Raw genomic sequence first — 1,090,176 nt, 5'->3', positions numbered from 1 at the left:
ATGTAAAATTCCAAATATTTCACAATTCCAAAGATTCCCATCTGCTGTAGGATTGTAAACATTTAGAATTTACAGTTATTTCACTGGTTGGACCAAATATTTTATTAATATTATTTTAGTTTTTCTTGTTTAGCTGCTGTTTGTGCATTCAGAGCTCTTTAAACTTTGAGCGAGGAGACTTTTGTAACAAGAGGCCCGAACCCAGAGACAAGAGCCACGATGCGAATCAACACAAACTCTAAAGTAAACAGGGACTCAAGCTGTGCGAGAACTTCCAACACAACATGTGTCGTCTGTAAAGTGTGTTGATGTTGTCGTCGACCCCCGCTGACCTTCTGTTCTGAACCCGACTTGTGCGCCGCTGTGAACCCTCGGGCGACTCCAAGATGCACTTTTGTAGTTTTGTATCTTTTAGCAATCAGCTGCTGCAGACAGACAGACAGAGCAGCACCTGTGTTCCCTTTGTGGGCCTCTGTCAGCGTCTCTGCACTGATGAAGCACATAAAGAGGTTTTATGATCCTGCAGCTCCACCTCGCTATAGTATTTATCTGAGAGCATCGCCAGATCGTATTGATGACCTTGCTGCTGAGATTTCTGGCTTTTAATGCTCGCTTTCTCTCCGTGTGTTTTGACTTTGTTTTGGAACAAAGCCTCCCCGCCTTGTGGTGTTCAAATGCTCCACAGAGCCTCCAGCAAACATATTTCAGCTCCAAATGATAAAAGCCCTCTTTCTTCAGCCAGGAGAGCAAATGCCAGTGCAGCCTCAGTGTTTATCCTGGTGACAGGTTTGTTTTAGGCAGCTGGGAGCAGCCCCAAACAGGCTTTTATGACCTATTTTCAAATGTGTACAATGTGTGAGAGTCTACCAGCTTCATCTATAACGTTTAGAGATGTTTCTGACAACCCGGCAGATGAATCCACAGAAACAAAATCATATCTTACCACCAAAAAGTCTGTCTTAAAAGGCTGAATTTTCTGTGTAGATGTCTTGTTGCAAAGTTTTGTAGGTTTTACTGACAAATCTTAAAGTTTGTTCTCATGCAATGGAGCAAAAATCTGTAATATTTGAAAGCAAAGGGAACCTGCCAGTTTAGATCAGCACAAAAAATGGAAGCATTCGAAAGCAGTTTATCTGTTTGAGACATTATCAGCCCATTAAATGGCTGTTATCATTTCACTCCTGTACATCTGGGACATTTTCCACCTTCCAGTAGACACTAATCACCTCATTAAATGTCGATAAAGCTGCAATTTTGCAGTAACAAAGAGAATTAAAGCTGCAAGCAGCGTTGGACGGGTCCTCGCATCTGAGCGGCCCGGCTTGCCCGCGCATATCCACCAGGAGGCGCTGTAACTGAGAGAGTAAAGTTTCAGGCAGATTGGAGCATGTACAGCTGAGTTAGACACCACTTCCTGTTTCATGGCGAAGGATCAATATTTCTGGGGGTCGCCATGGCCACGCCCTTTGACTTTTGCAGAGCATTTTGATAACTTTTCATCAGGAGGCAGTCTTGCATATGCTGGCCCAATTTGACGTCTCTCGGACTTACCCCCACTGAGTTATTAATCTCATCAAACTTCACAGCTGATTCAAGATGGCCGACTTCCTGTTGGGTTTAGAGCGTGGTCATGATTGACTTTTTCGTGGGTCCTGATGTGCTGCATATGCATACACATTTTTGTAGCTGTGGATGAAACACGCTGCCAGTTGGCCTAATGACAACTTTTTGCAACTTTGTAGGGGGCGCTATGGAGCGATTTTGCCAGACACATGTGCAACTCCCACAAAAAATCAAATTTTTCGCCGGTCCTAATGTGCATGCCAAGTCTCACGTGTTTTGGGGTATGATAAGGCCGCCAAAAATGCAATTCAAAAGTTCGCCAAAGAATAATAATAAACTAGAGAGGCGACACATTCACATAGAAAATCCAACAATTCCTTCTGTTTTTTACAGTTTGTGACTCTGGTAAATGGTGTCATTTTTCAAAGCTGGTGGGTTTTGGGCTTCACAGATTGAACCTAAATGCTTTTCTTAAACAAACTGCTGAGCTGCTGCACAGTGAAATGTTTGAGTGGAGCTCAGGATGAAAGCATCAGAGCTGTTTTACATGTTTTTATGTTCAGCTAATATCATTTCCTCTGGACAATGTTTGTGGTGTTAGAAGTGGACGTTTGTAGGGAGTTTTCAGTTGTGATACTTTAATGCATAAATATTTGCAGTGGTGGTTTCACTGCAAGCATCTACTGATGTCACCAGTGAAGTAAATAAAAACAGCATTTGTTGAACTTTACGCCTCTCAGTGTCTGCAGTTAGTTTAGCTGAATCAATGCAAAGATATTTCTATTTTTCTACATGACAGGAATGTCAGTGAAATCCAAATGCTAAGAATAAACAAGTGATCTGCCTGGTCACAGATCCCACTTTAATCCAAAATAAAGACTTTGCAAGGAAATGAACTTGAAATATGAGCCACCAGTAAAAGTTGTGATCAGACAGAAGGGCCTGTATTTTATCTTTGGAGAAGTTTAACATGTAAGTTTGTACAGCTGATCAGTGGTGAGGCCTGTGGATGACTGGAGATGTGTGTGGACACTTAGACGAAGCAGCAAATGTGTTGAAAATGAGTTGTCTTCTCAGAGTCTTGAAGATGTTTTGTCAGAGCTAAGAAAGAAGTAAGAGATCCTGCAGGTGATTGTTGAGTGGTGTTGAGGAATTTGAATGTAGAGGAATAGCAAAGAGATTTTGAAGATATTTAAGCCGTAAGTTGTATTTTATTTGTTTGCTGTTCTCTCCCATTTGTAGTGAAGAGAAGTGATTTGACATGAAGAATGTGATTTGTGTGGCTTTGAAATTGTGTTAAAATGTAAAAATGAGTGATGAGGAGAAGAGTGTGACTTTTTAGTATTGTGTTTTTTAGCGTGTTCTTTAAAAGTTGTAGGTAGATCATGTTCTTTTTTTGATTTTGTGGATTGTTTTTTTTTCTTTCAGTGTTGATGTCACCGCCTTGACGAATAGAAGAAAAGCCTGTATTTGGGTATGTAGGACCGGTAGTCCAGAGGTAGTGATGGTGGTTTGGAACCTGGAGAGTGCAGGTTCAATCCCCCACTCTGCTCAAGCTTTTTTTTCACATTTGGGCAAAATTCGCCAAAAATCTTCTTGAAGCGCTCTTTGCGCTCTTTGCGCTCTTTGCGCTCTTTCCAGCAACTTCCTGATTTTGCAGGAACCACCCTTCAACTCCAATCCACTGACACTCCACACCACAGACCACAACCTTTCCACTCCACTATCATCCTCCGCAAGGTTCCCAGTGGGGATTCGAACCATGACCCTCCACATGAAAGACACACAACCTATGTGTGAGCTATCTTTCACACAAGGTCCTTCATGGACTTTGTTGTAATGATGGTTGAAAGAGGTTGTCATACAGCCAAAGTATGTATATATTGTAAATAAAGCTGCTGTAACAATGTAAATTTCCCCTGGAGTGGGGAGAAATAAAGAACTTTATCTTATCTTTATCTTATCTTAAAAAGTGTCAAAAGAGCCCTGGGCTGGATTCGAACCAAAAACCTCCTGGATGAGAGGCAGATAACTTACCACTGCACTATCCTTCCTACTGGGTGTAACTGTTAGTTTTCGTAAATGATGGTACACAAAACTATTAAGGAGGTGAAGATAATAAAGGTACTAAGGTGGATTTCAACCGGGGACCTTCAACATGCCAGGCAAAAAACTTACCTCTACACCACCTGTCCTACAAGATGCTGCTCTAACTTTGCTTAAATGATGCTAGCAATTAGTACTGGAGCATCCAAAGGACACATAAAAAGTGTGAGTGGGGATTTGAACCATGGACCTTCAACATGTGAGGCACAGAACTTACCTCTGCACCACATTTCCTACAAGGTGTTGTTGTAAATTGGCTTAAATGATGGCATCAATCAGTACTGGAGCAATCAAAGGACAAATAAAAGGTGTGAGTGGAGATTTGAATCATGTGAGGTACAGAACTTACATTGTAGGTTTGTTTCTGAGACTGAATACACCCAATCTCATCTGATCTGCAAAGCTAAGCAGGGTTGGGCCTGGTTAGTATTTGGATGGGAGACTACCTGGGAATACCAGCTGCTGTAAGCTTTTTACTTCTCCTCACAACCTGAACAAGACACTGCTGGTCATTCACTAGAGACAGCTATCAACTAAAACCTCTTGGTTTCTTTATTATACACTCTATGAGGTGGATAAGCTGCAGCTCATGCTGATTTATTGCTGGTTCTGGTTGGAGCCAAAGAACAAAGGCGTCACCTGTTGGAGCAGCTGATGTCCTGCAGCCTCTCCACCACAGAAAGCCTCTGACAGCTTCAATTCTTTACACTCTGACTGCAAGACACCAATCACATAGGAACATATACATGTGTGGAACAAAGAGCTGAACTGACACTCAACATGTGTTTGACCATTTATTGATAAAGACATTCAAACATGTCTAGAGATAGAACACCAACGCACGGTGTAAGAAAGGTCAGAACAGACTTCACCTGCTCAGGAAACTGAGGTCCTTCGGGGTGCAGGGAGCAATTCTGAGGACCTTTTATGGTTGTGTGGTGGTATCAGCCATCCTGTATGGAGTGGTCTGCTGGAGCAGCAGCATCACGGCTGCAGACAGGAAGAGACTAAAGAAACTGGTTAAGAAAGCAAGCTCTGTCCTGGGCTGGTGTTAGACAGGAGGATGATGACAAAGCTGTTGTCTATCATGGAGGACATCTCCCACCCCCTGCAGGAAACAGGACCATCACCGGCAGCTCCTTCAGGGACAGACTGCTTCACCCACGATGTTTGAAGGAGGTCCTTCCTTCCTGCAGCAGTCAGACTGTGTTCAATCAAACCTGCTCCCAGTAGTTCAGATCACCCATGAAGTAACTGCAATAAAATGTAAATAAGTCAATATGTGCAATTTCACAAGATTTTTTTTTTTTACAAGCATTTCTATTTCTTCTCTAAGGAGAAAGCATCTATTTATATCTGTGCACTGAGTGCTGCTTTTCTTTTTACTTTTTTTCCTATCTGCTACTGCCACACTGAAAATTTCCCCACTGCAGAATCTACCTATCCATCCATCTATCTATGGTCCATCTACCTCCCTACCTATCCATCCATCCATCCATCCATCTCTCTCACGGGTGTGGGGGTTGGTTCACCTGTTCTCAATCACCTTAATCCACGAAGGCCCGGTTCTTCATTCTTCCGCTCTCTGCCAGACCAGAGACTTTGACACCAGAACCTTTCTCCTACAATTAGTCTGGCTTCCCCTTTTTGTTTTCACCTTGGTTTAGTTATCCTTTCTGTGTTGGTTTTAGTTTCATTCGTTAAATAAACTCCTTGTAATCTTTGACCTGTGTCTGCAGATGTCCTGTGACACCAATGATCCCATCTGATATTTAGCATGTTTTCAATTATTGGTCCCATTTCTTAAAAAAAAAAAAAAAAAAAAAAAAAAAAAAAAGCCCCCTGAAATCTGATCAGATAAATGAATGTGAAACTACTTTGGGTCTGCTGCAGCTGCCTCCCTCTGATCTTGTTCCTGCCCACAGCACAATCTGATCAGTGAAACACTGAAGGACAACTTCAGCATGTAAAACATAAATAAGCAAAGGCTGCAACTCGTGATTATTTTAATTTTAACTTAACTTTATGTGCTGTTCAAAAACTTTATTTTTTCTGCAAATGTGTAGTGATTCCAAATCTTGGTTATTGATCTCCTTGATTACAAAAAAATCTGTATCGACCCGGAAAAAAACCAAACATGTCAGGCACCCTATGATGTTAACTGTTTGCCTGAATGTTTTTGTTTAAAATCCTCAGTAATAACCTTTGACTGGTTGCTCTTAACCCTGTAAAACTCACTGCTGCAAAAATACAACATCAGCTTATTTTTTAATTACTATTTTCTATTATATATATCTGAAATAAACCCTAATCTGGGGTCTGACAGCAGCGTGAGGTCAAAGAAGCTGCCATCAGCTGCTGCACTTCTGTCCGTCCAGCAGATGGAGCCATGGAGCTGCAGTGAAGTGAAGAGCAGCACAAGGCAACCACCACTTCCATCCACTGACGCATTCAATTTGACTGACGCTAATGTTTTATTGACTTCCAACCACTAAACCAATAAAAGCTGCAAGCAGCGTTGGACGAGTCCTCGCATCCGAGCGGCCCGACTGGCCCACGCATGTCCACCAGGAGGCGCTGCAACTGAGAGAGTAAAGTTTCAGGCAGACTGGAGCATGTACAGGCTACTTACACAGCACTTCCTGTTTCATGGCGAGAAATCCAAAATGGCCGCCAAGTGGTGCAAAGATGTGATTAGGGCCGGACTCTGATCATACATGTAAAATTTCAGGCAGATTGGAGCATGTACAGGCTGGTTACACAGCACTTCCTGTTTCATGGCGAGAAATCCAAAATGGCTGCCAAGTGGCACAAAGATGTGATTAGGGCCGGACTCTGATCATGCATGTAAAATTTCAGGCAGATTGGAGCATGTACAGGCTGGTTACACAGCACTTCCTGTTTCATGGAGAGAAATCCAAAATGGCCGCCAAGTGGCACAAAGATGTGATTAGGGCCGGACTCTGATCATGCATGTAAAATTTCAGGCAGATTGGAGCATGTACAGTCTGGTTACACAGCACTTCCTGTTTAATGGCGAGAAATTCAAAATGGCCGCCATGTGGCGCTATGACTGTGAGTGTATATCAACCTATGGACGTGATTAGGGCTGGACTCTGATCACACATGTATAATTTGAAGCAGACTGGAGCATGTACAGGCTAGTTAGACAGCACTTCCTGTTTCATGGCAAGACATTCAAAATGGCCGCATTCCGCTGGTAACTATGGCCACGCCCTCAGACTTTTGCGGAGCGTTTTGATAACTTTTGATCAACCATGACTGGTGTCCATCCTGACCAAATTTGAGCTCTCTCGTGGTTACGCTGTTTGAGGTTATAGCTTTTGAAAATGTCCAAAAATGACAAAATTGTCCAAAATATGAATCATATTTCAAAATGGCCGCATTCCGTGGCTCGCCATTTCCACGCCCTCAAACTTTTGCAGAGCGTTTTGATAACTTTTGATCAACCATGACGGGAGTACATCCTGGCCAAGTTTGAGCTCTGTCGGGGTTAAGCTGTTTGAGTTTATAGCTTTTAGAAATGTCCAAAAATGACAAAATTGTCCAAAATATGAATCATATTTCAAAATGGCCGCATTCCGTGGCTCGCCATTTCCGCGTCCTCAGACTTTTGCGGAGCGTTTTGATAACTTTTGATCACCCATGACTGGAGTACATCCCGGCCAAATTTCAGCTCTCTCAGGATTACGCTGTTTGAGTTTATAGATATCAAAAAATGTCCAAAAATGACTCATAATTCAAAATGGCCGACTTCCTGTTGCATTATGGGTAATGATGCAAGAGGCTTTTTTGTGCGTCTTGATGAGTTACATATGTGTACCGAATTTCAGAAGTCTAGGTCAAACACTGTCCGGGGGCTGAATTTTCTTAATTTTCTAGGGGGCGCTATTGAGCCATTTTGGCACGCACGCGTGCCATTTCCCTAAAATATCAAATTTTTCGCCGGTTCTGATGTGTGTGGCGATTTTCATGCGTTTTCGTGTATGTTTAGGGCGTCAAAAAGGCCGATTTCCCGGCGGACGAAGAAAAATAATAATAATAATTCTTAGGGTTTCAATAGGTTCCTCGCACCACTTCGTGGTGCTCGGACCCTAATAATAATAATTCCTAGGGTTTCAATAGGTTCCTCGCACCACTTCGTGGTGCTCGGACCCTAATAATTCTTAGGGTTTCAATAGGTTCCTCGCACCACTTCGTGGTGCTCGGACCCTAATAAGAAACCCGACCAATTCCAATAGGGTCTTCGCACCATTCGGTGCTCGGACCCTAATAATTCCTTGCATTCCAATAGGGTCTTCGCACCATTCGGTGCTCGGACCCTAAAAAGGAAGCATTTAGAGGTTGGAGTTGTTTCAGATATGAAACTTTAACTCAAGTTACATCTCAAACTATTCTTGTGATATAATTTTTTTTGTCTTAAATCTCATTTTGACTTGTTTTTACTCACTGTTTATTTGCATTTTCAGTCAGTATTTGGTTACATTTAGGCACCAGTTTGACTTTGAGTTTAGAAAATGATCATGATTCTAATTAACCTTCTGATGTGTTCTTTTGTCAAAAAAACTCCAAAATTACACCATTTGTCAAAGTTAGAAACTGTAAAACAGGATTTTGGGGGGAATTTTCAGCTTTTCGATGGTTTTTGAGTGTATTCTGTGTGGCATGATGCTTACAATTGGGATTCTTCATGGAAAATTGCTTTATTCTATATGTCTCATTTAAAAATTCACCAGAAATATAGCATTTGGACTCACTACATAATGTAAAAAAATAAAAATTCTTCACTCCTCAGCACAACTGATAAACCATAACTAACTCAGTCATGGTTCAAAGTCACGTGACAAAAATTCATAGACTTTTCAGATGAACTGCAGGCAGTGTTTCAACAGATCAGAGAACAGGCAAGTATGGAAGTAGAGTAGAGAGACTGAAGGTAAAATAAATTGTACTGAATCAATAAAATAAATGCAGCATTGTTCAACAATAGCATACAGAGGAGTAAGGTGTTGGAGGACACATTCAGCATGGTGAAATATGTGCAGATGTGCAGAGCAGTGTGGAAAATGCAGAGTTTGTGGAGGATGTAAACCTGTAATATCTGAGTCATTCCACAATTGGAGGACATTTGGCGTCTCACCCATCAAATTTCAAATAATCCATGTACAAAATACTAAAACATTCAGCTGTTGTGTAAATATTCTTGTCCTGAGACCAAATCTAAACAACTAGGAAAAAATGTTTGAAAATATTTTTTTAAAACACCAAATGAATCTTGAGTTGCAATTTTTCTCTTGTCCCACTCCAAAGATGGCCAAATTGAATCTAAAATAAAACAGTTAAAATGACATTTAAACCTCCTTTTTTAAAATATTTTTTTTCATTGATCTCTCTTGTAATTGTGGGAACATTTTTGTTAATCAACATAATATTTTGAATAATAATTATTATGCATGTGTCCCACAACAACCCTGTTAGCATAGCCTTTTTAGCTGGTAGAAGAGGAACACAGTGAATCACATGAAACGCTGGAATTTACATCATCAGATTTCCTAAAGAATGGGTAGAGCAAAGCTACATCCTCTCTTCTATTTTCCATATTTTCATAGCATTGTCAGCCTTGATTGAATGTCTCACTCTACCTCATGCAACCCTGTTATGCATATTATCAGGATAAGACAAATTCTTTTTACTATTTTCTTTACTGTTTTCCATCAGTCAGTTTGTCCTCTTGGTCAGCAGTAACAGCTAGCTAAATATCTAGCTTCTACTGCTGAGAAAAAGCTAACATTAGCATGGATTAGAAACCCTGTTACTGTGATTAGAGTAGGGTTAGCAAACAACAAATAAAACATGGAATAAAAATGGTACCATTGATGTGTAAGCTGAGCCAATCAAGCCACTGATAGTTTACGTATTACCTATTATGGATGAATATGGAGCAGAAAATTGTAAAAACAATAAAAATAATTTTTTATTTTATTTATTTTTTTTTAAATTGAAGCCCAAATGTCCTCCAATTCTGGAATGACCCAACTATCATATGTTTTGTCACTATTTTCCTAGTATTGGTTACACCTGTGGAAACTTGTATATGCTAATTCCAGTTTTTTCAGTTTTTTATGAGACAAATATCAAAAACATCAAAGAAAATCACCTTTCCTTTTATACTGTTTTTTATAATATGTTGCATTTTATCAGGCTGCACCATTGAGGTGAAGAATTTTATATTACAGTAAAAAAAAAAATGAGTCTACAGTGAATGAAAATGGGACAGCAGCAAAAGACGGTCACAAACTGCTTGAAATTTAAAGGTTTAACCATTTTAAAGGATATTTATTACAGCTTCCAAACCCTTTATAGATGGTGAATTAAAAGAAAGTGATACCAAAAACCTTTGTGATGGAGAGTGACAATGCAAATATTTTTCTCTTTTGATTATTAATGTGTCTCGTTTGGGATCACAGAGCTCTATTCGAATCACTGATCATCACTGTCTTCTCTCTGTTGTGCTCCCAGCTGGCCTCAAACCCGACGAGCAGCTGTGAGCAGAGTTTATTTTCTAAAATCAACTTAATGACTCTGCTGTTGCTGCTGCTGTGGTTTTACTTTAAGTCCCACACTGATCAAAAAGACAGAAATAGAAACACTTTGTTGTCGGCGCTGTGACGTCTTCTGGTTTGTTGTGTTTGATTTTGGAGGGATTTCAGTAGTTTGCATCAGAGGTCTGAAAGTTCAGAAAAAGTTCCTGTTTTGTTTTTATTGAGGTCTCATCGGTCTGTTACACACATGCTGATAAGAAGTGTGTTTGTCTCGGGTTCACACAGATCAAGTCGGTAATCTTGTGAGTGATATGTTAGTAGTTATTCTGACACACAAAATGAACATGTCTTCGTATTAGGAAGGTGGAAAAGTGCCGGATGCATGTGCTTCTTCCACTTGTTTTCATGCACATTTTCAATTCTCACATTAAAAACCATGAAATTGGAAAGCAGTGGAAATTTAAAGAAGAAAAACGTAATAGAAAGTATTTATTATTTGCTAAAAATTGAAAGATTGGTGCATCAATAAAAAGAAATGTGAGAATTACAACAGAACGGCATGAAAAATTATGATGTAAATGAAGTACATGACCTGTTAAAAGACAAAAACTCTACTGATGTGCAACAGTCACATAACAGTATAGAAGGAAACGCAAAATTGAAAATTTTCTAGAAATTTCTTTTTTAATTTGCCGATACAAAACGTAAAAATATATCCCACAATAAACTGCAAATGTGACACAATTCAATGGCAAAACAAAATGAAAAGACAGGGAATGCATCCAAAATGCCAATAAAAAAACACTACAAAAAGACAAAACAACATCACAAAAAGAGGCAAAACAATTAAATGCAAAATGAATTGACCATAAATAGATACAAAATGATGATAAAGAAACACAAAACCACGATAAAAAGACAAAAAATCTGCCTCAAAGAGATACAAAACCAGCATATTGGCGTGGAAAATGGCAAAAATGACACACAATTATACCATAAACAAACACAAAATCATGACAAGAAAAACAAAACCCAAAACTATAAGAAATAGACTTAAAATGGCAAGATTTAGATAGAAAATCCCAATAAACGCAAACCACAAAAGACACAAAACCACTACAAAAAGACACAAAGCAGCCAGATGAAAACACAGAATGAAAACGAGAAAAAGGAACCTAAAAATACTACCACAATCAAATGTAAAATAACAGTAATGTCAGGCTGGCTGCTGCCAGGCAGTGCTCTCCCCCTCCCCTCTCCATTCTCTTTCCTTTTAGGACAGCCCAGCAGTGCAGAAGAAGCAACAGGTGTTCCCTATCTGCCACAATTAGCCAGCTCATGAACAGTTGGAGTGCAACCAATCAAGCTTCACCCAGTCTGCACTATAACCAGACGCCACCCAGCTCTCAGTGCCGGATCGTGACACAGTTCGTAATAGTTCACAGCCAGAATTGCCAGCCATTCTGTTTGTTGCTCTTCAAGCCTGTTAACCACCGTTGTCCTCCTTTGTTCCGGACCCACCTGTTCCTGCCGTTCTGCCGTCAACACTGGACCCTGGTTAACACCTCAGAGAAAAGGAAATACTCACCTGAGCTGACTCCTTCCTTCTGGCGTTCTTCCCCAGTAACCTGTTGCTGCTTCACCGCCATCCACCACCTGGCCCAAGGCACGCTGCTCCAAATCCTGGCTGCCACCTACGGTGGCCGAGAGGTGCAAACCAAATTTACATAATGCAAAACACTTTTACAACCTTCAAGACAAATTTACAAGCGACAAAACACTTTTACAAGTCCAAAAACACTTTTACAAGTCCGAAAACACTTTTACAAGTCCGAAAACACTTTTACAAATCCAAATTTAACCGGAAAGGGAATGTCCCAACTCCGGGATTGAACCGGAAGTGACGACGAGGAGCGGCTAATGCACTCTGTCGGTCTGATCTGCGCTATTTAAACACTCTAAAGACCGACCACACGAAAAACAAAACCGCGTCAATCGGTTCATATGTTCCCCACAGAACGGGCAAAACATCACCCGCTCGCTGTCCGTTGCATTAGCCGCTCCTCGTCGTCACTTCCGCTTCAACCCCGGAGTTGGGACATTCTTTTCGGACTTGTAAAAGTGTTTTCGGACTTGTGAAAGTGTTTTTGGACTTGTAAAAGTGTTTTGTCGCTTGTAAATTTGTCTTGGAGGTTGTAAAAGTGTTTTGCATTATGTAAATTTGGTTTGCACCTCTCGGCCACCGTAGCCACCGCTGTGAACCAGTTCTGACCATTCCTAGTTTACTTTGTGAGTTTGTAGTCCAATTATAGTTATAGCTCTCGTTAAGAGCACCGTATTTTGGAGAAGACTTCTTTTGTAGTTACCTCTCGCTATCCTCGTAGAAATAGCCTCGTGTCCTGTTTTAGTATTCCTGAGATTGGCCTTTCTCGCCTAGGTGTTACCTACCGCGAGTTAGTTATTTAGTCTTGTTACAGTACCTCCCGGCCCCTAGGTGCCGCTGTAAGATCCAGAGCCTTTTGCTCCCTATTTCTGTTTCCTGTTGTAGTCCTAGTTTCCGCTTGTAGTCCTAAAACCTTTGTAAATAAAGTCTGTGTTGCATTCAAGACCGTCTGTTCATTTCCTGCACTTGAGCCACTCTGAACCCCGTAACAAATAATTTTGCAGAAAGAAAGAAATCGACTGCAGAGTTTTTTTTAAAAAAAAGCAAAATGGCCTCAAAAATGTACAGAACTACCATGATGACACACAAAATGAGTACACATAACCACCACGATGAAAATTAGATGCAAAATGACAAAACAAGCACACAGAATGACATAAGATGCAAAATTACAACAAAAAAACACAAATGACACTCAAAGTTACGATGAAAGAAATGCAAAACCGCTGCAGAGTCACAAAAGCACCACAATGAAATGCAAAAATGAACGCAAAGACACACAAATCAAACAGAAAAGAAATGAAGTGTGTAATGGGATGGAGTACACAAAAAATTATTATAATGAGATGCAAAATTACAACAAAGACTCAACATTACTCCACATATAGACAAAATAAACACAAAAACAAAGAAACACAAAACTGTGAGATGCAAAATGGTTATTAAAAGAAGTAAAATGCTCACTAAATTACACAAAATGAGCACGAAGAGACACGTAATGACAAAAAAACGTGCAAAAGAGAAAAACTCTTACAAAAAACTTGAATAACACATTTACACACATCAGCAGGATTATCTTTTATAAAAGTGCAAGAAATTAGTGTTAATTCCCTTAATCAGCTAATTAAAACAGTCACAATAGAAAAACATGGTGTTAGATGTTGCCCTCATTGATTTGTTTGATCAGTTTCAGTCTCTCTTTCAATGTAAATTTAACAAAAAGTGCAGTTTTGTGAATCTGATCATTAATAAAGCTTCCTTTTCTTTTTCATTCCTAGTAGAAACCACCCCAGGATCCTTTATTTACATAAAGTCGTACTTCACAACAGACACAAGAAAAAATGATTGTAAAAGAAGGAAATGCTGTCATATTTTAACATCACTCTGCACAAAAAGAAATCAAAGACCTAATTTGTTCCTGCCAGTGAAACAACCTGCAATCAGGCGTCTCCACACAAACACACAAATGTTCTGCTGCCATTCATAAGTCACAGAGTGATTCTGTTCTCTCCGCTCGCTGCTGCAGACCAATATTTGCAACCGGAGAGTAAACAAGATCCTCAATCTGTGTTCATATCATCCAGCTGGGTGAAACTGCAACCAAAACCATCGCTGTTTCTTCTCTTGCTACACAATCACACCGCTGCTGCTGCTGCTGCTGCCGCTGCCGCCGCTGCCACTGCTGCTGCACACCAAGTCTGGGAGGAAATTTCACTGGTGCAAATGTTTACAGACTGACAGAAAACAGAACATGAACAACCTGTTTTTGATGTTTTCCAGGACGTCCCATAGGTGAAATGTGACATTTTATACTGGATTATTCTTAATTATATTAAATATCTCAGCATCACCAAAAGATACTGGCAATAAAAAGTAGTATTGTGGCTAGCTCAGATATATTTGCATTTATTTTAAAGTTGATTCATGCACATTCTCTCTTTATGAACTAATAAACAGAATTAGTTTTGACTATGTTCACAGTTGAGAAAGCTTCTTCCTCTCGGTGTCGCTTTCTTTATTTTTCTTTGTTGTCTATCCTCTCGTCTCTCCCTTGCCTATCAACTGTTTTCAGAACAGAGCTGCGATGTTTAGCGCCTGCAGTGCAGAGACTTCACTGGCTGAGTAGCGTCGTGGGATGGCTGAACTCGTATGTAATTGTGGACATTTGTCGGTCTCTTTTTTTGAACTGTTGTGCTGCGATGCACTATGGGTGTTCGGGGTATTGGGGGTTTAAATGTCATTATTGTGGTTTATGTTAGTGTTACAGTGTTATTAGTGTTTGCTTTTTATTGTGTTTTTGTGGTTTAGTCAGCCTAGATAGTTTGGTTAAGTGTTATGTTGTCAGGACCGTGAGCGTGAAGTGTAGTGAGTTTGATGATTTTCTGTCACATTTGGTTTAGAGTGGCTCAGTGTGTGTCAAAATAAAAGCATCTGTAAGTTGAGGAGTTCATTAAAGGCAAATATTCTTTATTCAGCGCAATTTTTCAACGCAGCTGGCCACAATAACAAATTTGTAAAAATACCTATTCACCGCAAAATCTCATGAAATAGCAAAAAATCCACGATGCCAAATGCAATTAAAAATCTGCGATACAATGAGACTGCGAAAAGTGAACCGCGATATGGTGAGGGATCACTGTATTTTATAAACTGTAAATTCTACTTTTACGTGTGGCTACACTTTTTTTTCTTTTTTTGAGACTGCATTAAAAAAAGCAATAAATATTGTTATACAACAAATATTTGAAAGGGAAAATATGCAGTAAGGGATTTTTTTCATGACTTGAAAGCAATGTTTCTCAAATAGTGGGACGCGCCCCCCTGGGGGGGCACAGAGGCATGTCAAGGGGAGCGGGCAACTGAGAGGAAATGACATTTAAACCTCCTTTTTTAAAATATTTTTTTCATTGATCTCTCTTGTAATTGTGGGAACATTTTTGTTAATCAACATAATATTTTGAATAATAATTATTATGCATGTGTCCCACAACAACCCTGTTAGCATAGCCTTTTTAGCTGGTAGAAGAGGAACACAGTGAATCACATGAAACGCTGGAATTAACATCATCAAACAGATTTCCTAAAGAATGGGTAGAGCAAAGCTACATCCTCTCTTCTATTTTCCATATTTTCATAGCATTGTCAGCCTTGATTGAATGTCTCACTCTACCTCATGCAGCCCTGTTATGCATATTATCAGGATAAGACAAATTCTTCTTACTATTTTCTTTACTGTTTTCCATCAGTCAGTTTGTCCTCTTGGTCAGCAGTAACAGCTAGCTAAATATCTAGCTTCTACTGCTGAGAAAAAGCTAACATTAGCATGGATTAGAAACCCTGTTACTGTGATTAGGTTAGGGTTAGCAAACAACAAATAAAAATGATATGAATGAATAAATAAAAATGGTACCATTGATGTGTAAGCTGAGCCAATCAAGCCATTGATAGTTTATTACCTATTATTGATGAATATACTACTGTCATGTCAGGAAATGCTCAGAAAAATATTACATAAAACAAAAATATAACATCAGAATAAAAGCAGTGCAAAAGAAAAAGAAAAGCAATAATAATAATGATAAGCAGTAAAAGAAGCTGTGATAAATTAGTAAAAAGATAAGAACTGAAAAATAAGGTGTAACTTTGGAAATGTTTCTGAGGTAGTAGAGTAATATATATGACAATAAACTATTGCGCATAAAGTTGTAGTAGTTAAAAACAAAGAGCCTTTCAGCTTTAAACCCTTGAAACGTTTTCTGAAGTTCACTGTGTATTTTTAGATTTTTGTGCTATATAAAAATGCATATATATATATATATATATATATATATATATATAAAATAAAAATTCCAATTAAAATAAATAATATTTATTATTACTATTCTTATTCTTATTCTTATTATTATTATTATTATTATTATTATTATTATTATTATTGACAGTCCAAACTTTTTTTGTGTACTGTCCCTTTAAATGTCCAAAAAATGGACAGGTTCCAGTGCGCATGCGCACTCCGCCCAGTTTGGAAACTAAATGCGTCAACTTTTGTGTTTGTAGATTTTATCCTCGCATCCTGTGGGAGTTTTTAGGACATGGTGAGTAACAGAACCGCTCTTTTCTTCTCTTCTGCAGCAGTTTTTGAAGTTTTCTTTTTTTTTTGACGCCGTCGAACTTCAACGAAGTTTATTAAACGACAGAAAAACTGTGAATTAGAGCCGAAAACAATGAAAGGTGGAAATGAAGTTTGACAGCAACTGACACTGAGCAGGATAAAACTCCGTTTTATTTGCTGTTTTACCTCCTTTCTGTGTCTTCTCATTTAATTTTCAGTCCAGTAATTGGCAGTTAATGCATCAGAAAGCAGCTGCAGAGTCAACAGTAGCTGAAATTTATTTATTATTTCACCAAAAACTGCGAGTTATTGATAGAAAAGTGTTTCTCCGGCGCTGCTAATTGAACCAGCACCGTGTTTTTCTGTGTTGTCAGTTATTGTTGTCCGTTAATTGTTCATCACACAGTCTTTTTCTTCTTCCGTTTTACTGTGTTCAGGACATTTAGTCACGTACACATTTACTGAGGTGCTTTTACTTTTCAGTCACGTTTTACCCCTACTTCACCCAGTTTTAGAGGGAAGTGTTGTAGAAATGGATCATAGGAAGAAACACATAACAAGTGCTTATTAGATAAAACTACTCAACAGTAAACACTACGGAATTGATTGGAGTCCACTCGCAGCAAACTAACCATAATTACAATATACAAGGACTCATAATTCACAGCTGTCAGGACACAAACTGAGCCATGGAGTCCAAGAATTTTCTGCAGACCTCCACAATAATAACAAAAGTGAGGCATTTATTACGGTGAAGCTATTAATCCATTTCCAAAGCTCTGAGTGTTGCAGAGACACAGTGGTTTAAATAAACATGAAACGCCAGTAGTATTGTAACACCGGGACTTTTATTACAGCAGACCCAAGACTGACAACCTTTGTGTGCATTTAAAGAACTCTTGAGAGCTTAAAAAGAAAGATTTTGTGGTCCAAAAACTGGACTGTTTGTGCAAAACTCCAAGCACTACATCTAGTGAACAGCAGCACTGCTAATATAGTCCCTACTGTGAAGCATGGTGGCGGCAGCATCATGCTATGACACTTCCATCCAGTCTAACCCTTCTTGAGAGGATCTTTTGGTGGAATGACATAAACTCCTCAAATCCAAGAAGACAGAGGCAAGACATGCTGTTTGGAGTTTGTCAAACTGCATTTTATCAACTCTGAGTACATGAAAAAGAGGCTCTTTTTTTTGTCCAAAAACTGAACTGTTTTCAGCGCTGTGCCTGGTTAATGGCGGCACAGCTCATCAGCTGCTAATGTCATCCCTACTGTAAAGCACAGCGGCGGCAGCATCATGTTATGACACTTACAGCCAGTCTAGCCAAGCTTTTTTTTGACCCTTTGATGTGCAACATGAGTCAAAAGTGACCCATAGTGTTGAAGAAATTTCACTCTTGGTCCTTCAAAGTTCACTGTAATGGTATGTTTTATTAGTATTTCCAGTAATACGGTGGATTTACCGACACAGAGTATGGGTCTGCAAAGGTAAGTCAACCCACAGCATTTTCAGGGCACACATTTTATAGAAATGTCATGGATGGATCAAAGAATAGGGAGGGGCTTTATGCAAATACAGAGGGTAAAACAAAAGGAACATATCAGCGGATGGATCAAAGGGTCGGGAGGGGGTTGTAAGTAAATACCAAGGTGGACAGTGGTTAATTTGCGTATAGTTGCTAATCAGTAACCGAGGGTAAAACAACACAACAAGAGGGTAAACAACTGCATAGCAAAGGTGTGATGACAAAAGGTAAGACGGGGGTATGACAGACGGGACCAAAGGATGAAAGAATTGTGGGTAACCATGGGAAATGGAAGGAAGGGGTGACATGTGGCAGTAGTAACAATATGCGTGCTATTTATTCATCATTAGTCAATGGAAAATGGGTATCTCTTGACCCATGTTGTGCACCAAAGGGTTAAAGTTATGTTTTTGGCCAGGTTAGTTGAGAGGCAGACAGGAAAGTAGGGAGAAGAATGGAGGGAAAACCTGAAGCAAAGGGCTTTGAACTGGAATCAAACCCAGGCCACTGTGTCAGGGACTATAGCCTCTGTTCATGGGTTGCCCACTCAACCAGTTGAACTATCTGGGCACCCAGTCTAACCAAGCTTGAGAGGATCTGCATGAAGAATTGCATAAACTGACAAAATAGTGTGCAGAACCTGTAGAGACTAAACCAAGAAGACAGACAGTCCTGAATCAAGAAGTCTTAATGCTCTTGCTAAGGAGATTTAAGTTTTTTTAATTTTGCCTAAATTTAGAAACATCTCTAAAGACATATTTTCACTTTGTCAGTATGAATTACTTAGGGTAGATTGATAGAAAAATACCAGTTTTATCCATTTTAAATCACATCTACTAAACAGAGCAAATCTGACCATTTGATCTTTTGCAACATGTTATTCCAGCAGTTCAGTTGCTTGATGGTCATAAACAGTTGAAAGTTCAATATTTACATCACAGCTGCAATTATTAATTGATTAGTTGTCATCTATTAAAATAATTACAAGGTATTTTGATAATCAACTGATCAGTATGACTAACGTTTTAAGAAAAAACATGTAAATTGTCTGATTCCAGCTGCTTAAACGTGAATATTTTCTGTTTTTATTCTTTCTCTGTGACAGTAAACTGAACATTTTAGGGTTGTGAACGAAACAAGACATTTGACAATGTTGTCTTGAGCTATTAGAAACATTTTTTCACCATTTTCTGACTTTTTATAGATACAAACAGATCAATTGATAATCAAAATAAGTGCTAGTTGCATCTCTACAGTGCATTTTGAATGTCGGAAAGTTACAGTAAATAGTTGGAGACAGACGAGCCCCATCTTATGTCAGAAAGTTTTGGGAGGAGGAGGTTTCTGATTATCTGGCAGGTATTTCTAGGTACACCGTGAATCCCTCTTTATTCTGATCTTGTCTGAGGTGAAGTTCACTTCTGTTTTCTGTCACAGAGCGAAGATGAATGAGGATGCATTCGAGGTCCCGGAGAGGACCGAGTACCGCTACCTGGTGCAGGAGGAGGAAGAGGAGGAGGTCCAGTATGTCCGTCACAGACACTACATCAGCCCCGTCCTGGTGCTGTCCAGACGCTGCATCTTCCTCATCTGCCTCATCGTCCTCGCTCTGCTCATCCTCGCCACCTACCTGGGATACGTGGCCCAAACACTGCCGCCGGGCCTTGCTCAGGTGTCGACGGACTGCGGAGAGTTCAGAGGACGACACGTGAGTTTAGACTCTTAATGTGGACTTACACCATGTGACATTATGAGAGAAAAATCCTGTAAACTGTCATAAATACAAGATATAACAAACAATCTCACAGTCATCTTTTCATACATGCTCAATTATCATAAATAAATGCAGCATCCATAGATACGTAACATTACAGCAACCTTTTAAAACAGCTTTTTTTTCTAATAACAAATCTCACTTTAACCTACTAAAACCAGCAAAAAGGCAAATTCTAATCTACAAAAATTCACAGTTGACCTCAACACAAACTCACTTTCACTTCCCTATCAAGACCCAGCAGCTAGGATTTGTGCTTATTCTGCAGAAACACTAAAAAGTGCAGCTTCTTATTTTCTCATTACAGCTGGTTGAAGCGGCAGCAGGAGGGGAAATGTGTGTTCAATGTGAAGTGAATGGTGCTTTTTGTAATCTAAAACGTTACCTTTACATGTTTGTCTTTTCCTAAAATCTGAACACTGTAATTGTTTACTCAGGATGTTTAACTGACAGGAAAGTTAAGTCAATAACAATAACACAGAGCGTTGTGGTGCTGATTTAAATTAGTGGTGAAGCTTTGTGTGGTGGCAACAATTGCAAGTCACTGCTTACAGAGTGCCTGTTTTTGGTCAACATGGTCCTTTCTGTAGCTGAAATACTTCCATACAACTCTCCCTTTTTGCAGCCAAAACTTCATTTTCATGTTTTCTCTCCTGGTTCTCTCTCATTTTGCTGTACACGTGTGCAGCCTGTATGTCAGCAGACTTTATTTAACTACAGTCAAATAAACAAGGATGCTGAAATGTTATATGGTGCAGGACCAAAATGCAATATCAATATGTATGAATTGATTTTATTTATTTTAAACCTCAGAACACATTGACAGACAACCAGCTATCTTTTAATAGTGCAGAGGCACGTAGAATAAATTAAGGGACACTTAAAATTGAATGGCAGTAAAAGAGAAATAAATGGCTATTTAACATAAAAAAACAAATTTAACAATGCTATTAAACAAAACAATAATAACACAACAGAACAGAAGTTTATAGATGCAAATATTTTGTTGTTTTTTTCAGTTTAAGAAAATATCTTAAAGTGGTTGAAATTTATTACAACCAATTGAACCATATAGAAAATTGGCTCAACTGGAATAAACTGCCACTAAACTCCATTTATCAGCACTTTTTAATTCCTGTCTTGCAGCAAAATGGAGCCTACTCCTTTAAGGGGATACCTTACGCTGCTCCGCCTGTCGGTGACCTGCGTTGGGCTCCTCCAGCTGATCCGGTTTGCCGGAGTACGGTGTCCGACGCCGGACGTTTCCGCAGCATGTGTCCTCAGGTGAGGCCGCTGTCGAGCTCAGGGAAGGTGATGGGCCAGGAGGACTGCCTCTTCATCAACGTTTGGACGCCTTCGCTGCAGCCCAACGCCAAACTGCCCGTCATGGTCTGGATCCATGGAGGATACCTGCACATGCTCAGTGGAGGGGAGCCGGGATACTCACCCACGGAGAAGCTCGCCGCTGACACGGAAATGGTTTACGTCAGCTTCAACTACAGACTCAACGCCTTCGGCTTCATGGCTCTGGAGATGCTGAGAGAAGGTTCTCCGAGAAACACCTCAGGTCAGTTAGAGGAGGATGTTTGGTTTTACTGCTTGCTGAAATTACATGTTTTTGCTGGTGTCTGTCTTACAAGATGTGCAGCACATTGGTTGTTTCATAACTTGCAACACAAATGACCATGATCTGATCTCAGTTTTTCTGGAGCTAGTATACATTTTAAGGATTTTGCAGAACAAACAGCTGTGTGCAGATGTTGCCTGTGATCATATTTGTGGGATGGGGCTTCATTTTAGAATCGTTTTCACACATAACCTTGTCTTTGGGTGTCACTTTGTGTTGCCGATTTCTAAATGCTCAGAACAGAATACTGATCCCTCCAATCATGTCTGTCAGTGGGATATTTGCACAGAGGTCACCGCTCAGTCACATGGCTTTTGATTGGACAACAGAGTGCCATCAATTTCATTTGCCAGACACTTATTTGTACATATTATGAAAGTGCTTACAAGTATTGCATCGGTTCATTGAATAGGAGGCTTGGCTTCCTGTGACTTTTTGCTTTTGACACAGCTAATGAGATTCAGCCCTTATTGCAGATGGTGTTTGACATGTTTATATGATGGTTCTTTCAAATATTGATTTGTATTGGACATTAGCATATAATGGCAAGTCTACATTTGGACTGTTTCTGCAGTTTCTCAACCATGTTGCATGGCTGGTTAAGCACAAGACGTCCCTGGGTGGGCTTGAACCACCAACCTTTCGGTCAACAGCCAAATGCGCTGACCGATTACGCCACAGAAACTACTGTAGTGTCTATTGCATAGCTAGAAGACACATCTATAAATGACGTTAGTACAAGACATACGCAACAATATATCACTTTATGCTGATGATATCTTGCTTCATGTCACCAAGCCTGATATTAACATCTCAACCAATAAGATCAAGCAATTTAACCCTTTGATGCACAACATGGGTCAAGAGATACACATTTTCCATTGAATATGGATCACTTTTGACACATGTTGTGCATCAAAGGGTTAAAGCAGCTCCATTCTGCTGTTAAATGGAAGTAGTCAAGTAGCCTCAACTAGTTTCAAATGTAGTCTGAATTTTGCATTGGACATTAGAATGTAACAGCGACTCTCATTTACTGTGTGACACCACAGTCAGACTGTTTTGGCAATTTTCTTTAAATCCCAACCATGTTAGCTCATCATTAAAGTACAAAACGTCCCTGGGTGGGCTTGAACCACCAACCTTTCAGTTAACAGCTGAATGCGCTGACCAATTGCGCCACAGAGACATATATGGCTTTATATAATGGCAGGATTATGTATCCATAAATGATCTTCTGACAAACGTGGGTTTGGTTACCTCTTAATTGAGGAGGGAGTCTGCGACACCAATTATAAGGTACTTAAAAAGTGTCTTGACATCATTCCCTGTAAAATTTCACCACCATGGACTTCTTGACTCATCCCTCACCTGGCAGTTTCAACACCATTCACACCTTGAGTATGTCAGTCTTGAGTCATTAACATGCCATTAGTCATGTGTTTGGAGGGGAAGAAATTGTAGGGATTCATAACCAGTCAGAACTGTGGAACCCTGTTGGATAAGTGGTGAAATGCTTTCAAGAACTATACTCAAAGAGATAGAACAATTTCAGACAGCATCACAGAATGAAGAGTCTCAGTTCTAGATTTCTCTAATCCTTCGTCACCTTTTCCCTGATATTAAGTGGCTATTGAAGCACAAAACATCTCTGGGTGGGCTCGAACCACCACAGAGACGACTGTGTTCCTTAAATAGTGACATGATAGGCATGATACATTCCTAAAGTATACTTCTACAAAGATATTTAAAAAGTACTTTCTGGACCAAGAAGACAGATTGTTTGGGAGGAGTGAAAGTGAATGAAGCCATCTTTGTTAAACTGGGAAATATGAAAAAACATGCTTTCCAAATCTGTTATTACAGAGATAATTATTTTTAATATAAGACATCCCTGGATGAAGTTAATTCACCAACCTTTGGGTTCACAGACAAAGGCATTAGCCAGCTGTTATCAGGTAATGTGCCAAAAAGTTCATGTTCTGAAATTAGTGGACGGGCCCTCGTGTTTCAGTCCACAGCCACTAGATTTTACTATTAAGTTCAAGAAGGATCATGCATATATGGCATTAGTTGAACAAATGGGTGAAACAAGTTATTTCTTAATGCTGATGACAATTGAATTCCAGCCACCAAACTTTGCTCAACAGTCAAATGTGCTGAATGATTAACCCATGAAGACACTGTGGCTTCTGTGTAGAGGTGTGATTGCTCTCAACTTTTAATCCTTACCTACCCTCAAAGCAGAAACCACCTGTTTGTTTTTGTAGAAAGCATAAGTGACAGTTTCAATTGTAGTCTATTTTTCCTGAATTAATTTTGGACGTAATGCTTATGCTGATATGTTTTAATCATTCTGCAACACCAGAACCATACTGTTATGTTCTTTAATCCTTAACCAGTCACCTTTTTCATCATGTTAACTACTTATTTTGACACAAAACGTCCCTGGGTGGGCTCGAACCACCAACCTTTCGGTTAACAGCCGAACGCGCTGACCAATTGCGCCACAGAGACAACTGTTTTTGTGACTGGATAGCTAGAAGTCACATCTATAAATGACGTTAGTACAAGACAGACGCAACATGTTAACTCTTAATGCTGATGACACCTTGCTTCATATCACCAAGCCTGATATTAATATCTCAGCCAAAAAGATCAAGCAATTTAAAGCAACTCCACTCCAGTGTTAACTGGAAGTAGTCAAGTAGCCTCAATTAGTTTCAATTGTAGTCTGAATTTCGTATTCATTTGCTTTGGATATTAGGATGTAAAGACGACTCATTTCCTTTGTGACACCACAGTCAGACTATTTTGGCATTTTTCTTTAAATCTCAGCAATGTTAGCTCATCATTAAAGCATAAAACGTCTCTGGGTGGGCTTGAACCACCAACCTTTCAGTTAACAGCCGAACGCGCTGACCGATTGCGCCACAGAGACATGTACAGCTTTTATATTGTGGCATGATTATGCATCCATAAATGATCTTCTGACAGATATGTGGGTTTGGGTACCTCCTAATTGAGGAGGGGGTCTACAGCACCAATTATCAGGAACTGATGACAGTGTCTTGACATCATTCCCTGTAAAATTTCACCACCATGGACTTCTTGACTCATCCCTCACCTGGCTGTTTCAACACTGTTCACACCTTGAGTATGTCAGTCTTGGGTCATTAACATGCCATTAGTCGTGTGTTAGGGGGAAGAATAAATTCTATGGATTCATAGTCAGTCAGAACTGTGGAACCCTGTTGGATAAGTGGTGAAACACCTTCAAGAACTATATACAAGTGGTAGAACAATTTCAGACAGTTATGATTGCAGCATCACAGAATGAAGAGTCTCAGTTCTAGGTTTTTCTAATACTTAACTATGCTCACCTTTTCCCTGATATTAACTGGCTATTGAAGCACAAAATGCCTTGAGTCGGCTTGAACCACCACCTTTTCAATTAAGAGCCGAATGCACTGACTGATTCCGGTACAGAGACCTATATGACTTATAAATTGTGGCAAGATCACACATCTATACATTATATTTCAACAAAGATATGAAATAAGTCCTTGACATTCTGGACAGAGAGCAGAGATGGTTTGAGAAAAGTGAAGGAAGCCATCTGTGTTAAACTGGAAAAAAATACTTTTTTCAAATCTTTTATTACAGAGATAATGCTATTTTGCATAAGGCATATCTGGATGGACCTAGTTCACCAACCTTTGGGTTCACAGACAAAGGCATTAGCCAGCTGTTATCAGGTAATGCACCAAAAAGTTCATGTTCAAACATAAGTGACAGTTTCAGTTGTAGTCTGATTTTCCTGAATTAATTTCGGGTGTAATGCTTATTCTCATATGTTTTATTCATTCTGCAACACCAGAACCATATCATCACTCCAGCTTTTTCTAAGCCATAACCAATCATCTTTTTCATCATGTTAACTACTTATTTTGACACAAAATGCCCGTGCGTGAGCTCGAACCACCGACCTTTCGGTTAACAGCCGAATGCGCTAACCGATTGCGCCACAGAGACATCTGTCTTGGTGATTGGATAGCTCGAAGTCACATCTATAAATGACATTAGTACAAGACTGACGCAACAAGGTATCTCTTTATGCTGATGACACTTTGCTTCATATCACCAAGCCTGATATTAATATCTCAACCAAAAACATCAAGCATTTTAAGGCAACTCCACTCCAGTGTTAACTAGGAGTAGTCAAGTAGCCTCAACTAGTTTCAAATGTAGTCTGAATTTCGTATTGATTTGCTTTGGATATTAGGATATTAAGGTGACTTTCATTCCCTTTGTGACACCACAGTCAGACTGTTGTGGCAATTTTCTTTAAGCCTCAGCCATGTTAGCTCATCATTAAAGCACAAAACATCCATGACACCAGAACCATACCGTTGCGTTCTTTAATCCTTAACCAGTCGCTTTTTTCATCATGTTAACTTCTTATTTTGGCACAAAACGTCCCTGGGTGGGCTCAAACCACCAACCTTTCAGTTAACAGTCGATTGCGCTGACTGATTGCACCACAGAGACAACTCTTTTGTCAATTGGAAAGCTAGAAGACACATGTATAAATGACGTTAGTACAAAACAAATGCAACAAGTTATCTCTTAATGCTGATGACACCTTGCTTCATATGACCTCATATTAATATCTCAGCCAATAAGACCAAGCAATTTAAAGCAACTCTACTCTGGTGTTAACTGGAAGTAGTCAAGTAGCCTCAGCTAGTTTCAAATGTAGTCTGAATTTTGTATCGATTTGCTTTGGATATTAGGATGTCAAGGCAACTCTCATTTACCACAGACTGTTATGGTAGGTTTCTTTGCATGTCAACCATGTTAGCTTTTCATTAAAGCACAAAACGTCTCTGGGTGGGCTCGAACCACCAACCTTTCAGTTAACAGCCGAATGCGCTGACCGATTGCGCCACAGAGACGTACATGGCTTTTATGTAGTGGCAAGATTACACATCGAGAAATGAGCTTCTGACAAATATGTGGGTTTGGGTACCTCTTAATAGAGGAGGGGATTTGTGACACCAGTTATCAGGTACTTATAACAATTCTTGAGATGAATCCCTTGAAAGAGTCATCACCACTGACTCCTTGGATAGGTGGTGAAATGCTTTCAAAAACTATACTCAAAAGATAGAACAATTTCAGACAGCATCACAGAATGAAGAGTCTACATTCCTGTAATTCTTGAACATAGTCACTTTTTTCCTGACATTAAGTGGCAATTTAAGCACCAAATGTTCCTGGGTGGGCTCAAACCACCAACCTTTCAGTTAACAGCCAAATGTGCTGACTGATTGCACCACAGAGACATCTGTGGCCTTTGAATGGTGGCATGCTGATACATCCATGGATTATATTTGTACAGATAATTGACATTCTGGAGAGAGAAGACAGATGGTTTGAGAGAAGGGAAGGAAGCCATCTGTGTTAAACTAAAAAAAAAGGAAAAAAAAAAAAAAAGGCTTTCCAAAACTGTAATTACAGAGATAATGTTATTTAGTATAAAACATCCCTGGATGAACTTAATTCACCAACTTTTGGGTTCACTGACAAAGGCATTAGCCAGTTGTTCACAGCTCCAAAAAGTTTATGTTCTGAAATTGGTGGTTGGGTCCTCGTGTTTCAGTCCACAGCCACCAGATTTTACTATTAACTTCAGGAAGGATCATGCATATGTTGCATTAGTGGAACAAATGGGTGAAGCAAGTTGTTTCTTAATGCTGATGACAGATGAATTCCAGCCACCAAACTTTTGCTCAACGGTCAAATGTGCTGAATGATTACCCCATAAAGACACTGTAGCTTCTGTGTAGAAGTGTGATTGCTCTCAACTTTTAATCCTTACCTACCCTCAAAACAGAAACCACCTGTTTGTTTTTGTAGAAAGCATAAGTGACAGTTTCAATTGTACTCTGATTTTCCTGAATTAATTTTGGGTGTAATGCTTATGCTAATATGTTTGAATCATTCTGCAACACCAGAATCATGCTGTTATGTTCTTTAATCCTTAACCAGCCACCTTTTTCATCATGTTAACTACTTATTTTAGCACAAATACGTCCCTGGGTGGGCTCGAACCACCAACCTTTCGGTTAACAGCCGAACGCACTGACCAATTGCGCCACAGAGACATCTGTTTTGGTGACTGGATAGCTAGAAGTCACATCTATAAATGACGTTAGTGCAAGACAGACGCAACAAGTTATCTCTTTATGCTGATGACACCTTGCTTCATATCACCAACCCTGATATTAATATCTCAGCCAAAAAGACCAAGCAATTTAAGGCAGCTCCACTCCAGTGTTAACTAGAAGTAGTCAAGTAGCCTCAACTAGTTTCAAATGTAGTCTGAATTTTGTATTGCACCACAGAGACAACTGTGGCCTTTGAGTGGTGGTGAGATCAAGCATCCATAATGATCTTACTACAAGTATGTGGACAACAAGTCCCATTGTGGAAGAATGGTTTTTGAGAGATGTGTGAAGGAAACCATCAATATTAAACTGGAAAATCTATCTTCAAACAGAGGAGGGGGTCTGCAAAACCAATTATCGGGAACTCTTAACAGTGTCTTGACATAATTTCCAGGAAAGTTTAACCACCATTGACTCCTTGACTCATCCTTCACCTGGCAGTTTCAACACCATTCACACCTTGAGGCATTAAGTCTTCTGTCATTGACAGGCCATTAGCAAGGTGTTTTGGGGGAAGAATATTTTTTGGACTCATAATCAGTCAGTTAGAACTGTGGAACACTATTGGATGATTGGTGAATTGCTTTTGAGAACTATACTCAAGATAAAACAAGTCAGACAACTTGAATCTGCCATTCTTGTGACACTGCATTCATACTGTTGTTTCAGGTTCTTATAATAAATCATCATCACCTTTTCATCAAAATTAACTGGGTAAATAACATCCCTGTGTGGTTTTGAACTGCCGGCCTTTCAGTTAACAGCTGAATGCACTGACTGATTGCACCTCAGAGACATCAGTGGCTGTTTACTTGCGGCAGGATCACACATATATAAATGATCTTTCTACACCATTTTGTACGACAAGTACTTTGCTTTGTCTTACATTACCTGGCAGTTTCAAAACCATCACACTATGAGGCAGTCCAGAATTGGGTCATTAACAGGCCATTAGCCATGTGTGGTGGAGGGAGAATAATTTTTGGGACTCATGATCAGTCAGTTAGAACTGTGGAACCTTGTTGGATGAGAGGTGAAATGCTTAAAAGAACTGTACTCAACAAGGTGAAACAGTGTCAGACAGCTAAACTCTTCATTTTTGTGATGCTGCATTCATACTGTTGTTCCTTAACAATAGTCACCTTTTCCATGGAATTTACTGATTATTTGAGCACAAAACATCTCAGGTGGGGCTCAAACCACCAACCTTTCCATTAAGATGTCATTGCGCCTACCATTGCAAATCTTGTGATCTTAACTAGTTTTAAATGTCGTCTGAATTTGTGTTGATGACGAGTCTCATTCACTCAATTTTTGCATGTTTCTCAAACTCTGTGCCAAAAAGAAACCAAAGCGCATCAAGATCCAGAAAATAACTGTTCCTTTTAATGTGCACCGCTATGTGCAAATGTGACGCTGTATTCAAACGGCAAGCATGAAATGCAGCTAAATTTTAATGCTCCATCACCCTAAATATTAAATATGACAATAGTTAAATCTTAAGTCATGATGAGAAGAAAGTCACACCCGATACAACCCTGTCACTGTAACTAGTGTTGCTTTGCAAAGTAGCAGTAACTGATTTGATTTTACTGAAATTTCCATGTTTTGTTGCAGTTAAATACCTGTAAGTTTAATATTTAAATTAATTTTGTAAAGATTAATTTATTAAACTAGTTTATTAATTGAAATCAACAAGAAAGCTGAAGATACAACATATTGTATTTGTGTGATCCTTTATTTCCAACTGCGCCAGGCAGATTATCCAAATATAGATTCTCGAAGCTAAAGATTTTTTTATGTGATTGATCCATGACAAATATAACTGGACTTATGCATAAAATTGAGGCATTAAAACTCATATGTGTGTTACACAGTTTGGCAAAGAGCCTTAAACAAACCAGTAACTGCTGCTTTGTGCTACGATGAACAATTTTTATAAAAGTGTAGGTGTGTAGTAAGAAACCGAGACACAGTTGTGGCCCATTTTCAGATCTGTTATTGTTTTTGTTTGGTGACACCACAGGTGAGATATCAGCGCTTTTACTGTCCAAATAAACTGGACTAAAGGCCAGTAAAATGCAGCAGAGTTTGAATAAGCCAACATTTTCACATGCTCGGTTAAAAGCACTAATTAGGATTACAAAGTTCAAGAAATAGTCGTAGTTGCTGTGAGCTTTTAACAGCTTCTGTTAAATCGCTCAGTGTGAAAGAAGTTATAATGGTGGCCATTTTCTTACAAGCAGTTTACCACTTGAAGCGGAGCCTTTTAATATTTATGGTGTTTACATTGTGCTCTTAGTGCAGCTGAATGTTGAGAAGCCTATACCTTTCCATTAAGGTGTGAGTTCTTAATGGATGTTAATGTGATCTGGATAAATGGAGCTCTTTTCTCAGGCCGCCTCCGTTAATGTTTGCATTTTCGCACGCTGTGGGATGCAGATTGGTGTGTTGGGTAATTTCTGTTACATAATCTAAATATGCCCGCTGTGACCTTGATATGAAGCGACCCGTTAAATGAGAGAGCCTCGTGTGACTCGATGGCGTGGTGACGGTGCGCACGCGAGTCTTTTTCATCTTCCAGGAGCCGCTCACAATTTCTAATTTTGAATACTCCTAATTCCCTGCCCCATTTCCTCACTCCCTCAGCTTGAACGAGTTAAATTTAGCCGTTTTTTTGTTTCTGACAGTGGAGAAAATGGGACGCCGGAAACAAGGCCACATCAAAGCAGGTTCTCGTTGCTAATCAATGCCTCCCTCTCCTCCACAGGGAACTATGGCTTCCTGGACCAGATCGCAGCTCTGAAGTGGGTCCAGAGGAACATCCACGTGTTTGGAGGAGATCCTGGGAAAGTCACCATATTTGGACAGAGCTCAGGTATGAAAGCAGTAAACAAAAAAGTAAACGAAATGTGTCATTAGATCATGCTGGGTTGCACACACACACACAGTAACACTAGTAGTGAAATCAGAAAAGGTTTAAAGCCACAGAAAGACTCCTACATGAGGTGTTTGATTATATACAACAAAGTTAACACCTAGTTTTAAGTTACGGTAGCCACTAGCTCCTAGTAATACATACAATTATCAGTGTGAATCTTAAGGGAAATCAAGTTAACCCTCTGAATTTTGAGCAGTTTCTGTAGCTTTTCCCTCACTGTGGGCTTGTTTGTCACTGCAATATTAAGTCCTGCACCTCCATGGAAACAGTGCCACCATGGCTAGAAGTGAAGAGAACTCAGACATGTTTTCTCTGCAGTGGGACACAGGTTGAATGTCTGGAAAAACTGGATTCAACATGTACAACATTTTCCCAGGTGGCTCTACAGGTTCTGGATATTTACCTACATACTCTACAAACTGTTTCACACTACTCTGCACATCAACTACAGAAACATGTTTCACCATGCTGAATGTATCATCGAAAAACTTGCTCCTCTATACCATTTTTGAGCCATCCTGCATTTATGTTTTTTGATCCAGTCCATTTTGTTTTCTTCTTGTCGTCTCCTCTTTGCTCTGTGTACACACTGCCTGCAGTTCAGCTGAAAACTCTACAAACACAGCTGAGTCAGTCATGGCTTCTCAGTGGAGCTGAGTAGCTGAGAATTTTTTTTTTTTACTGAATCTAATCAAGCAGTTAATTTTTGGCAAATTTTTGAATTACAGGTGAAGAATATAGTGATTTTGATGAAATCATAATTTTAAAGCTCAGATTTGGTTAATTTTCCTAATGAAACCACACGTAACATTGGAAAGGTGAAAACCTGATGAAAATGACTCTTTTTGTTTTTGTGATTTCTGGCTTACAAATGGTGTAATTTTTGCATTTTGTTGTTAAAAAAAAATGAAAACCTGTTTTTCCAACCCACCAGCTGGTTTTGCGCTTCAGAGCATTGATGAGCAGCTGGTTTCACATGTAAAGAAACTGCACATGCTGGTGTCAACACGGCAATGACTGCTGCAAAGAGGATTTAAAAGCAAGAACTAGCACCTAAGTAGATAATTTATCATTTTCACAGCTGCAGTGAAGAAAAAAAATCTTTGATATGAAGGAGGGAAACTGTTGAGGTACTTGTTTAAGTGTACACAATTATTTTATGATAATAGTTATAGAGGTGCTGGCTTATGGCTTATTCCACATAACGAATCAGCAGCTCACCTGTTTTTGTTTTTTGGTCTGGTGAAGGTGGGACCTCCGTGTGGACCCTGATGATGTCCCCGCTGGCCAAAGGTCTTTTCCACACGGCGGTGGACATGAGCGGCTCGTGCATCTACAACGCAACGCTGGAACAAGCCGAGTCCGACAACCTGGTGTTTCTGAGAAAGACGAGCTGCAAGGATGTGGCATGTCTCAGACGTCTCTCTGTCAAACAAGTCCTGCAGGTAAGAAGCAAGATTCGGATCCTCAAAAAAGCATTAATCGCCCCTTGGACATTTTCCTCTTTTATTGCTTTTTAACATTGATTCATAGTCAGTTTAATTTGGCTTTCTGACAAGAATTTACTTAAAAAAAAAAAAAAAAATCGTGTCAACATGAAAATAGATTTCTACAAAGTAATGTCAGTTAATTATAATGTAAAACAAGGGATTACATAATTATTCACACCCTTTAAAGTGACTTATCTAATTCTACACAAGTGTAGCCAATTGGTGTTAGTCATACAATTAGTAAAATGGGGATTATCTGAGTGCATTGAATGTTTCTCAGTGATTGTACAACAAAGACGTCTGCATTTGGAAGGTCCAGTCACTGGTGAATCACCACTCCTGGATATAACTACACCATGAAAATAAAAGAGCAGTACTCTGCAAGCAATACTATCGCTGAATATCCCTTGAATGCAGTTAAATATCTCAATCAGAAAAGGAAGGAATATGGCAATCTACCAAGAACAGGCTATCCTTAAAAACTGAGCGACAGCGCAAGAAAGAGATGAGTGAGAGAGGCCACCAAGACGCCTATGACTCCCCTAAAGGAGTTCCAAGCTTGAGTGACTGAGATGGAGAAGACTGTGTGCTTACAGCTATCAGATGTTTTTTACCAGTCAAAGCTTTATGGGGGAGTGGCAAAGAGAAAATCAGTGTTTTCCTATTAAGTTCATATTAAATCTTGTCTAGTGATCGCCAGAAGGTGTGTGGGAGACTCTGAAGTCAACTGGAAGAATGTTCTTTGGTCTGATGGCACTAAAATTAAGCTTTTGGCCATCAGACTATATACCAAACAGCATGCATCATCACAAACGCACCAACCTTACTATGAAGCATGATGGTGGCAGCATCATGATGTGTCTCAGCAGCAGGTAGAGGGTAAAATGAATGCAGAAAAGTGTAGTGATCACTGAAAGAGCAACCTGATGCAGTCTGCAAGAGAATTGTCACTTGGGAGAAGGTTTCGTTTTCCAGCAAGACAATGGGAGCTTCACAGAAATAGCTTAAAGACAACAAGGTAAATGTTCTGGAGTTGCCGAGTCAGAGCCCAGACCTCAATCCAACTGAGAATTGGTGGCCAGATTTGAAAAGAGCTCTTCTCTCACGATCGAGGTGTAACCTGACAGAAGTTGAGCTTTGCAAAGAAGAATGGCATAAAATTGCACTGTCCAGATGTACAAGGCTCATTGATGCCTATATTTTAAGTTTTTAGTTGAAATTACTTTGAAATCTGTTTTCACTTTCACAAGAAAGAGTCTTTTTTTGTTAAAATCTTGTCCAGACAGATAAATTAAATTGACCGTGATTTAATTTTGAAAAGCAATAAAAGAGGAAAACTTTTAAGAGAGGTGAATACTTTTTATTGGCACTCATCTATGCAGAGTTTTGTGTAAAGAAAAAATTAAAAAGAGCCAAGGGCTCAGAGAGAGGATGTTCAGTAATTAAAGAAATCTAATAACAGAATATTGCATTAGGTAGTTATTCTCTTTAACATTCTCTTTAATATTTGAAGATTTCATAAAACATCTAATTCATAGCTTATCTCTCTCTTATGTGATCAGCAAAGACATTTTGACAAAATTTAAAATTGCCTTTTCATTCTGATGGATTAGAAAGTCACATCCAGGTATCAGAGGACCTGAACTTCACAAATTTTACTGTGAAACTTAATGAACAAATGAGACACTAAACATAATGGAGAGACAAATCTGAAGCCGTGATTAAACACAGGTATTCACCCCCTTCCCTCGGAAACCCCCATCAGGATTTATTAAATACAAGATCCTCTGAGGAGGAACAAAGCCATTTCATTTAGGAAGAGCTTCAGTTTAACATTTGCAACTGCAACCTGCAAATGAATTATGAATAATACAAAGCACTGATGACTGCTAAAGTTTTATAAGTGCAACATCTTCCTGTTCTTTCCTGTTTTAAAATGTCACAGTAAATGTTTCAAGCTGCCACTCAGAATGGGAGAAAAGAAGACTTTGCATCTTATTTATGCATTTTCTTGTTTTTATTATTATTTTTGCAACATTTTTATTAAAAACTTGACTTGAGTTGTGATTCATAAGATTAAGTAAACAGATGAATTTTCAATTATTACACCAACTGGTTGAAATAAGCTTCCTTTCACACCTCGTTAAACAACATTATTCATTAATGTAGCCTTTTCCTGACCCCAGAAAGACACTCTGCACTCCAAAAATGGCTCCAAACACAAGACAAGACTCTACAGAGAGTTTTTACAGCTGCACAAGGATGATTACATAACAGGTCCTCCACTGATGTGCCTGTTTAAAAATTGTGCGACTGCTTGCGGTATTTTGAATGCCTTGTCCGTATCTCCACTGTCTTAATTTAGACACGTAATGCACTTGACTGTATTAAAAATAGAAAACATTTAATTGTTAATTCTAATTTTACATATTTGCAGCCTTTACACCACCAGTCATTTTCAGACCAGTATTTGTGCAATAAGAGTTCGTATGATACATGTTTTTTCTTTATTTTACCAGGTAGGACCAATTGAGAACAATTTCTCATTTACAGTGATGACCTGGTAAGAGGCCCCAGCAGGAATAACGACAACAAACAATACATATACAACAAAGAACACACAAGTGTTTAAACAGAGATTAAAACAACCTAGATTAATGCTAATAATTCAGTGAAAACAGTCAGCATGTGCAGCAGTCACCTGGGGTCTGCTGCAGCTTCTGCTTAAACATGTAAAATAATGGAAGAGCTGACTGAGAGATTTCTGGAGGGAATTCCAATCCTGCAGCAACTGCAGCAAACAAAAGGAATTCTGGCCAAAGACAGTGTGAACCTTGGGGATAATGAGTGTTATGAGATCACTGGACCTCAGGTGGTAGTTGTTATGGGAGGGCTGTAGGAGGCTGGAGAGGTATTGAGGTGTCTTCCCTGATAGGGTCTTTTAGATGAGTAGAAGCCAGTGTTGGAGTCGCATGGTGTAAAGGGAGGGCCAACCCACCAGTTTGTGAAGGTCACAATGGTGGGTGGAGAAAGGTGCACTGGTAGCAAGATGGATGGCTGAGTGATGAAGGACATCAAGCCTGTTAAGGGCCACTTAGGGGCCATTTTATAGATGACATCACCGTAGTCGAACATGGAGAGGATGGTCATCTTCACAAGAGTGTTTTTGGCAGAGTAAGTAAGGGAGACCTTATTACGGTAAAGGAACCCCAGTCTGTATTTGATTTCAGCCTGAAGAATATTGATGTGAGAAGCAGAAGAAAGTCAGGAGTCCAGCTAGAGACCAAGGTACTTGCAGGAGTTGATGAACTCCAGATCTGAGCCATCTGCACAGGTGATCTTTGGGGGGCTGGAGACACTGTTTGTCCAGTTGAATAGCATACATTTTGTTTTCTTGGAATTGTCCACAGGATCCATCAGTTTGTCACATCCCATTAATTGTTTATGTGAAACACACTGTGTTGCATGCAGGTTGTGTTGCAGCGCGTCGCCCCAGAGTTGCCCGCAGCTCATTTGCATAAAGTAGACTTGACTTCCACTTTATACAAATGAGGCGCGGGGAGCACAGGTCCGACCTCTCATGAAACTTTCATAAAACGTCTAAACTAGTCGTGGTTGAACTAAAATGAGGACAGATTCAGCAGCGTATTTTCTTGCCTCAAATGCTTTCAGAAATACTTCTCGCTGAAAGCTTTTCGTAATAAAAGAGAAAGTTTGCAATGGAGCTGCAATATTGGTCCAACGTTTCTACCAGAGTGGCGGTCTGAAGGGCTGTCATGTGACCACCTACTGGCCCACAAATGACACGCCCACCAAACAGGCAATATTCAGATTGTGCGTTTCCATGCGAGCAAAAATGCCCCTGTGGACACGTACCATTAGTTTTGGCTGGTAAGCAACTTGTGTCACACACTAGACGCCGCTGCAGTAAAGGATATACAGAAATTGAACATTGACTCTATTTTAGTCCATTGATATTCATGCTGATGTTTCCCAGGCCGTCCCGTGGCAGGAGTACCCCTCCTGGGCAGCAGATGAGTTGGTAGACCTCCCCACTAAAGGCCACTTCATTGGCCCAGTCGCAGTGGTTGATGGATACGTCCTCGAAGCTCCACCTTTCGAGGTTTGGGAGAAGAAGGGAAGCTACAATGACGTCCCTTTGCTCATCGGGACGACGGAACAGGAAGTTGACTTCAGGTTAGAGCTCACCTGGTTCACGTTCTTCACAATCAGCTGGTGCTGAGTTCGAACTAAACTCAGTCTTTGTGTTTCCTCCACAGCCCTCCATTTGAAAACATCTCCATGTGGACATGGGGCGACTACCAGTGGTTTGTGACAGGTAACATCAATGAGAGCATGTAGGTGGCTGTAGGTAGCTAAATTGTCAGTGGATGTTGCCACTAAAACCTCTTTCAGACATGCTCTTGTTTCCATTAATGTGACGACTTTGTGTCTGAACGCTGCTTTTTTTTCCATAAAAAATGTTGGCAAAATGTAAAAGTTGGATCTTGTAAGTTTTTTGTTAGGGGTCAGCCAACGTGGGTTTTTCAGGGTCAATACTGTAGCCGATTATTGGTAATCAAGAAAAGCCAATAACCAACATTTGGAAGCAATATGCTTTAAATGTACTGTTTCAACAGGATGTGATAGCAGGGAACCTGTCATTCATAACTAGACCTCTTCATTAATAAGGGTGACTGTAACTGAATATGTAAAATAGAGACAGGAGCGATTAAATTAGGACGCTCTCCTCTGTTTATGTGAGATCAACTGAGATTAATCAGTTTGTCTCCTGCAGTTCTATCTGCTGTTCCTCTATTTTCTTAATATTTCACTGTCCTACCACTTTTCTTGCCCACTAAGGTCCAGATCTTAAAGCTTTACTAATTATTGTTTTCCAGACTCTGTTTCAGGTTAATCTGTGGCTGCCTTCTAACTTAGCCGCTGGCAGTTAGCATAGCCTTAGCCACTGTGAGAGGAGCTAATTTCCTGGTTTGTGTCAGCGGCTTGTGTTCCTTGTTCAGTTTCTGCTTGAGAAACATTTCTGATTCCACAGAGTGACGACAGACACCGAGGAAGCTGTATCAGACCTGAAGTAGCACATTTAATTTATCAATAAAAATAATGATAATCGGCCAGGCTGATAATCGGTCTATTCCTAGTTTTTGTATAATTTTAACATGCCACAACTGCATGCAGTCACATTAATAGATAGACACACACAGGTAAGAGTCCCTCACTTTTCCCTCACAGTTCCCACTTTTTAGCAGCAATATTTGTTCAGAAACATCACAAAGTCCTCCCTGAGTTTATTACGTACCTGCAGGATCCATGTGAGCTTCTCCAAAGTAAGACAGTTACATACATTTTTGCAGGTGATTTCATTCAATACATGTAATTGTTTTTGCCTTCTTCTACTCGGTATAGTGCATCCATGTATATGTAACCGATACTGCCACCTTCTGACAACTCTAAAAAATCTAGTTTGTCCACTTCAAAGCCGCTAATTGAAACATGGCTAATTTGCATTCTCTTTTATTTACTTTTTTGACATGTTTTAAAAGTTCCCTTTAAATTTACTTGAGAATTAAATCATCATTAATCTAAGTACTCCGTGGCAGCTTCAAAAACTCTTTTAGACATGTTTAACTTAAATAACTTTGACTATAAAAGGACTGAAAACACTTGGCTGTATACGAACATCAGACCTTTTTGTGCACACACAAAAAAAAGGCAGGTAGCAGATTATGAGGAGACATCAGCTGAATCTTATAAAAACTATCAAATTATAAATTCTCATACTCCACATTTAATTATAAATTGCTGAAGAAAAATGGCAATCTATTTTTTTGTGCGCAGTTAAATCTACAACGCAGTAAAATCGCTCAGAATACTTGCGTAACTAAACATTTAAATTTACAGGTACACATACAAACTAGAGCAAAATATTTTGGCCCTGTGGATTTCAAGGTTCAAGGCTTCACGTGTAATAAACTGTCAATAATGTCTCCGTAGGTTAAGTATGTGAGCTCTAATGGTGCATGGTGCCAGATGGTAACATTACACGTTCAGAGCATGTAAATCGTAAATCCACGTATGTAATGCCAGCTGATGTGCACAGAAAGTAGGTTAGGAAGTAAGTTTTGCTTATATGGGACCATTTAGAAGCAGATGCCACTAACAGAGCAACTGTCCTCAAGTACAGACAACTAGATCAAGACATGAGCCAAGAAAAAAAAAAACTAATCAAATGAACAGAAGCAAATCAAAACAAATAGGGTTTCAGCTGCTTTTTGAAAGTGACCTTGCATTAATCGAAGACTCTGAGATGAAATGTTTCTGTTGAGGACAGAAACACACTGAAACACTGTTTATCTAAGACAGCTGCTACTGATTCTAACACTTTGGCTACACTAAACACGTCAAGATTCAAGCATTTTTGTTTGTCTCATGCCTATACAGTACTTGCAGTGAAATGCCGAGTGACTGTTTCTCAAGGCTGTGCAAAAACAGTAATAACAATCTTTAAAAACAGCTAGAAAATTAGAAAAAAGTCACCTGTCATAAATAATGAGGTGGATTTATAAACTAAAGTGCAGTCATCACATCACATATTCAGAACGTGCTTGGTGAATATATATTTATAGTTGCTACACCTGCAGTGCCTGTGCAGTCGGGTTGTGGTAAAACAAGATGGCGACCACTCGTTATGTTTTCAGTTATTGGACCCTGCAAAGTGCAACGTTTGTATGATACAGTTAAGCTAACATCATTACAATAGAGTTAAAGTTACGAAGCAACTGTCAGCTGATACCAGCAAATCATTCACTCAGATTGATTTCAGTAAGATTGATTTTGGTTAGTCACAGGCAGGAGGACTGAGGAGACTAGGATGCTCAAAATCAGTAAGTTATGAGTTTCAAAATCCCAAAGTGGAAGCCTTGTTTCATACACTACTGTTCAAAAGTTTGGGGTCACTTAGAAATGTCCTTATTTTTGAAAGAAAAGCATTTTTTTTCCAATGAAGATAATATTAAATGAAGCATAAATCCAGTCTAGACATTGTTAATGTGGTAAATGACTATTCTAGCTGGAAACGGATGATTTTTAATGGAATATCTCCATAGAGGTACAGAGGAACATTTCCAGCAACCATCACTCCTGTGTTCTAATGCTACATTGTGTTAGCTAATGGTGTTGAAAGGATAATTGATGATTAGAAAACCCTTGTGCAATTATGTTAGCACATGAATAAAAGTGTGAGTTTTCATTGTCTAGGTGACCCCAAACTTTTGAACGATAGTGTATAGTTGTAGCTTAAATAAAATTACCATTTTTGTGTAATTTCTGCGCACACCTCACATAAACATATCAACAGAAGACTACGTTTGCAGTGTGGATCTCCTAGCCATAGCCTAAAGGCAAATTAGAAAAATGCCCGTGGTTTTGTCTATGGATGCAAATTTTGAGCAGTTTTCTTAACACATAATCAGCAGCTTTATCAGCCAGTTAACCAAAAACATAAAATGACCATCGTTCCGTGAGTAGAGGTTTTGAATGCGGTCACATGACATTTGGGCCGCTCTAATGGAGTCAGCTGTTGGACCACAGTTATGTTGTTTTAGTGACAAACCGAGAATTGTGGTCGGTAGGCATTAAGCGTCACAAGAGGCTTTCTCATGGTGGCTCTTTACTAGCCAAACTCCCAAAATGCTCTCTGCTTGCCAACATGGAACTGTGCTGCAGCTGATCTTCAATACGTTGTCTGATGTGCATGTTCATCAGTCTTATAGGTCAACATATTTTAATTAAATAAATTGTTAAAGACTAAATCATTAACATCCCTAGCTCTGCTGCCAAGAAGGATTGAGATATGTTTTTCTGAGAACTTGATTATGGACAGCGCACAAGGAATAATTGAATCACTAACATTTTAAACCAAGAACTGGGTTCAATATTAACAGAAGTACAGGCTTTCATAACCAGTTTGTTGAGCTCTTGTTGTGCGAAAGCTTCTGAATTTTAATGAACTTGCAAAGTGGTTTGTAGAATTTTCTTTAGCCTTGGGGATGTTTTTTTTTTCCTTTTAGAACTAATGAAAAGGTCATTAAATTTAAATCCGTACACAATTGTTATGTCATGTTGGTCATGAGAGGCCGTCCGGGTTCTAAAATCGAAGCTACTCTGTTGTGTGTGGATTCAGGGCTCCTGTATATTTAAAGATATTTATTTTTGTGTGCACGCTGTGGCTCCCAACCTCCTGCCTGTGCTGCTATTATCAAAAACTGCTTTTCTCCCTCGAGTTCAATTAAATGTTTTCCACCAATGTTTTGTGATTCTCGCTGTTAGTATATGTAGAGATAACAACATGACTGCCAATAATAGGAGCAGGATTAACAAGTTTATTAAAAAGACTGGTCCAGGGCGTCTTCTGGCTAAATATTTACTGCAGATTGATTGGTGGGAGACGAGGCTCCACGGAACAGTTTGCAGGCTTCTGCAGTTGTAAAATTTATCAGATAAAGATTAATCCAGAAACATCATCAGGATTTCTGCACAAAAACAATATCAGCAGTCACTTCATGTCATCCGTTTTACTCACAGCAACCTAAATATGAATGCTAACATGCTGTAACATGCTGTATTTATTACATTTTTACCCGTGTCTGTCTTCTCTCTGCTTTCTCAGATAAACTTCAGTCCTTCGGTGAGAATCTCCCCAAAGAGGCGTTAAAGCTTTACCCGAGCTCAGCATTCTGTCCCACCAAAGACCGCTGCCCAGAGCGAGCCTACACCACCATGGTGTCCGACATCAGGGTCACCTGCCCCAACAGCGACCTGGCCGGGAGGGCTGCAGGTAAAATACTGCACTGAACGAGGTCTGCCATTAGAAACGGCTTTAAACGGCTGATCTCCAAGCAGTTTCCGGGTGTTTTTTACTCGCTGTGGGTTCATTTTCACTGCATTATAAAGTCCTGCACCTCGGTGGAAAAAGTACAACCATGACTAGAAGGAGAGATAACTGAAAGCTGTTAACTATGCAGTGCAATACGCTTATAATGCCATAAATTATTTTTTTTTTAAAAGAAAAAAAGAAAAGGTACATTTATTAATTTATTTTATGAAAAATACAAAAATTAAACCAGTATGTGCCAACATATCCGTGTTTCCAATACTGGAAAAAATGATGGATCCATACACTGTAGGTATTTACATTTTGCATTTTTAAAACCCCTACAAACTTTGCTTTTCGCACTTCTCTGCAACCCTAAAAAGGTATTTCACCAGCAGCTTGCTGACAACTTGGTCCTCGCTATAGCATTTTTGGGTAATGTTGAATCTGTTGTATTGATCAAATATGTTTGATTTCCCTCTCAGTCTCTCTTGTCATCTCCTCTCTGCTCTGTGTATTTTGATTAAATATCAAAATTTAGAAATTAGATTTAGTTAATTTCTCCAACACAACCTCATGTCACATCTGATTTGTTCAAAGAATGTCAATAAGTTAAACACCCGGCTGTTTTTTTCAGTTTTTACAGTTTCTTGCTGTGCTAAATGGTGTAATTTTGACATTAAAAAAAAAAAGAAAGATAACACGCCTTTTTAACCTGCTGGTGTGTTTTAGGGTTCAGAGAGTGAAATCATGAGCTACTCTGTTTTCCAGGTTTAAAACAAATCAATGTTTAATGATGATTAAAGGGCTGCAGCGAAAAACCAGCAGGGATCTACATCCTGCTGGGTGACTACTGAGATAAATTAATGCTAAAAATGAGCTTCAGATCATCTAATTTAGCTGTCAGACTATAGCAGAAGCCCCATGTCACTGCGGACCTGCACAGCATTTTTAATTAACTTTGAAAAAGGACATGAATTGTATCAGGTTTTGACGACTTGGCAAAGGTCAAAATACATGAACTTTGCTACTCAGTGCCTGACAGAACTGAGAAAAGGCATCATTATAGACTTTGTATAGATAGATTTGGACTGTTTCTAATGAAAATTATTAGTTATAATTCGATTTTTGTTTGTTGTAGTCCTCGGAAACTGACGAAAGTTTGGCTTGTTGCATTTAATATTTTTTATATCTAGATGAGTAGAGTTAGTGTGGGGTCCCTAAACTGGACACTGTCCAGGAACCATTAGTGAATTAAAATTAAAGAACAAGTGTGCAAAAGCCTTAAAGTACAAGTCTGCTGTTATTCTTTGGCTATATAATGACAATTTGGCAGCTCATTTCCAAGGATGAGCATAAAAACTTCCTTCAGCAGGTCCTAGCTGTCCAACTTTTTACCATGTCTAAATCCCAGATCAACTTATATAAATCTCATATTAAATCAACTTAAACTAGCGATACCTGCCTTGTAATCTGCCTGCACAAAGGAAGGCTTAGTGAGCAGTTGCAAAGGAAGGAGAAAAGCAAAATCTCACAAAGACAAGTTCATGGTGATGATAGAGAAGTCTGAAATCAGGCAATGTGTGAAATCCAAACATTCAGCTTGAAATTGTGTCACTGCTGCAGTGAAGAAGGTGCATAAAATAAATTAAAAGAATAAATAAAAATACATGATGTGATCTTAAACTATAAAAGAAAAAAAGAAAAGTTGTGGTTACTTGTTTCTTATTTGACACACTATTTATTCAACGATGCATCCTTTTTTTCCAACCCTCTTAATGTCAGACTCACAGGTGGGTTTCAGTGGTATCTTATCTTTAAATAAATCGCCAAAATTACACCATTAATCAGAGCCTGAAACTGTGAAAACTGAAAAAATCTGCAAATTTTCAACTTTCAGACAGACCTCAAACTATACACGTGTAATTTTCAGTTTCATTGGCAAAATTAACCAAAACTAAGCATAAAAATGTGATATTTCTTTAAAATGACTTGTTTCTACATGTCTCATTAAAAAAAAAAAATCCAAAAATAAACTGTTTGCACCGGAGTGTGTAAAAACAAAAATACTCCTTGACAGAACTCAGAGGACACAAGTAATGAAACATATAAAAAATGTAAATAGTAAAATGCTTAATGTGTAGAGCCACATTTTTTTATGTGCTGACTGCAGTTTCTTTTATTTTTTATTGATGAGCTAATCAAATAAATTCAACTTTGTTCATGATTTGTGGTGATATAATTGCACAGAAGAGACATTTTTTGAGTCCTCTCTACTCCTAGGCATGCTTTTGCTGTTTCTATGGAGATACAGGACTTCATATTGCAGCGAAAAATAAACCCACATTGGACAGTAACGTGACAAGAGTGAAAAATGGCCCAGAAAGCTCTCCATGTTTGGCCTGGCAATTAATTAATTTGATTAGAAATAGCCTCATTTTCAGGTTCAAGTTAGGTTTTTCTAAATAACTGCTAACTTTTTTGTGGTTTTCATTTTTTCATAAGATCAAAACTGAACCAAAATAAGTTTATAAATGAGGCTCCAGCTTGGAAACTTAAGTAAAACTACTAATTCTTCACTGTAAATGCTCTTAATTACACATAAAGGTCTTGCATTTACAGTCTTAGCTCAGTAGACATCTGTAGGTATAATTACACTCCCGATCAAAATCTCAAGACCAGTTGAAAAATTGCAAGAAATTGCACTTTGCACTGTGGGATCTGAAGAAGGTAAAAATAATTGAGTGAACAATTTATTGAAAACAACAATTGAACTGAAATAGGCTGTTCATCAGCTGATCAAAAGTTTGACCATAGCTCAAAAACCTAGAAAACTCACTCAACAGAAACATAAGTGTCAAAAAAGAACTCAGTAATGAGTAGCTCCACCGTTCTTGTGGATCATTTGAAAAATTCGTTTAGGCATGCTTGATGCGGGTGTTTCCAGGAGACTGGTGGGAACGTTGTTCCAAGAGTTGAAGAATGCTTCATGAAGGACTGTGGGTCTGGAATTAATGTCCATTTTTTGTAGACTTCCCTTGCCATCCATTCCTAAATGTTCTCAATTGGATCTAGATCAGGGAAACACGCAGGATGGTCTAAAAGAGTGATGTTATTGTCCTGGAAGAAGTTTTTTTTTTATCAGGCTGGCGTTGTGAACTGCAGCGTTGTCCTGTTGAAAGACCTGGTCATTACCGACCAGACGAGGCCCTCAGTCATGAGGGACGTCCGCTGCAACATCTCCACATAGCCAGCCGCTGTTTGACGCCCTGCACAACCACTGTGCCGCATAGAAAACATCTCCAGTGGGATCTCCTTGTCATGTCAGTGATGTTGGAAGCTATCAGGACCATCAAGGTTAAATTCTTTTCTTCCACCTTTCAGCGTCCCGTCTTTGGTGCTCCTTGCAAAGTCCACACGGGCAATTTTGTGGCGTTGAAGCTAGATGTGAACGTTGAAGACGTTGTTTTTGTTTTTTCAGCCCTTCCCTCGCAGATACCGTCAGCACCAGTAAGGGCTTTAATGTGGGTTAAGGATCGTCCCGTGTCTTGACGGACAGCCAATTGGATCCTTAGTCTCAGCGCTGGTGAAATTTTTTTGGGGCTACCACTAGACTGTTTTGTTCCATAACCCTCAGGACCTTTTAACAAATTCAGAATGACTGTCTTACTGCGTCAAACCTCAGCAGCAATGGCACGTTACGTTATACAGCTAAACAATCCTATCACGTTCAAAGACAGAAAGCTTTTTTGCCTTTGTCATCAGGAGGTCATGACAATGTGAACACCTGACAGGAAATGACATGAATCCAAATTTTTGTGCAGATTTTGGCTTTTAAAGGCTGTGGTCTTAAACTTTTGATCAGCTGACAAAAGCATGTTTGAATTTTCAATGAATTCCCTGCTCCAATTTTTTTTTCTCTCACTCCCATTTCTTCTTTGTGCATTTTGAAGCTCTACTGAGAACATTCTTAAGATCCAACAGTGCAAAATGTGTGAAATGTTTGGCATCTTTGCATTAAAATAAAATCTGATCATCAGAGTAGTTAATAATTAAAAGCTTGAAATAATAACCAGTTAGTTTTCTGTCAATTAGCTGAATATTTCAGCTTTAATTGTGCACCGTTATGCACTCTTGAATTTTCCTCGGGATTAATAAAGTATCTATCTAATCTAATCTAACTGTAGTAACTTTATATCTGTTGTTTGCAAAACTCTTCATTTGTACAGTAATCAAAGCTGTCAGATTTTCCCTGCAGATCTTCCTCTGCTGATGTCAGAGGTGAAATGTTCTGCCTCTCTGCAGTACAGTAAATATATTACAGTGTTAGTATACGTTACGAGTGGTTTCTTTCTGTTTGGTTGCCGCAGCTCTTGAATGCAGCAGGACTCTGCCTCGTGTAGGTTTTGTGCCTCTGGGGCTTGTTAAACTCACTCAGTGGTGAAGCACCGAGTAAAATGACATTTAGCTGTTCTGAGAGGCGACTGCAGGGTATTCTGTGTTTTTTTTTTTAATTTTTTTGCCGCACGCTTCGTTGGGTTTTTTATGTTGTGCAGTTTGTTTTTTCCTGTTTGCTGAATCACAGCCAACGTGAGCTGAAAAAGAGTGATAGATAAGGGATTTTAAAGGTTAATGCAAAAACCAAAAATAAATCTGAATATTTATTGTTGTCTGAAGAATGAAAGAAGCTGATATGGAGTAAAAGCCTAGTTTAGCTGAGAAACGTGCAGCAGCTACACGCGTTCTGGATTTTTCTCATGAGTGTTTGCTCAAGTGCTGAACACGAGTTCAGATTTGATGTGCTTTACTTGCATATTAACATTTTCTGCTGCTCCGGTTGCACGACATTTCAGAGGGAAAATACCGCTGCTCTGCATTAATCTGACAGCTTTAATTAACCTTCAGAACCCGACTGATGCACTGAGCGCCAAGTAGGCATCTGCATGTTTATCCCTCGCTGAACGTAACAATGACATTTATTTCTGTTAGCCACTAAGCGCATACGTTTCTCAGTCTCTAAATCATACAGTGTCCCAACATCATGGTTCTGATAATGTTAGATTTCACACAATCACCCCTACAAAATTAGTAAAAGATAGTTCTGCTGACAGCATATTATGGTGCGAAACATGTAAAAACATTACAATTTTCCAATACGACACATTATTTGTCCTTGATATAAAGCCTAATATACGCTACCAGTCAAAAGTTTGGACACACCTTTTCATTCAGTGTTTTTTATTCATTTGTATTATTTTCTACATTGTAGATTAATACTGAAGATTAACACTGTTTTGTTTACAACATAACTCCATATTTATTCTTTTATAGTTTTGATGTTTTCAGTATTAATCTACAATGTATACAATAATTAAATAAAAACCATTGAATTTTGTAAAACTGTAAATTTAAAATAATTCCTAGACCATGACAAGTTATTTTGATCATCAAGGAAAATACTAGATTGCTCATTGTTCCTTTGTCATTTTGTGTCTCATTTTTGTAATATTTTGTCTTGTTTCTGGTCTTTTTTCATTTTTTGGTTGTTTTGTTTCTCGTTTTTGTCATTTTGTGTTTCCTTTTTGTCTTGCTTGTGTTTTTTTGTTTTATTTTTGTAATTTTTGTTTTGCTTTATTCGTTTTGTGCATCGTTTTTGTCCTTGTGGTTTTTTTTGTCTCACTTGTGTTGTTTGTCCGTTTTTTGTCGCTTTGTAACTTTTTTGTCTATTTATTGTCTCTTTTTTGTTTTGTTTTGTGTCGTTTGTTTCATTTTTGTCATTTTATTTCTCATTTTTGTAGCATTTTGTCTTGTTTTTGTTGTTCTTTTGTCTTTTTTTGACTTTTGTCATTTTGATCATAAAATAAAATACTATATTATTCAGTTCTAGATACCTGTGACTGAATGCTTTGTTCCTTTGTAGATACTCTGTGATCTGTAAGTTTTAATGTGTAAATGATAAACTGAGGCTTAATATTGTTGAAACCGAACTTATTTTTCTTTAGAAATTTCAGGTTGTTCATAATGTTTTGTAAAAAGATAATTCCTTAAATGTTAGCATTTTCAGAACGTGCTTTTTTGCACTAAAACAAAGGAAAAATTTGGAATGATTCACAGGTTATTATCCTGTGATTTAATTGGTCCAGCCCACTTGAGTTCAGATTGGACTGAATGTGGCCCCTGATCTAAAATGAATTTGACATCCCTGGCTTAGACTGTTCTGAAAGAAACCAGGATACAGCATGTATGGCTAGTCCTTAAAATAATCAGGATCACTTCTTAAGTGAAATAAACCTGAAAAAGGCCAAAGATTCATGGTTAATTTACCTTTTCAACACTTTGTTACACACTACCAGTCAGAAGTTTGGACACATCTTCTCATTCAGTGGTTTTGATTTAATTATTTTCTACATTGTAGATTAATACTGAAGACATCCAAACTATAAAAGAATACATATAGAGTTGTTGTAAACTATAAAGTATCAATCCTCAGTATTCATTTACAATGTAGAAAATAATTCAAATAAATAAAAAGCATTGAATGAGAAGGTGTGTCCAAATCTTTGACAGGTCGTGTACATTAAACTACCCAACAGTTAGTGAACTGACTGGTTAGCAAAGATTATACGTCATTTTTCACATAAAGACGCTAAACATTTCAGGGTCCCAGTTTCTTCTGATTCTCATTTCATTATTGAATGCCACACATTAAAACAAAAGCTGCAGCAGTTGGTCGATTACTCAATTAGTCAATCGACAGATAAGTAACCTGCAAATATAAGTCAGTTTTAACAGTTTCTGGCCTTTTCTTGTTCCTGTCACATTTTTACTCACTGTAAGTTCATTTTTCACTGCAATATAAAGTCCTGCACCTCTATGGAAAAAGCACTACCAAGACTAGTGTTGGAAAAAACTCAAAAAATGTCCTCTCTGCCATATGTCACAGTTGCAATGCCCTGAATCCTAAAAAAAAGAAGCAGAATTTCCTTATTTGTTTTACAGAAATTGAGACTTTGAATCAATTGGTACAACATATTTCCACCCAGGAATAATAATATATTTAACTATTTACATTTTTACAACCTCTACATCCTCATTTGCATTGTGTTGAATCTTCTGCACAATATCTGCCACTTAATCTCATGGTGATGTTTACATTTCACTCAGTTCTGCTTTTCTCAGTTCTTAATTATTGCTTAGTTTTAGTTTTGCTTCCTTTGTTTTGAGTTTACCAGATTTTTGCTTTCGAGTTCTTAGTTCAATTAGTTTTTGCCTCTTTAAATCCTTTTTCTTTTTTACTTTTTCTATTTTTAAATTTTTTTGTATTTCTAAATTTATGTTATATTTTTGATCGCAGAACCTGTTTTGTGTACTGTGTTTATTTAATGTCTAGTGTTGCACAAAGAGAAAGCGACGTAATTTCAATCCTGGAGATGTCATGAACATATTGAAGAATTGACAATTATGCTGATTTTTCTATCACTCTACACATCAGCTCTAGAAAGATGTTTCACCATGCTGAATGTATCTTCCAACATCTTGACCTACACCATCTTTGAGCCATGCTGTATTTATTTTATTGATCTAGCATGTTTTATTTTACTGTCAGTCTCTCCAGCGTGTTTCCATATGTCCCCTTTCTGCTCAGTGTAACACTGCACGGCCGGCAGTTCAGCCAAAAACTTCCTGAATTTTTGCCACGTGATTTTTGATCACAGCTAAATCACTAATAGCTTTTTGGCTGCACAGAGAAGCTTAGAATTTTTTGTTTTTTACAGAATCTGTTTATTCCAAATTGTTAAATTTTGCTGAATTTCTAAATGAAACACGTAGAATAAGTGATTTCAATAAAATATCATTTGGTTATTTTCCTCCATGCATCTGAATGCCACACATGATAAATTCAAAGACCCTCAGGAAGTTGAAAATCCAACAATTCTTCCAGTTTTTACAGTTTCTGGATGGTATAATTTTGACGATTACATCCAGTTTTGGGGTTCAAAAACATCAAGCATTCCTCAGCTCAAGTTTCATTTCTGAAGATTTTCTGCTTTTTTAAGTTTTCTATGAAAGTAAATTTAATATTTTTACATTAAAACATATACATAAAACAGGCACTTCGATGAACTTACCTCAGGCTTCCAGGAACTAGTACAGACCCTTCTCACCATTTTCTGGCATTTCATAGATGTACAGATGAGATGAATTGATATTGAAAATAACTGCAGCTGTGTGACCATGTGAAGTGAGCGATGTTTGCATATTTGAAAGAGTCTTTTGTCATGAAACTATTTTTGAAATAGTCTCAGTGTGCAGTTTTGCTTCACATCTGGCAGCTTTTGAAAATGCATTTTTCTCCAGACAAACCAAAAGACTGCTCTTTGTTGCAGATTTTTAAATAATTAAATAAATAGTTGTAATTATAATGACTGTTTTTTCCTCCAGCGGCCCTGAACAGTCCTGTGTATCGGTACTTGGTGACTCATACGCCGTCCGGACCGATCAACACGTCCAGCCCTCTGCTGCCGTTCCCCAGCCGGTTCTCCTTCCACTGCCTGGATGCCGTGACATTCTTCGGAGGGCTGGAGCTCGTTCTGGGAAAACGGCTTTCAGACGAGGACAGGAGCTTCCAGGATCTCATCACACGACACTTTGTCAGCTTTGCCAAAACAGGTGAAGAGGTTTCCTGTTAGTGATCATCCTGGACATTATGTTGAAGTGTTTGAACACCTAACGTCTCTGTTAAGGATCAGACACTGACATGCTGCTGCCTTGATAAACATCTGTCAGAAGAGGCTGTTTGAGTAGATTGTCTCTTATGAATAACCAAAGCTTTAAAGGTGGAATATGAGGTGTGTAAATCTGCCTCAGAGAGTCTGTTGCAGACAGATAGACGAACTAAGCGGTTTACTATTCCGTTCAAAAGTTTGGGGTCACCCAGACAATTTCATGTTTTCCATGAAAACTCACACTTTTATCCATGTACTAACATAACTGCACAAGGGTTTTCTAATCATCAATTAGCCTTTCAACACCATTAGCTAACAAAATGTAGCATTAGAACACAGGAGTGATGGTTGCTGGAAATGTTCCTATGTACCTCTATGGCAGTGGTTCTCAAATTTTTTCTGTCGGGCCCCCCTTCGGAGGACAAAAAACTTTCGTGCCCCCCCAATAACTTTGTGCGTGTGTATATATATATATATATATATATATATATATATATATATATATATATATATATATATATATATATATATATATATATATGTAAAGATCAGGGGTGTCAAACTCATTTTAGTCCAGGGACCACATAAATCCAATCTGATCTCCAGTGGGCCCCACCAGTAAAATCACAGCATAATAACCTATAAATAACCAAAACTCCAACTTTCCCCTTTGTTTTCGTTCAAAAAAAGTACATTCTGAAAATGTTCACATTTAATGACGTACCTTTTTACAAAATATTATGAACCTGAAATTTCTTAAGGAAAACAAGTTCAATTTCAACAGTAGCCTATTATGCCTCAGTTCATCATTTACACATGCATTGTAACTGCCAGATAACAGTTTATCTACAAAAACACAGAACATTCAGTCACAGGTATCTGGAACTGAACAATCTAGTATTTTACCTCATGATCAGAACAACTTGTCAAGTTCTAGAAATTATTTTAAATTTACAGTTTTACAAATTTACAATTTACAGTTAATGTTGTTGTTATTTTAATCATTTATAAAGTCGTCCCGCGGGCCGAAATGGACCGTCTGGTGGGCCGGTTTTGGCCCGCAGGCCGTATGTTTGACATTGCTGGTAAAAACAATTGGAGGAGATGAGAGGAGTACGTGACGTGATCAAGTACGCTGGTGTTCCGACTGCACATTAACGATGCGTTCTCCTGTTCTCAGGAGTCTGTACTTCAGAGTCTGAACGGCCAGTGCATATACCATAGATATATATACAGAAGATCATTATTATTAATATTTTTTTATATCTATGGCATATACAGTCTATGGGCCAGCACAATTTCAGTATTGTTTGACGCCACGAAAAACAGGCCGACGTTAAAACAATAGTTCAGCTAATTAGTTCCGTGCAGACGGACCTTTTCCTCCCAGTCTCCTGCGCCCCCCCTGACATGCCTCTGCGCCCCCCTAGGAGGGCGCGCCCCACTATTTGAGAAACACTGCCCTATGGAGATATTCCATTAAAAATCAGTCATTTACCACATTAGCAATGTCTAACTGTATTTCTGATTAATTTAATGTTATCTTCATTGAAAAAAAACTGCTTTTCTTTCAAAAATAAGGACATTTCTAAGTGACCTCAAACTTTTGAATGGTAGTATAGATCTAACAGGTTGTATCTGCTGTTTTGTACAGATCAGTGTTTGGACTCCAACAACATAACAAAACTGGCAGATGAATTAAATTGTTATTTCTCCCCGTTTCTGCAAATTAGTGAAAGTCTCACATGTCCCCATAATGTGTCTTTCAATTTTTCAGATCAAAATACTAAACAGATTTGTATAACTGTTGGATTTACAGCCATTTTAAGTTAGCCGTTTTAGCCTCTGTAGCTTCAAATGCAGCCCAACTGCTGCTGTCTACACCCTTTCAGGAAAAAAACTCTCTGTCAGCGTAGAGCAGAATAGTTAACATGTCAGCCAACACATGTTAATGAGTGTGAGACCAGGACTTTTAATCGCTTCTAACTTTCTTTCCGGCTGATCATTTGACATGGAAATATCACCAAATTCACAACACAGCTTTTTATTTTAACTCATGTGCATGATGAGTTTATCAGGCAATGTTGTAAAAAAAAATCAGTAGTTTAGCGGGTTTTTTTTTTATACTTGCTCTGTTGCTGGGAAACAGAAAATGATGTGAAAAACAACAGCTTTATTTGACATTCAGATGTATTACAGTGCAGTTTATGTGAGCACAGTGAGCAGGAGAGAAGCTAATAATAATAATAATAATAATAATAATAATATAATAGTAATAACAACATAACAGATTACATGAAAACACAGTAGCCCACACTGTCCTTGTTTACTGGTTTCAAATCAGTCTTAAAGTTTTCACTGTTTCTGAATGATCCAACAGGTTTAGTTTACAAAGAGCTCTGACATGTGGACATATGATTTAAGCTCATGGTAACGTTAGCCACATTAGCCACACAGCGCACTAAAACCGAGGAGTTTCCAGTTGCTGCGGTGACGCTGTGATGGGATCTAATGGGTGCTGGGAGTGAATGAAGACTTTTGTGTTCACTCTTACAGCCAACAGCAGAACATTTGGTTTGTTTTGTTTCTTCTAATTCTAATTATAAGCCGGGTTACACAAAGTTGAGTAAGACGACTATTTATTAAACCAGCATCTGCATAGAAACTGGATAAAATTCTTACTGCCGTTACACACAATAGAAATGGATTTTTATTATCATATGGAACCTTCATCATCATGCCTTCCCCACATCCTAGGTACCATTATCTTCCCTTCATTTTGTTTTCCCACCGCTTTGGACGTCTTTAGCATTACAGGATTCAGGAAATGCTCATCTTTGCAAAAAATACCATTATTTTTATGTATTTTGCATGAGGGCAGCCTAAATAAGCACTATGAGAAGCTGCAGTTCCCGCTGTGTGTCGGATCTGACCGTAAAAGTAACAGGATTACGAATTCTATATACAATAGTCATTTCCACCTGAACAAATACATTTAGGGGAAACAGTCCTGCTGGATTTAGGCTTTAAATCACTGTCTGTCTTCGTCCTGCAGGTAAGATGGAGGCAGACTGGCCTGAATACCCAGCAGCCACTGCTCTGTTGTCCCACAACCTGACGGTGGTCCAGAGCTACTCGGCGGCTCGGTGTGAGCTGTGGAAGCAGAACGGCCTGTTCGCCTACGCCTGGATGAACTGAGCACAGACGGCAGCTCAAAGCCGCTCTGTTCTGAAACCTCACCGGAAATCCTACGTTTTGTCGTTTTGAAGTCAGTTTATTACATTGAAGTCTCACATTTTCCCACTTAACCCCTTCGTGGTATCTCTCCATGCTGATATTTCTGTCTCGGTTTCAGAACACCTACTTCAGCTCCGACACAAAGGACGTGAATGAAATTTGATTTATGAATCCGATTGTAGTGAAAAATGAGCTTTTGTTGCATAAAAACATTGAATAGAAAGCACCTGTCCAGAAACAGTACTGTTATTTTAAAGGTAATAGAAAATGGAACCTGTCTGTACAGGATACCACTGGAGGAAAGTGTATTTTATGTTTTAATATCTGCCCTTTAGCAGGCTTCATGCATGATAAAGAAGCCTGGAGCCTGTTGAACATGAAGAAGCTGGATGGAAGCATGTTGACCAAAGTGGGCTGCGCAGTGAAGATAATGTGATTCAAGATTTGTGAAGGGTTTAGAGGAAAAAGAAAGTTATTTTTATACCATGTCAGTGTAAAACATGAGGTGTCCTGTGTTGGAAAGTGACCATTACAGCATTACATTAAGGGAAAATTATCATCCAGAATGTTTAAGAAGTTTTATTTCTTCGATATGCAGAAGAAAGCATGTTGTTAAATCTGTCCAAACAACTCAAACAGGTGCGCTTTGAGTTAGAAATAGTTCTCCTGTTACCGCTAAAATGCCAAAATTCTGACAAACAGTGACGCTAATGAGTAGAAATCTCCCATAATGTAAAACAGACAACACATTACAGAATGAAAGGAGTCGGCAGCATCTGGCTTCTCATGAATCTGTAGTTCTGCAACGTCTGAATCCTAAAAATATCTGATTTTTAACACTCACATTCCTCCTGTTTCACAGACTTGGAGACGTCACACTAATAAGGAAAAGAGATGTTGCTGTATCTGCATAAATATAACATCAGAAAGGAGTAATATTCATTGTTGAGTGTTAAAATTATAATAAAAAACAAATTCAGATTGTAGATAGTGGAAATTACTGCTTGAAGAACTTAAAGGGAATTCAACTTTCCACGTCATTTTATTTTTGCATGGATTTCTGTGGTCTAATCAGGGAAAACTTTTGAAATGTGAAGTGGATTTGAGAAGGTAAGCTTGATTTTTGTAGCTGTTGTTTTAACCTGTGGACGCCTGACGAGCTGCAGGACGTTTGCCTTGTGAATTTTGTCGAGTTCTGCTGTTTGCACTGATTTATAACCTCAACGCTTTGCCACTAACTATGTTGCACTTTCCTATGAACTTATGCTATCACCTGTGTTTGATCGAAGTCGTAATTAAACTGAGCTCACTCGTTTTATTTCATTCCAGTTTTTGTGAAGCTGAACCATACTTACACTCGTCTTTATTTGAACTAAATTACAAATAAAGTTAAAATCTGGTTGTTTTCAACCATCTGTCATGTTTTTTTTAATGATTTGCAGACATTCAGGCTTCATGTTTTGCTGTATTGGTGCAGTGAAAGTCACCCTTTATATGCTGAATAAACTGACACTATGTGAAGTAATTTTTTTTGCTGACTCCTGTTTTTAAACTCTGTAATCATAAAGTAACTACACTCACTGTCTTGTCAAGGGAAAGTTTAGGATTTCCAGCCAGTTTGGTGAATGTAATGAAGTTAAAATCTCTCTTATCTACTGCAGCTCAGTTTCCATCCACTTGTAGCTCAGACTTCAACTGAATTTTGGAAAAATCTGAAGAAAATGCTTCTAAAGTTCCCTGTAATTTTTCCTGAGTGTGAGCAAACAGACAAACTCCCTGAGCGTCCCTTGGACCACTGTGAGCAACATCAGACGTGTGCACTGTGGTCACACCAGCATCACATCCATTCAAGTTACATGGTTCATTAAAAGAATCAAATTACAGCATTTACATTTCTGTTAAAACACTTTGTCAACAGGAGCCAGTTGAAGGCTGCACTGATTTTAGTGACACTACAATGTATAAGAGTGAAGTTATTGAATATTTGTCTCTCTTTACTGTTGCAGCGGTTTTGCAAATTGCAGACGGACCCTGTTCACTCCATAGACACCAATGTTATTCCTGTAGCTTGAAAGACAGCTACTTTTGATAAAACTGGGCTTGTAGCACATTGTCTGCCTTGCAACAATGGGAAAGAGGCACCGTTTATGTTTTGACAACCTATATCTAATGAGTTATTGATGCTGGAAGTCCCAATCTGTGAATATCTTTCCAACTTTACTGAACTTGGGGCCACTACCACCTAAGGAGTGATATATTTAATTTTGAAAAAAGCATTTAGCCATACTTAAAGCTTTAAGTGCTTCATTAACACGGAACTAAAAATTTTGTATTGTTTTATTATCACAGGTTCTGTCTGAAAAGAGGTGGCATCATTTTAAACAGTGAAATCAAACTAATAAAATGTAATGACCAACCAGTGAGCAATACTGGATTCTGCAAAAACATAAACAACTTTTTTTAAAATCTAAATCTTATCTTAACACAGTTAATGTATTAACTTATTTATGTGTGTATGCATGTATTTATTGATTTATTTAGTACTGTTAACATATCAGAGTTCTGAGTGAGTTTTTCTTAAGATAAGCAAAGGCCATTTATTGATTACATATAGGCTGTTAAATGTTTATTAAAAACTGAAAAGCATTTAAAAAAAACAACTTAGGCATTTATTGAGTCACTAAAATACTGTAGAGTACAGACCACATCAGCATGATTATAAGCATCCTCTGGTAAATGAACAACCAGATACTGATGTCTCTCACCATATGGACTTCAGGAGATGACTGGGGGATGATAGACTGTGACCTACTGGTTGGGTTCTCTCTGTTCTCATGTTTCTTACATGTTTGTCCCCTGACAGCCAGGTCCTAATGTTTTTTGAGCAACACACCATACTATGACGTTTTTACAATGAGGGTTCTACTATGAAGCCAGTTTGACATGTTCAGGTGTTCTTTGTGTGAAAACTCAGAGATTTCAGGTATCAGAAGGTGGTTTTCAACTTTCTTTATTAACTTTCTGCTTCAACTTTAAACTAAATTTCCTTGACTAACCCAGCCCTCTGGACTTCCAGGAAGCTGTGTTCCTATTGGCTGTCCAGGTGGCTGCTTGGTGTTATCAGGAACACCTGAGCAGCTTGGTGTTATCAGGAACACCTGAGCAGCTCAGTGTCTTCCTGCTTTATTTAGCTGCAGACAAACATTTCCTCTGTTTCTCTTCACCACTGATCCGGGTTTGGCTCAAATGCTTTAGTTTGTTTTTTAGGCGTTGGCTTGCAGCTTCCAGCAGTAAAATCGTCTTTAATGTGTTTCTTGGTGTGTTTTAGGGCTTTGTACTGGATAGTTGTCTTGGTAAATGTGGTTCTTTAGCCACAGTTAGCACATGGTGCTACTGTGTGCAGTGATTAGTGGATTTGGTGCAGCTGAGTTGTGTCTTTATCTTGGCTGTAGTGAGTCTTCAGAGGTTTTTGGTCAGACACATTCTGTATTCTTGTTTGTGAACCAACGTTGGTTGTCCAGAAGGTAAGAGTTCCTGTCCTGATTCTCTGTTCTCAGAGGTCCTCTGGTAGGCTGCAGGAGACTTTAGCGTTTGGGTTGTGCTAGTTTGGTTTTTGTATGGTTTCATTTGGACGACTATCTTGAGGCCCCTCCATGTGGTTTAGTGAGGTTTTCTGGAACAGTTCTACAAAGCAACCTGCAGCAGAAGAGACTTTGAGAGTTTTTAGGAAGTTCTGGAGACCAGACTTTAGAGCAGCAGAAACATTTGTCAGCAGTTTGAGCAGGAGAAGGTGAGCTTCAGAGTAGAAATGAGACGGAAACCTTCTTGACCCGTGTGGTGAGGTCCTGTACCAAGAGTTTGAGCAGGTTGTGAAGAGTCTGTAGTTCTTTGGTCTGAAAGCACAAGAAGAGTCGACTCATTAAAGGAGAAAACAGGAGATATTGTTGGTTCTTCTGTCGCTCTGCAGTTTCCTTAGACTGAATATCAAGTTTATATTTTAAATGATTTCCCATGTGAGCCCAAGAAGACTTCAATAAACTCCCTCCATCCCCTGGACACAACAGATTTTATTACCATGTTAAATCTTTTTTTTTTTTGTTTTTGAGTTTTAATCATAGTTTTAGCATAGTTTTTTTTCTCTTTGCTTGTTTAGTTTTGTAATCTGTGTGAAAGGTGCTAAACAAATAACGTTGAACTGATAAACTGAATAATTGACTAACTCATGATTGTGACAACAGAAGTATTTTCATTGTGATATAAGGGTTTATTTCATTGGGGTTAAAATCTTGACAGAAAAAAGATTAAAGAAATAAACTACAGTAAAAAAGCAATTCAATAAAAGGAAAAAAACATTTAATATAATGAAACTTTAAAAAAATATATATATATTAGACAAACTATTTAATTAGATAAACGGAAGATACAAAGCATGTAATTATGAAACTAAACAAAAATTTTTAAACAAAAATATTAAACATTAAAGATGAAACCTTTTAGATAATTAAACATTTAACAAATACAATTAAACAAGAATATTACACATTTAGAAAAATAGAAAACATTGAATTAGATTATTAAACCTTTAAAAGTCAAAACATTTAATTAAAAAACTAAATGTTTAATTAGAAAATTACATCTTAAAGACAATACAACTTTAATAGGAATTAAACAGAAAATACAATGACGCATTAAAAAAGAAAATTAAACATTAAAAGGTGGTAAAACATTTAAAAAGAAAAACCTTAACAAAGATTTAATCGAAAAATTAAACATTGGGAAAGAAAAGGAAATTTTTCAAACAAGCCGATAAAACATTTGAAAAAACAATTAAAAATTAAAAAGACAAAACATTTCGAAATCAGATCAGACATTAGAACAGAATAAAAGGTGAGAAAAGAGCAAAACTAAACATTTAAGAAGAATCAAACTAAAGACAAAACATTTGAAAAGACACCAGTTAAACTTTAGAAGATCAAATTAAACAGAAGAGACAATAAAAGGATGAAAAGAGTAAAAACAGATAAAGGTCTTAAGCATTTTCTAGTCTGAAATGAAAACATCAAGTTGTTTCTTCAAACATTTCCTCTTTCTATGTTCTTGGTTTGATTGTGGACAGATTTACTAAGAACTCATTTCAGAAAACTGCTTTCCAGATAAAGTCTATTAGTAGTTGAAGGCATCAATCAAACTAATGTTACCTTTTGATCTCCACAAACTTTACTGTTCAGTGAAGAGAATCAAAGTTTGTTGAGGATTTCTAAAAAATCCACAGGTGAAGGTCTGAGAAGAACTCAGATGGATGGTCTAAATGTGAAATCAAGACTCATGGTCACAAGTTTTAAGGCTTCTGTTAACCAGAAAGTTCAAACTAACAGAGAAGTACTGAGAAACTTTTAAAATTTCAGTCCTCAGACTGTCTAAAGGTTCAAACTAACAGAAAACTACTCAGGAACTTAGAAGATATCAGTCCTCAGACTGTCTGAAGGTTCAAACTAACAGAGAACTACTCAGGAACTTAGAAGATATCAGTCCTTGGACTGTCTGAAGGTTCAAACTAACAGAGAACTACTCAGGAACTTAGAAGTTATCAGTCCTTGGACTGTCTGAAAGTTAAATCTAACAGAGAACTACTGTGGGACTTAGAAAGTTTCAGCCCTCAGACTGTGTGAAAGCTCAGGTCCTGAGGACTCGGGAGGTGTGGAGGCTTTGGAAAGTCTTGGAACTGAGGGTTCAACCCTCCAGCACAAAGGCTGAAGTCCAACCTCCTGAGAAAAACGGTCGAGACGAGACTCGAATTAAAAAAAAAAAAAAACAACTTGAAAATGACAAAAAATAGATGATAAATGCGCAAAAAAAAGAAGAATTAGTATCTGAGCAGATAGCTCAGGGGATAAGAAGATGGACTAGTGACTGGAAGGTCGCAGGTTCAAGACCCACCACCGGCCTTTTTCTTTCTTTGTCTTTGTCAGGATTTTGAGAAAATTTAAGAAGTGTCTGGTCTTGAACCAGCGACCTGCAGCTCCACAGGCAAATCCTTAACTCACTGAGCTACAGATCAGATAAAAAGAAATAAATTCGTCGTCCCTTTGACATCGTAGTTCCTGAAGTGCCCACATGGGTGGAGCCAAGGCGGAGTCTGGGTGGAGTCAGGGCGGAGAGTAGGCGGGGAGGTGGGTGGCGGCCTCCCCCCTCTACTCCCCCACCTCCCCCCACCACCCACCACACCTTCCCCCGCCCCACAAGTTCTTCGAGTCTTGACAGGTTTTCCCGAGTTTCTGGAGTTTCCACGAGGTCGGAGGCAGAACAAGTTGTCATGAAGAGGTGTTGAAGTCGGCCAGGATGGACTGACTTTTTACAGCGACTAGAAGGAAGATGACTAGAAGAGCAGGTCTTTAACCACCATCCATAAAATCCATAGAGTTGGCTCCAGAGAAATGAAGGGAGGTCAACTTTTATCAACCTCCATCCAGATGTTCAACTTGATATCTTTACTTTGACATTTTTAGCACCACAAACCTTTAGTATCACACTTTATTATCATTTATTAGGACTTTAATGGAATCCACCAGCAGATTTAGTTTTTGTTGAGAAACTTTATTCTTATCATCATGGGACTGCAGTATTTAAAACTCTTCCTTCTATTTAACCTCATGTTTATTGGTTTTAGTGGAGAAAGTTTGAATTGTCAATTAGTCTCTTAAAAACCAAATAATAAATTGGATTAGTCAAGAGGTTTAAATTTCTTACTTTGTCATATTTTAAATATGACAAAAAATATAAAAATAAAGTGTCTTGAGACAATTTCACCTGTAATTGGCATTATATAAATAAAATTAAATTCAAATTGTATGTATCTTGTAATGTTGGAGTAATTCAGCCATATATGTTAGAAAACACATTTTCTTTGTCCATTAATCTGTTGATTGTTTTCTGCACTAATTCATTTCTTGTTTTGGTTTATAAAATGTCAAACCCAAATATATTCAGTTTACTGTCATAAAAACCAAAAAGATTTACATTCATGATGCAGGAATCAGGCAGTTTTTCACTTTTTATCTTAGTTTAGTCAGAAAGATAGTTGATAATGTTTGAATTGTTGCAGCTTGTGAGCCGTAAAAGGTTTTAATCTTTGGGGCCGAGTGTCAGAAAACATTTAGAAACCAACATCAACAAAATACTCAACAAGGATTTGAACATCATTAAAGGGAAATCCAACTTTTGCATGACAATGTCTAATTAAAGAACATTTATTTCCAACGTAAATGTGTGATATTCATCCTCTGGAGCTTTCTCTTCACATTGTCTTCCACCTGGACTGGTTTGGTCGGGAGCATGTGCAACAAACATTTGAAAAACTGCACTTTACCATCAATGAATGACACTGAAGTTTAATCTCTACATAAATGAGACTGAGTCTGGATGTGCTGCTCTGTCATTAACTCCTAAGTTTAGGGAAAGTTCAAACAAAAGAGGACAGTTTAGATAAGACTTGAGAATGAGCTTATTTTGAACAAACATCTCAGACTTTCTGAGCTTCAGCACCTACAGCAAGATATTTTAACAACAAGCAACTCAAGAGATCCAGAAGTTGGAGAGAGTTAGCTTTAGCTGAGCCAAAGAACATGTGGGACGCTAACCTAGCAAACATTTCAGACTTTTCTCTGTGAATTCAGAGAAATAATTTCCTATTTAATGACAGAGCTACACATCTTAACTCAGTCTCATTAAAACAGACTCTAATTCAGTGTCATCCATCCATATTAAAGTGCAGTTACCCAAAATGTTTGTTGCATGAGCTCCAACAAAACCTGTCCAGGTAGAAGGCCACTTTGACAAACAGGAAGTGGAAGATTCCAAGCAGATTTATAGAAGGGGGAACCGGACTGTACTAAGTGTCGTCAAGTATAGAGGGGTGTTTTGTGGGTTTTTAAGGCTGATAATGATTATTAGTGAGACATTTGGAGTAGATATTCATTTGCAGTAAAGGAAAGTATTTAAAATCTTGGAGTTAAACTTAGAAGAACACAAACTCTAACAGAAAACTTTGTTGATACGTGTTTGTTTTGTTTACAGATGTTAAGTTAAAGGAGTTTTATTCGTGACGTATAACCAATCAAATCACTCCAGAAGACAGAGTGACCACAGGTAGATAAAGGTTCAGAGCCAAAGTAGCGCCATTTTTAAATGTATTTATTACCGTAAATCAGTAAAAAATAAAATACTGATAATCAGTAAATCAGTCAGCCCACAATTACTACAATTCTACAATGTATGTCTCTTTCCTTTGACTTGTTATTTGTACAATATACGATGTATATGATGGCGTTTTTTCATACTAAAGGCTATACTATGATGTTTTCTAAGAGACATACTGTTTGTTCTGGCTCTGGGTCGCTGCACTCCTCCTCTGTTGTTTTCTGGATTGTACTCAGCTGCATGCCTTCGTCCACCAGGCCTCCGTTGACTCGTCCCGCCTGCCGTCTCTGGAGCTGAAGCTGGATTGGAACAGACCAAAGTACAGTCCAATCACGATGCCAGCTGCCTCTCAAAAGGCTCCTTCATCTGGCAGGTGGCAGCACTTCTTCTGAGGGGAAGCTGAGCTGGTCCAGCAGAACTTTGGAGATGTGTTCCAGTGGTTGGTGGATGTGTAGGGAGATAGAGAGGGACCTTTGAATTGTTCAGAAAGGAAAACAGGGAACCCATTGGTAGTTTTAGTTTAGGGTGCTACTGCGGTGTGTTTTTGGGTTTTGAGAGGTGAACAGGAAGAGTTTTTTTTGTATTGATTATCTTTTACTTTGTTCCTGGTTGGGATGTCCATCAATGTCAACATGAAGTTCACTTTTAGTTCTGTTTATTTATTTTTATTTTACTAACACCCATTTGTTTTTAACCCCCTCACATGTTGTGTTGTTGTAAACTTCCTCTTTCAAATAAATACTCGTCTAACCCTCTGGAAACCAGCATTTGGACTGTTTTTGTGTTGCTCCTCACCTACTGACAGCTGTGGACTAAAGGCTATACTGTGATGTTTTTAGAGCGACATGCTCTACTATGATGTTTGTTGGGCGACACGCTATACTATAGGCTTTTTTAATTGACATATTACTGTGATGTTTTTTTTTTGTTTTAGCTTTTTTTTTTAGCAACATATAAGAATTCGAACAGTTTTAAAAGTTACTATACTTTTACTTGTGCAATGAAATTATTATTCTATGGCATTTTTTAGATGACATATTATACGCTGATGTTTTCTTGAATTACATACTATTTTGACAATATACTGCACTATGACATTTTTTGAACCACATATCATACATGACAATTTTAGGCAACATCCTATCATTTTGCGCTTTTTGAACCACATAATAATCTATGTTTTGTTTTTTTTCTTGCCAACATGCTGTACTATGAACTACAGGCCATACTATGTTATTGAGTAAAGCATACTATACTTTGACATTTTCTGAACTACATCCTATACTATGGCGTTATACACAGAGTGCTTTGGTTACATGTTGATTTATAATCTAGATTTTTTTCTGTTTTGTTTTTTGACAGGATTACCACAGACCTGACTGTGAACACCGTTGACACCCACCTGAGGGAGACGCTGCCTAAGATCTCAAGGCTGCTTGGTCGTGGTCTTTCTGGCACGTACTCTTCCAAGATGAGCCGGGAAGTTTAACACTGATGGAATGACACCAGGTCTAAGCCGACAAACTTCCACTTCCTCCTCAACCCATAGTCTCTGGGAAACCTACATGGAGTAAGAAAAGTAGACAGAGAAGTAATTAAGTCTGTACACAACATATTAAAAAGAAATCATGCTAATAAATTAAGTACAAAGAACCGAATTCGCCAATATACTGGAGACCAGAGCTATTTAATTTGATAAGTATAACCTTGTTTAGTAACATTTCAATTATTTGAGAGCAGTCGTAAAGAATTGCCTGTAATTCCAATCATAAAATGGGTTTGGAGGAAGAACATAGATGGTAATCTGGATATACATGAGTTAGGCTTTATAACTACTGTACTATTACAAATGCTGACACTACTTCTACGACTCTAACAGCTGTTTATACTACTACTGCTGCTTGTACATTTAGTATTACTACTACTGCTTGTACAACTATACTACAGCTCTATTAATCATCTGGTATTTGCTTGTCAAGCTGCTAGCTCGCCTTAGTGTTTTGCTAGTGGCTAACTAGTTAGCTCTCATAGACTGGAAGCTCTCAACAAGATTTCATAATGAAAAAAGAGCCAAAAACTATTCTTACCTATGAAAAGTCATTCCAAGTTTCCTTGTCTCAATCGTACGACGTAGTGTGTAACTGTATGCAGCACAGTGAGCCGGCATACTTGTTGTTTCCGTTTTCACGCCGTCTACATCAACAGAATGCACTGAAACTTTGCCCCCACTAGCTTAGCCTCGCTGTAGCACGCAGCTCAAAGGGGCGTGTCCTATCTACTCATTCATATCTATGACAACAACGATGGCTGCACATCAGGACGCCTGTCAATGACGTTGATTAGCTGCGTAAATAACATTATATACAGTCTATGGTAAATACGTAGGTGAATCGCATCATTGGCTGCAGCAGCCAGTCACTGGTCACTCACTGACTCACACTGAAAAATAGCACAGAATGAATTGTTACGTGTTTATTTTATTTACAATTTAGGTTGGATTTTTTTTTTTTGTGCGCAGCAGATTTTCTGTGACCGTGTCAGCAGTGCGCAATTGCGCACGCGCGCAGCTTAGAGGGAACAGTGCTTCTAATGCTCATGAATATCTATAAAATTCTCTGGCTCCATCACTGTGTGTGAACTTGGCATTTTTTATTGGAACAGTTTTTCAAATTTCTCAGTTATCAGCCCCAAAAACACCAGAGACTACCTCTGTCCTTGTAGATGGTTGAAGCATAGAAACACACTTAAAGGCCGAACAAAACACAACATTAAATAACGGGACAGAAAGCATAATATTATTAAGAAGTAATTTAATGTAGAAGTAGTCAAAGCAGTCTCCATGCATGAACTGTACACTGTAAAAAATGTTAAGTAAATTTTACAGTGACACGGTGTGAAACCACGCCAATAAAAATCTGTAAACTCTAAAACAGTTTGACATAGTTTATATAATATTAAATCATCGTAATTAAGTTCATCAGGAGAAAACTGCATTTTTTTTACACTTTTTTCTCTTGTTTATTTAAAGGAAAATGCCGTAATATGTATAACGTCAATACTGTAATTTTTGCATTTATTTCAAGAAGCAATGCCAGTTTTCACAGTTGTACTGATAATGGAAACATGCTGTATTATTTATAACAAGTAACGTGGTGATTTTTGCATTTATTACATGTAAAAACTGCAGTTTATACTGGGTCACATTGATGTACTTTTATGTTAATAACGGACTTTTAACATTTATGACAGCTATAACTGTAATTTTTGCACATATGTTGTTGCTAAAAGTACACATATAAAATGTGCTTTGAGTGTTAAAGGTTTATTCCATGCAAACAGTACATTTCCAATGAAGAATAAATGGTTTTAAAGCTTTATTTCATTCAAACGGCTACTTTATGTCCAACTTTCTTCTCATTTGAAGGTTTATTCCATGGAAATTGTACTTTTCTAATCATTAACTTGTGCTTTTAAGGGTTTAAAGCTCAAAATGTAACTTTCTGTCCAAATTTTTTTCACATTTGAAGGTTTACTTCACCAAAATGGTACTTTTCTAATGAAGGACTTTTGGTTTTCAAGGTGTATTCCATTCAAAATTCTACTTTCTGTCCAAGTACTTTGTTCCACACAAATGATACTTTTCTAAATAACAACTTGTCATATTAAAGGTTTATTCCATGCAACCAGTACATTTTCCAATGAAGAATTAATAGTTTTAAAGTTTTATTCCATTCGAGCTGCTGCTTTATGTCCAATTTTTTTTTCACATTTGAAGGTTTATTCACCCAAATTGTACTTTTCTAATGAAAGACTTCTGATTTTAAAGGTTTATTCCATTCAAACAGTACATTTCCAATGAAGAATAAATGGTTTTAAAGCTTTATTTCATTCGAACTGCTACTTTATGTCGAATGTTTTTCACATTTGAAGGTATATCCTATGGAAATTGTACTTTTCTAAAGAATGACTTACAGTTTTAAAGGTCTATTCCATTCAAAATGCAACTTTATGTCCATGTTTTTTCACGTGAAAGTTTATTCCACTCAAATTGTGCTTTTCTAATGAATGATTTCTGGTTTTAAAGGTTTATTCCATTCAAAATGTAACTTTATGTCCAGATTTTTTCACATTTGAAGGTTTATTCCACCCAAATTGTACTTTTCTAATGAATGACTTGTGGTTTTAAAGGTTTATTCCATTCAAAATGCTACAATCCATCCAAATACTTTGAGTTTTAACGAGTTGTTTCATTTTTCAAACTAACAAGTAGAGTTTTCTTTTTCCAGCTTTCCACAGTTGTGTTCTTGCCAGTGTAAATGGGCTACAACTGCAGTCCTGGACACCAAATTTGTGAACAATGTGTGTGATTGTGTGTTTCAGTTTGAAGACACCAATGCGATGGTGAACCACTTGGAGAAGCTCCTCTACATCAGGGAGAAGCTCTCTGCGAAGGAGACAAAGATGCAGGAGAAGCCGAGCCAGCAGAGGAAGACTCTGCAGGAACTGGAGGAGTGGCGCCAATTCCTAATTTCATATGTTGTCATTTTTAATGTAGTCTTGTTTTATATGTATATTTGATTTTATTATTTATTGTTGGTATTTTATTTCTTATTGCTTGTTATTAAAGCACCGTCCAGTGGAAGCTATTTATGTTTTCGTCATGCCTCCATGTATGATGACAGTAAAACTATTCTATTCTATTCTATTCTATTCTATTCTATTCTATTCTATTCTATTCTATTCTATTCTATTCTATTCTATTCTATTCTATTCTATTCTATTCTATTCTATTCTATTCTATTCTATTCTATTCTATTCTATTCTATTCTATTCTATTCTATTCTATTCTAAGATCAAAGTGTTCATCCTGAAACACACCGAAATCCTGAAAGAATACCAGAACTCCTTAAGAAAGGATGAGGAGAAGAAACAAAAGAGGACCAGAAAGCCCATCAAAGACAAAGGAAAGGAAGCTTAAGTCTTCCATTTGGTTTAAAACTTCACTTCTGGCTGTTTTTGTTTTGTCTGGTTCAACTTTATTTGCTTTCATTGTTCTTAACGTTTAAATATTTGCCATTTTACTCTTATTTTTAATATATTAATATAATTCATATATTTCTTAGTCTAAATATAGAATATTTCATTGCATTAAAATGAGGTTTCCGTGCTTTCTTATTTAAATTTGCTGAAGTTGCTTTGATCAGTTAATTTTGTGAGTTATGGTTCATTTTAAACCAACTTTGAGCCATTCTGGACATATTCTGAGCAATTTTGAGACACTTATTAAATTTTTACATTTTTTTTTTTTTTTACTGTTATTGGGTCATGTTTATGCCATTTTTAAAATTTTTGGTTCCCTTCAGAAAAATTTTTGTTTTTTCTTTGTGTTTCTTGATACCTGAAGTCTTTTGTTTGGCATCTGACTCGACAAATATTGTGCATATTACAATACGGATATACTTCTTAGTCTAAATGCACAGTATGTCATGGCATAAAAATTAAGTTTACATACTGCTTTTTAAAGGAAATTCACTAAAATACCATGAATTTTGTGAGGTAAGGCAGGAAACTTCAAATGAACAGTCTTAGTTACATTTACTTTGTAATGGCTGTGCACTTATTCTGTCAGTAATTAAGAACTATTGAAGTAAAATGTAACTATTGCAGCTATTTCTGTTCCAGATGTACTTTAATTTACCTTAATTTTGATTTACAACAAAGACATATGTGACTCATCTAAGTTACATCATTAAATCTAAAAATAGTGCAAGCTGGGAAGTGTCCTAATAACCTAAACATGAGACTTCATAAAGTGTGTCAGTAAGACATTGATTTAGCTTTAAATTGTGTAACAGCTCTAATGCTAGGAAACTATTAATTTGACTTGTAGCTTAGGGGAAAAAAAAACTGTAAATCAACTGTTTGTCCACATAGTAAACGTAATGTAGATCATTCAGAACACAGCGGCCTGCACTGCCTCCTGATGGTCTGTAAAGAAAACAGCAGCTCAGTTTACGAGTCGGTCAGTTTTATTTGGCCGATTACACCAGTTTCTTCCTAAAAGCTGATTATTAAACTAATCCCTGACAGGAAATATGAAGTTGTTCAGCCAGAAGAGGTGCAGCAGAGCTCACATAGCTGAAGAGGTGTCAATGTCAGTCTGGAGGAGACGTCTGAAGCACCAACCTGCTGCTGTTTTATCATTTATGACGAATTAAAATAAGATATTTTCTGAATTCAAATGATCAGTTTTGCCCACAAAAACCAAAAAAAAACAACACAAGCTATAGTGTAGTTCACCAAGACAGAAAACACTCATTTAAAATGTTGACAGGAAGGGAGCTGGGAAGTATTTGCTCAACAGGAGGTTTGTTTTATGAAACCAAAATATTTATATTCTACAGGTTCTGTGCGTGTCACTGGTTTATTTGGTCTTCTTGCTTTTTAACACAGACTTCATTCACCATTCATGTCCTCCTGCTCTTTGCCTCTGAAACCACTCAGATGCCACTGTTTCTCATCCAAATGTAGCTTTGTGTTTAGTGTATTTACAACTTCCATATCCATCTGCTGGGACAGGTGATCTCCTCAGGTGTGATCTGAGCAACGCCTCTTCTAGGAATGGCTTTTTCAGCTTTGCCCTTTCCTGAAACAAATTTACAAAACTCAAGTTGAAACCAGTAACTACGATTTGCCGTCACACCTTTGTGTAGAAGCATTTTGTCTCCAGCTGCTGTTCACATACAGACACAGTTTAACAGAACAACCACATTCAGTCAAGATCTGGTGTTGAGATGAGATAAACTTCAATGATCCTTCGGTGGGGAAATTCACATTTTACAGCAGTTGGATACAAATGAGGCCCAACAAGAAGAAGGACAGGAAATACACAGATACAGTAAGTATTAAATAAAGATGTGATGGAGACTGTGTACATCTTATACATGTAAACATGCAGCATTATAGATAATGTACCCACCATCACTCCTTTATACAGAGTGACGGTGCTACATTTCAGTTATACAGAACAGTTTTACACTGATCTTTGAGCACTTCACATATTTTGTGTTCCTGTCATATAAAAGTGTGCAGACATTAAAATGCATCTGATTTGATGGTTCAAGTGAAAAAGTGTGATTAATCTTTGTGGGTTATGAAAACTTATGATTGAATTATGTTCAACCAACAAACTGCATTGAATTAATGAATGAAATTTAACTTCACAGTCAAAGGTATTTTTATTTACCATCTGAAACTAAAAGGTCTCAAACCAGTTACATTATTTAGTGTTAAATGAACTATTGCAGAAATCTGAGTTTAAATTCCACATAATCTTAAGCTGATGAAAATGCCAACTACAGCCACTGAGTCACTCTGGACAAATTTCAAACCATTTAACAACAAAAAAAGAAGACAAGTTTATGTAATTTTGGACAAATTACGATTAATTTTAGACAAATTTTAAGTCATTTCAAACAAATAATTTGTAAATGTTGTTAAAAACATAGTTTTCATGCAAGCCAAAGCAGTTAACACTTCAGTTCATGTGACAGACTGTGTGTTTCTGGATAAAATATGAATAAATACAGAGGTACATTATTTTTAAAAATGTTAAAGAGACAAGTTAAGACAACAGGTGCTAAGAGAGCATGTGTTTATTTAAAACACTATACTTTCTTAGTGAATTTATACATATATAGTTTTTCCTGTTCTCTTTGCTATTCCCCCCTTTTCTAAGGACACAACATTTAGAGGCAGCGCTCAAGTGTTAGGCCTGAGAAACCCTTCAAACTACTCAGGCATCAGAGAAAAGGTATTGAAGTGATTTCAGACAACCTGTTGGTGACAATGTATCTTGAAGTGAGCAAAGTGACCACTAGGTGGCAGCAACAGACAACTAAAACAGATAAACCCTTCCTGTACCAAATTTGCCTTCTTTTCTTTAATTTTGGACATATTTGAAGACATTGTGAACAAATTTCAAGTACTTTTTGGCAAGTTTATGTCTTTTTGATCAACTTTTAAATAATTTTAGGTAACTGCTAAGTTATTATGGACGAATTGCAAATAATTCTGGACAATCTGTCAAGCCAGCCATGAAATCAGCCATCATTGACCACTGCAAAAAGAAACAACCACATTATGAACTGGGACGAGGGCAGGATTATAGCATCGGAGGCCAACAAACGAACGATGGATCAAGGAGGCCACTGAGATCAGGAAATGGGCAAACGACTCCATGAACTGGGACGAGGGGGCGTCCTCCCTCTCTCAGACCTGGGACTCCCTCCTCCAGAGACCATCGACCATCAGACGGCTTGGGTCTGCAGCAGGATGAATTTGGAAGTGTTTCGGGTAATATTATCTGCTCATATGCAACCAAATATTTCAGAACTCATTGGACGGTACTTCACAGTGCAGATGGACGATGACGCCATGATGGAACTTACAGCAGTTGTAAATGTATGTAAATGAAAACAAAAGCGGAGTCAAGAAATGTCTTCTCTTTGGATGAGCTGCCCTTGATAACCAGAGCTGAGAGAGAAGATCAGCTCTGAACGGTTATCAGCATCCTCATGGTAAGAGTTTTGACCAAGTGCGACTCTCTCTAGAACCAGAGCCAACAGGAAGTGGGTCGGCCGGGCCAAACGTCTGGTTTAGCAGGTGACTGAAGGACTCACTGTGCCTGAAAACTAGTTGTGTTTGGGTTCCTGTTAAATGTTGCACTGTTAACACTAAATGAACCCAAAAAATAAAAATTAATAAAAATACAGACTCTTGTGATGCTTTCATTGCTATTTTGATTAAGGACAGAGCTCTGTGTCTATATACTTACACATGCATATATTACAGTATAGAAATATCCATTGTTTATTGTTTCTGGACACAAAAGTCATTCATAAATGTCAGCTCGGGTCATGATACTATGGTACTGACTGAAATGTAAATTTGCCCAGCAGATGGCAGTATTCACTGCTTCATTGAGGTCTCCAGTAGTGAACCTTTAGGTGAAGCAACGGGCTGGAGAGCCTCAGTGATTCATGGGGATTCATTTGACCATCACTAGTGTCAACTGCTGTCGCTCCATCACTGGGGGTAAAGATTCCATGTCAGTCTACTTCAGATGGTCTTCAGGCTCTCTGAATTTTAGCTAAAGGATCTTATCAGTTTGCATCAACTCGGCTGACCTTGAGGCTTGTATATAATCAGTTACAATTAGCATAAACTGTTTAAACTGAGCAATAAACTAAAATACGAAGCAAAAAGGAAGAAGAAGAGCAGGCGGGGGGATGAGACCTCACCAATAAAAGACCATAACCACACTTAAAAGAAGTATCATGTCTGATTAGGATTTCACTGCAGAAAAACATCTTCCTTGTAACACACTGGCTGGATTTGATATGCATCTGTGTAAAATACACTGTAGAAAGAGCCACAATTGTATAGAAAACTTTTCCATCAGCTGATATAAAACCTGTAAAACAAACAACAAAACAAAACATGTGTAGCAGTTCTTGGGTATCACAGATCTCTGGTTCATGTATTCACAGTGTTAGCAGCAGCAAGGAGGGAGGAGAACATGGAGTCTGGTCGTTGCTTCAGCACATCTGGACTGTCAAACTCTACTGCCTGTTGGACACAACAACACAAAGAAAGTTCAGGTTTACCACCACATGTATTTAGTTTCTCTCTATTATCATGTTAGTCTGTTACCTCTCCGTTGTCCATGACCAGAATACGATCTGCTTGCATCACGGTGTTGATGCGATGTGCGATGGTGAGCATGGTGCAATCGCTGAAGGCGTCTTTGATGGTGTTCTGGATCAGAGCATCGGTCTCTGCATCGATGGAGGCTGTGGCCTCATCCAAAAGAATGATCTGCAGGACAACAGGAGGGACGATTAGTGTGGAAGAAAGGACTGGTGAGGGAGGAGGACGGTTATATCGGCAGACATGTTATTAAATACATAACATGTTTAAAAGACCTAACAAGCAATCATGCTGCTTGAACATGTTGATGGAAATACTGAAGAGGAATCCCAGGCATTAGTCTGATTGGTGAACATTATGTAGCCTGGAGCAGCAGGGATGCAGCAAATTCCCTGTTTTAGCTGTCAAACTTTCAGACATTTACGCTGAAAACTCACTATAACATCAGCCTTAGAATAGAAAATCTCTGAAACAATTATGATTTCAACCATCTTGACTAGAGAGTAGATTGAAACACAGTTGCCGAAGTCTGTAATAGATTTGATAACTGTTTTAATCATAAATAAATATGTTGTATTCTTGTTTTCTGCTTGCTTCAGAAACATAGTTGAGACGTAAAAGATCCCTAAAATTCATCCCCAAACACAGACATGTGTGACACATTTTGAATGGATAGAAAATTTAGAAAATGAGCAGAAAACTTTGTGAAACACATTTAAGCTTTCAAAAGTCCAGGCGTTAATGAATAATTCAGATGAATTAGTTTATCTATGATGTGAATTGTCACATTTAAAAAGGCCACAATCCCAAACTCAGCAGAGATGAAACTCAATGACAAAAGTTGATCTACAATGGAATAAATATTTGAAATCAACAGTTATGCAGTAGATTTTATTATTTTGAATACATTTTGTCTCCTGGTGCCTGAATTTTGTTTAAAAAATAAAGACAATTCCACCATAAATTGATGCAGGAGAGGCACAAAGTGGTTCATAAAATTTAATCAGAATGCAGAAAATGAAGTGTTTGTCCCTTTGGTGGGAGAGGAACCCCAGACCTCCCAGTTATATTTACATGAAACCTATACTCATGCATACGTGTGCACAGACCTTGGAGTTACGGAGTAGTGCTCTCGCCATACACAACAGTTGTCTCTCGCCTACGGAGAAGTTCTCTCCGTTCTCCAACACCTCTGCTTGTAGCTTCCCCTCCAGTCTGGAGATCTGATGAAATGAAATCATATTTAACACCAAACATAGTTCAATAAAAAGGGATGAAGAGGACAGACTATAAGCTTTAAAAAGAATTAACACAATAGTTTGCATCAATGTTTTTGAGTTATGACAACTTCTGGTGAAATTATGTTGAACCAACAAAGTACACCACATTAGAAGAATTAATTCTAATTATTTTTTAATACCAAAGGCAACCATCTGAAATTGTCCACGGATGTTAACATCAGGGAGGGGAACTGAAATCCTGAACTCAAGGTGATGAAAAACTAAAACAGCTGAAGTCCTCATCTCGAGTTGTGCTACTTAATATTTTCAGGCCTCCTAAATACTGTGCAAACTTTTTTGATGATTTTAGTGAACTGCTGTCTATGATCTGCATTCATTTTGACTGTGTAATTATTGCTGGCGACTTTAACATCCATGTTGACAATCCCCAGGACAAAGGGACTAAAGACCTGTGCAACACTCTTGACAACTTTGGGCTGGTTCAGCATGTAACAGAGGCCACACATGACAAAGGGCATACGTTAGACCTACTTATCTCCAAGGGTCTGAGTATTTCCAATGTCACAGTGTCTGATGTTGGCCTTTCTGATCATTCCTGTCTTTTCTTTGAGAGCACCGTCTCAGTGCAATCGACAGTTTTTACAGAGGTAACCAAAAAACGGTGTATTACTGAAAGCACCTCTGAGATATTTAACCAGGCTTTCTCTTCAACACCAGCTCTGTCTTGGGGTTTAGTCGATGAGCTGATAGGTAGCTTTAATGCTAAAATTGTAAATATTATGGATGCCATTGCTCCAACTAAGGTGAAAGTGATCTCTGGTAAGAAAAAATCTCCATGGAGAAATGCCACACTGGTCAGAAATAACAAAAGAGAGTGTCGGAAAGCTGAACACAGATGGCGAAAATCAAAACTTCAGGTTCATTATGACATTTATAAAGAGAAACTGTACATTTACAATTTACAACTGAGGAATGCAAGACAATCTTATTTCGCAGATATAATCACCAAAAACAGTCACAATACACGAGCCTTATTTGCTACTGTGGACAGGCTAACAAACCCTCGTGTGTCAGTAGCCCCTGAGTTACATTCTACAAGGGCCTGCAACGACTTTGCATCATTCTTTATAGAGAAAATCCAAAACATTAGACAAGCAGTTAGTGCCTCCACAGCAGGTTCAGGACATGTCCTGTGTCAGCGTAAAACCAATTTAAACACCATGACACAATTTAATCCTATCAATCGCAAAAACCTGGAGGACATTATATATCAACTAAACTCCTCCTCCTGCTGCCTGGATATTCTGCCTACAAGGTTTCTCAAAAAAGTTTCCCAGGTACTGCTGACAGATCTTTTATGGATTGTGAACTTGTCTCTTACGTCAGGCGTCTTTCCTCAGGCTTTAAAAACTGCTGTAATTAAGCCACTTCTAAAAAAGAGCAACCTCGACAAGTCACAAATGAACAGCTACAGACCAATCTCTAATCTCCCATTTTTAAGTAAGATCATTGAAAAAGCAGTTTTTCAACAGCTAAACAATTACCTAACAAAAAGTAACAGTTTCAATGTTTTTCAGTCAGGTTTTCGGCAGCATCACAGCACTGAGACAGCCCTTATTAAGGTGATTAATGACATCCGCTTAAGTACAGACAGCGGCAGGATGACAGTCTTAGTGCTGCTGGATCTAAGTGCTGCGTTTGACACAGTCGACCACAATATACTACTCAACCGACTGGAGAACTGGGTGGGACTGTCCGGCACAGTACTCAACTGGTTCAAATCTTACCTAAAAGACAGGAATTACTTCGTGTCTATAGGTAACTTTATGTCTGAGCAGACAGCAATTACATGTGGAGTTCTCCAAGGTTCCATCCTGGAGCCTCTTCTGTTTAACATCTACATGCTCCCACTGGCCCAGACTATTGAAAACAATAATGTAAGTTACCATAGCTATGCAGATGACACGCAGATTTGCATTACAATGTCCCCAGGAGACCATGGCCCTATACAGGTGCTGGGAAAGTGTATTGAACAGATAAATGAGTGGCTGTGTCAGAACTTTCTTCAGCTAAATAAAGACAAAACTGAGGTAATGGTTTTTGGAGCCAAGGAGGGGCGATTAAAAGTGAGCTTAGAGCTTCAGTCTCTACAGCTAAAAACCACAGACCAGGCCAGAAATCTGGGTGTGGTGATGGACTCAGAACTCAGCTTTGAAAAACACATCAAAGCAATTACAAAGTCGGCTTATTATCACTTAAAAAATATCTCAAGAATTAAAGGACTGATGTCTCAGCAGGACCTGGAAAAGCTCGTCCATGCGTTCATCTTCAGTAGGCTTGATTACTGTAACAGTATCTTTACAGGTTTACCTAAAAAAACACTCAGACAACTGCAGCTGATTCAAAACTCTGCTGCTCGAGTCCTCACTAAGACCAAGAAAGTAGATCACATCACTCCAGTTCTGAAGTCTTTACACTGGCTTCCTGTCACTCAGAGGGTAGATTTTAAAGTCCTGCTGCTGGTCTACAAAGCTTTAAATGGTTTAGGACCAAAATACATCAGAGACCTCCTGACTCGGTATATACCAACCAGACCACTCAGGTCATCTGGATCAGGTCTTTTATTAGTTCCCAGAGTGAAAACCAAACATGGAGAAGCTGCATTCAGCTTCTATGCTCCGTATATTTGGAACAAACTCCCAGAAAACTGTAGATCAGCTGAAACTCTCAGCACATTTAAGTCCATTCTGAAGACTTACCTGTTCTCAGCTGCTTTTGACTAAGTTCTTCTAACAGTTATTTTAAATCTTATTTTATGACAAACTCTGCAGTGTAACCTTTAAAATGTCCTTGCTTCCCAACTTCTGTTTTTGATTATTTTACTCTTCTGCATCCTTAAATTTTAATGACCTTTTTAATGATTTTATAAATGTGTTTTCTTTCTTTTTATAATTGTGCTTTCATCTGCTGTTTTAATGTCCTTGTGAAGCACTTTGAATCACCTTGTTGTTGAAATGTGCTATAAAAATAAACTAACTTTAACTTTTTAACTTTTAAATTATCAAGACAATTTCATTAAGTAACCTCAACTGGAATTTAGATTTAAATTAACCAATGCAGAAATTTGACTTTAAATTAACATTGATATTATATAAGTCGATGAAACTACCAACATTATGCATTATGTCAACCAGACTTATCAAAAGTTTGCAACTCAGTTTCTAAATTAGTGAGTGATTTATCTTACATAGTATTGTTATATTTCTATTTATAGATTTTTCAGACTAGAATGGTGAAAAATAAAACAAGTTCTTTACTAAGTTCTATTGAAGGATGATTTTTTTTTGTCTTTATGTTTCGTCTGACTAACTGTTAGTATTACAACTATTTCGGTTTATTGGCTGGTTTTAGACAAGATTACTATTCAGAAATGTACAGTGGTGGAAAAAAATTTTCGGACACCCCATACATTTGCATGTATATGGCATTAAGAATCACTCTTCAAGTGCCGTTTCTTTTAGTACAATCACAGCCATAATACTAAACAAATCCTAAAAAGCCATGAAAAACTTAAAATTGATTGTTTCCATGAAAATAAGAAATTTTCCATACTGGGTCATTTTGGTAGAATTTAGTTTTGTTAATTTTTCTTGTAAACAATGATAATTAAAAAAAAAAAAAAAAAATAAAATATATATATATATATATATATATATATATATAAAAATAAAATTTTTATTTGTTTGTGTCTGTCTAATGCAGCCACACCTTTTGAAACACAAAAAGTATTTTTTCACAAATATTTCATGATATTTGAGACTGTGTAAAATTTTAAGGGCGTCTGAAAACTTTTTTCCACCACTGTATAAGATACACCTTTATCCACTTGATACAACAGCTACAGTTGAGAAAGAGAAATATTAAAAAAAATTTTGAATTCAATAAATTTAAAGACAGAGTGCAATATATACACTACCGTTAAAACGTTTGGGGTCCCACAGACAATTTCATGTTTTCCATGAAAACTCACACTTTTATCCATGTACTAACATAACTGCACAAGGGTTTTCTAATCATCAATTACCCTTTCAACACCATTAGCTAACACAATGTAGCATTAGAACACAGGAGTGATGGTTGCTGGAAATGTTCCTCTGTACCTCTATGGAGATATTCCATTAAAAATCAGCCATTTCCAGCTAGAATAGTCATTTACCACATTAACAATGTCTAGAGTGGATTTATGATTCATTTAATATTACCTTCATTGAAAAAAGTGCTTTTCTTTCAAAACTAAGGACATTTCTAAGTGACCCCAAACTTTTGAAGGGTAGTGTATACACATAATATAATATGGTAACAAATGTACAAGTATTGCATAAATTTCAATATAAACTGTGCAGATTGATTGTCATGGATGTTGTAAGTGAGCAGAGAAGGGGATAAATGTTGTGCAGGAAAAAAATGATTATTTCTGAAAACAGTCTCTGCTGTTAGGAGGTTCTGGGTGCTGTGGTGCTGTACAGTCTAATGGCTGATGGGATGAAGGTGCTGCCCAATCGCTTTGAGGCTTGAGTAGTTTGGTATCACAAAGAGATTCCATTGTGGTTCTGTGCACTTGGATGACTGAAGTCAAATGAGTCCAAAATTTTGCAGTTTCTCAATAAAAACAAACAGATTAACCCAAACAATGTGCTGATAATGTGTTGTGCTTCATATTGTACTGGTAACATACTGTGTCCTTCATGTAGGTCTTCTCCAGTGTTGTCCAGATGTCCTCATCAGTGTAGTCATTGAAAGGGTCTAGGTTGTACCTGTAAGCAAGCACAGTTGGTTACTGAGTGACTAACTCACTCAACACTTTGTGCTTGTGTGTCAACAGAAACCTCGGTGGAGTTCTGGGCTAACTCAGGTTACCTGACTGTACCACTGAACAGCACAGGGTCCTGGGGGATGATGGACAATTTGCTGCGCAGATCCTGCAGGCCAATGGCCATAATGTCCACTCCGTCTATCAGGATGGTTCCTCCTGCTGGCTCCACTAGTCGGAATAGAGCCATGCCTAAAGAGGATTTCCCTAAATACACGAGGCACAGAGTACAGTCACTGGAAACTGAACTACAACTGCTGTCACGGTGTGTCAGAGTTACATAACATTGTGTCCGACATCAAGACTGGGAGGGATTCTGCTCCTCAATCTGATCATTAGAAACACTTTGCTTCAGCCGCTCAATTATATAATAATGTCTAAATTAACTTGATATTCCTCAAACATCCCAAATACAGCAGGTGAATGAATAACAAAGATATAGGCAACAAATAAAGGATTCAGGGCCTCACCAGAGCCTGTCCTTCCCACAATGCCCAGCTTCTCTCCAGCTTGGATGAAGAAATCAAGCCCGTTCAGTACAATGGGTGTATTCTCCCTGTACCTCATCTTATAGTCCTGGAAGGTGATGACTCCACTCTTGGGCCAGTCCTCTGGGATCTGAGCATCCTTTATGTGTCTTGGGGCCTCAGATTTGCAACCCTGTAAACACAGCAAACAAGAACTTTAAGGGAAGGAACAGAAGAGATCTCAGAGGATAACTCACTGCAAATTGAAACTTTTTAGCCTTGTGTTTAAGAAGACCAGGACAGATGATTTGGTGGAAGGAGAGAGATCTGACCGTGATGTATTCCTGAAGTCGCTCTACAGAGTTGAACCTTGCCTCCACTTCCGTTGCCTGTCTCACTACATACTGAAGCAGGCCTGTCAACTAGACACAGAACATAGAACAAAATCTGTTAATACACCTGCTGCAGCATGTCTTTGAAAAGGAAACAAAACATGCATGAATTGGTTTTCCAGATTTACCTGAATAGTGTAGGATAAGGCCAAGCCTTTCAAAGCTGGACTGACAAGTTCATTACTGCTGAGCACTACAAACAGAGCCACCACCAAGGTCATGGTTGCACCCATGAAATCCAGCCAGAAAGACAGCCAGCGTGTGCCAGAGTTAAACAGCAAGAAGTGGTTGGAATTAATGTCATTGATGGACTTGAACCTACAAAAACAAACAAAAAAACAAAGGATGAGCCAAGGTTTGTGGATAGTTCCTTACCCCAGTCATCAATAAAACACTGGTTACAATGCAGACAAATATCAGAGACGTTGTCACTAAGGTATCACCTAGTGGTTCTGCACTGAATGAACGTAAGGTAGAGACAGCAAAGAAGCTTTTCTTTCTGTTAAAGGTGCAATATGTTGGGGGGCAGTTGTTTCCCCAAGCGAAGGAGCTCAAGTATCTCAGAATCTTGTTCACGAGTGATGGGGAAATGGAGCGAGAGATGGACAGGCAGCTTGGTGATGCGTCAGCAGTAATATGGGCATTGTATCGAACCGTCGTGGTGAAGAGGGAGCTGAGCTGCAAGGGGAAGCCCCAACCCTCACCTATGGTTATGAGCTTTGGGGAGTGACTGAAAGAATGAGATTGCGGATACAAGTGGTTGAAATGAGCTTCCTCTGTAGTGTGGCTGGGCTCAGCCTTAGAGATAGGGTGAGAAGCTCAGACATCCGGAGGGAGCTCGGAGTAGAGCTGCTGCTCCTTCACATTGAAAGGAGCCAGTTAGGTGGTTTGACATCTGATTCGGATGCCTCCAGGGAGAATTCCTTTGGAGGTTTTCTGAACACGTCTGTTTGTGAGGAGACCCCAGGGCAGACCCAGAACCCGCTGGAGGGATTATGTATCCCGTCTGGCCTGGGAACACCTCGGGATCCCCCAGGAAGAGCTGGAAAATGTTGCCAGAGGGGAGGGACATCTGGAACGACCTGCTTCACCTGCTGCCTCCGCGACCCAACCCCAGATAAGTGGAAGAAAATGGATGGATGGATGGATGATGGATGATGCAATATGTATGAGGTTTACTATAAATATTTCAGAAATATAGCTATCTGCTGTGCAGAGATGAAGTGGAGTAACAGCGTCCTCGACAGTGGTACTCTGGCTGCACTAACAACAGTGTTGTTGCGCATTAATGCATGTGAGGTCCTTCCTTTGAAACTGTTGGCTCTCTCTACAGTTATGAACGGACGTCTCACACTGCAGGTAAAAAATGAAAATGTAGTTCTGACACTCCTTCTCTGCTTGTGTCTGTTCTGCATCAGTCTTTGTTGTGTTTGCTTTCATACAGTCCACCAGACAGCGTTTTTTTCATCGCAGTCCAACAAACCATGGAAACACACAGCAGAACAGATACCATTGGTTGTGGCTGGATTATCATTTGTTGGCTCTTGAATACACAACCTTTCTGGTTGTGTATTCAATGCGGGTCAACACAACTGTTTGTTTGGGTCTTAGATGCTGCTGCTCTAAACAATGTTCAGTATTTCTGAATGTAAAACACTTATATAGCACCTTCTTTTTTTAACTTCAGGTTTTAAAGCACTAAACAATGAGTTTTTCATTCAACCAATAAATGCACACATTTACACACCACAAGTGGCAGAGCTGGCATGTGGACCATCAACCCTGTGATTAGTAAACAACCCCACCTACCAACTGAATCCTACATGAATGTTGCACACAGAGCCTTTAAGGAACTCTGGTATCTCACATTTTGATGTGGCTGTCTCTTATGTTGTAGGCATGGATGGTGCTGAGGCCCTGCAAGGTGGAGATGGTGAGAGAAATGCAGGGAGAGCGACTGATGTTCTCCATCTTCTTCATCTGACGAATACTCTTCTGGAATACACTGCAGATAAATCACAACAGATATTCAGCTGACCCAGAACATCTCTTTACTGTCACAAGCCTGCTTTAAGACATGAAATAATTTTAGAAATCTCGCAGATTGCACACATTTTCTGCAGTCCCCATCGTAATGAATTTGATGATGTTTAAATTTAACTGGTACAAACTCACAAGAGAACGAGGGCAAACAAAACTCCAAGAACAACCACAGCTACCAGCAAGACAGGGAAGACGACCGCGATGATGGCAATTGCGGCTATGACAAGCAGACAAAACTGTAAGAAAGAGTCCATGTGGAGGGGAAGCACGGTGTCCACCTCCTCCTGGTCTTTAGAGAAGCGGTTCAGGATGCGGCCTGTTGGCGTTGTGTCAAAGAAACTCATTGGACTGGCAATAATCTGAGGGAAGAAAACAATAAACCCTGTTCAGCACTCCTTTGCTGCTACTTCATGCTCTTTTTTTAAATTATCATGTATTCAGTTGACTGGTGATGAATAAGAAGTATGTTTAAAATTGAAATCGGTGTATATAATTTGGTTGGGTTCAGACATCCAACTACCTTCTTGAACATTGTGTCATGGAATTTGCAGGCGGCATTCAAGGTGACATTAGTGAACAAGAAGCATTTGATGACCGCAAGCACCACCGTGATAATTATCACCACACCATAAATCATTTGGTAGAACTCTAGGTCAGGGTTTTGTGAGACGTCACCCTGGTTTGAAGTTGTGTTGCTGGATGACTGGGACAAAACAGAGAAAATATATGAGGTTAGTGGTGACCAGGGTTGGAAAGAAATGAAAGAACTCAAACCATGAATAATTAAAGAATCTGTTTTGTCTTATTGCGGATATTGTCACCACACACACGACACAGATTTAGAAACATTTAAAAACTATAAAATGAAACATTCTGCACTGTTCTTGGTCAAAAATCAAATTCATGTCAATTTGTGACATTGGTCATGTGACCTGGAAAAGGTCACATTTCTCTGGGATACATCCTTCCATTAAAGCAGCGAGACACTCAGATGGATGTGATCGAGTCATCAGAGGCTCGATAAAGTAAAAAATGATGGTCTGAAAGAACCAGTAGCATCTTTGTACTACTTTTCAGGAGTGGAAACAAGATCAAAAGCTTGAGGAGGGAGGGAAACACATACCAGGATTTCCCAATGGAAGGATGGAAATCAACCATGTTTGCTACATTAGTAAAGTGATGTTGAGCTGTGTGAAGTGAGAATTAAATAAACATCAAAAGTCAGTCTGCGCTGTCTGTCTTATCTCTCGAACCACACAACCTCAATTACTGCCAAAACCAACAAAACATGAGTGAGTCTGCAGTGACTCTGGGTGCCTGACCAACCTCTGGAGAAACAGTGCATCACCGCTGGATTGTCAATGCTGGAAGACACCGACTTTTCTCCGCTCTCTGGCTGTCCAAACCACATTGGAGCATACAATAATCTGAACTGTATCCAGCTGTGGGAGGTCTGCTCTCTGAGACAGAGAGATGATTCTCACCCCATTACCCTGTCCCAGCCAGTGGCTGAGCCACCAGTTGCTGAAGGCTGTGGATCCAATCATCAGGACCATGTTTAGGATGGTGAGGAAGGTGACGATGTAGCCTGCAGCAACACAGTTACACCAAAGTTAACCAACAGGTGGTGCACTTGTAAACCGCATTATTGTTCAGTGTCATGTTAGTGTGTGTGTGTGTGTGTGTGTGTGTGTGTGTGTGTGTGTGTGTGTGTGTGTTGAATCAGACCTCCTGCTGCCTTGCAGTACTGCTGGTAGACCCTCCAGGAGACAGCCCCTTCTGTGGACAGCTCCTGACTGACCAGCTGATCACTAGCCTTGACAGCTGTTTAAGAGGAAGAAATACATATTTTAGAATCACAGCATGAATAAAGGAACCATTTACATCAGCTGATATCCTGACTAATTGGAACCAACCTGAAGGGACGTGGTCCCCTGAAGACTGGATTATCAAGGTAAATGCTACATTCACATATGTGCAAATACAAGGAGTCACACATTTATAGAACTACAGAAGAATCATTTGTACAAATACTACGTTAATAAAACAAGATACATGCCCGTATTCTGTTAAAGTCTACTGACCACTAAACTTGTTGTCTTTTAGGGTCATGACCTCCATGCAGAGAATACATGAATTACATTTGAACTCAGGGCTAACTCTGCAGTAACAACAAGTTTTAAATATATAACCTGGGAAAGCCTCTCCCACTGGGTGAACACATGCACATGCTTCAAACACACAAGGACAGTCATGCTAAAAGTCAATCATTTATGGCTTTACCCCACTCTGCTAAGTGAACATCCTCCTTTAACTCACTGCACCACCACATCCTACTTTCACAGTGAACTTGTTGTTATTTACATGATCACACCTGCTTTCGGTAAAAGAGCTTCTGATTGGCTAAAATCTCCTGTCACTGGTTAGATCTTCCTCTAAGACCACTTGATTTACAAAATACTCAGAGGCGACTGTGAATTATTTTTCCCAGTGATGTAAAATTAATATTGCCAACCCTGGCTTTAATGAGCTTTGCAGACTTACATATTTGGTCAGCTTTCGCTTCATCATCCTTCTCATCTGACAGGTCAAATGCTGGAAGGAAGCACAGATACCAGTCAGTATACACTTCTATTCACCACACAGAATCTGACATGATGATCTCATACACTACTCCAGTAAACACAGAGAAATGAGGCTGGATGTTGGGAGGAAATAATGGCTGAGTGATGTGTCATAAAGAATATCAGGTGGGGTGTTTCCATCATGATGGAATGATGTTCACGATTTCTCAGAAAGGATAAAAAAGGAGTTCTGGTTTCGCTTGACATATTCTAAAAAGTAAACTAACTTGTTGTGAAGGCAATAACTGTAAATGACAATTAACTCATCTCTTCTGTAGACTCAAATAAAAGCAAAAAAATGGCTAAATTACACACAACATTGTTGGAACTGCAGGTCTGTTATTGCTTTACAACTTTTTACCTCCTTCTAGAAATGCTCGTTAATGAGCTCACTCTTCTATCAAAAAACTTTGCTCCACAGAGAGTTGTGCCAAGTCTACTACAACAAGTTCTCTGTATTGTATGCTGCTTTTAGGGATGTATTTCTACTAGTTATAAAATGCTACAACAAACATATTTATTGGTGTGTCTTTCTGCTGATCTTTATCATGAACAGGGATGGGTATAGTTCACATTTTAACAGTATTCCTACTTTTACCAGTACTGCTTATCTATCCGGTACTTTAACTGTATTTTTATCTGTACTTTTTGATTATTTTTGGTTGTTTTCTTTTCGAAGAGAAAAAAAAAGAAATTTAGAACAGAATAAAGATTGCTTTATTGTTTCATATGTACTATTTTTAAATTACATTTTATTTAGATGCTAATGTGTTGATGGGATGATCAGAGCTCTGTGGACAATGTCACAGGTTTCACTCACAACAAAAAAAAAAAGCTCCACCTTGAACAGATATTTCATTCTTTCTAGGTTCTCTATTAGGTTTTTCTCTCTAGTTTCCATACCGGGGTTCACCATCCCGCTGTCTGGACGCTGTCTGAGCTCATCGTCCTGCAGCTGGTCAGCATCTTGGGGTGACACCTCCTCCTCCTCTTTTTCAGTCTGGCATTCAAGAGAATCAAGAAGACAGAGTTACAACAACAAGCCCAACCAAACCTATGCACTGTGCTTTCCCTAGTCATTGTGTTTATTGTTCTTGAGCTATTAAACCATTAAAGAACTGGTGATGGAGCCTACCAGTGGAAAAACTAACAGACGAAGACGGCCTATAAATTACACGGACTGCATGTGTAGAGACACTGGTGCTCTGATCACAAATGAGATCAAGTCGTTAATGACAGACCGCAGACTTTGGGGAGGGATTGCTAAGTCTGCTCGGACTAATAATGAGAAAGAACTGCTGAGAGGGTTTTACAGCTAGTTTACCTTTGAGGAAAGGCACATTGACAGAGTAATGCAGCCACATATACAGTTTCTGCTGAAACTCTTACTTTGGACTGTTCTGACTTGTAGTTACTGATGAGCTGAGCGTAGCGTCCTTCGGCTGCCATCAGGCCCTCGTGGTTTCCAGCCTCCAGGATCTCACCATCCTCCAGAACCAAGATATCATCACAGAACTCCAAATACTAGGGGACACATGTGAGAACAACCATGTCAACAAAACAGCTCAGAACTGCAGCCAGCGTTTTACAATGCAGTCTAAACAGCAGTCATGTGTACATGAACATTTATGGCATTTGACAGACACTCTTATCTGACTCATAATATTACTCACAACTCATTAAAACGGTAACATTGAGAGGAAGCAGTACAAATTACATAACATTACCTGATGGGTGATTTACATTCACTTAGTTTACTGCAACAAGATGATATAAATTGTATTTTACAAACATCACTATGTAACTGTACTAACCCAGAATGTTCTGTAATTGCTCAGTTTTCACAGGTTTGTGGTAAAATGTCGTATTTAAAAAGTTGTTTCATATTTGAGTAAACATGCCCATTGCATTTTTATTGTGATTCTCCTTTGTCCTCAAGGTGATTACAATACTTCAGGGAGTTACTGCTCAGGGCAAAGAAACAGTCTGGTACCTAAAAGAATGACATATTAATGCTGCACTCTGTTTTTTATACTTATTAAACAAATGATGGAATAGAAGTGCTGGTAGTCATATTTTGTTGCCTTTAGACATTTAGGTTCAGGACCAGCTAAAGAATAAAGCACCATCTATTTTCTTACCTGGAGCTGGTGTGTGACCAGGATGATGGACTTTCCTTGGAGCTCCTTCTTTATGCATTCTTCAAAAATGTGTTTCCCCACATGAGCATCAACAGCAGACAGCGGATCATCAAGGAGGAAGATGTCCTTATCGGAGTAGACAGCTCTGGCCAGGCTGATCCTCTGCTTCTGTCCCCCTGACAGATTCAGCCCTCGCTCTCCAATCTGCCAACAAAACAACAAAAGACCACTAGCCACAGGGTCCACCATCTCACAAAATCCACTTTTCTACTTTTCTACTTTTACTTTTTGATCGTGGACTTCCGCAGGAGGAGGACACCCCGGACTGCATCGGTGAACATCCAGGGTTTGGACATTGACATGGTGGACACATACAAATACCTGGGTGTTCACCTCAATAATAAACTGGACTGGACACACAATACAGAGGTCCTGTACAAGAAGGGCCAAAGTCGTCTCCACCTGCTGAGGAGACTGAGGTCCTTTGGAGTGTGCAGGACTCTGCTTAGGACATTCTACGACTCTGTGGTAGCGTCTGCTATTTTCTATGCAGTGGTCTGCTGGGGAGCAGGGAGCAGTGAAAGGGACAGAAAGAGACTAAACAGACTGGTCAGGAGGGCTGGTTCTGTCCTGGACTGTTCCCTGGACTCCATAGAGGAGGTGGGTGAGAGGAGGATGTTGTCAAAGCTCACATCCATCATGGACAATCCCTCTCACCCACTGCATGACACTGTGGGGTCTTTAAGCAGCTCCTTCAGCAGCAGACTGAGACATCCACCCTGCAAGAAAGAGCGCTATCGCAGGTCCTTCATCCCATCTGCTATAAGACTTTACAACATCAGCATCACTGGCTGATGTTAACATAAACTGGACTATATCATTACCACCCCAAACCATAAAATTTGCACTGACATTCTTGCACTGCACATCTCTGCACTTTTAAACTTTATTTTTATTTTTTTCTGTTAAAAATTTTTTTCACCCTTGTATATATTGTATATAAAGCTGCTGTAACAATGTAAATTTCCCCTGGAGTGGGGAGAAATAAAGAACTTTATCTTTATCTTATCTTATCTTTATAAAGACAGGGTCCGTATTCGTAAAAAGAGAGGAAAAAGAGAGGGCATATGCAGACAAGCACCAATAGTGAAGATGACAAAGTGGTCACAGCTCCAAGTAAATACAGAGACGGCAGACTGGGACTTCAAGAACAAGAAACTTCCACAATCAATAGACAACACCTGGTATGCAGCTTAATGGAATAAATGATTTATGCCATCCAAGAGTTTGTAAACTCTTGGATGGCATAAACTTTATCCATGTGATTATTGTTCTGTCTCTGAACATTTAGTTTCACAGTAAAAGATGTAAACTGACATGTCCTCAGTTTCTGCCTCCAGTCCTCCTGTCTGCAGTCAGTTTCTCTCTCCCTCTTTGTGTCTGTGTGCTGCAACCTGAAACATCAGGACTGTCAAGCCTGCTTTAAATGCTCATCTATACCAGAATCTAACTCTGCTCATGCATTCCACAAATGTTCTAGCCTCTGCTCCTGGACCTCCATCCTGGCTCCTCCTCAGCCCCAGACTACCGGCTTCCTGCCCAAGACTCAGCCATCGCCTCAGGCTCGAAGCAACCAGACCAAGACTCAGCCCCAGGTTTCCAGTAAGATATCCAACCCTGAGGACCCATTTTCCTGCTGCTTTAAAACAATAAAAAAATCAGTTTCTTGGCATCTGCACTGGGGTCCATCAGCCATGAAACACTGGTTATAAGAATGCATAAATACAAGAACATAGAGTATGGAGAGTATGACACTACCAGCTTGTGTGCCCAAATGTGTCTAGGCTAATGATCAACTTGAGGAGTCGTCAACAGAATAAAAATTTGTTGCTACAATCATGGAAATTTCAACTGAGGATATTTGTGGAATAGTTGTGCTGCTCCCTCCCTGTGATCATAATAATTTAAAATAATATTTAATATAAAGATGTACAAGACACGTTCCTCAACTTTATTCATGTCTTTGACTTAAAAACACACGTGGCCCTGTTAAGTTATAAAGAGCTGTGACAAGTCTGTGGGTCTTCTTTTATGGAAATGAAGGTGAATCCAGACCTCAACGTCGGCGTTTAACGTCACCTCTGTGTGTGTTGTTGCATCAATTAAAGGTTATCATCATTACAGGGTTAAAGAGATTTAAAACTGTAGAGAGCACCTACCTCAGTTTGATCACCATAAGGCAGGATCTTCAGGTCAGCTCTGAGGCTGCAGACATCCACAACTCGATCATATCTGTGGAGCAGTTATTTAAAGAACTATTCATATGAGCTCAGTCCTTATTAGAAGATGCACATTAACAATGTTTTAAATCCATTTGCTCAGATATAAAGTCCTTGTGGTTTTATGAAAGGTTATGTGAGAGTAAATTTACTCTTTATGAGTCCATAGTCTTTATGGTAACCAGATCATCATTCTGCCTTCAAACCAGCTCTGTCAGCATGAATCTTCTCACATATTGGAGATGTTCCTGTTTGAATACCTTGTCAGATGTAAATTCACAAAGACAACAGGAAAGTGAATATTTTCCATGTCAAAGCAATCTCCAAAAAACACTTCAGGCTGAAGCGGTTTTAACAGTTACTGGGTCAACAGGGACAATTGTAACATATTAACTATTATGGTCTGGGGTTATTTGCCATTCAGTTAGTCTTTCAGCTTGGTGATTAACTCTGTATTTTTTGGGGGGGAGGGGGGAGATTGTTTGTTTTGAAATCACTTTCCTCATGTGTCTGTGCTTGTTTTACCTTATCTGCCTTTGGGTTACATTTAACACCTGTTGTGTCTACCAACACGCTTTTAGTTTGTATTTCCAAAGATCTGCCTCAGCACCCTGACAGATCTCTTCACTCACTACATAATCAAGAGCTTGTCTCCGTCCCACAATTCCCAGTGCCTTAAGTGCTTGTCTCGCTTTTTCATCACAGTAGATTTCATAGGATACACATCTCCCTCAATGTTTAGAAAACAGAAATTTGACCCTCTGGTAGGTGGACTTAAGAGACTAACATTGAAAAAGCTACAATACCTCCCACAGCACTGTGTCTTTGTTACAGAGCGGATCAGACGTTCACATGCAGGACGACAAAGACACAGTGAACCAATACTGTAAATACAATAATGGTCTATTTGCAATAAATTTCTAAATACGTTTATGTACACAGGGTCGATAAGGAAAACCGAAAGTAACGATTACCAAGAGTAGCGACTGAACAGATAATGCACAAGGGTGACAACTATCAGTCAGAGGTTGAATTGTAAAAGACCACAGATAGTTATAAACACAGAGGACTGTCCTTCACTAGCTTCAGCTGGGACACATGGAGCGTGGGATGAACATGCAAAGAGGCTGGGAGTTTCAGCTAGACAGCACTGGGGGGTTGATGATCCTCTCAATTTGAAAAGGTCCCACGAAGCGGGGAGCGAATCTTTTAAACTCCACATGGAGGGGAAGATCTTTGGCTCTGAGTCAAACCTTGTGGCTGGGTTCACATACAGAAGCCAGGGGGCGACAGCGGTTGACCTGTAAATCCAACGTGACACGACACAGAAACATCTCCAAGGACTGGTTGGCCCTCTCAGTATGTCCATTCGACTGTGGGTGGAATCCGGATGTCAGCTTTCCATACGTGAACCGGTCAGATACCGTGTCCAAAGGTATGCCGTGGAAGTGGAATACATGGAGAATCAGGGCACAGTCTCCTTGGCAGAAGGCAGTTTGGGCAGAACAACGAAGTGGGGGGCTTTGGAGAAGCAGTTCACAATGGTGAGAATTTTGGTGTTGCCCTCGAAAGTGGGTAATCCTATTACAAAGTCCACAGCAATGCGAAACCAGGGCCTCTTTGGAACGGGCAGAGGCTGGAGGAGACCAGCACTGGACTGGTTGGGGGTCTTATTCTGAGCATAGGTGGTGCAGGTGGCAACGAAGTCCTGGGTGTCGCTGTCCATAGACGGCCACCAAAATCTCTACCAAAGGATGCTGAGGGTCCGAGAAACAGCAGGATGACAGGACAGGCAGGAGGAGTGTGTCCATTGCAGGACCTGAGCGTACAGGGTCAGGCGCGACCAGTGTGTCTCATGGTCCACCTCTTGGATCGGGTTGGAGGGTCTGGGCGCAGCGAAGCTAAAATTCCACTTCGCAGGTGAGGGACACCCATAAACAGGTACAGGGCAGGATTTCCTCAGTATCAGACAAGGAATCCTCCAAGGAGAATTGGCGAGAGAGGGCGTCTGGCTTGACATACCAGGATCTGGATCAGTATGTGAGTGAGAAACAGAATCGACCAAAGAACAGAGTCCACTGGGCTTGTCGAGAGTTCAGCCGTTTAGCGGTCTGGATGTACTCGAGGTTCTTATGATCTCTTATGACATGGATAGTTATAAACACAATACACTATACTATCAGACAGACTGAACCATATGAGTAAGATTTAAACAGGAGCATGACAAACCAGGACTTGGTGCAACCAAGCTAGAAAAGCGGGACAGGTTGAACAAATGCGGCCAACGTGAAAACAGGAATAATGGAATAATATAATCCGGGCCCTAATGGCAGAATTAATATTGAAAATACCATAAACTGCAAATACACATTTTACTATGCAACGACCAGCTACGAGAGGGGGAGTAACTTGGCTGGAAACCAGTCAGGCAGAGGAGCCGAGGGAATGTGGACAGAGCATGTCGTGTGGCGTGCCAGACATGGCATCGCAGCTGTAGTGGCGTTGGTAAGTGGTGCAGGCAATTGTGGAGGATGGCAATGTGACCTGGCTAGCCCAGGGCGGATGGCGGTGATGTATATTTCAGGAGACAGGCAGGCTAAGCTGGCAAGCAAGACTGGCAAGTGGAGCAGGCAAGCAACGCAAGCAGGGGTGGTTATGAACTGCACAGAGGAGAACAGGGTTAGCACAAGAGCTGATACTAAGCAGAACATGCACTGTGGCTGGGTTGACTAACAGAGGGTAATTCAACGGTCCGGTGTCGTGTAGCGGTCTGAGCCAGGCTTTTATGGAGCAGAGTGAGGAGTAGAAGGGCTGACCACTCCCTGCCACAGGTGTGCAAACTCAGGTAATTAGCCAATGATCTGCACCTGTAAACATTCCACACTCATGCCCAGAGGAGGGAAAAAGGGAAGGAGAGGAAAAGGGAGGTTGGGAGGTTGCGAGCTTGCTGGAACTGGAGGTGGAAGGTATGACAGTCGCCCATTATTTCTAAAATATGAATATAAATTATGACCTTAAAAAACCATTGAATCTTTTGTGGCAGATGTAACACACACATAGAACAAGCAGCAGCTCTGAGGTTTTAGAGCATGGCTGCAGTGTGTAGATACTACCTCCTGACTGGGTGCTGAGTGTAAAGGTTTGTCGGTGTGCTAAGGCTAGAGATCGACCGATTATCGGTCGGGCCGATTATCAGTGCCGATATTTGGACATTTGACGTATATCGGCATCGGCCTTTTTTTAATCCGACGGGCCGATATGAAGAAATCAATTTAAACCTGAGTTATTTCGGCTCAGATGCAGCCGCGTCTCTCTCTCCTGCTTTCTGTCTCCAGCACTATCCACCCCGCGCTCTGATTGGTTAAGCTTCAGTGGCAGAGCCTCTGAAGCAGCAGCTGTCCTCTCTCTCACACACACACACACACACACACACACACACACACACACACACACACACACACACACACACACACACACACACACACACACACACACACACACACACACACACACACACACACACACACACACACACACACAGAAGCAGGAAGATGAAGCGTCGACGAGTCTCCCTTTAAACGTGTGTCAAAAGTGCGGATTTTGAACTTTCTACCAGTTTTTGAATAGTGTTGATCGACCAAGTAAAACCCGAGTTATGATCAATAATAAACGCTGTACTTTTGAGCGAACTTTAGACGAGCGCATTTCGTGTGTCATTGTATGGTGAACGGCTAAACGGGAGATTCTTTGAAGCCTTCTGTAGCTGACACAAAAACAATCAGAAACATCAGGGAGAGTTTTGCAACTCTTAGGGAGTGACGTGTGAAAAACAAACAGCTCTGAGACTCCCTGCTGGAAGCACCTGGGGGATGAGAGCGGCTGCACAGGCATGATCCCAGTCAGAGCGTCTCTGTGTTACTAGTAAGAGAGTGGAATATTTAAGAAATACACAGAGGAGAGATGGCCAAAGTGCGGATTTGGAACTTTCTATCATTTTATTTAGTCAGGGGATAGTTATAACTCTTTGGGAGCAGCACGTCCTTCACTGGCTTTGGCCACAGATCACTCTCTCTGCCAGACACAGACAAGACACAAGATGCACAGAAAATAAAGACTTTGCTTCAGATGTAAAATAATAATAATAGTAATAATAATAATAATAATAATAATAATAATAATAATAATAATAATAATAATAATAAACTTATTCTAGCAATGGAGAACACCAGGACTCCAGATTCTCCACATGGTCCTAAATGGTAAATGGTCTGTATTTATATAGCGCTTTACTGTACCTGAAACGATACCCAAAGCGCTTTACATTATACATCACATTCACCCATTCATACACTGATGGTAGAAGCTGCCATGCAAGGCATTAACCACAACCCATCAGGAGCAGTTAGGGGTTTAGTGTCTTGCTCAGGGAGACCTCAACATGAGCTCTCCAGGCCAGGATCAAACTGGCAACCCTCCAGTTACAAGACGGCCACTCTACCCACTGAGCCATAAAGCCCCTTTCCTATTGTTTTTGCCATTGTAGAGACTGTGGTGGACAGAAAAAGTTTTTCTGGAGTGGCACAAATTCATTTATGTAAAATTTTATTGTGACTCCTGATGATTTTGTAAATAGTTGTGCCAAAGTGCCTAAAAATTTCCTGCATTTTAGTGCAAATAGTGGTATATAACTGTGTTGACTGCTGAATTTGCACATTATTTTATGACATAAACAATTTATATTTGCATTCTAAGTTCTGAAAAGGATTCTTTACACATGTTTATGGTGTCCACAGTAAAAAAAAATCAAACTTTTTCCTACTCAGACTTTGCATTTTTTCAGCAATTTTAGGTCAAGTGTGTTCATACATTATATCAAAAATGTATAAATAATTGTAGAATCATACAGGTGAGGTTGTGCTGAAAAAAGGACACCAAGCAAAGCAGGATCAACAATTTTTAAGGTGAAATATAAAGGTACAGGTCAAAAATGGACCTCAGTCAAATTGTCCCCCCAGATTCCTAAGGGTTAAAGCAAAGATAAGTCATTATAGTTATATTTAGATTTTACTTTATTTACTGTGGAAAAATTTCAGGGAGGTATTTATTTAAGCTTTTATTCAACTTTATAAGAGATGCTTCTGAGTGTAGAAAATCCATGCACTTCTGGAGCTATTATTTTCTGTTTGTTCGATTAAATAAACATGCTTTAGGCATTTAAACGAAGTTCAGTGTTTGCATTATTCAATTTTTTTCACGCTAATTTTTACACTTTTACTGCAAATGAATATCGGCTCCAAATATCGGTTATCGGCCTCCTCTAACTACTAATAATCGGTATCGGTCCTGAAAAACCCATATCGGTCGATCTCTAGCTAAGGCCAAGCCTCAGAGGGCTCAATCAATAGTGAAACCCATTAGAGAGCTACCCAGGACTATTTGACAGTTAAAAGAACACCCCCCAACAACTTTTCATTTTATTAATGTTTTAACTTGGGTTTTTATTGTTTAAACTTTGTGGCACTCACTCACCTGTATTAGTTAAGTTACTTCTGGTGCTATACCAATTTACACCACAAGTAGTGGTGCATAAGAAAGACTGACTTCCCAAAACAGCTCAGTTCAAGCGAAAGCAGTGTTGCCAACTTGGTGACTTTCTCGCTAAATCTGGCGACTTTTTTTGTCAAAAGCGACCAGCGACAAATCTAGCGACTTTTTCTGGCAGTTTGGAGACTCTGACATGAAAGCTCGGATTGTTCTGCAGTTACTGTCCTCAACGAGCAGCAGGTCCCACTGTGAGCTCCTCCCTGTCCCAAAGCACAGGCTTCCACATCACTCCGCAGCCAGACAGCAGATGAATCACGTAAGGGCAAAGTCGCTGCAGATCTCGTCCTGGCTTACAGAGCGGGGTGCAAATGAAAATGCTTCTTCACGGTCATACTAAAAGAAATCACTGCATTTAGCCTCTAGTTCAAAAACATATTTTGGGGGTTTTATACTCACTTTTTGTCTCTCCTACAACATTCATTACAATTACATGCAAACGGGAAGTTATGCAAATTAGGCGATGGCATCATTTAGCGACTTCTAGCAACTTTTAGGACAGCCAATAGCTACTTTCCTTACTGAGGAGTTGGCAACACTGAGCGGATGCTGTGTACAGGGAGTCATCACAGAGAAGCCATTGCTTGAAAAGCTGTCCTCTCTGTGTTTACAGAACAAAGCCATCCTGTTACACATACATCCATGCCTTTGTCTTCATGTGTGTAACACTACACATATATGTAAAGGACTGGAATTAGGTTCAGTGATTACAATCATTTTCTGACTAGTTTTCTGTGTCAGCTGCATTCTATCATCTAATTGTGTATTGTCTATTTGTGTATATATAGTCCAGCATCTTCCTCAGTTAAGCTGTTATGTTAAGACTTTTAGCCAAGGTAAAGGCCTATGTCTGTCAAAGACTTTGAAAAGTTAGCTATGCCTTCACTACCACACTGTTAAACTACTGTATTCTCTGTATGTGGGTGTACAGCAGTTATCTCTTCAGTGTCTGCAGCTGCTTGTCAGGAAAAAGAAGGTGAGATAATATCACTCTAGCATTTTCCTTCCTTCACTGGCATTCTGTACTTCTTAGGATTGATCTCCAAATTTTGCCTTGCAGTATTTTCTTTTTGTTATTGTAATCTTGCAACAGTTAAATGCCTCTTGTGTCTTATCTTTCCTGTCTGAACTGAACTCCAACAATAATGTCACATGTTGTATCCTCTTAGTTCATAATATGCCTCATCCTTTCCATGTTCAACTGTTACATTTCTTTCAAGTTATTTAGCTAGAATTAATGACCATCATTAAGTGAGCGAAGTGATTAATTACTTGGCCTGGTCAAGAGGTTTCCCCATCAGGATATTTTCTTGGACAGTTCCATGGAAAATCCAGGCTTGCTGGGAAACGTAGGCAAATGTCCCATCAGCTACAACAGAGCCCTGAAGAAGGTGAATCTAAAACAAACAAATGAGAATAAAGCTGCATGTACACAACGGTTAAATATAGTTAAATAGTTAAATTGAGGGAAAGCACAAAGACAAGGAGAGTCACTGGTGTTAAACAATGGCAGACAACAAACACTGAAAAATAAGGGCTGGTAAAAGTGTCAAAGGCTTGCAGAGATAAAAGATGATAATAACAAAAGACACACAGGAAAAACCAACCTGTTCCAAGATGCTGGAAATCAGTGATGATTTTCCGCTCCCCACATTCCCACAAACACCAAGCAGGTGGCCCTTCAGGAAACAACACAGACATTATTGGTTCACCTTTAACAGACTCAAGATGTCCTGATTCATCCTCCTCTGAGGTAAAGCTCACCTTAGGCAGTGTAAAGGAGATGTTTCTCAGGGTTGGCAAAGATTCAGTCTCTCCGTTCTCACACTTCACATCCACCGTCTGCTCTCTGACTCCATTGGCTGAGCTGTGTGGAGGGTCTGGCTGGCTGCCTGGTTTGGTCCAGGAAAGCGTAGCATTTTTCATCACTATCGCAGAGTCGCTGTCTTTCTTTCGCATCAGGTACAGCTCTGGATTCTGGATCAGCAATATTTTCTGCAGCCGCCACACATGACATTTACAAGCTAGTTCATGTTCTGGAAATTGAGATTTCTGTTGCAAATCAGATCAGTGCCAGTGATAAATATACAGTGATCAGCCACAAATTAAAACCACTGACAGGTGACTTAAATTACTTTGATTGTCTTGTTGGAAAGTGACATTCTGCCGAGAAACATGTCATGGGGATGTTACATTGATACATACACTTACTGGCCACTTTATCAAGTACACCTTGCTAGTAAAAGGTTGGATCCCCTTTGCCTTCAGAACTGCCTTAATTCTTCGTGGCATACTTTCAACAAGGTGTTGGAAAAATTCATCAGCAATTTTGGTCCACATTGTCGTGATAGTTGCTGCAGATTTGTTGGCTGCACATCTATGATGCCAATCTCCATTCCACCACATCCCAAAGGCTCTATTAGATTGAGATCTGGTGATTGTGGAGGCCACTGGAGTACATCAGAAGGAATGCGAAAAGAAAATAGCAGCACGGCTCACAAGAACTCAGAAAGAAAAAGCACTGCAGGAAAATCTCAAATCTGCAATATCAGACCATTGCAAAAGTAACAATCATATCATTGACTGGGACGGGGCAAAAATCATCGGAACTGAAGACGACAAAGTAAAACACTGGATTAAAGGGATAGTTCGGGATTTTTGACATGAATCTCTATGGCATCCCTATCATTAGTAACGTACGCTCTCACTGTCTTACCCCCGACAGTGTCCCGTGAGCCGAGTTCTGGTCCGGTTCTGGTCGCGGCGAAAGTAGTCCGGCAGGTTTCCAGGGTCACTTAAATAAAACGTATTTCTTCTAAAAACAGCATGTGTTCAAAAGAGTGATTTATTTGCATCACAAAACCCATTTCCATGAAAAAGTCACACCACGTAATCACTTGGCACTACTTCCTGTCCCGTCGTATCAATGCGCGCTGCCGTAAGCCCACCCCGCGGCTACCTGTTTCACTTTGTTTATTACTCAGGGCGATCGGAACGATAGGCTACCATGTATGAGTTCCCTCAGAGCTACGTCCATCACTGGAAAGCGATGAAATCCGTGACAAGATCCAGGCACATCTTTATTGCTGCAGCCTGGGTAGTCACAAGTCCGCCCCATTTATCATATAATATGTAAAAATGTTTGGTTTCTAACTTGTAACTAAGCTGATAAACGTGTCGGTCTACCGCTCTCAAACTTAGCCTGCTCGTTAGCGTTGTTGATATCAACACATGTACGCAGCAGTCAGCTGGAGGACAGCGCGCATTGATACGACGGGACAGGAAGTAGTGCCAAGTGATTACGTGGTGTGACTTTTTCGTGGAAATGGGTTTTGTGATGCAAATAAATCACTCTTTTGAACACATGCTGTTTTTAGAAGAAATACGTTTTATTTAAGTGACCCTGGAAACCTGCCGGACTACTTTCGCCGCGACCAGAACCGGACCAGAACTCGGCTCACGGGACACTGTCGGGGGAAAGACAGTGAGAGTGTACGTTACTAATGATAGGGATGCCATAGAGATTCATGTCAAAAATCCCGAACTATCCCTTTAAGTTCCAGCGTTGAACTTAATCCAGCAATCGACCAAGGAGACTCACCATGACATGCCATTACGGTGTGGGCGTGGCTGGCCTGGCCAATCTGGCGGCTCTACTGGGCGTGCCGCAAATGCCTGCTGTCACAATCTGCCGGCTGACGCATCACACGCTGTCAGTGAGACGCTTCTGATGAAGGCAAAAGTTTTTGCCGAAACTGTCAAGTTAATCAACATCTATCTATTCATTCTATGTCTGAACAAAAGAACTCAAAACTACTGTACAGTGAACTCATTGTCATGTTTGAGATGATCTGAGCTTTGTTACATTGTGCATTATCCTGCTAGCCATCAGAAGATGGTACACTGTGGTTATAAAGGGTTAGCCATGGTTAGCAACAGTACTCAAGTAGGCCATGGCATTTAAACCATACTTGATTGGTACCAAGGGGCCCAAAGTGTGCCAAGAAAACATCCCCCACACCATTCCACCACCACCAGCAGTCTGAACCATTGATACAAGGCAGGATGGATCTATGCTTTCATGTTGCTTACAGCAAATTCTGACCATCTGAATGTCGCAGCTGAAATCGAGACTCATCAGACCAGGCAACATTTTTCCAATCTTCTGTTGTCCAATTTTGTTGAGTCTGTTCCAATTGTAGCTTCAGTTTCCTGTTTTGGCTGACAGGAGTGGCACCTGGTGTGGTCTTCTGCTGTTGTAGTCCATCTTCTTCAAGGTTGGACGTGTTGTGCGTTCAAAGATGGTATTCTGCATTCCTTGGTTGTAACCAGTGGTTATTTGAGTTATTTTTGCATTTCTATCATCTCCAACTAGTCTGCCCATTCTCTTCTGATCTCTCACATCAACAAGGCATTTTCGTCCATACAACTGCCGCTCACTGGATATGTTCTCTTTTTCGGATCATTCTCTATAAACTCTAGAGATGATTGTGTGTGAAAATCCTAATAGATCAGCAGTTTCTGAAATACTCAGACCAGCCCATCTGGCACCAACAACCACGCCATGTTAAAAGTCACTTAAATCCCCTTTCTTCCCCATTCTGATGTGTATTTTGAAATTCAGCAAGTTGTCTTGACCATGTCAACATGCCTGAATGCACTGAGTTGTGGCCATGAAATTGGCTGATTAACTGATTAACAATTGTTTGTGTTAACAATTGAACAGGTGTACCTAATAAAGTGGCTGGTCAGTGTATGTCCCCACTAACAAAATACACCAAGCACGGGCACATAATGAGCTTTTTACCTTTCACTAGAGATAAGATAACACAACTGTGCAATTTGTTGAAGCACAATAACAAAAGCAACCTAATTTAAGTTAAACTGAGTAGTGAATACTACTACTAGCCATTACCAGCAGAATTTTTAAAAAAAACCCCAAGATATTACCTGTAGTCGTGCTATCGACACAGCAGCCTCAGCCAGGGCTTTGGCACACATGGGCATAAGAGCAAGGCAGTATCTCATGGCGTTGAAAATGGCTATAGTGGTAAAGGCCTGGCAATAACAAAGAATAATGCTCAAACACACCACAACACCATTGTAGTGATTATGCTACATCATACAAAATTGACAGGTCTCTACTGACTTTAAATGGACCACATATCTCCTGTCTGTCTGCAGCATGTCCTGCTTTTGTGTGAGCACAGATGTAATGGAAAATTACTGAACAGTAGAGTCCATCAAGCATAACAAGAGAGTTCGGCAGATGTAACCACAACAGCTTTAATTTTCTATCTACACTGCAGAAGGACGTAACCATAGTTACTACATGCTTAGTTTCGGGGAGTGAATAGTTTTGAGGAGATAGGGACGAACCCAGCTCAAAGAAGTATGCACTAATGCACACATGCTAGTCCTCAACCCACCCTTCCCATTTTCTTCATCCTCCCTTCTTTCTTTAAAGGTTCTGTGCACTTTCTCATTTTTGTCACTTGCCTTTTGCAGACCTCGTCATTCTTGCAAGAAATAAACCATCAATAGATAAACTCTGTTGCTGAAGACAGCCTTTATTATTTCAGAGGTTAGCGCTCGACTGGACCAAGTCCTATTAAATTTCCAACACACAGATAAAGGAAAAAACGGGGGACAAAACTAAAACAAAGTCACATGCTCCTATTTCATGTGGCAGACTCATACGTGCTGTAGAAGGACAGAGCTCCTTGTTCTCTTCAGACTAAATACAGACTTCTCACTACGTCCTGATAAATAGAAATCCCAGAGTATGCATGTTGGCACAGTGTGGTTGTGCTGCTCTGGTACTCACATTAGATGTGTTGAGCGGTAGGCCGACCAAAGTGTGAACCAGGAAGGTGAGAACAGTGGCGAGGGTGGGTATGATGCTGGTAATGCTGTGATTAATATTCTGGATGTAATTGACACTCCGTACATGCTTCTTTTCATTTTTCCTTAAGCCTGCAGAGTAGAAAAGGGTTTTATGTCATACTTATTAGAGGTCGACCGATACATCGGCCGGCAGATGTTTTGGGCTGATATATGGACTTTTTCCAAAATCGGCCATCGGCCGATTTTTACAAATAAAAAGCCGATTTGTGATCAGGCACCCGTACGGGCAGCTGCCGCGACCGCTTTTCCCTTAAAAGGACCCCCGGCACTCAGAGAGCGGAGCATGAGGGGAGCGAGTGAGCCAGGCAACAACAAGCCTCGCTCCACACCTGCTTATTTTGTAAAAACAACAGATAAGAGATTTGTTTCTTGGTAAGAGAGAAAATGCAATGTTGATTTAGCCTTTAAAAGTCTTTACTGTGTGATCATCAAACTGTAAAAGTCAGCTGTTTAAGTTTTAGCGTCACCCTCAGGCATACAAGCAAGTGAAAAAGTGAAAGTAAATCTGTGGATGCACTGTGTGTGTGTGTGTGTGTGTGTGTGGTGAGCGCCTATGCCCAGAGCGAGGCTGCTGCACGTCCCTCATCTGCACACCCAGCGTCCGTATGTTTATATTATCTAATTATACTAGCAGCCCCCCCTCCCCCCCGTCGATCGCGATGGTGGCCCGACTTGAAAAGTAGATCCTGGGTCCTAAATTAGTGGGCACCCCGGATTTCCACAGACACCTGCAATAATCTCTTCAATCACACTGCTAACGGTGTCATGTCATCCTATCTAAACACTACGCTGAGCCATCACACATCTACCCTGTATCTTCCCAATCAATGTATAAACTTAAGTTCAGTGCCAGAAGTGGAAACTAAGTACTATATTAGCACTATACACGAGTTAGTCTTAGTTTGATCCTGAAATGGAATTTAGTGGTTAAGAAAAATATGTGTAAAAAATGTATGTTTTGCAAGATTGCTCACATTTCATATGAGAAAAAAAGCAAAATACTGACTATATAATACAATTATTATCATACTGTAAGACTCAAATAGTGACACAAACTTTTGTGTTTTATTTTGTGGTTTATCTAAAGATTTGTAATGTTTAACTGCACTACGTTATTTAATTTAATTAGCATTTGTTACAGTTTTTATTTTGTGATCATGTTTATCTTTTTTACTTGAACAAGCAATTGCACTTTCAGGTTACTTTTTAATTGTATTTTTTGTAAACTTTAAGTATTTTTTTTATGTTATTGTACTTTTTCACTTTTTGTGTTCAATAAATGTTAGAGTTCTACTAGTGTATTTAATTTGTAATATATACATGTATATACTTTTAGTGTTTAAATTGCCTTTTGTAATCGATGTGCTTTAAAAAAAAAAAGGATATGAACTGAAGAAGTCTCTTGGATGAGAGGTGAAACGTCTTCAAGGAATCTTCTTAAAGTCCAGTTGGATAGATTTAAACAACTTTGGATAACCATGACCTGGATGAATGAGAAACTACACAGACATCGAGGGGTTTATATACTGTGTAAAGCTGAGAAGAGTTCATTCCAAAGCTTTACATGCAAAAGTAATGCACACACACATACATGTGTAATTTTCCATTTAGAAGTTATGATCAAACGGAAAATCGAATTTTCCATTTGTTTAATTCAGTTGATCACATGCACATGTGGGTGAGAACCATGTTCTGGTTGAAATCCCACAGTTGACTGTAAAAGGTCAAAACAAATCTGTTAAGGATATTAATGAATGGTGAGTGAGGAAGAGGTCAAGAAAAAATGTGCATCTGTGGCTTTTGCAGTGGCCTCACAGACAACTGGACGTTTCAGACTTCTGTAACTTGTAATGATGACACAGAGAAATATGACACTAGATGCCAAATACACACTGCTGCACACCCTCAGAGCATAGACTGGTGGGACTTTGATACTTTTGTTGGATCTTTATAGGGAGAATGAGCATATGGAAGGTGTGAGGGAGGATGTGGCAGATGCAGCCTCAGCAAAAACCTGCAGTGCCTCTGGCAGTGTGATGATGTGCATGTTGGTTTTGTGCTCACATGAAGGAGAAAGTATAAATAATACCCCTGATATCTGATAGGAACAATATTATTTCCTTTATACATGCTCCCCTTAGGCAATATTATTAGCAAACACTGCATAAATTCCCATTGTTATGCAGATGACACCTAGCTTTATTTGTCTATGAAATCAAATAACACCAACCAGTTTGTCAAACTCCAGGCATGTCTGAAGGACATAAAGGATGACTGGATGACCTATAATTATTGTATTTGTTATTGTATTTGTCCCTCACCACTTCAGAAACACACTATCTAACCAGATAGTTACTCTAGACGGCATTGACTTGGCCTCCAGTTCTACTGCTAAAAACCTTGGAGTTATTTTTCATCAAGATATGTTGTTCAACATACATATAAAACAAGTTTGTACTAAGCTTTCCTTCATCTATGTGTAATTTAGTAAAAATCAGGAACATCTTGTCTCAGAGTGATGCTGAGAAACCAGTCCATGCATTTACAACTTCTAGGCTGGACTACTGTATCCGTATTATTGGAATGTTCCAATAATTCTCTTATAAACCTCTAGCTGATACAAAATGCTGCAGCCAGAGTTCTGACAGGAATCAGTAAGAGAGATCATGTTTCTCTCAAATTAGCTTCTCTTCATTGGTTCCCTATAGAAGTTAAAATCCTGCTTCTAAAATATAAAACTCTTAATGACCAAGCTCCATCGTATCTCAAAGACCTAATTGTAATATATATTATCCTAACAGAACCTTTCACTCTCATTATGCTAGGTAGAATAAAGATTGGACTCTGGAGCAAAGGAAGAAAGTCATGTGGTCTGATGAGTCCAGATTTACCCTGTTCCAAAGTGATGGGGGCACCAGGGTAAGAAGAGAGTTGGATTGAAAGATGCACTCATCATGGCTAGTGTCTACAAGACTGTGGGGTTTGGGTTATGGCCTGGGGTTGGTCAGGTTCAGTAACATTATGTTCCCAAAGAATGAGGTCAGCTGACTACCTGAATGACCAGGTCTTTCCATCAATGGAGTTTTTCTTCCCTGATGATGATGCCAGGATTCATAGGGCTCACATTAAGAATGAGTGGATCAGGGATCATGAGATGTCATTTTCACACATGGATTGTCCTCCACAGAGTCCAGACCTCAGTCCCACTGAGAATCTTTGGGATGTGCTGGAGAAGACTTTGTCCGACCTTCCCATCATCAATATAAAATCTTGGTGGAAAATTAATGCAACACTGGATGGAAATAGATGCTGTGACATTGCAGAAGCTTATCCAGACGATGCCATGGTGAACGTGTGTCGTTCTCAGAGTTAAAGGCAGTCCAACAAAATATTAGAGTGTGCGACTTTTTTTTTAGACGGGCAGTGTATATCAGCATTACATGTAAGTAGCTCTGTGCTTGTTCTCTCCGTGGATGTCTCTGGATCTGGAGCTACATGTCTCTGATCTACGGCCTCACCACCTACTATCTGCCTTCCCTGAGCCAGGTTCTGTCAGAGGTGTTTTTTCTCCTCCCTATCCCAGGAGTTTTTTTGTTCCTTCGCACTGTCATTCATAGGGAATCCAAAGGCTATTTTGTATTGTTGGGTTGTTCTCTGTTTGTAATTTGTGCGGTCTGTACCACACTATGCTAAGTGCTTTGGGATGGCATATGTTGTGAATCTGCGTAATATAAATGAAATGGAATTTAACTGATATAACAGAAAGATGAAAAATGTATCGAGCTCTCTATCTTACCTGCAACTTTCTTCTCAAAAGAACCTTCCCAGGCATACATCTTGATAAGCTTAATGCTGTTGAGAATCTCATTCATGGTGCGAACACGGCTGTCTGTTGTCTGCGTGGCTTTCCATCTGAACTTGGCAATGAGTTGAGCTAAGAAAAACTGAAAACAGAAACAACATTTTTAAAGCATTATTATTGGAGACTTTATTGAGAATAAATCGCGCAGCAAATGAGAAAATAGATCTAATTTATAGTCATACTTGCAATTGGATTAGTTACAATCTCACTTTTAATCATTGATTGAAATCCTATAAAAAGTCATCTTTATGTTTTCTCCATTAAAAAAATCCCTAAAAATGTCTTAGGTGTAACTTTACAATGTGGCCTCCTCTAGAATGTTTAGGTTTATGAAGCCTGTAACTTGCATGGCGTCTCTTGTATTATTCCAATTTACACCATAAATCATGGTTAACTGCAACATAACTTACCAGTTCTGAGTGCGATGTGCATCGAGTTAAATCTGAAACACTGCTCTCAAAATTATGTCTGTTAATGAACCACACTTACATACCTGTACAGGGACAAAAATGATGTAGATGCAGACTCCAGTCAGTGCAGTGTAGCCCAGAATGTAGCAGGCGTAGATGACACACACAATAAAGAACACTGGGGTGGCAATCATAAAGCTCCCAAACAACACAGCTTCAAATAATCTGTGGCCATCGCTGGTCAGAACATTAATCATCTGGATGGGAGACAAAGACAATCAGATTGTGCTGTCAGGTTAGGTTACTTTCAGTAATAGAAGAGAGGGGGTATTCCCCAAGAAACCCATCAACTTTTATAGACAAAAAATGTGGTTTCTGCTGCTGGTTTTTACCCACCAGGTGTAAGAACATACTACAAATGATGACATATGAAGATCGTAAAACATTCTTTGACAAATGCACAAAAACTTCATTAAACAAGTATTAACTTTATTGTTCATGTGTAAGCCATTCTTTTACCTCTCCCATCGAAACGCCGCTGTGCGCCCGAAGAGAGATGACTTTCTGGAAGCCCACTGAAGAGAAGGCTCCTTTCAGTCTGACTGCTGTGCGTATGTTCATTGCCCACATCAAGGACATTAGAAAAGCTCTGAAGAACTCTGTGGTGAACAGACCTAAGGCCAAACCAACACCATGGACAACTGTGGAGTCCCCTGGGTCTTCAATATAGTTTAGGATCTCACGGACCGAAACAGCCTGACAAGACAAAGAGATCTTTGCAACACTTGACAGCATAAATCATCAAACTGGACGACACAGTATTTAAATAGCTTCAGACAGTGTCGTTGTTGCAGTGAGGGTCATTATATGCTTTTAAGTCATGTTAAAAGTCCACAGGTTCAGAGTGTCAATGTTGATGTCAAAAAACATAGTAACAGATACGAGGTTTTAATGATTATATAATGACAACTTGTAGGAATTTATGTTTTCTGTAACAAATTAAATCATTCTGGCAATAGTAGAGATGTTCACAGAAATTGTTGTAACTAAAATGGTGACTTAACTGTACTTAGGTTGACTAATAAGGTCAAAGTTATCCTATAATGGCAAATAAGTTCAGAAAGTGTTGAAAATGAATTGATAGTTTAATTATCATAAAGAGAAACAGCATAACCTAAATTTAAGACAAAGAGCAACATTCCAACATTTTTGTTTTTTGAAACTACAACAACAAAAGGTCTGTGGAGTTTAAACTGTCTAACAATGCATCCTGGGAACTACACCAGTCAGGTATAACATTCTGACCACTGACAGGTGAAGAGAATAACACTGATTATCTCTTCATCATGGCACCTGTCAGTGGGTTGGATATATTGGGCAGCAAGTGAACATTCTGTCCTCAAATTTGACATGTTAGAAGCAGGAAAAATGGGCAAGCATAAGGATTTGAGCGAGTTTGACTAAACGATTGGGTCAGAGCATCTCCAAAACTGCAGCTCCTATGGGATGTTCCCGGTCTGCAGTGGTCAGTATCTAGCAAAAGTGGTTCAAGGAAGGAACAGTGGTGAACCAGAGACAGGGTCATGGGTGGCCAAGGTTCACTGATGCATGTGGGGAGTGAAGGCTGACCCATGTGGTCCGATCCAATAGACGAGCTACTGTTGCTAAGATTTCTGAAGAAGTTAATGCTGGTTCTGATAGAAAGGTGTCAGAATACACAGATCATCACAGTTTGTTATGTATTTGGCAGTTGGTCATGTTCAGATGAGCTGGTGAGACATTTCTTTCTCTGAGTACCACTAATGTAGATGAGCTTTGTAAGCATAGACCATTTCAGAAAACACAGAAGACTCACCGGGCCCAGAAACACTGCCAACATGGTAAGGATGCAGACAATGACAGAGATGATCAGCCTGGTTCTTTGAAAACGAAGAATCACACAAACCAAAGAGGCTTTCTCTGGGCCTTTCTTTGCCACTTCTTCATCCCACATTCTCTGAAGTCTGGAAGACACACAATGTTTGAATACTTTCCTCACACATTTTCATGATGATACAGATACAAATTAGAGCAAGTACACTTATATGATGTGTCTTATTTAGAAGTATGCTGCAGTTACATCCAGTGACAGTAGAGAAACGTGAATCAGCAGACCTTTCTCCACTCGTGTTGGCTGCATCTGAAGGAGACAAGTCAAGAGAGGACATGTCCAGTTTGTTCCTGAACATGGCCCACATCATGGGGGTCATCCAGGCGAAGGTCGCAAAGGAAAAGAAACCTGCATTGTCCAAAGGGTTGGACCTAGTAAAAAAAAAGAATAAAGGGAATTAAATATCCAAGCATCTACAATTTATCTGGAAACATGTTGCAACAAGTGCCTCTGAAAAAACAAAGTATGTCATCATTGAACTGACTGTGGTGAGGACCAGCGGAAAGGTTTGAGGGTCTGCAGGCTCTGCTGGTATTTTTTAAATGAGGAACTAGAGATTGTTTCACTGTTGCCCACATCATAGACTTCTAGATTGGAGACCACAGATCCAGTTCTCCATTGGACACCATTTTCGGTCTGAAGAGTCAGAGACAGAATGAAAGGTGGAGCTGAATGAATAGTAAGAAACAGAGAGTGTGCTTTGTTTGTTGCCAATATTCCATCTAAAGAGTCTCCATAAGTTGATCAAATACATCTGCAATGAAAACACATGATGCCAGAGAAACAAAAGAAGAGGAAAAGATGTCAGGCAGCAAAAGCAGGAGCGTTCTGGTGGAAGCTGCTGTTTGTTCTGTACTTACAAAAGAGACTTCACGAGAACTGTTCTGCTCCAAAGAATATTCGGCCTTCATTTTGTCCTGCATGGAGGGCAGTAAGTACGCAAAGTCACTATAATATCAGCCAACATGAAGTTTTGAGTAGAAACATCTGGTTTAGCAGACAGATGTTTAACATCAAACTGGAAGCTGTAATCATGTCTCACTCTGTGCTATGTAACATGTGACTTCATTTACCAGATAATTATATTTTTAAAAATAACTAACGCATTATAGAGCAAATGTTATGCGTCCTGTGTGTTTCAATAAGCATTTAATATGTATCAGGAAATGTTAAATGTATAATAAAGGTATCATATATTTTTACAGCAGTCACAAGACTTCACTGATACATAAAACTGTACCCATAATGCATTGAAGGTCAGACTGTAAGGTTTTACTGTAGAAGACGTACTACATCGTAAGACTCAACCAAAATTTAATCAGTGATTCATGGCTGGAGAGAACAATGGCCTCAAATAAACAGCGGCATATGTTTAAAAATCGTCCAACTGCAAGGAACAGTGAGTCCTCTCAGTTATTAAAACAAACATCACAAGAAATAGTCAATGAATTACAGACATGTCTGAAAAATTAATCGCACAATCATGTAGATGGTGCAACCTTTGTTAACAAGTTTATAAAGAGATTTCAAAGAGGGCATGTAGACGATAGAAAGACTTTGGTATATTCTTACTGAAGATAGATAAGATACAATAAGACATGACGAGATGAAGTGAGATGAGATGAGATGCGATAACATAAGAAAGGAAAGATAAGTTATGATATGATACAATAAGATAAGAAAGGAAGGATAAGATAACCTTTTATTAGTGCCACAGTGGGTAAATCTACAACATTACAGCAGCAAAGATAGTGCAACGTTTAAGGAATGTTGTCTAAAAATAAACCAAAATATACATAAGTACTAGAAATGTAAAAAATAACGACTATAACAATAATTACTGCACATATCAGTGGTACTGCACAGATTTTCTGATGAATAGAAATACTGATAGAATACTGTTCTTGCACAGATTGTACGTAGGACGAGAACTAATGAAACAGCACATATTCTTGTGTATGTAGTAAAAGACATATGGCACAGGGTTTAAATATTCATAATTTACAGAATGTATTGATATCATACCAAAGAGATGTTGAACAGTTTTGTATGTTTTTTCGGTCTACTGGGAGCAGTGCTGGCTGATTTTGTCTTTAAGGTACTGTAGTTTAAAGATGTACACATTATCACCTTAAACACTGAGCATGCAGATGTAAAATGCTTCTGATTTCAGCACTAACTCTGACACCTATAGCAACTATTTCCAATCTATAAATATATAAAATGTGTCTGTAACTTTAAAGAGGTAACATGGAGTTATTAGGCTGGTATTCTTACATGCAGTTTCACTGAATGAGACAAAACAATGATAATAATGATATATGCATAACTCTGGTTAAAAAAATAAATAAAAATCATTAAATTTACATGAACATTATCAAAATATGTCAAATTCAATTTATCTTGTCAAGGTAATAACTCTTAAAGTTACACAACCACAGTAACATCAATCGATTTACAACTCAAAAACAAAACAACCAAAACTGATCCAATCTGATTTAAAGTAACCTGAGAGAAGCTTTTTCTGTGAATAAGAACAATGAAACAGAACAATACCTCAGTGTAGAGGACCAGCAAGACGTTCTGCAGCTTGTTACCACTGAACCTAACACTGGAGGAGTATTTAACTCTGCCTTGTACAAGCCACTTTTATCAAGATCAAAGGTTGACCTATTCTGGGGTAAATTTCCCTTTGCTCCTCCTGTGGACGGTAATGTGGAAAAATGCCAAGCTACCTGAAATCACTTGGGGATGGGACTAAATGACAAAAGACTGAGGTGTTCTTTAGACCGAATTGAACAACTGAATTTAAAAAAGGCTTCTGAGCAGCATCTAAAATATGATTAGAATTTTATATGTAGATGAAAGGATGCACATATTCTGACATCATGACCATGAGCTCAGTGAAGCAGCTTTATTTACCATTTTACTATAGTATCTGAAGGTGGAGAACAGGATGTTTTTCTGGAAAACAGAGATGTATTGCTACAGCATTGCTCCCATCTCGGCAGCGGTGTTTGAGGGGTTTCATTTTAACATGACTTATTGTAATCCTTATACAAAGTGCAGCATCATGATGAGGCAATAATCAGACTTTACAGTGTTCTTCACACCCCTCTTTTACTCATTTATTCTGTTGTTTTTGACTATCAGGCCAGTATTTCTCTGTGCCTCTTATAATTTCAGAATGACTTTCTGGAACGTGCCACAAAAGATTTAATGTTTTATTTAAAGAACACGCAACTGAGTTTCTGGTCATTTTGAAGTAACATAAATGAAACAATTCTTTCTTTTGAGGTATAATTGTACTTATATAACTAAATAAAAGCAAAATGATTTTAACAATACAACCTACTTGAGGCCCCGGCTTTTACACCAACCAGACATGGCAGGAATTTTATCTCAAACTGAATTTAGGAAAACCATGTGGGGTATTATTTTCTATCAACAGGAAAATCTACATTAATTTAGCTGGCTGACTAATTGTTATCCATTGCTCATACCTTCACAGAATAAAAGTTTGAAAAGCATTTTGAAAATATCACGTCTACCTGTAGACTGTGTTCAAAACAAACTGAATAGGCGTCAATTTGTTTAAAGTGTTGGTTTCAATGTAGCATCACTGAAAACCAAACTATCACCATATAAATCTGTATCTGTAGTTGCAGCAGTTCAAGGTAGGGATGGGTACCGAGCCCCGGGGCAAAATTTTTAAAAAATGGATGAGCTTCAATGTTAACGGTTCTGTTAATGGTACTTTCCAGTGTAAAAAGATCGTTGTGTTGCACATTTTATCTCATCACCATAAGACATGTGTCTCATGTGTATCTGTGACACATTTTTGCTGCAGACTTCGATGGATGGATCACCTGCTGTCGTTTGGTTTGGTTATTAGAGCAGAAACGTGCAATCTGTCATAGCGTTCAGTAAAAGTTAATCATATACAAACAGAGGAATGTTTGACTACGGAGCTCACAGTTCATGTATGGGTGAGCGAATACTTTTGGCAATATAGTGTAGCTAATGATGAAAAGTAAGTATTCTCCAGCAGCTTGTTTAACTGTGGCTGTGTTCATAAATTCTATCTGAATTTCAGTGCCTCAACTTCTTTTTTTTTCTTGCGGCTTTTCCCTTCAGGGGTCGTTACATCTAACTCTGTCCTCTGCATCCTCTTCTCTCACACCAACTACCTTCATGTTCTCTTTCACTACATCCATAAACCTCCCCTTTGGTCCTTCTCTAGGCCTCTTGCCTGGTAACTTAAAAACTCATCATCCTTCTACCGATACATTCACTATCCCTCTCTGTACATCTCCAAAATATCTCATTCTGGCCTCTCTGGTTTTATCTCCAAAACATCTAACATGCTCTGTCCCTCTGATGTCCTCATTCCTGATCCTATCCATCCTGGTCACTCCCAAAGAGAACTTTAACATTTTAATCTCTGCTACCTCCAGCTCTGCCTCCTGTCTTTTCCTCAGTGCCACTGTCTCTAAACCAAACAACATCGCTGCTCTCACCACCGTTTTCTACACCTTTCCTTTCATTCTTGCTGATAATTCTCATCACACCTGACACTTTTCTCCACCCGCTCCAACCTGCTTGCTTCTTCACCTCTTTTCCACTCTCTCCATTGCTCTGGACTGTTGATCCTCGGTACTTAAAATCATTCACCTTCTTTATCTCTACTCCCTGTAACCTCAGCCTTCCACTTGGGTCCCTCTCATTAACACTAATGTATTCTGTCTTGCTGCAGCTAACCTTCATATTTCTCTCCTTCCCTCTCTAGATTTTCCTCCACCTGCTCCCTGTTCTCACTACAGATCACAGTGTCATCTGCAAACATCATAGTCCATGGAGTTTCCTGTCTAATCTCATTTGTCAGCCTTTCTATCACCGTAGCGAACAAGAAGGGGCTCAGAGCTGATCCTTGATGCAGTCCCACCTCCACCTTGAACTCCTCCGTCACACCTACAGCACACTTCACCACTGTCTTACAGCCTCATACATGTCCTGTAACACTGTAACATACTTCTCTGCCTCTCCAGATGTCCTCATGCGACATCACAGTTCCCCTCTTGCCATTCTGTCATCTGCTTTCTCTAGATCTACAAAGACACAATGCAGCTCCCTCTGACCTTCTCTGCACTTCTCTATCAACATCCTCAAAGCAAATACTGCATCTGTAGTACTCTTTCTTGGCATGAAACCATACAGCTGCTCACAAATGCTCACTTCTGTCCTTCGTCTAGCTTCCACTACTCTTTCCCATAACTTCATTGCATGGCTCATCAGCTTCATTCCTCTGTCCACAATTCTGCACGTCTGCAAAATCGACACCAGCACACTTGTCCTCCATTCCTCGGGCATCTTCTCACTCTCTAAGATCTTGCTGAACAACACAGTCCTAGACACTTTCATACTTCCACAGGTACACAACCAGTCAAAAGTCTGGACACACCTTCTCATTCAATGTTTTATCTTCACTATTTTCTACATTGTAGACACATACTGAGGACATCAAAACTATGAAGCAAGATATATGAAATTATAAAGCAAACAAACAATTGTGAAATAACTCTAAATATGATTTATATTTGAGATTTCTCAAAGTAGCCACCTTTGTTTTGATGAAAGCTTTGCAAACCCTCAGCCTTATCTCGATGAGCTTCATGAGGTTGTCACCTGAAATGGTTTTCACTTCACAGGTGTGCCTTGTTAAGCTATATTTGTGGAATTTCTTGCCTTCCTAATTGGCACCATCAGTTGTGTTGTGCAGAAGTCAGGTTGGTACTCAGTTGACAGCCCTATTTGACAACTGTTAGAATCCATATTATGGCAAGAACCAATCAGCTAAGGGAAACGACAGTCCATCATTACTTTCAGAACTGAAGGTCAGTCAGTCCGGGAAAATTGCAAAAACTTTGAACGTATCCACAAGTGCAGTCGCAAAAACCATCAAGTGCTGCAATGAAACTGGCTCACATGAGAACCGCCCCAAGAAAGGAAGACCAAGAGTCACCTCTGCTGCTGAGGACAAGTTCATCCGAGTCAGCAGCATCAGAAATGGCAAGTTAACAGCATCTCACATTAGAGCCCAGATAAATGCCACACAGAGTTCAAGTAGTAGACACATCTCTACATCAGCTATTCGGAGGAGACCAATCAGGCTTTTATGATCAAATAGCTCCTAAGAAACAACTACTAAGGAAAATCAACGAGCAGAAGAGATTAGTTTGGGCCAAGAAACACAATGAATGGACACTAGACCAGTGGAAATATGTGCTTTGATCCAATGAGTCCAAATTTGAGATTTTGGCCTCCAACCACCATGTCTTTGTGAGACCAGAAAAGGTGAATGGATGGTCTCTCCATACATGGTTCCCACTGTGAAGCATGGAGGAGGAGGTGTGATGGTGTGGGGGTGCTTTGCTGGCGACACTGTTGGGGATTTATTCAAAATTGAAGGCGCACTGAACCAGCATGGCTACCACAGTATCCTACAGTGACATGCCATCCCATCCAGTTTGCGTTTAGTTAGACCATCATTTATTTTTCAACAGGACAATGACCCTAAACACACCTCCAGGCTGTGTAAGGACTATTTGACCAAGAAGGAGAGTGATGGAGTGCTGCTTAGGTCAGATGACCTGGCCTCCACAGTCACTTGACCTAAAGCCAATCCAAGTGGTTTGGGATGAGATGGACCACAGAGTGAAGGTCTTACCGGCCTCCAGCCTAGGGGTGCCTGGGCCGGTAGTGTTGTCACTTCACAATTCTCAGAAACTGTGGAGCAGTAAGGTACAGACACAATTATCTGTGTGTGACCGCTGCAAGCGCCATTTTATTCTGCCACTTGCGTGGCCAAAACACATTTCTAAGACACTTAATTTCAAATCCATAGTCATTTCTAGTCATCTCAAAAATATTTATGCCACACCATGTACATCTCATTCACATAAACATTAATTAACATTAACTTATGAACTAATCTCACACAGGGTTCTTACAGAAAATGCAACAATTGCAAGACCACTGCAAAATCACAAGGCGGCTGCCATTAATGCACTACAGCGTGACAGACATCATACGAACCTACTCTATTTTCACATACAACTAGTAACAAGGCAACAAAAGACAGAACGGGTGCTTCAGTATTACATCAGGTTCTGTGAGTGTTACTCTGTAAATCATTTATCTCACAGTATTTATAAAACAACACATTTCCACACATTGTCACGTCGTGGCTAACGGCTAACTCAGCCACACATTGTGGTCACTGTAAGCTAATGGCTAACTCGGAATATACAGTGTACACAAACCACGGTCAAACTCTGTCCTCAAACGCTTATTTTGTACACCAGTAAACCGGGATGTGTAAACAAACTTGAAGTGAAACACTGGCTCATATTTAAATGATTTAACATCACGTTCTACGTACCTGTGGAGCAGTAAGGAACAGACGCAATTATCCGTGTGTGACGGCTGCAAGCGCCATTTGATTCCGCCACTTAGGTGACAGTACGCTTCAGTGGTGTTTCCCTTACTGGTCCTGGCACTTGGGTGACACCTACTGTCACAAAAAGGTTATGACAGTGACCTTTTGACATTCTAATCTGATTGAAAAACAATTAATAAAATAGCTCTACAACAATGTATTGCTGTGTTTTTTTTAAGGGGAGTGTCAGTTTTTCTATGATACTTTTAACAGAGGCTTTGTCCCATCCTCTACAAAGGCAAAAGAGCCAACAAGTGCTCGGCACCTGTGGGAACTCCTTCAAGACTGTTGGAAAACCATTTCAGGTGGCTACCTCATGAAGCTCATCGAGAAAATGGTAAGAGTGTGCAAAGCAGTAATCAAAGCAAAGGGTGGCTATTTTGAAGAATCTACAATATAAATCCTGTTTTGACATATTTCACACTTTTTTGTTCACTACATAATTCCACATGTGTTCATTCATAGTTTTGATGCCTTCAGTGAGAACCTACAATGTAAACAGTAATGAAAATAAAGAAAAAACATGAAATGAGAAGGTGTGTAAAAGCTTTGACTGGTAGTGTATATCATCAGGACCAACTGCCTTTCCACTCTGCATCCTCTTCAGTGCCCTCCTCACTTCACCAGTGAGACATTTTATGTGTCTCTTGTGTTTCAGGGGTGGACGACATGCTGTGCAAACTACTCCTACTCACAGACTCCTCATCACAGAAAAGCATCTAATGCGACGGCACAGGAACCCTGGAACAGAACAGCCATGACAAATTACATTATTTTCTTGACTGTGTTGGTCAAATATTTGAACTTTTTTTTTTATCAGATTACCATCAAAACCTCTGAATCACTTCAAGTGCATCCCTTGACAAATACGTGCTTGGAATGGTGAGACTGTACTGGACTAGAAAGATCTTCTGGATAGATTTTTATACAGTTAAGTATCTAAAGCTAAAAGCATGCAGATGTGGAGTGAAAATGGTCCTCTTCATGTTGACCTAAAAAACTTGACCACTTGCTAGGTTAAGCAGTCTAAAAAAACGCGTTCATTCAAGCCCTTTCTCTTCATTGTGAGTGCTTTCACTATGTATTTGTTGGAAACATGATTATAAAAAATGTTGACTGCACTTTGATGGACATACATCAGGAAACACGGATGTTACCCATCCATGCCTGCTGTTCTTTTGTTATTATTACTTTTGTAATGGTAGAAAGTAAAATTGTCGCTTCTATGCTGATGTCCAGCTGTCCTTTTATTTTATTCATTCATTTATTTCAGGTTAATGAGTTACTATTAAACTTTCTGCAACCTGCTTTGGCAAAACTGTTGCCAAAAAAAGGAAAGAATTTGAAGCAAAAGCAAACACAAAGGCAAAGTTATGTAACCTTCTGTTCTTTGTGTGTGTAGATCTATTTCTTCTTGTACCTTTTCACAGTCACTTCGCTGCTTAAAAAACAAACAGTGCTTCCTGTGTGTTACATGGTTGACAAAGAAGCTGCTTTATGACCTGGTTTCAATTTGTCCCTTCCTGGCCTTTTCAGGGTCCAGGTTATTCACTTCACCTGTCAGTGGTCATAATGTTATGGCTGATTGGTGTTTATAAGAAGGGGAAAATTTTCCTTATAGAAGGTGGGTAGTGGATCACAAAAAGGTGCTGAGCAATCAAGCTTTTGTGTGGATACAAGTGCTTAAATAGTTTGTGGTGGTCAGCAATCAAATGTTTTAAATATACTGGTGTACCTTGAGTGAGAGAAGGTGAAAAAACAATGTTTATTATTTCAACTTACTCAATAACAACTTACCCCTTATTGTAACGTATCTCAGCACACTTTATTGTGGGAACAGGCCCCAGTAGAAGTGATACCTGCATCTAATACAGTATTTAAGAAGCTCTACATTGAGCCACATCAGTGAAGGTACAGGACCTCACACAACGTTAAACGAAGACCCCAGAATTTATATACACAACTACACACACACACACCCATGGAATGCTCATCCATTGGCTCCGCCCCTGCCCGTCTTTGAACTCTGTAACATTCTGCAAGCTGTGCAACTCCGGCAGACCACTTCAAAAATGATAAAATAAACACTTTGGCTTCTACTAGTGAACACACTGAGGTTTGCTAATTAACCTAATAAGGTCCAAACATCCCCACTAATGTAAGTAATGGACGTTTTGGCACGCGTTACTTAATTAGTACCTTTTTTTTCCCCCTCACCAGTAAGGCCAGGAAGACCCAAACAAACTCAACTGGTGGACGTTCGGCCTTCACTAGTTCACCTGTACGCTGTAATATTCCGTCACTAGTTAGCTGGCTGCAGTTAAAGACCACACATTTAGACAAAATGGACATTTTTTTTACATCTTAGCTCTTTCTGTCCAATTTTCATGTTAACATTTTTGCATTGGTACATTTGTCTTTGAAATAAAAACTTTTTTGAAAACAGAAATCTGCTCATTAGTCAAGAGATCTTTTTCTTGGCATCTTTATTGGATGAAATGCATAATATGTACAGAAGCATCATTTTACAGTAAAATGATTTATTTTAGGCCTTTTCTTATTCTAAAACCTTTACAAAAAAAAAAACAAAACAAAACAAAAAAAAAAAAACAATATTTCTGCCAACAGTTGACCTCATCAGAGCAGCTCACATTTAAAATGACATTAACAGCCCAGTAGTGGTAGTACAGGAGTAAGCTAACATACTAACAACCTGATCATATTAATATGGCATCACAAAACAAGAATCGACTGTCATGAAGTGATCAGGGCAAAAGGAAGGAATCATGTGCTGTCTGCACACGTTTTCCAGTTTACCCATAACCTCCATTATATTGCTCTTAAATCAAGTGCAGCTATGAAAATGTACAATGTTGAAATAATCCATGGGCATGCAGACGTGCTCTAGCGTAAGTAAGGCAGCAGGTTGGCATTGAACCACTCTCTGGTAAACTGCAGGTGGTCGCCCTCGGTGGCCAGAAAAACCAGCTTTCCAGCTTTGTCCATCGCTGCGAGGCCCAGCCGATCCTGCACAAACAGGCAGGAATATCTTCAGTGTGGTTTAGAAGCTACGGGTTGAGAACGCTGCAGCACAGTTAAGAAAAAAATATCTATACAACTAACACAACCAGCAGCCTGCACTGCAAAAACTCAAAATCTTACCAAGTTTGTCTTATTTTTAGTCAAAATGTCTCATCCCACTTGATTTAAGATAAATTCACTTAACAAGTGACATTTCAGCAAGATGGAGGGACTTGTTTTAAGACAATGCATCTTAAATATCTTCTTAAGTAAAACAATCTTGAAATTATCTTGTTTTAACCCTCCTGTCATCCTGCGGGTCAGATTGACCCAATTTAAAGTTCAAAAATGTGGGAAAAAATATATATATATTTTCACAATGAAAATTTCCACATTTTCAAATTTTGGGGGGAAATTTTTGAACATTTTTTGGTGGAAAAAAAGAAATGTTAAAAAAAATGTTTCTTTAAAAACATTCGGAAAAAAATCAATGGTTGATTTTTTTCCAAATGTTCTTAAAGAAAATATTACAACTTTTACATATATATATATATATGGAATATATTACAACTTTTACATATATATATATGGAATCACTTTAGATATTTTTGTGATTTTTTTTGAAAGTTTTTATTCATTTTTTTTGAAACTATTTACAATTTTTAGATTTCTTTAATTTTTAAAAAAATGTTATTTCTTGCCAAATTTGGGGATTTTTTTTTTTTTTAAATAAAACTTTTAAGGGAAGCTTTTAAGGAATTTTCTTCCTGAAGATTTTACAAATTTTTTTTATAAATTTGGGGAAATTTTTGCTGAATTTTGGGATTTTTTTCAGACAAGGCAACAATATTTTTTGGTGCTGAAAATGAGGACAACAGGAGGGTTAAGACACCTAAGCTTGACAATCCTGGCAAATATAGCTTTAAATAAGTTTCCCAGCTAATTTTAAGATCTCAATATTCTAAATATCATATCTTATTTCAAGAAATCTTACCAAGCCATTTTTCACTTGTTCTATTAGCAGATTTTTTTTTCACTTATTTCAAGGTAAAAGATCCTTGAAATAATTTTTTTTTCTTGTTTTGAGAGGAGCATTTTTTTCCAGTGTCGGCAGCTTTTTATGGAAAATATTGTTTGACGTTCAATTCATACATTGTTTTACATATTTATAGCCCTTCTATTAAATTTGATATATACGTATGCACAATTTTAAAGTTTTTAACTGTTTTTTTTGGGGCAGATCACTATTGTTGATTTTTAATGGAATATCTCCATAGCTGTACAGAGGAACATTTTCCTCCTCCACTCCTGTGTTCTAATGCTACATCGTGTTAGTTAATGGTGTTGAAAGGCTCATTGATGATTAGAAAACCCTTTTGCAGATATGCTAGCACATGAATAAAAGTGTGAGTTTTCATGGAAAACATGGAATTGTCTGGATGACCCCAAATTTTTGAACGGTTGTGTATTTGTTTATTTGTAAGAGTCACAAACCTTAAAAGTTGAGAAGCACTGGAAAAAATGCTCCTCTCAAAACAACAAAAAAAACTTATTTCAAGGAACTTTTACCTTGAAATAAGTGAAAAAAACTGCCAATAGAACAAGTGGAAAATGCATTTATTTATCATTTATTATATGGAAGCTAATCTGTTTTGTTCTGAATTTTTTTCTGCTGAAAAAAAAATGAATTCATGGTTGAGTTTGAAGACGATAAACATCTTCGGTTTCTGGCTTGTTGTTTGGCTGTTGCTAGGTGGTGTGAGTGGCACAGCTCCCAGTGTGATGTCACAGAGAGACGCTTCCGGAATAATCACGTGAGGATCAGAGCAGCTGAGTTCAGACACTGACATACTTTATTCAATAAGACCCACATTAATCTGTTGTCTTCAGCAGAAGTTACAAATATAAAAAAGGTCTGTTAGAAAAGTCTGTTAAAGTCACTCAGAACAAGTGAGAAGAAGAAAGAATTCATGAGAAGCTGCAGCACACAGTCAACAAAGAGAAAAAATATTCTGGTATTATGATTTTTATTATTTAATTTTTATTTTAACTACAAAATATGACCTTCATGGTGGCGCTTTATTTTTTTTTAAGCCACTGTGATTCTTGTCTTACAGTATGTCAATACTGTACTATTTCGTCCTCATTTCTCATCCCTGTACATATTGTAAAAATTATTACTACTGTTCTATTATTTTTTTTTTTCTATTACTACACCTATTGCTACATAAGCTGCTGTAACAATGTCAATTTCCCCTGGCGTGGGGAGAAATAAAGGACTTATCTATACTGTGATTTTCTCACAAACGAAATGTGGATATAAAAAAAAGGATAAATATTGTAATCGCTATGATGTTAACTCCCACCCAGCTCCTCTTCAAACGGCGATAGTTTCTTCTCACCGCTACGAAGAACCTAGAGACTCTAGATCTCAAATTGTCTGGTCGAGGGATGGCTTCTAAATTAACCTGCAAAACCATCCACACAGCTTCCTTAAAAGATTCATCTTTTGCAGTCATCGCTGCCTCCAGCAGCTTTTCTGCAGAGCCAAACATCCTTTCAAGGTCCTTCGCCATGGCCTTCGATATTTCATCCGTCTCCTGGGTTATTTTTGTGATGAAGTCAGGTGACAGGTAGCGTTCATCCAGAAGGATCAACAGTTGCTTCAGGATGAGCTGGAGTTCCTCTGTGGTGACTAACGCCCTGGATTTACAGAGGAATTTGACCATCGCCTTCAGCAGCAGAGCGCTGACGACGTCCTTTTCTTCGGGGGACAAGTAGAGCGAAGAATGTGATTCTTTTCTGACCTGGGAAGTGGCGGGTTCAGGAGCAGAGACCAGTTCAGTCGCTGGTTCTTGATGGGAGGATCTGTTATCAGACTCAGACTCTTCTGACCTTCTGACTACATACTCGTTTTGCTCGTCCTCCAGATCCACAATGCTCTCACAAAACCTGTACAGGCATGCCGACATTTTATCAAATTGCGTTTTGGCAGCCTTGGAAAATTGATATCTTCTCACCGCTAAGAAGAACCTAGAGACTCTAGATCTCAAATTGTCTGGTCGAGGGATGGCTTCTAAATTAACCTGCAAAACCATCCACACAGCATCCTTAAAAGATTCATCTTTTGCAGTCGTCGCTGCCTCCAGCAGCTTTTCTGCAGAGCCAAACATCCTTTCAAGGTCCTTCGCCATGGCCTTCGATATTTTGTCCATCTCCTGGGTTATTTTTGTGATGAAGTCAGGTGACAGGTAGCGTTCATCCAGAAGGATCAACAGTTGCTTCAGGATGAGCTGGAGTTCCTCTGAGGTGACTAACCCCTTGGATTTACAGAGGAATTTTGCCATCGCCTTCAGCAGCAGAGCGCCGACGACATCCTTTTCTTCGGGGGACAAGTAGAGCGAAGAATGTGATTCTTTTCTGACCTGGGAAGTGGCGGGTTCAGGAGCAGAGACCAGTTCAGTCGCTGGTTCTTGATAGGAGGATCTGTCATCGGACTCAGACTCTTCATGGACCGTCTGTTTGGAAACTTTTTCACAAGTTTCCCTGGAGTTGACTGTAGACACAGACTCAGAAGGCCTTCCTGCTGAAGGACATCTTTCTGAGCTTCTGACTACAGACTCGCTTTGCTCTTCGTCCAGATCCACAATACTCTCCAAAATCTTGTTCAGGCGTGCCGACATTTTATCAAATTGCGTTTTGGCAGCTTTGAAAAATCGCCAACGTTCACGCACCTTTTGTGAAATTGTGAGTTGAATCCAGGTTTACAAACGTATTTATAGACTTTCTGGCCATTATGACATCACACATGACATCACAAAAATTGTGATGTCATGTGTGGTGCCATTATGACATCACACGTGACATCACAAAGAGTGTGATGTCATGTGTGATGTCATAACAACAAAATCAACAAAACACTGCAAATTATTCTGTAGTTCATCAAAATAGAAAATACTAGATTAAAATGTAGATGCAGGAATGAATCTGAGATGTATTTGCTCAATAGGAGATTTGTTTTATGAAACCAAAACATTCCCGTTCTACAGGTTTTGTGTGTGACATTCACCATTAATTAACATGTCGTCCTGCTCTTTGCCTCTGAAACCACTCAGATGTCACCATTTCTCATCCAAATGTAGCTTTGTGTTGAGTCATTTCTATTTAGCGTATTTCCAACTTCCACACTCACCTGCTGGGACAGGTGATCTCCTCAGGTGTCACTCTAAAAGGTTGATCTAAATCGGAAGAAATGAATTTTTATCTCGTAGCCATGCATTTTTTTTTGACAGACTATAGGTCCCTTGAATAACTTTTTAGAGCCCAGCTGAAGTGTTTATTATTTCAGTTTAACTGTGGATTTAGTTGAAACTCCTGTTTAGACTCTTAAATACTGTACAGATGAAACCTGCTCTGAAAACTGTGGATACAAACTGGTGAAAAATGCAGGACTGACCCAGAACCTGCAGCCAAAAGACAGTCATACCACAGCACTTATTCAATTTGCTTGAAACTGGAACGATGGTTTAAGTGTTGCCAACGCTATGCCTGAACCCCCAGAGCAAGGCCTAAGGCGACAGTGGCAAGAAAAACACCCTTTTAACAGGGAAGAAACCTTGAGCAGAACCTGGCTCTTTATGTGGGGGAACCATCTGCCTGCTGGCCGGTGGGTTGAGAGGGACAGAAGAGGTAGAGAGGTATGGTGATTGTGATCAGTCTGACATAGACAGCTTTTAATAAAATTATGTTCAACCAACAAACTACACTCAGTTAAATGGTATCAGCTTTACATCTTCAAACATTTTTTATACTGACAGGCAGCATAAACACAAGTGATTACTAATAGAAGTTAATCATTATTATTTAAAACAGATTTTTGTGTGTTACATACTTAAATAAGACAGAATGAGGTGATTATGATGGAAGTTCACAGCTTTAAACTTAGATTTAGTTAAACACATAGGTAAGCAGTTCAAGGGGCGAAGGAAAGCTAAAATCTAATGATTGTTTTGGTTTTGCAGTTTCGAGCTCTGATCAGCTCAGTGGTTTTGGTGATTGTTAAAAACATAACAGGCTTTTCAAACCTGCTTCCTGAGCTATAAGTTGAGTATCACACAGATAAACGATCAGAAAGAAAAGACTCCTTCCAGTTTAGACAAAAACTGATTAAAATCCCACAGAAATATTATTCGGTCTTGAAGGAGTTTGTGGGAATTAGAATGAATAAGTTAAATTGATAAACGCTGTAGAATTGTTTACAACCACCTTCACAGAATTCCAACTCTGCTCATCAACATTACGTTCCAATTATATATTTACACGTTAAAAATTACTACAAGACTGCATATATTAAACCACTGTAGAAACTTTTATATGGCCAAATAATGAGGGATATTTTCATTTTTCTTAATATTATGATGTGCAGCATTTCTATGTAATCAGTCACTTTACCATTCTGTGTATTTATCCCAAGTTTTCAAACAAACAGTAAAATATTCAAATACATTTTGTCTACGTGAGAGATATCCAATGGTTTTAAAATAGTGCTGTTTCTTTGCTTGGTTTTGTTTGTTTTTGGCTATTCTGATTTTCCAGCCATAAAATATGTTTCTGTAAAATCTACTCTTAAAGAAGAGCCTATAATGGAAAAGGTAGAAACAAATACAGGCCTTTTATTTGAGGCTTTTTCTCCTTTTTTTTTCTCCTTTGAGTCCAGTCTCAGTCCAGTCTCAGTCCAGCATCAGTCCAGCATCAGTCCAGCATCAGTTTGGTATCTGCTCTTGTCCGAAGCTGAAACACACAAACAGTACAAATGTTAACAGACACAGAAGTGATGCAGTCTGGAGTATAAAGTCATACAGAGACATCAGGATTTTCTCTGAAGTCAGACCTCGACTGACAGAATGTCTTCTTAATAATTTCAACAGAACTTGTAGGAACATTTTAATTTGGGAGCTTACCTGTCTTATTCTTATCCAGAGCTCTTCTTCATTTTCGTTTTCCCTCTTCCTGGTTCTGTCGTCTTCTTCACTGTTTTAAGCTGTTCCTCGTCGTCTTCCTCACCTCGTCTTGGGGCCGATTCTTCTATCTTTCCTCACCCTGGGGCTCGTCTGACCATTTCTTTTGCTGCCTCAGTGTGGTAAGAAAAGTAGGGACTCAGACAACTGTACTACGTATATTCCGGAATCTGCACCTCTGAAAGTGGCTGCAGAGTTTGGTGTTTCTTAACTGTTTTAAGTTTTTGCTGTATTTTTGCTGTATTCTTTCACATTTTGTTGTGATTCGTCAGCTGCTGATGGAGGTTTCTGCTCGGAGAAGAGTTTATTCAAGAGAGGAGCTTCTTTCATTGAGACAGAACAAATCTGGACAGCAACATCCAATTCCAGTGGACATCTTGAGGTGTTTTCATGGTTGCCGTGCTGGTGCAAAGGTGAAGGCTAGGAAATGGAGATATAAGCCCTTTCTTCCATCAGTCGTCATGGGAAACGTCAACTCTTTGCCAAACAAAAGTGACGAGCTGGAGACATTGGTGAAGACTGACAAAACATGCTGTAATGCAGTCTCCTGTGTTTTACTGAAACCTGGTTGAATCAAAACAACTCAGACTCAACTGTGGATCTACCTGGCTTCACTCTCATAAGGTCAGACAGAGATGCTAAAGCTAATGGCAAGAAGAAATAAGGGGGTCTGGCTTTATCTGTTAACCAGAGATGGTATAACTCCTCACATATAACTGTTAAGGAGAAATTGTGTTGTCCAGATATTGAACTGTTGGCAGTTGCTCTTCAGCCATATTATGTTCCAAGGGAGTTCAGTCATATCATAACAATACTTGTATACATTCCACCCGAGGCAACTGACTTGGATCTGTGTGATGTTTTGCATGATACTGTTGCTAGGATACAGACCCAACATCCTGAGGCACTTGTAATAATATCAGGAGATTTCAATCATGTCAGCCTTTCCTCTCACCTGACCGGATTTACACAGTTTGTTAACTGCACTACCAGAGAAAATAAAACCCTAGGCCTGCTGTATGCCAATGTCAAAGAAGCTTACAGAGCTACTGCCTTACTACCACTGGGCAGGTCAGATCATAACTTGGTTTATCTGCAGACCTGTTACAAACCTTGTGTGCTGAGACAGCCTGCAACTAAAGTCAAAATCAGAAGATGGACTCCTCAAGCTAGTGAAGCTCTAAGGGACTGCTTTGAATCAACAGACTGGAATGTGCTGCTGGAAACATATGAGGACAGTATGAACATTGACAGACAGGTTGATTGTTTTACTGAGTATATCAACTTCTGTAAAGACACAGTCATACCTGCAAAGACTGTTCACTGTTTCCCTAATAACAAACTCTGGATCACAAGCGACATAAAGGTAATCCTCAACCAGAAAAAAAGCTTTTAGAGACGGTGACAAAGAACGACTCAAAGAAGTACAACATGAGTTGAAGAGGAGACTGAAGATGGCAACGCTAGAATACTAAAAGAAGATAGAGAGGAATTTTCAACACAGCAACATCCGTGATGTGTGGAGAGGAATCAGTACCATCTCTGGACATAGCAATAAAAAGAAAAGGGAGCCAATAGTGGGTGATGTGGAAAGAGCTGATGAACTCAACCTGTTCTTCAAAAGATCTGACACTGTGGACACACCTACTTCCGCTGCTGCTCCTCCTTCTTCTCCTCAACATATGGAAATCCCCACTATACCTCCTCCTTCTCCTCTACCGTCTCCTACACATGTCTCCATAGCTGCAGCCACTTCCCTTCTAGCACCTGTACCCTTCTCTGTCACAGAAACAGGCGTGATGCTGGAGCTTGGGATACTTTGCTCTGGGAAGGCAGCTGGCCCAGATGGTGTGTGTCCAAGGCTGCTTAAAGACTGTGCTGCACAACTGTGTCAACCTCTCCACAGGATCTTCAACCTGAGTCTACAGCTGGGGCGGGTGCCTGTTCTATGGAAAGCATCCTGTATTGTACCAGTACCAAAAATCAAATGTCCGACTGAACTAAACGACTACAGACCTATTGCCCTTACCTCACACATCATGAAAACTGTGGAGCGGTTGACTCTATGCCTACTGAGGCTTAAGGTCAAAGACAAACTCGATTCACTGCAGTTTGAACCTGGAGTTTATGTGAGAATCATGTTCTTTGATTTTTCAAACGCATTCAACTCCATCCAATCCACAAGGAACAGTCCTGGCTCCATTCCTGTTCACACTGTATACATCAGACTTCAAATACAGCACTGAGTCCTGCCACATCCAGAAATACTCTGATGACACTGCTATCGTGGCATGTAACAGAAATGGACATGAAGCTGAATACAGGGATCTGATGAGTGTCTTCAGTAACTGGAGTCACAAGAACTGCCTGCTACTCAATGCCTGAAAGACAAAGGAAATGATCATAGATCTCCGCAGATCCAAACCCCATTTTCAGCCAGTGAACACTTGTGGCGTGGACATCGAGGTGGTGACATCGTATAAATATTTAGGTGTCCACCTTGATAATAAGTTAGACTGGTCTAAAAACATAGACTTCATCTACAAAAAGGGCCAGAGTCGACTTTTTTGCCTCAGAAGACTTCGATCATTAGACATCTGCAGTAAGATGCTGCAGATGTTTTATCAGTCTGTGGTAGCAAGTGTCCTGTTTTATGCTGCAGTCTGCTGGGGAGGCAGTATAAAAAAACAAGGATGCAAGGCATCTGAACAAATGGATTAAAAAAGCTGGCTCTGTGGTTGGAATCAGATTGAACACATTGGAGGATGAGGTGGAGAGATGTGCACTGAGCAAGATGGAGGCTATTCTGACAAACATGGATCATCCACTTCATATCTGCCTCAGTGAACAACAAAACATCGGTGGTGGACGGCTCCTATGCCTGCGCTGCAGGACTGAAAGATTCAGAAAACCTTTCTTACCATCAGCAATTAGACTATTTAATTCTAAAGTAAACAGATGAGAACCCAGACAACTGAATTTCCCTTCGGGGATTAATAAAGTTATTGTACTGTATTGTATTGTATTGTATTTGGTTGGGTGCTGCAGTGTTAGAACTCACACCAACCTGCTGGTCGGCTCGTTCTTCATGTGTGGAGTTCATGTTCTCTCTCTGACTGCAGGAGTTTTCTCTGGATTCCTCCTCTAATCCAAACACATTCAGGTTAACTGGGATTCTAAAATGGTCACACGTGTCAGTGCAAGCATCGACAGTTTTGTGTCGCTTTCTGTTCTCTGTGATGGACCGATGACCTCCAGCTAAACCCTCTACAGGACAAAGAGATGGATACACAAAATATTAAAACATGAATGAAGTGAATTTCTTCTTTGTCTCACCTTGTATTTCTCTGTGACAGGGATTCTTTGCTCATTGTTCCACATCTGGTTCCTTGTTCTGCTCTGATCCTTCTTGTTGTTGTGGGTCTTGGAGAGAGTTCGAAAGAGAACAAAAACAGAGCATATGAAATATCTAATGAGTCAGTTTGCTTCATGGACTTAGCTTGTGTTATTTGTCATCTCATGTTCTGGTCCTGGATCCGTTTCGGTCATTTCTTTTCTCATCTTGCTTCTGTTGCTCATTTCCTTCTTCTTTGGGACTTTTCCTTTGTCTCTGATTGTTTTTTGAAATTACTTGGTGTCATGGTGGCAGCTCTGAGGAAGAAAACACATGAATATACATTTTTCAGCTCATTCTGGCATAAATAACTACATTCTGTCAGATGGTTGTACATTAAACACTTCTGTATGTATGCAGTAACTGCAGGGTCATTCTTATTAAAGCATGTTTTAAATTACCAGTGCATCAAGCTCCCTAGAAAGTCATTTATGTTTCTCATCGCAGACTGTTCCTCATCTCTGGGTTCCCTTCTGGTGGGCTCAGTCTGTCGTCTTTATGCAACTCCTGGAACTGTGTCTCTTCTCTTGGTCTACTGGGGTCCTCCGTCCACTCGTCTTTTCTTCTTGGGTTCATGAGTCATCAGAAGTCGGTGCTGAAAGAAAAGACAAAGAAACAACGTGACCGAATCTGGTGTCAAATTTATCTCCTCTTATTGGATATATTTTTTAAAGGACACAAAACATGGTGTCCTTTGGCGATTCTTCTACTCAGTGAGCCGATGATGTGAAATGTGAGAGAGTGGTGTTCTTACCTGTTGAATGATGTCTCTCAGACTCCTCCATTAGAACTACTGCTCCACCTCCCACACCAGCTCCACTTCTTTTCACTCAGCTCCAAAAGGGGTCTTGTTTGCTGTTCCTTGTCGTCAAATTCATTCAGGTTTTGTGAAGCGCTCTTGGTCTGGGACCAGCTCACTTTGGAGATTTGGGGCTACTGTCCCTGACAGCACAATTCCTAGGATCACAGGGACACATAAAGCCTCCACCAGGATAAGGGGGCGATTCTTCAGGGGGGGTCGTTGTGGAAAGATCTGCGAAGAACAAAAAACACAAAGATATATTTTTTAATTGATTCTGACATAAATTAGACAGCTATGTACTATATACTAAATACTTGTGTCAGCATGCAGTATCTGCAGGGTCATTCTGACTAAAGCACATTTTCAATTACCAGTGCATCCTGCTTCTCCAGGCTCCTCATCTCTGAGCATCGTTCTCTTCTGGTGGGTTCCGTCCTCCGTCATCTAACTGCTGGAGCTGTGTCTTGTCCCTTCATCTACCGGGGTTCTCTTTTTCAGGTGTCTTTTCGTCTTGGTTCCTGGAGTCATCAGAAGTCAGCCCTGAAAGACAACATGCAAAAACAACATGCAGAATCCAGTGCAAAATTTCTCTTCTCCTATTGGAGGTTTCAGATTATAAATCAGCAGGTCTAAAGAATAAAATCAAAAGCTGTGAAAATCACCTTTACATGCGGCAGCTGTGGATTCATCTTAATTACCTCGTTGGCCAGCAGACCTTGTTTTTGGAGAGGAAACTACAACACAGTGACAAAAAAATGTGGTTAAAATTAATTAAGGTCAAGTTTTAGGGCATTTTGCCGGAGGTTCACCTTCAGGAGGCCCTAAAGTTGGAGAGGAGTTAGAGGAGGAGTACAAGCTAGAGTTGGTGGAAAAGACAGAGGAGGAGGAGCTAGAGGAAGAGAAGCTAGGGAGGGAGTAGGAGACACTTGGGGAGGGGAGATTGCAAAAGAAAATAAGGGAGGGAGGAGATGTGAGTTGGGAGGAGGAGGAAGTGTTAGAGGGGAAGGGGAGATGTTAGAAAGGAGTCTTGGGGAGGGAGCAGAGGAATAGATAAGGAGGGAGGGAGGAGGTGTGGAAGGGGAAAAGCTGCGTAAGAAGTTTGGGATGGAGGTAAAAGAAGAAGTGAGAGTGTGAGGAGGAGAGCTGGGTGAAGACTCGAGGGAGGAAGCAGAGAAAGAGAGATTAACAGAGACCTTTTAATGGTACTATGTGCACTGTGGTAGTAAGATGATGCCACATTCTCCATCACCGCTATAAAACACTGATACATTAACCAGCTGTGGCGCACAAAACCGCAGTCATGATTATGCATGCTGAACCTCAGCATCATGTGCAACCAACAACAGACCGTCTGAGAAATAAGCACACAAACGCATGATGTTCTGTCACAATACAGTCTCCAAGTTAGAAACTGGAAATCAAAATGCGTGCATGAGCATACAGTCACTGACACAGTTCAGAATAAAAGAGCACAACAGCTCTCGGACTCTGATTCAGACTGAAAACACTTTTCAGAGTGATGAAATAACAACATGTGGAGTTTAAGGATTTAGATGACAGATTCCACTGAGAGCTGAGCTCAGTTCAGCTCAAATCTGACGCTGTGTTTTAAACAACATCTGAACATCAGTTCACAAACCGGATCAGCTCTGAACTTAAAACCATCTGAGTCTCCCACAACATTTTCAACCTGCTAAACTCAGCTGTTGTGTTTACACCTGTACGTTCTGACGTCATGACGTTTCCCCACATGCTTCACAGCACCACAGTCTCCATGGTTACCAAAAATGCATACTGTTAGCATTTAAAAAAAAGTCCTACTGCAAACTTGTCTGTTTCTGAAAGTTTCTCCAAGGTTAGCAAAAATCTGTATTTTTATCATTTTATAAATAAAAAAAATAAATAATGCTGGTGCCATCTTGTTCCTAAAATTTTCTCAATGGTTAACAAAAGTCAATATTTCTTTTAGCATTTTGCTTAAAAAAAAGCACCCTGTGGACATCTTGTTTCTTAAACTTTCTCCATAATTAACAAATATCTACATTTTTAGCATTTTATGAAAAATGTCAGTCGCAATCTTGTCTTCATGGTTAAGAAAAATCTATATTTTCAGCATTTTATAAATTTTTTTAAACTGTCCTGGCCAGCATTTTGTTTCTTAAACTTTCTCTAGGGTTAACAAACATCTGAATTTTTAGCTTTTAATGAAAGACGGAACATTTGCCACCTGGTTTCTAAAAATGCCTCCATGGTAAACTAAAATCTGTCCTTTCAGAAGTGCATCAAAATAGCCCTGCTGCCATCTTGTTTCTTAAACTCTGTTCAAAGTTAACAATAATCACTATTTCTAGCATTTTATGAAAAACTGACCTGTCGCCATCATAATACACTGGACTTGTGCCGTGGTAATATACCTGGGGCATACATATCAAAACCATGTCCACCTTTAGGCCTTTCAGACCATAACATGATCCTACTGCTGCCAAAATACAGGTCACGACTGAAGACAGAGGGGACAATCACAAAAAACATTAAGATCTGGAATGAGGATGTGTCTGAGACACTAAGGGGCTGTTTTGACCTAACAGACTGGGAAATGTTTTTAATGACTGCGAGGATGATTTTAGCAGACTTTCTGATGTACTCACCTCATACATTATCTTCTGTGAAGAAACTGTCACCCAAACTAAACAGGTAACCATCCACCCAAACAACAAGAAGTGGGTCACCAAGGACATGAAAGCCTGTTTAGTGGAAAAGAAAAAGGCTTTCCTACAAGGTGACAAAGCCAGAATGAGGGAGCTACAGAAAGAATTCTGGAGGAAGGCCAAGTTGGCTAAAATCAGGTGCAAGGACGAGATGGAGAAAAAAATAACATCAGGAAATGCAAGACAAGCATGGCAGGGTCTCAACATCATGATGGGCAGATCATCCAAGCCTGCAGTGGTCGACTTTCAGACTCCGCCTCTCTTGCAGAACAGCTCAACATCTTCTTCACCCGTTTGAACAGTAACATCTCACCCATCACCTGGACCCCAGCACCCCTCAGTCCCCCCACACAAGCACTCACCATCAACAAACACCTGGCAACCTCCATCGTACGCAAAGTAAACCCCAACAAAGCCACTGGCCCAGACAGGCTCAGGGGCAGGGTACTGAAGGACTGTTTCATCCAGCTAGGTGGAGTGTTTACCGGGTTGTTTCAGCACCTCTTGGACTCAGGCATCATTCCAAAACAGTGGAAGGAATCCACCATCATTCCTATCCCCAAAAACACAAAACCGAAAGACCTGAAGGACTACAGACCAGTGGCCCTGACATCCATCCTCTACAAATGCATGGAGTGAGTTGTATGCCATCAGCTGTTGGGTGAGCTTGAAGGCAAACTGGATCCACTCCAGTTTGCCTACAAAACAAAAAGAGGTACTGATGATGCAAGTCCTCACTCTTTTAGATACAGTCACTAAACAACTGGACTCCACACACCCACACACAAGAATTTTATTCATGGACTTTTCAGCTGCTTTTAACACTGTAAATAACAACACCCTGCTACATCGCCTCTCTGACCTCCACGTTCACCCCACACTGATTTTATGGATAAAGGACTTTTTAATGGACAGACCACAGCATGTGTTTTTAAATGGTTTTAAATCCAGTTCAGTGGTTTTAAAAACAGGGCTGTGTTTGAGTGAGAGAAGGTGAAAAAACAATGTTTATTATTTCAACTTACTCAATAACAACTTACCCCTTATTGTAACGTATCTCAGCACACTTTATGACCTGGTTTCAATTGGTCCCTTCCTGGCCTTTTCAGGGTCCAGGTTATTCACTTCACCTGTCAGTGGTCATAATGTTATGGCTGATTGGTGTTTATAAGAAGGGGAAAATTTTCCTTATAGAAGGTGGGTAGTGGATCACAAAAAGGTGCTGAGCAATCAAGCTTTTGTGTGGATACAAGTGCTTAAATAGTTTGTGGTGGTCAGCAATCAAATGTTTTAAATATACTGGTGTACCTTGAGTGAGAGAAGGTGAAAAAACAATGTTTATTATTTCAACTTACTCAATAACAACTTACCCCTTATTGTAACGTATCTCAGCACACTTTATTGTGGGAACAGGCCCCAGTAGAAGTGATACCTGCATCTAATACAGTATTTAAGAAGCTCTACATTGAGCCACATCAGTGAAGGTACAGGACCTCACACAACGTTAAACGAAGACCCCAGAATTTATATACACAACTACACACACACACACCCATGGAATGCTCATCCATTGGCTCCGCCCCTGCCCGTCTTTGAACTCTGTAACATTCTGCAAGCTGTGCCACTCCGGCAGACCACTTCAAAAATGATAAAATAAACACTTTGGCTTCTACTAGGGAACACACTGAGGTTTGCTAATTAACCTAATAAGGTCCAAACATCCCCACTAATGTAAGTAATGGACGTTTTGGCACGCGTTACTTAATTAGTACCTTTTTTTTCCCCCTCACCAGTAAGGCCAGGAAGACCCAAACAAACTCAACTGGTGGACGTTCGGCCTTCACTAGTTCACCTGTACGCTGTAATATTCCGTCACTAGTTAGCTGGCTGCAGTTAAAGACCACACATTTAGACAAAATGGACATTTTTTTTACATCTTAGCTCTTTCTGTCCAATTTTCATGTTAACATTTTTGCATTGGTACATTTGTCTTTGAAATAAAAACTTTTTTGAAAACAGAAATCTGCTCATTAGTCAAGAGATCTTTTTCTTGGCATCTTTATTGGATGAAATGCATAATATGTACAGAAGCATCATTTTACAGTAAAATGATTTATTTTAGGCCTTTTCTTATTCTAAAACCTTTACAAAAAAAAAAACAAAACAAAAAAAACAAAACAATATTTCTGCCAACAGTTGACCTCATCAGAGCAGCTCACATTTAAAATGACATTAACAGCCCAGTAGTGGTAGTACAGGAGTAAGCTAACATACTAACAACCTGATCATATTAATATGGCATCACAAAACAAGAATCGACTGTCATGAAGTGATCAGGGCAAAAGGAAGGAATCATGTGCTGTCTGCACACGTTTTCCAGTTTACCCATAACCTCCATTATATTGCTCTTAAATCAAGTGCAGCTATGAAAATGTACAATGTTGAAATAATCCATGGGCATGCAGACGTGCTCTAGCGTAAGTAAGGCAGCAGGTTGGCATTGAACCACTCTCTGGTAAACTGCAGGTGGTCGCCCTCGGTGGCCAGAAAAACCAGCTTTCCAGCTTTGTCCATCGCTGCGAGGCCCAGCCGATCCTGCACAAACAGGCAGGAATATCTTCAGTGTGGTTTAGAAGCTACGGGTTGAGAACGCTGCAGCACAGTTAAGAAAAAAATATCTATACAACTAACACAACCAGCAGCCTGCACTGCAAAAACTCAAAATCTTACCAAGTTTGTCTTATTTTTAGTCAAAATGTCTCATCCCACTTGATTTAAGATAAATTCACTTAACAAGTGACATTTCAGCAAGATGGAGGGACTTGTTTTAAGACAATGCATCTTAAATATCTTCTTAAGTAAAACAATCTTGAAATTATCTTGTTTTAACCCTCCTGTCATCCTGCGGGTCAGATTGACCCAATTTAAAGTTCAAAAATGTGGGAAAAAATATATATATATTTTCACAATGAAAACTTCCACATTTTCAAATTTTGGGGGGAAATTTTTGAACATTTTTTGGTGGAAAAAAAGAAATGTTAAAAAAAATGTTTCTTTAAAAACATTCGGAAAAAAATCAATGGTTGATTTTTTTCCAAATGTTCTTAAAGAAAATATTACAACTTTTACATATATATATATATATATATGGAATATATTACAACTTTTACATATATATATATGGAATCACTTTAGATATTTTTGTGATTTTTTTTGAAAGTTTTTATTCATTTTTTTGAAACTATTTGCAATTTTTAGATTTCTTTAATTTTTAAAAAATTTTTATTTCTTGCCAAATTTGGGGATTTTTTTTTAAAATAAAACTTTTAAGGGAAGATTTTAAGGAATTTTCTTCCTGAAGATTTTACAAATTTTTTTTATAAATTTGGGGAAATTTTTGCTGAATTTTGGGATTTTTTTCAGACAAGGCAACAATATTTTTTGGTGCTGAAAATGAGGACAACAGGAGGGTTAAGACACCTAAGCTTGACAATCCTGGCAAATATAGCTTTAAATAAGTTTCCCAGCTAATTTTAAGATCTCAATATTCTAAATATCATATCTTATTTCAAGAAATCTTACCAAGCCATTTTTCACTTGTTCTATTAGCAGATTTTTTTTTCACTTATTTCAAGGTAAAAGTTCCTTGAAATAATTTTTTTTTCTTGTTTTGAGAGGAGCATTTTTTTCCAGTGTCGGCAGCTTTTTATGGAAAATATTGTTTGACGTTCAATTCATACATTGTTTTACATATTTATAGCCCTTCTATTAAATTTGATATATACGTATGCACAATTTTAAAGTTTTTAACTGTTTTTTTTGGGGCAGATCACTATTGTTGATTTTTAATGGAATATCTCCATAGCTGTACAGAGGAACATTTTCCTCCTCCACTCCTGTGTTCTAATGCTACATCGTGTTAGTTAATGGTGTTGAAAGGCTCATTGATGATTAGAAAACCCTTTTGCAGATATGCTAGCACATGAATAAAAGTGTGAGTTTTCATGGAAAACATGGAATTGTCTGGATGACCCCAAATTTTTGAACGGTGGTGTATTTGTTTATTTGTGAGAGTCACAAACCTTAAAAGTTGAGAAGCACTGGAAAAAATGCTCCTCTCAAAACAACAAAAAAAACTTATTTCAAGGAACTTTTACCTTGAAATAAGTGAAAAAAACTGCCAATAGAACAAGTGGAAAATGTATTTATTTATCATTTATTATATGGAAGCTAATCTGTTTTGTTCTGAATTTTTTTCTGCTGAAAAAAAAATGAATTCATGGTTGAGTTTGAAGACGATAAACATCTTCGGTTTCTGGCTTGTTGTTTGGCTGTTGCTAGATGGTGTGAGTGGCACAGCTCCCAGTGTGATGTCACAGAGAGACGCTTCCGGAATAATCACGTGAGGATCAGAGCAGCTGAGTTCAGACACTGACATACTTTATTCAATAAGACCCACATTAATCTGTTGTCTTCAGCAGAAGTTACAAATATAAAAAAGGTCTGTTAGAAAAGTCTGTTAAAGTCACTCAGAACAAGTGAGAAGAAGAAAGAATTCATGAGAAGCTGCAGCACACAGTCAACAAAGAGAAAAAATATTCTGGTTTTATGATTTTTATTATTTTATTTTTATTTTAACTACAAAATATGACCTTCATGGTGGCGCTTTATTTTTTTTTAAGCCACTGTGATTCTTGTCTTACAGTATGTCAATACTGTACTATTTCGTCCTCATTTCTCATCCCTGTACATATTGTAAAAATTATTACTACTGTTCTATTATTATTTTTTTCCTATTACTACACCTATTGCTACATAAGCTGCTGTAACAATGTCAATTTCCCCTGGCGTGGGGAGAAATAAAGGACTTATCTATACTGTGATTTTCTCACAAACGAAATGTGGATATAAAAAAAAGGATAAATATTGTAATCGCTATGATGTTAACTCCCACCCAGCTCCTCTTCAAACGGCGATAGTTTCTTCTCACCGCTACGAAGAACCTAGAGACTCTAGATCTCAAATTGTCTGGTCGAGGGATGGCTTCTAAATTAACCTGCAAAACCATCCACACAGCTTCCTTAAAAGATTCATCTTTTGCAGTCATCGCTGCCTCCAGCAGCTTTTCTGCAGAGCCAAACATCCTTTCAAGGTCCTTCGCCATGGCCTTCGATATTTCATCCGTCTCCTGGGTTATTTTTGTGATGAAGTCAGGTGACAGGTAGCGTTCATCCAGAAGGATCAACAGTTGCTTCAGGATGAGCTGGAGTTCCTCTGTGGTGACTAACGCCCTGGATTTACAGAGGAATTTGACCATCGCCTTCAGCAGCAGAGCGCTGACGACGTCCTTTTCTTCGGGGGACAAGTAGAGCGAAGAATGTGATTCTTTTCTGACCTGGGAAGTGGCGGGTTCAGGAGCAGAGACCAGTTCAGTCGCTGGTTCTTGATGGGAGGATCTGTTATCAGACTCAGACTCTTCTGACCTTCTGACTACATACTCGTTTTGCTCGTCCTCCAGATCCACAATGCTCTCACAAAACCTGTACAGGCATGCCGACATTTTATCAAATTGCGTTTTGGCAGCCTTGGAAAATTGATATCTTCTCACCGCTAAGAAGAACCTAGAGACTCTAGATCTCAAATTGTCTGGTCGAGGGATGGCTTCTAAATTAACCTGCAAAACCATCCACACAGCATCCTTAAAAGATTCATCTTTTGCAGTCGTCGCTGCCTCCAGCAGCTTTTCTGCAGAGCCAAACATCCTTTCAAGGTCCTTCGCCATGGCCTTCGATATTTTGTCCATCTCCTGGGTTATTTTTGTGATGAAGTCAGGTGACAGGTAGCGTTCATCCAGAAGGATCAACAGTTGCTTCAGGATGAGCTGGAGTTCCTCTGAGGTGACTAACCCCTTGGATTTACAGAGGAATTTTGCCATCGCCTTCAGCAGCAGAGCGCCGACGACATCCTTTTCTTCGGGGGACAAGTAGAGCGAAGAATGTGATTCTTTTCTGACCTGGGAAGTGGCGGGTTCAGGAGCAGAGACCAGTTCAGTCGCTGGTTCTTGATGGGAGGATCTGTCATCGGACTCAGACTCTTCATGGACCGTCTGTTTGGAAACTTTTTCACAAGTTTCCCTGGAGTTGACTGTAGACACAGACTCAGAAGGCCTTCCTGCTGAAGGACATCTTTCTGAGCTTCTGACTACAGACTCGCTTTGCTCTTCGTCCAGATCCACAATACTCTCCAAAATCTTGTTCAGGCGTGCCGACATTTTATCAAATTGCGTTTTGGCAGCTTTGAAAAATCGCCAACGTTCACGCACCTTTTGTGAAATTGTGAGTTGAATCCAGGTTTACAAACGTATTTATAGACTTTCTGGCCATTATGACATCACACATGACATCACAAAAATTGTGATGTCATGTGTGGTGCCATTATGACATCACACGTGACATCACAAAGAGTGTGATGTCATGTGTGATGTCATAACAACAAAATCAACAAAACACTGCAAATTATTCTGTAGTTCATCAAAATAGAAAATACTAGATTAAAATGTAGATGCAGGAATGAATCTGAGATGTATTTGCTTAACAGGAGATTTGTTTTATGAAACCAAAACATTCCCGTTCTACAGGTTTTGTGTGTGACATTCACCATTAATTAACATGTCGTCCTGCTCTTTGCCTCTGAAACCACTCAGATGTCACCATTTCTCATCCAAATGTAGCTTTGTGTTGAGTCATTTCTATTTAGCGTATTTCCAACTTCCACACTCACCTGCTGGGACAGGTGATCTCCTCAGGTGTCACTCTAAAAGGTTGATCTAAATCGGAAGAAATGAATTTTTATCTCGTAGCCATGCATTTTTTTTTGACAGACTATAGGTCCCTTGAATAACTTTTTAGAGCCCAGCTGAAGTGTTTATTATTTCAGTTTAACTGTGGATTTAGTTGAAACTCCTGTTTAGACTCTTAAATACTGTACAGATGAAACCTGCTCTGAAAACTGTGGATACAAACTGGTGAAAAATGCAGGACTGACCCAGAACCTGCAGCCAAAAGACAGTCATACCACAGCACTTATTCAATTTGCTTGAAACTGGAACGATGGTTTAAGTGTTGCCAACGCTATGCCTGAACCCCCAGAGCAAGGCCTAAGGCGACAGTGGCAAGAAAAACACCCTTTTAACAGGGAAGAAACCTTGAGCAGAACCTGGCTCTTTATGTGGGGGAACCATCTGCCTGCTGGCCGGTGGGTTGAGAGGGACAGAAGAGGTAGAGAGGTATGGTGATTGTGATCAGTCTGACATAGACAGCTTTTAATAAAATTATGTTCAACCAACAAACTACACTCAGTTAAATGGTATCAGCTTTACATCTTCAAACATTTTTTATACTGACAGGCAGCATAAACACAAGTGATTACTAATAGAAGTTAATCATTATTATTTAAAACAGATTTTTGTGTGTTACATACTTAAATAAGACAGAATGAGGTGATTATGATGGAAGTTCACAGCTTTAAACTTAGATTTAGTTAAACACATAGGTAAGCAGTTCAAGGGGCGAAGGAAAGCTAAAATCTAATGATTGTTTTGGTTTTGCAGTTTCGAGCTCTGATCAGCTCAGTGGTTTTGGTGATTGTTAAAAACATAACAGGCTTTTCAAACCTGCTTCCTGAGCTATAAGTTGAGTATCACACAGATAAACGATCAGAAAGAAAAGACTCCTTCCAGTTTAGACAAAAACTGATTAAAATCCCACAGAAATATTATTCGGTCTTGAAGGAGTTTGTGGGAATTAGAATGAATAAGTTAAATTGATAAACGCTGTAGAATTGTTTACAACCACCTTCACAGAATTCCAACTCTGCTCATCAACATTACGTTCCAATTATATATTTACACGTTAAAAATTACTACAAGACTGCATATATTAAACCACTGTAGAAACTTTTATATGGCCAAATAATGAGGGATATTTTCATTTTTATTAATATTATGATGTGCAGCATTTCTATGTAATCAGTCACTTTACCATTCTGTGTATTTATCCCAAGTTTTCAAACAAACAGTAAAATATTCAAATACATTTTGTCTACGTGAGAGATATCCAATGGTTTTAAAATAGTGCTGTTTCTTTGCTTGGTTTTGTTTGTTTTTGGCTATTCTGATTTTCCAGCCATAAAATATGTTTCTGTAAAATCTACTCTTAAAGAAGAGCCTATAATGGAAAAGGTAGAAACAAATACAGGCCTTTTATTTGAGGCTTTTTCTCCTTTTTTTTTCTCCTTTGAGTCCAGTCTCAGTCCAGTCTCAGTCCAGCATCAGTCCAGCATCAGTCCAGCATCAGTTTGGTATCTGCTCTTGTCCGAAGCTGAAACACACAAACAGTACAAATGTTAACAGACACAGAAGTGATGCAGTCTGGAGTATAAAGTCATACAGAGACATCAGGATTTTCTCTGAAGTCAGACCTCGACTGACAGAATGTCTTCTTAATAATTTCAACAGAACTTGTAGGAACATTTTAATTTGGGAGCTTACCTGTCTTATTCTTATCCAGAGCTCTTCTTCATTTTCGTTTTCCCTCTTCCTGGTTCTGTCGTCTTCTTCACTGTTTTAAGCTGTTCCTCGTCGTCTTCCTCACCTCGTCTTGGGGCCGATTCTTCTATCTTTCCTCACCCTGGGGCTCGTCTGACCATTTCTTTTGCTGCCTCAGTGTGGTAAGAAAAGTAGGGACTCAGACAACTGTACTACGTATATTCCGGAATCTGCACCTCTGAAAGTGGCTGCAGAGTTTGGTGTTTCTTAACTGTTTTAAGTTTTTGCTGTATTTTTGCTGTATTCTTTCACATTTTGTTGTGATTCGTCAGCTGCTGATGGAGGTTTCTGCTCGGAGAAGAGTTTATTCAAGAGAGGAGCTTCTTTCATTGAGACAGAACAAATCTGGACAGCAACATCCAATTCCAGTGGACATCTTGAGGTGTTTTCATGGTTGCCGTGCTGGTGCAAAGGTGAAGGCTAGGAAATGGAGATATAAGCCCTTTCTTCCATCAGTCGTCATGGGAAACGTCAACTCTTTGCCAAACAAAAGTGACGAGCTGGAGACATTGGTGAAGACTGACAAAACATGCTGTAATGCAGTCTCCTGTGTTTTACTGAAACCTGGTTGAATCAAAACAACTCAGACTCAACTGTGGATCTACCTGGCTTCACTCTCATAAGGTCAGACAGAGATGCTAAAGCTAATGGCAAGAAGAAATAAGGGGGTCTGGCTTTATCTGTTAACCAGAGATGGTATAACTCCTCACATATAACTGTTAAGGAGAAATTGTGTTGTCCAGATATTGAACTGTTGGCAGTTGCTCTTCAGCCATATTATGTTCCAAGGGAGTTCAGTCATATCATAACAATACTTGTATACATTCCACCCGAGGCAACTGACTTGGATCTGTGTGATGTTTTGCATGATACTGTTGCTAGGATACAGACCCAACATCCTGAGGCACTTGTAATAATATCAGGAGATTTCAATCATGTCAGCCTTTCCTCTCACCTGACCGGATTTACACAGTTTGTTAACTGCACTACCAGAGAAAATAAAACCCTAGGCCTGCTGTATGCCAATGTCAAAGAAGCTTACAGAGCTACTGCCTTACTACCACTGGGCAGGTCAGATCATAACTTGGTTTATCTGCAGACCTGTTACAAACCTTGTGTGCTGAGACAGCCTGCAACTAAAGTCAAAATCAGAAGATGGACTCCTCAAGCTAGTGAAGCTCTAAGGGACTGCTTTGAATCAACAGACTGGAATGTGCTGCTGGAAACATATGAGGACAGTATGAACATTGACAGACAGGTTGATTGTTTTACTGAGTATATCAACTTCTGTAAAGACACAGTCATACCTGCAAAGACTGTTCACTGTTTCCCTAATAACAAACTCTGGATCACAAGCGACATAAAGGTAATCCTCAACCAGAAAAAAAGCTTTTAGAGACGGTGACAAAGAACGACTCAAAGAAGTACAACATGAGTTGAAGAGGAGACTGAAGATGGCAACGCTAGAATACTAAAAGAAGATAGAGAGGAATTTTCAACACAGCAACATCCGTGATGTGTGGAGAGGAATCAGTACCATCTCTGGACATAGCAATAAAAAGAAAAGGGAGCCAATAGTGGGTGATGTGGAAAGAGCTGATGAACTCAACCTGTTCTTCAAAAGATCTGACACTGTGGACACACCTACTTCCGCTGCTGCTCCTCCTTCTTCTCCTCAACATATGGAAATCCCCACTATACCTCCTCCTTCTCCTCTACCGTCTCCTACACATGTCTCCATAGCTGCAGCCACTTCCCTTCTAGCACCTGTACCCTTCTCTGTCACAGAAACAGGCGTGATGCTGGAGCTTGGGATACTTTGCTCTGGGAAGGCAGCTGGCCCAGATGGTGTGTGTCCAAGGCTGCTTAAAGACTGTGCTGCACAACTGTGTCAACCTCTCCACAGGATCTTCAACCTGAGTCTACAGCTGGGGCGGGTGCCTGTTCTATGGAAAGCATCCTGTATTGTACCAGTACCAAAAATCAAATGTCCGACTGAACTAAACGACTACAGACCTATTGCCCTTACCTCACACATCATGAAAACTGTGGAGCGGTTGACTCTATGCCTACTGAGGCTTAAGGTCAAAGACAAACTCGATTCACTGCAGTTTGAACCTGGAGTTTATGTGAGAATCATGTTCTTTGATTTTTCAAACGCATTCAACTCCATCCAATCCACAAGGAACAGTCCTGGCTCCATTCCTGTTCACACTGTATACATCAGACTTCAAATACAGCACTGAGTCCTGCCACATCCAGAAATACTCTGATGACACTGCTATCGTGGCATGTAACAGAAATGGACATGAAGCTGAATACAGGGATCTGATGAGTGTCTTCAGTAACTGGAGTCACAAGAACTGCCTGCTACTCAATGCCTGAAAGACAAAGGAAATGATCATAGATCTCCGCAGATCCAAACCCCATTTTCAGCCAGTGAACACTTGTGGCGTGGACATCGAGGTGGTGACATCGTATAAATATTTAGGTGTCCACCTTGATAATAAGTTAGACTGGTCTAAAAACATAGACTTCATCTACAAAAAGGGCCAGAGTCGACTTTTTTGCCTCAGAAGACTTCGATCATTAGACATCTGCAGTAAGATGCTGCAGATGTTTTATCAGTCTGTGGTAGCAAGTGTCCTGTTTTATGCTGCAGTCTGCTGGGGAGGCAGTATAAAAAAACAAGGATGCAAGGCATCTGAACAAATGGATTAAAAAAGCTGGCTCTGTGGTTGGAATCAGATTGAACACATTGGAGGATGAGGTGGAGAGATGTGCACTGAGCAAGATGGAGGCTATTCTGACAAACATGGATCATCCACTTCATATCTGCCTCAGTGAACAACAAAACATCGGTGGTGGACGGCTCCTATGCCTGCGCTGCAGGACTGAAAGATTCAGAAAACCTTTCTTACCATCAGCAATTAGACTATTTAATTCTAAAGTAAACAGATGAGAACCCAGACAACTGAATTTCCCTTCGGGGATTAATAAAGTTATTGTACTGTATTGTATTGTATTGTATTTGGTTGGGTGCTGCAGTGTTAGAACTCACACCAACCTGCTGGTCGGCTCGTTCTTCATGTGTGGAGTTCATGTTCTCTCTCTGACTGCAGGAGTTTTCTCTGGATTCCTCCTCTAATCCAAACACATTCAGGTTAACTGGGATTCTAAAATGGTCACACGTGTCAGTGCAAGCATCGACAGTTTTGTGTCGCTTTCTGTTCTCTGTGATGGACCGATGACCTCCAGCTAAACCCTCTACAGGACAAAGAGATGGATACACAAAATATTAAAACATGAATGAAGTGAATTTCTTCTTTGTCTCACCTTGTATTTCTCTGTGACAGGGATTCTTTGCTCATTGTTCCACATCTGGTTCCTTGTTCTGCTCTGATCCTTCTTGTTGTTGTGGGTCTTGGAGAGAGTTCGAAAGAGAACAAAAACAGAGCATATGAAATATCTAATGAGTCAGTTTGCTTCATGGACTTAGCTTGTGTTATTTGTCATCTCATGTTCTGGTCCTGGATCCGTTTCGGTCATTTCTTTTCTCATCTTGCTTCTGTTGCTCATTTCCTTCTTCTTTGGGACTTTTCCTTTGTCTCTGATTGTTTTTTGAAATTACTTGGTGTCATGGTGGCAGCTCTGAGGAAGAAAACACATGAATATATATTTTTCAGCTCATTCTGGCATAAATAACTACATTCTGTCAGATGGTTGTACATTAAACACTTCTGTATGTATGCAGTAACTGCAGGGTCATTCTTATTAAAGCATGTTTTAAATTACCAGTGCATCAAGCTCCCTAGAAAGTCATTTATGTTTCTCATCGCAGACTGTTCCTCATCTCTGGGTTCCCTTCTGGTGGGCTCAGTCTGTCGTCTTTATGCAACTCCTGGAACTGTGTCTCTTCTCTTGGTCTACTGGGGTCCTCCGTCCACTCGTCTTTTCTTCTTGGGTTCATGAGTCATCAGAAGTCGGTGCTGAAAGAAAAGACAAAGAAACAACGTGACCGAATCTGGTGTCAAATTTATCTCCTCTTATTGGATATATTTTTTAAAGGACACAAAACATGGTGTCCTTTGGCGATTCTTCTACTCAGTGAGCCGATGATGTGAAATGTGAGAGAGTGGTGTTCTTACCTGTTGAATGATGTCTCTCAGACTCCTCCATTAGAACTACTGCTCCACCTCCCACACCAGCTCCACTTCTTTTCACTCAGCTCCAAAAGGGGTCTTGTTTGCTGTTCCTTGTCGTCAAATTCATTCAGGTTTTGTGAAGCGCTCTTGGTCTGGGACCAGCTCACTTTGGAGATTTGGGGCTACTGTCCCTGACAGCACAATTCCTAGGATCACAGGGACACATAAAGCCTCCACCAGGATAAGGGGGCGATTCTTCAGGGGGGGTCGTTGTGGAAAGATCTGCGAAGAACAAAAAACACAAAGATATATTTTTTAATTGATTCTGACATAAATTAGACAGCTATGTACTATATACTAAATACTTGTGTCAGCATGCAGTATCTGCAGGGTCATTCTGACTAAAGCACATTTTCAATTACCAGTGCATCCTGCTTCTCCAGGCTCCTCATCTCTGAGCATCGTTCTCTTCTGGTGGGTTCCGTCCTCCGTCATCTAACTGCTGGAGCTGTGTCTTGTCCCTTCATCTACCGGGGTTCTCTTTTTCAGGTGTCTTTTCGTCTTGGTTCCTGGAGTCATCAGAAGTCAGCCCTGAAAGACAACATGCAAAAACAACATGCAGAATCCAGTGCAAAATTTCTCTTCTCCTATTGGAGGTTTCAGATTATAAATCAGCAGGTCTAAAGAATAAAATCGAAAGCTGTGAAAATCACCTTTACATGCGGCAGCTGTGGATTCATCTTAATTACCTCGTTGGCCAGCAGACCTTGTTTTTGGAGAGGAAACTACAACACAGTGACAAAAAAATGTGGTTAAAATTAATTAAGGTCAAGTTTTAGGGCATTTTGCCGGAGGTTCACCTTCAGGAGGCCCTAAAGTTGGAGAGGAGTTAGAGGAGGAGTACAAGCTAGAGTTGGTGGAAAAGACAGAGGAGGAGGAGCTAGAGGAAGAGAAGCTAGGGAGGGAGTAGGAGACACTTGGGGAGGGGAGATTGCAAAAGAAAATAAGGGAGGGAGGAGATGTGAGTTGGGAGGAGGAGGAAGTGTTAGAGGGGAAGGGGAGATGTTAGAAAGGAGTCTTGGGGAGGGAGCAGAGGAATAGATAAGGAGGGAGGGAGGAGGTGTGGAAGGGGAAAAGCTGCGTAAGAAGTTTGGGATGGAGATAAAAGAAGAAGTGAGAGTGTGAGGAGGAGAGCTGGGTGAAGACTCGAGGGAGGAAGCAGAGAAAGAGAGATTAACAGAGACCTTTTAATGGTACTATGTGCACTGTGGTAGTAAGATGATGCCACATTCTCCATCACCGCTATAAAACACTGATACATTAACCAGCTGTGGCGCACAAAACCGCAGTCATGATTATGCATGCTGAACCTCAGCATCATGTGCAACCAACAACAGACCGTCTGAGAAATAAGCACACAAACGCATGATGTTCTGTCACAATACAGTCTCCAAGTTAGAAACTGGAAATCAAAATGCGTGCATGAGCATACAGTCACTGACACAGTTCAGAATAAAAGAGCACAACAGCTCTCGGACTCTGATTCAGACTGAAAACACTTTTCAGAGTGATGAAATAACAACATGTGGAGTTTAAGGATTTAGATGACAGATTCCACTGAGAGCTGAGCTCAGTTCAGCTCAAATCTGACGCTGTGTTTTAAACAACATCTGAACATCAGTTCACAAACCGGATCAGCTCTGAACTTAAAACCATCTGAGTCTCCCACAACATTTTCAACCTGCTAAACTCAGCTGTTGTGTTTACACCTGTACGTTCTGACGTCATGACGTTTCCCCACATGCTTCACAGCACCACAGTCTCCATGGTTACCAAAAATGCATACTGTTAGCATTTAAAAAAAAGTCCTACTGCAAACTTGTCTGTTTCTGAAAGTTTCTCCAAGGTTAGCAAAAATCTGTATTTTTATCATTTTATAAATAAAAAAAATAAATAATGCTGGTGCCATCTTGTTCCTAAAATTTTCTCAATGGTTAACAAAAGTCAAACCCCAGCACCCCTCAGTCCCCCCACACAAGCACTCACCATCAACAAACACCTGGCAACCTCCATCGTACGCAAAGTAAACCCCAACAAAGCCACTGGCCCAGACAGGCTCAGGGGCAGGGTACTGAAGGACTGTTTCATCCAGCTAGGTGGAGTGTTTACCGGGTTGTTTCAGCACCTCTTGGACTCAGGCATCATTCCAAAACAGTGGAAGGAATCCACCATCATTCCTATCCCCAAAAACACAAAACCGAAAGACCTGAAGGACTACAGACCAGTGGCCCTGACATCCATCCTCTACAAATGCATGGAGTGAGTTGTATGCCATCAGCTGTTGGGTGAGCTTGAAGGCAAACTGGATCCACTCCAGTTTGCCTACAAAACAAAAAGAGGTACTGATGATGCAAGTCCTCACTCTTTTAGATACAGTCACTAAACAACTGGACTCCACACACCCACACACAAGAATTTTATTCATGGACTTTTCAGCTGCTTTTAACACTGTAAATAACAACACCCTGCTACATCGCCTCTCTGACCTCCACGTTCACCCCACACTGATTTTATGGATAAAGGACTTTTTAATGGACAGACCACAGCATGTGTTTTTAAATGGTTTTAAATCCAGTTCAGTGGTTTTAAAAACAGGGCTGTGTTTTGTCGCTGGTCCTGTTCTCTGCTTATACCAACAACATCACCTGTAGCAGGGAGGGACTGAAGCTTATTAAATATGCAGACGACATGGCCATGGTGGCACACATCACCAACACCCAGGCCCTGACACAATACCAGCAACAGGTTCACACCCTGGTCCAAACTTTTGCTGGAAGTTCACTGGAACTCAATATTTTAAAGACCAAAGAACTATGCTGTGGATCTTCAGGGAAAAGCCCAGACCTGTTCCAATCCCTGAAGATCCACGGTCTGTCTGTGGAGCAGGTGGAGACTTTTAAATATCTTGGGGCAGAGATTGACACCAGCCTGTCCTTTGGCCAGCACGCAAACTCTGTCCACAAAAAGGCACAGCAGCGTCTCCACCTGCTCAGAAAGCTCCGTTCTTTTAACATCAGCAAAAATATTTTAAACCTCGTTTATAAATCACTCTTCGAACCCATTCTCACCCATAACATCTCAACCTGGTTCAATTTCCTCACCATCAAACACAAAACAAAACTTTCCCGAATAATAAATCAGGCCAGTAAAATTACTCAAACAGCCCAAACCTCTCTGTGTGAACTGTACGGATGCTCAGTGATGAGGAGAGCCACCCTCGTCACTGAGGACCCCTCACATCCCCTCCACCACTCCTTCATGCTGCTGCCATCAGGCAGACGCTACAGAACCCCACTGGCCAGGAAAAACATTTACAAAAAATCTTTCAAAAATATGGTCTTGAAAATGATGATTATCATTATTATCATTGTTGTTGTTATCAATCTAAAGTATGTATGTGCACGAGTTTCCACCATCTATGAACTTTTTTCTCACCACATCTGGCCCCTGATTGATAATGATACTGGAAACAAAATCAAGAAATGAAGCTCCCAATCAAACAGCATCATTAACTCACCAGTAAACATCATGTTTATTAGTAAAACACTGACAGAGTCCATTTTCTGGCAATATTACTTCTGATATTTTATATACATGTTGATTTTAATACTTAGTGTTACTTAGGTTTTGGTTAAAGATGTTCCTGTTGATGGAGTATTGTTGGAGTTTGGTATTTTTACTTTTGCTTTATTCAGTCCCTGGCACTACACTCTGTTCTTGTTTGTAATTTTTAAATCATATATATATTTTTTTGTTGGTTGGTCTCTGGTTTGTTTTAAGTTATTCATTTTTGTTTTCTTAATGTGAAATAAAAATCAGTATCATAAAAGGTCCTGGAATTTCAAGTGTCTTGTAAGTTTTGAATGATTGTGGACTTTTGAAAAAAACAAAACAAAGATGAAGCAGAAAATCTTTATCAGTTTGTTATTGCTGGAATATAATTACTTGTTTTTGTTAACAATATTGTAAATATATTAATTTAATGTTAGAGCACACTTTGAGTCTGTAAACTGCCCCTTGATGAACAATATTAATACTGACATTTAAAAAAAAAGACAACATCCCTTTTGAGATTGTTGTATTTTGAATAACATCACTTTTACTTTTTTACTTTTATGACTTTGAATAATGTATTAGTACTATTAGTGTTCTTATTATTATTCTTATTATTCTTAGCATTATTTTTAGTTAACAGTAAGAACGGTCACTTCCGGCGGAAGTGACCGTTGTTACCGTTAGCTTCGACGAACCATCGCTAACCTGTACTGATGTGTGGAAGTTTTTATAGACGGTTGTTTTGTGTCTCGGATAAATATTGTGTCACTTAAAGTAAAGATGATCTCAGTCCAGAATCTGAGAGAGTTGATCAACGAGCGACTAACTGCTGCTGCTGAAGAAATATTCATAGAGTTTGAAAAAATCATCGTCCAGTACCAGGAGGAGATCGACCGTCAGCGCCGACTGCTGGATAATAGCTGGAAATCAGAGATAAAGTTAAACACAGCAGGTTTGTGGAACTGTGATGGTCTGAAGAAGCTGATAGAAGTAAAGTGAGGAGCTGCGGTTTGTGTGGATGAAAAGCAGGATAACTTTCACATTTCTCAGCTGACTCCAACTGGTGTTTAAGTTTCAGGGTTTCGAATGAACTGTGAAAGCCACGTTTTCCATCTTCCATGTATAATATATGTTAATTTAATACAAATGAAATGTACAGAAAGTCTTTTTCTTTGTGAAAGTTGAATTTTCTATCTATGTCCCCATAATTTTAGCTTTTCTGGTGTTCCACATCAAACCCAACTCATTCACTTGGACACACTGACAAATATATTACTACATACTAACTGGTCAATTATTCGTAGTAATTGACCAGTAAGTGTGTCATAAATATCAGTGTATTTCCACAATGTGACAGACCTTCTGTACATTTCATGAACATCAAAATAAAATATGTTATTTCTGGATGGGGGAAAAATATGACCAAAGGAAAACAGGCTAAAATCATATGGGAAAATGTAACTTTAACAGTTCCTTATGACAGTAGTAGCTTCTGTTCAGCCACCAAGTATTTGAGGTCATGTTATTCCAATTATTACTCATAAGTGATCATTTCTGAGTAAAACAGAACAAAATAGAAGTGAAACAGACACTGGCAGTCAGTCTGCATTCTGTAATTTTATCACGGTGAAACGATAAAGGTTCATTGCAAGACAGACAATTTCTAATTACACAGTTACATTTATTGAACCCAGGTAATACAGCAGTGCAACATGTTTACATGATATATGGACACTATCGTACAGTATAAATAGGATGGAATATAAGTGTGGTATAGTACAAGATGAGCTGTGGTAGTATTTAAACAGTTTCCAATAGAGTACAGCAGTTGAAAAGGTAAATAAATACTTACACAGGCAAGAGCCTATCCCAAACGATATGAGGTAGGTGGACACCCAGTGTGGATCACCGGTTCATCACAGCACAACGCTGAGACAGATGGATACCTCAACCTTCAGAAAGGACAACAACATTTTCAGCAAAATATGATGTTAAACTGCTATTAAACCCTTGTAAACCAAGGATGCAACTACTTTTTGGAGATGCTTCGTAGGCAAATGAAAGCCTCAATTATGGGTAATTTAGTTTATATGATTAGTAAAGTCTGAGCTTTCATAGCTAGTTAGCATTATTGCTAGTTATTTATTACCAGACTGTGGTGGCCTGCTATTAAGTACTCAACACAATGTTATAATATAAAAACACAACCAAAAACAATTGTTCAGTAACGAGTACCATGTCTATTTCCAGCAAAATAAGCCAACATGTTATCTTTCGGGAAAAAAAAAATTGTCACATTTTATAATATAAAAATACAAACAACAATTCCTTAAAAAAGTTGTCAGGTGACATGCAGACTGTTTACACAGAGAAGACAGGTGTTAGGATTTTTTATCTCACAAAGGTACTAATAACACTGAAATTTATGTTACATATCAGTGTTATCATATTGATAATAATAACCATTTAATGTGCAATGAATCCATGAGTTGTGCTTGACCTTTAAGAGGGAAGAGATGGAGCTAAGCACTAACTCCAAGCTCTGATGGATGCAGACAGGTGGGGCTGGAAAGTTACAGCTTACAAAAAATGCTTCTTCTACACATGCACACACTAAAAACAAAGATAGAGCTTTGGCCTTGATACACAGCACATTCCTACTTTCTTACAATGTGACAATTAATTTTACTGAAACTGCTATCTCAAGGTTGTTTGAGCGAGAAAACCATAATAATCCTCCCTATGAGATACCACTAATGGCTACATGACATCTTAGGTAATAATAGAATAATACTAACTGGTAGAAAGCGGGGAAAAGTTTGCAGGAGGGTTGTTTTTACAGGGTGCGGCTCCTGGGGATTGGATGAATCGTGTGCCAGGAGATATGGACATATCTGTACACCAACTAATGGGAGAGCTAAGTCTAAACCACGGTTTATCCCCACTTTTAGCCAATCACATTTCAGCATTTGAATTAGAGGTTTATTTCTATGGCCAGTCACACAATATTAGACAAAATAAAATGTTGTGTTCACTTTTGATTTGATCCTTTTCTGGGAGGCTGTTCCAAACAGAGAAGGTCCTTGTACAAGATCTTTTGAGACACTGATATTTACAAAATAATCAGCTTAATTGGAGAGAAGTAGTGATGAAGTGTAAACTTAGTTACAAATCAAGGCCCGAGTCTATGACTTGACCGTGTTCAGATCTTCAAAAAATCACCAAGAGAAGTCAGCATTCGGAGGGCAGCAGGATTTATTTGTCGACAGAAAATCCAGGAATAATTTTTAGCAGTGATAACACCTAAAGAAACTGAACTGTGCGCTGTCTTTTATGCTGAGAGCGTTGGTCATTTTTCCACGCCTGTAGGGCGTATTATAGGAGTGACAGTTTTTACACCCTTATACCTTTCTTAATCTATTGGTCAGATCTTGTCACCAAATATCATGTTTCACTGTCAGATTACATTTCACAGTGGGCATGTGTATTAGGTTATCATTAGGTCATGTATCACAAAGAATATGCCCAGATATGTTCAGACTTTCAATCCACATCTTACCCCTTATTTTGTGATAGATTTCATGCATATCATACTTGTGTGTTTATTATGATTCCAATATATGTTAAAAGTTAAAGTACCTCGAGTATACATCATTATGCATTGGACATTCCACATTTCACCTCCTAGAAAGCATACATCTTCACTCCAGAATTATTAATTGTACTTTATGACCTCCTTTCAATCCTTCCCTTTCTCACACTTTCTGGGGCTTCTTTTCCCTCACACATTCCTCATAATCAAAACATCAATGGTTATTGGAATATTCAACATTAAGTACTTCACACACTTATACTACTTGTCAATAGCATCAATAGCGTCTGTCAGCAATTCATCCTCATTTACTTTCTGCACATCATACTCAGAGAAGAATATTCTACTACAGTAGTTTGTCTTCTATCTCAAAAAACAAACACATTCAACACAGGACATGACAAAAGTATGGTGGCCGAGAGGTGCAAACCAAATTTACATAATGCAAAACACTTTTACAACCTCCAAGACAAATTTACAAGCGACAAAACACTTTTACAAGTCCAAAAACACTTTTACAAATCCAAATTTAACCGGAAAGGGAATGTCCCAACTCCGGGGTTGAACCGGAAGTGACAGCAAGGAGCGGCTAATGCACTCTGTCGGTCTGATCTGCGCCATTTAAACACTCTAAAGACCCACCACACGAAAACAAAACCGCGTCAATCGGTTCATATGTTCCCCACAAAACGGGCAAAACATCACCCGCTCGCTGTCCATCTTGGTTCACCATTAACAACAACCAAAAGTTGCTTTAGCCACTCCTCGTCAATCTTCCTCACAACTCATGGGCCTGAAAGGATCTGCTGCTAACATCTTGGTGCCAAATACAAAAGCACACCTTCAGGATCTAGTGAAGTCCATGCCTTGACAGATCAGGGCTGTTTGGGCAGCAAAAGGGGCACCAACATAATATTAGGCAGGTAGTCATAATGTTATGTCTGATCAGTGTAAGTTCTCAGTGTTAAATAAAGAAAACACCCTTTGAATTTAGACACTGGTTACAGATGTGTGATCATCCAATAGGAAGTTTTTTATCCACATCAGATTTCTTTGGCAGGCAGAGTCGCGTCTCAACAAGATAAAGGACAGATGAGTGCTGAGAACACAGATTCAATATCAGGCTGGTTTGAAATTTTCAGTTCACACACAGATATATACAATTCAGACAAGCAATCACTCTCACATTCACACCTATGGACAACTTAGAATAACCAGTTTACCTCAGCACGTTTTTGGACTGTAGGAGGAAGCCGGAGTACCTGAAGAAAACCCACACATGCACAGGGAGAACATGCAAACTCCATGCAGAAAGATCCCTGGCTGTGACACAAACCGGGGACACGACGTTGCCAACCACTGAGCCACTGTGCAGCACTGAAACAAACATTCACATAAAAAAAAAACCCTCTTCTGCTAAAATAAAAAAAAAAGTTTCCATCCTTTTCCTTTCCAAACTAAGAACTCGGCCAAATCACTAGTTACAGTTGTTTTATAAATGAATGGATCATCAGATTTTAAAGGGTTGGAAACAAACCAGCAGTAAATATGTAAAGATGCAGAATCCTGATATACACTCTGCTTCATCTTATTCCTCAGAAACCGACCAGCACTGCACAGCCAACAGGATTAGTTGATCAGTCGCAATAAGGAAACAGTTCTGAAAAATGAAAAGTCCTTTTTTTTTTTAAATTCTTGAAGCAGTTTGACAGTTTTCTAATTTTCTGTGATCATAAATTTAAATTTAGGGGATTTTTGTGACTGTTGGTTTGAAAAGGGGTAATAATTGTTTTGAACAACACTGTAAATACCAACACAGCTGCAGACAAAGTCTTCAGTTCAGTCAAACTCACTAAAATGAACTCGCTGAGGACACCAGTTAACCAATTAATCACTCAGTGAAAACAGAAAAGTGTGCAGTTTTATTTTATTACTACAAAATATTTGTGTTGAACATCACACTGTAGAGTTGTGATGACATTGTTTTAGTTTTGTTAAAAGCAAAATCACCAGATAATATTTATTTTTATTAAGTAACAGAAAGTGTACAATGTGAAAAATTGAATTTGAAAAGACCAGACTGTATCAGCTTTCTAGATTTCAGTACAACAATCTAAAGAAAAAAGTTGTTTGACTTAACATTAAAAAATATGTCAAGCTTGTAAGTTTTAAGGTCATTTTTACAGTTGTTAACATTAGCGTAAACTCATCACAAAAAATTGTAATGATTTGGGGGTTTTGCGAAATATTTACAAGCCTTTTTCTACATTTTATTTTCTTCTGTAAAAGATTCTTCGATAAAATAATGCAGTTCTTCTGGAATATCAGGACTTAAGAAACTGTAGATGATGGCGTCCAAACAACTGCAGGTGCTGCAGAGATGGTTTTAATTTGGTTTATGGATTCAAACCTAAAACACGTTACCTTCTGACACTTTCATAAAAACCAGATGGTAAAAAAAAGACAACTCAATAGTCACTAAATTAATGCTAATGTGTTGCTTTAAATGCACAAGAAGAATTTAAAAGTTCACATATTTGAAATGAGGGCTGGAGTAAACAGGGAGGACGACAGCAGCCAGAGACACGGACATCACGTAGACCATCACGGTGGCCAGCCTCACCCACTTCTTGTTGGCTTTGGCCACCAGCTTTGCCTTCTTCTCTCCGGTGTCGGTGGGCGATTTGCCCCGGTCCGCAGGGCCGAATCCCGGGGTCCAGGTCTTCGGGTCCCGCATGGTGGAGGAGGACCGGAGGGGGCGGTGTGTGCGGTCCGTCACAGCCAAGCATTGTGTCTGCAGACCCGGCGGAGATCCGTCAGTCTCCTGGTCCCTCCATCATCCCGGTGTGGAGCCACAGCTGGACCCCACCAGGTGTTTATACCCGGACTGACCCGTGTCAAGTTAACAGGAGTCAACACGGAGCAAAAACTCACCAGTTGTGCCTTCAAAATAAAGGCCAGATTTTATTTATTTTCCTTTTTTGTCCGTCCTCTTCTTGTCTGACCCTCTCAACTGTTTTCTGAACGCAGAACTGCGATGTTTAGCGCCTGCAATGCAGACTTCACTGGCTAATTAGCATTACCTAGGATGGCTGAACTAATTGATCTGTGTGTTTCCTGAGCTGATAACCAATGCCGTAAACACTAGAAAAGCTGTGCTGGTAAAATAGAAGCAACTGGACCACGGTCCACTAGTTAGTGACCCCTGCTCTAGACAGATTTGGAGTCATTTTGGAAAATTTTCAAATTACTTTGAACATTTCTCAGTCGTTTAGGATTCTCTCCTCAGTTTATTTTTTCTGGTAATCAGCTACAGAACACTTTATTATTGAGAAATGTGTAACATTATAGATAATAATTCATAACGTTCTCTGTGTGGTTTCATTAGTCGTTGATCTACTGATAGAGCCTTAAACAATAGCCACTAGTGATCTATGTGGTTTAATTGTGCATCCATCTACTAGTAATGCCTTGGGGCTCCATAAGCGGGAGAGTGTGCGAAGCTTCACGGAAGAGGGAGCGGAGAGCGGCTTGCTAGTTTTCTCATCATTCTCTCTTCGTTATTTCTGCATTTTAAGGGTAAATAACGAGTAAAAATGGTGTAAAATTAACAAACGTTTGTTTTCAACGTTTTTCTCGGTGTCTCAGTTCTTAGGTTTGCTTAAAAGTTTATGTTTTTGCCTCATCTGAAGCGTTAACAGCGAGCTGTCAGCATGTAAGCTAGCTGCTGGAGACCTAGTTGTCCCGCTGACTGTTTTGGCTTTGATAACCTTTGTACAAGTCACATTTTCAGTCCTAATTGCAATGTGACGTTCATGTGCTAATTTTACAATTGAAAAAGTCATTGTTTTCATGCAAGCTAAATCAGTTCCCTTCAAACTACTCAGGCATCAGAGAAAAGGTATTAAAGTGATCTTCAGACAACCTGTTGGTGACAATGTATATCCTGAAATGAGCAAAGTTACCACTAGGTGTCAGCAACAGACAACTAAAACAGATAAAGCTTTGGTGTACTTATTTTGCCTTGTTTTCTTTCATTTGGGACATATTTGGAGACATTGTGAACAAATTTCAAGTAATTTTTGACAAGTTTATGCTAGTTTGGACAAGTTATTTTAGATAATTGTCAAGTTATTGTGGATGAAGTGCAAGTAATTCTGAAAACACAAACTCATGAAAAACTTGGAAACACTAACACATTATATCCTGTTTTGAGCGAGGTACGCAAGCGACACATCCACTTAGGCTGGATCCAGACCTGGACTACGCTCCTCTTCCTCCAGTTCCAGAACAAGGTGATAATGGTCCACTCTTGGAAGCAGAAGGTGGTGATTCACCACTCAACAAGAACAAAGAGGAAAAGACAGAAGAAGAGGCCTGGTCTTCTCCCTCAGCTCCCCTTCATCCACCTCCTGTGCAGAAAACCACAGTGACAGTCATATTAAGGCCCAAATAGCAGATATCTTACTCTGCTCTTATCCTGCAGCTGAACATGCACAGGATCAGCTGCATGAGTACAAACGAGCAAGGAGACTGCTCACGAAAGAAGCTTGACAATGGAGACTGGAGACCGAGGATGAGGGCGAGGCCTTGGATGAGGATGAGGACATGGGAAAAACAGTTCTGGGGATCAACAAGGACCCTACGATCCAAAGGCATGCCATCTGTGTGGCTAGTGTGGACACTGATGAAAAGACTGCCCTGGAGCTCAGAAGAATGATGACAGATCGCCATTTCAGCCCTCGGACTGAGAGTGGGAGGTGGACCAGTACAACACTCACATCACGCCATTGGGTGAGCCACAGTCTGATGATTATGACAAAGTAATGTTTCCTCTTGATTACTGTGAAGCCAAAGGCAATACGTGTAAAACTAAAAGTCCACATTTGCTGTGGATAATGACGATTTATCAGGTTACAAGACATTGCCATGACTATGTCAAGACATGATGTCACTTCCTGAGCAGAAGTAGGATCAACATTGTCTGTTTGAAAGCATTAGCCTCATCAAAGCCTCAGAAGGGAAGTGGTAAAACATGTAGAACTGTGGGTGCTGAGAGCTTCCACTCCACCGTCATGCACACCAGACACCTTTAAAGTAAAATATTTAATTGTTATGTGACCACTGACCAGTTAACCTGAATGACTGAGACTTTGTGATATTTCAGCATCATCCTCACCTCCTCTTATTATGTTATAAAATTCTACAGATTCTTTGCTGTATATTTATGGTCTCTGCTGCAAATCTGTTGTTGGTTCAGTCTCATTACAACTTACCTCATTTGCAAACAAATGTTGCACATCTGGATAAGGTCTGCTGCTGCTCTTTCAGTGTATCTCTTCCCCTCACAGGATGAGCTGTTTTTGGAGGCAGCTCCACACTTGTCATTGGCAAAACCTGCAAATTGGGAGTGGAAAGATCTGGGACTCTGGCTCCACAGAACAGGACTGAACCTCACTGCCTTCTGTCCCAGGGAAGGGGATCCCAAATTGACGTTGGAGGGTGATGTGTCAGAAACCCTGGTATGAGAACATAGCTCATAGTGCACACACACACATATAACGGTTTCACAGAGCTGTTTAAATATTAAACATTGGTGGAAAACCACCCTAAGGTTATTTAAAAAGTTTCCTGTTAGAGAAATCATAGATGCTGTCCAAGCCAGATGAATGATAAGATCTGCAGTGGGTGGATTTAGCGATTCATGCTCGAGTACAAAACTCCAAATTGTTACACAAATTAGTTTCAGATCTGTATTATTAAGAGATCAATAAAAGATGATTTGTCAGTACATCTGGGGTTAAGACAAGTGAATACTTTCTTCCAGAAGAGGCGGGGACACATTACTGCTCTTTACAGTCATACGGCATCCTTGCATCCTTTCATCTACATACAAAGTTCTTATCATATTTTAGATGCTGCTCAAAAGCCTTTTTTAAATTCAGTTGTTCAATTCGGTCTAAAGAACACCTCAGTCTGCTATTTGCAGACGGCCCCTGTTCACTCGTTGCACAGCCGGCTGTGCATAGAAACCAATGTTATTTCTGCACCTTGAAAGACAGCGACTTTTGAAAAACTGGCCTTGTAGCACATTGTCTAGCTTACAACGATTTGAAAGAGGCATCGTTTATGTTTTTACAAGGTATATCTCATGAGTTATTGATGCCGGAAGTCCGAATCTGTGAATATCTTTCCAACTTTACCGAACTAACAGTCTAAAATGGGCCAATAATAGAGAAAATACGGATAAATCAACTGAAATAGTTAGAATTAATGCATTTCTGTTAAAAATGGTTGCCATAGCTAGCTAATAGCAGCTAATAGTGGTTAATATAGCATGGTGTTATGTATAAACGGCTAAAACAGTTGAAATTACTAAAAATATATTAATTGATTAATAGATATAGATCAGAATAAATGGTTGACAAAACTAAAAGGAGCCAGTGATGGTGAAAATATGGATAAGTGGTTGACACATCCAGCTAACAGTGGCTAATAGTGGTTAAAATAGCTTGATGTTATGTATAAACAACTAAAACAGTTCAAATTACTAAAAAAAAAGATAAATAGATATAGATAGAAATAAATCGATGATACATCAAAAATTGGCCGATAATAGAGAAAATATGGACAAATCAGCTGAAATAGTTGGAATTAATGCATTTCTGTTAAATATATGGTTGACATAGCTAGCTAATAGCAGCGAATAGTGGTTAAAAAAGCATGGTGTTATGTATAAACAGCTAAAACAGTTGAAATTGCTAAAAATATATTTTTTGATTAATAGATATAGATAGGAATAAACGGTTGAGACGTCTAAAAATAACCAATAATAGAAAAATATGAATAAATCAGCTGAAATAGAATTAATGCATTTCTGTTAAATATATGGTTGACATAGCTAGCTAATAGCAGCGAATAGTGGTTAAAAAAGCTTGAAATGAATGAGTTTCTGTTAAATCAGTGGTCTGTTTATTATTCTCCAGACCTGCACCGCGGTGTGTTTCCAGCAGATGTCAGCAGAGTGAAGCCCGGTGCTCGGTGTCGGTGAGTCCGGACTGGGGCAGCTGCTCTCGGAGGTTCTGTGTCTTTAAGGCCGGGTGCTGACGGTTCTCGGTCGGCTGCGGCGCCTGCTCAGTGCTGCGGCGCCTGCTCAGTGCTGCTGCCGCTGGACGTGGACCTGCTCCGTGCTGAACATCTGCTGCGGTCGGTGTGTGTCTCCGAGTGCGTTTGCGTCTGAATATGGACTGACGGAGGGAGGCTTTTGTTGTTGTCAGCCCGGTGGTCCTTTCTGCTGGAGCTGCACTTTCACCGGAGAATGCCCATAAGAACCGGAGCTGTGCTGCTGCACGGATAGCGCAGGAATTACACCGGAGAAACACGGTACTGTGATTCATTTATTACCGCTTTGTGTTCATTTCCCCTGCTTTTGTTTATTATTCTCATTAGAATTTAAATTAAAAAAAAAAAAAAAAAAAAAAAAAAAGAAGAAGCTCTCGCGTGAGGCTGAAGCATCGTCTCCAATCGCAGCATCGCGAGTTCATCCCACCGGGGGCTGCGGGTTTGTTTACCCGCAGGAAAGGACACTTTGTTCGTGTTTCAGGCTCCGGATCGTCGGTAACCGGGTCGGCATCCTGCAGCCGTCACCTCCCGGTTGTTCATGTCGGTCAGATGGAGACAGTGAAGGCAGCAGCAGCTCTCAGGCCTGCAGCAATACACTGAAGTTATACAGCAGCGTTAACAACAAAAGCAGAGCAGCAGCATTTATTAGATGTTAAATACCGGATCACAGGTGACGGTCCTGCAGAGAAAATATTACTTAAAGCATGTGATTGGGTCACTGTGGGTAAAGTAACAGTGCTAATACTGCATTAGAATGGATCTTGTCAGTGTAACATTATTCTATATACCACGACATCACTGTTACTCGTGCATGTATGTGTAAACAGCATTTTGTTTTTTTTAAAAAAAGAATGTTTTTAGCTATTTTCAGAGCAATTCACCGTTATTTTTGAGTTTTTCTGTTCTTAATTAAAATAACACAAGACAAGAAAGCTTTATTGTGATTATACACAGTGCAAAATGAAATTCCAGATGATTTTTCTCTTTTAAACACACAAGATAAATACGTTAAAATAAAATAAAAAAAATAACTAAGTCGTGGAGTAAATTAAATAAATAGTAATCTTTACAAAAAATGTGCAAATAGTGGATGACAAATAGCAAAATCAATGAGGGGAAAAAAAATGACATGTTAACCCTAAAAACAAAACAGTAAACAACTGTAAAATAACATCCACATCAAGAATCTTTATTTTCACAGATGGTCTGTGATTCTTTTGCAGCCAGGCACAGTAAAATGACAATTTTTTTAAAATTTAAAACTGTGTTTAAATTGACAAACTCTAGTTCATATATTAAATAATATAATTTTGCAGATAATCGCTGTTATTTTACAGATACTCTTCTTATTTAAACTTACAGATTTTCTGTTTTGTTAAATTATAGATGATATCTCATTGAAATCATCGAATAAAATATAATTTAGATTTTACTGTTCACTGTAAAAACAAACAAAAATTCAAAACAAAAAATCATTCAGTTGTTCACTAAATCAACCTTGAGTAAAATTACACTTTTTCACTGTAATTAAATCAGCAAAACTATAATTTTACAGACGTTTCCCTTTTTTGAAAAAAAAGTATATTAAGGACTGTTAGTTGTTATTTTAGACTTTTTCATTTTTGTTAATTTACAGAAAATGTCTTGTAAAATAACAAAAACTACTAATATGCATATAGACTGAAATAATCATAAATAATGTTGACATTTAAAAAATATATTTTTTATAAAAGCTTATTCATTCTTTTACAAACTTGACAGTAATTATCACATTTTTTTCTTTATTTAAACCAGAAAAAATAGTAATTTACAGATATTTGCTGTTATTTGAAAGAAAAAATGTGTATATTAAGGACTAAAAAATAGTTTAAATTGTAATAGTTATTTTTACAGATTTTTCCTGTTTTGTTAAATTTCTTGTATTATCTAGGAACAATTTTACATGTTGATTGATCTCATTTTTTTCTGGTTTAATTGATGATTTGTTTTGCAACCAAACTGTTCAATAAGAGGCCAGGACAGCCAGACCCAAAGCTGCACAATCCTTAATGTGTAAATTAACATTTTTTTCAATGATTTTACTAAATATGTAATCAAATAACAAAACAAAACAGGGGAAATCTGGAAAATAAAAGTTAAAAAAGTTATTTATAATTTTTCAATCATCAATGTGCTTCTTTCTCCCCACATAATGGCAAATATCTGTAAAATAGCAATATTTTTTGCTGATTTAAATACAGTAAATGTAGTGTCATTCTGTTTTCGAACATAAAAGACCAAGTTACTATTTGTAAAAATACTTTTTTTAATGTTGCAATTATTTACAGTTTCAGCCCCTTCTCATCTTTACAGTTGACATGTAAATTAATAATCTTTTCCTGTTGTTTTTCTAGTTATTTTCTGTATTTTAGCAGAGCAAGGAAAGTCTATAAAATACATAGCTGAAGTGCTTTCCAGTAGAGAATTGAGAATCATTAATTTAAGTATTGCGGCTAAGACACTACAATTTCATTTAGTATATAAAATTACCTGACTAATTAACGGCCTTAGTTTTGATTTCTTAGGTTTCAGTCAGAGAAAAAAACTCTTTTCTAAGTTTAGGTTCCTTCTCAAAAGTGGTTCCTGACATGATGAACTCACTCCCATGCTCAAACATTAATACGCCTTAATTAACAGGACAGAAAGTTTCAATTTAGCGGGTTTTAATAAGTCAGCATCCTGGCAGGGTGCTTCAACTTGTACATTTTACAGTTTCTGGTGCAGCCTCAGTAGCTTGAAGTTACAGAGGTCAAGAAAAATGACACTTTTCCCACTTTCAACAATCCTTCCTCTGACCATAAACCACCTCAGACTCAAGTCCAGAACCCAGATCTTCCCTCTGTGATGTAGTTAGTGTCATGATCCAGGTTTAGAGGCCTTTAGTTCGTGGTTAAAACACACCCTCAGTGCTTATAGGAAACTGTCCGTCACTCAGGTAGCCGTCCAGTCTCCCTCCTCTCTCCCAGTTTGGGCCTCCACCCTTCGTACTGGGACTCCTGCCAGAGCTCGCTGTGATTTAGAGCGCTGACCACATGCGTCCACTGCCATATGCTTCACCAAACAGCTCATATTTAAAGCTTCTGTAAGCTATCAACCTTTCTATGTGAACCTCTGCTGATGTATCGTACTTCTTAAACAGTTTCCACCAAATTTCTAACGCATTAAGTCTCTGCTGACGGCGCTGAAATCCAGACTTTGTTGGATCAGAACACCCAAAGCCAAAGCATGTTAGGATCTCAAGTATTTATGTGAGACTGCCTGAGATGTTGAGATCCAAATGCCTGAAGTCTTGGGTGACCCAGAGGCATTTTGATACCGATGTTTGTTCAGAGAGTATGTTTTCAACCTACTTGTGGAAAAACATTCAGACCATCATGGGTTGCCACTAAAAATTGCTTTCTTTCAGGGTCACCAAGAGGGAAGCTTTGGGATTAATGGCTGCTCTGAAATGAATGAAATGAAACAGTACAGTAGAAACACATACAGGATATAAAGTAATTATTCAAGTTTATTTTTGTTAGGGAGAGGAGGAACCTGCATCATTACTTCATTATTAAATCTTTTTTTTTTTGGTTGTTCAGAGGATTATTTGATGCAACTTTTGACTAAATACAACATTTTTATATCTTTTGAGATGCTCATAGCCCAAAGACATATTGAAGATTTGCAAATAGATTATTTTCCCAGTTAATCAATTAGTTGTTTTTTAAAAATAAAATATTAGAAAATGGTTAAAAAAATAAAAAATAAATAAATAATGATCAGTGTTTCCTAGGGCTGCCACAAACGACGCGTCGACTAATCGCCTGAGCACGATACGTCATCAAAAGCGGAAGTGAGCGCGCAATGCAACAGAAATCACGGTCCGAGTGGAGCGCGGAACACGCATGGACATCCGCGCCGTATCGTGCATATATAGTATATGCATATATTATATACGCACAATACAGCGTGGACATCCGCGTTTACGATACAGCGCCGACATCCGCGCCGCATCGTGCATATACTATATATGCACGATACAGCGCGGATGTCCATGCGTGTTCCGCGCTCCACTCGGACGGTGATTTCTGTTGCATTGCGCGCTCACTTCCGCTTTTGATGACGTATCGTGCTCAGGCGATTCGTCGACGCGTCATTTGTGGCAGCCCTAGTGTTTCCCAAACCCAACACAAAGATATTCACTTCAGTGTTACAGGGGAGGAAGGAAACCAGAAAAAACTGCAACAAAAACAGTTTTTGTCAGAAGAAATTTCTAACCCTAAACAGTTAGTTTTGAGGGTGTTTTATAAAGTAATCTATTAAACTGAGGCTTGACTTTAAAAAATTATCAGAGCAAATGTATTTGAAATCTTAATATCTGTTTAAAAAAATCCCAATTAGGTATTTTCCACAAATGTTTTTCCTTTGGTTGTTTGGTCTATAAAATGTCAAGAAATTGCAAAAAAAAAAAAAATGTTGATTCATGTTTCGTAAAACCCAAGATGGTTCTCAAATATATTGTTTTGTCCAAAATCCCAAAATATCTGGTTTGCTCTTATTGCGGAGGAAAGATACCCAAAAATATTCCCATTTTAGAAGCTGGAATCGGAGAATTTTTGCTTTTTCTTTCCAGAAAATTGATCAAACACATTGATTGAATATCAAAATAGTTGCTTATTAATCTAATAGGTGGCAACTAATCGATTAGTCATTGCAGCTCTATTTCCCACTGTGATAGAAGTGGCACAAGTGACCTTTTATTGCAACAAGTCCTCAAACCTTATTGAAAGTATATATGGTTTGTCCCGAACCTCTAGTACAACCTTCACTTAATCTCTTTAAATGACTCAGTTTGGTTAGATTTTGGCAAAAAAAAGCCACTTGGTTAGGAAAGGACTATCATCATTACAATAATAAACGTGTGGTGAAGTTTTATGAAACGATCATTGTTTTTGATAACAGCACTGACTATCAATTTGAAATGGAAAACAAACAAGTCATCTCTCACGTTGAAGCGCCTATTATATGTTTTTGGGTTCCTTCTTGCCATCATTGTGATACATAAATGCATTTTGGTGCTTCTAGAGACCCTCAGAACAAAATTCTAAACCTGTAAATGTAGAAAAAAATACATAAAGTGTGCTCTTTAAAATCTACTGTTTTGTTGACCCATCTATCGAGCCCGACCTCCTCCCCACTTCAACTTTGTAGCTGACTTCCTCCTTCCCTCCCATTGTAATAACTTTGACCACAAGATGTCAGTTTTAATCAAACATAAATGTTATGTTGAGACATTTGCTTGCACTTTTAAGTCAAAGTTGTAACTGTTAAAATTCAATTTTTCTATAAAGTTTGTCAATCGGCTACCAATATGACATTTGATACACAAAAAAATCTATTTTCTGGTTCTCAAATGTGAACATGTGATCATTTTTTTCCCATTGAAAATGACTCCTTCTCCAATTTTCTGACTTTATAAAACAGTTAATCAAAAAACAATCATAATATTAATCTGTGATGAAATTCGTTCCCAGTTGCAGCCCTGAAACAGATGTTATGTAATATGTAAATAAGGCTCACATAGTGTGCGTGTGATGTTTCAGTCTAACAGCAGCACCGAAATGTTGGAAATGAAGCTGCATCGTCATCCTCACTCTGCTGTAACTGTGTCACTGACTGTCGGCCAGACAGGAGTTCCATCACTGAATTATTCAACCAGGTTAACCCACATTCAGGCACCAAGTCTGGGGAGAAACAAAACACTAAACTGGATAGATCAAGGCCAGTTTGACCCCAATTTGGCTGCCATTTCACAGAAGTACCCATTTGTATCTGGTAGGAAATGTGGTCAAATTATTAGTTGTAAGTTAAAATACGTTAGTTTTAACCCTCCTGTTGTCTTCATTAACAGGCACCAAAAAATATTGTTTCCTCGTCTGAAAAAAATCCAAAAATTCAGCAAAAACATCCCCGAAATTTTTGAAAATTTGCAAAACCTTCAGGAACAAAATTCCAATAATTCCTTAAAAGTTTCCCTTAAAAGCTTTATTTTTAAAAAAAAAATCCCCCAAATTTGGCAAGAAAATTCTTGTAAATATTTTCAAAAAAATGAGTAAAAATCTTCCAAAGAAATCCTAAAAATATCTAAAGAGATTCCATATATATCAGCAAAACTTCTAATATTTTCTTTAGGAACATTCAAAAAAAAATCAACCAAAATCCAGCGAATTTCGCTGGATTTTGGTAAATTTTTTTCTGAATGATCTTAAAGAAACTTTTTTTTTTTTAACATTTCTTTTTTTCCACCAAAAAAATGTTTAAAAAATTCCCCAAAATGTTGAAAATGTGGAAATTTCCACTATGAAAATGTGTTTTTTTCCACATTTTCAAACTTTAAAACGGGCCAATTTGACCCGCAGGACAACATGAGGGTGAAACAGCTGATTTAGACAATTGGAAAACACTGACGAGCAAACGCAACGCTTCTGCTGAAAACAAACCTTTAGCTCTTTTTGTAAGATCAGTATTGATGTTACTCTTTTTTGGTGGTTGCGACCAGCATGAAACTGAAGCCATGTATTGCATGTGCATTTGTTTTTTTATCAACCCAATAGAGCTATAAATTTTTTAGGACACTTCGTACAATATGAGGCTCTTTTCAATAAATCAAACAGATTTTAAGTTGCTCCAGCTAATTCAAACACAATCCACATGTAACTTAATGATTCTTTGCATCTTGGGCTGCTGATGTTTTTGTTTTTTTGCCATGTTAAGGCTGATGGAAGTCTTGTACAAGCTTCTGGCAGGTGTTTTGAGAATGACTGGTTAAAAACGCTCTGAGAAGATTGAACAGTTGACGCCTCTTCGCTGATTTCTGATGCTCCTGTTGCTCTTTTTTGTTGAATTCTCACGTTTGTTATCTTTGTATAGCAAGGCAGCACTCTATGCAAAGTCAGCAAACAGCATCACAGGAATCCAAAATACTTCCACACACATCCAGCTGGTGTAGTTTCACTCCACGACACCCTACTGATCAATGAATCAATAAGGCAACAGCAGGTCGAGCAAGACCACAATGCATACTACTTTAAGTGGTCTAAAGCTTATTCAGTATGAATTTCAACAAATAAGTTATGAATTAAGATAAAATCTCAGAACTGACACTGGAGTTGTCATTAGAGTCTGAAGCTCAGGGATGCACTGTGTTTTTTCGCAGCCAAATTTTGCTTATCAGTGTTCCTTTCCCCCTGAATACCAACCAGCTGCTGATTATTTTTCACATTTTTTACTCACCGTGGGATTATTTTCACTGCAGTATAAAGACCTGCACCACATTTTTCTGCGTGCCCACAGCTGTTACCAATACTTGAAATAAGGTAATTCTTTATACTAAAGATATATTCCTATTTATAATTTTACATAATCTACAAACTATATGTTTTTCACGCTACTCTTCACATTAACTCTAGCCGAGCCACGCTGCATTTATTTTATTGATCAAATATGTTGTATTTTACTCTCATTCACTTTCATCATCTCCTCTCTGCTCTGTGTATAAACAAAGCCTGTGGTTCCCCTGAAAACTCCTTGATTTTTTGTCAAATTGCTGTTGGTTACAGATGAGTCCGTCTCATCTTCTAAGTCGTGTCATGCAGTGCAGATTTTTTTATTATTTTTTACAGCATGTAGTTTGTGCAAGTGGTTTATTTGTGGTGAATTTCTGAATGAAATATGAAGAATCTAACATTTTTCCTGATGGAATTGTGCATCATACATGATAAGTTATGTCTTTTCAGTTGAGTTAAGAAGTGCAGAATTTTTAGTTTTTTCACTAAATCTGATTACTACAAACGGTCTATTTTTGTTGAATTTCTGAATGCAAATTTAAGCTTATATTTAATTATTTTTCCTGCCTGAACTGTGGGTCACACGTTATACATTCATAGATTTTTGGAAGGTGAAAGTGTGATGATTTTTACAGTTTCTGGCTTTGATAAATGGTGTAATTTAAGATATTTTTTAAAGAACACATGCTTTCAGACCTCCTGGTGGCTTTTGGGGTTCGGAGGGTTAAACCAACAAGGGAACCGTCTATGTCTTTATGAAACCACGCTCCTGCACTTACTGTCTAAAGATCCTCACAGTTCTTTGTTCTTCTTTGTTCCTGCTTCGAGAATTGCAGACTTTCGCTGCATAATCCGTCCTATTCCAGATGGTTTGCGTGTCCTGTAGCGTGTCCAGATTACCACGGCGGCTCCTGTCATTGGTGCAGATCCGTGCAGAGGATCCAGATTAAGCAGGATTAAGACCCTCGCCGCTTTGTTCGGGGATGATTTGGCAGAAAGCCTCCGGCTCCAGCTGGGATTCTGCTCATTGTTGTCAAAGACACACAAGTGGCTCAGATATCATATCATATCATATCCAGCATGCCATACAAAGCCAGGCCATACTGGTAATTGTACTGCATTGTGTTTGCTATATTGTTAGCCCCGAGCTAGTGGGAAGCTCAGTGCTGGAGCTGCATTTATTAATCCGTCAACCAGCTGTTTTGATAATGAATTAATTGGTTGGAGTAAGAAAAACATCTAAATTCTCCAAATGCAGCTTTGTAAATGTGAATATTTTCTGGTTTCTTTCCTGAATATCTTTGGGTTTTGTCATCTTGAGCTTTGGGAAACATATTTTTCATAATTTTCTTTCACCATTTTATAAACCTAACAACTATGGTCAGACAATTTCGTGGAGATATCTATTTGTGATTTTTCTTTTTCTGACAGATACTGAGATTGCAATTTGATTTGCTCTGATATTTTTTTTTAAAGTCAAGCCTTTATTTATTAGATTTTTTAATGGTGGAGCATTACCGCATGAGATACCATCAAAATATTAGCTAATATATTTTAAAGCAAGAACGTTCAGATTTTAATTGCTTCCAATGTGTATTTATTTTTAGTAATTTTTAACATTGGTATAAAACAATCAAACACAGAACAATTACAATAAAACCTGTGAGTGTGTAATTTAAAATAATGCAATAATAAGAAGAGGATGAAGAAATAAAACCGATCTAATGAGAAAATAATCTGACTTTTCTGTAAACAATCTCTGTCAGGTCATTCATGACTCAGAAGCAGCATCTAAGTTTTGCACATCCTCCAATGAAGTTAATGAAAGTTAAAAAAAAAAAACCAAAAACTCAGTCAGACATGCTACATTATGTTTATCCCAAACTGTGTCATTTGTGATTTACCAGTTGCATAATTTAGATTTGAAATCGATTCATTTTTAGACTCTGCACAGTCATCAAATGCTCAATCAAAGGGAACTGTTAGATTTCTGGGATTTCTGTCAACAATATTGTACAGTCTTAACCTTAATATTAAAACCATACTGGTAAATGTGTGACATTTGTCTTATTTCTCTGTGAAAAAGCAATTTTGTTCTGCATTCTGCCTCTGTATTAGAGAAATATGCAAAAACTATTTATCATATTACACTCATCCATGTTGTGATTTTGATGATATTTCGATGAGTCGTTAAACACTATGAACAATTAATCGACTAATCGACAGAGGAATCAACCATGAAAATAATTATTCGTCGCAGCCCTGCTCATTACGAAGCAGGTCAGCTTAGCTAATGGCTAACCTCATCATTATGGGTCTCCACAGCAGCGACAGCAGTCATCAGTATTCAACTAGTGTCTGGTCTGTCAGTGCTGTTGTGAGGCAGATGTCATGTAGGAGGCTGTGGGTGGTGGGTTCAGGTACAGTCATGAGAACTCTGCAGTCCGACTCTTCTGCTTCCCACCTCTGAATGTCTGATAGTCAAACCTGCAGTTTGCTGCTTTCTCACAACCTGAATCCAAACTCTGAAATCAATAACAGTCTCAGATTTTATTGGTGTTGCTTTGGCTCAAACTGTTTTCCTGACCGAGTTTTTTGTTTTAGCAGAACTAAGGTTTAACCAGCTCAGTTTCTGTCTAATGCATTTTGCACAACTTAAATCCGATGCACACAAGGTAACGCCACCAGCTCTGCCTTTTCTCTGCGATGAAGTCATTACAAACCAAGTGTGCTTCAGCGTTTCCAGCTCATCCTGCTGGTTTGAAGGCAACAGTCGCCCACATCTATCAGCTGTGCTCTTTTTTTTGAGTCATCTTCACTTGTTGTTGTTTTCCAGCTCTTACAAATCTTGCTTTCCTTTTTTTTGTCCCTGCAGATATTGACATGAAGAAAGACATTGAGACTCTAATAGCAGAGGAACGGGCTGATATCATCTTGAAATATGCTACGGTGAGTTTGTGCTTCCAACACACAGAGCAGAGTGAGGACCATGTTTTCTCCAGTCCTGCATGCTATTTTTAGCCAGATCAAAAAGTAAAAATATGAACATTTGTTTTTCATTTGTGCTCCAGACGCACATTGTTGTGTAGCAGCTTCCAGATGCTCCCAGCGTGTCTCCATTACCTCTTGTGTTGTTCATGTGTAGGAGGACGAGGTCACACGCGCTTGATTTTGTGGTTAAAAGAAGCACGGAGAAGGATGTGAATTCCAACGTGCGTTTTGTGTGCAGTGTGTTTCTGCATGCGTGGAGGACAATAAGTGTGTGTGGGTGGATGTGAGTGTTCTGCCAGAGTGCATTAATAACACGTTGTGTAATAATATGTTTGTGGTTTGAGGTGATCGGAGAAATGATGACCGCAAATGTGACTGAAACTAACAATAAAACCAGGCATGAAAAACATACAAGTAAACTAACAGACCTCAGCTGATGGAAGTAAATGGAGATGATGCAGTGTCTCCTTTGTTTTTAGTTTACTGTTGAGTCTTGAATGGGCCAAGAAGTAGCGAAAGCATCTTCCTGCTTTCTGACACTAACACTGGTTATCTTAAAAGCTTGACTGCATGTTAAAATGCATCAGTTTTGTTGAAATTGGAGTGATGGGATGTGAGGATTTAGGTGACCAGCGAGCAGTTGAGTCGTCAAGTCAGTTATCATTGTGGAGTAAAGCAGTGTTTCTCAACTGGTGGGTCGCGACCCAAAAGTGGGTCGCGGGGCCGTTTTTGGTGGGTCGCGAGCCTTTTTCTAAAAAGAGAGAAAAATAAAGATAATCCAATTTAGTGGCGAGTCATTGTAGTTCCCCTCCGCACCCGCAGGGGGTCGTCGTGTCAGCAGCGACCGGTGAGGACACTCGTATTACTGTAGAAGAAACTGCATGTTTTCATAGCAACAGCAGCATGGCTAAACGCAAGTACGACAGCGAGTACATTAAATATGGATTTTCCTACATCGAAGACAAAGGAGTCCAAAAGCACGTATCTGAATAAACTTTTCGAGCGGTTTAGCGACTACTTTCCCGATAAACAACCCGAGGACGACTGGGTGCGCGACCCGTTTGGAATAAACATGGAAAGCATCACGTTGCCTAGCAGCGATGAATGTCAGCTGGTGGAGCTATCATGTGACCGCACTCTCAGAAAGAAATTCACAGAGGTAAGCCTTTCCCAGTTCTGGTGCAACGATGTGATGAGAGAGTATCCCTCCATTGCTAGTCGAGCTGTAAAAATCCTCCTACCATTCAGCACCACATACCTCTGTGAATGTGGCTTCTCAGCTCTTGTTCAGCTGAAAACAAAATACCGAAATAAACTGAACATTGAGCATGACCTCAGAGTTGCTTTATCATGCATACAGCCAGATTTTGAGACTCTTGTAAAGGCCAAAAAGCATCCTCAGCTAAGCCATTAGAACTTCATGTAGTTCTGCAGTACTTTTATTGTGACTTGTGACTTTTGTTTATTTGTAAGTGCTTAAAAACACACATTTATTTCAATATTGCACACTATTTTTTTCCCCAAATATTGGCTTTCAAATATAGTTAAGCCCTTTGAAAAATGTTTTATTGTGTTTACATTTTGAGACTGATCAGAACATTAAGCATTTCTTCACTTTAATAATTTGTTGAATGCTCTTCATCAGTTTTCATGTTTTGGACTCTTTTGCACATATTTCTATACATAGTTTCTCCAGCTACAACAGCAATGTTGCAGACTTGTGCAGTATTATGAGAAGCTACTGGTTTTGTTGAATTGCACTTTTTTTGTAGAAAAAAAATGCACTTTTATATATCCTGAGAACTACTTGAGGCTATCGTTCTACTTGTTTCAAAGTCCTCAGTACTTGAATTAGTATTGCTGCTTGATTTTGAGTTGTTGTGAAGTACTTGAGTTCAGGTTTAAAAGTTTTGTCTTCGAACGCTCAATCAATAAATTGTTGATTTTTGGAGAAATATTGTTTGGGTCACGACTTGTCATTTCAGTTTTATGGTGGGTCCCAGGCCCAGACCAGTTGAGAACCACTGGAGTAAAGGACAGTTCATGGTTTAAAGGTTGTAATCTCCTCTTGCATGTCTGCGAGAAGAGTAAACTGGATGCTAGTTTTGTGCTCAGTTTGTGTTTTATATTTGTATTGATATTCCACCATGGCCCACTTGTTCTAATTAATTCGGCCACAGTACACTGAGTTCACTCTACTTGCAGCCTTATTAGCGTAAATGAATTCTAAATCAACATAAAAAGTAATATTTGCAGCATTTTATATCATTTTAACCTGTTGAGAACAGATTCTGAGTAGACCACCTGCACATACTCATTCGGTTTCTGAAAATGCAACTATATCAACTGGTGATTTCAGCAAAAAAAACTACTGAAAACAGACAAGCTAGCTGTTGTTTTTAGATGATCTGTTGTGTTGGTTGTTGAGCTGTGATATACAAACTGCTGTTTGAAAAGTCTACACTGACTTTTTGTCCATCTGTTCGAACAAAATGCTGCCCCGATGATGACGTCTTCAACACGGTGTCAGTTGGTTTGGGGCCGACTGAGTAGATGTTCAGTAAACATTAGATAAGTTAGACCCAGCATTCGTTTGGGCTTGTTCACAGTTGTGAAAAGATGAGAATGTTCACGGGTAGTCTGTTCCTCCTGCTGCCAAAAATAATAGAATAATATCTGGATGTAGAGATTTGGTGAAAGTAACACCAGTATTTGTCCGACCAATCAGAATTTCATTTAATGAGAGCATATCTACCAACACTCATGTAAAGTGGTCTCACACTGCTGACATGGTGGTTTGCACCATTGCCTTGAAGCTAGAAGATCCCCGGCCTGGGCCTGGGATCTTTCTCCATGGAGTTTGCATGTTCTCCCTGTGTAATGCGTAGGTTTTCTCTGGGCTTCCTCCCACAGTCCAAAAACATGCTGAGGTTAATTGGTATTTCTAAATTGTCCGTAGGTGTGAATGTGAGTGTGATTGTTTGTCTCAGTGGGTAGCCCTGTGATAGACTGGTGACCTGTATCCTGCCTTCACCCTAAGTCAGCTGGGATAGACTCCAGCCCCCCGCAACCCTAATGAGGATTAAGCGCTGTATAGATAATGGATGGATGGATGGATGGATGGATGGATGGATGGATGGATGGATGGATGGATGGTTTCACAGTCTTTTTCTTGTTGCCCAGACAGACACAAAAAACAAACAGCTGCACTAACCGTGGAGAGGTCCAACCATGCTTTTGAGTGTTCGTCTGTGGAACATATCTGTATATGCGTACGCTCTGTTGTAGTATGAACCGAAGTATATACAAATCTTCTGTTTTGAATCTGTGTTGTGAAACAAGGGGTGCTAACTTAAGCCTTTATTATACTCTCCTTGTGTCACACTGACAGCTGTGACTTCACGGATGTGTAGTTGTTGTTATTACTCTACTTTCTAGTTCACTTAGAATACTTTGTTTCGTACATGGGCAGTAGATTGATGTCTACGTAAACTGCTACTGAGCAGGCTCACTCTTGCCCTTTCTAATGTAATCACTACATGACATCCACAGAGGAGTCTGCAAGGACACTTAACTTGTGCAGAACATAAAATTAACGTTATATGGACCCAAGCAACCCGAGTGTACATGTGGAAAGTATAACACTGGCCTTATCCTTCGAATCCTCTGTCTTCTTCCATTTACTTAAATGCATCTTGAGGAAACAGGAGGGTTCAGAAAGAGCTTGGACCAAAGAGACACTGAAAAATCCAGCGCAAAAGTCTTTTATCAAGTGACGTGACGTTTAACTGCTGCACCTCCATGGTTGTTGGTTTGATTTGACAGGTGATACGACTATGCAGCACGTTACTGGTGTCACTTAAAATTGATGCCGTGGAACAAAAGATCTCTCATTTGGCAGCTTCGGCTTTGTGCCTCATCCTGCACGTTAACATCATGAAAAGCACCAGATGAGCCTGAAGGCAGCGCTCTTTACAAATTGATCCTTTACTATTCACAGTGAAGATGCCAAAATACTCCCACACGCTGCTTCTCAGATGCTGCGGTGTTGTGATTATTTGGTTTTGCTTTGCTTTGTGGTGTCTTCATCCATTTATAATGATTAGCTTAGTTGGCTGTGAGGTCAGTAGGGCAGCAGGACGTCAAGCTGAGGATGCTGTCTGCTGGATGACAGTGCAAAATGCCTCAAACTGTCTGATGCATTAATAAACTTTATATTTTGAATTTGAACAGGCTATTACAATTAAAATACAGTCCAAACATGTTCTGATGGAGCCAGTAGAACCACAATTCCTGGCACTAAACACTCCATTGACAACATGATAGCACATAATGGACAAAGACTCACGTGGAGAACGTGGACCTAAACATCTTCCAGGTGCACAAAGCTCATGTAAACTGGCAGGAAAAGTAAAAAAAGATGATGTACACATATATCAGCACAATATTTACAGACCAAAAAAGCTGCATTTCAGGTGTTTTTGTGCAGATATTTCAGATGATTCATTACTGCAATTAGTATCGGGGTAGTTTTTTTGCTGCTGTTGCATTTTTACTCACTGTGGGCTTTTATACAGTTTACCACAGCGTTAATGCCCTAAATAAAAGGCAAAGGTAAAAGATGAACTTCTTTAGTTGTTTTGCAAAAAAATTAAAAGACTTGAACCAATACGTACAACTTTCTGAGTGCCTACAGGTGTTACCAGTGCTAGGGGAGAAATGGTGGCTCTACATGATATTTTACCGTTTATATGTTTACACCATTTGCAGACGAGATATTTTTTTTTCCCAGTACTCTGCACATCAACTCAATATTTTGATATTTCACTATGTTGAATATATCTTCTGATAGCTGTCGGCACAAAATATACGAGCAAAACCAATGCGTTCCAGGTGTTTTTGTGCAAATATTTAAGCTGAACACGAAAAGATTCAAGAGCCAAGAGTTTCATTTGCAGCATGCTCATGCGGTATGGGCAGTGCAATGCAAAGTGACTGTTCCATAAGGCTGTGCAATACCAGGACAGGATAAAAACATTCCTTAAAAATAGAAGAAGTCATAAATAATGAGTAGTAGGGAGATTGTGTGACTAAAATGCAGTCTACATTGTGCAAGAGATGTTGTCATGTGTGTGTGTTTGTATGCATACATCTATAAGTATGGAAAATGAGGATACAGCAGCAGCTTATTGTGTCAAACAGAAACAAATATTTAATTCAGTTTTAAAATAAAAGCCACATTTAGTGTCTCTCCAAGCTGTCTGCATCTTTGCTCGAGCAACAAGCAGCTTCCCTGGTTTCAGTGGTGAATGTGCCGATGCAGAGCTGAGCTGGTGGCGGGCAAAGAGACGGTGGTAGCCAGAGGTTAAATTTAGCTCAGCAGCTCTGAGCAGAGGGGCGACGGGGTGGCGGTGGAGGGGTTTGCTCTGTCTAGCCATAGCAACAACCGTGACACGCTGTGCGGCAATTGACTTGACACCGACCTCCGGGGACTGGCTGAGCTCCCGGTCATCGAGATTTCTGTGTATGGATGCTGGTTTCCGGCCACATGTACAACACAGTGCAGAGCAGAGGAGCAGGGCTGAAAAGAGATTGATCCCACACCACAGCTGTTTATTCCCAGGAGGACTCTGGGTAAAAGCCTGCCATAGATATGTGCAGGGTTATGTCTTTCAGATGGGTTTCACAGAGACTGAACTGACCTTGTTTCACCTGTATTCTCCTGACTCATGTAACTCTTCTGTTGCTGCAGCAGGTTGCTGCTTTTCACAGACTTAGACTGTTTTTTTTTTTTTTAAAAACAAAGCTGGTAGCTTCCTTAGCATGTAATATTTCATTAAGCTAACAAGCCCTCTTTTTTCAAATCTCAACTTTATCTGTTAATAAAGCAGCTCTCATTGTACATTTTGACATTGTGGACAGCTCCAGTCAAAATTCTCCAAATTCTAGAAAGAAAATGGATGAGACTGTTGACTTTTTAGGGTAAAATGACACTTTTCTGGCTGCATCCCAATGCAGAGGTTACATCTCTCAAAATCTGCTTCTCAAGAGCAAATATATCATGACAGTTACAGAAGGCCATCCCTTTCCAAATGCTAGAAGAAGCGTAGCTTTCTTTGGTGCGATTTTGCAGGATTCAGCTGGTGGATTTGTCTTAAAAGTCTGTTGTGGGCAACTTGTTTGCTCAGTGATGCATTCCGGCAATCATTTCTTGCTCCTGTCACATTTTATGGTCACTGTGCTCTCATTTTTCACTTCAATATAAAGTCCTGTACAACTTCTAGCAACTGTGTTTTTTCACACTGCTCTGGACCTCAACTTTGGAAAGATGTTTCGCCATGCTGAATGTATCTTCTACCAGCTTGCTAACAGCTTGTTCCTCTGTATGCAGTCTTTGACAAACGCTGCACTCATTCTATTGATTTAGTATGTTTTATTTTCCTCTCAGCCTCTCTTGTCATCTCCTCTCTGCTCTGTGTGAACACTGCCTGCTGTTCACCTGAAAACTCCCTGAATCTTTGTCACGTTACTGTTGGTCACAGCTGAGTCACTCATCACTTCTTGGTTGTGTTTATGAGCTCAGATTTTTTTTTTTTTGTAATTTACAGGATTTGGTCAAAGCAAATTTTTGGCAAATTTTTTGAATGAATCATGTGGCATGAAGTGATTTTGATGAAATATCACAATTTTAAGCTTATTTTGGGCTATTTTTCTTCTTTAGATACTCTCAAATACCATCAGAAAGTTTAGTTATGTAAGTTAGTTTGGTGATTTTGTGTATGTTAAAGTCAAATTGAAGGTAAATTCACAGTATAACCACTTTAGTTTCTGGTTGTGCTGGTATTTTTTTTTTCTCATGATGCTCTGCTGGATCTTCCATTTCTTTTTCTTGACCTTTTGTGTCGGAAAAGTTCATCTGAAATAAAAGCACTAGTCTGAAATTGCAGCTGTAGGTGTCTTGCGTAATTGTATTGACGACCATACCTTACACTTTTCTCCGTCGTGTTAGCATTCGATGTATTTGTCCAGTCTTTGATGTTGTCAATATATGTCATTCGCTGGCGTCCTTTTGCTTTCTTCCCTTCTATTTTGCCTGTTATTGCAAGGTCACATGTCCGAGAAATGTAATTTTTCTGGATTTGATGGTTGCCAGCATTGTTCTTTTCGCATTTGCTCTTGTAAGCATGTCTTCAGTGGTGACTCTTTCTACCCACGATATCTTTAGCATTCTTCGTAGGAACCACACTTCTGTTGTATGGAGTCTCTTCTATATATTGTTTGATATGTCCAGGTTTCGCATCCATGTAGCAAGACTGACTAGATGTAGCATCTGAGGATTCTTAGTTCTGTTGGCATGCTGATGTATGTATTCATGAAGATGGTCTTTTTCTTGTTCAAAGCATCTTTGGCTATGGCAATACACCTCTTGATCTCCTGGTCTGATCTGCCATCTGATGTTAGCTTGCTGCCGAGGTAGCTGAAATTCTCGGTCTGTTTGATATTGTCTCCTTTTGCTGTTATCTTACATACAGGCGGCTCTTTTTTCTAAGATACAGTCAACGTGAACGTTTGTGTTCATGGATTAACCCAGTCTTTCACTTTCGACAATTAAATTATCCAAAAAGATTTTGGAGTTCTAAAATCTTTTGCAATGAAGCACCGAAGCTCACAAATGCTTAATATTTAAATATCTAAACACATAAGGGTAACTTTAAATTAAATTGGCTTCATTTTGAACCAGTTTCGACCTTGGAAGTAGCGGTGTGATGGACAGTTCTCATCACTAGATACGTCTCACATGACACATCTTGCCACATGACTACTTAACATAACCCCATCCACTGAGGAAGGAGGACACCAGATTTGTCTGAAAGCTTCAGAAAAGTGAAGGGATGAACGATGATGGAGCTGCAGAGCTTCTTGTTATTTGACACCCAGCGCAGATGCGTCACACACAAAGTGAGCGATGTGGCTGGATGTGATTAAACTGAGTCGACACATGTCAGTGTTGTGAAATAAAACAGTTGTGAATCCTGATGATCATAGCTCTTGATGCTCACTTCATCAGAGCGATGCTGTTGCACTTCAGGCGCTGTGATGTCTTTAATCTGATTCACTACTGGACAGTTTGTGACTCTCTTGTTTGATACCAGGAAAGTGTTGAGGTTTGACACTAAGCATTCAGTCCAGAGAATCATCCAATCCCACTCGTTTTCTTCTACACTTTATATCTGAGTCATTCATTTTACTACTCCTGCATTCAGTTGTAGTAAATCAGGTTTAAATACGAGCAGTTCAGATTCTGTCGCCTCTCCTGGCTCTGATGTCTCTACTGTAACACTCTGCCACTTCCAAACACCCTCAGTGAGGAAGTATTTTTAGTCCTCTCACTTTCATGACGCTGACATCGCTCGCGGTGCCTCCGGGCCTCAGAGTGCCGACTCAACCGCGATGAAGCTGCTGTGCACTTTGTGTGAGCTTACGCCGACCTTCTTCCCCCCTTTGCTGAGAGCAGGCGGCTGATTGGCTGCTTTCCAGACAGGCAGCCAACCAACCACGCAGCAGTGCTGTTATTCAGAGCGGAGTGAGAAGCCTCTCCACTAGGCTGTCTGAGGATTAGTTCCCTCTCTGTTATGTCAACACTGGGACCAGATTGTTGCTTAAATGGATTTTCCATGATAAAATCGTTGCTTCCAAACTTTGTGCTGGTTGAAGCAGATGCTGAACGCACAGTTTTACTGTAGAGTATGGCTTCCTGTTACAGCTTTTCTTGATTACATGACTGATTCAGATAATTGCGTTTGAAGCTTTTAGTACAAACTGTTATTACTGCGTTCACTTTGTGTGCACATGTGCACCTTTAGAGTTTAACCAGGGATTTCTGCCTTAACTTTGTCTATTGCTAAGGTGCACAGAAGCCAAAACTCCACCAATACCTGTAGTATGATAATGAACACCTTTATTTTCAGACCAACCTGTGTTTGCTTAGGATCTTGGTGCAAACCCCCCAAAAACTGAATGTCTTGATAATGAGCTGATCAAGACCATGTTTAACTGATTGGATACGCAAAAATCTAAGCTTGGTTCTTTGTTTATAGCCACTATCACACGTGTTGTACATTTGAGCAATTTATTTAATATGTGCACAGATATAAATTAATAACTGAGTAGTTGTTAATTGAAATTCAGCATACTTTTTATCAGTCATACGCCAGAATGGATGTCAAAGCCGCAACTACATGCTATGCTATATTTGATTCTGACTTCATGTGATGCTTGTGTGCTTACTCATTAAACCTCACAGAAGACTTTGTCATGGTGCCCATTTACTTCCACAATGCCTGTCTCCTCTGGTCGCTACAGTGATAAATAGTAACACTTAAAGTATGTATTATCTAGGAAAATGTTATCGGATTGGGACTTGGCAGATAATAAAAATAAAATAACTGATCAGATCAGGAGAAAGAAATAGTTTGGGACATCCCGACAAAACAAAACTTAAAACATTGCAAAATATGAAAGAATACCAGTTTTACAGATTGTGACTGAACAATTCAGTGTCTGTGCTTATAAAAACCAACACCTGATTTTAATTTGGTCATCATCCTCTTCAAAGTAGTTTCCATGTGCAGCAAAACACAGCTCCCAGTGCTTCAGCAACGCTTGTATTTCTCCCTGTTGTAGAAACATGTTGAGCAACCATCTGCGATGAGCACTGAACCTCCTAAACTGTGTCAAAACAACGACCCTGTAATTTGAATTTTATGTTGGGTAAGAGGAAGTAGTAACACATCAGGACATTACAACAAAACTCTGTGTTGACAGACTGAACCAGGGGGACGAATTCATGGTGCACAACCATGTTAATGTTGAAGAAAATAATGAGCATGCTCCTGGTTGCTCTTGACATTTTTCTTTCACCAAAACCTACTAATGGTCACAAAACTGCGTCAAACACAGATCCTACTGTTGATATTATGTGGTCTCCTCACCTATGTTGACAGGTACATGCAACACCAGTAGTCTCAGAACTTTTTGATTGCACCACTTATATATGCCCAGTGGAGCACCTGTAATTACACTACCCTTCAAAAGTTTGGGGTCACTTAAAAATGTCCTTATTTTTCAAAGAAAAACTTTTTTTTTCAGTGAAAATAACATTAAGTGAATCAGAAATCCAGTCTAGACATTGTTTATGTGGTAAATGACTATTCTAGCTGGAAATGACTGATTTTTAATGGAATATCTCTATAGGGGTACAGAGGAACATTTCTAGCAACCATCACTCCTGTGTTCTAATGCTACATTGTGTTAGCTAATGGTGTTGAAGGGCTAATTGATGATTAGAAAACCCTGTGCAGTTATGCTAGCACATGAATAAAAGTGTGAATTTTCATGGAAAACATGAATTGGTGACCTCAAACTTTTGAACGGTAGTGTATATGGAGATATATATATATATATATATATATATATATATATATATATATATACATACATACATACATACATACATACATACATACATACATACATACATACATACATACATACATACATACATACATACATACATATATATATATATATATATATGGATATGTAATAATGTGGCTTTAAGTAGTGCATGTGCCCCGTAGTGAACAATTACTGACAACATATTTGGTCCTTAAGCAGAAAAAGTGCTTCTAAGGAGAAATACTGAAGCCCAACCCAAATCTTGCTTATATAATAGGGGTGGGAGTCTTTGGTAGTCTTATGATTTGTTCCCGATTCTTGGCATCCTCCTCTAGTACATTAATAACTCCTTGACAAAAATGTAAATAAAATACCCCTCACGTATCTCATCTCTGTTGCGTTAGTGTTTGTGATGGTGCAGAATAATACAGCATGTTGCATCGTGGCTGCATTTCTCTTTGTCTCCATGAAACTCAGTTTGTGTGTGTTTTTGTGTTTCCAGGGCAGGCAGGGCGGGGTGGAGATTGACCCCTGGGAAGATGCTGACTACAGCATCTACAAAGTCATCGACCGCTTCGGCTTCATGCAGTAAGTGTTTGTGTTCGCTCATGTTTTGTCACACTAGCTTCCTGCCAGCTGGTGAAGTCGTGCTGTGGTCAGTTTGTGTCCTGATGGTTTGTTTTTCCTCATGATCTCCAGCGAGGACGAGCTGCCGGCCCCGACTGCACATGAAGAGAAGGTAAGGAGTAAAACGGCTCATAGCTGTGGACCAAACTGTTGTTGTAGTCATGTTTTTGTTCACCAGCTTCTGTAACTCTGACAGCGGAAGCAGCAGGAGATAGAGCGAGCAGAGAAATGGCTGAAGATGGTGAAGAAGTGGGACAAATACAAGAACAGTGACAGGGTGAGTAACAGCTCGCACAAGAGGCCAAGTGGAGATTGAAAACAGATTTTTTTAATAAATTACTTCACTGCTGGAGAGTTCACATAATTGCTGACAAGTATGTCAGATGGGCGCTGGTTTCTGTGTGGTCAGTGTAACACAGAATGAGTCACAGCAGCTGTTAGTGTGGAGTCCTGTAACATTGTACCAAAGTGAAAGCTGAATTCCTGAACACTCAATCATCCTGAATAACTCTGGATCAAAGCTAAAACATGAGTCAAACTAGGAGAGGCCAAACCTCCGCCTCAAACTGCAGCACACTCAGAAACACTCATTCTGCACTTCTACCCAGTTAATAACTCCTTAGTGGGGCTTTCCCTCGTCCTTTGGCTGCAGATCTTTCCATCTTAATCTTGCTCTTATCGGTGCTTGTTATCTTAGTGATTATATCTTTTTACGCACTTCTAGCCAGAATACTGCCACGTGAAACAGGTTGATTAGTGTAGCTTTAAGCGAATATATAAATTTAATCTTTGTTTTTTGATGCTCTACAGTCTGTTTGATGGAAAAACAAAGATGAAGCAGAAATTCAGCACACTTTTGTTCACCTGAGGACATAAAGTAGCAGCAAATTTCCAGCCGGGTTCTGGATTGGTTTCTTTCGCAATGAAAATGTTTTTGTACCGACACACTTGTCATTAAAGGAGAATTCTGGTTTATTTCAACCTGCGGTATTTCGCATTAATGTGACTTCTGTGGGTGTAAGTGCCTTGCAGACATTACACTCTTCATTGTAGAAAAACTGTTTTGCAGGGGGACAAGTCCTTCAGCTTTCCAAGAAAAGCTGATTTCTACATGATTTTAAATGTTTGTTTTCAGTCTGACTGAAAGGAAACACACAAATTAGCTGTCTGGAACTGACATTATGCTAACTGTGCGAGCTTTTTTTCACTGATTGCATTGAATAATCAGTGATATTTGGTTGCTTTTCAAAAAAACTACCATGATTCTCTAACCAGATAAAGTGAGCCATACACATACTTTCATTGAGAAAGGTTCTGTATTACTGGTTCAACCCAGTCTAACGAAAAATGTGCCATACCTGTGTTGGTCCACAGTGCAAAATGTTTTATTTTCACACAAAAAAATGATTAGATGTTTTAATTTTATAGAGTCTGTTATTGGGTTTGTCACATTAGCCATGCAAAAAACAATAGGAAGGTTTGTGTTTAGCATTTGCACCTTAAACTGCAACCACAATCAAATTCAGAAAATTTTGGTGTCTAAACTTAATACAGTAGTTTTGTAGTGTAAACAAAAGCACTGAAACCAGCAACAGAAAAGCCACGAGTGAGAACACCAGTTTTTTTTTGCATGAAAATCAACCCTCCAGCCTCTTTACAGACTTTGTTGCTCTTGGTTATGCATAAAGTGAAAGAAACTCACAAGTCACATGATGTAAATGCAAGCCTGTAGAAAAGAAAGGCCAAAAATGCAGGCATCTCACAGTTTTGTTACTTTTGGTGCCAATGTAGCACCATTTTGGTGTAAGACTGCTTTGTTTAGTTAGTAGCACCAATCCATAACTTGTGTCGACTCGAGGCACTTCACGTCGTAAAGCAAAAACCCTTTACAGAGAAACTCAAGTTTCATTTCCAACCACTTAGCAGCATACAGTGCCTTTACAAAGTACTCAGCACCTTTTTCCCCCCTTTTATTGCTATTCAACATTAAATCATACACAATTTAATTGATTTTTTTGACAAGAGTTACAAAAAAGGCTCTTTCATGTCAAAGTAATGTCAGTTAATTAAGAATCAAAATTCTAAAATGAGTGATTGCATCTAATTCTACACAGGTGCATAGTTAGTGCTAAAAATGTCCTACGACCTGGAAGTCCTGGTTTAACTTCAGTTTTTGTAGTTATTGCAATACTGCTGCAAAAATGGGAGAAAAATTGTGACCAAAAGTAACGCAGATATCCAGACTGAAGTCAACTTAGTGAAATATCATCTTTTAAATTAGTGCATTTATAAAGAGACAAACCGACAGTATTCATCGCTATTGCAACTTCCATGCAGCCTAAAAAGTAAAGTTTAATGTTTTTTCAGATTGTAAATGCAGTGTTGCACCAATTATAAATTGAAGGTTTAACTAATTAACTGGCAATTTTGTGTATCCTCAGTCAAATTGATATTCTGTGATTAAAAACAGTGATGAATGAACTGTCTCCTGCACAGTGAGAACAGTCAGAGCTGCTCACATTACTTGGAATTCTTCTAGTTTTTAAAGTCTACATTTTCTCAGACCATGTTTCCAAGTGAAGCTGCCAAGATGTGCAGTTACATCGGAAGGTTTTAAACCCATTTCACCCTCACGAGTAAACAGAAATGCTGTTTTTATTCCCATCCGCTACTCGATCCACACATGTACAAACCTGCTTCACTGAATATGCTTTTTTCCTGTGAATGTTGTCGTAGGCGAACGGTAGGTGGGTAAACTTTCCAGTGACTCACACTTCACAGCGACGGCTCCTCTGAACCTTCTGGCTTTTTATTCTCTCAGTGTTTCTATGTTTCCCTCTGCTGTCAGATGGTGAAGCGGGTCTACAAGGGCATCCCCCTGCAGCTCCGAGGCCGGGCCTGGGCGCTGATGCTGGATGTGGAGAGGACCAAGAAGGAGAACGAGGGCAAATACGAGGTCTGCACTCATAATCCAGCTTTTAAATTTAGAAACAGTCCATCAGTTCATTTTATGTCCATGGTGTTCACAGGTAGTATTTCACTCCTGCTGTCAAACATAATGGTTTAGTCCAAGAAGGCTGTTAATGTTGAGCTTTAATGCCATTACGATTGTCCAGCCAATGAGAATTTGCCCAGGCAGGAACAAATCGACCAAACAATCATTCAATTTAAAGTAAAAATTTATGCAGAAACAATCTTTCAAAATGTTAAATTATCAATATTTAATTATCTTATATACTATAAAGAATATTTTTTCATGAAGCGCTGCATCAGTGTTGCTCATAATGTGTTTTGTATGAAAAATGTAAATGTGTAGTGTAAATCCAGTGAAAAGGAATGAGGAAAAAAGTATAATATTTTCTCTGAAATGTAGCAAAAGTACCCTGGAATGAAGATACTTGCAAACAAGTACCTCAAAAATATACTTAGGAGTAGTATTTCAGGCAATACACTAAGTTTGTTTCCAGTATTAGCTTTAAACTAACTGCAAAGTATATTTTTTCACCTCTAGGCTAGCAGCTTCTTTTGTTTCCAGTCTTTCTGTTAGCCTAAGCTAATGCTATGCTAACGTAAGCATGGCTAATGCTATTCGCCTTCATATTTACGTTTATGCACACTGACAACACATTAGCTTTAACTGTTAGCATTTAACGTTGACTTAGTGTATGGAATGATGAACCAAAATGCTAAGCTAACGTCATGTATGCCTGGATTTGTGTGATAATCCTGTCTGGCAGATGGAAACTTAAATCCTACATGTAAAGTCACACATATTCCTACCATCACAACACAAAACCAGATTAACAACACACACTTTAGAACAGACAGTAGCTCTTTAAAGTGGACACAAGTAGGAAAACAAGCAGAAAATCATGCTTTATGCACATTTTTGCAGCTTGCATTGTCTTTAAATTTAATAAAGTGTATTTTATTGCTGCTAAATTTCAGTTTCATCCGTTTTGCTACTCATTATCACTAAAATACTTTCAGTTATATCAAATTATTGTGTCACACAGGGCTTCATTTCTATATAAACTATGCCGTCATTTTCATTAACATCAACAGTTTTTGTTTTTTTTGCAAATATCTTCAACTATTTTCTCTGTTTTCCGCTCAGAAAATGAAGGAGCAGGCGAGGCTGTGCTCGTCTGAGATCAAACAGATCGACCTGGACATCAACAGAACCTTTCGGAACCACATCATGTTCATGGATCGCTTCGGGGTCAAGTAAGCTGGATTTTCCATCTGAATTTAATTTTCACCAGAGCAAAACTTTCTCCTCCCGGTAGCTTTTGTCAGAGGTTTAAGATTTACAACATGAATCAATACAACTGCACCAGATACAATAATAAAATATGTAAAGAACAAGTGGAATAAAAGAAAATACAATGTAAAACCGTAGACACAAAGCTAAAAGTGATGATAATAATGGTACTAAGAGTAAAGAAATAAAATAAATATGTAAACAAGAGGGGCTGCACAGTGGTGCAGTGGTTAGCACTTTCGCCTTGCAGCTAGAAGATCCCTGGTTCGCGTCCCGGCTTTCCCGGGATCTTTCTGCATGGAGTTTGCATGTTCTCCCTGTGCATGCGTGGGTTTTCTCCAGGTACTCCGGCTTCCTCCCACAGTCCAAAAATATGCTGAGGTTAATTGATCATTCTAAATTGCCCGTAGGTGTGAATGTGAGAGAGATTGTTTGTCTATATATGTAGCCCTGCGACAGACTGGTGACCTGTCTAGGGTGTCCCCTGCCTTCACCTGAGTCAGCTGGGATAGACTCCAGCCCCCCCCCCAATGACCCTAATGAGGATTAAGCGGTGTATAGATAATGGATGGATGTAAACAAGAAAAGCAATACTCTGCCAAGGCTGCTCAGTTGCTGTATCATTTCCAACAGCTGAAATCTTATGTACGGATACCGAATCACATGATCTAAATATGTAGCGGTCAGCGGGAAACACCCTCAGAATTTAATCAATTGTTCATTGTATCATTTCTGAAGGATAAGTCCTGATAAATCCGCAACGGTAGATTTGTAGTAGGATTGCAATCATGTGATCTTCAGCAGGCAGCTGACGTAGTGTTCACTTGTTGTCATAGTTACAGTGGCGCCGTGCCGCTATCTGGCAATGATACAGAAATCTTTAACAAATCCATGCATCCAGACTATAAGTGGCATCACTGTCAAAATCTAACCACGGGGTCTTTGTGTCATTTCCGACCTTCCCTGAAAATTTCTTACAAATCCGTTGGTCCATTTTTGAGTAATGTTGCTAACAGACAGACAGACAAACAAACCAACACCAATCGTCACATAACTCCGTTGAGGCTCCGCCTCCTTGGCGGAGTAATAAGTAAAGACTTATTTTCTGTTGTCATCACTTTAGTTGGAAATAGTAATAATAATAGTTGGCATTTTGAAATGTTTTTTGACTAAATATGCAGAATTTATAGCTTAAAAAACATTTATTCTGAAAGCACAGAGCTGCAACAGGAGATCCTTGATTAAAGCAGCAATATTGAAATCCTCAGAGCCTTATGAGGAATAAATGAACAAATGTCAGAGAGAAAACCTGAAGTCACACAAACTGAGGCATTTATAACAGCAGATTTTTGCACATTTTTCATGCTTGAATGTCCACATGCTGTTGGCTGTGTGGCGTGTTTTTGTGTTTTAGTACAGTAACTGTTACCAGAAGTGAGTTTTTTTTTTTTTGACACATTAAATCGGTTAAAAACACAAAACCCTGCAGCAGAGAGAGAGAGAGAGAGAGAGAGAGAGAGAGAGAGAGAGAGAGAGAGAGAGAGAGAGAGAGAGAGAGAGACCTGGTGGTGAACTTGGACTGAGTGTGAGAGAGGTGGGCAGACGGAGTTCTGCGAGGAACCCGATCCGGTAACGGAGTGATGTCACTGACAGTTTAATGGACCGCAGGCCTGTTGGGGAGCGGCAGTGGAAAACTTGGTCTGGGGCTGCAGAACGTTTCAATATTTAACAGCAGCTCTGCAGAAAACAAAGCTTTTTATGGAGACAAGAGCCGAGGAGGTGCTGCTGCACAGCTGGGTTCTGTCGGTTCTCCACGTTCTGCTCTGTGTTTATAATTTATTATGTGAGTTTTGTTTTGTTCTTTATGTTCTAGTTTCTCACTTCTTTCTTTTCTGTGTTGTCTGGTGTGTGTTCTGTTTCTCTGTACCCTTGGTTATTGTTTTACATGTTCTGTGTTTACTCCGCCAAGGAACGCGGTGGAGTTATGTGACGATCGCCGTTGGTTTGTCTGTCTGTCTGTCTGTTTGCAACATTGATCAAAAATGGACTAACAGATTTGGAAGAAATTTTCAGGGAAGGTCAGAAATGACACGAGGACCAAGTGGTTAGATTTTGGCAGAGATGCAGCTTATAGTCTTTATCCACAGATTTATTAAAGAGCGGTACAGCGTCACTGTAACTATGACAAGTGAACACTACATCAGCTGCCTGCTGATGATCACGATTGTGATCCTACTACAAATTGACCCATGCGGACTTATTGGGACTTATCCGTCTGAAAAGATACAAGGAACAGTTGATTAAATTGTGGGGGTGTTTCTGAGTCCCATCAATTCCCGCTGCCCGCTACATATTTAGGTCACGAGATTCGGTGTCCGTACATAACGTACACATGCAGAACACATGCCTGTGCTCAGCACAAGGTCATTTTGTTTGTGGGTACATCTACATTAAATGGACACATTCTATGTTGTCGTGATTTGTGATCATCAGTAATTAATCAACAAATGCTACATTTCTGACAATGCTATATGGGGGAATGAGCAGCCTTGGAGGAGTACTGCCCTCTGAGTGCTTTTCTTATTATTTGTAATCATTTATTGTCTTTTAAATGTTCTGTTTTGCTCTATATATTCTATTTTCTTAGTTCTTTGTGTCCTGCGTTCTCTGTTTTCTGTTCCTCTGTAAACTTTAAATTTTTTTTGCTCTGTTTATTGTTTGAAATCTGTTTTTTTGTGTGTTGATATTTTCATTTTTATTTCTCTGGGTTGTTTCTTTGTTCTACTTTTTACATTTTTTCCCATTTTTTTTCATCTTCCATGTTATTTTTCCTCCATTTTGTGTTCTGTTTCTTTTTTTGGTGTGCCATGTTTTCTGTTTTCTCCTTGTTTTGTGTTCTTTGTTGTATTTCTTTCTTTTTTGGGGTAAATTTTTGGGTATTATTTTTTATTTTCTGTGTTTGTATTCTGTGTTCTATATTTATTTATTCTCATTTAATTACTCTTTAGACTTTTTGTTTTGTTCTTTATGTTCTTTGTGTCCTGTGTTCTATTTTATGTTCTGTCATTTGTGTTTTATTTTCCCATTATGTTGTGTTCTCTGTGTGCTCTGAATTTTCTGTGTGCTCCATTTATGATTTGAATTCAATTTTCTGTTCTTTTTTCCCTCTGTTTTGCATGCTATCATCTTTGTTTTGTTTTTGACATGTTCTATTTTAGTTTTGTGTTTCTGGGTTCTGTTCTTGTCTTTTATTTTCAGTTTTATTCGTTGTCTAGGCTCTAGTTTCTCTTGTCTTTTGTGCTCTATTTTAATTATTAGCTGTGTTCCATGTGTTCTGTTTTCTGGGTTGTGTTCTTCGTTTGACTCTTTTGAGTTTTTTTAAATTCAGTTTTGTGTCTTACTGTCTGCTCCACATGTTTTCTTTCTGTGTTGTTCTTGTTTTGTATGAGTTTTATCTTCTTTGTTTAGTTTTTTTCTGCTTTGTTCTTTGTGTTCTGTTTTCTCTATTTTCTGTTCTATTTTCACTGTTTTGTTTTGTCTCTGTTGTGTTACGATTTGTGTTCTATTATTTTTAGTTTTTCGTGTTCTGTTTTTTCGTTCTTTGTACACAAAGCAGATTATTTGTTTCAGTTTAGTGTATTATTTTGTTTTTTGTGTTCTCTATGCTGTATTTTCTTTTTTCTTTTCTTTTTTCTGTTTTCTGTTCTGTTTTTGTTGTTTTGTGTTCTGTGTGTTGTTTTCTGTCTCTGTTGTGTTGTTATTTTCAGTTTTCTGGTGTTTATCAGCTATATGTGTTCTTTGTGTTAAATTTTCTCACCGTCTTGTGTTTTGCGTTCTGTTTCTTTCTGTTTTCTATTTTCTTCTTTATTGTTCTCTGTGTTCCATTTTCTGTTTGTTTGTGTTATTGTTTTTCTGTTTTGTGTTGTATGTGCTGTATGTTCTTCAGTCCGTTTTTGTTTTCTTCCAGCCATTGTTGTTTTTTCTGTTCTCTGTGTTGTGATTTCTGATTTGTGTTCTATGTTCTCTGTGTTCTACATATTATTCAGTATTCTTTGAACTCCGTAAGGCTTCTGTTTGTTTCCCCTGTCGCTGTGTCTTCTCTGATTTATCTTCTCCGTGTCTAGTTTGTGTTTTCATTGCTTCTCACAGAGTCGCTTACAGTTTGTCTTTTTGAAACACAGTCGATTAAAACTGGAACGTCTTTTTTGTCTGAAATTGTTCATTTACCACCGATCACTAAAGTTTACTAAACAGTCTTGTCTCCTTGTCTCCTCTTATGTCCTTCCTTGTTTCTTCTCCTTGTCTTCTTTCCTTGTTTCAGTTTTTCCTCTCCTCATTTCCTTCCTTGTTTTCTTTCCTTGTCTCCTCTCCTTGTTTTATGTCCTTATTTCCTATCCTTGTTTCCTCTGCTTATTTACTTCCTTGTTTCCTTTCTTGTCTCTTCTCCTTGTCTCCCTGCTTCCTTCCTTGTCTCCTCTCCTTGTTTCTTCCTTGTTTCCTTTCTTATTTCCTGTAATTGTTTCCTCTTCTTGTTTCCTTCCTTGTTTCTTCTCCTTGTCTCTTTCCTTGTCTCCTCTTATTGTTTCCTCTCCATGTTTCCTTCCTTATTCCTCTTCTTGTCTCCTCTTGTTTCTTCCTCTCCTTGTTTCCTTCCTTTTTTCCTCTCTTTGTCTCCTCTCCTTGTCCTCTTGTCTCCTTCCTTATCTCCTCTTCTTGTTTCCTTCCTCGTCTCCTCTTCTTATTTCTTCTCCTTGTTTCTTCTCCATGTTTCCTTCCTTATTTCCTCTCCTTGTCTCCTCTTATTGTCTCCTCGCCTTGTTTCCTCTCCTTTTTTCCTTCCTCATCTCCTCTCCTCATCTCCTTCCTTTTCTCCTCTGCTTGTTTCCTTCCTTATTTCCTTTCTTTGTCTCCTCTCCTTGTCTTCTTGTCTCCTTCCTTATCTCCTCTCCTTGTTTCCTTCATCGCCTCCTCTTATTGTCTCCTCTCCTTGTCTTCTTGTCTCCTTCCTTATCTCCTCTCCTTGTTTCCTTCCTCGCCTCCTCTTATTGTCTCCTCTCCTTGTTTCCTCCCCTTTTTTCCTTCCTCGTCTCCTCTCCTTGTTTCCTTCCTTTTCTCCTCTCCGTGTTTCCTTCCTCATTTCCTCTCTTTGTCTCCTCTCTTTGTCCTCTTGTCTCCTTCCTTATTTCCTTTCCTTGTCTCCTCTCTTTGTCCTCTTGTCTCCTTCCTTATTTCCTTTCCTTGTTTACTTCTCTGTCTCCTCTTCCTATTTCCTCTCCATGTTTCCTTCCTTATTTCCTCTCCTTGTCTCCTCATATTGTCTCCTCTTCTTGTTTCCTTGTCTCCTCTACAGGCAGCAGTCTCTCTTCCATGTCCTCTCTGCATATTCAGTCTACAACACGGTGAGTAGCTGTTTTTTCCCTCCGTCACGTGGGACGTTAAAATACCAGCTTAACTTAATTTAACTGATAGAAATCTTCACTGGACTCTGAGCTTCTTTCTCCTGAGCTCAGGCTTCATTTTCCACTCGAGGTTCTCTGTGAAACTCCCCCAGAACTGTATGTTGTTAATGTGACATTTACTGCTGATGCAGCTCAGATGTTTCTGTCATTGATTTGTTTTTATTATTAGCTGTGGTTTTTCTCCCCCAGAGGTGGCATCAAAACATGTCGATGATATCTAAGGTTTGTTGTTTACAAAGAAATCGCACATTTTGGCGATATCAGTGTATGAAACTGTTTAGCTGTTTCGGTCAGCCACATGAATGCTGGTGCATCGTATTTAGTGATTAATAAATTAGTGCATAAACAACACTCATTAAATATATAAAAAAGTCTGTTGTTTTCAATAGTGTCTCTGCTGATTTCCTGCTCAGAATTGGTGACAACACATGATGCTAAACATGACTGATCCACATTAAGTAAAGTCATGAGTCTGTTTCCTTATTTAAGATAAATTTCTGCATTTTGTTGTTAGTTCCGATTTTTGGATACACAAAAAAGTCTATTACGCTTAAATACATAAAACCACAGTTGATAAAAGTGGTATATTCTCAATTCTTACCTTTTTGCAGCTGATCATTTTTCTTTGGGGGTCACTAAAAATGAATCTTTACGAGAGCAACCGGGATGTTGATGTTTAATTTCATTAAATTGCAAAACAGATACACTAGTAATAAGTAAGCCCTGCTGAAGCCACATCAACACTAACGACAGACTAATAAGATGAAAAAATGATGATGAACGTGAAACTTGTGACTTTAGCATCCAGTGAATATTCTGTTTCACTGGAGAGACAAAAAACAGAAAGCATACCAATCCTCATATTAACGCACGAAACAAAGAGAAATGTGATTTTTCCAGTGTTTTCTGCATCATCATTTCATTGCATTGACTGAAACTCTTTCAGTTCTTGTTAGTTTAATGTCTGCAGAATTACCTCCACCAGCTGCATATCTCAATGAACCAACTAATGCTATATCCGCATAAAATACAGCTGGATGGAAACAGGCTTGAATTCACATTTTGTTTAAACTAATTTTCTTGGAATTCCGTGCTACACTTGGATGAAAGCCGGGAAAACAAAACACCGTATGACGACCTGAATGATTAGTCTGCAGAAAACCCAACTAGCTCTTTAAAAATCGCATGGATTTTAAATAAACCCTGTAAAACCCATTGTTGCAAAAATGCATCAAATTTAAATTTTTTTAATTATTAGTTTTAATTATTTAATTATTTATATCTGAATATATGTATATATATGCAGAATGTTTTTTCTTTTTAATGATTAGTTTTTCTTATTAATATTTACTATATATTTTTATTAATAATTTTATTTTTTATATATATATATATATATATATATAAAAAAAATTTTTGCTCATTTTATCATCATTCTATATTTGGATTTTTCAATGCTAAACAAACAAAACTGCTACACGTACTGTAGCTAACAGTCAGTGCCTCAGTCTAAAAAAGATTTTAAAAATCCACCTCTACAGACACTTCATTGACACTTCATTGTTTTTCTGATGCTCTGTTATTGCTCTTTTTAAGGTTTTGCTGTCTTTACTAATGTTTCATTGTCTTCTTTTTAATTCTTTGTCTATTTTAATGCACCTTGTGACTCCACTTTTGAAAGCTGCTGTAGAAATAATGTTTAATATTGTTGTTATTATATATTATATGAGGAATCCTCTGTGTGTGAGCTAAGCAGAGCTAACTGAGGTTGTAGTTCAGAGTCCTGCAGCGACGTTCAGCCCTGGATGTGACTGTTTTTCTTCCCCTGCAGGAGGTGAGCTACTGTCAGGGTATGAGTCAGATCGCCGCCCTGCTGCTCATGTACATGAACGAGGAAGACGCCTTCTGGGCACTTTCACAGCTACTGACCAACCAGAGACACGCCATGCACGGTGAGACTCATCTGAATGCTGCTTCCTGCAGGTTTTCATCATGTAGTAGCAGAGATAAACGTTGAAGTTTAGTCCAGCTGCTGTAGATCCTGCAGGTCGATGGAGCTGATGAGCTGCTTGCAGATTTGGGCTTAAGTGGGGATTAAAAAGCCCCTTTCTGCTCTGTCTTCCCTCTTTAAGGCTTTTTAGGTTTCTGGGAAAGTAAAATCAGAGTATTTTCTCAGCACCTGAGTGTTGAAGCGTCTCCTGTGACTTTTTTCTTTGGAAAACCAATCAATCTGCAGTTTGTATTCAGCAATGTATGAAGATAAATTAATCTGAGACTCTCTTTGCTGCAGTTTCGTCTGTTTTTGTCTCTGCTGGTTTTGCACAAACGCTGACTGACTCTTGACATGAGGCTTTTATTGAAAAAAATTCAACCCTCATCGTAAAAACACCAGTAAAAGACACTTGTGTGTATATTAGCCTCACCTCATTACCCCTCCAAATCCTTCTCTACATATTTTAATTTTATTCTTAGTTCATGCACAAATTTCTAGCAGTCCAGAACATTTTTTGGGGCCTTTTTTTTCAGAAATACCTCAGCTAGAACATCATCTTTACGTGTCAACTAGCTTATTGCTAACTTCTAACTCCTCTCAACCTTGTAAATCTTCTTTTATGCCTATGTCTGGACTCTGCACTCGATTATTCCACCTGGAAGAGAAGCAACACTAACAACTCTGTAGACAGTAAAAGAATTTAAACTCTTTATAAGCCTCATTTAGAACCTGAAATGGTTGTCAGCTCAGACGACTTAAAAAAGCAAGTTTTCTCTATACTTAACAGAAAATTAATCATGAAGAGTAAATAAATGTTGGATTATTTATCCTCTAGTTCCTCCAGTCGTGCAGATCTTGCAGGATATAACTGATTCATCACTTGTTGATTTGTATTAAGCGCTATTAAATCCCTCCTCTCTGCTCTCTCTTCCCTCTTCCAGGCTTTTTTGTTCCCGGTTTCCCCAAACTCCAGCGGTTCCAGACGCATCACGACCAGATTATCTCCAAACTCATCCCCAAGCTGAAGAAGCATCTGGTGAGAAACATCCCCGCAGAGATACGTGATGACATTTACTGTGATTTCCTGACAGCTTGATGCCCTTCATGGCTTCGCTGATTCTCTGCTTCTGTCTCCAGGACAGAGAGCAGATGTCTACAGGGATCTACAGCACCAAGTGGTTCCTGCAGTGTTTCATCGACAGGGTGAGGAGCCGCTTTGCTTGATGCGTTTTTCCATTTTCCTCTCACACTCTTTTATCTCACCTCCAGTTAATTACATCGTGTTTAAAGTAAGAACTGGACAGAATCTGAGAGCAGCTTGTTAAAACTCATCTTAGGTAATTATCACATCATCAAGATGATTTATTTCTACCTGTCGGAGCCGGATTAAAGTAAAATCTGAATATTTTCTCAGCACCTCAGACGAGGGTTGCACTTCAAAAATATTATTCCAGTCAGTTTTTTTCTAAAAAAAAAACCCCAATAATTCTGCATTCCTTTCCTTTTGTTCAAAAACAGACATGAAAAAAGTGAATCTTTCATTAATTCCTTTATGCAGTAGCTGTTTTTTGGCCTGTTTATGCCTGATTTGACAAAACTTTATTAAATGCCTGTTCGCTTCTCATGCAAACGTGGATCAAAGTGAAGAAAATATTTGTACCATTAAGCACACAAATGACTGAATTTCTTATCTCTATGATAATATGGCACATTGAATGTACAGTATTTTTAATTTTTTTGACCCTTGAAGCCCAACTCCATCCAAATTCGCATCCCTTCTTCTCACCTAAAATACTTTTTCACTGCAGTGACGTGTTGCACATGTTAAATCAAACTGCACATGATAATCACACATCTCTGCAGTGAAGTGTTGGCGAGGAAAAGAAACAATAATTTTGACTAGTTTTAATTATAATTTCAACTTACATCCATCTACACACCCGTTACAACTGCTTGGTTTTTCATCTCTGCATGTAAGTTATTATGTGGGAACCCTTAAGGGAGTAATACAATGATATTTATTCCTGTTACTAAGCACACATTTTTCCCAATTTCTAATCCAGTGTTGTGCTTCTAGGCAATCTCCCCTACACCGTTATGAAAAGAGATCTCTGCTGACAGCATTTTATAGTGAGATACATGTAAAGACAACAATTTTATGATGCGAAATATTTAGTTACCTGGATATAAAGGCTAATATGAGAAATCTACAAATATAATCATATCGAATGATAGATTTGGATTGTGTGGTGGATTGTTTGGACTGTTTTGAAAGAAAAACAAGACAGAGCATAAGCAGTGTTTGGAAGCAGAGTGGTCTAACCCACTATCTTAGTTTTTGAGAAAAATGTGTTCTAAATATTGTGTTATCAAGAAAAATCACATTTCCAAGCACCGCTGTAACGCTACATTTGGGTTGTGGATTAGACCACTTTGCCACTAAAATCTAAACCATAAAATATTACAAATAATACATAAAATTCAGTTTGTATTTTTGTGGGTTCAATCACTCTGCTTTTAACCTCCTCATACATGACTAGACCTTCTAATAATCAGGATAAGAGCTTAAAGTAAAGGAGGTGACGTTACCTTGTAGGGTTTAATGTTAAGCCACTGTCGTCCATTAACAGTTGAATTCACACTCTCTGTAGAACACCTAGTTACACCTTAAAATGCACTATTTTGGCTAAATAATCATAAAGTTGAAACACACTCCCAAGAATATATTTCCAGGATGTTTTTTTCAATCAAAAATTAGTTTAAATCTAAGTTACAGTGCTATAGATTTATTGCACATGTGCACAAACAAATATGTTCTCTGTTGCTGAAAAATCTTCCCTGAGAAGAACCATTTTACAGAAAACAAAAGAAAGCCTCAGTTAGCTGTGTGGCACCCACAGAAACTCAAACTTTATCAGCATAAAGATCTGTGGGAAAAAGGAGTCTGAAAAACACAAGAAGCCCAGGAATCACTGAGAAACTGTCAGATCGCCTTCAACAGATAATTTTACATGATTTCAGCAGAACACATCCTGGTGATATTCGAGCTCGGGGACGTTGCATTAGAGCAGAGCATTAAGAGCTGTCAGGCTAAACTGTTATTAGCCTCCTCTGTGGATGCCCACAATCCTGCGGTGGAGGTCTGGCAGGCTCCGGCCCCTGTCAGCACTTCTCGTCCCGCCGAGTCGCTGTTCTCCGAGGGGCCTCTGAGGTCTGGGAGGGAACCAGACAAACCTCCTGACTTCGGCCGGCAGCACAGCAGCACGTATGTGGAACCGCCGGCGTAAACAAAGCCGGCTAAGTCTCAGTGATGTGGTGTTTGTGATCCTGCAGACGCCGTTCACCCTGACCCTCCGCCTGTGGGACATCTTCATCCTGGAGGGCGAGAGGCTGCTCACTGCCATGTCCTACACCATCCTCAAGACACACAAGAGTAAGCAGACGACCGACAGTTGACCACAAACAGAGAAATCACACCGCAGACGTTAACTGTAGACTCTTATCAACCTCCTGAACTCAAGTGATTCTGACGATTTCTAGCTGTTGGTTTTTTTTTGTGTGTGTGGTTTTTCTAAAGCCCACCGAAGTGAAATTGTGGGAAAGTCGGTGCCTTGTAATTTAGTTACGGAAAACTGATTTTAAAAAAATTATGTGTGAGTTTAAGAGCTGCATAAGCATCTGTAAGAGTCCCAGCTTATGAGAAATCTGTGGCAAAGTCAAAACCCACAGTTGTTGCAGTTCAGTAAAAAACATGTTTGCATATCTGAAAGTGATGCTTTATCTTTTCTTTGCAGTCGTAGTTAAGCTGTCTCCTTCAGGTATTTTCTAACATAGTTTCTCTTCTTTTGTACCGATGATTCAGCCAAGTGAGCCGAGTTTTACCTAAAACTGCTGATAAATTAATGAACTGAATGCCTGTAATATCTCCATAAGGCAAAACAAAATAGTTTTCTGATATAAAGAGGATGGATGGATGGATGGATGGATGGATGGATGATAGACGATAGAGGATGGATGACAGAGGATGGATGGATGGATAGATGACAGACAGACAGACAGATGCAATTGGAGAAATTCTAGGTATCCAGTAGCTCATACTTGTTACATTTGAGAAAAATAAGGAAACTAATGTACAAAGTAATGTACTAATTGTGCTGGTAGAAGAAATAAGGAACACAATGGTATTAACAAAAAAGAGTATTAAATGTTCTATTTTTTTTTAATACCTCATCCAAAACATGATATATCATCTTTAGATGTCAATTAGCTCGCTTACTGCAAACTGCTAACTCCCCTCAACCTTGTAGGTCCTCTTTTCAGTATATGTCTGGAATCTACTTTTGATTCTACCACCTGGAGAACAGAAGAATTTAAGAATTCAGACCCTCTTTAATCTTAAATTTCTTGCTTTTGGGATCTGAAGAAGCATTTGCACTCAGAAATTGCAGTTAGGTCAGACTGAACAAACAGATTGGCCTTTTTTTTTTTTTTTTTTTTTAAACAGAAAATTATTTAACAAAGTTGTCAAGGGTTACATACCATCTGAGCACAAACAGTGATGTTGTGAGGTTTATATCTCAGCTCTAGTCTTATGCAGCTCTTTCAAACACACCACCTGTCAGAGCAGAGATGGTTGTTTTTTGGATTTATCACGTCTTCTGTCTGCGTGCAGAACGTCTGTTGAAGATGTCGCTGGAGGAGCTCAGAGAGTTTCTGCAGGAGAGAATCGCTCAGACTTTCTTCTACAGCGACGACGTGATCATCGAGCAGCTGCAGGCCTCTATGACGGAGCTGAGGAAGATGAAGCTGGACCTTCCTCCTCCAGGTACGCAGCCATTCAGTCATTCAATATGAAATGATTACATAATAACTTCTAGCCTTATGTTTATGGTCTTCACCTTTTGTCTTTTATTCTACTTGTTCTTTCCCTCACACACGTGGTATTTTGTTATTTATCTGGTTGTATTGATTCATTTTAAAAGCTCTTACCAAGTTGAACTCTGTTTCAACACTTTTGCCTCTCTTAAGCTCTTTGTAAACTCTGTTTTAAAAAGATGCTATGGAAATGAATGTATATTTTATTATTATTATTATTATTATTATAAAACAAGCTAATAATAACAACAACAACAACAACAACAATAATAATAACAATAACAATAACAATAATAATAATAATAATAATAATAATAATAAATATGGTCATAAAATTTATCCTGAACTCAATACATGACATGTTGGGAAACAAAATTCCCTAAAAAATACAAGTAATCTGTTGAAAAATGCCCTTTTTAAGATAAAAGCCTATTTATTTCACTATTAGATTTATATATGTGCTTAATGCCTCATTTGTTTATTTGATAGCCATATTTATTTATTTATTTTAGAGGATTATTTGTTCATTTATTTATAAGATTAGTTAAACTTTATTGATCCCTCACCAGAGAAATTTACCTGTTACAGCAGCTAGATACAGATGAGCCTTGGAAGAAGCAATTGCGAAAGTACAGTAAGGCTAAAAATAGAGATATAATTAAGGTATAATAAAGACAATGTGCAAGACATATGGATATGTACAGATATAACATGGTGAATTTACATTTATGGATTTGAATTTGTGTATTTAATGTTGAATAAATCAGTATTCCAGAGGCTAGAACCTTAATATTCACAGTTTTATGCTCCTGCTGTGTTTTCAGGGAAGCCAGACGAGTTGCCTCGTAAGCCGCTGGGTCAGGAGCTGCCGGTGCTGCTGAGTCCGGTCCAAGCCTCCAGAGGGAAGCTGTCCTCAGCCAGCGGGTTCCCCAGAGCGGGCCTGAGCCTCCACATCATCTCCCACCAGCCCGACTCCATCTCCCCGGACCAGAGCCCCTCCAAGGACCCCCGGGATCTGGACGCCGTGGACCAGGAGGACGTCCCGCTGCCTTCCCCAGATCCTATCATCATCCACAGCCAGGCCCCGCTGACCCCCGACGGCTCCCCGCTCACCGGGCCTCCGCCTTACCGGCCGCCAGGGAGCCAATCAGAGGAGGCGGCGGATCATCTATCTGCACTGCCGGACCAGGAAGGAGATGAAACGCAGCCTGACGTCTCTGCGGCTCCTCCCTCACCTCCAGAAATAACCGATGCCTCTACAGACGACACCTCTTCGGCCGCTCCGCTCTCCTGCAGGGTCCCGCGGACTCTCTCAGCTCCTGTTGCCCAGGCAGCCTCACCGGCTTCTGGTCTGACCCAGTCGGAGAGTCTGTTGGCAGCAGAGAGAGCCGAGGACGACTATCTGGCCCGGCTGCTGGAGCAGGCCTCAGCTCTGCCATCCAACAGGAACCAGGACTCAGAGGAAACAACAGACATCTCATGAAAAGAGCACCAAAACACAGATTTATCAAGTGCTCCTATATGTAAAGAGGTTAATTTTGGTGGTTTATGTTAATTTGGTACCACCAGAGAACAACTTATCAGTCAGATTTACAGTGTCAAGCAATAATTGCTTTAAAAAGAGACCAATATTGATCAAATTTGTGACTTTTAAAGAGGTAATATTAATATTATCCGACTTTCTAAAACGTTTTGTAGTGACTGTAAGAAGCAGTTTCCTTCTTTTAAGGTATTTAAATCAGTTTTCATGTGATGCGACAGTCTGACTGTCGCCTCGCTTCCTCTGTAGGTGTTAAACTGTCACCTGAAGTGCAACAACAAACATGTTGGAAAATGTCAGTGAAGATTCTCAGTCATTCAGGTCAACTCACTCGTAGGTGAAGTCAACATGTGTCTGGTCTGGAAACATTCACATTATTTATCGAGGATTTGTGAATTTCAGTATTTGTAGAGATTAATGCCTCCTTGAAGGAAACCTTCACCTTGCTGCAACTAAATCCTGATGTGCCCTTTTCAAAACTCTTTTATTTTCAAGAAAATAAGGCTTTTAAGGATTTTACAAGTCTGTCTTAACACAACTCTCACATGTCCGTCAGTATCCTGAAAGAATGATGAAGATTTATATATTAAAATAACCTAGGCAGGTAATTTACCAAGGTTTTGTGGGTAACGTATAACTGCATCATGATACAAAACTTCAACTTTCTCATAATGATATTCATCCAAACGGAGTACTTTTTTTCTACAAAAGAAAACTAAAAAAAATAAAAAATCAATACCCATTTACAGCGACCACACTTGTGTGAATATTAAAGGCTAGAAATAAACAGCAGGTGGTGCTATTTCTGCAGTTAATGCTATTGAACCATAAAAAATGGAATTAAACCAACTCCTGTCCAACCTCATATGGTAAAAATGACGGCTTGTTTCATGCATAAACCCCTAAAACCCTTTTTTCCCAGTTTACTAATGCACACTATGTTAAAAAAGATGAACATGTTTGATTTAGGAAAGTCTCATCTTTGCAAAAATAGCATTAACATGCTTTTATTTCTTATGTTTTTTGCACAAGACCCTAAACATGTGCTGCTATAGATCAATAAATGGTACATAATACACAAATTAAATGTACTGAAAAATATTTTTGGATTTAGCATCTTTCCAAAATGTGTCATACATAATGTTGGTGAAAGATGCAATTCACTAAGCAGTTTCACACAAAAACAAATAATACTTTACTACTACTTTACTAGTACTTTTTGACAAACTAAGACTTTCTTGACCTGCAAAATTACATGTTAAGATGATTTAATTCATGACACAAAATGCACACTATGCTAATAAACATGAACATATTTGATACTGCAGCATTCAGGAAATCCTCATCTTTTCAGAAATAGTATTAATTGACTTCTATTTTTTTATATATTTTGCACAGCGGCAGCCGAAACGCACACTGTGCAAAGTCAAGACCTGCAGCATTTCAACGGCTAAGATTACATGATTAAAAATATTACACAAATGTACTGAAAAAAAGCTCTTTTCTAGATTGATATATGTGACATGTTTTAAAGAATATGCTCGTGTAATGTTGGTTTTCATGACATGTATTGAACAAGACAAGAGATGTAATTCACTGAGCAGATTCACACAAAAATTAACAGTATTTTACTGTCTTTAGGACAAACTGCACCATTCTTCACTTGAAATATTCTGTTTTAAATTGGCAAATGTGTAATTTACGGCAAAATTCAAACAGGATCAGTAAATCATTTGGCTAATTTTTTCTGAAATAAGGTCACATCAAGTGCCCTCTGAAGGAGCAGGAAATCTTTTTTATACAGTTTAAATGACTGAGTATTTACCGCAAAGGGACGATCTAATGAAACCTAGCTTCACATTGCATCATGGGAAATGTAGGATTCAGTGTTTTTGGAGCTTAACCCACACAAGGAACTGAATATTGTCTTCTGACTTCATGGAAAAGGATTCTACCAACTACAAACTAGACAATTTATGGTTTAAATGGCATATAAATAGCAAATATTAATTTAAAAAATGGACATTTGTGATTATTAAATTTCTTTAAAACTCACTAAAACTCCTGATGTTTGCAGAAGAAATCTCAGCACTGCCAAGATTATTGTGTTTCTAAAGATTTCTCCCTATAATTATTCTATTTTTTTGTGCACAATGGATGCTTTCTTGCATTTTGAGAATTTGTGTTCAGAAACCCACTGACTGACACTGAACTCCTTCAACATCCCACCTTGTTTCCTGTCTGAATTACCTGGAAAGTCCTGTGGAAGGACTGGAAGCCTTGGAGGCGTCGCCCTTTACAACAACAAAAATAAAAAAACATTTTGTAGTTTTATAATAGTTTTGTCAGATAACACAACGTCTGCTCGGTCAGCCTTTGTAAAGCGTTTGCTAGCAGAGTTACACTTTTATTTTTTGTACTAATGTCTCGATGCCTTATTTGGATCGGCTTCAGTTCTCCTGTTGTTGACGTTGAACCTAAATCTGACTCTGAACGAGGGAACTTTCAGGTGTTGACATGGTGAGCTGGCTCACTGTTATGATTGTACTCACTGAAACCTGTTGAGCTCATTTTCAAGAAGTGTTGTTTTTTTTAGCTCAGTAATTTATTGTTTTAATCCTCATTTAAACCGCCGCTCTTGTGCTCGTCTTTTCCTCCTCGAAGGGTGAAAATAGACTTTTTTTTTTTAATGTTGCATACAAGGAACTGGATGCTTCAGATAATTTTAAACTTGTGTTTAGGATTGTACAGTATTGTAGAACCAGTAGGTAAACAGAGTTAGGACAAATCGCTACAGCTTTCTGCTTAGAAATAATGAAACGCTGACATCTTGTGGTGGGTTTAGGTTAAGAGTGTCTCTACATAGATAAACAGTAGAAGAGTAGACATGTAGAAAGGTTTTCCAAATCAGAAGAAAAACTAATCAGATCTTGCATTTGAATGCCATTATTTTGAATTATGTGAATATACTTTATGATATTTGACTGTATTTCAGTGCTAAAACTCAAAATGGTTTGAACAATTGTGTGTCACAGTAGCTGCAGTTGAACAAATTTGCTGGTCTTCAGTGTCTTTAAATGAGATCCTGTTATAGTGACATTGTTGAGGAGCCTGAAGAAACGCTGGAGCTGAAACAATACAACTTTTATCTTCCTTGCTTTTCTGTCTTTTTACTGTGTCTCTTGACTTAAAAGTGTGTGTGTGTGTGTGTGTGTGTGGGGGGGGGGTTTTAAGGGGATTTTTAATATATATGTATCAGACTGACAAGGAAAGACTAAGAATCATATGAAGACAGGGGAAATGCAGTACTAAAAACAACAGAAAGTTAGAATTAGTGTCAAAAATAATTCAGTACCTCAATAAAATCTAAAGCCAACAAGAAACATATATTTTTAGATTCAGTGTGACTTACTCTTTCCAAGTACATCACTACTCTTAAACTCCTCGAGGACAATTAGATTTAAACCACAGGAAATTGCACTCCCTATATCCCCAGAACTTGCCTGGAAAGTCTCATATTTTTAAGTTTTCTTCAGTGTCATAGTAATTATGTGGTAGTTCTCAGTGTATTCAGTTTTGCAAACATACAGAACGTCTTAATAGTAAATTTGACTTACTTAATGTTTCAAAATCTACAAAAATATTGTCTAAAAAATTGCAGAAAAACAGCATAACTCACTGTATTGTGGCAACATCACAATGACCAGCATCTGTTTATGTAAGCAAAGACTTTTAACTGCCAATGCAACATTATTCAAAAGACTATATAGAAAATAGTTTAATATATGTCTATATTTTTAAAAAAATTATTGAACTCGTAGGTACCAAAGGGTTAGGGTTCCGTTAATGTAAATGAAGTCTTTTTTTCTTACTGAGAGAGGTTACAGGCAGTGATTTATTTACTTTTCATCAGTCAAATCTGGCTCTAGTTACAGGTAAATATCACAAATCTTGTACATTTATATATGCCTCTCTTTATTTCAGTGTGTTCTGCACACAAACCGAGCAGAAAAGGCTGAAATAAGTGAATATTTGTTGTTTAATTGTGGTTTACCTGCGGTAAGTGGATTTGCTCATAAAAACAAAGATGGCGGCGTCAACTACCCGGATGTGAAATGGAGTCGCTCTGATTTTAGGAAACTGGATAAAACGCTTAAGTTTTCTCCGACAGACGGATTATTTTTTAATCAGTATGTCTTAAAGGAAAGTCTATATGTATTCTGAAGAGACCTTTGTAACAACGGTAAGTGTTTTAAACTATTTTCTGTGTGCTAGCGAACAAAACTAACCGTTAGCCTGTGACGCTGAAGTCAGATTCCGATTGTACAGATGAGGGAGAAGATTTCTATAAAAAACAGCGAAATCGCCCCCTTTTTTTGCATTTGTACAAATAAAATAACGGTTTCACATATCATAAACCGTGTTTAAAATATTGTAAGCTCTCAGGGAGAATATAATCCAGATTTGACCTATTTAAACACAGTGGTTTTAGATCTTAATCTAATTTGGTCCAGATGTTAGAACAGCACTGGAATCTCACCGTTTTGCTCTTTCACAAGTAAAATAATGGTTTCAGATATAGGACAGTGAGTTCTAAAGAGTCTTATTTGAGATAATCTAATTAAAATATGACCCGTATCTACATAAAGGTTCATAACTGGTCCTGGTCCAATGTGTTCTACATGTCAAAAATATGTATGCTAGCACATAATAAACAGGTGCTAGCTAAGCTAACCTAAGCTAGCCGAAGTTAGCTTGCGATTCCTACAGTTATGGGGAAATTTTAGTGAAACATAAATAAAGCTTCTGATTTAGTTTTTTTGCACTACTGATTTTAAAAGTTTGTTGGACATGTGTGGCAGGGGAAATTGTGATTTTACTGTATTTTCACCTCCCAAACAACAGAACACACCCTCTACCTGTGGCCACAGTACAACCTGATTACACCTGCAGTGATCAGTAAACGTGTGCAGATGTGGTCAACCTGCTAAAAACAAACTGAAGGTTGAGTTTCACATAAATAATGAAGAGTGAAACCTAATTTTCTGTTTCTTTAAATATGTATAAAATTAAGGTTTCACAAAATGGAGACTCAATCTGTCATAGTGTAATGTAAGTTTCCCTTAACTTTCCAAATCTAAATAATAAAAGACAGAACTGTATTAATCTTGAGGGAAACTATTGAAATATAAAGCAAACTTCGGCTTAAAATCTTATCTAGCAGACTTTGACCAATAAAGCAGGTGCACTCAAGCTACTTATATTTACCAGTTTCTTATACTATATAAAATGAAATCTGTGTATAAAGAAATTAATAGTAATAGGATAATGTCACATCATTGAACATTTAAAGGCATATTTTCTTTAGGTTGGTGGTTTATTTCAGTTTTGGACGCTTGCTACAAAATAATTTAATACACTAAACTGGTGGGGTTTTCTTTAAAAGATCACATGAACCAACCTAGCGCCTGCAGGTTGAACACACCTGCAGGCCGTTACACATCACCCCAGCTGCAGTCCTGGTTGGAATCAGGCTGCAATGTGTCCACATGGAGGCGCTAAAGGGAAGCAGGAATCAGTGATTTGTTGATACTGGACTCTGGATGTGATTGGTCCGCTGTGCGTAAATCGCCTCTCATGCCTCTTCAAATTGTGGTTAGTTTTGGCACAGCGGTGCAGTCTGCTGCAGCTGGGTGTTGGCAGCTTGATTTCAGAGGTTTACACCTTAAACTGAGACTGAATCTTAATGGAAAACGTTTGCTCCGTTCTTCACAGTGCGTAACGTGACCAGAGTAGTTAAACGTCCCAAACTTCTCCACATCATGTCCAGCAGTTTGTTGGTGAAAACGCTGGAGGACCTGAGCCTGGATTCAGGTTATGTGGCCGGAGACCCCTGCCCGTCCCTCAGCCTGTCCTCCTCCGGCAGGTCGAGGCAGTCTCAGACGCACACAAGCACCCCTCACCGGGGCTCCTGGTGGCAGCACGCCGGCTCCCTGTACAGCAGGAACGGTAGCTGGGACACGGTAAGCACGCTGCCGGAGGACGCGGCGGACATCCTGGCTAAGTGTCCCTGCCTGCCCGAACTGGAAGAGTATCCCTGGACCGAGCAGGAGCTGCGAGAAGTCGTGCGTAAAGTTGTCAGCTCGGATGCGTCGTTCACCGGGGAAGCAGTCAACCGGCTGTCCGTTCTGCTCCGCCGGGCTTTGGTGCGGATCTCCCGGGAGGCGCAGCGGCTGAGTGAGCTCCACAGGCGGTGCACACGCCTGGAGGTCCAGAGCGCAGTGAGGCTGGTGCTCAGTTGGAGTCTTGCGGAGAAGTGCATCTCCTCCGCCGTGAAGGCCGTCTCCCTGCACTGCATGAGCTCCGGGGACACCGCGCGTCAGCAGGGCAAGTCTGCGCGCTGCGGGCTCACGCTCTCCGTGGGTCGCTTCTTCAGGTGGATGGTGGAGACACGCGTGTCGGTGCGTGTGCACGAGTTCGCCGCCGTCTGCCTGACGGCGTGCGTGGAGAGTTTGGCGGAGGAGGTGGCTGGACGAGGGCTACAGGCGGCGAGGCTGGTCGCGGAGCAGGAGGGGGGACCGGTCGATGGGGTCACCTGCTGCCCGGTGACCGTGGAGCTTCTGGAGGGAACCGTGAACAACGACGCGGAGCTGTGGGGCCTGCTGCAGGCCTACGAGCATCTCATTTGTGGCAAGAATGCAAATGGTGAGTTTAACCACCTCAGTTTTACCACATTATTACCTGAACTACTTGCTATAACGTATCAAAGCTGGTAGCAAAGACAAAACATGACAGTGGTCCCACCTGCAGTAAATTTACTGTCAATTTATGTTAGAAAGATTCATTCAAACTATCAGTCTGTTGCTAGCTCTTGTGTAAGGATTTGCCCATGTCTCTGTTTTACATCATTTTAAAATGGTTATTTTTAGGTTTTGAACTGTTGAACATACAAAACAAACAATTTAAAGAATTAACATCTGATCTTTGATATTCTGTGGTGGACATTTTACCAAATTTTGACTATTTTATGGAAATCATCAAGCACAACTGACGGATGAATCAGAATCAGAAGCATCGCCCCCAAGAAAAGTGTGTTTTGAATTCACATGTGACTTGATCTCACATTGTCAGGAAGAGTTCACAGGCCAGGCTGCTCTTTATGTTATTATTGTCCCTCATTGTCTTCTTTCTCCTCTATCATCCCCTCATGTCATAGCTTGTGAGAAAGTTGAAGCTACTGGGATAAAAACAATCTCCATGTTGTGTAACTTCCATCAGTCTTTCTAAAAATCTCAAACCAGAAACTGTTTCTTGCCACTACACTGAACTGCCAGCATTTGTCACTGTACAGCAGCTAAAGCTCCTGTGGGTTTGTTATAGTGCACTAGTGGCTGAGGCTCATGGAAAATGTCCATTAAATGGAGCTGACCCCACTTCCTTCAGAGTCCTCCGTTGAAACTGGGTGGTATTACAGAGCAGGCAAGTTAATGATGCAGTCAAATTACTGAGAGAAGTTTGTAGATAACAGCAGTAATAATGATATTAAGTACCGGAAGCTTTAGAAGTCTAGCAGCAGTGTGGAGACGGTCATTAGAAAACCCCTTAGAAAGGAAACTGGTGTTTTTGTTATTAACAAACATGGAAGTAGAAGATCCTTAATGATAGATGTCTCTCCTAGTCTTTCTAGGTTATGCCATGTGTGTTGTGGTTAGTTTTAGTAGAACACATTTCCTCTTGCATAACTCCAAGTTCTTGCATGTGGATTTAGTATATTGGCCTTTAATTGAGTACAAGATGGAATTTGGTTTGTGTTAGCTTGAAAACCTGATTTAATTTGATCTCACATTCGGCTAGTAGGCTATAAAGAATTTCATGACTCTGCTTTTATAAGTGAAGAGACTGCATCTGGCTTGAGTTTGCTAGATCTATAAATCAATTTAGAAGAGAGAAAGTGTCTAAAATAGAAAGGGATTTGACAGTTTTAGTCATCAAACAATTCAACTAATGATCCTGCTCCTCTGCTGTGTTGTACTGATTCTCTGACTACTTGGATTCATTTACAGTTTTTAAATCAACTGAAATTAGTTGTAAAATCTAAAATGGATGCTGACGAAATCTCAGTAGATAAAAGTTAATGACTGTGATTGATCACATTAGCATTTAAAAGAGTAGTTTGAGTAGTTGGGAGTGGATGTATTCATTCAACCTGTCCCACTGATGTTATTAAGGAGATTAACATCAGGAGCAGTCATTACAGAAGTATGTGTCTTTAGCTATCAGTTACACCCATTCAATCGTAGCTTAAGGTTTTTAAAGCTACAGTCAAGTGAGTTCAAAACAGTGGGTTTAAATTGGATTAAAATGATATCAGATCTGTGCTTGGTAAAAGTAGATATCCTTATGCTGGGTGCCAGGTACAACAACTGATTTGCTGTTGTGCATCATAGTCAACAACCTTGGATACAGATTGCCAATTCGCTGTGATCATATTAATCGCTTGTCTTGTTTGTTAACAGAATGTTGAAGTGATGCAGGTTTGAATCTCAGTTTTCTTAGAGCTCTGTTGCTTATGTGAAGGAAACTCACATAATTATAACAACGTGAATGTATTTAAAGATGGATGCCCTGACAGGTTCAAAAGAAGTGGAGCCAAAAAAATCTCAAAAATGGGTGTGATTTGCCTGTTTTACATTTTACTTTTCTATTCTAGTTTTGTTTTAGCTTTCATTTTTAGTAATGTTTCAAACTTATACCTCATAGCTTTTTTTATTAGGCACTAAATTTATTCTGATGTTATGCATTGTTTGCTGAGCAGTATCTGACACAAGACTTTCCTTCAGGGTTATTAAATTTCTGTATCTAAAACAGAGTCTATGCAGTAGGGTGGAGATGAGGTATCGAGATGCCTCTTGCCCAGTTAAGAGTAGAGCCAGTCTATGGGGGAAAGTATGTTGCTAGAATGTAACTAGCTCTCTGGGCAGTTACTGATCCTTTGAGAAACTAGATGACTGTACAGTGAGTCCACAACAGTCAAGATAGTGGTGTGTGTGGTCACATTTAGGCCAAGCAAGAGGTAGGACTTAAAGACCTCATCCCCAATCACCCCTCACATCTGTACAGACACAGGTTGTAAATGACGTCACCATTGAAAGATGGCACAAGACCTCAATAAGATGCACAACATCCTCAATAATGGAAAACAGAAACTTTGTAAAAGCAGAGCTCTCATATTGGATTGCCTTACAGTGTCAGTAAGGGTCACATAAGTGGTAATTGAAGACAGGCAGTGTGACCCATATACAATGTTATGTTTTACAGTTGCAGCAGTCTGTTATTTGACTGCATGTCATTGCAATTTTCTACTTTTGTAGACTTTGTTTGCTGACTTCTGGTATTGGTAGCATCTCTACTCCAGGTACAAATAATAGTTCTTTCCTCGTCCTCTGGACTCCAATTTCATTTTCAAAGTTCAAACTCTCCAAAGATATGAGCCTGAACCTGGTGTAGTCCAGCTCATAGGTGAGCTCAGAGCAGCTTTTCACTTTGGCTGAAGAATTTGAAAACAGTCTTGTAGTGTAAAAGTCTGCACATCCATCATTTAGCAGAGTGCAGGTCAAACATCCAAGCGAAGCTGCAGGGACACGAATAAACAAAATCTCAGAGCTTTTTCAATTTGAACCTGGCAGATTATGTGTCCAGCCCCAGCAGGTCATAACATAAACATGGTAAACACAACCCCACTCACAGAAGCTCCATGTTTCGCTGCCTCCTGCCTGCTGCATGCTAGGATGCTGGCTTCGAACCCCCCACCTCCCCTCCCATGAGAACGAACAGGAAGAAGCGGGTGCAGTAAATGAGTGAGTGTTGTTAGCCTCTGACCTGCACAGGCGACACAAAGGAGCTCTCTTTCCCGCTCAGGAGGCAGCAGGGCAAGAGGTTCACGCCTCCCAGTGCTGTCTGCTGGGCTAAACAAACAGCCAGACTGGTCAGGAGAGGCAGTCAGTCATCCCTCTCCAGGAAAACACTCACAACACACACTCTGTTAGCCTGTCCAGGTTTTAATAAAGATGCTGTTAGAGCACAGAGCGGCTGAATTGTTCCTCCTGATCTCATGATAAAAGTAAATCCCAGCGGTGAAATGTGAGAAAGTGTTTCCACTCTGCTGAGATCCTGCTGAGGGTGTCCAAAGACACAGCTTGTAATGTCATTATCTTCCACGATCAGTACAGAAATCAGATTTACATTACCACTGCACACAGTCATGTCTGCAGAGATCAGATTAAGCCATGTTTCCTCCCTAACCGTTAGTTTTCCTTCTTGTATAAAGTCATTTTCTGCTTGTTTTGTGGCTAATCATTTGCTTTGCCTCTACATCCGTCTTCATCCAAAGTCTCCGACAAACTTGGAGCTTTTTTCCTGCTATTTTTTGCACAAATATTGCTGCATATAAACAGAATGACCTGCTGGTTTTTATTCATGCTTATGGTGCAAAAACATACAACACTGGACCTCAGGACCTCATATTGCTAGAACTTCCACATGTTACTGATCAGTTGCATTGGGCATTTAGAGCTGAAAAAAATGTAGCCTCTTCAGCCTCCTTAGGTCTCAGGTAATCTTCAGGTGCATCCCAAGTTAGTGCAGTAGAAAGTATCGTTGCATATCGAGACAGATTAATGGTTGAGATGTGTCATTTGCTGCCTGGAGGTTTTTGTATTTAGAGTCTGTGGTGGTTAGTTTGTCAGCTTTGTGTTACACTGAAGAGGAAATGGAATCAGACAGCTGGATAAAGTGTCTGATGTGGAGTCAGATTATAAAGATGGAGCACAGAGCAGGGAGAAATCCAACACTCGCTGTGATACCAAACTTCATTTAATGTCCTCTCCATCTGGCCTTAACTATAAAACAGAAGGAAGAAGTGGTTTTTAAGGTTTGGCCACAGTGTTTTCTCCTGCTTATACAACCCAGTCTGAAGTTTCCTCCACCGAGAGTAAACAGAGAGCACCGACACTGAAACAATCACATAAAAGTAAATGATTAATCAGAGGATGAGGACATTACACGCCTCTGCTCGGCTTTAATTAACCACCAGACATGTTTGTGACCGGAGGGACAGGAATCTCTCTCAGGAGGCCTGTTGGGGTGTTTTAACGAGATGTAATTGGGCTCTGCTCCATTGTGAACACCACCTCGCCACCGTCCACTCCTGGCTCTGTGTTCAGGTCTCTAAAGCCCTGAGACAACAGTGTCCATCCACACTGGCTCCAGACATACCGCCTGCAGGTTTTAACCAGATTACGCTACCAAAACATTGTCTTCCCGCCAATTCTGCCTGCATGTTTGATGGGACTCTGAGTTGTAGAAAGACTCTGTTTACTCCGACACAAGTGAGAGTGCAGGATGAATGTTGAACTTGCTGTTTTTCTTTATTTCTACACAAGATTAGAGTTTTAGATCGGGCTTTCTCAGCTCCTTCACAGAGACTGCATGTAGATTAGAGGGAGCATTATTATTGTTGTGCGTTATATTTCAGGAATACCCTGGACTAATTTTTGCTTTTCTCATTTTCAGTCATAAAGGTTTACAACTTGCCTTTAGGAGTCAGTAAATTTGTCTGAAGTTTTTCTTTGCATAACGGAATTTTATTTATTCATTTTTTTAAATTGTAAATTTTAGTGTTTGTGTTTTGAGGTGAGTTGACTGTCGTACACTTAAGTTTGGATTGCTTGCAAATTCCAAAAAAGATTACCAGCATCAAAATGAATAAGAATTGAGATTAAAATATAAGGTGTATATTTGAATTTTTATTCAGTGTTCTTAATCGAGATGTCACTTCTTCAAGCATCGTAGACATTTTTATCAATCAGATGGTCATAACAGGATTAAATGCATAGATTTCTGTTGAATAAGGAAACTGACTCATTGCCTTTACTGTACATGGACCAGTCACTGCCCAAGGTCCTTTCTCTATATTGTTTTGGTGCTTTGTTCAGTAGACCTGCAATGACAGATTATTTTCATTGATGAATAATAATTGCAGTTATTTCGCAATGAATCCGTTACTCTTTTGGTCTATGAAATCTCACAAAATAGTTAAAAGTCGACCAGTGTTTTCCAAAGCCTAAGATGATGTCCTCAAATGGCTTGTTTTATCCATAGCCCAATGATATACAGTTCAGAGGTAGAAAGAAACCAGAAAATATTAACATTTAAGGAGCTTAAATTAGTTCTAAAAAGTTATTCCAACTGAATTATTGAGTACTTGGCACATAATTTGACAGCTTTGACAACTAATTGATTAGTCATTGCAGCTCTTCAGTTCAGTTGTGCAGATATCCAGCAATAGAGCCTCAGTGCTTTTTGAGGGTTTGGAGGCAGTCATTGAAATTTAGAGCCATGGTGACTGTGTTGGTTTTGGTGCACATACTAGAGTTGGTAGCTTTTCTCTTGTGGGATGTAGGGATATGTACACTTTGGGGTTAATTTGTAAATTCTTGTTGGTGTTTGAACCAGTTCTCAGTACCTGTCTTTCTCTTGTCATTTGAATCCTTCAGATTCATTTCACTGAATCTGAAGGATCTCATCACTATTGGAAATTTTAAAAGCCGTATGAAGGATCTTGCAGCAGCTACTTTTCACACTTGTTGTTTTAATGTAAAGTCTTAATCCTGTGCTTTAATTGAGCATGCATTTTATTTATTTGTTGAGTGAGTTAGTGTTGTCTGTTTTTAATTCTTGCACTTTTAATGTTTCTCTGGCTGCTGTCTTGGCCAGGCTTCCCTTGAAAAAGAGGCCATTGTATCTCAATGGGACCAACCTGGTTAAATAAAGGCTAAATTAAAAAAAAAATAATAATAATAAAAAAAATAGAACTTTCCTTAAGTGACTGCATTGAGACAAGTCCTGAGATCCGTACGCTTTCTGCCAAGTATGTAGAGATGCAATGATCATTCGTTTAGCTGTCAACTATTAAATTAACTGCCAATTATTTTGGAAAAGAACAGCTTCAGAAAGTGAATATTTTCTGATTTCTTTCTGAATGTCTTTGGGTTGTAGACAAAATAAGAGATTTGTCATCCTGTGCTTTGGAAAGCAATGACAGTTTTCACCATTTTCAAATGATTACTTATAGACCAAACAACTAATCAATCAATCCAGAAAACTGTAAACAGATTAATCATCAATAAAAGTAGCTGTTAGTTGCAGCTTTAGTGTGTAGTTAGCATGAAGACTCTAACTATTACTGCACCTTAAGACCAATTCTGGTTACATTTCACAGGTTTTGTTCAGTCGCTATCTGAGAAATTTCGGAATTGTTGCACAAAACAAAAACTTTTTAATCGTGTTGTCCCACTATGCCTTGTACTGGATATATTAGTTCTTATACATCTGATTTTAAAAGTTTACTTTTTTTGCAGCACTTTGCCAAACTTGTATTTTTTTTTTTTGAAGTGCCTTAGGGATATAATTGATTTCTCATACCATATGAGTAATAACTTCAGAAAAGTTTTGTCTGATCCACTGCTTTTGCTCTGTACAAATGAGATTTACTCCTCAGGACTCTGTCTGCTCTCTTGGCCCCAGCTTTGACTTTGCTGATGTGATCTTGACCTCAAACACACATCTTTGGCCTTCTGTGGTTCTGTTGTCTCAGCCAAACACTTGCAGCATTATACCACTCAGCAGAAAAGAGCTGTTGTTTTCAGGCCCGGTGACTGTGCCTCTGTTTTCATTTGGGACACACACATACAGTAGACTTTCTGTGAGGACGCCGTCGCAGGCTTGGGGGTTGTTAAGTGTTGTTTTTATTCAGCCACAGGTACACACAAGGAGAGAGTCGAAGGAAATGACTTAATCACTCATGTTTCTGCCTGTAAGCAGGCCAGTGTTGAACTCAGGAGTTGAGGTGTGTGTTTGGGGGTCACAACTACACAGGTAGGGATTAGAAAACAGTGGTTTGTGCTTTGTCCACTGCAGACTGGTCTCCTGTTGTGTAACCATGAATGGATGCCTGTTCGCCCTCTGTGCTGTCCGTAAACACAGCAGGCTAATTAGCACCAATTATCTGCCACACTCGCTCCTTGTTTCACCAAATACAAGAGCTGGCTTTTAGAGAGCAGAGGTGTGTTTGGCAGGTCAGAGGGATGATAATCAGTCTTTTGTTGCACAACACTTACCTCCACTTCTTCCCAAAGGTGTTGCATGAGATTGAGGTCAAGGCTCTGTGCACTGAGGGAAAACCATTTATTTATGGAGCTGGCTTTGTGCGCTTGGCATTGTCCTATTGAAGCTGTGAACTATTGACACAAAATCTTGAACTTGATCTCTAAGTCTACACCAAGTTTAAACTTAAACACTCTACATTTTTCAGCCTCTATTGGACATAAAATGTGATCTGATCTCCAAGTGCAGACAAATACACTGTGGCTAATCTAATAACACACAAGGTTAGGTGCTGTATCTGGTCCAGATTTGGAATGAAGATGCTCACAGGGTCTAAGAATCAGACAAATTCCTGGGTAGGTTTTCTGTGGGTCAGACAAGGAAGAATCTGGAGTGCCAATGAAATCACAATGTGAGGGATAACCTCCTTAAACAGTATTCATTTTTGACAGTTTGATCAATATTTGTGCAATACTTCTGTCACAGAAATAGGAAATGCCCTTTAAGATGCATTTTTCATTGAATTTTTTGCACGAAGTTACTTTTGTAATGTTGAAAACAATATTTTTATTCAGTACAGCATAACATCTTTAAACATTCAAAGTGCTGGTGGGAAAAGTAAGTGAACCCCCGTATTTAATAAATGGTTGAACCACATTTGGCAGCGTCATTTGTGGTGGCTGCAGATGAGACCTGCACAAAATTCAGGAGGAGTTTTGGGCTATTTTTCACAGAGCTGCTTCTCCTCCATAATGTCTGGTGTCTCTTTACAGTTTCTCTGTTTGGTCTGGGCTTGATTTGTGGACTTGAAAATGCAGATTGTGTTAATGTGAGGTTATTCTGTACTACTTGATGTTATGAAGTTCAATGACTGCAGTATAGCTACTTCTAAGCTTCAACTGCCAGTTTTCTGCTTATGAGCTGGTTACAGAAGTTGCAGGAACAGGGAAATAAAAACAGTGTCATCTTTTGTCATTAGGATTTAATCAGCCCACGAATTTCAAATTCCACCTTTTTAATTTTGTGACAAAAAAAGCGCCATATTGGATGTACAGACCTACTGGTAAGGGATCAGTTCTGTGGCTTCACTGTTAAATCACCGTTTCACTGCTAAATGATGTTTTTTGATAAGTAAGAGAAATATGTAGGTTACAGTATGTGTACAGATAAGGTTTTAAGGTTGGAGTTATCTGTCAGTGGTTAATTACACTCATGATTTTGACTTTACACAACTAAATGGAAATGATCAACTGTGACATTGATGTTTAAAATGCTATAGATAGATGCTATAGATAAAATTCCTAGGTTTTAACTTGCCTAATTGTGACATTAGAATGACTAAATTCACTCTTTTCAAACTCATTTTTGGTCACACACCTGACTGAGTTGCTGTGCTGCAGTAACTGAGTGGAGACTAGAGGCTTCTCTGTGCACAGCCACCTACCTAGCTTCTGTCATAGCCGGCATGTGAGGTGTTTAGGGAGTATTGCTAAAATGTATAGACTGTTGATAAGCAGATGTTTGTGGAGGTCTTTCAGACCCTGACTGATCCTGGTTCCTCCAGTGGAAACAAATGTACAAGACCAGAAGTGTTTTGCCTCAAGGTAAAATTCATACAGTGGCAACACGCCTAAAAGGAATAATACTAAAATTAAAATTGGATCAATGTGTGTCCTGGCAAGGCTTCTCAGTAGGACTTTACTCTTTCTCTGCACATTATTATTAATACTATGAATGGTTGTAGAATGCTCACTCTATCTGGGTGTACGTTCGCTGCTGAAGGTTTCAGTTTTTGCAGATTGTCCTCACTGATGCTGTTTCCATTGTGTGAAGATCAGGAGTCAGCAAACACCTGATTCAATGGGACACAATGGGCGAGGGTCTCCTCAGTGTGTGTGTGTGTGTGTGTGTGTGTGTGTGTGTGTGTGTGTGTGTGTGTGTGTGTGTGTGTGTGTGTGTGTGTGTGTGCTTTCAAAAAGTGGCCCAGTGATTTTAAGTGTAAGTATGTGCGTCATATCGCACTCACATGTGATTGGCTGTGTGGTCTGTCATGTTAATAACATGGAGAAAGCTTTTGTGCTGTGGTTTTGCTCAGAAAGGGAAGTATGCACGGTGTTTAGTGGTATAAATGTTTGTATTTATTATCTTTATTGTTTTCAACATCTGCATGTGGGATTCAAAAGCATGTTATTAAAAAAATGAAATAAATAACTCAAATTACACCATTTATCAGCCAAAAACTATAATAACAGAATCCCCTTTTTAAAAAAACTTTCTGATGGTGCTTGAGCAAATTGTCTATGACATGCAGTTGTGTTGTAAAACTTGACCAAATCTCTAAAAATTGTGATATTTCATCAAAGTCACTTCAGTCTACAGGTTCATTTCAAAGGAGTTAATGCGGACTTGCAATCTATCTGCATTACCAGCTGTGTATTTAACTTTGTTTTGGCAAATTTTGATGTTGGGAATAAACCGAGCAGTCAAATTAAAAGTAGAAAAGTGGGTAAAGGTTAAAGGAGTGGACAGAAAGGTTTGTGTGGATGTTCTGACACTCAGAATCCTTTGGAACTATTGAGATTCCAAGCTGCTGTTGTCAATGAAGGAATAAGCAACAAACCCTTTAGAGCCAGGCAAGAATACAGGAGAAGATAGTTTGGTGTTTAGATTACGAATTTGTGTTACTTTGGCAGAATTCATTGCATTTTCCTGTTATTTCTCACCATTTGCTCCACAAAAATGTCTGTTGTCTGTGAGTAAATGGAAACCCTAATTAACCAAACTGTTTAAATATTTGTCTAAATTCTAATTGCTTGCCATTTTACCACTGACTAAAATCTCTTCTTCCTCTGGAAACATGGATATCTCATAATCACCATTTAAATATTGTTGAGCGTGTTCATTTTTTGAGATCGAAGACAAACTACTTCTCTCCAATTAAGCTGTTTATTTTGTAAATATCAGTGTCTCAAAAGAATCTTGTACAAGGACCTTCTGTTCTGTTTGGAACAGCCTCCCAGAAAAGGATAAAGTCTGATATGAACAGAACATTTTATTCAGTATGGTGAAATGTGATTGGTTATGTAACACAAACATATAAGTCAAATATTGAAACGTGACTGGCTGAAGGTGGGGATAACTGTGGTTTAGACTTAGCTCTCCCATTAGTTGGTGTACAGATATGTCAACTCAAGTCAAGCACAACTCATGGATTCATTGCACATTAAATGGTTATTATTATCAATATTATAACACTTATATGTAATATCAATTTTAGTGTTCAGTTATTAGTACCTTTGTGAGATAAAAAATAAAATCCTAACAATATATCACTCAAAACCAGACCTTTTAATCTATTGATGGAATTGCAAAAGTAATTTCAGTTCATGCAGTGGGGAAAAGTAATGTATGTATAAAATAACAAGATATTTAAGTTATCATTGTTGAGCCTTCTGTCTGACACTTCCAACCCCACAGTCACTGTAGTAGTTTGGATATCAAGAACTGCTACAGAGAAGAGTAACTGTAACATAAACATTAATATTTGTGTGTGTGTGTGTGTGCTGTTTAGGTGAGCTGTCTCTCCCAGCCCACGTCAGTCCATACACGAAGGTTCCCGAGGAGTCATTGGAGAGCAGGGAGGATGCGTACATCCAGCTGGAGCTGCGAACGCTGGAGCAGGCGCTGCTCGCCACCTGTGTTGGCAGCATCGCAGAGCTCAGTAAGTGTGTGTGTGTGAGTGTGTGAGTGTGTGTGAGTGACCGCCGCCACAGTCGGCTGCTGTGGTTTGTGTGTGTTTATTTAAACTGTGACCGGCGTCGGTCTCCTGGGACTCATCGTTAGTCGCTGCCAGCTCCCCCTCAGTTACATAACAACCTGTGGCTTGTTTCCAGAAAACAAGGGCACCTTCACGCCCTGCAGGCCACCGTACCTGGTTGTCCAGACACTCATTAAAGAGAGGAAAATAAAAGAAGTACGTTCACTGTTCAGGCCAGTTTATGGATATACTGATGACAAGTTTAATACACCATGTTCTGTATGTTTTACTATAAATTTAGCTTTAACATTTCCTCCTTGTTACACTTTACTGCTGGTGGGTGAAAACAGATTTGATTTTCTTCTGTCTTAAAGCATCATTTGGGGAATATGAAAATGTTTGAGGAACAGAATCAATCAAACACTTTCTAAAAAGAATAAAAAACACAAGCATGCCACTTCTGGCTTCAATACCTGAAAGCCTCTAAGAAAAGTTGAATCTGGTGTATGACATAATCTGTGTGTGCTTTTGTATTGTTGAGTTTTATTATTAATGTCAATTTCAGTTGCTTACATTATATATTTTTTTGTTTTATTATTAGATTTTTTTATGATTAAAATGAATGTCCTCAGACTTTAAAAAGTCTTCCATTTAGTCTGGTCTGTTAGGTCTAGAAAAATCTTAAAAATTTCTTCAAACATAAAGTTCATCTTATGTGAAATCAAAAGGATCTTTAAAAGTCTTAAGTTCATCTTTAATTCCTGCAAAAATCCTGTAATCTGCCCATTTGATAACCAGGATACCTGCAGGTCTTGAAAATTATTTTTCGGTTCACTTGACAACAACAACAAAAAAAAGACATAAAAGATATTAGAGTTTTGAATATTTTTTTTCTTGGCTCTACTGGATGATAGCATTACCTCCTATTTTTTGTAAACTGGTTATCATCTGTTTTCTGTTGTAATCTTTTTTTGCCACATATGACAGTAATTAATTGAGTAGGTGAAGTACTGACAAAAATCTGATGCAAATGTCAGTAAATTCATGTACTTGATGATTGTTTACTGTTTTTCCTATCATTCTATTGCTGCTACGAGCATGAAAACAGTGTAAATTGGATTTTCTGCGTTTCTAAAATTTTAAATTCAATCTGATGAACCTTGAGAAACTCTGGATCGTGATGATTCTTGTCGTCCTGCAGGTGATCTGGTGTCTCGTGCGATGCATCACATGCAGCGTCTGCGCAGCTCGAGTCCCTCCATCAGTCACGCTCGCTCAGCCAATCAGCCGTCAGTTTCCTGGGCTCCGGACGCCCTGCGAACTCTTTACTACTTCCTGTGCAGCCCACAGATGGAGTCACTGGAGAATCCAAACCTGGAGCCTCCGGCCATGACGCTGAGCCGAGAGAGGTGAGTCCTGCACAGTTTTTTTTCTCTTTGCTGCTGTTTTTGCTTCATCTGTATAAATTAAAATCTCTGTCCAGGCCGTTCCTTCTCCTCCCTCCCCTCATGGAGTGGATCCGTGTCGCCGTGGTTCACGCTGAACATCGCCGCAGCCTATTGGTGGACAGTGATGATGTCAGACAGACAGCCAGACAGCTTCTACCAGGACTGGACTGTGAGCCCAGACAGCTCAGGTAATGATAGACCTTTAAAAGCCACTACACACTGCGATTTTCAGCCGTCCCAGATGGAAGATGACGATCGTGAGAGAATCGTGGCGGTATCTTTGGTCGTAGCTCTAAATCGGTGGTCCTACGTCGCACAGTGACACAGGTTCAAGGATGGCTGTTGTCATGGTCTTGCGACCAAAGACAGGCTGCGATAAAATTCTGACAGTCAGAAATTTGAGGTGATCGTCCCACAGTGTGACCGCTGCTGCGACCTACGACAACTACCAAACCAGTAGAAATGCAGTATGAAATGACGGACTGATCAGCGCGACACTGCCGTTAAACCCAAATAGATGATTTGCGGCACAATGGCAAAACGCATCAAAACAAGTATGTGGAATTTAAACAAAGAAGACAGCCTAGTAGAGTTGTGGCAGCAGAAGCCCTGCCTTTTTGACATGTCCTGCAGCTCATAACACAACCGGACAAAAAAGGCCGAAAAAAATACACAGTGGCATAATTGCAGCTCCCAGGTTAGTTACCTAGCATTAGCGGCTAGCAAATGCGTACACACACACACACACACACACACACACACACACACACACACACACACACACACACACACACACACACACACACACACACACACACACACACACACACACACACACACCGCTGTAAATAGTGGGCACAACACTTAGTTTATGTTATGCTTCAGTTGTTTATTTTTCATGGATGGACGGCGCACGCTTATGACGTTTTATTCTTGTGCATTCACGTCGGCTCACGTACATCATAGGCTGCGATTCAGCTTGCGTGTTCATCCTACAATCTACACAGAGCAAAGTTCACATCATGCCCCAAGATTATTAGATTCATGTTGTACAGTGTAGCAAGCTGTGAACTTGTAAGATTTTTAAAATCACACAGTGTGTAGAGGTTTTAACAGGGAAAATTACTTATTTGAGATCAATTATTTACTGAGAAAGTAACTACACTGCTTTCAAAGTATCTGCAGTTATTAAAAACCACTGAATTCAGTCCAGAAAAGGCTTTAGAAGGTTTAAACAAAGATTAGTTTTCATGTGCAGTTTCGTGCACCTACAAGTCATTTTAATTGGTTAGCTGTATTACAAATTATTATAATATGCTTCAAGAACTAGCATCAATATAAATGAAGTTATGTTGTTAATAAGAATTGGAGGACTTCTTTTGTTTATTGTTTAGATTTTTTTCTGCCACTTTTCCATAATTTTTTGATCTACTAATAGCAAAGAAGGTGTTAAATTTTTTTTTGTGTAGTTTTTTTTCAAACAAAATCTTGAAACTTATTTAGTTGACAGTGGAGATGCCCTTACATTATGCATTTCTTTACTTTCATTGCTCAGCACCAAAAGTGTCTTCATCATCATAAACAACATACCATCCTCACCAGCTGCATCTTTTCTGTTTTATACACACATCAACATAAAACAAGTCATTTCAGTTTAACCGATTTACTGACAATCCTGTAGTAGCAGCAAGCTAAGCCTCCCCTGGATCTAAAAGGACTACACATCAACCATCTACGAACACAGAAAATTTATGTATGGCAACTCTGGAACTGAGACGTGGGATGTTTATCACTGAGGAAACTTGCCTTGTCTTCCTATCGTGGTTTTAAGTAAAATTTACTCTTGAAGGTTTTTGTGGATGTAACTAAAAAACTTTTACCAAATGCTGGCTTCAGAAAAGCTCTTGCACTGTGGAGCTATTAATTGTCACAGTCAACCCACGGAAAAAATCGTTTACTCCCTCCAGCTAGAGAAAGACAAGGGTGTAAAATGTTTTCCCTTCCTGGCTCCATTATATTGTTACCATTATGTACCAAGACTCAAACCCCTGTTTGCAATCATTTACTGTCTTCTCTGTTGCCTTCCTGTTTTTATTCTCCTCTTCTGCATGTTAACAGTGAAGTGCTATTAAAACCAGTCTGTCCAGGGAAGCGTTAAGTCACAGTACTGGATGAGCAAGAAGCAAGTAAACGTGTCTGTTTCTGTGCAGGTCCGAGTGCTGCTTCCAGTCCTTTAAATGTCTGGATGCTGAAGCTGCTTCGGCCAAGTTCCAGCTGGATCTGGGCTTCAGGATGCTCTCGTGTGGCAGAGCAGATCTGGTCTATCAGGCCACAAGGCTTCTGGGAGATGAAGGTGTCAACACCCTGGATGACCAGGTGAGGGCTCATGGCTTATTCCTGTTTGTTAATCACAGCTAATAGTGTAGACAACGTCTCCGTTTCCATTTTGTTGAACTTTTGTGGTCTTGTATGTTTACTCACTGTTTCACCAACAGCAGAAGCTATTGTTTTGCTATCACTGTGTTTTATTTGTAACATTTTACTTATACACCTGGTGTCTTTCCAATGTTGGAGTGCAGTTAAAACATGAATCTGCACTTAACAATTTTCTCCAGTTGGGGAGCTGTGAAACTGTTCATTGTCTTTGCACCTTCTATGATAAATACTGGCCACAAACTCGTGCTGTGCATAAAAAACCTGTTGAAAGTTAAAAATTGTTGTGCAGATCCTAAAGCTTCCAAGCATACCAAATATTTTAGGTTGAACATTGATGATACTGGCATAGAATGATGCACAAGACATCTATGATACTTAATTTAATGCCACGTTTATAAAGAGTCCTTTGAGTCCTTAGATTGAAATATAAAAAAAAGACCATGTGTTCGTTCCTGATGGAGAAAATGGGGCTCAAGTGCAAAAATACCAATCTGTTATTAAAGCAAAAAGTAAAAGAGTTAGAATTAAAACCTGAATTGTCATTTTCCTTCAGTGCAGGGCAGCAACACAATGACATTTTAAAGGCACTCTTAGTAAAACCCATGCAAAACAAAAATATGACCTCTACAAAGATGTTCTCAACAAATAATTTTAAAACTTGAATATGAAAAAGGTCGAAGCACCATTAAAGCTTGTGTTTGAGTGTTCCTCTGTCATCACTTTGATTTAATGAAGAGTTGGAACAAGCCAATCCTGTCACACTGTGAAGAATAAGGAAATTTTAACAACCTTAAAACTCCTGTACAAGGACAAAAGCCCTATTCAACTTGTACTTTATGCATCGTCCATCCTTATATGACAGAATATAAACCACAGGACGAGACTGACAAATACACAAATTAAGATTTCTGCCCACAAACACCCATTTTTATACTTTAATACACACAAAATTGTGAATCGGAGTTTAATTTGATGCTCACTAATGTTCAGATGTAAGTGCATTTTTTTTCATCGTGTAGAATCTTCGTTTATGTATTTAAATCTCATGTATAATATTATTATTATTATTATTGACTCAGTACCTTTTGGTAGATTTGGTAGCCCCTCTCGAAATGCCACAGAAGTACAAAAACATTTCATTATTCATGTCATTATTGTGTGTTCCTACAGGGCATGACTCCTCTGATGTACGCCGCTGCAGCCGGAGATGAAGCGCTGGTGCAGATGCTCATCGAGGCCGGAGCTCACCTGAACCTGCAGGTAAAAACACTGCAGTCGACTCAGCCGCTCCACATCACAGCTGGTTTTATGAGGTGAAGACTGAGTGTGTTTCCTCTTCAGGTGCCCGGCTGCTCTGCCAGACACCCGTCTGTTCACCCCGGCAGTCGGTGCTGGGTCGCCCTGACCTTCGCTGTGCTGCACAGTCACCTGTCTGTGGCTCAGGTGAGTCATTCAAACAAACTGCACATAACAACAGCACATTTCACTAGAGTTCATCTCTTTTTATAGAAGGTAAAGGCTAAGCTGAGAGGGAGAAAACAAAACCTAATTTCAGTAGCGTTTGTTTACAGTTTTGAGAAGAAACACAACTTTTCTACTTATATTTTAAAATTTTGATTATTTATTTGTATATAGGTCAGACTTTCTCACAATAATGTATTGCATGTTCTTGAATGTCTCTTAAACTAGAGAATACACAACTAAAGACGTGTAGCACACATTTTTACACGACTAAAGCCTTTAGCAATGGTTATTTTTTTTTCCTGAAAAAAACACAACCTTTAAGCTATGCCTGCACTTTATAGGTCATATAAAATTAGAGTTAAAATTGGGATCTATTGTAAAGATTCATATTAGTGGTGTGTTTTATTTAGTATTACTGTGCAAATTTAGGCTCAATGCAACCTAAACCAATCCTGCAGAGACAAAACTAATTAATGCTGTAGATATCGTTTCTTTTAATGAATGTAGAGGCTTCCTGAATAAAGCGGCTGAGTGTGAAATCCTGTAACTCTGTTGTGTCTTCCTACTGACAGCTGCTGCTGGAGGCCGGGGCAGATGTGGAGGGTGGAGCCCTGCTGGACGGTCAGGAGACCTCAGCTGAGACGCCGCTACAGCTGGCTGCTGCTGCAGGTATCCTGTTACTGAAAGCCTCTCAGGCTGTTTGATCAGCCTGAGATTATACAATTATTTCACAAACTCTATGCTGCAGTTTAAGCAGACCTGAGTTTTATGGGGAAGGTTCACATACACATTTAACAATCAAAATATGTAGTGAGTTTGACATTTTTCAGTTTGGACACTGAACATGTTAGTACTTTTCTGCTGACACTGAGTTCCCTCTGACATGTCTGTGCTGTTCTTTGTTTCTTTTCACTCATCACCTGGCATACAGTAAATGCTGATCCAGATCATATTTTATCCATCCATTATCTATACACCGCTTGATCTTCATTAGGGTCACAGGGGGGGCTGGAGCCTGTCCCAGATGACTTAGGGTGAAGGCATGAAATGTCCAGGGGGACAGGTCACCAGTCCATCACAGGGCTACATGTAGAGAAAAACAATTACACTCACATTCACACCTACAGATAATTTAGTTATCAATTAACCTCAGCATGTTCTTAGAGTGTGGGAAGGAGCCAGAAAACCCACACATGCACATCGAGAACATGCAAACTCCATGGAGAAAGATACCAGGCCCAGGCCAGGATGTGAGCTGGGGATCTTCTAGCTGCAAGGCAACAGTGCTAACAACCAAGGCACTGTGCAGCCCAATTATATTTTATTTTCATTTAAACTTTATTTAACCAGGATAAATTGTCCTTTTTCCCCCAGGATACTATGAGATGGTCAGTCTGCTGCTCACCCACGGAGCCGACCCTCTGCTCAGAGTGCATCATGGGAATTCACTGACATCACCGCTGTATGAAGATATAAACTGCTTCAGTTACGCAGCAGCACATGGACACCGGTTAGACTCATTTCAGACCAACAACTGTGCATTTTTTTTTAAAATACTCCCATCACACAATGAAGGCTCTAGCTAATGATTATTTTCATTGTTCATTAATATATTAATCAATTGTTTGGTCTATAAAATGTCAGAAAATGGTGAAAAATGTTTCCTAAAGCCTAAGATGATATCCTCAAATGGGTTGTTTTGTCAACAACCCAAAAATAATATTCAGTTTACTGTCTCAGCTGAAGAAAGAAACCAGGAAATCTTCACATTTAAGTAGCTGGAATCAGAGAATTTTGCCTTTTTTCTGTAAAGGAATCACTCAAACCGATTAAACTAGTTGTCGAGTATTTTAATACAACTAGCTGATTATCCATGCATCTCTACACACAACACTCAACTGTTACCTTTCCATCTGCAGAAACATCCTCAGGAGGCTGCTGCTGCAACCACAGCACAGGAAGGAGGACATCCTCTCTCTGGAGGAGATCCTGGCTGAAGGAGTGGAGGAGGAGGAGGAGGATGAAGAGGAGGTGAAGTCTCCAACACACCATCCAGCTCCAAACTCCCCCAGCGTTGTTCCCAGACTGTGCAAAGCCAGGATGAAGGCCCTGCAGCAGGCCTCCTACTACAGCGCTGAACACGGCTACCTGGATGTAACCATGGAGCTCAGAGAGATCGGTGAGCACAAACTGACCCCCGATAAGTATGTGGAGCTTAGTTGGTATTAAATCTGAACAAATGTTTGATAAATACACACACCACAGTGGCCTTAAAGTAAATTTGTGGACTTTGTTTTCTACTTTTGATAGATACATGTGAGTTTGAAGCTCCTACCTGCACTGTGATTTATTACCGAGCTTCGAGAGAAATTACACATCAACATCAGACATGGACGCGTCACAGAGTTTTCTTAAAACACAGTAAAATTAGTGATTATTTTGCATCCTTCCACCTCTTATCTTAACTTAAAGTTACTTACTGGTAATAGTGAAGATGCAGAAACTTTCCTCATGTTTTTAATTGGTTCAAAAGTGAGATCAGAGATGAGGAACGTCTGTGGTGGACAGGGTAGCGCTATTCTAACCCTTTGAATGCGATAAACATAGTTAGTATTCTACTTCTTCAAATTTCTAAGTATATCAGCGTCATGGTTCTGATGAGATACCAAGTTCCAGACAAATCTCTAAGACACAATTATGAAAAGATACTGCCAGCATTATGACATTGTGACATACAAGTACAAACATAATTTCATAAAATGTAGTTTTCAATTTCCTCTATTATTCAGGCTAATTTAAAAGTATATATAATAATAATATAAATAAGTTTTATATCAGACCTCTAGCCTAGACTGTTCTGGAAAATAACATGTTTAAAAGTGTAAAACAAAATTCAAGACAGTTATCTTTAAGTTCAAAACATTGTGTTATGTTGTAACAGCTTTAACCTACAGTATGTAAATAATCATTGGTTTCTGTTGGTCGTTGTTGATTGAAGATATAAAATGTGGATTAATACTCTTGTTATGATTGATGCACAGATGTGTAAATAATCATTAGTATGTATTTAGTGGAGAGAAGTGATGCTTAGAGGATTAATAAACAGTTAAAGTTGGCAAATTGAGCTCAGGATTCTCACACCGACAAAAAATAACAACTGGAGCTGCATTTCGCTCATGTGTAGGAGGGTATGTCCTGTTGTTTTTAAGCACTGGGATAAACACAAGATGAAGAAAATCTTGTTTTCCAACAATGTTCTAAATTAAGACAAATACCAGAAGATGCATTTAAAAACTGTAACGTTGCATGATTTTTAAAGTTATATTGCATCTTCACACTGAAAATGTCGAATGTCAGCTGAAATCTTGCTTCTGTCTTCAATATAAAAATGTTAGTGTCACTGATCAACAAAGGCAGCTTTATTTCGCTCCTGCTCTTTAACACCAGAAACACTACAGCATGAGTCTCTGTTTCAAACTGCACCCATATATTCTAACACGCCAACATATTCCTTTGTTTTGCCTCGCTGCTGCATCCAGGTGTTCCCTGGAGGCTCCACATCTGGCTGGAGTCTCTCCGCAGAGCCCGGCAGCTGTGCAGGGACGAAGTCATCGTCTTCCTCCTCACAGAGTTTCCATCCATCCGGTCGGAGGACTACAGCCCCGAGCTGCTCTCCTCAGGGATCCCACTGATGTTCAGCATGTTGGAGACCAGCAAGGTACGGAGCTCTGTCTCCATCAGTCGTTTTTTAACTTTTATTAGCTCATGTAAGGTTTGGAGTTAAACTGTTCATTATAAACATGGTAACCACTTAATTCTGGTTAAAGTACTGTTTGCTGAAATGTCATTGTTGTAGGCATTGAATGTTTTTAACTCAGAATACCCACAGAAAACCAAAAGTGTTTCAGGTCTTTTGTATGACTGTTAAACTGGGGGCAGACTTAAGCTTAACTATTAATTAATTAGTTATCAGTTTGTAATTCAATTGCAAACAATTTTGACAATAAATTGAGCAATTTGAGTAATTTAAGGGAAAAGAAGTTTAAATTCTCTGATTCCAGCTTCTTAAATTTGAGTAGTTAATTCTCAATGTTTATACAAGATTTTTCATAATTTTTTGACATTTTATAGACCAAACAATTAATTGATTATTAAATAATCTGCAAATTTTTTGACAAATAAAATAAGAGTTGGTTGCAGGCCTATTCAGAACCTCTCTCATATGTTGTAACACTGGAAAAGACGTTCAAAATAGTTTTTTGCTTTAGGTAGTAGTCAGATCTTGCTTTCTACTCGTCATACAGAGCTTTGTGATGGTGATTCAAAGCGTATTTTTAAACAATCTCTCCTTTTTCTCACTCATTTTGGTCTGAAAATAAACAACAGACTAATTAATGCAGCAAAAACTTTTTTATGGACATTATCTATCTAAAAATGTATTTTTTCAACAGTTGTTTTGACAGACCTCTAAATGAATGTATTTAGCTTGCACCCAGAAAGAAGTCGGTTGGCTGCTGCAGTAGAAGTGTAGAAAAACGAAACTTCTTTTTTTAAATTTACTCCAAAGAAATTGATTAGTTTTTTTGCAGCTGCAGGGCGATTAAAAACGAGAGACTATATGAAAGACAGTTAAAGGAAATTGAGAAATGGAGCTTGAGTAAATGTTCTTACTCTGTGTTACATCCACATGAGAACAGACCACTCAGGGTTCTTGTCATGTTTGTAAACCGTCAGAGCTCAGTGTTCTGATGATCCACGTCGTTCTTCTTCTGCAGGATTACGTGGTGACGAAGCGTCTGGCGTCTGTCTTCTCTCACTGCTTCGGTTCTTCTCCAGTTCCTCCCGTCCAGCCGATGGACGTCACTCTGTCCACACAGCTGGGTAACGATGCGCTGCTGCCTCGTTTTACATCTTCTGAACGTAACCAAGAACCCTAGAATGACACGTTTGTCTCTGTGCTCAGACATTCACTTTCTGAACAACGAGGAGATGTCTGACGTAACGTTCATGGTCGACGGGCGTCCATTCTTCGCTCATCGGGTTCTGCTGATGTCCGCCTCAGAAAGGTCTCGTACTTTAGCTGAAATGATCCACTTATTAGTTATTATCAAGATTATTATCAACCTTCAACTCCTAATGGGAGACTTTTTCAAAATGAGGTTGAGTTTTGTTGAGTTTAACCAGATTTCTTGCATAATTTGCCACATTCCACTGATATTTTATTGTGAAAAGCTTTGTAAACAGCATCTAAAAAATGGTTTTCAGTTTGGAAATACAACGTGGTTCTGCAGGATATGGCATCTAGTGACAGAAAAATGTGACTACGTCAAACTAATCCTGCAGCCTTTAACAGTAAGGAAAGGGTATTCAATTATCTTTGTTGGTCTTAAAAATGATTACATTTCAACACAAAGTATCTAGATGTGCTGATATGTCTATTTTAACTTCTTTTCATGTTAGACCGCCTAAAGTAAAAATAAATAAATAAATAAAAGTCTCATGAACTTTTAGTAGAAAGAGGCAGAAATGTAGAAAAACTAGAAACGGGTACTAACTACAGATGCTCTTATTTGTGTTTCGTCCCGACAGATTTCGCCGTCTGCTCGCCGACTCCCCCGACAAAATCATCCACATCAGTCACATGACCTACAGCACCTTCCAGGTAGAAAACTAACTCTCCTTCTGTCCTCTGGCTCAGTTGTGACTCTTCAGCTGATCATGAAAACTGTACGTTTCCCTGCAGATGATGATGAAGAGTCTCTACTGTGGAGGAACAGAAGGACTGATTGTGTCTCATTCTGAAGCCATGAAGGTAAAAATCTGTTACTGCTTCCCTCCTTTAGTCTGAAATTTAATGGATCAGCAAATCTCACTTTTTGCTTTAGTCCAGAGGTTTTGTTTAATTTCAAGTTTTAAATTTGGGACTTTCATTGCCTTTTAGGTTTCTTAATAAGAGATTAGTTGATAATCTTCAAAGATTTTACAAGTTTTGACCCAAAAAGTGACGTCCAACGAGGGTGTAGGTCGAAAGTAGTGAAGGCAACAAAAATGTAATACATTTCTAAAACTTTTTCTTTAATCTTGTCCTGAGATGTGGATTAATTATTCTGTTTTTTGTGTCTCTGTTTTTGGTTGTCTTTTGTGTTTAAAGGTTTGTTTTCACCTGCATATTATCATTGTGGGCATAAAAACTTCAGGCCACAGTTAAGTTAGTCATTATCAATGAATCTGCAGGTTTTATTCTTGATTAATGAATTGTCTTGCAAAAAATAGAAGGTAACATCTTTAAGTGTTTTGTGCTCCCCACATTTCTAAATATTTAGTTTACAGCCTTGTATGACAAAGTAATGTGACATATTTTGTCTTTTGAGGAAAATATGTTTTTTTTATTTTTTTTACTATTTTTGCTTTAAAAATGACGAACCCAGTCAATTACTAAAATATTTGATGATTATGTTTGTTTATTAATCAGTTGATGCACTTTTTTTATTGAGGATCTACAATAATCCAGATGTGGAAATGCCAACATTTTGAAAAATGTATCAAAAAATTGCAAAAAAGTTGGTCCTTTAGCCAACAGACCTGTTAAATAGATGATGAAATGTTTGACTGGAGATGAAAAATGATTAGATCTGAGTAGAGCGACAAGGAAAGTGAAAAATTCTTCACAGTAATCCATGAAAGTAACAGAAATATTTCCGTCATGTTTTCTGCTGTTTGAGCTCCTGATTTTTGTGTGTCAGTAGTGAATGCAAACAGGCATCAATTCATATTTCCTTGTTCACTGTGGTGGCTTAGTATCACTTAATAACATTTAGCATTAATAAATATGTTTTTGTTGCTTATAAACAACATATGGGAGAGCATAACACAAAAAGTTTTACAGAAGTGTTTTGTCTCGTATATAAAATATGTTTTAGAGGCTATTAAAGAAACTAAAGTCAATAAAGGATTTGCTATTGAGCCAAAAACCATTTAGTTGTGATTAATTTTCACCTGTGTGTAAACCAGAGTGTGATTTCAGTGTTTTGTGACTGTTTTGCAGCTGCTGCCAGTAGCTGCTTTCTTCCAGCTCCAAAGTTTGCAGAGAAGCTGTGAGATGACGCTGTCAAAAAGTCTGAGCCTGGACAACGTAGTCGACATCTATCAGACCGCCAAGGTACAAAACTCTAACCCAGGTGGTGAGAGGAAAGTCTTATGACGGGGACAGAGCTCTAAAGGAGCATTTAGAGATGATTTACAGATGGAGTTTGACTGGCTGTGAGTCTGGAGATGCTCAAAGAAACACTGAAAAGTCATTATTATTTTTTTAAAAAAAAAGAAAAACAAAAGCAGCAGTTCAGGGCAAAAATGTCAGAGTATGACAAAAAATAACTTTTTTAATCCACCCAGTATTTTCAAGTAAGTAATTTGTTGGAATGATGACGGGTCTATTCATTTTATTTAAATAGATGGAGGACTCTATTCATCTCTGGGGGGAAAACTGTGGTTCAGCAAATCTACATTTCCATTCAAAAGTTTGGGGTCACTTAGGAATGTTCTTATTTTTGAAAGAAAAGCAGTTTTTCAATGAAGATAACATTAAATGAATCAGAAATCCAGTCTAGGCATTGTTAATGTGGTAAATGACTATTCTAGCTGGAAACAGCAGATTTTTAATGGAATATCTCCATAGAGGTACAGAGGAACATTTCTAGCAACCATCACTGCTGTGTTCTAATGCTACATTGTGTTAGCTAATGGTGTTGAAAGGCTAATTAATGATTAGAAAACCTTTGTACAGTTATGTTAGCACATGGATAAAAGTGTGAGTTTTTATGGAAAACATGAAATTGTCTGGATGACCCCAAACTTTTGAACAGTAGTGTACATATGTCTTTCCAGAACAACTACTGCACTTGATAAAAAAATTGTGATAAGAATCAAAAACAAGCTGGAGGAGCTTCTGATCGGAGACATTCTGTTGTGTTGCGGCGTGTGCAGTGTTGTTCTTTATGTTATGTTCATTCTCCATATGTATACATTGTATATAGTCTGTAAATCACAATCATGTGCTGAATTTAACCAGACTTTTTCATGCGTTTGTCATCGTAGCACCATGGAGGAGCTGAACTCTGTAGGTTCTGTGAAGGATTCTTCCTCCAGAACATGGACCGGCTGCTGGACAGGGACGACTTCCACCGTCTGCTGCTGGGAGGCTTCAGTCAGGAGCTGCTCTGCCCAGCGACGGGCTCCCGGTCCGGGTCAGGACAGGACCAGGAGCCACCGGTCCTCCTGAGGGACCTGGAGGCGGCGCTGATCCACAGACTTTACAGCCTCCACTCAGCGTGTCGAGAGTAGAAACTCCTGCAGATGTGGACTGTCCACCACACTGGTATGTGTGTTTGGGAAGAGTAGCCATATGTACACTGTAGTTAGAGAACAGACTGAAGTATTACTGATCCTAACAAGTTGTTCCTCTTATTTATTAATCCTGACACAAGTGAAGACGAGGAGGAGATGATCCAAATCGCTGAGATTAGAATTCATCAGACGTTATGATGAAGTAATTTATCAATTAAGATCAGTATTCTGGTTACAGTTTTCCCCGTCTCTGTGAATTTGGCTTTTTGAACTGTTTTTGGACAACTTGAGTAACTTCACCTTCAGCTGTGATGGGGAAAAAGTAAATATGGCAGTTCATCTTTTTATGGTTTCACTTGTGTCAGGAGTAGAAACGAGCATTAAAATACTGTGATATTACCTCAGGCCACCTCTTTGGAAAAAAAACCTGCTTTAAGTATGAATGTTAGTCATGCGCTTGCTAAGACTGATGTTTTTGTACTTGCTAGCTGGGAAACTGCTAATATAGGAGCAAAAAGCTGGATCTGAAACCTCAGTATTTAAGTTGATCAAACTTTTCCCCTCACTGTCAGATTCACCAAGTGGATATTTTTAACCTTAATAGATGGGATGAAAACTGTAGCTAACAAATTTTATTAGCTGTAGGTAGCCAGCAAACATAATTAAGTAGTTTAAAACTGTTCTCGACTGACTTGTTTTTAAAAATTAGCCTGTAAATAGTTAAACACCTGCATGATATAAAAGTTATGATTGGCCATGTGGCCTTTTAGCGATTTATACCTACAAATTATTTAATGTATGGCAGCTTGAAAGTCTTTTGTTTTGAAATTGTAGTCACTGCTAACTAGCTAGCCTCTGCTGCAAAAAACTTAATCTGCCAGTGAGAGTCTTAACCTGACTTCCTGTTTACAAATCTCACTGCTCTTCACCGGTGGCCAATCATATGAATATTCGTGAGTTTTTCCAGACTTCCTGCCCAAAGACCGTCTGTTCCCTCCCACATGTCATGTTTCATCATCTGACTTTCCCAATGTAGACTTTGGCTAGAAGTTTTCTATTACCACAACATATTTCTCCTTCCTTTCTGCATGTAATCTGCATATTACTCCCTTTCACAACAACAATCGAACCACAACATGGATCTATACATCTAACATGTCTGGTCAAACAAACCATAAATCTGCTGCCCGAACCTGCAAAACACACATTTTACTTAAACAAAAGACACTAGCTAATAGCTGGAACACACAATAACAAGCTGGATCCAAAACTGACTTTGACACAGTGACACTGCTGAATTAGTATTATTATTTTTTTTTTCAAGTGTAAGGCCTGCAAAATAATATTATATAATAATAATAATAATAATAATAATAATAAAAATAAAAAAAAAAAAAAAAAATAATAATAATAATAATAATAATAATAATAATAATAATAATAATAATAATAATAATAACGCTTATTAGCTAATTGTAACTGCTGGACTCGTAAGTTATGCTAACTGTAAGTATTGCACTAGTTAGCCTGGTATGCTAACCTTTGTGTCATATGCTTTTGACACTGACTCAGTTTAGGTTTTGGAAATTAGGTGAGGAAATTAGTGTTTTTCTTACCAGAATTCCTACAAAAAAGCTGCAAAACATTTAAAAAAAGACTAGTGATTCATGGCCATCTATTTTGATAATTTATCCATCTGTTTGTCTGTCTTTCTTTTTTTTTTTTTTTTAAGGGACAAAAGTCAAAATTTCCTGATTGCAGTTTCTTGAACTTCTGGTTTCTTTCCTCCTCTGTAACAGTAAACTGATTATCTTTGGGTTGTGGACAAAACAGACATTTGTCATCTTGGAGTTTGGAAAACACTGATTCTTCACCATTTTCTGACATTTTTTAGACCAAACAACGAACCGATTATTTCGGAAAAATAATCGTTAGTTTCAGCCCTACTCTCAAACTAACAAAGAAGCTAAACATAGTTTGGTGAATCTGACACTTAAAAACAAGAATAAACACCTGTAAATACATTTTATATACTTTAACTGATATCTTTTTTTAATTAATTGTACAGTTTTGTAGAACTTTAGTTGCTACAGCAGCAGAAAATATGACTGGAAGATGTTTGCGAGGTGAATGTAAAACCTCTGCTGCTGCATGCGGATAATCAATCTGAATATGTAAAGTTTTTGTACATATTTTTGTGAATAAACATCCAAATGAGACAGAAACTTGGACCAGAAGTGTGCCTCAAACAGCGTCACACACAAAACGCTCCAAAGTCAACAGATTTATTTCCTTTAGCACTGAAGTTGTTCACAGTAACATCACAAGGGAATACATTGCCAGTGGTTATCCTGCTCAGTAGTAGCGCTCCGTGCTCCGAGTCCATTCTGTGTGCTCTGGATTCCCACAGTAGAAAAAGAGGAAAGCGAACAATGGAAGGTATTGCTTTTAATTTTTCTCTCTGATAACCCAACGCCCACCCAGCTGTTCTGAGTGAGCGAGCCGATCGCCAGCGAGCTCCCTCTTTGAGAGAATGAGTAAGGAGGATGCATTGCACGGTTACTGTGTGCGCACAGTAATCAAAAAAGGAGGAAGAGGGAAGAGGACGGCGAGGTGGATTAAAATTAATATAAAAAAAAAACTAAAAAAAGGCAAATTAAAGCAAATGCACATAAAGAACATAAATACATAAATAAGTGTGGAGAGAAAAAGGGAACAGGAGAACAATTCCAAAGACGACATGCAAAGAAAAGACGAATGCTGAACATGCAAACAACCGTACGAGGTCAAAGCTAAGAGTAGGAATCCCCTTGGTTTTTTAAATAAGCTTGTCAGTAAACTCGGCTTATTTACAGAATGAGTGTTTGGTGAGTTCTGAGTCTTCATACGCACAGGAGGGGAGGAAGGAGCCGACAATTATCAACAAAGGGTTCATTCCTCTCAAAGAGGCTAAAGTCTACATTCTTAAATTACGGTAAATCATTTCCCCAAACGTATATTACAAGGTTTGTGTCGTCGAAAAGCCGGGAAAAAAAGCAACAAACGCCCACGAGTGTGATCAAATAACTTAAACATGACAAAAATATCCTTAAATAATTTGACATTAAGAAACATTCTCTACATCTTTCATATAAATAATTGATAATAAATTAATAACCAAAAACAAAAATGACGAGTACAAAAATATACACAGCAGTTCAATATTGTCTGAAACCTGCAGATAATTCAAAGGAAGGAAAAGATAAAAACACGCTGACGCGGTGTTCGATCAACGAGGCCCGGTCACACCAGAGTTATTAACGGCTAACGTGCTAACTAGCCTGAGCGTGCTAGTGCTAAATACAAAACCGCTCTTATTTCCAGCTTGTTTCTCTTTTTGCTTGTTGCGTTTTTGTGCACATAATTACATGAAGATTTCCAAGTTGAGGCTTTTTGGTTGCAAATAACCAAGACTCAGTTAAAATAGTGCTGCGTGATACGATGTTTTACCATTACCGAAATTTGAAGTAAGGCAAATTTATTCATAAGCATCAAGCTAGACCTTTGTTTGATGCTTTACATTTTCCACAACTAATCTACAAGAGAAGTTTCAGTCGTATTGAAACATTTTAAAGGATGACAACCAAAAACAGGTAATTAGTTTCGATCATAAAGCTCTTATGAGTACAAAGCCAGACCTGAAAGCAAGTCCAAGGCAAAAAATGCCTTTGTTAGTGTTGCATCATATCGGAAAGGCCACAAACTACTTTTTCCAGCTTTTTATTGTTTTTTTTATCTTAGATTCAGATGCTCTGCCTTATAAAAATTTGTCCAATTGTTCTGGAAGAATCAATATATTCCAAAAAGTCATTAATTTCTGGTGAAAATTCCTGTATTTTTTTCGTATTGCAATATATATAGGAGGAAAACAAAATTTTGCAGTTTTTCCAGTATTTTGCAGCCCAACTGCCTTTCATCAGAGACACTCTTACAAAATCACCCCAATCATTCTAGAAAGATTCCTTCTTTCTAAATAGCTTTTCCAATCATCTGGTTAAAATTCCTGTATTTTTTTTTTCATATTACATTGTATATTGCAGATAAAGAAAATATCATAATGTCAGTTTTTTTCTAGTATCATGGAGCTCCACTTTAAAATATCGATGATCCAATAAAAGAGGTTAAACCGCCATTGAAAGACAAGCTGATTACTGCACCCAAAATCTGCACAAGTTTTCCATCACATCGACTGATTTCACCTTAAAATCGAGCCGTTTGAGCTGCTGGTGTGACCGCACCTGCACAGGAATACAAACCTAAAAAAATGAATAAAATTATGGCAACAACTCTAAAACAAAATGTCACAACTACACTTTTTGTACATACGGAACATTATTTAGTCTGTACAACAGAATAGATCATTCATTTAAATATAATATCACCAAACCCTCCCCCCCAAACTTTGTCATACTTTTATGGGCAACCCAGAGAAACGCCACAGCTCAGAAATCCTGCCGCTCACAAAGAAAAACACGACGATTAAAAAGAATTACAATCCAGCCAGCGTTTGTTTGTTTGTCCGTCTGTTTGTCTGCTTTCTTCCACCGCTCGAGTCATTACATCCCGCAAAAGAAGTTTTGTGTAGACGAGTGTTTGTGTGTTTTTGTTACTCTTATGTACATGTGGCAGAAATGGAAGAAAGACAAAGCGGGAGAGGGGATGTCTGTGTGTGTTTTAAGATCGACAAACATCACTGTCTTAAGGCTTCTTTTTTTTTCTTTTTACAACTCCTCCGAGATGCGTTTGGTCTGGTGAGGTGGACTCTTTACTGATGCGGCCAGACAGGGGGAGGGATGGGAGGGGAGGAAGGGGAAGGTGTCCTCTGTCTTTTTCTTCAGTTTCAGATTCTCTCGGCGGCGGCGGTGATGGCGGCGAGCCGTGAGTCTCCGAGAGCCGCCGAAGGTTAATAGTTATTATGGATGATCCCTGGTGGCAGAGACAAGTCAAGCCGTCACACATGTGAGGAGGACACAGACCCACCGAAACCCACAGAGAGGGACACAAGGTAGGGACGACAAAGCTACATCTGCTACTTATTGTAAAATACTGATCAGGTTTTTAAACTGAAAGAGCCATTCCCGGTATACAGTACAAAAGTTAGAGGCAAAAAGTAGATCTGTTTTCTGTTTTTCTCTCCTAACTAAAGGGCAAAAGTTAGCAGCGCTCCTCTGTTTAGTGACCTGATTACTGCTAGTCATGCACAGCTACCGCTCCTTTAAGGTTGTTCCTGTGTCCTGTTGCTGGAGGCCGTCTTTGTTTTGTCTTTGCCGGGGGGGCATTTAGAGTCATTGGGCGGGGGCTGGTTGGGCTTGCTGCTGGGGGCATGCTTGGTGGGGGAGCTAGGCGTGGCGGGGGCGCCGGGGGGGTGGGACGCTTGGAGGTTCTTCTCGTCTGAAAAAAGCTGTTTAATTACGTCAAAGAAGTTACTCAACGGGCTGCCTACACAGACGGGAAGAAAAGAAACAGAAGAGAGAGAAGAGAGAAGAGAGAGAACAAACAACAGATGAGCAATGGGGTTAACGTGAGGAGAGGAAGAGGAGGTGATGGAGGGATGAGGAGGAGTGGAGCTGGAGAAAAGGAGACTCTGGAAGGTGGAGGGACAGGAGGGGAAGGCACCACAACATTCAGGCTTCTTCCAAAACAAATATTATTATTATATTAGTATTTATATTCATGTGAAGGGCAGCTTCAGAGTCTCAGTTTCTCCTGCTGGATGGAGAGTCAACGGAGCGCTGGAAGACTTTTCAGATATAATTCAGGACCAGAAGTTTACAACAACAACAAAAAAAAGTCAGATTTAAGCAGTGTTTCCTTAACCCTTTAACACCCAAGGGTCATACAGGCTGCCTGGATTTTTCTGTTTGGGCTGTAAAAGAGTCAGAAATCATACTATGAGTGATTGCTTTTACCCCTTTTTTTTCAGAACAGCCTAAGCTTTCAATATCTGGCAATATCTGACATAAACTATGTGTTTAGACAATGTAACAGTTTAAAGTGTGAAAAAAACAAAAAAACTGACTTGTATTTTTCAGAACTGGAGTTGAACATGAACAAAATATTAGACAACAAAAATGTAAAATATGAACTACAATAAATATTTCTAAAAAATTTAATTTTATAATACTTGTAAAATGGGAGCAGCGCTGCCCCCGTGGGATTTTGTGATGGACGTTGTTGCACGTGGTTCCTTTGATAGACACTAATATCCTGTAAAGTGCATCTTCTCTTCTTTCAGGAACCCTTTGAATTTGGATTGGAAATGGAAAACTTGAGCTAAAAATTAAATTCAGGTAAACTGAGTTCCTGGTAAGTTTCTAAACCACTCCTGAATCCGACTGAAGGTCCTAGTGTGGAAGAAATATGAATATAATAATATATAGCATAAAATATTTTTATTCCATCATCAGTAATAATTACAGCCCACATTTAGCATAGACTGTACAAAAAAGTCCAAGTCTGAAAGGTGAAGCCAAAGCTGAAGTTCCTTAAACCTGCCAGCAGGGGGCGACTCCTGCTGTTGCAAAAAGAAGTCATATTGTCTAGAAATCTATGAGAAAATGAACCACTTTGTCTGTTAGTAAAACATTCTCCTAACAGGTTTATGTCTTCAATCACTAGTTTCACATCCTCTTTAATCCAACATCATGTTCCTTTGGTAAATTATGATCCCATCTGGAGGAAAATAGACGATAAAACACGATATGTTTTAGACTTTTTCCATAACAAGATCGTCTGTCTTTCTGTATTTTATTGGCATTCTGTGAACTTCAAGGTCAAAAATCTAATTTAAACATATTCACAAATAAATTAAAGCTATAAAAGACATAGAGTCCAAAGTGAAGCAAAAGGCTGTTGTCAGCTTTTTGAACACTGTTTCAACCCTGTATTTGTTTGCATTTGTCGGTAGACGCTTTAACGTTAGCCGAATTAGCTTTTAGCAGCACCTGTTTGTACTCACACAGATGTACAAACTATTACTGTGGAACCAAAGAAAGTTTTAAAAAGTGATGGATCTGAGGCAGGTTCCGAAGGCTCTTTATTTATTTACCCATAATTTCTGAGCAGGTTCATTAGCTTTTTGAATTCCCTGCTTCCCTCTGTACAAATCTTGTCTGCATTTGGCTTTAATTGCACTTTTGTAGTGACTACAGGGTATCAGTCCTGCCAACTAACAGTGAGTCTATAAAAAGGTTTTTGGTGTCTCTGCTCATAAATAAATAACCCTGTTTGTATCACTTATTTGTTCTTGTTTTCTGTCTGCATTTCAGATTCTTGCAGGACTCAATGAAAGTCTTCCAAAGCTCCAGTTAACTCTCCATCGTGTCTACATCCATCACAACAACATCCATCCGATAAGACAAAGCTTCTCTTGGTAAGTGCTTCAAAACAGTCATGAATGAGTCAAACATGCAACAGTACAGCACAGTACACACATTAATACACAGTCACTTATCATTGCTTGGGTTAGTCTTCAAACAGTGCGTCCTGCAGTGAAACCACGTCTGTGTTTTGGTGCTGAGGTGACAACTTACCACCAGTCCTCTGCAGCAACACTCACATTCGCTTTTTGTGTCTCTTTCTTATCTTGTTCCAGTGATTTCAAATATGGAAAGTTTTCAGAGGGAACAATCCGATATCAAGCATCAACATGCAGAGGTCAGTTTACAGCCACGCACACAGACACGCAGTGAAATATTTCCTCTTCTCAAGTCATTTAGTCTCCAAACGGAGCGTTTAAAGAACAAATCTGCCCCGAAAACATCAGTTCTGATCAAGTGGGTCACTAACTAAAGAAACTAGAAGTCTATTCAAATAATTCTTTAAGCCAGAAATGCTGAAATATTCCTCATTCCAGCCTCTCAGATGTGAGGTTTTACATCTTTTCTTATCTGATATTAAACTGAATATGTTTGGGTTTTTGTCTTTGGGGATGTTTGATGGGTATTAGTCAGTCTTTTCTGAGAATTAATCAGGAAAATCCATAAATCTCATCCCAATAAATGACAAAAACCTTAAACGAAGGTGTGCTTCGTATCTATTTTTAGCTGTGAATGTGGCTAGAAACTAATCAGACTCAAAGCTAAGAAATGTTTTATTAAGTGTTCATTGCAGAATGTTTTGTCCTACTTTTTATTTTGCTGCATCGCCACAAACAGCTTGTTTTCCCACTACATTCAGTCTCTTCCAATGCTTCATTCTCATTTCAGTTTTTCCTTACACACATTATCTTTAAAATTTCTTAACATGGAAATGAGGAACTTTCCAGATGTATGTATCAATTTTTTTCATATTCAACTGAAAATCAATAGTTGGAAAATGAAAAAAAACTAGTTTATCTTGTTATTCATTTATGGATTTAAAGCATAAAAATTTAAAAAAACTAAACAAAACAAACTTCTTCCTCAGTCACTACAACCTACTTTGTTTTATTGTCTAATTTTCTCTAACTTTTCTGCGTTTTATTCTTCAGAAAGTCTTGTGCTGGAAACACAAGTTATATAGTTCTATTTTCAGAAGTCGCTAATATGTGCAAGTGGCCTGCTCTGAATCTGTTACTAGAATTTCTGTAATATATATATAGGTTCAAATGCTATAATATGCTGCAAATACCAGCTTTTTATGTTGATTTAGAATTAATTTAGGCTAATAAGGCTGCAGGTAGAGTGTAATAAAGGACTTTCCAGATATATGTCTCATTTTTTTCATATTCAACTGAAAATCCATCGTTGGAAAATGAAAAAAAAATGTTTATGTTCTTATTCATTTATGGATTTAACGCATAAGAATGAAAAAAAACTAAACAAAAAAAGCTCCTTTTTCAAGTCCATCACTGGAAATAAACTGGAAGAAACAGGCAATGGACTAAACTTGATTTAGAAATTCTTTAGGACTTTTTTCTCTGAAAGTGTCCAGAATCTTGATTAAGTGTTGATCTCAGTGGTTCCTGGGAATTTAACTCTTTTTTTTGGTTTTAAACTTTGCAGAATTTTATCCAGATTTTTTTTCTGTGGTTGCCTAAATGCACAGAAAGACTGTTATAAAACAGAGGTCATTTTTGCATCATTCACGTCCTCCTGGGAATTAAATCCAGTCTAAACGGAGCTTCTAATTTTTGCTCCAGTGCCAGTAAGACTTAAAGAATATAAAAAATATTACATGTAATGGTTAGTTTGATGTCATCTGGCGCCATCAATCAGTTTTCTGTAAAAATGCTAACTGTGTATTTCTACTTTTCTTGACATTTAAATGACTTGTTAAGACGAAGTTTCACTGTATTTACAGCTCACACACTCTTTCTGTCACACTGGTGTTAGTGCTGGCAGGGTGTGTTGGTGACAGGCCTCCAGGACGTTGGCAGTGTGTGTTAAAAGCCAGAGTTAAGGTGTTTTTGCCGGGAGCTCCCGGTCGCTCTGGTTCTTACCACGCTTGGAGGATTTACTGGGCAAAGAGGCTGAGCGCTGAGAGCCATCTGAGAGCAGAGGACAGTGTCAGAAACACCAACCAACGCACTGAGGCCCAGCGCTTCATCAACAGGTGAGCGATACCAAACATCAGCCGCACACCGACCAACACAGAACAATCCCTACTGATGTGGCTCCACACTGACGAATGTTCAGCTCATTTTACAGAGTCTCTTTAGACGGATTCTTGGTTTTGTGATGAATTGTAGCTGGACAGATTTTCTTCAGGCTATGCTTCCACTTTCAGGTCTGTCTACAACAACATAGATTATACACAGTAAGTAATAAATGGTAATTATGGGCCAGATGTTCTGTCTAAATGTATGTCGAGTTTGAGTTGAAGCTAGCCTTGTTAGCAGGTATGTTTAAAGAAGGCCAAACTAGAAAAAACGAGCTATAATTAGAGCTGTCTCCAGGTCAGCGGGTCGATTGGTTGGTCGATATGCTTTCATTAATCACTCGTCTCATGACCTACACCTCACACCAGCTGCTTTGGCTTCAAACTAAAAAAACAAGAGGAATTTTTTAAAATTGAATTTGCATTTCTGTGTTATTGTGTTCTTGCAATGTGCACAATAAGTTCATCCATAGGCTTTAAACGGTGCAGGTTTAGAACAAAGGTTAGGTGCTGTATCTGGTCCAGCTTTGGAATGAAGATGCTCACAGGGTCTAAGAATCAGACTAATTCCTGGGTAGGTTTTCTGTGGGTCAGATGAGAAGAATCTGGGGTCCCAATGAAATCGCAATGTGAGGGATAACCTCCTTTACCAGTATTCATTTTTGACAGTTTGGCCAATATTTGTGTAATACTTCTGTCACTGAAACAGGAAACACTCTTTTAAGATGCATTTTTACATTGAATTTTTTGCACAGTTACTTTTTTCATGTTGAATACAATCTTTTTAATTTTTTCCCCTTATGTTTCTCTTTACTTTCATAAAGAGAAAGGCTCTACATCAGCAGCCTCCCAGGATGAATCCATTATTTTTGGCAGAGGGAGGAACAGACTACCTGTTAGGACCCCCATGCTTTCACGGTTTTTGTAATGGGACTGTTTACTCGGAGTCGGCTCCAAAATAACTGACACCGTTTGAAAGAAGTCTTCAGCGTTTCTGCATTTTGTTCAAACTGATGGCTAAAAAAGTGGAGTGTGAACTTTCCAAATATCAGTTTTTTATATCACAGCTCAACAACCAACATAACGGATCATCTACAAACAGTAGCTAACTTCTCTGTGTTTTATTCTTCAATAGTTCCTGTGCTGGAAACATAAGTTTAAATAGTTCTTTTTTCAGGTGATATATAAACATTGGCAGCTGGTCTGCTCCGAGGCCATTGTTAACCTTTCAGTATTAAATCACAAGATTCAAATGATATAATATGCTGCAAATGCTAGCTTCTTATGTTAATTTAGAATCAATTTAGCTACTAAAACGAGCGGGTAGCGTGAACTCATTGCTCATTTAGTTAATCTACATAGAATGTCCACATTGGTTGAAGAGTAGGTGTGATTTCAGTCAATAGAGATTTTCTCTGCTTTATTACAGCCCTAAATGTGTCCAGTTTGCCTCGAAAATGCCCCAAATTTAGCCAATTACAGCTCCACAACTGAGGACAAAATGAACAGACATATCAGAACTGTAATATTAATTGTTCAAACACCTCCCTGTGTTATCCAGTGTTCTCTCAGCCAGCTGCATACTGTCATGTTACATGAATTAATTTTTTGTTGTCCTTTTGTTTGAGGTTTATCACTTCTTTGATTACATCACCTTCTTGCATCTTGCTCTTCTGCAGCGGCATAATGACATCTTTATATTAATATAGCAGTAGTGGATGAAAACCTGCATACATTTGCATTTTATTTAGCAGACTTTCAGAATGTTCAGTTAAAACGTTTGACCACATTTAGATGGAAACTAGCTATTGATGCTGTTGAAGCTGTCCTTAAACTTTTCAACTACAACTCTACCATATTTGATTATACTGAAATAAAGATTTTAGTCACTGGGTGGCTTGATGTTCACGATTGTGACCTTCTCTAAATAGCAGCTGGAGTCGTGTTTTGGGAGGAAACCTTTACCTCTTTTTTCACTGTTGTTATAAAACTATAACTCTAAGTTTTCCTGGCTGCAGAATTTCCTGATAACAGCATTTAACGCTAGTTTTGGTCTCTAGACAAGAAGCCCAGAGTGCTGAATTTAGCATTTTGGTAACCGTTTACTGGCGAGACATTTTATCCCGAAGACTCTGAGGAACAGGCTGAACATTCACTGTGGCAGATATTTTTCTTTAAAAATCCATCTCCCACTGCCTACACATGTACAACCTCATATGTAAACACACACAGAAGGCGATCCGGTTCACATGTCTGTAGAGCTGTTAGGTGTTTTAGTACATTTCATTGAACACATGCAGAGTCTCAGACTGCAAAGACATCAACAAACACCGTCACTGTTTGCTCGCTCGTGTCGCATGCTTCAGTACATTTTCAGTCCCGAGAGAGAATGGCAGCTCACCCAGAACCATCAGCACACACCTGACAACTGGATCCCAAAGCTGGTTTTACCCAGACGCCAGTTCTTCACACTGTATATATGAGTGTTTTGTGTGTGTGTGCATGGTTCTGGGTTTTCATTCAGCATGCGAGTCATTCAGTCCATCCAAGAGGCGTTAAGCTGTGGATGACGAGAAGCGGGGTGGCATGGAGAGGCAGGCCAGAGAGAGAGATCAGATAGATAGATAGAGATGTGGGTTATTGGCACATCTACACGGTGGTTTGGTGGCAGCTGAGGTTGTGCAAACAGTTCCTGATAACAGTTCCCATCTGTGGCAGGCCAGACTGGTGCTACTGGGCCAGTCAGTGTGGTTTAATGGCCGCTTTCCTCCCAGTTGTGTGTTCTCGTGTGCGCTCTAAGAGGGACGGTTTGTGTTTGGGTTGTAGTTGCGCTGCTTCACCACCAGAGGGGACCATTATCAAGTAAATAACCACAGATAGGACGACAAACAGAACTAATAACAAGGACAGCTGGAGAACACACAGTCACTCGTTCTTTTCTTCCATATTTTCCATCTATATATATAGGCAGCCCCGAAAATACCCAATCATGTCCAGGAAGAGCTCAGAGAGAATTGTGGGATTCTGTGTTTCAAAAGTGCAGAAAATTCTGAATGTGTTCTGACACCTTTCGCCCTCTTTAGAGACAAAAATGCTCCATGCACAACACGTGTAGAGTTGTGTAAATATTCATTAGCTTGACCGACTGTGTGTAAGTGTGTGTTTTCTGCTGAGTCAGGCTACAGTGTGGTAGCCGAGCTGCTGTCTGTGGAGGATAAATCACCGTCTGATGTCCTGAGTGGCGATAATCAGAGCTGTGAATGCACATCTAGAGTTCAATGGACTGGGTGTGTGTGTGTGTGTGTGTGTGTGTGTGTGTGTGTGTGTGTGTGTGTGTGTGTGTGTGTGTGCACGCCATGGTATGTGGCAGGGGCATGCACGTGGAGATGCCGTGTGCTAAAAGCAGTGTGCCGAGCTGAGCTGAGCTGAGCCGAGCGGGTCCGAGCCGAGGTGGGCCGTGGGGTGTGGCTGTGCTGTGATGCCAGGAGGGAGGACAGGGGAGGGAGGCTGTGAGGAGGAGGAGGAGGAGGAGGAGGAGGGTTGGGGGTGTAGGCGTGGTCGGGTGGCGAGGGGAGTCCGCTTACCAGAGATCTGTGGCTGGATGCCGGGCTGGTCGTTGGAGCTGAGCAGCTGGGCCTGGATGGTCTCAACCACACGCTTGAAACGTCGGCTGGGACCTGAAGAGAAACCAGAGGATCCTCGTTATGACACAGATTAGTGGGTTAGCAGCGGTGTCGAAAGTCGGCGTTTTCAGCGTCACAGTGGTGGCTCTCTTTTTACATGACTAGATCTCCGTGGTAACGTGTGCTGTGGAGCCAACTTGGGCCGGAGCAGGTTATGTTCAGAGTTTTGGATTTAACCCCTTGACGCCTGTTGTCGCGAATTCACATCATACCACTTTCATTCAGACTGCAGCTGAGATAATGTATCCATTCTCCCAATGCCGGTTTGTGCATATTTGGAACCTTTTGCAAGCACTGGTTTCTCATAGGACCGGGCAGAGTGGTACCTAATTATTATTATGATATATCTGTTCAGCGTGTAATGGGCAAATTAACAATCTCCACTTATTATTTTTAATTTAATTGTAAATTAAATTCAGGCGTCAAGGGGTTGAATCGGCGGAAAGCATCTCCATTTAAACAAATAATTTTTACATAAATGTGAATTTCACTGAGCAGTACCTCACTAATTATATTGCAATATTCATAGACGACTTTAGCATACTTATTCAAGATGAGATTATTAACCCTTAGATGCATAAGTGGGTAAAAAATGACCCGGTGAGGTCGTTTTCTTGCAATATTCATTTCATATTCCAGCTGTTCCTCAAAAAATCTTTTTGATATCATTCCATTTAAATTTTTAAGCTAACTTTTAAAGAAATTGTAATATTTGTATTACTACCCCAAGCTCTTAATCACTGGTAATATCATACAAGAGGTGACACAGTGCACAAACCTGGACGACAAGAGAGGAAAAATGTCAACAAAATGGATGTTGACATTCTTCTATTGATGTTCTGTGTAATATTCTTCTTTTTCAATTATCAAAATGTTCAAAATCTTCTATAAAGTGGAAAATTCACTTATTTCAAACATGAAATCATTCTTGTGTGGACAAAAATATAATACAAACAATGATGAATATGATTATTCTTAACCAAAATGACATAAAAACACAATGATTCTTACACGGGTCATTTTGACCCACTTATGGAAGAGTGTAGGATCCAATCACTCGTGCATCTAAGGTTTAAGTAGTTGGATGAATTTGAAAGGAAAAGGAGCCCTGTAACAAGCCGAGAAAGTTCTAGTCGGGCTCCTTTTGATGCTACGTGAGGAGAAAATTAAACATTCATGACGTGGCCTTGTTCAAGCACCTCAACATTTCAGGGTTCAGCTCTCCTACAGATATTGTAGCTCTGCTCATTCAAGTTTTATGCAGCGGCTCTTTTTATACTCTTGTTTACTCCAAACGGCCAAAAGTATATGGACACCAGCACATCCCATCTATAACATCAGTGTTTTCTATCCAGCTGTGCGTTTCTGCTCTTCTCAGTGTTGCTTTTAGCAGATAAATCTAAGGGCTAACTGGACTAGTTTGAGTTTCTTGAGGATGTCTCTCCTCCTCTAAAAAGCTTCTGACTGACTGGTGGGGAGTTCCAGCATCTTGACCTGAGAGCAGAGTTTCTGTCTACTTTTATGTCGAGGCTTCTGTCATCTTTAATGTGCAGCAAACAGTCCAGGATGGTCACACTGATGTGTTCTGTGAAGGCTTCCTGTGTTTGGATTCCACGTACCTGTTCTCTGCATCTTTCATGTTGTAGACAGCAGTGAGTTCATGACACAGCTCAGCTTCTGTCTGAACAAACCTCATTATTTTGTCAGTAGGTGTTGGTCAGACAGGTGGAGCAGAGATTGTATGTGGTCTGAGGTCAGGCTGGTTCTGCTGGACGGAGTTCTGTCCTGGAGCAGATGTTTCCTTACAGTCTTTACTGTTTAAAGAATGAATTGACATCGTAGGTTACCATGGTTTCATCTGAGTCCAGCTTTGTTTTTCTAACCTTGCTGGAGTTTTAGAACTCAGGAGGAGCTGAGATGATGGTGAGGTGTACATGGACATAAGACTGGTCACCTTGACCTGGTAATTTGCTGATTTTAGCACCCTTGTGCATCTTTATTCACTGGCTGGCAGGACAGTCTACTTTTAGTTTAGATTCCAGCGGCTTCATTGTTTGAAGGTTGAGGTTTAAAGATGGTGCTTTTACACTAATGATGGCGGCAGCAGATACCTTCAACCTGAGTTGTTCCACCTCTGTTCCTTGTCTCTTCCGGTTCTCCTCCTCTTTCTTTTCAACTTTATTGTCCTCTCCTCCCAATTCTTCATCTCCTCTCTTCCTGTTTATTTCTATCATCCTTTCTTCCCTCTTTTTCTGCTCCTCCTCTTCTCACACTTACTAAAGAGACAGAACAGCTCAGGTTGAAAGTGTCAGCTGCCCCAACAACTCCAAAAACACCACCATCAAAGAAGCGAAGGAACAGGCAACACTAAAAAGACACCAGAGCATCACCATGCTGCTGGCTAATAAAGGAAGATACACAGAGGTGTTGAATCCAGCAGATTACCTGCCGTAGTGACTAGTCTTCTTACAGCCACCTATGAGACACTGAGGTGAGATCTTACTAGCAACCAACCAACCGTTACAACTGGAAAGAGAAAAAAAAACACTAACTGGTACCACTACATTACAGTTTGTACCCCAGGAAAGCTTCAAAAATAGCATTGATTCAATTCCCTACTGCAGTGCCAAAGAGCTGGCCACTATCTCAGCACCTCTGGTTGCTAAAACTCCACAGTAAGGTTAGGAACATAAACCTGGACTCCATGAAACCATGTTAACCTTCGCTGGCACTTCACTTTTCACCCTGGAAGCTGTAAAAACGGTGAGGAAACATCTGCTACAGGACAGAACCAACCTCAGACCACACATGATCTCTGCTTCACCTCTGTCTGACCACCACCTACTGACAATATAATGAGGTTTCTACAGACAGAAGCTCAGCTGTGTCATGAAGTCACCTCTGTCTCTGGCGTGGACACCTGGGTCAGAATGAAAACAAAGGCAGTGGAAGCTTCACAGAACACATCAGAGCCACAACATCAAATTCACTCCGAAGCTAACAGTCTGGTTTTCTTGATCTGTGTGGTTCACGTTAAAGACGGCGGATCAACATTTGGCTTGAGGTTATCAGAACCTGACAACATCCGGTCAGAACGAGCCCACAAGGACAGAAGGGAAGAGCACAAACACAACAGAGAACCTGAACTTGTTTTCTGGCTCTTATCCAGATAGTTTTCTCCTGACTAGATCTTTGCTTGTGTTGCATCTACTCTCAGATGTACATCGCTTTGGATAAAAGCGTCTGGTAAATGAAATCATAGAAGCATTTATAGCATGTTTTTCACCCAAACTGGACCTTAGTCAGAACTAAAGAGGAAAGAACCATCAACTGAACAACACTGTTACTACTAAAGCTGAAGGAGAATCTGAGGAACTGTGGATGTTCAACAAACACCACATCTCTGTGTACTTCATATAAATCGTACAAAAGCAGCAAATCTTCCTATTTTAGATGCTGGAAGCTAGAAACTATTTTAGTTTTTGCTTCATTAAAGAGCAAATTAACTGACTTCAGTATGAGTAATATGTAAACTAGACACCTGAAAAAGGGAAATGTTTTGTCCTAGATGCCTTTTAACTTGAAAGATGCCTTTTAACCTGAAAATTAGCCACTGAGCACCAGTTTGATGTTATTTTTCCTGCTGTGTGTTGTCTACCTGACAGCAGGGTGAAGGTGACGGAGTAGATGCCGTTCTCCTTGGTGGCGCTGGTGCTCTCGGTGTAGGTGATGTCCACCTGGAACTTGACCGGCTTCTGGAAAACCGTCGGCCCGGCTGTGGACTTGTACTCGGCCCGGAAACTGGTCTGAGAGATGACGCTGTGGCTCAGACTGGGAATCTGGCAGAGAAAGAAAGTGTGAGTCAGCAGCAGCTCAGACCAACAACTTCTGCATCGGTTTAGACCAAGGTGGATGTGAGAGGAAGAGACGGCAGCAGACGGAGACGGTGTTTTGAACGTGTCGCATTTTAATGCGTCGTGACATTTTGCAGCGTCAGTGTCTGAGTCAACACTGACAAGTCGACAACAGACAACAGTCGGCTGCACATGATGCTGAAGCAACACGACTGAACACTAACCTCAAATCCAACTTACACCTGAACCGACGTCTTTCAAAACATGTGCATTCATGAATCTACTGTTTATATAATTTTATAAGAAGAATAAAGGTGTTTGGACAGAATGGGTTTTCTGTAGCATTTAGTGACATAGCTTATTCACGTTTATATTCAAGTTTTAAAGCAGTTTAAATGGTTAAAGTAGTATTCAAACCAGACTCCATCTTTCTAACACTCTACCTTACAATATAAATACAAATATACCACAGAAATGTTTCATTAAAACCAGCATGTTTAAATGCAAACTTTAGTGACTGCAATATGGCTATTTGCAGGAAGCCGCAGAGCTAATTTACTGATTTTTCAATATGTTTGTGTTGTTAATGAATCTATTTAAATGCACTAAAATGTGTGTAGCGGACGGATCATGTCACAGAAATAATCAACAGCTGGATCAAATCAGAAATTTGTCAGGAAAACATGTTACACTAACCTAAACTAGTGTGCTAAAAGCTAACTAGCTTAGCAGAGCAGCAGTAGCAATCATCTCTGAAGCCTCTAACTCCAGTGAAATTTATGTGATTAGAATTCTTGACACTTAATTAAATCGTACACTACCGTTCAAAAGTTTGGGGTCGCTTAGAAATGTATTAATTTTTGACAGAAAAGCAGTTTTTATAAAATGAAATGAATCAGAAATACAGCCCAGACATTGTTAATGTGGTAAATGACTATTCTAGCTGGAAACAGCTGATTTTTAATGGAATATCTCCATAGAGGTACAGAGGAACATTTCCAGCAACCATCACTCCTGTGTTCTAATGCTACATTGTGTTAGCTAATGGTGCTGAAAGGCTAGCTGATGATTAGAAAACCCTTGTGCTGTTATGTTAGCCATGAATAAAAGTGTGAGTTTTCATGGAAAATATAAATTTGTCTGGGTGACCCCAAACTTTTGAACGGTAGTGTATATTTACCCTAGAGCCTGACTGAAATTAGCTCAACAACTAGCCAGCAGTTTCCATTCAAACAAGAAGTTCTAAATTACACATTTCTGTGGCATAATAATAATTAGAGCCCAATGGGTACTATCCGTCATTATGCACCAAGATGAGAACTTTCTTTTAGAGAACATGCTCCAGAATAAAAGCTTGGGTGTCATCACACCGTCTCTCAGCACTGGTAGGACAGCAGGGAACAGTGAAGACTTACGGAGAGGAAGGCGTGGACGATGTCGGCCTTTATGGAGCTCAGAGGTTTGTCTCTGATCACGATGAAGATCTGTTCCTCTTTCTCCAGGTTGATGAAGTTCCCGAACCACGACTTCTTAGCCAGTCTGCAGAGGAGAGGAGAGCTGAGGTTAGAAATGATGCTGGACACACGACAAGACTCAGAACAGAAGCTTTTACTCACAATAACGTAAAATTCGCGTACGTGTGTTTAACATGCCAAAAATTACATATTAGGGCCATAAAATACTGCATTTCGTTACCTGTACTTGTACATGTCTAATGACAATGAAGTTTAATCTAAAAGCAAATTTAGAAAGCTAATGCTAAACTTTTGGTAACTTCTTTCTTGTCTGACGGATGAGGTTTGAAGACAGAGGAGATTGGGTTGAGTGTTCTTCTCATCTGTACGTCCAGAACAGGAGCAGCAGCAACATGAAGCAGAACTGTATTACAGAGTTAGCAGTAGGAACCGTATCAGCTGGATTTGGTTCATATTTTTACTGTGTATAGAAGCCAGTGTACTTGGGCGAGATTGATGGTACCTAAACTACTGGTTTGTGCTAAAAAGGATCCATTTTTAAACTCACTTCCTCATTTCAAATCTAGATTTGCTAAACACTGATTAGAACTTTGTTAGACTGAATTAGTCTTTGTTGCTGAAACCAAGTCCTAAAGTTTGGACTGAAATTCCTTTAATATTTAAAATGTTCTCATAACTTAGGAACTGCTTTTACTGTGAGGATGTATTTCCACTTGTTTACCTCCAAATGTGAGCAGAAAAGTTTGTGTACATTAGTAAACTGCATCACACGGATATAGAACTGTACCTTAAACATACTCTGGGTTTCAAGACCTTGATCTTAATCTAAAAAGCAATTTGTTGGGGACTATTTTCTGCAACAGATAAATCCACATTTAATTTTCTCGTGAGGGCTTTTGGCAGCAAGATTGAACTAAAACAGATTCTTCCAAATAAATAGTATTATTTTCAGACAAATTTTTAAAATACACATTGCTAAATTCTTGACTTTACTTTAAAAATCAAACTATTTACTGCAAAACAAGCGCTGCAAACCTAAAATTCCCACTATTTACAGTCCCTATTGTCTATTTCACATTTTACATTTTTAATTAATTGACATCACTCTGTAGAAATCAGCCTTTTTTGTAAATTCTTGTCACAAAAGTCCCATTAACCATGATTCAATGTTGTAAAGCAATAAACGAGGAAAAACTTGCCCACAGGCTACAGTAAGTTTATATTATGCATTATATGTAGGGGAAAATAAAACCTGCTTTCATACAGATATATCTAATGAACAGCTGTTGTGGTGTGATGCTGAGTTACTCACTCTGGAGAGGAGTCTGGGGTGAGGCTGGACATGTCCTCCTGGGTGGGAACTGTGGATCAAACAGAGGTCAGAGGTCACAGTTAAGCTGCTCGAAACTTTAACATTTTCTGTCTTGTTTGTCCACTGTGAGTGTTTGGTGTCTCGGTTCTGCTTTTCTGGAGGGTTTCATGGCACCGTCAAAGCAGCTGTGAGAGAACTAGCCCAAACTAAAGCAAAAAAAGGGTAAAATGGTCAATTTTCTGCTCTCCGTAATGAGGCAGTTATCGTCTTTATGACGAGGCCGGAGGCTGCAGACGCTGCTGATAAAGTTGGCAGCAGGTGAAGCGAAGCTGAATGCAGCCATTAAGAGCACAGAGATGATTTGTACTTATTCCCCTGAGCTACGAGGATGAAGTTTGGTGCATAAACACACTCGGCGGAATCGATTATCATACAGATAAGAATGAGACGTTATCATAAAATCTGACCTGGATAAATGAGAAACGCCTCCTTTTCCCTCCTCCTGGGGCTGAACAGTTTATCAACACTGCGATGTGAACAATAGTCACATTGCAGAGACACACTCACTCAAACACATCATATTACAACTTGTTTTTGTAGCTTGATGCATAAATAAACCTCACATGGTTCTCAAATCTGTCTGATACAACATAATGTACTGTGATTTAGGGGTTCTTGTTCGCGGTATATGAGAATTTTTGTGCAGCTTTTATTCACAAGACAGAGTTTTTGGGACATGCAGATGCCATGTGATGAGTGGAGAAACCCTGAAAAGGAAGATTTGGTTACAAGAATAAATGTTTGACCATTTAAATCAACACCACAAAGCTCTGTTTGATGAGTACAAACACAGATCTGAAAGCTGCCCAAAGCAAAAAACTAATTTGTATGCTTTCACCAGCAGTACACCACAAGAGAAAAGTTCCAAATAGGCTGCAAATACTGATTATTTGTCTTGTTGATTCATCTTTTGCTTGTTTTCTCAATGATTTGGTCTGTAAAATGTCCAAAAATAGTACAGCATTTTTGTGTCCCCCAAAGCCCAAGATGACAAATGACCCAAAGATATTCAGTTTAATGTCACTGAGGAAGAAAGAAACCTAAAAATATTCAAATTTAAGATGCTGGAATCAGAGAATTTAAATTTTTTTTCTTAAAAAATGACTCATTGGTTATCAAAGCAGCTGGCGATCAACTGTGACTAAAATATTCACATTTAAGAAGCTGCAATAGAAGAATTTACTAAAACTGATGAAGCAATTATCAAAATAGTTACTGACTCATTTAACAGTACTGATAATTAATAATTGCAGGTCCAGTTCCAAACCATTTTTATTTTTGATGCAGATGCACTCATCGACAAAATCACCCCGATCTTTCTAGAGTGATTCATTCTTGTCAGAGGAAAATGCTCAAAGCTTCTATAGCTCAGGAGACAAAATTGTGAATCTCATTTCAGCCTTTTGATTTTGTCTGATATGCTTCTCATATTTTTCATCTCACAGTCACCAGGAGATATATGTCAGCCAGAAGGACAATTAGCAACAGAGTCATACTTGAGACTTAAAGGAGACACTTTCCCTCCTAACCTCGACACTTAAGCGAGTGTCTGAATCTAAGAGTTCAACTTTAAATAAACTGTCATCACATCAGAGGCTTCATTTAAGAACTGCTGCACTGAAGTGGCGAAATTGGCAATAATAGCGTTTTGAGCCACAAACTGTAAAAAATGTATAAACGGAAAGAATGATGATCATCGTGTGTTTGGAGAAAAATATGAGAAACAAATCAGACAAAATGAAAAGTGGACACTAAAATGACGAGAACCATAATTTGGTCTCCTGAGCTTCAGAAGCTTCGAGCAGTAAGATTTAACTCTGAGTTTCAAGGTAGAGTTTCTCAAATCAGCTGGTAAAAAATCCTGCATTATTTCATGTCACATAAAAGCTATTTTATTCTCCTACCTTGCATTTTCCTGCGGTGGAAGCGCGGCGACCCCAGGAAGCTGTTCTTGATGGAGTTGAGCCGCGTCCTCCAGGGCATCCCGCCGATGGACGGGCTGGGCGGCGGCGTCGGGCTGGGGGTGCCGGCCGGGCTGTCCTTGGGCGTGTGCACCGGGGTGCCCTTGGGGGTGGGGAGGGGGCTCCCTCTGGGGGAGGGGTGGGGGGTCACCTGCGTGATGGGGACACATTTGCCGTTGTGGTCAGGGTGGAGGTGGTGCCGGCGGAGCGGCGACATGGGGGGCACCGGGGAGAGGGGGATGGACAGCTTTGGGGGGACGGTGAGGGGAGGGTGGCGCCTCACCCGGGGACTGTTGGGGATGCAGGGGGCCAGAGGCTGACTGGGCGTGGTGGGCTCAGATTTGGGGGTGGAGGGGGTCTGGGCGGTGTTGGGGAGCGGGTTGGACCTGGTGGTCTGCAGCGGCTTCTCGGACACTTTGGGCTTGGCGGGGAGGGTCTGGGTGCGGGGGTGCATGAGGGGGGAGCCCATCCTTGGATGGAAGGAGTTGGGGGTCCGCGGCCCCACCCCGTTGAGGCGGACCTCGGGGGAGTGGGTGGGGCTGCAGTTGGGGGACTGACACAGGTCTGGGGACTGAGGCGGGATGAAGAACCGCCGGTGGGGCTGCGATCGGTAGGGCAGCGTTACACATGACAGCAGGTTCAGCCAATGAGACAGCAGAGGAACAACATGACCCCACAGAGGTTCATCCCATGAAATAAAAAGCAGGAAATAAAAAGGAGTGCGGCAGATGGGTGGAGAGGTGGAGCAGGCAGGGAGTGGTGAGAGTGCAAGAAAGAAAGAAAACAGAACATGCGATTAGCACAGTGATTAGCCAATCAGGAGGCAGCAGTGGAGCATTCGTGACGCATTAACAGCAGGGATGCACCGAGATCTAAACCCCGAACACAGCTGGTTTAACGGCTCTGATTCCACATAAAGTACTGAAGTAAAATACTGACACAGGTTGTGTTTTTCAGTTTTCCGTATTTGTTTGTTTCTGGCTGGCAGCTAAATTTAGCAGAATGTTTGATATGAAGCATGAAAAATGATTTACTAATGCAAAACAGAGGAATGTTTACACATACTGCTGTTTTCACTAAACTTCTTCACTTATGCAAATTTTTAAAAATAAAAATATAGTACTGAGTATGTAAAATAAAAAAGCCAACCAACATCTATTATCAAAAATTATAGAAATTTTGATGAACAGTAAATTTACAGTAAAATGTCACATTGAATTTCCCTTTGCTTCTGTCCCAGTGGCTTTCATGTTTTACATTCATGATAAATCCATATAAATATATCCTTTTTAATCTATTTTATCTTTAAAAGTTAAACTTAATTTTACTTATTTCTTCAATAATTATAGCCTTACCTTGTGTTTTCCTTTAAACTGTTTTCCTGACAACTGAGAAAAAGCTCTTTTTTCATCTGATAAACAAACCATGCATAACTAATCAATCACATTCAGCAAACAACCACCAGCTACATGTTCTTTACATTCCCTGAAAATGAGGATTTTAGTCGACAGAACGTATTTGGCGATACATCGGTGCATCCCTAAAAACCAGCAAGTGACCCAGCTTGAAAGCTAACAGGTTTAGCTTCACCCTCCACCACAGAGCATGCTCAGTGCTGCACACGATGCTGTGGGATGAATGAGCAGATCGCTGTTAAGAGTTCAGAACGGTGAGAACTGCAGCAGCAGAGCAGAACTAAAACAAAGAGGCTAGAGATCCTGATTAGACCCGTCAGAATGTTCTCACAGCAGCTTTAGGAAGAAGCTTGAAGACTGATGAGTATGAAGCGCTCAATTCTGTTTAGGAGTTTAACACTGGAGTCACAAACTTGTCATCACATCAGAGGCCTCATGCAAGAACTCCTACAATGAAGATTTATTTTAACGTGGTTTAACTTCCTGAACCTAAGAAACCTGCTGGCTGGCGTGAAAGGATGTTGTCTTTGTTTAACCCTTAGATGCACGAGTGACTGGACCCTAAAATCTTCCATAAGTTGGTCAAAAATGACCCGTATCAATGTGTTTTTATGTCATTTTGGTTGAGAATAATCATTTGTATTATTGTTTGTATTATATTTTTGTCCACAGATGAATGATTTCATTTTTGAAATATGATTATTTTTCACTTTATAACAGATTTTGAACATTTTGATAAATGAAAAAGAAGAATATTACACAGAGCAGCAATAGAAGAATGTCAACATTAATTTTGTTGACAGTTTTCCACTCTTTTTCTCTAAGTTTGTGCATCACCTCTTGTATGATATCATCAGTGATAAAGAGCTTGGGGTAGTAATACAAATGTTACAATTTCTTTAAAAGTATAAAAGGTAGCTAAAACATTTAAAAGGAATGATATCAAAAACATGTTTTTTGAGGAATAGCTGGAAAATGAAATGATAAAAACCTTTCATTACAAAGATATTGCAAGAAAACAACCTCACACTTTTGCATCTAATTTTCTAAGTGTGTGATGTGCAGTTCCATCAGAGAAAGTAGTTAAATCTAAGCTTAAACTTGTGATATTTCATCACAATCACTTTATTCTACCTGTCTCATTTACAAATTCAACAAAAATACATAATTTGCAGTGACTGGATTTTGTAAAAAAAAAAAAAAAGAAAAAAACACAAAATTTCCACTCCACTGCTTCAACTGATTTATGCACCTGTGACCAACTGTTATATGACAAAAATTCTCTGAGTTTTGAACGTATGGAAACAAATTAAAAACCTAAGTAGTAAAATCTTTATAGTATGCTTCGGGACATTTTCGGTATAGAAAACTATGGGTATGGAAAACATTTTCTCATTTATTTTTGTTCCAGGAAGCGGCAACATGAATAACAGTGGCATTTAATGTGATTTTTTTTTTTTTGCAGAAATCTACGAAATTTAAAATTAAAACTGTTTTGCTTATTGGCTGTTTAGACACTGACAAGGCTGAAGAATGAGAAGTTGTAATTTTGAGATCCTTTTTTATGTAATTTTGTGTAGGAAAGCAGCATTTCTGACACAAAAGAATCCAAATAAGTCATGTGAGGGGAGGATCTTTACTTATCTGCTCACCTCTAATGAGCATCTTGATTATCTCTCACAATTTTTAGCATTTAACTCCATGTCAAACAATCACATTTCTGACTCTGTGATGACTCAATACAACTACTGACAGTTAAATAGGTTTTATTTTTGTCAGCTGGTTTCTGAAGTTCTTCTTTTTTACCTTCGGTTGACATTTGCTGAATGAAAATGTCCACCAACAGAGTGGAACACGGAGTCTTTTATAGCAGTAGGGGGTTTCCAACGTGACCTTTATGTCCTGTGCATCCAGCATATTGAGAAATTCACCTTCAGATAGTTTGTTGAATCTGATTTTGCACACTTGTGTGAGCATATAATAAGTAAATGAGGTGTTCTTGCATGAGGCCAGATGACTTTCATTCTTTAGCTTCATATAGAAGAATCAGGACGTAAAGACTAAAATCTGCTGTCTCTTCAGTTTGCAGCCTGATAAGCTGAATATTATGAGCTGCGCTGAAGAATTAAACAAAGACAAGAGCTTCTGCGTGTCTTTGCATGATAGAAAATGTTTGATGATACACACTCGGTGTCCTTGCTGAGGGTTACTTTTAAAAAATGCATGTCTTTACGGAAACAACAGCAGGACAGGGAGGCTGCAGGCCGATCTGCAAAGTTAACCTCCTGCTTCATCTCTGCAGCAGCAGTTTTCAGGCGAGAGTGACGGATCGATTCTTCCGCTAATCTGCAGCCGCATGAGAATGTGCTCCGTATGGACGTTGATCACCGGATCTCATCTGGAGTTTGGCCTCCGATGGATCCGGTGCTGCTTCATCTGAAGCTCTGAGTGACGTACAGTAACAGAAAACAGCCTGAAGTCGTGATAATCGATGTGATCAAACAGGAATCTGATTGAATATTTCTCTCTACTGTACGTCAAACAGGCTCACGATGAAGTCCACAGTGGCGTGAGCTGCTGATGAGAAGTGTGTGAGCGTAATAGCATGCCAGCAGAGCCAGCCAGCCAGCCAGGTGCATTGTGGGAAACCAGTCAGTGCGTGGGAGGGTCAGACACTCACCCTGGGACTGCTGAGAGGACTGGTGGACAGACCGGAGGACGCTCCGCTGATCGACCGCGACCTACACACAAAGTAAAACCCATAATCAGACAGCGAAAAATAAGCTGGACGACACACAACCGCTACACAACAACACACACACACACACACACAACACGAAGACAGAAGAAGTCCTGAACCTTTTTGTGCAGCTGTTGTAGAAATTCAGCTTCTTTTATGAAGTCCTTCAGCAGAATGTCGCTTTTTCATCATTTTTACAAAAGCTGCTGTTCTCATAAACCTGCTACAACCATCACATACATTCTGTTTTTATTGAATAAAAAAGAAAAAACTTATTATTTTACTTTATTAAACCTCCAAACCCTAAACTCCGGCTTCAGGTTTGCAACGCAATTATTATATTACAAAAATGACCCCATTTATCAGAGCCAAAAACTTTAAAAACAAGAACAATGGTTAAAATTTTAGCTTCTCGATGATCACTGAATGTATCAGCTGTGATGTGTACAGCTGTGAATGAGGTTCCATCAGGAAAATTGACCAAATCTAAGCTCAAAATTGAGTGATTTCATTTCATCAATATCACTTTACTGTACATTCCTCTTTTTGCTTTTTTTAATGAGAAAAAAAAAGTCTAAACTAACCAACACACCTAAGCTCAACCAAGACATTGCGATTTATTCAGCTATGACCATCAGTCATGTGACAAAAATTTAGAGAGTTTTCAGATGAACTGCAGGCAGTGTTTCCACAGAGCAGAAAGCAGACGACAAGAAAATAAAAGTGGATCAACAACATAAATGCAGCATGGCTCCAAAACAGTAAACAGAAGAGCAAGTCGTTACAAGATACATTCAGAAAGGTGAAACATCTTTCTAGAGTTGATGTACAGAGTAGAGTGAAAAATGCAGAGCTTGTAGAGGTTGTAAAAATGTACACTACCATTTCATGTTCTCCATAAAAGCTCACAGTTATATTCATGTGCTAACATAACTGCACAAGGGTTTTCTAATCATCAATGAGCCTTTCAACACCATTAGCTAACACAATGTAGCATTAGAACACAAGAGTGATGGTTGCTGGAAATGTTCCTCTGTACTCCTATGGAGATATTCCATTAAAAATCAGCTGTTTCCAGCTAGAATAGTCATTTACCACATTAACAATGTCTAGACTGGATTTGTAATTTAATGCTACCTTCATTGGAAAAAACTCCATTTCTTTCAAAAATAAGGACATTTCTAAGTGACCCTAAACTTTTGAACAGTAATGAAAATACTAAAACATCTAAACCAGCCGTCACCGACCACCAGGCCGCACAGAAAGAATAAAAAGGTTTTATTTTTTTAATTTCATTTCCAGCAAAGTCAGCACAGTGTTTTATTCTGAAAAATGACTAGATCGACTTCCCATTACTGCCACTTGTTTCCCGCACTTGACTCTGTCAGTTTTCATGCTAAAACTGAAGAAAAGGTAAAAATATATTTAGCGATTGAAGCTAATTTTATTTGTTTAGGACCCTTTTTTTTGATAAAAAAATTATTATTTGTTATGTATGCGATGACCGGTCGTAGAAAATTTTCTTGGAAAACTGGTTGGAGAGAATTTATAGCCACTATTTTGTTCCAATATTAGTAACACTTGTGGGCACTTGGAAAAAATATTTAACATGTTGATTTCAGATTTTTAGAAATTCTTTTTGCAAAATAGATAACAGATAAAGCTCCCTACCTACCAACATAAACTTATAAACACACATTTATCAAATAACTTGTAGGAACAAATCTCCTTTAAAATGTTCAATTGCAAATAATATAGTACTTTATTCTTAATTACACTGCTTCGGCTGATATATAATAATTGGTTGTATTATAATTAGGGGGAAATCTGTGGCTCAGCTCTAACTCTGCATGTCAAGGACCTACTTTCAACCAAACTAACAAACCTCTGCAGGCTTTTTAAGTCTAAACAGGTTTGATAATTAGTATTTGTTCTTAAGTTGTATCATTTTTCAGCTTCATGTTGCTAAAAACTGCCTCCCGATCCCTTTAAAACGCCTCCTCTTTACTGTTTTAGTTTGCATTTTGTTGTTTAGGCCACTACAGATGCTGCTAACTGTAACTCCAGCTCTAACTGACCAGCTTGCAGATTGAACTGTGGATGTTAGCTTAAGTGTGGCTAGCACATCTGGCTAACAAAATCATCAGCAAAAATCTGGCAACAACAGGAGCGATTCCTGCTCTCTGAAACATAAACAAGATCCCAAGTTAATGTCGGAATGTATAAATAGTTCAGACATGTCGGCATCGCAAACACTGAGCCTTCGTTCCGCTGCAAAATTCATCAGCACTGTTTCTCTTTTCTCCTCTTCATGAGCTTTTCCATTTTTCATCTACGTGTCATTAACTTTTCATATCTCCCTCCCTCTCCTTCTCGCTGTTGCCCAAATGTCGTCACACACACACGCATGCACACACGCACGCACAAACATTTTCACCAAAAACCCCACACAGTCCCACTGATGTCGCTGAAGACTTTGGGATTTAATTGTCCATAGACAATTTGGCTTTGTTGGACGCAAAAATGAAAACAGTAAATCATAATTAAATATACTGGGAGACACACACACACACACCTACACAGGCTCACACACACACACACACACACACACACACACACACACACACACACACACACACACACACACACACACACACAGGCTCACACACACACACACACACACACACACACACACACACACACGCACACACACACACACACACACACACACACAGAAAGCCGAGATGACATCGGCTGCGTTAAATCACATTTTGCCGTTGGGTTGTCATCATATGAGACAATAGATTCTCCTCAGATTCATGACATTAATGCTGGTAGGTTTGTTCCCTCTAATATTAGTTCATTTTTACTGTTATTCCTTATTTGCTTTTGTTAGAAAAGTGGAATTTGTGCTTCTCTGAACATCTTCAGGACACAAATTAATTTACTAAATGTAAAATAAAATTGACATTACTTAAGGTGTCAGTGCCCACATTGCAGTTAAACACAGTGAACTTCTTCTCTTACTATTATCATTCTCCAAGACATTAAAATGGACGTTGTGGAAGAGAAAGTAGAACTTCTGTCTGCAGACAATGAGGCGGCAGGTTTGTGAATCGAGTCGAGGAGTTTCAGCAGAAAACATTTCTGCAGAGCATCAGGATGCAGACACTTGTTTGTAACGTCTTTTTTTTCACATTTAACTATTAGAAATCACCTGCAGCTACACTCATCGCTCATATCTTGTGATAAACATATAACTGACTTCTGCTTTTAGAGGATAGAAGCTCTACAGCGTGTGGTTAAAAACCAACAAGAAGACCTTTTTGTTGTTCTTACTTTAGAGCAACTAAATCACCTGCAGTTATTGCTTTGAAGTCAGGTTACTCTTTTTTCAGCTGCCTGATTAAAAACATGCAAACTGTACTGTAACTACTGTAGTAATCACCAAAGCAAATATTAGCAAGTCAATAAAAATCTATTGCAGTCTTTTCTTTAGTTTTTTTTCAGACAAATCTATGTTGCATTAATGCATTTTAATTCATATTTTTTAAATGTTGTGTGTTCTTTTCTGCACAAGTTACACAAATCTGAATAAACCGTATTTTCTTTCTGTGGGCATCAGTGCAGATTTTAAGATGATATGTAACATTTTCAGCTAAGATGTGCTCTACTGTGATAAAAAATATAAAAATATGGATACAGCTAAACACTTGACATAACAGAAGATTAAAGCTCATTTTATTCTGGCTGCAAACTAAAAACTTCTGAAAGTGTTGTAGTTGTAAAATGATAAAAGTGAAAGGAAATATTGGCATAAACAATCTCAAATATTATCATGGAATATTTGTGGAAAATATTTTTTGCATTTCAAAAGCTGTGGCTGCATTAGACAGACAAACAAAAACACATTTTTTTCCCCCACTGGTTACAAGAAAAACTAACAAAATTAAATTCTACCAAAATGACCCAATACTCAAAATTTCATGTTTTTATGGGACCAATCAATTTTACGATTTTAATGTTTTTTTTTTTTTTTTTAGGATTTGTTTAGTATTATGGCTGTGATTGTACTAAAAGAAATTGCATTTGAAGACCTTAGAACGATTCTTAATGCAATATTTCGCAAATGTATGGGATGTCCAAAAACCTTTTTCAACCACTGTAGTTTTAATACACTGAAAAAAGAAAGGCTTTAAATGGTTTTTAACTGTAATTTTTGAAAAAAGTTCTGTTATTTTACAGATTTTTTCAACCTGTTTTGTGAACGTACAGTAAAATCACAGAAAAAAAGACGTCAAAAAGGCCTAAAGACCGTTCTTTTTAACAAAGCTTTTAATTAAATGTGTCCCTGAAAATGTATTTATTTTTTCATATTTTGTTTTGTTTTTATCCCTTTAATATCTTTAATGTAGCATTTTGAGATTTTGCTGAAATGAAAATTATTATTATTACTATTACTATTATTATTATTATTATTATTAATAATAATAATAATAATAATAATAATAATAATAATAATAATAATAATAATAATAATAATAATAATAATAATAATAATAATAATAATAGGGGCTGCACAGTGGCGTAGTGGTTAGCACTTTCGCCTTGCAGCAAGAAGGTCCCTGGTTCGCGTCCCGGCTTTCCCGGGATCTTTCTGCATGGAGTTTGCATGTTCTCCCTGTGCATGCGTGGGTTTTCTCCGGGTACTCCGGCTTCCTCCCACAGTCCAAAAATATGCTGAGGTTAATTGATTACTCTAAATTGCCCGTAGGTGTGAATGTGTGAGTGCTTGTTTGTCTCTATATGTAGCCCTGTGACAGACTGGTGACCTGTCTAGGGTGTCTCCTGCCTTCACCTGAGTCAGCTGGGATAGACTCCAGCTCCCCCCGCGACCCTAGTGAGGATTAAGCGGTGTATAGATAATGGATGGATGGATAATAATAATAATAATAATAATAATAATAATAATAATAATAATAATAATAATAATAATAATAATAATAATAATAATAATAATAATAATAATTTATATGGTAATCGGAAAAGAAAAAAGTCAAAAACACTAAATAAAGTCCACATTAATAATCTTTACAGTTTGTTGATGTTTTTAAATCAACAAGAAAATGCCAAATGTGAAAGTACTGGTTATTCCCCTAACTAGCTGAGCAGAGCCTCGTCAGTAAACCTGCTGTAATTATAAACTCTGAGTCAGTCGAACTGTGTCTTCTGTGTAAACTAACGCTGAGGAAGCGTTGAAAGGCTGCCAGCAGAAAACGAAGCTCGGTTAACGACGACGAGGAGACTCTCAACGCCGTCAGACACTTCAATGGAGGAGCTTCTACTGCAACATGCAACTCATTAACTGTGACACCGCATCCAGCAGAACATCAGGAAGTCGGTGCCGGCTACTCTTTGAAATCGCAAAATTAATTCCTGGTTCGTCGCTGATGATGCGCGCTGGAGAGGGGAGGCAACAAGCTTCACTTTACGGATCTCCCCAATTAGATGATGAGAGAGATAAAGGGCTATTCAGCGGGACTGGAAGCCTCATTTCCATCTCCTGTTTGTGCTCCATCTGCATTCCTTGCAATTAATTTATGCTAATCTCCATCCATAGACAAACTGCGTTTCCCTCCCGCTGCAAGGTCAACCACACAGGGAGGCTGCACCAATTATTAACCCTCCTCCTCCTCCTCTTCCTCCTCATGCTGCACTGAAAAAACAGACCAGCAAAGAACAAACAAATAGAACATAACCCCCTCCAAACACCATGGATGAGGAGTGAAGATGGGAGGAAGGAAGTTGACCTAAAAATTCAGTTTTCCTCCTGAGGGCTGAGGGAGGAAAAAGTGGGTGCAAACAGCAAAGTGTGTTATTTTTCTGATCTCACAAGGAAAACTGAATATTCTGCTCACAGTAAACAAACATCTGACTGTCTTATTACATCTAAATAAACCTCTGGATCAGGCTGTTGGATCTAAATGCTGATAACTGATATACGATTGGATGGCTTGGGGCTCCGATCGTGTTTTCATGATAATTTACGTGCAACGTCTCGATCAATAAGAACTTCTTCTGGCAAAAACAGCATTTACAAATCTCTCACTCCTTTCTGACTTGAATCAAAAGTCACTTTCTCACTTCAGATGAATTCAGAATACAACAACTCGGCTTCTTCTTACTGGTTTTAGCGAACAGCATCACCTCAGTCCTAGTTTTTTTCTTGCTTTAGGATCGATCTGAAGATTTTCCCAATCACGTTTTGGCTTTAAACTACAGAGCAGAAATGTTGGCTCCATATGAGTCAACTTGCAGCCTTGGATCCTCAGATCAAGGCTTAAATCTCGGTTTGAGGTGCCTGAGGTGATGAATCATCTCGTAAAGCCCGTTTTTGTAGATCTGCTGCCCCTTGTTACAGTAATTCAAAATTAATGTGGTGTAACAACTTCATATCAGGTCATCAAAACTGATTTTTAAACTCTATGAAACAGGATAAAATGAGTAAACTGGGTCTTTTTCAGCAGACTCAAGTCACTGCAGGTTGGTTTTAACTTGGTTTTATACTGGTTGTGACATCTAAAAGTCAGATTCTGTAGATAAACTTTGACCAAATGGGTAATTACTGTGCATAAATGTCAATAAGACTTCATTATATGCAATAATGTTGTTGAAATTGTATTAAAATGTAAAAAATATTCATATGTGAAACAGTAATCATTATTATTTTTTATTTCTGATGTCTCCTACTAAAGGATAAGACACAATCTATGACAGGGTTACTTCTATTCTTTTACTGTTTAGCTATAACCAGTATAATTTATTTTTATTGCTTCTATTATCTTGTTTTAACTTTTACTATCTTAACTACTCATCTCTTTTTCTGTCTTATCCACTTGTGTTGCTTTGGAATGCATCCATTTTTAACATCTTGTATTTTCTTAATTGCTTTGCACTTTGAACTGCATTTGATTATGTTTAAAAACTGCCATAAAATGCAAACAATCGGCTGCTAAAATTCTGCTGTTGACAGAATTTCGGGCCGCTTTATTGCATCACTTGATCTTAAGTCAAGTATCAGCACTCAAGTACCCAAAAGAAGCTTCATTTTATAAAGTAATGCTGTTAGAAAGTCTTTTATTTTCTCAAAATTAATGAGTCTCAGTCAGTGCTGTCTGCAGACGGACATTAATTTCTTAAGCACACATTATTTCTATTTTTGTGGAGGTTTCTTGCAGTGTGAGGCTTGAAAATATATTCGTAACATCATGTGATTTCAGTAGGATTGTTTTTATGGTTCTCATATTGTAGGTCAGAAAGTCAAAAGTGTTGAAGGACAGAACAGGAACAGAAAGACACTTGATAGTCAGATACATGCCACATTTAAAAGTGAAAGACAAAAACATGTAAAAGACTTTGGTAATGAATACTGAAAGAAAACGGAGAGAACTAATGGAAGGAAAGGAAGAAAATGGACGTGGCACAACGGATGAAGTTAGATTAAAGGGAGCAGACCAATACCTTTCTTCCTTGCTGCAGTTAGCGTTTGTGATATCCAAGCTTTTACTGAAAACAGATTTGCTAAAAGGGGGGCAGACAGAAAACCAAGAGACAGACAGAAAGGCAGTCACATTAAGGGGAATCCTAACATCCAGCATGCAGTCAGAAAACAAACAGAACTTATCACTGATAAATGACAAAAAGAAATCACAATGGGACAAAGAGAAACGCAAAAAAAACCCAACTCATGCACAGATCAGGAAATTAGGAGATAAAAACCAAGAGTAGAAACACATTCATGGATCATGCTGGAGTCAGTGGGACGTTCAACAGGCTGCCTCATCGTACAGGAACCATTTGTGTACATTTTCATCTGCGAGACATGTTTACACAGTGTGACGTTCTGCTTCATTGTCTCTGCTGAATCATCATCATCAGCGAGGAGAAAACCTCACAAGTAAAAAAAATAAAAATAAATCGGCAGCTGAACAGACCTGCTGCTCTGCAACAAATCTGGTAATTACTGCTGCGTGAAGCTCATCTACAGACCGTCAGAGCTGTAAAATACCCAGGGAAATGTAGGTATGGATACTGTAGCAACCACATTACTGCAACATGGCTGTGCAACAAAAAAATATCGTAACAATAACAATAAATACATTCAGAAGTACCTGAATTGCTTAAAAAATAGGACAAACGTGAATATTCTCATACACTTTATCTCCATTCTACAAGTGCTTTTTCAAAAGGTGGGTTTCTTTTTTTAAATAATATTCTAATGACATTTAAAGTGCACAGAGAGAACTATTTGGGCTTTTTACTTCTTGTACTCATGTAAATTTGTAATGTTAATTCTTTGTGTGAAAAAAGAGCCTTTTATGTCCACTCTGGCTATTTTAAACATGCTATATACACAACCATTCAAAAGTTTGGGGTCACCCAGACAATTTCATGTTTTCCAGGAAAATTCACAATTTTATTCATGTACTAAAGCAAGGGTTTTCTAATCATCAATGAGCCTTTCAACACCATTAGCTAACACAATGTAGCATTAGAACACAGGAGTGATGGTTGCTGGAAATGTTCCTCTGTACCTCTATGGAGATATTCCATTAAAAATCAGCTGTTTCCAGCTAGAATAGTCATTTACCACATTAACAATGTCTAGACTGTGTTTCTCATTAATTTAATGTTATCTTCATTGAAAAACAGGTGTTTCTTTCAAAAACAAGGCCTTTTCTAAATGACCCCAAACTTTTGAACAGTAGTGTACGTAAATAAAGGTGATTTTAGATTGTAAGTCATTTATATATAGTCTATTATCTGCTGCCTGTAAATTCAAAAATACTTGCTCTTGGTCACAGGAACTGTTAAAAGAATGTTTATAGACATATGCTGTCAACACTTCAGAGACAGTCCAGCAAGGTCAACAGGTTTTTGTATTGAAGCTCCGGTTTTGGTCTAAAACAGAACAGATTTAGTGTTTATACACAATTATGAGACCACAGTCGACGGTACACATCTACTTTAAATCAATCGTGTGAATTTAGCTCATGGATAGCTGACCTGCTCTCTGTTTCTTAGAGACTTTTCCCAAGTTAATAACTCCATCCTGTAAAACAAAATGCCAGGGGGCAAGCAGACAGTCCATGCAAAGATGCTATTAGCTGGTTAGCATGTTAGCATTTAGCTCTGTGAGCAAATACGCTGTAAAGATGTGTGAATTCATTTTGTGGTGTCATTTTCTAGTATTATTGAGCCTTTACTGGCAGTGTTTAATACTATTATTGTTATTATATGACTGTATTAATATGAAATTATGTGGGTTAAATTTTCTTTTGGTACATGGCTCTAAATTTACTTTCATGAGTAGAAGCCTTAAAAAAAAAAAAAAAATCCAGTTGGTGAAGCTGCAGATTCAAATGCTGTTGTGGCAAAACATGTTGCTATAGTTCCCACTTAAAGTAAATATTTTGCCTTTTATATTTAATCTGTGCACAGGATTTTTCCAGTAATGACCTGCGGTTAAATTTCCTTTCTTTCTTGCTATTACAGGCTGCAGATGATGAGCAAACACCTGCAGTCCTGATCAGTTCAGATACACTATTCTACATTTACGTAAGACAGAAACACGCCTACATTTCTGGGGACAAAATGGGTGTTAACCAACGTACAAATGGATCATCCAGCAGTGTAACAGCGTCATTAATCAAATAATTCTCAACTGTGACTGTTCTGCATGAAGGAATACTGTATTAATGCACGTTTTGATCGTCCACACTCCAGCTGATCTGCATGCTGTGTGGGAGAACCGATCTAATCAGAGCTGCTATGGATTAAAGTCTCATTTTCTAGCTCTTCTGGCAGCTTTTAATGCTGTGTGTTGTGTTGTAAAACTGGACAGCTATCTGTGAAAATGTAGTCACAAGACACCTGATGTTAACTTCAACCTGAGCCTCTTCATTTATGTTTCTCTCTCCTCTAAAAACCAAACACTTTCAACAGTTTCTCAGTTGAAATTTTAGGATATAAAGGCTCCATGTTATTGGTGTTAATCAGCCTAACTTGAGGATTTTAGTCTCTATCTTCATTCTTGCTGTCTGTCTGTCGGCAGTCTTCCAGTCTGCATGTGCTGATTATTTTCTCTCCACTAAAACTGTCTGCGATGACTGAGCCTCAGGTCCAGATTAAATGAAGACTTTCGTGTGGATTTCGGCTGCACTTGCACTGCTGGTAAGTGACCCTCAGACGGTTTAACAGCGAAGTAACTGGGCCTCACTTTATTAAGGATGATGGAGATTATGAGGGATGTCGGCGCTGATTCACGGCTCTGCTTTTGTCCCGCTGAGCTTTATATGGCTGCGAAGTGACTGAATCCAATTGTGATATGCAAGTTTCATTAGCACTGAGATTACGTTTTTGAGGGGCTAATGTGGATGTTAAATAAAAATGTAAAAAGCACAAAAGTCAATCTTAATTTTCTTAATTAAGTCATAAAGTTGCAGTATGTGGGATGAGAGCTGCTCCTGGAGGAGGTGGAAAGTAAAGCTTTTTGTGAAACATTTTGAACAGATTTTTATTAAAAAATGTTGAAAGATGTTCAAATGAATAAAGATTTAAGGTAAAATGCAAACTTCTAGTGCAAATTAAGGTAGATGAAACTTCCTTTTTGACTTGTATTAGCTTGCTTTTATATAAAACGTCATATTTTCAAGACAATCTTTTATCTAAAATTGACTGCATTGTTTAAAGTCATTCCTTTCATTTTTTATTGAGATCAAATTCTTCTTTCACATTGTTTTGCTGCCCCACTTTAACTCTCACTGTCTGTCAAAGAATTTATATCTTTAATGTTTCTTTTATACATATGAAAATATAAATATTACAGCACTAATATTTTATTATTATGTTGTGATCAGACCAGAAGTGACACATTTCAACAACACTTTGTGATATTAAAGGGATCATTTCAACTTCCTCCAATCTGTTGGTTCATCCCAACAATTTAAACATCCACAGGCACTTTGTGCACAGTTATTTCAGTATTTCAGGCCTGCAGCTTCTTAAACCGGGATGCTTCTTGTCCTCTTTGACTGCATGCTCCATGCACACTTCACACACACAAGACACACAAACCTGAGAGTCCTGTTCATGCAGTTTAAGTGTTGCACTGATTTTCTGCCAGACCTAAGAGCAAACTGTTAGTCTCTGGCAGAGTCTGAAACAGGAGCGTATGTCAGGCCTTGTGTGATGCGTTCTGTACATCCTGAACCCACAGAGAAGGAACAATGTATTTAACCGCAGTTCAATGAAGCGGGGAAAGACTTACAGCTGTGGAGAGACCTCCCAGTGAACTTGACAGAAGCTCAGTGAAGTGAAGAATTGAACTAAGGTCGTTTTGAGGGCAAACAAGACTGCGTGCGTGAAATAAATTCTTAAAAAGTCCAGTTAAATTTTGAGAAGTGCTCCTGAGCTGTACCTCCTTCCCATTGTTTTTGCAAAACTGTGATGAAATGCATTATTTATCACAACTGAAAATCCACCAATAACCATCAATTACACATCAACTGGACAACAGCAAATTCTCTTGATTAAGCGGAGAAAAGCGTCTGTCCATGCACATGAACACACGTGCAGCTCTCCGTGTCTTACCTCTGGCCGTGGGTTGCCATGTCGATGGCTCGTCGGACCGGTACCGGAGATCCTCCCTCCGTGACGCTCAGGACCTCCATGGACTTCCTCTCTGGCCTCCGCTTGCCGTGACGGCTCAGCATGGGCGAATCCACACGCTTCCTGGGAGGGTCTGCTGAGCGGAGTCAGGACGAACACAAGGACAGGAAACCAGTCAGAAGACCAAATCACCAGAACTCAAGAAATTCCACCTCGTTTTGCAGTAATGCAACATGGGGTTTATGTAAAAGAAATGTAATAACTCAAAGAGGTCAATGTAATACTTCATTTCAAGGGTGCAATGAATAATTTAGGTACAAACACAATATAAAACACAGTGAAAAGCTGAAAGTTCCAGCCCAGCTAAGCCATCCATTATGCACTCTGTGAATTTTTTTCTCTAAAATCTGCATGAAATCTAGTGCTGCATTTGAAAGGTGCATTTGAAAACATTTCATAGAAACAAAACAATCTGAAATACAGGCATGAATAATGCCTGCTACATGCAGGAAACACGTGTAGCTGTATTCTGGAAAACAAATTAAAACACAGACAAAATAGTGCATTGAAGCGTGAGCATCTGTATGGTGTATGCTAGCCAAGTCCTGTGTCACCATGCTAACATACTGATGTATAGCAAGTGAGGGGTCAGGCAATGGCCAAAGTTATTAAATATCATCCTCTGGGTACCATGAATATGTGTACAAAACATAATAGCACATCATCCAGTGGCCGTTGAGACTTTCTGTGTGGTCCAAGGTGGAGGTCAGCCGCCTACCGATCTCGGTGCGTGGCGGCAGGTTCTGGTCCTCGTGACTTGGATATCTCTCCTTGCGGTCCAGCAGCAGGAAGTAGATCATCTTCTCCTGGTTGTCACTGGAGGGAGAAGATAGCCGCAGAGATCGCCATCAGCCGAGTGGCCACCGGTTAAGAGCAGCACCAAAAGACGCTTCATCATCACAAGACATTAAATAGAAGAATTCATCAAACTGACAATTTCACAAGCCGTCTCATATTTCTCTGCCACCCCCTTCGTCCCCTTTCAATCTGCTTCCTCTGCGGTTTTTATTGCGTCCCGCCACCCTCCATCCCCCTGCACTCACTCCTCAGACAGCAGGTCTTTGGTCAGTTTGTCCTTGTCTCTGAAGCAGCCCAGGGAGTGCATGCTCTCCAGGACGTCCGGGTCGATCTCCTCGGCCGAAGCCAGCGTCCTGATGGCCACCTTCCTGGGGACGGGCTGCTCCGGCTCAGGCTCGTTCTTTCCAGCTCTGCAACACAAAACATACAGCAAACTGTCCTACGCACATTTTGATACAACTTGTGGTATCATACTGTTATAAACACAGGTTAAACACACAAATACAAACACATTCTGACCAGTTAGAATCGCTGTGATATTAGCACTGGATCTCAATGTGGTGCAGAAGAGCCGATCTAAATAGCAATGAACATTTGTCAAACTATTTGTAGTAAACAAGTATAGTATCTTCTTCTAGATTTATTAGCTAAAGATTACTTTATAAAACTGGTTACACTTTGCTAAAAATACAGGCACACTCACATTCTCCTTGGATTAGAACTGCACATAAGTGTTTTCATTCATATTTTCTCGACTAATTGATTAGTTGTTCAATCTACGGTCTAAATGTGGTTCTTGAAGTTCAAGATGACGGCCCCAAAGTATCTTGTTTTGTCCATAACCCAAAGATATTCAGTTTATCGTCATAGAGGAGAAAAGAAACTAGAAAATACTAACATTTTAAAAGGTGGAACCAAAGAATTTGTACTTGTTTTTTTCCATTAAAAATTACCCAAACTAATAAATCGATCATTAAATCAATCGCCAATCAATTGCTGCTACAGGACGGTCCCATTTCCTGAACCATAAAGTTGTTCTTGCAACTTCGTTAAGTCAGAGAGTCAATGTGGAAAGAAGCACTAGAAAGAAGATGTGTTGTAATTCATTTATCAGGTTATTTAAACAACATGTTAAGAGCTGTTAGCATTCAAACATTGCTATACCCGACCGGTAATAAAAACTTTTCCAGTTAATCCAGGTCACTCTACCTGGATAGCAACTATTGGTTACAACTTAAAACCAGAGGACTAATTAAATGTTAGCAAAAATTGATAATTTGCACAATTAATCTAAAGTTTATTAGTTCATTACTCAAACATTTACTTTCTTCCACCATTTTTCTGCGTATATGACAACTCTTCTTTTCCAGGTTGTTCTGGTCAGAGCACCTCTTTGTTGCTAAAGCACTGCAACAAAAGGTCTGGGGAGCATGCATACATTTTACACTTAAAGATTAATGTATCTAATGTCTAATATAATAAGTTAAAATGTTTTTTCATTGAATTCAACCTTTTCTATAAGTATAACAAAAGTTAAAGCCAATTTAGGATTGAAAATGTCTTTAAAGTTTTGGACCAGTGGCTTCAAACTTGAGGATTCATCAAAAAAAGCTGAAAAAAGCTAAATAATATTTATTGCTGTTCTAATTTCTGCTTTTGTTTCTTTGTGAATTACAGGACAGCTTCATCTGTTTGGACGTTAGAACTTATTCTAATTAAACAATGCTAATTCACTCTTCCTGGGCAAACCAAGTCTTCATTTATCCAAGTCTTTTGTATTTTCTACGTTCATACTTTTCAATTTCACATCAGTAACAATAATATTTTAAGCTAACTGCTGGGGTTACAGTGGAGTTTTAGACAAACAACATCTTTGATGGGTTCAGTCTTTTTGTTATTTAACTCAATAATTAGACTCAGACTATTATAAACAGGAAGTCAGCAACATGTTACTGTCAGAGAACAACCAAGACTGATATGCATCAGTTAGTAACAGGCTAAACATCAGTATCTTGACATTTAGGTTGAACTCTGAGTGGAATTTCTAATCAATAACAGATTTCGGCTCTTTGAAACCCAGAAATAGTAAATCCATTAGCGATCAGAGGTCCATTAGGACGGAGCGTCATGATGTAGCCAACAGGGCTCTCGGACTCAAGACTAATGGACCTGCTTCTTCTCTGAAAGGTCTCCATCAGAGATTTCAAAGCCTGGCTTTGATGATGTTGTTACTCTACATTACCTGCTATGACATTTTTCTTTCATCAGTTCACTTAATGTGGACACGCGAACAAACACTCAACATGAACACACACAGGAAAGAAATGACAGGAGGATACTCACTGGTACCACGTATGCTTCTGGATCTGCTCTAACTGTAACAACAATCAGAGGAGGAAATAAACATTAATGACCTCTACTTGTATGAGGAACAAACGAACATGGACATGTTTATTAGTGAAGAGAATTTCTGTAATGTTTTTGCATGATGCAAGATGTCAGTGGTTTTTAGGGGCTTCATTTCGGTACTAGAATGATACTCCACAAGACTGTACTTTATGATTTTGTTATGATTTGTGCACCTTAACTGGTGAAAGCACACATCTGTAAGGTGTAAATCTGTCATTTTGTTTGTTTTTTTCTTTTCTTTTGCAAACATACAGCCAAAACGCATCTTACTATTCCCTTTGATTAGCCGTAAGGCAGCACCTTCTGTAAGACTGTACAAGCTGCAGTAAAGAAGTTCAGGGACTACAGTTCTTAAAAGCAGAAAGTGAACCTGACTTTGTTTTTTCTCCAAAGTAGCCTTCTTGTGCAGCAACACACAGCTCCAAGTGCTCCTGCAACATTTGGAAAGCGCCCTAGAAATCCTGTTCTAATAATATTGTGGATCTAATCCACTGTGTCAAAACAGCAACTGTTCGACTTTGATTTTTTTTTGGAGGAGCGGGAAATTTTGCAGGGAGCCAAATCTGGTGAGCAGGGTGAGTTTTCAGAGACTTGTTAAGGGCCATAGATCAGATCGTTTGCGCAGAATGTTGCTCCTCAGACGCCTCAGACACAATATAGTAGAAGTCCGTGTTGTCAGTCCAGTCCTGTGGGACTAATTAATGGTGCACAATCCATGCATGTCTAAGAAAATGACAAGCATGTTTGTGGTCGCACACCTGTCCTGATAAAACTTCTTCAGTCATGGAAACTACAGTTTCTAAGCTGAAGTCTCTGGTTTGTTGGTATCAACCTCGTCATTGATGATGATCTTCGACATGAAGGTTCGGTCAGTTTGACATTAAGTTTGAGGTTTGCTCTCTGCTCAACTTTGAAATCGTAAATGTGCACCTGCAACTGGTCAAAATTGGACTTCCAGAGAGTGGTATAAGTGTGGCAGGAGCACTGGGAGCAGAGTGTCACTGCATACAAAGACTAGTTTGAGGGGGGACAGCAGCTAAATTTATATCCAGTATGGTTTTTCCTTTATATAGGTGTAGACTAAGATGTAAGCACATATACAGGACCCTGATTTTTCAGCAGCAGGACTGCCTCGTTCAGAACTGGCTGCTAGATGCACCAGAATGAAGAACATTCACAACACATACAAACACAGGAGAGATCTATCCTTCACTGGAAGAGTTAATGGTTTTACAATGCTCTAAAACTTTAAGGATGAGTTAGTGTAGCCTGTGACATAGCACGACAATCACAATGAGGGCTAAGCAGAAGTATACTCTCCAAAGTGCTGTACTTCAGGAAGAAAGTTGGACTACTGAACAATTTTTCAAGAAAAAAAAATGCTGCAAATGGAACTGTAAGTTCTTCATTTATTAAATGCATTTCATCCGTTGTCAGAAGCTGCTTTAGGCTTTAACTTTTGTAACCTTGACTGGCAGAGCCTGTTGGGGAAGTAAAGCACCTCAAAGGGACAGTTACCTGTGAGGCTAAACACAGGGAGAAAAATCCCTCATGCGTAACGGACTCCTGTGATTGTTGCCGGTGGTTGCTAGCTTCGGAATGAGGTGAATCTACAGGTGTTAACCCAAAATTTACCACCAGATTCAGTTGTTACCATTTATATATACACCCCAGCTTAAAAAATTAGTCAAAGAAACCATGTGAAACTTTGCAATGTGGTAGAGGAATCTTAAAGACTTACTCTCAACCAGTTAAGAAACAATACACCCATTTTGGTACCATGAAGCCCTTCTGAAAAACAAAAAAACTAATGTAGTAGTGGGCATATATTAACAGCGTTAGACAGAGGAAGGCTAGAAATGGAGAAGCAAGATAACCTTCAAGAGGTCAATAAGTGGCACAGTTGTTTTAGTCCCAACCTATGTGTTAACTGTGGATTTTGCATTTCTTCCTGTGTGAGAGCAGATTTTAATCTAAATATTTTTGGTTCACTCCCACTGGCCAAAATATTTTCAGTGAATTATCTATTATTTTATTGACTTCTACACAGCTTTAGCCTTCTGGCTTCATATTTGTGCAATATTTTATAGTAAAGTCTTTTGAAAAGTGTATATACATCATCAGTCAAAAGTTTGGACACACCTTCTCATTCAATGCTTAATTTATTTGTATTATTTTCTACATTGTAAATTAATACTGAAGATGATTATTATTGGTTTACAACATAATTCCACATGCCTTCTTTTATAGTTTTGATGTCTTCAGTATTAATCTACAATGTATAAAATAATGAAATAAAAACTATTGAATGTGTGTCCAAACTTTTGACTGGTAGTGTAAATACACTCACTGGCAGTAGTAGAAGTACACCTTTATAATCTACTGTAATACAATTCAGTACCACAGCTCTGCTTTCACAAAATGTCAGAAATTGTCTTGTTTTTCTTGCTGTTGTTATATATATATGAAAAGGCTAAAAAGGCTAAAAAGATGAATTCTGACTCATGGCGTCCAGTCTGAAGCTCATCAGAGGTGGTGTGATGCCAAAAACAACAGCTCAGGGTTCAGAACTGAAGTGAGAGCACGTTATCTAATAGAACTTCTTGTTATTTTTGTACTGTTTCTATTCTGAGCCAAAACAAATCTTTGGCCCGAGATGAAAAGATTGTATGCAGAGCTCAGTAGCTGCAGGGCCAGTCACAGTGCAGCGGCGCTAAATTTAGCCTGAGCAGTGACTGGAGGCAGCAGCCAGACTCTAAAGACGCAAACTGATGGAAGGTTTCAGGGCTGTTGTTCTGCAGCAGGTCGTGCTGTGAGGAGATGTAGGTTTTTGTATTTTTTTTTTTATGCTGTAGCTCACCGTCAGCCGCTTGCTGGCGTCCACTTCAATCATCCCACGCAGGAGGTTCTGACAGTCTGGAGGGATGAAGTGAGGCATGTGGAAAACTCCCAGCTTCACCTTCTCCAAAAGGTTCCTCAGGTTGTCGTCATCGAAAGGCAGAGCCCCCTAGAAGACAGGAAGCATGGCGTCAATATGAGGAGCTGCAGGAGTAAAGTTCACTGCAGGATTTTATTGAGCCTTGTTTTGTTCTGGGTGCTGTTACCTCTTCTTTTATACATGCACATTATATGATATCTTCTACATTGGTGCATCAATATTACATTTGTGTTTACTCATTTGTACTTAATTTATTTGTTTTGAAATCTTTATAAATGCTAATTGCGCTTGTTTTACCTCTCATCCTTCTTGTATTTTTATGTCCACTTCCATATATTTGGCACTTTTAAGTCTTTTAAATTAAGTCTATTCTTTTATTGGTATTCTGTTTACTTTATATGGAAATTACCTCTTCTGTTTTGCAGTGTTGTTCATATTTATGCTCATTTACTTTTATTTTACAGGGCTGACATGGCACATAGAGTTTTAATTATTTATTCTGTAAATACTTGAAAACCTGAAATCATTCTGTTCTCAAGCCTACAACATGCTATATAAACAGATAAAATTATTATTTTGTTAGAAAATGCCTTTTTGCTTTTACATATGCACTGATGAGTCAACAAAAAAAATGTAGAGACACAGCAAACACGTAAATTCCATTTAAATGCAGCACACTTGCTTCCTGATTTACTGCAAATAATTTTTTTAGATGGAAAAACTTCCACCAGAATTTCAACAATTAACACTTTATCTTGGAAGAATCTTACATCTTGGCCCTTATCACTAAACACAAAAGTCTATAAATCGAATTACTGTCTGTTTTTTGTAGATATTTATCTCGTAAATAACATTTCTTGGTGTTTTACTGAGCTAAAGATGAAGTTGGAACATTAACATTTACAAAATTCTGATAACAAAATGAACTTCTATTAACACAAAAATAACGAATAAGTAGTTTAGTTCATTGTAATAGTTTGTTAATGTTTCACTTACATGTTACATTATTATTTAACTGCTACTTTTTCCACCAAATTTGCTAAGAAACTTGTTATGTCTTGTATGTAGTCCACATTCTAGTCTAAGCTTCATTTGTTTATACTCTTTTACTTTCATATTCTTCTTTTTAAAAATGTTTTCTGCTATTTTGCTTTCTTTCTTAACAATTTAATGCACTATTAAGTATTCTGAATTGCGCATTTGCATTCAATATGCCACAAAAATAAACCTGATTCACTTTATAAAAGAGATTTATCAAACTGAAAAGGCCCACAGCTCCACTTCTCCATGAACTTTACATGAACTGAAATTCCTTCTATTTCCAGAATAAAAATAAATGTGTCATGCATCGGTCGGATCGCATCACAGACAAACTCGCTACTAACAAATTGCAAGATTTAGAACAACTTTTTGTAGTCCAGCTGTGGAATAAACACCATCACACTGCAGCACAATCGTCCTTTTAGAGCTTATTTGCTGAGTCAGGCTGCTGGATTTTAGCCTCTTAAGGCTGCACAGATCCTGGTGGCGTCTTAGTAGCATCTGATCAACGGTACATGTGATATTTAATGGTCTCACGTTATTCTTTAACTGTTAAAATGTGTTAGTGTTTAATTTCTCTCCTTCTAAATCCCTTTAATCTCACCTGCAGAATGTTTCCTTCTCATTTTATTACTTGTTATGCAAAACTTGAGTGTTGCAAAAGCTGATTTTTAGTTGATTCTAATGTGCAAAATAAACCTAGAGTAGCAGCTCTTTGGTGCTTTTTCTCTTTCCCATCTACCCCCAGAGGTATGTTCTGAGCTCAAATCAGCACAAGTTGAACTCGTGAACTGCTATTTAATCTCAAATATCTGAAATTTTCCCGACACTCTCGGGGGACAGAATCATTCAGACTGGAAGATCTGAAAACACAGTGCTGCCCTTTGAGCAGACCTCACAATCCACGGCGCCAACATCCTCCTGTTGTCATGTAAATGTGCTGTCAGGTGTTCGCCGGGAGATAATGTGGGTTTTGACAGAGAGGAAGGGCTGCGGGCCGTTAGCTGAGAGATATCAGTCATCGGAGTCGGCGGTGATGAAGCAGTTTGAACCTCCAGCTGGGAGCCGCTCGGTGACGTGATGACTGATACTCATGGAAACCGAGCGGGACGGAGCCAGATGGCCGCTGACACCGAGCCGGTAATCAAAACAACACGAGTGGAGAGATTTATCTTCACATGATGACTGTGTCGTGTGCTCCGTCTTAATCAAGAGGAAAGCACGCATGCGTTCGCTCAGCACACAAACAAACACAGTCATTTACTTAGAGCCCTCACTTGTCACTGTCGTATTAAAGAGCTGCAGCCACCAAAAAGCTTCGACGCACAGCCGAATCATTCAAACGTTTTAGAGGGCGATGTTTTAAAAATATGGGACTATAATCAATTAAGAAGCAGCAAGAAACAACGCATTCGCACAAAAGAATGTATAAACACCCCATAAAAACCTGTACAAATCTGGCAGCAAGGGTCCCAACTGCAAAAAAGTGTGAAAATGATGGCAGATACCTGTAAATAAAGATATTTTTAGCTGATTTAAAACAATAAGACAGTGTAGTTTTATGGTCACATGTTATAAAAGAACAAATTTGCAAAAATAAAGACTTTTGTACAGTTTTAGCTATGAATTAATTACTTTTCCCTTTTGATTTTCATATAATATTATCTGTATTTACTAAAACATGAACATCTGTAAAATAACTGAATAAAATAATAAATAATAATAATCACAAGTATTATATTTTAGAATATACCATATACAAACCTATATTTTTTTCTTTTAAGTGATTAAAAATATATTTTTTTGCACTCAGCCCGTACATTTGTACCTTTTTGTGATTTCACTTGATGTTATCTGTAATTTAACAAAACATAAAAAATCTTTTTTCTTTTTTTTTAAATTCAGTTCTTAATGTTCATATATGTAAAAAATACAGATTTTTAATGTGGATGTTTTTTTTTTTTTTTTTTTTTTTTTTACCATTTTGACCGTTTTAATTTTTTCTGTTATTTAGCTTGATATTATCTCTATTTTGAGAAAACATGGGAAAACTGTAAAATAAAAGAAGCAAATAATGAAAAATAAATAAAAATCTACCATTTTTTAATCCTTGATATACATATTATTCCTTTAAATAATGACCAGTATCTGTTAAATAATAATACATTGGTTGTAAAAGAAAGAACTACCATTTGGAAAACACATTTGTAAACATGTACACTACTTTTGTTTTCCTGTGATTTTACTACTTGTGGAAAGTGTACTATGATTAGCAGGATGACAACAGATGATATTAAAGACTAAGTTTGCTGTTAAAACATTTAATTATCCAGTTAGTCAACAAAATGCTGAGAGAAAAGAGAAAAAAAATGATCACTTCTACTGATTCCTGGTTAGGGAATATTCTCCCAAAAGCAGTCATTTATCAGATTAGTCGGTTTAAATGAGAACAGTCTGTTATGAAGAGAAGAAGAGCTCTCTGTCATTTTATTTATATACTGGTTTTAATTTTTTATTAGTACACGATGTGCTTCCAGCATCTCTTCCTTAATTTAATCCCAGCTGTTGTAAACACGGACAACAAGCGCATCGGTCTTCTGTCACATTCTGCATTAACTTCTGTATAAAACCTGCTGAGGTATTTGGACTTTCAGCGCTGTTGTCAGGTGCTTTGCTTTGTGTATCAACATTCCAGTGACCTTTCTCTTCATCTTCGATTTTCTGCTGGGAGCTTCACAAATAAAGAGCTCAACCAGTGTAAAGACTCGCCTCAGGAACAAACTAAACCTCCTCCTCTCCCCCTTTTAACTCCTGAAAACGCTGCATTAAAAATGGTAAAAGACAAGAGTGTGAACAGCAAATTTCTGTACAAACAGACGGATGCAACAGCTGCGTGAAAACATTTACATCCATCACTTATACTTTCAGGGATTTAATGGTTTCCAGAAACTCATCTCAAGGATCAAGACGCTTCATCTTGAAGTACGATACAAATTTAGCCTTCAAAGATAATTAGCTTTCTTATTAAAGATTGAGGCAGTGAAGGAGGTTTAAATGCTTCACTCTTGCAATCAGAAATTCTCATATTTGTGGATTTAATTGAGGGAAATTCATGACAAATAATAAAAATAAAATACAACAAAAACCACTGTGTTTGCTGCTTTGAAGCAATTAATATTATTAATATTATATTATTTCTTAAAAAAAAAAAAAAAAAAAAAAAATCCTGTTTTAACCTCAAAGAAGGTCACTAAAGACACCTAGTCTTTCCCCGCAGGTATTTCTAGAATCCTCAAACATTCAGTTTGCTGCTGGATGAAGATTTTCGGATTGAAAAAAAGATGGACCCCCACATTTACCAACCTCCTGATGATTTAAATGCACCTTAAGTCTTTTGCTTTAAATGAAAACTCTGCTGTTTACTGCACCCTTACAGTTAAATTCTGCTCCGTAGCTGCGCTTAAGTTGTATTTTTGTTTGGAAGTGTGTGCAGGTTTCATCATTTATAATGAACACACCTCTGTTTACTCTAAATTTGTCTTTTTGACACATTAGCTTCTAACTAGCAATGGTTAAATCTGGAAAATAGATGCTTTGGAGTCGCTGGAAGTCACTTTTGATCAAACTTGTTTGAGTAATGACAAAAAATGTAATGACTGAGGTCTCATCAGGTTCATAAAGTCAGACTGCAGTGTTCGTGTCTGATACTTTAGCTGCTCAGCAGAAGGAGAATGACGTCACAACAAAAGCATTAACAGTGATTTTATAGTTAAATAAGATCAATTTGGATGTAATATCTCTAAGCAGACTTCATCCTAATTCAAAAAATGCTTGTTTTTTAGTCTATTTGTGGTAGTTTTGTGCTTCTCTGTGTTGTTCTGAGTTTCATTGTAATGACTTTGGGTGTCTTTATGTCTCAGGTAAAGATCATAAATGTGTCATTTGGATTTTGTCTGTTTGTAATCATCTGTGTGTGTGTGTGTGTGTGTGTCTCATTTTGCTTGTTTTATGCCTCGGGTCATTTTGCATCTCTTTGCTTTTTGGTCATTTTTATCAAATTTTGGTTGTTTTCTGTCTCATCTGTGTATCTTTACGGTCATTCTGGGTCTCATTCTGGTCAACTGATGTCTCATTTTCATTTTTTTGTGTTTTACTTTATAGTTTTGTGTCTCACATTATTAATTTTGTGTAAGATTTCTGTAACTTTGAGTCATATTTTGCTTGTTTTATGTCTCATTTCATATCTCTTTGTATCATTCAAATTCGCTTGTGTGTCTAATTTTGGTAACTTTGTCTCGTTTCCATAATGTTCTGTCTTATTTTTACGATTTTGTGTCTCCTATTGGTTGTTTAGTCCAATTATAAAGTCTCTGTGTAATCATTTTACGTTTACAGCCATCTTGTGTCTCATATTTTTGTTTACTTTATATCTCTTTATGGTAATTGTGGGTCTAATCTTTGCTGTTTTGTGTGTCAGTTTCATATTTTGCTGTCAGCCTCTGAGATGTTTGCAGATCCTGAGCCCAGCTGCACCTAACGGGCCCGTTCAGTAATCCATCCACATGTGAAATTGCAACCCGATGATATAAATTTCGTTGCTCTAACATAGTGTACATCCTGACTTCTTCTTCAAATATCCATCATCAGTCTGTTTTCCACTTTAAGCAACAACGTCAGTTAGTTTTCCACCGTCGTGGAGCAGCAGCAGCCGTCACTCACCACTAAAAGTGCAAACAGGATGACTCCACAGCTCCACGCATCAGCTTTCCTGCCGTCATACTTCTCCCCCTGATGCACACAGACACAAACACAGAGGTGGGATATTAAAACATGTTCAACATTTATTCTGAGTCCAATTCACAACCTGCAAATCATCACAACTGCACTGAGCTTAACTCAGAGAAACTCATCTTTATCAGAATATTCCCACAGTGCAATGTGCTGACTGCACTTTCTGGTGAACTCAGTTACTTCCTGTTTTTTTTTCCAAATGTCTTGTAATAAATAGGGATAGATTCGGACTGTCAAGGTGCTGCTGAATTGATCTGACAAATATTTTTACACCTCTATCGTAAATTGTTGTTTCTGTATGATTTCTTAAGAAAAAAAAAGAAATCAAATTAAAATATATTCATATATCAGCATTTGTTTTCACAATTTTAGCTTTTTGCTGCATTAATTTAAGTGTTTTATTTTCTGCTGTAGCCAATGAATAACAATCAAAACACAAGTGTTAGGAGCTAAGTTCATAAATATTCATTTAGTTTCAGATTTACAATAACAAAAAATGGTATTTAGAAGAAAAATAAGCTGATATATTAAATGTATAGATGGTGCAGTCAGCTGAAGTAAAAATAACAGTCCTTGAAATACCTTTATTATCTACAAAGCAACAGCACCACTTGTAATTTTTTCTAATTTCACATATTAGCACCTTACAAATTGACGTCAATTTTAAAAACCACATTCAAAAATGCAGTTTTTGTGTTAACGACAAAACACAAAACAAAGTTGGTTCTAAGGGGATCCAGGGAATCTGTTTGGGTCAGAACATTAGCTCAAAAGTTTATTCTCCATAATTAATAAAACTTCAGGTCTCAGCCTTAATAAACATTATAGCCAGGTGAAGTAGTCTTTTATAGACGTTTATAGAGCTTTAATCCCTAATATATAAATTACTCTGGTACAGTTACACCATAAATAACACTAAAGGGACTGAGTCTCAGTATAGAAACTACCTAGGTTAGCTCAAAATGCTAATCTAACTTGTGTACATTAGATAGAGACAGGAAAAAAAACACATAGGTTTGGTCGGAAATAAGAAGAAAAACGGCAACAAAAAGGGCCAAGACAGGCATCACAAAAAGCTGAAATGCTCAGCGTGTACTTCAGCTCAGTGAAGGGGGGAAAGAGGCAGGACAAAAAAAAAAAAAATGGAAACAGAGTGAAAGCAGAGAGGATGAAGCAGTGATGTAAGAGCCTCTCTGTTCAGCATCATTACTGTATGAAAGAAAGAAAGGCGGAGAGAGCACTTACCCTGATAACCTCTGGGCAGGCGTAGTGCGGAGATCTGAAAGAGGCCAACAGCCGGTTATTGTAGCCGAAAAAAACAGAAACACAACAGTACACGCAACCTGAGGAGGAAGTGAGCAGGTGAAGGAGGTGAAATGAGGCTCTCTGAAGATATACGGACCACTTTACTGCAAAAATACCAGAAAATAACAATAACAGAGAAACTTTTATTGCCTTATGGATCATTTTTTGCTAGCTAAGTGGGTATTACATAACACAAAATGGCCTCAATCCAAACTCCTGTGACGCTGGTTCATCCTGTTGAATAACATATGACAGCATCCACTAACAAAACTGCAATGTGACACACTTACAGCCAACATAAAGGAATATACAGGAGGTTTTGCTGCTCACTGCTTTCTTTTAGGAGGTTTATTTCCTGTTTCAGCCAATGAACTACAATCAAAACACAAGTGTAGGGAAGTGGATTCAAAAATGTTCATTTAGTGTCAAATTTACATGAGTAAAAAATGGTATTAATTCAAATAATATATATATTTTACGCACACATGGTGCAGCCAGTTGAAGCTAAAAACAACAAAAGACTCTTTTATTATTTACAGAGGAACAGCACCATTTATACATTTTTAATTTTACATATTTTCAGCGTATAAGTTCCACTTTTAAAAGATGTAACCCACAGTTTCACACGACAAGACAAAACTAAACTTATAGGTGATTCAGGAAATCCTTCCATGTATACTTTAGCTCCAAATTGGTCAGGTTAATCTCCATAATTAATAATGCTGTAGGTTCTCAGCCTTAATATTTCCTTTAGTTACATTAAGCTGCATGATTTATAATACTGTAGGGTCTAGTTTTATCATTACATTAGTCAGGTTAATCTCAATAATTAATAGCACTATAGGGTCTCAGCCTTATGAAGTATTACAGTCAGGTAAAGCAGTATTTTCTATCATCTTTGTCAGGTTTTAATCTCTAATATGTAAATCTTTCAGGTAACATCACACCATAAATAACACTAAAGGCTCTTAAACCCAATATTTACACCTGTCAGGTAAGGAGAGTTGTTGCTCCTACAGTGGACCTGAGAGTTATTAGCACTGGATTATTTACGAAATGATCATCTGTACATTATTAACATCAGATTTTAAATGTAAGAGTTATTGTCAATACTGTCAAGAGGTTTAGACAATGGTTAATCCAGCCACACCTGAGGCCAACCACAGCTGCAAAAGCATGAAGTTTCTACAGATGCTTAAACCTGCAGCAAACCAAAGAATAAACACAAATTCTATGTACATGTTTAAGATATTTGAAAAGCAGTTAAACTACAGCTGCAGTCTGGCTTTCATTAATTATAGAAATAATGTTCATTCTAATCTATAAAATAACTTGATAATAATGGTTGTTGGTGTCTTTTTTGTTCTTTACTGCTCCCTAACAGACTGTAGGCGAAGTCAGTGGTTCCCTGTGGAACCTGAACCTGTTGCTTCATGGATTTGAACCGGATGTGTTCTGTTTGTTTTTAGCGTCTCTCTGCAGATGCAGCTGTGTTTATGTAGGAAACTCCACCAAATACCAACATCACATCATTATATTCCAGTATTACCAGTGGTAACTTAATCTAACCTCCTTCAAACTTGCCGGTAATAATACATGGGCTTGTTAGCGACATTCTTTTGTTTTCAATCTGAGTTATATATCTATTTGGCAGGAGAACGCACATGCATCAGGCCTAGATTATACTAAATCAAATGTCCCACATCCAGGGTGTGAACTACACCATTATTTTCAGGGATGCTCATTTTTTCATGTTTTTATGGTCAGAAATGACAGGTACAACCTTCATAAAGCTGGTCTTTAAGCTTTTATTTACTAGTATTCCTGTTGATATACATATTTTGAATAATAATAATAGAAAAACGGATGCTGCTGCCGGCTTTCAGCACCACACCGAGTTGGTTTGTTCTTCTGCTTAGTTGTACAGCAACTAGAAAATTAGTTTTTGTTCTTATCTCTGCGAGTGAAGCTTATGATTTTGCACCGACACGCTTCCACAGTGATTTCAAAAACAGCATGCATGTTGATTTTTTTATTAAAGCGAATCAGTGATGAATCACAGTCTGCATGAATTATACATCAGTAATAGTGTAACTTTAGAAATGATCCACGAATTTGCAGAAAAATAGCAATGCATGGCAAAAATAGCATGCTATCAATGTTTTCCCCAAAAATGTCATAGATTATGTTTAGAGGGGAGCTCATGATTTACTACTGACTTTCTGACATGAGCACTGACTAAACAATTTCTGACAGTCAAGAAGAGCAGCTTAGTTTAGCAGCTGGACAAAAACATTGTGAAAAGTTCCATTAAACTTCTGAATAATCCCACACATATGCAGCAGAGATCTGGTCTTCCTCTGCGTGGATTCATCAAAACAAACGAAGCAGAGACTCTCTTCATGGAAACTCCCAGAGTAAACACACCCTCCATCTTCCACATGCTTAATTATGCTAATGTATGTAAAACCAGTCGATCTGCTCAAACACATTCGTGTCAAAATAAACTAACTGCAATTAAATTACAGCAGAGCAAATCTTCATCCTTCCTGCTGATGTGCATTTAATGAATTCCATCACATAAAGTGAAAGACTCATTTGACATCTGACTCAAGAGGGATATTTAAAGTAAAATCCATCAGGGGTTCCTCATAGAAACTCAAGTATGGAAGAGCAAACAGGCAGAACCGGACATGGACACTGCTCTGTTTATCTGCTGGTTTGTATCAGTATGGAACTATTAGCAGATGCTGCTAAACAAACATCATATGTTGTCTTCTCAGAGTCACCACAAAGTCCAGTCAAAACATGCTAATCACTCGCTCACTTTTTCCACCAACAAAACATTAAATAAACTCATAGATCATAGAAAAAGTTTCTAAATGATAACTTTTGAAGTACAAATTGCTTTTTTTCTGTACAAATATTACCATAACGCAAATATACAACACTTACGTACATATTTATATGCACTCTATGGTCAAAATTTAGCTTATTGTGTGATTTTTCAACTTATTTCTTGTGGAATTTTAATCTTTAATTGGTTTAATTTGACAATAAAACAATTTATGATGTTAATGTGAAAAAAGTAAACTGCAGAACATAATATTTTGGGAATGTACAGGAATATTATCTCTAATATCTGCTCTGTAATATTTTCAATGTATTGGAAAAAAGCACCAAAATGACTTTGTGTCTATCTGACATTTAAGATCATGCATTGATGTGGACACCTAGAAATGACTATTATCCACCATAAAGTGATTATTGCCCAGTTTCTATACAACTACAGCTGCTTTTATCTGAATCAAACAGTCAATGACATGCAAATACACAGAACTGTATGTCTGTGTTGATAGAAAAGTCACATCTTTGTGAAACTTTAGTGTTTTTTGTAACCAAATAGTGAAAGTCAAAGAAGTTTTCAGTTTATAGTGTAATCAGGCAGGACATCTATGGATTATAAGCAACACTATAGTCCTCTTTGTTTTTCAATTTTTGTGTGTTTGGTTTCTTATATACCTCTTCAGGCTTCACATAAATGGAAACTACACTGTAATCGATCAGTTAATATCAAATACCACCAGCAACCACAATGAAATAATGAGTTATGATAATCAAATGATGCTGGAAAAAGCTGGAAAAAGCTGCAAACACTAGTAAATGAATAAATCAAACTGTTCCTTTTCTGCAACAGTTCAGAACCTCAGACTGCAGTGTCCAACCAATGGGAGTGAACGTAACATCTGCACTGACATTTGACCCCAAATTTCTACAGAAGTTGTAAAACAGAGCACCGTTTCTGCAGGAATATTGTGTTTTTAAACCACTAGCTGCAAATTTAACAACTTATGCAGGAACTTGCTGAAGCTGCTGGATGAGTCGGGTGATGTTTGTGAGCTAAACGCTAAACTTAAGACAGTCGGGTTACCGTTATCTGGAGTCTCTGTAATGACTTTGCTGCTGGTAACATCACTGTTGTCTCTGTGATCTGCCTCAGTGTCTGCAGCTGTGTTGATGCTGCTGGTGTTTGACTTCAACCTCTCCAAATACTGTGGAAACCGTGTAAGGATATTGAGATAATAAGCAAACCCTGCAGACTGAATTTGTCCTGCTAGATAGAGGCACCAAGTGCAGACACACTGTTTTACGTTATTTTGCTTCATTCAACACTCACAATTAAGGTTGCAAAATATGCAAATAAAGGTGCAAAATATGAAACTCTGGGTGAAAATATGAACTGAATTTGCAAAATATTAAAATGAAGATGCAAAATATTAAGCTAAAGGTGGAAAATATTAAACTGAGGATGAAAAGTATTCAACAAAATTTGCAAAATATCAAAATTAAGGGCCAAAATAAGAAACAGAATTAGCAAAATGTTAAAATTAATGTGACATAAATTAAAGTAAGGGTGCAATATTGAACTGAGAATGAAAAATATTCAACTGAATTTGAAAAATATATTAATGCGTCAAAAAATAAACCAAGGGCGCAAAATATTAAACTAAAGGGGCAAAATGTTTAACTGGGGATGAAAAATATTCAACTAAATTTGCAAATGATCAAAATTATGAGTCAAAATATCAAACTGAAATAGCAAAATATTAAAATTAATGTGCCATAAATTAAACTACGTGTGCAAAATATTAAATTGAGGATGAAAAATATTCAGCTAAATTTTCAAAATATCAAAATTAATGTGCCAAATATTAAGCTAAGGTTGCAAAACAGTAAACTAAAGGTTAAAAATATTAAACTGAATAGCAAAATATTAAAATAAAGATGCAAAACATTAAACTGAAGGTGCACAATGTCAAATTCAAGTTGAAAAATAATAAAATTTAGATATAAAATATTAATCTAATGATGGAAAATGTTCAACTGAAAGTGCAAAATATCAAAATGAGGGTGTAAGACATGCTTTTGTACAGAAATGTAGTACTTATACAATCTTTTCTTGCAAAAACATTAAATTTGATTAACTGTTTGACAAATGATTTTGATCCATGAGTGTCTTAAGATGAAAAAATTGAAAAGCTTCTCAACTACTGACTGATCGTGCTGATGAGGCAAAGGTGTCAGAAACTCAGAAAAGTTTAATAGGTGTAGTTAAAGTTTCCAAAAAGCGTTTTATTTTAAAGGCCACCGCTACCTGCATTGTTGCAGTGATAATGAGGACTTTGCTCTTGTTTTCCTCTCTCGCTCTGTGCAGCGTTTGCAAGCTGGAGGAGTCGGGCTTTAGCCGTTCCACATGGCTGACTCTGTGAAACGCAGGTTGGCCTGCGGTGAACACAGTGGACCAGACTGTTCTGCAGAGCTTTCTAAAGCCTGCACAAATGAAAGGTTTCTACCGTCTCCAGAGCCACGACCACTTTTCAAAATACTGCTTTGGATTTAGTATGACAAAGAATTGCTGCTGTTTGCTACTAACATGGAGTCATGCAGGAGGAATTAAACTCTTTGTGCCCTTCAGGGGTTTTATATCCAGCAACAAACGGCTGCAGTGGTGAGTCAAAAGGGGTCTTAAAAGAGGTGAAGACCAAAGACAAAGCAGTGGTTTAAAGAAATAATGATAGAGCGTTACCCTGGAATATGTTTGGAAAACGAACATACACAAACCTTCGAGAGCTTTTATGGTCTACATTCTGCATCTATTGCTCTGTTTGCATTTAAATCTCTATAGGCCAAGTTTCAGGGACTTGAAAACTCAAAGTACTGCATGTTCAACTTGAATGCAAAGACTTAAATGTATTTCAAGTGACTTAAAGTACTCACCCACAGCTGGTCTCCAGCAGACTGTCCCCGACCTGCAGAGACGCCATGCCAAAGTCTGCTATCCTGATGTTGTTCTTCTCGTCTAACAACAAGTTCTCGGGCTTCAAATCTCTGTGGCTGCAGGACGACACGAGACACAGAAGAAAGAGGCTGAAAAGTCAACCTGACCTGAAATATGATGCAGCAGTGACTTTCTGTACATTTACATCTGCTGTGGTTGTTTTTGTTTTTGGTATCTTGACTGTGTCGACTGGAAATTAAAGACATTTCAGCATGCTGTACCTTAGCTTTCAGCTGGGTTGTTATAAATTAGTCCTGAAAACAGTATTTTTTCTTTGGTAAAGTCAACTTGACTGCAGTTATCAAGAACTGAAACACTGTAGTTACAAACAAAGGTTCAAGTCAGCAAAAAATCCATGCTTAAACTAAACAACAGTTGGGCTGTATGCTCCAGTCGATATGCTCCTATCGACAACATTCTCATTGGTTGGACAATCACCAATCAGAAGAAGAACTATTCATTAACTCATTATTTTTGGAACAGGCTCCTCTTCTTTTCCTTTCGGGTTTTTTCTTCAGGAGTCGCCACAACGAATCATCTGCTTTCATCTAACCCTGTCCTCTGCATCCTCTTCTCTCACACCAACTACCTTCATGTTCTCTTTCACTACATCCATAAACCTCCCCTTTGGTCCTTCTCTAGGCCTCTTGCCTGGTAACTTAAAAACTCATCATCCTTCTACCGATACATTCACTATCCCTCTCTGTACATCTCCAAAATATCTCATTCTGGCCTCTCTGGTTTTATCTCCAAAACATCTAACATGCTCTGTCCCTCTGATGTCCTCATTCCTGATCCTATCCATCCTGGTCACTCCCAAAGAGAACTTTAACATTTTAATCTCTGCTACCTCCAGCTCTGCCTCCTGTCTTTTCCTCAGTGCCACTGTCTCTAAACCAAACAACATCGCTGCTCTCACCACCGTTTTCTACACCTTTCCTTTCATTCTTGCTGATAATTCTCATCACACCTGACACTTTTCTCCACCCGCTCCAACCTGCTTGCTTCTTCACCTCTTTTCCACTCTCTCCATTGCTCTGGACTGTTGATCCTCGGTACTTAAAATCATTCACCTTCTTTATCTCTACTCCCTGTAACCTCAGCCTTCCACTTGGGTCCCTCTCATTAACACTCATGTATTCTGTCTTGCTGCAGCTAACCTTCATATTTTTCTCCTTCCCTCTCTAGATTTTCCTCCACCTGCTCCCTGTTCTCACTACAGATCACAGTGTCATCTGCAAACATCATAGTCCATTTCTGGAACAGACTGTTTGGTGTTTTCAGAACTTTGATCTGGTCAAACATAGTGGAGACTGCAGAGTCGGACTTATGTAACATTTACTGAATGTTTACTTGAAATCGGTCCCAAACTAACTGACACCATGTCAAAGAAGCTGTCAATATGACTGCATTTTGCTCAAACAGATGGACAAAAAAGTGAGTGTAAACTCTGCAAACAGTAGTTTGTTTATCACAACTCAACAACCAACTGACAGATTATCTAAAAACGATTAACTAGCTTCTGCAACTTTTGAGTTTAACGCTTGAGAATCTCAGTGAGAATTTAGTCTGTTATCATGTCAGTATATATATAAAAAAACAGGTTCAAACAATAACATGCTGCAAATATTGGCTTCTATTACTGATTTAGATTCCATTTAAGCTAATAGGGCTAGCAGGTAGGGTGCGCTGTGGCCTATTTAGTTCATCTTCAGATAAAATACCGATATTTTCTTCCATGCGACCAATTGATCAATTGAAGCTACGATTTCTGTCGCCCAAGATCTTCTCAAATTAAAGCCCTACAAGACATGACACTAGGAGATACAGAGCTCGATCCGAACGTCTCCCCTCATCTTCTAGAAAACACACAGCAGAATGAATCTAAACCTTCAAAGCTAAACACTTGATGTCTAACGCTGAGAGTCAACAGCAGAGTGTCTTTGATGTGCGATTGCTCTTAGATTCGTGGTGTTGCAGGTATGAGTGGAGGAACTAAAGGTGCTCCTGGAGATGAAAAGACATCAAGAGGAGCTGGAGCCTCGAAAGTCGCCCCCGGCAACCGCTGATGAGGAAACAGGCTGAAGAGGAAACCTGTTGCTCAGTCAGTCAAGTGAGGTAAACACTTCAGAGCTTTCAGGAATGATGACATTGTTGTATAAGATTCTTAGAATATGAACTACTGCAGGATTGTTTTTGATCGGTTTCTCATTGTAAAGTATTTTTTAAGGGAACTTTACTGAGTCTAAAGCAAATTACTGTCCATTAGTCATTATATAAGCTAAAAATAATAAATTTTAGCAATGGATCAAAGCTGACTTTACTGATAAACAACCAATGTCTGTTAGTGAACATGTGATTACAGTCGTTGCTCATGTTCAAACCAATTTACGGATTTGATTAGCATTCTTCATCCTAGCTAGCAGTTAAGTTTTAACCAATATAACTCAACTATTAATGAGGACAGCAAACATCAGCCTAATGCTTGGAGGAACAGAAGAAGATGAGGACGGTAAAGAAGAAGACGACTGTTGGTCATGCTGGCAAACTCTGGCTTTAGGAAACATATACAGAAAAATTAAAGGCGAGCAATATTTGAGACATTTTTCCTACATAATTGAATATTTGGTGTCCTCCAAATAGGTTACAACCAAAGCAAAAGCAAAAATCACCAGCAACAAACTGTTAAGAATTGACACAAAAAACATTCTCTATTCACTTTTAACCAGTTTTGAAAATTGGGATTTCAGTTACTCAAGCATAACAAACATATTTGTTTATAAAATGGCCAAAAATACCAAGAAATTGCATAGATTTCTGTCAAATAAGGAAACACAGACTCGTTGCCTGTACTGTACGCAGACCAAAATGACTACTGTAATGTCTGACCCTGTGGACATACATATAATATATAATGTTCCTGTCAGAGATATAATACAGAGAAGGGTTAGAAAATAGATCTCGCTGTGAAAAGAACCAAAAACTTCCTGAAAATCAAAGTGATCTGACTATTTGTATGTTAAATAATGTTTCTTGCTGCCCAAATCTGGCATTTTTTGTTTCATTGTTAAGTGGAAATAATTTTAAAATGTCTAATTTGAAGAAAGATTTGTAGCTCATTTAAAAAAAGAAATCATTAAATTACCAATTACTGTGTTAAGCGTGGCAATTAATATTGATTCCAGATGATGTCTCCCTATGCAGAATTTTGCTTCACTATTGTTCAGTTTAGTTGAACAAGATGGAAAGCTCTTCATCAGCAGCCTTCTAGGATTAATCCGTTATTTTTGGTGGTTGGAGGAACAGACTTCCTGGGAATATTCTCGTGTTTTTTCAGCTTTGAACTGTCCCAGCCTAATGAAGATTATGATTCTTTAACATTTACTCAGAGTCAGATCCAAACTAACCAACACCATGTTAAAGAAGTCGTCGGTGTGGCTGCCTTTGTTCTACAGATGGCCAAAAAGTCGATTGTAAACTTTGCATGAAGCCTTTTGTAGATCACAGCTCAACAACCAACATGACAGATTATTTAAAAACAGTTATACAGCGCTAAATTTAGTTGAGTATTTACTCTGACTACACATGTAAAAGGCAAAGTACTGCTCAAGATAATCTGATTTGATGCATGTTTCTGAGAAGCAGCGTCCAACAAAAGAAAGTGCTTTCTGCTGTTAAAATTGGAATGTTGTTGAAGTTTGAAGTACAGATTTTTGTTTGTCCCACAAGAGGAGGCCTGTATGTGTGTAAATCAGGCTATTAGCGAATAATTAATGTGGGAAATCTTCGGTTAAACTTCGTATTAACAGATTCTTCACCATAATACACTAAACTCCAGCAGGCCAATGTTGTTACTTTTATTTCCATTAGTCCTCACTGTTGTTGCAGAAGTGTTTTCATTGTATAAACTCTGTTTCTCTATTGGTTTCCACCACAGGCTCTTCCCTTTGAGTCTGATTAACCGGCGCTGCTGCAGAACGCAGTTCCTTTTGCTGCAGTGGTCAGTCAGCAGTGATAAATCAGGTGCAGCGGCTACTTGTGTAAATTTCCATTCTCCCCTCTCACACAGTGTGCACCTCTAGACAGAAACACACAGTGTAGGAGCCAGCAGAATTCAGCTGTGAGGCTATTTTCTGGTCTATCTGCACAAAATCTTGAATGTGGAGTGAAGAAAGAAGGCTTAAATCAGTGGGAAATATCCTGTTATGTATTCCTAAAGACAGCAATATTGGAAAAAATGCAACTGAAAATAACCAAATCCTGCAAAAATGCAAAATGCAAGATACAAAATGATTGAGTAACAACATAAGATCTTTCTCCCATATTTGTCTGTATTTATCAACCAACCATATGGAGTGGCTGTGGCAGAAGTCCAGGGCTGAGATGATCTGTCTGAAGAACTTTCTGGCCTCTTTAGGTGTTAATCGGCCTTTCTTCACCAGGTAGTCGAACAGCTCCCCACCAGACACATGCTCTAGCACCAGGTACCTGCACAGGTAGACAGACGGAGGAGGTTAGCAGCAGTAAACACCCAAAACCAACAGTAAAATGTTAGTATTAGCATTAAAATGTACACTTGTATTTGAAGCACAAGAACAAACTCTGAACATTTATTGAAGACGAAGGTATAACATATATGATGGAAACGTAAAAATCCTCATAGTTGTCAGTTTAGGGCTCCATTTTCCATTAAAAAACACTTAATTTTGCTCAGTTTCTTGCTATAAGGAGAAACCACTAATATTCTTCTGGTGTTTTCCTTTTATAACAGAACACCACTTTACAAAGAGGCAATCAAAAAGTTCCAGGACCAAAAGAGTTCTTGTTTACTTCAAGATTTGCAAGGTTAAACACCAGGAATTTGTCCACCAGGGTGTTTTTGTCAGCTTAGATATAATGCAATTGTTGAGAGGTGATTGAATTATGAATTATTTATTTCAGCCATATTACATTTCTGTTGTATACCGTAAACGAAACAGAGGAATAAAAGACAAATATTGTTCAATTTTCAGCTCGGACTTCTACACTAAATAGCAGCTTTTTCTGACTGGATCTCGTGTTAAATGAAAAATCTGTTCAGCTACAAATAACTGCAGCCATCAGATCAATGAAGTAAAGTATAAAAGTAGATGATTTTCCTCTGTAATGTCGTTGAGGAAGAGCAGAGACTCTCCCAGAATTACTCAAGCAAAGAGCTGCTCTTGGGTAAACGTGGCTACTTCCCACCTGTGAGTTCATACAGATTAAACTGATTCATCAAGCGAAATTCTGTTTCATTTTTCCTCCAAATGAAAGAGGCATTAATGGAGTAATCGAGTCATAAACTACAGAGTATTTGTCTGTTGAAGTCACCACAGCACATCCATGCTCAACATAAATCCCTGAGAAAATCCCCCATCTCGCGTGGGTTTGTGTGCTCGTGGTTTACCATGTTTTATCTGCGTCCTGCGTTCATTTGTCTGGGAGACATCGCTGATCCTCGGCCGGCGTTGGAGACTCGGCTCCTCCCGCCGCCCGTCTTCCCTGCAGCCTGATTTATTAGCAGATTAAGGGATCTGCTCAAGCGTTTACCTGTCAGAGCTATTTAAATTAGAAACACGCTCGGCTGTGATTTGTGAGCACTGGAGTTTCTACGGCAAACTGTTTGCATCCATGATGACCGTCCACCGCTGTCCTTGCAACATTAGGAAAACAAATTCCTGCTCCATTTGACAGCGGCACCTTTATCAATTATTGAAAAGCGCATTAAGCCGCGTCACTGGAGCACATAGGCGAGATTAATGTATACAATAAAACATGGATATACATGAAAGCTGCAGTCGCAGGGGGCAGGTTAAAGTGACAGGACCAAAGAAGCACGCTTTAATAAGATGCAGTTTGCAGTTTAGCATCTTCAGCAATATTCAGATTTTGGTTTTAATCTTCATATCATTACTGTGTCACTCTGTAAAGACCACCTCAGAACCTCTGTGGGGCTTTTCTTTAACGCAAGAGCACCGACTGTTGCACTGATTGGCAAGATCTTTGAGGAAAAGTTGTGATTTTGGTCTATATATTTTAAAAAATTGCGATGACTGAATAGACCAGTGGCTCCCATAGTAGTTGTGTTGAGGTATACTGATTTTCCTGCATAGATGATTTTTTGGCGCCACTCAAAGAAGTTTAAAAACTTCCTGCTATCCCATGGCCGCCTTCCCTGAGTCTGGTTCTGTTGGAGGTTTTGTTTCCCTTGGGTTTTTTTTTTGTTCCTTTCCCACCTTCACTCATTGGCAACTTTGGATTGTTGGGTTTTCTGTTCTCTGTTTATTATTAGTAAAGTCTGTATCTTGCTGTGCTAAGCATTGTGAGATAACATGTTGTGAATCTGCGCTATATAAATAAAACTGATCCATCTATTATCTATACATGCTTAATCCTCACTAGGGATGTGGGAGGGCTGGAAAAACCATGGATTTCTGGAAGTGTCATTGCCTTTGCTGTGCATCTAAGTCTATGGTCGCCCCTCAAAGATCCACTCTGAGCAGGAAAAAAATCCTCATTTAAACCTTTAGTGTGGCCTATTACAACGTAATATCTCAAATAACTTTTTTTAATATTTGTTTGTTTTACTGTGTAAAAAAAAGGGGCAACATTATCAACATTTTTCAAATGCAAACATTTGAAAAATGATTAAAAAAAGCAATGCAAATCATAATCAATTCATCAAACATGACAAAGTTTGTTATATATGTAATGAAAGTTTACGTTTTCTGACTCACAAGTTCTGTCAAAAAGAATAATGCCAGAACAGCGAAGAAAAACAACGTTGTAAAGAAATCTTGAGCCTGAGCTGCTCAAACAAAGTAAAATCTAACTGCACAGTCAAAGCTGCTACTATTTTGTGCAGGTGTCTTGACAAAATAAATCCTCTGAAGGGCTGCTGTAGGTTACTTACAGGTATTTCTTATTTTCATAGACGTCATGCAGCTTTAAAACGTGGGGATGCTCTATGAGTTTCAGAATGGCTATCTCCCGCTCCACCTGCAGGGAAACACAACAAAATCACACAATTAGTCGCAAAACGTAGAGTCACACAGTTTAATGTTAATCTCATTTAGGAAATAATGAAGCTCAGGACAAAACCTGAACCTGCAAAGACAAACACACACACACAGACACACACAGACACACACAGGGTATCTTTTATATTATATTATATTATATTGTATTATATTATATCTATCACACCTTGTGACCCCGGGGCGTTTATTTAGTTTGGCGTTCGCTGAAAAAAACAAACTTGTCACTTCACCTTCAGATTTGCTTCACTTGTTAAGCTCAATTATTTGTTACTGGGAGGCTGCTGTATTTAAAATGTGACAGTTTTCATTATAGCACAAATAAGTTTCACCTGGATCATCAAAAAGTTAAAATGAAAAGAAAAAAATCAAAGCAAATACAAATGATTTCTATTCTCAACCTGTTAGGAAGAGAAAGAGACAAAATGCCAAATAAAACAACCTCCAGAGAAATAATAAACTCACAGTATGAAGTCAACGCAGAGAAAATATACACTTTATACATATTGTATGTTGAGTGTACATATTCAGTGGGTGGATATTGAATATATATATTTCACCCAGCATCCAACAGTTCACTTCCTGCACTCTGGTGAATGTTTATGAACCAATTTTTTTCTTTTCTGCATCATTTTATGGTGGAAATATAAAGACAAAGACAAAATTCAGGCACATATAAAATAGCATAATACATACATGGAACTAATTATATTTTACACAGTACATTGTCTAGTTTTATGAGCTGTGAGTAAATTAAGACCCAGTGCTGATTGAAAAAAGTCTTTCTCCACATTTGAATATATAACTGAGCATATTTACTCAAGTATTTTACTTTATGTACAATTTTAAGATACTACAGTATCTCATGGTAAATTGTTGGAGGGAAACTTTATACTTCTTTACTTCACTGCCTTTTTTCAACAGCTAGATTGTTACTCAGCAAATCAAGGTCTGGAAATACAAAATACATGATCATTTTATACCTATGGTGATGTGTGTTATGCCATTTCATTTACACCTGCTGGTTTTAATTGTATTTACATGTACTGCTTTCACTTTTGTACTCATTCATTGTTTAACTGTTTTTATATTGTATTTTATTTTTAATGATAAAGCATTTTCATGCATGTGTTGCATGAAAGGTACTACTACTACTACTACTACTACTAATTGTACTACTACTAGAACTTCTATGTTAGCACCTAAAACAACAAACTGACAGATTACACTGAGATACGATTCAGAAGCTTTGAAAATAAAACTTGGATTGTAAAGCAGTGTTTGTTGAGGTGGTTTTGGATTTGCATTTATTATGTTAAACAATAACACAACAATCTGTAAAACTCACTTAAAGATTAAATTTTAAATTATTTTGACCCTTTTTATTTATATTCCAACTGTTACTTCCCTGTCACTGGTCTTTTATTATCTTTCATGGTATCAGTCAGTCGAGTCTGATTCAGTCTTTGGGCTCGAAATCAATCACTGATCATCTGTCTGACATTTAATAAAGATCACTGAGACATAAGAAAGATGACGGTTTACATATGTGTGATAAATTAGTGACACTGGAGATATAAATAACCACAGCTGGTCTAAGAGTCATGATAAAGACGCACGTCTGCTGTTGGACAGTGTTGCGATGAAGATGAGTGCAAGTTAATGTTTAAAGGCGTCTCCATATCGATTTATGGTGAACTGTGGGAGGCACCCAGTTCCATAATGACTTACATTTGTAAAACAGAACCAGATCTATGTTCACCTTCATGATAAATTATGACAAATTTATATATATATATATATATATATATATATATATATATATATATATATATATATATATATATATATATATATATATATATATATATATATATATGTCTTTGTGCACAAATAGAGGTTTAGTGGTGAGTCTACACACAGTTTTAAACAAGTGGCTCCAGATCTTATCTTTCTGTCTCTAAAAGAGTCTAATGGTTGTAGTATTCAGAAGATGTATTAATGATGCAGAGGTGTGACAAGTACTCAGATGCTTTCTTCATTAAAAGTATCAGTACAGTTAAGTAAAAGTACTCCATTACATGTAAAGGTTCTGCATGAAAAAGACAGAAAAAGCAGCAACATACAATTTAAGTATTAAAGTAAGCTTGGTCCATCTGACTGATAGATTATTATATCAGCCATAAATACATTATTCATAGTGAAGCATCAGCATGTCAGCAGCATGTTACTGTTTAAGCTTTAAATCCAGTTTTATATACAGAGACAGCAGATTAATTTAAACATGATTAATGGGAGAGAAAAGAAGAAAAAAACATGTTTTCAGACACAAATCTGTTCTCTGTTTTTCTCTAATCTTTGGTATTTGCTGAAATATTGGGTCATTAGAACACTTACAATAACAACAAATACTTTATATATATGGCATCTTTTAGAAACAGAGTTTACAAAGCAGACAGGGCAAAACAGAAAAGAAGGATAATCAGGGAGAACATTGAACAACAGAAGGCTGGTCAGTTCAAACAGAAGGAGAAAGACCAAGCAGGCAAAAGTGGAGAAATGAAGGCAAACATAGTAAAAGACTTTCAAAATAAATTAATACACCAGCACCAGATAAAATAAGAAAATGACACATCTACACTACTGTACCATTCAAATGTTTATGGTCACTTAGAAATGTCCTTATTTTTGAAAGAAAAGCATTTTTTTTTCAGTGAAGATAACATTAAATGAATCAGAAATACAGTCTAGATGTTGTTAATGTGGTAAATGACTATTCTAGCTGGAAACGGCTGAACATTGTTCTAATGCTACATTGTGTTAGCTAATGGTGTTGAAAGGCTAATTGATGATTAGAAAACCCTTGTGCAGTTATGTTAGCACATGGATAAAAGTGTGAGTTTTCATGGAAAACATGAAATTGCCTGGGTGACCCCAAACCTTCGAATGGTAGCGTAAGGAAAACAAGAAGTGGAATAAAAAAGATAAGAGTGTAAAACAATAAACACTAGACTCACTGAAAAGAAACCATGTGAGAAGTTTAGAGGGAAAATGACTGTTTGGTGGATCTGAGATGTGACTGACTACACACTGCTTTTTGTAAGAAACTGAAAACCACAGGTTTAATCTGTAAATGTGTGTTGTATTTTAAAAACTGGCTATATTATCCATTGCGTGAAATCAGTATCTTAACTGTTAGATGCACGAGTGATTGGACCCTACACTCTTCCATAAGTGGGTCAAAATGACCCGTATAAGAATCAATGTGGTTTTTTGGTTGTTTTTTTTTTTTTGTTGCCATTTTTGTCACTTTCGTTAAGAATATTAATTTGCATTATTGTTCGTATTATATTTTTGTCCACACAAGAATGATTTCATGTTTGAAATATGTTTATCTTTTCATTTTATAGCAGATTTTGAACATTTTGATAATTGAAAAAGAAGAATATTACTCAGAACAGCAGTAGAAGAATGTCAACATCCATTTTGTTGACATTTTTCCACTCTTTTCCTCTATCTGTTGCTACTCTCTCCGGGTTTGTGCATCACCTCTTGTATGATATTATCAGTGATGAAGAGCTTGGGGTAGTAAAATAAATGTTACAATTTCTTTACAAGTATAAAAGGTAACTTCCATCCATCCATCCATTATCTATATACCGCTTAATCCTCACTAGGGTCATGGGGGGGCTGGAGTCTATCCCAGCTGACTCAGGCGAAGGCAGGGGACACCCTGGACAGGTCACCAGTCTGTCGCAGGGCTACATATATAGACAAACAATCACTCTCACATTCACACCTACGGGCAATTTAGAATGATCAATTAACCTCAGCATATTTTTGGACTGTGGGAGGAAGCCGGAGTACCCGGAGAAAACCCACGCATGCACAGGGAGAACATGCAAACTCCATGCAGAAAGATCCCGGGAAAGCCGGGACGCGAACCAGGGATCTTCTCGCTGCAAGGTGAAAGTGCTAACCACTACACCACTGTACAGCCCTAAAAGGTAACTTGAAATATTAAATTAAATGATATCAAAAACATCTTTTTTGAGGAATAGCTGGAAAATGAAATGATAAAAACTTATCATTTCAAAGATCTTGCAAGAAAATGACCTCACCAGGTCATTTCTGACCCACTTATGCATCTATGGGTTAAAAAAGTTGCCGGATAAATGTAGGTGTTGATTCTTTGTTAAATTTGTCAAATGTTACTTTTGCACTTTGGAGTGACTGAAGAACATTTATTTTGTCATGATTTGATTGATTCATTCTTTGCACCACTACTGAAGCTGCCATTAATAATCCTGTGCTGAGACAGTCTACAGTCTCCTCGTACGTCTGGATGCAGCAGCCACCTGCCCCACTTCGCTGCTCACACAGACACCGTTATTTCTGCACTGCGTCAATATGTGACGCTGCACAGCCGGATCAGTGCCATCCACCAAACACCATCATCCAGGCATCACCCAGTCCTCCTTTTAACAGTCTGAGCACGATTCCAACATCACAGCATGCAAGGACAAATAAAAGGTGCCAGTCTGAAGTTTGTCTGGGAGGTTTAGTTGTTGTATTATCATGTTTTCCCCTGACAGAAGCGTTTTACTGTACTTTGGAGTGTCTCATGAAAAGACCAAAACCAACTATGAGCACATCTTCGTAGAGATTCTGCTTTTTCAGTACCTTGTTTTCCTTCAGTTTGTTATATGGCTGCTTTTATGTGCATGAAAAAGGTTTGTAAAGTTAAAAAACCCACAGTTCTCTTCGTTACATATTGATTTATTTGTATTTAAATTGCATTTTTTATGTTAAGGCACTTTGACCTGCATGAGTTGCATGAAAGGTAGTATACAAATAAAGCACTACTATTATTATTATTATTATTATTATTATTATTATTATTATTATTATTATTATTATTACTACTACAACTACTACTTATATGTTAGTGCCTAAACTAACACATCAACTGGTATACAGAAATGCTACAAAACGCTGACATATTGCACTGTAATACTTTTCAACAACTTTTGCTTATGGTTAAATTGTAAAATATTGTTTGCTTGGGTGTTTTTGGATATGTCACATTTATTATTTTCTAAAATTTAAACAGTATTCTGTGAAATGTATGATTCTTTTCAGCCAAATCAATCACATATTAGATGGGTATGATTTGTTACTTCGGCAACCCAGATAATGAATGGAGAAGCTTCAAACATGTTGTGGAAGGGTTGTATTTTAACCCCAACTGTGCTGTTTTTTCAAACCCTAACCAAGTAATTTTAGTGTCTAAATTTAACCCAGCTTCATACATATAAAAGTGTCTATGAAAGTGTGATATTTTACTAAACATAACCTTGTAGTTTTGGTGCCTAAGCTTAACCAGAAGTGAGTCAAAACTGAAAATAAACAGGACAGAAGAATGAGAAAGAGATGTGAACGCTGGTCTATCAGGTCACTGGTTTATTCCACCATCCTCTCCCAGTTCTCTAATCTGATTTGGATTTTGTAGGTCTTCCAAACTGCATCATGGGTGACAAATTCACTTGAACAAAATTGCTTCATTTCAAAACGGAATTGAGAATGCAATTTAGCTATATAGGAATGTAATTTTGTGGAGACAGGGTTGCACATTTGCATAACGACATCTAGTTTGGCCACAGACTCAAGCAAACAATGAGCAGCTGCCTCATCGTCTGCCGTTATTTTATCGCTAGATTTCCAAAACATGCATTCAAAACTGAGCGGTTTTTAGCGTTTTACAGTAACTATGGTATGAAAAAATACTGAAAAAAATGGCTTTAGAGTATGGTGTAGTCTCTGGCAACTAAACAAACCTCAGTCAGACCATCACATGTGATTAATCTACATTAAATATGAGGTTCTTCATCAAATCAAGTCATTCACTCAGTCACAGTAAGGTGGAGTATCACCTTGTTTATCATGATATGCCAGGTGTCAGGATTGTCACTTTATCAAGTTTAATATACCACATAATTCTTCCTATTAACTCGGGGAGTTCTTATGTTTTGCTTATCTACTTATTTACATCGATGTGTAACACATTTGCATATCGCTTGAGTAGCAGCTAGTTGTGCCCTTAAAGATCTAGCAGTGATTATCTCCTCACTAGAGCTGCTTCTGCTTGAGCTACATCCCTAAACTCACAGATCTATGATTACTAACCAATGTTAACTGGCTTTTTTTGGGCCAACCTGAGCAATCAGAGGAGACTGGGCTTTTCAGCAAGTGGGTCTTAAGAAGGCAGGAGCTAAAACTAAAATGTTTCAGACAGATGCTGATAAGATGCGCTACAGCAACGCAGATTATGAGAAAAAATAATGCATGTAAACACACACTAACAGATTCCAAAAATAAAATCATAAACCTGTAAATGTGCAGACTATGGACTCTTTAACAAGTACTGTGAGTGTATTCAAAGCTTTCATACGGCGAGTTTCTGTTTTTAGCTTTACTGTTCATCCCTTTGAGCTCCACTGTTTCAATTTAGCTCAGTTCAGTTTTTTGTTATGTTTTTTTTTTTCCTGAGTGCAATCAGGCTCCATTACACTATTAAAAATACGCCACTGAGTCACACTATTGGCTGAGTGCTGCAACCAGCAGACACCAAACCTGCGTTGACCCTCTGAACCCCAAAGTACATAGTAGGTTGGAAATGCATATTTTCTTTTAAAAAAAAGTAAAAAATCATAAAAATTATACCATTTATCACAGCAGATAAGTTTTCAGGCTGGAATGTAGGCTGTGATAAGAGACAACTTTGGGCATGTGGAACCCAGTGTTGGTAACATTTTCATGGAAAAATGTTGTAAATGTTGATTCCATGTTAATTCAACCTATATTTTTCAGATTTCATGACACTTTAACTGCACAGAAGACATTTTTTGTACATAAATTTGTACATTGAAGTGAAAAATTAACCCACGGGGAGTAAAAAAAAGTGTAAATAAACACCTAGAAACTGCTTAAAGTTCAGAGAGTTAATTTACAACTGAAAATAGTCCCAAATATTCACACTATTTCTGCTTGTTTGAAGCAATATTTGCTAAAACTGCTGTCTTATGAGTCTTTTTTTTAAAAATGAAAGGACAACCATTCATCCATTTCCTAACACTTATTGTGGTTGTGGAGGCAGCAACCTCAGCCCAGACCTGCTTCTCCCTTGCCACCTCTTTCAGCTCCTCTGGGGGGACACTGAGGTTTTACCAAGCCTGCTGAGAGACATAATCTCTCCAGGGTACTCTGGGTCTTCCCCAGGGTCTCCTCCCAGTTGGACACGCCCTACAACACCTCACATGGGAGGCTTCCAGTAGGGGATCGAGATGGAAGCCAGGACCACCTCAACTAAGCTTCCATACACCTGTAAAGATTATGTATATTGTGGCAGTTTTGAGCTTCCAGTGACTCTTATAACTCAGAATTTTAACCCCAAGAACACTGACCGTACTGTCAGGCATGGTGGTGGCAGTATTATGCTCTGGGGCTGGTTTGCTGCCTGTGGAACTTTACACAAAGTACATTAAATGATAAATAAACTGGATTCTTCAGGAAAACCTGAAATCATTAGCTAGAAAGTTGGATTTTGGATGCAGGTGGGTGTTCCAACAAGACCATGTGTCCAAACAGAAATCAAACGTGGTAAAGAAATGGCTAAATCAGGAATAAGAGATTTAGACGGGTCTCCTTAAAGAACTGACTTCACCCTCACCAAGAACCTATGGACTGTGATGAAGAAACAAGTTTAACTGCACCAATTCTGTCAAGGGTAGTGTTCAGAGATACAACCAGAAGTTTGTGGATGGCTACTAAAAGGGCTTTGTTGAGGTGGAAACAGCTAAAACCAAATATTAGCATTTCTGTATGTATATTTTTGACCCAGCAGATTTTGATATACTTTCAGAAAACCTTTAATAAGTCTATGAAAGAACCTAAATGCACGACTGTTTTCTGTGACAAAGACAAATTGGTTTTAATGAGTCCATCACAGAAAATTCAGAGTTAAAGGAGCTGTTGGAAAGTCAAGACTGCCGTGATATGAATGATCTTTACAAGGGTAGTGAAATTTGTGAGATGAGACTTAAAAAAATGTCTACATCTTCAGTAGGAACCAATGGGATGGGAGCTTAGAGCCACAGACATAGCAGGGAGGTGATAAAGTGTGTAGCAACATGCTGCTTCTGATCTTTCAAGTGAGAAAAGTCTAAAATTACAGACTTATATGACAACAGGTCATGTCAGGTAAAAACCTAGAATCAATTCTGCCAGCAGGCTCCGTCCAGCAGCAGCTGCAGCTGCAGGTGACTGTCAGGAAATCACACACAAGTTTTACAGATGCTGCCCACAGCTGTTTCAGCCCTCACCTGCCTGCTGTGCTCTGGATTTACTGCCAGTTGGCACCTCAGCAGGCCGCAGGGTAAACGGAGTTTAGACCTCTGTGCTGCAGGAAATAAAACGCAGCAGCGACTTCTGCACAGACACCATCAGTCAGTCAGACACGTTATTAAACCCCCTGAGCTCTTCCTGTTTGGTGCACGTTTGTAAATCCTGTGCACAGATGGTTAAAATAGATGCAAATAAAAAATGAAGTCAAATCGGGGTATTTCCAGCACAAACGACTTTGACAGCAAACAGAATGTTTCAGCCTTTTTACTCAAAGGAGGTCTATTTCCAGAGCTGCTATTATGCACCGACGCTCTGCAATCATACAGGAAGAAATCCATCAGAGGTAGATGTGCAGGGACACGTGTCGACTCCCACACAGGCAGGAAAATGGACCAGAACTCGATGCGGCTGCAGGGCAATTAGGGACTTAGAATGACTGAGTGCAATTTTGCTTGCAAGCTATTTTTCATGCTCATATATCCACCAATAACTGCAGGAAACAAAGTCAGTCCTCTAATCTGGACGTCAGTGGAGGAGATCCTGGGAAAGTGGGGATATCAGAAAAGTAGAGTGCAGATATTTCCTGAGTAATTTAAAGGTGACCTGCAGAGATTCCATTTAACTGACAAGTTATGCTCAAAGTCAGTGTTTAACACCAAAAAAAACCCAAATCATTTTGACTGGACCAACCTGGTCTTTCCTTGCAAGTTATAAAGCTGTTTTTTTCATGTTCACACATGAATTGTTTACAACCATGTTTGTTTACCAGCGTTCTTCTTCTGCTTCACTGCATTTAGTGCCATGAATCACCAATCATCAATCCGTAGATGGACTAAACAGGGAGCCATTCATAAAAACGTCACTCCACAGCGCTACTAGTGGTCAAAAACTCTACTGGGTATCTTTAAATCTGAGTTTTTGTCCCACTGTTTATGTTATGGCCAAGTTCATTTCACAGTTGCATCTAATAAATCAGTTCAACTTAATTTGGTAAATGGAGAAATACTGTTAGATAAAAAAAAGAGAGAAAATCATTGTAGAAGAGATAATTAATCCTGTCTCCTACAATTTATAAATAAATATAAATGCAACTACTTTGCATTGGACACAAAGAAATTTTACAATGTACTTCAGTTGCTTTCTTTAATATGTCATCATTCCAAATACAGTGTTCCAACCTTTCTGACAGAAATCAATGCATTTTCCTGTTATTTCTGTCCATTTGATACACAAAAAGATGTGTTATTCTTGATTAAATTGAACCCTAATTACCAAAACTTGTTAAAATATATGCAGATATTTTTTTTATTATAAATTCTTATCATTTTGCCTGATTCATTTGGTAACAATATCTCTGAATTTCCCTTTTCAGGAAAAACCCTGGATATAAAGGTATTACGTACAGACACTAGGTTAAGATACTGACATTGATTCATCGTGGGAAAGTAAATTACTCCAGAGGCCGAACAACTACCGCTAATTCCACCAGGTGCCACGTTATCGATACTAGTTTGTTGAAAATCCCTGATTCTGTTTTACCACATCTGTCTGTGGAATCAATGAGGAAAACAGTGTTGGAGTTGGCAGGAATCTATACAGCTGATATGTCCTATTGATCCCCAATTCTCATCAGGGCTGGGATGAAGCAGGAGAGCACACTAACGCGATCAGTCATCCGTCAATCACCACTTTCAGAGCTCTCATTTCGTCCTCATGACGCATTTCTGGCCCTTTTGTCAACAAATGTGAGTCATCTTCTGGAGTATCTGTGACAGGAGTGAAAGACCAGGAACAGGACACAAGACACCTGAAAATTAAATTTCACTTCCATCAAAGCTGCCAGTCTTCAAAGGTCTGTCAGGGTGAGAAGTGGTGGCTGGCAGCAAATAAATTAATGAAAGAATTCCCCTTTAATCTTTGGACCAGGCCTTTTCCCAGACTGACTTCTCCCTTCAGTCCTCTCGTCCTGAAACTCTCCGTCTCCCAAAGAGGCAATTTCACTATCAGCAGCTTGCAAAAGATACTTCAAGGGTCATTGGATAAACTAAAAGAGTGAATGACAACTATTTTACAGAGTGACACCGATGCAAAAGCTTCAATATGTTAATATTAGTTATTACTTCAACACAAAATATAATCCAGTTTCATTCTGAATATATTGCTTGTGCAAAATAGTTAATTCTTTAGTAGCAAAAGTGAGCACACACACACCATTTGAACTTCACCATCTTATATGTCATGGACACTTTCAGTGCGTTTAGCATTTTCTATTAACATTTACATGTCAGATTCATTTTTCTTTTTAGAAGAGTTGCTCTATTATATTGCTATGAATGCCCTTGTATTTGTCATGATCCCGAGTTGCTGATGTTATCAGAAACAGCAGAGGGCGTGGAAGACAAATTTTTTTTGGTGTATAATAAGTTAGGATATTGCAATTTCATTTAGGCCTGGATGATAAAGCGGTATGTACCAGTGGCAGATGCATCATCAATAGCAATAAAACAAGTTTTTAATGGGATGTTTGATAGTTGCCCAGACTTAAAACACAAAGTTTGGTTGCAGTGCTTATCACTGACGCCTCACAGTATGAAGGTTTTGGGTTTGAACCTGCAGGTAATCTGGTGCCTTTCTGTGTGGAGTTTACATGTTCTGAGTGTGGGTTTCACCTGCTTTCTTACACAGTCCAAAGACAAGCATGGTGGGTTAACTGGTGATTTCAAATTGGCGCTAGGTGAGACTGTGGTTGTTGTCAGTCTCTTTGTGTTAACCCTATGATGGACCAGTGACCAAGTGCCAAATGGGATGGGCCTCTTTTACAGGATAGAGCAGGTATGAAATGGCACTTATCCAGCTTGCTAGATCCTTGCTTGTGCTGTATCTACTCTCAGATGTACGTCGCTTTGGATATAAGTGTCTGCTAAATGAAACTGTAAAGCATGGATAGAAAGTTTAGGTGCATGAACAAATCCCTCCCTGGCTCATTAACAGTCATATCCATTGATATTGGAGCCTCAATCTACCACGCACCTCCGGGTTTTACTAGTTTTCGTTATGAATGTATATGAAGGTGAGAACATTCCTTTATCCTTATTTGTGTACATTTATTTGTGTGTGCTCTTCATTGTTGTGTTCACCTTCCTTTAATTTACCATCCGTATACATTGATAAATAGACTAAAGTGGTTACATTCAAAATATCTTTTTTCTACTAGATAATTAAAAATTACTTTATTTTTATTGTTTTACAGATACATTGTCAATGTGTTGACATTCCAGACAGCCTCATCTCCTCATTATATTTCCGGCTTTTTAGCTTGTCGCTAAGTGGTTAGCATCGGCAGTTTATAAAATATTTATAAAACTTGTCCATATTCATCCTTCAGTGTTTATTTGCTGTTACTGGTGATGTCTATCCAATCAGACGATTGGGACGGTGGGACCTCAGAGTGATGATGGCCAGAGAAGCAGCAAATATTTTTAAACATATTTATTTTGCCAGGAATCTGATGAAAGCGCAGTAACTGAAAAAATGATAATTATTGGATCCCATGATGGATCAACCGATACTTGATTTCAGGAAATTTGTACCGTTATAATGCAGCTCTAATTAGTTTTAGATTTACATTAGTTTTTGTTTATTTACACTTCTGTTGAAAATATAAAAGACCAAGAATAGATCCCTGAGGAACCTCAAAATGAGGTACTGCCTCTGCTACTGGGTTGATCTTGTCGCTGTGGCTGCTTTAAGTTGTTGTTACTACTTTGGAAGGTGTACATAAGTCTAATTTTGATTTCTAGACGCAATAGTAACATCCATATTGCCAAGCAGAGGTGTTCTTATGGGAGATGTTCCCACTTAGATGTCAAGTATCTGATGCAAGCACTTTGTCATGTTGTAATCAAAAGCATACGGGCATAGCGCATTGAGCTAATGCTGCCTTCGAATTTGAAATGTCGCACGTCATTGTCTGTGTTCTGGTTTCCTCCTCTTTTCTTGATTTCTTGAGTCTGGGCTCTGAATACATAACTCTTTTGATCTTCCTCAGGAGTTTTGGCAGACAACAGCGACATGAATGTAGATTTTCTGGTCTCCTGCACGCTGATGACTCCCACCACCAACAAGTCTGTCTGGTCCCTCAAATACTCCATGACACTATCACACCATTTCATCTGATCATCCACAAGCTTGATGCTGAGCTTCTTTTTCTCTGGAGGAAGGAGTTTGGACAAATTTGAAGGCAGCATTTGCTCAATGCTACATTTTGACCCGTTTGTTTACCTTGTACATGAGTTTAATTAGCCTCTGTAATGCTACACTGTGTTTGCACAAGGACATGGAAACAGCTGATGTCATTTGCAACCAAAGCGACCAAGGATGGGTCAAAACGTAGCATCGAGCTAATGCTATGGTCAAAACGTAGCATTGAGCTAATGCTACGGTCAGATTTGAAGGCAACATTTTGGTTGCAAATGGCATCACCAGCGTAAGATTGCACCACCCACTTCTGAGATATTGTAGCTCCACCTTCCCTCTTCACAGTCTGTGATCTGTACTCTGGATTCCCAGATGCCGCAGTTTCCCACTTTCAGACGAACACTCCTGTCTGGGATGGATGCAGGTGCAGCACATCATCCTGCCATCACATCTAATTATGGCTGTTTCCATCTCCTCGTGCAGACACAGTGTAGCATGGCAGAGGCTAATTAAACTCATGTACAAGGTAAACAGACAGGGAACCCCGACCCTCCCAGTGCGAGCCGCGACGCTGACATTTATTAAGCTCCATTATGACCCATATGGTTTTTTAATGTGTGGTAATAAAGTGTGTGGAGGTTGGTGGAGAGTTTGAACAGGTGAAAAAACGCTGCAGAGCTTTAATTCTCTCTGTTGTCCCAGTTACACTGATCTCATCTGAGTCCCGTCTAGTCCTGAACCGCCGTCCAACGTTCACCTCAATTATTTGCAGCTCATCCTCTCTGTGGAGGCAAATTAAGAGGAATGTTTCCCGCTTTGTTCGCTGTCATTAAAGAGGCATTAACATATAAGCTTTTATTAAGTTGGGTCATGTATTATGCAGACTGCAGCAGACAAAGAAGTGTGAGCTTTGGTTTAAATTAACTCGCAGATGCTTGATACTTTCATGTAAAGCAATTACTGCTAAGGAATATACATTGGACCAGTCTGAGAGTAAATATATTTGAAAACAAGATAAAACAGATTAAAAACATGACAAGAACGTTAGATGCAATTCTAATTTCAACAGCTTATAAAAGATGAAACTATTTAGCAGAATAACACTGAGACATAGTTTAAATGTTTCTAATGTTAGCGGTTATTATTAGTCTCTATGTTGTACAGTTTTAATTTGGTTTATGGTTTGCATCGCTGTGCTATTTCTTCAGTGTTCATCATCCTATGTCTTATTAGTTTTATTACTTTGTCAGCCACCCGTAAGACACTTTGAACTTCATGAAATACAGTTTGACTATCAGGTCAAAGATATTGATCATCACATGCCTGCTAAAATGTCAATACCATGAGCCAATACTCAAATGAACACCTGGCATAGATATCAGAATTGGGTATTTGTTGAAAATATTTTATGCTAATACCAAAGAAAAACTTTTTCTACGTGTTTTGCTAAATGGAAGCACATGCTAATGAAAAACGTGTTGAATGAACAGAAGTGTTCGTCAGAACTGTGCAAAATCTATACAAATATTGATTAAATCAGGCAGCAGATGATCAGAAAACAACTGAGAATTTAACCGCCTTTGCTGCCAACTCACAGTTTTCAATATTCTGTGCCGCAGATTCAGTTCATTTTCTCAGAAAGTCAACACTTAGCACCAGACCAGGCTCATATGTAGCAGAGTCTGGCTCCTGTGGAGACTTAATCAGGGTCTCAAGGGTGTAAATGGCTCGGCTAAGCCTCCTTCCTGGATCTCTCCTTCAATCTGAGCTGCAGGAGAAGCTCTTTTATCTCCACTTTAATATCCCTCCTCCTGTGCGGCCAACAAACCACCACACACAAGAGTTTCTGTCTGTTAATGTGAATAAATAATATTTCTCAACAGTTTTAATGCTGGGATCAACAACTGATATAGTTGTATTTTTCAAAAATCTGATAAAATTAAAAGAAAAATGTAGCGTAAATGTTACACAAAATAAATGACAATAAATAAAAACAAAAATTAAATCAAGTATTAAAAATAAGACTTAAATAGCCAGATAAAACATATTCATAAAATAACAAAAACTAAATTAAAATTACTAGACAAAATAGACTTAAAAAACATGATGAAAATAAAATAAAAACTTGAATAGAAACTAGAATAAATAAAAATAATAATAATAAACAAACACAATATTAAAAAATAGCATACACATGCATACACACACACACACACATATATATATTTATTTTTTTAATATAAAAAACAATACCATAAAAGTGGATTTTAAAACAAGTTACAACAGATAAAAACTCAATAAATAAACAAAATAGATACTGGACGAGGCTCATTGGATAAACTAAAAAAAAATTTCACAAAAAAATACATTGATACATAGCTTAAATATGCTACTATTGGCTGGTACTGTCTTTGTATTTTACAGTTTTAGTTACAGAAATCATACATATGCGCATGCTGGTCTGCTTCTCGTTTCATTATAAAATGATCAGGTTTAAATGTATGTCCAATGTGCTGCAAACAGTAGTTTTTATGTATATTCCTGCTTCATTCAAGCTCATAAGGCTACTGTGGAACATGCAGTTATTCTAGAGATAATGATCCCTTTGCCTCTGTAACCAGTCGACTGGTTGAAAACAGCCTTAAAGTAAATTGTCTACAAAGCGCATTTTCCTCTCACCACAGTCTCTGCAGATGCTGCACAAATCCACCTGTTGATGGGACATAGTGCATCAACATTATCTTCGTGGTTAAAGAAGACCGTTAAAAAGCTTTGATTGCTGCTTTACAGACATGATATGAGTCTGACTCTCTTCTAAATGCTGTTAAGTGTAAATGACCATAAACTTTAACCACTACATTGCTCTCTGCATCTGTGAGTAAATGATGCTGGATCTACAGCAGGATGAGCCGATTCTTTGATGGATCATTACATGTAAATGCAGAGAGGTGTGATACTACTGGATTTGTGCTCCAAGTTTCACTAGAAGAGCAGAAAAAATAGAAACATTATTAGCAGCATTGAACTCCGGAGACATTTTCTAATCGATCAGTCAGATTTATCTCTCCTTCATCAGTGAGTTTTGGACACGTAAGCAATGAATCCGAAGCAGAGTGTGAAGCGAGACGGCCGGAGAGGACTGATGGCGACCTGAGACCTTCCATACGGACGGTGAGTCAGACCTCACAGCACTAAATGGTTTCTTTCACACTGAATCAATTTCTCGACACGCCTCCAAACACACTGACTGAGTGACTCATTCACAAGAGCTAATCTGACACACTCTCCTCCTAAAGTAAGAGCTCAGAGTGCACATCCTGGATAAACACACAGACTCGCTGCTGCAAAGGAACTCCACACATTAACAAACTGAGCATCCAGACAAAAAGTCCATTCATGTGCACAAATCAGTCATGCAGCTAAGAATAGCAATCAGTCACTGTCATCGAGACTGTGACAGCGCGTGGGATCACTGGAAAACATTGTCTGTTGTTCAGATGTGCATCATATGTCGCTGGTATGTCTTACCCTTTTACAGAAAATGCATAGGAAACCATGTAAATGCACATTTCACTAGTAATCTCAACACCATCCCCAAGAAATTACATTCCTAAACAAAAAATAGTTCTGAGTAGAATCTAGTTTTCTGTCGGTATAAAAAGAAAACATTGTTAATCAATGTACACTACCATTCAAAAGTTTGGGGTCACTTATAAATGTTCTATTTTTGAAAGAACAGCAGTTATTTTCAATGAAGATAAAATTAAATGAATCAGAAATACAGTGTAGACATTGTTAATGTGGTAAATGACTATTCTAGCTGGAAACAGCTGATTTTTAATGGAATATCTCCATAGAGGTACAGAGGAACATTTCCAGCAACCATCACTCCTGTGTTCTAATGCTACATTGTGTTAGCTAATGGTGTTGAAAGGCTAATTGATGATTAGAAAACCCTTGTGCAATTATGTTAGTACATGAATAAAAGTGTGAGTTTTCATGGAAAGCATGAAATTGCCTGGGTGACCCCGAACTTTTGAACGGTAGTGTATATGTTCACTGAAAATGTGCAATATTACTTTTTCTTTGCAGTACATGAGAAGTGACAACATTATTGCATGTTTCTTTGGTTCTGCTTAGGCTCTGACAGCACTTTCTTAATGCCAGGTTCAGGCTAGTGGAGCTTTACAATCAGATTTTGAAGTCAGGTTACATCACACACATGTGAAGGGAAACTTCTGAGATATTTTTCTCTTCAATCCCAGACATGAATGTACTGCGAGATGGGAAAATAATGCTGCATCAAACACTAAATATCTAGACCCAGGATGTCAGAGCGAGCAGAGCACCACCTCACATGATCTCCTGGAGGAAGCAGATGAAAACAACATGGAGACTAAATGAAGACTGAAAACAACTAGCTATAATTCTAATAATCTGCTGAGGAAACTAGACAGTTATAAGGACAAGGCCTCTCATTTTCTGCATGACTTCAGAGCAGGATGCCACGAGAGGGCTTTTCTAGCATCAAACTGAGCTTTCTGCAGGAATGACAGCTGAAACAATAGACAGTTATTCTGAACGATAACATTATTGTCTTTTGGAATCTTACTTTTCTCAGTAGTTTATACAATATCAGTTTCAGCTCATGTTACTTTACTGCTTCAGAATGTTTGTCAGTACTACTTCTTACTTTTTTAGTGCTGACAAACAAAGCAAAAAAGGAAATACAGCAATCTGAAGACAAACAGTATTGCAAAATTAGGGTGAAATGAAGATAATGCTAAGATGCTGTGATAAAATGTCTATATTATTAAATGCAAACAAAATCTCCAAAAACTGCCATCACATTAAAGGCAAGTCTATAAAAATGGGTTTTAAGAAGCAATTTAAAAGAAGTCAGCGATTCTGTGAACCTTATCTCCTCAGGCAGGTGCTTCTAAATCTGAGCAGCTCTGATGGCAGAAGCTCCGTCACCTTTAGATTTAAGCCTCGGCAGCCAGGAGGTCCCAGCTGAGGATCTGAGGATCAGACAGAGCCGCCAGACCAGATTCTCCTCCGATTGTCAGGAGGGTCAAACAGGGGTAAATCAGGTTGAAACTCAACCCCGCCTTCAAAAATTATGCTCCTACACAACTAAACTGCATTCATTTTGAGGGGAACGTAATTTTATTTAGAAATAAATGTAATTAAGAATACAGTTTATTTGCATAGGAAGGTAATTCTGTATGGACTGGGTTGTTGAAGCCAACAAAAGGTTGGGAAAAGACACAGTAAAAGTGACCTAATTACATTAAAATAAAATGTAAATTTTCCTTAACTTTTACTTGTGCTTATGTTGCACAGATCCCCAGCAGGACATCTCCTACCAACTCAAACATGGTTCATAAATGTAGAACTTTACTGCTAAAGGCTAATTTTCAGGGGACACAAACTCTTGATGGCTTTGAATTTCAAATTTGCTGCATCTTCATAGAACATGGCGGCTGTTAGATGTAAACGGGCTCAAAAAGAACCAAACAGAACATAGATGTTGCCCAAAATAAATCCCATTTTGCAGCTTTACTCACTCAGATCAAGATGGTATGTTGTGGTCATGAAGAACTTCGGAACATGTAAGGATTCAAGAGCGTAGCGGCTATATTAACTTCTAAAATCCTGGGGTGACATTTATTGAGTTTTCCACTGAACCCTAAATTTCCCAGCACTTGTCTCTTGGCAGGTATCACGTTCACAACCTGCTGGTACAAATCTTCCTCCGTTCGAGGGACTCGGAGCTCCAGATTCACGCCTCCATGCCTGATAGCTCCTCTTAATGAATTATGAGGATTGACTCTGGTTACGGCGCGCTGCCTCCAAATCTCTATTTAATTGAAACACGATACGGGGCTGAGGGGCACGAGGGGCGATAAATTGGAACATCCACTCGGTAATCAAACCGCCATCTGTTGCTCTGACGTCTTGGAGGAGACTCTGCTGTCCAATCACAATCACACAACCACACCAACGCCGTCCAGAGCTTCACCCGATCTAACGGAGGAGACAGAACATCCAGACGTTCTGTGAGGCAACGCAGTCATTCAGCGGAATGACGGGAAGAACAAGTAAAAGTGAGAAAGTGGGAGGAACGAAGACAAGAGGACAGGATGATGAATGAGAAATGAATGAGAAAGCAAAGAAAGGAGGAGAAATAAAAGATAAAGAAAGAAAAGGAGGAGAAAGGAGATGACAGCATGGGAAAGAAAAGTAGTACAGGAAATAAGAAGTGGAGACAAAAAGAAATCAAAGTGAGGAAAAGAGAAGAGGAGAGATGGGGAAAGGAAAGATGAGTAAAGAGTTGAGGTGGTAAGAAGAGAAAGGAAAATGTAAAACCAAACCATAGAACAGGAGACAGCAGGAAAAGAAAAGAAGGGAAGGAGAGGTGAGGTGAGACAGAATGGAAGAGAAAAATTGAGGTTATAAAAGAATAGCGGAAAAATCACAACAGACGTCTGCATTTCCGTGAGGAACGTCTCCTATACCGCTGAGGCTGCTGGGTAACTACCAGGCTTCATGCCCAGATTTTCAGGCCTAGACGTCTGCTGACGACTGAGACGAAGGCAACAGCCTCCGCAGAATCCACAAACTCCACAGAATCCCAGACCTCCAAAGAATCAACAGACTCCATAACTTCCTCAGCCTCCACAGAATCCACAACTTTCAGCCTCCACACACCCCACAATTTTCAACCCCTATAACCTCAACAATCTTCAGCCTCCAGTCTTCAACCCCTAAAGCCTCAACAGCCTCCACACCTGCCAGTCTGCAGTTTCTAAAATCTCCACACCTCTACAGCCTCCACAGTCTTCAGACTCTATAGCCTCCAACCTCTAAAGCCTGGATAACATCCCAACCCTTTAGTCTCTACAGCCTCCACTGTCTTCAGCCTCAAAATTCTCCACACCCTGCAGTCTCTACACCATCCACAACCCTCAGCCTCTAAAGCCTCAATAACCTCCACAACCTCCTCACTCTTCAGCCTCTACAGTCTTCAGTGTCTAAATTCTCGACAGTCTTCAGCCTCTACAGCCTCTAAAGCCTCCACAACCTCCACAGCAGCCTCCTCACTGTGGGGCTGCATCAGACAGAGCACATTACCAACAACCATCCGCACGGAGGCCGGCTGATGTGACGGTGAGTGGATTAAGGTCAGCAGTGAATCATGGGAAAAGGGCAGATGCTCTCTTGTGCGGCGGATTGCAATCAGTGTCCTTTCACTCATCTGTCGTCGACTTCGTCGCCTCGCTGTCGTTCAAAAGAGGTGAAGACGTCCAGGAAGACGAGCAGCTGAAGGTCCGACAGCTCCAGAAACACTGTCGAGGCTGAGAGCGTAATTTTCTCCGAGGACGAGGGAACAGTCACCCTGAACTTTGGAAAATCACTTTTTTAAATGCCACTTTTATCTCTGCGCTTTTACGGTAAAAACCTGAGTGTTTCTTACTGTCCAGCTCCTGTAATACAGATATGGGGCACTCATTAACAGCACTCTGCCTTTAATGGAAAATTACAATTTATTGTTTGGTTTTTATTCTTTTGACCATCCTTGGTTTCAAAAATCACTTTGTAATGTTGAAGCTGACACTATGCTTGTACTACACTCTACTGGAAAGAAAAAAAAAAGTATCTGCAAGCAACCAGTATGTTTCTTATGTTGTAGATCACACAACACTGGTTACACCTTTAAATTATAGAGCAATGCGAACTGTAAAGGTTGATTACAATTGAAAGGGATTTTTTCAAAATAATGCTGTTCATTTACTTCAGAATGTAATTTGCAATTCATCATCTACACAGAGGAAAAAAGTAAAAGAATAGATCAATTGGCAAATTAAATCGTATTTCTGGCTGAGTTTTTCATTTAAATGCAAATTCAAAGAAAATACACAACTGCTTTATTAAAAAAAATGCATGCTATTATGTCATACCAAAACCGTTCTCTATATTTTCAGGAGGGCAGGAGAAAGTAATTTGTATTTTAATCTGCATGAGACAATGAATAATTGTATTATTCTCCTAAAAAGAAGCTGAAATTGAAAGATAAAGCAGCGACGGACAGCTGCTCTTCATCAGGTATCAGGTGTGAAACCAAACATGCTGCGTTCAGAGTCGCTAATCGGCACAGAGGGCTTGTTCCTCCGTGAAATCACACAAACACGCTCGCCATCTTCACACAGCAGAATAAACACACTTTAAGTCAGTATTGACACCATTAACACAACCAGCCAGACGTTGAGGAGATGAAATGAGTCTGGTCAGGCATGAGGAGGCCCAGTTCGACCTCTGAACAGCTCCGACTCATTTCGCTGCACTTCAGCTGCAAAAAGGAGATTTAATCGCACACACTGACACACACTCCCTTTCCACATGCTGTTCCTGTATTTTCATGCTCGGCACACAAGCGTTCCCTCAGGATTCACTCAACACATGAGGCGAAGTGTTCTGTGCAACAATCCAAAATGTTACGCTGCCGTCGTTTCACTCTGAAGATTCACTGTTTAACAAGCTTCAGCTGTAATTAACCGGAAAGTACAACTCAAGTTTAATTCACACTAAAAACAACAGATTTCTAAATCTTCACTGCTGTGAACTGTCACGGTTTTTCTTTCATGTCACAAATAAAGGGGTTTCAAGAAAGTAATGATGTGTTTTAGAGTGATTAAATCTTCCTTCTAAAATCTATAATCTTTTCAAAGACAGAAAGTGTTAAATTATCAGACTCTTCCTAAAGTAGCTGGTCTGATTGTCTTAGTGAAGCGTTCAATCTATTTTTCAGCTCAAACTGACAGAAACAGACTAGAGCGAGAAAATCCAGTTTTAATCATCTTTAACTTCAGTTTTTCAGAATTTATTGCTCATATGAAACTACATGGGCAGCTAGTGTTGAAATTAGATTACTTTTGCAGTTTTTATGCTTCAGCCCTGGGCGTAATTTCACTACCTTTACTTAGAAGCTCTTATCTTGGTCATGATAAGGGGGAGTCATACATGTTGCACCTTGTTTTCCCACAACAGCCTTGGCTTTCCAGATTTTCCATCATTTCATAAGATGATTCTTAGAATTTTTCTTATATTAGTCTTCAAATCAAGACAAAATATAAATAAATATCTGAGAGAGGAGATTGTCTGGAATCTGGCAATTTCAGAACAATGATGAAGAGACTTAGAAATTGGAAAAAAAAAAAGTTCTTGGAGACTAATGGAAATAAATGAGGTTATTTTATTTAATGAAGTGTTCACAAAAAGGACTTGGGTGGCAAACCAGGCAAATGTTTGTCCCCCGACGTTTACAGCACCGGTAAAATGCACATGTCCTTTGAGCACAGCCTAAATCATTTGCAATGAAATCAGTTTTTTCTGTTTATTATTATTTTTTGTTCAAAGTGGGATGTAATGGCAGGTCTGTGTTGGAGATGATGCAGAAATAATATAAAAACCTGATTACTCTGTGAAACCATTCAAGTAGTATCATCACCAGTAAGTCTAACTTCGATAAGCTGTCGACTGACATCAAGAAATGATGAGGACTTTGTGATTTGATCTGTCTTCTATAATGAAAATACTGCAGTATGCACAAATATGTAAGAAGCACAGTTAAAAAGTTGTGATGTGATATTAACAAAACTAATTGCATAGATATTGACATACTACATCTTTTTAGTGGTGCGTTCAGGAGTAATTCCAACCACAGTAATGAGGAAGAGTCGGACATACAGCTGTATGCAGGTTGCAAATGTGAATAAATCTGATGTTAAGTTGCTTTTTTCCAGCTGACACTTGTTTATTGTTGCTTCCTTATTTTCAGTAAGGTATTGTACTTACATCTTACTGCTTTCTACTTTTTTGGGACTGCATATCTTATGTTATTCTTTCAATTTTTTCTAATTGTTTTTTCTCTGAGCAATATTTGGCACGAGAATTTCCTTTGGGGTTAATAAAATTTTATCTTATCTTATTTTAGCTAGCAAAGTTGGAAAGGTCAAGTCGTGCGGTTTCATTTGATATAGGTTACACATTACTACAATAGACAGTTTGAGAGCAATTTAATGGAGAAGTGCATCTTTCAGCTCTAATGATGAACTAAACTTATATAAAAAAGAAATAAACTGACATTTCAACAATAAGTTTTTGTTGTTTTTATTTTACCCTAACTTTTTGTTGAGCTTTAATGTCGAGTTTCAATTTTTCTGCATGAATTTCTGCATGAACGAATGACGTTAGTGTGTACTATAGAGACTCCACTGCTGATAATGAGTCCTTGACCGAGCTGTAGCGGTTAGCCGCCATGCTAGCAGCTCAGGTTCCCACCTGTGGTTCCTCTAACGAGGTTCTCCATTAGTGCACCGAGGCTCTGGTGTAAATGCCAGGTTTGACATGTGGGTGCCAGGCGGGCGACACCGAGGCTCGTGTAAGGTGCTGATCTCTGAAGTCGAGCTATAAATGTCAGGCTGCTCATCTCAGCAGCAATCACACACACACACACACACACACACATAGAAAGACAGACAGACAGACAGACAGACACACACACACACACACACACACACACACACGCGCGCACACACACAGAGGTGGTGGACGTAGGAGGCTCGTTGGAATACACACAACGCTGGACACACATGTTCGGATAATAATCTGCATGTCAGCGCATGACAAAGGCAGAGACACGTGTGATAATAAGTTAATGGTGAGGATATGTCTGGGCGAAAGAAGCGGCTGGAAGCTTCAGGAGAATAAAGTGAAAATCTGAAGGATTAAACTCGTCCACCACGGTGGTCAAAGCTGGCATATCTCTACAGCTGTTGGATGAATGTTGGAGCAGATAATCACACTGAACAGACGATGATCTTAAACACTTTGATGATCTCCTGACTTTTTCACTGCAGCGACAACCGCAGGTTCAGATCAAGACTGGACAAATAATCAATTTTAAATCAGAATTGAATCAGTAGAAACGATGCAATTAGAAATCCACAAGGGCTGCAGTTTATAATAAACGTCAAGCAGCAAGTCTGACCTAGTTTTTAAACTGTCCAGTCAATGGTTGTACAAATTGTTGCTGTCTTGAGGGAAAAGTTGTGTAAAGATTACATGACATGGTTTAAATTCATCACATACGAAATGCTCTAAAAAAATTAATCACAAACAACATGATAATAATAAGAGATCTGTTGCCTAAACTGTTTAGCCATAGTTGACATTTTTGAACGCAGCTTAAAACCTGTCTCTGAATTCTGCCGAATGATAAGAATGTGTTTTGGCAATGATTGCATTTTACTATATTTAATCATTTATATTTTTGTTCTCTCTTTTTACCATTGTTTGCTTGTGTCCCGTTATTTTATTTAGTTTTTCAAATTATTTAAAAATTCTCATTATTAATGTTTTTTTTGCGTGCTACTTTTTTCTAGGGGCTGCACAATTAATCTAATTTTATTTTATGATCACAATTTGGGCTTCACATAACTGAATGACTTGATTAACTGTGCTATTGATATTTAAAATGTTCTGCTCTAATTCAACTTGGGTAAATTTTACATACTTATTTCATTTTTCTTGAACAAATTTTTCCAGTTCCCTGCGAGCCTGCAAGTGAGACGTTTAGGGAACATCAGTAAATTGTGGCGTCTATCGACAAGCAGCCGTTGAACAAGTGAAGCGTTCTGGTGCAGCTTTATTTAGCCTCTAGAAGATGTACTGACTCTAGGTCAGTACATCAATGTAATCTTATGTCCTATTTTGATGCAAATGTTTGTACATTAACAAAAATGTAGCACAGCATGGAAACAAAAGCAACGTTCTATTTATTCAAATGTAGAGGAAGTGCAATAATTCAATGATTGCTCTCATTTTTGTAATAATCATGCAGCCTGTTTTATATATTTAAAAAGCTTGTATTAGGAGATCAGTCAACTATAAAGTACTCTAAATCACTCGAACCTGTATGAAAGATGTTACATAAACAAAGCTTGAATGATTGGAGGACTTATCCGTAAGACAACATTGTCACCATCTTCTAAAATGATCAGTGCTACAGAAAAACGGCTGATTTAAGTTCAACTACTATGCAGAAGCTGCAGAAAGAAGTTATGAAAATTAAGATAAAGTAACTTTTGAGCCTTATTAGGAACTAAGCAGTAAAATGTCAAGGCAAGCTATGTTCACTTCAGCTGCTGACAGACAATAATTGTAATTCTGGAGGTTTTTGTCCAGTAAATATAAAGATAAGTTGTTCAAAAGGATTAAATAAACAATAAATTCAACTCTATGTTCCCCCGAGTTTGGTCACCTTTTCCTCTTTGAGCAAACAAACCAAACAGTGAGCGTTTAGCACAGACAACGGAAAAACTTCTTGTCTGTAAACTGCATCAGTCATGGATAAAGATCTGAAAGCAAAACAAAGTGCATTTGTATGGAAATGATTTGGGTTATTCCTTTAAGAGATTCCGGGTGTAACAATGAACAAGGGAGATGTAAATGCGTCTTGTATCGCAAACAAAAGACTCATTCATATGCAAAACCACAACAGAATACATCCAACGCTCCACAAACTTTGGGATAAAGGCAGCAAAAAAAGAAGAGAGAAAAACAGGAATAGTACATCTGAAAATGTCAAACAAAATGGGACAAAATGGGGTCTCTTCAAAATGCCAAATGAAGAATCAGGAGGAGCAGAGTGACGGCGAAGCTTTAAACATGCAACTCCTTTAAATCCCGTCTGGGTTTGTTGTTGTTTTTTTGAATATATATATATTTTTTAGATGGCTGCTGAGACTTCATTGTGCGAGAACACAACAGCCATAACTGGAGCCAATGGCTGCCTGTTGCCATGACAACAGGACCCCGGCTTCTTCTAAAATAAGACCGAGGCGGGAAAGATTAGAGGAAGCTGCCGGGGCAACCCCCCAGACAGAGGAGGGACGGCTGGCATCCGACAGCCATGTCAGCAGGCAGGAATCATCGCAGTCGAGTGGAACACAGGAGCATCTGCTGCCCGCGAATCCTCCGTTCACACAGAACTGGAAACACAACAAGCCGATCGGAGATTATCTGATGGGAATGGAAGTGAGAAGCTAACAACAGACCAGAGTGTTGTGCTGTCACAACACTAAAAATGTTGCTGACGAGGGCTTAAAAAACCCGACTCCACTGGAAACGCTGAGGAAAAAGAAAATGAAATGTGCAGCTTTGTTTCAGAGAAATTACAGCAGCGGTCACTTATTTAAACAGACATTCACGGTTTCCTCAGCAGAAACTTCATGTGAAGAAAGTGCAGCCTACTAAATATCCTTTAACTCTAAACACAATCTCTTAGACAGATTTTGGCTCAAAAGTTTCAGCATTGATGCCTGGGATGTGTGTTGCAACCCAGTTTCAGCTGCAGGAAGAATCATCTTTAGACATTTATCTAGCGAGTAAAGGGGCACCATGACAAAGTTTTCTGTGGTGCTCAATGACCTCGAACCAGCTCATAAATGTTAAATAACACCAGGAACCTATCCTTGTTCCATGTTGTCTTAATGTAGAAATTTAATAACATAAAGAAAAATGTTCCCATACAGATACTGAAAATGAATAAAAAGGATGCTAATAAATCAATAAAACTCACTTTTATTGAAACACGTCCTGATAAATGCTGTAACAAGCATTTTCCTGAACTTTTTCTGAATTGACAGACTGATCCATGTAGGAAAGTTATCAGAAGTTAGATTTTTTTTAAATGTCTGCATGTGTGCACAAAATAACATTGAGTGTTTTTATAATGGAGTTTTATGCCTGAATCACAAAATCTTATTTTTTAAACATCTTTTGAATCATTACAGTTAAAAAGAAAAATCTGAGAGGACATAAATGCAGCATAATTACATCTATGATATTTACCAGGATCACTGGAGGAGAAATTCAGCATTTTCCTGAGTATTGTTATTTTATACAATATTTTACTTTATTCTTATCTCAGCATATTCCATTTTTAAATTTTTACCTGTAAGTTTTTGTTGTTGTTGTTGCTACTGTACTGTGTCCAACTACTCTGGGACTTGAATTACTCCCAGGGTACAAAAAAAGATTTTTGAATTGAATCAATTATTTTGTTGAACCAGATCCTAAATAATGAATTTTAAAATGTGCTCCTTTTGCTCTGATGTAGCCGCCTCTCTATCTGGACTGTAGTCACCACTACACTAACTAAAGAAAACATGTTGGAAAGTTTCTTTTTATCAAACATGGAAAGCATAAACAAACAAAGGAATGTAAATAAGTGCTGGACATCAAGAGTGTGTATTGGTTATCTGTCCACTTGACTACTAATGATGAGTAACAGCATCGCCCCTAAAAAGCACATCTGTTTACCTTTAGAATTAATAATAAAAAAATACATGTTGGTATGTTTACATGAAAATATCTAGCTTTTAATTAATTTACATTTGTTCAAAACACATGACAGTTTTGCATCAGAACCACTGACCAGCTGTGATATTGAAATCTAAAGCGTTCTGCTCCAATACAATTTGGGTAAATTTGACATTAGAACTTCTTATTTCACTTTTCTTAAACAAATTTTTGGCCACAAATGCGTGACTAGGTAGCTGTTCAGTCAATAAAATATCACAAAAGAGTGAAAAATTTTGATCAGTGCTTCAACAAGCCCAAGAAAACGTCAGAAAAATGTCTTTGTTTTGTCCACAACCCAAAAATATTCAGTTTACCGTCATAGACAAGGAAAGAAAGCAAGAAATATTCACATTTACAAAAAACTGGAATTGGAAAATTTTGATTTAAACCGATTAATTGATTATTAAAATGGTTTAAGATTAATGTAATAGTTGACGACTAATCTTGTGATCTTTGTAGCTCCAGTGAAAGTTAAACCTAATTTATGAAAAATCGGGAGTCATTCTTTGCTGTAGGACACCTCAGAGGTGGTACTGACGCAGAGAAATGCTTGAAAATGCAGATTTAGCATTGTGACAGTGCCAATCAGCAACAAGTTCATCATCCTGATCCCTAAACGTGCCACTGATTCCTCTCACAGTCTCCAGAGTGACTTTTAAGTTCTACTGGCAGCTTTCAGCAAACGTCACTGCACTCGACAGCCAAACACTCGTCACAGTAACATCGGTGATAACAACCAATTAGCTGCCAGCGGAGACCGAACAGAGAAGGCGGTCACAGTGTTCCTCCATCACTCTGCTCATTAAAGGACAGTTTATCAGCAGAAAGCAGAGACCGACGGCCACATGACCTCCACCAACACACATGAAAACACACATATACGGAGCTTAAAATACAGCAAAGATTTACAGACTTGTTCCTTCTGGAGATGAGTTCCAATTAGTCCAACCTGCAGCCCTGACAGGGACTCGCTCTCAGAGTTCGTCCTCTGTGTAAAAGTGTCGTTTGTCGTCCTATAAACCTCCTGTAATGAGCCTGTCTTGTCAAAAAAAAGTCTTTTCATGACGGTAATCCAGTTCAAATTGCTTCTAATTACACACACTGAAACATCCCGACACTCTATAAAGTGTATGAGACAGTGACAGAGTTTAATAAGACAGGAAATGGTGCTGGAACCTGTCAAATCAAGTTTTTAAAACACGTTACGAGAGAGCAAATTTGGGAAATGAGGCTCCTGTCACTGCGATCAGGCAATTCCTCCAAGTGTATTTCACAGAAAATGACTGTCAGCTTTGGTAAGTTTTATGTGCAGGAGTAAAACATGAACACTGCTACAGGTAAGGCTGCACAAATCTTTATTTTATAGCAATAACTGAATAAATGCCTGTAATGTCAAAATGGGCACCTTGTTCTGAGAAGCACAAAGAGAATGATCACATTTTATCCTCTTTAAGCTCTTAGTTTTGCTTTAACAACCACAATATCACTTTTTGGGCTCAGTCTCACCACTGTTATACTTTCCAGCAGCAAAAAACACGCTTTTTTGGTAAGAGTAGATGGTTCCTTAAGAAGTTGATGGAGACCAAACCAAAGCTCAAATAAGTCAACATTCATGAGGTCACCAAAACACAAAATGAAAAGGAAACTGTCTGCTGTACATTGACTTTCTGAGGTCATAGTCATGCCAAGCTTTATAGATTAGATTGTAATTTGCCACAAATAATATCTTAGGAATTGTTTTCCCCCACATTATTAAAAAAATGTATTTATCACTGGTAGCAACATCAACATTTGATGAGTTTTACGGTTTTTGCTGGTACAGGTTTTCAGACCACCTTTCTACCTCTTTATGACACTTACTCACAAAAATAGTTCATTGCTAACCTTTTTGTTGCTTGTGGCTGATTTTCTAAGAGATGGAAAACCCCACAATTTGGCAAATTTAGGTATTAAAACAGTAATGACAGTAGAGCTGCAACAACTAGTTTTTTTGTTTTTTTTTTTTAAATCAAGGGCATGTAAAACTTTTGTATTTTATATGTAAGTTTTTCCAGTGGACATTATAAAAAGGTTAAACATGCATTTTTTTTAATTAAAAAAATTGTGAATTATCCTGATTGAACCACAATCTGTGAGAGGTAAAGAAAACCACTGCACTAAATATTGACTGAAATGGTTAGAAATGGAGTTAATAATGAGATATAAACTCTGGTGTTGGGATTTTTTGGTTTCTTCTATTTTTGGATAATCAAACATGCCCCAGGACCATCATTGCTATTCCTGAGAAATGAACCTAACAGGAGGTTTAATGGGAAGTTTCTGGTAACAGTGAGGCCTCAACACCCTGAGAACTTCTTCTTCTTCTTAGGTGTCTTGCTTAATCGTGTTGACGACGATGCCTTTCCGCTTTTCTCTGTCATACGTGTGTATGTGTACACACAGTTTATGTGTACACACAATATGTAGTACAGTGTTGGCATTCGATACATTTGCCCAATCTTTGACGTCAATATATGTCATTCTCTGGTGACCTTTTGCTTTCTTCCCTTCCTGTTATTGCAAGATTCTCTATACTATTCGTCATCATCATCCTGGGCATGACATTAAACGCATCCGGTGACAAGGCTCACCTGTGGGCTTTGGGGAAGGTGGAACAACCCCTTAATTGTCATTACTCTCAGGTCCACTCTGATCTAGAGCGGTAGGACCTGAAAGGGTGTCAGCTATGGCTTGAATAGCTCCATCTATGGGTAAATACATGGCAGAAGGCAATGGCAAATCACTGGTGTATGATGCCAAGAAAAACCATGCTAGTCCAACCAAAATCTAGTCACCCTGAGCACTGCAAACTGAATCAGATTCACTTCCATTGCATCAAAGACAGATACATCACAAAAAAAAAAATACCTACATGAATGAAATGATTTGGGATAAGTGCACGTTTATTATCTTCAAGGCTAAAGTTACAAATGGCGTCAGCTGAGCAGAACAAGACGAATACTTCCAGCCTGAAACACTCTGAATCAACCTCCCTGCACATGTGACTCATTGAGCCTGATTTAGCTGCATCCACCTGTTTGTTCAAGCAGGACAGTGAAGTGGTGACGGTATTAATAAGAGCCACAAAGAGCAGGAGCCTGGCTAAGGTCTGTGTCAAGCTGCACTCAACTCAGTGTGAGTGAGTGAGTAACACAGCGACAGCTTAACACTGTACCTGCATCACATTCACATCTAATTCCTGCTCCTGTGGGTGTGGAAATTAATGGCAGCTAGAAAAACTAGTGAAGAGACTCCGAAGGATGGACCTCAGAAACAGTTTTTGCTTTCAAAGAGAAAAGACACACTGAAGAAATTAGAACAAAACATCCCACATGGAGCCAGAAGTGCAAAATATTTTTCCACAATCTGTTTCTGTACATTTAGAAATGATTTTACTGACACTAAACTTAAAGACTCTGGATTTAAAGAATTAGGTTAGTGATTTTATTTATTGTCAGTAAATGTCATTAACCCTCTAAATTCCATGCAGTTTCTGGTTTTATTTTTTGCTTCCTGTCACATTTTTTTACTCAATGTAAGCTCTTTTTTTTTTTTTTTTTTTTACTGACTATAAAGTCCTGAACCTCTATGGAAACCAAAAAAACAATGACTAGAAGTGGAGAGAACTCAGAAACGTGTTTTCTGTAGCATCTCACAGTTATAATGACATAAATCAGATTAATTTCTTTGATTATATTTATAATACAGCTGTTCTGAATGCAATGATGCTGCACAAGAGTCAAATATGATAAAATTAATTAATATTCATTGCTAACTTGCTTTAGAAAAAAAATCAAAAACCTCAAATCACCATGTACAACATTTCTCTAAGTGCAAACAAGTGTTATCAATATTGGAAAAAATGGGGCTCCACATGCTATAAATATTTAATAATTTACATTTTTACAGCCTCAGTTTTTCCACAGTACTCTGCACATGAAACTGAAACTCAGCTTCACCTTCTGTATAACATTTTTGAGCCACACTGCATTTATTTTATTGCTCAGATATATTTTATTTTGCCGTCATTGTCTCTTGTCTCCGTTCTCCTTTCAGCTCACCTGAAAAATCAAATTTTTTTTGTCACGACTTTCGATCACAACTGGGTCAGTCAGGCTTCTCAGTTGCACCACGGACTGAAGAATTCTTTTTTTTTATTTTTTTTATTTTTTTTGTTTACAGTATCTGGTGTAAACTGTTGTTTTCTGCTGAATTTTAAAATGAGACAGAGAACAAAGTGTGTTTCTGGGGCTGATAAATGTTCATTTTTGTGATATTTTGAACAAAAGCTTTCCTTTCAAACCTCCCAGTGGGTTTTGGGGTTTTGGAGGATTAAATTATTAATGATTAAATGATATTTTCCTTAATTACCATAAACACAAACACTGCAGTTTACTGTGACTCAGTCCAACATTAGCCATTGTGCTGCCACACCACTACTGCAACAACTGTGGATTAATCCGCTGCCAAAAATAGTCCCCAGCGAATTTCATCCTGCTTAACAAACAACTGATAAAAACTACAGCTGTTCTAGGAATTTATTGAACTCTGCAAAATGCTTTGAAAGATTCACATCGTCAGCAAAAGACAATAAGTTTGGGGCGATGGCACATAAAAGACGATGTCCTTTTTGTTGAATTTCTTTTCAAGAAAAAAATTAAATAAATAAATAAATAAATAAATAAACCCTATCCCTTATCATTGAAGAACTCTGTTTGTCAAGGACCCACTTGAAAATAAGATGTATCATTGAATTTTAAAAAGCAAAAACTAGACAAAAAATATAAAAAGTAAAACCACAAGATGTAAACTTCCTATCAGTAAATATTTTGGCATTCTTTAGACAGCTGAAGGATCAACGGCATCAGTTTACAGCTTAAAAATAATCCAAATAACCTTCAAATCAGTGGACACATGGATGTACATTTAGTTTAAATTCCCTTTAAGCACCAAATGCTTCTTTTTCTGCATTCTAATGATTTTTTATGCACCAATTTGTGCCTTTTCTGCATGAATTTATGGCTAAAATGTCTGTTTTTTAGGTAGAATAAAACACAAAATTTCAGCAAAATAAGTAAATGTTTTGTTTTTTCTTCTTTCATGTTTTTATTTTGAGGAACAAATACTCGTTTTCTAAATTTTGCAGAGGAAGTTTAGTCCCGCACCACCCTAACATTTACACACATAAATGCACACACACTACAGATATTATTAACCGTCTTACCTTCATGAGAACAGACTCGCTGAGCTTTTCTCTGTTGACAATCTTTATGGCGACTTTCTGACATGTGACACAGTGGACGCCGAGCTTCACCAGACCTGAAACACAAAATAATATTCACATCAAGTCGCTTCTTTCAGAGTCTGTCTGAGTCACACTGAAGGAAAACCTTCAACAGTTTCTGATGTGCACAAAAAAACCCCTCTCAGTTTGACAGACGTTATCAGGAGGGAGGAATCAAAAGCAGAGCAGTGGACCTGAATTAATGGCGTCACATTGTCCTCTGAGACACCAGCTACCTTAAATACAATCCAGGCTGCTGGAGCCAGATGATTGTCGATAAAACAAACCAAAGCTATTTAAGGTGCGACAGACGACATGAATGAAACTGGAAGCCCCTCTGGCTTCAGAACATGGTGTATTATTTGAACACGGAAGTTCTTTCTTGACCTTGAAAACACTAAAAAGGTTCTTTTTTCGCTTTTTCAGGGTTTTGAGTGTGTTTTATCTCATCAGCAAACACACTGACTCAGGTAAGGACCTTAAATAACTTCAGATTGTTTTGTCAATTTGAGACATTTTGCAGTTTGTGGCTACATCTTGGTCAAGTTTAATCCAATCTCATTCTTTATGTTTACTTTAAATTTCCCGCTACTGCTGTGACAGACATGTAAGCAAGAAGGTAGAAGTTTAAGGCAAAATTATATGTTTTTTCTGCATATAGTGGAATTTTTAGTGCCTACAAAGTGGTTTTGACCTGCACGAAAGGGAAATAAGCAGCACCAAAAATTATAAGTATATTAAAACCAGTTTTGCGTATTGTGGTTTCATTTAAAAGACATATTTCTTCATGAAATGGCTAGAAATAATAGGAAATGTATAGATATTTGTGTATTAAAGCAACACAGACTAACTGCCTTTAATGTACACTGATTAATTACACTAATGCTTCAATCCTGAGCAAAGAAAAAACCTGAAATTGTATATGTAGTTTTTAAAGGCAGCTGCACTGAAGAAAATGGGAAAAACTACATCAATGGACTCCTGGATGCAACTAACTTGACTCTCTGTAACTCACTTAGGTCAACACTAAATATCCAATCTAAGAGACCTTAGTTGATTTGGAAACTTTACCAGTGAAATGCAGTTTTACAATTTTAAGGATGACCGATGAGCAGTTTTCCTTTTTTGTCACCAGTCTTTCATAATCTTTTAAAATCTTATTGATTAAGGCCGGTAAGAACAGATGGACATGGCCACCATGATGTTGCCCACTGGTATATAGGCTACTGGTCTGAGGCCTTGAGCTCAGAATTTGGCCAAACTTTGATATGACAGGCGAGGGGTGGACGTAACTTAGAATTTGAGGACACAGCACTTGGTGATACAGTAGCAACCTGTCAACCACAAGGTATCCACACCCTAAAACATACAATGCTTTATCGTCTGTTTTACTCTAAATGGGACCATAATGTACAAAATGAACATCATGTTGTATTGAAGGAGACTTGAAACTAGTGATTGAGACCATAAACTAATTTGGAAAACATTTACTGAGGCAACAAATCCAGTGAGAAGTAGGATCATTTTCTCACAGACTTCTAGAATCAGACTTATTGTTGCAACCAGAGGAGTTGCCCCCTGCTGGCTGTTAGAAAGAATGCAGGGTTAAAGTTTACAATCTGTGGATAAAAGGCATCTAAGATACTTCCAATATGATACTTTCATCGATGTAACATCCTGAAGGATGAAGAAAGAGGCATCATTTATCCAGCTCTGTGACATTGTTTCCTGTACAGATCTATGAGGCCTCTATGATTGCATCTTTCTTCACCCTCTTGCTGCGGCTCGAGCATACCAGCTCACCCACAACTCTGCTTAAAGACCACAAAACTACACTACAGAAAGGCAGTTTGCAGTATTGAAGGGCTTCAGCCACACACATTCGAACCACAAACTGATTTTAAAGAACGATAATGACACAAAAAGCTCCACCCAGTAAGTTGACAGGATTATTTCCTTACATTTTTTTTATGTTTGAAACACAGAAATGATCAGTATACTACAGTTTGAAGGTGGAAATACTCAGCCATGGTGCTGATATCTCTTCCAGCATATAAAAACACCCTATGGATGTGTTTACGGTAAAAAAAAAAAAATTAAAAAAAAAGAATTTTCACCAAAGAGTCTTTAAAAAGCCTAAATTGTAACTGCATGCTCCTTAATTCCAGATGCCATCACATGCATGTTTGCTGAGGATAGAGCACAACATATAGCATGTACTAACACAAAAATTAAGCAATCATAAAGTAAAATACTTTGAAATAAGAAAACAAAATGTAAGACTTCATATCGGTCCCCATTATGTCAAAGGAAGCAGAATAATGAGTGTTTTCTGTGGCTGGTTTCACTTTTCGTCGCTGTGAACCCTCCGCTGTGCTGACTGACGGACCAGACGGATAAAAACGCAATTGACTCACATTCTGCAACTCCCGGGTCTCTTTTTATTGTGTACTTCTGAGAGCGCGCACGATGTGACTCTCAAGTCGTAACAGAAATGTCAACATGCAACACCTTTATCTTATTACAGCCACAATGCCTCCATTCATCTCTATCAAAGCTCTGACGCCTGGGAGTATATCTCACTTTGTACTGAAGGTCTGCAGACGGCGGTGGAAATGCCACTGCGCATATGCACCTCTTCATTACCTCACGCTGCATATATATTCCACAGAAGATGAGTGTGTCACTATTTGAAAGGTGATTTCCCTGCGGGGATCGCGAGGAAACGAGCAGAGCCGAGAGCAGCGGGGGCGTCTGGACCAATATGGCAGCCTGGGGGCTCTTTTATGTTGCCGGTTAGAACCGAAATGGCATCCTGGGCGACATTCGCCAAGTCTTATTGATCTTGTTGTCAAAGAAGCTCGCGGTCGGATGCGACTGCTTACCATAACTCAGGGCAGAGAAAACCCTATAAAGGCTACTCGGTATGAACACATTCAACCTGAAAGTTATGAGAAGAGCTGTGGAGGAGGAACAGAAGCAGCACTGAGGATGATCTTCAGAGTGAGAAGGTGGCTGAGCAGCAAATAACACAAACTAAGAAGCAGAGACTGAGAGCTTAAACAATAAATACTGCTGTGTTAAAGTCTATTTTCAGAGGTTTAGTGATTGCTCGCCTCCTCTAAATGATCATTTGAACTGAAAGCAGCTGTACTGTTTGAGCTGCATGTCAAAAGAGGTCATTCACAGTGCAAAACCCACAGAGGATAATCATTAACTCGGCAGCTGTGCAGAGAATTTTATCCACTTTTGCTCATAGTTTTGGTTCTGTTTGACTATTTCAAGCTAAATAGCAGACAGACGGAGCTAGAGGCTGGTAAAGAGCAGCTAAACTGTTTTTCTACGGAAGTTCAATTCAGTTTTATTTGTATTCTTTCAATTCACGTCATATGTCATCTCAAGGCACATAGTAAAATGAAAACCTTTCAAAATGTATACAGGAAAATTCAATGTTTTCCTTTAGATTACTTTTGAGTAGCACTTGGCAACAGTGGAAGAAAAAACTCCCCTTTTCTAGGAAGCAAAAAACCTCAAGAACCGAGCTCATCTGCTTTAACTGAACTAGAATTGTCATGATACCAGATGTTTCATTTCTCTATACTAATTTTAATATTGCAGTGAATGGAGTTTTTAAGCAGTAAAAGGAGACTGTTATTATGTTATTCTGATTTAAAACAATATTGTGCCCAAAGTTTTTATCATGTGACAGCATGATTACTACTCATAAATAGTCTATAGAGCTAGGTGCAATAAATACATGAAAACAAAAATGGCAATATGACAAAAATCATTGGAATGCATTCATCAAGTATCTAAACAGCCATGTTTGAGGATGTAAACATTGTCATAACATGTTAATACAAGAAAAGCACTCACAGCACAGTACTCCGCCAAGGTTGCTCATTCCCCTATATGGCATTGTCAGAAATGCAACTTCTTTTTGTAGAAATACAGCATTTTCTTTTTTATCAGTTATTGATGATCGGAAATCACGATAACATAGAATGTGTCCATTTAATATAGATGTACCCACAAACAAAACGATGTTGCGCTGAGCACAGGTGTGTGTTATGCATGTGTACGTTACGTACGGACACCAAATGACATGACCTAAATATGTAGCAGGTGGCAGGAATTGATGGGACTCAGAAACACCCGCACAATTTAATCAATTGTTCCTTGTATGATTTCCAACGGATAAATCCCGTTAAGTCTGCAGCGGTCAATTTGTAGTAGGATCGCAATCATGTGATCGCCATCAGGCAGCTGACGTAGTGTTCACTTGTCATGACGCCGTGCTGCTATCTTGCAATGATACAGAAATCTTTAACAAATCCGTGGATCCAGATTATAAGCCACGACTGCCAAAATCTGATGAAGTGGTCCTTGTGTCAGTTCTGACCTTCCCTGAAAATTTCATCCAAATCTGTTATTCTGTTTTTGAGTAATGCTGCTAACAGACAGACAGACAGACAGACAGACAGACAGACAGACAGACAGACAGACAGACAGACAGACAGACAGACAGACAGACATATGCTGCTCGTCACATAACTCCGCCACGTTCCTTGGCAGAGTAATAAAGCAACAAGTGCAAGTTTTTCAGCTTTAATCTGAGTGCAGATCTGGATGTCTGAACTGTTTCTTCCTTTTTTTCAGCCGCATTCTGACTTTTTGGTGCCCAGTCATCAACATAAACTCTAAATATCTCCATGCATGAGTTTTGTTGTTTATTCTTCCAAAGAACCTGTTGCTCCACCATTACAAAGAAATCACAATCTCCAGTAGGATATATACGACTGCTGGCGGACTTGCAGTGTTACAGAAATGGAGTAAAGTCACGTTTTAAGAATTTTGGTATCGACTTGCACATCTCGAGTTTTTTACACACATACTATGTAAATTTGCACGAATAACTTGCACATGGCATAAATTAGTATTATTTATAATTATTTAAAATTCCTTACATTTGCTACTTTTACTGTTTGTTTGACCTCTAACACGTATTTCTTTTACAATACCTACTGATTGTAACACTGGCATTTTTGAAAAAATAGTTTTATCCACCTTTAGAAATCTGCTACTTGTCATCGTTTACTGTAAAGCACCAAAACACCACATCAAATTCCTCGAATGTAGAAAACCCACTTGTCAATTAAACAGATTCTGAACGTTCTAATGACATTCCCACCCAACAATGTGATCAAGTTTCCCGTTCACGACTGTTAGAAATACTTCAGAATGCCGACTGTAATCTGATTACTAAGGTGCATGTAAATGATCATCAAAAATGAAAGAAGTGCCAAAAGAATCAGCCTCTGCACATGACAGTAAGTCAAGACGAGTGTCATAAAATACTCAGCAAACAGCAATATTAGTGATTAATGACATGAGGCCCAGTTAAAATCCTAAAAAAAAAATCTGATTAAAGTGCAATCATGTTTCCACACTCAGCACCTCTGGATAGGGGAAGAAAAGGTATTTAAAGTGTATGTTACAGCTCCATGGGCCCAGTGAGAGCTGTAGGTTTGACTTATCTCCACTAAAAACACATTTGTGCTCTTAAAATCTTTCTTTCTCCTCATAATTACTCCTCTGACACCTAAATGCGACGGCTTCTGTCTCGACAGACGGCTGTATGTTTTTGGTCGCGTGTAGCGCGAAAACCGTAAAAGCACTTTATGTGTGACATTTTTCACTGCGCTTCCCGGTTATTACAATCATTACAAAGCTCCAAACGAGGCCCTAAAGTAATAATCTCTGACATTTTCACATCAAGAAAGATCCACTTTGCTTCTCTCTGTCTCATTAATATATAATTCAGCGCGGAAGAGTCCGTGAAAGCTTTACCATTTGCTGTTGGAAATGACTTTCTCACGCATTTCTGTTGTTGTTTGGTGATTTATGCATGTGACAGACAAAGAAGGATTAAATAAATAGAAAGTGAATAAGGAATCCGGAAATTCAGCTCAGCCTTGAATCTAAAATAAAATTTGAATGAACAAATGCATTTAGGAACACGCGATAAAATGGCATGACTAATGGAGCTCCTGAAACCTGGAAATGACATTCGTGTGTTTTTACAAATGCATTTATGCGCTCCGATTGTGACCTTCACTGAGCACTGCAGGTTCCTACAGGGATTAATTAAGTATTCTATCTATTAATCCTATTAGTCACTATGGTGATAGGGAGGTGACATGCAACAGTCCAAACAGCTTCCCTGTAGCATTAACACACTTCCTGTCACCGCCTGCATTTTTACTCTTAGTTTTCGTGCCTTTATTCTGAAGGAGAGGCAGGTAAAAGTAAGCATTATTATTTTGTTGCTAGCAGAAGACAAACATGCAACAGTGAGGTGCATCTGAAATCATTTAACAGCCCTTTTCCACCCCAGTATTCCAAATTTAACCTTAACTAAACCAAAAAAACTCTTATTTTTTTGCTTGCATTCACATTTTAAATGAAGTATTTCATGAGATAACGCATTGATGATCAAATGTTTCATGTTAAAAAGCACCATATATGTTTTGTTGTGTTTTATTGTGACATACAACTATGTATGATTCAGACAATAACAGGAAGTTGACTTTGACATTATCAATTTCTTTTGCTAATGGTGCTCGAAGAATGGACTTTCTATGACGGCTTCATTTTAGTTTCATATTTCTAGTCACCCCTAATCAGCCACTATTTGAGCTACACATCTAATATTGTAGATTATGAATCCATGACATGATGTGAAATAACAATGAAAATCTACAACTTTTATCTTTAATAGTTTATGAGATATTGTCATTAAAACGGCCTCAAAATTCAATGCATAGAAAAATGTGCTGAAAGGGGGTTGAAGAGCTATTTTTATCTTAGAAAGTACTTCATATATCAAACTAAATTTCACAGATAGCAAGTTTTTAATAGATAAAAAAAATAGTTTCAAGCAAATCAGAGATGGTCAAGTCAAAGGCCCTTTAAAAAACTGAAATGGACTCATTAATATTCAAGTTTCTGTTATACTGTTAAGGTTGCTAGTGTTTATGTTCGTATTTATTTTATTGTATTGATGCATTTACTTTGCATATTGTGTTGCGAGGTGAGTTTCATTGGAATGAACCATAATGGAGGTGAAGTTCTGTAACCATCACACTGTGATAATGATGATCTAAATATATTTCATTCCACACTGTGTCAGCTGGGTCTGAATAACGTCAGCGTCAGACTGAGTGGGATCACTTTGAGGCTGTCGAACTGTTGTTAATCGCAGCACTACGATAACATCATCATCATCTACGTCATCCTTCAGCACCTCTTGTGTTTTGAAACAGCAGCTGTCCAAGCTTTTCTCCGTCTCCCGAATCAACATGTTGCAAGCAGTCAGTCTAATCTGCGTCATTACGAGCCATATTCTGATAGCTTTGCTTGTAAAGTGGAGTCGCGCTGTTAGAGTTTGGTCCTAAATTCTGCTGCAGGCTCTCGTCTGTCATCAAAGCTTCAAGTCGGCCCTGAAAAGTGGCCTTAATGCAACATCAAACTACTCTGGAGTCAGAAACAGTGATGGAAAGATCTGTCAAGAACAGTGTTGTTCCTGCATGTTTGTCCTCGACACGAATTACCGAGGCGTGGGAGCAGCCTGACGTTTGATTTTAACGTCCTTTTCATTCACAACACCCTGCTGACAAACTATACTCTGAATGTAGCTCTCAAATACATTTTCTAGTACTCTAATAAGTGTACTTCTCTTTGATGTCTTAACTTTTATTCCAGAAATGTGCAATTACTTGCTTTGGAATATCTCTGACATATATTAATATACAGGTGAGAAAGCCAGACAGGTATAGCAGCAGGAACCAAACAAGAGCAGGATTTATAAAAAGGCCAGTTGTTTTATTTGCCCGTTTATCTGTTGATTATGTTTAGTATCAAATGTTATAAACTGAATCTAACCTTCAGAAAAATGTCAAAAATGCTCAACAATTCAAAGATATTTTGTTGGAATTTACAACATAACTACATACAATCCAATAATAACAACAGTAATAATACAAGACATAGATATGGACACATATATTGTATATATACGTATATATTATTATTTTAATTCACAATAGTAATAAGATATTATTGTGAATTTTATGTGTATATATATATATATATATATATATATATATATATATATATATATATATATATATATATATATATATATATATATATATATATACATACATATATATATATACATATATATATATATATATATATATACATATTTCACAAAAGTATTAAAAGAGAAAAGCTGTCATTCTCTACATTTTAGCCATTGGAGCTGCTTGTTAAATTTTATTTATCACTGTTTTCCAATAAATGATTTGAATGTGTCATTAATTAAAACAGTTGCTTAGTAACTGACCAGTGTGGCTGGAAACTAAAGAACATCTCAGTGGAGTTAAATCACATCTAGTTTCAAGCAATCAATTAGTTGCCCAGAAAAATAACAAACTTAGTAAGTAAAAGGGCCACACTGTGGGCTTTATTGAAGTAAATTAAGTCTAAAACAACATAAAAAGTTGGTATCTGCAGCATATAAGATCATCTGAACCTGGTTCTTCTGTACTGAACTGATATACGACAATTTCTTTGACATGTTGTCAGTTAATTTGGAGTCAACTTCAAGTAAAAACTCAATAAATGTTAATTAACAAGTTAGACTCAGCAGGTTGTATTAGGTTGGGCCAGTTCAAAGTTGTGACAACAGGGCTGTAGTCTGTTCCCCATGATGCCAAAAATAATAGATTAGTCCTGGAAAGATGCTGATTATCGCTTTTCTCTTTATGAAAGTAACACCTATGATTAAATGCCAAGAAATAAAAATTAAAAAAACTGGCCTGCAGACTGCAGCCTTAAGATACACAAAAGAATCTAAAAAGATGCATATAAATGATTGAAAACATAAAATATAAAGATAAAAATAGGCTAAAATGTATTCAGACAGACTAAACTGGAGAAATGATATTGTGCAGCTACATTGTAAGATTTTTCACAAATTGTGGCAGTAAATAAAACATGTTCAGCCCTGAGCGTTAAAGCAGATTTACAGTTTACAATACAGACAGTGTTATTCCTGTATGTTTGTCCTCCATATGAATTGCCTGGGACATTGATTTTCATGCTCTTTTCATTCACAACACTCCCCTGAGAAACTATATTGTAAATGTAGCCTTGAAATGCATATTAGAGTCCTTTCTCTCTACTTCTACCTAATATTTCTTCACTTTTATGCCAGAAATGTTCTGTTTTTTGAGAGTTTGTTCCAGATATGGGGAGCACACAAACTGCATTTTGCTCCTCCATGTTCAGTTTGAAATCTGAGGACAGTAATCAGACTTTAAAATCAATTCTATGAAATGCAAAATAACACCAACAACCACTGACTGAATGACCAGTGAGCTCAGCGTAGCAGCGTCAGAAAACAAAACAAAAAAGAAGCACACTTCCAGAAGGCAAACTTAATCAGTGTGCGACTAGAGGAAGCCACAACTGACTCGACAACTCGGCCTCATCGATTTCTCTCCCCTCAATCAGTTCTCTCCTCTCTGCGGGAACAGATCAATAATCTGCAGGACTTCTGAACTCTGCAGATGGAGCCTCCTTCAGCAGGGACTCGGCCTCTTGGACCTTAAACTCCTAAACTCCATCCTCATCAAAGCTCCCATGTTTCCTCTCTGTGCTTTGGGGCTGAGAGCAGGAATTACTTTCAAAGTCCCAATTAAGCTGATTTAATGACTAAATTCTACATTTACCACCTACTAAGACCACAGAAAACAAAGACTGTGTACATAACTGGTGTAGAGAGGAAGTCAACTCCAAATCCCAGAAGGCACCGCTGTGGGTGAACATCCAATCAGAGCGAGGCACATTTGCTTTGAGGGACTCGAGGGAGGAATATTTTTTTAAAAAAAGGAGAAATTTTGGATAAATTAAGCAGCTCCGGAGCCTTGTTTGTTTCCGATTGAGATGTTCTGAATATTCAAGAAGTCTGGATGGAGTCGTCGCCATGGCAACGCCCGACAAGGCTCATGGGTGCTGCAGTATTTAGTGTTTTCTTTTTTAAAAAATGAGGGTGAAATATTAATAAGTGACTGCTGGAAAATAACCCTCCGGTACGAGACTCAGTCATGTTTCTGCTGTGAATGATGTTCGAGTTAAACATTAAAGAACGTAATAATCAAGGTCGATAAAGAGATCTCTCCCACCTCATCTGGACGTGAAGCTGTTGTGTGGGGAGTTTTTTTGTTCCTCTTGTAGCAGCTGATAATTATGTTGAAGAACTGACCGCAGGCGCAACAGTTCCCTGAGCAGATTGACTGAATTAACAGAGCCGGCAGGAAGGCACTAATAAGATAGCATTAATGGCAAAATAAACACTGTGAATGAATGCGGAGGCTCTGTCTTTCTATTTAAGTGAACGCGGGAGATAATGCGAAAAACGGCTCAAAGCGAACTTTAATGAACTGGATCACTCATACATTCGTCCACCAAGGTTCAGCTTTACCCCAATTCATGCCACTTATCAGACAATGTCAATATATGTTAATATAGAACCATGTGTCTGAGACAGAACCCTCTATGTTCTGTTCAAACACCATAAACATTTTGGAAGGATTCCTCTTTCTGCAGGAATGACAACTGAATCATTGGGCTTAGATTGAAACAATATTATCAATATCATTTGTAATATTACCTTTCTCAATAATTTGGGAAGTTTCATTGTCATGGCTAACATTTCCTTTTCATGTGCAATTTTTGATTGTGTGTGTAATATTTCACTTTCATGTACAACACTGTCAATGTAACGTGCCACATTTCATTTCCTTTTTTCTACTACAATATTTTAATTTTATGTGTAATATTTCAATATCATGTACAACTCTGTGAATAAACAGTGCAATATTTCATTTTTCAGGTTTCACTTTCATGTACAACATCCTCAGTGTGAAGCACAATATTTCACTTTCATCTCATCTTTAATGTGCAATATTTTACTATCATACGTGACATTATTCATGAAATCAGCATAACTGCCAGCATTATTTTATTTTTTTCTTTTGTAGTCTTATTTTATTTTACTTATTTTATTTCAAGGAATGTATTGTACTTATACTTACTGCTAACTTTTATGTCATTTATTTTTTTCTGAGCAGTATCTAGCACAAGAATTTCCTCCAGGACTGAATGGATTTTTGCCTGATCTTCTCTTCAGAAAGGGTGCAAGAAAGAAGTGATGAATCTGATTTTATGTGTGGTGAAAGAGCCCATATTGTGCTCATTTACAGACTCATGATTATATGTAGGGATTATATTGCTTTAAGCCTATGAGTCCTCGTCTATTTTCAGGGTAAATTATAAGGTCTACATGCTGTCATTAGACTATCCAAATCCTTCATCATTTTATGACACTTCCAGATGTGTTTTGTCTTTTAATCAAAGAAAAAATACTTTGTGTTATGAAACTGATATGTTTTAACATGTGTCTCACCATAAAATGGAGGCAGTAGAAACGTCTTTTGTACAACTGTGTAGGGGACAATATCTAGAATCTGTCAAAAACATGATGGTTGGATACTGTATGATTTAGAAACTGGGAAAAATATGTGTTCATTAGAGTCTAGGATCATTGCCTTCTAGGCTTAAATGTGTATTTTTGTACTTCAATTCTGAATTTGTCAAGTTAATCTCTACAATTATTAATAGTGTAGAGTCTTAGCATTCTACTTAAATTAATTAGGTGAAGCTCTGTAATTAATAATACTGTACATTCCTAGCTAGGTTTTTAAATGGGTTAGGGTTGATCTCCATATTTACAAATACTGCAGGTCTTATTATAGGGATTTAAAGAAGGATTTAGGTTTCAATGCTTAATATGTAAACTACTCAGAAAACTCATATCATAAATAAAACTTCAGGCTCTTAACCCCAACATTTTAACTGGTCTGTTAATTTCTAATGCCAATTATTTACAGTTTTTTACTGGAAAGCTCGTTTGCACATCACAGCTGTTGTTTTAAAGTGACTTTATTTGACCTGTGCTCTTCTTTTTGCCCCAAACTTTTGAATTTGGATGCAAAGTTTGTCTGTCTGGCTCTAAAGGTTAAATGGGCATCATGCTGACATGCTTTGAGCCAAAATGCAGAATAAGTTCCACCAAAGCATCACAACATTCTAAGGAGATCCTTGTTGCTGCAGCGGCTGCCTCTTTGGAAAACACATGCAGACAAACACAGTCACACCTCAGCTTAATTTAGAGTTTCCATTTCTGCTAATCTGCATGTCTTTGGGTGTGGGAGGGAACTGGAGCAGCTGCTGGAAACCCACTCAGACTGGAGCCTGAACACGCAAACTCCACACAGAAACAGACTTTAAGAGAAAACACCCGAATGCAGTCTGGCTGTCAAAGTCTGATTTCCATATCAGAAGATTCAAACCTTACTGGGCTCTGCTGGATGCAGCGCCACGTCCAGTGTGTCGATTGTTTTGTTCTCTTTAAGGACACGTCTGAGCTGGTAGATGCTGATTTTCTGGCCCAGCAGGAGAGAAAACTGTACCTCGGCATTTGGGATGCTGACATTTTGAAGGGGACAGTAGCAGTTTTACTTTTTCTGTCCTTCAGCTTCCCATGAATGACATGTTAGCGCTGTTTACTCTCACACACCGAGGCAGAGGGGAACAGCAGCCTGAAGTTTCCAGCAAACTCCCTGAAAGACGACAGAAACTTTCTCCTGTGATGTGACAAGAGTATGGAGGAAAACTATAGAAGTGTCAGAAACCCTGAAAAGGCCGACTGACAGTGTTTGGATGTGTTGTGTGTGGATGCAGGAATACTGTTACTTTAGCTCACCTTAAAGACTGAAAGAATATCATGGACAGACCCTGCAGAGTTATTCCTGTCAGGATGAACATGTACATTTGCATTACCAAGTATTTATCATGCAGAGATGAGAAGTCACAGATAAGGTATAAAGTTTTGACAATCGCAGGGCTACAGACTAACGTTTTATATTGGTTGCACTGGTGCGTCTCATTTTCTATCCAATAGCACATCCTTTTTACCACGTCCTCTACATGCCTCACAGGCAGACTATTGGTAGATGCTACAATTTACTGATTTCCCCCGAATGCCTCACAGTATTGATAGATGCTGACTCTAGTCTCCAGCAGCAGCTCAGACAGATGTGTGAGACCTAAAATAAGTTTGAAAAGACCGAAATGAGTTCTTCTAATGTCAGATTAACCTTAGTTGAAAACCAGAGACACACAGAATGACCTGCTAAATGTTCGGCAAACCAATCGGATCAATGAAAATGTTTAGTTGCACCTTTTTGGATGCATGTGTGACTCAAAGAGCCCTAAAATGTCAAACATAAATGTAAGATTACCCAACATTTTTTGGTCAATGTTAACGCAGATATTTCAAATATGTCGGCTGACAAGTGAATAATTTCAATTTTATTTTTATATCAGTGACACTAAAAGAAAAAAGAAATATGCTGTGTTCATCTGTGGTATAAATCTACATTTTTGGGTTGTTGGTTCTTTAAACCAGAAATGAAAATTTAAGTAGTTTAATCAACTCGTTAATTGTAATATTGAACTATTTTAAGAATTGATTTTCAATATCAGGAAGAAACAATGCAAAAAGTGAAATATTTGCACATTTCAGCACTTCAAAAGAGAAGATTTGCTGTTTTTGTTTGTCAAATATTGTTCTAATCTCAACCTTTATAAGTTTTTGGGTGAACAAGTCACAACAACTAAAGACTTTACCTTCACCTAAATAAATTTTAACTTTTTTTTATATTCCGTGGACTAATCAACTAAGTGATTCACCAAAATAAAAGCTGGAATTGAAAATGTATTAGTCTGAAATAAAAGGTAGTATTTTCAACAACTATAATCTAATTTATAACAGCACAGTGACGCTGAGGTCTACTATTATTAGATTAAAAACGTGTAAGAATAATGGCTTTATATTGCTCTTTATTAAAATCTAACAATACCTGCTATTGGATGATTTTCGCTAATCAATGATGCTATTTATTTACTATTTACTACACATCTTTAAAGTGTTTATCCACTGAGCCAGAACTTAATTTTCCCACCTATGAAAACGATACTAAACAATAATACCAAACAGTATAAATCAATTCTATGGAAAAATCATTTAAATCATCCCTATTCAAATTTAAAAAGCATTTATGTCAAGTGGTAATATTAAAAAAAAATAAATAAATAAATCAAATATCCATATTGGCTTTTTAAATCTTCAGTTAACTACAAAGAAATGTGATGTTAGCAGAATAAAGAAACTAAAGAAGCGTCTACTGCAGATCCAAACTGCTGTAAGCACAACCGAACACATCAGAGTGAATCTGCAGAGTTCTGACTCAGTCGATTGAGTGGAGTCAAAGCAATATCAGCTCGCGAGGCAGGGCATGCTGGGAGATATTTTCCTTCCTTTGTCGGCTCGGCGTTTTGGCACTGAGAACTCCTTTCAGTCGTGCAGCGCTTGAAGCTCCCGGACCCAGAGGCCACCGCCAGCCGCCCACACACTCTGCTGCCGAGCTGAAAAACCACCGAGGAAAAGTCAGGAGTCAAGAGTCTGGTCCTCTGCAGCACTTGAGGCTGGACGCTGCACGATACAGAAAGTCGTCATCCTCTTCTTTTTCTGTCCTACACCTCCGATTATAAACATGCTGCTTTGTGCCAAAGACTTGAGGGAGCAGGATGGAGACAGAACGAAGCGAAAGGAGGATCTGAGCTCGACAGGAAACTTCCAGCTAATTGAACCCTAAATAGAAACCACAGCTGAGAACTTCAGCACAAACACTTCACTGTTTGTTTCACACCAGTAGGGCCTGAAAAAGGTTCGAAGAGGCAACTGAAACCAACTACAATCAGAGGACTTTGGAGCCGTCTGACCGATTACAGCAGCTCAGGAGTCTTGTGAGGAGCCCAACAGGCCTCCAGATCTCACATTATGAAGAACCAACCAGCAGATGTTAATACAGATAAAAAAAAGACAACAAAACAGAAAAAGAAGCTCCAATAACCATGATTTACTCTGAGCAAAAAAAAAAAAAAGGTCAGCCAGATAACATGTGTGAGTCTAAACCCACAGCAGGAGGATTTAAGAGTTATTTGAGGCGTCCAAGGAAGTAAAAGTCTGGTTTATTTGTTGTAAAGAAAAGGTTACGTTGCTCTCAGCTGGAGCATCTCAAGTCTTGGGTGGACATGAAACCGTGTTGGCTGAAGCATCAACAGAAAAGAGGAAAAACTGTTTAAAGAATCTCTGGATAAATAGACAGACATCTATGAATTCAAAGCACAGCTGTGAGAATTAGTCGCTAATAGTTGGTTGTCAATCGTTTAACTAATCACCAACTATTCTAAACGTCAATGGATTTTCCCAATTTAAATCTTTTAAATCGTTACTTCACCACTTCTTATCGTTAATGTTTGGTTCAGGTAGACCTCGACACCCTGACTTCATCTTTTATTGTCTCATCTCTTGTTTTATTATTTTTATTTAGTTTTGTCTTTTAGGTATTTCGTTCAACTTTTATTGCTTTTAAACATGCTGAGTAAATACATTTGACTTTCTCTGATTGCTGTTCCTTAAATGTGAATATTTTCTGGTTTCTTTTCTCCTCTGTGACATAAACCGAATATCTTTTTGATGTGCATGTGAAGACAAAATCTTGAACACTGATGAAATACTGATTTCTCACAATTTCTGGACATTTTATAGATCAAATAACTAATCAGTTAATCAAGAAAATGAACAAATGATTGAACAACTCAATTCTGAGCAGCCCTAAATCACGCACACCCAAAAAATATGGGAAAAATATGATCAAAACATACCAGAATAAACAGTTAATGATAATTTTACTAACAGAAACTTAACGAAATCTTAATCATAATGGAGATTAATGAAAAACATTCTTTTCTAACCATCTTTGCAGCCATTTTAAAGGCACTGACAAAGAACCTATGCCATTATTTAAGTGTGATGACTTGCTGAACACCATCAGCATGCAAAGCTCTATTAAACCATCCATCTGTTCAGTCCTCAGAATAAACTATATATGTTCATAATGACTCAAAATGATGGAAAATAATTCAAAATGTCTTGAAAACTGAAAAAAAAAATCAAAACAACATCAAACAACTCAAAAGTGTCTAAAATGAGAAGATCTGGCAAAAATGATTTGAAATTCATTTCACTTTAAAAAGTTTTTCCAAAATGACTCAAAAAATGTCAAAAATTACATAAAATTGTCCCAAATGACTGATAATCTGTCTAAAATGACTCAAATTTTGTTGAAAATGATTCAAAGTATATTATTTCACAACGTCTCAAATTCAACATTAATATCTCAAAGTAGAATTTTGCTGAACATCTAGCCAGTGATGTAAAACAAACACTGTGACCTTTTGTTTTTCTACAGTATATATATTGTGCTGCTTAAAAAAAAAAATACAGGAAATATCACCAGATGGCTTCAATAAGTCTATTTGGGGAGAAGAAATCATTCTGAAATGGTTGGGGTGATTTTGTAGAGGAGTAAATCTGCATCATAAATAAAAAAAACAAATGTAGAAAAATGGTGGAAAAGCTGTGTGAAACCTTTCTCGTAAGGTCTAACACTGCTCAGGGAATCCAACGGTTTGTTTTTCCTTTGGATGTCCCTCAGATTTGGCTTTCTGGTGCAGATTTAAACGGTCAAACGAATCTGTTGTGTTGTCTCTGTGACTCTGTTTTCAGTCAACATCCTTTTAGCTAGATGTAATATTTCCATACAACTGATGCTGCATTTCTTTTTACAAAAAAAATCTTCTTTGTCAGTGTTTTTCTCCTGTTTCCTGCTTGCTTTGCTGCACACACGTGCAGCCTGCATTTCAACAAACTTGGTATCTTGTAAATAAAATCACCAAATTACTCTGTTTATCTAAGAATCTGTAAATCAGATTAATTGATGTTCTGCCTGACAGACTTCTCCTGTAGACGAGTACTGGAAAACAAGAAACTTGCAAGTTCTCTCTTTGAATCAAGCTGTAAAGAAACAGCAGATTTTTGCTGAGATAATTTGTCCTCCTGATGCCGAAAATAGATATCGTGCAGCCCTGACGCAAATACATAAAAACAGGCTCAAACAAACCCACGTAAACTCTGACAAAACATATATCTGAGCAACAGCAGAGCATAAAACCTGAAATACATCCAGCCGTCATCCTCCCACACCGCTGATGGCCACAACACAGACCTGTAGTATCTGTAAATGATGCAGGACTCCCCTGTTTCTGAGCTGAGGAGGACATTAACAGGAAACTTTGAAATGGGAAATGACAGTGGGGGGAAACAGGGAGCAATGGGCCAAAGAGAAAGTGCTTCATCCAGCGGTGGACCTGCTCAGCGGGGCTCTGATGGAGTTTCCTGACTGTCAGTGAACCATCTGTATCCATCTGACAGACTGATGATCGCCGCCTCCAACATCCGAATCAACCTGCAGCCACCACAGCTGAGCTCTGGCCCATTTCCATCTCATCACTTAGACTGAATAAACACAAGAGTCGATTCATTTCCCTGCCTCACGTCAACCAAAAACGTATCGATTTATCCTCACGTCAGCCCTATAATTGCCCCCCTCGCCGTCAGTCATTTGATGCCATCCTGCTTTGTTTGAATGAAAGGCCCCTGCTGCTCTTTAACATTGATTAACTGCTGCTTCTGCTTCACAATGAGCCTCGGAGGTGAGCGTCGTCCCGGCGCCGAGGAGACGCCGTCACAAGCTGCCAACCGAGGCTAATGAGATCATATATACAGAAAAGGGCCACAGCATTGATTTCATAGCATGAATTAGGCATCACACACGGCTCACCTGTCCCACGTGTGGTTTCATGTCAGTAACGAAATATCGAACTTGAGAAGATCAAGGTTTGCCTGGATGCATTGCGACATTGCGATTTCATTGGATATTCACAGTGCAACAGATTTAAAACATGCAATGGACGACACCATCACAAATGTCACACAAGGAGAATTAACTTTGGGTCAAACATATTCTAAACTGCAGCCTTTAGGATTTGGTAGAATTGCTTTCATTTCAAGTTGCAATTTTAGTTTGAAACCAATTACTTTTTCAGCTCTATCCCAAATCGAATCCGCTATTTTGTTTTCAATTAAATAAAAGCATCAAGTCTCAAAGGAACTTGAAAGAAGCTGGATATGGACCAAACAGAGCAAAGGATATTTAGACTAAATTCAAATTGTACTGGACCTGAAAGGACTCGAAGGGATTCAAAAAAAAGCAACTGGATTCCTCTTTCTGGTTCTTGAAGACATTTCACCTCTTATCCAGGATGCTTCTTCGACTCAGAATTGAAGAAGCCTCTTTGATGAAAGATGAAATGTCTTCAAGAACCTAAAAGAGAAGTCAGGTTGCTTTTTACTGAACCTCTTAGGATCACCATGATTGAGAATCTACACAAATGCCTCAGACAGAAAAGCAGCACAAATGTATGAGCAATATATGTCATTTCTCCTGCTCTTTCTCCACCTGCTTTAAAAAAAACCCACAATTCTCTCGTAGGAATGAAGATGACCCATCAAATGATCAGAGGGGGTGAAGAGGTCGCCTTGAATCTGCTCAGTTAATAGAGATATCGACCTGCAGCAGCACAACCCTCTCAGAACCGATAACACAGAAGATAATTTGGCTTTAAGTGTATGAAGAGGGAACCTCTGAAAACATCTATTATGACTGTACTCGAACCAGAAGGCTTCAAAAAGAGTCGCTTTTCATTTTTGGTGTCTTGTTTTCAGGCTTCTGCACATAAAAATAAGGTTCTGACCTTCCTCTCAAGTCCAGTCTTGCACTAATTACCTCAGTGGATAATTAGTGAAGGTGTTTACATGTTCAAACACACACATGAGAAGTGCTTACCTGTTTCCAAATCAGCATTTTGCGAGCAGGCAGCAACCATCCAATCAGCAGCGAGCATGAGGAGGGAGAGAGCAGAAGAGACCAATGGTTAGCAGGCAGCACAGAAATCTACCAGGCAACAGATGATGGAGACGCTCAGCCGCAACATCCAATCAGCTCCTGGCTGTTTTGTGCTTTAACTATGAAACAATTCATCACATTTGAACAAATCTGCTCCACATAAAACCCACACCGAGGGTATCTGTGTCAAGGTTAGCCTCCCCTCCTCCATCACCCGTCTCCCCCCTTTTAACTCCCCCGATGATATGAATCCCATTGAATTTTTTGAATATGATTTCCCTCCATCCTTCCTTCCTCCATATCCTGACAAAACCAGCTCCCCATTCTCCATTAATGAGGTAATTAATAAAACCATCTCCTCCTTTTTTACCCCCTCTGTTCTCATGGAGAGAAGAGAGAGAGAAAGGGTGAGTAGAGGGAGGCCAAGAAAGCAGGTCAAGCCTCGAGAGGGGGAGGCAGTGAGGAAAAGCTTTCATGCAGCTCTGAGGCTGTATGATATCAATGATGAACACAAACTGCAGCGGATAAAGATCGATACGTTTCTGCAAATATGATGACTTGCTGACAGCCACAGACATGAAGAAACGACCCATTTAAAATCACACAAATGCGTCACACCAACAATCCCATTGATTTTAGGGAATCTGCCAATAATTTTCTCAATCATTCCATCAGTTTTGCCAATAAAATGTCAAAAAACTGTGAAATATGACCATTTTAACTTCCTCACATCCTAAGTTCACACTCCAATGACCAAAAATATTCAGTCAGCAATCATGTATGACAAAGAGGAGAGTAAAAGAGAGAAGGGTAAGATCTTCACATTTGAGGAGATAAAGGCAGCAAATGTTCAAGAGAGACGATACATTTTCTGTCAATCGACTAAACCTTGCAGCTCTAATTGATTTTAATTGATTTTGTTTTTTAAAAATTGCTGAGTAACGTCATCTGTGGCTCTGGAGGAGCTTTGTGACGTCAACAAATAGTCCTGATAAAAGCAAAGTCGTCCAACCTTGTTTTACTTTCAATGCTTTTAATAGAAAACTTGCTACAAACTCAGGGCATAATGAGAGACAAAAGAAAGGGAAGTGACCGATCCAGGGTTTTTTTTTAGAGGTGAAACCACGCTATGGACTTAAATTGTAAAAATCTAAACTGCTTCGGCATTAATTTCTTATGCAAATCTGTATTTTCCATGGTATTACAATCAAAGTAAAATATTAAAATACCTCAAGTATTTCTTTTAAGTCAACAGGAAGAAGCAGAGAAAGTGGTTTGAAGGAAAGAGCTGAGGTAAAAAACAGGGATGGAATGATGGAAAAGGAGGATAAGAAAGGATTAAATGGGAACAAATGAAGTAAAAAAGAAAAGTAGGGTAAGAAACAGGGGAAATATTGATGACCAAAAGTAAGGCTGTAGTAAACCAAAGAGAAGCTTGGTCAACTGAAATCGTACCTACTATACCAGTTGATTGGTCATGAAGATAAAAATGTTCAGGTCATCTGTAGTTGGGCTTTCTATCTGCTAGATTTTTTAGCCTAAGTTATTCTAAATGAACATAAAAAATTAGTACTTGCAGCACATTAGCATACCGTTTTAAGACTGTATTTCCAAATACATGTGGGTTGTTGCTGCTATTTACAAAGTTACCTCTCCACTATTTATCCATCTGTCTAAACAAAATGCAGCCACATCCATGAGGTCTTCGACATGATGCTTTGGAGTCGAGTAAACATTCAGTAAACGTTAAATAAGTCAGACCCAGCGGTCTCTATTTGGTTGGACCAATTCAAAGTTGTGGAAACGTGAGGGTCTGCTTTATCTGCCACCAAAAACAAAAAATAAATCAACCCCAAAGAGGCCGGTAAAAGGTCATAAAGTTAGGAAATGAAGAAGTAAAGAAATCAAGAACAAATGAAGCAAAAGGCAAAGATTGTAGTTTTTGTGGCGTTGGTTTGTCTGTCTGTTTGTCTGTGTGCAACATTACTCAAAAATGGACTAACGGATTTGGATGAAATTTTCAGGGAAGGTCAGAAATGACACAAGGACCAAGTGATAAGATTTTGGTACTGTTGCGGCTTATAATCTGGATCCATAGATTCGATAAGGATTTCCGTATCATTGTGAGATAGCAGCACGGTGTCACTGTAACTATGACAACAAGTCAACGCTACGCCAGCTGCGCGCTGACGATCACATGACTGCAATTCTACTACAAATCTACCACTGCAGATTAATCAGGGTGTATCCATCAGAAATGATACAAGGAACATTTAATTAAATTGTGGGGGTGTTTCTGAGTCCCATCAATTCCCACCGCCTGCTACATATTTAGGTCACACAATTCGGTATCCGTACATAACGTACACATGCATAACAGACGCCTGTGGTCAGCGCAAGGTAGTTTTGTTTGTGGGTACATCTATATTAAATGGCCACAATCTATGTTGCTAAGATGTCTGCTACAAATTTTGTCAAGCTTTCATCCGTGGGAAATGATATGACTGAGCAGCCTTGGCGGAGTACTGCATTTTCTGAGTGCTTTTTAAGTTGTTGTATGTAAGAGATTCTGCAAAGTATCTGCTGTCGACAGGCTAAATGTAGTTTTAAAAAATAAATAAATAAATAAAACTGTAAAAAACACAATTATTCTTTGTGAAAAGTAGTCTCCACCGACTGTCAGTAAAGTCACTCCGTCTGTACTGCATGAATGAACGGAGCTGATATTTACAGTTTATCTCACACCTGACCTGAATGCAGCAGCCGGCGCTGCTCTGGACTCAAGGTGAGCTTCTGCCTCCGTATTATCAAAACCATCAGCCTCAGTTTGTGCTGGGCTGCAGAGGAGCAGCTGAACAGGACGAAACCACAGAGCTGAGAGTGTGTGAGAGGCTTTAACAGCCTGCTGAGGATGAGTTAGCTCCCTGCAGAGAGGCCTATTAGCAAGTAGAGGTCAACACCAAAACACACAACACTTCAGGGATTCAAACACAACCAAAGCTGAGCTGCAACTGAGCTGTGGCATCTAAACTCTCAAATTCTTTTCAGCTGGTCACGGTTTACAAGTTTTAATACAAATACGGCATGAAATTTAACCGAATTTCAAGACAATCTGCAAAAGTAAATGCAAATCAATTACCGCTTTCAAACACTACTGCATGCTCTGTGCATATTAAGTTTGGCTTGTTAAGGTGAGCTGCTGGTGGTGCAAATTCTCCAGTTGCCATCATTAAACCACTGCAGAAGAAGCGACGCAACAATATAATGAATAAAAAGAGCTCCAGTCCAACCTTGCATGGTGTTTTAAAGTAATTTCTGTTACAGTTTCAGCACCACTGCGCATAGAACTGAAGTTTTCATCTTCTCTCCGCTGGAATAGAAACTTAAGTTATGTTTTATGCACTTTTTTTGCAGTTTTTCACCATTGTACTTGGGGTTTTTGTGCAAAAAATGTGTATAAACCCAGGCCTCGGAGTAGACCCAACCACAAATAGTCTTAAATTATGGCTTCTATAAAGACAAAAAAAATGGACAAAACAGATGGTAGTGTGTAAAAGCCCTGCTTAAAACACACATTAGAGCACAGAAAGTGTGTGGAAAATGTAAAAGTAGTAAAAACTGAATGTGAAGAATGTAGTGTTTGTTTTGTTATAAAATTAATGCATTGAGAACTAATTTGAGCTAAGATTTTTTTGTTTGTTTTTTGTTTTTATTTGTACTTTCTTATTTGATTCCAGTGATTTCTTGGAGGTGTTTGTGCTTTATGTTTTTAGCCCCCACAGTGTGCCCTTGAGTGGTTTGTATATTTATTTTGGCAGCCTTTTTAGTTTAGCTTTCTTTTGGTTTGCTTAGTGTTACTTTTTTGGTTTTGTCAATGTTTTAAAGTGTTTTCATAGGTTAGACCTTTTCTGTTACCTAATTTTATACCTGAAAACAGTTTTGTCACATTTGTTCTTTCTTGTCTCTACATATTTCTATTTGCCAATGTTCGAAATACTGTTTAAAATTAATCTTACTGGACTTTCCACTTGTTGACAATAAAATATCTCGACTAAACCCTTTCTTCAGACCCTTCTGACCATTAGCACTTTACTTCCCTCCTCTCTCTACATAAGTAACCTGCAATCTTGTTCCTTTTCATCAAACCCACATAGAAACTTTCCCACTCACTCACCACATGACTCTATTCTTAGTTTTAACTCCCTGCTGCCTGCGTTATTAAACCATGACAGGTGTGTTCAGTGGGGGGTTCAGGGACGAGGTGTTTGAGGCCATGTGAGCCTCGTGTACCAAATCATGTGTCACATCTACAGAACCGCAGCTCACCACAGGATACCGAAGCCTTGAAATAGAGGCTCACGCCAACACGATGCCCTGAAAGGGCAGCACTGCAGCTGCAGGTGAACTGCCTCATGTTGTGTTGGACATTTGTACAGAGACGAGCTGTCAGTAAGAAGCACCTTACTGATGTTTATAGTGAAACAACTGATGGTGCACAAATGCTGCTTTTGGAGCAGAACTTCACATCAAAAGGCAATGGTGAAAGAAGATGTCAATCCTTTAATTTAAGTAGCTATAATTACTAGTTTTATTTCAACAGTGGATCACCTGACTGTGTGTTTGCGTAAATGTCAAAGCAACAGAGAATTACCAGCAAACTATAAAGTTGGAGGCAACTTTTTAGGGCTTTAGAGCTTCTTTCAGGTCTTGCTAGACCAAACAACTAACCAATTAATCAAGAAAATAATCAACAATGACCATAATTTTTAGTTGCACCTCCAGCTTTCAGTAAAAACACTTTTTTCAAAAGCGTCTGATTTGCAAAAATACATTTACTGGTGCAACATTTCAGTGCAAGACCTTCACCTATTATTACTATTACCGAAGTTTGTTTGAATCTTTTGGATATGCTCATCCCTCTTCTATGCACCTGCCTCATGAAATAGATCTGCGAAAAGCTCCTATAGTAAAAAAGCTTTAAAAGCCCAATGTTCACTACCTGCCAACACCATGCCAACGGAGCATTTAGCAGCACAGAATCAGATATTTATCTCTGGAGCTGGAGGAGACCAAACACAGAGCTAGAAGCAGAGCAAATGTTGAACGTTCATTCATCAGGACAAACACAAACTCAACTCTAATTCGAAAATTTTACTCTGTAGCTGCTAACTAACAAGCCGGACACAGCTTAAGGCCCTTTCATGTAACTTCTTTGGTCCGGACTTTCTGACTTTTGATCCGAACCAAAAAGACACAAAATTTCCTTCTCACAACATCTCTGAATTCACCGTTGGCTTATCACCTGAACAGCTTATGATGCAAAATACACAAGTTGGATACATGTTTAGAATCTAGCACTGTGGACAACAAATTTGCCACAACAAATAAACAAAGTGGGTTACTTTCCGATTCATTAGCTCCAACACTGAGTTTCTGTTATTCAATAGGTTGTGTTTTTCTTTCATCTTTTCTACCTTGAGTTTTGTTTTCAGTTGTGGTTCATTTTAAGATCCCCTTCAAACCTTTTGAAGACTTTTCATCCTGGTCTGATAAACTTGTCTAACTGCCAGTGACGCAGAACTATAAAAGCTCTTATTTTGATGATGTAGATGAGCCAAAAAGTCCATCAGCCGGATATTCGCTCTGCTGCAGACGGCCTGCCTGTTCGTCCTTGCAGCAATATCGAACTCTGTAAAGTCTTTTTGACAGCTCTCAGGCCGGTTTAATGGCCACGAGTCTGCCTGGCTGCCAACGTGCCATCAGAAGGAAAATCTTGTCTTGACAAGAGAACGGCAAAAACTTGCAGCGCTTCACTTTAATGAGTTTGGTTTTACGTAACTCACAGGATTGTGGGGGAAGCAGCAACATACAGTAATTAACCCACTGGAGAAAGACGGAGAGATCCGAATCCGAGTAGGATGAGAGGAAGAAGATAAAAAGATGAGGAAAAGAGGAGCTTCACGTCCTTGTTCAGCCACATGATGAAAGGAAAAGAAAGAAGAAGAGAAGGACGAGGAGGACGAGAGACACTTCTGACAATACAGAAAAGTGGTGTTGATGCCAAGAGGTAAAACCAAACTCCCTGATCGATGACGCAACCCCCCTCCGAACTGATCACACTTAAACCTACTCGTCCTTTGTGCTTTCACTCTGAGGATGAGTCGACTTACATCGTACACTGATACGCTGAAGAGTTTCGGCTGTAAAACTGCTTTCATCTTCTCACAGTGAAAGTGGACGAAGAATAAGAATCGAAGGGAGGCTGAGCGTCTTGCTCAAGGTCCAGCTGACGAAGAGTGTTAAGATCGACACTTTCTGAAAAATTCCCAGATGGGAAGTTTAGAATCAGCAACGATTCATCGACAAGTTGGGATTTAAAACACAGACACTAAATAAATAAAATCCTCAGCGGCGTCTTATCAACATCTGGAAGTCATATTCACAGGAAGTAGGATAATGGATTTTACAAAAGCTTGCTGATTTAACTGCAGTGTGAAATCCCCTTGAAGTATTTCTTATGAGTTTTGAAAGGAAATATAACCAACAACACACAGAGGAAACAATCAAAATTATTCACATTTTCAAAACCTTAAACTACTTCAACACATATACTTTTGAAATGAGCTAAAACATCCAGAACGGTCTTTAAAACAAGGCAGATTTGCAGCAGTGGGGAAAAAAAAATCCCCTTTTTTTTTACTACTGCTATTAGAACCAATTGAAAGGTTAAATACTTCACCAGTTAAAGTCTTTCTGCATATTTTCCAGAGCTAATGTATTAGAAACAACATATACAGGCTCAATGTCAACAAATCACACATGAAGACCAAACGCAACATGTAATTCCATCTCAATATATACTGTAAGTGATTTCAAACAGTTGGTGATTGTAGTTTTGTTAGCAAACTTTATTTAAACAGGACAAAATAGTGCATTTATTGGGGGCTGATTGAGAACTTGTGCATTAGCATCTACATGTATGTGGGATTTCGTCAAAATAAACTACAGTCAGCGCCAAAATCAACCAAAAACCCAATAACTACTTTTGACATTAGGGCTGCAATTTAAGATTATTTCCATTGTCAAGTAATCTCTCCATTATTATCTCGATTATTCTATTAGTTGTTTGGTCTATAAAATATCAGAAAATGGTGAAAATGTTCCTCAGTAAATCTTGAAGGCCACAATGATGCCTTCAGATGTCTTGTTTTATCCAAGGATATTCAGGTTGCTATCACAGAAGAAGAAAGAAACTAAAAAATATTGACATTTAAGAAGCTGGAATTAGATAATTTAAATTTTTGTTCTTAAGAATCTACACAAACCAATTAGTCAGAAAGTCAAAGACTAACTGAATAATCATCACAGTTCTATTTTGAAGTCACATTTGCTGTCTTTTATTTGTTTCTTTTATGATCACATGACTACTAAATTAAAGAAACATATTTTCTAACACAGCTGTTCATTTTTTGTACTGGTGTTTCCACCAACAGAGAGTTTTACGTCCACCCAAGACTTGAAATGCTTCAGCTGTCAGCATCTTAACCTCTACGGCAAATACAGAAAACTAAACTTTTACTATCCTAATACCTGAAGAACTCTCAGACCCAAGATTAGAAAACATGAGCTGTTGCGTCAGTTTGAGACTCAGCACAGGTTTTCTGACTGAACTTTTCACTTGTTCTCAAGAAACTAATTCTTGTTGAAGCTTGTTATGGCCGTCTTAAATTTAAGAAGCTGGAATCAGAGAGGTTAGACTGTATTCATTAAAAAAAAAAAAAACTACTTACACAGATTGTATTGCGGCTGCAGGCCACATCGTGTTAACGTGTAAAGTATATCGGCCCACTTTTAGGCCCAAGTGAAAACCTTTTCTTTCACAAACAGGTAGGAAGAAGACATATTTCCTCCTCTTGCTCAGCATGTTGCCACTTTGAATTCAGCAAGACTAATGAGTTTGTGATTTCCAATTTGAATGTTTCATACCTCCCTCGGCGTCATTCATTGGTGATATAAAACCAGCCGTTTTACCATATATTTGAATTCTTGTCTTGAAAGATTCTCCATCCTGTAATTATTTCTGGCAACACCAGCACCAAACTGACAGTCAATTACATTTCATTCAATGCCGATGTTAATCCCGAGCTGCAATAACACTAACAATGAAACTGATTTCTGCCTTATTTTTCAATCCTCTGGATTTTTAGCTATTTCCATCATGTGTGAGAGAAAAACCAGAGATTAGTAAACAGAAAGGTTTAAAAAATGGTAAACAAGGACAGTCTTCCCTCCTGGAACTTTAGTTAAGTATAAATTAAAAATACTCCTACCTAAGAGTAGAACTAAGAGATGTTTACGTATGAAGCTACCTATGCTGAGGGTTCTTTTACGTGTAAGTCGTTTTGTCTAGACGTTCAACAAAATTACTGGTGTGAAACCTCCAACAAGCCACAGTCCAGACCAAACAACTAAACCTCGGTCTTGGTGTGGATTAAATTGTACCATGGTTCAAGTTCATTTCTAGTGCGAAAACATTTGGATTGAATTTTCAGACAAAATACAGAAAGTTACAGGTTATAATCAGAATCTGAAAATAAAAAAATAAGCCGCACATTGAGCACATTGTAGAACACTGCGAGAGCTTTTATATTGAAATGAGTCAGTTTTTTTAATTGAATGTCTCAACAGTAAGAAGCTGACTGGGAAAAAAATGATAAAAATGCCGATATTTTCCATTTTTTTTCTGAGAAGATGAGAGAGATATGAGAAGAGAGAAGAGCAGCGCCACCTGAAGATAAAGAAAATGCAGCAGCACTTTACAGTGGTGCGCAATGCTATTAGAAAATAAATGGTGCATTAACTATAGAGAAGGACAAATCCCTTTTTATGATGACCTGGACGACATTCAGGCCACTTGTCTGTAAACGAACCAGAGTCGAGCATAGAGAGATGCAGCCCATAAAGGTGATGACACCAAGACACGTAAAGTTCTTGATGTAATCGAAACAAATGTTTACGAAGTGACATGGATATGAACCTTGGTCTGGACTTTCGTATAAGAAAAGACTTTAATTCCACCAAACAAAAGGGACAAAGTATGATGTTGCTGCTAAACAACAGTAGCAACAACATTTGTGGGTTGCTGCAGAGATGTTTCTCCTCTCCGCTGCCAGTTTCTGTCAAAACTGCATCTATGGATGAGCTGATCGTGTCATCATCCATCCATCCATTCATGCTCTTCTGTTTATCCAGAGTCAGGTCTTGGTGGCAGCAGGCCAAGCAGGGCATTCCAGAGTTCCCTATCAAGATCCTCCTGGGGGATCTAAAGGCGTTTCCAGGCCAGATGAGATATGTAATCCCTCCAGAGAGTTGTGTGTCTACCCTGGGGTCTCCTCGCAGTTGGATGAGCCTGTAAAACCTCCAAAGGAATCAGATGCTCGGGCAACCTCAGCTGGCTCCTTTCAGTGTTAATTATAAATGACTCTATCCTGAGATCCTCACCTTATCTCTAAGGCTGAACCCTGCAGCCCTACTGAGGAAACTTATCTCAGCTGTTTTCGTTTCATTTTTTTTGGTCTCTACCCAGAGCTCATGACTGCAGGTGAGGATGGGAACATAAATCGACTGGTAAATCAAGAGCTTTGCTTTATGGCTCAGCTCCCTCTTCACCACAACACTCAGGTACCATCTGTCCATCACTTCATGAAGAAGATGTTGAAATACTTAAACTTGTTCTCTTGGGGCAGCAACTCACCCCCAACCCAGAGGAAGCAATCCACCATTTTCCAGCAGGGAACTTTTGCCTCAAACTTGGAAGTGCCGACTTTAATCCAGGCAGATTCCCACTCGGCTACAAACTAACCCACTGAAGGTTACGGTTTGATGAAGAGAATCACATGAAAAAGCAGAAGAAAGGGCTGAGGTTACATCATCACATGATCCTAAGTTATCTCTGCTTTCAGGTTGTTTCTGTCTGAATACCATCTCCTGACAACTCCCAACAGTTTAGACCACCTCTGGAGCTTCAACACCAGAGATATCAGTTATTTTCTAGCTTAAAAAAGGATGATAAAATGTCCACAGACTACAAGTAGGACATATATGTGTCATCCTTTTCAGGATGCTGTGAAATCAAAAAACTAAGTACTGCAGTTGGCGATCGGGAACAAATAATCATGTAGCTAGTAGAAGCTCTCCATGAAAGAAACTGGGTTGTTTTTTGACAATACTGAAACATTTTCTTTCAAATCAAGCCAGCAAAACCCACTGAAAATGACAGAAAACTCTCCATCCTGCCATGACACCCAAACACATGACTCCTGTCATTTCAATTTCAAGTTAAATTGAGTTCTTGACCCTGCAAACATCGCCGCAGGATTTCGTCTCTATTTCTCTAAGTGTCACCGTTCAGGCTGACAAAAGAAAAACAAACTGGCAAAAATATCAGTTCTGTATGACCACTGAAATCAAATCAGTTCTATTTTGACCCTGCGGCAATCCGTCCACCGAACATCACCAAAGTGTGGCATCAAGTTGGTGAAAAAATCCACCGCAGATGGAGAGAAAAAGCTACTTAATGCCCCTAAAAATCAGATCAAAAGGTGCAAGAAGGTTCATTTCATAACAATGCTAAACAGGAAGAGTAATAACTTTATATTTGAACTTATTAGACAAGAATCCATGTGCTCGGGTTTCATGAAATATTCAGCCCTGCAGCAAAACGCTCGGTGCCTCGAGTTGGAGCTTGGTAATTAGTCTCAGACTGTGTTGTCACCTTCTCCAGAGATCCCTGCTCCCTCCTCAGCTCCAGCTTTCCTCTCTCTCCACCTCCTCCTCTGGATCTCTGGGTCTCTCTATCACACGCAGATAACTCAACACTTCCTAAGCAAATTAATTTCCAACACGACTCCGACCTGATTGGACTCGCCTGTCAGGCCGCGGATGTTAATGAGCCCTGACGTCTTTCTCACAAAAGCACGGGAATTACTAATATAGCTACAACACGAGAGCGACCTCCACCTCTCTGAACAACACACGCACACACACACACACACACACACACACACACACACACACACACACGCACACACACACACACATACATATATATGAAGACGCTGAACGCTGAGGCGCCTCTAGAGGGTCCGTTAACGATAATGGGAGTTTAGCTTGAGGCCCACTGGAGGCTGCAGGATGCATCCAGCACGTCGTCACTCGTTCCATCCATGTTCAGCACACAGGGAAACATTTTAATCATCACTTCCATCGCTGCCTGTGTTGTCAAAAATAATGTCATATGATATCGCTGGTGTTCAGTTATTTGTTTTCCCATTACAAAGGAAATTCGGATCAAAATGCTCGAATATGTCATGAGAACAAAACTTCTTACGAGTCACGTATGTACTTCCAGGAGTAAAATCTGTTATTGGATGTCATTAAGGAGCCCATATTATGAAATTTTTATTAAAACTGCTTAGGATTTTTAACAAACGCAAGCAGTTGAATGATCAAATGAGATGAAAGAAAAAAGCCAAGTGTTCAGTCAGAGACACTTTAATTGAAGTAAAACTGAAGAGTAGTTACTAAAAGTTCCCTCATTGCACAAGAAAACACAACTACAGCCACTGTGGTTGGTCAACAATGAATCAAGAAGTCATCCTTGTAATCGATTAGGATAATAATTTCATAATTTTGCACTGAAGAGCTCATATTTTGCACATTTACAGGTGAATAATTGTATTTTTGGGGTCTACTAGGATATGTTCTATAATAATAATGAGAAGAAGAAGAAGAATGAAGTGTTAAGAAAGTATTTTAATGCATATGTGTAGATATTTTTTATTTAATCTTTGTATTCAATCCAGATTTCCCAATAATCCTCCTAATCAGCCAGATTAAAACTATCTGGATTTTAATTTTTCATCTAATTTCTTTCTGTTTTTAGTTTAAACTACAGAAAGAAAAAAAACTTGAGGTTACTTGTGGTCTGTTGACTCTGTGGGAGCGGAAAGCTATTTTTTTATGCTTTCACTTCTCTGACATTTCTGGCCTGGAAAGAAGATCTTAAACTGCTGACACCAAAACACCTCACAGTTAACAGATGATTTAGAACCCAAAACTCTTGTCAAACAAACATTTATCGATATATATTTATAAAAATCATAAAATAAAAACACACTCAGCAACCACGTACGCAGTAAATTACATTATAAGTCCTTGAAGTAGCACATTAATCAAGCTGCAGCTCCGGCCTCCGTCTAAATGAACCATACATCACTGCAGCACATTCCCTCGCAGTGTTTGGATGTTTGACTCAATGAACAGGCTCGTGCCAGCATCTCCACAAGCAGCTCTGCAGCTCACTTAGCTGAGTTGGCATCCCGCTGTTGTGACCCAAATACAAGCCTACTGCCTGTCTGCTGCACTCTGATTGGCTGGGGGATGACATGAGAGAGAAGGTGGAGGAGGGGATGGACGGAGGGATATATCTACTTCCATCCCGAAGAAGTAGAAAAGCCACACATTTGTGTCCAGTGTATCTTCAACTGCCTGCTGAATGACTCAAACATATGTGAAAGAAGATGCTTGTTTGTGTGTGTGTGTGTGTTTATTTTTAGTGCTACATCGTGTGTTTACTCCCTATAATTCCTCATTCCACCAGAGGAGGAAGCAGCCTTTAAGGTTGCAGATGCAGCATGAAATACAGAGACTCCTGAGCCTCTAAGTTAGCGGGAGGGCTCAGACTTTTGAATTTTGCTGCAGCGTATTAACGAAAAGTGTTTAAAATTAGAAGTCTGCCTTAATCTAAATCCACAAAAACAGCTCCTCGTTGCTAAACCTCTGCTCTTCAGCCGGAAGATTCCCAGCAATAAGCCGTCTGCCACAGTCCTGAAGCAGTCAGAGTTCCACTTCTACCAAAACTATCAAGTCCTGGCAGCCAATGACGCAGCTACTGAACATCAGGAGCATCGATAAGTGGAATTTCATCAAGATGTCACTAAAAGTCGAGCCCAAAGAAGTCTAGACACCAAATAGCACCACAAACATTCCTACACACTCAAACACATGCAGGTAAATATCGTCCTCTACCAAGACATTTTTAAGTTTTGCCCAAAAACTACCTTTAGGATAAGTGCAAAGTCTTTCACACCTCATTTCCTGCACATTCAGATGTTTTATTTTTCAAACAGGTGTACCGACCCGGAGGCAGGAGTGGACCATGTGTTTTATGCATTTAAGCAAGAGGCTAACACACACACATACAAAAGACAGATTTTAGGCGAGATTCCAACAATGTCAATGGGAAAAAGATGGAACTGCACAGTACTAGCCCAAAACCCAGATGCCAGTTTATGAAGTACATCTATTCATTGTAAAATGGGAGATAACTGGGACTCATTTATTCTAGTTTACACCTCTACAGATGTCACACTTCTTAGTCAACCAAAAAAAATGCTGGTTAAGATCAACTTATTCATCCTGGAGGAAATTGTTTAATTTAATTAATTGTTGACTGAAATTGGACGAATAACAAATCGTGAACAAATGCATCACCTCTTTTGATTTGAGGCTCAATATTCAGCTTAATTTTTGGGAAGAATTCCTTTTGGCTTCCTTTCCTTTGGTGTTCTTCTGTTTTCCTTATTTATATTGTGTGTATATATATATATATATATATATTATATATATATATATATATATATATATATATATACATATATATATATATATATATATATATATATATACACATATATATATATATATATATATATATATATATATACACATATATATATATATATATATATATATAGTCTGTATACCTCACCTCTTTAATTTAAAGTTGCTTTCTTGCTTTTCTTACTGTCACTTTGCTGCTGTGATGTTGCAAATTTCCCCTTGTGGAACTAATAAAGGATAATTTATTCTTTTCTATTCTATTCTATTCTATTCTATTCTATTCTATTCTATTCTATTCTATTACATTTCATTTATCATGCAGGAAATATACGTACACTGTTTGCTCTACTGGCTCTGTGTTCAGCACATTTAATGTAAAATAAAATAATGGATTCTACATTACAGTGCCAAGTCTCAGCTTTAATTTAAGGTGAGTCACATCAATTTAGAAAGTCCTGTTTCTAAATCTTCAACCAATGGACTTGTCACAGGGAAAATAAAATCAACAGATTATCTTTAGACTAACTAAATGAGCCACAGTGCACTTTACCTGTTAGCCTTATTAGCGTAAAAGAATCCTAATCAACATAAAGACACGATGTTGGCCATTAATTTGACCAACACTAATGACTTCTTTGACACAGCGTCAGTCAGTCTGGACTTTAAATAAGTTTGACCTAGCATTAACTGTTAGGTTGGACCAGCTCAAAGTTGTGAAAATAGGTAGTCTGTTCTTCTTGTCGCCAAAAATAATGGATTAATCCTGGAAGACCGTTGATGTAGAGCTTTTCTCCTCATTAAATTAACACTGGAGCTTATCGGACTAATAAGAATTTGTTTGGATTAGAGTAACCAATGCACCAGCTGACCTACATGCCTACAAGTGAGCAACATCTTATTTTCCATTTCCTGGGAAACCAAGTTCAAAAATTGAACTGCCCTCTATTAATTATTCCAAGTGGCTTTAGCAGGAAATTTCAAAGCTTTCGTCATCCTTTCCGTCCATGAGCTGTGACATGGCGGAAATGTGTCTTGTATTTTAAAATCATGACTGGAAGTGACGATCTGGGAAACATGTTTCTAGAAATATGTGGTAAGTTGGTCCAAAATGGATTTTTATAATATAATGAACTAAAATTAAGTGGAATATTACAGCTGCAACATAATATCTAATGTATAGTGCACTATATCAGGCTCTCTTCCAGAATTTATGCACAGCGGTTTATTATATTTTATGTATAGCAGCTTTATTTTATGTTATTTTCACCTTAAATATATGTGTTTTTATATGTAGCACCTATTTTGTTCTGAATGTACATTTTTTTGCTGTCTATCTAAAATGATAGTGATGCACAGAGTGAGAAGATCAGCAGCTACAGCTACTAAACTGGGTTTGTTTGTGTTAAACTTTATGTTTTGTTACCATCAACATTTCACAGTGCAGTAAATCCTGCTTTCACAAAGCATATAAGATGATAATGTTCAGCACATGCAGGGTCATTACGGAGGCTGTAATCTGTGGGGCTGCTGAGCTATACTAAGAGGCGTTTCTAATATTGTGTCCACCCTGTCCGTTTATATCCAGCGTTGTCGAGCTTGCGGCAGACTGTCGGCTCAGCACGGCAACACAATCGCAGACGGACACACACCTCGGAGGGCCGATGATGCACGTAGAGTCGGTGTGTGTTGACGCTCTGCAGCTCCCCAAGGCCACAGACCTGCTGAGTCCAACAGCTGCTCAGAGTCCAGTGTTCAGCCACAGTGTGTGTGTGTGTGTGTGTTTGTGTGTGTTTGTCGGTGTGTGTCTGCAGCCAACATGGTGTCAGTGACAATGAACTGACTATCAACACTGGCGATGCCCTCCCTCTCTATAAAACACACACTCGCAGCACGACAGCGTGTTCAGTCGAAACCCAAACATCCCAACCACAGAGCTTAGCAAGGAGTGTCAATCGATACGACACAGAGCTCACTTAAGCATGCATGTACACACACACACACACACACACACACACACACACACACACACACACACACACACACACACACACACACACACACACACACACACACACACACACACAGAGAGAGATCAGTAATGGAGCTCCAGACTCTCTGGCCCAGCGCCGGCACAGAGGATCAGTCCTGCTCTGAGGGAGAATGAAAGGCGAGATGAGACAAGAAGCCTCTCATGGGCGAACATTTGTACCCTAATTGACCCCGAGTCAACTTAATGCTTCTTTATGCGATTCCTCTATTGTTAACACCGAATCAGAAAGACTGTCCCTCAGGCCTCGGTCAATTCGTTTCAGTGGAACAGCGGCGGTCAGTGGATTCGCTCGTTAAAGAAAAGTGATCCTGACTCCTGGAAATTAACTTTATTCTATATCTCATCTAAAAGTACAATATCCGCTTGTGACAACAGCCTCATTCACTTTTTAGCTCAAAGTTTAGACCCTTATGAAAAGATCATTGTGTGCTTTACTATAGAAAAACTCCACAGCGATTTGAGACACACATTTAATGAAAACCATGTTTCCCTAACCTCCATAAAACCCCTTTGTTTGCCTGAACAGACAGTACTTTCGATATGAACTCTGGCTTCTGGTGTTACAGTAGTATGTTTTGCAGACCTGTCATCCACCCCGATCTCCTCCTGCCAAACGCTGATGCAGCTCACAATGTGGGCTTCAAATAAAAACTAAAACGGTGCCTCTGAAAAAAGGCTGCACAGTTGATTCAATATTGCAATTACGACTTCAGCTTTCCACAATTAAATGAACATGATTGACTTCGATATTGACGTTTTAAATACTGAATAGAAGCAACCCATGCTGACAAAATGACAAGTAAATCTGATATTAGAACACCTTACTTCACTCTTTGCAAACTAATTTTTGGTCACGCAGCTGTCTGACTTGCACTGTAGTAACTGAGTAGAGACGAGAGGCTTCTCTCTAGGATAAAGAACCAGAGACTCCAAAAATCCACTGATAGTCACTGTAGTAGTAGTTATCGTTTTTATGTTGTGTTTAGGCACTTCTGCAAAATTCTGGTTTAGTATTAAAAAACAAACAAACTTGAAAGTGGCTTGAGACGTGATATATTTACATTCAATAAAAAGAAAACAAAAAACACCACCAGTTCCTAACCTTTATAAAAGAGAGCTTTCTACACCCACCATCCACCCCAACCTCCTCCTGCATTATAATATGGGTTGCACTATTTTATATAAGCCTTTTGTGTCAAATAAGAAACAGCTTTCTTCTTTTTTGTATTAAGTTTCCCACTGAACAAACAGTCCAGCCATAACGAACAGTACATCCACAAATAGGACTCCAGTAGTTCTACAACTACCGTAACTACTTGTCTGTGCAATAACACAATTATAACTCTTAATATTTATGACCCTTATATTTACATTTTTATTTTCCTGGTACAGTGTTTATATTTCATGCTTATTTTTTTCTCCTTAAGTTTACATTTTTAGGACATATTTTCACTTATGTTTATCCTATATTTTTTTCTATGACTTAAATTTCTAAGACAAAGCAATTTCCTCTCTGGGATCAATAAAGTATCCATGAAACTCTGACTATCTCTGCCACAGCTGCGTGTGATACGGTGAAACACTAAATTGTGATGCTTTCTTTTTGTTGTTTTTTTATTTAGAAGCCAGCGTTACAGCAGTAGAACTCTACACTATGGCCCTGGCACACTATCAGACCTATAATCAGCTCGCTGTACTGAACCTTTTCTACCTTTCATTCAACCCGCCTTTGCTTTTTTTTTTTTTTTTATGTATTTCAGACTTCTGAGTGCATTAAAGAAGTAACAAAGGAAATGGAAAAAAAAGCAGCATGCACACATTCACACACACATTAAGGCTGTATGTAAAAGCACACAATACGCATGGTTTGGCAGCACTTCCCATTCAACAGAGCGAACACATGCTCAGCGGCTTCCTGCTTCTCTGTCGGTCTTTCTGCCGGAGGCTGCAGAGGTGATTCCTCTACTCCCTCCATGATGTCTTCAGAGACATTCAGCTATTTTTAGACGCCTCTTTCATACACACTCGCCATCCTCCTGACGGATCACCCTTTCTGATGCCCAGCCAGTGCTCAGTCTTTTATACAGATCCTCTCCATCACCACATTCCTCTGCACCTCTTTTGTTTTCTTTCCTCTAGAGAGACAAGAGCATCCCTCTCCTTTTTCCCTTTTTTTTTTTTTTACCACAACAGGCTTGATGATTTCTTTTGCTCAGTGACATTTCGTGAAAGACTTGACAGAGCAAATTTGTCAAGGTCAACGAGAACGAATCACCTAGCAGTGGTGTGAGTGTAACAGATGGTGTGAGTGGGCATCATAGCTGGCATAAAAATGTCACTTTTAATAAGATTTATGGATGAAATAAGAAAAGAATTCAATCAAAAGATAAATAAGATGTCAAGCACAGCGACAGCTTCTCTAAAGCAGCTTCCATGTCAGTTTATTACGTCACTTGATCAGCCCTAGAATTAAAAATCTCTCCACATTTAGCTAATGACACCAGTTCATTAGAGAGTTTGGGTGGACTGGGACCAATATGTGCTGCTCCGTGGTTTTTAGGGTCATTAGTCTTTTAGCTGAAGTCCCTAACTGTCAAGAGAAACTAGATGAAACTCTTGATTTATGATGCAGCTGTTAAAAATATCAACAGGTTTGTGTTTTAGTTAAGGCTGCACAATTAGCCCCATAATTAAATTAACATGATAGACTGTGAAATTGACATTTAAAATGCTCTGCTCATAGAAAACAGCCCATGTAGATAAAATCACTTGGTTTTAACTGGCAAATCTAACATTAGAACACCTTATTTCACTTTTCTGAAGTAATTTTTGGTCTCATACCCATCTGAGTTGCTGCACTGCTGTAACTAAGTGGAGATTAGAAGCTTCTTGTGAGGCATTTAGGGAACATCAGTAAGTTGTAGTGTTTATTAATGAGCAGATGTAAAGTGGGGCATTTTTGGTAAAATTTTATTCATCTTTTCCCTCTAGGAAATGCTCTGAATTCAGGTGAAGATTATTTTAAGTCTTATTTTGACAGAATGACTTGCACATTAGCAGGAATGCAGCACAACATGGTCTGTTTATTTAAATGTAAAGTTCAATAATAATAACAGTTTTGCCCCTATAATAAAAGAATGATCTTCATATGTTGCCAAGTATTTGCTCAAAAGGGCTATACAAAGGAAACTAATTGCCTACAGATTTCATTTACTGTGAAGTGCACTATATAAATAAAACTAAATTGAAATTGACAAAACAGATGTTCATATTTGACCAAAATATTCACGACTATCTTCTTAATATTAAAGTGAACAAACTCTTTCCCCCACATTTGGTTTGGTGGGATCTGGTCACCCCAAGAAGGTTTTAAAATGCCATTAGTGGTTGAGTTTGCCAACGGATAAACAGTTTTTCTTGTGTGTTTCTCATCTTTCTGCTGTTGATATTCTGAAAAGACCAATCCAGTCTGCTTGAAGGTGTTTTGCCTTTGAAACACTTTTTGTGAACATTTGAACTGAAAAGAGATAGTTTGTTTTCTTTAGGTTTAAACTCTTTCCAAAACACATTTTGAATTTCAAAGTGTTCAAGGCACTATCAGCATATAGAGCAGATAAACTAAGCTGAAGAAAAGGCATGTGTCTGAGGTGCCGTAATATATGATAACAACAGAATCTAAAGCAGTGTACAGCTGCTGTGAATTTAAAGTCCTGCCTCAGGAAACTTCTCACTAACAAGAGGTGCTCAGACTGGCCCATCTCCAAGGTCAGCAGATTTCAATTTGTGAGGAAACAAAAAAAAAAAACACTGAGAAAAGAAAAAAAAAAAAGAAAAGATGATGATGAGAGAGGAAGGAGTTGCTGGTGTTGTTGTTGTCGCCATGGTTTCTGTCGGGTGTTGTGAGGAATGTGCTGTTTGACTCTGTGTGTAGGCGTCGCCGCCACCACCGCCACCTCTGAAGAAACTGCAGCTCACAATGACACCACTGTCAGCAGGACGCAAACAAACCAGCACGGCAGACGAACGAGCGTTTCTTTTTGTGGCGGGCAACAGCGAGTGGTGCGCAGCATGTTTTAGGCAGACCAGAGCCGACAACCAACAATCCACTGTTTTCCTTCTATTTACCTTTTTTTAAAAGATATTTTTTTGGCCTTTTTGGTAGGACAGCAGTGAGAGACATACAGAAAAGTGGTGAGAAGAATGGGGGAAGGACCTGCAGCAAAGGGCTTTGAACCTGATTCAACTATAGGGACTATAGCCCCTGTTTATGGGCTGCCCGCTCAACCCACTGAGCCACCGGGGCACCTCTATTTACTTTTTAAAGTAAGTCAAAGTAGATCCAGTACAAATACAAGCAAAAAGACAAGGGCAAGAACACTCCAGAACCACAAAAATAAACTTTAGAAATCTACTGGAGTGAACTTGTCAGCTCCTGTCCACATACTTCTGTATTATTTCAGTTCACGGCTAGATCAAGGTCCTTTAATTCCAATTAAGGAGGATCAAATGGTGCTATGATATTTCTATATTATGTTTGATGTGGAAGAACTCCACCGGCCTGCACAGACCTGTGACCTCAGCTTCAATCAACACCTTGTTCTCTCACTTCATATGACAACCTCCGTGATCCCAGTGCACTTCAACCCTTACTGTCTTCTTGGTACAACCCACACACAGATCCACAGCTATTTACTTCAGCCCGGTCTCAAAAAACACGTGGAGCAACTATGTTGGTTCATTTTACAGAACATGCTGTAAAAATCTGAGACACATGTTTTTAAGGGCTACTCTTGTAGCCAGACTAGAAAACAACCAGAGCTTTTTGTTGCTACTTTACTTTTCTCAAACTGCTTTAGATGTCAAGTAGTTTGGGTGCCTTTGCTTAACACTAAGCAGTTCCACAGCATAAACATACAGCCAACAGAAAACAGTGCCTGAAAAGCATTAGCATAGGTGTATTCTAATCCAAATAACGATCTTCTCCAAAACCTAATAAGGTAGTTTTGTAGCATAAACAACTGCAAAAAAGTGAATGAAAACAGCAAGTAAAAATGCCACAAAACAGATTCCACACGATGTCAACCCTCCTGCCTACTTATATGAGCTTTAGGCAACTTTCCACTGCAGAAACAATCCCCAACGGCCTTCCTTTGTAGGATTCGACAATTACGTTAATTCCAAGTGTGCCAAAACAATGACCAATAACAGCTACTGGACATAACTACAATTCTATAAGCGTTCGTTATGTTATCCTGTATGATGAATTTCACTTTGCTGGTGGTGATGCTGGAGAGGATACATCTGCTACTCGAAAAAAACATCGAGAGGATAGAGAAAAACATCAAATTTAACATCGATACCGAAACAGCAGCTTTCCAGGGAGACTCAGATGTAGCTACGCTGGAGTATGTACTTCTTTCTAGCCCAAAAATTGCCCTGAAACAGGTTGTACAGGGACGGTTCTTGTGGTCGTAACAAGCACAAGGGTTCAGACCTGCAAGTTCCTGCAGAAAATAGCTTTTTGTTGTTCTTTTTTAAAGTGAAAGAAACGCACGAGTCACATGACAAGGACCAGGCCAAACAGCAAAGAACTGGCCAAAAAAAACGTGGGCATCTCACATTTCATCGCCTTTATTGTGAAACTACCGCATTTTGTGCTGTAGACCAACACAGTTATTACACATTCTGCATTGTTTTCTTTCATTGTTAGGCTTTCCTAAGCACACAGAGTATCTAATATCATACGAATTCCTGCATTTCTTGTAGCCGATCCTGAACACCTTCCTCATAATGCCACAAAATGAAAGCTGGTAACTTGTGATTGGTCTGTTATGTGTCTTGGCAAAATACAAGCAAAAAACATCACTTTATGAATGCCAAATCTTACACTGAGCATCATATTAGACAAAACGTAATGTATTCTATACATAGTATGAATCCCAAGGATGAACCCTGAGCTTTAAAACCTTCAAAAACTACTACCACCTATTAATGTGGCAGATTAAAGCACATTGTGAGGAATACGTATGACATAATGACACGTGGCTACAGCACTGAGCTCTTCAAATTCCAGGTGAAGACAGGGGAGGTGGTTTTATCATGCTGGAATTCCCTCATCCTGCTCACCCCCTCACTGCTCAGAAACTCATAATGAGCTGAGACATCTAAAAACGCGCCATCGCTGCTGAGAAACGATGAAAGCAGCATTTTCTCCCTGCACCATGAGAGTCGGCAATAAGGCTCCCTGTCTGCAGACCTGGGCGGTCATCACATGCACACACTGTAATTGTGACTGTAGTGGATGTCTGATCGGCTAATTACGACTCCGTGGACTCGGCTGCTCCGTGACCAGAGGCCAGGAAGCCATGTTCTTAATTGGTCAGCTTTATGTAACAAGGCGAGGTGAAGCTAAAGCGACTCAGGCGAAGATGAGCCAGGAAATGACTGGTATGATATAACTTCCACTATGCGAGCATTGGGAGTAAAGGAATAAAAAAAAGAAGAAAGAATTAATGCACAGAATGAAGAAAGAGGACAGTCGAGATGAAGACCTTTTCTCACTCGCTCATCTCTGGGAATGTCCGATCGATGGTAATCTGATCGGTGGAGCCTTTTCCCACAGCAGAGAATGAGGAGAGGAGAGGAGAACTGTCACTTTAACTCAATAACTCGACATAACAGAGACAGATAGGCAAACAGAGGAGGAGGAGGGTGAATGAAACCAGAGAGGCAATGATGAGTTCTTACATGGAGACTCCATCGGCTTAAAGGAGCGACTGTAACATGTGAGTGAGTTCATTTGTGCGGCTGATTGGAGAAGTAAAACTGGGGGTGACTGAGAGGGAGGAGCTACAGCAGCTATGACTCATGCAGGGCTGCTTCTCCACCACAAGACTGATAGAATGAGTGCAGAGAACAGAGGAGAGGAGATGTAAGGACAGGAGAGGAAAGGGAGAAGAATAGGGAATCGAGGAAACGAGTAGAAAGACGTAGAGGGGAGAAGATGGGATGAAATGAAAGAAGATAAGTAAAAGAAAGGAGAAGGCATGAAACAAGGAACAGAAAAGAAAAAAACAAAAAAGGAACACTGTAAAAGCCTATGCATTAAATGATGGTTATCAGTTGTCATCACTTATTTTATCACAGACATTGAATGCGAGAGATGCGTCCCACTTGGAATTTAGAACACATGACCCCAGAAAAGGAACTCTTGAAAAGCTGCTTTACATAGATAAAGACGTTTCCACCATAAACTGAAGTAGGGAAGACACAAATTGGTGCATGAAAGTTCACCAGAAAGCAAGACGCTGCTTAATGTGCCTCTAATGTTTAAGTAGAATCTACGCCCATATTGGACAAACTGCACCGACTAGTAGACCAGAAGGTGCGTAATCATCTATTCTGATTACTGATTTACAGAAAGCAATGCAGATTACGTTTCAAAGCATCTTGCAGTCATGTGAAATTAGTATTTTTGTTTGTACAATTGCTTGTTTAAGCTTACATCTGAGAGTAGATACAAGTTAGGTAGGCCAGGACGTAGGGCCTTGCCTTTGGAACCTCTCTGGACTGCTGCACCCTGACCGAGAGCTGAACCACCGATCTCCTTTCCAAAGTCAGGGGTGTTAGTCACTGAGCTTTCCAGCTGTCCAGCATCAGTGTCCACTACAGATTAGCATCCTAAGAAGCTCAGTAGAACTTCTCTTTTAGGTGTTTGAAGATGTTTTCACTAACTGAAGTCAGAACTGAACAAGCCTCTTGGATGAGCGGTGAGACATCTTCAAGAACCTAAAAGAGAAGTCCAGTTGCTTTTTACTGAAGCTCTTAAGACTACCATGACCTGAATAACTGAGAATTTACAAAGATTTACAGAATACCAAATCAGTCAGGTAGCTTTGGTGTTTAATCTTAAACAAATAGCAACTAAAATGGAAAAGTCTAAGAGCAAAAAAAAATAACAATCCCACATGGGGCATGAAGCCAGGCTCTTGAGTCACAGTCCAGAAAATGCTGTCATCAAAATCACCTCTAATTTCTTTTTCTACTTTTTCTGCAGACTCTCATATTTGTCTGATCTATCTTTCTACCATTTAATGCAAAGCTAACAAGCTAGGAGGTGGAAGAGGAGCCCTGCAAGCTACTAGTATATCTGTAGAGGTGATAACAACCGAAACTGATTTAATGAGATGATAACATGCCATTACATGGGATAACATAAAAGTCCTGTATTCCTGAGTGTTGAGGAAGGATACTAGGATACTGACCAACACTAAGGGCTTCTGGTAACCCTCTGAACCCCAAAGTCTGCTGGCAGGTTTGATAGGCATGTATTTTATTTAACATATAAAAAGTAGAAATCAATCAATTGGTTTTAAAAAAAAGCACTCTTTATGATGAAAGCTACAAACTATAAAAAACAGGCAGAACTGGGGGATTATCTACTTTGAACTACTCAAGCGCCATTTTATTAAAGACCTGATTAAATCTAAGCTTTAAATTTTGATATTTCTGCAAAATCCCTTTATTCTGCATGTCTTATTTGATTGTAACACAAAAACAAACCCTTTGCATGGAACAAATTCATGACGAACATGAGCGTGTAAAAAAAATGTAATGAAGAACAACAATAGATTAATATTAGTGGATTTTATACAGCCTGTTATTATTCTTCTTGTCACTACACTTGGTATGTTTTAAACACTACAGTTCCCATAATGCTTTGGGGGATGTAAACAGTAAGTGTGATATTTGCCGGCTGCTAAACTGGACTTTTCTTTGGTAAATTTGCATCATCACACTACACTGGCTGCACGAGCGTTTTTATTACAGTAAAATATCTGTATTGATGCGGTTCAACTGAGTTAATCAACTGACTGAAACTGGTGCATTTAATGCTGAATAATCTGACTTTTTGCATTCATGAAGACAAGATCCTTTTTTGTTGCTGCAGAAATAACCAAAAGAGCAATTTAGTTTTATGATATGACATTAAAAACATCCGTTTCTAGGATCTATTCAAACATTTGTGATGCGGCAGGATGGAGAGCAGACAGAGTTTACCATGTATCTCCTCTGAAAACACAAAAACATGCTGCGAGAAATAAAAAAAGGAGTTACCCTGGTATCATCCTTCACACTCTTTCTCTCTTTCTCACCGCTGAATGCAATTTAATTACCTCACCCCCTCTCATTTCCTCCCTGCTCCCTGAGGAGGGGAGGAGAGGAAGATGAGAACGATAGAAAAGGATAAAGACTGAAAGAGAGCTGACGATGCTGCAAAGAGGAGGATAGTCTTCTTTCTTGTTTTATTTAATCTCATACAAGTGTTCATAGTAATAAAGCCTGATGAGTCACAGGGATCATCCTGTCTGAAGATACTAAGACGCTAAAACGACGGGACAAAAGGGAAAAAAGGAGGTGAAGAGGAGGGATTCCTTTCTTCTGTTTTGACGGAAAGCGATTGAACTTGGTGTGAAAAATGTAAATACAGAGAGAATAAAGAGTGTTTATGACGCACATCTGGATTTACTAAATACAGGCAACACCAGTTTGTCTCTGCATCGATATTTATCATCATTAGCTGCTTACTCTCATCATTTTCATGAATGACTAACATGTTGAAGCAATCTAAGCCAGTGACGGCTGCAATTTAAGGCTCTGCAAGGCAATTTTATTCATTTATCTCCAAAATTATTAACACTGGAGGGTTTTAGCCACAATATTTATATTAGTTAGGTTCTGTCATTTATAATAGAGTCTAGCTTTATTATTGCATTAGTTATGGTATTCTCTATAATTAATAACACTGTAGGGTCTCAGCCTTAATATGTATTGTGTTCGGGTAAAGCAGGATTTTATTGAATTTCTGTGAGATTTAATCACCAAAATGTAAATTATTCAGGTAAAATCGCACCTAAAGTAATACTTAACTGCAATGTTTAGTCTTTTTTTGGTGTATTTCATAAAGCCAACCATAATCTTTTTTAGTGGAAGGGATTTTGGTGCAGCAGCTGTTGTCTTAGATGTACTATATAAAAACGTTGCACATTTATCAATGTGTTTTATAGTTGAATTTGTTTTGATTATGAGTCTAATTTGACATTTCTTGCACTGTAAAGAACTAACTTTGCTTTACAAAGGTGTTAGACAAATAATGTCATTACTATTGTCACTATTATATTCATTTTCTATGAAAATTAAGTTTCTGTCATGTTGCATTCTTGCTAAACTGACAAATTTGGAACAAAAATGCTTAAACTGCAGAATGCAAGAATCTCTCTACAAGGATTTGAGATGTTAAAAACATTTTCATATATATGATTAGCTGATATGAAACTCTGAGAAGAAATAGGTTTGATTCTGCCTAGATTTGGCTTCATTTTCATCTGTAAACTCCTTTCAAGGAAACAGTCTTCATCTGTGTCTCAGAGACTTTTCCTGGTGTCCTCACATGACCTGAGGCCAGACGGGGGACCTTTGTGCTTTTATTTTGTTAAATTCACTTTCCCAGGAGCTAAACAATGAAGTTTCACGCCTATAAATTCTGCTATTGAATTACTTGAACTTTCCTCCATGAACATTTTATCTTAATTTAATAAGAAAGTGCACCGAAGCTGTAAAATCAGAAAATTAATGGGGCCTGCTCTGTGTGTAAAAGTCAGGCTTAATTGCATGTTGAGCCTAAAGGTTAGGTGTGGCAGGATTCTGTATTTTCTTAATGTCAAAGGATTTCAGTAAAAAACAAGTGTATCTTATTAATAGATGTGTGTGTTTATATTATCTCTCTGAACCGTCCAGCTGCCCTAAACAATCACTAGAAGACCAAATGTGGATTAATCTGCCACTAGAAATAGTCCCTGAAAAATGCAGTGCTTCCTCGTTGGAGTGACATTTGCTAAAAACTACAGTGTCCAGCTGCTTTATTTGCTTTTTTCAAAAAAATTAAACCCCACATTTAGCAGGATCATATTCAGCAGGTACAAATAGCATCAGGGCAGGCAGGAAGTAATTCAAGGCGGACCAACACATTGTCGGTTGTGGCGTTTTCATGAGATTTGTTGTCATTAGCGATATCACCAGATGTTCCTTTAGCATTCAACCTGGCTAAAATACCAACTCTCAGGCTAAAGAGTGTGCACCGCTTCAGGAAAAGATCTAAGAATAGCAAAACTGTTCCTTCATTTGTCATCCGTGCAACAATTTTGCTTTCTGGTGTGTGATGAGTGCCTTAGTGTCACAGGGCTGTTAGCAAAACCTGTAGGTTTCTAGTCCGTTTAGTCCAAACAGCAGAGGTTTATTACCTTCAAGAGGTTTGACTAGATGAAACTGGGCAAATGCACAAAGAAGATCGGACTGGAAATGCAAACTACAAGCAGACCGGCCGACTGCGGCTCTAAATGACGCTAGTATTTTTCTTTAAAGTGACAATTGTGCCACCAGCAGAGAGACAAAGCATCCTGCCTGACATCTGCAGCAGCTATGAGCTCATCCCCCCTCTCCTCCGCCTCACTCCACCTTTATTATCTAGGCCTAAAAAAAGACACCACCCCCCTCCTGCACCCAACAAATATGTCCATTAACAGCGCTCAGGACACTGTGCGCTGCCATTCAGCCTGACAGGAGGCTCACTGCTTTGAAGAGGAACAAATGATCACACTTTTTGTCTGGCGGCTGCATTTTATTGTCTGCGGCTGCTGCAGGGCCAGAGCTTGTTTGTCACAGAAAATTAGACGAGACACATCTACGGGTAGATAATTTGTCATGTTAAAACAACATTAAATCAGAGGGATTTTTTTGTAAAACCTAAAATAACCTCAATTAAGTCCTGGCTGGGGGCAACGATATTATTGTCAGAAGAGCGAGTAGATGGAGTTGGATGATGAAATATACAGATTCTAAAATCTGAAAGCTGCTCATTATAACATCAATCAGTGCATTTACTTTTTGTTTAGAATGTATTCTTTAAACCTGCAAAAAATGTTCAAAGTCCACAGATTATTTATTTACACATCCAGCAACATCTGTTTTTGGTTTTTAACAAGTCTACAAATTGGCCCTTCAGATGCTAAATGCTCAAATGGAGCTGTTTATCTCTGAAAACTGCTTTCTGCAAAGAACTGCATTTTGGTCGATGGAAGGCCAGAAACAAACCAAAAAAGAGACCACAGTAGAGCTAAAAGAGAGTCAACGTGGATTCGACACAAGCCCGCAGAAAACTAAATTATAGTGGAGACAAACACAAGGCTAAAATACACTGACAATAGAGCTACAAGAGAGAAAATATCCAGAACTGAATTCAACACCTGCCTGCACAAAATTCGATAAAGTGGACACCAGAAACGGAGCTAAAAGAATGCAAAAATAGAGCTAGAGGACACTTAAGAGAAAGCTAAAACTAAATATTCAGAATTCAATTCAACAACTGCCTGAACACTAAACAAAGTGGAGACTGAAAAAAAGAGCTAAAACAGACCATGAAGATACTGAAAACAGAGATAAAAGAGAGTAATTATTCAGACTTTGATTCAACAACTTCCTGCAGAAAACTATACTGTGGTGAAGACCAACAAAAGAGCTAAAAGACATCAAAAATTTAGCTTAGAGAGTAAATATTTGGACTTGGATTCAAGAAACTGCCCACACAAAACAACTTTATGATGGAGATTGACGAAAGAGCTAAAAGAGACCAAGAAGAGACTGAAAATGGAGCCTAATGGAGTGAATATTTATACTTAGATTCAACAACTGAGTGTACATACATTCATAAGACTGTGAGGAAACAAAGTGTCAAAAAACTGTTCAGGAGGCTGATTAACCAACAAATCAGTTTCAGAAAACCTGACTCGTAGGAGATATTCTGCTGATATTCGACCTGTTTAGTTTAAATATGTAGTGACAGTCATGACATCTTATCTCACACATCAATAAAAAGCGAAAGGAAGGAGGCACGAATGAACAAACTTCCAATGTACTGATGAAATGACATTTAGAGAAATGATATGAAGAGATAGGCAGTGCTACTTATTAGATTATGTGTGTGTTTGTCGACTAAAAACACTTTCTGTTCTGTCGGGAGGGAAAGCTTTCAAAAGGTCAGAGAGCTATTTTTCGTTTCTGCTAAATGTCTCAATCAAATTTAATCTCAAGATGGTACAGAGAGGCTGACATTTAAAGCCCGTGTAGAACCAGCAGAACTTAAACGTGGCGGTGCTCCTCGGTGTGTTCAGAGACGCTTTATTGGACACTGTGTAAGCTAATAAACAAACACAATGAGGCAACGCAGCAACACGAGGAGAGCTGCCCAGAATGCCCCGGTGAATGTGAATATTGGCTCTAAAAACAAGGGATGGCCGCGCAGGAGGATTCTGGGAGATGAAGTTTTAGTTTGTTTTGCTTACTTCACAAGGAAACAGCAGCTCAGTTCAAATCCAGGTCCAATTACAGCTTAGACTGGGAGATACAGTATGAAGGCCAGATGGGATACTGTCAGGAGAAACATCCCACCCCACCCCCTAAGAGAAACACCAGTCAAACCACACACACAGCTCAGTATCGCTGCACTGATTGGCTTTCAAAGTGTTCATTCACCTCCGAGGCAGCTAATGGTGCTTGCGCTGCTCCACAACATTCATCTTAACCTACTTTCCAGCAATAATCTACATAAATACTCCCCAATCTCCAAGGAGAGGGATGGCAGAAGACAAATTGCAGCCCCACGGCTAAAGTAGAGTATGTGCATGTTTGCGTGTTTGTCTCTTGGCTGATTTGGAGTCCTATGCTCCTGAGGCCTGCAGTAGATCAAAGAAATCCTGGCAGCGCAGCTTGTTTCATGGAGCTGTTAAATGCAGATGATTCTCCTGGTTGTCATTTAGACTCGCGGCGTGCTGACACAAATCACTCCGGCCATTTCAAATTAGCAGCCACTCCCCGGGGCTTCTTTGTCTTCCAAAAGGCTGAAGGTTAGATAAGGAGTGAATGTGCTCCAGTGCTGCAGAGACTCACTGCAGTGTGCTGGTTCAGCACCACGGACAGCTCCGTCTGCACTGCAGCCCGACCTGCAGGTACAGAACCGCTAGTACTGACACTGCTACATACACAGGGGTACTACTATAGCTAATGACACTACTACTACTGCTAATACTACATGCAATACTGCTAATAGTACTACTACTGCTGCTGAGGCCACAACAAATACTGCAATTGTTTTTAGTGTCACTACATAAACCTGCAGCAGAAGTTGGGAAATGGCTGATTTTACTGCTAAGTTGAGTCAGAGCAATATGTTGGATTCCTTCACACTGTGTCAGTTTAAAGATGAGAGTAGCTTTCCTGTCAGCCTGTGGTCTGAAATAATGTTTATATCTGACCTAAGGATCAACCAGCTGGGTATTTTAGGGCCGATTCTGATACTGATTCTGAGTAATTAAAGAGACTGATAACAGATATTTGGAAAAGAACATTATTGGCTGTTACTCCTGACATGTAGCCAATCAGAGAGTGCTGTGGGCGGGACAAGTAGCGACTACAGATAGAGAGAGGTGGCAGCATCAGAGCCAAAGTAGCATATTTTAAGTTAATCTATTCAGGTGGAACATCAAATGACCACAGCTGAAGGGAAACTTTGCTGTTTTTGTTTGTTTTACTAAGGGAAGGTTTGGTATCATGACTACAACTTGAGTTTTCTTACTACAAGACTATTTTGAAAACAAAAATTGATTTGACACAAATTCTAATTTATTTAATACCAACTCCTGAACTTCTCCACTTAAATCAAATTCACATCCTCAGTATTTAATAGCCTCACCTTAGATATCCTAAGTTGCTGCCTGCATTGCTTGAAATTCCGATTTCAGGTTGAAATTGTCAACCTCCTGGTGACACTAGGGGAAAAGTCAGAGGATCATGAAATCATTAAAATACATCCTCTGGGAATCGTGAATGTCTTTTCAAATTCTTGTGCTAATCCATAAAGCAGATTATGAGATATTTCATTCTGAACCACAGTGGTGAACCGACCACCCCTCGAGCCAAAGCTGGATACCCCTAAAAAAAAATAAAGATTAAATGAATAAATCACACTGAACATCACCTGACCCTGGTCTCCTGGCTCTGCCTCTCCTTTTCTTATCTTTCTAAATGCTACATAAAGCGATGCCGATCCATCTAACCCGTCTCTGTGCCTCAGTGTGTAATATGTGATGCTGCTGAGCGAGCTGAAGAGCCGAGCTGTGAGTCTCTGTGGGCAGCGGCCGAGACCTCCACACGGCTCCGAGCTGCAATCAAAGGCCTCCGCAGGCCGACTGACTGACAGCGAGGATCCCTGCCGACCGCCAGACACACTGCTGCCATCCTGTCTGACTACACAAAGCAGCAACACAGGAGCTGGGATACAGATGGGCTTCACTTTAGGTATTCTTTCCACTGACACAACTGGGTTTCTACTGACAACCGTGATGCTCAGCGGCAAAAAAACTGGGACACAACCCCCCTCCACTGCTAATCCCTGTTATGTTAATACGCCAAAAGTGGTGCCTTTTTATTATCATCAATACGGTTTGTGAAAAATAAAAGCCTGAAGTCTGAACCTTTTGCCTTCGCCTTTAGGGAATGAAATTGCCTGTGAGCCTTCAAAATACTTTTGTCTCTTCATCAAATTCGTCAAGTCCGGGAAGACAAATCTCTGCATGTTTCAATATACAGCAGACAAAGGGATTCCCCAAAGTCTACGTTGTGTGAATTGATGGAAAAGTGGAGCGCGAGTTCACCCGCAGAGCGATGAGGGGGTTTATGAGGATGGGGGTTTAGGGGCTTTTTTGAGCTGCTGCAGACATCTGTGAGGTGGAAGTGGTGGAGGTGGTGGAGGGGAGGTTTGGGGGTTAAGCTGTCATTGCTCCACATCCCGTCACCCCTGGAACAACGGGGTGGAAGGCAGAAGGAGGTGGGGGGAGATAAGGTGAGAGGCAGCTTGATCCCACTCCAATCCGTTCAGTGCAGTGACAGAAACCAAAGTAAATCCCCCAGTAAACAAAAGATCCCCCACTCTGGCCTCCATATTTACACCCCCTCCCTCCCATCACATACTGTACAAGACTCCCCCAAATATGACTCCCCCCAAAGTCAAAAGTGGGATCCTGCACTCGGTAATCCCAGAAAAGCCACCTCTGGGGCAGAACAGCAGCAGAAATGAGTCTGGGGTTGATCCATCCGTCTGTCTGAGGCTGTCTGCTCCAATCTTCACGTTTCACAGTGACATTCCAAATCAAACCGAGAAACATCGAGGGGCAGGAAGGAATCATTCTGAGCTTTTCAGGAGGCAATCCAGAGTTCAGTCTTCATCTTCTACTGCTCACTTTTTCTGCTGCGACATACCAGCACAACGTAGAACACAGTGACACGAACAGAAACTTGCAATATATGTATATATATCAATTTCTGCCATTGTTGGTCAATGGTTAGAGGACATTTCACTAACATCTTGTAGAGGCTGGAAACTGAAACGTTTGCTTTCTTAAATAACATTTGACACTAACCAGTGACTGTGAGGCTGAAAATTTGACTCCCAGCTTTAAGGACGTCTGAGAGGGTCACCAATCTAATTTTGGTGCAGCGCACAGGGACAAAGCTCCTGAACAAAGACGAAAGAAGTTTACAGATCTGTAGTGAAACAAATGAAAATACCTGCTATTTAACCAATCCACTGGTTGCAGGGAGGAAAAAAGTGCATTATTTGTAGATGAACTAAATGGGATACAGTGCACTGAATGCACTCTACCTGTTTGCCTTATCAGCCTAAATGAATTCTAAATTACCATAAAAAGCGAATAATGCCAGAATTTGATCCTAGTTATTCTTTTACATTCAATAAACGCCAAATGAGTCAGTTAGAGCTGAAGTCTTCATTAGCCTGGCCCAGTTCATAGTAGTGAAAATATGGGGATGTTCACAGGTAGTCTTTTCCTGCCACTGCTAAAAACTACACTTAATCCTCAAGGGCTGCTGATGTCGTGTTTTCCGCCTTAAAAATAACAAATGACTGTTTGACCAATGAGAATTTGGTCGAGTAAGAGCATATCGACCAACAAATCAACCTGGAGACTACATGTTTAGATGTTACTGAGCTCAGCCAGGTGGCAGAGTCAGTGACCTCAATCCAAGTGGTTGCGTGTTTCAAATTTTGGAACAACTCTGAAGGCAAAAAGCATAAAAAAACAAAGAAGTGATGCTGCCTGCAGTCCACATTCAACAAAACAGCAGCAAGGAATGTTCAAAATGTTAGCAAACATCTATGTATCAGAAGCTGCAGACATTGTTGAAGAACTGGTTGAATTTTAAGGACTGTTAGGAGGTTTAACTGGGATCAGCAACTGTAACCGAAATCCAGCTGGTTTTTACTGATGTCTCACTGTGATAATGTTACATGTTGATGTAATGTTTGATTTGTTTTAATTTATTTCAAACATGCCACAGTATAATAAAGGCAAAACTGAAAATAAACATGAAAAAATGAAAAACAAAGCAAACGAAATCCAGAACCTAAAATAATGTCTGTTCATGTCATATCTTTTTGCATCAAACTTTATACTTGTATACCTCTTTAGAAGATCTTATTTTTCAAGCAGACCATATTATACTCAATACTCGTATTATAGTAGTTAGCTGATGAGCTATGCTACCTAGGTACAAGGACAACTATGAACGCCGCAGTCTCATTTTAATGGTAACCTAGAATCTGTGGCCAAAATTACAGTTTCCTTTAAGAACCGCAAGAAGCTGATTCACTGCGGCTCCTCGTCAGTGACTGCAGTAACAGTCAGACAAACCACATACTTCACAGCATCGAGCATTAATGAGCCTGTATGCAGCCTGTTCATCCCACTTCCACTCACTCATCTCACCACTTCTCAGCACGCAGAAAAACTCACTGATGACGTCAAGACTTAACGTCAGCGTCAAGGCCCCGTCTCCCCGTAGGAACCGAAGTGGAACAACAGCATCAACGGAAAAAGAAAAGATTAAAGTGCAGTGGGAGGCTGAAAGATACAGCAGTGCCGGCGTTCCTGTTTTGCTCTCTTTTAACTCTCCGGGGGGGACGATGAAGGGGTGAGCGCTAGCTGGGAGCTACATGGCCTCCTCCACACACACTGCTGCAGTCCCCCCCCGCTGCTGCGAGAGCCAACAGCCTGCAACCACACTCCAAATGACGCACACCCGCAGCCAGAAAACGCAGGGAGGTACGCAGCTGAGGTTGCACGAGTCAAACGGTTACACTCCAAGAGCTAACAGTCTTTAGAAACCTCTCTCCTTGTTTCCACAGCGCGTTACATGAGTTTGCATCAGGAAACATTTGTGCAGAATCTGTGGAAGATGGGGCTCATGACTGGCTAAGTCACTGGCTTTTCATTTAAGGATTCTGTCTTTACAGGCCCTCTAAGTCCACCTGCAGGTACCAGATACAGCAGGGGGAGCTACAGGGGAGATGAATTAGTAATAGTACATTGATCAATAGAGTGTGTTTTGCTTGAAATTTGAATAATGCTGCTGAAAAAAAGTCCAATAATTATACGTATGAACAGGCTCCAGTGGGCTGATGATTGATTGTATATTCATGCCTTAAGCTGGATTTATCTTCTGCATGAAGAGGCCATGCTGTACCTGCAGCAGCAGCTAAAGAATGTACATCAGTCCTACAGCATTAACGGAGATAAAACATAAAGCTGGTTTTCACTGCAGGAACTTAGGATAGCCCGAACTTTTATGCATTTTGACTGCAAAAAATGTCCCTGTACAAACTCTTTCACTGCTGTTTTCAGGGGAGCAAAAAGTACCTACTCCAGGGAAAGTACTTCACCAGCAATAAAGTAAATTTGCTGTAAAGGCAAAAAAACAGACCTTGATTTTTCTATTTCCCACATGCTTATACAACTGAAGTTGCAGAAATACACCATTAAGTATTATGAAAATTTGTCACCATGACAAACAAGCTGATTTGTAGCGGTAAAATGGTCCTTACAATGTATGCCACAACATAAAAGCCTCCCAAAAATGGGATCTGTAAGGTGATTGTTTATGTTTGCTGTTGTTTGTCCTATGGTGTATTCCTCCACTGACAATGCAGATACTATTACAGAGAGGTAACTAATGAGAGTAAATGCATTTGTTGGCCACAGGAGAACAAATGCCTTCCATAAATATGATGGTTTTTGAATCACAAGCCTTCCAACTTAGAGGAAATGTGATCAGAACCATAAACGCCTGTTTATATAAAAGCAGTTTATCACTGTCCAGTCAAACCATTGGAGATATTTGATGAAGAAACCAAACTCCACTGCACACCGACATTAAAACCACTGACAGTGAATTGATTAACATTGATCATCAAATATCTCTGGGTCGTACAGCGTCCTATGACAGCACCTACCTGTGTCTAAAAGCAGCCTCCCCCTTAATTATGCATAAATTTAAGCCTCAATACAATTTACACAGGTGTGCTTTATAATAATTTACCAACTGTACAGTAGTCATGAAGACGGAAGTTAACTATGGAGTAGGGCTGTCACAAATGACGCGTCGACGAATCGCCTGAGCACGATACGTCATCAAAAGCGGAAGTGAGCGCGCAATGCAACAGAAATCACCGTCCGAGTGGAGCGCGGAACACGCATGGACATCCGCGCTGTATCGTGCATATATAGTATATGCATATATTATATATGCACAATACAGCGTGGACATCCGCGTTTACGATACAGCGCCGACATCCGCGCCGCATCGTGCATATACTATATATGCACGATACAGCGCGGATGTCCATGCGTGTTCCGCGCTCCACTCGGACCGTGATTTCTGTTGCATTGCGCGCTCACTTCCGCTTTTGATGACGTATCGTGCTCAGGCGATTCGTCGACGCGTCGTTTGTGGCAGCCCTACTATGGAGACAAAAACAGTTTTTCATACCGGGCTGTAAACACATTTATTTCTGCTGTAATGTTGGACATTTTAACATAGGGGTCTATGGGGACTGACTCACTTTTGAAGTCAGTCTCAAGTGGCCATTTGATGAATTGCGAGCCTCGGCGGCTGCTGTTTAGTCCTTACTTTGACACATATCACCTGTCTAAATACTGTTCCAGACCAAGCCCACTTCCCCAACAGCAGCAGCAGCCTTCTAACATCCGCTCAGCGTCAGGAATAGCTCAAAGAATATGCACTACCTTGACTCAAAACCCCCTCAGATCCCAGTGATTGAACACCAGAACAAGCCCGATCCGCGAAGACCTCACCCCACAACTCACAGGACTCAAGGAATCATCAACTTTTTACCCGAAAATTTCCTGTGTCCGTGTTCAGAGCTGACTGACACATTATCAGGCAGGTGGTCTCAATGTTGTGGCTAATTACTGCACCATGAGCTTCGAAAAAGCAGCCAAAACATGGGGTCAAATGGGGCTGTAGTTAACAAAATACACACAATTAGGATTATTTCTACACCAATGAAATATCAAAGAAATATACAGCGCAGCTAAATTTCAGGGGGAGTTTTGCCTGTCTGCCGGTCTCAACTGGAAACTGAAGTCATCCCCTGGAAGAAAGGAAGACTCACTCTTCCGTGCATTTTATAATCATTAAAATAACATTCAAATCCCCGTTTGGTAACTCCACTAGCAGTCCAATTTACCCATAACGAAAGGGTCATTTACTGTTCTCATTTAAAACAGAGCCATGATATCATTTTATTCACCATCTCAGGCGGAAAATCTCCTTTATTGCTGCCCGAAGCACTCGCGTCTCACCGAGCCCCACTATCAGCGAGCAGGACCCCAGGCGGCCGGGCCATGACGACTATCTGCCTGCCAGTATTTGGACCAACGTGAAATACAATATCTGTGCAGTACGGGGTTTAAAGATTAAAACAACAGTAAACAGATATAAACCGGCTGTACGTCAGCATCTGGGCTTTAAATCTGGAGCACATGCAGGATGTAGAAGCAGCAGCAGCAGCTCCGGGGGAAACAGCACTCACTGAGGATATGTTATCATTTATTCATTACAGATGTGTGACTGCAGGACGGCTGCTCGGCCCAGAGGGCGACTATGATAATGACGGCGGCTGGAGCATTACAGTAAAACAGCAATGTGATATGAAACGAGACAAAGGGTTTTCAATGAAATGCTGAGACGGATGGAGCGCAGGAACGTCTTAAAAAACATGACTATTTGATGTCTATTAAAATTAGATGATAGGATCGATATAAACCCAATCTCATTGCATTCTGTTTCAACATATATTACAATATATGGCCATGAGCATTATAAAGTAGTATAAACAGATGTCAGAACCTGACTCCTGTAAGGAATAGATGAACATGTCGTGCTGCTACAGTCTGATGCTTTCAGGCTTTCCAACATGTTTAACCTGGCTGCAGGGATTTGCTCCCACTCAGCCACAAGAGCATTAGAGACGTCTGACACTGATTTTAGGTGAAAAGGCCAAACAAAAGGTGTTGGATAGGGCTCAGGTTTCAATTCTTTGCAAGCCAATCGAAGTTCTATTACACCTAAACTGGGAAAAGTATGTCTTTAAGGAGCTGGCTTTGTGCAAAAGAGGGCTGCAGTGAACCAAAGAAAATATAGGCGAACTGAAATTGTACCTGCTTTACAACCAATCAGTTGGTTGCAGAGAATAAATAAATGCAGTTCGGTCTACCTGCTAGCCTTATTAGCTTTTTGAAATGTGTTATTTGTATTAAGTTTACGGAGAAAAATTGACCATCTGTTCGAACAAAATGCAGCCTTGCCAATGACTTCTTTCACAAGGTGTCAGGTAGTTTGGAGCTGACTGAGTAAAGATTCTGTAAATAAATTAGACTTAAAGTTAAAAATTGTGAAAATGTGTAAATTTGTTCCTCCTGTCTGCAAAAATACTGGATTAATCCTGGAATAGCTGTTGAAGTAGCACTTTTCTCCTTATGGAAGTAACACCAGCGATTGTTCAACCAATTGGAATCGGGTTGGATGTGGGATTTTCATGAAAAAACAAGAAAACGACGAACACAAATTGATGAGATAAAGGTGGAAGAACAGTAATGCATAAAAGAAAACTGTATGGTGTAAAGAGAAACCAATGAGCAACAGCACCAGGGTACACTGAAGTATGTATACAGAGGTGTCTGCATACCTTTTAGCATGTTAGCACTAGCACTATAGTTGCACTATTGCCTAAAATACCATTAAATGATGTTGCATTTGATTTTCTTTCACCGGACCTGCAAAAAAAAAATTAAAGAACAAGGGTTCTGACATACACTGGGTCATGTGAAGTTGCACTGCGTTGTTTGCATTCTGTATACGCTCTACAGACTGGATGAGCCACATCATCTCCGTTACCATCTGTGCATGTATGTGACCAACATCTGATGAAGTGTGTGCAGAAACATATTCGGGCCTACAGTACGTATTGACATATTTGCTCTGAGAGCATCCAGCTGTGAGGAGATGAAGAAGCTCACCAGGGAGGCAAACTCATCTCACCAGAAGCCTGCAGGCAGATAACTGCCTATTAGGTTGTTCTGACATCCTCTCGCTCCGTCAGCAATTTCCTGTTGGCTGTAACATCGCTGAGCGGAGCTGACCTTCAGTGCTGCACATTTACGGTCATAAATCCACCGACTGTTCACTTCTGCCAATATATATTTGGACTGAAGAGTCAAAAGACATAACCACAATCAGACTTTCCTGTCTGGGTTTTCGGCTGTGAGGGTTTTCACACAACATACAACTCCACTCTAGGTGATGGCATTCACCAGCTTAAGAATTTCTAACCATCTGCTCTGGAGAAATGCAGTAACAGATCAAATGCAGTAACATCGTGCCTGTTTTTGACTAAGGCATGGTATTGAGTAGCTGATTACTTGAGTGGTACATTAGACTTTACAAAAACCTAAAATCTATGTTTTAGTACAAAATGTGAATATCTTAACGGGAATCTAAACTGCAAAACCAAAAAGTAGCCATCTGAGCTTGGTGAGCTCCAGCAGCAAAAGAGGGGAAGCAATGGAATCCTCCCCAGGAATCACCTTTATCCACATGTAGAGTGTGGTCAGGTAAGACAGTGAAGCCTATGCTCTGCTACTGCAACGCCAGCAGGGCGGTAAAGGGGTAGAACACAAGAATAGATTTGATTTATTGTGACTCTCGGGCTGCAATTATTTTCAGAACCAATTCATCTACAGGTTGTTTGTTTTGTCTCCTCCCTCTGATAACATCCAACAATTTATATGACCAGCTGTCCAAATTAGGGCTGAATCATTAATCAGTTTGAATCTGGAATCACAATAATGGTATTTATGCTCATGGATCAATGTAGACTTTGTGGTTCAACTGACATTTACCCTGTTTTATTATTAAATAGCCACACCTTGTACATTTTGAACCAGGGGTTAAGCTGGTCTGTAAACAGTTTTAGATGGTGTCTCATGTGATAATGTTCCATCACCATAAATTCCATAAATTTATTACACAGTGTATATCAAAAAATTATCACAAATTTTCCTCAAATTGGATATCTAATTAACAACAATATGTGACACAGAAGGGCATCAAATCCTCTTATTTGAGAACCACTAGCAGTTTGGTATTTTCACTTCAAAAATAAAAAAAAAACACCAAAATGTCTCTCGCAGTGTGATCTAGGACAACCAAAGAATTTACCATGTTTCTCTCACAACTGTCAACAAAAATCACGAAGTGTGAAACAGCCTTAAGTTTCTACAAAAACCTCTAAACTGAACCTGAACATAAAGGCTTGACCAATATGTGAGCATTAGCTATATCTCCTTGTTCTTTAGAGGAACTAAAGCCTATTCCAGGGACAGATCTCCAGTCAATTACAGGACTAATACAAAGAGACAGACAACCTTTCACACTCACATTCACACCTGCAGTCAATTTAGATTAATCAATTAACCAATTAATGCATGTCTCTGGGCTGTGGGAGGAAGCTGGAGCACTTGCAGACAACAAAGAGATGACAGTGACAACTAGTGTAAAATCATGCTGCTTTAAAGGATACTGAAACATTATCATGACATCAGCTATTTGATAAGAACTTGGGTTTTGCTCGATTAGCATCGAAGAGAAAAGACATGTGATATCAAAGACCTTTAAATTAAATGTGACAGTTTCCCAAAAAAGCTCAACTAAAAAAGGCAGATTTAATGCTCCCATTTATTTATGGCATATCTAATAGCTGGTAAACTGCTCACCACTGTACAATAATGTTTACTTTGTATATCAAAAATCTTTCAGCTTGCTAACATTTGGCCTGTGCGGCAAGTAAAAGCCTGGTGATGTGAGAGAAGATGAATTAATTCACCACCTATAAGTGTATTTCCTGTCTTGTGTGACCTTTTCTCGGAGTTCGCTCTCAAACCGCTCAAGTAAACAATGTAGTAACAATGAAGCAGCTTCGTAGATGTCCTTTTGTGTGTGCTGCCACTACAAAAATGATGATACCTTGATATTAGGGCTTTCACAGGTGTTTCCAGAGTGGCAACATGCTGAACTGGCCTCTCTGCTCGGAGACAAGAGGCGGCTGATCGATGGTTTAATGAAACTTTTATCACTCCAGTCTGGCGGATGGATTAACGCCGCTTTGCCCCTAATGGCTGCTCCTAAATCACTGCCATCAGGGGGGACTGAGCCACGGGGGACAACCGAGTTCATACACACACATACAACATACAGCATGTACACAAGACTGACTCTGCCACAGGAAAAACGAGAAGGAAGGGTTGTGTAGCTGCAAAAATGCCTGCAAGTGTTTTGATGCAAGTGTGCTGTCTTAAAATCAAGTGACAAAGATTTTGTGCTTATTGCAGGAAGTTTTTCTCAGGTGGGTGGATTACTTCATTAAACAACACCTCTGCAGAATAAATTACATTATATGAGCAAAGAAAAAAAAACAAACTACCAACTGTGAGTAACCAGCAACCAATGATGAGACATTTTAGGTTTCTTAAATCTATCTGCACAGACAAGCATTTATATAACTTTTAAATTCCTACTTTGATGCTTCGTTACTGGTCTTTTTAAGGTTGCGGTGTTTTCTACTAATGCTTTATTCAGTTTACTGTTTTATCTAATGTTTTGTGTATTTTAATGCTTTGTGAAGCAATAAAACTAAAGTTTATTATTATCATTATTAGTATTATTATTATTCTACGCTACCACACCAGCAGGACAAAATCTTGACCACTACAGAGGACATTAGCCTGATTCCAGAAGTTTTCTGCTATTGAAATTTAAACTCAAAGAAAGGGAACATGAGAACTGCCCACTTTTGTGCACAGGCATGTATGTGCAACCATACATGCCTGTGGAAAAACAGATATACTGTAAAATACACAACCGTGTGTGTGTGTGTGTGTGTGTGTGTGTGTGTGTGTGTGTGTGTGTGTGTGTGTATACCACGATGACATATATATAACAACGATGACAGCTTTTGCAATGCTGACAACAGATTATGCTGTACACATCAAGCTAAAGTAGCTCATATCAGATCTTTCAACATACGAAGAAAACAACTTAAAAACTGCGGATAAAACTTGCATAATCTCTGCCTTCTGCACAAGTAACTGACAAATTCGAAGGAAGAACTTCGGCAGGATTTTTGCCTCTGACACTCAAATCTGATGATTTATTCTCTTGGCCAAATTCCATTTACATCCTTAAATAAATGTTGCAGAGAAACAGTAAAATACTGAGTACAGTAGTAATAAGTCACAAATGAAAAGTTGCATTGAAGGCAGCTCTGAGCTGGCATCATTCAACTAACATCTATTTTTTTTCTGCTGCACTGGTCGTATAACAACCTTGAGCATGTTTACATATACAGCAAAGGAGAAAGCAGTTTACTATACCTAGCGGATGGACATGTGAAAAAGAAACGGTGCTCTTTCAACTTTTGTTTTTGTAGGCAATAAAACTGGATGCAACTGTACATGTCAACTGAAAATGTCACTTCCACACTCCTCATTCAGAGGTGCAATGCATTCTGGTAGCTCTGCATTGTGTAAAGTTAAGGCCTCAGTTTCTTTATGAAAACTGGTGGTGTCCAGTATGACTTGCCACCTTTGGACACTCCTTAGTAAGTAAAATAAGCAAAGTATAGAAAAGCTTTATACTCTCGAAATTCAAGTTGTGATCCCGTGAGGTGCATAATAGCCGGTGGTAGAGTGCAAATCGATCAATTTCTGTTTAGGAAGCCCTTCTGATTTGGTGTGAGAACCTGTTGATACTAGGGTTGTCAAGGTTAACCGGTTTTACAATAACCACGATTACAAATAGATATTCGTCACATTTTTCACAACCACGATTATCCGTAGAAAAGCCTCGCGAGAGGTGCAATGCAAGAAGCGTGAGCTGCGCTGAGTGGAGAGTGGAGAGAGAGTGGCTCCTTGGCCTGTGCGCGCGCTCCTGTCTAATCGGCATCACTGCGCGCGCGCACACACACACACACACACACACACAGACAAACACACACACACACACACACACACACACACACACACACACACACACACACACAGACAAACACACACACACACACACAGAATTATATGATCAGTTATGACAGATTCTTTACTCGAAGTGTCCCTAATATTGTGGCCGCTGTGCGCAATGAGATTGCCAAGATGGGACTGTCCGCCGCATGCGCGGTAACTGTCGGTTCCGAAGTCAGCGGTCCGGCGGCCGGGCCGCCCCGAGGACCCCCAGCGCCCCGAGTTTCCTCCCGGAGCCAAAACAACTGGCTGGTCGGGAGCTCCGGTTACCTCCTGCGCTCCCGTTCCCCGCCCGTCGCAGCCGGGCTGCTTTCCTGCGTCCGCAGGCGAGGGGAAGGCGGCGGGCCGCGGCGGGTGGGGAACGGGAGCGCAGGAGGGAACCGGAGCTCCCGACCCGCCGGTTGTTTTGGCTCCGGAAGCCCGTGCCCTCCTCCGAAGATGCTGTCGGCCCGGTCCCCTCAGCAGGGAGTGTGGTCCGGGAAGCCCCGCTGCCCGCTGACAGTGGTAGTGGAGGAGACAGTAACCTCCAGGACAGGGAGGCTGTCTGTCTGCCTGGACCTCCTGTCAGACTCTAGAGTTTTCCCTGGGAAGTGATCCGGGTGTTTTGATTAATTGTTGTCAAATTAGTGGTGAATTGTTTATATAAACGTTTTAGTAAAAATAAATAAGACTCCCATTTATCCTTTTTTCTGTAGTTATATTGTCTAAAATTGTGGAGGATTATTTAAAGCTTAAAATGAAGTGTTTTTAGAATCTTTAAATGTATTCTTTTTATGTCTTTTTGTTTTGTTTGATTTACAAAGTAAACACTACGTTATCAACCATACATTAAATTGCAACATTCCATAATACCGTATTGGCCCGAATATAAGACGGTGTTTTTTGCATTGAAATAAGACTGAAAAAGTGGGGGTCGTCTTATATTCGGGGTCTAGACATTATACCCATTCACGACGCTAGATGGCGCCGGATATCATTGAAGCGAATGCTGAACTTGACTCCCCAGGCCAAAGCGAACCCCTGTCACGAAGAATAAAATAAAAATAGCGGTAGCACGAAGAAGAAAAATAAAAAATAGCGGTAAGAAAGAAAAGAGAAGAAAATAATAGAAGAGATAACAGAAAATGGAGAAACGTAGCGACAATCTGGAGAAAAGTGGGTCGAAGATCGGCCAGGTTAACCGGCAGCTGAGGAGAAGTTATGATGTAAACTTCAAGATGATGGTTATAAATGAGGCAGAGTCTTCAAACAATTGCAAAGCGGCTGTGAAATATGGTGTCACAGAGTGTAATGTACGGAGATGGAGAGCTCAAAAAGATCACCTAAAAAATGCTCACAGTCAGAGAAAAGCTTTCCGTGGTCCTCAGAGCGGCCGCTTCCAAGAACTTGACAGGAGGGTGTGCGCGTACGTGGACGAGAAACGAAAGGACGGGATGCCCATCAGCAGAGCTGTCATTCAGCTCAAGGCCGTGGAAATAGCCAAAGAGCTAAACATACCCACCGCTGACTTCAAAGCAAGCCTCGGCTGGTGTAAAAGAATGATGCGGCGTAACGGACTAACGCTGCGACGCAGAACAAGTCTAGCCCAGCGCCTGCCCTCTGACTTTGGAGAGAAGCTGTTGTCTTTTCAGCGCTATGTCATCAACTTAAGGAAAAAGCACTCTTACCCACTGGATCAGATTGGCAATGCTGATCAGACACCTGTGTTTTTTGACATGCCAACACCTGTCACTGTACACAAGAAAGGTGAGAAATCAGTTATTATAAAATCCACTGGAAATGAGAAGAGCCGCGTTACCGTCATGTTAGCCTGCCTCGCAGACGGAACCAAACTCCCTCCGTATGTGGTTTTAAAACGTAAGACAGTACCTAAGGAGGCGATGCCAGCTGGCATTATTGTACGTGCCCAGGAAAAGGGCTGGATGGAGACCGAGCTTGTAGTGGACTGGCTCAAGGTTGTGTGGGGCAGACGGCGTGGGGGACTCAGAAAAAAGAGGAACATGCTGATTTTGGATGCATTTCGTGGACACTTGTCTGATCCAGTCAAAAAACAAGTGAAGGCGATGAACGGCGACTTAGTGATCATTCCGGGGGGAATGACAAGTCAGCTGCAGGTGTTGGATGTTGTGGTCAACAAACCATTCAAAGACAATCTGCGAAAGAAATACACAGAGTGGCTCCTGTCTGGTGATCACGCACTCACACCGACGGGAAAGATTCAGAAGCCTTCGGTACGTTTGCTCTGTGAGTGGATCCTCCACGCATGGGATGCAGTTTCCCCAAAGAGCATCATCCACGGGTTTAAAAAATGTTGTATATCAAATGCCCTGGACGGCAGTGAGGATGACGTGCTATGGGAGGAACCAGCGGAGCCAGAGGATGGGAGTGAGGACAGTGACACTGATCACAGCGAGGCAGAGGATGTTTGTGAGGAGTAATGTTCTGTCATGACAAATCTCAGCTACTCTCAAGTTTAACCAGTTTGCATTATTTTATTGCAATGTTTTTCCTTATTCAGATTTGTTTCAAGACTACAGTTACAGTTAGACTTCACTTTGATGGTTAATGCAGTTATTGCAATTTTGTTGTTTTATCACAATAGATTGGTTTATTTACATTTCAAAAACCAGAAGCCATTCATTTACGAATGTGATTGCACTTTAGTTTACATATTTAAATGTTCAGATATTAAGATTTGAATGAGGCAAAATAACATGCTTTTTCTCTCAAATATATTGTTATAATCATTTGTTTCAGATGTACTGTAATTATTTTCTGTATAAAAATTAATTTGGTGTTCAAAAAGTCTTTTTTCAAACTTGAGTCTTGAAAAAGGGGGTCATCTTATAATCAGGGCCGTCTTATATTCGGGCCAATACGGTACATAAAAGTCTCAAAGAGGCACTTCACTAGAACCAATAAATACATATTGAACATAAATAAGTCGTAATTATACATCATTTACAAGATTTCCAGACTGAATAGTTGCTGTAATGTGCCTGCCAGTTTTTGTAAGCATATTTTTGTCTAAATTAAGGCAGTATTTGCTCATTTTTTTCCTACATCATATAAGCAGCAGCACTCATATATAAATAGAGCATTTAAATCCAATCCATGCGATCAGTATCGGTAATCGGCATTCAAGGATGATCGGTATCGGTGATCAGCAGCAAAAAACTTGATCGGCACATCCCTAATTATTATTAATATTATAGAGAAAACAGCACAGTTTTTAATGCCAGTCTTATAATTTTATTTTGTTCTAATGATGGCAGCTAAAGAAGCCTTTAAGTTCCTCAAGTTAATGACTGTTTTGTAATGCAGTTTGCACTTTTATTTACTACAAAGACGTGTTGGAACAATTTATTTTATTTTATAAGAACAGTAAATGTTTAAAAGTTTAAGTATTATTAAAGAGTTTATTTAAATACAAACACTGGGTTTTTTTCTTTCATAATGTCGATAATCGTGAATAATCGTAAAATCGCAATATTTCCTTCCACAATAATCGTGGCTCAAAAAATTGAAATCGTGACAACCCTAGTTGATACAAACGGTTGTTGCTCCGTACGAAGCCTCGGTGGACATGAAGTCATTACACTGTCACCCATCATCTGTAAATACAGCTTACATCAGCTAAAGAGCCATAAATCTCCCAGCATCCCGTTGATGTGACAGCTCCGAACTGCTCCGTCTATAGCACGGGATTATGAATCTGTTACACTAAAAAAAAATGTGTGTAACTATAAACAACGAGGCACATTTTCATCTGCTCAGCCTCGTGTGTCAACCCGGGCTGCCACATCAATATCCTCTTACTGCGACAGAGAGTGAGCGGCAGCCGGTGGGAAGCCTGAACACAGCTGAATGAGGCACAGAAATCCTATTATACTAGTGTGTGTGTGCGTGTGTGTGTGTGCGTGTGTGTGTGTGTGCGTGTGTGTGTGTGCGTCAGTCAAATGACCCACTGCAGCTGGACTCGTTAGCAAGTAGAACATCGCAATCACATACAGAAATAAAGTCAAATCTAAATGTGTTGGCGGCTCTGCACCGACTCCCAAATCATGTTCCATTATGAGCACAGGCTGACAACAACAATAACAACACAGAGTCTGAGAGGAAGGTAATAACCAGATGTCCAGGAGAGACGTTGCTCGTCCTCTCGGCTTTGAATGTGTCTAAGTTCCAACAATGGAAAAGAGGAGGCCTTGGTTGGTCCGCTTTCTGTGATTTTGTGAATCTAAAATCTCAATCTCTGAGCTTTGAAGTTCAGTTCTACTGCTCGCACTTTCACATATCAGTCTGATGTGGTTGTTTACTGACTGCTTTGCAGGGTAACACCGTATGTTTCCCATATGGTCAGAAATATCTGTACCATGGGGCTGTGGTGTAGGATTTAAATTCATTGTTTAATGAAGAGAAATTTACATTATGTAGCGATACCTCAGACAATAACTGCAATTTTGTCGTTATCTTGTGCTTGATCCAGTCTTGCTTATACACGACCAGACACCCCAGACACAAAGACACAAAGCAACAAGCCAGAAACCAGTCAGAAACCAGTCTGTAACATCCAGAAACCAGTCAAAATCCAATGTATAACCTTCCACAAACCGGTATGTAACCAGTCAGAAACCAATGTAGGACTCTTCCAGAAACCAGTATATAACCAATCAAAAACCAGTTTAATTAGTCAGGGATTAGTATGAAATTGGCCAGAAACCAGTCTGTAACCAGTCTATATTCAGCTTAACCAATCAGAAACCATATTTATAATCTTCCAGAAACCATTCTGTAATCTGTCAGAAACCAGTTAACTAGTAAGAAACCAGTGTATAACCTTCTGGAAACCAGTCTGTAGCCAGTCAGAAACCAGTTTAACTAGCTAGGAATCAGTAATTGGTCAAACAGTCTGTAATTTGTCAGAAATCAGTCTAACCAGTTGGTAAACAGTGTATAAACCACCAGAAACCAGTTTGGAACCAGTCAGAAACCAGTTTAACCAGTCTGTAACCACGCTTTATGGCAACCTTTTCAGTTGTGAAATGTTAGTAGAAATGATTTCTGTTATTATTGCAGCTGAGAGTTTTTGTTTTTTTTCTTTAGGTTACTGTCAACAGATGTTATCATCTGTCATGAGAGGCAGTGAATGAAAACGGAGAAACACGGTGAAGTCCTTGCAACAGTTTGTTTTCCTGATGCCTGCAGGCCTCCAATCTTCTGAAATATCAGAAGAGTAGGCCGACATGAGCGCTGCAACAAATGATCAAACCGGATCAAAACAAGTCCAACAAGCAGCCATCCTGATCTAATCCTATTTTGAAGAGCTTCAGGCTGCTCTGAGCAGAGGCAGTGCAGGTTAGTTACTTCCCAAATGGCCCTCTTGTACTTAATATTTCCACCGTCTTGACACATCTATGGGTTGTGACTGTCTTTCCTATTGGTGGGGGAACAGTCCTCAGTCTGCTGGAGGCTGAGCTGGACTGAATCTTTCATCAGGTAGAGCGATGACGAGTCCAGCAGCTCCCATCGCTCAGACACAGCCGGCGTTTCATCCTCGCATCCATCGCCCTCCTGTCCCCGACAAATATATAAACTCGGGCGAATTCCTCCATCTCTAACCCGCCGTCTCTCTCTATCAAACTGCAGTCCTCACTGTCTGCACATCTCCCATCGATCTCCTTCACATCCATCCGTCTCTCTCGTGCTGCATCTTCATTCGGCACAAAGTCATGTAGGGCTGCTAACATGAAGAGGCTGTGGATGAGCATGACTGCCCACAAGAAACCGCTGAATCTTATCCCGAAGCCCACTGGCTCCTTTTGAAGATTTTCCAATTCAGAAAGGTAAAATAACCTGTATTGTTGATGCAAAACAATCAACAATAACATGCAAAATAGGTTACAAATTTGAATAATATGTCACATTCAATTACCTCCCATCTAAATGTCTAAAACTGTTGAGTAAAATGAAATTTACTGCATGAGTAAATTATCAAACCTGAGAGCCTGTAAGGGCCTGCAGTGGAAAACAACCTATTAAAGCACAACCTGTACAAATCTAATTAACTTTGTTCACTAATGCAGTGCTACATATTGACTATATTAATAAAAATGTATGGTTGCAGGGTCTCTGCATCTTTAACATGCATTGCTGTTTTTGTTTTTCACGTCAACTGTTTTTAGATGTGTTTTGAAGACAATGTGGAGCTCTTGGATTTTGAGCTGGTAAATTTATTCAATGGTTCTCAGAGGATTTGTCTGAAAATCTTCCTCAAAGCTTAGTTATTTCCAATTTGGCATTTGCTGGGCATGACTTTAAGCAGGATTCATTCACATTTGGGGTTCTAGTGAGTATTCCCGGCAGGTTCAGCACTCATTATGTCTGACTGTGGTGAGTAGAAAGGCGACACATTTACATTCTTCTATGACCTCCAAGATTTAAGTTGAACTTAATCTGAAATATAACAAACTTAAGCTTTAGATGACATGATTTTGGATGCGATATTGTTTGTTTTAATGATTTCAAACACTTGGGACAATCTGATTTTTTTCCACACTATGAATATTATAGATTGTTGTACTGTTAAAAAAAAAAAAAAAAAAAAAAAAAGAACTTGACATCTTCACATTATTTTTCAGCTCTGGTTGTTCATGACTGTCCTGAGACTTGCAAGACAACATATATAGTTTTCATTTCACTGATAATCATATATTTGTGCCTCTGTATGAGTGGTTAGTACCCAAGGGTACTTGATGTCAGTATAAAGAGCTCAAACACACAGTATTAAAAGCTGATGTGAGTGTTTTCTTAGCTTAATATCCTTTAGTTTCTACTCTCCTGCTCGCTGCTGCTGACTCAGATGGGACAGAATATCATCAGAGTAAACAAAAGGGCTCTGAATTAAGGCCACTTGAAGCCATTGAGTGTTCTGGAGAGTCTCCCATTGTGTAGATAAAAAAACCAAACTGCCACAACTTAATCACAGCTTTCACATTCAAAGGCCATTATTGTGGGACGGATAGGACTCTGGCCAATTAGGCCTGACCTCGCATCAAGGAGCATCAATGGGCCACAAGGAGCCGTCTCTTCTGGCTGCGAGTGATTGTGGCTGGACTGAAAGCAGATGGCAGCTGGCAGCGAGAGACCAAGTCTGAGGACAGATGGGCAGCACCCAGACCAATAAACAATCCTTCAGGAGTGGTACCACGGAGGTCTATTTACTTTTACTCAATCGCAGCTAAAAAAAAAAACAATGACCAACATTAACAGGAGATAAAACAGCAGTTCTGGAAGTCTTAGGGCAGCAAATAAGGGTGTAACAGTGTTCTACAGGTTCACACTTCACAAAGGTTAGCTCAAAGTTCAGCTAAAACATATTAAAATTAACTACATCATGTTCTTTCTTGGGCTGCACAGTGGTGTAGTGGTTAGCACTTTCACCTTGCAGCTACAAGATCCCTGGTTCACGTCCCCGCCTTCCTGGGATCTTTCTGCATGGAGTTTGCACGTTCTCCTTGTTTTCTCCGGGTATTCTGGCTTCCTCCCACAGTCCAAAAACATGCTGAGGTTAACTGGTAATTCTAAATTGTCCATAGCTGTGAGTGTGACTGTTTGTCTTTATATGTAGCCCTGTGATAGACTGGCAACCTGTCCAGGATGTCCCCTGCCTTCACCCTAAGTCAGCTGGGATAGACTCCAGTCCCCCATGACCCTCATGAGGATTATGCGTTTACAAAATTGCTGTTCTGGATAACAAAGCACAAAAGCGCTGATATTCCAGAAATTAAGTGTTGCTAACTAGCCGTTAACTAGCCTGTAATGTCCAGACAAGCAGCGATGTAAATACTAATTTTCACAATGTCGTCTGACAAATTCATCATACGCTTGATTTAAAAACAATGACTGTGCTGTGAATTCAGTGATATTTCTAATGATCGCTCAGAGAGTATGTTAGAAGCAGGAGAAAGTTCTGGTCTCACACTCATTCACATCTGTCGGCTGCTATGTTTTTCTCTGCACTGTCGGTCATAGATGCAGAGAGAGTCTTCTTCCTGAAGGAGGCGGGGACAGAAGCAGCTCATTTGCAGATAAAGCTACAGACACTAAAACAGCTTATTTAGAACAAGGCTGAAAGTCATGGTAAAATGAATCATCTTTGCAGTATTTTTAGATGAAAATTCAAAGATACATTGTGAGGCGCAATAGAAAATGAAGAAAATATTTTAAAGCAGGACTTTTTACAGTGCAGTATCAATGTTTTTACTTAAGAAAAGAGTTCTTCTATCACCAACGCTCACTTAGACAAAGGCTGAAACTAAAGCAAGACAAAGTTTGCCTGCAGGCCCCATATCACTGAATCCCTCTGCTCTGAGTGCAACAACAGTTCACATGATGTTCTGAACATTTCACACTAAATTTGTGAATGCAGCCATGTCTAAACAATCAGCTGGCTAATGGTAACTTTAAATGGTTAGCCCGTGTGTGTATAATTAAATTAACTCTTATACGCTGTGAAGAGACCAGCTATCACATCTTCAACTCTGCTGCTTGAAGTACAGGACTAAGAGCGAGTTCTGGTTGTCTAAGATGTGAATGACTCCTTCTATGATGTTGCATTTTTGCTGCAGCAGGAGAATGCGTGCTGGAAAGCTGGAATTAGGCTCATGACCAGCTGACTGACCAGCGATGTGCGTGTAATGCTTTTACATTTCCAGCTGTGGTCTCTGCAGCTGTAAATAGCAGGTTCTCTCTGCAGAAACAGACCATATAGGACACACAGCTCGGTGCTATTGTCACATCCTCGTGTCTAATTGGTTGTGCCATAATGCCAATCAGGCTCTAATGAGCAATTGGGACCAATTACAAACGATTACATCATCGCCTGGATTGCCTTTCGGAGTTGGACGGCAGCCAAGGTATCATCACAGCTCATCACCAAGTCTTTCCTTCTTCTCTTCCTCCAGTTCGCCCTCTGTTTTCACGTCCTGTTGTTCGGCTTTTAGTTATCAACTTATTCGCATCTGCTCTTGCTTTTTCTCCTCTTTATTCATTTTTCTGCAAGCTCTGTGTTTTATACACCCCCTCCTCCCTGCTCTTTTCTTCCATCCCCTCCCCCCTTTGGCTTTTATTCATCCTCCTTCATGCTTGCCTCTCCCCCTCTCACTCTCCCTTTCACTCCATCCTCTCCTCTGCCCCGCCCACCTGCCTCTCCGGTTCCAGCTTTGCTCGCAGCGTTGTCTTTGTCTTTGTCCCGTTTAGGTTTTTGTGTATGTGTGATGAGATCTGCTGGCAGGCGTCCAGAGCTGAAGAAGGCTCTATGACTCTCTGAGATGCCGCTTTTTTTAATTTTATTTTTAGCTGGGGCTCAGGCTCTCCAGCTTCCTCCTCAGAGAGTCCAGAGGAGCTGACCTGCTGCTGCTAACCTCCCCCACAAACCCCCAAACCCTCCGCCAGCAGCACAGCCATCCGTCTAAATACAAGCACTGTTGGACAGTGGTGACTCTGTTCAATTTATTTCCCCTGAAACAAGAAGAGGAAGTCCTTCTGACTCTCACCCACACTGTTGCAAAGCTTAACATTAATGAAGTTTATTTAGATATTTTAACGCATGACTGTTCTAATTCTATAATATGTACAAAATCTCAAAAATGATTTCTGCTAACGTGTCAGAGAAGTATAGGATTTGAAAACAACAGCTGGCATTGAATGACCAGTAAGATTTATGTTTTTTATTCTTGATCAGACAGAATCTGATTTCAAACTAAAATTGTACAAAAATCGCAGTTATTCTTCAAGGAAGAAGGCATTTTTGTAAAATGACCTGTGAATTTCTTGATATAAAATACCAAAAGAGACATATTGCTTTCCTATTACTACTGCAATTCAGGCAGCAAACACACTGGTACTACACTCACACCTGATGACAGGAGCATTTCCTTTTGTTATTCCTACACTATTGTACATTAAAGACATACAAGTCAGGTGACAACAAAGAAGCATTACTTGCATCTATTTCACATTTCTGTCAGCTTTTTATGTCAAAATGCAAAAAAATGCCCCATTGCATATCATTATAGGGCTCAAAAACCACCATCATTCAGGTTTCATTCAAGAGCTGCCTCTGATTTTATAAATTTGCCATAAATCCAGCATGCCGTAATTATTTTATTTTGAAACTGATTTAGTATTCATAATTATTTCAACTCTGCTGCTCCACCAAAACTGCACACACTAGATTTTTTTGACAGCAAATCGTGGAGTTATTTGAGTTATGAATACATATTTTAGAAAATTACTACAGCAAAGGGACACAAAAAACAAGATCCCCATTGTTCCACCATTTCTTGGTATATATTAGGGCTGTAGTGTCCACTTTGAAAGATCATTATGCTCTCATCCATACAAATTCTCATTGTCTGGACCATCACTGGTGTTATTCTCACAAGAACAACAGCACTACATCAACAGCCTTCCAAAACGATCCATTATTTTTGGCCGCAGGAGGAACAGACTACCTGCAAACACCTCTTTTAATCACACCCAACTTAATGGAGACTGTCAACTCTTAACTTTTTTAATTTTTACTGGAACATTTAGTTAAACTAAGTGATGTCATGTCAAAGAAGTCATTGATGTGGCTGCATTTTGTTCAAAAATTTGAGTTTAAACAGCAATTTGCATATACTACCTTTACAACCAACACCGCATGTTGTTATCCTTTCAGTGTACAATAATCATGTCAAAAATGATTTAATAATAATGTGGAAAATGTATTATTTTTGGTTGAATACAGCCCTAGTACATATATCATATATATGCAGGCTGACATGAGGAATTACACATCAAAATCTCTCTCTTTTCCTGCAAAACACCACAATATTTTTCAGTGACGCATGCCGCAGTAGGAGGCCTGTACACAGATTCATCAAAACTAATGGGATTTTGGCTTTAGTCGATAGCGGCGCAACAACGTCATCTTGGTTTGTATTTCAAAAACAGCACAATGGAGGTCAAATGTGTCTCTTTTTTCTTAGTGTGACGCAGATTAACAGTCTTCTACAGCTCTGTATTGCTTGCAGTTAAATAAAATCAACAATTTGTCTAAATCCTTTCACTTGCATGTTCAGTTTCAATGAGAAATACGTGAAATTGCAGAAGCTAAAGACATAACACATGGCTTCTGAACCAAGATTGCTGTTTCCATAGTAACAGCTATCTGCCAATCTCAAACTGCTGACACATGGAAGACAGCGTTCTACGTTTGTTGTCACCACCGGACTGTGCTTTGAGTTGTGTTCACGCCGTGAAGCCAGCAGACCTGCAGCACTGCAGTCACCACCACTGTGAACACCAGTGGCAATGAGGACATGTTTTTGGGAGTCTGTGGGGGTTTTTAGCCTGAAGGACGAAGGCTGCATCAGCAGGGTCAAGCAAGGGGACTTGACTTGGTTTACCCCCACCCCACCACCACCACCACCCCGCCGCCTGTGTTACTGTGCCTGAGGACAGGGAGGCTTGAAAGGGAGAGAAGGCTGGGCAGTGAGGCAGAAAGGAGGTTGATGAGCTCAGGAGTTTGGGGATAAAAGTGTGTGTAGATACAGTACATATGTGTGCGTTTGTGTCCAGAGGTAAAGCAAGGACATTTCTATTAAATATTTAAGTTGAGAGCTGGTCGGAGCAGAGCAGAGGGCCTGCGATGACAGCAAGAACAGAGTGACCAGGACGAAAGCAGACACTCTCTGTGCATTACACTGCTTCAACGCAGCTTTAAGATGTTCATCAGCTCTTGACAAAAACTTAATCTATGAGATTTTCTTACAAACTGGACAAACTGTGATTCAGCCTGCAGCACTCATCTCGACTGCTGATGAACACTCTGAACCCCAAGCAGTTTCTGGGAATTTTATGCTCCTGTCAGTTTTTTTCCTCTCACTATGGGCTCATTTTTCACTGTAACATAAAGTCCCAAACCTCTATGGAAACAGCACAACCATGGCTAGAAGTAAAGAGAACTCACAAATGTGCAGCATGACAGGTACAATGTCATAAATCGTTAAAAAAAAGGGGGAAAAAAACAGCTCATTTTTCCAAATGTCCACAGGAATTACAAATACTGTGAGAATATGGTTGTAAATATTATCGATAGGTAAACTATTTACAAGTTTACAACCTCAACAAATTGAGTTTTTAACATTACTCTGCACATCATCTCTTTCAACATGCTGAATGTATCTTTCAAGTACTTGCTGACAACTTTCTCTACTGTATATCATTTTGTGACCCATTCTGCACTTGCTTTATTGCCCAAGTATGCTTTTCTTCCTTAACAATCTCTCTAATTTGGTTCTATACTTGTCTCCTTGCATTTCAGCCAAACTAAATTATTGTCACTTTACTGTTAGTCTCAGCTGAGTCACTAGCGACTTTTTGAGTTGTGCTGAGGAACACAGGATTTGTTTTATTGTTACAGAATTTCATGCAAATTGTTCATCTTTGGCCAATTTGTAAATGAGACTTTTAAAAAAAGCAATTTTGATTAAATATCACAATTTTAAGCTTAGATCTAGGTGTCTTTCCTGACAGAATTGCAAATCACACATTATGCATCGCACAGTTCATTCTGTTTTACAGTTTCCTGCTTTGATAAATTGTGTAATTTTGGCATTCTTTTTAAAGAAGGTGTGCTTTTTAAACCCACTAGTGGGTTGTGGGGCTCAGAGAGTTAAACTAGAAACAGCTGTTTAAACTGATTAATAGTTTTTATCTATAAAGAGTAAGAAAGCAGTGAAAAATGTCCAACACGTATTCTGCTTCTTAGAGTCCTTTCTGACATATTTGCTTGTTCTAGCTAACTGTCAGTTGGCTAAAAAAAACAGTACATCCTAACATTTGTGAAACCAGTTAATATTTAAAATATGCAATAAGATACAAAATTAATCAAAATTCTCAACAAATTTTCTCTTGTTTGACTATACTAATTAAAAACTGCAAAATACAGCGGGACATACAAACAACAGGCGTGAAAATATGCTCACTGAACAATCAATATTTAATAATGAACCCAAGTGTGAAAAAAATTAAACCTCCCCCTAAAACCCTTTGTGTGTTTTCTCTTTCTGTCATAGCGACGTCACTGTGTCATCACCTAGTTTGTACTCGTGTGAGTGTTGGCGATCATCCACGCACGCACACACACACACACACACACACACACACACACACACACACACACACACACACACACACACACACACACACACACACACACACACACACACACACAGCGTGGTGTTCGACCATCTGGCAGGTGGTGTAATGAGGGTCATGACCTCCTGTCGCCCCCCTCCCCCTCCATTACCAGCTAACATTTTCACAACAGCGGTGATGTGGGTTTCTTCTGACAATGGAAAATTCAGCTCTGCATGAAAACACAGTTATGGATTTTACCAGCACTTGACAAATGAAGGGGGGAGCTCAACGAAAAGACAACTCATTTCCACTGTGTAATATTCAAAACACACAAACACACGCCTAAAGGCTAATTTTTGATGCCACAATTGGAATGTTTTGGGGTTTTGGAAGTCTTTATTCTTCCCAGTAAACAGCTCCGCTTAGTGAAAAACCAGCCGAGCCTGCTTGCACGATGGATGGTCGGATTAGCGGCAGATTAAGGCCACTCCAATAGGGGTGGCGATGGTGGTTCTGGGGCGCGACCATCACCCACCACCCACACTCCTTTTGTCTGTTCGTGCAGGGCAGAGACCGAGAAAGAGGATCCACCAGGATGCTGCAGGGCAACACAGCGGAAGTCATTGTGGAAGCCGATTTATCCTCTCAGAGAGCTTTGACCACCTCTGATGTGTCGTTACAGCACGACCACAACAATGAAGCCAGTCAATATGAGCAAAACTAGACGGCAGATTTTTACTTAAAAAATCTAATCCACAAGTATCAGAACATTGTCGCTATATACTCTAACAAGTGGGAATTAAGTCGCTTCTATTTACTTTCATCTTGTAGCGGTTTATTTTGGCCTTTTCCAGCTTCAGATTGTGCAAAATATCCCTCAGTACTTGTAGAGTAAATGAATCGCTTTCAATGTGAGAAACTACAAGATGGTAACAAAGCAAGTTCAGCAATATATTACAACTTTCTTCTGGTTGCAGAGAGCTTGGCGACCCAACAGTGCAAGAAACACGAGCGGTTTGATGCTCAGACAGGTTGTAAACAAGCCAACAGTTTAGTCAGAGTAACTTTATTTGGAGGTAGAACTGAATTGCACTGATTAAAAAAGTCTCATTGCACAAGAAAACACAACTACATTTAACAAAGCTGATCATAGTAGAAGTAGGATGGCATTTTGAAAATTGTTAAGATATGAATTCTACAGTTTGGCTTCATTTTCTTTTACAAATACATTTGTTTTCAACCAGTCTGACAGTCTGAATGATCATGTTCCTGACCTGTCAATGTTCCCAGGTCAGCACGATGAGCACAGTAACTAATACAACAGCTAATATTAATCATTATGCAAGGATGAGAATGACAAATGGAAAAAAACTTGGATAATGTCTGCCGAATGTCTGTTGGTTCAATGGTTTTTAGATGATCAGCCATGTTGGTTGTTGAACTGTAATATACAAATTGCAGTTCTCCAAGTTTACAATCGACTACATTCAGTAAATATTATAAAAGCTAGACCTAGCGGCATTTCCATCAGGTTAGACCAGTAAAATGCGATTAAGACATGGGGGTGTTTACAGGTATCTGTTTCTCCTGCTGCTAAAAATAAATAATTAATCCTGGAAAGCTGTTAATGTAGCCCTTTTCTCCTTATGAAAGTGGCACCAGCAACTGTCCGACCAGTGGGAATTCGGTTGGATTAAAACGCATCGACCAACCAGTCGACCTGCAGACTACGGCCTTAATCCAATTAAAGCAAGGAGGTCAAATAAGCTGCTTCTCTTCTTCAACACACCCAGACTCATTAGCATTGCATACGATAGAGTAGTACCATCATAGACTGCATCAACTTTCTCTGGGATTATCTTGTTATTCTACAAGCACAAGCTGAATTTAAAAGAATCTGAAAATTTAAAATATCATACTGTAATCACTAAAAAAAATCTATATATAGTGCTTTTAATGTGTAAATATTATTTGCATCCACAGAGTAGTAGTGCTGCAGTCAGTAAATCAGTGGGCTTATCAGTCGTGAAGTACTAAATTAATTTTCTGATTTTGGTTTCTGTTCTCCTCTATGACAGTTACCTGAATATCTTTGACATTTGTCTTCTTTGAGAAACACTGATCAGTTTTTTCCAACATCCTAAGAATCGTTTAATCAAGAAAAAATTCAACAAACTAAATGAAAATTGCTAGTTGCAGCCCTACAGATTAGACTCTGTTATTTTTATGTGGGTGAGTTTGGCCCATTAGTATCACGAGTAGAAAAGTCAGAGAGGCTTTCAAAAGTTTAACGGTCTAGAGTTCGTCTTTGCAGACTGTCAACATCACTCCACTAGTCACTAAAAGCAATGAATATCACAATAAAACAACTAACTTTGCATGACATCATTAATTATGATTGTAATTAACGTACACCTGTAATATCTGTGTATTTCTCCCTAACATGCATGCACACACATGGTCACATACTGTGGTAATAATAGCTACACGATGCACAAAGAGTTTCACAAACAATGCTAAGGCCTCTTTGCAACCTCCAACAAGCCCAGTGAGACAGAAGTGTGTGTGTGTGTGTGTGTGTGTGTGTTTACTGCAGAGAGGCTGCAGCCAGTCTCTGCTGTAATGCAGCACTCGCACCACACTGCAGGTTACAGAGTCACACACTGCCTGAAAATACTGCAACACAGCACACACACACAGCATCAGCACACGCACTACTACCAAACCACGTGATGGTGTAATACATGTGCACTCAGGATTTCTATAAAGATGCATTGAGTCATTTACGACACACACACACACAAGCCTGGGAGCAGAGGTATCTACCAACACTACCAGTAAAGTGAGTATAATGGCGTTTCTCACGCCCCGTTCCCCCGCCCCTTAATCTGATTATGCCACATGATTGGATGTTTCACTGTGGCTTCAGGCGATGCCGCTCATCTGCACGTGCTGCCGCTGACGGGCCATCTGGGCCGACTGGACGGCCATTCTGAGGCAGGAAGGGGGTTCTTCCAGAGCCCGGACCATCTGTGTGGACCGCCATGTGAGCGGCAAAAGGTGGGAAAAAGTGCCGTGCCGCAGCCTGTCCCCGGTGCTCATGGGTAATGCTAATGAAAAATTTGCAAAAAAAAAAAAAAAAAGAAAAAGAAAACCTCATTAATGCCTAACTGGACTTTCCATCCATGACCGTGTCCTCCTCGCCGTGAAATCGCTTGGTACCAGCCACACTCGGTCATCACATCATGCACCAGTCAGGGATTTTAAAGGGCGAAGGCAGGCGAGTTTATTTATCTAATATGAGATACTGGAAACTCCATATTGCTACGAAATGAAGTGAGGGTCGAGCGTGGGCACAAGGCCGGATCAGAGAGAGGGAGGTAAAGCAGCTCTTCAAATGGTAATTTCGCTTGCTTCACTCCTGGACGCTCTAAGTGCTGACTCAGGGGGAAAGTCCAGATTGCTTTTGGAAAAGGATGAAAGAGAGTTTTAGGGAGAGAGAGAAGAGGGATTTATGCTCGATTTCATTAAGTTTTTGGCCGAGGGAAGAGGGCCGCGGGACCATAAGGGGCTTATCTGGAGCCATAACCCATTCCCGTTTGATTACCAGCTATTGATTGAGGCTTTCAATTGGTCTCTGTTGAATATGGCAGCATGTGAAGTCGGGCTATCAGATGTGACAGGAAGTGGGACTGGATGAAAGGGGAGATGGCAGATATGTAGCAGAGCAGATCCCGGTGGCCACCTTCAGCCACAGTGACTGAGCAGCTCTGTGTGCAGAGCTAAAAACCTGCACGCATTGAAGATCCTATGACTAGTTGGGTTTCGATAGCTGGTTTCATTTCGGGTGCACCTACTAGAAGGAAAATACCCAACTTTGTTAAACTCAGACACTAACAAATCTCTTATCAAGCCTTTTATGTGTCCTCATTGTTTCATATTAGCAAAGACCAGTGTCGAAAACATGCCGGAGTTGAAAACTGGTGGGGTTTGACTAGAGAAATCTCCAAGGGCTTGTAGTTGTGGAGCAACAACTAATGAAACTGCACCTTTGATAAACATCCTGGAGATGGTGCTTCACCTCTCCAACATAAATTGGAAGAATAGACCCAGAGCGGATGGACCGAAAGCTACAACAGTTAGCAAAATGTCCGTTCCAGGTTGCTAATTAACGTGTTTACTTTCAATCAGGCCGAGAATAAACGTTTAAAACGATAAATGTAAAAACCTGCTTTGTTTGGAGAGCTCTAACTATGACCTCAAATTACTACAGCAGCTGAACTGGAATTCTCATTTAAAGGAAAAACAGGGCAACTGAGTTTATATTGAATTTATCAAGAGAACAAGTAAACATGGAGGATTCTTTTACCTTACAAAGACATAAAATATTGTAGAAATTTAACTTGACGAATGTTTGGGTTTCTTGCTTGATTGGATGTGAAATAATCAATTAACAAATGAATCTTAATGAAAAGTAAAAGTGTTACCTGGGTGTTTCTGATGCTTCACGGCCAAACCTGACTTCTTTCTCAGTCTGTACTGACGATGTCAATAAAGAGCTAACAGCACCTCCGCTGCACCAGTTTCCTGTCTGCAGGGCGAGTGCCCTCGTCTAAATCTTAACAGGTGTTGCAATCATGCTGAAGTGTCGATGATTGGCACTGATAGAGCCCGCTGGCACTACTGCTGCCCAGCAGGATCTCCAAACCTCATTTCCCTCCGGCTGATCCATTCAAACGTCATCAACGCTGCATCGCACATGCTCAATAGTCTACTATGGAGCCAGTTGAGGCCATTGCAGCAGGTGGTAACGTGGTCCAACATGTGCACATGAACATATCGACTTCTCTGGTGCACAAATGTGCTACATACTTACCGCTAACAACAAAACAATCAGCAGCACTTACATGACAATTATCTAGCTGAGCATGCACACAGCAGGAGTTGATTAAAACTCTACCTAACACATAATAAACATAATAGACTGGGGATGAATTCAGGACACGAGCCTGTACGTACAGCAGAGGTAATGGAGCTGGGAGAGCAGAGCTGGAGTCCCCAGGGACAAGACAAATCACTTCTCTATCTACAGACATAAAGAGACGGAGACTCTGCCAGCAGCAGGCAGACAGGACAGATGGAGAAAGACAAGAGCGGGAGGTGAAAACTGGTAACATATAAACCCGCCTGCAACAGTCCAGCAGCGTGTGTTCAAGGACTAAAACCTCAGTCTGCTCTTTGGTTCACAGCAGCTTTAATCTCGTTATCAAAAACGTGTTTATGCCTTCAGGAAAACTGTGAAAAGAGAAAGACAGATGAATGATGGATGCCAACTTTTAAAGGAATATTTAATCTGAGCTTTATGTGACTCATTGGACATCAGGCTGTCAAGAAAACATGTTTGTCAGCATCCAACATTGCTTCAGTCAGTGTAGGTATTACAAAGGTAGTAAAGTTTTCACACTGCATCTACTCTCTTGATTTATCTCAGGTGAAGTCCACCTCTAAAGAGCTGCTGATGGGTGAAAGCTAGGAACAATTTGGCCAACAGCCGATATCAATAACAATGTTTTGTTGTTTGTTTGTTACTTATTTACTCCTCCTTATGTGCCAAGAAAACAAAGAACTCCATAAAAAGAAAATGAATGAAAGTTTTTAAGTCTTTCAGCCCTTCATTACACTATCTGTGACTGAGCACAAATTCAATAATGCAAATCCATAAAACAACCTTTACTATAACCTACTTTCATATGATAAAGATTCTTTATGTGAAAAAAACTGTTTCATAAGCATGTTAACCTGCTGTGCAAATATGCAAATACCAGCACAACATTCAGCCAGTGCAAAATGATGCAACACAACATGGAAATATCAGTCACCGCCAGAGTTATTAACAAATTTTCCCTGTTTTGTTAAATTACTGATATCTAGTAAAATCACAGAAAAATGTGTAAACTTAGACTATAAAAAGAAAAAAACTGTCAAAACTGTCCACATCAAATTCACACCTGTATTTTTCCAAATAGTAATTTGTTTACGTGTAATCATAAAATTATACTTTTAAATATATTTTTATCAGCTAAAAATACATGATTATTTTACTTATATTATTATATGTCTTTATTTTTAATCATTGTAATGTTACAGTTTTTAATCTAATCCTCTTAAATTAATTTTTTCTGACACTTTTGTGTCAGAAAAAATGAGTGTATCACCTGCAGGAAGCTAACATGTTAGTCCATTAAATATAGATGAAGAGATGAAATTAGGCCCTATAAACTGCTCTTAAAAATGACAGCCAACAAGGCAAATCCAATTAAAGATTACTGAGATTAATGACTACAATTACTGACTTGCTAATTCTAATTCTTTATACCATGTGTTACTGAAACAACTAATGTAAAGTTAGGCCAATATTTCCCCTGCGTCTATAAAACAGTGGCAAAAGCTGGATATTTCACATTAACGACTCAGGATCATGCAAGAAAAATAGCTAACATTAATGCGACTTAATAATAACTGCAACATCAGGATGTAAGTGATGTGGAGGAGGGAAGAAACACACACACACACACACACACACACACACACACACACACACACACACACACACACACACACACACACACACACACACACACACACACACACACACACACACACACACACACACACACATCCCTGCACTCGGAGCTCCAGCCACCTGAATATTTCAACAGCAGCAGTCGGCTAAGTTGCACTGAGAGACCTGTTAATGACTGACAGCCAGCAGGCAAGACGACAGCAACCTCAACTAAGCCCAGGAACAAACGAGGACTGCATTCTGATGTGTGTGTGTGTGTGTGTGTGTGTGTGTGTGTGTGTGTGTGTGTGTGTGTGTGTGTGTGTGTGTGACAAGCATGTTTCCAGCTAATTGAATCACACCACCAACATCTCAGACACGATAAACTGACTTTGTTCTTCATGTTTCCCACGCTATCAAAGATTCTATTTTTTTCTGAACTGAAAATAGTTTTTTCCCCCCCTTTCTTTTTCTTGCATCATTAACTCACTTAGCGCCTCTAAAAAGCGCTGTCCGTGTGCTTTTATCTTCGCTCTTAATAGTGTGGAAACAAACATTCACTCCCTACAGAAAGACAACACCGACTCAAGGCAGCTTTATTTCCTCAAAAATGAAATGACATGATTCCCTCTAACACAATTTGACACTATTGTCAAAGCTTTGTTTACAGTCTGTCTATGGTTTGCGTCTGTTTTCCTCTAAATTGTGCAGCATCTGCTTAAATGAGACTGGTGCGTTTGACTGAATGGATCCTGCGAGATGAAGCTGTGGATAATCTGGTGGACGGAGAGGCATCAGATGAAAATCGCGCTGCCTCCCAATAATGACTCATTCGGGTGGCAGGAAATTCAGAGATAGTCTTGAGCTTTGGCCTGACAAACCTCACAGAGAGAGAGAGAGAGAGAGGAGAGGGGGGTGGAGTGAGCGACGTCAGGAAGCAGCGATGGAGACTCAGAGATGTGGAGAGTAAAAGAGAGAGAGATGGGGGGTAGTTTCTCAGTCATTGTTTAATGGTTGAGGCGAAACACCACCTCCACCCCCCCCACCGCCCCTCCAGGGCTGAACAGAGGGGCCACGGCGGAGATGCAGAGCGAGGATATCTCCAACCAACCAACCAACCAACCAACCAACCAACCAGCCAGCCCGCGAAGCAGCCACAGAGGAGAGCATTCCTCCGGTTGCCATGGTAACCCGAGCTCTCAGCTGGGGAGAGCCAAAGGGATGTACTGTAAAGAAAAAGGGGGGAAACCGAGATGGAGGAAGAGGAGGAGGGGTGTTTGACACTAGCCATAATTTTGATTATCCCCCCCTCTTATTCCCTGCAGTGAAAACCTCCCAGCAGACCTTTTTTTTTTTTTCTTTTTTGTCCACCAGCAGTGTTCCTTCCTCCCCACCTCCTCCTCTTTTTCTATTTCGGGGCTTTGCAACTACTTAATTTTTGGAGCACCGCTTGAGAAGACTCGGCAAAAGAAGGAGAGAATGGAAAAGATAAAGTAATGTTCATCACAAAACCACTCACTGAGGGGCAAAAGAGAGCAAAACGGACACAAAACTGAAGCTACAGCTGGAAGTGGGTGATATTCTTTCTGTTATTGTAAGGACTTTGGAAAAGCGGATGAGAAACTATTAATTACCAATTATTAGCTGTCTGCCATTTGAATTGACACAATGTGTTTGTCAATCAACAAACAATCAACAAATCCTCAATTTAAAAACAAAAACACACAATCTGTTCATTTGTACTGTCTGGGGCTAAAATGTAAAATATGGAACTAATTTTCCAAAGTTTTTTCTACTGCAGAGTCAAAAGAGACCCGAACTCTGCCAAACACTAACCGTCTATCAGCAACTGACTCACTTTTACAGTTACAGAAACTGGAAATATCTACATTGTTGCACTGTCTACTTTATGCACCTTCTATTTATACAATGAACCGTTACATTTGTGTTAACTGCCCCTATTATAGACTTTGTTCGATAATGTACATCTAGAAGTTACTTACAGTTCACAATACAGCAGATATCCTTACAACAATAAGTTATATCAGTTTCCATGCTTACACTTGTACATACTAATTTTCTACTATACTTTACTGTGTTTTTAAAGTAAAATGTCGAATATAATGATTATTACCTGAAGCCTATTTTGCTTCAATAGCTGCTTTTATTATCAGAAATATTTTGAAAGTTGCAGCACAGTTGTCATTTATTCTGTTCATTGTAATGTAACAATAAACACTTTGAATGAGGCTGATCATATGAATGAATTACTGTGCTCTAATTTACTTGAGTCACAGTAACATTCAATAATGCAGATCTAATTGGATCTGAGCGGGTTCTTGCTCCCTCCTCCGCCATCATTTTCCTGACTTGTTTGGAGTCAAGTTCACCTGTTTGCTTGGACTGTAGAGCATTTAACTAATCATTTTTATTGCTGAGTTGACTAGCAAACACGATGTGATATATAAGAGAGAAGTGATAAGGACTTTAGAAGAAAATTATTAAATTTATATGTTCATTTTAAGCATTTAAAATTGAAGCTGACAAACTTCTTTAACATTTCTGCACTGAATCTGGCAGGTGAACGGGTAAGAAAATGCTCAAACCTGCAGGACAACTCTGGGATACAAACTCCAAGGTTAACGAAAACATTAATCTATCGGCATACCATCATGGTAAAATTAATCATCTTTACAGTACTGTGAGCTAAAAAACTGAAAGACGGACAGTAGGGACATGTGAGACTGAAAGGGGGAATAATATGGGATTTTTAAATTAATACATTTTCTGTCTGTGTGATCACATTAGAATAGAAACACTGTACACTGCAATTCAGTTCTGTACAAAAGCCATTTAATAAATTGTCTGTTTATGAAATATTTCTTAGGTGAGTCTGCTTTGATTTCTTTTTTTTTGTTGTTGTTGTTGTTGATATATGGTGTTGGATTAAATGACACTGTAAAGGTCTTTCTAATGTTTTCTCTTCCTCTGTGTGCAAATGAGATTGCATAAATTTTTTCTTGTGTTACTTTGCTTGTAATGTAGCATAATGAAGAACAGCCAGCGAAGTCCAATAAAACACAATGAAAGAAGCACAGCATCACACACACACACACACACACACATATGGGTGGATGCATATGCATACATACTTGGTGAGAGTGATGGGAGTGTTACCACCTGCAACCTGCTGATAATGAAGCTGTATTTCAGCCACCTAAAGGCAGCCATCTGTGCTGGGCTCTCCCTGCTGCCTGCACTACCCCCACTGCACTCCCACTGTTCTGCTGGGGCCCAGAGACCACAGTCTTTAGGATGTTCCACGTCAATAACATGACACTTTCATGAGAACACAACTGCGACACACACGCACGCACACGTTCCCATTACAGGTTATAGACGTATAAAAATGAATGTTGTCACGGTCTTCCTGGTGTAGTCACCCGCACAGTCACATGACACGTATGGATTTTATGGACACAGATGCCTTTGACTGATCCATATGTTTGGGGTATCAGCACATCCAGGTGCCCTCTGTTTACAGCAGATGTAGCTAAAAGAGAAGAACCATCACTCACTATGTTACTTTTAGTGAATCGCGTTTACACAGTATTTTAGAGCTTATCTCCGAGCAGCGAGCTGCCATGTGAGATGAAGTCAAGGATCAAACAGCCAAGGTTACACACAGCATAAGGCGGTAGAGCTCCTTCTATTCACCAATATCCCTCCTGATTCAACACAAATTTAAATCTAGCCAAGCTAACTAGCCTAAAAGTAAGAAAACCTTAAGAACAGTTAGCAGTGCTAGCATCAGCAGCCTCCTTTCCTTCCAAGTCAACATCCTCGTGCCTGTGCAGAACGTGGCTACACATTGCTCCAGTTGAGCGGCTATATGCCAGTTTTCTCTGACACAGCCTACAGACAACCTGATATCATCTGCCCCACTTCCCACCTTGCTGGTTTGAAACATCTGTAAAATAGTTCATAGAGACAGGAGCAGTAGTCACATCTAATGGGAGGTTGTTGTACATTCAACTCAGATGCAGCTACCCAGCGACGCACATCTATAAAATAATGAAAATTAGGTTAATTAGTTTAACCAGTGCTGTCTAGCAACATGTAGTCAATTGATCATGCACATTCCTCAATAGTGATCCCTGCCACTTGAAGCAAAACTACAGTTTATTAGAAATGTGGTGTTATTTTTGTAACCCTCCATTTATTGACAAAACCCCTAAAACTGTGTATCAAAGGTTTTTCTCAAGAAAACAACCCCATCCTACCTAAGTCTGTCCATCTAAAAGCACTGACAAGTTTATCTTTCAACTAGAAAATATCTTGCTCTGTATGTATTCTGTTAAAAAAATAGACTAATGTAATAAAAGAAAAAATACAAAATCTGCGTCTTGTCATATATTTATATTAATGAAACTTTGTAGTACTGGATTCTAACACATCAAATGTCTGTATCAGATCTCTATTTCACTCAAAAACTCAGCACTGATCAGGCTATAAAACTTTTTTTATCATCTGTCCTTGTTTTGCTGCCTGAAGTCATCATTTCCACTGTGTTAGCAGGCACCCAACTTTCAAGTTCAAGTGAATTCATGTTGGTTTGAATGGCTTTTAAGAGACAATTCCCAATTCTTCTTAAGGAATTTAAGGAATCTAACATGTTAATTTATGCAGAAATTGGGGGAAAAAACACAAATTAACCAATATCCAAACACTGGTCTTTGCCTCAAAACTCAAATATCAGTCATGCAGTTCAACACACACTTGACTTTATAGTAGAAAAGCAATTTAAAATTCTTTAAGCTTCTTGGTTCCACACAAAGGGCGTAAAGTTGGTCAAAAAGCAGATCAGAGAGGCTCAGATGTGAGAAGAGAAAGAGGAAAAGATCGGCGGCTTGCAGTCTTGCAGCGAGCACCAAGATGGAAAAGAGCGGCCATTGTGGCTGGAGGAGAGATGAAACCATGACAACCGTCCCAACTGTTGGACAACACTTAGAAAATGAGCACTGCGTGGAGCCTGGGAAAGCAGCGTAAAAAGACGAGTACTTTAGCCCTCACACACACTCATGAAAACAGACTGACTAATTGTTCAGAGTCAGCACAGCCTCTCGCCATTCACACACAACCACGGAGGCATTGTTCCAACTGCAGGCTCATCACTGGAGGCACACAACAGCATTCATCAGAATTTTAAAAAGTGAGAGAAGAGTTTATGTTCAAACGAGCCTCTGTGGTCACACAAGCTAAAAGAGCGAAACACAATTGCAACCACTTTGCATCACTTCAAGACACTGTCGTTTTTCACCCAGTTAAAAACATAGTTTATGAAAAGTCAAGTATGGCAAAGGCTGCTCTATTTATGCTTCACAATTCAAACACAAAGGGAATTCAAAAAGCTTCACATGAGCAAGGACAAACAAGACCAAAACTAACTACTTCATGACTACTTCTTTAATTAACTGATTGTTTAGACTGAAAAACGGCAGAAAAAGTAGTTTCCCAGAAAATAAAAGCTGATTGTGATCAAACTGCACAGATATTCACTGATTAAAAAAGATAAGCAGTATCAAATTTTAATCTAAAGATTGGTAAATCAGTGGATCTTTGCCACTTCTGCTCAATAAACAACTTAATTACAAACTGTTTTCTGATTAACGTTCACTTTGGCAATAAAGCTAATTACATTTGCAGTTTTTTTCAGGTAACATAATTGTTGTGCCCATAGTATAGAATAATCTGATTTATGTCAACTATCCCTACAATAGATCTGAATTTTTACTGCTTAAGACTGTATTTCAATGAGATAAACGCAGCATCTTACAACTTTGGCTTCTTTTGTTGTTCATTTTCTCAGAAAGGTACAGAAAAATAATAGTCTTGTTTTGGTATTGGCACTGAAATGTGCATATTTGCTGTATCTGATAATAATAATCATTACACTTTGTTTGCAGCCAAGGTTTGCAGGTTTTATGTGTTTTTTGTTGGTCCTAACCAAAGTGCATCCATAGCACAGATTGAAGACTGTCTGATAACTTGACAATAAAAAACATTTTTGTTGTTATGTTTCTACAGGTGTAAACTGCATTTTAATGAGATAAAGGGAACATTTAACAACTTTGGCTTAATTTTTCATTTGAAAATCAAATGGTTTTGTAGAAAAGGATGCTTACTTCAAGTGAAATGTACAGAAAAATGTTTTTGTTTTGATGTTGATGCTGAAACTTGCAGATTTGCTGCAGGGCTATCATAATATGAACTAGAGTACTAATAATATCTGGTAATAGAATAACTTGAATGTTGTTTTTTTCCCTCACAGATGCAGCGATTTAAACAATACTCAAGCATACTTCATATTGAGAAGAGACACCGACTGATATTTATTCCTTGGAAAGAATTTGGTCTTGTGTTATGACCGTTTGCCTCCTTTGCAATTAATTAGCTAACAAAATCACATCACAAATCTGGTGCATGTCAAACATTATGCAAATATACAATTAGTGCACTCCCTCAGAGATAGCCTGTGTTTCCCACAAACACACAAACACACACACACACACACACACACACAGAGTAACAAGAAGCTTGGCCTGCACTTGTGTAGGAGGATTAATGATATACGGACTTCCCTGTCTGCCAGCTCAGCAGCACAGCTCTGGATTCATACGAGCCCTCGACAAGCAGACTATCATCCTTCTGCAGCGAGCGCTACAGCTGCTTCACCACACACAGACATGTACACATCTCCGCAGATCATTTCTACATGCATATGCACTTAAATACCAGTATTACAGTTTATGAGACACTGTGGTTGCTGTCAGTCAGAGAGGAAGATGCTGCAGGAGTAGATGATTACGTCCAAGTGTAACGCTGCACAATCATTCAAGTGGAAAAACCCAGAAAGCAAAGCAAGAAACACAGTCGACGATGAGTTTCAATCTACTGTTGCATAAAGAATATGTACATGATGTCAATTTCGACTGGCACACTGGCTGAGATGAGAGTTTCTAGAAGCACTTTGTCATGTCAGTTGAAGGAGTATGTAGATTTGAGAGCTGCTGATTCTGTAAATCAACGTACAGCAACCTGCACAGCTGCCTCAATGACATTTCAGTCAATTTAAAATACTCTAATTATCCCCCAAGAGGCAATTTGCACTCGAGATGGTGAAAGAAGACGACAGTCCCCGTTCTTTATCCTGAGCAGGGAATTTGCTCGGCCCAAACACCACACCTGTTTGACATGCAGAAAAAATATAGACGTCTGGAGCTGAACCACGCTTGGAAAGCACAACTGTTCAGGTAAATTTAAACTAATCCCGTTCCAGACCTCTAAATCACTGTCCATGTTTACAATTTGCTCAGCAACTCTAAAACCATTAGACACTGATGTCTTTTTCAGATTGAAAAACACCAACAACTGTTCAGAAAGAAATGAAAGTATCCAGAAATGCAGACTTAAGCATACCTTTGTGAATTTAAGTTTTTCAGCAATGTCCATTTTGAGTGAATAAGTTTCTGAGTGCTAAATGAAACTTACTGCAGAACATCGCAACAATCCAGGGCCAAAACTAACAATTATTTTAATTGTCAATTAATAATTCTTAATAAAGTGATTAGTTGTTTGGTCTAGAAAATGTCAGAAAATGGGGGAAAATGTCAGTCAGTGTTTTCCAAAGGTCAAGACGAAAGACATCTTGTTTAATCAAACACCCAAAAATATTCAGTTTACTGTCATATCGGAGGAAAGAAACCAGAAAATATTCATATTTCGGCAGCTAGAATTAGAGAATTTAGACTTTTTTTCTTGAAAAGTGACTTAAACCAATTTAATAGCTGACAACTGAATTGATTAATCGTCACAGCTCTACAGCAATCCCCCTCTCAACGTATAGAGAAGATGAAGAACATCTTCTATCAGAGAAAAGCATTCATAATTAATACAACTGTCTAGTGCTTGTAAAGACTTTTCAAGACCTGCAGACATTGTGGCCGTAATGAAAGAATCACCTGTTGTACAGCAAATACATAAATAAATATGTAAAGTAATGGATCTTAAATTACAAAGAAACTACAAGCAGATCTGAGAGGTACTGCAAACCGAACCTTTCTTCAAGTTCTCAGTTGAAGAATGGTTTCTTTGTGTAAGTTAAATGAACACCACTGCAGTTTTATTCCATTTGCTAAATAGAAAAAATGTGTGATTAATACAGCAACAACAACACAGGCTGTTACAGTCCAACTCCAGCAACCAGCTAATTGGCTGGTTATGAATTATTCACCCACTGAGGGAACTGAGCAGCGTGTCGCATCTACCTGCTGAAACTGGGGGGAGAAACCTTGATCACTGCTGGCTGCATGTGATCACAGATGGTGGGGCGTCCGAAGCAGAGAACCTGGCCTGAGACATGCATGCAGTCAACCACAGAGCTGCTCCAACTATAGAAACACTCCACTGTCGTAATACCAGAGGTACACAGTGAGTCAAGAGGCGTTTCTGTTACTTATTCTACTCTTACTAGTGGAAAAAAGCTAAATCTTGATTAAATGCCCAAAATTTGCTGGCAGATTTGAAATGTATTTTTTCTTCTTTTAAAAAAACCCCACGGTGACACTTTTTATTCGAGCAAGAAGCTGTTGAAATAGGCATAATTCTCAAATTTTCTCCTTTCTGACAGTCCATGAACTAATCATAGGTGAAGTGCGGTTGCATCTGGGAAAGTAACAAAAATAAACTTTAAATCGTGAGTTGTCATCACAAAAACAACAAGAAGTCGTGCTCCTCGGCACAACTGAGAAGACATAATTGACTTAGCTGTCACGTGACAAAAAAATCTGAGTTTCCAGCTGAACTGCAGGCAGTGTTTAAACAGAGCAAAGACGAGACGACAAGAGAGACTGAGAGGAAAATAAAAACATACTGGATTGATAACATAAATGCAGAATGGCTTGAAAATGTATACAGAGGAGCAATTTGTCAGCAAATTGTTGAAGGACACATTCAGCATGATGAAACATCTTTCTAGGTCTGTACAGAGTAAAAATATATGCTAAGCCTCCAGTTTTCCCAGTATTGCTAACACTTGTGGGTTCTTGGAGAAATATGTTGATTGCACTTTTTTTCCAATTTATGCAGAGAAATGCAACTCCTGTCCTTTCTTTAATATGATTTATGCACTACACGTTTTGGAGTTGCTGTTTCCACAGAGGTGCAGGACTTTATATTCCAGTGGAAAATGAGCATACAATGAACAAAAATGTGACGGAAATTAGCAAAAAAAACACCCACAAACTACTTGGAGTTCAGACGGTTAACTAAAACATGCGCAGTCTATGATTTCTATCAATTAAAAACCATAAATATTTGAAGTTGAAGGGTAAAATTACCAACTAGACTGCTTGTTAACATGCACCTGGACAGCCTCAGGGGTTTTTTATACCTGAACTGATGCAGTACAGTTAACAGACTGAAGCCTGTTTCAAAACTTGGAGCTCAAAACAGGCTACAGATTCAAAAATAGACTGAAGCGACACCTCTGGAACAGTCCCAGTCCACCGAAAAATGACTCATTCGGCTCTCGATGCAGCTGAAAATCACACTCTGGGTCTGACAAGCAGTGAGTGATGAATGCCAACCTGCTGTTTGGACGTACAGTGCAGCAGCAGCAAGGCCTGCATCAGAAAATATGAGCCACAGAGGCGCCCCCCCAAAAAAGAGCACTGCAGCATTTAAACTAATGCAGAAATGTGTGATGTTGCAGCTGCAGTACAGTGTGTGTGTGTTAACCTATGAGCTGAATGTGTGTGTTTGCAGGGACCGGACAGTGCAGCAGCAGCTTCTGCAGAGCGGGCCCATGTGACAGATGGATGCTATAACAGAATTAGAGACAAGAAAAATCACAAGGGCCCATTATCACCAAGCCCTCTCTGCCTGACAACAAGGATTAAAGGCGCACTACCACCAAACCACCATCATCATCATCATCATCATCATGACAGCAGCCTCTCTCTCTCTGCATTCAGTACAGCCGCATCCACCTGAAAACACCCGCAATTATCACACATTTCTAACCCGCCTCCCGTTTCCCCGCATTCAGAACACGCAAATGCATTTTTAAAAAAACACACAAAAAAACCTGCACCCCGGCGTGATGTCAGACAGGCAGGTACAGTGACGAGCCCCGGCCGCACCACGTTTCATGACGGGGCTGCTTCCACTAACCTGTCTGTCCTTTGCCCAGCGTCTTCTCCAGGCGGTACGGTCCCACATAGTTGGCGTAATGCCCGCTGTTGGCGTCCTTGCCCGTCGACGACATGTTTCGGGGTGAAACGACTCGCCGGGAGTAATTTCTCTTGCGGGTGTCCGAGTGGGACGCGTCTCTGGAGCGAAAAGCGCAATTCCGCGGCGCAGTGGAGTTCGCCTCGCTCGGCGTTTCCGTCTATCAGGCTGCTGGTCGCTGCAAGATTCGCGTCCCTGTGCGTGTGCGTGAGTGTGTGTGTGTGTGTATGTCTCCACGGCCGGTGCTTCAGGGTCCCTCCGCAGGTTTGGTCCTCGGTGCGGCTCAGATTGCGGTTTTGAACCTGGATGTCATGATGTTGGTGCCGGAGGAGCGGTGCGCTGCAGCCCCGTTGGGTGTGATCTGATGATGGGACAGCATCTACTGCTGCTGCCGCTCCAGCAGCCTGCGTCAAACCGCAGGCAGTGTTATAGGACACTTCCGGGAGTCTCTTTCAAAATAAACGCACATCAACTCAGGCTATTTGCAGTGTGTTGAATGCAGCACCGGCAGAAATAGAAAATGGGCTATATTTGTGAAAACAGATATTTTGTTCTATTACTAAACCAAGTTATGTGATGATCGGCGTACATTTGTCTGCTAGCAACATTACTGAAAAACAGATTTGGATGAAATTTTCAGGGGAGAGCAGAAATGACACGAGGACCACCTGATTACATTTTGGCAGTGATGCTGCTTATAGTCTGGATCCACGGATTTGTTCAAGACTTCCGTATCATTGTGACATAGCGGCACAGTGTCACTGTAACTATGACAACAAGTGAACACTACGTCAGCTTCCTGCTGAGGATCCTACTACAAATCCACCGCTGCAGACTTATCGGGACTTATCTGTAGGAAATCATACAAGTGAGCAGCCTTGGCGGAGTACTGCACTCTCTGAGTGTTTTTCTTGTTTGTAATTGTTTTAGGATAGATACAAAAACCATTTTAATATTCTGATATTGTCTTACATGCTTCATTAGGTGAAGTCTGTGTGTAAAAATCACTTTATGTTCACTACAGATCAATGTGCAGATGGTTTTCTCTCAGAGTTAGTCATTTGGTCTATTATAATTACAAACCACGGTTTTAAACCTTAAATTGCAGTCAGTACCAGTATTAGGCTAAATATCCCATAAGACAAGCTAATGTGATGAGTTGAAAAGCTATAAACTTTACCAATCAGTTTTCATGATCATGTTTGTCACTGACTTCCAAATTTTTATGGATAATTTTAATTTCAGATAGATCTGAACAATATATATTTTTTAATCATGCTGCAATTATTTTTGACAGATACTGCAATATTTGTCACATTTTACAGAGTAAGGTTTGCTTTTCCACCACCTAAACTAATATAAAAACAATGATGCCCTTTTTGCTGCAGTCTGATACAATAAACAAGCTCCATAATGTCTGGAGAAAATAAATTTTGAATAATACATGAACTCGATTTTATAATACTATATTGTGAGACATTTTACTTTCAACAAAAAGATGCAGCTCTTGTTATTTTGATATGGCACTTGACCATATTTCAAATTTGACCACTGCTTGCTTTATTTACCAAACAGTCCGAGAACTTAATTCCATTATTCAGCTGACCATCACACAAGAAAAAGAGAAAAACAACCAATTTTCAAATGTGATAAGCTCTAAAGTTAAACGATTAATTTGAATGCTAATATTTCAAGCTAATTTCTGATATGTTCGTTATAGAAACTTTATAGATTTTCACTTCCTTGTTGTAAATTATAAATTTTATCCGAACAACACTGCATTAACTAATCTAGTTCATTTCATTTCTTAATACAGAAAAAAAATCAGTCAACAAGAGGAAAAATGTAGAAGGTAAACTGAGATGCAGATTTTTGTGGGTAATACTTTGAAGCAACTCGAAATATACAAAGCAAATCATTGACTTTTACCAAGAATAAAAACTTACTACAATTATTACAACAATTTCAATCATTATTATTATTACACACGACAGTTTTTTTCATAATTTGACAGCTAATGCTGTGATTTGAAGTTTAAAACTTTTGTCTAAAATATGGTTTTATTTTGAAGGCCAATCCTCCTGACTTCCGCTGCTATCTCGTCTTGACTCAGTTGCTTTAATCGGGGACCACGCATGCGCACATATTTCGCATCGCAGGAGTTTTTTGATTGAATTGGGGTCGAGACGACAGTGGGAGATTAAAGACTGTCCCTGTTCAGAACTTCTCTGTTTTAAATATAAAAAATACAACAAATATGGTGCAAAATAAAACAAAATAAAGCCACAAACATCTAGAAGTTTCCCAAAAAGCCTGTGCACTTCCTTATCACTGTTACTGGTAGATAAAAATGTCCTGTTCTCATGCACACATCTGATCACTTGATTCATAAATTACTCATTTTATCCATTTAGCCCAACTCTCAGTTATTAGATGAAGGTGAGGAATCATTATTCGTCACTGTGGGTGGTTTGTGTGTCTCTGTGTGTTAGTGTGTGTCTCTGTGTTAGTGTGTGTGTGGTGGTGGAGTTGGCAGGGGACCGAACATGTTACACGCTGGGACACTTTCACTTGATTAAACCAGCGGTTGGTGACAACGACCATCTATCTGTCTCATCACTCCTTCACAACAAAAGCCTTTTGACCCAGCACGCTCAGCGGCAGATGGGCCCCCCCACCTCCACCTCCCTGCCTCCCACTCCTCCTTCTGCCTCCCTCTAACCTCCCCCACCATCAAATCCATGTCCCTAACAAAGATGAGGGAATGGGGGGGGGGCTCCGTTTTACCAGACCTGCTCGCCACGGGACAGCTTTCCCTCAAATTACTTCCTGTTAATTAATGTAAAACCACCCTACACCCCCACATCCCCCACACCCTCCATCACAGGAGGAGGCTGAGACCTCGGCCCACAGATCAATCAGGAGTCTTCTTGTGGACTCGTGCCACCGTGCGAGCTCTCCAGCAGCCTGATCTCTGGCGTCTGATCCCCCGGTGGCTGTTTGACAGCTGCAGACGCCGCCGTGGCTGTAAAGCTGCACCGTCCTAATCACCTCCATGTGAAATAATCTGCCATAATCAGCCATGCCTCTGTGGAGAGCCACACGACTAATGACGGTGTCAAAATGTCTCTTTCACAACAGAGTTTTGCGATGTAGAAGACACTACAGCTGGCTGTTTAGAGAGGATAAAAGTCACAGTCGCATCTGAAGTCAGATCAACATGACCTTCCCATCAAATATTTTTTTCCTTCTGAATTTGACAAATATTGTCTACGAGGGAACATCAAAAAGTTCTTGGCCTCAGCTGTGATACGTGTGAATCTTGTTCCGTTCAAAATGACACAAACGTGTGCCACTACTTCAGTCAACTGGTTGTTTTAATGGGGAACAATGAATCCAGAAATTCATAAAAAGCTTAAAGCCCTGCTGCTACAAATGATGCAAGAGAGGCATGATGATATAAAATGTATAAATGCATAGAGAAGTTCCAGGAAATGATTTGGTTAAACCAAGACGAATGTTCCAGCTGATTACACTTCAAAAATCTGAACATTACCTGCTCCGGACCAAGTTAGCTCCACAGCCTAGGGTATCATAGTAGTCTAGCAGCGGCTGTTTTGTTAGATTTTTTAAAGTTTTTTTTTTTGGCCTTCTGTTGGTTTTATTAGATACAGTACTAGAGAGGCGGCCAAGAAAGTAAGGAGAAGAGTTGCAGTAAAGGGCCATGAGCTGGAATCGAACCCAGGCCACTGTGTTGGGGCCTGTAGTCCCTGTTTATGGGTCACCCACAACTAGCGTGTAGCAGGTTTTAAACATTGCACCGTCTGTGACACTGAAAACTCAAGCTTTAGACTCAACATGCTTCATTAACCACTACTCTCACTTTGGGGAACTACTTTCAGGACAAAATGACGAGTCTCATGTATGCTGTAACACTGCAGTCAGACTGTTATTGGAGGTTTCTTTATCTCTCAGCCATGTTAACTGGTCATTTAAGCACAAAATGTCCCTGGGTGGACTCAAACCAATTGCGCCACAGAGACATCTATGGCCTTCCAATGGTGGTGAGATCATGCATACAGGTCTCGGCCTCATTCAAATGTTTGAAGCAATCATATTAAAAAGGACAGGGATGCTGTGAGCTGGCTGCTGCTGTTCCAAGGTCATGTGTCCATCTCCACGGCATAGGTAACAGAAGCAGCCAAATGTGGCTTTAATCTGTTATCCAATGCACCTCACTCACTCGACTTGCACCGTCTGATTTCTGTTTCCCAAACTGAGATCACATTTGTGTGGTCGCCATTTGTGTGAATGTTGATGAAGTCATTAATGCTGCTGAAGTGTATCTGGAGGCTGGAGACATGACCTTCTTCCACAAAGGAATAGTGAAGCTTGAACATTGGTGGATCAAGGGCACTGAAGTTAAAGACTATGTTGAAAAATACTGCAAGAACAACCTCTTCCCTGTGATTTTTCTGGTGAATCCACAAAGGTTTTGAGGTATTCTCCTATGTATTCTATACGGAGTTAATTTCCAAACATGATCTTAGTGTAAGAGAGGATAATTTCTTAATGTTAGGCACAGATTTTGTAGTATAGCCCTCACACAGCCTATTTCTGTAGATTGGACAAAACATCCCTGGCTAGGCGTGAACCACCAAACTTTCAGTTAACAGCCGATTGCACCACAGAGACAACTAGAGTGTCACTGGGTGGCTAGAAGACAAATCTATACACTAATCTGTTACTACAAAATAGATACAAAATAGATCCTGTGGAGGTGGTGGTCTCCCACCACCTCCACAGGATCAAGGGGGCAGCCCAGGACAGAGCTGGCTTTCTTTACCAGTTTGTTTAGTCTCTTCCTGTCTGCAGCCGTGATGCTGCTGCTCCAGCAGACGACTCCATACATGATGGCTGATGCCACCACAGAATCATAAAAGGTCCTCAAAAGTGCTCCCTGCACCCCAAAAGACCTCAGTTTTCTGAGCAGGTGGAGTCTGCTCTGACCTTTCTTGTAAATACAACTGTGTAGATAAAGGTTGGTGATTTGAGCCCACCCAAGGACGTTTTGAGCATAGCAGAGATATCAACATCAGGCTGGCTGATATGAAGCAAGATGTCATGAGCATAAAGTGATAACTTGTTGCATCTACCTTGTGCTAATGTCTGTCCAGCCGCCTCCAGTCTGTCTTCTTGTCAGTGTTCAGCTTTTTTCCCTGGTTCTGGTAGGTGTATCCACATCTTCATGCTCTGAGGCTCTGTTTAGAAACAACATTTTTATTAAATTTCAGCCCAATCATTTATGGATGAGTGAGCTCGCCTCCATGTACAAGTTCCAGATGTCTCTGTGGCGCAATCGGTCAGCGCATTCGGCTGTTAACCGAAAGGCTGGTGGTTCGAGCCCACCCAGGGACGTTTTCTGCTTATAAATTGGTAACATGGATAAGAATTAGACAAACATGCAAAGACTGTCTGCGTGCAATGTCACAGAGTGAATGAGACTTGTCAGAATGATGTTTCATTATGGTGTTACTCAAAGAAATGGATTAAACCAGTTGATTATTTGTGCTGTTGACAGTTAAACACTAACCATTAACTCCAACCATAAACTTTTTGCTCAATAGCCAAATGCACTGATTACTGTACCACAGAGACACTTGTATCTCAGTGGAGGTGCATTTGCTCTCAACATTCAAACTGCACCTACCCACAAAAAATGGAAATCTAGTTTATTCATGTAGAAAGCACGAGTGATGTAACTGTTTCAATTGTCGTCTGATTTTGTTGTTCAGTAATTCTGGAAATAATTCTCATGCTGACATTTCTTAATTATTCTGTGACACTGTAGTCTGACTGTTGGTGCAGGTTTCTCAGATCCTTCATCATAGTCACCTTTTCCATGGTGGTATCTGGTCATTTAAGCACAAAACGTCCCTGGGTGGACTCGAACCACCAACCTTTCGGTTAACAGCCAAATGCCCTGACCAATTGCGCCACAGAGACAACTGTGCTCTTTAAATGGTGGTGAGACCAGACATCCATAAATGGTCTTACTACATAAATAAAAACAACAAAGACTTCACATTCTGGGCAGACAAGACAGATACTTGAGAGAGGAGTGAAGGAAGCCATTTATGTTTAACTGGAAAAACTATCTCTGAATAGAGGAGGGGGTCTGCTGCACCAAATATCAGGTTCTTATAACAGTGTCTTGAGATCATTCCCTAAAAATTTTCACCACCATTGACTCACTGACACGTCCCTCACCTGGCAGTTCAGTCTTGGGTCATTAGCAGACCATTAACCATGTTTTTTGAGGGAAGAATAAATTATTGGGACTCACAACTAGTCAGAACTGTGGAACCCTGTTGGATAAGTGAGAAAGCAAGACAAATGTATAATGTCATTGCCATTTGACTGTTACCAATTCATAGACATATATTCTTGAAGTTAATACCAAATACAGGTAGATGAGAACTGAAACACAAGTACCCATCCATCTATTTCAGAACAGTAATTCTCTGGTGCATTTAGCTGAAAACAACTGCTTGGAGCACACAACTGTGAATACAAAGGTTGGTAATTTGAGCCCACCCAGGGATGTTTGGAGAACTGCAGGGATATTAACATCAGGCTGGGTGATATGAAGCAGGACATCATCAGCATAAAGAGATAACTTGTTGCATCTGTCTTGTACGAACGTCATTTATAGATTTGTCATTCATCCCTATAACCGTCGCTGTGGCACTGTCGGTCAGCGCATTTGGCTGTTAATTGACAGGTTATTGGTTGGAGTCCACACAGGGACGTTTGGTTTTTAAATGGCCACTTAACATCATGGAAAAGGTGACTATGACGGACCCCTTAATATGACTGACAATTAGAGAAACCTGCAAAAACAATCTGACTGCAACATCACAGAGTGAAGGAGACTCATAATTACATCTGAGGGCTGTATTACAAGTGGGTTAGTGAGGTACATCGAGCCTAAAGTCAGAGCTCTCATTATAACAAAAGTGGCTCTCCTTCAACAGGATGAGATCACCATGGTAACTCATGCTGTAGAGTTTACCTGGCCCGGAGCAGGTTTTGTTCACAGTTTCGGATATAAATGGCTTGTTAATGACCCAAGACTGACATGCCTTTAAGGTGTGAATGGTTTTGAAGTTGCCAAGTAAAGGATGTGTCAAGGAGTCAATAGTGGTGAAATTTTTAAGGGAATGATCTCAAGACCTTTTTATAAGTACCTGATAACCAGTGCTGTAGACCGCCTTTGTTTGGAGATGGATTTTCCAGTTTAATACAGATGGCTTCCTCCACTGCTCTCTCAAACCATCTGTCTTCTCTGTCCAGCACAGGAAGTACTTGTAGACATCTTTGTAACAAGATTATTTATGGATGTATAATCTCACCACCTTTTAAAATCTATAGTTGTCTCTGTGGTGCAATCGGTCAGCCCATTCGGCTGTTAACAGAAAGGTTAGTGGTTCAAACCCACCCAGGGATGTTTTGTGCTTAAATGACCCCTTAACTTGATTGCAAAACCTGCAAAAGAGTTTAACTGCAGTTACCCAGTGAAAGAGACTTGGACGCACATCCTAGTGTCAAAAATGAATCAACACAAATTCAGACTGCATTTAAAACTCACTTTGGATTGAAACTCAAGTAGCCATCCAGCTATTTCACAACAGTAATTCTTTGACACATTTAGCTGATAACAATTGGTTAGTGCATACAACTGTGTATATAAAGGTTGGTGATTTGAGCCCACCCAGGGATGTCTGGAGAACAGCAGGGATATTAACAACAGGCTGGCTGATATGAAGCAAAATGTTATCAGCATAAAGAGATAAGTTGTTGCCTCTACCTTGTACTAATGTCTGTCTAGCTGCCTCCAGTCCGTCTTCTTGTCACTGCTGAGCTTTCTTCCCCGGTTCCGGTAAATGTATCCACGTCTTCATGCTCTGAGGCTCTGTTTAGAATCAACATTTATATTGAATCTTAGCCCAATCATTTTTGGATGAGTGATCTCTCCTCTATATTACAAGTCCCAGATGTCTCTGTGGCGCAATCGGTCAGCGCATTCGGCTGTTAACTGAAAAGTTGGTGGTTCAAGCCCACCCAGGGACGTTTTGCGCTTGTATGACCTGATAACATGGACAAGAATTAGATAAACATGCAAAAACTGTCTGAGTGCAGTGTCACAGAATGAATGAGACTTATCACTATGATGTTTCATTATGGCGTTACTCAAAGAAATGGATTAAACAAGTTGAATCTTTGTGCTGTTGACAGTTAAACACCAACCATTAACTCTAACCACCAACTATTTGCTCAATAGCCAAATGCACTGATTATTGTACAACAAAGACACTTGTGTCTAAGCGGAGTTGCGTTTGCTGTCAACTTTCAATCCGCATATACCCACAAAGAATGGAAACCCTAGTTTATTCGTGAAGAAACTGTTTCAACTGCAGTCTGATTTTGTTGTTCAGTAATTCTGGAAATAATTCTCATGCTGACATTTCTTAATTATTCTGTGACACTGCAGTCTGACTGTTGTTGCAGGTTTCTCAGATCCTTCATCATAGTCACCTTTTCCATGATGGTATCTGGTCATTTAAGCACAAAACGACCCTGGGTGGGCTCGAACCACCAACCTTTCGGTTAACAGCCGAATGCGCTGACCGATTGCGCCACAGAATGGTGGTGAGAGTCGACATCCATAAAAGGTCTTACTACAAAATCACATACAACAAAGACTTCACATTCTGGACAGAGAAGACAGATACTTGAGAGAGGAGTGAAGGAAGCCATTTATGTTTAACTGGAAAAACTATCTCTGAATAGAGGAGGGGGTCTGCTGCACCAAATATCAGGATCTTATAACAGTGTCTTGAGATCATTCCCGAAAAATTTTCACCACCATTGACTCATTGACACGTCCCTCACCTGGCAGTTCAGTCTTGGGTCATAAACAGGCCATTAACAATGTTTGTTGAGGGAAGAATAAATTCTTGGGACTCGCAACTAGTCAATTAGAATTGTGGAACCCTGTTGGATAAGTGAGAAAACGACAAATGGAATGAAAAAGACAAATGTCAATCATTTGCCAACCAGCAACATTTCAGTTACCAGCAAATCTTGTGACCTCAGTTAGTTACAATGTAGCCTGAATTTCTCATGATCTGTTACAGACACCACAGGGCTGTACTACAAAGCAAATCTGACATAGCTGTTCTTGTTTAAATCTGTCTGACTGAAACTAAAACCCCAGTCAGTGATAACAGGTGTCAAGAATGTGGTTTCAACTTTCTTTGTTAACTCTTTCTGCTTCAGACTCTGTGTACATTCACATAAAAGGTAGGTTTAACACATCATGTGACTCGTCTTTCAAACAAAATAATATTACTAAATCTAAAATATTGGACAGAGCCTGCATTGGACCAGGTAGGCTCCACAGCATAAGTTACCATGGTGATGTAGGCAGGTTTAAAGAGAGCCACCTTTGTGACTGGATTTAGGCTCAACATAGCTTGCTTACCCACTAATTTTGGTTCACAGTTCAGCTCTCAGGACATAATGATGAGTCTCATTCACTCTGTGACACTGCACTCAGGCTGTTTGTGCATGGTTCTCTAGTTTTCAACTGTCTTAACTAGTTATTTAAGCACAAAGCATCCCTGGCTAGGCTGAAACCACCAATCTTTCAATTCACAGTCAAACACGCTGACCTATTGCACCACAGAGTACCCTGTGGCCTTTCAAAAGTTGTGAGATTGTGCATCCATACAATAAAGGTTTGAAGGCATATACATATTTCCTCAGCTGGGAATTGATATCACTCATAGAGAATCATAAAGACATGATTTGGTTAAAGGGGGATGCTTCTTATAGCCAATTTAAGTCCAAAACTCTGAATATATCCTGTTCTAGACCAGGCTAGCTCGACAGCTTAAGTTACCATGGTCATCTAGCAGGTTAAAAAGGGCTACCTTCATAACACTGAAATTAAGCCCAACATACCTCACTAACCTGCTAATCTTGCTTCATGGGACAGCCATCAGCAAATGAACACTGAAAGAAAGACAAAGGCATAGTCCTGAAATCTTTTTGACTGCACCTCATAAGAGCATTATTTCTTAATTTTAGGTACAGATTCTGTAATGACAACTCTCAATTACCACACCGACTATATTAGCAGGTTGATTAATTCTCTCATATGTTAAGTGGTCATTTAAGCACGATACATGCCCTGGATGGGTTTGAACCACCAACCTTTCGGTTCACAGGCGAATGCGCTGACTTATCGCACCACAGAGACAACCGAAGTGTCAGTGTGTGAATAGAAGACAAATCTATATACTAATCTATTACTACAAAATAGATGCAACGAGTTATCTCTTTATGCTGAGGACATCTCGCTTCATATCACAAAGCCTTATATCAGTACCAAAACTCCCAACAAAACCTGTTCCGGACCAGGTTAACTCAACAGCGTAAGTTACCATGGGGATCTAGCAGGTTAAAAAAGGGCCACCTTTGTAACACTGAAGTCAAGTCTGACTTTAAGCTCAACATATCTCGCTAATCTGCTAATTTCGCTTCATAGGACAGCCGTCAGCTCTCTCAGTGAATGAACACTGACAGAAAAACCAAGACACAGTCCCAAAATCTTTTTGACTGCACCTCGTAAGCTAAGTTAGTCAGCTGGCTGTAGCTTCATATATATATATATGATCTAGCTCATAGCCAGAAACTGTGAGCTAGATTTCTCATTTTATTTCCATCCTTTTTCTTCCACCACCTTCCTCACCAAAATAATGAGCTGTATCAGAAGAGAAACATAACCACCAGAGACAAACAGACTGCATCCTTGTTTTACCCACTTAAACAAGATGTCGCCACACAGGGAACACACACTCACATGCATGAAACCCAGTATTTAGAATAAGCTTTTTATCATGCGCTATAGCGGCACTCACACTATACTGTGGATGGGAATGCTCCGTGTGAGTAGGTGTGCGTTTGTGCGTACTTGACACTGGTGACGCACTTTTCTATAGCACCGGATGAAGGGAGAGATAAAAATATTGTGGGAAGAGGCCACAGAATGCACCCTTCACTTTTCAAGACATTTCTGGAAAAAAAAGAAGCTTAGCCTGCAGTCTATTTCTGCATTAGTCAGCTCTATTGTGGCCGCCTTGCCATCGGAGCAGGATAATGCACACACTCTCACACACATCGACTCACATACGCATTTGGTACTTCAAGTCAAAAAGAAGCCAAATGAGAGAACATCTCTTCTGACAGCACACTGATAAAGAGTGAATCACTGAGCTGAGATGAGGACAGAAGATTTGTCCCAAACTTTATACGAGAAAATCAGTTTTTTAAAGAAACATCGCAGTGGTACTCGTAGTGTCTCAGAGGAGCACATTAATCAGAGAAATGCACAGAGTTGATTTGAATATATTTTCCATCAACAGAAAACTGATGAGGCTCGATATTTCAGCTCAAACTCTCATCAGTTGAAAAAAATGAAGGCTGAATCTCTCCTCGCTTTGTTTTCACATTCAGAGGTGTTTCTAATTAATTAAACACTGAATGGCTCATTTTCAACAAATTGCATCCTGTTTGAAATAGTGTTTTCACAAATTTAATTTCAGTGCTGGTTCATTACGCAACCAAAACATATAATGACATTCAGAGCAGAGTTGAAAGACAGCCGCATCAAGACAATACACATGTACGCTGTACGTTTACAGATTTAAAAAATACCAAATTTAACGTCAGTTTTAATTAGATGTTCCTCCCTCTTTCTAATGTAAATTAGCTTTTTTATCTTGTGCAGATTTCTGTACACTGCTTTGTTGGAAAATACGAAACTTGACTGGGAAAATTAGAGGGAACAGGTTTTATATTCTGACAGAATATTCAGATAGATCTGATCTGTTGCTTACTCAAGGATAAAAGCATGTAATTTAGTTTTTTGTAAGGTAAATCCATGTAATATGTAATAACACTTTTTGCTGAACTACTGTTACATCAGCAAAAGTTTCCAAATTAGCCACCATGCTGGTCAGTCATCCAATCCATTAACCTGTATTTTTTTATTCTTCGTGACACTGCCTAGTCGCAAACCCATCAAGCATTTAATAAGATAAGATAAAACAGAACTTTATTAATGCCAGAGGAAATTCTTGAGGACAACCAGAATGGGCAATTGCCAGCGTGACTGCAGAAAACTGCTGCAGGAGGAAGCTGGTATCAAACCTGTAGAATTATGGTTTGAAGACAACCCAACTGACTCACCACCATCACACAATGCAGAGAAGCAGCACAACCCTTTGTATCTAAAATCGCCCCTGTGGACACGCACCATCAGCGCTCACTTTACTCTCACATTTTAGATCAAATTAACAATCAGCTGGTGGAACAGGCAGAGAAATTGCTCCTGATGGCGTGCCATGCATGGCAGCTCACTGCTATCAGCATGTGTGACCAATTACGACAATTATACACTATTTTACACAAAGGACCTTTGTAACACGTGGCACACACACAAAAAATCTTTTTGATGCTGCTATGAAGTAAAATATAATGGTAAATTGCTAAAAAATTAGACCAACCACCCTTCAGCAGAAAGAAAACTATATAACCTTACTTCTCCTCTGTACCTCTTCCCTTCCCTCATAGAGTTTCTTAAGGTCATTTCCCCGATATGAAAACTTTTGACCATGTGACCAGAGTTCCATAATGCAGAAATCCTAACTTGCCACTGTGTCATTACGTATTGCTTTAAGTTACTCTTGTTTGCTGCACGGCTGAATGCCCAGAAAGAACAACTGAAATGAATGGAAAACACAGTCTATTGTTCTAATTACTTCTTGCTAGACTGCAACTTAACAATAGCTCTTCTGGAGACAAATTGTTAGTAATTAAGTGGGGGTGCAGTGATATGCGTGCAGTTCAGTGGTAATTATAAAACTGCTAATTTAGAGCATTGCTCTGTAAGCCCATTTAGATTACAGCACTGCAATTAAATTGCCAAAAGACTATAATTACTAACAACACTCACAATATGCAGTCTTATATTCTATCTAGTTTTCCGATTTATCTGACAGAGACAGTTTGTCCTGCTTCTCATTATACTCAGATCTTGGAGATATCACCATCGCTGCAACATAGTTTTCTTTTTTTTAAATACACAAAACAAAGATTGAGGAATGGTTTTAATTTTATAGACTTGTTAAGACCTCTGGACATACTTATTAAATGAAAACCTGCTCCTTAAATTGTACAAATCACTCATCATATAGACACAGTTCTATTGTCCAAAAAATACTTCTACTGCTACTGATTCTGCCTCCCTAAAAATACAGACTGAATACATAAAAACAGCCTCCTAGCGTCCGCAAGAATAGTCAAGTGGAAAAAAAAGTACATTAATTATTGGAATTTGCTGTCATTTTTCACATATTTGGACAAGTTCATATACAATACCTAAACACAACAACAAGAAAAATTTGCTCTTTCAATTCATTATTCAAAAAAAAAAAAAAAAAATCAATGCATATAATATTTGTAGGTAGAAAAAGTAAGTAGACCCTTAACCTCAGAACCGTCTGTGTCTCCTTTTTGTAGAAACAACCAAACAACTCCATCTGTTCAGAGCAGACTACTCCAAAAGGTCTGGGTTTTCATTTCAAAAACCTTCCTAAGATAATACTTGAATTTATTCTCAAGATCAATCAAAAGGATGTGCTTACATTCAAATCCATTTAGATACAGAGCATTAAAAAAAAAAATCCTACTTTAGTAGGTTTAGAGGAAAAAGTTGGTAACTTACACGGTTGCATGTTCATAAATCTCAACTGAATCGACAGCACTTGCCCAATGATTTCCCCTTAACAGCTGTGGATCAAAGAACAGAGAAGCCATGTTTTTGAAAAATGAGATCATGGCAGAGGAGTTTCAAGTCAGACAGCATGTATTATTTGTTGGATTAAATGAGGTGACTAACGCACAGCATGGGAGTGTGTCACTGCTGCAGGTGTGAGAGAAAGACCATATTTTGGCTGATGTTAAAAAGAAATTGTCTGAACTTGAGAAAGAGACAAATGGAACAGCCATAGTCAGTTCTGTCTAAATGGCCACAGTAATCGTAAAAGACCTCATCCTGTTTTTAATTCAAAACCCCATGCATCCCTACAGCTGTAACTGATCATGTTACGTTGTTCGTAAAGCTCATGCAAAGTTAACCACAGACATGATGCACTAATGCAAACATCTAACAATAAACTCTTCTATCAAAAATCAGAACATGACAACCCAAAGAAACACAGACAACAGGCAGAATTACCATATATATCACAGCTGTCTTAGAAGAACACTAAACATTTTGTGTATTTACATTTTTTGCATACATTCTGCTATATCCATCACCCCGTTTTCTTTTTTTTTTTTTACTATTCTGCACATAAATTTGCTGCAAAATGGCAGCAAAGTCAATGGCTTTGAAAGCAGACCTCTTATATCAAATAATAATAATTTTTTTAAAAAATTAAATAAACACAAATCAACAAATTAAAGCAATTCAGCATTTCACCTCACTAAAAGTAATCTGGCCACATTAAAAAAAAAAAAACATCTGCTACATGTATGAAGAAGTCATAAACTGTTTAGAACAGTTTTCATTTTAGGCTGAAAAAAATTGCAAAGAAAAACACAGTTTATTTATTTATTCATTTTGCTCGAGGTGTAATCAGGAGGAGAAAAACAAATAGCACTAACTGCTCAAACTGAAACAGCGGCAGCCTTTGGTGAACAGTTCAGTTCATTCATGGAAACATCATAAATAGTAAGATGCTGCCATTCAGTGGTTTCACTGCAGAACAGCATTCATCCTGGTATTTCCAGCATATCACATTTAACACACTTTGTATTGGGTACATGCTAAATCTATTTCTGGTGTTCTATAAAGTAGGATATTATGGTTATTGAAAAAGAACCACAGTGTTTATGTGTACTTTTATGGAATTTGAACATTTGGAGGACATATTGAGCAGGGAACTGTGTGCCACAACTCAATGCATTTAGGCATGTAGACGTGGTCAAGACAACTTACTGAAGTTCAAACAGAGAATCAGAATGAGGTCATTTTAGTGACTCTGAACGTGGCATGGTTGTTCCTGCCAGACGGGCTGGTCTGAGTATTTCAGAAACTGCTGATCTATTAGGATTTTCACGCACAACCATCTCTAGGGTTTACAGAGAAGGGTCCAAAAAAGAGAACATATCCAGTGAGCGGTAGTTGTGTGGATGAAAATGCCTTGTTGATGTGAGAGGTCAGAGGAGAATGGGCAGACTGGTTGGAGATGATAGAAGGGCAACAGTAACTCAAATGACCACTCCTTACAACCAAGGAATACAGAATTCCATCTCTGAACACACAACACGTCCTGTCTGCTACAAACAGGAAACTGAGGCTGCAATTGGCACAGGCTCACCAAAATTGAACAATAGATGATTGGAAAAACGTTGCCTGGTCTGATGAGTCTCGATTTCAGCTGCGACATCCAGATGGTCAGAATTTGGTGTAAACAACATGAAAGCATGGATCCATCCTGCCTTGTACCAATGGTTCAGACTGCTGGTGGTGGAATGGTGTGGGGGATATTTTCTTGCCACACTTAGAACCAACTGACTATGGTTTAAACGCTGCTGGTGGTGGAATGGTGTGGGGGATATTTTCTTGCCACACTTAGTGCCAACTGACTATGGTTTAAACGCCACAGCCTACTTGATTATTGTTAACCATGTCCATTCTTTTATGACCACAGTGAATCATCTTCTGATAGATACATCCAGCAGGATAATGCACTATGTCACAAAGCTCAGATCATCTCAAACTGGTTCCTTTAACATGACAGTGAGTTCACTGCACTCCAGTGGCCTCTGCAGTCATCAGATCTCAATCTAATAGAACCTTTGGGATGTGGTGGAACAGGAGATTGGCATAATGGATGTGCAGCCAACAAATCTGCAGCAACAATCATGTCAATATGGACCAAAATCACTAAGGAATTTTTCCAACACCTTGTTGAAAATATGCCACGAAGAATTAAGGCAGTTCTGAAGGCAAAGGGGATCCAACCTTTTACTAGCAAGGTGTACTTGATAAAGTGGCCAGGAAGTGTACATTGCTGAATTCTGGTGACAATTTGCAACTCATGCACCAATTTCTTGCTTTTCTGTATCCATTTATGGTTGAGATGTCACAGGAAAACACAAAATTAAGGTACTACGCGACTAATCAAATGTGATGGAATATTAAACTAGCATAATCCCTGTGAAAGGTGATAATTTTAAATCCATCTTGTCATTTTGTGTTTTTGTTTTTATTATTACAAAGCTTTTATATATATTTTGTATTTTGCACTGTATGGCCTGCACCTTACCTTTCGTTGCACTTGTTGCAATGACAATAAAGTGAATCTGAATCTGAATCTGAATCTGAAAAGTACCACTGGGTTATGAAACAAGTGCAACAAAAGTCTAGTTGTGAGAATGTTTGATACAAACAATTAAGCTCTGTTGTCACTTACAAAGAAGCAGATGCATTCTTCAGAAGTCATGCGTCAACTCTTCATATGATCATTAAAATCACATACTGCAATTTAAAACAACAGAGCAAATACATCCTCACTCAAACAGAAAATCAACCATGTTTCTCAGTATAAATCATCACATCATTCAGATCTGAGAAGAAATATTTTAGGAAGTTTCATATCTGACATGTCATCATCCCATTGTCCAGTAACAGCTACAGCTTTTATCTGCATTCCTCCTTCAAATTCTCATCAACAATACAGATTTAAAAAACTAACAAAGAACAAAGCAGAAAAAAATCACAGCATATGTATTGCACCCTCTGTATCTATAATACACAATTCACCTTTAAATACAAACATAGAAACAGAAAATTCAAGAATTCATTCAAGAAAATTGATTGTTGCAGGGCTGTTAGTAACAGTATGCACACTGCACAGATGCTCCTTTAGTACTTTTATGGTATATTCATATAAATAATACTGTATAATTATGAGTTTTTAAAATTCATTCATTGTAAATATGCTCAGGTTTCTCACTATATTACATGTCCTATCTTACATTCAAAGTGGACAAACACTTGTGCTACGAACTTCTTCAATATTATCAGAACATCTAATATCAACTATCACAGAAAGCACAGTGACTAAACTGATTTCTAAATACATGTCCCTTTGCAAAATAAAGTTTGCTGTAGTTAAAGACAGTGTTATGTCAGGATTCTGTTGAAAGAGAAACTCTAATAACAGCAATCACAAAAACACACATAAAACCAGATACACCTGTCCTCCCAAAGTGTATGATGAGACGGTTCCTGTCAGTTTAAAGGAAGTGAAGAAGGAAGGTGTGTTGATAATTTCTGGGAAATTGTTTCTGAGAAAAGAGGCAGTGATCCACATGGGTGGTTAAACCTGCTGGAGGACATTCCGGTGATTCCAGAAACTGATGCTGGTTTTGCTCTTTACCAAGAAGGATGTGGGAATTCACATTTTACTCAATACATGCACACATGCACTAACTAGACTACAGTTTAGGTTTGCACATGTATAGTCAACGTCTTTAATATGTTCATCAATAAAACCCGCCCAGGAAATCACTGGAAAAAGACACAAATGGAAAAAGACACAAGGTTAAATATAGATGAACTCCAATAATCCTGGCCTTTTTAAATACAGTAAATGCTAACAATGGACATAAACAGCAAGCTACTGGAAGAATTCATGGTGACATGTCATACTTTCATTGTAACCAAAACTGACATCACACTGCAAAAATTAAATGACATTTGGTCAAGAATTAGTGATTTAGGCTTTTCTTGTCTTGATGTCATACAGTGTTCTTTTTCAGCTGGTAGTTTTTAAATAAGGAACTGAGATCATTTTAATATCTCAGTCCAGAGACCAAAGATGAAGCATTTTATATTTATAATATATATTTATAATATTTTTTCAGTAGTTTACATAAACAGTAAACACTAAATAAAGATTACAACAGCAACACTGTAGGAAAAAACTACATTACTGGAGAAAAGCACCACAATCATCATCAGTCTACTGTAAAATACTGCAATACATTTGTGAGTAATAAAGTGTAAAGTTGTAAAAATCTCCATGATGCAACAGTTACAGGTTTTTTTCTTTTTCTAGTTCTTCCAGTGTAACTACATTTTTAAACTGTTTATTTTCCTGCTGCACAAAAGGCTTTTTGATTTTTTAGCCTTCTCTCCCAAATTTACATTCAAATACAACGAGACACCATTCTCAATGATGCTTTGATGAAAAAAGTGTTTTCTTCTTGATCAGGTTTCTGATCAAGATATCTTGTCTACCTACAAACTCCGACTACAAAGAAGAAACCTGTTGTTCCAGTGTTCTCAGTACTTTTACTTTTGATTCTGTCAGTATAAATACCAGAGCTGACGTATCCAGCCACACTCTGCTGCTGCCTGATGTTGGGTAAGTTTCACTGAAGCTTTTACGTGGGATGAATACTCCATTTGGAAATTGCACACAATTATATCCAGTTTATCCAATAACAAATTAGGATACTTTATTGTACTGTGTTTTAATTGATCTGATTTGATTGTTCTGAACTAATCCATAAATAATCACTACAGCGTTTTGGTTCTGTGAAAAAAAAGAAAAAATTAAAAGATTATGTCTTATCTTTGTCCTCTAGGGTTTTGAAGCACTGAGGAACTGAAGGAAGAGTCATACCATGTCTACACTAAACACAGAAGGACAGTAGCAGGTACATTCACACTAAGCATGCTATTATACAAACAAGTAAAAACCATTTTAAATGAGGTTTAATTTTATTTTTTATTAGAAGAAATGAAAATGTTGGAGACTATTTAACCACGTTAAAAAAATAACACTTGATCACTTTATTCTGTTGTAGATTTATTTTTCAGTTATTGAACTTGGTGCTTTTCAAAATCTCTCATTTACAAAAGTTTCCAGGATTATTTATTTGGGACTCTTTAAAAGCCTCTTTGGCAGCAGTTACAGCTCCCATCTTCTTGGCAAAGTCTCTACAGGTTTAGGACACCTGGATTTGGCCAGTTTATATCATTTGTCCCAACAATGCTCTCAGGGTCTGTCAGGTTTGTTGGAAAGTGCCTGTGCATTGCCATCTTTACATCTTTCCACAGATGTTCTGTGGTGTGTAAGTCTGAGCTTTAATTGGGCCATTCCTACGTTGTCTTTTCTCCGTGCTTTAGTTTACTGTAGTGTTATGAGGTGAACCATCATCCCAGTCTCAGGTCTCTGCACTCTGGAGCAGGTTTTCTTCAAGAAACCTCTGTGTATTTGGCTGCAATTTTTCCCTTTTTGATTCTCAGTCTTTCTGCCCCAGCTGGTGAGACATACAACTATATGTCACCATATGGCATGATGCCAGCACAATGCCTCACTGTAAATGAGAGATTTAGAATTTAAATACATTTGCAAGAAAGATCGAGAAATGCTTTTACTTTGAAATTCAATGATAAGAGTGAAGATTTAACAAAAAAAATCTTTTTATTAATTTAATTATAATCTACAACACAATAAAGTGTTCAACGTGTGAAGGGGTCTTAACAGTAATTAGTTTAACACACCAGGTAAGTTAAAATTTTCGAACAGGTGTTCAAATCTACATAATCTGGCACAGTGCTTTTCAATGCTTAATACAAAAATGCATCATTGCTGTAAGAATTTATTAGGCTTTTGTCCAACAATTGTTTCATTCTTGCATGAAAAAAGATTTCTTACATGAAAAATTATGGAACAATTACTACTGTAAATGAGAGACTGTTGCTTTGGATTTTGAAGAAGTTCACAAGAAGTTTCTCAGCTGTTTCCACTTTGTCATTATGGGTAACTGAGTGAGTAGATTGGTGTGGGCAATTTGGTTTTATCCACTTTAAAATTAAATATACAATACAAATGTACAAGTATAAATATACTTGTACATTAAATCAGCAAGCACATTACAAATATATACAGCATATATAAATATACAAATAAGTGTGCATAAAGTTAACAGATCTGAATAATGTCTTCATTGAATATTGCTGTAGAAGCCTGACTATTTTTATTTTCACTTTCTTGACTCACTGCATTCCATTTGCATCCATAATATGCTGATATGGAGTCAAATTCCATCTTTTCCATTTTTCTATATGTGATGTACAACATACAATTCACTTTTTTTTGTTGTTGATTTACACATTGACACACATGTACTACAGATAATTACCTACAAAGAGTTTTTCTATGCTTTACACTGACATTCCAGACACTACTAAGAGCAATTGTGAAACTAAGAGGTATTTATCATTGACTTTAGGTCTTCAAGTTAAGGGAAAAGTGGGACCGCCTCTACAATGAACACAGACCAACAAGGGCTTGCAGGTACATTAACAATGACTAGTAATATAAGACCAGCCATGATATTTTTTTTCTTTTACACTTTGTCATGAGAAAACCACTGCATAGCATTACAGGTATAAAATTGAGCTTTGGGACTCTAGTATTACCATGATGCAATGTGCCAGCATATACACTGCACTACAAAAGTATTGGAACAGTGAGGCCAATTGCCATGATCCCTGTCTCAGCTCCTGTCCGCCTCCCTCCTTTTTGCTTGTTTCCTCTCTTTCTCCTTTTTCTCTTTTTCTCTCTGCTTCTGTCTTTTGATCTGTCTTTCTCCCTCCCTTTCTTTCCCCTGTCTTCTGCGCTGTCTTGGTTCCTCTGCCTGCTCCGGGGCGTCTCCTCCGAGATGCCGATTCCCCGAGCCTGCTTGCACCCCCCGCCTTAGTTTTCCCGTATTGTGAGTTTGGCCGTTTTGTTGGTTTTTAGTTAATTCTGGTGTAACATGAATTCTTAATTTCTCCTGTTCTTAGCTTTGAGGTAGTTTTTGGTTTTGGTTATTTCCCTGTTTATTTGGCTAGACTCTGGTGGCTTCCATTTTTTCCTCTCAGTCAGTAGCTCTGATTTGTTTGTATGCCTAAATAAAGTCCTTGTTTGATTTTGACCTGTCTTTGCCTGCTCTTATGTGTCTGCGCTTGGGTTCTCCGACCCGCCCCGTGACACCAATTCCTTCATTTTTGCTGTGGACTGAAAACATTTGGGTTTGACATCAAACGATGAATATGAGACAAGAGATCAACATTTCAGCTTTTTTTCCTGGGTATTTACATCTGGATCTGATACACAACTTAGAAGATGGCACTATTTGTAATTGAACACCAAATCTTTTGGTGAGCAAAATACTGGAACAGATGGACTTAAAATAGATTCAAGTGAATAAGATTTAATATTTAGTTACAAATCCTTTCTTTAGTTACAAATCCTTTCAATGCAATAACTGCATCAAGTCTGTGACCCTTTTTGTGATGCTTTCCCAGGCTTTCACCACAACCTCTTTCAGTTGCTGTTTGTTTTGAGGAATTACTCCCTTTGGTCTCGTCTTTAGCAGGTAAAATGCAGCTCTATAGGGTTGAAGTCCGGAGATTGACTTGGCCAGTCTAAAACCTTCGACTTTTTGTCCCTGAAGAACTTCTTGCTTTTGCAGTGTGTTTTGGGTCATTATCTTGCTGCACAATGAAAGATCTGCAAATCAGTTTGGTTGCATCTTTCTTTAAACTGGCAGACATAATGTTTCTGTAGACTTCTGTGTTCATTTTGCTGCTGCCATCATGTGTTACATCATCAATGTAGATTAATGAGTCCATCCCAGAAGAAGCCATCCAAGCCCAAGCCATGACTTGACCTCCTTACACCTCTAACTATAGATGCGGTCAGCACAGGCAAAATCCAAATCTGAAACTGAACATAGACACTGAGCACTATTTATATTTGAATAATCAATGTAAAAGGACACGCCAAGGAAACAAAACACACCTGTCAGTCACATGTTCCAATACTTTTGCCCATATGAAAAATGGGTGGGTTCAAACAAAAGGTGCCATCTTGAAAATTGTGTCTCAGATCCAGATGTAAATACCTGGAAATAAAAGCTGAAATGTTGGTCTCTTGTCTCATATTCATCGTTGGTGTCAAACCCAAATGTTTCTAGACGACTACAAAGACAAAGGAATTGACCTCACTGTTCCAATACTTTTGGAGGGAAGTGCATGTGGAGCCAGTTTTGTTTGCATTGTGCATAAATGTGGATGTGAATTGTGCATTCATTCAATTCACTGTCCAGGCACAGATTTCACTCGATCACTGTCACACACCATTGATGGTGGTAATGTGTCAAGAAATGTGGTAATGTACATAAAGAAAAAGGAAGACTGCAACTTCTCCAGAAAACATCTTTGACTGCAATCTAAAACTAAAATGCAATGTAATGTCATAATACTGATTATTTTCAACCTTTAAATTTGTCGCTACAGCAAAAACACGTCTTACATAAAGCTGAAGATTGCCTACTTTGACATGAACTTGCACAAATATTGATTACCATCTGTGAAACTCATCCGTAAAGGTTGTATGGTCTCTAAATGTGATCTTTACTTCCTCTCTGATAGCCCTGTTGAATTTTCTCTCCAAAACTGGACTGGAGGAATTTTATCCCAATAAGCTCACTCTTCAATCTCTTTTGGAGATCAACAAAAACAGTGTATATGAAAAAGCTGTTTCATCGTTGGAAGATATACCGTGGTGCTTTCTCAGAAATCTTGTTAAAATCAATGCTGAATGCAGAAATTGTACACAAATATCAACCAATCATGAGGAAAACACTGAAGATTGTGACTTTGACCTTTATACTGCTGATGACTCTGACAATAAGGTCAATGTACTTGACCTCATCGTGGCACTCTTCCATTGTGCTGACAGCTTCTTGCAACAAGAAATGGCCCTCAAGATGTCCATGTGCCAATTTTCTGTCCCACTGCTGTTGCCCTATGGAAATAAGAGTCAGTGCAGCCTGATGCTTTGGGCTCTGAGAGATGTTGTGAAAGAGTGGCGTCCACATGATCTGTCTGAATCAAGAGGTTTTGTTGAAGACAACATTGTCCAAACAAATATACCATTCTATTCATTTGTGAGGCTGAGAAACTGCAGCTTATCAAAGTCCCAGATTTTGAATCAGATTCTTAGCCGTGGACAGCAGAACCACAATATCTTCATACACAGAGATATGGAAGGAGGAACACTTCAGAGAGAAATAGCCAATGGATTGGTAGAAGTTTGCTGGTACCTTCCCAGTGGGAGAGAAAATTTCGACATATTTCCAGAGCCAGTCGCCTTCGCCAATTTGCGAGGAGACGTTTGTGAGTCACTCGCACAATTCAACTTTCTTTTCCAAGTGTCAACTGCTACCTTTGTGTTTCTAGACAAAATTGAAGAAAATGAGCAGGACGTTCTTGCCTCTCTACAAAATGTGAAATCAAAACTCGTCTTGGTAATTAATCGCAGAGAGAAGGGTGCCACAGAGGACATGATGTCTGTCAAGAAAGCAGTGGAAAAATTAGACTTGCCAAAGAGTAGCGTAAAAACCAAAGACCCACGGGTAAATGGAGCAGAGTTTTCAAAGAAACTTTGTACAGCCATCAAGACATCTCTCTTAGAAGTGAAAACTACAATAAGCATTGTAAATATGCTTGACAAAGCTTCTGAACTCGGTCTGTCTGTGGACGAAAGCAAAACTGACAAACAAAGGAAAACAGCTGATGAGCTCATAGATGGCACTGGAGTCCGACATGTCCCTCAGTACAAGACTCAGCAACTTCCTCTGCAAGGCGATGACTGGAAAAGGTTATCACAATTAGAGAAGGAGGTGTGTAGATTGAAGAAATCTGGTGAGGATTTTAAATCTCAGCTTGAGGAAGAAATAAAAGGAATCAGGCAGAAACAAGGACGATACAAACTGTCCAAAGCAATGAAGACTTTCATTGAGAATTTATCTACAAGAGACAAAGAAAAAAGAAATGTATTTCTTAAGTGGATGAAATTAAAGCTTGACACATATTCAAGGAACAAACTGTGTAGACTGCGCAACAAATTCAAGGAGGAGTGCAAGAAAAAAGAAGTAAAACTCATTGCAGAGTTAGATCAAGCTTTGCTGGAGAGCTCTTTGGGAATAGAGCATTACATGAGAGAGATGGGACTGATCTATGGGGTTTACTTGCAGTCACAAGAAACTGTTGGTGAAATGTCTCATCTGCCAGGTTTGGCTGCTGAAATGCTGTTGGATGGATATCCTTTAGAGCTCTTGGACGGAGATGCCTCTAATATCCCACAGAGATGGGTCACAGATGTGCTGATGGAGCTCCATAAGAAGGTTGGAGAGAGGAGCAGATTGTTGGTACTGACTGTGTTGGGTGTTCAAAGTTCAGGGAAGTCAACACTCCTCAACACCATGTTTGGTGTGCAGTTTCCTGTCAGCAGTGGCAGATGCACAAGAGGAGCTTATATGGTCTTCCTTCCAGTTGGACAAGATTTGAAACAAGAACTCAATTATGACTTTGTAGTTCTCATTGACACAGAGGGTCTAAAATCTCCTGATCTGGCACAACTAGATGACAGTTATGAACATGACAACCAGCTGGCAACTTTTGTCATCGGCTTGAGTGATGTCACCATCATCAACATTGCAATGGAGAATGCAACTGAAATGAAAGATGTCTTGCAAATCACAGCTCATGCATTCTTGAGAATGAAGGAAATTGGAAAAAGGCCAGTTTGTCATTTTGTCCACCAGAATGTTGCAGGAGTCTCAGCTGATTCCAAGTGCATGACAGAAAGACAACGTCTCTTGGACCAACTCAATGAAATGACTCAAATTGCTGCTGAAATGGATAGACACCCTTCGATAAAAGCATTCACAGACGTGCTGGACTATGACATAGAAAAGAACAACTGGAACATCCCAGGACTCTGGCATGGAACCCCTCCGATGGCACCAGTGAACACAGGTTACAGTCAAGCTGTGGCCGATTTCAAGAAAAATCTGTTGGAGTCAATGAAAAGTGACAGAGGCAATGAAATTGCACAGATCCCAGAGTTTCTAGAGTGGGTGAAAAGTCTCTGGAAGGCAGTGAAGTACGAGAACTTCATCTTTAGTTTCAGAAATGTTCTTGTGGTTCGTGCATATGACAACCTTTGCAAAGACTTCAATCAATGGGAATGGGAGTTCAGAAAAGAGATTCTCTCCTGGCAGACAGAAGCTGAGATAGAAATAAAAAATGCTGACAATGAAGCTGAAGAGGAAACTTGGAATGGACTGGTTGCATCAAAAAAAGTTGAAGTGTTCCAAAAAATAACAGATCAGCGAACACAAATGAAGGAGAAACTTCAGCAATACTACAAAAGGAAGGACAGACACATAAATCTGATAGAAAAATACAAAGCTGACTTTTATAACAGTATCAGTAGTCTTGCAAATGAAATTGAACAATCTGTGACTACAAAACTGGACTGCATCTTTGCCCTTAAAATAACCACTAAGAAGGCTCAAGACATACAGAGGAAATGTAGAGGTGACATTGAGGAGAAGGTCATGAAGCTCTTGAGTGACTGTAAAAACTCCACACTGTCTGATGAACAACTGGCATGTGAGTTTGAAAAGATGTGGGATAAAGCCACTGCAGAGTTGCCAGTTTCTGGCCTGAAAGAGCAAGACATTGCTGGAAATGTCCTGATGCAATTGAGAAAAAACTTCTCAAACCTGAATGTCAATGAGGAATTAAACAACACTGACTTAAAGGAAACTGGGAGGGGTCCATTTAAAGTCAGTCGGGACCATATAGACTCGTGGCTTAAAACGTATCTGTGGAAAGGAGCTTTGCAGAGCGTTACAGATACTGTTATTGAGTCTTGTACACAGTTTGTATTTGATAAAGTCAGGACAAATGGAGATTACCATGACTCTTTCACAAGAGATCTTCTAGAAAAAATCGATGAATTCCTTAAAAACAGTTACAAGCAACACAAAACAAACACAAAGTATGAGATTGACCTCAAACTTCATATTTGTGGCATTGCCACAAGGGAGTTCCTGAAAATGCACAGAAAATATTTGTCCGATAATGATCCCAAAACTCAGTTGGAGAAGTACAAGACTCAGTACTTGTCAGACTTCCTTGATTTGTACAAACAGAGAGACGACTGTCAGCGCAAAGCAACAGATTTTGTCACATTTTGCATCAAACCTGCTGTGGAAGACTACATCAACAGATCTCTGGGAATTGACATTGTGGAAGAAATTTTGACAAGCAACCATTCAGCACAGTTCAGCTCCCGTTCCTTCTTCCAGTACAACATTCAACAAGATTTACTGCATCAGGAAGACTTTGACAATTTTGTCAAGTACAGCAGTAACTATGAAAAATATGTGAAGGACTGGATATATCAGCACATTCTGCACAAAATGTCTGAAGACCAGAGTTTGTGCAAACTGAAGAACAAGAATCTGCAGATCATAGTTAACAAAATAGCAGAAGCAATAGAACAAGCCTCAAAAGGAGAGAATGGGGTTCTGCTGCCAGACAACACAGAGAGCATCACAGAGCTCATCAGCAACATGCACAAATATCTGATTAAAGACATCTCAGTTTCAGTGGAGGATGAGAAAGCCACCCTGTTTCAAATCCAAAGTGCATGCCATCCCTTTATTGAGTGCCTCAAGAACTCAATAGAAGACTTAAGTGGACAGCTTCAGAAGGAATTCATAAACCCTAGTGATGTCACTGAGAGTCTTGCCAAACTTCCAATCAAACCACAGGATGAGCTTTTTAAGCGAGTGTTTGGTTGCGGACAACAATGTCCATTTTGTGACGTTCCCTGTGAGGCTGGAGGCAAAGAACACAAGCAGCATCACGCAGCTTTACATCGACCACAAGGTCTGGGTAGATTCCACAGTCATGAAAGTCGCAAACTGGTTCATGCACTGTGTACCACTGATGTGCAGAGTGAAAAGACCTTCAGAAATGAAGACACTAAATCTCAATGGCATCCTTACAAAGAGTACACCACATACTATCCAGACTGGCACATTCCCCCAGATCCCACCATAGAAGCATCTGACTACTGGAAGTATGTCCTGGTAAAGTATAATGACAGATTTGCTGAAGAATATAAAGCAAAGCCAGCTGATGTTCCAGAGGCCTGGAGGAGGATCACAAAGGAACAAGCTCTGAAAGGTCTAAGAGAAGCGTTTAATATAAAGTAAATTAATTTGAACAAATCTTTTCAAGCAAAACAGCATTTAAACATGCAAGATTTTTACCCCACAATTATTCAGTTTAAAAGCTGGGAATATTTGTATCTCAAACTTGAAATTTTGTTGTCATTTGTCTGATGTAGAAAGTTGGTGTTTTGGGGGGCACAGCGGCATACATAAACACTAGTGATACTGATGATTATGATGTTGACATACAGGTCATGTGAGACAAACTTTCCAATATGTCACTATTTTATTATTGTTACTATCATTTTATTTCTAACATGTATATGCAACAGATTTTAACTTGACTGTGTACTGATAAAGGTCAGTCAAAAAGAAATATTTATACTGATGTAACAGACTTTGTTTCTCATTCTCTCCTGTTTATATGTCATCTAAAACTGGCAACAGCAAGGAAAACTGTGGCACTTTTTTTTTTTGTTTTTGTTTTTCAGACAAACTATAAGGAAGTGGAAAACCCGGTAACTGTGTTTTTTGGGAGGAATTTTTGCTCAGTGTTAAATGATTACAATTTTATTTCCTTTTTTCAAGTTAATCCCCACACAGACCATGTGATTGAGACATTTTCTAATGTCTCTATTTTTTACGTTTCTACAGTTTTATTTCTAATATGGACATGGAAAACATTATTATGATGTGCATGTTTTATTGCTCATGATTATTATGTGTTGTCTAAACAAGCCAACAGTAAGAAAAACTGCAGCATCTGAATTTTTCAGACAATAACCGACGAGAAAGTGAAAATCTGGTAATTATGTCATTTTCTTTATTTTTATGGATTTCTATTTTTTACTGTTTTTCAAGTTGATATGCATGTGCACAGGCCATGTGAGAGACATTTTGTCATGTCTATTTCTTCAGTGTTTTTTTGGGGGGGGTTGCAAAGAGTTTAAAACAGTAAGGAATGTGTATGTTGATGTAACAGGCTTTGTTACTTAAGTTGAATAAGGATTGTCTCAACAAGCAAAAATCAAGATATATGTTGGCATTTGATTTATGATTTATTATTAACTATGTAACTGCAAAAAATTAATGATTACAATTTCATTTTTTAAAGTTGATATAGATACACCGTCCATTTGAGACTGACATTTTCTGATATATCAGTTTTTTTAAGTATATGTAAAATATTTTTCAGTTATGATGCAAAAGTCAGTAAATAAGAAATCTGTATGTTGATGGAACAAACTTTGCTCCATGTGTTATGTGTTGTTTAAACAAGCCAAAAGCAAGATAAACTTTGGCATCTGATTTTTTTCCAGACAATAACTAACAAGAAAGTGGATATCGGATAATTATGTCATTTTCTTTACTTTTATGTATTTATCTCTTTTTGCCTTTCTTCAAGTTGATATGCATGTGCACATGTGAGAAAGACATTTTCTAATGTCACTATTTCTTTTCCATTCTTTTTTGTTCCGAGTTTTTTTTTTTTTTTTTTGTATGCTGATGTAACAGGCTTTGTTGCTTATGTTGAATAAGTATTGTTTCAACAAGCCAAAAGCAAAATATATGTTGGCATTTGGCTTATCATTTATTTACTACTTACTATGTAACTTTAAAAAAATTAATCACGATTTCGTTTTGTTTTCTTAAAGTTGACATACATATATACACTGTCTGGTAAAGGCTGACTAACCATCTGTGATTTTTTAAGTACATGCAAAATGTTTTGCAATTATGATGTATATTTGACAAAAGTCAGTAAATAAGAAATGTGTATGTTGATGGAACAGAGTTTGCTAAATGTGTTATGTGTTGTCTAAACAAGCCAAAAGCAAGAAAAATTTTGGCATCGGATTTTTTTGTTTTGACAACCGACTAACAAGTTCTGTTCTTGATGTTTTTTCCTTTTTCAAGATATACAGTACAGCTGTGTGCATATCTTTTTGCATTGACGCTAAATGTACAATAATAATGTGGAAAAAAAGAATTCCAATAAATAGAATTCCTTAGAAATTAATGCTTCAATTGTCTTTAATTGGAATTTTTATAACAACATATCAAATGAAAATGTGAAAATGTGTGTAGCAATAACCAGACTGAGACAGTTTGCAAACATTATACAGCATTTAGCAGATAAAGAGATAGATATTTGGTAAAAACAGGTAAATGTTATGCTTACATTCATCAGACAAACAGGAACATAACTCCAGATAAAATTTAAAGTTGCTCTGCGACTGTTGGATGTGTAAATAAACAATTGTTTGGTAACAGATTTGCCAGACTGACTTAAAAGGTGAAAGTATGTCAGTGGTTAGTTTGTTTCTGCTGCCCCCAGATGGCCCCAATAGTTAATGCAGCTATACTGTAAAGGTACTACATGGAAAATTTAAAAATTCTGACTGCATTCTGACATCACATGCAAACTTTAAAAGACTATTGGCAATTTCAGATTTGACAAGTACTGGGCAAAAAGGCTTTTTCCTACAAATTAACTCATTATTTTACAGTTTTTCTAATCTCACCAAAACCTTTTCAATACTGTCAACATTGTTGTCACTACTTCATAGCTGTTCCACTGTGTACTGTGTTATGAGGCAACAGTGTCTATAAACACAAGTATTCATTGTTAGAACAGTACTGAGTAGCACATATTTAAATAATACTGTTTACAACTATTACCTAAAGTTCAAAAATGGAACATCACAAGAAAACGTAGCTTAATGACAATTTCTTTTGTAGTGTTCAGAGTGGAGAAATGAAAAAAGTAAAATGAAACGGTTTCATGTCTTTCCAGAAACGATGTCTCCAGTTTGTTGACAATCCACAGAACTCACTGTCACTTGGAACTTTTTTCTTTGTGGAATAATCACAGAAACAGACAGGCTGCTGTGAGCTTCTAAAATGCTATTTTTAAATTCTGTGAACAACAAAAAAAAATGTAATTGTACTCAACTCCTCTGAATTGGCTGGCAGCAGAATTCTTGAAGTTGGATGTCATTATTTTCAATCGTATTACTCCTTTTTTTTAAAGCTATTTTATTACTTTAAGTGTATTTATTTTAAGGTACCTATTTTTATTTTATTATTTGGCTGCTGTAGCACAAGAATTTAGCATTTTGGGACAAGTCAAGTCTATCTCAAAAACATGGCCAAACAAAACAACTATGTGCATGTCACATTTCACAAAAGGTTATAGGGAAAATTTTTACACCAACCTCTTTTCTGCAATTTTGGGTCAACCACTTCTTAAACAAATCCTGCTACTGCACACCAACAAATTCTGTTAATTTAGCACAAAAGTTTAAAGGATGTCAAATAAATACAAGGTGCATTTACTGCTTGAAGGGTGAATAATGAAAGAAAAGAAGTAAAAATTATATGCAGTTCAGGCTTCACCCACTTGAGGGAGGTGTCCCATTAATAATTCCATGTGGCGTCACCTGGTAAACAACTGAGTGCATGAAGGTGCAATGGGTTCAAAATGGTATAAACTGGATTGGGGTAGCACTTTGCAACATCATGTTACCTTTATGACACCGAAATATGCTTCATGGTATTGTGGGTTAATATGGGCCATCATTGGACAAACACGTTTGTACAAACAGTGGGTAAATCCCTCAGGCACAGTCTGCAGAAATGTGGACACAAGTGTGCATTAATTGCTCAAAATGTCTATAAGAGATCTTCTATGCACTTCCTGACACAATTGTATGATTTGGCAGCCCTATGTCCTCATGGACAATGGGCCTAAATCCCTTTTTTGCACTTAGGGTACGTAGCATTGCTGCTTCATCAGTACGTTAAAGAGGCGGCATTCGGTCATTCGTCACTTTTACGCCAATGTTTCTCACAGCTTCATAACCATGAAAGTGACACAGTGCCACGGCATGACATCTATTATGCAGGTGGGATCAGACAAAACATCAAGTGCACCAATAAGCAGACTGAATCTAAACTAATATCAAGGTTATCAAACTGTCCAAATACCTAACAATGATTATGATTTCATAAACATACGATTTCTGTCCATGTGTGATGTAAATCAATCTACCACTTTACCACAATTAAAATAGAAATGTCCTAACAGCTGTGATGGCGTTCCATCCATTACAATGATTTAACTGCAGCTGATAAACCACGATTCTGTGTGACAGCTCACCAGTCTGATAGGAAGGAAAGCTGACACTGTTACATCCTGATCCACCCTGTCTCAATGTCAGGGGATTTAGAATTATATAAGGAAATAATGAAGTTGCTGCTGTTGTTTCACATGTTTAAATGTACACAACTCTTTCTCTTTTGATGAGTCCTGCTGCTGTCTGATGCTGCAGGTATTTATTACATTCAGAGGAAAGACTCCCACAAACAGCTGGAAGCAACAAACTAAACTTCATCTCCAGTTAGTTTGTCAAATCTGGGATTACAATTCATTATTGGTGAGTCTCACTAGCCTGTTACATTCTCTGTAGTGTTCTATTTATTTCTTTGTAATAGATATGAAATTGGAGCGCAAAGTGACTGAGATTTAATCATTTTGGCAGCAACCTGTGTCTTTCGCTGTCTGTGATGTTTATGGATTAATACTGGAATTAAATGTGGAAAAAACCTTTAATGAAGCACTTCACACAACTTGAAGTGAATTGTTTCTGCATGCCGTCTGTTTATGCGACGACATCCAGTTCAAACTTGTCAGGTGTTGAAAGTTTTACTGAGAAGTTAGTACTGAAAAGAAAGATTGCCGTCGCAAATTTAACAGAATATGAATGAAAGGGTCTCACATCTGGCCAGCCACCACAGTCCCAATTTAATTGTGCTTATCTTTACAGAACTTGAATATCCATAATCACTTCATATATATACACACACATCATTCAAACACGTCTGTCGCTGGCCATCTTCGGTACTTTCTGTGCGTGTGTCTGCTTGTCTTTGTTTGCTGCTGTAATTAAAGTGGACTGAGCAAAACCAGCTGAGCAAAGCTGTCGACCCACAACACAAATACACAAACACACACACAAACACACTCACACACACGCATACTTTGTGGCGTGGAATGCTGTCACTCCTCTTTGTTTTTATCTCTAACGCAGAGTGGGAGGGGCCTGGTTTCAGTGTCACAATGACATCACCGTTTAGAAACACATGCAGGAGTAGAAGAAATTCTCAAAGGTTTTACAAATGTGAAAATAGCAGAAACACTGTGCAAAACTTCACTTTGAAAAGTAAAAAAGGTGTTAACTGCAGAATTATCAAGGGCACAACTAATAATGATGAAGAGTAGATTTAGTTTGTCAGGTGAGAACATCATTGCAAATTTGGTTTTGGGTATTTCCACTAAGGCATAAAGGGAAAATAGAAAGATGTGAGAAATTAACCCTCTGAAACCCTAAAGTGAGTGGGAGTGAGTTTGAAAGGCATGTTATCTTTTCCAAAAAAGCACCAAAATGACACCATTTATCAGAGCTGGAAATTAAAAGCAGAAAGAATCATTGGATGTTCAACTCTCTGACAGTTGTTGAATTAATCGTGTGAGGCGCGGTTCTGTCAGGAAGATTAAAATCATCATATTTTATCAAAATTGCTAAATTCTATCTCTCCATTTAAAAAAAGTCCAAATCAAATTGTTCGCAACAGATCCTGTAAATAAAATAATCATATAAAAAAAGCAAAAAAACTCGTGACAGGACTGCAAGTTGAGTTGACGTAGAAAAGACAGTAGATGACACAAGCGAGTGAGCAGAAAAAAAAAACCTACTTGAGCAATAAAATAAATGTAGAATGGCTCAAATGTTATACACAGGAACAAGCTGTTGATCAGTTTCAAGAGGATACATTCAGCATGGTGAAATATCATTCTAGAGTTGATGTGCAGAGTGATGTGAAAAACACTGAGTTTGTAGAGGATGTAAGAAGGTAATAGTTCAATGTGTATAGCATGTAGAGTCATCCTCAAGATTGGGAAGCCTGAAAATGTTGTACAAGTTGATTAAATGTTTTTCAAATTTTTGTACAACAAATTTAACTTTGTTTATTTTTTGCATGATCTATTGTATTATAACTATGTCATGCTGCACAAAAGACATTTTTTGAGTTCTACTTTTAGACATGACTGTGCTGTTTCTATCGAGATGCAAGACTTGAAAAAGTGAAAAGTGAGCCCACAGTGAGAAAAAAATGTGACAGGAGCAAAGAAATGCCCAGAAACCGCTTGGGTCTCACAGGGTAACAGAAAGTGATGTTGATCTTATTTCACAATAAATGTAAAATCAAAATGTGCAAAAGAAATTCTGCATCAAAGATAAATGTAGAGTCAAGCGGAGTACAATGTTTTCCTCTGAGATTTAAAATGAGTGTTATCGCGTTAGGAGTGAATTACCTCTCATTGCTGTCAAAGTGACGTCACTTTTCATGCAGCACTCCCAGAAGGGCTGCATTCCAGTTTCACTCCTCCTCCTTCCCGGCTGAAGCGTGTCTGTAGGTGACTGTTTGACTCTCAGCTGCTCAGCTGCCCACCAGCCTGAACACACAACAGTGAGAGACAACAAAGACTGTCAATGAAACAGGGGAACTTCAACTAAAAGGTGAGTGTGTGAAAATTCCTCTCTGAGCTGTAATAACCTTATAACTTAAGTAAAAAGGTGGTAATTATCTAGTTTTTAAAAAAAAAAATAAAAAGTCTAGTTTGTTGTTTTGGGGTCTGTTAAGTTAAACAGTTGAAATCGAACACAGAAAGGCATTTATTTTTACATTTATTGTAAACAATTTTTCCTGCATGTCCTCTTAATATCTAATATGTATTTTAGACACTGATCTCACAAGTAGTTATTGTTTAATGTTTTGATAAAATTTTTATGTCTTATAACCTGTAAAGCACTTTGGTCAACTGTGGTACTTTTAAATCAGCTTGATTTCATTTACATTGCGTTACCTGAATTTATGGACACTCAAATTACACAGTGTAGCCTCAGAAGAGATAAAATTGTTGAAATTTTTGCAATCAGTTTACCTAAAGTCACATGGAAACATGGCTGCAGATAAAATCAAGGCTACATAATATGATGAAAATAAGCATTTTCATTTTGCATGAAAAAAAATTCTATCAATTAGTCTTAGTTTAGGAATCCTGGAGAAATGAAATCTATTACAATTGGGTAAATTTCAGTTACAGAGCTCACTATATAGTTAATTTACTGAACAGGCAACACACTGAAAAACTGACAGTTATGAGAGTTAAATTTTTATCATTTCTCATTTAAGAAATATTTTATTTACGCAAGCAAAAAAGTTTTAGTTTGAAAGCTTGCTTCTTATGGAAATTAACTATTTTTCTATCAAGAAATGAGTACTATCACCACTTTTAAGTCTTATATATTTAAGATGAGTGAAATTCAGGAATATCCACATAAGAAAAATCATTTAGTTTGTTTCTAAGGCTTTGAGGACCTAAAGCACAAATTAATTATCTTCTGAATGATACTGAAACCGATGCTGAGCAGAGGAATCTAGTAAACAGAGAGCTGAGGTATTTGTGGGTGGAGCCTGAGTCTTCCAGGAATGTCAGCGTGTTCTGCCACATTCCTGCACTCAGCAAACCTGTGTGTCTTCCTCTCCTGCAAATGTGTGACTAACACCCAAACACACACCTTCCCACACTTCAGACACCTGTTCTAAAATTATAAACTTACCTGGTGTGGTAAACTTAGCACTTAAAAGGTTCCTCTAAGGTCGGATAAAAATACAGTCGCTTCAGAAAGTATTCAGACTCCTTCACTTTTTGCACACCTGCCATTTATCCCATCACTCTACATTCAGCATACTATAATAACTCCTTGCTGTGGTTCCAAACAGTGTTTAGATGCATCTTATTTACTTTAATAATTTTTGAGATTTGTCTACTTGAGTCCGTCTGAGGTAATCTGATTTGCTTGTACAGTTAAGTTTAGAAAGTTACACACCTGTGAATATAAGGTCCCATATTTGCATGTCAAGACAAAGACTGGCTGCATGGATTAACAAACTGCATTTTAAAGACACTGAGAGAACAAGGAAAAAAGACTGTCTGATCTGATAAGTTTAAAACTGGAACTCTTTGGGCATAACTCCAGCCAGTATGTCTGCTGAACAGTAGGCACTGCTCATCACCTGATAACACACTCCTTACACTGAAGCATGGTGGTGGCAGTATCGTGTTATGGGTCTGGGACAGCAAGATTGGTCAGGACAGATGCAAATTTTGGATAACTGCAGCACCACAATGATTTGAAGCAAACAGTCAAGACAAGACTCAAGTGGCTTTAAGAAGATCCTCTGACTCTCCTCTGGTGGTCCAGCTAAAGTCCAGACCTAAATCTCACAGAACATCCTTAGACAGACCTGAGGATAGACATTTAGATGTTTCTTATTCAATTTCACCATGCTTGGGAGGATCTGCATGTAGAATAAGATAAACTGTCCAAATCCAGAAGTGCAAAGCCTGCAGAAACTTACCTAAGGGGACTGCAAACTACAAAGTGCTGAATAAGGCTTCAACTGTTTTTGTAAGTGAGATACTTCAGTTTTTGGTTGGAGAGTAGATTGGTGTGGGAGGGAAACAACAATTTTATTCATTTAAAATTAAATTACAATATAAGAGCATGTGCAAAAAGTGAAGGGTTCTGGTAATCTTGTAGATCAATAACAGCCTCGAGATCTAAATGAACAACCGCCATTTCGTATCTGCAACAGACACATGTAGGAACTTTGACAAACAATAAATCTTCATTTCCTTATCACCAGGCTACAGTGAGATTTGAAGAACTCCATAAAAATGTGACATTTTCACTTTAAATTTCTAAATAAGAAAATAAATAATAGCCTTATTACAATGACTCAGAGAAACCGATGTTATTGGACATATTCCAAAAATTCTCAACAGCAACTCCACCAAATTTGAAGTCACAGAAATGAAGCACAACAATGATGTATTTCAGTCATCAGCACATTCAGCAGCCTTCAAAAAACAGCAGTGGTTGAATAATTATAACAGACAAGGTCTGGTTCTGATACAGGGACCTCCAGGGTTGGTTAATAATTAGTTTGTTTTAACAATACTGCACAGTGTATCTGCTGTGTGCTGGTTTTTTTGTTTAGGGTAAATGATCTCTATATCCGCAGGTTAATATTGATGTTCTATGAAAAAGTTTTCCAAAAAGTATAACACGAGTGTGAGTAAATGTATTTAGTTACTCTCCACCAATGTCTTTAGGAAAAAAATAAAAGTCTGAACGCAGTTTGACGGAACAACTGGTCTTGCCTGCTTGTGAATGTAAACGGGAGCAGGAGAGACAACAGTGAAAGTAAAGAAGTATCTAAAAAATATTTGCTGATGTGTCAACTGCCTTCAAACAGGCTGTTGTCTGTTATAGAGTTTCCAAGTAGTTTTTTGGCACAAAAAACTCCAGAGTATGTGAGAAAATTCCCTAACATGACTTCTCCATGTCAGTTCACCCTACGGCATTATGACAACATAAGAAAGTGACATCTTATACTTGTTTTCACCTTTAGGTTACTTCGAGTTTCATGCGTCATCCTGGAGATGGATTACATTTTTGTACAGAAATAGCAGGTTGAGAAAGTTGCCATGTTCTAATAATATATGTTTTCAGGTAAATATAATGTTGGCTGAATTTTAACTTTTTAAATCAAATTAAATGCTCACTATGCTTCTTATTAATGCTTCTCATTTAATCATTGAATCAAGGACAACTAAAATGCAGTTCAAGTGTCAATTTAACCAAATTTTACCTAAACATTTTCTTGTGTACTCTTGCATTATCTAATGTCTGAGTATTTGAGGCCCTGTAAGAGAAACAGCCTTAAATTTCAAGAAAGGTGATATTTAGAGTAAGAAAATCGCAAGCCTCTTTCCGATATACATGCCCTTCCGTTAATCTCACTGCACTGAACATGCTGGCTTCATGTCTGAATGATCGTCCTGCTCACTGTACTGTAAACGTTATGACAACAGTCTAACTAGGTTTGACCTACTAACATTTCTGTGTCACTTTCACTACACACTGGTTTGAACTGCATACCACTGTATTAATGGATAGTCAAGTCAAGTCACTGTTATTTATATAGCACATTTAAAATAATTTTAAAAACAAGACATAGTTACTGAAACCAGTGGTTTCCAACCTTTTGAGGTCCCCAAAAAAGTAGTGTCAACACAGACAATTCAGACATCTATGAATGGTTACCAGCTTGGGCTGAAGGATTTGTAGAAAATATTTAATGACATTTTTTCTGAAACTAATTTTGATTCATTTGCAGTACAATTTGTAAGGTCTTGCCTCAGGTCAATGTTCACTCAGTCATAGATTTAAAACATGCTGGAGCATTTTCACATGAGAAACCATCAAAAGTGTTATTGTTATACAAGGAGGATGGCATGAATTTGTAAAACCATTGACATGACAATTTAAACCCTGGGTCAGACACACTGCATAATGCATGCTGATTACTAAGCAGTTCATAGATCAACCCTATTAGTGGTTCAAACTTGCTCCACCTACTGCAGCAACAACAGTTAAATGCTGCCCACACATTGAGGCTTACAATAACTAATGTAATTATATCATACATCAACTTAAATACTTTAATTATGCACATTTATGTTATTTTACGCAGGATTTTTCATGCCGGACATTTGCTAAAAGACCTGAATACCATCACCTTTTTCACAACAAACACTTCATGCATAATAAGCAAAGGTGAACTAGAGCATGTGTCCCAGTAAACTGGTCCAGTGAGTCCTACATGGAATGCAGCCATCAGACACGGGAAAACACTTGTGTTTTGTGCTATGACATTTCCGCTGTAAAAAAAAAGGTACAAACCAGGATATTATTTCTCCTCGACGAATACAGCTGATTACATCTGTGTAAACTGTCACCTGTCAGTGTGTGCTGAGGTGAAAATTGTCACATTTAAACTGCGTCACGCCACCCCCGATTACCGGCACAATTCTAGCTAGGCATGATTGCTAACACTACTACGGCTATCACCTCGAGGTAAAGGTTAACTTCCCAATTCCTCTTAGCTAAAACAAAATCCCCAAATTGTAACTCACTGTCTTGGTTTAGTTGCTGACAAATTAGGGCAACATGGTTGTGGCTTGAAAAACTCAATTATTAACACAGCTATGCCGGCTATTTTAGTTAGCTAGTCAGGCTAGCTACTTAGCATAAACTGAACTTTACGAAGAAATAAATAACTCACCCAGACCTTTTTCAAAACTCGACCAAAACATACAACAACAGAGACGGGAGGTAAATTGGAAAAACTCAGGCTAACTAATATTAACTGTTAAAAAATAAATAAATAAATAAAATTTTAAAAAATTAGTATATAGTACATTAGTTATATATTAATTTTTCCCCTTACTTAGCTAGTTAGCTTCTCTTAGACAACTAGCGGCGCTACAATCTGATTGGCTGTTGAACTTAGCGCTCTTAAAGGGACAATACATGAAATAAACTGTCGTAATTAACCACTGTAAATAACAACAGGTAGTGAACAGAAGTGGGTGATGCAAGTAAAAAGCGTAGCATGTTTATGTTCTATTATGATATAAATATACACGATTTTGTCTATTAATATATTGCGTTTTTTCAGAAATGAAATTGTTAATTAGGATACAATATAAGATGAGCCTTTATTCATCTAACAATGGGGGAATTTGCAGTGTTACAGCAGCAAATCAATGTCATTAGATGAACAAAAACTATATACTTTTTCTTCCATATTGCACAAATTCCTCTGGCTGTGACAAAACAAAACTAATCATTTGCACTACACAGAGTCTTAAACTGACTAGAAATACTAATAAAGAAGCACAAATATTGCACAGATTTGTCAGCAAATACAAAAATACTGATATTGCATAACCTCTTGTATTTTAGAAAAGTAGTTTAGTGTGTAGAGTTTTCAGATGTACAAAATTTTGATAATACATTGAGTGTGTTGATTTTGCACCAGAATGAAGTATGATAGTTTTTCGGTTGACAGTTGGGAGCAGGGCTGGTTGAGTCTGACAGCAGCAGGAAGGAATATAGACAGATATCTAAACATTCAAAGATTGGGACAAAACAAGACCAAAATGAAAAGGTGCCAGTTTGCATGGATTGCAACCAGGAATATACAGTGTGAATGGATGTCATTAAACAACCACGCAATACACTGAAAATAATAATAGAATAGAATAGCCACTTTATTGTCAACCAGAACATACACTTGTTGGTGCACATCATGACTGAAATTTTGACGCAAAAAGCTCGCCATCGGACTGATAACAAAAAATGGGCACATTGAAGATTGAGTCATAGACCAGAAACCACAAGTCAGTGATGAGTTTGCATTGCGTAGTGACACACATATCCAACCTGTCAATTCAGGTTTTTGGTATGTTGTCCTACTCTTTCTGAAGTATTTATTGAAGTTTGTGGACGTATTGTAAGACAGGATCATATACAGAATCTATAACTACTATTTAATATCCTTCTCCATTGATTTACAACAAGAGCCAGTATAACCGGATATTTAAAAAAGTGGAATACCACGATATATATTTCTGATTCAACTTGTAGTATAGTATTGGCCAACTCTTGCAGTGATGGTTTAGTTTGTTTTTACTGGTTTACAATGACATTTTCTGACTTGGTTACTGATGTGTGCGTCCATCTCCCTGCAGGTCACAGGTGGTGCTGAGAGCGAGTGATGGAGCTGAAGGTGTGGGTGGAGGGTGTGGTCAGAGTGGTCTGTGGCCTGTCGCTGAACACTTCATGTCAGGATGTCGTCATCGCACTTGCACAAGCAATCGGTGAGTTTTTCATACTTAATAGGCAAAGCCACATCTCAAAATAAGCACATTTTATCTGATAAAAAAGATTCTGACTCATAAAATTTAGATTTTCTTGTAAATCTTTCTGATATTACCACCCTTTCTACAAACTTTACATTTTTATCTTCATTTTCCTCTGCTTCAATAGCAGCATTTGTATAGGGTGCAGCTTCTTTGAAAACACTGCAAACACTAGTGGAGATCATGTAAGACTTTTAACCTTTTAGCATTTCTTTCTGACACAGCAGCGCACAAATATAAAGTGTTCTTAGAGCAAGTTTTAACAGGAAACCACCGGTGTTAATTTTGAGAGGTCAAAGAGGGCACAAGTAAAAACAGCAGAGCAGAGTTACAAACAGTAAAGACACAAATAAAACCGCTAAAACGCAATCAAAACACAATTCAAAGCAGTTAAAAACACAGTTAAAAACAGATTAAACGCAGTTACAAATATGTAAATACAGAAACAAAACACAGAACAATTCAAAACAGTTCAAAGGCAATTCAGAGCAGTTAAAACTGTCAAAACAGACAAAAACAATTTAAAAAAAGCTAATTGAGACAGCTGAAACGGAAAAAGCAAAAACACGAATGAAAACATAAAACATAAACTTAACTTTAAAATGGTTAAAATCAGCTAAAACACGATTAAAAACAACGAAGACCATTGACAATGCTGAAAAACAGCTGAAATACATTTTAAAACAAATAAAATTAATTGAAAAAACAGCTATAACAGTTTTTAAGAACACTAAATACTGTTAAAAATTTTTAAAACACTGAAACAGATAAAGCTTAAACACGAATAAAATACTCTAAAACACAAGTTAAGAATGTTAAAAACTGTTAAAAAATCAGCTAAAACACAATTAGAAGCAATTAAGATCATTAAGAATAGTTAAAACAGCTAAAATACATTTAAAATGGTTCAAACAAACACTTGCATTCAATTCTAAAGTGTTGAACATGCTTTTGTTTTTTTCTACAACAACATGTTTGTGATTTTTGGGGGGGGGATTTGTAATTTAAAATCAACACAATAAAGTAGGAAAAAAAACTGGTCACAAATATGTAGCTTTATTTTCAAAAATTTCTCAATAATTTCTTAAAATGGTTGCAGTTTGTTGCACAATTTGGTTCGAACAGGAGGAAATAATGTTGGTATTTTTTTCACTTTTGGTACTGCATGGTTTTTGCATCTATTTGAACCTGTTACCAGACATTATGTAACCGTCAACAGATGTTTTCTCCAAAAGCTTTTTGAAACTAAATAAACATCGGCTTGTGTAAACCCCTTAGCTTTACATTCAGCCGTTTGTCAGTTGTAATGTATTGTGTTGTTAAATATTAGTCCTTTGTGTGTGTGTTTTGCACAGGCCAGACAGGCCGGTACGTTCTTATCTTGAAGCTACGAGGGAACGAGAGACACTTGGTGGCTGAAGACTGTCCTCTGCGGCAGCTGGCCCAGCTGGGACAGCAGGCTGCAGAGGTCCAGTTCATCCTGCAGAGGACCGGTCCCAGCCTCAGTGAGGGTCCAAACACTCCCTCCACAGTGAGACGCCTCCCCCTGCCCAGATCATCAGAACCAGAACCCCTCAAACACCACAAAGAGCCTCAAAAGGCTTTCACCTTCAATCTGGGACCCTCGACGTATCCCAAAAGACCTAAACCAAACAGAGGCTGGTCTCCATCACCCAGAGCCTCGCCTGAACCCCGGGCCTCCCCTGTTTCTTTCTTAGACCCTCCCAACTCTGTGAATGGCTCCAAAGAGGAGGTGTTCAGGCAGATTCTGCAGCAGCAGAGGAGGCTACAGGACCTGGATATTCAGCTGCAAGCTCTGGAGAGGGAGACGGAGCAGTGGGAGAGGTCCTCTGCTGCAGCTCCAAGTCCAACTCCAGGCCTTGCAGAGGAACTGGAGGAACTGGAGCTGCAGCTGAGGCAGAACAAGGCAGAGCTGATGCATGCAGAGCACTGGGAGGCTCAGATACAGGAGGAGATGGAACAAGAACAAGGTAAATCTATTTACATTCTAGTCATAATCACAGTTTCAAGTCATCCTTTCAGCCTTTGTGTGACTACAACAAGAAACTTTCGTCAACAGATATGTACAGGCGTCTACACCAGATCCACTCGTCCATAGATGATCAGAGTTACAAGATCAGGGAGCTCCAAAGCCGCTCTGCACATCTAGAACAGGACCTGCAGCTCACAGCCCAGAGGCAGAACTCTCGGGCGGGAACACCGCAGCCAGACGACGCCCTGAGGCCCCTGAAGCAGGAGCTCCACAACCGGCTGCAGCTGGGAGAAGAACTGGATGCAACACTGTCAGAGACGCAGAGGGAGCTCCAAACTGCAGAGGAAAGGGTAAAGGTATAACTCCATCATCTATGATTCTCTCTCAGGGCTCTGTCACATCAGAGTTTATAACAGAAGCATGCCAGACACAAATTATCCCTCAGAACACCAAAACCTGCTGGTGAGGATGAAAGGAAAGGTTATGTTGAAATAAATCACTAAAATGACACTATTTGTCAGAGCTAGAAACTGTTAAAACCAAAAGAATTTTCAGTTGACAACTTCATTCAAAGTATCAAAATCACTTTATTCTACAAATTTAATTTTAACATTTCACCATAAACAAATCATTCCCAGTAACCAGTTGCTCTCAAACACACATGGAGTTGCAATGAAAAAAACAAGGCCAGAGTGAGTGAAAATATGACAGGGGCAAATAAAAGCGAAACCACCAAATTGTTTGAGATACAGAGGGTAATTAATTTCAGTGGCTTCACTACAATCTGTGAATTTCTTAAAAACAAAGTAAAACTCATTTAAAAACTTTGGAGACACAGGATTTATCATATTAGCTTAACCACAAGAACAAGTGTTGGAAAAACTACTCGCTGCATACAGAGTCTGAACATTTTGTATCAGGAGTTAACAGTAATGGAGAAAGTATTCACACCCTTTACTTGAGTAAAAGTGCCAGCACAGCAAAGTAAAAATTCTCCATTAAAAATTAAAGTACTGCAAACAAACCTACTTAAGTAAAAGTGCACTGCAACAAAAGTTAGCAATAGTTTAATATACAGGGACAGCGGATAAATCTGATTAATCTGATGCTCATCACATGATTACCGGGAGTGGAAACAAGACAAAAGTTCTTTTACACAAATCCACACTTGGTGCTATAGTGAGCATTTCCAGCAAAAAGGATATGTGAGATTGAATCAAAACAAACTACAGTGTGTATGTTTGTACTATTCAAAGAACATGAGAACCAGTGCAACAATATAGCTGTTTTAATGGTTTTTAAGCAACTCAGAAGAATAAAATACATCAGTTCTTGATTTCAACACAGTACCCGCAGATGTTAACATAAACTGGACTATATCATTACCACCCCAAACCATAAAATTTGCACAGACATTCTTGCACTGCACATCTTTGCACTTTTAAACTTTATTTTTATTTTTATTTTTTCTGTTAAAAATTTTGCCACCCTTGTATATATTGTAAATAAAACTGCTGTAACAATGTAAATTTCCCCTGGAGTGGGGAGAAATAAAGAACTTTATCTTTATCTTTATCTTTAATACAATATCCTTTGTGTCCTCTAGGACAGATGGGGGAGGATCGAGGAGCTGAATAAGGAGCTGAGACAGTGTAAACTGCAGCAGTTCATCCAGCAGACTGGTGTAACATCACACACTGACCAGACAAACTCCCTGACTGCCAACGAAGTTTACCTCAGCAACGCTGGTATTATGGAGTAGAAGGCTGTCATCATATCTCAGCTGGTTGTTTACAGTAATTCTCACCTACAGTTTGGTTTTACTGAGGAAAATATTCAAACAAAAAAATGAAGAGTGTACATCTCCTTTTGTAGGGATTTCTATCCTCTCAGATCAAATAAAGAAGGAAATGCAGCAAAAAAATGAAGAGAAAAAGAAACAATACTAAAACTAAGTCAGTGCCATGAAGTGAAACACAATATTTTTTTCAGAAATGTGATTGAAAAAAATTTAAATTATGAAATTCATTTTTATATGAATAACTAAACGAGTATTTTCTCTGTTTCTGCTGCCGGACTGAAAGAAAAATTTGTTCTCAGAAACCTTTAAGACCCATCCACACTACTGTGTGTGTGTGTGTGTGTGTGTGTGTGTGTGTGTGTGTGTGTGTGTGTGTGTGTGTGTGTGTGTGTGTGTGTGTGTGTGATAAGTCTATCACTGCCAGTGTCTCTAAAAGGAAAATGTATTTTATACGACATAAATGTTGATGTCACTTGTTTTTTGCTTGTGAATTTTTTATATTTGTCACATTAAGTCTGTATTGTAATTAATAGTTCACACAACTGTTTAATACTATAATAATGTTATTTTTGTATTTTTAAAGAATGAATGTACAGTAATCCCTTTCTGAATTAAAGCTCACCTGATGCAGCAGTTTATCTTCTTATCTTTGCTCCACCAGAGGTCGCCAAAGCTTCATCTATGACGTGATGCAGCTTTTATTGCACACATTGTTAGTGCCTCTTGCACATAGACTGTATATAAATATATCTTTATATACAGTCTATGCTCCTGCAGCAACAATACACCATATTCACTTGAAATACAAGCACACACGGACAAAAACAGAACATCAGAAAATAGAGAAACTTTTTTTTTTTTTAATACCTAGGTTGCTTCTTTAAGGTCTCATTTTTCAGTGTAACCATCATGACCAACAAAATATCCAGTGGAAAATGTAAATATGAGAACTTGATGGCATTATTCCTTAAAAGTATACTTAGATTAAAATCATTGCCTGTCTGTAAATCAAATCCAGTTTATTTATATGGCATGTTTTAATTAAAGGTAACCAAACAAGCAACAACAAGAATATGTGCAATAAAGCAAGGCAAAGACAAGAACTCTCTTACTCGTAAAACAAAATAAAAGCAAGAAAAAACAGGATAAGAACTTTGATTTCTAAAATAAATTTGAATACCAAAATGTTAAGGCCAACAGATTTTCCTTAAACACATCTAGGAGGATCTACAAAGCCTGAAGGTAGAGATGGAGCAGAGGAGTTAACCAGGTGAATACACTTGCAGGGCTTTAAAAACAAATGAAAGAACCTTAAAATCCATTATTTGTTTACCTTTTGCCGGTGCAGTGATGTTAGTAAAGGTGTAATGCTTTCCATTTTCCTTATAGCATAAAGGCTGGTTATTTTCCTAGTTACCTAGTTAGGCATGTTTTGATGCCACGTCTACAAAACAGAACTTCAAACTGCATACTATAAGCTGTGACCTTGATGTGAACGGACACCAAACAGTTAACACCAAAGAACTTTTCTGGGCAGGTACAGTCTTCATCCCTGTCCAGATGTGGATCCACAGTCAATAAGAAGTGTAGCTTATGAACATCATACAGTTGCTCTAAATATCAACAAAAATGGGGCTCATCAATAAACAATTACAAAGTTGGAAGCCATGCAAAGGAATGATCAGCAACAGTATCAAATAATAATGAAAACTATGAACATCTGCATATATTTGGACATGGCATTTTTAGCAACAACAACAACAAAACATTTAGAAAATGTTGATTTGTCAATTTTTCATGTCATTTCCAGTCAGAGGAAATCTATTGACCAAATTTTAAAAAAATCTAAACCTGGGATCCACATGAATATAGGGCTTGGCTACACATAGACTTCTCATATGCTTGTTTCTGTGCTCTCTGTAGAACACAGAATCACGGAGCAACCAGACCGGAGCCTAGAACCAGATGTAGACGAACATCTGAACCCAAGTCCAAACGCTGGATAGAGAGGTTCAGTGAATGTGCAGTAAAAGGTGTGGAGAGGGATCAGTGTGCCACAGGAGACTCTGTAGAAGGTCAGGGTACCGGCCGGACAGTCCAGGTAGACTGCTACTCTGTGACAGACGGACGAGGAGCAGAAAGGGAGTTTGGTTTTTCTGCCATTGTGATAAATAAAGCAGCCATCGACAGAGCAGCTCAGGCTCCAGGACTGATCATTCCATCCAAACCTGCACTCATCCCCATCTCCTTTCCTTCTGATTCCTCTGTAGGTCACTGCAACACAAACATCTCCTTCCCACTCAGCTTCCCAGTAGGAGCGACCGGTCAAACCATCTCTACACAGAACCTGAGGCCAAAAGTCGAATCTGTCTGGGTGATCAGGATGCAGCTGCTCCTCTCTAAATATCACCCTTTTGTTTTTGTCGTCGATCAGCTTGAGGTTTTTGTGTGCTGTGATTGGGTCCAGTGTGAGTTCACAGGCATCTGAAATTCCAGATTGACAATATTTATTTATTTATTTATTTATTTTTAACTGAAATTTTATTTCACCACTGTGAATGACAGCGCTAAAGTCAGGGCTCATCCTTAAACTACATGCAAAGTGAAGCATATACAGCACAGTATAATGTTGGACACAGTAATCAGTAAATAGTCTTTCAGAGAGATTAATCTTGAGGATAGATCTGTGTAGATGAATGTGAAAAAATGCAAAACAGAATCCCAACTGCTTCAGTAAAAAGCAATTTAACTCTTTTTTGGCTCTTGAAGACATTTTACCTCTGATAAAAGACGCTTCCTCAGTTTTAACTGAACAGTTGAGAGTATTAAGTATTTATTCTCCCCCCAAAAACACATGGCTAATGGCTCATAATGGCACTACAGCTACATGCCTTGAGCTGTGAATAGTTGTGAAACTGCCAGAAGAGGAATTACTCAAGGTGTTAATGATAACAAAACAGTCTGCGAAAGAAATCTCAAGATTGTCTATATATTTACAGTCACCCAGGTCATAGTAATCCAAAGAGCTTCAGCAAAAAACAACTTGAGAACTGAAAAGGCCTCTTGGAAGAGAGGTGAAAAGTCTTTAAGAACCAAGTCCAGGTTATTTTTACTGAAGCACTTCGAATCTCAAGACTGCATTATAAGTACCTGATAAGACAAGTCATTTATATAGTACATTTGAAAGACTGTCCCTTATCTTTTAGATGCAGGTAGACTGCTATATCTCATCCTCAAGAGTGAGGAATACCTGGGACTATCCACAAGTCATTTCGAATTTAAGCCTTTTGGATGAGAGGCGAAACATCTTCAGGAACCTAAAAAGAAGTGCAGTTGCTCTCTGCTGAAACATTTATAATTACCATGAACTGGATAACTGCGAATCTACGTAGACATATGTGAAGTAAAGAGGTACACAAATTCCTAACTGTACTTCAGCCAAAAAACTGCAAGAATAAAATATATTAATAGTTAATGTGTATGGTGATGTTCTCATGAAGTAATATTTAACACTCACACTTTCTGACACCATGTGCCAGCCTCTTCTCTCCACCGTTGTCCATCCTGGAGAAACAAACATAGTTAGAGTCATAATCATATTCTATCCATCGTAGCTCAGCCAGTAAATATGCCAACGATATCTATCATACCCTCAGACTGTGTCAGGTTACACTCCCTCTGTTTAGTTCTTAGCTGACGCGTCTATGAATCAACATGGAAACTACCAGCGTCTAAACCATGCAGCCTCAGCTCCACAAAGTTTGGTTCTAGGCCAAAGGATCCTTAGTTCAGTCATGAATTATCTTACAACTTCCATGGTGACAGCACCAGTCTGTTCTGGTCATTGCAGGTATAAGTCTGCCACTGGCTGCTAATCGTAATTAGTTCAAATAAATACTAACAAGCCAGAGCCTTTTCTTCCCCTACAGCAGACTATTACTGTGGTGCAGCCAGATCATTGCCAGACCATTATGTAGTACAGAACAGGCAGGCTAAGCAACATTTATAGGAAAATGAAGGGCAAAGCTCTTTCCAACCCCAGGTTGTGGTCAAACTGTACATTCTAGTGTGACTATTGTGCTCTCTTGGATAACTGTCACTTTAAGGAATTTGTGGTTGGAACAAGGTCTCATGAAAACCTCACATTCCAGTATAGCACCTACTAACATCTCATGTCCTCCGCTTACTGTGGCTCTTACCATGTCCTAAGCTGTTTGTTTGGGAGGGACACTCAGGTGATCTTTGATAATGTCTTTCTTTTGACATTGCTGTGATCAAATAAACCCAAAAGTGCCACACTACCTGAGAGTCTTTAGTGCCCAGTGATCATCCTTCAGTCCAGCAGAGAGCTGCTGCATTCCCGAGTCTCCTGGATGGTTGTAGCTCAGGTCCAGCTCTCTCAGATGGGAGGGGTTCTCGCTCAGGGCTGAGGCCAAAGATGTACAGCCTTCTTTTGTGATCAGACACCCTGACAGCCTGGAAACACACAAAACAGAGACTTGGTTGCATTGAATATGAAACATGTGGACCTTTTGTGAAGTAAAAGTGCTGCAGAATGTATTTTCACTGACTACACTTGCAGTGTAGGTTTGGCATAGGTTCTGGCAACTTCCTTTTCCAACAATGTTTCCAGTCTGGGTCAGCAGTTTTCCCTTCCCTGCTGTAGACAGTTTGGCTCAGACCTCCCTTCTTATCCTTTAGGCATTGGACAGCTTGCCAGAGGCCCACCAAAAATTCTTCTCCATAACCTCTCAAAACTCCACCTCCACCCAAGTTTATGCTTCCACAACTACCACAGCAGCAGCCCTTTTGGCCAACTTTCGGCCTCCTTCACAGCTAGCATCTACTAGCAGGTTTTCAGGTTGCTGCCAAGACAGGCACCACAACCATCTGGCCACAGCTCCTAACAGCTGCCTGTGCAATGGAGGTTTTGAACATGGCCCACCCAGATTCTATGTCTCCAGTGTCCCCCGAGGTGCAAGAGAAACTCTACCAGAGCTGGGAGTTAGTCACATGGACAGAGACCTAGGCCAGACATTCCCAGTTCACCATCACTACAAGTTTGGATTTACCAGGTCTGTCCAACAGCGTTCCCTGCCTCTGGATCCAACTCACCACCAGGTGGTGATCAGTCGACAATTCTGCTCCTCTCTTCGTCCAAAGTGTGTAAGACATTTGGCCGCTGGTCTGATGACACATCTACTAAGTCAATCATCAACTTGTGGCCTAAGGTGCTCTGGTAGCAGGTACACTTATGATCCACTTTATGCAATGCATGAACAGCACAAAAGTCCAATAACAGAAAACTACTCCATTTCAAATCAGGCAGGCCTAACCTCCCAATCAGACAGACAGCACAGACACAAGACATGAACTATGGTCACCGAAGCAAGTTGATAACCACCCATTATCTTTGGGTGTACTGAGGGTTTTGTTGAGTCAATAAAGCTTGGCTATGTCGTACTTGTTTTGTAGTACACCCCTCTGATCCATTATACAACACTGAGGACAATCTCCATTGGCTGCTAATCCCTTCAGCTCATTCATTCTGACACATTTACTGAAGGAACAAAAACATTAAGTAACAATGGTTATGTCAAACACGCAAATCAGAATCCTAACCTGAGAGTTTCCAGGGCACAATGTGGACTCTTCAGACCATCACAGAGGAGCTTCACGCCTGAATCCTGTAGGTCGTTGTTGTTTAGGTCCAGATCTCTCACACTCGAGGACGGGGAGCTGAGAACTGTGGCCAGAACTTCACAGCTTCTCTCAGACAGGTTACAGCCTGTCAGCCTAAAGAGAATAGGCTTAGTCAGTAAATTCACAAACTGACATTTCAAATAATTAATAGTTTTCAGTTCACCTTTTCTACTAACTACATCCTGACCTGAGAGTTTCCAGGGCACAGTGTGGACTCTTCAGACCATCACAGAGTAACTCCACGCCTGAATCCTCAAGGTCATTGTTGCTCAGGTCTAGCTCTCTCATGTTTGAGGACTGAGATCTCAGAATTGGAGCCAGAGCTTCACAGCTTCTCCATGACAGTTTGCAGCCACTTAACCTGAACAGCAAAGAGGAATGCAAAAGAAAATGCTTGCAATCATTAGTTTTTTCCTTGACTACTGAGGCTACATTTAATTTGACTAGGCATGTGTTTACTTACAGAGCTTTATTGGAAGCTTTCACCACTGGCAGTAGCCACAAAAGTGCTTCCTCTAAAGCTGAGTATTTCTTTAGGTCAAACACATCCAGGTCTTTCTCTGATGACAATAAAATGAAGACCAGAGCTGACCAGTGATCAGGAGAGACTTTGTTTGAGAAGAGACTCCCTGAACTAAGGTACTGCTGAATCTCCTCCACTAGAGAACAGTCCCTCAGCTCACTCAGGCAGTGAAACAAATTAATGCTTTTCTCTGGACTGGAATTTTCCCTGATTTTCTTCTTGATGTACCTAACTGTTTCTGCCTGTGAGCGACTTCCTGTCTGTGTTAACAAGCCTTGTAGGAGAGTCTGATTGGTCTGCAGTGAAAGGCCCAGGAGAAAGCGGAGGAACAAGTCCAGGTGTCCATTTGGACTTTGTAAGGCCTCATCGACAGCACTTTGATATACCTGTGTCATTGGGTCTTCTGACAGCAGATTTTTTCCAGAGTTGATGAACGTCAGATGAACATGGAGAGCAGCCAGAAACTCTTGAACACTCAGGTGGACGAAGCAGAACACCTTGTCCTGGTACAGCCCTCTCTCCTCTTTAAAGATCTGTGTGAACACTCCTGAGTACACCGAGGCTGTTCTGATGTCGATGCCACACTCTATCAGGTCGGATTCATAGAAGATCAGGTTTCCTTTCTGCAGCTGCTCAAAAGCCAGTTTTCCCAGAGACTCAATCATCCTCCTGCTGTCAGGACTCCAGTGTGGATCTGTCTCAGCTCCTCCATCATACCTGACCTTCTTGACTTTGGCCTGAACCACCAGGAAGTGGATGTACATCTCAGTCAGGGTTATGGGCAGCTCTCCACCCTCTCTGGTTCCCAGCAGCTCCCCCAGAACGGTAGCAGTGATCCAGCAGAACACTGGGATGTGACACATGATGAGGAGGCTTCGTAATGTTTTAATGTGGGAGAGGATCCTGTCGGCCTGCTCCTCGTCCTTGGATCTCTTCCTGAAGTACTCCTCCTTCTGTGGGTCGGTGAACCCTCTGACCTCCGTCACCATGTCGATGCACTCGGGAGGGATCTGATTGGCTGCTGCACGTCGTGTGGTTATCCAGAGGCGAGCAGAGAGAAACAGCTTCCCTCTGATCAGGTTTGTCAGCAGCACATCCACTGAGGTGGGCTCTGTGACATCAGTCAGGATCTTGTTGTTGTGGAAGTCCAGAGGAAGGCGACACTCATCCAGACCATCAAAGATAAACACAACCTGGAAGTCCTCAAAGCTGCAGATTTCTGATTCTTTGGTTTCAGGGAAAAAGTAGTGAATGAGTTCCACCAGACTGAAGCTTTTCTCTTTCAGCACATTCAGCTCTCTGAAGGTGAATGGAAATATAAAGAGTACATTCTGGTTGGTTTTGTCTTGGGCCCAATCCAGAGTGAACTTCTGTGTTAACACTGTTTTCCCGATGCCAGCCACTCCCTTTGTCATCACTGTTCTGATGGGTTGATCTTCTCCAACTGAGGATTGGAAAATGTCTTCACATCTGATGGTTGTTTCTGGGTTTTTTGATTTCCTGAATGCATTTTCAATTTGTCTGATCTCATGTTCATTATTGACCTGTCCAGCGTCTCCCTTTGTGATGTAGAGTTCTGTGTAGATTTCATTCAGAAGTGCTCGTTGTCCTGGTTTGGCAATCCCCTCAAACACACGGTGAAACCTCCTCTTTAGATTAGACTTGAGTTTACGCCGACACTCTGCACTTTGAACTCCTAACACAAACAATAAATGAAATTAGGGACACATCGAAAAGAAAATCTGAGAAATTCTAAAGGATAATGCTGTCAATTTCAAGTACAATGAATGCATCCCACTAACAGTCTGTCCATGCATAGTAACCTATAGTATGAATCAGCACAATATATACAGTAAACACACTGTGTTTTTCTCAGAGGCTCATGCAGTCATTCATCAAATACACATTAAGAACACAAAAACGAGTAACCTTGGTAATAAAAGTCCGTTTGAGGTGCTGCATGAAGTAATAATGAAACAGAAAGCAACAGTCACCCTCAGCTGCACGTGTTTAGTATAGTATTTTGGTGTTACATCACTTAGGATTTTATTTCTATTGTCCAAAGCCATTCACAATAAATGTATTAAACAACACAAAATAAAGAGCTACTGTATATAACATCAAAAATTAATCAACATATGTAACAGCGTTTGCAATCTTTTCCTATGACCGCAGGTTTTAAGTTACCCAAACTTTAAAATTCAACCTGTGAGATTATATCTACAGTGCAAAATATGAAAGTCTTTTTAAAGTCCTTATCAAAATTTATGGGTGCATCTTTGACCCCTTCTCTCAACAGAATTGGTGCAGTTTAACAAAATTTGTTGGCTTTATGACACAAACTATTTTTTTCTGCACAGTCCACAGGTTTTTGATAGGGTTTAGGTCAGGACTTTGCTAAGTCCAGTCTAAAACTTTAATTCTAGCCTGATTTAGCCAATGTTTGGTGCATTATGAAATGTAAAATACAACAAAAGAGTGGCCAAAATGTTGAGCACCTTCTCCTGTCCTATTTTTTAAAACGAGTTTACAGGCATCAAATTCAAAATATGCATCTGTTGTTTTTTTTTTTTTTTTTTTTTTTTTTCAAATTTCTCTATTTAAACATCTGATGCACTGTCTTTGCACTGTTTTGGATTAAATAGATGCTTTAAATGAGTTGAAAATCTTGGCATGATGCTTTTATTTTCATTATAAATGTGTTGTACAAAGACTGAGAAAGGATTTTCAGTGATTTAAGAGAAAAATGAAAAAATATTCCAATCACAGACAGGGCTTAGAGGGTATTTAAATAATTTCTAACTAGGTAGTTATATTTTTTAAATGGAAACATCAATAACATCAGACAAAATATGTTCAAAATGTGTCAGGGAAAGTCTAAAGCTCCTTACTGTTCTGTAGGGTATTAGCCAGTTCTTCCTCTGACATTTCCCTAAGGAAATGCTGTATCACCTTCATTAATGCATCTCTGCAACCCTTCGTCTGCACCTCACTAGACATCACCTCTTCACCGTCCATCTGCTTCTCCAAGCATTCTGGGTAATCTGTTCTCAGCACCCTCTGGCAATTCTTCAGCTCACTTTCCACAAAAGAATTAATCGTCTTCTTAAGCACCTGAAAAACAACAACAAACTAAATGCAGTAGAATGTAGCGTGTGATTTACCTGTCTGTCTGGAGGTTTGGTGGGTTAAACTGAGCGGTCTGAATACAGTGAAGTCCACAATGACAGTTGATCATTTAATTTCATTTATTTAGTAGTTAAAGGAGATGTACTCACCGTAAATGTGGTACTCAGGTTTTCTTGATATTGCCGGGCGGACTGACTACTGGGCACATTTGGGGTCTGTTGCACTATGTGGAGAAAACATTGTGTGTTTTTATGACACCATACATCGAGTAACTATGGGCCTTGAACTTATTTAGTACAATCCATCTTGACTTTAAAAGACACAGAGACTAGTTTTACGGTTGTATCCCATCACTCTTGGATTACTGCAACAGTCCTTTTACCTGCCTGAACCAAAAATCTATTCAGAGTGATTTTAGATGGATTTTAAGATTAAGAGTCAGTAACCTCTTTCATTCCCTTCTGAAAACATACATTTATCAGAGAGGTTTCCTTAATTTAACTGGGTTTTAATTTTGTTTGACTGTCTTGAATTTAGGCTGCACAGTGGTGTAGTGGTTGGCACTTTCGCCTTGCAGCTAGAAGATCCCTGGTTCGCGTCCCAGCCTTCCTGGGATCTTTCTGCATGGAGTTTGCATGTTCTCCCTGTGCATGTGTGGGTTTTCTCCGGGTACTCCAGCTTCCTCCCACAGTCCGAATATATGCTGAGGTTGATTGATTATTCTAAATTGCCCGTAGATGTGAATGTGAAAGTGATTGTTGGTCTGTATATGTAGCCCTGCGACAGACTGGTGACGTGTCCAGGGTGTCCCCTGACTTCGCCTCAAGTCAGCTGGGATAGACTCCAGCTCCCCCCGAGACCCTATGAGGATTAAGCGATGTATAGATAATGGATGGATGGATATCTTTCATTTCTTTTAAATGCTTCATGCATTGGTTTTTATACACTGAGTTATGTTTTAATGTCTTATGAAGCTCTTTGTAATTTGGGTTTTGAGAAGTTCTCTATAAATAACGATTATCATCATTATTTTTCATCCACATTAGCCAACAACCTTTTAATTCCTGGTTCTCCATCATCAGATTGGCCAGCGTTGAAGTCATTAAGGCTATCCTTCGACCAGTCGCTCTTCATGGACACACAGCTGGCTTCAGGACAGTCTGGTCTCTGCTGCTGCTGTTTCAGGCTTCAACACAAACACACACACCAACATACTGTTTGAAATGCTTCAAAGAACGAAGACATTTGTTAAAATCAAAATAGAGAAAACGACAAAACCGACATTAAAACCACCATCCACCAATACTGTAATAAAAAAAATCTGTGGTTATACATTTTGCCATGAAAATGCTCCTTTACTGTCTTAAATAATTTATATGTAGCTCTACACAAATAATTTCTTTACAATGTCCTGATCTATGACGCCCTTCCACCTACATCTTCCACATTTCCTGCAGCTTGAGCATACCAGCTCACCTACAGCTCTGCTCAAACACCATAAAACTACTGTACACTGCACAATGGCAAGTTGTAATATTGGACAATTTAGCCATACATGTTGGAACTGATTCTGAAGAAGAATGATGCAGAAAGTTCCACCCTACAAGCTGAAAGGATTGGTTCCTTAGATGTGTTACGTAGGAAATCCTCAACAATATCGTTGACTGCTTATTTCATTCATGACGTCTTCTAGCATATAAAAACACAATATGGATTTTTAAAAAGATAAAACAAAACTTGATTTTCACCAGAGGGAGGTGTTAATTTCAGGTTTTCCATCATCAGATTGGGCAGCTTTAAAGTCCTCAAAGCGACCCATCGACCAGTCGCTCTTCATGGACACACAGCTGACTTCAGGACAGTCTGGTCTCTGCTGCTGCTGTTTTGGGCTTCAACACAAACACAAACAGAGCTCTGACAGTGAATTTGAGTCCTGGGATGATTTGGGTCATGAGCAAAGAGTTTCATCTCACCTCTGAGCTTTTGTCTCACTGTCATGTTTCAAGCTCTCTGTGGTTTTGGAGGCAGTGTCGGCCTCCTTTTTCTTCTCACACTGATTCATTGTACTTGCAGCAACTTTAAACAAGCATAACAACATGCCATCAGAACTGTGCTCCTTAATTACAAGTGCTGAGATTGTCTGGAAAATATTCACCTTCTGAAGCCATATCCATTCACTGAGCCTCTCTGCCATCACCTGTAGAGAAAAGAAAGAAACAAATACAGTTTAAATGCTTTACAAAACTCAGAATAATTTAGATATTACAATAAAATAATACCTAAATTAACACATGCCATTTGAACAAAACAAATGACTTGTCTTTGTTGATTCTGTATATCGGGGTGACATGAGCTGCAAACTGCAGACGGGCTGCCAGCTTTAAAAAAGGAAACCATGTTGTTTTGCATGAAGGTGTTTATGCTGACAACGGGAAAAGATATGACCAAAAGAAGGTGGCCAAATGTCTTTCTTTCATTTGTTACTGGAAGTGATTTTTAAGGGAAGTGTTATTAAAGAAAAAAGTCATGGTTTTAAAGCTCTGTAGATGACACTGCAGCACATCTACTTGAAAACTGCAAGTTCAGCATGTAATATGAGGCAGCTGACCGTCTTGTAAATATGAAGTACCAGTTGGTTCACTGTCATCTAAGTGGTTTTTACAAAAAGCAACTGGCTGGCAGATTTTGATTTGTCAGCAATTTAAATAGCTTGCCACACAAAAGTGAAAATGATCTGTTAATGGACTAAAGATTTCCAGCTCAACAAGGCTGTGCTTTGTACTTCAGGGAGTTTCCAAAAAGTTTTCCAAAAATTCCATGTCTCTCTTTGTATTGTCAGCTTTATCACTCTCACAAATTGTTTTTGATGATAAAACCAAAAATGAAATGAAATAGCAAGTGATGTTGAACAAATACACCCTTAGCCACAATATTAAATCAACTGACAGCTGAGACTGTGTAACACTGATTATCTTTTTGCAATGTATTGTTCTGCAGGTAAACCTTAGGTCCTGACATTCATGTTAGCTCTCTCAAAAATGATGCTGCTACACAACTAAACTGCACTCTCAATCACATTTTGAGGGAAAGAAATTTTCTACTGGATTAAATTTGTGATGTATCACAAATACGTTTCTAATCAACAAATCATTTCCAATAGTTTTATTGCTTTACTTTTGCTGCTTTTAAGCCAACAAATCATGGGATGGGTAACCCAGAGGACCGAGGAGAAGTGCTGTAAAAAGGGTTATGATATTTTTCTAAGCCTTCTGAAGTTATTTTGGTTCCTTCAACTCAACCAACCTTCTAACATGAGTTATTGTTATGAAACTGTCAACCAAAGTGGGATTTTTTTCCTGAACCTAACACTTAACTTGGGTTTAAACATAACCACAAGGTCAGTGAAAACCAATGAGTGAAACGAAACCTTACAGCATGTCAAGTTAGATGTTTTTAACAATTCTTTTTATTTCCAAATCAAATCATTGACTTGAAAAAGTTAGGGAAGTCTCTTGGTGCCATTTCAAAGATTCTTCACCTCACAAAATCATCTGTGCAATCAATTGTTTGGAAGGAAGAAAACACAAACTACCACCTGCTGCTGAGAGATAATTGGTCAGCATGGTCAACAGTCAACCAAGGATCACCAAAAAGCAGATCTGCAATGAATTAAAAGCTGTTGGAACACAGCTGTCAGTGTCCACAGCATTTTACATCAACATGAGCAGAGAGGCTGTCAGGCAAGAAAAAAAAAACTCTTCTTCTAGAAGCAGAACCTGAAAGTTCCACTGAAGTTTGCTGTTGATCACATGGACAAAGAAAAGACCGTCTGGAGGAAAATTCTGTTGTTGGATGAAACACAAACTGAGCTATTTGGCCACAGTGACCAGAAATATGTTTGGAGGAGAGGAGGTGAGGCCTTTAACTCCAAGACAACAAACCTACCATCAAGCATGGTGGTGGCAGTATTATGCACTGGGGCTGTTCTGCTGCCGGTGGAACTGGAGCTTTACACAAAGTAAAACAAATGATGAAAAAGAGGATTAACTCCACATTCTTCAGGAAAACCTAAAACCATCGTCCATCAGCCAGACACAGTTTTTTTTTTTGTTATTTTTTGTTTTGTTTTTTGTTGCTTTCTTGGGGTATAAGTGCAACAGTCTATACACTCAGCAGTCATTAATCATCACCTGGCAAACACATTAACAAACACTTTCTCATCTAGTGCACATAAACTAATATTAGCATTTATGTGGAGCTGTGTCAGATGACCTGATGAATAAAAGTCTCATAGTTTTTAATTCTATTTTGGTTAACGCAACTTCAAAAGAAAATATCTGACTCCTTATCTGTTAAATGCATCACTTTCTTCACTGGGTTGCAACTATCTTTGTCTAGATGGTGGATTTATCAGAGCTACAGCTATGTACTGCTGCTGGTTGATTCTGAAGTACAGACATCGAGCCAAAACAGTTAAGTTGTGGAATTCAAAAAAACAAAACAAAAGAATGCTCAAACCGGATGAAGAGCTGCAAAGTCAGTGAAAGTTCTCTGTGTTTTTGTCATTGTGAACACTATTTTAAATCACAAAAGGTACAATAATACATGGAAATAGGTTTTAAAAAAAATCTGCATTCAACATTATAAGGGGAAATAGCAGCAACTAAGCAATATTTTCATGACTCATTATTATTCATTAGCATGTAAGCAGCTTTTAAATGTTGTATCTAGCTGTCAGATAAACATGGTATCATTAAAAATCAAATTCCCTCACAAGTATGGTTGCAAGTAAGTAAAGACAAATGGAAATACTCCAAGTACAAGCAGTTCATAAGGGCACATTACAACAGCAACAAAAACCTCTACTACTATTTGAGTGCTCAGCTGTCCTGTACCAGTAAAAGAATTACATTAATGCATTTTAAAGCCAAACTGAATAAAAGATAAGAAATACAGTTGAACAACACTGACAACTTTTACCTTACCTCTCAGTGTAGAAACTCATCTGTGTCACAGGGAATGGAAGTGAAATCAAAAGCAAACAGCTTTATGTAGGAGGCTGAGAGACAAAAACAGGAAGCAGACTTCTGATGAATGTGCATTTCAGTGGCAGTGACTGAAGCAGTTTCCTCAGCTGGTCTGAAACATCCATGAATATTTGTTACGGCCAGCGCCTCCTACCCCGTGTGTGTGTGTGTGTGTGTTTTAACAATGTTGTGGCTATGCAAATAGGGCTGTGTGATCCCCACTCCCTGGTTGGACCGTGACAGCAGAGGCGTGGCTGCGACCAGGAGTCCAGTGATTGGTGCGGCGATCCCCAGGCTGACCAACCGAAAACTGCCAACTCTTTTAAAAGAGCTGGCAGTTCAACTGAACGAGGCGGCTGACTTCCAGCGTGCCGTTCTGTGTTCCTGTGTGGTGGAGGCAAGATTGTCTGTGTGCTAGGAATTGGGCCAGGGTTAGAATTAAATACTGATACAGCCTCATTTCATTCCAGGTAGTTCCTTTTGTCTAGGTTTCACCAGGATTAGGGGTGCTGACTCCTGTGTGAGTTTTGTTTTGTCAGTTCCCATTTAGTGAGCCTTTCTGTTCCGTTTTTTTTTTCCACCGCGATTGTAGTGTTAAGTTCTCCTTATGAGAACTCTTCTTGTGTTTTGATGTTTTCTTTGATTTTAGCAGCACCCACCAGCCCTCTTCCTTAGTTTTGCCTCCTTTGTATAGTAACTTGCACATTTCTGTTCAACCTTTTCTGTAATAAATAATTTGATTTTTACCACCAACAACTGTTTATGTTGCTTCCCTTCCGCCCCGAGCCGGGGTTGTAACACTATTAAAGAAAATCAACCTGATATGAGTCTCAGCTAGGAGTGAATGTTCTCACATCACTGGCTAGCATTGCTTACAATTTAATTTCACTGTCATAATGTTGGAAGGAAACTATTTTTAATGTAAGCTGCAAGGACATTTACTATTTCGAATAATGTTCTTAAAAGGTTAGAAGTTAAGTAAAACATTTTAACTGCAACATTCAGAGCACATTGTGTTTTCAGGATGTTACTGAGACCTCAGACGATGTATTATTAAAGGTAGAACTTTCCCCTTCAATAGTCTGAGGATGTTTTGTGGATTATTACGCATTCTTCTAAAAAAAAAAAAAACTCATGATGTTGCACAATGTTATATAATAAAGTAAGAATATTCTCAAAGCAACAGAAAACTATTTAAGAATGTTAGGGTATAACAGTCTAACAAAGTTCCCACCAAACACATTCAGGATAGGATATAAAGTCCAGTAAAATAAATAAATAAAAATAAACAAGAAATATTCATAAGTACTATAGATGTTGCAGATTTTTCTATATTGGTTCAGTCAAAGTCAATTCATAGTAGGGGAATTATATTTCTGGACATAGCAAACCCGTAAAAAACTTTTTGTTTGTTTGTTTGTGGTTTTTTTTTTTTTTTTTGTCTTTTATTAACATTCCAAGATTTTAACGCTCTAAAGAAATTCCAAAAATTCTGCCAAAATATTTTGCAGAACTAGGTCTTGCATCCCAAATAACAAACAAGTAAACTTTAGTCAAAATCTGAATCGGTGAAGTAACACATTACATAAATGTTTTCTATATTGTAGAAAAATTTTGTGACAATGAGATTTCACAGAGTTTCTTCTATACATAGAGAAATGTTAATATTGCACCAGTTCTCCTATATATAATATATTCTTTGTTTCAGAATGTTTTAGAGAACTATATCCTAACTTTACAAAGAACTTTCTGGGAACTAAATAAACCTTCCCACTGCAAATATGGCTGGAATTTTGCAGATCAAGGACTTAATTTATGTAGAACTCCTTGTGTTGTCAGATGGAGCAGTTTTCTGTTGGGCCACATTTTTTTTAGTAAAATTAGATTCAGACAGGTGGTTTTTTGCACCCTTCAGATGCAAAAAGGATTGTAAAAGTTTTCATAAATAAAAGTTATAGATTCCACAAATAACAATGAGTCATGTGAGTAAAAAAACAAACATGTACATTTGGCATAATATATACTCTTCAAAACGCCCCTGAGCTGCAGGTTCCCGGTGCATAAACTGTGTGTACGAGATTTCTCGGTTAAATAATGGTAAATAAAAATAAAATAAAACATTAGCATTAAAAGCTGCATGGTCTTTTCGCCCTGGATTCCTCCTGTTAGGCTGCTCAGACCCTCTGACAGCAGATAAAGCACTGAAGATTGCATTTTTTTTCTGTCTGTGGTGATTTTCAGATTGTAAATTAATCAATAAATCTACAGATAATCACACAGGAAAAAAACAAATACAATCCTACATTTCTCACATTATTAAATCCATCAGATTGGAATCAGGTTCTGGTGATTAGAACCTCATTGAGCAGTGACACATTGAACATTTCTTCTTGAAGAAGAAGGCTCTGCTGTTCTATAAAGCTCTCTGAAGCCTTTAGAAATAAAGGTTGTGGATGTCTGTGATTTAAAAAGATCCCAAAATGATTTTAAATCCTTCTACTGTGAGGAAACCCATCTCAGCAGCACCAGCAATAAAATTTCACCTAATTCTATCAATAAGAAAGAGATTGGACTATATATTTTTCATTCCTGTGACATTAATTCAAGGTTTGTTTGGGTGATTATCTCAAAATTTGTGTTTTTTTAAAATAGTTTTTTCCCTTGTGCAAGTTGGAGTTGTGTTAAGGAACAAAGTGGTGGGAACCTACAGTGTGTGTGGGTTCAAGATTACATCTACGCAACAGAATTCAGGTCATCAGGTCTATGAGGCGGAATCCAGTCCATCACTTACCACCAGCTTCTAAATGTACTGCTGTCACTGATGGTGATGTTCTCAGATGGTCAAGTCCACCGACCTCAACGCTCTCAGATCGGCCTAAAAATTGAAACACTAGGTTATTTTTTGCTGCTTTTTTTGTCCAGAACATCATCTCAACACTTATTATGCACATTTTGCAGAAGGAAAACAACCTGAAAGAGTTTATTTTCTCACGTGGTCTGTTATGAGGCATATAGCTGTGCAGTCTTTGGCCACGATGTGCTCCATGGTGCTGTAATCTGCCTGTTATCTGATCTAATCCAATCCAATCAAATTGGCTCTAATCAGTGTAATACCTTTGGAAAGCACAGCCAGCAGATCAGCTTTCTCCTAATTGCATTGCTCCCAAAACAAAGAAGCAACGATTAAATCTAATTATTGACAGGTCGAGGCTTTACCATCATGTCTAGTTAGATTTTTAGTTGCTGGCCCTTTGCTGTAGTCAGAAGCTACACTTCTGACACTTGTCTGAGGCCTCTTAATGCTGCATATAAATCTCTGTGTAGATTTGTTTTCTGCTGTCTGTAGAACTCATGTATGAAGCACTTAAATGGCTGCAACCTAAATGCAGAAGTCAGTTTAACAAAGGAAAAAGATATTGCATATGGATTCTGTAAAGTGTCTTGAGACAATTTGAATTGTAATTGCCACTATATAAATAAAATTGAATTGAACTGAATTAAATTTTAACTGCCCCTCCTATTTTAAACCATTTCTGGCCTCTTCATATGCACTCACACATATGCAATAGCTTTTTTCTTTGTTCATAAAGAATTGATAAAAGTTAAACACAGATCCTTTAGATTTAATTTATTTTCTTCTTGTTTTGGAGATCTTCAATTTTCCCATTTTTTCTCAAATTAAAGCAACCAACTTGTGCCTTTAATGTGCAAGTATTTTAAATATTTCATTTATTTATGCTGCAAATAATCAAAAATCAAAGTTCAGTTGCTTTTTGTGCGATGCAATCACATGCATGCATCATCTTGCTAAAGTCTAGTGATGTGTGGCTGGGAGCAGGTGATCAGCCTGTATTTGTGTATTTGTAGTGTAAAATATAAATGCATCTGCCCATGTTTATGCTGGTGACACTATCATTTATTGTTGCACGAACAATGTTGCCCTTCTGACTGAATATCTTCAGTCAGCATTTGGCATCATTCAGTCACGTCTGTTACACCTTAGACTAGTGTTTAATGCTGACAAAACAAAAGTTATGTCATTTTCTGGTAAAAAGAATGTGTCAGAAGTTCTCCCTGGTTTTACAACTGCACAATGCACCCCTACTGAGTTAGTGGCCTCTTACAAATACCTCAGCATCACAACTGAAGAAAGCCTGTTTTAAAACCCACATTGAAAATCTTTTAAAGAAGCTTTAAATCAAAATTGGGTTTCTTTTTCCGGAACTAATCCTGTTTTTCTTTTAATGCCAGGAAATGGCTTTTTGCTGCCACCTTCTTGCCTGTACTTGATTATAGAGATATTGTTTGCCACTTTCTCACACTGCTAGATGCTGTTAATCATGGAGCACACCAGGGGTGTCAAACTCATTTTATTTCAGTGGCCACATACAGCCCAGTTTCATCTCAAGTGGGCTGGACAAGGTAAGTATTAGCATAATAATGTATAAATAACAACAGCTCCAAATTTTCCCCTCTGTTTTAGTGCAACAAAACACCGTTGTGAAAATGTTCACATTTAAGGAACTTTTTTTTTTTTTTTTTTTTTACAAAACATCAACAACTTGTAATTTCTTAAGAAAAATAAGCACAATATTATGCTTCAGTTTATCATTTACATTACAACTTGCACATCAAAGTGTACCAACAAAGGCACAAAACATTCAGTCACAGGTTTCTGGAACTGAACAATATAATATTTTACTTTTTGATCAAAACAACTGGTCAAGATATAATTATAATTATGTTTAAATTTGTAGTTTTACAAATTCACAATTTGCAGTTAATGTCTTCTATGTAATTTTAACCCTTTGCAAAGTCCTCCCGTGGGCTGGATTGGACCCTCTGGTTGTCCCCTTTTGGCCTGCTGGCCTTATGTTTGACACCCCTGCTACAAACCGTCTCACACACCACTGCACGTTGTACTCCTTGGCTAACTGGTCATCACTGTCCATGTGCAGACTTCTCCACTGCTATCATTTCATTTACAAATCCATCCTTGGTCTGCTGCCGACATATTTATCCTCCTTCATGTCACATAAACAGTTCAGAGATTGTCTACGTTCCCAGGACTTCACTGCTTCCAACTTTATTCCCTTGGTGGACTTCAAATGTCTTTTAAATACTCGGGAAATATCATCTCTTAGGACTAGTTCTTGTTTTTACTCTTTAATTTTATTGCTTGGCGCTTTGATATCTGCGTTGTGTTTTGCAGCAAACCTGTGTGCAACTCAGTGTTATATTGTATTGTTATATTGTCTAGTACAGATTCCTAGTGTTGCTTGTCAGTGACTAAGTGTTATTTTGTTATTTGAGGACAGTTCTCTCTTGAGAATGAGTCCCCATGTCTCTATGAGATTACCTGTATAAATCAAGGCTAAATAAAAAAATTAAAATGATATTTTATGTAATGTTCTGTTTGCATGTGGTTTGTTTTTGTGTTTTTGATCTCAGGATGACTCAGTTTGCTTCAGTGGCAACAGACCAGGGATGAGTCGGGACGTGTTGCAGCACAGAGTACGAGCTGTTCTCACGGCCATAAGATTATCCCCTGAAAATACCCCATCTCAAACTCCATTAACAGCTTTGTCTGCAACCATGGCGGGTATATAAACGCTGCCAGCGAGGGGGGCAACCTCAGGACAGAGAGACTGCAGAAAGAAAGAGAAACTCCTCTTTGTTTTGCATGTCTTCCTTTGCTCAGCTCTTCCAGGCAACTTTTCTTTGCTGAAACCACCAAACCACCAAACCACCAAACCACAGCAGGTGAGACTCAGCGAGCATCAGCTCACACTGTAGCTGCAGTCAGTTTAAAAAGTTTGCTTAGACTCGATTAATGGTTTTTGCTTTTCTTGTGCATATATAGAAAGCATTTGCAGATTTTTTGAAATGTTAAAATGTTGTCATTTCTTTGGCAGATGTTGCATTTCTTTTGATTTCAAGAACAGCTTCTCTGCAACATGTACAGTAACAGGATCACTAGCATTTACTGCTTTTAGGTTGGATGGTTACATTTTTGTTTGGGAAGTTTTAAACCAGAGAAAGAGATTCCTATTTGCTGTTATTGCTCAAATCAGCTGCTTCAAATCAGATGCTGTCCCAAATGTTTTATGCCATTGGCAACACTGATTTTCTTTTTTCCATTCATCCATCATCTATACACTGCTTACTCCTCATTAGGGTCGTGGGGACTGGAGTCTATCCCAGCTGACTTAGTGTGAAGGCAGGGGACAAACTGGACAGGTCACCAGTCTATCACAGGGCTACATATAGAAACAAACAGTCACACTCACACCTACAGACAATTTAGAGCTACCAGTTAACCTCAGCATGTTTCTGGACTGTGGGAGGAAGCTGGAGTACCCGGAGAAAACCCACACAAGCACGGGGAGAACATGCAAACTCCATGCAGAAAGATCCCAGGAAGGCTGGGATGCGAATCTTCTAGCTGCAAGGCGAAAGTCCTTACCACGAAGCCACCGTGCAACTTTTTTCTTTTTTTATATTTTTAAATTTTTGTATAAAATCACCACATTGACTGTGGTTTATTATATTATTTAATTATTATATTAAACCAAAAACATAACATTTGTGATTATTTTTCTTGGTCTAATCTCTGAACTGCAAGAATTTTCTGGGGATTTTTTTGCCACTGTCACATTTTTTACTCACTGCGGGCTCATTTTTCTCCACACTATAAAGTTCTCTATGGAAACAGCACAACCATGACTAGAATGATAAAGAACTTCAAAAAAATTCTTCTCTGCAGTATTACAGTTATAATGCCATCAATCCTAAAAAATAGAAAAAAATAAATTTTATTTAATTTACTATCCATTTAAAAAAAAAAAATAAAAACCTGGACTCAACATGTACAATATTTTCCAACAGTCCTGCAGACTTTAAATATTTACAAACCTCTACAAACTGCATTTTTCACTTTCCTCTGCACATCAACTCTAGACAAAGGTTTCACCATGCAGGCATTGCTCAACATTTTGGGAGATATTTGCTTTCTTGCCAATCCATCGATGAGAAAATCATGTCTGTAAGGGTTAGATAAATAAGAATCATGTCTTCTTCACTCTATCTTTACACCTTAAGCTCAGACGACACGGAGGTGCTCATCTTCTCATGTCAGTCCAACTCAGAAACAAAGCATCGTATTATTATTAGAGCATCTTTAGCTGGTCACATAACAGACATTACCAACAGCTTAAAGTTAGGCATAATCACCTAATTATGACCAATTATGGGTGTTAAAGCTTTACGGTAATGCAGTTAGGTTAAGGGGATTAGTTGAGGAGGGTAATCGAGATTGTAGCCTGAAACTTTGGAGGATCTTTTTGCTGTTTTTATAGAAATGAACGCCGCAGCAGCAGGTCCTGGAGGCTCCAAGGCTGCTCCCCCCAAGTTCAAGCAGAAGGAGAGCAGGCAGTTCAAGAGCAAGGCTCCCAAAGCTGGACAGAAGGGGTGAGGCTACAGAGATGATGAAAAGTTACCGAAAACTGTTAGAGATTATAGATCTGACTCATCAAACCTCTTTCTGCTTTCCTTAGAGTTAATGATGTTCCCGGGATGGACGGCCTTGGAGGTAACTATGAGAACAGTATCTGATGCAGTAGATGCTTGGCAGGAAGTGGGTGTGGTGTTAATTTCCAACTTCTGCTTCCTTTTATGCAGATAATGTAGTCGTCTGTCCCTGGGAGGAGTTCGGCGACATGGAGTTGAGCGATCTGGCCCAGTTTGGCATCGTATAGTCAACTGTGGCAGAAACAGTTTATTCCTGGTGGCTGCAATCCAGCAGCTTTTCCTGCTTTTTTTCTGCTCTCCTCACTTTAAGCGTGGATATGAGGCAGTGTGGGTTTCATTTCCGGGCGACTGATAAGTGGAGGAAGAAGCTCTTGGACCGCAGTCCCCAAGAATGACTCTTCTCTTGACCTGAGCCGCTACATGTCACCAACCTGGAAGTCTTTCTCTGAGCTTCATTATCATCAGTTATTACATCTAAGGAAGTCTCTGTTGAGGCCTTGTTTTCCTGTGTAGCCCGGCACTTGTGTAAAAGTGTAGCGCACTGTACCGCTGCTTGGGATTCAGTTTTGGGACAACTGGCCAGTAATCTCATCTAAAATGGGTAGACTATACCAAATACATTACTAAATCACTTGTAAATAACTTATTGTGATCTATCTATCTATCTATCTATCTATCTATCTATCTATCTATCTATCTATCTATCTATCTATCTATCTATCTATCTATCTATCTATCTATCTATCTATCTATCTATCTATCTATCTATCTATCTATCTATCTATCTATCTACCTAAATATCTATCTATCTATCTATAGAATTACATACCATGTGATAAATGCTTTATATCTTCTAATAAAGTATATTTTAGTAACAATATTAATCTTTGTCTCTTTATTCACTGAGGCCACACAGTCCATATTATTTCTTGCAGAGTGAAGGTTGCAACTGTGCTGAAAATAAAAAAGCAAAAAAAAAAAAAACAAAAACAAACCCACATCTTTTATATTTTACAATTATTTCCCTCATGTATAGTTCCCAAGTATGTACAGGTGACACAATATCATATGTAGCCACATATTTTAAAGATTTTCTTAGGAGTTTCCAGCATCGAATCCTCAAATAGTTCCATGCGTTTTCATCTTTATGCAGAAGAAAATTAATTAATAAACTGAAGTCACATTTGCTGCAATAATTTCAGGAAGAACTATGTTAATTTCATTTCATTTTGTTCAATTATTGTATTTAAGATGAAGTTGGATCATTTTTAACAGTGCCGAGGCGAATACGATAAACTTTTGATCCTTAATAAAGGAGAAATACATGATGATATAAAACAGAAGCTACATTATCAATGCTGACAACTGTAGGAATTAAAATTGAGCCAAGGTTAGGGGAAGTTAACCAGACGTGTGTGCACAGTTAGCCAGTTATTCCTCTTCCTTACAGGTTTCACTTCTGTAAAACCAAATCATAAAGTTTTATAACACTTCTGTTCAACTGATCTTTGTGTAGCTTGTTTTGAAAGTGTGGCATGAACTTGCTGCCGTGGCAGATGGGAAAAAATACCCACTCACTATAACTTCACCTTTTAACATTTACCCTAATTTTTACAGGGTGAAAAAAACATATATTGGAGGTTTTGTGATTTTTTTTTATCTTAAAAGTAGAAACGGTGTCCAGCCCAAAGTGATTTAAAGAGTATTTGCATGTATAGTTAATTGAAAAGATGATAAACCACGATTTCCCTATGTAATGAACTCACACAAAATAAGGAGCTGCTGCTGCGTTTATCTTCCACATAGCATCCACAAGCCTGGCAAAATATGAGTGAAATGTTTTGCATCATGTTTACCATCAGAGTAATTAGTGTTTATTACAAACTGGGGCTGTCCATTTTCTCAAAAAAGATCCAGATTAAGAAGAAATTTAAACCTGCAGGTCATTTGTTTGAGCTAATTCAACCACAATCAGTATACTGTATTGCTCAGCGGCAACCTGATATCAGAGCACAACACAAACTACCTCAAATTGTCTGATTACTTCATAAATTGTTAATTTAGAATCTGAACAGGTCATTACAGTTTGAAAATGTATATATATTTTTCCAACATTTAGACGAATGTTTGAATTTTCAACAAAAAACAGTCTTATTGCTCACAGTGATGCAGCGTTCTGTATCCTCCTGTAGTGTTTCTGATCATATTTTCCACTGAAAGTTCATTGTAGATGTAATGTGACTTTTAAGAGGTCAATATGAATGATCAAAATGTGCTTCCAGCTCATTGAGTCTGAATTAATGACAGTGAGCATTTAACCACAAAATCAAGGAAGTTGTATCACCAATTTATGTATGGTTTATTCATGGTTGAGTTAATTAACGGGTGGATAGTTTGTTTTTTTCTATACAGTCACAGATCAAATCAAAATGTCAGCAACAGCAAACTGTGGAATGAATAAAATAGACTGACGTTTCTTGGCTTTTCCATTTTTTAAAAGTTATTGAACACAGGAATCTAATGCGATATAAATCAAAAGAGACATTAAAAACAGCAATAAGACACTTATTCCTGTAAATAAAATAGAGTGAGGTAAAAGAAAAAGAAAAGGTTCTGTGTTTGTTCTCGGTACATTGGTTTGGACTGGAAATGAGCTTTTCTGGCCAAAAGGGTGGACTTATATATATGCAACCTGCTGGTTGTATCAAGCAGGATAACAGGAGATTCAGTGCAGAGTCAGGAGGTGTGATTTCAGGTAATGTGGGATGTTTAAACCTGTGATTTTGCACTGTAGTAGCATTTGGTCTCGGAAAAACAACACAAACCTGCTGCATCATCTTTTGTGTGTATTTATTAGAAGTCAAAAAAATATTGGATGTATTAATACAGTATGTATTAAAATAGGTTTTATTTTAGAAGAATAAATCAGTGACCAACAACTAAACACATACATTCAAACTGGAAAAAAAAGAACAAAAACACAATTCCCTGCAATCGGGATTGGCTCTTTAAGTTTGTTAGGTATGACACTCTGGAAGTTTGAATCTGTTCTTTTGTGACTCATTTAAAAACTCAGTAATGGTTGTGTTGACTTATTTGGCTTAAAATGTTTCTTCCGGCAAATAAAAATCACCAATCATCCTGGTTTTATAGCTATCTTCTGCACTTCCTCATTCAACTTCGTACATTGAAATCCCTCCATATGTCCTTGCTGGGGCTGATATATGATGCTAATTCATGACAGTAAGATACCAAAGTCAACATAAAATACATGATAACATACATAATAAACACAAATCTATGTCTACTCGTGGACCAATTCTCAGATTCAAGACTGAAATGCAAACATGATTCTTTGTAGAGAATCATGTTTGATGCTATATCAGGAGAACATGTATAAACTAGTATTTCTGCGGCTGAAGGGTCGAACAGTTCTAGACGATGCCAAACTGAGCCAGATCACTCAGCTCCATGTCTCCAAACGCCTCCCAGGGGCAGACGACTGCAGAGTCTGCAGAAGAAAAGGATAGACTGACTTAGTAAGGGAAGGCATGGAATAAAAAAGGACTAAGTTTACAGTAGAGTCAAAACTAAATGACCACCATAATCTGATTTTATAAACTGATTCAAAGTCCAGAAGATAAGCTCTCAAACCTCCAAGACCCTCCATGCCTGGCACATCATTGTCAAACCTGTAGCAGAAAAACAATCAGTGTCATCTATGAATGTTCTAGCGTAGTTTATGATGTTCTCGTACACCTTTTTGTTGTTTTTAAATGAGTGTGTCTCACCCCTTCTGTCCAGCTTTAGGAGCTTTGCTCTTGAACTGCCTGGTTTCCTTTTGCTTGAACTTGGGTGGAGCGGCCTTGGAGCCTTCTGCTGCTGCGGCGTTCATTTCTACAGAGTCAAAAGAAAGACAAATGAATGGGCTTTGTCCACAGTGTACTCTAACTGAAATAAAAAGAGCAAAAATAGGACTGTAAAACCAACATATAACACTCTAAAGGTCTCAATATGCTTCAAACATCTGGTGTCCCATGTGTTTCTTGAAGCCTATTGGACATTTTTAGTCACATTTTGAAGTGTTGCATTTGAAAAAGTCATGGAAACAGCAGCATTTGATTAAAACTTCTTTAAAAAATAATTCTCCTGAGGTGATTTTTGCCCTTGTCTTTAGAGAATAAATGAACTTCATGAAGGATGGGAACACTGTTTCTGAATAAGTCCTGATGTAGTGAAAGTTATTGATCAGCCATTTCCATTTCGTTCGTTATCTTTCTCTCCAGCTGACATGAAAAAAAACTTACAACTTGTCTAATTGAAAACCATTCCTGAAGATGTTTCTCCATGGAGATGACCAAAGTTTTGTTTCTTTCTTTAAGGTTTTTCAGTATTTAGCAAACAGCTGTTTTTTTCATTTCCATTCTTTCTACTGTTTGTTACCGCCCTGTCTAACGCAGCCCATACTGCCACCTTGATGGCACAACACAGCCTAGTTTATTATCTTCAAAGCAGTTAATAGAAACACATTTCCTTTCCTTTCTCTTACAACATTTTGAAAATTTACTTCAAATTCGACACCCACCTGTCACTCACTGCAGCCTCGCCTTCAATTATGCATTACTTTAAAACTTCAAACAATTTAAAACATTGACTTAAATAAATAACCTCTGTTGTCATGAATGGGGAAATTAGCTAAAGAGCCCAAAACCTTTTTAGTACCAGGCTGTAAACATGTTTATTTCTGCACTAAAGCTGGACATTTTAACATGGGAGTATATAGGGATCAACTCGCTTTTGGAACCTCTAGTGGTCATTTGAGGAACTGCAGTTTGTGGCATTATTTTTCAGTGCTGCTGTGTTTGAAGCATACTGAGGCCTTAAGATTCTGTTTGATACAGTACAGCACAACACAAAAAAATGAGGAGAAACAAGGATGGAGGAAAGAGCCATGCCACCTACTCTATGTAAAAGATTACTGAGGCAGCATGTCAAAGCATGTGAAATACCAAAAATACCAAATGAGAGGCCTACAAAGCAGATTCAGGCTATCAAATTGTGCTGATCTTAATCATTTTGTGTCAGCTCATGTATTTCTTTATCCTTGTTTCTCCCACCAAGGCACATGCAGTAGGACAGCCCAAACAGGCAGTGGAAAACTCCAAAGTGTTGTTACTCATTTCACAAATTTGCCTAAATTGGTTCGATTTTGTTAGAGTGTAACATTGAATATTGTCACATTTTTTACCCATAGCTCTACTTGGACTCTAGTTTTGACATCTTGCTGCTTACCCAAAGGTGAAGCCCACTGCACGTGCCTACCAGCCATCAACAAACTGCAATGCAAACGGATTCATAATGGATCCATTAGGACGGACAACACTCTTTTGCTGATGATGTGACCTTTTATCTCTGCAAAAAATTTACACCAGTTCCTCATGGTTGATTTGGATTCATGCAGTCATTGGTGTCTTTGTTAAGCACATTTTTAAACTCTCTCTTGTGCATGCATGTTACTCATTTTTAAGTGCAATGCTGCCAATAACATAAAATACAAAAAAAATTACCACCTATAAAAAATATACCGATATTAAGGCACCATGACTCAAAACATTCCTGTAGAATAGTTACAGGTTGTAAAAAATATTGTCACTATTCCTGAATATACACAAATACATTTGAAAATGCTTGGAGAACTCGACTTATCTTGACAATATTTGAATTAAGCTATGTTACTGTATAAAAATCGTACATATAGTAGCCCATCATCATAATTTAGCTATTAAATATGCACAGTGTATGAATAGAAGAGAATCTCGAGGGTTCAAATTGACCAGAAAATAACATTTTGTCTATTTACAAAGTGAAAGCATCATAGCAAGTAATCAGATTCTATTTGAAATCTACCTAAACTACAGTAAGTGTTCCTGCAGCTAAACAAAAAGCATTTCTATGTGAATGAAACAATAAAGTCTCTTACCTTAACCACTGTGTGTTTCCTGTCTTGTCCTCAGAAGACTGTGCAGTTTGAAAAGTCCTCCGTCTTCCCTCTCACATTTATATGTGCCACTAATCTAGTCATACATAAAGCCTGTCCTGGAGGTATTTTCAGACAGCCTTATGGATAAGCCTGCTCAGGTGGGCGCAGACATCCTTGTTGTGACAGTTTTTACATTGTGTAATGTTTTTGCATTATGCAAGTCTGTTTGCCAAACACGACCTGCGTTTTAATTAATTTGGAGTAAATCAAATATTATAGTTTTCATCCAGGTAAAAGAGGTCTTTATGGCCAAACTTAATGTCCATAAACTCATTTTTGATTTCACACTGAGTCTCAATACAACAGTAGATAGACTCTAAAGAACAGAACCATTGGCAGCAGTATCTCTTACACTCAGCCTTTAAAGCTTTAAAGGAGACGGACAAGATCAGAGACATTGTGTCTTATTCTCACGAGCATGATATCACTTAAGAATTTCTTAAATTTGGTGGAAACGGTCACTTTGACTGAATGATGAACTGATTAGTAGCTGGTGATCGAAGGTCACTGTGACCTCAAAAAGCAGTTTTTTTTTTAACATAACTTCAAAATTAAAGCTAAACTCTAAATTGAAAAAAGGAGAATTGTTGGACAAGCCTAAATTAATTCTATATATTTGTAACACACAATTGCATTAGGTTTAAATTTGGCAATTTCTTGCGGAGGTCTGAATAAGTGCAGGTGAAAATGTCCTCTTAGAGAGTTGTTGGGTCGTCACTGTCCCTCCTTTCAGATGTGGTGGGACTCGTTGCCCTGGTAACCACGAAAATGGAGGAGAGGCTTGTTGCAGATATGAAAGGTTATATTCTAACCTTAGTCGTGATCAGCTCCTAAATTTAACAAAGCACGTTAGTTTTCAAAACCCAACCAAGCAGCAATTGAAATTTCAAAGTATATAAATATTTAAGAAACAGAATATTAAGTGAAGTATGTCTAAAAATAATGAAACCTGAATGCTGTGACTTCCTTCGCCACGGCTTTTGTCCTCATATGTGTCGTTTTAATCATGATTATTCTGTCATGTTGCTATGTAGATGTGTTGATTGTAGCATAGATCCTCAAGGTTCCAAAGACACCAAATAGGTCAGACTGTTCATTCAACATGAAATGTTGAAACATCCAAATCATTCATAAACATGCAGAAAATAATCCTTGCTTTGAATCCAAAATAAAGCCTGATGATGAACTCTTGTGGCTGAGGTGCTGCTCTCTGTGTAAACAACATACAGATTTAATAAAGACCTGGAACATACTGACCAATGAGATTGATTTAACAGGCTTGAAGCTGCATAAGCTGGAACAAAAGGGGAAGAGCTCATGCAGAGGGGTTAAGGAGCTTTTAGGATGGATTGTATCACATGTATGTTCTGTTCTTGTATAATGGCCCAATATTTTTATTCTGACACTAATGAGATATAGAACTTAAAGCAATCTTGGCTGGGTGCCCGGCAAAAGTTTGCTTTAGGCATGACTCAGTTTTGTGTCCTTAGAGTGAGAGGATGATGAGATTATTGAAGCAGGTGGACAGTGAGAACATTGAACCTAAGAACAAGAGAGCTCGCTGATATATCTTCTGCAGAGTCCCTTCAACTGATTTAAGCAATTCTTCAGTCTTAAATGCTTTAATCAAGATCAAAAGGTTGTAACTTATTAACAAACGTCATTCTAATAAATTCAGTGTGTACATAAAGTAAACTGTCCTAGGAGTTGACATAATCGAGCCATCAATACATCCTCGTTCAACCTTCTTATGTTGTATTTACAGATTTGTCTCCTCATTAACAGACCTGTTTCTTGCTATACACATGTGCACAAGTATAAAGAGTTTAAACTGACACGTTTGGTAACGACAGGCCTTAAATCATAAAGATCATCAGTTTTGTAGTCGCTGTCAGGTGGCTCATTTGGTTTGAATCTTACACTGCTGGTGTTGAAGTTGTGGGTTCAGTCTACATTTGTTTTCCACAGTCTCACAGTTAGAGGGATTTTTTTTTACCTTCTACTCCTGCTTCACTCTTTCTTTTATCCTTTTTCACAGCCATCAGGCAAATTGTTGTGTTCAGTGTGCTATCAGCCTGAACATTTAGAAAGCTGTTCATGCAGGAAGGGCAACAATTTCATTGTTTTTCTGTTTCTGTTTCCACTGTGAATTGTATGCTAAAGCTGGCATGCCTTCCTTGAATGTACAGCGATATACACACTGGATGACTCTGGTTTATGAGGCTCTTCTTGGCTTGGATCCTTCTTATTTTTGCACTTTTCTTCGGAGAACTGGAAGCCGTTATATCCTACAATCAAAATCGAATGGCATTTTGTATCTCTCTGCTCCTCGTGTTCGAACTGAAACTGAACAAAGCTTTCAGTCTCTCTGCCCCTCTGCTTGGAATGTCCTCCAATCTGAACTGAAATTGTGAGAATTTGTTTCATTGGAAACCTTCCGCTCTATCTTAAGAAATCGACAACGGAAATCCTTTGAACAGCGCCTGTGTTCCTAAATTGTTACTGTGAAAATAACTTCAGTATTTTATGCATTTACTTGCTTGTATTTATTATTGTAATGTTTGTTGTTATTGTTATCTGTCTGTTTTTGTTTACTTTGATGTTTGGTGCTGCCTCTCTTGGCCAGGTCACCCTTGTGAAAGAGGTCTCTATCTTAATGAGTCTTTTATCTGATTAAATAAAGGTAAAATAAAAAGAAAAAATAAATTTGTGTAAAATTTAGATTTTTTATAAATTGCTTTGTATTATCATCATAATGAAAGATGCGGAAAATGTATCATGCATGAGGGTGAGGAATCAAAGATAAGTTAAGATAATGAAGGATATTACCAGATGTCGCTCAGAAAAAATAACAGTAACAAGACAGAAGAAAGATTACTGAAAATAAAAATAAGTAAGCTACAGTATGACTGGATGAGAAAAGTGACTTACGCTGGTAATGATACAGAAATAGTGAAGTAATGTTGTATAAGATAATGAAATACTGCACATGCAATTAAAACCAGCATGCCCACTTTTTTTTTTTTTTTTTTTTAACCATCACCAGCAAAATATCAGAAACTTCACTCACTTTAATTCAGGGGTGTCAAACATGCGGCCCGTGGGCCAAAAGCGGCCCATCAGAGGGTCCAATCCGGCCCACTGGACGACTTTATAAAGTGTAAAAATTACAGAGAAGACATTAACTGTAATTTGTAAATTTGTAAAAGTATAAATTTAAAATAATTCCGACAAGTTGTTTTGATCATAAGGTACTATATTGCTCATTGTTCTTTTGTCATTTTGTGTCTCATTTTTGTAATATGTTGTCTTGTTTTTGTCTGACTTTTGACTTTTGTCTCTTGTTTTCGCCGTTTTCTCATTTTTGTCATTTTGGGTTTCCGTTTTGTTTCGCTTGTGTTTTTTGTCTCATTTTTGTCATTTTGTTCCGCTTTATTCATTGTGTTTTGTGCATCATTTTGTTTCTTTTGTCTTGCTTGTGTTGTCTATGTTTTTGTTGCTTTGTGTCCCGTTTTTGTCATTTTGTGTCTCATTTTTGTAATATTTTGTCTTGTTTTTTGTCTTTTTTGTCTGACTTTTGTCGTTTCGATCAAAAAGTAAAATACTGTATTATTCACTTCCAGATACCTGTCACTAATGTTTTGTGCCTTTGCAGACACACTGTGATCTGTAAGTTGTAATGTGTAAATGATAAACTGAGGCATAATGTTGTTCAAATTGAGTTTATTTTTCTTAGGAAATTTCAGTTTGTTCATAATGTTTTGCAAAAAGACAGTTCATTAAATGTGAATATTTTCAGAATGTACTTTTTTGCACTAAGACAAAGCGAAACATTTGGAGTTGGGGTTATTTATAGGTTATTATGCTGTGATTGTACTGTTCTGGCCCACTTGAGATCAAACTGGGCTGAATGTGGCCCCTGAACTAAGATGAGTTTGACACCCTGCTTTAACTCAAAGACCAGAAAGGACACAAACTTTCTTGATGATAGCTGCTGTAAAACAAAACCAAAAAACAAAGCTCACCCTCTCTGGTTATTCATATTCTTAATAACAGGAATAATTGTGAATAAAACTAAAGCAAATGCTTTATAAGTGTTGCATCTGTTGTTTCTGATGACAAAAAAGTGAAGAAAAAACAACTCAAGTTCCACAAGGCCATGGTGTAGTTTACACATTAGTTAATGTTTTAGAATTTCAATTCTTATTCAGATTTTAATATCAATGTTAACGCATCTAAACTCCACTGATTAAAATCTTTAATGCCGATTTGTTGTGTATTCATGAGTGTTTAAGGCAGCAAGCCCCCTAAACAAGATATCGCATAAGCAACCCAAAAATACTGCGTGTATTTTTTTCTCTCAGTATTTTAAAACGTGTATTTATGAAACTATCATAAAAATAACTGCATAGTTTGTTTGTTCAAGCAGCTTATTATGATCCACAGTTAGGTAAGTCACTCTGAGCGATAAGGTCAGTTGTTGTTGAAAACAGTCGAAAGCAAGGAGAAAACATGTTTTTAAATAATTTTTAACATTTAATGATAGTGTTGAGGTGTTTTACAGTGGAAAAAAAGTCATTTGTAAGTTGATATTTGTGCCCAAAAAACAAAATTTGAAAGTTTTCTGTGCACAAAATCTAAACAAAATAATTCAAACTAATACAAACATTAAAAAAAAAAACACACACAACACTTTCACAGCTTCAGTTTGAAGATTTCTGAATTATAGTACATTTTTTCTTGACACTATTGAGCATATTCATGCATTTTTTTTCTTGCTGTTTTGTTAAATTTGTGGTGTGATAATGTGTTTTTTTAATGTAGGTAATATATCATGTATTATTGATGAGTGTTATTTTTCACACTACATCACTTATGACTTGTTATTTGTGTCCGTTTTAGTTTTACTCATGTGGTGCCATGAAGACATGAAGCTTCAGCTGTTGCCTCATTAAATCTCTGCTGCTGCTGACACGTTCTGTAGAGCAGGGCACAGTTTTAGTCCATGTTTCTGTTATGCAAACCTCTTATGATCTCCATGACTTCACTGAGCTGCAGAGTGAGAGATAATTACTTGTAATCCCACATTTTCTCACCATCTGGCCTAAACTAAAAACAGTTTGTCATTTGATCATGATTTTTAAAAGCTGACTGCGCCAACTGCTGTCAGTTTATCAATAACATTTTTTGAAGTGAATGCTGAAATATTATTTTTTTTAGTCAGATATCCTTTAGAAATAAAATTCTTTAGCTTTTTAAAGGAAACAGTGCAATAATAATAATAATAATAATAATAAAAACAGAAGGTAGACGCTTAATGTTGAATCTCAATATTTTAAATGTATTGAAGTTCATTTAGAAAAGTATGACCCATTAAAGATCAACCAATTATCTGTGACTTAAGAGGTTTACTTCCCCCTGAATACTCTCAGCCCTCGTGGTGATCTGAACACCGTCTCATCAATCAGTAATCAGTGGGAGGAGGTGACAGTAATCCTGTGAAGTCCATAAAAGAGGAACGATGGGACGATGAGCAGACAGAAAAGAGAGACTGCGAGAAGAAAGACTCGTCTTTGTCTTGCAGCTGCTTTTTTGGCTTTTTCTCTTTGCAGAGGTTCCGTCCTCCAACAAAACAAGTAAGTGCGTTTCTTTTTCTTTTTTTATAAGAGTTCCTTTAGAGATGCATTTTCCAGAGAGAAGAGTTTGTTTGCTCTGTCTTTTACATATTTGTAACGTAGAAATATTAAGTATCTTTTGGGATCCTGCACCTTTTTTTTTTTGCAAAGATTAAACCTCTAATATACTATAAAAGCTGCATAATGGTACCATTTTTATAATGAATTGTTTTATAATTATATTATTACATTTCAACTGTATAAATTAGTCTCTGAATGATGATACTCTGAGTGTAGACTAATGAATCTTCTGAAATCCATATATGTATTTAAATATTAGATCCATATTGCTATTGTTTTATTTTATTCCACTTCACAACACGAAACCTAAACTACTACTGCTGTATAGTGTTGAGTTTAAAACATTCCCTATACTTCAAGGTTTTATGTATAAAAAATTAAGTTTGATATTGTGTAGTCAAGACATCAAGATGTTTGCATTTTTTTTGTCATTTTTCAAAAAAAATGCACCTTTTAATAAAAATTTTGACTAAAATGAGCTTTAACTGTATCCAAACCATGTCCACTACTGAAGCTTGAATGAATATTATGTATTTAAATATTAAACACGTATTGTTGTTATTCAGATGTTCCTTACATTTTATCTCATGATATGAAAATGAAATTGCTCTCAGCTTTCTTTATTTTCATCATCAAAAGTGTTCCTTTTGTAATTATTAATACTGAATTATCTTTTCTGCAGAAATGTTTTACCAAAATATGTTTTAACTGTATTTAAAACTTTAAATCAAGTCTCTAAACCATGATATTCTTAGTACAACTTTTAGTCTGCATCTAAAATGCAGAATATGTGTAGAAATATTAAATGAATATTGATATTCAGATTATTTTCCATTTATTTTTGCATCAGGCAAGTACTTAGTTAAAACTTTTACCTTTTTTTTTTTTTTTTTACAAAACATTTCATATTTTTTAGTTTGAGCTTTATGTATGGCAAAAGAAGGCTAATATTCTATACTTTATATTAAGTCTGAAGATTTGCCAAATGTTCTCTCTCAGTTTCTTTGGATTTCATTCTTTTCCTAAAATTAAGTGTACTTTCTTTTTCTTCAGATTTTGTTACTTTTCTTTGTTTTCGTCCATATAAATTTATTTTTTGTTCTGTTTGAGTTTTTTCCAATTAAACATGTACCCATGAAAAAATATCTTTTACATAATCTTTCATCATTTTACATTCTACAAGTTAAATAATCGACTTGAAGTGTTTTGTCAGTGACGCAGGAAGACCATCGTCACAGATGAATATCTTACTTGTTAATTTTGCAAATTGGCTTCAGGTGGCTAAATTTGTTCAATACCATCTTTGAAAAAATAGATTATAATCCCTGACATAATCTGGTTTTGTCCCAGATCGATGAGATCCTGTTTGGTTGCAAACAAGTTTGATCCTCAGCTGTTGAAGACACTAATACCTCGACCCACAAATATGTTGAGATGCTCTGACAGCCGACCTCTGGCTTCATAAGTCTGACACTAATAGGATTAAAACTAGAATATGGAGGCAGTTTATGACACGTAAGCAGATAAGAGGACCACTGAGGTTGCAGGTTATTAATACAGAGGATTAGGAGGAGCAGCAGTCGTCTCTTTCTGGGTTAATGGCGGCTAGAAAAAGTTGATTTCTTTGTTTTAAAGCCTCCAAGATGAACGCAGCAGCAGAAGGCAACAAGGCCGCTCCTCCTAAGTTCAAGCAGAAGGAGACCAGGCAGTTCAAGAGCAAGGCTCCTAAAGCCGGACAGAAGGGGTGAGAAGAGTCATTTTATCATTTATATCTACTGTTTTATTCACTTTAAAAGCAGAATATCTAACTTTTCTATGTATTTATGTTTCAAATAGCTTCGACAACGACGTCCCAGGGATGGAGGGGCTAGGAGGTGAGGCTGGACTTCACATTTAGTCTGGATTTACTCCATGTTTGAATGTGTCTGCTCATGATTTGGTGTTTCTTCCCTGCAGATTCTGCAGTCGTCTGCCCCTGGGAGGCGTTCGGTGACATGGAGCTCAGCGACCTGGCTCAGTTTGGCATCGTTTAGAGCCCACAGAGCTGGACTCCTACCCCGGGCCTGGACAGATGTTGCCTGACAGGGTTTATGTGCTGAAGACGAAGAGCGTTCAGGGATTCTATCCAGTGCTGCAGCAGCGTTCACTGTGGTGCACATCTCTGCAGTCCCAGGGTTTATCTATATCTGCCATAATCAAACCCAGTAGAGAGATTCTAGTCTATTCTTCTATATTTTATTCTATTTTATTATATTTTATTCTGTTCTGTACTGCATTAATACACTTTAAACAAGAACTACCTCTTACTTTAATTTCTTGCACCTATTATCCATCTTTTTCTTTGTCTGTAGTTCTATAAATCTGTAATTTACACGGAAACGTAACAAAGTCACGAAATATCCTGCAGGTGTTAAATATATAAAGTTATTTTCATCATACCACCTGGTTTCTTCTGTTTTCTTTCCCCATTATTTCGTAAGTTACAGGATATGTATCTCTTGACTTTTTATTATCAAACAATAAAGCAGCCAATGTGATTTTAATGGTATTGATTGTTTATTGGTTTTTACAAATAGATTTTTCAGTACTTCCACATTTGTGGATTCTAAAGAGACAAGAAATTACATACAGAAATGACAAAAATTTAACTTTTATGAGCTTTAAAGTGTAAAATGTTGCGCTTACATATGACAACTAGATTAGCTCCACGTGGGCCAACTCCAATGTTAAAATGCTGTTTACACATGAAGGCATCCACTATAATAATCCCATAATTTGATACTCTGTGAGGTGGTTCCATTAGGTAATGAGCACCTTTACTTAAGTTCATTTTGCTAATGATACTGATGTGATAACGTTTACTGATAATACATTGGTATTGATCATTTTAAACTGCTGCAATACTTTTACCTCCATTGATGACAAACTGGATAAAAACAGCAAACCCCAGATAATCCCAGATCCCAGAGAGGGATTTCAGGAAGATCTGGCAACTGAATTTATTGTATTGTATTGTATCTATATGTATGTATGTTTGTTCAGAATGTAGCACTGCTAACTGTTGGATAATTGAGGCTTTGTTGAAGCTTTGACACTTTTTTCAAAACATGGTTCATTACGCCAGGCTTCAGTGACACACAGCGCTCGAGTAGGACATCTAGTGGTCAATAGAATGAAGTGCAAACGAGATTGCTTCATGGATAATTTTGGATTTGATTTGCCAAAAATTCAAAATGAAATCATCTGACAACAATTTAACTTAAATTGATGGGTATTTTATCTGATGTTTACACTTAAGGGGGAAGTGGAGACATTCAGTGCTGTGGATTTGATCACTTATGAGAACTCCTCGTCGCTCCTCATCTGGCAGACGTCTTGGAGCTCTCTGTTCCCTCTGTTCTTGAACAAACTTGCTGTACTCCTCCTCAGCCCTCAGCTTTTCCTCATTGCGCTGCTGTAGGTATGCAGGTACTTTACCATAATCCTGCCGGTAGGAACAGAGAAGCCTATATTTAACATGGACCTGTTTAAATTTGAAATCAGGCCCCAAAATGGATCTTTAAATTCATAAATTATAAGATAGGAATGCATTTTTGATTTTTGTACTGGCTTCAAGGATCTACTATAGTGATATTTAACATTTTCACAACATATCTAACTGTTGTAACAGACTTAAAAGAAAACATTTGAGCAGTACTGTTGGAAAATACCTTTTTCTTTATGTACTTTGGGACAAGTCCTGAGTTTTCAAGAGGCTGCTTGTGTCCCGTGTTGGTGTCCACCCACATAGGTTGTTGCTTCTTTGGCACCGCAGTAGCTGTCTTTATAAAGTCCCTCTTGGTGTGAATGAGTGGGTTGTCAGTCCTTGAAGGAACTGGTGGTTTCTTCTCAGTGCAGGTGTAGGTTTTATGAGCATCTTTGGAGCACTCTGTCACTGAAAGAAATCAAAAACATAAGAAGGCAACAAACTTTTAATCATCTCATGAACCCAGACACTGATAAAATAACCAAATAGATGAACTCACCTTCAAGAGGTTTGGACTCTTTTGAAGGCTTCTTGAGGTATTTATCTGGAGATGGCAGTTCTACTTTTGCTGGTCCCATCGTTCTCATTGCATCCTTGGTTAACTTGCTCTCCTGAACAACAGTTGGTCTGAACTTGGACACATACCTTTAAAAAGAGCACACAATCACTTCATCTGAGGTTTATGAATAAAATAAAATCGAAAGAAGATAAAGTTGCTACATTCGCTTATTTCTATAAGGACATTATATATATGTCCTTGACCGAAAACAAGTGCTGGTTGAGTGGGCGACCCATAAACAGGGGCTGTAGTCTTGGACGCAACAATCATGGGTTTGGTCATTCCCCCACTCTTCTACCCACATGGCCACATTTCTCTCTCTCTACACTGTAAAAAGAATGTTTGATGAAATTGAATCTTTTCCAGTAATGTTCCTGTGACATTCATACAGTGTTTAAATATCAGCATTCAGTGGCTGTTTTCAGAACACAGATTATGTTTTATGATAACTAATGAAGAATGTTCTTAAACCACCATTTAAAAAAATGTTTCCCACGTCATCAAGGCCTCAGATGACAGAATGTTTTTGTTGTTATTGTTGTTGTTTTTACACAGAACGTCTTAGAACAACCCTGTAAAGTAATATATTGAAGGTTGAACATTTTGCTTTTTTTGTAGAGGACACACATTGTTTGCATTCATTTTAAGACCTTCCTGTAATTAAATATATTAACAATGGTGGAACATGTTCTGAGGATGTTTTAAAGTTGTTGTTGATAGACTATAGAATCTGTAAAATGACAATAAAGGAGGAATGTTCTTAGTGCAACATTCACTTTAAGTCAAAAATGTCTGACAATGTTATCACCAAACATTTTCACAATGTTTTCAGGTATCCTAGGAAGAACAAACTGGGAACCAAAAGAAAAACTTCCCACAGAAAACATTAGTAAAACTTTGCAGAACTTCCTCAGACCATTTATGGGACAAAAAATAGTAATGGTTCTAGTTGAGTACGGAACATACAAACACAATGATTAGCAGGCAAATGAAAAAGTGCACTGGCAAGAGATAACTGAAGAGAGTAGTGAGTGATTACAGATTTACACAGAATACACATGACAGCTTGAGGCACAATTTAACACAGGTTATCATGATTGCTGCACCTTGATTGGAGGACTGGACTGGGCTGTGGTCCAATCAGACCCGAAGGTGGTCGGGGAGTGGGAGGAGAACTGGAGCTCCAATCAGCTGAGAGCACAGGGAGGACGTGGAACCAATCCTGGTCAAGATAACAAGCCAGTTACATACATGAAACGTGGTCAGGAAGGGTCACAATGAGGGAAGGTATAAGACCACCAGGGGGCGTAACACTGTCTTGCTCAACCTGCACTGCAACTCCTGCTCGCTGTGTTAAAGTCCTGCTTCAAACTGGCCTTTTCTAGGAACCGGTATCATTTCTTGATGTCAGCTACTCCATTAGCTTTATATTTATGACTTTAACCTTCAAATTAGTTCTTCAAAGACAAGAAACCACTGTTATGCTTGTTCCTTTCGTTGCTAGTAAGTTGTTAAAATAACTTCCTTAAACACACTCCTACCATGGACCAATCTCTACCACAGAGGTGTTTAGGTTGTCATCCATCAGATAACACCTTTAAGGAGGAATCTGATCATCCTGCAGCAGGACAGTAAACCCAGACATCCAGCCAGAGACATAAACAATAGTCTTCAACAACAACAAGAACAAAGAGTCCTGCAGCAGATGGTTCCAACCAAACACAGTCCTGATCTCATGGAATCAGTCTGGATTACACAAAGAGACAGAAGAACTGGTTGTTTTGTGCAACATTCCTGCTAAGTAATGTTTACCGAGGAGAGCTGGAGCTGTTTTCTTTTTTTCTACCGGACATCAAAGCCAGTTGATTAAATTGATCCAACCTGTTTTACAATTAAGTAGACACCTGAGTGATCTCTGTTTTGGCCCTCCGTTGGAAGAGTTTTGCCAAATTCTCAGATGTGCTCGCTGACTAAAGATCAAGTGATTAACTGGTTAATAAGATTAGCTGAAGCTATTAGTAACCTGTTGTGCTCTGCAGAGAGAGGGAGGCTGGACATCAGTGCAAAGCTCTTTAGTGTGATTGAACAGTGAGAGCAGATGCCTTCGTGACTTGAGGACAGGCGCCAGAAACCTTCATTCAAAACATCGCAGCAGGAATTCTTTGATCGGACGCAATGGGGCAAGAAGAAAGCCACAACGAGGAAATGGATCTGGCCCAGATTCAGGAGCTGTGCATCATTTTTATGAAGGAGTGTCCGAGCGGTGCGCTGCACTTACACGAGATGAAGAGGATCTTCGGGGTCCCGAGCAGCTCTGAGGAGGAGTCGCTCTACATCGAGACCGTATTCCGCTCCTTCGACACCAATAAGGTAGAAAGAATTTCCATTGGGACCAACAATGTCTTGTATCTTATCTCTTAAAATTCACAGCAGCTTCTTGCAATAAAGTTTGATTTAAAGAGTTCTTGTGAGTGTAACTCTGGTTTATTTACTGGCAGGATAACACTCTGGATTTCCTCGAATATGTGGCTGCACTTCACTTGATTTTGCGCGGGAATCTCGAAGATCGACTCAAGTGGTCCTTCAAGATGTACGACAAGGACGGAAACGGCAGGTTGGACCGACAGGAGGTGAAACGTATCATAAGGGTGAGAGAAACCTCTTTAGATAGCAACTATTCATGGAAAAACATTACTTTCGTGCCTTGTTTTTGCAGTTTGTGCAGGAAAACCTTTAAAAATGAGCACCAAAGTGCAGTAGGATAAAGTCAGCTAATATCAAACTGTCAAAAAATTACCTGGTTTCATAACACAAATCCTCTCAGGACAGATTACTATAGTGCCCTAATGACTGGGATTAGGGCCAGGGTTCATGTACTGGAGCTTCACAGGGTCTTAGATGAGTGCGGGGTCTCTAGTCAGGCTATTCCTGAAGTGAACATCTCCACTGTAAGCCACTTCTAAATTCGGACACGTAAAATTAGCTCGCTATCAACATGGGCTGATTTGCTTGACAGGAATTAGTTAATATTATAAAAACATTTAATCCCCTCATTGTTTCAGGCAGCATTATATTATTAGTACTTTGGCACATATTAGAGCCAATCAAAAATACTACATTTTCTTCTTTTAATTTCTTTCTTCAACGAGAAATTAGTTGACATGTCAACTCTCAGATATGTCTATGAATGAAGACACCCTTTTTTTCAGCCCGTCTGAAAAAAAGCAGCCTTCTTTTCAGACATGTGATTTCCAACATTACTGGGTTTATAAATCTGTTAAAGTGACAAAATAGTGTCATTTGGACAGCTTTTTCAGACACCACAGTGCCACATACACAAGATATCGGACATGACTTTAAGGTTTACATAATACATAATTATGTGCTAATAAATCAGAAAACTAAATCTGAAGCCTAGTTAGTGCTGAAATGTATAAACAGTGTTCCCCAAACAGTTAGATGCCGTCAGATTAACAGACAGGAGTGCGTGTCTGAATCACTGTCAGTGGTGCACAACTGAATGTTTTAGTAAACAAACTTCAATTGATAGTTGATGGTTTTGATCACAGACAAATTTCATGTATCTCATGCAGATTATTTACAAAATCAAGCTTCAGAAGACCGACATCAGTTTGACCCCAAGCGAAATCTGCGACCGAATCTTTGAGCTAGTCGACCAGAATCATGACGGTGAGTAAGAAGTGTGTTTGGTAAAGCCAGACAACAATGTGATTGTGTTTGCATGAGAATGTACCAGGATCTGTGGTAAAAAAACACAATTGTGCCATTTTCCAAAGATTGTAAAGTGTGGCTGCAGTATTTGTTTATTTCCATTTCATCAAAAACATCAGGGTGACTGACTCATTATTTTAAGATGGTTATTTACTGTAATTTAATGTTTTTATTAAACATAAATAAATAGTTTTGCAGATTTGGAGACACAGAATGTAGTGTACTGTTACTGTATTTTGAAATTCTCCAAGCTTCTCTGATCAATAGAGTCCAAAGTTTCAATGTTTCAGAATCAGAATCAGAAAAAACTTTATTGCCAAGTGAGCTCAAGGAATTTGTCCTGGTAACTGAAGCTTATAGCACTCACAAAAAGTTAGTTAGACACTAAGATAGCAACAGAGTTAGGAAGTCATAGGTATGAAATGTAAATCTAAAGTCATAATAAATAGAACAATCTAAATCTAGAGTTGTGATAAATATAAAAAATCGAAATCCAACCTCTAGTAAATATAAATAATCTTAAAATGCTTAAAAAGAAAAAAAAAACAGTGAAAATATTGAAATTTTTGTTAAAAGAACTGAAAAAAGATTTACAGAGAGAGCTGAAAACGACTTAAAGTCTAGACAACTTTAGTAAAAGTGAAAGTTTAAACCAGAATTATGAGAATCTTTAAAAGTGGCACATTAATTAAAGTAAAACACAGTGTTATGTTTTAACAACAGCTGGATTTGGGGCATTAAATCTAAGCTCCAATAGCAGCTGAGTCCAGCAGGGGGCAGTATAAGAACTAAAATGCCTGAAACACCTATCAGGCCTGAACTCGGTAAATATGTCTGGTGTGTTTTGGGCTCTGACCACTGAGAGACGTACAGACAGTTTATATAACTTTAAATTCAGCTTTGTGTTTACCTGTAAACCAGTGCAGAGATCTACAAGTGTGTATGTTTTCTCATCAGAATTCATTTCTTCACCCTGCAAGAAATAAAAGCATGAATGACCTTTTCTCAGTTTTGCCTGGACATCAAGCTTCCCCACCTTTTATTTAACATTGTCAGAATGGTGACTTAGCTACAGCTTTGATGAGGAAGTTTCTGAACATAGATATTTAACCATCTACATTTTTACAGCCTCTACACACTCTGCTCATCAACTCTAGAAAGATATTTCGCCGTGCTGAATGTATCATCCAACAACTTGCTCCTCTGTGTACTATTCTTTTAGCCATCTAGTTTGTTTTATTTTCCACTAAGTCTCCCGTGTCATCTCCTCTCTGCTCTGTGTAAACACTGCCTGCATTTCAAAAAGAAAATCTCAGAATTTTTACCATTTGACTGCTGGTCACAGCTAAGTCGGTCATGAGGAGGCCAGAAGTTTAGTTTTTTACAGGATTTGGTGCAAGGGCTTTATTTTTTTGAAAGTTTTTGAATTAGATATGTAGAAAGGAGGGATTTTGATGAAATTTTACACTAAGATTTGGCTAATGTTTCAGAGAGAACCATAACTCATACATGGTACATTCAAAGACCACTAGGCAGTAACAGTTTCTGGCCAATCAGTAGGTGTAAATTTGTCATTTTTTGTGTTTGGAGGCTTTAAAAACATCCAAATTGTATCCTGACCAGCTTTATGATATCTGCAAATACTGTATTGTTACCCAAAGAATAAGTATAATTTTACATAGTGAAGAAACTTAGGACTTTACACTCGAACCTGAAGGGATGACTTCATGGCTAATTTGTAGAGGAGAAATGATAACAGCTCTTTTAATGCACATAAACATACATTAAGAGAATAAAACATAATTTTCTTGTTAGGGTGACTCAACCTTAAAGAAAATATGTCCACTTTATATAAAACAAGGCCAAATATCAGCTACATTTCAGGTAAAACAATGTTTTTATGATTATTTCAGATTTCACTGTTGGCTCTATTGACTAATTTTTCTTGTCCAATTTGATGTGTTTGTGCTACTGTGACTAAATTTTACATTTCTGCCAAAACCTTTATTTACCCAGGACAAATCACTTTGACTTCAGAGCATCTTTTTTTAGCCGCTTCATCAAAGCTGTTTTACTTGACTGCTCAAAAATCCAAATTATTGTGAGAAGTGCAGTTCTAAACTATTTATCTTTGCCACAGACTAGTTTAAAGTCATGAGGAGCTTGTATGTGAGATCCTGCATCTATATTTTCAGCAGCTTTTTTAAATGCTACTCATGATTTTATCGCACTTTTAGCTTCTTGCATGCATGTTGCTTTAGGTAAATCATCGACATTTTGACAACAGAAATATATGCAGATAAATAAAAAATGAAGATATACAAATTGATTTTATTCCACTTTTGCTGTTTTTCATCTCTCTTTTTTGCCAAGTTCTCATTGTTGCCTTTGCTTCCCTGCAGGTCAGATCACGTTGTCAGAGTTCATGGAGGGAGCTCAGAAGGACGAGTGGGTCATGAACATGCTGAAGCTGGATGTCAACGCTACCGGCTGGGTCATCCAGAACTGCGGGAAACTGCCCTGATCTCTTGCCGAGTGGGTTCACCACCCACACGGTTTTGTTTCCAGGCTGACAGAGATGCTGTCTTCTCACTTTGACTTTAAAAGGTTCACCTGTGTCTCCACGTTGAGCCTCCTGTGGTTTGAAGCGGGAGGATGCTGTGCACTTTTTTTCACGGCTGCAGTTGCTGCCGGGATTTTGACGGCTGGTCTGAGTCCTCGCTGTGCTGGAAGCCCCGTGGTCTGTGGAAACCCAGTATTTACAGAAAATTGTAAATGCAGTACAGTCAGTTGTTGTGTGTTTGGATTCTTGTATTTCTTGATGGCCATGTTAAATGTTGAAAAAAAAAATTCTCCCAAAAAATAGACAAAAACCGAAGCATTCCATATTTATGTGATATAATCAGTTATTTCAAATAAGCTCTTTATTTCTAATTTAAGTGTTTAAACATTTTGTCTTCGTACAATAAGTTATGACACTATTGGTAGTACAAATGCCTCTGCTGAGGGTAGTTATGCTAATCTACTAATAATATAACCCATTTCATTTTTCTGTCTGTGCTGTTATGGTGATTTAAAGCATCAGACTTTATATAACTAAGTTTAAATAGATTTTTTTTGGCTACTTTGGGGCTGCAGAACAAGCTAAAAACTATGGACTGTATACAAAAAATATACTAAGCTACTAAGATGTTAACTATTGCTTTGCAGACTACTGTTTTGAAACCTCAAATCTGGAATTTGAGGTTTCAAAACACTTGCCACTAACTTGCTAACGCTAAAACAAACCCAGCTTTATCATCTGTTTTCCTCAGAATAGGATGTTGAGAATATTTACTGAGGCAACAGATCAAGTGAGAAGTAGGCTCGTTTTCTCATAGTCTTCTATACAATCGGACTTACTGAGTCGCCCCCTGCTGGTTAATAGAAAGAATGCAGGTTTATTTGAATTGGCTTCACGTTTCAGATCCAAAAGCTTTGTCCATCTTTTATATACAGTCTGTGGCAAAAACTCAGAATAGTGTATTCTTTATTTATTAGTTTATCTAAAGGTTTCCTAATTATCTAATCTTAAATATATAAGAACATATAAGAACAAGCACACAACTATGACATAAGTGCAAGCAAAAAAAACAAAAAACAAAAAAAACACCAACAAAGAACAACATGATGTAATACACTATATATATGTATATATATATATATATATATATATATATATATATATATATATAATATATATATATATATATATATATATATATATATATATATATATATATATATATACACACATAACACTTTTACTTTCCTTAGTATTTCCTTTTCACACCAGTTTCTACCTCTACTTCGGTTCAATCATGTAACAGCTTTAGTTATTTTACAAATTAAGATTTTTGTACATAAACCATACAATGAACTTATACGATGTATTGTTGTAAATCAAACCACCCAACAGTTTATACAGTACAGCAGAAACTTAAAAAAAACTAAACCGTTACGACAGGCATGCTGATTTTTAACAAACCAGTGAATCAAATAATGGAGGAAATTATCAGTGGATTAAAGATAATCTTTAGTTGTAGTTAATAGATCAAAATGAGATTCCACAATAAAAAAGTAAAATCCTGCTTTTACATGAAGTAATAATATATAAAGTATAATAAGGCTCACTTTCTCTGCATTGAGTATTTGTACTCAAATACAATGCTGGAGTGCTTGAATAAAAATCATAATGCATTATACAGCAGAGTGTCAACTAAGGCAGGAAAGAGTGATAGCGAATAAACACGAATGGAAGTGATGATGCATTTGAACATCAGCTTTGAAAGAGATTAACAAGGAAGTAAAAGCATTCAACATGTTAAACCTCAAAGATACACAAAACAGGAAGTGAACTTAAACAGACCTTGTGTTTAACTGAAACAAGACATTTGACAAGAATTAAACTAAATTTCTTGTCTCCATATATAAAGCAGACAATAAGCATTTGTATTTTTGATCTCCTCATTAATAGTAAAGGTAAAAAAGCCCAACACCCAGTCTTCTTTTAGCTCCACTTTGGTCCCCACCAGCTCCTCAAGGAAATATCCAATTCGTTAGCTGCTAAATGTTCCACCGTGTTTAGCTACTAGTTGTCTATTTGCCATTTTATTGCTGGGAAGGTCACACAAAAGGGCTTGGTTTGCTCGAAATTGGGCAGATGAGCTTTAAAACTGAACCAAAACAGTAAAATTGTGTATTGAAAACCAAAACAATGAGCTGAAAGACACCAAAATGCTCCGTAGAGTTGGGGGGAGCTTCAAACTGTAATAATTCTCTGTAGATATATCGTTACTCTACTCAAACAAAAAGGGACTGATAGATTATTTGGTAAAGTCAAACTCACAGCTTACACCCTCACCACATATTTAGACAGTTTAAATTATTCAATAAACCCAGAGATTTGTGTAATGTTCCACTTTCCAGTTAGCTACTCTGCTAAGAATCCTGAAACAACGTATTAAACCGAATGTTTTTTATTTGTGTATTTTTGTACTAATCTGGGAAAAGGTGTCAGATCGAAAGTGAAAAATTATTTGTCTCATATATGCATTTATTTGTAAATAAATAATATCTTTTATATACTTCATGTTGCATTGTCCTCTGTTGTCATCAAGCCCAGTGTGTTTGACTGATTGATTCTGCCACCAGGAGGCACCAAAGTTAAGAGTTTGAACATCTGAGGGACCAAATCCAAGTTAAATCTGAGGCTGCTGATCAGTTTGTGTTTCAGGTGATGATTTAAAGAGTGTGTGTGGAGAAGACAACTTCATTCACGTCACAGAAAGCGATCAACGAGTTTGATAAAGTGGTTATTGGATGCTACAGTGGAGTTTCTGTGTTTGCAGCAAAAGCTGAACATCCAAACGGCCAGTGGACAAATTACTGAGCAGGTTTTAATGGTTGTTTATACTATAAATCTGAGAAATAAACATAAAACATGCAAAGTGAGACCCAAAATTGAGGCAAAAATTAAGAGAAGTAATACGGAGAGACATAAAACAGCCATATGATACAGAACAGCTACAAAGAGATGCAACAAAAAATGACCAAAATGGACACTAAAGAGACTAAAATGACCACAAAGACACTGAGAAAGACCATGAAATGGGACACAAAATGACCCAAACCCAAATTTTTAAAATACAGTCGCATGGGAAAGATACATAAAGCAGATCTGTTATTAGGAAACTCCTCATTTCTACACTAAGAAAGGAATCATTATCTTTCTATTTAAAAAACACTTTACTGTTATTTCAAAGATTTACACAGTTTTGTAAAATTACAGATACTAACTAGCAAAATCACAGGAAAAAAAAATTAAAATTTCATGTTAACCCTAAAAAAAAACCCCAGCCAAATTGGTAAGTAAAATGAAAATATTTATTATACTTGAAAGATATAATTACAATTAAATTTATGTTACAGTGATGGTGATATAAAATGTTAATTTAACCAAAAAATAATAAAGATACATTTGCACACTAGAACTTGACTCTTCATATGTAAACTAACAAACGATCCCTTAAAATTCAAGGCTGTATTTAGATTTTCTAATGGAATCAGACATTCTGCTTTTAATAAACGTACAGAATAAAACTATTTCCAATATTAATAATGTCATCTTTACATCTCTGTCTGTTTTCCACTAAATGACTCTATTGTTTCAGAAATTCTCTCTTGTGAAATAAACGTTTTTTCTCGGGTGATTATTACATTTAGATGAGGTTTAGTTGTGGATGGGGATTGTGAGTGTTTTCTAACAGCATTAATTAGATTAACGTCTAATTTCACCAGCAGGTCAGACTGGAAAAGTTCCCAGACAGCATCAGTGGATAAACTCCGTCACCAAAACCACAGCGACGCTCTTCTTCAGCAGACTTGTCTCTTAATAATGCTCATTAATGACTTAGAAAGTTTTTTCCTTCATCATGATGTAAAGCTGGTTTGTTAGAGTTTTGGAGACAGAAATGTTTAAGGCGTAGTTGAGGTGGATTTGGAGTAATTCGCAGGTAAGTCTGTTGGATTTATCCATCAGGTTGTCCTGAAAAGACTCACAAAGACTGTTTTGCTGGCGGCACGAGTCATGAGTTCACGGTCAGTGTGCAGTGATGAACCCGCGGGATAACTCCCATTTGGATTTTTCACTGTTTGAGCAAATTTCTTCAGCTTTTTCTGGAGATTATGGGTCAAACACATGGAACCGTGGACAAGGAGGTGACGCTTAAAAACATCCAGAAGCTCTACCGCAAGTTTATCTTCGAGTGTCCCAGTGGAAATCTGCACTTACACGAGTTCAAGAGGATCTTTGGAGTCAACAGCAGCTCAACAGAGGAAGAATCCGCATATATGGACAATTTATTCCAGTCCTTCGACACAAATAAGGTAACGTGTCTTTGGAAACGCATTAAACTGAGGTCTGGGGTTCCTCCTCAAGGAACTGTTGCGTCAAACACTCCATTTTCCTGCATTCTGGTCAATTTTCATGCACCAATTTCTGCTTTTTTTTTGTTTTGTTGTATTTTTCAGTATGAAACATGTAATTTCCTGCATTCTAGTGAATTTTATTGAATTTTCAATAAAGTTATAGTAGTTTTTCCAAAATAAAGTCTTTTGCCTCAGTCATATTTTCATATCAAATGGGACAAATGCACTTGATGTAAACACTGTTAGGGACATATTTCTTGTTTTCTCTCCCAAAATCTACTTTTGTGGTGTTTTTTTATTGTTAAATCTAGAGATAAAAGTGGAAACAGCAGAGAAAAGATGGAATTAAATGGGGGAATTTATTCATTTCTGTATCATTTGATAAATCAGTCACTGTATGGTCAGTATTTCCTCAAACTTGCACCATGTCAGACCTTTCTGGAAGTCAGCAGAAGTGACTAATCCGTCTGTCCTTCTGTTTCCCTTTCAGGACGGTAAAATCGACTTCATGGAGTACGTTGCCGGCGTTCATCTGATTCTTCGAGGAAAATTGGAGGACAAACTGAGATGGTCCTTTAAAATCTATGACGGTGACGGAAACGGCTGTCTGGAGAGGGAAGAAGTAAAAAACATTCTCCAAGTAAGAATTAACGATAATCACAATCTCGTTTTTACTATGTAACATTTTCCTGGCAATAAAAGGGTTCATTGTAAGGTTTTCTAGAATGATACAATCTAAACTACACGTTTCCCTTAATTCCGCTGCAGCTATTTTAACCTACTTCTAAGAATAGATGCTGTCAATCTGTTTGTGGAGATCTGGGATGAGCTCAAGACTTTCCATTGTTTCAGGGAAACGTGGACTTTTAAAGTGAAAGGCTCCTAATGTGACGTTGATATAATTGTTTGTTTGTGGGCTCAGAAATCCTCCAATGGCCAACGAGTGAACTTTTTGTTTTGTTTTTGATTAATTTTATTGAATAAAATTACAAACAATGAAAAGAAGGTTGGACAAAGTGAAAAGCTGCACTTTCCTCCAATACAACTGTCACTCATTTAGGAGTTCGTAGATATTTTTCTAATTATTTCAGGGAACATGTGTGTAAAATTTGTATTCATGAAATAATATGTGGTTGTCTTCCACTGCTGGAACCTGTTTAAGGTAACAGGAACCTGTGTATGTCTTCTGACAGCAAGAATTGTCCTCGTAGCAGCTCTTTCAGGCTGCTTTCAGACGTTTGATATACTCAGAACTGGAGTAACGTCCACTATTTGCTGTTGTTTTGATGTTTTTGATGCTAACGTCTTGATTAACCCTCGTGTCCTCCTGCGGGTCAAAATTGACCCATTTTAAAGTTTGAAAATGTGGAAAAAAACATATTTTCACAGTGAAAATTCTGATGTCCACATTTTCAGCATTTTTGGGAAATCTTTGAACATTTTTTGGTGGAAAAAAGAAATGTTAAAAATGTTTCTGAAGAAGATCCAGCGAAATTCGCTGGATCTTGGTTGATTTTTTTGTGAATGTTCTTAAAGAAAATATTAGAAGTTTTACTGATATATATGTAATCATTTTAGATATTTTTAGGATTTTTTTGGAAGATTTTTACTCATTTTTTGAAAATATTTACAAGAACTTTCTTGCCAAATTTGGAGGAATTTTTAAAAAAATTTTAAGGAATTACTGGAATTTTCTTCCTGAAGGTTTTGCAAAGTTTCAGAAATTTGGGGAATTTTTTTTGCTGAATTTTTGGATTTTTTTCAGACAAGGAAACAATATTTTTTGGTGCCCATAAATGAGGACAACAGGAGGGTTAAATGTGTCAAAATCGACACCACAATGGAAACAGAAACATCTCATTAGAGGGCTGTTTCTGTAAACATTCGGCCACCTTGCACCTGCCTAGTGAATTTCTTTCACAGTACATATAAGAAGAATAATTTGGTTTGTATAAAAATGAGCCACAAGACATGAGATGTTCACCCAGGAGACCAGGGTTTAAGCTACATGTGGGGCCACTGTGTTCTCAGTTTGAGTTTACTGTCATTCAGTTGCTGTTGTCACTGTTGTCGGTCATTTTTAGTTACTGTTTATGACGCTTTTTTTCCAGACACTTTTTTTTAGTTGTTTCAAGTCACTGTTTCCAGTTGCTGTTTCCCAGTCACTTTAGTTCACTGTTTTTTTTCACATTTAGTCAGTGTTTTCAATCACTGTGTACTTCCATTTAGTTACTGTTTTTTGTCTTTTTCACTCTGTTTTTCGGTCATTTTTAGTTGCTGTTTCTAGTAGTTGTCATTATTTTCATTTACTGTTTCTATTGTCACTGCTGTTTTTGACACTATTTTCAGACAGTTTTTTTAGTTATTGTTTTCAGCTGCTGTTTTCTACTTGTAGTTCACTGCTTTCTTGCATTTAGTCAGTTGCTGTTTACTTCCACTCAGTTGCTGTTTTCAGTTATTTTCAGTAGCTGTTTTCAGTTGTTTTAAGTTGCTGTTTCCAGTCTTTTCCACTCACTGTTTTCACTTATTTTTTTCATGTTTTTCAGTTACTTTCAGTCACTGTTGTCAGTCACTTTCAGTTTCTGTTTTTGACACTTTTTCAGACTTTTTAAAAAATTGTGTCAAGTTACTCTCAGTTGCTGTTTTCCAGTTGTTTCAGTTCACTGTTTTCTCGTGTTTACAGTCGCTGTACTTCCATTCAGTTGCTGTGTAAAGTAGCTGTTTTTTGTCTTTTTCAGTTGCTGTTTTCAGTGATTTTCAGTCACTGCTTTCAGACGCTATTTTCTGATGTGTCTTCATCACTATTTTCTGTCGCTGTTTTCAGTTGTTTTCTTTCTCTCTGTACTTTCATTTACAGTCACAGTTTTGAGTGGCTGTTTACTGTAGTTGTCTGTTGCTGCTTTGAATCATTTTCAGTGGCTGTTTTTAGTTGTTTACATTTGCAATTTTCAGTCATTTTCACCTTCTGTTTTCAGTCATTTTTAGTTGCTGTTGGCTTTTGTTTACAACACAAACCTATTTGGTTGCACTCAGTCCCCCTTAAAATACTTAGAATTTATACATTTGAACTCTTAATAAAACATGAAAAAGCAGAGAATTAATAACAATAATTCTTACAAACACATAAAAGTGGGTTACAGTGTACTAGTAAGAATATCATCATAATGTTTTGCATGTTCAGTGAGATGTTTGACATCTGCACCAATGTGGCTTATTTCTGTCTTTTTCCTTCTGTGCAGATCATCTATACAATAAAGAGCCACAATGATGAGGACACCACTGAGACCGTTGACGACATCTGCAACAGAATATTTCAACTGCTGGACAAAAACGACGACTGTGAGTTGACTAATGCAAAGTTGAAGCTGTAATACCGACTTGTATTCTGAATAATGGAATGCAAGCAGAAAGTCAGGACAGATTTGACGTATTTTTCCTTTCATGCAGCTGTTTAACTTCTGCTGCATCATTCAGACAATGTGCAAAGTTCTCGTGTTAAGTTAAACTACCAAACAATAAATACAAGGTGACCTGAATGGATTAGAAGATTACCTGATTGTTCAGCTGACAGATAATTAACCGTCAATTAGTTTTTAATATAATTATTTAACTTCTTTTTTTTTGCAAAGATGCCAATCATGTCTTGGTTCCAGCAGGTTAAATGTCATGATCTGCTGTTTTTTCTTCTTAATGAGCTGAATAATTTCGATGTATTTCTCAAAATTTCTGGAAAGTCTGGATTGTATCTGGGGTTTTCTGGCATTTTGGGAAAGAGAGGACAGAAACTTAGCCAGTAAAAGTCCAGTAAGTTTGCAAATAAACCAGGTAACTGGGACATTTGCTTTGGAGATTATTTAGGAGCATTTTCTTCCCCAAATTATAGGCCTATAATCACACAATTAATTTTAAAAAATTAACTATGAAAATATTCAACAGTTACCTGTATTAAACCATTGTGTCAAATCTGCATCTAAAGAAAGATTTCTGACAAATGTAGTGGAGTATAAAATGCAATATTTCCTCAGAATTGTAGTAGAGTGGAAATATAGAATAGCACAAGATTGAAACACTGAGGTAAAGCACAAGTAACTCACGTAAGTACAATACTTGAGTGTACTTGGTTACTTTCCACCCGTGTTTTTCACTCTCATCACTGTGTTCTCTGTGTGAATCGTCCAGGTGAGATTTCTCTGGAGGAGTTTGTTGAAGGAGCTGAGAAGGATCCCTGGTTGATGGATCAGCTGCAGCTGGACATCCGGCCTCGAGACTGGTTCATTGAAAAGCAGGAGAAGATAACCAGTCATGATAAACGATTGGACACCGAGTTGTGATAATAATCTGCCAAAATAGCCCGAACTGTGCTATTTGATCTGCGAGGAGCAGAACGAAACCCTGAGGTCTTTGAAAATGAGGATTGGAGATATCTAATCACACACACTTGACTTTTCACCCTTCATTTGGTTGTTGTGAACAATTAGAAATCCCACAAGTATTCTAAATCCTTGATTATACTTTGTCATACACAGACAGATCCCCAGTGATGCTTAGTTGTTGTCATTATACTACTTTCCTGTCTGCAGGAGTCCGCTTGGAAGATTGTGTTGCATATATACGCAGTAGCGCACACACACACACACACTACTGCCTTTATAGTGTAGTTTTTGTGCTGACACATTGTGGACTACACACAAACAGGGTCCATTTATATCCTTGTGGACTTGGGGACATGATGAAACTTATGCCATGTGGACTCTCACATACTTGAAGACACAAAGTATGAAGCCTTGATTGTACTCAACACAGACACTAATGGATACATAGTTGTTGTTTAGAGAGGACATTTGGTCAGATTTAACCATTTATTTCGGAATGGCATGCATTTGTGTTTGCCGGTGACTCTGTTAGAGTGATGCTCTGGAACAATCTGAGCAAGCATGACACTGACAGTCCCTGAGATCACAAAGCCCCAGCAGAGCCTGAGATTCACACCGTTTACATGAGTACAGTGTAACACAGAAACAAGGACACAAACTCCACTTTACATAGTTTCAATGTACACGTGTGAACAATCTGCATTCTAAAGTCCCACAAAACATGACAAACAACTTTTATTCTTTTTTCCTCTACCGATTAGAAAGCGTGTCTCCGAATGAGCAGTTCAGGTTTGCAGCTTGTTGAGATGGTATATGACAAGATGTGAATGTTCCCAACAGTGCAGATGCAGAGGTGTGCTGCAGCCCTCTTTGTACAATTGTAAGAGTTATGATATCGAACCTTTAAAAAGGAGGAGGTTGGGGAGATTTGCTGCTCTTTAGAGGCTGGTGTAGCAGCAATGTGGTGAGGGTGGAGCAGGCAGAATGAATGAACACTGCTTCGGTTATAAAGCACGTTAGATGGGTGGGCTGGACTTCAGTAGTAAACAACTGTACAGAAAAGGGCCATGTGACACCCTGACTCTGTGCCTGTATGATATCGCACAAAGCTTCATTTAACTACTGCTTCAGTCTGTGGGACTCTGCTTGGAGGACTCTGTTGCATACATGTGTATTTGTCGTATCTGCATATTCCACACAGACATGCTACTGCTGAGGAAGTACAGTGTAGCCGTTGCATAGTTATATGGATACAAATTTTGGTCTGCACATGTGCAGAAAGGTCTATGTGAAATCTCACAAGCTTGCAGACACAGAAAGTACAGCATCGACCTAAAGGCCAATTATACTGCCTGTCCAAAAAAAAAGTCACCACCTGGATTTAACTAAGCAAATTGGTAGGAGCCTTCCATTGGATAATTACTGCAGTGATGAATGCGTTTCAGCTGCAACAACTTCTTTAACCCTAGCTGATGCAGTGAGGAGCGTCTCATTTCTTAAACAACTGTGTTAGAAGACATATCCTGTGGTCATGGAAGGGACTTTAGTCTGTCAAGGGTCAAATTATTGGCCTGCATCAAGCAAAGAAAACAACTAAGGAGATTTATGAAACTACTAAAATCAGGTTAAGAACCATCCAACGCATTATTAAAACCTGAGGGATAGTGGTGGACCATCATCTTCGAGTAACAAATGTGGTCAGTCATGTGATCTGATGAGTCCAGATTTACCATGTTCCAAAGTGATGGGTGCATCAGGGTAAGAAGAGAGACAGGTGAAGTGATGCCCTCATCATGTCTAGTACCTACCAGCCTGTGGGGGTTAGAGTTATGATCTGGGGTTGGTCAGGTTCAGTAACATTATGTTCCCAAAGAATGAGGTCAGCTGACTACCTGAATATACTGAATGACCAGGTCTTTCTATCAATGGAGTTCTTCTTCCCCGATGGCATGTTCCAAGATGATGATGCCAGGATTCATGGGGGCCACATTGTGAATGAGAGGATCAGGGAGAATGAGATTTCATTTTCACACATGGATTGTCCTCCCCAGAGTCCAGACCTCAGGAACATTGAGAATCTTTGGGATGTGCTGGAGAAGACTTTGTGCATCGATCTGACTCTCCCATCATCAATGTAAGATCTTGGTAGAAAATTAATGCAACTCTGGACAGAAATAAATGCTGTGACATTACAGAAGCTCATTGAAACGATGCCACCGCGAATGTGTGTCGTTCTCAGAGCTAAAGGTGGTCCAACAAAATATTACAGTGTGCAACTTTGTTTTTGGACGGGCGGTGTATATCTTCAACCAATGTGGAAAAACACAATTTAACTCACCCTGCAACAGGTATGCATCGGTCTGCTGCACAGACGGTTGCATTGCTCTTCATACCTAACATAGAAAAACACTCATAGGCGTTTCTGAAAGGCTGTGACTTTGCACATTTTTTACAGGATAAAAGAACTGGGTACAGACTGGACTGTAGCACTGATTATTCCTGAGGTGTGTCCAGCATTGTGGGTGCACATAGCACAGGATAACTGGAGATTTAAGAACTTCCAACCGTGTTGTGGAACCACCATTGGAAAGTATTCAGGAATAGAAAAACACCATAAAGTCCTGCTTCAATTACAGCTCTATCAATGAAGACATTAAAAAGTGTGGACAACTGAGAATCTTACAAGCACATTTTGTTTTAAGCATTGCAATGTACACTACTGTTCAAAAGTTTGGGATCACTTAGAAATGTCCTTATTTATGAAAGAAAAGCATTATTTCAATGAAGATAACATTAAATTAATCAGAAATACAGTCTAGACATTGTTAATGTGGTAAATGACTATTCTAGCTGGAAACAGCTGATTTTTAATGGAATATCTCCATAGGGGTACAGAGGAACATTTCCAGCAACCATCAATCCCGTGTTCTAATGCTACATTGTGTTAGCTAATGGTGTTGAAAGACTAATTGATGATTAGAAAACCCTTGTGCAATTATGTCAGCACATGAATAAAAGTGTGAGTTTTCATGGAAAACATGGAATTGTCTGGGTGACCCCAAACTTTTGAACAGTAGTGCATCTGCAGCGTCATGTTTTATGTCAGGTCTAAAGTTACGTTTAGGAGACACTCCATGAGCAGTGGAACAACTCCTGGCAGCATCATTTGCTTTTTCAGGATGTTGTATATTTGGTTCAGCCCCAGATGTCACTCTTTTACAGATTCGCCTGCAGAGAAAAGCACATTAGCCACAACTAAGTGTGACTTATCAGATCACGGAATGGTTTGTCTCATCATCAAGCCAACAAAACTTGATGATCAAAATCCTTTGAGAAACATGAAAAGTATTAATTGTATTTTGACTACCTTGCTTCGTGGGATTTAGGACAAATGTTTGTCAACTGATGTCAACTATGTCTGTTTTTCAGCTCAAAAATCTCATTGAAGGGGAGATTTTGCATTGAAAATCGCTGCTGTATCATAAAAGTCTTGTGTATTACATGTTTACTGCTGTTTGTAAATGTCTTATCACTGTGTGCCTGGTTTAAAGCCTGGAGTGCATGTTTCTTCTTGCATATGTGCTTTAAAAACACTGATCTGAACAGTTTAATCTGTTTTAAAAGCTTATCAGAAGATGAATATTGAAGAAAATAACTGCAGCAAATCAACGAGCCACATTTTCCTTTCCACTGTCTGACTGGCTCAACTGCTGATGTGGTGTAAATATTGTAAAGTTCTCAACACACCTGTTGTGTTGAAAATAAAGAGATGTTTAAGCATACATTCCTCTCCTATTTCAGTGTTTTAGTGAGTGAATTTTTCCCTTGCAGCTATAATGTATCATATATTACCTTGAAAAGCTGCATGCATACCTAGAATTCACTGGAAAAATATCTCATCTGGCCTGGAAACACGTCAGGATGCCCCAGGAGGAGCTACCTTTACCACATCCAAGAATACAGTCAGACGTGCTCTGTAATTCAGTGTCAACACACTGCTCTAGTCACTTTGTTTAGACCTGGTGGGGCATTTACTGCACAGATTTAGCCTGACTTACTATTCTTAGCCTTTAAGACTATTTACCGACTGGTACAATAAACTCATGGAGACACTACAGACATGCACTGCTTTTAGCACCCAATTTAAATAACCAACATAGTAACTAACTGTAATTTTGTTTAACTGATTTTGAATTTGTACAAACACATATACATTTTAAAAAGTCTAAAGTGTGTTAACGGCTGGGTGTTTGTGAGGCCAATGGAGACTACTGTTATGCAAAGAGTGTTTAAGGCTAAGAATATTAAGAGAGGTTAAAGCTTTGCAGTCAAAGGTTCTCGAGGTAGAACAGTCCAGATCCTGTACTGAACTAAAAATACCAACGCGACACGGAAAGAAACTAAATGACTCCATTACAAATAAAAGCTCTATTTAAGTAAAAGTGCAGAGCAGCAATATGTAGGTGCAATACGAAATTAAAAGTCCTGATTTGGTCTCTCTGAGTGACATATTATCATATGTTCAATAATGAGGTCATTAATAGTGAAGCATCAGTGTGTCAGCAGGATGTTACTGTTATAGCTGCTGCAGTTTGAACTACTTAATGTCCAGTTTATATTCAAGGACAGAAGATAAAGCTGAGGGCTCCAAACATGATTCATGGGAGAGAAAAGGGGGGAAAAAAGTTCATACCTACAAATCTGTTTGCCTATTTTTTCTTCAAGTCTTTAATACGTGGAATATTTATTGAAATGAAGCCATGTCAGAATTTTAAAGGGAAAAAAATGATTAAGTGGAGCTGTTAACTACTCATCTGAAATATGAGCCTGACTATATACTGATCATACTGTATAATGATACTGATACATACTGAAGCAAAAAGATCAGGAAACTGGTTTAATTAACTGTGTGCTGTTACATTATTCTTTTGCTCAAATATTGATCTTAAAAATGCTGTCAGATCAATATAGTGGAGTAAAAATTACAATATTTCCTTTTGCAAAAAATAGTGGAAAGACAAAATAGCACAGCATGGAAATAATGAAGTAAAATAAATGCTAAATACTAAATACTTGTTATGGTCCTCTGACATAAGAGGTCCCGACATATGCGCGGTAGCTCAAGAAGCGATTGAATCGAACCGTGTCGAGGCGTGGTATGGTCACGTGACTCGAGAAGTTTGACGCACTTGAGTAACGAATCCCCTGTTTGGTTCGGTTTGTCAACATAGGCAGAAATAAACTCCATCAACATCTTGAGTGCATTGCACAAATTATATCTGACACTAAAGTTGCATATAAAGTGCATTAAAAGCGACACCAATAAGAAGATAAACATTTACTTACTGAACTATCAGAGTCCTTTCAGTAGCTGTGTAGAATTGGAGTCTATGCAGCTTTTTGGAGCCAGAACCTGTCAGATGATGTGATACTACTTTTGACACTTCCGGGTAGGCTTCATTTTTGGAGCCAGTTGCTTCGTCCAGGTTTATTATACAGGCCGTTAGTCTGTGGGTTTGTCGTTGAATCGCTGGGCGGGATTGAGTGTGCTCCAGGATTTAGTGTCCTTCATTGAAATGTTTTTTTGTTTTTTTGTTTTTTTTTGCAGAGTAGAATGAGAGAGTGGAATAAAAGAAGTTATATCCGAGAAAAATTCTCAAAAAAAATTCGGTCAAGGTACGTAAATATACATTTGCACAGTTCATACCTAACAGGAAGACGCGACACATTTCCAAAAATCTACTTTACTCTCATGTTTTCTACTTTACCACTATGCTGGAATGCAACCTTTTCCTTCCATGGTTGCCTAGCAACTACTTGTTTTTGTTTTGTCAAACATATTTAAATTAATGTTAGTTCGATCATTAGTCCACCACTGAAGCTACCGTTTTAAAGATTTAGTTCCCAGTCTGTTTAAAGTTATTCACCATGTCTAATGTCAAGTATCCACTGGAAAGCATCTACAATCTTCTTCCAAAGGAAATTCGTACTGAAGAACAGCCAAGGTAAGCTAGTTTACACTATTTTAGCTAACTTAGCTAAGTTACTTCGTTCAGCTAGCTCAGCTAAGCTAGCTCAGCTAAGCCAAGTCAGTCTGTTATTTGCTAATTAGTTGATAAGACAACAAAAAACAAACTATTTTGTTATTTCAATCCCATATTTGATGTCTCAAACCAGATAAGTCATTATTCAGGAAAGTATTGGAAAGTATTAGACATATCTTTACAGTCATTTAGTTATTTATTTTTTATTTTTCACCGCTTCAAAAATAACTAATAAGTAGCTTTACTGTCATCTTATTGTATTTTACTATAGAAATAAACGAATGTAGCAACTTTATCTTCTTTCGATTTTATTTTATTCATAAACCTCAGATGAAGTGATTGTGTGCTCTTTTTAAAGGTATGTGTCCAAGTTCAGACCAACTGTTGTTCAGGAGAGCAAGTTAACCAAGGATGCAATGAGAACGATGGGACCAGCAAAAGTAGAACTGCCATCTCCAGATAAATACCTCAAGAAGCCTTCAAAAGAGTCCAAACCTCTTGAAGGTGAGTTCATCTATTTGGTTATTTTATCAGTGTCTGGGTTCATGAGATGATTAAAAGTTTGTTGCCTTCTTATGTTTTTGATTTCTTTCAGTGACAGAGTGCTCCAAAGATGCTCATAAAACCTACACCTGCACTGAGAAGAAACCACCAGTTCCTTCAAGGACTGACAACCCACTCATTCACACCAAGAGGGACTTTATAAAGACAGCTACTGCGGTGCCAAAGAAGCAACAACCTATGTGGGTGGACACCAACACGGGACACAAGCAGCCTCTTGAAAACTCAGGACTTGTCCCAAAGTACATAAAGAAAAAGGTATTTTCCAACAGTACTGCTCAAATGTTTTCTTTTAAGTCTGTTACAACAGTTAGATATGTTGTGAAAATGTTAAATATCACTATAGTAGATCCTTGAAGCCAGTACAAAAATCAAAAATGCATTCCTATCTTATAATTTATGAATTTAAAGATCCATTTTGGGGCCTGATTTCAAATTTATACAGGTCCATGTTAAATATAGGCTTCTCTGTTCCTACCGGCAGGATTATGGTAAAGTACCTGCATACCTACAGCAGCGCAATGAGGAAAAGCTGAGGGCTGAGGAGGAGTACAGCAAGTTTGTACAAGAACAGAGGGAACAGAGAGCTCCAAGACGTCTGCTGGACGAGGAGCGACTAGCCGTCCTGAAGGTACTCTAAGAAAATGCTGCACAAATTAACTTTGTACTGGACAGTATTGGATCTTGCAAACAGCTTGAATGACTGTAGCGGCACATAAATGAATTAGATTTTCTCATGTTTTTAAAGTTTTTAGGAAAATATTTTTCTCAGTCCTAATAGGTTAGGATAATGGCTAATTAAAATATGTACATATTTTTAAAAAAAAAAGAGAGACTTGGAGAGGATGCAAAGCAAATTGGAGGTATTAAATTGCTTCTTAGAGTGGACTGCACACATTTTGCATTATATCAGTGCGTATGCAGAAACATGTTTCCAATCAGTACTTAAACATTCTAACATTTCTCACTGGCACTAGAGAGTTAGCTCTTTACTTCATCTACTATAGATAATACCTCTGACTGATGTCTGTTTAGTCTGTCAAAGCCTTAAATCATGACAATTATCTAATTACACTAACAGTCTTGTGACATTGATGACGTTCCCCCTAGAACCTGAAGAAAGACTGGGATAAGGTGCATCATGAGTATCAGAGCCTCCCCTTCATCATCGACACCATGTCACAGAAAGCTTACAAGGTCCAGCTTGAAGAGGAAATGAAGCACCTGGAGAAGGACATTAGCCTCTTTGAGAGCTTCAAAACCTTCTACATATCCCAAGATTAGAGCATTAAATTCTCATAAGTGATCAATTTTTTTTTAGAAATATTCAAATTATAACTTCTTTCGATCCTGCTCTACATGTGCATTTTTTTATTGCAAAAAAAAAGATACTGTAGGCATTAAAGAGTATCATTTCAATTGTAAACCAAGTATTTGTTGCTATTTTTTTTACATTCCCCTACAGTGGCCTGTGATGCAGCCACAAGCCAGCATAGCATCACATGAAGCTGATTATCCACGTAAATCTCTGCGACCAAAACAACTGAAGCGTGATCCCACAGTATATGTGGCTGGACAGGACGTCTCCAGATATCCTTCATGTCTTTTCTCCATCTTGGTTTTGTTAGTGGCACTGAAACGAACGCAACAGAACAGTAAGTGATGTTTTGGGATTTACAGATTAGAAATGTTGCTCATTGGATTACTGTAGTTCACATGAACAGAGAGAAGGTAGCTCTAGTTTAACATAACGTTGCTATGGCGCCATGTGGAGCAGCTATAAAATACGGCAGCAACCATCCACTTCACAACCACCACCGCAGCCTCCACAGGTACTTATTTTTTCTTCTATTATGAAAAAGGAATGACTTATGACATTTCTGGTGATGATGATTTTCAATAGTTTTCACCTGTGGAGCCTTTTGGATCAAGATGCCAACAGCACCACTGCTACTGTATTTGTGGAAGTGAACCGGTACCTGGCTGATCCTGGAAAGAACTGCAGAGCCGCTCACATACTGGGCCACTAACAAAACTGTTTACCCAAACCTGTATGAAGTAGCCAAACATTTCCTGTCTACCCAGCCTCATCTGTGCCGTGTGAAGGTTTTTTTTCCAAGGCTGGGGAAATAGTCTCTAAAAGAAGAAACCGCTTGAGTCTGAAAACTATGGACAAAATCTTATTTCTTCATAAAAACTCATAACCCACTGCTTGTTTTTCAAGCAGACCCTCTTTACCCATGCACCCATGCACCTCTTTACCAACAAAACCTAAAACATACTTTGCCCTTATCCATAATATAATCTGTATTTGCACCAGCCCCATGTGAAAATGACATCAGTCTGTATTTGTAGAGCACATCTCATGAATGTAGCAGCACCATTTAAATGTTTCATAACACAATAAGTAAAGAATATATAAGGTTACAGACATGCCAAATGAGAAACACGAGTATCTATTGTCATTATTATTACTACTAATATTATTATCGTTATTGTATCCACTACAAACCCTACAATTATCTAGTCGAAGAGGAATGTGCATGGTCAATCAAATCCAAAACAATCCATGAACCAATCAATAACACGTCCTACTCGAGCGCTGTGTCATTGAAGCCTCGAGTAACGAACTGTGTTTTTAATAAATTGTCAAAGCTTTAACAGTCTCAGCCATCAGCACTAAATACAGTCCTTACCTTCCACCACTGAAAGGCCCCATAGTTTAAGCTGTAGATTCTGCAAATGCAACACATTCAATGAGTCTGTAAATACAAAAACTGCTAAGTTTGTTTCCGACTAGAATTTAGTGTGTAAAACGCTATAACAGTATGAAACTAAATCCAACAAAAATCTACTTCCCACTATGGTTTATCAGTTCAACCCTGTTATCAGTAATGTTAATCACTATGATATAAGAGTATTTAGTCCAACTGGACAACTAGCTGGTACTAAAATGATACTCAGAAACATGACATTGAATAAAGCTTTCTTTTCCTGCTATATGCATAAACAGACACGTGGTTCTAACAAATCAGCCAGAAACAACTTCTGTGTTCAAGTGTTGTGTCTGTAGCTTGTTGGATCATTCTAAGAACCTCAACACAAAGTTAACACAGAGCTTTACAACATGAAAACTGGACCTTGGCACACCCTAGTGGTTGTATTTTTTATTTATTTATTTATTTATTTTTTTCAAATATAAGAGAATGCCATTTGTTGTTTTGCACATTTACAGTTGCATCAATTAAGTTTTCCATGGACAAATTGCCAAAAGGCTGTTGATGATTTACATTTCTGTGTAATTTGATTTGTTTTAATACTTAGTGGAGGTGTAAAGGGGGGGTTCTAATAAATGTATAGTGGGATTCAAGAAACATTTAAAAGCATTTATTTACAGTGTGTGATAAGTTAAAATCAAAGCGAGTGTTACTTGATAAATTGGACAAATCAGATCTTCATGGCTGTTTAAACGAGAGCAGAAATGATGGGACCATCATTCTCTTGGTATTTATTTTCTCTTTGATTCGCATTTGACGATACAACAGCTTATTTTGAGAAAAAAACAAATAATGAGCGGACATAAAACTTTAGTTTCACATTGCAGCTCTTTGATTTTAGCCATATCTTCGACTTTCATACACATAAATGTATTTTTTAACAGATTTTATTCATACAAGCTGTGCTTCCTCCATCCTGTCAACACGACAGAAGTGCGCAGGCGCAGGTTCCTCCCAGTTGTCTGTTGACAAACGTGACCAAATGCATATCTCTGTCCCGTCTGCGATTCCGTCTCCAAGTGGAATAAAATGTAATTTCACGGGGGGTTGTCGACGCAGCGCTGCTTCGGGTGGACTCTTCATGAAGTTGTGAACCCGGTAAGCACTTAGAAGCGACTTAAGTTGCATGACAGAGCGGACTAATCCAGTGCAATTCGATGCTAGCAAAGTTAGCATGTAGCTGGCGAGATAAAGTTAGCTAGCTGGATTAGCTAGCATGTTAGCTATAAATGGTGTTTAAGTAACCGGCCGAGTTGCCCACCGCAAACCCCTGAGGCCTTTTTCTGAAAGGTGTGTGGAGCCTTTGCGGTTCAAATGAGGTTCTAGATTATTAGTTCGTATAACAACCTTCAGAGGTCGGCTAACCTCGGACAACTTTTAATAAAGCTAGTAAATTGTCTTGTATATGGGAATTTACTCCAGATTAGTCAGCAGTGTCTGACTTCAGGTTTCTTGAAAGCTACGATTATATTCAACAGACTGATGTGTATGTATGCATGTCTGTCCCAGCAGTCTGCAGAATCCTTAACTGTGTTAATCTGCCCATTTCAGTAAATTACACAGGCTAGAACATTGATTCTTTAGCCATTTAGCTTGAGTAATATCACAGTACCGTCACAACCCAGCAGGTGTCCTGCCATGCATCCATTCATTTGTTTTCTCCTTATCTGGAATTGGATCAGCAGACTAAGCAGGGCATTCTAGACTTTCCTGTCCCCAGCAATGTTTATTAGCTCCTCCTCGGCATCTCAAGGCAGGTGAGATGTGTAGCCCCCCCAGCAGGTTCTGGGTTCACCCCCAAGATCTCCTTCCAGTTGGGCGTGCCTGGAAAATGCCTGCATCCTAATCAGACACTTGAACCACCTCAACTGGCTCTTTTCACTATGAAGGATTAGCAACACTGCTCAAGCGTCCAAGCTCCTCATCCTATCCGTAAGACAAGCCATCCTACAGAGAAAACTCATTTCAGCCGCTTCTATCTGCAATCTCATTCCTTTGGTCACTATCCAGAGCCATCGATGACCATAGATGAGGGTTAGAATGTAGATTGAAACGTAGATCTCTTCACCAGGATGGTTCAGTACAACACCCTCATCACTGCCGAAGCCGTACAAAGCCATTTGTTTATCTCACTTTTCATTGTTCTGTCACTCTTGAACGAGACACAAGATACTCCTTTGCTTCATTCAGCGACCCATCCTACAGGAAGCAATTGACAGAATCATGGCCTCAAACTTAAAGATGCTGACTCTCATTCCAGCCACTTCACATTTCTCAGTAAACTCAGCCCAAAAAATAGTGATGTGAATTTTAAACTTTCAAACCAGATGCCCTTCTCATCCTGGTTGCACCTTGCGATCCTGTCAAAGAACATGACAAACAGGATCAGAGACTAAAAACTTGTGGCTTCCAGTTCATACACCTCCAAACTTGCTTTTATCTAAGTCAAACAATTGTACTGAAATAATCCAAAATATCCTTATGTCTCTGCTTTACTTCACTTGTTTTGTGCCCTAGAGCATAATCAACATAGTTAGCTTTAAAGGACCAACTCAACTCATATATTACAGTTTTCCACTTGCCTAAAAGAGGTATTAGTCCATAGACTTTGACTGAAATGTTATGAATATTCATCAAAAACCCTCATTCATAAGTGTTATATTTTAAAGAATACAGCACATAGGACAATTGCTATATATATATATATATATATATATATATATATATATATATATATATATATATATATATATATATAAAAATAAAATTTTACATATAAAATCGACCTGTAAATTATCCTAATTAGGGTGTAGTTTACAAAGGGAAACAAAGAGGTTTAGAATACCAGATATATCCCAAATATTAGAAACAATCTATATCACCTGTAACCATCATAAATATTAAATGTAAAAAAACATTTAACATTTCTTGGCCAAAATTATTTGATTATCTCCATGGACAATGTTCTCTGTATTTGCATGTTATGATTGTTTGACCAGATAAATGCAGTTGTAGACTGATATAAATTGGGATATCAGTTTTTGGCCAACAGTCCCTTTTTGGCACAACATTGGGAATGCTTCTGTTCTTGTTCTTTGGCCTGATGCTCATTATAAATGAGTGGATAAACAGAATGCTTGATTCCTGAGTCCTGAAATGCAGGAAGGCCATCAGATAGTTATCGTGGTAGTTCAGACAGAGTTTCCTGCTGTGGTATGCCTGAGAGGACCAGTCTGACCTGATTTTTCTCCTGTGTCACGTGTGCTAGACCGTTCAGGCTGAATGAATGTGGCTGATCATGCAGCCTGATGCTGTGTTCGACCAGGCCTCAGGTCGTGACCAGTTCAGTCTTGTCGCTGTTTGGGTGCTTGCTACAAGAGCCTCACCTGTCACTTTGATTTTATACAGGGTTGTGTCTTTTAGCTGCTGAACTTACGCTTTCAAACTATGATTATGTTTAATTCTCTGCTTTACTCACCTCGCCAACAGTCACCTGACTTGTTGGCATACATACCTTTGACTTGCTTGCGTGATGAAATGACCTGAAAGCCAGTACTCCTCAGTCAATTATCTGGTGCTCTAGGATGCTCATAAATATTTTAAAATGGCATCTCAGTGAACGTAGTCTTGTATCGCCTGAAAAGGTATGAACACTGACCTGCTCATTCATTTAATTCTTTATTTGTCCTACTCTTTTGACGTTCAACCATCCCTTGTTTAATTTTGTGCAACGTAAAAAAGTTTGCGTAAAACTAGAAAGGCATTGTAAAGCTGTTAAAGTCACAATGAAACAGCATTTTAAGACATCCTTGTTGCTTACATTTGTTTCATTTTTACGTTTAAAAAGGGTGTCGAAATCATTCAAAACTTAAAATCAATGGAACACTGAGCATTTCGTTTGAAACGCTGGGATTTTTATAAGAACTGTGACTTTGCTAATATCATAGAAGGGCATGAAATAAAGACAGAAGTCGGCCCGATGAATAATGAATCATTTTATTCCCTCAAACCATGAAAGCAGTAAAACTACAGCTTACGCACCTTTAGATTCTGAATGGCTTCTTTACCTTGTGTGTTTGTGTTTTTCAGGGTAAAACGAAACCATGCTGAAATGGTTTTCTGGCGAAGAGGGAGAGCAGGGCCCCGGAGTAAGTACACATGTGCTTTTATTTCTTTGCTTGTAGTCCCTATAAACAGATATCTGAATGTGAATCTGCTGGTCTGGGAAAACATTTGGGTACTAGAAGTTACTTTCTGGTTTTCATTTGTGCTGTTGACCAATCACATTTGAGCAGCAATCCACATAGAGAGCAAAATGGGCCGAACACATTGGCTTAAATGCAATATTGCAACATTTTGGCTTTTTATTAGGTGTTGGTATTACATATAAAACATCAGTAAAATGTGTGAAACTGTGAAACACATTTTGTAAACCATAGACTGCCAAACTCCATAGAAAAATCCAACAATTTGATATGATTTTCAAATGAATATATCAGGCAGATGATTCACATTGGTGTATTTTTTCAGGCTGGACTTTCTAAAAGTTGAAATTCTGTTCTCTGTTATAAAATCTGTTTTACACTACATCAGTTAGAGGCTGGACATGAAAGAAACATTAAATTGCCTATTTTGGTATTGTAATTTGGTGTAAACAGGGAAAACATGCCTGTAAGACTGCATTCATGTGCAGATTACTCTTCATAGAGATGAGTGATAAGGCATCAGATAATAGCTGATGAGTTCCCAGATTGGCTAAACAATGACTGACACATGGAACATGAAGTATTGGCCCAGATTTCTGTTATCCGGACATCAGCTGGCTGCACCAGAAGCCCAGAAACATTGGGCACTGACCTCAATGGCTAAATCCTCAGGCGATAGGTTCTCAGATTGTTTAAGTCATCAGTGTCTGGTGTGTGGTGTTGTGGCACTTTTACCAGCAGCAACTTACACAAATAATACTAAAATGCACATCTGCTCACATCTCACACTTCTCTTGTTCCTATCAAAAAAATACTATCTGTAATAATTCCAGACCTGCTAAATATTTCTTGTGCTGAAGCTACAACAGCTGAAAAACACTGGGTCTTATCAGTCACTGTGTGTGATTCATCACACTCCTGTCACGTGACCTCTTTCTGCTGGAAAACAAAGACGTTGGCCTTGAGTACCAGTGGTTAATTCAACTTAATCAGCTATTAAAGGTGTTGCTGGCCTTGTTGTCCAGGCATAGATATAGCTGGTGTTTTTCTCCATAGTATTTTGTAGAGCAAAGCAACCACCCTCGTGCTTCATGTTTACACCGATTAGTTCACATCAGGTGATATGCACTTTAAGGCGTGTGACTATAGGCGGAGATTACTTCTGACAGTATGTTGAAACTCTTCTGTACTGAGATCTTGTTAATTTTTAAATGAAAATGTGTTACTGTGAATGTATCCTAAATGTTTAATATTCATAGATTTCCTGTAATGTTTAAAATTTTATCTGCCGTCACTTTATTACAGCCTGAATTGATTAACTTAAAGTATATACATGACTTGAATCATTTCATGTTATCACTAGCTAGTATATTTAGTTCAAAGGAAACCCAGTGAAGGCTTTGCAGTGTGTCATGTCCAGATAAACTGGAATTAGTTAGACTGCTGAGTACAGAGCTTTGACTCAGATGCTTCCTGTTAGAGGGGACCCCTGCTTCAGCATAAATACCCCAGCATCCCCCATCCCCTCTATTCTATCTGCTTTAGTTCTCACTAAGAATGTATTGATTGACAACATTTCTCAAATTACATTTTACATTTTGCTTGTTAAAGAAACGATTCACTTTAGTTTTCATCCATACATATTTCATATGGGGTGGTACAAGAGCAGTGTTTTCATTTTGAGTTAACTGCTGCATCTGGTAGACTTTAGTTGTGATGTTTTGAATTCCTTTCCATCCTTCAGACCTCTTGTTTCCCTGGTCTGATACAGTACACTGGACTAGTGTTGCATTCGTTACCGACTGCATTTGATGAATTGTCTGTCAGCCACACAAGTGATCGACATTACAGTGAATCAGCTAATTACATTACAAGTATCTTGTATCCACAGTGGTAGCACTTTACTACGGAGGACTCAAGACTCTAACTGGGCTTGATCTTACGAAGATTACATCTGTATGGAGTCAGACTCAAACATTTTATCAGGCTGTTTCAGAAAGTACTATCAGTTATGGAATGACTGCATGGTTAGGAAACCTTCCTGTGACATCAAAGTTAACCCATTTGGTTTAGGCTGCAACTAAAAAGCTAAATTTACAATTAAATTTTACAATTCAGTCTCTTTTACACCAGTGCATGCCTATTCTGTACGACTGTCAGTATAAGCTCTTACTGTCAATCCAGAGTTTAGTGGTATAAATTAAATCAGTTTATAATCTCCTTTGTCCCTGTTTAAATATATAATATATAGAAATTCAAACAGCAGCCTAAAATATACAGAGGTTACCACGAACCAACAAACAGACTGATCCCTGAGACTGAGCATTAATTTGTCTTTGTTGTGCTACTTGTAGTTATATGCACTTTAAATATTTGTACGCAGTACTGTCTCCTGTCTGCTGATGTTGTGTCTTTGCCCATATGGGTGACGAGTTAGCAGAATTTTCATTCTGACTGTTAAAAACAGCATTTTTGTGTTTGTCACTTAAAAACTTGTGCAAAACACTGGTTAAAAAATCATAAAATTTCAACAAGCTCATACAGAATGTCGTCAACTCGTAGTTAAGCAGCGATGTTTGTCTACATCTTCAGGTTATCTTTTACATAAAAATCAAGTTTGAGACTTCCGGTCTGACGAGTCAGGAGATGGCAGCCTAGAGAACGAGCTCCCGACAATTTGATTCGAAATTACCCACCGCAACCCGAATATTTAAAAAATTTGTATCTACAGTTTGATTAAAGTTAGTGGGTCCCGAGAATGCCTATGAAGAAAAGTAAGAGGTCAATGCAGACGGAGTTTTTCGACGGAGACGGGGCTAGCCAAACCTCCTCGACTAGCAGCGTAATGGAGGATGATGCTGACACGCATATGCACCCCGAAATCGGTCAAAGAGAGAACGGGGACCTGGGTCTCATACTGAAAGAACTGAGAGAGTTCAGAGAAGACAACAGTCAACAGCTGAAGGCGATTCGGGAAGAAATTAACAAGACTAGTGCAAGGATCGAAGAGGCGGAGAAAAGGATTGATGAGACGGAGACACGGCTACAAGTGGCGGAGGATACGGTACAAGAGTTGCTGCGCCTTCAGATACACCTGGATGCTAAGCTAACGGATCTAGAAGGCCGCTCCCGACGTGAAAATATCAGAGTCCATGGTGTTAAAGAAGGTGCAGAGGATAATTCCCCGTCGATGGTAGTGTATGTGGAGCGCCTGCTGAGGGAGGGTTTGGAGCTCCCGGTCACATTTGAACTACGCGTTGAAAGAGCTCATCGCGCCTTGATGCCAAAGCCGCCGGGAGAGGCTCCACCGAGGTCTATAGTCGTTAAGTTGTCGAGCTACAGGGTGAAAGAAGAGCTGCTTAGAACGGCCTGGCAAAAAAGAGGATTCGAGCACCTTGGAAAACGTGTCAATCTGGATCACGACTATGCGCCTGACATTTTAAAAAAGCGAAAAGAATACGCCGAGGCAAAGGCGGTTCTGAAGGAGAGGAAAATCCGGTTTCAGACGCCGTTCCCCGCCAGGTTCAGAGTCTTTTATCAGGAGGGAGTTATGGTGTACGAATCGGCGGGAGAAGCGACGGAAGATATGGCGAAGAGGGGATTCCCGGTGTCGGTAATTAAACAACCGGACTCGCTTTTGGAGCGGATCCAGCGCTTCACGTGGCGCACTGTCAAGAGACCGGGGAACCCTAACAGAGCTAGCAGAGCTTCGGTCTTTAAGGAAAAACTACAGGCTTTCAAACGCCAGGTCCCAGGGTGACTGTAAGTGAACTGAAATCTGCTGCATGCGAGTTTTTCCAGAGGGGAACAGGCGAACCTGATGAGACTTTATTTTCTTTACATTTTCTCTCCGGGGAGACGAGGGAGGAATTGGTTAGCACGCCCAGTTAATCTAAGAAGCATTGTATAGGCTTTAAAATCAAGATCATAATGTAAACGTCGGAGGGTTTTTCTTTTCTCTAAAGCTGCTGGGACAGAGACAGTACCATGCTTGAAGGCCCTCTTTCACCTGACAGGTGGGGAGGCTTTACCTTAGAGCCCTTTTACCATCAGGGCTTCATCAGGGTCAATATCAAGACCCCACAGTTGGAAGTCTCTTTTTCTGTTGTTATTGTTCTTATCGTGTTCTGTGTGTTATGTCAGTTTCCGTTGTTGTTCTTTGCTGCTGTTCTTTGCAGTTTATGGGGAGTAACATATGACTCATGTTGTTGCTTTTGGGCACGATGGTGGTGTGTTTTTGGTTTATGTCATGTTTCTTTTTTCCTATACTGGACACTGAATGCAGACAGTTAAAATAGCAACTTATAACGTGAATGGCCTTGTCAACCCCATTAAGAGGAGTAAGATTTTAACTAAACTAAAAAGAGAGAGAGTTGAGGTGGCTTTCTTGCAGGAAACGCACCTTTTGGATACTGAACATGCTAAATTAAAACGATTGGGTTTCAAATATCAGTATTCATCTTCTTATCAGGATGGACATAGGAGGGGGGTGGCAATACTAATTTCCAATGGGACCAGTTTCGAACCTATCTTTGAAAAAAAAGACACAGAGGGAAGATTTGTTTTAATGAGGGGAAATCTAGGGGGCTCTTTGGTCACTCTATTCAATATTTATGCTCCCCCTAATTCTGACTGGAAGTTTTTCAAACAGATATTTGATTTGATAACAGCAGAGACTCAGGGGGTTCTAATTTGCGGGGGGGATCTTAACATTAGATTGAACCCAAAACTGGACTCCTCAAATACACATTTATCCCAGCCCAAGTTGATAAACAAAAAAATAAACTTGGCTATGAAGGAAATTGGATTAATTGATATCTGGAGAGAATTAAATCCTTTAAAGAGGGACTACACTTTTTTTTCTAACCCACATTCGGCATATTCAAGGATTGATTATTTTTTTACTTTTACTAGGGATCTAGATCGGGTTGATGGTTGCAACATGGGGAGCATGGACCTTTCAGATCATAGCCCTATTTATTTAGAACTAAATCTGGAACAGCATCGGAGAAATACCATGTGGAGATTAAATACTTTTGTACTGAACCAGATGAAGGAACAAATTAGAAAAGATATCGCGGAATACTTGGAACAGAATGATAACGGTGAAGTTTCCCCTCCAATATTATGGGATGCATGTAAAGCTGTACTTCGAGGTAAATTAATTGGATACAGTGCTCATCTAAAGAGAGCAAAGCAAAAAGAACTAGTTCAATTGGAGGGGGAATTAAAACAATTGGAACAAAATCATAAAAACACAAATCACCCAAAAATTAAAGAGCAACTTGACAAGATAAGGAATAAAATAAATGAGACCTATACCAAAGCTATACTAAAAAAGTTAATTTTTACTAAACAGAAATATTATGAAGGGGGAGGAAAAGCCAGTAAATTATTAGCTTACAGGTTGAAAAAACAACAAGCAGAGAATTCGATTCATAAAATAAAGAATCCTGTTACTAATACTGTACATTACAAACTAAAAGAAATACAAGATTGTTTTGAAAAATATTATAAAAAATTGTATTCTCAACCTCAAATTGATGGACATAAAATGGAGGATTTTTTCCAGAACATTAACCTGCCTAAATTGAATAGTGAAAAAAGTAGGTATTTGATAGCTGAAATAACGGAGAAAGAAATTCGTTCAGCCATATCTCATCTCAAACCAAATAAGGCTCCAGGTCCGGACGGGTTCTCTTCTGAGTGGTACAGAGTCATGGTGGACTCTTTGGTCCCTGTGTTGCAATCCACCTTCAACTGGGTTCTTAAGGAGAAGGGTACACCTCCCTCTTGGAGGGAAGCAGTGATATCACTAATTCCGAAGGAGGGGAAAGATAGGTTGGAATGCGGTAATTTTAGACCAGTAAGCGTGTTGAACCAGGACTATAAAATTTTTACCCATATACTTTGCAAACGCCTAGAAGGATTGTTACCACAAATTATTAGCCTTGACCAGACGGGTTTTATACGAGAAAGACAAACTCAGGATAGTATTAGAAGGACATTACATGTAATAAATCATATAAAAAACCAAAACTTAGAGGCAGTATTAGTGGGACTGGATGCAGAAAAAGCATTTGATTGTGTGAATTGGTCCTTTTTATATAAAGTTTTGGATAAATTTGGATTCGATAGTGACTTTACTAAAATAATACTAGCCCTCTACAACAGTCCAATGGCAAGAATTAAAATTAATGGGGCTGTATCTAATCCCTTTTTACTAGAACGAGGAACAAGACAGGGCTGTCCACTCAGCCCTCTCTTGTTTGCAATTTTTATTGAGCCCCTGAGCCAGTGGATTATACAAGACAACAATATCAAAGGAATAATGATGAAAGGGGGAGAACAAGTTATTTCGTTATTTGCTGATGATGTATTGGTATACTTATCCAATCCCGAACATTCTTTGGCACGGCTATTTGTACTCTTGGAACATTATGGATCCTTCTCAGGATATAAGCTTAATGTTCCCAAAACACAAATTCTCTGTTTCAAATACACCCCCTCGGCAATTGTGAGAAATAAATACAATTTAAAATGGGAATCGGAATCAATTAGTTATTTAGGGGTAAATATTTCACTAGATTTGGCAAAATTGTTCCCACTTAATTACCTGCCTCTGAACAAAAAGATTAGGGAAGACTTAAGGAGATGGGATCTTATACCTTGTCTTGGTTTTGGCTCGCGTGTGGAATCTGTCAAAATGGTCATTTTACCAAAATTATTATATCTCTTTCAATCGCTTCCAATAGATATATCCGACCAACAATTTCAGGAGTGGGACAAGCTAATTTCGAGATTCATTTGGCAGGGACGGAGACCAAGAATTAGATACCAGAGTTTACAGTTGGCAAAAAACAAAGGTGGGATAGCCCTTCCATGTTTAAAAGATTATTATATTGCTGCTCAGTTAAGGCCATTAATTTGCTTATGCAACCCAAAATATTGTGCTAGGTGGAAGGAGATTGAAAGTGCATTATCAGAAGAATTTCCAATACAGGCTGCAATTGGAGACAAGGGCCTGATGGATAATTTGAATGCGTTGGGTAACCCCTGGATTTGTTTGTCATTTAAGGTGTGGAACAAGGTAGTAGCTCAAAATCATTTGAAAGAAGAGGTGAAGGTCTTGAGATGGGTTGCATTTGATTCAGATTTTTCACCTAAAAAGTGGGACGCAAGATTTGAAAGATGGGGAGCACAAGGCTTAACATCATACTGTACATTTTTACATAAAGGGACAATGAATAGTTTCCAAAATCTGAAGGAACAGTTTGGTTTGGACAAAGATGATTTTTTCAGATACCTTCAGCTCCGGCATTATATTATCCAAATACAGAGGGGATGTTCACAATCAGGCTGGGACAATATTCTGTTAAAAGTGTATATGGATGCTTATTGTAATGGCTCTAACCAGAAACTCATCTCAAAGGTCTACAAGGGGTTACAACAAATAAAGCAAAGTTCAATGTACATAAAACAAAAATGGGAGCAGGAAGGGAACCTTGTCTTAAAGGACGAATTTTGGGAAAATATTTGTGAGATACAATGGAAAACTTCAAGCTCAGGTGTTTGGCGAGAGTTTTGCTGGAAAACCCTTACAAGATTTTTCATCACTCCAGCTCAAAAGAGGCACTACACTAATTCTTCTGTATGCTGGCGGCAGTGCGGATGCCTTGAAGCAAACCATTTTCATATATTTTGGTCCTGTGCATCATTAGTTCCATTTTGGCGGGAGGTACATAGAGTTTTGCAGAGTGTTTTCCAGATGGACATTCAGTTTAAATTTGAGTTGTTATATTTAGGTGCTATTACATCAGAAAATGTTTCCAATAATGTCAAATACTTATTTCAGATCCTAAGTGCTGCTAGCAGAAAAGCTATTACGAGAAGGTGGTTAAAACCTGGAAAACCTACTGTGAAAGAATGGATTGACATAATTTATGATATATTTAAGATGGAGAGGATTACCTTTGCTTTGAGACTGAAACAGGAAATTTTTTCGAATAGATGGGAGAGATGGATAAGATATGTCACGCCAATACGACCATCATTTGTCTAAAATCGATTTTAGTGTCCCCTTTTTTATTTATTTATTTTTTTTCCAGATTGGTTTTGTTTTAGTGGGTATCTTAGATTTCCTCAAACAGAGGGCTTTATGAGTCAGGGATGTTTACCCCATTTCATTCATTCTATGTTTTCATTTTACTATACTCAAAAATGGTTATACAGTTATATTATTGAATGCCTTATTGGTCCTTACATGTTTCTGTATTGCTGACTAAGTCTTGGTTATTTCAAATTGAGCTGCTGTAGTAGGATATAAGATATCTAAATGAGATGTATGATTTATGTTTTCATTAAATGTATGGACCTGTGAAATCACAATAAAAAAAAAGAATTTCAAAAAAAAAAAAAAAAAAAAAAAAAAAAAAAAAAAAAATCAAGTTTGACAGGATGATCTGGACAAAGTTTAGATTGAAGAGGAAAAGATCAGTATTTTGCATTGAAAATGAGTATTTAGGTACCAAAAAGGGTATTGGAATCAGTGGGATCAATGCAGTAAAGATTTCCCATTCAGCCTTCACATATGAAAAGCAATCTTTGTTTTATGCATGTTCTTTTTTTATTGTTACCCTCCTCAATCTCTCTTGTCTAATGTACACATACTCTACAGCTGACAGTATCCAGCAGATGAAATAGCATTTTGCTCTCTAAAACACTGCTGCAAAATGACAGTGGCATAGTCATTCCAGCACCAGCTGTTTTAATTTGCTGTTTAACCAGGATGTGCATTAGACGCCCTCAAGGTTTCTCCTGTCTGTCCTCAGGGCCCAGGCTCTCCCCACAGTGCTGCTGCAGGTGGAGAGGTTGCGGTAGAAGAAATGGCAGAAAGCAGGATGATCTGGACAAAGTTTAGATTGAAGAGGAAAAGATCAGTATTTTGCATTGAAAATGAGTATTTAGGTACCAAAAAGGGTATTGGAATCAGTGGGATCAATGCAGTAAAGATTTCCCATTCAGCCTTCACATATGAAAAGCAATCTTTGTTTTATGCATGTTCTTTTTTTATTGTTACCCTCCTCAATCTCTCTTGTCTAATGTACACATACTCTACAGCTGACAGTATCCAGCAGATGAAATAGCATTTTGCTCTCTAAAACACTGCTGCAAAATGACAGTGGCATAGTCATTCCAGCACCAGCTGTTTTAATTTGCTGTTTAACCAGGATGTGCATTAGACGCCCTCAAGGTTTCTCCTGTCTGTCCTCAGGGCCCAGGCTCTCCCCACAGTGCTGCTGCAGGTGGAGAGGTTGCGGTAGAAGAAATGGCAGAAAGGCTGGCCCAAACCGAACAGCTCGTCTCTCAGCTAAAGGAGATGATTCGAGAAAAGGATGCTGCACTTCGCTCCAGAGATGACCAGCTCAAGGTGACATGTTAAATAATTAAAGTTAATCGATCAATTGCTGTTAATAATTCAACCGATTAAAAATAGACTAACGTATAAGACAGAAGAGGAAGGAAATACATGCCAGAAAACATATTATAGATTAGCTATTTTACGGGGTGGCGCCACCAGTCGGAGCCTCTGTTTAACACTATAGTGACCCAAGTAGGCGGTTGCTTGGACTATGGGCAGTTCCGTGTTGGCAAGCAGAGCGCATTATGGGGGTTTAGCTAACAATGGGCCACCATGACAAAGTCTTCTGTGACAGTTAATCGGTATTGAATAATGTTTCTGTTATCAGTTAATTGATTATTATTGATTGCTGACTGATGATTGAGAAAATTATTCAGAATTCGCTTCCCTAGTTAGGAAAGCTTCCTCTCTGACTTTCCTCTTGTAAACTTTCATGATTCACGTGAGGTCAGCGTTTGAAAAGACAACATTGTAGTGCCATTGTTGTACATTATACATGCTCTTTATGCTCATACAACAGATGACCCATATGTGGTACAAATATGGGTCATATTTCTCTTCTGTTTTTACCTAAACCAAGAAACAAAATGTGTCTGCTTTTGATTTCAGTGCATGTCTGTGTCCATCATTGTTGTTGCTTATTATCTCTTTGTGAACAAAACTTTCATAATATTTACATAAAACCTGAACTTCCACCACACTGTGGCAGCAACTAGTGCTTCATTTCATTGTCAAATAATTTGCTGTTCATTTTCTGGACTTATCGATAAACCGTTTGGTCTGATAAGTATCATAAAGTTTTGAAAAATGTTTTCCAAAACCAAAGATGGCGTCCTCAGCAGACCCTAAGATATTCAGTTTACTGTCATATAGAGGAGAAAGAAACTAGAAGTTAAGCACATTTAGGAAAATGGATTCAGAAAATTTAGACATTATTTCCCTAAAAAAATGACCCAAACCAATGAACTTATTATTAAAATAGTTGGCAATTAATTTAACAGCTGATAACTAATCGATTAATCATTTCAGCTCTTCTCTAAACTCAAGCCAAGCTCCTTGGTCTCAGTGAAGAGATTTTTTCTCAGTTTTGGTTGGGAGCCTCTATTTACTTTGGTAACTACATTTATATCATAAAACTCCATTGTAATGGCATGGTGTGGTTAATTTAACCTAATTTTCCAACAGTTGTAAACAGTTTGCATGTTCTGGAGCTTGTCTCACTGAGAATTATGTCTGACTAAGCCAGGCATTGCTGGTCACGAGTTATTCTGAATCAGTGTGTTATGCTGCTCCTGGTAGTCCCTGACTGGGATTATTGAGTAGAAAACCCGGATCTTGTCAACTACTAAATCCTCGAGTCAAAGTCTACTATACAACAGTAAAATCAGGAATGTTAGATAAGAGCTCAGCCATTACTAGCGAGTGCAGAGAGGAACATGTGCTGCACTTTATGGCATCCTCTCCTTACATTTTACAACATTTGCTGCATCAGTGTAAGATGCTGCTGCTCAGTGTGTAAATAAGCACTTACCTGATGTTATATCAGACCTGAGATGAAGAATTAATTGTTTGTGACTCAGGTGGAGAAGGAGGCCTGTGAGGCCAAACTGTCAAAGCTGCGTCTGCAGAATAAAGCCAAGGTGACCTCCCTCACAACACAGCTGGAGGAGCTGAAGAAACAACAGGGAAGCCCTGGCACGCCAACGCACAGCAAGAAGGTATATACAAGCACACGTGGTTATACATGTGAATATTGATGATGAATAAATTAATCCCCTAAGCTTTAACCGTGTATTTAATGCTGGTTCTTAATGTGATTTACATAATTTGGAGTTTTACAACACATCCACTGCCATATGAATTTGTCATTGGATTATATAAGGAAACAAATGGCTGCTTGTTTCCTCAACGACAGCTGGGAAAAATTTTGGGATCAAAGTTGACTTTAAAAAAAATAAAAATAAAAAACATTGTATTCAACATTAAAAAGGTAACTTTCACAAAAAATTCTATTTAAAAATACACCTGAAAAGAGCAATTCCTATTTCAGTGACAGAAGTATTGCACATATATTGACCAAACTGTCAACAATGAATACTGTTTAAGGAGGTTATATATCACATTGTGATTTCATTGGCAAGTCTGGGCTCCAGACCTACATTGGTTGCAATGGTGCACCCAGTTTTTTCATTTAGGTACACCAGAACATAATTAGGCACAACATAAATGTTTCAGCATGCTTTTTGCCTGGAATTAATTAAAACATTTAATTTCTCAACACATTATTTAAATGACATGTGCAGATAAATGTTTCGTTCCTTTTCATTAGGATGGTCTGGGTCTTAAAGTCAGTAAAAAGTTGCTCTTTTTTGTTGTAAGTTGTAGATTTTGTTATCATTTCTGAGGGAGGCCGCTCTGTCTGCCAAACACCTGTCGTACCATAGGACAAGTTTCTTGGAGGCATTGTGCTATTTTTTAAAATTTGCACATGCTTATAAAAAGGTTTGGAGCCTTAGTAGTCAAACGCTTGCTATTTGTTTTTTTAATGTTGTTTTTGTGCTTTCTTTTTAGGGTTCATCAGAAGGAGACCAAGCCAGTCGGGGAAAGATTGTCTTGCTAAAGAAGAAGGTGGAGGAGCTAGAACAGCAGCTTGCACGAAGAAATGAAGAACTGGAAAACAGGGTAAATGTCCACCATCTACATCAGGAGAGAAGCAAACTGAAACAAGGACTGACACTGGCTCAGTTTAGGTTGCGATGAAGCACAGAAGGCAGCATGAAAACACAATGCTGATAAAGCCGTATCATTCTGAAGAGCTGCTGCTTAAAACTGGGGCTGCAGCCAGCAGCTCTAACTGATGAGGCTGGGGACCACCATAGTCTTCCAGCATGTTAATGTCTGATTTTTGTGTCGCTCTCCATATTTCTGTAGCCTAAAAATGTCACTTAGCAAACTGCCTCACCCATCTACTCTCAGCCCTTTCAGCACTTGTTAGCATTTTTCAAAATGATGCATTTCGGGGGTAGTTCGACTTAAAGTGGTGAAGCCAACAGCATGAATGCTATTACAATTAATATATATAGAAGAGAATGGCATTGTCTATGCATGGAATTAGAATAATAAACAAATATACTGCTTGTAGAATAAGCAAGTGATGTGTTGGACCGTTCACTGCATGGCTCAGCACAAAGATGTTTATTCATTTTATAACATTAGCGCATTGAAATTAAAATACTGTGAAGGCGTTAAAGTTCAAGCCCTAAATATTTTGTACATTGACATTATCTTTACAGAATAAGGTTTCCTTAAGCTATAAGATGAGCTGTTGTGTCATTTTTATCAATGTACGTCCAGAGTTGAACAGCTCTGATTTTTCCATGGATGCACTTGCAAAGTGAGGAGCAGATCTGACATGAAATCTTCTCCATTTTTCTCACTAAAAGCATTTCTAAATCCCTACAGAGGAGGGAGCTGGAGTCACAGAGGCAGCGAGGCGAGGAAATCGACGCTATGCTGACAGAGAAGGACAGAAAGCTGGCAGAAAAAGAGGCCTACATTGTCCACCTGCAAACAGCTTTGGCAGGAGATCAACCCGTCACACCTGCACCACAGCAAAAGGTCATAGACCTCTCAGCACACACATTTTTCTCTATGGTTCTACGCTGAAAACGCTTTCATGTTTAAAGATCAGCACAACCACGACAAAAGAAAAACATTTATGTTCACTCACAAAGCAGTAATTACTGTACTCACTGATGCTCAGCTGTGCTATATCTCCTCAGGTGTTGGAGGACAGTGGAGCGATGCAGGAGCTGCAGCTGCTGGTACAAAGTCTGACCAAGAAAGTGGGCGAAGCAGAGGAACGCTACAGTTTGCTGCAGGAGCAGACAGACAGCCTCAAAGAGCTGCTGTCCACAGAGAAGGAGCAGTACAACCAGAAGGAGAACATGTACAAGCAGAACGTGGGTTTCTAAAGCAGTCAGCTGTTACAAATGCCAGGAGTGGTGCTTGTGTTGTGTAATTTGATAGAGATATATAGCTAATTTATGCCTAAGGATAGCTCGTGTGTGTTTTTAGATCCAGACATTCAAAGACATCATCATTCAGAAAGATAACCAGCTGATGGAGATCAACCAGATGCACGAACAGGAGCTATTCAAGCTGGCAGCAAAGTCAGATGCCAGTGCAGACCTGGAGCAGGTAATGATTAAAAAAAAAAACTATTCACAGGAAATTGAAAAATGCTTCCCACAGACAAGCAAAGTGCTTTACATGGTGCATTAACCATCTGAATGCCAAGTAGTTTCTAAGTAGTTTTGTCAAATCTTTACTCAATGTGGGCTGATTTTTTTTTTACAGTCCTGCACATCTGCACTGTGAAAGAGCACAACTACAGCTAGAAACAGAGACAACACTTTATTTTTTTCTGTGGAGTATGCCACAGTTAAAATACAGTTGATTTTATGTATGTTGAACTGCCGCAATTATTTTACAAAAAATTTTAAAACTTGAAATCAGTATGTAAAACCTTTTCCTAAATGCCCCAGATGTTACCAATCGTGGAAAGATAATTGTGGTTCCATATAAGTCCTGCAAACCTTTCACACTACACTGCACATCAGCTCAACAAAGCTGTTTCACCATGCTGAATGTATCTTTCAATAACTTGTCCCTGTATGTTTCATCTTCCTGTCAGTCTCTCCTGTTGTCTCCTCCCTGATCAAATTAAACACAATCTGCAGTTCGCGTGGCAGTTGAGTCAGTCGTGGCTTTTCAGTTCCACTGAGGAGTGCAGAATTTTTGTCTTCTGCATAATCTGCTACAAATAGTTGATTTCTGGTTAATTTTAAAATGAGATGTACAATAGAGTTATTTTAATGAAATATCACAGTGTCAAGATCAGAGATGTAGCTGCTTTTCATGACAGAATTGCGTTTCTCACATGATTAGTTCATGGATGGCTGGAAAGTTCAGAATTCAATAATGCTTTGTATTTTTGAGGTTTCTGGCTGTGATAAATGGTGTAATTTTGACTTTTTTTTTTCTTTCATAGATAGCCTGCAGCAGATTTTGGGCTTTGAGTCATTAAATGTTGAACAAGTGGAAATAACAGTGTAAAAACACTGAAATAAAATTGCTAAAATGGAAGAATCAAAATAAAAATAAGTTTGCCGTGGTCCTATGATTCCATACAACTGAATAAATTTGTGTTAAATTTAGTATTATTAGTGAAGTTGTGCTGAGCATTAGGCGACAAGCCATGAGTTTTACAGAAAGTTACCTTGTTGTTTATCTGATGTTCCTTTTTTTCCCTCCTCCTTCAGCTTTTGAAGGCTCTGAAACAGAAGCTTCATGAGAAGGAGGAGGTGCTGCTGGGTAAGACCCAGGTCATCGATGTTCTCCAGGGAGAGGTGGATGGCAGGGACCAGCAGATAAAGGTCAGTAGAGGCCTCCTGTCACCCTTCTCAGCACCTTGACCTTTAATAAAACCTACATAAAGTATTCTCCCCCTACAGATGTCAGGTTTTAAGCTCTTCAAATAAATTGTCCAATGACACTTCTCTTTTCACCTTCTCTGCACAGGAGCTCACAGAGCGGCTGCGACGGCTGCAAGTAGAGCGAGAGAGTCTTGAATCCAAGATGGAGGCAGAGAAACACGTGATGCGAGCACAGCTTCGCGACCTGATGGAGAAGCAACAGGCGGAGGTGAAGCGAATCACCGAGCAACATCAAGCACAGATGGATCAAACTCAGCAAGACCTCCTGAGGCAGCTGGAGGAGCTGAGGAGAGCCTCGGTGGCAGCACCGCCTGCCAGTCAGGAGGCCTCAGGAAGTGGAAGCGTGCCCGCTGATTCAGCCTCCATCCAGAGGATAGCGGAGCTGGAAGGTTGTTTTTCTATTCTGATTATTTAGCTTGACCAGGAGAAGTAGGCAGCAATTGAATTTACTTTACTCTGCTAGCATGAATTTTTTTGAGCCTGTAAAATCAAAAATTTCAGACTTGCCCACAGTCTTCCAAATTGATTTTTTTGTCTCAGATTTTATTCCCTAAAGCATCCAAACATTTAGTTTTGTTTGTGTTTAACTTCCACACCACACTTTTCACCCACACATTCCCTGATTTCAATAATGCGAAGGCAAGAGTCAGTCTGTCTGCAGAAATTGTGCTTATCGACCCACAGTCTTGAATAACACTATTTCATTCAGCTCATCAGGCTTCGTCTTGCTTTATCTTTTTTTGCAGCTCAAGCAAAGCAAAAAACAGACGAAGCCAGCAGATCAGAAGCCAAGTTCCTAAAAATGAAAGCTTGGTCTAAATCTCGAATCCGACAGCTGGAGGAGGAGTTGAAGAAAAGCCAGGTGAGATGTCCACACTGTTAGTCATTGCCTGTCTTTCTGGACATATTCAGCTGTTTTTTGCTGTCTTGACGCTGAAAATCAACAGTATCAGATGTACAACTACTGTGGCATGAGTCATTTGTGGCATCAGTTATTTTCTTTAGCAGTTTTTATTGATTTGTTTTTTATACAAAGATGAGGAAACTCTGACATTAGATTTACTGTAGCATCCAATTCTCAGTTTATTATTCACAGTTGAAGTATTAAACACAGTTTTCTTCAACCAGGCTGCTAGGTTTCAAAAAAGGGTCATTTAAATGATGTTTTTGCCTTGTTTTCTTTAGGCTGGAGGCGTCCCACCAGACCTGACTGCCCTACGGAGTCACATCACTGCACTGGAGGAGGAGAGGGAGGAAAACCTCTGGAAGGTGGAACAATATGAGGAGCTTAAAGCAAAGAATGGTACTAAAATCAAATTTTAAATGTAGCATAAACACCAGCAAATCACCTTTTCTTAGTAGCTTTTACTCACCCGCTGTAGGTCAGACTCATGAATTATTACAGTTAAATCGTGGTAGCTATGATGCCTAAATGAATATTACATGTTCGCGCTGCTAGAAATGCTAGAGGCTAAGCTGGTGGTGTATGAGGAGCAACAGAGGACACTTCAAGCAGACCTGGAGCAGTTCACCAAGAGGGCAGCTTCTCAGGTTAGAGGTCCATTCTGATTCCTAAAACCTCCTGATTTCAGTGTGCATTTTATGGAACATGCTCACTGTCGGTCCCTTTGTGCTCCTTCTGACTACAGGCCAGTGAGTCGGGCAGCGCCGACGACACCCAGAGCCAGGTGCTGGAGTGGCAGGAGATGGTGGCCGAGGCGGTCACTGCCAGAGACCGAGCCAGGGAGGAGAAGGCTGCCATGGCGCTCCGCATCAGCCACATGGAGGAGGAAAGAGAGGGTAAGACCACTGCTGGAGGATGAGACACACATGTAGATGGGAAATTGAGGGAATGAAGCTGGAGCCAAAATGTTAATCAGTGAATCATGGTCGGAATTCAGTGGGAAGCTGAATAGGGTTCAACTAGCCTCTATCAGTCCAGCAACCAGCGACTGATAATATATTCACACAGATGTCCGACACTATTTAACAAAGCTTTAAAAGTGGCCTATCAGTGTTTCCTGTGTTTATTTATGTGTTGCAGCCCGCCAGAATATCAACACTGACTGCTGCACATTGATTTTCTTTTTTTTTTTTTTTTTACTATTTAAAATGTCTAAAATCTTATATTGTCGTATATTTTTATATTGTTGTAGACTCGCGCCCCATTCTCTCTCTATATGTATGAAAATATGCACAGGATATTGGCTTTTTTTCCGCAGAACACATCCACTGCAATGCATCTTTTAAGGAGAATGCTGCATTTCCCGTTGACACACGTTTTAAGCCTTCTCGCAAAATACCAAAGCATAACAAAACCCTGGCATCACTTCTTCATTTTTATGACCTTTCCTCATATTTAACTACAAGCTCATGAATCCAAGATTGCTTTAAAATACTTTTTAGCATTAATATTTTGTGCTTATGTCAAGAAACGGATAGAGTTGCTAATTTATTAGGTGCATCCAGCAGAAATAATGCAACAAATCCCACTTTCTTGGAGAATGTAAAATTCATTTCTTGTTGAAGCAGTTTTACAGCTATAGATTCAGCTTTATGAGCATCAGTCACCTGTAGTTTTTGCTGCTGTTGCAGATACAGAGAGGTATTCCTAATATTTACCTCATGAGCTGGTAACTAAATGTAAATTTCAGTTCCTTTTGCGACCATTGTCATTTATTTGACCAACCTCCCATCATTAGCTGCAGCACCGTGGAACTCTTCGGCAGAGATTCAGAGTTTGTGTTTTACTGTTTACCACATGTCCTCTGTTGTCTGACTGAACATTGCTTTCTTTATTTTTCCCCTGTCCTCACCGTTGTCATTGGGGAGATTTGGTTTACTCTGTGCTGCCTCCCATCTCGTGGACCTCCGTTACCCCCTACTCTCCCTCTCCAGCCCCTGCTCCAGGGATGGGAGCAGCCACACAGAACAGTTTCCCATCAGTTTTGTGCATGCAGGCTCCTCCAAACCTCCAGTGCAGCTCCTGCTCGCTGTACTGCCGGCAGTTCCCCTGAACTTTTGCCTTTTCGCTGGGGTGAGCTGCAGGCAGTACAGTAGCAGGATGCACTATAGAGTCTGCCATTTTGTTTTTCCGTTCTTCCTCTCTCCTGTGTTGGTCTCCTTTTCCATTCCTTTACCCCTTTTCTTTTCCTTTCTCCTCCTGTTTCTTCTTTCTGTCCTGTGATTTCTGGTGTGGCCATGCTGAAATAATTTAGAACACACCACCAGCAATAATATCCTGGTATCGAATATAATCAAACACTGTTGTCTTTGTTTTATGGTGGGATAATTCTGGGAAGAGGACTAAAGTGCATTACTCTTCAAAGGTTTTAGACAGGATTTCTTCATGTGGCATCGACTGCTATCTTTGTTTATGGACTAATGGTCGTTAAGATGCAGAGAAGGTGCATGAAAGGTAATTCACAAAGCGATCTTTTATAATTAAATAAGGCTGATTTCGTTGCTGCAGAAGCTAAATTACTGATGCCACACTCGAAAAGCAGATTGCTGTCATGTTAAACATGTTTTTCACGTTATTACAACATACAAACTTTTAACAATTTTCTTGTCATAACAGCATAGTATTATGTCCATGTTATCATGTGATTACTTACATTGTGATCATGTTTAGAATAATAAATTAAGCAAAATTAAACATTTGCGTGGCCAGATTCTGCTGTTATTAGGTTGTTATCCACTGCAGGAACTTAGGGTGGTCTGAACCTTTCTTCCTGTTTGAACAGCAAGAACTGCCTCTTCAGAACCTCTTTCAGGGCTGTTTTCAGGGGAGGAATAAGTAGCTACTTCAGGTTAGTCTCATCTGAAAAGCTGCTTTGCCGTCGAAGCTTTTGAATCATTCAAAGCAGTGCAAACAGAAAGGTTAAAAGGGCTTATTTCAGGGGTCGTTCCTGTAAAATTTATACCACCTCGAGTCAAGTTTCTGCAGTGAAAAGCTGACTAGCTAACATGATGGATGACACTGATAAATCATGCATCCAGTGCATCTCCAGCTGATCAGTTAGAAGTGATGCTAGACTATCTCCAGAAGACTTCTTTCTACATTTTACAGCCGGGTGCATTTCTACATCTTTCTTTGTGTATACTTACCACATCCACCGTGCTCAATAACATCAGAATCTCATAATTTTTCATCCCAAGCACGATGTTGTAGAACTTAATCAAATCGTGTAAATGAGGCACATTGTTCATTCAAACTTGAGTTTTATGTTATAACAATGTAAATTATTACATTGTATTGTTAAAATTAGCGTTGCTATAAGAAGAAAAGCTTCTTGTTATGACATGGTAAGTTTGTATGTCCTCATAATGTGAAATTATCTTCTTAAAATGCAAAAAATATCATGTTGTTATGCAATACCATCAGTTTTTCTTTATCTGGTGTGGCAGCAACATGTTTCCGTACATTACTTGAGCTATTTTTTTTTTTTTAAAAGTTGTATGCACATGTTGTAGGTTATGACTTAGGGATCAGGATTTAAAAGCAAAGATAAAGTTTGTTTTTTGAGATATTCATGTGAGAGCTTAGTGCGGGTATATACACAATGTGTGTATCTATTTAAATCCTTGATTACACTGTTAAATTATAATCATTACTCTGGACATCTTGTTATTTTATAAAGCAAACTAATGCATAAAATATATTCCTCGTTAATTGAAGTTAAGTAAAACCAAAGTCATGTTCAAAGTGAAATGGCTCATAGCCCCTCTTACATTAATTGTGCCTGTTGGTTTTGATTATCTGTGTGTGCCACTGGCTGTTAAATTACTGAATCAATGAAGTGGAGTTGATATTAATGAACTTAGTGTGAATAATGAGTTTCTAAAGCTTCACGAATCAACTCAAAACCCTCACAGTAATTAGCACGTTTTATGAAAGGCGACTGCGGTTAATTTGTCGCCAGAATTTTATCGAGCAGTGTGTCTCACTTTGCTGCGTTTTCTTCTAGTGCTGACAGAAGTTCTTTTTTTTTTTAACTTTTGTGTACTAATCCCTCATTCCCACTGGTGTAATTTCTATAGGACAAATATACTCTAACTTGCTTTTGCTGTTGAGGCCGTCTTTCTAAAGAATATTGTCTTGTGTGATACACAAGTTGCTGTGGTGTTGCTTTTAGGGGACAGAAGCATGAACACTCTTTTATCGTGTCCAAATTAGAGCTGAATAGTTCACCAACATTAACGCTTCTTTGTTTTTGCTACTACTGCCCTAAACCTCTTCAAGAACTCATCTCTGTTACAGTGTCCATTATATTTGGGGCTGTAGTGAACAAAGCAAAATCTTTGTTGACTGAAATCATACCGAGACTAGAAGGAAGGAAAGTCTACACATTATCTGTAGATAAACTAAACTGCCACAGTATACTGAGTCCACTCTAACTACTTATCCTCAAAGAAAAAGTCATTTGAACCTGTGTTTTTACAATGAAATGATAACATACAGACTTGGAGCAGATCAATGTGAACCTGCCCATATTCATTTCTGAGAATACAGCTATATCAGCTGGTGATTCCAGCACAAGAACTATTGAGAAAAATCATGTAGACAAGATAGTTGCTGTTTTTAGATGTTGTGTCATGCTGATGTTGAGCTCTGATGTACAAATTGCAGTTGTCAGACTTTTCCCAGAGACTTTTTTTTGCCATTTGTTCGAACAAATTGCAGCCACACAGCTGACTTTTTGATATGTCAGTTAGTTTGGAGTTTAATCTGAGTAATCATTCTTTAAATGTGTATGTTAAATAAGTAAAGCCTTGATTATACCTCCTTGCACACACTCACGTGGACAGCTGCAGACACCAGAATGTGTAGTTAAACTATTTTCTAGTACATTTGGAGAACGTCATCCTGTATACGTGCCGTGACATCTACGTATTCAGCACTTTCACCACTCAACCTTGAGTGTAATCGCTGATGAAATTTACAATCCTCGCAGTCACAGAAAGTATCACACTAGCCTTAATTCTTGTTTATCTCTTGTGAATGAATCTAGGAATACTATGAACGCATAGTTGTTGCTTTCATACTATTTTTCCAGTCCACTTTGAGGACTCTACTTCATACATGTGCCGTAGGATAGCATGTGTGTATTCCAAACTATTGCCTTTGTAGCGTAGTCGCCATGTGGAAATTTTGGCCTTGAGTAGATAACGATGCAAAAAGTATAACACTGGCTATCTTTCAAAGTTGTGAAAACATTGTGGATCCTGGAGTGCTGTTGATGTAGCGCTATTCTTCTTATTAAATTAACACCAGCGATTCTACAGCCAATGAGGATTTGGGTTGATGAGAACATTATCAACCAACAAATCGACCACTTGACTTGGACACTGCAGCTCTGAATATATAACCAAGAACCATAGCCCTTTCATAGAAGGATAGGTAGATCTGAGAGCAACAATGATAAAGCATGAGTAAGCTGTTGGGTTTAAAGGATCGAATATTAGACATTTCTGCCGCATTGAATTTTCATCCATACACATTAAGAAAACCAGCAAGTTTCACTAAAAACAGCTGAAGACTAACTGTTTGACTTCATGAATAATGCTCATGTGTCTCCTGTTCTTATAGCTTCCATATATAACTTCTGCTGCTGTTGTCAGTGTCGGTGAAATAAATAGAATGAGGCCGACTGACTGTAGAATCAGCATGTTAGCGCAGATGATTGCAGACAGTCCTGGTTTATATTCTACATTATATGCATTATAGTCCCTCTTTGCTTCACCCTGCTCATACGCTGCACCCACGCTGACCACTGCTTAACACTCCTTTTCTTTTTCTGCCCCACCCTTTGCTTTGAGCTGCCCCTTCCTCCCTTCTCCCTCCCCTACACACCAAAAATCAGCCTGTCGGTCACAAAACAGATGGGAACATGTTTTGTTCTAATCAGTTTGACACTGCCCTGCTTGCATCCTGTGCTTCTGAATCAAAAAAAGATCCAAGTAAAAACACGGAAAATCCCCGTGAGATCTGCACCTGTCTGGTGTTCCTCTGAGCGTCTGTCTGAAGACGCGGCGATGAAACATTAGCTTTAAATGTGACTCATGAAAAATGGGCCCTCTCCTTCCTCCCACAGCCACTTTCACTCGCTGTCTCCCACATATTTGAATGCTGTTTTCCTTTGCAATGCAAATTAGGTGTGCATGGCTCTGACCAGAATGTTGCTTTTAAAGTGTGTCTCAGGTCCACGCATCTTTATGCAAATACACAAAAACATACAGAACCTGGAGGTTGAGTAACGCTCTGTTTCTCCGTCCTTGATTGTCTTAGTCTCCATGCTTCTATTGCAGTGTCACTTCTCTCTTGTTGCCTCCACTGTTGGATTAAACTGTTTTCTATGTATAAAAGCATATATTTGTGGTGTTGAAAAGTGCCTCCTAATCTCCACCAGCACCATTTGTGCCATCATGCTTCTTATCTCCTCTCCATCTCTGTCATCCTGTCTTCAAAAAAAATATATCTTCTACCACTCTACCATAAATCTGTCCAATCCACTTCATACCCACCTCCCATCCATAAATACATCCTCAATCCTTCCCGTTTCCCTGTGGCACAAAACTGATTGAGGATGACTGGTTCTTTCCTGGCTGCTCCGATCCAGCACTGGCCACTCGGCAGCAGGAGTTGGAGGAGGAGTTGGCTCAATCTCGGGGACTCGGCCATCTCAGGGCCAAGAAGCTGGCAGCTCCGGCCCAGCGGAGCCTGCAGGTAGGTGGACATCACTGTGGCTGATCCGTGGTTATGCCAACATGCCTCCAGACTTTTGCGATGTGTTGTTATTTTTATAAAACCAGTTTAGGCATAAAAGAAGAGCCTAAACTGCACAACTTCACTTTAATAAAACGGCTATTTGCAACATTTCGGTTCATGAAAAAATCCAGTTCAAATCAAATCATGTAGCAAACTTGTGTCAAATTAATTTTACCTTCACCTAAACAAAACAACTTTATAAGAACTTAACAGTCAGGCGTTCCTATCGCTGGGTTTTGTGTTATCGACAAGCTCCTCAAATTGTAATTTCAACATTTCTACGCAAACATAAAATCTGTGAAACTAAAAAGTTTTTGGCAACAAAAAGCAACCAGACTTCTCTTTTAGGTTCTTATCCCTTTAAAGTGCACTCATTGAAATACTGTGAAATTCAAAATTTCAACCCTAGAGTGTTATTGGAGAACATAGCAAGACTTTGTTTACTTTTGTGACATTTTTAAAAATTTTTAACTTTCATGTTGAAATTCAAGATCAGTGAAGTTTCCATATGTGGATCGTTGCCCGTTAGCGGTTTAAAAAAAAAAAAAAAATTCCAAGAAATGTATATATCATTGCTTAGCACAACAACTCAAACGTAAAATGTGTGTTTAACTAACCACGGTTTTGACGTTTCAACCACAAATATGGAAGAAGACCGAGCCGTAAGTCCTTCTTTTTCCAACTTCGGAGAAAAGAGAAAGTTTGACACCATATTTAATGTGTGTGGAAGTTACCAAATGTGATCACTTGGCCGATGAAGGGCTAAAGATGTTTCACTGAGAGATTTCATCAGTTCTCAGCCTCTTGGATGAGATGTGAAACATCTAAAGACAAGTCCATTTACTTTTCTGCTGAAGCTCCAGCAGTTAAGGTGACCTGCATGACTGAGAATCTGCACACACTTTTTGGAAACTGTTCCACAGCCTGGTTGAAAACAACATGATAAAACCTAATGATTGAGTTCATTTATGTCTTTCTGCATAGACTTACAGTACGGCTACCAACTATTACAAGACATCGCAGATGTGTATCCAAAACAGTACTTTCAAAACTTTTAGTTCCTTCTCTTGGGGAAGGAATAAACCCTTATTCCAATAACAGCTGATATTTTCCACCTAATTACAAATGTTAAAAGTGGAAGATCAAATAGAATTTAGAATTCTGTGCAACTCTTATAAAAGAGGCACACAGAAAGTTTAATTTATTTAATCGTGACAAAACAAGATACTTATTGCTACTTCTGAGAGGGGGTATTTATTGAAGAAGTGGTTGAGTATTTTCCAGAATACATTTACTTCTTGCCTTTGTGAAAGCTGTGAAGATGGACACCTCTTTCATATCTGTGAGTTAATAATTAAACTTTATTTGGCTGCTGAGAAAATCACAGTCAAGGCCTCTTAAGCTTTGATTATCTTCACTTGTGGACAGCTACACCACAGCCACTTAGTTGTAGATATTTTATTACTTTCTAGTCCTTGGGAGTTGCCTATATTGGCAGTAGCTTGTATGTACATATTATCCACATCCACACTGCTACCTAGCATGCTCACTGTTGGTCTTTTGGGCTGCTTGCAGACATGTGCAGAGAGGTCTGAAGTTATCCTCCTGTTTTTAGATGATCTGCCTCGTTACTTGTTGAGCTGTGACATACAAGCTGCTGTTTGCAAAGTTTGCACTCTACTTTTCGTTCACCTGTTTGAACAAAATGCAGCCACACTGACGACTTGTTTGACTTGGAGTTGGTTAGTTTGCTGACTCAAGGTAAATATTAGCTAGACCTAGCAGTTAGCATTAGGTTGTGAATGCAGAGGTGCTCACAGATAGTTTCATTTTACTCTCATATGTGCAGTTGCTGTAAACTCTCCATGCAGTACATCAGCTTCATAATCCCGTATTGGAGCTATAGTAATTTGCAGATATGCTGTTTAATGCAATGAATTGAAATTCAGTCGTGGAAGGCTGTTAAGTATGAACACACTGAAAACATATCAACCAACTAATTGAGTAGCTGACCTGAACAATACACACCCAGAGCTTGAGCTAGAAGCTTGACTAGAAACAGGCAAAAAATGCTGACCTGGCTTTGTTCAAAGAGAAAGTATCTGCCTACTGGTACAGACACGTAAATGCAAGAGGCTGTGTCTTAAATGTTAAATGATTCCTCTCAAAAGGTTGCATTTCCCAGCTATGATAAAGTTTCTCCCACTTGCAGGAGGACTTCGAGTTTGATGGCCAGGCCTCATTCCAGGATCCTCGGAGCGCCTCTGAGAGCACAACCCCGATGGAGGGCGAGAACATGGGAGGTTGGTGGCCCGAGTACAGTACTCCTGATACAGGTGTGAGACCCGCTGGACAGTTTACACTGGCATGCACACAGTCATCTGCACATTACTTGGGAAACTTGAGCTTTCTTTGGGTTATTTTGTCATTTTCACCATAACACTCCAAACTTATTTTTATTGAGTGTTGGATTGTGGCTGTTGGTTGGTTTTGTCTTATTTTGGGTTCATCTAACCTGCCAATATTCTGAATGTCAGACCTGGGTTACCTATATTCTGTTATTTATGTACTATAAGGATTAGCTTGGTTTGGCTTGCTTTCATTATAACGTGGGTCAAAATGTTGCAAGCTAAATTCAAGCTCATCCCCAATTTATTTTAAAAACTCTGGGACAATTGACACAATTCTAAGAGCTATACGTTCATATTTTGCTCATCACATTCATCAGTTTACAGTGTTTCTTTTGGACATGTGCATGCTGGTTGAGCTGGCTAGTGTTTGTTGGGATTCGTCCCCTGAATGCACTGAACTCTTGTGAGATCATGTAAACGTAGGTGGCAAGATGCTCTCCATCCGTGGTAAGTTTTGTTTCATTTTTATTTTTCATTGTTTGCATGCTCTGCTCCGTTTTCTTCTTTTCCTCACATCCTGACTTGTAAAACCATAAAATACACCAGAAATTATCTTACAAAAAATGTAAATAAACACTAAAAATAGACAAAAATGGAAATTGTAATAATGGAGTGTGTTTTAAAAGGAAAACTGGTGTAGTTTTTGGTTGTTTGTGACTAAACTTTGAACCTTTTGAATTGCATTTCAAACGCTGTCCTTTAATTAGTTTATCTGCCAGTGAATACCCTTTTAATTAGTTCATGTTCATAAGAGATTTCAGACCTTACTTTGTGTGATTGCGGCCTTCTACTGATTTAACTAAGATTTTTAAGTTATTTATTGTACATTAACGCTATTGTGTTTTAAAGCCATTTGTTTAAATTTCAGATAAATAGCTGCAAATCACCAATTATCTTATTCACTAGCCTTTAATATAAAGTTTCTCAAATTACCTTTGAGCTTTTGGAAGGCTTTGAATTTTTAAACAACTGTTCAGGAATTGATTTAATGGCAAATTTAAAAGAACTGGCAGAATTAAATACAAAAACAACAGAACTGTGACCTGTCATGGTTAATTGCTCCTCTCCTTAGTGGCTTTTTTGTGACTAATGTTTATTTGTTCATGTCATGTGATATCCCCAGTACTTATTGTCTTTCCCTACGATTCCAGATGGTTTGCGTTCTGTTGTGGAGGAGCTGGAGTTGGAACGGAACCAACTGCAGGAGCAGATACTGAGTCTGGAGGAGCGCTGCCAAGACCTGGAGGATCGACTGCAGCTGCAAGCACGCATAGAAACGTTACAGGTAACACTTATGTAGAAAACTTCACACAGTATGCAATAGCTCCAGGGTTAACTCAAACCAGCATTTGTCTTCCTAAATATAGTCATACACAGATGTAACTTACCTACTGGTAGAGTAAACGATGAGTGAATTGCATGTTTCCCCCCGAAGGACTGGGATTTTGTAACAAACCCTTCTAACACAGGTGACGTTTGATGTAGATGAAGATGAGCAGCCATGTTGGGTCTCTCAGGTGTGTTGGTTCGCTCATGTATGTGTGCGCTGGAGGGCACCTCTGGCGGTGACGGCTAATGGTGTGGTGTGCTCGTTTAACCTCAAACAAAAAGCAGTGTTCTGTCGCAGACTCACTGGGTGTCCTAAGTCACTGATGATCTTTCTAACTGTTAAAAATGGTGAATATTAAAGTTAACTTTTCTCTCATTGCTGGTGAAAATACACAGCAGTGATAACTCGTCTCCTTTGATGCCGTTCTCCAGCGGGTCTGCTGTCATCCATGTCTGTGTGCGGTGCAAATGCTTTTATCAAACCATTTGAAGGTTTTAATCTTTGCATATTGATGTTTCTTTTTCTGCCAATACAGAACGAGTCAGAGAAACTGCAAAGCCAACTCGCCAGTGCCAGAAGTCAACAGAGCAGAGAGGCAGAGAAGCATCAGCTGCTGGTTAGCAGCCTGAACGAGCAGCTAAAAGGGTGAGCTACTAATTCACAGCTACTTCCTTTAGTTTTTGTGCATAAAATGGCACCAAAATTCTGCCTCAACATCTGCGACTTACAAAATCATTTAAAACAACAAAGACTGAAATCATTACATCTCACAATTACAATGTGGAATGCGCTTGAATTTTGAGACCGCCACACACTGAACAAACGATGGCAATGATTTGCATGAGAAGGCGCAAAAACCTAACATGAAGCGTGTCTGATCACTGCTTTGCTATAGCAATACCAAAATTTCTTGGCTGTCCTCAGTATTTCTTTACGCAGATCTTTGCCAGTTCTTGAAATGCCACCATCAGAACAATCTGCACAGTCAGTTTCAACCAATAAATATCAAAACCACCAATTTCTGTTTGAACAGAAAACCGGTGCATGTGAAAGGAGGCATATTTGGATTATTTTTATTACTGGTATTCAAGTTGATTTTAATGCGCCAAACCATTAGACCACCACTAAATGAAATGTTAGGTCAGATGTTGTTCAGTCACATTTTATTTTGCAAACACAGCACAGTGGCAACATATATTAGTGGAGTGATTCAAGTTTTTCGCAAAGCCCTGTTCAGGAGCTCAGTTTGAGTCAGTCCAGTTTATCTAAATTTGAGTCAGGAATGCAGTGTCCTAATAAGTAATAGATATTACTTATTAGGTTTCCCCATATTTTACTTTCATGGGTTAAGGCATGTAGAATATCTGACCTGTTTTGTAAGTGGGAAAATGTTAATTGATTATTTATAGTGATACTGTAACTCACACAACTTGTATTTATCTTCATGTCATGACTGTAAATCAGTTAAATGGGACGAAAATAGCTCTGAGAAACAAACAGGATGTAAACTGATATGGTTTTTTTTTTTTTTTTTTTTTTTACATTTATTTCAAAATGTCAGATCAGTTTGCTGTAAATGATTGTAATTTTTTCCCCTTTAGGCTGAGTGACACACAGGAGTGCCTGGAGAGCTCCCTCATTGAGAAGGAGAACACGTTGGCCAAGACATCAGAGAAACTCGAACTCATCAGCAGCCTTCGAGAGTCACTGAGCGAAAAAGAGACTCAGTACAAAGAGCTTTCTGAGAAGCTCCTTCAAACTGAGCACAATGTAAGAGCTGTGGCTCCTTTTTTATTTTTGAAAAGATTTTTTAAGTATGCAATAATGCAATAGTGGGTCATTTTCTTGTTTGTTTTTCTTCCTTCCAGCTCGAGAACACTTCCAAAAAGTGCTGCAGCTCGGAGAAACAGTGCTCTGAGTTGAAAACAGAAGTCGCCGACCTCACACAGAAGCTGAGTGTGCTGAAGGAGAAGGTGGGCTTTCACAGAATTAAACTAGATCGGGTGGAACAGTTTGCAAAATTCACAATTTTTAGTAAAACAGACATTGCCAATTTCAACATCGTTTTCATTCATTTGGCCAAAACATGTAACCACTGTTGAACATATGGAACATAAGCACTTCTTTATAATCAAATCTAGATCTAGGCTTTCAAAGCTACATTTAGCACGGTGAAATAACCTGAGTGGTGTGCAGAGTCATGGGAAAAATGCAGAGTTCATCAAGGTTTAAAAAATATTAATAGCAAAATATCTATAGCATGACGAGCCCCATTTTTTCCAATTTTGGTAGCACTTCCAGGCTCGAAAAATATGTTTTACTTTATTTTTAAAAACAAATAATTAAAGAAAGTCAACTTTACTTTTTGTCATTTTAAGACATGTCATTTTCACAGTGCTGTTTGTTTGTGATACTGTTTAGAAGACATCTTTGAGCTGTCTCTACTTCTAGCCATGGTAGTGGTGTTTCAGTAGCGGTGTGGACCACAATGAGTAAAAGTTAAAAAAAATCTAATTGAAGCAGAAACTGCTTGGGGTTCATGGAATTAAACAGAATAGTGGGATGATAAAAGCAACTAAGAGCTACATGTTGTACAAATGGCATAACTATAAGTTACTTAACATTTTATTTTGAGAAACTATCATTAAAACACAGATGAAAGCCTCGAAACAGTCTTGCAGATAACAGCGTTCTTCCTGAAGAAGTATATCGGTGATAATTTCATCCAGATTTGAGCAGTTTTCTGTCAAACAGAGAAAAAAAAAAAGCCCAGAAACTGCTTGAGTTTCAGAGAGTAAACATCTGTCTTTACAATTTCAGTCATTTTTGGTAATGCATTCATCAATGTAGTTTTTTTTTTTTTTGAAAAATAGACAGTAGATAATACTCTGACTTTCTCATGTTGAGAACTGGATGTTTAATTGTGTTTTTTTATCTCATAATTTTCAGACACAAAAACAAGAAGTCACAATCGAAACGTTGCAAACTGAGCTGGATCAGACAAACGAGGAGCTGGACAAACTAAACAGTGCCCACTTGGAAGAACGAGCTCAGCTCATTCATGACCTTCAGAGCTGTGAGCGGGAAATTGATAGTCTTAAAGACGTTCTGACGGAAAAGGACAAGGAGATATCAGCCCTGGCTGGGAACATGGCTGAGTATGCAGAACAGGTCACCATGCTAAAGCAGGAGATCAAAGTCAAAGAAGAGAGTCTGGTCCAGGTAGAAAACGCTCTGAGTAAAGCAGAGCGGGAGGCCATGATTATCAGAGACTCACAGAATTCAGACCAGCAGGCCCTGAACTCTAAGATCACAGAGCTGGTCGGGAAGCTAAAGGACACTGAGATGGAGTTAGTGAAGGCCACAGAAGAAAGAGAGTCTAAAGGGACTGAGGTGGAACATCTGATAAAGCAGGCTGAGGAGGATAAGAGAACTGTTCAGGAGCTGCGAGGGGAGATTCAGAAACAGACTGTGAGCCATCGCAATCATCTTTCTGAATGTGAAACACACATCACTTCACTGAAGGAACAGCTGACGTTATCTGCACAAAAGCTCCAGGAGTCGGAGGCACTGGTTTCACAGCTCAAGGATAAAAATACCAGCAACGAGAAACTGCAGCAAGAGCTTCATTATAAAGAAGCAACTTATGAAAAAGAGCTGAAATCCTTCAAGGAGGAACAAAACAAGCTTTTAGCACAAGTGGAGAAGTCTGATAGTGAAGTTCAGATACTGTCTAAACAATTAGAGGAGCAAGTGGAGAGTGAGGAGCACGTCAAAAAGACAATGCAGGAGAAACTGGAAACCATAGCGTCACTGGAAAATACGCTAAAGGACGAGAGGCAGAAATTCAACATAGAACTGCAAGACCGGGATGCAGAAAACAAGAAATTGGGCAACGAACTGCAAAGCAAATCTGAAAATATCTCCAAACTCAAGAACCTCTTAAAAAACACGAAGGCTGAGAAACAGCAGCTGCAAGAAAAACTTAAAGGGCTGAACGAGGAGTTTGACCTGCAGAAGCAGAATGTAACTGAGCTTAATGAAAAAGTTTCATCTGCTCTTGAACTCAACAACAGTCTGGAGAATCAAGTGCATTGCCTTACAAAAGAGAAGGAGGGACTGGAAGTGGAAATAACTGAGCGTGTGAAAAACATTTCAGAGGTTACAGCAGAGATGGAGTCGCTGCGAGAAAGAATATCTACGTTGGAGACGCAGCATTCAGAAAATAACAAAATCATTCAAGGACTACAAAAAGATAAAGACGACCTGACTGCACGAACTGCTGAGTTAAATCGCGTTCTTGAGCAAAGCACACACTCCAACTCGGAGGTCTTGCTGGCAAAAACAAATGAATGTAGCAATCTTAATCAGCTGCTCAGGGAGAGGGAGGAAAAAGTGACGCAGCTGCAGGAACAAGTGCAGGGTTTGACTTCTAAGGTAGAGCAGCTGCAGCGTGATGTGGTAGAAAAAGAGCATACCGCCACTGATCTTCAGACGCAAAACGAAGCCCAACAAAATCAGCAAAAACAACTTCAGGAAACACTGGATCTGCTTCGGGAACAAGAACGCAGTCTGAAGTCCGGGTTATTGGAAAATGATGCAAAGCTGAAACAGAAACAGGAGGAGAATCACAGTTTGCAGAATGAACTTAAAAAGCTACAAGCTGAGGCTGGATCGCTCAATGAGGACCACTCACAACTCAGGCAGCAGCTTGTAGAGAAAGAAGAAATGCTGAAAAATACAACACAGCAGTGTCAAAAACGCAAAGATGAGCTGAATGATGCAAACAAGACTGTAAAGTCTCTGAGTGACCAAATTAGTATCATGGAAGAAAACTCCAGAAAGCTTGAGAGTGAAGCCGAGTGGCGGCAAACAGAGCTGGCTAGCTTAAACAGCCACGTCCAGGCTCTCGCTGAGGAAAACCGCCAACTTCATGCTGCCTGTGAGTCCAGAGAAAAGGAGCTTTCTCAGCAAACACAGGCTGTATCTGAGCTCGAAGGGCAGCTGAAAGCAATTCACGAACAGAACTCTAGTTTTAGCGTGAAGATTAGCAGCCTGGTGGAAGATAATCAAAGACTACAGGAGGAGTTAGCAACAAGCATTAAATCAGTTTCTGAACTAACCGCTGAGAGAAATCTGCTGCACGATAAAAATTCAGGCTTTGAAATTCAAATCTCAGAAAGTCAGAAGATAATCAACGGCCTGTTGAAGGAAAAAGAGGATCTAACTGTTGCAGCCGACGAGTTAAATAAGTCCAGCTCTGCAGGTCTGTTAGAGAAAACGAGCGAATGTGCTGATTTGTCAAAAACGCTACAAGAGAGAGACGAACAACTTCACAATTTACAAGAGCAAGTTGAAAGCTTCAAAATGCAATTTAGTCATCTTAGCACGTCCTTGAGTGACAAAGAGCGAACTCTGTCAGAGCAGAGTTCACAGCTGTTGCAGCTTCAGGATACAATATCGATGCTACAGGAGCAGGGATCTGTTCTGAAATCAGGGCTAATGGAGAAAGACACCATGTTCCAGCAGAAAGCAGAGGAGTGTAGTGTTTATCAGAATGAAGTCACGCTACAGAAAGACCTCATATCACAGATGCAGGGTGAGGTAGAGTCACTCCGACTAGAGTGCTCCGAGGCAAAACGGCAGATAGAGAAAAAAGAGCAGGCATTAAAAGAAGTAACAAGTGACTTTCAGAGCCACAAAGATGAGCTGAATAAACGAAATGAGTCAGTGATTTCACTCAGCAGCCAACTCGGGGCCATGAATGAGACTGCTGCAGAAATGGAGGCTGAAATTGCCAACCTAAAAGCTTCTGTGCAGAAACTCACTGCAGAAAATCAGCAGCTGGTACAGGAGGACGACCAGAGGAAGGCTGAAATAGTCGATTTTAAAGACAGCATTCAAGCGCTGAATGAGCAGAATACAAAGCTGAAATCTGAGCTGCAAAAAATGGCAACAGAGCTGTCTAAAGCACAGGAAGAGGTGTGTGACAGGGAAAACCAACTCAAAGTGGCATTTTCAGAAAAGGAGACTCTTAACTCAGACATGCAAGGAAAAGAAAATACCATTAAACAGCAGGAGAGTTTGATCCAGCAGCTCAACAATACGATTGCAGATCAGGGGGAGCAGTTGAAGCAAAAAGCAGACGACAATGTGAGTTTACAAAAACAAGTTGTAGAGCTTGAAGATTCTGTGTCTAAACTCAGAGGTCAGGTTGAGAGTCTTACTTCAGAGTCGTCCACGCTGAAAAATACATTGGAGAAAAGCGAGAAGTCGAGTCTTGAATATCAAAGTCATTCTTCTGCCGCTGTTGAAAAGTTAAATTCACATCTACAAGCCAAAGAGGCAGAATGTGAGAGCATGAAAGAACAGATTTCACACCTTGAAGAATCCGTCGCAAAGCTCAACAACAGCCTCCAAGTGCAGATTTCTGAAGTGGAAAATCTCAAAAAGGCCTTGGAAGAAAAAGAAGCTGCGCTTTTGGAGCAGTCGAAGTCTCTTCAGGACGTTCAGAGAAGAGCAGACGAGGCTTCGCTCTTCAAAAGTCAGTTCATGGAAAGCACAGAGCTCGTGTCGCAACTGCTGAATCAAATACAGTCACTGTCCTCTGGGTCTGAAAACCTCAAAAAGTCTGCAGGAGAAACGCAAAGTGCCTTCAACAACCTGCAAGAGAAATTCGCCTCCAACTTAGAGGAGCTTCAAGATGTGAGAAAGCAGCTCTCCCAGAGGACGGATGAGGTGTCCAGTCTTCGGGCGTCATTGGAGGTTTCAAATAGCGAACGTGAGACAGCAAAGACCACCATAGAAACACTGAGAAATGAGTTATCTGTGATCCATGACAGACTGGAGAAAACCGAAGTCTTGAACTCCAGTCTGTCAAAGGAAAAGGACGAGGCCTTCGCTTCCCATCAAGCTAGCGTGTCGCTGCTGACCGTTGAAATAGAAAGACTCAAATCTCAACACCTCCAGGTGGTCGCACAAATGAACGCACTGACGGAAAACCTCGAGCAGAGAGAAATGGCCCTCCATGCAATAAATAGTCAGTACACAGCTCAGGCCAAGCACGCTTCGCAGCTGGTTTCAGACATGCAGAAACTAGAAGAGCAGAACAAGAGGCTAAATGAGGAGATTAGTTTGACAAAGGAAGAGCACCAGAAGCTTCTATCTGCTGTCAGTAGTGAAAAGACACATTTGCAAGAAGAAGTTAGGAAGCTTCTTGCAGAAAAGGAGGAGCTTCATCTGAGGTGGGCGTCGCAGGGGGAGCTGCAGGTTCAGATGGAGCAGCAGTCCAGCAGCATGAAGGAAATAATGGAGAAAATGGCGTCCGACAAGCAGAGCCTTCAATCAAAGGTTAGTGCCAAAGATGAAGAACTTTCTCAGTTAAAAGAAAGCGTTCAAAAGATAGAGCAAATTCTGCAGGATTCTGAGAGAGAGTGGCTGTTGGTTCTGGATAGGGAAAAGCAGGATAAGAGTCTCCTTGCAGAACAGTTGAGAAGTGTTGAGTACGAAATGGAATCTAAAGATGTTAAAGTTAATGCTTTGAAACAGGACTTGGACAGTTTGCAGGAGAAATTAGCCGAGGCTTCCTCCGCAATTAGGCAGGGCTCTGATCAGCTGAGCACTAAAGAGTTGGAGGCGTCGGCGTCCAGAATTCAACTGGAGACAATGTTGGCTTCTATCCAGGAAAAGGATAATGAGAACCATAATTTGCAGGAAACTCTGAAAGGTGTGGAAGATGAGTTACAGAAACTTTTAGCTGGCAAAGATTCCTCTGTTGTGCAGCTATCCGCTTTTGAGAGATCTGCTGCTTTAAATGGAGAAAAATCCTCCTTGCAGGAAAAGATAAAACAGTTACAAGAAAGGCACCAGTCTGAGGTGGATGCTTTGAAAAACAACTTGCAAAAAACACAGAATGTACTTAATGAAGGAGAGCGCAGTAATGATGAGAAGGTTCAACAAATTTCTCTTTTGCAAGAGACAGTTGAGCATTTACAGACTCAACTCAATGCCGAATTGGAGAAAATGAAAGAAGCTGCTGCCAAACAATCTTCTTTGCATTTTGAATTGCAAGCAAAAGATGAGCAGATCAGCTGTATGAGCCTTCAGATAAGTCAGCAGAAGGAGTTACTTGCTGGACTCAGTCAGCAGTTAAAAGAGAAAGATGCATCCATCGCTCAAGTCATAGAGTCTGCCTCCAATGAGAGAATGAAACTTGGTGAGGAAAACGGTTTTCTATTAGCAGAATTAGAGAGCTTGAAAACCTCAGTGAGGAGGCTTGAGGAAGATATTTCAGGCTGTCAAAGTGAAATCGAGACCAAGAATTCAGAGAAGCTGAAGCTGATTAAAGAAAAGGATGATCTAAAGAGTGAGCTCGCCAAGGTTTCTAAAGAAAAAGATGCCATGAAGAAGAAGCTCCAAGCTGCTCTGGTTGTGAGAAAAGATCTGCTGAAGAGAATCGAAGAATATGAAAACCAAAAAGAAGAGAATATAAACAACAGAAGTGAGATTTCGCTTTTGGAGGATAAGTTAAATGAAGTAACAAATCATGCTCAAGCCACAGAAAAAATGTTTGAAGAAAATGTTTCTCTTCTTGAAAAGAAAATTCTAGAGAAAAACAGAGAGATTCTTGAACACAAAACAGAAAAAGAAAGACTCCTGGAGAAATTACAGTCAGATAAACTAAGATTGGAAGCCACACTAAACGAGAAAGAAGCACATTTGTCTGAAACATTGCAAACACTTGGTGAGAAAGACTCTCTCATTGAGCAGCTGCAGTCCAGTGCTGCTGGGAATGAAGAAGCTTTTGAGCGAGAACGAAACAGCTTGATTAAGAAATTAGAAGAGCTTCAAAATGAAATGAAGACGTGTAAAGATGAGTTAAAAGACAAATCCTCTTCCGGTGCCAGCGCTGTCGATTTGGAAAACGAACTTGCACAGATGAAACTTGAAAAAGCGACGCTGCAGAAAAAGGCTCAGGCTGCTTTGTTGGCACGCAAAGAAACGATGAAGAAAGCTCAAGAAAATGAGAAGAAATTAGGCCAAGAACTGGCCGAGCTGAAAGACGACTACAAGGCTCTTCTGGAACAACACTGCCAGCAGACGAACGAGCTCAACGCCATCCAGTTGAACTTCAATGAGAAGATCAAGGAGCTGGAAGACCTTCATAAAACCTCTTTGTCTTATCTGGATGAACTGGACACTTTGAGGCAGCTCGTTGAAGAGAGGGATAAGACTCTACAAGGTCTGAAGATGTCTTTGGCTGAGAAGGAGAGCCAGTGTCATGCTCTGTGCAGCTTGCAAACGGAGCTGGAAGCTGTGAAATCCAGATTTGAGAGCGTTTCTCTTGACATGACAACTAAAGATGAGGCTCTTGCAGACATGGGGCAAAGAGCAGAAGCTTTGAAATCCAAGCTACAAATGATGGAAAACGACTTGGAGAAAGCTCAGGCTGAAGTAAAGGAGAAAAAAGAAATTGAGAGATGTCAGGAACAGGCCCAACAGGAGAATCAAGAATTATTGAATAAAATCTTCGCTTTGGAAACCCAGATAAACATCTCTGAGGAACATAAGCAAGCCAATGAAGAAACGTATAAGATCCTAATGAAAGAAAAGGAAACTCTTCTGGAGCACAATAATCATATAAAAATGGAACTTGAGGCAGCAGCTGCTTTAGTTTTGCAGAAATCTTCCGAGGTTTCAACCATCCAAAAGACATTAGCAGAAGCACAGCAGCAGCTCAGTGAGGACAAAGGTATTCTGACTCAGGAGCTTGAAAATGCCCAGCTGCACTTCACCGAAACACAAAGGAGTTTGGATTCTTTGAAGCAGGAAAAGGAAAGCGCCTTCAAACTGATCAATGAACTGAGAGACGAGGTAACGACGCTGAGCAAGCAGCTGAAGGAGAAAGTAAACGAGCAACTGCACGAGAAGAAACCTGAGATAATCCTCAAGCAGGAGGAAGGCGTCTGTTTTTCTTGCAAATGTGCCGAAAACTTTGAAGCGAAAATGAAGGAGAGAGACGAAGCCTTGCTGGTTTCTCAGGCTCAAGTTTCAGAAAAGGAAGAGCTAATTGCTGCACTTGAACTGCAATTACAGCAGCAAAGTAAAATGCATGAAATTGCTGTTGAGAAGATGAAAACAGACGCTAATGAGCTTCAGAAATCTCGAGACGATGTCACCCGAGTGAATGATCAGGATCACCAGAGCAAAATCGCCCTTCTGACTAGGAAACTTCAAGCAGCTTTAGTTTCTAGGAAAGAACTCCTGAAGGAAAACGCTGCACTCAAAGATGAAGCAGAAACGCAGTCAGCAAGATGTGAAGCGAAAGAAGCTGAGTATTTTGCTCTGGAATCATCAGTGTTGAAATTGAAACAACAGAATACGGATCTGGAAAGCTCCGTGTCATCTGTCACCAAAGACAAAGACAAACTCAGCACTGAGGTCGATCGTGTCCTTAATGATAATCGCAGTCTGTCTGCAGCCTGTGAAAGTTTGAAACTCACCATAGAAAACATCACTCAGCAGAAACAAGCATTTTCCTGCCAGCTCGAATCACTTAAAGACTCTCAAACGGACGAGCTGTCCAAGTGGAAGTCCAAGCACGCAGAGCTGAAACAAGAATACGAGTCTCTCTTACAAGCTTATGAAAACGTCAGCAGTGAAATGGACAAGATGAGGCAGCTTTTGGAGGGAGCTAAAAGAGAGAGGCAGGAGGCGATTCGGAAAACACACAAACACGAGGCTGAGATGGAGAATCTGGAGAAACAAGTCCGAGAGATGGAGGAAGAAAATGACAGAATTAAAGAGAGGATGCAGAAATATTCCAAAGAGAAACGCCGGAAGATTGAGGAGCTCGAGGAGGAGAATCAGAAGATTAAACAAGAGCTAACTGAGCTAGATGGAAACCACAAAAAGGCAATGTGTGAGCTCGGTGACAAAAAACAGCGACTAGAGACTGAGATTTGCCAACTGAACGAGTCCTTAGAGGATCTCGGAGTGAAACTTACTGAGACGCAGGCTGAAAATAGCCAACTGGCAGCAAAGCTTGAAGAGGCTAGCAGTTCACTGGAAAAGAGGAGCTTGGAATCAAATACATACACAAACAACATGCAGCTTAAACTTGATGAAGCACTCAGGTTGAATAATTCCCTCTCTGCCCAGATCGAGGCCCAGAAAACAGAGCTTGGTGCTCAGTTGGAAATCAACAAGTTGTTACAAAAGGAGAAGCAAAGTCTCTCTGAAAGAACTGAGAAGATACAGAATGATCATGAATTACAGTTGGGAAAAAAAGATGACACCATTAAAGAGCTCAAAGACATTATTAACAGGAACAGCCAGGACACTATCAGCCTGAATGAGAAGGTGAGAATCTTGGAGGATGACAAATCTCTTCTGCAAGAGGAGCTCGAAAATGCTCAAGAGATCTCAGACAAAGTGAAAAATGAAAATGAATATTTGGAGACTGTGATCCTCAAGAACTCTGAAAGAATCGATGAACTGACTGAGTCTATCAACAGTTTGCAAACCCAAAACACTCAGCTGTCCTCTCAGCTCACTGCTAGCAAGGAGATGAGTGATCGAGTTCGCCAAGAAAAAGAACAGGAGCAGCTCAAGTTGGTGAGAGAGTTGGAGGATAAACTGAAGACCGTTCAGAGAGGCAACGAAGGCTCCAAGAATGTGAGGAAAGAGCTGCAGGAGCTGCTCAAGGAAAAGCACCAGGAGATAAATCAGCTGCAGCAAAACTGCATCAGATACCAGGAACTGATTTTAGACTTGGAGAGCTCTTTGAAGAGCTCGCAGTCAGCCTGCGTGCACTTGGAAGTAAATCTGAAGAAAACCACTGAGAAAACATCAGTTTTGGAGGAGAGGAGTAAACAAATTGAAGCTGAGCTCATTACGCAGAAGAGTCTCCTCCAGGAAGCTGAAGAAAAGATCCGAAGTGTTCTGTCTGAAAGAGATCAGCTGGCTCTTCAAATATCACAGCAAAATAAACAGACCATGGAGAAAACAGTACAACATGTGGAGGAAACACAAAGAAACTCCTACATGGAGAGTCAGTTTGTGTTGCAACAACAGATCGATGACCTCAAGGACCTAAAAGATCAAGAAACGCAACGAGTTGATGAACTAAGGCAGCAGCTGGACTCTCAGGATCTGCAGATAAATACTCTGAAGAGAGCAGCCGAGACTAATGAAGCAAAGCTGTCTGCTCTGTGTTCGACTCCACAAGGGGCTGATGTCAACAGACTGTGGAACGATTTGTACCAAAAGACCTTAAATGAGAAGGATAACCAGCTCCTAGAACAAGGCTTCATGATTAAAAGATTCCTGGAAGATATGAGAGTGAAAGATAAAGAGGTGAATGAACTACGGGTGACCAAATCGAGGCTGGAACGAACGCTGAATGAATACTCTGTCGCTGCTGCTGCTCAGCAAAGACAGCTGTTTGTTATGAGCGCAAGCAACGCTGAGCTCAGCGAGACTGCAGAGCTCATGACCGTTCAGGTGAAAGAACTCAGCGCTCAGGTGGAGAAAATAGAACAAGATAAAAACACACTGAACCGACAGCTCGCCGACAAAGAAGACACGATTTCCCAAATGCAGCTTCATCTCCAGCAAATGGAGAAGATCAACGCTGACACGGACGCTCAGCTTCTTCTTCTGCAGTCTCAGAACGACAAAACTCAGGCCGACTTTGAGAAGCAGGAAGGAATTTCTCTGCAGCTCAAAACTCTCCTGCAGAGCAAAGACGCTGAGATCTCCTCTCTGCTGTCCTGCAAGGACGGACAGATGTCGGGATATCTGGAACAGCTCCAGGCCAACTACCGCTCACAGGTGTCAGTTTACGAGGACCGGCTAACATCTTTACGCTACCAAAGGGAAACGGCCGACAAAGAGCTGAGAGGGCTCGAGGCCAAAGTTAAAAGTCTGCAAATTAAAGCCAACAGATCCGTCCAGGAAAAAGAGCAGATGGCAGCTAAGATGGAGTCATTTAAGAACTCGATGGTGTCTTTACAGAGCGAACGGGAGCGATTGATTTCAGAATACAGAATACTGGAAGCAAAGAGCCAGTTGGGGTTAAAGGGAAAAGAGGGCTCCGCTGATGGGGAAGGGGGTGCAGCCAGAGGCCTTAAACATGAAATAAGGAAGCTGTTACATCAGATGGATGATCTCAACTCGGAGAACGCCATGCTCAGGGCTCAGCTGGTTCGCTACAGAGAGGATTTAAATCAGGTTTTATCCCTCAAGGACAACCAGCTGAAAGTGCTGCTGAAGAAGCAGCAGGATGTCATTAAAAACCTGGAAACCCAAAAGGCTGCAGCTGAGAAGCAGCACAGAGAGGCTCGGCTGGAGCTGCAAAAGGAAGAAGAAGGCAGCAGCACATTAAAGTCAGAGAACTCTAAACTTAAAACTCAGGTGTCGCAACTGAAAGCTGAAATTTCGACTCATAAGAAGGAAAGGGCTTCAACAAATGAGGGCAAAGTGATCACAGACTTGCAGGAAGCCGTGGCAGCCAAAGCAGCCGAATGTAACGACCTCCAGCAGAAGCTTGTTTCTCTGAAAATGTTGTCCGATGAGCTGAAGGACAAAATGCAGCAGCTGGAAAATGAAACTGACAAAAAGCTAGCGGAGGCCGAGGACAAATACAACGGCGAGCTGGACGCAGTCGAACGCGAGGTGCAGCTGATGAGGAATGAGCGAGAGACGGCGGATCAGAGGGTGGCTGGGCTCGCAAAGGAAATACTGGAGATGGAGCAACAGTTATCAGAGGCTAAATCACAAAACAAAGACATGAAGGCTCAGAATGAATCCTTGTGCAAAGCCATGGCGGCTCTGCAGAACGACCGAGACCAGCTCATCGAGGACTTCAAGGTCCTCAGGAACAGATACGATGAAGAGCTCCGAGAGACTCAGGCAGCCTTGAACAAGATGGAGCGAAGTCTGCAGGACGCCACCTCGGACTTGGCCATGTTGGTCAAAGAGAGGGACATCCTGGTTCATAAACTGAAAGCTGTGGAGAGCAAAGACGTCAACATGGAGCTGAACAAGCTGCTGGACGAGCTGTCAAAGGCCTTGTCAGAAAAGGAGAAAGAACTGAAACAGGTCAGTCTGGAGAATGCCACGTACAGCAGGCAGCTGTCAGCGTTCTCCAGATCCATGGCCAGCCTGCAAAACGATCGCGACAGGCTGATGGATGAGCTGGTCGGAGCCAAAAGAGTGTTTGAGTCCAGGCAGGGGTCGAGCCCGGAGGCTGCCGATGGCCCGAATGTGGAAAACTCAAAAGGAAGTGGCGTCCGGAATGAGAAGGACGGGCCGGTAAGTCAAGTCATCAGCTGTGGTTTGAGTTTGGCTGTTGCTTGCACTCATTTCTCTGCTGTGGTTCTTGTTGCAAACAGCATGCAGGGTCAACGTAGATGGTTTTCATTTTGGTTTTGCGTACCATGGCTTCGACTTGCATGGTATTTTTCTGTTGTTGGGCTGCTCTGGTGTCTGTGAAATTCTCTCATCACTCATAATTATAACATTTTCTTGAAGACGGCTTTTATTACTTCAGTGATTGATGACATTTTTTTCTATTTTTTTGATGTCGTTGCAGGTGAAAAAGCAGGAGATGGATGAAGTACAGCAGATGGTTCACAAAGAAGAAGCAGTACATCTGAGGTAAAAACTTTAACTTTGTTGTTACTCACTAGTCTGTTTGTGCATAGTGTTTCCTGTATTGTACTTAACATCTAAGCAGCCACCAGTTTGCTTAACTCACCAAACACACTGGCAGGTTTGAAACCTGTCATGTTTTTACAAAGACCCTGAAATCACGTTATTTATCACCCAGAAATTGTAAAAACTGAAAAAACATGTCTGAATTTAAACATTTCCAACATCATTAACCGTCTGTGATGTGCAGTTCTGTCAGGAAAATTAACCAGATCTGTGTTTAAAAATAGGATTTGTCATCAAAATGACTTTATTCTACATGTTTTATTTTAAGATTTGCAAAAAAATAAACCAATTCCGTTTGGTCCTATACAAAACAAGAATTCTGCGCTTCTCAGCATAACTGAAAAACCAGGACTTACTCAGCTGTGACCAACAGTCATGACAAAAATTCAGAGGCTTTTCAGTTGAACTGCAGGCACTGTAGCAGAGAGACAATGGCAAGAGAGACTGAGAAGAAAATTAAACCTATTAATCACTAAAATAAATGCAGCATGGCTCAGTAACGGTAAATAGCAAATTGTTGGAAGATACATTCAGCAAGGTGAAACATCTTTCTGGAAATGATGTGCAGAGTGAAAACACCAAATATGTAGAGGATGTTTTTTCCCAGTTTTGGTAACACGTAGAAGAATGCTCTACATGGTAATTCCATTCATAAATAATGAAATAAATAAATCTTTTGTTTTTGTCCTTTGGATGATTGATAACATTGCAACTTTATGAAACTGCATAGATGACATTTTTAGGTTCTCACTACTTATTTCCATGCAGGTGCAGGATTTTATATTGAAGTAAAAAAATGAGCCCACAGTGAGTGAAAATCTGACAGGAGCAGAAATGTTTGCATTTGACACTAAAGTTTTTCTCTTATGTAGATCTGAAACTGAGAAGAAGGAGCCTCTGCCAGCCCAGGTATGTTCAACTTGGGAATCGACTTTGCCTTTATCTGAAGCGTGTATGGGATGTGTGGTTTAAGTATTTATGAGAGGCGAAGTTCAACTTTAGAACTGGAGAAAACCCACTGTTGTGATGCTAAAACTACTCTCAGATGTACATCACTTTGGATAAAAGCATCTGCTAAATGAAATTGTAGAACTGTGAAAGGACAGCGTGACTTTGTTCCCTTAGCTCTTGTCTTACGAAGGCATGACTTCCGTATGTTTATGCAGAAATGATTCTGATGAACTACTGCTCTTTATAAATTTACTGTTTGTACAATTTTCACAAGCTCAGTTTTTTATTTTTATATTCACAGTCTCTAATTTTTTTGATTGCTCTTTGTGCAAATCCGTTCTTGAAGCTGAGCCTTTCTCAACAAGTTGTCAGTATATTATAATATTGTTGTTATATTTTTACCAGCCTTCAATGGTTTATGAGATTGTTCAAAATGAGTTTTAGTTTCTCATCTAAGTGTTTGTGTGGATGGCAATTTGTCCAAAAATATAGAAGAAAAGAATCCCCAAGAACTTAATTTAAGAAAGATGAAATGTGTAATTTTTAATTTTTAGTTTTTGCTATAAACCTAGGTATAGTAAGTCAACAGTTTTAGTTCCTTAATTCCTTTGTTTTGACTTGTTTTTCCTTCCATGCAGCAGGAAACTGTTGCTCTGGCAGGTCAGGCTGGACTGGAGGACATGGTGGGTCGACTGGAGGCCGAGAGGCTGCAGCTTCACAGGAATCTGCAGCGCTGCATGTATGAGATCCAACAACGAGACCAGTACTTCCAGCAACTCAACGCCAAGGTATGAACCAGCTGAAACCCATCACTTCATCTCAGTGTGCAGCTAAACTGAGTAAAGCCCTGAAAAATTGTTTATATCACTATAGCTGTTATGTTTTCAGGTCTTGGGTGAAATAGGACACAATATTGTGTGATAGTAGATATTTCTGTCCAAAAACAAGTGATATAAAATCTAAAACATGTACTCTCCCTTCTCTCTGAAACATTAAGTAAAGATTAATCATTTGTTTAGTAATGTCAGATCAGCTATTTGTACATTATAGATAGATCTGTAGCTCATAAGTTGGTATAGATGCTCGTTCTGGGGGAATTTTGACCTGGACCACAATGTGAAGGCAAAGAACATGAACAGTATGTGAGTGTTCATCTACTTGTGTGATATAGGCAGCTGTTTGATTAAACTACACAGCTGTAAAGTTAAAACATTCAAGGTTTTTTCCTCTCTGTTTTCTACGTTACCCTCTGAAAAATAAGAATGAAATTGTTTCTTTGAGATGCCGAATCAACACGAATGCTTAAATGTGCAAAAACTCCCTTCTGTCCGCTCTAACCGGACGTCTTCCCTCTTCAAACCCCACAGCTGCAGCAGTCGGTGGAGGAGAAAGGTGCTGTTGCAGCTCAGCTGAGGGCCGTTTCCCAAACGCTGAGGGACACTCAGAACCGCTGCCACTGGCTGGAAACACAAGTCCAAAGCCAGGCACAGGTACCACATGGAAGCATGCTGCTCTTCTAGACTCCAGCTGTTTCTGTGTTCCATTTTTTTAATGTTTGTTTCATGTCTGTGCTGTTCTTAGTCGGACTTCAAAGTCTGCTGAAGCTGCTGCTGAAGTCTGTAAAGAAAAAAAAAAAAACACAAGTTGCTTGTGCATCATTTCTGTCATTCTTTCATCTATTTTTGTTGTTTTGGACAGAAAGAAACAAATATGACTTAAAGTTCTCAACCTCACCTGGATACAAGGGTGTAACTCCCATTTAGTGGCATAACTGTACACTATAAAACCTTATATGACTGTGAAGAAAAACTTAAATATCTGAAGCAATCAAAGGAAAAACGAGAGGACAGCTTGGAGTTAGCATGTTGTTGCTCCAGGACATGGGGCAGCAGTTTAAAGATGTAATGTCCTGGAGCAACAGCAGCAAGCTCGAAGCCTTTCTCCCCTTTGTTGTCGTTGATTTCTTTAGATATTTGAGTTTTTGTAGACAGTGATGTAAGACTTTATATTAGAGAGTTACGTCCCTTTTTCCCTTTGAGGATGAGAATTTTGTAAGGTATCTTCCTCAGTCTGATTAGTTACACCTCCCAGCATTTCTCCTCGTAGTTTAATGTGTTTCTGTTCTGTTGTGTTGTTACCTGAGGACACATAAACTGCATAAAATCTGAATATGTGCTTACCTGTGATGCTGTGTCTCCACCAGCAGGGTTTGGTGTACGCTGAAGTTGCTCCAGGAGCCCCTCAGGAGAAGACCAACGACTCCATGATGACTGAAACCGCTGAAGCCACTCAGCTCAGAGAAAGGTGAAGTCAGCAGCCCTCTTTAGAGCTTTTCACCAGTCTTATACACACTAACATGTTTGTGTTTTTGTGTGTTCAGGCTGCTGGAGGTGGAGCTCAGTCTGGCTGATGAGAGGTTGAGGAGGGAGGCGGCTGAGGAGGCTCTACGTCTCGCCGAGGACAGAGCGAAGAGGTGAGAGTCAAATGTAATGTCACTTAACTACACTCATCCTCATTCACTCAACCGGTGCAGAAAGTTTGAAGTGTTTTTCCTTTTGCAGTGTTTCCTCCAGTCTGTCCAGAGACGCTCAGAGAGACTTCAGCATCGAAATGGAAACAGAGGAGGAGTGGGAAGCTCTGAGTCTCAACCCGAACCAGCCTCTGATAACACGAAAGGTACACAAATGTAGCATTTAATCACACAACATGATAGGTTCACATCACCACTACCTGCGTAAAAACCAAACCAGCTTGAATATAAGGCAATTAAAATAAGGCTGGAAGAAATTTTTTGACAGAGGGAACAACAGTGTAACAGCAACTCCTGAAAGATTGTTGAATTATGAGTTTTTTGTAGCTTTAGTGTTGCTCAGCAAGCGTTTCCAGTCTGTTTATCGTGGTGGTTTCAGAATTACACTCCAATACCAAGGTGTGAGAGAAACGTCTTTTTGATTTCTCTGCATGTCCTGGATGTGTAGAGAAATTGGCAACAAAAAATCTTCTATTCAATTCTGTTCTAAAGTTTTAGTGATTATGTCCATGAAGCCTTACTGCCACTAAAACAGGACCAATAATACATGGAGAAAATTAAGGGAGAAGCTTGTGCTGCCACATGTGAAGCCAGTTTACTGAAATGTTTTGTTATTTACACTACCATTCAGAAGTTTGGGGTCACTTAGAAATGTCCTTATTTTTGAAAGAAAATCTTTTTTTTTTCAATGAAGATAACATTAAATTAATCAGAAATCCAGTCTAGACATTGTTAATGTGGTAAATGACTATTCTAGCTGGAAACAGCTGATTTTTAATGGAATATCTCCATAGAGGTACAGAGGAACATTTCCAGCAACCATCACTCCTGTGTTCTAATGCTACATTGTGTTAGCTAATGGTGTTGAAAGGCTAATTGATGATTAGAAAACCCATGTGCAGTTATGTTAGCACATGAATAAAAGTGTGAGTTTTCATGGAAAACATGAAATTGCCTGGGTGACCCCAAGCCTTTGAACAGTAGTGTATGAACCACGACAACATGTGTTTTCTCCATATGCTAAAGAGCTAGCATGTGTTAAACTAGCTAAATGAGTTTCTTCTGTAATTGGACGTTGACACAGTTTGTCTGTCACTGTAGTCAAACAACTGAATATCATATGAAATGATTTATTATTCTGCAAATATTAGCTTTTTATGTTGATTTAAACTAATCTATGCTAGTAAGGCTAGCAGGTAGCAAGCTCTCAGTGCCCCGTGGCCCATGTGGCGACCAGTTGATTGGTTAAAGGATTTCATGTGACAAAGATTTTTTTTCTTTGCTTTTTAAGTGTAGATGTAATTGATGTGTTTGTTCTTTGCAGGTGAAAGGTGGGATGGTGGCGTGTCGGCGGTGGCTCAGAGGCAGAAGCCTTTACTTCTCCAGGCTGCTGACGAGTCGCGCTCGCTCTCGATATTTCTTCTTGGCCTATCTGCTCACGATTCACGTCGTCGTCCTCATGTGCCTCACCGGTGCCCTGTAGCACTCTGGGAAACAACAGGAACAGGCCGAAGATTAAAACTGAAAGCTGGAAGAAAATGTTTCTTTCAGCTAATCCAGAATATTTAAATGCTAATATGCATGGTAAAACACTACAGCCGACACATTACGGTAATTTGAGATGCTCGTTGAGTCTTAGCTGTCCTGGTTAATCTTGCTGGATAGATCAATAGTATTTTCACCTTAAAGTTACCTGCACACATTCTGCAAGGCGAGTTAATATAACATTTATATCCTGTTGTTGTTATCGACAACATGGAAAGTTAATGATGTCAGCTTTTAGAAGAAGCTTCTGTTAAACGGCTTTAATTTGATTTGAGATTCTGATTTTGTTCGGTGAGCAAAAATAACATATTTTTTTGTTTGTAGGTAAATCAAGCCTTAAAGCGTGATTCTTCCCTTCTGTTAAGGTGGATTCCTTGATTTGTTCACAGTTATTTGTTTTAGGATTCACATTAGAAAGGAGAAAAGAAAGTTGACTGAAGATTGAACACGACTTAAATGTAAAAAAAAAAAAGCCTAAGAAGGTGCAGAAAGCCATATCCACTGGGTTAACATTACCGTCTGAATTTAGTTTTAAATCTCCTCTCCATGTCGGTGACGCACCAGAAACCCAAACGTCGACACCAGCTGCTGCTTCTCCGCCTGCCTGAGTTCATACGTTGCACATAATCGGAATGCTGAGTTCAAACTATGCACTGAAACTCCAAATGTGTACATACTCATCTCAAAGCACTACACCTCTCCCTCTCGTTCCCTTTAAAGCCAAAGGTGTCTGTATTTTGGCAGTTTGAGAGAGTTGCTCATCCCCCTTAAAGCTACTGGGAGACAGTGGATTATAAAGCATCCTTAATTTAACTTCGGTTTCATGGTGTGCCATTGGAAATGTACTGCGGTTAAAGCAGCGGATATGAAAGTACATATTGTTTGTATTTAAGATTTTCCTGTATTTATGTGCATCCACAGAAGGTACGCTGTACAGTATCTGTTATGTATGTATATATGCGTTTCTATCCCCTCTGCCTGACTGTACATTTGTTCTTGATTGTGTTGAAAATGGGGTCGATGGGATGAAATACGATCAACTAGCAAGCCAGAAACGGTGGTACAAGACGCCTCCGGCTTGTTCATTGATTCCTGTAATGATCTGTACATAAAAGTGATTCATGGACGGAACAATGAACCAAATCTATTTATGAGAAGAAGAAAAAAAACAAAGGTTAACTACTGAAAAATGTTCAGATGGCATATTTTCTCTACTGCCTCTATTTTTAAGAGTTAGCGATGCAGTCGGCCTTTTGACGGCACGAGGCTGAACTCTGTGCAATACTGTGTCAGAGGTGAACTTTTTCAGCTCATCCTTCACCATCTCCAACAAAGTTTAATAAAGCTTCTTGAAGTTTTCTTTCACTCTGCTCATATGAAGTGTCTTTTACAGTCTGTGGCATCATTTTTTTAATTAATCACAGCTACCAGATGGTTGCTTTGAATTAACTTTATCTGAATATTTTTCAATGATGAATGACAAATTTTGATTTATAATTTGTTTTTATTTGACCGGTTGGTTTCTTCTGACCGAAAATAACACAAGTGACTAAGGATGTTAAGATATTTTGTTATAGATGTAAACGATGAATTGGAACTTTTTTGTTATTTTCTTATGTTTTTACTGAATGTGCCATATCCAAAATTATCCTACACTTGAGGACAAAGTGATTCATGCTGAAGCCAAATTTAGATTTTTGTTGATTTCAATTCAATTGATATGTTTCTTCTGACTGAAAATAACAAAAAGAAGTGACAAAAGATGGGAAGAGATTTTGTTATAGATGTAAATGATGAATTTTCAGTATTTCTGTGTTTTTTTCCTTACATTTTTAGTAAAAATGCAATATACAGTTGAGCTTAAAATTAATCACTGATGCCAAGTTTAGATTTTAAGTGTTTTTTTTAACCAATAAGTTTCTTCTGACTGAAAATAATGTAAACAAGTGACAAACGATTGTTAGACATTTTGTTCTAGATGTTAATGATGAAATTTCACCATTTCTATGTTTTTTTTCTTACATTTTTACTGCAAAATCCAGTGTCCAAAATGATTTATGTATATATTGCTGTATCCTGTCACTTGCTTATGATAGGGCCATATGCAGTTGAGCCAAAAATAATCTGAATTAATGCAAAATTTCTTTTTTTAGTGAATTTTTATTCGATCGGTAGTTTTTTTTTTCTTACTGGAAGTAACGTAATATACTACCAGTGGAGTAACTCCTGAGTTCTCTCCTCGAGTTTCCCAAAAAGTGCCTCTGGGACTCAATGAGACTAAAACAACTGATTTCAAAACGCCACCTCCTGACAGCGAGGCATGGTGGCGGCAGCATCATGCCAAAGGGCTGCTTCCCAACAGGAGATGGATCAGAGCTGTGGAGGACGAGTGCAGCTAAATATGATAATAATCAGAACTGAAAACCTGCTGCAGAGAGAACATGAGCTCACAGTGGGGTGGAGGTTCTCCCTTTCTTCTACATATTTGCATCTTGTGTGTTTAATTGTATTTTTTGTAAACGATGCAGCTGTAGTAGTATTTAATAGCAGGAAAAGCATTTCTTAGAGTCTATTGTCTGCAGACCCACATTTTGCAGCGACTCTCTGTCGTCATACTGGGACATGAAGGCCGATTCCTCCAGAGACTGCAGCCTGAGAACAGAGGAGGCCATTTAGCTTTGAAGTAACAGTTTGGGCTTCATGCTCTGAGCTCTGCACTGTCACATTATCATCTCCTACCATTTGTAGTGAATGCTACCATGTTTTTTTTTATAAATAAGCTGAAGATAAATCACCTTCTACTAGTCAAAAATTTGGGAATAATACAGCATAATACACTGCCTGTCCAAAAAAAAATAAAAAATCTCCCCTTGGATTTCACTAAGCAAATTGGTAAGAGCCTTCCATTGGATAATTACTGCAGTGATGAATATGTTTCAGCTGCAACAACTTATTTAACCCTATGATGCAGTGAGGAGCTTCTCATTTCTTAAACAATCATGTGGGAAAACACATCCTGTGGCCATGAAAAGGATGTTAATCTGTCTCAGAATGGGTCAAATTATTATCCTGCATCAAGCAAAGAAAACAACCAAGGAGATTTCAGGTCAAGAACCGTCCAATGCATTATTAAAACTTGAAGGATAGTGATGAACCGTCATCTTTAGGGAATAAATGTAGTCAGAAAAAGGTCTTACATGATCGTAGGAAATTAACAGTAGAACTCATGGCTATGTTTAATCGTGAAAGTAAGAGCATTTCCACACACACAATACAAAGGGAACTCCAGGGATTGGACTAAACAGCTGTGTAGCTCTATGAAAACCACTGATCAGTGAGGCTAATCAGAAAAAAAGGCTTCAGTTTGCTAGGTAGCATAAAGATTGGACTCTGGAGCAAAGGAAGAAAGTCATGTGGTCTGATGAGTCCAGATTTACCCTGTTCCAAAGTGATGGGGGCACCAGGGTAAGAAGAGAGTTGGATTGAAAGATGCACTCATCATGGCTAGTGTCTACAAGACTGTGGGGTTTGGGTTATGACCTGGGGTTGGTCAGGTTCAGTAACGTTATGTTCCCAAAGAATGAGGTCAGCTGACTACCTGAATATACTGAATGACCAGGTCTTTCCATCAATGGAGTTTTTCTTCCCTGATGATGATGCCAGGATTCATAGGGCTCACATTAAGAATGAGAGGATCAGGGATCATGAGACGTCATTTTTACACATGGATTGTCCTCCACAGAGTCCAGACCTCAGGAACATTGAGAATCTTTGGGATGTGCTGGAGACTGTCCCATCATCAATATAGGATCTTGGCAGAAAATTGATGCATCTCTGGACAAAAATTAATGCTGTGACAGTGCAGAAGTTTATCGAAACGATGCCACGGCAAACGTGTCGTTTTCAAAGCTAAAGGCGGTCCAGCGAAATTGTTTTTGGACTGCCAGTGTATAATAATGTCAATGATGTGCTGCAGGTAAAGTCTACTGTATTTCTATGTAGTGAAAACACTCAGAAACATTTCATTTATTTCTTGTATTGCTGTCTCACATGCAGCAAATGAGTCAGTCTGCTCACATTAAAGTGGGTTTTTCATCCTAATGGACGAGATTAGAAAGGAAAAGATTTAACGAAACCTGCTGAGAGAACGGGTTAAACTGGGATTTGTGAGGAGGGGAGCCCTTGTCTAGCGATGCTTGGGCTCACAAATCAGACTGCAGACAGTAGAAACAGGGACTAGTAGTTCTAGTTAAGATTGTACATGTGTTCTGTGGAGGTTTCTGGAAAGATATTTTGCAGCAGAATTCTAATTTTTAATGTTGTACCACAAAGTAAATTCCATTCATCTACACTGTTTTAGTGGCATTTCCAGAGCATTCTCATTTTTTTTCACTTTATTTCATTTGTGTATGTTCTATATGTTTTGGCAACATGGATGAAACAACATGTTAACGGAATCTGAAGACCAAAGGTTAACGTAACACTTAGTGATGTGCCAAAGGACAGTATTGCATGGGCCCGAAATACAGTGAGGATGCAGATCATTTTATTTTTCAAATCTGCATTTAATTTAACAATCCTGCCAGACATAAATAAGCGTATCTTTGCACTGACCCAAATAAACTATCTACAGCAACTTTTTTCGCATAAGATAACAAACAATTTTCTGCTTTCCTACTTTTTATTACCTTAAGTAAGTAGAACAGTTCTTGCCTGCAGTCAGTACTGTAAATAATAAAAAGGATTTTGCTGAGTTTTATGCGTCTGCAGCTGCTTTAATCTGGTCTAACACATGCAAATACACACTACTTTATATGTGTGGTGATAGCAGAGGTATGTCTTTGTGAAATTTATTGTGTGACCAAAGAAATGTTTGCAGTTTGTCACATAATCAGGCCTGACATTTACAATTGTCTGTTTGTGTTTGATATATCCAATAGCCTTGTTTATATCTGAAGACTAGACCGCACTTAACATAAATTACAGATCAGTTTTATACATAAAATCTAGAAACAGTCTCTTTTTCAACTATCTTACGGGGTACAGTGTTGAAAATATGACCCTCACGAATGAAGTGAAGCTACTTTGATGCATTAATGCATTAATTATTGATCATTTCAGTCACGGTGCAGGACCTCCAGTCAGTTTTGGGCAAGTAGAAAGCTGCATGAATACAGTACTAACAAGGAATGTTTATAAAATTCAAATATGTCTATATTAATTAATTTCATTGTATTTATACAGTGACAATAAAGACATATTGAGTTGTGGTAGTTCTACAGATGACCACCAGGGGGCGCTATACGGCAGCGTTGCACTAATACGGGTAATTGCTGTTATATTGCCAGTGAAGGAGAAAAGTTCTAGCAGCTTCCCTTAGCTTAGTGTCAGAAATTTATAATGAGGAGATGCTGGTTTAAACTTAATTTCTTTTGTCTTTATTAGTTTTTCTATTTGGGACTCTGATGGACGGTTTTTCTTGTTATGTCAATTAATTTACTTTTGGGATTGAAGCTGCAGATCTCTAGTAAGTCAAATTAGCACAGCAAGCTAGCTAACAGCTACACCATTTTGTGCTTCTTTTCTAAACCACTGTGTTATTTGTTTGAAATTTCTTTGCCTTGTAAATATCAATAGTCGGTCCGAGAAATTGTACAGGAGTGTAGAAATGATTTTCAGGTTTTTTTGTTTAACTTTTTGCTATATGAGGAAGGATGCTAAACATGAGCAGTCTTTGCTAGCAAACTACATTTTTCACACTCATTGTTAAGCCCAAATTACTATTCACATCCATGATGAACTTGATTTCTAATGGGTTTCTATTTGACTGTTAGGTTTCTTCTGGCTGAAAATGACACAAACAAATGACAAAACTCAGTACAACATTGTGTTAGAGATGTTAATGATGATTATTAACTATTTCTATGGTTTTTACCACTTTTCATTATTACTGCAATGTCCTAAATGCTTAATATCTCTTGACTCTATCACAAAGTTTTGAAAAAATACAGCCTTTATACTATTCCAAATGGCAATCGTAATTTGTACCATATTCTAGATCATTTTTCATACACAATAAAGTGAGAACAGCCAGTGCAGAAGGTCTCTGACCAGTTATTATTGAGTTGCAAGTCATAGAAACCAAAGAGCTCAGTGACCTTGTTATTACCGAGAGATGGTTGTACATTGCGGTTGCTCACAATATGGGACTATAAAGCCGTATCCAAGTGGTTTCAAGTATGAGTGGCCACAGTGCAAAGTGGACATCAAAAAGTACAAGGAGTTCCACACTGACAAATCTTCAAAGGTGTGATAGGAAACCAAAAATGGCAAGAAGAATCTCAGGCTCAGCGCCAATATCGTCCTGAAAAATCTGAGCTATCTTAGTAACATGTCAGTCAGACACTTGAGCACTTCATGGCAGGTCTCCAGGAACACTGATGAAAGAGAACGCCATTCCTCAAAGACAGGCACTCAGAAGCTCTCCTAGCTTTTACACAAGCTCATCTGCACAAAGGTGGAAGCTTCAATTCTGTGCCTAGATGAGATGGAACTTCAAGAAGGAAAGGAAAATCGTTCCACCTCAAGAAAACCAGACCCGTGGTGGTGGTGGCAACGTGATGCTTTGCAGGTGTTTTTCAGTCGATAGGTCTGGTCATCTTGTTTTAACATTAAGATTGTGGAAAAGAAAAAAACTTGTCCATGTGCAGCATTGGAGCTTCTAACAAGACAATGATTTGATCTAACATTCACAGGAACCAATATGAACATCATGGAGTCCAAACCTGAGGAAGTGAGGACCAGAGTGATGGAAAAGAAACCTTCAAACATTAGAGACCTGAAGATCATCACAGGAGAGGACAGGAGCAAAATCCCAGAGGAAACATGCAGGAAACTAGTTAGCAATTCTAAGAAATGCTTGACTGACGTGGAGGCAAATAAAGGCTTTGAGACTTTGATTATTTTGATTTTGAGGAAAGGTATGAATAGTTTGTCCATGGTGCCTTTAGTAAAAAGGTAAAACAACATAGAAATAGTTGAAATTTAGCATTCACATCTCTAACTTACTGTCTTTTGTCACTTTGTTACGTCATTTCCAGCCAGAAGAAACCTGTTCATTTCATAGAAATTTACTCTGAATACAAATTTGCATCTCCATGAGTAATTTCAAGCCTAACTGCATCTAAATGATGTAATGTGCATGTGAATCCACTAGATGTCACAGTCTGTTAATGTGTAGAACAAAGCTTTACTGTAACTGGGTGGTTTGTTAATATGAATGGGAGAAAGAAGAGGTGGTTTCTGTGTCTTGTCCTTGTATTGTTCGTGGATTTGGCCCATTTCCTCATTTTTCACGAGTTATTTCAGCTGCTGGATACAACAGCTGATTTAAATCCTCTACGGCCGGGCTTCCAGCTCATAAATATGAATGAGGCAATTCTCCTTTTCTTCTCTTTTCTGACAGAATCTCATCTCGTGTCCCGTTCAAGACAGCAGCAGGTTTTCTCAGTGCCTTCAATATTACACTGTCAAGCTGCTGTTTTGAGGTGAATTACATCTCTTTGCCTTTCCCGTTGATTTTTCATTACTGCATCGTCACATTTAAACCTCTTGCTTATTACCATAACAATCAGTTTTGTCCAAGATTAGACTTTTCTTCTTTTTGCTACTGACAAGGATGAATCACCCGTTTCCACATTTATACGCTGTGCAATTTTCACGCTTCACACTGACATAAAGTCAGTGTGGATCTCCTGCATGGAAACCACTCAGATTTGGCTGTAATAAAAGAAGGAAAATATTCAAGCTCTTTCTATCCATCTCTTTCCCAGGCAGAGTGAAAGCAGCAGCAGCAGCAGCAGTCCTCCGGTTTGCCGCTGACCCAGTTGCCTCCAGCACCAGAGGAAGAGAACCGGAGGAGTAGGAGAAAAGGGGCGGGGAGGAGGTAGAGGTGAAAACATGTGGGAGACTGCTATGATTAATGTGCTTTCAGAGATGGAGTGAGCGTTAGAAATGGAGAGCGGCGAACAAGGGCACCTGCGATGTGTGCTGGTGGAGGAGAGAGTCCAAGTAGGCTAGGTAGTAAGGTATAGCTCAACAAACACATGACCCCGTCTACATCTTGATGCATCTGCAAGGAAAACACTGAAAAGCTGCAGCAATTATGTTTGCAAATGCAACAAAGGTAGTTTAACATGAGATAGGCGATCCGTCTCTGCTGATAAGACCTCCGTCTGCCGTCCCAGCACGTTGTTTAATCATCATTATGGAAGTAAACCGAGTCCCCCCTCTGACACCTCCGATGATTTCTGTTCCGTCTCCGGGGAAGGACTCCTTTCAGATAAATCAGAGGAGATGCCATCATCAGGCGTCCCGCTTTGATCCTCCTGATACCAGCAGGATCGATGGCAGCAGTGGTGACCTCCTCCTCGACACCACGGAGGGAAGGTGTTCAGTTTTGATCCACCCAAATGTTAGCGAAGCCTTCGACACTCGGTGATGCATTGCTTCATCGCAGGCTTGAGGCTCGGGATAATTTGTCTTTTTTTTTGTTTGTTTTTAAAATTAGAGCGTGATGGTGTTCCACAAGGTTCTGTTCCCTGATAGTCTCAAAATGTCCATCTTATTTCACTTCTAATGGCAAAATCTTGTTAGTTCAGCTTGTTCTCAGTAGGAATCTTTGTGAAATCTTATAGAGTTTTAACCTTAGTTAAAGCTTCAGTGTTGGATTGTACGCATCGCCACATTGCAGGAAGTGTGGAATGAAGTGAGGTAAATGAAATCAAACAAGTCATTCTGCAACTTTTTTTGCTGCTAGATACAAAAAGAAAAACACACACAGCTGTTATTCTTCATGACTGATCTACAAGGTAAGTTTGGCTGATACTTTATTTACTCTGATTTCATTGTTCTTGGAGCTTGCTTATGAGTTTTTCTTTAACTTTATTTAAAACACGTGGAGTATGTTGGCATGCCAGCTGCACATATGCACTATAAAAAGAAAGATTTGGTTGCAAAAATGAACACAGTGTCAGTGTATGGAAATATTCTGGCCACAGAAACGATGAAACAGACCAAACAGACACTTTGTCAGTAGTGTCCCTCTGCACGATGCAACAGTTTGTTTGTTTGACCATTTAAATCAGCACCACAAAGCTCTGTGTGATGAATGCAAAGCCAGATCTGAATGCCCATCCAAAGTGAAAACACATTTTGAAAGCATTTACCAGTGTTGCACCAGATGAAAGAGGTTCAAACAGCAGAGATGACCTCTATTGTGAAAACGTCATGAAAGACATGATACCAGTTAACACAGTTACCAAAGAAGGTTTTAAAAACATGATCCGGTCACTTGATAAGCAGTATGTAACGCCATCATGCACCTATGTGTCTCGAGTATCGATCCGAGAGCTGTGTGAAAAATTTAGAGCACAAGTTTAAACAGAGCCGTCATAAATGGAATGTTGTGCAGCTACAACAGACTTGTGGTCCAGTCATGTAACAGAGTCCTACATAAGTCTGACCACTTTAATAACGAGGGCAAACAACTGAAACATCACTGTCTGCAAACTGCATTTTCCCCAAATGATCAAATGTGAACATTGTAACAGGGAGCAGTAAAGTGTTGGCTGTTTGGGGCCTCAATGAGAGATGTCAAGTCTATTTAACAGACGATGTGGTGAATATGATGAAGGTTGCAGCAATCAACAAGTGGACAAGCGTTTTGGCCAATTTAAACTTCATGTTGCACTTGCTAAGTTATACCCATGCTGCGTTTATTAAACTGCTGTTTCATATGTCAATATATTGCAAAAGAACTAAATATTGCAATGTCAGTTTTTCCCAAAAGTGTGCAACACTAATATTTAATTTTAAGGTTGTTGACCTTAGACTTCTAAAATCATAATGTTAATCTTACCTCTCTGTTGGAAAGCACTTTGCATCAACGGGCTGTTGTTTTAAATGTGCTTTATAAATAACGGTGACTTAATTTGACGTATTGTCACTGACAAAGGCAGTTACCAGTTTCAGTCAGGAGAAAACAACCTGGATAAGTGCCATAAAACAAGTGTGATAATAGGACCGTGGTGCATACGGACAGGGCAGGAGATAATAGGAATTTTTGCTTCATTTTTTGTTTAGCAGTCTGTCAAGTGCAAAGGTGTTCAGTGAAGAGCTGAGGTCTTTAGTCTTTTCTTAAAGACTGACAAACTGAGATCAAAGAGACTTTGGTAACTCACTCCACAGCTGGAGAACCATGGAGGAGAAGAGTGAAGCTATCGACTGGTTCTGTTGTGGTGGTTGTATCAGACACATTTTGTTGGCCGAATGAGAAAGTTCAAGTAGGAGGGAACTGTTTTCACTGTAGTTTTGTAGGCAAGTGTCAGTGTTTCGAATTTTATTTGGGCAGCAACTGTTAGCCAGTAAAGAGATCAGCAGGGTGAACTCGGCATCCAAATTTCCCAGATCTTAACCTGTGGTATGTTCTGGAGGAAAAGAAGTCCAGTACATTAAGGCCTCATCTTGCAACTTGCAGGACTTCAAGGAGCTGATGCTAATGTTTTGGTGCTTGATACCACCGGACACCGTCAAAGGTCTGAGAGTCCGGGCCTACATGGGATGGTGCTGTTACAGTGCAATAAATGGAACTGGCACAATATTAGAATACATTTATTCGTTATTTGTTTATTTTTGCAAGGACAGCGCACAATTAAAAGTTAACTAGCAGCCAATTTGCATCTGTTGAGAGAACAACCACAGAGCAATAAATACATGAAACAATGCACAACTTAAAGGTCCATCAGTGTGAGATATATTAAATCGGTAAGTACAATAAATAACCATCGGTGGTGACAATTTTGCACCGACTTCAGCCAAATCTTGAGGCTGGTATTAAACACTACAAAGCTTCCTGAATCTCTAATGTTTGTTTCAATGTGATTCCACTTCTTCACTGCTTTAGCTGACAAAGCACACCAAACAAATAGTCTGTCTAAATAGTGGTACCCAATAACCTCCAGTAGAAAGGTGGTTTTAATGTTGTAACTGATCAGCGTGTACATTAAATATGCCTGAAGTCCAGTTTAATTCTCTTCTCTCAAGTGGCCCTTTCCAGCTGTGTGAACAATTAGTTTCTGAAGACCTCTGGAAATGACCACCAACACTGGGAAAACTCATCCCTACGTGATTTCATGGTTCAAGGTGAAGCTTCCACTACAGGCCACCCGATGTGTTTATCCACCAACACGACTTATTTACAAGGCTACTCCTCTTACTAATTTCATCCAGTCTTCTAAGATTTGCTTCAGGTGAGATTACCCACCAGGAAGATTGGTCCAGATTGACACAGGCTAAGAAAATAGCAGGTTCACTGTGAGTTAATTGGTTTGTGGCAACTGTATTGTGAATTTGTTAGAAAATATGCAACACTAAAGCAGCAATATAACAAAGACCCTGAGGTTAAGGAGCCGGTTGCACAAAACACCTTAAGTCAGGAGTTAAGGTTTCAGTTGCACAAAACATCTTAAAGTTTTCTCCTTGTTTACCTAAATTTAAATTTTTTTTTTAATTTGACTTGGCCTTTAGGGTTCACTTCAAATTAGTTAAACCATTTCACAAAGATCTAATTAACCAAAGCATGAAAATGACCTTAAGTTACTTCTGACACTATTTTAAATCTGTCGTGTTTGAGGCTGTTAAATGAAGAAAATAAATGGCTTTAGATTTTTCTTCTGGCTGTTAATTGCAGATCAAACTGACTTTTTAGCCTGCTTTATTTTAGATATTTTCCTCCTCTGATCAGTTTAGTTTTCTTATCTTGTCTCGTGCTGTTTTTCTTTTTGATTACAAAACTCTATTACTATAATCCAACTTTTTAAGACAAATGAGACAGCGATCAAACAGCCTTCATGTCAACTGCTGAATTATACAGCTGTAAAATCTTTAAATGCAGTAAATGCAATGAAGTTTAATATAACCGAAGAAGCAGTTTCATGGTTTCCTCGTTATTTCAAGAAAGATTATAGGGGAAAAAACCTCTGCGGTTGATTACAAGTGTTGCATTTGGTAGCTGTTAATGGGAACTCTCAATATGTGGTCCAAATATGAGAATCTCAGTAATTCTACTAATGTAAACTGCCAGAATGATGGAGGTTCTCATTAAAATCACTGAGAAAGTTTGAAAGACTGCAGAGCATAAATATCAAACCACACAGCAAAAACTGAGGCATAACTTTTGATTTTAGTCTAAATTTGGCCAAACATGTTAGGAAGCTTGTGCAGGCTGTGAGGCTTTTAACACTAAAGAAGTATCTCTAAGATCCAACCTATGATATATTTTTTAATTTGCTGAAAACCTAATTCATGCTCTTGTGACTCCACATGTTTTTAATTGTATAAAATCAAATTATACCTTTGTCTACAAGGACATTTTTACTTACTTTAAAGTTTGCACACTTGAAGAGATTCTTGTTTAAAAATCAGCCCCGATTCTAGAGAACAGGCACAGCTTCATTAGAATTTAGTCTGTTTTTACTGTAACGTTGCATAATCACAGTCCTTCTTAGGGTTTCTATACTGTAAACAATCTTCTTCTCCAAGGTCTTTGAGAAAAACTCCAAACACTGTACCTAAATACCAGCATTTCGCAGTAATTCCTTTTCAAAACTTTCTCTTCTGTTTTATTATTATTTCATATGCAGGTTCCATTTGTTCATTAGAGGAGTTGGTTGTGTTGTTACTCCTGCTGTTGTTTTTAACTTGATATGTGGTTGATTGCTTTGATTGTCTTCTTGCAAATCAAGTTTCCCCTCAGGCACAATAGCGCTGGAATTACATTGATGAGTGCAGTTTCAGAAGGAAACTTTGGGTAATTAACGTGATGAATCAGATGCATTTGTGTATTACATCAGAATAAAAGGGGATTTGTAGCTGCACAGTGACGGCTTATGCACCACCTGCAGGCCTTTAAACACAGAGGTACGGGACGCATTAAACCTCACATCAGGTGCGTGTTTGTGTTGTTTGGAAAGTGCAGGACTTCACTGCGTCACCGCTCGCACTCTCCTCCTATTCTCTTTTTAGCCCTCCATGTTTTTCCGTGTGCCCTATATAATGTCCCACTTTGCAATTAGGTCTGCTGCTGGTGTGAGCAGCACGACGGAGGTTCCTCCTGCGCTGCAGACTGCTGTGTGTGTGACTGCGAGGAGATGCTGCCCTGCACTGTTCTCAACTTTACGACCGGCTTTCTTCGCCTCTGGAACTGGGTTTTCTTGCCGACACCTCCAGACAGACACCTCTTGAGAGCTGCACAAGCTTCTCCTGTTTTTCCTACTTCTTGTTAGGGAGGGACCGATTGTCGTCCTGGGCGGTTATTTGGACCGATATTTGGCATTTGTCCGATTTGTGTCCGTATTCTTTTGAACCAATTATCACTAAATTAAATGCACTACTTCAGGTCTGGTGCACCCTCCTGCCTCTGTCTTTCATCTCTCTGTGGTCTCAGAAATGTCTCTCAATCAGAGACTGAACAAGAAACACAAACTAGGAAATGAGCTTCTCTCACAGTATCTAAAGCTACACTAACGGCTAGTGGTTAAGTTAGAGGGCAGCCACAGATTAACCTGTGTCAAAATCTGGAAAACAATAATGCTTAAAGATGTGGCGCTTTAATGGGAAAATAGAGAAGAACAGCAGACCCACTGATCAATCTCAAATCAATGGATTGATCAGTAAACAGGAGAACACCACTTCCTGTTATGTTGTGATGTCATTGTTCCTGTTGCTAGGAGCTGCCTTATTAATGAAGAAGCCAAGTAATGAATGACAGGATCCCTTCTATCAAATACTGTTAAAACATTTAATGTACATCAGTTCAAAATATCAGTTATTGGTCTTTCTTGATGACCAATAATTGGCATCAATATCGGCCCTGAAAAACCCATATCAGTCTATCTCTGCTTCTTGTGGTTTCTTCATCTTCACGTCCTCCTTCTTGATAAAAGTCACAGATTCCGTCATGTACTCAGACCCTTAAAATCTAAACATCATTTCATTCCTTTACAGTATTTTCTTGCATCATTCTTTTGCTCTTGCTGGATAAAAAGCTTTGTTTCTTCACTGCTCCTCTTATTGTGAGCCCTCGCTGAAATGGCCCACTTCAGCATCTTTCCTAGAGACACATGCGTGACCCCCCCCCCCCCAGTGTGGTTCATTAGTTACCATAGCAACAAGGTCTTCCCTGGCTCCCAGCTCGAGACCCCCGACTCCTTCGACCGTGCATGATACAGCATGTCCAGATGACTCCCCTCTCCGTCCTCTCTGTACTGAAGATATTTATACACCGAGGAATACTGAGCCGAAAATGTGCTGACAGCAGCGACTTTTGGGAGAGAGAGATTTTTTGGAAACGCAGTGTAAAGAATGATACTTACTGCACAAAGTGTTTTAATCTGTGTGGCACTGGGGCAAAGGATCTTCAACCTGCGATCAACATATCTGAAATTAACAGTGAATGAACCATTCTGTCTAATGTGACAGAGTAAAAGTGGCTCTTTCATGGTTATATGAATATTTTTTTGGAATTTTCTCTATGTTTGGAAACATTCAGTCAATTCCATCACAAAGAAAGACCTGAAAGTGTATTCACATTAATGAAAGTGACATTTAGAGATATTATAGCGGTAATGCCACAGTGCAAGTGGACACAAATGGAGACAAGTGAAAAATTACAGGAAAAACCCTACATTGAGGAGATCTGGTGGCTCTGTTATGCTGTGGTGGTGTTTTGCTGTTATGGTTTGAGGGAAGGGTCACTGCAAATCAATTCAAAGTTGCTCTAAACGGTCACCCTTATCCTGAGATGGAACATTTCTATCTTGACGAACGTTGGTCTGGAGGACTACGCTCCTGTCCACAGGGCATGAGGGGTCACTGAATGGTTTGAAGAGGATGAAAATGATGTGAGTCATCTGCTGCAGTTGCCTGATCTCAGCCCATTTAAACACCTATTCAAGATCTTGGACAGACAGTGAACTCAGTGAAGAATAGTGTTTCATCTCTCAAGTAGAGTTCAGAGAGTTGGAGAATTAATCAGGTGTGATGTTCTTGACCCATAGTGACTCAAAAACGTAAAAGATACACGTAATGTTGGTTTGCCTGCTAGTTTTAGGTTTTGTGAACTGTGGCTGACACACAGTATGATTTGAAAATGTTTTTTAAAAAAAACATGCTTATTCCAGAGCTTTAAATTTGACAACATGGAAGTTGAAGGATGAAAAAAAAGGGGGAGGGGATATTGTTTTGGGGGAAAACTCAGAATTTGTGAGAAAGAAAATCAATCTTCTCAGAGATTATAGTCAACAATTTATGAGAAAGAAACGGTAAATGGTAAGTTTACAAAAAGAAAGAACACTATATTAAAGATGTTTATATTCACTGTGATGTCACCCATTGGTTTGTGAGCTTGTGATCTGAAGTCTAGAGTTTGAATTTGGCCGTCGATTTTTGTTTTTTTTTAAACCAGACATGATGGATTTAAGTGGATTTAAATGAGAACTTCTGCCAATTCACACTTCCATACAGTAGCAAACATAAGATGTTCCTGCCCTAAAACATACCCTACCTTATCAGTAAAATGACCTTTAAGATGAAGTGTTTTGGCACTTTTTCTGGAGTTTTCAGTCATGTCAGATGATTTTCTTCAGCAGATGGAGGTTGCTCCTTGAAACTTCAGTTTTGTCTTAAGCCAAAAATAAACAAGTTCTGTGTAATTTCATTGGGCAAACTACTCCTAGACTGTCGATAAAGGTGGATGTAGTCCCTGGTTTGTGAAGGACTGATTTACAGCCTGAATTTGGAGTTTGTGCGACATCGTTTTGTTTTTTAAAACATCGAGGTCTGAATCTGGCAGAAGGTTGCGCAATCCTAAAACATACCCTTCTTCTCCTATAAACGGGGCCAAAATGCATGAAATTAACATCATGCTGTGGTAAAAAAAAAGACTTGAAACTATCAATTGAGAGCATAAAGTCACGAGAAAAATATTTACTGATGTAACAGATCAAGTGAGAATTTAGGTGATGTTTTCATAGACTTCAACAGAATCAGACTTCTTTTTGCAACCAGCAGAGTCGTCCCCTGCTAGCTGTTAGAAAGAATACAGGTTTTCATCTCATATATACATTCTGTGGACAAAATGTACAAATCTGAAAGAAGTAACATAGCTTTACTTTGCAAGGTTGGATCAAATGTGGGACATTTTTTGAACGACTTTAAAAGCCAGTAAAAGGCTTTTTGCCCCACTAATGCCAGAAAAATGATTTTTATGCAGTAAAATTAAAGATTACATGTAGTTCTTGTGAGGATTTTGTGCTCAAATATACTGGGATTTGTCGAAATAGTTGTTTTATAATGTGCAAATAGTGCAATAAATGCACTTTAGTCACAGTCTAGTAAAGAGAATGCATTTGATGACTAAATCCTCCCGTTGAGTGCCTTAGTAAAAATCCATCCAGTGAGTGAAATGATCAACACTGCAGTGTTTATGCAGATTTCCCATGGAGTACTTGACTGCTAATTTAAACCATTTAGTGGTATCTAAGAGTCACTCAAAGAGGACACACAGAGTTGCATTTATCCATGGTGCAATGAAAAAATACACCGATAAACAGGCTCTGGCAGCACTTAGTGTGACCCTGCAGACTCCAGGATTCCCATCAGTTGCAGTAAACTGGGTTGACTGGATGGATTTCAAGAAGTTGGAGAGCCAATCAGGACCAGTTCCAGCCTCGATGTATTTACAGAGATCTAAACTGGGCAGAAAGGAGATTTGGAAAGGCGTAATAAACTACAGATTGTGAAAATTGGAACCAGTGTGCATTTAATGAAGCGATATAAATGTAAGGAGAAGGAAAGCTGAGCTCCTCCAACACGGGAGCTCCGATGATACATGCAGTCGGTGATTTCTCCTGACAAACCTCAGCAGATTTATCTCCGCTCGCTACCATCTAACACAATATTGAGACAGAGGATGATGTTTGAGGAGACTTTATACTGTCACATTATCCCAGAACATTCTCACTCTCATTTAATTCCACACTCAACGGACCACTAACCTCATCCTTAATGTTCCCCACCGGTCTCGTATAAGACTGTAGCACAGAGGAGGCACCAAAAAGACGGAATTCATTTCCACTATTATGGCCTTTTTGTCTGTAATTGGCCACATTCTCATTGTAATTTCCTTATGAATTAATTATGATCAGTATCATGATTGCTGACAGTGATTCTGAGGCCCTTTTTAAAGGAGTATTTCATGATAAAGGCTAGAAACATGGTTTCGAAACAGGTGTAAGTTGCACCTGCAGCTCCAGCGGCTGCAATCTGACTGGAAAGACACAATTTGATGCCAAGACATATAAATCAATCTGTCCAAAAACTAGAGAGATCTATTGTTCTGGATAAGAAATATGAACGTTAACAGCAGGAGAAGGTTAAAAAGCTAATGTTGTACATGTTGTGTATGATGAAGAGCAGTAAACAAATGACCAAACAGCTTCAGGAATTTGCAGTGTTTGCATCTATTGACATGATTTCTTGCTGTGTCGGGTCATTATTGGGCCTGCTGTCAATCCAAATGGAGTACAGCTGCTGTTCTCCATGAAATAACAATGAGCTACAAACATTCAAGAGCCAACAGTAGAATTTGATGCTCAAATTCTTGTCACATAGAGCAGTAATTTGCCTGCAGGTAATCTTTATTTTCAGCGTTTCTTCCTATCCTCTCTCTCTTTGTGTTCTAACAAGGTTGCAGCATGAGGAATCTAGCTTTGGACTGGTAACCCACTCAGAGTCCTGTCTGCCGCTGCTGCAGTTTTCATGAGGCCTCAGCAGTTTGAAGTAACGGCTCCACGTGCTTTAAGAAAGACATTAAATTCACAGACTTTGAAGAAAGCAAAAATTACGTTAAGTGAGAAGTGAAGTCGCTTCAACTTGACAATAAACCCTTTCTATCCCACTCTTCAGCTTCCTCTGCATCTCCACTGCCACTGCTCTACCTCCATCTGCTACAAACTGTTCTGATACTGTTAGTAATTAATATGCCTTGGACATGTCTGGATAATTATCCATGTCTGATCTTTTAACCCTCAGGACCTCAAGCAGTTTTGGGGTGTTTCTTTGCTCCTGTCACATTGTTACTCACTTTGGGTCTATTTTTTAACTACAATATAAAATCCTGCACCTCTATGGAAACAAACAACCATGACTAGAAGCAGATAGAACTCAGAAAATTTGCAGTATGACACAGTACTAATGCCATATATCATTTTAAAAAAAAGAAAAAAGTTATACAAAACCAGAATAAATATTTACAATATTTCCCCAAGTGCCCATTGGTGATACCAATACTGGAAAAAGAAAAGATGACTCTACTTGCATGGCATTTTATTTTACATCCTCTACAAATTCTGCATTTTCCACACAACTCTACATATCAATTCAAGGAAAATATTTCAACAAGCAGAATGCATCTTCTAACATTTTTCTGACAGCTTGCTGCTCGGTTTCCCATATTTTAGAAATGCTGCATTTATTTTACTGATCCAGTACCTTTTATTTTCCGCTCTCGTCATTGCTGGCTGTTCATGTGAAAATCTCAGAATTTTTGTTCTGTGACTCTTGGTTGCAGTTTTTGAGTTGTTTTTTTTTTTCACAGAAACGTTTTATTTGGCAAGTCTTTAAATAAGATATGATTGGGGTACCCCAGTAGGTGAAGAGGTTGAGCAGGCAGCTCATATACTAGGGCTATAGACCTGCTGCAGCGGTCATGGGTTCAAGTCTGACCCATGGTCATTTACTGCATGTCTTCCCCCAACTTCTCTCCCCACGTTTCCTGTCTCTCTCTCCACTGTGCTCTATAATAAAAGCCAGAAAATAACTTTAAAAAAAAAAAAGAGACATGAATAAAGTGATTTTGATAAAATGTTCCAATTTCTAGCTGAGATGTGCTTATTTTTACCACCAGAAGTGCACACCACAAATGATATCTTCAAAGACCATTGGAAAGTTGACAATTGATTGATTTTTTCAGTTTCTGGCTCTGACAGTGATGCAATTTCAGGATTTGGGGTTCAGAAGATTCACACATTATGCTTAACTTATGATGCACTGTGCGATTCTAAAGGAACGTGTCCACTGGATCCAGCAATTTACCGCATCCCATTCATTGTCTATGTCAAACGCACCGCGTTGCATGCTGGTTCTGTTGCGGTGTGTTTCGAGCTGTGATCTGATGCATCTCCCCGGAGCTCATTTCCATAAAGTGGACTCGACTTTGACTTTATACAAATTCAATGTGGAGCGCGCAGTTCTGACGTATCGCGGAACTTTCGTCACATGTCTAAAACTAGCCGTCGTTGAACTAAAAGGAGGACGGATTCAGTAACTGCACAAGTTATTTCTGGTCTCAGATGCTTCCAGAAATACTTTTCGCTGAAGTGTTTTCGAAATAAAACAGAAAGTTTGTGGCCATGTTGGTCCAACGCATCTGCCGGATTCAAGCTAAAAGCTGTGTCATGTGACCACCTAGTGGCCCCCAGTGACCGCCCACCACGCAGGCGGCGCATTTACATGTGGGAAAAATGGATCTCCTTTGGGAGGTGACTACCTACAACAGTAAGCATGATCAGCCCATGTACAGTAAAATGAATAGGTCTGCATTGCATTATTTGACATTTTCCTGTTATTTCTGACCATTTCATAAACAAAAACTGTAATATGCTTGAGTAAATGAAAACCCAAATTAACAAAGCTGTTTAAAAAATTGAAATGCAACTGTAATCCTTAATTCTTATTTTGGCACTGCCGACTTTTCTTTGATGCTGCCTAAAACCTCCTTCTATTGTCTTCTGTGTAGGAAAAACCCTGTTTATTCTGTAGCTTGTTAAGCTTCTATTTTTATTTTAAAATTGCCCATACAAATAGTGCAAAAAGACAAAAAACAGAAATGCTATATATATATAATGTCAGTGGATTATCTGGTGCTCTGCATCACATCACATACTAATCGTGACAATTCTAACTCTTAAGGAGTCAAGATTTTAGAAAAAAAATGCTTTATTGTTTATCACATAATGATATAAAAATACTTGTCTGAGGTTTCGGGCTGACCAAAAATGTAAAAACCCACAAAATACTCACTTGAGATATTAAAACACAAACAAATCTAAAAATACAGAAGAGCAGATGTAGAAAGCTGCATCAGCTGTGGCAGCATTTCTGGCTTTATTTAAAAAAGAAAGATGCAGTGAGTTTTTCAATGTTCTCTTTTTGTCCAGAGGTGCTGTGAAGCGGCAGCATGATGGGAGCAGCTGAAAGGAGTGGCGAAGGGGCTGTGAAGGGTCCTCATGGAGTCGCCCTTTCTTTTTACTGTGCAGTCTGAGTGGTGCCTGTGATTTGGGTTGAATGCGAGGACTGATTTGATGAGTGACTGTTAAAATATCCTGCCTGACACTGAAACCTTTCAGCCTCCTCAGAAGGAGCCTGGCTGTTGGGCCTTTTTGAAGAGATTATCTGCCTGCTTTGTGATGAACAGGTGGTGGTTGATCTCATTGTCCAGGTACTTAACCATCTGAGCCCCACAATCCATTGGCAGGTTCGAAGGACATGATTTCTTTTTTTAAAAAATGACCAACAGTATACCACTTATCTGTCAGAAACCTGAAAACCAGAAAGAATTTTTCAAGTGACCAACAGTCCATGAATGTGTGACAGCGCCCTCTATAAAATTAACCAAATGTAAGCCAAAAAGTACAATATTTCATCTAAATAATTCTGTATTAAAAATTTTGCAAAAAAATGAATCTTTTGCACAAGATACCGTACAAGAAATCCAGGATTCTGCACTCCTCAGCACAACTGGGAAGCCAAAACTGACCTAATTCTCAGTACACAGAGAAGCAAGTTGTCAGCAAGTTGTTGGAAGATACATTCAGCATGGTGAAACATCTTTCTAGAGTTGATGCGCAGAGTAGAGGGAAAACGTTGACTTTGTAGAGGCTGAAAAAATGGAAATAGTCAAATATCTATTGCATCTCTAGCCCCTTTTTCCAGTGTTGCTGACATGTTGATTCCAGTTTTGATCCATTTGTGTTAAATGTTCAGTCTGACTTCAGTTTTTTGTTCATAATTTCTGGCAGTATAACTGTGTTGCACTGCACAGAAGACATTTCTGAGTTCTATCTAGCTTTGGCTGGTTGTTCTGTTTCCATAGAGGTGCAGGACTTTATATTACAGTGAAAAACGAGCCCACAGTGGGTCAAAATGTGACAGGAGCAAACCACGATTTGGGGTTTGGACGATTAAATGCAATGGCAAGATATCCATGTCGAAAAAATGTCTATTCTAATGTCAACAAGGGCTTTACATGCCTACTTTGCGTCTGTATTCATGTTATGTGATGTTTCAAACCATAAATATTTTAAAATTTGGTCCAAGACCGGCTGTGCCGTAAATGTGATTTTGAGGCCATAAAAAAAAAAATCATAAATCTGTAAATTGTTCTTGGCAGTTCATAAAACTCATATTTAGCTTGTGTCACATATTGAATTTCATCCAGAAATCAGCCATTTAAAACCACAAACAGATGGACGTGTAGAAAAACATAAACTGCAGCGCACACACCATCAGCAGTGCCTCATGACAGACCTGCTAACGTTTGTGTGTAGCGAGCGATCAGGCCAGAAAAAGGCTGATAAAAGGGAAAAAGATATGAAGAGCAATAACCTCGAGAAGAGTGCAAGGTTGTAATAGTACGAATAGCATACCAGCGCAAGAAAGCTTCCCTCATCTTGCATTCCAGATCTTAATTGTTTATTTACATAGCTGTGAAAGCACCCAGAAAAACTCTATTTATCAGCTGGTTCAAAGACAGAATGCAGGCCAGAGCCTCGCTGGGTGGAGATCCGACTGTTAATTGCCATATTTCTCCCTCAGATTAAGTCAGTTTCACTTATTTACTGCCCTGCAGGAATTTCTCCATAATAAGAGGAAGATACAGCCATGTTGCACAACAAAAAAACCCAGAAAAGGATCTTTCATTTCCACCCTTGCCTTTAAGAATAATGAGCGCTGAGTACATTTTAAACACAAAAGCAGCTACTGAAGCTGAGAACCCTTCAAACGGGGGGTGCTGCTGCGAGAGAGGATTTTATGTCACTTCTGCAGTTAAAGTTTTTGTTCTGCTCCGAGCCTTTAACATCCTGTACTAGTAACTGTTGTTTATTCATGCAAAAGTGAGTGGAGTACTATTGTGTGTTGCGAAGAATGTTCAGATCTGTTTTCAAAGGTTTTTCTTTAGAAACAAATCTTCACCTAGTACTGATTCAATCTTTTTCTGCTCTTCAAAGGCCATGACCTTTTTCATAAGAGCAAAGCTGCCTGTCTGCATTAACAGGATGCATTTTCCTGTGCATGAACTGTATCGTATTCTAGTGTTATTTCAGATTGAAATGATAAGGGCACTTTATTCAGAGCACATTTTTGGAGAAGTCGTGACCCTGCAGCAAGATATCACCAGAATCTGTTCGTTTACAGCACTGGAAGATGTTGTCATCTGTCATGATGTATGTTGGCATCTGAAGACTCCCAAACTGTGGGCATTAATCTGCTGCTGTAACAGCCTTTCCAGCAGATTTTGGAGTCTGGCTGCAGGGATTTGCTCCCATTCAGCCAGAAGAGTAATAATGAGGACCAACACTGATGTAGGGCAATGAGGCCCGGCTTACAGAGGTTGAGGTCAGGGCACAGTCTAGTCAATTTTGTCCACACCAAATTTGGAAAACCATCTTTTTATGCACTAGGGCATGTTGAAACAGGAACAGATCTCGAACAAACACAAAGTGAACAAGAAAAGCATTCAGAGCGCGCAGTACTCCGCCAAGGCTGCTCAGTCGTATAATTTCCAACGGATAAGTCCTGATAAGTCCGCACCAGTGGATTTGTAGTAGGATTGCAATCATGTGATCATCAGCAGGCAGCTGACAGTGTTCACTTGTAGTCATAGTTACAGTGACGCTGTGCTGCTATCTCGTAATGATACAGATATCTTTAATAAATCTGTGGATTCATACTATAAGCCGGATCACTGCCATATCTAATCAGGTGGTCTTTCTGTCATTTCTGACCTTCCCTGAAAATTTTATCCAACTCCATCAGTCCATTTTTGAGTAATGTTGCGCACAGACAGACACACAAACAGACAACGTACGCTGATCGTCACATAACTCTGCCACGTATCTGCCAAGTTGCAAAGTATTTATACATAACATGTTTTTTTTTTAACAATATTAAGGTACATTCAAAAATTTTATAAAAATCTGAAAGTATCTGCTTTCAATTTTATCAAAATCCCCATTGAAGTAGTTGTCTTGTGCAGTGATACCCTGCTCCCACTGCTCCTGCAACACTTGCAGTGTTCCCTTTAAGTTCCACAATTTCAACATGTCAAGAATATTCCTTAGCTATGTTAAAACAGCAATACTTTAACTTGAACTTCATTTTGGGGAAGAGGAAAGAGTCACAGGCAACCAAATCTGGCATGTAGGGTGAGTGGGGAGTGCTGATTACGTTGTTGTGGTAAAACAAAAAAAACGTATGTATAATCACCGAAATGCAAGCTGATACACAGCACACTGAAGCCATCAAACCATGGTTCAAACTTTCTTCCTAGAAAGGTCTGCCTCTGCCTTGACAGTCCGACTCCGGGGGCTGAATTTATGGTTCAGAACCACTGAAAAGCTGAAGACAACAACAGGCGTGTTGCTGGTGCTTGGACTCTTCTCTTTTCCACTTTGAAAACTACTGTTTGGTCTCTGGGTTGGAAATAGAAACCCGCCTCTCGACACCCGTGATGATCCTCATGAAAGTTGGATCACTGTGCTTCTGACTGATACTGGATGTGGTGGTTGCTCTGCTCTCCATGGTAAAATCATAAAAGCACTCCAAACTACAAACAGTCCCAGAACATCTTAATCTTATCTTGTGACTACACAGCAACTAATTAACGGCTGTTGATTTTTATCGTTAGAGCCAGCTGAAGAAGAATTTCACTGTTGGGAAACGAGTTGTGTCATAAAAATAAACCATCTATGTAGTGGAGAGGTGCAATTAATTTGACTCAATAACCACAAAAATGGCCTGAATTCGTCCCTGTCGAAATGTCAAACTGTCTTTTACAACATTTGTATTGAGGCTGCTGCTATTGGAAATATTGTGGTTGGAAATAGAGCTTGGATTATTGTGCAGGTGACAAGGGAACTCTCAGGAAAGTTCTACTACTGTCAACATAGAGGGAAGTACTTCATATACACCAGTTAGCGACAGCATTAAGTCTATGGACAGGTGGAGTAAATAACACGGATGCAATGTTTTGCTGGGAAACTGTGGGTCCTGGCATTCATGTGGATGTTACTTTTATGTGTAGCACAAACCTAAACGTTGTTCCAGAGGACCTACACCCTGCCATGGCAGCACCGCTTCTAGACAATACAGAACAAGGCACACTGCTCTACTACTAAAGCTGCTCATGAACAACTTGAGGAACATGACCAAGAGCCCCAGGTGTTGCCCAGGCTTCCAATCTACCCCTGCCCTGCAACCCACAGAACCAAAGCAATTTACTGCCAATATCCCAGCGCCACACTCCACAGGATACCTCCAGAGGTCATGTGTCCACAGTACGATGGGTCAAAACTGTTGTTGGTGGCACGAGAGGGACCTAAACAATATTAGTCAGGTGGTTTTAATGCAGTGTAGAAAAACTTCCCATTTCTCGATGCAGAAAGCCTGTTGAAAATTGGTGTCGGTGATGTTGCCCTTGAAGTTCGGGAAAGACAGTGACAAAGCAGATGTGACATGAAGGATAGGACCAGAAGATTTAACCTTAGCCAGATTTATAGATTGACGTCAGTTCATTAGTTCAAAGAACTTTCTCAAGTGTGATCAGAAGTTGAGGCTGATCCCTTAACCGACGTGATCTAGAAGCATGTAGGAAACAGACAAAAAAAAAGAAGTTCAGAAATCTTGCAAATGCAACTTTTACAGCTACAGTCTCTCATAAATGTTGCACTGCTTCAGCATAGTTTATCTAAAATATGCTAAAGCACAGCCAAAAGTGGTGTTAATGGAAAGTAAATGAATAAAAACAAAACAAACACTGACTCCAAACTCCAAATTTAATCCGTCCTGCAAACAGTTTGGACGCTCAGCAAACAACACAACACGATCCAACCAAAATAACGCATTTTAATTAAAAGATGAGTAAAATAACCCTCATATTCACCCAATCATCACTGCAAAAACATCAAAACAGAAACATGTGACCGGCAAGCTGTTCACATCTGATTTTCACTTGTATTTTGCACTTATGAAATGAGAGCAGTGGCCAACGTCTAACAGACAGTCAATGAATTTTAAAAGTCAGAATAGGAGATGTTTAAAGGCTTTCAAAGAAAACACTTTAAACCCCAGATGAGTTTCATTTCAGCAGTGTCCCTAAAGTGTCCGACAGCTTGCAGCCGTCAGAAGATGTGCCATGCAAGCGACTGCAGGGCTTCACTGGCAGCGCTCCACTTGGCCACTGCTGTGCTGCATGCATAAACGACAGGGAAAGCCGCTTATATGGACGGAAAGTTGCAGGCCCGACGCTGCTGAAGACGTGAGGAGTAATGTTGGTGAAATAAACAGGAAACAGAACACATATAATAATAATTAATACCCACCTTTTTGAGCTTTAGACTAAATTGCAAGAAAAAAAAAATCAAATGTACACAAGCACACTGAAACAAAAGTGAAGAAGTAGCAGATCAAAAAGCAGTTGTTGGAAGCTACAATTTCTCCTGAGTAAATGTTTAAAAGGTTTGCCATAGTCAGAGTGCTTGATGACATTTTAATACTACTAATAATTCCCATAATAATAAGGATAAACTTTACATATCAATCCTCTGAACCCTAAAACCCTTCATCGGGTCTGAAAAGCATATTTTCTACAAAATTGCATGATTTATCAGAGCCTGAAACTGTATAAACACGAGCACCAGATTTTCAACTGTTGGTCTATTACGATATCATGATCTATTCTACAACATAAATAAACCAGAAAACCAAGAAAATAAACAAAATGAAATACAAATACTAACTGTCCTATCGATCCGAAGGTGGACGTCCACCCCTATCTACTCAGAAAGAAAGCAAATGATAAAATACTGAATGGATGGCCAGTTGGGCAGTGCTATCTTATATATCCTGCCCGTGTGTCCAAGAACCAATCATCTACCAGCTGGCAATGGAGAGCCAATCAATTGCTGGCTATAGTATACTCAACTTTGCATTTATGTCCACACCTGACTTCAGCTGTTGTCAAAATGCATGAACACGAAAAGAAAACATCATGAAATACAACCACAGTGGAAGCAACTGGTGGGCACTTGGGAAAATGCTATACATGTTTTTTTTTTTTTTTTTTTTTTTAAAAATCTTTACAAAATAAAGAAAGAAATTCCACCTCTATTTTTGTGTTTGCCACACCCTCTGCTTCTAATTGGCAGCTCTCCCTCTGTCTTACTTCCTCTCTGGGTGTGGCTGGATCACCTGACACCAATCACCATCTCCTACACAAAATTGACCAGTTTAAGCCCAAACTCGCTGCCAGAAGGTAGACTCAGCTACCAGCCAATTTAACTCAGCCTTTTCTGAATTTTCTGCCAGTTTGTCTCTGATCTGCTGCTAGCAATAGTTTCTCCTGCTGCCAGTTCTGTCACCACTTTGTGGTCAAACCAATGGCTCCCCTCCAGCTTAACCAGCAACACCTGGACTCATTCACAAGCCTCCTGGTTACATCTCTATTACCGGACACCTGCCTCCCACTGCTACACCGCTTTGACCATCTCTGTCCTGATCTGATCTACAGCTCAACCTCTGCCCCAGCTGCAACCAATCTCCACAACTCCAGTCAGCTAAGTGTGTAAGCATCCCTTGCATTGTCTGTGGCTTGTTACTTGAAGATCAACATTTGCTTCTTGCACAGTCCTTAGTCTGGTTGTTTTGAGTTCAGTCTTCAGGTCTGGTTAGTTTGAGTTGTTGTGTTTCTGTCATATTTGGTGTTCAGCTTTGTGACTTTAGCCTCCAGCTATCAGAGTTAGGCTTCGGCCTATAATCTCCCAATGGTTAACTACCTTCCCTGTGATCCTGGTTGTCTGCTTTACTGAATTTATTGTATTTGCTGCTTTAAATAACTGAAATTCTACCTGTGATTTGTGTCTGCTTCAGGGTTCTCAGATCAGTTGTGACAGTATTCTGTTTTGCTAGAACTTTATTATGTTACACCGAAGACATGTTTGAGTTCTCTCTATGTCTAGTTGTGGTTGTGCTGTTTCCATAGATGTGCAGGACTTTATTTTGCAGTGAAGAATGAGCCCACATTGAGTAAAGTGTTACTGAAGCAAAAATGCCCAGAAAGTGCTCGGGGTTCAGAGGGTTAAGCCGTCTACACAGGAAAAATACATTGAATTAAATCATTTTTAGTGACTGAATGTCTCCGAAGAGTCATCATTTGACCACAACATATCTTCATTTTGTCACTGAAGTACTGTGGTAGTGCAAAATTTGAAGAAATAATTTAGTTTCTGACTGATGTAATGTGAATTTTCCTTGGTGAGGGATCAGTAAACTTTCTTATTTTCAAAGTTTAAAAAAATGTATGTTTTGCATAAATTCAGTGCATGTTATTCAAGAAAGTGGGGCATGCTCTCATTGGCTATGTACAGTATTCTCATACAGTAGATGATTCTATTCATAGCACACATTCAGTGGTAAAATGGAACCAGGTACATTTACTCAATTACAGTTTTGATGCAGTATTTCTACATTAAGGTACATCAACCCCATTATATTTTTGAAGCAAACATAATTAAAAGCTGCAGTTATGTTGCAGATTCAGATTAATATACCATGTTGCAGAATAAGTTACCCAGCAGTATATAAAATAGAGAAAATGGGCTCCAGCTACAACATTAAAGTGACATATACACTGAGGAATCTACATTTTTTAAGACTCTGAAATGGAACATTCTGCATAATGAGTACTTTTACTGTGGGTAACTTGAAATATTTTTTTGATGCAACGTATTTTTGTACTTTTAAGGAAGACAAAACATCATAGCTTTTAATTGGAAAATAGCAACTTTGTGCAGTAGTATTGCTACTTTTGAATCGGTACAATATCGATACTTCTTCCACCACTGCATCCATCGATCCTCAGTTCCTTTAACGGTCAGCCACGGCTGGTTTGGTTTTATGCAGATCAGCTGTGTGTAGTTGGTGCAGCTCTCCATTTCCCAGTAGCACAGAAATACGTAATTATCAGGTAGGACTGCATTGTAAAACTGCTGTCCTGTAGAGTGTAGATGTAATTTATGCAGCTTTTAATGTTGTGTGCAGCTATTAAGTGAAAACTCCACCAATTCCAAGTGGTGAAGTTTTGGAGTGCTCCCAACCAGCACAACTGTAATCCAAGAGTGGGAAATGACATGTGATTGTGTGGCTCATTTGGAGGACAACTTTGGGTTTGTAGCCCAGTGTTTTGCAATGATAGGATGCTAATGAAGATGCAATCCAGATCTTGGCTCGACATGAAGCGATTCTGTATGTGTGGGCAGCCAAAGATGCAAAAAGGTGCATTTCTGGTAACTATCGGCACCTGTAGGGCTGCAAAGCAAGAAAAAAAACAGAAAATTTTGCAGCCCAGTGATGGTCAGAAACAAATAAACATCACAAGTTATATAAGATAGATGTACCTGGTCTTGTTTCTCAGCAGAGACATAACGCTATTTAACAGAGTCTAAATGGAAAAGGGTTTCTGTTCATTGTTCCTGAGTGCTTGAGATGTGGCATTTTAATGATCGGTATTTTATTGTGCAAATTAATTAGAATAACTTCTTCAAAATGAGACAGTTTTGTGCCTGTGGAGTCTGCCACTCCTCTGATTAGAGCTACTGTCTCTAATCATTTCACAGCTTACTGTCACAAACACCATCAACACTTCTGAGGAAATAGAAATCAGCTCCTTGGAGAAATTCTAGCTGTAAATTTGTGCTGAGATAATGGCACAATGACAAGAACCTAACACATTTATATAAAGAAATTCACAGTTAAGAGGCTGCCAGCTGTACAGAGATGAATTTATCCCCTGATATTTCTTAATGTATTGAAATCACACTGATTAACTCATCACCTACTACTGTTAAGAATGTTTTGCTGATTGAAATCTCTGCCTTTTATTGTTGACTCTGCAAGCCGAGGTCATGTTTTCGGTTATGCATGTTTGTTAGTCAGCAGCATAGTCCAGAACTTGTTTACAGTTTTCAGTTAAATTTGGAGTGTTGGTAAATTGGCTGAGGAACAAGTGATTAGTTTTTGGTACCATTCCAGGAATGTTTCAAAGGACTCCTGTGCGAGAGGCAGTTTTGAATATTTTCACAAAGTGCTTGAGTTAAAAATATCTGGCACATGTGTCCCATGATTCAGCGAGCAGAGCTGGGTCGACATGCAGATTATGACTGATTCGGAGCAGTTTTGGTGGAGGTGTTCGTCCTCTGAGTGCTTCCTGGTTGCTGTTTGTTTCGGTGGAGAAACATTGCATGAGTACATAAAATCCCTGTTCACTTCATTGGCAGCTTTTCCAGCCTGATAGCATCACAAATCTGTGTTTTTCAGGTCTCTGAGGTTTTAAGCTGCCCCTACTTCCATAACTATGCCCGGCCTGCTGCTGGAAAACTGAAATAATGAAGGTAGCTGTTTTATATAACTGTTTATTTTGGTTTAAAGGAGCAGTTTGACATTCTTGGAAACAATCCTGCTTTCTTGTGAGAGAAATCATGCCACTCTCATGCCTGAATGTTCTTCTTTTTTTTTTTTTTTCAACCTTTACTTAGAGTTGGACTATACTGAGATGTGGAGGCCTCATTTGTGATGCAGCCGGGTAAGAAAATAAAAGGTGTCGACAGGCAAATCAAAAACTTGGATGAGAAAGACAACAGAATTTTAAAAGGGAGCATTAGTAAAACAATAAAAACAATAAAAACAATAATTAGAGCATTTAGAATAAAAGAATCAACTAAAACAAGAACAGTTGTAGGTTAAATGAGACAATTTCAGGTAAAGTATAAGTAAAAATAAGTTAAGCTTTGGCTTGTCCAGTAGGTTATAACAGATTGTAGCTGCACAGTGAGTAAAACAGAATTTTCCAAGCTGCATATATGGCAAGGGCCTGTGCATGTAAAGACATTTATAAAGACAGCATTGTCAGTTAAATCATTTTTGGGATCACTTCTCTTTGACCATCTCTGATTTTCCAGAAATTCTTTTTGCATAAAATATGGATATTTGTAAAGATGTTTGCAATATTTTATCTTGATATATCAAATACTTTCTGAGCTAAAACTTTATTTTTAAAAAAAATGACTTGTTAAACTACTCTTTCATCATGTTTTTTTTTTTTGACAAAATTTAAATTTGACAATATCTCAGGAACTAATAAAGATAAAAGCCTGAAATTTTCACAGTTTTTTTCTCATTGTGTTATTGATTTGGAATCTGCAATACTGATCTGGGTCTGAAAATGAAAAATATTAATAGTATAGTATATTCTTAGTTATATTTGGAGAACCACTTTGAAACTGCAGAGATGTGTGCCACTTCGATTAGGCTATCTACAAATATGTTTAATGCTTTTTGTGACAAAGTATTTCATATTAAAATCTCTTCTACATGTTTCATATTGCTGTGATATGCAGCTACATGTGGTTCTAAAAATATCACTACTTGACTTCTCCATTAACAGTATATTTTATTAATGTGACATCAAAGACAGGACTTTTCATGAGGGCTTCACTTTGTCTTTTCCATATTTCAATTCACTCAAACAGAGATTATTTGATCTCCTTGTCCAATACTGCAGACTGAGAATCATTGATGTGATAAAAAAACTAAATTTCAAGCTTTCATCCTTTAGTAGTGTTTGAGATATTGTTGTTCAAACAGAGCCTCCAATTTCAATGTGGGAAAAATGTACAAAATATCTCCAAGCACTTGATCTATCAGTCTAAATTTCACAGATACCATTTTAAATTTTAATTGTTTCTGTTAAAAAAAAAAATCAGACAAATCAAATGGTTGAACAGAAATCTTCTGATGACTTGAGATGAAACAAACAAGCAATAAATTAATAAATTGTGTTCAATACGGGGCGAAGAAGAGGGTTTTAACTTAGAATAAACAGTGGAAAGAGAGAAAAATGGCAAAAGTGGCTCTGTCAGAAACTCAGGTTCACAAACCTTGTGTTTTTAATCTGTAAACAAACAGAAATGTAACAAATGTAAATGCTATTAAGTGTTTGCTACACAGAGGGCTCACCAGGAGGTAATGGCAGACAGACGACTGCTGTGCGATATGTTTTGTTGATATTTTCCTAGAATTCAAAGCTAGTGACAAAATCAGAGAACAGTTACACAATGAAGAGAAACTAAGTTGCTTTAGCTGCTTTGCATTTGTAAAATATCCACCTATTAGTGATGCACTTAGTGTAATATATGTCAAGGGTTTTTTTTAATAGAAACTTGGATTTCTTTTGTAGTAGACTGCTGATTTCAATAATAATAGGGTCTCTTTTTAAATGTATTTTTATCATGTTGGAGTTTCCAGTTTAACTCTTTTGCACTTACGTAATCCTTTGTTCACATTTTACATCCGACTGTGCTGCTTTGTACAATGACATATCAGAAAGGAAAAAATGAGACGAAAGCTGCTTTTCTGCTACAAAGAATAAAATAAAAGATACATTAATTGATAGAAAAATAGTCGTTGGTACCTTAATTATTTTCTTTCTGCTTCCAGCTCCATATTGTTAAAATTAAGTGGCATCAACTTCTTGTTTTAGGCTTCAGTCAGCAGTTCTTTTTGGAAAACATGATGTTCAGGAGGAGTGGGAGGGTGGAAAAGTGGAAAGGTGGTTTGGGAAAACAACAGAATACATAGATCTGATCCCAGCAAAGCCCTTTGTTGCTGAAGTTTGAATATTTGTTGTGGAGAGAAAATGTCAGAGCTCACACTTTGATTCCTGTGATGCTTTCATATTGAGTCGCTGCCACCATATTTGCACTGGAAGTAAAGTCAGTGTGTACACACACTGGTATCAAACCCTGGAGTCCTCACATTGGCTCGCCCCTGGGGCAGAGCCGGGCTGTCGGTCTGGCTCCCTGCCACTGTTGCCATGATCAACATCGTCCTGCTGCTGCTCGCGCCGCCGTTGTCATGGTAATGACCATTTATTTGCAGGGGGCACTCTTGTCTCCGATGTTTCCGGAACACACACAGACAGCGAGAGGAAGTGGAGGTGAGGGAGAGGGGGACGGGAGTTTCCAGACAGACATTCTGCTCAAAGGGCAGGTGGATGAGTCAGTATCTCATATTCCATCTGCGGTCCAGCTAAAACCGAACCAACCGCAAATATCAATCCTAATATCATCACCATTGACTCATTGGGTAATAACATTTAGACATAAATCAGTTTTTGATAGTAAGCTTTTGCTGTTATTCTCCTTCAAAGTCCTTAGACATCTTTAAGCTGCAAAATTGTGATGCAAACATAGATATTCACTTGTTACAAGCAACATACCGACTATCATATTCACCTGTTTGGACAACACAGATTATTTTCCTTAGTTTTCAAGTACATAAATATTACTAAAATTCCAAGAATAGTCTAGAAGATAACACTGAAAACATGTGAATCAGATTTTTGACAAAAAAATCTATTGTAATTTCACAAATGTTTCCTTTTTATTGAATAAATGAAACTGTGAATTCATGATTAATACTATAAATATTTAGAAAATTCTAAAAAAAAAAATTGTGACAAAGATGTATGTAAAAATGTACGTGTACAATTAAGGCTTATATTTAAATGAGATCATTACTTACAATTACATCACAATTTTTCCCCCTTTTCTTGCAGGATTAACCAATTTCACAACTATTTCCTTTAATATTTTACTATCAGCTGCCAAATGTTTCTTGTTTGTGTGTGTTTGTGTGTGTTTGTGTGTGTGTGTGTGTGTGTGTTTTTAAAAACATTATTTTAAACAATGCTTTTTCATCTTATCGTTGATTGCCTTTCACTGCTATGCCATAATGCTGTTATAAGCATAACTTTCACTTAATTATTCAAGTGAATTTTTATGCAGCAATTTGTGCCATTTCTGTCTCAGTTTATGGTAGAAATATCTTTGTTTATGCAAAACACAGATTCAGGGGATTAATTCATAAAAAAATGGAACATATATATTTGGATGTGTATATACATCAAATTATGTGTTAAATTTGTACAGGTATATTCAGTTGGTAACAAGAAAGTGCATAAATGTCGAATATATGTTTGTGGCAATATAGAAAAATTCTCATTACATGTGTACTAACAAAGAAGACTGATCTGTTCAATTTAGACCTTGTTTGTGGGAGAAATCAGTTTGTTGGTGCAAACTGAAATATCTCTTGTTGTTGAATTGGCATGAAGAAACTTACAATGCAGACAAGGGATGTTCCCAATGGTTAATTTAGTCTCATTCTGATAGTGTGCGAGACAGTTTAAGCTTTTTATTCTTCAAGCTGCAACTCTCTGTTGAATTGTCCTTGGAAGAAAGTAAAGAACAAATATGAAAACGTCATTCGACCAATAAATAGGATTACTGCAAATCTTAAAAGGTCAACAAGTACAAGGATTTACTGCTTTAAACTGTTTAAAGATTTCATTGCAGTTCAAAAGCCAAAAGAACAATAGCATGGCTTTGAAATTGCGTGCAGCTCAAAAAACCCTCACTGTCCGTGCATTAAGCTCCAGCATCTTCTACGACTGGTGACATCATTTACGAAGAGAATTAATTGGTCAGTAGGCAGTGTTTTAAAATTGTTGGTCTGTTAATGCAGACATCACCTGCTCTAGAGCAAGTTTGATGTTCTCACCATGACAATGTATCCTGGTGAGAAGAACCGCTGCTGTAGCCCTGAAAATGAAGCATTAAACTTTGCTAACCTCAAATCCTGCTTCATAGCACAGACCTCTGGATGTAAACAAGATGGCAAACCTCGACCAGAGGCGCCTCTGTAGTTGACAGGAAATCTATATCTGTATTACATCTATATTTCATGTGTGTGTTGTTCACTTGAAGCGGAAAGGGCAGAACAGCTTTAAAGCACTCAGATGCAGATTAAGGATCTTTTTAAAAAGTTCTTTGGCTTTTTGACATTCTGTTTAATGTTGTCTATCAAACTTCACTATATATAAGAATCTGGTCAGCATAACTTTTTAATATACACTATACTGCCAAAAGTATTCGCTCACCTGCGTTTACTCACATATGAACGTAAGTGACATCCCATTCCTAATCCATAGGGTTCAATATGACATTGGTCCACCCTTTGCAGCTATAACAGCTTCAACTCTTCTGGGAATTCTGTCCACAAGGTTTAGGAGTGTGTTTGTGGGAATTTTTGACCATTCTTCCAGAAGCGCATTTGTGAGGTCACACACTGATGTTGAAGGAGAAGGCCTGGCTATCAGTCTCTGCTCTAATTCATCCCAAAGGTGTTCTATCGAGTTGAGGTCAGGACTCTGTGCAGGCCAGTCAAGTTCATCCACACCAGACTCTGTCATCCATGTCTTTATGGACCTTGCTTTGTGCACTGGTGCACAGTCATGTTGGAAGAGGAAGGGACCAGCTCCAAACTGTTCCCACAAAGTTGGGAGCATGGAATTGTCCAAAATGTCTTGGTATGCTGAAGCATTCAGAGTTCCTTTCACTGGAACTAAGGGGCCAAGCCCAGCTCCTGAAAAACAAGCCCACACCATAATCCCCCCTCCACCAAACTTTACACTTGGTACAATGCAGTCCGACAAGTATGGTTCTCCTGGCAACCACCAAACCCAGACTGGTCCATCAGATTGCCAGATGGAGAAGCATGATTGGTCACTCCAGAGAAGGCGTCTCCACTGCTCTAGAGTCCAGTGGTGGCTGCTTTACACCACTGCATCCCACGCTTTGCATTGCACTTGGTGATGTATGGCTTGGATGCAGCTGCTCGGCCATGGAAACCCATTCCATGAAGCTCTCTGCTGAAGCACTGTTCTTGAGCTAATCTGAAGGCCACATGAAGTTTGAAGGTCTGTAGCGATTGACTCTGCAGAAAGTTGGTCACCTCTTGGCACTATGCGGCTCAGCATCCGCTGACCCCGCTCCATCAGTTTACGTGGCCTACCACTTGGTGGCTGAGTTGCTGTCGTTCCCACACACTTCCACTTTCTTATAATACAGCTGACAGTTGACTGTGGAATATTTAGGAGCGAGGAAATGTCACGACTGGATTTGTTGCACAGGTGGCATCCTATCACAGTTCCATGCTGGAATTCACTGAGCTCCTGAGAGCGACCCATTCTTTCACAAATGTTTGTAAAAGCAGTCTGCATGCCTAGGTGCTGGATTTTATACACCTGTGGCCATGGAAGTGATTGGAACACCTGATTCTGATTATTTGGATGGATGAGCGAATACTTTTAGCAATATAGTGTATGTCTAACTGAAATGAAAGATGAAAGTTTTATTGAGTTTAAAATAGATACAGTACTGCTGAGTACAAACATTTTTGAAATCTTTACCGACTGCTAATTCAAGTTAAAATGTTGTATAAAGACTTTAAGAGAATCAGTTACTTTGAAAAATATATTTCTTCTAGTACTACAAACTAACGGTAGTTTTCATTGTTGATTAATGTGTCGATTATTGTTTTGATTAATTGATTAGATATCGTCAGGGCTCCCTCCTCCGTTCCTGCCTCAGCCCCTACCTGATCTCTTTTTTCTTCTCTCACTCTCTCGCTCTCCCTCTGTCATCCACTAATTATCTGTCATCCACAGAACTCCGGGCAGCTGCGGTACGACACACCTGTGAATCATCCTCGCAATAAAAGCCGGTCTCACTCTCCACACCCTGCCAGATCGTAAACTCTGCTTCTGCAGTCAGTCGCTCTAGCCTTTACTGCATGTATTTTGCCTTAACCGAGAATCAGCGAGTAATCCTGTTTTTCTTGTCTAGACCGTCGACCCTGCTGCCCGGATTCCTCCAGCCCAGTCCATCCTCCACATCTCCCGGAATTCCTCCTCCGTCTGCGTGTGGAACACCCTGCCTGTTGCTCCCCTGGAATCGGAGTCTCCTGCCCGCTCTCCACCGCCGACTCACCCCATCCCGGACGCCCACCAAGCCGCTGATTCCCGGTACCGTCACACCCCCCCCCCCCCCCCCCCCGACACTCCCCTTTAGTTTATTCTCTGGATCCTCATCACCTTTTCGCTTCCGTTCACTTCTAGTCCTGAGTTCTCCCTTGTACAATAAATCCGTTTTTTCAGTTCCAGTTCTGCCTCCTCTGTGTGCTCTCTGCTCGGGTTCACCCTCTCCTCGCAGCCCTAACAGATATATTACTGACCTGTAAAATGTTAGAGGATGGTGAAAATGTTGATCAGAAGTTGACATCCTCAAATGTCTTGTTTTGTCCACAATCAAAATCTGTTTAGTTTACTGCCAGTGGGAAGGAGCAAAACCAGGGAATATTTAAATGGCTAGAATTGGCTGAATTTTTTTCTTAAAAAGAATACATAAACCAATTAAACCATAATCAAAATAGTTGGTGAATAATTTAATAGTTGATAGCTTATCGAGTAATATTGTGGCTCTAATTTCTACCGAATGAACTCTATATATATATTTTGCAATACATGTGCTACTTCAGTACTTTATAGTAAAAATGACATGGTGAAACTTGGTGCCTTTGGTTATTTCTTGATTTTTCTGGTCCCTTATCAGTTCACAATTGTAATTTTTGTTAGCATTGATGATGATAGCATTTAGCTTGAAGTCTCACTACTTGGCAGCAATTTTGTTAGCATCCCAAGCAGTTATTTTTTGGCTAGCAAGCCCTGGCTTCTATCTAAATGAATAGAGAGTAACCGACAACTATATTTCAGTGCTCACTGCTTATGTAGTATCAGCAGTCCTATTTGGTCAAAACCATTTTGAAAATCTGGTGATATTGCCCCAAAATAAGGTTAAAAGGTCCCTTTACTTTTTTCAGTTATACCTCTACTAAGCACTTGAGTCAATACTGATTGGCTGGCTGGTTCCGCCTTGGATGTAAGAAAGCAGATGATTGGTTCTTTGAGAAGAGGGGCGGGACGTCTGTAACTTTCCCACCATTATAAGACTTTTTTTGGTTGCCAGTCAAATCTTTTAGCTGCTACCAGGGATATAAACTGGAAAAAAAGAAAGTTAATTTGTTCCTGTAAAACCAGTTTTGAGTTTTTATATGCATAGTGTAAGGGTTTGTGTATTTTTCACGGTTGAACTGGCTGGCTGAGTTGCTTTCACATGTTTATTTGCCCTCTTATCCATCATGGAAGTTTCTGGAACCTTCTCTGCTGGTCAAAGATTTGTACAACATGAACTGGGTAGGATTTTAATGTATGTTACAAAGAATACTTCTGTTTTTAATAGTAACAGAATGGTCTTGAGCACTTTAAATATGTATGAATGGAGTTTGGAATCATGGTGGATGGCTTAGTGGTTTTTATTCTGACACTTGATAGCTAGTTAGCTAACTAGCTAGCAAGCTTTTGCTAGCTAGTTAGCTAACTAGCTAGCAAGCTTTTGCTACATGTAAATTCTTGCTTGTTAACTTTAATGTTAGCTGATATACATACTGCAGTCATTTTGAAATTAAATGTGAGGCAGTCTCCTGACTTTATTTTTGACTTGACTTTTGCTGTCCCACTGCACATTTTAATTTTAAATTTTTTAGCCAACGTTAGACATTTGACATACTTAGCCTGAAAGGGTTTAAGTTCTATTGCCTTACATTTTTTTTCTATTCAAGTCAAGTTTATGGCACATTTGAAACAAACATCTGGTCAGCCAAAGATCTTTCCGATAGACAACTATGACTGATGTTGTGACTTTATATCACATGTTTTAAGACCCTACAGTATTATATATAATCAAAAGTTAACCATAACTGACTTAACTATTAAGGCTAAGCCCCTAAAATATAAGGAATTGTGCTAATTTACCCAACTTTATATTGTGGTTAAGACCCCACATTTATTCTATATGATAGAATTAGCCAAGCTAACCTAAATATTAGGGTTAAGATCCTACAATAATATATAAGATACAAATTTTCCTGATGAGCAAAAAAAAAAAAAAAAATCAGGTTGAGACCCTTCAGTAACATATATGTTAGAAAATAATCTATCTTTAATATTAAGGTTTAGACTCCACAATATTTTAATATGATACAAATTAACGTTTAGCACCTCACACTATGGTTAATTATGTAAATTTACCTGAGTAAAAACCAAGGTTTACCCTCTACATTATCATCATTGTGCAGATTTACCAAAATTTTACAATTAAGACACTTTTATATAATACAAATTAACTTGACTAACTTAATATCAAGATTGAAATCTTATATTGTTAATTATGTTAATATACTGGACAAAATTCGACAAAAGCCCTAAAAAAAAAAAAAAAAATCAGTACATCCCTAGTACAAACTCACCAGATTAACTGAAATGTTAAGATCAAGAACCTGTAATATCAAAATTAAGGTTAAAATCTTACAAAACTCTTCGCCCTACATCCGCCTTTTACCAGACTGTAGCTGGAAATGAAGATGTTTTATTAAACTGCAGCAGGCTTCACTGTATTTCTGCTATTTATATCCTCCTCTGCTCATAATGAATAGCTGTGTGCGAGCTGGAAATTCAGATTCCGTTTTTACTGTATGTGCACTTTCAGGGAGACTCTGGCCCGAGGTGACAGAAATGACAGAGCCGTTCACTGACTCCCATCCACCTGTCTTGTCGGGAGGCGTTTGGCCGGTGTCCTTATAATAACCGCTCCCCCTCCCTCCCCTGCCTCCCTCCCCGGCTGCCCACCGCCTCTCAGCTCGCTTTGCTCGGTGTCGGTGCGGGGAGCTGAGCTGCTTGGAGCCGCGCTGAGTGGCTGTCGCCTCGTATTGAATTTCAGCGCGGCAGCAGTCGGGTTTCTCCCCGGGAGATCAGGTTTAAAGCCCGCCGCCTCTCGCTCTTCTCTCCGTCCTCCTCACCCTCCTCTCCCACCCTCCCTCGCCGCTGTCCTGCTCCTCCTGCCCGTCCATCACTGCCCCCTTTTCTTTTCCTCCCGTCCGCAGATCCGTCCACCACACTTTGACTGGAAGTTTTCCCCCCGCCAGCAGACCTGCTCCACCGGCCACCGTGTGCCAGGAGAGTCGGAGCCATGGAGCGACATTAGGAGGAATTAGGGGAACAAGAAGAGGACGAAGAGGCGAAGGGAATAAAAATATTCAGACTGAGCAGGAACCACGGACGACGTCCAAGGTAAATACTAACCTTTTGTTACTTTTTACACCACCCGCACACACAAAATACTGTAGTAGCCTCTAATAGTATTGCGTGGACTCGTGCGTGGGTCTTCAAAGTGAGTTTGTGGAGCATCTCGCAGTACTTTAATGTGCTGCAACCCTGCAGGGATGGTTTGCTGTTATTTCTGTTTAAAGTTAGTTTTCCCTGCAGCTGAAATGTTCTCTATCATGTTGGGGGAAATTTAACTCAATTTCCAGTGACATTTCTGCACTACTTTCTAATAAGCATCTTTTCCATAAAGGCTTATTTGGTGGCTAATAAGCAGTTTTCTTACAGATTAGTTTTAAACCATTAATAAGCAGCTTTTGGTGTTTATAAACACATTAATATTGACTAATCTTATTTTACAGTATCACTATAATAGTGCTTTCCAAACATGACCAGAGGGAAAGTGTGGAGTGGCAGTAAAGCTGAATAGATGTTTTTCCACAGCAAACATTTTCACCTGTCAAGCTCAGGTGTATCTAACAACATTATTAATTGTTGCAGTACAGTGTAGTAATTTGCTGGAACAAAGCCTCTGTTAATGTGTGGCTGTTTGCTCCACCTGAGTGCAATTAGGGCACAAATTGACTAATGTAGTAAGTTCCTGCATGTTCATGTTCTTGAATATTGTGTCAATAAAATTCTTCAGGGAGTTTTCTGGCCAGTTCCTGCAGTGTTGTTGCCTATTGAGTGAATGCTTTTTGTCCCCACATAAGGGATGTGGATTGTGAAACATTTCAAGCCCCAAAAGAGAGCATGGCAGAGAAAGTTTGGAAACCACTTTAATAAACCATCAATTTTGTATTCAGTCATTAACAAGGGTCACAGCTTTCTCACCTTGTGATTAAACCAACAGCTCCAACTAGTAGTCTGTAATCACCAACCCGAATAAATTATGAATTAAAGGCGTTTTACAGAATGGCATGAAGTCTGCAGTGGTTAATAAGTACTAATAAAACAGATTTAGGACCAGAAACTCACAGTAGAGCTGATCAGTCAATTAGTTGATGGATATAAAATGAATCCGCTGATAAAGAATGAATTATTTATCCCATTTTTTCAAAGAAAAGTCTCGGTTTCCTCGTTCTAAATATGAACATTTGCCTGTTTTCTTAATCTTCAATGATAGCGAGATTTATTTCTTTGGATTTTCAAGTCTTTTGTAGACAAGACAGATGTTTTTAGACTAATCAATAAAATAATCTGCATATTAATTGATACTGAAAAAATCCATGGTTGCAGACCGGCTTTACTGTGCTCTTATCTCAGGCAAAGGGTCAGTTGGTTCATTGATAAACTAGGGAGTTAGAGCTTCAACTAATAAATACTTTCATTGATGATTAATCTGTTTTTAATTTTTTCAATTAAACAATCAGTTGTTTGGTCTCAGAAAATGGTGAAAAATATTGATTAACCCAAATCCTTACATGTGTTGTTGTGTCCACAATACAAAGATATGCAGTTTACTGTCATAAAGGAGCAGAAAAACCGGTAAATATTGAAATTTAAGAAGATAGAATCCAAATTTTACCATTTCTTTGATAAAATAATTCCAAAACCAATTAATTGTCAGAAATAGTTGGTGAATAATTTAATAGTTGACAACTAATCGATAAATCGTTGCAGTGAGAGTCCTGCTGGGGGAGGATAAACACCCACAACCTGGCAACCAAAATGGCTTATAACAGATCTATAAAGCCCCAGTAAATGATTTAGTAATCATTAATGAGTTTCTGTCTCCCAGAGGACTCATAACACTGCTATCTGCTCCCTTTAAAATTTCTATTTATTGCATAGTCCCAAAGAACTAAGACTGTTTCTTCTGTGAGTCATAGCTGAGGCGTTTGATTCCTTGATAAGAGCCAATTTCAGCTTGAAACATTGAATTTTTGCAATATAGAATACATTTCAAAGGGAGCAGATACTTTTTGGATTGACTGTGCTTACTATAATTTATAATTAATTAAGCCAACTTTTAAATGTTTTTTTTTTGGGACGGAATCCTAAAAGTTGTAAAATACAGTTTGGCAAGCAGTTTTATATTTCATTTCGTCAAATTTTTCATCTTTTTAAAAAAAATTCTTTTGTATTTAAGCTCATTTTCTGTTCGCATAAAGCATCTACTGATGGCACACTTATGACTAACACTAGCCTATTATGAACAAGTTAATCGGCCACAACCAAAGCAGACAGCAGTTGGCAAACTACAAAACCGGTAGATGGTTTGCAATTCTATAGCGGCTTTTAGCCTCAGCTAGGTTCTACAAAGTGCTCTTTTAGAATCAAAGCGGGGATGTCTGGTCCTAACAGCACTACGTTATAGTACGTAGTTACAGTTACATACAGTTATGCATGCATGTAAACAGTGTGATTTGTGTGAGTGTGTGTTTTGCCTGGAAATTAAATTAAATGAATGGAGATAAAATGATGACAGGATTAGGAAATTTGCCTAACCTGGTAAACATAAAATATATACAACATATACACTATTTTTCATTTGAATGAGAAAGTGTGTCCAAACTTTTGACTGGTAATGTAGATATAACACATCTTTTGAAATCTTGGGGCAATTTTGGCCCCTCAATAACAGCTTTTAGATGCATTCCTAGATTTCTTGGGCATTTTTGCACTTTGACCCCTGTTGATTTTCAATGCCAATATCATCACACGTAAAACCAAATTTGGTGCAAATATTTGCATCAATTTTTGAGTCAATAAGCAGTTCACAATGATCATTTTCCTGTGCCAGAGCAGCCCCAGAAGACTGCTTCGCTAAAGTGTAAGAACTATATAGTCTGCAAAATCATAACTTAATGACTTTATAGGATGATTATTGCTTAAAAAGAGGAAAATCAGATACTGCAATCTCAAACACATCCAAGCAAGTCGAGTTAGCTTTCAGCAAGACTTTGTGTTACTCTTCTGCATTATGATGAAGTTAAATTCCTGGGAGGTAACTTTTCTGAAACGTTGAAGCATCACAGTTTATGAAAATGACAGGAATTATTTTTGGGAAAAATCTGTAAATTAACTTAAGCAGTTCCTACAAATCATACAAAGTCATTTTTTTTTCAAATTCCACCGTCTAATTAATAAATAACTAAATGTAAAACTAACATAAAGTGACTGTGACACTCAGTATACAGTCGATACAGTTGAGGAAAGCCAAGCGAATTACCAGATGAAAGATAAAATATAAATATCAGTAAGATGCTGCTGATCAACTTTGTCTCTGTATCTCTTATTGTGTTACGAGGTCCTAAAGTGTAAAAAGTCACGTTGCTTTGAGGTTGATAGTGAAGCGCTTCTCTGTTGTTACTTGCTTAATGAGAAAATGTAAATGTGAGACTGATTTTGTAGCTTCAGGTCATCTCCAGGCTGAGAAAACTATTTCCATACATTGTTATGAGATAAAAGAAAACTCTATGTTGTGCTATATTCCTCAATAGTTCTAGTGCTAGGATCACCAGTTCATATAGCTCTATTTTCAGAATTCATACACATGTACATGGTTGCACCCTGATCTGCTCTGAATCTGTTGTTATCATTTCAGTATAAAATGACCAACATACAGTAAATATCTTTTTTGTGTGTGGCTTTGTTTTTTAGAAATTCTTTGTGCTAATACGGCCAGCATGTACAATCTGTGGCCAATTTAGTTAATCTTTATAATGTGCAAATTCTTTTCCCCTGTGACTAATTGATTGGTTGAAGAGTAGGTATCATTTCTGATGATTCTCTTCGGTTCACTACAGACTTCATCAGACTTTAAAATATCACCAAACTAGACGTGAAAAGTAAACGTTTGTATCTACGCTCAGATATACGTGACGTCACTTTGCATAAAAGTGTCTGCAAAATGAAATTGTAGAACTGTAAAAATTTGCATTTGTTTTCATTCGCCTCTCACTCAATTCTGATCATTTCTCTGTGGAATTTTTAGAATGCTAATGTGACTGAGCAGGAAAACACCTGCTGACATACGCACCACTCCAAGAACAAACATGCATGTGCATTTCACAGCTGCACAATGTCATAATTTTGTTTTTCTCCTTGCAAAACTCTCCCTCCTTTCTCTCACTCACACCCTGTGAAGATTCCCCTTATGCCTCTCCATTCATTCATAAAAACATCTTGTGTGACTATCTCAAACTGCGATCTTATTTACAGATGCTGTCACTTTGTCCTAAGATAAGACTCACAGCACAGGTGTGTGTTTAAGATGACTCACGGTATTTTCTGAGAGGGCCTGTGTGGGGAACATAAATTAATTTGAGTCACAGTAAGAGCTCAACACCTGCTCCATTATAGGTCTCGACTTGAGTCAATTTGCTTTGTGTGAGACTACGAACATCATTTGGTAGGTGGTTGGATAGCTTTTTTGGTGATGATATTTGGGGATTTTGATCAGACCAGTTTATACAATAACACATTTCCTGGAGCAACTGAGCATACAGAGAATTGTTCTACTGAGAAAGTAGGATTACTCTTTGGGCACTTTCTTTGGTTATCTTGAGTTGTCAGGGTTTTTCGTAGCTAAGACTATTTCTCCGCTAAGGAGGCAGAGCCACAGCGGATTTATATGACAGTCGACATTGGTTTGTCTGTTTATCTGTCTGTCTGTTTGTTAGCAACATTACTCAAAAACGGACTAATGGATTTGGATGAAATTTTCAGGGAAAGTCAGAAATGACACAAGGGCCAAGTGATTAGATTTTGGCAGTCATGTGACTTACAGTCTGGATCCACAGAATTGTTAAAGACTTCTGTATCTTTACGAGATAGCAGCATGGGGTCACTGTAACTATGGCAAGTGAACACTACATTAGCTGCCTGCTGACGATCATATGATTGCAGTCCTACTACAAATCGAGCACTGCAGACTTATCAGGACTTATCCGTCGGAAATGATACAAGAAACAATTGATTAACTTGTGGGGGTGTTTCTGAGTCCCATCAATTCCCACTGCCCGCTACATATTTAAGTCATAGGATTTGGTATCATGCATAACACACGCCTGTGCTCGGCACAAAGTCATTTTCTTTGTGGGTGCATCTATATTAAATGGCCACATTCTATAGTGCTGTGATTTCTGCCACGACTTTTTTCAAGATTTCATGTGTCGGACATGATACAAATACTGAGCAGCCCTGGTGGAGTACTGCACTCTCTGAGTGCTTTTCTTGTTTATAGCTGTATTGATGCTGGTAATAAACTCTCCTGAGCTACTGTTCATGATATTTTTTTGGGCAATTTTCAATGAATCCTTCAATTACTTTTTGAATTCCTAATCTTTGTCCAAAAAAAGTCAAAACATAGTGGAAAGATACCATTTTAAGCCCCCTGATTCCCCAGTCACATCTTTAAAACTTAAATACCTCAAAACCCCAAAATAGGACTGCACAATTGATTGAATTTTATTCATGTTTTTGGCTTTCAACAATTAAATGAGGTTGATCAACTGTGATATTGGCATTTAAAATGCCCTGCTTTTAGAAAACTGTACACAGAAAACAGCCCATGTAGACCAAATTGCTTTTTGTCAGCTTCAGTAAAGATTAGAGATTAGAACACCTTATTTCACTCTTTTCAAAGTAATTTTTGGTCCCACACCTGCATGTAAGGCATTTATGGAACATCAGTAAATATCAGAGTTTATTAATATACAGCAGAGGTACAGAAAAAGAGGTGTTTGGGTACAATTTTATTTATATTTTGCCTCAGGGAGATGCTCTGAATTCAGGTGAAGATTATAGTAATTCTTATTTTGATGCAAGGATTTGTACATTAGCAGCAATGGAGTTGAAAGAAAAACCCCGTTTATTTTATTGTGATAGTGCGACAACAACTTCTTGTCTTTGGAATCATTTAATGATTATGATAAAGAATCAAGATCTTACTAATTGTGATTTATTGTTTTGGCTTTAGCTAAAAATTTGCCATAAGTGCAGTGAATCCTTGCATTGTAGAGAGACTTTTTGCTTATTAAATGACATAAGTAATTAATCAGTCATTATAATTGTTGCTCCGTTGTTTGGCCCTTGACAGAATCATTAATCTACTTGCTGTTTCAGCCCTCGAACTTACTTCACCATTCAGTAAGAGCCTAGACTTCTTACATAGAACTCTATATATCAGGAAAACAGACAGAATGAGCAGATATGCGCTTATTTTGTTTGCTGCCCGTCACATTCAGAACGCTTCTTTATTGATTTCTCTGTCTTTGAGTTTGAATTAAGGCATCAGCTGCTAATATGTGAAGCTGAGAGTGACAGAACAAAGCCACATAAGTCAGGCAGATGTGGTTCTTTTCAGAATTTGACATTTACTTCTGTTGAAACTTGGATTTTATGAAACTATACCATTTCAGCCACCTCATCCTTGACATCCAATCTGAGTGACTGGCATTTACTCTTGGCTAATTTACCTAAATGTCAGGTGTAAGCATATAGGTGGGCGGACTCTCTCATTTACCTAGAGATGTTTAATTAATGCTTGGCGGCTTTACAGCTTGCACATGCTGCCTTCTTTCTGTTACCGTGTGCGTGTCGTGCATCACTCCACGTTTTTTTTTTTTTGTTTTTTTTTTTAAACAAGATTTTCCAGGAATATTAATTTAGATAGTGATCCATTTCCTCCCCCACCTTCTTTTAGTTTAGTGGACACAGCAGAAGCTGATTGATTCTCAACTGCACTGTGCAGTTCAGCGATGTGGAAAGGCTCTTCTGTACCGATGGTAATCTGAATGGGGTCAGGGGTCGGGGGAGCCATTCCTCAGCTGTTTCCTCTTCTTCTCTTCCGGTTTGTTACTTTTCCGAAAGCAGCGGTCTATTTCTGAAAGGCAGTGACCTGGATGCTGCTACTGTATGAATGATTTGTAAATGTCAAACTTGTTTTAAGTGCAGTGAAATTTTTCAGGAAGTGATGCCTGTGTTGTAACCTCTTCCTCTGCATGTTAAATTTGTCAGTTCAGTTAAGTGGGAGTATACCAGTATCTTTGCCAAAAATCATGAACTTGCTGAAATACATATTTTAGGAGTAGGTGAGGTAAATGGTACAGGATGTAGTGCTGCTTAAATAAATAATGACAGTGTGAGAGTTAACTTAGAAAGTCAGAATATTGTTTGACTCGAGTGCCATCAAGCTACATTCAAATTGACATTATCATCGACAAAAATACAAATTTCTTAACATGGGTCAGATGTTATCAGCCAGTCAGATATTTGCAAGTGTAGATTACTTTATGAATTATGTAAGTCTCCTGTTTACCTCCAATCATACAGTGATTTTCATTCTAAATCTTCAGCATTGTGAGCTTTTATGCAGTTTGGTCAGAATTCAATGGCTCTTCATCACAGTGGCTGTACACTGTAAACTAAATGAATAAATAAACTTGTAAGAATCTGACCGCAAGGGTGCCAGACAAAATCTGGTTTTTAAAAAAAAAAAAAAAAAAATGGCAGAATGCTGTCACATTTGTAGCTGATTTAAATACAGTAAAATATACTGCCATTTTATTGTCATACATTGTATCTGAACAAATAAGTATTTGTTTTTAAAACCGTAAGCATTCAAATGAATACTTTTTTTGTGATTGTCCTAGATATCTGTAATTCAGCAAAACAGGAATGTGAAAATATCTGCTATTTTTCAGTCCCTAATATACATTATTTTTAGAATGACAAATACCTGTAAAATAACAATGTTGTGTAAAAAATACAGTGTAAAACCATTCAAAGCATTGTTTTTTAGAGTGTGGAGATGGTGTCTTTTGCTCCTGTTGCTTACTGACTGAATGTCGATGCTGTGTTGGCTGCAAAACCTTTCACACTGTGAGACCGCCTTTTGCAACCTGGGCTGCTTGTGCTTTCTCATACAGGTTATTGACAATCAAGGTCAAACTAATCACTAAATGTGTTTTGTAGGAAAGCTATCTCCCTTGCTTTTAATTTTCTCAGTATAATCAATTTTACATCCACACAGTAGCTGCCTCTGAGAACACTGGCATCAAGTTATTATGCCTAGAATGTTGCCCTGATTCTTTTAAGACAGCTCAGGGGACTTGTTTAAGGACTTGTGTGGTTTTGGGTAAATCATTTAACATGTCCGAATTGACCTGAACTATGTGATGAAAACTGCTGGCTGTTACAATGTTCAACCAAAACTACTGTCTTTCCCATATAATAAACAAGTGCTTGAAAAGCCTAAGGCTTAACCTGTCTATTGTATGTGTGCTATATTTAAAACCATACCTGTAGTGCTGCTGTAGTGCCCCAAATTGACACTGCTCTGCCTTTTTTTAAATTCAGACGGGGAAGTAGAATATTCTCAATTTGCATAATCCGGTTAAAATCCATGCATGTTTTTAAGCAGTTCAAGATCCAATCATCATTAAAACATATGCTTTACAAGAGAGCCAATAACATCTAATGGAATGGTCAAGTATATATAGTAACATTTAAGGTCTTTTAACTGATTCACAATGCTTGCATGCAAGAAATCATTCCACCTTAAAAGTTGCTAGTAGCCTTTGAGCGACAGAGGGAATTGAATATTTTTTTCCACTGAGATCGCATTTAGTAGTAAAGATGAAAAGGCAGTTAAACATCCATTCATTTATCATTCACTGCTCTGAGTGTTTCTTTATTTTGTGATGCATTTGCATACAAGTCTTACAAAGGCAGCGTGTTAAGTTGAACAGCTTATGCTGCATCCACAGAGCCCACAGGCAAAGAAAGATTGCTGAGCTACTTTTTCATAGTGTAGCTTATTAGTTGAACTTCACCTCCACCTGCACTGAAAGCTTCCCACAGATGGACGTTTTGAATGCAGCTTTATTAGCAGACACAAGTTAGTAAATGGACACATTCAAAACTGTAACTCCTGCTTGTGTTCATTCATCTGTATTGCTTAATGTTGCACTGATTACAGCTTAATATGTTTATTATATAATCTAATATTACTTAACTCGATGTTTGGCTGATATAATTCTCAACATGATGAAACTATTCATAAAGTCACAGATTTTCCTTTGTCAGAATAAGCTTTTGGTGAGTGACTACACATGACAGTAATGACAATGGCAGATATCTATGCCTTGTCAGGACATTTCTGACCATTTGATAAACAAAAATGTCTTTCATGCCTGAGTAAATGAAACCCGTGTAAACAAACCTCCTCAATTCTAACTATTTTACTGATGTTGATTTTTCTTTGGTGCTGACTTGAACCTCTTTGGAGGACATCAAAAATGTTTCTCTGCAGATAAAACCCTGAGTGACAATAGTCATGGTCATTTAAAGTTGACTAATGTATATGAACTTGTCATCGCTGGGACAGTAGTTGCATTACATTGGAAAATGAACTGCAACTTAACGGTGCATTTGCTCACATGCATCATAGGTATGGAAAAACAATTAATTGTTGTCATATCGAAATTGCAGTTTGAAACAATGCAGTTTAAGATCTACATTATGCAGCATTTCTGACCCAGTTTTTAAACTGTTGTGGCAACGGTTTTACGAATTTATGCTCCCATCCTTGTCGGACCATCAAACTTTTGCTGGTATCTTATGTGGTAGTGCTCTTTTATAAATATTTAAATTATTAAAATAGATTATTCTCTTACTTAATGACTGAACTTAAGATTGACTTAAAAAATATGTTGCAAATTAAGTGGGTAAAATTAAATGCATGTTTAAAAAGATGTTTTCCCAAAATTATTTAGCTTTAATCATAGCTGTGCTCCTCTACTTAACCCTCTGAACCCCAAAACTACCGTCAATTATGTCATGTCTCACAACCAAAAATGTTAACACAGCAGCTCTTCATATTTTCAACCCTCTGACCTGATCTAAACATGTCATCTGTGATGGGCAATTCTGTCTAAAGCTTAACAAAATCAAAGCTTACAATCATGATATATTAAAATCTATTTATTCTACATGCCTCCTTGACAGATTTGCCAAAAATAAAACTGATAGCACCATATTTTATAAAATACTAAATATTTCTATGGTCCTCTGCGCAAACGTGAAATCATTAGTGACTCAGCTACAGTCACAAGATGCAGGGGCATTTAGGGAGAACAAGGATGAACTGTAGGCTGTGTTTACACAGAGCAGAGAGGGGATAAGAATGGAAACAAAATAAAAATGTAAATCTACAGCATGTTGAGACCCCAGTTTTTTCCAGTATTGGTAAGACCTGTGGCCACTTGGAACAATGTTGTACATGTTGATTCCAGGTTTTTTTTCAATTTTTGTAAAATAAATAATCAAAGGAGTTTAATATTTCTTTTAACAATGGCTGCCATAATGCATAGGCATTTCTGAGTTCTCTTTTCTTCTAGCCACGGTTGAGCTGTTTCCATAGTGGTGTAAGACTTTATATTGCAGTGAAAAATGAGCCTACAGTGAATACAAGCAGGTGCAAAAACACCAAGGACCTCCATGGATTTCAGAGGGTTATACAAAGATCCATACACCTCAGCCCAAAACCTAAAGCATTTAGAAAAGCAAATTTGTAGTAAACTTAATGGACACTCGGAGGACAGAGATCTCAACCGAAGCCAATGCCTCTCACAGTTGTGTGGAAAATTAACCAAATCTGCACAAAAATGATCCTTTTCCCATGGTCCACCAAATTTCATGGAATTTGTCTTGGTAGTTTTTGTGTAATCTTGCAGAAATGAAATTGTGCTTCCTTGGCAGAAACAAAATGTAGTTTCTACACTATTGCATGGACAAGTCTGTTGTAGTAAAAGAGATACTATCTTTCTTACTCGTCGCTTGATTTTATTTTAGCTGGGATACAGACCAGGCTCATGGGCCTTTTCTCCTTGATTGAAATAAAAGCATGTAAGATGATGTCTCCTCTGGTGTTAGGGTTGTTGAGTCTCTTTGGAAAATGTAGGAAGTCAGATGACAAATCCACCGGCACCTTACCATAATAAAGATAAATGTACTAGTAACAGACAGAACAGCAAATGGAAGACCTGAGCTCTGCCGACGCCTCGACCAGTAGAAATACACTCCCAAATCTCCAGAGAGCTCGGCCCTTTTCCTGCTCATTTATCTCAGCTCTGACACGAGACCCAGGGAGGGGACAGCAGGAAGTGTGAGCGTATTTGAGAGAGAGGGAGGGGGATGCAGCTTTAGATTTTTTCATCAGCAATGATCAAAGTCAAACTTGGGGACATCTGAGTCCAATCCCTCGATCAGCCCTGAAGGATTTACACAGGGAGAGGAAGAAAGCACAAATGAGGAGGGTAGGAAAGCTGTGAAAGCAAGTACATAGACAAACAGAAGACGGGAGGGAGGAGGTGGATGACAATCTGTTATGCATCCAAACTTTCTCATCTCTCTCCCACTCCCTTCCTCTTTTTGTTTTACCTCTCCTCTCTGCTCGCCCACCCAGCCTTTCTGTGGCCTCCTCCTGCTGCGACTTGCATCTGTTGGGAGAAAGAAGCCGATCTTTAGTCTTGGCAGGGAATCCCCAGCATGCCCACTGGCTTCTCAAACAGGGATTTGTGACGTAGTGCATTGCGACGGAGGATTGATACTAGCTCTATGCATTAAGCTTCTTACCTGTAGCCTTTTTTTTTTTATATAAAGGAAAGTGAAAGTGCAGAAAGTGAGGGGCAAATATACAGTCATGGAAAAATTATTAGACCACTCTTCAATTTCTTGTTCATTTTAATGCCTAGTACCACTAAAGGTATATTATCTGAAGAATACAATGAACATGACAAAAATAGAGCTGATTCCATAATACTTTATGTCCTATTTGACTTGCTTAAGCTTAATTGTGTTCCCAGGGTATATAAGAGGCCATTTCATGTCATAAGCAGCACTGCACATGCAAAGACATAGAGTGGTTTCCTGCTGACATTCAAGCTGTAGCACAACTCACAAGTTGTCAGCTCTCACGTATTGCCTAAAACAAAAGAATTATGTGAAGCCACAAAGGCAGCCATCTTGGCACTGCTGGAAATTGGCATGAGTGAGAGACAGGTAGCGAAAAAACTGAAGATATCCAAGACAGCTGTTCATTACACCAAGAAAAAACAAGCCGAAGATGGTTCTACCAAATTCCTAGCCGGTAGCGGCAGGAAACGTCTTTCTACCCCATGAGATGACCGTGCATTCATCCGTTCCTGTGTCAGGAATTGTCGTCAGACCTCCAGGGACCTTAAAATGAGTAGGCACTGTCAAGAAATGTGACTTGTTCAGCAAGGACAGTTGGAAACCGACTTCTTGAAGCTGGTCTGAAGTCACACGGCACGGAAGAAGCCCTTCATCAATAAAAAGCTGAGGAAAGCCTGGGTACTCTTTGCTGGGGAACACAAGGATTGGACAGTAGACGACTGGGCTAAGGTTCTCTTCAGTGATGAATCCAATTTTCAGTTGATGCCCACTCTAGCCAACTCACTGGTTAGGAGGAAGCCTGGAGAAGTTTACAAACAAGACTGTCTACAGTAAAACATGGGAGTGGATCAGTGACGGTCTGGGGTTGTTTCAGTCTGGGTGAAACAGGGCAAATGCAATTGTGTCAAGGGTGAATGAACCAGGTCAAGTACAGGGCTACTCTTGAAAACAGTCTTCTTCCATCAGCTGGAAAACTCTTTCCTGCCTCCAATGACTGGATTTTCCAACAAGACAATGCTCCTTGCCACACAGCAAGGTCAGTTACAGCCTGGATGGAGAACCAGAACATTAGAACCATGCTTTGGCCTGCTCAATCACCAGATCTAAATCCATTTGAAAACCTGTGGAAACTCACCAAACACAAAATGGAGAACCACAAGCCCAAATACAAAGCAAATTAGTTAGAAATAGTGCAACAGGAATGGTTACGCAATCAAGTACTAACTCCTGTGTGTATCATGTGACTAAAACAGACAGAAAAGAAAACAGAATGCCTAAAAGCACTGTTTTTGGCAGTACAATGTCATAGTTATTGATGTAAGAACTGAAGTGATTTTGATTTTGCTCCTTTTACAATCTTGAAGACTGCGGTTCTTCCCATGTGAAAACTGTTGTTTCTTTTCTTGATGGTAGCCACAGACCCACAATGTCACCAGTAGTGATTCTCCACAGGAAGGTTGGATCATGCATGAACTTGCAAATGTGCACCTTCTAGTGGTCACAAAAAATTGTGCAACACATATCCTGAATTTGATAGCACGGTAACATGTGGTCTCCTGATGCTCTGCTGATGTGTAATAGTCTTGCAACTGTGTGATTGAACCCCATACTCAGTTCACTATTCTGTCCACTAAACAACACAATTATGATGTAAAGAACAATTTGTACTAATAGGCTTGTTTCAGAAAAGCTTGATTGCTCTTGTAAGAGGAGTTTATTGTGTTATTTTTTACTACAGCAATTGTAGCATAAATATTTTATACCCAACTCTGCAGCTCGCCTTACGTCTCTTGACTATTATTATTTTTTTGTCTTTTGTAGCTGATAGTTTTGGTTTTACACAACATTTATGATGGTTATGTGTCACCTCTCTTATCAATATTATCTCCAGTGACCGCAGGCAGCTGTTTTTAGCAAACAAACTGTGGTAATCTCACTCGGCACATGCCTGCACAATATGAGGAAAATCTCAGATATGAGATAAAAATGTTCAATATTGCAAATGATGATATGACTTGTGATAAATAAATATTGGAATTTATACCTGCTACAGTTCCTATATCATAGGTTACACTGTGAAGATTAAACAAAAAACATTAAGCAGCCTGTGCCCACAAAAAGAAATTAAATAATTCATCTCAAACATGCTTATATTGAACAAAGAGATGGAGATAGAGCATTGACTTAAATAAGACATACCTTTCAGAAACTGAAGTTTAATTTCTGTTTCTTTTTATTCAGAAGAGGCTGGACCAAATGGTGTGAATGCTTGCCATTTGCAACTGTAAATATTTTTTCTTTTTCATTACATTTCTGTTTATTGGGCATGTTCACATTGCAATGATGCAAATACAGTTTACTGCTACCAAACACCAACAGTTTAACACTGAATGCAAGTTTGGTTGTGGTTGTTGGTTGTCTTCTGCTGATGTTCTTAATTTTAAAAGAATGGCAATACATTAATCTTTCAGATTCCCTGTGAAATATTTCACAGTTTATTTTGAGGCATAACTACAGCTTTTATACATGTGCACCATCAATATAAATATTTAATTTTTGAGTGGAGTTATGCAACAAGGGGGATATTATTGTGCAGCGTGTTCAACCAGCAGTGCTTTGTTAACCCATTTTTCCTGCTGTAAATGTAACTGTTTACTATAATTTATTAATTTAAAGCAGTGCATTTGCTTTGTTTTCCTGCTACTTTCAGTGCACACTGCTAGCTGGTCATATACATTTCGCTGTGTGTGTTTCTACTAGTTGTCTCTGGAATGATACCCCATGTGCTCTATTTTCTCCTCCAGATTGACCAATCACAGAGCTTTAGGCTGCCACACAGGACACCGAGGTCACAAAACCATGAAATCCTAGTTTGATTATAAATACGTCCCCACACAAAATGCTCTGAAGCAGTGAAATGGGTATGCAGTCGCCATGGTTACCTACTATATCATGAGCTCTGTTACTGGGAAGCCCATTTGGTGCCCTCCTGAGGAGCTGGTGATTCAGTAGTAGACTGAGCAACTTCAAGATGATGCTTTTGTTTTGCGGTTGTCTGCAATTTACATTTTACATTAACTTCAGATTTAGTGATAAAGAAATTCCTGCTGTGGTGTTTCTGCAGTTGATAGCAGATCGACTGTTAATTACGCAGCTGGGTTATGCTTGCTTCTGTGGTTTTTGTGTTGCTTGTATTTTCAAAAATCGAGATACAGCAGAGATTTGCAAGTAGATGGAACTCTTTTGTTTGCCAGACATTTTGGCTGCTTTAAAGCCCACTGTCTTAAGTGCCTCTGGAAGAGTTTCATCAAGTCTGAGAACATATTGCATACTTTAAATGGAAACTCTGCATTCAGGAGATTTTGTGGATGTGAATGTATATACACCTAAAAAGTCCAAAGGGTTTGTTAGTACTGGAGAAGAAATGTTTTGAACAATGTGTTGTCAGACTACTTGAGAAATCAAGTGTGTTCATGCCTAATCTGAACACTAGCTCTCAAAGAACGCAGTAAAAAGGCTGCTATCATCGAGAGAGGGGAAACGTGACTATGGTTTACATTTGGAGATAATGGTGTATATTTTCAGACAGTGTCTTCTGAAAGTCATTCATTGTATTTTTGCATAGAGAAAGTTAAGAAAGAAGAGCGTTAGAAAAGTTTGAATCCACTAGGAGGATGCCGCGGCCTCCTATTCCTAAGTTTTTAGGGTTCCAGAACTTTTCCAGTGCTACAAACTTTGTCAGTTGGTGGCACCGCAGCTCAGGCAGATGTGTAACCAAAAAAGACTTTAAAAATTGTGAGCCAAGTGACTTTACACGAGAGAAGCTTGTTGAACGTTCAGTATCGCAGTCGATCATGTTTGTTTAATTGTGGGAAGCAAAAATCATGATTGCGTTTAATTTCTATTAAATTTTGTAGCCCTAGAACTACATTCGCTGCTGTGATTGAGCGCTGTGCCTTTTTTTTTTCTTCACTGGCTCGGTTGGTATCTACCTGCCTGCACCTGCACTCTCATAATCAGGTATGTTTATTACCAGGACCACTCCCTCTTCACCAGTCCTCTCCTCTCTCCTTTTGTTTTTTAAAAAAAAAATTTATACCAGCTATAGACTCCTTCATGTTTGGAACAGGGTAACAGCTAAATGCATAGTTTTGTGCACTGACCAAGGGGAAACTGACTGAGCAAGTGAAGTAGAAAAAGTATTGTTTTCGAACACAATGGCTAGTGCATTAGTGACCCATATTGGTCAAAGGGGCACTGAAAAAAAAGGTCACATATGCAACAGTTTTGGTCTTTCTGTTTATTTGCTACAGGTAAACTATGCAAGTATATAATACAGTGTATACAATGCAGTGTCACAACAATATGTGTAATTGCTACATTGGTCCAATGCAGAATGCATTTTAAAATCAGTAAAACTGTGAGATTTCTACATTCATAGGCCTCTTCTTGTCTATGGCCTGTGTTAATGACACGTGAACTGCAAATTTCTTTTGTTTTGCGCTTTAAAACAGTAGCAGCCTCTGAATCAGGAGATTGGATGAGTGGCGGTGGCAAACACAGAGCTTTCAACCAGGAAACTGGAGTTTGAGACCATTCTTTTTTTGGCATCATTTTTTCCACATTATCAGTTGTTTTCATTTACTGGTTGCCTTTGTTTGTGCTACAAAACTAGTGGGTTAGGATTGTGGTCTAGATTGACATGCAGTCATGCAGATGCTAACAGCAAAAGTCTGGTTGTTTTCTAGGTTGGAAAGGTGACGAGTGCCGTCACAGCAATAGACCCTAAAAAAAGAATAAGCATGGCACAGTTTTATAACCTTTTTTTGTGAAAATAATGCAGTGTTAACTGTGGACTGTGACAGCACTGGTGTAAAACAAAATATTGCAGGTTTCCCTTTAAGAAAATGAGTATTTCTTTGAATACTGGTGGCTATTTTTTTTTGTTATTTGGTTTATTAATCCATATAAACACGTGTTCACAGGATAACACATCACACTAATAACACTAATTCCACACATTGTCTCAAGATGTTTACCAAAACACATGTAATCTAAAGGTGAACAATATAATCATAAAACTGAAACTGTGTAAACTAAACCAATAATGAGCTCTAACCCTAACCTCTAAATGTCCCTTTTGTAAAACTTTTCATAAAGTAAAAGCAAAATTGATTGTAAAAATAGCTAAATATGTCTTGGACAGATATAGTTAATAAAAACCTTGGTTCGAATAACACAAAGACTGAAGAAGTCGAACAGTCTGTCTGAGAGTCTGAATGAAATTCAACTTTAAAGGGGGTTTTCTGTACTCATGTTTATTTTTCATTTCCCTGAAGAGAAAGAAGAAGGGAAGACATCCTCTCAGGGTTTTACACTGACAGCATTCAGACAGTAAACAACAACTTCTCAGGGCCACTTGAGATGCCTTCACTGCTTGTTTTCTGTTCAGTTCATGAGGTTATTGCATGTGTTCTACTTGTCACAACTTAACTTGTTCTCAGTTTAAGCTACCATATCATCACTTTTCCATTTTCCCTCATTTGCATTATGTAAAATGACTACAAGAGGTTTTAACACCAATTAGTGAAAAATTATACACGTGTAGTTCGATGAGGTGCTACTCTGTTGGTCAAAACCTCGCAGCACAGGACTGTGAAAATTGAACAATTAACATATATTTAAATACAGTTAACATTTAATCCTGTTTGAGGTGTTTTGTGTATGCATGACTATCAAACTGAAGTTTTCTATTGTCTGCTCAGATCTGTAGATAATGTGCGTGTGCTGGTTATATGATGAATGATTTTTAAATTCTACTTTAGTTTAACAAACTTAATTGTGGTCAGCACTAATCAGCTTATTGCTTGGCCAATATATCCTTTAACCTCTTTGTTTTTCATGTATTTTTCCCATCAATCTACACTGAAAACTCCAAAAATACAAAAAATTAAAACAAATAAAAAACAAATTTCTCTCCTGTACAAGAGTCTTTGCTGTGACTGTAGCTCAGTGGTCTCACTACTGAAATGTAAGAAGATTAGACTCTTCATAAAATCTTCCTGAGACCAAGATTGTGATTTGTTATATAACTAAACAGGTGAATTCTGTAAAATTAAAGGTAAAAAGTTATTTACATTTTTTTCCAGCCATTATTTTAAAAAAGACTGTAAATATATAATTATTTTACAGTCAAATGTAGTAAAAGAATACAATAAAATAGAGACAATAGATGTGGATATTATTTACCTTTTTTATTGTGATTTTATTATTTGAGAATCTGAAATTTAACAAAGGGAAAATCTGTAAAATAATAATATATTTTTTTAAAAAAGTGTTTAAAAAACTAGATTTTTTTGCAGTGTAAGCTGGCACGAGCTAGGCATGCAACACCTGGAGATATTTCACCCAGAGTACTGGAAGTTTGAACTTCAATTTTTTTTTGAATGTGCTAATAAAATTCTAAAAACATGTCATTATCGGTGATTAAATGTAAAGTGATGGAGAAAGTGGCATTATCCCCAATTAATCATAAATCTACCGACAATTCTGAAAAAAAAGGTGAATATTCTGAATTCTGTCTAAATATTACACTGCAGATCTGTGTGCTCACACAGTTTGGAAACCTCTGCTTTGCGCTTTAATCTTTCAGCCATTATTTCCTTTGTTTTAGTTCATCTTCCAAATCCCGTATTCTCTATGTTCCATAGACACACTGTGTTTAAGTGCCTGCAGATATGACTGATGACGTTTGACTGTGGAATGAACAGAACTACTGATTTTTATTCTCTCTTTGATCTTCAGCTGCTTACTTGTTTGTTTTACCCCCTCCTCCCCCACTTCCCTCCCATCCTAAGAGATTTGACTGTGTGCGCAGGCAGTTGCATCAACAGCAAGATCATTGTAATCGGGTTCTATTGAACATAAATCTTGAATGCAGTTATTGTACAGGAGGCTCATTTATTATGTATCAGCTGTAATTCTAGGTCAGCACTTCGGTGTGTTAACAGACATACAAAGGAAACAATTGCGCTTCTGGTTGTTGGGTCTCAAAACTGTATTTTTTCAAAGTGTAATTTTTGAAGCTTAAAAACTGCATTATTGGATGCATCTGATTTAGTCAATTTTGTCATTTTAGTTGAGATGGCACTTCATGAAACAAGCAGAATTTCTAATATTGGGAGTTGCCTCGCATAGCAGGAAGCACTACAGAGTACATAAAATAAACAAACCAGTGGCAGACATTTACAAAAGATAACCCCTCCTCCACTCAGCCCTTTTCTCTTCAGGGACAGAAGTGGGGAGGAAAACTGTTGTAGGTGGATGGGCTGATGTGATTAATGCTGATGCTTTGTGTTTCACATGTTGCATAATCATAAATGGGATTTGCCTGTAACAAACACTCCCTATTACTCAGTTTAGAAATCTTAGAAGGGACAAACAATTTCCATGTACGTAACTGTATCCTGACATGTTACAGCATGGAGCAACACATGCAGATTGCAGCACAACTACATGGGATGTTTTTGTAGCTCTGTACCTGTCACTGTAAATATGAAATATTAACGCTCATATTATTCAACATAGAAGTTTGTAGAAAGCTCTAGTGATTTGTTTTCCTGTAGACATCTCTCCCCTCTCTTCTTTCCTCCCCACTCAGGGAGCCTCGGTGCAACTGTGGAACCTCCTCCTTGAGAGAGCTTTTCTCCTCTGGATGTTATGGCTGAAATGGTACGTAGGCTCGGCCAAAGGCTTAGAATGTAGTTAGAATTAAGGCGATGAATAACAACTGGGAAGAGAGAAGAATGCTTGGGAATGCATGCCGCTTTTTTCATCTATCACTTCAAGCTGGGATAGGTTAAATAGAACACAGAGCTGAAAAGAGATGTGTGTTTTTATGACGACGACATTTGCTTGGGAAAAAATACCTCACTTGACATGGAAATACTTTTATCGTGTGTGGGTCAAGGGTCACTTAAGGATGGGTGATGTGCATAACATTTTGATTGTGGTATGTTTTCTGGAAGCTCTCTTCTCTGGAAAATTGTCGATAGGTAAAATACCCCAGAGAAATAAGTAGTTAAAACAGCTAAAAGAAATTGTCTAAGACTTATAATATATTATCTTAAAAATGCACCTGGTTGTAAAAATCCTATATCATATTCATATTCATTGATCTGTGACCGACTTCTAAAAATTCATTTACTCATACTTCTATCACCAAGAATCCTACACAATAAGGTTTAAGTTTCTGAAGTTGGGTTCATTCAGGGAGTTACTTGTGGTTTGTTTTTCGACAGTAGTCCGGCTGATGAATGCAACGTATGTGCACCAAAACCAAATAGAAAATGCTGCAGCAAAATAAGAGAAACCAATTCAGCTTTCATTGAATCAGATGAACTAACCCTCCACATGGGGACCATATTGGCTCCTACATTAACATACCCAACAATAGTCCTACTAAACCCTGTCATAAGGACAAGGAATGTATCACATACAGTAAAGTGACAGTCACATTGAAATGTACATTCTCTCTGTGTCTCCACTGGTATATTGTTTTTGGTACTGTACTTACTTAAATCCAGTAATGGGTTATTGAAAGGGAGAAACATATCTGACATTTAGCTTGGTCACTGATGGGTGGTGGTGTAACTGCCTGTGCTTGATCCATGATCTGTAGGAATTGCCACACACAGCTTGACACGCATGTAAATTGCAGATTAAGTGCACAGTTTAACCATCATAGTGTGACATACAGTTTGGCTCCTACTGTCGCTTCTTAAAGTGACAACAAGAGCACTCGGAGAGCACAGACCTCCACCAAGGCCAATGTCTTATCTTACAATTTAAAGAAAGTGGTATGGATCCACATTAAAATGCTCCACATTTTCACCCAGACAAACAGAAGGTATGGAATAAAAAAATAGTAATAATTATGTTAATAATGCACAATATTTGTATAGCACTTTTCAAAAACAAAGTTGCAAAGTAGTTTACAATAAAACTAATGTCAACTTAGACAAATGATTAAAACAAATCTGAAGAATGCAATCCTAAACATGCGACATAACTGGAAAAAACTGTCAAGTAAATGTTTTTTATATTGCACATTAAAGACATAAACATAGCATCAAAGCCACTTCCCATAAAAAAGTTATGATTATCATTATGAAAGTAACCTAACAAATGTAAATATTGGGGTTATTTATGGTGGGATTTAACTTGAATCATTCACATATTAGGATAAACCCTACAAAAATAAAAAAGTATTACTTTAATTGTCTATAATACATATCAAGGCTATGACTCTATAGTGTCACTAATTATGGAGAATAACATAAGTATGTTGTATGTATAACTATGTATGTATATATTGAAATTGTTTTTTATTTAGAAATTTTTTTTTTTTGTTTTTTTTATTCATCAGTCCGATGGCGAGCTTGTTGCTTCAGAATTTCAGTCATAATATGCACCAGCTATATGTTCTGGTTGACAATAAAGTGGCTATTCTAACTAATGTAATGATATAGCTAAGATAATACCGTGTCATAAATTGTAGAACCTGACATTACTAGCATAAGTATTAATGCTAGAACCTACAATTTGAAATAAAAATCTGAGCATGAAACCCACACATTCTAATAATTCCCTAAATCTTAAGTTGCAGTGATAAGTTCCAAAGCTGTTGTGTATTCATATGAATGAGGAAAGTTGTTTAAAGCACTTGACAGTGACAGTCATGGCTGTATTTGTCTGTCCCCCCTTGATATGAACAGAACCATGAGTTTTGGGATCTGTTGCTGCTATTACAAGGCCATTACGTTCACACAGTTTCTGGTAAGTAGGGCGCTGTGTGCAAGCCACAGTAACACCTGTGCATCAAAGAATATTGTGTCTTAATGGGAAGAAATCCCAGCAGCCATCCTTCAGGTCTTCAGGGAACAAAGTGTGAGCTTAAGTGACTGACTCATCCAGGCAGCAAGATGCAGTTGTCCTGCTGCGTTGTCCCTAAAGTCGGCAAAGTCCTATATTGTTCATCTGATACGAACGATAACCATGAAGTAACAAGTTAGCACTCATTGTTCCGCTGTTCTGACACTTTCTTGCAGCATTGCCCTTGAGTCTGAACAGGTTATACATTAATCAGAGATGTTTCTTCCATTAGACATAGCTGTTATTTCACTGTGTGAAAACACTGATGTCCTTTGGGCTGTTAAAGTGCTGACATACTCACAGATACTCCAGATATTAAAGGGAATAATGCTGGATACCTGCTAGAAATGGAGCTACACGACAATGGAAATACTGATATTTTATTTCCTTTGCACTGTTAACAGAGGAGAATTCTTTTGTTACTGTACCATGTTTTCATGGTCAGTATGCCACATTATCCAACCATTCACCAGCCTTGTGAGTGCTACTGTATGATGTGTGTGTTTTTATTCTCTTCGTCTCGCAGTCTTTAAGTCTGTGTCATTTCTCCCATGGAGCTCCATTGATTGTCCCCCCATCGCTCTGCATGGCAGTGATTGGACACTTTTTCCTCCACTTGTCTCATCTCCCCACTGTTCCCAGCAGTAGCTGAAAGACACCGCTTTAACATAATTGTCTGAGTTGCTGCCAACTACATCCTCCATTTTCCCTCCACATTTTTGTTTAATAGTATGTTTTATTTTTTCTCACGGCGTTATCTCAAAACGTTGCAACGGGATGTGTGATAAGAGCGTTTTCCTATTGTAGCAGTTTCATTGTGAATGTGATGAGTTGTTTTTTAAATTGGACTAATTCAGTCTGGACCCAGATGGCTGCTTAACACGCGGGACGCAAGCATCCAAAGTCTGTTAGGCAGATGACAATATGACTGCTTTGAGATAAAAAGTGGGACATGAAAAAAACACTGGAGGTCTGAATGTGTGTGTGTGTTTGTGTGTGTGTGTGTGTGTGTGGGTGTGGGTGTGGGTGATGGGGTCCAAGTTTTTTTAGTGTGCAAATAATTTACCAGCCAAGTGAGCAAATTTGGCAAAGAAACCTGAGAATGAGGGCACAAGTTTCAAGCAGAGCAGAGAATAAATCAAAGAGGGATGAAGACAGAAACTGAGGGTTCTGGTTCTGAGTCATGGTCCTCTGGGCCCAAAGTACCGCTGGTTTTCAAATTGCAGCAGTTGCAGTCCCTGATTCGATGGTGAAAATGAAAGCAGCAGGACTCTGGGCCAAGCAGAGGACAACCTTGAACTAAGGCGATAACCTCATGAGAGAGAGTCAACGCTATCCATAAAGCCGAGGCAATTCCATCCAAATCTGAACTTTCTTGAAGTTGGAGCTTTGACTTCCAAACTCAGCTGTGTTCCCTGAGGTGGTTTTCATAATCAATTAGATGTTTGAGGAACTTTTTAAAGAAAGAAAATCTAAATTGTGTGATTCCACCTTCCTAAATTCAAATATGTTCTGCTTTCTTTGCTCCTCTGTGGCAGTAAACTGAATATCTTTGAGTTGTGGACAAAACAAGATATTTGACGACATCATCCTGGGCTTTGGGAAACACAGATCAACATTTTTCACCATTTTCTGACTTTTTATAGATCAGAAAAAACTATCAATTAATCAAGAAAATAAGCCCTAGTAACAATACACTTTCGCTAAAGGTTTCAGGACTGTATGTAGGACTCCAAATTGTTTTCTCTTTATTATCATTTTCTATTGTATGCTGTATCTCTGGATGCTGTTGGCGGAATCGGAATGCATTTCACATCAGTGCAAACTGACCCACTTTCGCCACATACAGGGCATATTAATAATTCATTTTCTATATGTTCCCACTGTATCTGTGTGTGCGTGATGGTCCTGTGGGTGTGGTTGGCCTTTAGTTTACCCAAGAAAAAGATCAATGAGCAGGATGATTCACAAATTCACAGAGTCCAGTGGTGTTTAATCCTCTGCTGTTGTTGTGTTCGTTTATGCAGTTAAGTTGCATGGTGTTGTACTTGTTTAAGTGGGGCGTTGGTGTTGTTCAGAGGTGAAATGGTGCTAATGTTTGTAAACTATATGGGATATTTTCTTGGAAGAGAAGTAGGAATTTACCTTAAGATTTAGGTTCTTCTTATTTTGGTGACACCTGTGGTTTTAAATACTGAATATTTTCAAATAGAAATCAGGAGTCAATTAAAAGTTAAGTCTCCTATATGGCTGTACGCATGATCAGCATGAATAAATACTGGCCAAAAGAAAATACAGTCATGTATTTAGCTGCAAGGGATTCCCAATAAAAGCCCTGTTAAGAAATAATGGACTTTTCTACTGTGAAATGCAAAGACGTCAAATTTAAAGTAGTTTCATCCCAGAGTGGATGTATAAATGAAGTTCTTTGGATGTTAGCTGTCGTACTCAGTTGTTCTCTTCTAGTTCCGTTATGCATTTTTGATCACAACCCCCGAGTCAGCAAAGAGATTTGTAGTCAAAGTGATGATCTGTTCGTTGTAAAAATTGTATTTTGTTCTGTGAAACCTAAACTATGGTGCCAATTTCTCTAAAGTTTGATTCTTTCCTTAAAACATTGTTCAAAGTGTAACGGAATAACTTGCATGAGAAAAAAGAAGCAGATTTACCCACATTTTAATACTGAAATATTACATTAAATAGAGGGATCGAAAATGAAAATTATTAATAAAAGGCCTACCTCTAATAGAAGCCGTCACCTACAGTCCCGTTACCCTCTGCAGTTGAGGTTAAAGACTCTGGTCATTATGTGAGGGATAACTTTTGGACATTGTTTTGTTGCAGCTGACGGATAACTTCAAACATAAGCTGCTACTCTTGTCAGAAAAGGAAACAAGCAACTGGTGGGTGTGCTAACAGTGCAGCAGCTCACACTGGGGGTTAAGTAGGTTCATGTCGTCATGCTTTTTGATGCAGAAGTAAGTCAATATTTACATTGTGAAATCACTGGGGCTGTTGATTATTCCAATCCAAAAAAATCAATCACTAACAGAAAAATCTGTTTTTGTAGACCTCAATTACAATACAGTGTTTTGTCATGATGCACCATATTGAATTTGCAGATATTCGATATGCCAGTATTTTTTAAACTCATTTTGTCCAGTTGTCAATACCAATAAACACTGATTGGCCACAACATTAAAAGCACTGACAGGTGGAGTGAACAATAATGATTCTACTGTGGCTCCTGTGGGACCTATTAGGCAGCAAGTAAACAGACAGTATTCAAGATGATGTTTTGGAAGCAGGAAAAACGGGAAACGTGAGCATCTGCGAGACAAACTGTGATGTTTACATAACTGAGTCAGAGTATCTTTAAAATGGCAGGAGATTTGTTCCCGATAGACAGTGGTCCCCAGCTTGTGAACTGGAGATTGGGTCATGGTTACCCAAGACTCACTGATGCACATGTGGAGTGAAGGCTGGCTGATCCCACAGAAGAGCTGCTGTAGAACAAACTGCTGAAAACCTTTAATGCTGTGTGAGACTGTGTAGCTGCAGACCAGTCAAAGCATCCTTCCTAAAATGTGTCCACCACTGACAGATCCTGCAATGATGACGTGAGCATCAGAACTGCACCATGGAAGGTGGCCCGCTCTGACAACTCATGTTTAGTTTTACATTGTGTGGGGGCTCTTTGTGGCATTTACGGGGGGAAGAGGTGGTAGCAGGATGCACTATGGGTAGAAGGTGAACCAACAGAGGCAGTGTGATTCTCCTGGCAATGCTCTGCTGGGAAACCTCAGGGTGTGCATTAATGTGGATGCTACTTTGACACGTACCACCTACCTAAACATTGTTGCTCAGCACTTAAAGTGGTTCATGGCAGCAGTAGTCCCCGATGGCAGTGGCCTCTTCCAGCAGAATAATGCTCTCTGCTACATAAGAGGAAAATGAAATAGAGTTTAAGGTGTTGACTAGGCCTCCAGATTCCCCAGGTCTAAGTCCATTTGAGCATCTGTGGGATGTGCTGGAAAAACAAGTCAGATCCATAGAGGCCCACCCTTGCAACTTCCAGATCTGCTGCTGACGTCTTGGTGCCTGAAACCACAGGATGTCTTCAGAAGTCTGTGGAGTCCAGGCATCGATGAATCAGAGCAGTTGAGGCACCAGAACAGCTCCATGCATCAGAGCTGTTCTGGTGCCTCAAGGGAGACCTACACAATATTAGGCAAGTGGTTCTAATGTTGTGACTGATCAGTGTGTGCACATATTTTCTCACCAGTTTGCAGAGAGGATCTCCTTCAGTGAAATTAACATACACCCACTCTTACCCACTGACAGGTGCAGGCATGAAGCACAATGCTTTTCAAATGTTTATTTACTGGACAAAATCAGAAAACTACTATTTCAACTTGAACGTGAAACAGACCATATGTATGCTTATTTAATATTTTCAAACTAAACTGTATGGAACTGTAAACCAATGGTGTGCCGATATAATTTAGCATCTCTAATATGCTGAATAGCCCGGGGCTTCCTCTCCTTTGCTTTTCATGATCAGTAAACATGAGCCAAAAAACACAGAGCATGTGATATTTCATGTAAATCCCTTGTGCATGTGTGTATAGGTTAATTAAATCTCATGTGGGAAAGGCAGGATCGACCAGTAGCAATAAAAACGAAGAAGTAATATTTAATACTTCTAAACACTGAATAATAAAAGTAAAAGTGGTATAACAGCAACACAGCTGCGGAACAAAACTGCTGAAACACATGAATTCATAGAACTAAAATTTACATGAAAGTCACAGAGCACGAGAAATGTCAGAGCTTAATCATAACCCTGAGACATGGGGCATATATCCCACATTCCCATGATGGCCAAGCAGACACTGCAAGAGCTCAGGCTTCTGAAAGTGTCCAGTTAATGAGCTGAAGGTCCTTAAAGAAGCCAATTAGTCCTAATAAGCTACAGTTTCCAGCAACCCAAGGGTGAGGATGGAGCTCATACTGGACTGTATACAACACACATACACACTCCTCTCCTTTTATCTGTCTCCTATTTATTTTCATTCCCTCTTAATTTGTATAGTGCAAACACACACATACATGCATGCACAAGCACACACAGTGCCTTGTTGTGCCAGATGTCTGCCCCTGGGAAATGGCTGCTTGGTCCCTGGTGTCTGTGGTGACAGTTATTGATCAGGCCACTATGGATGCTCCAGTTTGATCGCTCAGTCAGGAGAGCTCATTACTCTACTGCTGCTCTTATTCAAGCCAATAAAGGCAGGGAAAGTGTGGAGGAGAGGATAGCGGTGGAGTGGGAGGGGAGGCAAAATTAATTTCCACACATGCTCCACGCCTCAGTCAGCCCCACCTTCGTGCTTATGAGGGTCACTGTTGATTTTGGTGCCTCTTTGGTCCTTCAGTATCACAGGAGTCCAGCAATAGTCATCTGTAAGGTACATTACAAACAGTATGTGCTAATAGTTCTGCCACTTTAAACACGTGTGGGCTAAAAACTGGGCTCAGAGGGATTAGCACCTATAACCGACATCACAAGCTTATGGTATGTAGCTTTTTGTTGCAAATTTCTTTCATATTTCTCTCTTAAATAGGCTGATATGTTAGAGATAGCATTTTTATGTCTGCCCAGTAAGCAAAACATTATAAACTGTTTCCACACAAAAGCGGAATTTCACTCTGGGATGATCAAATGTTGTAGCAGAATAACACTGGTTGCATGTATGTCTAATTTTATAATTTAGAGTCACCCAAAAATATTTACCTGTGCCTTTTGGACTTAAATAATCTATATTTTTTGTGTTACCTTCTTTGTCAGTTCCTATACAAACTTGCCATTTCTTAACATATAATGGAAATAATTGTAAGCAGGAATGAAGATGCAGATAAATGTTTTGTTCTTTTTCATAAAGAGGATGTGGGATGTAAAGTTGGTAAAAGGTAGCTTTTTGTTTACTGTATTATAAGCAGTGTTAAATTTTATTATCATTTCTGCTTTCTCAGCACTTTAATTTGCCGCTGTAGAGAGTTCTGTTTGCCTTCTGTAGCCCTGTGTTGCAGAACGAAGCAAGATTTTCCTGGAGAAAAGGCAATTTTAAAGTAAAAGTATGTACAAGGACTCTGCTCAGACTAGAAATTATATGTCAAGAAATCAAAACTAGCTCCTTTTCAGCATATGTGAGTCATTTTTAAAAACTGAAAGATGATTCATTTATGAGTGGTAAGTCACCTTACCTCCCCTGGACAAATAAATCCCATCTGAATGGATGTGAAGCTTTTTGCCATCCACACCAAGCTGCCAAGTTGCTGAAAACACTCCCCAGGGTGGATAAATCTGAAAAAAAATAGTCATAGTTTCAGTGTGGATGGGAAACTTTTATATAATAGTGATGTTTGTTTATTCAAACACCATAAAATTGAGATAATTGTTTGATTTTTGTAGTTTCAATGTGACTGCACGTCTATGGAATAGCGAACTCACTGAGTTGGGTCACTTAGTGTGGACATAGTTTAAAAATTGTCTTGACATTAATGAAAACAAATACGATTGCCATAAAAGCAACTTAAAAGATGCAATAAGTTTCGGACACAGGGCAATTAAATGAGTGATTTCCAGCTTGTCCAAAATAAACATTTTTTAAAATGATCTGCCTGTTTAAAACAACTCTGCAGTCTTCATTGCTTTAGACTTGAGGCTGATTAGTAGTAAATTTTTATAGACAGATATAGAAAAGGCAGTCCCTCCCTATAATAGGTAGTAAAACAGGGACAGCATGCTTTCGGTAGATTAGAGTTATCTTCAGTGTAGTGTGTCAGTGAACAGCCAACAACCTTACCATGCTCATAATTTATGTGTAAAGCTGTCTCATACAAAATTTTCTTTATCTACATATAAATTATCTCAGGCACACAATTATGTTACCTTTGTGTGTGGAGCCTCAATGCGAAATGGTAATGTGTGTCCCCATGTGCTGGTGGAAGCACTGCAATTCCACTGATAGTTTGTAAAACCTTCCCCCCATTGTATTGTTGTAAGAATAGTTTCCCCTCTCCTCGGGTTTTTTCAAGATTCACCAAACCAGGTGATCACTGGAGTGGTTACACTGCTCTAAAAGCAGCATATTCTTCATGTTCACAGCCCTGTCCTGATCATGCCTGGTAGAGAATACACTATTCTTCCTATATGTATCAACATAACACAGTTAATCAACTAATTTCATGAAAATACCCAAAGCAGCAGTGAAGGTTTCCCTTTCAGGAGTACTGAGCGAGTATCAAAGCTTGATGTATTCTACTCCTTTGTGCCATCAAGCTCCACTGTTGTCAGAAACTATTGAAAGCATATAAATCAGCCACACTGCTGCACTAGAAGACATGTTCCTTTATTACCATGAGCATACTGTTTATTTTCACTGAATTTAAAAAATATACCAACCTGCTGCAATGAATACTCACACTGCTGTTTAAAATAGTCCCTAACAAATGTACCATTTCCTCTTGTTTGAGAAACATTTCTTTAAAGCTACAGTTACCTAAACCATTCAGTATATTTTTGTCAGAAGGAAACAGTGGCCTCGGGCCTGACAGCCACGAACAGTGAAGAGAGGTCTGAGCGTATAGATACAGACTGAGTCATTGTTAGTTGTGGTCTTTTCATGGGATTTGTTGACAATAACAAAAATAATGCCAGCTTGTTAGGCATTGCTGTCTGGCAATTATTAGAATTCATGTTTCATTTTGATGCACAGAACTTTGGCTTGTTTGCTTTTTACCTGTTTAGCAACAACTTTATCCCTAAACCAGAGTTCAAGGAAAAGTCCATGTGGTAAATGTCACTGAACAAAATAAAGTCCACTGGTGACGTGGATCCCATGGCCAAACATGATATAAGTAAATAATGTCACCAACTAAAGCACCAAGTCTTATAGTACAACAACAGAGCCTATTAAAGAATATTTCTGATTTATTTGACTTGCTATATTTCCCAATTAAGGTGTGTAGTGTGCCTCTTAGTCATGCTAACTTTGCATTCTTTGGCTCCCGAGTAGTGATTCAGGGAAATAGTGATTGGTGGGGGGCAATTAGCATGAGCTCCCTGCAGCTGTCCAAAGAAACCCATTTTTTCATGACTCATTATCAAGAATCATTTTCATTATCAAGTTTACTGAAAGGAAACCTGGGCATTAGCTTTTACTGCAGATCTGAGTGTTTGATCCATCCACTCTTGGTCTTTTCTTCTTCTAGCTGATGTTGGAGAGTTGAAATATCATCTCAATGATGTTTATCAAAGCTGCAGATTCATTAGCTGTTGCTCCACAGTTGGGATTGCCTTCTGAGATGTTCCCATTTGGCCATCAACAGGTTCCACTCTTTACAGCAACAGTTTTCCTCCTCAGTCAGCAGCAGAAAATCAGAATTTTCCAGACGTATGCTGTCTTTCAGGACGTCCTGTTTTCTTTCTGCCTCCTTCCGCACAGTGAAAGTCAACTTCATACATGGAAACGAACTGACAGATAAAAATGCAGGTGATTCTTTTAGCCAGCAAGCAGCCCAAGTTGGAGATCTCCAATGCATTTGCAGCAAAATGTCCCTTCAGGCGACTAATTTCTGTGTTTCTTTTTAGTCAGACTGAAAGCAAACATTTAAAACGATTCATGTATATATGTATATTTATAACATAGACAGAAAGTGTAAACTTAACATGACCCATAGAGACACAATAGACACATTAATGGGAAACACAGCAAGTTTAAATAAAGCAGAGTTCTCTTTAAGCAGCTAAACTTGCTGCTTCTGTTTGCTGTTGACTATTAAAAGACTGTTGAGAAAATCCAACACTTCCTGCAGATGTTTTCCATTAAAAGAAAGCCAGGAAAAAGAAGTAACACTGAATGACAGGAAAATAACTGCAAACTAAATACGTTAAAATTAACGCCACTCTAACTGTATATATCTGTGCAAATGGTTGCACTCCATATGTCAGTGCTTACATATACTTTGACTGTCAGATAAGACTGTCAATTTAATTAGTGTTTGCCTTAATCACATACATTCCTTTAATGGCAGCCTGCGTTGTGAGATGAATGTAAGTGTGGTGTCAGTCAAAGTTGCACACTGATAAAACACTTTGATTTGAAGGTTAAAAACAGCAGTGATTGAGTTGTTTGTGTGCTGATGTTAAACAATGCGACTAAAGCTGATTGCCTACTGTATGATAGACGAATTGTAGATTACACTTTTGAATGCATTTGATAAACATGTCGATTATGACATTCTTCCTCGTGTGTTTAAATCGGAGTGGCACAGGAAAAGATTTTATGCATCCACACCTGCATTAGCTGGCATGCTGAAATCATTTTTCCAAAGACATTCTGCGCTTTAAAGCAAACATTGGTTTGAATCCAACTCATAGTATTCAGTAATTTCTCTCGATCTGAGTGACTTTTTTTCTCCACCCATCGTGCAACAAATTCAAAGTGTTATCAGCGATTCTGATCTCTGTTCATTGGCACTACATTCACGTTTTTTATGTTTCTCCCTGTTTACTGCCTGTTGCTGGAATCTAATTGGCCCGACCGGTTAATAGATTTACAGGCGGCAATTGTATGTGCAAAACAGCCAGTGAGATAAAGCCAGTGATTGCTTTCATTTAAAGCACTGCCACCCCTCTCTGCCATTTAACTCACAGAATGGGATTGTGCCTCCTCTCCATTCAAGATGCTCGCAGCCGCTCGGAGCAGAAAATAAAAAGCAATTTCACACTAAAATATTCGCAGGAGCAGGAAAAAGGATGGGAACTAACAACGGAAGAAGCCTTGCATTAGTTGATGCACAAAAAGCACATTGTCCCCTGTTTCATCCAACCTCTGCTCTGAAATTGATAAGATAAACAGCAGTGTGTGCCTTGGCTTGGATATCCCAGAAGTTTGCAGAGGGATGAGGTGTGACATTTGTGTAATGGAGACCAAGTGTTGCGATCAATGCCATTGTGGTGTGCGATACAAGACACAGAGTCTCTCTCTTATCTGCTGAATGGAGGCTCAGAGGAGGTCTCTGGCTCACACACAAAAGGAGAAAGGTTTTATCACTCTGACCATTATTGAAGCCTCTTTTTCATTTATTTGCTGTGTGCCTCAGCTTCGTGAATACAGGGAGGAGGGCAGAGCTGGCTATTTTCTGACTCTGGAGGTGCCAATAACAATTATTGTGTATCTTATGACTGTTTCACACCAAGAGGCTTCTGCGTAATGGTTAGAAAACTGCCTAATGACTGGAGGGTCAATGGCTCAAGAATCTCATTCAACTGATGTCTCCAAAGGTGGTAAACATCATGCTGAGACTCGGTCCACACACTCAGCTAAAATTCTACATTTTTGCTTTTGACTGCATCCACAATTAGCAAACACCTTTTGTATCCCAAAAACAGAGCTTTTTTTTTTTTTTAAACTGAACCCCCAAGAGTTTTGGGCTGTTTTTGCTTCTGTCACATTTTTACTCATTTTTCACTGGTATATGAAGTCCTGCATTTCTATTGAAACAGTACAACCATGACTCCAAGTGTCTGTTCTGTAATATAAAAACATAATGTGATTCCATAAATCACAAAAAGGTAGTTGATTTTTTTTGGATTATTTAATGAACAAAAATGAAAAAAGTAATCAAGATGTACAACATTTGTCCAAGTGCAAATAGTTGTGCTATGAATATTTAAGTATTTATTAATTTACAACCTTTACAAACAAAGTGTCTTCCATACCACCTTGCACATCCACTCTACAAAGATATTTCACCATGGTTTCCAAAAACTTGCTCCTCTCTACACCATTTTTGAGCCATGCTGGATTTACTTTATGGATTCAATATGTCTTATTTCCCTTCGTCTCTCTAATTTGTTTCCATAGTTGTCTCATCTTGTTTACTTTTGCTGATTTTTGAAAAATTACACCAGTAGAATAAAGTGATTTTGATGTAATATCAGAATTCTAAGCTTAAACTGCGTTATTTTTCCTACAGGCACACATATTCAATCAAGGACTGTCTGAAAGTTCTAAAACTGACAATTCATTCTGTTTGTATAGTTGTTCCTCTGCTCATAAACTATTTAATTTTGATGTTTTTTTTTGTAAGGAAACATGCTTTTCAAATCTGCTGGAACGAGGTTAAAATCCACATTAATGTTTAATGTTCCGATGTGAACAAGGAAGTGTAGTATTTAGTAAAGTCTCATTTTGAATTGTCAGAATTTTGGTTGCTTAATGTTTGTGTCATTATTAACCTGTGTTTATGCAGATAAACTTTGCAGTCATAAAATGATTGATTTTTCACTGCAGCTAGTTAGAAATTATTGTTTTTGCTATGGTTAAAATGCTTTCTTTCACTTGATACACTAAAATCACAGCTTTAGCAACATTGCCCAATCCGAAATTATTTTTTTCAAAATGTCTGTGCTTCCTCCTTTAGTTGTTAAGCTGAGAGCTCTCAGATTTTAGTGCAGTGGGAAAGCTCGATGTCACTCCCTACTCATCACATACTGCCCTTGGCGTTGCATTTGAAATCACGAGGTATTACTTTGAGCGTTATATTTCAACATACAGATTTGTTTCAGTGACATTTGAAATTGTGTTAATGTCATAAATAAACTTTAAAAATAAATATACTGTCCCAAACCATGTTTTTTTTAATACCTAAACTTAACCAAACAGTGAATAAAATGAAACTTTGGGCACAAAATAAAACAACAAAAAGTAGAAAAAGACTGATCTGACATGCGACATGAACCCTAATCTGCCAAGTGAATGTTTTGTGATTTATGCTATATATCTTTATGAGGCTTTTCTAAACTGGAAAAACTCCTGTACGTCTGTCTGAATGTTGACGTGGGCAGCAGTGACCCCAAAAAGACACCTTGTGCTTATCTGACACACCAGTGGCTTTGACAAAATGGCAATATTTGACACCCTGGGAATGACAATGGGTTGCGTGGGAAGGCAATTTTCTAAAACTGTGGAGTCTGTGGAGGTTTCAGTGTGGCTCACTAAGGTCTTCCATTTTCTTATAATGAAGGAATGATATCTGGTTAACTGAGAGCAGCAGGGCATGCAAGGTGGACAGTGCATCTTATAACCTCCAAGAACATGATGCTTTAAGGCTTATCCAGTTTATTGTGGATGTAGTCTAGATTTTAGGAGTTAGAGGTGATTGTAAAGCCTTCAAATTATCTTGTTTGTACAGTGTGCTGCTTGGCTGTGTCTAAAGGATGTTCAGTATGGTCAAACTATCTTGTCTGCCCTGTAAAGTTTAGACACGATGCACAATACGAATGGGTTCAAGGGTCACACTTTCAGATATTCTCTCCTCGAAAGCAATTTGGTGCTGCACTCAACTGTTCATGAAAAAAGGGAATGAAGCTCCAATTCATAGAACACAACTCGCTTTCTCGACTAATAAAGCCCAGACTAACAAGCACTTTGCTGAAGCACGATGTGTTATGTTGAAGGATCTGCTTCTCCAGTTATCTGCCACCAGTAAAGGTCAGAAATATGCTGTAAAATAGGAGTGAATGCTTTCTTGGAATTTCAGCCAATGTTCTTTGATGAAATTAGATGCATATGTGCTTTCCTGTACAACCAGTTGTTTGGTGACAGATTGAGGGAGAGGCAGGAGCTGCTGGTTATCTACTGGTTGGCACAAGGTTTTCTGCTGTGTCTTGATTGGCACCATAAGTGGACTTTTCTGGTTTGGTATCTGGGAAATGCTCCTGTTGGATTTAACTGTTACTTTTCAGACAATTTCACACCTTTTTTTCTGCAAAACAAGTCCACCTGTATAACAAACACTAAGTGTGGGGATAAATTGCTTTGATAAATTGTCTGCAGAAAACTCAGCGCTGTTGGTTTACTTTGTTACAGGGAAGCTGCGGGGTCAGTGTGAGGAACATAAAAATACTTCTCTACTTTTCTGTTCAGCACAGCATTTTCACTGTAGTCTGGAGTAGTCTGGGATTTAAAAGCTGTCCTGCAGGGTGCTGTCATGCCTTTCAAGTGAATCATCTCATACATTTCTGTCAGGTGCTTTGCATTCAGTAGTAAATTCTGTCAACAAAACGAAACCAGTTAATAATGTTTTGAGACTTTGTTGACCAAGCAGAAGCTGTGACAGTGAGGGGTTGAGTAGGTAACTTAACAGCAGGACACCGCTGAGTGAAGTGTAGATCTGTGGCGGTACCATTTAGAGTAATATTGTGTAATAATGGATGCGGATGGACACTCCAGACTGATCTGTGCACTTTAGCTGAGCCTTGTGGTTACAGTATGTACTATGTAGTAAACATGGTGGAACTTCAACCAAAGATTATTTTATGTCCAAGGCAACTTTGGCTTTAGGATTGTTGGTCAAAATGAGGGAAAAGCAAAGATACTCAATTTACAATAAGGAGAAAAGTGGAACATCTCCAAGATTGAGTTAATGACACCAATGAGGTATTGTTACCTGAAATAAACCTTGTTCACTGTGCAGGAACACTGGATTTGTTTTTCTCAGTGCGCACTTGAACTGCAACAATTAACTCATTAGTTGTCAACTATTAAAATAATACTAAAGTAATTGCAGACTATTTTGATAACTGATTAATTGATGGAATTTTGTGTAAACTGTTGGAATTCTCAGACTTTCGCTGCTTAAATTGAAAATTTTCTGTTTTAGTTCCTCCTTTATGGCGTTGTGGACAAGACAAGACATTTGTCATCTTGGGCTTTTATAAATACTGATCAAGATTTTCACCATTTTCTCACATTTTGAATGCCAAATAACTAATTAATTAATTGAGAAAATAACTGACGCACATGGAGCGGACAACTGGTAGACCATTAGTAAAGCATATTGGACTAGAATCACATACTTCACCTTTAAATGATTCATCATTGATCAGAATGATTGCCTGTTTTTGTCTGCCAGCTTACACTATAGTGCTATGCAGTACGATGTTTAGATAATGCAGTCAAGTACAGAAAAGACTAAAAGGACTTTCAGTTGATTTCTTTACGTCAGTGAGATCCCATTTTTTTTTTTTAATCATATGTCCCTATTCCACTAAGGCACTCTAATGAGTGATGCAGAGCCAGTGCCTCTCAAACAGGTTCCTCCCATTTCAACAGCCAAAGAAATGGATTTTGACCTGAAAATTTGGTTTGACAGTGGCACCAACACTTTGCTAGTCTAAAACCAGTAACCACTTAGGTTAGGGACTGGTTGGCATGATTATTGCAACCAACAGGACCAAATACAACTTTGTGACACATTTTTGCGTAATCCAAAGAAAAAGAAAACCATAGCTTCATTATGGACACGAAATCGAAGCCTCATTGGCTTTCCAGCAGTGGTGTGTGGGAGAGACAAACTGTCTCCTTGCATTGTGGTCCTTGACAGAAGTTCTGAATAAACTAAAAGGAGTCAAACCAGTGTTGAAACAGACATATACAGTATTATGTTGAAACAGAAATCGGTTCTTAGAGGTTGAACAAACTCCGCACTACCACTAAAGGGGGAAACAGGATAGAGTACTTTATTCTGCATTGTAGTTCAAAGTCCCAATAAGAGCCTCCTTGAGTAGGAAATAATCTCCAGTGCTGAGAAAAGAAGAGTACTATGTTTGTTGAAGGAAAGAACAAGTGTCAGCTCAGTAAATATCACACCACCCTGCCTCCTCTCTCTCTTACTTTCTCTAACTATTCCCCATCTTTTCTTCATGGAAACACCGGTTTGCTTTAAACGACTTGTCAGTGCCACTGGTGATGCTTTAACTCTGCTACCTTGCCGTCATCACAGAAGGCTCCTGGCTATCTTCTCTGCCCGTCTCTCTAGGTCTAATGTGCATTAGTGTAGTCGTATGTGAAATTCCATCTGGCATTTTACATGCTTATACTCGGGTCAAAGTCTCTCGTGTGACCGACGCACGTCAACACACCGTGTAAAACTCTGCACACAAGGCAGTATGGGTTGTTTTCTTGACCCCTCAACGCACACAGTCTGAGGGGGAATAAGTAATGTGAACCCACCATGGCTTTAGTTAATTAATTGTCATGCGTGTTCAGTCAGTCGCCAAGAAACAAGGAATACCAAGGGAGAGTCTGTGAAGAGAGAGTGACAGAGCAGATAAAAAGAGGAGAGCAGGAAAGGAGGATGGCCTATTACGCTCCATTTAGACTCTTCTCAATTTGGAGGAGCTCCGCTGTGTGTTGGCCTCTTTACACCGTCTCATCTGCAGAGACGTGAGCAATGTGTAAAGATGGGAGGGAGGGATGACACTGCTCATCCTGATGAGTCAGGGAAGAAGGGAAATCTATGAGGAGGTGGCCCGTTTGGGTGGAGTCTGTCAGTGAGGGTAATATAACTGTAAACACCATGAAAGCACAAAGACAGTTTGTGCTGGCAAGTGTTGTGGTTTGAACTGGATCAATCATGTTGTTTTGTGTTGTTGTTGTTGTGTTATCAGGTGCATAGAGTCTTTGTGTTGGTAAACACTTGAGTTTCTCTCCTTTGCTATGTGATTTGACTTTCTAGAAACTAAGTCTGGGTGCAGATTTTCAGAAAGTCTGGCTGTGTTCCAAATTGTGTGCCGTTTTATTTTTACTTCAAGCACGTGTCCCCGCAAAGTACGAACGGTTTCATGCAGGATGTGTACAGCTCGGACATACTTCGACATAATAAGAGTGCTTCAAAAGGTTTTTAGCCTCACCCTAAAACAAGGGATGTAACTCCTATTTTGGAGTATAGCTATACTTTAAAGCCTTCCATCATTGTCCACAAATACTCATATGTTGTCGTTATTTCTTTGCAAAGAGAGCAACAAAGCTTTTTTCTTCTTTTTTCTTTGATTTCCTCAAAGATCAGAGTTTTTATGGACAGTGATATCAGGCTTTATAGTACAAAATTATGCTCCATATAATGAATTATGCCCCTTGTTTCTGGGTGAAGCCAAAACAATGAGTGCAAAATGAGCTGTCATCTGCTTGTGCACTGTCGGAAGGTCAAACCTGTTTATACACGATACCACAATGTATGTAACATTCACCCATCAGTCACAACATTATGACTACTGACAGGTGAAGTGAATAGCATAGATCATCTTGCTACAATCCAACGTTCTGCTGGAAGGCCTTGATTCCTGACATTCATGTGAATGTTTGACATGTGCCACCCACTTAAATATTGCAGGTCAAGCAACCCCCCAACCCCCATGGCAGCAGCAGTCCTTGATGCCAGTTGCCCCCTCAGCAGGACAGTGCACCCTGAAACACTGCCAAAACTGCTCAGGATTGGCCCGGGGAACACGACGGAGCTAAGGTGTTCACCTGGGTTCCACTCTCCCCAGATCCAGATCTTATTATTCAGCATCTGTGGGATGTGTCACAATTAGGGCTGGCCCGAATAGCAGGGGGGGTAATTTGGCTCACTATATTTCACATAATGTATATTTGGACACACTAAATCTTTTTCTAGGATACTATATAATATGGAAGTATGCATGTTGGAACAAAAACCAGGTTTGCAGTTTGCACTTTCCATTCCTGATTCATGTTTTGGTCCAGAGATTATTTCAGAAACTATCTTCAAAGGCTCCTCTGGACGGAGACTGTCATAAAATGTCATTTTAAAATGAAAATGTGTTATTATGCACGTATCCTTAGACAACATATTGCCATGTCAGGAAACGAGTAAAACACAATTTAATAAAGTGCAACACTAAACCCCTGCTCCAGACTAACTTTTTACCTTGGTTGCACTGGTACAACTAACTTCTTCATTCAAGTGCATCCAAAGTTTTTCACCTCAAATAATATGCATGACACACACTGGAAATTTCATACACACTGTAAAAAGTGTAAACTGGAATAAAAGTGTATATAAATGTTTTATTTTTTTTAAGGATGATTCAAAGTTAGTAAACGTTGCTTGTCTCAGGCTACAGAGTGGGGAGTGTAATCCAGGTTGTTTTCTGAAGCTACAAGTAACCTTAAACGCCTCATGTGAGTAGATGCTACAGTAGCCACTGCTGGCTGGGTAGGCACATAGAAACTTCTAGTCTCCGCTCAGTTAATGCAGAGCAGCAGCAGCTCAGACAGGTGTGTGACCAGCGATTACCTAGAGAAGAGTGGAGAAAAAAAAAGATGTCCTAATTTTGATTCACCTCAACTGAAATGAAGTGATTTTTATCTACCTGGGCAGGTCCCTAGAGACGCACACAGACAGACCGGCTAAATGTCAGATGCACCGGTGCAACCATTGAAAATGCATAGTCACACTTGGCAGATTTTTCTGCCTAAGGGGTAGCACTTTGGAACTTTGCAAACAATCTACTGACCATGTTAACCCACAAAGAGTTAGGAATTCATTTGCCACTGATGCACAGGCTCGACAGAATGAGGGCTAGAAAGCCTAGAGCAGTTCTTCAACTTTAAATATTTTTTTTCCCCTGCTGTCCAGAGTCCTGAAATGAAGGTGTGTTTCTTTTTAAGATGATACTTTGTAGTCTGTTAGAATAATCTCAAGCCACTCTAATAGACTGCATGACTGTGATAGAGATTTTTGTGATGCAGACAACAATACTGAGGAATACGGCAAGGTCGCATTCCTGGAGTCAGACCAGCAACATTGAGAGCTTAGAATAAGCATAACACAGTGTTCTTCTGCAGATTTATCTGGATATTCTGCTCTATGGGACATGGGCTCAGAGTTGGAAGTATGCATTTTAAACAATAAGAAGAGTTGGAGTAATGCTAATTACCTGATAATTTCAGTTCTACCCTTATCCCTGCATAGAAAATAGATGATAAATTGCACAGTGCAGATTTGTCCGGTATGAACATGCATATCAGGGTTACGTGGCTTTTGCGTCAGTCTAACTGGTGACTCTGGTAAATTTTTGCATTGATGAAATGATAAAAATATAACAATATTATAATTAATATGTGAAGTAGTATGAATGCCAAAAGTTATGGCTTGCAGCTGCATATTTTGTATTTCATCATTCAAGCAAAGAATGACTGTTGAAATTAATATTTTATGCCCCACATGAAGTTGCAGAAAGGAAATGAAGTTGATGTTATTTAAAATTTTGTGCAGCTGAAATTTTCTTCCAGACTCAAAAATTATTTACTCTTTATGAGCTTCAGGGAGGAACACCAGATGCTTTTCATTCATGTTTTATAAACGAAAAGGGAATAAACATGGAGCTAAAATTTTTTAATCATTTTGTTGAAACATCAAATTATTTCATGATTAGACCGGATTGGAAGTAGAATAATTACCGTTCCAATGAATTGCTGCAGCCCTTTCTGTTGCAACACTGAACACAGTGTGACAGATTTTGAAGGAGGTGGTGGAGAGTCGAGTGGCAGACGGAGTGTGCTCGGCCCAGAGACCCTGCCTCCTTCTCCGCCAAATCCCTCAGTGTGCCTCTGAGGAGTCACGTGGATCAATCACAGCCAGTTTTTCTTTATCACAGTGAAATAGTACCAGGCCCTGACATTTGGCAAAACAGAGAGCAAGCTCAAGTGGTTCGTTTATATAAACTGTCAGAACTGTGTTTGGATGGAGTGTGATATCCTCTGGGGGAGACAGCAGGTTATGTGATATATAATATGAATATATTACAGGGTAATAAGCCAGTTCATTTTAACAATAAAAGCGTGTCAGGAGGTGCCATGGATGTTGTTGCTGGAATCAAGAGCATGATTCACCACTGGGACTCCACCTCATCACATAATACTTTACTCTCCAAGTAGAATCCAATCTGTGAGCAGCCTACTCATTAATCTGAGTTGAACCTGGTTAAGATAGAGAGATGTCCAGGCACAAATAGTTAGTGAGGAGCACATCAGAGAGGCTGAGGGGGTAATGAGGCGGGAAGCACTGCTGCTCTCAAAGAAATAGGATCCACCATTCAGATAACACGGCTCGGCTGAGGCTGCCAGTCACTATGCTCGAGGTGTGTGTGTGTGTGTGTTTCAGAAAATGCTTCAGCACACATATGGACGTAATCATGGCTGCATGCCCATTTGTAAGAGTGCAGTATGTCCAATGGCGCTGTCTGCAGACCTTGTTTGTCACAGCTCATGTGTCACAAAGGGAGCAGGAGACTCTCCCATATGTTGCTCCTCTCTGTTTGGACTGTCTGAAAACCACTGACCCTCCTCTTACTGTACTCTTCTGTTGAAACCATCTTCAATTGAATACCGAGACCATTTATCAATCAAAAATGCGATATATTACCCATGCTCAGCTGTTTCAACTTCTCAAGATATAAGGATTTGCTGCTCTTCTTTGTTTCATAATACTGTAAACTGATTCTTTGGTTTTGGACTTTTGTTCAAACAAAACTAAACATTTAACAATATTACTTTGGAATGGAAGTTTGCAATCTGTATTTCTCAGAAAGAAGATAAGCCGCAAACCCATCGATAACGAGTATAGTCTGTAGTTGAAGCCCTACGTCTGAGATTGAGTAGTAAAAAATGTAATAGAATCTCAGTGGTTAGCACCATGTCTCGTTTGTCAGAACTACAGTGTTAGATTTGCAGTACATGACATTTTTTAGTATTTGTGCAGGGCTATCTGCCATTGCTGCTGTGTGATCTTCTCTCTCTCCAGGCTACACACAGTCTTTAATCCTCATAGAATTGATACAAGTATAAAAATATAATGGTTTGGTGAAAATCTATCTGCAACTCCTGCTTTTTGTCAAGTGACAAAAACAGGCAATTTAAGATAAGAAACGTAAAACTGCTTCAGAATATGTCTTGGCAGTTTTGTTTTATTGGACAGATAACAATAGCAAATCACAGGCCTTATATACTAACAGTGAAATTTTAAATCAGTTGTAAAAGGCACTGGAAGACAGTGGAGCTTGTTTGAACCTGGAATTATGTGCTGTATATTTACATTTTGGTCTGGCAGCAAAGTTTTAATGTAGCCTCTCAGTAGATTTTTTTGAAAGGCCAGTAAAAGGTGCATTTAAGTCATCCATTAAGCTGGAAATAAAGACTTGTGACAGTCTGGTTCGACTGACGTTTCTGAGCCTGTACTGGTCATTGCAGACAACTTCTGAGTCAGCTGATGTTTCTTCACCCCCTCAGTCGAATGATGCTAAGATAGCTTCTTAGTCAGCCGACGCTGTATTATAATTGGACGGCTTTCAAGGTACAGTGATGTCGGTTCTGTAAATGATTAGATTATTTCACACCGGCAGCCTTGCGCCTTCAGTCTTGCCTCTGTAAAGCCAAGACTTGCTCCCAGTGTTATGTCATCTGTGAAGTAATACAGTTGGCTGAGGGCAGTTGCTGATGCTAGATAACATTTCCACATAAGACTAAAGACGTCATCTCTGCTCCTGAATTGGCCCATGGCTCTCCTGCTCCAGAGACAGCTGCTATCCAGCCTCATCCTGCTTCAGAGTTGTCCCTCCTGGCTGACCACCAGCCTGTCCCCGAGTTGGCCTTTCCATCCAACCTCCCAGATTCGACTGCAGCCGCTGACCCTCAGTCCAAGGAGCATCTGTCTGCTCTGCCAGCTGGGACCCGTCAGTGCTTCGACTGCTCTGTTTTCCAAACTTCTGCCTGTCTTGCTTTCTTGCCCTGAATTCCAGTAGTCAGCTTGCCCATCTCTGATACCTGAATCTGACACTGGGCACCGTAAGGGTTTCCACATTACTCAGAGGACTGATGCAGAGTGAAAAAAGCAAGGGACTAAGACATGGGGACTTTAGCTGTGTCACGTGACATGTAGTTTGAATTATGTGGAGATGCACGTCAGGTTAAGCATGCTATAGGGAATTGTGCATTCATTGCAGAAGTATAAATCAAGTGTGAAACTAATCTAGTCTTAGCCATGTTGGCAGTAGAACAGCCACAGCTATCATATGAATTCTCTGTTTCAGATGGGACTAAATATGTCCTCTGCTTGTAGGGGTGTTAAATCAGAAAAAAGCTTTTATGCATCATTTTGGAAAGCAACCATCATTTAGTAAATAAATGGTTAGTTCAGAAAGGTTGTTGGATTATGAGATTCCACCTGCAGTGAGCTTAGGAAGTGTGAGACTACAGAGCCGGTCACCGGCTGAAGAAAGCTGACAGATGCAGGGTACAACTCTTCTGGGTGATTTGGTTTCTCCCTGCAGCCTGAAAACAAGCTGCTCGAGCGTATCAGAGCCTTTCAGCTGCCCCAAGGTGTGAATGTGAGTGTGTGTGTCTATCTTTGTTAGCTGTGTGATGGACGGGCAGCCTGTCCTCAGCTCCCTCCTGCATGCAGTGTCTGATGGGATACGCTCCAGCCCCTGTGACCATGCATGCAAATAAGTGAGTAAAGAAAATGAATTACCGAGATATCTCCTGGTGAATGCTGTCAAATGAGCTCATCTGTTAAGAACGGAAGTAGTCACATGCCATCAGATGTTACGTAATGGTGCATTAATTCAAAGGATATGCTGTAGTACTGTGATGAATTTGTTTGTCACACAGAGAAGTTGGGAAATTCAGAAACCTTTTTCATAGTTTCAGTGACTTTTTCTTCAGAGCCCACTCAACTCTAATCTCTCCAGTTTCCTGCAGACCCACTGAATTTTTGAACCTCTCCCAACTCCCAGAAATGACAGTAGAAAAGAAATCTCTCCCAGATGGTTTAAAAAGTCCATCAGCAGACTTGTGGAGGAATTCCTAATCCCATTTAAGATGTGGTCGGGATTAAAAGTTTCGGCGGTCACAATTGTAGAGCTACCAGAAGCCCTCACACTATGAGGTTTCCAAATTTTCTTAATTTTGAGAACAGTTAAGTGGGAACACTAACACCTTGTTGCATTTCTGATGGTGATATAGCTTCATATATTCAGTTGAGCAAGCTTATGCTTTTAAAGGAGTGGGCTGCAATGTAATATACATGTTCACAATCTAATTCTGTCTCAGGGGAAAGAGAAGTAGATGGAGTTGTATTGTAGGAAATTTTTATGCTCTGTTTCTCTGCTTGTCCTCTGGCTAAATGGCTCAGTAGAACTTCACAGACCAGATGAACACATATCCTCTACGTCTTTACTTTATATACTGAATAAACAATTACCAAAATGCTTTTGCTACCCTCATGTGTGACTCAGACCCAACTTTTTATTGAATGTTTACTTTAAAAACTATATATGCAATACGCTGTAATGAAGAAATGTACTATTAGAACCAATTGACTGTACCACTTTATATAGGCAACATTAAATAAGCAAAAATTCTGAGTATAAAAGATATTAAAATAAGTTGAGACTTCTAAAGTGAAACACAATAATACGACTCCCTAAGAGTGGATTTTAAAAGGCTATCATTGAGCTGTATGTTTACTGTCAACAAACTTAACAGGTGAAAGCAATCAACATGTTAGTTCTTCCCCCAGTACACTTAGGCACCCCTGCCTTGTGGTTACTTCTGAAAAGCTGATGACTTGTCTCATTAATACATAGTTTTGCTTTTCAAAAAAATGGTAACTAATTTTCTTATTTCATTTTATCAAACAGAAGAAAATAGTGCATTTCTTAGGGACTATTGTTTAGCGATGAATTATTGCGCCACTTGGTGATCTAGTGATTATTTGGAACAATTTGTGTTGGACTGAGTGAAAATAATCTACAGCACATGTTCATGGTGATGAAAGAAGTTTTCATTTAGAGCAGCAGTAAAGCTCTGTGGCAGAAATAACATTATGTTCTACATCAGGTCTGAGATACGAACAATAAAAAGGTTTAGTGATGGAAGCCTTTATTTACCTCAACTGCAGTGAGTTACAGGCCTTTATTTGAAGAATTTATTATAGGTAGGCCTTTATTTCTTATTTCCTCTTTTTAATAAGTGTATTTGGCAGGCTAAACAATTAATCGAAGTATTATCAAAATCCTACAGGCTATTTGATCTACTTGTTCAATATTGCAGATTCTGTATCAATGGCAAGATGAGAAATAACAGTGAAAACCTTTGGGATTTATTTTTTAATAATTCCTGAGATATTGTTGTTCAGACATAGTCTCAAATTTTAGTGCGCTGAAAGTGACATGATAATAATTTCAGACATCAGGCTAAAAATTCACATGTGCCATTGTAAATACCCATAGTTTAGCATTAGAAAGATTGAAGTAAATTAGGAATGGTTGAGTAGAAACGCCCGGTGATTTTAGATACAAGAACCCATTATTGTTTTTCCCCTGGCTTGTATCTTGCACCTGACCTTTACTTTCTTGCTTGTATCGACTGTGCCCCCAGGTTTTAATCGAGTACAGGTTTTTATTTGTGGATATACAACGAGATTGCTTGTCTTTGGATAAGTATCAAAACTAAAGGAAATGAGGAGTTACACTGAGATTTGCTGTGTTGTTTTCTCTTGTTTGTTCTTTAACAGGGCAGCAGTAGGACACTTCAGGAGCACCTGTTGTTTCTGTCTAACTACACAATTACTGCACTCAGACTGGATAATTACACTTTAACCATTCTTGCTAAATTCTATTTACTCATTTGCTCTTGAAGAGGTTTCTAATTCCAGGAACTCCGATACCATTAAAATGAGCTCCTTCATTGTTTCCCTTCATGTGGTTTCTGTGGTCACCATAATCTCTGCCCATTATAGGAAGTTAAAATAATCATCTCGCATAACAGTGTCAAATAGCCATGCTGCTCTCCCTCTCTCTGTCTGCCACCTACCTGACTACCATTGTGTTGCCATTGGAAACAATGGAGGTGGTGGCGTCAGCTGCAGTCAGGAAGTACTTTAGTGGTCAAGGCTGATGACTTTATTAAACAGCCAATAGAAGCCATTGTAAGCATGTGTGATCAGATAATTTGAAAATAACTATCCAGCAGCAATTCTCCTTCCAAGGTTGTGTATTAGATTTACTGTGTGGAGCCTGTTCTCTATAATGTTAACTGAAACCTGAGAAATAAGCAACATCATCAGCATCTTGTATTCACATTGCAAGAAAAAGGAAATGGCAACAAGCTGTTCCATCAAACACATGAACAGGCTTCGTATGAAGTTTTTACAGACCGCTGATGGAAAAACAAAAAGTGAAACAACAAAAAGGGATGCTGTCCAAGAAGTGAGTGACCAAAGAAAGAAATGTTTTTCTGAATAAAGTGAATGGAAAGTGCTTGCAAGTCCAACAATTCTACAAACTGCAATAAAAAGAAAACAAAGTAAGTTTTGAACTGATATTTGTATGAACGGCCTTTTCCGCCTGTTCTCCTCTTGCATACAGTTTTTTGGTTTTCAGCTGTGGCTTGTTCCATACATCTTTGAGAACTTGCCACAGTTTTTCTGTGGACTCAGTCTGTCTCTGTGTCTTCATTGTTTCCCAGACTGACTCCACAATGCTAAGATCAGAACTCAGTGGATTTTAGACCATCTGTTGCAGGACTCCTTGTTCTTCTTGTGCCTGGCGATATTCTTTGTGTTGTGACGGTATTTTTGAGCTCAGGCTGTAGTCTCCAGGTCGACTGGTTCATTGGTTAATCAACATGTTCTCATCTGACCAATAATCTATTAATTGGAGGCAGGGGAGAAACTGATTAGCTGTGAACACCCCCATGTTTCACAGCTTTGTACTAGCCCAATGTAATGGAAGCTGTCAGGTCTAACAGTGTCAAAGAAGTTGTCTATTTGGCTGTTTTGTTAGCCTTCTGAATCTCAAGCAGTTTTGGGACACTTTTTTGCTCCCATCACATATTTGCTCACCGTAGGTTCATTTTTTCACTGAAATAAAATGTTTAGCACCTATGAAAACCACACAACCATGGCTAGAAGTAGAAAAAACATAGTGACAATGTAACACAGTTATACCATATTTTGATTCTTTATTTTACAAGAATTGAAGTGCTCACAGGTGTTACCAATGCTGGAAAACAATGCATTAGATATTTTACTGTGTTAGTTTTAAAATTGTTTCTATACTTGTCTCCTATGTGCTCTGTGTAAACAAAGCCTGCAGTTCAGCTGAATATTCACAGATTTTTTATTTTTGTCACGACTGTTTGCAGTTGAGTCAGTCATGACATCTAAGTTGTACTTAGTGCAGAATTTTTAATTTTTACGTGATCTGGTGCAAACATTTGGTTTTTGGAAAATTTTAATGAAGCTTGTAGAAGAACGGGATTTTAATGAAATATCAAGATTTTAAGCTGAAATTGGGTTAATATTCTTGAGTGTAAGAAAGTTGAAAATGTGATAATCTCTGTTTTGACAGTTTCTGGTTCTGATCAATGGGAAGCAAAAAAGCAATAAATAAATAAAATTTAAAAAATAATGGCAGGTTTTGGAGTTCAGAAGGTTCCAACGAATTACCCACAAGTTGAAAAACCAACACGGCAGGCCATTTATAAACAGCAGCTAGCTTGTCTGTATTATATTCCACCATAGTCATTGTTCTGGGATCACAGGTTGATATTTTTAAATTTTCAGAAATCATATGAATAAAGGCAGGTGCACACTGATCTTGCATTGAGTCTGACTGATCATCTCAGTATAAGACAACCAACTTCAAATAATTTAATGTGCTGCAAATACTTTTCATGATTTTTAGAATTCATTTAGGCTCCTAACACTAGCAGGCAGAGTGCATTTGGTGCACTGTGGCCAATTTAATTAATCTACAGATAACATTAAAATTTTTCCCCCTCGACCAATTGATTTGTTGAGAGTTGATACAATTTCAATCAAGCCCTAGTTTGGCCTCGTTGTCCTGCTCCTGAATAACAGATGCCTCCTTGATGATATTGCATGATGTAAAACAATCTAAAGAAACTTTTGCACAGATCATACCATACAGTAGCCACAACTTCTGAAAGATTTTTTTTCATCTTGTATTTGTTTTCCTGCCAACAGCTACAATTCTACTTTTTTTTAAAATGGCAGCTATCTGATAGCTGAGAGGGGTAGGGGTGTCATGTCAAAAGTGATGTTGGTACATACTTTCTATACACGTTTTGCTTTTTGAAGGTGACAGGAAAACATACAACAACAGAGAGAACTGTCACTGTAAGATGGATCTCAGCACCTATTGTGTCAATATGTGTCAAGCTGAGACGAATGGCTTCGTCCATTGGCAGTTTCATGTGCACTCTCTCTGCTGTGAAGGGAATAGATGGTGTGTGTTTTGGGGGCATCCACCGCTGTTCTTCTGTCTTTGTGGCTTCATTTGATCTCACAGATGATTTATATCTTTTTCTACTGCAAGCAGCGCTTTTTGTGCTGCTGGTCAATGGATGGAAAGACAGACTGCAGATTCAGGTTGTCACTCGTGGGAGGTTTATTGATCCTCCTTTCACTGCTCCACCTGAAACTAATATGTAGCTATACTTGTTGGATTCTCGCTCCAGCGAGGCCTTGCTTGTCGTCCCTCCCTATGGTAATACCTGGCTGAAGAAGGCATGCTGGTCTAAAGCAGGACAGACACATGTGGTGAGATCTCTTGCAGCGCTACACAGGCCTCCAAATACAGTCCCTCTGTTGTTTTTCTCCTTTACATCAAAAGGGGAAAATTAAATTTCAGTCACTGTGAAAATCAGAATGTTTGTTGTATAGGTTGTTTCTCTGAAATGACCGTTACTTCCAGTTCCATTCACTTTCTTTACCCAATTACATTTGCTTAGGTTAGAAAGACTATAAACTGAACCTTGAAATGCATGTGTTTGTCACACCTTAGGTCTTCAGAGACAGAGAAAGATTTTATTTGAAACTCAGTCACTTTTTTCATTGTAGCTGAATATATTTGATGTTTATGTACATAGGGTCATTGGGTCTCTGCATTTTAGAGAAAAGCATATCAAAAATACTTCAATTTGATTTTAACAGCAGAGACATGTTGGCAAGATGAAGTATCCACTGCCAAACTAGTGATGTTGTATTTAGACTCATTGGCAATTTGAGCTAAATGCTAAAAGTCAGGACGCTAACATGAATACTTTGACACTGAATTTACTATCTCAGTTTAACAGTGGAGTACGAGATTCAAATCCAGTATATATTTATTTATTATTTCTTGGATTAATTTAGTGTAGCTGGTGTTGGTAAATAGACAACAAGCGAAGAAAATGGCTCAGACTAATCCAAAAACACTATTCCAGTGTGCCATGTGCACATTCATGCACATGTCAGAGGGAAGGAGGGCAGTGGGAGTAAGGCAGATGGTAAATCTGACACATGCTAACGATCTAAATATCAGCAACCTTTGCTAATTGGCAATACCCACGAAGTACGGTACAGCTGCGACTGATGCCATTAGTTTTGCAAGTTATTAGTTGGAAACCAAAGCTGTTTCATCACTTAATGATTGTGTAAACCAGGTTTCATTACAATCCATCCGGTGGATGTTGAGATAAGCGATGTCTTAAGTCAAGATTGGGGCTGATCAATCTTGGGCGATGCAAAAGGAGAGCACATTTCATGACAGGATGCTAGAGATGCAAATTTTGAATAATTTTTCTACTAATAATAATAATAATTTTGAAAAATTGACACCATTATGAATTAACAAAACTTAATTGACAGCACAAGTCAAGCACAGTAAACATTTTGTTTGCCTCTGTAGGCAATAGACACATGATTTGGGCCATAGCGGTGACTTTGATACATATGTCACTAAGATTTAGGAATGTCCTAGATGATCCCTGCTTGTCTTAAACACATGAGCTCTGGCCGTGGACCATTAAGCATCACTAAAATTTTTGTCATGGTGTCCCTTTACTAGCTAAGCTTCCCCAGTGCTCTCTGCTTGCCAACATGGAACTGCCCATAGACTGTGTGACTGCCTCCTCTGGTTGCTACAATAATAAACAATAAGAGGCACTATCTGATGTCGCAATCAGGTACTACAGCTTATCAACAATACATTTTCTGACATGCATGTAGAGAATGCATGTTTTTGGTGTCTTCCAAAGCTTGTGAAGCCATGATACCTCTTACCCTCTCAACAGTACATTTCAGACAGTGTCCTACCGGACCTTTACAACAAGGTTTCTGACCACCTGCACAGCTTGGTGCAGAAATGCATTTTTTGCCTAATGTATTGCAGAGCTCTTCAGTTCTCAAGCATATACAATACATTGGATCAATTTTAATAACTAATGTACTTGAAGTGTACATTATCTAGGGAAATGGTTTGGGATTGGAACTCAGAATTGACAGTTACTAAGTATTCATTGATTCGAATCAAGGGCAGAAAGTTGAGATTGTACCTGCTGGTTGTGCTCATTATTATTCAGCTATATGGGGAAAATAGCTGGACTTGTTTGTATTTCTTTAAAATCATTCACAGACATCTTGGGCAGTGCTAAGCCCAGGATGAGGCAACAATGTGTGTTGGGAAGAACAGGGAGGCGAACATGGTCATTGAAATGCTTGAACCAAACAGACCTGCCTGACTGTACAATCCAAAACTTCATTAAAACTGTTGTTCTTGTTTCCTGTAGCAAAGAAAAAAGTAGTTTGAGGAGCAGCAGGAAATTGAAGGCTTAGCTGAATCAAAGGAATTAATTAGTCATGTATTGTAATGTGGTCTTAGGTCTCCAAAGATTTAACATACGCATTTACTATATATTTAATTACAGTAGCTTGCAGATTGAATCAAGCCTGGATATCACAGTCATTTCATATGTATGTGTTTAATTTGGATTTTTATGCACCACTCTTGCATATTTCACTCATTTTTTTCTACCAAACTGTCTGTTCCAGTTTCAGTTTAAAATATAAAAACACTACCCTGTAAACGGCATAATTTGAATCATTTAATGGCATGAGTGAAGCACTGATGCTTTCTAAATGGTTTGAGGTATCCTAAAATTAACAATAAGTGGTCCATTATCTGTCTGTATGACCCTTATCATTTTTAATGTTAATGTTTAGTTACAAAAATTTAACCAGCAGCTTTATAGCAAATTAATATTTTGCAGGGCTGTGGGAGGTTGAGGGATATTACTGTGGAGGACATTTCAATATAACATGTTAGCCAACGTGGTCTGTTAAAGAAGTGGGCAGGTGGTAAAAGCAGTGTGACTGAACAATCACCAAACATGTGAAGAGATGCAGCTTGCTTGCTCTTGAACAATGGCCAGGGGATTTTGATGCAGAGAGAATATAACAGATCCTGGGCAGAAAAAGAGAGAGAAAAAACAAGCCCTGTTCTTTAGAGAGCTTCGACTCATCTGTTTGCTTGGCCCTGCTCTGGGCATGCCTGCTGCACAGTTTGTGTATCTTTACCTTCCAGGCATTCAGCTGACACTCGCATCCAGAGCAAATAATGTTACAGTGAAAGAGCCAGAGCACTTCTGCCATGACAACATTTCTGTGACCCGACAGTGGTCCTGCAGGAGTTGAGCAACTTTCTAAGCCACAACAGTGTTATAACAGCAGAACAGAAGCATGATAATTTAGAATTTAGTCGTGGGATTTAATAGCTGAAAAACCCAAAACAACAATTCAGGCTTCAATGTGGCCTTTAGATTAAGAAGTTAGACACTTATTGACAACAGCTGCTTGTGTTTTTGTGGTGGGTTCTTGTTAAAATACCCATCTAAGGGGTACAAAATTGACTCATCCAGACTGCTAATTTCTAATGTTACAGATGTACATTAGAGCTCTTAAATTTAAACATTTAACCATCATAATAAATGAGTGCATTTTGGTCTGCCACTGCCCTATAATGAAGGATATGCGTAAGTCACTTTACTTTTTGTCCAAATCAAAGTAAAACTGAATGTTATTAATTGAATATTCTCTGTGATAATTACCAATTGACTAATCAGTTTTCTAATCTGTGCTGTATTCGCTGCAGTACCAGCAGTGTAAAATGGAATTTGCAGCAAATCAGGACCAAGCATGAAAAATATCTATGCATTTTTTGCATCGCCGACTAAATGCATGTAGGTTACTGTGGCAATGCAGTTTATTTAAATATCTATTGCTTGAATTCCTCATGTCTTCTTACCTCCTTCGCTCTGCTTGGAGGACACAAGGAAAGGAACTGAGGATGTATAAACTGGAAGATGGGATGAAGGACTCATCTCAATGTGAGACAGCTTTGGGCAAATAAGGATGGCAGACAGTTTTCTCCTCTTTAAAAAATTGTGTTAGTAAAGTGAGAAATCATTTAAAAACTCAAGCTGTTGCTGTCCTCACATCCTCCTCTCAGATTTGACATGAGGTGGTATGAATACTCAATGCTAGCGTTATTGCTCTGCAGACATTTGCTGTGGAGGCTATGAGTCTTGCAAATTGAAGATCTGCAGCCAGGCGTGGCCAAGACCGAGAGGAACCGAGCTTTTCACTTTCAGAGAACTTTGTAGTGCTGAATAAGCTGCAGGGACCTCAATGACTCTCTATAAACACAGATTCCATAAAATCGAAAATATTAAGAGTAAACACAAAGTCTTGCATTATTTTTATTATATGTTTTTGCTTTAGAATTTAATTCAAAGGGAAAGGATATGTCCCAGCAATGCCAGTCAGAGGTCAACAATCTTGAGAGACACACTCATTATGAATATCATAACACTATAGAATATCAGCAGAATAATAGATTTGCATATTTAAAATACAATGTAAGCCAAAGTAACTTTTAGAATCTCATTAGGATCTGCCATTTGTTACCTTTGTCCTATAGTCCGTGATCTACATAGAAACAAAATAATAAGCTGTAGTTCTGCCCTATAATAAAAATAATATAATTAAACAAAGTGTTGATATAGGAAAATTGTTCATATCACTCTATTCTGCCTTCAGCGTTATTATCTAACCAGCGCTGATGTGTTTACCAGATGTTAGCTTCCGCTTTGGTTCTCTTGTTTACAACTTTGTGACACGAGTTTGGTTTCCAGACGCTCATGCTGACTCACACACCTGCTCTCCTGAGATCCTCCATATTTGCTGGCAGCCTCAGTTTCCTGTCTGGGTATTTATTAGGACGCTCAGTATGACTGTACTGCTGTGTCACAAGCGTGGAGGCACACAGGTAAACATTTTACTGATGCTGCTGTTTGGCTCATGCAGGTTGATTGAAGACATTCTTGGAGCACTGAGACAGATTATACCACCTGTCCTGCCTCAGTTTACATGTGGTTGTAGTGAATATCTATATTCAGTGGTTTAATGATCTGTACCCAATTAAATATTTAGCTTTTTTAAGAGTTAACTTCCTCTCTGGACAGCACAGTTGATGGATGGGTGAGAGTTACACCATATACAATCTAAAAAATAATACTTTGCCTAAAAAAAGCAACATTTTTTGCATTTTTTTTTATCACAACGTCTAATGATATTATTGAATTATAATAATTAGACTTTCCTCTGCAATCAAAGATATTTTAATGACCAGTTTCTTAATGATTAAATTGTGATTAAGTTGATTACTCATAAAGATCAAGTTGTTCCAAGTAGTATTTCCATGTTGCTGAAAAGGATTTTTTAAGTGGTATGTACAAACTGCAGTATTTATAAACACAAGTGTTTAAGTTGGCAAATTAAAAACATGACATTGTTCCAGATTAAAGTAAGTCGGTGTTAGTAATTGACAAAAAGTTAACAAGCCAATTTCAATTTACCTCAACTTAAATTTAGCTTTAAATCAACTAATGCAATAATTTGAGTTTAAAATGCATGCAAACTTAAGTTAATTAAGTTAGCAAAGATAATGTTATTTCAAAGCATTAAATTAGAATTTTTATCTTACAGTCATGCATTTATTTAAATGGTGGGAATAGGGCCCTTGAAGTACTTTTAAAAGCGTATTGTCTTTGACTTTTAGCAGTTAACATAGTACAAATGTTTAGGCTGACGGTGGCACCTGATGAATGGACAGAGATTTTTTTCTTCACTGTTGCCATTTTACAACATTTCCTGCTCAGAAACAGGCCTGGATCAAATGGATTAGATCAGTGTCTTTTGTTGCACACCTTACGATTTTGTACTGTCTGAGATGTACGTTGACAACTGTGAGAGAAACCAAAGTAATGGTCCTAGATTGCTCAATGACATAATTCCACCAACAGCTGACTTGGTAGCTAAAGACAACTTATACCAAAATTTAGACTGTCAGAAATTTAGGATCAAACTTTGACAAATTTTGTGTGTTAGTCTGACCTGCACCCACAAACCAGCCAGTCCCAGTATGACATTAAATGACGCAGAAGACACACTTTTCCCTGATTATGACCGGATCCACACACTTCTCCTCTTCCTCTCTTTTGGTTTTTTGATGCGTCACCACCAAAACCAAAGCTTGTTAATTGTTTTGCTGCATAAGAGCAGCACAGATGGACGGTGTGAGCTCATGAACTGTGTCTCCTCCATATGATTCACTGCACATTAACTGCACAGTGTGACAGAATAAGTTTGATACAGCAGACTTGTGCTCTGATTACAAACCAGGAGGGCAATAAACCAATTCCACACAGTGTGACATAAAGTACATTTGCACAGTCATTGACTTTGAACATGCCCAACCTAATGGAAGCTGCTAGGTTGAACTTATTTAACATTTACAGAATGTTTACTCAGAGTTGGCCCCGAACTAAGTGACACCATGTCGAAGAAGTCGTCAGTTTGGCTGCAGTTTGCTCAAACAGATGGACTAAATATCAGTAAACTTTGCAAATAGCAGTATGTATATCACAGCTCACCAACCAACCAACATGGCAGATCATCTACTAACTGCAGCAAACTGCATTATATTTTCCTCAGTGGTTCTTGCTTGTGTTGGGATCAACAGCAAATATAGTTCTGCTGGTAGGAGGTCATTGCTTGTTGAAATAATACATGCTATCTAATTTGGAATCAGCAAATTGTCGTCGTGGACAACTGGAACACAGCTGGTGTCACTTGAGAGGTCAGGGTATGGTTAGGTCTCATTTTCTTTATGTCACATTTCTTCCTCTACTATTCAAGAGTATGGATGTGTCGCAGCTCATTTTTTGCGGGTCTTCTTATAGTTGCAGTGCCCACATCTCTGCAGCCACACATGTATCTGTTCAGGCCTCTTTTTCAGGTTCACAGTGGATTGTTTGCTCTCCATGGCTCTCTATAGTGTCTCTTGAATATTCAGTGTGCCCAGACAAGCCCCAGATGTAAGTGTTATGCGGAACTGGGCCATGTGTATATAATTGAAAGACTCCATTAAAGTTTCAACTTGAATGGCATTCCTGAATCGAAGGTCTTCATGATGCTCACCAGCATATGCACTTGTGTATCAGATGCTTGACACTGGTTAAAAAAATTGCCAAATCTACACTGCCAAAAAACAAACTGTGGTGAATTGAGACATAAGAGGTTCATTTCAGACTTTTGTCTTCATCACAGTTTGATTCCAAACATCTGCTCAGTCACTGCTGACCCTGTAAGCGGTTTCAAAGCTGTTTCTAACACTCAGATTGGTGTTAATCAGTATTCCCTGTATTAAGCTTCCATAAAAAAAAAATTACCTGATCTAGCCAAGATGTGCTTATATCTCACCATAAACACTTGAGAATAACATCCTATGCAAGAACAGATTGTGTAAAATTATTATTGTTGATTGTTTTAAGAGAATTTGTCTTTTTCTTTTGCTTAGTTTTAAATATTATGTTAGTTGTTCTTCATGCATAACAATTAGGCACAATATATAGTTTTGGCATCAACACAGTCACATCGCAGGAGGTGTGATGTGAAGCAATGCAAATGAACCCAAACATGTCAAGCTACAGTTGCTTGTTCCTTGATCTAAGAAGAAAACTTGCACAGTTGTCATTGTCATGACTGATCTACAAGAGAAGTCTGTCTCATAGAGCTGAAATTGCTCTGATTTAAGAGTTCTTGGAGTTCTGTTCCCTTTATTTCAAAGACAGAGAGTTTGTTGACAAGCTAGCTTCTCATGTGCACAGCAAAATGAGCGAGGAACTGGAGAGAAAAGTATGGTTTGTTTGGAACAAGAAGCACAATGTCAGTTCTATGGAAATATGTTGGCTGAAGAGAGGAGGACAGCTACTCTGTCAGCAGTGTCTTGGAGTTCTTTCCGCTACATGGACCAATACAACCAATTTGTTTGACCATTTTAATCAGCAACACAAAGCTCTGTATGAAGAGCGCAAACTCAATTCTGACTGCTGCCAACAGCAAATAAATATTTTGGATGCCTTCTCCAGTGTCACCGTATGAGAATGGCTCCAAATGGCTTTTTCAGGTTTTTTCTTTGTATTTTCAGTGTCAATGCACCATCATACAAATGAATGTATTTTACATATTGCATATGTATATATCATAGAAAAACAAAACATTGCAATGTCAGTCTTCTGATATCATGCAGCTTTAACATCAAACTAACTCACTGTTTCTGTATTCATTGACTAAACCAGATTATCAACCGCAATCTGCAGATACAAAGTCATACATACAGCACTGTGCCACTTCTCCACATGCATCATACCATTTGCTTGTGTGTTGGTGTCCCAGCACTTCACATAATGGAAAGCTACTCCATCTCCGCCTCTCCCTCTTTGTGATCGTAGCGCAATCCAGAGTGATTTGAGATCTCTAACACGTGCAGCAGTGTAATTGTGCACAGTCCATTGTTGAAGTATCAGCTTTTAGTTCTATCTAGGCGGCTATTCCTGAAGGTATTGTTAATAGCTGGATATGCTTATTAGTATGCATTGCCACTGTCGTTCACTTGCACAAAGCAGGAAAGAAAAAACTAAAATAGAAGTTATTTTTCAGAGTATAGCGCAGATACAAGTGTCATATATAAAGCCTGGATTGCGGAGCTTAGCAGCAAGCCTGGCTTCACGAACCAAAACAAACAATGCATCATGCAGAAGAGCATGAATGGCTTTGTGATTAGTGCTGTCAGCCTGCCTGTCAGTCACACACTTCTTTTCTTCCCTCTTGATTTAAATGTGAGTGAAGAATGTAGTTGGACTAATGATTTGCATGTGCAGTATATGGGTTGTGTTTTAGAATGACATCATTTTTTGAGAGCTCTTGCTCAAATTGGATGCTTCAATTTGAATGTTTAAAGCTCCATATTGTTAAACTAGCTGCTGTATTGCATGTTGTTCTTATTAACTGGCATGTAGTCTTATTCATGGATTAGTTGTGAAGACTACAATGTGACTGTGTTATCGAAATATTTTTTTCATTGTGAAACCAATGTATGTAGGATTTAACACACAGTCGCAGAAGTTTCTGTGTTGTCAGTCAGGCACTGACACTCACAGTTTAGCTCAGTTCTGGTCAGTTTCAGTTCACACTGACTTTTTACCAACAAACTGACAGAAATGGAGGAAATATTCAGATCCTTTACTTAATTACAAATAATCAAACAGTAAAGAAAAAAATACTACATTACAACTGCATTTTATACACCTTGGGCGAACCTGGTTCATTGAATTGTCAATAATGAAGCAGCATTCAGCATGCGTGATGCTTCGTTATGCAGCATGCTACTGTTGTACCTGCTGCAGGTGGAGCGAGTTTAAACTACTTTATATCCACTTTTATATATGAGACAGACAGAGGGCCTTGGAGGGGATACAAGGAAATAACAAATATGTTTTCTCATGTTTTTTTTTTCTAAGATACTGGATCAGTGGAACATTTATTGAAATGAAACTATGTGAGAAGTTTACAAGGAAAAATCACTTTGTTGGAGCTGTTAACAACTCACAACCATCTGCAATGTGAGTCCGGCAGCTTTTTGTAAGAACACAAGAAAGGTGGGAAACCACTGGTTTAATCTGTAACAGTTGTATTTTAAAAGCTGGATATGTTATTTGTTGTGTGAAATCTGCACTTTAAAAAAGATAGTCAGATAAATGTAGGGAAGTAAAAACTGTGATATTTCCCTCTGAAATGTAGAGGATTGGAAGGAGAAAGCAATATTAAATGGAAATACTCAAAACTGTACTTAAGCACAGTACTTAAGTAAATGTACATAGCTACTTTGCACTACTGCAAACCAGTAGGTGTAAATATATATGAGGTCTTATTCAAATTCACTCGTGGACTGGCATCACAAAGAGCTCATGGTGATTCTAATTATTATCAGAAGAGACTGATGATGAATGGATAAATGCATGACAGTAGCTCACAAACACTGTACCACACCAGTGTTGTAGCTCCTTTTGTTTGCAGGGAAAATCATTGTGCAGAAGTGTTACCATGGTTAACAAATGATCATGCATAAATTTCTGCATCACTCGCATGAAGATTGCTTGGCAGACGTCCACACAGATTCCAGTCAGCTTGAGGCTTGTCTAATACGTGGCATCAGATGGTCACTTTTGTGTTTGAGCTGTCCGATTTAAATAAATAATTTTCCCCCAAAAATGTGCACATTTAATAGTAGTGAAATTTTGTGGATTCATTCTAAAATTCACATGTCTCTTAAGCAAAATTGAACAACTGCTGCCGGACAGAGACCACCTGAAAAGAAAGGTGGGTTTGCTGTTGTTTTCGATGTAAAAGCACTATGATAAAATTTCATGATGGTAGATCCATCTCCTTGTCAGGAACTGTCAAAAGTGCGATATGTATAAGTAGTGTGACTGTGCAAGATCATTTGGTAACCATAGTAACGCATACACATCATTAAGTTAGGGCAAGGATTTTCCCTGATATATCAGAGAGAATAGGAGTCATAAATAAACCACAATAATGCTGTGATGCAAATGGTGTGCACTTTATGCATGTTGGCAGTTCCTCATTAAAATGGAAAGTGTAGAAACCACACAGCATATTGTTTGTCCTGCTTCTGCATCTTCGTCATTATTTATGAGGTCCAGCTGCAAAATTCAACAGTGATGAAGAAAATATTGAGATCATTTACTTAACGGCCCCATATGTTGAGAATCCAGTTTTATTGTGTTTTGTGGTTTGAGATGTAAAGGAAAAGCGGTTAAGATGTAAAGATGTTTGCTTCTGCCATTTCTCAAGCGCAGCGTCATCTTGCAGACTCACCATACACGAGATTTAGACAGTAGGTGTGCTGTGAATACTGTGATATTTCCATGTCAAATGACTGCTTAGAGTTAAAGCTGTAAATGATGGAATGTCCTGCACGGATGCAGAGAGAGTCTCCTTCCTGTGGCGTGGACAGCAGCATTTCATTGGTGTTAAGAGCAAAATGTCCTTAAAACCAGGAGTTGAACAGTCATGGTAAATGAACCATCTTTACAGTATTTTAAACTGAAAACACTGAGAGTCACACTGTGGGGACAAGTGAGACTGTCATTAATTTGCTGAAAAGGGGCACAGTATGGGACCTTTAAGCAAAAACATTCATACCACACTCTGTAAATACTTAGGTAAAAGTATTATCAGCAAAATCTATTTAAAGTATCCGAAGTAAAAGTTATTCTGCAGAAAAATGTTCCCTGTCAATCTTCTGATGTTAAAATATTACTGCTGCATTAATGTGTATGTTGCATTTTACTGCTGTAGGAGTTTAAGGTTGAGTACTACTTTACATACCCAGCAGGTAGTTTAACCTACAGGGGTGCATCAAATCCTGTAAGATCTGCATATGTTTGCAGCCTTGTTATTCCCTGAAAACCTTTAATTAATAAAAGACTCTTTTCAGATTTGTGGTGATGCATTTTCCAGCTAATCCAAGAGGGTTTTCTTCTGTTTAAATAAAAATAAATAGTTTATGTATCTTAAAAAGTGAAAGAATTTTCTTAACACTTATTCTGTCAGTTTATCCTGAAGTTTGTAGATGGCTTTCAGTGGGCAGGAAGATTTTGATATTGTGGGCGATCAGTGTATCTGACTTTCCAACATGTCTGGTGTTTTCTCTTTTGTGTGCCTACATCAGGAAAAGCTTTCAATCTTTCAAGTAACTTTGCAAAACACAAAAATTTCTTTCTACATATGACAAATTGCCCCTAATAGAAGCAGCCCTGCAATAACATCTATGCTAGGCCTGATGTTCAGTTTAATAATGACTCACAATAATGTTGATTAGATTTAATTCAGATCTGAGTATGTGAACAAAAAGTAAAATTCCACAGAAAAAAACGCTCATGAAGGAAAGTTCTTCCAGAGTCACTGCAGCTTCTATGCAGTTTTACAAGGTTGGCGAAGGCGAAATCATGAAAGGGAGTGCACTTCCATGTAAGCCTGGGCACTCGCTCTCAAGTTGGCACAGCAATTATTCACTGTGAAAAGAAGAGTATGCTCATTTCTCTGCTCTCTTACTCTCTTTTCTTGCTGATATCCACAAATATGCACACGGGCTGCACGCAGACAGTGTTTTCTTTCTAAAAGCAATGGACCATCTGTGTCCTTGTGTGCTCTGTCTTTTCTCTGCTTTCTGGCTGAAGACAGGAAAGAGAGAGACGCTTACCGTCAAATAGGAATTGTAGAGTAACGCTGGGGTTGGGCGTGAAGCCATGGCCTTAGATATACTCTACCAGGGTGGTGAATTTTAAAGTCAAGGACACAGACAGTAATTTCGCCACTCATTTCCCCTCATTTAAGAGCAGCGCTATCAGTTTATTGGCTCGACTTGATGCTACAGTCGTCTTTTTTCAAGCTTATTTTTTGGACCACAATAGGGTGTCTCTTAATCTAACTTGGAGATAATGGAGGGACTGACATTCAAAGTCACTGGTCGTCAAATGCACGGTTTCTTAATGCTTTTCCTGTTTTTACAAGAAGAAGAAAACTTTGGGCCCTCATCTTACCAAAAAACACATTGTTCTCGCCTCGAGTTACTCTTCCTCTTTGCCCTTGCTGCTCGGTCCTCATGTCTCAGTGGGGAAGACACTCCATTCCTCTCTGATTGTTCAGGTCAGTAGGGAAGGAATTGGAGGGCATAATGCCGCTGAATGATGGTGATGACATGCTGCAGGATGAAAGAGGACAAAAGCTGCCACTTGGCTCGGAGGAATTGTTGTACTGTGGGTCCACATATGTCAGTTAGTTGGGCATTGTGACAGCTTTCATCTGAGCCGACTCACAGCTTGTAGACAGTTCAAAAAGTAAACACAGATACACTCTGAACGTTCATGCACAAAGTGTGAAGCAGTGAGTCTGATTATTTCAACAATAGAAATCAGATCTCATTAAATTTCTATCATGGAAAAAGCAGATGTGCGTATTTTCTCAGTTTTATATCAGTATAAATGGTATATCTTCAGGTTTTTCACTGCTGTTTTAAACAAAACCCATTTCAAGGTGTTACTTTAGCTCTGTGAAACTGTGATATCCATTTTCACAGTTTTCTGATGTTTCATAAGCTAAACAACTGATGACTTAACCTTAGAAATGACAAATTAATAGTGAACATGCTGAATACTCTTGATGTTTACATATGCGTCTTCTATACAGAATGATCTTATTTGAACCAGTAAATTTGGGTTCAGAAATTTAAAAAAAAGAGACATTTTTAGCAGTTTCTGACTGCAGATGTCAAATGGGTGGACACACATTTTCATGCTTGTGAAGAGCCAACATTTTCCTCTCAATTAAAACAGTCACTTTAGTGGAGACTTGAGGGTACTTGGTGTAACAACATGGATTTGAAACACTTGAATTGTGCTGCATAAGCTACTTGGATTAATTTTGAAATCCCTTTCTGCAATTTTTACAACTCATAATAATAAGTTCATAGTGAGAGTCTTTGTTTTGGGGAGCAAGGTGTCTGCGTTTCACAAAGGAAGCATTGAATTCAGTTATCTTAGTGAAGTCATTACCACACATCTGGGACCAGGTCACATTACTTAGTTAACCATATTACTGGGAATTAGAGACTGATCAGTCATCAGTTATGAGCAAATATGTTGGCCAGAGTGAAATTTCTTTTTTTTTTTTTTTTTTTATTGCCGAACATAATGCTTGTGGTATTTTAGCAGTAGACTCCAACACAATTGTTTATAATACCATGAGTCTGCAGAACATGTAACAGAGGACACCTCACAGCTGAGCAAATAGTGCGAAGTTAAGAGGTATTGTCACGGTAAGCTGCTCAGTTTTGACTCAAAATCAGTAATTGCGTCATCCCCAAAAATCCATTATCGGTCAGGCTCCAGTAGTAATTCTTATTATATAGCGCTGGAAAGAACTGACAAAAAATGTGATCCAAATATCGATAAATCTGTGTACTTAATGAATAACTATAGGCTGTATTGGTTTTAGCACATTATATGATGAGTATTACAGTGAAGAAAGTCCTATAATGCATCCTATGTGGTAGTAAAAAGGATCATATGGACATATACAAACTTTGTTCTCACACCTAAATCACAACTAAGCTTTGTCGTTTCTTGCTACAACAGCCAATATGAGCAGGTTAGGCAAAGACTGCACTTCTGGTTAAAAGAACCTAACAAATATGAATAAAAATCAGGAAGGAGACAATGGGAAAAGGGAACATAAGAAAACACAAAAACGTGACAGCTCATAATTTCTTTGTATTATATCCCAGAACCAACATTGAGATAATCTCCAACATGTTTTTTTTTAATTTATTCAAAAAATAAAAGCAAAGCATTAGCAACATAACAACAAAAGCAATGAGATAAAAGCACCGGCTTATAGAAGAGTTCTTACCTATATATGCATGGTAAACAAATACCAAAATCATAGGTTAGCATAAATAAACAAACAAATAACCGTAGAATCATAAAAGCAGAACAAAGCAAACAAAAAAATAAATGAATTAATTATTACGGTTAGGGTGTGTGTACTTTAGCATATACTGTATGTCAGCGTGTGTATATAAATGTGAATGTTCGTGCATGCTAGCGTGTACGCGTGATAATAAAACACAAGCTGTGTTCATTCAACCCTTTATGAGAGAGACACAGAGAGAAAGGTCAGATGTGATCAGTTGGGACAGTTAAATTTGGTTCATCAGACCAGTCCTCAGCTAGTGTTTGAAATTCATGAGAAGAGCAGACGGGAATGCAATTTAAATGTAACCGTTCCACAGCTGAGCCCCTTTAAACCTACAACGACGACTACAAAAACAGAACTAATAGCTTGACCTGAGATGATAGAAGACGGTTCGTAGATTGATTGGATGGTCAAAACAACTACAACTCTGATATTGTGAATAGTCAGTGTTCCTTGAGAAAATATGCCAAATATTCTGTAGTTGAAGCCCCTCTAGCTTAAGGATGCGCCACCCTTTCCTGTCCCACATGAGCTTTAACGGAATATATCTGAATTCCCTGCAGCTGGCAGGGAAACCCTGATGGACACTTTTGCTTCTAAGAGCCACAACTGCTCTCTCTTTAACTTCAGGCGACAGGTTCTTTTGAGCGAACTAACTGTTGTTTTTCTGTCGAGGACAACAGTCTGATTTCATCTGTACGTGCAGACAGACTACAGATGATCTGTTGTGTCTGTATATGTGTGTTACGTCTGCATTGATTAACGCAGCGAGTGGTAGATTAACTGAAATTATGCACTGATGAACTTGTATGTGCCTGCATGTAGGGGGAGCGTAACTCGGAGCGTGACTTTGATAGCAGCTCCGAATCCAGTTCTTTCGTTGGGAGAGCAGGAAACTTTAACAAGGTGATGAGGTGTTTCCTTTTTACTTTTCCCTGTAGTTTTGAATAGCATGTCCCTGTTTACACTCTTTTCAAGTCCTTGCATACCTCAGTTTGTGAGTTAATGAACCACAGAAGAAAAATTTTAAATGTATATGTGGGATCTATCAGGAAAGAGACCACACCACACAGAGCAGCCGTGAACACACTGTTGCCCCACAAAGGGGTTATACACGCTTAAAAATAATTTGAATATCAGAACAGCACGATTATCCAAGACTGTGTAATTTTCTAGCTTTGGCACAGGACCTATAATGAAGGAGCGAGGTATTAATAACGGCTGTATTTACTGCTATTGTTCTACCTCCCAGTTTGACACTCGGGGCCAACCGTGCTGCATGAATGGTGATCAATCATCATATATCCTACTAATTAAAAAGTCCTTATTAAAGCGCTTATTAAAAATGGATTAGATGATATTTTTCATGACAGAGTTACAGCGTCTCAAGGGAATTTAACTGAAGCCCTCAGCTTCAAACTGGTTTGAACATATTGTAGGTTGATAACAGACGGATTATGATGATCATACAAACAACTGGAGAAGACAGCGTGGCATCCACAGCTGAAAGACCACGTAACTCTTTGAGTAATGGTTAAAAAAGATATTTTTTGCCATAATCAAAAGAGGTTTGGTCTTCAATAATCAAGCATTTCTCAAGTATAATGAACATTTTTGCTTATCAAACGGTCAGAAAAAAAAGAAATATGTAGAGATTTCCATCAAATAAAGTAACAGACTCATTACTTTTAATGTACGTGGACTGATTTGACTGTTTTGCACAGTTACTCCCCAAAGGCCCATTCAGAACTTAGCAGACTATAGCACTGAAGCAGTTTAAACCTAATAATATTTGGCCAAAATCTCTAAGGCTGCATTAACACTGCAACCCCCCAGCAATCAATTTGGGTTTATTACTGTGATCTGATGTTGTTTTTTATTTGGCTGTTCACCTTATTTTTTTTTAATGTGGTTAATATTAGATTCTAGGGTCTGAACTGACCCACATGTAAACACAGTTGCCCCTGAAGTCATAGTTTATTCTTTTTTTTTAACAAGTTGAAGTGAAGTGTAGAGATGTTCATGATTAAATATGAAATGATTAATTGCCATCATTTATTTAGGGCTAAAGATGAGGGACATGCAGAAAATTTATATTGTAGATTTTCTGTAGTATCTAGTTGCACCGCCAAGTGGAGGCTCTTACTGTTGGTGAGAGGGAGTTACAGGTGTGTTGGCTGACTGTCCGTAAGGTCAATAAAACGAGTGCACCTCCCTGCTGTCTAACTGCTAAATGTGGCAGTTGTGTTGATGAACTAGGTAGCCTCTAGTTGTGAAAAAGCTGTCTGTTTTAGGTAGCTACCTGAGGCTCATGCTAAGCTATTGCACAGGCTAAAAGCTGAGATGCAATGTCAGCAAAGATGCTACTAACACTCAGAAGCAGCAAGACTATGATTACAGGATTTCAACAGCATTCAAACTAAAGAGATGGAGCCTGTTGGGGACACTCTGGTCAGAGTCTATGTCCATGTTAGAGATGGAAGTAAATAATGACAGATTTCCTGGACTGATAAAGTTGCTGCAACAGTATTTGTGAACATCTGCTACAGCTGAGCAGCTGTTTTCAGCAGCTTGAAAAATGTTAACTACAACACAGTTGCTCCGCCGTAAAGATCAGATTTAAAGACAGTTCTGATATCAGACCACTATGAAGAGATTAATAACATTAAAGATTGTTTATTGTGGTAGACTGCAGCTCATTTGCAATGTTTAATACTTACAGGGCCAATCATGGAAGAGCAATTTTAAATGAAGCATTATTTTTCACTTTTTAATTTAGAATTCAGTAGCCTGGTCTTTACTCCATCTGTTCTTTAATTTCATAATGAAACTAAGTCGAGTGTGAGGCAAGCATTAAGTGTTCCTGGTTAAAAACTCAGGTCATGAACAAACATTCACTATATTTCATTCTCCTCAGCGATTAACTGATTGTTTGGATGGCTTTGAGGGAAACTGTATAAAAATGTGTATCCCTGGTGGAAGGCAATGAATTTGTGAGCAGATGATAACGAGGGTGAAATCAAATTTCAAATTTTTAATTGTGGATTTTTATGGAGCAGTGGTACAGAGGTGTTAGAGGATGCAGAGTTGGAGTTAAGAGTAGTGGTGGCTTCACTGAAACAGATCAAGGACTACTTTTAACTACATCTGTCAGCACCTCTTCACAAGAGTCTGGGGTTCAGGTGACTGATCTCCACCCAGGAGTTGGGTTATACTGGCTGGCAGCACACTGTTATCTGACTGGTTCAGCACTGCAACGCCTGTGTTTGCTGGGTTCACTGAAGACTCCCTGAAGTGCAGATTTGTGACGAATGTCAGACTTCCACTATGATGGTGTAGACTGAAGTTATGTAGCAAATATCAGACCTCTAGTCAAATTCATGAACACATATGGAAGTAGTCCATGTTTGATTTTGTATTAAACTAGTGTTAAATTGTAATGAAACATGTTTATAAGCAATAATGTAAAAATACACAAAAGAATCTATGCTGTTAAATAAAATCAGCAAGTTGAATAATGAAGTTGAGAGATGAATAATTTTTATAATCAAAAAATGAACTGTTTTTCAAATTAGAAGAGTTGAAAGATTAAATACCCACATTACATAATTAACAGTGATAATTAGGTGCCAACGGTCGCACATTTCACCTGCTATTGTGACAAGTGTCACTGGCAAATGTACTCAGCTAAGGCTAATTAACCTTAATTGATTCTGCGAGTTGGACAAACAACAACATCAACAAAATTTCTAGGTTTTTTTCCTGGTGAATCTGCTTTCTTTGTGCCATCATGTTTGTACTGTTCACAACCAAAACACCACTCTGTAACTTAAAGAAACAGGCAGCTGACTGATTGATTCTGCAGTTAAAAGAACTGGGCAGTTTGTCTTTCACACAGTAAATTTTTTCACTAATTGTTGAAAGTTGTAGTTGTTGACTGTAAGTGGAGGAAAGTTTGTGACATCCCCCATTATTCTTTAGGAGCATTATATAATCGATTCAAGGATATTCTGTTAAGTCTGCATGATTCAAAGCTGTGAGAATGTCTTTCCTGTCAGTTTGTAAAATTGTCACCCTTTTTGCCTTTTCTCTACCTACTTTCACTCCGCTGTACATATGGATTGTCTGCCCCAAACCAAATAATGGTAGTAGTGAGTGCTCAACTGCTAAGCACAAATATAACTCTCTCTCTCTCTCTCTCTCTCTCTCTCTCTCTCTCTCTCTCTCTCTCTCTCTCTCTCTCTCTCTCTCTCTCTCTCTCTCTCTCTCTCTCTCTCTCTCTCTCTCTCTATATATATATATATATATATATATATATATATATAAAAATCATATATTCTGAGTGAAAACTTATGCATTTACTTGTAAACTAATATAGATATTTAGTTATACAGAGTCAAAGGCTTAGTGTGTCTCGGATCAAAAATGCTCCACTGTAGTCTAGAAAACACACGTGTTTGTATATTACAGGGACTGTTGTAAAACCCAAGCAGGCTATCAGAATTAAAATCAAGAAGATGTGTACAAGAATAAAGACGCTCGGGATTCAATTTTATTTTTCTCTTTTGTTTCCACCAGAGAGAGGGAAGTTCAGCCTAAAGTATGCTGCTGTATTTATACCCTCCACTCTAATGAAAGCTGTTCATTGAGCTGTGAATGTGACTAACAGAGTCTGTGATAGAAGAGGAATGGGGACGGTCCAGTTTGAGAAAGGCCTTGAAGTCCAGACTTGTCAACTATATCCTATGAGGTCACCATTCATATCAAATATTGACAGGCATGACGTGTCTAACTTAATCTAACTTTGTCATAATCTACTTCTTACCTGCTTGAAACATCTCATTTGAACCCAAGGCTTTTCTTCCGTTACTTATCTATGTCACCATGCAACAGATTTGCAAATCTTCTGCCTTGTAATCTACCACTATTTCCTCTTTAGAGCCACTTTTGCTAGAGCTACTTATAGATCTAGGGTCACAGTTCATACCCATTGTTGCCCTGCTTGTATCAAACCAGACAACCAAAAGAGAAAGGTAAAACTAGTTTTTTTAGCTCCTTTTTGCAGAGTCTGAGAGGAGATGCAAAATATGAAAATGTTTGTGTTTTTGATCATAAAAACATGTAAATACATTGTAGTAGACCTCAAAAATGAAAATATCAACCTGAAAATGTGCAGAATATGTGCTCTTTAAACAGTTTGTTTCCTACTGGAATTATCACATTTTCCCACGGCCATTATACGTAAAGGGACAAATGGCAGCCTAGCCTTGAGTAAATACCTCTAAAATGTTTAACCATGAAACACAACAAATCTCTAAGTGCACTACATCAAGCCAAAAGTAACTTAATTCAGCCAAAATTGAAAAACAACATTTGGTTTAGTCAGCCCACATTGTATGTTTCTGTTTGTTCTTGTTGTTTAATAATGTGGAACACTCGTATCGTCTACGATGCAAAGAAAAGGCACTAATGAATTTTTACAAGTGACATCAATGCTCTTAACTGCCTCTGTTTCCTTTTGAATTCCAGCTAAACAAAACATGTTCTCTGAACGGCACAGAAGCGCCTTTAAAACCGTTTAACAGGCTCAGTAAATGTCCCAATAACTTAGACATTTCAGGCCTGACATCTCCCAGGAAACCGTTCAACAATGCCCTGTCCTGAAATGTCCTGGAACGTCCCGCTAACCGTTTTAAAAGGGTGTTTCCAGTTGGAGATAATTCAGCTCCTCCGCCTACATCCACTGTTGCTAGGCAATTCAATTTCAACCCTTTCTCCTGTCACAGAGTTAAAAGGCTGCAGAGGTAACCTTTAGAAAAAATGACAACACAACCTTTCATGGAAGGAGCAACAAGGGAAGACAGTGCACGAGTCCAAGCTTTGCCTTTGCTGCTTTCTTTGTGTTGGTAGTTGTATTTTTTACATAAATATAATTCAGTTAAAAGTAAAATGGTCAAAATGTACACAGGCCCAGTTTCAGATGAAAATGACTTGGGGCGCATCTGAAATTGTTGGGGTTGCACTAAAGATGATTATTGTATGTCTTAAAGAGATAATTGGCCAGTTTTTACATACCTACAGCTGCTTTTATCTGGATAAAACAGTCAAAATGTGCACTGTACAATAAATAGAACTCTATGTCCTTCAGTGATTGTCTTTGTCAAACTTTTTTTTTTGTAACTAAATCAAAAGCGAAGAGGTGTTTGCAGTTTATGATCAGGCATGGCATACAGTGATTATAAACAATATTGTAGTATTGTTATTTTCCTATGTTCATATATGTTTGACCAACAGAATCTTCCCAAATTTTAATTCTGTACAACCAAACTGCAGTCTTTATTACGTTTTTAAGGGAACATATTTTCTGCCATATTATGTTTGTCTGTAAAATATCACACAAATGTTCCTAATGAACAGATATCTGCTATTTATTTTATTGCTTTATTGTTGAATCTTTCAAGCCAACTAGTCATTAATTAGGTGGGATAGGACATGTCAACCCGGTAACCCAGAAAATGAAGGAGACACTTCAAATGCGTAGTAAAAGGGTCATATTTTACCTCAAATCATGATATTTCTCGAATCCTAACCAGATAATTTTGGTGCCTAATCTTAACCAAGCTTGTAACATGTAAAACTGTCTAACAAAGCATGGAGTTTTCAGAAACTTATCCCCAAACTTCTGGTGCCTAAACCAAAATCTAACCAGAAAGTGAGAGAAAAACGAAAGTAAATAATAAACATTTATTCCGAGACTAATGGTCTTCTGTTTATCATGGAATGCAAAACCTGCTCTTCTGGCTTGAAGTCCAGTTGCTGGTTTATCCCCCACACCTCCTAACATTGACTTTGCTCTTTTTTTTTTTACAGGCTGCCTTTCAAAATAAAATTACTTTCCACTCATACCATAACTGAAAATTCCGTTTAATTGTATGGAAGCATAATTTTGTGTAGACAGAGTTGGTTTGGTATGTCCAGTGTAGGCCATCTATATTTGGATATTACAATACAAATGACATGGTCTATGGATGGTCCATACATAAAAAAAAACACTGTCATCAGCAATGAAAAGAAGTGGGCTATGATGAACAGATAATGCTGGAATACAGCTGAGAAAATTTAAACAGTAATTAGTGAATGCAGTGTGTTGTTCCTTTTCAATAACAGTTATAAAAGACACGTTATCCGACTGTATAGATAGTTGGGCATGTATTTAGACACATCTGCACCAGTTCTTCTTTACTACGGACATCTGGTACTTGTTGAAGTTGCAGATGGGAGTGAGCTGGCGCTATTAAGTGCTTTGTGAGGACTCTGTCGCTGGTACCATTTCTTTTGTCTCCATGGTCTTTCTTGGTGCCTCCAGCTGTGGAGGATGTGTTGCTGCTGCCGGTCAACTTTGGACTTCTAACAATTTTCTAATATTCATGTTTGGACAATAACATTGTAGACTGAAGTTGTCCAGCTGCATTTAGAGGCACCCAGGCACAGCTGGTCAGAGCTGCATAATTTAGATCGTCGGTCACTGAGTGCACTGCATGATGGTGGAGTTCCCACTCACAGGATATAATGCAAGTCTTTACACCCCCGCAGAAGTGGTCCTGCGAACACATAAAAATATTAGAAAACTACAAATTGAAATGTAGCCCTCTGAACCCCAAGAAGTTTCTGGTGTTATTTTTTCTTTTTCTTTTTTTTTTTTTGCTCCTGTCACATTTTCTCTCACTGTGTGCTTATCATTGTTCACTGCCTCTGTGGAAACAGCACAACTATGGATAGAAGAGAGCCCAAAAATGTCTTCTGTGCAGTATGACACAGTTACAATGCCGTCAATAATACAACCCTCACATCAGCTCTAGAATAATATTTCGCTATTTTGAATTAATCTTTCAACAATTTGCTAATAACTTGCTGATCTGTGTACCATTTTTGATCCGTTTTGCTTTCATTTTGTTGATTCTTTATGTCTTATTTTCCTCTCTACTCTCTGTAAACACTGCCTGCAGTTCAGATGAAAACTCAGAATTTTTGTCATATGACTGCTGGTCACACCTGAGTCAGATATGGCTTTTCAGTTGCCTCAAGGAGATAAAATATCACAGCTTTAAGCTTACAATTGGGTGTTTTTCTTGATGGAGTCACACATCACACATGGTATGTATTGACTGTGGGAAAGTTTCAAATCTGATTGGTTTTTGTGTTTGCACAGATTCTAGCTTTGATACAAGGTGCAATTTTGGCAATTTTTAAAAAAGATGAAATGACTTTCAAAACTGACGGAAGATTTTTGTAGTTCAGAGTGTTCAAGAAGCAGAAATTGAGCTGAGATCTAAATAACAGAAGCACAGGAACATAGAGGCAAAAAAATCAACAAAATGTTATGAACAAAGGCAAAATCACATTTTGTAATATAAGCCTCAGAAAAAATTAATTCCACATAGTATTGAAAGTAATTTGTCAGATTCATAAACACTGTATTGTAAATATTTGAATTTGACTGAATTCTAATTCAAATATTTACTCTGTGTTCAGCCGTATTGGAGACTTACCCAGATGTTGAACCAGTGCTTGTGTAAAGTTGTGTTCTTCTCTTAGTAAAAATACAATGGATAAATTGCTCAGTGTGGCTCTTCTTCAATAGATCTCCCGCTGTGTGATTGCTGGTTGTTGCTGCTGAATGTCAGCCTTTAAAACAAGCCGCTTCCTTTTTGATTTACAGTGAATGGCATCAAGTGATGTTTACCGCTGACGTTTCTGTTCTTTCAGAAATCTCCAACTCAAATCACATGCATTAAAATATTTTGATGTGACTGATCCCCACCACAAACAAAGTCAACCCACAAATGCAAGATACTGTATATTTCCTGAAGCTGTTCTGCTCAGTGCTTGGAGCTGGATTGCTTTACATAACAATGTGTTTGACTGTAATATGCAGAACATAAGATAGTCTACCTGCAAGGATGAAGCACCATACACACATGAATACAAGAGATCTTATCTTATTTTCTCATCTATTAGATTTAGACTGACAGATGTGGGTCAGGCTCCTGTACATTTTAACACTCTGTAATCATACAAACAGATGGATCAGATACTATTCACCTGGCAAGTGTAGTGTCTTTTTCCATTTCACATGTACATGCCTGTAAAGCAGGAGAAAAGATATGCATCAGTCATGTGCCCTGAAGGCTGTTTGTCACTTTTGACATCAGCCATTGAAGCATCACTCACAAACATAACCACAAACAGCATCAATCCAACTCGAGCAGGCTTTGCATCCTTCCATTTCACTGATACAGAAAACCAAATGGACCACTGAGATTATCTCCACTGAAAGAACAAGCTCATCTCTTGTCTTTCATCCTCGGCCTTTCACTGCTCAGAGCTCCGGCTTCTTATTGACCTCACAGAATGCAATAAACATGTTTTCCTCTCCTAATTCATGTACATTTCTATATATCGAAATCTTTCATGAGCTGCCTCTTTAAAATATGTACATGCAAATAGATGTCTTTCCTGAGTTCCTGTATAGCAGGGTCATTCCGACAGTCTTTTCTAGCCAGAAATTGAATATTGTCATCAGAGTGTCAAATAGACTGTTTTGCTTCCTTCTTTCTTTGCTACAAACCATGTATGACTTAAATGACTGCTGACCATTTTCCAAAACGCACAGCTGCTGGTGTCCTTTAATTTCGGGCTGTGGTTCCTCCTGACAGCGGTTGCTATGCAGATTTTCGTTTCAACTAGTGATGACACACAAGCACTCGCAAAAATAATCTGTAATAATGCAGTTTATACAGCATTTACTGTAGTAATGCAGCCTGTATATGAAATATTCTTTCACTAGAGCAATGTTGTGTTTATTCTGCGTACACTGGCAAAAAGAAGTGTCTTCCAACTCTTTGGAATCACCTGGTTTTCCACATTAAATTGCCATAAAATTTTATCTAAGTTGCATGTAGAAACAAACACAGCGCTTAAGCTAATAACACACAGCTCTCTGGTCAATTTGGGTTATTTATTTACTATTTCCTTATTTTAAGGAATAAGGAACATCAGAAAATAAAGAACTAATCACTTCCATATTTCATGGATTAAAACACATGCATATTGCATGGATTAATAATACAGCATTTCCCAGTCTGTTTACTAATAACTAAACATGTATCTACTCTACAGTCCTGGATTAGAGGTTTTTTAGTATTTTAGTATGCGCACAATGCACCAGGTCCTTTCTGGTTTGTTTCCTACCCGTACTTTAGTAACTACACACATGTTAGTGTGCTTGCAAGTTCTAACTCAGGGACCCCAAAACACGTTTATCCAGCCAAGGACACTCTGAATCATCCAACTGACAGTAGCCGACACCACCACTGTGCTAGCCACTTAGCAGAGATAACCACAGCACTTCTACACCACTAACTGAAAAAGCTATCCGAGCGTTGAATAATGAACTCGTTGCGTCGATTACAGTTCTGACATTTGCTTGATTAAGTTCCAGTCTTGGTCAGTTTGTGCAGCCTTTGCCATGTGTGTTGCTAAATGATTCAGATGGCTTGTTGTCTGGTCAAGTCATTCTCATGAGACGTATGTTAAACTTGTTTGGATTTAATTACCTGATCATGGAATCATTTTGCAGTGGATCGAATAGTGATTTAAAACAGACAACAAATGGTAGAGACGTGCCATTAATGAGAATTATTTCATTAGCTCATCAGGTTTCAGTACAGAACCACAGCTCACCCTGAAGTTCATCTCACTTTCCTCATGTATTCTTTCTTCTACCTCTGTCCATCGAACATATCATCTAAAATTCCTTTCATCAGTTTCTGTGCATTTTTCATGACATATGCTCCTACCCGTTCTCATTCCTAGAACATCAAATACTACTCTTGTTTCGAAGCCACTGGTGAGAGATATGCGCAACTTGTACTCTGGTGGTGTCGCCACCTGCTGCAGTATTTGACACTGATGGACGTGTAGATGAGTGTTTTCAGTTTAAAAGGGCAGCAGAAGTCTCAGTCTTTCACTGAGAAGACTGAGATTCATGTCCCACGTTTCACCTGTTGACTTAATTTTCACTGATTTACTATGGCTTCCACTCACTGTTTACTTTAGTTTTCACTTGTTTAGTTTTTACTTGCTGGTCACGTTGGTTTTCACTTGTTTACTTTGGGTTTCACTCAGTGAGTCATTGTTTTCACAAGCTGTTGGCTTTGGTTTTCACTCATTGACTTTGGTTATACCTGCTGGTTACTTTAATCTACATTCACTGACTGTGGTTTTGACTCATTTACTTTGGTTTACACTTTGTTTACCTTCATTTTAAGTTATGGTTCATGTTGGTTTTCACTTGTTTACTTTGGGTTTCACTTGACTCATTGTTTTCAGTAGCTTTGGTTTTCACTCATTGACTTTGGTTATACAGTGGGTTGCAAAAGTATTCACACCCATGACCAAAACTCAATTTCTCAGAACAGAACAAAGCAAAAGTGAGTTTCACCTGTTTATATGAAAGGAAATAGCACAGACACAACAATCCATCACTGTTTTTGTTCGTAAGCACTCTTTACTATGAATAGATTGCAAAAGTCTGTATTTCATTGTTGCAAAAGTATTCACACCTTTGCACTGAAGATGTTATTTTGAGTCGAAAATGATTGCACACTATAAACTATTGCATCACAGTGTCACAGGACTGTATTCAGTCACTTGTGACTTGTATAGGCTTTGGTTTGGTTTGGTTTTTACTTGTTGACTTTGATGTAACTGGAAGACTATGAATTTTACTTGCTTACTTTACTTGTCATTCTTTGTTACCTTGATTTTCACTTACTGTTTTCTTTGGTTTGTTGCTTTCACTGTAGACTTTGGTTTTTATTCATTGTTTAATTTTCGCTCATTGACTTTGGTTTTCACTTGTTTACTTTTTTTTCATTTACTCATTTACTTTGGTTTTCACTTGATGACTTAGATTTTCATCCACTGACTTTGGTTTACACTCATGTACTTTGGTTTTCATTCACTAATCCTTTCGCGACATTAACCACGTACTACAAGGCAAACTTCTTGTTACCTTGTAAAGGAGCCACAGTGACAACACGAGCTGAGAACATTTGGTTATGGTTTCATGTCATCTTTGGAACCACCCTTCATGTAAAAAATGACCCACTGTTTTAAAATGATGTTAAGGGTCCTGACAAATCAGCTGTATGTGTCTGGGGTGGATGAATGTTGCATACATTAGCAAGGCCGACTCATCGTTGGATTTCTGGGGTTGTGTAATGATACAACAGTAATCATATCTGTGTGCACAGTGTGTGAAATTTGACTACAAAGGTTATGCGCAGGGTATCAGTTTTTTGCAGGTTTCAGTAATTGTAGAGTCAGTCTACACCTTAACAAGGTAAAAAGTTAATAACATTAATAAATGACTACAAAGCTTCGCACTTTCTGACTTTCAAAAGCCTGAAAAGTGCGTTTTAAGTCTAATAGCCTGCAATGTTCCATTAAGAAGAAGATTCGAAGCAAAACGACTTTTAAGTATGACCACTGGTCAGAAGTGGAGCTTACAGTTGGAGCAGATGTGTTCAAGCTATTGAAATGTCAGGAATTTAGTCAGCGTGTGAGAAGAATGATAAAAGGTCTGGTGAATCATGATGTGATTTTGCACAGAGAGAAATTCCTTTTCAACAACTCAGGCTGTCAGAGAGAAATACTGAACTCTGTGTTCATGTTTTCCTCTGAATCAGTGTCACAGGTAACCTTTACCAGCAGGCTCATTGACAGTGCATGGTTGGTTTAAAAACACCAACGTGGCCAAGGTGTTGTTAGCCTCGTTACAATAATTTATTGTACCAAGGTGAGTCGTACGCACATATAAAGGAATGTACCAGTATAGAAAGTGCTCTCAGATGGCTGGTTTTAAGGTGTGTTTAATAGTCGGCCATGACAGAGGACTGCTTGTCTCGTCTCAGTGTGAGAGGTAGGGGGTTTTTGAATAGAAAAGAATCTCTGAATCAGTGAACTGTGATAGAAGACGGATCTGACTGTCTGCATTGCCACACACACAGAGGCACAAGCACACAATTCTTTTGTGCTGATGATTTTCTATTCACATTTCCTAAATGTCTCATTTGAATGAAGCATTCTTCGTACGTGGTGCGATTAAAAAAAGTTCTGAGAGTATTTGCGTTTGCATGGAGGGCATCACGGTCATGTGCGTCGATCTGTGCGAGCAGTCGGGAGTCAGCAGACCACATGAGGTGGTGTTATTACCATCAGGACTTGTGTTACACTTGTTTGTAATTTTGCTAAACTGGAACGCTGGTCAGAAATCTGTTTGTGTCAGTCAGCAGCCATAATGATATTAATGTGGAGGATCATCACTAATGATAAGAGGTGGGTCTGCAGCTCAGAGACTTAAACTAAACAACAGTTTTCTCAGTGGAAGAGTTGCAGTCTCCAAGACAGGAGAAGAGCCTCAAAGAGGGTCAGGAGCAGGGTAAACTGTCAAGGTTCAGCTGCAATGTCCTGAGGCTTCTCTGTAAGAATATTGAGGCAAATGCCCTGAACTGTACCATAATGGTATGTAGGTGATCCAACATGCTGTATGTCCGGTCACATCTCAGTGATTACTTTGGATGCCAAACATGGCAATATAAGTCTTCATTTACATCTGTTTACACGCTGACACATGAAAACACATTGTAAAAAAGACTGGGAGATGTTCCACTGGGATGTGGGATAACTGTTACAGTCTGTCTAAGTTTAATTTAACACTTGTTTGATAGCCTGACATCAGTGAGAATCAAACAAGTCTCTGTCACAGTGCTCCTTTACTAGCTTAACTCTCACAATACTCGCTGCTAGCCATCATGGAAGTTCCTGCTTCCTCTGGTCACTACAGTAACCAACCAGGCACTAGCCAATCTGCAATAATTGAAGTGTGTATTATCTAGAAAAATGGTATTGGCCGATATTAGATATTAAGTGACTCAGATTGGATTGGGAGCAAAGGAAAAAAAAAACATCTGATCAAGACCTATGATTGGAGCATCCCTAGTGATTACACGCAGGTTTTTTGCTGGGACCAACATAATTGACATTCTGTACTACTTTGGGCTACTACCTCAGACTTCTGCCTCTTCTCCATAGGGAAAATTCAAGTTGCAGGGTCACACTTTTACATAGTTTGGCATGTTTACAAAACAGGGCTTCCAGGGACCATTACAAGCATTGCAGGAGCACTAGGAGTGGAATGATTACCAAATTATTTTGAGTACAGTTTTAGATTTTTATAGGTACAGTCTATAAATATGAATGCATCTTAAATCCAAAAATCCTTTGAGAACTCCAGCCTCCCCCTCAGCAAACTAAAAAGTAATGTTTTTTGTACCATTTTAGCTAATTAACTTCTCTTTAGTAATATCATTAACATCCTGCACCTACAAGACCCAGAACACAAACAGCTATTCAGGGAGGTACTTCAACTTTTTTGGACTTCTGTTTGAACAAACATGGACGACTTCACTGACACGTTGTCAGTCAGTTTAGAGCCAACTGGTGATAGCCAGTCCAATGAGAATGTGTTCAGATGGGAACATATTGATCAACCAGTTGACTTGGAGACTACAGCCCTGGCTCCGTCCCCCTCCACATTTCAAATACTGCATCCCCTGAAATAAAGGTCTGAGTCTGCTTGATTTTGTTCAGAGCCATAACTACTCTACTGTTTGCAGACAGTGTATGGGGTAAATGAAATCTGCTGTAATGGCTCCATGTGTTAGCCTTTACAGATGTTCAGCTGCCACTAACCTATTTCTGTCAGGCATTTTCACTCAGGAGAACATTGCTTTTCTGCTCTGTCATTCTCCTGCTGTCTGTCTTACATTCAAACACACACGACTCATGCAAATCAAAGCAAATTACTGTGTTCATTACTGATCTCTGCATACTCTCTTAGGTACCTACAGTTTTAGAAAGTCTCCAAGAAAGCCTTTTCATCTTTTCAGGCACACCGCTGAATAAAGTGAAGGACTAGTGTGGCAGAAAGATGAATCCAAGGATGACTAGGAATGGCCTGGTTTCAGTGGACACAGCTGTGTGTGTTTAGAAAAAACAAAGAAACCTGTCACCTGCCCTGTCCCTCTGTCGCACACACACTTCTACACATTTACTTTCATAAAAGCAGCCAGAAGAAGAGAAAGTGAATTTCAGCCCCCAGAGAAGTTCTCCTGATTTGATGGCGTTGTACAATAGAAGCCTGATAGATGTCACAGTATGCACGCTGCCAGATCAGGTTAATGAGGCTGATCTGTCAAAGTTGCCGGAGCTGTTGCAATCTCCTGAAAACTGTCAGTCACTCAGCAGTCTGAATGTCATCAGACCCAAAATCAGTCCGCGCTGTGTGATTGCGTCAGAGCTTTGGACAGCTTTTCCCTGAAATCTGTTAATGAGGCTAAAAACTTGCTCTGAAATCATTTCATTTTACTTCAGTTTTGTCATGATATTTATTTCATTTTCTCACAATTAAAAAGACCTCAGCCTGACAGAAAAATAATTTACGTCTCGCACTGTAAACATAACCAGATGTACCAGTTTTCAGATTCAATAGTCCTAATTAGCTTGACTTAAATTTTCAAAAAGAAATGTAACTGAAAAGCAGTTAGGCTTTGACCGTTTAATGTTTTTCATGCAACCACTTGTCTTCAGGCATGTCTGCCGAGTGTTGTCGTTGGTAATGATTTGGCTATGAATGAATTAGCATGATAATCAGTTGATAATTATCGCTTTGTGTGACAAGAAGGATTTATTTGTGTCCTTGATTGGCTTTTTTATTTGCCGCAGGTGAAACAAAGCATTAGGATTCATGGAGGAGCTCGGGCAGTGGAAGTTAAACCCTGTGTGCTACTGGGAGGAATGTGCCTCATTAATGTATTTCCTCTGACAATCACACTGCAGAGCTTAATAATCATGGCTTAGAAATCAGTGTGGCTGTGTGTGTTTATGTTGGTGCCGTGCAATGATTATGTTGTTCACATACATGGGAACCTGTATAGAATTGTGTCATTTTGGTTTCAAAAGTGGGGGTGACTAGGAAAGTCTTGGTAATCATGCCTACTCTTAAACCAAACAATTGGCCTTGGGGGGAAATCTGCATCTAATAAGCTTAAATTAATCCAAAATCTGCATTAAAGCTAGTATTTGTGCCATATTAAATCATTACAAGCTGATTATTTTATACTGAAATGATACTAACAGAATTTGAGTAGAGCATTGTACACCTGCCCATATTCATAGGATTTCTGAAAACAGAACTACAGGGCCTATAGCATTTATTTACTGTCCTTGTTTGTCCATCTTGTGCTTTTCACCATTGAATCATGGGTTTAATTATTTTTTTTAACATGAGTTTACAAAAGAAGAATTTCATTTCAAAGTGAAAAGGGATTTCCAGAAACTAATATCAAAAATGTAAAATAAAATTGTTAAATAAGTGATTGCATTAGTACTCACTCCTTTAAAGTGACTCACCTAATTCAACACAGCTGCAGCCACTTGGTGTCAGAAGTCACACAATTAGTAAGATGGGGATCATCTGAGAGCAGTGAATGTCTCAAATGATTGTAGTGTAAAGACACCTGTACCTTTAAGGTCCCATCACTGATGAATCAGTACTCCTGACTGTAACTACATCATTTAGACAAAAGAACACTTCAAGCAACTCAGGGAAAAAGCTATTGAAAAGCATAACAAGTCAGAGGATGGATGCAGGAAAATTTTCAAGCCACTGAATATCCTTTGGAGTACAGCTAAATCGATCATTTAGAAATGGAAGGAAGTTCATAGTATGTCTTGGCTAGGGTTTGCCAGAAGGTATTTTGGAGACTCTGAAGTCAACTGGAAGAAGGTTCTTCAATCTGATGAGACCAATATTGAGCTTTTTGTCTATCCGACTACATTCTATGTTTGGTACACACCAAACACTGCACATCATCAGAAATACATCATCCCCAATTAGAAGCACGGTGGTGGAATCATCATGTGGGGATGCTTCTTGGCAGCAGATCCTGAAAGGTTTGTAAAAGTAGAGGGTAAAATGAATGCAGAAAGCTATGGTCTGCAATGGAACAACGACTTGGGAGATTTGTCAGTGACCCAAAACATACAACCAAAGAACCATCACAGAAGTGGTTTCAGGACAACAAAGAGAGCGTTCTGTAGCAGCCGAGTCAGAGCCCAGACCTCAATCCAACTGAGAATTTGTGGCTTGACTTGAAAAGAGCTGTTCACTAATGGTTCATATGCAACGTAACGGAGCTTGAGAAGTTTTGAAAAGCAGAATGGAATAAAAGTGCAATGTTCATGTTGAAATCTATCCACATGGGCTCAACGGTGTAATTTGGACCAGAGATGCAACTACTGAGTACTGACTTGAAGAGAGTTAATACTTATGCAACTGCTTATTTTTGGTTTGATATGAAAGTTTTTTTTTAAAAAAATGAATTCTTGTCAAAACCGCTATGTAAGAAAAATTTAGAAAAAAAACCCAATTCTGCTTTTGGGCAAATTTCATGCTAATAAGTTGCACACTAAAGCAAAAGAAGAAGAAAAGAAAAGTAACTGGCTCGTGTACCTAACATCTATGTGAATCATTCATATTTAATATCCCTGATTTTATCTAACTAAACAAAGTGTTTCAAGGTTCCCTGTAGAAAGGACAACAGAAAATACAACTGAACCCGTTTCTTGTATTATTATACTGACACATGGTTGACTGTTTTTCATCCAGTCTGGCAAACAAGGGGCTGCTTCTTCACTTTACTCTCAAAGTGAAACAAACACATCTTCATCATCCCAAGTGGGAATTACACCATTGTTTGCACATCACCAACAACTGCAGCAGCTATTGGATGCTATAGACATACAGTCTTTTCATATGTAAGTGATTTAATTTTATATGAGCACATGAAAAACTCAGTTGTGTCTTGGGCATACTTTATTTCAGTACTTTTGCATATTTAATGCGTCTATACAGCACACTAAGTACATGTATGACCCACATTCAAGTAGAAACACATTTTCACATACACACAATCCACATGACGCTTGCTTAGAGTGCGTGTATAATTGGCCGCATGCTGATTGGAAAAGCTTGAAAGAAAATTATACAGTATTGCAGTATGAATTTCCCAGCAGGAGGTGAAAATGAAAATGTGCAAAATGCTCCAATAAACCAGAAACGGTTGTTCGAATTGATATCAAAATTTTGCTATTTCCTGAACACCTTATTTTAGCAACGTATATTGCAGCCTTTCTATCACCTATTTTTTTTTTGTTGTTTATATATATACATTTGTGATAGTCAAAGGAAGCACAGTGAAATTGTTTTTTATGTATTCAGAGAAAGAACAACAACATAGTACATCGAGAGAACTGAAAGTATTCTGTGCAGGGAAGATCTCTCCGTCACACATGTCACTGAAAGCTGATAGAAATGGTGACCTTTATCTGCTGTTATCACCAAACATTTTCATCAGCAGTCTGGGACAATAGCACGGCACAATGACAAACATCTCAGCTAATGGACACATATATACCGGGATGATGCAGCAGGGTCTATCTGGACCATTTCAGATGGCCTGGCCGCTAAAATGTCTCATCTGGTATCCACTCGGTTCTCAGAGTGAAGTTCCCGTCTTTTATCAAACTAAATACTTCAGTAATCTCTGGCTCCAAAGTGAAGAATGGAATGCATCTTTTAGCACTGTGTTGATGAAAAGAAATGATCACATGGAGCTTCTGTTTTAAGGGGAAGTCATCAAGAAAGAATTTAGTTGGTTCAGCTCAGACTTTATTCAGTCATTTAACTTCTCATATTTGGCCAAAAAGATGAGAAGCACATGATTGTCTTTGTAGGCAAGGTTTTGTTTGTTTTATTGCAGGCCTGAACTCTTATCTACAGAAGAATTGCCTATCATTACACTAACTGCATGTCATGTTGCTGTATACTGTGAAAAGCACAGCATTTAAATTTCATGTAAATCTGGTGGCATTTGTCACATAAGGCTGACGTCCAATTGGTGGCGTAATGACTTATGGATGTGTTGATGTGTTCAGGCTGGATAATGTTAATCAGAGTTTAAACAAGAGAAACATCAAGGTGCTCTGAGTAGCCACAAGCTTAACATTTATTAAAAACACTTGATGCAATAAGATTTGTGCAATATTCAGTTTTTCAGGTGCAATATTTCAATTTCATGTTCAATTTTCTGTCATCATCATTAATGACTGGGAGCAATTGTGACCATGTTTTTAAATTAAGTTGTTCCAAGTCACATTTCCATGTTATTTAAATATGTTATGTACAAGTTTTTCATTTGTAAAAATGTAAAAACTTGACTTGTTTTAGTGTTAGGTATGTTCGTAGGAGAGGGGACTTAAAATCTTGAAGTCAAGGTGAATTAAAATGGAGTTGTCAAGCTAATTTGATTAAGATTCCTCGACCTGGATTCAATTTAGAATCAACCATTGCTGAAATTTGAGTTTAAACTACACACAGAATTACGTTGATGCAATTACCAGCACTGCGTACATGATCAAAGTAATATTTGTAACTTGGAAGGTTTATCTAAATCATATATTAAAGTGGTGCAAATGCATTATAGATGCACAATAATGCCATAATAACATACTGTGTAGAGTTGGGAGTGGAAGGTGCTTCTTGTTGAAATCGTTTTCTTCTGTCTTGAAGAAACTAAGAATATCCTGTTTAAACATGCAATAATGTTAAATTAAATTGTGGTCTTGAGTTTCAGTCATTTAATTTCTGTGATTCTGAGATTTTCCTGAATGACACTGTAAGAAAGTATGGTGATGTATGTTGTTGCAGATTCTCAATGTTTTTAGTTTCTGTTAACAAAAGGTTCTAACTTGGCTGCTGAACTCAATCCAACTTAGAATGAAATGCTTTGTGCTTTGTCTCCACAACATGTATCTATTAGCTTTAGCTCTTCTTTGGCAGTGTGCACAATAGAGTTCTAAGCTCTGTGGTTAGGTGTTTCTTGGGGTTGTAGTTATCATCTCCCCCTGATTTGATGAGGTATCAGGTTATTTTGAATGTCTTAATTCTGCCAAGGTCTCTCAGGAGAGCGTGGTTAGAAACAGTGACTGATGAGATGTTACGTGGCTCATCTCATAATCCATAAATCATGTTAACACCTCAGTTTAATGGAGTACTATCGGTTGACCTGCTACATTTTCAGGAGTTGGGCCTTTGACTGCATGAAGCGTTTTCACCCTCCTGAAGTTCATGTACTTCTATACAGTGATTCCTAATGAAACAAACCTTTTCGCTCAGTCACAGTAACTCCTCTGGGAGTTTCCTGAAGCAGACTGTGCAAGCTGCCACTGCATGAGGATAAACTAACAAGCACCATGTTTGGGGGCTCTCTGAAGCGACAGAAGGTGTCTAATAGGAGCAGGGGGAATTCTTAAATTTTAATGCCTCGTCTCTTTAATGAACCGTTTTTGAGTGTCTGACCTTTTTCCCCCTCGCCTGTTTCAGCTGAATCCGCCGGGCCTGCTGACTATGCCCCGGAGCCCCACCTCCAGTGAGGATGAGATGGCTCAGAGCTTTTCCGACTACTCCGACGACTGTGCCTCAGACAGCTCCCGCGAAGAAACCATCTACGAGACCATAAGGGCCACGGCCGAGCCATCTCAGAGCCGCATGGACGACATTCACATAAACTCGCTGGTCGTCCGTGTCCTCATCCCCGACCTGCAGCAGACGGTGAGTATCTGTTATGGATGGAGTGTGAATGTGTAGGAGTCAATGTGAAACATGAACTAGATTTGCCAGAAATATTGACGTGAGTATTGATTATCCAACCTTCTTGGTGAGACCTACTGGAGAGTTAATTATGTGTATTTTGACACCTTATAGATGCATTTATGGCCTAAAAGCTTTTATTGGGAGCTGATCCACAGTGACCTCAAGCACAATACAGTGCTGTTAATGTATTAGAGCTGCTGGAAAGGCACTCATCCTGCAGACTCCTCTGTGGAGGGTTGTAATCAATGTCAGCATGCATTCAGGAAACAGGTATATTTAAAAAAAAAAAAAAAAAAATACATGAATTGGAATGTGAGTGGAAACATCATTTCCAGATCTTTTGCAAAGCCCAACATGTGCTGAACTGCACTCTCTGCTACTCATAGTATTTCCTTTTTAGATCACCAGACCCAGATTTTTCAGTTTAATTAGAAAAACTCAGAGACATACAACATGGAGGCCTTCTCAAGAGATAAAACACATTTACATGAAAGATGCAAAGAGCTTTGCCATAAGATGAAAAACCCTCGTTAACACACAACCATCAGTTTAATTTTTTTTTCAGTTTATGCTCATTAGCAGACCCAGAGTTGCTTTGTTGTATTATGATAACCTTTCTTTTAAGTTGTAACGCATTCTTATCTCTTCCATTCATGAGAGATTTACCTTTTAAGCAAACGAAAGCTTTCAGAGGAAGCTAGTATATTAATCATCTGCCTCTAAAACCTGTTAGAAGTAGCCTGCTGTTTATCCCTTTGAACCCCAAAACCCACAGGCAGGTTTGAAAGTTGTTTTAGTTTTTTAAAAAACAAGCTAAATTTACGCTATTTATCAGCCAGAAACTATAAAAAATAAAGAATTGGCAGAGTTTTTTAAGTTTGTGACAGGCCTTGAACATAAATATGTACTTAAAATTGTGATATTTTATCAAAATCACAACACAGTTGCCAACAATTGACCATCTGAGGAGGTGTGGCTGACTCAGTTGTGGCCACAGTCATGTGACAAACTTTCAGAGACTTTTTAAATGAACTGCAGGCTGTGTTTTCACAGAACAGACAGCAGATAACAAGAGGAAAACAAAACATACTGGATCAATAAAATAAATGCAGCATGACTAGCATACAAGGAACAAATTGTCAGTGACTTGTTGGAAGGTACTATCAGCTTGTTGGTTTTCTAGAGCTTATGTGTACAGTGGAAAATGCCTTGTTTGTATAGATTGTAGCAATGTCAACTCATCCAATAGCCTATATTTAATCCCGAGACCCCATTATTTCCAGTACTGGTAACAGTTAGTAAAAATGTGACAGGATCATATAAAACTTCAAGAAACTGCTTGGAGTACGTTGATAGGCTTGTCGCAGTAGTCTTTCACTGACCGTTTTGATGTAAAGCCACTGACCTAAATGAGATCTTCCCAGCAGGATTCACATGGAATCTTTTCCCCAGCAACATGCAGTAATGTGTGACAGTTGTGTGGGCGGCATGTAGGGGGTTGAAATATAGACCTTCATAAACGGGAGGGTGTATGTGTGAATAATAGTGGGTTGGACACTGGTTTTTGTAAATCTTGCAGTGATTAAAGGCAGTGAAGTGTGTAGATGGTTCATGGTTCAATATTGAATAGAAGATGAGAATCACATATTTATCAATACAATGTATTATAATCAGCTTTGTTCTAAGAATAATAACGCCTTCATGTAATATTGTAGAGTGACTTTTAACACATATACACACGTGGAAGCCCAGAGGACAAGTAAATAAATTAACATGTTATAGCTATTTTCTCATTTCCCAGTAATGTGTAAATGAATGGCAGGTAGATAAATAGTAAGCAATGTATAATGAAACATATTTCTACTTATAAAAATGTGCGCCTGAACTAACCATGCCATCACCAGTTGTTGTGTTTAATTTTTCCAAATATGTCATGTGAATATGAATATCTTTGGTTTTACTTCATTTAAAGGAAAAGTTGGCATTCTGAGGAAAAATCTTTATGTTTCTTGTGACAAGTTAAACATTAAAATTCTCATATGTCTTTGCGTTAACTCAGTACAAAGACAGGAAACTTTCAAAGGCAGTTGGCCTTCCTCTGTCCAAAGATAACCAAAATCTTGAATGGCTGTAGTTAATTTGCTCCTGTCACATATTTACTCACTGTGGACTAATTTTACTATTCCATTTTACAAAAATTGATTGATGTTCAACCTTTTTCTAAATGTTCACCACGGTAACCAATACTGGCAAAAATGGTGGCTCTACATACTAAAGATATTTTACTACTTGTTCTTGTTAATTACAGTTTTAATTTGTTTCCTTTTATGTAACATGCTTGTTGGTTACAGGTGAATCATGGCTAAGAATTAGAATAAAATGGTTTCAATGAAATATCACAATTTTTAAACCATGATTTGTGAAGCAGTAAAACAGTATATGGGTTAACAGATGAGTCCGATTAGTATTCCATGGAAAGTTGAAAATCCAATGATTATTTCAGTCCTTACAGTTTCAAACTCGGATAAATCATTTTGTTTTTAATATATATATATATGGATGAAAATGTAGAAGCTATGAAAACACTGAATTGTTGGCAGAGCTGTTGGATTTGATTACATCTCTCTGGTGCCGCTAATAAAGTGGCTGTGAGCGTCTGCTTCTTATATCAAAAGATGATGAGTGTTTTTGAAGCAGTCTGCTTGATCACAAGTATCAGCTCATCACCCCTGGACTTTGTGGTAATAAAGTTAGTCGTTTGAAGCATCTGCTTGTCATTTGTTTTAGCTATTGTAGGAGCTGAGTTCTGTTGTGAAATAATAATTCTTTACTCCACTTTCCTTTCAGTTGTTCAGTCGGAAACTGTTGCCTGGTTTAATCACCTAATCATAATTTTAAAAAACCCGTTATATTATCAGATACTCTCGCTGAGACTGAGATCAATTTTCCAAGTGAGACCAGCTGTATATTATGGATACATACATTTTGTATTTGCATTTTATTACTCTACACTTGTTTAAAAAAAATTTGCATGAGTCTCAGCTCAGCCTCACTGAATTAACAAGGACCTAAAACAAAAACATCACTGCTTAAACCACTGAAAGCTTCCATGTCAAGCCTGAAATTCACTGTAACAATGGGATCTGTGAATGATTTATGCGTTTTATTAATTTGAACAGTGGGAATTGTGAAAGTTTCATTTACAGAGCAGCACCTTGCTTTCATTAGCTGCACACTGTTGCTTTTAATGAAGCCCCAGGTGTACAGTATGTGATGACAATGTGGTGCCTCATTACTCTAAAGCCCATGTGGGTCCTATATACAGTAGCAGCATGTGTACCATACTGGTACTGTATATACCACAGATCATATAACAGTAGTCAATGGATATTACTTTGCTGTCAGTTGGAGAGAAGGTTTGGATGCAAAGGTTTATCATCAAAGACCAGCATTGCCTAAGTGTAACTCCCTGTGGATGAGCAGCTGGAGGTGCTGTACAGTTGTGTAGTTTCATCAGGGTCTAATGCAGCTCTATACTGTAGCTGTTTGTTTGATGTGTGTAGGTCCTGGGGGACTGAGAGCTGTACACCGGATTTCCATGACAGTACAGTGAGCGTTTCCTCATCATGTGCAGGCAGAACAAAGCAGAAGCCCAGAAGAAGAAGAAAGGGAGCGAAGCCAGCATGGTGGCAGCTGGCCAGGGCTCTGCTTTCAACCACCTGATGTCCTTATCTACAGTTTAACTCCTTCTTTCTGACTCTTGTTTTGTTTTTCACCCCGCACATCTTTTTAGCCATGTTGTTGAATTGCTTCCCACTGATGCTAGCACAAGGAAACTAGCATATGGTTTACAACAAAACATCACTTGAATGTCAGAAGATTCCAGGGTTCATCCCCTGTCAGTATTTGCAGTAATTGAACAGTGCAGTATTAACAATCGAAAACAAATTCTTCAGGAAGACAATATATCGAAAAGGCCTTTAGATGTAAACATGAGGCATCAAAGTAAATACACCTGTGGTCACTGTAGCTAAATTTAGCACACCTCTGATTTCCAATCAGCCGAACAGCGTGGGCATAGTTATAAAATCACTTGTGGACCTCTGGGCTGTGTCTATCGGCATGTTTGCATCATGGCTCCACATGAAAAACAAATGCAAGAAAAACTAAAAAAAAATATCCTAACACTTCACAAAGAGAAAAAGCATACAGGAACATTAGTGATTAGTGTTTTAGTAGCAGTCTGGAGGTACAGTATTATCTATACTACCACTAATCAGAGCTGCAGTGGTCATTCTTCTAAAATGACACCACAGTAATAGTGCTAGTTTTACAGTCCACATTTGAAAAATAGACAGGAAAGTGCTTCAGACTTAGCACAGGGGTTACCAGTGAAGTCAGAGCTACTGTGACAACTCAGGCAGTTTGAAGGGCATTACATAATATCAGCCTTTATTAATGAAATCCAAATAATAAAAACCTTGCTCTTTGGTACAAAACTTCAATATTAAACATTGATAGAGAGCATGAAAATACACCTGATGTATACTGGTAGCAGATTCTTAGATGAGGTGATTTTTTGGCTCAAATGGAGTTCAGCATGTTTGACTTTAACCTGACTAGGAACACCACAATGAATGCATGGTCCTGAGAGTGAAGCACAAAGGTGGGAGTGTGATGATATGGAGCTGCGTGAAAACAAAACGTCTTGGGGAGATGACATTTATAAATGGCACCATGAATGCATTTGAGGGCATCAAAATACTGACTGACACAATGACTTCCAAGAATATTCATGCATGATAGTGATCCAAAGCACACTGCCACAAGCGAACAGGAGTTCCTAAAGTAGAAAAAAGTAAAAACTATGACCTGGACAAGTATGTTGCCTCACTTGAGTCCAAGAGAACAGCTTTGTTGTGTACTTTACCTCCATTAGCAGCTGCTTCAGAGCACTTTGTAGCTGCTTTGCAAAAGCACCGTAACTTACTGAATAGCTAATCTTAGCAGAATAAAGGAATAGTGTGTGAATGCGTGCATGTGTGTATAATCTAGTGAAGTTGGATGGTACAGCATTGACCCAGAAATGAACTCATGACCCTTTGCTGTAATTAACTGTGTGGTTGTACGTGTGTGTGTGTTCACATGTGCTCTAAGCCCTCTCACATGTATGCACTAATGCCTCTGATTTCACATTCATCACTGAGCACTCAGCGGTGCCACTTGATCACATGATTGAGTCACACAGGCCACTTGGAAATCAAACTCATGCAGCTGAATAATTGAAGTGCACACAGACACACAGCACGTGCACGTACTCCAGCTCTGATGCTCTGATGCTGTGTGCTGCAAAAGTTAGCTTCTGCACTCAGGACACTTCCCTGGTTATTTTGCTATTGATGCTTGTAAAGTCTGTGTATATTTAATAGATTAGTTTTGGCTTTTGTGTTCATTTTCCTGCTTGCAGAAAGTTGGATTAAAAAATTATCAGAGCACAAACCTGGAGTCATAAGCAGATTAGCATAGTGTAGAATGAAGACCGGAAACATGGGAAATAGTTTAGCTCAAGCCATCCAAAAAAAGAAAAAAATCTTTGTCTCATTGTACAATATACCATGAGACAAAGATTGTGTGTTGCTCGTGTGTGTTGCTTGTGTTTTTACTTTCTCCCTTTGTCTCTGTTTCCCTCCTTTTTTGACTGTCCTCATTACTTTCATCTGTGTCTTGTAAGTCACCTGTGTTTGTCTGCCCATATAGTTCTTGTCTTTCCATCATGTTGTACCAGTTTGTTACCCTCCTTTTCACCTACCTTCTGTATTCCTGTCTGACTTCTTGTGTTCTTTCTGTTCATTTTGCTTTTGGAGTTTTTGGTTTTCTCTGGTTTAGGCTTGGACTTTCAGTTTGAATTTTTCTGGATCTTGAATCGTGTTCAGTCACCTCCCCTAGTTGCCTTTGTGAATCTTGTCAAGTGACATTTCATTAAGGTTTCTTTGGTACTTTCTACTCCCAGTCTTTAGTGTCTCCATTTAGGTCCCTTACTGATATACCCTGACCGTGTTACTGCGAAATAGCAGTATTTGAAGAAGTATTCAGACGCTTTCCTTAAGTGAAATGACCAATACATCAATGTAAAGACACTCCATGACAAGTAAAAGTCTTTTGTAAAAACTCCTACTCAAACAGAATGTGGTTAAAGTATTACAAGAAGAGTACTGGTTTAGTTCCTCCGACTGACATATTATTCATTAGACTGATAGTGAAGCATCAGTGTGTGATGTGTTTCTCTTTTTCTGTCACCTGCCTGGGGACTACAGATGGAAATTAGCATTTCTGCTATAATCTGGCATATTTACACTGCTATTGTTGCATGTGTTCATTAATATGCACTGTCCCTATTAAATAAACTAATAAAAGTAAAAAGTAAAAAAAAAGTGTATCAGTAGCATGTTTCTGGTGGAGCTGCTGCAGGTGGAGTTACTTTAAACTGTTTTATGTCTTGTTTTATATACAGGGACAACAGATAAATCTGAGGGCTTAAAACATGATTAATGGGAGATAAAAGAGACAAAACAAAGCTCTGCTACAGTTTTTTCTTCTTTTTCTTGAGATATTCACATTATATAGAACATTTAATGTAATTAAACCATGTGAGAAATTTCAAGGGAAAAGTCACTATTTGGAGGAGCTGTTAAACGTTGATATCTAAAATGTGAGCATAACTACAAACTGCTCTATATAAGAATCCACAAAGTTTGAAAACTACTGGTTAAAATCTGTGACTATGTATTGTATTTGAAAAAGTATTTATATTATGAATACTGTCAAATCTTAATCTTGGAAAAAAAGCTGACAGATAAGTTTAATCCAGTTGAGAATTAAATTTTGACCTGAAAGTAGTGGAGTAGAAGGACAGGGTAGCATGAAATGGAATTGTTCAAATGAAGTACGAGTGTCTCCAAAATGTACTTAAATAAATGAACTTAATGTAGGTATTTTCCACAAGTGAAAAATAGCTACAGCAAGGTATATGGAACTTATGTTGTCCTTCAGCTCCTAGTTTTTATGCTAAGCTGTCACCTCCTGCCTTCACCTGCATATTCATTCACATGACAATAATCTTGATCTCCTCATTTGACTCTTGACAAGAAAGCAAATACATGTTTTCCCCAAACACCGAACTCGTTATCTTTGATGAGATTTCATTCTGAAATTGTCATCAATTAACTTCCCCACTGAAGCAGCTGGGCCTCTGCTTCACACAAGCCAAAACTACAAAGACATTTTTGATAGAGAAAGGCAGAAGCAGGGAGTGGCAACACTTCCTCGTCCTCACCAGCTTTTCTGTGTCCTTGGTTCTTCCACAATTCTTCCACTGTCCTCAAATAAGCTTTTTTTTTCTCACTTTATCTCATCCATCTCCCCCTGCGTCTCATGCCAGTACACAGTTCTTACATCCAGATGGAGACGCCATCTTTTCATAGATAATTTCTGCTAATAATTCAAAGATTGGACAGAATGGCAGATTTGAGTTTCGACAAGCAAGACTGTTGCTTTGAATGTTTGGATCACGGAGGATGGAGGGTTTGTGAATGCTGGGAAGCTGCTTACAGTTTCATTGGCTGCTATGGTCATATGCTTTGACTAACTATCATCAAACTGAGATTGACGTCATGCAGTGACAATAACTGCAGCAATAACTCAGTGTCTGAAATTACCTTAGAGGCTTGCAATTTTGGTGGTTTTTTTTTTTTTTGGTGGGGTCTTTTCTCACTCATGCCAACTTTCCTTTCACCATCTTCATCAAAGAAATTTAGTTTGCCAGAAGGTTGCCTCAGAAGTAGGTCCCAGTAGATTGTAATCGACAGGGGAGTGATTTGTGTAATGACTTTAGACTTTTAGACTCTTTATTTAAAGGGCTTTGAGCTTAAAAGCAATGGCAATGAATGGAGACAGGGCAAAATTTGTCCACTGTCATTTCCAAGTAATTCTGTGATTCCAGGTAACACCAGACTAAGCAGTGATGCTAAAAAAAAGACAGGGGTCAGAGTTGAACAATTTCAACTTTATGTAAATGTGAGTGAAAGAGAGTGGTGGCCAGTAACTAAGTACATTTTCTCAAGTACTGTTCTTAAGTCAAATATTTATGTACCTATACTTTTCTTGAGTCTTTTGTGCTACTTTATACTACAGTCCACTATATTTCAGAGGGAAATACTGTACTTTACTCTAATATCAAAAAATTGTACCGCACACCATTGGAGTGGAGTAAAATGTCACAGCTTCAGTTTCTTTTAAGATAAAGATTCTACACTATAGATAATATGACAAGCTTTAAGAATAAAGCACATTGTTAAAGATCCAGCCAATGGTTCTCATTCTTGTTTGCTTCTTAAAGAAAGCAGTGTGTATTCAGGCTCAAATTTCAGATGTCTAGGAGTTAACACCTCCACCAAAGTAGAATTTTCCCTCTAAACTTCTCACATGGTTTCATTTCAGCAAATATGGCTATGATCCAATAGATGACCAATAACGAAATGATATCATCAAAAATAGAGGATTAGGGGAAAAACTGGAACAGATTTGTATATCAGAACTTTGTTTTTCTTCTTCCCTGTATCATTAATTATGAGACAATTCCTCAGACTTAGCTGTAGTCTCTGTATATAAACTGGATATAAAGTATTTCAAACTAGCTCCACCTGCAGCAGCTCCAACAGTAATATGCTGCCGACACACTGATTGATTGTTATTAATCTAATGATGGCAGACATGATAATATATCAGTCAGAGAGAGCAAACCATTACTTTATTACATTTTGCTGTTATGTACCTAGGTAGGATTTTTATGCAGGACTTTTACTTGTGATGTAGTTTTGAATACTTCTTCCACTGCTGCTGGTCTCAACAAAAATATGTAGTGGTGAATATTTAGAGCAGGCTTTCATCTGCTGTGGTTACATATATGCATGACATGTACTACTGTGTTGGTAGCAACACACGCTGATAATGAAGATGATATTGATTCCTTTGTTGGCTTCCAGTGGGTCTTCACTGCAGGAGGCCTCTTCATTGTATGTTGTCTTGTTAGAGTCTTGTGTCTGCATCTCAGCACTCCAGAAGGGTTATCCAGTTTGACCACTGAAGAACTGAGGACTCTTTCTGTGCTGATGACCAAGAACCCTCACCAGCACACACCAAAACCATAGGAAACATGCATTCCCTGTTTCCTGGAAACTTAATACATGTTGTTTAGCTTCTGTCAAGTGCTGAGGAGGCAGCAATAATGGTAGCCGATGGAAATTTGCCACCATAATTAACCAGCTGAAGGAAAAGGGGCCATATCAGCCCAAACAGCCACGGCCAGATGCCAGACATCTGTTTCTGTATACCTTCAACCCTTCATCTTCCCATTCCCTGCTCGCCTCTCCTCTGCCCACTCCACGCCAGCCTGGAGGATTACAGTGAGACAGAGTTCACAGCCTGCTCATCCCTTTCGCCTTTATCACAGACTCAGGGCTGCTATCGCCGACTGAGCAGCACATCCAGCTGTAAACGCTCATAGACTCTTCCTGAATGCTGTGGCACTGTGCCCATAATCCTCTCTGATTCAGAAATCCCGTATTGTGTGGGGGTTTTTTCCACTGAAACTGGGGAAGACCAGGGGGCAGAAGGGTCGTGTCAATTACTTCTCCACTGAGCGAAGTGGCCCTGTTCAGCCTGTAGCACTGCAATAATAAAACAATAAAAAGGTTTGCCAGCGCTATGTGGAACCATAGTTTATTTGTGGTAACTGGGGCAGGGTTTGTGTTATTAAAGCACCAATTTGGATCTGTCTGAACCATTTTGATTGGGCGCCATTGTTCTATGATTCTATTTTAATCCTCTCATCAGTCTTATGTCCCAACCTATTTGCATCTGTCAGTCAAAAGTTGTACATCAAATTCTCAATTTCTGTCACAAGTTGATAACATTACTCTGGTTTGCTTTCTTGTTATTTCCAAGATGAATATTTCATTTGTTTTGATTGCTGTGACAGCCTGCCAACACTCAAGTCTTCACTTTCTACTCAATTTTTCCTCTTTCCTCCCTGATTTCCTCTCTCTCCTCCGCTGCCCAAACCCAACCAGAAATGCATGCGGTTCAACCCAGATGCGACGGTCTGGGTTGCCAAGCAGCGGATCCTGTGCACACTTAATCAGAGCCTGAAGGACGTCCTCAACTATGGGCTCTTCCAACCGGCCAGCAACGGGAGGGATGGCAAGTTCCTGGATGAAGAACGCATCCTTCGAGAGTATCCCCAGCCAATCAGCAAGGGTGTCCCATCTTTGGAGGTAAACTGGTGGCCAGTTAGATTATTTTTTTCTAAAGAGCTCATATTCTGCTTTCTGTGTGTTATATAGCTGCTTTGTTATGCATGTTAAAGGTCTGCATACTTATCAATCCCAAAGTCCACACCGAAGAGTTTTCAAAGAGACAGGAGATAAAACTGAGTGTTTCAGACAGTGTGTGAGAAAAGGTGCCGCAGGAGTGTGTATTATTTTTAAAAAATGTGTTAACTGAACATTTAGTCAAATAAACATATTCTAGTAGATCCCCAAAATACAATTTGAAATGATAGCTTTGTTTCTGTACCACTATTAACCAGTAACATGATTCCAGTCAATGTTTCCTTTTTACAGTGAATAAAAGTTTCTCAAAAATTTGTCCTTGTTCGGAATATTACTGATAATTGTTTATTAATTGCCATTAATAGTTTAACCGATCAAATATATATTAACTGGTAAAGCAGAAGACAAGAGAAATGCAGGTCAGAAAATGTGCTTTAGATTAACAGTAGCACCTGGTTGCACCACTTGTTCAATGAGATGGCAAACTGCAGCTTGGTTGCTATCTTTATTACTGTAGCAGAACAACGAGGGACAGCTATGGGATGTGTTTGTGTGGGCAAGCAGAGAGCATTGTGTTTACTTTGCAATGAGCCAGCATGACAGAGACTTCTGTAACGATTAATGGCTTCTGGCCAGTGCTCATATATAGAAGACGAGCTGAAGGTTACTGGGACAGCACTCCTATAGGCAAATGGATAATGTGACTGAGCTGATTTTGCAGAGCATGTTAAGTTTCCGTGCTTAAAAATGGTTTTGTCAGCATATGGAAAAGTGTTCCCTGTGCTTCAGATGTCTTAACAATGAATCAGTTGTTGATTGAGAACAGAGCTGAGTATCAGATAAGAAGAGTGTTAAAAATCAAACAAATGTTGAATAAATGTTAATATAGTTTATATTGCTCCACTCTAATCCACCTCTGTATTGCTCCTGTTCAACTTGCTGTTTTTGAGTACAGTGAACTGCAGAAAAAGGAATTGTATGTATATAGAACTGAACTGAACAACTGAAATATTGACCCAAAACACTATGGCCTTCAGAGAAAATATAAAATCTCATTTCATAAAGTCTTCCAGTTTAGATACAATGAAAGTAATGAAAGGCGCTGTTAATAAAAAGGACACATCTTTAGCTTGATCCCCTGGTGATCCTCCTTCCAGAGGAACAATTGCTTTTGAGATGCACCCAGAGGTGTAAAGGAAACACCATATGACTGAGAGTTTTCAGGTAAAGGTTATTGGTTCCCAAACGTGTACTGTTATTGGAACAGAGATTTAATAGAAGCCATTTCGAGGCCATTGCTTTGCTTTAGAGTTTGAATAAATAATTTGTCTTTCTCTCAACAGTTCCGCTACAAGAGCCGAGTCTACAGGCAGCCCAATGTTGATGAGAAGCAGATTGCCAAGCTTCACACAAAGGTAGGAGTTTTGTCAAGAAGCGGTAACCATTTCTTTGTAAAATTGCATGTTGTCTATCAAACAGAGACTGTATGTAATTAATTCCAACAGCCATCATTGATTGCAAACACAAACTGGTTATGCAAATATAGAAACACAACATGGGTTTGTTTACAGCACGTGTCTTTACCTGTGTGCACATGAATTTATCAATGAGCTTTTAAACAGTACATTCATACTGAATGGATATTAAAAGTACCAGAGAGGAAAAACATGTTGAAGGATAAAACACGCACCGTTTTCACCAAGGGACTTAGTTTCTGGGTGTTTAGAGCAGCAAATAAAAGCTTTGAGGAAGCTGGGTAGAGGCAGCTGAATAACTGAAGGTCAGCTCTTCTTCCTTCAGCTCTGTTTTGTGGAAGTGGGAAGCATTGCCAGCCAGGAGACAAACTAGCATGAGCAGCTGAGAAGACAAAGAAATTCTAGAAAAAAGATGTCACACGACCGCCCACCTCAGTCTGACTGTCGCTCGGCCTCTGGGAGGTGCAGTGTGAAAACACCACAGCCATGACTGCTTCACACCAAACGTGTCACCAGAATGAAATAATAAAGCTCTCTCACAGATTGCATTTTCTATTTAGCAGCTTCACTGTTTGATTGGATTAGGAGAGTGTTAGTGTATGTTTGGTTTGGCAGCTTGAACTGTGTGACAGGGGAATAGTGAGGGAAGAACACTCTTTCCTGTCAGTTTGGGCTCATTTAGTGCTTTTGTGTTCCTCTGTGATGGTCAAGAGAAATCTGTGAGCTCAGAAGGAGGCTTTTTTTCTTTCCTGGCAGCACAGCAGCAGACTGCTCCTACTCTCCATCTCTGTCCCTCCCGCATGAATTGAACGAAATTTCTACAGTAAATTGAAGATATTTAGCTTCTTCATTGCCGTGTAAGGCTAGCTCTGGGCTGCTGTCCCACAGCTACTGTTAATCCTGTAGTGCAGCCAAAGCATAAGTGTCTCTGGCAGCTCTCTGTTACCCGCACACTGGGAAACTGTCTGACAGCTGCTCTAATTCTACATCCGAATGCAGGGAAGAGAGGACAGGAGATGGGAAGCAACTAGAAAGAAAAGAACGTTTTATAAATATGGCAGTGGGACATGAAAACATGCACTCACACGAGTTTGCAAAAAGTCATTAGTTGGAAAATGTGGTTCTTCTCTGAAAGATGTCGAGTTGTTTCTTGTCTTGATCCAACTTTTTGGATCTAATCTTATTTACCATGCAGTCTGGTGCTCTGTGGTTGGCTACCGCTCACACCGAGACAGCCAATCAACTGTCAGTCTCCCAACCTGTTTTCAGCAAAGGGAGAAAGAGAGGGAACCATCCTGCAGACTCTGATTCACTCAGCCTGCAGACATCAACACACAAACACACGCAGGGGACATATCTGGACAGAAGCAAAACATTGCATGAAAACACAAGGCCGCGGACATGAACTCCTGACATATCCAGGTATCAAACCTGCAGTGAGTCATCGTGGTATTTGTGGTAAAACTTTCTAGGTTTAATCCAGTCAGTTCAAATTATTTCATGGTTTTAGTAAAAATAACAAAGTTTATTTATATAACACTTACCAAAATCAGCATTCACAAAGTGCTTTACATCCAACCATACATTTCCATGGATTTATACATGTTTTGTGTTTAAATATGCTTATAAGGTATTATCTCTTTAAATATGTGCTCATTTGCTTTAATTCCAGAACAGCAATGTAATGCCAAGTTTTCAGAAATAAGATCTTCTATAAATCAGACTGTGAAGGATATACTGATAAAGCCCCCAGAAATACAACTGGAAATGCTGCTGCAGTGGAGATTTCTAGTTCAGAGTAGTAAACAGCCTTTAAAGATATGCAACGTAAATTTCAATCTTTTTTGTTTTTTCACCACAAAGCTTCCTCATTTCATTATTTACATTAAGACAGTTGTTTCTTGCATAATGTGTTTTCGGAAATGAATGCTTCAATATGCTGATGAGGTAGTAACTCATTAAGTATGTGTTCAAATAAATGGCCAGTAGACAAGGGTCTAATATATATAATCAGAGGTGAAGGTATATGTTTCCTTTTCACTAGCTGAAAAGAAGACATATTTTGTAGAAGCAAAATATCCCAAAATTAGGCAAATAAAATGTTTTTGCTTCTATTGACTTTGCTTCAAAGATAGCACACTATCACGATTGCAGTCTGGATCACTTTGAACCAGTTATCAATTCATCTGTTGCTAAGTAAAGAACAAAAACTCCCTCCTTTGTTTTTAGCAGCTACCTAGGATAGTATTAAAATAAAATCAGGTTGCACCAGTAATACCTCATAAATCTCATAACTAGTTAAGACTTCAGTAATGTATAAATGTGTCACCAATCAAGAGAAATAAACAGAAATTCAACGTGGCAATACAAGCTCGTATAACTTCAAAATGACAGTTCGCTTCATCAGGCCGTGAATTTCAGCACATACTGGGGCAGTTTGCAGCCAAGTGTGAAGCGGCCAGGATGGAAACCGGTGGACTGGTCCCTCTAGATTCAGGGGGAGGTGCTGCCATAAGCGAAGGAGTCTCTGATTCTTGTTCATGAGTGATGGGAAAATGGAGCGTGAAATGGACAGACGAATTGGAGCAGCATCAGCAGTATTGCAGGCGTTGTACCGCACCATCGTGGTGGCGAGGGAGCCGATCCAGAAGGAAAAGCCCTTGATTTACCTGTCGGTCTATATTCCAACCATCACCTATGGTCTTGAGTTCTGGGTAGAGACTGAAAAAATGGGTTATAAACCATCAAAATGAATTCCCTACATAGGCTTGTTGGGCTCAGCGATGGGGTGAGGAGCTTGGACATCCAAATGGTGTCGAGAACTGCCCTGCTTAGCCTGCTGCCTCCACGACCAGAGTTTAGATGAATGGAAGAAAACGGATGGATGACTAGGATTGTTTCAGGGTTCTGGTATTGTGCATGTTGAGGCTCTACCATCATTGACTGGGACACTTTGTGGAACTGAGCCAAATTAGTTTTCACCTGTGCTAGAACAAGTTAAAATGTCTGCTGTAAAAAAGAATGAATAAGAAAATTGAATTAAAACTTTCGGCAGTGATGTTCCAAACAGATTCTCGGGATCAAGACCAATTCTAGGAATTTCCACTGGATTTGCTTAGACTATAAAGAGCCAGATCCATTGTCAACTCTGTGATTTGCAAGTATAAGAGCAGGTAAGCGATATGATATACTAGAAAGCTATTAAAAGCACTGACCATTCAGGCCCCCATGGAGAATCAGAATAAAGTCTGATCAGGCATGTTTGAATGCAAATTTATTGGCTAAATGAAGCTTGATCCATTGTTGATGAGTGGATTAGTGTAACCTACCTTTCAAAATGTCCTGAATAAGTACTGTGTGGGAACACGATGGATCAGAACAACCCTACCTTCAAGTCAACTTCCACCCCATGTTCCTGCCTTTTTCACTCCTCCTCATTTATTCTTGTGCTTTTCTTTTCTTTTCTTTTCTTTCCATTCTATTCTTTTATTACCACCCATTGTCATTTTCTTCTTCTGCTATCTCATTCTTCTTTCCTCATTTTCTCCTCTCCTTCGGGGAGCTGCTCTCTTATCTATTTTTATCATGTGGCCTGGAAAGAAAGCAGACAGAACAGAACAGAACAGAACAGAATGGAGCAGCCATCCCACTCTTCACAATCGCCACTCTGAATCCTGTCATGTCCCCTCCTCCTGTGCTTTCACATCCCTTCTATTCTACCTTACAATCCTCCATCATTATCTGCAAGTGTCTGTCAGCATCACACTGTTTTCCTAAATGTTTCCACTTCTCAGTTTACCTCAGTTATGTTTGACCCTTTACACCTCTCTCTATCTCAACTTCTATTTCCGTCTGTTTTTGCAGCTCTGAACCTCTATCCTGCCTTTTTTCTCTTTCTCACACCCACCACAGTTTGTTCTTTCTTCTCACTATAATGGCTCTTTCTCTTGTGTGGTTGTGCAGGCCAATCTGAGGAAGTTCATGGACCTCATTCAGCATAATCAGGTGGACAAAGTGGCTAAGATGTTGGAGAGAGGCTTCGATCCCAACTACCATGACAGTGACACTGGTGGTAAGGCTGAACACAAACAAGCACAAAAAACAAACAATGAACAAACACTGGTGCAGATATCATTTGCAAAAAATAAAATAAAATCTCACTGTCTCTTTCCGTATTTGTTCTACCTAAACAACGAAAATACACAAATCTGGTGTCTGCATTCTGCACAAGGAAAATGTGGAGAAAGAGCAAGCTATTCATCCAGTTCTCCAGAATTCCATTCTCCATTCTGACCATCAATAACCTCAATTCATGCCAAGTGGCCTAGTTCCAGGAAATGTTCACCACTCTGAACACAATGTACTCGCATCATGGTCACTGGCTGCTTCCTGTAAAGTCTTAGTTGACTTCCAGGCTTAGATGCAGGTATAGAATTACTTATACGAATGTAGGTTAACAAGTAATGAGAGACAAGCGAGTGTCATTTCCAGAGCTGAGGTTGCAGTTAGTTGTTTAAATCTCCTGTTGAAGGATCAGTTTCCGAGGTTTTCATGGGTCCAACAGTTTGGATCTGGTTTTAAAATAAGATACCAAACTGTAAAAGTATCCAGAGACAGACATAACAAACAGACCTGATCCATAATGTGGCTGACCTGTACACACAAACATTTTCTTACTTGCTACTTGTAGTGTAGATGAAGTTTCAGTTCATATACTTGAATTTTGAAGTATTTGCTACTGAAAAGCGAAACAACGGATATGAATGGAATTTTGCAGGTAGCCAAAGAAAATTGCAGTGAGCTGAAGTCATACCTACCTTTCAACCAATCAGCTACTTGTTAGGGACTCATTAGTCTAAATGAATTCTAAATCAACACGAAAAGCTAGTGTTTGTAGCTTAAATAATCATTTGAACCTGGTTATTTTACTGAAATTATACCAGACTCAAAACAGACGAACGTCCATCTGCCCATATTCATATTATTTCTGAAAATTGAACTACATCAACTGGTGATCCAGCAGAAGAGCTATTGAGGAACACAGACAAGTTAGCTGCTGTTTTTAGATGATTTGCTATGTTGGTTAATGAGCTGTGATATGCAAACTGCTCTTTGCAGAGTTTACGCTCGTGCTTTTGGCTATTTGTTTGAACAACACCGACGTCTTCTTTGACATGGTGTCAGTTGGTTTGTGGTAAAATCCGAGAAATTCTTCAGTAAACGTCAAATAGGATAAATCTGGCGGTCTCCGTTGGGTTGATTCAGTTCAAAGTTGTGAAAATGTAAGAGTGTTCACAGGTAGTCTGTTCCTTCCACTGCCAAAAATAATGTATTATTTTGTGAACACTGTTGATGTAAAGCTTTTCTCTGTATGAAGTAACACCTGTCGTTGTCCAACCAATTAGAAAGTGGTTGGATCAGAGACTATCAGTGTACCAATGGACTAGTCTACTTGAACACTAAAACTCTAGATTGTATTTGTGCTTCTTAAAGCATTGAAAAAGCTGCCAGTTGTTTTCACTTGAACAACTTTCTGCAGTTGCTGTGAAAACTGTTGACAGTGAGGCTAGTGAAGGGTAGCTGTTAAACATTTCAAATGTTAATTTTCTTCTTTTATAGCAACACACAGAAACATCTATTCAACTGTAGTGAACTCACAATATGTAAATGTGAGAGGAAGCTTTCTTGTTAATTTGGGGAACTGACCTTTTAAGACAACCCAGAGGAACTTCTTAAAATTCTGGTCTTAGCTGATGGTGCCACAGTGGTTAAAGGTGCTTTAACAGAGATAGTGGTTTGGACCTGGTGCCAAATGTAAAAAGCCCCACTAAATGCCACAGGTGGTTATACCTTCAGAAAGGTACCAAACACGTAGCTGCTGAAGTGGAAGATGTTGCCCTGTGGGCAGCAGTGAAGGATTTTGTTTGTGCTGAGTGTGTTCCAGGTGTGAACATGTGAGTTGTAGCAGGTATTCCTAAGAGGAGAGTATGTGTTTAGTCAACCTGCTGCATCCTGAGTAAACAGAGTTACTGTAGCAAAAGACTTTGCTCTGTGTTTCTACACACAACCTCACCGGGGGGCAGCCACTGCTTGGAGTAATGAGCTGTGCCCTAATGTCAGTGTGTTGTCTACAAATGTTCCACAAAAACAAAGTGAGCAGGTGTTTTCATGCTACGCTAAGCTAGGATGATAGTCTTAAGTCCTCATAGGTTCACTTGGAGGCAGAGTCGTGTCTGAGGAGACTACAACCTGGCAGGAAAATAGCATATCATCTCCAGACATGCACTTCCACTCAGTTGCTCCACTGACTCCATTTGCCTTGTGCTTCGAGTTAACATCAGGCCTTGCTCTCAGTTGTACAGGAAAGAAATCCATCAGGAGGAGCACAAAACCCTCTACAGCAGCCTCAAAGGAGCAAAAAAAATTAAAAGAAGGCCTGCAAAGTTTAGATTTTCACAGTTAATGCATGTTCTCTCTGGTTGTCCAGATGAACTGTAGTTTAAAGGAACATACATTAACAGTAAGTGATGATAAACATAAACAATATAAACGAGTATCTTCCTAGACTATCTTCCTAGACTAATTTCTGAACGTATGAACCAAAAATAAACTTGCATCGAAGGAAAAAAAACTCCCTCACACTCTCAAGAATTACATCACAAACCCTGCAAAATCACTGTAACTTGAAGCGTCCCATCCTCAGAGGACCAGCAGTCTGGAGACCCCAGTGCAGTCGAAACACATTGAATAAATCTTGGATGTGGAGCTTGGATCTCTAGTTACTGCTGTCTCATTGCTGAGAGCCCACATGAGTCATTCGTGGCTTCCAAGTTGTCCTGAGGAGCCCAGAATTGTGTTGTTTTTTATAGGATCTGGTGTAAACAGTTTATTTTCAGCAGATTTTTGAATGAGACACACAGAATAAAGACTGGGAAAATATTATCATGTAAAAGCTTACCTGTGTTTGTTTTTTTCAGAAAGAATACCTTCAAGGACCGTCTCAAAGCTTAAAGTCTGACGATTCTTATTGTTTTCACAGTTTCTAGCTCTGATAAATGATGTAATTTTGGTGATTTATTTATTTTAAACAAAACATGGCTTTTAAACTCAATGGCAGGTTTTGGAGTTCAGATTATTAATTAAAGCTTCAAAACACAGTTTCAAATGCAAATTAATTTGTGCACTGTGATCTTTGAATAAAAGTGTAATATTAATCTTATCTATCCTTTAGATAAATTACAGGTGGAGACAGATGTTCTAATGTATACAGCGCTCTGTTTTGTGTTTTGAAGTCTTTAAAACTTAGTCACACATGGATTGAACTTTGTAGATGTGGTGTAATGCTATAATGATATTTTGAGAAGTTTTTATCTGAAAGCTGATGACAGTTGAGTAAGATACAGACATTTTAAAGTCACCTTCCACTGGAATATTGCTGCCTCTTCAACCTGTCTATGTCTCTCTAATCAAGCACTTTGGCTTCTGGGTGAGTATCCCGCTCTGTGAGGAGTCAGCAATCAATAGGATTGACAGGAAACTCTGAAGGCTTTTACTGAAGCAGGCAGTCGCGTTGAGAGCTGTGCTTGTGAGAGCCACATAATGTTCAACTCTACTGACACCTGGGGACACTAATCAGCTGCCGAGGACTTTTGAAGAGCACTAACTGCTCTACCTTTGAAAAAAAATAAATAAATAAAATCATCCTCTCTCAAGAGGCTCCTTTTTGTAGAGAAAGCATCACCTTCACGGATTTCAAAATATCTGTGGACTTACTCACCGAAAGCCGCCTGGAATCAAAAGCTCATTGCAATCATTTGGTATCCAGCACTGGTTTAAGTGCTATTGACATCACCTGAGTGATTATGTTTATTTATGACCGTTCAATTAATATGTGTCAAGGGTGTCTCAGCGGTGCAGCAGCTCTCAGCACAGTCGGTATTAAGTGGACAGAGATTGACCAGAAGTAATTTGTTCTATTGAACCAAATAAAGGTGGAGCTGAGAGGCTTGTTAGACGGCACAGTTTGAGAAATCAAGGCTCATTTTCATCCCTTCAGAAGAAGCCGGTTCCTCACTTGCTGCCATTCATCCTTTTACAATGTGAGAAATAGCTTTTACACACTTAAAAATTACCCGTGCTTCTCTATCACAACAAACATGGAGATTTCATTTCCTCTGATAGTATTTTCAGTGTCACTACACTTTGCTTGGTTTTCTGACTCAGGAAGAAGTATTCCACATTATAAAATGGCTGCTCTGCAGATAATTAAATCCACGTTTGACATTTTTAAGTGGTAGTCATCATACGAGCACTCATGGCCATCCACTCCGTAGGAAATTGCATCTTTTATTAAAGTTCAGGCCTTGACAGAGAGCAAAAACTTATAAAACTTATATTTTACGTCACTCATATGCAACATTTAAATTCTTTCCAATGGCAAAGTTCGTTGCAAATATCTAAAATTGTCCTATTATAGATGTCACAAATGGGATTCTAGATATTCAGAATTAAAATCTGACTAGTCACAATGAAATTGTTGAAATGTCTGCTTTGAATTATAAAAAGCAAAAATGTCATTTTGGATACTTAGAGTTGCAACTAGTGAAAATTATATTTGTGTCACTAAGAAGTGATATTTAAGATATCTTCACTTAATTTTTTAACCAGCTAACTAATATGAAAAATGTATTTCTCGTAGTTAAAATGTCATTTTAAGATATCTTTAATGATGCATGAATTCCCCTAATTGCCTCGATGAATCCGAAAATAGTCAAAATTCTTTGTCAGCATGTGGAAAATCAATTGTACATAGCATTAATTGCAATTCTTATTAGGGAAAAAGCCATTACTTTTATCTATAGTTAAATATAGGATGTCTGTAAATTGCTTTTCACTAGCTGATATGTAACTTATTCATGTGTATATTATATATTTTAACAAGTCAAAATTGTTTTACAGATATCTGAACATTTTGACATGTCACAGTGACATTTCTGCTTGTGAAAACAAAACCACTACTTGACACACTGATGAAATGTTAAAAGGGTTTGCTATAGTTTCAGCCACAGACTCACAAGCACAACAAACCTGCTAGCAAACAGAAAATCAAAACAAAACAAAGGCATGTTTTATACAGTAATACTAGAGGAAGTTTTTTTTCAATTTGAATTATTACAATCTATGTAAATCAAAGATGATACATGACTACTTCTTTCTGACCATTTGGAGCATCAGTACAAGTGATTAAAGCTGTAGTTTATTTCATTTACATCATCCAGCATTCGGTGGTATCACAGGTGGCTCCACTGCGAGTTGTGTAACTGATGGTGTTGATCAAGATGATGATGATGGTGATGATGATGATGGACTGAAGGTGCAGCCGTCTGACTCTGGCAGAATCACAGGCCAGAGTTCAGCTGTGTTTGGAAATGGAGAAGCTATTATTTTAATTTATCACCACATTAAACACAATATCAGACCAGGGTAATTCCAGGGAAAATCAATCAGTACCTCCCATCAGACCCCCTCAGAAAGAGCTATGCTATATCCCATGATATTGATGTTTGGTAATACAGCTTTAGAGTTTGATACCTGCAGTGGATGTGAGATTAATTTGGTTCTAGTTTTTAACTTTTCTTAACAAGAATTTGCAAAAAAATCTGCTCCTCAGCTGCACTTCTCTTGCGGACCACATCAGGTTGTCTTCCTGGATTTCCCTCTATTTTATTGTATGCATTTTACCCTCTACCTCAACAAGCCTTGCAGGGCCTCCTGCTGTGAAGCATCACCATATCATGATGCTGCCACCACCATGCTTCACAGTGGGATGGTGTGTTTGTAATGATGTGAAGTGCTTAGTGTAATTCTGTCTAATCGGATGGCCAAGAAGCTCAGTTTTGGTTTCATCAGACCAAAGAACCTTCTTACAGTTTACTGTAGAGTCTCCACCATGCCCTCTGTGTGAACTCCAGTCAAGATTTAATGTGAGTGTCTTTTTGTTTGTTTGTTTGTTTGTTTGTTTGTTTTTAGCAATGGTCTTTTTGTCATGCTGATAAAGCTTTGGCTCGTGAAGAACAGTTGCTGTATGCACAGTCTCTCCCTTCTCTTTTATCAGCCTACAGGAAGGTTGTAGGTCCTTCAAAGGAGTAATAGGTGTCTGGGTGGCCTCACTCACTAGTCTCTTTATTGCACAGCCACTCAGATTTGAAGGACAACCTGCTCTTGGCAGATTTACGCATATGTCATTGTCCTTTCATTTCTTAATGATGGCTTTAATTGGGATATTCATTGGGAAATTTTCTTGTATTGATCCCTTGACTTGTGCCTTTTCAACAACCTTTTCACAGAGTTCCTTGGGGTTTTCTTTTGTCTTCATGGTGTAGTTAGATCCAGGAATACTGATTTACCACTGACTGGACCTTCCAGACACTGGTGTTTTTATACTACAGTCACTTCAGACACATTCACTGCACTCACTTTACTCATTGTGTGACTTATTGTACCAAGTGGCTGCAGCTGTGCTGAATTTGGTGAGTCACTTCGAAAGGAGTAAATACTCATGAAATCACTCAATTAACATATCGTTCTAATTAATTGACATTACTTTGTAGAAATCTTTTTTCACTTTGACATAAAAGAAATTAAAATTCTTATCAAAAATAAGCTACATTAAGTTGACCATGATTCAAGGGTGCAAAGTGATGAAAGAGAAAAACTACCAAGGGGGGGATGAATGCTTCTTAGCAACTACATGCAATTTTCTTACAACTGCAGAAACAGTACTAGTATTGTAAAATATGGTGAATAGCAGAGAGTCTAATAGGGACACATCTGTTGTATTAAAGTGTCTTGTTTTGGTGACCTCATTTGGAAAAATTCAACAACGTTTTAACCACTTTAAAGTTTTTTTTTTTTAATACTCTAATTAGTTGCAGCAGACAATTGACCTGCTTTCATCTGCCTGCTTAACATCAGTTCAAAAGACGTAACAACCTGAGCAATGATTGAAAATGGTGAAAGGAAAACTTTGCGAAAAGGCAACCTGATAAATTATACACAGACAAATGTTGATCACGCTTTCTGTCATATACTCTGGAGCTCTGAAGCATGCACTTACAGGTGAGCAAAGTGTCATTCAAATTTAAATACCCGCCACTCAACTACGGTGAAGAGACTAAAAATGAGTCTCAGGCCTCCTCTGAGTGAACTGTGGTGATGTTTGTTGGAAGTGGGAATTTAATGTAAGCCAGCTGCAGGAAACAACCTCAAAACATCTCAATTTTATGAAGCATATGATGCAGCTGGGAGTCTTTTTTTGGAAATTCATCGTGAGAAAATGAGCCAAAGAAAAACTACAACTTGAAGTGATGCTTATCTGTAACTTTTATAAATACTAGAGGAGACACAATGAAGCGAAATAAGTCAGATATGAACCTTACTGCCATTTTCATCAATTTCATCCATAACTGATAGCTTGCAATTGCTAGAATCTTCCCCTTCAGTTTTTCCATTGGGCATTGCATAACTACTTCCATGGACGCAAAGGACTGGCACAGTCAGAGAAAGAAAGAAGGACATTTTATAATAAACCAAACTTGGAACAGTCAGCAGAACTATGTGCTGATGTAAAGCTACAGAAGATTGAAGTTAGATTTTTCTGCGTGAGCCATCAGATTCATTCAGGTATCACACTGTCAAAAAAAATCAATTTTGGTAATACACTGATAAGCCAGACTGTGTTCCACATTGCATACTTTTTCTTTTTACTTTAAATGCTACATCTGCCCTTACAAAGTATGAACTGTTTCACTCAGTACGGATACAACTGGTACATAGGATTTCTTCACCTTAAGCTTTGACCCTTGCAATCTGTAGTGTGAAATGAGCTGTCATCTGTCTGTGGACTTCTGGTGGCTCAAGCTTGTTTATACTGTGCAAGACCATGAAGTGTGTGTGATGTGAAGTACCTGCACAAAGGACTGTGGTTCAGAATCCACAGAATCCATGCTGGTTTGCATCCTGCAAAATCTGACCGGCTGAGGCAGGACGTTGTGGTATTTTTAGCATACTGCATTTGATATACTGTGTATTGAGACATGCTAGATCTTTTTCTGGCATACATAATTGTATGGAAGTATAGATATTGGAATGCATCCCAGAACACTAAAACCACTTACACCCTAAGTGATTATCTCGTTACAATGGCTCCTGTCAGTGGATGGGATATATTAGGCACTAAATGAACAGTACGTTTTTAAGGTAGGAAAAATGGGCAGTATAAGGACCTGAAACTCATGGCTAGATGACTGGATTAAAGTGAATTAAAATACCTGGTGCTGGGGGGTATTTCTGACATGCAGTGGAAGGACAACCAGTGTACCATAGACAGGGTCATGGACAGCAAGGACTTACTGATGGATGTGGTGTCCAAGTGTCCATGCTGACCACCACTGAAAGCTCCTACGATGAGCATTAGACTTGGACAGTGAAGCAGTGGAAGCAGAAAAAGATGAACCCGTGAAGCCAGTGTGGTGGTCTGGACAATGTTCTAGTGGAAAACGTTGGTCCTGCATTCATGTGGCTGTTACTTTGACCGTGTACACCTCCTCAAAGTAGTGGAATTTCCTAATGTGCTCTTTCAGCCACACTGCAAACATTGTTCAGGAATAGTGAAAGAAACATGACAAGAGTTTAAGGTGTTGATTTAGCCTCCAAAGTCTCCATATCTCAAACTAATTGAGGATGCTCTCATAAAACAAGTCTGAACCATAGGTCTGCTGCTATCGTCTGGTTACCTGATACCACCGGACACCTTCAGAGGTCTGTGGAGTCCAGAAATTGATAGACAAGAGAGGAGCATTTTAACCATATTATGCAGGGGTTTTTGATATTGTGGCTGATCTGTATGTAATCAAAAATCAAGGAAAACCTCCTCTTTACTGAAAATAAAGGGAAGAAAGCTCAAAAAGAGCATCAGAGGAGGGATTCCTTTTCCAGGATGGATAGAAAAGCAAAATGACGATGCAGACAATGTAGAAAAAAAGTATTTCAAAAAGTAAGCTGTGGGAAAACTGAATGACAGTACTGCCATTCTTTAGGATTGACTCTGTTTCTTGTTTTATTATTATTTAGTTTTCATCTGTGCTGGTGTTTAGTCAGCATTTCTCCACGTGTCAGGCATCAGAGGGACACTTAATTTGTCGTCACCTTATCTCTCAAATTATAGATTAAAATGAAAGATTTCCTGTAAAGAAGCAGTTAGAATGAGCAGCAGAACTGAAATTACTGTTTTTATACCTTGTCGTACCAAAATATCATGTCTGCGTGTTTAATGCAGTAATTATACAGTTCACTCAATCAACAGATTCAGGCAGTGCAGATGGAAAATGGAAAAAACTGCTGACACTGAGGCGGACCTTCTGTGGTACTTATAGCTGCTTTAAGTAGCCGATACCAAAAGATGAGACAAAAGCTCTGTTTGCAGAAGACTAGTATTACCTCTGTGTGATTTAGAAATTACTCCTCTACATCTGTATGTCACATTCAGATTGATAAGTGAAGCCTGTGTTTACTTGACTTTTGTTTACATTATGATGCTACTGTAACGTTTGGAGCATTTTGGGTGCAAATTCAGGCTACCCGGGATGCTGCACAGCTTGGAGATGCATTCACACACACACACACACACACACACACACACACACACACACACACACACACACACACACACACACACGCACGCACGCACATACACACACACACACACACACACACACAAAATAAAATCCATCAGAACAGTGAAATTATCACAGGAGTTCTGTGCTTGTAGTTACAAGTTGTGGACCGGGCAGATTCACACAGCATGAAGATCACAGGCAACCTCTGCAATTATTACAGATTAATAAAGGTCCTCAAGTAGAACTAGTCCAGTGTGAATTGGTCTGAATATGCTGAAACAAGCATTGCTTATCAGGTGATTTCACTTAATGAAATACCCTACAGATGAGACTTAACAAGCTTGAGCTCACCTGTAAATCAGAAGCACTTCATTAAACCCAGCAGGGAAACAGTTGCTCAAGATTGTGGAAGTTGTAAAAAAGCAGAATGGTTCTTTGTATTTTTGTACCAAAGCATATACCACATGTTGGGTATCATCCCTGGAGTCATGTGCTTTACTGCTGTGTTTTTACTTGAGGTCTTTTAAATATTTGCATTATCCAACTGTACCTTTGAGCTTTTAAAAACCCCTTTAGAAGCAGATAAATCTCAGAATATTGTTTAGCTCCAGAGTAAGGCTCCTATATTATTAAAAACAAAGCTGGTGGATATTTTTCCATCATTAACATATCTGCTGGGGTTTCCTTTTTCTATACCTGCTCTCTGTTGTGAACTTTAACATACTCTGTGTATGTTTTCTGCTTCTAGAGAGCCCGCTGACGTTTGCAGCTCACCTGGACAACGTGTCAGAGATGATCAAGGTGCTGAGGAACGGAGGAGCTCATTTGGACTTCAGGGCCAAAGACGGCATGACGGCCCTCCACAAAGCTGCAAGGTCCAAGAACCACATCATACTCTTGGTAAAGAAACTGGACAAACCAGCACTTTTTCATCCTTTCACATCTGCTGACCTGTGCACTGCAGGATGTCTTGGTGCTGGCATGTTTGCTGCAACATAATCAGTTTTTAATGCATGCATACCTGTCAGTTAACAGCATGATGACCTGATTAAGGGCTCTGACTGTTCCAGTAAGGAGAGACAAGTCCTTTTTTTGTTATTTCTTGGGGGGTTTTGGCTGTCAGTCCTATCCAGGAAGCCAAGACGAGCAAATTTGTTTCATCTTTAAAATCTAACAATGCACTTTCATGAACAGGGGATTTTATAATTATTTGTTTTCTTATCTTCTGTGTCAACTTTGATATTTTAATTAGTTGTGCTTTGTGTTTTGTGGCAAACTAAAGCTCTTTATAGCGTGTAGAAATGAAGTTTATTATGATGGTAAGAATGATGGCGAGGATTGCTATTGTTATAAGTCTTATATTTAAAAGAAGCTTTTTAACAAAACTTACAAGGCTGAATTTGAATCGGCTCCGGAGTAGCTACAAATTTTATGATGACCTAAAGCAGACAAGCACACTCAAAACTTTAGTGCATCGGTCGATTTTGTTTTAGACCAATGTAAAGAAAACATTCCAAAAATCCACACTTTGTCTATTTGTGCCTGTAAGTTTCAACTGTTTTCTCAAAAGGAGCTTCTCTCTGTTTACTCCCACACATTTCAAACTCTCCAGTCTCAGTCATAGCTTGATTTATAGAACATTTTGATTCAAAATGCATGTAAAAAATAGATATTTTCCTGGCTGTTGACAGTATTTTCTGATTCATAGAATAACTACAAAGTGTCAATCACAGCCTCTTATGTGTTAACAAAATTACATAAAATTTCTGAAGTTGACGTTATCCAATGTCCAGATTTCAGTTGTTAAAAAACAATGCAAATTAGCACATTTTTAGATATTTATAATCTCATCTGCGAACTTAAAGTTAATTTTAGCTTTTAAAATAAGAATGATGAATAGGCCATTTCATAATGATATTTTCTAATCGTCTATGCCGCTTTCTCCCGCTTTGATAATTTATTTAGCTGTACTTTGTGTTTTGTGGCAGATTAGATCCCTTTATAATGTGTAGAAATGAAGTTATTATGATGGTATTAATGCAGACTGACAAGCCTGAATCTGAGTATCTACAAATGTCATCATGATCTAAGGCAGACAGCTACTGTACAACTACCACTAGTTGATTTAGGAATTTTGTGATGTTTTGTTTTAGATTAGCTTGATTAATAGAACATCCATCCATCCATTATCTATACACCACTTAATCCTCATTAGGGTTGCAAGGTTGCTGGAGTTTCATGGTGATACCTGTCATCTAAAAATGCAGCCTTATTCAACTGTAGTGTCTCACACATCTCTTTGCTACCTGTTATTGACTCCTCCACCTCACCCCTCACCCCACCGTCCCCCATCAGACACTGCTGGAGCTCGGAGCGTCTCCAGACTACAAGGACAGTCGTGGCCTGACTCCTCTGTATCACAGCGTGGTGGTGGGAGGAGACCCGGGCTGCTGCGAGCTGCTGCTGAACCAACATGCCTCCGTCTGCTGCCAGGACGAAAACGGCTGGCATGAAGTTCACCAGGTATACACGCACGCACGCACGCACGCACGCACGCACGCACGCACGCACGCACGCACACACACACACACAGACACACACACACACACATCTACTTTCACCAGGTACACACACAGACACACACACATCTACTTTCACCAGGTACACACACAGACACACACAAAAGCACAGAGTTTTTTTGGTTTTTTTGTGAAGCAGCTTGTATTGTGAAAGGCACACACAGCCTTCCCCCGACTGTGGGCGACCGTCTTGGCAGCCGTTCAAGTAGATAAAGCCGTTTAAAGAGAGCCACCCTGCAGCAGTGACAAACTGTGAGCGTCCCTGTGCTTGTGCGCGCGCAAGTGTGTGTTCCAGCCATCAGCTTTATCAGATTGCTTATATCTCTTTCCCTGACGAGTTGAAAAAAAGTCTGCCTCCCCCATCTGTCCCATTTCAGACGCGATAACAATCAGCTGTCAGTGAACAGTAGAATAGCTGCTGCTGGTTCACAGTTCAAGGTTGTTTATTCATTCATAAAATCCTGGAATATTCAGTGGTGAACATCATTTTCCTATATATAAAACACACTATAAAAAAATCATTTGAAGTTCTTTTAATAATTAATCACCTCTTGTGTTTCCTGGGCCTCATTCTCTGGTGACAGAGTGAGTCATCTACTGAGGGCTGTAGTGAACCAAAAAAAAAAAAAAAAAATCCTGGTCTTCTGAAATTGTACCTACTCTTCAACTAACTGATTGGTCGCAAGAAAAAAATAATCTGCAGGCTACTAGGGTGCTTCAAAAAATCCTCAGCCTCATACCTAAATAAGGGGCCTAACACACATGTAGTGGTATAACTTTATACAATAAAGCCTTATATCATAGTCCACAAAAACTCAGAAGTTCAAAGCAGTCGAGGAAAAAAGAAATGTAAAGAATGCAAAGAAATTACGACAAACATTTGAATTTTTGTGGATATTGATATAAGGCTTTAAAGTATTCAGTTAAACACAACATACAGTTAAGCTTTGTTTCTGGGTGAGGTCGAGAACTTTTTGAAGTACCCTCGTATCTGTAGATAAACAAAATGTGCCACCTGCTAACCTTATATGCTAAAATGAATTCTAAATCAACATACAAAGACAATGTAACTCTTCCAGTTTGATACAATGAAGGCCACGCATCATATAGATGTCTTTTAACATTTGTTTTTCTCCTCAGTCAGAATTAAAATATTTATGAAATGACGACAGAAAATAACGACAAACTTGAAACTACAAATCTCAAAAATGACTGTTGTTTGGACAGTTACAGGTAGCATTTTCTGCATTTTAACCAGTTTTTTAAAAAAAATTAAAAAATAAATACTTAAATGGTTAGAGCAGACTCAGCCCAGCATGCGCCTGTATATGTTTATATGATTTCTGAAAATACAACTGTATTAACTTGTGATTCCAGCACAAGAACTATTGAAGAATATAACACAGACCAGTTAGCTGCTGGTTTAAGATGATCTGCCATGTTGGTTGCTAAGCTTTGATATACAACCTGTTTTTACACTCAACTTTCTGACCTATCAGTTTGAACAAAATGCAGCCACATTAATGATTTCTTTGACATAGTTTCAGTCAGTTTGAAGCTGACTCTGAGTAAAAGTTCAGTAAATGTTCAGTAAATCAGATGCAGCAATCTATGTACGCTTGGGTCAGTTCAAACTTGTGAAAACACAGGGATGTTCACAGGTAGTCTCTTCCTTCCACTGCCAAAAATAATGAACTAATCCTGGAATGCTGTTGCTAAAGGGCTCTTTTCCTTATGAAGTATCCCTGTTAATAGTCCGACCAATGAGAATTTGGTCAAATGAGAGCAAATCAACCAACCAGTTGATCAGTCGACTGGGACAGTGAAGCCCTATATTCACTAATTGATCATTTGTGTCTTGTCCAGTATCATGCCAGGATATTTTGTCTGTAGAAGGCAAAATAGTTCTATTACTGTGCAGTCCAATTGCCATCTGTTGCTCCAGGCAGCCACCCAGCGCTAATGATGAAATGAGCTTTACTTACTTCCCCATCATATCCAGATTTCTGAATTTCAGCAACAAAATTAATTGATTTTGGTTAGTGCTGCGGCAATTGGTCCATAAAAAGACAGTATTTATTGGATAATATTTTAATCAGCTGAAGTCAAAGGTGCTGGAATTATAATATGAGCCTGACAGTTTCCACATGATGCTGCTGCAACATCAGCGTTTAATGCATGTAGAACTGTCCGTTAGCGGCACAATGAGCTGATTAAAGGATGCCTGTTCCAGTAAAGTGAAGGCTAAAGATGAGCAGAGATGACTTCTGCTGTCACTCCCTCCTGAGAAGCCAACATGATAAAGGGATGACACCGCCGACTTTCCTTGCGGAGGAGCATAGGCAAGCAAAATCTTAGTTTTTTGTTTTACAGTCTATCGTCATTTTCAAACTTTTATCAGCTTTAACCCCATTAACTCCATGAGGACGTCTATAATCCACTCTCCTTCCTTTGTTTCAGTTTGCCTACACACGTTATGTCAATAATGTTGAGGAAATTTGGTATCATCCGATTCAGGAAGTCCTCATCTTTCTAGAAATACCATCAGCTTTCCTTTATTTCTTATATTTACTAAACATACAAACAGTCCAAGTCGTGATGAGCACTGTAAGTCAGGTCTTGCAACATTTAGAGGGCAAAAGCTACAGAATGACAAATGGTAGGAGAACTATTTATACTGAAAGATATCTGAAAGTTTTTTGCCGACTTTTCTGACACGTTAACAAGAAACTTTAAGCGGTTTTCTTTCTGGCAAGATCTCATTGATGCATATAGCCAGAGTGGTTCCAAAGCTGCAGCCATTTTAAATTGTTTTTGTTGTTGTTGTTTTTCTCCAGAATAGAAAGGGAGTGGAAGAGCTTCCACTGCGATGCTAATTTCAAGTACACCAAACAAAATCAAATAGTAGTAACCAGACATGACTCAAGTTCGATGTAGGAAACAGGACAATGGTGTATTAAGTTAACCTATATGCCTATATTTATGTGTACATACAGGCTAACATAACAAACCTCAATTGTCTTATTTCCTACGTGCTCAGAGAACGTGAGTCATCTCAGCGTTAAGTTGAATTTTAGGTCAATGATGTTGGAGAGTCGAGGGCTACTTTTGGACGAAGCCATCAAAAGAATCAAGAAAATTACTGTGGTTGTCTTCACAGAGTGTAACAGGTCAGCATTGAAAACCACCCAGCAGTTAGTCAGTAGCTACCCAGCAGTTGGTACTTGTTTTCTCCTCTGAAAATAGCCCAGAAAGAGGTTTCATGGGGGTTCCTGCAGTCAGAACAAGTGCAACAAGTTCAGGCTTCCCTGAAGTGGCCCACTAGTCCCTGCAGTTTTTCCTCAAGTGTAAATTACTTTGTACCAAAGCAGTGTTGTTTCTTAAGTCATGACACTAACATGAGTAAACATGCCAAACGTACTTGTTCCACCTTTTTAAATGAGAAGATTAGCTGTTATCTGTAAAACTAGTGTCTGGGGTTTTTCTGACTATCTGAGGGCTAATCTATGAATCTGTTAACAATTAACAAATAAACTGGTAATAAAGATAATTAATTGCATCCCTAATTCTACCTTCTTTCATCACCAGTAAGTCAGTTCTATGATCTATGAGCTCACTCCAAGACCACTAGCATGTATTTATACGTTCAGTAGCAGAACTTCTCATGAACCAGTCATTATCTCTTTGCTTTCAATCCCAGCCCACAGTATTCTGCCAACGAGCTGACCTCAGTCTAATCATTACTTCATCATCAGTGACAGTGAATTCTATAAAGGCTGTGACTTCCCCAGATTAACTACTTGACATCTTTCATATTTCTCCTAATAATTTGCAATGTGAAAATAAACTGTACAATTTTATTCAGTTCGGCTGCAGAGTTTACTAAGATGTATTGGTTAAAACATGCAAAGCCAAATGAACAAATGTGAGAGACGTTAATGCTCCTGAACCATAATTTGAGGCTTAATTGTGTAAAGTGAAAAACTGAAATTATAGCAAAGTGTTCTAACACCATGGTCATAATTAACCCCTGAACATCCCAACTCCCACTTTTTATTGAAATAGACCAAAGACTTGAAAGCGCCTCGTTGGTTGGAACAATGAGAATAGTGTGTACTAGATGGTGTGTGCCCTTATAGATGACAGAAAAGAAGTGAAGCTATTGTTTTGCTGTGCATTTTATTACAAAGGAACCGTTGCTGCTGTTGCTGCTATTGTTGGTGTCTCAAAAATGTTTTTCAGTCATGAAGCTTTATGCTTTCAAACAACGGCTCAAAGTGCAGCATTTAAAATGCAGAGTAGAGCTGAACTGTTAGTCAAAAATATAAATGAAATACATAAAATGTGTCATTACATACCATTTCAATAACATTTAAATTAAGCACAGAGACGGCCTGCAAGTTCTGATCTCTATACATACAAAAACATATGATAGAGACTACAGTATTGTTTGGATAGAAAATGTAGAAATTACCATTTTACCACTGAACTCCTCACTCATAGTGCACCTTTTTTGCATATTGTTTTGCCCTAATACAGAGACAGAATTGTCATTCAGCTGGGTTTGGAAATGAAAATGGGCTTTCTCTGATTTTAAGAGATTTTCTCTGCTCTTCGTCCCCTGACAAGGTCAAGTCAACTTACTATTATTTATAATAATAATCACATATAAATTTAAAACAACAAACACTGATCCAAGGTGCTTTCCTTTAGAGAATTAACATAACAATAAAACTTTGTGTAATTTAATTATCTGGATCCCAAAACCTGCCAGCAGTGTGAGAGGTATGTTATCTTTTTTTTTTTTTTTTTTTTTTTTTGTTAAAGTTGCCCAAATTACACCATTTATTAGGCAGAAACTGTAAAAACTGAAAAAATTGTCTGACCTACTTTGAGCTTTCCAGTGGTCTATGAAAGTATCATATGTCACGGTTCTGTCAGGAAATTTAACCAAATCCAAGCTCCAAATCAGGATATTTCATCAAAATCACTGTATTCTTTATGTGTTATTTATAAATTCACCATACAATGAATTGTTTGTACCAGATCCTGTAAAAAACTAAACATTCTGCGCTTGGCAGTGCAGTCATTAGACCATTAGTGACTTATCTGGAAGTAGGAATCAAATAACAAAAATTCAGGGACTTTATGTCACACAGCACAGGGCAGGTAGAAGATAAGTATGGAAACAGATTAAAAGTATCAATGATAAAAGTTTTCTATGATATAAAGCAGCTTTTTCCATCGTTGTCATGTCGGCACTTAAATAATGTTTCCATGCTTATTACATTTTTTTCATTTTAATGGTATAATCAAAACAATTCAACTTTTTTTTTTTCATTTCTTCACGATTTAGGACATGATAACTTTTGTTATACTACACAAAAGACACAGACAAGAGTTCTGTCTACGTTTAGCCATTGTTACGCTGCTTCAAATGAGACGCAGGGATTTATATTGCAGTAAAAAATGAGCTAACACTCAGTAAAAACATGACAGAAGCCCAAAAAGAGTCCAGAAACAACTTGGTGTTTAGAGGGTTAAAAGAGTACTTTATTGTAATATGACTGTAGGTTTTAACTTTATGTTTTTAGAAACTTCCATTAAAACACATATGAGAGACTCAAATCAGTCATTCACACTATAGCGTTCTTCCTGGAGAAACATATTTACCTTATTTCCGTCTAGATTCTAGCTGTTTTGTGTCAATAACTTAATTAATAACCTAAAAGAAACGACTTAATACCGCAGCAACTTTGAAGTAGCAGAAATTTCAGTCAAAAAAAAAACCTTAAAATTTAAATCTCAACACAAATCAAACATACCTGACTGAGGAAAAACTTTATTTTCTAACACAATGCTCACTTGATAATGAAATACTTTCCCCTGTTACCTGCTTTGGTCGATAAGTAGCTATTGTCCCTTTTTCACAACCCCCCAAGTGTCTGAAATAAGCTGCAGTGTAAATAGGTCATTTCAAAATAATCCCCCCATCCCTCCTTGGACCAAACAGATAACTGGCATCTGTCACTGTAACTCCCAACATTAATGCCATTTACACAGAAACCTGGATCATAAAGGCAGTAACTTTCTGCCCAGCGTATGTTTTTAACTCCTGGTGGATTCGGCTGTACATTTCTGCATGATATTGCTTTCTGACTCGCTATCGGATTTCTTTAAGCTTCCCTCATCTTCCATCCTATCCTCCCATCATTTGATGATCACTGGGTTCAAACTGAGGCTACAGCTGCTTCCCATCTACTTTGCAGCACACTGACATCTAGTGTTGACGGCGTCTTACTGCGGCTGCTCTCTAGAAGTGTCACAGGCCTTTTTTGACAGATGCTATAGATGTGTGTGTGTGTGTTTGTGTGTGCAGGCTTGTCGTCATGGCCACGTGCAGCACCTGGAACATCTGCTGTTCTACGGAGCAGACATGAGCGCCCAGAATGCCTCGGGAAACACCGCGCTACACATCTGTGCCCTGTACAACCAGGTGAGCCGTGGGGGTGTGTGTTTCTGAGCTGCATCAGCACAGATGTGTGTGTTCATGTGTGTGTAATGGAGCACTACTGAATTGACCTGCTACTATTTTAAGATTAAAGCCAGATCTATCAAATCTGACTGAAATAGTGGGAGAAACGTGGAACATGGCTTGCTGTGTGTTTGCCATTAAGGGGAGTGTAATCACAGACATGCTTCAAAGTGATCTCTGATGTGCATTTAATTTCACTAATAAAAGTTAAAATGGAAAAAGAAAAACACACAATGCACTGGGTGCAACAGAAATCTTAAGAAATGCAACTGAAAGATGTGTGCATCAGGAAGGAACTAACTTCTAAGGTGATATACATTATTTCACTTTCTGTAAACAATTCATAAACTGGAGTCCTACTACGAGAAATGTAAATTTCTCTATATAACTGGGGTCTTTTAGCTTTAAGATTTGTCCTTTTTTTCAGCTTCGATTCACGTTTATCTTGTTTGCTGATTCAATTCTCTTTGCATATTTATATACATACACATGTACATTATGAAAGCTGCTATTATGTGTATTTATTATTATTCTCTGGCATGTGTTTGATCAGTGTTTTCAGTGTATTTTCTTTACTGATTCGAGATGGATTCTGTACAGAAATCTTAGTTCATAAAGCATTATATTGAGTCAGACTTGCATGTCATGCGCTTGTTTGATTTGTTAAAGCCACAGTGATGCAGTACGATCAAACATTTTAGAAACTGTGCTGGTAAAAATCAAAAAACATACTTTATTTAAATTTGGCTCCCATCTCTGTCAGGGTAGTCTCCTTGTGCAGCAGTGCTCGGCTCCCAGTGCTCCTGTAACACTTGTATCACGTGATTGTCACTGACAGTCCCCACTATATGTAAACACACCAAGCACAATCCGCAATGGGGGCTGGATACTTTGTGAAAATGTTAACTCTTATACTTGAACTTAATTTTGGTGAAGAAAAGGAAGTTGTAATAAGCCAAATTCAATATGCAGGACACATGAAGAGTCACGATTGTGTTGTTGTGGCTAAAAACCTTGTGCGAAATCAATGTGAGTGGGTACACAGCGCAGTTACTGCAGTCCACCGCCGATGTGAATGTTGAAGAAAACAATGAGCATCTCGCTGGTGCTGACCTGATGCTCCCTCTCCTGGTTTTGGAGGCTCTTCGCTTGTGAAAACAGCCTTTTCTGCATCAATTTTTGTGCATTTTTAATTCCTGTTACTGAACAGGAGGTAGCTGAGGGGGACAAAAGTTCTCATACAGCTTGTAGCTTTTGAGTAACCCAAAATGAAAACCGAAAATGTAAAGTCCTCATATGACTGTGCATAATCGTGGGAGGTTAAGACTGTTTCTTCAGTAACATACCTGAGCCTGTTTGATTCCTTGTAGTCCCAGTTTGTGCTTTTCAGTTTACACTGTAGACATTTCTTTTGGTAAATAGAATTCCATGTTCCAGAGATGATTTATCAGTTTGTAGCATCTATAAAATTTAGAGATAAAAGCAGACTTAAGCAGGAATTGTCTGTCACATTCAACATGAGGAAATATGTTGTTTTGTTTGGGGTTTACAATCCTTTATGCTTTCTATTGTTCTTCATCTGATAGAACTGATTCAACAGTCGTGAACCTTCTCTGCTCACCTTCACTGTTTGCTGACATTCACTTTGCTTCTGCTGCTGACTTCACCTCATTGAGTTCTGCTCTGTTTGCAAACACCCTGCAGGGTCTTTGTTCCTTTTTCTCAGGGGACAAATTATGTGCGAGTCTCCTTGCATGTTATTTATCATACATTTGAAGCTGAAATGCTGCAGCTTAGAGTATCCCAGGAGTATAAACATGCCGCCAAGACGCTATGTTTAATTACAGCAACATCTAACAACTATTTTTCCAGCTATAACGTGAAACGTAAACAACTTAAATGAGGTAAACTCTTGATGATACATAAATTTATATTGCATTGTTCTAGATAAACACATAAAAATAAGATCTTCCATACATATTTAATTTGGTTTGAACATTGTTGTTGACTGTTTCATTCCATATAACTTCAGTTTCTCCTTTTACAATTGTTATTTCAAGGTATATTACCATTATTGTCTACTTTTTTGGTGTTTTGTAATGGTCTGATTCTTAAGGATGAGGCTGGGTGTATTCTAAACCGATCAGCTGCAACGTTAAAACCATTCTCTAATATTGTTAAGGTCCTTATCGGGCCACTAAAATTACTCTGACCCATCAGTGCGTGGGCACTGGACGTCTGGCGGGTCCTGTGATGTCTTGGTAGTGGAACATTTGGGTTCTGTGGGTAGCAGGGTAGAGCCTCTTCTTCAGCTGCATCCCACAAGTGTTCAGTCGAATTGGGATCTGAGAGTATGAAGGCCGTCTCAAATCCTGAGGGTTCTTCGGGGAAGTTTTTGCTGATGGAGACCATTGACAGAAAGGGGTTGGCTTGATTTGAAAGAATAGGTGATTTTGTACTGCAAGAACTTGGTGCAGGCACAATGTGATGCAAACATTCACAGGAGTATTTCCATTGCAATGTAGGATCGGACAGCTTAGGTTATGGTAAGTACATCTAGACAATGACCAAGAGTAGTTACTGGACTAAACTGTAGTTCTATGAGCACAGATGAAATAGAGCAATGGAGGTTTGCTGGGGTAACTTAAATTGAATTGTACATTGAAGATGGTGATGTTTAAGAGGTGAAGATTCGCAAGAAGGGACTGTTTTTCCACTTTAGAAACCTGTAGGATTTTGTAGGGTGGCACAAACCTTTTTGCGTTTTCCAATTACAGGAACTGTCGCAGGGGAGCCTATTTTAGGAGAGAAAAAAGTACCCACTCAGGTCGATGCGGATTAGTTGAACTCACAGAGGCGCGCATTGCACCATTTTATCTGCCATTTCAATGTCCTTATTGAGTACCTCCTCTCTAACATTACCACCATCAACGTAAAATTCAAGATAAAATTCAAGATACAGGCAAACATAACAAACCTCCATTGTTGTATTGCATGCTCATCAAACTGGAGTTATGTCTACTTCCTACTATTGGTCATTGTTATGGTGCAGTCAGTGTAAATGTTATGGTTGAAGTTATTTGATCCTACACCACAATGGAAACTGTAAGATTAAAAGGGCAAATTAGGGAACTGTTTTTTATTTAAAATTTGGCGTTACCTCACACTTGTCCAGAATTCCTGTGGTGGAAAGTTGCCTATGGGCAAAAAAGTGTAATGGTAGCTGTCTTCTCTGAGTTTAACCAATTAATGTTGTCCTCTTTAAGCTTGAACAATCGGTGTTGAGGTCCACCCAGCTGTGTTTCAGGATGATTCAGAAGTACCTGCCCTGAAAATGTCCCTGAAAAAGATTCTACATAGACACTTCTTGCAATGGAACATGTTCACTGGTTAAGATGCCACAAAATGGCCCACAAGTTTCCGGCAGCAGAACATCATCTGTCGTTTAAGTAGGTAATACATGTCAAAGTAACATCTACATTAATGCAAGACCCAAAATTTCCCAGCAGATCATTGCATTGGAACAAGATGATCAATGTCCTTCACGTCATATTTTGTTTACTATCAACAGGAACCATGGAAAGACCAAAACCAATTATGAATTTCCACTTTGCCGTAGAGCTCCAGTGTTGATTAAAAACACATCAGTGAACCTCTCTGTTCCTTCACAACCATAAACACACACACACACACACACACACACACTGTAGTTTATTTTTAGTTTCCCACAGTATCCAGCCCCACATACACTGGCCTGCTGCCCAAAAATGTGGATTATTCTGCTTCTGAAAATAGTTTCCAATAAAAACATTTTTTGGGAAAAGCAGCTGTTTTAGAAAATAATTTACCTTTAAAGAAAAACAAACAAGCATTCATTCATGAGGCATTTTTAAAAACATATATCCTCAATAGGGACCATTGGTATTGGAGCTGAGTGGCACAGTCAGAATAGGAAATGATAAGAGTCTTATCCTCTAACCGAATGTGGACAGAATAGAAGAGCCATTTCAAAGATCACTTCAGTTAAACCTGTCTTTATACTCTCTTACTAAAGGTCAACCATAGCCTCTAACACTTGTTTGTACAGCCAGTCATCTGAGACCGGTTTACACATTGCCCTTGGAGCACAGTCCGCTAAGCAGCTTCGAATGAAAAGCAGCCCATCGGTGTATTCAAATCAAAGCACGCTTTTAGTTCCACTTAGAAAATGCATCCCAGTTTCTGTAGCAAAGCGAACATGGGCTTTTGACATTTACAAAGTGGCTTTTACACTGTAAAATTGATTTCTTTAGGAAAAGGTTACCATTGTTGTGTATATTTCTTTTCGTCAGCAGCGTGTTTGTCTGTCTCTCTTGACTTTTGGACTCCCTGACCTGTCTGTGATTCATGAAAACTATAGTTTCATTGCCATTTGTACTGTCCTTTTTGAACAATGTTTACTTAAACTGAGGGAAAATGGTACATTCTCTGATGGACTATTTTCAACTACGGATTAATACAGCTTTGCCTGTTGCCCAGCTCGCAATGGTGTATTCGAATCTAAAATTCATGGACCTGATCTGAAGGTGTAGTCAGGGTGAGAAGGGTGTCCAGTTTTGGAACCTTAGAGTCACCTAAGTAGTCAGATTGTGACCTTCAGCGCAAACTAGAGCATTTTGCTGTGGAGTATGAAGCGGCCATGTTGAGAATCAGTACTTCCGAGTCTGAGGCCATGGTTCTCTGGAGGAAATAGATGATTGCGTCTTCTGTGTTGGGGGTGAGTTGTTGCCCCGAGCAAAGGAGTTAAAGCGTCTCGATTGGTTGTTCACAAGTGACGGGAAAATGGAGCATGAGATGGACGGGTGCTTTGAGGAATCGTCAGCAGTAATGCAGGCATTGTACCTGACCGATGTGGTGACAAGAGAGCTGAGCCAGAAGGCAAAACTCTAGATTTACCATTCGGCCTTTGTTCTGAACCTATCTGAGCTTCGGGTAGTGACCAAAAGAACGAGACGCAAGCAGCGGACATTAGTTGAACTCAGCCTTAGAGATAGTATGAGTAACTTAGACATATGAGTAGAGTCGTTGCTCTTTTGTGCCAAAAGCAGTCAGCTGAGGTGGTTCAGGAATCTGATTAGGATACCTTCAGGTGCCTATCTTTGGAGGTTTTCCAGACAACTGTATGGAGACAGTAGTTAGACCCATAACCTGTTGGAGAGATTACATACCTCATCTGACTTGGGATGGCCCAGATGGAGCCAGAAAACCTTTTTTGGGGAGAAGGATGTCTGGAATATCCTGCTTAACCAGCTGCCACAGAGACTCGACTCAGAATAAGCAGAATAAAAATAATTGGTGGGTAAATGGTTAAATACACGAGTGGAGAAATTGGATTTTTCGATAAACAAACTATAAATGGGGTTAAAGTATTTTAGCTCTCGTGCACAGAACAACAAGCACTGCAAACCTCATTGCTGGTGCTGAGTTACCAGTTTCATATCCCATTAAATAACCTCTCTGAGTCTTGCCTTGAACATTATTCGGTGTCACCATTACATTTCTCACTTGTTATCACTCCCGTCCAGACAAAATTGCCCGCAGCTTATCAAAAGCAGATGCTACTCCAGCAACACCCTTTGTGAACCAGAATGGTGCATCACTCTGTTCTACCACAACCAGCTGTCCCACCTAGATGACCTTCAGTTCTACACAGATGGGTCTTCTTCAGACAGTTTTTTGAGGTTTTCTACCCCAGAAGATGGTTTCCTGCAGAACAGCTTACCACTTTCTTACAGTTCATCCAAACCGTTCCTACCATCATCCGCCACTTATGAAATTCTCCAAGTAATCATCAGTCTGGTGCGAACCTTGGAATCAGTATCTTCTAGCTTCTTTAGCTCGCTTAAGTGCAGAGACCAATATAACATCCACTAAATTCATCACTGTATTTAACCTCTACTGTATCTCCAAAGACTTCCTGGGCTTCTCACTCAAGCAAAGTAAATTTGACACCCACCTAAGGCCTCCCAAGCTCCTAGCGTATCATGTACAAACAATAAATGTCTAAATACTTCCACTTCCAGTGCTCTGTCCTTCGCAGAGCCTGCTCAAGTTGCTGCCTGATCCTCATTCGTGTCAAACTTCAGACTACTTTCATTTTCCTTGGAATCTGATATCTCCATTTTATTTTCCTGCAACACCTTTAGCATTGGAACAGTTCAGTGGCCTACAGCAGAAGTGGTCCAGACCCAGAATAAGGTGGTGGGTTATTGGTCTTAGCAAGCTAACTAACTTCATATTCACTCCAACACTAAAGATCTGCACAATGCTCAGTCTTCTCTCCATTCTTAGGAGGCTTTCTTTGGGAGTCTAGCTGATCCTGAACAAAGCCTTACCTTATCCTGACTAATCATCACACTTAAAATCTCAATTCAGAAACATTCTTGTGCATCTCACTGACAGCATGGTCCTTGAGCGCTAATAGTATTACTTAGTTGCTAGTTTTGGTCTCTTCACTGCATGTGTTGATAAGAAGAATATAGAATATGGTCCAGCCTTACCATTTAAAATCTAAAAATTATTAAAGCCTTGTCGTGTGGCTCCACGTGGACCCATGGAGATCAGATGGAAGACGCTAGCCTAGGACCTGAAAGCACCAAAGTCTGATTTAGAGAAATAAATCAGGTATTTGTAGACGATAATTAAAGCCTAGAATATTCCAGTCTCATCTCTCAAAGCTGGCGAGTTGGAGCAATGAAGATGATGATAATGATGGCAGCATCTGTGAAGTAGAGGGGGTTGATGTAACCTGGATTATTCTGTTATTGGTTGTACTGTATGTCATAAATATGCATGAATTCTCACTCCTGCTTGATAGATGGAGTACTCTGAATGGCTTCCAGTTCAGAATGCTGCATTAAAAAAAGCACGAAAACCTCAAAACTTCTGGCAGGAGAAAGCGAGAATTTCGCTGTCATCTTCTCCATCAGTGATCTCCACTCACTAATGCAGCCTGAAATGCACAAGAAATATCCATTTGGAGATGAAGTTTCCATGGCGTCCAAGCTGCAGCGGCCGGGATTAGCTTCAGCCTCGTGAACACTGGAGATTTGACCTTTCTCACAATGCGTCCCGCTGTCTCTCCAGTTCTTACATTTGCTTTTGTGCCCAGCTTCTAATTATCCTCACAGCTTACATTTCCAGCTCCATTTTAAATGTAGCTTATATAGGAAAAACAAAACATGTCGTGGGATTGCTACACTCCATATGGAAAGTAAAAATAGCACTCTGATGCATGTCTTAAAATGTCTAATCGCAGTGATATTTGTCATGCCGGCTAAACTGTACAGATCACGGTTGTGTATCAGTATCTGTGTGATAATTTTTCAACTCTCAATAGGTTATTGTGGAGCTAAAAAAAGTATTTATATTCATGTGTGTGTGCACAGTGCATGCGTGGTTGAGCACTTTGTGGGCGATTTGTGCAGTAGATTCAAACCCCTCAGCACTCTACATCTCCGTTCTTCTCTCTCTCTCGCTTTCTGTTTCTCTTTCTATCTCTCTCGCCCTCACTCCCTCTTTCTCTTTGAGTGCAGCAATAGATACACACTTAACAGCGAGAGAAGCTCCGTTCCTCATATAGGTAGTAGATGTTCTGTTGTTTTATTCCTTCCATCCCTGTCTTAGTGATGGCATGCTTAGATATTTATCAACTCTGACCAGCTCCTGCTCTGCTCTACTTCTGGAAAAAATCAGCTAATTTCCTGGAAATTTCTTGAACAAAGTAGGAGCATGAAATGTTTCTAGTGTTGTCTTACGGAGTCTCTCAACTTTATGTTTTTAATGATCTTTCTCTTTCTATTTCCCAGGATAACTGTGCCAGAGTGCTGCTTGTTCGCGGAGCTGACAAGGAAGTGAAGAACTACAACAGCCAGAGTCCATTTCAGGTAACGTAAAAAAAAAAAAGAAGAAGAAGAAAAAAAACTCTTCTTCACTATTGTTTGCATGTTTTGTAATTATAGAAAATAGATTTGTGCTTTCAGCATAAGGAAAACATTTTTAGCAGCACATTTTCTTCATCTCATTTGTTACCATGGCAACAGTGCAAAATGGTCAAGGTCAGCTACAACCAGGGATGTTAGTGTCTTTCTGGCCAGTATTAGATTTGGTGTAATTAGGCTGTGTTTAGAAGCAAATTGAAAGTGAGCATGGAATGTTGGTGGTGTCTGTTTAGTCATTCAGCTTCTTGTACTTGAGTAGATGGCTCTTTTTTTTTTTTTACACATTTAAAACAGAGTGTTTCGTCTGTGCTGACAATGAGTACCACTGCTCTGAGTTTGTCTTCAAGAAACTCAAGCAAGTCCAGCTGCGTTTGTTTTAGTTTTTGGATCGCTGAGAATCTCCACAGATTTTGTTTTCTGCACAATACTAACTTTGTGTAGCACTGAAAAGCAGCTTTAGCTGTCTGTCTTTATCCAATTTGTTCTGCAAGGTTTTCCTAAAAAAAGAGTTTAGTGTCAGAGGATGTAATTTTTTAATGAACCCTCTGAACTCCAAGCAATTTCCAGGTTTTGTTTTTTTTATTCACTGTGCGCTCATGTTTTGCTGCAATATGACTCTTTTAACCCACTGAACCCCGAGCAGTGTCTGGATTTTTTTTCTTTTTTGCTTTTATAACATTTTTACTCCTGTGGCCTAATTTTTCACTGCAGTATAAAGTCTTGCACCCTAATAGAAACAACACAACCATGGCTAGATGTACAGAGAACTCAAAAATATCTCCTGTGCAGAGTAACACAGATATAATTGTTGAAAAGAGAAAACAAAACTTGAATTTTTTGATTATTTATTTTACAAAAAAATAAAAAATGGATTCAGATCTTTCTATATATGTTCCTATTTGCCTCTGTTTGCTATTTACAACTTGTACAAAGTCAACGTTTTTAGCACTACTCTGCTCATCAATTTGTGAACGATGTTTCACAGTGCAGAATGTATCTTCCAACAACTTGCACCTCTGTACAGTTTTTTTTTTTTTTTTTTTAGCCATGTTGCCTTTATTTTATTGATCTGGTTTGTTTTATTTTGCTCTTGTTATCTGCTGTCAGCGCTGTGTAAACAAAGCCTGCAGTTCACCTGAGAACTCTTAATTTTTGTCATGTGACTGTTCTTGAAGCTGAATCCGTCGTGTCTTCTCGGTTGTGTCGAGGTGCACATAGTTTTTATTAGTTTTTTACAGGATCTGGTGCCATGCTTTATTTTGGTGAATTTTTGAATGATGTAGATAAAAGTTTATTTATTTTTATTTAGTATTTATTTAACCGGGTTAGTCCCATTGAGATCAGAGATCTACATTACGAGGGACATTTGGCCAAGTGGGAGGCAGCATCGTCACATTAAAACAATATACAACAGATAAAATTAACTACATTAGATCTTGCTCACATAACACTTGCACACAGACAGGGTAAACTGTAATGATTTCACCAGAGTTTTAAACTCATTCGGTGTAACAAGGGCTTGAAATTGAAGTTTAGATTGTTATTTATTCCAAGCATTAAGTGCAGAAAACCTAAATGCTTTCTTGCCCAGTTCAGATCGTACTTTGGGGTGACGAGTATCCATAGATCAGCGATTGTGACTTCCATGTTTCCTTGTTAAAAAACAAGACAAATAGGAAAGAACAATACCCAGAATGGTTCTGTAAATAAACACAAAGCAATGACTGAGACGTCAAGGAAAGATGTCCAGTTAACTTTAAAGTAATAAGCTAATTTTTTATTTTATTGTGCAGACATAGCTACATATGATTCGTTCAAAGACTGTCAGAAAGTTGAAAACCCAACAATTCTTTTTGTTTTACAGTTTCTGGCTGACAAATGGTGTCATTTTGGTGATCTTTTTTAAGAAAGCATGCCTCAAAATGACAGCATTTATCAACCATAAACTGTAAGAATAGAAGGAATCATCAGATTTTTGACTTTATACAGTTTTTAAACTAACCATATGTCACACATGAGTAGTTCAAATATCGTCAAAAAGTTTAAAATCTGATGATTCTTTTTTGTTTTTACAGTTTCTTACTGATAAATGGTGTCATTTTGGTGATTTTTATTTTTTACGATACATGCCTCTAGATAGAGCATGAAGGTTGCAGTTTTCATGCAGCAGTGGCAGCATGCTGTAGTACATACATGAAAGAAGTGTAAACGCATAAAACCTGATACACAGTTACACAGAAAGTAGTACAGCTTCAGTGTTTGTGTAATTAACTGAGCTGGTACTACATATATCCTAGTGCATGTGTATCTATGCGGTTGTGTTTGTACTGGTGGAAGTGTGTACACATCCACATCCATCCCAGGAAAAAAAACCCAGAAGCTGTAAGAGCTGCATAGCTGGCATGTTTGACTCATAACCTACGCCTGAGTTACAAAAGAGCCTTATTCAGGCAGGCGTTTATGAAAGGCAGTCCCACGGGGTCCTCGACTGTCCTCCACAGCCACTCCAGTGGAGCGCTTCATTAGCTGGAGCGCTTCATAAAGGCTGCGAGACCGGGCCGAACGGAGATCACATCGGGGTGTTAGTCAGAGTTTGAGCTGCGGTGCTGGTTTGTAGCTGTGGCCTAGTTTTAGCTGTGCTCATGTTAACCTGCAGCTTTGTTTCTTTCTCTGTGATGCGTCTCTTTTATTTGAACACAGTGCAGCATTCAGGATCAATAATCTGCTCAGCTGCATTATGTATGTGGAAGCAGAAAACAATCATCCTTTGTCGCAACAGATTTAAAAGAAACATTTACATTTAGATTCTATTAAATAGCCTGGTGATGATTTCCATAAGGTAAAAAGTTTGCAGTGTTTGCACAATAGAAGGCTGTGAAATAAGCAGTGTGCTTCAGCCCCCTTTTTGTACTAATTTGCTGTCCTCGAGCTGAGGAGCACCTGTTTCAGCTTCATTTTGCTGGAGGATGTGTTGAGAACCCTGTTTCTATTAGCTAGATGATGATGTTTGGTGCTGTTTTGATGTGTGCTGGTACAGATGGGTGATAATTTACCAGGACAGCTTGAAAACATGAATTTACATGTGCTACGGTCTCATCCTAGGTTAGTATATTATTGGGTAAAGTACTGAGGTTTCTGCTTCTGTCTGTCTGTGTTGCTTTAGGCTTGGAGTAGAATTTAGTCTGAAGCTTTATCAGAGGCTAAAACACTGCAACTATGTTAAACTAAACTGCATTCTCAGTTACATTTGAATGAAAACCCGTTTTCTCCCACGTTGTTTGTGACGTATCACAAATACGTTTCTAATCAATATACACTTCCCGTCCAAAAAAAAGTCGCACACTCACACACAATATTTCGTTGGGCCACCTTTAGCTTTGGAAGTGCCACACATTCAGTGTGGTATCATTTCCATAAGCTTCTGCAATGTCACAGCATTTATTTCTGTCCAGAGTTGCATTAATTTTCTGCCAAGATCCTATATTGATGATGGGAGTCAGATTCCTGCATAAAGTCTTCTCCAGCACATCCCAAAGATTTTCAACGGGGCTGAGATGTGGACTCTGTGGAGACCAATCCATATGTGAAAATGATGTGTCATGCTCCCTGATCCTCTCATTCACAATGTGGCCCCCATGAATCCTGGCATCGTCATCTTGGAACATGCCATCGGGGAAGAAGAACTCCATTGATAGAAAGACCTGGTCATTCAGTATATTCAGGTAGTCAGCTGACCTCATTCTTTGGGAACATAACGTTGCTGAACCTGACCAACCCCAGATCATAACTCTAACCCCCACAGGCTGGTAGGTACTAGACATGATGAGGGCATCACTTCACCTGTCTCTCTTCTTACCCTGATGCGCCCATCACTTTGGAACAGGGTAAATCTGGACTCAACAGATCACATGATCGACCACATTTGTTCCTCAGAGATGATGGTTCACCACTATCCTTCCAGGTTTTAATAATATGTTGGACAATTCTTAACCTGATTTTAGTAGTTTCAGAAATCTCCTTAGTTGTTTTCTCTGCTTGATGCAGGCCAATAATTTGACTCTTCTGAAACAGATTAACATCCTTTCCATGAACACAGGATATGTCTTCCAACACGGTTGTTTAAGAAATGAGAAGCTCCTCACTGCATCAGCTAGGGTTAAATAAGTTGTTGCAGCTGCACTGCAGTAATTATCCAATGGAAGGCTCTTACCTGTTTGTTTAGTTAAGTCCAGGTGGTGACTTTTTTCTTGGTCAGGCAGTGTATCTTTGCTATTTAAGTTAAGGCTTTACTGTCACTCCTGTTCAGCCAACTGTTCATATACTGGATGCAGCTGTGCTCATCACCATCGTATAAAAGAAACGCAAAGCTTTGAAAGTGTTTTGAAAGGCTCATATTTGAACCCAAACAGTGATTTCTCCTTGAACCTACACAAACAGCAAGTAAAAGAATTCTTAAAGACCTTTATTAGTTGTTGATTTAACCCCTAAAAACTAATCTGTGTTTCAGCGTTACGTATTTAAAAGTTATTGCCATGAAAATAACTCCTTCCTGCCTTAAAATGGCTTAGATGTAACTCTACACTGCACTATAAAAACAATTTTGCGAAAAAATAAACGTGAAAATCTGGCACCCTTATGTTAAAAAAAATAATAATTGTACTAAATAATATAACAAGTGAAAAAAACTGTATAATGGTTGAAAATTACTGAAGATATCCGTAAAATAATGAGATTTTTAGCTGATTTAAATATAGTTAAGCTGTGTAATTCTACTATTACACATTGTAACATCTAATATGAAAATTTGACTAGTTAATATCTGTAATTGAACAAAGCAAGGAGAATCTGTAAAATAACAGTTAAAAACATTTACCATTTTTCAATCCTTAATATGCATATTTTCTCTTTTAAATCATGGAACACCTATACACCAACACCTGTACATTAACAATTTTTTGATGATTTAAATACAGTAAGAAATAATGTAAGGTGTTATAAACAAACAAATTACCATTTAAAAAAATTTAGATTTTTAATGCAGAGATTATATACAATTTTGGCCCGTTTTTCAAATTTTATTTTATAGTTATCATGTAAATGAATACGTTTTTCTGTGATTTTTACAAACAAAACCAGGAAAATTGGTAAAATACCAGTAAACTGTTCAAAAAAATTAGTTAAAAACTGTTTTTGCTTCCACTAGAATGTGCAGAGCTATGAAATCCCTGTTTCTCTTCATATCCACCCATCCCAACTCGCTGCAGCTCGAGCAAACCAGCCCACTTGTAATATTGGTGTAGCTGAGCCATACAAAGTCAAACCTTAATCTGCTACAGGAAGTCCCACTCTGTTAGCTGACAGAATGTGTTTCTCTGGTTTGTTACATACAAAACCCTGAAAGTCTGAATCTGTGTTCTTGAGAATGTCATTGGTCCACTGCTGTAGAAGTACGCTGCCGTGGTGTTGACTGCTTGTTTTGCTCATTAATTGTCTCCTAGCATAGAAAATAACACCACAGGGACATGTTAACAAGGTAAAAAACTAAATTTTTACCGGAGGGGGTCTTTAAATCTAAGAATAATGATCCCACTCGGGATGCGACCCCAGGTCTCGTGAGTGAAAGTCCTGATGCTGACTTAATCAACCACCACCTCCTTAACCTCCTAACACAGACTTCCTTCCACATCATAGTCTTACCTTCCGGGAACAAAATAAATGTCTTTAATAAATGTAAATGAGAATGCAAACAAGCTCAGCAGCAACATTTGTCTCATTATTATTATTACTGGTGTCAAACATTTAATTACTGCATGTAGCATGTAAACTACAAGCAACTTTATGATGTTTACGTGAACAACACGCTGCTGCTACAGAATGCTTCAGCATTCCTTTACTGTATTCACACAGTAAATAAGCTTTCACTGATAAGTATGAAAAAATACGTCAGTCACATGCTCTGGCCTTCACCTTCTGATGTCAACACAATCTCACAAAGAACATGAACTATGTGAGATACTGAGGCGACATCTAAGGCGGCGTTTTCCACCACCATCGTCGAAACAAAGCATGCCATTTGTTCTTCCAGTAGACTTCTATACGCATGGAAAAAAAACAGTCACTAAGACAGTTTATGTAGGCTTTAATTTGTCACCCAATGGTATATATCAATGTTGCAAATGAATGCAAAACAACACAGAATAATCAAATTTATGCTCAGTCGAATGAGCTGTGTTTCATTGTTATGCAATGTATGAGACAAACCTCCTCAGGCACATAAAACAACAATGTAAGTGATACACTGTTGCTTTTTAATCACATTTTGCTTCCGTCTATTAACTTGGACAACAGACTTTAGTTTCACAGTGGCGCGATATCACTTGTCTTAATTTCCCATCACTTTGTAATAATAGCATCGGGTTTCGCTGCCAGTCCGTCAGAAATGAGGAGCTGGAGTTGCTTCTGGACCCAACGTTTTGCTGGAGCTTTCGGCAAACATGCAGGCAGAAATCTGTTGTGAAAGAGACACAAACAGCAGTTCCTCCGCTGACAGCAGGCTCAGCAGCAGAGCAGTGAGCAGCCACTAGACATGTTGGACTCTCACTTGTTGTCGAGTGGAAAAAACTCGCTCTCTTGCTCTTACTATCTTTATCATTGTTGCACTCTCCTCCTACACACCAAGCCAGGAGCTGATTCCAACAAGTTTATGCCTGTTTTCTGATCATCTGGCATCTGGGAAATGTAGGAAATAAGAAACAGAAGTAGATGAAGAAAAATGGGATTCGTGCATCAAAAGCATGAAATTACATCACAATAACTCCAGTAATGCAGAAAGTATGTACAAGTATAGGAATGAACTTCTCTCCTAGAATCTCTGTAGAACCTGAAGGAGACATCCAGTTGCTTTTTACTGACTGAGAATCTGCACCGACATACAAGACTACATATGAGAATGGATTTCATTTTTATAGTGTATCAAAATATTGAGCTGTCACTGTAAAACTATGGGCATTAATCTGCAGCTGTAATAACCTCAGCTGGTTTCTGGTTTCGTTCTTGCCAGCAGATGTTGGATGCAGTGATTTGCTGCCATTCAAACGAATCAGCATTGATTCACAGTCAAGGTTCCAGTTCCTCCCACAGACGTTGGCTCTGTGAAATCTAGTTCAAGAACCCCTCAGGTAAAAACCATTATATTTACCTTGTTAAGGGTTCAAAGAATTCAAAGGCGTTATTATTATATGCAGTAATAAACTAATTTTCAATGCAATGAAATTCTTAGTTTGCGGTGTTTCTGTGTAGTGTTGTGACACCATGTTCATATGGTGTTTTTTATTTGCTGGACACATAATGACACGAAATACAGTGAAATAAGCAGTCACGGTCATGTTTTTCTATCTTGCAATGGCAGCATACAAATGATGGATTACTAGATTACTCCAATATAACTACTTGCCGTTGTAGAGTAGGTTTACAGAGTTTGAACAGAGACATAGGTGAGCTGATGTGCTCGAGCTACAGGGATATAGAGGCAAGAACTTCATGGTTGTGCGCATTTTTGATGAAGCAACGGTGTAAAGTTACATCTCAGACATTTTAGGGCAGAAAGGGATCGTTTTTATGGGGAAAAAATCCTCAAATATTTAAGTTTGCTCCAAAGAGATGAGTTTTTAGGCGTTCAGACTACAACACAAGAGGCACTTTCAGGACTTCCTTTCTTTCTTTCTCTATGGAGAAGACTCTGAACTTGAGGACACTGACAGAGCAAGAATATTCTTCTAGAATATTATTACCTGCTGCAGCATTGAGGTTTCCCTCCAGTGAAACTAAGGGTCCAAGATCAAATCATGAAAATCGCCCATGTCCTCATACTTTTGTGTACTTTTGGATGTATTTCAGTGCCCTCAGAATAGCTACTAAACCCGACTATATAAATGTTGCCCAATCCTAATCTTAGTACTAAGGTCAAGCCAGCAATTTTTGTTATCTCCCAAGTTCCTGACAGTTCACACGGATCACAGTTTTTGTCTACGCAGCGACTTCGTACCACTTATGCTCAGCAGAAGTGCGTATGTGCAGAAGATAAGGCTTCTAAGCCCACTGGAAAATAGTATAATAGCAACAACTCCACCACTGTGGATGTCCGCAGGCAGTATAATCAAGCATTAAGATCTAAGTGCTAAAACCCTCACAAACTTAAGTGATGCCACAGCTGCAGCGTTTCAGCTTGTCAACTTGTGTGAGCTGAAAGCAAGATGAAGAGTACATTTTTACCTGCGTTTAATCACACACACTTCAATCAACATCTCAGCTGATTGCATACTGTTTGCGACATTGCATTGCATTTAAACATTATTGAAAACCATCACAAGTCAGAGAAACAACATCTGTAAATGTGTCCAGACATTTGACTGAAAACACACATAACTCAACAAACGTGCAACAAATAACAACAGCTAAGCAGCCAGGTGGCGTCACTGATGGATAAACTCCGTAGTGGATTTCTTTCCTGCACCATCCATGCTTGCTTCTTGAGCATTTTGACGTTGGTTGGATCACTTTTTTTACTTTGTAAACTTTGTGCAAGTCCCTCAGAAGAGTCTACACATGTGGAACAAACAGAAAAGATGAATAATAGCATTAAAAAATCTGCATCAGAGCCCTCATGGAATTGAGAATTTGACAGTCGGGCAACTATAAATGGGCAAGAACAAACATAAAGGCCCATGAGTCTGTGAGTATGGAGATTTGTGGTGTATTTATAGTGCGTTTTTCCATTTTATCTACACCAGTGATGCAGGTGGGAGCATTTCTGTACACATTTCTGTACACATTATGCAGTTGCGCATTTCCTCACAGATGAATTGCAGATGAGGAATCCCGTTTTATGTACAGTATGTGTAGCTCTTTATTTGCCTCTACACTACACACCATCATTAGGATCCACACTAACACTCTACAGTGTAAATGTTAGCAAACAGCGATTGCCTCAGCTGAGTGAGGCATGTTTACGCTGCTGCATGTGCTCTTAATTAGGACACTCTGTGGGCGTGTTGTAGCCATTTGATAATATCATGTGTCAGTCCAACGTCTGTGTATGTGTGTGTATATGTATGTGTGTGTGCATCAGTTTAGCCTGATAACAGTTGTTGCATGTAGCTCAAGGAGTAAGAATTTAACTGAAGCACAGAAAACTCCCATCATCCTCTCTGAGTGTCCCATTTTTTTAGTTAGAGGGCTTTCAAAGAGATAAAAATTCTTTATTTAACAATGCCCTCCAACAATTGGCCACATCCTCTACTTCTCTAGCTCCTCTTTGCCTTTTTTTGTGTTTGCATCTCCTCAGTCTGACCTTTATGCCCTTTTAAGCTCTTCATCCTTCATTCTCTATAAAACCTAATTTCATTTACGTTTCACTTCAGTTTCATCTTCATGTTCCTTATATCTCCTCTGCTCTTTTTTCATCCCATTCTTCTAATCTAATTCCTTCCCTGCACTCCTCATTATATTCTTTGTCTGTTTTCCACTTCCTTCGTGCCCTCGGTGCCCCCACACATTTTCCTATTCTTCCAGTTGCCCTTGGCACATACAGCAAGACTCGATTTCCCCCCTCTGCCTTATTATTCAAAGCCCCACACAGTGAATCGCAGCCAACGGCAGCATGTCATGTAGTGAAGTAAGTGTCTGAATATTCACGTCAAACGACCTGCTGCCATCAGGGCCAGTTTTGCCAAAGAATAAGTAGGCGTTTTGTGACGAAATTTTTTTCACTGTATAAATAGATCTGTAAATAGATTCCGTTTTAACCTAGTTCAGCTTAACCCATGAGTGGAGGAACATATGCAAAATCATACAGCTAGAAGGATCTGGAAACTAATGTTTCATACGATTTGTTTTCAGCAAGTTAAAAATTCAAATACCACAACTTGCATCATTCTTACCATCACTCCTTAGAGCAGCTCACTAATGTAATATTAACCCCGTGAACCCCAGGGTGTTTTTTTTTCTCCTATCATTGTGGGGCTACTTTTCACTACAATGTAAATCACTGCACCTCTATGGAAACAGCACAACCATGGCTAGAAGTAACAGAAGTTAAAAATATTTCTCTGTACAGGAGGATACAGTTATAATGCTTTAAATCATAAGAAGTAAAACACAAAAGTTGAATTTCTTTATTTGTTTTTAAAAAATGTAAAAAAATAAAATAAACTCTGAACTCAATATCTACAACTTTTTTTTTTTTAACAGCCCACATGCGCTAAATATACTGGAAAAAGCCAAAAAGGCCCTGACTTTTTGTCAAGTGATGTTTGGTCATAGCTGACTGAGTTATGGTTTTTCAGGCGCGCCAAGGAGCACAGAATTTTTATTTATTATTATTTTATTTTTTTTTTTTTTTACAGGATCTGATACAAGAACTATATTTGTGTCAAATGTTTGTGTAAGCCATCTACAATCAGCTCATTTTGATGAAATATCACAATTTTAATGTAAGATTTGATGTCAGTTAGTAGGTCAGAGATGATTTGTTCAAGAAGAGTTGAAAATCCAATGATTCTTTATGTTTTTACAGATGTGATTTTTGGTTTTTTTTTTAGGTAACATGCATTTCATTTCATGCCATAGTATTTTCAGAGCTGCTCTCGGGTGGATTTTTGAACAGTGGACAGAGCCAGGTCAGCTGTTTCCCCTGATCGCAGTCTTTACTTGAAGTTAATTTAATCCTCTTCAGACTATAGATTCATATTGAACACACAGGCACGTCATCGATCTTCTTGCTACAAGCAGAAAATTCAGCCTCCAGTGAGTCGTTAGAGATGAACGGGCCTCATGAAGCTGTGCAAACTTTTGATTTAATATGAATCCGTTCATTTTTTTTTTTTTTTTTTTACAGTTTTTTAGTCTTGCTTACGTAGATTCGTTCACTGTGAAACTCAAACTGTCTCAGAAGAGATATCTGGAGAACTTTGAAACCTTAAGTGCTGATCAGCTTGCAGAGTTTCAAATTAATGTGTAATTGCATTTTTCCTCCTTCCTCTGTTGGACTTTGGTTCTTCAATGATTGCTAAGTGATTTTCCTTTCCCTCGCCCCGCCTCTCGGTTTTGATCCAGCAGACCTGTTGCCTCTGCTGATGTTCCACTCAGCTGCTCCACATCCGTCCCATCCCCCTCTGTGTTATAGACAACCATTTGTCTCCATGACAACCAGGGGAGAACAGGAAAAGAATCGATGTGGGGGCGGGCGGTGATGGTGGTGATGGCAGTAGTTGTGGTGATGGTGGGCGGCGGAATGACAATGAGAGATAAATTGTGATGGCGCTTCCCGTTGCTTATTGATTACCTGGTTTCATATCTCAGTTGATCAGTTGAAATTAAAGCGTCTGGAAGGGAAAGCAGTGGGCCGATGTAAAATCAGAGGCTTTGGGAGATCAAATGATGTAATGGGATTGGATGAAGAGCTTGTATGTGGCGCCAGTGGCTTCATCTGGAGCTTCTGTCTACTGATGTTGAATGAGAGAAGCTCGTCCATGCCATCATGTTGGTGGATGAATATCAGGTTGCTTTTTTCCTGTTTGAATTCAGTGCAAAACGGACATTTTTCTCAGTTGTATAGGTCGTCCTTGACATAAAGTACACCGCAAAGGCGACTCTCTTTATTTGAGCTAATCACTAACAAGTAAACAAACATTTTAGTCCTTTTTATGGGCTACTTTGTGCCTTTCAAAAAGAGCAATGAGACTTAGCTTTCACTTAATTTATAATAACAATCAGTAACAGCTAAGTAATTGTGTGAGCTACCGCTAATTTAAATAAGCATTAACAAGTATATCAATAATCCTTTTTATGCCAAACTAAAGTTTAGCAGAAAGACAGAATTTAAAACTTTACAGGATGTGTACATTTAACCAGTGATGGACTGCAACTAAATATATTTACTCCAGTAAAAAAAGAAATGTATACAAAACATATGAAAAACTGAAAATATGATGTTTTGGGATTAATTAAACTAAGCAACAGTTTATACAAGTACAGCTGGAACGATCAGTCGATCAGTTAGTCGATGGAGAGATAATTGGCAACTGCTCTGATCATCGTTGGAGCTCTTGTGATAGCATTTCTTGCTATTTCTTGAAAATTTGAAAGCCAAACAATCAATCAAAGAATCATCAGCAGATTAATGCGTGCTGAAAATAATCAATAGTTGCAATTGGATACAGAAATAAACTCCAACTACACTGCAATTAAAGTATGCTTTTTAATTAATGCATGAGTTATAATATTCTAATGACAGTCACCTGGGATATTTTTCTGCAGAGAACACTTTTATGACTTAATGTATGTTTTTCTGATGATACTTAAAGTTTCAATGCAGAGTTATTAGCAACAAAGTGCTGTTAGAGTGTGGTATTAGTACTTTTACTTCAGTAAAAGATGAAAATACTTTCTCCAGCACTGTACTTAACAGGCATTGAGTGTCTAACAAAGCCCCTCTTGAGCTGCATTATGGAAATTACAGGATCCGATGATTTAGGAGTTTGGCCTACAGTACAGTCGAAAAGTCAGAATATCTCAACTTGTTTCCATTTTTATCGTTGGTGGCTTTTTTTTTAAAGATCTCCCTCTGAAAAAAATCTGTGTTTTATGGAGGTGAGTTTTTAGAGGTTAAATCAACACCCAGAGAGGGAGTTTGATCTCAGTCTCTTGGGAATCCTACAAATTTATGGAAGTGTAATAGTTCATCACTTAATTGCTTTCGTTCTTTAAAAACAGGCCCAATGAGGTGAGAAACTTTCAGGTGGTCGGACAGATTCTAAACAAAATAATCAAACCTATTTGGATGAGAAGGCACAGATGAACAGTGACATTATTATCAAACACAGTTTACAGACACATTTAGCTTCACATTTCACTTACTTGTCGCAGCTGTGCAAACTCACAGTTTACATGTGCATTGAAGTATTATTACAGATGTGACCTTAGCTTTAGTTTAATCTGGATAAACTGTTGGCCACTTACAATCTATCTGCTTCTATTTCTTCAGTTGCTGGTCTTTTTTTTTATTGTGTTGTTACATTTTGAGATCTCAGCAGTTACAAGCAATAATCAGCAATTACTTTGTGTCCAACACCGTAGTCTGTAATGACTTTCATTTTCCTTTAATAAACATTGAATCCTTGTCAGCTGGATTTGTAAACAGGCAGTCTCCAACTTTAAAATGTCAGGATGAAGCAATGAAAAGCATGTCTGTGACATTTCCCCAAGATCAAATCATTAGAATCCCACAAACTGTGATGAATGAAGCTGATCCAAAATCAATCCTCACATTTCACCTGATAATATGGCGGAATTTCTTATTTCACTCGCTTGGCAGCACAGATTTGGTGAGTTACAGGTCGAAAAACATTGAGAGGTCTAGGTTAAAATGGACTTAAAATGATTAAAAATGTTATATTTATTGTAGGATAACTGCATATTTCAACCTTGAGTATTTCTCATTAATTTTGTGACTCAGGCTAACTTTTGAAGAGATTTTGGGAAACCGACTTTAGCGGGGAGCAATGGGCAGCAGCTCCCTACAGCTCTCCAAAGAAACATGATTTTTACATGATTGAGTCATTTGAAACATTCATTAACAGAAATTAGCCACCTGGACCAGCCATTTTGCTAGATATTATATTTTACTGAGTGTGTGGAGAGCCAAATGTTTGGTCCAGCTGCTCTTGCTCTTGTCTTCCAGCGGATGTCAGAGATTCATAAAACCATCTCCAGGGTGTTTATCAGAGCTGCAGATTCATCAGCTGTGATTATTCTCATTCATGGGCACCAAGTCTGTAGTCTGCACAAGAAAATGATTGGATGTTTCATTTCCCTATTACTGATGATTATTGATCAATTTTAGTGACTTATCTTCATTAAAGACCAGGAGAAAAAGATTTACTTTGAATTTAAGAACTTTAGCACATTGGTGAGAGTACACCAGTAATAATTTAAATGAAAAACAGTAAATAAAGGATGCTGTGACACTTGTACAGAAGGCAACCAGAGTGAAGCTGCAGCTAAGCTTTTGCGCCACATTTGAAACATCTGCACTTTCTGGGTTACTATGGTGACAAGTATCCACCTATGTATATATATGATTGGTTGGCTGAAAAGCAGCAACAGTGAAGCAATGAAATAAATGGCAAAAATACGTTGATTATAAATTTATTTGTGATATATTACAAACAAACGCAATCCAGCAGAAAGTACATTTCTCTCAAAATGTAATTTAGAATGCAGCTTAGTTGTGTAGGAACGTAATTTTGTGGAGACTGGGTTGCTCAGGAACACAAGGAGGAAAACACACCAGGTTGATATACACCAGAATTCTCCATTAACTTGTGTTTCTGCCACATTTAAATGGCCATTTTATCCTGTGAATTAGGTCAAAACTACTAATTTAAACATAGAAACTGAAATACTCTTCAACAGGTGGATCTAACCCAGATGTCTATAAACAACCCAGAGTGTGGCGCAGTGTTAATGTTGACATATTTTCATCTTTAAATCACCAAATTAGAAGCTAATGGCAAGGGCAAAGTGCCAACTCGATCGGCTTTTGCAGTGCCCTGATCTTTTATTGTCACAAAGCAATGACCAGAAAGTGTTTGATGTGGTAAATATCCTTTAAATATTTTACTTGAATTTCCCTCGAGATTAATAAAGTATCTATCTATCTAGATATCTACAGTATCTCCTGTTTTGATATTTGTACCACTCCGCCCACTGCTTCTTATATGCGCTATATTAGTCTGTTTGTAGGTCATGGTGGACATGACAACTTCATCTGTCACTTCTTTCTGATGTGTTACTCGATCCCGTCCAATAAGCCTGTTCGAGGATCAGGGCTCCTCTTGGAAAATAGCCTGTCATAGATTTGTCACACATGGCGGCAGGCGCTCTGGGAGATCCTCAGAATGAGTGGGAGATCCAGCCGGCATCCAGCATCCCCCTCCTCCATCGCCTTCACAGGAAACATCACATTTGCTGCTAAAAATAACCTCAAATTTACATTTATTGACTCGCATTCTACATCGAAGTAATCTTTTTTTTTTTCTTTTTTCTGATGTACATGAACGCAGCTTGTTAAAAGATTCGAGAGGATTCATGCTGGTGGAAATCATCTCCTTTAGAGGAATGCTTTTTCTCAGAAATGCTGTGTTTTTATTTATATGAAGCAAAGGTCGACTGTGGAGCGAGGAGGGGGCAGATATTACTACTCAAGCCAACTCTGCTTTAATAATACACCTGCTCTCCATCTCTCTCTTCTCTCCTTCCTGAATATTTGTTCTCCAGGAATCAGTGGAGGCATGCTTACATAATGCTGCTGGGTTTCCCTTGAGGGCTGAGCGTGCACGCGCTTGTGTGAGTGCATGTGTGCAGCGCATCAGTCTATTTTTGCTGCGATGAGGCCGTACTGTAAACCTGTAACACCTAACGATCTGAGCGCCTGCAGAAATGACTGTAAGCAGCAACATGACAACAGGCAGCATGATCTGGGTCACTGACACTATGACAACCTCTGCAGCCACATGGAGACGAAACCTCTTTATTGCCCCCTTGTGGATACAGAAATATCACACTGATGTGTTTGATGTGGCCACTGATCAGTGTTTGAGCTAAAGTCACTTTAATTTGGCAAGAAGAAGAGTTTAGGCTAGAAGCAAGGAGAACTCAAAAATGTCCCCTGTGCAGCAGGACACATTTATAATGGCATAAATCATGAAAAAGAAAAAAGAGTTGAATTTCTTTGATTGTTTTACAAAAATTAGAAATCAGCGTGTTCAGCATTTTTCCAAGTACCAACAGGTGTCACCAATGCAGGGACAAACATGGGGGCTCCGCATGCTATAAATATTTTGCTATTTACACTTTTATAACCTCAGAAATATATGTTATTTGTGCTACTTTCCACATTCTTGCCACCTGACTGTTGGACACAGCTGAGTTAATCGTGGCTTCTCAGTTGGGCTGAAGAGTGCAGATTTTTTTTTTTTGTTTTTAACAGACATCCAGAATAATGTCATTTTAATGACATATTCCAACTTTAAGCATAGATTTGGATATTTTCCGGAACTTTCGGAAAATTCTTTGTCTTTCCAGTTTCTGGCTAAGAAAATGGATAATTTAGTAGATTTTTGTTTTTGAAGAAAACATGCTTTGGAGTTCAGAGGGTTAATCTGTTGTGAGCAACACTGTGGTTTTTGGAGTATTTTGTGAAAAATTCGCAAAACCATAATAACAAGTTTCACAAATATTCCCGCCTAAGATTTAATTTACATGTAACAATTTGAAACAATGAGGTCTGACTAGTTAAAAGTATAATTGTAATCCACACTATGATTTTTTCCCGCATGACATTTTGCCCCCTTCATGTATGTGAATAGGAGGATAAAATATTAAGAACCCTTTTCACTCTAATGGAGTCCAGTGCACCACCTCCACCCACTGTGACGTCAGGAATAAAAAAAATAAATAAATAAAAAATAAGTGACTCCTACTGACCCTCACTGCTGTGTTTTTACAACACAATAAGACAAATCCACCCAAATCATGTGTAAAGTAGTTATTTATTTAGTTGTTTTTTTTATTATTAGAATTTTCAACTAAACAGATTTATAATAAAGTTCAAAATAAAATAAAATATGGCAGGCCAAATACCTAGTTGGAAAATTGTAGAATTTGGTCCCACAGAGAGAGCTTGAAGGTTATTTGAAGAAATCCATGTCATCCATGCAGTTCTAATTTTTCCGCATACATGAGGCAAATTCTGGGCCAAAACAAAATGGATGAAGGAGTTTCACACACATCAGAGGTCACGGATGCTCTCTTAGGAATTAATTAAATATCGAGTTCCAGTTGATGCGCATACTGACACAATTCTATGAGGAAACAAAGCATCAAAAATGCTATCTGAGATCAGACCATTTAATATTTAAATGAAGCCAAATTAAAGCAGGAAATAAAAGATGTTCAACCCGTTTCCATTCTTATGACTCGCTATTTATATTGTTCGTATCCCAAATTCAATAGAATTCCAAAGTGAAAAAGAAATGAAGTGAGTTGAGGGAATCATTGAAGCCTTCATTTTGTGTCACAGATATATATTCCTTTCATTCTTAGAATTATGTGGCTTGCTATCTGGTTGAAAAATACTGTATTGTTGGTGCAGCTTTAATTTCCTGTAGCTATATATTAAAAAAGCTCCCCCTTTGCATTTTGTTCTCTTGTTTTGTTTTTTTTTTTTAACCAGTGAATGAATAATGTAAGCTCACTATGACCTCAGTCACCAGTCTGTCAATCTTCTGTGTGTCAGAAACATGAACATGTGACTTTGCATGTGCTCGCTGCCTCCGTGTCATGTGTGAATCTTGGCTTGAACACGTGTGTACGATAGATTATTAGATTCTTGGCTCCACATGATTAAAGCCACAAAGATTGTGGAAGTCGCTGACTGGTCGTGTAAATTAGAAACTGACAAGAGAGGACCCGCAAGATCCCAATATTGTGATTAAAGTAGCTTTTTCTTCTCTGCTTTCACTTTTTGGTGTCATGTTTGGTTGCCTCAAATGTTTTCCCTCATGAGCTGTTCTGTCCGAAGGCTCATGTAGTTGGTCGAGTGTTCATTTTAATGATCTGCTTGGTGAAAATATGGGTATATTTCTTTCTCTTCACACTGTTTCTCACTTTTCCTCTGTCTCTCTCCAGGTCGCTATTATTGCTGGGAACTTTGAGCTTGCCGAGCTCATCAAGAACCATAAAGAGTCAGATATAGGTGAGTACCAAAGCTGCACATTTTCTTTTTCTATCTTCCATCTGTCCATGCCTCACCTAGCCTTCCCTATCGAGCTCGTATTCCTGAATCTCCCTTGGGATACATTTCAAATCCCCCCGTGGTTTGATCCTCCTAAATGACCTTCCGGTATAATCCCCTGTGCCGGATTATGAGAACGCTGCCAAGAGGATGAAAGTTTATGTTTACACCAGGACAATCCCAGACCGATTAGGCCGGGAGAAATGATCAATGCTTTGGCCGGAGGGAGCGTTTGACTTTGTGGATTCTCAGAAGTGTCGAATTAAATGTGTGATTCTGTTGACTGGAGGTTTGATGAAGTTGGTAGATCTTGTATTGATAGCGATTGTAGAGCTTAGTTCAGTGCAGGTTTTTGTGTGTGTCAGACTTACGTAAGAGTTTGTAAATCAGATAACTCACCAGGAACCAAACTGATCTCATATGAGTGGATTTATACAATGTTAGTGTGACCATTGGCAGTGATGGACGTAGCTCATGGACTCTTTACTTAAGTAAAAGTATCACAATGTAAAAATACTCCTTTGCAAGACCTGTATTTAAAAGCCTCCTGAAAGACTTTGAATATAAAAAGTAAAGCTACTGGTTCCATAGAAGAATGTCCACTCTGATGCACTACATGATTAGATGCAGCAGTGTCTGTTGGATAATAGCTGAGTGGTTTGCAGCCTAGGGTTTGGGGCACTCCAAAGGCCCACCAGCTAAGACCTGAGGGATTATAATGTTTATTAGGTTAGGAATGAAGAAAACCAGTTCTGCTGTACACAGTATTTAAACATTTTGACACTTTCATTGATCTTTACCTCTCTAGGTCTCAGTTATTTCATTAAAACATTTTCGGAGGTTAAAGGCCGGTTCAATTTTGTCTACTTGATGTAAATTTTGTTATCTGCCCACTCTGAATGTCCACAAGCAGCTGAATATTTGTGACAATGTGCCGACAGTGCAATGTTGGGAAAACAACAATGCTTATTTTGAGAAGAGGCTGTATGAGTTGATTTTCCATCGCCTTTACAGTTCACCATTAAACCTTTGATGCACAACATGGGTCAAAAGTGACCCATATTCAATGTTTACTTGCTTATCCAACAACAACAAAGCCCAAAGACAGTGGGAGGTTCTAGTTTCTCTAGAAATCCTGTGCTATGTTGCTTACTGGGCTCATCACACCTCAGATATAAACACTGATATGGAGCCACAGTCCAACCTGTGACCAGCTGCTATAACCTGTCAAAAAAGCAAAGTCGCTGCCTTTCAGAAACTAGTTTATGCAAGCAACATGCAGTCCATGGCATGCATATTGTTGAGGGATATAATGAACCAAATCAATCTTGGTCGACTGAAATTGTACCTACTCTTGAACCAATTGATTGGTTGTGGGAGGAAATACAAATCTGCATGTTATCTATAGAAGAACTAAATGGACCACAGAGCAGATCAGTGAGTGCATTCTAGCTGCTAGCCTTGTTTCTGATAAACTAGTGATAAATATAATGCAGACAAATTAGCCTACTATTAGCTTTTAGTAGCTGTTAGGCTACTAACTGTTCTTTGATGATCTGCCATCCTGGTTGGTAGTTGAGCTGTGATATCCAGACTTCTCAACTTTTTGTCCATCTGTTCGAACAAAACGCAGCCACACCGAGCTGACTCTGAGTTCCCTAAACACTAAACAAGTCAGACATTGCTGTCTGCATCAGGTTGGACCAGTTCAAAGCTGTGAAAACAGGAATATATTCACAGGTACTGCTCCAAAAATAATGGATTAATCCTGGAAGGGTGTCAATGTAGAGCTTTTCGCCTCATGAAATTAACACCAGAGATTGATGAGCACAAATCAAGTTTATTTTAGCGTCACTGAAATGGTGTGAGTGTTCCCTGTTCACAATTAAAGGCCTCAAGAGGAAATCTCTGGTGCAAAAAGTATAATATTTCCATCTAAAATGTCTTGAAATAGAAGCATAAACTTGTTTAAAATGCAAAATCATTTAGTACTAATGTAAATGTACTTAGTTACCATCTATCACTGAGCATTGTTAAGTTTAGGTAGGTCCTGGGGAATGAACTGTTTGCTCTGATCCCTTACCATTTAGTTTTTGTATGCACCTTCTGTAGACACTAAGCAACTTCTGTCACATTTTGGGAGTGATTATATAGAAGTGCTTCCAGACATTGAATATTTAGGCTGACGATTAGAAATATATTTACAGTCTCCCTGAATTACTTGTAAATTGGCCACTGCTAGTTAAGGGTTAAGACTTCATGAAAACGAGTGTATAGTGTACGCTGTATGCCATTATTTCACTCTGTGTACGTGAGAGGGAGGTGAGAAGACAGGAATGGTTTTTCACAAACATGAAAAAGGCAGTTTTGGAACAAATTCAATGTATTTTTTTCCCCTTCTTGCTATTTATTACATCCGTTGCTTAGTTGCCGCTTATTAAGTTGTTCAGCGGCAGATTGGCGATGGCAACAGACTCTGCTCCGATTTAACACCTGATAAAGTGACATTTTCAAGCCAAGCAAACAACCACAAATCCTCTACAGCTTCTACATACATTTAAAGTCTTTCAATTCACCGTGGTGGAATAAATGCAGATAGAAAGTAAAAACTGTCTCCCGTCCACTGAAATGAACACTGCTGGGATTGAGGTTTGGGCCTTTGGTTTGTGGAGCGCAGAGATGACTCGGGGATTACAGGGCCTTAGATAAAATGAGAAAAGATGAACAAACAGATAAATAAATAAATACACAGTGGATGACAGAGAAAAGATGAGCTTGAGGGTGAAATGAATGAAAAGAGAGAAAAGAGAGGGAGGAATCTAATCTAATCTAAAGATGTAATCCTGCAATTGTTGACCCCCACATGGACGCCACCAAGCAGTGGGTAGCTTCACACGACAGCGGCGTGGTGGAGGGCTAAATGGAACACCGTGGCGATGCAGGATTACCCCAAAAAAAGCCCCGGCGCTGTCGACATCTGCTGCTCCACCAACACCACCACTTTCCTCCTCCAACATTCCCACCGTCCCAACAACAAGCGCTCGGCTATGATGCTAACCAGGATTAGCTGAAGGTGCTCAGGTAGTCGGTCGGTGTTTGGACATTGTTCAGAATCGGATTTTGGGATGGGACATGTTTACTTTTGGATGTTTGATTGGCCGTCATGGGTTCAGCCTGCTGCAGAGGTGGGTGTCCTTTCATCATCAACCTCCTCCAACTCCCTGACCCTCTCTCCCATCAACCCAAGTTCCTCGACTCATCGCCTAGCCCACTTCCTTTTTACACGAGACAGCTTGTGTCATGTTGAGCCTCTTGCTTTATATACGCCGCTTTAGTGGGTTTGAATGTTGATCACGGTGACTTATGGTGTGTGTGTTTGAGTGTGTGTGTGTTTGAATGTGTGTGTGTGTGTGTGTGTGTCTAAACACCATAAGCCCCGTGGCTTTCACAGTTTATCTTGCTTACTCGGTGCAGATGATGTAACACACAAATCTGCCGTTTGTTACGTCATTGTTTTAATATTTCACTGCATTCTTAAGACTGGACTGATAACTGGGTAACATGGAAGTAGTGGATAGGGGCTCATACTCTAAGAAGAGGGCTGCTAGCAATTATTGTCGATAATTGTCATTGTTGATTAACTGTCTGAACCCAAAAAGGCACGTTTTCTTTAAAAAAATTGCCCAAAATTACACCTTAAATTAGCTAGAATCTGTTGAAGAGGAATCATTGATTTTCATCTTTCTGACAGTATGATTGTGTCATGTATGATGTGCAGTTCTAATAGGAAAAATTAACACAAGAAGGCTTAATTTGTGATATTTCTTCCCAATCCTTTTATTCTAGAAGTGTCATTGAAAAAAATCACCAAAAATTAACTGTACTAGATCACTAGTGACACCAAGACCGACTCTGCTGCAGCCAAAAAATTCTGCATTTTCAGGTGAACTGCAGGCCATGTTACACAGAGCAGAGAGAATAATAAAACATATTAGCTCAATAAAATAATTGCAGTATGGCTCAACCACTGTATACAGAGGAGCAAGTCGTTGGAGACACATTCAGCATGGTGAAATAGGTTCTGTAAGTAGTGTAATGTAGCCCACATTTTTCCCCAGTATTAGTAACACCTTTAGGCACTCCAAATTTTGTAAATCCAAGGAATTCCACTTTCAGTGTTGTCTTGTTTATGACTTATTGCATTCTACCTGTGTGACATTGCATATATATACCTGTGTGACATTGCATATTTTTAGCTCTACCTACTTGTAGTCATGGTTGTGCTGCTTCACTGGAGGTGGAGGTGTCCATTAATCAATAAATTGGTCTATAAAAGTCAGAAAATAGTGAAAAATGTTGTTTAGTGTTTTCCACAGCCGTAGATGGCATCTTCAAATGTCCTGTTTTGTTCACGACACAAAGATACTTTATTTGCTGTTCCATAGGAGAAAAGAAACCAGAAAATACTCACATTTAAGAAACTTGAATCAGAATTTGTACTTAAGATACTTAATTTGATAAATGAATTATCAGAAAAGTTGCTGATTAATTTAATAGTTGACAATCAGTCAGTAATTACTTCAGCTCAGCTGGACTCTGATATTTCTTACATTTTGGGCTGCAACTAACAATTACTTTCAGTATAATTTAAGCTGATTATTTTGCCAATGAACAAATGTATCATATGGTCTACAATTTGTCAGAAAATTGGGGAAAATTTTCTACACTTTTCCAGAGCTGAAGTAGATAGTAAGTGTTCATTAAATGTTTTTTTTCAGCTCAGGAGTCTAATACAGGATTTTAAGCTTAAAGTTACCCAAAAAACAACTACTCCCGTTGGAAAAGCTGAAACTGAGGAAAAAAATCTGCTTCACGGCTGGCTGGTAGCTGCTGGCTGTTTTTAGAGGTATTTTAGTTCTGTGTCTCAGCTGTTTCATGCTGTCAATCAGTGTCTCCCAAAGCACATGATGACGTCTTCAAATGTCTTATTTTGTTCGTAAGCCAAAGATGTTCAGTTTACTGTCACAGAGGAGGAAAGAAACCAGAAAATATTCACATATTTGTAGGTGGAAACAGAGAATTTAGACTCAAACTGATGAATCAATTATAAAAACAGCTGGCAATTAATGCAATACTTTAAAATGTGTTGATTCATTGTTGCAGCTCTACTCTGAAATTAGATATATGTAGTTGTTTTACGGTGATTGAATTTTGAAAACTGAAGTGATCAACTGAGAAATGCTTTAAAGTTTCCTGCACTGTAACCTAATTTTCAACATCTGTTGCTCTTTTATTCCAGAGAATATTTTATATAAAGTAATTATTCACATCATATCAGAGAGATGCCACGTGCAGCTCTTTAAAGTACACAAATCTCCTTTTGTCTGTGCAATAACGTGCATTTATGAAGCACTGTTATTCCAAAAGTTTTTGCAGTTTGCCTCTCATTTACCCATTGAGCTTCCATGCAAGGTGTTCCAGCACTTGGGGTTTACTGCCTTGCTCCAGGCTCAGGTAATCTTTTTCTTTTAATCTATTTTTAGACCCCAGGTTACATCTGTGAGCTCCCTGGTTTTACCATATAGAGCTCCTATATGGTCGTTGAGGGGGAAAAAAAGTCAATAAATAAAAACAAAGCGGTTTTCCTCCAGCACGCTTCTCATGCGCCAGCTTCAAAATATATTCATCCATTGAATTTCTGATGTTCCTCAATGTGGCGAAGACAGTTTGTTCTCCTGCTGCGCTGCTGACAGGACAGCTTCTTCTGAGGACAGAGACGCCTCGACAGTAATCAAAGCCGGTGTTTGTTAAAGTCGCTCTGCACACTGAGGCCTCATCTGCACTGATATAGATGTTTTTGTTTCTCTATTAAAAAAAAAATCTATCCACAAGCCTAGTGTTTACAAAATATCTCCATTTGAGAATGCAACAATGACTACAAATGCTGTGACAAGCATGCCGGGCCAGTCTACATCAACATTACATCGAATAGCAGACTAGAAAACACTCTTATGTCATCGTTTCTTTGGACTTTAAATTGCAGATGCTGTGGATCAAGTGATACTGGGCACAGCAGAAACTGTAGCAAACTGGTGAAGTGGTGCAGCAATGCAAAGCGAAACTGTAAGCTTGTGACTGCTTTTGCTAATTAAACATAAAGAAACTGATATGAATATATATTGAGATTATTCACAGGAACTATGCTATCTTTTGCTAATCATCTACTCGGTATTTTTCAGTTTTGAAGGCAGTAGCCGGCCTCAATTCTGCCCCTTTCTTCCAACTCAAACTGACCCTATTCTCTTTTGCGACCCCTGTCTTCTAAAAAAAAGGTTCTTGTACAACTCAACTGCATGCTCAATTCTGAAATATATTTTCTTCCACATTATGTTTGTTCGTGATGGGTCACACAAACACATCTAACCAACATATATTTGGGACCAGTTTGCTGTTCAGTGGATCAAGAAAAAAACAATCTTTTAATTTGATATCATGTAAATCATTTCTAATTTTGGCCTCTACAGTGTCATAACCAGCCTCACTGCTGGAGACCATACATGAGTTGTCACTGATATTAGTTTATTTTACAGAACTAAAAGGAAAATTAACATTAAGTACAAACAAAACCAAACAAAGTGAAAGTGAGAAAAGATTAAGATTGACTGACAGGCCCCACCTTATATAGTGGGGTCAGACCATGTGAGCTGAAGCCTCATGATGGCCCGACTCTGCCCAGTAAGACTCCTACAGGAAAAGCCTGCCATGCTGAGGCTTTATGATCAATCATCGGACCTATTGGATGATTTTATATTGTTTCTTTGCATATTATTGATTAAAGTTTTGTAAATGTGGCACAAACTCATTGAAACACAGAAAAAAAATCTACCCACAGTTCACTCGCCCTCGAATGTGTTAATCCAGACCATAATCTTCAGTGCATGCAACAGAATCAATCCTGCTCTGATCTCAGTTGTTGTATTTAAGGACAATGGATTTAGCCTCCACTTGTTCCAGCAGTATGCGGGCTAAAATTTAAACATCAGCGTGCAAATCTAGAAGGTGTCGTATCGCAGTTGCAGAGGCAGATGTTTGCTGGATGTCTGTTGAATTTCTGCTTTCTAACGCCTCTGCTCACAGGCTGAATTAATCAAATCAGAAATTTAGATACAGTTTTCTATCAGCAGAAGGTGAGAGGAATTATTTGCTTGTCACATCTGACGAGCCAACATGTAAGGATATTAGACTGCAGTGATAACCACAGTGTTAGCGCCTGATAAGTGCAGCTTTAATGCATGACAGGGACCAGAAATGAGCTCTGGTGCCGCGTGTTATTTATTGTCTTAATTTGGTGGTTATGAGCTTAATCAATCAGCCAGTTATTTCATCTGCTTGCCCCGAGTTAATTCTCACCCAGAGAGGTGACTAATGTAACTCCAATTTCCAGTACTTGACTACAGAGAGTTATCTCGCCACGGGGGCTAGTTTCTAGATGGACTCCTGCGCAGAGACAAAGGCGGACAAAGCTGTTAAGTAGGACACAAAGTGATCGCTGGAGGAGAAGCAATGGCTTCGCAGAGGGCACTGACGAACATTTACGTGTGTTGCCTGATGTTCTTCATGCTGTTAACGTGTGTGAGCGTGACCTATATATGGAAGTTAATAGCCAGCGATTCAAAGAGCTGTGCATGAAAACATGTTACAAAAATAGCTCAGGTCAGCAGGCTGTTGTACTCCAGTTCAACCACAACTGGCAGGTAACCACTTCTACTCTAAAATCACAGGTAACTAGCACAGAACTTACTAGTATCCCAAGTGATACTATATTTTTTTTTACACAAATACCTATAATTTAGAGTTAATGCCACCAATAATTTAGCAAGAGTCCTTCAATAGATGTGTAAAGCCAAAATCTTTCTGCAAACTAGCAAAATTACATGAAATGTATGTATGATGAAAACAAAAGTACTTTAAAGTCAGAATTATGGGATACTAAGTCAGAACTGTGTTAAATATGTTTATTATGTCTACCATCATTGGTATTTTTATCTTTTCTTTGCGTAAAATGGCGTTTTATAGATAATGTTTTATCAAGAATAAACATGCATGTTGCAATCATCTCAGTGAAACACAGTTTTAAATAAATCCAGTTGTTAAATAAGCTCCAAAATCTCCATGACTGAGCAGGAGAAACTCCGACCCTCATTACTGTCATTTGTTATCATTTTTCATCCAGTCTCTTCAGCTAACTGAAGTCTTAACAATGTAAAAAAAAGATATATAAATTACTGCATTACAGCAGTTTCGATCTCTCAGTATTGCCTTACAGTTAGCTATAATATCAAGTTTGAAATTCTGTTGTTCGTCTATTAAAAAAAAAAAAAAAAAAAAAAAAAAACTAAATGGACTTGCTCTTCGCTTACATTTTGGACCTCCAGTCTCACATCATGCTGCCAAGAACTTTGCTCCTTTCTCCTCAGAATGGTCTGACCACAATTCTTTATCATTCTGCTTTACATGAATAAAACACTGTCTTGTTTGAGGTTCTTTAAACCAATTTCAGTCATCTTAGGCAGCGCTATGCCCAGGATGCAGCAACGGTGCCCCTGCAAATGCGGCGAACTTGCATGTGGGGAGGCAAGCACTCCAGTACACAGCAAATGCTGTAAATATATTCTGTGTAAATCTTTACAATCTTCCACCAAAAACCCAAGCAAGGCCTGCTTTCTGCACAATCTAAATATTTAGTAAAACTTGCCATTTTCAACGTATAGATTGCTGCTCAGTAGTAGCTGCTGTTGTTTTCTGGAGAAAATGGCAACATGCAGCTAACGGAAGGGGAGGAGGACGCTATGTTAAATAATTAACAGAAATGGGAGGCTTATATTGAAGTGTACATCTGACTACACTGAGACTTGAGATCCTTTGGCTGAAGGCTTCTATTCCTACCCCCAGGACAGTAGACTGAAACAGACGTAAAGATCTGTTTTTTAGAAAGCTGCAGGGAGCTAATGCTAATTGCACCCAGAATCTCTACAACTGAGGTAAAGAGTGCAAAGTTAGCATGACTCCAAGAGCCACAATAGCCACTAATCTGAAATATGCCAGGCTAAAACAAACCACAATGATCTCCTTTAACAAAACATAACACAGTGTCACAGCATGGACTCGCACAGCACCATAAAATCCCTCCATCCAAACCATTTGCACAATCGCTAAGCTCTCTTTAACGCCCTCATCATTTCCATTAATCCACATCACATTTCCAGTTTTTAATATACATTTTAACTGAAGACAATGATGCATGAATTCCACAGCTGAGCGGAAGCATGAGCCACAAAACAACAATAACAAGCAAAAACAAACAACTTATGCAGCACAGTGGCAAAATGCGCAGCTAAGAAAAGGCCATTTTATGTCTTCGGAATTGACTTTCCCTCTAAAATGAGACAAAAACTACACAAACGCACACAATGAATGATGAGGATGTCTGTAGAAGATACGTGCTGTGTTTTTTTCTCTCCATACAGCTGTAAGCCTGTGTAAGAATGATTGACAGATGGGCGTATTAGACCACCCACTGCCAGAGTGTGATAATCCTAGGGGATGCGTGTATTGACCAGAGACACACTCAAACACACAAACACTAAACCACACTCACACATGCACACCAAAACCAGCTTCACACTCATCTTTTTCCGGTTTGCTGCAGGTGTCTGCTCGTCTCTGTGCCGTTCTTGAAGTCCATTCTGAAGCTTTTGCCACAGGCCTGAAAAATGACTTTAAAAATGCTTCCAAAAAAACCCAGAGCTGGCTGACACACAGAAGGGTCTCTGCTTCAGGGAAACAGACATCTACCTGTCAGCCGCTGAAAAGTCATGCAGAGTGTAAGGGACTCGATGTTTATGCATCAAGGTTTATTTTTACATACACACAGTGAGGTAGCGGTGAAGAAAATGATGGGAAAACTATACATTCCAATAAAATCTGAACAAATAATCAGAAAAGACTTAATTGTTCCTTGAAAGATCCCACACTGGAGCAATCAATTTAATGCTTTCAGCAAAGGTTCTGTATTAGAAAAAATCATCAAATAAATAAATACAGGCAAAATATATACTTGAAGTTGATGAATAGTCAGTTAAGCCTTCCTCCTAATGAACTTTTCTATTTCAAAATGTTTTTTTTATAGGCCTTTGTCTATAAAGACAATCGAGTCTTAAGCAAGCAGCAGAGCCTTTTATTTTTGAAAATTTCAGTTCCATAAAACTGTAACCTTTGACAGTAGATCCTTTAAATCCTGTAAGTTTGAAATTGGAGCTGCTGTGGATCATATTTTTTCCAGTACATACCTTAACATTGACAGTTATATAGAAATGCACAACAGATTACTCCTGATCCTCCTATAGGTGACTATTATTGCTGTTACTGCACCTTATCAGCAGATGAGGCTGACAGACTTCCCTGCTTGACACAGCTGTAACAGAAACACTTGAAACTGTCACATCTGTTTGCAGGAGACAAACTCTCTGAAGTAAACAGCACAGGGGAGGCAGGGGGGAATCTGTTAATCAGGAAAACAAACGACATTTACATTCTCTGAGCTGCTCTGCAACTCTGCTGTAGCTGAGTTGAGTTTTGGGGTTTGGCTCCTTTTCCTTCCACCTCCTGAACCCTAAAGCCGGCTTTCATTGGTTTTGGCAGAAGACGCTGTAGCTGAAGTCCTGACTGTGGTCTGCAACAGTCAGTGTTTAGCAGATTATCATGTTTGTACACAACACATGTTTTGTTTGTTGAAATCATTTAATTAATAGGGAGAAATAATCAGTTTGTGCAGATTATTAAACTCTTCTGTGTATCTGTTTATCAGGACAAGTTGACAGATTGTTAGTTGGTGCAAATTCAAGAATCATTTAGTCATTCAGGTAATTTATCAAGAAAAAATGTCCCTTTTCCCCTCTGGGTGATTGTGATTCACTATTTTATATTTTATCATTTATAGAGGAAAACAATTAGCTAACAAATAAAAAACAAAAAAAAAGAAGGTTCTCATTCTCTCAGAAATAAATTTTAGTCGATGTTTCATCTCCTGTGCAGAATGATGTATATTCAGAATTCATATATTATAACTAAGCACATTTAGATGCTGTACTTGAATACAGGCTTAAGGTGTTTTGCTTGAGTACTTCCATTTTATGCTACTTTCACCTTCCAATTCATGCAGTACTTTTACTTGTAATGGAGTTTTTTGCTTTGCTGTATTGGTACTGATCTGAATACTTTGTCCACCGCTGCCATCCAGTCGTCAACCCTTTGAAACATAAAATATTTGCATATCCGTAGACTGGGATTTTTTTTTTAGTAATGTAATTGACCATCCATATCAGACACAAATAGGTGCTCAAACGATATGTTTATATATTTTCATTTAAAATAACTGTTCAGCCCTTGTGTATTTTTTTCCTTAAATTTGAGGGTTTCATTCAATTTCATTTAGTGAATTCAAAAGACCTTTAAATCTGACCTGACAACTCTTCCACAACATTAAGTCATTTTATATGGGATTAGGGTCATTGTATATAAATAATTGTGGGGATATATGTGTTAATTTATTCCTCATTGTAAAATGTTCTCTTTCCTTTAAGAAGTGTCTCCTTCACGCTATATTTGGCTGATTGTGCCTCCAATATATCCAGAACAAATTGATTGTCATAATTTCAACACTATGTCAGTGAAGAAGGAAAGCTTTATGAACTCTAATAATGATGTATTTATTTCTTAGCAAGCTACAGAGCAGTAAGAATGGGAAAAATATAGTGTCGTGCCCTGATGCAGCACAAATCATTGTAAGAAAATGAGGTGGAAATTGCTATACAGCCCTGAGGGCAGCATTCTTTCAATAGGTGAGGAGCTGCTAAACTACTCGTTAGTACTGATTGCTGACATAATTGATGTGAGGCATCGTGGGCTGCATTTACTGATAACGTTCAGTGGCAGCAGATAATTGGCTGCTATTAGGTGTCGTCTGTCCTCCGGTCGCAGAGCCTATGCATTCCTTCATGCAGATGTAATGTATATCTCTGCTGCATGAAAAGCTATTTTTCGACAGTACTTTGTAGAATTTATTGTGCAGAAGGTACAAAAAACTTACAATCCAGCTACATGGTCAAAGGTATGTGTTTCATGGTTGTAGTATGACCCTGTTTACAGGGATCTTGTAACAGCAGTATGCAGTCATGTTTTAACTGTGCTTCCAACTTTGTGACAACAATTTGTGGTTTTCTTCCTTTCCCTTTCTTGCTACTACAAATACACAAATCCATATTTAAATGGTTTTCCCAGTTTAGTGTGGAAGTACTTGTTCCTTGATCGAGCGCTGTCTCCAAAAACTGCATTCCTAGTTACATTTGTTTCTAATCAACAGATGCTTTACAACTGTCATTGGTTTTTAACTACTTTTTAAAATGATTTTATATTGATTATTAGATGGGGCAGGACGTGTCACTCTGGTAACCCCAGAAAATAGAGGTCAACCTTTAAATATGTTGCAAAAGTGTCATACTTTAACTCAGAAAATTTTCCTAACGCTCAACAAACAGTTTTGGTGTCTAAACTTAACCAAGCTAAAGAAGTTGCCCTTGTGGCACGACTGTCTACATAGTTCCAAACATTGGACAGCATGTGGACATCTGCAGAGAACTTCATGTACACCCTCTGATAACATTTATGTTACTCCTGTTACCTCATACTTTTACCTTATTTCTTTCAAAAACACACGACGTTGCCGTTTAGTTGTGTGAAGACATAATTTTTGGGTGACTAGGTTAAAGTCTTACCAGACAGGGAAAGTTGTTACCTCAACAGATTGATGTCCATGTGTTTGATATCAAGTTCTGTCAATATGTGAAATGGTTGTGTCCATCATGGTTACTCAGTTATTTTAATATTAATCTTATTATGAATTTGTGCAATTGAATGATCAACTTTGAGATTTTTGTTTAAAATGTTCCACTGAAAGAAAACTGTGCAGCGTATCTAATCAATAGCCTCCTAAACCAACAACCACCAGGGAACAATCCAGATGTTTTGGCTTCACTTATGGGTAACTGTCACACCACTGTACACGTAACCCTGCAGCAGCAACCTGTGCCAAAATATCCTTAATGTTGCAGCTGCAGTCCAGAGGAGAAGAGTGGTAAACAACAGAGAGTGAAATCTAATGTTTGCAGCAGAAGGTGATGCTATCAAAGAACAAATAATATGCAAAGTGAGCTGAGACTTGTGTCTGGCATAAAAACCAACACAACTAATTTGTTCAACCAGCTGAAAAAAAACACAAACATGCAGACAAAAAGCCTGTTGCTAATATTCCCTCCCTGAATCGTGGCATCAAGTCAGATATCAGATAACAGCAACGCTATACAGTGTGCTAATGTATCATGAAAGTTAAAGCTGTTGATTTAATTTTGGGTAAAAAGTTTTGGCAAAATGTATTTGTATTTTGCTTCTAGAAAATGCTCTGTGAATAAAGACCAATCTAATTATGTCTGAATGAAGGAAGGATTTGTATGGTATTTGTATTGGTATTAATTAGCACAACATGGGAGTATTTAATTGTGAAAGTAATAATATAAAATACTGAAGTAGCTAACTACTAAACGTATTGAATAATTGTGATATATAATCATGATCCCATACTGTTGGTCATGTGGTGTATTTCACTTATAATTTGATTTCAGTAATCATTGAGTCAAACCTTTCAGTGAAGCACTTTTTAAACTTTAGAAATAAAGCGTTACAGTCTCAGGAGCAAGGATTGTTTTTCAGCTTACCTCACTGGATTATCAAAGAAATGATCTTTCTGGCCCAGTAGATTTTTAAAATTGGGAAATACTATAAAGCACTTGTGAGTGTTTTGCTCCATATTTCATGTTTGGACTGGTTTGTGTCACATGGCTGTGTACAGTATGGAAATCACAGTATGAAGAAAATCTGCTCCTGTCGCTGCATTATTGCATAGTTTATGACAACATATGCTTTGCATGTAGCCATCTGGTACATTGCTCTTTAGCAGGGTCACTTCTTGGATGGATTTGTCTCCATGCTGTGAAGTTATGGCTGATAGAATAGGCAGAATGGAGAAATGAAGAGCTTCAATAAGCCTTCATTAGGCAGGACAGTGTGGAACCAGATGGCTTCACACGACAGATGTGCATGAAATCAGACAAAGTGGAAACATGACAGTTCCAGAGGAGGAGTCACGTGGATGTAAATTTCATCATACAACAGGCAGGTGTGCACACTGGTGTGCAAGTGCAGCTTTAATGATGTATGGAGACGTCCCCATCTGAGTTGCTTAGCAACGCCAAGGTTTTTTTTCTCGAAGAAGCTGCTTACTGGTCCATCATTTGCTCAAAATGGGTTTTTATACCTTCATCCCCTGCTCCTAACAGCTGGCTGATATAAATCCATGATGTACTTTTACTTCCTGAAAGCAAACTGTCACTCAACTAGATAAAAAAAAAAAATTCCAGCATCAACCTTTAATCCATTAACTTCTGCTAACTTGTGAAGCTCCTCATGAAGACACTATACCATAAAATCAAAGTAACAACAATTTGCTCGTGTTCTTATGTATTATACTGGAAGGTACCAACTGCCCTCCAAGATGACCTTATAAGTTCACGAGGTACGCGTCTGTAGGTAATCATTAAATGTAATCACAGTAAAATCTGGCTTTAAACAATGCTGCATATCCTAATTTAAGCTAAAACATAGGAGCCATTGCTTTATCATAAAATGTTTAACACCACTGTAAAGTAAAGATTGTTGGTTGGGGTTGAGTTTCTACTACATTGAACAAAGCTCAAATATGCTCTTTAATCTTTTAAAGTCTAAACCCACTGGTAGGTATGAAAAGCATGTAGTAGAAAGAATATCAGCTTTTTAATTGTCCAGCGGTCCTTGAACATATCATACGTGAACAACCAAAAGCTTAAAAATATGATATTTCATGAAAGTCACTTTATTCTGCATGTCTCCATCAAATAAATCATGTAAAACAAATGTTTTGCACCAGATCCAGTAAAAAAAAAAAGAAAAAGAAAAAAAATTTGGTGTTCCTCGCTGCAACCAAGAAGCCACGAGTGACTCAGCTGTGATCAACAGACATTTGACAAAAATTCAGGGAGTTTTCAGGTGGATTGCAGGTTGTGTTTATCATGCATGGTGAAGCATCTTACTAGAATTGATGTGCAGATTAGAGTGAAAACACTGAGTTTGTAGAGGTTGTAAAATTGAAAGTTGTTAAATATCTATAGTACTTAGAGCCCCCATATCTTTCTACTGTTGGTGGCTCCTGTGAGCACTTGGTAAAATGTTTTACATGTTGATTGCAGGTTTGCCAAACTGCCATACTGCACAAAGACATTTTGGGTTTTTTTTCTACTTCTCTCCTTGGCTGTGCTTTTCCACTGAGTTGCAGGATTTTATATTACAGGGAAAAAGAGCCATCAGTGAGTCAAACTGTGACAGAAGCAAAAAAGAAAGCCTAGAACCTGCTTGGATTTCAGAGAGTTTAAGTGTCACTGACAACCATTTTTTACACGTTTCTTTCAAACACATCCTCATTAAATGGTACTGATTATGCATCTGCAGCCTCACAGGAAACCCTAATACCCAATATTATATAAAACTGATGATATGGAGACTGCCTAAAATATTCTTTTGATATCTGAAAGGAAGTCCTCATGGAAAACTTGCATCCATATCTCTTGGAAATTCCATGATTCATACCAGATGGCACAGTTAAGCAGGAAAAAAAAGCTCTTTACAAGTTATTTATAGGGTCTATACTGTACATAGTTTATGTGTCCAAATGTTTCTTATTATAAGCAAACATTCTGTCTCTCCTAATACTTAAAGTTCAATGCAGCTCACAAGTCTTTTAGTTGGACTTAATTGTTAATTCTGTCAAGAAATGTGGAGGAATTTGAATATTCGAATAAGACCCAAATCGCCCCCTTTAGATTTTCTCTAGATTTTCTTTTAACATTAACTTACTTATACTTCCTGCATGAGTTGTGATGGAATTTGCCACATTTGCACTTTGCATGTGGTCTTTATTTTCATTAGTTTGTTTGGAAGAGAGGTTTTATATATATATATATATATATATATATATATATATATATATATATATATATATATATATATATATATATATATATATATATATATATATATATATATATATATATGTATGTGTGTCTTGGGACTTTCAATCTGCAGAGTCAGTTGATATTTTCTTTACTCTTTTCATGTTTTATTAATTTTATATGTGCAAATGAATTGACTGTAGCCACCTGAGGCTGCGGCTGTAAATGAGATTCATCCAGCTGAATGTTGCTTTAAGATTCCAGCGGAGTAATCTTTTGATATCAATCTGTACATGCAGCTTTTAAATGGTGAGGCTGTTTTTCCCAATAATTTATGCCCACATAAAAAATGTTTGCATGTCATTTCGAAGAGTATCATTTTTTATTGTTAGGATTGCATTCTTTTTAGACATGAAAGCCTTTGTTGGCATTTAGGCTGCTGGAAATTGCCTGAAAAATCAGATTTTCTCTCAACAACAGTCAAAAACAAATAATTCAGAGAGATTACATTGAAAATACAGGCCCAATGTAGAAAGTCAGTGCAACAAAACTGAATACAACTGTGATTACTCACAGACAAGTTAGAAAACTTGTGATCATTCAAACAAAATTGAGTATAGCTTGTTTTATTCACCTCAACTGTATGGACATTGTTATAAAATGACCTGTAAACACCAGAACTCTTTCAGTTTTGAACATTTGGGACTGTGTCTACATCATGGTTCCACCTTTAAAATGTTTGCCAGAGGAACTCTAAAATGAACAGACCAGTGACCATCTAAAAACCAGTAGTAACACAGTCGCACAGATTGACCCATAGTACCTCTTATCAGAGCTGTAGTGGTTGTTGTCCTAAAATGCGGCCACAAGATGTGGTACTACTACAATCTAGATGTGAAAAACACACAAGCAGGTACTGTGTAACATCAGCCTCTATGGAGGGCATCCAAGAAATGACGCTTGCTTGCTCTTTGACACAAAATTGTAGGATAAAACTTGAAGTGAAGCCCAATAAATATCCAGCATGTTTGCTGTGAACCTGACCAGCACTACCACAGTGAATGCATCATCCTGAGAGTGAGGCACGGAGGTGGAAGTGTGAAGACACTGAGCTACATAATAATAATAATAATAATAATAATAATAATAATAATAATGGATTAGATTTATATAGGGCTTTTCAAGGCACTCAAAGCGCTTCACATAGAATCCATTATTCATTCACTCACACATTCTCACTCGGTGGTGGTAAACTACATTTGTAGTCACAGCTGCCCTGGGGCAGACTGACGGAAGCGTGGCTGCCAATGTGCGCCTACGGCCCCTCCGACCACCACCAACATTCACACACCAGTGTGAGTAGCAGCACTGGAGGCAAGGTGGGTAAAGTGTCTTGCCCAAGGACACAACAGCACATGACTAGGACAGAGCGGGAATCGAACCGCCGACCCTTCGATCATTGGACGACCCGCTCTACCACGTGAGCCACAGCCGCCCCACCACATGAGTGCAAAAGGTGTTCAGGAGATGACGTTAATGGAAGCACCATAACAGTCTGTGGATAGTCTGACTGACAAGATGACTACCAGTCTGCCAAAGAGGAATATCCCTGCATAATAACCATCCTAAACACAATTGTAATAGTTTCTAAACAAGAAAAAAGGAAAAGTATGACCTGGCAAAGTAGTGCACGGTCCTTGTCCTAATTTTAGAAGTACCCACTGCTGCTCTGATTAGTGGTACTATGGGTCAATGTACACCTTCTGATTGCTGCTGCAATTATGTTTTCACAGATTCTTAGTTGGTCACCAATCCTCCTGTATCCGTTTCCATCTTTGTGAAGTCTCAGTCAGATTTTTAAATTGGGAATTCTTTTCCATGTGGACCCATGATGCAAACATGCAGGTAGACACCGACACACATTGTAGAAGCATGTTCATGCAGTTAGGTTAATCGGAAAATCTGATCAGCTAAAAATCTTTCTATTTTCTTTACCAAAGTTTTATCTTGCAGTATTGTGTCAAAGAGCAAGCAAGGGTTAATTCTTGGAGGCCGTCCATAGAGATTGGCCTTATGCAGTACCAGCCTGTTATTTTACAGCTAGATTGTGAAGTAGTGCACTTGGCATAGGGTCATTTTAGATGGATGGCCTCTACGGCTCTGATTATAATAATAATAATAATAATAATAATAATAATAATAATAATAATAATAATAATAATAATAATAATAATAATAATAATAATAATACATTTTATTTATAAAGCGCTTTTCCAATAACTCAAAGACACTGTACATAAAATACAATAAGATAAAACAAAACAGTTAATTAAAATCAATAAATAGTAAATCAAGTTCAAGATAAAATACAGAATCACTTAAGGAAAGCAGATCTAAAAAGGTGAGTCTTTAAAAGGGATTTAAATGTGGTGAGGTTGGTGCAGTCACGGAGGGCATGGGGGAGTGAGTTCCAGAGTGTGGGGGCAGCAATGGCGAAGGCTCTGTCCCCCCAATGTCGCCGGCTGGTCCTGTGCGGGATGGAAAGGAAGTTTGCGTGGGATGAACGGAGATTCCTGGGGGGGTGTAGGGGAGGAGCAAATCGGTAAGGTAAGAGGGGGCAAGATTATGGATGGACTTGAAGGTGAGGAGAAGCAGTTTGTACTGGATGCGGTGATTAGTGGTACTATGACTTGTTCTACATCTCCTGATTACTGTTGTAGCTGCATTTCACTGATTTTTAGTTGGTCACTGATCTTCCTGTATAATTTCCTATCCTTGTGAAGTTTCACAATCAGATTTTTTTTGGTTCCTCTGGCAACTCTTTTCCATATAGTACACTGATGGAGACACGCAGATACAGAATGAGAAACTGAGAAAGTTCTGGTGTTCATAGCTCATTTTATAACTATGTTCATGCAAATAACAGATCTGGAAGTCACATGTGGACGCAAATTAGTTGCAGTTATTGCATGCTTTCTAACTTATGTGTCAGTGGTGACAGGTGTATTCACTTTTGCTGTACTGAGTTTGTACTTTGGGGTATTAAAATGCTCTATACTTTTCAACTTAGAGATCATGCCGTTATTGCGAGATGATACAATTTTGAATCATTTGACATTTAAGTGATTTTGCATGACTTCTGCTGCTCACTCACGCCCAATTACTTTTCCCTGTCTCACATCTTTGACGCAGATAGTAATCATGCTGTGCGAATTGAAGCATCTGCACGTTTTTCATGAATTTCTAACGCATCTGCTACGACGAAAGCCGCAACTTTTACACTTCTGCTTTCACTTTTTCCACGAAGTCACTGAAGAGAATAAGCCTTGCATGCAGTGCTGTCTCTCCCCCCATGGGAGATGGAGAGAGAGGGAGGCAGAGAGAGAGAGGGGAGGTGTGTAAGGGGCGGGGTTAGGGGATTTCATGTGTGTTATCGGTGGGGGTCGTGCTGGTGTTCCGGGGAGGCGGCGGTAGTGGAAGGTGAGCGGGATCATGTGCGCTGCGCTCCGCGGAGTCGCTGTCCGTGGTGCTGAGAGGGAAACTTGGGCTCTGAAAAGTCCTGTGATGTGCACGAAGTCGGAGTAGCAAAGGAGTAAAAATGAAGTCGATCATCAATGCCTTAAAAAAGGAAGGTAAGAAGCTCACTCCCTCTTTTTTCACTTTTCAAATCCTGCGCTACGCTTTTGGACAGTTCGCTTTACGCACAACTTAAGTAGCGATTTTCTTTAGTTTCCTCCCCTCATCTCTCTGCTCAAAAGTGATGACTTGAGCTTTTTCAACCGTCTTTGTTCTCTCGGCGCTTATTTAAACTGCGAGAATAATCCGCGTCCTTCTTCCCGGACCATAAAGGAAAAGGACGCAGCTCCGGCGTTGGACGAGTTTTTAGGTCACAGAAAGAGATGAAAAATGGGACTCTGAGGAGGAGAAAACACCCACAGACATGACTACGTGTCGTTCCCCTCACCCAAACACAGCCGAAGCAGCCTCTCCATCTGGCTGCGTGTGAAACAATGTTGGTGTTTGACGTTTTGATTCATCCGCTGCTATTTTCTCAATGAAGGCTCGGAGCTCGGGGCTGTGCAGCGGGCTGTGGCGCCTATAGGCTGGGAGAGGATGCCTAAAAACCTGCACTCTGTAGGAACGCATATACAACAAGCTGACAGCTGTTTGCATGCACTATTAGAGTCGTACTTTGATTAAAAACAAACAAAAAAGTCCACACTCTTTTGCAGCCATAATTGTTCATGGGATTTGCTTAGTTATTAAAGTGGATATATTGGGTTGCTTTAGTGACATTTTTCTGCACTTAGAATTAGAGCAAGCAAGTTAGTGTGAAGGTTCATCAGCCAAATGAGAGGCTGATGGTGTCAGTGGAGTCCTCAGTGGCAGAAGGTGCAGTTCAGCCCATAAAGACAATTTGAAAAGAGTATAATGGAAAATGCCCAATGGAATACAAGGATATATATAGTCTCGGATGTCTTTTCTTGGAAAAAGTAACACACCCACTAAAATTTAAACTTTTAGCTCTTTAATTGTCTTCAGAGAGTGATTTGTACCTAGAGTGTGACAGAACTTGTGCTTTAGGCTTTTTGAGCTCTCCCCCTGCAGCTATTTTGTGCTGCAAAGATCCAAAAGAGTGTCTGAATGCTTTTTGCAGTACACTTGACACAAGCCTGAAGGGGACATAAACTGTGCTTTACTCAGCTTGTGTCACTCAAAACAATATTATAATTGCGTAAAAGAAACCGGCAGCTATTCAGTTAAATTCAAGAAAATATCTATAGATAAAAAGTTACAGCTAAATCTGAAATCATGCACATAATGAGTATATTCTTATGAGCAAAATGCTATAAATACCTCACGGTGAGCAGTAAATTGAGGTTTGAGAGACTTATGAATCATCACCATTTTGCGTCACCGCTGTCATGGTAGTGTCAGATAACTGTAATTTACCCATCTGTCATCTCATGCGGGCATAGCAAGGCATTGAAGGAGCTCGCTTTGTCCCGTCATAGAAATTCTAGCGAGAACAGAGTAAAATGTGTAAAATTCATATTTACAATTCAAAAAACTGGAGTACAGGTTTGCAAACAGAGTGTGAGTTTAGGACACAGCTTGAAGAAATGGCCTCCAGGCTTCATTTCACTCAGAGTAGAACAGCGATGTGTGAACACAGAATATGATTATCTCAATTCAGATTCATAGGAAACTGCACTAAAATCAACAGAGTGTATATAAAATTTAACAAGCTTTGCCGAGGGGTGTTATGAAATTGAGAGAGCATTAAGAATTACATTCAGTGCGGCTTTAAATCTCTTTTCCTGAACCATGTCTAAACTGTCTCATACATTTCCTCTTCAGTGAGGAACTTACTGTGGTAGTACATAGTGCAATGACTCAGTGACCTTAAAAATTACTTTTTTTTGGAACTGCAGCTACTGCACTGTTTCTTCTTGATGACCACATGGCCATGACGGAAGACAGATGTCATCGATTTCATCTTAAATGCTTAAAATAGCGCCATCTGATGGAAATTTTTCACATTACAAGTTTTCCTTACAGAAATGTTTCACATTAGCTACACCAAAAATGCAGAAACCACAATGTTTTCCATACTAAACAACAAAATATGTTGGTTCTGACTTCCAAACCAGCTCATAATCTGTAAGCTCTTTCTGATCCCCCTTGATCTTATACAACATATGCTTGATTTAAATGAGTTGCAAAAGTTACTTTCCCCTAATCTAAAGTTAAGTTTAGGCAAATAGTACTAACTGACTAATCAATGAGTTTATAGAGGGATCACAAATTCTTCTTCCTTAAATTTGATGTTGTCTGCTAATAAGAGACAAGAATCAAGCAATGGTCCAAGTTAAACTGAAAACACCCAGCTGGAAGCACTTCAGAGTGCTTTGGAGGTGCTGACGTTCTTAATCTTCAACGTAAATGATAGACCTGTGGTGAACAAAATCTTCCTCCAAACACTGTACTCAGCAGATTCTGAGGTCGTCTCTAGGTCGTCGTAATCCATTGAGCTTCAGTAGAAAGCAACTGGACTTCCCTTTTAGGCTCCTGAAGACGTTGCAAGAGGCTTCTCAAGTGGCTACTTCACTCCTTCAGACAGGTGAAACGTATTCAAGAGCCTACAAGAGGAGTCAGATCAGTATTATGGTAGTCTGAAGATATCGTCAACAGATATTTGTACTCGACAGCAGTATTAACGCCTCCATTAGTCAGTTTTTGTTCAGCTCTTGTAAAAGTAGGGTATGACATTTGGTGTAGGGTTTGAACCGCCCCATCTCCACTGTGATCAGATAACTGGGTAAAAAGTAACAGTACCAGGCAAAGTGTTTGGCCTATTAGTAGTAGATAAACATGTTTGAATCCTCCATGATGTCACCTACAGCTTTCCTGCATAGTGGTTTTGAAGCTCAGTCTGGTGGTTGCCATCTTGGCAGGGCAAACTTTATCTAAATCCCAGTGAATCCAAAAATGAGCAAAGAGATGGAACATGAATGGAACTGATTCAGGCCATGGACTGTCCTATTAAGCCAATCTGTCAAATTGACTGCACCCTTTATTGTGCATAATTTTCACCCTTAACATAATTTAAAGAAGTGAATTATATAAAAATTGTTGTCGTTAATGGAAGAATTAGCCATAGAGACCAAAACACTTTTTTTGTAAAAAGTCGGAAACATGTTCTTTTTTCTCTTTCAAAGTTGAGAGACTTTAACATGGAGATCTATGGGGATTCACTCGCTTTTGGAGTCAGCCTCAAGAGGACATCAGAGGAACTGCAGTTTTTAGCTTAATTTTTCCGACCTGTGGATTGCTGCTTACTTTTACTTAAAATTTAATAATTTTCAGCTCTCAACAAAAAAAATAGGAAAATATATGCACACAAAGCACTTTTAGCATATCTTAAATGTGAAGTCTTTCACTTGTAAGCAATTTAAAAAGTTAGTCCTTCGGAATGAATCCTTTAGACACAGCATAAGAGTTTCATGGCACTATGTTACTGTGAAGCTACATTTCTGTCTTCACAACTTCCAACACTAATTATGGATGCACAGTTTATAAGCTAGACTGATGATAAATGTTTAGGTGATTTGGATGTCATGTCTGTTAGGTTCTCATTGCAAGGAGTGTAGTTTCTCCAATCAGGGCTAGTTGTTGTTGAACGTCATCATTTGGTTAACTGGCTTGTGGCAGCCATTTACAGCGTCGTCACTTTTTGATCCTTCAATGTCAGCTCTTCCGATCTTTGTAAAGCAGAATTCACCAAGTGTTGGATCGCTCACCCACTAATTGGGAACATGAGCTGGGTCTGGACTCTCAGGAGATGGGTTAGTTCTATCCTAATGATGCTGTGTTGTTGCAATAATAGTTGATCATAGACTAAAATCATTACCGTAAATCATGCAAGTGCATCATGTTTGGTGATTGAAGTAATTTGCCTTTCCGTAATTAGTCACTGATCACTCCAAAAATCCCCTCCAAACTGTGAAGTGATGTTAGACGGTGGCTGTTATTTTACACTCCATTCAATTTGAATCTGAGGGAGCTCTCGCTTCTCTCCTCTAATCATCATTTCATCCAGATTTTGGCTAAGTTTTCTTTCCTCTCCTTTCCTGTGCAGATTGTAACACAAATTAGCAAAGTAAAAGTGAAAATATTGGTCATAAATGCACTAATTGAACCCTTGATTTCACTTCATGGTCAGCGCACATCATACTGGCACAAGCTGGACTATTTAGAGACAAGTTTTCCTGCAACAGCTGAGTGTATTAGCATAATGTCAAAACCATCACTTAGCTTGGCCGAGTGCTTCCACACACTCTGTCCTCTGACATGCATTCTGTGTTTCAAGAGTATTTAATTATATGGATTGCACTGATTGCTTTTCCAACTCTTGCATAAGATGCTCGGATTGTTTCGATTCACTGCCCCCATTTTACTTGATAATTAATTTGTGTGTGTGAGAGATTCGGAGAGAGACAGGTGGTTGAACACCAGCTCGGAGGCCACACACACCTCAGGGCAGATAGCCTGGTAGCTCCTAAATGTGCTAGCTCATTAGATGGTAGCACCTCTCTTCTTCATCAACACGTCTGTTGTAGAAAGGGAGAGCAGGGGAGAGAGAGGTCTGAGATATTAGTCTGGGAAAGCGATAATGACTGAGTGAATCCCCCTTCAGATGTTCAGGCTGCCAGGAAGCGTAGAGCAGGAAGCTGGAGTGCAGCTAACAGGCCACGGCCTCGCACTACTGTATTAATCAACTCATAATCAGGAGATGCTTATTGGAAGGGCTGCCGGCCCTGTTCTGCTTTCCCGGAGCTGTCATAATTGCAAGGAGAACTGGCGATGGCGGTTGTAGGCTCGGCATCTCGCACTGTAATGGAGGAAAGTATCCATGGGGAAATCAAGGCCAGCCTCCGTTACTTGTTCAGTCTGAAAGTATGGTGCAGGCAGTGTGGGCCGGAGGAGCAGCTCTGCTCATGTAATCCTGATAATCATGCTAATGATGGGGAGAAGAAGAGCAGCAGAATCACGGCCAATCACCAATCTGGGTTCAATACTCGTGTGTGTCTCACTCGCTGTACTGTATGTGCACATTTATGTTACACATCGGCTTTAGCTGTCTGGTACTGGACAGTCGGGGAGACGGAGATTAAATTTTGATGGACTGATCATGAAAAAATGACAAGACGTGTGATACCAGCAGAAAAGGGGCGCAGCAAAGGTCAATAGATGGATGGATGGTTGTGTACATAGCCTCTGAGCAAATCTGACATCACTGGGAGAAGAATATTGATCACCACTAGAAATTCCTGCATCATTTCTCATTACTCAAACATGGTAATAGAGAAGACGATGGCTGCACATTTGCTTTCATGGTCAAGTTGAGGCTGCATGAAACACTCCCGGGGGCGTTTAAAATGCAAAAAAGCCTCCTTAAAGTGCACAGCTCTGTGTCAATAAGACTGAGGCAGACAGTGAAAAGTGGGTTCAACAACAATACAATCAAATATTTCTGAAGTAAAAATTTGGAAGTAAATCTCGCTATTTAGGATCAAACTGAGTAATGCTCTCCTCTTCACAGTCACTGTATTGTCAGGTTTAATGAACTCTACACATATGCATGCCATTTACAGTTTTACAGTTAACAATTTCATTGAGCAGATGCTTTCATCTGAAGCGACGTACATCTGAGAGTATGGCATGCAGCACAAATATTGTAAATTCCAGCCGAGGTTTTTAGATACTATGGTTTCCTTCACACAGTGTCTCTGAATTCACCGTTAATTATTCACTGGAACATTTGTTGGTATCATTGTCTTAAAATGTGAGTAGACATCACGTTTTCTCTGTTGTCACATTAAGTTCAGGAGAAATAATACAAAATACATATTCTGCATTTCTAATTGCATACTTCTCATTTTCAGTACGTACTGCAGCTGAGTTTCCAAAGTGCATACTGGTGCATGAAGCATGTACAACTGGGGCATGCTACTTTGGTGTAATATTGCGCCTTAAGCTTTGACCATGTTGCTAATTTATCCATCACAGTGTTAAATCACCTGTGTGCTCTTAGTGACTCAAGCTTACTCAAACAGTTCACTGTGACGTAGGTGACGCATGGTCTGCTGTGCAAAGGATTGTGGGTCAGAATGGTTATAAAAGCATGCAGACTTACATACTGCAAAATGAGACATGGCGTAGTAGGACATCTTGGTATATTTACCATACTGCAGTTGACATATTACTTATTAGGACATGCAAGATCCTTTTCTGGTGTACTGTTTAGGATGGTAGTACGGGAACTGGAATGGACCCATAATTTGCTTATGGTACAAAGTAAAAAAAAAACATTCAGATACCTAAACTGTACAAGTGTACCAGGTTTTATGCTTTTTAGAAAAAGTAGACATCATTTTCATGTAATAGATCAAGTGATTATGGAATAGTTGGGACAAGATTAAGCATCAGTTTCATCTTCAGTACGTTTAGCATTGGTTTTGTTTCGTAGTTTAGCATCTCCACAACCCTGGATACATGCATCAGGTTGTATCTGTCTTTAATGCTTGCAGTTTCTCAGACATCCATGATGTGCAAGGGAAGAAGAAACATCTGCTGACACCATCTTGTTTGTATAAAAATTATTTCATTACAAAGGACACAGCATCTGATCAGGCACCATGGACTGCCCAATGGAGAATTCAAAGCCGATATGAACCTCCCCGAACAACCATCTGAACTCACTTATATAGGTTTGTGGTTGTTTATGAAAACTAAACATATGGTTTCTATTATAATCGGAGCCCCACTGGCCAGACAAAGAGCCTATTCTATCAACCCCATAGATAATAGGGCCCCCTACTAAATCAGCGGCTTCAAGTTACCTTAAATATTCCACAATTTACAAAACACATTCAAATCTATTGATTATATGTAGTATATAGTAACACGTCTCAGGTCAGATACTACATGCTTCTGCTGTAACTGCTTTTATATTTTTTTATTCACAATATTTTCTATCCACGTAGAGAAGTAGAGTTACTTATAAGCTGTGCACAATTTTTTTTTTCTGTGGTTTATTCACTGTAATAAAGAGCAGCAATCACTGAGAGGAGAGGATTTACACTGGAAATGTCCTCCCTGGATGTGAAAAGGAGACGATTACAGAGCCTTGCTTAAACTCGTGTTGTCTTCACAGTCAATAATCTCGATCGGAAACTTGTTGACAAGAGCAAAAGCTGGCTGATTACAATTCCTGTGGTTCCCAGTTTGAACAAAGACAATGCAGATCTGTTCCCACGACTGAAGCTTCACTGTGGTCAATAGATGTTATAATTAAAGTGTGACAGACAACAATGGGAAGAAGCACCCTTGTATTACACAGATTGTACAGTATGTTCTCAACCAGTGGAAATTAATAAGCGTCACAATGTCAGCAATCTTATGGATGCAATCCTGAATTAATAGCAGCATTTAATCTTCACATACATGCAGTGAATACATTGTTTGTCTATCACTGCTGCAAATATACGATTATGCTGTACAGAAACGTGGAAAAAACGTTAATGTTATTAGAAGAAGCAGTGGTTTATGTCAGGCTGTCATAAAGTAACACTGGATTGGGAGAAAATTCAAGAGGAGACAAGAGTAACACAAACACATAGTGAGAAGTATGGAAGCTGATTGGTATCAAAACAGTGTCCCGTCCAAAGTCACCCTGATTTATATTGCACATTTAAAGTAGCAGACGTTCACGCCAAGTGCTTGCCATTTGAGATTATAGAAGAACAATACAAATTTACTTGAGTAAAACTAGAAAGGTACTTTCAAATTAGGTGGAAACCTCTGGGGCTGAAAAACAAAATCTCAAAAACTACAGTTCCACGAATCGTTGCAGAAGCCATTCAGTCCTTATCCACCATGTTAAAATGTCCAACTTTGCAGCAGAAATAAACATATTTACAGCTTGGTACAAAAAAACTGTGTTGGTTTCTTTGGATAATTACCCCTTTAAAGATAACTGTATATGTTTTTTTTTCTGTTTAAATTGCATTAAGGCTTAAAGATTGGCCTTATAAGGGGGATGTCCATCTTCAGCCATATCTTTATTTATTTTGCTATTAGCAGGGAGTTAGAAGAAATCAGGTACTGCAAAGAATCTAAAAATCTTTACGTACAGTCTGTGATGATCAGCCTTTATTCAGCTTGTAAGATTACAATCCAAACTACTTCAGAAAGTTGTTAAAAAATAATAAAGACAACACAACACTGCATATGGAAATAAAAGTGGATTAGTCCACATACAATGTATATCAAACTTTATTTGTATAGTGCTTTCTATAGAGTGTAGTCCAATTCCATGACTTAGAGATGACTGGAATGCTGTTGTTTAAGAGAATTTGAAAAATGTATGAAATTATAGATTTAAAAAATGGAAAAGAAAGAGAGTTCAAATGTAAGCAGTGAAATGTTGACATATTTTTTAGGTTATATTTTTGAATATTTCTTTTATATTGTAGAAAGAATATAAAATATTTAAACAACATTTTAAAATAATGTAAAAAAAAATCAAGAAATGACTTTATTATAAATAATGAATGAAACAGGACAAAAACTTTAGAACATTAATACAATAGAAAAAACTGTAAATGAATAAATTAGAGACATCTAACATTCTAAATAAGAATCCAAGCTACAAAGGAAAGTTGGAGGTGTGGAGGTGGTCGAAACATTTTGACCATTTAACCAACATTTCTGAAGAAGTTTGTTGGTCTCATGGGCTCATAATCACCCAATAATCAGCTTCTTTTGATCCAAACATCCCAACAAAACTAATGTGCATAGATCTGCCAGCAGCATAAACCCTGAGCCTAAGTCGTACAGACTTTACCATTGAACTAACCACAGTGTCATGCATTTGTATTTGGTTTAGCTTTTGGCACAACTGCTGGATGTCTGACTGACTGAAGATTGCAATGCACAGATACTAGAAAGATGAACAGCATGATCTTCCTTCAAGAGGCGATGATGTAAATCCAGATTCATAGTTACTATGCGTGCTTACTGGGTTTGCCACATTTAGATCACTGTGACTCAAAAGTGTAATTGTTACATTGTAGTTTGCTTTAAAAGTGTGTGTTTTAATTGTACACTCTGCAGCTGCTGGTCCACAGAGTGATTTGAAAGTCAGTAACAGAATCCAGTGGAGTCTTCTAACAGATTTCTAAACAGGTGTTGTGTTTGCAAAGCTTGTTGTTTTGTTTTGTTATGATCCGCGCACATGCAGTTGCAGATGTTGTGTTCTGGGAAAAGCTCCAGGCTCCCTTGACCTCGTAAAAGATAATAGAAGCAAGTTGATAATAGAAACAAAGAGGAATAATTATTTTCATTGTTCACTGCATGGAAAGAGGGATTTTCGTCAATAAACAGAGCTCTATATTGCACTGAAATTTCAAGTTAACGGCTGTTAACGGGAACTTGCAGGCAGCACAGACAACTACCAGGAATCATGGGGAATTGACGTGGAAGGCTGATCTCCCAGTCCCCAGGACGGGGGAAGCTTTTCAGAAAAACAAAAACAAAACAAAAACAGCAATTAAAAAAGAGCAATTCAGTACTGGGACAGTTTGTGCTGTAAAGACTCAAATTAGTGGTTTCAAATCCTGCGATCGCAGCTGCACCATCCTACACACTGAGTTCACTCTCTGACAAATGGTGTCAGTGATGGCAGAAAAACAAGGAGAACTTTGATCCAAGATCAGTGTGACATTTTCTTGAATAGTGGTTCTGACCTCGAGGTTACTGGTTCTTGCTCATCGCTCAAGGGCAGCCTCACACCCAAAGTGAAGGTTTGTGTAGTAAAGGTTTATGTAGTAAAATGCTGTAGGACATTATGAGTATTCTCATTGGCAAAAACTACTGTGATGCAGGGCAGGTAGAAGATTGACTGGAAAAGTGCTATAATTCTTTCTGAGGAAATAATGTCGCCCTTTACTTTGTAGTTTTTCTCCACAGTGACATTCTCGATATAGTGTTTTTCTGATGCACAAACGTCAGTGCCAAGATTTTCAAGAGTATGTACAGCTGGAATTCCATTTTTTATTACTTTCCTTCCTTCCTACTTTCCTGTTGTAAATGTTTTTACTAAATTGTACTTTCAGGTGTGCTTATAAAACCGAATAGTTTCAATAGAGAAACAAGTCAATAATGTGATAAACTCCACAGTACTCTCTTTTATCCCAATTAAACCACCGTTGTTATCATAGCATTTTTATGTTTAGCCTAAAAAACTTATTGAGCCTTTTGTTCTTCTGTACTGTTGCTCCACCAATAGGAAACTTCCACTTTGACATGAGGTTGTAGCATAAAAGAGATTTGAAAATCCATTATATAGCATCACTTTGGTGCACAATATTTGTCAAAATTTTCTGCCAAAACCCCCCCCAAAACATCTGTATATCCAAAAATCTTCCTGTTGGCAATAACCACTTTGCAAGCCATGTAGAAGATTGTGTCTGATTTTGTAGAACTTGACTCAAAAAATAGAAAATTACTTTCTAAAATAATTTAGAAATATCGAACTTTCTGAAATAATTTTGCCCTTTAATTTGTAGTGTTTATCCACAGCAACATTCTCAATATAAAGTAGCGTGTGCCAAGCTTTGGAACAGATTTTTACTCCGCCATGGAACGGTGGAGTTATGCAACGATCGGCTTACGTTTGTCTGTGAATCTGTCTGTCTGTCTGTTTGTCTGCCTTACTGTGTGAAACATTGCTCAAAAAGAGACTAACGGATTTGGATGAAATTTTCAGGGAAGGTCAGAAATGCAGCTAGGAGCTTCTAAGTTTAGACACATCCTTTGCTAGACAGCAACAGCGTGGAACCGTTTTCTTTCATCTTTACATGAATTTTCGGACTTTTTGGCAGCGTCTTCGTCACGTCAGGAAACCACTTCGTAGATAAACACTTCCTGTGCCGCTGGAATGTGACAAAATAAAAGCCCATAACAAAATTAAAAATACGCCTTCAAAATAAAAGCATGGAGGGAACGGTTATTTTAACACTAGCAAAACAAAGGCTTGTCAAAAGTGATCAACAGACCTTTATAACAGTGATTTACACGCAATTCGGTATCCATACAAAACATACACATGCCTGTGCTCAGCGCAAGGTCATTTCTTATTAAAGATTTCATCCGTCGGAAATGACACGTCAACTGAGCAGCCTTGGCGGAGTACTGCACTCTCTGAGTGCTTTTTAATTACTGTTGGAATGCATTTTTATAATTATTTTTCTCTGTATGTAAAATGTTCAAAAAACGCCTGCTCTCAATGTTTTTGCTCAATAATTTCAGTTTTGCTCATTCTAGTTTCAATAGAAAAACAAAAAAAAAAAAAAAACAAACTAAAACTCTGAGACACTCTTTTTTTCACAGTTAAACTGCCTTTTTTGTCCCAGCATTTTCATGTTTAACCTAAAAAACTCTTGGAATCTTTTGACCTTTTGTTCCACCGCTTGGAAACTTCCATGAACATGAGGTTGTGGCCTAAAAGAAGTAAAAAAAAAAATCCAATAGATGACCTTGGCACATAATGTTTGGCAAAGCTGAATTTTAAAAAAACAGCATAATTAACACCAAACACAGCATTGGTCACAAAGACCAAGCAGCAGAGTATAATTTGTAAATCCAAAAATCTTCCTATTGCTTAAATTTCCTCCAGCTTTGTGATCTTCTCGTATTAAAAGTGGGATGTGATGTAACGTGGATGATTTGGAGCTCCAGATAGTGTGCAGTCAAAGGGGAGTTGACATTTTGCATATTTCACTGCAGTCTTCCAAAGTAAAATCTCTTGTGGTTGGGACATTCCAGACTCTTGATGACAAATGACGTTGTACGATTAGTAAACTGATCAACGGTAAACTCCTTCTGAAATGTGGAACCCCTTAAAGTATTTGTATGTGTTCGTTCTGCATTTGTAGTCTTAAAACAAGTCAAGGGTGCGTTTAAATCACCAGGTTTTTTTCTTTTTGGTTAGTAAACAACACAGGTGCATTTGTAATTGTGCATGTATTTGTGCATGTGCTTCCATTTTTTCATTCACAATTATACCCACTTTAGTGATCCCATTGTCAGTGCTTCCACTACTGCGACAACTTCAGTTCCTTTAACACCTCCATGTCGGGGCGCTGTGGCTTAGTTGGTTGAAGTACTTGTCTAGTAAACAGGAGGTCCTGGGTTTGAATCCCAGCAGTGCCTTTTCTGGAGGCCGTTGGTGGCTGACAGGTTGATCCTGTGGCATACTTATTAGTGAGTTGGAGGTGTAGCTGCCATTGCTCTATCTACTTAAAAAGAGCAGTTCAAAGTGCTATAATGTAGCTCTGACAAATAAAGTTGAATATAATCTGTAAAAATTCCATTAAAAAATGTTGAATGTAAGCAGTTTTTCTGTGTTTGTTGCTCCTATTATGTTCTTGCTCACAGTGGGCTCATTTTTCTATGCACCTCTTTAGAAATAGCACAATCATGGCTACAAGTAGACAGTTACAAAATCATCCATGTATAAATCACAGAAAAGAGTAAATTTCTTTTGATTATTTAGTTTAAACAAAATGGAAAAACCTGGAATTAACTTGAACGGCATTTGCCATATGCTCACAGGTGTATGCTTGAAATGGGTTATCTGCATACTGTAGATATTTTACAGATTATATTTTTAATTCTTGTCTCCTTTCTGCTCTGCGTAAACACAGCCTGTAGTTCAGCCAAAAACGTCCTGTATTTATGTCACATGACTGATTGTCACAGCTGAGGTCAGTCTTGTGCTGAGGAGCACAGAATTTTTATTTATTTTTTTTTTTTTAATAGATTCTGGTCCAAATGATTTATTTTTAGCAATAAAGAAAATACACGTAGAATGAAGTGTTTTTGATTAAATATCACAATTTTGAAGCTTAGATTTGGTTATTTTTCTTGACGGAACTGGAAGTTACAAGTCGTTATTTTTAGGATTGTTGGGAAGTTGAAAATCTGACAGTTTTTCTTGTTTTTTAGTTTCTGGCTGATGTAATTCTTCGTGTAATTTTTCGAGTTTTGGTTTTCCGGTGGTTAAATGCTTCTTTTAGAATTCACCTTATATGATCAACATTTTAAGATCTGTTTCAAGCATGTCACCTGCAGATGTAGTGTGCCCTAAAATAATTATGCAGTGTCTTTTTGTTTTTTTTAATGTTAAAATATAGCATTTCTGTAAAGATTATTGACCTGAGCATGCTAACTTTTAACAGTCACCACTCAGCACTTAAAGGCATTTTTAAAAACCCAGAGCAGTTGGAATAAGTGCCCACCTTCTTTCAGCATGTCTTCTTCAACCGAGCCCTTCAATCCCACAACTTTCACCACAGCTTAAACTAATGACGGCTTCGTAAAGGAGCAAAGCTGCTAAAAGATTCAGCAGCTACATTTGTACCAGATGAATAACGTTTGATTCCCTCTCGTTCCTCTGCAGTGCCTTTCCGCGAGGCTCCAGCCTACTCCAAACGCCGACGGGGTCCGTCTTCTGGCAGCGGAAACGGCCAGTCGCCCTCCTCGTTGTCAGCGCCACGGGTCCTCCTGCGCTCCAACAGCGACAACAACCTAACGGTCAGTCAGTACCAGCAGCAGCAGCAGCAGCAGCAGCAGCACGGTTCTCCTGGCAACTGGGCCCCACATCTGCAGCAGCACCAACACGCCCAGGCCCACCCGCACCGGGGCGCCCAGCAGGGTCACTCGCAGCCTGGCTCCTCAGCATTGCATCGCAGCCTGTCACCCCAGCTGCTCCAGCAGATGCCCAGCGGCAGCCCCAATGGCAACGTGGTTGTTCGGACCATGGGGAGGGGGGCAAGGAGCCGGTCACCCTCCCTCAGCCGGCTGGGGGAGGAGGCCAGACGGGGGATATCTTCACAGCGCCAGCCCAGGTGAGTCTCTGCTACACACTGGAGGGTGGAGGGGCTGCTTGTCTTTGGAGCTGAAGGTGGTCTATGTCCTCTGTTTTTACTTCTAAGCAACATCCATGCCGACCAGCCTGGAGGTCAGGGGTCCATATCTGACTCACAAATATTTAACTGTCAATATTTTCAGTTAAATTCTTGCACAGCTGCTGAAAAAATAAAAATGGTGTCACTGTTACTTCTACACTTGCATGTCCAGGGAAATTCTGGTCTGGAGAAAACGGAGTGCTAAATCAAATAACATGACAGAGAAAATTACCACCAAACTCCCACACGTTTAACAGGATTTAAATCAAATACAACGTGTCCTTAAAGATCAGTTACAAAAGAAAAAGACATTTTATATATATTTTCCATTTTATACATGGAAATATCCCATCATGTCAGTGGTTCCAGTTTTGTTTCTCCAAATTTTGAAGCCTTGCCCCTGACTTCCTAAAATAACTATGAAATAATATTAATGTAGTTACTGACCAGCTGAATATATATACAGATTTACAGCAGCCAGGTTACTACTGTGCAGGAAAACGCTTTCTCTGATTGTCTGCAAACCCTGTTTTATCTGTTTGCTTAAAGAGAAACTACACTGATGTATATAAAGCCTATAGCTTGTCCAGAAGGAGCTGTGCCAAGGTGGATAAATATCGATGGGGCAGCATTGGTTGGGTCTGATAACCACAAGTTTGAAAATGAACAAATTTTGATGGTGCAAAGTTATAAAGAAGTGATTCTGCCAGAGCAGTGTAGGCTGCTCTTCATCTCAGCTGCAGGTTAGAGGCTCTATCCTACAACAGCCACTAATGCAAACACACCCCAATGTCTGTTTGAATCATCTTTGGCTGATACCCTACACATGTTAATGATTCAAATTAATTAATTGCAGTTTACCTGACAGAAAAAGGAATTATAGATTTGTTGCGGTTGAAGGAAGGTGTTCTATAAGCAGCATAGGATGTAATTTTCTCAGTATGTTAGCATGCTGATGTTAGGACTTTGCTCCCTGAGGCTAAACTCTTTCCCTTATTTTAATGTAGCTTTTTTCCAAGTTGAGACCAATGCAAAGCACAGCGATCACCCACAACTTTAACAGCATCGACACAGTCAAGAAATGAACATTTTTTAATGTTTTTAGCTAGAATTTTTTTTTTAAACAATTTACTGTCGTTTTACAGATTTTCCCTGTTTTAGTAAATTGCAGACAAGAACTTGTAAAATCACAGAAAAAAAATAGTAATTTACATGTTCACTGTGGAAAAAACAGGCCAACATTTTATATAATGTCCACATTGAAAATCTGTATTTTTACAAATGGTAGCTTCTTCTTTTGCAAAGTTTGATGGTGAAATTAGACAATTTTCACTGGAATTAAATTTGCAGAAAATACTGTTATTTTACATGTATTTTCCTTTTTTAAAAAAAGAAATTAAAAAATAAAACATGTATATTATGGATACAGAAATATATATTTTTTTTACAAATTGTTTTTTTTTGCTTTGTAAATTATTGATAAAAGCTAGTGAAATCACAAAAAACTGGTGAAACTGTACATATTGTCCCCATCCATTCATGTTCTTTTACGATGTGTGACTGCAAAATTACACTGTTTCACTGTATTTAAATCTGCTGAACTTTCATTATTTTAGCGATACTTGCAGTTATTTTTGCAATTTTTGAATCTTACAGTATTCCATCATTTTTTATTATTGTTTTTTTTTTTTTGGCACTAGCAATCATTTTCACTGGATTTTTATTTTTTTTTGGTTTCATTTTTTTTCGGTGCCTAATATGTATAGGTCCATCTCATGCTGACCCACTGATACAAGGACACAGGACATCTGTGGGTGTCGTGTGGTGTTTTGCTCTGACACATTGGATCACATCAGATCCTCTTGGTGCTGTGGGTTGTGAGGTGGGGTCTCTGTAGATCAGGACTGTTCTGGAAGCCCTGTGGAGGCTGAATTGGATATTGTCTGAGGAGTTTGGAGGCCGGGTCAATGCCTTGGGTGCCTTGTCACATTACTCAAGCTGTTTCTGAGCAGCTTTTGCACAGTTGCAGGGAGCATTAGTCTGCCGGGGAAGGCTGATGTCATCGGAGAAACTTGCTACGGATGTGATTGGACTGAAACAGTGTTTGGGGGGGAGGCTACATGTCAAAGTAACATCCACATGAATGCAGGACCCAAAATTTCCCAGCAGATCGATGTAAATTTAGTTGGTTTGGAAGCAAAAATCTCAAAGACTGAACTCTCAAAAACTGGGAAAATTAAACCTAACACCACCCCCAGGACAAGAGTTGAAAGAGAAATATGCTTTTTTTGCGTTTTGGCTGAACTTGAGTTGTAGGTTGAGCACTCGCTGCATGTGTCTCCTTGAAGCTCTGGCAGTGTTTCTCCATGTACAGTATACATCCCAACCCACCATCCCCCATGCAAGATGTATGATGGGTTCCTCTGGGAAACGTGCCATCAAAAAGACTCCGGCTTCCTACGGTAGCTAGGGCAACCGTTGCTATGGCTGCCATACAGACACTTCTTGCAAATGTGCATAAGTTTGTATGTATGGCAGCATGTGCGCTTCATATACCTGAAAATCCAGGTTAGGATGGAGTCGGCGTGGGCGAGTGTCGCTGCATCGACCTGCCACACCACCATGTATCTGCACATCTGTGTTTGTGTGCAGCACGTGATCCACGGAGGATTAAAGTGTGACGGGCGATGTAACCGTCAGTCCCGATTAAGACACACGATCTCTGGCCTCTTCCTCTACCTTCTCTGCCTCCCCCTCCTCCTCCTCATCCTCCTCCTGATTCTTGGCAGATGGACACATTTGGAAGCACTCTGCTGCACCAACACTACCCACACTCTGTAGCTCAGCCTCTGTCCAACGTAGAGGAGAGTCTCACCGTACAGTATAGCAAAGACGTGAAGCGGTAGGTTGAAGAGCGGGGGAATGAGGGGTTTACAGCGAGGGCGGAGGGGACGGAGTCGAGGGAAGACAAATGACGGAGGAGATGAAAGGAGGGGAAGAGCAACGGGGGAGGACAGTTGCCTTCGCTTCAGCAGCAACATGAACATCACTATCATGTCTTTTGACACACTTAACTAAAAAAAACTCGGGGGACTTGTAGAGGGAGAGCGAGTTTGATCGTCGACAGAAGAGCTGTTGTTGTGGGAGCTGACAGCAGTTTAGAGGCTGAGGGGTTTTTGTGGAGGGGAATGTGCCTCTGCTGTTTCTCAGAAACTTCGCTATCTTCACATCTACTTTGCTGGTGGTGTTTCATGGATTTCAGATAATATAGTACAGTAGCCACCAGCTTTGTGTCCATGGGTTTGATTTCACAACCAGCAGTATTTTACAGGACCTTGGCTTCATTACACATCAGTGTGATGGACAGAGACGTTAGCCGTGTTTCACGAATGTGTGTTTCAGTTTAAAGTTGTTGGAAATGGTAAAATAATGATTTTTAAAAGTTTTTAACACTCTCTCGGGTGAATTTCCACATGTTCGAAAAAGCACTTAATAGGAGATCTTTTAACATCTTTTAACTTACATGACTGATCAGCAGTTCCACTTCTTTTGTCTTCAGACAATGTGACTCATATCAAATAACAGCTGACATGAAAGATTAATATCACAATAGGTCGTTTCCTAAAGACCTCTCTCCGTTTTTGTCTTAGAGATGAACAAAGTTTCAGTTTTATTTTTCAGTAATTCAGCAAAAATGTTGTTTTTTTCAAGTACATGTACGTATGAGAATATTCATTGGCACATATTGTATTGTGATTATATTGTTCAATTTGAACATGGAGACAACACTGAAGCAACTTGTAACTTTGCACAATATGTAGGCCCTTTTACACACTGGTTTTTGTGGTCCTGTGATTGAGTTGACATCATCATTTTGGCATGTGAAAATTGCATTTAAAAATGCTAAAAACATGTTTGTTTTTTTTAGAAGAATATGGATAAGTCTACATATATATACTTACAGACATTTTGTGGAGCTCCAATACCACTCTCGGTTGTAAAATCTGTACTTATTTTCAATTTAAAAGGCCAATAGTTTAAAAAAATCTTATTTGATTCTGCTGGAAACACATTTGTCTGTATCTTCACCAAATATAATAGCTGTGGGAATAGTACTTCTGGAGTTTCTGAACCCTTAAAATGGCATCCCAGGTGAGATAAGTGGGATTTTCTTTAGGTTAAAAGTACAAAAATGCCTAGGTCTGAAACATAAAATTCTAGAATTCTATTTTACAGAACTTAATATTGGTGCCAAATGAGAAATACATAAACTCTGATCATTGTTACAACAATGCATAACTCCACCTTCTGTCAACATTATGCTGCCTAGTTTATTTGCTACAGAGCAGCTAATGGAAAAAAGACTAAATTTCATTTCATTTTTCTGTTTTTTTTCTCTGCATTGCAAACATTTTCTCCAAATTTGTTTGAGAACTATATGGAACCACGGATAAAAATAGACAGTAAATGTCACTTTTTCTATTTTCTCCCTTGATCAAATTGGTTGTCTGGGACTCTTTGTGCTGTAACATGTTACTGCCATATTAGAATCTTTGATGTCATTTATAAAGCAAACATTTTGAACATTTGCAGCTTTAAAATGTCAGGATTTTATTTTTGGTCCAGTGATATATCATGTGCATGTGTGAAGTGAATGTCTTTGATTTTGGTCTGTTAGTTAGACTAAATAAAACCACTCTGCGGACATCACCATGGGATACTGGAAACTGTAACTACTTCTCATTTTTAATAGACTAAAGAAAAACATGATTAAACAAATGTCCTATAATTAGACAATTAACTGATATGAAATTGATATGTCAGCAGACAGAAAGTTAATGAGCGTCCTTTGTCTGCTTTTTATTACCATTTTAAGTCCAGTTTGCAGAGTTGGTCAGAGAAAAACAAACACTTTAAATTTGCTGCTTGAATATCTTTCAGAATTTGTGCTGACATTTTATTAATCATCGCAGAACTCTGAGAGTGTTGAGATAGACAGCTACAGTATATGTTGTAGGTGAGGTTTTGTGTGGAAGCATATCAGCATATTTGCAGGGTTAGGGTTAAGTAATACTGTCTCCAAAAGTGGATTAATACTGCAAGGCTGCTGATGTAGCGTTTTTTTTCCTTGTGAAAGTAACACCTGCGATTGAACAATCAGAAATTGGTCCGATCAGAGCACATTAACCAATCAGTCGACCAACTTGGACACTACATTCTTACTTGTTGAAAGATACAACTCTTTTCTGCAGCCTCTATGTTGTTTAAATTCCCATAAATCTTCACTCTGTGTAGGCAGAGAGTTACACAAACAGGCGCCAAAGAGGAACCATAAATGCACCTTAACACACAGGAGTCGCTTCTTTTTGGAATACATTTATTGATGTTGGTTGATTTCAGGTAAATCTGTGAAGTTGAATAACTCTGAAGGAGACAGACTTTATCATTTTGATGTATGTAGTACATATAGTACATACATTTGCATGTTTGAAAACATCTATGATACAGACATGAGACACATATTTACATCAGCAGGAATGATGCTGTATTCTCACTACACTCTTACATAATGAAAAACTGAATTGTGGTAGCAGTTGCACCAAATGAGCTGAAAAATGTGACACAGTTTAACACTTCTTCTATCAATTAACGCTTGAACTGAGTGGGAACACGGTGCATATGGTTGACTTACGAGAATAGATCCTAAGTGAATTAATACCATATGTGGATTTCATTATAAGGCCATAAATAAATATAAGTCCACATGACTGAGGAAAGACATCTGCTGCAAGCAGGGAAGCGGATTCTTCTGAATCTAACATAAAAAAAGATGAACTAATTGGCATTAATTACAAAATTATTAACAATGTAGGTCTGTAACCTAATCACTCTTTTGTCTATCAGGGTTAGTTATCAGGGACATTCTGCACAGCTCCTCTTGGCCCAGATATAGAAACCAGGAGATTGGTGACCTTTTACTGGCTTCCCTTGGGTCACATTTACTGTATGTGATAGAACATTTTTCAATTATTTTATTAGAGGTATTTTTCTCATTAACAAATCCAAAACATGCAATATCGTGCGTGTGTCTCCAGAGCTTGGTGTGTCATAGAGCAGCATTATTGTCTATTAAAAACACATCAGTGAGCCACACTGCCGCAAAAGGTGACACGTTCCTTTATTACCACTGTAGTTTATTTGGAGTCAGTTCTACATTCACCATCCTGCGACTGAAAACACTCACTGGAGCATCAAATGTGTATTAATCCGCTGCAGAAAATAGTCTCAGATCAAAATGTTCATTCACACAAAGTTCTCAGTGGTGAAGTCAACCTAATGTTTCTGAATCCAAGTCGTCATTGGCATCAAATGACTAAACTTGGACAAGTCTAGAGCTGCATATTTCTTACGAGAAGAACAAACTATAATCCCAAACTAATATAAGGAGTTAAAAAATATAATACTGTAAAAGCAAGAAAGAAAGCTGGCAAAAAATCAGTTAACACACTGATCAATGTGTGATCATTAACACAAGAGTAGATCTATAGTGTAATAATTACCATTGTGTATTCCTTTATATTAATGTGTTAATGTGCCTCATACTTACAGCTGCAGCCCCGTTGGTGTTAAACAGTCTCAGGAGCAAGTGAAGAACAAACATTAAAATGTAAACAACATAAACACTTCCCACTTACTGTAAGATTTGCAGTAAGTAGGTTTACTGCAAATATTCTAAGGTCAACAAGTACAAGGCTTTAGTGATTTAATCAGCCCTTGTTTTAGGATTATGTCACTATTTAATAAAATAGCTTTGAAATTGCTTGTAGTCGGTAGAAAACAAAAACATAAAGCAAAAGAGACTGGAGTTCCCTCCACTAAAAATCTATAATTCTCATAAAAGAAAGGATTTATGTCTCTGAAAAAGTCCTACTTTCTCAGAGACCCTCTCATGGGATCTTCTACGGATGTTAATTCATAATTTACAAGAGAACTGACTGGTCACTAGGTGTGCCGTTATAGGTTTATTTTTGTGAACATAACCTGCAGGTTGATGTACCTCGGTAAAAGAGTGCACATGAGTCGTACAACCCAGATTTAACCCTGAAGTTACATCGCTAACCTTGAATCTTCTTTGAACCCTCTGAACCCCAAGCAGTTTCTGATGTTTTGCTTTATTTTTTGCTTCTCCCACATTTTTCAATCACTGTAGGCTAATTTTTCCTGCACCTCAATTGAAACAGCACGTGTCTAGATGTAGAAAGAGCCCAACATGTCCTCTGTTACTATTGCTATTTACATTTTTTGTATTTTTAATTTTTTTCCATTCCTGTCTTTTGCAGTTCAGCCAAAAAGTCCCTGGATTTTTTGCCATGTGACTGTTAATTGCAGCCGCATTACTAATGACATTTACAGTTGCACCAATAGATGCAGAATTTTTGTTTTTGACAAAATTTAAAATTACACATTTAGAATAAATTGATTTTAATGAAATATGTCAGTTTTAAGTTTAGATTAGGTTTAGTGTTCTGATGTAATGTCACATCACAGGTGAGTAGTTCAAGGACAGGAAAGAGGATTGAAAAGTTGAAAATCCAACTAAAAAGTTGAAAATCCGACAATTCTGTTTTTGTTTTTACATTTTCTGGCTCTGATACATGGTGTACTTTTGTTGTTTTATTTATTTATTTTTATTAAGACAACTTGCTTTTCAAACATGCAGGCAGGATTTGGGCTTCAAAAAGGGTTAAAAGATAGAAACTGTGTTTTTGGCTTGAGGCTACCAGTCACAGGAAGCAGGACTAACATACTGTTGTTTCTGACCTTTTCACAGTGTGTATTGAGGCCTAAAAATACAACCTTTCCCTTAAAGAATGCGTCACACATGTGTAGGTCCATACTGTATTTATAGAGGACATTCAGGTTAGGACTTCCACTGAGGCCTATTTATGTGTGCTCGACTCTTGAGGCACCGTGGTTGGATAATTGCCCTCATTTTTAAAGCCGATTCATTATCAAACACAGGTATTGTTTAAAAATTCTTTATCCTCTTTCAAACTGAGTAAACGCAGCCAGTGGCACGGTGGAAATGACCTTGCTATGAGCCGGCCGAGGCGCCAAGATCATGTTATCGCTTGTGGTCCGTGTCCAATAAGTGTGAACTTTAGCTGTCAGAGCCCTTCCAGGCGTTCCCACCCAGCTGCCCTTTAAAGCTCCTAATTCCAGCGCTGCCTTTCTTCACTTTCACTCAGTCGCCCTCGTTTCCCTCCAACCCACAATCCCATCCCCCCTCATCCATCCTCCACCCACACACATGACAGCGTCTCCGTGGCATCCCCGCTCCCACTTGACATGTCATTTGTTCGAAGGCAACACACATGCGCTTGTGAGGCCTCGCCGCCTCACACAAACTCACACAAATGTTCAAGCAACCACACAGTGACAGCTGTCAGTCAGCCTCGGGGCGTCATGGCAACAGCTTCCCAGCTCGATATGGTGAGAAATGAGATGTGTCCGTCCAGTGTCAGGACAGACCAGCGCTGTCTTGACAACGTTGTCACAAGGCTCCAACATACATTATCATAAAGCCTGAAATACACAGCGCAGCCCTGCAGTCCTTCATGCTGACTGACAGATCAGTGGATGATTGGAGGCTTCCACTAATTTGACTTACAGTAACAGTGAAAAATGTGCTTTTTAGGTTGAACAGAATGTGACAGTGGCAAACGTGGAGATTAGAGGTGTAGAAATGACAACTCAGTTTGTTTACTGCTAATATTTTGGTATTTGCTATTTTGGTAAATAGCATGCAGGGTTTTTGCAGTGACAGCATGAACCAGCACAGTACACAAAATGAGGAACAGGGAAAGGCGGATGCTGCTTAAAACAAGTAATTATAAATGAAAGAAGCACACCTAGAGTGATGAACAAAGATGTTTCTGGAGAAAAGTCTTCCTTCTTACGTGGCAAACTCTCAGCCAATGGCAATGTAAAAAAAATGCTTGACTGTGGACACCAATACCTGTATTCCAGCAGCTTTTAATTTATTCATTTTTGGTGATTCTTAGTTGACTTTTGACCATCCTGACCAGTAGTCTCTCAGTAGCAGCTGATAGTTTGTGTTTTCTTCCTGATCATGGCAGTGACACATCAGTACCATGAACTTTATCCTTGCACAGATGATTTTAGATCCGAAGCTGCTTTGAAATGGCTCCAAGCGACTTTACTGACTTGCTCAAGTCAGCGATTTGCTTTTTCAGATCTGTGCTGAGCCCCTCAGATTTTGTCACTGTAGTGTTTGTGGCAGTGTATTAAATGTGCCCTATTTAGAAGCTGTAGTCAATTGTAATAATCACTCATGACAAGTTTTGAGCCTCCCTCATACATGGTCTTTGCATGGCACTAAGCCATATTTGACTTCCAGAACTGTCTCCATCACCATAACTGATAATTTAAGTTGTTATTGTATATTTTTGACCCAGAACATTTTGTCATTTTTCCAGAGGAAACATAATGCCTGATTGTTTTTCATGGGTTTCAGTGATTCCATCATAGAAAATTCAGAGGTATAGGCATTATAAACTCAAGACTGCCCAGTTTGCATATACTCTTTATGAGTGTATGCAAACTTTTGTTCACCATTGTACCCATATTAATAACAAAAGAAGTCAAAATTGATTCCTGCGCTGATTAGCTATGGGGCTGCTTGGTGGTTAGCACTTTCACCTTGTAGCTAGAAGATCCTCAGTTCGCATTCCTGCCTTCCTGGGATCTTTCTGCATGGAGTTTGCATGTTCTCCCTGTTCGTGCGTGGGTTTTCTCCGGGTACTCTGGCTTCCTTCCACAGTCTGAAAACATGTTTAGTTTAATTGGTAATTCTAAACTGTCTGGAGGTGTGAATGCGAGTGTGATTGTTTGTCTGTATGTGTAGCCCTGCATTAAACTGGTGACCTGTCCAGGGTGTCCCCTGCCTTCACCCTAAGTCTGATGGGATAGACCCCAGGTCCCCCGTGACCCTAATGAGGATTAAGCGGTGTTTAGATAATGGTTGGAGGGATGGATGATTAGCTATGCTCATTTAACAAAACAAAAACTACAAAAAGGAGTCGCACTCCGAAGCCAAATGTGACTAAACAGTTAGTAAATGATCCTAGCATTGGAAATGTGAAACTGCATAATAGCCTGGTCCAGCCCCCAGTGGTGAACTAGTGTCTCAAACCTGTATAAACAGTTTACATTACTGCAACAAAGTTTCCTGGCACAACCATGGTCTACTCTAGTACCAGAAACACAGACACAGAGGCAAGTGCTTGGTTTAAATCACATCAGTTTAACTGAGCTATGAAGCTGTACATTGATACCAGCTTGACTGGATCTCAGTGCAGCATGGGTGCAGTCAGTAAGGACCTACTGCTGGCACCAATCCGGGGCAGGGGCTTGCACATGCTAATTTGCATATAGAACCAGGACAAGGTCAGTCACACCAAAAGGGAAAACTGAGCACAGTTGCACAGGGCCGTAATACTAAAGGAGGTGGTGTCAAAACATTCCAAGTCTGTGCCTGTACAAATCAAAAACCGTACTTGATATAAATGTGGTCGCCATCCCCCGTCAAAGTTGTCTCCTTGTGCAGCGATACCACTGCTCCCAGCGCGCCTGCAACACTTGTAATATTCCCTGAGCGATACGGTTATGTAACCATATCAAGCACCATTTAAAATGAATCTCCTAAACTATGTCAAAATGTCGGCCCCTTGGACTTTAATTTTATATAAAAGAAGAGAAATAAGTCACCTGGGAGATAAATCTGTCAATGTGGGTGGATGTAGAGCAGCTATTGTGTTGGAGCGACCAGAAGTCCTTTAATCACTGTGCTGTGACCGGGTGCACCAACATGCTATCACATAACAGTCCAGATCGTTTGCACCTAATGTTCTCCCTCAGACACTTCAGGATGTTACAGTCAAACTCTGTCTTGACAGTCTGATCCTGGAGGAGAAGTTCACAGTGCACCATAATGTGAATTTTGAGGAAAACAATGCGCATGCTCCTGGTGATCCTGTCCTGACCCACCTTTAGTACTGCAGCTCTTCCACTGTGAATTATGTTGTTTCTTCTCTGTTTCGAAGCCTCATACCCAGATCTCATCGTCAGTGATGATCCTCCACATAAACATTGGACCCTCCTGGCTTTTGATTGACACAGAATGTGATGTTTTCTCTCTGCTCCAGTTTGAGCTCCATATTGAAATCACAAACCTAACAGTGGTGATAAAAACATATATAACACATTTTCTTATGTTGATAGCAAGACATCACTTATCTTATTGGCTTGTGACAGTTACTGCTTGCACATGTGACCGTGATGCTCTTCATTGCACCACAAACAGTCTCAGAACTTCTTGATCTCACTACATAATGTTCTAGCACAGGTCAGCTCAGGTCAAGCAGCATTAGCACTTGGTTATGTGTCCATATTTCTTAATTTCTTCAAGAAATCACACACTGCAGGTCAGGAAACATTTCAAGGTGATACATCAAAACAAATAGAATTACACCACTGAGAAGATTTCCTCTGTGAGTTTGATGCAATTGTGAAATTCTCTTGATTTGATTTGATTCAATCGTAAAGCAATATACACATAACACACTTAGCAAAATATGTACACCTCTCAGAACAGCAAGACACAAATAAAGTCAGAAAGTCTCAAACTCAAATTTTTAGCTGACTTACACTTGTGAAATCTAATGTAATCCAATACAACAGCTCAAAGCTTCCACATTTTTGGCTTTGTCAGAAAGGTGACCACTTTGCTAATATTTTTCCCCCATCATGTATGTTAATGGGAAGGACAAAATACAAAGAACAGTTCAGTACATACCACCGCCTCCTACTCTGACCTCAGAAACACACATAAAGTCATGTTTTTGACAATAAAAACTGAGGTCAAAGGTGTCTGGAAGAAATGCAGTAGAACATTTATCTGTCATCTGGCTGCTCGCTGCTGTGGTTATTTATTTGTGGAGTTGTTTGTATTTTCTATCATACATGGGATTTACAGGTGTATGTCGCTTTCCTGACCTTTGGTTAAAATTAACAAGCACTGTATTGTCATAAATAATGATTGATCAGTTGAGCGACTGATTCAAATGTGAATGAAATATGAGTTCAAATTCACTTATTTTTAATAATGATTTGTTGCTTAGCTTTTTAAACCCTCATGAATTCACAGACTCAACACCTGTGATATCAGTTAAGTCTATAAAAGCTAAATGTTTGGAATTTACGATTGCTTAGGTTAGGAATTTTGGGACTCAGGCAGTGAGTGCAATGATTTGATGAGCTTTTTACAGGCCTCTGACTGCCACAGATTGCAGTTTTTCTTCATTTTTACTATCAGAGCACTTGATGTATTAATTGCTGTCAGGATGTAATGAGATTTTCAACAAATATAACACAATATACTGCTGGAGTATTTCGCAAACTCAAGCTTTAACCCAATTAAAATGCTGCCAAACTGCACAAATTGCATTTCACTTTGCTTTCATCCACCCCAGAGTGATCCGCCTATTGATCTGACCTGGACTCTACTGTAGATATTCAGCTACAGCTGTAGGTTAATTTTAAATTGGGGTCAAATGTTCTCTCTGTGTCTCACTGCCAGGTTTAAATGTACCGTTTTAAAGGTGTGAATGCTGATTGTATTGTATGTTCTACTCTGTTTCTGTCTTCCTCCACCCTCTTACTGTCTCTCTTCGCCTCTCTCTCCTCGTCTCAGGTGATCATCCAATAATAGCACAAATTATGCACAGCTGGTATTAATCAACACTGTCTAATTAGCACCTCAAAGCCACCTGGGTAATTGCCAAAAAAAAGAAAGAGAAAAGCATGTTGGAAACATGGCTGACGGAGTCTCCATCTCAGTCTGTACCTGCTGATGTTGGAGGCCTGGTTTGACTGTGAAGTGTCTTAGTGGGAAATGTTTCACCCACATCATTATACCAACAAGGCCAGATTTAGAACAGTCCCACTGTGGCGGCGGTCGATGACTCGTCCCCGTGTATGAAAAGAACATTTTATGCTCAGTGTAAAAAATTTGCAGCATGGGTGTGTTCGCAAGCAAAGCAGCAGTTTTTACACAGAAAACACAGAGTAACGGTTGTGAAACAGGATTTTTTTCTAAAGTGTGGTGCAGAGTAAGATGTCTCACTTCATATTTGACAGCTCAGTGTCCTCAAGATAGCATCACATTAGTGGAAAAACTAGCAAGAAATGTGCAATTAAATAATCAGACTTTATATGTATGGCACCTTTTGACCAGTTCAGTGTAGTACAAAGTACTTGACAGATGACTGATATCCCGAGAGTAAGACTGAACAAGTAGAAAATGAAATGAAGCTGCAGATTTGGAGCCTTTTTTGTTGTTGTTTTTGTGATGGAGCCATGTAGACTGTTGGAAATATAAAAATCTGACTTTTTTTGTTCTTGTTGGTGTTACTTTGGTGATTTTTTTAAATTCAGCTTTTTAATGAAAACATGCCTATTAAGCCTATCAAACCGTCCTGCTTCAACGGTTTTGGGGTTCAGTGAGTAGGTGAATAGATTAAAAAGACAAAACATGGAAATGACATAAAAAATACATAAAACTAGATGATGAAGCAAAAAAATCTAATAAAACAATAAAAAATAATTTTAAAAACATGATGAAATAGATTAAAAAGGTGATTTGCAGCATTAAAAGCAATAAAATAAATGAATAAAATAAACCAATGTCTATGAACAATGTCTTGTTGCTGCCAATAAAAACACAGAGAAGTCGACTGTTAGTGTGAAAGTGGTGCTCCACCACTTTCACACATCAGTTTATTAGTCATTAGAAGAAGTACTAAATTACAGGATTAAGTTTTTTAAAAATCATTGCAGGAAATGGTCTGATTGGAGGGAAATGCATGATGGGACACGTAGTATCTAATTTGGTTAAAGGCGGTACACATCTGCGTCTACTCATGTACCACTTTAAATGTACTTTTTACGATTGCAATCCCATTGAAAACATGCAAAGTACCGACTTTGGTTTATTTGTCATGTTTGAAGCAGTAATGGAGTACTTCTACTACTTTACATTTATCTGACAGCTTTTTGAAGATGGATATTTGACACAATGGATAATATAACAAGCTTTTAAAATATAACACATAGTTACATATTCAACCAACATTTTCCAACCTTTGTGGCTTCTTCCATAAAGCAATATGTGGTCAGACTCACATTAGGAAGTCTATGAGTTGTTAACAGCTCCACCAAATAGTAGTTTTCTCCCTCTAAACTTCTCACGTGGTTTAATTTCAATAAATGTCCAACTGGTCGAATTCAAAATCACAAAAAGAAAAACTTAGAAAAAAAATCTTTTTGTGTGTCAGAATTTACATAAAACTGGATATAAAGTAGTTCAAAGTAGCTCTTTCATTAGCCGCTACAACAGTAACATGCTACTGATGCTTCACTGTTGATAAACTAAGGATTTTAAATGTAATTATGTATCAGTCAGAAGGACAAAACCAAGGCAAGACATTGTATTATGTGCACTGTGTAGGATTTTTAATGCCGCATTCCTACTTGGAATGGAGTGTTTTTTTACTTTGCTGTACTGATATTTAAGTAAAGCAAATGAATATTTCTTCTACCTCTGGCGAGATGAATAATATGAGCAACAGAGCAGTTGCATGAGGGTTACACAATAATGTAAAAATAGCTTTGCTTTCTGTCTTTTGGGGGACATATTGATTCTTTTAACTGCTTCTTGAATAGATATCTTAATGAGACTCTTGTGCACAAAACTGAATTTTTGAAGGCTAATTTCAACTGTAGCTTCTCACTGTATATGGTTTTGATTTTGAAAATGTAGTGTGGAACTGGAATTGGGGACGGAATTAACTATTATTTTCATTGTCGATTATTTTCTGGATTAATCAATTACCTGTTTGGTCTGTGAAGTGTCAGAAAAAGCTGAAAAATGTCCGTCAGTGTTTCCCAAAGCCTAACGATGACGTCGTGTTTTGTCCACAACCCAAAGATACTCAGTTTACTGTCATAGAGGAGGAAAGAAACCAGAAAATATTCACATATACAAAGCTACAATCAGAGAATATAGACTCTTAGTTCTTAAAAGAAATTACTCAGACTGATTAGTTAATGATGAAAATAGTTGTAGATTAATGTAGCAATATTCGATTAATCATTAGAAATTGATGTTTAGTGTTGTACAAGTGTAGCTATTGATTATTATACCTGGTAATATTAACTGTTTTTATAGCCTAACAGCTTTTTTTGTTTTGTTTTTGGGTGCTGTAGCAGTCACTTAACAGCAGACCAAATATTGAAAAGAGACAAAGTGCTATACATGTACAACAAAAATATGTTCTAAAAAGCCAGACAGAAAAGAATCAAAACATAAATTGCAGAATAAAATAAATAGGAAATTCTAAAAAAGCAGCCCAGAACAGGATCTAAAATGACAAAATACTAAAATTTTTAGACCACTAAAGCAACCAAAAGCCTCTGAAAGATGTAAAAACATGAGAATTTTCATGAAAGTGTCAGCAGAGGAGGCACATTTGATTAGAAAACAGATAAAAAAAAACTCAACAAAACTCAAAGCTGAAGACATGGGATTACAAATTCTTACTAATCATCAGAAATACTAATAAAAACGAGGCCAACCCGCACGGTGCTCACAAAGTCTAAAGGTTGTGCAGAACTGAACTCTGCAATCTTGCATAACACGAGCCATCAGCCATCAAAACGGAGCAGCCACCAGAGCTTTTTAAACTGCTGCGTTTGAATACTACAGTATCGGCCTCTCGGCGAGTATTTCTAGCTGCTCAGAGTGCACAGTTGCAGTTCTGTCCATGGCTTTCCCTTGGAAAATGTGCGAGCAGTCTCAGTAGGTAGTGAATGGGGTTAGCTCTCCAAAGGCCCGTGAAGGTTTGAGGAGGAGCGCAGTCTACAGGACAAGGTGACCCACTTACTGGAAAAAAACATTTCCATCCTCTCTCCCAATCCCTCACTCCTGCTCTCCATTTCCTCCTTTCTTTTTAACAATCTCCTAGTTTTTCCTGTGGTTTTATCTCACCTCCTTCTGTCCACGTTACTCCACAAGCACAAGACGCCAAAAGAAACTCACTATAAAAAATCTACTGGTATACGGCCAGCCAAATATTAGATGCTGATTGACTTCATACAGGAAGTTTCTTTTTTTTTTTTTTTTTTTTTGACTGGAAGATTTGGAAAAACAGTTTAGACCCACATTCATACATGTTAGCCAATAAATGTCATTATAAAAAGCTGAATAACCCACTAAATGACACTGGTGGGTTTGAAAGGCTTGTTGACAGAATCATTGAAATTTCATATGTGATGTGCAGTTTCATTAAGAAAATTAACCAAATGTAAACTTAAAACCATCATATGCTGTCATAATCACTTTATTCTATGTGTTTAATTTAAAAATCTACCAAAATTACGCCGCTTGCACGAAATCTTGTAAGAATTTTTTTCAAAGCAAATTAAAAAGTCCTGCGTTCCTTAGCACAACTGAGATGCCATGAATAACTCAGCTGTGATAAGTAAATTATACTTGAACAAAACAATTCATTAAAAATAACACAGCATGGTTCAAAAATGGTAAACAATGGAACAAGTTGTTAGAAGATACATTCACCATGGTGAAATATTGTTCTAGACTTAATGTGCAGAGAAGCTTCTTAATATTATTTGAGTTTTGATTTACTTGGAAAGGGCTGCACAGTGGCGTAGTGGTTAGCACTTTCGCCTTGCAGCAAGAAGGTCCCTGGTTCGCGTCCCGGCTTTCCCGGGATCTTTCTGCATGGAGTTTGCATGTTCTCCCTGTGCATGCGTGGGTTCTCTCCGGGTACTCCGGCTTCCTCCCACAGTCCAAAAATATGCTGAGGTTAATTGATTATCCTAAATTGCCCGTAGGTGTGAATGTGAGAGTGATTGTTTGTCTTTGTATGTGGCCCTGCGACAGACTGGCGACCTGTCCAGGGTGTCCCCTGCCTTCGCCCGAGTCAGCTGGGATAGGCTCCAGCCCCCCCATGACCCTAGTGAGGATTAAGCGGTGTATAGATAATGGATGGATGGATGGATGGATTTACTTGGAACTATCTTTTATTCATCCCAATAACTATTTACGTTTTTATATGCCGTGTTTTGCTTTTATGCCTTTCTTAAACGCTAATATTTTATTCACACCTGTGTTTTTGCTGCTGCCTTCTAAAGCAGTTTGTGACCTAGATTTTGAAAAATAATATGGATTATTGTTATTATCTGTGTGAAAAATAATGCAGCTTTAGAGATGTTAGAAGTGTAAATAGTTAAATATGTAGGAGCCATCGTTCTTTTCCAGTATTGGTAACACATGTTCACACTTAATCAAGGAAATGCACCGTTTTTCTTTCTGTATGACATTTTAAGTGCTCCACATAGGCTTTTTTTGAATTCTCTCTACTTGAGGCCATGGTTTTGTAGTGTTTCCATAGATGTGCAGGCCTTTATATTGCCGTGAAAAATGAGCCCACAATGAAGAAAAATGCAACAGGAGCAAAAAACACTCAGAAACTGTTCAGGGTTCAGACAGTTAATGTTAATTTCCTGCTTCAACGTACTCACTGTGAAGTTACTGTAATTTTTGCAGCGTACTTCAGGCCCTTGATGGCATTTGTTTTACCATCTGTTGTGGGAAGTGTTGTTATGAAGGATGACCACTAAGTGGAGCTACATTATCATGTCAGGCGCGTCAGCCGGCACCACTGCTGTCCTCCCTGTAGCCTCATCTCCATGGATGGAAGAGGAAATGTTCCCTTTTTCTGTTTTCTAAGCCACTCAACTGTGGCAGAATCAGAATATCTCAGCGGGAGCTCTTGTATCGTACTGATCCTCTTGTGGAAGGTTTTTAGCCACCATAATTTGCCAGTCTGATATTTTTCTTGTCTTGCGTTGCCAAATCCTGGGTAGCTCCTCGTGCAGCATTCAGTATGTCTTGTCTTGTCTCCTACCCAGAAGCCACTGCAGCTCTGTGGGTCAGAGCCAGCCCATATTCTGCCCCACTTACCGCTGCAAGACACGTGTCTGCCAGCCTCTGAATGTCGCCTCTGCATAACTGGTTTATGTGTGTCACTGTACAGCCTTTTGAGCAGGGCTGAACAATTACAAAATGTTATTGCAATATGGTTAAGTACGACATCCAAAGCATAGAAGCTGCAACTTTTTAATAAAGGCAAAATGTGTCACAACCTGCAACTGTAAACAAAGGACCATGACGCTACATAGACGACCCAGACCACAAACCAGTTTCGGTTTTAGTGGAAAAGGGAAGCAGAAATGATTATTCCCTCTAAAATCATAACTGACATCACACTATCTGTCAGAATATTTGAAATATGAAAGTTTGAACACCTAAAGTTTCTCTCAAATTCTCCTAAAGTAGCTCTAAAGTTGCATTAAACACTTTGTCCACACTGTGTGACCGGTGATGGAGGAAGTATTCACATCCTTTACATAAGTTAAAGTACTAATACGCACTGTAGAAGGACCCCATTACATTGTCCTGCATTCCAAATGTGACATAAGCAAAGGTATTTTCCTTAAAATGTACTCAAATTATATAAAGTGAATGTACTCAATGCATAAACCTGCCTCTTGTGACTGTTATACTTTTGTATATTATTTCAGTGGGTTACTATTTCTCATGCATTAATTAAAAACAGGATTTTACTTTTGGAGTTGGAACTTATTCATTCTGAACTATTAACTAAAAGTAATGATTATTTTCACAGTGGATGATTCTGTTGCATATTTTCTGCATTACTCAATGGATTGTTTAGTTCATAAAAATGCTGAAAATTGTAAGAAATGCTTTCATAAATGCTCAAAGTAATTGTCGAAATAGTTGCAAATCCTGTCAGTTAGTTAATTGACTAGTGGTGTCAGTTGCACGTAAACTGTTCGGCCGTTTGAATAATTACAAAATGTCATATTTTAAGTGTTCTTCGTATGTTTTGTGTACAAAAATCTTAAAAAGTAAAGTAACTAAAGCTGTCAAATAAGTATAGTGGAGTACAAAGTAAAATATTTCCCTATGAGATGTAATGGAGTGGAAGGAGAGACTTTCATGAGGAGAAAACAACTCAAATGTGTGTACTAGTACAATGCTCAAGTAAAATTACTTAGTTAAATTCCACTATATGTCAGTTTCCTTGTATTCTGCAGATTGTTTGCAGCAAAAAGTTTACAATCAAGCCTGCTCCCAGTAGTTCAGTTCACCCACCTGCAAACTGTGCAATAAAAATGTAAATAATAATGCTGTGCAATTTCATGGGAATTTTCCTGTAAATATTGTATTTTTTCTTTTAGAAGAAGAAAATATTTATATCTATGCACTGTGTGCATTGTGTGCTGCTCTCTTTTTTTATTCACACCGTTCTTCTATTTGCTGCTGTTGCACTGTAAATTTCCCCATTGCGGGATCAATAAAGGTTTAATCAATCAATCAATCTATCAATCTATCTATCTATCTATCTATCTATCTATCTATCTATCTATCTATCTATCTATCTATCTATCTATCTATCTATCTATCTATCTATCTATCTATCTATCTATCTATCTATCTATCTATATATCTATCTATCTATATATCTATCTATCTATCTATCTATCTATCTATCTATCTATCTATCTATCTAATATTCTGCAAGTTTTGTGTTGATTACTAAAGTTTTTGCAATTACACTATGACATCAAATGCAAATACCACAGTTTTAGGACAACATTCTTTATTGCGGCTTAAAATAATTCAATATTGTTTGTAACTAAGACAGGTAACTCATTTATCATGTGACTTTATGTTCGACCACAGATGAATGAGGTGAGCTTATTGATGAGACAAGAGCTCCCCTGAAAACATTTTTTTTTTGCTATCTCTAAAACATTTGCTATTTTTTCCATGTATCTTCATAATAATGGATCATAAAGGTAGATGATTAACACTTATTCACATTAATATAGATACCCGTATGCATGATGTTCCTGCCATAAATGTCGAAGCCTGGGCAGCACAATATCTTGAACTTCACTCAGTTTAACTCAAAGATTAGAAAGGCAAACTTTCTTTGTTCTAGCTGCCATAAAACAAAACAGAGAAACAAAGCTAACAAGCTAACTCTTCATGGTGCTGACTTTTTATCCGTTTTGTTTGTATTTATTACTTATTATATTTGATTTTCAGATTTTTGCTTTAATCTCCAGCTCTGACCTGCTATGTGTTTTTTTTCTTCTGTTAGTCCCAGTAGTCATGGCGACGGAGTAGGAACCAGAAGGAAGCTGTACAGTGCTGTACCTGGGAGACATTTTGTGGTGGTTCGTCCTTACACTGCTCAGGCCGAGGGGGAGATTAACCTCTACAAGGGCGACAGGGTCAAAGGTGAGACTCCTTATTTTGCTCAGTTGTTCAAGTCCTAGCCTTGACTTTCAGTATAACCAGAGAATCAGTAGGTGGAGCTACTTTAATCCTACTTATTTAGTTAATGTTCTCGGTTACATTCCATCGCTGACCCCCACCTGTGATCCTCCCTCCCCTGGTATAAATGCTGAAAATCAAAAAGCGAATAAAAAAGCCCTGATTCGTTTCATAATTGGGTCTGAAAATGAGACAACTAGGAATCAAACGGCTCATTAGCATATCTGATGAAAATGACTCCCTTGGCTCTACAGAGGCAGAGACATAACATCCTCCTGACGCTGTCGATTTCAGAGACACTGCAAGTCTTTGATTAATGGATGCAGAATGTATTATTTACTAAAGAATCGAGGAGGACGTGCACATGCCAAAAACATCTATGTTAAGCTACTGCTACCGTGTGTGTAGAATATCCATTTTTAATGCCCAACAGAAGTGATTTGTCGTAGGTAATTACTGAACCGTAATAGTTTTACAACTGAGCTTGCTTTCGAAACACTACAGCTGCTGTTTGTAGGACAAATTGGTTTCTAAGCCAAAATGAGATTCACAGTATTGATGTCCGGTGAATCCATAAAACAGGTGGACAAAACTCTGCAGGATGAAAACCCAAAAGATACATACTCAAAAAAAACCTCTCTTCCAAACAAACACAAAAGTGCAAATGTGGTAAACTCCATCACACCTGATGCAGAAATAGAAATGACGTGGTGGCCTGGATATGTGCACATGACATGAAAAAATAAGATAATTCACAGACTGAAAAGGGTTGAAGATAGAGAGTAAGTTCTTATTAGAGGTAAATTAGAGGTGATTTAAGTCTTGTTCACACATTTGAATTACCCCACATTTCGTGACAGAAATAACATGTAAGTGAATGTAAAAGACTTGTGAGCAGAGCTGATGACTACAAGGTGAGAGGAGAGACAGAATGTTAAACCTAGCACGTGGATATGGTGAATTATATATAATATACAGCATCTACTCTAAACAGTGGGGATTTTTTAGCTTACACAATTTAAAAAAAAACTAAAGTGGCCACTGGTGTTACTAATCTGAAAAAACGGGGGCTCTACACACTAGAAATTTAAATACTTAACATTTTCATTTGTTTCCACACTTTTCTTCTGTCTGCTCCTGCAAACACAGCCTGCAGTTCAGCTGAAAAGCTGGAAAAACAGTGATGTTTTTCCAGCTTTTCAGCTCTGATTAGTAGTAGCAGTAGTACGCTTTCACAAACACGTCCTCTGTATAGTAAATAAGCAATGAACTTCAGCTTTCTTTATAAGATTTGTGACATTATAACGGTGTCAATTTTGCACAGAAGACATTTTTTTAGTTCTCTCTACTATTGATGATTGTGTCGTTGTTGTTGCTGTAGAGGTGCAGGACTTTATATTGCAGTGAATAAAAAATATGACAGGAAAAGGAAAAACATCCTGAAACAGTTCATATGGTTCACGTTTGTTGCAAACTCCTCTCATGAAGGCAAACTTTGTTTAACCTTGCAGAACTTTATTTTGAAAGCACACAACTATTTAGCTATAAAAAAAAATGGAGTTCTGGCTTTAAGATATTCACTCACTAATGTCAGACAGTGAAGAATAAGATTATTGTGAAGAAGAATGCAAAAACTGCACTTCCAGGTTTCAACATGCTTACATTTTAAAATAATATTTTGCTTATAAATGCAAATAAAAGACTATTTTGAATAATAATAAAAACTCCACATAGACACCACAAACTAAACTGAACAAAGTCTTTACACAAATCAATGTTGTATTCCTAGAGAGGAGCATTTTCAGACATCAGCTGGGACCTCCTGCAGCTTGCAGTGTTATTGGATGACATTTAATCACAACCTCTAGCAGATTTTACTAATGATGGACCTCATGAATATTGTCCCATTGTTTTATTGCACAGGAGTTAGTTGTCTTTCTGCAGGTTCTGTCAGTGTTGATATAATGTGAGAGACTTTGTATTAGCAGAGACCTTTGCCTTAATGTTGCTATTTAAATGCGACATTTAAATTAAGTGCTTTAATGATCTCTGTGGACTCACTGTTCTGTTATTTCATTTTGTGCTGATGTCTATTTTACCATCTCCTCACTGCTTTCCTAACTCTTCTCCTCCTCTCTCCTCTCTCCCTCCCCTCGGTCCAGTTCTGAGCATCGGAGAGGGGGGTTTCTGGGAGGGCAGCGCCCGCGGCCAGGTGGGCTGGTTTCCAGCCGACTGTGTGGAGGAGATCCCTGCCAAGGCCATTGAGGAGAGGAGCTGTAAGTGTAATCACCTGGGGCTGGAGGTGGGACGTTGACTTATGTAGGACACGCACTGTTTGCCCAGTTTTGGAGTGAGAGGAAGGGGAAGACACAAAGAAACGGCTAAATGCCGTTGGTTCCTGAAGCGCTGTGATGGCACGTGGCTTTTTTTCCTCCAGTGCCTGAGCTGCATGTGTCTCAGCTCCTCTGTCTGCTTGTCTCCCGTCTCTTTCCGTCTCCCCAGGCTGTGCTGCACAGAGCTAAGCGCTACATTGCCCTGCTAACTCAGCTGTGCTCTGATGTCTTCTGGGTGCAGGCTAATGAACATATCACGCCATGCTCCATCCCCCATAAATATCCCATTTTTCCTTGTCCTTACTTTCACTCTGTGCTCTGCCTGTAGTCAGTGTGTCTATGAGAGGCAGGAGATTTTAGGGAAGGCCCGTCTTCCTCCTGTCGTTCCTGCTCTCTTCCTTGTTCCATGATCTTTCCCGCATTCACTGACAGTGTTTCATTATTGACATTGTCACAAAGCATGGCGTTGCCAGAGTCAACAGCCACCAGTTCTCTTAGTCTCCCCTGCTCTGAGGAGTATGTCAGCGATGATCGAGGCAGATGGGGAGCAACTTGTTCTTCCTTGGCTGTGGCTGTTTGCCTTCTTCTGGGTGGCTTATTTTAAAGCCTAACCCAAGGCCATTGGCACAGGGAGCTCCTCTCACACTGTGCACCGTCCAAATTGCCCCGAGGTCTGCCTGCAAAGAAAGCCTGTCAGAAAATGGGAGCACAGTATGGCGGCTTGCAAAGACCCATTCAGTGGCGGCGCCGGCCAAGTCCACGGGTCACCTGCATGTGTGTGTGTGCTGCACTTAGATTGAATGAAGCCTAACAGTTGTATCTGATTGAGGAAATCACAGGCAACTGACAAATGCATTTTTAAGCCAAGATGATTACAATTTGGTAAGTCATCAGAGAGGAAGTCTGAAGTTAGTCTGAGTCCAAGTGCAGCTTTTAGGCATCGTCATGTGTCATCCAGCCGTCCTCAGCCTGTATCTAGAGACTAAACTAGGACTGTGGTGAGCCGAAGGAAATCTTGGTCGGATGAAACTGTACCCGCTCTTCAATCAGTTGATTGGTCTCGGAGTAGACCTTGTTAGCCTAGATGAATTCTAAATCAATACAAAAAGCTAGCATTTGCCACCAATTTGAACAATATGCAGCCACACATACAATTTCTTTGACACATCTGCTTGCGGCAGACTGATTCTGTCTACATGCAGTTTGTTTACATCTCTTTCTGGTGTTTTTGTGGACTTTCATCACTGTCTTGAGGCTCTTTGTATGTGTTTTGAGTAATTTTGCATGTCTTTCTGGTTGTTTTCTTTCAGTTTTCATTTGTTTTACATCTGTTCACATTGATTTTGCATCTCTTCAGTCAGTTTTAATCTCTTTATGGTCATTTTGTATTTATTTGTGTAGTCTTTTTTGTATTGATTTGTTCCTTGTGGTTGCTTTGGGTCTCTTTATTGTGGCTTTGCTTCTCTTTGCAGCCATTGTGTATCTAGCGGTGATCCTTAAGTGTGCCTTAGATGTGGTTTTCTCTCTGTTTGCATTTAAAATAGCTTCTCTGGTCATTTTGTGTGTCTCTGTAGTTATTAGCCTCTCTTTGTCACTGTTTTGTGACACTTGGTATTAGTTTTGAGTACTTCTGTGTCTTTTTGATAATGTTTTGTCTCAGTTTGACATGGTGTCTATTGGGTTGTAGCCAACTGAAAATAAGACGTAAAAGTAACACCCGAGGTTGTGCATCCAATGAGCATTTTGGCATATTGACCAACCAATCGACCAGTTGCAATTAGCTTAGCTTAGCATACAGGCAGAAAGCTGGGGGAGACGGCGAGCCTTTGTGCAACAGCACTTCTACGGTTAATGTGCAGATTGTATCTTTATGCCACACACAACACGTCATTCTGTTATTTTTCCGAGGAGCATCTCCATGAGGTTGCCTGGCAACCAATAAAGAGGCTGCACAGACATACTGCTGTTTGTCAAAAAATAGGTCCAACATGTACAGTTACCCCCGCTGAAAATACTTTACATAGCACGTAAGCTGTACAGACTGTAGCCTCCTGGCGCAGTTTGTGATATTTGCACGTCTTTCTCACTGTGGGTACATTTTTCAGTGCTGCATGAAGACCTGTACCTCAATGGAGACGGCACAACCACAAATAGAAGTAGAGTAAACTCAGAAATGTCTTTTGTGTTGTATGAAGTAAACATAATACCATAAATCAAAAACAAAGATTAAAAATAAGTTTTAATTTAATAATTTCTTTGATTATTTACTTTATAAGAAATGACCAGAGATGTTACCAATACTGTAAAAAAACAAAAAACAAAGATGGCTCGAATTAAAGTGATGACTCTGTGTAAACACAACCTACAGTTCAGCCTAATAGGTTTTCACGTGACTGTTGGTCACAGCTGAGTCGGTTTAGTAAAGTTTCTTTGTTTTATATACACATAACGACAAACTAGATAACTGCCGGATATACTTTGAAGAGAACCTGTCTCCACTCTTAATGCTAAGTAAAGTAGAGTTTCAACTCTTAGTTGTCAATTAACTATTAAATTAATGGCCAGCTATTTTAATTGTTCAGTTTAAGTGTTTTGTTTTTTCTCTCTGAGTCCCTGGTTGCAGTGTTTTGAAACTTTGAAGCTTTGGGAGACACAGATCAACATTTTTCATGACATTTTATAGACCAAACAACTCATTCATTAAACCAGAAAGTACTCGATGGAATAATTGGCAATGAAATTAATCTAAGTATTCCTTTAACCATCTGCAGAAAAATAATCCGTGCTTCTGTCCAGTCTGTGCTGTTGCTCTTTCTCATCATTTATCTCATATCATGCATGTTTTATTCAAACCTTTGAAACAACACATATAAACTGGCCTCCTGAATATTAAGGGAGTTTGATGGAATTAGTTAGTATTTCTGGGTTACAATTTGTATTAACTGTCGCCAGCTAATGCTGAAAATCATTATAAAGAAATACAGTAGTGAATATTCTTCAAGTCTTTATAAATTCACAAACAAATTCTTGCATGTTTGGTCCTTGAGCGATGCAGGAGGACCAACTGTTTACAGTGTTTCTAAGCATCTAAAGCTGCCTATGAAAGCATTTGTTAAGGTAATTATTCAATGCCTACATCATCATTTATTCATCCAGAGTGGAACCGTTCAGTCCCACAACACACTTTCTCTGCACTGTATAGGCTCAGCTGTTCTCCATATTGTGAATGTGATGGAATATCGCTGCCAGCTTAAGAGATACTCAGACATCATAATGCTTCATTTATTTTCACTGAATGCTCGCAAATTATTCTCTTTTTCTCTATATAGCGAGCCAGAGTAGTGTAGTGTTTAATTTAAACAGGCAATATGCTCTGTCATGAGTAAGAAAACCACTTAAATGATGGCTGATTGGTGAATATTATTTTTATCTGTCAGAAGCTTCTTTGTCTTGTATGTGAGTTTTAACTACTACTTTACTGTAATTCCTATAAAAATTTTCCTGTGTCTGAACAAGAAAAGGGAAACTCAGTTCATATCAACCTTCTGTTTTTCAAATTAATGCGTCTATTGTGGCTCTAAGTGTCATGCCAACTTTGCACTCTTAACCTCCATTGTAGAGATTCAGGAAGACAGTGGGGAGCAATTAGCAGGAGCTCCTTGCAGCTTGTCAAGTAAAGTTGATTTCTATGCCAATCTATTTTAACGTTTGCTTTCAGTCTGACTGCATGGACATTATGTTAACTCTGTTAGCTTTTACCAACCGTATAGAGAGCTGTGTGTCTTGGTCTTTTCTCCCAGTTAATGCTGAGGAGGTGAAACATTATCTCTGGCATGTTAATCAGTGCTGTAGTTTCATTAGTTGTACTTCTACACCTGGTATTTTTCTCAAACATGGAGATTTTCCCACTCTACCATCAGCAGGTCCCAATATTTGCAGAAAGTTTTCAGATGTACACTTCCTTCAGGATGTTTTGTTGTCTTGCATCTATCCAACAATGCATTTTCTTAGGTTTATCCAGGGTTGACAGACTACTCAGGGAATTCCAGACGTCACTCTCCCCAGCCTCGCTTTCCATTTCCTCCTAGGGGAGACCAGATGATTTATATAATCCCTCCAGCAAGTTGTCTGTTGAACCTGGGGTTTCCTCCCAGTTTCCCAGAAAACCTCCAAAGCAAAGCACCCAGGAGGCATCTAATCAGATGTCTAATCTACCTTAGCTGGCTCCAAATGTTCATGAGCAGATGAATATTCAGGTGATTAGGTCAACTGGAAAAAAAAACCTTCATGGAGATCCTGAATGCAGCTGGCAAAATGTCTGTTAAAGGTTTCCTCTTAGTCAGACAGAAGCAAAATGATTTTGGTAAACAACAAGGTGTTTTGTGGGACTCCTAGTTTCCCTAAATCTTTAAGAAGGAGGTGAGAATTGCAAAGGTAGCATTGATCCATTGAGACACAGAAGACACATCAGTGGGTTATTCCATCTCAAAATTTTTAGAACAGTTTCTTCTCGATCATCTCTGATTTGCCAGATTGTTGTTATAGCATAATATATGGATATTTACAAAGATATCTGTGAATTTTTAGCTTGACCTATTAAACACTTTTCAAGCTATGCTTTAAAAAAAATTGCCCATTGACCCATTTTCAGCACTTTTTTTTTTGCACATTGAAATGTGAGACCATATTTTTCATTATTCATTTTCAGACCTCGCTTTAAATATGTTTTTTTAATCATTTATATCAGAAAGTACTTGATATGTCAGTTGAAAATTTCACAGATACCCTTTTTAAATATTCATAGTTTATGATTAAAAAAAAGTTGCAAATCTGAGAAAATGCTTGATGATTTGAGATGGAATAACCCTAGTGGGAAATACAGCAGTAACCTGAATGTTCAGGCTACAGTCGTGATGTTTCCATCTATTTTTGTTGTGCAGTTTGAACATTCAGTATCTGATCAGTGATTGGACAATCTTCTGACTGAAATATTAAAGAGTAGAGTGTAAAAGATCTAAATAATTGCTTTGCAGTCTAAAATACCAGACATTTCGATGCAGCGTTAAGATGCTTCTAACACTGCTCATCTTCAGCCTATCGGCACCTTACCTTTTCATCCCCACAACCCACATCCAGACTCACAAACACGCTGATTTAACTTAAACACCTTTAGCTTCTAATCCCTCTAATTCAATAGACGTGGTGCAGCAGGATTAAGCCCTGCTTAGACATGCTTTGTCGGGGTTCAGGTTTGGACCCTCGAGAGCACTTGAACAGAGATTCATGGGAAACACACAAGGAAACTCACAGCCTGCACTCACACAAATGCACACACAGCTGAGTGATGATGCAGGAATAGTAGCGTCGGGGGGCATCAGCCTCTCAGACCAGGAAGCAAACGCTGCAGGTTTAGGCGAAAGCTTTATTTGTGTGAAACCGAAGCTGCCTCTCCGAGCTCACAGAAAAGCCTGACTACTACAGCAAGTATTTATGTACAGTTCATCATACATGATTAATGATAGAAGCTGAAAAGAAGGATCAATCAAATTTCCTCAGCAGTTTTTCAAAACATGACAGCTCAGAAGTTTGTGTGTGGAGAAGGTCAAACACATTCATCAGACTCTCACACGTTATGATCAATGGCAGATTGAGGCTAGTAGAGCAGTCATTTTGTCGGATATTGTTGAAAGAGCACTTCACCAGTTTAGCTTTGCACTCCTGTAATGTCACAGTCACAATAGCAGCTTCTTTAAAGAGCCCCAATTGAGCACTTTCACAAATTTTTAATATTATTTTTTAGGTTTGCTAGAATATGTTTACCTGCTTTAATGCTTAAAAACACATCATTTTGTCTCATACTATATGTTACTGCGGCACTTCTTCTCACCTTTGTTGTGGATATTTGATATATCATTGAACTCAGGAAACACAAAACACTGTGCTGGGTCATTGACAGATTTAATATTGTGCACAATATGGAGAATACCAGAGTTCATGCAGATTCTTGAAGGAGGAATATAAATGCAACAGCTTTTATAGTGAACAGACAGCCAGAAATTCCTTTTCAAAGGGCAGTACACATAGATGTAACCTTGTTATCAATTTACGTATAAGAACCGCTGGGTCTTTCGTTAGCCCAAAACCCTTTTAGCGGTATTGCATATCTTAACCTTTTGACCGCCAGGCAATCCTTCAACAATTATGCTAAGGTCCTGGAAAGTCACTCTACTAACAGAAATAGTCCCACAGCAGCAAAGATACATCTATGTGACATGAACACATAGATTATAAATGATAACCAAAGAGCTCATGATTGATTTAACTTTCACACCTTCTGTCTGAAACACTCCATTTTGGCTCCTGTCTCTCTTCGACCCTTCTGATTGGTCAGGTGGCCAAACGATTGGAAAGTAACGCTGGTTAGTAACCCCAGATCTCTAAGTATAGGGATGTGGCTCTAGCAGGAAATATTGTTGGACTGTAAGGCAGTTGCTCATTCTTTGGGGGTGAAATTAGCTGCAAGTCAGGTGTTTTGCAAATGTGTTACATTATGATGTCGATAAGTAATGGAAGAAAAGCCTGAACTTCAGATGAGACATTTTAGGAGCACTGTTTGTTGTAGGATGGTGTAACTCTCTTTGGGTTTTGTAAGGTTGCAGACCTTTCACTTGCACAAAATAGTAGCTATATAAAACACTAAGGGAAAGGAGAAGCCAAAAAGCAGATTCTCTTTAATAGGAAAAACATTTTTTTCAACTTTTTTTTTTAGCTTGGGCTTTTTCTAGGTGGCTAGAATATGTTTTGCTGCTGACCTCATGCACAGTAGTTCACTGCTTAGCCTTCATGTAGGTTTTCCTGTCTGCTATTTTAAACTTGGGAGAGTGTTGACCACCATTTACTGGAAATAACCAATGATCGATAAATACCTTGTACTACCCTATTTTTAAAAGAAGAAAAAATACTCTCCCTTCTTCCTAGTTGAAGATAAATGTATTCTTATCATCTCAATGCTGTGTCTCGTTCTCCACCTTCACATTGAACACCAAGAGAACAATATCAGGCAGGTCAACTAACAATGTTAGCTGTATTTACTGTCATCAAAAGGCATCAGCTGGCCTCGTGGCTGGGTATTATTTTGGTAATTGGATTCTACTGCCGATGTCATTGGACTATAAAAGACGATACAGAGCGGACTGGCGTTTTTAATGTGCTTGAATGACATGACTCTTTGAAAAGTTCAATGCTGGAGAATAGTAATAAGTACACAGTGCAATACAGAGATTAAAAACAGACAGTAAATTACGTATTATGCTGAAAACAAGGACAGGTCAAAGAATAAAAGAATGAAAACAGAGTACACAGTCAAACAGAATACAGACAACAACACAAAAGATAAAAGATCAGTGGAGGCTGGTCAGTAGAAATGTACATTGTTAAATTCTCCTAATAAGTGTTTTTGGAAGTGTTTTAAAGAGACAAGACAGACTGAATTCTTTGTGGAAGTGGTTCCAAATTCTGAAGCTTGATTCAACCTTCATCTCAGGTCAACTTAGCATTGCTCCAGTGTTATCAGACACCATAGGAACCTTCAGTAAAGCTGCCATCAGTCTGCATTGGTCTCCTGTCAAAACAGACACTTGGTCTTCTTGGTGTACCAGCCATCAGACTGTCAAAACATCCATAAAGTTTTTACTGTCTTTACTCTCTGTGTGCCTGTCAAGACTTCATCCAAACAAACTGCGTTCATATTCTGGTCCCAGTTGCCAAGTTTAACAACTTTTCAACATGGTGCCATAAAGCTGCAGCAATTCATAGGAACCACAAAAAAACACACAACCACCGTTTTACAGAAGTACGTAACGAGCATCTCTACTGCCTTTATTGTTAGTTAGTACATGTCAACAACAACAACCACAAGCTCATTTTAGGCAAATAAGAGCCATTTAGAAATCATGCAATTTATAATCCATATAGTTGATTATTTATTTCAATAATCAATAGGTTATTCGACACTAAATGATAATATAAACAACAAGGAGGGCAGCGCCTGTAATTTATTTTCAGTGTTGAATTAACTGCTGCTAGTCAAACGTAATGTCTTTGTTTTGTTCCATAAAAGGGTCACATGATAAGTGCGAGACAAATCAGGGAACTGTGAAAGTAAGGTCAATTATGAGCTTTTAAGTTATCATTTATGTACATGCTAATCATTTGTTATTCTTAATATTATAACCAGTTTCTTATAGGATTACTAATTTTAAGAGAAACAAAATGCTTTCGTGTTTCCAGAGCTGGGAAACGAGCAATATGAGAGGGGTTAAAACTGAAGATTTGACTTCTTACATGGAATGGAAATATTACTGTAGGTCAAACCGTGAGGCGCCATTCACAACGAGTCCAAGAAAGAGGCGCTTTGTGTTCACTGTCACATTATAAATAAGCTGCCAGTCTATACTAATTGCAGTTGAATCAATTTACCAACAATTCAGCAAAGTTTTACTATTAGTAATATTAGCTTTATAAGTAGTAAAAGTCATGGGAGTATTTTTCCGACAGAACGACACATTGAAATCGAAAGCAGAAAATCGGTATTGTTTGTCATCATTTAAAAAGTATATAGCTTGAATTATAATTATGGTGATTCCAAAAGCCCTCTTTTTAGGGGTCTTAAAAGGATTAAGCAGTGTGAATGCCAGGAGTATACGTAGCACAAGTTACATGTTTAGAATGAAGATGTATTAGTGTTCTTTGTTGTAAGGAAAAGAACAAGCCAACGTACAGTTAACAGGCCTGAGATGCAGCTCTGTGCCAACCACATCTGGGCTTTATTTCAAAATCAATCCTTAAAGTAACTGCCAGCCAGAATTAGTGTGATGTGCTCTTGTTTTTTGTTTTTGTTTTTTGGCAGCTGCAACAATCCTGGTGGCTTCATTTTGTATTTTTACAAGAGCTTTTTTTTTCCTTTTTTTAAAATAAGTGCAAATAAAGACAATCAACAGAAAGCAGAGATAAGATGCGCTGGAGCTGGATTGCTGTGATTATGTAAGAAAAAAAAAAACGAAACAGCAAATCACATAATCTGAGCCAAACCGGACTCTTAAGTCGACAAAATAATACAGCAGCGTGCGTTATAATTCCAGTTACAGCTGTGCGGCAGCGTACAGTCGGGAACGATGCTTCGAAATGAGGCTCTCCATCTCATTGTCACTCCTCTCCCTCGTGCTGTAAAGTGAGAAGCGACTGGAGAAAGTGAGGAGAGAAAAATAAAATAAAGGCCTGGAGGGGGAAATCCAGGGAGGACCAGCTGCCACACACACACACACACACACACACACACAGTTACACACACACATTTGCAGTGTAAACAGGTGACAAAACAGCAACACAAGTAGAGACACTGGTGCATATTTTCACACAATTACTTTATGTTCTTATCAGTTATGCATATGCACTCACTCAGCATCTCTATTGATCTGTGACCATAGAAACCAGCTGGCCGCAGTCAGACAGCAGTTGCTATGGAGTGTGACGATGTTGTAAATATCCTATTCTCTCTTCTGTCCAATCTCCTGTCACACACATTATCTCTGTTTTCTTTCATCTTCTGCACCAGAACCAGGCTGTAACCCGACACCCACCCCTCCTTTCCTTTCCTTTCCTTTCCTTTCCTTTCCTTTCCTTTCCTTTCCTTTCCTTTCCTTTCCTTTCCTTTCCTTTCCTTTCCTTTCCTTTTTTTTTTCTTTCAATGTCTCTATCAGCCGATCATCTCCTTCCAGCCACATCCTCCTTCCTCCAATCTGACACTGTGGACATAGAATCAGGCAGAGAGAAATAAAATGTTCCTGCAAAGATGACAAGATCTAAGCCGGATCAGAGGAGATGGAGTTTCTGTGAAAGTGTGACAGCTGGTGTGAGAGAGTCTGTGAAGGAAAGGGAGGAGAGGGAGGGAAAAAGGGGGGGAGGAGATGCTGCTGAGTCGGACGACTAGATGAGGCAGGATAAGACGGGAGGATTCTTTGCGCTGGAGGTCATGTATGTGTCCAATATGCACTTTTCAATACAAAAAAATCCAACCGTTTTTAGTCTATAAAAATATAAAAATAACTTAATCCTCAAGTGTACCGATGGACAGATAAATTAGGTCTGAGGCCTGAGAAGGATTGAGAAAATATTTCACCAGCTTCAGGATCTTGTTCATCTTAATAATAACAACATTTGATTGAATGTGTCCTGTTTTTAACTTTTACACATTCACACCACTACAAACTTCTCCCTGATTAGATTAGGTTGGATTAGATTAAATTGTCAGTTATTTTATTTCTGCGTTTATTAGCCAATATTGCCACCCTCTGGATCTTTGTTTAAACACTGGTCTCAATTTCTTTAAACAAATGACCTCTACAAAAAGATGTCGTAAGCGAGAGTACAGTTTTATCAGTTTGCATGCGTTATATATGTACATTTGTTCATTTAACTAACCTTTATTTAAATCTTGAGGGATCATTGGAGGTTTAGCCTCATTCAGAGTACAAATTATAACTGACAACAGAGTTACAAATTGTATGTATATCATATCCACATTTATATGAGATTTCAGCTGCATGTAAACCCATATTAGCAGCATTTTACATAGCTGTCAATAATGACAAAATTTGTGCATCTACAACTGCTCACCTTTCAACCTTTTCATGGTATTACAAGGTCAGATTCAAGGATATAAAACAGCGTTAACTATAGATTTATCTGTTTGCTTGATTTTGTCTTTCAGCTCAAAGCCAGACACTTGCGAGTCAAAGCCATATGTTTTTCTGGAGTTGGTGGAGACCAAAGCAGAGATGAACGAAGAGTGAATATTGGCATTTGTTTGCTACACACTCTTCTGACCAGCTTTATAAAATGATAATATGTTAGAAAAATAGAGAAAAGTCTTCCAAAAGTGCTTTTAGTTGGTTGGTTCATTTTCAGTTGTAGTGAGCCGGTGTCAGTCATGTGAGCAAAATGTTTACTACATCAGAACTTATTCAGAAAAAGGTTTTACCATCTCATAAACTTATTAACTCTTTTTTAAGAAGTCAAAAACCACCTTAAGTAATCTTTAAAACTTCATTAGGGAAAGTTGTTTTCAGAAATTTGACATTTCCATCAACTTTCCGTTTTATGGAAATGTGCATAAAAATGTTAACACAATTTGTGTTTGTAGAGTGTGATCATAAAGCTCAGTGAAGCTGACCCCCAACCCACATAAAAAATCCAAGCAAACAGGCTGAGTGGTTAGTGCCGTTAAAATTTTCGTTTGTGCTGCTATAGTTTTTGAGATATTAAAGATTGTTTTTTAGGTCATTCAGAGGTCATCATCCCCTCAGCTTGCTCCAAAATAGACCAGACTGATCTACTTTTTTAGTGCTTCATTTGTGCTGATTTGTCCCGTTAATATTTTCGTTTGTGCTGCTATGGTTTGTGACATACTAAAAGTTTTATCATATCTTGACCTGAACTAATTACGTCTGTGGTGTACGCCATAGACATCAGTACCACCATCTGTGGCAATGGCTTTCACCAGCTGCAGCCTGCGAATACTTTGACCTGAACTGATAACGTCTGTGGTTTGCGACGTTTACAGTGTGTTAATGTATATAATGTGTATAATAACTAATATAATAACATCTGAGGATGTTAAACCCTTGCTATTGCTGGAAAAGGTCTTTTTGAAATGACTTTGTGCCTTTGTGTGTAAATTTGTTCAATAAAGTTTGGTTAAAAAAACGTAAAATGCATTTTTACGTTAATAAATGATTTACATTTTTAATGAACTGTGATTTTTCTTTACTTCGTCAATCACATTTCAGTCATAGGACAATAAATGCAATTGCTTCAAGATTTATTTGGGAGCGTGTGCATTTTTGTGAAAACTTTATTGAAAAATGAACAGCATTAAGAACATTCTATACTCCCCATTAAAAGCTACATAAAATAGCAGTCTTTCACAGTGAATCCACAAGCATTCTGAAAAAAAAATAATTTACATGACAAAGACCTCTTGTGGCTCTTTGAATAATGACATTGTGACCTCCCAGTGAGGAGGTCAAAACAGAGCATCAGACTTAGAGAGTTTTTTGCTAAATTCAAGATTGGAATCTTTCCTTTTCCTTATTAAATATTTTCTTCAGTCAGACTTTATTTGTATAGTGTATGTCAAAAAATAAATGTTCAAAACAGTTACAAAGCGCATGCATTTAATTATAAACTAGGTATTAAACAATGAAAACCATATCAAAATAAGGAATAAGAAATGACTGTAAATTGATCAGACATAGTAAAAAACACACTAGATAACAATCACAGCTAAAGTAGATGAATTTTATTTTAAAGATATCTACGTTTTCTGCCCATTAACCCAAACAGTGATATTTAAAGTGTTTTGTTGTTTTTTTTTTTTTTTTTTTTTTTACATTCAGTGACAAACTAAGTCTTTTATTAAGCATTAAAATTTATTCTTGCCCTTGGGTGTATTAGTCTGACAAAACAATTGTAAATTAAGTTAGTAGCTCTTTCTAGAGTGGATGGATTTTTACGAGTTGTCATGAAGGTGGATCTGTTGACATGAGTTTCGTAGGTGTTCTAACATTTTCTGAAGCTCAGTGGGTTGAATTTGCTCATTTGCCATAGAGATTAATGGTCTGCTGATTAATCAGGCTGATTTTATGCCATTTTGAGACAATCGGCATCAGCTTATTTACCAAGAAAACGGCTAGCATGGTCTACGTTTGGCCTAGCTAGTTACTGCAGCTAATTTGTGGTTTTTCATGGATTACCTTTCAGACAAAAATCATTATCGCTAAAGGAGGCAGACAATAAACTTAACATGCAGCTCACTGAGCAGACAGAAGATTAAAGGTACAATTGGTTGCATTTAATAAGAAGATGTTTGAGAAGTTGTTGAATGATGTTTTCGCTCATTGAAGCTCCAACAGATGCTGAACCGCACAGATCACATGAGAACAGGTGGCACTTGTCATTGAAACAAGTTCAAACGTCCTGCTGCTTGTGGTTTCGATTCTGAGGATGCAGCGCTGGCAGCTCAGTACCATGTTTAAAGTGCTGTTTGTCAAACTTTTCTTTTTTTTTTTTATTCCACAGGACCGCTGCCCTCCTAACAGCCATCACTGATTTGTAAACTGTTACAGATGGGATGTGGATATTGATCTCATTCTGCTGTGATTTGGCAGATTCCCGAGCGGACCGAGCTGACAGACGGAAGCTCTTCAGACATTACACTGTGGGCTCCTATGACAGCTTTGATGCCTCTAGGTAAGACCTCACACTGACACGCTTGTCCTCAAATCCGCTATCAGGTCTTGTGTGTGTACAAACATACATAATGCCAAAAAGTCAAGAAAACAAACATTTTATCGTCTGAATGATGTTTCTGTTTTTGCAGCCTAAATATTTCTGTCTCTGCGGTCAAATTAAATCTGCTGTATATTCAAATAGAAGATTTACATACTCATCTACTATTTCTCTTTATATCTGGTATCTACTGTCAGTTTTAGGTAGGAATCTTTCCTTTGTTCGTCAGAAAAATGAAAAGTCGTAGTAGCAAGAGCAGGTTTAAGATGCAGCCGTGTCTTTTGAGCTAAGTGAAAAATTTTGTCTAATGCTACCTGACGTCGAATCCCAAGGTTTTTTACTGTCTTGTTCGTAAGTTATTCCGCTCCACTCTCCTCTCCTCCTCTCCGCTGTCACATCCACTTCAATACAAGCTTCATTAGAAATGAAGATAGATGTATACTCCTCTGTTTATATGTGCGCGAGGGTAAGAGAGCTGAACATATTCTCCGATGAGAGCAAATCTCGTTTTAAAGAATCAATCACAGAGCTGAGATGGATGTCCTTATATTAATGAGCTCTGGGTGGTGTTTGATCAGTGCAGGTCATCTGTCTGATGTCACCAGGCATTCAGCGGCTTCTATGGCACAACATTTGCAGTGATTTGTACAGCGACAGGGAAATGGCCAGCAATATGTGCCAAGGCTGAAGTTATGTCCTTCCTCAGTCTGGCCTGGAGAGGCAGATATTGTAGCACTTACAGAGAATGAAATGTTTGTGCCAGTAAGAGATGAGTAGTCTGTCATATTACGTGGATGTTGTGCTGGCTGTTTGCTGTTAAAAATTCAACAGATTTTATTTATTTATAGATGTAGAGCACTTATCATGATATCAGGGCTAAAACTAAGGCTTCTCATAAATATCTATAATCTGTTATTCAATTGTCAATCATATTAGGCTATAAAGAAAATAGTAAAACAATACACAAGATGGAGAAATATTACATTTGCAACCATATAGAACAGAGAAAAATATCAAATAGAAACAACTTTAACAGTTAGGTATTTGTCAAATTTGGGTTGGAAAAATATGGTAGGATTTAAACCCAGTTTTTGTATCTAAAAACATCCTCACATGGTTAAACAATGTAGAAAAATCTGCACTGTACCCTCCACATTTTCCACAACTGGTTCAGCAGAGCAAAAACTACCACACTTGTTATTTTTGTAATTACTGAATGAATGCAAGCTGAATGTAAAGCTTCAAATACTTAAAGATGCAGTCAGCCATTTTCTGAGAAAATTTGTTGATATTTAAACAAATAAACGCACCCTGTGCTCATTCAGAAGCCTTCGCCCCCCAAATTAACGAGGTTAGGACACGAACAAATGGGAAAGCAGACGGTCCATCCTCATAGATATGATTAAAGCAAAATAAACTTTAGAATTTAAGACAACACAGTAAAAACTATCAAGATTTAGTTATTTGGATATTTTTTACCAGCCATAGGAACCACAAAGCTGGCTAAAGACGTCATCCATCCTCCTGCTGCGATGGTTGCTATGTGGAGTAAAGAATGTGAGTCTGGGACTGTGTTCATGAGCAAAGAAGCAGAGCCCGGTGGCGTTGAAACTGACTTCGGAGTCTAGTTTTTAGTTTTAAACAGGGAACAGAAGAGTGAAGACATTCATCCATCCATCATCTATACATCACTTAATCCTCATTAGGGTCGCGTGGGGCTGAAGTCTATCTCAGCTGACTCAGGTGAAGGCAGGGGACACCCTGGACAGGTCACCAGTCTATCACAGGGCTACATACAGAGACAATCAATCACTCTCACATTCACACCTACGAACAATTTAGAAATACCAATTAACCTCAGCATAATTTTGGACTGTGGGAAGAAGCCAGAATTGCTGAAGAAAACCCACACATGCGCAGGGAGAACATGCAAACTCCATGCAGAAAGATCCCGGGCCCAGACCGGGACACGAACCAGGGATCCTCTAGCTGCAAGGTAACGGTGCTAACTTGAGTCACTGTGCAGCCCGAGTAAAAACATCCACTGCAAAAATTATAGAGCAGCAGTGTTTAAAATTCACTGCATCCTCTGGAAAATATGTACAGCTTTCTTGTACACAAACATAAACACCTCCAGTGCCAGTTGACTGGTATAGTGTCATGTGGATCAGTCGGAGCTGTGGCAGTGTACACTGGATACAGCTAATGTGGAGATTTTCACTACATTTGACAGAAAGTGTATTGGATCAGAACTGCATACTCTACTTTTAAAGTTCAGGTTGCATCTACTTTGATAAGAACATAAGCACTGATCTAAAAACAGTCACTTTATTTCCATCTCCAAGACAGGTAACAAAAAGGGGGGCAAAAACATGAACTAACTAAACTTGTAAAACTACGTTTTGTTCATTTCACTTTTCCAGTTTGCAGTTGAAAGACCTGTGGCTTGTTTCAACCTACTTTATTTCCCATTAATTTGGCTATTGTGGCTGTATAGGTCATGCTAGCTTTGCTCTTCCAAAGAAAGATGATTTAGATATTTACATGAGTCAGTTTAAACATTTGTTTTCAGTCTGAGTGAAAGGAAAAACAGAAATTAGTGGTTAGAATGGAGGTTTCTCTGAATGCCTTGGCTTTTACTGACCATGTTGTGACCTTAGCATTCGATCCAACTACTCCTATCTTCTAGCTGATGTTGGGGAAGTAAAACACCATCTCCAGGATGTTTGCCATCTGGGATTACTCACTCTGCCGTCAACAGGTTCTACTTTTTGCAGCGACAGTTTCCCTCCTCATCGAGTGCAGGAACTCCACCAGTTTCCAGACGTACGCTGTCTTTCAGGACGTCCTGTTGTCTTTCTGTGTCGATCCTCACAGTGGAAGTCAGCGGATGGAGATCCCTAATGTTCTTTTCAGGCACTTAATTTCTGTGGCCAGACTGAAAGCAAAAGTTTAAATGATTAATATATCAATAATGTTTTTCTTTTTCAAAGCTGCAAGGAGCTCGTGCTAATTGTCTGCACTGCTAAATTCCCTTTATCTGTTTTATGCAACTCTTCATTAGTTAGCATGGGCGATGGAGATACAACAGAAAATTAACAGGAAATACAGCAGATTAAAATTACCTAGAATCTTTTCTACAGTACCTGAGAGTTAGTTTAGGTTTTGAAGTAGTGCATTTTATACTTTCCCCTACTAAGAGGTTAATGTTCTGCTTTTTACTCCACTGCATTAATATGGCTGCTATTGTTCCTTTGGGTCATTACTTGTATATGGAAATAAATTCCATATTTTTGGCATCTGAAGAGCCTCTTTAGGGTATATTTCCATTCCACTGTCAGCCCTTTTAATGATTCAGACCATACATGTTGACAGCATTTCATCAGCTAATGGAAGGCTCTAACACATTCCTACAACAAGGTAATGTATTCGAGATTGTTGGTTTGGCAAGTCGTCTGTATTTGTGATCAAAACTAATAAACTAAACTCATTAATCTAAATCTAGACAACAAAAAGCGAAATAGTGGCTCGATACAGCTGCCCTTATGTCATTTTTCAAATCACTACTCTGCTCTCTAGTGATATCAGGTCCATGCTGTAATATATAAATTGTGGAGATGTCTATGGTGATGAGGCCATGAAGGACAGTGTGACTTTTCCCTCATTACTCTGTTGGATTTCCTCCGGCAGGACTAAGCGAACACGCTGGAAGGTGGGTTTTTTTTCCAGCAAGTGCCCAATATGGGTCAAGGTGAACCATCTCCAGCATCTATTCCTCTGCAGTGATGAAGACTGGGTGGCCAGATGTGAATTGTGGCATGGACTGAAGGCCCGTGTGACATTAAAGGTCCAAGGGAAATCTCAGCTGGAAATTAAACTTGAATCTGAATATAGACTGAGCTATGACAATTTTGTGCTCCCTGATGGAACAAACTGTGTCGGAACTAATATTTTCCCCTCTACTTCCAAAGATTGGTCCTTTTCTTTTTTTTTGTAAAGCTGACTTTTCTAAGGCACTCACATGAAGTCTCTCTATGCTCTTTAAAAATTCATATTTGTTTTTTAAACTGGCAGAGGGGCCCGTTAAATTCTGCATGAGACAGGAGGAATTTTCCTGCTGTGTGTGTTTATGGGCAGGACGAAGGTGCAGCACAAATTAAACTAAAAAGATGAACTGAGCCATCGGTGGCACAAAATATCACTGACAGTCACAGTAGTGGACTAGAGAAATCCTCATGTATTTACAGTAGATATATCATGACCATAAGAGTCCATCATTCACAGGCAGGACATGGAAAGAGGGAGTATGTTTTATTGGACGATGAAGCGCAGAGAACAGTGACAGATTAATTAGAAATTTTTATTGCTATATTGAATCTGCATCTTATTTGTGTGTTTTATAAGGTCAGTTTCCATGTATTTATAACTGTCAGCTAAATTTGAAACAGACTGAAATGTCTCAAAAAAGAAAAAGCCAAGAAAAAAATAAAAGAAAGTGGTAACTGCTGTGCTAAACTAGGTTACGTAATATTGTCTGACAGAGACAGTACATGGTACAATATGCATGGATTGATAAAGAGTTGAAAACGAAACACAACCAGTTGTCTTCCATCTGCCACAAAAGGAACAGTACAGTTGTAGTTGTTCCCTCATGTCAGTCGGTGTCGTCCATGTTTCATGTTGTCTGTAGAACTAGACAACAACAGAAGCCGAAACAGTAAATCAGTCATGTGAGTAAAATGTTCGCAACGTCTGAAAAAGTGAAAAGCCATCTCAAGTGAGCCAAAAAGTGAAGTTTTTTGAATTTTGCAATTTCCATTTGCTAGTTTCAACAAAATATGCATAGAAATACATTATGGTAACATGGCTATAGTTATGTAACTGTATGTCCCTAAACTCAGAAGTATCTCCTGAATTAGTGTCCTTTCTATAGACTGTATATAAAAGATGGATCCAGAATGATGTTCCTTTAGAAAATTATGGTCCATTTAGAGGAAAATAGATGACAAAGCAGAGTTTGTAATTGATAATTAACTCATTTGTGCAGTTTTCGTGAGTTCTCCGTCAGATTCGCCCCTTACACATCAAGTCTGGTTTTAGAAGACCAAGATGCAGACAGCCAAATTTCAGTAGTCCACAAAGCAATGGGTCACATGATGGTGGTTACGTTCATCTTTACACGCAGTTAATGGTTCCTTCAAGCAGCACATATTTTTTATTTTTCATATGTTTTTTTAGGCGCAAAACTATTGTGGTCAGGCAAAGAGTCCAGGTTCGGTTTAAAGTAGAGTTCCTTTATTATCATGCATTTCAGGTTATGGAACAGCGAACAGCAGACTCGCGTGTTAAAGTCCATCGTTTTGCCAACCTATCCGTCCACCCCGACCTCTTCTCTGCAGATTTTTGTGGTTCTGTAACTACATCACCTGTCTGCCTCCTTTGAATCCCGTCAGGCTGATAAAACCCCCAAATATCCACACTGGATGTGACTTCACTGCGAAGCCCTGGAAGAAGGGTATAAACTCTGTGGAAGTTAATGTGATCAGACATTAGGTGTCAACAAATCTAAAGCGAGGAGATGACTACACACAGAAACATGTTTTAAAAGCTCCAGGAGGCCTTTTATACTCAGGCATATTTTAGTTCATTTTTTCTCTCCAAAATCTGCTGGATGACACGGATAAAATACTGTTAGACTTTATTACAGTGGCCATGTAACAGCTTGTGCTCCACAGTACATGCATAAATGTTAATAAAGTAGAAGAAGAGAGCAGTTTTCATTGCAAAACGTTTAACTGTCAAGCTTCTTGCCATCAGGACATGATGATAAGAGAAATTTACTGTTGTTATGTCTTGGATTGTAATTGTCACACAATGCTACAGATATAGAAATTACAATGCAATGCTGTTTTTTTGTTTGTTTGTTTGTTTTTGCTTTTTACAAGCCCACAGGCCATAATTGCTCTTACAGGGTGTGTTTAGAAAGGCTACACTTTATTTGCATCTTTATTTCTGCACACATTGTGTCTGTTTTTGCAAAAATCTCTATTACAGGGATTGTTTGGCTTCTTTGAAGTTGTATGAAGTCCATTGTCAGTGTATTATCCACAGTAGATGACAGTCAATCACAACCTCAGTTTAGAGAAGTAGACAAGAGCATCACTTCAAAGGAACTGAATTATCCCTTTAACGTAAACATGAAAAATAATCCGTGTGATTATTTAAACAGCACAAAATAAGATAAAACCACATTTTTTTTGCCTACTTTGTTTATGTGATAAATGCTGTGGTGCTTTCTATTACCATCGTGTACGGGGAGTGTGCAGGATTATATTTACAGCTTACTTTGTGACTTGGTAACATTTTTTTTTATTGATTTATCTGTGGGAAACCGACTGACTCCAGGGGACATTTTTTTTCTGATTCCATCTCACAAGACAAACAGATGAAAATATCTTCACCAAAAGAGACAAATCTCATTCATACAGTGGACTTTCCCTTGCAAATAGATTTTGTAGTTTGTAAAAAGTATAGAAAGTGAGCAGGGCTGTTTCAAGGTAGCAGCAATGTGCCACTGCAACAATGACTTTTTAAGTGCTGCATGTCCTGATGAAGGTTTGAAGCTTGACAGCTAAAAGTTCAGCTAAAGTCCATTAGTCTTCAAATCTGATGTGCAGACAGACAATCCCTCCTCGCTGACTGAGGCTGCGGCAGAGGTGGAGACCGAGGAGAGCCAGATGTGAATTATTATACATGATGCAGCAGCTCTCTGCTGTCGGACATAAAATGCCAATGATGCTGGCACTTGAGGGGTCGCGATACAGTGTAGGGCTACACAATATATCAGATCAGCATCAGCAGAGCGATGCGCGCAGCACCAAGGTTTGTTTTTGCTGCTTGATACAAAAACTAAACTCAGATGGTTCTCGTTTTCCATGACTACATGAAAAGCCTGTTTGAAGGAACATCTTTTACTCAGATTTAAGGGGTCTTGAAAACACTGAGGTTACTTTATCTACAAGAGGGTTTTGTGTTGACATGCAGGCTGCAGATGTGCATGACAAAATCAGTAAGGAAAAGGAGAGAAACACCGAAAGAGAAGATTTAGTTGCATAAAGAAATACATTTGACAGCAATATTCTGCAGTTTTCACGAGGAAACCCAACTGATTTGTTCGACCATTTTATTCTGCCCAACAAAGCTCCGTATGATGAGTACAAAGCCAGATCTGAACGTCTTCTAAAACAAAACAAAAAAAATCTATTTTGGATGACTTGGCCAGTGTTACACCATATGAGAAAGATTCCAAACAGCCTTTTTCAGCTTTTTAAAAATATTTTTATTTTTGATGCACTCTCCTACAAAATCACCCCAATTATCTGAAAGTGATTCATTCTTTCAGAATAGTTGTTTATGTCATCTGATGAAAATTTCTGTACTTTTCAGATCCTTGAAAATCAAAGTATCACAGTGTCAGTTTCCCCCCCAATATCCTCTTACAGAACGAACCGATGGCTGAGGGTTCTCTGCCCCTGAGAGGTTAGAAGTCCTCAGTGATGAATAGTTGAGCGGGTATCATTTTCTCTTCCAGCCATCAGTCAGGTAATGAAAGAGCTCGATGATGGCCTCTAACCTCTGTCCCCTTGAGCCAGACCTCCAAACTCCAATAAAAACTTTCATGTGGATAAGGAGGAGATGAATATCGGACAAACAAGCGGCCGTTGCATTGCATAGCGAGCCTCTCCTCCCGGCTATAAATACACCGTGGCCTCCCACGGTGCAGCCCAGATTGAGGCTTCGTGCTCCCTGGGGTAAAGCCTGCACTTCATCCCATCCAGCCTGTTCAGCAGCCTGCCCCATATCCTGCACGCTCCGCTCTGTTTTGATAGCGCAGCCTCAGTCTGCTTAAAGCACTTGTTGAACACGATGACACCTTCGATAAACTGTCAGGTCCTCTTGTGCTCGCTGCGGTGCAATGACCTATTGAAGTGGCCGCCGTGTCAGATTCGGGTGATCAAGGTGTGATTACCGATGACTGCCTGCTTTGGGCCAGAAGGCATCTTTGTGAGTGTGTGTGTCTGAGGGAATGCTGGGAGATAACCTTCAGTGTGTCAGCAGTGCCGGCTTCTTTCCTCTCTAGACAGATTGCGTTGCTAAGGGAACAGTTGCTAGGATGGCAGTCGCGCCTCTCTCTCCTTCTTTATTCTCCCCTCTCTGTCTTTTTTTTTTCCTCTCTCATCCCACGTGTCTATTCAGTGTAATCCTTGCACCTAATATAAGCTGAATGATGCATCCTCACTGCAAACACCTCCGGCTAGAGGAGCAAACTTGGCCTTTTGCTTGGGCTGCTCCCCAGACAGTTTCACGGTCGGTCAGCCCGGCTCAGATGATCAGTCTCACAACACCAGGCTCAGCCATGATTACTGCAGAAAATGAGAGATGGAACGTACCATTTTATACATGTATGTTGCAGAAAAAAGAACACTAGAGGAGGAGTGAAAACAGTTGCTGTTAACATATTAGAAGCAAGAAGAAAATACCTGTTTAGAGAGTTAAACCTAAAGAGATGCGAATGCTTTTGGATTAATCCTGCTCTTGTAGTCAAGATGCTCATAGAGGATTCCTCATAAACACATCTGCAGCTTAGGTTTGGATAAGCAACCGCAGCTGGTGTTGCTGTTAATTAAAAGAAGGAAATGGGAGCTATATCATCTGTATTTTGTATGCATTTGCACCCTGACTGCACCGTTTTCATCATTTCTGTCATTAATGAGCACAGTAACAGTAGAATAGCAACCTAATTTGTTATCACCAACCCATTTATTTACAAAACCAGCCATTTGAGGCAAAGACTGGACTTAATTACAGAGAAACGAGGCTAAATTTCTTGCAAAATGGGCAACTACTCAAGGACTCTAGAGCCCGAAGCCCAGGGTGTTAAACTGATTAATTAAAACGTTATTTGGAAAAAATGCACTTATGATTGTGTTGCATTAGGTGGTTTCTACTGCTGGAACTCTGGCAGGTTTAGTTATTATAATCGGCCTTTTTAGCCTTTCCATTGCAGTGTACGATCCGACAGCTTTAACTGCCAGAGTGAACCAAAACAATGAGAAACAGTCGTTGCTGGATGTACCTCCAATTCTAAGAGCACACAGGAAACAGAAAAATTGAGGTTTGTTCTGTTAGCCAATAATTAAAGGGAATTTTACATTTTTCATAGCAATATTAGAGTGGAGACGGCTGCTACTGGTCAAGGACATCAAAAAGGTAGAGAAAAATGCAGTCCTCTTTGAGTTTAACCACTTAGTGTCAAGATCAGCACAGCAGTGTTTTAAGTGTCGCTCAGAAGGTACCTTTTCTCAGTCCTAAAATTTGTTCTACAGGGTGTCCCTAAAGTCTGGAAACATAGGAAATCTCATTAACTATGTTTTTTTGCCTGCACGGATTAAAGATGGATTTGTCAAAATAGGGCTGGGCGATAAATCGATTTTATCGATTAATTCGAGTTTGTACTTAATGTCGATTTGTTTTAATGAAAATCGATTTTCTCATCAACATCCGCCACCAACGCCTTCCCGCTGGGCTCCCGTAGTTCAGAGTGCGCGCCCCCCTCCCCCCGCGCTTGATACACAAACAACATGGCGGCGAGCGGCGCAGATCTAAAGGTGCGTGTCCACTAGACGCTATTTTCTCGCACGGCAACGCACCGCATCTGAAAATCACACGGACGGCGGGTGGTCACTAGCGGACCACAACATGGTCACATGACAGCGCTGAGAAACAGCAGGCCGCTACGTGGTCACGTGACTGAGCTTTCAGCTGGACAGTCCTGCAGACAAGTCTGATAAACACAGCGGCTCGGCCGCAAACTTTCCCTTTTATTTCAAAAACACGTCACCGAAAAGTATTTCTGAAAGCATTTGAAGCGAGAAATAATCTGTGCAGCAGCTGAATCTGTCCTTGTTTTAGGTCACCGACGCCTAGTTTAGAAGTTTGAGGACAGTTTCATGATGTGTGGAATCTCTGCACTGCATCCAATTTGCATAAAGTAGAAGTCAGTCTACTTTATGCAAATGAGCTGCAGCCTCTCCGGGTAAACACACCGGATCGCAGCAGGAAACGCACCGCAACCAGACCAGCATGCAACATGCGGCGCATTTCCAGCAGCAATCCGGTGTGTTTACCTGGAGAGGGCTGCAGTTCATTTGCATAAAGTAGACTGGACTCCGGCATGAGGAGATTAGGTAGGGGGTTAAAAAAAATCGGATAAATCGTGAATCAGGATTTTTTGTGAAAAAATCGGAGATTTTTTTTTGAGGCCATATCGCCCAGCCCTATGTCAAAAGAAGAAGAGTTGAACTGGTACTTCTCAGTGGACATGAAGGATGGACACATTGAAAGATAGAATTAGGGTTTGGGAAGTAAATTTTTGGGGCTAGCATGAATTTTAGCCATGATCAATTCTTTAGTTTCATTTCATACATTTGGTCATCCAGAACGGGGTTTGTTAATGACACTGCCTGTTTCTTTAAACTTTTTAATCACCTTCGCCACCGTGGAAAAGCCAAGTGGAATCCTACTTGGATGACGTTCATTAAATTCATCTCCTATCTTTCGATGTGTCCATCCTTTATGTCCACTAAGAAGCACCAGTTCAACTCTTTCTTCTTTCGACGAAGCCATATTTAATCTGTGGAGGCCAAAAATTATAGTCAATGAGATTTTCTATGTGTCCAGATTATAACGACACAGTGTACAATGACCGTTCTTGTGAGCGTAACAGGGGAAACTGGTTTAGGCCACCTTAAACCAGACCAGAAGTCCCTGCAATGGGAAACAGTTTTTTGGTACCTGTCCTTTTTGCCAGTTTTGTTGACATGCAAGTTTGTAAATATACATGATGCATGCTTCTAAATATACATGTTCAAATTACCACAAGGGATCCCATCACAACATATCCCGTCCTTCAGATTATACCCACTAAACAAGCTAAAACATCATTTTCATCTAGCCAACAGGTCATAAGTTTCAGGGGCTGACTGATTATCAGATCCAGTGCTCCACGTTCTTCCAAATGATTGTTGTTTATTGATGTTTTACAGAATCCCAATGAATGAAATCATAATCTAATGCAGCTGCCTCTCTCTGTCTGTAGTGACCACTTCTGCTAACTTGATTGGTTACATGTTTTTAGTAATAGCCAGTAATCACTAAAGGATACATTTGAAAAAGTTTCTTTTGAGTTAAACAGCTCAAACACAAACAAAGACTTTTGAACAAAGTTTTGTGTTTTGAGTTTACCTTATTTTAAATTTTGACACCAAGATTAAAATTTTTTCTGCAAATACCGGTTTCAAATTCCTTGACTACAAATAATTGGCATCAGCTCTGAACATAAAACCCCAAGAAACAAACATATTGTTTGAGTCCTCGTATGTTTTCTTTATAGTTTACATTTCTTTGAACTTCTATGGTATCAGAAGAATGAACAACTTTTGTAGTTATTGCTGAACATCTTCCCAGTTTTTGTTCAGTGGCAGACCCTTGAAGGCTTTATGGATCTGATTTTTTTTGCTTGTTTGGTTCACAGAAGTATAAATAATGTTAAAAAAAAAAAGAAAGAAAAGAAAATAGCCCTGGATCCATTCATATCTCATTCCGATTTAAAGCCCTCGAAATTAATAATGTGGATCAAAAGCACTGTTATATTAATTCACTATTGGTAAAAGTCTGATCTGTTTACTAAAGTCTGAGTAGTTTTCTGTCACTTCAAGTGTTTTATTGTGAAGTTTTTTTTTCCCATTACACAGATAGTTCTGTGTATAGATACTTCCCCATAGCTACACATAGTGTAATTTATCTAATCATTAAAGTAACTAACTAAATATAGCAACAGGTAGATGAGTAGGAATTACAACACAGTTAATTGCTTTACTGTCAGATAGTTAGTAGATTTGGTGTTATTTGCTTTTTATTTGGGGTGTTGTGTTACCGGTGAACAGCATCTGCATCTCTGCTCCTGATCTATTTGATCTACCAAAATATTTTAAAATTAAAGTTATGAAAAGATTTCCAAGCCACATGATTATGGCTGTAGATCATCATAAATAAGATTAATACCAGTGACACACAGTTTAAGAAGTTAATGAGCACAGTAACTCACATTTTATAGTGAATTTGCTGTAAAATAACTTTAAATGATGCATTAGTGAAGTTTTCAGTGCTGAGCTGAGCCCCAAGAACGCCTCTGTCTTTATTCATGTCATTTTTTGCAGTTATTAAGATTGTTTAAAGAAAACTGATTGTAAAACAGAGAAAGAAGTCTTTTATTCAAGGAATAAATTAGGAAACAAGAAAAACACCACAAGTGTCAGTGGATCGAACAGCCGCAACCCTCAAATCAATCAATCAATCAATCAATCAACTGCTCAGTCAGTTACACCGGGTTATCTGACTCCACCGTCACCCCTCTCCCCTGCTGCTCACCCACCCACCCACTCACTCCCCTCCACCGCCCCACCGACCAGCCGCTCGGTTCGGTTGCAGAGCACCTTGACGTCCGTCCACGCCGTTATTCCGCCGCTCCTCCCTCCCTGTTTCACTCTCTCTCCCTTCCTCCACACTCCCCCCCCTCCCCAAACCCGGCGAGCTCCAGCCTTCCTTCCCGCCTCATCATGAGCCATTAAGCCGCTGCCACCTCCAGCCTCATGTCGCCTCTCCTCGACGGCGCAGCTCTACCGCACCGCCGGTCGGAGCCTCCGCAGCGGCAGCGGGGGTAACCGCGCCGCGGACCCCGCGTCTCCTTCAGCTGCGGCGGCGAAGGGAGTCGCAGGGAGGGAAAAGGAGGGAGGAAGAGAGAGAGGCGCGTCTTTTGCATCGTCGTTTCCCTCTTTATACTTTTATACAAATTCTTCTGGGTCGTCTCTTTTCTGGGAATGCTGTCGCCGTGCTGCCGGGGCCGCTGTCATACCGTTTGATAGAGACACAGTCCGGCGAGAGGAGGAGGAGGCGGAGGAGGAGGCGGCGGCAGCAGCAGCGGTGGTGGTGGTGGGGTGGGGTCGGGGTTGCCCTGCCCTGCCCTGGCCGGACTAGCTCTCCTCCAGCAGCATGAACCTCCACTCGGGCAGGGCGTCCGTGGCCATGCTGCGGATGATGGGCTGTGCTAACGGGCGCTCTGCTCGGCATCTCCTCCACAGTGACTGCGTGGTGGACGAGAAGACGGTGGTGCTCCAGAAAAAGGAGAATGAGGGATTTGGCTTCGTCCTGCGAGGGGCTAAAGGTAAGATCATTTACTTTTTTTGTGATTTTATTATTTTTTCAATGCATTATGTGTGTGTTTGTGCCGTTCTCCCAAAATCCATCAAAACACACGTACAATACACCTGCAACATGATGCATTTGCATGAGTTTGGCTCTTCTTGGATTCTCATTGCATGCAATAATGCTGTATTCTTCTGTATACCCTCCTCCTTCATCCTCCTTCCTTTTAAACCCTGCAAAAAACATGCAAATAACTTCTGCTGAATGCATTTAAAGCAACTTTAATGTGACCTCCCCTTGAGGCAGCACACACATCAGCAGATGCACTGTGATGGCAGGTTTCTTGATGGTAAAAATTGCCTTTATTCATAAATTCACACCCCTCCTTCCTCCTCCAGAGCTTCTATAAACATCTGTAACATGACATCACTGCTTAATTAGGAGAAGGCATGAAGAAATCAGCCTCTGCTTGGCGTCTACCTGCCTCGCAGCGCCCACCATCCTTTACCCAGCACATCATGAGTTGTTGTGATACGAGTGGCCCATCCAAGGCAGTTTTGATATTTCACCAGGCCGTGAGATTGGCTCTAAAAATAGCCAGTTTGAGCTGCTGCGTCGGTTTCTATGACGATTCTCGCCATGTCATAATCCACGTTGCATTCCACAACTGTGCGGTGCAGTTCGATTGGTCCGAGCCATGGTTACTGTCGAGAGGTAAATATTCATGTTTTTGAAGACACATGCAGAGAGAGAGAGGGGGAGGAAGGGGGAAGGCAGGGAGAGGAAAGAGGGATTTGTCTTGAAAAACAAGAGGAATGTTCCAGTCATCCTGACACACACTGCCATCACCCCGGGGGAACTGACCCAGCCGAGCTTATCCTGCACGGGGGTGAAGGCAACACACACGAACGCAGAAAACATGCGCTGATGCTCGAGCTGTCACATAAGCTTACATCCTCTGCTGGGCTCCACATTTCTGCCCAGTTTCAGTCTCTACTCTCCTCCTCCTCCTCCTCTTCCTCTCTGTCACTATGTCACACATAAAGGAACACAGTCATCACAATCATGTAGATCTTCCCCCCTACATGAGACCCTCGTACGAGCCCGCGGACTATGTCTCCCAGTAAGAGGATGAGTTATAGGAAGTGTCACTTGTCACCACTGGTTTCTCGCAGCTGCAATATTTTCTAACCTCCCCGAGAGCAAGATAGAGAGAGAACGAGAGGGAGGGTTGGTGGGCTGCAGCCATGTGTGGTTGGAGTGGTAGTACAGTACAAGATAGATGCTTGTTTGGACATTAAATTAACACTCCTGTATTAGGAGGACCATTAAAATTTGTCCCGATGTGCATGTGCATGTATTAGGGCTGCAACTGACTTGTTCTCTCCATTAATCGAATAGTTGTTTGGTCCGTATGATGTCAGAAAATTGTGAAAGATGTCCCTCAAATGTCTTGTTTCGTCCACCACCCAAAGGTATTCAGTTTAGTGCCAAAGACGAGGAAAGACCCAGAAAATATTCAAATTTAAAAAGCAGGAATCAGAGAAAATAGACTAATTTTTTCTTAAAAATGACACAGACTTTATTAATCATCAAAACAGTTGTTGAATGATTTAATAGTGGACAACTAATTGATTAATTGTTGCATTTCTGGTCCATAGTTTTGTTAAGATGATTAAAACGATTTAACATCATGCATTCCAGCATAAAATAGCATATTTGTTTCTGCTATATAACTGCTATATTCTTTATCTACTTAACCAATAAGGCTGAAATGTGTCAATAGCTCAAGTGTGAAAACTGTCTAGAAAGTTCAAAAGTGCTTATTCAAAACTCATAAACTTGTTTACTCACACTTTGATCAAATATTTCAAGATTTAAATCATACACTTTCAACTGCATTTTATTTGTGGTTGTTTTGCACAAAGAATTTTTTTGGAGTATTTTGGCTTATTCATAAATAAGCACATCTCTAATCAGTAATCTCTTTACAAGCACTGTCCTTCATCAGAGGACCTAAATAGATACAAGTAAACACTTAAATGTGCACAGACTCCTAAATGTGGTCTTCAAAATCCCACAAAATGCAGAAAAGAGCAACCTTAAAGTGCTTACAGATGCCTAATTCTGTACATTTACAGTGTTATCATTCTATTTTTGGGATCTACTAGTCAGTGTTTGCATGTTATAGCGTCCAGAACACAGAGCCACCAGCTCCATTAACAAAAACTGTAATTTCACTTTGCAAAGCAGGATAGTTGCTAGTCACATTTACAGGCTACTCCAAGACATTTTGGATCCAAACCTTGGATCAGAACTAAGGTTTTAAAACAGCAAAGCAACAAGATGATGCAAACTAACCAATCAACGCAGCAGTACAGCAGCAACTCCTGTGTTCTGCAAGGTAAAATTACTGATTTTGTTAATGGAGTCTGGTAGCTTTGAAGAGAGCATAGAGCCACGTTAAAGCTCCAATTTCCATTTAGAAGAGAGCTGTCTGAATATTTAGAATCTTGTTCACCCTTAAAGAGCCCATATTCTGCACATTCACAGGTTTATGATTAAATTTTGGGGGTCAACAAGAATGCACAGAAAGCAGTTGTATAACACACTGAAGGAAGGAGGGACACAAACAGCAGAATATGGGCTCTTACAAGGAACAAAAAAAATTAAATTTATATGCTTTACCTTCAAATACATCTTAGCCCAAACACTAGAAGCAGGACAAACCAGCGAAGCTCCTTCAAAAGTGAAAAAAAATACACCAAAAAGCTGTCATATCTGCATTTTCCTCATTATCCAGAAAGCGAGTGGATCTAACTTTCAGAAACCCAGCTTTTGTTTACTTGTGACTGTTAGCAAACCTGGCTAACTCTCTCTGAGATGCTAATTAGCTCCAGCCGGTGTGACTCCAGTACATAAACTGGATACTGGATTCCTGCATTGTTAGTAGAAAACCTCCCATAATTCTGTCACTGAAACATTCGTGCTGTAATTATACCAATTACTGCTAACCTTGGAGTCACACCATGAGTTTATTAGGCAGAATTAGCTGTTGTGTTGCATGTTTGTTCATTAACAGCTGAAAGTGAGGTACAGACTCTGTGTGGTTCATTTATAGACAGCTAAACTAAATGTACTGAGTAGTTTTTTGGTTTGCAGACTGTACAAACAGCAGCTACACAACATACAGCAGGTAAAAGCAGCACTATTGGAGTTGTTGGAAAGTGTATTTTTACTGTTAAGCCCTGCTTCGGGCCTTTATGCTAAGCTAGGATAAGCCTCTATACTTTACACACAGAGAAGAAAGTGATACTTCAGTAGGTCGCTTTCATAACAGACGTTTAGACTTGTCATAGCAGAAAAAGAACAGGTGTTACTAATAACTTTAGCTGTGTTTAGGTGTAAATGAAATCATTAAGGTTAAAACTTACAGCTGTGCTTAACCAGTTTTAGAACCGAATTGTCCTGACATCGTTTCAGTGTCAAACCAGTGTGTCATTTTTTTGTGTGAACTGTCAACTACATGTATCTTAATTTACTGACTTTACTGCCGTTATTTGCTGCACAGCGGATACGCCCATTGAGGAGTTTACTCCCACGCCTGCCTTCCCCGCCCTGCAGTACCTGGAGTCGGTGGACGAGGGAGGAGTGGCATGGCAGGCGGGACTCAGGACGGGGGATTTCCTCATCGAGGTAGGAGCAGCTCCATTCCTTAAACCTTTTCCCTGCATAAGCAAGTAGGTGACAGAACCTGAACCAGCATGGTCAGGCAGAGTGGCTTTTGTTTTTACTGACGTTGGTCAACATGTGCGCTTCGATGTCTGGTTGTTGGATTTTGAACTCCTGGTTGTTTGCAGTGTTTTTAATGTGAGATGAAATGATTACATGCACTTGGAGTTGCATTTAAAAGTGCAGTTTGTGCTACGTATAATGAGGGTGGCTTCTTGAAAGTTTGTTTTTGTCCTTCTGGTGTAGCAGTTTGGTCATTTGACCCTGAAGACGTGTCTTTATGTCAAACCTCAGCAGCCACTTTGCTGTGAAATCATCAGTTTGCATGCAATTAGAGCAACAGCTGACTGCTGCCACTTTTGATTGGGACGGTGACTTGTGGATGGAGGAAAACATTCTGAAGCAAAGTCTGTGGAGTGTAGACAAGGTCAATGGATTAACTGAATGCAGAAGGAGTCTTAAGGCCTGTCGTGTCTGTTTATTAGTGCTGTCGAGGCTGGTCTGGTTGGCTCCATAAATCATGTTTATCCATAGCGTGTTAGGTTAGAGCAAGGCTGTCCTGAGCGTCATTGATTAAGCAGTACGTTTAAGGTTTTGCTAGACCATAATGTATATAGAGCTGATGTTGGCAGAAAGGCTCACCAAAGCAGCTGTTTTTATTGTTCATTGAGGCACCCAAAGAAAGCTGCAGTGAAAATACAAACTTGTATGTTTTCAATTGTTTGTCTTGAGATTTGCTTGGAAATACATGAAGATCTGTGAAACAGTTGCACTGGTGTTGAAAGACCTCCTGTGGTAGCATCTCTGTGTTGTACTGGTTATGCTGTAAGACACAACATAGTGAAACTAGTCGAAAAAATCAACTCTATGTCTGAGCTTTTACCTTTAAAACTGCAGTGTATCGAGGAAAGTTTCAAAACACAGATTCAGACTTCTGGGGTTTTATATGTAGCAACATTAAGAAGCCAATCCTGTCAACTGCTTTGAACAAGTGTGGCTGAATTATTTCAATATTACAACTTCCAATTGTGTAGTTTAGTGTAGTTTAACAGTGTTTGAGCAAAGTTGTAGTGTCTGAGTAAGTGTGCTTAAGAATTCATAGATCTGCACATTGTAGATAAAGCAAGGGTGTAGAGTTACATTTCAGACATTTTGAGGCGGGAAGGGACGATATTAATGGAAAAAAGGACAAAATTTGAAACTGTGACACACTTAAATCTGTTTATAGACCTTTAATCAACAACAGGAGAGAAACTTTAAAGAATTATGTCTGCAAATCTGGGGAAAGATTGTTAACTTTATATTTAGCTGGTTAGCATGTATACATGGTTAGCATGTGTGCCCACTTTTCCATTTCCCCTGGTCTTGTGCACAAGCTTAAACGAGCATGAAGACATATGAAACCACTAAGTTTATTTACTTTTTACGGAGGCAGGGATGTGTACAAGCACCATGTTTTTTCAACACTCACAAAACAGGCAGCTAGATATTCACTGGCGATTCAGCACAATGTAATATTATATACCTACGCTTGGTTGAGGTTATGAAAGATGTAAGACTGGCGAATCTAATCCAATACACTGATTTTGAAGATGGGAAACAAAGTGGCTCCGATCGATCCAAACAACACTATTCTAGTGTATGCTCATGTGCGTTCATGCTCGTGCACAGGACAGAGGAGGCAAAAGAGAAGGTGTGTTAAAATGTTGTGAATTTGCCAAAAATCGAAATATGCTAAATATCAACAATCCTTCTCTAGAACCACTGACTTTATACGATGTTACCCACACCGATATCTTTATCCCTAAAAGAAACTGTGGCGAGAACAGGGATTTTTAGACAAGAAATATGTGTTTAGCTCCTTAGTGTTTGCAAAAACCAGATTGTTGCATGTGTTTTTGCAGCAAAACCGGCGCTGAAGCTGATGTAATCTTGTCCTTATTTGACTGTAAGACACAAATCTGTTTGGTTTAATACCACAGATGAATTAGGATTGTGTTGGAATTAAATAGGTACGGTATTGTTTAATTAAAAACAAAGTGGACTCATGTTTTGTGTGTTAGTTCAGTCAAGAAGTTTATCAGGCTTCATTTCAGCACCAGGAGCTGTCCACAGTGTGACCTAATAAACAGGCTGCTACGTGATGCAGAAACAGAATCAGTCTGCTCTCCACATGAGGGGACGATTGTTACTCTGCGCTGTCACTTAATGCCATTTCTGAGTGGATTTAAAACAACATGTTAGTTTGGATTCCTACTGAGGGTCATCTGTAGACACAAAATTTTGGTTGAGAGCCATATTCTGCTCGTCGGCCTCTATTTACGGAACTGATCCGGTGTTGTGGTCGCTGCACTGAGAAGCTTTTGATCCAGAACAGAAAATGTTCAACCCAGTTATGCTTGGTTTCCTATAGTTGTTGTTAAGTTAAGAAAAGGGCAGCTGCTTTGGCATCACATCTGTTAATATTTAGTAGTACAAAGAGACAGGAAAATAAAATTACACAACTTTTAGATTTATTTGTCATCATCTTAAAAAGCTGTGGACCAATCAGGACAAGAGTGAAACTAGAACTGAAAACTAGAGCAGTGTAACTAAAAAAAAGGGGCAATTTTAATCAGTAGGGCTGTAACCGATAACTATTTTGACAATCCATCGATTAATGAAACAAATAATCAACTATCCAGAGTATGAACTGTGCAATTACCAACTTTTATTTAGCTTGAGGTTGTTTCAAGCACACACTAATTAACAGAAAAGTTTTTTTTGTGACTTGTGTGAATATTGCTGCTACAGAACTCCAATTTCCAATACTCACCTGTATTATATTATGTTAAAAAGTTGGTGGGATCACTTGAAGCTCGATGTCCTGGACAGGCAAGCAGAAATAAACACTTCATGGATGTGTTGACAGTCTGATATCGTGTACACTACTGTGTCCAAGTGTCTTTTTTTGACAGTTAGTGACAGGTTGATGGCAGCATTCTCTAGTTTCTGTAATAAATTATCGAGGATGAGTGCTCGCTGGCTGCACTTCATCAACCCGTTGTTGTCTCAGTAGATGTTGAGCGACTGTCAGAAGTTGCTGGTGAACTTTCCAACCGTTATATCTGTTTATATCTACTGTAACTGTAAGTCTCCAGTGCTGATGTTAACAGTGAACGTGGTCTGTATGTCCTCAGACTGTGAGTTGCGGTTCGTGCTTTTATATAATCACATCTGGCAGCAATTCGCTTCACTCCAGTGAGCAGTAATGCCTTCATGTCAGAGCGTTTAGAGTCAGCGTAAAAAATGTACTCATCTATTTTAGTTGACTGTGTTGATTGTATGTTGTGCTTTATTGCTCAGTTGTTAACCCTCTGAACCCAAAAATCCGCCAGCAGTTGTGAAAGGCATGGTATGTTTTGCAAATTGCAAAAATGACATCATTTATCAGAGGCAGAAGCTGTAAAAATAGAAAAGCCCTTTCACATATCATCTGTGACATATTGACCAAATGTAAGCGTACAATTGGGTTTCTTCTTCAAAACCACTTAATTCTCCATGCTTCAGTAAAAAAACCTAGAAATACATTGTTTGTGCAAGATTCTATTTTAAAAAAACAAACAAAAAACCCCCAGGAAATTCTGATTTCCTCAAAACAACTGAGAAGCCATGACTGACTCAGCTGTACCCAACAGTCAAGTTGTAAAAATCCAAAGTATTCAGGTGAACTGCAGGCAGTGTAGCAGCGAGGACACAGCAAGAGAGGCTGAGAGGAAAATAAAGCATACTGGATTAGTAAAATAAATGCAGCACGGCTCAAAAAGTCGTCAGAAGATACACTCAGTACAGTGAAATATCTTTCTAGAGTTTCTAGGAAAAGCCCTGAGTTTCTGAAGGTTGTAAAACTGTAAATAGTTAAATATCTTTAGCATGAAGTGTCTCCATTTTTTGTCACTACTGTTAACACCTGTGACCGATTGGAAAGATGTTGGACATGTTAATTCCAGGATATTTGTTTTTTCTTATTAATGATTTATGACATTATAACTGTGTCATACTGCATAGTTGTGCTGTTTCCATGGAGGTGCAGGACTTTAAAATGCAGTGAAAAATGAATCCACAGTGAGTAAAAATGTGACAGGAGCAACAAAAAAACCTCCCAGAAACTGCTTGTGATTCAATGGTTTCATTATAGATTTTTTTTTTTTACAAGTTTTGTTTTGGTTTCAAACTACTTTCACTTTCCCTCCGCTAGATTTTCATACTTTCAAATTAGTTTAATTTCATACACTTGAAAAGTTCTTTTTCTAACCATAATCATCAGGACTTATGTGTCGCGTGCACAAACGACAAAACAATTTCCTCTGCTTGGATTAATAAAGTTTCTCCGGTTCTGATTGCACCGAGTTGTGTAAGCAGAGGCAATATTTGATCTCTTGGCATTATCCTGCAAATGCCTCCATAGTGAGGATTTGTGTTGATGAAAATGACTTGAAATAATCTTTAGTGCTGCTGTGGCTCCTCACGGCGCTGCTTCAGAATCATTACGGATGTCTCGAGTGTTTTAGGAAATGTCATGTTCTGAATACCGTCTCAGACAGTAAGGCAGCCTCGCGTTTTACAAACCACATCACAGCTGCTATGTGAAATCAGGGAAAGCACGTTGTCTATTTTGAGCTTTTCCCTGCTCTTATATGACTCCATAATGTGTCTGTAAGCAGCGGCGCACTGGGGATTGGTTTATTTTGTGTTTCTGCTAAATGGAGCATGAAATGAGCAGAGCAGCCTGTATCTGTGTCTGCAGCTCCTCCTCAATAAGATGTCAACGTTTCTCATCGCTCATTTGCTTTATCTCAAATTTCTGTTGACCCCTTTTAATCACTGCATCATCAGTCTGCTTCACTTTAAAGTCAAACCTGCACAGGCGTTTGCAGAATGCATGGAAAAGCCTGAAAATGTTTGACACTTTCACAGCTGCACGGCCTCCAGCTAGTTAGCCATCCACAGCTCATATTCTTTAATGAGAGCATCACTGTGCTTCTTATTTTGACGTCATACTGCAGTTTTAATCAGAGCATTTCAGCAGAAGAAGTATCGTTTCTGATGCAGTGCTGGAGTGTATTTAATAGGTGCTGTCGTGGATGTGCAACTCATACAACTGGCTTTACTCCATTCTCCAAAAATACAACTCTTTTAAGGTAGTTTGAAGCTCTGCGTGGTTTCTATCGGTCCTTGCCGTCCTCTTCACCTCCCGTCCAAACTCCTGAGCTGATTACACTTGCAAAACCTCGGACAGATGCACACCTATGATGCAAGACAAAGGAATTGTCACACATTCGCCAAAAAGCAAATCCTATTTTCAATCCAGCCTCATTTTGAAGCGCCGCCAATTACTTTGCACAGCTGTCTCACCTGTCACCGGGCTCGTAATGGATTGTTCTGTTATCACTTAGTTTGGGGCTTTGCTGAGCTAATGGGATGTACTGAAGCACTGGCCATTGTCTGTTTTTTTGTCTGTAAATTGTTTTTATTTGCAGAATCAAGTACAAAAGCAAAAAAAAAGAAATGTCCCAGAGAAGTATAATGTTGCAGGATTGTAAAATGATTTCTTCCCATAACTCAAAGTAAGATAAACTCTGGTAATTAGAGATAATACGAAGAGAAAGAAGCAATTTTGGGACAAAATAATGAAAGAAAGAGGGAAACATGACTGTTTCTCATTCAAACTATCTAAAAGTCAGCATTGTAACTGGGATTTGAACTAGAGCTTGTTTGAGATGTTATTCTTTGGTAGACAAAGATGATAAATTGAAAACAATATACAAGTTTCAGCTTCAAAGACTACCTTTGATTTAGTTTTTTGTCTACTACTCTATTAGTAGTGGCTAATTGAAGACATTATTGGACTAGTCGTGACATATTAATGATATTAATTTGATTGTCTAAATATATTTTTGTAGGGCACCAGAAAATAGTTTGAGAATGTTATAAGTTTACTAACAGTGTTACCATTACAGTACTACACTACAGAGAAATGCAAAACTGCAGCAAATGATGAGTATTTAAAACATAAATATCACAAGTGAATGCTAGGCCTGAATGATATGAGTAAAATATGAAATTGCAAATTTTTTTTGCATCTATTTATGCATAGGTATCATACTCCATGCTTTTGAGCCTTATGTGAAATCTGTATTGCTGCTCAATCTTAGCTACAATATGCTTTTCTCACAGATTCCTTTGTAAAGTTTTCCTGCCAAGCGAATGAATATTGAGAATTTCATCAGCACCAAACTAAAAAAAAAAAAGTCATTTCAGTTTAAAGCGACTGTTAGTGAGCATTACATCCTTGTATTTGTATCTGGAATTGTTTACAAAACATTAATTTTGAGAGATTCAATAATATTTGGGGTATCGTAGAACATTGAAATCCAGTTTTCTAAATAACTGCATGATTCTGCAGTTTGCTGATGCTGAAGACAACTAAATGTTTAAAACATATTTCTCTAGGAAAGTCACGTCATTGTTGATATTCCATTAAATTGTTTTTAAATACCCTGTGCCGGTTTCATTATATAAAAAAAAAATAAAGCTGAACATGTTAAACATCCTTCCTTAAAATGGCTAATCAGGCTACTGCACGCTTGCACCACAAGTGATTGTCACCTGCAAATTGCTGAGAAATTTCCTGAGGGATCCTGATGCTTTAGGGGCTCCTGGATTTTCTCACATATATCGCAAGCAAAGTGTTTGCTGTGATTAGTGAAATGTGTCTAAATTAACAAAAATAAATGATCTCATGTTGCATATCGCGGCTGACGTGTTGCAAATTGGGTGACAAGGGTTCAAGATTTACATTACAGACTGTGACTGAACAGAAATCGTAATTTACAGTTACTGTTGTTAAATAATCAGCAGTTGTACAGCTAATACAGCTGTGGGTAGAAGCTAAATTACTGAGCGAAGATCACAGAAACTGAAAACATGGTGCTTGGTGCAGTTGTTTATCCTGTAGTAGCGGTGATGCGGTTGCCATGGCAGTCTGTCAGCTCTGGTGTATAATCCCTTTACAGTCCCACCAGATGACCAGCAGTGTTCAGCTGCTAAACAGATTTCCAATGAAGACGTGTCTCTGGCATATTTCCCTGACAGGTGAACGCTTCATCTTTCACGTGTTGGCCACATGTGAGGGAGTAGAACCACTGAGTGTTGTGAAGCCTCCTTCAAAACTCATTTTTTTTAAAGTGGAACCCTCTTAAAGATGGTGGAAGTTGATTGATTTTCTGTTCATGGATTGAATGACAGAAAAGGAAAAAATAAAGAATGTGTGTTCTGTTGCTAACAGTGTGTTTGTTGTGTATGAACAGTGCAAGCTAATCCTTTTTTTTTTTTAATCATCCTGCTAATTCAATAAAAGTGTGTGTGTGTGTGTGTGTGTGTGTGTTCAAACATCTGTTTCCATCTGCAGCGGTACACATGTGTGCCGTTACCCTCTACTGTACATCAGGAGTTCATATCCACTTGCATGCATGATTTAGGGCTCGACTAAACATCCATCTTTGATTGCTCACATGTATTCTGCTCACTCATACACAAGCACTCCAATCATTTGCCTAAATGTGTTTAAATGGGTGCTTGTCGTGATCCACATCAATAACTCTTCATATCAATACAGCTCATTGACTTTGAGTAAGTGAGTGGAGTCAGCGAGGGAAGCCTTGCTGCTGGTATTTTATTGGCACGTTTGCTGCTTTGAAAGGCCAGAGGTCAGAGGAGTTTTGTGGTACACTCTCATTCTTCTCTTCTCATAGACAGGCAGCTGGTTTTTACACTCAACCAGTGTACAAAATGTGTGTTCCAGCAGCAAACACACAGCCAGAGCTCAGCCCCAGTAGGTGGTCGTCCTTTGGAATCATCTCATCGCTGCTGATTAAGCCGAAGGCTCATCGTAGGGTTCATCTTCTCAGCCTTCCTTGTGCACAGTGTGTCTGTGCAAGGTGCTTTCAGTGTTCACAAATTTAATCATTAGTCTTAAATTACATCTGATGTCCTTTTTTCTTTTTAAAAATTCATCCTGTTACACAGTACTGCCTGTTCTTGAGTTTCAGTTGAGCTTTTATTGGCAACTTGAACTACCAAAATTTGGTTGAATATGTTACATTTAAATGAGCTTTAAATTTAGCTTACTTTTTTGAACTCTCTGCAGGCATTCTGAATTAATGAGATATTAAAACACAGTAAATGACAAATTAAATAAAGAGAACAGGAGATTAAAACTGACTGACAGGTTCAAAGACATGTTTATCTTTAAAAAGGCCAAAATTGTAAAAATGGAAAGAATTGTTGGATTTCCACCTTTTGATGGTCCTTGAACTGACCATATGTGAGGTATTATATACAGTTTTATTGAGAAGATTAAACAAACTGAAGCTTAAAATGGTGATATTTCATTCAATTCACTTCACTCTGCAAAAATATAGCTTTTTGTTGACGTACGTGGGCTGCAAATTATGATTATTCTAAGCACTGATGAGTCCTCTGATTAATTTAGATTCATTGTCAATGTATTAATTTAAGTCTGGAAAACATGGTGAATTTATTACCCAAAGATTTACTTCTGCACCAGATCCTATAAAAACAAACAAAAAAATGTTGTTCTCATCACAACCGAGGAGGCAAGACCAACAGTCTTGACAGAAATTCAGACAGTTTTCAGTTGAACTGCAGGCAGTGTTCACACTGAGCAGAGAGGAAAATACAACATACTGAATCGATAAAATAAAACAAATGCAGCACGGCTCAAAAACGGTAAACAGAGGAGCAAGTTGTTGGGAGATACGTTCAGCAAGGTGAAGCATCTTTCGAGAGTTGATGTGCAGAGTAAAAGTGTGTCGATTTGATTGAGAAGTTTGTAGATGTTGCAAAAATGTAAGTAGTTAAATATCTATGGTGTGTAGAGCCCCTGTTGTTTCATTATTGGTGACAAAACGTTGTACATGCTGATTCCAGCTTTTAAATAATCAAAGATTTTGTTTTTTCTTTTTTATGATTTGTTGCTTTCTAACAGAGCCACACTTCACAGTAGACATCTCTGAGTCCTCTCTACTTCTAGTCATGGTTGTGCTGTTTCCGTAGACGTGCAGGACTTTATATTGACATATAAAATAAGCCCACAGTAAAACTATGTACACAGAAAGTACTCAGTGTTCAGAGGGTTAAGGAAGCCCACATCTAGTCTTCTAAATAAGTCTGTTTCTTGTTTGTTCCACTGCATTTCTTTCTCACACAACTACTGTAATTATTCCTGACTTGAGCGTGTACAACAGCTGCGAGCAGTTTTCTCCAAGTGCTGATTTCAACGTCCGCGTTGCTTTTATGAAGCAAGAGAACAAGTTAGAAGCTCTGCTGAGAATATGAAAAAGATAAAGAAAGAGCCAAGTAGTTGTGGCAACCGGTTAGTGTTTCCCCACAGAAAGAGTCGGTGAACTCACAGCTGAAATGTTCTCTTCGATGGAACATTCACTTTTCAGTTTCTGTGGTTCCAACATGAACTGTCCCAGGGTTCCAGTGTCACCAGGCATTTCATGCTTTTCTCCGCCGGCCCTCAATAACTTGGAAAGGCAAAATTACCTCTTGAAAAGGTTACATCCATTACACAGCTTGAAATAACATTTCTGCTGCTCCACTTTCTTTGTTTGTGGATGCGAGAGAAAAGTTTTTACTGCAGATTGAAACTGCATTTTCGAGACGGATATCGATATCACAGTTTATATCAGTTCATATTTACTCATGTTTACACATAACGTACACCTTTTCAAATTTAAATAAGGTTACAACTCTAACGTGTTGGACACATCTTTGAGCTGCAAATTATGATTATTTTAATTACTGATGAGTTACTGATTAATTTAGATTCATTTCTTAGTCTCTTGCTGAATTTAAAACCTAAAGATTTACTTTAGTTTTAAACATGGAAAAGCTGCAAATCCTCACAACTGAGAGGCTCAAAGCTTCAACGTTTCTGGTTGAAAAATGACTTGACTAATATTTTGATGATCGACTAATGATTCATCAATGAATTATTTCAGCTGCAAATCTGTGATGAACAGACGTTTATCACACAAACAGATGTTGATCACATATGTAGATCATTTCATCAAATCTATATCCAGGAATTTGGTTGTAATATCTAAATACTTTTGAGTCATTTGTCAAAAGGGCTGCCTTTAACCAAAAAAATCTTGTTTGACTAAAATCGTACCATATTCATGTGTTTTGTTTTCAGCCACAGTGACAAATTCTTCGACATGGTGTCAGTCAGTTTGGAACCAACTTTGAGTAAATGTTTCACAAGTTTGTCTGGCCAATGAGAATTCAGCCAGAGTAGAGCATACCGAACAACCCAATCCACCGGTGGACCTGAACGTTACAGACCTAGTAGAAAAGCATCATTAATTAAACACAATATACAAGATTGAACACCTATGTATACAAAATTTGATTCAGAAAGACTGGAGAATCAGTGAGCTCTGACATTATCAGTTCTACTATCAGTAGTGTGGAAATAGACTCTTTATTACTACATGAACTTTATCTGGCACATTTTGTCTCACCTAATCTATGATGCAGGACAGTTGTCAGGAGTCGTGTACAGATGTTTAGCAAATTGTGATAATATGTGATAATATAGTTGTAAGCCAATAAAAGGCATTTATATCTGCTAACATTGTGTTTACACTTGGGGGTGTTTTAAGCCATTTGTCAAAATTTACAGATTCAAATTGCAATGTAGCAGGTCTAAGTAAGTTATTATCAGATACTCTCCATTGTGTGTGGATGTTTGAAGCTCCTGTAAATAATGACAGAGCCTCAGCGGTGTGCAGGGAGGAAATTGGGGCACTTAGGGGAGCTATTAGGCGCACTAGCAAAATGAGAAAGTGTGTCTTTAAAAGAGAGAGAGAGAGCAGTTATTGTGCCATGTGAGATGCATTAATGTAGTAAGTACATTACAGCCATGCTCGCAGGACATAGCATGTATAAAAAGATCTTTACATCAACTCTGTGTGTGTGTGTGTGTGTGTGTGTGTGTGTGTGTGTGTGTGTGTGTGTGTGTGTGTGTGTGTGTGTGTGTGTGTGTGTGTGTGTGTGTGTGTGTGTGTGTGTGTGTGTGTGTGTGTGTGTGTGTGTGTGTGTGTGTGTGTGTGTGTGTGTGTGTGTGTGTGTGGTGCGCAGTGGAGGTAGATGGAGTAAAGCACTTACTCTCTTATATAACACACAACTTTGGCTGAGAGAGGGATGTGTGACCAGTGTAACATGCAAATGCATCTGCCTCCCCGTGCCCTCAGGTGTGTGTGAGTGTTTGTGCAATTGTGTGTTCACATGCACTCGTCCTTCTGTCAGGTCTCTGCCTCCCTGCATTCCTCTGTGGACTGCAACACAGCACACAACTGTCAGTTGTGCAGTGAACTAGCACAAGCAGTCCTTCCCATTTCTTTCTCCAAATGCTCTTAAAGAAAAGGGAGGGCTCTCTCATTCCTGCAACTCTATCTCTGAAATCTAAATTCTCATATCCCGGCAACCGTGTGCACACTTTGGTTTCTGGAATAAAATCCCCTTGAGTTGATACTGTGATATTTTCAGGGATGAAATGAAAAGCACGTGAAGTACAACCTGATTTCCAGCAGAACAGATTATTGTTTTAGGAAGAAGATCCATCATAATGATGTTTCACAACTTTAAAATAATGCTCATGTACAAAGCTGACGCTGGAGTACATCATCCAGCCTCTGTGTTTTTGAAAAGATCTGTTTTCAGACAAATTTATCGATCGGTTCTGGTGCCTGAAGTGATTGTTGGGATGGTGGCAGGTACTTGTGTTCCCTTCAGTTTCCCAAGCAGAATTGCCCGAAAAATATGCCAAAATATGTGTTTTCACGTGTCATTTCTCCTATCTGTCATCCTGAAGAAAGAAAGCCTTCAAATGCAGGGAAAAGAGCGGAGCTGCTGTTTGAGAGTCAACAGACTGTCAGATGTCTGGTTTCCACTGAGGGTTTGCTGCTGTCTGACCTCATTTTTAAATGTGGTTGCATCCTGCATGGTGGACACAATAATCTGACTTGAAATTAATAATCTAATACCTGCTGAGGGCAGATGTTGTAGAAACAGCACGCTGTCTTGGTCTGGGGCTTTGCATTCGGTCTCTGTGCTCCTGATGGTGGGATTATAGCCGTTGTTGCCCTTGACCCAGTAATCCTCGACTAGTTAGCTGGTTTGCTGCGTGGCAGCATCACTGACCAGAGGGTTAGAAGGTCAACTGTGGCAGTTTATTGGCTTATTAAAGAAATACAACTTGTAGTTCCTTTGTTGATTTTCATGTCTGCTGACATTTTACTGCTGCTGCATGAGTGAAGATCTGAAAATAATTCCTGCAAATATAGCCTTTATTAATGCCAGTGCTGCTGCATTAAGAACTCCATATGTTTCTGATACTCCATGTGGTGACTTCTTCATATTCTTTAATCACGTTTTCTGTAGAACAATCTGGGTGTTTTTTTAGTGTAAAAAGAGACAAATTTTAGATTTTTCGCAACACTTTGCAAGGCTTTCAAACATAATTAAAACAGTTGTGTCTTTCTTGACTGAATAATGTTTCTTTTTGCATTGGTGTGGTGTAACAAAATGCTGTGCGTTTTTATCTGACAAATCGCAAAGAAATAGTGATAGAGTGTTTCCTGTCAGAGGTCTTGTTTTCATGAAGAGGCAACTAAAATTAACCATAACTGTCAGCACTAACCTTAACCCTCGACCTGCAAGCTAGCTGAGTGTAAAAAAAGAAAAGCTAAAGACTAAACTATCTAATTTCTTTAGCTACAGCGATGTTAGCTCCTGTTGTCTGTGATGTTGGTAATGTTTTTTTCCCTTTTATTCCCCACATCTGCACTTGTACTAGGTGCTAATTAATTGTGATATGCAATTGGAACAGCTCATACGTGTATATTAGTTCTTTAGTAATTGTAGTTTTCCTCACTGGCCTGTGTGAAACTAATCGTCTTGTTTAGGTGATTTGTCTCAGCTGTCTGTTCCCTACATCTACAGCACCACTCGGAGAGCTCCAGAAAGTACCTCGGCAGTGTAATGAACGTGTTTTTTACAGCATTTGGATGTTCATGTCTGATCCTCTATCATTAGCTTTTATGTACATATACTGATAATGTTGTGCCTCATGTCTGTGCTTTCAGAAACTGGTAATATTCATCCTCAGCTTGTTGTAAAGATCAGGGATGGAACTGTTTGCTTATCCAGTGTTAACACGTTTCTTTGTCCGTTGTCCACTGGACTCAGCTCATGCTGCCTGGCTGGAATTTGGACTCGTCGGGTAAAGCTGCTAATGTTGAGGCAGAAGAGGCCTGTTTTGTTTATCACCTGAAATGGTAGCAGTGTTAGCTTGGGACTGTTTTGCAAACCTTAGAGTGACGGTAAGCCGGCATATGGGCAGAGAAATTTAGTTGTAATGTTTTGCAAAGCTTGCATGAAGTCCCTTGACTCACCTTTGATATCTTTATAAAAGGTAGATGATGTGATCTGATCTCCACTTTGAACTCATGTTTTCACTGAAATCACACTTCCTGCACCACAGCGAGGCAATCTAACCGTCTATCAGTGATTCCAGGTAGCTACGATCAAACAATATGACAACACTGAAGATTACCCAACCCTAAGGAGGTGTTATTCTCTCCACAGGCCCCAAATGCATTTGTCATTGTACACAAAAATCCCATAAAAAGACCAGAATAGTCGATAAATTGGTCCTGCTAAGAGCCTGATATATCGTATTCCTCTGTGCCGTACAGCTCCATTGTTTTTCTGTTTATTTTTGGTCAGTCCCACATCACCTGCTGCTGTAAATACTCACCAGAGCACCAAATCTGTGGTGGAAAACAGGCCCCAACAAATTCTCAACATTACAGTGCTCAGCTGTTTTAGGGAATTATTAAGGATACAGTCGGCAGCAGAAACTCCTGCAGCCGCTTACGCATGTACAACAAACCCATGCAGGCTGGACACACAGATGGTAGGAATACAACTATGATGAGGGTCACAGCAATGTGTGATGAAGTTTTCGAGATATTGGTGATGATAAATATTTCAGGTTCAGCTTAGCTGGAAGACGCTGAAACATCAGGGTCACATAAAGAACACCTTGAGAGCATCTTCGCTTTTTGACTTTGCGGTGAGACTTAATGCAGGGACACATTGTACACAAGTATAAATCAGTTAGACGACTTTATTTGAGCAGAGCGATGGGATTGCTTGACGATCTGTGATGGGTTTATTGATTAGAATTTTGCCGTGTGTTGTTGGTACGGAGCGGAGTCACGATTAACATTTAAATTTTCTGGAAAGGCTCATGTTGGTGGACATAAGGTCACTTTGACATCAGACTGCTGAATGTGTCTACCGGCAAGACAAAGTGAGCTGTGTAACAAACTGCTCCAAGTTTTGCATCATATAGAAAGAAACGGGCCTGCGGCTATTACATTTCTTGTTTACAAAGTTTCAAGGAAACCCACCAGAGGTAGCACCAAGGTAAATATAATATAATGCTGTGGGACTGATGAAGACAAAGTGTTCAGAGCTTCAGAGTTCCCCTCGGCCTTGTGCAACTCAGACAGATGGCTTGTGTGTGTTTGTGTGTGTAGTGAATATCTAGACATACACATTTTATACAGCATTTGGCAGCACATGTGTGCTTAGTGTAGCATTAAAGGGTCACCTGCAGTGGATTATACCTCCTTGGAACTGCACAATATGTAGTTTATGACCCACATTGCCGCTGCACCATCATTTGTCACTAAAGAGCCGAGAACTGACACAAGTGGAGAGCGTTCAAGAGCCGCTTCTGAATTGACTAAAGTAGTGAGACATTTCTCAGCTACCTGACCTGTTTGTACGCCATTTACATGCAGATTTCTAATCTGTATCTAACCAGCAGGAATTGTGTTGTTATTTTCCAAACAAAAATCACATCACATGCAGATTCTACTTCTTCTAAATGGACTCTATTTGCTAACTGTATTAGCCTTGCTATATTCTAAGTCAACATAAAAAGCATAGTGGAATAGTATTTTTTTTTAACCTGGTTAATTTATATTGAAATAAATCGTAGCAAACCTGTGTGCACCTATGGACACTTCTATGATTTTTGGAAACAGAGCTATATCAACTGCTGATCTTGCACAAGAACTATTCAGGAATAAAACACTGACAAGTTAGCTGCTGTTCTTAGATTGTCTTCCATGCTGGTTGTTGAGCTGTGCTGTACAAATTGCAGTTGGCAACTTTTGCACTCGACTTTTTTGCTGTCTGAAGAAAATGTCATCATGCTGGTCACTTCTTTGACGTGGTGTCAGCTAGTTTAGAGCCGACTCCAAGTAAATGATCTGTAAACGTTAAGTAAAAGTTGTCTGTTCCTCTGGCAGCCAGAAGTAATGGCTTAATCCTAATTTCCCTATCGGAGTTTTACAAGAATATTTTAACCAACTGCATATCATTATGGAACAGCTTGGATGCAGAAATACATTTTTTTCTTAATGTATTGCAGTGCTATTCAGTTGTCAAACATACATATTTCAATAACTTTAACACACTTGAAGCATGGTATTATCTAGAAAAATGGTACTGTACTGGCGGACACTAAATACTTGCTAGCTAGAACTAGTTGTCCAGCTACAGGTGAGGCCTTATCCACCTCTTTTACATCAGCGTTGCAGGTGTTTGAAGCAATTCTTGAAACATAAGAAAGGTTGGAACTTACTTCCCTGGGCTAAACATAGTAAAATGTGCAGCAATGTTAAGACTATCCTTATCATTGGCTAAGCTTTTGGGCGTATATATGACATATACAACATTCTCAGGCTCTAGATTAAATTTTTCCTTTCAAACTCATTACTGGTATAATATGACAGACTAAGACCCTGTTTACTCTTCAGAATTTCTCCTCTGCGATTGAATCACAAGTGGATAGCACTAAATAAAAGCAGCCCCATCATTAAAGCTACTTGTTGAGGACATCTGGGACCGCTGTGACCTGTTACACTAATACGTCCCACGGTAAGCGTGTAATGGCATAATATGTCATCAATGCAGGGCGTGGTGGTTGTTTTCCTGCACTCTGTTGCGAGTCAGAAATTATTTTGTCCTGCAAATCTAAAAATTGGAGCAGCTTGTATGTGCATATTAGTTCTTGAATGATTTTAGTTTTCCTTGCTGGCCAGTGTGAAACTAATCTGCTAGCTCAGGTCATGGATGCAGTGCCAAAATTTGTACAGTGATGTGACTCTGCTGTCCACTCCTGTATTACCAAAATGTGTTTAAGAACCAGATGCAAACAGGGTCTAAATGTCTAATGTTGGTCAATTTCATATTTGCCAAATGCTGTGTATTTATTTGTGTTGAAAGGTAGTGGGAAAGTTGCACTGAGGCTTCAGTGTTGGGCCTCAAATGTGTAAGGAATAAAGAAAGCCCTCCATCATCATCAGTTCTCCTCAGGTATTTACACTCCACTGACTTTAACAGTAATCAATACGGTCAGTGAAAATCAGGAATCTGTCACACATGCATCTGTGTGAACACAAACCACATAGGCACTAAAATCACATGATGTTCGGTCCTAAAATAACACAGAGAGGAAGAATTGTTTCCTATAAATATTTTATTTATGGCTACAGTGCACAAAGAGCAGTGTGCCTGAACCCACGATGCTCAGAGAGCTGCTTTTTATTTTTAAAACCACCACAACACGGCCCACTATCAAAATAAAACCTTTTAAGATGGCTACACGGAGAGACAGGGAAATGGGGGGAAATTTCGCAAAGCAGTTCATTGACAAAAAAAAAAAGCTCATCGTCATCAAATTAACTCCCCGTTTAATGATGAATGGTACGATCCGCTCCCCCCACCACCAACCCAAACCACTGATAACATTCTCAGCACCACTCCCACCTCCAGCGGTATCACACAGCAACTGTCGCTTAGCAACCGGGAACATGTTGGGCCTTACTGTGTACACAGTGATAATGCAGCTTTTAAGAGTAAAGCTGAGCAGAGACTCGGGAGACACAGAAAGTCTGAAGCGTAGTTTGCTGTTGAGTGGAGGACGTCGGGCAAAAGAGGCAGCAGCCGGCAGAGAATACAGAGCCGAATCTGGGCTTTAGGGTTGAAATCAAGGCGAATTCTGAGTTGAAGTGCAGTTGGGACTTCACTTTGGGGAACTGCACTAGCTTGATCTTACAATTATCATTTGGTCTTGCTTTATTCATTAGCTGGTGTGTTTTTGTTTTGTTTTGCAAGCGGCAATAAGTTACCCGTTTGTCTACATTGAAGATGTAGTAGCTGCAGCTTAACATACTTCAGTTTCACCGAGTCAGTGTCATCCAGGCTTGTCACCAGTTTTTGTCTGTCACTTTATCCTCCCAACTTCAAAATTCAGATTTGTAGTATTGCAAATGCATTAGTGAGAGCAACACCTGATCTGTTTGATCTGGTAAATAAATCAGAGATGTGTCCTGGGGTTCGTTTCACGAAGCAGGTTTGGTGAAAACTCTGAGTCTGTTAACCCTGAAATGAGGGAAACTCAGAGTTTTTCATTTCACAAAGGGAGGTAACTCAAACCAGAGACAGAGGGGTAACTTTAGCCTGTTTCACAAAGAGAGGTAACTGTTACAGTTACCGTAGTAACAGACTCTATGACTCTAACCTGGTGGGGACCAGGTTTATCTCAGTAAACCTCGAGTTTCTCTCAGTCTCCGCCCTCTTTCAGCCACACACGCTATTTGATTTTCTCATTCATTCAGTCAGCTGGCGAGTTTTGGCGTAGTCTAGTTCTGCTGTGTGTCTAAATGTCATGTCCTTTTATGAACGATCCAGTGGATGAAGGAGCAGCATTACTGCACAGAGAATTAAATATTCGTCGGGAGATTGTTATCAGACCGCGCATAGATGTTCTGGCATTTCCGGACAGTTATCTTTTAGAGCGGTACCATTTCACCTCACATACCATAATCTACATCCACAACCTAATCCATCCTTACATTTACAACATTACCAACCGCAGTCATGCTCTCACATCCCAGCAGATGTTGTGTGTTGTGCTGCGGTTCTTTGCAAATGGAAGTTTTTATTATAATGTCAGAGATGCAGAGCACTTCAGTAAGACAACTGTATGCAGAGCGGTCAGAAAAGTGTGTCTGGATCTGAAACGACTTTTACCATCTTTGTGGTTTTCCCTGGAAATAAACCTGTCAGAGCCATCAAGGCATTACAAAAATGTAATGTCTCAGTCACTGTTTCCACATCGTTTTCCACCTTTTGCACCAAAATGTTAATCTTATTGTGCTTAACGTCTAATATTCAAGCACTTGCATTTCAATGAGAATCTGTAGATGTTAACATCATGGATTTAGGTTCAGTACGTTTTGGTTTTCAAGCCAAAAGAAAAAGCAGAGCCCGGTGATTTGGAGAACCCCATTTGTAAGATTTGTAGCAAAAAGGTGGCGTTCAAAGGTGCTAATACCACAAATCTACAACTAAGAGAGGAATAAATTGAACAGAAAAAGACAGTTAATCACAATTCTGCTTACGACAGTTAATCGTCAACCAGAATTTCATGATGGTGACAGTCCCACTGAGGATAACCCGCAGAAGAGTCACAGTCCACAGTTTTCAGTGGGGCCATTTCTTCTGTGGAAAACAGTTCTTATGCAAACAGCCAGTGTGTTTAGATTAAAGACTCAAGGATTTTAATTTGTCACATGCTCATACAGTATGTGCAGTGAAATGCAAAGGACTGAATGATTTGTGGAAAGTATCTAATTGTGATTTTTCTGACAGATATTGCCAGATATTGCCATAGCTTAATATTCGCTCTGTAATTACTGATTTTAAAACATCTGGTGAAGAATTATAACATTAGAACCATAACGGTCACTAGCAGGGTAACAGGTGATCCATAAATTTAATCATGTTAGTGTGAAATTCATTTTTCCTCATGCGGTTGCTTTTTAAAGTAGCCAAAAGGGCACTTAGTCCTCCACGAAAGTCAATATGTTAACTTACAATTTTAATGAAAGGGATCTGAATCTAAAATGTGCACAACGCATCCACCAAGTTTCACCAAATTCAGCTTGGTGGTTTTTACATAATCCCACCGACTCTAAAACAGTCTGCAGTTTTCCTCATTGAAAGCAAAAAGTTAAAAACCTCAGCAAATCCAAATTATTTCTAAACAGTAAGTAAATACAAAAAAAAATAAAAAAATCATGTTCACAGAAGAAAAGCAAACACAGCGAATGAAGTCCAAAGAAAACAAACTGCAGATGTGTCTGCTGCCACAGGGCTGGTGTGTCAGCTGAGTGGGTGTGATGCAGACGTGGGCTTGTGGCTGATGCTGCTTTGGATGTGTGCCAGTAGGGCAGGGTGGTAGTTAACGCCATAAACTATCCATTAGCGTCCTACTCTGTGCTGCGTGAGAGGCTTATCTTTCTCTGCTCGCCCATTGGCTGATCACTTCTCTTCAGCGATCTGCACTCAGAGCAGCAGATTCAACGACAGGCGAGTCTTTTGTCCGACCTGTCAGTGTCTCTGAGGCTGTAAATCTCACCCCTTGGTGGCTGGAGTGTCACTGTACCTGCTGTTGGAGTGTATTTCAACAGGACGCCTTTGAGAATGACTGAGCCAACCTTGTGTGTGTGTTTGCAGGTAAAATACAGTCAGAGTGGAGATGATGTGCAGGAATTAAGCAGGCCAGCCCTGAAGGAATGCATGCAGTGTGTGTGTGTGTGTGTATGTGTGTGTGTGTGTGTGTGTGTGTGTGTGTGTGTGTGTGTGTGTGTGTGTGCACGTGCCCTTACATGTGCTCTCGTTGTCAGTTTGATATTCAGCTACATGATTCATCAGAGTCAAGACTCTTCTAACTAGGACTCTGAGTCATCAGAATAAAACTTGTCTCCAGCTCTCCCAGCCCCCCGTCATCCTATTTCAATCCTTCATTTTATTCTTCTTTATGTTTTCCTGTGTCTCCCTCTAACACTCACACACTCACACATACAGTTTGTGTCTGTATATTTCTGTATTTAATGAGCCTGCTTTGATGTATTCTGGCTTCCTACGAGGGGGAAAACACACAGAATTCAGAGAGCTCTCCCCCCCCCCAAGTCTGAGATGCAGATGAGCTCCATGTTTCAGATGCTGATGAATGCAGCTCCGTGTTATGTGTGGGTGAAGGTATGCAGGCAGATACAGGTACATGTCACTCTGTGTGTGTGCAGACTGCATGTATGCTTCGTCTTCTGTTTGTTCTGTCTATTATTGTAAGTTAAAAGATCTCGCACGTCACGTCAAGGTCAAACCTGGGCTAAATGTGACTGTAAACTGCAAGATTTATACAGTTATTTTAGCAGCAGTGTTCCCTCTGCAATTCTATAAGACATTTTTTTATGCCAAAAATAACACTAAATATCCATGCATTCGGTAATCCAGTGATTCAACTGTATGACTTCTCCTGCTGCTGCTGATTTCTACAAGAGGGGAGGAGAGTGCTTCAATTCATTTCATTTCTTTAGAAACTCACAATATATTATTTATCTGGGTTTATTTGCATACTTCTCAGTAAAGCATATAAACAAGAAACTTTGCTGCTAATGCCACAACAAGCAACAAGGATGTAGATATCAACAGTGAAGCGAGTGATTATTATTTGCAAGAAGGGAAACAGTCCTGCAACTTGATGTATCTCACAGTAGCCTAAAACAAAGGATAGCAAATGTTTGTAATGAAGGTTAAGTGAAGATGAACTTATGTGTGTCAACAATAATCCATTACCCGACTGTACGTACAATGAAAGCTTCCCAACTCCTGCTAAGATCTATAGACATCGATCCCAAATATCTAAAAATCTGGTCAAAAGAGGGCTGCTAGATGTAGGTAAAAAAAATATCAAGATAAATTATTAGCATTTTTAGCATCCTGTTTTTATTGAAGACCAGCAGAGAAAGAGTTTTAGTTTGAATTTTACCACATTAGCCTATTTGTCAAAGTACACCAGTAGTTATTTTAGGTTGGCACAATAATGAAACAAGTAAATAAAAAATAATACACAAGGATAAAGGTTTGATTTCAGCTTGATGCACACTAAATAAAGAAAATGAGCAAAACCCGGAGGCACATTGAGGGCAAACAGTATGAAGTTGGTGCACAGCAATTAGACAAAATATCCAAGTTGGTTGCCTGGACCAGACTAGTACTAGCTTAGCTCATAAAGGGCCACCATGACAAAGTCTTCTGTGGTGGTTAATGGGTCACACATTGAAAATGAACTGAGATCTGGAAAGTCAGCGCTCTAGTAGCTCAGTGATGTATGCAATTTTGCCACTTTAGTAGCTCATGTCATGTGACCATGGTCTGAAAAAGTTTTACCAGAATATTGAACAATATCCACTTTCATCAATTTATGTTATCTGTAAATCGATTGTAGATTGATTACACTGTCAACTATCAGTTAAGAAAATTGCTCATAATTTGCATTCCGAATACAGACCTTATTAAATCGATTGAGTATAGTCCAGAGGTAATTCATCTTCAGAACATACAGATTAATTCATCAGTTACATTAATCATCTTCAGTGCTGCAGCCATTCCTGGTTTCCTTTTACCTCATGAAACAATCACCCCAATACATTTCACACAGTGAGCTTTACAGATCTTACGCTTATAGGAAAAAGAAGGTATTGGTCATGACATAATGTGATCTACTTCATTGCCTCCTTAGGGAAGTTTTTCTTGGGTTGGTGTCAATTCATTAGAAATATATTTTGCATACAGAGTCGTGGCCAAACACATACCAGCGTAGAGTGCTGTCGGTAAAAACTTAGACTTAACATATTGTAGTTAAATAAACTATTGCATGGCAACTTAATTTGCATTGGTCTATCAACATTGAAACTAAAGGGGATTTGACAATATCAGATCATCCTTATGTGATGCATCCTTATAAATAACTGAACTTGTGTTGCACTCATGACATATTTTCAGTTTTGTAGGTTTGTAGCACGTTAAGATGCCTTCTGCCTATAATAATATAATATATACCTATGCTTTTTAATTCAATGTTTTTAATCTTTACCATTTGATTACAGTGCATTCATTTAAAGTCACTGTTTTATAAATAAAATGTCATATTTAAAGTTTAAGGTTTCCGTAGAAGCACAGTGAAACATTACATTAAAATATTTAAGGTTCAGTCAGCTGTGTCTTCATCCGTTTTCTAAAGACTCCTAAAGAAGTCAAGCATTAAATATGTCTTTCATGTTGACCTACAAAAGGTTTGTTGTTGCTGCGTGAACTATGATGTTTATTTCCCGCTGTGTGATCACACCCATCCTCCCATCCTCAGCCGTGTGGTGTTTGGGCCTAACCTTGACCTTAACCAAACATCAGGGCCACCAGATCAGAAAAAGGGCCTTTTTGGAAGGAAGTGATGATGAGAACAGGAATTATCTTCTGCTGCAGCTTCCCCTTTGTGTGCTTTTTATAGCTGTTGTCCAGTAAAATATTGCGGATAATCTTGTGCTCTCACTGCCCTACGTTGTCCCATTTTATTCCACCTTTTCCGTAAAAGTTTGTCTCTTGCTTGGTGTTCATTTTCGTGAACTTTCACTTGCTGACATTAGATATTGTGCACATTCAGCCATTTGGCGTACATTCAACTCAAACTTTATTTTTCACTCTGAGACTAACCTTCTTGTGAGTGAAAACGTTTCATTACTGGCTGGATATTTGTCTGCTGCTGCAGAATGAATTTAGTGTGATTCTTTCTCATGTTGTGTGACAAATAGGAATCTAAAGTTGCCAGAAACGGTTTACAGTGTACAAAATAGCAGTATGATGTGAAGTGATTTTTGTTACAGCAACAACAATGCTCCCTTATACAATGCTTCCTTTCTAATGGCATGCTGTGACACATTTTAGATATTTCCCTTGTCCATATTGTGATTTTTATTAATATTTTTGATAAATTATTCACCCTTGTCTATTAGTATGATCACAGTAGTTCACTCAGTTATGTTTCTCAGGCCTGTAAGTTATCTAATTTCTAATATAAACTAACTCTTACTGCAGTTTCCACTGTATAAGTAATCCTAAATTCCACTGAGAATGGCGATCTGACAGCTAGCCAAATGTCCAAACTCTTGATAATTTACTTTTATTTTACAGGTTCTCTGTATGTTGTGAAATTTCTTCCAGTGAGCAATAAAATTGCAGAAAAAATGTATTAATTTGTTAATTAGCAATATAAAAACTGTAAATATTGTCCACATCAAAAATCTGTATTTTTATGGATTCGCCCCTCATTATTTTGCAGATGTTTGCTGTTATTTAAAAGAAAATGTTAGTATATTATGGATTGAAAAAGGGCAAATAAAATTTCTCTGCTTTGTTAAATTACAATAATATTCAGACAAGAATTCACAAAAAAATTGAGTAATATGTTAACAGTAAAAATTACCCAGTCAAAACTGTACATAATGTCGATATCAAAACTTTGTATATTTATTAGTATTTCGTTTTAATCTGTGACTGTAAAATGATGCTGTTTCACTGTACTGAAAGCTGCTAAAAATATAACAATTTTGCAGCCGTTATTTACGGTAAAATTTTGCTTAATAGGGATTGAAAAATAGGATATGAAGGTTTTCTGCTTTGTTAAATTACAAATAATATCCAGTAAAATCACAGAAAAAAATGTTGATTTATATGTTAACTGTAAATACGGCCAAAACTGTACGTCAGTTTTTTTTTAAATTTTAAATAATATTTTGTTGTTTTATGATCTGTAATTGCAAAATTATACTGTGTCACTGTGTTTAATTTTGACAAAAATAGCATGATTTTACAGATATATATACTTTTTTGTTTGTTTGTTTTTTTATGTTGCTGTATTTCACCATTTTTGCTGCCAGGTTTTCATCCTTTTTTTTTTTTTTTTCTAAAGTAATTGTTTTGGCCTTTGTTGGTTTTATTGGACAGGTTAGTTGAAAGGCAGATGGAAAAGTAGGGAGAAGAATGGGGGGAAGACCTGCAGCAAAGGGCTGTGAGCTGGAATGGAACCCAGGCCGCTGCATTGGGGACTGTAGCCTCTGTTCATGGGTTGTCCGCTCAACCAGTTGGGCGCCGGATTTTCACCCTTTTATACAGGATTTCTTTTTTTAGAGCATGGGGAAATGTTAAAAAGTTGATGACAATAAGTCAGAAATGCACAGATTCTCAATAAAATTACATTACATCCTTTTTAATAGTAGTACACACAGTTTCACTCTATTTAAATATGCAAACATATCACAATTTTACACATATCTGCTGTTATTTTCACAGTTTTTTACACTTTTTGAACTTTTCAGTTTGTTATGACTCTCACTGGATGTTGATTTGATGCTACAGGATGAATTCAGGCCGATCCTTGATGGTGCTGTGTGACAAAAAAGAATCTAAACTTCTAAAGTGCCTGAAACAGTTTGCTGAATAACTGTATGACTGAAGGGATAAATGACCTCAGCGTGGCCTGTAAACTCCTCCCCTGCTCCGGCTGCCTGGATTAGCAGTGTGTCATCATCGCATGCGTGGGTCAGATTATAATTGATTAATCAGATTAGCGAGTTGTCAGTGAGTGAGGCAGGGATATTTACATCAGACGAGATTGGATTGACTCAGAGCTGCCTGTGTTCAGCTAAATGGTCCGGATGATGCTTAATGTTGTGGAACTGTTGTAATGGTTATGATAATGATAATGGCTTCTGAATAGGCCCTTCTGCTTGATCTGACAGACTGCCGACTTTTACACACACATTACATCCAAGGCCTGATATCCTTGTGTGTTTTGCCTCCATATGTGTCTGTGTGCGTTTGTGTACTATTGATTGAACTGTTAATTTCCAGCCATAAAGCTGCTGGTTCACTGCTGTTCTTTTGTTCTTGTAGTTGATGGTTCAAGATCGTTTTAGCAGTTTGTGGCCTTCGGGCTTCATCGCTCTTTTTTCTCTTTTTTTTTTTCTTCCTCCGTGCAAGCTGGCTCTGCTCTCACACTCTTTCAATTCAATAAATCTCACACGTGTAATCCATTTATGTGGCAGTGTTCGATGGCGGCACTCACCAGAGTCGTTGACTGTGGAAACACATCGATATCACTAATCGTCTGCATGAAACTGATAACGGACGCATTGATTTGCCCCTAAGGGCTATAGTAACTTACAATAGGGCTTAAGCAGAGTGAGTTCTTTCTTTATTTTTCTTTAAATTGTTTGGTACTCTTGTTAAAATAGATAAACAATGTTACATTTAAAGGCAATATCACTGCAAAACGTAGTAGAAAATGCTTTAAATACACCTAAATAATCCTGTATAATAACTCTTCTCTTGCTTTTTTTTTGTTGTTTCTACATTTTTGGCCTTTTGGAAATCCTTTCCCTAAGTTGTTCATTTTTAACATTAGCACTTATATCTGGTCTGTTGATAAGGCTGGATGACTGACATTTTGATATAAGATAAATGTAGATTTTAACTACAAATTGTCTTTCTCTTCCACTGACACAAATATAAAACTAGAGATGAGATGGTTTTTGCTTCATGCTGTGACACATTTGGAAAATTTCACATCCAAATTGCAATTTTTATAATATTTTGATTAATTGTTCACCCCTGTCTGTTATATGTAATTACAATAGTTCACTCAGTTGTAAGTGTTTGATGTATAAATAAGTGTGTGTCAGTGTGGCTGACAGCTAACCAAACTCTTTAATTTTTCATACTGTAGTTAATCCAGACAAACCTAAGTATTTATTGCTATTAAGGCTGTTTTTTTTTTTTTTTAAATTATCATTCTCTTTTTATGTTTACCCTAAAAAAAGAAACTACACTGAAAAAAAGGCTGTCTTTTTGTTTTTTAGCAATTTACTGTATCTTGCAGTTTTCCCGTTTTGTGAAATTATTACTAAAATACTACTAAAAGGTAAAACGCCAAAAAAAATTATTTATTACTTAACTCAAAAAATAAGTAAATAAATAAACTGTAAATTCTGTCCACATCAAAAATCTGTATTTTCATAAATTTGCTCTTTATTATCTTGCATTATATTACAGATGTTTGCTTTTTTTATTGTGTTGTTAAGGGGTGAAAAATATTAAATGCAGATTCTCTGCTTTGTTAATTATATATAATGTCGAGTAAATTAATTTTAAAAATGTATTGATTGATTGATTTCTTTATTTTTGTGCCATGCACACAAGCATTGCCCAACCCTCAAGACATCAATATACTAGCATTGCAGCGATACATCCAAAACACACATTATTCTACTGCTCATTTCTCAAACAAAATATGTTGCCCTTTATCCCAGGCCTGGCAAAGAAATTCTGCCATGAAAAAGATTCTCCTTCTAATATATAACTGACGTTTTTCATGTGTCATCCAACCAAAAGAAATCAAAATAAACAGAGGACATCTTACTGAAAAGTACCTCCCTGATATCTTCGTATACAGGACAGTGAAACATAAAATGAAACGCTTAAATTATACTTCACATAAGGTTCCATACTGTATTTATCCTTTATAAGACAATAAATTCAGAATTTTGGTTTATACCAAATATCAACAGACCATTTTTCTCTAAACCTAAGAAACATATTACTCCTCATCTCCTGATTATCACAGAATAACCTGTTATAAAAAAATAAATGTTATTCAAATGAAATAAAGATTTTAGCTCATTAGCCCAGTGTTGACGATTGAAGATGCCCCAATTAAATATCTTTTTTGAGAGTCTCTGATTGGACATCTTCACCAGTCTATTCCAAAGGTGAAGCATTTGGCATTTATGTCTGATGTTTACAGTAATAGCCAAAACTGAAGTAAAGTTATGGACTCCCAGAAATGATCGAATCGCTCTATGATATGTGTTTATATGTTAACTGTAAAAATTACCAAGTCAAAACTGTACATAATGCCCATCTCAAAAACTTGTATTTTAATAGTAACTCATTCTAATCTGTGAACGTAAAGTTATGATGTTTTACTGTATTTAAATCTGCCACAAATATCACCATTTTACGGATATTTGCTGTTATATTCACCATTTTTAGAATTTTTTTTTTTTAAAGTTTTCTGTAGTTACAGCACAGGATTTCTTTTTTACTACGTAAAAGTTGAGGGCAAATTGAGTCACAAATGTATAAATTCTCTGTCATACTGTGAAAGCTGAGTGTCGAGAAAGGGTGGAAAGAAAACACCGATCCTGATGTGAAGCCCTAAAGATAAAGATGCTCTCAGAGTTTCGTCACCATGTCGTCATCGTCTTGCGAAACACGTCTCTTGTCCTTGTGTCTCCAGAATCAGTCCTGCAAAAAAAATACACATCCAAACCATTTTTTGGCGAAAGAAAAGATTCATGAGTGTCTGTGTGTGTCCATCCTTCTAGCGTAGTTACATAACGAGGAGGTAAGACAGAGCAGATTACATAAGGCTACCCCTATATGTGAACTGTCTTTATGTGTGTGTGCTGGAGTGTGTGAGGGAACCTCTGTGATGACGGAGGGAGCACAAGGTCAAACTCAAACAGCTGCTGAAGCGTTTCTCTCTAATTACTGAAATGTGTGCCCTCGTGACGCCCGAGTTTGTCGGATTAAATCTCGGGAGGAGAAAGAAAGAAACTCTCCACTCCATCTTCATCGCGTCCCGTCATCCTCTACATTTCCTCTCATCTGACACTTTTCCTTTCTCTTGCCCTCCTCATCCATCACTCCTCGCTGTCGCTTCAGGCCAGCCTCATCGCTTCATGTGACCCTCCTCCTCTGTTTGTCTGCAAGAAGAAGAAGAAGAAAGGAAGAGGAGGGGCAGAGCAGAGCAGAGAATAGATGAGAGCAGCGGTCCAGCAGAGCCCATATTAAATTAGACCAGCAGTAATGAGATTAAAAACCATCCACGGGGGCATGCATGTTTGAAAGTATAAAATGTGTTTGTGCGTTTGTTTGCACAGCCAAAAATGTGATATGAGCGTGGGGGTGTGCGGTGCAGTGTTCTGGGTAGCGGCTATGTTGATATATGTGGCCTGCTAGTGTTTGTGACCTCTACACGATGGGAAAAAACGTACGTCGCCTTTAATTACAGCCGCCATCGCTGGAGTTTCTGCAGCAGAATCTCTCTTTGGCCACAGACCAACTTGCTGTGATTGTCTTTGAAGTCGGACTGTGAGGGCAGCAGCCTCTCTCCGTCATGAATATTGTAATTATGAAGACTGGCAGCAGGACATGGAGGAAGCGCCCCGCCACAATCATATTTGCATATCTATGGCCAGTTTTAAATGGAATCTCCCAGCTTTTCCCTTGAAGTTTCCTTAGTGCCGAGAAACTTTTTCTTCAGGATGAATCAAAGGAAAAATCAGCCCCAACTTTTCACCTCTGTCCTAATATCTTCCATTAGTGCTGCACCTAACTTCCAATTTCAATTACAGCTGGGAGATAGAACAGCTGAAGATGTAAATCTTCAAGATTTCCTCATAAATATGTTGTGAAAATGGACTCCACAGAGAAAGCTTTGCAGTTGTTGGGGACTATTTTCAGCAGCGGATTGATCAACATTTGGTGTTCTAGCGAGCAGGTTCAGTAAATGGTGAATATTCTGCACTTTTAGAGTGTTTTTCTGCCTTGGCGATACTTAAAGTGCTTTACAGACACAGGAGCTGCCATTAGGAGCAACTTCAGATTCAGTCACTACATTCTGGCATGCAGGGAACGTGGAGATAAAACTGCCAACTTTGTAATTAGTGGACAATCCACTCTACCACCTGAGCCTCCTCATCCTCAGGATAGATTAATTTATTAATCGGAAATAGGATGAAGTAACATTTTTCAGATTACAGTTTTAAACTGAACTGAATCAGAAATATACCTCAGGATGTAGCTCAAATATTTGTTTTTCGCCAATCTTGCTAATTATTGCTAATTTTTTACTACGTATTTTAAATAAAGAGGAGGCACGGCAGCTTAATTTGTATTGCATATTTCTTCTGTTAGGCAATTCAGAGTGCTGATAACAAAATGAAAAAACAGTCCAGGACACAGATTTCAAATCTTAAATAAACTAAAAGATTTAAAATTAAAATTCACTCTTAAAAGTGGCGGACATGAAATGCATGTATCAAACAATAATCTAAAACTGAGTTAAAATGATTTTTACAGGGTACATTTTGGAGGACAGTGTAGAAAAAGAAAATTTTTAGCTTAGGTCTTAAAGTATTCAGAGTCCGGGCTCATCAAAAATCAACTGGAAGGTTATTTCAGGTCTGTGCTGCATGAAAACAAAACGGTGCTGCACCATGTTTTGTTCTAACTTTTAGGTCCTCAGAGCTGATAAAAGATTTACTTTGAATTCCGCCGCTTTGTATGTCTGGATACTCAGATAGTAATTTTACTGTTAGCACAACAATAAATTTACACACATAAATAAAGATGAAAAGGACTAAAGGAATGATTTCACCTTGACAAACATTATAATAAGAAATCAAGTAAAATCAGCTTTGAGCTATTGGGGTCAGTTATCAATTAAATGCAATAACTGATCGAACATTAAAGAAACTTTTGAGCTAACTTTGTGCACTCGAGCAGCGACCAGAGCTGCCGGTTCAGATTCAGAGTAGCTAACTTGAACCTGGTATCATTAGACAACGACAAGATGTCCAGATGGGGGCATCGGGTGGAGATTTCATCTTGCTTCTTTAAATTTTTAATTTTGCCCAAGCACAAAACTCAGACACACAACAAAGAAAGGTGTCAACTATTCACTCTTGAGAAGCTAAAACATCTCATGTGTTCTGGCAATGCTAAACTGATTAGTCATCCAGATGTTTCAGTGTATGAACTACATTTTTGTCCTTTATGAAATCTGCACTGAAGTTGAAAGTGCGCTACTTTTGCGATTGGTATACAAGGAAAAAGTGACCTTTGCTATTATGCACGAAAGGAAAATGCTGGAATACAGACGGGACTATAGAAAGGCTTGGTAGAGACACTTAACAGGTGGTTTTAGCTATTTTGCTTGCAAAGAGTTCCGTTAAGAGGGCAGAGGTTTGCTAGGATGTGCATGAAGTCACCAGATGTGTCATTTGTTCTTGATGAATTCACAAGTTGCTGATTGGTCGCTTGTTAAAACTGTAAACTAAAAGCATAGTACAGTGTACAGTATATACCAGAGTGAGAACAGAGTTGTACTACATAAAATGCACCTGGATTTTATCTGGATGTGCAACATTAAGTGTAAATGACGCCAAATGTCACTCAGACAGACTGTACTCTCCCACACAGACCCGAGAAGAGGTTTAATCAGCCGAAACAAGTGAAATCACCTGTGTGGGAGGACCATAGGTGTGCAGCGTATTAATTATTTATTTTACAAACCCTCCAAGAAGCCACAGTTCTGTCTCCATTGTGAGGAAATGCGTTTGTTACCACCACAGGTTTTGTGATAAACATATGGCTGATGTTAGCACATTGTTAAACTGGGGCACAGCTGAGGTGTAATATCAGTCTTTCCCTTATGCCTCTGTTCGGTCGGACTCCTGCCACATTGCTGGTCTCTCAGTTTGAGGTTTCAACCTGGAAACAGCATCCGTCCCACCATGAAGCTGCAAATCTTTCATTGTCTTCTTTGCAGCACATTTTTGCTCTTTGGTTTCTTGCTGTTTTCCAGCATTTCTGTTTTTATAATGATAATAATGGGTATTTTTTTCCTTTGGTAGGTGTCTTGCTAAAATATGTACCATATCACTATTAGAAGATAGACAGTGCAGCACATCCAATCAAGCATTAGTCTCAATTTTGGCTTTCTGAGGTTAAATTAATTAAATTTAATTGACTACGATATTGATGTTTAAAATACCAAAACTGTGCTCCATATCAAATCAAGCTGTTCCTAAACCACCAGCCAGCTACCAGGGAGCCGTCCAGATGTTCTCGGCTTCACTTTTTTGGGAGCTGCTGTGCACGTAACCCTGCAGCAGAAATGCCCTGAGCAGAAATCTAAAGAGCTGCAGTCTAAAGTGGAGGAGTGATTTGCAACAGAATACAAACGGGCAAAATGAAAATCAAGTATACGGTGTGTTACCATAGTACGCAATATGCACAAAACAGAAAACTCAAATTTTGAGTGTAGTTTTATTTATATTTTGTTGCCAGGAGATGCACTGATTTTAGGTAAAAAAAAAAAAAAAAAAAAACACTTCAAGCCTGATTTTGATGCAAATTCTTACATTAACAGGAATGTGGCACAACATGAAAATAAAAGCAGTGCTCTGTTAATTCAGATGTTAATATCCAATGAAAATATTCAATCAATGCCCTCAAACTGTTTAAATGAATCCTATCATCTTACAGTCCGTAGTCGTGCATCCCTGCAAGGCTGCATCCATTCTAATAAAAAAACTCTTCCAACACACTAAACTATTCTGAAAACTTGAATTTCTTTCTTGATAAACCTGGCCATGGTCGCCTACAGTATCTCCTGCTGAATCAGATTAGTGGGCAGCTTGCTTTGAGTTTGCACTTTGGAGATGTACTCTATAGAATGATGGTAGTTTCCTTCTTGCTTCTTTAGTTTCTTTTCAATCTTAGATTAAAGCTGAGCTCAAACTACAGAAGTTTCGGCTTTTTTATCACCGTTTTATCCCCACTGACAGTCGGAGGAGAAAGTTCTTCTGGGATCTTGGTCTGGACAGAAAATTATTTTGTAATGTAAGGGGTTTACAGGTTCAGTCTTGAGCTTCATGAACTCTTTGCAGACTCATCAGGGCCATTCTGATAATTAGCAACGCTAAACATCGCAACTCTTGAGGCTAATGGAAGCTCCAAATATTAAAACTGATTAAAATCTCACCTCTGGTTCTTGCTGAAGACCAGACAAACCGATGCTGACCACATTTTTCCAATAGTTTTCCTACCTAGTCTCGTCATTTCTGTTTTTATTTTCTCTCAGCGCAAAATGTGCATTACAGAAAAGTGTTGAACGATATTCTCCGTTTTCACCTGTTTCCCCATGAGATCATGTGATTCGGTGCTCTGCTCCCTCTGGCACGATAATCTTAATAATATCTGATAGTGCGTGATATGCCATTATTTACTTATCTTTATATCATCTGCATGCCTGAGATTAGAGAGAGAAACATTTGTGACGAGTGTTTGGGTGTTTAAAAGTCCTGGCATTAGAGGGGTGACAATGTTTTCAGGACAAGCGAAGGTTCCTCCAGACTTAAGAATGTTTCAGATACTCTGGTGCTTCTCAAAATGTTCTCAAACTTTCAAGGATTAGCATACAGGCTGAGAAAACTTTTCCTCGACGTCCGTCCTTCATTTCCAACACTAATGACTTCCCTGTTATGCGTTTTTGGCAGGTGAACCAGGAGAACGTGGTGAAGGTGGGCCACAGACAGGTGGTCAACATGATCCGCCAGGGGGGGAACCGGCTCCTGATCAAGGTGGTGACGGTGAGCCGGAATCTGGACCCTGAGGACACGGCACGCAAAAAAGGTACGACAACAATATTCAGAGCGTCGCACCAAAACATAATTTAGAAACGGGGGGACATATCCAGTGTAGAAACGAGTGACGCTGATGCTAGAAAATGAAATAATGATGAGGTATGGAGCAGCAGGGCAGCCTCGTGTAGTAAGATGGTTTGAAAATCCTTCTGCTAACCTCCCGTAATACAACACCAAAGACTGCAGTAAAGCAGCGTGCTGACTGATGGTGTGTTATGTAATAATATCTCCCTCTGAGGCAGAAACCTGACTTACTTCACGTTCATAATGCAAACAATGGTTCCTATAAAATTACTGACTGAGAAAAGTCACCTGAGCATCAACAGCTGAAGAAGAGTTTTTTGTATTTATTTGGGATTAAAGCTACTGTCAGAATTTGTAGGATGATTATTTAACCTTTACCGCACACCAACAAAGATTTATTGATTTTTATTGTATTTTTTAAATGTATATTTTGCACTGACAGTACAGAATTACAGTTAGCTAGCAACTAGTCATCCTTGAGTAGGTAGATTAAAACAACTGCAGGACAACAATTATACATTTATTAATATAAAAATCCATCAGTGTGGGATAATAAATACAATCAGTGTGATATAGACAAGGCAGACATTGGTGGTGACACTTTTATTGTGACTTACTCTGATTTATTCTGAAGTTAGAGGCGCATTTTAAACATTGCAGTACCTCTTAGTCTTTAAGGTTTGGGTGTTTGTAATTGCACTGAAGCACTGCTCTAACCGAGAAAGCAAATTGACTAAAAACCTTTAGTAGATGCTCTTCTTCTACCAGCTTCTGCAGAGATCTTCTTGGGAGGAGAGGGTGCAAGATTGTGTATAAGAAGATTCTATTTTTACAGTCTATTGCTGTGATTATGTGTGTTAAAGAACATGGCGTGTGCAAAAAGCTTTGCAGTGTGCGAGGACATATGGAAAAAGAGCAAATGTAACATCAATAAGAGCAGCAGCCACAACATTTACAGAATGCAGTGACACAGTAGCAGAAGATTTATCAAGTCAGTAAAATGACAGTCATTTAAAAATGCTGAAATGCCAATATCCGAGTGTCTTACTTCACAATTATATCCTCACTTTAAAACTTGATTTAGGATTTGAGACCACATTTTCCCTCTCTACGGCTCCATATTGTTCCACATTAATGACCACAGTTAATATCAACCTTGCATTCACTGTTGATTAAGTTAACAGTATCTCTGTATAAGGTGACATCTATGTGCTGTAGGAAGTGAAACCAGGGCTGTAAAAATAGGGATGCAAATCCAGATTGTAACTATGTGTCATGATTTTGGTGCACACGGAGTTAACTCAGTTGTTGGATCTATACTCCAGTGGAAAAGAGAAGCTGAAAGAGCCAAATAAAAGGCTATTCCTGTAAATGTTTGTAGCTCACAGTTACTCCGAGTTCCTTCTGTGGAAAGTCACCTACTTAGTCTCTTGAAAAATGTCAAAAAATACTCACTGCAACATTGCCTTCCCACTGTCGCTCATAGGGAATCCAAAGGTAACGTTGGATTGTTGGATTTCTGTTCTCTGTTTATAAATCCTAAGGTCTGTACCTTAGTATGCTAAGTGCATTTTTGGGTCTTAATCACAATTCTCCCCACAAATTTAGTTGGACTAATGGGAACACACGGTTAGTTATACATATGGCTGCCTTGATACAAAGCCAGTAACTTCAGCTCAAGGCTAAAGTCCAAACTCACAAAGTTCTGCAGCCTGTTTTCCCTCTGAAGTGGTGATTCGTATCTCTGCCACTTTGACGCTTGTTGAATTTCCACCCTACGGATTATCGGTATTGATACTACAGAGTGTCTGTCTTTGCTCTGGAGACAGTGGTATGATTCTAGATGGTTGTTTGCTGCTGAGATACGCAGCAGTGATAGTTTCTGAATTTAATACACCCAGAAAATGAACTTAAGAGTTGCCTCCACTTAAGTCACAGCAATTAAGGATAAATATAACTACTTTAAAATGTGCAGCCCCAACTCACCTCACATTTTGCAACAATGATAGGGTTAGTATGAATGAGAGAATAAAATGCACTATGCGGTACATCAGGCTAAATTTGTTTTCAGATTTGACAACAGCTTCAACTCTATTAATCAGACCCCTGTGCTGGCAACTTTTGCATAATGAATTTATAAAGGGATTCAACTGAATGCTGACATGGCACCAGAGACAGAGCTCACATACACAACTAAACAGTGACAATCTACATTTCCAGCCTGCACAACCTAAAAAAGATGACTTTACAACAGCTAGGGATGTCCTGAAGTTTGTTTGTGCCTAATCTGATCTGAATAATTTGATAATTAGTATCTGCCAAAAAGTCCCAGTTCGATACACTCACACTCCAAATATTGTAGATTAGCTGTAGTACCTGGTTGCGACACTTACCGTTTAATGTTGTGGTAAACAGAGGTCGCGGGCAGTACTGTGCTGGCCAAGAGGGAGCATCAGAAGTGTAGCTAGTAAAGGGGCAACATGACAAAGTCTTTTGTGATGCTTAATAACACCCGCCCAGTGCACATGTAAAAAATCTAATGAGAATTAATAAGGACAGTGTTCCTTTATTCCAGTGGCAGATGTGATAGCTGCTTTTGTGGTCTATATCGTGTTCTTAGCTTGAAATAGCTGTATCAGCACATGACTAATGCCGAGTGTACCCCATTTTGCACTGCAGATTTATCGATTATTGATTGATAATGCTGCATTCACCAAGAGTATTTCCAAATGTACAACACCTGTGTGACAGCGGATGAAAAACAAAGGATTGGGCTTACGTTTGCATCGTCATCTTGGAATATGTTCGTGCCATCAAGGAAGAAAAGCTCCACTGATGGAAAGACCTGGTCATTCAGTATATTCAGGTAGTCAGCTGACCTCTTTCTTTGGGAACATACCGTTGCTGAACCTGACCGACCCCAGATCATAACCCTTGTTGGGTTGGACGGTTCTTAACCCGATTTTACTAGTTTTTTGATCAGGCACTGTACCTCCAAGATGTGTAGAGCATCCAGTGAGACTAATTGTATCAGGACCAATCAGGTTTTTGGTGAGTTCAGGTGGAACAGGAAACTTTGGACGATTTCTCTAAGAAAAGAAGATTATATGCCAAAATAAGATCATCCTCAATAGAACCTCGCCAGGTCACTCACCCCTATGTTATTACAGTTAGTTTTTCCGTCTTTCCACTGGTTGCATAAGTAGTTGTGTTGCTTTAAAGACTATTAGAAAGTGTAATGTTGTTTTATCTGAGTAAAAACAAAATGCTTTTAGTCACCCCTCTGACTTTCTCCTCCTCAGCTCCTCCACCTCCAAAGAGAGCCCCCACCACAGCACTGTCGATGCGTTCCAAGTCGATGACCTCTGAGCTGGAGGAACTCGGTAAGAGCATCTCCGTTTGTTTTTTTTTTTTACTCACAATGGCATCAGGAAGTTAGCATCTAACGGCACCTCTCTCTTCTTTGTTCCTCTTTCTTATTTTCATTGATTGGTTAATCTCTCAATAGTGGATAAAGGTAAGCAGTTAATGCTGCATAACCTTTTGCCATCCATTTTGCAACATCCATCGGCTCACAGCGGCTGAATGAGGCTTTTGTTCAAGCTGATGCAATCTGCATTTCCATCATTTTGCTTAAAAAAATAGAAGAAAACTGCTTTTTCCTCCCTTCTTCATCTCCTGTCCTGTTTGCCTTTATGCATGAAGACTCTAGCTTCTAGATCACTGCAGCCATGGGCGTAGGTTTTACCAGGATGTTTGAAATTTTGAGCGTCAAACACCTTTCATGCATTCTGATGAATCCTTATGCAAAACCGTGTGCCTTTTCTGCATCACTCGTCTTTATTTATGGGTCATTCCATATAAAATTAACCAAATCTGTAAGTTCCCACCTGACTAACTTAGAATCAGCTGATTTTTAGTGTACAATAACCTTGGTATATTTAACAAAGCCCTACAAAGTTTTACTTTCATACTATGAAAATTTTCTAAGTCACAAGCCCTTAAAGTACACAGAGATTGGTTGACTGGTCATACTTTTTAATTTACGTGATTTTTTCCTGCATTTTTCAGCAATCATGACACACATGTACATTCAATTTTCAGAGATGAAAAACATATTTGAGCCATGTTTATCAGTTTTACATCACAATCTAAAACCAAAATCTTGTTTTTGCCAACTTTGAGTATCAACAATATGGGATATATGATAGTTTTAATAGCAACACTGCACCATAGAAACAAGCATTGGTACGTAGTGTTTAACTTTTGTATTTTCTATGCAAAGGAGCCACATTTGACATTGTTGTTAAATGCAAAATCTTAAATCTTAGATTCTATTTACTCAAGGAATATAACCATGACAACTCCCGCCTCATCATTTTTCTGCCCTGTAAAAAGCCCTAATGTTAGATTTTAAGATTACATATCATCACTATTGTTCACAATCTGACAACAGAAACAGGCCGACAGGAACTGAACACTATCAGAGTTGAATTTGAAAGACTGGTTTGGTCAGTGTGATTTGTCCAAACTATTAGATAAAACCTGTGAACACCAGTGTTGTTCCTCCATTTCACAGACATAAGCTACATGTGCAAGTGTTAAAATAAGACTATATTATAAAATTATTATGACACAGAACGGATCAAAGGTAGAAGATGTGCCTGGCATCAACACGGTGGAAAAAATTAGACCTTTTATGTCAGAAAACTTGTTTTGACCAACCATCTATCCCATGAGGGAGGGAGGAGAGAGTAGCAATGATTGTTTCTTTACTCTGTGTCTTTGACAGTAAGCAGTTTTGCTCTTGAAACAAGGATATATCCCATGATACTGATTTTCAAAGTTGGTTATAGAAAAAGGGTTGGTGACACCTGGATTGATTTGGATGCAGTTAAAGTGTGTTTTTCTACCCTGAAGATTTCATGTTTCTATCTCCTGTAATTACGAAGTTAAGATGGTTCAAAAATGTTCTTCACAAATGCAAAATATTTATTGTATGAAAGTAACATTTTGTTAGGCTTCATTAAATATACTACATTTATTTATTAATACCAAAAAAATCTGCTGATTTGTGTGGGTGAGATGAGAAGCACTGATTGATTTTTAATGAAATTACCCTTAAGTAAAGCACAGAAAACACAAAATTAAGGCATTTTGACAACTCACAATATTAGTATATGTGAATCTGATTTTCTAAATTACATTCAGTGCTTGTATCATATTATGAGAGTGAAAAAGACCCAGTGCTGAGGAAACACCACCAACTAGTAACATCACAGCAGTTTTTCCAAATCTACGCCTATGCCTGCACTCATGAGCTGTTGCTGCAGTTAGAAGCAGGAAATAAGCAAAAAGATACAGCAATAGTGTGATAGTATTATCTCTGTTTGTTTATTTGGTCTTTTTATCTCTGTGTGGACTTTTCTTTAGGCCTCCCTGTGCTGTGCATTAAAACTAGAGTGTTGTCCTAAAACCTTTAGAATAGTCAGTGTTTCTGAACAAGAGCGGAAGGACAAATGGAAGGCAAGATGAAAATGAGGAATTGTGTGAGATTTACAGGAGAAAGATGCCTCAGTTGACTCAATGTCACTTTATTTCGTCAGTAGCAGCTAAACCTGCACTCGCTAAATTCATGGCTTTGAGAATTAGCTCCTCTGCTCTTGTTCCCTAAAGGTTCATATTTTATTTCATAAAAGCATATTGATTGTTCCTGATGCTAAAGTCCCTAATATCTGAGTCCTGGTTGATTTGGTGTGGTTACCGTGGTTACGGCAGTTTAATATCAGAGCAAACAGTAGCCGAGCAGCTACTTTGTCAGAAGTACAAGAGAAGAGCAGCAGGTGTATCTGTTTAGACTGCAGCCAAACATTGTTTTCATAAAGAATTCCGTCAATAGTAATTACAACCTCCATCTGGTTTCACGCTGCGCTCAGGGCCAGTAGTTTTCCACTCAGCAGCAGGATTCAGTAAAGTTACTGAGGTGCAGAGGAATTGGAAGCATGAAGTCTTAGGCATGCAGCTCTTCATCTTAAAGCTCAGATTATTTTATAGCAAAAAAATAAACTAAACTTATCTGCTGACAAGAAAACATGCAGTTAGCAGTGAACACTGCGAAAAACTTATCTGTGGCTGTTTCACAATATAAACCATCAACTGTTTGAACGTTATTAATGTGAAACAGCAGCGGCAGGTTGTTTGGTTTGCATCAGCAGCAACCTAATAAAGCTCCGACACAGTGTGAAGAAAGAACAACGCAGCTTATATCAGTGATAGGAGTCAACTAATATGTTTTTTACCAATACTGATTAACAATAATGAAGGAGACAGATAACCGATATTTAGAACTGATACAAATTTGCAGTAAAAATGAAAATTGTGACATCAGATTTCAGAACAACACAAACTTGAGTACTACTTGTGACATGAACAATCAGCAAGTCACGTTACCATCAAGTATTTATATGCTAATTTTGAAGTATGACCTTAGAGAAAGTTATTGGAAACAGTATGATTCCAAACAAAACTTTCTCACTCCCGCAAAGTATGTTTTTATGCTTGCTTGAGGTGGTTTTTGACTTTTTCTATAAAGAGATAATGAGTCTAATGTTAGGTGTAAACACTTTCTCTAAATAAACTCTGACTGATTAGCCGTTTCTGCTAGAGACTGTGGACGTGATGAAGCATGGATGATAATAACTGGCATAAAAGCATAATTACAGCTTGAGAACAATTCCTGCAGACTTCTCTCCATCCTGCAGATGGCCAAAGCTTTGTTTTTTCCCCAAGCTTCTTCTTTTTAGCCATTTTAGTGTTTTTTCTTAGAAGTTTATGAAGAAATGGGGTGCATTCCAAGATGCATACTACCGTATTATATAGGATATATGCCAGAAAAAGATTTAGTACGTCCCAGTACATAGTATCTCAAATGTAGTATGCTGAAAATGGCAGGACCCTACTACATCTGTGTGGATTTTGCAGTATTCAAGCCAGCGTGCTTTCCTGACCCACAATTCTCTGCGCAGTTACATCATAGTGCCTCACGCGAGTACAAACAAGTCTGAGCCACAGAGACAGATGGAGCTCATTTTGCCTTACAGAATGCGAAAAGCTTGAAGCACATTAATATAAAAAGTATTCTATCCCAGTTGTATACATACTGCATGAAACTTTACGTACCTTTTGAGGGCAGCAGCAGTACTTACTGAAAGGAAAAGGGAAAAGTGAGTGATTCCAGATGCAGCTTTGGTTTTGTTTCCAGTTTCTTCTACTTTTATTACGGTAAAGTGTAATGTAGCCTATACTGCCACCTTCTGACGACGCTATGCGGCCAAGTTTATTCGCTTCCAAGCTGTTAATATAAGTAAGCCTAGTTAGCATTTTCTTTTTGAAAACTTTGTAATTATGTGGAAACAAGGACAGCCAAAGCAGTTAGTTTCTTTTATTAGGAAGTGTTTCAACAAAACAAACAAACAATAGCAATAATAGTAATGCTAGATATCTGATTCAATAATCAGTCCATCCCTAATCAATTCTTTAAAATTGTGCCGGATTACATGCATGTATCATTTCCCTATGAATCCCCTGCACTCTAATTCCCAGCATGTGAAGAGCCAACTCTGCTGCAACCAATAACAACTTTATTGAAAGGAAAGAGGACTATTATTCCATCAAAAATGACAGGTGGTGCCATGAGAACTGTCCTGACGTGGTCTGTGTTCCACGTAATGTGTCCCACCTCCTGTATAACTGCAAATTAATTGATTAATTAATTCAAAATTTGGCTAAATAGCTCAATCATGCAGCTTAAACAGGACACACTGGACTGCAGGAACTTTTTCTGGGCATTTTTCACCATGTTCTGTTCACTTATTGATCAACCACTTAAAGAAAAGCAGATTGGTGGGTTTGCAATGCAGCTTCGGACTTACCGAACACACTTAAGGGTCAATCATTAATAATCGCAGTTCTGTGGACGGTGTCAAAGGTGTGTAAAGTGCAGGCAACGAGATGAAAGGTGAATTAATAAATGCATGACACGGAGGACAATCTGCTTGTGTTGCAGAAAGCCGCTGACAGAAAAACACCTCCGGTCAGCAGGTTTTTTATGAGCTACTTAGTTGACACATTTCGTGCTGCGCTTTAAACATGTATAGTAGTAATAGTACTGCTTGGTAGCACTGCTAAGACTGACTGAATACTTGATATACACATAAAAATTAAAGCTAAGATGCAGGCAGAGTTTCCCTCCTGTGTCCGTTTATGTGCTCTGAAGACTCAGAAATGTTTTTCTGTCGCCCTTTAAGCCACTCTAAGGAAAAAGAAAGGTGGTAAGTTACTATAGGCATGCTTAAACCTTAAATCTAGTACTTTTAGTGATTGATTTATGTCACGTACCCCCCACACCCCACCGCCTCACTGTGATTAACTAACTACCGACTGTATTTGGTGACGATTTCTGTGAAGAGTTTGATTTGACCAGCTTCTTTGACTGTACACTCGTCGTGTTTTTGCATGATGTGTTTCTGATTACAGCACCATCACTGTGTTCTAAATGTTGTTGGTGGTGCATGATTTAATGTTGTACAAAGATGTTATTATTGTTTTTTCTCCTCTTTCTTCATGACTGCTTGGAAGCCGAGTAGGGCTGCACGATATTGGGGAAAAAACTGACATTAAAAAAAAAAAGCTTACATTTATATTAAATGACTCTATTTGAAAAAGAAAAAAAGAATTAATCATTTGGATTGGATTGATTTTGTAGGCGAGTGCATTGAAAATACAAAATATTTAAAAAGAAGCTGAAAAAAGCTGTTTGGAACATTTCTCGTTGGGGTGTAACACTGGTATCCAAAATAGATTTTTGTTTTCGATGGCATTAAGATGTGACTTTGCACTGGTCATACAGAGTTTTGTGCTGCTTATTTATGCAGTCAAACTAATTTGTGGAGTTGCCTCATGCAGGGCCTGTTTTTGATCAACATCATCCTTTCTTTACCTGAAATATATCTGTAAAACTGATGTTGCCTTTCTTTTTGCAACCAAATCTTCCATTTCCGGTGTTTGTCTCCTGTTTTTCACTCGTTTTGCTTTGCAGACGTGCAGCCTGCATGTAACTCTGTGTCTTGGAAATAAATTTAAAGAAAAAAACTCAACAGTAGAGCTACGAATTGTTCAAATAAAGGCTAAGCTGTGTGATGCCAGCTTCTATACATATAATATTGCACTAGTGTTGTATCCTACTTGGTCCTCACACTGCGATTAATAGATTAGTTCCCAACTATTAAATTAAATGGGAACTATTTTGATTGATTGAATAATTGGTTTCAGTCAGTCTAGGTTCTCTGATTGCAGCTTCTTAACTAAATAATTTCTGGTTTCTTTCCTCTTCTCTAAATATTTTTGGATTGTGGACCAAAGAAGACATTTGCCGACATTTTTCACCATTTTCTGACATTTTGTAGCCAAAACAACTAATTGATTTATCAAGAAAATAACCAACAGATTAATTCACAATGAAAATAGTCATTAGTTGCAGCCCTAGCATCCAAGAACATTAAATCAGAGTAAATACTATTGTACCAAGAAGCAAAAAAAAAAAGTTATAGCATGATATATTTGAGTCAATTAGCCTAGCTCACATTGCAATGCTGAAGCAATATATCATGCAGCCCTGACGCTGAGGGGTCCCATTATTTGCTTTTGATTAAAGGAGTAGTTCACCTCAGTGCTTCTTAAACCCAGGATGCTAATTTGCAATGCTAACAGCAGCACACTATTTACCTTCTGGAAGAATTTCAAGCTTCAAAGCAGAGATGTGTAGCAACAGACCCTTAATGAGGAATTACAAAACAGTCATGTGTATGTGTGTGTGTGATTGTGAGCCAAATTTAAAAAAAAAAAATGTACGTCAGTGTTTGTTCAGTATACTGATCTAGGAAGGTTTGCTGTCATGTTTGTTTCTTTTCATGTGTGCCTCATGTGTCGGTGCAGGATTGTGTATATGTGTGTTTGTGTGTGCGCTGAGGAGGAGGAGAAGGTTTATTCCAGGAAATGTTTCACTCACAGATAGGTTTCCAGGGCAACCGTGTTGCATGCTGTCTGATATGCTGTAGCCGCAATCCAGTGGAGAGACACGTCAGAAAGAGAGAGGAAATGTGCCTCTTTCTGCTTCTTCTGTGTGTGTTTGTGTGTTTTTAGCTCTAACTGTAGTTAAGGTCATTGATGCTCCTCTCCTCCCCTTTCCTCCCCTCCCCTCCCCCATTCCTCTCCTCTGTGTGTAGATGCGCAGAAGAAGAGGATTGTTTTCCAAGTCACTCTAAGTAATCACTCCCCCTAATGCATGGAAGCTTTTCTACATCCTGAACAGAGCTAGTCAGGGAGGTGACACAGCAGGAGGCTAGATCAGGGCTAGCATGTAGCTTCTCTGAGCGAAGCCCTTTAGGTGGACTCTACCTGATGGCATCATCTCACACCAGAGGGAAGTTCAGTTCTGCCAAATTTGCCGTTTCTCAGGCTTTAGAAAAAAAACAAAGAAAAGAAAGAAAACTACTGGGAGATAACGGCAAACTTGACAGACTTCACATTCATTGCTCATTTTACATTTAACCCTCTGAACCCTAAGCAGTTTTTGGGTGTTGATTTTTGCTCTCACTGTGGACGCATTTTTCTCCGCATTTTCTCGCGACCTTTATGGAAACAGCACAATCATGACTAGTAGAGAGAACTCAGAAATGTCTTCTGTGTAGTATAACTTAGCTATAATGCCATAAGTCATAAAAAAGAAAAATTAAAAAAAAAAAACACTCTAATCATCATGTACATTTTCTGACAGGTTTTACCAAACTGGGAAAAAAAAAGTTATTCAACATCTTTATATCTTCAACAAACTAAGCATTTTTTTTCGCACTTCTCTTTTCACTATTTCACCATGCTGAATGTATCTTCCAGCAACTTGCTCCTTCCTACTGTTTTGGAGTCATGCTGCTTTTTTGTTTTTCTTATTGATGCAGTGTGTTTAATTTTTCTTTCAGTTCCTCCCGTCGTCTCATCTGTACTCTGTGTAAACACAGCCTGCAGTTTATACGAAAACCGAAATTTTTTTGTCATGTTACTGTTGGTCACTCATGACTTCTTGTTTGGGCAAGAAGCACAACATTTTCAGTGTTTTATGGAGTCTGTTTACTGCAAATTTTGTATTTTTTTGGCAATTTTTTGAATGAGCCATATAGAATAAAGTGATTTTGCGAAAACGTTGCTCTTTTAAGTCGAAAATCTGACAATGCTATGCTCTATTTTCACAGTCTATGATACATGGTGCGAATTTGGCAATCTAACCTGTCGCTGAGTATTGGGGTTCAGAGGATTTAATGAGGGAACGACCCTGAGAGTTGGATGATGCTGCTGAGTCAGCTGTTTGGAAAGAGCTTGCACGGCTTCCAAGGCTGGACCCACCTGACACATTTCATCAGAGTCCTCCCAAAAAAAAAAGAAAAATGTGTTTCTATGTTTTCTGTTTCAGTTTCATCTGCAAATTCAGTGTGGAAACACAACGAAGGGTCACTGTGAATGATTGGCTTGCATCAGATCCTTACTAAGGCTTTGCAAGTTCACTCCTGCCACCTCTGTTTTGTCGCTCATCGGTTACGACTTGCCTTGTCTTGCAGACAAAGTTGAGGAGATGACACACGCCCAGAAGGCCTCACCTGTTGACATGAAGATCGCAACAATCAAACCACGTCCATCCAGTCGCTGCTTGGTCACGCCTACTGATATGAATGTAAGAGCACACGAGTGAAAAACGGCTGTGGACATAAAGTACATTTAATCCAATACTGTGTTCAGGTGCAGTTTTCTTCAGTTTTTCCATTCTATGCTAGAGAGTCTGGAGAACGTCGAGGAACATACAATTTTATGACTGTAAAAAGCTGCGACTGGAAATTATGTAATTATTATTTTAATTATGGAAGACAGGAATTCTGGTAGAAAACTTGAATGTACATAGTGTATTTATTTTCCCGATCAATGGAGCTGATTATTTCTAACTGACAGGTGCGCAATAAAACTATCAAACTTCATATATTCGAACATGATATTGTATTGAAGTGCATGTAGACCTGACACTGTCTCATAATGAAGGAAATCACTTTAATTTGTGGACAAATCAAAATGAAACTAATGTTACTGATTGAATATTCTCTGTAATTATTACTAGTAAACTGATCAGTTTTCTTATTTGTGTTCTATCAGCTGCAGTACCAGCTGCTTAAACGGACCAAACATAAAAACATATTTATGTGATTTCTACATCACCAACTAAATACATGTCGGGTTCCCATGGCTTTGAGTTATACTTTCATACACCTGTACTATACTATATATGTACAATACACCTGTACGATACTATATATGTACAATACACCTGTACTATACTATATATGTACAATACACCTGTACTATACTATATATGTACAATACACCTGTACTATACTATATATGTACAATACACCTGTACTATACTATATATGTACTATACACCTGTACTATACTATATATGTACTATACACCTGTACTATACTATATATGTACTATACACCTGTACTATACTATATATGTACTATACACCTGTACTATACTATATATGTACTATACACCTGTACTATACTATATATGTACAATACACCTGTACTATACTATATATGTACAATACACCTGTACTATACTATATATGTACAATACACCTGTACTATACTATATATGTACAATACACCTGTACTATACTATATATGTACTATACACCAGTACTATACTGTATATGTACAAGTAGTTCAAACTAGCTCCACCTACATCAGCTACAACAGTAACATGCTGCTGACACACTGATGCTTCACTATCGAGAATCTAATTAGGTCGTATATAACACTTTATCTGTCTGAAGCATTTTGCTGCTAATACTAGCTTACTTACAAAAAAAGAAAAAGGGCATTTTTACTTTGCTGAACTGATACTTTAAGTCTGAATACTTCTTTCAACACTGCCAACAAATACATGCAAGGGTGACTTAATAACTGAACCTGCATTAAGTTTAAGTACAGTATTACTTTGTGATACTGAAGGTTTTGCAGTCTTGTTTGAGGTTTCAGTGTATTGTGTTAGTGTAAATGGGTTTGGATGAGTGTGTTTTTGGCTGTAGTGTGTGCCACCTCCACAAAATCTATAAAGGAAAAATGACATTCTTTGAATTTCAATATCCTATTTTTGAACACTAGATATATAACTGAAACCAAGTGCTGTTACGGTGTGAGTCCACAGTGACGTTTTTGGACGTGAGGAGTTGTTGCGCTTATGTTGATTGGATGCTTCATGTGCATGCAACTAGGCAGAAAATTGACAGTTGCTCTCCATACTTGAGACAGGAAACTATGAATTTAAGGATTAATTGGTAATCTATGTGTTGTGCTAATAATTTAATTGATTAAAAATCTATTACATGATAAGACAGAAGATGAGGTAGATAAAGTTGTGAAATAAAAAAAACGCATCAAGAAGTGGAGAACACGAGCTTTGTTCATTAGAGATTAGTGGTCGAAATTTACTGTAACTTCAATCTCAGGCTACTCTGACATGACAATAAGACAGATTGTCATGTGCGATTACGATAGCATTGCCAGTTTGTTTAAAAAAGCAAGCTGCCTCCACTTTTACCTCCAAATCACTGTTGCTTCTGACTCAACTACAGATAGTCGACGAGTTGGAACTCTAAGGCAAAATATCTATAATCACGTTTTGATGAGGCATAATTCCAGTTTGAGTTACCTTCAATGTTATTCTGACTGGTTCAAACTAAATTTAAGAAAGTTCAGTTGAGGAGAAATAAAGATATGTCGAGCTAGCATCAAGACTCGTCAGAGGTAAACTGTAAATATGTAAATCTGGAATAGTCACAATTGTAAATATCTGTAATTAGAAACACATCAATCTAAATATGAACTCTGAAATTTTCTTGTTGGCTAGGAAGAATTGAATTACAGACATCTGCTATGCATAAACAGTGTTGCTATTAAATGTTGAAATGACTTGCCATAGACACGATGCTACCCAAAAGCATTGCACAGTTCCTTATGTATGAATGGAAATGACAGTTTCTGTGGACTCGTACCATCAGTGTTGGTCACCGTCTTCAGAGAGTTAATGAGAAGTGTCATCATTAACAACATTCTGCTTTTTCAGTCCATGTATCACGACCGCCAGGGAGTAGCAGTGGTGCCACCCACTGTGCCGGGGGCGTACCTGGGGATACCTGAGAAGGGCACTATTAAGAAGCAGAAGTCCATAGGTATGATGTATAAGTATTTAGTGTGTGCAATGAGTGTGTGTGTGTCAGCTCAACTTGTGAACTGCCTGTCCACTACCTTGTGCTTTTAGCTTGTCATAAAATCCAATAATGCTCAGAGGCCGTGCTCTGTGTGCTTGAGCAATATTAAAGCTAATTATAGATAAATTAGAATGATCCAGTCAGCCAAGAGTGCTTTCAGGCAGTAATATTGGAGGTCATTAAGCATATGCTGAAACCTCATTCTCACTGCTGAACTAGAAGAGCGTCATGCAGACTAATGTTACTCACAGCTCTTTTAATTTGCAGTGCCATCAATATTACAAAAACAGATTCTGTTTTTTTCTTGATAATGACTGCAATGAAAACACTTGCTGTACTGTACTGTTTTGAAGGATGGATGGAAGGGGAAATGTTAGTGAAATAAACAAGCATCTTCAGCAAAATTTCCCTGGTGAAATTACCTCCAAATGGTAGCTGAATCTACTTGCGTCTAGATAACCAGAAGGCTAATTTTGTATCTAAATTGCACTACATTTCAAAACAACAAAAGGAAATTGATGCAGATTTCATTTTGGCAATTTCATGTACATAATTTTACCTGACACAGCTCCATAACTGCTGAATCAGTTTAACTCCAGCATTCTGACGATAGAGTAATTTTTAAAGGAACAGCGGAGTTATGTGACGATCGGCATACGTTTGTCTGTGAATCTGTCTGTTTGTGTGAAACATTATTCAAAAATGGACCAACAGATTTGGATAGAATTTTCAGGGAAGGTCAGAAATGACACAAGGATCAACTGATTAAATTTTCACAGTGATGCAGCTTATAATCTGGATCCACGACTTTAAGGATTTCACATTGCAAGATATAGCTGCCGGCACAGCGTTGCTGTTACCATGACGTAAACACTGTCTGCTGATGATCACATGATTGCGATCCTACTCCAAAATGACTGTGATTTATCAGTTGGAAATCATACAAGGAACAAATGATTAAACTGTGGGGTGTTTCTGAGTCCCATCAATTCCTGCTGCCTGCTACATATTTAGGTCACGTGATGTAGCAAACCCCAGCCAGACACGTGAAGTTCAGCCGTCAGCCTTATTTTGAACACAAATTCACCTTTCTGTCCTTCACAGCTTTCTTCAGGAAACACCATAAGAGCTTGTCCCCGTTGCATCTAGATGCTTCTAAGTTTAGACACATCCTTTGCTAGACAGCAACTGGAACCGTTTTCTTTCATCTTTACGTGAATTTTCTGACTTCTCGGCAGCGTCTTCGTCATGTCAAGAAACTGCTTCTTAGATAAACACACCGCTGGAATGGTGACAAAATAAAAGCCTGTAACTTTAAAAATACGCCTTCAAAATAAAAACATGGAGGGAACGGTTATTTTAACACTAGCAAAACAAAGGCTTGCCAAAAGTCATGAACTGATCAACAGACCTTTAAAAGAGTAATTTACATGCAATTCAGGATCCATACATAACGTGCACATGCATAACACACGTCTGTGTTCAATGCAAGGTAATTTTTTATTAAAGATTTCATCCGTCGGAAATGATACGTCAACTGAGCAGCCTTGGTAGAGTACTGTGCTCTTTGAGTGCTTTTCTAGCTAAAGATTTTAACTGATCAGTTGCCTGAACTCACTAGAAAATTCCCACTGGCTGCAGCTAACAGCTTGTTTCACATCTTTCTGGCCTCTCTCAAATTTCAGGAATTAACTGCTTAGATGAATAAAAGTCAAGAATAGGGAATGTAGTTTTGATCAGACATAGGGGATGATGACTTGAAAAGTGCTATATCAACGGACTTTCAGAATTAATTAATTATTTTTGACCGTGGGAGGAACAGAGTACCTGTGAAAACAACTGCGTTTTCACAACTTTGAACTTGCCCAATCTAATGGAGACTGCAAGCTCAAACTTAATTACTGCTTATGTGGACTCTGCTCCAAACTAATTGACATCATGAAAAAGAAGCTGTGAGTGTGGCTGCATTTATCATGCAGATTTTTCTTTGATGAGACCACTTAAATGTTTGAAGAGAAGGTATGATTTCAGTCAAACAAGATTTTCTTTTGTTGACTACAACATTAGTTGAGAAAGAAGTCACAGCTATAACCCAGTTGCTAGATGCACAATGTTGACTGTTCCTGTTACAGATGTGTCTTTTTATTGGCTACAGCTGCAGCAAATGTACAGTGTAAGGTTGTGGCAAAGCAAGATGATGAGATTTCATTTTGCGATTTCAAATCTGGATCTAGCATGGCACTGTGAAACTTACTGTTTTTCACAGCATTTGTATAATACGGGTAAATTCACAACTTCAGACTACAGTAGACTCTCTAATAAGTTGCAAACCAAGTGTCAGCTGGAACTGGCAAAATAAATCCTAACATCAGTCATTCAAAGTGGAAACCCTATTTGATACAAAATGGTCACTTAAGCAACAGTTGTGTGCTGCTCTCAAACTTGATGTAGCAACTTTCATAGATTATAGTGGGAGCAAGGTAATGCAGCAGGAACTCCATAAACCGTCTGCGTAAGTTATGTGTTTCATAGAGCCGCGTGTATGCAAGAGTGTGTATGATGCGGATTTCATCATCTTCCCAAGTCCGCAAGAGTCCATGCAGACAAATCATGATTGGCAGCAGTAGTGTGCATGCTCTGAATACGTAGACACAACCCACTGCACAAATATGCATTGGAGTCTTCCAAGTAGGCTTTTGCGGACTACAAAAATAAATATGGAAACAATACCTACCTGTCCATGGTCTACACAGCGTGTCCACACCAGAGTGCAAGTAAAGCTGAAGATGGTTGTTGTGGAACTAGGAAGTCATGCATGGACTAAAAGACAGATATCTCCTTCAGGTCCTTACATAATTTTTCTTTCTGAATTTCTCCAAGGTACATCAGAGGATGAGAAACAGGGATTCCTCACACCTCCCTTACTCAAGTTCTCCCGCAGCCTCTCTATGCCGGACACCTCAGAGGACATCCCTCCTCCACCTGCCATTTCACCACCTTCACCACCTGCCTACAACTCAGCTGCTGGCCCAACAACCAAAAGCTATGGCACCACACGACCGAGCTTCGTCCAGAACTCACCCAACGCAGTGACAACCATTAGCCGAACCACCGATGTTGGTACACTAAGACGTGGCTATTTCCGGCAGAGCTCTGAGCAGTTTGAGAGCACACGCACTCGAGGACGCACACCGGTGCCTGAGAACCCTTACTCCGAGGTGGGCAATAAGACACTATATGTGCCAGCAAAACCAGCTCGAAGGAAGGGCATGCTAGTGAAGCAATCTAATGTTGAAGACAGTCCAGAGAAAACATGTCACATGCCAGCAAACCCCTCAGGCGCAGTTTCAATGCCCACTACACCTGTAGAAAGAACGTGCTCCTCCATTCCCATCCCCACCATTATCGTTAAGGAGCCCTCCACCAGCAGCAGTGGTAAGAGCAGCCAGGGTAGCAGTATGGAGATAGAGCCCACCACCCCTGAACACCCACCTCTCACACCCACCGTTGGTGGAAGTGGAGGTTTGCGTCCTGACGACCCCCTCTCCCTAAGCAACCCCTTTGCAGCAGCTATTGCTGGAGCTGTTCGGGACCGAGAGAAGAGGCTAGAGGCAAAAAAGCACTCAATTGCCTTCCAGTCAATAGACATAGGGGATGATGACTTGAGTGGTCCCACACCGACCCCTCGCCTTCGCCAGTCCAAGTCCATCGATGAAGGCATGTTCAGTAGCGACGAACGTCTCCGAAGAATATTGGGTCCTCCTTCAACTCAGCTCGGACCCCCTGTTGGGGGTGGTAGTGGCAATATGACAGATTTCAACACTCCTGAGCCCACAGTGGTTCGGGAGCCTCTGAACACTAGAACAGGCCAGTGTCCCAACCTGGACAGTCCTGTCAGTCTCCCAGCCACACCCCCTAAGAGCCACTACAGGGCTAATGGGACCTACCTCCATCCTGTCACTGGCAAGCCCCTGGACCCTAACTCCCCACTTGCGCTGGCCCTAGCAGCTCGTGACCGGGCCATGAAGGAGCAGCAAAACCACCCTCAGAATCAGCCACCAAATCCTCCTCAGGTTCAGCAAACCCCCAAACACGAAGCCCAGTCGCTGCCAATTCAGCAAAGTCACAAACCAGACCTCAACCAACCGCTGTTCATTGACACCAAACTACGCTCTGGAATTGAGACGAGCTATGCTGCAATCTCCACAGCAACCATGGGACGGCCTGGCCGAGGCGGCCTCCGGAGGCAGATGACGGAGCAGAAGTACGAGTCTGATGGAGCTCGAGAAGAGCGGAAGCATCAGGCTGTCGAGGAGAGAAAAAGTGCGCCAGCAGATGTGGCGGACTCATCAGCTCCCAAGTCAGCCGGGCTGTTGATGGTCCACACAAGTACAGAGGCAAACAACAAGATGGAGGTGGAGGGGCAGGACAGCAACAGGCCATCTGAGCTGAAGGACCCCAACCAGCCTGACCCTATCACTACTCAGACACTGTCCTCCAATCAGCCACCCACATCCCGAAGGAGAAGCGTTCCTTTAGGCGAATCCCTGGATGAACCGGTAAAACTGCCCTTCCGTATCCCCCCTCCTCCACTGGCCTCGGTCGACATTGATGAAGAATTTGACTTCGCAGAGCCCCTCCCTCCACCTTTGGAGTTTGCAAACAGTATTGACATTCCTGATGACCAGGCTAGTGCCATTGCAGAGATGCTACAACAACAGAGACGAAACGGGGGACCTCCTCTACCCCCATACCACCCTCACGCCCCGCCACCAGTCACCGATCAACACAAACGGGTGGCAAACAGCATGCCCCCCTCGTATCCTCCACCTCCACCCGACCAAGAGTCAGGGGTGGGCGACTCGGGCATCGAAGAGGTGGACAGCCGCAGTAGTGGGGATCCTCAGCACATGGAGACCACCAGCACCGTTTCCAGCATCTCCACCCTGTCGTCAGAGGGAGGCTTCTGTGACAGCGCCCTGGAGAGTCTCTACGCCACCGCGGATGGTCATGCCTTCCTGGTGGATCGGCCTCCAGTGCCACCCAAACCCAAGGGCAAGTCCGTCATCAACAGAACATCACTTTATCATGATGCTCTCATTGAGGAGCCCCCAGAGTCCTACGGTTCGCCGCCTCAGGCCCCTCCCCCTCCCCCCTCTTCCACTGAACCTCCTAGGACTCCTACTCAAAGGACATCCAAGCTATGGGGCGATCAGGCCCCTGAGCTACGCAGCCCCCCATCCACACCGGACACCAAGAACACAGTTATCACCGAGCTGAGCTCCATTCTGCAGCAAATGAATCGCGACAGGCCGCCCAAGCCAGGAGAGAGCCTCGACTCCCCCACAGGGACCAGGGGGGGCTTCGGAACCAGGTATGTATTTAGTCAGGCCTTACTGACTCGTGTTTTTAAATTCTGTTTTTGTCGTATTTGATGTGTACTGTCTGATAACCCATGTTTTACAGTCACAGATCTTTGTTTACCACTTATTTTACCTCTCATTTTAATGGTTAGTTACTTGTGTAAGGACTTAATTCACCACATGGTCTGCAACCCTCACAGTTTGCAGAAATGTCATGGCAACATGCCAGTTGCAGTATTTGTATTTAGCTTTGTCCATTGTTGTGTCAAAGTGTTGTTAAAGCTGTTGTGTCACTGAGGGTTCAAGTAGTTATTGATACTGTATTTTTAATTATGTGCATGTTTGAATAATTAATTTAGGAGAGTTGTATGAGGGTTTACAAATATCAGGAGAGTTGTTGTGGGTTCCATTCAACCAGGACACAACAAAAACCTCTTCTCTCTTTCTCCCTGTGGAAGCATGCTATGCCAGTAGTTTGAGGGTTTTTTTCTTCTTTTAATTATTTCCCTAATTTTTTTTTTTTTTAAATTGTCAATTTTCAACAGAGGTGATAAGCTGATCTGCTACTTTCTCGTCTGTGATTATAGTGTCAAATTTGGTTGTGTGGAGACAGGTGTTCTTTGATTATTTAATCAATTGTCACTTGTGTCTGGACTTTTTATTTTATGTCTGTGGATTGTCAGTCATTCAGGTCATGATAATCCTATCAGCTTCATTAAAAAGCAACTGGACTTTACCTTTTAGTCCCTGAGGATGTTTGAGGAGGTTTCTTGAATGAGAGGTGAAACATCTTTAGGAACCAAAGAGAGAAGTCCAGTTGCTTTTTTACTGAAGCACTTAGAATTGTTGATTGTACAGTAACTTGTATATATTTAGAAGCAACCAAAGGTCTCAGACCTCTCAGCTCAGCTGACTGTTTTGAGTTGTGTTTGAAGTATATGTGAAGTTGCAGGGATTGTGTTTATATGTCATTGACTTGTTCATATTTTTATGGCTTGCAGAGATACACTAGGTGAGCATTAGTCAGAGGAATGGCAATAGAGCATATTGCTGAAATGTAGGGTTGTAGTCATCAGGTTGACTGGTCAATTGGTTGGTCGATAGACTCTCATCTGACCAAATTGTCATTGGTCAGATGAGTTGTAGGTGTTACAGCCTTCCAGGATTAATGCATTGTTTTTGGTTGCGGGAGACTACCTGTGAACACCTGCATGTTTTTACGACTTTGAACTGACCCAAACTAATGGAGACTGGTAGGTCTGACTTATGTAAGGTTGTTCACTCGGAGTCAACTTCAAACTAATGCAGTGCCATAGATGTTGTTAGTGTGCCTGCATTTTGTTAAAAAAGTCCATATTTTGCTTTTTTGTGTTTCTCCTGTCCTCCTGTGTGTTAAATGGCTGCTTATTTGTAGATGTAAAAGGTCTACAAACCCCACGGCAAAGGGAGTTTGGCTGTCTCTTACCTGCCTGAAATCTGAAATGCCTCGCTTGAAGTCCAGACATTTCTTCTGTTACTTATCTACATCATCATGAAACACAATTACTTAACACCTGACTAGTAGCTAGTTAGACTATCAAACAAAGAATGAGCAGCTTCCTCCCAGTCCAACATTATTTCTGCACTAGGGCTGCTTCTCATGCTGCTGCTTTTTATAATTACATCTCTGGTTGTACTTAAAGAACCATCATTATCTTACTTTTTTACCATTTGGCCAATCAGAGCAGATCAGGCTCTTAAGGTGGGGGGTCTTAAAGAGATGGTAGCTAAAACTTTTCAGACAAATGATGGGGAGAAATGCTACAGTAATGTACAGTATAAGAAAAAAATGTGTATTTTGATCATTAAAGCATGTAAACATATTCTAGTAGACCTCATGAATAAAATTATAAACTTGCAGATGTGCAGAATATGAGCTCTTTAAGATAACCGAAAAGTCGAGTGCAGACTGGCTGTTCTCACTACAGCACTCCTCAAATGAGATGTCAGTTTATCGTGAAGTCTTTACATCATGGTATGTGGGTCTTCCACTGTATAAGCTCTTAACATGAAGATCTGAGAAAGCTCTGGGGAGTTGAATCTTCGATTTATAATGTAGCACACAAGCATACATCATTCATCATTCTACTCATCCTGTCGCTTTTTTTTCATCTGTTTCACGTTTATTTGCTCTACTTTCTGCCACATTTTAGACTGAATGTTCATTTGGATGGAAACACAAAGGACCTGGACATATTGATCTAGTTTAGATAGTTATTGTAGGCCATAAATATGAAGGTGTTTACCTCTATTATGGTGGAGGATTAAAGGGATGTTTGTTCAAGATTGAGGTTCAGGTGGTTTAGTACCTACAGTAGTCACATCTGGGATAACTGTGACGGCATTTTGATGGACCTCTCACCTGAATGGGCTCAGCTCATGGTTTTTTAACCCACATCTCCCTCCTGTGAGCGGGAAATAAAAAGCACAATAAATAATTCACTGCTCACATGCATTTTGCATGAACAGTCCCATCGCTCATCAGAGAGGTGTAGAGAGTGGAGGTAAAGCGTTGGTTCCTCTGGGTGCTTTCTGATCTAATAAACACTGTTAGTCGAACACACTGATGTCCGTTTGGGGTAATTACAGACGGCTGTTCAGCAGCTGCCTCGGTCCGGCCTTGTGTATCCTCCTTCACGCTTCACGTCACGTACGATCATGTTAGCCTCATTTTCATCCTCTGTAGTTCAAAGTCATGTCTGTTGACCTTTACACCTTTCACTCATTTTCAGCTCACGTCTCTCCATCTTCATCTCCATTTTCTCCAGTCTCCTGTTGTTCCTTCACTTCTTTCTTCATGCTTCTCTGTCTCCCACCTTCACAGGTAGGTTTTGTCAGCTGCTCTAAAGCCGCATTAAGTGCTATTTCCACTTTGTGTGCTTGTTTTTGAGACATGGATTTCAAACCATAATGTTGCCACCTGAAAAAAGTAGCAAGTTAGTGAGAAAAAATAAAACTATTGCAGCTAAGTACCTATTGTGTGTTAATACAGGTCTTTTGACACTTTAATAGTTGCTGAAAAATGATAAACAGTGCACAATGAATCACCTCATCACAATAATATTATATTTATAATCACTTTTGTAGATTACCCGTAAAGGGATGTGTTTGTGCTGTAAGCAGCTTTGTGACGCTCAGGAATCACTGAATGTGGTTGGCAGTGTCTCAGTGTAAACTGTTTATTCCCCCCAAGCTATGCCTTTGCAATGATTTCCTGAACTGAGAGGACTATTCTGCACAATGACTTCTCCAAAGCAGCCATTTTAAGGCACTTTTTATATGCTTTTCTTAAGGTCGTGTGTGACTCACATTGGATTTATTGCAAAAAATATGTGCAAGTTGGGAAAAGTCTTTTATGTCAGACTGTCAGTGTTGGTTCCAAACTGGATGTTTTGGAATATTTTTTGTTGGTTTTAGTTTTTCCCACTTGGCCTCATAAATTGTGTAAAACAGAGCCAACGGCAAATGCAGCTGTAGATTCGCCAACATCAACACAAAAAAGCAACAAAAATCGAAGTTAGGAAAAGCAAAACTAACTGTATATATTCTGCATATTTTGCACCTCAAGAAAACTTGATTTACCCTGTCAACATAAAAAAAGAAGAAATACCATGCTTGAAGATAAAAACTATAAATATCAAAATACCATTTAGTAGCGTATCCAAGTTACATTAACTTTGGAGTCAAGTTAATGTATGAATTATGGAGATAAATACATTAAGTGAACAGATCTCCACACCTGTGCACACCTTTGTGATTAGTCAAACATACAATACAGAAATTAGCATTTGTATAAACTCCTAAGGCTCGTGTTCAGAGAAAATAAAATCTTCCATCCTAAGTATGAGCAGTACTGTGGTTGCAAAATAAGCAGACATAACAAAAAGTAAATAAAAGCAGAGGTGAAAATGATTTTGCTTGCTTACAGAAAAACATAAATTTGAGTTAAATGTGTAACAGAAGAGTTTGTTTTTTGGCTTAAGAAAGCATGTAAAGTTTTAAGAGCCATGAATTAAATATATGTATGTACTCTACTGTCCAAAGCTTTGTTGTCACTTAGAAATGTCCTTATTTTTCAAAGAAAAGCATTTTTTTTCAGCGATCACATTAAATTTATCAGAAATGCAGTCTAGACATTGTTCATATGGTAAATGACTATTCTAGCTGGAAACAGCTGATTTTTAATGGAATATCTCCATAGGGGTACAGAGGAACATTTCCAGCAACCATCACTCCTGTGTTCTAATGCTACATTGTGTTAGCTAATGGTGCTGAAAGGCTGATTGATGATTACAAAACTCTTGTGCAATTATGTTAGCACATAAATAAAAGTGTGCCTTTTCACAGAAAACATGAAATTGTCTGGGTGACCCCAAACTTTTGAACAGTAGTGTGTGTACCTTTAAGACTGAATGCAACAAGATTCACTGAAACGTGTTTCATTTGCTTTTTCAGTGCTCTGCAGCCTGCAAAAAGTTGTTTAAAGTTGTGGTTTAGAGTGAGGAGAGCAATACTGAAAGCACAGCAGTTACTTGGACGAAACCCACAATGAGGTAGAGGATTCAGCCCTGGATTGGCTATCCAAGACTCATGGCACATGTCCACAGGACCTGTCATTTCTCTTTTCATTCATTGTCTTTGTAAGCAGGGGTACACATAATTCTGATCATGTCACATTAGCTGCTCCTCATTTGCATGAAGTTGAGATTTAGCTTATTGTTAGCAAATCAGGATCGTCCAGCAAAACTTGCTACCTCAGCAAAGTCACGAAAAACTTGTAAACTCACCGTTGTCGATCTAAAATTTAGACAGATTTAGCAGCTGCATGTCTCAGTGTAGATGTTTCAAAAACACATTTTAGTGAATTATCTTATAGGAGAAAATTTCCAAATGTTGGCTCAATTGAAAAATCCAGGAGCAGAGAGCCCACAAGTGGATCGTTCATCCAATTTTTGCACAGTTGAAGGGGAGTGTGTAGGAGACATACGGCAGCAGGCAATGCAAGCTATTTTGTATTAATACGCCAGTACTAATTCCCCAAAGCGTTTGAAATTAAGATAGGAAATGTTTGTCCAAGAATGACGACATGCACTCACGTTGCATCCGGCTTTAAAGGGAGAAGCAAGCAAAGGTGGTAGCCGATCTCAAAGACATCTGCATGCATACGTTGCAGCAGATCTTAAGAGTTTTTTCAATTGTCGATCAGCCTTTCAATTATCTAACACAATGTAGCAGTTGAACACAGGAGTGTATTTCTGATTAATGTTATCGTCATTGAAAAAAATGATTTTCATTCAAAAATAAGGACATTTCTAAGTGACCCCAAACTTTTGAGTGGTAGTGTACATAGCTTAGAAAAAGTAGCATTTGTGTTGTTGACAAACATAAAATCATGCCACAGAGTTCAAGCATGCGATTGTCACACTGTGGCTTTACGTGTCTGATACTTTACATGTCAGCCACGTACAAAATCTGACTGGATCTGTATTGATTTTCTCAGGCACTGCTCTGGTACAGAAGGAGGTATTAGTGCATTTGTAGAAGATCTTGTTGAGTTAACCAGCTTACGCACAACAACTGTTAGCTACTGTACATGAACACACAGATGGGCTTCAAAGGAGACATAAATTTTGAGAAGAGATGTGGAGGATAAAGGCTAATTTTGGTGTCACTTCAGCTTCAGTGTCACAAGTTTAATAGTTGTCTGAACTGCCTGAGACCCATCTAGTGGGAAATAATCTGGTGGAATTAGCATGGAATTAGCTAGCGACATTATTCTGTAGCCACAATACAAAGACTGAGAGGTACGAAAAAATATTTAAGGCATCCTTTGTGTCGGTAGGTTAAAAGCTAAACCTGCAGTGATGAACATTTAGGTTTTGTTGCTGTTTTAATTTTGAATTTCTGGCTCTATGAGAACACGTGGTTCTCTACTTTAACGTTTCCCACATTTAGGCCGAAATGTATGAAAGTTTTCTGCAAATGCACACTTAAATATGCAACTGAAATACGTGCAGGTATACTTATTGGCCTGGCTGATTATTGGGCAGAGATTTGGCATTTTTCTGATTATTGTTATCTGTATTTTTACTGACCGATCATTGATAAATGACGTTCACTACCTCAGGTCTGATGCAGCCTCCTCTCGCTGTCTGTCGTCACTCTGTGGTCTCAGAAGTATCTCTCAAGCAGAAACTGCAAAAACTGAATAAGAAACACATCAACAAATGTAAACAAATTAACTTCTCCCACAGTGGCTAAGGCTACGCTAACAGCTAGCGGCTAAGTTAGAAGGCAGCCACAGATTAACCTGGAAATAATAAGTCTGGAAAACAACAGTTAATAAAGCTTTACGATCTGGATGTTCGTAGGCAGTAAAAGTGACAGAACAGTAAAAGATTAAAAATATACAGAAGAAGGTCAGACCGAACTGCAGAAGGCAAACTGATCAATCTCAGTTGATCTGACATCAACAGAGGAGAGCCTCCTAATTTAATCACTCCTGTTTCTATTTTACATATTCAGTTACAGTCACCCTCATTAATGAAGAGGCCAAGTTATGAATGACAGGTTCTCTGCTATCACAAGCTGTTAGAACATTTAATGTATATCGGTTCCAAATATCGGTCATTGGCCTTTCTTGATTACCAATATTCAGCATCTGTTTCGGCCCTGGAAAACGGTCAATCCCTACTTTCTACATCTCTGTGAGTAGTTTGAAGGAATGTGTCCCAGCGTGATTGGCTTAGTTCAGATCGGTTTCTTGCTGTCTGTGGTGTTTCCCTGACCCGATGCGGCCCAGCACTGATCCCCAACATCCTGCTAAAATCAGCCAATTGCTTGTAATCTGTTCTTTTCCGATTGTTGCTCTGAATGTGTGTGTGTGTGTGTGTGTGTGTTTCTCATGTCAGATGGAGTTTTAAAGCCACCGGGGTCTCTGATAATCTGCCTCCGTGCTCAGAGGGGGTTTTCATGTTGCCTGCACTGCTTTGTGTAGCAGAAGATGAGGCTGTAGGCAGCAGATAGGGAGCGCCTCGTCATATGAGGAGGCCTGCGGAGGGTGACGGTGGTCCTGCTTCTGTGACCGTCAAACAGATGGCAAACAGAGACTCACAGAACATGGCCTAGATTCACACATGCTCCATCCTCGGCTCTTCCTCTCGCTTGTTTTTGTTCGGCCGCATCACCGGCGGTAACATCACATTTTCTTCGTTAGACATTTGTGTTTTTTTTTATATTTTTTCTCCCATCACTTCTGGGTTTTTCTTTTTTTTTTTTATTGCTGTCTCTTAGCCTCCCAGATTAAATGTGCGTTGGTTGTGCCTGTGGACGAAACGGTCGCCTAGCAACCAGCTGATGAGAGCAGCCTTGAGGCCTGCAGTGATGTCAGTCTGAGTTGGGGGAGGTGTGTGTGTGTGTGTGTGTGTGTGTGTGTACATGTGTGTGATAGATGGAGCGAGAGGATGGCAGGCCTAACCCTCAGCAGAGTTCAACATCATCTCACGCAGGTCACGTGCTGCGCTGCTTTAGTAGGCCACAGTTATGTAACCCAAGCTGGTCTCTGCAAGTGCGTAAGTGTGTGTGTGTGTGTCTGTGTGTGTGCGCACATTCAGGCTGCTATAAATAAAGCGTATGCATGCCAGTGACCCTGTGTGCATGAGCCGGTGTGTGCGAGAAGGAAGCAGGGAGTCATACGATTTGTGGGCGTGTCGAAGGCGAGGTCTCCCACCGCTGATATCAATAGCAGCGCGTCACTGAGCGTCGTCCCTGCGCTGAACCGAAGGACACGTGCTAACGTGGCTTATGAGTGTATGTGTGGGCCTCCGCTGTGTAAGTGGCTCTGTGGTACGCTTGCAGAGTGTGAGCGCTCTGCACCCCGCCGACAGTCCACGTTCAGCTGCATCATTTAAAACTCCACGTCAGGGCTTTTTTTATTCATAGCATCTTTCTTTGAAATAGAAAAAGAAAGTTTTATCTCGACAGCCTCAGAAGTTTAGTCGAAGATCACACTCGTAGCTCAAGAACTTGATTTTTTCAAACCATGTGTTCATTAGTTAACGTTCATTACTACAGTTTTTTAATGAGTTAATCTGAGCTTTTGTTTTTCAGCAGAATCTCCTCCTTCCTATTTATCTGTCTACAGCCCTCAATCATATCCACATAGCATCCCGTTTTGTTGCTCCTGCCACAGTTTTCCTCACTGTGGCCTCATTTTTCACTGCAATATAAAGTTCTGCACTTCTATGGAAGCAGCAGAACCACAGCTAAAAGTGTAGAGAGGTCGACAATGTATTCAGTGCAGCATCACACACATGTAATGCTGGATTTGTTTGATTATTTATTTGACAAAACAACAAGATTTTTTGTGCTACCAATACTGGGAAAAAAAAGATTACTCTGTTTGCTGTTGATATTTTACTATTTTTGTTTGCAATTTTTATACTACTCTGCACATCAACTCTAAAAGGATGTTTCACCATGCTGAATGTATCCTCCCACAACTTGCTGACAACTTCCTTCTGTTTTTGAGTCATTTAATGTTGTTGATCCAATGTTTTATTTTCCTCTCAGTCTCTCTTGTCGTCTCCTCGCTGCTACACTGCCTGCAGTTCAGCTAAAAACTGAATTTTTGATGAGTGTTGGTCACAGCTGAGTCAGGCATGGCTTCTCAATTGCACCAAATTTTAGGGATTTTTACAGACTCTGGTGCAAATTCCTTGTCTTTGGCAAATGTTTTAATGTCCTGTGCAAAAAAAAAAAAAAAAAATTTCAATTTTGAAGAAACGTTAAAATTTTAAGCTTATTTTTGGTTTGCATGTCACACAATTCATTCAAGGACTGTAGGAGACTTGAAAATCAAGCCATTTAATCTGTTGAAAAATGTAGATTAAGGTGATTTTGATTAAATATCACGATTTTGAGCTTAGATTTGATAAATTTTTGTGCTGCTGTAAAGTTGAAAATGCAACAGTTTGGTTGGTTTTTACACTTTCTGGTTGATAACTTGTCTTTTTTTTTTTTTTTTTTTAAGATAACATACCTTTCAAACCTATCTGGAGGCTTTTGAGGTTCAGAGGGTCAAATAATCACCCGTCTTTCCACCAGCTGTGAAATATCTTCAGATTACAGGATAGATGATCACAAAATTTGCTTCAGATTAACCGAACTGCAGTGATTTTGGTGACAATTTTTCATTGAGTTCCATCATCAGTTCAAATTTCCACCACTTTTCAGGACTTAATGTCATTAAAGACTCTTTAGGTCACTTTCAGATCCTTTGAAGATAAAGTCTGTGTAGATAAAGACTGTATAAACATATATATGTTTAAATATTCTATCAGTTGCATAAGAGAAATTCATAGCGTTGCGCCGGCCTCTTTTGTTATATGTGACTCTGTAGCTGCAAGAAATGGTAATAAGGTCAGGGAAGCTAAACGAGGCGCTGTGCTAATTAGTCTTAATAGGCAATTACATACTTTTCACGTCAATTTAACTCTTGCAACAAAAAGTGTTTATGGGAGGATCAGGATTAGAGGGGCTTTAAACAGATCTCAGGTGGAGTATTTTTAAGCGTCGCTGCTGTCATTACATTAAAAACAAATACAGTGACCTGGAGGTAAGAGTTTGAGCAGAATGGATGCCAGTGGTTCCTGAAGCTGTGATGTTCTTCCTTGCATTCTCATTTTCACTGTGCGTTTGTGTTGCTTCATGCTGTTTATCATGTCTATCATTGTCCTCTGCCCCCATGTCATCCATCCGACACGTCGTCTCGTGGAAAAGCCTGTGTTGAAAAGTGACGACTGTAAGTTTTTGCACCGAGCAGCAGGGCTTTTGGTAACAATGGCCCATTTTTTTTTGGCAGAAGGGCCCCCGTTAGTCCCCCTCGCTTCCCCTCGGGCTGTTCCATATGTTACAAGGAGGAGAGAAAGATATCTAGGCTGCACCTCGCAACTGGTGGGAAAAGTCAGTTCTACAGCGTGGAGGTCAGACTCGGCCTGTTTTCTGCCACTTGGCACAGCTTTCTCGGCAAACCGTGTGTTGACAATTCAATTTATCAGGAGAGTCCTCAACAGGGAACACAGTCCTGCGGGGAAGTCGAATTAAGACGGGCTCATTCTGCATGGATTGATGTGTGTGTGTGTGTGTGTGTGGTTTGTTGTGGTTTGGTGTGTCAAAGGGGGGGTACATCCATCATAACTCTATCTTGGGAGGCAGGTAATGTGAGGGTAATCCTACTTCATCATCCATGCATACACAAAACAAACACACAATCCTGTGTTTTTGCTTGATGTGGTGAGATTTTTTTTAATAAGTGGCTCAAACTGAGCTGCAGCAACGATAAAATGAGTTTTATGTTCTCACAAGATTTATTTTCAGCCTAGTAGGTGAATGTTGAAGCCTCCTGTTTAAATTTGGCTTAATATGCTTTTGAATTAGGTGTTACTCGAAATCCCTTGTCAGCGTCGGTACATATTAAAAGCAAATATTGTTTCATTATTTGTAAAGTCTCCATAATTTACTAAAACAGCTGAACACAAGTTTTTTATTATTTTTTTTTTTTATCAGAAGCAAACAAGAGAAATTTGTGCATTTGTTTGGGATATTTTCAGCAACATTTAACAGCATATTTTCAGCATTAATTCACATTTGTTGCTCTAGTCAGTATTTTCGGTGAATATATTTTTTCATTTTTTATTTAATTGTTTATTTAATAGGTACAATGCAATTAACATAGCTTCAATACAGTTCATGAATCCGATGTGTTGCGTGTAGAGTTTTAGCTACAGCTAATTCTCAACTCCTGTCCCTAGTTGGGTTTTTAAAACAACCAAAACATACAAGATCACCATATGGGATTTAGTCAGAAGAAAGGCTCATGGTAGAGCTGCAGCTATTAATTACTTACATCATTGATCAATCTGTTTATTGAACTGATCAATTGTTTGGTCTATAAAATGCCAGAAAATGGTGAAAAATGTCCATCAGTGTTTTTCAGAACCCAAGATGACAAATGTTTATACATATAAACCACCAGGAAAGATCACATTTTTTCTTTAAAAATTAAGTTACGTTCAGCATTAATTTCAGTCAGTTTAAAGAGGTTTTCAAAGTCCACCTGTACAGATTTGCCTTTGTATTATATCTTAGAATGTCTTTTCCTTTGTTTTATTGTTGCAACTCTGGTTTTGAAAGGTGCTACAGAAGTAAAGTTTCTAATTAAAAAGTTTAATACTTGACAGCTAATTCAGGAATTAATCATTAAAGTTCATGGTAATGAAGGAACACGTATAAAATATAAACAAATAAAATATATCAGACGTTGAAAGTCACACATTAAAAGCCTGTAGGATACATTCATTGTTGGTTCTCATGGGATTTACTGGCAGTAAAAAAAAAAAAGCTGAATATCACCAAACTGCTTGAATCTCTCAGTGGTGGAAAGTAATGTACAAACTCTGGAGGTACTTGTACTTTACTTCATTACGTTTTCATGATACTTTATACTTTTACTCTACTACAGCTCAGAGGGAAATATTTTTACTTCACTTTATTTATCTGACAGCTTTCTAAATTTTGATTTTTGCACACAAAACAGATGAAAAACGTATAAAACATGATGTTTTGCAATTCATTTAACAACCAAACAGTTAACACCAGCAGACAATACATGTTAACTTATCAGTTAAAAGAAAATTAGCACCATTTCTGGTAATAGTTTAGAGCACGAGTGACCACATTTCTCACTGTTTTCAGAATTCTCATAAATCAAGCAGTCAGTCAATTAATGGAGAAAATAATCAGCAGAATAATCCAAAATGAAAACAATAATTAGTTGCAGCTAATAGTCCTAAATTAACTGCACCACCTGATGAGTAATAATATTCTAATGATAGAACAGCAACAGAGACAGTTTTCTTCACTGAGAACTTTCACATGATAATTCTTACATATTTTTACTTAATTATCATCATCAGCGTGAGTGTTTTGCAGTGTCGTCTTAGTACTTTTACTCAAGTAAAGAATAGGAAAGCTTCCTTCACTACTGCCACTTGCATTTTTCTGAGTTGTAAATAGTTTAAATCAACAGTAGTTTTCTCTTGAAGAGGTGAAACTAACAGACAAGACCAGAAAAGAATCACAAAGTGACAAAATAGTGTTATTTGAGTAGCAAAACATTACATTCTATGTCTTGTTAAAAACCTCACAGCCTCACAGGTTTGTCTTATGAGCCTTTGCAGGGATGAAAACCTGGCATAGCTTCAGTCTATTCCAGATGAGAGTAAAGATTTCAACAAGAAAAAGGCAAATAACTAGTTCTAACGAGTGTCTGTTACAGAAAAGTTAGCCTAAATTGGATTTGCTAACTTAAAAAGTGGTTTTATTGTCATGTTACTGTTTAAATAACAATAAAAGTGTGTCAATTAAGCTCCCCAGCTTTAATGCCTTTGCACTGCTTTGGATCCTAAGATGCTAAATCGACAAATTAAGCAGCACCTCTTTGTTGATGGTGTAAATTTCTCTGAGGGAAAATGGCAGCTTCCCCCTCGTGCTGTAAAGGCTATAAAAAGGTTAGATTGGCTAACCTTCCCTCTCCGCGCCGCTGCTGTTGTACACATCCATCCATTAAGAGGCGATGTGTGGACCAAACGCTGCAGGCTTCCCTCGGGCTGCAGCTCACTCAGCATGCAGCGTCTTCCTCAGAAGCCCGCGGCCCACACTCACTCATTATTAAAGCTGCCGCACTAATTATTTCATAAGCACGTAGTGAGCCATTATAGCAACCGAGAGGCCTAGAAAAATCCTTTACATGTTTGTCCACATGTGAGGCCAAAAAGGCTCAGTAGAGTCTAATGAAAAATGCTGTAAATATCAGCTGTTTCCCCCAAAACAAACCATTAAATTCCACCAGGTGACATTTGAGAAGAAGCTGAATTTAGCAGCCGAGTGAGTGTTTATTAATCCTGTTTAAATGAAGTGATAATAACTGTAACATGCTCGATCTTTCTTTAAAAATGAATAATTTGGCATATTGTACCATTTTTGCAATAAAAACCTAAGTGTTATTGTCTTCAGATTACATCAAATTACATTAATCATTTAAAAAAAAATTTCAGTATTTATTTCGGTTTTATTTAACCTGGAAAAGCTTCATTAAAAATCTTTTTAGCAAAAGTGTCCTGGTCAAGACAAGCAGAAGCACAATGTGATATTAAAATGTAATTAAAATTTAAATAAAGGTTAAGCGTGACTTACAGTATCATAAAATCTCATTTCCATCCAAATACGTCTGCCTCCAATTCGCATGAAGTTGCTTTGAATTCATTCACAGACAAAGCTATGAATTAGATATGAATCAGAAGATCTATATTTTCTTTGTAATTTTATCATAATATTAATAATAGATTATATTGGACTCTTTTTGACCTGTGTGTTTTGTCAGGTCATATGTTGTACGACCAGTCAGTCATTTTAAAAATAAGAGTCACAAATCATCTATTTCTGATAACTATATTTAAATAACATAAACAATGGATCTAGAAATTAAAGTGTCTGGTTAGATATTAACACCAAAAAATCTCCAGCTTCAGCTGCTGCAGCTTAGTTCTAAACTTTTGCATACAGTGCCACCCTCTGTTCTCTTGCAGCATTACAACATTAAATCCTTCCAGCAGGGACACATGATCTGTAGATTTTAGTGTTTTAGTTGTTTTTCTTGCTGAAGAAACACTCAGTTACTATGACATGTTCATGGCCATTCTAGTTGAATCAAACGTCTGTGTTTTTTACGTTTTTTATTGATTATTGCTCAGCTTTTTAGTCACCTGTTTTGAAGGAAGTACAAGCATTTGTTTTAAGCCGATGTCAGTATGGAGTCACAGTTGCCATTGTGGCCTCTCAGCAGGACTGTCGTACTATTTGTTTAAGTACCAGAGGACATTATTGACACACATGCACAATTAAGTTGTGTTTTTAAGCTGGCTGGTTTACATTAGTCAGCGTTAACTGAAAACACAATCAAATGTTCATAAAATCATCAAATTGCAGTTCATTTATTTACAAAAATAACAATTAAATACTCCCATCTAAAGGATTGTATCCATATTATTATTATTATTATATTATCTTGGTTCCAGTCAGATGACAATGAGCAGTTTAATTAAGCTATTTTTGTGAATGTAAATGTCTTGCACCCGACTTTAGAGCGATGGACTACAGCATTAAATGAAGTCGAGAGGCAGAAATAAGGACTTCAGATGAGTTTGATATCTGTTGCAGCTCTTCTGGAGCTTTTCCAAAGTCTGACTTCCCCAATAATGTTGTCAGCGTATCTCCAGTTGGGCTCAGAGCAAATCTGCATTACATACTGAGGAGTTTTAGTGATGTGGGTGTTTACCAGGCAGGAAGCTTGTTGCAAAAGGATGTACTGAGTTGCATCACAGAAGGTTTAGGATCCAGAGTTTTGGGGTTTTCACTTTTATAAGAAAGAGTAAAAGTCGGGACATCTAAGCCTTTGCTGCTCTGCTTGTGACCATTTTTGAATGTCTTTTTCATGTTATTTAGCTGGTATAGTCCTTTGATTTGTGAATTCTATACTACTCGTAAATCGTCATAATTCTGAGCCAGTAAGGTTTTCAAAAAAGAAAATACTAACAATTTTATGGCACAGTTTCATAATTTTATAACCTGTAGTCAGTTGTTCACTCACACTTATTTATATCATTCAAAGCTATCTTCTCTGCTTTTAAGTTTATTTAGTATCATATTGAAGTTACCTGAATCTTTCATTGGTTTAAAATCAGCCACAAACCTGGTATGGTGCTACCTAGAAAAATAATGACTAGCAAATGAAGTATTTGAACATTTACATTTAATCTAGTAATTGACTACCAGAAGGTTTTGTACACAGTTTTTTGCTAATAAATAATATTTGTTAATTAATTTACATCTAAATTGCAGTGTTGTTTAAACATGCAAACAGCTTTTAGAAGTCTGATCACTGAAAGACAGCTGAAGATCCAAACTATCGTCCACCTACTTCATGTATATAAGTTGTCAATAACTGTATTTCTTGAAAATGACTTCCACTAAACTTTGGTTGACTGGTATAAACATGCTCTTTTACAAAAAAATACAGTTGAACTTAGTGTTTAAATACTCATTTTCCTTCTTCATCCTGTTGTTCTTGTTTAAATGCACGTGTGTTTTATTTTCTGTGAGTACTTTGAGAGCAAAGAAATAAGAAAAGACTCAAATTCCTTGTGTGTTTTCACATTCTTGTCCATTAAAGTGGATTCTAATTGTAAAATAAGCTCCTGCTCAGTCTCAAATCTACAAACTGGTTGGGAGTGGGTGAGATAAAGCCTGCCGTTTTCTGATTGTCTTTTGTTGTTCTTGTTTGTTTCATCAGCAGTTGTCTCTGACCCTGACTAACCTTTCATTTCCTCTCTGTTGCCCTCAGGCCTCCCACAGACGACTCAGGAATGCGTAATAACGCCGCTGCTGCTGCGCTCACCTCCACGCCACCCAGCAGCCTCCCGTCGCAGGCTCACCCCTGCAGCCCGCCGGACTCTGCCTCCTCCCTCACCCCCTGCTCCTCACTGCCTCCCTCGGTGTCGCCCACCCTCACGGACGTCTTCGGCCTTCCCACCCCGCCCATGGGCAGTGGCGGCGGCTACAGCCTGAGCTCCTCGTGCGGCGGCAGCGGCAGCTCTCGCTCTCCGTCGCCGCTCATGCTGATGCAGGCGGTAGCGGCTTCGGGCAAGCCCTTTGCCTCCAAGCCCATGGAGCTGTGGAGCAAACACGACGTGGCAGACTGGCTGGAGAGCCTGAACCTGGGGGAGCACAGGGACGCCTTCCTGGACAATGAGATCGAGGGTGCCCACCTGCCCTCGCTGCAGAAGGAGGACCTGATAGACCTCGGCGTGACGAGGGTGGGCCACCGCATGAACATCGAGAGGGCCCTCAAGCTGCTGCAGGACAGATAAGCCCCGAGGTGACGGGGTGGCGACGCGGGGGAGAGGAGACGGAGGTGTTACCCATCACTTTTACCAATCTCTTCATCAGACATAATCTCAAGTCATGGAACTGGGTAGAAGTTTTGTCCGAGCTGATGCTGCCTCTTGCTGTTTTTGTCCTCTCTCATCCTCCGTTGTCGCCCTCATCTCAGTGCTCCGGTCTTGTCCGCCCTCTTCCTCCTTCCCACCGTCCTGAGCATCAGGAGATCATGGGATGTCTGGAGGAGCTGCAGAGAGAGAATAGCTGCTATATCACATCACAGAGAGCAGAGGAGGCCAGTGTGAAGGACTGTCCAGAAAACGGAGAACTCTGGAATAGTTTGTCCTCGAACTGGAAACAAACACTCGTCTGGAGGTTTATTTCACATAAAGACTCGTGCTCACCCAACTGCTTTGGAATACTAAATACTTTTTCCATACACCCCGGTGTGGGTGCATGAAGAACCAGCTGAGCTGGTCGTTGCTCCTTTTCTATCTTTGCTAGAGTTTGTTCAGAGAATATTTCTTCACTAGAGTCCTACCGGAGTTATATTTCTGGGTGCATCTAAGGTTGTAGAGAAAAATTTGAGATAGACTCCATTTTTTTTGCTTTTCACCTGTTTGTGTCAAAGTAAGAACATTAGCTGACATGTTTAAACTAATACTGAACCATATCTTGTGTCCACGCACACAGACACACACACACACACACTTTCTGCACAGTGCCACACAAATGAGAACACACACCGTCTTCACGACACCCTGAGCATGTGCACACACACTGTTCCTGCGATGGCCTTCTTCTCCAGAGTGTGAAGAGAGGTGGTCACCAGAGGAGGAGCCTCGGCTCTGCAGTCCATCCGGTGTCCCCTTCCAGGAAAACCAGGACGAGGACACGACGGACAAACGTTGGAGCAGAAAGATCCTCACCTTGAACCAGCTCGTCTGGCTGTGAACAGCGTCCTCTCTTGGCTTTCCCTTTTAGTTCTGTGTGTGTGTGTGTGTGTGAGTGTGTGTGTGTGTGTGTGTGTGTGTGCGTGCGTGCGTGCGTGCGTGCGTGCGTGCGTGCGTGCGTGCGTGCGTGCGTGCGTGCGTGCGTGTGTGTGTGTGTATGTGTGTATGTGTGTGTATGTGTGTGTGTTAATGGTTGACCCAAAATATGATTAAGGCCCGTTTAGCTATTTCCATGAATCTGCTATGTAGGCCGCAGTATAGGAAAACTAGAACTGTTACTTTTGTACTTCATGCTGTCAAATCCTCCCTCACCTCACAAAGAGCAGGTCAGCACTTAACGTGGCCCCGCAGTAATGCTAACGGATCAGTGTGTGAGTGGCAGAAGCAGAGGAAGCATTACAAGGAGGAATCGTGTAACATTTTGGGAAATACACTCGTTCGCTTTCTTGCCAAAGTCAAACTGAACTTTCAGATTCTGTTCCAGGAGTCACAACAATTGCATTTCTATCCACATGCAGATTTTTCATTTAAAAACCCCTGAGTGGAAAGGAGGAAATTTAAATAATAGTGTATATTTAACCCAAAAAAAGAGTTTAAATGGAAATGAAGTGAATGTAGCGTAAATGTCACTCAAGCAACATTCCTCATATTACAAGATTAAACAAACAGAAGCATCATCCTGGATTTCAGATCCGTCCAACACAACGGCTTGTTTCTAAACGTCCTATGTTGCAAAAATTGTTTCATGAAATGTTTCTGAAAACATTTAAGCTGAAAATCTTCATCCACCACTTCTTTATCCTGCGGTGACTGTGAGTTACAATGGAGGACATGTTTAATTTTTGTTTAATTCTTTAATATTTGTTTAACTGTTTAATTTAATCGCTGGTAACATGGTGGATAAACCAAATCTACAATCCGATGTTTGCTTTTAATCATGCTAAGCCCATTATAAGTCTCATTTTCAGTCAAATCATTTTACAGTGAGGCCAACAAGTTACAGAAAAACATCACATTAAATTGCAGGTTTGTGATGTCAACATGACACAACGTAATCAGTATTTATCACATATACAGGGATAGGAATTAGCAGATGATTCAAATAAATCCTGAATATGATCAAAACTAGGATTCTAGTGTTCATTTAAACACAATCAATAATAATGTTCTACTCATCTATCATCGTTTCCTATCCTCTCTCATAGAAAGCGTTGCGATTAGATCCTATTTTGTCTCAGAATATGGAAAGTTTAAACTCAGGAACACGTTTCATGTCTTCAGAAAGACCTGTGAAGGTAGCACTCACTGAGAGACTGTTGCTTTACAGAAGCTGGTGAAACGGAGACTCGTCAGGACACAGTACTTCTCTATGTGCAGCTAAAGTCAGTACAGTTTAGCATCGAGTCCAGAAGCAGGTTGGAACCAAATGTGGCCACTAGCACCTCGAAATTCAGATTTAATGAGCTTTAGAGGTTCTTCAAGTCAGATTTTTACACCTGAGGACACATCACAGCTTCCAGTTGTGGACGTAGCTTTCAACACGCAGATGTACAACAAAAGTGATATCCAACTTCTCAGCTAACCCTTGGCAAGAAAGCGATGTGTGTATTTCCCAAAATATCAAACTATTTAAGGTTGTCAGTGGAGCATTTTATAGCATTTGAATCCAGTGTCAAACCCTGTTGGAGCCCTTTTATTGGTGTTGTTTTCAACAAATTATAAGAAAGCTAATATTTAAGAACTAGAAGTCAATATTTCAAGAGCTTAAGTTCACATTCTATCAGAGAAATCAGATATGTTTTTAGAAACAACCATCCGAACATTTTGTACACTGTTGTTTGCTAATGTGCAAAATTCGATCACAAAGTTCACTCAAATCCAAACTTATAAAGTGGTTTGGACGTGATTTGAAACACATCGAAAGGCAAGCTCTGTTTCAGACCAAAACAGGCTTTAGTAGTGTGATTACTTTCCAATAACAACAGCTGGAGACGCAGCAGCGCTAAAATAAGCTGCTGTACACCGACTCCAGCAGCCCCTGCACGACCAGGGGAGATAAACAAGACCTTTTCTTCTAAATCTACTTAAGAGCAAGCTGATTCTTTGTACAGCAACTTCAAACCAGATGACGTGAAATCACACTGAATCAGGTTTTACTACAATCTGTCTCTTGGCCTTGAAGAATAACCTGACAGAGGCGGCAGATGTTCATCAGAGATTAGAGCGGGATAGAGACCGCCCTGATCTGCTGTAACTTCACCGGACTATAAGCTTCTCCACATTCTCTCATTGCAGCTTCAGCAGCAGAGATGAGATTTAAAACTTTGTTATAAGGGTCCAATTTTAAAATCAGCATTTGTAAAACTGGAGGTTTTCTGTGTATTTGCCAGCGATGACTCCAGGCAGGTCAGACGTACAAGTGCAGTGTGTGTTGAAATGTGTATATAAGAGTGTTTAGCAGGATAAAAATGTCTATTTGATTATATGTATAGCTCTATTTAAAATGTTTAGAGGAGAAAAGAGATTCTATGAAGGTTGATTTCTAGTTGTCAGAGCTGACCTGATGACCAAAGCAGTGGTCTCATTCGCCCCCATCATCCCTCAGAGGATGCCTTAAACAGCTTCCCTTCCTCCACCCCCTGCAAGAACAGCTTCCGTATTATCTCGAAGCAGATTCCTTCAGAGCAGGCCGGCCGGGCGGTTTGCTCGACGGTAACCCGACGTCTAGAACAAGTTGTTTGGTTTCATATCACACTCCGCAGCTTCATGTAGGCGCAGCTTTCTGAGGAGACAAATGAAACATACACGAGCTCTGTGTTCTGTGAACATTAGGAGGCTGGCACGGGAGAATGCTGCTATAATCCTGTTGTTTTAAATCGAACAGCGGCGTGTCGGAGGGCGCAGAAAAGCACAGTATTTTTAAAAATTTGTATAGAGTTCTATGAAATTTTATAGAGGTTATCTGAACAAAAAAACTGTTCAACACTGACGCGTGGATTGCCAAAAAAAAAAACTGAAATACTATAGATATAAACGTGGATATTATTAGACTTATGGGTTATGTAAGAAGCAATATTTATTCTGAATGAATCTCCTTGGTTGTGTTTTATTTTTTAAAGTTACATATCATGACGCGATCACTTGTCAGTGTTTTAATGAAGTGTTGCCTAACGTAGATACACTCTCTACTTACTGCAGTAGATACAGTATACAACTGAATATACTGTGTTAGCTCTACACCCCTGTGAAATATCACTTCCATGTGGAATGATTCAAAATCGTATCGCCTCTCAATAACTGTTGATTTTTTTTCCCCCTCATGAACAATCAAAAACAAGCACTTTAGAAAGACTATATTTAAAATGCAGGCGCCAATGTAGAAACCTGGGATTCCCAATCAGCCTAACTGCATGAACATGGTTAGAAAAACTTTTTCAGTTTTGGATATCAGCTGTGTCTGTCTTTATGTCTACATCATGGCTCCATATGGATAACAACTGTCAGGATAACAGAAAAATCTGACTGTGAGACTTCACAAAGATGAAAAAGGATCCATGAAGATCAGTGAGCAACTTAAAGTCAGTGGTAACGCAGCTGTAGCAGCAATCAGGATGTATACAACGATCCATAGTACCACTGTTCAGGGCTTCAGTAGTTGTCCTTTTAAAATGATACCACACAGGTTGCTCTACTTTTACATTCTAACTCTATTTAGTTATAGAAATGAGACTTTTTGTGACAATATGAGGTACAGTTCATCAACATCAATCTTGATGGACAGGATCCAAGAAAGAAAAACTTGTTTGCTCTTTAACATGAAGCTGCAAGATTAAGTTTTGTTTTTTTTAAAAAAAATAAATAAATAAAATACATGAAAAGACCCTTTGTGACTGTTGGGAACACATTCTTTGGTTAGATTAGACTGAAATAAAATAGTTTTGGCTCAGACGGGGTGCAGCGTGTTTGGCGTCAACCTGACCAGGACTGCCACAGTGGATGCATAGTCTTGACGGTGAAGCACGGAGGCAGGATTCTGATGATTATGGAGCTGCCAAAATCACACATAAGTGTCTAAAGAAGAAAAAAGTGAAAATTATGACATGGCCAATTATGTCGCCTGACTTGAATCCAATAGAACATGTTTGGGGTATTTTAAAGAGAAATGTAACTAACAACCCCTCCAGCAAAGGGCAGCTCGGTCATAAAAGGCGTGCTGACTTTAGTTGCATTTAGTTCATATTTCGGGGCCTGAATTTTCAATATAGTCCTTCCAAAGTGTTGCTCACGAGAGGAAATACTCTACTTGCCAATTGAGAAGTAACGCAGTTATCCAGAGGTGATCCGATTTTGATTCATTTAAGTGATGTTGCACACTCACTACTGTTGTATACTGTATTTTGGCCAAACAAGTGACCACCAAACCCAGGTATTTTCTGACGACCACCATCTGCCTGACTTTCATCTCCTGAAATCCCTGAGTGTGTGTATAAAAAGAGCAAAATGTGTAAATTTAAAAAAAATATATATATCAGCAGGCCATCTCGGTAGGAAACTATATGAAACCTATATATATATGTATACATACATAAATCCACCAAAAAGAATAGCGGTGGCTGCTGACTCCTTTTCTGTGGATCGGTGGCTCACTATGCAGTTTTCTCTGTGGAAATGTAGAGCTGAGTAGATGTAGTAAGAATCTTTAAAGAGCATCACCGTGGCGTGGCGCTTCACCAGGCCATGTTTAGGACAGGCATGGCCCACTAACCCACCACCACTCCCCTCTAAAACACTGCTCCCACCTCTATCATCGTCCAACATTTGGGTAACTGTTACTTTGATTTATTTTTTTCTTTCTTGATTAATTTATTTTTTTCTCATGAAATAGATTTTATTCTTTGATTAAGTCTTCATAGAGGCTAAGATGTTTTTTCGGTAATTTGTGCAAAGACTTGTGTTCATGTTTTCTATGTTGCTGTAATTTTGTGCTACTAAATCATCATAGAGTCAACTAATTACTGAAATGAAAAGAGAGAGAATTTTCCTGTAACTGCACTCTTCCTTCCCTCTGCCCCCTCAATTCCTCAAGACTTCTTGTATGGCAACCAAAATTCACTGTAAGAAATAAATATAATATTGCACTAGTGTTGAATCCCTCTCAGTCCTTACAGTGTGAAGCCTGTTGATGTTAGAGTAATATCTGATTTCAGCTTCTTAGATGTAAATATTGTTTTCTTTTCCTCCTCTGTGGCAGTAAGCTGAATACCTTTGACAAGACACTTGAAGATTTCACTTTGGGAAACACTGATTTGCATTTTTTCTTCACCATTTTCAGACAATTTTAAGACAAAACAAATGATTGATTAATCAAAAAATAATTAATCCGACAATGAAATTATTTGTTGCAGCACTTGTCTATTTGGATTTTCAGTGGCCGGAAAAAGTAATTAAATCCCAAAAGTACTGAAATAACTGAGTTTTTAATGTTTTGTTGTTATTATTAGACTTTCACAGTGTTGAACTACTTTTTTCATTCATTTCTTTCTTCAGTGAGTAAATATTTTGTTAGTTATTGCAGTCATTTAAAAGTTAAATGGGCAGTTATAAAATGACTCCAACTGAATTCAAAAGATGCAAAATAAAAATCAAAAGTTGAAAACAGATCATTAAACTTTCCAATAAGTAATTCTATTCATAAAATAGTTTGTACACTAAGCTAACCTGTCCTGTATCAATAAAGGTTAAATGCAAAATTTTGAAATCTGTTTTTCTAGCTTTAGCTGCATAATTAGCTGTTTTCTATACCGTTTGCTATGCTGCTAGCCCTTTCTGTAACATTGGCTGCATATTAGCTGTTTTTGTTGCTATAGTTGTGTAGTATGCTGTCTAGCTAAGTTTTTAGCTGTGTAGTTAGCTGTTTTTCTATTGCTTTAGCTGCCTAGTTAGCTATTTTCTAGCTTTAGCTGTGTAGTCAGCTGTTTTTCTAGCTTTAGCTGTGTAGTCAGCTGTTTTTCTATTGCTTTAGCTGCGTAGTTAGCCGTTTTCTATAAATTCCACTGTGTAGCTCGCTTTTTCTGTAACTTATGTTGTGTAGTTAGCTGTTCAGCTAAGACGACTTTAGCTTAGCTCTTTTTAGCTACACATTAGCTGTGTAGCTAGCTGTTTTTCTATTAGCTGCGTAGTTAGTTCATTGTGTAACTTAAGCTGTGTAGCTAGCAGTTTAGCTAACTGTGATTAGCTTGTTCTGTGATTTAAGTTGAGCAGTTAACTGTTAACTACTGTAGCTGCGTAGTTTGTTGTTTTAATATGACTTTAGTTAGCTGCGTAGTTAGCTCTTTATATAGCTTACGTTGTGTAGTTGGCTGTCTAGCTGGGACTTCAGCTGTGTAGTTAGCTCTTTTTTTTATATAACAGCTATGTAGTTACCTGTTTTTATAACAGCAGCTGCGTAGCTACTTGTTTCTGTAACTTTAGTTGTATAGTTAGCTGTCTAGCTAAGACGTTTGCTGTGTATTTAGCTCTTGTTCTGATATTTAACTGTAAGGTTTGCTGTGTTTCTTTCTATGATGACTTCAGCTGTATAATCAGCTGTATAGCCCCGCCTGTAGCTGTGTAGTTAGCTTTATGTCCACTAAAACATGTCAGAAACAGATTCAGGTCTTCTCTGAGATTAACCAGCTGTGTAGTTACAGCTTTCTGTCTTTGCTGGTCGGTGCTTGTCCATCAGTGTTTTTGTCCGCAGCCTCACAGCTGGAAATTATTCACACTGATTGGAGGTGAAGCGGCTCAATGAACAAAAAGCATCGAGTACGTTTCTAGAGAAACATTTCACTGTCTTTTTGTGGAGATTAATCAGCAGAGTAAGTACAAAATTGTAGTTTAATACATGTGTGTGTTTTATCACTTTGTGTTTTCTCAGTGAGGTGACTTGATTTATATTAGTCTCATTTTTAACAGAGTCTGGGTTACTTTCATTCATTTTTATAGTTCGGTAAAGTTGGCAAGGTATTCACAGATTCGGACTTCCGGCATCAATAACTCACGAGATATACGTTGTAAAAACATAAACAATGCCTCTTTCAAATCATTGTAAGCTAGACAATGAGCTACATGGCCACTTTTATCAAAAGTCGCTGTCTTTCAAGCTGCAGAAATAACATTGGTGTCTATGAGCAGCCGGCTGTGCGACGAGTGAACAGGGACCGTCTGCAAATAGCAAAACCGCTGCAACAGCGAAGAGAGACACAAACATTCAATAACTGCACTCTCATGCATTGTAGTGTCGCCAAAATCACTGGAGCCATCAGTTGGCTCCTGCTGGTCATACTACGACTCTTGGTTTTCATATTTAACTATTTTTCATGATTTTAAGGATTTTTTTTATTAGTATTGAAATTGCTGTTTTATATATATATATATATATATATATATATATATATATATATATATATATATATATATATATATATCAGATATTTTTGTTGTAACAGATAAAAGTGCTCATCCATTTTTTTGGTAGATTGTGGAACATTAATAACCAAAAGTAACTGAATTTTATTTTATTTGGGTTGTTTATTGCCATGTGAAGATGTGCACACTATTTAGTGTGCATGCTTGTGTGTGAAGTTTAAGGATTATGAGTAAATTAGCTTTGACGGCTCTTCTCTTGATGTATGTGGTGCTATATTTTTAGATCCACAGTGCACCTGTTTGTCCAAATACGTGATACTGAATAGTAATGTAACTTGGAATCCTCACCAAAGAGAGGATCAGATAACACCAATATACCAAACTAAACTGTTTAGACTGTCTCCTCAAGTACTGGCGATTGGGAAGAAAGACAATAAGATGCCTTCTTACAAGGCTGCAGCGTTAACTGATTCATTTAAACCATGATGTTAAACCGCTAATATTTTCCAAGTTAAGGACTGTACGGACAATACTTGGAAGAAAAAACCTGAAGGTATGATCAGTAGGACCTTTTGATGGTTGGATGGAGTTTACTTTTTCTGCAGTGTTGAAGAGTGAAGTGATTGAATTTTACTGCAAAAATTCCTTAAAATTCAGATTTTTAATTTATTACCAAACCAAGAGTTGTAGTATGTCCAGCAGGAGCCAATTGATGGCTCCAGTGATTTTGGTGACACTACAATGCATAAGAGTGAAGCTATTGAATTTTATAATCAATAAAAATTCCTTAAAATTCAGATTTTTTGCTTAATATCAAATCAAGGGTTGTAGTTTGACAGTCAGGAGACAACTGATGGCTCCAGTGATTTAGGTGACACTACAATGCATGAGAGTGCAGTTATTGAATATTTGTGTCTCTCTTCGCTGTTTGCAGCGGTTTTGCTATTTGCAGACGGTCCCTGTTCACTCGTTGCACAGCCAGCTGCTCATTGACATCAGTTATTTCTGCAGCTTGAAAGACGGCGACATTTTTTTGTGCCATGTAGCACATTGTCTAGCTTGAAAGAGGCATTGTTTGTTTTTACTACGTATATCTCATGAGTTATTGATGCCGGAAGTCCGAATTTGTGAATATCTTGCCAACTTTACCGAACTCATTTTTATTTAAAACCTGAGTGAACACCTTTAAGGAAGGTCCGTGTACAGATCTGGTAATTGGATTTTCCGTTCTGAAACGGGTATTGAAAAACAAAAAACGAGTGGTTATTTGATTTTCGTTTTAAAATACAAAAATTAAAAAGGAAATACAAGGCGTTTTTCCTTGTCGTGGTCAAAAAGGGATGTACGAAATTTTAAAAATGCTTTGATTTTCATTTTATATTTAGAATTTAAAAAAATCAGCAAGAGACAGAAACGAAAAAAGGTCATTTTTTTTTTCATTTTCTGAGACCGGAAGTGGTCATCAGCAAGTGTGGAGCCAAACGACAAGATTCTCAGAGGGCGGAGCCAGAGAGCAGTGATTGGTCAGACCATAGATATTATAGAAGACAGCGCGCTAGCGTATCTAGTCTGCTATATATATCTATGGTCGGCACGTCTGGTAGCATCTCTGGCTGGTGTTGATCTTGTTTTTGGAGTAAAACACGGTAAGAAGATAAATGCTTCTAACCAGTAGCGTTGTTTTGTAGTACGTTAAGTCAGCGACTTGTGAAGATTTGTGTTTTGTCGTGTTTGAGCAGTTGGTCCGGACGCGTTAGCTAGCTAAGCGGCTAAGTTAGCTAGCGGGCTAATTACCACAGGTGGCTAACTTACCGCTGAACACCTGTGTTAGTTGCTGCCGCAGCTGTCCTCATTATTAGAATAATCTTCTCAACCTGTATTTCTCTGCTGTGTATTTTAGCTTTTAAAAAAGTTATTTTACTTTAAGGTTAACTGAAACCCGTTGAGCTGCACTGAAGTTTAACATTCAGCTGCTTTGAATTAAACCGCCCTTAACATTGCGCAACATCACCTCTCTGAATCTCTATAATTTCATTAAATTCCTTCTCTCTTCCACTGCTCAAGTTCAATCCAGTATATAAAGTGACATTAATAGTGAATAAACTAACAACCAGCTATTGTATTTATTTATTATTGCATGTATTTGTAGTAAAATATGAGTTGAAACATCCTACTTTTGGATCTAGAGCTGCACAAGCCGTTCATTTTCAGTCACCTGACTCCCCTTTTTATGTGAGGTTGAAGCAGAAAGTCTGAGTTAACAAAGAATGTTGTTTATAATTTGTGATGCCTGTTATCTCTGACTGAGGCTTTAGTTTTTTTTGAGCCGATTTACACGTAGAAACTTTCTCTGTAGCTCAGAGGACAGGCTGCTTTTTACACAACCTTGTAAGAGAACGTCTGTCAATGCTTTCAGCAGAATTTAGAAACACAACACTCCCCAACATATTTTGAGGCTGTGAGGTTGAACGTTTGAGAGTCTATTATTCATTCATTTCATTCATTCATTTATTTATTTTTAAAATGGGACAATTTGTATTAATGTACATTTCCATGTAAATATGAGACATTGTAGCCATACGGCTAATTTCCATCTCAAGTCCCATTGGCAGATCAAAAGTAGAGAACAACATAAGACCATAACTGAACAAAGACACACACACACACACACACACACACACACACACACACACACACACACACATATATATATATATATATATATATATATATATATATATATATATATATATATATATATATATATATATATATACACACACACACAATAAAAGAAAACATTTACTGGTCATAACAGACAAAAGCTGAGATATCGAGGCAGCTACCAAGCAATAATTAATTAACATTTACACATGATTATATTGCAAATATCTCTGTTGTTATTCATGTGTTTGTGGTCTTTCTGTTTCTAGGTGGAAGCTGAATTAGTGAGGATGACTCCTGCTCCTGTCATCTCTAAGCTCCTCACACATCTTTACCTGCACATGAGGAAAATCACTCCTGTAGAATGCAGGTATGTTTGTCATTATTATAAAAAGATGTTGCCTGGTGACCTGCCAGAAGGTCACTAGGCAACATCACTACAGACACTACAGAGTCAGCCAAAATAATGTTTACACACATCAGGAAAAGAAAAACTTGCATAAATATTTCAATACCAATTTTATTCAGACATCACGAGATTAATAAAAGTTATCTTTGGCCTCTACAATTACAAGAGATGCTCAAAGTGGTGGCCACTGGCTTCCAGACATTTCTGTTGTGTTGTAGACGTCACTTGTTGATGCTCCATTCATGAGGGTAGCGCCATCTGTTGGGAAAACATCGTACAACAGGACACAGAGTTGTCATGATTTGATCAAACTTAGAACGAGGAATCTATATGTATAGAAGTACTTATACAAATGAAATATTTATAAAAGTTTTTCTTTTCCTGATGTGTGTATACATTATTTTTGGCTGACTCTGACTCTGTGAACTTAATGAGAACAAAACTGTCATTTAATTGTTGCTCTGGAAGCTTCTTTAGTGAAAACCAGCTGGTGTTCTGCTTTGAAACAAACTACTGTTGAGGTCTGTGTTTTTAGGTTTAACCCCACAGTTTCTGAATGAACTGATAGTGGTTTTTTTTTTCCTGATCAATGTGGACGTTATAATTGATGGTAACATTTACTGATCATATAATCAGCATGACAATATAACAGTATAACATTCTGACCACCTGACTAATACTGTGTTGGTCCCTTTATGCTGCTAAAACTCCTCTGACCCAGTGGTTCATCAGAACCTCTGGGGATGTCCTGTGGATTCTGTGGATCCTGTGGGTTGCAGGGTGGGTCCTACCTAGACCAGGCTGATCCTGGACCATCCCACAGATGCTCAATCAGATCTGGATGTGGGGAGTGTGGAACCCAGGTGAACAGCTTAGCTCTGTCGTGTTCCTCGGATCACTCCTGAGCAGTTTGAGTTTGTCCTGCTGAGGGTGGCAGCTGGCATCAAGGACTGCTGTTGCCATGGAGACTAGGGGGTTGTTTGTCCTGCAGTGTTTAGGTGGTGGTACATGTCAAACATCCACATGAATGTCAAGGTTTCCCAGCAGAACGTTACATTAGAACAAGATGATGGATGTTGTTCTCTTCAGCTGTCAGTGGTCAGAATGTTGTGGCTGATTGGTGGATCTGTCTGCCGTCACTCTGACATCCAGAGTTATACAAAAGTGTAGTATGTGTGCAGTGCAGAAGAGATTTACTTTATTGTATGCAGTTTTTTGTTTTTTAAGGGAGAGCATTTTTTTTTTATCCACCTGAAGAAGATCTAATCTTTCCCTTCAAAGGATAGTTATTGTTAATACGGCTTCCATAGTGGTCCCATCAGAGAAAATCATATCCATATACAGATTTTTATTAATTCCAGAGCTGGATCAGTAAAGATTCTAATAAGAACTACATCAGATAATTCTTTGTTGCAGTTGGAATTTTGCAGCCTGAGAGGTGGTTGGGAAGGTTTGCAGTTCTTTTTTTAGCAATATGTTATAATAAGGATAAGGATAAACTTTATTGATCCCACAGTGGGGAAAGTTCACCGTTACAGCAGCTCCAAAGAAAAAGTATACAGGCAGTTCAGGAATAGATAAGAAAAAGAAACACAGTGCACAAGTTGCAGAAAAAACATTATATACAGATGATTTTTTTTCTTCTTCTTAAATATGTAGAAGATTATATACAAGAGGATGAGGTATCGGTTATTGCACTGATGAGGTATCAGTTATTGCACATAAGTAGGAGGATGCGTGTCTAAAATGGGGGAAGAAAAAAAAGTGCAGCAGTAAACAGTACACGGTGGAGTTTATAGTGTGGCATTGTACAATCTAGCAGATGCTGGAATAAACGACCTGCAGAAACGTTCCTTCTTACACCTAGGGTGAACCAGTCTGTTGCTGAAGGCGCTTCTTAAGGAGTTCACAGTCTGATGCAGAGGGTGGGAGGTGTTTCTGATGATAGAAGACAGTTTGGCCAGAGCCCTCCTCTCTCCCACCACCTCCATGGAGTCCAGGGATCAGCCACAGACTGAGCTGCTCTTTTAATCAGTCTGTTGAGTCTGTTCTTATCACGCTCAGAGCATCCTCCTCCCCAGCACACCACTGCATAGAAGACCATGGATGCCACCACAGTGTCATAAAAGGTCCTCAGCAGTGTCCTGCTCACACCAAATGATGCGAGTCTCCTCAGCAGGTATAGACGACACTGACCCTTCTTATACAGAGAGTCACTGTTATCTGTCCAGTCCAGTTTGTTATTTAGGTGAACACCCAGGTACTTGTAGGTCCTCACTCTCTCAATGTCAAGTCCCTGGATGTTCAGTGGTGGAGTGTTTGAAGGTTTCCTGTGGGAATCGATCACCATCTCCTTTGTCTTGCTGGCGTTCATTTGGAGGTGGTTCTGCTCACACCAGTAGACAAAGTCCATGATGACCTTCCTGTTCTCACAGTCGTTCCCCTCTGACGTGCATCCTATGATGGCAGTGTTATCAGAGAACTTCTGGAGATGACAACTGTCTGTGGAGTAGCGGAAGTCTGATGTATAGAGGGTGAAGAGGAAAGGTGAGAGTACTGTACCCTGAGGGGCTCCTGTGCTGCAGACCACCACATCAGACACTCAGTCCCCAGGTTCAGACTCCCCCTTTTTGCCCTTGCCCTGCCCTGATATGGTCTGGAGTCCTCTCCAGACCTCTCTTGTGTTGTTGTTGTTCTGCAGCTGATCCTCCATTTTCCTCCTGTAGCTGGCCTTGCACTCCCTGATCTTTCTCTTAAAGTCCCTCTGTACCCTCCTCAGATCTTCACTGTCACCAGACTTAAAGGCCCTCCTTTTCTCCAGCAGCAAGGCTCTCAGCTCAGGAGTCACCCATGGCTTATTGTTTGAGAAACACCGTACCCTCCTAGTGGGTACGATGGTTTCTACACAGAAGTTTATGTATTCTGTGATGCAGTCCGTTAAGCTGTCAATGTCCTGTCCATGCAGCCCACAGAGCACCTCCCAGTCTGTGGTGGTAAAACAGTCTTGGAGTGCCTCACTGGCCTCCTCAGACCACTGCTTCACACACTTTTTGGTTGGGGGTTGTTTTTTCACCAAAGGTGTGTAAGCAGGGAGCAGATGGACCAGGTTGTGGTCTGAGCGGCCAAGCAGGGGGAGGGGGGAGCAACTGTAGGCATCTGCTGTGTTTGTATAGAGCAGATCCAGAGTTTTGTTGTCCCTGGTGGGGCAGTCCACGAACTGATGGAAGGTGGGGAGAGTGGCAGCCAGGGAAGCATGGTTAAAATCCCCGGTGATGAGGAAGAAGGCTTGAGGATGCGTTGTCTGTAACCGTGAAACCACACTGTGGAGGAGCTCACAGTTGGCCGAGGGATGGATGTACACCGTTACTGCAGTAACATGTGAAAACTCCCTCGGCAGGTAGTACGGCCGGATGCTAACAGCTAACAGCTCAGTGTCCCTGGTACACCGCTGCTCCTTGATATAAATGTCTACACATCTACCTGGTCTACTCTAGTAATAAACTAGAGAAGAAGAAGTCTGCTTCCAAACTGCAGGGGGCAGTGTATCTCAAACACACGTCTACCTTGTCTACTCTGGTACTAAACTAGAGAAGAAGAAGTTTGCCATACACCAATTAAAACATGGCATTTTACCGAATAAAAGCACTTCAGCAGTTACTTTTAATTTTACGCCATGAATACTTCATAACCCGGTTACCACGGTTATCTCTGTGATGAATCGTATAAGTGCACGTATTTGTAGACTTCAGCTACGAGTAGGTCCTGGCCCTCCGCCATGTTTTTCCGCGCGGCTCCGTCCACGTTGGTTAGAAAAATGTGGAGGTGCACGGAGCAGAAATTTACCGTACGGAAAGGCCGCACAAGGGGGCGTGGGTGCAAAAATGGCGCAATTTTTCCGCACGGACCTCGCGGACGCGGCAAGCATAAAACAAGCTTTAGCGCGGCTAGCTCATCCGTCTTATTTAGGAGAGACCTCACGTTTCCAGTGATGACAGATGGAAGATCTTTATTGTCATTGTACATGAAATTATCTGCAAACCCGCAAAGTGTATCAGTCTGAGGTATCTAAAAATAAATAAGTAAAGAAAAATGCTTGTAAAGCCAATAATAAACAGAAAATTTTGAGGGAATATTCTAAAAAGGAAAGAAAAGCTCCATTCTCACTCCTCTCAGGATAAACTGTCATTAAAATTTACTTTACATTTAGTTCAACATGAGATAAAAACATTTACTTTCATTACTGATGTCAAGTTTTAATAAAGTTCATGCTACTTTTATAAAATGATGAAAGTGAATAGATTGTATTTCTGTGATCTGTGTTTGATTTCTGTCTTTTCTCCTGTCATCCAGATGTTCAGAGGGAGATGATGCCACATCTGGTCCAGCTGATGGAAGGTCTTGAAGTTCTCTGACTGGCCTCGACTGAAGATGGTCGTCTCACTGGATTTAAGGTTCAGATGCTCAGTAACAAACTCCACCAATGTGCTAACAGGGAAGCTTTAGGTTTATTAAATGTTGCTATGAAGGTATCGCTGTTTTTCTTTGTGAATGCAATGTGCTCCAACTGAAACTTGAATTAGAACTTAGAAGTAAATCCTTCCATCTGTAAGGATTTAGTTGCATTAATAACCTCATAACATTCTAATTTTTATTTCAGTCTTGGCTGGAAATAGAATCTCTGTATTGATTCAGGTAAAACCTGAACTTCACAGCATGTTGGAGCAAAACAACCAGATGAAAACTGTGATGGTGTTGGATTGTCAGACCGTAATGTTGCAGCTCAAAGCAGCTTTTCTATCTCAGTTCATTCTGACATTCAGCTATGAATCAACACAGCAGATGGTGATCCATGCTGTGGAAGTCTCACATCTCCTGATTTAATGGAGCTGCTTTGCACTTTTTACACTGTTTATTCACCAACACTTTATTTAATAAAAGTCCCATCTAGTTTTTATGAGGAATGTGATGTTTTAATTTCTCTGTGAATAACTGCAGTCTAATGCAACAGCTGGAGTTGTAACATCTGTCCTGATATTGATCATGAAGTATTGATCAGAATACTTATGGTTAGCAGTCATCCCTGAAGTTTTACATTAAAATCTTTACTTGTGTTGTGAACTTTGGTAAGAAGCAGAAACGTTAGCGTTGCCATGGATACATGAGTGTTAAATTCTGTCCATGTTTCCATTTTGGGAAATGCAGTCCAGTTCCAGAATGTGGAGGAATTTAGTCTCACAATCACAGACAACAAATATTATCTGGAAGTCGGGTTATTGTTGTTTATCAGCACAATACAAAAAGATTGATGTTAGAAATACGACCTGATCAAAATCTTAAGACCAGTTGAAAAATAGCTAGAATTTACCTTTTGCACATTTGGATCTTAATGAGGTTTTAAGTAGAGCTACAATATGAATTGTAGAGATACAATATTGAAAACAACAAGTAAACTGAAATAGGCTGTTTATCAGCTGATCAAAAGTTTAAGACCATCGCTCAAAAAATTACAAAAAACTCTCCAAACCAGAACAAAAAATGTTCTCAGTAGGACTCAGTAATGAGTAGCTCCACCGTTCTTGTTAATCACTTCAAAAATTCGTTTGGGCATGCTTGATGCGAGTGTTTCCAGGAGGCTGGTGGGAACATTGCTCCAAGTGGTGAAGATGGCTTCACGAAGGGCATCAACTGTCTGGAACTGATGGCCATTTTTATAAACTTCCCTTGCCATCCATCCCCAAATATTCTCTATGGGATTTAAATCAGGGGAACATGTGGGATGGTCCAAAAGAGTGATGTTATTCTCCGTGAAGAAGTCCTTGGTCAAGTGAGCATTGTGAACTGCAGCATTGTCCTGTTGAAAAACCCAGCTGTTACCACACAGACGAGGGCCCTCAGTCATGAGGGATGCCTGCTGCAACATCTGCACGTAACCAGCCACCGTTTGACGACCTGCACCACCTGAAGCTCCAGTGTTCCACTGAATGAAAAAGCACCCAGATCATGATGGACCCCCCTCCACTGTGCCAGGTAGAAAACATCTCAGGTGGGATCTCCTTGTCATGCCAGTAACGTTGGAAGCCATCTGGACGGTCAAGGTTACATTTTTTTCTCATCAGAGAATAAAACTTTTTTCCACCTTTCAATGTCCCATGTTTGATGCTCCCTGGCAAAGTCTAAACAGGCAGTTTTGTGGCGTTGTGGGAGACGAGGTCTTTGAATTTGTTTTTTGGTTTTGAAACCCTTTTCCCCCAGATGCCGTATGATGGTTATTGCGCTGCAGTCGGCACCAGTAAGGGCCTTAATTTGGGTTGAGGACCGCCCTGCGTCTTGACGGACAGCCAATCGGATCCTCCGGCTCAGCGCAGGTGTAATTTTTTTGGGTCTACCACTTGACTTTTTTGTTCCATAATGCTCAGGATCTTTCAAAAAATTTAGAATGACTGTCTTACTACGTCCAACCTCAGCAGCAACGACACGCTGCGAGAGGCCTTGCTTATGCAGCTCGACGATCCGACCACATTCAAGAAGAGAAAGCTTCTTAGCTTTAGCCATCAGGAGGGCATGACCATGTGAATGCCTGACAGAAGATGAGAATTTTGAGCAGATTTGGGCTTTTATAGCCTGTGGTCTTAAACTTTTGATCAGCTGATAAACAGCCTGTTTCAGTTTACTTGTTTTCAATAAATTACTTTTTCAAAGTGCTTTTTGTCTCACTCCCCCTTCTTGCTTTTGCATATTGTAGCTCTACTTAAAACCTCATTAAGATCCAAATGTGCAAAAGGTAAATTCTAGCTATTTTTCAACTGGTCTTAAGATTTTGATCAGGTGTTTATTCCAGTTAAGACTCTAGAATATCATGATTTATGTAAATTGACCTCAATAATATGAATGTTCAGGTTAAGATTGTGCAGTGGTATTTATTATGTAAGTTTAGCTGATTAAAGTTTATGACTCTGCACTAAAATATTATTTAAATTTACACCATTATTATAATATTTAGGGTCAGACCCTACAGTATTGAGATTAAGAAATCAAATATTCAATAAAATGTAAATACACTGAACTCATTTGGATATATTTAAGTAAGACTCTACAATATTATTTGACGCAAATCTATCTAAATCAAAGTTTTAATAATTTTCATGCCGAACATTTACTGGACTGATTTAAACATTAAAATCACTCCTTTCTAATCCTCTGCTGTATGTTCAAACCTGAGGCCTTAAATAGAAACACACAAGTATCTGATTGAAGGAACTTCTGCAGAGTCCTGGTTCCAACATGATGATAGAATTATAGACAAACTTGAACAAAAGCTGCCTGAGAGTTTACAGGTTTTTATGTTAGATTTCTTCAGTAATTTAATGAGAGTTATCAGCAAAAATCAGGTATTCATTTGATGAACTTCATTTCCTAAAACATCCAGAATTGGAGCTCATATCTTTGGCAGCTGTAAAGTTTCTGCTCCTTCAAAGTTCACAACACAATGAATGAATTCCTAAAACACTCTCAATGCTGGAGAGCGTTTGTGATGCTGAAGCAGTGACCAGTTTTTCTGTTTCTTCTCTGGAGATGCACAATGAGGGACGTCTGCAGAGACTGAGAAAGAGTCTCACCACATCCTTACATGAGGAAAAAGACTTTATTGAAGACTACAATGAGAAAAACTATCAGACAGCAGATTGCTGCATTCAAGGTGAGCTCTGAACATTTGATCTGGAACAGGAATTCAATAACGGCAGCATGAGCTTCATTTCAGTCTGTAGCTGCTGAATTCATGGATGAATCATCTGGCACTAGAGAGGAAGACGATCAAACATCCACGTCAGCTGATGGAGGTCCAAGAGTCTCACCGAACAAACAACCGACAGAGTGAAGACCTCGAATCTGATTGGACGGCCTCCTATTCAGCCACATGTGTGAACAAATGCCTCTAAGCTGATTTGTTTTCTAAAATAAATCTAGTTTGAGTCCTAATCTATGCCTGTGTGTTTGCTTCTTTACACTGCTGTTAACAGTTTAGGCTGTTAGATTGTTCCAGATAAGACAAGTACAAGATTCTTCAGAGCCGTTCTACCACGAGCCTGACAGGAAGAACTCCAACAGCTACTGAATGTTCCTGTGGTCCCCTCAAGGCTACAGGAGGAGCCCTATGAGGATGAGCCGGTCCACCTGATGGTGGCCAGTCGCTGCGGTTCAAAGCCAACACCGACTACGTAGACTTCTACTGGACCACACGGAGGCCTTCAAACCGGACCAACAAGTTCAGCGACTCCCCGACTCGTGGGTCTGAGGACGCCGCTGAGCCTCGGTCCAGCCGGCCTCCTGTCTGTGGATGTTTGAGTGCTGAGAGGTTTGTGGATGGATGTGAACGTTCTGTGTTGAAACAGCAGCTTTGGACTCAGTAACGCCGGGAAAAAACAAGAGCTCCTTTATTTGTGACTTCCACTAAAAAAAACTGAAGAAAATAAGTTTTCCAGGGTTCTGACTGATAACAGATTATTAAATAATGAAAGTAATCATTTAAATATTCCTTTAAACGATCAGTTTAGGTCTACATTTCCTTTACACTGGCTTCTTGGTATATGTACAAGTATTTTGGGTGGAATATACCATTAAGCCCAATGTTCAAGGGTTCTTCTGGGAATATACCATTAAACCAACCTTTTAGGTAAATGTTCCAGGATGTTGGGTAGAATATACCATCAGATCAACCTTTTAGGTCTACATTGGAAGATTTTAGAGTAGAATATTACTCCAAACCATCCTTTAGGTCTACATTTAAGGTGGAATACTCCTTCACACCAAGATTTTCTGGTCTACATTGAAGGATTTTAGGTGGAATATTCCTTTGAACGAACTTTTTAAGTTTATGTTCAAGGATGTTGGGTGGAATATACCATCAGACCAACCTCCAAGGTCTACAGTAGTGAATTTTAGGTAGAATATACCGTTAAACTCACCTTTTAGGTCTACATTGGAGGATTTTAGGTGGAATTTTCTTCCAAGCCGTCTTTTAGTCTACATGTAAGGATGTTTAGGATGGTATATTCTTCCAAACCAACTTCTCAGGTCTACATTTCAGGTGGAATATTCCTCCATACTAACTTTTTTGGTCTACATTGAAGGATTTTTTCTAAACTACCCTTTCGGGTCTGTATCTAAGGATTTAGGTGGAATATTCCTTTTAACCAGCCCCTCAGGTCTCTTTGAGGATTTCGGATGGAATACTCGGTTAAACCAACATTTTAGGTGCATGTCCAAGGATTTTTGGTGGAATGTTCCTTTAAGGTGGATGTTTGAGGACCTTGTAGGTGGAATACTTCCTGAAACCAACCTTTTAGATCAACATTCAAAGATTTAAGGTGGAATATTCCTTTAAACCAACCTAAATTTCATGTTTTGATCATTATCAAGTGAGAAAACTCAAGCCAGACTCCTCATAATGACGTTTGAGATTTATGCTGCTGTTATTTGTTTAATCCAGACTAAATGACAGAAATCCACAACTGCAATTTTATTTCAGGACTCAGATATTAAATGTCAAAACAATCCATGTGACTAAAAACTCAACAGCTTTACAAACTCTAAGATTAAACTCTCCACAAGGATCCAAAATAAGTTGGACTTCTACATGAGAGCTTTAATTATTCTTCATCTACTTCCTGAAAAGTTTGGTCAATAAAAAAGACAAAATCTAATATTTTCAGCTGAACGAAAGACAGACTTTGTGATTTTTCTGCTCACATGTTGTATTGTTGTCAACTTACTCTTTCAAATAAATAGCCTCCTAACCCCCTGGAAACCAGCGTTTGTCCTGTTTTTGTGTTGCTCCTGGGCGGCCCGAGACAGCCAGGTCCTAATGTTTTTTGAGCAACACACCATACTATGACGTTTTTACAATGATGGTTCTACTATGGAACCAGTTTGACATGTTCAGGTGTTCTTTGTGTGAAAACTCAGAGATTTCAGGGATCAGAAGGTGGTTTTCAACTTTCTTTATTAACTTTCTGCCTCAACTTTAAACTAAATTTCCTTCACTAACCCCGCCCTCTGGACTTCCAGTAAGCTGTGTTCCTATTGGCTGTCCAGGTGGCTGCTTGGTGTTATTAGGAGCACCTGAGCAGCTCAGTGTCTTCCTGCTTTATTTAGCTGCAGCCAAACATTTCCTCTGCTTCCTTCACCACTGATCCGGGTTTGGCTCCAATGCTTTAGTTTGTTCTTTAGGCGTTGGCTTGCAGCTTCCAGCAGTAAAATCGTCTTTAATGTGTTTCTTGGTGTGCTTTAGGGCTTTGTACTGGATAGTTGTCTTGGTAAATGTGGTTCTTTAGCCACAGTTAGCACATGGTGCTAATGTGTGCAGTGATTAGTAGATTTGGTGCAGGTGAGTTGTGTCTTTATCTTGGCTGGAGTGAGTCTTTAGAGGTTTCTGGTCAGATACATTCTGTATTCTTGTTTGAGAACCAACGTTGGTTGTCCAGAAGGTAAGAGTTCCTGTCCTGATTCTCTGTTCTCAGAGGTTCTCTGGTAGGCTGCAGGAGACTTTAGCGTTTGGGTTGTGCTAGTTTGGTTTTTGTATGGTTTCATTTGGACGACTATCTTGAGGCCCCTCCATGTGGTTTAGTGAGGTTTTCTGGAACAGTTCTACAAAGCAACCTGCAGCAGAAGAGACTTTGAGAGTTTTTAGGAAGTTCTGGAGACCAGACTTTAGAGCAGCAGAAACATTTGTCAGCAGTTTGAGCAGGAGAAGGTGAGCTTCAGAGTAGAAATGAGATGGAAACCTTCTTGACCCGTGTGGTGAGGTCCTGTACCAAGAGTTTGAGCAGGTTGTGAAGAGTCTGTAGTTCTTTGGTCTGAAAGCACAAGAAGAGTCGACTCATTAAAGGAGAAAACAAGAGATATTGTTGGTTCTTCTGTCGCTCTGCAGTTTCATTAGACTGAATATCAAGTTTATATTTTAAATGATTTCCCATGTGAGGCCCAAGAAGACTTCAATAAACTCCCTCCATCCCCTGGACACAACAGATTTTATTACCATGTTAAATTTTTTAAAATGTTTTTGAGTTTTAATCATAGTTTTAGCATAGTTGTTTTTCTCTTTGCTTGTTTAGTTTTGTAATCTGTGTGAAAGGTGCTAAACAAATAAAGTTGAATTGATAAACTGAATAACTGACTAACTCATGATTGTGACAACAGAAGTATTTTCATTGTGATTTAAGGGTTTGTTTCATTTCTAAGGTTGAGGTTAAAATCTTGACAGAAAAAAGATTAAAGAAATAAACTACATAAAAAAAAAGCAATTAAAGGAAAACATTTAATACAACAAAACTTTTAAAAAGAAAATTAAACATTAAATACAATTAAATTATATTAAACGGACAAAATATTTAATTAAGTAAACAGAAGATACAAAACATGTAATTATGAAATTAAACAAAAATATGAAACATTAAAGATGAAATATTTTAGATAATTAAACATTTAAAAAATACAATTAAACAAGAAGAATATTAAACATTTAAAAAACAAAACGTTTAATAAGATTATTAAACCTTTAAAAAGACAAAACATTTTATTAAATGTTTAATTAGAAAATTAAATCTTAAAGACAAAACTTTAAGAATTAAACAGAAAATACAATGAAGCATTTAAAAAGAAAATTAAACATTACAAGTTGTTAAAACATTGAAAAAGAAAAACCTTAACAAAGATTTAATCAAAATTTTTCAAACAAGCCGATAAAACATTTGAAAAAACAACAAACATTAAAAAGACTAAACATTTCAAAATCAAATCAGACCTTAGAAAAGAATAAAAGGTGAGAAAAGAGCAAAACTAAACATTTAAGAAGAATCAAACTAAAGACAAAACATTTGAAAAGACACCAGTTAAACTTTAGAAGACCAAATTAAACAGAAGAGACAATAAAAGGATGAAAAAGTAAAAACAGATAAAGGTCTTAAGCATTTTCTAGTCTGAAATGAAAACATCAAGTTGTTTCTTCAAACATTTCCTCTTTCTATGTTCTTGGTTTGATTGTGGATAGATTTACTAAGAACTCATTTCAGAAAACTGCTTTCCAGATAAAGTCTACTAGTAGTTGAAGGCATTTATCAAACTAATGTTACCTTCTGATCTCCATAAACTTTACTGTTCAGTGAAGAGAATCAAAATTTGTTGAGGATTTCTAAAAAAAAAAAAAAAAAACACAGGTGAAGGTCTGAGAAGAACTCAGATGGATGGTCTAAATGTGAAATCAAGACTCATGGTCACAAGTTTTAAGGCTTCTGTTAACCAGAAAGTTCAAACTAACAGAGAAGTACTGAGAAACTTTTAAAATTTCAGTCCTCTGACTGTCTAAAGGTTCAAACTAACAGAAAACTACTCAAGAACTTTTAAGATTTCAGTCCTCACACTGTGGAAAGGTTCAAACTAACAGAGAACTACTCAGGAACTTAGAAGTTATCAGTCCTTGGACTGTCTGAAGGTTCAAACTAACAGAGAACTACTCAGGAACTTAGAAGATATCAGTCCTTGGACTGTCTGAAAGTCAAGTCTAACAGAGAACTACTGTGGGACTTAGAAGTTATCAGTCCTTGGACTGTCTGAAGGTTCAAACTAACAGAGAACTACTCAGGAACTTAGAAGATATCAGTCCTTGGACTGTCTGAAGGTTCAAACTAACAGAGAACTACTGTGGGACTTAGAAAACTTCAGCCCTCAGACTGTGTGAAAGCTCAGGTCCTGAGGACTCGGGAGGTGTGGAGGCTTTGGAAAGTCTTGGAACTGAGGGTTCAACCCTCCAGCACAAAGGCTGAAGTCCAACCCACTGAGAAAAACGGTCGAGTCGAGGCTCGGGTTAAAAAAAACTCGAAAACGAAAATAAATAGATGATAAATGCGCAAAAAAAAGAAGAATTAGTATCTGAGCAGATAGCTCAGGGGATAAGAAGATGGACTAGCGACTGGAAGGTCGCAGGTTCAAGACCCACCAGTGGCCTTTTTCTTTCTTTGTCTTTGTCAGGAGTTTGAGAAAATTTAAGAAGTGTCTGGTCTTGAACCAGCGACCTGCAGCTCCATAGGTAAATCCTTAACTCACTGAGCTACAGATCAGATAAAATAACATAATTTCGTCGTCCCTTTGGCATCGTAGTTTCTGAAGTGACCACATGGGTGGAGCCAAGGCGGAGTCTGGGTGGAGTCAGGGCGGAGAGTAGGCGGGGAGGTAGGTGGCGGCCTCCCCCCTCTACTCCCCCACCTCCCCCCACCACCCACCACACCTTCCCCCGCCCGACGAGTTCTTCGAGTCTCCACGAGTTCTTCGAGTCGCCACAGGTTTTCCCGAGTTTCTGGAGTTTCCACCAGGTCGGAGGCAGAACAAGCTGTCATGAAGAGGTGTTGAAGTCGGCCAGGATGGACTGACTTTTTACAGCAACTAGAAGGAAGACGACTAGAAGAGCAGGTCTTTAACCACCATCCATAAAATCCATGGAGTCGACTCCAGAGAAATGAAGGGAGGTCAATTTTTATCAACCTCCATCCAGATGTTCAACTTGATATCTTTACGTTGACATTTTTAGCACCACAAACCTTTAGTATCACACTTTATTATCATTTATTAGGACTTTAATGGAATCCACCAGCAGATTTAGCTTTTCTTGACAAACTTTATTCTTGTCATCGTGGGACTGCAGTATTTAAAACTGTTCCTTCTATTTGACCTCATGTTTATTAGTTTTAGTGGAGAAAGTTATTTTAATTGTCGATTAGTCTCTTAAAAACCAAATAATAAATTGGATTAGTCAAGAGGTTTAAATTTCTTACTTTGTCATATTTTAAATATGACAAAAAATATAAAAATAAAGTGTCTTGAGACAATTTGACCTGTATTTGCTGTTATATAAATAAAATTGAATTCAAATTGTATGTATCTTGTAATGTTGGAGTGATTCAGCCATATATGTTAGAAAACACAATTTTTTTGTCCATTAATCTGTTGATTGTTTTCTCCACTAATTCATTTCTTGTTTTGGTTTATAAAATGTCAAACCCAAACATATTCAGTTTACTGTCATAAAAACCAAAAAGATTTACATTCATGATGCAGGAATCAGGCAGTTTTTCACTTTTTATCTTAGTTTAGTCAGAAAGATAGTTGATAATGTGTGAATTGTTGCAGCTTGTGAGCCGTAAAGGTTTTAATCTTTGGGGCTGATTATCAAAAAACATTTAGAAACCAACATCAACAAAATACTCAACAAGGATTTGAACATCATTAAAGGGAAATCCAACTTTTGCATGACAATGTCTAATTAAAGGACATTTATTTCCAACGTAAATGTGTGATATTCATCCTCTGGACTTTTCTCTTCACATCGTCTTCCACCTGGACTGGTTTGGTCGGGAGCATGTGCAACAAACATTTGAAAAACTGCACTTTAACATCAATGAATGACACTGAAGTTTAATCTCTACATAAATGAGACTGAGTCTGGATGTGCTGCTCTGTCATTAACTCCTAAGTTTAGGGAAAGTTCAAACAAAAGAGGACAGTTTAGATAAGACTTGAGAATGAGCTTATTTTGAACAAACATCTCAGACTTTCTGAGCTTCAGCACCTACAGCAAGATATTTTAACAACAAGCAACTCAAGAGATCCAGAAGTTGGAGAGAGTTAGCTTTAGCTGAGCCAAAGAACATGTGGGACGCTAACCTAGCAAACATTTCAGACTTTTCTCTGTGAATTCTGAGAAATAATTTACTATTTAATGACAGAGCTACACATCTTAACTCAGTCTCATTAAAACAGACTCTAATTCAGTGTCATCCATCCATATTAAAGTGCAGTTACCCAAAATGTTTGTTGCATGAGCTCCAACAAAACCTGTCCAGGTAGAAGGCCACTTTGACAAACAGGAAGTGGAAGATTCCAAGCAGATTTATAGAAGGGGGAACCGGACTGTACTAAGTGTGGTCGAGTATAGAGGGGTGTTTTGTGGGTTTTTAAGGCTGATAATGATTATTAGTGAGACATTTGGAGTAGATATTCATTTGCAGTAAAGGAAAGTATTTAAAATCTTGGAGTTAAACTTAGAAGAACACAAACTAACAGAAAACTTTGTTGATACGTTTTTGTTTTGTTTACAGATGTTAAGTTAAAGGAGTTTTATTCATGACGTATAACCAATCAAATCACTCCAGAAGACAGAGCGACCACAGGTAGATAAAGGTTCAGAGCCAAAGTAGCGCCATTTTTAAATGTATTTATTACCGTAAATCAGTAAAAAATAAAATACTGATAATCAGTAAATCAGTCAGCCCACAATTACTACAATTCTACAATGTATGTCTCTTTCCTTTGACTTGTTATTTGTACAATATACAATGTATATGATGGCGTTTTTTCATAGCAAGGGCTATACTATGATGTTTTCTAAGAGACATACTGTTTGTTCTGGCTCTGGGTCGCTGCACTCCTCCTCTGTTGTTTTCTGGATTGTACTCAGCTGCATGCCTTCGTCCACCAGGCCTCCGTTGACTCGTCCCGCCTGCCGTCTCTGGAGCTGAAGCTGGATTGGAACAGACCAAAGTACAGTCCAATCACGATGCCAGCTGCCTCTCAAAAGGCTCCTTCATCTGGCAGGTGGCAGGCACTTCTTCTGAGGGGAAGTTGAGCTGGCCCGGCAGAACTTTGGAGATGTGTTCCAGTGGTTGGTGGATGTGTAGGGAGATAGAGAGGGACCTTTGAATTGTTCAGAAAGGAAAACAGGGAACCAATTGGTAGTTTTAGTTTAGGGTGCTACTGCGGTGTGTTTTTGGGTTTTAAGAGGTGAACAGGAAGAGGATTTTGTTTCATGTTGATTATCTTTTACTTTGTTTCTGGTTGGAATGTCCATCAATGTCAACATGAAGTTCACTTTTAGTTCTGTTTATTTATTTTTATTTTACTAACACCCATTTCCTTTTAACCCCCTCACATGTTGTGTTGTTGTAAACTTACTCTTTCAAATAAATACTCGTCTAACCCTCTGGAAACCAGCGTTTGGACTGTTTTTGTGTTGCTCCTCACCTACTTCAGACAGCCAGGACAAAACGTTTTGTGGACCAAAGGCTATACTATGACGTTTCAAGAGTGACATGCTATACTATGACGTTTTTTGAGCCACACGCTATACTATGTTGTTTTAAGAGCGATATGCTATACTATGGCGTTTTTAGAGCGACATGCTATACTATGACGTCTTTAGAGCGACATGCTATACTATGGCGTTTTTAGAACGACATGCTATACAATGACGTTTTTAGAGCGACATGCTATACTATGGCGTTTTTAGAGCGACATGCTATACTATGGCGTTTTTAGAGCGACATGCTATACTATGACGTTTTTTGAGCCACACGCTATACTATGTTGTTTTAAGAGCGATATGCTATACTATGGCGTTTTTAGAGCGACATGCTATACAATGACGTCTTTAGAGCGACATGCTATACTATGACGTTTTTAGAGCGATATGCTATACTATGGCGTTTTTAGAGCGATATGCTATACTATGGCGTTTTTAGAGCGACATGCTATACAATGACGTCTTTAGAGCGATATGCTATACTATGACGTCTTTAGAGCGACATGCTATACTATGGCGTTTTTAGAACGACATGCTATACAATGACGTTTTTAGAGCGATATGCTATACTATGTCGTTTTTAGAGCGACATACTTTACTATGGCGTTTTTAGAACGACATGAAATACAATCACGTTTTTAGAGTGGCATGCTATACTATGGCTTTTTTAGATCGACATGCTATACTATGGCGTTTTTAGGACGACAGGCTATACTATGACCTTTTTAAAGTGACATGCTATACTATGGCATTTTTAGAGCGACATGCTATACTATGACGTTTTAGGAGCGACATGCTATACTATGATGTTTTTAGAGCGACATGCTATACTATGGCGTTTTTAGAGCGACATCCTATACTATGATGATTTTTGGGCGACATGCTATACTATGGCGTTTTTAGAACGACATGCTATACTATGATATTTTAGGAGCGACATGCTATACTATGGCGTTTTTCGAGCGACATGCTATACTGTGAAGTTTTTAGAGCGACATGCTATACTATGTCGTTTTTAGAGCGACATGCTATACTATGGCATTTTTAGGACGACGTGCTATACTATGACGTTTTAAGAGCGATATGCTATACTATGGCGTTTTTAGGACGACAGGCTATACTATGTCGTTTTTAGAGCGACATGCTATACTATGGCGTTTTAGGAGCGACATGCTATACTATGACGTTTTAAGAGCGACAGGCTATACTATGGCGTTTTTCGAGCGACATGCTATACTATGAAGTTTTTAGAGCGACATGCTATACTATGTCGTTTTTAGAGCGACATGCTATACTATGGCATTTTTAGGACGACATGCTATACTATGGCGTTTTTAGAGCGACATGCTATACTGTGGCATTTTTAGAACGACATGCTATACTATGACGTTTTAAGAGCGACATGCTATACTATGACGTTTTTAAAGCGACATGCTATACTATGGCGTTTTCAGAGCGACATGCTATACTATGACGTTTTTAGAGCGATATGCTATACTATGGCGTTTTTAGGACGACAGGCTATACTATGTCGTTTTTAGAGCGACATGCTATACTATGGCGTTTTAGGAGCGACATGCTATACTATGACGTTTTAAGAGCGACATGCTATACTATGGCGTTTTTAGAGCAACATGCTATACGATGACGTTTTTAAAGCGAGATGCTATAGTATGACGTTTTTAGAGCGACATGCTATACTATGGCGTTTTCAGAGCGACATGCTATACTATGGCGTTTTCAGAGGGACATGCTATACTATGACGTTTTTAGAGCGACATGCTATACTATGGCGTTTTTAGGACGACAGGCTGTACTATGACGTTTGAGGAGCGACATGCTGTACTATGACGTTTTTAGAGCGACATGCTATAGTATGACGTTTTTAGAGCAACATGCTGTACGATGACGTTTTTTCGATGACACACTATACTATGTCGTTTTTAGAGCGTCATACTATACTATGGCGTTTTTAGAACGACATGCTACACAATCACGTTTTTAGAGTGGCATGCTATACTATGGCTTTTTTAGAGCGACATGCTATACTATGACGTTTTTAGAGCGACATGCTATACTATGGCTTTTTTAGAACGACATGCTATACTATGACGTTTGAGGAGCGACATGCTGTACTATGACGTTTTTAGAGCGACATGCTATACTGTGGCATTTTTAGAACGACATGCTATACTATGACGTTTTTAGAGCGACACGCTATACTATGGCGTTTTTAGAGCTACATGCTATACTATGACGTTTTTAAAGCGACATGCTATACTATGACATTTTTAGAGCGACATGTTATACTATGGCATTTTCAGAGCGACATGCTATACTATGGCCTTTTCAGAGGGACATGCTATACTATGATATTTTAGGAGCGACATGCTATACTATGGCTTTTTTAGAGCGACATGCTATACTATGATGTTTTTTGGGTGACATGCTATACTATGGCGTTTTTAGAACGACATGCTATACTATGACGTTTGAGGAGCGACATGCTGTACTATGACGTTTTTAAAGCGACATGCTATACTATGGTGTTTTTAAAGCGACATGCTATACTATGACGTTTTTAGAGCGACATGCTATACTATGGCATTTTCAGAGCGACATGCTATACTATGACGTTTTTAGAGCGACATGCTATACTATGGCTTTTTAGGACGACAGGCTGTACTATGACGTTTGAGGAGCGACATGCTGTACTATGACGTTTTTAGAGCGACATGCTATAGTATGACGTTTTTAGAGCAACATGCTATACGATGACGTTTTTTCGATGACACACTATACTATGTCGTTTTTAGAGTGTCATACTATACTATGGCGTTTTTAGAACGACCTGCTACACAATCACGTTTTTAGAGCGGCATGCTATACTATGGCTTTTTTAGAACGACATGCTATACTATGGCTTTTTTAGAACGACATACTATACTATGACGTTTGAGGAGCGACATGCTGTACTATGACGTTTTTAGAGCGACATGCTATACTATGAAGTTTTTAGAGCGACATGCTATACTATGGCGTTTTTAGAGCGACATGCTATACTATGACGTTTTAGGAGCGACATGCTATACTATGATGTTTTTAGAGCGACATGCTATACTATGGCGTTTTTAGAGCGACATGCTATACTATGGCGTTTTCAGAGCGACATGCTATACTATGGCGTTTTCAGAGGGACATGCTATACTATGACGTTTTTAGAGCGACATGCTATACTATGGCGTTTTTAGGACGACAGGCTGTACTATGACGTTTGAGGAGCGACATGCTGTACTATGACGTTTTTAGAGCGACATGCTATAGTATGACGTTTTTAGAGCAACATGCTATACGATGACGTTTTTTCGATGACACACTATACTATGTCGTTTTTAGAGCGTCATACTATACTATGGCGTTTTTAGAACGACATGCTACACAATCACGTTTTTAGAGTGGCATGCTATACTATGGCTTTTTTAGAGCGACATGCTATACTATGACGTTTTTAGAGCGACATGCTATACTATGGCTTTTTTAGAACGACATGCTATACTATGACGTTTGAGGAGCGACATGCTGTACTATGACGTTTTTAGAGCGACATGCTATACTGTGGCATTTTTAGAACGACATGCTATACTATGACGTTTTTAGAGCGACACGCTATACTATGCCGTTTTTAGAGCTACATGCTATACTATGACGTTTTTAAAGCGACATGCTATACTATGACATTTTTAGAGCGACATGTTATACTATGGCATTTTCAGAGCGACATGCTATACTATGGCGTCTTCAGAGGGACATGCTATACTATGATATTTTAGGAGCGACATGCTATACTATGGCTTTTTTAGAGCGACATGCTATACTATGATGTTTTTTGGGCGACATGCTATACTATGGCGTTTTTAGAACGACATGCTATACTATGACGTTTGAGGAGCGACATGCTGTACTATGACGTTTTTAAAGCGACATGCTATACTATGGCGTTTTTAAAGCGACATGCTATACTATGACGTTTTTAGAGCGACATGCTATACTATGGCATTTTCAGAGCGACATGCTATACTATGACGTTTTTAGAGCGACATGCTATACTATGGCTTTTTAGGACGACAGGCTGTACTATGACGTTTGAGGAGCGACATGCTGTACTATGACGTTTTTAGAGCGACATGCTATAGTATGACGTTTTTAGAGCAACATGCTATACGATGACGTTTTTTCGATGACACACTATACTATGTCGTTTTTAGAGCGTCATACTATACTATGGCGTTTTTAGAACGACATGCTACACAATCACGTTTTTAGAGCGGCATGCTATACTATGGCTTTTTTAGAACGACATGCTATACTATGGCTTTTTTAGAACGACATACTATACTATGACGTTGGAGGAGCGATATGCTGTACTATGACGTTTTTAAAGCGACATGCTATACTATGGCGTTTTTAGAGCGACATGCTATACTATGACGTTTTAGGAGAGACATGCTATACTATGATGTTTTTAGAGCGACATGCTATACTATGGCGTTTTTAGAGCGACATCCTATACCATGATGATTTTTGGGCGACATGCTATACTATGGCGTTTTTAGAACGACATGCTATACTATGATATTTTAGGAGCGACATGCTATACTATGGCGTTTTTCGAGCGACATGCTATACTATGAAGTTTTTAGAGCGACATGCTATACTATGTCGTTTTTAGAGCGACATGCTATACTATGGCATTTTTAGGACGACAGGCTATACTATGGCGTTTTTAGAGCGACATGCTATACTATGGCGTTTTTAGAGCGACATGCTATACTATGACGTTTTTAAAGCGACATGCTATACTATGACGTTTTTAGAGCGACATGCTATACTATGGCCTTTTCAGAGCGACATGCTATACTATGGCGTTTTCAGAGGGACATGCTATACTATGATATTTTAGGAGCGACGTGCTATACTATGTCGTTTTTAGAGCGACATGCTATACTATGGCGTTTTTAGGACGACAGGCTATACTATGACGTTTTTAGAGCGACATGCTATACTATGGCGTTTTTAGAGCGACATGCTATACTATGACGTTTTAGGAGCGACATGCTATACTATGACGTTTTTAGAGCGACATACTATACTATGGCGTTTTTAGAGCGACATCTTATACTATGATGTTTTTTGGGCGACATGCTATACTATGGCGTTTTTAGAACGACATGCTATACTATGATATTTTAGGAGCGACATGCTATACTGCGGCGTTTTTCGAGCGACATGCTATACTATGAAGTTTTTAGAGCAACATGCTATACTATGTCGTTTTTAGAGCGACATGCTATACTATGGCGTTTTCAGAGGGACATGCTATACTATGATATTTTAGGAGCGACGTGCTATACTATGTCGTTTTTAGAGCGACATGCTATACTATGGCGTTTTTAGGACGACAGGCTATACTATGACGTTTTTAGAGCGACATGCTATACTATGGCGTTTTTAGAGCGACATGCTATACTATGACGTTTTAGGAGCGACATGCTATACTATGACGTTTTTAGAGCGACATACTATACTATGGCGTTTTTAGAGCGACATCTTATACTATGATGTTTTTTGGGCGACATGCTATACTATGGCGTTTTTAGAACGACATGCTATACTATGATATTTTAGGAGCGACATGCTATACTGCGGCGTTTTTCGAGCGACATGCTATACTATGAAGTTTTTAGAGCAACATGCTATACTATGTCGTTTTTAGAGCGACATGCTATACTATGGCGTTTTTAGGATGACAGGCTATACTATGACGTTTTTACAGCGACATGCTATACTATGGCGTTTTTAGAGTGACATGCTATACTATGACATTTTTAGAGCGACATGCTATACTATGACGTTTTTAGAGCGACATGCTATACTATGACGTTTCATGGGCGACATGCTATACTATGACTTTTTTCGGACCAAAGGCTATCTGATGACGTTTTTAGAGCGACATGCTATATTATGACATTTTTAGAGCGACATGCTATACTATAACATTTTTAGAGCGACATGCTATACTGTGACGTTTTAAGAGCGACATGCTATACTATGATGTTTTTAGAGCGACATGCTATACACTGACGTTTTTTGGGTGACATGCTAAACTATGACGTTCTTTGGACGACATGCTAAACTATGACATTTTTTGGAACAAAGGCTATACTATGACATTTTTAGAGCGACATGCTAAACTATGACGTTTTTTGGGCAACATGCTATACTATGACGTCTTTAGAGCAACGTACTATACTGTGATGTTTTTAGAGCGACATGAAATCCTATGATGTTTTTAGAGTGACATGCTATACTATGACGTTTGTTGGACCAAAGGCCATACTATGACGTTTTTAGAGTGACATGCTATATTATGTTTGTTGAACGACATGCTATACTATGACGTTCTTAGAGAGACATGCTATACGATGATGTTTTTTGGACCAATGGCTATACAATGACGTTTTTTGGACGACATGCTATACTATGACGTTTTTAGAGCGACATGCTATATGATGATGTTTTTTGAGCGACATGCTATACTATGACGTTTTTAGAGCGACATGAAATACTGTGACATTTTTAGAGCAACATGCTATACTATGACATTTGTTGGACCAAAGACTATACTATGATGTTTTTAGAGCGACATGCTATACTATGACGTTTTTTTGAGTGACATGCTATGCTATGTTGTTTGCTGAACGACATGCTATACTATGACGTTTGTTGGACCAAAGGCTATACTATGACGTTTCAAGAGCGACATGCTAAACTATGACGTTTTTTGGACCAAAGGCTATACAATGATGTTTTTAAAGCGACATGCTATACTATGACGTTTTTAGAGCGACATGCTATACTATGACGTTTTGTTGAACGATATGCTATAATATGTTTGTTGGACCAAAGGCTATACTATGATGTTTTTTGAGCGAGATGCTATACTATGATGTTTATAAAGCGACATGCTATTCTATGACATTCGTTGGGCGACACTCTATACCAGGGGTATTCAACTAAAATTAAAAGAAGTCCAGTCAGAGAAAATGTATTAAAGCAAAGGTCCGAAACATCATAAAGTCTAACTTCAATTAGTGCGATATATGTTGATGTAACCTAGAAGTTTTATTAGAGTGTGCATGTAATCAATAACTGACCATCAAATCAAATAAATTCAGTACGGTTCAAAACATTTTGACATTTACAAACAAATAACTTTTGATATAATTGTACATCTTAAAATTAAGTGCAGAACTTGAAAAAATAATGACTGAACAACCCAAACCAGCTTATATACATCTTTAACAATACCTAAATCTCAAAAAATGTAAACAATTGAACACTTTTACATTTTTTTTCCTGTCTTGTTACTCCCCTTATATCCCATGCTGCTTAATGGGAGAACTGAGCTGCAGTTTGCCCTGCCAGTATTTTTTGAATTGTGTATTGTGGTCTGAATGGTGTCAGGGTCGTTCTCAAACACATTTGGAGCTCATTGGTCAGTCTGGAACCATATTCAGTTTTGTCTTGTTTGTTATGTTCATAGTTGAGAAAGGTGCCTCCAGCTGTATGTTGAGCCAAACATGGTCAGCATGTGCAGGACTATTTCCCTCTCGGTGTCGCTTTATTCATTTTCCTTTTTTGTCTGTCCCTCACCTCTCAACAGTTTTCTGAACGTAGAGCTGTGATGTTTAGCAGCTGCAATGCAGAGACTTCATTGGCTGAGTAGCGTCACGTGGGATGGCTGAACTCGTACGTAATTGTTCTGTGTGTTTCCTGAGCTGCTAACTAATGCCGTAAACACTGGGAAAGCTGTGCCGGTCAAACAGAAGCGACCGGTCAAATTTAAAATCCCGTTACAATTTACTGATTACAAGTCCGGTTCGTATAAGACGGCGTCTGGGTCCGGATCCGGACCGCGGTCCGCCAGTTAGTGACCCCTACTCTACACTATAGGCTTTTTAAATTGACATATTACTATGACATTTTTTTTGTTTTTGTTTTTTTTGTTGTTTTTTAGCAACATATTTAGTATACTTTTACTTGTGCAATGAAATATTATTCTATGGCATTTTTTAGACGACATATTATACTCTGATGTTTTCTTGAATAACATACTATTTTGACAATATACTGCACTATGACATTTTTTAACCACATATCATACATGACAATTTTAGGCAACATCCTATCATTTTGCACTTTTTGAACCACATAATAATCTATGTTTTGTTTTTTGCCAAGCTATACTATGAACTACAGGCCATACTATGTTATTCTTGAGTAAAGTATACTATACTTTGACATTTTCTGAACTACATCCTACACTATGGCGTTATACACAGAGTGCTTTGGTTACATGTTGATTTATAATCTACATTTTTTTCTGTTTTGTTTTTTCACGGGATTACCACAGACCTGACCGTGAACACCGTTGACACCCACCTGAGGGAGATGCTGCCTAAGATCTCAAGGCTGCTTGGTCGTGATCTTTCTGGTCCTGCTCCAGAACGCCTTCATCAAGTACGTCTTCTTTTGAAGAGGCCCTCAGATGCTGCAATCTCTGACCTTAAAGAGTAACTGCTACTTTCACTCTGTAATGAGACGGCGGTTATTTTAAAGACCCAGCTCCTGGCGGCTTTGAGTGAAAGTTTAACACCCATCAAAACGGAACTACAGACAGTTAAATTTGAGCTGTCGATCTGTATTTCAAACATCAAGTCCGACCCGGGTGTCCTAAAGCATGCTGTGGCTGAAACGGAAACTTCACTCTCCACATCACCAAAGACTTCGTCACACTCCAAAGCAGAGCACCTGTCTGCTGAACTTTTAAAAGTGGACTATAAATGTGAAGAATGTGAGCAGCAGCAGACTGTGAGCAGCGGAACAGATGTGATCAGAAAGAAGTCATTTTTCTTTTCTTTCTGGTTGACTTGATGCTGTCAGATGCACATGTTGGTGCTGATTCTGATCTTTCAGGATAAAAAGCTGCTTTTCCTACACAGACTTTTCAGAAAATTATTCTCTCAGGTTTTCTCTGCTATTTATATTTTTATTATCTGTGATTATTTCATTATTTCTTCATTGTAAAATAAAGTTTGAGGCATAAAGACTCATTTAGTTATTTTAATCCTGAAATCTTTGATGTAGCAGAACTAAACTTCCATTTTCCTCCTTGTACTTCTGATACTAGAACTAAACATATCTTCAACACGGATCATCTGCTTTTAATGAATCAGCAGCAACATCACAACAACAAATGAGACAATTTTCAACAAATTAATGAAACTGATGTCATTTAAAACTATCAGTCTGTTTTAGTGTCAAATTAAAGCTGATTACTGACAACTAGAACATTAACGTTACTGTTTTAATCACATTTAAGTTTCCTTAACGTTACATTAATGTCAACCAGCCACAGTTTTATGAACTTAATGAACCACATTACAGGAATACAACACACTTCAGCTGTTTACATGAAACTCAACACATTAGCTTGATGCTACGTTAGCTTTAATCAGGCTATGATTGAGCAGCTAGCTCGGTTAGCATCGCTAACATTAAAGCTAATATTTACTATGCTAACTTTCTTCTCTGGTCAACACACACTGAAACAAACTCTACCAACATCTGGAGTGCATGGCACACATTACATCTGACACTAAAGCTGCATTTAAAGTGCATTAAAAGCGGCACCGATACGAAAATAAACATTTACTTACCCAACTATCAGAGTCCTTTCAGTGTCTGCTGGTAGAATCGGCCGAAGGTAGAAAACTGGTTAAAACAAGCCAAAGGGCAGAAAAACTGTCTATGGAAAATGTTCTGCTGCTGCACCGATAAATAAACCAACAGTTATTATATCAGAATTAATCCAAACGAGGAGAGCAGAGTCTCTGCTGCCTCCTCCATAGGACCTGTCAATCGTTCCAGACCGGACTGTCAATCAAGTAGTACCGCCCCCTGGCTTCGCAAAACTTTGGCGCTCTATAAAAAAAATTAAATATTGATTTATTTCAAGATCGGCCACCCGATCTATCATTTTGACCATGAAAACTCACGAATGAAAATAAATGTACAGTCTATGCACCGTACTCTGTTTGGCTTCACACTTGCTGATGACCACTTCCGGTCTCAGAAAAGGAAAAAACGGACCATTTTTTCGTTTCTGTCTCTTTCTGATTTTGCTTTCTTGTTATTCTAAATATTTAGATTTTTAAAAATCGGATATCCCTTTTTGATCATGAAAAGGAAAAACGCCTTGTATTTCAATTTTAATTTTTGTATTTTATATAGAAAATCAAATAACCACTCATTTTTTGTTTTTCAATACACGTTTCAGAACGGAAAATCCAATTACCAGATCCGTACACAGACCAAGGAACAACCTTCGTTTTCAGTGTTGCTGAAGTATAAGCAGTAAATACAGACACTTCTGACATAGGAATATAGGCAAAACATTTGGCTGGATCAGATAAAAACTCAACTGAAAAATTCTGAAACGTGCATAAAAGGAGATTTTTGTGGATTTGTTATTGCAGCATGAGAAGATAAGTCTTGACTCACCTGTACCGCCTTCCACTGCTGAAACAGGTATGTATTTATGTGTCTGTAAAGAACAGTCACTGGTATATAGTTTATCACAGATATTTGTTTCAATATATGTGTACTTATCAGCTAATAATTAAGTTAAAGTAGCTGTAAAGAAATGCCAAACATACATTCTGTTTATTAAATTTGGAATAAAGTGTTGCTATTGTACAGTATGTCCACCAGAGGGCGCTGTCAGATTATTTTACACCGTAAGATGTCCTGCTGAGTGGTTCAACGTGTTTTACAGGCAAGTGACAAAACATGGGATGTTAAAAATAGAGACAAACACACCAAAACAACAGAACTGAATAAGAAGATGTGGATAGTTAAGATAATAGATGAATAAAATAATGAAATATTGCACAAAATAAATTCATTATAATGAAAATGTCACCAGTGTTGACGAAATAATGCAGTAAAGATGCAGCCGTTCACTATGTTTAAACAAAAATAATCTAAAGATATTCTGATAAAAGCAAAATTAAGTTTTATTTAAACTAAACTCCCTCGTGTTACTGAACATTATATTAAACCACATTTATGAAAAAGAGAACTGTAACTCTGACATCGTTCCTGGAGGTTGGCAAACATCCATTAGGAGGAGTAAAAACTGAAATAGGAGAATCACTTTAGTACCTTAAGAGCAATGCATGCACCGGAAAAATAACAATAATGAACTCTGTACACAGATCATTAGCAAATACTCAAATTAACTAAAATAATAACCCTTATGGTAAATCACACCAATTCAGCCATATTCTGTATGTAAAACACAACAAGTACATCAACAATAAGTTGTCAGTTATTACAGAATCAATAAGTAGCTTCAGTGTTGTTTCTGTTGTGCTGAAATAACTTAAAATGTAGGCTGACTGTTCCTTTAAGTTGGCAAATTGTGTGTCAAAAGCCTTTAAAAAGGATCATGCAGCATCTGCTCCTCAGTGTTTATTATTTTGTCTGTGAAATGCTTCATTTTTTCCACGTTTCATCCAACCTTATCAGATATTATTCAGTTTAGGATTATATTGGAAAAAACAAAACTTTGAGAAGCTGGAAACGGCAAATTCTATTCATGTAAAAGAGCTGTTAAGTCGTTGCTGTGTTTAAAGTGTTGTCTCTGTAAACGTATTTATTGAAAATATGATTATCACACTAGGAGGAGAAACCATCATGAACAGGTCCTCTGTACTGAACCAACGCTCTGCTGCAGTAAGTCATTTTCCTTTAGTTTTCAGTCACTGATGCTCAGGAGCAGTTTGGGCTCAATATTATTATTAATTATTGATCTTTGGTTATATGCAGTTATGATGCGTGAATCTTGTAAACCACGAGTAATAAGCAGAGACTGAAGAAGTATTCACATTTTGTCCTTGAGTAAAAGCAGCAAAACCACAGTGTAAAAAATACTGTTATAAGTGAAAGTCCTGAATTTAAATATTTACTTAAATTAACAAACAAAAGTACTGTCAATATGTATTTAAAGCATTAAAAGCGTATTATTTAAAGAAGAAACAATCAAATGGTTAAAGTCAGTAAATAACAACTAAATATTTCTTCAAATGTCAAAACGCTTCATTCAGCGTTACATCATCATTATCATAATTATTATTATTATTATTATTGTGTAAGCAGCAGGTCAATGGAGAGCTAATTATAATTGCTTTAAATACTGTTTGGTAGTTTAAATACTGAGGTTAAGACTCCACAACATTAGAAACTAAACTTAAATTCTTCATGTAATACTACTACATACTGTAGTTCATGTAATTTAAAAGTTTATTTAAAAAATGACAATTTTTGTCAATTAAATATTAAGGTTAGCCCCCTACAATAACTGACAACCCACAATATTATTCACTGTACTATATATAAATTAATGTTCGCTCCCTACAAGGTTACACACAATAGAAATGTATCTAACTGAAATATTAATACCTCACAGTATTATATAGAATTTAAAAATTAAGGTGCAGATCATACAATGTTGCTGAAAGAAAACAAACTTATCTTTTTAGTCAAATAGATGACAGTGAATTAACAGCTTGAGGACATTAAGATGAAGTAAAGCACTTAAAACGAGCGTATAATTTATAGTTTATTTATTGAAACTAAAAAAAAAGAACAAACAGGTAATGATGTGACTCAAGCAAACAGAGGTACAGATAAAAAATAATACATTTGAAAAGGTCACTTTTTATTATAAAACCCCAAAGATGAATAACTGAGAGCCCTCACACACACTCAGGTTTAACGCTACACTATGGCCATCCAGTTTGTTGAACCGCCGTAAAATTAGTGTTTGGAGAATAAAACAGCAAAGCCTCGTCCCTTAACAGCACCTGCTTTGTGTCTACAGGTCGTCTTCACTGCTGATCAATCACTCGTTTATTTATTCATTTATTTTTTTAAAAACACGCACTGTTCCCTCGTCTCCTCATGCGTGCGTATTGACATATGACACGAAAACAACCCCGAACATTCACGAAAACACGGCGACAGGGAACAAAAATATGCTTTCAAATCTATTATTTCTCTCAAGCATCATAAACGATGAATCTCTCTGTACACGATTCGAAGCGGATGATAAAAATAATACGATGAGCTGAAGTGTTTCTCTGTTGTGAAAACTTTATTATTATTGGCCCCATGATTCTGCAACGATTTAAACATCAGTAAAAGGTATAAAGATTATTACCGATCACTCCTAATCGACCCTGCGACTGATGCAGAACAGATTCGTACTACAGGAAGCTCTAAACAAAGCTCGGTTTTCCATCAACAAGTGCAGCTTCATCTGGATAATTAAGCTTTTTGGTCCACAGTCGATGCACTGGACAGTAAATAAACACAATAATCCACTTTAAACTGCTCCTGCTTACATTTAGATGGAGCTACTATACAGCGAGCACCCTGAGCCCTGCCCAAAGACTCACAATTGGATACGTTTCAAGCTCATTTCTGTTATTTCTCTGGTCTTTGGTGAGACTGAACTGCATTTCTAACATGTCTCAACTCCGGAGACAGTGTTTAGAGCTGCAAAATGCAACCTGGGGCTCATGAAGTCACCTCGAAGGTGCATTTTGCAGCTCTAACTACTACGATGCAGAGGTGCAGATAAAAGATTTGTTCTCTAAGTTGCTCTGCTGCTGCTGCACGGAGACAAACGAGGGGATCTGAAAATGGAAAAGGCAGGAGAGGGATGGAAAAATGAGCAAAACAAAGCCGGCTAGGAGTCCTGAGGACGTCTCGCACAGTGTCGAAGCGTTGAGATGAGGCGGAAAGAGAGAGAAAAGTGTGAAAAGGATCTGGAAAAACATCTCCCTCTTTTTTTCTTTATTTTTTGCAGGTCGGGGAGACTCTCAGCTCGTCTCGTCTCTGCGCCGTCATTGTCGAACCTCCACGTAATTGGCAGGGAAAAGGCCATAGGCGCCTCTGCAGACGCCTCGCCACCAGCCCTCGTCGATCATCTCGATGTTGGTGATGATGTCGTCGGGGTCAAAGGAGATCTCGTCGTCGCCAGCTGGAGAAAGAAAGCAGATAGTGATTTCACCCTTTTCTGATAGTTTATAGATTGATAAAGCAACAAAACAGTCTGCAGACTAACTGATAATCCTCACTGCTTCTGTGGAAATCTGTAAACGTAGAACACTTTGCCCCGCTGCCCCTTTCAATTCAATTTTCAATTCAATTCAATTTTATTTATATAGCGCCAATTACAGTCTCGAGACGCTTTACAGAACCTATATGCCTGAACCCCAGAGCAAGCCAAAAGGTGACAGTGGCAAGGAAAACACCCTATTAACAGGGAAAAAACCTCGAGCAGAACCCGGCTCTAATGTGGGGGGACCCATCTGCCTGCTGGCCGGGCGGGTTGAGAGGGACAGAAGAAGTAGAGAGGTAGAGATAGAGGGGTAGAGGTAGAGATAGAGGGATACAGATAGAGGGGTAGAGATAGAGAGGTGGGGGGGTGGGACACAAGGACCATAAAACACAGCCACACATCTGAAGCATCCAGCATCCAGCTCTGGGACCAGGGACACTCGGAGAAAGGACACAGAAAAAAAACAGAGTGAGTCCATTAAACTGCTGTTATCACTCATCATTCCCATGAGCAGGTCCTCCACATAATCTCAGTATTCTGTTATCTCCTCCACATGTATAGGTGGAGGAGATAAGTCCACATTTGGAGGCTGGAGAGGTTTGATGGCGGCACAAATCAGCCGACTTCCAGCCTGGATCATAATTGTAGTCACTTTTATTGAAGTCTCTTTCACTTTCTGTTTTTCCACTCTGTTTACTTGTGTTTTTACTCAGCGACTGGTTCAGTTTAGGCACCAAAACATTTATTTACACGACTACAAATAGTGCCTGATGTTACTTTCTGTTCATCAGAGATCAGAGTAAACGATAACGGCCATTTAATGGATGATCACATTCAAATCAGGAGGTCCCACGGAGCTCTTGGTGAGAATTTTTGGATTTCCATTCATTCTGATATGTACAGTTTGGTGTTCACTCTACTTTTGTTTTTTTTAAATGCATCACAAACATCATATCTGCAGAATGTTTCCCTGTTTGTTAGAACTGGACCGACACACCAGCTGCTCATGTGGATCAGAAGGATTCTAAAATATACTGCAAAGTAACACAAACACAGTCGTCATACAATTCTCATCATAACCTTTCGGAAGCTCTGCAGTCTTTTCATTCTTCATTTTAGCACATTTATGAGGAGAAATTATCCTTTTTTTGTTCTTCAATGTTTCACTTCTTGTCCAAGTTTTTTCTGACTGTTGAAAGTGTTTTTTCTGACATGACTCCAGGTGTGAACAGTGGTCAGAACTGCAGTATAAGTATCTGATCAGTGAAGTAGGGCTGATCCAGTTTAACACAGATGACTTCCTTCACTGTTCTCTAAAACCATCTGTCTATGTCCAGAACACATACATTTCTGTCCTCAGAAGTGTCCCTTATCATTGAGATGACAGTGGATATTGCTGACTTTTATCTCCTGTGTTGTGTAGAAGTTGTTCAGTCTGTGCACACGTTGCTGCATTGTAGTGCAGAAATAAGTGTTTTACTCCAAGGATGAACCTTGAAACCTTCTTGTGTTTTTCTTGCTGACTCTGAAGTGCACCAAGATGTCATGTTTGGAGAAAAACTTATGGAACTACAAGACTGTTCTTTTTTTCTTGGTTGACTTCATAAAGGTCCAGTTGGGATAGAAACAGGTTCTAAGTGTTTTCTTAATAGATGAGGGCTAGTTTTCTAATCTGTAACTTTTGGACTGTGGAGGTTTGCTGACATGTTTCCATCTGTTCTGTGAGGGTCTCTACTTCTTGGGTTTTGGTTCTAACCCAGGTGTCATCTGCAGGGAGGAACTTTTGGGCTCTGCTTTACGTTTTCTACATGTAGAGATGGGTCACACTGAAACACCTGTGGTACAGCCATGCTGTTGTCTGTAGAAAGTAAACCCTCATTTTATCTGAAAAAGTGGCAGTCGGGCAAAACACAAAGCCACAATCTGGGGACGTCTGATTAAAAATACTTCACATCACATCCAAAACTCCACTCCTTTTATTGAGATCCAGACACTGGCCTGGATTATACCATTGTATCATTTGATGCCACCTATTTTTCCCCAGAAAACAGAGATCAGAAAACAGAACCGACTTCACCCACAATGAGATACGAGCCCTGCTGGATCTCTGCCTGACCACTAAATATTATAAAATACAAGGCAGGTTTCTACAGACAGAAGTACAGCTGTGCCATTAACTCTCCACGTCACCCACTGTGGCCATCCTCTACATCAAGAGTGTCAAACATACGGCCCATGACAATTTTTCTTAAAGAATTTCCAGATGTTCATAATGTTTTGTAAAAAGATAGTTCATCACATGTGAACATTTTCAGAATGTACTTTTTACACACACAAAAAAAGGGAAAAATTTGGAGTTGTGGTCATTTTACTGGCCGGTCCACTTGAATCAAATTCGACTATGTGGCCCCTGAACTAAAAAGAGTTCGACAGCCCTGCTCCACATGTAGGAAGTGGAAAACAAAGCACTGAGCACAAGGGAACAACTCCCTGCCACTAGTTCAGGCATTTGGACGACACCTGGGTAAAAATCAGAACCCAAGAAGTAGAACTTTCACAGAACAGATGAACTCTATGAAAAGAAACGACAAGACGGAAGCCTTGACTTGGAAATTCACAGAAAGACCAACAGCTACTGTTTGATTCCCACAAGCTGGAAGTTATCAAAACCTTACAGCAACACGTTTAGAAGCTTCCTATGAATTCAATTCAATTCAATTTTATTTATATAGCGCCAATTACAGTCAAATTGTCTCGAGATGCTGTACAGAACCCATATGCCTGACAGAAGACAGAAGGTAAAAGAAAAGCACTTCAAAACGGCGGCTGTACCAACTGGACCTTTGTGAAACCAGCAAAAAAAGATGTGGAAAAAACTGCAAACATCTCGGTGCAGTCAGACAAACAACCCAAGCAATGATGAGCAGTTCAAAGCAGCATGGAGGGCACAGACCTATACACAGCGTTCAACACAGTCAGAGCTCCTCAGGACAAGATTCAGCAGTTTACAGGAATCTAAAGGATGAGGGACCTTTGAGGACAGACAGATGCTTTCAGAGGAGCTGCCCTAAATCACTCACCAGCTACTTAAAATGCAGTCCTGACTTCACTCCAGAGGCAGTTTCTCAAACAGATTCACTCTGTCATGTGAGAATAAATACCTGGAACCAAACTTCATTCAAAGCAGTTGGTCTCACCTGCTTGGTAGTCGTACAGAGCTACAGCTGTCACCCCGAGGTCCTCGCCGTACTCATACCGCTGCCCATCTGCAACAAAACAGAGGCTTGGTGATTAAAAAGACTAGAAAGTGACTCTAGTTGGCCTCATTTATCATTCATCTCCACACACAGTTGAATTAATAGTTTTTTGAGACTCAACGTTTAATCTTTTTTGTTAAATATAGTATTTTATTACCCCTTCTCACAGTGTGTCTGTATGTTTTCATGTTGTAAAGTCCTGCCTGATGGACCAAAGACAAACTCCCACCTTTGTAGTAAATAAAGTTGTTTTCTAAAGTTTGTGTTTTTCTCTAACTGGTTGACAATCACACTTTTTAGCACAATTCTTAGAACACATCTGCACCCGATCTTCTGTCTAAAGTGTAAATGTGGAATAGTCCAGAGCTGATGAAGAGTTTTACCTGCTGCTGCGTTGTCGTCGGGGGTTTGGTAGAGTTCCTCCTCCTGTGTATATTGGCTCTGTGGCTCCGGCTCGTACAGCTGCTCTCCGTTCTCTGCAGCGTCGCTGGTAACATCCTCGACGTTCTAAGAAGATGAATGTAATCTGTCGGTAAAGGCTGCAACTCTCATGTTGGAAAGAATGTTTTAAATATGGAAAGCTGGACGATCTAAGCACAGAAAGTATTGTGTTTTTACATAAATTTGTTCACAGTGTTTGTGTATTACTAGTTTAGTGGACTATTCCCAAAACCACAAACATTTAAATTAGTGGTCTACCAATAATCAGACCTGACTTTTAGCATTTAACTAATCATCTATTGATTTAAAAATGTGCCACTTTGGCTCTGATGTAGTCGCCTCTTTTAAGCTGCCTACAGCACATGGTCATTTAAACATTTTAAACAGAAGTTTTGTGTTGGAGTTTCACTTATTCCAAATTCTGACACCAAGATTGTCATTTTTACTGCATCAGCTGCAAGAAATTGCGATTAGTTGAGCCCTAAATGCAGCCACTGTTCAACTGCTCAACAACACACTCCATTGTAAAATTCACAAATGTATACTATTAATTTGCAAATATCTTTATTCTCCTTTAACATGGATGCAGGCTGTCATGATCTCGGTTTACCTGATCATTGCATTGACTGTTGTTTCTTCAGCTGCACTAGGTATTAGGATTTGGGATCTTTTCTATGCTAACAATTCTGCTTATTAATTCTCAATGTTATTGATTCTGTGAGTTGAGTTGTTGTAGTGTAACAGTTACAGGAGACATTCTTCTTCATTGAGTACTTTTACTACCACAGTGCATTTTTCTGATTACACTAGCATTTACTGTGAATAAAATTCCAGTACAGGACTTTTACAGTGTGGCATTAGTAGTAAATGAAGTCATGTGGATACTATATTTCTTACGTTTTTTTTTTTTTTTGCTAAATTAAGGTGACTGTTAGGAGACAATTACACAGTTTGGGAAGTTTACCTGCTAATTAAGCAACTTAACGGAGTAGACTGACCGAGAATATTGCAAGACTCATGATTTATTAAGACAAATGCATGAAGAGAATAAAGCCATTACTGCATTCAGCTCAGATGACTAATGGTGCAGATTCATAGTGGTCGACGTTCACTAACGAGTCTGCAGTGTACTGTTGAAATTTGTTTAGGAACTGATGAGCAGAATCAAGTTTAAACTTTCTTAATGATTCCTTTGGTTAAGTTTGAACCAGTTCTCGATGCTAATATTTATCCATTAATGTGTGCAGATAATTTACCACTGTAAGGTTAACAATCATCATAGTAATTGATCTGACATCACAAAACTGATGTAAAATTGTATTTATGTTCAGGTAATGAGGCGCTGAACTCTCCATTCCAGCTCACTGAAACACAGATGCTGTGACTGACCTGGTTGTCTGAAGCTGCTGCTGCTGTTGCTGGCTGCACTGGTGGGGTGGGGCTGGGAGTGGGACTGGGGCTGGCAGCCGGGGCAGGAGACGGGGCTTTGGGGGTTTCTTCGATCTTACGTCGAGCCTCCTCCTGCTCCTGCCTCTCTTTGGCCTGTCGACGCGCTCGCTCCTCCTCGGCCCTCTTCCGGTCCTCCTCCTCCTTCTGCTTGGCGATGTTCTCGAAGCGAGCCTTGATGCTTCCTGTGCTGCTGCCGGCTGATGAATGAAAACATGAAGTCAGGTCACATGTGGCCTAAACTTCTGGCTCAGAAACAAATGATGATGATGATAAATGCTCACCAGCCTCCACAGGTTTGGTTTTCTGGTAGGATGATGTCGGCTTCTCCACATCGTCAAACGTGCCTGCGCTCTGTACAACAACACAGATTCAGATGTAGGACCGAACCGCCAATACATAACTATACACCACAAAAACACACAGATGCACTGTGCAGTCAAAATGTTCAGAGACTGTTCCTGTTACCTTTGCAGAGTGAACACTGGTAGGTGAACGTGTGATTTCTTCACCACATTTTGTGCATACCAACATTGTGTATCAGTATCTTTGTGTCTTCTCTCTCCTGGCGTGTCCGTTTTGTCATCTGTGTTGGCATCTCTGGTTGTAGAACTAAACATCTCTGATCTACAGTTAGAAGCCTCACTGACCTCCAAGTTCTTTATTGTTCTCTTTATTCATTGTTTGTATGCTATCTTCCATCCTGTACTCTCTCGCTTTTACTGTCACCCCAACCAGGCGAGGCAGATGGCTGTTCTCCCTGAGCCTGGTTCTACTGGGAGTTTCTTCCTGGTGAAGAGTTGTTTTTTCCCCCACTGTTGCCAAGTGCTTGGGCAAATAGAAATGTTAGGATTGTTCAGTTTCTCTGTGTAATTTTGTAGGGTCTTCATCTTACTTTGTAAGGTGCCTTGAGATTTTTTTTAAGTTAAATATGGTGCAGCAGTCTGTTGGAAACTTGAGGTAACGTGTGTTGTAAATTGGCGCTATATAAATAAAATAACTTTACAATAATTAATAGAATTCTCTGTCAATCACCAACCTGGATGATCCATCCTATTTGTTGTTTACTTTCAGATTAACGTTACTGGGCACCGGAAAGTCATCCTATCAGGGTCAGACTGCCGAAATTCAAGTTAAAGGGTCACATTTTGACACATTTACACTATAGTAGCATTACAAGTGTTGCAGGAGCATTTAGAGCTGTGTGTCGCCGCACATGGAAACTTCTTCAACAGAGATGGCAGGCAATTTTAAATCAGGTTTTGCTTTTAAAAAAATGCAGTCTCAGAAGTTTCTGATCGCACCTTGACCCTGCTTACCTTATCCATGCGGTCGTTCTGGACACCAAATTTCCCTCCGAATCCTTTAGAATAATCTGGTAACAAACAGGACAGAAGTGTCATTTTTTTGTTGAAAGAAGCCACTACAGTCAACTTCATCAGAACCAAAGCAGACCAAAAATAAGCACCAACAAGGAAGCTTGTTACAAAAAAACGATCGCTGGTCTGCAAGTTCAGATGAAGCAGACTGTGGTTGGATGAGTTCAGAGCAGAAAGAAGAGCTGGAATCAAAGGATGGGCTGCTGAGCTCATGCAAACCTGTAAAGAGGAGGAACAAAAAATAAATAAAACTGACAGGAGAAGGACTGACAGGACAGTCTTTACATAAGCTCGAGCAGCCATCTCGGCTTATTCTCTGAACCGAAGATCAGCCGTGTCTCTGCAGCAGGAGGCTCCACGAAACGCAACGTCATGCACAAAATGAATGGATGGCTGCAAAAGCAAACAAACAGCATCGTGGCAGAGCAAAGGGAGGTGATCGGGGAGGTGAAGGCCGAAGTGATACACTGTCAGTGATGACTACTGGTAGATAAATACACGTTGCATTAGACTACTTGTAGTGTATAATAGGGCTCATGCAATAAGAGTTCTTTTTCTACTTGCTTCGAGGGATATTTATATTAAACTGTATGCTCACTGACATCACCTGGCCCAAAGGGAAGCTGTTTGTTGTGGAGAAGGAGATGGATAAGCGTTTCATTCAAGTGCTGCTCAAAAATATAAAAAAATGGCTCAAGACTCGGTAGAAACCTGCCACACCTGAGCAGCACACCTCTGAATGATGACAACTAAACTGTAATTTTCTCCAAAAGTCAGTTCACACAACAGAAAATTAATGCAGCCAAGCAGATAGTTTTTTAAAAGTCTGTTACTGAGACTTTAAGGTCTGTCAACTGTTTTTGGGAGAGTTTTTATCATGCAGACTTTCTACTCTAAGTCACTCAAAGTACCAAAACCATAAAGTAGAAATACTCCGTTATAAGTAAGAGTCCAGCATTTAAGTTTTTACTTTAGCACAGAAGTAGAAGTATAAAACTATACTTAAGGTAGGAAAAGGAACAGTATTCCCTCTGTAAAATAATGTATGTTATTGGTTTCTAGCTACTGCATTAATGTGTTTATCATTTTAAAATTGCAGTGCAATATATCCACTGCTTGTGAAGAATCTTCCCCCAAGTTTCAATAAAGTTTTATTTGAATCTACAACATTACATCATAATTTATTTGTTGACTATATTTGGTATTACTAAACTAAACCCTGCAAAGTAAATAGAGTTATTCAATAAAAGTAGTGGTGCAAAAGCAGAATATTTCCTCCTAAAATGTAGTAGAGTAGAAGTATGAAATTGCAGAAAACGGAAATATTCAAAGTACAAGAATCTCAAAATTGGCCTGAACTATGGTACTAGTAAATGCACTTTCCATCGCTGTAAAACTTGAAAAATTTAACCAAAACTACCTGCATGGCTAAACATCAGAGGAGAATTTTTTTAATTGTGGAGGATTGCTAATAGTTAAATATTTTTGTTGTAGTTTGTCAAAAAAAAATCCCATGAAACAACCAAAACTAGCAATTTATATGATATTTATATGTACAGGCTGTAAAAAAAGTGAAATATCTATAGCCTGTGAAGCCGCACCCAACACTTGTGGGCACTTGGAAATATGTATATGTTAGACAGTTTTTTTGTTTTTTTTAACAATCGCAGAAATTCACCTTTTTTCAGTTTTTATGATTAATGGCATTGTGTCATACTGCAACAGAATACAGTTTTGAGTTCTTTCTACTTCTAGTCATGGTTGTGCTGTTTCCATAGAGGTGTAGGATTTTATACTGTAGTGAAAAATGAGCCCACAGTGAGTAAAAATGTTCCAGGAGCAATGAAACAGAAATGGCTTGGAGTTCAGAAAATATTCTCCAACAATTGCACTGCTTCCTGCTGTTTGCAATAATTTTCTCTGAGAAACAGACTTTCCGTTGTTGGTTTTCATGGGATTTGTTGACAACAAAATAAAATTCCAGCCACATCATTCATGTTAGTGCCGCAGAAGTGTGAGGGGCTTTAACAGGGCCGGGGGTCCGTCGCGTAAATAAAGAAGCGGTTACTGAGGAGGACGGTGCCAAAGAAGCTAAGGAGGGGGGGGGAGTATTTTTCTGGGAAAGCGAAGGTGAGGCTCGAGAGGGGTTTGATAAAGGGGGGAGGCGGGGAGGGTTTGATAAGGGGGGAGAAAGGTGTTCAGGGGGTTTCTGTGCCTTTCTGGGACTCGTGCTTGGCCAGGCGCTCCTTGTGCTCATAGCCCAGAGCACACTGGTCCTGCTTCTCCACCTCTACCCCATACTGCCCTCCAAACCCACGCTTATAGTCTGCAACACAGCACACACACATATGGACACACAATCACCACACACATTACAAACCCACACAGAGAATATACACAGAAAAAAACACACAGAGAGACAACCAAGCGCCCGGCAGGCCACATGCTCAGTGATGTGAAGCAGGCGTGTTACAGTCTTAGAGGAAATCTAGTCAGGTGTACACACTAACTCTCCTCTGTGGCAGGTTGCTCAGAATATTTGTGACATTTACTGACTGGATGCTTTCAAGTGAGTTAGAAAACACCTCATCTGCCATGAAAATGCCAACTTAAATGTCTTTTTCAGCAGCTACCTGCCTGTATAAAACTCCAGATCAAATAAGGCTTAAAGGCTTCTATAATTCTCTCAATTCTTGTGTTTTTAAGCCCTTTATTTATAATATGATGTTGTGGGTGGAGGGTGTTGCTTGTATTGTTTTATTGCATTTGTATTCCTGTCATCTGTAAAGCAAGTGTTTTACAAATAAACACATTGATTGATATAAGGTGTAGTAATGTAAAGCTCAGGTTAAAGGATTTTAAAACTACAATCTAGCATTTTCCCTGCTGATATCATTGAATATTTCCATAAAAATGAAGGTCATCTGTGCAAGGTGATGTTAACTGTTCTTATTCTGAAATTTTTGTGACAAAAAAAAGGCCGTCATAGTTTTAGATGACAGTTAACAATTAAGCCAATTAGTGGGAAGAGTAAAGCATTTCAAAAATAGGCTACACAATATAAAATAAAACATTTTCATTTAGAATAGAAGTCGTCGTATTTGGTGGTGTTAAACTGAGAATTGAGGGACTCTTGATTAGTTCATATCTGCTCTGGCTACTATAATTCGAGCCTAATTTCAGTTTTTGGGCATCTCTAAAAGACAGTGAGTCTATTGCTACAAGTGAGTGTTGTCTCGAGGTGGACTAGTTGATTAGTTAATCGATATGCTCTCATCAAACCTAATTCTCAATGATCGAACAGTCTGCAGTGTTACTTTCATAAGGAGAGAGGTGATCAGTAATATTCCAGGATTAATCCATTATTTTTGACAGCGGGAGGAACACACTACTTGTTAAAACTCCACATTTTTAAAACTTTTCTTGCCCAACCTGAGACTGTTAACTAACTTTTTTGACGTTTGTTAAACATGCACTCGGATTTGGCTCCAAACCACATGACATCATGTCAACACGTTATTGGTATACTTGCACTTTGTTCAAATGAACAAGTTGTGTTTATACTTTACTAACAGCAGATGTCATATCACAGTTCAACAACCAACAGGGCAGACAATCTAAAAGCAGCAGCTAACTTGTCTGTGTTAGAATTCCTCAACACTGATTCTATATGCTTCCAATATTAGCTTCTTATTTTGGTTTATTATTTATTTAGGCCAATAAGGCTGCAGGTAGAGTGCATTTAGGCACCGTGGCTTGTTTGGTTAATTTAGAGCAGGGGTGTTAAACATACGGCCCCCAGACCCAAACTGGCTAACCTGAGGGCTCAATCTGGCACAAGAGACGACTTTGTAAAAATTACAGAGACGACAATAACGACAGTTTTTCAATAAGTTTTTCTTAAGAAATTTAAGACACCCTAAGCCTAAGAGTTTTCAGTTTGTTCATAATGTTTTGCAAAAAGATAAATCATTAAATGTGAATATTGCTATAAAACAAAGGGAAGTATTTTGAATTATTTACAGGTTATTATGCTGTGATTTTACTGGTTCTGCCCATTTGAGATCAAATTGGGCTGAATGTGGCCCTGGAACTAAAATGAGTTTGACACCCCTGATCTAGAGATTGAGAAAAGTCAAGCAAGATTTTCTTGTTCATTAAAGCTGCAGCTGCAAGTACGAGTGCAGGGAGAAATGCAATGACAGGAATTCTGGTCACTCCTGTCACTGATTCACTGCATGATTTGACTTTGATTGTTAGAAAGGTACAGATCAACACCAGCCTCAGTTTAACCTGAATCCCATTTAGTTTTGAGCCACTGGGTGTCATTAAAGCCTGCAAACTGCTGCACTTTCTATGAGAGAGCATCAGCTACAGGCCTGACATGCAGATAGAAATCTGAGCTGTGGTTTCACTTCCTCTTGAGCTTTTTTTCTTTGCATGTAGATTGAGGAAGCCGTCGACCTTTTAGAGCCCACACAGTAGCCACAATGAAACCACATCAAAGCTGATGCTGAGGAGGAAGGAAGGAGGTTTTTACACTGAAACACACTCGAAGCAAATGACCTGCAAAGGTTTGGTGGAAATAAACCCGGTTCAAAGTTCTAGCAAAAGTGTGCAATGTGGCAGATTTTAATCTTTGTGTAGGAAATGAGAGATGTTGTTCGGTTTTCTAACAGAGGAAACAAATTGAAAAAGCAGGTATTTCATTCATAGTGTTTATGAAGTTCCTATAAATGTCCTGGAATAGTTCTAAAGACTGTAAACTACCAATCTTTAGCTCTGGATCATATTTACTTTGGCATCATTGTCTTGATCAGTGAAACAACCAGCAGTACACCTGAATACTATTCACCGGCTGTAGACAGTTTTACGTCAGTATTTTCAAGATGCTTAAACTTCATGTTCGTCACCTAAACCCCACAGAAACCACATCAGTACCTTTCTGAGACTCGTGCAGCTGCAGTTTCTCCTGGTGGTCCCATCCCAGAGCCGATTTATCCTGTCTGTCCGTCTGCACGCCGAACTTTCCTCCGAAGCCCTTTACATAATCTGTATGAAGCAAGACACAGAAGCAGACACTGAAACGTTATATCTGAAACTGAACTTCATTTGCTGTGTCATATTATAGTTACACTGACAGATACTGTGGTGTAAGATGTTTCTTGGTTCTTCAGTTCAGAGCGTTAATTTACCTGAAAGCTCATTTCAGTTTAAATTACTTTCTGTTTAAATTAAAAGGATGAAATAACGGTGTGGAATTTTAAATTGTTATAGATATGTTAAACATTCCTTAGTTCTCGTGTCAATAAACTGATTTTAGATAAAATAACATGATCTAAATGTCTGTTGCGTGAGAAACCACAGTCCTTTATTACACTGAGACCAACAGTACCCACCATGACCTCTGCACTATTTCCAGACTACTGCAGGAAAAAATGGTTTGACTAAATCTCTACCAGCTGACAAAACTGTGTTCTTTCTCAGTTTGGTCAACCATAACAATAATTGGCTAAATCTACAGTAAATTTAAGTGTCATTAAATTCTATTTATGTTAACAGTGTTTCTCACAGATTATCCAGTAAGTAAATTTCACACTAAAACTAATTTTCGCACATGTAAAGTTTTATATTTCAGGAGCTATACTGGTGCGACTGATTTATGAAAAACAACTTTTGCATTATTTCACAGTGACTGAGGCGGCAGCATAATACAAATCTTCATTAACACAAGTAACAGGGAGCTTCTCTGCCTCGAGCTGTTTCAACAGCGGTGCATTAAAATGGCTGCTCCTGTTATCACAGCTCACATCACGTATGCAAACCGAGGCAGCAAACACGTGTAGCTGCATTGTGAGGAAAACTTAAGGTCACTCATATCTTCCTTCATCTGTAACCTGCAGAAAAACCTACGGAGGAGTGTCAGGCAGGAAGCTACAGGTTAAACTATGAGTCCAGACGAGTCAGAACAGACATGAGGGTGTGACTCACTGAGGCCCTGCAGACACACAAAACTACTGACAACACCACAGCAGCTATTAGAGCTTCCACTGACTTTCTGACAACCCAAACTCTCATCAAACCAAAAACTTGAGATTTTTTCAGCTGTGGACCAGCGTAACCCAAAGATATCAGAAAGCCTGGATCATTTGAAACTTTGAAATGGAAAGTTAAGACATCCTTTGAACACATGCTACTGTATATGTGTAGTCATTCTATTTTTAGATGCTTGCTTTTAAAGTTATTTATATTTACTGCTTTAGTTTTTGTCTGATTTGTAATCCTCAAGCACACTGGGCTGCATGTGTTGCATAAAAGTTGCCCCATGCAGTATATAAAATATTACTATGACAAGAACAAACTCCAAGGTTGTTCCTCCATCACCAAACAGCTGTGAAACAGCAAAACATTTCATCATAAAGTGGAAATATTATTGTGGTCATCTGAATTTTGTGTTTTCCTTCACATAAATAAAAACATTTCCATCTGCAGGCTGGTGTAGAAAAATTGGAAAATTCCCCAGAATGCAGAAATTAAATGGTTAATGGTCAAAATATACTGCCATGCTACGTAGGAACCAGAGTCTCTCAAAGGATATAAATATATCAACAGTATTTATACAACATTGGTATTAACACAGTCAAATAGCCCTTAGATAGAAGATAAAAATTAGCAATTAAGTAGGGATGTTATTGTTATTATTATGAAAACAGTAACACAGTGGAGCAGAAATATCCAGCTTATAGCTACAGTCTACATGCAGTGAGTCAACTCATCTATCAGCACTGATGTTCGCCTTTAATTAAAAACAGAAATAAAAAAGGCACTTAAATTGGGCTTTGTATTACTAATTTTCCCTTTTACTGTAAATGGAAAATTCACAAATATTTACAAATATCAGTTATTAGTTGACCCTCAAAGCTCACATTAGCAATCTGGAGTTCTTCCTCTGCTTTCTCTTCAGTTATATTTAAACATATGATGAGCAGAGCTTCTGATGACAACACGATCAGCTGTCATGGTTTGTGTCTTCAAGTGACTCAACTGTAACCACGTTGAATTAATTAATGGTGAAAACTGGATCTTTCCCACGTTCTACTGACCTTTCTGAGACTCGTGCCTCTCTGTTTTGCCCTGGTACTCGAAGCCCACGGCGCTCTTGTCCACCTTGTCGGTCTCAACGCCGAACTTGCCGCCGAAGCCTTTGGCGTAATCTGCCAACGACCAAGACAGAAGGAGGGGAAGGACAACATAAAGTTAGAGCAGGAAGAGGAGTTTCTACCACCATCTTCTGAGTTTCTCTCCAAAGATGCCGCTCTTGTTTGTGGTTTTGACTCCTGGAAACATGTTTTTTAATCTTGTTCTTTATAAAAGAGTTTGATTTTTAAAAAATTATTTAAAAAAAAAAAAAAAAAAAAAAGACATTCTGAGAGAGTAGAGTTTAAAATTTAAACAAAAGAAAAGAGTGGAGTTCATTCCATTTCAAATCATCACATTTTTATAAAAAAAATTCTGCTTGACTATCTCTGCTAGACCACATTTGTTTATTACATTAAATATGGATATTTAAAAAGATATTTGCAAAATTTTAGCTGGATATATCAAACATTTCAAGAGACAAATATTGTTGAATTGCCCGTCAACCCACTTTCAGCACATTTTTTGTGCATTGAAATTTGAGACTATATTTGAATGACATCATCTAAGGAACAATAGAAGATAAAAGCCTAAGAAAGTTACTGTTATTTCTCATCATGTCATTGATTCAGAATCTGCAATACATCGGACAACTAGATCAAATCTCTGATTATGGTTGAGCTGAAATATGGAAACAAATAAAGCCATCATGTCTCATCTTTGAGCTCAAATTAAAAAAATATCAATAATGCAGAAGTTAACGAGTGATACCTTCTGAAACATTTGTAGTTGCATGTCACAATAAAACAAAATATAGGAATACTTTTAAATATGAAATGGTCACAAAAATGAAAAGAAATTTATTTCTGTTTAATTTTCATAACTGATTGAGCAGGTATGATAAGTGGTACCACAAAAACAAAATTATTGGCAGACGGACTAATCAAAGTGGAGTCTAGAGTCTCAAAATTATTTAGTATAACTGAGAAAAACTAGTTTTGAATACCGGCATTGTTGAATTACGTTATCCAGCTGTGGTACAACTAAAATTGAAAATTTAAAGCTTTTATCTTTAATAGTTCTTTAAAACATCATCTCTCAAACATAGCCTTGAATGTCAATGTGCAGAAAACGTGCTTAAAGCAGTTCTATTGGCATTAAAAAGTCAGTTATTTATCAATCTTTAATATCATAGGTACTACTTTAAATATTCTTACCTAATAATAAAAAAAATTGTCAAGCAAATCAGAGATGGTCGAGTAGAAGGCCACTGAGAATCTGAGACAGAATAAACCTTAAGCAAGCTGGCGAATACACACCTTTACAAAACTGGGCCTGTTCAAAATAAAATGAAATAACATCCCACTCCACCAGCTGGGTGACATCTAACCACACACCAGTCAGCACCAATCACCTGAAACCTGAGACGGAGCAGTGACACGTTAAAGGAACCCAACATTTCAGAAATGAAACGGTCCTCTGCTTAGAAAATGTGCTGTGGTGTGTGAGATATCTGACACACACTGTCACCAGGATGTGTTATTTGACTCTGGGGAAAACAAACATCACACGAGCAACTGAGGAGTAAAAGAAGAAGCCATTGTTTGCAGGCGAAGGCAGAGGAATGAAGGAAGAAATGCAAAATAACATGGTTTGTCAAGACCTGTGTGAGGCTGCATTAGGATCCATTATATCAACATACACTACCGTTCAAAAGTTTGGGGTCATTTAGAAATGTCCTTATTTTTCAATGAAGATAACATTACATTAATCAGAAATTCAGTCTAGACATTGTTAATGTGGTAAATAACTATTCTAGCTAGAATTTTTTAATGGAATATCTACTTAGAGCTACAGAGGAGGAACATTTCCAGCAACCATCACTCCTGTGTTCTAATGCTACATTGTGTTAGCTAATGGTGTTGAAAGGCTAATTAATGATTAGAAAACTCTTGTGCAGTTATGTTAGCACATGAATAAAAGTGAGAGTTTTCATGGAAAACATGAAATTTCCTGGGCGACCCCAAACTTTTGAACGGTAGTGTGTGTGTGTGTGTGCGTGTTAGTGTGTATCCACATTTTCTCCCCGTTCCTCCGGGTTAATGGAAAAGCTGCATGGCAGCAGGAAATCTCGACAAACCTTTCTGGGACTCGTGTTTCTCGGTTTTGCCCTGGTAATCGAAGCCCACTGCGCTCTGGTCGACACGATCTGCCTGCACGCCGTATCGACCCCCAAACCCAGTGGCGTAGTCTACACAGCAAAGCAAGGTGGGGGCAAGGGTCAGACGTCAGGGTGAAGCAGCATGGTGGCAGTGGTCATGGAGAAGCCCAATTCCAAACCCCGCTGTAATACGTGCTTACTGATACCAACACTGACAAAAACACTTAACTGCACATAGTTACTCTAAGTAGAAGCACTTAAGACTGCAGCCGTGTTTCCATAATGTGTTTTTCTTGCACATTTAGAAGAGCCACATTCGAAAAAGTTGACGTGAATGGAAGAAATCCTCTTTTTTTTTTTTTTTTTTTTTTTTTAATTCTTGTCATATTCCTCAGTAGTTCTTGTGCTGGAAACATCAGTTGATAAAGTTCTATTTTCACAAATCATCATGTGAAGGCGGGTCTTGTCCCTGTCTAAAACAACTAGCTTCAAATGATTGATTATGCTGCAATTATCAGCTTTTTCTGTCTATTTTGAATTATTTTAGGCTACAAGGACTAACAGGCAGAGTGCAGTTGATCTATGATAACCTGCTGCTTGTTTTTTTATTCTGTGACCAACCGATCAGTTGAAGAACAAGATTTTCTTTGGTTCATTACAACCCTATTAATTATTGAAGGGTTACTGCCGAATTTAATTGCATTGAACACCGTTGAGTTTTGATTCAATGTCATTTATTTAATGTTGAATCCAAGGAAGACTTGCAACCTTCTTGATTTTTGCAATTTTTAGGTGCTTTTTCTAAGAGGAGTTAACGAGCTTCAGGGGAGACAAAACATAATCGTGTGATAAACTATTCTTGTTTGTAGAGACTCTGGACAACATGAAACATGGTCGACACCAGCGAACAAGAAAGACGAGTTACAACTTAACCAGGTCAAATAAATTCTTGAGGACTTTTCCCCATTTTGTTGTCGTAGATAAAGACTTCATTCGAAATTTCATACTCTTTTCTTTTTACTTGAGTACGGACCGCAGCTGCCCTTACAAAGTATGTACATTTTCATGGAGTTTACATACTTCAGGTACACAAAACTTTGACCATCACAGTGCAAAATGAGTGGTCCTCACTAAACCATTTAAGCTTGTTTATTCTTGTTCAAGACACTGTGACATAACTATGGACTAGGACTGCGGGTCAGAATAGTCAGAAAAGTATGCTGGCTTACATACTGCTAAATCCAGCTGGCTGTAGTAGGACATCCTGGTACTTTTGGTAAACGGCATTTGATACACGATGTGCTGGGACGTGCTAAATGTCTTTCTCACACACTATATATTATGGAAGCATGAATATTGGAATGCACACGATATTTTGTTTTCAGCTTTGTTGATTACAGTCACGTTCTGATGACACGATGCAGCCTTGTTTTGTTGCCTCAAAGCAGGTCATTTTCACAACTTTCTAAAAGTTTGCTTCAAACTGGCTTGTTACTATGCGGAAACACGGCTTGTGTGGTGCAGCAAAGATGTTTGTTAAACAGAGACATCACTGAGTAACCGCTGGAATTGGGCAAATATTCAGGACTTTGGGAAGGATGAAGGCAAAACAAAAAGGGCGACAGCATGGAGTCATGACAAAGCAGCCTCTAAGTACTAGAAGCTAAGAAGCTGGAGGAGACTCCCAGAGGACCAGGTTCCTGCTCATTACTGCATACAGTGCAGGCTGTCAGTATTATGTAGTTCTGACTTCAAATGTTACTTTGACTACAAGGATTGAGTCTTGAATTTTAGCCCTAATGTTTCTGTATTTCGTAAGCCATGTAGCACAGGAGTAGATGTCAGAGGGATGCAGTTGATGCAGAACATTACCTCTAACAGAGGCGGGTCGTTTTATCTGAGCATTTCAAGCACAGATACGTGTGATATATTCGAAATGTGCAGAAAGTTTTGAGCATGAGCTGTAAAAGACTGAATAATTCAATTCATCACTGATTTACAGACAGATTACCCTTTAGATAAATATCCAATTGCATTTTTTCAGTGGAAGATGACACGTGTGCATCTTTACTCCTGTTTATCAATTAGTATATGAGCTGAAAATAAAAGGTACACCTTTAAATGTGTAATTCATTGTGAAATCTTTCAGTGCATCTAAATAAAAGTTAGACGCATGAATGCTACGAATATAAAAAGTATGAAGCCAAACAACATGCCTCTGTCATAACACAACCTGCACTGTGACATGTAACTTTCACATATTTTCCTAACACGTCCATTAGCGCAGCTGGCTCCTGGTGAAGCAGAGCGGCTGATCAACACAACCGGAGTGAATGTAGTGAAGCTGGATATGAGCCAAATGCTCATCAAACTGTCTTGAGACTCTAAAATGTCTCTCCTGTAGGCAACTCTGCTAACAAAACCTAATCAGCTGATGAAAAGGGTAAAGATAAACGGTGAATTTAGGGGTTCATCACTAATGTGTCCACTGAGTAAAAACTTGTCTCCCTGTTTTCGACACAGCTGCATATTTCTGGAGTTTTTGTTTTCACTGTGGGTGATGTGAGGCAGACGCAGACATGCAAAAAGACAACAAGTTACGACATCACCTTTCTGCGAGGCGTGTTTCTCCGTCTTTCCGGCATACTCAAACCCAACAGCTGACTGCAAAAAGAGAGATAGAAGCAAAACAATTATCGTGTGTTTGAAGACACTTTAGATTTTAGAAAACCAAGGCTTCTGGGTTTGTCCTGCACTGCTTTTTGTTTTGTACAAATGGAAATGAGATGCACAAAAGGCTGCCATGGTGAGCAATGGAGACAAAACTGAAATCTTGCTTTTTGTTATTTATGCAAAATTTCATCTGGAACGACACAGCATGTTTCTTTCTGAAATATTAGTCAGCGACATCTGTTGTTTTATGTATGTTTCGTGCAGATGAGTAGGACACTGCTGAAAAAAAAGACAGAAAAGAAGCTGTTAAACACAAGATTCATGTTTTCTATGTAGGCATCTGTTTTTTGGCACAAATATTTATGGTTTGCATTTTTTCTTTGATTCTAACAATTTGTTTTTGCTGCCAGATTTTTAGCGCTGTGGTGTCATCAGTCTAGTTTAACTGTGGACTTTTAAGTGCACATGCAGATTGCTTTTGTATTAATAAAAACTGTATGTGTTATTGCGGAGTTTGACTGTTTCCTCTCGTATGGAATACTGGTAATTTCTGATTTATTGGTTTTTGTTTTACACTGAACCCCTGGAAGACTTACACTTGCACTGTGGAAGCTGACGTGGATGCAAATGGCTGAATATATCAGTGTTTTATCCCTACAACAGTCAAAGTGATCACAATTAAAAACGAGTTTCCTTCAAGAATTCTGAGAAAATACTGCTGTTTAGTTTGCCTTTAAAAATGTTTTATCAAGTATTTAATATATGTTTTCATTTATGCTTAATGTTTAATGTACAGCACATTTTTAATGAGAATTCCTGAAGGACTAGTTGTGCTTTAAGACACTGCTAATGGAGATCGTAAAAAACAAACTGTGATTTTTGCTTTATGAACGATCCTTTCACCACTTTCAGTTAAATGTTTATGAAAACTGTAGTGCACAGTACTGCAATAAGTGTTGACTTCAGTTCAGCAAACAAAAAAAAAAAAAAACATCAAAACACTCAGCTGTGTGTCATTTCCGTGAAATGAACGAGATGTTGTTGCACAGTTGAGTGGTGGGCAGCCACAGGAAATACCTGATCAACGCGGTCAGCCTGCACTCCAAACTTCCCTCCGAAGCCTTTGGAGGTGTCGGTCTGGGAGCAGTGCTTGGACAACTTGCTCTGGTAGTCATGACCCACGGCCGACTGTAAACACAGAGCACGGATACTTTAAACGCACATTTAAATTTCAGAACTCAAAACAGGCTCCCGTATGTTGAGAATTTGGGGAAAAAAATGGGTAACAACATTATCTGGGGAGGGGAGGATCGCTGAAAAGAGCAGCAAAGCTGGAAACACGGCCAGCAGTTTGAGGTGGTGAAGTCTGACTCATCACAGATGCACAGTGTGGTGTAAACAGTGCTCGGTCATCACATTCATGCTGCAGTGACCACACAGCCCAGAGCCAGAGAGGTGTGGATGGACAGAGCTGCCTGCCAGGAAGGATTATCAAGTGTGAAACGGTCACAACTGACTCAGCCTGTTCACACACACTGAAACCAGCATTAGAGAAACTGCTGCCAAGGCTCAGAGGACTTTGACGTCATTTAAAATTTGTCAAAATGTTTTGGATTTTCAGTGGAGGCTCCCTCTGTAAATAGATTTGTTGCTAAAGCAAACCAGGATGCAGTGAGCTGGTTGGTGTTTAGTTTCAGTTGCAGGAAGATCAGTAACTACAGGATCAACTAGTTTCCCCCCCGCCCCTTCCTCCACAGAAGAAAAAGTACAAGAAACAACAACAAATAGCATAGCATGGCAGATTTTTGTAGTACAGTGGTGTACAGGACAAGTACTTTCAGTTTATTTCAACACTGTGCAGACTGATCTGCGCTTTGCTCTGCATTCAGAGCTAAAGTGTTTATGTGTCAGATAAACAAAAGAGATAAATGAAATTCTTAATTAAACTCAGGATGACAAAATGATCTGCTGCTGGACGTGAAAATCAGAATATGATTAAATACTTGATTGAGAAGTTCAGTCACTCCACGAAACTGGTTTCTATCCCGAACAAACAAAATTTTGTTCTTTTTAAAATCACAATTCTGCATTAAAAGGACAATCTTGAACTAGATGATTAGATGTAACATTTTTAAAATAATACTTGTAGCTTCTATTTGCTTTTTCAGCACAAAACTAATGCAAGAGGCATTCATCAAAACATTAAAAAATAGATGCAACCAATTATCTTAAGATTTTGAAGTGAAATGTAAGAAAAAACTAATTCCTTTACGTCTTAACATTTTTAAGACATCTGAAATATTGATGAAAGATATCTTAGTTTAAATTAAGCCTTTATTTTTGATGTGGACATCTTCAGACTTTACAATGACTTAAGGGTTAATGATATGTTGATAAATCGATCAACAGAACAATAATCTGAAACTATTTTTGTGACTGACTCATTGTTTTTGGCATTTTTTCCAAGTCACAAAATTGAAAAATTGAACACATTAACACAGTCCAACATCTAACAGCTAAATGTGAATGCCAGTAGTGTGGTTCATATCATGCGACACAAACTTGTCACATGACCACATTCAAAGCAATTATATAAGGAGACAGAATGACATCCATGGAGTTCTTCATGTGTTACTGACTAATTAGTTATTGATGGTTAAGGCTGATGTTTACCGGTTAAGAAAACTGCTCAAGATTTGCACCCTTGGCTCTCACGGTCTCTTACTTTGTCCATGCGATCCTGCTGCACTCCAAACTTTCCTCCATATCCATGAGAGGCCTTGGGCATCGTCTCCAGCTCCTTCTGCTTCAAGCTGGTGTGTTCGGTCGACACCGTCTCACGCAGCCGATGGATACTACGCCAAAGGAGGACACGATTAGAGCAACATTTCTATACTGTATTTAACATAAGTGGAAAAAATATGCTTCCTCACTCTATGTGCTCCTGATGTCCTGAGCCAGCCACCGTCTTGGCCCCCCAGCGCTGCTCCTTCTCTGACAAATCATTCTGGAAATACACAAACGATGACAAGGTAAGTGAAGGATAAAGGATGTTGAAGAGGATTATGGAGAACTAAAGGAGGAACAAAAGGAGAAGGAAATGAATGAAGGTACCTCAAAATCAGGGTCAGTTTCCCAGTCGTCCCCTCCATCATCTACAGTCACATTGACCATCTGTCCTACTGCTGCCCTCCGCATCTTTAGTGAGCCTAGACCACGCACTCTGAAACACAATTAAAGCTTTGTTTGAGATCTGTTATTGCATATATGTAGAAAGGAATAAGGCCTTTATGGACAGAGCTGAAAAACGCAAAAAAAATATAATGAAAAGCTCAGGGAACTACTACGTCAGGGGACCTGTGTTTAGAGAATTTACTGCACATTTTTGTCACAGTGGTCAATAAAAATGAGATAATTAATCATGTATGTGGGAAGTTATTTCTCATTAGCCAGTAATCCTGTAAGTCAGTTTTCCTTCAAAACTGATAACAAAACATGTTCTAGCATCTCCAGTTCTCTGCTGCTCTCTGCTTTGCATAATTGCAAAGTGAATATCTGTAGATTTTGCATTGTCTGTCTGACAAAACATTTGAGAAACTGGACTCAACTGTACTCTCATGATGCTGTGTTACACAGAGTTATTACTAGAACCGTAATAATTACTCCTCTACATCGTCGCCATACTAGCAGTGACACTTCACTGCTAATATGGTCCATGCACTCCATCTAGTAATATTCTTAAGTAAGAAATGGAAACATCCAGTCTTCATTTCTTACAAACAAGAAACGTGACACGTCCGCAGTCCTAGCTAATTAAAAAATGGTTATCTTTCAAAGTCATTGTTTGTTTTTTAGAACAAAAATCACTTTTTGCACCATCATCCCATGCTCAACAGCTAAATGATACATCAGTGCACACTATTGTAGTTAATCACTACCAGGTGCCATTGTTGTATTATGATTGTATTGTATGTTTGCACTCCAAGGTCCTGAGCTGATAAAAGTGACAGTGTTTAGTGGATGATCTCCAGTGTGGTGTACCAGTTATTGACATAAAATTATTAGGCAACTATTTTTAATTAAAAGTTTGATTATTTGAGTCTGTTTTCAAACTGAAATGCAAAAACCTTAACCATTCTGTTTTTTTCTTTTTCAGAAAATGCTGTATTTTCATGTCAACTTTACAATGAATTGAAGAGCTGTAGGTTTAAAGACTTTCTGACAGCTGTCAACTTTGAGTGTGAGATATGACACCACACATTTAACCAAGAAAACAGTCAGCATAATTGATGATGACAGAAATACAGCTGATGTCCAGGCATCTAGCTGGAACAAAAGCTCTCTGTGCCAGTTCCTGCCTCAGCACCATGTGGGCGATCAGCATCTGTGTTCAATCAGAGGCTGCAGGAGACGTGGCTCCATTCATCTCGGGAAGCTCCAGACCAGGAAGAAGCAGCAGCCTGAAAACTTCATGTAGGTTACATGATAGGACTATCTCCTCCAGAACAACCACACCCACCATCTGACTGTTCTGACCAGGCCTGTGAGAGGGAGAGTCCACTCAGGTGTGACTGTGAGGTGAAAATGTATTCATGATAACAGGGAGCAACTGGTACTGTTAACCCATTTCCGTACAGACCGCTGAACCCAGATAATGTCGGTTAGTTTGCTTCAATTAAAGCAGAAAAGGCCACATGTGCCTGGACTAGCAGAAGAATATTTTAGCATGAAAACAGTTAATTATACAACCGTGTCAGCGTGGCGTGTTTTTAATTAAGATTTCTAGCATCAACAGGCTTAGAAAAACTCAAACCCCTCGTTAATGGTTAATAGCACTAATGCACATTCAATGTTAAGTGACCAGCAGCAGTAAAAACGCATAAATAAATCTAAAATACGGGTACAGAGTTAGCAGCGCCAGTCGGTCTCTGGTATTTCCTGTTCCAGTTAGCTAGCCAGCTTGCAAGCTAAAGCTAGCATGACTTCTGGAATGATTACCTGGCTCAGCGCGAGCCCGGCCGTTGGCGGACATTTTAGGTGTTAAATGCTCACCGACAAAGGTAGCTTCGACTCGGCTGAACTCTCTAAAGCCTCCCCGGTGGACGCGGTCCGCTCACAGCCGCAGCTTTGATGGAGAAACGGTGCAGGGATCCGCTGGTTCTCCCTCCGCAGCTCTTCCGGCTCTCCCAGTATCCCAAGCCTGTCCAGCGGCGACGTCACAGGTGGGCGGAGCGAGGGGAATATATCGATCAAGTTTCTACAGAAAATTAAACGTTGGATATTTAAAATTAAATTATATAAATATTTTATATTTATTTGATTTATAATTTCGAATTCTATATTTTTATGTAAACATTTTTTGATACATTTATATATACTTGATTCGTGCATTTATTTTGCTGGTTTTATGTCAGTTTGTTTTTGCCAAGGTAATGTATTAATGTACATTTGATTTATGCATTTTTTCCATTTTTAAAATATTTTTTTTTAAACCAATGTGATTTATAAATTCATATTTGTTATATAAATTTGATACATGCATATAATTCATTCTTATTACATCATTTTATTTACAGTTTTATGGTCATTTGATTCATGTTTTGTATCAAATTGATTTAGAAATGCAACTAAACTTTTTATATAACTAATAGTTTTGATTTTTTTTAATCCATGCACTTTATTTTACATCTAATTTACTATATACATTTATTTTTTCCATTTCAATTTAATGCATACATGTTTTTTATATCAATTTGATTTATAAATTTCAGTAAGCTTCTATATCAATTTGATCTGCACATTTAATTTAGATTTTTATGTCAATTTGTTAAACAATTTACTGCTTTGTTAACTTTGAAATATAACTTAGAATTTTTATACCAGTTTGGACAAAGATGTGTAACTATTTTATTTATTCCAAACAAATATTTGTCTTACTGAGGTTCTATTTTCTGGCCAACTGGCAGCATTGTACATAAAATTTAAACAGAATTTCATTATCAAGATATCTCAAGAAATTAATGCTGTGATGTTTATTTTCTTTAGAAATAAAATCCTATAAAAGAAATCTGAACTTTTAAATATCCACAGATAGATTTCCACACAGGTCAACTAAGCTCCATGGGACCAGACCCATGAGTACACTCAAACCAGCCACAAGACGATAAAAATACTGAAAATAACAACAAAGAGGCACAATAAGAGCATAAATGGGTGTAAAATGAGACATAAAAAGGTTACATAGAGATGCAAAGTGATCACAGACACAAAGATGGTGCAAAGCAAAAGACGAGCTACAGAGAAACACAGTGACCACAAAGAGGCATTCGCTGTCATTTACAACCGACCTTTTGTAAATGACACCGAATGAAAAGCTTTTCATTAACGTTGGTCGGATATTATTTCCTCTTACATCTATCACCTTAGTACTCATCCTTGCAACACTGCTCTAAACAACTAACTAACCCTTTAACTGACACTTTTTTCTCAGTCAAACATCCCAACACCAGGAGAGGAGAAGACAAAACTCAGTCTTTTTTTTTTTAATCTGCAGTGGAAAATAAGTTTCAGTATTTTATTGAAAGTAAGCAATAAATAATACTGTGATAAAAATAGTTTAGAAGTACTCAGACTGTACATCATTGTTACAAGATCAGAAGATTCAACAGACGAAGAGCAGGAATAAAACAACAGCAACATGATTTGCATTGTGCATAAAATGACTAAATCACAAACAAACGAGAAAGATCTACTTTAAGCTTCGACTACATGTAGGGTGAAAAAAAAACTCTTCGGTTCCTTCTCATTAAACGGTGGAACCTGTGTTGTGAGTGTAGACGACACAAAGTTGAGAAGCATTCAGGGGAACAAAAGTGGAGCTTTAGCTCTAAGCTGACGACACACAAAACGTGGATGAATAAATAAAAAGCGACGACAGAGAGGAGTTAAGAAACAATAAGGCTTGATATGAAATCTCCATACAAAGTGTTTGTTTTTTTTTAAAAAAAAAAAAAAAAAAAAAAAGTCTGTGGGTGGATCGCACCACCTCGAAGGGTTTTCTAGTCACAGCGGGGATCGGCTGAGGCCTCGGTGAAGTTGGTCCATCAAAGGAGTTCCACACTTTCGCGCTCGTCGGTGCGTTTCTCCAGAGGTGAGGAAGTTTCCTTAAAGGGTTAAACTGGGTGAAGGTTCGGCGGGGATCAGTGGCGTAAAGTCCGCATGCAAGGTCAATAGAGAGAACCTGGAAGTCTGTTTTCACTTGCAGTAGCCCTCCGTTTAGTTGTTTCATTTTTTTTCTGCTACTGATATATATATATATATATATATATATATATATATATATATATATATGTATATGTATATGTATATGTATATGTATATGTGTATATGTGTATGTGTATGTGTATGTGTATATGTATATGTATATATATATATATATATATATATATATATATATATATATATATATATATATATATATATATATATATATATATATATATATATGGCTTTAATTCTTAAAATTCAAGAGTTTCATTTTGGTTTCGCAGATATGGAAAATAAAGGAAGAAAAGTGTTCCACGTGATCTGTTGCCATCATCGCCCGGCTTGCCAGCAGTTATTTTAACGGCGATGGATGACTCACAGTGTCAAGCAGTTTGTGAAACAGTCTCCAGCAATTTTGTTTGATATTCACACATCCGTTGACCTAAGAGCTGCATTTACACAAAAATCACAGGTAATAAGCTACAAAACAAAAAATATTACAACAGTTAAAAAGGGCAGAGGATATGAATTAAGTTATATCACATATTAAAGTCACTTAAGCATAAATTCAATGATTAGAATTCAAATCAAAGCGAGAAAAACAAAACATACATCTGGTCAATAGAATCAGGATTATAAAAAAGATTAGATAAAATGTCTGTTGGTAGAAATATACAAACTCCAGACAGCTGAGACATTCAGTTACATACATCTGAGAGCTGAGCTTAATGCGGGCACAGTGGAGAAAAGTTTTTAAAAAGTGGGTTGATTAAAGGGGACACAGGCAACATAGGGGTTACATAGTAATTCTAAAATCATTTAAATGTCCCACTGGTTTACATAAATATAATAACAAATGTAGATAAATCTAGAAAGTTTCCTCTAGGGATACTGAGATTGGTGAGTAAAGTCTTTCTCTGTGATGACAACAACAAAAAAAACATCTTTTGTTAGTGTCCTTGCAAGTCATTTCAGTTCATCATCCTGGTCTTGAATGCGGGGAATTCCCCTTCATCTTCTGACCAGCGGTTACCTATAGAAATAATGAGGATAAACTGAGAAGAGGGAGAGAGAGATCAATGGATATGAGAGGAGAAGCAGGACAGAAGCCAGGATGGATGATGGATGGATAGATGGATGGATGGATGAAGGGGAGAACAAAGAGAAAAAGAGAAGAGGCGTAAAACATGCGTTATTGAAGCATCAAAAAGAACGAGAAAGCTGCTTTCTGCTTGGAGAGAGAGGAGCAGATGTGCAGTGAGTAAACAGCCAAACATTTGACTTTCTGAGGGTTGTAGTATCCAGGTTGACCAGTTGGTCGATGAGCCTTAGTAGAACCAAATTCTCATAGTTTGGACAGTAGTCAGTGTGACTTTCATAAGAAGAAAAGCATTAAATCAACAGTCGTCTAAGATAATTTAAAAAAAAAAAGTTATGTTTTAGAAGAGGAACCTTTTTCATGGCAGAATTTCTTTGGCAGGTCTGGGATAAAAGGCAACATATTTTAAGGACTGAGCAGCAGAATATTGTGTGTTTTGGACGTATTGCTGCAATGCAAGTATATTGGTGTCTTGTAAACCCATGAGAGTTGGGCACGCTTGGGTGCATGACACAAAAATAAAGAAATCAATCAATCAATCAATCAATCAATCATTAATCTATTATTTTTGGCTAAACATACGACCTGTAAACAACCACACATTTTCACAACCTCGTTGTCAACTACTAAATTAAGCTTCAACAATTTTAATACTTATTCAACTAGTCTGAATATTTTTTGATAAAAAAAAAAAATCTATTATTACTCCGCCAAGAACGCGACTGAGTTTTGGGACGGTCGGCGTACATTTGTCTGTGCACATTACACAAAAATGGACAAACGGACTTGGATTAAATTTTCAGGGAAGGTCAGAAATGACACAAGGACCACCTGATAAGAATTTGGCAGTGATGCGGCTTTTAGTCTGGATCCACAGATTTGATAAAGATTTCTGTATCATTGCGAGAAAGCGACACGGCATCACTGTAACTATGACAACAAGTGAACACTACATCAGCTGCCTGCTGACAATCACATGATTGTAATCCTACTACAAATCCACCACTGCGGACTTATCGGGACTTATCCCTCGGAAATGATAGTACTGAGCAGCCTTGGCAGAGTACTGCACTCTCTGAGTGCTTTTCTTGTTTTTATTCAATAATACTGTATTAATCCCACAAGGGGAGTTGGGTTTTTGTATTATATTCTTCAACAGTTCCTGTGTTGGGATCACCTGTTGATATAGTTCTATTTTCAGAAATCATAACAATATGACCACCTGCACACTGGTCTGCTCAAACTGTGAGCCAAGTTTAAATGATTTAATATGCTTCAAATACAAGCTTTATATGTGGATTCAGAATTAATTTAGGCAACCAAGGCTAGCAGGCACTTTGCACTCACACTCAATGAGCTGTGGAAAATTTTGTTCAGCTACAGATAACCAGCTAATTCCATTTCCTCGCGACCAGTCAATTAGTTAAATAGTTTCTTTGGTTCACTACAGCCCCAAGTTTATTTGATTCACAGTAGATGTGTGTGTTCTTACCGTTGTGTGTTAACAAGAGTAGGTCCTGACTGTGGCAGTGTCCAACCTCTGTATAGACTGACTTCCTGCGTTTCCATGTTGGCAAAATCACATGCAGAGACATGCCATTAGTCACAGCATCGTAAACAAAGCAGCAAAGCCATTCAAGAAGAATTAAGAGCATATGAGGAGTCGGGGCTGAACTGCCCATCGGAGAAGTTCTAATTAGCAGCATTGACAGAGCGAATTACACACAAACATGCACACAGTTGTGGTTCCTCTGCTTACCGTCCATCGGGCTCCTCTTTGGCTGCGTGGAGGGAGATGCTGTGCCGCTACTGGTCATTCTGAAGTTGGCTGGGAGGGTATCCGATGCCCCCAAGGACATCCCCCTCATGTCTTTGGGCCTGAACTTCTTCCTCCATGAGGGAGCTCGGCGGAAGTTCTTATCGTCATCCTAGAAGGGAGGTTTGGAAGAGAAAGAGGGTTCAGAGATTGAGAGAGAAAGTTGATTTCACACATATTTTCGCACTCTGTTCGTGTCACTGTGTCGGCAGGAGTGTGTGTTCGTCACCTCTTCCATTCTCCTGTCTGTGCCAATGGCCAGCAGACTGTTGTATTCACGCTCCAGAGTCGCTCTGGCCTGGAAAGAACAGAAAAACGAAATGAATGAGATAACTACAGCATCCCAGGGATCAACACAGAACCCGACAACTGTCTTCTGAGGCTGGAATCACGTCATCTTTCTGAGCCTCTGAGCAGGTATTCTGGTTTCACTGGTACTGCTTTTAAGTCCACAGTCAATCACTTGTTCCTCCTGTTAAAATTGCTTGAATGCTTGTGTAATTTCCTGCATACTAATTTCTTTCCTTGTGCAACTTTGAAACTGAGCAGTTGTGGTGTTTATTCTTGATTTCTTCTCCTTGATTTACAATGGTAACCCGTGTGTGTCACTGGAGACAAATGCGTCATCAAAATGAATGCACTAATGGATTTTAGTTTCCTTTTTAAAGCGAAATTGTGGGCATTCGACATATAAATAAATGTCCATCACTTTATAGCCAAATTAGCCTGTCAGATCCAGGTAAATTAGACTGTATTCCCCAGTAAACTGGAGTTTTAAATCTGGTTTCTGATACGCATCAACCAGCAATAATTGATACTGCACAACCGAAGACGGAGTAGGCAACAGCAACTGAGAGTGTGGTAGAGTCTATGCAGGAAAAACCTAGGAAGCATCCATGAAAAGTCTCTGATGCTGCATGTAAAAGAAACTTCAGAGGAAGGATCACAATATACAAAACGAAAAAGATCAAGCATGTCGACAGAGTTTGTGTAATTACGCTCATGGCCAGAAGGGGGAGACAAACGTTACAAGTTTCACAGCAGGTGTGTGCATTCAGGGGTTTTCCTGACTCAGAATGGGTCTTTGGGAGGTGAATATGCACACCAGAAAGCATGATCGGTCAGCACACAGTAAGGGCAATGAGTTTGTTATTTTATTTGACAGAAATCAATGTATTTTTTCTTTTATTTCTATCCATTTGGTGAAAATAACTGTCTATTATGCTTGATTAATTAAAACCCCCATGAACAAAACAGGCTAAATTCTCAATTCTTACCGTTTTGGTGCTGCCTAACACCTCTACTGGGAACACCAAAATTCCTTTCCAATAGCCCATGTTTAAAACAGCTTTTATAACTAGACTCAGCAGCAGTTTCTTTCCTCTTGCCATTACCCTCATAAATAACTGAGTCAATATTCATACATCATGATATCATTCCCATAAGTGATGCACATATTGCTGCTTGCACACACACAGTTGTTAGCTTTACATTATCCTGTTGTATAATCTGTATATTGCTTGTATATCGTCTGTATTGCTCGATAGCCACCAACAACTACAACAAAATCCCTCCTGTGTGGTAACAAACGTGGCCAGTAAAGCAGATTCTGACTCCGACTTATGTTCCAGGTAAACAGGATCTTCCTCCAAATTCTATTTCTGAACTTTATACCCTTTACGAGTTGGATCACAGCCCGAGGCCCCCTGGCGTGGGTCTCTATTTCTAGGTTGTTCCTAGACTGACATTAGTAGCTAAAGGCAGACAGAGGTTTCACTTTCAAGGGCCCTGACTTTGGAGTGCCCTGTCAGAGGAATTCAGGATCAAGACTCCTATGTCAACCATCATGTCCCTTCTCCAAACACACTTGTACAGACAGGCATTTCAATGTTCTTTAATCTCTATCGTCAGGTTCAGGATTTTAGGGAATATTTGCCAGTGTTGAGTTCAATTTTAATGTTTTTATCCTGTATTATTTATTCAGATCTTTCAGCATTCCCCTGCTCCGTGAAGCACATGTAGCTGCTGTTTTGAAAATGGCAACACAAATAATAGTAATTATTGTGAGCCAATATACAGCAGTTTTGGTTCACTATTAGTATTTGCTCTTTCTATGCAGGCTGTGAAGAGACTGCTTCCAACAAGTAGAAGATGTGGGACAAAATCCTCGATCCTTTCAGCTGAAGCTAATGAGGCATCAAACATCTGGCTCAGACAGCTACTGCAAATATACTAACTTCTCCTAACTTGAGAATGTATTTTCATAGTGAGAACTGCTGTTTTTTTCCCCATCTCTCCGACAGTACAACTGAAAAAGCAGGAAATCTCTGTCCAGTCAGTGTGGGCAGGAGGAGCATGTGAGTGTTGTTTTAGCACAGATTTAATCCATTTTTAAGACAATTTAACAGTTCGCCAGTTCATTTCATGTATTACCTGAATATCTGATTACCTGAGTATCTGTAAGCACAAGATGAAACAACAGCAGCTTGTGATGTCAACCACCAAACAATGAAGAGAAAAAGGCTAAAAAAGCTTATTAAAGCTGAGGTGAAAATTCTCTATTGATTCATCACAATAACGATGCATACTAGGGATGTTCCTGATCGACCAACATCAGTCGGTTAAATACAAATTTAGAATTTACGACTACTTTTCGACACTCTAAAAACACTCAAAATTGAGCACAATTCAACCAGTAAGGGTAAACCTCGTTCGAAAGAATATTTCAGAGCCATTTAAAACTTTAAATCATTTTTTCCAACAACCAAAGTGTATTTTAAATGCCACTGAGGTGATTATTTTATGTTTTCCTACAAAACACAACTCAGTAACGAAAAGCTAAATAACATTTAAAATAAACACCTTGCAGGTCTACACACCTGTACTGAATGTGGTTGTGCATTGCTCCAGTTCAGTAGTTTTACAGCCGTTTTTCTAACTGCCAAGACACAACCTTGTTTTCATTTTCTAGATCTAAATGCTGATAATCTGCATTGGATCTACCATCATCTTCCCCATGTTCCACCCTACTGGCACAGAAGGTGGTTGGCAGGTTGTTGTGTAACATTTTAGACGCACCACAGAACAGTTAACCAGCGCAGCACATTAATAAACAATTAATAATTAGGATACTCAGTGAGAATTTCTGGGGTCAACAAGCAACGGCAGAAATATTTAATCAATTAGTCGACCAATTAAGCACATCCCAAATGCATATCCTCTTTCACTTTAATTATCAACACACCTTTAATGCATTATATAGCTGTGGAAATAATTATTAGATCACCTGACTTTTTTCCAACAAAGTCTACACATCAGGCCTCAAACGTTAATTATTTTTTAGTAGTTTTGTCAGTGGGTAAATATTTACACCATCTTCTTAAAGCCGTAAAAAAAGTCTAATGAAACATGATGTACTTAAACTGTAAACGATTCAAAATTCACTCTAGATGGCCAAAAACATCCCTGTTCAGAGCATAAGCTGTAGTAGTAGTAGATCTATAGTTAACAGATAATCCAAGCTATGTTGTGACTCAACAATGCCCAAATAAAGACACATCTTGGCACTTAACAAAGACTGTTACAGTGAGAAGCCATTGCTAACTGGTTTTAAATCAGCAAATCGGCTGCCCATTGCAACCTTAAGCAAAAAACAGATTATGGCTTCGTAAAGAACTACAAAAGATGAGGCAGAAAATGGTGGTCACAGTGATCTAACATCTATTTCCAAAGCTGTCTGTAATGTAAAGTAGTAGAACTAGTAAAGATGACTTTTTAAAACACAAATTACACATATTGAAGCATTTAGTAGATTGACATGTTGTCACTGACCCAGTGACCTTATGGGTAAACCAGACATGATGTTAAAAAAAAAACAGTTAACAACACTAGACATTTGTATAGTGGGCGTTTGTACCTGTGTGTTCTGCGTGGGGATCTGCAGCAGCAAGGCCAGGGTGTTGTGATCGAAGGTTTCATCAAGGGCGAGCAGTGCTCCATGAACTCCGCTCTCATAAAGGTTGCCACTGTACTCTTTGAGTCCGATGGCCTGAACCCAACTGATCACACGCTCATTACTCCACACCAGCACATCTGAAACAACAAAACGATGAAGGAAATCCAGCAGGAATGTCATTTTGCAAAGAAATAAGATGAAAATAAACTATTTGTATGGAGAAAGCAGCAGCGTGTTTGCTACCTTTGAGCTCTAGCTGACACTCCTCTCTCTTCCTCTCCAGCTCTTTCCGGTCGTAGTTGAGCCTCCTCAGACACATGACACCACACTGAAAACTGTTCCTGTTGTACAGACAGACAGTTTGTTGTTTATCTGGATCCCTATTAGCTGATACTTTGGTAAAATCCGCTCCTTTTACACTGATGTGTTTAAAAAAAAAGCCCCAAAGCACAGAAGAAAAAGCAACATCAAGCTTTAGATACACAGTAGGGATAGACCAATTATCTGTCTGGCTGATTATCATGGCTGATTTTTCGATTACTGGTATCTATATTGTCACTGAGCGATTACTGATAAACTAAATTCACTATTTCAGGTCTGATACAGCCTCCTCTCTCTGTCCGTTGTCACTCTGTCGTCTCAGAAATCTCTCTCAAGCAGAGACTGAAGAAGAAACACAAGTCGTTGCCACAAACCTGGAAATTAACTCCTTTCACAGTGGCTAAGGTTACACTATGGGCTAGTGGCTAAGTTAAAAGGCAGCTACAAATGACCCTAAAACAAAGTCTAGAAAACAATAATTAATAATGCTTTAAGATATGAAATTTAATGGACAATAAACGTGACACAACAGCGAAAGATTAAAAAAAGAAAGAACAACAGACGTAACTTCGGAAGACACAGTGGTCAATCTCAATTAAACAGAGCAGAGTGTCCTAATTTAACCACTCCTATTTCTATTTTATATATTCAGTTATAGTCATTCTGATTAATGAAGAAGCCTAGTTATTAATGACAGGTTCTCTGCTATCACATCCTGTTTAAGCATTACACGTAGTATATATCGGTCTCAAATATCGGTCACCAGTCTTTTATGATTGCCAGAAATTAGCGGTATCGGCCCTGAAAATCCTGTATCGGTCGATCCCTAATACACAGACAACATTTGTTGTGTGTTGATAATAATAAGATACTGTCACACTTTATTTATCTCAGTTTTACCTGTGGAAGCTGTCCACCATTTTAAGCTGTCCTCTAAGGTCCTTCTTGGTGAGGTGGTCAAGCATTCGGGCGTCCACCAGGGACTCCATGAAGTAGGAGCGGTACTGAGGTAAACCCAGGCTGGGCAGCCACTCATTACCGATCCACTCGTGGTTCATGTCGCCATACGCCAACGTCTGCAGTCAGAGAAGAGAAGGTTTAGCAAGGGTTTGTGAGAGAGAACTGCCTAGAAGGAAAGTGTTGTTAATAAGATTATTTATTCATTTATTAGACAAGGAACTAATTACTACTCCAGGATATGGATGTGTTTCATAACCGCTCCTATCTTAAACTAGATACTGAATGTAAGGCAGATCGCATGAAGCCAATGGAATGTTTTGAGCATTGTATAACTGAGCATTTTAGGCTGCATTTTTAGATTTTGCGATAATTTCTCAACTTACTTTGCAATGAACTAAGGTTGTCTACACACAAATCTTCAGATATAATCTTTTTCAGAGTGGAAAATTTGTGCACTGAAATTTGTCTTTCAAACACTGTTAAATTAGTTTTATTAACATGATGCTGCGTCTTGCTGGAATCAGCTCCATCTGGATCTTAAATATCTCCCAAATGAAGCTATTTTTAAACTAAGTGAAAGAAAAAAATATTTTCCCTTATGTTTAAATAATGTACCACTGTTTCTGCAAATTCCAGTTTAACTTTGTCTGTGCTTAATGTTTTTTAATTCTTATATGTTCTTTTAATTTGCAACTGTATGAGTCACTTTTTTCTACTTTCTAAGCATTTTAATGCACAATGTAACACACTTTGAATTACCTTTGTCTATAAAATGTGATATACAAATAGACTCACCTTGCCTTTCTGTTTAGTACATGTGAGCATACAGTGTTTCCTAACTTTATTCATATTTAATCAGCTGTAATGTTCACAGGCTTTACAGTATCAATAACATCTTTAAAAATGATACTTTGATTGCTGTCTGTGGTTTTTACACAGGAAACCTCACTTGCTAACAGCGTCTACAACCACAGGTTTCTCTATGAAACCTCAACTTTGCACTTAATCTAGAATCACTACACAAAACCACCGAGTTTCTTCTAACAAAACTAAGGTGTGAAAAATTCACCAAAAAACATTGTGTCAACCTGACTGCAAAGAAAACAGAATTCTCATTAGCATGTCTGTACTGTGTTTTCACAATTTGTGGCATCTTTGGCAGTTATTGTGTAAAAATATTAACATTTGCAATTAAAATACATTATGACTGAATTACAGCTACATACTTCTTAGTAAATGTTGTCTTACTAGGCAAAGCCTACTTTAAAGATGGTTTAGTAGAAGATCTTAAGCCTCAAGCAAAAACATTCTTTTTACAGTGGTGTTAAACCATTGTTATTAGTATAAATATTGTTTATAATGTTTCCTGCAGTTAGGTTTGGCTCATATTCTAACTATTAATAAACACAATCAAAGCCGCATTGAACATTTAGTGACAATTCAAGCTGAAATGTTTCTGCTGCTAAACTGAACCAAACTAAACAGGTGAAAACTGCACAATGAACATCTCTAAACATGCGCGTTGAGATGCATTCTTAGTGACATGAAAATAAATCCGAAGCAAAACCTATGACACGTCCTTAAATAAATATTATAAAAGAATCAACACTGAGTATGAGGACTAGTAGAGTAAATAAAAACATGATCGGTAAGTGGGTTTTTGGGGGGAACGTGTGCAAACCTGGGCCCAGCTACTCTCGTCATCCTCCTGGTGTTAGCATGGTTAGAGTGAGCATGGTGAAAAGAACAGAAAGGTGAGGGGTTAGTGAGGCAGCAGTGCTGGGTTAGAGCAGCTTCAAGTGGAAAACATGAAGTACATAAACTATAAGACAAGCCAGTCAAAAACATAAGGAAGTAAACAAGCCAGACAACCTAATGGTAAGGCATCATACAGGAAATAAAAGTGGCAACTAAACAATAGCAGACAACAACTTAGGAGTGGGCGATATGGTGAAAACACTCTATTTTGGATAAATTTTGTGTAACTTGTCAATTAAAATGCAAAATAATATATGATACACTAAATGTTCAACTGAAAAACCAGTCAGAAGTGTCTGTTTCATTACATGATAAATTAAGTTCCATGCCTGACCTCCTCCCTACTGAATCCCAGCGTGTTCCTGATGGCTGGTGGTAATCATCGATGTATGAGTGTGTGTGTGGGTGAATGAATGGGTGCATTAGAAACACATTGAAAAGGGCTTCATTGAACCCAGCTAGGGTTAAAAAGGTACTTACACTACTGTTCAAAAGATTGGGGTCACTCAGCCTACTTCATGTTTCCCATGAAACCTCACACTTTTTTTATGTGCCAACATAATTGCACAAGGGTTTTCTAATCATCAATTAGCCTTTCAGCACCATTAGCTAACACAATGTAGCATTAGAACACAGGAGTGATGGTTGCTGGAAATGTTCCTCTGTACCTCTATGTAGATATTCCATTAAAATCAGCTGTTTCCAGCTAGAATAGTCATTTACCACATTAACAATGTCTAGACTGGATTTATGATTAATTTAATGTTATCATCATTGAAAAAAATTGCTTTTCTTTCAAAAATAAGGATATTTCTAAGTGACCGGAAACTTTTGAATTGTAGTGTACATACGTATGGATCATTTAGCATTTACTAATATGAGTGTATCATTGCACAAGGAGTCTACTTCGAAAGTGATGGCAACCAAATTTAAATAGGTCATTAAATCAGTTTTTGGATTTTAAAGGCACAGTCTCTGAACTTTGTCAGCAATCTTCCACTGCAGGAACTTGCGGTGTCTTAATTCAGCATATTAGCCTTTTGTTTTCCATTGCGGTGCAGGATCCGACACTTTCAGCCATGACATGCACCAAAACAACAACAAACAGTAGTTTCTGGACATCGCTCCTGTTCTAGGAGCATGGAGGAAAACTGAACTGAGGGTTGTTATCTATTAGCCTTTTTTGGTGAATTGTAAATTGTTGATGGGGAGAAGAAGATTGCTTCTCAACAAGGACATCTAGAGGACAGAAACACATTTGCTTGTTGTTCTGTCCAGGTTCAACCAACTAACAGCTTGATAAAGGTTCTACAGACCCAGTTCTCTAAGTCAGAACATTCAGAAAGGTTCAAGTCACCCTAAAACAACCCACAAGTTCCCACAGTGGAAAAACAGCCTTTTGATTGCATTTTCTACAAATAAAGATGTTAAAGGGAAAAGCTACCTCAGTGCCAAGGGTGAATTTGTATGGCCTTATAACATGATTTACGATGTCGCCCATACCTAATAAATTTCACCGTTTCAGAGATGGTTTTATTAAAATAAATGAAATAAAATTTGGAGTTATAGGAGCCAGAGAGAAGAACTTCTTCATGCTTATTCCCTCTTGTTTAGAACATTGTATCTTTGTTCTCAATAACCCTTAGAGCCACCTAAGCAGCAGGTGTTTGTGTTGTCAACTATAAAGCAACTATAAAGTTGACAACTACTTATAGTTGTCAACTTTAAAGTTGATAACTACTTATAGTTGTCCACTATAAAGCACAGATACACATACACACAAAACACTCACCAATGTAAAAGTAGAAACACATTTATTACTCATACCACCAAGAAAGACCGAAAAGTCACTAACTAGTAAATAGGATAAAGTCTTGTTTCAAGTTGCTGTGTGTTTCTCCAAAGAATAGTGGACTGATCAATAATCAATATATGCATGCAATAAGTGACGTCTGGCTGTCCTGGAGGCAACTTGAAACAAGACAGTCACCACAGACATGAGAAGCCACCGGGTGCCAAGCCAATCCGGGTACACTAACCGTAGGAGGTGTGGCTGCCAAACTTTCCATCTCTTCATGCGTGACCCAAACGTTTCCTGTAGTCTGATCATGTGACACCCCCCCAATCACAAGTGTGCAAAAAGGGAAGAGGGACGAAAGACAGAAAGAAAGCAGCATGGAAAGAAGGTCATGAAGCATCTGTTCACGCATTGTTAGCCAAAGAATCAGAACTGATCAATCATTAGTACATGTTAAGTAGTTAATACATCGAAAGTGTCATGCTCATTCAGATGATAAGAATGTGTTGACAGAGTGTTGAAAGGAAAACATCTCTTATTATTATCTGTGTAAGTGCATCCTGAATGTGTGTTTTCATATGAACCAGACAGACGAGTACCGTTCTCGAGGTTGGCGGGGCAGATGGACTGGTGAGAGACATGATTTCCTGGATCGCCAGGCGAAGTTTCAGACGATGTAACGGGTTACTGATTCCAATTTCCCTTTGGATCTCTGTATCTGACAGTGCCGACATGATGGCTCCGCTTTTTACATTGGCACGACATGCAGCCACATACCAGGCTGGCATGCCCACCCACAGCTGACCAGAAGGAGAAACAGTAGAGACAGTGGCATCAGCTTAAACTGGATAAATATCACAGAGATGATACTGGTTCAACTGGTTTATAGATGTGTCAGTGTCGTACCTCCAGCCAAACCACAACAGTTGGTCCATCCCACTGGGCGAATGGCAGGCCCTGCCTGCGAGCCTCTTCCAGTAATTCATGCCTGAGACACAAAATATATATTAGAGCCAGTTCATATGCTCATAAAGTTAAATAAATTTTGTACACAGCCACATGTAGAGCCCATCACAAACTCCCAAGTTCACCTTTGGAACACATGAGCACAAACCCCAAAACATCAACTGACATGCACACTCAAAACAGAGAGCAGGAGTTTGAGAGAAAACGCAGAAACTGAAACCCAGAAAGACTCAAACATCTGGACAAGCTTAGACAGAATTTCATTTAAATGTTAAGGATTCAGGTTTATTTCAACCCTGATATATTTTCTATTAATGTGACTCTGTGTGTCATGCTAACTTTGCACTCTGTACCTTTGTTGTACACATTTGGGAAAACAAGAAGTCACACAAAACAGCTAATGAACAGTGTTAAGTGACAAAAGTAGCATGAAATCTTTGCAGGTTTCAAAAAATTTAAAATCTTAAACATTTGTTTTCACTCTGGCTACAGTGAGACACAGTAATTAGCCACCTGGAAGAAACATTTTGCTAACTGTATTAAGGCTCTTCATTTGGGAATATTTGGCAGCAAACCTTATTACCAATATATTCATTTGCACATCATGGTCTGTTTAAATTCATGTTTCCTGCGTAGGTGAGGCGCTTTGATTTGTGTATGCTTTAAAATGATAGGGCCCTAACACAGTGGGCATAGTTCAGGAATAATCACACTGGCAAAGTGACACACCTCAAGCTGAGATCAGCTGCTATATCCTGTAAAAAGTGTAAATTTACAGCATTTCAGAAACATCCACTGGAGCCCCACATGTTTTTCTACGTTTGATATGAGGGGCAATGCATCGCATCAACATAGCAGGCTGATGCATAGCTACTGAAGTGTGAACAGCCTTATATGTGTCCACTGTACACCTTCAAAGTCCGCGTGGACATCCTGAAAGACGTCTCGTGAAAACTGGTAGGACTTAGTCAAGTTAGACTGGGAAAATCTTCATGTGCAAATGGATGAGAGGAATCTCAGCTGTGGAACTACAACTAATGAATCTGCAGCTTTGATTAACATCCTAGAGATTTTCTAATTTCTGTTTTCTGTTATACAAAGAGCTCCACATGAAATTTCCCTGAATCTCTAAAATGGAGGTAAAGAGTGCAAAGTTAGCATTGCAATTCAAGCCAAATAACCACATTAATGGAAAATACAGCAAATTGAAATAAACCTAAATGCTCCTTTAAGCAAAATCCTAGCCTGTAAAATGACTGTAAAGTGTCTGTCCTCAGACTTTTTCCAGCTGGGACTGCCCAGGTTTAACCAGATCATTTGGCCAGCCTCTATGAGACTGCAGCCACAGTTTCAGGTCTGAGGAACTTTATTAGTCAGTTAAGTTTTCTCCCAGAACCAGTGCTTTGAGAGTCCACTTATAAAATGACTTTAGTACGGATGCATTCTTCTACATCTGTACATGCACGGAGGGAAATATGTAGGACAGAAAACCTTTGCAATAGCTGTCTAAATACTGCACATTCACCTCATGCACATTCTCAGTTTGTCAAGAAGGAACAGTGCCATGACTACCAAGTCTTAATTGATGTCCTAAAACTATGAAAATGGCTGGATTTGGCCACTAGATGGGGCCATGAGTCACATACCTCCAACCATCTGTTTGGCCGATATCTCCAAAATCATGTTCAGACAATTTAGCTTCAAAAAAACTATGAGTAACAAAATGATTGTGCTACATTTTATTATATGATCATTTTCAAACTTATAAACACACTCACGAAAAGCCAACTATCTGCATGAATTCTGCCATCTTTCCTATAGTTGTAGCGCATAACGTCATGCTCCGATAGGAAAGCTGCAAGAGGAAAATTTTTCACTCACTAAAAATCAGCACACACACATTCCTGTTAGTTAAGCTCCTCTGTGGAAAGCAGGGTAAAGAGTAGCACGGAAAAGCTGTCAGATATTCGGAGGGACAGTTGTTTGGGGTCCTTAGAGTTATGGGTGAGGTCAATGTGAAGCCAAGCGTGGGAAAAAAAAAAAGATAAGGTAAGGCAAGAGCAACAACTTACCCGGTCTTTGGACTACACATGGAATGAGAAGGGGATGGTGAAAAAAATTAAAAGAGGGAGGTTGGCAAAAAAAATACAGAGAAAGAATGAATTGATGCTAATTCAGGATGGAAGCAAAACAACATTTATGGCGTTTGCAAAATGTTCGCACAAAACTAAGAATGAGGGGAAAAAACATAAAATTATTGTAGGAGATGACTGCCATGGAAATACTGGGTGTGGAGTGGAAGGGAGATGAGCTGCTGAGCGTGAGTCAGGTGGTGGGGAGTGAGCATGTGAGGCTATAGCAGGGGCACCACAGCCCACAATAACACCCATGGACTTTTACATTATTAACACTGTACTGGAACATAAGTATCCTGTAAGCAGGGTGTTATATCATCTTTATTATTTTTCAGCTTTTTTCTCAGTCTATAGAAGTTGTGGAGAGACAAAGGGACTGTTGGGAAGAAACCTACTTCTTCTGCAGCTTCCTGTTCTTCTCAGCAGGGCCCCCGAGGGTGCCCATTCCTAAACCATCCTTAGGAGAGCTCTCTGCCTCAGGAGTGCCAGCTAGAAACATAAACACCTTGTTCAGAATCACAGCAATGCAGGTAGCATGGAAGTGCATAACATTTACATAACCATATGCTGCAGTGGAATAAAAACCCTGCGTCTCCAGCCCTGTCTGACCTTGGCTGGGGGAGTCCTTGCCAGGAATGCTGGGTCGGCCCTTCTCCTTCTTCCCAAAGAGGCGTCCAATGGAGGACTTGATACTCTTCTTCTTGGCTGCTTTGTTGAGAGAGTCCTGGCTGCTGTTGCTACTGCTCGGGTTACTACCCTGGCCGTCCTGCAGGCTCGCCAGACTACAAGACCAAAGGGTAACTGATTGGATGCAGGGAGATTACAGAGACAAATGGTAGAAAACAGGGCACACCACAGGGGCAGGGCTCCAGAGTGCCACCATGTTGGATGCACGTGCAAGTAAAAATCTGTGAATCGAGGCTAAATATTTTCACTGGTCACTCTGATGAAGTTGCAATTTAGCAGGTCTGCCTGTGCAGTCAAAGCATGGCTTGGACCAGAGCTTTTGCTGTCAGAGCATCAACTTTCCAAATTTTAAAAAGCACAATCTCTCCAAGAAATTGGTCCGGGGCCGTACAGGTATAAGCCTGTCATTGGCTGCACATTTTACGCTGCTTTATCCTCCTCTACTGCTATCTACAGGTTTCGGTTTTCAAAATTCCCTTCACTATGGGAAACAACAACCACCACCTCCACGCTGGCTACCAACAAACCTAAAACTCCAAGTGTTGCCGAGGATCTGGACTGGGCAATAGGGCGGCTTGATGGATTTTTTCTATTAATTAGTTATTTTCATTATGCATTAATCCACATCTCTATATTTGCAAATGTTCCACCACAATAATTTCTTAGTCTCTAATTGGCAGGAACACCATTACTCCATCATTCGATTAGCTCTGCCAAATATGATAGTAGTTTAGCTGGCATTCTGTGCTGCAGAATGCTCTGGCTATGCAAGACTAGCAACAAACCGAAGCAGTAGGGAGACAGAAATTATAATAAAACTTAACTTGCCTAGAACAAAGCTGCCTTTAACGCTACCTTTAACTAACTTTAAGCCCTAGAATGTTCCTATAAACGAGGACAAAACATTTATGAGTGCCCTTTCTTCTCTTTACAATTATTTACAAGATGCATACATTTTTTTTAAGATGTGTTTGGGAGCTGACAAAATCTAAAAATGTATTATTCAGCACACTGAAAAATTTTGCTGGGACCTAAACGAACCAGTGCAACCAATGTGAAAGGTTGGTCTGAAGCTCTGCAAAGCGGTGACAAAAAAATCTACAAATTTCTTCTAGTGACGATCACAGGCCTTACCCTCGAATGTCTCTAATGTCCTCGTGACTGGCAGTGTGTCCTGCCTCCCTGTTCAGGCGCATGGAGCGTGGAGTGGTGGGGGGTGACGTCTCACATCGGATAGTGGCCTTGTCATCCTGAGCAGACTGCATGACAGTGGAAAAGACATGTTAATGAAGCGTAAAGAACACACCATCTATTCTGCACACAGCGCTGCCAAGTAGAACGCTTTTACAGTAATGTCACACTTCATACAGTGCATTGCACACCACAGTTACACTGTGCCTAGTCCATACATCCTGTACATCTACACCAGGTAGTTCACTGTAAATAGTTAGGGTGTGTGTCCATATAGTCTTTCTCTGTAACAAAAGTGCTGGTAGAGTGACATCAAAAAATGCCCCCATGTGGTCGGAATTTTGTCTCCATGGCTACAATATCTTGACAGTATATCACCACTCTAACTACCATTGTATGATAGATATGATGGTTGCCTTAAAAGGAGCAACAGTGTCTACACCGTGAACTTTCTAGGGCTGGCCCGAATAGCAGTTTCTGGGCTCCGGATATTCGGCATGACTAGTGACCTATATCCGAATATTCAGGTCGCTTAGTAACATCCGACGCGGTGGGCAAACGGACGAAGGAGCCGAATATTAGACCCGGCTCATAATGTCCGACGGGGGTGGGTGAGTGGGTGGGGGGATCGGTTCATATCATATTACGTCCGGCGGCGAATATTCGGATCTCAAAATAAATATTCGGATACCACCGTAATGACCAAATACTCGGATATCCGGACATTCATGTCCAGCCCTAGAACTTTCATGACTAGATTTTTGACCAGCAGTGCTCATAGCATCTGCATAATAAAGCCACAGCGCTCTGAGAAGAGACGCTGGCGATCAGAATAAACTATGTGGACACTCAACCTAACTTCCTTAACAGCAATATAAAGTGCAGTTGTGCTATTACTTTCATACTGACAAATAAGACAAATACTATCGTGCAAAAACAAATTATTTTATTTTTTAAGTGGTGTTCACCAGAATAAATTAATTAAAAAATGTGCTACTCTGACTCTGATGCAGTCTCCTCTCTGCCTGTAGTCACCACTGTGTTCTCTAGCAATGTCCCACCAACAGTGCTATCTGACCTACTTTCATATTACAACTAAGAGCATATCAACATTGAAAGAAACGTTTATTTTCATTAAACATGTAAACATAAACAAACCAAGGCATTTCAATTTGTTTTCTTACTGGAGTCTAAATTGATAATTAAATATAAGCAGTATCAGTCAACCCCTATTTTGAAGTGTCCAGAGCTGTTGGAAACAACATACATTTTTAAAAGCTTAGTTTACAAGCGTGATGTAAATGAATTACACTAATAAAAGGTTGCATAGCAAAAAAATGTCAATTGAACAGATTTTGGCTCAGATTATGGTGAAACACATGGACAAAGCACTGCAGCATGTTGAAAAAAACAAGAGCGTCCAGTAACGCCGCAGTGCCTTGGACCTGAAATCAATTTTATGAGAAGGTGAAGTGGCACCATAAAGACAACACAAAACTTTCACAGAGATGCATTGTTACACTGGATAGTGAACTGAGGGATGGAATGGAGAAACTAATGTTGAACAATATAGATAACACTTGGTGTCTGGGGTTTGGAGATGAAGGGGAGTGAGGACATTAGACAGAAGCTAACAGAGCCCAGTAAAGCAGGCTGTTAGTTTACCTTCCTGCGATGCTTGCGCAGGTCACTAGGCTGAAGCGTGGCAAAAAAGGAGAGAGGAGAAAAGCAGTTAGTGAGACGCACAACAGATCAGCAGTGGAAACAAGCCATGCACAAACACAGAAGAGCAGGAAATCTGATACACAGTACGTTTACTCATGCACACACACGCGCACACGCGCACACGCACGCACGCACGCACGCACGCACGCACGCACGCACGCACACACACACACACACACACACACACGAGCGGAGACCCAGAGAAACTGTTGCTTTAATTGTGCAATTAAGAAGGGAAATATAGTCTGAAAGAGTATCACCACATCTGATTAGGAGACACTGCAAAACAACCACGCTGGAGGTTGGTTCAGGAAAAGGTAGGATGGGTGCAGTCCAGCTCACAACAGTTATTTCACTATAAAGCCTTCATTACATTAATTAAAACTAAATACCCAAGTACAAGACATAGTATTTGAAATCACAGGTAAGAATGCCACCATAAAGCTTGTAAAGTAGTTTTGCTTCCTGCGTTATTATACAGTGTGGCACCTGAATTTGTGAACCACAGCTGTTCTACTCATATTTTCCACTGTGCACCAAAAAAGGTAGCAGGATTGTTTCCCCTCTGCATTCCTCACAGACCTGGCATTAGCAGAGCAAATAAACCATCAGAGCGCCACATTTCTGAGGGAGTTTCTTTTGCCCCCAGGAGGAAAATACCTAATCACTCATTTCCTTTCCTCAACTGACAGTGAGGCCAAGGCAAGGAAGAGATCAGTGAGCTATAAAAGGGAAACAGGAAGAGGAAATTGATGGGGTGAGCACAAAATTAATTTAATCACCAAAAATGCTCCTTTTCTAGCAGTGTCTTGTTATTTAGGAATCAGGGTATTCTGACAAGTTCCACTGAGGTGTTAAAAAGGCATTTTCATATGAGGGTTTACAGAAAAGCCATGATCAGATCTGAAAAGTAGTAAAGCTGACATGTCAGTCATTTCTCTGGTGTCACCTACTAAAACAATGTCAAAATTTTACCACGCCAGTTCAATCAACTCTTTGAAACAAATGTTTAAAGCACCCATATTCCCTACAATTACAGGTTTACAATTGCATTTTTGGGCACGTCTAGGTTACCTTTACGACCAAATTGGAAAGCACTGGAATTGACGGCAGACAGCCAGTCAGCTGCTCATTCTTCATTTAAGGGCCAAACTAGCTGCTAAACAGGCATTATGCAAATGTGTCACATGGTGATGTAGAAAAGTGTAAGAAGAAAAAGTCTGAACTTGAAACAAGGTGTTTCAGGGAGGTAGGGAAAAGCATTTTCTACAGGAGAGAATATCTTACTTTGACATGGACTGTTGGTTTGGTAAGTTTGCAGACCTTATATGTGCAAAAAAAAAAAACAGCTTTTTATGACAAAAAACCCCAAAAGCTAACATTGGCTCTTTAAATCTGTCATTCCCAGTAGAACAGATGCCACCCTGCATTGCATTAACTCTACAACAGTTGAATGGAAGAAGAGACATTAGGCTTGTTTCCATTAATCCTTTGAACCCTAAAATCTGCCAGTGGGTTTGAAAAGCATGTTGTCCCTCAACAACAAATAAACAAAAAACAAAACAAACAAACTAAAGTTGGCAGAAGACAGAAAGGAATGTCAGATTTTTAACTTTCGGACTGTCACTTCCAGCTCGGTTGAAAAAAGTGTGTATATAAGTATATACAATAAAGCCATTTATCGTGCTTTAGAAATACGTATTTCACAACAGTTGTGAGCTTAAGGCATGAGCATGACATCACCTTGCTGCCGTGTTGGTGTCCACATGTAAGGATGCGGCTGCCTAAACTACCTGTTTTTAGATTTCTGAAAACACTAGTGTTGTTTCTACAAGATGAATTGTGTGATTATTTTGTTTATATTAGCCTGAAAGTAAAATTTTCTCACAATATAAAAATGTAACACTCACAGTAGAAGTCACTGAGCTGCCTTTAACACGTCAATGAAATTTGTCAGTCTTTCTCTCACAATAAAATTGTAATATTTCATGAAACCACTTTGATCTACATTCTAAAAATAAACAGCTTGCACTGGAGTTTTCAGGTTAATTGTAGGCTGTGTTTACACATAGCAGACTGGATATAAGTATGGAAATTAATAAAAAAGTAGTACAACAGCTACAGCCAACATTTTTTCCAGTATTGGTAACACCCGTGGGCACTTGAAAAAAATTTTGTACATATTTTATAATTTTTTGTAAAACAAAAAAAACACGTAAAGACATTCAACATTAGTTTTCTGTCTTTTTTATGATTTATGGAGTAATATAATTTTGAAACTATTAAGGAAGGAATTTTGTGAGTTCTCTGTACTTACAGCCATGGCTGTACTGTTTCCATAAAGGTGCAGGACTTTATATTGCAGTGGAAAAATAAGGCCACAGTCAACAGAAGTATGACAGGAGCAAAAAACAACCAAAAACTGCTTGGAGTTCAAATGGTCAACTGCTTGAAAGTGAATAAACTTGCCTGTGTATTGTTGACAGAAGATGGCGCTATAAGCTACATTTAACATGGCTGTAATAAACAGAGTAGAAGTAGAAGAAGCCAGAAACAAAAGCAGTTGTCTGAAAACCCCTATAAAAAAAACTTGAAAAAGAAAGAAAGAATTTATGAAAGAATAATCAACAGTATTCAGGAATTGTTTTCAATCTGGCAAGTTGTAATTATTCTTTCATGTCAGCTGGGATTGGTCCTGTTTTCATGTTGTTTGCTGTTTGTCTCAGCATAAACACTCAATCAAACCAATGCATGATAATTGCATTTTTATCCACTTTATCTTCATTACGTAAACAAAAATTGGGATAATTTGTTTGATTTCTTTTACCTAGAATCAAACAACTGCACACACTACTGGAACTTGAGAAATTCGCACAAATCTCAAGATTACAAATCCCTGAATGGACTGAATAATGAATAACACCACCTGCAGTGTTACCAAGAAAACCAGTGGCACTGTAGTTCCTCAAAACCAAAATTTCCACCCGTAGCTTGCTGTTATGTTTTCAAACAGAACCGGGTTTTAAAAAACATGACTGCAGGTGAGGAGCTGAAAAGAATGCGAGCCTGGAAGCTGAACCTAAGAGGCCTACAGTCATTTCAGTTGTCAGACAGGGTCAGTTATCTGTACTCCTGATGTAACAAGGCTATGTCATGTGGAGTAAATGTAGTCCATTAGATTTGTTTATTAATATTAAAACAGCATAGCAAAGTGACTGCAACAAGCTGTGAGAAGCAGCACCAGCAGGCACAGATCAACAGAGCTCTATGAGACTCGTACAGATCTGTGGCCAGTAACAAACCCCAGCGATTCACACAGAGAGGCAGGGTCTTTGTGCAGCCTCGAGCACCAGAGCTGCTCACAGGTGCAGAAGGGGTGTGTGCGCTGTAGCTTCTAAACCAAAACAACAATGTTTTGTTCTGCCAGTATTAGACATAAAGGAGGTTCTGCTCACTAGGTGAGAGGTGTGTCCCTTTACAATCTTTGTTTTGATATTCACATTCATGTATGTAGAATACTGACACAAGACCAAGATTTGTCTGAGCATCCAGACTATCACTGGCTGTTTTGTTCTTATATTACTTTCCCACAGAGCTCAACAAAACTGCCCTGTGAAGTAGATAACTGTGAAGCTCATTATAAACCACTTTAGAGCTGACTGAAAAACAAAGCTAGAAAAGTGACCTTTTTCATGACCAGTTTAAAAGGTAGGTCCAGGTTGATGGGTTGGTTGATATGCTCTCATTCCACCGGACTGTCAATGGTCAGACACTATCCAGTGTTACTTCCAAAAGGAGAAAAACAGTACATCAGCAGCTTTCTAGGATTAATCCATTCTTTTTGGCAGCAGGAGGAACAGACTACCTGTGAACACCCCCATGTTTTCGCAGCTTTGAACTATCAAACCCAAAATATTCTCAGAACAAAGTTGTGTGTTTATGTTAATAAGCTTCGTGTGTGTATCTGATGGGAAAAGGATCAGAACGGAGAAGAAGTGGCAGACTGCACCCACCCGAGGACGGAACAAAGAGAGCTGAGGGGAGATCTGCAGGTACCTGGAAGTATGGTGCATAACTATAGGCTTGAGGGGGAGGGCTGAAGCCAGTTGCACCATATGGCATATGGTAAGTTACTGTCTGCTGGGAGAGGGAGCTCTGGATGATGTAGGGGTCATAGCAATATTGCTACAGGCAGGAGGTAGTTGCATATACAAACAGTTACAAGCTGTCATACATGCAAACATTAGGTGTTAACGCACAAAATCAACATGGAACGCCAACATTTTTACAGTTGTATACACAAAAGTCAAACATCAACTTCAAGCCATATCAGATGAAATTATATGTAATATTAGACACAAATACTAGTGTTTCATGAGGGATAACTGAATTAGCAGTTTCAACATTAAAAATGCTACTAAGCGTTTGATATTGACAAAGAAACACAGGAAAACAAAGGAAGCGTTACCAAGGTCATGACACCCATACGATCCAGTTCTCTGTTAGGGCTACGGGGAATTCGTCGGGGGGTCGAGTGGCCAGATCCAGGTGGAGAGCTACCCAGTGAGGACCCAGCACACAGTGATGGAGGGATGGAGCTCATGGAGCGGAAACGTCCTCCCAGGCTGTCGCCGCTGCCCACCCGACCCTCAATCTCCTCTGCTCGGATCGCAGTGCTCTCCTTCTCTTCCTGGATCATTCTGCAAGATAAAAGGAAGTTTGTAATTAACAAACTGCTACCTAGACTTCTGTGGACTTGTTGGAAGCAGTGCACCTAGTAATACCTAATTTCATTGTTGATAGCATCCAGTTGTTCCTGCAGCATTAAGGCAAGAGTCTGTGCGTCAGCCTGGCCAGCAGGGGACAGCAGGTCCACCGAGCTGAAAATGGTCTCTCGGTCCTCCTCCAGGTCTGAAGCGTCCATGTCGCTCTCAAAGGCCTGGGCCACGTTTGCCAGTACATTAGCCTGTTGCATGCGCTCCCACTCCTGCTCATTCAAAGTCTGCACCTGGATTTATAAAAACAGATAAAGAAGTGAATTGATGAAGAAGAAAAAAGACAGCAGAGAAAGCTGATATTGAAGGCGGGGAAAGGATATTACAATGAGAACACAATAAAAATATAGAGAAAGCAGGCAGTAGGCATATGAGAGAAAAAGAGGTGACAGAGATAAAAGGGTTAACTTCAATATTTGTCATTAATGCATCACACAGACAGAAGTAACTAATACTGTTATCTCTAGCACACTGACTTACATGTCGCTGATGTCCACAATGGAAGCAAACAAAAAGAAGTGGAGAAGAAGAAAATCATCACAGAGAACTCAAATAAGCAAAGAAAGGAAAAAGCCACACTATACAAGTGACACATGTTACGAAGCAGGCAACACAAGACCCACATAAAAAGGACATGGAAATCTGCGAATCTCATAAGACTCCTAGGTCTCCCTTTCTACTTTGAATGACATGCAGATGTTCACACGAGTCACAAGTGTGTAAATTAAATGAACAATCTTTCAACGACTTGACGCTTTCTTTAACCTTCCAAACCCCAAAAACTTTCAGCAGCTTTGAAACGCTAGTATTCTTAGTAAAATCTAAAAAAAACCAAAAACTAATGAATATTACCAACACATTGCATTATCAGAGCCAGTAACTCTAATAAAAAAAAATTAGATTTTATATTTTTAGACAGTCTTTGAACCACTCATCTGTGATGTGTGGCTCAATCCAGAAAATGTATCAAATCTGTGCTAAAAGTCGAGGCATTTTATCAAGAAACTTCATCCTGCATGTCATTTGCAAAAAATAAACTGTTCGAAACAGATCCTCTAAAAAATTAAAAATTATGCACTAATCAGCACAACTGTGAAGCTACAACTGACTGGCTGAGACCAACAGTCACATGACAAAAAATGTGTTTAAGTTATCAGGTGAACTGCAGATTGTGTTTACACAGAGCAGAGAGTAGATGGCAAGAAAGACTCAGAAAAATGTAACTAAAGTGTCTGAGTATTCTGAAAAATGCTACACAAAATGTATTATTATTATTATTATTATTATTATTATTATTATTATTATTATTATTATTATTATTAATAATAATAATTATTATTATTATTATTTAAAAAAACATACTTGATCAATAAAATAGGTGCAGCATGGCTCAAAATGTTAGAAAGAGGAGCAACTTGTCAGAGTTTGTAGAGGTTCTAAAAATGTAAAGCGTTAAATGCGTATAGCATGTGGAGCTCCCATTGTTTTCAATTATTGGTAACACGTGTGCACCTTGACAGATTCCATTTTTTCCCAATTTCATTTTTTTCTTTTTTCATAATTAATGGCATTACAGCTGTTCTGCTGCACAAAAGACATATTTGCGTTCTCTGTACTTTTAACCACAGTTGTGTTATTTCCATAGAGTTGTAGAACTTTAAATTGTGGTGAAAAGTGAGCCCACAATGAGTAGAAATTTGATGGGAGCAAAAAACACGTCAACTGCGTCAAGTTCAAAGCTGCTTGGTGCATTCATTAAACAATATTTGAAATACTTAGTATTTATTCAGCTCAGGTTTTCTATAATTACTATGTGTATTCAGTCAATAAACAAGGCAACAAAAGACAAGCTCACCTTGGATGGCTCATCACGGAGCGCTGTCACTCGTCCCTTTTGAGGCCGCCTCAGTACAAGAGCGCTGCCGTAATGGTCTGAGTTACTGTCCATCATTGATGAAGCCGACACTGGGTACCTGAAATCTGGGGTGCTGCCCAGCTGAGACCGCCTGCAAAAGCATAAACATACCAGTCAGTAAACATAAAAAAACAGATGCCTAAAGCTGAAACAGTGAAAGCTGCCAGTTAACTAACTTACCCATGTAGTAAGGAGTTGCTCCTGCTCCTACCCTGCTCATTTTCTGCCCTCATTGTCTCAATTTGGATGAGGAGCTGCTCCTGTAGGAGAAAATATATGCAGGTATCTTTGTTATGTGGTGAAGAAACAAATTCTGGAGCAGTAAAGGAAAGGAATAGCATTACTAGAGTGTGTAAAATATCAAAAAATACACATAAGGACCCATTAGTTTGTAATAGCAGGAAAAATTAAGCAGCCAATGACACTGTTCCCTTTGGATGCACATTATGTCTGAACATCAAAATCTAGCATTCCTCTTTAGAAGCATCACTGATTGGCAATAGCCCTTCAGAGATGAAACGTGCCAGCAACTAACATTTATTTTTGTTGCTGATTAATCTTCATATCAGAAAGTGCTTAGGATTCAGAGGGTTAAAGCATGACTACTTTTCCCTTTAAAATAAAACAGCATATTGTTGTTTCTATATATTGGCTTTCAATTGCCAAAAAATGCATCAATAAAACAGTTGAGATGGAAAAAATATGAATGTCTTGCTTTGTTAATTCCAGGGGCGCTCTTAATATGTGTAGCAGGAAACACCAATTCTACTAGTTTGTCTAGAATCCAGTGTGCAATCAGAACAGTTGGTAAAAGGCCAAATTCTGCCTGAAATACAGACACAAGTGAGAAATCAGCTGAAAACACTTGTTTACCTTCTCATGGTGAGATTCCTCAATCAGTTTCTTGGTGTGCTCCAGTTCTCTGATCAGGGCATTCTGAAGACAGACAGGAATAACACACTGACAAACTGGCAGACAAACACTGGCTGAACTACATACCATGACATATGATGCTGCTGCTAACTACTCGTGATCCACAGACAGGAAAAGCAACGAATATTTGAGCAATTATTAATACTGTGTCCTCAGCTTGCCTGCTTGTTTGTATTCAACTATTCAGAAACTTGCTTGTTGCAAAGATATTTGGTTTTCAATTTGATTTGAATATTCTGTTTTTATCCATCTCATGTCTGATCCCTAGGTTTTCTTGGAAAAAGTTGCAAATGATTTAAATATTTACAATAAAACATAAGGAGTAATATGGGAATGTCTGGGGCACCAGACAGTAGTTCAGTCTAATAATAACTTGTACATATAAAGAGAGAGACAACATATATCGTAGCGGAGTTCTTTGTTTATGGATGCAAAACTCATTAACGCAGGCAATGGCCTGAGGAAACTGGATTGTCCCCAAACGCTCCAGTATTTAATGTCTTTTCTCTGATGTACACAACTTTCAACTTGTGGAACACCTGCCTCCTAAAGCTTGAATATTTACTGTTGATAATGGAGGTCAAAAAAGGTATTCAGGAAAGCCCTGCATCTTTGTTTCTCACACCTACTTTAGAATTTTTTGCTCGAAACTCTACTAATCACCTTATCCTCCAGAGCAGACATCCTCTCTTTGAGATGAAGCTGGAGTCTCTCGTTGGACTCTGACAGGAGCTTATCCACAGTTTCAGACAGACGCTTGTTGTGCTCCTCATTCATCTTCTCTCGCTGTCGTGCCTATAAAACACAACACTTCAGTACAATTCACATGTTAAGACAGTATCAACTGCAGTAAAACTGTGAAGAGCAGATTTTCCCGTTCTTACCCTGAGCAGTTCCTGGTGCTTCTCTTCCAGCTGGGCCTCCAGCTGCCTCAACCTCTCCTCAATATTGCCATGGCGTTCCTCGGCCTAAAAGTGGGAGGCAACAATAAAAATTTAAAAAACATATTTTTTTCTGTATCAAGGTATTTCTGTGGTTTGGTATATTCAATCTCTCAGGGCTGAAAGCAAAAAAAAGCTAGGCCTTTAATCCTGGAGAAGGACCTAGCTAAGAAAAGGCCTGAGGAAACCTGGCCATGTTTGAGGTTATGGGGACAAAGCTCAAGTCCTTCAAAAGGATGGAGTAACAGACAAACACATGATGTGAACTTCCAGCTAAAGGCCAAAAATCATACACTAACTGCATAACAAGAAAGCAGCAAAGCAGCATCACCCACAAACATTACCACCAAGCTCACACTACAGGAGTTTCAGAATCCTAACATATTTTGAAATCTAGTTGAATCATAAAGAGCTGGTGAATAAATAAACTGATATTGTGATACTGCTATTACATAGTGATACTAAAGAAAAACATTTATTAGAATAAAGTAAGAAAAAACACACTTCTGTTAGAAATATTGATGTTGATGTAGAAAATGCTGTTATGTCAATTAATAACAGTAGTTCTAATACATTTCAAATATTTGTGATATTATCGAATCGGACCAGATGAGACTGTGAGCAGTTCTGAATGCTTCAGACTGGATCTGTAAAACCCTAATATTACCAAATAATCTCAGCAAATCATCAGTTCAGGCCAAGGTCACGGACCAGATTTCTCCTGCGATTGTCAAGGGGGTGAAACGGAGGTAAATCAACCTAAACTCCTGTAGTCTCAGCCTGCCATTGAACAAGAACAGCAGCTAATGCTTCCCTTGACGTGGCTCTACCATGGAGGTTTCATCTAATCAATATTTCTTCAGCAATTAGGCATGCTGAAAAATTCTATCATTGTATATAAGCTGATATTCCCAGTATACTGTCTATTATTTATGTAAAAATCAACAGGCTAGTAAACATATTTCTGTAACACAGTCTGTGCTAGTTTTGCAGTGTCTCCAGCAGTCTTTGAGCAAATCAGATGGCACTTCCTGTTTGTGTTAGATACTAAAAAGTAGAGTTTGTGTGTTTGAGGAGTGGTGCCAGCATGAAGCACAGCTCACCAGCAAATAAAGCACAAATACACAGGCATATAGGCACAGACAGATCAAAGCCTTTTTCCCTAAATATTGATGGCAATTTGCTATTGAGTCTGATACTGCACTTAACCAGGACTTTTTTAATCTTTGAGTTTTCAAGCTTCTGAGATACATAATCACTTCTTTCTTATTTGTGCAGATGAAAATACGACTTTCTATTGGTCTGGTTAAGTTCAGCAGCAGGGCAAAACTGAATTTCCCAGCATCCACGACCAGGAGGATGGGTTTATGCATAAAGCTGGTCTACCTTCTTCAGAGTCTTAGTGCCTTTAGAGCCACATAGAACACACTAGGGGTTTGACATGGAGGTGGCACAGGCAGCATGAAGACCACACAAAAAACAGCATGACAGAAACACAGACAGAAATTAGAAAAGGAGAGAACAAGGAATACATTTAATCTCAGCTTCAGCGCAATTAAATGTAGTGGCTGAAGGGAGGAAGTGCAGATTAAACAATGAGAATTTGAACAGGGAAACCAACTGACAACATGTAGTGGACGAATACATTGATGATCGTGACACAGTGCTACAGGCATCTCCATGAAAAACAGAGTGGAATGATGGATGATTTTTCCCCATGTCGTGTCTCTGAGCTTCGTAGAAGCTATATTAAACATACCAAACAGTTCATTTCATTTCTAAGCATGTCTGTCTAAACTTTGTGGCTAAAGCAATCCAATGCATGGAAAACTTGTTTGGGTTGCATGCTATACTTTGTGTACTTCCTTTTTTAATTTCATTTCAGTTAAATCTCCACTATGTGTCCATGTCCTGGGCAAGGTTAAATCCATATCATTTACGTTGCTTACTTTTATGTGCGTATGTATGCTTTTTTCAACTGAATAAAGCAATTCAAATAAATTAAATCTCACAATCTTTAAATCAAAAGACTGAGATGATAAAAGTGACAAAGATTAAATATTAGGTACATAATGTCTGCCAGATCCAACTCTAATAAGGTACTAAGTTGCCTGTCCAAGTTCAGCAGCAGCAAGTGTTGTCCAGGACAAAGACTCCCACTATAAATGGATAAAAACAGAAGCCAAATTTCTAAAAATAGGTCACAGTGGATATTTGGAGTAACATAAACAATGGTTTCCTCAGCAGTTTCTGCAGGGAGTTCCTGGCTGCTGCAATGTAAAGGAAGGAATCTAATAATCTGGGGTACATTGTGTGCACCAGTGAGTCTGTTTAGTTTGGATCACAGTTAGAAGAAATGTGATTTTAGTCAGTATATTGATTAGGAAATCCTAATTCTAGAATATAAAAAGGTGGGTTTAGTGGTTCATAGGACAGTGGACAGGTGCTAATACCTTCGTGAGGGCAGCGACTCTCTGGGCGAGCTCAGCTTCCACCTCAGGCAGAGTCTCTGCCTTGCGGATCGTCTGCTGCAGTTTCTGCTCAGCCAGTTCCAGTTTCTCCTGTAGTTGTCGGTTTCTGTCCTCAGTCTACAGCAAACAAACCAAACAGTCATTAGCAAACATTTTAAAGACACATCTGTCCTACATCCTGACCTCAGTTTTTGCTTTTAGCTTCACAAGGTGTAGAGAGTGGCAGGAAATACGACTGTAGGCCGGAGACAGAGAGAGGGCGAGACAAAGGGAGACAGGGTGAAGGCATGGGTCAGGGTGGGGTGGGCAGGAAGTGAAGAAGAGAGCATTCAAAATGACACAAAGACTGACAAAACCCACAAGAAAAAGAGAAGAAAGACATCTCCATCTCCAGTGAGTACATGTAAAGAAACAAGCCAGTGTCTTCAAGGCTTCCCATTCAGGGCCTGCTGCGCTGGACAGTGTGTGAATATAGCAAGAATTCATTAGCAGGAGTCTGAAAACTGCCAAAGAGAACTGCAGGCGATTCCTGCTGGCAGACAGCTCTGAGACTCAAACACCAAAACCAACACATGCTTCTAAGTCTGATTAGAGGCCGCAAATTACAGACAAACTGGTGAAGGCTTCACTAACTCGCACATCTAATTGGTAACCACACAGCAGGTGATTTTTGAAGGTTTAAGCCAAAGACCAGAGTTTTCCTGGTTCAGAATGAGCTTTGGATGGATGGCTACACACAACACTAAGCATGATGGGTCTGGTTACAGTAAAAACAATGATTTGTGGAATTATATTTAACAGAAATCTTTGCGTTTTCCTGCTATTTCGGTCTATTTTATACCTAAAACTGTCTATTATGCTCAGCAAATGAAACCCATATTAACAAAACTGGTTTAAAAAATAAATAGCCTTTTTTTTATTCACAATTTTTATCACTTCCCTTTTGGCCTTGCTAAAACCTCACAGGGGATGCCAAAAATTTCTCAGTGCAAGAAAAACTGTGGAAAACCGGGCAAGATCCCTCAATGACATACTGTTATTAACCCTCTAAACCCCAAAATCTACTGGTTGGTTTTAAAGATTCCTACATGTCTCATTTTTTAAAAATCACCCAAAATAAAATGTTTAAAGTAAGCAGATTCTGCAAAATAAATAAATAAATAAATAAACAAATCTGAGTTCCTTGGTGGAACTATGAAGTAATTACTGACTGAGCTGCAACCAACAGTCATGTGAGAAAAATTCAGGGGCTTTTTAGATGCACTGGACTGAACTGCAGGCAATGTTTATACAAGGCAGATAGATGACAAATTAAATAAAAATGTAAGCAGTATAATAGCTGTAGCATCGAGGGGCACTGTGTTTTTACAGTATTCTGGACAGAAATCTTCACCTCTTCACAGTTTTTAAAACAAAAATGTCAATTATGTTTAAACAAGGAAACTCCAATTAACAAAACTGGTCAGAAAAATTATCTTAATTCTAAAATTTTGTTATAAGGGCACAAGCTAACACTTATCTGCAAGAAAAGTCCTGAACAGTATAGGATTTACTTGTCTGAAGAGGGAGTCCTTATTGGCCACTTCATTCTCCAGCTTGTCGTTGAGGTCATGGACGGAGGTAGCCTCCCGCTGAGCTGCCAGGTAGCGCTTCTCTAAGGTGGTGATCCTCTCCTCCATATCTTCCTTCTGAGCCATTGACTGCACACAGAAACATTTGCATCAGTGTCCTCCCATCAGTGTTTGCCTCTGACCCTGGAGTCCTGTCTTCTGACTTGGCACAGAAATTAGTACACTGGAAAATTTTGCTCCATTGGCAGAATGCAACTCAAATAGATAAGAGGTAGCGCTGTTAAATGTAGGCCGTTTTCCACTGCAGGAACTTGTGGGCCGTTTTAGGGCAGCACAAATTTTTGTGCATGTTCCAACTGCAGGAAACACCCTTAGAGAGGGCAGTTTTAAGGGGAGAATAAAGCACCTACTCCAGGGTAGGTATTTATAACTAAACCCTGAAAAAACTGCTGTGTGGGTCTCGACACTGGTTGGTTGGTTTCACTCTGAGAGGATGACAAGCATTTTTTTCTGTCCTCATGCCATCCTCATACCATGATAACATAAAACTATCAATACAGCTTAATGTAAAAGCCAACTCTTGTTCTATCTCCTACGTGCTCATGAAACTAGAGTTTTATCCAGGAATTATCATCTCTCGTTGTTTTGGTGCAATCACAGTCAAAGCTGTTGGATCTTGCACTGCAATGGAAAGAGAAAGGCTGAAAGGGCCAATAAGATGGCCAGTTACAGTAAACGTTTCCGCCTACCCACACCTGCCCCAAGTTCCTGCAGTAGAGAGCTGCCTTGTATGCATTTAAGCACTGTTGATGTTGACACTACTGACAATGCCCTGGCTACAATCTTTATACATGGTCATGTGTACAGAAAAAACAGTGTAAAGGAAATACATTTTTAAAAATTGCATTTGTAAAGTGTTTACAAACCCGTACTATAAGTCATCTTCAGCAACACCCATGACTAATATTTGAAAACACAAAACTTCTGATACTTTTACCCTATCATTCATACTCCTCTGATATTCTACAACCATAAAACGAGATTACTTCTAAAACAGAACTAAAACACTCATCTGGGTGGAGATTGTTTTCATAAAAAAACACATTAGTGTGGATGGAGCCTTAGTATTCCAAACAGATGCTGCTGTCTCTACCTCTCTGAGGTCTCTCTGTAGCCGTGTGTTCATGTCTTCGGACTTAATGAGGTCCTTTCGGGCTGTGTCCAGGTCCTCCTCCAGCTCACTGATGCGTGATGCCATGGCAGCCATGCGTTCCTTCATCTGGCCCAAATCCGCAGACTGACGGTCCACTACCTCCTGGAGTTCGCCAACTTTACCAAACCCAGGCCCACACTCCTCCTCTTGACTAAGGGAACCATCCGACGACCGCTGTGGAGGCATTTATGTAAGTATTTTTGCAAATGCACAAAACATATACAGAAATAATTTCTGCTAATTACAGCATTACAACCATTCAGCAAACTTCTTATGCACACAAGAATAATGTTAATGTTTGAGAATAGTCACTTTTTCAACATTTTGGTCTCAGAAAGAACCGCATATTTACTTATTATCTGAACTATCTCAGTCTCAGACAAAAAGGATGTTACTTTCAAGACCAATTAATACAACAAAAGCGGAGCTATCACTAAACTGCCTATGCTTTGTCAGATTTATATTCTATCATTATCATTTTGATTGGACGTAAAACTTCCTCCTTCAAATGAAAACAAAAACTCTGACTCATTTCAAACTTGAATCTTTTGTTACTAATTGTTCCTCCTCACACACACTTCAGGAACATAAATGCAGGAGACGCTGTGGCTGTCGTCTGTTATTAAATGTTGCTTCCTAAGCCGCAAAGTGTTCATCTGCAAAACAACCTCAAAAATTTAAAAAACACACCCGACCTGATATTCTGCATTTTTTTAACCAATTAACATTCTTCAGTCTTTTGTCAGTGCTTGCATGTAGATGACACAGTACAACACATTTTAATCATTCCATGTCAGAAGAGGCATGTTTATTTTTTTAACTGGCATAAAACAGAAAGTAAAATGGTAAGATCAATGAAGATGCAATAATGTAAACATTATGAATTGATCTTAAGTCTTAAAGTATCTGCTATAAATATTTCTGGAAAAAAAAATGCTGACAATAATTCTAATGAAATGCATCTCTCTTCTGCATTTTATGAATATTCACATTACATATTACAGACAATAAATTACAGTACAAATATCCAGAATTAATGAAATTGCTTCAGGTTTAATTTAATTACCGCAACAGATGCTCAGCATTTGTTGCACGCAAGCAACTGTGGCCTTGTTGTCTGCTTGGTTTTCACAAACATGCCATTTTACATATGCTGCTGAGTAACCTCACCTTGCCATTAGTGCTTGGTGTGTTTTCAGAGTTGTGGTTGACCTCGCTGGTTCCATCTGCCAGCCCTCTCTTCTGACTGCTCTGCTCCCTGAGGTAAGCCAGCTGGAGAAAACACCAGTTTGTAAGCAGCCTGTTGAGTCATTCATTCTAAACAATTATCAGGTTAACCACCAAACCAAGAGTGCAAACCTACTTTTACCTCCTTTTATCTTTTATGATGCTATTTTTTCCTCATTGCACTAAGAACTGTGTGTGTGGCTTAGAGACACAAAGAAGCATAGCTAGCAGCTCAAAATGGCCAGAGTCTTGAGTTCAACCCGCAACTATTCTGGTTAGAGATTCACATGAATACATTCCATGTCAAATGGTCCATATGTAAGAAAACAACTGCAAAAAGCTGCCTCGCCTAAGGAGGTAAACTCCTTAATAAAACCAGATAGTGGCAAGTGGCTGATTTTGTGTGTGTGCTGGTGTGCATGCATGTGTGTCTAGTCCCAGGCTAACTCCCAGGAACAAGAGATGACTGCAGCATGAAGCATGGAGGAAATCTAGGACACCTCCCTGACATCCTCTGGGCCCTTTAGTCAATCTTAATCCCATTCAACACACACAGGACTCAAGAGTTTTTATCTCTTTGCATGCATGTGCACACAAGAGACGTGATTGTGAATCTCTTTACGTGGATTAATGTTCAAATAGAAAGATTCTGAAAGGATGTCATTTGAAATCAACATTCTCTCTCCATTCAGTTTGTGTCAGCACAGATAAATGGAAGGAGCACATTATACAGATATTATTGTATTTGTTACTATAGTGTTCAGGTCAACTGGTGTCTCGGTATTTTGGTGAATCTGCTCAAAATACATCTAAGATTAAAAATTGGCTTTACATCACGTCATAACAATATTACAATGTATTGTGGACAATTTACTAAAATGCTTGTATACAACAAGTGGGCTGGTCAATTGGTTGGTCAATTTGCTTTAATCCAGTCAAATTCTCATTGGTCAGACAATCTCTGGTGTTACTTTCATAAGCAGAAACATGCTACATCCACAGCCGTTTGGAACTAATCAACCATTTTAGGCAGCGGGAGTAACAGACTACATGTGAACACTCCCATATTTTCACAATTTCAAACTGGCCCAACCTAATGAAGACAACTAGATTTCACTTCTTTATCGTTTACTGATCATTTAATCGGCTCCAAACTGACATCAAGACAAAGAAGTCGACAATGTGGCTACGTTTTGGTCAAACAGATGACCAAAAGTCATATGTGAACTTTGCAAAGAGCTGTTAGATGACAGGTCATCTAAAAGCAACAGCTAACTTGTCAGAGTTATGTTCATCACTAGTTATTTTTCTGGATCACCAGTTAGTAGTTATTTGCAGAAATCATACGAATATGGGAAGCTTGTCTTGTTCTTATCATTTCAGTATAAAATGACAAGGTTTAAATGATTTAATAAGCCACAACTACAAGCTTTATATGTTGACAGTAAGGCTAGCAGGTATAGTGCACTCAGAACACAGTGGCCTACTTAGTTAACCGACAAATAATTTGCATGTTTTATTTTTGAATTGGTTGAAAAGCAGCTAAAATTACAGTCCAACAAGATTATCTTCAGCTCATTACAGTCCTATTGCAATAACATGGTCTGACAGCTAAACCACCTTAACTTTGAATTTTTGCAAAGCTCCTCAACATAAACCATGCAACCATTAACTTGCTGTAAAATGAAACTCTTTCAAAAAGCTTACTGTGCAGGGTGTCCCAATAATAGCCCAAATACTGCTCTAGTAACAGCACGTCTGTGGCTAGACAAATTACGACAGCAGTGACATTCAGTGGTGGGAACCATCTGTTTACTGTATTTTTTCTGTGGTTGAATTGGCAATGTTCAGCTGGGCGTTACATTTAAGCCCAAATGTATCACTCACCAGGTGCACATATGCTAAACATGCAAAAGCTGAGAATAACTTAAAAAAAAAGGCACATGAAGTGATTTGATTAAATCAACTTAGGCTCTCTTGGGTTGTTCCAGTAAACATCCCTACATGTCATAAAAGCAGCAAAGCTTTTTATACTTTGATCTACAGCTTGGAGGTTGTATTGGTATTAAGCTGAAGACAGAATTTAATTTAGAAGTGAACTTTTAAAGACTGCTTTTAATTACAGCACACACAACTAGTAAAATCGTAATTGTTTAACGTTAAATGTATTTTGCTTTAGACTTTATTTACTCACTTTAGAGCATCTGCCCCATTTGCAAATTTTAGTGTTTCTCTTATTACTGTTTGTAGTTTACATTTTAATAACTTTATAAAGCAAATTATCTTTCTTAAAGAGGAAATTTTAATGCTTTCTCTACTTCTCTGTTAGCATATCCTTTTGTGTTTCACCTTTGCTGTTCCTGCCTATTGTAACTTGGCTCATTGTCACTGAAAAACAGGACACTCTTCAATGATCTCTCAAATATAAGTAAAGGTTGAACAAATGAATGAAAGTAAACATCTCTTTAGTTACTTTCAATAAATGGTGTTTGCTTACTTCTTTGTGTGAGATGGTGAGCTGTTCCTCCAATGCACTGCATCGTTCCAACGCAACGCGAAGTCGCTCCCTTACCTTGAAAAAATGAAACAATTATAAACAAACACAATAAATCTATATTTTCCACACATTTTGTCACCTTGCAATATCAAATATCTATAGTTTACATGTTACCATATACAATTATGTGTACCAGTGCAAAAAGAAATACAAAACAGTACCTTCTCATCAAGGGCTTTGTGGTGTTCAAAAAGTGACTTAAGGGCTTTGAGGACCTCCACCTCGCTTGAGACACCTGCTGGAGACTGAGCCTGTCTCTTCACCACCGTCATCCTCAGACTGCGCTCGTGTCGAGACACCAGGCACTCCAAGTGCTCCAGCAAGAGCTACCCACACAACAGACAGTGTTAACAGGTCAGAAATGTGTTCACACAAACTTATTTTCATCATCAGTTCAGATCTAGACCAGCTGATCTGCTATCTGCTATTTTCTCCAAAGGAAACAAATGTGCAAACCAGTTACACAGAAATCAGCACAAAAAGCTGTAAGTAATAAGTTTTCTTGCCTGTGGTTGAAATAGTTTGATGATTAAGCAGTTTGCCACGCCCATAAGCTTTGACAATGGTGTGGATTATAAGATAGAAACTGATTAGTCAACCAGCATTATGACAACCATCTTTACTCTTAACAGAAACACGCAGGCTATCCAAACTTTCCTCATCAATGGTTGTGCGGCTGTGTGTGCAGCAGCACATTCTACTAACCCGTGTGTTATTTCTCTCAGCCTTCAGCTCTGCAATCTCCTCCTCTTTCTCCAGAAGCTGCTCCCGGCACACATTCACCTCCTTCGTTAGTGCAGCAAACTCCTAGAATAGGAAGGGACAAGTTCAGTAACATGTAACCACTACTTACTAAGCTGTTTTTACATTAGGGCACAGCAGTGCATGAGAAAAAACATGGTTGCAGCAGGAAGATTTTATATTTGAGGCTGAACACTTTGATGAAGAAATTATTTCTAAATCCACAGCAACAATGTCATGTCTGTTCCTACAAGTAAAAACATGTTCTTAGACTGCTAACACACACACACACCGCAATATAAATTTTTCGATCGAAACAGCACAATTTTGGCTAGAAGTGAGAACCCTAAAATGTCTGATGTGCATGACTGTCGGTCACAGTCACGTCTGTCATGACTTTTTAGTTGGCCCGAAAAGAGTAGAATTTGTGCTAATTTTTGCATGACACGTGAAGAACAAAGTAATTTTAATCAAATAACACAACTTTAACCTTAGATTTTTACTGGTGTTGTACAATTATAGTTGATATACTATGATTTTTAGGGACAAAATATTTTTTTGCACTTTTTCCACATATAAACAAAGAAGAGGACTTTCACCTTCATGTTGTGCTACTTTCTTTCCTGCTAATGTACATAACTACATCAAACAAAATTGTGCCCAAAATGCCTCACTTTCTGCTTACTGGTGGAGTATACAATTTACAGCTGTTCCCCAAACACCACATAAGCAGTTAGCTAGGAGGCTGCGCACAGAGAAGCCTGCAGTCGTCACTCACCTACTGGAGTACGGCAGCTCGGACCAGTTCAGTTCAGACCAGACCAAACATTAATTTGAATAAACCATAGTTAGGAGTCCTTTACCCAAGTTGAAAAAAATGGTTTTATCTACATGGGTTCTCTTCTATGCCCGGAGCATTTAAAAAGTCAAAATTTCAGTCAATCATGTTCATGTTCATTTAATTGTGGGAAGCTTTCAATTGAAGTTGATGTTTCAACATATTCACTCACTGTTGATGTATTGACATAAGTAAAATTAGCTCCTGCCTCACTACCCTCTGTGTGGTTCCTGAATTTGACAAGATCACACTGCAAGCAATGACAAAAAAACAAAAAATCCCTGTTTCTCCTTTCCAACAAGGGTATGGCCATGTTTACATCAGAAACAATGGATTTGGACACAACAGTCACTCGCTGTCTCACAGTTACTTTAACCTCTTTGCACTGTTTTGATGACTTTCCAGGAGAGTTAATCTATAATAATACAGACTTGTTGGTTATGATAACATCGGCCATAGTTTGCTAAGACGCGTACAGCAACAAGATTTCATGTTTAAAAAGGAAGAAGAGAGTGAAACACCATCAGATAATTCTGTCAAACACCTCTTTGCCCGCAAGAAACTGCAGAATATATGATCCTGCCACTTTGTGTACCTTCCATTACTCTCACATCTTTCTCAGGTTCTTTTCAAACAAATGCAGTTATGCACATACACTGACTGATACACACACTGCTTTTAGGGATTATATGCATGGTTGGATCCCTAAAGAATGTGCCATCCTGATTTTTTGCCCTGTAGCACAAGCACCCTGAGTGGTGAGGCCTTCTTGCTATGTTTCCGAGGGTAGGAGGGTGGGGGGCGGGGGAACAGAGGGCTGCTGGAACTGATCGTTCTTTTCAGGCCCTACCACAACTATTCTCCCTTCCCTCTACTCCAGCCTCTGAGCTTTTCCAGCGCTTGGCACAGATTCTGCTCGACTAAAGGAGTCAGAGGGAGTTCGCCATTGGCTACAACCAAGGTCTCCTCTCTCTGCTTGCCAATGAGAGACAGTAAGAGGCAGGCCCAGGGGTAATTACAGAGTGGCTTACTTCCTACATTCCAGAGCAGGCGCTGAGGTTCAGTTATACAGCAACCTTGAGATTTCTCTGTGTCTCTGCCATTTATGACCCTCTTCTTCTCCCTTATCAATCTTTAATTCATCAGAAATCACACTAGGTATAAGCAAATGGCAAAGCTTGGTTTTAGCTTACACACTTGTATGGTGGAAATGTGTAAAATGAACCACAAAGAAGCATTTTTAAGCAACTATCAAATCTTAGTGCAGTACATTGTACAAATCATACAAAACCTTGAGATCTAACCCAGCATAGGCCATCAAAACCAACCCACAGGTACTCCCACCCGCCCTCTAATATGCACAAGCCCATCTACTTCAAAAGCACATAACATAATATTAGAAGGTTCTTTTAAGGCTGCTGCAATTAGCCAGCGTTATGTTGACAATGAAACATTAATATTTTAATTTAACAGCTTTTTTTAAACAACTGAACTCCAAAAACCACCTGAAAGTTCCATTTCTTTTAAAATAAAGAAATAAATAAATCAGAAAAATTCAACCATTGATCAGTCACAAACTGTAAAAAGAAGAAGGATAATCAGTTTTTAACTCTCCAACAGTCTTTAAAAATCATGTATGACTTGAGGTATCTACTGGAGAAATTAACTAAATGAAAGTTTAAAAAACAGTCTGTACCAGATTCTGTAAAAAACAAAAATAAATTCTCTTAAGCACAGTCCACTAGCCAAGAAATACTCATCTGCAATCAACAGACACGCAACAAAGAAATTCTGAGACTTTTCATTGAAACTCCAGGATGTGTTTACACAGAGCAGAGAGAAGGCAAGACTGAAAACAAATTAGGGTGGCATTTCCATAATAGCAGACTCTATACACGTCATATATACACAGGGCTGAAATAATTACACACCTGTAATCACATCAACTTTGTGTGTGTAGGATGTGTATATAATCTGTAATTATGCGAGTACCGGCTTAATTTTCAGTGTTATAAAAAAGACGCAAGGGTTGTATCTTCCTTCAGGTAATCTATCGACTTTTGTGCCGATTGGTGGGCGGATCTAAATTGAGAATTTTCCTCTGAAAAGTGCGATTTTTGACCTTTATGAGTTACAGCTACAAGGACCAAAGCTATAAAATAGTTCTCTCTACTAAAGAACAGAGAACATTTTTTGTGGCGGTGCAAATAAAAGTACTTTTAGTACATTATTTTTCATTTTTCAGAAGAGTGTCGACATCAAGCTGCAAATCTCCCTGTTCCATACATAGAAAACACTTAATCTTCAAATATTCTGTATATGTCAAATTTAAATATGCAGGCTGAATACATGATCATAAGCTTGCACGCATACATATGCAGCCGTGGGCATTCAGGGCTGATCCCAGGGTAAACTGGTGCACGGCTCAGTTGGTGCAGATGAGTGACATGCTGGTTAGAAGTGGACTGAGCGACTCTGTAAGCCTCAGAACAGGGGAGGGGATTAAGGGGGGTACACGAATATGTGTGCCAACCTATTAAAGGAACAGCGTACCAAAACACGAAGCAACACACAAAGGCTTTTCAGGGATAACTGTACTCTGTGTCACACTCTGTACTCCACCACCTTTGTGGCACTGAGACTGAGACTAATTTCTCTATTGTAATACAATTAAGGATGGACTCAGAGAGAAGGGGGAAAATGTGAACACAGGAATGGTCGGCATGAATACCGTTCCCACCAAGATACCAAAATTCCAATCTCTTAGTTTTAAACATTTATGTATTTAATCTGGATTGTCTCATATTTAGCAAAACATGTCAGCTGCCCCAGAGAAAGCCTGAGGATCATGTACACAAGGCAATTTAAGCATAATATAATGCCTCCCACATAACATGCGAACTGCATAACTTTGGCAAAATGGAATTGACATTATTTTAGGGCTTTTGGTGTCCAAATAAACTGGTCGACTGCTTGGCCGATATGCTCTCATCCGACCAAATTCTCATTGATGATACAATCATTTTAATTAAATGAAAAGCGCTATATCAACTGCCTTCCAGGATAGTTCCCATATTTTTGATGGTAAGAGGCAAAGACTACCTGTAAACACCTCAGTGGTTTCAAAACTTTCAAATGGTTTAACCTAACGGAGACTGCTGGGTCTAACTTTACTAATCTTTTAATGAAAGTTGAGAAGCACATTTTCGATATTTGTCATTAATTGGGCCCGAATATCCGGAGCCCAGAAATTGCTATTCTGACCAGCCCTACAATTTAGTGCACTGTGGCCCATTAAGTTCATCTCACTCCTCGAGAATAATCAATTGGTTGGAGTTGGTATGATTTCTGTCCATGAAGATTTTCTTTTGTTTGACTGCATACTATGTAAAAACCTGAAACTTGTTACTTGCGCCACCGAACAGCAAAAGACGTAACTTGTATCTTGCATTCACTACAGTTCTGGCAACACTGTAGTAAGGGAGAACAGTAAAACCTCTCTGTTGTGTCAATATTAAGGCCAAGAATGTAAAATAAGCTCCAGCTGACAGAAAGCTTGACGAAGCAACGTGCCATTTTGTACGCACGTTACAATATATCATTTTCTTTAGGCTGCACATTTCTATATCCTAGCAATCACTGAAAACTGCAGCTTTTCTGAACAATACATGAATAGTCTATAAACCTTTATAACACTAACTTACTGCCCATTTTGCTTTAGAGTACACTCTGAAAACTTGGCAACATATCACAGAATGGCAACTGTTGAATAGGCTTTAGAATAAGCTCTTTTTCTGTCTAACACCGTACTACCAACAGACTGCGCTGCATGTGGAACTGAGATCGGAACCAATAGGCCTGCCTCCTACATAATGACTTTAGCCGTTCTTAAAAGCTTATAGCTTGTGCTGAAATCTGACACTGTGCAGAGGGCATCTGTTCTCCTGGAGGAGGACTCACCGTCAAAAACTAATTAGACACCACAATGGCTCTTATTCAGAGCTGCTTAGCCTGCTGCCCAAATGCACACCGGCAGAGATGGAGTAAAACTAGAGGAGCTGAACGAATGCTAATTTTTACGTCTTTTCTCTGATATTAAAGGCCAGATCATAACTGGGCTCAAAGTTTCTTAAAACATAGTCTTGAGTTCATAAAATGTCTAATTGTAAGATTTTAGCAGAAAAGACTTTTTACCACACACGCATTCAAATTTTGTCAGTATTGATTGATCGTCTTATGTTCTGTCAGCTTACTTAACTTCAAACATTTTTACTACCAAAATGCTAAAAGATAAGAGCAAAGGGGGGAGATTTTCAAGGTTATTTCAGTTTTATCTTACCCATAATTTTGCAGGTCTGAGATTGGAATACCTGTTTTTAATTATGACACTTCCTGCTATTGCTTATCAATCAATTGAAATCCCTTTTTTACTGAAACAGACCAGCATGAGCACGTGTGTTTTTTGCATGAAGTGATGTTGTCCTTAAGGTCCTTGGTCTGTTTGTTTTGTAGTGTTGGTTCACAAAGGGTCTTTTGTGTGCTTTTATAGTTTATTTACTGTAATCAGAGCATCCTTGTAAAAGAGAGCTTGTTGCACTCCTGTTTAAATAAAGCCTAAATAAATATCTAGTAAAGGCAATGTCTCATAAATTTTTACACAATAAAAAAACAACATCATAAGCAAGCAAACTGCAGTAACAACCCTATACTTCTATATAAGAGATTAAGATATGGGGTTGCTCAATTAAATACTTCACGAAACTGGTTAAGTGTCAGCAGGTTCAGGCTAAGCTTGAGAGTAATACGTCATTAAATACAATAGACTTTCTGTAACTCTTCAGTGTTTCCACCTACTGTATCTTGAACACAAGCCAACAAAATTTATGAGGCCCCACAAAACTGTTCTTTAAAATTTCATTTCCTAATGCTGCACTGCAGTCATTTTAAGGCTTTTACTGTGAAGTAGCTACAGCATTAGTCATTTTAGTCTTACGTCAGTTCTACACAAAGATCTGACCACTTTTCAGCATTTGCAGCAAGTGGCTCTATAAACAACTATATCTTGTTCAGTGAAGAACTTCAAAACGAGCTGTTGCCACAGTGAGTTGATGAGATGCAGAAGCGCTTACTGCAGTTTGGACAACCACCATAACAAGACACATGTGTAGCAGGTGTGCATACGAGGTGCAGCAGTAGCTCCAAGTACAGCTTTTAGGAATTAAAATGTACATTGCTTAAATGGTTTGTATTAATTTGGAAATCCTATCAGCAGGAGTTGGTGCAAAATTGGCTGACTTAAAAGTCAAGAACAGTCCTTATCTTAGTACTTTCTGACCACAAACAAGTTCCCTCTTTTACAGCAAAGGTATGGAGCGTCACCATCTTCAAGTCAAAAAGTAAACAGTTCACAAGAAACCAAAAATGTCATCACAGGATCTGCAGGTAACTCTGCAACTATTTGTGAAGCCCTTGCTGTCCAATATGATCATTAGAGCCAAACCAGTTTTCCAGCACAGGCAAAGAGCGCCTCTTTTGAATATACACACATGGACAAATTTGTTGGTGCCCTCTATTAAAGAAAGAAAAACCCACAATGGTCACTGAATTAACTTGAAACTGACAAAAGTTATAATAAATAAAAATTTACTGAAAAGGAATTAATGAAAATCAGACACTGCTTTTGAATTGTAGTTCAATAAAATCACTTTAAAAAAATAAACTAATGAGACTGGCCTGAACAAAAATTATGGGACCCTTAATTTAATATTTTGTTGCACAACCTTTTGAGCCAATCACTGCAATCAAGCGATTTCTGCACCTCTCAATGAGACTTCTGCACTTGTCAACAGATATTTTGGCCCACTCCTGTTGAGATCCAGTTGTCTCAGCTTTGAAGGGTTCCTTCTCCAGACTGCATGTTTCAGCTCCTTACACAGATGTTCAATAGGATTTAGATCAGGGCTCACAGAAGGGCACTTCAAAACAGTCCAATGTTTTTATTGTCTTAACCATTCTTGGGTGTTTTTAGCTGTGTGTTTTGGGTCATTAACCTGTTGGAGGACCCATGACCTGCAACTGAGACCAAGCTTTCTGACAATGGGCAGCACATTTCGCTCCAGGATGCTTTGATAGTCTTGAGATTACCTTAGAAGTCTGCACAGATTCAAGACACCCTGTGACAGATGAAGCCCCAGAACATAACCGAGCCTCCTCCATGTTTCACAGTAGGTACAGTGTTCTTTTCTTTGTAAGCTTAATTTTTACATCTGTGAACATAGAGCTGATGTGACTTGACAAATAGTTCCAGTTTTGTCTCATTTGTCCAAAGGACATTCTCCCAGAAGGTTTGTGGCTTTTCAATATGCAATTTGGCAAATTCCAGTCTCGTTTTTTTATGATTTACTTTCAACAGTGGTGTCCTCAAAGTGGACTTTCATTAAGTCCACTTTGGCTTAAACGGCGACGGATGGTGCAAGCTGACACGGATGTACCTTGGAATTCACCCCTAATCTCTTTCGAAGTTGTTCTGGGCTCTTTGGTTTCCATTCGTATTACCCATCTCTTCAATTTGTCATAAATTTTCCTCTTGCGGTGATGTCCAGGGAGGTTGGCTAATAGTCCAGTGGACCTTAAACTTCTGAATAATATGTGCAACAGGAACATCAAGCTGCTTGGAGACGGTCTTACAGCCTTTACCTTTAACATACTTCTCTGTAATTTTCATTTCTGCTCAGGCCAGTTTCATTAGCTTGTTTTTTTTTTACAATGATTCCACTGAACCACAATTCAAAAGCAATGTTCAGTTTTTATTAGCTAATCTTCAGTAAATTTTTATGTATTATTATATTTGTCAGTTTCAAGTTATTTCAGTGACCATTAAGGATTTTTCTTCTTTTAGCGGAAGGGTGCTAACAATCTTGTAAAAGTCTGTTGTTAAGTCTGGAGAGATGAATTAAAGCTGGAGTTATTCAGCCACAGTAGATACAACAGTATCTATTGTAGCAACAGCAGATATGTTTGGCACAAACCAAAGACAGCTTTTCAGGAGAAGAACAAAAAATCAACTGTGACTTATGGTGATGAAAATATTATGGTTTGAAGTTGCTACGCTGCTTCATGGATTGGACAGCCAGTAGTCATTGATTTAACTGTGAATTCTGCTTCACGTCAAAGAGCGCTTCAAGTAATGTGAGCCATCTGCTGTAAATCTGAAGGTGAACCAGAAGTGGATCGTTGAATAAGAGAACGATCCTAAGCACACTATTAAGTCCAACAAGGGGTGGCTAACAAGAAGAAATGGTTTTGGAATGGCCTACACACAGTCCAAATGTGAACCCCATTGAAAGGTTTTGAGGGTATTTGGAAAAAGGTAGTGCATTCAAGAAAACCCTTAAATATCCTGCAACTAAAGAGAATTTGCCAGAAGAGTGGTAAACATTTTCACTAATCTGATGTCTGCGACTAATGGACAATCACACAAAGCAGGTACAAATTACTGCAAGCTTCTGAGGACAGAGCTATACTTACTTTTCCTACAGAAAAATAGTACATGAATTTCTATTTTTGTTGAATAAATCACAGAAAATTGAAAATATATTACTTTATCTGTGAACATTCTATGAAAGAGGGTCAAAATATGGCAGAAAAGGTGACAATTCTTTCTTTTATACATTACTGTCCATGTATCAAGAGGTGACAGAATGCAATGAAAATGCCATTAGCTCCAGATACAGTGACCGTTTTCTTAAATAAAGCAGCAAATAACATAATGCATTGCTGCAGACAGCTAGTCTACAAAAAAGAAAGGAAAAGAGCTTTTGCAGACTTTAAGAACATAGAATACTTGGGAATGCTTGTAAGAGGATGACAGTAAAAAGCAACTGGCCTTTGAATCAAACTAAACAAAGCATCATGGCCTTTACTCCCGTCTTGTGTCTGTTTCCTTTTAAGCTACTAATTCAGCTCACATTTGGCAAAAGGCAACACTTGCACTCCGTCACTTTCATGTCACTGTGTGGAACAAGTCAGCCTTTGTCCCGCTGTCTTACCACCGTGCACTCTCAATTCATGCCATTGTGCCACTGACCAGAATACAGAATTTGGTCACTGCGGTCAATTGGCCCCTTCAGGATAAGAAGCAAAATATCACCAATACCAACCTGCCAAATTACACACACAGTTTTATTTTGACAGTACATAGCAGCAATGTTGAATTCTGACTTTTGCTGCATAAATGAAAGTCACTTTTTTCTGCCCATCGCATCAAAAAAAAAATCATTACTACAAGAATGAGTTTGCTAGCTCTTTTTCTTCCTCTTTCGCTTCTTACTAGATGTAACTGTTCCCCATCTTGCACAACAGTTTAAGCCAGATGGAAACAACATTTGAAGTTGTACAAGTTGAATGTGTATTCAACGTTGAAGGCTCAACTTCCTATCTTGAGTTTCAGGATGTCAAATGAAAAAATGCAACCAAAGCAATGTGATGGTCAATCTAACAGAGACAAGCACAGTATCCAATCCTCCCTAAAACTCATGGGTTTCACCATTATTTACATACATTTGGTGGCCACTTGTCTAAATAAATTTAAAGTGCATTACATCTCTATAGGAACAAGAGGTATGCAGAAATCCTCAAATGCGGAAAATCTATCCATCCAAAACAAACAATAGAAAGCAACTAATTTCCCCTTTTTAAGGATTTAGTTGTCAGTATATACTAGCATGATGTGCATTGGCCTGTGACAGTGGAGTTCATTCCCCGACTGTGGGACCAGAACAGAGAAGAGCCTTGACCGAGATGAGCAGCCACAGAGTGACAGGGAGGCCGGGTGACCTATTACTCAAACCAGCCTCCACGGATTGGATTTCATCGCCTCACCGCTACCTGGAGTAAGAGCCACTTGCGGTTTTTAAGGCAGTGCTGTTTATAGTCATAATGTCCGGTAAGACTTTTTTTAGCGCTAAACATTAACCTTTTTGAACAGAACATGATATCCCTTGTCTACAGTCTTTGGCTCACAGTACGACATAGAACTGGCAGCAGTACAGAAAAATCTTACACAAAGACAAAAACTGTACAGTCATGAAGACAGGATGTCCCAGCACGTGAAGGCCTTTTCAGACATGCACATCTGATGGCATCTGAACAAGTAAGCTTCATGTCTCAATGAAGAGGAAGTTATGACGGCAATCTTACTAGGTCAGACCATGTATCATTTCCATATCACTTTCAAGCAGCAGTACTTGAAGTTCTGTGAAATATTACGGGACTTTTTCCACATTTCTGCTCCAATACCAGAGGAAAAACATACAATGCATCTCCACAATTTCACATCTATTACTAATTGAAATACCCACACAAACACTTTACTGCAATGAAAACAGAGTTTGCAACAGGTCAAGTTAATGAGACTCACTAATAATCGCTAAAAGGAGCAGAAGTTTTGTTTTTTGCCTCCAGTCTTTTCTCTAAATTTATTAAACACCTGCAGCATTAGACAACAGCAGAATCCATATGAGAATTCTCCAAAGCAAGACAACTGAATGCATTTAAACACGTGGTACAACAGCAGTAACTTCTTTAACTACTTACAATTACAAACATGGAAACAGAATCAATCAGGATCTAACAGCAAGTCACACTGTGTACTTTTCTTCACCTCTGACAGATGAGCTGTCACATCCTGAGTCACAGTTTATCACCTAGAATTACGTCATTTGTTGGGTCGTGTATTTAGATTCCATCTTTTGTTTATTGGTGCACTATTATGCATTATACATCACTGTACTGTCCAATCTCATGTGTGCGACCAGTATCACTCATGTATCGTGGCTCAGTCCATCACTGTTCTGGATATGTCTAATGAAGCCATGTGGAGAAGTGACCTGTGTCTGAATGACAGAACGCTGTCACTTTAACAGATTGACGAAGCAGCTATGTATCCAATGTCTGAAAAGGGCCTGAGAGATCAAGCATCACATCACTCAATGATCTAAAACTAACCAATTATATCAGTTAGGGAAATGAGATACGAGTTAAGCTGTTCCGGTCGATTACTCTGAATTTCTTAATTCATAAACTGGATAAATCAATACAGCTCAAATATTGCATAATTGAGACTTGAAACTATGTATCTGCCAAAACATAAATACTGAGGTTTAGGATAGATGCAAAACTGCCAATCTGACCAATAACTCAAACTGTTGTGTTGATAGTTTTACAAATCCATGCTATACTCCATACATAATAGTCACACTTTCTCTGGTATCTCGTGTTGTCATGTTCACATCACACGTAACTGAAGTTTGACTCTTGAAAAGTATGAGAAAATCAAATGTTTGATAATAAAGCTAATCATGGCTTTTCCTGCATAGAGTAATTACTGCCACCCCTCAAAGAGGCTTTAGACGCTTCCTTAAGAGGTAAGAGCCAACAACAAAAGAAAATTGTCAGCACCAAATTGGTAAGAAGCAAGATGCATCATATAAGTTCCTATTTATCAAATGGCCTTAAAGGACAATAATACACATAGATTTCTGTAAGTAACACAGACTTATTGCCTTGACAGAGCAGTCATGTTTGGTGTTATGTGTAGTCAATCCCAAAAGACACTTTCTGAGACAGAAAAAACCCAGTTGCTGCTACCAGTTTTTCCTTTTTACTGCTACTTTTACTGCAATCTTCACAGCAGTTGTAGAACACAGCTGGGAATTCACTGCCAGCAGGCACAAACAGGGATGCCCAATTCAAGCACAATTATTACAAGCCCTGGGTGACACTGAAGCACAAAAACTGACTTTACCATAACGTGTGTGGGTCCTGATTTTCTATTATTTAAGACAGAACTAGTGCCAGTGAGCTGTACTCGAGATGACATCTGATCGTGGGATCATCAGACCAATCATACCTGCACACACAATACATATGGCAGACAAGAACAAATATGCACCATCCAACAGTTCAACACTGAAGCTGGAAAAAGCTGTTGACGTGTGAGCAAGCGGCCCTGGAATGTTTGTGCATTCCAGTCAAAGGGTACTCTCACCAGGAGGGAGGGAACAAGGGGGAAAATTGCACCTCCCCTTTACCTACCTACACAGCCTGGACACTTCTGACCAGTGCAATAGCTCAAAATGGCACAAATTTCATTCACATAGCAGCTTATCAGGCTCCAACTATATTTTCTTTTCAAATATTTCTTCAGTGTGTCATAACCGCTGACAACTTTTGCCAACTTTGTCATCAACTCTAAATGAAGTCTATAAATGGCATATCAGTTCAGATAAGTATCACTGGCCAAGAAAGTCACTCGTTTAGAATGTGGATATCTTCAACAGTCTCTTCCATAAAAGATGAAAATAGGAGAACAGAGTTGGTATGCAGCTAGAGCTAATTTCTTGGAAACACAACAAGTTAGCACTAAGGCTTCACAAAATTGGACAAAACTAACACTGCATTATTTTCTTTTTCTGATATATAAATTATGATGATTATGATATATATATATTTTAAAAACTGAGAAAAGCACTTAGGAACTTTTCTCATGCGATCTAACACTGGCAAAGACATCCATTATAATGAATATAATGAATATAATGAATATTTGCTTTGGATGTCTGTCTGACTTTGCACTAGTCATCAAACCTTTATGCTGCTGCTGTAAATGGTCAAATTAATTATTCGGTTGCATCGTGTAGTGGCCACAATTGGAAAAACTAGTAACTGTGCCTGTTTTTAGTCAACACCCTTTCTATAGCCAAAATATTTCCATACAAATAACACTGCAACCAAATCTTCCTTTACAATGTTTCTTCATGTTCCCTATTCACTTTGTTGTACACATGCTGACCCTGCATGTCAACAAACTGCATCTTTAAAAAAAAACAAAAATCACATCATATTCCTGTAATCTGACTATTGCACACATACACATTCCAACCTCAAAACTTAAACAATACTTTGTGCAGCCCTAACACAGCAACACAAAGGCAAAATAAGCACTAAACAAATAAGCACTAAGACATTTCGCACATAGGTGTTTCACAGCCTATAATTAATCGAATTATAAAAATCTGCATTCTGTTAGGGGATACTGACTTTTCTTGATTCTACATTCACAATATGATTACAAAACTGTCTTCTCATTCATTTAAGTCAGAATATTAATAGATCAACGTGTCAAAGATGGTCCAAAGTAGGTGATGTACTTTTACAAAATAAAATATAAACAGAAACTGAGAGAAAACTTTGTAAATAATCATGTATCAGTGAAAACAATAGACAGATGACACAAACTATAACTGCAATGTCCATGCTGCAATTCCCAGATGGAGGACCAGCGTTGCATCTCTCCCTACCTTTGTTTCCCTTTTAACACCATAAACTGTCAAATAAAAGAAACATGATGCTACAAATATTATTTGAAAACACCAAAAAAAATGTTGTGGAATGGAAATTTACAAGGAAACTACACTGAAAACAAAAGACTTTTGGACAGTGTGTGAACACCAGATTACAGCATATAAAGCACCTCTACATTTTTAACAGCTGGATTTTCTTGCCTTCCAGATACAAATCCCAGGAGGTCTGGCAGAAAGCCAGACGATCAGCTGACTGCACCACATCAGCATAAGCAGCAGCATGCATGCACACGTACAGACACACACAAAGAGCCCACGTCTCAACTCAGTTGTTCTAGTGTGACAGAAGGCCTCGGTTGCTTCTACACTGAATAAAAGGAAGTGAAAATCAATACGTACATTAGCATGGAGGTAGATTTCTGCTAACTGATCAACAATAATGCTGCCTACAAGGGTGACATTTTAAAGGCCAAAACAAAACAGGCACCACTATAGACATTCAGATAGAAGTCTGTAGAGGTGTTATTGTGTCGTGATGATCAAAAACTATGCTAGTTTTTGATTTGACACTTCATCACTCAAAACTTACACAAAATGCAATCAAATAAAAGTCTGCATAATCTTCACATTACTCATTGTGAGATGACAGTTCAAACCCTGGGTCAAAGATGCTGCATTACATGTATCCTAAACTGCAGCCTTCACGATTAGATAATTTTATTGTTTCAAATTGCAATTTCAATTCAAAAATCAAAAAATTGTTCAGCCCCAGTACAAACTGCATGATTTGAAGAATTTCTTTGGCTCGCTACAACCCTAAACCTGTCATCTACTACACTCTGAACTGTGATCATCCACAGTGTGAAAGTCTCTAGCTTTTGTCCATTATTTACTAAAAATCTGAGACAGAAACAGAAAATCAACAGCATGCTGACTTTATATACTCGGTGCACATTCAACCAAAAGTGCAGCAGTGCTTAACTGATGATCAACCTTCTGTTCTGTTCTCTTATGCATCATTAAAAGCTGGAAACCTGAACCCTTTGTTTTAAATATAAGACCATGGAAGGTAGAAACATGAGTCATTAATACAACAAAGACCTGCAAGCAGATGGACAAAGGTGGACTCATGACTTCTTTCACATTATATTATGCAAACAGTAGAAACAGAGACACGGCTATCACAAACTAATTACTGTAAAGAGCTTATTTCTGAATAATTGTATGCACACAGTAAAAAATAACACAGTTTAAAAAAATACACCACGGTACAAGGTTTTTTTGTACTCAACTTTGTATAACTCAACTTTGAAAGAAAGAAATTATATCAATTTTCCAAATCCCCTTTTGTTGAAAACTAAATATATTCTATATATGAGTGTATATACTTCTCCAATAAAAAAAACTAACTACCTATTTAATTGTTTTCTCAAGCAGTCAAATGGCTTGCAGCATACCACAGTGGATACAATTTGCCTTAGTTCACACCCCATTGCACTTTACAATCTCTTGGCCTTACAACTCCCAAAAATGTCAGACTCTGGTACCACTTTCTCTCGTGTGGTTGCCAAAGATCTGTAAGAGCTGTTATCCAAAAGTGAAACTGATACTTGGGCTAACAATGCTGCCAAGAGTCATGCAGCAGGGAAAGCTCCGCAGTGACACCAGTGTTTTCATGCTTAAAAGTAACAACGCAATGGTGATGTCCTTCTAAAAAAACAACGCACTAATCAGGGTTTTTCCTGCCTTAGAATGGGGATGACTACACACAAGCATGAACAGTTTGCATACAGTAGAAGCCAAAAGTCTGTTTACCTTATTTGACAGAAATCTATGCATTCTACTATTCCTGACCATTTCATAAACAAAATAAGGTAAGATAATCCTTTATTGCTCCCCATGCCAGGGGAAATTCACATTGTTACAGCAGCAGACATTTACATCAGCAAATAAACATAATAATATTAATTATAATATGTTCAAGGATGAAAAATGAAAATGAATAGATACAGTATTCATGCACTGTAGACAATAGCAAAATAAAGTGGCTTGAAAATAAATTTAAATGTCTGTTATGTTTGAGTAAATAAACCCCAATAATTAAACTGGTTAAAAACTACTTCATTTTGGCACTAGTGGTTTTCTTTTAGTACTGGCTAAAAATCTCTTTGGGGATCAACTAGTCTATTTGGAAAAACCCCTGAGTAAAGAAAAATAATATTAAATGTTTGAGTTGCAACATATTGATGGTATGAGGTGAGACCTGATATGTTTTAGAGTTTTATGAGGCAGCTTAGTCCAGGGCAGCTGCTGGAGCTGACAAATTTCAATTATTTTACATTTTAATTATCATCATTCAAGAAATGAAAAAGATCTCTGTCACTTACCTGTGGCAAAGCAGTGTTCAGTTGTCTCTGCAGCGAGTCCCTTTCATGACTAACTTCATGCAGTTTGCCCTGAGTCAGGCCCAGATTCTCCTGAGTCTCTCTCAGAGTCTCGAGAAGACGATCTCTCTCCTCCAGCATGGACACCATCAGCGACTCAAAGTGACCCTCCGAATCTGACTGTAGTGGGGAGCCAGAGCCCCGGCGACCGCTGCCGCCTCCCCCACCAGGCCCTTCAGCCTCGCTGATAGTGGGCATCACCTCACACATCATCTGTAACCATGGTTTGGCAGGACAGAGTAGGAGAAAACAGGAGAAGCAGCAGTGCGTAGATACAGAGGAGAGGGGAAGAAGATGAAGAAAAATGTTTATAACAGTTAGTAAAAATAGATGGTCAATTGCAATGTTTTGACTAAAATATCTGCTATATGGCCACAGCTAACAAGTACTTCCATTCTCAATGTAACTGTTGTTTTGTCTATAAAATTTCAGATAATGTTGATCAGCGTTTTCCAAAGCCCAAGATGATGTCCTCAAACGTCTTGTTTTGACCATAAGCCAAAGGTCATCACTTTACGATCATAGAAGAGGAAACTGAAAATATTCCCATTCACTACAATGGAATTAGATAGGCTGGACATTCATCAAAATAGCTGGTAGTTAATGTAATATTTGAGAGCTAATAAATTAATATTTGCTGCTCTGATCTGATCTATAATGCAAGCAGTTGAATCATACCTTCCAGTAAGACAATAAAAGGGTCAGTTTATACAATTTGTCTGGCAAAACTATCAAAATATATGAAACTATTCACTGTCTAAGACTACAGTTTAGCCAACATAACAGTTTTTAAATTTCTAAAATGTAAACTTTCGATGCACATAAATAAATTCTGATTTACAACTACCGTAGTTGAGAAGCAGTTTAAAGGTTTTGTCAAAGGCATCCACTGCAATTGAATCTCAAATAAACAAACCATTTCTATTAAATCCCCTCTTGCATAAGGTACTTTTTATTACCGGTAGTTGTGGTTCCCCCTCTCTGTCATAACCAGAATTTTGGACAAATTTCATTCCCCTCCTCAACATCAGCACAAACGTAGAACAAAGGAAATGTTTAAAAAAAATACATTGATTGCAACCAAATAATTTTGTGGAAACAAGGTACCACTTTCATGGAGTTTACATAGTTTAAGTAGTTTTAACTGTGATTTTAAAATCAGATCAGTATTGTTCATGTTCTAACAAAGATCTTGTCTTAACAGATTTGAGATAAAGCAGAAGACGGTCAGGCAGATTTAAAAGCACACCTCCGGGTGTGATTTAATCAGTAGACTGTACAGATACCACAGCACTGCCCAATGCAACAGCTTATATACTAAGCAGAAGGGAAAATAGAGTCAAATCAGCTGAACCTACTTACAGATTGCTAGTAATGGTTAACTGCTACTGGAAGATACTAGCCAAGAGCCAACAGTAAAATTAACCCACATTTTACTGTATAGAAAAGAACAGAGAGGCTTCAAACAATCAGAAAGCTGATTATCTTTAAGTTTATTGGGTAATTGCCATATCTGACAGCAGCTGGGATGGAAGGTCTGAGGAATTACAGCTAACCTCCACACCAAAGGGCTTAGGTCCTGTAGACAGACTGCTAGACAAAAAGCCAAGAATCATGTGAGCTGGATTTAACATACCTACAAGGAACAACAACTTACAAATTGGAGCAAGTGTAGCAGCCAGGGCTACCCCTTCATCTCATTCTTTGCCACTGCCTGAGATGCCAAAAGCCATTTCCTTTAAGAAATCAGTGTTCGGTTCAGTGCACCAACACTCAGCTATGCTGTGTCTTCCAGGGACTGTGTTCAAGAGCTGCATTATATTTGCTAATTAACATGACAAAATCAACTGGCTATCCTTAATTAAACAGCAATTAAAAACTGCATGTTTCAGGTGACAAACACTGTTTCTGGTGGAGTGAGTCAAACTTAACCTAATTTATGAGAAGCAAAACACAAAGCCAACGCTTCATATCGAGGTCAAGCCACCCAGGCTCAACAATGTTTATGAGGGGGAGGGTCACTCAGCATCCATGAGAGGTAGTGACAGATGGTGGGTTCAATGTGACTTAGCATCGGCGTGCCATACGTCAAACACTAAAGATGACAAATCAAGATATGAAAGTAGGAGACCGAAGTAAATATAAAATCACTTAGTGAACAGCATCAATTCTGCAGTATTTCTTTTGGCTGACAAAGATACATTGATAACTGAAAACCAAATGGCTTAACAAAAATTGATAATAAAAGCTGAAAGTATAAAACCAATCAAAATTTAACTTAGCATAGTAAGATTCATGTAATGAAGATTACAGTATAATGACTGAAGCAACCTCAGCCATGTATTATATATTAGGACAAAACATATATTGAATTTCATATGAAAATCACAATTTATAACAATCCAAATCGGGAAGACTGGAATTTAAGATTGTACAGCACATCTTATCCAAAGATTTGAACTGTTATATCAACAATTATTTGAATTCCTACAATTTCTACAATTTCATTTAGCCGCACTCCTGCCTTTCTTCTGGCATGACAGTCATGCTCTTGATGATATCTCATTTGGCAATGCTTCATGATAAGTTTTATATCTATCACTCAGCTAAAACTAAACTGGAGCTCGACTATAAATGAGACTGCAAGGAAATTGCAAAATCAGCCAGAAAAATATCAATTATAGATTTTTACAAAATTATTTAACCCATGTATACAATATTGTAAGATCTTAACCGTAATATTCAAATTGGACAGCTAAATCTGTATTACGCATAGTATTAAAAGGTCTTAACTGTAATACTTGAATAATAAATGTACATTTACATAATAAATAGTACTGTAGTGTTCAGACCTTGATATTTAAACTTGCTAGATAACTTAGCAGGTTACATTGGCTATTAATCTGTTGATTATTTTTCCAATTAATCGATTAGTTTTTTGGTCTAAAAAATGTCAAAAAACTGTGAAAAATATCAGTGTATCCCAGAGTGCAAGATGACAAATGTCTTCGTTTACACACAACACAAAGATATTCCGTTCACTGTCATAGAGAATAAAAGAAAATAGAAAACATTTACAATTAAGAAGCTGCAATCAGACTGTTATTAGTATTTTTAATACTCAAGTAGATCAATCGATTAACAAAACTGTTCAACAGTTGCCAAATAATCCATGATTCGAGTAATCGTTGCAGCTCTAACAGAAGTAACGGTGAGTTCAATCAGCGGTTTCCACTGTGATGTAGCTACATACATACGAAATGAAGACTATAACATATAGATGAAGTTATTTCGTGTGCACGTGTTTTTTCTCACCTTTGAAGTGTAACGTTATTCCAAATGTCCTTTATAATCCACGTTATTTTATGGCCAGTAAACAAAGTCCAGGTACTCCAATTGTATGTCACAGCCTTATCAAGCTTCAGAAATATCCAAAGTCATTTAGAAAATATAAATTCCACTCAGAGGTTGAGATGCATTAAGGCTGTGGGGGCAAAAAGGGGATAATTTCCTTAAGGCCTCAAAGCGAAACCCACATAAAGTGAAGAGGGGGGCAGTATTCCAAGTTTGGCCGGCTAACTCAACGTTAGCAGGCTAGCAATAAGTAAGCTGGTGATTCGATGATTGCATATCTGGATTTAAAGTGTCTTATCTTTGCATCTCAAAACAAACTGAAATAAAGTTAAACTTCTCGAAAATAACATCAAAAACAGCTGGACGTGTAAGGATACAATTAGGTGATACAGTTACAGCTTTGCTAAGCTAATTTGAACCAGAATTCTTTGGCTTGAAGTCAGTTTAAAGTGCTAGCTAACGTTAGCCACTAGCCTGCTAGGTAGCTAACGCTTGCTAGTTTCATCTACTAACTTAGCAGAAATAACGTCAGGTAGATATTTAGGGGTAAATTTCATATAAAAGTACACAACATGATAAAAATCTCTCATAATAGTTTATCTTACATTATCTAAATTAGCAATAGCGATTTTAAAATCCTGTAAAAGCTCTGATGAAATGATTAATGTATCAAGTAGCGTTAGCAGCTAACGTTAGCCTCGTTAGCTCGATTCGGTTGCAGTCGCGTCACCACATCACGGCTCCGCTCGGAAACTTCCAGCTAACACTGAGCGACGTTTCGGTCCGTCTCGGGGAGGAAACAATACCGAGGATAAAAAAAAACTTATATTCCCTTCGTTTCTGTCCGAGTTGCTGGTGTTCTCTCGGTATTTCCACTCGAAAAAGGTCCGTCGGAGCGGTCCTTCCCTGTCGCCTCTGCCTGCCAGCCTCGGCAGTCGGGACAGCCAATGGTGGGCTCCGTGTCGCTAGCGCTTTTCATTAGCCTGGTAGTCCTCGGGAGGAGAGCGCTTCTCCGGCTGGCAACAGGAGGAAAAGGAAAAGCAGCGGCGCTCACAGTTCCTGTACAGACCCAGGTAAAAACCACACTGCTCACATCACAAGGAGAAAGTTTTACAAGACACTACAATGCTTTAGGATATCACATACATTTACGATTTGAGACTTCAATCAGAATTTGTTAAAGTATATAATATTGTAGATCCTTAGCATTTAAGTTAGTCTGGAAAAAATGGAAAAATTTGGGTATTCTAAAACTTTTGACTGGTAGTCCTAACATAATATTTAAATTGGCCAGTCAAATTCACGTAATCAGTAATACAGCAGGGTAACTTCATATTTAATTAGGTCAGGTAAATTAGTATAGTTAATGATGCTGTAGTATATTAGCTTTAATATTTATTTTAGTCAGGTAAATTTGTATTATATATAACTCCGTAGTGCAGAGTATTAATCCTAATATTTAAACTATTCAGGTAAATTCACATAATAAGTAATACCACAGGGTACTAAACATGATATCTAAGTTAGTCAGTAAAATATGCATAATTAATAATATTTTAAGGTAATCTTTAACCTTAATATCTAGTTTAGTCAGGTATTTGTGTAAGATTTGTATTATTGTACGGCCTTAATCCTAATATTTTAATTAGTCACATAAATTCAAATAATGAATGGTACTGCACTGTCTTAACCCGAATATTTATGTTTGTCAAATAAATTTGACGAACACAAATTTGTCTGTATGTGTAGCCCTGTGATAGACTGGTGACCTGCCCAGGGTGTCCTCTGCCTTCACTGTAAGTCAGCTTGGATAGACTCTAGCCCCCCTGTGACCCTAATGAGGATTAAGCGGTGTATAGATAATGGATGGAAATAAATGTACATAATTAACATTATTGTTAGGCTATAACCTTAGTGTAAATTTGTATAATGAATCATTTTGTAGGGTCTTAACCTTAATACTTAATCTTGTTAGTCAAACTGACAGCTGCAGTCTTATTTTTGTACTGAAAAGCATGTTGGCTTAGCAGCTCTTGCTGTAAATGTGCTGCATAAATAACAGTGACCTGAAATGACCTATCTGAGCAACATTCTGAACAGTAAAATGAACAATTTAATGTTCAAAGTAATTTTATGTCGATATGCAATGTACAATGACAACATATAAATCAGCATAGAACTCGTGTAACACAAAAAACAACAAAAATTTTATTTAAAATTGTATTTTCTTGTTTTTTTAATTATTTTATTTTTTATTGTGTCTCAAATTTGAAGATACCTACCTACAAAACTATTTCCATCAGAGGTAAATTTTAAAAAACAACAACATCTGAATGTGACTAAAGTAAACCTTTACATTTTCATTCAAATAACTCTCTATAAATGATGCTAAATGGATTGTAGGATAATAAGGGACTGTGTGAAATTTCCCTAATATTGTTTTTAGTCTTAATGTTCCAATAATTTAACCGTTTAACTGAGTGGCCTACATTCAGCTGTGAAATAATACACTCCTAATAAAGAGAGTAGTTGCACCATCTTGTGGTGTAACACAACAATTGCAATACTTTTAAAGCTGAATGTGCAGCAATGTCATGTCAAAAACTCTTTTATGATTAAAATGATTTGCTGCAAAATTTTCACTTAAAGCTCTATCAAACTTTATTTATATATAGTATATTCTATTCTTGTGCCTCAGATATTGCAGCCATTAATTTTAATACTGTTTTGCTGCTGAACTTTAATGTTGCAGATCAGAATTATTATTTACATCAACCTATAAACACAGTGATAAGTAATTAATAAGTGTATCAAACAAGAGAATGAGCACAACTCATATATATATATATATATATATATATATATATATATATATATATATATATATATATATATATATATATATATATATATATATATATATATATATATATATATATATATATATATATATATATATATATATATATATGCCGCTCTTTACATTAAAAAAACTGATACTACCGGTCAAAACTTTTAGAATGCCTCAATTTTTTCAAGTTCAAGTCCAATGAATAGCTTGAACTGCCAGAGGTTGAAAAAGAAAGGTAATGTTACCCAAAACTGAGAGAAAATGTACATTTCAGAATTATACAAAAACGCCTTTTTCAGGGAACAAGAAATGAGTTAACTTAAAGCTGTTCTGCAGCAATGGAGATGATCAAGCCTTGAAAGCTGCTGCTACCAAATCCTACAGGCGTCCGAACTTTTATTGATTAGTTCCAACCCCCTCTGTCTGCAAAAAAGTAGTGCTGGAACACCCATTGGCACCATACCCTCGGGAGCATTATTTTAACAGTGCTGTACTGCAGAAAGTAGCGTGTTGCTATAAAAATGGTGAGAAAAAGGCAATTAACAATAGAAGAGAGACAGAGCATGACAGCATGTAAAAATCTTTAAAAAATCTCAAGATCTCTCTAACAGAGAAATTTTGAAGAAAATCAAGGTGTCAGTGAGTACAGTTTTCTTCACCATCAAAAAGCACTCAGAAACTGGGGGAAACTCTGACAGAAAGAGGTCTGGAAGACCCAAAGCCACAACAAAATCAGAAGACAAATTTCTGAGAGTCAGCAGCTTGATGATGGGCAGCTCACAGGAAAGCAGCTTGAAGCACAGCTGAATAGTTGTCATAGTAAGAAGTCTCAGTTTCATCTGTGAAGAGAAGACTTCAAGTTGCAGGTTTGACAGGTTGAGTTGCAGCAAGGAAGCCATTGATAAGACGTCAGCATAAGAAAAAGAGGCTTGCCTGGGCCATGGAACACCACCAATGGATTACTGAAGACTGGAAGAAGGTATTATGGACTGATGAATAAAAAATTTAAATCTTTGGTTCATCATGCAGGATTTTTGTATGCTGTCAAGTAGGAGAAAGGATGGTTCCTCAGTGTGTGACATCAACTGTCAAACATGGAGGAGGAAGCGTGATAGTCTGGGGCTGTTTTGCTGGATCCAGGGTCGGTGACTCGTACAGAGTGAGAGGAACCCTGAACCAAAACAGCTACCACATCATTCTGCAGCACCATGCAGTACACTCTGGTATGTTCCTAGTTGGTCAGGGCTTCATCCTACAGCAAGATAATGGCTCAAAACATAAGTCCAAGCTATGCCAGAACTATCTTAGGAAAAAAGAACAAGATGGTAAACTTGAAAACATGGAGTGTCCAGCACAGTCTCTGGACTTAAACCCCATGGAGCTGGTTTGGGATGAACTGGACAGAAGAGTGAAAGTAAAGCAACCTACATGTGCCACACATTTCTGGGAACTTGTGCAACAGAGTTGGGAAGAAATTTGTGAAGAATATTTGATTTCCATTGTGGAAAGAAGACCACAAGTGTGTTCAGCTGTTATATCTGCCAGAGGTGGCAACTTTGATGAGTGAAATGCTTAGAATACAGTTTGATTTCTAAATAGATTTTTTTAAAAGAATTAATTAGTTAATTTTTTCTATGCTTTCATTTTAGAGTACTATGAGACATAAACATGCATAATAAAAAATAATAAAAAATGGAAAAATTGGGGTGTTTTAAAACTTTTGACAGGTAGTGTATGTTATAGTTTGTTGCCTCAACTTCCAGGATATTTGCCTTGAAAACAAAACATTTTCTTTACAGTGCAGTATTCAATTTAATGGCTGTAAGACTCGAAATACAAACGGTAGAATACACTGCATAATACCTTTGAATGAGGAGATGTTTGTGTTTGTATGAAAGTGGATGAGAACTAAAAAGGACAAAAGCAAAAATAGATGCAACAGAATATTTTATTGATTCATTTAAAAGTATATCATCAATGACTGAAGGTTTTTCCATTCATTTGAAGCCAGTTCTGACACATGAATAATTATGACTGGGAAAACAATCAGGATGCTTGATTTAAATCGTAGAATATTAATTAGTAGAAACAGTTTCAAAAACCCACAATTACAACAATCACCAGCAGTTGCAGCACTAGTTGATCATCCTTTTGATGCCGTTTCATAGAAAAATCTGTAAATTTACTTGCCCAGACACAGATTGTAAAAATTTCTCAAGAGGTTTAAATGCACACAACTAGACCCATGAAACCCTAAAATCTGACAGCATAGTTAATGTAGTCTAATGTAATATCTGATCTCTGCACACGCTGGTGTCTTACGAGGGCTCAGATGCAGGCAGCGGTTGGTACTTGACCTTGGACGCCTTGGTTTTGTACATGATCACTCCACAGATCATGCCAACAGCAGCCAGGACACATCCAGCGATGAACACCAGGTTCAGGTTCAGGGCGACCGCTGGAAACAACAGAAGAACAGTTTCATTTCAGTGTTTTACTCAGACAAGGCGGCTGCTGTGAAGAAAACACTCACTGTGTCCATACCTGATGTGTCGCTGTTCTCGGCCGACCTCTTCAGGCGCAGGGGACCCTGGGAAACGAAGTGGGTTCCACTCTGGATCATGGCTTCTCTCTTATAGAGACGATGGCTGCTTGTGGAGTTTATGCATCCCTGCGAGCACCTGGTGTTGGGGTTTCCAGCTTCACACATGATAACTGAACAACTGATGTACACCTGAATGCAACAGAATGCAGTGTTATAATATTCAGCACACATATCACTGCTCCCTCTAGTGTTGTAGTTCCCAGAGTTGTGGCTGAGACATGATTTTCAGAACTTGAATCTAATAATAATATATTAGAAATAAAAAAAGGAGCTATAACTGTTTCAAAACTTTTATTTTTATATATATATATATATATATATATATATATATATATATATATATATATATATATATATATGGTGACTCTACATATCGATATTTCCTATTTACATTTTTTTCTGTCATTTTCTGTTGCTCTGTATAAACACTGCTTTCACAGTTGCTGGATGAAAAATTGTGATGCAAGAACTGTAATAGTGATTCAAAATTGGGAATTAAAAGGACCATAAGGCTTCATTTACAATAATTTAAAAGCGCACTGTCTAATTTACAAATATACATTTAGTCGGAACAATAGACTGCATGCTGTATTTAATTAACTCATTTTTTTTCCACACACCTGTCTCATGAAATTCATGTGTGAAGAGGTCTTTTGTTTCACATAAATTAAATTAGAATAAAATAGAATTATACGTGTCAGAAACCACAGAATATAACTGAAAATTCTAATAAAAAATTCACTGAACAACGTGAAACAGGCTCTCCATTACTATGTATTTTCCTGCACATGTCAATCCCCTCAGATGTCCAGAAACTTGTGAATTTGGAGCCATTTGCATATGCATTTATAGCTATAGTCTAAACACATTCTTCACCTGGTCATGCAAGCCGATGAACTTGAAGGCCTCCATGCTGAACAAGAACTGCTTATTGTGTGCACGAGGATAGATGTCAACAGTCGGGTCCACTTTACACCTAATTGGAGAAAAACAAGAAGAGAAGAGGCATTGCTAGTGTAGGTCCAGGTGTCACAACAGGGGCCATTATAGAGGCATATTTTTTATGTCTGTCATAAAGAGAGAGTATAATTTACATCAGGACACTACGTAGATCAACAATTCATGAATTGAAAACACTGTTTGAGCACAGTTGTTAATTGTCTTGTGTTGTTTTACTGCCCGAGATTATGGTCAAGATATGAGGTGTACATCACGAAGTTAGATCAGGATATTAAAATGCTGCCCTAATTGATTCAACTTTGTCTCAAACCTCTGAGCGCTGGTCAGAGGTCTTTAAGCATCACAGAAGTCTTTGTCATGGTGGCCTGTTGCTAGGTTAACCCCCATAATGCTCTCTGCTTGCAACATGAACTGCCTGGAGTCCAAATGCCCACGTCCTCTGGTCACTACAGACGTAAACAGTAAGAGCTCCACCTGGAGGTGCAACCAGGTACTACAATACTTGAAATGTGTATTTTCCAGGAAAATGGTATCAGATATTGGCAGATACTAAATATTCAAGAAGTTTGATCAGTTAGGAGACAAAAAAAAAACCCACAAAATTTGATCGTGACATTTTGGCATTTAACAACACAGTTTCAGCACCATAAACAAGTGTCTTGTGCTGGTATTATTGTTTTAGGCTGGGGATATATGATATGGGGTATAAAGACAGCTTTAAAACATTTTCTATTAGGACATTAAAATGCTGTCCAAGTTGATTCCAGTTTGTCTCAAACACCTGAGCTCTGGCCAGAGGTCTTTAAGGACCACAGAAGTCTTTCTCATGATGGCCCCTTGTTCGCTAAACTCCCCCCTAAACTGCCCATCGTCAAAGTGATCACTTTCTCTGGTTCCTACAGCATTACACAATAAGATATACCACCTGGTGGTGCAACAAGGTACTACAGCTAATCTACAATACTTGAAGTGTGTATTATCTAGGATAAAAAGTATCATGTATCAGCAGATGCTAAATATGAAATGGCTCTGATCGGTTTGGGGGCAAAAAAAAAAACAATACTTGAGCTGGAAATCCCTATTTAAGACATTTGAAGTAGCATTTAACACTTTTGCACAGTTATTTTGGACAGAGACTAACAGAAATATCTAACTCTTGTATTTCAATATCAGCTAACACAACCTGGGCCCTGAAAAAAAAAAAAAACATTGGAAAAAATAATTGATGAACTTATATTTTTGCTGAAACAGCAGGCAAGAAACTAGTCAAGAGTTTAGTGGATGAAAGTCCAGTTCATACTGAATTGGTATTGTTTTGTTGCCCTTTTTTGTTAAGCACCTTGTAACTCCAGTTCTGAAAGGCGCTAAAGAATTAAAGTTTACTAATCTAAAAGGTGAAACACTCAAGTGGATTATAGAGACAAGCAATTAGTTTAAGTTTTTCATTCATTATATATAAATTGTCATTAGATCTGACACATCATACAGGTGACCATTCTCACCTACAGTCAACAACTTGTCATAAATCCCAACAAATACTCTGTGTTTTCCTCTGTTGCCACTACAGTGTGTTGACATGCTTACCCATTTGCGATGATGATGTACGGTTTACGATAGTTGGGGTTGTCATACGGTGCAGCCCTGCAGGACTCTACAAACATCTCAGTATTGTTGATTGAAGAGGTGGCCTCTATCTTCATGTAAAGCTCGGTCCCTATCTCTACCTCCAGAGGGTACGAGTTTGGATTTATCATGGCTCGGTAGCTGTTGTCCTCGTAGAATTCAAACCCATAGGTGAATGTGCCCATGCCCTTCTCCCACACCGTGACGTTCTTCCTGTGAACCGAGAAGCTCTGCGAGACCTTGCCATGTTTGGGGTACTGGCAGTAGAACCGCACCTCCAGCAGGTGCTTCCTGGTGATCACATTCCTCATGTCTTCATATGTGGTGATTTCATTCTTGAAGATGAGGTTGTCGTCATCCTCCTGTAGAGCAAAATGTTGCATGTTCAGCCTCAGTGTTAACAACATGTGGGCCATTTATGTTACAAGTTGATCCTACAGGTTGTTATCCTGTATTCTGGTATTTTATATTTTAATTTTATGTTGTTGTCTGTCCTGCTTATTGCACATATTTTTGTTGATGCCTGTCTTACAAAAATTATAGCACTTTGGAATTGGATTTAACGTGTTCTGAATGTGCAGAAACATACAGTATCTTAGCAATTGAAGTCCAGGAGGCCACCAAGTCTTCTGCTTAATGTTATAAATAATGAAGTGATCAAGCAGACAACTCCGGTTACCTCGATCTGAGTGCCACACTGGTTGAGGGGGACGACGCCGATGATGTGGGTGCTGTTAGACGTCAGGTTGCAGATGGTGTTGGAGGGGTCGTTGAGCCGCAGATGATCCTCACTGAGTCGAGAGAAGGAAGCTTTCTCCACCAGGATTGTCATTGAAGACTCATTGCAGATCACGTGGGATTGAACTTTAACAAGAGATAAATATTTTTAAAAAATACACCCATTATGAGGGGCTGCACAGTGGTGTAGTGGTTAGCACTTTCGCCTTGCAGCGAGAAGATCCCTGGTTAGCGTCCCGGCTTTTCCGGGATGTTTCTGCATGGAGTTTGCATGTTCTCCCTGTGTGGGTTTTCTCTAGGTACTCCGGCTTCCTCCCACAGTCCAAAAATATGCTGAGGTTAATTGATCATTCTAAATTGCCCGTAGGTGTGAATGTGAGAGTGATTGTTTGTCTCTGTATGTAGCCCTGCGACAGACTGGCGACCTGTCTAGGGTGTCCCCTGCCTTCGCCTGAGTCAGCTGGGATAGACTCCAGCCCCCCCGCGACCCTAGTGAGGATTAAGCGGTATATAGATAATGGATGGATGGACACCCATTATGTGAACAAAAGCATGTTTTGCAAAAAATATTGTGCTATAAAACCTGTGGCTAGCATTGCTTAATGTAGGAGTGGATATATAGATTCATGATGTACATTTTAAGAGTTGTCAGCCTCAGAAATCGCAAATTAACAGCACCTCAGATTAAATCCCACATAAATTCTTCACATAGTTCAAGTAGCAGACAAATGTCAACATCAACTGTTCAGAGGAGACTGTATGAATCAGGCCTTCAAGGTGGAATTGCTGCAAAGAAGCCACTACAGAGGTTGAAGAACAAGAATTGTTTGGGCCAAGAAACACAAGGAATGAACATTAGACCAGTGGAAATCTGTACTTTGGTCTGATGAGTCCAAATTTAAGATTTTTGCTTCCAGCATCGTGCCTTTGTGTGACGCAGAAAAGGTGAATGGATGATATCTACATACATGGTTCCCACTATGAAGCATGGAGGAGGAGGTGTGATGGTGTGGGAGTACTTTGCTGGTGACACTGTTGGGGATTTATTCAAAATTCAAGGCACACTGAACCAGCATGGCTACCACAGCATCCTGCAGCAACATGTCATCCAATCTAGTTTGCATTTAATGAAACCATCATTTGTTTTTCAACAGGACAATGACCCCAAACACACCTCCAGACTGTGTCAGGGATACTTGACCAAGAAGGAGAGTGATGGAGTGCTATGTCAGAAGACCTGGTCTCCACAGTCACCTGACCTAAACCCATTTGAGATGGTTTGGGATGAGCTGGACCACAGAGTGAAGGCAAAAGGGCCAACGGGTGCTCAGCATCTCTGGGAACTCCTTCAGAAATGTTGGAAACCCATTCCAGGACACTACCTCATGAGGCTGACTGAGAGAATGCCAAGAGTGTGCAAAGCAGTAATCAAAGCAAAAGGGGGCTAATTTGAAGAATCTAAAATATAAAACATATTCTATTTCATTATGGTGTGTAATATTAATTTATTACTTTGGTATTATTTTCAGCATTTTACTCCTTACTTTTCTATTCTAGTCTTATTTTAGCTTACTTGTTTTAATTTTGGCGAATGTATCTAACTTATATCTTATTTCTTTTCTACTGTTAAACTGCATTTATTCTCATGTTATTCTAATTTTGCTCTCTAAGCCATATCTGACACAAGAATTCCTTCAGGAAATTGCCTCACTTTTGGAGGCAGCCTCTAGTGGATGTATGAAGAACTGCAGTTTTCACACAAACAGCATCTTCAAAGAATTGTTCTCCAATGTACAATGTTGTCAATATGACCAACACTTGACACTTAAATAAAGGAAATGCTGACATCAAAGCATCTTTTAGACTCACCTATCTTTCTCTTGACTTCCACCACGACACACCTCATCTCAGAGTGATAGAGGCCAGACCTGAAAGGGCATTAAGGAGCATTGATTTAGCACTTTAACTGAGAAAAGGAATTACATACTCAAGTTTGGCTGATTACAAATTTGCAACATTTCACTTTATTTGAAAAGAAAAGAGAAAAGAAGAAGATGAATTCCATTGCATAGCATTTTTTCCTCCAAATTCTGTATAGATATTGAGATTAAATCTGTTTATTTTGGCTACAGTGATCGTGTAGTAAAATTCTTCCTCCTTCTTTATCCTCCTCATGATCTTGGCAGCCTAATGTGTTCAATATTCTTTCCTTATTTTCATTTCTCACACACAGCATAAGCTGTGCAATCAGCCGTGAAATATGACTTACCGTGAAGTTGGGGTTGGGTGAAAATGGGAGTGAGAATGAGAATGTATGGCGACTGGAGGTCTGGTGACACCTAGCCTGTAAAACATAGAAATGGTGGAAACCATGGTTTTGAAACCGCAAAACTGATTCGTCCAAAAAGAAATGAAGCCAAAGCTCACCCTGTTGCTGATTCAACAGCAAAGCAGATTGGAAAGAACTCCCCCAGGTCGTCGGCCGTAGGCATCCATCTGATGACGAACTCGTTGTGGGTGGTCTTGTGCTTGGTGACGTTCGAAGGCCCACTGATGATGATACCTTGAATCCTGTGTGAAAACAAAAACAAGAAAACAGGGATTTCTTCATGATTACTGATGTTAGCTCCGATACCGAAATGACTTTTGGCTTCATCTCACTTACACTGCAAGTGAAGCTTGAGCTTTGACTCTGATCTCCATGGATGAGTCGACCTCTGCATGGATCTTTTCTCCATGTATAGGTGTTGGATGCACAAGCTTGGGCAGGTAGACTCCTTCAACACATGAGGGAGCAGGGGGGTCCACTGGAGGAATAAAACGGTACATTTGAATTACAATGTGGAGTAGATTTTTGAATAAATTTAGAAAACTGTCACTGTGTTGCTGTTTGTTTAAAGATTCTAAGTTTAAATCTTGTTTGGCTCTCTTCTGTACCACCTGTCGCAATAAACAGCACTAAGTACGATTTTCAGGTACATGTATTTTACTTGAGTGTTATTTTATATCTTTTAAAGAAAAATATTGTACTTTCTCTCAGTTTTGCATTGCTTTCTGGCGTTTGCAGTCACTTTACTTCAATTTGTTTCCATTTGATATTTCTTTCATTGGTTTGCATCTCTTCATTACCATCTTGTGTTTCTTTGCAGCTGCTTTACATCTGTTCATGTTTCTTTTGTATCTCGTTGTGGTGTTTTTGTGTGTCTTTGCAGTCATTTCGCATCTGTTTGTAATCATTCTACATCTCCTTATGGTCTTTCAGTGTGTCTGCAGTCATTGTACATAAATTTGTGTTGATTTTGCATCTTTTTTGATTGGTTTGGATGTTTTTCATGAATTTGCATCTCTTCATGACCTTCTTGTGTGTCATTGTAGTTGCTGTACATGAATTTATGTTTATTTGGCATGTCTTTCTGGTCTTTTCTATGCTTGCAGTCATTTTACATCCAGTAGTATCCATTTTTGTCTCTTTTTCCATTCGTGTCTAGCTCCATCTGGTCATTGCAGTGGATTTATGCCTACTTGTGTTGTTTTTGATTCTCTTTTTGTTCTAATTCACATCTATTTCTGTTTGATTTGGATATTTGGAGTTGTTTTGAATTAATTTGTATTCATTTTGCATCACTGGTTTGCATCTCTTTCTGCTCTTTTTTCATCGCGTTTTCATTGGCTTGCATCTCTTTCAGTTCTTTTTTTGTTGTCTTTGCAATTGTTTCCCATCTTTTAGTGTTTATTTTGCACATGTATTTCTATTACATAGTTGTATTTTTACTTTCACTTGAGATCTAACTTCTTCTTCCACCGCTGACTTCTTCCTGCGGGTGTCTCCCACCGTATGGATTCATATTTTAAGATAAACCAAATTATTCTGTTTTGATTCATTGGTTGAGTAAAGACTACATACGCTTTTAAAAATATCTATTTCATCTCAAAGTCAGTAGTCATGTGAACCAAAAAAATGTGTCTTTTCAAACTCTTCTTGTGCGGATGGACTCCTGCTCTGAATAAATCTAAAACAAGAGCTCATTAGGATGCTGCCAGAGCTGCAACATGCGTGAAAGTTTCTGTCAGTTGAGGGCGGTGCAGCTGCTGCTAGTTTGTAATTAGTGTTATATTAAAAATGAAGTATTTATGTGTACAAGTGAAATTTGACTTACCAAGAAAAGAGAACTGTAGTGGGAGTTGGCTAAGAGGAGGAGTTGAAGCGTATGGGGTTATGGGCCTTTGGGTTGTGGTCATGGTTGTGGTTGGGATCCACCAGGGCCATGTGGTTGTAGTTGTGGGCCATGGGGTTGTGGTGGTGGGCCATGTGGTTGTGGGCCATGTGGTTGTAGTTGTGGGCCATGGGGTTGTAGTTGTGGGCCATCGGGTTGCAGTTGGGATCCACCAGGGCCATGTGGTCGTGGGCCATGGGGTTGTGGTTGTGGTCGTGGGCCATGGGGTTGTGGTTGGGATCCACCAGGGCCATGTGGTTGTGGCTCTTCTTCTGGTTGGGATCCACCAGAGCCATGTGGTTGTGGGTCTGGCTGTGTTCCACCAGGGCCTTGCAGCTGTGGTGGGTCCGGCTGTGTTCCACCAGGGCCTTGCAGCTGTGGTGGGTCCGGCTGTGTTCCACCAGGGCCTTGCAGCTGTGGTAGGATAGCTGACGGCTCTCTTACTCCTCCTCCTAGGCCATGGATGCCTGTGGGACCAGGATCCATCGGAGTAGAACAGATTGATGTGTCCCTTTGAGTAGTCCTCCACCATCATCTCGAATCCAAAAACTCTGGGGTTGGCAGTGGAGGAGATGTAGTGCAATGTGCAGGAGTCCTAACGATATCAACATTTAGGGGTTAAGTCAGGCAAAGCATCAATGCATTAATGTAACAGGAGATTCACTTTTTTAACTGACCTCGTCTAAGTGGAATCCTGCAGGTCGGTCGCACCTGCTGCACTCTGTGTTCCTCAGATTTCCATATCTGCATCTGACATCGTCACCATCAGGATCGAAGGTCATCAGCTTGTATGTTCGAGGGCAGTTCTGAGGAATTCTTCAATAAATACATAATTATGAGTTAGAAACACATCATATCAGAATGAAAAATGAGCAGAGCAAATGCGGGAAGTAATGTGAGCAGCAGTGGTGTAAAAGTGCAGATGCACGAAATAATGTTCCATTCCATTATCTTTAGAAATCAATGAAAAAAGATGCAACAACTGTGATGACTCAAAGAAATACAGAAAGAGATGCAAACCAATGGAAAAGTGATGCAAAATGTGCAAAAAAAAACAAATAAAGCAAAAAAAAAAAATTGCAGACAAATGTAGTGAAGTAGAAAATATAATATTTCCCTCTGAACTGCAGTTCAGTGGAAGGAGAAAGTAGCAGAAAAAATAAATACTTCAGTAAAGCATCTCTATAGTGAATGCAGTTAGTTTTTATGCAAAAACACAAATAGCTACTTTAATTGTAATTCATAATCAAAAGAGATGAAGAGCAGAGGAAAATTTGTTCCACAATCAAAATTTTCAATTTTTGCTCATTTGAGGCAAACAGTTTTAGGAAAATTACCTCAAGAAAGGCAGAATGGTAACATCTGGTGATTTGTTTGGTTCTCCGGTGTCAGATCTTTTCCCCAAATCCACACCAGTGAGCACATCCCAGTGTACAACCCAATTACGTGTTCCAATCCAACAACAGCTGTCTGCCCTGGTATGTGTGGAAACAAGATTCTTTAAATATTACCTCTAGCAGAACCACAACTTTATGACATGATGACTTTAAGGTAAGAAGATACACATTATGAACAGCATCAATGGTATTTAGATCAGTGGTTCTCAACTGGTCTGGGCCTGGGACCCACCATAAAACTGAAATGACAAGTCGTGACCCAAACAATATTTCTCCAAAAATCAACAATTTATTGATTGAGCGTTCGAAGACAAAACTTTTAAACCTGAACTCAAGTACTTCACAGCAACTCAAAATCAAGCAGCAATACTAATTCAAGTACCGAGGACTTTGAAACAAGTAGAACAATAGCCTCAAGTAGTTCTCAGGATATATAAAAGTGCATTTTTTTTCTACAAAAAAAGTGCAATTCAACAAAACCAGTAGCTTCTCATAATACTGCACAAGTCTGCAACATTGCTGTTGTAGCTGGAGAAACTATGTATAGAAATATGTGCAAAAGAGTCCAAAACATGAAAACTGATGAAGAGCATTCAACAAATTATTAAAGTGAAGAAATGCTTAATGTTCTGATCAATCTCAAAATGTAAACACAATAAAACATTTTTCAAAGGGCTTAACTATATTTGAAAGCCAATATTTGGGGAAAAAAATAGTGTGCAATATTGAAAGAAAAGTGTGTTTTTAAGCACTTACAAATAAACAAAAGTCACAAGTCACAATAAAAGTACTGCAGAACTACATGAAGTTCTAATGGCTTAGCTGAGGATGCTTTTTGGCCTTTACAAGAGTCTCAAAATCTGGCTGTATGCATGATAAAGCAACTCTGAGGTCATGCTCAATGTTCAGTTTATTTCGGTATTTTGTTTTCAGCTGAACAAGAGCTGAGAAGCCACATTCACAGAGGTATGTGGTGCTGAATGGTACGAGGATTTTTACAGCTCGACTAGCAATGGAGGGATACTCTCTCATCACATCGTTGCACCAGAACTGGGAAAGGCTTACCTCTGTGAATTTCTTTCTGAGAGTGCGGTCACATGATAGCTCCACCAGCTGACATTCATCGCTGCTAGGCAACGTGATGCTTTCCATGTTTATTCCAAACGGGTCGCGCACCCAGTCGTCCTCGGTTGTTTATCGGGAAAGTAGTCGTTAAACCGCTCGAAAAGTTTATTCATGCTTCATGCTTTCACTTGCCAGTACCTCACAACACAAAATACACTGAGGCTTTTGGACTCCTTTGTCTTCGATGTAGGAAAATCCATATTTAATGTACTCGCTGTCGTACTTGCGTTTAGCCATGCTGCTGTTGCTATGAAAACATGCAGTTTCTTCTACAGTAATACGAGTGTCCTCACCGGTCGCTGCTGACACGACGACCCCCTGCGGGTGCGGAGGGGAACTACAATGACTCGCCACTAAATTGGATTATCTTTATTTTTCTCTCTTTTTAGAAAAAGGCTCGCGACCCACCAAAAACGGCCCCGCGACCCACTTTTGGGTCGCGACCCACCAGTTGAGAAACACTGATTTAGATTATTGAAGTTTAAATTATCCACCTCAGCTGAAAAGGTTTGTCACTCCGGACGTTCCTCGTGACAACTGTTTCAGTTTCACACAACAGCCTGTCAAATTGTGGTCCATTGTTGCTGCTGTCAATCACTGTTGTCTTACTTCCGGAGATGTAGCCACAGTTGCCACTAGTGCAACGCCAGTTGAGGGAGGAGAAACAGCTATCAAAGGTGTCCCTGTAACGAAAGCGCACCTGTGGAAAAAGATCAAATTTAGGATGGACGGATCAGTGAACTGGCCCAAAGACCCAAAGAGTCAGGAGGTCCTGGTCCAGAGCTTCTGTGTAAAGTGATGGTGAATGTCATTTGGTGGCAATTTAGTCCAACAACAGTGACAACACATAACAGTGACAAAGAGTGGAAAAAAACTTTGAAAATAGATTGAAACAATTGATGTAAAATAACTGCAGAGACACAAAAAATGATAAGAAAGAGGCAAACCAGTGAAGAAAATGTGTACTGACCACAGACAGATGTAATACAACTCATAATACACAAAAAGACCAGAAATATATGGAAAACCAGTAAAAAAAAAAAGAAAGACATGCAAAATGAAAACAAACTGAGGTTAAATTAATGCAAAGATGCACAAAAGATGTCAAATGCTATATTTTAGTCAAAAAATTCAAACTTTTTAAATCATAGAAAAAATACAAATCTTTAAAATATAAATAATATACACTATAATGTAAATAATAAATGTAAGAAAAATTTAAAAATGGAATTCAATAAAATTAAATCAGTTCCATAAAAAGAAATCTCTATCTAACTGCTCACACCTCAAGAACTTCAATGAATTTATTTTAAATTATCTTCTTCTTATGTTCTGAAATAGCATATCTTTTTTCCAAACAAGTTTGGAAATCATTTCTTTAAGCCACTTGGAAAGTCCAATATCAGTGACAAGATGAGAGACCACACCAGGGAAAGCATGTTCACACTTTATGTGTCATTCTGCCATTAAAAGCTGTGGGTCTCACCTTGTGTGTTCCATCCGAGTTGTTGCCTTTGTAGGTGAAGGTTGTGCTCGCTCCCCAGTAATGCGACGCTGAGACCACTGGGATCACCGAGACCAGGAGCAGCTGCAGCAGGAGGACCTTTGTGGATGCCATGATGCCAGAAATTCACCTTCTGCCTCCAGAACCTCTGCAGCTCACATCCACCTGCAGCGTCCTTATATACACCTGCCGACACCTTTGCCAACTTTGATGGCCTGCATGCCATACTGCAGAACAATAGGGAGGCTGCAAAACTGGTTTGAGTCCAAAAGAAAAAAAAACATTCTTTCCTGGAAATGCTTTATCTGAACTTGTGTCACAGCATAATAATGAAACTCAACATTCCTTGCAGCACAGAGACACAGTTAAACACAATCATTGCACTGATTTATTTCCATCAATTCCCACTGAACTGAATGCAGGAAAAATGCTTAAAATACAGCCTTCTGATTTACAAAAATGCAGTTTTATTTTGATGGTTTTGAATTTTGCAGCATCTTTTCAGCCTCAGTGTGAAATCTGCTGAACGGCAATGAATAATTAGCCTCAAGCAGGGAATTTTTCATGAACAGATTATTCCCTAGGTTTTACATGAATCAAGTGGTATTCCTGACAGTAAAACACCTCCCTTATTTTATGATCCACAACACAATGGCATTGGACAATTGAGGTTCAGGTATTTTGCTTTCCATTCGTCATGTCACATGCATGAAGTCAGGGGTGTGGACGTTAATACTGCTTTGAAGCTGATTTCTTATTTAAGCAAAGGCACTCAATAGTTAGATTTTTTAATTGCACACAACATAAAAGCAGAAATAAAATTTGTGTGACAGGTGAGGTCAAGAAACTGCAAGCTTTACCTCAACACTTCCAAAGAATACAACATGATTTATCAAAATTAAAGCTTAATTAATCCTTCTGAACCTCAACTGTAGATCTAAATATTACATTTCATTTGTAAAAATTGCCAAGATAACATCATTTATTGGCCCAAAACTGTAAAAAATGAAAGAATTGTTGGGTTTTCTTGAACGTATCATTTGCGATGTGTGATTCTATTAGTAAAATGAACCAAATCCAAACTTATAAATGTTATATTTCTTCAAAATCATCTTATTCTGCATGTCCATTTCAGAAATTTGCCTTATAGAGGAGAAATAAACATACTGTTTGGCTAAAAAAAAAAAATGGCATACAGAGGAGCATGTTGTTGGAGGATACATTCAGCATCGTAAAATATCTTTCTAGAGTTGATGTGCAGAGGGTGTAGAGGCTGTAAAACTGTAAATAGCTAAATATCTGTCGTATATAGAGCATGTAGATATTTCTGTAGAGGTGCAGGACTTTATACTGCAGTGAAAAATAACACCACAGTGAGTAAAAATGTGACAGGAGCAAAGAAACGGCGAGAAAGTGTTTCAGAGGTTTAGGTCTAAGGAGGCCTGTTTTCATTTAACTTAACTTACCAACAGCTGCTATGATTCATGTTCAGTATTTACAAGGTCTGCATTTGTCTGGATATTGAATTTTTTTGTCGCATAAATAAAGACATTTACACAAGAAAGTCACAAATTGTTGCAGAAAAAGTCATCGGGAAGCAGGAAAGTATAGTTACTCAGTTACTGTCCTTATGTACATATTTGAGATACTTGGACTAACCATCCTTTCCAGTAAAAATCTCCATGTTTGGTAAGTTTGAATCAGACATTTTCCAATAAACTGAGCGCTCCTTCATGGGTTGGAAACATTCTCCGACTTCTTAACTTCTTCTGCTTCTGGTAATTGAGGTCACACCCTCTTTCATCATTATTATCACACAAAGAAAACAGATGACAAAAATCTATTTTATATATATATATATATATATATATATATATATATATATATATATATATATATATATATATATATATATATATAAAAAAATCTAAAAATCTATCAGAAGTCTGATGGACCATGGGAAAAAGCTGTTTCTCTGCCTGTTTGTCCTGTATTTTTAGAACGTGAGTCTCTTCCCTGATGGCAGCAGGCTGAACAGCTGCTGGCCAGGGTGGGTGCTGTCGGCCCAGAGGTCACGATGTTCTCCAGGGGGGCAGAGGGCAGCTGATGATTCTCTCTGCTGTCCTGATAACCCTCTGCAGAACCTTCCTGTCTGCGGCGGAGCAGGCTGCGAACCAGACAGTCACGCAGTATGTCAGCACAGACTCTATGGTGGCCCAGTAGAAGGACACTTGCTGTCTGTCCTCCAGGTAGTTCCTCCTCAGCCCCCGATGGATGTGGAGTCTCTGCTGTGCCTTTTTAACCAGTGCTGCTGTGTTGGCTGTCCAGGTGAGGTCCTCAGATAAGTGGCTCCCCCAGCACTCGAAGGAGTTGCTGCTTTATACATTCTAAAAAATAGAATACAAGCAACAAAACACACTTAACGTATCAAAAATTAAACTAATCATTACAGAGAACCACTTCTACCAGTGTTACACTTATTGTCTGACGCTGTTGTTGGCAGTAGAAGTGTGACGTATTTCATTCACAGTGATACCTCCTAATATATAAACATGTCTAATGTTGCATGTAAAATTACTGTTATTAAAGCACATTTCATGCTTTGCCACAAAGTGCTTTCCACGTTAAAGGGTTTACAGAACTGAAGAAAAAAAATCTCATCAACAGCAAGCAACATTAGAGCATAGACAGTAAAAGCAGTGAGCGTGCACACAATAAAAGAGATCATAGTTGTGTTTGATCTCAGAGACAACTGATTTAAAAAAAAAAAACATTTGGTTCTGTTTTTGGGCTTGTTGCTCAAAGGTGAAAGAAACTTTCAAAGGTTTTTCTTTCAACTATTAGCTGTAGCTTTAGAATATAAGGAAATATATACCCACTAACCAGTAGTATAATGTCACCCAATTTAAACAAATCCTATCTTATGTAGCAGATATACATTTCAGGCCAAACATTTGGAAGCAATTTCGTGTTTCTGTTCAGAATGCCTTCTTAAAAACCAGTATGAATTCTACGAATTTTGGGGATGTATTTACTGCATGAACTGACTTTGCTGTCATTGAAATGCACCATTTTCCTCAATTTACCTTTAGTTATACACTGATGTTACCAGACAATTGCTGAATAAATGTTAAACAAAAAGAAAGGCTTAGTTTTACAGTTGAGAAGATTTGTGCAAAAGTAAAAAAAAAAAAAACAGATCACAGTTTGCATTATTTACTTTAGCTCTTTGGCTTTTGAGAGTTTGCATATAAAAATCCCAATAAATCTCAACTCTGTCCATATCTCTATAGCTACCACAGAAATATCTAGAAAGAAACAGCTGGGTAAAAAAACAAGAGTACAGATATAGACTGGTTCCATTTCTACAAAGTGGATATCCCAAGGCATTTCTCTTCAGCACATGGCATATTGCATTTTTTGGACATTTACGATGTGCTTAACCGATTTCATGAATATGCCGAGTTAAATTTTGCCTAAGTTGCCCTTGGCAACGGAGGTAAAAACATGGCCGACAGTTCAAATGCAACTTCAGCACCCAACAGTATTACGACATATATAATAATTTTTTTTCGGTGTAGTAGTCTAAAATTGTAAAATTATCATTTAAAAAATATGTATCCATGCAACAGCAGTAATAGGAAAAGATCTGAGGGAGCTCTGGTGGGAAATGCCTGTGGTCGTACAAGAATTGTTGAAAATTCATTGTGAGCGATTAACCCTCTGAGACCCACAGTTGCAAAATTACAACATTTATTTAAAGATGTTTAGTGAGACAACTCAAATTATTTTTTGAAAAGTATAATACATGTGATTTTGAGGGATTTCTTTCATTATTGCTGTTGTGGAAAAAACTAAGTTCGGCCTTGATCGATCGATGTATGAATAAAACTCTGATGAGTCCAGAAGTGTCTTTGTCTTTTTTATTGAAGCATCATGGAACAGGTGACATTGCAGTGAGAGAGGAACTGCAAGTGCACCTCTCAAAAGGAAGTACCCCATTATATACTTTCAGTTGCACATACACACACATAGAAAGTTGGTTATCTGTCTAACTGCTTGCAGGGCGGTTCTTCTAAGAATTAAGCTAACAATGTCAAGATGTTCAGACAACCCCCGTCTTACCCCCCCTGGAACGTCTCTGTGGTTTGTTTAACCTTCGCTTGAACAATAAGTGTGAACGCTTAGTCACAAGAAAAGCGAGGTTCAATGAGGGGTGACATCTTTAGCTGCGCTTCTAGCGCCTCTTTCTACCATCTGGTATGTCTGATAGGAAGGTCAGCAGACACAGCATTTTGGCTGCGTTATGCAAAGTTCAACAGTATCAAAGGTTACCCTGCACACGTGTTACATTACAAAGGCACAGAAATCTATTTCTTCATTCATCAATATCAAACAATAAAAATGTATATATCTTCAGATAGCAAAGCAACTCTCTAAATGATAAGGCTTCAAATAATAAAATTTCCATTACAATTGCAAAAAATGCAACACTGGGCTTTAATGGGTGCTACTTTTACACAGAAGGCCTCATCACTAAGTCATGAGTAAATTCATGAGTTGTGCAATCTATGGCAATATACAGTGTGTATACTGTATATATATATATATATATATATATAGGTTATGGGATTAAGGTTAAAGCTGAACTCTATTAATTTTGTATAGGATTAACAGTATATTAACAGGTACACGACCAGTTTGGACATACCTTCAATGCTTTTGGCCAATCCCACATGACCTTATCCAAGAAGGACTTGACCACTATTACATCTCAGTAGCGATCCTAGACAATCCTAATACAAACACTTGATAATTATAGTTAAAATGTATTCTGATGAGTGACTCTTTATATAATAATCATTTTTATTTTGTTGCAAAGTGCACCAATGAAGCTATAATCTTTTTTTTTTTGTACGAATTTAATCTTGCTTCTAAACTTTTGACCTGTTGTGTATTCACAGTTTTCCTGGTGGCAGAACAAAGTGGCTGAAACTTAACCAGGATCTTGTCAAGTTTTTGTTGTGTGCTTGTAGTTTTCTCACCCCTTTCTTTGAAACGGATTCATTACAGGGCTTTGAATGTCTTTGAATGTAAAATGTAAAAGTTTCAACAAAGTTTCCAGTAAAACTTACCCAGATGAATCTACAAGGAAGTTCGTGCACACGTATCACCGAGTTCAACCAGCTTAACAGCGATCAGGTGTCCATCTGTGGGCATCGAGGGCTGAGAAAACTGAACACTGTGATTACCTGGTTATAGGCGGGTCAGTGAACAGTCCAGCTCTCATGTGACGATCAGTATTTTCTCATTAACTGAATTCATGAAGGCGGATATAAAAGAGCAGAAATCACTGAATTTTTACATGAGGAAGCTGATCGATAGGGAGATTTGGTGGCTCAGTCCGGTTCAAAAAGGTGTTTTCTTGATGATAATGAAATGTGTTTCTGCTGATAAAGATCTGTGATGTCTGCATGTTGTCTGGAAGGTCTACATGTGGTTATGTAAGAGTTGGATGAAACTAGAATGACTTTGATAGCATTTGATGAAGAAAATAGCACACCTTTTGGTACTAGTGTCACGTGTTACCCCCTTCATTCCATTTCCCACGGTTATCCCCAATTCTGTAATCTTTGTTATTTGATAGTCTGTCAGACAGATCAGTAAATTTGCATGATTAATGTTATTGCAGAGTTTTAATCTTAGTGTAAATTTAGTCAGGTGAATTTGTATTTTGAATCATTTTGTAGGGTCTTAACCTTAATACTTAATCTTGTTAGTCAAACTGACAGCTGCAGTCTTATTTTTGTACTGAAAAGCACATTGGCTTAGCAGCTCTTGCTGTAAATGTGCTGCATAAATAACAGTGACCTGAAATGACCTATCTGAGCAACATTCTACACAGTAAAATGAGCAATTTAATGTTCAAAATAATTTTATGTCGATATGTAAAGTACAATGGCAGGATATAAGTCAGCAGGGAGCTCATGTGTAACACAAAAAACATCTAAATTTCACAATTTGATTAAATATTGTATGTTCTTAGGTTTTTTTCATTTTATTTTTATTGTGTCACAGATTAGAAATATCTACCTACAAAATCTGTTTCCAGCAGAGGTATAAAAAATTTTAAAAATCTGAATATGAATTTATGTTTTCATTCAAATAACTGCAAATATATTTTTTAAATTGATCTATATAAAGAATACTAAATGGATCATAGGGGAATAAGGAACTGATGTGTCAAAGTTCCTTATTACTAATATTGTTTTTAGTCTTAATATTACAGCAGTTTAACCATTTCACTGAGTGGTCTACATTTAGCTTTAAAATAATACAATCCCAGTAAAAAGAGCAGTTGCACCGTCTTGTGGTATAACACAATAAATGTAGTACTTTAAAAGCCGAATGCGCAGCATTGTCATTTTTTAAAAACTCTTTTATGACTAAAATTATTTTCTGGAACATTTCCAATGAAAACTCAATTTTTATGTATATTTTATGTATATTTGTAGTGTATTCTGCTTTTTGTTATGTATTTTATAGACATTTAATAGTGTCCTGCTGCTGAACCTCATCACATTTCAGACAAGAATTATTATGTTAACCTATAAACATACTGACATCTAGTTACAGCCACAACAACGTAATCAGTCAATCAATCATGCATGACACTGTGGGGTCTTTAAGCAGCTCCTTCAGCAGCAGACTGAGACATCCACCCTGCAAGAAAGAGCGCTATCGCAGGTCCTTCATCCCATCTGCTATAAGACTTTACAACATCAGCATCACTGGCTGATGTTAACATAAACTGGACTATATCATTACCACCCCAAACCATAAAATTTGCACTGCACATCTTTGCACTTTTAAACTTTATTTTTTTCTTTTAAGCCACTTCATCCTCATCTCTCACCCTTGTATATATTGTAAATATTGTTACTACTGTTCTATTGTTGTTTTGTTCATATCACTACATCTACTGTTGCATGGGCTGCTGTGACAATGTAAATTTCCCCTGGCGTGGGGAGAAATAAAGGACTTATCTTATCTATCTTATCTAATCAATCAATCAATCAATCAATCAATGAATAAAACTTAATTTACAAAGCATTTTACAAAAACATTTGATATAGTTTAAAGTGCTTTATAAGCACTTTACTGTGGTTGTGATAATTGTGACATCTGAGACACTTTAAAACATTTTGTAAATTTAAAGTTTTATTATACAGTCTATGGTCCTGTGCATCTTCACGGCTGGCAAACAGACTTTAGGTTCATTACTGCCACCTACTGGGCTGGAGTGTGCATCAGTGTTACCAATGTGTCATGAGTTACAGAACTGAGGAAGATGCGATTAAATGTGTTATTTTTTCCTTTAATTAATTACAGAAAAAATGCATTAAACTCCCAGCCATAATAATTTTACACAGATTTTCTTGTTAAATGAAAGGTGAAATGTTGAATAATTACTTTTAGCTTTTACAAAAAAAAAGTTGTGTTTTAATCATTAACCATTAATGGTTTTTTCCCCACTTTTACAGTATGTTTCGGCATTATAGCTGCAAATCTTCTTTTTTTCTTATTATTCTTTACAGTGCAGTTGTAAATTAATGGTTGTAATAGTTAAAAAAACAAACAGTAGAATACACAATATAATACATTCATAGATTAGAATGAGGACCTGTTTGTCTGAGAGTGGATGAGAACTAAAATGGACAAAGGCAAGAAACAGATGTAAGAAAAAATTTATTGATTCATCCTCCACCTTATCTTAGGCTGATACATGTCAGATATGAAAATATTAGAACTCTGATGTGATTTTTTAAGTCATCCTATCAGACAATTGCAAGAGTATTTTTTTTTTACTGATCCATTAAAAAGTATGTCATAAATTATTTAAGATTTTCCCATTCATTTGAAGCCACTTTTGACAATGAGACAGTTACGACTTAGAAAACATTCAGGATATTTGATTTAAATCATAGAGTAATATGGATTAGGAGAAACTGTTTTAAATACACACAATTATAACAATCACCAGCAACTGCAGCACTAGTTGATCATCTCTTTGGTGTCGTTTCACAGAAATATTTATTAATTCACTTGCCCAGACACAGATTGCATACATTTCTCATGAAGTTAACTGAATTAATTGGTTGCAAGTGCACATGGGTAGACACATGAAACCCCAATAATGCAATGTATAAATTCTGCTGATTTACTAATTTACTTATTAAATTTACTTGCCCAGACACAGATTGTAAAAATTTCTCAAGAGGTTGAAATGCACACAACTAGACCCATGAAACCCTAAAATCTGACAGCATAGTTAATGTAGTCTAATGTAATATCTGATCTCTGCACACGCTGGTGTCTTACGAGGGCTCAGATGCAGGCAGCGGTTGGTACTTGACCTTGGACGCCTTGGTTTTGTACATGATCACTCCACAGATCATGCCAACAGCAGCCAGGACACATCCAGCGATGAACACCAGGTTCAGGTTCAGGGCGACCGCTGGAAACAACAGAAGAACAGTTTCATTTCAGTGTTTTACTCAGACAAGGCGGCTGCTGTGAAGAAAACACTCACTGTGTCCATACCTGATGTGTCGCTGTTCTCGGCCGACCTCTTCAGGCGCAGGGGACCCTGGGAAACGAAGTGGGTTCCACTCTGGATCATGGCTTCTCTCTTATAGAGACGATGGCTGCTTGTGGAGTTTATGCATCCCTGCGAGCACCTGGTGTTGGGGTTTCCAGCTTCACACATGATAACTGAACAACTGATGTACACCTGAATGCAACAGAATGCAGTGTTATGATATTCAGCACACATATCACTGCTCCCTCTAGTGTTGTAGTTCCCAGAGTTGTGGCTGAGACATGATTTTCAGAACTTGAATCTAATAATAATATATTAGAAATAAAAAAGGAGCTATAACTGTTACAAAACCTTATTTATTTATATTTTTATATATATATATATATATATATATATATATATATATATATATATATATATATATATACATATCGATATTTCCTATTTACATTTTTTTCTGTCATTTTCTGTTGCTCTGTATAAACACTGCTTTCACAGTTGCTGGATGAAAAATTGTGATGCAAGAACTGTAATAGTGATTCAAAATTGGGAATTAAAAGGACCATAAGGCTTCATTTACAATAATTTAAAAGCGCACTGTCTAATTTACAAATATACATTTAGTCGCAACAATAGACTGCATGCTGTATTTAATTAACTCATTTTTTTTCCACACACCTGTCTCATGAAATTCATGTGTGAAGAGGTCTTTTGTTTCACATAAATTAAATTAGAATAAAATAGAATTATACGTGTCAGAAACCACAGAATATAACTGAAAATTCTAATAAAAAATTCACTGAACAACGTGAAACAGGCTCTCCCTTACTATGTATTTTCCTGCACATGTCAATCCCCTCAGATGTCCAGAAACTTGTGAATTTGGAGCCATTTGCATATGCATTTATAGCTATAGTCTAAACACATTCTTCACCTGGTCATGCAAGCCGATGAACTTGAAGGCCTCCATGCTGAACAAGAACTGCTTATTGTGTGCACGAGGATAGATGTCAACAGTCGGGTCCACTTTACACCTAATTGGAGAAAAACAAGAAGAGAAGAGGCATTGCTAGTGTAGGTCCAGGTGTCACAACAGGGGCCATTATAGAGGCATATTTTTTATGTCTGTCATAAAGAGAGAGTATAATTTACATCAGGACACTACGTAGATCAACAATTCATTAACTGAAAACACTGTTTGAGCACAGTTGTTAATTGTCTTGTGTTGTTTTACTGCCCGAGATTATGGTCAAGATATGAGGTGTACATCACGAAGTTAGATCAGGATATTAAAATGCTGCCCTAATTGATTCAACTTTGTCTCAAAACTCTGAGCGCTGGTCAGAGGTCTTTAAGCATCACAGAAGTCTTTGTCATGGTGGCCTGTTGCTAGGTTAACCCCCATAATGCTCTCTGCTTGCAACATGAACTGCCTGGAGTCCAAATGCCCGCCTCCTCTGGTCACTACAGACGTAAACAGTAAGAGCTCCACCTGGAGGTACAACCAGGTACTACAATACTTGAAATGTGTATTTTCCAGGAAAATGGTATCAGATATTGGCAGATATTATATTATAATATATATTATTATATTATTATTATATTATATTATAATATATTATAATATATATAATATATTATAATATTCAAGAAGTTTGATCAGTTAGGAGACAAAAAAAAACCCCACAAAATTTGATCGTGACATTTTGGCATTTAACAACACAGTTTCAGCACCATAAACAAGTGTCTTGTGCTGGTATTATTGTTTTAGGCTGGGGATATATGATATGGGGTATAAAGACAGCTTTAAAACATTTTCTATTAGGACATTAAAATGCTGTCCAAGTTGATTCCAGTTTGTCTCAAACACCTGAGCTCTGGCCAGAGGTCTTTAAGGACCACAGAAGTCTTTCTCATGATGGCCCCTTGTTCGCTAAACTCCCCCCTAAACTGCCCATCGTCAAAGTGATCACTTTCTCTGGTTCCTACAGCATTACACAATAAGATATACCACCTGGTGGTGCAACAAGGTACTACAGCTAATCTACAATACTTGAAGTGTGTATTATCTAGGATAAAAGGTATCATGTATCAGCAGATGCTAAATATGAAATGGCTCCGATCGGTTTGGGGGCAAAAAAAAAAACAATACTTGAGCTGGAAATCCCTATTTAAGATATTTGAAGTAGCATTTAACACTTTTGCACAGTTATTTTGGACAGAGACTAACAGAAATATCTAACTCTTGTATTTCAATATCAGCTAACACAACCTGGGCCCTGAAAAAAAAATAAAACATTGGAAAAAATAATTGATGAACTTATATTTTTGCTGAAACAGCAGGCAAGAAACTAGTCAAGAGTTTAGTGGATGAAAGTCCAGTTCATACTGAATTGGTATTGTTTTGTTGCCCTTTTTTGTTAAGCACCTTGTAACTCCAGTTCTGAAAGGTGCTAAAGAATTAAAGTTTACTAATCTAAAAGGTGAAACACTCAAGTGGATTATAGAGACAAGCAATTAGTTTAAGTTTTTCATTCATTATATATAAATTGTCATTAGATCTGACACATCATACAGGTGACCATTCTCACCTACAGTCAACAACTTGTCATAAATCCCAACAAATACTCTGTGTTTTCCTCTGTTGCCACTACAGTGTGTTGACATGCTTACCCATTTGCGATGATGATGTACGGTTTACGATAGTTGGGGTTGTCATACGGTGCAGCCCTGCAGGACTCTACAAACATCTCAGTATTGTTGATTGAAGAGGTGGCCTCTATCTTCATGTAAAGCTCGGTCCCTATCTCTACCTCCAGAGGGTACGAGTTTGGATTTATCATGGCTCGGTAGCTGTTGTCCTCGTAGAACTCAAACCCATAGGTGAATGTGCCCATGCCCTTCTCCCACACCGTGACGTTCTTCCTGTGAACCGAGAAGCTCTGCGAGACCTTGCCATGTTTGGGGTACTGGCAGTAGAACCGCACCTCCAGCAGGTGCTTCCTGGTGATCACATTCCTCATGTCTTCATATGTGGTGATTTCATTCTTGAAGATGAGGTTGTCGTCATCCTCCTGTAGAGCAAAATGTTGCATGTTCAGCCTCAGTGTTAACAACATGTGGGCCATTTATGTTACAAGTTGATCCTACAGGTTGTTATCCTGTATTCTGGTATTTTATATTTTAATTTTATGTTGTTGTCTGTCCTGCTTATTGCACATATTTTTGTTGATGCCTGTCTTACAAAAATTATAGCACTTTGGAATTGGATTTAACGTGTTCTGAATGTGCAGAAACATACAGTATCTTAGCAATTGAAGTCCAGGAGGCCACCAAGTCTTCTGCTTAATGTTATAAATAATGAAGTGATCAAGCAGACAACTCCGGTTACCTCGATCTGAGTGCCACACTGGTTGAGGGGGACGACGCCGATGACGTGGGTGCTGTTAGACGTCAGGTTGCAGATGGTGTTGGAGGGGTCGTTGAGCCGCAGATGATCCTCACTGAGTCGAGAGAAGGAAGCTTTCTCCACCAGGATTGTCATTGAAGACTCATTGCAGATCACGTGGGATTGAACTTTAACAAGAGATAAATATTTTTAAAAAATACACCCATTATGAGGGGCTGCACAGTGGTGTAGTGGTTAGCACTTTCGCCTTGCAGTGAGAAGATCCCTGGTTAGCGTCCCGGCTTTTCCGGGATCTTTCTGCATGGAGTTTGCATGTTCTCCCTGTGCATGCGTGGGTTTTCTTCGGGTTCTCCGGCTTCCTCCCACAGTCCAAAAATATGCTGAGGTTAATTGATCATTCTAAATTGCCCGTAGGTGTGAATGTGAGAGTGATTGTTTGTCTCTGTATGTAGCCCTGCGACAGACTGGTGACCTGTCTAGGGTGTCCCCTGCCTTCACCTGAGTCAGCTGGGATAGGCTCCAACCCCCCCCATGACCCTAGTGAGGATTAAGCGGTATATAGATAATGGATGGATGGACACCCATTATGTGAACAAAAGAATGTTCTGCAAAAAATATTGTGCTATAAAACCTGTGGCTAGCATTGCTTAATGTAGGAGTGGATATATAGATTCATGATGTACATTTTAAGAGTTGTCAGCCTCAGAAATCGCAAATTAACAGCACCTCAGATTAAATCCCACATAAATTCTTCACATAGTTCAAGTAGCAGACAAATGTCAACATCAACTGTTCAGAGGAGACTGTATGAATCAGGCCTTCAAGGTGGAATTGCTGCAAAGAAGCCACTACAGAGGTTGAAGAACAAGAATTGTTTGGGCCAAGAAACACAAGGAATGAACATTAGACCAGTGGAAATCTGTGCTTTGGTCTGATGAGTCCAAATTTAAGATTTTTGCTTCCAGCATCGTGCCTTTGTGTGACGCAGAAAAGGTGAATGGATGGTATCTACATGCATGGTTCCCACTATGAAGCATGGAGGAGGAGGTGTGATGGTGTGGGAGTACTTTGCTGGTGACACTGTTGGGGATTTATTCAAAATTCAAGGCACACTGAACCAGCATGGCTACCACAGCATCCTGCAGCAACATGTCATCCAATCTAGTTTGCATTTAATGAAACCATCATTTGTTTTTCAACAGGACAATGACCCCAAACACACCTCCAGACTGTGTCAGGGATACTTGACCAAGAAGGAGAGTGATGGAGTGCTATGTCAGAAGACCTGGTCTCCACAGTCACCTGACCTAAACCCATTTGAGATGGTTTGGGATGAGCTGGACCACAGAGTGAAGGCAAAAGGGCCAACGGGTGCTCAGCATCTCTGGGAACTCCTTCAGAAATGTTGGAAACCCATTCCAGGACACTACCTCATGAGGCTGACTGAGAGAATGCCAAGAGTGTGCAAAGCAGTAATCAAAGCAAAAGGGGGCTAATTTGAAGAATCTAAAATATAAAACATATTCTATTTCATTATGGTGTGTAATATTAATTTATTACTTTGGTATTATTTTCAGCATTTTACTCCTTACTTTTCTATTCTAGTCTTATTTTAGCTTACTTATTTTAATTTTGGCGAATGTATCTAACTTATATCTTATTTCTTTTCTACTGTTAAACTGCATTTATTCTCATGTAATTCTAATTTTGCTCTCTAAGCCATATCTGACACAAGAATTCCTTCAGGAAATTGCCTCACTTTTGGAGGCAGCCTCTAGTGGATGTATGAAGAACTGCAGTTTTCACACAAACAGCATCTTCAAAGAATTGTTCTCCAATGTACAATGTTGTCAATATGACCAACACTTGACACTTAAATAAAGGAAATGCTGACATCAAAGCATCTTTTAGACTCACCTATCTTTCTCTTGACTTCCACCACGACACACCTCATCTCAGAGTGATAGAGGCCAGACCTGAAAGGGCATTAAGGAGCATTGATTTAGCACTTTAACTGAGAAAAGGAATTACATACTCAAGTTTGGCTGATTACAAATTTGCAACATTTCACTTTATTTGAAAAGAAAAGAGAAAAGAAGAAGATGAATTCCATTGCATAGCATTTTTCCTCCAAATTCTGTATAGATATTGAGATTAAATCTGTTTATTTTGGCTACAGTGATCGTGTAGTAAAATTCTTCCTCCTTCTTTATCCTCCTCATGATCTTGGCAGCCTAATGTGTTCAATATTCTTTCCTTATTTTCATTTCTCACACACAGCATAAGCTGTGCAATCAGCCGTGAAATATGACTTACCGTGAAGTTGGGGTTGGGTGAAAATGGGAGTGAGAATGAGAATGTATGGCGACTGGAGGTCTGATGACACCTGGCCTGTAAAACATAGAAATGGTGGAAACCATGGTTTTGAAACCGCAAAACTGATTCGTCCAAAAAGAAATGAAGCCAAAGCTCACCCTGTTGCTGATTCAACAGCAAAGCAGATTGGAAAGAACTCCCCCAGGTCGTCGGCCGTAGGCGTCCATCTGATGACGAACTCGTTGTGGGTGGTCTTGTGCTTGGTGACGTTCGAAGGCCCACTGATGATGATACCTTGAATCCTGTGTGAAAACAAAAACAAGAAAACGGATTTCTTCATGATTACTGATGTTAGCTCCGATACTGAAATGACTTTTGGCTTCATCTCACTTACACTGCAAGTGAAGCTTGAGCTTTGACTCTGATCTCCATGGATGAGTCGACCTCTGCATGGATCTTTTCTCCATGTATAGGTGTTGGATGCACAAGCTTGGGCAGGTAGACTCCTTCAACACATGAGGGAGCAGGAGGGTCCACTGGAGGAATAAAACGGTACATTTGAATTACAATGTGGAGTAGATTTTTGAATAAATTTAGAAAACTGTCACTGTGTTGCTGTTTGTTTAAAGGTTCAAATTTTAAATCTTGTTTGGCTCTCTTCTGCACTACCTGTCGCAATGAGCATCACTAAGTACGATTTTGAGGTACATGTATTTTACTTGAGTGTTATTTTATATCTTTTAAAGAAAAATATTGTACTTTCTCTCAGTTTTGCATTGCTTTCTGGTGTTTGCAGTCACTTTACTTCAATTTGTTTCCATTTGATATTTCTTTCATTGGTTTGCATCTCTTCATTACCATCTTGTGTTTCTTTGCAGCTGCTTTACATCTGTTCATGTTTCTTTTGTATCTCGTTGTGGTGTTTTTGTGTGTCTTTGCAGTCATTTCGCATCTGTTTGTAATCATTCTACATCTCCTTATGGTCTTTCAGTGTGCCTGCAGTCATTGTACATATATTTGTGTTGATTTTGCATCTTTTTTGATTGGTTTGGATGTTTTTCATGAATTTGCATCTCTTCATGACCTTCTTGTGTGTCATTGTAGTTACTGTACATGAATTTATGTTTATTTGGCATGTCTTTTTGGTCTTTTCTATGCTTGCAGTCATTTTACATCCAGTAGTATCCATTTTTGTCTCTTTTTCCATTTGTGTCTAGCTCCATCTGGTCATTGCAGTGGATTTATGCCTACTTGTGTTGTTTTTGATTCTCTTTTTGTTCTAATTCACATCTATTTCTGTTTGATTTGGATATTTGGAGTTGTTTTGAATTAATTTGTATTCATTTTGCATCACTGGTTTGCATCTCTTTCTGCTCTTTTTTCATCGCGTTTTCATTGGCTTGCATCTCTTTCAGTTCTTTTTTTGTTGTCTTTGCAATTGTTTCCCATCTTTTAGTGTTTATTTTGCACATGTATTTCTATTACATAGTTGTATTTTTACTTTCACTTGAGATCTAACTTCTTCTTCCACCGCTGACTTCTTCCTGCGGGTGTCTCCCACCGTATGGATTCATATTTTAAGATAAACCAAATTATTCTGTTTTGATTCATTGGTTGAGTAAAGACTACATACGCTTTTAAAAATATCTATTTCATCTCAAAGTCAGTAGTCACGTGAACCAAAAAAATGTGTCTTTTCAAACTCTTCTTGTGCGGATGGACTCCTGCTCTGAATAAATCTAAAACAAGAGCTCATTAGGATGCTGCCAGAGCTGCAACATGTAATTAGTGTTACATCAAAAGGAAGTATTTATGTGTACAAGTGAAATTTAACTTACCAAGAAAAGAGAACTGCAGTGGGAGTTGGCTAAGAGGAGGAGTCGGAGCATATGGGGTTATGGGCCTTTGGGTTGTGGTCATAGTTGTGGTTGTGGGCCATGGGGTTGCGGCTGGGATCCACCAGGGCCTTGCAGCTGTGGTAGGATAGCTGACGGCTCTCTTACTCCTCCTCCTAGGCCATGGATGCCTGTGGGACCAGGATCCATCGGAGTAGAACAGATTGATGTGTCCCTTTGAGTAGTCCTCCACCATCATCTCGAATCCAAAAACTTTGGGGTTGGCAGTGGAGGAGATGTAGTGCAATGTGCAGGAATCCTAATGGTATCAACATTTAGGGGTTAAGTCAGGCAAAGCATCAATGCATTAATGTAACAGGAGATTCACTTTTTTAACTGACCTCGTCTAAGTGGAATCCTGCAGGTCGGTCGCACCTGCTGCACTCTATGTTCCTCAGATTTCCATATCTGCATCTGACATCGTCACCATCAGGATCGAAGGTCATCAGCTTGTATGTTCGAGGGCAGTTCTGAGGAATTCTTCAATAAATACACAATCATGAGTTAGAAACACATCATATCGGAATGAAAAATGAGCAGAGCAAATGCGGGAAGTAATGTGAGCAGCAGTGGTGTAAAAGTGCAGATGCACGAAATAATGTTCCATTCCATTATCTTTAGAAATCAATGAAAAAAGATGCAACAACTGTGATGACTCAAAGAAATACAGAAAGAGATGCAAACCAATGGAAAAGTGATGCAAAATATGCAAAAGAACAAATAAAGCAAAAAAAAAAAATTGCAGACAAATGTAGTGAAGTAGAAAATATAATATTTCCCTCTGAACTGCAGTTCAGTGGAAGGAGAAAGTAGCAGAAAAAATAAATACTTCAGTAAAGCATCTCTATAGTGAATGCAGTTAGTTTTTATGCAAAAACACAAATAGCTACTTTAATTGTAATTCATAATCAAAAGAGATGAAGAGCAGAGGAAAATTTGTTCCACAATCAAAATTTTCAATTTTTGCTCATTTGAGGCAAACAGTTTTAGGAAAATTACCTCAAGAAAGGCAGAATGGTAACATCTGGTGATTTGTTTGGTTCTCCGGTGTCAGATCTTTTCCCCAAATCCACACCAGTGAGCACATCCCAGTGTACAACCCAATTACGTGTTCCAATCCAACAACAGCTGTCTGCCCTGGTATGTGTGGAAACAAGATTCTTTAAATATTATCTCTAGCAGAACCACAGCTTTATGACATGATGACTTTAAGGTAAGAAGATACACATTATGAACAGCATCAATGGTATTTAGATTATTGAAGTTTAAATTATCCACCTCAGCTGAAAAGGTTTGTCACTCGGGACGTTCCTCGTGACAACTGTTTCAGTTTCACACAACAGCCTGTCAAATTTTGGTCCATTGTTGCTGCTGTCAATCACTGTTCTCTTACTTCCGGAGACGTAGCCACAGTTGCCACTAGTGCAACGCCAGCTGAGGGACCAGAAACACTGATCAAAGGTGTCCCTGTAACGAAAGCGCACCTGTGGAAAAAGATCAAATTTAGGATGGACGGATCAGTGAACTGGCCCAAAGACCCAAAGAGTCAGGAGGTCCTGGTCCAGAGCTTCTGTGTAAAGTGATGGTGAATGTCATTTGGTGGCAATTTAGTCCAACAACAGTGACAACACATAACAGTGACAAAGAGTGGAAAAAAACTTTGAAAATAGATTCAAATAATTGATGTAAAATAACTGCAGAGACACAAAATGATAAGAAAGAAGCAAACCAATGAAAACAATGCGCCCTGACCACAGACAGATGTAAAACAACTCATAATACACAAAAAGACCAGAAAGATATGGAAAACCAGTTAAAAAAAGAAATGCAAAATGAACGCAAACTGAGGTTAAATTAATGCAGATGCACAAAAGATATCAGAGACTGTATTTTAGTCAAAAAATTCTAATTTCTTAAATTAAAAAAACATATAAATCTTTAATGTACAAATAATATATAATATAATGTAAATAATAACTGGTAAAGATTTTTAAAAAAAAATGTAATTCAATAAAATTAAATCAGTTCCATAAAAAGAAATCTCTATCTAACTGCTCACACCTCAAGAACTTCAATGAATTTATTTTAAATTATCTTCTTCTTATGTTCTGAAATAGCATATCTTTTTTCCAAACAAGTTTGGAAATCATTTCTTTAAGCCACTTGGAAAGTCCAATATCAGTGACAAGATGAGAGACCACACCAGGGAAAGCATGTTCACACTTTATGTGTCATTCTGCCATTAAAAGCTGTGGGTCTCACCTTGTGTGTTCCATCCGAGTTGTTGCCTTTGTAGGTGAAGGTTGTGCTCGCTCCCCAGTAATGCGACGCTGAGACCACTGAGATCACCGAGACCAGGAGCAGCTGCAGCAGGAGGACCTTTGTGGATGCCATGATGCCAGAAATTCACCTTCTGCCTCCAGAACCTCTGCAGCTCACATCCACCTGCAGCGTCCTTATATACACCTGCCGACACCTTTGCCAACTTTGATGGCCTGCATGCCATACTGCAGAACAATAGGGAGGCTGCAAAACTGGTTTGAGTCCAAAAGAAAAAAAACATTCTTTCCTGGAAATGCTTTATCTGAACTTGTGTCACAGCATAATAATGAAACTCAACATTCCTTGCAGCACAGAGACACAGTTAAACACAATCATTGCACTGATTTATTTCCATCAATTCCCACTGAACTGAATGCAGGAAAAATGCTTAAAATACAGGGTTCTGATTTACCAAAATGCAGTTTCATTTTGATGGTTTTGAATTTTGCAGCATCTTTTCAGCCTCAGTGTGAAATCTGCTGAACGGCAATGAATAATTAGCCTCAAGCAGGGAATTTTTCATGAACAGATTATTCCCTAGGTTTTACATGAATCAAGGGGGGCTGGAGCCTATCCCAGCTGACTCAGGTGAAGGCAGGGGACACCCTAGACAGGTCGCCAGTCTGTCGCAGGGCTACATACAGAGACAAACAATCACTCTCACATTCACACCTACGGGCAATTTAGAATAATCAATTAACCTCAGCATATTTTTGGACTGTGGGAGGAAGCCGGAGTACCCGGAGAAAACCCACGCAAGCACAGGGAGAACATGCAAACTCCATGCAGAAAGATCCCGGGAAAGCCGGGACGCTAACCAGGGACCTTCTCGCTGCAAGGTGAAAGTGCTAACCACTACAACACTGTGCAGCCCAAGAATACAACATGATTTATCAAAATTAAATCTTAATTAATCCTTCTGAACCTCAACTGTAGATCTAAATGGTATGTTTCATTTGTAAAAATTGCCAAGATAACATCATTTATTTGCCCAAAACTGTAAAAAATGAAAGAATTGTTGGGTTTTCTTGAACGTATCATTTGTGATGTGTGATTCTATTAGTAAAATGAACTAAATCCAAACTTATAAATGTTATATTTCTTCAAAATCATCTTATTCTGCATGTCCATTTCAGAAATTTGCCTTATAGAGGAGAAATAAACATACTGTTTGGCTAAAAAAAAAATGGCATACAGAGGAGCATGTTGTTGGAGGATACATTCAGCATCGTGAAATATCTTTCTAGAGTTGATGTGCAGAGGGTGTAGAGGCTGTAAAACTGTAAATAGCTAAATATCTGTCGTATATAGAGCATGTAGATATTTCTGTAGAGGTGCAGGACTTTATACTGCAGTGAAAAATAACACCACAGTGAGTAAAAATGTGACAGGAGCAAAGAAACGGAGAGAAAGTGTTTCAGAGGTTTAGGTCAAAGGAGGCCTGTTTTCATTTAACTTAACTTACCAACAGCTGCTATGATTCATGTAGCTTCAAAACACACAACAGCTTCATGATTTCGCCTTTGACCAAAAAATGTGTAACTAAAGATTGCATTTATTATTTCTAATGTTTGATGTACATTAAGTTCCTTGATTGGTTATAGAGTTCAGGAGGAACATGGGGGAAATGTCCCATTCAGTATTTACAAGGTCTGCATTTGTCTGGATATTGAATTTTTTTGTCGCATAAATTAAGACATTTACACAAGAAAGTCACAAATTGTTGCAGAAAAAAGTTAAAGGAAGCAGGAAAGACCAAAAAAGACAGCTTTAGTTTCTTGTCAGATTTTTCATATCCCTCCTTTCCAGTAAAAATGTCCATGTTTGGTAAGTTTGAATCAGACATTTTCCAATAAACTGAGCGCTCCTTCATGTGCTGGAAACATTCTCCGACTTCTTAACTTCTTGTTCCACTTCTCGTAACTGAGGTCACACCTTCTCCATTAGTATTGTCACGTGGAGAAAATATATGAGAATAATAAACCAACACACACAAAAGGAGTTGGTGAAAACATCTGAAAGGGAGTCGCCAGAGTATTTGGAGCCACAAAGCATCTGTTGTGTTCGCAGATTTAAATCTGTCAAGCTGCTTCCTCCTGTCAGCAAACACATCCTTCTTTAACTTCTAATAAAGTTGTTGATTGAGTTATTTACATATCTCAGTTCAACTTCCTTGTTGTCCCTGCAGAATTTATCCTGCATGGTGCAACAGTCTTAAAAGCAATGGATTTTTTAGGTCACATGTCTGTAAATCTCCAATTTTTGATCATATGCAAGTTTTCAGTGTTCAACCAAAGTCAGTATCACATTTATTTTATATAATGTATATAAATGCTCCAGAATAAGTACTGACATCATTAATGCGGGTAAAAATAAGCAAGCAAAATCCTGCTTATCAAATTCTAAAAAAAAGAGTACAAGCAACAAAACACACAAAGTTTTAAAAAGTGCACTGATCATTACAGAGAACCACTTCTGCCAGTGTTACACTTATTGTCTAGTGTTGTTGTTGGCAGTAGAAGTGTGACATACTTCATTCACAGTGATATCTCCTAATATATAAACATAATTACATTGCATAATTACTGTTATTAAAGCACTTTTCATGCTTTGTCACAAAGTGCTCTCCACGCTAAAGGGTTTACAGAACTGAAATAATAAAATCTCATCAACAACAATCAACATTAAAGCATTAACAGTAACAGCAGTGAGCCTGCACATAAACAAACAATAAAAGAGATAATTTCACTGACATAAAGAAGGATAAAAGAGCCAGGCTTGTATAAAAAAAGGTCAAATTTAACAACAGGAAATAAATCACATATCTGTGTATGTACATTATCTTAAATTTCAATCTTAAAAAGCAAATTATGACACATAAAGCTAATTGAATATCAATAAAAGAACCAGCTCTTAATTTGAAAACAGATAAAAGTTCCAAATATGTGAAAGTACATATAAAAACAGAGTAATGTTGAAGACAAAAATAACATTTAAATAAGTAAAACACCACAAAATAAAAAGCAAATGTAAAATCAGTGCATGAATGAATAAGAGAAATGTTAATTGTCAGTCATGATGTGCTGTATATTTTGTTTTGTTTTTAATTGCAAAAACTACACCATTAATCAACCATAAACTGTAAAAACAGAAAGAATTGTTGGATTTTCTTCAGCGTATAATGTGTAAATTGTGGTTCCATCAAGAAAAATATGTAGTTTCATGCTTAAAATTTAATATTTCATATAAATCACTTTCTTCTACATGTGTCCTTTTAAAAATTCACCTAAAAGGAACTATTTGTACTAAATCCTGATCAAAACAAAGCAAAACATTCTGCACTCTTCATTGAAATGTGACTAACATTCGGAATTGTTAGATGAACTGCAGACAGTGTTTTCACAGAGCAGAGAGATGACAAAATAAAATAAAATAAAATAAAATAAAATAAAATAAAATAAAACAAAACATACAAGACCAATAAAATGAATGAAATTAAAATGAATGAAATTAAAGCCAATTATAAAAGTGGTGCATGAATGCAGAAGAAAATGTGAGTTTTAAGCCAAAATTAAAGACCCAAAATGCTTTAATCAGCTGATCTTAAGGCTCTGGCTGGACAGTAAGAAGGAAAAATATGTAATTAATACATTTTCTAGATGTATTTGAAGCTTAATAGGCAACGTGTGCAGTGAAGCTCAAATTGCAGTGACATGACAGGACCTTCAGGAATTAATTTATATTTAGTTTTTAGCTGTTGTGCAAAAGTTTGTTTGCCAGAGTGTTTGTGTTTTATCTCAGAGATAACTGTTAAAAGAAAAAGTTTGAATGATGTTTTTTGGCTTGTTGCTCTTTCAACTATTAGCTGTTATAAGGTTATAAGCTGGATATAAGGAAATGTATGCCCACTGACCAGGAGTATTACACCTAATTTCACTTAATTTAAGGGAATCCTATCCTATCTAGCAGATATACACTTCAGGCCAAACGCTTGGAAGCAACTTCATGTGTCTGTTCAGAATGCCTTCTTAAAAACCAGCATGAATTCTACCAATTTTGGGATGTATTTAACTGCATGATCAGACTTTGCTGTCATTGACATGCACCGTTTTCCTCAGTTTACCTTTAGGTATACATTGATGCGACCAGGGGTCCGTTTCACAAAGCAGGTTCAACAAACTCTGAGTGCAACCCTGAACTCTGAGTTGATCTACTCTGAGATAGAAAACTCTGAGTTTTTGGTTCCAGAACGGCTGATTTGAGTTGGTTTAATCAACTGGGAGTAGTTTCACGTGTGCACCACAACTCTGAAAAGCCAGTATCAATGGAACGCCGATTCGACGAGTCACCATGGCAACGGGGAAGCAGAGGACTGCGTTTTTCACCCCACTTGAATTGCACATCTTAATGCGCTTATATAGTGAGTTTGAACACGTTTTTAGAAAGAAGTGCAACACCGCTGCAGCTGCAAACGAGAGGGAGACGGTGTGGGAGAACATTGCTGCCTGGGTCAATGCGTAAGTTTAAATCACAATAATATTACAGGAAAACTGTTTGAATGGTGTGGGAATATATACTCATCAATGTTTGATAATGTTGGATGCTTACTGCTAAATTGCTTATAATAGTTAATCAGAAAGATGCATTTGCTAAACAGATATACAATGCTTATTATACTGAGTGATATTGATTCATTTCTAACACATAGAGTGCCCTTGACATTTTTTCGAACAGCAGTAGAAAAGTAGTTTTTGTTGCTGTGCAGAGTATCCTTGTTTTACAGGAAAACAGAAGAAGAACCAAGGCCACGGGAGCGAGTCAACAGCACATCAGAGAAGAGAGGAACCTAAACTAGCCCAGCCACCTGCGTCTCAATGCTTAGATAGTCACACAACTCCATCCATCCATCCATTATCTATACACCGCTTAATCCTCACTAGGGTCATGGGGGGGGCTGGAGTCTATCTCAGCTGACTCAGGTGAAGGCAGGGGACACCCTAGACAGGTCGCCAGTCTGTCGCAGGGCCACACACAAAGACAAACAAGCACTCACACATTCACACCTACGGGCAATTTAGAGTAATCAATTAACCTCAGCATATTTTTGGACTGTGGGAGGAAGCCGGAGTACCCGGAGAAAACCCACGCATGCACAGGGAGAACATGCAAACTCCATGCAGAAAGATCCCGGGAAAGCCGGGACGCGAACCAGGGACCTTCTTGCTGCAAGGCGAAAGTGCTAACCACTACGCCACTGTGCAGCCCCTCACACAACTCTGTTAGATTATAAAATACTGGGTCAGGGAGAAGTAGCCAGTCTGATTCTGCTCAAACTGACTGGACACTTGTTGTCTGTAGGGAAAGGCACTCAGACCCAGAGCTCTGTATTGCACATTCAATCTTATTGTAATAAAGACTCTTTTTAACCTGAATTGAATTCTCCTGACTTCAAAAGAACCCGAGGAAACAGCCTAACACATTGTTTTATTCTTTTATGATTAATTTCAGAATAGGCTGATTTCCAACAATGGTAGCCTATTAAGTTCATTCATTTAGGTGCAATCCTGCGGGGGAGAAACGCATGTGGCAGCAGCTTAAGATGAAATATAAAAACATTGTTCAACAGGTAAGAAGTCGACGGTGGAATTCATGTGCAACTGTATAATTTAATGTCCTCTATGTATTCCCAGTTACCAGTAAAACAGGTTTACAAACTGCACTTGGTGAGAAAAATCCAGAAAACAGATAAAGAAATGCAATACATGGACCACCAGATTAGGAGGGCAGATCTGGAAATTGAAATACTGGAGCACAAGTTAGAGGTGGATGCAGGTCACAGGTGAATTATGTTAACTACTGGAACATTAACTAAGCTAGCTCTTTTATTTGTAGGAAATAAAGAAGACCAAATGAAATGTGTATTATGTCTTTATTTGACTGCTGTGGTGGTGATGATGGAGACTCAAACTCTAAAGTGATTATGGCATATGGTGTCTCTGACTGCTCTGCCGTCCTGGATAGCTGGCAGGTGGATGAGGTCATCATCTGGGTCTTCAGTTTGTAGGGCAGAGTGTTGTTCTCCTCTAATAGTGGCAATACTATGAAGAACAACACATGCCACAATAATATCACAGGCCTCTCAGGAGTCACCCTGAGGTGATGTAGACCCTGGAAACAGGCTTTCAGCAGGTCTATGGTCATCTCCACCCAGGCTCTCATCCTGCAGTGAGCCTGGTTGAAGTTCTGTTGGGGGCCTGGTTCAGGGTCAGGGTATGGGGTCATCAGACTGGGTTGGCATGGTAACCCCTGTCACCCAGCAGAAGGCCATCAAACTCTCCTGTAATGTATAGTGGATACATTAGAGTATATTTAAGGAGGGAGACAAGTGAATTATATTGTTAAAATCTTTAGGCTGCTCACCACGTTGCAGTCTGTTGCTCAGGTTAGACTCATGATAAATCCTCCAGTCATGAACAGATCCAGACCACTTGGCCTCCACATTAGAAATAATGTATGCAGCATCACATATGATCTTGACAGTGCAGAGAATGACAGATGTTGAACTATGATGCAGTCTTTAACATTTTGAAACCGTAGTCAATCTTCCTCTAACCTACCTGCACATTTATACTGTAAATGGACTTCCTATTCACATAATCAGCTTCATTATATTTGGGAGCTGTGATGGGGATGTGTGTGCCATCAATGCAGCCAATCACACTGGGAAATCCTAAAAGAAATTAAAATTATTAATCCCAGTCTGAGGTTGCAGCACAATGTCATTACCAGAATATGATTTAAAATTAATTTAACAGATCTCTACATCAAACACCTGCAATCCTGTGGAACTCCTCCTTGATGGCTCTGACAGGTTTGTGTCCAGGGAAAACCACAAAGATGAATAAAAGTCGTTTCAGGGCCAGACACATTTTTCTGACCGTCCTGCATACAGTTGCTTTACTGAAGTGTTCTGCATCTCCGACATTATATAAAAAAACTTCCATTTGCAAAGAACTGTCTCTGGTTTGAGTTACCTCCCTTTGTGAAATGGAAAACTCAGAGTTTCCCTCATTTCAGGGTTTGTTTGTTTTTTTTGGCCTTTTTATTGGATAGGCATAGTGAGAGACAGACAGGAAACGGGGGAGAAGAGTCAGGGGAAGACATGCAGCAAAGGGCCGCGAGCAGGAATCGAACCTGGGCCGCTGCGTCGGGGACCAGCCCCTGTACATGGGTCACCCGCTTAACCCGTTGAACCATACAGGCGCCCCCCTCATTTCAGGGTGAACTAACTCAGAGTTTTCACTAAACCTGCTTTGTGAAACGGACCCCAGGAAATTGCTGAATAAATGTTAACAAAAGTAAAGAAAGGCTTAGTTTTACAGTTGAGAAGTTTTGTGCAAAAGTAAAAAAAAAACAAATCACAGTTTGCATTATTCACTTTAGCTCTTTGGCTTTTGACAGTTTGCATTTAAAAATCCCAATAAATCTCAACCGTGTCCATATCTCTATAACTACCACAGAAATATCTAGAAAGAAAATCTGTGTAAAGAAACAAGAGTACAGATAAAATACTTGACAGTTATAGTAAAAATGTATTCTGATGCGTGACTCTTCATATAATAATCATTTTTATTTTGTTGCAAAGTGCACCAATGAAGCTATAATCTTTTTTTTGTACGAATTTAATCTTGCTTCCAAACTTTTGACCTGTTGTGTATTCACAGTTTTCCTGGTGGCAGAACAAAGTGGCTGAAACTTAACCAGGATCTTGTCAAGTTTTTGTTGTGTGCTTGTAGTTTTCTCACCCCTTTCTTTGAAACGGATTCATTACAGGGCTTTGAATGTCTTTGAATGTAAAATGTAAAAGTTTCAACAAAGTTTCCAGTAAAACTTACCCAGATGAATCTACAAGGAAGTTCGTGCACACGTATCACCGAGTTCAACCAGCTTAACAGCGATCAGGTGTCCATCTGTGGGCATCGAGGGCTAAGAAAACTGAACACTGTGATTACCTGGTTATAGGCGGGTCAGTGAACAGTCCAGCTCTCATGTGACGATCAGTATTTTCTCATTAACTGAATTCATGAAGGCGGATATAAAAGAGCAGAAATCACTGAATTTTTACATGAGGAAGCTGATCGATAGGGAGATTTGGTGGCTCAGTCCGGTTCAAAAAGGTGTTTTCTTGATGATAATGAAATCTGTTTCTGCTGATAAAGATCTGTGATGTCTGCATGTTGTCTGGAAGGTCTACATGTGGTTATGTAAGAGTTGGATGAAACTAGAATGACTTTGATAGCATTTAATCTATCAGTTGTTTAGTTTGGGCTTTAAAGGTGCTTCATGGAGTTGAGTGCATTTCCATTCCACAATGAAAGTTTATTTTCTAATGATGTACGTGTCACATGGTGACACATGGTGTTTGTCTTCTTTCTCACCTGCGTTAACTGCACTTCTTCATTTACTGTCAGCAGCTGTCAATCAGAATAGCATTCATGTGAATCACAGTGACAGCTGCCCATGTTTCGTGACAGCCAGACAAGCCTCTTAAAGGAATTGACATTGAGTGCCAATGAGGGAGAACTTGGCTTTAAAGCTCAATGAAACCATGAACTAGATGCTAGATTGATGCAAGATGCAACTTAATTTGCTTGATTAAATACCTAGTTAGGCTTCACTTCATTTCAAAAGGGAATACCGCACTTTTAACTGCTCTGCATTTATTTACAGCTTTGATAACCGGTATTTTACAGATGAATATTTTAATACAACTCATGATGGGCTTTAAAAATATGACACATCAGCCATAGCATTAAAAAGAACCGGGACGTTTTCTAGAACATCCCACAGACGCTCTGTCAGATTGAAATGTTGGAATGTTGGAGGCCGAGTCGATGCCGTGAACTCTTTGAGAAGTTCCTTGAAGCATTTCTGAAATAGCTTTTAAGTGTACCAGGAAAATACGCCAGTGAAGTTTCTGTTTTTTCCAGGGTCATATCAGATCTTACTTGAAAGAGTTCTGTGCAACACATCGAGGCTTATTGATGCAGGTTAATGGCATCTGTGATAAATAAGGAAATAACAAATGTTGATGAGAACAAATGATTTCGCAGTGTTGCAGTTTATTGTTCCAAGGATTTTGCTCACATCACCTCTTTGAAAATGTCACTAATTTAACTGGGAAAAATGTCTTTGTTTCTCTGAGGCTTTGGGAGACCACCAATCCTCTTGGAGAAGCAAATTTCTTATCTTTTTCCTTTTAAATATGAAAAATTGTAAAAATTGTATTGTACTCTTTCCATTCACATGTGCAGCCTTTATTTTAGTGTGCTCTGCAATGGCACAATATGATACGGTAAGTACATTATGATGTAATACACTGCTTTCCAATACAATTTCATTGAACACAGTATGGTACAGACCTACACAATGCAATAACTGTATCTATGATACAGTACTTTGTGGTACATTGCAGTACGATGTGGTACAATGTGATACAGGATGACACAACATGATACAACACTGTACAGTAGGATAGGACTATAGTAGGACTGCAGTGTGATACAACACAATATAGTACAGTATGATACAAGACAGTACAATACAGTACAGTATGATACATACAACAATATACAGCATAGCATGGTACAATACAGTACAATATGATGCAGTACAATACAGCAGAGTATGACACACTATAGTGTATTATAATTCAATACAACACAATAGAATATGACACAATACGGCACAATACACTACAATGCAATACAATACAGTATGATAAAAACAATGCAACAAACAAAAAGAGGGATATTCCAATATCCTACAATATGGTACAGTGCAGTACGATACAATACAATATATTATAATATGATATGATATATAAATGATACGATATTGAAGGAGAATATGCCTAAACTTGTATCATATTTTGTCCTTTAGCTTGAAGTAGTGAATGACTTTAGGTGGCTGAAAACATTATGCATGTTGTTTTATACATAATAAAAAAAAGAGTTGATTGGATGTTTTCAAGTTCAAAGGTATGATATGTGTTCTGTCGTAACCACACAAGTCATGGGAAAATGCCACGTGTTGTTTTTTTTTTGGCTGTATTACAGATATTTATGTTCTATACCATGTATAGCTATCAACATTTTTAGGAATAGATGTTAAAATGAAACTTCCCCAGCTGATTATTTACATTAGGATAGTAAAATTTGTTATAATACAGGTTTTGGGAATGTTATGTTTTAATACATAGGCAGATCATTCTCCAGTAATAACACAGTGCTGTGTAGAATGGTCTAATTGCACCTCATTATCATTCTGATATGAGGAGGGTGAGAGCTTTGGCTTGTTTTTATTCCCATGTGTTCACAGCAGCTACTGTTAACCACCAAATTTCCTCTTGAAAACTGAGAATTTAGTAAAAGCCATGTCACATTTTTACTCATGGTGGGCATAGTCTTGCACCTCTATGGAAACAATTGTTGATAAAAGGAGAGAGAACTCCAAGTTATAATGCTATAAAAAGTTTTTAAAAAGAGAGAAAGCATAGATTATTGATTATTTACTTCACAAAATTTACAAACCTCAAGTAAACATGTGCAACATTTATTCAAGTGCCCACAGGTGTTACCGAGACTGGAAAAAAAAAGAGTGGCTCCACATACTATAGACATTTTAGTATTTAAATGTTTATATCCTCTACAAACTCACATTTTTGAACACTCCTCTGCACATCAACTCTAGAAAGATGTTTCACTTTGCTAAATGTATGTCAACAACTTGGCAATTTGCTGTTCTGTGTGCCGTTTTTGTGCACTGACGTATTTATTATGAAAACATACTGTGCTATCACAGTATGTTTTCATTTCCTCTCAGTCTCCCTAGTCGTCTCCTGTGTAAACACTGCCTGCAGTTCAACCGAATAATCCCTGAGTTTTTGTGACGTGGCCAAGTCAGTCATAACTTCTCAATTGTGCAGTGGAGTGTAGAGTTGTGTTTGCTTTTTATAGCCTCTACTGCAAACAGTTTATTTTGGTAAATTTATTAATGAGACACGTAGGATGAGGTGATTTTAATGAAACATTAGAATTTTAAGCTTATTTGTTCTATATGCACCAGGCAGGACACACCTTAGGCAGGTTGCTAGTCCATCACAGAGACAAACAGCTGTACTCGCTCACATTCACACAACCAGTTAAAAATAACTGTGCGTGCATTTGGACTATGGGAAGAAATAAATCAACTTCGGGACAACATGCAAACTCCACCCAGACCAGCAGTTTCAAATTCAGAGCCTTGTTACCGTGAGGTGAATGTGCCACAGGTTAATTTAAAACCAGTAAAGCAGATTCAGTTACAATGTCAAGGTCGGAAAAAAACAAAGAAACTAGTGGAAAATTTGTGAAACATTTCATGAGATGGTTGACTGATGCTTCGAAACATTCGTGGACTGGAGCCAGAGGACTTTGAGGAAACACTGTCTGCTAGTTTCTTACACCCTCGCAGAACCATGCCCTTCAATAAACATTGCAATGATATGATGGCAGTCTGACTTTGTTTTCACCTGCATGGCACAAAGAAGGTGTTTTGTTTGAATGATGCCTCATTTCACAAGATCATATTACTATTGAGTTAATTAACTTAAAGGGTGTGGCACATCAAAAACCAGACATGGTTATTCAATCACTTGGCTTAGACAGGAAAATACATCGGGCTCCAGGAGGCCGAAAAAATGTGTTATATGTCCATTCTTAGTTCAGCATCTTCAGTGATTCCTGGAAACGTAAATGGGGAAAGAGCGTCCATCATCAAGTTAAACAGATATAGTTCAAGACTGCATCTTCCACGGGTTTTTCTTGTGAATTCTGGTCATGCGTTGTTACTCTGTGCACATACAGTCCATCCATCCATCCATCCATTATCTATACACCGCTTAATCCTCATTAGGGTCGCGGGGGGGGGGCTGGAGTCTATCCCAGCTGACTCGGGCGAAGGCAGGGGACACCCTAGACAGGTCACCAGTCTGTCGCAGGGCCACATACAAAGACAAACAAGCACTCTCACATTCACACCTACGGGCAATTTAGAATAATCAATTAACCTCAGCATATTTTTGGACTGTGGGAGGAAGCCGGAGTACCCGGAGAAAACCCACGCATGCACAGGGAGAACATGCAAACTCCATGCAGAAAGATCCCGGGAAAGCCGGGACGCGGACCAGGGATCTTCTAGCTGCAAGGCGAAAGTGCTAACCACTGCACCACTGTGCAGCCCGCACATACAGTCATCACACCATATTTGTTAGTATAGTGCAGATGTTTTACTTGGACCTCACTGATAAAATGCGCTACCTATTGTGACTATTGAGAGGTCATGAGATTTGTGAAGGAAGGAGGATTTGCTGTCACTTTATTTGACTGTTGATTTGGAATACTTTGGACAACTTTTTATAATTTTGCTCTACAGAAGGATGCTGCATTGTTGCTGTGTCAAAATAAAAGAGGAGTCATTTGTTGTTTCCAGTGCTATGTATTCCTTTCTTTATTCTCTTTTGTTTTAATTTACTATACACATAAATTCAAACATATTTAACTGAAAATGATAACAATAAAATAAAAAAAACACACATGCTCAAGGAGTAGTAGTAATCTCAGCTTTAATTCATGTTTGATGGCTGAACGCCCTCATAAACTTTTAATGTATTCATTTTCACAAAACAACAAACACAAGTGGTTAATAAAAAAGTTCTTAAAAAAACTTACATTTTATAAACACAGAAAACTACTTCTAACTGTTTCACAGTCAAGGTAAGTGGGTGACTCAGTCAAATGCTGCTCCTCTATTGACACTTTAAAGACAAACGTGTTCAGTGGCTTTTGCTTGCTCTTTGTGGTAATAATATTTGAGTGTGCTATTTATTTTTAATTTTTAGTAGGGCTGGGGCTTTAACGCGTTAATTTCGATTAATTAAATACAGCGAAAATAACATGTTAAAACTAGTAACAATTAATTGCACCCTCCTCACTTCTGGCACTGTGGTAACGCTGATGAACACTCCAGCCCAGTAGGTGGCGGTAATGAACCTAAAGTCTGTTTATAACCATGAAGAAGAAGCACAGGAAGTACTGAGTAAAGTCAGGCACTGGTGAACAGTGCAGGAAGATGAGATTGAGCTTGTTGGGCAGAAAGTTTTCTTTTAAAAATCTCCCCGATGGCAGCTTGGATAAAAGCCTGGTTGTGTGCAAATTGTACAACAAAGAGTTTTCTGATCACTGCGTCACTTCAAGCCGACGGTATCACCTCAATGTAAAACATGTTGCTGTTAGCACCAGAGCTAACGTTAGCTACGAGTCATGCTAACGACTAACGGTGTAGCCATCCCATAATAGACCACTTTTCTAGACAGTGCTTGATTTTACAGAAAGTCTTAAAATGTTGAATAAAATCGCTATAAAAGCACTTAGATTTGCAGTAATCTGTGAATGTAGCAGATAAATGAAAAGTGCAGATAAACAGAAATGAAACATTTTTGTGGTTTAAGTTTTTATTCTGTCGAGGCTCTGCCTCCTTGGAGGAGGAATAACCTAAACAACAAAAATATCTCTTTTAATAAATTAATTATAAACTTTTTATTTATAAAAAATTACATAAATAAAAATTGATATTCCTATTAAAAAAAACATCAAAATTACACCATTTATCAGACCCAGAAAAGATGAAAACAGAATGAATCAATGGATTTTCAACTTTCTGAAGCTCCATGAACTACTTATGCTGATTTTATGTGCCATACAGTGGAAAAAACAACTATATTCAGACTTTGTCATCAAAATTACTTTTTCTATATGTCCCATTTTCCTTTTTTAAAATAAATTTTAAATTATAAACACGTATATGTCTATTCATTGATTCAACTGTCAACCACAAGTTTATTTGAATTGAAAAACAAATATTGCTATTTGACAAAACTGCAATTAATTGCAATTAATTAATTACAAAGCCTGTAATTAATTAGATACATTTTTTAAATCATATCCCACCACTAATTTTTAGAAATCGTTGTGTTGTTATCCTGCTGTGTTGCTTTTCTATTTTTTTGTAGTATTTTTTAAATTCAAAATTAATTGTACAAGTTTTTATCGAAAATAACAGACATCAACAAACAACACAGGATCTGATTAACACACAGACAGACAAAGACAAAGATTTGTTAAAATGTTCAATTGAAATTCAATTGTGAAATTTGGATATTCTATTAGCACAGGACAACTGCGATGCTTCATATCAAATGCAATGTTTCGTCGTAATCAACACCTTTTATAGCATTTGGATGGATTAAAGCAGTTTTTTGTGTCTTCACTCTGGCTCAGAGGTCGGCAGCTGCTGGTATTTAGCTTTGTTCCTCAGCAACCGGTAGATCACCACTCCAACTACCAGGAGGCAGCCAACGATGAAGACCAGGTTCAAGGCCAGATTCAGGCTTGGGGCTGAAATGAGGAAAACACACCAGAAATTAGGTATAGAGGGGGAAAAGTGCCAAAAAAAAAAAAAAAAAAAATTGCGTATATTTTGTGTTTAATCTTAATATTTAAATTATACATAGGATGCAATATTGTAGGATTTTAAATTTATATTTTAATTAGTCAGATACATATTGTATAATTTCTAACACTTAAGGGTATAACCATTAACTTTTGGTAACATTTTGCAGTTTTACTAAAATTATTTTGTGTAATGTTTCATAATTTTATTTTTTTTTTTTAGCATTTTCACTGCTTGTATTGTCTTTTGTCATCGTACTGCTCAGATTATTAAGTTTTAATCTATTTTGTTTTGATGTGCATTCAATCTATTTTTATCATCCTGTATTTGGTCAGCGTCTTGTAAAGCACCTTTAACTGAATTTGCTTGATAGAAATAATATTTGATTGGATTGATTAATTGATTGAGACACTCTGAAGCTAAATCCAAGCCAGTTGTGAAAGGTATGATAATTTATTTTACTTAAGTAAATAAAAAAAATAGAAAAACTACAATGTAGAGATACTCAAGTACTAGTTTGCATCAAAATAAGTAGAATAGTGTTGCATTTTAGAATAATGATGCTGTAATTCTTTAGATGGTAAATGTAAAGTTTGTTATATATTTCAAACCTAAAATAATACATAAAAGTGTACTACAGCTGTTACACAAATGTAAAGTAGCAAAAGCTAAAAAGTAACCCATCAAAGTTAGATTTAACCACAGTAATTCTATGATATTGTGGTTTGTGTTGCCTCTGAATTGTACTGACAAGTGTTATTATCCTATTATTTTGTCCAGCCCATTTATAATCATGAGGGCAGGGTAAGTAACAGAAACACCTCCATGCAACACTAAACTCCATGTAGTGGGGATGTATCTATAGGTTTGCGGGATGAACTAACGATATGTACGCTCACCTTGACTGTCAGACATCTTAGCTAGGTGCAAAGGCCCCTGGGAAATGGAGTAGCTGCTGGACTGAGCTACAGCCTCTCTTTTGTTGTGACAATTCCCTGAGTTGGACCTGAGGCATCCCTGACTGCAGCGGGTTCCGGAGACGCCTTGTTCACACAGGATGACCGAGCATGTGATGTAGACCTACAAACACATAGAGGTACCATCCATTTGCTAAACTTTGTTATTATTATTGTGTGTGTTAGGGATGATTTTTGACTTTACAGGTTGTGAAAGGTTCACAGTTAAAAAAAAAAAAAAAAGCAGCTTTACCTCCTTGTGAGCGCCGATGAATTCGAAAGCCTCCATTCCGAATCTGAACTGAGACTTGGAGCTGGGATAGATTTGCACTGTTGTGTCCTTTACACACCTGTGACAATGCAGTTAAACTGATTTAGAAACAGGACGAGGTATTTCTCACAATAACCAGCCACCACAAAACCCTGATTATCCGTTTTCGATGATGGTGTAGCTGATGCGGGAATTGGGATTGTCGTAGGGAGTCGCCCTGCAGGTCTCCACAAACAGCTCCGTGTTGGGGATGGATGAGGTTGCCTCGATCTGGATGAAGATCATCTGCTTGAGGTACACCTCAATGGAGTAGCTGCTGGCATTAACCTGCTGTTTGAACTGCTGGCTCTTAAAGAACTCAAACTGGAAGGTGAAAGCACCGAAGCCTTTCTCTTTGACAGATACTTTTGATTTGTAGCTGTTCATATATCATACATAACATAACATAGGACCTTTATTTGACAGAGATCCATTCCCTAGGTAGCCATGATACAGCACATAAAATTTCTAATGAATAGGATGATTTTGTGTAACAGGTGGCAAAAAGTAGCATTTTAGAAGTTCGCGATGGATAAAATCTCAACTTTGTCATTCTCTGTAACATGCAATTATAAATTTTAAGTAAATATTTTCACATTTCGTAGGACTATGTATTCCTATGAAATGATCCTGAAAATATCAGACCTCTAGCTCTTTTTGTTCAGAAGTTATAGAAGCCTGAAAATAGCAGAAAATTTCAAGTCTTAATTTTGGTCGCAATTCTAGGGTACCCCCTACCTACTTCAAATGGTCATAACTTTGGAACTCTTTACAATTAAGCCTTGAAATTTTGGATTTTTCCATCATGTATAATGTTTTATACGTATGTAAAAATGTAGAAAAATCTGAGAGGGTCAGGTGGGAAATTTTCTTAAAATCTTAAGATTTCATATGGAATGACCCATATTATCTTAAACTCGACCTCTCGTCTTGACATGAGAGAACTTTTTTGTAGCGTCACTGTTAACTCTCAGTCTGATACAGAATCAGTTTGTGTGTTTTATGTGTTTATTTTTTTTTTTTTTTTTTTTAATTTTGCAGAGAGACATACAGGCACATTAACCAGCAGAATCAACAAGCTGATGATGACACACCCCAAAGCACCCTGTGATTTCCAAAGTGATCTCAGTCCAGCCACCTTGACTGACAGGTCTGCGTCCCCACAAAGTGACGGAAATTATGTCAAGATTGTACCCATGCAGACCTTTCATGCTGGCCGTGCTTGTTTATTTGGCATCACTGCCAGTGTCACACCTACAAAATCTATGGAATTTTTCTGTAGCTGATCCAAGACGGAAGATTAATGATCAGAACTGATAGGCTTCCAGTCATCCAGATCAGCAACGTGACCGAACCCGCATGGCAGCAGCACCTTCACTTTACTGTAAGTCCGAGGGCATTAGGATAATAGGTAGCATTCATACTTGACAGGCATCCTTTGTCTTATCTTAATCTGTCATTACGAGAACAAAGATTCATAGCTCAATGAGAATGTTTTCTTAGACTCTGTCTTTACTGTCCTCATGAGGAATGTATAGTAAATCTGCGCCAACTGTGACTGGTTTGCAGATCATTGTCTCATCGTTAATTTTCTATCTGATGCAATGATCACAAACCTTTATCCTGTGTTCTCCAATTTTCTATTCTTTCAGTACTCAACTTTAGTTTAGGAGCAATTTTTGTAATGTTCCCGACTTAATCTAAATTAGTTGCACATGCCACACTAACCAGCAGAATCAGCTAGTCGAGATGGTGCTGCTACATGACAGCAAAACATAATGTGATGAATGAGCAACACATGAAGTTACACTGATCATGCTTGGTCCTGTCTTTGGCACTTTAAGATGCACTGTACAGTCTGCAAATTGAAGTTAAAAAGCCCGCTAAAGGTGAGAAAAGTCTTGTTATTAATGAAACTGGAGGCTGTTAGGTGAAATACAGTAAATGTACGGTATATGTAATATGGGATTATAAGGTATGATACAGTATAAACAGAATGAGCGTTATGATTACGAAGAAAGTGGTAAAAAGCAACAATTGACTTGCAAGAATTGAGGTTTGACATTCTCCAAAATTTTCGTTTTACCAATGGACATGTTACCGGCCTCCAGCCTAGGGGTGCCTGGGCCGGTAGCGTTGTTGCTTCACAATCCTAAGAAACTGTGGAGCAGTAAGGAACAGACACAATTATCTGTGTGTGACCGCTGCAAGCGTCATTTTATTCTGCCACTTACGTGACCAAAATTCATTTCTAAGACACTTAATTTCAAATCCATAGTCACTTCTAGTCATCTGAAACATATTTATGCCACACCGTGTACATCTCATTCACATAAACATTAATTAACATTAATTAAGGAACTAATCTCACACAGGGTTCTTACATAAAATGCAACAATTGCAAGACCAGTGCAAAATCACAAGGCGGCTGCCCTCAATGTACTACGGTGCGACAACATCATACAAACTTACTCTGTTTTGACATACAACTTGTAACAAGGCAACAGAAGACAGAACGGGTGCTGCAACATTACATCAGGTTCTGTTAGTGTTACTTTGTAAATCATTTATCTCACAGTATTCATAAAACAACACATTTCCACACATTGTCACGTCGTGGCTAACGGCTAACTCAGCCACACATCGTGGTCACTGTAAGCTAATGGCTAACTCGGAAAATACAGTGTACACAAACCACGGTCAAACTCTGTCCTCAAACACTTATTTTGTACACCAGTAAACCGGGATGTGTAAACAAACTTGAAGTGAAACACTGGCTCATATTTAAATGATTTAACATCACGTTCTACGTACCTGTGGAGCAGTAAGGAACAGACGCAATTATCCGTGTGTGACGGCTGCAAGCGTCATTTTATTCTGCCACTTACGTGACAGTACGCTTCAGTGGTGTTTCCCTTACTGGTCCTGGCACTTGGGTGACACCTACTGTCACAAAAGGGTTATGACAGTGACCTTTTGACATTCTAATCTGATTGAAAAACAATTAATAAAATAGCTCTACAACAATGTATTATTGTGTTTTGTTTTTTTAAGGGGGGGTGTCAGTTTTTCTATAATACTTTTAATAGAGGCTTTTTCCCATCCTCTACAGACACAAAGAATGGATTTTTAAAAAAATCTGCTCTGTAGAAAGAAGAAATCTTCAAGTGAGTGATCAAAAATAACTAAGATTTATGTGAAGTTTCTTAACTTTTGGGTGGGATCACCATGAAATCTGGTTAGCTCAAATACGACTGAGTTAAATCAAAGGAAACAAAACTCGCATACTGATTCTTTACTCATACTCTTAACCTACTTAGTATTTGTATGCAATACAGATTCAGACAGTGAAAGGCTCATTCATCATTGTGATGAAAATAACTTATTTAGATGTTTTGCACTCATGTAAGAAGCTCTTTCAGTTCTACTAAGCTTTGTGAGTTTTAACTCTTTAAACTCCAAGCAGTTTCTGGGCGTTCCATTTCCTCCTGTCACATCCTTCCTCACTGTCAGCTCATTTTTCACTGCAATATAGAGTCCTGCATCTCTAATTACACAGCACAACCATCACTGGAAGCAGAGAGAACTCAGAAATAACTTATGACACAATTACAATTCCATTAATAAATAAAAGACACACACACACAAAGTCAAATTCTTTTGTTTGTTTTACAAAATTAAAAAAAAAATCTAAAATCAAGTGCCCACAGATGTTACCAATGCTGGAAAAAAGGTATTTCTATATATTAGAGATATAATTCTAGATTTTTAAAACCTCTGCAGACTTTTACACTACTCTGCACATCAACTCTAGAATTATATGTCACCAAGCTGAATGTACCTTCCAACAGCCTCTAACTCTATACCGTTTCTAAGCCATGCTGCATTTATTTCATTGATCCAGTGTAATCCATTGAATTTTTACATGAGACATATTGCACAAAGTGATTTTGATGAAATTAAAGTATTTTAATCTTAGATTTGGGCTTTTTTTTCTGACAATCCATACACAATACATTGACAGCGGGTCAGCAAGCGGAAAATCCAGTATTTGTATTACTATAGAATAAATGGTGCCACAGACTGTTGAGGAGATATGACCTACATGTAGACACCACAGAAAGGCAGGAGAAAGTAACAAAAGAAACTGACAGGGAAACAAACATTGGATGACTAAAGGGTGGTGATTCAGGTTAAAAAAAAACAAAACAAAAAGTCCAAGTGATCACTAACGTAATCTAAAAGAAACTAACAAAAAACACAAACCTGAGATGATGAGATGAATGATCTGGCACATGACAAGAGAAAAGCAAGACTATTTAAACACTGAGAACTCATTGGAGAGACAAGAAACAGGTGAAACCCACAGAGGCAATCAAAAGAGGAGGGAAGCAGACAAAGAGAGAAAGCAAAAACACAAGCAGCACATGAGGAAAGATGATTTGAAAATAAACAGGAAATAAACCAAAACCAAAGATCATGACACAATTTTGGCAATTTGAAAAAAGAGTAAAGTTGCCTTTTAAAAGGTACTAGCACTTTCGCCTTGCAGCTAGAAGATCTCGGGTTCATGTCCCAGCCTTCCCAGGATCATTCTGCATGGAGTTTGCATGTTCTTCCTGTGCATGCATGGGTTTTCTCCGGGTACTTTGACTTCCTCCCACAGTCCCAAAACATGCTGAGGGTAACTGGTGATTCTAAATCGTCTGTAGGCGTGAATGTGAGTGTGATTGTTTGTCTCAGTGTGTAGCCCTGTGATAGACTGGTGACCTGTCCAGAGTGTCTCATGTCTTCACCTTAAGTCAGCTGGGATAGACTCCAGCCTCCTGCAACCGCAATGAGGATTAAATGGTGTATAGATACTAGATGGATGGATGCCTTTTAAACCTTTTAAGGATTTGGTGTTCAAACGGTTACATGAAACAAACATGAAGGTACGAATGAATCTGCCTCCACAGCGGTCACTGCAACTGCTGATTTCTTTTGGATGATTTACGAAATGTCTCCAAGGCAGAACTAATTGGTTGTGATTTGGGTGGCTAACTTTTATTCATATAAACAAGTTATCATTGATTTGTCACCTTTGGCCTCTAAAGAATATGCAAGAAAAGCATGCAAGAAATCAATAACAAAGGTCACAAATCATCATGAGCCAAACAGGAAAAAAAATAGCAGACAGTCCTCACATTACAGAAATTAATTTTGTGAGTATAAAGTCTGAGTTTCCTGACAGATGTTCTGGCATGTCACAGTGTGTTCCAGCTCCACTGGCCTTTGGCTGACTGCTGGTGTTACTTCAAACTGCTTCCTCCTCATGTGGGTGACATGAAGGGAAGCAGGGCACACATTTTGCTATAAAAATGGCTCTGATTCAAGAATTCCCTAGTGTGTTAGTAGGAAATATCACATTTAAATCACCTTCCAGGCTACAAAAAAAAAAGCCATAAGATAAGAGAAGCCTTTATTAATCCCACAGTGGGGAAATTTGCATTGTTACAACAGCAAAGGGGATAGTGCAAACATTTAAGGAACATCAGTCGAAAAATAAACCAAAATACACATAAATACGAGTTCTGATTGTCCAAGTTCCTCTGGATGAAATAACGTTATTCTGCAGATTTTTTAAAATAAATATAAATACCGAGAGAGAAATATTCATATTCCACTGATTTTTCCAGAAGTAGAGATTCTAGTATATGTAGAATAACTGACATTGCATGCTTTTTCATGATTAAAAAATATGTTAATAAGGTGCTAATGAAAGCAAAATGTGCAGGATGATTCAAATTTTTCAGATGTCCTGTTCATGCACCGAGAAACAGGAAAGGTGAAGGACTGGGAATGCATGATGAAAAGCCTGACAAAGCTGACAAAATTGGAAGATCTTGAGCTGCAGTGGCTCAGAATTAGTAGAAACCAGTTGGACTCTGCAGACTGGGAATGTCTGGTCATCTGCAAGCGTACTTCAAAAAGTTCTCAGCCTCACCAAAAAATAAAAGACATCACAGCAGAAAGATTTTTCTTGCATTATTTTTCAACATAGTCACCTTTAACTTAATCCACCGATGTTCAAGCTTCACTATTCCTTCACAGATGAAGGTCACGCTAAACCTCGACAGCATGTGTGACGTCATCATCACTCTGAAAATGACGACCACGAATGTTGGATTTCAGTTTGGGAAACAGGAAGAAGTCAGACGGTGCAGCTGGGGTGAATAAGGTTCATGGGACAACAGTTTAAAGCCACATTTGGCTGCTTCTGCATATGTGTTGTGTGGACCGACATCTTGGAGCAACAGCAGCCAGATTAAAACTTTCCTATACTTTGTTCTGTAATTGTTTTAAACATTTGAGTTTGTATGGACAGTGATATAAGGCTTTATAGTAAACAGTTATG

The 1,090,176-nt window shown here is 38.8% G+C and overlaps 22 protein-coding genes, 5 long non-coding RNA genes and 11 other non-coding genes across 80 annotated transcripts; 17 read left to right on the top strand and 21 right to left on the bottom strand.

Annotated features, from left to right (window-relative positions):
• The first annotated feature begins 16,387 nt into the window (after positions 1–16,387).
• On the top strand, positions 16,388–54,479 carry si:ch211-71n6.4 (para-nitrobenzyl esterase). The gene is made up of 10 exons (XM_023279226.3): positions 16,388–16,490; positions 19,471–19,741; positions 20,954–21,374; positions 30,438–30,545; positions 31,857–32,053; positions 36,096–36,295; positions 36,379–36,437; positions 40,788–40,955; positions 49,434–49,661; positions 52,773–54,479. Exons 2-10 carry the CDS (start codon positions 19,478–19,480, stop codon positions 52,913–52,915), a joined length of 1,788 nt encoding a protein of 595 aa, XP_023134994.2. The 5' UTR covers positions 16,388–16,490; positions 19,471–19,477; the 3' UTR covers positions 52,916–54,479.
• Positions 22,046–22,119, bottom strand: trnan-guu (transfer RNA asparagine (anticodon GUU)). Its single transcript has one exon. It is a non-coding gene; the product is annotated as a tRNA-Asn (tRNA).
• On the bottom strand, positions 22,550–22,623 carry trnan-guu (transfer RNA asparagine (anticodon GUU)). Its single transcript has one exon. It is a non-coding gene; the product is annotated as a tRNA-Asn (tRNA).
• Positions 23,878–23,951, bottom strand: trnan-guu (transfer RNA asparagine (anticodon GUU)). The gene has a single exon. It is a non-coding gene; the product is annotated as a tRNA-Asn (tRNA).
• Positions 24,302–24,375, bottom strand: trnan-guu (transfer RNA asparagine (anticodon GUU)). Its single transcript has one exon. It is a non-coding gene; the product is annotated as a tRNA-Asn (tRNA).
• Positions 26,319–26,392, bottom strand: trnan-guu (transfer RNA asparagine (anticodon GUU)). Its single transcript has one exon. It is a non-coding gene; the product is annotated as a tRNA-Asn (tRNA).
• Positions 27,531–27,604, bottom strand: trnan-guu (transfer RNA asparagine (anticodon GUU)). The gene has a single exon. It is a non-coding gene; the product is annotated as a tRNA-Asn (tRNA).
• Positions 54,480–61,128: 6,649 nt separating the features above from the next.
• On the bottom strand, positions 61,129–63,449 carry LOC129349298 (uncharacterized). Its single transcript, XR_008602248.1, has 3 exons — positions 63,238–63,449; positions 62,553–62,711; positions 61,129–61,621 (listed from the first exon to the last, which is right to left on the bottom strand). It is a non-coding gene; the product is annotated as an uncharacterized LOC129349298 (long non-coding RNA).
• Positions 63,450–70,005: 6,556 nt separating this feature from the next.
• LOC111574418 (ATP-binding cassette sub-family C member 12-like) lies at positions 70,006–112,154 on the bottom strand. Of its 4 annotated transcripts, none has more exons than XM_023279001.3 (31): positions 112,070–112,120; positions 105,489–105,545; positions 105,113–105,264; positions 104,853–104,999; positions 104,554–104,701; positions 103,218–103,454; positions 102,782–102,955; positions 102,223–102,370; positions 98,347–98,495; positions 97,470–97,577; positions 94,284–94,514; positions 94,127–94,198; positions 93,792–93,916; positions 86,859–86,931; positions 84,640–84,843; positions 83,888–84,022; positions 83,402–83,498; positions 82,419–82,469; positions 81,603–81,698; positions 81,359–81,462; positions 80,395–80,577; positions 80,007–80,233; positions 79,699–79,836; positions 77,960–78,149; positions 77,772–77,861; positions 77,443–77,632; positions 77,020–77,179; positions 76,838–76,916; positions 71,971–72,084; positions 70,865–71,029; positions 70,006–70,780 (listed from the first exon to the last, which is right to left on the bottom strand). In XM_023279001.3, exons 2-31 carry the CDS (start codon positions 105,537–105,539, stop codon positions 70,688–70,690), a joined length of 4,131 nt encoding a protein of 1,376 aa, XP_023134769.1. In that variant the 5' UTR covers positions 105,540–105,545; positions 112,070–112,120; the 3' UTR covers positions 70,006–70,687. The 4 variants fall into 4 exon arrangements, with proteins under 4 accessions (XP_023134769.1, XP_023134763.1, XP_023134795.1 ...); XM_023278995.3 differs by lacking the exon at positions 112,070–112,120 and adding an exon at positions 107,185–107,279; XM_023279027.3 differs by lacking the exons at positions 105,113–105,264; positions 105,489–105,545 and having other exon boundaries at positions 112,070–112,154.
• A 3,679-nt stretch (positions 112,155–115,833) lies between these two features.
• Positions 115,834–131,224, bottom strand: LOC129349513 (uncharacterized). The gene is made up of 8 exons (XM_055012911.1): positions 126,023–131,224; positions 125,732–125,900; positions 125,313–125,591; positions 124,960–125,153; positions 124,501–124,815; positions 124,232–124,308; positions 121,108–121,584; positions 115,834–120,937 (listed from the first exon to the last, which is right to left on the bottom strand). Exon 8 carries the CDS (start codon positions 118,828–118,830, stop codon positions 117,448–117,450), a length of 1,383 nt encoding a protein of 460 aa, XP_054868886.1. The 5' UTR covers positions 118,831–120,937; positions 121,108–121,584; positions 124,232–124,308; positions 124,501–124,815; positions 124,960–125,153; positions 125,313–125,591; positions 125,732–125,900; positions 126,023–131,224; the 3' UTR covers positions 115,834–117,447.
• Positions 131,225–131,335: 111 nt separating this feature from the next.
• LOC118470931 (uncharacterized) lies at positions 131,336–142,798 on the bottom strand. The gene is made up of 8 exons (XM_055012899.1): positions 141,532–142,798; positions 141,241–141,409; positions 140,822–141,100; positions 140,469–140,662; positions 140,010–140,324; positions 139,741–139,817; positions 136,617–137,093; positions 131,336–136,446 (listed from the first exon to the last, which is right to left on the bottom strand). Exon 8 carries the CDS (start codon positions 134,337–134,339, stop codon positions 132,957–132,959), a length of 1,383 nt encoding a protein of 460 aa, XP_054868874.1. The 5' UTR covers positions 134,340–136,446; positions 136,617–137,093; positions 139,741–139,817; positions 140,010–140,324; positions 140,469–140,662; positions 140,822–141,100; positions 141,241–141,409; positions 141,532–142,798; the 3' UTR covers positions 131,336–132,956.
• A 9,803-nt stretch (positions 142,799–152,601) lies between these two features.
• LOC111574567 (USP6 N-terminal-like protein) lies at positions 152,602–197,878 on the top strand. 2 transcript variants are annotated; one of them, XM_023279247.3, is made up of 17 exons: positions 152,602–152,819; positions 153,377–153,547; positions 155,012–155,408; positions 165,390–165,463; positions 165,660–165,726; positions 176,466–176,551; positions 176,663–176,702; positions 176,787–176,867; positions 179,439–179,546; positions 180,708–180,817; positions 186,205–186,253; positions 188,145–188,265; positions 189,248–189,342; positions 189,444–189,509; positions 191,640–191,739; positions 192,979–193,131; positions 194,006–197,878. In XM_023279247.3, exons 4-17 carry the CDS (start codon positions 165,456–165,458, stop codon positions 194,662–194,664), a joined length of 1,743 nt encoding a protein of 580 aa, XP_023135015.2. In that variant the 5' UTR covers positions 152,602–152,819; positions 153,377–153,547; positions 155,012–155,408; positions 165,390–165,455; the 3' UTR covers positions 194,665–197,878. The 2 variants fall into 2 exon arrangements, with proteins under 2 accessions (XP_023135015.2, XP_023135025.2); XM_023279257.3 differs by lacking the exon at positions 165,660–165,726 and having other exon boundaries at positions 152,617–152,819.
• A 946-nt stretch (positions 197,879–198,824) lies between these two features.
• Positions 198,825–229,059, top strand: LOC111574469 (ankyrin repeat and BTB/POZ domain-containing protein 2-like). Its single transcript, XM_035952370.2, has 18 exons — positions 198,825–198,964; positions 200,497–201,426; positions 212,456–212,605; positions 213,843–214,050; positions 214,125–214,277; positions 216,300–216,465; positions 217,696–217,785; positions 217,867–217,968; positions 218,562–218,658; positions 219,364–219,499; positions 219,909–220,168; positions 221,529–221,707; positions 222,765–222,870; positions 222,953–223,055; positions 223,579–223,651; positions 223,733–223,801; positions 225,035–225,148; positions 226,084–229,059. The coding sequence occupies exons 2-18, from the start codon at positions 200,544–200,546 to the stop codon at positions 226,327–226,329; spliced, it is 3,135 nt and encodes a 1,044-aa protein (XP_035808263.2). The 5' UTR covers positions 198,825–198,964; positions 200,497–200,543; the 3' UTR covers positions 226,330–229,059.
• Positions 228,604–414,519, bottom strand: LOC111574458 (serine/threonine-protein kinase BRSK2-like). 11 transcript variants are annotated; one of them, XM_055009505.1, is made up of 21 exons: positions 414,054–414,519; positions 322,653–322,747; positions 290,236–290,321; positions 287,649–287,789; positions 283,241–283,357; positions 277,403–277,436; positions 276,086–276,154; positions 270,248–270,394; positions 267,322–267,353; positions 265,224–265,388; positions 264,899–264,996; positions 264,103–264,256; positions 259,972–260,031; positions 252,391–252,451; positions 248,239–248,896; positions 246,275–246,323; positions 244,903–245,026; positions 243,292–243,472; positions 239,535–239,627; positions 235,793–235,840; positions 228,604–231,810 (listed from the first exon to the last, which is right to left on the bottom strand). In XM_055009505.1, exons 1-21 carry the CDS (start codon positions 414,145–414,147, stop codon positions 231,587–231,589), a joined length of 2,730 nt encoding a protein of 909 aa, XP_054865480.1. In that variant the 5' UTR covers positions 414,148–414,519; the 3' UTR covers positions 228,604–231,586. The 11 variants fall into 11 exon arrangements, with proteins under 11 accessions (XP_054865480.1, XP_054865484.1, XP_035808274.1 ...); XM_055009509.1 differs by having other exon boundaries at positions 264,103–264,253; positions 414,054–414,518; XM_035952381.2 differs by having other exon boundaries at positions 248,239–248,446; positions 414,054–414,517.
• Positions 232,451–239,076, top strand: LOC118470936 (uncharacterized). Of its 3 annotated transcripts, XR_008601270.1 has the most exons (4): positions 232,451–232,661; positions 233,640–233,743; positions 233,966–234,027; positions 235,654–239,076. It is a non-coding gene; the product is annotated as an uncharacterized LOC118470936 (long non-coding RNA). The 3 variants fall into 3 exon arrangements; XR_004848123.2 differs by having other exon boundaries at positions 232,451–233,743; positions 235,686–239,076; XR_004848124.2 differs by having other exon boundaries at positions 232,451–233,743.
• A 4,935-nt stretch (positions 414,520–419,454) lies between the features above and the next one.
• On the top strand, positions 419,455–419,528 carry trnan-guu (transfer RNA asparagine (anticodon GUU)). The gene has a single exon. It is a non-coding gene; the product is annotated as a tRNA-Asn (tRNA).
• Positions 419,529–420,042: 514 nt separating this feature from the next.
• Positions 420,043–420,116, bottom strand: trnan-guu (transfer RNA asparagine (anticodon GUU)). The gene has a single exon. It is a non-coding gene; the product is annotated as a tRNA-Asn (tRNA).
• A 2,053-nt stretch (positions 420,117–422,169) lies between these two features.
• Positions 422,170–422,243, top strand: trnan-guu (transfer RNA asparagine (anticodon GUU)). Its single transcript has one exon. It is a non-coding gene; the product is annotated as a tRNA-Asn (tRNA).
• Positions 422,244–422,745: 502 nt separating this feature from the next.
• Positions 422,746–422,819, bottom strand: trnan-guu (transfer RNA asparagine (anticodon GUU)). Its single transcript has one exon. It is a non-coding gene; the product is annotated as a tRNA-Asn (tRNA).
• Positions 422,820–432,904: 10,085 nt separating this feature from the next.
• On the top strand, positions 432,905–443,366 carry LOC111574473 (up-regulator of cell proliferation-like). The gene is made up of 3 exons (XM_023279103.3): positions 432,905–432,977; positions 434,559–434,623; positions 436,747–443,366. Exons 2-3 carry the CDS (start codon positions 434,596–434,598, stop codon positions 441,390–441,392), a joined length of 4,674 nt encoding a protein of 1,557 aa, XP_023134871.1. The 5' UTR covers positions 432,905–432,977; positions 434,559–434,595; the 3' UTR covers positions 441,393–443,366.
• A 4,436-nt stretch (positions 443,367–447,802) lies between these two features.
• Positions 447,803–458,681, top strand: LOC111574543 (ras association domain-containing protein 7-like). 4 transcript variants are annotated; one of them, XM_035952444.2, is made up of 5 exons: positions 447,803–447,934; positions 454,084–454,212; positions 455,610–456,245; positions 456,335–456,597; positions 457,859–458,681. In XM_035952444.2, exons 2-5 carry the CDS (start codon positions 454,110–454,112, stop codon positions 457,883–457,885), a joined length of 1,029 nt encoding a protein of 342 aa, XP_035808337.1. In that variant the 5' UTR covers positions 447,803–447,934; positions 454,084–454,109; the 3' UTR covers positions 457,886–458,681. The 4 variants fall into 4 exon arrangements, with proteins under 4 accessions (XP_035808337.1, XP_023134972.1, XP_023134981.1 ...); XM_023279204.3 differs by having other exon boundaries at positions 457,854–458,681; XM_023279213.3 differs by having other exon boundaries at positions 456,335–456,603.
• A 365-nt stretch (positions 458,682–459,046) lies between these two features.
• Positions 459,047–472,576, bottom strand: LOC111574493 (NLR family CARD domain-containing protein 3-like). Its single transcript, XM_055013467.1, has 14 exons — positions 472,389–472,576; positions 471,349–471,410; positions 469,559–469,600; positions 469,377–469,479; positions 469,152–469,292; positions 468,458–468,589; positions 467,553–467,626; positions 467,166–467,388; positions 464,215–465,970; positions 463,939–464,112; positions 463,671–463,844; positions 462,351–462,524; positions 461,566–461,612; positions 459,047–460,532 (listed from the first exon to the last, which is right to left on the bottom strand). Exons 6-14 carry the CDS (start codon positions 468,504–468,506, stop codon positions 459,943–459,945), a joined length of 3,261 nt encoding a protein of 1,086 aa, XP_054869442.1. The 5' UTR covers positions 468,507–468,589; positions 469,152–469,292; positions 469,377–469,479; positions 469,559–469,600; positions 471,349–471,410; positions 472,389–472,576; the 3' UTR covers positions 459,047–459,942.
• A 7,976-nt stretch (positions 472,577–480,552) lies between these two features.
• On the bottom strand, positions 480,553–480,840 carry LOC129349831 (uncharacterized). Its single transcript, XR_008602984.1, has 2 exons — positions 480,754–480,840; positions 480,553–480,661 (listed from the first exon to the last, which is right to left on the bottom strand). It is a non-coding gene; the product is annotated as an uncharacterized LOC129349831 (long non-coding RNA).
• Positions 480,841–482,793: 1,953 nt separating this feature from the next.
• Positions 482,794–486,059, bottom strand: LOC111574509 (retinal cone rhodopsin-sensitive cGMP 3',5'-cyclic phosphodiesterase subunit gamma-like). 2 transcript variants are annotated; one of them, XM_035952478.2, is made up of 5 exons: positions 485,941–486,019; positions 485,253–485,296; positions 483,752–483,857; positions 483,615–483,652; positions 482,794–483,471 (listed from the first exon to the last, which is right to left on the bottom strand). In XM_035952478.2, the coding sequence occupies exons 2-5, from the start codon at positions 485,287–485,289 to the stop codon at positions 483,395–483,397; spliced, it is 258 nt and encodes an 85-aa protein (XP_035808371.1). In that variant the 5' UTR covers positions 485,290–485,296; positions 485,941–486,019; the 3' UTR covers positions 482,794–483,394. The 2 variants fall into 2 exon arrangements, with proteins under 2 accessions (XP_035808371.1, XP_023134913.1); XM_023279145.3 differs by lacking the exon at positions 485,253–485,296 and having other exon boundaries at positions 485,941–486,059.
• A 5,430-nt stretch (positions 486,060–491,489) lies between these two features.
• LOC111574501 (retinal cone rhodopsin-sensitive cGMP 3',5'-cyclic phosphodiesterase subunit gamma-like) lies at positions 491,490–494,239 on the top strand. Its single transcript, XM_023279132.3, has 4 exons — positions 491,490–491,636; positions 493,332–493,440; positions 493,533–493,570; positions 493,653–494,239. Exons 2-4 carry the CDS (start codon positions 493,340–493,342, stop codon positions 493,727–493,729), a joined length of 216 nt encoding a protein of 71 aa, XP_023134900.1. The 5' UTR covers positions 491,490–491,636; positions 493,332–493,339; the 3' UTR covers positions 493,730–494,239.
• Positions 494,240–494,955: 716 nt separating this feature from the next.
• On the bottom strand, positions 494,956–497,366 carry LOC111574518 (enkurin-like). The gene is made up of 4 exons (XM_023279158.2): positions 497,323–497,366; positions 495,722–495,867; positions 495,407–495,630; positions 494,956–495,180 (listed from the first exon to the last, which is right to left on the bottom strand). The coding sequence occupies exons 1-4, from the start codon at positions 497,364–497,366 to the stop codon at positions 494,956–494,958; spliced, it is 639 nt and encodes a 212-aa protein (XP_023134926.2).
• Positions 497,367–497,831: 465 nt separating this feature from the next.
• Positions 497,832–502,348, top strand: guca1g (guanylate cyclase activator 1g). Its single transcript, XM_023279183.3, has 4 exons — positions 497,832–498,151; positions 498,280–498,429; positions 499,375–499,471; positions 501,916–502,348. The coding sequence occupies exons 1-4, from the start codon at positions 497,957–497,959 to the stop codon at positions 502,035–502,037; spliced, it is 564 nt and encodes a 187-aa protein (XP_023134951.1). The 5' UTR covers positions 497,832–497,956; the 3' UTR covers positions 502,038–502,348.
• Positions 502,349–505,904: 3,556 nt separating this feature from the next.
• On the top strand, positions 505,905–514,637 carry LOC111574446 (guanylyl cyclase-activating protein 2-like). Its single transcript, XM_023279038.3, has 4 exons — positions 505,905–506,440; positions 506,973–507,122; positions 509,722–509,821; positions 510,662–514,637. The coding sequence occupies exons 1-4, from the start codon at positions 506,240–506,242 to the stop codon at positions 510,811–510,813; spliced, it is 603 nt and encodes a 200-aa protein (XP_023134806.1). The 5' UTR covers positions 505,905–506,239; the 3' UTR covers positions 510,814–514,637.
• Positions 514,638–516,326: 1,689 nt separating this feature from the next.
• Positions 516,327–520,575, top strand: LOC111574525 (enkurin-like). The gene is made up of 5 exons (XM_023279171.2): positions 516,327–516,860; positions 517,258–517,403; positions 517,495–517,718; positions 517,945–518,091; positions 518,571–520,575. The coding sequence occupies exons 1-5, from the start codon at positions 516,784–516,786 to the stop codon at positions 518,742–518,744; spliced, it is 768 nt and encodes a 255-aa protein (XP_023134939.1). The 5' UTR covers positions 516,327–516,783; the 3' UTR covers positions 518,745–520,575.
• Positions 520,576–521,186: 611 nt separating this feature from the next.
• Positions 521,187–571,985, top strand: si:ch211-220f16.2 (golgin subfamily B member 1). 6 transcript variants are annotated; one of them, XM_055012513.1, is made up of 30 exons: positions 521,187–521,335; positions 524,327–524,385; positions 533,717–533,872; positions 535,444–535,581; positions 536,435–536,545; positions 537,326–537,481; positions 537,646–537,825; positions 537,941–538,063; positions 539,188–539,301; positions 539,447–539,750; positions 540,108–540,223; positions 540,547–540,664; positions 540,821–540,912; positions 541,011–541,161; positions 546,984–547,090; positions 549,345–549,468; positions 550,695–550,828; positions 551,013–551,060; positions 551,409–551,518; positions 552,475–552,643; positions 552,742–552,846; positions 553,823–565,189; positions 565,470–565,534; positions 566,467–566,503; positions 567,184–567,333; positions 567,913–568,035; positions 568,752–568,849; positions 568,926–569,018; positions 569,107–569,221; positions 570,400–571,985. In XM_055012513.1, the coding sequence occupies exons 2-30, from the start codon at positions 524,341–524,343 to the stop codon at positions 570,556–570,558; spliced, it is 14,808 nt and encodes a 4,935-aa protein (XP_054868488.1). In that variant the 5' UTR covers positions 521,187–521,335; positions 524,327–524,340; the 3' UTR covers positions 570,559–571,985. The 6 variants fall into 6 exon arrangements, with proteins under 6 accessions (XP_054868488.1, XP_054868485.1, XP_054868484.1 ...); XM_055012510.1 differs by having other exon boundaries at positions 568,749–568,849; XM_055012509.1 differs by having other exon boundaries at positions 541,011–541,162; positions 546,940–547,090; positions 549,345–549,435; positions 568,749–568,849.
• A 24,958-nt stretch (positions 571,986–596,943) lies between these two features.
• Positions 596,944–607,083, top strand: LOC111574580 (uncharacterized). 2 transcript variants are annotated; one of them, XR_002746639.3, is made up of 4 exons: positions 596,944–597,639; positions 600,390–600,463; positions 606,640–606,740; positions 606,818–607,083. It is a non-coding gene; the product is annotated as an uncharacterized LOC111574580 (long non-coding RNA). The 2 variants fall into 2 exon arrangements; XR_008602369.1 differs by lacking the exon at positions 600,390–600,463 and having other exon boundaries at positions 606,818–607,079.
• Positions 607,084–609,883: 2,800 nt separating this feature from the next.
• Positions 609,884–915,173, top strand: shank2b (SH3 and multiple ankyrin repeat domains 2b). Of its 4 annotated transcripts, XM_055009711.1 has the most exons (25): positions 610,016–610,155; positions 629,495–629,565; positions 693,017–693,244; positions 703,414–703,617; positions 705,018–705,089; positions 709,113–709,221; positions 719,574–719,725; positions 721,181–721,348; positions 727,784–727,900; positions 735,787–735,864; positions 753,667–753,733; positions 786,956–787,403; positions 807,821–807,960; positions 810,159–810,272; positions 823,556–823,637; positions 836,876–836,958; positions 840,511–840,635; positions 873,137–873,272; positions 876,610–876,690; positions 881,614–881,637; positions 883,591–883,629; positions 884,974–885,086; positions 887,537–887,642; positions 890,562–893,055; positions 908,544–915,173. In XM_055009711.1, exons 2-25 carry the CDS (start codon positions 629,554–629,556, stop codon positions 909,067–909,069), a joined length of 5,718 nt encoding a protein of 1,905 aa, XP_054865686.1. In that variant the 5' UTR covers positions 610,016–610,155; positions 629,495–629,553; the 3' UTR covers positions 909,070–915,173. The 4 variants fall into 4 exon arrangements, with proteins under 4 accessions (XP_054865705.1, XP_054865686.1, XP_035808358.2 ...); XM_055009730.1 differs by lacking the exon at positions 629,495–629,565 and having other exon boundaries at positions 609,884–610,155; XM_035952465.2 differs by lacking the exon at positions 883,591–883,629 and having other exon boundaries at positions 610,023–610,155.
• Positions 785,633–785,706, top strand: trnat-agu (transfer RNA threonine (anticodon AGU)). The gene has a single exon. It is a non-coding gene; the product is annotated as a tRNA-Thr (tRNA).
• A 3,397-nt stretch (positions 915,174–918,570) lies between the features above and the next one.
• Positions 918,571–928,489, top strand: LOC129350144 (uncharacterized). Of its 2 annotated transcripts, XR_008603447.1 has the most exons (4): positions 918,578–919,085; positions 920,373–920,473; positions 924,863–928,208; positions 928,272–928,489. It is a non-coding gene; the product is annotated as an uncharacterized LOC129350144 (long non-coding RNA). The 2 variants fall into 2 exon arrangements; XR_008603436.1 differs by having other exon boundaries at positions 918,571–919,085; positions 924,863–928,489.
• A 20,881-nt stretch (positions 928,490–949,370) lies between these two features.
• LOC111572572 (src substrate protein p85) lies at positions 949,371–974,597 on the bottom strand. Of its 2 annotated transcripts, XM_023276298.3 has the most exons (16): positions 974,436–974,597; positions 972,498–972,606; positions 972,317–972,390; positions 972,109–972,238; positions 970,461–970,571; positions 969,320–969,374; positions 966,690–966,800; positions 964,516–964,626; positions 962,354–962,464; positions 959,628–959,738; positions 957,353–957,408; positions 956,318–956,387; positions 955,977–956,233; positions 954,530–954,653; positions 954,087–954,155; positions 949,371–950,808 (listed from the first exon to the last, which is right to left on the bottom strand). In XM_023276298.3, the coding sequence occupies exons 2-16, from the start codon at positions 972,579–972,581 to the stop codon at positions 950,672–950,674; spliced, it is 1,611 nt and encodes a 536-aa protein (XP_023132066.1). In that variant the 5' UTR covers positions 972,582–972,606; positions 974,436–974,597; the 3' UTR covers positions 949,371–950,671. The 2 variants fall into 2 exon arrangements, with proteins under 2 accessions (XP_023132066.1, XP_023132068.1); XM_023276300.3 differs by lacking the exon at positions 959,628–959,738.
• Positions 974,598–977,054: 2,457 nt separating this feature from the next.
• ppfia1 (PTPRF interacting protein alpha 1) lies at positions 977,055–1,032,701 on the bottom strand. Of its 11 annotated transcripts, none has more exons than XM_055016300.1 (32): positions 1,032,364–1,032,701; positions 1,028,992–1,029,261; positions 1,013,369–1,013,470; positions 1,012,825–1,012,989; positions 1,012,604–1,012,678; positions 1,010,050–1,010,151; positions 1,008,820–1,009,053; positions 1,007,649–1,007,795; positions 1,006,078–1,006,212; positions 1,003,568–1,003,651; positions 1,003,347–1,003,478; positions 1,002,624–1,002,686; positions 1,001,931–1,002,010; positions 1,001,691–1,001,841; positions 999,845–1,000,068; positions 999,529–999,760; positions 995,001–995,030; positions 993,279–993,403; positions 992,067–992,239; positions 991,853–991,946; positions 991,395–991,406; positions 989,263–989,344; positions 988,956–989,156; positions 988,598–988,660; positions 986,482–986,508; positions 984,741–984,916; positions 983,763–983,860; positions 983,481–983,656; positions 979,794–979,862; positions 979,508–979,676; positions 979,241–979,305; positions 977,055–977,704 (listed from the first exon to the last, which is right to left on the bottom strand). In XM_055016300.1, exons 2-31 carry the CDS (start codon positions 1,029,259–1,029,261, stop codon positions 979,250–979,252), a joined length of 3,747 nt encoding a protein of 1,248 aa, XP_054872275.1. In that variant the 5' UTR covers positions 1,032,364–1,032,701; the 3' UTR covers positions 977,055–977,704; positions 979,241–979,249. The 11 variants fall into 11 exon arrangements, with proteins under 11 accessions (XP_054872275.1, XP_054872294.1, XP_054872254.1 ...); XM_055016319.1 differs by having other exon boundaries at positions 977,055–977,682; XM_055016279.1 differs by lacking the exon at positions 979,241–979,305 and having other exon boundaries at positions 977,055–977,682.
• Positions 1,032,702–1,037,183: 4,482 nt separating this feature from the next.
• LOC111572573 (uncharacterized) lies at positions 1,037,184–1,049,560 on the bottom strand. 2 transcript variants are annotated; one of them, XM_055016624.1, is made up of 14 exons: positions 1,049,402–1,049,560; positions 1,048,410–1,048,615; positions 1,046,731–1,046,868; positions 1,046,071–1,046,209; positions 1,045,337–1,045,988; positions 1,043,845–1,043,986; positions 1,043,607–1,043,750; positions 1,043,449–1,043,523; positions 1,043,049–1,043,107; positions 1,041,121–1,041,305; positions 1,040,403–1,040,803; positions 1,038,735–1,038,834; positions 1,037,798–1,037,987; positions 1,037,184–1,037,711 (listed from the first exon to the last, which is right to left on the bottom strand). In XM_055016624.1, exons 1-14 carry the CDS (start codon positions 1,049,531–1,049,533, stop codon positions 1,037,572–1,037,574), a joined length of 2,703 nt encoding a protein of 900 aa, XP_054872599.1. In that variant the 5' UTR covers positions 1,049,534–1,049,560; the 3' UTR covers positions 1,037,184–1,037,571. The 2 variants fall into 2 exon arrangements, with proteins under 2 accessions (XP_054872599.1, XP_054872625.1); XM_055016650.1 differs by lacking the exons at positions 1,048,410–1,048,615; positions 1,049,402–1,049,560 and adding an exon at positions 1,047,856–1,047,929.
• Positions 1,049,561–1,057,151: 7,591 nt separating this feature from the next.
• Positions 1,057,152–1,068,075, bottom strand: LOC111586935 (uncharacterized). The gene is made up of 14 exons (XM_055016687.1): positions 1,067,904–1,068,075; positions 1,066,920–1,067,125; positions 1,066,641–1,066,778; positions 1,065,983–1,066,121; positions 1,065,585–1,065,900; positions 1,064,141–1,064,282; positions 1,063,905–1,064,048; positions 1,063,747–1,063,821; positions 1,063,348–1,063,406; positions 1,061,413–1,061,597; positions 1,060,695–1,061,095; positions 1,058,956–1,059,055; positions 1,058,024–1,058,213; positions 1,057,152–1,057,937 (listed from the first exon to the last, which is right to left on the bottom strand). Exons 1-14 carry the CDS (start codon positions 1,068,033–1,068,035, stop codon positions 1,057,798–1,057,800), a joined length of 2,367 nt encoding a protein of 788 aa, XP_054872662.1. The 5' UTR covers positions 1,068,036–1,068,075; the 3' UTR covers positions 1,057,152–1,057,797.
• Between the last annotated feature and the right edge of the window lie 22,101 nt (positions 1,068,076–1,090,176).

This window comes from Amphiprion ocellaris, chromosome 1 (assembly GCF_022539595.1).
Source record: "Amphiprion ocellaris isolate individual 3 ecotype Okinawa chromosome 1, ASM2253959v1, whole genome shotgun sequence".
NCBI classification, from domain to species: domain Eukaryota; kingdom Metazoa; phylum Chordata; class Actinopteri; family Pomacentridae; genus Amphiprion; species Amphiprion ocellaris.
Note: the sequence above shows the minus strand (reverse complement) of the source record. Positions and strands in the feature narration are given on the sequence as shown.

What these genes read in the sequence shown, in the direction of transcription:
- si:ch211-71n6.4 (XM_023279226.3), top strand. Translation starts at nt 19,478, where the DNA reads ATGAATGAGGATGCATTCGAGGTCCCGGAGAGGACCGAGTACCGCTAC. An exon ending in GAGAGTTCAGAGGACGACAC is followed by an intron (nt 19,742 to 20,953) that starts GTGAGTTTAGAC and finishes CCTGTCTTGCAG; the next exon opens with CAAAATGGAGCCTACTCCTT. An exon ending in TGTCAGCTTTGCCAAAACAG is followed by an intron (nt 49,662 to 52,772) that starts GTGAAGAGGTTT and finishes TTCGTCCTGCAG; the next exon opens with GTAAGATGGAGGCAGACTGG.
- LOC111574418 (XM_023279001.3), bottom strand. Translation starts at nt 105,539, where the DNA reads ATGAAGGCCGAATATTCTTTGGAGCAGAACAGTTCTCGTGAAGTCTCT. An exon ending in CTGTTCAGTGGTACAGTCAG is followed by an intron (nt 76,917 to 77,019) that starts GTAACCTGAGTT and finishes GCTTGCTTACAG; the next exon opens with GTACAACCTAGACCCTTTCA. An exon ending in AGACCTACATGAAGGACACA is followed by an intron (nt 72,085 to 76,837) that starts GTATGTTACCAG and finishes TCATTTCATCAG; the next exon opens with ATCTCCAGACTGGAGGGGAA.
- LOC129349513 (XM_055012911.1), bottom strand. Translation starts at nt 118,830, where the DNA reads ATGTCGGCACGCCTGAACAAGATTTTGGAGAGTATTGTGGATCTGGAC.
- LOC118470931 (XM_055012899.1), bottom strand. Translation starts at nt 134,339, where the DNA reads ATGTCGGCACGCCTGAACAAGATTTTGGAGAGTATTGTGGATCTGGAC.
- LOC111574567 (XM_023279247.3), top strand. An exon ending in ATGGATCGCTTCGGGGTCAA is followed by an intron (nt 180,818 to 186,204) that starts GTAAGCTGGATT and finishes TCTCCTCTACAG; the next exon opens with GCAGCAGTCTCTCTTCCATG. An exon ending in TGCAGTGTTTCATCGACAGG is followed by an intron (nt 189,510 to 191,639) that starts GTGAGGAGCCGC and finishes GTGATCCTGCAG; the next exon opens with ACGCCGTTCACCCTGACCCT.
- LOC111574469 (XM_035952370.2), top strand. Translation starts at nt 200,544, where the DNA reads ATGTCCAGCAGTTTGTTGGTGAAAACGCTGGAGGACCTGAGCCTGGAT. An exon ending in GCAGCAGCACATGGACACCG is followed by an intron (nt 219,500 to 219,908) that starts GTTAGACTCATT and finishes TTCCATCTGCAG; the next exon opens with AAACATCCTCAGGAGGCTGC. An exon ending in CTCATTCTGAAGCCATGAAG is followed by an intron (nt 223,802 to 225,034) that starts GTAAAAATCTGT and finishes ACTGTTTTGCAG; the next exon opens with CTGCTGCCAGTAGCTGCTTT.
- LOC111574458 (XM_055009505.1), bottom strand. Translation starts at nt 414,147, where the DNA reads ATGTCGTCGACGGGCAAGGACGCCAACAGCGGGCATTACGCCAACTAT. An exon ending in TGCCACAGCCACTCCATATG is followed by an intron (nt 283,358 to 287,648) that starts GTTGGTTGATAA and finishes GTCGTCCTGCAG; the next exon opens with CCACAGAGATTTGAAGCCCG. An exon ending in CTGCTGGAGACCAGCTGTGG is followed by an intron (nt 277,437 to 283,240) that starts GTGAGTACTTTA and finishes GGCCTCTTTCAG; the next exon opens with ATCTCCGCACTACGCCTGCC.
- LOC111574473 (XM_023279103.3), top strand. Translation starts at nt 434,596, where the DNA reads ATGAACACAGACCAACAAGGGCTTGCAG. An exon ending in AGACCAACAAGGGCTTGCAG is followed by an intron (nt 434,624 to 436,746) that starts GTACATTAACAA and finishes CCTCTCTGATAG; the next exon opens with CCCTGTTGAATTTTCTCTCC.
- LOC111574543 (XM_023279195.3), top strand. Translation starts at nt 454,110, where the DNA reads ATGGAGCTGAAGGTGTGGGTGGAGGGTGTGGTCAGAGTGGTCTGTGGC. An exon ending in CGCACTTGCACAAGCAATCG is followed by an intron (nt 454,213 to 455,609) that starts GTGAGTTTTTCA and finishes TGTTTTGCACAG; the next exon opens with GCCAGACAGGCCGGTACGTT. An exon ending in GGAGATGGAACAAGAACAAG is followed by an intron (nt 456,246 to 456,334) that starts GTAAATCTATTT and finishes TTTCGTCAACAG; the next exon opens with ATATGTACAGGCGTCTACAC.
- LOC111574493 (XM_055013467.1), bottom strand. Translation starts at nt 468,506, where the DNA reads ATGACTTCAACGCTGGCCAATCTGATGATGGAGAACCAGGAATTAAAA. An exon ending in GGCTAATACCCTACAGAACA is followed by an intron (nt 465,971 to 467,165) that starts GTAAGGAGCTTT and finishes TGTTTGTGTTAG; the next exon opens with GAGTTCAAAGTGCAGAGTGT. An exon ending in TGTGCCCTGGAAACTCTCAG is followed by an intron (nt 462,525 to 463,670) that starts GTTAGGATTCTG and finishes GTGTGTTTCCAG; the next exon opens with GCTGTCAGGGTGTCTGATCA.
- LOC111574509 (XM_035952478.2), bottom strand. Translation starts at nt 485,289, where the DNA reads ATGGCTGGTAGGCACGTGCAGTGGGCTTCACCTTTGG. An exon ending in GCAGTGGGCTTCACCTTTGG is followed by an intron (nt 483,858 to 485,252) that starts GTAAGCAGCAAG and finishes TTGACTCTGTAG; the next exon opens with AAATGAACGCCGCAGCAGCA. An exon ending in AGGCATGGAGGGTCTTGGAG is followed by an intron (nt 483,472 to 483,614) that starts GTTTGAGAGCTT and finishes TTTCTTCTGCAG; the next exon opens with ACTCTGCAGTCGTCTGCCCC.
- LOC111574501 (XM_023279132.3), top strand. Translation starts at nt 493,340, where the DNA reads ATGAACGCAGCAGCAGAAGGCAACAAGGCCGCTCCTCCTAAGTTCAAG. An exon ending in CCTAAAGCCGGACAGAAGGG is followed by an intron (nt 493,441 to 493,532) that starts GTGAGAAGAGTC and finishes TGTTTCAAATAG; the next exon opens with CTTCGACAACGACGTCCCAG. An exon ending in AGGGATGGAGGGGCTAGGAG is followed by an intron (nt 493,571 to 493,652) that starts GTGAGGCTGGAC and finishes TCTTCCCTGCAG; the next exon opens with ATTCTGCAGTCGTCTGCCCC.
- LOC111574518 (XM_023279158.2), bottom strand. Translation starts at nt 497,366, where the DNA reads ATGGATGACAACCTAAACACCTCTGTGGTAGAGATTGGTCCATG. An exon ending in GTGGTAGAGATTGGTCCATG is followed by an intron (nt 495,868 to 497,322) that starts GTAGGAGTGTGT and finishes CTCTTTTTAAAG; the next exon opens with GTATGTGTCCAAGTTCAGAC. An exon ending in CAAAGTACATAAAGAAAAAG is followed by an intron (nt 495,181 to 495,406) that starts GTATTTTCCAAC and finishes TCCTACCGGCAG; the next exon opens with GATTATGGTAAAGTACCTGC.
- guca1g (XM_023279183.3), top strand. Translation starts at nt 497,957, where the DNA reads ATGGGGCAAGAAGAAAGCCACAACGAGGAAATGGATCTGGCCCAGATT. An exon ending in GCTCCTTCGACACCAATAAG is followed by an intron (nt 498,152 to 498,279) that starts GTAGAAAGAATT and finishes ATTTACTGGCAG; the next exon opens with GATAACACTCTGGATTTCCT. An exon ending in AGGTGAAACGTATCATAAGG is followed by an intron (nt 498,430 to 499,374) that starts GTGAGAGAAACC and finishes TATCTCATGCAG; the next exon opens with ATTATTTACAAAATCAAGCT.
- LOC111574446 (XM_023279038.3), top strand. Translation starts at nt 506,240, where the DNA reads ATGGGTCAAACACATGGAACCGTGGACAAGGAGGTGACGCTTAAAAAC. An exon ending in AAGTAAAAAACATTCTCCAA is followed by an intron (nt 507,123 to 509,721) that starts GTAAGAATTAAC and finishes CCTTCTGTGCAG; the next exon opens with ATCATCTATACAATAAAGAG. An exon ending in GCTGGACAAAAACGACGACT is followed by an intron (nt 509,822 to 510,661) that starts GTGAGTTGACTA and finishes TGAATCGTCCAG; the next exon opens with GTGAGATTTCTCTGGAGGAG.
- LOC111574525 (XM_023279171.2), top strand. Translation starts at nt 516,784, where the DNA reads ATGTCTAATGTCAAGTATCCACTGGAAAGCATCTACAATCTTCTTCCA. An exon ending in CAAAGTACATAAAGAAAAAG is followed by an intron (nt 517,719 to 517,944) that starts GTATTTTCCAAC and finishes TCCTACCGGCAG; the next exon opens with GATTATGGTAAAGTACCTGC. An exon ending in AGCGACTAGCCGTCCTGAAG is followed by an intron (nt 518,092 to 518,570) that starts GTACTCTAAGAA and finishes CGTTCCCCCTAG; the next exon opens with AACCTGAAGAAAGACTGGGA.
- si:ch211-220f16.2 (XM_055012497.1), top strand. Translation starts at nt 524,341, where the DNA reads ATGCTGAAATGGTTTTCTGGCGAAGAGGGAGAGCAGGGCCCCGGA. An exon ending in ATGGAGGAGGAAAGAGAGGG is followed by an intron (nt 541,163 to 546,939) that starts TAAGACCACTGC and finishes CTGTGGCACAAA; the next exon opens with ACTGATTGAGGATGACTGGT. An exon ending in GAAGAAGCAGTACATCTGAG is followed by an intron (nt 565,535 to 566,466) that starts GTAAAAACTTTA and finishes TCTCTTATGTAG; the next exon opens with ATCTGAAACTGAGAAGAAGG.
- shank2b (XM_055009711.1), top strand. An exon ending in ACAGCCAGAGTCCATTTCAG is followed by an intron (nt 735,865 to 753,666) that starts GTAACGTAAAAA and finishes GTCTCTCTCCAG; the next exon opens with GTCGCTATTATTGCTGGGAA. An exon ending in TGTTTTCCAAGTCACTCTAA is followed by an intron (nt 883,630 to 884,973) that starts GTAATCACTCCC and finishes CTTGTCTTGCAG; the next exon opens with ACAAAGTTGAGGAGATGACA.
- LOC111572572 (XM_023276298.3), bottom strand. Translation starts at nt 972,581, where the DNA reads ATGCGGAGGGCAGCAGTAGGACAGATGGTCAATGTGACTGTAGATGAT. An exon ending in AAACTGACCCTGATTTTGAG is followed by an intron (nt 972,391 to 972,497) that starts GTACCTTCATTC and finishes GTGTATTTCCAG; the next exon opens with AATGATTTGTCAGAGAAGGA. An exon ending in AACCAAACCTGTGGAGGCTG is followed by an intron (nt 956,234 to 956,317) that starts GTGAGCATTTAT and finishes TTCATTCATCAG; the next exon opens with CCGGCAGCAGCACAGGAAGC.
- ppfia1 (XM_055016279.1), bottom strand. Translation starts at nt 1,029,261, where the DNA reads ATGATGTGTGAGGTGATGCCCACTATCAGCGAGGCTGAAGGGCCTGGT. An exon ending in GCTATCAACAATGAAATTAG is followed by an intron (nt 999,761 to 999,844) that starts GTATTACTAGGT and finishes TTTATCTTGCAG; the next exon opens with AATGATCCAGGAAGAGAAGG. An exon ending in GTATGGGTGTCATGACCTTG is followed by an intron (nt 995,031 to 999,528) that starts GTAACGCTTCCT and finishes GCCACGCTTCAG; the next exon opens with CCTAGTGACCTGCGCAAGCA.
- LOC111572573 (XM_055016624.1), bottom strand. Translation starts at nt 1,049,533, where the DNA reads ATGGCATCCACAAAGGTCCTCCTGCTGCAGCTGCTCCTGGTCTCGGTG. An exon ending in ACTCGGATGGAACACACAAG is followed by an intron (nt 1,048,616 to 1,049,401) that starts GTGAGACCCACA and finishes CTTTTTCCACAG; the next exon opens with GTGCGCTTTCGTTACAGGGA. An exon ending in GACAAACCTTTTCAGCTGAG is followed by an intron (nt 1,046,869 to 1,048,409) that starts GTGGATAATTTA and finishes CACACATACCAG; the next exon opens with GGCAGACAGCTGTTGTTGGA.
- LOC111586935 (XM_055016687.1), bottom strand. Translation starts at nt 1,068,035, where the DNA reads ATGGCATCCACAAAGGTCCTCCTGCTGCAGCTGCTCCTGGTCTCGGTG. An exon ending in GCTCAAGCTTCACTTGCAGT is followed by an intron (nt 1,064,049 to 1,064,140) that starts GTAAGTGAGATG and finishes GTTTTCACACAG; the next exon opens with GATTCAAGGTATCATCATCA. An exon ending in TACATCATCATCGCAAATGG is followed by an intron (nt 1,059,056 to 1,060,694) that starts GTAAGCATGTCA and finishes TTCTCCAATTAG; the next exon opens with GTGTAAAGTGGACCCGACTG.